This window comes from Bos indicus, chromosome 16, assembly GCF_029378745.1.
Source record: "Bos indicus isolate NIAB-ARS_2022 breed Sahiwal x Tharparkar chromosome 16, NIAB-ARS_B.indTharparkar_mat_pri_1.0, whole genome shotgun sequence".
Taxonomy (NCBI): Eukaryota; Metazoa; Chordata; class Mammalia; order Artiodactyla; family Bovidae; genus Bos; species Bos indicus.
In genome coordinates this window covers 34,077,147-35,230,579 of record NC_091775.1, presented here as the reverse complement: position 1 = coordinate 35,230,579, position 1,153,433 = coordinate 34,077,147, and the positions used below count along the sequence as shown (strand labels likewise).

The window sequence follows — 1,153,433 nt, the reverse complement described above, 5'->3', positions numbered from 1 at the left end:
TATAGGGGACTGGAATGCAAAAGTAGGAAGTCAAGAAACACCTGGAGTAACAGGCAAATCTGGCCTTGGAATACGGAATGAAGCAAGGCAAAGACTAATAGAGTTTTGCCAAGAGAATGCACTGGTCATAACAAATATCCTGTTCCAACAACACAAGAGAAGACTCTATACATGGACATCACCAGATGGCCAACACTGAAATCAAATTGATTATATTCTTTGCAGCCAAAGATGGAGAAGCTCTATACAGTCAGCAAAAACAAGACCGGGAGCTGACTGTGGCGTAGACCATGAACTCCTTATTGCCAAATTCAGACTTAAATTAAAGAAAGTAGGGAAAACCACTAGACCATTCAGGTACGACCTAAATCAAATCCCTTATGATTATACAGTGGAAGTGAGAAATAGATTTAAGGGCCTAGATCTGATAGATAGAGTGCCTGATGAACTATGGACAGAGGTTTGTGACATTGTACAGGAGACAGGGATCAAGACCATCCCCAGGGAAAAGAAATGCAAAACAGCAAAATGGCTGTCTGAGGAGGCCTTACAAATAGCTGTGAAAAGAAGGGAAGTGAAAAGCAAAGGAGAAAAGGAAAGATATAAACATCTGAATGCAGAGTTCCAAAGAATAGCAAGAAGAAATAAGAAAGCCTTCCTCAGCAATCAATGCAAAGAAATAGAAGAAAACAACAGAATGGGAAAGACTAGAGATCTCTTCAAGAAAATCAGAGATACCAAGGGAACATTTCATGCAATGATGGGCTCGATAAAGGACAGAAATTGTATGGACCTAACAGAAGCAGAAGATATTAAGAAGAGATGGCAACAATACACAGAAGAACTGTACAAAAAAGGTCTTCACGACCCAGATAATCACGATGGTGTGATCACTGACCTAGAGCCAGATATCCTGGAATGTGAAGTCAAGTGGGCCTTAGAAAGCATCACTATGAACAAAGCTAGTGGAGGTGATGGAATTCCAGTTGAGCTATTCCAAATCCTGAAAGGATGATGCTGTGAAAGTGCTGCACTCAATATGCTGGCAAATTTGGAAACCTCAGCAGTGGCCACAGGACTGGAAAAGGTCAGTTTTCATTCCAATCCCAAAGAAAGGCAATATCAAAAAATGCTCAAACTACTGCACGATTGCACTCATCTCACATGCTAGTAAAGTAATGCTCAAAATTCTCCAAGCCAGGCTTCAGCAATACGTGAACTGTGAACTTCCAGATGTTCAAGTTGGTTTTAGAAAAGGCAGAGGAACCAGAGATCAAATTGCCAACATCTGCTGGATCATGGAAAAAGCAAGAGAGTTCCAGAAAAACATCTATTTCTGCTTTATTGACTATGCCAAAGCCTTTGACTGTGTGGATCACAATAAACTGTGGAAAATTCTGAAAGAGATAGGAATAACAGACCACCTGACCTGCCTCTTGAGAAATTTGTATGCAGGTCAGGAAGCAACAGTTAGAAATGGACATGGAACAACAGACTGGTTCCAAATAGGAAAAGGAGTTTGTCAAGGCTGTATATTGTCACCCTGTTTATTTAACTTCTATGCAGAGTATATCATGAGAAACGCTGCACTGGAAGAAACACAAGCTGGAATCAAGATTGCCAGGAGAAATATCAATAACCTCAGATATGCAGATGACACCACCCTTATGGCAGAAAGTGAAGAAGAACTCAAAAGCCTCTTGATCAAAGTGAAAGTGGAGAGTGAAAAAGTTAGCTTAAAGCTCAATATTCAGAAAACAAAGATCATGGCATCTGGTCCCATCACTTCATGGGATATAGATGGGGAAACAGTGGAAGCAGTGTCAGACTATTTTTCTGGGCTCCAAAATCACTGCAGATGGTGACTGCAGCCATAAAATTAAAAGACGCTTGCTCCTTGGAAGGAAAGTTATGACCAACCTAGATAGCATATTCAAAAGCAGAGACATTACTTTGCCAACAAACGTCCGTCTAGTCAAGGCTATGGTTTTTCCTGTGGTCATGTATGGATGTGAGAGTTGGACTGTGAAGAAAGCTGAGCGCCAAAGAATTGATGCTTTTGAACTGTGGTGTTGGAGAAGCCTCTTGAGAGTCCCTTGGACTGCAAGGAGATCCAACCAGTCCATTCTGAAGGAGATCAGCCCTGGAATTTCTTTGGAAGGAATGATGCTAAAGCTGAAACTCAAGTACTTTGGCCACCTCATGTGAAGAGTTGACTCATTGGACAAGACTCTGATGCTGGGAGGGATTGGGGGTAGGAGGAAAAGGGGATGACAGAGGATGAGATGGCTGGATGGCATCACTGACTCGATGGATGTGAGTTTGGGTGAACTCCAGGAGTTGGTGATGGACAAGGAGGCCTGGCATGCTGCGATTCATGGGGTCGCAAAGAGTCAGACAGGACTGAGCGACTGAACTGAACTGAACTGAACTGAGCAACTGAGCACACACCCACACATGTGGATACCACATTTTCTTTGTCCAATTCATCTGTGGATGGACCCTTAGGTTGCTTCCACATCTTGATAATTGTAAATAATGCTTCTGTGAACATTGGAGTGCATGTATCTTTTCAGATTAGTGGGGTGTTTTTCAGGTACATATCCAGGACAGGAATTTCCAGGGCATATAGTAGTTCTATTTTTAGTTTTTTGAGAAACCTCCATACTGTTCTCTACAGTGATTATAACATTTTACTTGATACAGCATTCTTTTTCATTGCTGACATCTTTCAACTTCTTGGAAAACCTCCAAAATTTATAGGCTTTGTCCTAAGTCTTCAAACTTTCATTTATTCAAATGATGTTGACTCATATAAATTAAGTGCCTATAATGTGCCTAGGGCTCTTCTGGGTGCTTGGGATACACCAGTCAAAAAAACTGGCCACATTCCTATCCAAAGTAATCCTAGTGTAAGGAGGACAAAATGCAAAATAAATAGATTATATAATAGGTAAGAGTGATCATTGTTTTGAGGAGAAAGTTGAGCAGAGTCAGGAGGACTGGGAGTGCAAGGGGAAGAAGCAGTTTGCATAGTAAATAGATGGTCAGCACAGGCCTCATCTAGGGAAGGATATATGAGAAAAGATGCTGTTTTTCTCCATATCACTGCCACCCCTCTGGGACAAGCCTTCTTACGTTCTTGTGGATGCTACCTCTAAACGAGTTGGCCTACTTCCAAACTGACCTCCTCAACCCATTCTCCACACTGAAGTGTAAGTAGTGTTTCGAAGCCCCTGTCAGGTCAGGTCACACTGCACCTCTGCTTACCCCTTCAGTAACTCCCCATTCACAACTCCTGGGCAGTCTAGCATGCAGGTGCTTTATCCATATTTTCAGCTCTACTGCTATTGTCTTTGCCACATCTTCACTCAAAACACACAGACTACTGTCTCCGGGTGGTACATGAAACCGTATCTGCCTAAAATGCGTGCCCTACAGCTTGTTCCTGCTCCTCTCTCAATACTCCACTTAGTAGCCATCTCCCCAGAGGAAAGTCTCCCAGGTCCCTTCTGTCTGACTCAGGAGCCTTTCCATACACTCTCCTGACAGCCGTGCTTCCCTCTGCCGTCTCCTGTTCAGTGTCCTGAATCATCAGCCTCATTGCAGACCACTCTCCTGGACTTCTATGAGCAGAGACTGTTTTCATTCATCTTTGTGTTCTCAGGACCTAGCATAGTGTCTGATCAATGAATTACTGGAGGAAATGTCCCTCACTGGGGACAATACAGTGCAAGGAGACACATCTGAAGGGGCAGTCTGTGAAAGACAGGTTTGACTGTGTGTACCTCCAGAGGGCAGGCACATACAAGTTGTTGCAAGTTACAGAGATTTTGGCTTATCATCCTTGTGTTGGATAAAATGGTAATGGTAACTAACATTGTTGCATGTGTGCTCAAAAGTGGCAGACTCCTTGCGACCTTATGGACTGTAGCCCGCCAGGCTCCTCTATCTGTGGGATTTTTCAGGCAAGAATACTGGACTGGGATGCCATTTCTTCCTTCAGATGATCTTCCCAACTCAGCGATTGAATCCTGTCTCCTGCACTGCAGGGGGATTCTTTACTGCTGATCCACCAAGGAAGGCCTGGCTGTTGATAGAAAGCCTCAAATATTTACCACGTGGCCCTCCCCAAGGAGTTGCTGGAGTATTGCCACATGTTGGCTGGCTTTCTTAGGTGAATAATCCCAAAGAGAGCATGGTGAAAGGTGCAGTGCCCCAGAGGTCACACTTCATCATTACTGCAGTATCCTTTGGTTACATAGCTCAATCCTATTTTTATAGGAGGAAGTTATACAGGGGAGTAAATATCAGAAGAGGAGCATCACTGGGGCCATATTGGAGTCTGGTTACCACAGAAAGAGAGATGAGTGAGTAAATGAAAGTCACACAGTTGTGTCCAACTCTTTGCAACCCCATGGACTGTAGCTGTCAGTCTCATTTATCTCTAGAATTCTCCAGGCAAGAATACTAGAGTATTCATTCTCCAGATGATCTTCCCAACCCAAGGATCTAATCCCTGTCTCCCGCGTTACAGGCAGATTCTTCCCTGGTGGCTCAGACGGTAGTCTGCCTACAATGCAGAAGACCTGGGTTCGATCCCTGGGTTGGGAAGATCCCCTGGAGAAGGAAATAGCAACCTACTCCAGTGTTCTTGCCTGGAAAACCCCATGGACGGAGGAGCCTGGTAGGCTATGGTCCATGGGGCCACAAAGAGTCAGACACGAATGAGCGACTTCACTTCACTTCACTTCTAACTATCTGAGCCAGCAGGACAAAAAAAAAAAAAAAAAAAAAAACCCGAGATACAAAAAAGGATTACAGCTCAGCAATTCATTTAAGGGTTTTCTGGATGGAATACAGTATATGAATTTTTGGTAAGCTGTAATCACTCTCTGGCATAAAGACCTGAACTCTCGCTCCACACTTAAAACCCCCAAGAATCCTCTATGCTATGGCTTCCCAACTGTGCTGTATACACAGGCAACCCCTGAATTAGTTCATTGTGCTTTGAGTTACTGATCTCATCAGCCCATGAGGAAATTGAACAGGGCTTGAGGTAGATGGAAAAAGAGAAATTTGTTCCATTTTATTTGATGTATTTCTATTATATATTTTCAAAATACTGTTTTCTATTTGTTCTGTAACTATATGCAAATTATATATGCCTGCTATATAAAAATATCTACTTTTGACTATTAGGAAAATCAAAATCAGAGTGCCAAAAAAGAGCATTAGTTTCTTACCTTGTGCATGTTGCCGTGTTTTATACATGTGTATTAGACCAGTGTGTTAAAGCTGTTTTTCACATACTCTCTAAATTAGTGATGTTTCCTGTCTATGCCATTAAGTACTAGAAGATGTATACTTTAATCTACTACTGTGGTTGTAGATTTCTTTCTTTATTTATTTTTTACTGCTTGATTTTATTATTATTATTATTTTTTTTTACAATATTGTATTGGTTTTGCCATACATCAACATGCATCCGCCACGGGTGTACACGTGTTCCCCATCCTGAACCCTCCTCCCACCTCCCTCCCCATACCATCCCTCTGGGTCATCCCAGTGCACCAGCTCCAAGCTTCCTGTATCCTGCATCAAACCTGGACTGGCGATTCATTTCTTAAATGATATTACACATGTTTTAATGCCATTCTCCCAAATCATCCCCCCACCACCTCTCCCACAGAGTCCAAAAGACTGTTATATACATCTGTGTCTCTTTTGCTGTCTCGCATGCAGGATTGTCATTACCATCTTTCTAAATTCAATGTATATGCATTAGTATACTGTATTGGTGGTTTTCTTTCTGGCTTACTTCACTCTGTGTAATAGGCTCCAGTTTCATCCACCTCATTAGAATTGATTCACAACCTACCTGACTTCAGGCTCTATTACAAAGCCACAGTTATCAAGATAGTATGGTACTGGCACAAAGACTGAAATATTGATCAATGGAACAAAATAGAAAGCCCAGAGATAAATCCACACACATATGGACACCTTATCTTTGACAAAGGAGGCAAGAATATACAACGGATTAAAGACAATCTCTTTAACAAGTGGTGCTGGGAAAACTGGTCAACCACTTGTAAAAGAATGAAACTAGAACACTTTCTAACACCATACACAAAAATAAACTCAAAATGGATTAAAGATCTCAACATAAGACCAGAAACTATAAAACTCTTAGAGGAGAACATAGGCAAAACACTCTCTGACATACATCACAGCAGGATCCTCTATGGCCCACCTCCCAGAATATTGGAAATAAAAGCAAAAATAAACAAATGGGACGTAATTAAACTTAAAAGCTTCTGCACAACCAAGGAAACTATTAGCAAGGTGAAAAGGCAGCCTTCAGAATGGGAGAAAATAATAGCAAATGAAGCAACAGACAAACAACTAATCTTAAAAATATACAAGCAACTCCTACAGCTCAACTCCAGAAAAATAAATGACCCAATCAAAAAATGGGCCAAAGAACTAAATAGACATTTCTCCAAAGAAGACATACAGATGGCTAACAAACACATGAAAAGATGCTCAACATCACTCATTATCAGAGAAATGCAAATCAAAACCACTATGAGGTACCACTTCACGCCAGTCAGAATGGCTGCAATCCATAAGTCTACAAGCAATAAATGCTGGAGAGGATGTGGAGAAAAGGGAACTCTCTTACTCTGTTGGTGGGAATGCAAACTAGTACAGCCACTATGGAGAACCGTGTGGAGATTCCTTAAAAAACTGGAAATAGAACTGCCTTATGATCCAGCAATCCCACTGCTGGGCATACACACTGAGGAAACCAGAAGGGAAAGAGACACGTGTACCCCAATGTTCATTGCAGCACTGTTTATAATAGCCAGGACATGGAAGCAACCTAGATGCCCATCAGCAGATGAATGGATAAGCAAGCTGTGGTACATATACACAATGGAGTATTACTCAGCCATTAAAAAGAATACATTTGAATCAGTTCTAAGGAGGTGGATGAAACTGGAATCTATTATACAGAGTGAGTAAGCCAGAAAGAAAAACACCAATACAGTATACTAACGCATATATATGGAATTTAGAAAGATGGTAACAATAACCCTGTGTACAAGACAGCAAAGAGACACCGATGTATAGATCAGTCTTATGGACTCTGTGGGAGAGGGAGAGGGTGGGGAGATTTGGGAGAATAGCATTGAAACATGTATAATATCATGTATGAAATGAGTCTCCAGTCCAGGTTCGATGCACGGTACTGGATGCTTGGGGCTGGTGCACTGGGACGACCCAGAGGGAGGGTAGGGGAGGGAGGAGGGAGGAGGGAGGAGGCTTCAGGATGGGGAATGCGGGTATACCTGTGGTGGATTCATTTCGATATTTGGCAAAACTAATACAATATTGTAAAGTTTAAAAATAAAATAAAATTTAAAAAAAAATAAAGAAGCTAGAGAAGGAAAAAAAAAAAAAAAGAACTGATTCAAATGTATTCTTTTTAATGGCTGAGTAATACTCCATTGTGTATATGTACCACAGCTTTCTGACCCATTCATCTGCTGATGGATATCTAGGTTGCTTCCATGTCCTGGCTATTATAAACAGTGCTGCGATGAACATTGGGGTACACGTGTCTCTTTCAATTCTGGTTTCCTCAGTGTATATGCCCAGCAGTGGGACTGCTGGGTCGTATGGCAGTTCTATTTCCAGTTTTTTAAGGAATCTCCACACTGTTCTCCATAGTGGCTGTACTACTTTGCATTCCCGCCAACAGTGTAAGAGGGTTCCCTTTTCTCCACATCCTCTCCAGCATTTATTGCTTGTAGACTTATGGATTGCAGCCATTCTGACTGGCGTGAAATGGTACCTCATATGGTTTTGATTTGCATTTCTCTGATAATGAGTGATGTTGAGCATCTTTTCATGTGTTTGTTAGCCATGTGTATGTCTTCTTTGGAGAAATGTCTGTTTAGTTCTTTGGCCCATTTTTTGATTGGGTCGTTTATTTTTCTGGAATTGACCTGCAGGAGTTGCTTGTATATTTTTGAGATTAGTTGTTTGTCCGTTGCTTCATTTGCTATTATTTTCTCCCATTCTGAAGGCTGTCTTTTCACCTTGCTTATAATTTCTTTTGTTGTGCAGAAGCTTTTAATTTTAATTAGATTCCATTTGTTTATTTTTGCTTTTATTTCCAATATTCTGGGAGGTGGGCCATAGAGGATCCTGCTGTGATGTATGTCAGAGAGTGTTTTGCCTATGTTCTCCTCTAAGAGTTTTATAGTTTCTGGTCTTATGTTGAGATCTTTAATCCATTTTGAATTTATTTTTGTGTATGGTGTTAGAAAGTGTTCTAGTTTCATTCTTTTACAAGTGGTTGACCAGTTTTCCCAGCACCACTTGTTAAAGAGATTGTCTTTTCTCCATTGTATATCCTTGCCTCCTTTGTCAAAGGTAAGGTGTCCATAGGTGCGTGGGTTTATCTCTGAGCTTTCTATTTTGTTCCATTGATCTATATTTCTGTCTTTGTGCCAGTACCATGCTGTCTTGATGACTGTGGCTTTGTAGTAGAGCCTGAAGTCAGGCAGGTTGATTCCTCCAGTTCCATTCTTCTTTCTCAAGATTGTTTTGGCTATTCGAGGTTTTTTGTATTTCCATACAAATTGTGAAATTATTTGTTCTAGCTCTGTGAAAAATACCGTTGGTAGCTTGATAGGGATTGCATTGAATCTATAGAGTGCTTTGGGTAGTATACTCATTTTCACTATATTGATTCTTCTGATCCATGAACATGGTATATTTCTCCATCTATTAGTGTCCTCTTTGATTTCTTTCATCAGTGTTTTATAGTTGTCTATATATAGGTCTTTAGTTTTTTTAGGTAGATATATTCCTAAGTATTTTATTCTTTTCCTTGCAATGGTGAATGGAATTGTTTTGCTTGCTTTTAGTCCTGCTTATTTTTCTTTTTCTATTTTGAAGGTATATTTTTAATACTTGGTGTTTATGAATTCAAACCAATCATATCTTCAAAGTAAAAGTAAACTTTACCTTTTTGAAGTGAATCTCTTTATCAGTAGGAATGCTTTTTGACTTCAAGTTTAGTTTCACTGATTCTTCATTAATGCAATTTCTATGTTTTTACATTTAACCTTTCTGAATGTATTTGTTTTAGAATTGTCCTTTTTTTTAAATAAATAGTTTCCTGTCAAATTTTATTATCTTGTGCTTTGTTTCAAAATACTGACAAGAATAGTGTTTTAATTCAACATTCTATTTACATATAACTATTGACCTGTGTATTTGAATTTATTTTGCTATTTTATTTCATAATTTCTATTTGTTCCATATGTTTGGTGTTTCCTTAACTATCCTGTCTTGCCATTTTTTTTTTTTAACTAACTAAGCATGATTCATCTTTTGATTTTTGCTTCCATCAGCTTGGAAGTCTTATCCTGTTTTTATTTATTTTAGTAGCTACTCTAGGAATAACAATATTCTTACTTATTTATCTCAGTCTGAAATTAATCCAGATCTCTACTCTCCTTTGAGGTAATGCAAATCCTTAGACTATCTTAATTCCTGGGTTCAATCCAGGGGTTGGGAAGATCCCCTTTAGAAGGAAATGGCAACCCATTCCAGTTTTCTTGCCTTGGGGTCACAAAGAGTCAGAGACAACTTAGAGACTAAAAAACAGCAACAACAAATCAGATATTATTGAAATAAAAGCGTGAGAAAAAAGAAATTTAAAAAATAATATTTTAATTATTTTACCTCCCTCAATTTATTTATGGCTGATATTCATAATCTATCTTATTTTTTTGTTGTTGTCTTTTAATTATACATTATTATTACTGTTTTATACAACTCTGAGAGGACAGAGACTTGAAGACATGCAACTCAAAAATCATCTTTTTTCTTTTCCCTCATCTTCTACTTTGCTCAGCCCCAACATGGCCTTATCTGCTGTTCTTTGGGCTTGGGGGTGATATAGGTATGGTTTTCCCTTACTCTGAGGGGTTCTAATCCCTTTTCCTTTGGTAATCTCTGGGCCTTGGCCTCTGCACTTGCCTGCATACTCTAGGAACCAGATCCTATATTTGTTGCATCAGCAAATGAACTCAGGATATGTGCAGTTTTGGAGCTTTGATATCTGCTTATTTCCCAATTATAGGCTTTTAGTCAAAAATTAATTAGCCTGGGAATTCTCCTCTGTCTTTTAAATTCTTCAAAGCTCATAAGCACTTTAAGATGTTGATGATTATTTGCTATAAGAAATTATACATAATTATTTTTAGAAGGATTAATTTAAATAATTCATTGTTATTGAGATGAAACCTCAATAAGTACTATATTGGACTTCAAAATGCACATGGCAATGAGAACGTCCAAGATTTTTTCTAATAATGTCACTAATAATTTAATATTAATAATATATTGAATGTTTATACAAGCCAGTCAAGGGCCTAAGTGTTTTATATGTATTAATTTATCTAGTCTTCATAATTTAGTACAATGTCTAACATATACTTATATTCAATAAGTATTAGTAAATATAGTAATTTTTAATACTCACTTTTTAGTTGAGAAAGTTTTCACTTCCACCCTCCAGGGCCATAAAGCCACTGTCCAAGGTCCCAATCTCCCAGTTGCTAGAGTTCTTTACTATATTACTTAGATCAATAAAATATATTAAATTGTTGTAGCATAGCTGCTTAGCACATTGCCTCCCAAGTACTCTTTCACGTTTAGGGAGTCTTAAACGTCTTAAAGTCTAAAGTGTGATTTTGGAGTTTGTGTGCCCTCGGATCACACGATGTGCTGCTGGCTCACAAGAAAAGTCTCACCCTTTCTGATGCTTCCCCAAAAAGAAAGACTCCTTTCTGACTCTCAGTTTACTCCTTTCTTTCTGTACAGACCCCATTAAATGTATTATTAGATTAGAAGTTGGAATTTCTCATTTCCATTTCTACCATAAGTCTTTGTAAGCATTTTGAAATTTAATTACAGCAGGTACAACCAAGAGCATTAAGAAAAACATGCCCATGACTTCGATTCTGTTTGTTTAAGCTAAATCTCAGTGTCAATTTAACAGACTTGGACTGTAAATAGTTTAAGTTCTGGTGCCAAGAGCCAATTATCTACAGCAAGCAAAAATCAAATGATTTTATACAGAATGAATCACGCAAGGAGCTTCCAAATTTTCAGCAGGCAAATTGGCTCAGATAAGATGTAATATTGTTCCTTGATTAGAGATAAAGCAGCCAACTTAAGGTGAATGTTTTTAGGGGCTTAAGGGGATACAAATTAAATAATATTTATGTGGAATTCTCCAAGTTTCATCATGATGCAGGAATCCTACGTACTTTTCTTATTTGACCCTGATTATTATTCTCAAATATACTTATTTTTACTTGCCACACATTTTTTCTTTCACAGTTCTTCTAATTAGTCATCACTGCTTATGGTGCAGTATAGTAACAGCATTGTCTGTAACTAAAGAGTAAAAATTACATTCCCCCAAAAATAGTAGTTTTTTTCTTCTGAATTTATGACTACATCTGTCTAGTAAGTTGGGAGTCTTCTCTGGCCCTTTGTTTTCATTGACTTTCCATATTTATATACAAAAAAATCTGTATAATGTGGTTTTTAAACTTATTGGAATAATGAATTTTTTTTTTGAAGCTGATAAAAGCCATCTCCTATTTTAGTTTTTTGTACTGTATCTACGCATTTTGACTTTCCAGATGAAACTTGGCTGACAAAACCAGACAACTCTGATGTGACACTTGAAGGGCGTATTTACATGATATAATGTCAATAAATTGTGATGGAAAACATTGGTCTCAGTATATCCCCTGAGGGTGCAAGAATCTTATTCACAATTAAGATAACATCTCGCTTCCCAGGTGGCCCTAGTGGTAAAGAACCTGCTTGCCAGTGCAGGAGACAAAGGAGACACAGGCGCAATCTCTAGGTCTGGAAGATCCCCTGGAGAAGGGCATGGCAATCCACTCCAGTTTTCTTGCCTGGAGAATCCCATGGACAAAAGAGCCTGGCAGGCTACAGTCCATAGGGTTGCAGAGTCAGATATGACTGAAGCAACTTAACATGCATGCAGAGTGGCTGACAGAACTCAGGAAAACATTTTGGGCTTTCCTGGTGGCTCAGATAGTAAAGAATCTGCCTGCAATACAAGAGAGGTGGGTTCAATCCCTAGGTTAGGAAGATCCCCTAGAGAAGGGAATGGCAACCTACTCCAGCATTCTTGCCTGGAGAATTCCATGGTAGAGGGGCCTGTCCGGCTACAGTCCATGGGCTCGCAAAGAGTCAGACATGACTGAGTGACTAACACTTTCACTTTCAAGATAGTAGATTTAGTTAAACAATACGTATTATTAAAAGACATTTTATTTTGATCAACTTGTTAGCTCTATATTTATTTGTCTCAGTTTCAGTTTTATCAATAAACACTATAAAGCACACATTTTTATGAGGAGTATTTCTGATTTTTGAAATCTCTGTCATGATATGTAGCTTTTCCACTGAAAAAAGAACTTTAACATATGAAATATTAGTTTCTGCATTTTGGCCCTTTTGAATGTCCATTCAGCTTTTATGCAGAGCCCTTCTGCTCTGTTGCATTGTTTGTATTTGGTTGTGAACTTACCATAGGGTCATGAATGTTTTCTACTAAACTTTTGCTAAGGAACAGAAGGTTGGCACTGGGGGTCCTCTTGTCCACATAACTGCTCTAGCAGTGAGCCCATCTACGACTCCATGAGAGGAGCTTGATGGAATTGGCTGGGTCTGATTTCAGATTATTTAACTGGACATAGACCTTATTCTAACAAACATTTACACTGAGAAAGAAAGCACCTTCCTTTTTCATTTCCTTTTTAAGCTCACGTAATGGAAAATTCAGTTCAGTTCAGTTCATTCGCTCAGTCGTGTCCAACTCTTTGTGACCCCATGAATCAGAGCACTCCAGGCCTCCCTGTCCATCACCAACTCCCACAGTCTACCCAAACCCATGTCCATTGAGTTGGTGATGCCATCCAACCATCTCATCCTCTGTCGTCCCCTTCTCTTCCTGCCCTCAATCTTTCCCAGCATTAGGGTCTTTTCAAATGAGTCAGCTCTTTGCATTAGGTGGCCAAAGTATTGGAGTTTCAGCTTCAACATCAGTCCTTCCAGTGAACACCCAGGACTGATCTCCTTTAGGATGGACTGGTTGGATCTCCTTGCAGTCCAAGGGACTCTCAAGAGTCTTCTCCAACACCACAGTTTAAAAGCATCAATTCTTCAGCACTCAGCTTTCTTCACAGTCCAACTCTCACATCCATACATGACCACAGGAAAAACCATAGCCTTGAATACACGGACCTTTGTTGACAAAGTAATGTCTCTGCTTTTTAATATGCTGTCTAGGCTGGTCATAACTTTCCTTCTAAGGAATAAGTGTCTTAATTTCATGGCTGCAATCACCATCTGCAGCAATCTTGGAGCCCAAAAAAATAAAGTCAGCCACTGTTTCGAGTGTTTCCCCATCTATTTCCCATGAAGTGATGGGACCAGATGCCATGATCTTCGTTTTCTGATGTTGAGCTTTAAGCCAACTTTTTCACTCTCCTCTTTCACTTTCATCAAGAGGCTTTTGAGTTCCTCTTCACTACCTGCATATCTGAGGTTATTGATATTTCTCCCGGCAATCTTGATTCCAGCTTGTGCTTCCTCCAGCCCAGTGTTTCTCATGATGTACTCTGCATATAAGTTAAATAAGTAGGGTGACAATATACAGCCTTGATGAACTCCTTTTCCTATTTGGAACCAGTCTGTTGTTCCATGTCCAGTTCTAACTGTTGCTTCCTGACCTGCATACAAATTTCTCAAGAGGCAGGTCAGGTGGTCTGGTATTCCCTTCTCTTTCAGAATTTTCCACAGTTTATTGTGATCTACACAGTCAGAGATTTTGGCATAGTCAATAAAGCAGAACTAGATGTTTTTCTGGAACTCTCTTGCTTTTTCCATGATCCAGCAGATGTTGGCAATTTGATCTCTGGTTCCTCTGCCTTTTCTAAAACCAGCTTGAACAACTGGAAGTTCACGGTTCACGTATCGCTGAAGCCTGGCTTGGAGAATTTTGAGCATTACTTTACTGGCATGTGAGATGAGTGCAATTGTGCAGTAGTTTGAGCATTCGTTGGCATTACCTTTCTTTTCAATTGGTATTAAAACTAACCTTTTCCAGTCTTGTGGCCACTGCTGAGTTTTCCAAATTTGCTGGCATATTGAGTGCAGCACTTTCACAGCATCATCTTTCAGGATTTGAAATAGCTCAGCTGGAATTCCATCACCTCCACTAGCTTTGTTCGTAGTGATGCTTTCTAAGGCCCACTTGACTTCACATGTCTGTGGGTCTAGATGAGTGTGGTTCTAGATGAGTGATCACACCATCGTGATTATCTGGGTCATGAAGATTTTTTTTTGTACAGTTTTTCTGTGTATTGTTGCCACCTCTTCTTAATATCTTCTGCTTCTGTTGGGTCCATACCATTTCTGTCCTTTATCGAGCCCATCTTTGCATGAAATGTTCCCTTGGTATCTCTAATTTTCTTGAAGAGATCTCTAGTCTTTCCCATTCTGTTGTTTTCCTCTATTTCTTTGCATTGATCGCCGAGGAAGCCTTTCTTATCTCTCCTTGCTATTCTTCGGAACTCTGCATTCAGATGTTTATATCTTTCCTTTTCCCCTTTGCTTTTCACTTCTCTTCTTTTCACAGCTATTTGTAAAGCCTCCCCAGACAGCCATGTTGCTTTTTGGCATTTCTTTTCCATGAGGATGGTCTTGATCCCTGTCTCCTGTACAATGTCATGGACCTCCGTCCATAGTTCATCAGGCACTCTATCAGATCTAGTCCCTTAAATCTATTTGTCGCTTCCACTGTGTAATCATAATGGATTTGACTTAGGTCATACCTGAATGGTCTAGTGGTTTTCTCCACTTTCTTCAGTTTCAGTCTGAATTTGTCAATAAGGAGTTCATGATCTGAGCCACAGTCAGCTCCCGGTCTTATTTTTACTGAAAATTGGACAATAACAAGTCATTATTCTCACTTAAAAAAAAAAAAAAACTACCACATGCTATTACTCAAAAGACATTTTTTCATAAAAGTAAAATGCCCTCCCTCTCCATACTTTAATATTTACAAAGTACGTTGTGATCTGTGAGTCAGAGTAGTTGTGATTAGAAGAGGCTTCCCACCTGATAAACTGCTCACCAATACTGCCTTAAGGAGGAAACCTGTAAACTCACAAATGATAACCTGGAGTCCTGGCAGACAACTAATCATCTTTAATTATCTGCAGCTCTCATTTGGTCCTAATGGAGCTAATCTTTTGCTTTTTTTTATTAATATTTAATGATTTCCTTAAGGTGGTCCTAGCTTAAGAACCTAAACTAGTATTTAGTTAAGCTTATATTAATTGATCATTGCTTTTTATGAAAGAGAAGTACCTTATCAAGCATGTGCTTTGAAGTTGGATGCATCTGGGTTTAACTTCCATTCTCTGTTTATAAGCTTGACTTAGGGCAAATTACTCAACACCTGATCCTCACTTTTCTAAACTGTGAAAATCTACTTATAAGATTTTTGTGAGGGCTTCCATGGTGGCTCAGGCAGTAAAAAATCTGCCTGCCTAATGCAGAAGACACAGGAGACATGAGTTCAAACCCTGGGTCAGGAAGAGCCCTTGGAGGAGGAAAGGGCCACCCACTCCAGTATTCTTGCTTGAAAAATCCCATGGAGAGAGGAGCCAGGTGCGCTACAGTCCCTGGGGTCACAAAGAATTGGACACAATGGGTGACTGAGCATGCATGCACAAGGGCTTCCGTGGTGGCTCAGTGGTAAAGAAAATGCCTGCCAATGCAGGAGACACAGGTTCAATCCCTGGTTTGGGAAGATCCCACATGCCACAGAGCATCTAAGCCTGTGTGCTACAACTATTGAGCCTGTGTTCTAGAGCCCAGGAGCCACAGCTATTGAAGCCTGAGTGCCTAGAGCCTGCGCTCCCCAACAAGAGAAGCCACTGCAGTGAGAAACCCTCATACCACGACTAGAGAGTAGCTCCATTCTCTGTAACTAGAGAAAGCCCACACACAGCAACAAAGGCCCAGCATGGCCAAAAATAAATATGTAAAAAATAAAAAAATTTAAAGATGTATGTGAGGATAACATATGATAATTTCTATATACTCCAGGCACAATGCCTAGCACATATGGCATTCAGTGATAGGCATCCCAATGGGAAGTTAGACTCTTTTGACCAAGTTATAGATGAGATCAGTTGATGGATCTAGGTTGATAAAATCCTGAGAACTCAGAAATTCTTGGAGTTCTTCTGATGCTTGAGAATCTGCCATTTATATCCAAGAAACACACAAATTTAATGCAAGCTAATCCATTTTTACACCTGAGAAACAGACAATGGTAAAGAGAAAAATTCTTTACTATAGGGCAGTAAGATCTTTATTTCATCATTGTTTTCAATTTGTGGCACTTAGGATGGATCTCTCAGGGCTCCATCTCAGATACTTGGTGATAAGGGAAGAAATAGAATCTCTTTCTCTTCAGTATCTTGGGGAAGGAGAGGGGTTCCGTTCAGTTCAGTTCAGTCGCTCAGTTGTGTCCGACTCTTTGTGACCCCATGAATTGCAGCACGCCAGGCCTCCCTGTCCATCACCAACCCCCGGAGTTCACTCAGACTCACATCCATCGAGTCAGTGATGCCATCCAGCCATCTCATCCTCTGTCGTCTCCTTCTCTTCCTGCCCCCAATCCCTCCCAGCATCAGAGTCTTTTCCAATGAGTCAACTCTTCGCATGAGGTGACCAAAGTACTGGAGTTTCAGCTTTAGCATCATTCCTTCCAAAGAACACCCAGGGCTGATCTCCTTCAGAATGGACCGGTTGGATCTCCTTGCAGTCCAAGGGACTCTCAAGAGTCTTCTCCAACACCACCGTTCAAAAGCATCAATTCTTTGGCGCTCAGCTTTCTTCACAGTCCAACTCTCACATCCATACATGGCCACAGGAAAACCCATAGCCTTGACTAGATGGACCTTTTTTGGCAAAGTAATGTCTCTGCTTTTTAATATGCCATCTAGGTTGGTCATAACTTTCCTTCCAAGGAGTAAGCGTCTTTTAATTTCATGGCTGCAATCACCATCTGCTGTGATTTTGGAGCCCCCCAAAATAAAGTCTGACACTGTTTCCACTGTTTCCCCATCTATTTCCCATCAAGTAGCAAGTAAATTGAACCCATAGGAATGATTAATCTCATAACCAATTAATATTTTCCGTGCACCCTGTAGTTTGATTACACAAGAAAAGTGAACTGGAATCATCATTAAGATAATTCTAATCAAAGTCTTTTTTAGCTCAATTAAAATAGCATTTTTGTTCTGTGATTAATCTAATGTTAAAAGATAAAAAGAGACTGACTTTCACATACCTCCTGTAATTTAATCTGTTTCTTTCCAACACTATTTTAGTTGCTTTGAACATCCTGGCTTTATCCTGGGAGAGCATTAACGATCCATTAATAAATGTTTACATAATTACACACACAGAGGCAGATGCTCATCAAGGCAAATTTTATTTTTAATAAGAATAAACGATAAGGACTTCCCTGGTGGTCTAGTGGTTAGGAATCTGCCTGCCAATGCAGGGGATGTGGGTTTGCTCCCTGGTCTAGAATGATCCCACATGCCTTGGGGCAACTGCTCTGCAACACGAGAAGCCACCACAATGAGAAGCCCACCTACAGCAACTAGAGAGTAACCCCCTGTTCACCACAACTAGAGAAAGCCCTCATGCAGCAATGAAGATCCATTGTAGCAAAAGTAAATGATTAAAATATTTTTTAAAAATAAATGATAGTGTATTTAGGCTTTTCCCAATCTTATTTTATGGTAAAAATCCTACACTAAGTAACATTTAGAGATACTGACACTAGTAATTGAGGCAACAGATATGCTGACCTTCTAGGATAAAATACAGTCTAAATGGTAGAGATATCTTAATTTTGTAAGGATACACATACATTAAAAATAGGAGGCTTAATTCTTCCTGTTGAAAATAAGGAAAGGGATTCCCCCTCACCTTTTTCTTCAAAAATTTGTCACTGTATAAATATTTTCTCCTCTCTTTGAAAGTTATATAAACTCTTTTGAAATATGCCCCAGTCTGTCAGTTTTATGCCCCAGGAATGTCTTCCTCAAGGACCTAGGAGCCATCTCAGATCTTTGACTCTGGTTCCTGACACAGAGCAACTAAAACCCCTGGATTTTCCTAGGTGATGGAAATGCCTTTTATCCTAATGAGGCAATACTTGAAAAGCTCCTGTATAGCTTCAGGATGAGGTTTGGTCACTGGAAAGATCAAGCCATGATTAGAAGCTTGGAACTTTTAGCCTCAACCCATTCCCCCATCCTCTAGGGAGAGGATAGAATTGAAGATTAATTGTCAATCATGCCAACATAATGAAGCCTCTATAAAAATCCCTAAAGTATAGGGTTTGGAGAATTCTGGGTTGGTGAACACATCTATATGGCAGGAAGGCTGTGCACCCCATACTCCATGGGGACCGTAGTTTCTACTCCATGGGCCTTTCTTCAACTATGATTCTATGTATTCATATTTGTGTTCCTCATAATATCTTTGTAGTAAGTTGGTAATAATAAGGAAAGTGCTTTCCTGAGTTTGTAAGCCATTCTAGCAATTTCTGAATCTAAGAAGAGTGTCATGGGCACCTCCAATTTATAAACAGTTGGTTGAACTATAGATGACAACTTGGAACTTGCAATCTGTGTCTGAAGTAAGGTGAGGGTACAACCTTGTGGGACTGAGCCCTTTAACTTGTGAGATCTGATTCTAACTCTAGATAGATAGTGTCAGAACTGAATTTAATTGTAGGAAACCCAGCAGCTGTCAGAGAATTGGTTAGTATGTGAGGGGAAATCATACAATTGGTATCAGACATATTCAGTATATAGAGGGGAAAAAAAATGGTAGTTTTTCCTTTTAATATTTATTTTAGTAATCCTCTTTAAAACAAAAAAGAAAGCATTCATATAGTTGAAGAAAAACATTTATCATTAGCCATGAAAGCATAATGAATAAGTGAACTGCTATGGGCAACAGGAGTATTTCTGCATCACAGACATAAATTCCACAATCATTTATGGAAATACCATGCCAGGTAAACTGGGGGTCCAAGGTAATTTAGAAGAATGCTTTGGGCTATTTGATATGTTTGGTTTGGGTTGCAGTGCAGAGAAAAGAGTGTTTCAGGAGATGTCAGGAGATTAGAATTTAATTCTGGCTCTGAAAATGTTTGGCTTTCTGCTCTCAGAATACATGTGTGGATGTACTTCTCAATCACCTTGGGGTTGGGTGGGTTCATGTGACTGATCTGGCAAATAAGCTAGGGGTGGAAGTGATGATTCTTGCTTTTACAACAGAGCGTTTAACTACCAGTGCGAGGTCCTCTGAAACTCTCTCCCTTTGTCATAGCAACAGTAATATTTGAGATGATGGCTGCTCTGAAAACATCAGGCCTAGATTAAGGAGACAAGGAGCAGAGCTCCCTGCAAATCTGCAGTGCACTTGAAACATGAAAGAAAAATAATCCATCAAAGTTTGGAGGTTGTTTGTTACCACAGCACACAAGCTGGTTTACACTAACTGATACAATAAGAATCCACCATTCTAGCATACAGTTATGGGCCTGGAAGTGAAATTCTGGCATGTGTACAAGCAAATAAACACAGGCTCTGTTCTGTCTGTATTATAAGCAAAGTTATGAATCAAAATAAATAAAAAATAGACCCTTGGGTTTTACACCTTGAGGTTCTAAACTAGAACTTTGAGGTCACCTTCAAGGGTATCTCCTGAGTTTAATCTATCATTGGTTTCTTACAAAAAAAAAAAAAAAAAAAACACTGGAGGTGATTTGGTGGGTTAATGAATCTTGTCAAGGTTTCTATAATATCTTAAACTTTAATTACATTTCAGTTACTTAGTGGCATTTTACAGGGCAGATTTGAAGCTATGTTTTACTCTATGCATTACCAAATCAGAGGATATTTACACCAAAATGCCTCATATAACTAGTATTATAACTAAGAAATATTTACTAACAGCAACTGTCCAAATTTTCAGAAGGAAATACTATCATTTTTAATGCTTTCCAATCTACTTGTCTATTAAGTAAAGTGAGATTGTATTTATTCAGTCTGGAATTCCAGTTATGGAAATTTCATTTCACTTTATAAGCTCTGCTAACAAAGTCAGAATATAAAAAGCAATCTTATTTCCCCTTGCTTTCCACACATAAATCTTGAATAAAATGTACTTGTGTATTATAGTTGTGCTTTGTAAAGTCCATATTCCATAAGCATGAAAATTTTAAGGAATATATTACCTGTGCATGCATGCTGAATTGCTTCAGTCATGTCCAACTCTTTGCGACCCTATGGACTGTAGCCCACCAGGCTCCTCTGTCTGTGGGATTCTCCAGGCGAGAATACTGGAGTGGATTGCCATGCCCTTCTCCAGGGGATCGTCTCAACTCAGGGATCGAATCTGCGTCTCTTAAGTCCCAGCATTAGCAGGCAGATTCTTTACCATCAGCACCACCTGGAAAGCCCAATATATTACCCAGTCGCATTTAAATATGTTTTTTTTTTCTATAAATTAAAACATTCATTTAAATAGCTAATAACAGGACTTCCTTGGTGGTCCAGGGGTAAATAGTCTGCCTGCTGGTGCAGAGGACATGGGTTCCATCCCTGGTCTGGGAAGATAAATACATTCCAAACATGGGGATCAAACCATTCCATAATTCTCTATCTTACGGGTGGAATCTTTGTTAAGCCTGTCCATAACTCATGTTTTTCTGCCTAAAAGCTCTTATGAGAAGTATCTTGTATCATTTGCTCTCCTTCTAGAAGAGGTGACTACTGACTATCTCCTGATTCCAGGAAAGCATTGCCTTTAAAGCACTTTGAATCATTTCTTTATATAGTCTCTCTGACCACTGTATACATTCTATACCTCTAGCAAGAGCGAGGACAGAAGTTGTGCTCCTCATGTGCTTTGGATCTTTAGACAATTTGGAGCCTGCTGGCTGGAGTAATGGAGACAGGCTTTGCTCCACAGATAGAGATGCAGAGGGTGTTGTGGTTGAAATTGACAATGCTTTCAGTCTCAGCCTGATGTCTAATGGTGTTCCATGTGCTCTATGGCAAAGGAGGGGCACAAGATTTCCTTCTCAGCCATTGCTTTCTGCACAGGGCCTCAGAAGACCTTCATGGGTGTGATGGCCAAGATACTAAGTTTCAGCCTTCACATTCTGTATCTAGCCTCTTGCTTAAGCCATGTGAATAAAACTGACATTGGTTGTCAAACAACAACCTTTTGTTGGACACAGAGGTACAGATTAGAATAATGATACAGTGTATGTGATGGAGATAGGTAGGGGCTCTCTTAATGGAATGGCTGGAGGGTCACTGGATAGTCCATCTGCTGCAGAGCTTTCATGGTGTCCAATCTGCTTGGTCTGGGTGCATGCCCAAACTGATCAGAGCTGTTTCTAGTAGGAACTTCACTAGCCAATGGTCATCAGTAGAAGGCTTGCTTTAAATAGCTGAAAGACTGAGATTTTATAACTTCCTGAATAGAAATGACCTTAAATGCCCAAAAGTTTGAAAGAGGTTGTGCTTGAGTGGCACAGGTGAATGGATTCACACACCTACATGTCAAACACTGAATATGCCTCCACAATTCCTCCATGTTTAGAATGTTTAGACATTTTTCTGCAAAGAGGATGTGGGAAAATAAAGGGATGGGTTTGCTCATCAGAACAGTTCTGTTACTACATTTTCCAGTCAGTGATTTCCCTGAGAGTGTTTAAATTGCTTCAGGCAGGTTCTCATCTCCATTTATTTCTAGACCTTAGATGCTTACTGATTAAGTAGTATTTCCTATAATTTGTCATAAGTGTTCTAAACCTAAAAGAAAAACAGACCCTGGGGTTTCTCAAACACTGGTTTAGTAACGTGGGACAAGTCATCAGCATACCCTAAGCGTTAGGATGCTCACCGAAAAATGAGAATAATGGGGTAATCAGGGCTGTTGGGCCAGTGACACACAATTACTTTATATAAAATATCTTTAAACAGAATGTAATAGTCCTTAGCAAGAATATAGAAAATGCTTTTTCTGCAAAACAATAACAACTAATTTTAAGAAAGATATTATAGCATAATCAGTCAATTCTTCAACCTTTCATAAATTGGTATTTGTCATTTATGTATATATTAACAAATATTTAATGAGTGTCCACCATGTGCCAGATCACATGTTATATACTAAGAGAGACTGAAGATGTAGAAGACGAGAATTTTAGAATTTACAAAGCAAAATAAAGGGGCACTGTGTGAGAATCTTTTCATTCAGAAAGTTGGAAAGAGAGAATACGGATGCCAGAATACTAAGGAATCATTAACTTTGCCAAAATACACACACTGACAATCAATTCTTATTAAACCAAAGCATAGGTGGGCAATACCATGGCCACAGCTGCTGTGCCTAATTGAGCTGGGTTTGCATTTCAAAACCAGCACCTGGGGCCACATTCAAATTATTCTGCCAGAGGTTACTCTAAGGAATATGAACTTTGGTAGGCAATTTACAATGTTTTAACATTTTATCCACAGGGAAGATTCAGCTTACAGCAAATTAAGTAATATTATTTAAAATTATATGTAAATGGGTTGTACAGTCATTCCAAATCTAAGCAGACTTTTGCTTCATGAGATATCCTAGAAATAAATTTGGAATATTTGGATTTGGGAAGGATCACAGAATATAAATATCCTATCAAACTTCAAATGAATGTTGTCTTAAAATTAATCTTCAATAAGTGATTTCAGTTCCAAATAAATTCAGCTACATACACGAAGATGACAAGTGATCTGTATAAGTGTAAGGACTGATTTAGGTCTAAGTTGTGTCCATGACATAACCATTAACTGGTAGGCAGCTAACCAGTTGCTTTGTACTAGGGACTTCTAAAATATCCAGAAAAGAAAACTTTAAGGAACACTTTCAAGAGGTATGTTAACTGCATCACGTGCCAGCTCTATTCTAAGCACATTCTATATATTAACTCAGCTCACAATGACTCCATGAATGAGTACCATCATCAACCTCATTTCACAGACAAGGAACTGAGTTTCAGAAAGGTTGAGCTGCTTTAAGTCACCCAGCCAATAAGGAGCAGGATGAGTCTGGCATCAGTCTTGCTCTTCAACCACCACGCTGTAATGTGCTGAGTTAGACTCAGTAATAAAGCCTGAGTCATCAGAAGAAGGATTTCCCAAGATGAAAAGAAACTCTGTAAAGGGCAATAATTTTATCTGTGGGGTCACATAAAGGATTAACATTTAGGATTAGATTGTCAATTCAGGCTCACGAGTCCCAAGAATTTACCCAGTATCAAGAGTTGCAAATTATTTCAAAGACAGAGTCAGTCAAGGAGCACAGACAAAGCAAAGATCAGGATCACTCCCGTGACTTCCTAGGTCCTTGTTTTACACACTGGACTTGTGCTCTCTGGCCCAGAATAACAGACTCAGTCTTGACCTGGGGTTTTGCAGGTTCCTACAGACAGTGTATGCTCAGTCACTCAGTCATGTCCAACTCTTTCTGAGTTTATGAACTGTAGCCCACCGGGCTCCTCTGTCCGTGAGATTCTCCAGGCAAGAATACTGGAGTGGGTTGCCATTTCCTTCTCCAGGGGATCTTTCCAACCTAGGGATCAAATCCTTGTCTCCTACATTGGCAGGCAGATTCTTTACCACTGAGCCACCAGGGAAACCCACAAACAGTAGTCAGCGTTGTAAAGTTATAACCCAGAGAGGTATACAGCATGTGGGGCATTCTCTGGGGAGCCCTTTGTAAATTCTGGGTCTATATACTGTTAACTAATCCTTTAGCCGAGAATATCCTACTAAAGTCATCCAATAGTTAAGGGTCTCTTTTTCCTTGTAAATGTCATTTGTCTATTAATTCAGATGTTCAGCTGACAAACAGATTAGAAAGAAAACCTGCCTTCTTTTTTTCTTTGGGGATATTCCCATAATACAGAAGGTAGTAGATCCCAAACCAGATGTTATAACTTCCTCCCTGGTCATAGGTATAGCCCAGCTCCTAGTGCATTGCCTGGCATGTGTCAGGCACTCAGCATAGATTTGTTGAATGAATTAACACAGCACAAATCTGTCATTTAGATTTTCTGTACTATGATGCTCATCCTCACCTTGAGGACAACCTAAGGACAGTATAAAAGCTGTGGGTAAAAGTTTAAAAAGCAGTTTTCCCTCAAGATTCACTTAAACCTTTGTAAGACCCTGGGGTGCAAGGTGGCACTGCTTTGGTATAATTCTGATATATTAGAAGAATAGGAGGAAAAAAGTCACTTCCACCAACTTCACCAAACACTCAGGTTTGGGATTTCCTGGAGTTCACTATGTGAGGGACAGCACTGCCCCTGAAGGTGGCAGAGCTACTGGTGGACGTGTAGCAGTGGAGACCATCTCATCCCGGCTACTTGGAGCATCAGGCAGAGAACTGATAGTACAGTTGCTAATTTCTGAGCATTAGGGATATGCCAGACACTGCAATAACTGCTTTTACATGCAATAACCCCTTTGCTCTTCACATCAGCCAGTTCAGTTCAGTAGCTCAGTCGTGTCTGACTCTTTGCGGCCGCATAGACTGCAGCACGCCACGCTCCCTTGTCCATCACCAACTCCTGAAGCTTGTTCTAACTCATGTCCATTGAGTCCGTGATGCCATCCAACCATCTCATCCTCTGTTATCCGCTTCTCCTCTTGCCTTCAATCTTTCCCAGCATCCGGGTCTCTTCAAATGAGTCAGTTCTTCACATCAGGTGGCCAAAGTATTGGAGTTTCAGCTTCAGCATCAGTTCAGTTCAGTTCAGTCACTCAGTCCTGTCCGACTCTTTGCAACCCCATGAATTGCAGCATGCCAGGCCTTCCTGTCCATCACCAACTCTCGGAGTTTACCCAGACTCATGTCCATTGAGTCAGTGATGCCCCTGGCCCCACTGGACTCAGCCCCCAATTGATGATCCACAGAATTGTGAGCTTAATCAATGACTGTGGTTTTAAATCTCTACATTTGGGGGTAATTTGTCATGCAGCAAAAATTAACTAATACCATGAATAAGAATGAGAAGTAAAAGCCCAAGAAATAAGCCATTTTTATTTGAAAGAAATAACTGGAAAGTTTCATTTCTCGGGGTTAACAAAAAATTCAGTCTTTTTGTTGCTTGCCCTGCCTGTTCTCCCCCACATTCTCAAACAACCTGAGAAATTACTTCATGAGACTACCACTATTGGGGAGATATTTTCAGATCAACCCTGGGAAGATTTAAAATTAATCACATGAATGTTTGCAATGATAAAGAAGCAAGTCTTGGCCAAGGACAATAAGAAAAACACAACTGAATATAAGCACATTAGAAATTACCTGAGACTTTCTTTGAAGTTAGTTTCAGATACCCATTACAGATCATGTCATGAAAAAATGGAAAAGATGATGAAGATGTGAAGCTAACTTAAGCTGCTTTAGACTCAGAATGTAGTAACAAGGTGAAAAGATTCTCCTGGACTAAAATGATCTATTTTGTTGTTCTCCACTGACATTTGTAAACAGTTGGTTGAAAAGCAAATGTAACCCAGTTGCTTATATAACTTTTCACTTAGGACATAAATGTAATGAGCTGGCTCATTTACTAGTTTCTTTGTTCCCTATGTTTATAAAGATGATGTTTCTGAAGTGTTTCTGTATGTTCAATGAAGTGGTCAAAATGATCGATTTTATAATAGGAAAAAAGTACACTGAATAATCATTTTGTAACCAAACAGCAGTATAATGGGAAGTGACTTGAAGATTATTCCACATTCTATAGTAGTGACTACTTGAATTAGGCAGCAGGAGCCCTCTGTCCTGGGGACAGGCAATAAAAAAATGCATTGTCTGTAGAAAATTAGGTCTACTTTTTATTATCACCACATGTTCCAGCAATTCTAGGTAATTTCAGTGCTAATATATATATATGCCTCCCACAGGTGTGGACAGCCACCCTGTACTCCTTCCATGCCCGTCCTGCTACAGAGCACCACTGTTTTATGGATGAATGCTGCCTTAGCTGGAAGAAAATGCTGCTCAGAATTTATGTACTCAAGCTTTCACCGTTATGTTTCTTCCTGAGAAAAAATGAAAACAAAGGAGAAGAATTTGGAAAAGATAAACAGTCAATTATTAATCATAACAATAAAGATTAGCTCAGTGATAATGCTCAAAAAAATCCTTTAAAGGTTGCCATTAACAGGCATTTATCTTGGTAGGCCTAGATTTTAGAAATATTCTGACATGAAGCAGAAAAAGGATTTCCTGACCCAGCGTCCGTCCCCTTAAATTGACTCCTATTTCTGATAATAACAGATTCATGGTAACAATATTTTGAGAGTCAAAATATAAATAACATTAATTTCAAGATGGCAAGTTATTTAAAATACATATTAACATATAATTGCATACACACACGTGTATATATATCGGAGAAAGCAATGGCACCCCACTCCAGTACTCTTGCCTGGAAAATCCCGTGGATGGAGGAGTCTAGTAGGCTGCAGTCCATGCTAAGGGTCGGACACGACTGAGCGACTTCATTTTCACTTTTCACTTTCATTGCATTGGAGAAGGAAATGGCAACCCACTCCAATGTTCTTGCCTGGAGAATCCCAGGGATGGGGGAGCCTGGTGGGCTGCCATCTATGGGGTCACACAGAGTCGGACACGACTGAAGTGACTTAGCAGCATGTATATATATATACATATATATGTATATAGAATTACAAATATGAAAAACATAAAATTCACAGAATTTTAAAGATAAAATGTGAGATATAGCAAATAATTTCATTCTTTACAGAGGGCCATGGTAAGCAACATCCCTATTCTTTCCTTCTCTGCAGTTCAAGAGATATTTTTGATGATATTTTCATGAAAAAATTGAGGTTGTATTTTTCCAGCATAATATTTATCTTGTTACAGTTGTTTGTTCATGAATATCTTCCTCTTATATCAATTCCTTCAAGGATGCAGATGAAATTTCTTGTCTTTGTACAGTCAGTACCTTGTACATACCCTGATAAATACCTGTTCATCTCTGCTGCTGCTCTAGCCAGTCGTATTTGGTACCATGTGATTCTCTCTGTATGCATATGTCACTAGACCACTTTGATTTTACAGTTTACCTCTCACATTGTCTATGTGATATATATATATATGCTGCTGCTGCTAAGTCGCTTCAGTCGTGTCCGACTCTGTGCAACCCCAGAGATGGCAGCCCACCCGGCTCTCCAGTCCCTGGGATTCTCCAGGCAAGAACACACACACACACACACACACACACATATACACATATATATAAACACATACACACACATAAAGATATTAGAGGATAAATATTTTTAATTAATTTTTTTATTGAAGGATAATTGCTTTACAGAATTTTGTTGTTTTCTGTTAAACCTCAACATGAATCAGCCATAGGTATACATATATCCCTTCCCTTTTTAACCTCCCTCCTATCTCCCTCCACATCCCACCCTCTAAGTTGATACAGAGCCCCTGTTTGAGTTTCCTGAGCCATACAGCAAATTCCCATTGGGTATGTATTTTACATATGGTAATGAAACTTTCCATGTTACTCTTTCCATACATCTCACGCTCTCCTCCCCTCTCCCCATGTCCATAAGTTTATTCTCCATGTCTGTTTCTCCACTGCTGCCCTGTAAATAAATTCTTCAGTACCATTTTTCTAGATTCCATATATGTGCATTAGAATATGATATTTATCTTTCTCTTTCTGACTCACTTCACTCTGTATAATAGGTTCTAGGTTCATCCACCTCATCAGAACTGAGTCAAATGCACTCCTTTTTATGGCTTAGTAGTATTCCATTGTGTATATGTACCACAACTTCTTGATCCATTCATCTGTCAATGGACATCTAGGTTGTTTCCATGTTCTAGCTACTGTAAATACTACTGAAAAGAACAACGGGATACATGTCTTTTTCAATTTTGGCTTCCTCAGGGTATATGTCTAGAAGTGGGATTGCTGGGTCATATGGTGGTTTTAGTCCCAGTTTTTTAAGAAATCCACATACCATCTTCCATAGTGACTGTATCAATTTGCATTCCCACCAACAGTGCAAAAGTGTTCTCCTTTCTCCATACCCTCTCCAGCATTTATTGCTTGTAGACTTTTTGATGATGGCCATTCTGACCAAAGTGAGGTGATATCTCATTGTGGTTTTGATTTGCATTTCTCTAATAATGTGCAATGTTGAGCATCTTTTCATGTGTTTGTTAGCCATCTGTAGGTCTTCTTTGGAGAAATGTCTGTTTAGGTCTTTCTCCCACTCTTTGATTGGGTTGTTTGTTTTTCTGGCATTGAGTTGTATAAGCTGCTTATATATTTTGGAAATTAATCCTTTGTCAGTTGTTTCATTTGCTATTATTTTCCCCCACTCTGAGGGTTTTCTTTTCACCTTGCTTATAGTTTCCTTTGCTGTGCAAAAGCTTCTAAGTTTAATCAGATCCCACTTGTTTACTTTTGTTTTTATTTCCATTACTCTAGGAGGTGGGTCACAGAGGATCTTGCTTTGATTTATGTCAAGTGTTCTGCCTATGTTTTCCTCTAAGAGTTTTATAGTTTCTGATCTTACAGTTAGGTCTTTAATTCATTTTAAATTTATCTTTGTTTATGGCAGCAGCAGCATGGTATTAGGAAGTGTTCTAATTTCATTCTTTTACATGTAGCTGTCCAGTTTTCCCAGCACTATTTATTGAAGAGGCTGTCTTTGCCCCATTGTACATTCTTGCCTCCTTTGTCAAAAATAAGGTACCCATAGGTGCATGGGTTTATTTCTGAGCTTTCTACCTCGTTCCATTGGTCTATATTTCTGTTTTTGTGCCAGTACCATACTGTATGGTGATACACCATACAGTCTTGATGACTGTAGCTTGGTAGTATAATCTGAAGTCAGGAAGATTGATTCCTCCAGCTCCATTCTTCTTTCTCAAGACTGCTTTGGCTGTTCAGAGTCTTTTGTGTTTCCATATGAATTGTGAAATTTTTTGTTCTAGTTCTGTTAAAAATGTCATTGGTAATTTGATAGGGATCGCATTGAATCTGGAGATTGTGTTTGGTAGTATAGTCATTTTCACAATGTTGATTCGTCCTACCCAGGAACATGGAATATCTCTCCATCTGTTTATGCCATCTTTTATTTCTTTCATCAGTGTCATATAATTTTCTGTGTAGTTCTTTTGTCTCCTTAGGTAAGTTTATTACTAAATATTTAATTCTTTTTGCTGCAGTGGTGAATGTGATTGATTCTTTAATTTCTCTTTCTGAGTTTTCATTGTTAGTATATAGAAATGCAAGTGTATTGATTTTGCATCCTGCAACTTTGTTAAATTCACTGTTTAGCTCTAATAATTTTCTGATATTATCTTAGGGTTTTCTATGTACAGTAGGTTAACAGTGAGACCTTTACTTCTTTTCTGATCTGGATTTCTTTTATTTCTTTTTCTTCTCTGATTGCTGTAGCTAGGATTTCCAAAACTATGTTGAATAATAGTGGTGAAAGTGGACACCCTTGTCTTGTTCCTGATCTTAGGGGGAATGCCTTCAGTTTTTCACCATTGAGAATAATCTTTGCTGTATGTTTATTATATATGGCCTTTACTGTGTTGATGTAGGTTCCTTCTATGCCCATTTTTTGACGAGTTTAAATCATAAATGGAAGCTGAATTTTGTCAAAGGCTTTTTCTGCATCTATTGAGATGATCATACGGTTTTTATCTTTCAATTTGTTAATATGGTATATCACATTGATCGATTTGCATATATTGAAAAATCCTTGCATTCCTGGAACAAACCCAATTTGATCATGGTGTGTGAGCTTTTTGATGTGCTTCTGAATTCTGTTTGCTAAAATTTTGTTGAGGATTTTTGCATCTATGTTTATCAGTGATATTGGCCTATAGTTTTCTTTTTTTGTGTTGTCTTTGTCTGGTTTTGGTATCAGGGTGATGGTGGCCTCGTGGAATGAGTTTGGAAGTGTTCTTTCCTCTGTAATTTTTGAAAGAGCTTTAGAAGAATAGGCATTAGCTCTTCTCTAAATGTTTGATAGAATTCTTCTGTGAAGCCATCTGGTCCTGGGCTTTTGTTTTTTGGGAGATTTTTGATGACAGCTTCAATTTCAGTGCTTGCAATTGTGTTATTCATACTTTCTATTTCTTCCTGGTTCAGTCTTGGAAGATTGAACTTTTCTAAGAATCTTTCCATGTCTTCCAGGTTATCCATTTTATTGCCATATAGTTGTTCCTAATAGTCAAGGCTATGGTTTTTCCTGTGGTCATGTATGGATGTGAGAGTTGGACTGTGAAGAAGGCTGAGCGCTGAAGAATTGATGCTTTTGAACTGTGGTGTTGGGAGGACTGTTGAGAGTCCCTTGGACTGCAAGGAGATCCAACCAGTCCATTCTGAAGGTGGTCAGCCCTGGGATTTCTTTGGAAGGAATGATGCTAAAGCTGAAACTCCAGTACTTTGGCCACCTCATGGGAAGAGTTGACTCATTGGAAAAGACTCTGATGCTGGGAGGGACTGGGGGCAGGAGGAGAAGGGGACGACAGAGGATGAGATGGCTGGATGGCATCACTGACTTGATGGACGTGAGTCTGAGTGAACTCCAGGAGTTGGTCATGGACAGGGAGGCCTGGCGTGCTGCGATTCATGGGGTCGCAAAGAGTCGGACACGACTGAGTGACTGAACTGAACTGAATAGTCTCTTATAATCTTTTGTATTTCTGCTTTGTCTGTTGTAACCTCTCCTTTTTCATTTCTAGTTTTGTTGATTTGATTCTTCTCTCTTTTCTTCTTAATGAGTCTGGCTAAAGGTTTGTCAATTTTGTTTATCTTCTCAAAGAACCAGCTTTTAGTTTTCTGCCTGGATCTTTGTGATTTCTTTCCTTCTACTAATTGGGGGGGTGGGGGAGTGTTTTGTTCTTCTTTTTCCAGTGGTTTTAGGTGTAAAGTTAGGCTGTTTATTTGATGTTTTTCTTGTTTCTTGAGGTAGGATTGTATTGCTATAAACTTCCCTCTTAGAACTGCTTCTGCTGCATCCCATAGGTTTTGAGTTGTCGTGTTTTCATTGTCATTTGTTTCTAGAAATTTTTTTATTTCCCTTTTGATTTCTTCAGTAACCTGTTGGTTATTTAGAAATGTGTTGTTTAGTCTCCATGTGTTTGTGTTTCTTACAGTTTTTTTCTTGTAATTGATATCTCGTCTCATAGCGTTGTGGTCAGAGAAGATGCTTGATACGATTTCAATTTTCTTAAATTTACTGAGATTTGATTGTTACCCAAGATGTAGTCTATCCTGGAGAATGTTCCATATGCACTTAAGAGGAAGATGTATTCGTCTGCATTTGGATGGAATGTCCCGAAGATATCAATGAGTTCCATCTCATCTAATGTATCATTTAAGACTTGTGTTTCCTTATTAATTTTCTGTTTTGATGATCTGTCCATTGGTGTGAGTGGGGTGTTAAAGTCTCCTACTATTATTGTGTTACTGTCAATTTCTCCTTTTATGTCTGTTAGTGTTGCCTGGTGGGCTGCCATCTATGGGGTCGCACAGAGTCAGATACGACTGAAGCGACTTAGCAGCAGCAGCAGCAGCAGTGTTGTCTTATGTATTGAGGTGCTCCTATGTTGGGTGCATAGATATTTACAATGGTTATGTCTTCCTCTTGGATTGATCCCTTGATCATTATGTAGCGTCCTTCCTTATCTCTTGTAATCTTTATTTTAAGGACTATTTTGTCTAATATGAGGACTGCTACTCCAGCTTTGTTTTCCTTCCCATTTGCATGGAATATATTTTTCCATCCTCTCACTTTCAGTCTATATGTGTCTTGAGGCCTGAAGTGGGTTTCATGTAGACAGCATATATATGGGTCCTCTTTTTGTATCCATTAAGCCAGTCTGTGCCTTTTGGTTGGAGCATTTAATCCATTTACATTTAAAATAATTATTGATATATATGTTCCTATTGCCATTTTCCTTAATTGTTTGGGGTTAAGTTTGTAGATCTATTTTCTTCTTTTGTATTTCTTGACTATATAAGTCCCTTTAACATTTGTTGTAAAGCTGGTTTTGTGGTACTGAATTCTCTTAATTTTTTCTTGTCTGAAAAGCTTTTTGTTTCTCCATCAATTTTGAATGAGATTCTTGCTGGGTACAGTAATCTTGGTTGTAGATTTTTCCCTTTCAATACTTTAAATATATCCTGCCATTCCCTTCTGGAATGCAATTTCTGCTGAAAGATCAGCTGTTAAGCATATGCGGTTTCCCTTGTGTGTAACTTGTTGCTTCTCCCTTGTGCTTTTAGTATTCTTTCTTTGTGTTTAGTCTTTGTTAGTTTGATTAGTATGTGGCTTGGCATGTTTCTCCTTGGGTTTATCCTGTATGGGACTCTTTGTGCCTCTTGGACTTGATTGACTATATCCTTTTCCGTGTTGGGGAGATTTTCAACTATAATCTCTTCAAAAATTTTCTCATACTATTTTTTTTCCCTCTTCTTCTTCTGGGACCCCTATAATTTGAATGTTGGTGTGTTTGATCTTGTCCCAGAGGTCTCAGAACTATCCTCAGTTCTTTTCATTCTTTTTACTTTACTCTGCTCTTTAGATGTTATTACCACCATTTTATCTTCCAGCTTACTGATTCGTTCTGCTTCAGATATTCTGTTATTAATTCCTTCTAGAGTATTTTTAATTTCAGTAATTCTGTTGTTTGTCTCTGCATGTTTATCCTTTAATTCTTCTAGTCCTTGTTAATTGATTCTTGCATTTTCTCCATTTTGTTTTCAAGGTTTTTTATTGTCTTTAATATCATTATTCTGTGATGGACAGCGCAAAAGAGGGGCGGCTGTGACAGACCGTGCAGAAGCACAGCAGGGTGGTGCAGAGGAGCTACCCCACACCCAAGGTCAGGGGCCATACCAGGCTGCAGTGGCACAGGAGCAGCTGAGAGGAGCTATCCCACACCTGAGGTCAGTGGCGGTGGCCAAGAGGAACTACCCCACTCCTGAGGTCAGGAGCGGTGGTTGAGAGGAGCAACCCCAAGTCCAAGGAGCAGCGGCTGCACAGGCACAGGAGGGCTGAGAAGAGCTACTCCACGTTCAAGGTCAGGCAGGGTGACCTCGTCCAAGGTAAGGAGCAATGGCTGTGCTTTGCTGGAGAAGCCATGAAGAAATACCCCACATCCAAGGTAAGAGAAACCCAAATAAGGCAGTAGGTGTTGCAAGAGGGCATCAGAGGGCAGACACACTGAAACCATAATCAAAGAAAACCAGCCAATCTGATCACATGAACCACAGCCTTGTCTAACTCAATGAAACTAAGTCATGCCATGTGGGGCCACCCAAGACAGATGGGTCATGGTGGAGAGGTCAGATAGAATGTGGTCCACTGGAGAAAGGAATGGCAAACCACTTCAGTATTCTGGCCTTGAGAACCCCACAAACAGTATGAAAAGGCAAAATGATAGGATACTGAAAGAGGAACTCCCCAGGTCGGTAGGGGCCCAATATACTACAGGAGATCGTGGAGAAATAACTCCAGAAAGAATGAAGGGATGGAGTCAAAGCAAAAACAATACCCAGTTGTGGATGTGACTGGTGATAGAACAAGGTCCAATGCTGTGAAGAGCAGTATTGCATAGGAACCTGGAATGTTCGGTCCATGAATCAAGGCAAATTGGAAATGGTCAAACAGGAGATGGCAAAAGTGAATGTCAACATTCTAGGAATCAGAGAACTAAAATGGACTGCATTGTGTGATTTTAACTTAGATGACCATTATATCTACTACTGTGGGCAAGAATCCCTCAGAAGAAATGGAGTAGCCATCATGGTCAACGAAAGAGTCCTAAATACAGTACTTGGATGCAATTTCAAAAACGACAAAATGATCTCTGTTCGTTTCCAAGGCAAACCATTCAATATCACGGTGATCCAAGCCTATGCCCCAACCAGTAATGCTGAAGAAGCTGAAGTTGAATGGTTCTATGAAGACCTACAAGACCTTTTAGAACTAACACCCAAAAAAGATGTCCTTTTCATTATACGGGACTGGAATGCAAAAGTAGGAAGTCAAGAAACACCTGGAATAACAGGCAAATTTGGCCTTGGAATACGGAATGAAGCAGGGCAAAAGCTAATAGTTCCGCCAAGAGAACGCACTGGTCATAGCAAACACTCTCTTCCAACAACACAAGAGAAGACTCTACACATGGACGTCACCAGATGGTCAACACCGAAATCAGATTGATTCTATTCTTTGCAGCCAAAGATGGAGAAGCTCTATACAGTCAGCAAAAACAGGACCAAGAGCTGACTGTGGCTCAGATCATGAACTCCTTATTGCCAAATTCAGACTGAAATTGAAGAAAGTAGGGAAAACCACTAGACCATTCAGGTATGACCTAAATTAAATCCCTTATGATTAATTATACAGTGGAAGTGAGAAATAGATTTAAGGGACTAGATCTGATAGAGTGCCTGATGAACTATGGACAGAGGTTCATGACATTGTATAGGAGACAGGGATCAAGACCATCCCCATGGAAAAGAAATGCAAAAAAGCAAAATGGCTGTCTGGGGAGGCCTAGAAGGGAAGTGAAAAGCAAAGGAGAAAAGGAAAGATATAAGTATCTGAATGCAGAGTTCCAAAGAATAGCAAGAAGAGATAAGAAAGCCTTCTTCAGCGATCAATGCAAAGAAATAGAGGAAAACAACAGAATGGGAAAGACTAGAGATCTCTTCAAGAAAATTAGAGATACCAAGGGAACATTTCATGCAAAGATGGGCTCGATAAAGGACAGAAATGGTATGGACCTAACAGAAGCAGAAGATATTAAGAAGAGGTGGCAAGAATACATAGAAGAACTGTATAAAAAAGATTTCTTCACGACCCAGATAATCACGATGTGATCATCATATCATCATATCACCCAGTGATCACTGACCTAGAGCCAGACATCTTGGAATGTGAAGTCAAGTGGGCCTTAGAAAGCATCACTATGAACAAAGGCTAGTGGAGGTGATGGAATTCCAGTTGAGCTATTTCAAATCCTAAAAGATGATGCTGTGAAAGTGCTGCACTCAATATGCCAGCAAATTTGGAAAACTCCACAGTGGCCACGGGACTGGAAAAGGTCCGTTTTCATTCCAATCCCAAAGAAAGGCAATGCCAAAGAATGCTCAAACTACCGCACAATTGCACTCACCTCACATGCTAGTAATGTTCAAAATTCTCTAAGCCAGGCTTCAGCAATACATGATCCGTGAACTTCCTGATGTTCAGCTTGTTTTAGAAAAGGCAGAGGAACCAGAGATCAAGTTGCCAACATCTGCTGGATCATCTAAAAAGCAAAAGAGTTCCAGAAAAACATCTATTTCTGCTTTATTGACTATGCCAAAGCCTTTGACTGTGTGGATCACAGTAAAGTGTGGAATATTCTGAAAGAGATGGGAATACCAGACCACCTGACCTGCCTCTTAAGAAACCTGCATGCAGGTCAGGAAGCAACAGTTAGAACTGGACATGGACCAACGGACTTGTTCCAAATAAGAAAAGGAGTACATCAAGGCTGTATATTGTCACCCTGCTTATTTAACTTATATGAAGAGTACATCATGAGAAACACTGGGCTGGAGGAAGCACAAGCTGGAATCAAGATTGCCAGGAGAAATATCAATAACCTCAGATATGCAGATGACACCACCCTTATGGCAGAGAGTGAAGAGGAACTAAAAAGCCTCTTGAGGAAAGTGAAAGAGGAGAGTGAAAAGGTTGGCTTAAAGCTCAACATTCAGAAAACGAAGATCATGGCATCTGGTCCCATCACTTCATGGGAAATAGGTGGGGAAACCGTGGTAACAGTGTCAGACTTTATTTTTCTGGGCTCCATGGTGATTGCAGCCATGAAATTAAAAGACACTTACTCCTTGGAAGGAAAGTTATGACCAACCTAGATGGCATATTAAAAAGCAGAGACATTACTTTGCCAACAAATGTCCATCTAGTCAAGGCTATGATTTTTCCCGTAGTCATGTATGGACTGTGAAGAAAGCTGAGGGCTGAAGAATTGATGCTTTTGAACTGTGGTGTGGAGAAGACTCTTGAGAGTCCCTTGGACTGCAAGGAGATCCCACCAGTCCATTCTAAAGGAGACCAGTCCTGGGTGTTCTTTGGAAGTAATGATGATGAAGCTGAAACTCCAGTACTTTTGGCCACCTCATGTGAAGAGTTGACTCATTGGAAAAGACTTTGATGCTGGGAGGGACTGGGGGCAGGAGGAGAAGGGGACGACAGAGAATGAGATAGCTGGATGGCATCACTGACTCAATGAACGTGAGTTTGGGTAAACTCTGGGAGTTAGTGATGGACAGGGAGGCCTGGCATTCTGCAATTCATGGGGTAGCAAAAAGTCAGACAGGACTGAGTGACTGAACTGAACTGCTGCTGCTGCTGCTGCTAAGTCGCTTCAGTCGTGTCCGACTCTGTGGGACCCCATAGTCGGCAGCCCACCAGGGTCCCCCGTCCCTGGGATTCTCCAGGCAAGAACACTGGAGTGGGTTGCCATTTCCTTCTCCAATGCATAAAAGTGAAAAGTGAAAGTGACGTCGCTCAGTCGTGTTTAACCCTCAGCGACCCCATGGACTGCAGCCTACCAGGCTCCTGCGTCCATGGGATTTTCCAGGCAAGAGTACTGGGGTGGGGTGCCATTGGTGTATTATTTTCTGTTTAGACCAGCTAGAGGGCATTCTGTTCTTTGCAACTGAACTATGAACAAAAGAGCATAATAGGTTGTGTTTGAGAGTAACTCTGCTATAAAGTCAAGTTTATAAAATTCTAATAATACAAACCCAATATAATATCTGGAGATCAGGCCTCAAATAACCTTTCCTTAAATGTAGCTTAGCATGAAGATAAATGTTAAAAGCTTATGAGCATATACAATGACAGTCCAATTTTACATGCTAAAGTCTATTAGCTAAAAATGTACACTTCCCAAGTTTCTTTTATATTCATGTCTAAAAACTGGTTTTATTTGGCTTATTTGCCCAAAACAAATTAGAAGCGAATGTGACTATAAAGAGGAGTAGACTAATAGCAAGATGTGTTATCTAACTTCCTGACAGTGAATAATGAGCCAGGAAATTAAGAGAAAAATGTAAGAACAGAGAAAGCTTAGTAATCTGGTCCATTAATGTAGGTCAAGGGGAACTACATTTGCAACAGCCTCAAGGACAACTTTTAACAATACAACAAATGCTGATACCCATAAAATAACACCAAATCAAAGGGGAGTTTTAAATTATGTTGCCTTTTCTCTCTTTAATAACAGGGAAGTCTGACAACCAGCAACCATGTGCTCTATCCTCCCCCAGCTTCTTGCTCACCACCCTCCCCAGGTTCAAGGTGAGGACAGTGGCCGAGACCCAGAGAGAATTTCCTTTGTGAAGGAATTTCACTTTCCCTAACCGTGACTTGCTGTGTCCCACACAGCACACAAGGGCAGGAAGAGTTGCCTTAGAGACTTATGCAAGGACACTCTGCTCTTACAGGCAATGTCACATCACTGGACCACTTTGGTTTTACATTTTGTCTATTGTATCAGCCTTTTTATCTGGGACAGTGGCATAATGGAGCTGAAAAAAAAAAAAGATTAAAAGGAGCAACACGAACAATCTGAACAACTCCATTTGGTGTTCTTACCTTGTGGCCCAGTTGATCCTTGCACAAGGATAGAAATTATAACATGAAAATCAAGCTCATGAGGGAGATGGGAGAGGGGTTCAGGATGGGGAACACGTGTACACCCGTGGTGGATTCATGTTGATGTATGGCAAAACCAATACAATATTGTAAAGTAATTAGCCTCTGATTAAAATAAATAAATTTAAATTAAAAAAAAAAAAGAAAATCAAGCTTCTCTGGAAAGCTTTGATTCCAGCATTTTGCTATTGAGGAAAAATAACTAAAAAATTTTTTTTGTTTCTTTTCCAATAAGAAGAGTTTGTTTGATTTCATCCTCCTTCCCTAATGGCAGACCCTCAAGAAAAAGGCAGAATTTACCAATTCTGGAAAGACTTAAGGAGTTTGCAAAACTCTCTGGCAAGCTAAATACATAAACACATGCACACACACACCTATGAATTATATGCCACAAGAGGATATAAGGCTAAAGAAGAATTCCTAGAATTTCTCCAAGCAGTGTCTCCTGAAGTCTACCATGAGAAGCATGTGCTCTCCTTGCTCTAAACAATATCTTCCAGATCACCTGTACCTCACCCAGGAAGTACTACAAGAGATTTTTCCAGAGGTTCCCTCTAAATATCATGGTGACACATTGATAATTGAAAATTATAATGTAACCATCATCATGGCAGTACCTAAAGCTAAACCTAAAGCTAAATGCAATGAAGTTGTTTCACTGAACAAGCACAAAGACATTGCTCTCACTAATATCATAGCTTTTATCAAGAAACTATCCTTTATCTCCTTCCATAATCTATGGAAACTTTACTCCAAAACTCCAAAAGATAACACCCATTCTATGTCCTTAGAAGTGGGAGAGACTGCAAACAAACAGAAAAAACTGGAGGTGAAATTGTGTTCAGAATATTTTTAATATGTAGAATTGAGTTGTGAATAAAGAACCACGAACTCCTGCTAACGTTCCAGAAGCCTAACGTTCCCCACCAACACCCCCTCACCTGTCCTTGGTATGCTGTGGCCTATGCAGTGGGTCAGTCTTTGCCACCCAATCATCTTGTCTGGCTCTTTCCTCTCAGATCTTACAGTGCATCCGGACAGCTGTGTAAGAAGTCACAAAAGGAACTACTAGCGACATTTGTTCCTGAGGATGAATTCAAAGTCCTTGGGGTTTTTTTTAGCAGCTTTCTACTTAAAAAAAAAAAGAGAGAGAGAGAGAGAATGATTTGCTATGGCATAGTTTCCATACCCCATTATAAAGAAGCATATTTTAAATGTGACACAACTGTTCCTGAATTAATTGCTACTACTTGCCCATTTTTTTTCCATGTCAAGCCAATGAGCTTTTAAGATACCAGAAAGCCTGGGGAACAGGATTCTTTTGGGGAACCATGTTCAAAATTTTCACAACAAGTATAAGGAGGTCACCCATAAGAAAAAAGCATACTAGGTTGGGGTGTTAAAAAGACAAAGGGGGTGAAAGAGGGCAGAAAAAAACCTGGAACAAATTGTTAGAACTTAATCAGAGTGAGGAAAGCATCAGCATGAGCAAAGGGGTGATGGTGATGAGAGTTTGATGACACATGAGAGACTGATCAAATAAGTAAAGACATTAAGGGTAAAGGAGACCAGATTTCTCTTCATTAGAGAAGGGAGTTTTAAATATGGACAGGGAGAAAACAAGAATAAACTCTTAGGTGTTAGATTGAAATTAGAGGTATTGATATGAAGGTATGATCTTTCTTGACTTATAATGGGGTTATGTCCAATAAATCCATTATAAGTTAAAAATACTACCTGTCCTTCAACAGATGAATGAATAAAGAAGATGTGGACTATATATCCAAAGGAATATTATTCAGCCATGAGAAAGAAGGAAATTCTTCCACTGTAATCACATGGATGGACTTTGAGGGCATTAAACTAGATAATGTTTCATTCATAGTTTCATTGAGTTAGACAAGGCTGTGGTTCATGTGATCAGTTTGATTAGTTTTCTGTGATTCTGGTTTTCATTCTGTCTGCCCTCTGATGGATAAGGATAAGAAGCTATGGAAGCTTCCTAATGGGAGAGACTGACTGTGGGAGAAACTGGGTCTTGTTCTGATGGGCAGGGCCATTCTCAGTAAATCTTTAATCCAGTTTTTTGTTGATGGGTAGGGCTGTGTTCCCTCCCTGTTGTTTGACCTGAGACCAAACTATGGTGGAGTTAATGAAGATAATGGCAACCTCCTTCAAAAGGTCCCCTGTACACACTGCTGCACTCAGTGCCCCTGACCCTGCAGCAGACACCCTCAGACCCACATCTCTGCCAGAGACTCCTGGACACTCACAGCCAAGTCTAGGTCAGTCTCTTGAGGGGTCACTGATCCTTTCTCCTGTGTCCTGGTGCACACAATGTTTTGTCTGTGCCCTCCAAGAGTCTGTTTCTCCAGTCCTGTGTAAGATCTGGCAGCTCTATGGTGGGGTTAATGGCAACCTCCTCCAAGAGTGCTTATGCCACACCCAGGTCTGCTGCACCCAGAGCCCCTGCCCCTGCGGCAGGCCACTGTGACCCGTACCTCCACCGGAGACATAAAAACACTCAAAGGCACGTCTGGCTCAGTCTCTGTGGGGTCTCCTGGTGTGTGCACAAGGTTTTGTTTGAGCCCTCCTGGCATCTCTGGTGGGTCTGGGGTTTGATTCTAAAGGCAATTTCGCCCCTCCTACCATCTTGCTCGGGCTTCTCCTTTGTATTAGTCAACAAAAGAGTCCATAATGCAGTACTTGGGTGCAATCTTAAAAACGACACAATGATTTCTGCTCATTTCCAAGGCAAACCATTCAGTATCACAGTAATCGAAGTCTATGCCCCAAGCAGTAATGCTGAAAAACCTGAAGTTAATGGTTCTATGAAGACCTACAAGACCTTCTAGAACTAACGACCAAAAAAAAAAAAAAAAAAATGTCCCTTTCATTATAGGGGACAGGAATGCAAAAGTAGGAAGTCAAGAGATACCTAGAGTGACAGGCAAATTTAGCCTTGGAGTACAAAATGAAGCAGGGCAAAGATTAACATATTTTTTCCAAGAGAACACACTGGTCATAGTAAACACCCTCTTCCAACACAAGAGAAGACTCTACAGATGGACATCACCAGATTGTCAATACTGAAATTAGATTGATTATATTCTTTGCAGCCAAAGATGAAGAAGCTCTAGACAGTCAGCAAAAACAAGACCAGGAGCTGACTGCGGCTCAGATCATGAACTCCTTATTCCCAAATTCAGACTTAAGTTGAAGAAAGTAGGGAAAACCACTAGACCACTCAGGTATGTCCTAAATCAAATCCCTGACAATTATACAGTAGAAATGACAAATAGATTCAAGGGGTTAGATCTGATAGACAGAGTGCCTGAAGAACTATGGACAGAGGTTTGTGACATTGTACAGGAGGCAGGGATCAAGACCATCCCCAAGAAAAAGAAATGAAAAAGGCAAAATGGTTGTCTGAGGAGGTTGGAAGGTTGTTGGAAGAGGGTGTTTACTATGACCAGATGTTCCAAGGAACAACACAAACAGATGCCATTGCTGTTTACTGAGAGGATTTACTTTGCAGGGAAACATCAAAAACATATTTTTTTATCTGTTAGTTTTGAGGTTCTTATTAGACATTCAATTGGAATTCTTCTTTGAATTAGGTGCAGATCAAGGCTGACAGAAACATATATGGGAACATTTGCCTATGGGAGGTATTCAAAGCCATAGGTCAAGGTTCAATCGGATAGAAGAGAGTATACGTAAAGAAGAGGGTCCAACACTGAACTCTGGAGCATTGCAATGTTTAGAAATCACCCCTAAAGGAAAGCCAGCAAAGAAAACTGCAAAGGGGCAGCACCACATAGGAAGAAATACAAAAGATTGTGCTGTTTATAAAATCTAACAGGAAATATTTCAAGAAGAGAGGAGATACAACTGTGTCAACTCTTATTAAGAGGTTAAATAAAATCAGGGGTGAAATTGACTATTGGATTTGGCAGCAAGCAAATCACTAATAATCTTAGTAAGAGCTGTTTCAAGAGACCTGGGGGGAATGATACCAAAAGGTTGAGATGAGAGATGGGAAAATAAAAGTTTGTAGTGTTAGTTGTTTATCAGTCTTTGACTGCTGAAAAGGAGAAAATGATGAAATAACAGAGAAATAAATTGTGAGAGGAAACTTCTTGACTTGGAAAGAAAGCATTGAACTAGAGAAAAAGTGTAATGATTGAACCTAAGAACAAAGATGCATTTCACATTATTACAAGAAAGGATTTGGATTGGCAGCAAGCAAATCACTAATAATCTTAGTAAGAGCTGTTTCAAGAGACCTGGGGGGAATGATACCAAAAGGTTGAGATGAGAGATGGGAAAATAAAAGTTTGTAGTGTTAGTTGTTTATCAGTCTTTGACTGCTGAAAAGGAGAAAATGATGAAATAACAGAGAAATAAATTGTGAGAGGAAACTTCTTGACTTGGAAAGAAAGCATTGAACTAGAGAAAAAGTGTAATGATTGAACCTAAGAACAAAGATGCATTTCACATTATTACAAGAAAGGAGGCAGAGTTCCATACAGAGCCAGGCAGACTATTAGATTGGACAGGCAGAAGATGAAATTATTGATACGTATTTGCATCTGTTTTTCTTCAATGAATTATTAGTCAATCAACAATTTACAGTCCAATGAGAAAGAAGTTAGCATTGACTGGGGTGGAGGGATGATAAGGAGGAAGATATGCTCAGGCTTCTAAAAGAGTGAGAAAGGAAAAAATTATAAAGATTAAGTGGAAATATAAGTATCCATTTGAGATTTACAGTAAGAAGAGTGAGGACATTTATGTGATTGTCTCCAGCAATCTTCGGGTACTCAGGTACAAGTGTGTGATATGGGGACTCAACCAAGATTGGGGTTTTCCCAGGTGAACAGGATGGTACACACGAGGGGAAATGAAAGTATTGCAAGACATTTATAATTATTATTGTGGACCTGGTGAAATCTAAGCCAATTTATCAAAAGCTGCTAGCTGTTTAACAAAATTCACTGTCTTTCAAAAAATTCATTAGGAGTTCACATGCTGCAGCTAGAGATCCTGCATGCAGTAGCAGAGATCAAAGATTCTGCAAGCTGACTCTAAGACCTGGAGCAGCCAAAGAGAGAAAGAAAGAAATATTTTAAAAAGAAAAGAAACCTCTACTAGTTCTGGAGATAGTTTCCCTAGACTCAGGGACATCAGTACTAAAAGAAAGTAAAGTCTGATCATATCCATTCATGTACTTTCAAGGACCTAAGTCATCTTCTGATTTCTGTAATTTCAATGAAAGCAGCAGAGATTCTCTCATCTAATCCTGAATTATTATGGTCTTGGAAGACCATTTAGAAGCTTAAATTCAAAACTTCACCTAGAGAGGTTCAAGTCCATCTACAGAGGCCCAAGTCCTCAGGTCAGTACTGAAACTTATACCATGGATAAATGATATCTCCTACTAGCCTTAATGCTCCAATTCCTTAACTTACTGTTTAAGAAAACATTTACATGTACCTGGTATGATGCCTTGCAGCAGAAACCCAATAAATATTTGTTTATTTTTTATGCTTCCTAGAAGCATACTTTTTCCGTCAATACAACCAATGGTATCTAATGAAGGCACCCACTTCCATCCCCAAGAATATGATTCTAAACCAAAACAATTTGCTATTGTTGCCATTGTTATTATCACACTTTGTTATTGTTATTAAACTCTCCTGCCAAAATCTAAGGAAGAGTTCATGTTAACAGCTGTTATAATTCTATACACTTATATAATTGCAAGGCTAGTTTGTAAATACTAAGTGTCATATAAATGGTGAGCAAGATCAATAATAATGGGTTTGATTTTACTTAAATGCCTTGCAACACAAGAAGCTGATTAATCCGGTTTCAAATCTGAGAAAGTAGTTGAGAATATTCAGTGAAAGAAGATCATACATGTCCTATAGTCTTCCAAATATTTCCAGCAAATTAACTTACAATGCAGTAAAAAAATATTTATGTTGAGAGTATAGGAGAGCTAGTACAAGCATTCAAGTTAACTATGAGTCATACATCTTTGTTCAGGGAGAGTCAGAAAATAAAGATTCTTAAAGATAAGAATGGACATGAATTTGAGCAAAGTCTGGGTGATAGTGAAGGACAGAGGAGCCTGGCATGCTGCAATCCATGGGGTCGCAGAATCGAACATGACTCAGCAACTGAACTACAACAACTTGAAGATAAAAGAGCCTTTTGGAATAGAGTTGAATCCTCTTTACAAATGTAGAAACTCAGACTCACACATTGTATGCCTTCTACTCCTAATTAGCATTGAATTTTAAGAGTAGTCTCATGAAACTGATAGCTTTTTGAAAAGCATTGAGATCTCGAGAAACTTCGTGGAGCATTAGGGAATACACAGGGGGAGCATAAAAGTAAGAATGGTAGACAAGGTAAGAAGGAAGTGACCTCATTGGAGACTAGACTTTGGGTGACTCAGTAACTGGTGAGATAAACACAGGTTGGAGAGAGGAGGCGGAGTACCCATCATCTCCTATGACAAATTTTACTCAACAAAGGAAGAGGACAAGCCCCAAACTTTCCACTGCATATCATCTTATCAGTAGCAATTTCCTTAAGAGGTAGGGAAAGTTGCATTTTGTCAACTGTTAGAGCAGTGGTTCTAAAGCAGAATGTGCACAACTCTTATGATTCATTAAAAATAGATGAAGTTGCTCAGTCGTGTCCGACTCTTTGCGACCCCATGGACTGTAGCCTACCAGGCTCCTCTGTCCATGGGATTTTCCAGGCAATAGTACTGGAGTGGATTGCCATTTCCTTCTCCAGCGGATCTTCCCAACCCAGGGATCGAACCCAGGTGTCCCGCATTGGGTTCTGAGCCAGAAACTTACTCTCTATATAATATATATGTAATATATATGCAATATCCCCAAATTATATGAAGTTAAGCCTGCTTAGCTTAATTTCATATAATTCACTTTATATATGAATTGACCCTGACAATGAGTTGCACATTCTTTTTTCTACCAAACACAAGTATTTAAAATGTTTAACTGTTTCGTGATCAAACGTTAACAGCGTGCTAACAAAAACTTTCAACGAAATAGATGCAGTTTATTTGTCCCTTCATTATAAAGCTGAGTTTAGAGAAATGAAAGAGGAAAGCTAAGTTTCAAGAGAAAAAACTTGTACAATGGTATGAACATCTGAAAAACTGACGTTTAGAAATATTTGACTTGTTTCAAAACGTTGTTACCTAAAACAATGCACGTCATTTACTAGGCCTCTCATTACTGCTCACTTAAACTTAGAATCCATATTTTTCAACTTGTTAAGGATGGTCTTCCAAGTAATTTTAAAAATATTTGTTGGAAATATCATAATGCAATACCTTCCAGTTAGTTTGCTTAAATGGTGATTGACTCCCAAGAAAATGGAAATTTATTAAGGGAATTTCAAGGAAAACATGGACATAATTAGAGAATTGTGTTGAAAATAAATATCATAGTAATAAAAATAAAATAAATATTAAATTTAATCCAACAATGCCCAACTTTCATTTGAATCTAGAAATCTGTGGGATATCTTTTCCAGCATTTAATACTGACCAATGGAATAAAGTGCATTAATGGTACCATCTTCAGATTACCATATAACAAGTTTTAAAATAAGATTTTGTAGTAAATCCACATTGTTCTCCTTAAGAGTGTACTTAATAATAAATAAAATTAGTCAATAAACAAATTAAATTTTAAAATATTTTATTTTCTTTGTCTCATCTCAAACACTTTGAGACAGATCATTTCATTTTTATTTATGAGAAAGAGATACTGGATATTATTAAGTCCATTTTACAGATGATAATAAGTACACTGAAAAAAATTAAATACTGGCAATTGTCAGAGCCAGGATTTAAACTCTAATCTCTTGACATATCCTGAAATACTCTTTTATCTATACTTCTAGTCAAACCAAACATATCAAATAGCCCAAATCTTTCTTCTAAATTACCTTGGACCCCCAGTTTACCTTGCATGGAGTACAAATGGCTGTGGCATTTATGTCCAGGATGCAGAAATACTCAAGGTGGTAAAAGACAGTAGTATCACAAGATTAAAGAGACCTCACTTTACTAGAAAAGTGTGTTCTAAAGCCAGCCCAGTATGCACCCTCCTTGCTGTCAACCTCCCAAGCCATCAGCCTCCAGAGGCAATGGGATCAGGAAGGCATCTTAGTAGACTCTTTGCATCTGGTGAGCTTGGTTTGTTGTGCAAGTCTAAGCCTTCTCAGTCCTGTGTGTGCACAGCCTCATTCCTTTGCCTACCTGCTTTTCTTTCAGGTGGCTCTCTTTTTCCAGCCCCAGCTCACAGCTCACATTTTTTGGGAAGCTTTTTTTTTTCAAAGCCAGCTTGGACTACAATCTCTTTCTAAACTCCTTGAGGCAGACCCTTTGCTGACCAGTCACAGCATTGGTCACCTCGCTTCATAATCTACCACATCTTTGTTCTCAGCACAGCATGAGAGATTCCCAGAGCACAGAGTCAGGCATGGGGCAGGGCTCAGTGTCCTTGTTGAATGAACGATTAGATTTATTTATTTGTATTGCCAATGCATACATGCTCAGTCACTTCAGTTGTATCGGAATCTTTGCGAACCTACAGACTGTAGCCTGCCAGGCTCCTCTGTTCATGGGATTCTCCAGGCAAGAAAACTGGAGTGGATTGCCATGCCCTCCTCAAAGGGATCTTCCCAATCCAGGTATAGAACCCGCATCTCCTGCGTCTCCTGCATTGCAGGTGGATTATTTGCCTACTGAGTCACTTGGAAAGTGCTTGTATCACTCCTGTGGTACCTAAAGCATTTCAATCTTTTCAAGTCAAATCTAGGAGGTCCTCAGAGACCAGTATGAGGGGAGGTAATTAATGGGAGAAAGCTTGTTTGGGAATAATAGCTAAGGGCTCAGTTGTATGATTTGCACTCTGTAGGCTCAGTTAAACTCTTTAAAATAGCCTTCAAACTTCTTCCAAGTCTGAGGCAAGCAGAATTTGTTTCCCTTGAGGTACACAAAGCCAGATTCTCTCCTTGTCCTCCTCTATGTCCCAGACAAAGCCCAGCAGGTCAGTTCTTGAGAGGTCCAGGCCAACAGCTGCTGAGTACTCTCAGCACAGTGTCTGACAGACAGGTCCTGGCATCAAGCATTTGGAGCATAAAACAGGGCTGAATTGAGAGCTGAACTTGGTTCTTTAGAAGCTGCCATCTGGATATGCTCCATCTCAGAGAAAATTGCTGGGCTCAGAAGTTCCTCAGGAAGAAGGGGCTCCAGGTGCACCTTTGAGCATCACTGAGCCATTACTTTATATTCATTTTGTGTGTATTCGGTCGTTCACTTGTGTCCGACCCTTTGCAACCCCATGGACTGTAGGCTGCCAGGCTCTTCTGTCCATGGAATTTTCCAGGCAAGAATACTGAAGTGGGTTGCCATTTCCTTCTCCGGGGGATCTTCCTGAACAAAGGATAGAACCTGAGTCTCTGTAGTCTCCTGCATTGGCAGGCAGATTCTTTACCGCTAGCACCACCTGGGAAGCCAAATTTTAAAATGAGATTTATACTCATTGGACCACAGGAATAGTACCTGATGAGAAATGGTGCCTCTGTTATAAAGCCTTACCCAGGCATATAATGACAATGTCTGGCATAAATCAAGCTTCCTTTTTGGCTCAGCTGGTAAAGAATCTGCCTGCAATGCAGGAGACCTGGGTTTGATCCCTGGGTTGGGAAGATCAAGGCTACCCACTCCAGTATTCTGGCCTAGAGGATTCCATGGACTATAGTCCATGGAATTGCAAAAAGTCGGACACAACTGAGTGACTTTCACTTTCACTTTCATTGGCATAAATCTGGTGTTTACCTGCAAGAGGCCAAGTGAAAGCAGATGATGTCCTAGGTTGGAGTTGTAGCTCAAGATCAAGTAGAGTCAAAGCAAGTACCATAGACATCATCTCCCAAACATGCCAACTGAATGCTGGGGGCCTTCTCTTCTCCCTGGTGGGAGGTACTCTCTGCTCTGCTTACTTGAAAAAATAAATAAATAAAACATACTTGCAGACAAAGGATAAACCCCAAATGAGAGATACAAGGAAGACATTATTGAACTGATAAAAATTTTAAAATAGAAAAGTTTCCTTTGCCTCAAGAGACACACACTTAGAATTGTTTGCATTTTGACTTAAATCAATGCATTAATAAATGAGCTATCACTTTTGGAAAAAAAAAGTATTTGCTTCTTCTGAATCTAATTGCCATGATGTGTTGGCTTTCATACAAAAGCTGGATTTTGCCTCAACTGACCTTTTTTCAGAACTTAAGTGGTTAGCTCCTGAGTGGGTGCAGTATTTGTAATAACTCCACATGATTCTCATATAGCTTAGTTTCCAAAGTTTTGCTAAATATTATGTTTACTGCACCTCTTTGAAGCCAGGAGATAATTATAGACAAAAAGCTGTAGAGAAGTTAAATCCAGCTTACTACTCAGGATCACAGTTTCAAGTAACAACAGGACCTGAGCATGAGTTCTCCCAATCCTTGTCTTTCATGGTGTTCAGGGAGAGCTGATTTCAGTCCATTACCAAATGCTCCCCATTCTTAGCTCCTTCTGTGCCCCTGATTGTGACCCAGGAGCATGAAAGGAACGTGTTCAGATCTTCATCTTTGCATTTCCCCCTCCACTTGCTGATACTTAAAAATAAGCCAGAATATGGTCATTAATTTTTTTTACAAAATGATATGTGTTACTATATTAAGCTGAGTCAATAGAAAGGGGAAAGAAATAGAAGCATGTACTAATAAATAAACTCTGGGGGTATAGCCCTAACAACTAATTGCCTAGGATTCTGCCCCAATTTTTTTATTATACTCATTCACTCACTCAAATAGGTAAAAGTTTCTCTTAATGTGGGAGGCAGTCTGTATTACCACTCTGCAATCTCCCTGTACCCACATCTCCTGCCTTATCTCAGGGCTGTGTACAATAATGCCTTTTGTTCAAAACAAAATCTCTCGTGTTTATTTTCTACCTCCTGCTGATGAGCCAGGTACACATCTGGTGAGTGCAGAGAGAATGGGCAGAGGCAGTTTGCTTCTTTCACAGCCTCCAGAGAGACATTTAAGCTACTGGAACAGCTATTTATTAACAAGTATCATCTTCATCATTTACTTTGAGATGTCTTCTCTCTCTACTCAGTAACATGGAGAGGCAGAAAGAATGCAATGATAATTAAGTTTTATTTATAGCATCTTTCTATGCTATCAGATTATCCTATCCATGAACAATACAACTACTAAATGAGGATAATTGAACAAAGAAAATCTAAGTAGTGTAGATGGAGAAAACATTTTAAACATGGAAACATTTAATTTAAAAACATTTGAAACATTGTCTCAAAAGATATAAAGTCACTGAAGTGGTGAGATGAATGAAAGCCTCTTTGGGACAAAAGCTGCAGTTAGAAAAACACACACAGCAGAAGAATGTGGCTGTGATCTCCTAGTAAATGCTTCTGAGAAGATTCAGAAGAGCCTTTGCTGTCTGTGTGGGTGACACATAACAGGAGAAATGAGAAAGAAGCTTAGAGTAAAAGTTAACACTCCTAGAAATGGAACCAATAGGTACAGCCAAGGACAGTGGTTCTAGATTGATTTATCCCTAGTTCTCTGACCTGAGGCTTTTCTCCTCTTATTTAATCATTATCAAGCCTTTTATTGCTAACCTTTCAAGACCCAGCAATGACTGATTCTTTTCACCAGGCTTCTCAAAACGTCCAACCTTCAACATTACCAACTTGACCTCCATGGTATCCATTGTTTTCAACTTCACATTTGACTACCTTCTCAGTGTTATGTGTTCTTGATATGTGTGTGTATAATAATATATTTCTTATTCATGCATTTATTGCATCCAAAAATAGTTTTGAATATATGTTATGTGCAATGCTAAAGACACAGTAGAAAATTAGAATCAATATCTGACATCTAGAGGAGAGTCAGAAAGGAAATACGTGATATCGATAGAGTGTGGTAAATAATCTGAAGACATAAAGACAAATTTGTGTGGGATGGGAAACACAAGTTTCTAAAAGGATCTATTCTGAAAGGATCAGAAACTTTTTTTTCCAGGAAAGGTGAAAATGATGCTGAAATGTGCATTACCCAGAGGAAGAGAGTTTCTCCACAATGACTTGATATGTGGTCTGGACTCACTGCAGACTTTCTGATTCCCATGAAACAAGCACCTTTTTTTATATTTATCTCTTCCCTTCCTGAGACCAGCCATCTGTATGGAGTCAAAAATTTTCTATATAAATGACAGATCACTGCTAGGAAACCCTACTAAACTAGCATCTTTAACTATCTGGTGTCAGTTTTTTATATTAAATAGGTTAGTCTTTCTCCTCACTCAGCATGTTTTAAAATTATGTATTTTTGCCTCTGTCTATGTTTATTAAGATGAAAGCTCTGGCTATACCTCCGTTTATTTGCTTCCTATGGTTTTAAAGTAAAAATCTGATATACATGAAGAGTGAAACCAAATCAATAGGCTCTTGGGTTGTTTCCAACAAAAAGTTTTCAACAAGTCCTCTTATTCCAGGAGCTCAGATTGAAAAGACAAGAGAAATCACCAGGATCTTTAGATTTTGTTTCCAGATTCATAAATCTGGTCTTGAACCCCAACAAAGAATCTCTCATTTTTCAAATGTATTTGTATTTTCCAAAATTCAATTTTTGAATAAAATTTGGCTATAAGTACACAGTGAATTCAAATGGATTAGTCAAGATCATACTGATGCTTCATTCCCCTTGTTGTTCAATTGCGTCATCATGTCCAACTCTTTAGGACCCCATGGACTGCTTCACACCAAGCTTCCCTGTCCTCCACTGTCTCCCGGAGTTTGCTCAAGTTCGTGTCCATTGAGTCAGTGATGCTATCTAACCATCTCATCCTCTGCCGCCCCCTTCTCCTGTTGCCTTCAATCTCTCCCAGCATCAGGGTCTTTTACAATGTCAGTCCCCTTAGAAAAACATACATGAGCTGTACAAACCCAGGAGGGAAATATCTAACAGCAAATGTCTATATCTCCACACACTCCCATGCCTCAATCACTTGCTTATCAATCCCTGGCAAGTCCCTGAAGCATGTAGCTAACCTGGAAACTTTCTCTAATGAAACTTTGCCTACCACGAGGCCAAGTTCATTAGTACATATGTGCAAACTCATGAATAGACTGACTTCCTCTAGGAATGTATTTTTAGAATCATTAGTCATTTAGAAAGAACAATCAGCAGAGTAACACATAGTGTACAAATCCACCTGATTATACATATCTGAAAAAAGACATGCACTTGATTTTGCAGTTTAGTCCACCTGAATGAGTCTACATGTCAGCGCTGTGGTCTAAAAAAGCCAGAAAACCTCAGTGTAGCCTGGGTAGCACAACGAAGCAATCTATGATCTAAGCAAATTGCTTAACCACTGTGAGCCTCAAATAAGTTATCTAGAGTAGAGGCATTGGAATGAGGACTCATGCCTCAAAACTTAAAACTAAAAGTCTGGACTAAAACTAAGCTATTGTGTTATGGAAGTTTTCTCTTAGTTACCAACCTTGTTAGCACTTTACTCCATGTCTTTCATAATAAGAGAAACAGATGAAAAAATTTTGTGAAGAGATCAATAATTTTGAAATTTGTCAGAAATATTATTCATTATCTAGCCCTTTGCCTTGAGGGTATAAACACGGTCAATTATTATAGTCCTTCACCCTATAGCATACTCAAAAAGAGGTGACGGGACTTGAGATTGTCACTCAACGAGTATTTATTGCTTGCCTACTATGTAGTGACTCAGACGGTAAAGAATCTGCCTGCGATGGGGAAACCTGGGTTTGATCCCTGGGTTGGGAAGATCTCCTGAAGGAGAGCATGGCAACTCATTCCAGTATTCTCGCCTGGAGAATCCCCATGGATAGATGAGCCTGGTAGGCTACATACAGTCCATGGAGTTACAAAGAGTCAGACACAACTGAGTGACTAAGCACAGCACCATGTATCAGAAGTGAATGGAACAAATCAAAAATTCTTTCATGAAGCTTATGTTCTGATAGAGCAGAAAGTGCAGGAGTCCTGGGTCTGATCCCTGGGTTGGGAAGATCGCCTGGAGAAGGGAATGACAACCCACTCTAGTATTCTTGCCTGGTGGGTTATAGTCTGTGGGGTCAAGGAGAGTCAGATATGACTGAGCGACAAACACACACACACACACACACACACACAACACACACACACACAGAGTTTTACCCTAAATCCAAATCAGGTTAAAAGGAATTTGATTATTCAAATTTTTGACTTGATTATTCAAAATCAAAAGGAATGGGATTATTTTTGCTTTAGCATCTCTCTATTTATAATGCTGAAAAGGAGAGAAAGAGCATTAGAGAATATCTTAAGCAGTTAAGATCTGGATCTACTCCCATCATTACTGTCAATGTTATGAGAGAAAGTAGATTCAGTTTTATATTCTGTTAAATCTGTAGGGAGAACTAGATATCATTAAAACTTCTGTAATTGATCTATATCTGCTTTTTGTTCTCCAACAAGAATTGAGAAAATAAGATCTGTCTTAACAACAGAGTCAAAAGAGATAATGTATGTGAAATTGCAAATGACACACTATGTGTCAAATGTAAATTATTCTTACTCTTCTAACTGAGCCACATAAGGGTTAAGGGAATTTCCAACATAACACCGTGACGGCATGATATTGCTTCAATTCCCCAAACAGACTCAACTCAAATTAGAAAGCTAAAGAAAAAAATTGGTGAATAATTCATGAGCTGTGGTTTGAACCCAAGATATCTGGCCCACACCTCGGAGCTTAACCACTATGCTATGCTGTGCTACATTTGTCACTGAAAAAAGGTAAAAAGTTAGCTGTGGAGAAGAGAGGGAGTAAATCTGCGGGATTAGCACCAACCTGAGTCAGGATAATAGAAGCAGAGAGCGCCACACTAAGTAAGGCATGGGAAACTATTCAACTGGAGAACTAGTTTGGAATGAGAATGATTTTCATGAGTTAAATACTTTTGAGCGGTTAGACAATTTCAAAATGTTCCCCTGTTTCAGATATTGTGGTACAGTAACGTTCCTCCTTTCTCCTATAAAAGGGAAAATATATCCAGATTAAACTATAGTTGTTCCCTCAGTACACTGACCCATCCCTGAGGGGTAATACATTTACAGGATGTAAAACAATGCCAGGGTCTGCTCCCAGACTTGAGAGGTCAAGGTAATGGCATAGTTCAATAAAGAACAATTAAAGGAAGTTCTATTTCATCTGACTCCCGAAACTCGTACCAAAGCTGCTGAAAAGACCGATATGATCTTTGTCTTCCTTCTACACTGCTTACACATACAGTCTGCTTCCATGCCTGTGCCATAAGATACTGAAAGCTGAGTCAGCCAATTGTCTTTAACCTTGTCCAAGTAAAACCTTCCCTGGCCCCAGACCGTCTTCTGAGAATAAAATCATCTAGTAGCTTAACTTTCTGTTATGCTCTTAAATATACTTTGCTAAAGTATTTATTTTTAAAATAAAAAGTCTTTTTCCTACTGATAAAGTAAAGCATTGCAGACAATTTAGAAAACATTTGAAAGCATGTATAATGAACCTGGAATCAACACTATAATATATTTCTTTCATATGCATGTATATATGTGTAATCTAATTTTATATCTAATGTGTATGTATCACGTATATATCATTCACTTCTTAAAAAACAAAATTGTGACACATTTAATATAATGTCTTTTAAATTTAATACTATACTGCGAACACATTCCTATAGGATGAAATATTATTTTAAAGCTCAGATTTTTAGGAATTTCTTCAGGCTATAATGGAGTAGATTATTCCAATCAATTTTTTGAAGACAGCAAATATGAAAGCTGGATAAAATATAAGAAATACATCAGTGTGAAAGTATTGGAGAACTACCAAGACAATCAGGCCTTGAGGGGCCAGTATTCCTAGGAGAGGGGAAGTGAAATGTTGAAAGATCAGCATTTCCCCTGTATTGTTCCTTGTGGAACTGCTATTTGTAAGCACTTCAGGGCATAGGCCAAATAGAAAACTGGGAAGCAAAAATTTACTAGGCTCCAGAGTTTCAAGGATCAGGAAAAAAGAAAGATGAAAAACACTCTGCACTGCTTTCCCTCTCAAAGCATATGTCATTTATTAAGTCATCAGTATTGAGTGAAAGTGAAAGTGAAGTCACTCAGTCATGTCCGACTCTTTGGAACCCCATGGCCTGTAGCCCACCAGGCTTCTCAGTCCATGGGATTTTTTCCAGGCAAGAATACTGGAGTGGGTTACCATTTCCTTCTCCAAAGTATTGAGAGTAAGTATTAAATTGTAAGCCTGAGGAAACTTCAGGAGATAGTGAGGGAAGGGGAAGCCTGGCGTGCTGCAGTCCATGGGGTCTGAAAGAGTCAGACACAACTGACTGACTGAACAATAAATTGAGAGTAAGGCTTTTCCAAGAAAACAATTAGGAAGTGGCTAATAAAAACATGAAGGGCTAAGTACATTTTTGAGTTTTCAGTGTTCTCATGGTGTTGGTGAAACAAAAATTGGAGTTTGGAATTCCCAGGAGGAGGTCCCTGTAAACAACTTAGGCCTTGATTTGAGACCCAAGAAGAGCCAGATCTTGGGAGAAAAAGCAAACTAGGAAGAGACCAACCATCACAAACATTATGAGCCAGTCTCAAACTACCCACATAGTCAAGACAATGTGGCCTGACTCTAACTGCCTGCTAGAAGAAAATTAATTTCTATTTTTAAAAAAAAGTAGCCAGAATCTCTATAATTGTTCATATGCAGTGTTACAACATTTAAAAATTACCAGGTATAGAAGATTGGACCAAATAAACAGAAACTATGAAGAAAACACATGAAGTCATTAAGATAGATTTTAAAAGGATTTTGATTAATATGTTCAGCAAACTAGATGACAAGATATGGAGCTTCAGAAAATAACTGGAAACTATAAAAAGTTCAGTGAAAATTGTATAATATAAAAAATAACAACTGAAATTAAGAATTCAATAGCTTCCGTTTATCAGTGATTAGACATAATAGGAGGGGGGATTAGTCATCTGAAAGATAACAGTAGAAAGTATGAAATCTGAAGCACACAGAGAAAAGACAGATGGAAATACAGAAAATAATATATGAGAAATAAGACACAATGTGAGAAGAAACTGAATGTGATTAGAATTGAGTAGAAAGAGAATGGGTGAAGCAATAGTCCAAAAAGTGATAATAGCCAAGAAGTCTTAAAAAAGGATAAAATACACCAAACTACAGATTTAGGTAGCATTACAAACACCAAGTACCATAAATAAGAGTAGACAAAACTAAAGCATTTTATAATGATACTAAACTAAAGCAAATAAGAAAATTTTAAATCAGTCATGAAAAAAGCCTAAGTTTTATACAGGACAGTAATAATATTGAAACTGAAATCTCAGAAAAAAATTATGAAATCAAGAAGAGAATGGAAGAGTATCTTTAAGCTACTGAAGGAAACACACTGTCTTTCTAAAATTTAATATCCAGAGAAATATTCTGGAAAACTTAAGGTGAAATAAAGATATTTTTAGACAAACAAAAACTAAGAAACTGTATTGTGAATGAACTTACATTTAAATAAATACTAAAGGAGAGCTTTCAGGCAGACATAAAACCTGATCTTATATTGAGATACAGAAATTCAGAAAGAAAGAAAGATCACAGATGTGGTAAAAATGTAAATAAGTATAATTTAATACTGACTGTAAAACAGAATATTACTAATATTTTGTAGAATTCTAAATACATGTAGAATTAAAATGATGACAAAATAGTAAAAAAAAAAAAAAAAAGAAAGAGGAAGATAAAATTAAAATATTCTAAGTTTTTGCATTGTTTGAGAAGTGGAAAATGTGCAAATTTATAGTAGATTAAATTAACAAAGGATGCATGTTTAAATCTTTAAGGCACCGCTAAAAGAAAATGGAATAATTCAGAATATTATTAACACAAAGTAACTTGAAAAGAAAAAAAAATAGAAAACAAATAGTGATTTGGTAGATATAAATATGATTCTGTAAGTAATTACATAAAATGTAAATGAACTATCTACGTTAAGTGGAAGACTATCAGACTGAATAATAAAAGAAAAGTCTATGCTACTTATAAGAAAGGCAACTTAAATACAAGAGAGAGAGAACTTAAAAGTCAAAGCCTGTAGAAAGAGTTACCATACAAGCACTAACCACAAGAAAACCTGGGTAGCTACAAGTATGTCATTGTTTAGTCTCTTAAGTCAAGAGTATACAAGAGTATTACTAGAATAGCAGGGGCATCTCATAATGATAAAAAGTTAATATAATAGTAATAGATAATGATTCTATATGTACCACCTAATTATATTGCTTCAAAATACATAACCCCACTTATGTAAAAGGAGAAACAAACAAATTCACGATAGAGATTTTAATGAACTGACTCTCAGTTACTGATAAGGCAAACAGACAAAACATCAATAACTATACAGAGGATCTGAACAAAATGATCTTTTTTGTTGGCATAATTTACTTACATGCACACACACAAAAAGGCCTATACTCAACAACTAAAGAAAATGTTTTTGCAAGTGTACAGGAAGCATTTACCAAAATAGATCCTGCTGTTCTAAAAACAAACTTCATATGACCATAGTATACTTAAATCAGAAATCAGTAAGCAAGAGAATTCCAGAAAAACATCAACTTATGCTTTATTGATTACACCAAAGCCTTTGACTGTGTGGATCACAACAAAGTGTGGAAAATTCTTCAAGAGATGGGAATACCAGACCACCTGACCTGCCTTATGAGAAATCTGTATGCAAGTCAAGAAGCAGCAGTTAGAACTGGGCATGGAACAACAGACTGGTTCCAAATAAGGAAAGGAGTACATTAAGGCTGTATATTGTCACCCTGCTTATTTAACTTATATGCAGAGTACATCATACAAAATGCCAGGCTGGATGAAGCACAAGTTGGAATCAAGATTGCTGGGAGAGATATCAATAATCTCAGATGTGCAGATGATACCACACGTATGGCAGAAAGTGAAGAGGAACTAAAGTGCCTCTTGATGAAAGTGAAAGAGGAGAATTAAAAAGCTGGGTTAGAACTAAACATTCAAAAAACTAAAATCATAGCATCCAGTCCCATCACTTCATGGCAAATGGATGGGGAAACAATGGAAACAGAGACAGACTTTATTTTCTTGGGCTCCAAAAAATCACTGCAAATGGTGACTGCAGCCATGAATTTAAAAGATGCTTGCTCCTTGAAAGAAAAGCTATGACCAACCTAGACAGCATATTAAAAAGCAGAGACATTACTTTGCCAACAAAGGTCCATCTAGTCAAAGCTATGGTTTTTCCAGTAGTTATGTAGGATGTGAGAGTTAGACTGTAAAGAAAGCTGAGCTCTGAAGAATTGATGCTTTTGAACTGTGGTGTTGGAGAAGACTCTTGAGAGTCCCTTGGACTGCAAGGAGATCCAACCAGTCCATCCTAAAGGAAATCAATTCTGAATATTCATTGGAAGGACTGATGCTGAAGCTGAAACTCCAATACTTCACCCACCTGATGCAAAAAAAAAAAAACCAAAAACTGACTCATTGGAAAAGACCCTAATGCCTTGAAAGATTGAAGGCAGGAGGAGAAGGGGACAACAGAGGATGAGATGGTTAGATGGCATCACTGACTCAATGGACATGAGTTAGAGCAAGCTCCAGGAGTTGGTGATGGACAGGGAAGCCTGGTGTGCTGCAGTCCATGGGGTCACAAAGAGTCAGACACGACTAAGCAACCAACTGAATAATCAGATAACTAGAAAATCTTCAAATGCTTGGCAGATTAATAGCCTATTAATAGCCTATTAGATTAATAATGTGAGCAATAATCAGATGAATGCAGAATTCCTAATTAAAACTAGAGAATATTTGAACTAAATGATAAAGTACAACACACCAATGCTAGGATGGGAGAATTCTGCATCTGTTTGATATCTAGAAAGTGACAATGAGACATATCTCCCATACTAAGAATAAGGAAATTCCAGATAATCTACAAAATTAAAACTTTTAATAAAATCTTTCAGAGAGTTAAGATCTTAAGGCAGCAGAGTATGCTGGCTTCCAGAGAATGGTGAGCACTTTCAGAAAGAGACAGGATACATAACTTACTTCATCTTTCGAAGAGCTCAGAAAGTAGTAGAGGAGGGAAGAAGTTCCCTCCTTTTTATGCAACCAGCATTGTCCTAACACTAAAACCATACAAAGATATTGCAAGAAAAGGATAATACACATCAATATTCTTTATCACTATGTATGTAAAAGTCATTAACAAAATATTACCAAGTCCAAGCTAGCAAAATAAAAAGAGAGAAAAACCTCCTCTGGTTTATTCCAGGAATCCAGGACTGGTTCAACATTCAAAAACCAGTATAATTCATTTTACCTAAAAAATAAAATATATAAATAAAATAAGACCACATAATCACTCGGTGTAGAAAACGCATTTGCCATGATTCAACATCTATTCATTAGGAAAACTAAGAGAAAGTTGAAATTAGAAGGGGATGTTGTCAAGATGACATGTACGAAACCCTAAAGCTAACTTCATACTTAATGATGAAAACTGAATACATACCTTTCCCATAATATCAAAAATAAGACAAATTTGTCTGATCTCAAGAACTTCAATATTTCACTGGAGGCCCTAACATATGCAGCAATGTAAGGCATAAAAGGAATATGGTTTGAAAAGAAGCAAACTGTTTTAGATGATATGATTTGTAGATAATTCCACAAGACTCTACAAAAAATCTATTATAACCAGTAGGCAAGCTTAGCAAAGTTGCATGATACAAGACTGCTACACTTCAATCAATTATACTTCTATTTACTAGCAATGAACAATTGGAGATGCCAAGGCAGGCAGTATCCTTTTAGTGAACAAAAGCAATGGGAAGCAAAGTGGAAGAGACAGATCTGACTTGGAGTCAGTTCTTATCTGTAACAATACATGCTGACAAGGATATAATACAATTGAAATTCTCAGACACTACTTGAGAAAGTCTAACAGGATAATATAGAGAAGGGAATGGCAATCCACTCCAGTATTCTTGCCTGGAGAATCCCATGGACAGAGGAGCTTGGTGGTCTACAGTCCATGGGGTCACAAAAGAGTAGGACACTACTGAAGAGATTTAGAATATTTAGTACATCAACTAAAGCTTAGCAAGTACATGCCACACCCCAGCAATTTTAGCTACAGCCACACAGCAACAGAAGTAAATATATATGGGCACCACAAACATATTTGAGAATGAATGTTCATAGTAGCTTTATTTGTAATAATTTTAAAACTGGAAACAACCCAAATGTCCATCAGCAATAAAATATATAAATACACTGTGATATATTTACATAGTAGAACAAAATGCAGCAATTAACTGTTATGACACAACACAACTTGAGGAAAAGCTCATAAACAGTTTATTTGAGCAAAAGAATACACAGTATATCCTGAATAATTCTACATATATAAAGTTTAAAAATATGCAAAACTAATCTATGATGTGTAGGAGTCAGGATGGTGACTGCCTTTGGAGGTGCAATGATTAAGCAGGATCTTGGAGAGACTTCTGAGGTGCTGATAATGTTCTATTTCTTGAACTGTAGGGTGATTTCATGATTGTGCTCGTTTTGTAAAAATTCACGAATCAGTACACTTATGGTGTGTGCACCTTTCTGCATGAATGTTTTGTCTCTATTTTTATAATTTTACTTAAAAATAGCTTTCCCGGACTATATAGTGTTTGACCATATGGATATCCATTGCTTGTTTAACCCACTCTCATTACTCAATTTAGATGTTTGTTATTTTTGCTGCTCTGAAAAATAAACTTTTTATTTTACAACTGTTTTGTTTTACTGTTCTAATTCAAGCCTTTGACTATTTTCTGAACATATATTCCTGAAAGTAGACGTGCTGAGTTAAAGAATCCAAACATTTAAATAGTACCAAACACCTGTTGCCAAATTGCCTTCTAGAAAGATCGTTTCACTATTAAAATATCGAAGGTTAATCTTATCAAGACAGATTAAGTGTTCATAGCCCTTATCCTGCTTGACCTTTATAACACTTGACAAAGTCAGCCACCTCTTCTTTTGGGAGATTCTAGTTTGCTTTGGCTTTCTTGGCGCCATCCTGCCTAACTCAGCCTTCCCCTCTACCTTGTGCTCAGTTGTTCACCTGTCCTAAAGCTCAATTCTTGGCTCTTTTTTTCCCCTCCTCTCCTTTAGAGGAATTCCTCTCTTGCCTTTTCATTTTCCTGTCTATGCTTTTTATTTCCTATTCTCTTTCCAGTTTCACCTCCTATCTTGTTCTGAATTTCCAACAGCTAAGCATTGTCTGTGTTCATTATCTCAAATGTAATTACAATTACAATGGGTGAACGATAATGACTTAATGTTTGAAAAAGCAGAAAGAACAAGTGATAATATTGCAAAGCTCAGGCCTCAGGAATTATAGGATGTATCCTCTAGGAAACTTTCCCTTTAACTCCTATTTCATCTCTCTTTTCCCATTTTCTCTCTCTCCTTCCTCTCTACCTCTCACTATCTCCCTAAATTCTCTCCCTCTACTGGTACCATCATCATTTTTCCTCTTTATTCTCTTATATTTCCTCTCCATGCTAAATCATACAACATGTATCTGAATTTTTTCCATTTAATTTACTTTTTGAATGTTTTATGATGTTATTTTTCCAACTGGAATCACTAAAATTAAAAACAGGAAAGCTAAATGTTTTGTTTTCTAAGAGAAAATAATTCATTTGCTGTTTTGAACGTGGTCTGTTCTTAATTGGAAAAAAGCATTCATAGATCATTCTATATTACTAAAAGTGTCACACCTAATACTATTGGTTATTGTGTGTTTACTAGCTTTTGGGCTTACCATACATCAATTTTCTTATTGTTTTAGAACACTGCTTTGAGGTAGCCTTGCAGTTTCTCAGATGAAACACAGAGGCTTAGGAATCTTGTCCAGGGCGCATATCAGGTAAGCTTCAGTACTGGGACTCAAACCCAGGTCTGTAAGATTTCTGAGTCTGTGTTCTCAGCTGCTTTATTAGAAGCTCAGTGGATACAGGTTACCTTGAATGACAGTAATCTCACTGATTACCTTTCTCTGGAGGCAAGGAACAGATAGCACACCAATCAACAACAGAAGGATTTTTGTGATGTCCCTCTGCTGGCTCCTTCCTCCTTCTTGATCTCCTTTGATCACTATGAGAGATATTAATAAAGGTAGTAGTCCTGTGGCATTTGGGGCATGAACAGAATAGAGGCCAAGGAATCTGCTCGGAGGCAGATGGACAAATAATACAGCACTCCACAAAAGCCTTCTCTATTTCAGTTCTCCTTATGTTCACCATCAAGTCCATTGGGAAAAAGGAAAAAAAAGAGAGAGAAGAAAAAAAAAAAAAGTCCCAATCCTTTCTTGTTTACTAACTGTATGAATTTGAATGCATATTAGGAAGTAACTGGCTGAAATCATGTTTTAATATTTCAACCAGAAACATCTGATTTATTATTGGCACTTCAACCAGTGTGGGTTCCTATTTTAAGTCCACCCAGCCTAATGAGATTTTAAGGGCTGTTTAGGAGCCCCACAAGGCTCTTCTTAGAAATTTCCCTCTCCTTTCTTTTGTTTTATTTGTTGTAAAGGTAACAGATCATCAATTTTATTTGCCTACATTCTCCACTAGAGAGAACAGAACACCCACATTAATTCAGTTATACCTGTTCCCATATAGTACAGAACTCTGTCTCTTTAACACACATACAATCTCTCTTTCATCACATTTCTTCATTGCCGTAATAACACTCAAGAGATGCCTGCTATGAAATTAAACAGTAATGAAGTGTTCAGAGAAGAGAAAGCTTTGTTTGTGGCTGAGAAACCAGAAGCATTAAGAATCTATCCTAACACCAGGTTCCGAGGAACGGATGGTGATGCCACTTCTGTAGAGAATGGGATCTGCTTTTCTCAGGCACAGCACTTGACCTTGCCATCTGCAAAGCTCTTACTGATTCTGCAATATCCAGATCAATCATTGTTCTTTCATGACCTGCAAGATGAGTGAATCACATTCTTCCTTTGACTCACAGGTACTTTTGAATCCAGAAATTTTGAAGGCCCAGTGTCAGCTGGCTTCCAGACCACAGAGAATGTGGTAGGAGTCCTTAGCATAAAACCAGGAGGAGAATTTGTTTGAGATTCTAAAGAAGGAGGAAGTCTTTTGGGGTCCACATGCATAAAACTAGGGCTTCCCAGGTGGCGTTAATGGTAAAGAACTCACCTGCCAAGGCAGAAGACACAGGTTCAATCCCTGGGTTCAGAAGATCCCCTGGAGAAGGGAATGGCTACCCACTCGCGTATTCTTGCCTGGAGAATCCCATGGACAGAGGAGCCTAGTGAACTACAGTCCATAGGGTTGCAAAGAGTCAGAAACTACTAAAGTGACTGAGCATGCACACACATCCATAAAACTAGAGCAAAAGGAGGAGTGGTAAAGCCAATATTCCCTGAGATCACGAGCAGTCAGGACTAGCTAACACCAGACCATAGCTCTATTATTGCACTTAAATGGTCCAACAGATTTTTCTGCTAATAAGTGATACCCGTAAAAAAGCAGAGACTTTGTCATATTGTCACTTTTACACTGTCGACCCAATAAAGAGCTGGAATAGAGAAGGAACACAGAAAATTTTTGATGAATGAACACGTAGGTAGAAAATGATACTCAAGCCAGTAAAAACACTCACCCACAATGAGAGAGAGTCAAGATCATTATCATCACTTTCCCTACAGAGAACACGAAATGGAGATCCCTAGCTATTCAGGAAGGTCATATCTTTTCCAGTCAGGGCTTGTTTTTAACCCTGTACAAAGAGTTTGCAAATTTGTACAAAGTTCCCTGCCAAGGACTGTTCACTGCATACCCTAGCCAGGTGCCTGGGAAATTCATTGTGTGGTTGGCACTGTGAAGTCCCTCAGCAATATCATCTCCAGGGTAAGGTGACAACTCTGTATTAAGTCCAGATTACATTTTCGTAACTGGCTTGTGGACCTAAACATTTTGAAGGTAGTGGAAATATTCCTTTAAATGTTATAACACCAAGGCAGAGCTGAAAGTAAAGCAGCCGTCCATCTCTCTGGGACATGGAGCTGAACTGGAGCCAAGCCTCCTAGCTGGCTGGGCCTCTGTATTTCTGCTATTGATCAAAACCCTTCTTGTAGAAAAGGCAAAAGGAGACAGGGCTGGAATATTTAAACATAATTCCCTTAAGAGTGTTCTTTCATAATCAAAGACTGTAATTGCTTCTCTCTGAGGCCCCTTTTCCTGCAGGGAAGCTTTCCTGCTGGTTTTTAAAATTTCTAGCTAAAAAGGCACAGTTTGGGGACTTCAGGGGAAGCTATAAGGAAACGAGTAGGGAAAGCTGAGAACTCCGAACAACATGAAGACCGTAAGCCCAAGAGGGCTTAACTTGGACAGCATCACACAGCAAGAGGTGGAGCCCTTAGTCTATGGCCTGGCTTGTTCATCCAGGTGAAGATCACTGCAAACAACACTGGTCCTTTCATCCCATCAGAGGACAGGAAGCTGTTTCTTCCTGAGCAGATAAGCTTCTCTTGGAACAAAAATGAAGCTTAATATTAGGAGGGTACTAAAAACTGTGAGAGGGCAAAGGGTGTCAGGACACTACCATAGCCATCTCCTTATTCCTATAATGTTCCTTTCTCTCCACACACCCCTACTTCATCCCCCACCCCCCCTCAATCTTTAACCTGCTGTCAGAAGAGACTGTTTCTAGCCAGTTTCTCCTCAGGGCAAACTTAAGCCAAAAGCTCTCCTCTCCAGGGATCAGTTACGTTGCAAATCTTTAATTTGATTACAACGTATGACTGACCCCTTCATAAAGGGAATGTCAGGGAGAAGGCACCACCTTCTCCATTACATCCAGATACCAGGGTAGGTAACAACTCATTCTCTTTCCACCAGTTCTGATGAAAGACCATCTTCACAGGCCAACTTCTTCCTTTCTCACGTCTATCCTGATATGTCCTACAGAACAAGCTCTTTCACTGAATCTTATTAAACTGCTCCATCGAAGAATCTTACTATTAAAGTGATAGAAACAAAGTCTTGAATAATTATATGTGAATATTTTGACCATAAGTTAATCACCAAATGCTATAAGAAAAATGTTTCATTCATTGTTTAATAAGAATTTATTATTCTTGAAATAATAAAGCTTTTTCTTCCATCTTCCATATGAAAATGGCTACCCTAAAATTGACCAATTTTGATAAGTTTTTAAAAATTGCATGCTAGTATGACGGTTGTCCTGATACAATCTAACCAAATTGCTTCAAATCAAGTTAAAGATGACTAAGCCCTACTAAAGCCATCTTACATGAAAAAATTGAATGAATGTATTAGCCAACCCAATACTATCTTGAACCAACGCCATCACCTCCACCACCATCACTTTCACCATCACCACTACTATTATATTAACACTTATACTTCCACTAACTTCCAAATGCTAACATCATCACCAACACCTGCACCACTCCTGACATTACAATTACTGCTAATATACATCCCAGTGTTTCTCTAAGAATGGCTCATCACCGCCTGATTCAGGATCCCCTGGGCCTCTTATTAGACTCAAGCATGTCGTTTTTACTGTTGTTTAGTCGCTAAGTCATGTATGACTCTTTGTGACCCCAAGGACTGTAGCCTGCCAGGCTCCTCTATCCATGGGGTTTCCCAGGCAAGAGCACTGGAGTGGGTTGCCATTTCCTTTTCCAGGGGGTCTTCCTGACACAGGGATCGAACCCATGTCTCCTGCATTGGCAGGCAGATTCTTTAGCACTGAGCCAGCAGGGAAGCCCAATAGCACATGTGCCTCACCTCAAACTTATCTGATCTAAATCCTGCACATTTTCTCTGGAAAATTGCATTTAAACAAGCTCCCAGGTGGTTTGTAGGGAGCTAAAATAGGAAAAAATCACTAAATCTGGAGACATGGTTCTTCAGTGAACCCAGGCACCTCACCTATAAACTGGGATTCCTTAAGTTTCTGTTGAAACCTCCACTGGGTGTTCGCTAATCATTAGGACCTGTGGAGTGTTAAAAGGAGAGTTCATAGGCATCAATGCATGATGGAAATTAGGGCTAAACAAAATGTATGAATAAAGGCAGAACTGTATCCCAGACCAAGTGCTTTTGCATTCTAAAAAGGTGTACCTGAACTTCATCTCTCTGGCCCTGACATCCTTCAGCCATAAGATAAGGAAACGCTGAAGTTACACCATTGCTAATGTCAGAGCCAGGACTAGAAACCACATCTTTTGAGTCTCGGACTGGTTTGGCTGGTTTTTCAAGGAGCCAGTCCAGGTAAAGGGAGCCAGAGGAAGACCGCATCAAAAGCAGACTGATTTGGGGCCAGCTGTGACTCAGCTCATGACAAGATTAAATGTGCAACGTTTGGGGAGACAGTGATGTGTCGCCAGGGACCAGACCTGGATAGAAAAATGTAAGAGGAGAAATTTTCTTTGGACACTTTGATTTCTGTCTTCCATTTCCTGCTTTTCCTTTTAATTTAGCTTCCCATTCAGCCTCTCCCCTCTTCTGTCTACTGGTCTCAGACTACTTGCCTCAGGGTCTACTCTCTCATCCGAATCTGCTGGTACATTTCCATCATGGTGGTCTCTCTCCCACCTGTCAGGCCTCTGCTATGCCTCTCCCTGGGCCTCTCCACTCCAGCCCTACTGAACTCCTCTGCCGTACTCCTGGATCACATTCAAAGCCCCTCCCATCTCAGGGCCTTGACTCTTCCTCATCCTTCTGCCCAGATTGCTGCCAGTTTCTCTCCCTCACTGCCTTTGTTCAAATGCCAGCTTATTAAAAAGCTCTTTCCCGATAGCCCTGTGGTCATGCTTGACTGTCCCTCTCCATCCCTCTACTCTGTCTTATTTTTCACTATCTGACACCCCTTATAAATATTTGATGGTCTGTTTCTCTTTCTTCTCCCCAGAAGGTAAATTTTTGTCTGTTTTGTTCAATTAGTGTCTGACACATAGTAGGTATTCAATAGATATCCAAACAAAGGAATCACTCATGAATAAATAAATGCTCTCCCACTCTGTTGGAAGGCTAAGCTTTGTCAATATAGGTTCATACCTGTTAATATCTTACTCTTTTCCAGGTTATACATTTACATGTGATAAGGACTTTTAGGAGGAAATGTTCTAGTTCAAAGAATTGTACCAATGCCAGATAGTGTAGCATTTGTTTCCATGCCCTGAAGGTGACATTTTTAAGTACATGTTCAAGCCACCCAGTAATTACCCTTCAATCCCTATTTATCACTGGTAAATTCAGCACCCTGTGTAGGGTCTGGCACATGGGAGTCGTTCCATAACTGCTTGCTGAACTTGGATGCATGGAAGGCTCTGTTTTGCCCTCATGAGAGGCCTGTTCTATGTCTAATAATTCAACCGTCACTTCCGTGAAGCTTTTAGTTGATTACTGCTACCCCTTTAGCTTACGAAACTGTAACCTCATGGTCAGTGTGACCAGCCAGGCACAAAGAGGTCTTGCTTCTCTTTTTGCTGAAGACTTTGTGATGCGTTATTGCAGTCTTGCTACATGTCATATATAAGGCATGAAGGATCCATATAGAAGCCAGGCAATATAACATGGTTCCATAAAAAAGCCAGACTTTCTTTAGAGAGAAAATAATTGCCTAAGTTTATGCAGGTCAGGAAGCAACAGTTAGAACTGGACATGGAACAACAGACTGGTTCCAAATAGGAAAAGGAGTTCGTCAAGGCTGTATATTGTCACCCTGTTTATTTAACTTCTATGCAGAGTACATCATGAGAAACTCTGGACTGGAAGAAACACAAGCTGGAATCAAGATTGCCGGGAGAAATATCAATAACCTCAGATGTGCAGATGACACCACCCTTAAGGCAGAAAGTGAAGAGGAACTAAAAAGCCTCTTGATGAAAGTGAAAGTGGAGAGTGAAAACGTTGGCTTAAAGCTCAACATTCAGAAAATGAAGATCATGGCATCTGGTCCCATCACTTCATGGGAAATAGATGGGGAAACAGTGGAAACAGTGTCAGAATTTTATTTTTCTGGGCTCCAAAATCACTACAGATGGTGACTGCAGCCATGAAATTAAAAGATGCTTACTCCTTGGAAGGAAAGTTATGACCAACCTAGATAGCATATTCAAAAGCAGAGACACTACTTTGCCAACAAAGTTTCGTCTAGTCAAGGCTATGGTTTTTCCTGTGGTCATGTATGGATGTGAGAGTTGGACTGTGAAGAAGACTGAGTGCCGAAGAATTGATGCTTTTGAACGGTGGTGTTGGAGAAGACTCTTGAGAGTCCCTTGGACTGCAAGGAGATCCAACCAGTCCATTCTGAAGGAGATCAGCCCTGGGATTTCTTTGGAAGGAATGATGCTGAAGCTGAAACTCCAGTACTTTGGCCACCTCATGCAAAGAGTTGACTCATTGGAAAAGACTCTGATGCTGGGAGGGATTGGGGGCAGGAGGAGAAGGGGACGACAGAGGATGAGATGGCTGGATGGCCTCACTGACTCAATGGACACGAGTCTGAGTGAACTGGGGGAGTTGGTGATGGACAGGGAGGCCTGGCGTGCTGCAATTCATGGGGTCGCAAAAAGTCAGACACGACTGAGCTACTGATCTGATCTGATGAGTATAATTAAGAAATTTGAGATCCAGTTGTACATTTTGCTTCAGGCTTTCCTAAGTGGGAAGGCAACGGTTGTGCTAAGTAGTTGTACCTTAACCCATCTTAAAGCTCAAGGATTTAGTTTTTAACCAGTGCTAAATTTATCATATCTTGCCTGGATTTTCAATAGAACAGCTGCCAAGCAAACTGTGAAGGAACAGAATGCGTCAATGTTCAGCTAAAACGAGCAAGGAAATCCTTTCTAATCAAAGCCAGCAGTCATTGTCAAAATAAGCACACCCTGACTGGTTGCTGATGACAAATGGAATTCTGCATGCCCAAAGCTCCCACAGAACACCCTGGACATATGTCCATGAGCAATCTTTCATCTGTAGTAAAAAATTTCCATTCTCTAGACAAAGATGTTAACACAGGGAGTCCATTTTTAAATGTATCTTAAGGTATATGAATGGATAACTCCTACTGCTTTTAAATTTTACCCACTAGAAAGACTTGTTTTCAAACTCTTGTTCATTTTACCATTAACATTATTTAATTAATATCATTTAGTAGCTTCTGACTTGACATTATCTATCTTTAGTCTACTCAGACTTGGGTTTTTCAAGTTTAGTTCAAATATCATAGTTATCACTTACTTGGTGAAGAATTCTGACTCTATTTAAAGTTTTAAGCACCCCCTCCACCCAGTATTTTCTACTATGCTTTCCCATTTATTTATCCCATTCAGAGCACTTATCATATATTTTGTCCAACATACTATTTCTCACTTATTTTATTTAATTTCTACGTTCATCTTACCTGCTTGTCTCAGCTAAACTGTCAACTCCACAAGGCAGAGAATTTTGTTTGTTATCTTTACTTAGAGCATGCTTGACTTGGAGAAGATGCTCAATATTTGTTGAATGAATGAGTCAATGAATAAAGTTTAAGAATGTTGGCTTCAGAGTCAGGCTATCCAAACTAAATGCAGGCTCTATCATCTGAGGAAGATGTTTAAAAACATTTCAAGCCTCGGAAGTGGAAACTTCTGCAGAAAGGGGATGATAATAGTAATATTAATACTGCAACTACTCAGTTCAGTTTAGTTCAGTTCAGTCACTCATTCATGTCCGACTCTTTGTGACCTCATGAATCGCAGCACACCAGGCCTCCTTGTCCATCACCAACTCCCAGAGTTCACTCAGACTCATGTCCATCGAGTCAGTGAGGCCATCCAGCCATCTCATCCTCTGTCATCCCCTTCTCCTCCTGCCCCCAATCCCTCCCAGCATCAGAGTCTTTTCCAATGAGTCAACTCTTTGCATGAGGTGGCCAAAGTACTGGAGTTTCAGCTTCAGCATCATTCCTTCCAAAGAAATCCCAGGGCTGATCTCCTTCAGAATGGACTGGTTGGATCTCCTTGCAGTCCAAGGGACTCTCAAGAGTCTTCTCCAACACCACAGTTCAAAAGCATCAATTCTTTGGCACTCAGCCTTCTTCACAGTCCAACTCTCACATCCATACATGACCACAAGAAAAACCATAGCCTTGACTAGACGGACCTTTGTTGGCAAAGTAGTGTCTCTGCTGTTGAATATGCTATCTAGGTTGGTCATAACTTTACTACTACTAAATTTCATGGTGTCATGAACAGCAAAGGAATGATTCATGTAAAAAGTGAACAGCATTCTCCATGGAGAGAATTCCCTAAGTAGAGCTGGACACTATTGCTTGCTTGGTGCTCTGCTGAATATCCCCAAAACCCTAAAGAGACAAGGAGATGTGCCTCGAGGCCTTGAGGGGTGGGGATTCAGACTCCACTCACAAATCCCTTCAACCAAAACAATACATACGCTTTGTTAAAATTTTTATTTCTTTTTAATTTTTTTTACAATTACAGGTTAGATTTCATTTGGGGTAAAAAAGTATTCTACACTTTTAAGTAGTTTGAAATTTATCACCATTAGTATTCCATAAGTAGTAAGAAGAGAAATATTTCACTTTCATCCTTCTGGAATTGAGCATTTGTGCTTTCCTGGTGGCCCAGATGGTAAAGAATCCACCTGCAATGCAGGAGACCTGGGTTTGATCCCTGGGTTGGGAAGATCCCCTGGAGGAGAACATGGCAACCTGCTGCAGTATTCTTGCCTGGAGAATCCCATGGACAGAGGAGCCTGGTGGGCTACAGTCCATGGAGTTGCAAAGAATCGAACACGACTGAGTGACTAAGCACACAGCACAGCTCTATATTATAGCTTTGCATCTATTTAGTGGATGCTGTTGCTCATTCCAATCTAGGAGGGAGAAAGGGACTGGAAAGGTGGATAGAAAGGAGAAAGAAGGAGAGAAAAAAGGAAACCAAGTTATATTGCTTGCCAAGTATAATACCTGGCACGTGGCAAAGGCTCAGGAAACAGCAGTTCGCATTGCTCTCCCTGTGTATGCAAAAGGCAGCCACAAACCCACGTCCAAAAGAGCAGCAGACCAGCTTATTGTAGGTTGCAACACTCGTGATGTGAGGGTTTCCCGTCATTTTGAATCATAAATCCTATGCGTAGGAGGAGCTAGAAGGGCACGTGTGATGCCTTGAAAAGATTTAGCCCTGATCTTCATTTCCACGTTTTGTTATTTTGTTTTTTTCTGTGTTAACAACCAGAGTACTTGGAATTTGTCGGCAGGCCCCACAGCCAAATCCAGCTTAGCCAATGTTCCAGGAAGAGCCCACCTACCAGCGTACTCGATCAGTAGTGGGCTGGACCTAAGGAAACTTCCCAGAGTTCTTTCCTAAATGAATGCTTCCAGCACAAAGAGAAGACCAAGACTGTATGTTTGCTGCAGAAAGCCCCTCTCTTGGAATCAGCATCATGGCCATTAGTGTGAGTCTGTGGCTGCACTCAGCCACCTTAGGAAATCATATTGCCAGATGCCCAGACTGAATCCTCTCCTTCCTTGACTCCTCACTGGCATATTTTGAGATTCCAGTGAAATTTCTCCAATAAAAGACAAGGAGGCAGTGAGGGATTGGTGTGGGGCCAGCATATGAAGACAGGGCTTGAAGAGACAAATCTGGGGAAAAACAACAGTGGGCTTTGGAAAATGGGTGCTATGTCTGATTGACAAAGAATGCAGGGAAGTAACTACTTCAAGCTCCTGGGCCTAACTCAGGACTGGCTTGGCCATAGACTAACACTGAGAAGGAGCCTTCAAATGAGAATGAAGAAAAGAGCAGAGGGATGGGAGAGAAAGCAGGAGGGAGGGCCAGCCATGTGATCTCTTGGACAAGGTACGGTTAGGAGTGACAAGGCAGATTTTGAGTCTCAAAACTCAAATCATAGGTTTTTACTTTCTTCAAGGTCTCTTGAATCTCTTGATTCTCTAGCCTTGAATCTCTAGCCCCTGACCTGGCTAGAATAACCCTGACTTCACCCTCGGGCTCACTTTGAACATAGTTCAGTCCCTCTGCATCCACTGACTCCCATCATGAGCTCCACCAACACGATCTCTACACCTGGTCTTGAAGCAGCGCTTCCCTGGGCTGGACTAGCACGCAAAGCTCCTGGTTCTGATCCTTGCAGGCAGACAGTCTCTTGCTCTGGCCTCCATCCTATCCATACCACCCCCAGTGCCCCCAACTACTTCAATAACAATGTATTGTGATCAGTAGTTGAACTTTGTATTAGATACTAAAGATGCAACCATGAATCAGCCTCTGACCATATGTCCTAGAAGTTTTAGTCTAGTCCAATATTTTTTAAAACTTTTATTAACCCCAATTAACAAAAAGATACAATTTTATATTATTACTGAATACACATACATATGTATTTAGGTATGTGTATAAAAATAAAATAATCACAATTTCATAAGACAATATCATTAATGAGTCATAAAGCAAATGCTGCTATTTTCTATTCTACTCATTTTTCAATAACAATAACAACCACTGGGCTTTCCCAGTGGCTCAGCAGTAAAGAATCCCCCTGCAGTGCAGAAACTGCAGGAGACATGAGGGTCAGGAAGATCCCCTGGAGGAGGAAAGGATAATCCACTCCAGTATTCTTGCCTGGGAAATCCCATGGGCAGAGGAGCCTGGAGGGCTATAGTCCATGGGGTGGCAGAGTTGGACATAACTGAGCACACATGTCCTCAACAACCCACTAAGTTGATTTTATGACCAGCAGTTTAATACCCCCTATATTGGTAGGGGATACAGATAAGAAAGCAGATTATTATAATGCAGCTTTAGAGGTGATATTATAAGGCCACAGCCAGAGTATACCACTGGAGCACAAAGGAAAAGCACTAGCCTGAAGGCAGATGTTAGAACCATGGTTACAGCAGTCTGGAATGCATAATCTGTGCTCTGAACCATTGTGCTCTACTGCCTCCCAGGGCCTCCAGGAAGGGAACAGCCAGTATGGCTTTTTAATCACACTAGGACCACAGCCTTGTCTAACTCAATGAAACTAAGCCATGCCCGTGGGGCCACCCAAGACTGGCGGGTCATGGTGGAGAGGTCTAACAGAATGTGGCGCCTTGGAGAAGGGAATGGCAAACCACTTCAGTATTCTTGCCTTCAGAACCCCATGAACAGTATGAAAAGGCAAAATAATAGGATACTGAAAGAGGAACTCCCCAGGTCAGTAGGTGCCCAAAATGCTACTGGTGATCACTGGAGAAATAACTCGAGAGAGAATGAAGGGATGGAGCCAAAGCAAAAAGAATACCCAGCTGTGGATGTGACTGGTGATAGAAGCAAGGTCTGATGCTGTAAAGAGCAATATTGCATAGAAACCTGGAATGTCAAGTCCATGAATCAAGGCAAATTGGAAGTGGTCAAACAAGAGATGGCAAGAGTGAATGTCGACATTCTAGGAATCAGTGAACTAAATGGACTGGAATGGGTGAATTTAACTCAGATGACCATTATATCTACTACTATGGGCAGGAATCCCTCAGAAGAAATGGAGTGGCCATCATGGTCAACAAAAGAGTTCGAAATGCATTATGCTATGCTATGCTAAGTCACTTCAGTCGTGTCCAACTCTGTGCAACCCTATAGACGGCAGCCCAACAGGCTCCCCCGTCCCTGGGATTCTCCAGGCAAGAACAATGGAGTGGGTTGCCATTTCCTTCTCCAATGCATGAAAGTGAAAAGTGAAAGTGAAGTCGCTCAGTCATGTCCAACTCCTAGCAACCCCATGGACTGCAGCCTACCAGGCTCCTCCATCCATGGGATTTTCCAGGCAAGAGTACTGGAGTGGGGTGCCATTGCCTTCTCCAAAATGCAGTACTTGGATGCAATCTCAAAAATGACAGAATGATCTCTGTTCATTTTCAAGGCAAACCATTCAATATCACAGTAATCCAAGTCTATGTCCCAACCAGTAATGCTGAAGAAGCTGAAGTTGAACGGTTCTATGAAGACCTACAAGACCTTTTAGAACCAATGCCCAAAAAAGATGTCCTTTTCATTATAGGGGACTGGAATGCAAAAGTAGGAAGTCAAGAAACACCTGGAGTAACAGGCAAATTTGGCCTTGGAATACGGAATGAAGCAGGGCAAAGACTAATAGAGTTTTGCCAAGAAAAACAAGAGGGTCATAGCAAACACCCTCTTCTAACAACACAAGAGAAGACTCTACACATGGACATCACCAGATGGTCAACATCAAAATCAGATTGATTATATTCTTTGCAGCCAAAGATGGAGAAGCTCTATACAGTCAGCAAAACAAGACCAGGAGCTGACTGTGGCTCAGACCATGAACTCCTTATTGCCAAATTCAGACTGAAATTGAAGAAAGTGGGGAAAACCACTAGACCATTCAGGTATGACCTAAATCAAATCCCTTATGATTATACAGTGGAAATGAGAAATAGATTTAAGGGGCTAGATCTGATGGATAGAGTGCCTGATGAACTATGGACTGAGGTTCATGACATTGTACAGGACACAGGGATCAAGACCATTCCCAGGGAAAAGAAATGCAAAAAAGCAAAATGGCTGTCTGGGGAGGCCTTACAAATAGCTGTGAAAAGAAGAGAAGTGAAAAGCAAAGGAGAAAAGGAAAGATATAAGCATCTGAATGCAGAGTTCCGAAGAATAGCAAGAAGAAATAAGAAAGCCTTCCTCAGCGATCAATGCAAAGAAATAAAGGAAAACAACAGAATGGGAAAGACTAGGGATCTCTTCAAGAAAATTAGAGATACCAAGGGAACATTTCATGCAATGATGGGCTCGATAAAGGACAGAAATGGTATGGACCTAACAGAAGCAGAAGATATTAAGAAGAGGTGGCAAGAATACACAGAATTGTACAAAAAAGATCTTCACGACCCAGATAATCATGATGGTGTGATCACTGACCCAGAACCAGACATCCTGGAATGTGAAGTCAAGTGGGCCTTAGAAAGCATCACTACAAACAAAGCTAGTGGAGGTGGTGGCATTCCAATTGAGCTATTTCAAATCCTGAAAGATGATACCATGAAAGTGCTGCAGTCAATATGCCAGCAAATTTGGAAACCTCAGCAGTGGCCACAGGACTGGAAAAGGTCCGTTTTAATTCCAATCCCAAAGAAAGGCAATGTCAAAGAATGCTCAAACTACCACACAATTGCACTCATCTCACACACTAGTAAAGTAATGCTCAAAATTCTCCAAGCCAGGCTTCAGCAATATATGAACCATGAACTTCCTGATGTTCAAGCTGGTTTTAGAAAAGGCAGAGGAACCAGAGACCAAATTGCCAACATCTGCTGGACCATGGAAAAAGCAAGAGAGTTCCAGAAAAACATCTATTTCTACTTTACTGACTATGCCAAAGCCCTTGACTGTGTGGATCACAATATACTGTGGAAAATTCTGAAAGAGATGGGAATACCAGACCACCTGACCTGCCTCTTGAGAAATCTGTATGCAGGTCAGGAAGCAACAGTTAGTCCTGGACATGGAACAACAGACAGGTTCCAAATAGGAAAAGGAGTACGTCAAGGCTGTATATTGTCACCCTGCTTATTTAACTTATATGCAGAGTACATCATGAGAAATGCTGGGCTGGAAGAAGCACAAACTGGAATCAAGATTGCCGGGAGAAATATCAATAACCTCAGATATGCAGATGGCACCACCCTTATGGCAGAAAGCGAAGAGGAACTAAAAAGCCTCTTGATGAAGGTGAAAGAGGAGAGTGAAAAAGTTGGCTTAAAGCTCAACATTCAGAAAACGAAGATCATGGCATGTGGTCCCATCACTTCATGGGAAATAGATGGGGAAACAGTGGAAACAGAGTCAGACTTTATTTTGGGGGGCTCCAAAATCACTGCAAACGGTGATTGCAGCCATGAAATTAAAAGACGCTTACTCCTTGGAAGAAAAGTTATGGCCAACCTAGATAGCATATTCAAAAGCAAAGACTATTTTGCCAACAAAAGTTTGTCTAGTCAAGGCTATGGTTTTTCCAGTGGTCATGTATGGATGTGAGAGTTGGACTGTGAAGAAAGCTGAGCGCCGAAGAATTGATGCTTTTGAACTGTGGTATTGGAGAAGACTCTTGAGAGTCCCTTGGACTGCAAGGAGATCCAACCAGTCCATTCTAAAGGAAATCAGCCCTGGGATTTCTTTGGAATGAATGATGCTAAAGCTGAAACTCCAGTACTTTGGCCACTTCATGCGAAGAGTTGACTCATTGGAAAAGTCTCTGATGCTGGGAGGGATTGGGGGCAGGAGGAGAAGGGGATGACAGAGGATGAGATGACTGGATGGCATCATTGACTCGATGGACGTGAGTCTGAGTGAACTGGGGGAGTTGGTGATGGACAGGGAGGCCTGGCGAGCTGTGATTCATGGGGTTGCAAAGAGTCGGCCACGACTGAGCGACTGAACTGAACTGATAGATGAAAGTAGTTGGATCATCAAAGAGGAGAAGGATGGGAGGACAGGGGGAAGACTTGCTGGCTGAGGTGGCAATATATGGAGTGGTCAAAGGCCTGAAGTCTAGCCTCATGTGAGAAGACAACCGCTGCTGCTACGTCACTTCAGTCGTGTCCGACTCTGTGTGACCCCTAGACGGCAGCCCACTAGGCTTCCCCATCCTTGGGATTCTCCAGGCAAGAACATTGGAGTGTGTTGCCATTTCCTTCTGCAATGCATAAAAGTGAAAAGTGAAAGTCAAGTCGCTCAGTCGTGTTCGACTCTTAGTGACCACATGGTCTGCTGTCTACCAGGCTCCTCCATCCATGGGATTTTCCAGGCAAGAGTACTGGGGTGGGGTGCCATTGCCTTTTCCAGAGAAGGCAGATAGTTGATTGTAAATAGAACACTGAATGCTGAAGGGGAGGAGCTTTTCCCTGAGAGCTCTGGGAAAATCTGAAAAAGGGTTTTAAGTAGATCAGGGGTTATGTTTTAGGAAAATCTCTTTAGGTGCTCAGTATAAAAGAATGCTTCACTGGTGGCTCAGTGGTAAAGAACCCACCTGCCAATGCAGGAGATGTGTGTTTGATCCCTGGGTTGAGAAGATCCCCCTGGAGAAGGTAGTTGCAACCCACTCTAGTATTCTTGCCTGGGAAATCCCATGGACAGAAGAGCCTGGTGGGCTACAGTCCATGGGGTTGCAAAGAGTCAGATACGTCCAAGCGACTAAACAACAAAACACGAAAGAAAATATGTTCTAAGGCCACAAACTATTTGGAGCAATTACTTTCAGAACAAAATGCTCACAATTTACTCTATGGCAGGCTTTTAATGTGGTTTTTAATAGTTGGGGAGAAAAAAAGGAATTAAAAGTCTCAGATACAACAGTCATTTGTCAAGTTTGTCTTCCCAGCTTTCTACTCTTACTTAAGTTCTTAAAATAGAATGAATTTTAGACTAGAAGTCCTCTCAGTGTCCACTGGAGAAAGCTGAGGGAAGGTAGAAACTGCATAGGTCACCTGGCTAAGTAGCAGATTTGGGGGGTGTCTGACTCTTTGTTACCTGTGGACTGTAGCCCCCCAGGCTCTTCTGTCCATGGGATTTCTCAGGCAAGAATATGGGGTAGGTTGCCATTTCCTTCTCCAGGGGATTTTCCCAACACAGAGATGGAACTTGTGTCTGCTGCATTGCAGGTGGATTCTTTACCTCTGCACCACCAGGGACTCAATAGGGAGGGAATCAGATGGGAAGGCATTTGTAACTACATCCATCTGTTTGAATTTGTGCTGTTAAATATCGTAGTCACAAGATCTTTGTGGCCCTTTAGACTTAAATTTAAGTTATATGAGTTAAATTTGAAAAGTTAAGTTCCTCCATCATAGGACCTCAATGATTTCTCATAGGTTCCTCAATTCAGTAACCATACGTGGCCGAGGGTTACTTCAGAGAACATTCCCATCATCACAGAGAGTTCTACTGGACAATGCTGCTTCAGAGTCTAATTCAGTCATATGTTAAATCATTCTTTGTCTCACTATTTGTGTATTCTGAGACAAATCTGAAGTATATAGAGCCATCCTTGGAGAACTAGAATGTTTTGCCTCACTCCAAATTGTTTCCAGTTATTTCTAGTGATCTTTTGTTGGAACCCAAGCCAGAGAATGGATCCTTAAATTTCATTCATTCTCAATCTTTTCCTCTCACCCTTGTTCTCAATCTCTCAAACACACACACACACACACACACACACACACACACAGATGTATACACAAACACACAAAATAATCTTTTCTTTTAACTTGAGAACTTTACCCGTGGAGGAAAAACATATTTAGTTATAGCCCAGGTTTTATCTAGTAAAATTTGGGCATCTCTTCCCTTCCCCAACAATTAGTACATAAAAAAATCAAGTTACCTCAAAAAAATCAGGGAAACTTTGATCAACTGGACTCTCAGAGAATAAATATTAGGAAGAATAATTATTAGAAAGATATATTACAGTGGGGTAACATCCCACAAAGAACCAGAAGGTAGGGAATGCTGCTTCTAATTATGTTTTCCATAAGTGTAATTGGCAGTGGTCCCTCAAAGCTTGCTCAGAGGATAGTCTCACTTAGGTCAGCAGGGAAGGCCCGTGAGCTTTCAAAGGGTCTCCTCCAAATAGGCCATATCCAGAAAATTCATGGGACTCCCACTCACCATGTACACAGCCCCTGCACCTCACCTCACCTCCTCATCTACAACTGGGCTGACCTGGGCTGACCTGGGCTTACTCTGGATTCCACTTACTGTCCTCATTTTACAGACAAAGAAATTATAGAAGAGGAACTGTTTCTTAAAGCTCAATGTTGAGTAATGACAGGTCAGTGCTCAGAACTTGGGTCTTCAAATACCTATCATGGAGCTTTATCCAGTGGATTTCAGAATATTTCATATTTTGTAAAATTCTATAAAATTATTAATTTTGGAAAAACTATTTCTTTTCTTTGGAAACAGAGCATGAGTAAAATATAACTTGAAAAATATACATGTGAAAAAAATACACACAAGGTCACAATGAATATACAATTCTGCCATGCACTGGCAGATTTTAAAAAGAAATTATATGTAGGTAAGGCTTCTTGACTTCCCTCGTGGCTCAGATGGTAAAGCATCTGCCTTCAATGTGGAAGACTCAGGTTCAATCCCTGGGTTGGGAAGATCTCCTGGATAAGGAAATGGCAACCCACTCCAGTGTTCCTGCCCGGAAAATCCCATGGATGGAGGAACCTGGTAGGCTACAGTTCATGGGGTCACAAAGAGTCAGACACGACTGAGTGACTTCACTTCACTAAGACCTCTTACCATGTCTTATGGAGTCTGAAAAACTGGCCAGATAAGTGTAGATCAAGGCCATTCTTCATGACCATGCAGTGGACTTTATACTCAAACAACCTGTGTTGAAGTTCAAGTCTGTCCATTTTATAGCTGGAGACCTTTGAGAAGAACATATTCTAGAAAAATATGTAGTGGTATAAAAGAACTTATGGGCAAATTTATATTGAATAATGTATGCCTAGAAAATGAGCCATATAGATTAATTATTTTCCTCAACAATCTACTCATCATTAGCATCTTCAATGATTGATCAAATATGAAAGTATATCTATTCTGCATTTAAAACCTTCACAATCCTTGACATGGGTCTTGACAATGATTTTTTTTTTTTTTTTTTTGGATCTGATATCTAAAGCACAAGAAAATTGAACAAATGGGGCTACATCAAACTGAAAAGCTTCTGCACAACAAAATAATCAATGAATGAAGACAAGCTACTTAATGGGAGTAAACTAAATATCTGATAAAGATTAATATCAAAATACATAAAAAACTCCTACAACTCAATAGCAAAACCCCAAATAATCCAGTTAAAAATAGGCAAAAGAACTGAATAGACATTTTTCCAAAGAAGATACACAAAAGACCAACAAGTACATGAAAAGATGCTTTAGTTCAAGATCTTTAGTTGTTGTAGCATTAGTTGTTAGGGAAATGAAAATCAAAACCACGAAGAGATATCACTTCATACCTATCAGGATCATTAAAAAGATAAGAGATAGCAAAAATGCTAATTAGGATGTGGAGAAAAAGGAACCCTTGTGCACTGTTAATGGGATTATAAACTGGTACAGACACTATGAAAAACAATATGGAGGATCCTTTAAAAATTAGGGGCTTCCCTTGTGGCTCAGACAGTAAAGAATCTGTGTGCAATGCCAGAGACTTGGGTTCAATCCCTGGGTCTGGAAGCTCCCTTGGAGAAGGGAATGGCAATCCACTCCAGTATTCTTACCTGGAGAATTCTATGGAGTTTCAGCTTCAACATCAGTCCTTCCAATGAACACCCAGGACTGATCTCCTTTAGGATGGACTGGTTGGATCTCCTTGCAGTCCAAGGGACTCTCAAAGGTCTTCTCCAACACCACAGTTCAAAAGCATCAATTCTTTGACACTCAGTTTTTTTTATAGTCTAACTCTCACATCCATACATGACCACTGGAAAAACCACAGCCTTAACTAGACAGACCTTTGTTGACAAAAGAACAACCATATGATCCAATAATTCTACCTCTGGGAATATATCCAAAGGAAATAAAAACATTTATTCAAAACATATCTGTGGCCCTGTGTTCATGGAAACATTAGTTTCAGTAACAAGGACATGGAAAGAGCTTAAGTATCCATCAATGAATGAATGGATAAAAAAGCTGTATATACACACACAATGGAATGTTATTCAGCCATTGAAAACTAGGAAATCCTGCTATTTGTGACAACACAAATGGACCTTAAAGGCACTGTACGAAGTAAAATATATTAGAGAAAGACAAATATTGTATGCGCTCACTTGTCCATGAAATCTTAAAAACAAAAGACCAAAGAGCGAAAAACATTAAAAAAAAAAAAGAGAGAGAGAGAGAGATTAGATTTATAGTTACTAAAGGCAGGGGATAGATAGGAGAAAGACTGTCAAGCAGTACCAATTTCTAGTTAGAAGATAAATTAATACCAGGAATGTAATGTCCAATATGATGACCTTAGTCAACAGTATTATATGATATATATGAAAGCTAATGGAGTATGTCCTAAAGTTCTTATCACAAGGACAATTTTTTTTATTGTTTTCTTGATGTTACCTATGTGAGATGGTAGATGTTAACTAAACTCATTGTGGTAATCATTTATAAGACATGTAAGTCAAACCATTATGCTGTATGCTTTAAATTTATGCAGTGATGAATGTCACTTATACCTCAGTAGACCTAGACAAAGTAAATGTAATTTGTTAGATAAAAAGAAGATTCAGGGCAGCATCCTTAATATGCTAGGAGCAGTGCTATTATAAACAATAAATAAAAAGTTCACTGGTCTCTCTTTCTCATTCCTTCCACATGACTTTTATATATTAATATATTTATGAGATTTTTTTACCTTGATGATAGCACTGATTTATCTTACTATCTTGCTGTTCTTATAATTAGAAGCATCAAATATATCATGCATTTTGCAAGAGGAGATGTTTACAACCTTTATGTTGTGACTATGATTCTGAAATACATATGCAATAGGAGCTCCTGAATGCATTTCAGGTAAGTCATGAAATGAAATTGTATTCTGTTTCTGGACACTCTTTGGACTGTATATGACAGAGCCTTGTGCTTTCTGTTTATACGGAAAGGAAGAACTGCTGGAGAAAATGCAATAAGTGGGCTTTGCCTCTATAGTTTCATATGCACAAAGCCCTTTGCAGGCATGGTCATAACTTTTTTTCTCCTAAAAAAATGGTATCAGGGTCCGTCTAACAGGGTTACAAAAACTGGATGCTGACGGCTTTCAGTACTTTATAATCCTCTGCAAAACAGAAGGAGAACCCACTTCTGCCAGCCTTAATAACAGCACCAGATTGCTGCTGCTTCTAAAATAAAGAAATAAAACAAAATAAAATCTTCTGGTCTTTAAGGGCATGACTCTGAAGAAAGCAAACATCTTGGGTTTTTTTTTTCAATGCACAATTTAAAGTGACAGTGACCACTTTACGATCACTGTGGATTATATCTTATTTGTTTAATTTTCCGCTTTCTCACTACCATCTCCTTACTCTGCTCAAATGTTTCCATTTATTGGACAAGTTTTTAATGTCCAAAGCATATAGCATTTCCTGTCACTTCAGAGACATGAAAATAATTTTTGCTTTTTTCTTGTGCACTTACCGTTTGAAGTAAATGAATAAAACAAATGCATTACTTATCTTCTGGATGAATAGACAGGGGCCAGAGAGCATGTTGGTGCATATGGCTTCAGCTTGCCCCTGCAGAGAGTGGAAATGAGGGAGGAAACCCAAAGCCCACCACATCCCTTCTTGTTCCCCACCCCCGCCACTCCATCCCCTGACACACACCAGAACTAACTGCAGGAGGACTTCTTCCAGGTTTTCTGGAGATTTCCAGCCTTGAGACTTCCTTTTGTTGGGGGAGTCTGTAATTTCCCCAGTTCTGTCTCACCACAGCAAAAATTTGAAGTGACTGATGAATCAGTATTACAGCTCAGTTTTATTGGCAAGCAAAGGAAAATACATCCTCAAGGTATGAGCACAGGCCGATCCAAAAGACAGGAAGAGAAGAGAAGCCTCAATCTTTCTAGGCTTCCTCCTTTTATACTTTTGTCTCCTCCCCAACTCCCACCCCCACCCCAAGCCTGTCCTATGTAAACTGGGCTATCCAGGAAGGCTGTTTGTTTTACCTGAGGCCCTCACTCCAGTCCTTGGACCTTCCTTTGTTCTATTTTTGCAGGCTTTTCCCTTCTTTATCTTTTAGCCACTGCCGTTTTGGACTCTGTTTTCCAATTCTAACTACTTAACATTCCTCCTCAAGAGATGGGAGGCCCAATTCTTTGGGAATAGGGGCGTTGAGGTCTCTCTGGCTACTTCCTGCTGAACTGGGATGGTGAGAGGCATTGGGCCTTCCCTTTTTGCTAATCTCAAGCCTCAGAGTCCTTACAGTGGTGTCCATTTAAGGGTAAGGGATATTTCCTATGGTCAGCTGTAGCTTTATATATCCTTATTGAACTGGCACTGCGTGTTGTAGCCTGTTGACCTGGACAGAGACAAAACAAGTTAGATAATTGATAATACATGGAGCAATCATAAGCAGCATCAATATGGTGAATATAGGAATTAGTAGGGGCATTCAGATCAGATCAGATCAGTTGCTCAGTCGTGTCCGACTCTTTGCCACCCCATGAATCGCAGCACGCCAGGCCTCCCTGTCCATCACCAACTCCCGGAGTTCACTGAGACTCATGTCCATCGAGTCAGTGATGCCATCCAGCCATCTCATCCTCTGTTTTCCCCTTCTCCTCTTGCCCCCAATCCCTCCCAGCATCAGAGTCTTTTCCAATGAGTCAAGTCTTCGCATGAGGTGGCCAAAGTACTGGAGTTTCAGCTTTAGCATCATTCCTTCCAAAGAAATCCCAGGGCTGATCTCCTCAACTGCAAACTTCCCCTTGCCAGGAGAAGGATCCCACAAAGAGAGATTGTAGCTACCCTGAGTACTCTGTAGCTCATTCTTTGAGATCCTGTAAGATCTGGAACGGAGAAGGCAATGGCACCCCACTCCAGTACTCTTGCCTGGAAAATCCCATGGATGGAGGAGCCTGGTGGGCTGCAGTCCATGGGGTCACTAAGAGTCGGATACGACTGAGTGACTTCACTTTCACTTTTCACTTTCATGCATTGGAGAAGGAAATGGCAACCCACTCCAGTGTTCTTGCCTGGAGAATCCCTGGCATGGGGGAGCCTGGTGGGCTGCCATCTATGGGGTCGCACAGAGTCGGACACGACTGAAACGACTTAGCAGCAGCAGCAGCAGGATCTGGAATGCTATTCTTGAGGACTGTGAGACTTTCTTTAACTTAGCTGGAGGTATTTACCCAGAACAAACACATCTCATTCAAGATGGCTCAAGTCTCTCCTTGATCAGAATCAGGAAATCTATCTCTTGTCTGTTTTGGAGTACAACCCCTTCCAAGCTGTGTTGGCTCTTTAGAGCTATCCTGAGAAATTTTATCCTTAGAAACTTAATTTGGGGGATGTTCATTAGAATGATGTTCATTAGAATGGCACTCATTTATAGTTCTGAATAAGCATCTGAGATCTCCCAGGGGCTCACAGGTTGATTGAGTGTCCTCTTCTGTTTTCTTCCACAGCTTGATTGTGAGTAGTGAATCCAGGACTCCTGTCCTGGAACCTTGACTGCTGTGGGTAGAGAGTATTACGGGGTAGAGGTCCTTCCATGTGGGCTGGAGTTGAGCCTTTGGGGACCCATCTTTCCAGACTTTAATTAGGACTTGAGTCTTGGTGGTGGCTCTTCAGAATTTTTTGGCTCATGGTTGACACCCCACAAGAATATATCCTGTTGGAATTGCCCAATGACCATGTTATAAAAACAGAGGGTCTGAGCCTCTAGATCTAGGAAGAGGTCATTGACATAAACAAAAGGTCTTCCATATAAGATCTCATAAGGACTAAGACCAACCTGTTCCTTAGGGGCAATACAGGTGCTGCTGCTGCTGCTAAGTCACTTCAGTCATGTCCGACTCTGTGTGACCCCACAGACGGCAGCCCACCAGGCTCCCCCGTCCCTGGGATTCTCGAGGCAAGAACACTGGAGTGCGTTGCCATTTCCTTCTCCAATGCATGAAAGTGAAAAGTGAAAGTGAAGTCACTCGGTCGTATCCGACTCTTTGCGACCCCATGGACTGCAGCCCACCAGGCTCCTCCATCCATGGGATTTTCCAGGCAAGAGTACTGGAGTGGGGTGCCATTGCCTTCTCCCAGTATGGGTGCAGAGGAGAGCTATTGGTAAAGCCTCCTTCTGTCCCAGGGTGGTCTCCTGGGTTATCTCTTTTGTCACTGATTTTAAGAATTGGTTGACTCTACTGTTCCTGAAGACTGAGGCCTCCAGGCACAATGGAGATAATAAGTAATGCCCAGTGCTTTAGAGACCCCTCGGGTGACCTTAGAAGTAAATGATGTACCACTGTCACTTTGTAATGACCTGGGTAGACCAAATCTTGGAATGACTTCACGGAGCAGTTTTTTTTTTTTTTTTTTTTTTTACCACCTCCTCAGCCTTCTTAGTCCGGGTGGGAAAGACTACAATCTATCCTGTGAATGTATCTATCATGACTAATAGATATTTATACCCTTGAGAAACTGGCATCTGGGTGAAGTTCATCTGCTAGTCCTCTCCTGAGTAGGTCCCATGTCATTGGACTGGTTGGGCCAGCTGGGGTCTTCGAGCTCCTTGGGGGTTGTTTAATTGACAAGTGGGACAAGAGGAGACCACTTGCCTTATAGTCGTTTGGAGCCCTGTTCCTCTGAAGGACCGTTTTAGTAATCTTTGGAAGGCCTTCTTCCCTAAATGAGTGGCAGCATGTAAGGAGTTAATTAACTTCCACTGGAGTTCCCAGGCAGAAAAAGGAGTCCCTCCTTTTGGAACCACCCCCTAAAATCTTGAAAGCCCTTACTCTTAGCTTTAAAAGTCTCACCTTCAGTATATAAAGGAGTTTCTGGCAATTAGTCTGTGGAACTAAGGTGGCAACTCCTATTAGGTCATTGTTCTGTAATACTGCTCTCTTAGCTGCCTGATCGACTGCCACTTCCACGCTCCCTTTTTGGTGTCCTTTACAATGAGAGACTGAAACCTCAGTGGGCAGATAAACTGTTTCCAAGAGCCTAAGGATTTGATCACCATATTTGACTGGGGACCCTCGGGTGGTCAAGTAGCCCCTTTCTTTCCAAATAGCAACATGTGCATGTAGCACCAGAAAGGCATACTTAGAGTCAGTGTAAATGGCCACTCTTTTTCCTTTTCCCAGCTCAAGTCAGGGCTATGAGCTCAGCTAATTGGGCGGAAGTACCTGGTGGCAAAGGTTTAGCCTCTATTGTCTCAAAATTGGAGACTACTGTATACCTAGCTCTTCTTTTTCCATCCAAGACAAAGCTGCTTCCATCAGTGTACCAGATTTACTCAGGATTGGTCAGAGGATCTTCTGGCAATCCCTCTCAGGGTTTTTTTCAGTAATCCAAGGTTTCTAGGCAAGACTGAAAGGGGAAAGAGCCCTCGGGGGTAAGCAGGAGGATAGCTGGGTTAAGAACCTCACAAAGGGATATAGTTAGGCCTCGATTTTCCATCAGCACTACTTGATATCTAAGGATCCTTTGATCAGACATCCATAAATGGCCTCTTCCATTTAGGAGTTGTTTCACCTGGTGGCTGGTAAAATAGTTTGCCCCCAAGAGAGAGTTTTAAAGCACCTTCTATTATGACTGCAACAGCTGCAAGATTTCATAGGCAGGGAAAGATTTTTTCCCAATAAGGAAGTAGGACACTCAGGGACCACCAGAAACTGGTGGGGAAATATTTGTCCATCCCAGCAACAAAGAAGTGCTCAGGTGAATATTTTTGTAGTTCTTCCTGTAGCACTCAAAATAGTATAGGTTTGGGAGGAGAAGGCACCAGAGTAGAAGGCCACAACAGAGTATGTAACCCCTGTGTCAACAAAGAAATTCTTGGACCTACCTGCCACATCCAGTTGCACCCTTGGCTCCAGCCCCATGATGTTCATCTGTGACAGGCGGGCTGGCATGAGTGGGCCACTTCAGTCCTGTTGAACCATCATGAGGGAAGGCTTGGTGCTTGACCTTGAGGCTCTTGGGTCCCGAGGGCAGGGTGCCACCCAGTGTCCCAATTGATGGCATTTGTAGCAAGCCATTTTAGGAGACTTGTCACAGTTTGGACACTCTTTGGCCCAATGTCCCACCTGTCTACAGATTAGGCATTTGGTTTGTGCCTTGTCCTTTAAAGACTCGGGGTTTGCCATAGGGCTTCCCTGGAGGGCGGCCAGCATCTGGGCATGACTTGTCTCTTTCCTTTTCTCCCTTATCTAGGCCTTGGCCTCCCTCTCCTGTTCTCTGCTATAAAACGTATTGGTGGCTGTCTGGACCATCTCATCTGAAGAGACAGCAGGGTCCTGCTGCTTAGCTGTTGTAACTTTATCCTGATGTCTGATGCACACTGGGACAGGAATTTGTCCTTTAAAATCACCTGTCCCTTGTAAAAGTCTAAGTCTGGATTGGTAAACTTTTGGAGGGCCTCTCAGCCTTTCCAGAAAGGCAATGGGGTTCTCATTAGAACTCCTGAGTTATTGCTGAGACCCGGCATAGTCACACAGCTAATAGGCTTCCCTATTTCCATGGGTGGACTTCCTTAGGGGTGAGTCTTTCTGAAGCTTATCCTACCCAGTACTGTTGCAACCTGAGAGCTGGGGGTCCCCAGGTCAGGGTGAAGATCCCCAGGCAGGCTGAGGCATGACGGCCTTCTGGAGATGGAATCCCCGGGCAGGTCGAGGCATGTCAACCTCCTGGGACTCCTGGACTGGCGGATCCCTGTGCAGACTGAGGTGTGACAACCTCCCAGGGACTGGATCCCTAGGCAGGTCAAGGCAGGTTGACCTCCTGGCACCCCCAGGCTGGAGTTAGGTGTCCGCCTGATCTTTAGCATGACCAGTGCTGGGTAGGATTAAGGTATTGTAATCTTAACTCATTGCTGGTTTGTCCACGGTGGATGGAAATAGATACCATGGTGTAAAGCAATCCAAGTCTGTGCCCTGAGACTGGGAATCTGATGAAATAGTCATAAGCCTCATCCTCTTATTGAGGGAATGTAAGTCACTGATTTCCTCCCCTAGTCCTCCATAAGAGCAGTTTAGGGTGTTTCCAATGGTAAACATTTCATTGTCATAGACCCGCTTTAGATAATAATGGAAGTAATGACAAAGAAGTGGGTTATATGGTCCTATTAGAGGCATTAACAGTATTTTAATAATAAGCAGGGTGGAGCGATGTTGCCTACAAGGGATCAGGGTCCTGGTTATAGTTAGTAAGTGGCTTAAGAACAAATTGATAAGAGGCAACAAACCAGATGTTCCATAAAAGTGGAGTGGAGATTTGATCCAGGGGTATCTTCATAACTTTAGGAGAAGGGTGGTAGGGGTTTGGGCCGAAACAGCCTGCAGGGCTAACTCCCAAGGTGGCAAACTATTCCTGCAAGCCCAATGCCCTTGAAGGGGTGCCAACGGATGGACTCCTAGCAGGCACTGTGTGCCTGTCAACCGTCCTAGCAGGTTCACTGAGAGATGCTGTTGTTGCACATGTTGTAGGAAACACGGAAGATGAAGAGCTGAATATCTAGAGAGATTGGATATTATCCAGCATTTCTCTTTCAAAGGCCAGCTATTTTCTGGTTGTCCCTCCAGAAGATTGTAGAGGCAATGTTGTGGGCCTGGACAGGGCTCAGGAGAAAAGCATGAGCACAACTTTTGGAAGAATGACCTAGCCCAAGGGCATAATATGAGCCTATTCAAATCAAATGGGTCCAAGATGACAAGTCAAATTCAATTAAACCTTGATTCTCAATCTGCAAGCTAAACGACACACCCAGAGGTGCCAGGACAGTTCCAAGGCACCAAGGAGTGGGTGGTTCCCCAATTGTTGGGACGATCCTCCCACTCATTAGCATATGAAGTCACCCAGCTCACAAAAACTAACCACATCACATTCCATGGCCACCGAACTCACCCTCTGCAATGGCTTACACCCTGTGGAATGTGCTTCTCTCTGAATCCAAACAAATCCACCTCTTACCTGTTGCTGTGTCTCTCACTGAATGTTTTTCAATAAGACATAAAGAACCTGAGCTTCATTAGGTCCTAAAGCCAGGCACCAGGGGTTCTGGCCAGGCCCAAGTCGCAGGAGGGAGGAGCTGCTGAATGGGAGGAAAAAGCAGTGGGAAAAGCATGCTGAGGAATCCCCTTCATAACCTGCCAGAAAATCTGCTAAATACCTGACCTGTGCTCACAGTTCTCATTGACCTGATCCTTAGCACAAAGAAGATTAAGGACAGAAGAACCCCAACCGCTTGGGCAACAGCTACTAGGGCACCGCAGACACTGGAGCCTTTGGGACACACTAGGGCACCCACTGCTGCTCGCCTGTTCACAGAGGGTTTGAGGAAACAAGAAACAAGAGTTTGTAAAGAAATTAAGATTTTGTTAGCCATATGTCCTTCCAGCCATAGGAGTGAGGACTTCCCACCCTAACTGAAGGTCTCCTAGAATCTGAGCTGCGTGAGCTTTCTGCTGAGTTTCTTTTTGCTGTCCCAGTTTCCAGCACAGTAGGCTTCTTGTCACTTCCACTGCACTGAATTTTCTTTGCGTGTGCTTCCACGATGGGAACTTTCAGTGAGTTGGGCTTCTGCTGCACTTGGCCTCTGCCTTGCAGGGCCCAAGCCGAGGTTGTTTCAGCTGGGTTAAATTTGAGAAATGGCACCATATGAGCCATCTTGAATGAGACATGTTGTTTCTGGGTAAATACCTCCAGCTAAGTTAAAGAAAGTCTAGAAACATTCAGATCCTACAGGATCTCAAAGAACGAGCTGGAGAGTTCTCAGGGTGGCTACAATCTCTCTTTGGGGGATCCTTCTCCTGGCGAGGGGGAGTTTGGAGTTGGTTAATGCCCTGACTAATCCTTGTTATCACCATATTGATGCTGATTATGATTGCTCTGTGTATTATCAATTATCTAACCCATTTTGTCTTTGTCCAGGTCAACAGGCTACAACATGCAGTGCCAGTTCAACAAGGATATATAAAACTACAGTTGACCATGGAAAATATCACTCACCCTTAGATGGACACCACTGTAAGGACTCTGAGGCTTGAGACTAGCAAAAAGGGAAGGCCATCCCAGTTCAGCAGGAAGTAACTGGAGAGATCTCGATGCCCCTATTCCCAAAGAATTGGGCCTCCCATCTCTTGAGAGAGGAATGTTAGGTAATTAGAATTGGAAAACGGAGTCCAAAATGGCAGTGGCTAAAAGACAAAGAAGGGGAAAGCCTGAGAAAGTAGAACAAAGGAAAGTCCAAGGACTGGAGTGAGGACCTCAGGTAAAACAAACAGCCTTCCTGGATAGCCCAGTTTACATAGGGCAGGCTCGGGGTTGGCGGAGGAGGAGACAAAAGTATAAAAGGAGGAAGCCTAGAGGACTGGGGCCTCTCTTCTCTTTGTCTTTTGGGTCAGACAGCCCTCACACCTCTAGGATGTATTTTCCTTTGCTTGCCAATAAAACTGAGTTATAACACCGGTCTGTCCATTGCTTAAAATTTTTGCTGTGGTGAGACAGAACCAAGGAAATTACAAACTCCCCCGACACTTTGAATATGGAAAGTTAAACCAACAAAAGTAACTGTTGTTGGACTGCTCCTAGGTAGCATTTTTCAGAATGTTTGAGTTCACGCTTGATGTCAGCAAGTAGATAAAACATTTCCTACTCATTACAATCTTCGGGAAGACTGGCATGCTGTTGAAGGAGGAATATTTAATACAACAGTCTTCAGGCTCTTCTGTGCCCATCTGTTTATGATCTTCAGAGACACAGATCTAAGGCAACTTCCATTTTACGGTGGCCTGAAGTTTCCCCCCACCCCCAACCGCCTGCAATTTAAATTCCTGCCCTAATGAAGAGAATCAATCATATCAGTTTTAACAGTGCTGATTTTCTTTAAGTGCTCATTGTTCTGCAAAAATATTGTGGTCAGAGGGTCAAAGAAACCAAACTTCTAAAAAGCAAGAAGAGTTACCTCAATGCTTGCCTTGTCCACCAGGAACCTGTGTTCCTCAGAACCTTAACACAGATGGTCCTGGTCTTATGAGGGTTTGACTTACAATTTTTTGAATTTACATGGGTGCAAAAGAGATACACATTCAGTAGAAATCCTACTTCGGATTTTGAATTTTGATCTTTTCCTGGGTGACTGCTGTCTTTGATCCTTGATCTCAGTTAGCCTTATGACTACAAGTGTAAACAGCTGATACACTTACAACCATTCCATACCCACACAGCCATTCTGTGTTTCACTTTCAGTCCAGTATTTTGTAAATTACATGAGATAGTCAGCACTTTACTACAAAATAGACTCTGTTTTAGATGATTTTGCCCAACTGCAGGCTAATGTAAGTGCTCTGAACACAGTTAAGGAATGGTTCGGCTGAGCTATGATGTTCAATAGGTTAGGTGTATTAAATGCAATTTTAACATTTTTTTTTTTTTAACTTCAGAGGGTATTATTAGGTTGTAACTGCATCATAAATTGAGGGAGATCAGTATATGAGATGTGTTGTGTGGAGTTGCTTTGTGGGGGAGGACTGGGCCGTGGTTGGGGGGTGGGGGGAAGACAGTCATATCTCTGCCTTGAGTGAAAATGAATCTTTCAGGTGCTCAGTGAGGAATAAGTCACTACACTGGTCAGAAACTCTAATGGCACAGGATTGTTAACCATTCCCTCCTTTAATTTTTTTAAGCACTGGAACTTTTTCCAAGCACTATATGTTGCTTATTTTTTCAGCACTTAATCCATAATCTAGCATTGGTGACTACTGAAAGACTTCTAATATGTCTCTGCTTTGCTTTTCTATGCTCATTCTTCAGTCCAGCTTTAGTTTTACTCCTCGATAACTTTTTATTTAAGAACACAGGAAACGACTAGGAGGCACTGTGGGACAGAGGCACTCTTGAACTGTTTCCCATTGAGGAACCCTGTGAATACAGATTTGAGCCTAGAAACCTGCTGAGGTTGTTGTTTAGTCGCTAAGTCGAGTCATGTCCAACTCTTTGCCAGGCTCCTCTGCCCATGGGATTTCCCAGGCAAGAATATTGGAGTGGGTTACCATTTCCTTCTCCAGGGGCTCTTCCTGGCTTGATCAAACTCCTGTCTACTATGCTGCAGGCATATTCTTTACCCCTGAGCCACTGGGAAAGCCAGGAGAGAAGCAAGCCCTTGTTCAAACAGGCCTGGGGCAACAAGGAACATTTTAGTAGAGCAGGTAATAAAGGAGGAGGTAGAGAGGGCACATCTGTGTGTTGTTCTCAACCAGCTTTGTCAGATTTAGCAAAAAGAAAGCAAAAAGTTAGGAAGGAGGGAAGAAAGATGGTGGGAGAGGAAGGAAAAAGAAAATAATAAAAGAGAAACACAAAGAAAAGGACACCATTAGACACACTTATATTAAAAAAAATTATTTGTTTATCTGAAATTCAAATTTAGCTGGACATCCGTATTTGACCTGGCACCCTAACTTCCCCTTTTCTCTGCCCTCCCACTGGAGCAGCACCCATTATCCATTTCATAAATTGAAATTCTACATAAAATTGCTTTAAAGGGGGTTTTGAGCCTTTAAAAATATTTAAGTGAGGGAATAGATGAAAATCACCACTACACTCTGACAAATGAGTTTATCTCTGAGTATTTTTTTAATTTACTTTTTTATTTTTGGCTGCACTGGGTCTTTGTTGCTGCATGCGGGCTGTCTCTAGTTGCAGCGAGTCGGGGCTACTCTTCATGTTGATGCCCGAGCTTCTCTTGTTGCAAAGCACAGGATCTAGAGCTTGGGGGCTTCAAAAGTTCTGGCACATGGACTTAGTTGCTCTGGGCAAGTGGGATCTTCCCAGACCAGGAATCAAACCTGTGTCCCCTGCATTGACAGGCGGATTCTCAAAGACTGGACTGGACCACCAGGGAAGTCCCTATCTCTAGGTATTTAGGAAAAGAAAAGTGTGTGCATATGCTATAACTTCATGGTAAGAAGTTTTAAATTTTATTTTATTATAATTTGACACACTGTAAGAAAACCTGCATCTGGTAGATTGTACAAACAGCTTCACTACTTCAGACTTTTCTGTATCCATATCTGTTGCCCTGTGTTTTAACAGTTCCTCCCACTAGAGGCAGAATGTTCTTCCCTGCCCATGACTTGGGTTTGGTAGCATGTCCACTTTGGGCAATGGGGTATGATCTGATGTTAGCATGATTAGGCTCATCTGGCCTAGCATGATCTGGCCCTTGACATCACCACAAGAAGAACATGGAGTTAGTCTAACTGTCCTAGAAAAATGAGATATTTGTAACAGATCTAAATTGAACCCATGGCCTTGAGTCAAACCCAGCTGAGCCCAGACAAGTTGAGTCATGTATTCATGAGCTAGAAATAGATACTTTTTGTCCTATTTTGTGGTTTGTTATGAAGCATTACCATGTCCAAAACTGACCTATACATTCCACCTCATCACTTTCAGGATATCTATCAAGGCTGCCAATTCCTCTAGGAGCTGAGATTTACAATAACATGCATGACACAGACTTTCCTATTTAGGTAAGAAATTTTTGAGCATAAAGTTCAGGAGCAATGAATAATAAAATTGCCAAAGACTCACAGAGAAGTCACCTACTAAAGGGAAATTACCATCCAGATTGCTAATAAGATTATCACTAATCTGCTCAGTTTAAAAACTAAATGTTCTTTCCATGATTTTAAAAAAGTAGTTCAAAGATGGAAATGAGGACTAGTCACCGAGAGAAACTAAAACTGAACAGCTGTGCAGGCAATTCATTTATTAGAGTAAACATTTAAGCAGGCAGGAGTTGGTGATTGTTATTCCCCCTTTAATGTATTTTAGATTCAGGATGTATAGTTCATTAAACTTGGTATTTGCAAGAGAACTCCAATGTGTAGCAGATGGGAAAGCTGGAGAATCATTTTTCATTTTAGTTAGTGGATTCCCTGGAGATGCTAGCCACCAAATCTGCTACCAAACCCTTTAGCTCCCTCCTTGAAAAATATGTCAAAACCCCATTTCAATTTCTATGCTATTTGCCTCCTACAATAATACTTTCAGTGTGATAAAGCCAAACACCAGCACTAATATTTCTAAATACTGTTAAAGGGATTGGAGCTCTTCAAAAATCACACTGTAAACTCTATTATGAAAAAATTTCCACATTTGGAAGCCAAAATGAATTCTTCAATGAGGTCCTTGTGTCAAAGATTGCATTGGGAAAGACACCAAGTAGCCACTGTAAATGAGGAAACAATTACTTTTAAACATGAACTGTAAGAGTGTGAAAGATCAAGTTACGTTAAGCAAAGTACAGCGTGTTTCCAAAACTACAGTGTGGTTTTCAGAAGTCAGGACACAGGAGCTTAGACTCTTGTTTAAACATGATACCACACACCTTTAAGTAAAGGATGGTAGATTATTAAATTAGAATAATGCTTCTCAAACATTTTTACTAAAAATATTCTTTTAGACAGAGTGAAAAGGACTTCAGTTAATCTGATGTCAGTTTATACTGACATGGTTGACTGCAAGTTAGGTGCTTTATTGTCAAAATTCGTAATTTTTGTATTTTATTTCATAATATATCCAAGTGGTTTAACATAAAAATAGCATTTTCAATTACCATCAGGGAAAAGAAACAAATTTCTTTAAGGCTCACTGGTTAAATAATGAAAGATAGGTAATAGTGGATCTATCAAACTTCAAAAATTGAATTGCATCCAAGAGCCCTAAATCTGCATTATGGTTAAAATAACTCTGATGTGGTGTCACAGATTTTGAGAATTTACAACCATCTAAATACCAAGATCAAATAGTACCTTTCTCCTTTAAAAATCCCTCTGAGTGAAGAGGTAATGACAACCATTTAGATCCAATTGGCCTCCGGTCACTCTTTCACTTATTCTACCTGAAAGTCCCACAGTTCATTAATTCAAACTAAGGAGATCATTCCTTCCAGTGCATATCTCCCTGGGACTTTGAAGGTAAAGCCCTGACTTTAGGAGTTGCATGGTGTGATGAGAGTGAAAGTGGTGATAATTGTGGGTTCTTCTGGTGTCTATAGTTCTCACTCCTAAGGAGTTTTCTCCTTGAACTAAACAGAGATGAGACACACTCACTAATTACGCTTTGTCTTGAGTCCTTCCCCGGTATGCATTACCCCTAAGGAAACATGCATATGGGGGATTGGGCTAAGACTTTAGAAAATAAAAAGATATGTCCATAGGAAATTCCACATTAAATGTCTAGACAATCTATCAAAACCTGCAGAAGGATGAAAATCAAAGGACATGAAAATATGCCAATATTTAACAATTGGAAGATATAGATGCCAATTTTTTTTCCTCACCCAATTTTTTTGAAACTATAACTCACATATATGCCGAGTACATCATGAGAAATGCTGGGCTGGATGAAATACAAGCTGGAATCAAAATTGCTGGGAGAAATATCAATAACCTCAGATATGCAGATGACACCATACTTGTGGCAGAAAGCGACGAACTAAAGACACTCTTGAGGAAAGTGAAACAGGAGAGTGAAAAAGTTGGCTTAAAACTCAATGTACAGAAAACTAAGATCATGGCATCTGGTCCCATCACTTCATGGCAAATGGATGGGGAAGCAATGGAAACAATGAGACTTTATTTTTCTGGGCTCCAAAATCACTGCAGATGGTAATTGCAGCCATGAAATTAAGACACTTGCTCCTTGGAAGAAAAGCTATGACCAACCTAGACAGCATATTAAAAAACAGAGACATTGCTTTGCCAACAAAAGTCCATCTAGTCAAAACTATGGTTTTTCCAGTAGTCATATATGAATGTGAGAGTTGGACCATAAAGAAAGCTGAGCACCAAAGGATTGATGTTTTTGAACTGTGGTGTTGGAGAAGACTCTTGAGAGTCCCTTGGACTGCAAGGAGATCCAACCAGTCCATCCTAAAGGAGATCAGTCCTGAGTGTTCATTGGAAGGACTGATGTTGAAGCTGAAACTCCAATATTTTGGCCACCTGATGCGAAGAACTGACTCATTTGAAAAAACCCTAATGCTGGGAAAGATTGAAGGTAGGAGGAGAAGGGGATGACAGAGGATGAGACAGTTGGATGGCATCACCAACTCAATGGACATGAGTTTGAGTAAACTCTGGGAGTTGGTGATAGACAGGGAGGCCTGGGGTGCTGCAGCCCACGGGGTTGTAAAGAGTCAGACACAGTCTGACGTTTAAATCACCCTTTTAAAGTGTACAATTCCCTGACTTTTAGCATGTTCACATAGTTGTGCCGCAATTATCTCTATCTTTTTCCAGAATGTTTTCATTATCCCCCCCACCCCGCCCCACAGAGAAGCTCATCCATTAGCAGTCACTCCTCATCTCCTCCTCCCACAATCCCTGGCACCCAATTCTATCTCTATGAATTTCTTATTCTGGACATTTCATATAAATGGAATCAAGTAATATGCAGCGTCTTCTGCCTGGCTTCTTTCACTTAACCTTACGTTTTCAAAGTTCATCCATGTTACAGCATGTGTCTGCACTCATCCCTTTTATATGGATGAATGATATTCCATTGTATGGATATACCACATTTATTTACTCATTCAACATTTGAGTTGTCTCCATTTCTTACAATTGTAAAAAATGATATTGTTAATATTTGTAAGTTTTTATGTGGATATGTTTTCAGTTTTCTTAGGTATATACTTAAGGAATAGAATTGCTGGGTCCCATGACAACTTTATCTTCAATTCTTTGAGAAACTGCCAGGCTTTTTCTGCAGTGGATAAACCATTTCAAATTCCTACCAACAATGTATTAGGGCTCCGATCTCTTCATATCTTTGTCAACACTTTTTACTGTCCCTTCGATTACCCATTCTTGTGGATGTGAGGTGTATTTCGGTGTGGTTTTAATAATGTTGAGGGTTTTTTTATGTGTTTACTGGTTATTTATATATCTTTCTTGGAAAACGGTCTATTCAGATCTTTTGTCCTTGTTTAAATTGGGTTGTTTGTCTTTTTATCATTGAATTGTAAATGTTCTTTACAACTCTGTATGCTCAGTCCTTATCAGATTTGATTTTCAAATGTTTTCTCCCATCCTGTGCACTGTCTTTTCACATTACCAGTGGTGTCCTTTGTACAAAAGTTTTAAATTTTGATGAAGTCCAGTTTACCCACTTTTTTCCCTTGGTAGCTTATGCCTTTGGTGTCATAACTAAGAAACAATTGCCCAATCCAAGGGATCAAAGATATACACATATCTTTTCTAAGATTTATACAATCTTAGTTTTTACATTTAGGTTTTTGATTCATTTTGAGTTAGTTTTTGTACAGAGTGAACGTGACTGTGAAGTCACTCAGTCGTGTCCGACTCTTTGTGACCCATGGTCTGTAGCCTACCAGGCTCCTCCGCCCATGGGATTTTCAAGGCAAAAATACTGGAGTGGGTTGCTATTTCCTTCTCCAGGAGATCTTCCCTACCCAGGGACTGAACCCAGGTCTCCTGCATTGTAGGCAGACGCTTTACCGGCTGAGCCACCAGGGAACTCACTGTATATAGTATAAAGTCCAAATTCATTCTTTTATATTTGGAGACACAATTGTTCCAGTACTATTTGTTGAAAAAACTATTGTCTCCCCAGGTTGTCTCAGTACCCTTGCTGAATACCAATTAACCATGGATATATGGATTTATTTCTTTACTTTTTTCTACTTTTTATAAATAAAGTTTTATTGGTAAACAATTGTCCTAGTTTGTTTACATATTGTCTATTGCTGCTTTCATGGTGCAAAGACAAGCTTGAGTAGTTGCAACTAACTCTAGACTGTAAAATCTATAACGTTTACTATTTGGTATTTTAAAGAAAATATTTGCTGACCCTGATTTCCATAATTATTTGTGGCTCACACTTTCACTTAACTCTTCTTGATGTTTTTGCCTCTCGTTTTAAAAACATTTTTGTTTTTTAAATTTTTACAATTTTGTCTTGGTTTCTGCCATACAGTAATGTGAATCAGGGATATATGGGTTTATTTCTGAATTCTCAATTCTATTCCATTCAGTAACATGTCTGTTGTTATATCAGTAGCACACAGCCTTTACTACTATAGTTTTGTAATGAATTATGGTATTAAGAAGTGTGAGTCCTTCAGCTCTGTTCTTATTTTGTGAGATTACTTGGCTATTTTTGATGCCTTGAATTTCATTTTACTTTTAGGATCAGCTTGTCAAGTTCTTTAAAAAAAAAGGAAAAACAGGATATTGATAGTCAAAATTTGGGGAATATTGCCATCCTGACAATCTTAAATCTTCCAATTCAGAAAAACAAGAAATAAATATCTTCCTGTTTATTAGGAATTTTCCTTCAGTGATGTTCAAGTTTTTCACCTCTTTTCTTAAATTTATTCCTATGTATTTTTTAATATAAATTTATTTATTTTAATTAAAGGTTAATTACTTAACAGCATTGTATTGGTTTTGCCATACATCAACATGAATCTGCCATGTATACACGTGTTCCCCATCCTGAACCCCCCTCCCTCCTCCCTCCCTGTACCATCCCTCTGGGTCATCCCAGTGCACCAGCCCCAAGCAACCAGTATCATGCATTGAACTTGGACTGGTGATTCGTTTCATATATGATATTATACATGTTTCAATGCCATTCTCCCAAATCAACCCACCCTCTCCCTCTCCCACAGAGTCCAAAAGACTGTTCTATACATCTGTGTCTCTTTTGCTGTCTCGCATACAGGGTTATCATTACCATCTTTCTAAATTCCATATATATGTGTTAGTATACTGAATTGGTGGTTTTCTTTCTGGCTTACTTTACTCTGTATAATAGGCTCCAGTTTCATCCACCTCATTAGAACTGATTCAAATGTATTCTTTTTAATGGCTGAGTACTACTCCATTGTGTATATGTACCACAGCTTTCTTATCCATTCATCTGCTGATGGACATCTAGGTTGCTTCCATGTCCTGGCTATTATAAACAGTGCTGCGATGAACATTGGGGTACATGTGTCTTTTTCAATTCTTGTTTCCTCGGTGTGTATGCCCAGCAGTGGGATTGCTGGGTCATAAGGCAGTTCTATTTCCAGTTTTCTAAGGACTCTCCACACTGTTCTCCATAGTGGCTCTTATTTTGATACTTTTGTATGGGATTTTCTTCTTATTTAATTTTTGGATTGTTCGTTTCTAGTGTATAGAAACACAATCAGCTTATGTATATTGATTTTTATACCCACAATCTTGCTGAACCTGTTTATTTGCTATAAGAGCTTTTAGTGGATTCATTAGGATTTTCTATGTTCATGATCATGTTATCTGCAAATAAAAAGTTTTAATTTCTCCTTTCCAATCTGGAACTCCTTTATTTCATTTTATTGTCAAAATGTGCTGGTTAGAACCTCCAGTAAAATGTTGAATAAAAATAGTAATAATTGATGTAAGTGTCAATAATTGTCTTGTTCCTGATGTCAGAAGGAAAACTTTTAATCTTTTACCATTAAGTAAGATGTTACCTCTGAGTTTTTCATTGAGATCCTTTATCAGGTGAGAAAAGTCCTCTTCTATTTCTTATATTTTGAAGAATTTTCTCATAAGAATGTGTTCAGTTCAGTTGAGTTCAGTCACTCAGTCGTGTCCAACTCTTTGAGACCCCATGAATCGCAGCACACCAGGCCTCCCTGTCCATCACCAACTCCTGGAGTTCACTCAAACTCATGTGCATCGAGTTGGTGATGCCATCCAGCCATCTCATCCTCTGTCGTCCCCTTCTCCTCCTGCCCCCAATCCCTCCCAGCATCAGAGTCTTTTCCAATGAGTCAACTCTTCGCATGAGGTGGCCAAAGTACTGGAGCTTCAGCTTTAGCATCAGTCCTTCCAATGAACACCCAGGACTGATCTCCTTTAGGATGGACTGGTTGGACCTCCTTGCAGTCCAGGGACTCTCAAGAGTCTTCTCCAACACCACAGTTCAAAAGCATCAATTCTTCAGCGTTCAGCTTTCTTCACAGTCCAACTCTCACATCCATACATGACCACTGGAAAAACCATAGCCTTGACTAGACGGACCTTTGTTGGCAAAGTAATGTCTCTGCTTTTGAATATGCTATCTAGGTTGGTCATAACTTTCCTTCCAAGGAGTAAGCGTTTTTTAATTTCATGTCTGCAATCACCATCTGCAGTAATTTTGGAGCCTAAAGAAACAAAGTGATGGAATTCCAGTTGAGCTATTTCAAATCCAGCAAAGAATGCTCAAACTCAAGAAGGTGTTAACATTTGTCAAATGTTTTCTTTGGGTCTATTAAGACTATTATAGAGGTTTGTCTTTTTTTTCTGTTTATATGGTCTATTATAGTGGTTGATTTTCAGATGTTGAAACAACCTTGTATTGCCAAGATAAATTCACTCGGTCATTGTGTGTAATCATTTTTATATATTGCTGGTCTGGATTTGATAGTACTTTATTGAGGACTTCTGCATTTATATTCATAAGAGATACTCATCTCTAATTTTCTTTGGTTGTGATGTCTTTGCACAGTTTTAGTATTAGGAGAATACTACAATGAATAATAGTTATTCTAAGTAATGAATGTATAATAAAGAATAAATGATACTTATAGATTAAAATGTGTTCCCCACCATTTTTTTTGAAGAATAGAAATAAATGTTTTAGAAAAGATGGATTTGATGTACTTTTTTTTATTCCTTGCACTAAGTGCAACTAGAAGCCCTGGATAGTATACTTAAAACAAACATAAGAAGATTCTGAGACAGACTTGCTAGGACCTCAGTGTCCAAGGAATAACACAGTGGTGAGTTTCCTGGGGTTATTTTGTTTATTTTTTATTTGTTTGCTTCAAATGTCTCATATTTGGGGCTCATAGATATGCAGAAATATTTTCAAAATCTAACATTTATGTCAGTAATGTCTAAGGAAAGAGAGAAGTGGGGCAGGACTGCAAAAGTACTCAAATAAATAAAGACAGTATACTTCCCAAACATAACATAAATAGATAAATAAATACCCATCAAAATCCCAGCAAGATGTTCTGTAGTTATAGAATTCCTTGGTACATTTAACACAAGACTATGTATTAACAAACTAAATCCAGTAGTGTACAAAGAGGATGGTACATCCTGAATATGTTGGATTTAACTTATCTGGTATGTTCACTCAATGAAATATTATGTTGCAGTGAAAATGAACTACAGCTACCTGAAACAATGCACTTGTATGTATTTTTAAAGCAAGGACTGAATAAACCCCAAATTCAAGAAGGAACAGATAAAAGCTCATTGGTATAAGTAGGACATTAATAAGGGTCTGGTTCTTTAAATGGTGATGAGTTTATAGGTGTTCACATTATTTAAAATATTTTATAATAAATCATATAAAAGTGGTTTATGGGTAAATTAAAGATAACAGTATGACATAAAACAGGCTGATGATTCACCAGTATTGCACCCGTGAGGTCCATTTAGGAAAAATAAACTCTGACACATACTTTCTCTTGGCTAAGCCAGCTTATGTCTGTGCAGTACAGCCAGCTGTACTGAAAAATTCATTTTTAAAAGATGAGAGTTTTAATCAATTTATGACTTTTTAGAAAAGTCATAGTTTTATAGCCTCCACCCCCACTGAACACTCTGAGAAAGTGGCAGTTTCTGAGGTCTTGGTAAAAGATCCAGTGGACACTGATCTTTTCCCGGGTGTACTAACAGTCTTAGTGTGAGGCATTCCTCTTCTCGGCTTTGCCTTTCCAGATTTACTCCATCTGTGCACATGGCCAAGCTTTTATTTTTATTTTTTCATAAATGGTACAGTGCCTGCTAAATACCTCATACATCTTGTTGAGAATGTCTTCACCAGTTATTTTGCCAAAAGTCCTTTTTAAATGAACACCATAAGGACAACATAACTGTAAATATGGTAACCTGTGGCAAATAGTGTTCAGTCACTGAGTTGTGTCCAACTCTGTGTAGACCCATAGACTGTAGCCCGTCAGGCTTCTCAGTCCATGGGGTTCTCCAGGCAAGAGTACTGGAGTAGGTTGCCATTGCCTTCTCCAGGGGATCTTCCCGACCCAGGGATCGAACCGGGTATCCCGCAGACGCTTTACCCTCTGAGCCACCAGGGAAGCCCCTGGAAGCCTATAGAACAAGCATATTATTCATGCCCAGGTCTTCAGGTATCTGTAATGGAAGGACCAAGGTCAAGTGCAATCACCAAATACCTGTTTCAATGTCTGTTGAACACATTAAAGTGTATCATATGAAAGTGCCACTTAATAATTGCCTCCATTAACCTAGGTAGCCATTTCAGACCCAAAACAGATTCAAGGTTTCATCCAATGGTCTCCTTTTAGGTGAGTGGAACCTAGAGATAAGCGCTGCAACTGACTTTACTGGAAGCTTCAAAACACTTTTTAAAATGTTTATTTAATGCTACTTCTCATTGGATTGTCTAACCTACATATACCATTTTCACTTGCAGGTATTTTATTCTAAATTAACATTATTAAATTTTTTTACTATGGGTTTGATGCTGTCAGTGCAATAGAGTCTTACATGGCATCCCCACAAAAGTGAAAAGCTTCTACCATGACTATAGATTCTCTGGAGTGGTTCAGGGGTGCTCTCATTTGCACTGTCAGATAAGCCATGGGGAGCTCCCCTGATGATACCTGACCAAGTATGATCTTGCACATTCCTCCTTTAGTCAAACTAACGCGTCTAACTTCCTGCTTTTAGCCATAATTGTATACCCCCATCTGAAAACATAATTTTCAGTTATTTCTCTTTTAGAAGATAAATAATGCCACCAGTTTGTGAAAAAATAAAATTCAGGGGGAGGAGAAGGAGATCTTACAATATTGGCAAAATCTGTGAATTTTGTCAACTAAATGGCTTATTGCAATCAAGGCAAAACATACTGATTTATGGTAGCTGATGGCTTTTGGTCTAATTGTATGCTTAAAAATAATTTCTTGGTATGGTGAAAAGTGCATTAAGACAAACAAATAAGCAAAAAGCAAGCCTTACCTTGCCAGCCTCCATTATCTCTGGCAATGCTTGCACTGTAGCACCTGCTCTCTGGCAATACGCAGCATGCTGCATGAGCATCATTTGTTCTCATAGCTCTTTCGTTACCAGGAGGGCTAAGAGCACCAGGGTTCCTGAAATTTCAAAACAACCGCATTTTCCACTCACTTGCTCCCCTTGAACTGTCCAGCACATGTAAGTTGCAGTCTGATGGATTTACCTGCATTTTGTATTTATTTTACAAAATATTTCAATGTCATAAGAATTCAAATCTTAATTTCCCCAAATGGTCAGATGAAATGGCTTCTCCAGGACTGTAGACCATTTCCATCCTTTGTTTTTAGCCGCCTTTGACGAAACCAGTATGAGATATGCCAGATTAAAGAACCTGTGCTTATATTCACAAAAGGCTCTTGGGAAATGTAAATAAAATAGAAATTTCCAAAGAAAAATATTTTTTAAAGCTCTGAAAATCCTAACGTTTATATCTTAAGTAACCTCACCTTATATTTATCTATATATATGTGTGTTATTGAATAAATTTTAAATTTAATTTTGATAAAATCTTATTTTGAACATACAAGAGATATCACCCTTTAAAATAATGAATAGGGCTTCCCTGTTGGCTCAGATGGTAAAGAATCTGCCTTCAATGTAGGGACCAGGGTTCAGTTCCTGGGTCGGAACAATGCCCTGGAGAAAGAAATGGCAACCCACTCCAGGATTCTTGCCTGGTGAATTCCATGGACAGAGGAACCTGGAGGGCTTAGTCAAAACAATGAATACTTTGGAAACCAAACCAATCACAGCATACTATCATGGGATTGATTATCTATGACTGTTAACAATATTACAAAATTTAGTGATTTCAAACAATACCATTTATTATTTTACAGTTTCTGTGAGCCATGAATCTGGGCACAGATTAGCTAGGTCTCCTGCTACAGAGACCCACAAAGGCTGCAACCAAGGTGTCACTGAGATCACAATTTAATCAAAGAGTTGGACAGTTATGTATTCCTGAAATAATACAATTGAAATTTAACTGCTGCTCTCCCCTAATCAGCTGCTCTTTCTGCATCTTCCCCATTACAGTTGATTATAATTACTCAGACCAAACATGTTGGAGCTATCTTTGACTCCTCCCTTTCTTTTATACCCTTCATTCAATCTGTAACCAAATCCCAATGACTCCACCTTCAAAATGTACCCAGCATCTGACCACCATTCACCACCTCCACTACTACTACTCTAATCCAAGCCACCTGCATCTCTCAGGGGGATTATTGTAACAATCTTCTAATTGATCTCCTAGAATATGTCCTCGCCCCTTGAAGTTTATTCTTTATATAGAGGCCCCACCATGATCCTGTTAAAATATTAGTCATTTCTGCTCAAAATCTTCTAATACTTTTCTATCTGACTCAGATTAAAAGCCAGTGTTCTCAACATAACTGACAATGTCCTACATTTTCTATTTCTCACTTGTGGGTTACAACTCTGACTTATGTTCTACAACTGCCCCCTTGCCCACTCTCCTTTCTAGAGAACACTGGCCTCCTGGACATTTATTAACCCCACCACAGACCTATGCCCACATCAGGATTCCTGAGTCCTCTTCCCCTCAGACAGTCCATGGGTCTCCCCTCTCCTTTTCTGGATATTTTGCAGAGGCTATTAGTCAGATTGGAGAAGGACATGGCAACCCACTCCAGTGTTCTTGCCTGGAGAATCCCAGGACGGGGGAGCCTGGTGGGCTGCCGTCTATGGGGTCACACAGAGTCGGACACGACTGAAACGACTTAGCAGCAGCAGCAGCAGCATTAGCCAAATTAGATACCAAATAAAGGGAAGAACAAAGATTTGACAGTGGAGTCTGTTTAGATGGAACATAGTTATTAGACACCTTGTTAGATGAAATTTCAATGAAATGGTGATTGGGAGCAACAGCTCTTTTGGGATGAAATGAGACAGGGCTATGAAAAAGATAAGACAGCTGACAGTCAAATTTCACAAAAAGTTTTACTGTGAAAAGAGCAGAAAAAAATGGGTGGTAGGTGGAGAAACATATGGATTCAAAGTCTTTTTTTTTTTAAAAAAGGAAGATATGAAGGTGTGTTTATCTAATAATAGAAATGATCAAGAAGAAAGGAAAAACATAATATTGCAGAAGGGGAACTGTGGGGTAAATTGGAGAATAAAATTCTTGAGAATGGAAGGTAAGTAGGATCCAAAGTACAAATGAAGAGGCTGGCTTTTGGTAGAAATAGGATGCATTTTCCAGTGCAACGGGTTTAAAAGCAAAGCAAAGGGCACAGATGCTGGTAAGCTGCTGGACTATTTGGTGGCAAGATGCAGGATTAACATTTGAGTACTTCTATTTTGAGAACGAGAGAGAGGCTTAGAGACTCAGATAAAAAAAATTACGAAAAGTTGGACAGGGAAGGTATGCTAGGATTTTCTTGACAGCATTGAATATCTTTATGAAATGTATGACAATAAATTAAAACTTTTTAATTTTCTTCTGAAATCTTTAGCTGTTCAAGTTTCCCTGGTGGCTCAGTGGTAAAGAATCCACCAGTCAATGCAGGAGATGTGGATTCAATCCTTGGGCTGGGAAGATCCCCTGGAAGAGGAAATGGCAACTCACTCCAGTGTTCTTGACAGGGAAATCCCATGGAAATCCCATGGATTTCCAGGCTCCCAGAGGAAACTGGCAGGCTACAGTGCATGATATTACAAAGAGTTGGACATGACTTAATGACTAAACAACAACAACAACAGGTACACCCACAGGGTGGGTGGATAGTTATACAAAATCAGAATTGGCAATTTCCAAATTCTCATTATTTGAGAAAGGGAGGGAGAAAGAGACAAAGGAATAGAGAACAGATGTCAGGAATTGATGTGGCTAAGCTGTGGTGTCTCACAGGGCAAGATGTGGAGTAAAGATGTGAGGAGAGAGAGATGGGGAAAAAGCAGTGATGTCAATGGACTGGAGGTCCCCATGTTTGAGAGATGTCTGGGGCAGGGATTCTAGAGAATGTGGGCAGAGTGGTTAAGTGATAGCAGTCAGAGGGCAGGATGCTTTATATCAAAATGGCTCACCTGGAGAGTCTACTAAAAATATAAATTATTGAGTCAAATTTAGAGAATCTGATTCCATAGATCTGGGATATGACCTGACAATCTATAGTTTTCATAAGAGACCAAATTGATTCTGAGAGAGTGTGTCCTAGAAAGGACATCTGGGAACCGTTGAGAGGAAACAAATATCCAAGTGCTCATAAAAGGATATGGTCACTTGGGGGTCAGGTGATCAAGAAAGCATTCCAAGAAGAGGGGAACAAGAGAGTATGATATACTGACCAGCTTACTTATTCTAGGAAATAAGATCCTTGGTTATTTGAGCACACAAATTTCTTCAGGGATGGAGAGAAAAAAATTCAGTACAATACCTATAAAGGCTAAGAAAGTTGGCCAAATTCCCACAAATGGGAAAATATGAAATCATTTGCCGATGGTGGAAAGGACACTCACCACTGAAAAACAACTTAAAAGATACTGAACGAGAGTCAAAATATCTAAGGAGAGCACAGAAAATTTGTCCCATTTGAGATTAAAGACAAATGCTTTCCTCTCTACGAAGCAATTTCCTTCCTCGGTATTCAGAAGTCATGAAACACTTACCATACCTATGGTTCTTCCGTTACTGGGCCTATTGTTAATGGTGAACACCATTGAGAAAACAGAAGATAAGCAGCTTTTCACTCTCTGCCAGTTGAAGTTGGGAAATATTTTTTCTGACTCCAAGTATATACTTCAAACTGCCAGGTTATCAGAAGGACCAGGTCAATTTGAGGAAATGGTGTGGTACAGAATGCTGACTTAATAGTGTCTAAAAGAGGAAAGCTGCATGCCAGCAGCATTTGAAAAAAATAAACAGGTGTTGTCACTGCAGGAAAGTATTAACCCTGGAGTTATCAGTATTGGTCACTTCAGGCTATTATGAGTGGGTGTACACAATTTTAGAGGGATTAAATAATATGAGAAACACACCAAAAAATGAATAAGTCATTTACAGATGGGTCTACTCCCAAATTTTCCATAACTGTCTAGTACACTAATTTTTCCAGTGACAATAGGGACAGGTTATAACGAGGGAGGTAGTAGAATCTGCTGAAGAGCTCAGACTTTGTGAGTTTAATTCAGGCTGTGACTTATTGGCTCTATAGTATTGGTTAAAAGATCTATTCACTGCATCTCTCAGGTTACTCATCTAAAGAAGGCTGATGGTCATCGTACTTAGTTCATAGGATTGTTTTAAAAAAGAAATGAGTTAATACATAACAGATCTTAGCACAGTTACTGGCTCAGAGTAAATGTTCAATATATGCTAAGTATTTGTTGTTGTCGTTCAGTTGCTTAGTTGTATCCCTGTAATGCGATGTCTAATGAGATCATTATCCAGTTTAGTAACAATCTCACAGAGCAATTCCAAACACATCCCAGCAAATTGTGACATCAACATGTCCATTTACAGGAGAAGCGTAGACAAATGCTTTATCTACGATTCTTTAAGGAAAATGTTTGTTTGTGCTAGAAGACATCAAGGCCAAGACAGAAAGGTAAATAACATTCAGTACAGGCAAGAGAAAGATTTTTTAAGAAATGAGAACACAATGTACTGCAGAGTTTTTGATCCAGCAAATGTCCATATTATTAACCGTATTTCAATGACATAGAGTTCCCACAAGTCAGGTGCCCATCTTACCATCTAATTTATGTTTTAATAGCAATCATGTTCCAACTCTCCCTAAGTTATTGTCTCAAAAATTGTAGAGAACACAATAAAGAGGGAGATGGGGGGTATAAACAGACTGGACTTCCCGAGTAGCTCAATGGTAAAGAATCTACCTGCGACGCAGAAGACTCAGGAGATACCACAGATTCTACCCCTGGGTTGGGAAGATCCCCTGGAGGAGGGCATGGCAACCCACTCCAGTATTCTTGCCTTGGAGAATCCCATGAACAGAGGAGGCTATCAGGCTACAGTCCATATGGCCGAACGTAGTCAGATATGACTGAAGTGACTGAGCACGCAGGTGGATATAAATAAAAGAAAGCAAGAGAATATAGTAGCCAAAACCATATATATAGTGGATTCTGGGTCATATTGAAATTGGACAACTCAGCTTTTTTAGGTCTCTATTTCCTACACCTATATAATGGGGATAATAATAGTACTTACCTCTATAAAATTTTTATAATGAATGGATGAGATGATAAATACTATGCATTTGTTACACTGGTGGTTATTATTGTTAACTGGAGAAGGAAATGGCAACCCACTCCAATATTCTTGCCTGGAACATCTCATGGACAGAGGAGCCTGGTGGGCTACAGTCTGTAGGGTCTCAAAGAGTTGGACACGACTGAGCAACTAAACAACAATTATTGTTAATATTGATAAAAGAACATTCCTTGCCCCAGAGTTAGGGCAAGTATAACTGGAGGATTGACGGCGAGGAGAACTAGCACACAGATGACTACAGCATTAATTCATCCAACAAACATTACGTTAGGAGCTGATGAAATGATGGTATTAATAAATAAATTCTTGAGGTAGTTTGTCTATCAAGAAAGATAAATTAATAAGACAATGTGGTAGGTGCTAAGATAGGGCTGGAATGGGGAATAGTTAAGAGAAGCTCCTAACTAGATGTTGTTATTTAGTCACTAAACCATGTCCAACTCTTGCAGTCCTCTGCACTGTAGCCTGCCAGAATCCTCTGTCCATGGGATTTCCCAGGCAAGAATACTGGAGTGAGATGCTATTTTCTTCTCCAGGGGATCTTCCTGACCTAGGGATCAAACCCAAATCTCTTGCACTGCAGATATATTCTTTAGTGCTGAGCTACCAGGGAAGCCCAAACAGATATTAGGTAAGTCTAAATCAAAGTCAAATTTAAGCTGGAAAGCATGAGGGAGGTAAAGAGAAGTCACCCACTGGGGTCTGAAACACTAACATTAAATCTTTAAAACAAGAAAAGAAAAATCTTTTATGTAATGGTCAGAAATTAATGGACATTCAACAATCAATCATTTCTACTGAAACATTTTAATACATTGGCTATAGAATGATATTATTATTTCTTAATAAATAAAATATATTTCTAAACAAGAGATGATATCATAATTAGCAACATAAGATGAAAAGATAATATCTATTAAATGAGAAGGAAAGCAAAGATGTCCACCATCACCTTCCTCTAGACGTTCTCTCCAAGCTCACAAGTCATGAAACAGAAAAGAGAAAATGGTAAATTATTATTATTTGAAGAGATGACATATTATTTATCTGGAATAACCAGAAGTATAGCTGAATTTGATGAGCTCTATAAAGTAGATGGATAAAACACAGCCTGTTATCCTGCCCAGAGAAACCCACTTCCTCACTATCGAAAATGAGCAGTTCACATGTTTTCCTTTCTCTTTAAATCTCCCAGGCCCTTCCCCCATTTCCAACTGATGACTCACCTCAGACATCTTCGAGAGCACAGAGACAATCACACCTGAAGAGCCTCACATTCTTAATAACTTGGCAAGCCACCTCATCTGCATCCACATATTCTGACTTTTCTCCCATCCCAGAGAAGTAAACATCTTGTCCTTTCCAGGTCAACTCACTGATGTGTGCTCAGCACACACACCTTTGTCTGCCCCAGGAGGCTGCTCAGACAAACCTCTGCCTCTCTCCTGCACCATCAGTATCTTCTTGTTACCAGATCGTTCCTCAGTTCAGTTCAGTTCAGTTCAGCTGCTCAGTCGTGTCCGACTCTTTGCGACCCCATGAATCGCAGCATGCCAGGCCTCCCTGTCCATCACCAACTCCCAGAGTTCCTCAGACTCACGTCCATCGAGTCAGTGATGCCATCCAGCCATCTTATCCTCTGCCGTCCCCTTCTCCTCCTGCCCCCAGTCTCTCCCAGCATCAGAGTCTTTTCCAATGAGTCAACTCTTCCCATGAGATCTCTCCTACTGGCATGTAAATATGCCTTCTCATCACCTATCTTTAAAGAAAAAGCCCTCTCTGGATTATGTTTCCCCTTCAAGCTACCACTCTTATTTCTCTGCTCCCTTTGAGAAAAATGTTCCTTGAAATTGTTGATGACGCTTGTGTTCTTCACCTTCTAATTTCTCCTCAGCCCACCCCAACTCTCTGAATGAATTCTCCTACGTCACCCCAGAACCCCACCCAAACAAAGCCCCTGGTCCGCCATTCCTCTGAGGCCAGTCACTGGCTCTCTCCTGGGCATTAGACCTGGTTGACGACTATCTCCTCGGTAAACATTGAACACCTTGAACCTCCTGTGACATCTTCTCCCTGTTTTCTTTCCAACTCACTGGCCCTGACCCTACCGGCTCCTTTGCTGAGTATTCTCTTTCTGACTTCTCTACCCACCTTCCCTCTGTCATTTAATTTTAAATACTGTCAACATGGCATTGAGTCCCAAAGAGTCAGGACTAGGGTGAGGCAAGTGAGGCACTGGCCTGAAGCTTAAAATATAAGGGATAATGATAAATAATATTTATTAGTAATATTTTATATTAAATATTTTGATGAATAATATAAAACAAAATTAATGTCCCTTCAAATGCATCTTGAATAAAATTTCAACACTTTAAATGAAGACTGATCAGCATTACTGATTTTTCCTTCTGTCTCAGGCCCCAACATGGCTCAGCACTACACGACATCTCAAGTTAGATGCCAGTCACAAGTGGTAGGTCCCCAGGTTATCCGTAACTTCTGTGCTCAGTTCAGTTCGGTCGCTCAGTCATGTTCGACTCTTTGCGACCCCATGGACTGCAGCACTCCAGGCTTCCCCATCCATCACCAACTCCTGGAGCTTCTGTCCTACGTGGCTATAAACTGGGGGTCTCCATGATGCCCTTTTCTGGTTCTTGAATTTGTTAAAGGAGCTCATAGAACTCAGGGAAACATTTCCTTACATTTACCAGTTTACTGTGAAAGGATGTGCTAAAGGATACAGATGAACATCCAGATGGAAGAGATGTGTAGGACCTGAATGTGAGAAGATGTGCGGGGCTTCCAAGCCCTCTCTGGGCATGTCGCTCCCAGCATTTACATTTCTTCGCCAACCTGGAAGTTCTGCAAACTTTTGGAATTTTGTGGAGGCTTCATGGCCAAGGCCTGACGCATCGCTGACTCTATTTTCAGCCCTTTTCCCCTCTCAAAAGAAAGCGAGTAGGAAGCCTGAAAATTCCAAGCTTCTAATCATGGCCTGGTCTTTCTGGTGACCAACTCTCATCCACGAGCCATGCAGCAGCCCACCCAGAGTTGCCTCATTAGAAAAAAGGACACCCTATCACCCAAGAAATTCCAAGGATTTCTAAAGGGTGTCAGGAATCAGTGTCAAAGACAAGATATTAGAACAAAATGCTATTATTAGAACAAGATGCTAACAGTACTTTTGTCACTTAGGAAATTACAAGAGTCACAGTAGTTCTGTGCCAGGAACTGGTGGCAGAAGCCAATACATATTTTCTATTATTTCATAATTTGCATCTCACATGTTTTTATATGTGGTTTAGTTGTAAGTAATTTTTAAATATAAAAGAGTCAGCTGATAGTTTGTAACAGCCTTTGAGAGCATTCCTGATCAATTATTTAGTTAATTCAGACACAATGGCTATTTTCTCCTGCCATCTTTCCCAAATTAATCATGTAATATTAGAAGTTGAAGGCAAAAGAAATCAAGTTCCTCCTGCCCTCCCCAAAAGAAATTGTTACATAATTACTGACAAGTATAAGACCAAAGGAGAAGTAATCTCTGGTTTCTTTATCCAATGCGGCATTGAAATACTCCATTTTCTCTGAGTCCTGGGATAATATCTCTATAAATCAACATGGATAAATTTCAAAGCACAATGTTAAGAGAGAAAAAAAAAAGTTGCCGAAGAGCTTGACAGCGTCATTTACATGAAGTTCAAAACCAGACAAAAGTAAACCATGCCGTTTGGTATAATTATATGGTATTAAAATAAGAAAAAATTAAAAGTAAACAATAAAGATAGAATCCAGTAGAGAGACCTGGGAAGGCAGAGAAAAGGATGCATTTATGTAGAACAAGGAAAAGACCCTTCACAGTACTGATAATGTCGTAGCTCAAGTTGGGTATTGAAAATAGAATTTTTGTTCAATTATAATACTTAATAGTTTGGATATTTATTATATTCCATGATGCTTACTTTCTAGGTATAATTTACATATAGTAATTGCAGATCTCAAATCTCAAGTTTACAGACTGGCAAATTTTCACATGTGTATATATTCATATCATTTTCTTTTTGCATCAAATATTTCATGATACAATGAAAAGAAAATTGATTCTGAAGTTAATCTATAATTTGGACTTTTTTTACTATGTTCATTAATGGTAGATCCATTGCCACTTAATTCTTTGCTCTAAGGATGTGACTGCTGTAAAAAGAAATCCAAAATTTATGTTAAAATTCCAGTATCATTTGAGAATTATGAGCTCAAAAGTGACTTTCTCTGAAAGGAAAACTTTTGCATCTTAAAATAAAACTCATCTACAGTACACATCCTTTTATAAATGATCTTGCTCCGAGAGTGATGCAGAGGGAGTTATAACAAGGCCACACTACAGACCACATAAGGAAAAGCACTCAAGTGGCCGAACCCAGTGGACTCTGCAAGGACTATTGAGTTTCAGTTTCCTCCCATATGCTTCGCATATCCTCTGTGGATGGGCAGGCAGGCTTTCTAAATCTCACACACATTCTTAATCCAGCACATAACCATTTAAAAAGATTACCTACCATTTAAAATACACCAACTTTAGCAAAAATCTAATTTAAAATATTTTAATCTGTGTATTTCTTGAGGGAAAATTGAGTAAACTTTACCCCAAATCTCCCATTCACATTAAACCTGGATTCCATAATTATTACCATGTTCCCCTTGGCCAGAAAAACAGGCCATAACCCAAGCAATCTTAGAGCCCACAAGACTTGGAGAAAAACGCAGACCATCCACATAGTTTCTTGGCAGCTATGGAAACCATGCAATGTACAGAATTAGTGGGAGCTAAGAGTAAGTTATTCATTTTTCCAGTGAAATGGTTGTCTCATATGTCAATTGATTCTGCATATACATAAGCCTATCCAATCTTGGACATTTTTGTGTTGGAGAAAAATAAGTTTGTGTCCAAATGTTAAAGAACAAAATATGTCTACCTAATTTTACCATGTTGAAATGAGGGCAAACTTCCTGGGAGCTTTAAGACCACACACTATTCATATCTTTAATTCAGATAATTTTTATAAATACTGTCTTCCTATGAAATTAAGCTATTTAATAAGTTTGCATAGTAATGTGCAAATGCATTGAGTTCAAGCCCATGTTTCCTTGCCGTTCCACATCACATAAAAGATTGCTTTTTACATAATGTGTGCTTAACCAATATCTTGTTAATCCATCGGAAGATGAAAGTTGTAAAAGATGTCTGCTGAGGGATAAAACGCAAATCCCATTTTTGTCTTAAGAAAACAAGGGCAGGACAAAAGTATCAGGAGGAAGAAAAGGAAGCTGATCTGTTTTGTCAGTAACAGGCATCATATGAGGCTTTTTATTTTCTTTGCAATTAATTCACACAAATGCAATATGAAGTTAGTATGACCCCATTTATGAGCATTGTTATGACTCTCGTTCTTGCTCTACCTGATGAGTAAATAGATATTCAGGGAAGTTAAGTTAATTATTTGAGGTCACATTACCACTAAATTCAAACCATGATTTTCAGCCTCCAAATCTCATGCTTTTGTTTTATTTTTCCCACTAGAATATTGCCTATTTTTTTCCATGTATTTCAAATAGTGTGCATCAGACAACTAATCAAACTCTATTTTTCTCTAGTTTTACCTAGATTGGTTAAGAGCAGGAGACGGTATGGAATTGTGTTGTTGTTGTTGTTCAGTAGCTAAGTCATGTCTGACTTTGCAACCCCATGGACTGTAGCCTGCCCAGTTCCTCTGTCCATGGGATTTCCCAGGTAAGACTACTGGAGTGGGTTGCTATTTCCTTCTGCAGATCTTCCTGACTCAGGGATCGAATCTGTGTCTCCTGCAATGCAGGCGGATTCTTTACTATTGAGCCACCAAGGAAGCCAGTATGGAATTTGATATTTGACAAATAAATAATCAAATTCTAAAAGCTTATAATTATCCTAAAAAATAGAAATGAGACTGAATTTCTTAAAAAGATGAGTGTGATTGATGGATGCCTAGTGATCCCCACAATCCTTCAGGAGGTCTGTGAGGTCAAAATTATTTTTATGGAAGTTCTATAATATATTCACCTTTTTCACTGTGCCAACATTTGCAGTGATGGTAGGCAAAACTGCCGGTACCTTAGGATAAATCACAGTGGTGTCTCCACACCATCCTAGCGGTCACTCTCCTTCCCTCCCAAGCATACACAGAAAAAGAAAGGTCGGGGTCCCTTAGGAATATCTATAAAAAAGCAGTAAAACCATGCTAATTTTGTTGACTCATGAAAACATGTTTCTGTAATATTTCTTGTGAAGAAATGGGAACTACACATACTGTACTTCCGATGGAATTTCACAGTTATTCTGCAGAAAAGCACAGGTGTCATTGTTTCACTGTGAGCCAATCTACCCACTTTTCTCACTGAATACTATTTTTACCTGAAAGAACAACTGACAGAAAATAGGCAAACCATATTGTTCAGACTTGGATATTTAAGGACTACTTATTTAAAAGCAACAAAGTACACCAGGGCCTTCAAGGAAAACAACTGACAGTATTTGTTGCCAGTGATAGAATTCAAGTTCTGAAATTAAACCTGTAATTGTTCATTCTTTAGTTTGCCACTGAAACAGATCTGTGTGTTAAAGAGCTAAAAGATAGTATTAAGGTAATAGCTTAAAGTTAGGGACTTTCCAGGTGGCACTAGTCATAAAAGAACCTGCCTGCCAATGTAGGAGATTTAAGAGACTCGGATTCCATCCCTGCGTCAGGTAGATCCTCTGGAGGAGGGCATGGCAATCCACTTCAGTATTCTTGTCTGGAGAATCCCATGGACAGAGGAGCTGGCAGGTTATAATTCACAGGGTCGCAAAGAGTCAACATGACTGAAGCGACATAGCACAGCTTAACCTCTGAGAAGGTAAAATCAGATATATGAAGTTTTTTACTAGATATTGAAGACTGGGGAAAAGTCACTTGAAAGGATTTGATACCAAGTGTCTTAAAGATATTGATGGACAGTTCTAGGGCCTGTACCATGCCCTTGAGAAGTTTTTAATCCTCAAAGAAAGTTCAAGGTCAGTTATTTTCTCTCGAGTCTGGCAATAAAAGCATCAGCAAATGAAGAATGTTGGTATTTTGGTTGGCTTCCCACATAGCTTCTATTCTTTTTTACCATCCTTTTTTTTGGCTGAGGCAGTAATTTTGGGCAAGCCAACCATGGAAGTTTGCTGATAATGAAAATTACCAAATGGCAGCTCTAGTATATTTTCTGACAAAGGCGTTTCCTAGGACTTGGCTTCATGAGTAAGAGAGAATTGCAGAGACTGCTGTTCCTGGATATCTTCCAATTTTACAAAGCACCAGCAAGCATCATAGACTTCCAACTGTGTGGGGGATATGTACAAGGTGTTTATTTCTCAGATCATTTATTAGTTCAACTTCAGTGGGAATTTGGCAGGACAGAATTGACTGGGATTGAAGAATTTCAGTTTGTCAATAAAAGTAATTACAGTTAAATTAAATGTTATGCAACTTTTAGCCCAATTTTCTCCCATATGTGGAGAAGAATGTATACGTGTACACACTTGGGGAAAAAAGAGAAATAAGCAATTTAAAACATTTCTGCCTCACCTTCCAAATACAGATCTTTACAGTCTTTGCTCTGTCTTAGAACGAGAAAATTTTCATTTTTATTTCTAACATTTGTAGTTTTTCATATGTGGAAACTTCATTTTCGGAAACCTTCCACCAATTTGCCTAATTTCTAATCCTTATACAGCATAAATTCTGTGTCTCCTTCCAAGGGGTTTACCAAGTGGCTCAGTTGTGAAGAACCTGCCCACCAGTGCAGGAGACATGGGTTCAATCCCTGGGTCAGGAAGATCCCCTGGGGAAGGGAATGGCAACCCACTCCAGTATTCTTGCCTGGGAAATCCCATAGACTGTAGCCTGGGCTACAGTCCACGGGGTCGCAAAAGTTGGACACGATTAAACGGCTAAACAACAACAACAATTCCTTCTAAGAAAGCCTTTCTTGACTTTTCACTTTAAGTCATGTTTGGCCTCTGCACTTTACCTTCGTGGCACTGAGGATATTTGTCATGGAGCAATAAATTCTGTAAGTGTGTTGCTTAATGTCTGGCTCTCTGACAGAATGTAATCCCTGAACGGCAGAGACATCTCTCTCTTATTTACCACTGAGTCCAAATACTTTACACATAATAGACACCATCAATATTTAGGGCAATCTTGAGTATGAGTCCAAACTTTCCATGAAATTAACTACTGTACATAGAGCATTCAGCCCACAAACTGGAGAACAGTGAATCCTCAAAAAATGTTAACTTACTGCCTTACATAATCCCTGGGAAATACATAGGGAAGGTATCATATAAATTCTCAATTTTCAAGTAAGGAAATGCAGTCAGAGGGCATGTTACTTGCCCAAGACACATCACTTGTAACAAGTGGAGGCCAGAAGGGAACGAAAACCTTCTCAGTCCCTATTCCACATTCTTTCTAATGAACCAGACTTTAGAGAGAGTGCGCCTGGGATGCTGAAGGAGCCTGTGCTTCGACAACATCTACTAAACTGAGAGGATCCATCCCAAGTGCTTTCTGCTCTGGTCCGGAAGTAGGTATTGATGCAACTTTCTTTCTTCAGCATTGCATCAGGGGCTGCTTATTTCCCATTCAACATCTATTCTCCATCTTCTACAATTTTTATTCACATAGCAATGCACTCCTGTAGGAAAATATATTAATCACAGCTTTCCTTGTATCAAGGGGAAGATATTTCATTAAGTTCTGATCATGAAATAAGTGTGATGAATGTGTCCCAGGGAAGCTACTTAAAGAGCACCCTGTTGTATCATACCAAGATGCAGGCATGGTGACTGGTGCCCCAGCAGCCATTCTGAATGATGCAGTCACCTTGAGGTTGGAAATGATGTGCTGAGGATGATAAAACAGCATGGTGCCTATTGACTGGTCATCCCTGACTGTGGAGCCACCATGGCAGACTAAACGACCTACATCAGGATTTGTTTTGTGTGTAAGAGAAATGCACTTTTAATACATTTAAGCTTCTGTTAATATTTTTATGCAGCTAAATATAATCTTACTGATATAATCATTTACAGAGCTGTAGGGGGAAAGTAGTAGTTCGGCTCGTTGTTATTTTTGATCCTCCAAGTGAGAACCTGAGACAATGTATGGTTCATTATGAAATGTATTTTTTCAGCTTATTGAGTTATAACTGACAAAATAAAGTTGTAAGACATTTAAGGTACACACTGTGATAATATGATATACATGTGCATTGTGAGAGGACTCCTCCCGCCCTCCATCTACTTAATTGTCATCACGTCTATCTCATATATTCGTCTTTTTTGGTGGTAACATCTACGTTCTAGTATTTTAGCAAATTTTTTTTTCTATTTTGCATAACAAGTTTATTTTTAAAAGGTATATAGACAATAAACAAAGTAAACACACCACCAGATCTTAACTTCTGCCAAGTATTATCTCCTAGATAATACTGGAACTTCGTTAAGTTCCAGTCTCTAGACAAATTCGATAATCGTCATCTTCATCAGAGTCCATTACTTTTCTTCTGTTGAATTTAACTGTTGTTTTCTTTTCTGTTTGTTGGCTTACTTTTTCGAGGATTTCTATTAAACCTTGTTCTGATACCTTCCCACTTAGTTGTCCATACCGTGCCATCTGTATAAGGTAATTCTCTAGTTTTCTCAGGCTTTACAAGTGCTAAGTTACTTAACCGGGCCCGGGCTGACTGATTCAGAACTTGGGCTAAGATACTGTTTCTCATTTCTGCTTCCCTGTGCTTTGCTTCCTGTTGTGCTGCATCGCCAGGATCCCCGTGCTTCGCCTGCAGCTCAGCCAGCCTCTACTTCCTCAGCGCCTCGAGCTCCTGCTCCGCCATGCTGCGGCCGGCCCGGGCAAGCAGCAGCGAACAGGCCCCGACTCACTCCGAGGGAACGCCGGCAGTCCCTCTCTTTAGCAAATTTTAGTTATCAACTCTACAATGTTATCAACTATAATCACCATGTTTTACATTAGACTCGCAGGTTTTATCTGATAGCTGAAAGTTTGTGCCCTTGATCAATGCAACCACTTTTCTATTCTCTGTTTCTATGAGTTGATTTAAAAGAATTTTTTTCAGATTCCACATACAAGTGATACCTTGAAGCATTTGTCTTTCTCTGTCTAGCTTATTTCACTTTGCATAATGTCCTCAAGCTGCAGATATTGTTGCACGCGCGCGCACACACACACACACACATACACACACACATATTTGTGCACCTATATAGTGCTTCCCAGATGGCTCTAGTGGTAAAGAACCTGCCTGCCAATGCAGCAGGCATAAGAGACATGGGTTTGATCTCTGGGTCGGGAAGATCCCCTGGAGGAGGGCATGGCAACCCACTCCAGTATTCTTGTCTGGAGAATCTCATGAACAGAGGAGCCTGGTGGGCCACAGTCCATAGGGGCACAAACAGTTGGACACAAATGAAGCAACTTAGCATGCACACATACATATATATACATATATGCCAGTGTGTATACATGTATGCAACACACATACACACGTATGTATATATAACAACTTCTTTAACCATTGATTTGTTGATTGATACTTACGTTGCTTCCATATCTTAGTTATTGTGAATAGTCTTGTAATAAATATGCAAGTTCAGATTATCTCTCAAATATCTGTTTTCATTTCCTTTTTTAATGCACTTAGAAGGGAGGTTGCTAAGTTGTATGGTAGCTCTGTTTTTAATTTTTTAATACTGTTTTACAACTGCTGCAGCCACAGTGGAAAACAGTGGTTTTCCTTTCCTCTGTGGTTGTCTAGGGTACCTTGCTTATTCTAAGTGGCTCCCAGTAATTGAAGGTATGCCACGATCTGTCAGTGTCAGGGGCTTCCCTTGTGGCTCAGATGGTGAAGAATTGCCTGCAATAGGGGAGACCTGGGTTTTATCCCTGGGTTGGGAAGATCCCCTGGAGGAGTGTCCGGGGAGGACTGCAGTTAGCACCTAGATGCAGGATGACTGGAAGCAGACCCTCAGGTGACAGCTGAGAGAGTCTGTGGCTAGGGCCCTTCGCGGGGGTGGGGAACTAGGAGGTGGGTGTTTTGGCCCGTTCCCTCCGCATTGGACTAGGATGTAAAGCCACAGGGCATGGGGATGCTCCTGTGCCCATTAAGAACTGATTTGTTTTTTTATGTGCTAAAGTCTTGAGGGACTTCTGAACCCAAGCCCCATTTGCTCTCGAGTCAGGTGATCCAGGGACCCATCCTTTGGGTGGCAGCTGCAAAAGTTAAAGTACTTGATATGTATAAAAGCTCCTTCTAGAGAGAGATTGGCAATTTGCAGTGGGCTAGTGGGAGATGCCTGAGGGGTTGTCTGCTGTCTTCCCAGCCTCTGAAGATCACTGTCAAACCTCTAGTTGTATGCTAAATTAGAAGCTTGACTCAGGCACCAGCTTTTAAAATATGCAAACAGACATCTCTCCAGGAAAGACTGGGAGACTGGCATTTTGTAACTGCTCCCTCTCTGCTAAGTTCTGGGTCATAGCCACGGTGAGTCCTTGTGAGCCAACTAAGAACTATTTCTTAGATTGAAATAGCTTTATGCATCTTATAGAGGCAAGTCCTACTGGCTTTCAGAGCTCACCATTTGAAAGCTCCTCAGGCGAGAGTCTTAAAGGTTGGAGTGCTAGATGTGAGGTTTAAACCCTCTGTTCCTTGGGGAAAAACTGGGAGTGGGAGTTCCCTACTGATTATATGGCATCTGACCTGGGGTGTGGTTTATACATAGAGTGCATCTCAGTCCTTCTTGCCCATTTCTATGGGGGTATTTTCTCATTTGCCCCATACATAGGAAGCCATGTCTGGTTTCTGGATTACTTTCAGAGGAAATGCTCTGTGTGCGGTGTAGATTGTGTGTCCATGGGAGGAGGGGAGTTAAGGAGACTCCAATATTCCCTTCTTGGACTGGAACCATGAAGTGTATTTTAAATCAATAGCTTGAAATTTTGAATTGCAAATATTTCAACATGTAGGCATCACTAAGTCTGTGTGAAGTATGCTATTTCTGAACTCATTAGAGTAAGATTTATGAGATAATTTGGGGTCACATTTGTCTGTTTCAAGCTTTTGATCAGCAGCATTTCTGGAAAAGATTATCAGAACAGTAAGAGATAGAATTTGAGACAGTTTCTTCACTTGTAGAAGTTATGAATATAGAATTTTAAAGTGAGAAGATGCCTTAGAAATCACTTAGTCCATCTTTATTTTACACACCAAAAAAAAGGGGGGGGGGGGAATAATCATTATAAAGAACATTCTACAGCTTTCTCACAGCTTTACTTTGCCATTCTCCAAGTCACTGATGTGGCCTCTTCATTAGTGTATAATGTTATTAACAGGTCATTAATAGCCACTGTGAACTCTGAACCAATAAATTAGGTCAAGAGACTATCTCTTCTGTCTCTTCTTTGAACTTCTTTTTCTGATGAAGCTATGTGTTCATGAACTTGAAACATGCTCTTGATTTATGAGCTGGTATGGCCTGTGTGCCTACCTGACTGCAGGCAGTGTAAAGGCTTCCTTTACTATGGGAACCTGAGGATGGTAAGATCTCAGTTTCTGTTCAGCCTTAAGGCAAAGAAGGTCACAATTTAGACTTCATTCTGTAACCCAGCTCTTACCAGTCATTACCAGAAGCATTGGGTGCTGACTGGGCACCCTGTACCTTAGCACCTTGCTTCTTACTTGGTTGCTGTTTCTAAAGTATAACTCCTAAGTCCAGGGAGCTGCAGCGAGTATGGATGAGAAGGGGCAGGGAGGGGCAGGGGGGTAGAGTAGCAATTACTAGCTAGCCAAGGTTTGAGCTATTTACAGTCCTTAATCACAGTATCATGAAACCTTTTTGGTACTCTATTATTATCCCCCAAATTGTGGTCAGCATATCTGACTACATGATATTTCATCATTTGAACAGGTCAGGCTAAACAGAAATTGACTGAAATGAATGTATATAAACTGAAATTGACTGAAACAGAAGAATATTTTTAAACACTGCATATTTTCTTCTTGCTGCTTCTAACCTCCCCTTTCATTAATAATGCAAAGATGAGTAAGGAAACTTAGCCAGATTCAGTGATTCCCTTCAGTGTTCACTTCTTTTCTTCCTCATCCCATACTTCCTTTTTACAGTCCTCCTTTCTTTCTTTTGTTCTTTGTTCTCCCGAAGAGAGAGCTTTGGATTGCTAATTGAGCTAATTGCATTGCTAAACCTCAATACACACTCTGAAGCTTCAGCACAGACTCTTTGTGACCCCGTGGACTGCAGCACACCAGGCTTTCCTGTCCTCCACCATTTCCCAGAGTTTGCTCAAACTCATGTCCATTGCATACTGTACATAAACAGGGCCAGATCTGGCCTATGAGACATTGTTTGCTGACCTTGGATATGCATGATCTCCTTTGGTAGTCTTTTTGAATACAGTTTCCTTTTTCTTATAAAACAGACTTTTAGAAAGTCACACACATTATTCCTACCTTTTTACTCATATGATATCATCAATTCAATAGTCTTAAAAGGCAACTCAAATTAGTTCTTGAGCAAAGCAGAATATAAATTAAATAAATCTACTCATTTTGTGAAGAAGAGTCACTAAATGTAAAGTTCCCATCATATAAATTTTGTGCACAGATATTCATCTCGGGGATTTCCACCAACAGAATTGAGGCACACAGTGGTCATAGCATGCCTCTGTCTTGCTCCCTGCTAGTGTCAACTCAGGTGCTATTCTTTTAGTTTCTTTTTAAAATGATGCTTAATTTCGACATGTCAAAATCTTTATGGGCTTCAGTATTTATCTCCCTTCCCACCTCCTTCCTGGTAATAAAGAAATGCTAAAGTAGTGCTCAGATCTCCTTGGAGAAATGCCCTGTGGAAACAGATTATATGGTAGCCATTGACATTCACTAGGAATACTTGCCAAGGCCTTCAAAAATCCTAAATACATAAATACCACTAAATCATATATTTTCCTATAAAATTTAATAATAAATTGTTGAAAAATTTAAATGATCTTTTCAATCCTTTATACTTAATAAAAATAGGGCAAAAGTCATGTGTAAGGCTATTTACTCTTTTTATAAGACTTACTCTGAACATAAACAGGAGAAAAAAAATCAAGTGAATGCTGACTTTCTGGATATGTCCACTTACTATCTAAGAGAATCAATTCTACAGACCAGCCTAGCAGAAAATATCACTCAAGTTGATGGTCTAATAAAATTATGAGTTAAGTCATTTCATGAACATTTGAGGACTGTGGCAATAGAAATGGAAATTGCTGATGTTAAATTTATGAATGCTAAGGTTCTGCTTTATTTGAGCAGTCAAAAACAAAGTAATGCTTGTAATTGGTTAAGTTATAGAGTGTGTATAAAAAGTCATACAAAAATGGAATCCACTGCCTAGAGAGGATATGAGCTGCCTTCCAAAACACTGACCATTTGATTGAACAATGAAGAGAAGATCCAGGAACCTTCTCAAATATTCTTAGGATGGAAAAAACCGTTCACATAAAATCTTCTCCATGAAATCCTAAGGATAGACTAGGATTTAGAAAATGATAGACTAGGTGGCTGATAAGAGTCCTTCCAACTTTAAGATTTTGTGATTGGTAATATTTTATGATATGCGATAAACTAGAGGAATTGTATCAAAAGAATTCAACCCATTCTGGAGTGGCTTGAAATGCTCCTAATTTGCTTACTCATTTCCAGACCTTGATCTGGGATATAGGTGCTAAAAATGGACAAAGAATGGCTGGTCTTCAGCAAAACTGTGGAGGAGGCAAAGTCTGTGAAGCTCAGAAGTCAGCTCTTGGGAAGGTTGTCCTTTATTTCTAAGGAAAACATGGCTTAAAGTCAGCATCCGTTCCAATATCCACAAGATTTGGGAAAGATGGAAGACTGAGTGAGAGATGTTGCTCCCAGATATTTACTTTTATGCACCATAGGATATCAAAAAGAAGAGAAACATCACAAAGGACTTGGAATTCTCTTCTGGGAAAATGGTTAGTGCATTTTCCATTGAATGTAAAATAGTTGTATCAAGTTAGGAGAAAGCATGGTCTTCTTATTGTCTTTATTTGGAGATTAAGTGTAGTTTAAGGAGATATGTATGGCTGCCAAAGTGACAAGGGGTGGACTCGTGATGGCTGATTTTATTTGGCTAGGCCATGGGGCCCACAAGTTGGTCAATACTAGTCTATATGTCTCTGTGGAGGTATTTTTAGATGAGATTAACATTTAAATCAGTAGACTTTGAATAAAGCAGTTTATCCACTACCGTATGAAAGGGTATCATTAAGCCAACTGAAGGCCTTAAAACTGCCAGGTCCCTTGAAGAAGGGGAAATTCTGCCTCTAGATGGCCCTCAAATTCAAAGTGCAACATGAACATAATAGTCTTCACCCTGCTGGCTGACTGCAGACTTCAGATTCACCAGTCCCAGTCATGTGAGTCTATTACTTAAAATAAATCTCTCTACATGTGTCAATATCATATTGGTTCTTTTCTAGAGAACACTGACTAATAATATACCACCCCACCCAGCTCTCTAAAAACTTCACCTCAGCCCCACTCTATGCCTCCAGCATGTGCAGTTTCTTTTCTGTGCCACGTTGATTGCATTCCTGCTCAGTCACTAAGTCATATCTGATTCTGTGTGACCCCATGGACTGTAGGCTGCCAGCCTGCTCTGTCCATGGGATTTTCCAAGTAAGAATACTGGAGTGGGTCACCATTTCCTTTTCCAGAGGATCTTCGTAACCCAGGGATCAAACCTGTGTCTCCTGCTTGGCAAGTAGATTCTTTACCACTGAGCCACCAAGGAAGCCCACATTGATACACCAGCCACAACCACAGGCTATTGCCCCAGTCACTTCATGGCCCAAACTGCCATCAGCTCAGATCTGTGTGTGCACAGCGTACATTTCAAAAGACTTGAGTTAATGGGCTTGAGTAAAAGTGAGCAAAATGATACACCCTGGCAAAACAAACACATAATGAAAACAAATAACAAACAGTATTAGATATGCATTTTCTTTGTAAGTCTTTCAGCCATAATCATAACTGAGGGATTATGTTTTGGCTACCTCTTCCTGTATTATTTGGTTCCTCTTTTACCCCAATATACACCAATAAATTTTAAAAAGTAGACAAAGATAGGCCAGATTCACTGACTGCTGAGCAATGACATTAAAATTCAGTAATAGAAAAGCTTAAGGGTAGAAAGCCATAGACTTTGAAATTTTTAAACACTACCAAAACAAGAAATAAAAGTATAAATTATACAGCATTTTTTCTTAATATATATATTTATTGAAATATAGTTGACTTACAATGTTTCAGGTGCACAGCAAGGTGATTCAGTTACTCATATACACACACATTATTTTTCAGATTTTCCATTATAGGTCGTTACAAGATACTGACTGTACAGTAAATCTTTGTTGCTTGTTTCATATCTATTTTTTTGAATTAGAAATCTAGCATTGTATTCATACTAAGGCAAGCAAGTGGAATCAAAATATCATAAAATATTTAGGTTATTTAGAAAACCCTATGAAAAACAGCCAAAGAAGTATTCATAGGACTAAATATAATCATAAAATGTTTTTTAAGGAAATGCAATAAAATGAATGAATTGATATTCAACTCAAGAAGCTGGAAAGTGAACAACAAAATAACCCTTTAAGAAAGTAGAAGGAAAGGATCAATGAAGATAACAGGGGAGATAAATGAACTCATTTAATTAAAAGCACATCATTAAAAGCAAAAGCAGTTTCTCTATAAAGGCCAATAAATAAAAAACCTTAAGACAGATCTGTCTAGGAAGAAAGAAACAAAAACAAAAAAGGAGGGTTTAAAATGGAGAAAATGCATGAACTACAAGTAGGAAGAAATTTTCAAGTATGGGAAAATACTAAATAAAAATGTATAAAACTATATTTTGACAATCTTCAGGAAATGTATAATTTTTCATAAAAGTATAATTAGTCAAAACTTGCTGAATATGTGAAGAAACCTAAAAAATCATTATTCATGGAGTAAATTATAAATTAACCAAAAATAGAATTTTTGGAATTAGAAAATTCCAAAAGGAATTTTTCTCATTTTAATTGCATCTGCCAGAAAACATCATAACATGAGGCAAACATAAAAGAAACTTCATAAAAGTCAGAATAAGGCAAAGCTTCTATCAATCTTATTATTCAAAATTGTTCTAGGAACCCTGGCTAGTGCAAAATTACTTGTAATTATTATAAGGACATTTTCAATAGAAGAATGTTTAGAAAATCATTTGGTACATGATCTTTATCCTAATTGAAAAGGGGCAGGAAGGGATATAAATTATATTTTTATCTTGAAAAAAGAATGTAGTGATATTTAACTTCTAACATGCAAATAGGATTAGTGTTCTTTTGGACAGAAAAAATACAATGTTTTCCTATGATTATAAAGCTATGACAATCCAAAAAAAAAAAAAAAACAGACAAACAGTAATGGAAAGCAAATGTCAAAGAAATCTTTATCTGAGGAAAGGGATTCAAGAGATCAAAGTCAGCAAACATTGTCCCAGCATTCCCCTCTGGACAAGGAAAGGGAGAGATGTATAAAGCTGTTGAGGATAAAACTGGTTCTCTTGTCTCTAGCTCCCCATTTGGTACTCTGAGAGGAGTTCCTTTCTTAGGTTGTCCCCATATCATGATAGGATTCAAACACATCAAAGCAAATTGAAGATATGTGCAGAGTGAGGAACTGACATTTACCTTTCACAGGCCACCATCAATCCCCATTCCACTGAGAGCCTAGAGCCCTGTGAACTGAGAGCAGAGGCTACGAGAGACCATCAAGCCAGATTCGGGACCAACCAGGGGGACAGTGTACATTCTCTCGGTGTGTCACTGTGGTGTGTCAGTCAGTCAAGTCCCTCAGGTCCAACTCTTTGCAACCCGTGGACTGCAGCACAGGGCAGCACACGGCTGCGGCACACCAGGCTTCCCTGCCCACCACCAACTCCTGGAGCTTGCTGAAATGCCTGTCCATTGAGTCGGTGGTGCCATCCAACCATCTCATCCTCTGTCCCCTTCTCCTCCTGCCTTCAATCTTTCCCAGCATCAGGGTCTTTTCTAATGAGTCAGCTCTTCGCATCAGGTTTGGTCCCTTAGAATCTGGGAATTCAATGATACTGATATTCAGTGCATCCTAACATATTTAGTGGTCCTAATGGTAACTTTTTGAGGGTAAGAAATAGAAAGCCAGCTCCCAATTTCTGTTTTTCCTGACTTTTGGTCCTGGAGTATCCAAATCACTTAAGCAGCCATGATTGTTTGTCATGTAGAACATCAGAGAGCTCACCTCCAAACACTCAGAGTGAAAATGTTACTTTCTATCCAACTGCCAGCAGATGAGGGGCATTCAAGACTTTAACAGAATAGGAAGAGAAACTTGTCACAGCCAATTTATATTTACCAATTGTGTTAACTGCTTTTCCCCCCACAGTTGAGAGAAATGTATCTAGCCTCTTCTGACTGTAGCTTGTTGAATAATCTATTATCCACCAAGGTAGAAAATCTATTTCATTCAAAGGTTATCTGAGGATGCCTATATTTCTATATGTATGGTAGATAGAGGAGAATAGTGTTACTTGGAGAATCCCATGGACAGAGGAGCCTGGTGAGCTACAGTCCATAGGGTCACAAAGAGTTGGACACAACTGAAGTGACTTACTACACACACACACACACACACACACAATAAAATTTGCTGTTTATCTGAAATTCAAATTCAACTCAATATCCTGTATTTTTACTTACAAAACATGACAATCCTAAATATGATATCACAGCTAGGAAACACACTGGTACAATGCTGAAAACTACAGATTCTATTCCGTTTTCACCATTTATAATATATATTCATTTGTGTGTGAACACATAGCTTGCTTTTTTTTTTTTTTCAAATTTCAAAAACAAAAACCAAAAGAATCTGAGGACTTTGCAAAGCAGAACCCAGCACAGCTGTAACGAGTCACTGCCTGGTTTGCCATGGAACTGGTGGCTCACCCAACAGCCTGGCTGAATTAACAGGCTATGAGCAGCAGAAGAGGAAGAAATCAATGGGTTTGGTTTTGCTCTGTTATAGAGGTCTCAATTAGCTCCCCATCTACCTGGGAAAGGTCTTCCGCTTGAATTTCCTTTGTTTTTTATTGTCCCTAGACCATGATTTCCTGTGTGAATAGCCAGTTTCATGCTTTATAACAAGAGAGCCAAATTCCTTCTTTTGGGCTATAATTTGTATTCTGCAACTAGCGATTTGATATTCAATCTTTCGGGTGATTATCTTTATTTTCTTTGTGAACAGCAGTGCTAAAAATAAGAAAGAAAAGTGATGTGGGGAAAACAAATCAAACCCCATACTGCCTGAGCCATGCTAATCAGGTGGCTTTCAGGACTCCTGGCTGGATCCACACTGGGCATCAACAGCCAAAACTACCAAATGAAGCCAGGAAATAACTTGTTCCATTTAGAGACTCACATGCCCACTTGTAGGACCTCTATCAGGCTATTTCAGCCTCTTGAAACACTTTCAATGGAAGTAGTATTGCTTGCCTTTCAAAGAGTTAAAGAAAGGAGATTTTTATGAAAGATGTATGTGTGTGTGTGTGTGTGTGTGTTAGTAGCTCAGTTGGTCCAACTCTTCATGACCTCATGGCCTATAGCCGTCCAGGCTCTTGTCTCCATGGAATTCTCCAGGCAAGAATACTGGAGTTGGTAGCCATTCCCTTCTCCAAGGGATCTTCCCAACCCCGGGTCACCTGCATTGCAAGCAGATTCTTTACCATCTGAGCCACCAGGTAAACCATACATAGCTGAGGAGATGAGCTAAGTCTTCTCAGGAACCCATGCCTAGACCCTTCTCTTAAGTGAAGACTCTTTCTAGTTATTCCTCAGACTGTCAAAGTCAATGATGACATTTTCACAGGTACCATTAACAAATGAGGAAAATAAGAAGTCTGTAATTTGTTTTTCATAGATTTAAATATTTCAGCTTAAAGGAATGTCCTTTATTATAAAATGTATTTTTTCTGTTTTTAGTAATAAAATGTTCTATCTAGTATAAGATGATGATAATAATAACAAGAACTTTGCTGTTCTTGTTTGATAAATAAAGGAAAATGTCGACTAGATCTTTTAGTTGTAAGCACAATAATTCTATGTAACAGGCTATCCCAAAACTCAGTGACAGGTAGAAATAAGCATTTGTTTCTTGGGCATCTGTCTAAAGGGCTTCCCTTATGGCTCAGATGTTAAAGAATCTTCCTGCAGCGTGGGAGACTGGGATTTGATCTGGGTCAGGAAGATCCCCTCAAGAAGGAAATGGCAACCCACTCCAATATTCTTGCCTAGAGAATTCCATGGAGAGGAGCCGGGCAGGCTACAGTCCATGAGGTCACACAGAGTTGTACACGACTGAGCCACTAACATTTTCACTTTCACCTTAGATTGGCTGGGGCGGCTCTGCTGTAGGTGTCCTTCATTCTCCTGGGGCTACTGTGTTGCAGCTGCCAGAGCAGAGACCAGAACCTTCCCCATGACTCGAGGGTGCGGCAACTGCGCCTTTGTGATTGTCCTAGTAAGCATGCCAAGCAGACATACCTGTGGCCGGGCGTGCTCTCTGCACCGCTTCACTGCCCACCTCTGCATCCGTCCCTGCGGAAACAAAACAAGATGTTCCTGATCAACAACACAGCCTTAACTTTACTCCCTCTTTGTGGTATGCTGATCAAACTCCCCAGGATAGCTATTTCCTATGATCTCATGTGACTTCTGGCGATAAAAGTGCGGGCTGAAGGGAGCCATTTTGTCTTCCTGCCATGGAGAGCAGGAGGGCCCCCTGACTCCCCGCTTGCCAAATTATATATGCATCTGTCTTTTCATTACGTGTTCACACCCACTCCCCCGCCACCCGGTTTCAGGCCTTTGTTACCCGCTGTGCTGGACGTGGCACTACTGGGCTATTGAGATGTGATCTTCCCATGACAATGGCATAGAAGCAAGAAAGCAAACCCAGCCATACCTTTCACTAAAGGCAATCATGTGGTTGAGGCCAAAAACAAGGAAACACTCTGCCCTCCATGGGGCCAGTGTTGTGAAAATAGAACCACACTACAGGGGAGGGGAAAGTTGTGAATTATGGTTTAGTCTGCCAGGTGGTGGTTGTTATATCAGCCTTCATTTTTTCCTGATATTTGCTGACCTGGACATGGAACAAGGGACTGGTTCAAAATTGGGAAAGGAGTAAGAAAAGGCTATATATTCTCACACTGCTTATTTAACTTAATGCAAGAGTATATGATGCAAAATGCTGGGCAGGATGAAACACAAGCTGAAGTCAAGATTGCCAGGAGAAATATCAATAACCTAAGATATGCAGATTACACCACTCTTATAGCAGAAAGCAAAGAGGAATTTAAAAGCCTCTTGATAAAAGTGAAAGAGGAGAGTGGAAAAGCTGGCTTCAAACTAAACATTCAAAAAACTAAGATCATGGGATTCAGTCCCATCACTTCATGGCAGATAGATGGGGAAGCAATGGAAATAGTGACAGACTTTATTTTCTTGGGCTTCAAAATCACTGCAAATCGTGATTGCAGCCATGAAATTAAAAGATGCTTGCTCCTTGGAAGAAAAGTTATGACCAAACTAGAGAGCATATTAAAAAGCAGAGATATTACTTTGCCAACAAAGGTCCATCTAGTCAAAGCTATGGTTTTTCCAGTGGTCATGTATGGATGCAAGAGTTGGTCTATAAGGAAAGCTGAGCATGGAAGAATTGATGCTTTTAAACTGTGGTGTTGGAGAAGACTTTTGAGAGTCCCTTGGACTGCAAGGAGATCAAACCATTCAATCCTAAAGGAAATCAACCCTGAATATTCATTGGAAGGACTGAGGCTGAAGCTGAAACTCCAATACTTTGGCCACCTGATGCGAAGAACTGACTCACTGGGAAAGACCCTGAGGCTGGGAAAGATTGAAGCCAGGAGGAGAAGAGGACAACAGAGGATGAAATGGTTGGATGTATCACCTACTCAAGGGACATGCATTTGAGCAAGCTCCAGGAGTTGGTGATGGACAGGGAAGCCTGGTATGCTGCAGTCCAAGGGGGTTGCAGAGAGTCAGACACAACTGAGCGACTGGACTGACTGACTGGTTGAGAAATAGAACAGTGAGAACTCAGCTTCAAAGAGCATCTTTAATTGGGGGGAAAAATCATTAAACAGCAGTTTAGAAAAACCAGAGGTTGGAAGTACATGATTAGAACTTAGCATGATCAAAGCTATCGGTCCTCTTTAGGCCCTGATTATCCCAGCTCTCATTTTGTAAAACATACTAATCCAAGACAATTTGCAATGATTTTACTGTGCCTGCCACATTTTTAAGGCATCTTTGATTGAGTAGTTAGGTGTTTTGTTATGACTATTGGAAAGAAATGTACTAATCAGAATTCTGTGTGAGATCACAGATAATTGATTAATTCACCTTCTACAGCTTTCCCTGTGCACATGCAATGGATCCAATTTCCATCCTAGAGAGTTAATATCCTTTGTTCATTATTAATTCATCATCCAAACTGTCCCTTCATGACAGATTATACTCTAACAATAAAGCCTATGCAGAGTCAGCTTTGCCAATGAAATATTCAGTGCTTTTTTAACTTTAAAAAAACTCATGAACTTTTTAAATAATGTTATTTTTCTCTTTAAAAATTTATAATTTTTTTAATAAAAAAGAAATCCTAGAAGTCTATCACCATGGCCTCCAGTCAGAAAGTTTAATAAAAAAAAAAAAATCGAAAATGCCAAGAAATGGTTAGGTCATTTTGAAAATTATCTACTCAGTTGCACAATTTTCCTAGCAAAGTCAGGGTCTCTAGGAGAGTCAGCTGAGACAAAGGGCCTGAACATTGTTCCAGAACCCGACCCTGACTTGTGACTTTAGAGCTGCTTAAGTCTCTGCTCCTCTGGTTCTGTATTTACAAAGTAGGTTATGAGGTGGGATTTATATAGGTGGAAATTAGTCCTGAATATTCATTGGAAGGACTGATGCTGAAGCTGAAACTCCAATACTTTGGCCACCTGATGCAAAGAATTGACTCATTGGAAAAGACCCTAATGCTGGGAAAGATTGAAGGCAGGAGAAGGGGACAACAGAGGATAAGATGGTTGGATGGCATCACCGACTTGATGGACATGAGTTTGAGCAGGCTCCAGGAGTTGGTGATGAACAGGGAAGACTAGCGTGCTGCAGTCCATGGGGTTGTAAAGAGTCGGGCATGACTGAGCCACTGAACTGAACTGAACTGTGGGTGTGTTTCAGAGCTCTTTGGCAGGAAAATGTTACAAACCTAGAAATCATCTCATAGTCCAAAGGCAGGACGCTGCTAGAGCCTGAGCACAAAGTCAGGGAGAATAGTCTTCCTCTTAGCAGGGATGCAAATATCCCAGTTTTGCCTTCTCAAAAAAAAGCATGAAACACATGACCAGGCATCTATTTCCCATCTAGCACACTTCCCAGGTGGCTTATTGGTAAAGAATCTGCCTGCCAATGCAGGAGGCTCAGGTTATATCCCTGGGTTGGAAAGATCCTCTGGTGGAGGAAATGGCAACCCATTCCAGTATTCTGGTCTGGAAAATCCATGAACAGAGGAGCCTGGTAGGCTATAGTCCGTGGGGTGGAGGAAGAGACAGACACGACTGAGAGACTGAACAGCAACGCTCTTGTGCAGTCACATAGCAGGAAACACCGGCCTTTTGTTTTCCAAGCAGCTGCCTTGGCCCACGGGTCTGCACACCAGTGTGTGCACACACACTGGGCTAAGGTGTGTGTGTGCTGCACAGCCATGCTTCCTGGGTTCGTTATTTTATAGGATCTAGGGATCGTGTCCCTTAAGAACAGGTCATTTGGACACGATAACATTCTCCACTTTCACCATGGCTCAATTCTGAAAGAGTTTGCTCAGTTTGCATCAGGCAAAAGCACGTTTGCAGGCCGAGAGGGATACTAAGAGCGGAAGGGGCAGAGTGAGAGGGAATGGGGTCTCCTGCCGCTCTGGGGCTATGAGTTCTGTTCTGTTGATCACCACAGCCAGGTGAATTGAGTTCCTCTGTCAGTAGACCTGGCATTTCACATAGGGCTTCCCTGGTAGCTCAGCTGGTGAAGAATCTGCCTCCAGTGCAGGAGACCTGGGTTCCATTCCTGGGTTAGAAAGATTCCCTGGAGGAGGGCACGGCAACCCACTCCAGTATTCTTGCCTGGAGAATCCCATGGAGCCTGGCGGACTACAGTCCATGGGGTAGCAAAGAGTCGGACATGACTGAGCAACTAAGCACATTACACGTTGTGTAGCTCAGGCACTCAGCTGAGCAGCCTAGTGAAGCCTTAGCCCAGACGCCTCATCTCTGAGCAAAGCAAAAATGGCTCTTTCCCAAGAAAGACTGACAGCAGGAAACTGAACTTCTCTGGCCCCATGAAAGGACGTAGAAAAGGAGAAGAAACCGTACCAAAATCTGAAAGCTGGGAAACAGATGGATGAATGGTGATGATGTAGAAGCCTTGAGAAAGCTGAAGAGGAGAAAGCAAAGAAGCCACAGGATTTACTGCATGAGCTCTGCAGAGCTCAGGAATTGGCAGCTCTGAGTATATCTAGAGTGTGGTGATTATGAGGCTGAAGCAAGAGGGCCAAGGTCTCTGCACAAATCCAGAACCTCATGTATTATTCCCCCAACTCTGGTTAGCCAGGCTAACCTGGGCCCCTCCTAAATTCAGAAAAACCACCAGACATTTCTTCTCTGATAGTGTAAAACTAAGAGTCTCTGGACTTAAGGACACACAGGCAGTGGTGTAGGTTGGGGTCCCCTAATGAAAACTTACGGGGGCTTATGTGAAAAATTTGCATATTCTATTTGGAAAACTTCCCCTCAGCATTTCCCCTGCACTTTTCCTCCCCTTTTCTGAAAGCAAGCAGCTGACTGATATCCTCCAGGCAAGATACTTGAAATGACTTCTTGGGAGAATCTGATTTCCTAAGTGAAGAAATTTTCAGATGCTAACATGGAGCACTGCTCAGTGACACAGATCACCAGTCATCATACAAAAGTGAGGTCACTTGGACACGTCTGACTCTTTGCAACCCCATAGACTATAGCCTACCATGCTCTCCATCCATGGGATTTTCCATGCAAGAGTACTGGAATGGGTTGCCATTTCCTTCTCCAGAGGATCTTCCTGACCCAGGGATCGAACCTGGGTTTCCCACATTGTAGGCAGACACTTTACCATCTGAGCCACCAGGGAAGAGTTATCTGTGACCCACAGGCTCCTCCTGTCCATGGGATTTCCTAGGCAAGATTACTGGAGTGGGTTGCCATTTCCTTCTTCAGGGGATCTTCCTGACTCTGGGATCCAACCCATATCTCTTACATTGGCAGGCGGGTTCTTTACCACTGAGCCACTTGGGAAGCCCACAAAGTACATACAAGTAGGCAATGCTCCTCCACACACAGAGCTTCCAGTCTTTAAATGTATGAGTATACAGCAGAAACTCACCTTATGTTAGAGTAAAAACTTCTAATAGGAAAGGCAGAAGCCAAACACAGTAAAAGTGTAAAGGCAATTTGAGAAAATGACATGCAGGGGGAACACTTGCAAACAGTTGTTTTTCCACCAACTGAAGGGGGAAAGGGTGGCTTGTTTAGTAGATTATGTTGGAAAAAATCTACTCATGGTTTTGAGAATTTGAACTTGGATCACTACTTAATGCTACAAATAAAGGAGAATGCTAGAAGGATTAAAACCCTAAAATTGAAAGGGGAAGTTATAATTTTAATATAATAGGAGACTATCTCCATGACCTAGAGGCATGAAAGGACCTTTGTAAACAAAATTCAGAAACAATGCCATATGCAGAACTTTCAAAAAATAGGAATTTTTGTCCAGTGAAGAATGTTAAGGACTGGTAATAGAACGAGAGAAGGTGTCTCCAACATGTAAAACCAATGCATTTATGTTTAGAATACAAACAGTGGTGGTGGCATGCCCGTGCTCAGTCACGTCCGACTCTTGGACACCATGAACTGTGGACTGTAGCCCGCGGGGCCCCTCTGTCGATGGGATTTCCCAGGCACAGATACTGGAGAGGGTTGCCATTTTCTTCTCCAAGAGCTCTTCTCAGCCCAGGGATCAAACCCACATTTCTTGTGTCTCCTGCACTGGCAGGTGGATTCTTTACCATTGCACTACCTGCAAATAAGAAAGCAACTCCATCAAATCAGCAAGCAGCCGGCAGCAACCGCACACACTCTCTCACCTAGTCAAGAGCATCTCTGCGGCATGGATACCTTTTCCCTCCGGTATTATCAATGTTTCCCTCTCAATGGTATCATTCCCATCAGCGTACGCACATCCTTTTGTTCACTATTCAGTTTTAAAAACACCCTTTCTTAACCCCACTTCAACTCCCCAAATTGTTGCCTGGACTACTTGTTTCCAATTCATCTTATTCTCATTTTTTTATCATGTAATATTTCATTAATGAAAATACATGTAAGTTACAAAACATTAAAACGTGAACACCAATGAAACCTCTACTCCACTTGAAAACTGGAACATCTCCAGCTTCACTGCATCAGCCTACATGTTCTTCCTCTGTGCTGTCACTCTGCCCTTTCTCCCCCAAATGGAGAAGCCACGTCCTTAAATTTTGTGTGCATTATTTTATTTTACTTTATAAATTTTATCATATGTATCTGTATTCTTAAGCAAAACATACTAAAATCTGGGGGAGATCATGTTTCCCTTAGTTTTCCCTCCATATTTCGACACATTCCAAATTTAACAGGTGCAGATGGAAACTCCTGACCTCGCACCTCCCACAGTCTTCGCAGTCTCACAGTATCATCCTTCTAGTGGCTCGGACAAAATTATTTTAGTCACTTCTGACTCCTCTCTTTCTCTTGTAGCACCTATCCAATCTATCCGTAAAGTCTGTTGGTTCTACCTTCAAAATGCATACAGACTCCGACTGCTTCCCGTCGCTACTCCTTTCACCCAGGTGCAAGCCACTGTCGTCTTTCATCCTGACGACTGAAAGGTCCACGTATCTGTGTCCCTGCTTTTGCCCTGGCCCCCGTCTCCACCCACAGTCTATTCACAGCATAGCAACCAGAGCGATTATTTGGAAATCCACGTCAGATCACATTACTCTTCAGCTGAACAGTCTGCAGCAGCTTCTGTGTCAGGTGGAGTGAGCATCTACAAGGCACACCACGCTCCGGGCAGCCCCCCAGACTTCACACTGGGCTGTCCATTTCCTTTCCCACAGTCTTCCTCGGGTCCACTCCCACCTACTTCCATCAACAAGTCAGAATCCTCCTGTCCCAGGGCCTTGGTCCTCTATCTGGGATGAAACTCTTTTCTGAGAATATCCCCTTTCCAAATTCCCTCCTTTACTTCTTAAATATCATCTAGTCAGTGAGACTTTCCCTAACACTCTACTTAAAATAGCGTTTGAACACCATTAGCACTTTTTATCCTGCTTTCCTGCTTTTTTTCCACTACAACTCATCACATTCTGATAGGTATGTTCTGTTTGTTTGTTTACTCTCTATTTTCACTAAAATACAAGCTCCATGAAGGCAAGAGTTTCTGTCTGTATTGTTCAGTGCTCTGTCCCCAGCAATGCCTAGAACATACTACATCTCAATAAATATTTACTGAATGACTAAATGGAAGGATAAATAAGTGAATGAATAAATGAATGCAAATGATTTTTCATTTACCTCACTTTCACCAGCTACAATGATCCTACTCCCAACTCCACATCTTACCACCCCCCACCTAACCCTAATCAAACTCCAGGCCAAAGCAAACTGGTGGTTAGCCCCTACCCAGTGACTTCTAGATGGTAATTACAGATTCTCTCTTTTCCTCCTTTCAGACCCACCAGAGGCATCCCACACAGCTTTGCCTATTTCTCCTTTAGCAATCCCAAAGTCTGTCAGAGCACTGAAAGCTTTAAAATGCATTCTTCCACAACTGAAGGCAGAATGCTATTTCTCTGGAAGTCATTACCTATTTGTCTTCCACCACTGACATAAGCCCATTGTCCATTTTAAGGATATTAAAGCCTAAAGCCTAACAGCCTGTGAGCAAAACATACAATTTTTCAGTTTTAAGAGGTGGCATATTTGGGTTTAAATTACACTTAGAAAAATAAAACGCAATAGACCAGATTCCACTTACTCTATATCCTTCCTCTTTCTTGGAAAATCTTAGATCAGATCAGAAAAACCTAAATTACATGAAATTTACAAAATTAGCTGCCTCATGAATAAATGGATTTATTATTCAAGATGTTGGGGAGTACATTTTATTACTCAGTATCCTTGGAACAAAATATTTGAAATGTGAGATGAAATATTTTCAAGCTGCTTCACTAAATTAAGGCAGACCAAAAAGAACATCTGCACATTAACATAAAACATTCATCAGGAGGTCTGTCACAAGGTAGAAGAAAACGGCCCCCAATTTTTTTTTCTAATAATTTCCATTAAATGTGTGGCTCGTGACCATTTCTACTCTACTGCATTCTGGAACTTACTTCAGGTAATGGAAGCTATATCCAAAGAGCTCATAAACTATTCACTACAAAGAAATAGAAACTTCCAGAAGTTTTCTTAATGATCAAGAAGATATGAATGACCAAATAACCTAAAAATCAATTCGGTTCCTTTCATGCATAGCTCAAGAACTGAAGTTCAATATTTGTAGAACTCACGAACTTTTAACAAATGTAGCAAATGAGGAACAATGTTTTCAATTTTCAATTAAACTGTTCAATTCAAATTTTCAGGCTTATCTCTGAGTTCCCCTCATCTTCTCCCTCTGAGTCTGTTTCTGATGTACTGTTTCATCAAGGTCAAATCCCAAATGCTAGTCACCTGCCTCTTAATATTTTTAATAAATGTTGGACCCTTAGGTTCTTAAAGGAAATGCAACATACATTTTTCTAAGTTTACTTTAGAGAAAACTTGCAGGAGTTTCATGTATCACTAGTTTTAGAACTAAGTAGTATGAAGGGGAATAGCTTAGAATAATAGAATACTCAAGCTGGAAGAAACTTGAAAATTTCTAGTTAATCTTCTCCTTTCATAAGGAAACTCAGAATAAATTATTTTCCTGGAGTCCAGAAGCCAGTTCATTGCAGCACTGGAATTGGAATGGAAGTCCCTGCGAGTCAGCCAGCCCTGGTTTTCATCACTATTTTTTGAAGTCACTGTCTGCATAGTTTACCTATATCTTCTTTATCGCTGCATCCAGTCATACACCAAATCCCAGGCTTTGACCAGAAATTTATTTTCTGGTCTCTCCTCTGCATTCACTTGTCCCTGTCTTGATCCAGCCTCTCGCTGTCTCTTGCTTGAACTGCTACATGGTCCTTCTGTCCAGCTGTTCTGCTATCTTCTCACCAGCTTGCATTGGCTTCCTGATGTTTCTGAACTCAAACCCAAGCTCTTCACCCTCGGATACAAAGTTTTTTTTGTAAGTTGTTTGAAGCCCTATCTCCCCACATCCTAATCCCATCAACTCTACTTTAGTCCCAGGGACTATTAGACATCACTTTCTTCTGCGCAAAATGACTTTTAATGGCAAGGGACTTTGCAGGTGGCACTAGGGGTAAAGAACCCACCTGCTAATGCAGGAGACACAGGAGATGGAATTTCAATCCTGATTCAGGAAGATTCCCCTGGAAGAGGGCATGGCAACCCACTCAAGTATTCTTACTTGGGAAATCCCATGGACAAAAGAGCCTGGTGGGCTACAGTCCATGGGGTCGCAAAAGAGTGAAACACAACGGAGCGACTAAGCACATGCACACACACATTCAGTTCAGTTCAGTTGCTCAGTTGTGTCTGACTCTTTGCGGCCCCATGGATCGCAGCACGCCATGCCTCCCTGTCCATCACCAACTCCCGGAGTTCACCGGAGTTGAACGTGTATGAAGTTCTCACACCCATACATGACTACTGGAAAAACCATAGCCTTGACTAGACAGACCTTTGTTGGCAAAGTAATGTCTCTGCTTTTGAATATGCTATCTAGGTTGGTCATAACTTTCCTTCCAAGGAGTAAGCATCTTTTAATTTCATGGCTGCAATCACCATCTGCAGTGATTTTGGAGCTCCCAAAAATAAAGTCTGACACTGTTTCCACTGTTTCCCCATCTATTTCCCATGAAGTGATGGGACCAGATGCCATGATCTTCGTTTCCTGAATGTTGAGCCTTAAGCCAACTTTTTCACTCTCCTCTTTCACTTTCATCAAGAGGCTTTTTAGTTCCTCTTCACTTTCTGCCAGAAGGGTGGTGTCATCTGCATATCTGAGGTTATTGATATTTCTCCCTGCAATCTTGATTCCAGCTTGTGCTTCTTCCAGCCCAGCGTTTCTCATGATGTACTCTGCATATAATTTAAATAAGCAGGGTGACAATATACAGCCTTGACGTACTCCTTTTCCTATTTGGAACCAGTCTGTTGTTCCATGTCCAGTTCTAACTGTTGCTTCCTGACCTGCATACAGATTTCTCAAGAGGCAGGTCAGGTGGTCTGGTATTCTCATCTCTTTCAGAATTTTCCACAGTTTATTGTGATCCACACAGTACTTCCAATAAGTTCTGTCTGTTTGATTATTGGGAAACTCCTAGTCATCCTGCAAAAGCAATTCAAACATCACTTCCTCGCAGCTTTTGTAACACTTTGTGAAAGTGTGGGCCCACCCTGGTCCTTTAATCACCTCGGTCAGTCTGCAGTCCGCCTCCCCACATATAACCTCATCAGCCTCTTTCACAGTTTAGGCCTTGTCCTTGATTCCAAATTTGGCCTTCCACTTCTCTCATCCTGATCTTGCCCCTCTCCAACACTCACACTTTTGATTTCCAGATTTTCACACCTGTCTTTTCTTTCTTTACATGTGTGTGTGCTCAGTCGTGTCCAACTTTTTGCGGCCCCAGGAATTGCAGACCTCCAGGGTCCTCTGTCCATGGAATTTTCCAGGCAAGAATACTGTAGTGGGTTGCCATTTCCTTCTGCAGAGGATCCTTTTGACCCAGGGGTCGAACCCTCATCTCTTGCATCTCCTGCATTATCAAGCAGGTTCTTTATCAACTGAGCCACCAGGCTCTGCAAAGATAAGTCTCTCCACAGACTAATGAATTAGATCTTATGACCCCTCCTCATTTTCCACCTCAGTCCAGGGTCTTAGGTGACCTACACCAGGATTCTGCCCCTAAAGGCAGCTCACAGCAGGCATGACCCAGTCCCCCAGGAGGACCAAACACTAGAAAGATTTAGGTAGAACTTCTCACAGTGAAATGGTATAAATAGATTACATGTTTGTCTACCTCTGTAAATTGTGTATTACTTCAGGTGAGGAACTGTCTTTTTTTCTTTAATTGCTGATGCCTAAGTAGGGCTGATATAGAATTGGCATTTAATAAATATATACTGCTGCTGCTGCTAAGTCGCTTCAGTCATGTCCAACTCTGTGCAACCCCATAGATGGCAGCCCACCAGGCTCCGCCGTCCCTGGGATTCTCCAGGCAAGAACACTGGAGTGGGTTGCCATTTCCTTCTCCAATGCATGAAAGTGGAAAGTGAAAAGTGAAAGTGAAGTCGCTCAGTCGTGTCCAGCTCTGTGCAACCCCGTGGACTGCAGCCCACCAGGCTCCTCCGTCCATGGGGTTTTCCAGGCAAGAGTACTGGAGTGGGGTGCCATTGCCTTCTAAGAATAAATATATGAATGAGCAATAAATATGTGAATGATTCTTTTTAAATTAATTTTTGTTGATGTGTCAGGATCAGCTAGATTATGCTGTAATGACAAATCCCAGACCTCAGTGGCTTAAAGTAGCAAGGATTTACTTGCATTTCCAACGTGGAGATAAGGGAGCTCTGATCATCAGAGTCAGTCTAGAATGCAGATTAGTGAAGGTTTATCTCAAAAAGTATTTCCATGACACATGGGAAGTCTTGAAGTAATAATTAAAAGCACATCATTTCTACCCAAATCCATTTGCTAGACCTAGTCACATGACTATCTGACGTCAAAGAGCCCAGGAAGGGCAATCCTAACAAGCACCCAGAAGGACAAGTGCACTAGGCATCGATGGAGGTGGCACTCACTATTCACCACTCCTCTGGCCATGTGTACAGTTCCTCTTCACCCCATACGCAGGGCACAGCCGCCCGCCATGGTCCTGTCCTTGCATTGTACAGTGGGTATATATGTGTTGGGGGAAAGGGTAAGCAATAACATATCTTTTTAGTTCACAGGTTTTGAATTCCAGAGGCAATACACCTGCCCTAATGTAGAAACAAGCGTTTATGACCCATGTGTATCAGCTTCCTGTGCTGCACTGCTGTGTTCTGTCATTTGGTTGTGTCTGACTCTGTGATCCCCCGGACTGCAGCCCGCCAGGCTCCGCCATCCCTGGGATTCTCCAGGCAAGAACACTGGAGTGGGTTGCCAGTTCCTTCTCCAATGCATGAAAGTGAAAAGTGAAAAGTGAAAGTGAAGTTGCTCAGTCGTGTCCCGACTCTTAGTGACCCCATGGACTGCAGCCTGCCAGGCTCCTCTGTCCATGGAATCCTCCAGGCAAGAATACTGGAGTGGGTTGCATTTCCTACTCCAGGGGGCCTTCCCAACCCAGGGATGAAACCTGCAAGTCTTGTGTCTCCTGCATTGGCAGGCAGATCCTCTACCACTGCGCCACCTGGGAAGCCCGTGTTAGTTTCCAGGGCTGACATAACAAATTGTCACAAACCGCGTGGCTCAAAGCAACAGTTTATTGTCTCATAGTTTTGGACAATAGACTGCTAAGTGAGTGTCAACAGAGTCCTGTTCTCTCTGAAACCTATAGGGGAGAAACTTTTTATGCCTCTTCATAGCTTCTGGTGGTTTGCCAGTGATCTAGAATGTTCCTTGGCTTGCAGCAGAGAGCACTTCTGTTGCTGCCTCTGTTTCATGTCATCACATGACACTCTCCTTTCACATCTGTTTATTCTCCTTTTCTTAAAGAGACACCAGTCATATTGGTTTCAGGTCCACCTTAATCCAGTGTGGTCTTATCTTAGTTTGATTCTATCTGTAAAGATCCTATTTCCAAGTAAGGTTATGTTCACAGGCACCAGAGGTTAGGGCTCCAACATATATTTTGGGGGGAACACAATTCAACCAATAACACCATTTACCTCTCCAAAACCCTCCTATAGACAGAGTTACCCATTTCCCAGAAGTCATGAGTTTTTACCTCACTGCTATGACTGGTTGGTAATTTTATGCTGACTTCCTTGGGAAGGGTATTTATGTATTGTGCAAGGGGAAAGACAGTGAACCAAATATTTTGATGTCTAGAATGGTGGAATATGGTAGACATTAGAGCTCCTAGTATTTAAGAGAAGATACTTCCAGTTATCTTCCAACCAAACAGTTGGATTATACTTCTCTGCTTCCATGAAACTAGCTGTGAAATTATATAACTTGCTTTAAGCCAGTGAAATGTGAGCAGACTTGATGTGTTATTTCCAGATACTAAAATTTAATGAGCCAAAGCACAATTTTTCACCTTTCTTTTTATCTTCTAGGTTGAAAGTAACTTTCCAGGTAGTGAAAATTTTGGAATGAAGGCCCTGCTATAAAGGACAGCATGAAGTAAAAACCCGTCACACAGACCTGTAGTTAGTATGTATCATATCCTATGATTGGAGAAGGAAATGGCAACCCACTCCAGTGTTCTTGCCTGGAGAATCCCAGGGACAGGGGAGCCTGGTGGCTGCCATCTATGGGGTCACACAGAGTCAGACACGACTGAAGTGACTTAGCATAGCATAGCATAGCATATCCTATGATACAGCAATTTACATTATATATACATATGTATTTGTGTATACATATATGAAAAATTCCTGTACCTATTCATCAGAGAAATAAATACAAGTATTTTTAATAGAATTGCAGCAAAAAATGGGACTCAATCTAAATACTCATCAATTGTAGATTGAAATAAATAAATAGCTACATCCATAATCTGAATAATATATAAAAATGAAAATGAGTGAATTACAGCTATAAAAATCAATATAACTTTTCAAAATATAATTTTAAGCAGTCATAATAGAAGACATAGGTATGACTGCAATTCTATAATACAGTGAGAATTAATCAGTACTTATATAGGGGTATAAAAATGTCTAAGAACAGTGAAGAAAAACCAGGGAACAAAATTCAGCTAAAGAACTACTTCTAACAGATACTGAGTACAATGTGATTGGAGAAGGCACACAGAGCTCCTAGGGTATGAAAATTCTTTTTCTGGCATGACCATTGGGCACATGCTGTTGTTTTATTATTGGTCTTTAAGCTTTACTTTGTACTCTTTTTACAATCTGTATTTCACAACTATTGAAAAAGTAAATCTTGGACATATATATGAAGGACACAAGTTATAGAAATAATACCATTTTCCCCCTGTGATTCTTTTTTCTTTTTAAATTAATTTTTATTGGAGTATAGTTGCTTTACAATATTCTATTAATTTCTACTGTACAGCAAAATGAATCAGCTATGTGTGTGAGCTAAGTTGCTTCAGCTGGTCCAACTCTTTACGGCCCTATAAACTGCGGCTGGCCAGGCTCCTCTGTCCCTGGGATTCTCCAGGCAAGAACACTGGAGTGGTTGCCATGCCCTCCTCCAGGGGATCGTCCCATCCCAGGGATCGAACACAGGTCTCTTATGTCTCCTGCACTGTCAGCGGGTTCTTTGCCACTAGTGCCAGCTGGTAATCAACTATCCGTGTACTATGTGCCCGTATATCCCCCATTTTTTGGTTTTGCTTCCCATTTAGGTCACCGCACAGCACTGAGTACCATTTCCTGAGCTATACAGAAGGTTCTCATTAGTTGGCTTCTCAGGAGGCCCTAGTGGTAAAAACCCACCTGCCAAAGCAGGTAGCCATTTAAGAGATGTGGGTTCGATCCCTGGGTCAGGAAGATCCTCTGGGGAAGGGCATGGCAACCGACTCCAGTATTCTTGCCTAGAGAATCCCATGGACAGAGAAGTTATCTGTCCATTAGCTATCTATTTTATGCATAGTGCCAATAGTGTATATATGTCAATCCCAATTTCCGAATGTATTCCATCCCTTTTTCCCCCTTTGGTATCCATATCTTTGTTCTCTCTGTCTGTGTCTTTATTTCTATTTTGCAATATACCATTTTTCTAAATCTCTTATATACGCATTAATATATGATAACTGTTTTTCTCTTTCTGACTTACTTCATTCTGTATGACAGCCTCTAGGTGCATCCATGGCTCTGCAGATAATCCAATTTCATTCCTTTTTATGTCTGACTAATATTCTATTGTGTATATGAACCATATCTTCTTTATCCATTCCTCTGTTGATGAACATTTAGATTACTTCCATGTCCTAGCTATTGTAAATATTGTTGCAGTGAAAATTTGGGCACAAATGTCTTTTTGAATCATTGCTTTCTCTGGGTATATGCCCAGTAATGGAATTGTTGGGTCATATGGTAGTTCTGGGAGAAGGCAATGGCACCCTACTCCAGTACTCTTGCCTGGAAAATCCCATGGATGGAGGAGCCTGGTAGGCTGCAGTCCATGGGGTCACTAGGAGTCAGACACGACTGAGCGACTTCACTTTCACTTTTCACTTTCATGCATTGGAGAAGGAAATGGCAACCCACTCCAGTGTTCTTGCCTGGAGAATCCCAGGGACGGGGGAGCCTGGTGGACTGCCGTCTATGGGGTTGCACAGAGTCGTACACGACTGAAGTGACTTAGCAGTATGGTAGTTCTATTTTTAGTTTTTTAAGGAACTTTCAAACTGTTCTCCATAGTGGCTGTATCAATTTACATTCCTGCCAATAGAGCAAGAGGGTTCCCTTTTCTCCACACTTTCTTCAGCATTTATTGTTTGTAGATTTTTTGATGATGGCTGTTCTGACCTGTGTGAGATAATACCTCATAGTAGTTTTGATTTGCATAAGGGTCTAGCCTTACATTCCTTAATCCATTCTGAGTTTATTTTTGTGTATGATATCAGGGAGCATTCTAATTTCATTCTTTTACTGTAGCTGTCCAGTTTTCCCAGCACCCTTATTGAGGAGACTGTCTCTTTTCCACTATATATTCGTGACTCCTTTGTCATAGATTAGGTGACCCTAGGTGCATGCGTTTGTCTCTGGGCTTTCTATTCTGTCCCATTGATCTATACTTCTGGTTTTCTGCCAGTACCATACTGCCTTGATTCCTGTAGTTTTCCAATGTAGTCTGAACTCAGGGAGCCTGATTCCTCCAGCTACTTTTTCCTGTCTTAAGATTGCTTTCACTATTCATGGTTTTTTGTGTTTCCATAAAAATTGTAAGATGTTCTATTCTAGTTCTGTGAAAAATGCCATTGGTAATTTGATAGGAATTCCATTGAATCTGTAGATTGCTTTGGATAGTATAGTCTTTTTCATAATATTGATTCTTTCAATCCAAAAACATGGTATGTCTCTCCATCTGTTTGTGTCATCTTTGATTTCTTTCATCGGTATCTTATAGTCTTCTGTATACAAATATTTTGTCTTCTTAGGTAGGTTTACTCCTAGGTATTTTATTATTTTTTTCACAATAGTAAATGAAATTGTTCCTTATTTCTTGTTCTGATCTTTCATTGTGAGGGTATAGGAATGCAAGAGATTTCTGTGTATTAATTTTGTAATATGCAACTTTACCATATTTGTCAATTAGCTCTAGTACTTTTCTAGTGGCATTTCTATGGTTTTCTATGTATAGTATGTCATCTGCAAACAGTGATAGTTTTAACTCTTCTTTTCCAAAGTGGATTCCTTTTATTTCTTTTTCTTCTCTGATTGCTGTGGCTAGGACTTCCAAGACTATGTTGACTAATAGTGGTGAAAGCAGACACCCTTGTCTTGTTCCTGATATTAGAGGAAATGCTTTTAGTTTTTCACCATTGAGAATAATGTCTGCTGTGCATTTGTCATCTATGGCCTTTATTATGTTCAGGTGATTTCCCTCTAAGCCCATTTTCTGGAGAGTTTTTATCATGAATTGTGTTCAATTTCATCAAAAGTTTCTCTGCATCTATCGAGATGATTATGTGGTTTTTATTATTCAATTTGTTAGTACAGCATATCACATTGATCAATTTGTATACTTGCTGTCAGACATTCACAAAGCAGGATTTGACCTCATAGACTTGGTACCAGTTCTTAGAGCTGGTCTTAAAGACCATCCTTTAGCCAGTCTGCTGTAAGCATTGTGAGATAGAATCTTTTTAATTCTCAGGGTGGAAAGCATAAACAAGGCAGATGTCTGGGAATCAAAAAGGTGTCATGAAATTTATCATCTGTGGCCCTCTTACATATCAGTAAGAAGGATGAGTGATTAAAGGAAAAATTTACTCAGGCAACCAAGGCATTTGAAAACATCATGATTTGTAATCTACATGCATATACTTCTGATTTTTCTATCTTAGAATGTCTCTAGGAGCAGAAAGAGCCCCAATGAATAGTTCTTTGCTTAAAAGGAATTAGTTTCTTTACTTCCATGTCCAAGTTTAATAATAAGCATTATAGGTTTCATTCTTTCATAAAACAACTGTTTAATTGAAATGAAAGAAAACCTGTAAAACTCAAGTTTTGTTATTTTTAATGAAAACCTTAAAAGAAAAATGGTGTTGACCCAAAGATTTTTGATAATTCAGTAATGAGACAGTCATGACTTTTTACATATAGTTTAAGGGAAAAGTTTAGTTCTTCCCAAAGTAAATTTAATGTGCAGAAATTCATCATCAAGTCAAACAAAGACAAATATATCGTATGGTATGCTTATATGTGGAAGCTAAAAAAAATGGTCTGAATGAACCTATTTATGAAACAGAAACAGAATCACAGGTGTAGAAAACAAACTTATGGTTACTGGGGGAAACAGGGCAACAAAGGATGAATTGGGAGATTGGGATTGACATATACACAGTACTACACATAAAAGAACTAATAAGGACCTACTCTATAGCATAGGGAACTTTAATCAAAACTCTGTAATGGCTTGTATGAGAAAAGAATCTAAAAATACGTATAACTGACTCACTTTCCTGTACATCTGAAAGTAACACAACATACATGCCAATACAAACTAATTAAAAAAAGAAAGCAACTCAGCATCAATAGAACGAAGCCTAGACTTGGTCACAGCTTTAGGATATGGAGTGCCAGACATTTTGGGGGCATAGAGCTCTGTTATATCTACCTAGCATCAGCACATCAATTAATTCAAACAAAAAGATTGAAAATAAAAGTCAAGTTGACTATTTCATTCCATGCAGATAATAACTAACTCAGTATTCTTCATATTAACTAGTGGCAGGTATGATGCTCTGTTCTTAGATCCTCAATGGATTTGCTGATGATCATGATGTACCAATGTACCTTCTTTTAGCCCCATTAGTATCTTTCCCAGTGATAAAGGCTTTTCTGACATTCAGCACCTGACAGATTGTTTTCTAGTTACCAATTCAGGACACAACACATCCTGCTTTAAATCCCACTGTGTATCCAAATGGCCCGTTCAGTTTATGTGCGTCTCTCTTCTACTAAAAATTTAATTAATCCAGATGCTCAGGGTCTTTTAGCTAATTTAGTGTTCTGATTAACTCAGGATTAAACAAAGAATTCCTTTTTTTCCAAGCTATGTTGTTAAAAACATCACTAAACTGTGTTATCTTGCATTCTTGCTTAAATACTAAGACTTATAAAAACCCTGCCCTGAAAATAATCTTTCTTTTTGGCATTCCAAAAAGAGAAAGTTCCAATTCAGGCTTCAGCAGGGTGACTCCTTTTCTGAAGACCTATTTTTGAGTAAGGGTGCTGTTCAGTGCTGAAAATTTGAATGCTGTTGATCAGTCCTGAGTGTTCATTGGAAGGACTGATGCTGAAGCTGAAACGCCAATACTTTGGCCACCTGATGCAACGAGCTGACTCATTTGAAAAGACCCTGATGCTGGGAAAGATTGAGGGTGGGAAAAGAAGGGGACAATAGAAGATGAGATTGGATGGCATCACCAACTAAATGGACATGGGTTTGGGTGAACTCCGGGAGTCGGTAATGGACAGGGAGGCCTGGGGTGCTGCAGTTCATGGAGTTGCAAAGAGTCAGACATGACTGAGCAACTGAACTGAACTGAACTGTCCAAGACTTTATTCAGTTTTAAACATATAACTCTAAAGTTTATTAATTCATTCTCCCCACTCTTTTCCCAGTATTACAGCCTTGCCACCTTTTAGTTCTTATCTCTTCTGGATCTATTTATGCAACAACCTTGCCTAAAATACTGTTGATAAGGAAATGTCAAGTCAAACAAATTTGGCCTTTTGAGTTTTTTCCCCTTTGCATCCTGTCCATAAACATAGGCTTAGATATGTCAAACAATGTATAAATGGGAGAGTAGAGTTTACTGAAGTTCATATAGAGACAGATCAGCCTAATTATTTTAAGTGAATACAAAACTATGGGAAGACAATTAGTCTGAAGGTAGGAGACTTAATTTCTTGTCCCAGCTACTTATTAGGTTTAGGATTTGCACAAGTTATTTAACATCAACCTTTAAGTTTCCTGATATAAAAAGGAAGGGGTTTATGATTGCCTTGATGTTCCTTTTTGTCCCCATCTTCCTTTTTGTGAACCCATGAACTTCTTCAGTGTTCAATCAAATGGGAAAATAGATTTCTTTTTTTTTTAATTTTTTTTTTGTCTATTTCTGTTTTTTGTTTTTTTTTTTTTTAATTTTGGAAAATAGATTTCTGATTAAGATAAATTTCCAGGAATGATTTTAGTCTTTTCCAAACTAGTGTCTTATCTTAAACACATAACACATTAAAACTTTTATTCCTCTCTTACATCAACCAGTGGCATCTTGTCAACTAACCACTAGAGTCAGCAACTTCAAAAATCCTAGTGATCAGAGAGACAATTTTTCTAAAAAGTAGAAGTTAGATCATTTCATCCTTCATGTATAAAACATTCAATAAATTTGACAGAAATGTAATTGGATTTGAACAGAGCCTAATTGGCAGATTTCACTGAATGCTGATCTGAGTGGTGAGAATCTGAAATCATGTATACTCCATCTGTCTGGGAAAATCAATAGACAAATGGAAGATCCATTTTTAAGTTACTGAAAAGCAAAGATCATTAAAAATTATTTTGGAGCATAAACATGAAGTTATTATTTTTCATTCCAACCCACAGATTTAGAAAATTCATAAATCAGAAGATAAGAATAGCATTACTATTCACTGGGTGGATAATAATGATTCAATGCCATAACCATTACATTCCTTAGAAAAATAATTTTCACCATCATTTTCATCTTCTATATTCTTGGATCAGAATGTGGTGATTTGTTATTAGTTAACTGGAATGATAAATGCTCCAAAAGAATATCTAGACTATACAGACTATAATGAGTAAATGATAGGAAGCCCAAATGTTTGTTTTCTAGTTAATATTTTGGATCCTTTTGGCTTAAATCCTCACATTTAATGACATTTTATGGGATAGTTATATTCACAGTGTCACACAATGATTTGGTGGCCAGAATTCAACATTATACTCCTCCAAAGGGTATTAACATGTTTAAAAAGAAGATTCCTGGTAATAAAATTTAACTCCAATCCTCAGTCACACACATGAACACACACAGACACACACAATGGGTGGTGGTGGGTTAGCCTCTAAGTCATGTCCAACTCTTGTGACCCCACGGACTGTAGCCCACCAGTGTCCTCTGTCCATGGGATTTCCCAGCCAAGAATACTGGAGTGGATGGCTATTTCCTACTCCAGGAGATCTTCCTGTTCCATAGATCAAACCTGGGTCTTCTGCATTGTAGGTGGATTCTTTACCAACGGAACCACCAAGGGAGTCGCCCCACCTCCTCCCCACAATTAATCACTTTTATATCCACCTTTCACATCTGCATAAAGATATCACTTAGTTCAACAAAAATGTTACTGGATCATGATTTCAAGTCACTCCACCAAACTGGAGCAAGGACAGAAAATGCATAAAATATCTCTCAGGTTAACTTTCATTTATATTCAGCTTTCTTCTTCAGAATACTTCACATTGTTTCATTTTGTTTTGCAATTTTCTTAAGGTATTTTAAAATGAAGAAGTTCAAATCTCCTTTTTCCATTAATAGATATTTCTTCCATTATATGTCTGCTTCTTTCTTCATTTTCAAACATGATCTTTTATATAAAAGTGGGTCACAGAAAATTGTTAATGTCAAGTCATTCCAGATCCATTAATCCACCTTTCAGGGCTGAAGAAGCAATATGTGACGTTACCAGGAAACAATTTCAGGTAGACGACACTGCTATTTTTTGTGTTCTTCCCTAAGGAAATATCTTTGTTAGAAGAAAATGGGTAATTTTAAATATTGGATTTGTTTTCAATGACTTAAAACTTTTCAAACTTTAAGCTCAAAGGATTAAGTAAAAATAAAACCTCATTATATTACATGTTATCTGATGAACAATTTTACAAACTACTTTTTAAAAGCTTTTCACACCCAGAGCAGTGTGAGGAAGCACAAAGAGTACTGAGCTCAGAGTCAGAATATCTAGGTTTGATACTTGATATACCATCAACAAGCTATGATGGGTACATAGTTATTGGCTGTACTCTCCTATTTGCAAGAAAGATCTTTTAGCTTCCATATGCTTCCCTGGTAGCTCAGCTGGTAAAGAATCCACCTGCAAGGCAGGAGACCCTGATTTGATTCCTGGGTCGGGAAGATGCACTAGACAAGGGATAGGCTACCCACTCCAGTATTCTTGGGCTTTTCTGGTGGCTCAGTTGGTAAAGAATCCACCTGCAATGCGGGAGACCTAAGTTCAATCCCTGGGTTGGGAAGATCCCTTGAAGAAGGGAACGGCTACCCACTTCCATATGAGTCTATGACATTTCTATAATTCTCACCACTTCATTCAATCCATACACAGGTACTAAATTCTGAGTTTGTTCCAGGGCCTGTCCCAGGGGCTGGAGAGATTGAAAGGTTGTTGTTGAATCACGCGAATACACTGGGATTCTTGGCCCCCGGAGGAGAAGAATTCAATCTGGGGCCAGAGACGAGGCTTGATCGCTCAGAGCTTTTGTGTAATAAAGTTTTATTAAAGTATAAAGGAGATAGAGAAAGCTTCTGACATAGGCATCAGAAGGGGGCAGAAAGAGTACCCACTTGCTAGTGTTAATAATGAGGTTATATAATCCAAAGAATGTCTGGAGGTTGTAAAGATCTCATCAGACCTACTCCCATAATTTACATTTTAAGATAATACTGTCCTCAGGTAAGATACATCCTTGTAAAGACCAGGTTTACTCCCATAATTAACATTTTAAGATAACAGAAGGTTGAATCCAAAGACTGTCCTTAGGCAGGATACATTATTGTTATATAATCCTAAGGAATGTGGAGAAAGAAAAAAACTTTGTCCTTTCTTCCTCCTTGAGAATTCCAGACCCCTCTCTCCTTGGGGACCCCTAGACTCCTTATCAACCTGCCTAGGAAATGACTCTCTCAAGATCATAGATGACAAGGTACAGCCTTGACCACTCAAGAGCCTGATGGAGTATAACAGGAGGTGCGTCAATATGAGTATACTCTGAGGTACGGCTACATCGGTTAGTATTTTCACCACATCCAGCTCCTATCATTCTCCTCACCTTGCTACATACATATGTACCTTCACACACACATATACCCACTCAAGCAATTTCCCCATCACAAAAATTTAGCTTTTAATCCAATTCAATGAGTCAACATCTATAGTACTCTAATTTGCATGGTTAAAATGTATCTTTTTGAATGACTGAATTCTTCAGTATGTCCTGGTTGTTAGAAATGTGAACCGGTGACTGAAAATTCTCTAGCATGCCTATAGAAAAGAAAGTAATTTCAAAATTATGTCCAAGTCTATGTTAAAAAGGAGAGATATTCCAGTTGAGACCACTTCTGGAAGAACATAACCATCTTGCACTAAATATTCCTTCTGTTAATTTCTCATATTATCCGAAATTCAAGTGTCAAGTATTTACTGCTTTGATTTAAGGTACATCTTGCTGTTGTTCAGTTGCTATGTTGTGTCCAGCTCTTTGCGACCCCATGGACTGCAGCACGTCATGCTTTCCTGTCCTTCACCATCTCCTGGAGTTTGCTCAAACTCTTGTCCATTGAGTCAGTGATGCCATCCAACCATCTCATCCTCTGTCATTTCCTTCTCCTCCTGCCTTCAAGCCTTCCCAGTATCAGGGTCTTTCCCAATGAGTCAGCTCTTCGCATCAGGTGGTCAAAGTATTGGAGCTTCAGCTTCAGCATCAGTCCTTCCTTAGCTTCTGTTAAAAGGTGATCTCCCTGATATAGACTATATGCTGTGTCTTTTCCAATCATGTTGCTTAGTGAGAGTTAGCTTATCTGTTTCTATTTTATAGTGAATTGAGAGTAAAATACAGGTTAAAATTTCTAAACAGTTCTGGTATCAGTGGGAACTGTGAGTACTGACCTTGGCAGAGGTTTTGGCGCGGGGCTGGACTTAGGACTCCACTAGGCAGAGGGCTGTGGAGAATGCACCCAAGAGAGAATCAGAGTTGGTATCTAGAAGCAAAGTTATAGCAAGACTCAAGAATAAGAATAAGAAGCATTAATTCAAAACGACTGGAAAGGAAAACAGAAACCATGAAACTAGACAAAGGGATAGTAAAAAGAAACCGTAACACAAATTAAGCTTAGAAAAGAGGTTGAGTGTGGCATTTAAGAAATTTTCTAAGATACCAGAACATAAAGCCACAGGAAACTTTTGTATTTCCCAACCCAGGGATTGAACCCAGGTCTCCTGAATTTCAGGTAGATTCTTTACCAGCTGAACTACCAGGGAAGCCCAAGAATACTGGAGTGAATAACCTATCCTTTCTCCAATGGATCTTCCTGGCCCAGGAATCAAACTGGGGTCTCCTGCATTGCAGGCGGATTCATTCCCAGCTGAGCTACCAGAGAATCCTGTAGAAAGCCATAAAGAGGTCCAAATCCAGAAAGGAATGTGGCATGGGAGAAACAAATTAAAATCAAAGAAGGGAAGAGAAATTGACCAAAGTTTAAGGTAGTGTCTTGAAAATGAGTTAGAAATGTTTGAATGACTTTGAACTCCCTGAAGATGGAAAGGAAGAAATATATCAGCAAAGTCTTGCTTTTCAGCTGGTTTAGTCCAAAATTATATTACTTCATGTTATGTATGGCTACAACTCCAATTTCTGCCAGAGGAGATAGTTAACCCAAAATATCCCCTTTTCAGGGATTTAACTGTCAAATTCAATGAAGTGAATGCAGAGTATGTACTGACAAATCTTTTGCTCAACTGATTAAAAAACAGAGAGGAGACATGGGCACCCCTTTATGTCAGGAAAAAATGGTGGTGCCTCTGTTCCACAGGCAACTCTGGCAAAGCCTGTGTGTTTTGAAACTTGGTGCCAAGAGCCAGTGTGTTATCTGTAAACACTGATCTTGTTCTCTGGAAGGCCTAGCAGTTATCTTCAATTTGGTCACTTCTCTTTCATTAAAACATTTCAGTTTCCTTATCTCCAAAATGATCCATTATGGCTATTTTCTATTTTGGAGGAAGGAAGAGGAAGGATGACTTATCTTTATAAATGCACTTCCAAAAGGACCTGGGCCAGCTCACACATCTGACATGTAGCACAAAGGCACAATAGGACAATTAGAGCAAAAAGGAATCCATGAAAGGGCAAGAGTTGGTGTTAGTCAGTGAACAGCTGAATAAATTTCTACACTTGGGAAATTATTATGGATCTAAGATGCTTTAGAACTGTGGTGTTGGAGAAGGCTCTTGAGAGTCCCTTGGACTGCAAGGAGATTCAACCAGTCCATTCTCAAGGAGATCAGCCCTGGGATTTCTTTAGAAGGACTGATGCTAAAACTGAAACCCCAGTACTTTGGCCACCTCATGCGAAGAGTTGACTCATTGGAAAAGACTCTGATGCTGGGAGGGATTGGGGGCAGGAGGAGAAGGGGACAACAGAGGATGAGATGGCTGGATGGCATCACCGACTTGACGGACGTGAGTTTGAGTGAACTCTGGGAGATGGTGATGGACAGGGAGGCCTGGTGTGCTGATATTCATGTGGTCGCAAAGAGTCAGACACAACTGAGTGACTGAACTGAACTGAACTGAACATTTCTAGCTACTAAGGCAAGAGAAAGGAAGAGAACAAGATGGTGGAGGAGTAGGTGGACACGGAATACATCTCTCTCCATGGATACATCAGTTATACACCTTCAGACACAGAAGTGCCTGCAGAACACCAGCTGAGAGCGGACAGGAGTACTGACCAGTGGAAAAGAACATATAGAACCACACAAAACTCAGTAGGACAAAGGAACTAGGGGGAAAAACAGGAGTGTTAGTAGGACTGGACCTGCCCTCGGCTGGCGGGGGAACTGAAGAAAGGCAAGAGGGAAATATATTGTGTTTATCTGCTTTGGTTTTATAACATCACACAGTTCATAAATTTCAGAAATGCAATTGTTCAGAGCTTCCCTGGTGGCTCAGTGATAAAGAATTGGCCTGCCAATGCAGGAGATACAGGTTCAATCCCTGGATCAGGAAGATCCAACTAAGCTTGTGTGCCACAACTACTGAAACCTGTGCACCCAGAGCCTGTGCTCCATGAGAAACCACCACAATGAGGAGCCTGAGTACACAGCTGGAGAGTAGCCATGTAGCAACAAAGACCCAACACAGCCAAAAATAAATAAAAAAATAAAATTAATTTTTTAAATGCAAGTATTCTTGAGGCAACAGAGATCTCTTCAGAAAACAGTGCTTCCCTCCATCTAAGTTACTTGATACAGAAGATCGCAGATTCTTCGAATCATTTCTGCAGTGAGAACTAAGGCAGGGATGCCCGCAGCTGTAGCTCTCTTTCACTCACTGGCTCAGCAGAGCCAGATCTCCCAGGGAAAGGGGAAGAAAAGCCAGTTCTCCACAATGAATGGCCACCAAGTCACTGAGGAAGTCACCGTCTCTAGGCTTCCAAAGAGCCAGAGGACTTGTGGCCCAGGTCACCAAAACCAAAAAGAGAAGAGAAAGATGAGCAGAGCCTCAATAGAGGAGAAACATCAAAAAACACAAGCTAGGCTTCCTAGATTTTTTTCCAACTCTGCTAACAAAGCACTGACAACCAAGTGAGTCACTGAAATGCACCTTCTCTACCTGTTGACTTACTGTTGTTGTTCAGTCTCTGAGTCGTGTCCGACTCTTTACAACTGCATCAACTGCAGCACACTAGCCCTCCCTGTTCCTCAGTATCTCCCAGAACTTGTTCAAACTCGTGTCCATTGAGTCGATGATGCTATCCAACCATCTCATCCTTTGTCTCTCCTTTCTTCTTCTGCCTTCAATCTTTCCCAGCATCAGGATCTTTTACATTGAGTGGGCTTTTCCCATCAGGTGGCTAAAATGTAGGAGCTTCAGCATTAGTCCTTCCAATGAATATTCAGGGTTGATTTCCTTTAGGATTGACTAGTTTGATCTCCTTGTTGTCCAAAGGACTCTCAAGAGTCTTCTCCAACACAACAGTTTGAAAGCATCAATTCTTTGGTGCTCAGCCTTCTTTATCGTCCAACTCTCACACATGTACATGACTACTGGAGAAAACCATAGCTTTGACTATATGGGCCTTTTTCTTAATACTAAAAGCAATAAATGCCTCTTGGGATGGCCACCCCAGATTTCCTCTTCTATGGGGCAGCCCCGTATCTATCGACCTCCAATACCTTCTTCTGTCTCCCCTAGTCTGAAGGAGACACAGCTGATTACTCATATTCCCTTTCTTGTGAATCTGAAACTTAGAATGAAGAATCATCACGCTGGAAATTGTGCTTTGGGGGACAAAGAGGTCTGTGAACTTTTACTCCTGAACACGCTGAAGCTCTCATAGGATCACCTCTTCCCTGGATCCAGCTTGCTTATCTTTTTCTTGGATTCTGTGGGCTGCACAAGTCTTCTAAATTTTCCTTTTCTTTTTCCCTCCTTTTCCTTTACTTGGCCAGAATTGATTTCTATTTCTTAACTTATAATACACATATGAGTCCCTGTATAGGATTCTTACAAATAACACTAAGAGATACAAGAGGGGAAAAAACTAGCCTTGATTATGAGTAAGAAATATAATCATATAGAATGAAATTAGAAAGGGAGAACAAGAATGGACAGTGGGTGGTATATGGAATTATTAATATGTATTTGGAGCATTCAGAGAAGGCAATGGCACCCACCATTGCACCAATGGCACCCCACTCCAGTACTCTTGCCTGGAAAATCCCATGGATGGAGGAGCCTGGTAGGCTGCAGCCCATGGGGTCTCGAAGAGTCAGACACGACTGAGTGACTTCACTTTCACTTTTCACTTTCATTCACTGGAGAAGGAAATGGCAACCCACTCCAGTGTTCTTGCCTGGAGAGTACCAGGGATGGGGGAGCCTGGTGGGCTGCCATCTATGGGGTCACACAGAGTTGGACACGACTGAAGCAACTTAACAGCAGCAGCAGCATTTGGAGCATTATCATGGCTCCAAATGAAAACAGGAGTTGTCACAGGTCTAGTTATCTAGAAGCAAATGCTGAGAAAGAGTTTGGGTGCAAGATCTTCACAAGGAATCAACACCTGCAAATGGAACAGAGAAGAAATTTGAACTGTGGTGCCCATCCAGTCAGGAGCCCTGGAACCAGATGCTGAGGCAGCCCCTGGGATGAGCAGACACCTGGAGGCCACCTTCTGGTCACCCCCCCCACAGCAAGTCGTACCATAAAGGGAGGCGTGAGCAGCATGTCTCTGTGTCTACCAGAGTCCACCCTTGGTGCCATTTGGATCCACTTCTCCATATACAATCAGGGAGCATCTCCTCCCAGTTTCCAGTGGGAAACTTAGAAGAGGAAGGTTAGTTGGTGGGAAGAATACCTCTCCTCCCCTGCAGTCAGTCTCAGGCTGCAACTGATACTCATCGTCTCCCGCCTTCACCCGCTATTTGAGGTTACCATCACCATTACCTCCATCTCTGCTGGCCTTCCATAGCAGTTGTTGAAGGCAGAAGCCCATCATGCAGAGCTCTGAGTCCAGGGCTGGGAGCCACTGTCACCACACACACAGCTGCTGCTGCTGCTGTTGCTGGGCTTCCTGCCACAGCTTCCCTGGGTGGCGACCATGCCCCACCGAGATAAAGATGCAAGGCAGAAACAGTGGCTGTGTTTGGAAGCTTCAGCCCCTCCACTTGAATTGGTTGTTCTCCAAGACTTGGCTTAGTTCTTTCTGAGTACAGGACTTGCCAGGAAAGGAGCAGATGCTTTATATTTATATTTACCGATAAAACAGAAACTGTGGGAGATAGTCCTCTTAGCAGGGAAATTTTACTCCCAGAAGCTTGACAACATGGATTGTTAACCTCTGTGACTTTCATCCTACTTTCTCTCTCTAAAATAATAATTAAAAAAAAAAAAAAAAAAGAATCTTATTATTGAAAAAAGAAAAAAAGAATTCTCAGGCTGAGATTGTGGGCATTGTTGTGTCTGCCCATTTATAGTCATAATTATAGAAGACAGTACCAAGAAGCACCCAAGTGGATCATCTGGGTTCCATACATAGTCCTCCTTCTCCCCACTATACAACAGCAGGTTTAACTTCTCTGGACTCAGGGTCAAGGCAATGACACCTCTTCTTTCCTGCCCATGACACAAGTTGCCTAGACCACTCAGGTGGTGGCCATACTTTATAATTCAATAGGAATCTCACTGTGACCCTCAACAAAGGTATGCCCAAAGGGGACCTCTCACCCTGTAGACTGCAGAGTTACAGGGATAGAAAGGACAAGTCATTCAGCGAATTTCTGGGAGTGATATAACTCTCATTCCAAACAGCTACTGAAACTGTTGTAACCAGCCCAAAAGCAGTGGGGGCCATTCACTGGGCACGTGTTAGGAACTAGGCTCTGTGCATGAGTGATTTCACTGGATTCTCACACAGTCCAGTGAAGTGATTACCCTCATAATCTCTATGCTGCACTTGAGGAGAAGGAGGCTTACAAAAGGAAATTGCTGGCTCAGGGTCATGCAGCTAATAAAGGCAGAGCTAGAACACCTTCGCTTTAATTATTTTGTAGCATCACCTGAAATAATTAAAATCTAGCTACAAAGCCAAAGATAAATGAGCAAACTCATGTTAATGTAAGAAATAACTTTATCGTGCTTTGTATTTGCTTGCCGATTGATAAGTGAAGAACTAGTGTAGCTCTATCATTTTTCTTATCAGTTAATTATTCTTCATATGTTCATGTTTCAGAATGGCCCTGAATCTTTTCTTATTATCAATATTCAATTAGAAACTATGCCCCAGTTTCTATCCTTCAATAAATCCTGGAGTGGTGTCTGTTAAATATATGTATGTGTAAGAGAATGATAAGACAACCCCTTATTCTAAAAATATATTGAAGCAGGAGAAAGAGGCTGCACATTAATTTTTTTTTTCTAAAGAAGCTCAAAATGACATCTCTCTCAGCTCATTAACTCTAGAAACATTCCTATGAGGATGGCTACCAAGGAGCTTTCTTGTTTCAGAATGAAGGAGCCCTAAGTAGATGGAAAAAACAGAACTCAAAACTTTAGGAAGAGCCGTTTTATTAGAAACTAAGTGTGTCTGCTATGAAGGAGCTAAAATCAGATCTTAATTCAGATCTGTAGTCAGGAGATGATGTCTCCCTTTGGGGAGCATGAACGAAAGGGCACCAGGAAGTATTTTTAGAGATGACTTGTTTTGAATCCAGAAAGAATAATTTTTAGATACATGGGTATTTATTATATTATTATTCCTACTTTCCTGTATTTTTTTTCAAACTTTTAAAACAAAAGAATTTTTTAAAGAAATCCAGAAAGAAAGAAAAAGGATGGAAAAAAAAAAAGAAAAAGAAAAAGGGATGGAGGGAAGGAGAAAGAAAAGTAAAGAAAAAAAATTCATTTTCCTACACACAGATTCTCTTGTTCAGAAGCAATTTATAAAAATAGTCATCCCCAGCTTTTCTTTCTGTTCTACCTACCAAATTTTAAAACAACTATGAAGAGCAACATCCCCACCAACCACAGAGTAATAAACTTTAAGAACAGTGAAATGACTGACAACAATTAGTGGGAAATACTGCATACTGGGGCAGTATGTGAACCTCCACTGGCACCAAAATTATCCCTATTGAATCTGCCACTCTATCGTTTACTAGTGGTGTGGGTTGGGCAGGTCACTGAACCTCTCAGCACCCTACCTTTCTTATCTGCATTAGCAGATAAGAACATTTAGCTCCTAGTGTTTTCTTAGGACTAAATGAGATGATTTAGATGCCTGTTATAAGGCAGCAGCCATTAGTAAACCTTTCTGCCCACCCATCTTTCACAACCAAACCAGTTTAAGAAGGAAGCTTTTTCTGTCGGAGCTGAGCAGGTGCAGCACTTTCCACATGAGCCCTTCTCTGCAAATGAGCCAAGATGAGTTTATTCCACCAGTGTGATGACCAGTTTTATGGTCATAACCAAGGAGTCTCTCTTCCTTAAGGGTGGGATGTATACACTGTCTCCTGACTCCCTCACAAGCCTCTAACTTGCTTGGCTCTGGGCCTGTTTGTTTTCTCTGATCTGATGGTCCCTGAAGCAACTCTGAAGACAGGGACACAAAGGGTGGGCTAAGGAGGGGTGAGCAGGCACAGGGACTGGGAGATGAGAGGTTGGATTCAGAGAAAACAAAAAAGGCAAGCAAGCAATCTGCCAAGGTGATTAGAGGCCGCCTTCCCTAGGGTGTAACTCAACACAAAGTCGATTTTCCTTCTGACAGCAGTTTTCATATCCTGCAAGGTTTGCCATGAGCAGAATTGGAGAGAGCAAGCCCCGCTATCTGAAAGGAGGGAAGAAAGACAAATTTTATATATGCTCAAAAGTCTCAGATATACTCCTGGAGAAAAGGATAAAAGCTTTTAAACATGACTGTTTGACCCACTCGGTTTTGCATGGCTCTACTCTCCATGAAAAGGAGAAAAGCTACTCTGTCTAAAGCAGACTCCTTTCTTGGGGCTTCCTTGGTGGTCCAGTAGTTAAGACTCCATGCTGCTTCCACTGCAGGGGGTGAGGGGGGTAGGCACTGGTTTGATCCTGATGGGGAACTCAGATTCTGCATGCCTGGAGGCAAGGCTAAAAAAAAAAAAAAAAAAAATCAGATTCCTCTCAAAGAACTCTAGGGCTCCAGTCTCTCCTACCTGCCCAGCAAGTTGAGCACAAGTGGGTCCAAGTGGCAGCCAAACCCTTGTCCAATCTGACTCCAATTCCATATTTTCAATTTGGCCTCCCATCAAGATCCTCTTCCCGAGACCAAACTGGGACATTTTATTTACCTCTAAAATACCTGTAAATAAAATTTACCTCTAAAGTCCCTTGGACTGCGAGGAGATCCAACCAGTCCATCCTATAGGAAATCGGTCCTGAATATTCATGGTAAGGACTGATGCTGAAGCTGAAACTCCAGTACTTTGGCCACCTGATTCGAAGAACTGACCTATTGGAAAAGACCCTACTGGGAAAGATTGAAGGTGGGAAGAGAAGGGGACGACAGAGGATGAGATGGTTGAATGGCATCACTGACTCTATGGACATGAGTTTGAGTGAGCTCCAGGAGTTGGTGATGGACAGGGAAGCACTGCGTGCTGCAGTCCATGGGGTCGCAAAGAGTGAGACATGACTGAGTGACTGAACTGAACTGAAAATACCTGTGATTTTCTTTCATAGACATTACACATTCCTTGTGCAATGATTTGTTTGTTTAAAAAGTATTTAACCAAACGCTGATCAGGCAAATTTATTTTCTTTTCTACCCACTTACATTTATTCAGGGCTTCCCAGTTACAGTGGTAAAGAATCCACCTGCCAATGAAGAAGATGTGGGTCAGAAAGATCCCCTGGAGTAAGGTATGGCTGCTGCTGCTAAGTCGCTTCAGTCGTGTCCAACTCTGTGTGACCCCATAGGCGGCAGCCCACCAGGCTCCCCCATCCCTGGGATTCTCCAGGCAAGACCACTGGAGTGGGTTGCCATTTCCTTCTCCAGTGAATGAAAGTGAAAAGTGAGAGTGAAGTCACTCAGTCGTGTCCGACTCTTAGCAACCCCATGGACTGCAGCCTTCCAGGCTCCTCCGTCCATGGGATTTTCCAGGCAAGAATACTGGAGTGGGTTGCCATTGCCTTCTCCGAAGGCAATGGCAACCCACTCCAGTATTCTTGCCTAGAGAATCACATAAACAGAGGAGCCTGTAGGCTACAGTCCATGGGGTCACAAAGAGTCGAACACGACTGAGAGATTAACTCTTTCACTTTTCACTGCATTTATTCTATGGAGGTCCTTTTCTTCACCCCAAATGAAAATTCAGGCAGTCACATTTTCTTATCTAATCATTGGGGCAGCAAAAGATCCTCTGAAAAATGCTAGATTAAAAGGATCAGTCTTAAACCCAGGCTGTCCTTCCCCACCTCAGGACTACTGCAAGCAGGAAGGCTGCCATGGGGGAGAGGAGATCTGGTTGGTTGATTCTCTTTCTCCTTTTCCTATCCTTCCTCCACATCGATTACCTGTATTTGCCATGCTTCCAGTGTTCGAGATGGAGGACAGAGAAGAGATAAGGGGAACAGAAAAGTTGCTACCTAAATGGTATTTTCTGGACTTCATCCTTGTATCTTCAGAGACCACCAGTATCACCCGGAGCCTCTCCATGGAGACAAGAACAGTGCTTCTCTGGCTGGTTGCTTGCTCCTTTCTTGAGCACAGCACTTCTCAAGGCCGGTCCAGGGATCCTGGAGAATTCTTGAGACCCTTTCAGGGAGGCTGCAAGGTCAAAACCACATTCATCATGATACTAAGATGTGCTGTACCTTGTTCACTTTCTTTCTCCCATGAGTGTACAGTATGTTTTAAAGAGACTGTAGTATGTATACATAATTATGTGAGGAGGCTATTCGGATATTCTTCCCTTTTCCAACTAGTGCACATCTGCATGAGGTTGAACTTTCTTCTCTTACTTCAACCAAAACACTAAATGCAGAACAACAGACCGAATGCCAAAGCAGAATCCTGTGGTCTTCCATTAAACCAGACATTAAAGGGATTTGCAAAATTGTAAAACAGCACCACTCTTCTCTCTAAATTGTTTTTCTATCTTAGAAAATATCTTATATCCATATAAAAATATTATTCATTGTTGTTGTTCAGTCGCTAGGTCGTGTCCAACTCTTTTGCAACCCCATGGACTATAACCCAGCAGGCCCCTCTGTCCATGGGATTTGCCAGGCAAAAATACTGGAGTGAGTTGCCATTTCCTTCTCCAGGGGATCATCCAGAACAAGGCATCGAATCTGTGTTTCCTATATTGGCAGGCAGGTTCTTTACCACTGAGCCACCAGGGGGAGGGATTTAAGAACACCATAATTCTCAACCTTAAAATCTGTCTCTTCTGAGCCCCTATATTATATATTGATGTTGATTATGATATACTGATGTCCTATATTATATATATATATATAATATATTGATGTTGATTATATTCCTATTATGATTTTGTGATATTATTTGCTTACAGTTGTTCATAGCCATATGGTCATACACAAACCCTGACCAACAAGAATGTGAGCTACTTCAAGGTCTGATTTATTCATCTTTTAATCCCCAGTACTTAGAAGAGTAGGAGGAAGTAAATGGCAACCCACTCCAGTATTTTTGCTGGAGAATTCTGTGGATAGAGGAGCCTGGCAGGTTATAGTCCATGGGGTCACAAAGAGTCAGACATGACTGAGTGACTAGTACCCACTCACTCACTTAGAAGAGAAGTGCTGATTACATATCAGTCGAATTTATAGAGGCTAATTCTAACCTCCTGAAAGGAGATCATCAGAAGGGAGGATCACTCTAAGACTGAAAATTCTTGCTTTTTTTTTTTTTTTTGGCATCCGTTCCTTTAGATCTCTTCTATATTGTTGGTAAGGAAATTGAAGCGATATTACAGGAAAGATAAATCAGAGCCTGCCTGGGATGAAAGCCCAATTCTTAAAGCGTACATGAGGCTCTCAAATGAGGCTCTGGTGATTTAGGAACATCACGAGCCTTTCCAGGGGAGGCAGCTGTTCAAGATAAATTATTGACTCTGGCCATTCCTGTCACCCTTCAAAGCACCCCAGAAACAGTGACACCATTATCTCCAATTTTGCACACAGAAGTGGGCAGTTCATAGAATTGTTGAACGTTTGTGCAAGTACGCACCTTCAGACATTTTCTCATTTGCAAATGAATTATGTAAATTGCTCAAGTCCACCGGGGCCAACTAATGGTGGAGTCCTTTATGACATCTTTATGACCCTTTCAACTCCACTGATTATAAATGCACGTGGCTATAATACAGGAACACATTATGACAGAAGGAGAGATCAAGTCTTACTAGGGAGAGAAACTTCAAAGGAAGATTTATAGAGGGAGGAAGAGGTGGTAGAAGAAAGGGAGAGAAAGGAAGGGAGAGAATAGGGGAAAGAGGAACAGAATACAGACAAGGATGCAAAAAACTAACACTATGTTTACTGTTTTAAAAGGAACAAAACAAAGCAAACAAAGCCCCTGCCATTTCCCATGATTCTTCCACCAGAAGGCTGTGGATTTCGTTTTCTACTATTGCATAGCAAATTAACACAAACAGGAGCTTAAAACAGCTCTCACTGATTATCTCACTGTTCCATAGTTCAGAAATCCTGGTGCTATCCCCACCAACTTCTCAGCTCAGACGTCACAAGGCTGCAATCTTGTGTCTCAATGTCAGCCAGGCTGTGTTCTTATCTGGACCTCGGGGTGCTTTCCAAAGTTCATTCAGATTATTGATAGAATTCAATTCATTGTGGTTGTGGGACTCATAGCAACTTGTCTCTTCAAATCCAGCAAGAGAATGTGTCTACTACTATGACTCTCTCTGACTTCAGGAGATGCCTAGCACCATGCCTTTTAAGGATTTCCCTGGTTAGGTCAGGCCCAGCAAAGATAATCTCCTTATTTTAGTAACTCAGTCAACTGAATAGTAACCTAATCATGGGAGTAATGTCCCATCATATTCTCTAGCTCCAGCTTCACTCAAGACAAGAAGACTAGATACTGTGGCACAAAAAGAGGTGGGAGTTTGAGGGACCAGAGTAAAATCCTGCCTCTTATGGCCTATCCTCTGGTCCAGTGATTTATCTTTTACAAAATACAGTCACTTCCTGCCAACTTTCTGGAGTCTTATCCCATTAGCATCAGTTCAAAGCCCCAAATCTAGGTTTACTTTTCATTCAATGATTTTCTGAAGATGAAAGCAACAATTCTAGCCACCGGTAAGTTAAACAAAAGTAGATCTAACACTTTAAGATAAGAAAACATGTATTACCCAGGAATACGCTATCCACCCTCAAATGATTATTTCTGGTTTGCAGATCAGATATGATTTACTAATTTTGCACAGTTATTGGAGGTTTGGAATTGTCACGCGAGTGTATGTTCCTCGGTTCTTTGTCTCGTCACAACAAAGATTTGGAGCAACGGACATTAAAGGCCTCGGTGCATCATAGCTCTTGGGTCTTGGACAAACTGTGTTACAGCTCTTAGGCAAATCAATGTTGCAGCTCCATTTTATTTAGAAGATAGCAGGAGAGTGGGAGAGAGAGAGAGAGAGAAGAGCGCATGCACGCAGGAGACAGTCCTAGAGAAAGCACTTTGGCTCCTCCTTTTGTATGTTTTTTCCTCCACCTGGGCCTGCCCTATGCAAATTGGGCTTAGCCAGGAGTGCTGTTTGTTCTGTTTGTTCTGCCTGAAGTCTTCACTCTGGTCCTCAGACCTTTCTTGTCTTTTAGCCACCGCCATTTTGGACTCCTTTTCCCTATTCTACCTACCTAACAGAATTACCCAAAGTACAAAAAAAAAAAAAGAACATAAGAGGCTGTTCTCTGGGCTACATACACATTAAGTCGATAGCACTGTAATTCTACCAGGCTACTTTGGTTTGGCTTCATAATCTGTGGAACTAAAAAGATTTCACTGGCTAATCTAAGTTTGAGACATAGTAGTTTCTCCAGTTCCTCCTATCAGGAGAAGGTGGCAGGGAAGTGAGCTGGTCAAGAGACCACACCAAAGGCAGCACATTTGTTTGTTTTTTAAACTCTAACTACCTTTAACTTTTATGGTTGCTCCATTTTGCTCTTAGGATTACTTCTAAAATCTTTGGACTTGTCTGTTTTTTAATTCATTAATTTCTGCATTTTTCTATTTTACTTACATTTGTTAGTCTTAAAACAGCAAGACTCCTGACTCCAGTTTCCATGACTGTCCCTGAATGCCAAAGGACAGATTTGAACAGTTGCTAATCAGGGAAGGGAGGGGACATGAGGAAAAGAAGGAAGGAGCAGTCAGGAAACAAGAGTGCAGCCTTGGGCAGGATCCTGGTTCTGCCTCAAGGGATATCTTTGAACACTTTACAAAATTAAAAAAAAAAAAAAAACAACCAACAAATGAAAAGTGTTAGTATTCTTCATTCCAGATTAGAGGAACCGGTGGTGGTGGTGGTTTAGTCGCTAAGTCAATGTCTGACTCTTGTGACCCCGTGGGTTGTAGCCTGCCAGCGTCCTCTGTCCATGGGGATTCTCTAGGCAAGAATATTGGAGTGGGTTGCCAGTTCTTCCTCCAGGGGATCTTCCCAACCCAGGAATTGGACCCAGGTCTCATGAATTGCAGGCAGATTCTTTACCAACTGAGCTATGAGAGGAACCAGAGGAGCTCATAAAGATTAGACCACCTGAAGCCCAATTCAAGGAGTGCAGGTCCTGCACACACTCTATCTTGTCAGCAACCCCATCCTTCAATCATTGCTCTAAAAACTCCTCAGCAAATCTTCCCATGTTGGGACACACAATTTTCAAGGGAAGGAGCCCACTGTGTCCCCCTTCACCTGGTAAAGCAATAAAGCTATTCTTTCTTCACCCAAAACTCTGTCTCCAAGACTCAATTTGGCATCCTCTGAAAAGGGCTTCCCTGGTGGCTCAGATGGTAAAGAATCCATCTGCAATGCAGGAAACCTGGGTTTAATCCCTGGTTTGGGAAGATCCCCTGGAGGAGGGCATGGCAACCCGCTTCAATATGCTTGCCTGGAGAACCCCACGGACAGAGGAGCCTGGCCGGCTACAATCCACAGGGTCGCAAGGCATCAGACACAACTGAGTGACTAAGCACAGCACAGAGCTATTTAAAATCCTAAAAGATGATGCTGATAAAGTACTGCACTCAATTTGTCAGTAAATTTGGAAAACTCAGTAATGGCCACAGGACTGGAGATGGTCAGTTTTCATTCCAATTCCAAATAAAGGCAATGCCAAAGAATGTTAAAAACTACCGCACAATTGCACTCATTTTGTATGCTAGCATTGACTAAAAAAAGATGTACAATTTGAGAGTTGTGAGTTAAGTTTTATTTGGGAAAAATGAGGACTGCAGCCCGGGAGGCAGCATCTCAGATAGCTCTGAGAGACTGCTCCAAAGAGGCAGTGGAGGAAAGTCAATATATAATGTTTTGGTGAAGGGGGAGTTCAATACCATGAAGCACTCATTTTACAAAAGGTTTTTTTGTTAGTCATGAGGATCTGATGTTACCATGAAGGGATTTAGTGCTTCTTTAGATATGAGGAGATGCAAGGACTGAGATCATAAAATCTGTTCCTGAAGCATCCAACTAAAGACCTGTCCCACCAGATTCCCTAGAGCACAGTCATGTCTGACTCTCTGTGACCCCATGGACTGTAGCCTACCAGGCTTCTCCATCCATGGGATTCTCCAGGCAAGAACACTGGAGTGGGTTGCCGTTTCCTTCTCCAGGGGATCTTCCCGATCCAGGGTTGGAACCCAGGTCTCCCGCATTGGAGGCAGACGCTTTAACCTCTGAGCCACCAGGGAAGCCATAAAGGCAGATGGCAAATGTCTTTGTTGTTCAGTCATTGGCAATGCTCTGGGTAAGTGCCAATTTGTAGTTGACAATAGTAAGATTATGCTCAAAATCCTTCAAACTAGGCTTCAGCAGTACATGAACCAAGAACTTCCAGAGGTACAAGCTGAATTTAGGAAGCACGGAGAAACCAAAGATCAATTTGCCAACATTCTTGGGATCATAGAGAAAGAGAGGGAGTTCCAGAAAAACAACTACTTCTGCTTCAATGAGTACACTAAAGCCTAAAGCCTTTGACTGTGTGGATCACAACAAACTGTGGAAAATTCTTAAAGAGATGGGAGTACCAGATCACTTTACCTGTCTCCTGAGAAATCTGTATGCAGGTCAAGAAGCAACAGTTAGAACCTTACATGGAACAATTGACTAGTTCAAAATTGGGAAAGGATTATGACAAAGCTATATATTGTCACCCTGCTTATTTAACTTGGGTTTTACTGGTGGCTCAGATGGTAAAAAACCTGCCTGCAATGCAGGAGATCCAGGTTTGATCCCTGGGTCAGGAAGATTCCCTAGAGAAGGGAATTAGCTGTGTCTCTTTTAGACAACATATTGCTAAATGTGTGTTTTTAAATCCATTCTAAGAGCTTTTTTCTTTCAACAGTTAAGTTCACTCCCTTCTGCTGTTCAAACAAATATGCTTAGTTTTGGTTTTATTTTATAGTTTACATTTATTTTTTCTAATGCCTTTTTGTTAGTATTTTATTTTTGTTTATAGTATTTTATATAGTCTTTGATTTTTTATTTAGATTTTGAAGTTATATTCTGCCTTGGATTCTACATGGGTTTAGCTTTACAATTTTAAGTTATATGCCTGAAGCTGTGTGACTCAGTACCTCCACTTCTGATAGAGGGAAAGAAACAAGAAATATTTAACACAAAATTCAGGAGAGCAATTGTCTTTGTGAGGTAGGCAGTAGGATGGAATCAGAATGGAGAATATAGATTCAAAATATGAATATGTAATCAAGATCTAACTTCGGTGGTATTACCATTGTATTTTTAGGCTTTATGGCTTACATATATATTTTTATATTATCATGTATACACCAAATATTATTTTAAAACTAAAAACTCCTAAGTATCAACTTTCTCTATCTTTCTTGTTTTTTCTTCTACCAGTACCCTCACCAGTTCTCAGCATTCCGTGTTTTGTTGCTATCTTCTTGACTTCCTACTCTTTTTGTTTTAGGTAGACCATTATTCTGACAATATGTGGTTTTTAGTTAAAAATTATGAGAAGCAAAACGGCATATGTACAATGCTTTCAACAGTACCAAGAAAAATACTTACAGATCATATGAACAAGGACTAAAGGAAAATATTCACAAAAATGAAAATATTTTACCTTAGTGTTGTGGGATTATGTACAACAATTCCTCCCTAGAATTGTTCTTTGCCACCTCATCATTTGAATCGAAACACTAAAAGAAACAACAAACACAGCAATATAGTCTTATATATGCAGTTATAAAAATATATTACAAAAGTTTTTACATTTTGTATATTGTATTGTTTCCTGAAGTGTTTTAAAATTTCAGAACAAAATAGGAAACAATCTCTTTAGATGAGCGGCCTTAGTAGATTATAAAAAGCCTAATATGGAGAAGGAAATAACAACAGTCTCCAGTATTCTTGCCTGGGAAATCCTGTGGACAGAGGAGCCTGGTGGGTTACAGTCCATGGGCCCTCAAAGAGTAGGACATGATTAAGGGAAGGATACAGTCCCAGAAAGTCACGGTGTTCACCAAAGACCCCAGAGATTTTGATATCAGACCCAGAACTGTGGCTGAGGACTCCCAGCTCCCAGGCCTCTTGATCCTGGCCTCTCCCACCAGACACATGTGTGGAAAACTAGAATCTAAAATAGGCCTGAGAGCTTCCCTGGTGGCTCAGTGGTAAAGCATCCGCTTACAATGCAGGAAATGTGAGTTTCATTTCTGGTCAGGGATGATCCCACATGCCTCGGAGCAGCTAAGCCCAAGAGCCGAAACTACTGAGCCTGTGCTCTAGAGCTGCAACCACTGAAGCCCACGTGCTGCAACCACTGAAGCCCGCTGCCCCCAGAGCCCGTGCCCAGCAACAAGCGAAGCCACTGAAACCAGAAGCCTGGGCACCACAACTAGAGAGTAGCCCCTGCTCACCTTAGCTAGAGAAAAGCCCACGCAGCAATGAAGGCCCTACACAGCCGAAAATAAATAAAATCATTTAAAAAATAAAAAGCCTAACATTGCTGGTAAATTTGCACCTCAAAAAGGAATTTGATGCTTATGTGAAAGTTGCTCAGTCGTGTCCGACTCTGCAACCCTATGGACTGTAGCCCACCAGGCACCTCTGTCCACCGGATTCTCCAGGCAAGAATACTGGAGTGGGTTGCCATTCCCTTCAGGAGATCTTCCCAACCCAGGAATCGAACCTGGGTCTCCTGCATTGCAAGCAGATTCTTTCATCTGAGCCACCAAGAATAACTCCCAATTTGATGCTAATTAGCTATTTAAACATGCAGAAGGTGGGTGAAATGGGGGAATAGCAGGGAAATTGGACCTGCCTCAACAGCAGCAACACACAAGAATACAAAATACCTCAGAGAGTTGGGCAACTAAAGTATTCCTCCGTCTCCTCACAGAGCAAAAGGGTGAAAATATTCAGACGTCTAAGTACCAATAGTGTGGAAAACCTATGTTTGAAAGAGCTTATCTACGAAGAAACTGTATTTTTAAAATTAGCTCACATTTTACCAGTCAAGTTCAAATTAGCATAAGTGTTCCTACCTTACGTGGATCTGATTTCAATTTAAAGGAAAAAAACACCTGACATTTTAGTTAGCCTGCACAGTCTGACAAGGGTAAACATGTAAGTTCCTTCAGGACTATTGAGATATGAAAAACAGCCTGGACCCCAGAGTCCAGGGTTGGAACCAGAGCTTTGCAAATCAAACTTCCATCAGCAATAGCAAATGTTACATAGACCCCAAGCCCCTTGAGAGAGCTGAGTGCATATGGCTGACATTATTTTTACCTGAACCCCTTCTCCAAATACCAGTGGCCCGCTGGGGAGGTGCCAAAATAACTCCTTATAAAAAAGCTTAGGTCATTTTTGTCACTGTGTTCGGTGTCAGAAATGTAAAAGTCCTCTTCCTTCTGAGCGTCTTCATCCTCCTTGAGACTCAGGGTCACCTTCTCTTTCTTCCCAGAATAACTCTGCTCAAGAGTTAACAGGGCAGAACGGAGAAGGACATAGGGTTCTGGCTTTGGCTTTCTTTCTCACATCTTTCCCTCCCTCCCAAAGGGCAGGAATATGTCAAAGTTGTGACATTTCTAATGCACCTTTGACTCAGCACCTTTTCTTCCATGTGTTCGTTGTGGAAACACGGCCTCAGTTTTGAGATCACCCATGCTTATGTCCACACCCTTGGTCCCTGCTGTCCGTCTCCCGCAACCAAGGAGTGCCTCCCTTGATGCTGCCACAGCTCTGGAACCACGCACATTTGTAGCATTCTTGCCATATTCTCTTATTGAACACCTACTAGACACAAGGCACTGTGCTAGGAATTTTCAGATGCAAAATAAGCAAAAAAGAAATAATCTCCACATAAAGTGGATAATGAAGAGATGGTTAAAGAAACTACTTTGGGCTCATAGAAAAAGAAAGAGATCGGTGCATGGGAAAACAGTGAACTTCCATGTAGGAAGCTCTATTTTCGAATAGGAAGGACTCAGAGAAATAGAACACTGATGGATGTTTTCCAAGGAAGTATAAAAGTGAGAATTCTCAGGATGTGACTGAGAGAGAATGAGCAGCCTGACTTAGCTAAAGTATAGGGAGATCATCGGGAAAAAGCAAAAAAAATGAAAGGAGTATAGCAAAAATTTTGCAGCGGTCTGTTTTCTACATCTTCCAAGGAATACAGTTAAGCAGTTAGTCCCATGGGAATTCTAAGCTACTTTTGCCCTTTATCTAAACAGTGCCACTTTTCCAGGGTCTAATTTCTATACTCTTCAAAAGAAATGACAACTGTGGAAATGGTCGGTCAGTTTGTAAGGATGCTGTGTGACTCACTCCCACTCAATGGACTTGACTTAATTTAATTTAGCACTCTTCTTTGGTCACTCTCCAACTCTGATGGATTAAATTGACCCCTTTAGAGGAGATAATGCAATATGCAGAGCTGAACTCCAGAATGATTATATTATTAACTGCCCTCACAACAAAAATTAAAAAACAGACCAGTCATAAGGAAGAGTGATGGTGCAGGCTGACCTGTGGAAATATTCATAAAATGTTATTCAGTGTGATAGCAACGTATGTGCTAAGTCGCTTCAGTCATGGGGTCGACTCTGTGCTACCCCATAGACGGCAGCCCACCAGGCCCCTCTGTCCCTGGGATTCTCCAGGCAAGAACACTGGAGTGGGTTGCCATTTCCTTCTCTGTGAAGAACAGTAGTCCCGCACAAACAGTAAGGCTTCCCTTAATAGAGGGGGAAATTACTGCTTTAGTAATAGAACTAGGGAGGTAATATGAAAATGGAAAACAATAAAAAAAAAAAAAAAGCTGCTTAAGAAATGATACCGACTGGGACATGTGAATGGGCTGCATCATGAAAAAAAATCTAAAAAGATTCTACTTGTAGTACATTAATTCTCTTTCTCTTGAAAGACATAAAAATTGGCTGAATTATTTCCATTCATTATTGGGTATTTGTAAAGTATTAATAATAATGAAATTTTAAAATTTTTATCTAGAGAAAGAGGAATACCGACAGCTTTTTAAAAATACTTTCCTATGATAAGGATGGTGGTGACCAATTCATTTATTCATACCACATGGATTTATAGAACCTACATTTGCTAGGCATTAAAACATAAATCTAAGTAAAAAAATGCCCCTTCCCTTCTGTACAGCAGGAAAATACCCAATCAAAAGATTGTACAATACAAGTGGCATGATAAAAATATATAATATATAAGATATTCTAAGAGCATGAAAAATATTTAATCTGTAGTGGTGGGAAAACAATGAGATAAGACTTGCAGATAAAGTGTGTTCTAGGCCAAGTGTTAAGGGGTAGGTAGAAGTTATTTGAGCAAAGATGAAAAAAGAGTACTTTTCAGGCATTTAGTTACAAAAGATACCCACAGTGCTCATGAAATCACCAGTAGTTGAGTAAGCCTGAGAAAACTGGGCAAAGAAGGATTGCAGCAGGAGGTCTTAAATGTCATGGCCAGAAGTTTGGACTTAGCCAATGGCCATGAGGAACCAACCAACAACTATAAAAAGAAACATCATGGTCATAAGTGTTTCAGGTCAAATTTGTAGAACACAGAGAATGTACCAGAGAAATTCAAAAACATACTTAGAAAAACACAGTAGGAGGCAAATTGTAATTCTAACAAGAGATGAACTATGTTCGTGGCAGTGACGATAGAGAGAAAAAGAATACATTTGAGAAATATAAAAGTGGAAAATCTAGAGGACTTGGTTTGAATATGGAGATTAGCAGAAAGGAACTCGTGATTGGGGAATAATTGATGGAGGTGTGACTCAACACCTATGAGTGATCCTCAATACAACCATCACTGGATTTCTCAGCAGAAACCTTTCAGCAAAATTGATATATTTAAAACATTGAAAGAAGAAAACTGTCAAACAAGAACGTCGTATCTGCAAAACTGCCCTTCAAAAATGAGGGAGAGATTAAGACATTCTCTATTGCTGCTGCTGCTGCGTCGCTTTAGTCGTGTCCGACTCTGTGCGACCCCATAGACGGCAGCCCACCAGGCTCCCCTGTCCCTGGGATTCTCCAGGCAAGAACACTGGAGTGGCTTGCCATTTCCTTCTCCAATGCATGAAAGTGAACAGTGAAAGTGAAGTCGCTCAGTCATGTCCGACTCTAGCAACCCCATGGATTGCAGCTTACCAGGCTCCCCCGTCCCTGGGATTCTCTAGGCAAGAGTACTAGAGTGGGGTACTTCTCCCCACTTGCCTTCCCAAAGACATTCTCAGTCAAACAAAAACTGAGAGAGCTTGTTAGTGTTTTATTAGACCTCCCCTACAAGAAAAGTTATGAGAGTCCTTGAGGTTGAATGAATGGGGAGTTGTTGTTTATTGTGTACAGTGTTTCTGTTTCAAATGAAAAGGATAGTGGTGATGGTTGCAGAACATTTTAAATATACTTAATGTCACTGAAATTGTACAGTTGGCAGTTAAAATGGTGAATTTTATGTATTTTACTAATTTTACTACAAGAAAAAAGAACCCGTGGAGTGTTTATTACTTGTACCTAAACCTTGAGTGCTATACATATGTCAACTAATTGATTATCTTAATTCAGTCAAATAAACCACCATTCATTTCATCTTTTTAACTCTATTAATGGCCTGAATAAACCCATTATTGCTCTTCTATTTCTGTGTACAAAAAGTCTGCATGTACCAGTAAGATGCCATCAATATTCAGAAAATTCTTTAAGATTACTCTAAATGACCTTATACCACTGTAAGACTTAAATCTCCAAATAGGCCACATTCTATTTTTTTTTTTTTTTTTTAGCAGTTTTCACAGTACCATTGACAAATTACAGCCCAACTCACCCAACTGTAAGAGTTACAAATGCCAGTTCTTTATGGGACATGATTTTAAGGAGTCTCTCTTAAAACTATTGCCTCCTGTCTGCCTCATGGTCAATACTTTGTACCTTTAGAAGTATTCTGGGGTCACGGGCATTCTTAGTTATGTTAGGACCTCGTGTTCTCTCACTGTATTTAAATTGTTTTATTTAGGCATTAATATCAACTATTGCATGGCACCAAGTAGGTACCTAAGGATTCAGGCAAGTAAAATATGTTTCCTAGAGGTAAGAACATGGAAGAACCAATAAGTCCCCGGGGAGGGCCCTTATGGGAAAGGCATAAGCTAGAAGGGAAATGAGAAAGTATTAAGACAAAATTTTGCCTGAGATACCAAATAAACAACCAGGACTTAGTGCTGTGAACATGACCAACATCTTCAACTTTGGGAACAAAAAACTTTAGAGGTCTCATGCTTCAACCCAGGTTCACTGTGGATATCTCCTCTCCTGCCTTCCCGAAAGGAATATATACATTCTCAAAAAACACTGGGAGCCTGCTGGATCCACACACTCTTCCAGGGGCTGAGGATGCCACAATGAACAAAAGAAAATCCCTGCTCTCGTGGAGCTTACACTCTAGTTGTTACTGATAGTTGCTCAGTCGAATCTTTTGGGACCCCAGGCTAACCCTCCAGGCTCCTCTGTCCATGGGATTTCCCAGGCAAGAGTACTGAGTGGGCTGCCATTTCCTTCTCCAAGAGATCTTGCCCTCCCAGGGATCGAATCTGCCTCTCCTGTATTGGCAGGAGGAGTCTTTATCACTGAGCCCTTTACAGTCTAATAGGGGAGATAATGGGAGTAAGAAAATACATGCATGTCAGAAGATGATGAGTGCAGGGAGGAAAAATATGTTGAGTTGACAGAATGATAGGAATCAGTAAGCTGAGCAAGACAGGAAAAGGAATTGAGTCACAAAGACTTACTGAAACAGTTATCAAGAGGGTCTAGCTGAATCAGGTACCGTCCTAAATCCTCATGAATATCACATGCTGTAGGAGCTGTGATGATCTTCATTTTGCAGATAAGGAAACAAGTGCTAAACTACAACTACCCTTTAACTAAAAGCTAAATAACTTGTCACTATCTAGCCAGTGGTAGCAGTGCGGCTAGAAGCCAGGCAAGCTCCTCAAGGCCATGTGCTAACACTCCAGACCACACCACTCTGAGGTCAGAGGATTTCAAGAAGAGGGACCTGAGTGGAGGTAAAGACTGTGGTGAGGAGAAGGCTGGCCATATTCTAGGAAGAGCCGCAGAGTAAGAGAGGGAAGCTTTCCAGAGCTAAAATCAGGGCAGTGGCAGGGCCAGAATCTGTAGGGTCCTGAGGACACTGTCAGTCTCTGGAGTACTCAAAGTGAGACTGAGGCCATTGAGGGTTTTGAGCAGAAATGCATCATGGCCTATCCAAGGTTTTCAAAAGTTCCCTCTGGCTGTCGGGTGGAAAATACACACGGTGAGTGTGCGTGCGTGCTCAGGTGTGTCCAACTCTTTGCGAGTCCATGGACTGTAGCCAGCCAGGCTCCTCCATCCAAGGGATTGCTCAGGCAAGAATACTGGAGAGGGTTGTCATTTCCTTCTCCAGGAAATCTTCCCGACCCAGGAATTCAACCTGTATTGGCAGGTGGATTCTGTACCATTGTACCACTGGGGGGGCCCTAAGGTGAGTGTTTTAGTTTATTCTGCTCTAACAAATCACCCAAAACTTAGTGGCTTAAGACAACAAGAATTCTTCATCTTACAGTTCTGTCAGTAAAAATTTCAACACAGTTCTCACTGGTTTAAAATCAAGGTGCAGGCAGTGCTGCATTCCTTTATGAAGAGCTCTAGGGAGCAATCCATTTTCTTCCTTTTCTGGCTTCTAGAGGCTACCGAATTTCTTAGCTCCCTGTGCTCCTCTTCCACCTTCAGAGACAGCAATACTAGGTCGAATCCTGACATCTCATTGTTCCAACACTTCCTCTGTTCTCCCTCTTCCAATTTTAAGGACCCATGTGATTACATGAGACCCACCCAAATAATCCAGAAAAATCTCCCCATCTCAAGATCCTCAACTTGTCACACCTGCTGGATCCCTTTTGCCATAGGTAAAAGGTAACATATTCATAAACTCTAAGGATTATAAGCTATTACATATAATAATGTAGGTGACAGTGCCCGAATAATTATCTTGGGCATTTATTCTTCAATAATGCACATTCTGTACTTCCTTATATCATTCAAATCTTATAACAATTCCAAGTCAGAATAACCATCATCTCTACTTTACAGTGGGAAAAACCAAGAGCTTGCCCTAAATCATGTGGCTTCTATGCCACATAGCTGGTCTTTGCGTGCAGGCCAGCTTGCCTCCTTATCCCTGTGCCTTTTCAACTGCACTCTATGACTGCAATAATAGAAGCAAGGGCAAAAAGTAATAATTATTTAAATTTTTTAACTTTTTATTTTGTATTGGGGTAGAGTTGATTGACAATATTGTGATAGTGTCGGGTGGAGAGCGAAGGGACACAGCCATACACATACATGTATGCATTGTCTCCCAAACCCCCTCCCATCCGGGCTGCCACATAACATTAAGCAGAGTTCCCTGTGCTGTACAGTAGGTCCTTGTTGGTTATCCATTTTTTAAGTGTGTGTGTGTGTGTTTTTTAACCTGTTAGGATACAGGTGGTATGTATGTTGGAAGGTGGGACAGCCTGGAAGTCTTCACGAGGAGCTGACTTTTCAGCAAGATTTGAAGTCAGATGTAAGAATTCCCACATAGATATTAGCTTAATTCCCAGCACACAACACTTCCAAACATTTCTGTCAAGTTGAAAGCCATTATCTACAAACATCAGTGTTATCTGTGTTAATGCTCTAATGGTAATAAATCACAGAGTTAAAGTTTTCTGGATGACAAGCTGGACATGAAGAAAGGATGGAGAGTGAATATATAAATATATTTTTTCCTTGACCTATTTCTCACAAGCCATTTATAGATAATTTCAATAGAAAACACGTTAAGGATTTTCTTTCCCAATAGACCTTTTCCATTTCCTTCTTTCTGCCTAGGCTCCCCTGTTACTCTAATTCACCACTGCTGAACATATTCAGGCTTCAGACTGAAGCAATACACAAATCAGATCAAGCAATGCCTCAATCATTCATTTTCGAAACTTTCCCAATTAGGACACTTATCTCCTCTGCACAGAAATGCACCATTAGCAGACTTGTTTCTTTTCCCATTGAGTAAGCAACACAGGTGAGTCTGTGTGCTAGGGCTCCTGCAGGGCTGGCTCCCTACGCGCTTGGTGCAGCAGTGATGTGTGTGTGTGTGTGAGTGTGTGTAAGTGTGTGTGTGTGTGTGTGTTGTTGTTGTTGTTTTGGGGGGACTCGGGAGCAAGGGCATTTTATCTTCTTCTGTTTTGCTTTGTTGTGTGTTACTGCTTATGCTGTGGGCAGAGAGCACACAGTCCATTTGCAGCCCAGCCTGATGCTGCTCTTCATTTACATCTTTCCACCCCAAAAGAAGGGCTTCCTAAATGGCTCAGGGGTAAAGAATCCATCTGCCAATGCAGGAGACATGGGTTCAATCCCTGGGTCACGAAGATCCCCTGGAGGAGGAAATGGCAACCCCCTCCAGTATTCTTGCCTTAAGAATCCCATGGACAGAGGAGCCTGGAGGGTTCATGGGTTCGTGGGGTCACAAAGACTGGGATACGACTGAGCATGCAGACACCCCAAAAGGAGTTTGGGTGAGAGGGGATGAGGTGCTATCTGCATATCAGGGGTAGGGCTTCTATGATTTGAGAACCCCCTGTGAATATGCTAAGCAACCTCCATTTCTACTATAGAGTCCTTATCATTCCTGAAAATTAGCTGCCAGCCTGAGGGCATTCATGAGGTTGGGCTCTTTTGTGTGTGTGTGTGTAATAAAGTTTTATTAAAGCACAAAAGAGATAGAGAAAGCTTCTGACATAGACATCAGAAGAGGGCAGAAGAGTGCTCCCCTGCTAGTCTTTAGCCAAGGTTGGACTATTTAAGGATTTCTTTGACAGGTGTTGGGTCAATATTGGCCTTTCTTTTCTGTTCTCTCTTTTTTTTTTTTTTCTCTAATTTTATTTTATTTTTAAACTTTACATAATTGTATTAGTTTTGCCAAATATCAAAATGAATCCGCCACAGGTATACATGTGCTCCCCATCCCGAACCCTCCTCCCTCCTCCCTCCCCATACCATCCCTCTGGGCCGTCCCAGTGCACCAGCCCCAAGCATCCAGCATCATGCATCGAACCTGGACTGGCAACTCGTTTCCTACATGATATTTTACATGTTTCATTGCCATTCTCCCAAATCTTCCAACCCTCTCCCTCTCCCACAGAGTCCATAAGACTGTTCTATACATCAGTGTCTCTTTTGCTGTCTCGTACACCGGGTTATTGTTACCATCTTTCTAAATTCCATATATATGCGTCATTCAAGTATGAAGGAGAAATCAAAAGCTTTTCAGACAAGCAAAAGCTGAGAGAATTCTGCACCACCAAACCAGCTCTCCAACAAATACTAAAGGATATTCTCTAGACAGGAAACACAAAAACGGTGTATAAACTCGAACCCAAAACAATAAAGTAAATGGCAACGGGAACATACTTTTCTGTTCTCTTTTGAGGGCCATTTGCAAAGTCTCCCAGTCACAGCCAGAGAGGAGAACAAAGCTTCCAGAACTAGTGCCCACAAAGTGGCCACACAGATTCCGCCACTCCTTACCCTGTGCTGCCTCCTTCTTCCGCCACAGAAGATGCCTCTGAAGCTCAAGGTGGGGAGATGTTGAAATTCACTATCTTTCCCCCACAGTAAACCCAATGCTGGGAGAGAGTTTCCAAGTTTAACTCAGACCAAACTATAAACAAAAGATGTCTGCTTTCAGGTCTAAGAAAATCGAGAACTGCAACCTAACAGAAAGCTAGGAGACAGAGGAGCTCTATTCTGTGTGTCTGAGGAGAAACCCTAAGCTCACACTCATTGGAATACAATGGATTGCTTTGGATTCTCCCTTCTCTTGTTCACTGGACTGAAAGAGTGAAAAGAAAGGTAATTGCTTCACGGAGGCCTGTGCTGAAAGGACAGAACTCTGTCACCTGAGGTCTGGCAGAGGCCAGCAGGAGCCTGCATCTATTAACATATTGTAGTCACAGGAGATTCCTTCCTAGAGGGAGAGCTCGTGGAAAGGTGTTTTAACTTTTCATTTTTTAATATATTACCGGTTTCCATGGAGACCAAGGTAAAGCTGTTGCACAGGCTTTTCTTGTTGAAGCCAGAGTGACATTGTTATGCCTGAGGAGGAACTCATGCCTCTGTCTTCCCGCCCCCTTTGCAGCCCACTGCCCTTTGTTACCCCTCCCAGGGAGCAAGTGCTATGTTAGAAGCTCAAGATTCAGACACCAGGCTAGCCTCACTGTGGATCGCAAAGAAAATACAAAACAATGCTGCTGCTCACATTAGTCTCTGGCATCAGCAGCCTTAGAGCCTGAAAAGTGTGTTGGTGGTGGTGGTTTCACCACTAAGTCGTATCTGAATCTTATGACCCCATGGACTAGCCTGCCAGGTTTCTCTGTCCCCAGGATTTCCCAGGCAAGAATACTGGGGTGGGTTGCCATTTCCTTTTCCAGGAGATCGTCTCCATCCCAGGATCGAACCCGTGCCTCCTGCATTGCAGGCAGATTCTTTACCACTGAGTCACCAGGGAAGCCCAAAAAGTGTATACTTTCAATCAAAACAATATTCAAGTGAAGATTCTTCCAAGTAAACATGCTACACAACCTAATCACTAAATGTCTTTTCTCCTTTGATTTGCAATGTGAGCAAAAGTTGCTCTGTCTTAAACCATTAGTTAATTCATGCAAAACTTAAGTTCTTCAGTGGAGCTAAGTCAGTAAGGTGGGTTGTTTGGGTCCCTCCTTTAATGATAAAGGCTGATCAACTGCATGTTTCACATTTATAGTAATTGTAGAGACCTCATGTAGACACAGCTGAAGATTGTCCTTTGCTAATGTCCCTCTTGGCTGGCAATGCCTCCAGAATACTAAAACCTGTTTCTAAGAAATCAATATTGAAAGATGAAAAGAACAGAATGCATTCCCCTCACACAGCTCCTGATCAAGGGGAAGGTAGACTTGAAATTTGATCATCCTCTTAAACAGTATCTGTGGCCGCTCAGCTTCCCTAGATAATGATTCTTTCTGAAGTCATGTGGGAGAAACCACTGTAAGAATACTTCCTACCAATTTGGCAATAAAGATTTGGCAATTTATTCTTTAAATGCAAGAGAGCTATGCTGTCTCCCAAGTGTGTGCTATGTGAGTTAAAGGTGGGGTGAGCGGGGCATAGGAAAATTTGTGTTTGGTGTGTTTAGAGACTAAGTGGTGTTTGACTCTTCATGACCCTATGGGCTGTAGACCTCCAGGCTCCTCTGTCCATGGAATTTCCCAGACAAGAATATTGGAGTGAGTTGCCATTTCCTTTTCCAAGGGATCTTCCCCACCTAGGTCAGACCCCCCCCCCCCCCCCCTTGCACTGGCAGGCAGATTCTTTTCCTCTGAGCCACCAGGGAAGCCCAAGGAAGTTTGGAGCTCGGGGGGTGGGGAATCTCAGGTAAGCTTTTTTTCTTTGCTTTGATGATAAAATCGTGTAGTGGGCCAGAGAAATGGTTTTTATGTTACTATCAGCACAGGTTTACTTTTTTAGGTGGAATAGTGACTTCTTTTGCACCTCTGTGCTTGTTCTTGGAGAAGAGGAAATCAGTAGTTGGCTGTCAAAATTCTAGCCATAATTTTGCTCATTATGCTATAAGATTTGACCTTCTTTCACCTATCTACTGACTTAGAACTGAAATTAATGGGAAGCAGAAACTCACAATAAAAAGAGAAGCTTATTTTTTACAGCATGATTTTCCTACACTCCCCCAAAGAATGATAGTTATTATCTCAGTAAATTTCTGCAGTTTGGTTTTAGTATTAAATATTAAATAAATATTGTGAATTTGCAAATACTGATTTTGGCAGAATCTTCCACAGCCTCATTCTTAGCTTGTATTAATCAAATCAGCTGGTTTTGCTATGAATTTGTTCTTTTGGAGCATAATGTTACATAACTACATTAATTCTATTTCTGGGCTTGTAGTAGCAGCTCAAATTAATTAAGGATTTATTTTATTATCCTGCCAACAGCTGTTAGATTATTTCACCTACTCAGTGCTTGAATGTTACCCCAAATCCTATTCCAGTTTCCTAAACTTGCTATTGCTTTCTGGGCAATAAAGAGGGCTCATTCTTTTAACAAATATGTATTGAACACCTACCATGTGGCAGGTACTATTTTAGACATTGTAGGATATACAAGGATGAACAGAATATGTTAAAGTCTGCTATATTCTAGTGAAGGGAGATGAGATAAACCAGTAAACAAATGTGTTAAGTTCAAATAGTCATAAATGCTTTGGAAAAAATAATACACGGTGATACCAGCAGTGATTCTCAAGTGTGTTCACACGATGATATGTATAAAACTTGATGGCATCTGCAGAATACTGGAAGAGTGAGACGCGCATGGCAGTCCAGGGGTCGGGACTTGGCCTCCAGTGTAGGGAGTGCGGGTTAAAATCATGCTCTCTTCAGCTTGTTCCCATGGCATCTCCTTCTTTTGTGTGATGGTGCGCCAATTTGGTAGTTTCAGTCCGTTCCCTGTTGACCATGAGCTTCTGGTGGGCAGAGATGATTCATCTTCATGGTCATGGGAACATGCTGAAGGAGAAATCAGTGTGGGTAAGTCAAGAAAATCCCCTCAGAGAAGGTGGTAAGAGAGGGTGGTTTTAAGTGTGGGGCTGAGGAAAGCATAGATGTTTACCAGATGGAAATACAGAGACGGGAAAGGGGACAAGCCCTGACTGCTAACTGTCAATACCAGGCACTTGCATTCTCACCCTGTCAATCCCAGCGTTAGACCAAGCTCCAGTGCTCCCCATCAATAAGCCAACAATAAGCCAAGTCTACACTTGGCTTATTCTCTGTTCATTAAGAATCACAGATCTGGCTTTTCAGGAAATCCCTTAGTTAAGCAAAAAAGTCTTGCCTCACCCACAAGGCCACCAGCCTATTTGGTTTTAGTTCTTCCCTCTTCTAGCTTAAAATAAAACAAAGTCTTTCTGAAAGTATCATGTTCTTCACTATACAGTTTCCCTTGCTGAAAGAAAATCACCCAAACACCAAAGATTTGTAGGAAACAATAGAAACATCATTTCAGTCAGTGATACATGTGAGCCATTACTCTCACAGCAGTAATCACACTAGCTCAGGCGACAGTAAGTAACATTTAAATGTAATTAATATGATCCTCTCTTTTTGTTCAGAGTCACTAGTTCAGGTTCAGTAGCCAACTAATATCATATAGGAGACCACCCATGACCAGAGAGTCAAGTTCTAAGACAACAGTTCTCAACACTGACTCCACAATAAACCACCTAGGGAGCCCTTTATTGAAAGAACTGACATTTGCAGAGCAATGGAAACCAGGGTCTTGAGGTGAGAGAGCTGGTCCTCAGGCAAGTGGGGAACTATTGGCCCCAAAGAATGCTGGCTCTGTGGTGAAAAGACCAGCAACCCATTGCTCATGGACTGAGAATGACTAAATTCTTCCTCTCTGCTACTGCACACTGGTTTCCTGATCTGTAAAATGGGAAAAACCTGATGGTTCACAATATTTCTGTCTGACTCGTGGGAGATAGTTTGGGTATAAATCCTTTAACACTGTCAAGAATCCTTTAGAGAAAAGGGAAGGCTGTTCATCAGTACCAACTGTTTTAATTTGTGTATTGGGTTTGGGGGACATTAATTATCATGTTCCTATTCTAGTAGCTGTTTACTTCAAACATCTTGGAAGGAAATGGTCCACTAATAAAAATGATCAATACAGAGGAACGTGTTTGCGGAGGCAGTTAGGCTTCAATTTTCTTTTATATATATATATATATATATATATATATATATATATATAAAATGTTATTTATGTGTTTATTTATCTATGGCCATGCTGGGTCTTTGTTGCTGTACAGGCTTTTCTCTAGTTGTGATGCGCAGGCTTCTCATTGTGGTGGCTTCTTTTGTTGCAGGGCGTCGCTCTAGGGTGGGCAGGCTTCATTAGTTGTGGTGTGTGGCCTCAGTAGTTTTGCCTCCTGGGTTCTAAAGAATGGGCTCAGTAGTTGTGGTACACAGGCTTAGTTGCTCAGTGGCATGTGGGACCTTTCAGGATCAGGAATCAAACCCTCATCTCCTGCATTGGCAGGCAGATTCTTTACCACTGAACCACCAGGGAAGCCCAGACTTCAAGTTTCAACTGTTAATTTTGAAGTACAGGAAGAGAGGCTACCCAGGCATTCAGACAGGCAGACTGCAGCTTGAGAGAGATTAAGGATAAAAATATAGGTTTAGGGGTCAGTATCTGTGTAGAATTTGGATTAAGACTGTTATTGTACCCACAAGTCTGCTGCCTAGATGTCTTCTAAATCTGCCTGTGATAGTTAAGGAAAATAACTCAAGTTTCCATCTCATATACTGTGGACTCAGGAAGCTCACTCAGATTTCTGTAGGTTCCGAGAAATGAGGGTTGGTAGGGTGCAGACTACATTCTTATTTCAGCTTTACTTTCCTTTGAATTTTCTATGACCCACATAATTAGCTCCTTCTGATTTCCCAAAGCACCAGGAACACAATGTTCCATACTTTTACTACACGTGGCAGTAATGGAGGAAAATAAAGTCAAGACCAGAAGCAACTTCACCTTGTAAATTGTACATTCCACCCCACCTCCATCACAGGGAATTTTCCCGTGGGTGGGTTGTTCTTCAACCTTGTCTGGTTCCCTGTTGCTAGCTTGCTCTTCCACCTCCACCTACAGACTCCAGTCAGAGCTCTGCAATTCTTTGCATATCCTGCTGTTTTTTCACTCCTCTTTTCTGGATTACCCACCAAATCTCAAATGTTTTATTCCTTCACTGTGCAAATAAATTCAGTCTTAACTTGTATTTAATGTTGCCCAAACAGTCTATGTTAAAGATGGCTTCACTTTTCCACCCGTAAAAGTTTCCTCAAGCTCCATCACGGTATATTCTTACACATGGAAAAATCTAACCATAAGACAAAGTATGCTCTTCTTGTACATGGCAAAAGCAACAACAGCTGTCTTTGAAAAGATATTTTCTCTTCCTACTACATAAGAAGAGAAGGCTGGCATTATTAATAATTACATTAGCCATATTTTTTAAATGTATTACATGTGATGAGCTAAGAATTATGATAAGTGGTTTATATGCATACCACTATTTGATTCTTACAGCAAGCCTATTCTTGGAGAAGGCAATGGCACCCCACTCCAGTACTCTTGCCTGGAAAATCCCATGGATGGAGGAGCCTGGTAGGCTGCAGTCCATGGGGTCGCTAAGAGTCGGACACGACTAAGCGACTTCACTTTCACTTTTCAGTTTCATGCATTGGAGGAGGACATGGCAACCCACTCCAGTATTCTTGCCTGGAGAATCCCAGGGATGGGGGATCCTGGTGGGCTGCCATCTATGGGGTCCCACAGAGTCGGACACGACTGAAGCGACTTAGCAGCAGCAGCAGCAGCAGCAAGCCTATTCTAAAGACAAGGAAACTAAAGCGCAGGGAGATTGGGCATCTCACCCAAGGTGAGATAGTTATTAATCTGAGGCTCAGAGCCTGCCATGTCATTTTCCTGTGGCTAAACCTATGCTGCTGCTGCTAAGTCACTTCAGTCGTGTCCGACTCTGTGCGATCCCATAGACGGCAGCCAACCGGACTCTGCCCTCCCTGGGATTCTCCAGGCAAGAACACTGGAGTGGGTTGCCATTTCCTTCTCCAATGCACGAATGTGAAAAGTGAAAGTGAAGTCGTTCAGTCGTGTCCAACCCTCAGCGAGCCCATGGACTGCAGCCTTCCAGGCTCCTCCATCCATGGGATTTTCCAGGCAAGAGTACTGGAGTGTGGTGCCACTGCCTTCTCCTAAACCTACGATAGTAAATACTTAAAGAGTGGATCTACAGAAAAAAAAAAAAATCTCTGCTTTGTACAGCTTACCAATTTCCACGGTGAAAATACTCCCACCAAGGCTGACTTCAAGCTTATATAACATCACTGGATACAGAGTTGGGACGAGGACACCACTCTATAGTAATTCCACCAATGGACCAATAATTTCAAGAGCATAGATAAGAGTAGTAAAATGTAATAATTATGAAGTGATGTTTTACATATTTATTACCTGTTTTTAATATACTATTTAATTGTAATTTAAATAATTTAAGTTTTGAAATTAATTTATTTATTTTAATTGAAGAATAATTACGATATTGTAGTGGTTTTTGCCATACATCAACATGAATCAACCATAGATATACATGTGTCCCCTCCATCCAGACACTCTCTAACATAAATCACAGCAAGATCCTCTATGACCCACCTTCCAGAGTAATGGAAATAAAAACAAAAATAAACAAATGGGACCTAATTAAACTTAACAGCTTTTGCACAACAAAAGAAACTATAAGCAAGGTGAAAAGACAGCCCTCAGAATGGGAGAAAATAATAGCAAATAAAACAATTGACAAGAATTAATCTCCAAAATATACAAGCAGCTCATGCAGCTCAATAGCAGAAAAACCAACAACCCAATCAAAACACAGGCAAAAGACCTAAACAGATATTTCTCCAAAGAAGACATGCAGATGGCTAATAAACACATGAAAAAATGCTCAGCATCGCTTATCATTAGAGAAATGCAAATCAAAACTATAATGAAGTATCATCTCACACCAATAATTAAAGTTTTAATAATGGTTGACTTAATAACCAGCTTGCAAAATTCTTCAAAATTTAACAGGTAACTCCAGTGAGCCAGTATGAACTACCTCTGAGACACACACAATTGCTTCTTGAGTATACCTTAAATATAACCCAGACTTAAAGAAATTAGGGAAAGAAATAGATCAAGATGAAAAGAAAATCAGAAATGTGTTCCATGGTGAAAGTTAAAAAATTCAAGAAGCTGAGGCTTCTTATAGTTTTGGAGATTGGGGAAGGCATTTGCTGTTAAATAATATGATAACCTAGACAGCATATTAAAAAGCAGAGACATTACTTTGCCAACAAAGGTCCGTCTAGTCAAGGCTATGGTTTTTCTAGTGGTCACGTATGGATGTGAGAGTTGGACCATAAAGAAAGCTGAGCACCAAAGAATTGATGCTTCTGAAGTGTGATGTTGGAGAAGACACTTGAGAATCCCTTGGACTGCAAGGAGATCCAACCAGTCCACCCTAAAGGAAAGCAGTCCTGAATATTCACTGGAAGGACTGATGTTGAAGCTGAAACTCCAATACTTTGGCCACCTGATGCGAAAGACTGATTCACTGGAAAAGACCCTGATGCTGGGAAAGATTGAAGGCAGGAGGAGAAGGGGACAACAGGGTGAGATAGTTAGATGGCATCACCAACTCTATGCACATGAGTTTGAGTAAACTCTGGGAGCTGGTGATGGACAGGGAGGCCTGGTGTGCTGCAGCCCATGGGGTCTCAAAGAGTCAAACACGACTGAGCAACTGAACTGAACTGAATTAATATGATAATGTTTGGAGTTTGGGCACATTTGTCATGAGTCTCAGACTTTGGTTCAATAGATAAAATGATATGGGGGAACCATGTGGCAGCTTGCTTATTGATCACTGTGAAGTTTTTAGCAAAGTGTGAGCCTGATGACTTCTTAAAAAAGAAAGAAGACAATAATGAATGTTATTACTCTGGATTTAGGAAATGTTTGGCTTGGTTTTGGGGAATAGAAAGATATCAAGTCAACTCCAGGTGTCTTTTAATTCATTATCAATTTAAAAATATTTTCATATTGGAACATTCATACAATGATTTAGCAGCAGCTAAAGACAATAATTTTCTGAAACTATTCACATCAGTCCCCATCAGTGTGGGAGTAGGAACAAGATGTCACAACCGCAGCTCCTGTCCTGTCTTGTAGAATAATTCAGGTTCAGAGACATGAGCTCTGGGTTCCAGCCTCTGCTTTTCACTTACTGGCTTTTTAACTTTAAGACAGGTTAGTTGACTTTTTCCTGCCTCAGTTTGTTGTTGTTGCTCAGTTGCTAAGTTGTATTGACTCTTTGAACCCCATGGACTGCAGCACACCAGGTTTCCCTGTCCTTCACTGTCTTGCAGAGTTTGCTCAAACTCATGTCCATTGAGTCGGTGATGCCATCCAGCCATCTCATCCTTTGTCACCCCTTCTCCTCCTACCCTCAATCCCATTGATAATTGTACCTGCCCTATCTGGCTATTTATTTGTAAATAGTGATTACAGTGGGAACACAAGCCAAAGTTCTTGGAATCCAATTCACCTTGAGAAATACCGGTTGAGCAGAAAACCTTTTTGCAAGGCACTGGGGCTACAATAATGAGCAAACAGCCAAGGTCTTTGCCCATAAGGAACATTCAGCCTACTGGTAGAAACAAAGAGTGCTTAGAGAATTAAAATCTATAAAATGTATGCATTTCTGTTGTCCTTTTTTATTCAAGAACATTCATTGGCAAAGCTGAGAATTTTTTTTTAATCTATGAACACGCAGAACTTGCAGAGTTTTCTACACAGCCTCTTCACATCTATTCAATGCTACACCCTCAGACTGGATGAGCTGTGTTTATTTAATTAAAAGAAAGAGACAAAGTTACACTGAGCTAATGATCTTCATAATAAGAAAACTTACAATCAGTAACAGTTCCAAATGCAAGGCAACTTCTACTTCCTGACAATTTTTTTAAGATACTAAATAGATAGTTTCATTACAGATAGAAAGCATCTAGAAGGTAATTATATGGTGAAAAGAGTCAAGATAAATGCCTAATAGACTTTCCATCCCCTCTTGCAAGGCTGATGTTGGTGGTAAGGTTAGTTTTAAGTGCGATGCTTGGTGTTTAACCTTGAATGTCTGGTTTTCATTTGCATAGCAATAAGTTCTGGCTATTGTACACTCCGTCCAAAAATCTAAAAATATATTATGTCTTGACTTAATAGCCTGTGTAACCTAATTTAAAACGAGAAAGTGAACTTCAGGTTTTCTCTCTTCGGTTTACTGTGAAGTAAGCATTAGCATATTACTGCCCTTTGCTATCATTTATCACTTATGTTTTCTTCCCATAAGAAGAACCTGCCACATCATGGTGATTGGTTTAAAGGTAGCTGTTTATACATGCTCAGGGGAACACAAGGGAACACAGCAGACTGTAGATGGAGAGGCTGTAGGCTTGAAAAGGAACAGAAATTTCTGTTTTAATCTAAGTTCTGCATCTCACTGATGACTCAATGTGACCTTGAACACATAATCTAATGTATCTGATGTTTACTTAGTTGCCTCATCTGTAAAACGGGAATACTGACTACAGTAGGCAGCGCCTATGGGGTCTGTCTTCTCTGTCAAGACAGTGATATGTGTTCCATTGTCTGTACCAAATAATCTTCTCACCTCTGCCCCAACCAACTTATCCCAAAGTGACACCCAGCTCAATATAGGCAGCTCAATTCTCTCCCTTGGAAAATGATCTTTGCACAAAGACATAGAAACCTGGAAGTCTCTGCTAATAATGATGATAGAGCAAACACAGATGGGGTTTACTGTGTACATGACACTGTTCTAAGCTCTCTCTACATATGTTCACATCCTCAGAACGAATCTGTGCACATGTACTATACTATTATCACCTCCATTTAACGGAGGAGGAAACTAAGACTCAGAGAGGTAATCCTATGAGAGAAGATGGATAAAATTCTGCTTCTCAGGACTTTATAGTTGTATCTCAACTATCCAGTCATCTAGCCCCTAGAATATAGATACAATGCTATCACTGCTAATAGTTATTGAAAGATTGACCTGTGCCTGCCACTGTGTCATGGGCTTTGCTTACATTATTTCCGTCTGATCTTGGGGAATTACCTGTGAGACAAATACTTTCATTGTCTTTATGGTACCTGTGGAAGGATGCAGTTCTAGCTCATTTCATATCCCTCCCCTATCTTCCTCTTCCTCACCCTTGAGAAGAAGGAAGATCTGACAGTACAAATAGCCAGAGCTTCTGAACATGTTACTGTCTGAGGAGCTGACCAATATCAGTAAGAGAAAAGTTGTCTTGTCTTGCAGATGCTACGATTTACAGAAAATGTGACAACCCTAGAGCCACTCACACCTAAGGTATCTAAAGCTAGAAACACTGCTCATGGAGACTGGAGGCAACCACCTGAGGAAGATGAGGCACTGAAATGGATGGAATGGATGGAGGATAAGAGAAGGGGGTGGGGAGGTTTCAGGGAAAGAAGGGGCTCCCCAACACCGCCCAGGCCCAACCTGGGGACTCGATGAGGAAAACAGGGGCATTGTCTAGATGCTGGAGTACCTACCATCAGCTAAAGCCAAGATGGTCATGAATGGGCAAAACCTAGGAGATGATATGAGCAGTGCTGAGGGTTTCCATACAAATGGGGACACTTTAGCTGAGAGAAGCGAAGTAATCTGCTCAAAATCACCAAGCAGAGGGGGCAGAGGCAGAAGTGGAACCCTGGCTGTCAGATTCTGGGGATACATGCTCTCAGCCCCTTACTTCATATTGCGTCTTCTCTGCCTATATAGAATTACTGATTCTTCTAGGTTTTATAGGGTTTGGAGCTTTTATTGGACTGCACTTGTTCGTATCCATTCCCAAAGCCTCTTTCAGAAACCAGGCTCAGCCTTCAAAGCCAGGTATATATGCCATCTCTTTCCACGCTAAGCTTCTCCTAGCCTCAACAGCCTCGGTATTCTCTCTTCCTGATCACCCAGAGCACTTTACCTATATACACATACAAAATGGATTCTGTCTGGCATGAAAGCTGGGAAGGCATGTCCAATCTCTTCTACTTATTGAGGACCTCAAGGCCAGAGGTATTTTATATGTCATCTGCTTTCCCCTATTCCATCCAACACACTCACCACCACCACCACCAGGATATTACAGGAGCACTCAGGTAATATGCATTATGAATAAGGTCTGAGGATCCAATGTACAGCGTGATGACTATAGGTTCTACTTTGTTGCTGTTTATTTGCTAAGTCGTGTCTGACTCTTTGCCACCCCATGGACTATAGCCCCTTAGTCTCCTCTGTCCATGGGATTTCCCAGGCAAGATTATTGGAGTGGGTTGCTATTTCCTTCTTCAAAGGAACTTCTCAACTCAGGAATCGAGCCCATGTCTCCTGCATTGGCAGGCAGAGCCTTTACCATTGAGCCACCAGGGAAGCCCACAGATACTAATAGCATATTATATACTTGAAATTTGCTAAAGAGAGTAAGCAGATGTTAAGTGTGCTCACCACAAACAAATAAAAGCTTATTGGCTGTGGTAATCATTTCACAATGTAGGCATACATCAAATCATCATGTATATCTGAAATGCAATTTTGATTTACTTTATTTGTTGAAGTCAATTATACCTCAATAAAGCTGGGGGAAAGAAAGAAATATGTATTGCAGGAGGCAGACATTCAGAGGATTCAAACAACCACAAACACAACACAGCCTCAGAGAAAATGTCAGCAGTGAGTGTCTGCTCTAAGCCCATCCTTCAGGCTGAAAGGCCAGCTTGAGTCTTTGAGTCAATCAGTTTGGGAAAGCTTCTTCCAAAAATGGGGATATGGTGTCATATAAATAAGTCATCTGCTAAATCCATACAGGAAGAGACAATTTGTTATCTAATTTAAATGCAAAAAAGAAAGAAAGTAATTCAAAGGAAAACAGGATCTGTGATCCCCAAGTAGAATCAATAGAATTTACCACATTTACTCTAATGCCAATTTGGTGCAGGAAATACATTCAGAACGGGCTTCCCAGGTGGCTTAATGGTAAAGAATCCTGCCAAAGCAGGAGACGCTGCTTTGATCCCTGGGTCAGGAAAATCCCCTGGAGAAGGAAATGGCAACCCACTCCAGTATTCTTGCCTGAAGAATCCTACGGACAGAGGAGCCTGGCAGGCCACAGTCCATGGAACTGCAAAGAGTCCAACACAGCTTAGCAACTAAACGACAAAAACTAAGCAATAACAATAGTTTCAGAATTTCACATGCCTCCCAGCTCAGGGCCTGCGGTCATCAGTGCCCAGCCCCCCTTCCTGGCCAGCCCGAGGGGCCGCCCCATAGCTGCGGCAGGATGTTACTGCAGCTTCTCAATGTGCCACACTCTTAAGCATCAGACGTGAGCAATCTTCCTAGTTTGGAAGTAAAATATCTCACAAAAGCTGTGTGGAGGAAGACTACACCGTAAGCCTTAACTCAAACCACCAGAAATTCTCGTTAATGAACTGCCAATGCAGTGTCTCAGAGAAATCTGTCCCACTAGCCTGAATGACCAGTTTGGGGGCGACCTCAGCCTCAGTTCGCACCTTTACCTGTGCTGCTGTTCAGTTCACATACGCCTTTGTGGGGGGTGATTGCAAAACCGCAAAGCAAGAGATAAAAAGGAAGTGGTGTGAGCCTTCTCCCTGGTGGCCAGGTCTGGGTTTTTTACAAGGGTAACAGTATCCAGGGGAAAGTCAAAATGGTTGGGTGAGCTTATCCTTCCTGCTCTGCAAATCTCCCTAGCCCACAGACTAAATTGAAATATCTGTTGTTGTTGGGGTTGTTATTTTCTGAGAGCTTTAATGAAACATTTCTGGGCTCAAGGGTCTTCAGACGGATTGTATTATTTCACTTTCCTCCCACTTATTTTATATCTGGTGGGTTAAACTCTTGTGCTTGTACGTGCTTAGAGATTTCAGAAGGTAAGCTGCCCTCTTCGACCCATGTGACTGCTTGTTGTTGTTTATTCACTAAGTTGTGTCTGACTCTGTGCGACCCCATGGACTGTGGCCCCCCAGGCTCCTCTGTCTATGGGAATATCCAGGCAAGAATACTGGAGTGGGTTGCCATTTCCTTCTTCAGGGGATCTACCTGGACCAGGGATCAAACCCACGTCTTTTGCATTACAGGCACATTCTTTACCTCTGAGCTACCAGGGAAACCCGCATGGTTGTTAATCTATGGCTAATCCACAGATTCCAAATAAAATAACTCTGTATTTCATATCTCTTTTGAGCTGTACCAAAAAAAAAAAAAAATCACCCAAAGGCCCAGTATCTGATCCTTCACTTCTTTGAAAGAGCATTTTTCATAGCCCACTCTCAGCATTACCAAGAAACCATCTCTCAAAATTAGGTTTAGCTACAGGCAGACCTCATTTTATTATGCTTCACTTTATTGTACTTTGCAGATACTGTGTTTTATGCAAATTGAAGCTTTGTGGCAACACTGCCTCCAACAAGTCTATTGCCACCATTTTTAGAACTGTATTTTCTCACTTCAGATTTTTGTGTCACATTTGGTAATTCTAGCAATATTTTTAGCTTTTTCATTATAATATATTTGTTATAGTGATCTGTGATCCATGATCTTCGATGTTACTACTGTAATTGTTCTCAAGACTATGAACCTCATCCATTAAAATGATTGACTTGAGATACTGTATGTGTTCCACAATGACTGGCTGTTCCTGTGTCTCTCTCCCGCTCCTCTGGCCTTCTTATCCCTTGAGATACAATGATGTAAGAATTAAGCCACTTCACAAACATGATGGCCTCCAAGTAAAAGGAAGAGTCACACGTCTCTCACTTTAAATCAAACACTAGAAATGATTACGCTTAGTGAAGAAGGCATACAGAAAGCCAAGATAGTCTGAAAGCTACAGCTTGTGTGCCAAACAGTTAAGTTGTGAATGTAAAGGAAAAGTTCTTGAAGGAAATTAAAAGTGCTACTTCAGTGAACACGCAAGCGATACAAAAGCAAAACAGCCTTATTTCTGATACAGGGTAAGTTTTAGTGGTCTGCATAGAAGATTAGCCAACAACAGCATTACCTTAAGACAAAGCCTAATCCAGATCAAGGCTCTAACACTTTTTAATTCTACAAAGGCTGAGAGAGGTGAAGAAGAAAAGTTTGTAGCTAAGAGTTGATTCATGATGTTTAAGGAAATAAGCTGTTTCCATAACAGCAGTTGCTGATGTAGAAGCTGCAGCAAGTTAACCAGAAGATCTAGCTAAGACAATTATAATGAATGTGACCACGCTAAACAACAGATTTCAACGTAAAATGAAAGAGCCTTCTATTGGAAGAAGATGCCCTCCAGGACTTTCATAGCTCAAGAGGAGAAGTCAATGCCTTGGCTTCAAAGCTTCAAAGGGCAGGCTGACTCTCCTGTTAGGGCCTAATGCAGCAGATAACTTTAAGTAGAAGCCAGTGCTTACTTAGTTAAAACCATAAGAATTATACAAATTCTACTCTGCCTGTGCTCTGTCGGTGGAACAATAAAGCCTGGGTGATAGCACATCTGTTTACAGTATGGTTTACTAAATATTTTAAGCTCACTTTTTGAGACCTACTGCTCAGAAAAAAAAAAAAAAAACCTTTTCAAAGTATTTCTCCTCACTGACAGCACATCTGGCCACCAAGAGCTCTAATAGAGATGTACAAGATTAAAGATTTTTTCATGCTTACTAGCAACAACATCCATTCTGTAGCCCATAGATCAAGGAATCATTTCAACTTTCAAGTCTTATTACTGAATAAATACATTTCATAAGGCTACAACTGCCTCAGTGATTCCTCTGCTGGATCTGGGCAAAGTTATTTGAACCTCTTCTGAAAAAGACCCTCCATTCTAGATGCTATTAAAATGTTTGTGATTCATGGGAAGAAGTGAAAATATTAACACTAACAAGAGTTTGAAAGAAACTGATTCCAAACTTCATGGATGACTTTGAGAGGTTCAAGACTTCAGCAAGGGAAGTAATTGTAGATGTGGTGGAAGTTGCAAGAGAACTAGAATTAAAAGTGGAAGCTGAGGCTGTGGTTAAATTGCTGCAATCTCATGGTAAAACTTGAATGAATTAAGAAGTTGCTTTTTATGAATAGGCAAAGAAAGTGGCTTCTTGAGATAGCATCTACTCTTGGTAAAGATGCTATAAAGACTGTTGACACAAAAATCTAGAATATCACATAAACTTAGTTGATAAAGCAGCAGCAGGGTTTGAGAGAATTGACTCCAATTTTGAAAGAAGTTCTGCTTTGGTAAAATGCAATCAAAGAGCACTGTCTGCTACAGAGAAATCACTCATTTAAGGAAGAGTCAATCAATGTGGCAAACTTCACTGTTGTCTTATTCTAAGAAATTGCCACAGCCACCCCAGCTTCCAGCAACCTCCTCTGTGATCAGTCAGCAGCCATCAACATTGAGACAAGACCCTGCACTCTTAATAAGATTATGACTCATAGAATGCTCAGATGATAGTTAGCAGTTTTTAGTGATAAAGCATTTTTAAATTAGGGTATATACATTTTTTAGACAATGCTATACTTAAGAGGGAGAAGGCAATGGCATCCCACTCCAGTACTCTTGCCTGGAAAATCCCATGGGTGGAGGAGCCTGGTGGGCTGCAGTCCATGGGGTTGCTAAGAGTCGGACACGACTGAGCGTCTTCACTTTCACTTTTCACTTTCATGCATTGGAGAAGGAAATGGCAACCCACTCCAGTGTTCTTGCCTGGAGAATCCCAGGGATGGGGGAGCCTGGTGGGCTGCCGTCTCTGGGGTCGCACAGAGTCGGACACGACTGAAGCAACTTAGCAGCAGCAGCAGCATACTTAAGAGACTATAGTATAGTGTAAACATAGCTTCCATATGCACCAGGAAACCAAAAAAAAAAAAAAAAAGATGGGACTTGCTTTATTGTGATATCAGCTTTATTGCAGTGGTCTGGAACCAAACCCACAATATCTCCAAGGCATGCCTGTACTGAGGGGATTTTCCTGCATTTGCAGCACTCTCGAGTAATCAGTCTAAGATACCGGTATCTGCCTTGTGTCTAGTCTTCTACTAAGGAGAAAGAAAGCAAAGCCAGGTGTAATTATGGTATATGGTTCCAATCAGCCACAAGAAGCACTAAGCTGCAGGCTCTAGGGGCTGCAGACTTTAGTTAAGAAAGGGAAATAAATGAAGTCAAGTAGTCAGGCACACGGGTGGAAGAGTGGACTCAAGCTGGAACTGGAAGGATGGATAAGCAATAAACAACAGAACAGCATGTGTGCATGCGAGCTAAGTGGCTTCAGTCATGTCTGACTCTTTGCAACCCCATGGACTGTAGCCCACCAGGTTCTTCTGTCCATGGGATTCTCCAGGTAAGACTACTGGAGTGGGTTGCCATTCCCTCCTCCCAGGGATCTTCCCGACCCAGGGAGGGAATCCATGTCTCTTATGTCTCTTGAATTGGCCAGCAGGGCTCTTTACTGATAGCACCACCTGGGAAACAGAACAGCAAGAGAAAAGACCCTGCTAGGAGACAGGGAGACATGAAGATGGAAATGAACCCAAGGAGTTCATGAGGCTATGAGAACTACTCAGTGAAAGTCGAAGAGAATATTGCTCCATTGTAGAGGACAAATTTTAGAAAAGGAGAAAGATAGCAGAAAGGATTTTTGAAAAATTTGAAAGTGTTCTTGGTGATTTAAAGCTGATGTGTAGAGTTTTCAAAGATTCCTCACCTCTCTGCCCAAGTGAACTAGCTAGCTACTTCTTGCATTTTTAGATACATCTTTGACTTAAATACCAGATGTCTAACTAAAGCTTTACCAAGCATTTACTGAGTGTCAGCTGTGCCAGGTGCCCTGATGAGGGCTGGAGATTCATAGATGAAATTTTTCATCACATGCTTAAGGTCTCACGTGTATGCAGGAGATGGCACCACTCAGGTACAATCAGTGGCTCTCTTTTTGTGGTGGAATTATGGAGGCTTTCATTTTCTTACTTGTAATTTTCTAATTTTTTTCCAACTGTCTCCAAGGGGAAAAGATTATACTGAGATTAAAATAGCATTAATGTCTATATAAAACATGATATATAAGGTATATGATAGAGGTAAGAAACAGTGTTTGGGGAAAGAAATTAGATTTCCTTGCGCCAAGAAAAAAATAAAAGCTGAAAAATCTAAACCAAACTACTTTGGGGATGACATTACTTTCAAATATATTCACAGAGAATGACTACACAGGTGGGTTCTAAAGTCACCCAAGAGAAAATGACTAGGGTGGAAGTTCTAAATAAACAGGCCATTCCTGTTTGACACAGTGCCCTGGGATCAGCCATATGAAACATAAAATTCTTCAGGCCTCTTTTTTCACTCTGAGAACAGCATCTGAAGCCAGAGACTCAGTCTTAGTTCCCTGTCTTCTCTTAGCAGCTCTGTAGTGGCCCCCTGCATTCATCTGCCCTTTTACAGCAATCTGAGAGCAGAGTTGTATGAATCACATCAGCCACAATAACCCCCTAGGCCACACCTAGAGGGTCAGAAGGTAGGAGCAACCTTCAGAGAGCATCTCATGGGCTCCCTCTTGTCTGTGGCCCACTCCCTTCACTCTTTCCTCTCACTTGCTCTTTTAGAGGCAGCAAAGAGGAGTGATCAGGGGCTCTGGGGTTAGAGTCAGACTGCTTTCTGGCTCCTCTCTCTGCTGGCTCTGTGACCTCGATGGCTTATTAACCTCTCTAAGTCTTCTAAGCCTCATTGTCACCTTCTGTAAAATGGACATACGAGTAGATGGATAGACTGACAGATAGATAAAAATATATTCACAACTTACTCCTAGTTAGTCTCCATGCCTCCACTGCCACCTTTAAACTCATTTTAAATTTTATCGAAACTATATTTGCACATTTTCTTGGGCTCCAAAATTACTGTGGGCATTGAGTGCAGCCATGAAATTAAAAAACACTTGTTCCTTAGAAGGAAAGCTATGACAAACCTAGACAATGTATTCAAAAGCAGAAACATAACTTTGCTGGCAAAGATCCATATGGTCAAAGATATGGTTTTTCGAGTAGTCATATATAGATGTGAGTTTTGGACCATAAGGAAGGCTGAGTGCCATAGAATTGATGCTTTGATTTGTGGTGCTGGAGAAAACTCTTGAGAGTCCCTTGGACAGCAAGGAGATCAAACCAGTCAATCCTAAAGGAAATCAACCCTGAATATTGAAGGACTGATGCTGAAGCTGAAGCTCCAATACTTTGGCCACCTGATGCAAAGAGCTGACTCATTGGAAAAGATCCTGATGCTAGGAAAGATTGAGAGCAGGAGAAGGGGGCGAAAGAAGATAAGATGATTGGATGGCATCACCGACTCAATGGACATGAGTTTGAGCAAACTCAGAGAGATAGTGAAGGACAGAGAAGCCTGGCTTGCTGTAGTCCTTGGGGTCGCAAAGAGCTGGACAGGCCTTAGAGACTGAACAACAACAACAACTATTTTGATCTGTTGTATTTACCTTCAAATCTCTAAATAGATCATGATTGGTCAGTTTTAGGCATTAACTACTGACTTTCCAAGGTGGAGAATGAAGATGTGGTTCTCATATGCTCCCCTCCTTTGTCTACACATTCTGTAGTCACGCAGTCTTTGCAATTAAATTTTCAATTGAATATGGTTTCAATTTTGGTCTAATTTATAATTAACATTTACATTATTATACATTTACATAATTACAACTCTGTAAACTAGTGATTTTCAACCCTGCTCAGTAATACCCCTTAAAAGGAAATTTGAAATGTGGGACAGCATTTGGTTTGTCAGTGTTAGGGGGTGGGTGGGAGGGCATGGGCCAGTGGCATTTAGTGGATGAGGGTCAGGGATGCTAGAAGTCCTGCAACGGGCAGGACATTTCTTCACGACAATGCCTAAGGTGCTAAGAAGCCCTCCTGAGAAGCAGTAAACACTGCTAACTATTAAGCCATGCAGTGTACCATACTTACTTTCTTTCTTGGGCAAATTTTTATTTTCCATTGTTGTTGTTCAGTAGCTAAGTCTAATTCTTTGCAACCCCTTTGCAATGGATTAGAGCCTGCCAAGCTCCTCTGTCCATGGAACTTCCCATAAATTGGAGTGGTCTCCCTTTTGTTTCTCCAGGGGATCTTCCTCACTCAGGGATTGAAGTCACACCTCCTGCATTGGCAGGTAAGTTCCTTACCACTGAGCCACCAGGGAAGCCCACATTCTAGCATTATATTCCCTGATATGGAAATATTCTTTCCTGATGACCCAGGAATGACCATGTCCGTTTTCTACAGGAGGTTCAAGTTCAAGTCTACCAGGGGAAAAAGGCACAGGGAAGTGCCTCCTGTGCCTTCTCCCTTGACCAGCACTCTATCCACAGGATTTACCCCAGCACTTTGTGCTTAGTTGTCTATTCCTTTGTCTCCCGCACTAGACGATGAGCCCCTGAGGACACAGGCTGTGCCTTATTCATTGTCATGTCCCAAGTGAATGTTTCAGAATTCATTAATAATCAATTGCCAAAATGAACCCAGGCACTAATCATCATAAAACTATGTAAAATAAAATTCTGGGCTATCTAGAAATAAAAACGCAGTAAATAGAGTCAACTATTTTATTCATTCTTAGCAATAATAGGTAGCTTTTAAGCAATGTTAGCAGTCTTGCGCTAGGCACAGAATGGGAAATTGAAATAACATAGGGTGCATTTTATTAAAAATTGCTTTAGAACTATCAGAACTACTGGTGAACATGAGACTGGAGAAAGTACTGGGACCGCCATGAATTCACTGAGGTTCTGCTCTGCTGTATCAGCCTCGCCGGTGGCAGTCCCACACACATTTGAATCACAGTAACAGCCACACGGGCTTCCCTGGTGGTTCAGAGGTAAAGAATCCACCTGCCAATGCAAGAGACATGGGTTCCACCCCTGGATTGTGAAGATTCCCTGGAGAATGAAATGACAACCCACTCCAGTATTCTTACCTGGGAAATCCCGTGGACAGAGGAGCCTGGCGGACTACAGTCCATGGGTCGCGAAAGAGTCTGGCACGACTTAGCGACCAAAAAACAACAACAGTCACACATTTGGAAGGCCTGCAATTATTTTGTGATCTCTTCCTACCTCCCCCTTCCCCAGACAACACACAAACTGATTAGAAGAGATAATCCTCACTTTGGCTGCATCAAGTATTGGGTAATAGTTGTGCTGTTCTTCATGGTTCCGGCGCTGCTCGTGTCCCCCTTAATCGCAAATGAGTTAATGTGCACCCTTCTCCCTGGTAACTCCTAATTCAGGGCATCCTTTCTTCAGTTGTCAGAAGTAAAAATGTTTTTCATTTAAAAAATTTAAGAAGTTTCTCATTTTAGAATCTGCACATTTCACAAAGAAATTGCTGATAGTTATTCAAAAAGAATGCCCTATTTTCCCAAATACTTACTTTCTAAGGCACTTCATCAGACTTGAAGGCTCAATGCCATCCATCATTAGGTGACATGCAATCAAACTGGAAATCCATGGGAATGTTAGAAAAGTACAATTTGGGCCATATCAGCTCTTACCTTGAGCCTGGAGTTTACAAATCTTATCTGGTTCAGGCAGCTGAGAAGTTTCAAAGGAATGATTTAACTTGATATCCAGTCTCCGGGTACAGACTCTGTGTGTAAAGACAGTCTCTTCTGTGTTGCCCATAAGGCTCTGCCTTCTATTTTGACAGGAAAACAAGATCACTAGACTTGAACTGGAAGAGTGATGGTGTAGACTTCAGAGCACACCTTCCATCTTATGTGTTTCCTGAAGTCTGTCCAGGTCAAGCCTGGCACATTTCAGATTACACAGAGTAGAAGTAGAGCCTCTCCGTGTGTAAGTTTCCCTAGGAGAAGTAAATAAGGCAGCGTGCATACAGCAGCTCACACCCATGTGAGGAGCCAGACTTCTCTAGTCCTGCTGCTCGTTACTGTTCTTCATCATCCACACACATGAAGCATGGAAGTCAGCAATACTTCTTTCAGAACTCTGGCATGTGTTTCAAGTTCTATTCCTGAGAACATTTCACCTAGCATGACTAAGCAAGATTTGCCATTCTTTTCCTCTCCCTCAACTTTTACTCACTGGTGCTAACAAACTCAAAAAGAGTCCAAATGTGGGCTGGTAGAAGGAAATAGAGGGGGGAAAAGTTCAAATGAAAGTAGCTGGTTTTGGTTCCTCTAAAAATTTACTCTCAATGAATGCAAATACTAAATGACTAGTATTTAGTAAACTAGTATTTAGTTGACTAGTATTTAGTAAATTAGTATTTAGGAGAAGCAAACGAGGCAGAATTCACACAGCAACCTCCCTGGTGGCTCAATCGGTAAAGAATCTGCCTGCAATGCAGGAGATCCGGGTTTGAACCCAGGGGTGGGAAGATCCCCTGGCCACTGCATATTCTGGCCTGGAGAATCCCATGGACAGAGGAGCATGGCAGGCTACAGTCCATGTGGTCGCAAAGAGTCAGACATGACTGATCAACTAACACTTTCACTTTCACTACATGACTTTACACTCATGAACTGACTGCTCCTTACTTGCCATCTTCACTAGGAAGCCTCAACTGACATTTCAATTTGTGATCTGCACAGATCTATGCAGGATTTCTACTGCTGCTCTTTCTCAGGGAAAGATCCCAAGTCAGAGAAATTTGACCATAAGAGAGAGATGGCAGGTCAGAAAATCATCTTCAATCAAGTGAGCTTTCTAAAATTGGCCTGCTACTGCTGCTAAGTCGCTTCAGTTGTGTCCAACTCTGTGCAACCCCATAGACGGCAGCCCACCAGGCTCCGCTGTCCCTGGGATTCTCCAGGCAAAAACGCTGGAGTGGGTTGCCATTTCCTTCTCCAATGCATGAAAATAAAAAGTGAAAGTGAAGTCGCTCAGTCGTGTCCGACTCTTAGCGACCCAATGGGTTGCATCCTACCAGGCTCCTCGGTCCATGGGATTTGCCAGGCGAGAGTACTGGAGTGGGCTGCCATTGCCTTCTCCTAAAATTGGCCTAGGCTCTCCTAATGTGGATTTCAACTTTGATTGACGTTTTCTTACTAACTTTGAGGAGAATAAGCAGGGGAACTAGGGAGAGCAGACTGCCTCCTCTGTTTATGTGAAATTAAAGCCCCAATCTCTAACTGCTGTGCAGAGGCATCCAGAATGCCACGGAATGCCCAGAAGGAGTTTCTTTGTAGAGAAAGATATACTTACTTTGGCCAAGGGGGAAAAAGAGTTCTCTTTACAGAACTTGCAATTTGAAGGCTAATTTGGTGCTTGAGACACAGAAGACAATCACTCAATAAATACCATTGACTGGCTGATGAGAAGATAACTTGAAAAACAGTCTGAGTACTCATGAATTGACAATTTCTTAACCCTTTTTATCCTATCTTCAGCTTAGCACTTGAAGCATCATTGTCAGTGTTTCTGTTTTAAAGAATTGAGTCATTATGGATTCTTTTAGACCCTTAATATGCTTTATAATTTTATTGACCTCAAATGCTTGGGGTTAGTCCACTTAAGATGACTAATGTAAATGAAGGAGTCATGCCTTCTAAGACTTATCAATTCTTCTTCAAATTGGAGTGAAAGTCATCACAAAGTATACAGATAACTAAACTCCCCTTCCCCTACTTCCAACTGATATTCTGGCTGCACTGGTAAGTAAAAAATTCCAGAAAGCACAGAGTGGTGTTCACTTTCTCTTCCCACAAGCCTTAACCTGTCACCTCTAATTTTTAAATATATTCTGAAGGCCTTCCCTGGTGACTCAGGGGTAAAGAATCCACCTGCCAATGCAGGAGACACGGGTTCAATCACTGAGTCAGGAAGATCCCACATGCCATGGAGTAGCTAAGCCCATACAACTACCATGCCTGCGCTCTAGAGCCCAGGAGCTGCAGCAACTGAAGCCTGCATTCCCTAGAGCTGTGCTCCACAACAAGAAAAGCCTCTGCCATGAAAAGCCTGCCTACCGCAACTAGAGAGGAGCCCCCACTTGCCTCAACTAGAGGAAAGCCCACACAGTGATGAAGATCCCAGCACAGCCAAAAATAAATAAACATATACATAAAATTATCTTTTAAATGTTTAAATATGTTGAGCAATATAACCAGAAAAAGATTATAACCTCACACCCTCTTTTGTCTGTTAAAGTGAATTATGTTTTTGTGATCTTTCTTGCATAGAAGCAGGGTGATGTGTGAAAGGCAGGATTAAAAGTAATTAAAATGAGCTGAGCTGAATTAAAAGTTATTAAAATGAGTACAGACCACGCACAGAAGATGAGATGAGAGGGAAAAGACAAGAGCCACCAGAGGGGATTGGAAAGAGAATTTTAGGAGGTAAGGAGGGATGAGTTCAGATAAGAGAAGAGGGAGTTATTTGGGTAGTTGTCATGTTCATGAGTTACGGAGAAAGAGAGGCAAGAGGGAAAGAGATTTTAGTAAGCTTGGTTGGTATTAAGAATGCTTTGAGAAATTATTCATAATATTTAAATTGCTTTTCAACTATTGTTGTTGGGCGTCAGCCTAATGTTCCCTTGAACACCACACTGCACTGAGCCTGGGCCACCAGGGAGCTCGGCTTTATATGAATTAAATGGGTTGTTACAGTTTTATCCAAATCTATGCTACCAGTTGGAAATGTATTTAAATGCACCATGAAGTTTTACTTGTCTCAACACTGGCTAAAAAGAGGCTCCTCCTTAAATAGTGGTTCCATAGAATCCAAGTGTTTGGCAACATTTTTGAGTAAATCTAGTCCTATAGATTTGACTTATTTCTTTTATTTAAGGAGAAAACGTCTGTGATTTCTAAAGGTTTCATTGGTTAATTTAAAATTTGTATATATACTTTATCTATTTATTTATTTATGTAATAGGCTTTATTCTAATCCTCAAGCTCTCAAGTTATTAATTCATTCTCCCTTTTTGGGTAACAGCTTTATTGAGATAAAATCCACATACCATTAATTTAGAGTGTACAACTGAATCATTTTTAGTTTATTTTCGGAGTTGGGCAACTCTCACCCCAGTTTTAGGACATTTTTGTTACTCCAGAAAGAAAACCAGACCCTTAAGTTATCACTCCAAAACTCCTCCATTGCTCTTACCCACAGGCAACCACAAATCTACTTTTTGTCTCTACAAATTTATTAATAGCTATTCTGGACATTTCATACAAGAGCAATCATAATGTGTAGTCCTTCATGACTTATATGTTACACTTAGCATGATGTTTCCATTGCTCATTCATGCTATAACATGTACTAGTAATTTGTATGTAACTTTTTTTTGCCAAATAACTAATAGAACTGGAATTACAGAGTTATGCGGTTGCTCTTTGCTTAACTTTTTGAGGAATTTTCAAAATGCTTCTAAAGTGACCGTACCACTTCACTTTCCCACCAGCAGTGTATGAGGGTTTCAATTTCTCCACATCCTCACCAACACTTGTCTGTATCTGAGTTTTTTTCTCATCTCCATCTTTGTTCATATGAAGTGGTACCTCACAGTCTCATGGTGATTTTGATTTGTTTTTCCATGTTGAACAATGGTGCCAAACATCTTTTTTGTTTGTTATTGGCGATTTGCAATCCTCTTTGGAGATATGTTTACATAGATTATTTGCCTATTATTTATTTGGAAAATTTGTTTTCTTAGTCTTATAGTATTTATATATTCTGACATAACTCCCTTATCAGATGTATGATTTTCAAAAAAAGACTTTTCCCATTCTGTGGGCTCTCTTTCAGTTTCTTGATAGTGTTCTTCGGAACACAAAAGCTTTTAATTTTGATGAAGTTTATTTATCTATTCTTTTTTCTTTGGTTGCTTGTGTTTTTGGTCTACTATGAAACTTGCTAATTACAAAGTCAGGAAGATTTACCTCTCTTTTTTTTTTTTCTAAGAGTATTATAAAATTAGCTCTTACATTTGGTCCTTTCATCCATTTTGAACTAATGTTACGTATTGATCTTAAATTATGAACCATTGATGAACTCATTTACTAATTATAATTATTTTTTAGTGGATACCTTAGAGTTTTCCATATAAAAGATCAGATTGTCTGTATGTAGAGGTAACTTTGTTTTATCCTTTTCTAACCTATTCGGAGAAGGCAATGGCACCCCACTCAAGTACTCTTGCCTGGAAAATCCCATAGACGGAGGAGCCTGGTAGGCTGCAGTCCATGGGGTCGTGAAGAGTCTGACATGACTGCACGACTTCACTTTCACTTTTCACTTTCATGCACTGGAGGAGGAAATGGCAACCCACTCCAGTGCTCTTGCCTGGAGAATCCCAGGGACGGCGGAGCCTGGTGGGCTGCCGTTTATGGGGTCACACAGAGTCAGATATGACTGAAGCGACTTAGCAGCAGCAGCAGAGATAACTTTACTACTTCCTTTCCAATTTGGACGCCTTTTACTTTCTTTTCTTGCCAAATTGCCCTGGCTAGAATTTCTAGGTAATGTTGTATAGAAATGATGAGAGCAAACGTCCTTAATTTTTTTCTTTCATCTTAGGGGAAAGCATTCAGTCTTTCACAATTAAGTAAACCCCATTTCATTATGGTATTTGTATCATCATTTGTATAAGTTGCTGGATTCAGTTTACTAGTATTTTGTTGAAATTATTCATCTATAGTCATAACAGATATTGATTGGTCTGTAGTTTTTTGTGTGATGATTTTAGTATCAAGATAACAATGGCTTCATAAAATAAGACAGGAAATATTCTCTTACTTTATTTTTTGGAGAAGTTTGTAAAGACTTGGTATTAATTTTTTTGTAAATGTTTGGTAGAGGTTAATTAATTTTTTTAATTCATATATATTTATCCAGGTGCTAAGTACCTTGCTAGGCACTGGGAATACAGCAGTAAGTAAACTTCTGCCCTCAAAAGCCTAATATGTTGCCGATTTTTGTTTAGCTAGTTGAAATGGAAATATTTGGTTAATTTGTGCCCTTTCTCACCATTCAGTTCAGTTCAGTCACTCAGTCGTGTCCGACTCTTTGCGCCCCCATGAATCACAGCATGCCAGGCCTCCCTATCCATCACCAACTCCCAGAGTTCACTCAAACTCATGTCCCTCAAGTCAGTGATGCCATCCAGCCATCTCATCCTCTGTTGTCCCCTTCTCCTCCTGCCCCCAATCCCTCTCAGCATCAGGGTCTTTTCCAATGAGTCAACTCTTCACATGAGGTGGCCAAAGTATTGGAGTTTCAGCTTTAGCATCAGTCCTTCCAATGAACACCCAGGACTGATCTCCTTTAGGATGGACTGCCTGGATCTCCTTGCAGTCCAAGGGACTCTCAAGAGTTTTCTCCAACACCACAGTTTAAAAGCTTCAATTGTCACCATTAACTTAAGATTTAAGAAAAACCAATACAAGAGACCTGGGTTCAGTCCCTGGGTACCCACTCCAGTATTCTTGCCTGGAGAATCCCATGGACAGAGGAGCCTGGTGGACTATGGTTGATGGGGTCATAAAGAGTCAGAGCCAGCTGAGCGACTAACACTTTTCACTTACAGGAACATATGCAAATTTTGTACTCTGATTCCTGTGGGCTTGATTTACAATGTAGTAAAAAATGACCTCTCTGTCTCTCACACACACTCATACTTTCTTCTTTCCTCCCTTTCTCTCCCTCTTCTCTTTAAATTCTGCCCATGATCCCTACCCTACCATCCTATTGATACCTACTCTGAATCTAATGCAGAATTCTAAAAAATATGGGTACATTTTCTAAAAAAATCCCTACTACTGTGTAAACTAGCAAATATGTATTCTTCTTTAAACATCTCAGCTTTGAGAAGTGTTGAGAATTGCAGTCTCTGTGGCACAGGGGAAGTATTCTTGGGTCTGTGGAGAGTGTCAAGGGCTTTCCCTATCACTTTAATTACTGCATTTTGACCATCAAATTACCTAAATTAAATCCTTTATGATTATACAGTGGATGTGACAAATAGAGTCAAGGGATTATATCTGATAAAGTGCCTGAAGAACTATGGACGGAGGTTTATGACATTGCACAGGAGGCAGTGATCAAGACCATCCCCAAGAAAAAGAAAGGCAAAATGTTTGTCTGAGGAGGCCTTACAAATAGCTAAGAAAAGAAGAGAAGTGAAAGGCAAAGGAGAAAAGGAAAGATATATCCATTTGAATGAAGAGTTCCAAAGAATAGCAAGGAGAGAAAAGAAAGCCTTCCTCAGTGATCAATGCAAAGAAATAGAGGAAAACAATAGAATGGGAAAGACTAGATATCTCTTCAAGAAAATTAGAGATACCAAGGAAACATTTCATGCAAAGAAGGGCACAATAAAGGACAGAAATGGTATGGGCTTAACAGAAGCAGAAGATATTAAGAAGAGGTGGCAAGAATACACAAAAGAACTATACAAAAAAAGATCTTCATGACCCAGATAATCATGATGGTGTGATCACTCACCTAGAGCCAGACATCCTGGAACGCAAAGTCAAGTGGGTGGGCCTTAGGAAGCATTGCTACAAACAAAGCTAGTGGAGGTGATGGAATTCCAGTTGAGCTCTTTCAAATCCTGAAAGATGATGCTGTGAAAGTGCTACACTCAATATGCCAGCAAATTTGGAAAACTCAGCAGTGGCTACAGGACTGGAAAAGGTCCATTTTCTTTCCAATCCCAAAGAAAGGCAATGCCAAAGAATGCTCAAATTACCACCCAGTTGCACTCATCTCACACACTAGCAAAGTAATGCTCAAAATTCTCCAAGCCAGGCTTCAATAGTATGTGAACCGAGAACTTCCTGATGTTCAAGCTGGTTTTAGAAAAGGCAGAGGAACCAGAGATCAAATTGCCAACATCCATTGGATCATGGAAAAAGCAAGAGAGTTCCAGAAAAACATCTATTTCTGCTTTATTGACTATGCCAAAACCTTTGACTGTGTGGATCACAAAAAACTGTGCAAAACTCTGAAAGAGATCATAATACCAGACCACCTGACCTGTCTCTTGAGGAATCTGTATGCAGGTCAGGAAGCAACAGTTAGAACTGGCCATGGAACAACAAACTGGTTCCAAATAGGGAAAGGAATACATCAAGGCCGTATATTGTCACCCAGCTTATTTAACTTACATGCAGGGTACATCATGAGAAACTCTGGGCTGGATGAAGCACAAGCTGGAATCAAGATTGCCGGGAGAAATATCAATAACCTCAGATATGCAGATGACACCACCCTTATGGAAGAAAGTGAAGAAAAACTAAAGAGCCTCTTGATGAAAGTGAAAGAGAAGAGTGAAAAAGTTGGCATAGAACTTAACATTCAGAAAACGAAGATCATGGCATCTGGTTGCATCACTTCATGGGAAATAGATGGGGAAACAATGAAAACAGTGACAGAGTTTATTTTGGGGGGCTCTAAAATCACTGCAGATGGTGACTGCAGCCATGAAATTAAAAGACGCTTATTCCTTGGAAGGAAAGTTATGACCAACCTAGATAGCATATTGAAAAGCAGAGACATTACTTTGCCAACAAAGGTCCATCTTGTCAAAGCTATTGTTTGTCCAGTAGTCAGGTATGGATGTGAGAGTTGGACTATAAAGAAAGACGAGTGCTGAAGAATTGATGCTTTTGAACTGTGGTGTTGGAGAAGACTCTTGAGAGTCCCTTGGACAGCAAGGAGATCCAACCAGTCCATCCTAAAGGAAATCAGTCCTGAATATTCATTGAAAGGACTGATGCTGAAGTTGAAACTCCAATACTTTGGCCACCTGATGCAAAGAACTGACTCATTTGAAAACACCCTGATGCTAGGAAAGATTGATGGTGGGAGGAGGAGGCGATGATAGAGAATGAGATGGTTGGATGGCATCACTGACTAATGGATATGATTTTGAGTAATTCTGGGAGTTGGTGATGGACAGGGAAGCCTGGCCTGCTACAGTCCATGGGGTCACAAAGAGTTGGCCACAACTGAGTGACTGAACTGAACTGAACTGAAAACAGAATAGCTTCCCTGGTGGCTCAGTGGTAAAGAACTTGCCTGTCACTGGAGCAGATGCAGAAACAATCTGGGTCAGGAAGATCCCCTGGATAAGGACGTGGCAACCCACTCCAGTGTTCTTGCCTGGGAAATCCCCTGGAGAAAGAAGCCTGGTGGGCTACAGACCATGGGGTCACAAAGAGTTGGACATGACTAAGCAGTTGAAAACAACAGCAAGAAATAGAAGTGAGTTCAGTCCCAGGATGCCACATGGTCCTCTTCGACAGATAGTTAATGCTGTAAGTCAAGTCTATACGTTCAGTTCAGTTGCTCAGTCGTGTCGACTCTTTGCAACCCCATGAACTGCAGCACACCAGGCCTCCCTGTCCATCACCAACTCCCGGAGTTCACTCAGATTCACGTCCATTGAGTCGGTGATGCCATCCAGCCATCTCATCCTCTTTCGTCCCCTTCTCCTCCTGCCCCCAATCCCAGTCCCAGCATCAGAGTCTTTGCCAATGAATCAACTCTTCGCATGAGGTGGCCAAAGTACTGGAGTTTTAGCTTTAGCATCATTCCTTCCAAAGAAATTCCAGGGCTGATCTCCTTCAGAATGGACTGGTCGGATCTCCTTGCAGTCCAAGGGACTCTCAAGAGTCTTCTCCAACACCACAGTTCAAAAGCATCAATTCTTCGGCACTCAGCCTTCTTCACAGTCCAACTCTCACATCCATACATGACCACTGGAAAAACCATAGCCTTGACTACACGGACCTTTGCTGGCAAAGTAATGTCTCTGCTTTTCAATATGCTATCTAGGTTGGTCATAACTTTCCTTCCAAGGAATAAGCGTCTTTTAATTTCATGGCTGCAGTCACCATCTGTTGTGATTTTGGAGCCCCAAAAAATAAACTCTGACACTGTTTCCACTGTTTTCCCATCTATTTCCCATGAAGTGATGCAACCAGATGCCATGATCTTCGTTTTCTGAATGTTGAGTTTTAAGCCAACTTTTTCACTCTCCTCTTTCACCCTCATCAAGAGGCTTTTTAGTTCCTCTTCGCTATCTGCCATAAGGGTGGTGCCATCTGCATATCTGAGGTTATTGATATTTCTCCCGGCAATCTTGATTCCAGCTTGTGCTTCTTCCAGCCCAGAATTTCTCATGATGTACTCTGCATATAAGTTAAATAAGCAGGGTGACAATATACAGCCTTGACATACTCCTTTTCCTATTTGGAACCAGTCAGTTCCATGTCCGGTTCTAACTGTTGCTTCCTGACCTGCATACAAATTCCTCAAGAGGCAGGTCAGGTGGTCTGGTATTCCCATCTCTTTCAGAATTTTCCACAGCTGATTGTGATCCACACAGTCAAAGGCTTTGGCATAGTCAATAAAGCAGAAATAGATGTTTTTCTGGAACTCTCTTGCTTTTTCCATGATCCAGCGGATGTTGGCAGTTTGATCTCTGGTTCTTCTGCCTTTTCTAAAACCAGCTTGAACATCAGGAAGTTCACGGTTCACATATTGCTGAAGCCTGGCTTGGAGAATTTTGAGCATTACTTTACTAGCGTGTGAGATGAGTGCAATTGTGTGGTAGTTTGAGCATTCTTTGGCATTGCCTTTCTTTGGGATTGGAATGAAAACTGACCTTTTCCAGTCCTGTGGCCACTTGCTGAGTTTTCCAAATTTGCTGGCATATTGAGTGTAGCACTTTCATAGCATCATCTTCCAGGATTTGAAATAGCTCAACTGGAATTCCATCACCTCCACTAGTTTTGTTCATAGTGATGCTTTCTAAGGCCCACTTGACTTCACATTCCAGGATGTCTGGCTCTAGGTGAGTGATCACACCATCATGATTATCTGGGTCGTGAAGATCTTTTGTATAGTTCTGCGTATCCTTGCCACCTCTTCTTAATATCTTCTGCTTCTGTTAGGTCCATACCATTTCTGTCCTTTATCGAGCCCAACTTTGCATGAAATGTTCCCTTGGTATCTCTAATTTTCTTGAAGAGATCTCTAGTCTTTCCCATTCTGTTGTTTTCCTCTATTTCTTTGCATTGATTGCTGAAGAAGGCTTTCTTATCTCTTCTTGCTATTCTTTGGAACTCTGCATTCAGATGCTTATATCTTTCCTTTGCTCCTTTGCTTTTCACTTCTCTTCTTTTCACAGCTATTTGTAAGGCCTCCCCAGACAGCCATTTTGCTTTTTTGCATTTCTTTTCCATGGGGATGGTCTTGAGCCCTGTCTCCTGTACAGTGTCATGAACCTCATTCCATAGTTCATCAGGCACTCTTATCTGTCATATCTAGGCCCTTAAATCTATTTCTCACTTCCACTGTATAATCATAGGGATTTGATTTAGGTCATACCTGAATGGTCTAGTGGTTTTCCCTACTTTCTTCAATTTAAGTCTGAATTTGGCAATAAGGAGTTCATGATCTTAGCCACAGTCAGCTCCTGGTCTTGTTTTTGTTGACTGTATAGAGCTTCTCCATCTTTGGCTGCAAAGAATATAATCAATCTGATTTCGGTGTTGACCATCTGGTGATGTCCATGTGTAGAGTCTTCTCTTGTGTTGTTGGAATGGGGTGTTTGCTATGACCAGTGCATTTTCTTGGCAAAACTCTATTAGTCTTTCCCCTGCTTCATTCCGTATTCCAAGGCCAAATTTGCCTCTTACTCCAGGTGCTTCTTGACTTCCTACTTTTGCATTCCAGTCCCCTATAATGAAAAGGACATCTTTTTTGGGTGTTAGTTCTAAAAGGTCTTGTAGGTCTTCATAGAACCATTCAACTTCAGCTTCTTCAGCATTACTGGTTGGGGCATAGACTTGGATTACTGTGATATTGAATGGTTTGCCTTGGAAACGAACAGAGATCATTCTGTCATTTTTGAGATTGCATCCAAGTACTGCATTTTGAACTCTTTTGTTGACCATGATGGCCAGTTCATTTCTTCTGAGGGATTCCCACCCGCAGTAGTAGATATAATGGTCATCTGAGTTAAATTCACCGATTCCAGTCCATTTCAGTTTGCTGATTCCTAGAATGTTGACGTTCACTCTTGCCATCTTCTGTTTGACCACTTCCAATTTGCCTTGATTCATGGACCTGACATTCCAGGTTCCTATGCAATATTGCTCTTTACAGCATTGGACCTTGCTTCTATCACCAGTCACATCCACAACTGGGTATTGTTTTTGCTTTGGCTCCATCCCTTCTTTCTTTCTGAAGTTATTTCTCCACTGATCTCCAGTAGCATATTGGGCACCTACTGACCTGGGAGTTCCTCTTTCAGTATCCTATCATTTTGCCTTTTCATACTGTTCATGGGGTTCTCAAGGCAAGAATACTGAAGTGGTTTGCCATTCCCTTCTCCAGTGGACCACATTCTGCCAGTCAAGTCTATACCAGCTGGTATTATCATCAGTATCTAACAATAGTACTAATAGCTGAATCTTTAGAAGTTGACTCTGAACAAGGAGCAAATGTTTAAAGCTTTGACTACTCAGGGCTCTAGTGTTCACAGTCATAGAACTGGCATAATTCCTTTTCTCATAATACATTTACTCCTTGCCACCCACAAACATATTTTGACCACTTAATTGTATATACTGTGCCAAATAATTATTTAAAAAATATTCTTAGAAGAGATTCCTGTTCTCTGAGAGTCAAGACTTGGTCAGGAACTCCTAGTCCCATGGAATGTGTAAGACAGGGTGCTTGCTCCCAGATTAAACCCCTTGTGCAACTTGAGAATCTTAGAGAAGCCCTTAAAATGACCCAAAGTTATGAGACACTTTTCAAGCCTCAATACAATGTGACCAACGTAAGACTATAAGCAGAAACATTTCCAGGAAATATCTATATACTCTGGAATTCCATAATGAACTGAATAAATATCCATGAGCACCTCTATGTCCCAGGCACTGTGCCAAGTGTTGGAATACAGCATTAAACAAGACATGATCCCTTTCCTTGTGTGTGTTTGTTAGTCAGTCAGTCATGTCTGACCCTTTGTAAGCCCTTGGACTCTAGCCCGCCAGGTGCCTGTATCCATAGGACTTTCCAGGCAAGAGTTCTAGAGTAGGTAGCCATTCCCTTCTCCAGGGAATCTTCCCAACCCAGGGATCGAACCTGGATCTCCTGCACTGCAGGCAGATTCTTTACCATCTGAACCACCAGGGAAGCCCAGTCCCTTTCTTTAGAATGGAATGAATGCAATTCAGTAGCCAAATAAGTAGCCTGTCCAAAGCGATCAACTTCTAAAAGAGCTAAAGAAAACTGCAAACAAAAACCACGACTGTTATAAAACAACCAAAACCTCATGCAAGGTACAACTTACTAATTAACAATGTTCTATAAAGACTCTAGGTCTCTGGCATTCCCCAATCCAAGTGTCAGATGACTCTCTTGATCGATCTGTTTCTTTTTTAACCTAAAGCATGATTAGAAAGACATCTTCTCCAGATCCCTGTAGCACAAGCCATTCAATATTTTATAATAAGGCAGAAAATAATGAAAATAAATCCCCCTTTGGGCCAAAACATACACTTATTTTTATTGTTGTTTTTTTCCCCTGACTTAGACCATTAGTCCTAACATTTACCATGTACTAGGGAGAAGGCAATGGCAACCCACTCCAGTATTCTTGCCTGAAGAATCCCATGGACAGAGGAGCCTGGTGGGCTGCAGGCCATGGGGTCGCTGAGTGACTTCACTTTCACTTTTCACTTTCATGCATTGGAGAAGGAAATGGCAACCCACTCCAGTGTTTTTGTCTGGAGAATCCCAGGGATGGGGGAGCCTCGTAGGCTGCCATCTCTGGGGTCGCACAGAGTCGGACACGACTGAAGCAACTTAGCAGCAGCACCCTGTGGTGATATGCGGCAATGCTGAGGGTTTGGAAAGACCAAGAAAAACAGCTAAATGAAGAGGTCTCAGTCTTGGATGATGTGTAGGATGATTCAATCCTGAATAGTGACCCTAGGAGCTTACAATCTAGGATGGGAGTGAGGATATAGCCATAATCAAATAGCATTTTAGGTTGAAAGTCAAGTTATGAGTAAGCTTTATTAGGGCTGGGAACTAACAAAGGAAGATATAAGGTATGTTGTCATTGTTCAGTTGCTAAGTCATGTCCGACTCTCTGTGACCCCGTGAACTGCAGCAAGTCAGGCATCTCTGTCTTTCACTATCTCCCTGGGTTTGCTCAAACTCATGTCCTTTGGATCAGCCAACTATCTCATCCTTGTCACCCTCTTCTCCTGTTGATGGATTTTCCTTCTCCTAAAAGATGGATTCTCATATAGTTGTAAATGTGCTCTTATTATTTGAGAATCCCATCTCATATGTGAAAAGGCTATAAGAAAAAAAAAAATGTTAGGATATACAATATTAGCCACTCAGGAATATACACACATATTCTGAGGGATGTTGGAAGAATTGCACCATCTGAAATTCAAGCCAGGCACAGTCTTGGCAGAAAAGAGGCTCATGGACACCTGGACCAGAAAACATATCCTCTCAAGAGGAATAGATAGAATTATAGTTTATCAAACAGGAAAAGCATCCTACAATGTTAATGATAATTTCTTTTTTTTTTTTTTAAGATTTTCCTTTTCTGTATTTTATTTATTTTCTGACCATGCTGAATCTTCACTGATGCACCCAGACTTTCTCTAGCTGTGGTCTCTTCAGCCCTCTGTACCAGTACCTATAATATGCAGTAGGGTGTCAAAAGATATCTGATGATTAAATAATAGGTTTGAAGTCTAAAAGAAAGTAAATTATTTTCTTATATCAGAGATAAACCCAATTGAAATAATATTATTCCAAAGCTATAAATAAGAAATGATTATTTCCTTTTTATAATTTTAATGTAAATTATATTCATAATATGCTAATTATAATGTGCATTTCCTAAATATGTACGCTAAGAAATTGTCATATCTATAAGTAATGAGCTCTCAGTCATCTGAAGTGTCTAAAAGGAAGCAAAACAATCACTTTGATTCTAGAAACAAGATTTGTTGAGCATCTTCGACATGCCTTGTACTTCACTAAATGTTGAATAAATGAGATAATGTTCCTCATCTCAAGAGTACCTTGTTGAAGTACATTCCTAGAGGAAGCATTTAGACTAGAAGATCCATGATAATCCAGATAGGAATTTGTTGATAAGTTTATTGTGTTTACCTTGGTTTTTTCTGTGGTCATGTATGGATATGAGAGTTGGACTGTGAAGAAGACTAAGCGCCAAAGAATTGATGCTTTTGAACTGCATCGATTAGATGCAGTTAGAGAAGACTGTTGAGAGTCCCTTGGACTGCAAAGAGATCCAACCAGTCCATTATGAAGGAGATCAGCCCTGGGATTTCTTTGGAGGGAATGATGCTAAAGCTGAAACTCCAGTACTTTGGCCACCTCATGCAAAGAGTTGACTCATTGGAAAAGACTCTGATGCTGGTAGGGATTGGGGGCAGGAGGAGAAGGGGACGACAGAGCATGAGATGGCTGGATGGCATCACCGACTCGATGGACGTGAGTCTGAGTGAACTCCGGGAGTTGGTGATGGACAGGGAGGCCTGGTGTGCTGCGATTCATGGGGTCACAAAGAGTCGGACACGACTGAGCAACTGAACTGAACTGAGCAAACTCCAACGAGACTGACCTAGAGAGAGGTCAACTGAGATGGTGCTGTGAGAACCATGAAAAAGCATCTTCTCTGCTCCTTGGTGCTGTGAGAGCACCTCTTACATGAACGGGAGTGGCAGTTGATCTCTGAATTGAATCAAAGGACTCTAGAACTTGGAGTCCTGTGTAGAAGAGACAGCCTCAGATGAAGCAGTTCTGCTGAGAAGACCTGGGAGGTCAGAGAGAGTAAGCTACTCCAGTTGGGGCAGGGGAGGAGTAAATAGAGGTTGCAGAAAGGAGAGTCTGTTAGTTTGCTAGTGCTGCCCAGAGCAAAGTATCCCAGACTGGGTGGCTTAAATAATTTGTTGTTCAGTCACTCAGTTGTATCTAACTCTTCACAACCCTGTGGACTGTAGCCCACCATAGTCCTCCACCCATAAGATTTTCCAGGCAAGAATACTGAAGTGGGGTGCTGTTTCCTTCTCCAGGGGATCTTTCCGACCCAGGGATTGAACCCTCATCCCCTGCATTGGTAGGCAGATTCTTTACCACTGAGCCACCAGGAAGCATTTCCCACATTACTCCTCTTATTTTTTTATTTTTTCTTTACCCTTGAAGAAATTCTGCAGATAAATACAAGTAAAATGATTATTTGGATTAAACTTTACCATTAAGTTTACAAATGAGCTTGAATCTAATGCTTAAAGAATTAATAGTCATTCATCCGATCATTTCTTATACTCATTTATTTATCAGTTGTTATGGAGTATTCACTACATGCCAGGCTTGGGCATGGAGCAGAGGACACGTGGTCCTGGCCCTTGGGCCTGTCCATGTATGTTTCTGTGCACAAAGTCTCATAGTTTGAGAGGAGGCACTGGGAATTTTTTCCCCGCTTCTAGCTGCTATCTTAGGTTGAAACTGGTTTTAGAATCCTCAAGGCAAAGAATGTATAAGAATGTATTCATTGCCAGGGTGAAGTACAGGCTTCTCCTGAAAGTTACAGCTCATTTGGAAAGCTAGCCACAAATCATGTTGATAGTACTCTTAAGAAATAAATTGTATCATTGTCGTTTGTGGATGGATACTGTTGTCATTGATGGTTGAATGGCATCACCAACTCAATGGACATGAGTTTGAGTAAACTCTGGGAGTTGGTGAGGGACAGGGAGGCCTGGTGTGCTGCAGTCCATGGGGTCACTAAAAGTCGGATACCACTGAGCGGCTGAACTAAACTGAACTGAACTGTTGTCAAAAGGACATTAATCCACCCTCCCTTAATCACACACCAGAACTGCATACAAGCCAGCTGGGGCAATGAAAGGTAGCTATGCCCCCTGGATATACTAAATTGCTTAAGTGACAGCTTTGGCTCAAAAGCTTTTCCAGGAAATTTTGTGATGCTCACCAGGATCTATGGATCCATTCCCAACTCAGATCTAAGGATAACCAAAAGCCCTGATCTGCTGGCCTGAGAGAAATAACAGGGACACAAAACTGAGCCAAGCTCCATTTCCCTGGTGACTTTTGCTTCCAGAATCCAGACTGCTCCCCTCTTTGCTCCTTTCCTAATGATTGACAGGTTAAGTACGCTAAGATGCTTTTGGTTCTTAGAGACACCCAGCAGATACTGAAGGGACAATGACACCCAAATCAGCCTTATCTGGGATTTTGCTCATTAGACTAGACTTCCTGTTAATGAGTTAGGTGGATGCAAGTTGCCTCCTGGTTGGAGACATTTTATTCTGGTCCAACTGATTCTCACAAAGAGGAGATTCTTTAAAGGCTAATCAAATAGGACATTCATTCTTATCTTGGCCTCATGTTTATTGTTCAGCTCTCCCCTAGTCTTGTGAAGTAAGTCCTATTTTTCTAGGACTCTATCCCAAATTGCCTCTGCTTTGCAACTTGCCCAGTCTCTTGTCTTCCCCTCCACTCCTTACAATATTGTTTTTCTTGCCTCTTTAACGCTGTCGTTGTTCAGTCACTAAGTTGTGTCCACCTGTTTTCAATCCCATGGACTGCAGGCTTCCCTGTACTTCTCTGTCTCCTGGGGCTTGCTCAAACTCATGTTCATTGGTTCAATTCATGTCCATTGAATCAACGATGCCATCCAACAATCTCATATTCGGTCACCCCCTTCTCCTGCTCTCAATCTTTCCCAGCATGAGTGTCCTTTCCAATGAATTGGGTCTTCACATCAAGTGGCCAAAGTATTGGAGCTTCAGCTTCAGCACAAACCCTTGCAATGAATATTCAGGGTTGATTTCCTTTAGGATTGACTGGTTTGATCTCCTTTCTGTCCAAGGGACTCTCAAGAGTCTTCTCCAGCACCACAATTTGAAAACATCAATTCTTTGGCACTCAGCTTTCTTAATGGTCCAAATCTCACATCCATATATTACTACAGGAAAAACCATAGCTTTGACTATATGGACCCCTCTTACTCATATGACTGAATCCCTTCCCCTCTCAAATCTATGTAACCTTAAACCAGTGACTCAGATGATCAGAAGTAAACAATAGAAATGCTAAGATCTGTCTGTGCCTTATCAAGAGTTCTTTGTTTTTGGACCCTCAGTGGGCAAGAGAACAGTGGGTTATTAGAGCTTGGAGGAATATGCATGTGATTGTCATTTACTGAAGATCATATCCCACTGTGTTGTCAACGAGAGAGAGGTTCAGTCTCTTTCCAACCCTAATTTAATTCAAATACTTTCATGCTCTAGTTCAGTTGAATGCATGCTACTTTCTCACATCTGGGGAGAGAATTGGGTCCTTCAGATAAGCCAGGACATTTGCTTCCAATTTACTCCAGCAATCTCTGACAAAAACCTATCATCAGGTACCAACCACTTTAAACTCCTACTTACTCTCTGCAGACCATGACTCTCAACAATGAATTGCAAGAATAAAGAGCTGTCCTCATAAGGTATGAAATAGAGGATTAATAATGTGCAGAACACAATTACTAGTTATAATTATTTACTTTGAATCTAAGTGTTCCTTTCATTATCTGAGTGTTCAGTTCATTCTCTCAGTCATGTCCGACTCTTTGCAACTTCATGAGTGCAGCACACCAGGCTTCCCTTTCCATCACCAATTCCCAGAGCTTGCTCAAACTGATGTCCATCGAGTTGGTGATGCTATCCAACCATCTCATCCTCTGTCATCCCCTTCTCCTCCTGCCTTCAACCTTTCTCAGCATCAGGGTCTTTTCCAGTGAATCAGTCCTTCGAATCAGGTGGCCAAAGTATTGGAGCTTCCAGCTTCAGCATCAGTCCTTCCAATGAATAGTCAGGACTGATTTTCTTTAGGACTGAGAGTCCAAGTGACTCAAGAGTCTTCTCCAACACCACAGTTCAAAAACATCAATTCTTCAGCACTCAGCTTTCTTTACGGCCCAACTCTCATATCCATACATGACTCCTGGAAAAACCATAGTTTTGACTATATGGACTTTCGTTGGCAAAGTAATGTCTCCGTTTTTTAATATGCTGTCTAGGTTTGTCATAGCCTTTCTTCCAAGGAGCATGTGTCTTTTAATTTCATGGCTGCAGTCCCCATCTGCCATGATTTTGGAGCCCAATAAAATAAACTGTAGGCTTTATTTATCTGAGTGTGGACTCAGGAAAACAATGGAATTCAAGAGATAGAATATATGTGGCTAAGATTATACCATACTATCCTAATAAGGAAATGAAACAGTGAAACTCCCTGGTATTTAAAATCTAGAAGGACTACTAGCAACCTCAACTAGCTTGAGAAATTCCCTTTGGAGTCAGTAAACATGTCTATGAACTTGGGCACTCATGTACATTGTATTATGACTAGAATGGTTTACTTATACATTGAGAAAATAGACTATCCGTACATGCTGGATGCAGGGTAAAACTGGGAAAATAAATCTACTTGTATTTGCCCTTTTGAGTGAAATGGAAGCTCTCAGTAGAGTCGCTGATTAGTTTTCAGGATTTTGTTTTGATTTTGCATCTTTGTTTTAATCACAAAGAAAAGAGAAAGGAAGTAAAGCAAAGTCCAAGACCCTTTGAGAGATCATAGGACCCTAGGAACCACTTTTTCCCTTGGATAATATATTTTTATACAATGAAGTACTCCTGGGTTTGGACTTTATTAGGAAATGTGTCCAACAACTTGTTCACTAACCAGAAAGCATAGAATAAATGGTTAAAAACCTGACCCATATATTTTCAAGGTGCATGCATGTTCAGTTGCTCTGTCGTGTCTGACTCTTTGTAACCCACGGACTGTAGCCCACCAGGCTCCTCTGTCCATGGGATTTCCCAGGCAAGAATACTAGAGTGGTTTGCCATTTCCTCTTCTAGGGGATCTTTCTGACCCAGGGACTGAACTTGCATCTTCTGCCTTGGTAGGCAGATTCTTAACCACTGAGCCACCTAGGAAGCCCCTATTTTCAAGGTACCTTTAAAAAAAAATCTCTCGAAAGATACTCAGTTCTCATGGTGATTCATTAAGTAGGTAATGGTCCAATTTAGCTGTTTAATATCTTTTTCCATGAACCATCTTTCAGCGGTGGTCAGAGCAGTAGCATTCAGTGACGTTAAGGGAGCCCTTCAGGGACTTCCCCTCTGACTTAGTAAGTGCAAAGTCATAAGAGAATGTCACTCCCACTCCAACAACCACAACAAGTCATAGAGTCTACACAAGAATAACATTTTTCAGCCTCTCAGAGAGTAGAGATTGTAAATGAAAATCTTGCTTCTCTAAAGAGAGAAGGGCATACAATGCTTTCACTTCGGGTTGGAAGGCCAGAAGTAGAGACAATCAACAGAGAAGAAGTGAAGAGGATAATCTGGTAGACGTTGTCAAGATTTTTAAAATTCTGATCAAGATTTTTAAAAATGTCTATAGTCATTTGACAAGTGTTCACTGAAAATAGTTAACGTTTAGCAGCTTATGTGCCACAGTTTGCATGCTTTTTACCTTTCAATTCTTGAATTAATCAGTAAGCAAAGCTGTTTTATAGATAGGAAACCAAAGCTTAGCAAAAGTGAAATCACTCTTGGGACTTCCCTGGTGGCTCAGTGGTAAAGAATCCACCTGCCAATGCAGAGGACACAGGTTCGATCCCTGGTCCAGGAAGATTCCACATGCTGTGGGATAACTATACCTATGCACCTTATCTACGGAGCCTGGGTGTGAGAGCCCAGGAGCTGCAAGAAGAGAAATGACTGCAAAGAGAAGCCAATGCACTGAAACTAGAGAGTAGCCCCTGAAGCAATGAAGACCCAGAACAGCTAAGTTAATAAACACAGTAAAAACATTTTTAAGTGAAATAATTCTCACAGTGGAATCCAGGTCTGCTGTTCTACAATGCCTGAGTCTTTGGATCATAACACTGTCCCCTTGGTGCTTATGTACAGAATGAAAATCAGAGGTGCTTTATATTGCTAAAATTTTCTGAATATCTGTAGCATATATTCTTTTAAGTTCTAAGAAATCATCATGACAATCTGAGAAGAATGAAAAAAATATGAAGGTTTTTAAAATATGTATTTGTTAACTGTCTAAAATCATCTGAACCAATTATTTGAGCTCTTAAAGGAATCATGCAGGGAAATTAAAGATACATGAAGACTAAACGTTCCTTGAAATGAACATTTGAATGCCTAAGCCCCTTATTGCATCATCACCTTCATCTTTTTTTCCTGAGGTGATATATTTCTAATTATTATTAAAGTGTGTGGGTGTGTGTTCACTCAGTCATGTCTGATTCTTTGCAGCCACATGGACTGTAGCCCACCAGGCTCCTCTGTCCATGGGATTTTCCAGGCAAGAATACTGGAGTGGTTTGACATTTCCTATTCCAGGGAATCTTCCCAACCCAGGGATCAAACCCAAGTCTCTTTTGTCTCCTGCATTGGCAGGCAGATTCTTTACCACTAGCACCACCTAGGAAGCCCATTATTAAAGTAGGTAGAAGTCAAAATGTAAGTATTCACTCCACGCATGCCTTTTTCAGGAATATTACAAATATTTATCACAAGAATAACCTATAATAGCAATGGTACCAGCAACACATCACTGATAAAATTTGAATATTTAGGATTTAACCAAATTTCTGTTTTAATAAAGATCAGAGTGGTATTTCCTGCCTTTCTCACTTAAACTATTGTAAAACTATTCAATAAGAGAAAAAATATTTCCTAATGTAGATACATAATGCTCATTTTGTGCCTCTTTAGAATTACTGTGATTGCTTAGCAGCTACCTATTTCCATTAGTTTAATAACTATTTCCCATTGTTTGCTGGAAATCAAGGACTCATACAACTTGGACTGGGAGTTACTCATAATACAAGCATTACTCACCACTGACAAGAAAGATTATGTTGATGGTAATGAACATGATCATTGATAATTATTAAATAGAACTGATTTAATAGTCACAATGGCTTTATGAGAGGTATTATTATTATGGCTTCCCTGGTGGTTCAGGGGAGCTTCCCTGATAGCTCAGTTGGTAAAGAATCTGGCTGCAATGCAGGAAACCCTGATTCAATGCCTGGGTCAGGAAGATTCACTGGAGAAGGGGTAGGCTACCCATTCCAGTGTTCTTGGACTTCCCTGGTGATGGTAAAAAAAGAAAAAAAATCCACCTGCCAATGCAGGAGACGAGGGTTTGATCTTTGGGTTGGGAAGATCCTCTGGAGAAGGAAATGGCATCCCACTCCAGTGTTCTTGCCTGGGAAATCCCATGGACATATGAGCCTGGCTACAGTCCACGAGGTCTTGAAAGAGTAGGACATGACTTAGTGACTAAACAACCACGACATTATTATTGTTACTATTCAAATTTTACAGGTGAAGAAACAGAGCCAAAAGAACCTAAATGATTTGCTTAAGATCCCACAGTTAGAAAGTGATAATCCATAGAGGCAAACCCAATTCAGGTTCTAAAGCCATGTCTTTCTTCTACTATGCTCTGAGCCACGAGAGCTCACCATGATGGATACAATCTCTGGAACTCCTTGTCTTAAGCTGTCAAATGAGATCTTTGGACTGGCTAAAGGTTCTGGAATCCTAGCAAAGTCCCATCATAAAAATAAGGTATATGAATAGGTAAGATGCATTAGAATTGGAATACTCCTGGGTCCTCCACCCAGTCAATCCATTGATTAACAAGTGCTTATTGCATGGTGACAGCCTTGAGCTGGGTCTTGGGGAATGCTCCTAATCCAAGTATTTAGCATCTGCTTAGAAATAACCACCTTACTTTTGTTGTTGTTCTTGTTTAGTCACTAAGTTGTGTCTGACTCTTTTGCAACTTCATGGACTGTAGCCCTGCCAGGCTCCTCTGTCCATGGGATTTCCCAGGCAAGAACACTGGAGTGGGTTGCCATTTCCTTCTCCAGAGGATCTTCCTGGCCCAGGGATCAAACCTGTGTCTCCTGCATTGACAGGTAGATTCTTTACCACTGAGCCACTTGGGAAGCCAAACCATCTTACTGCTGCTGCTGCTGTTGCTAAGTTGCTTCAGTCATGTCCGACTCTGTGCGACCCCATAGACAGCAGCCCACCAGGCTCCCCCGTCCCGGGACTCTCCAGGCAAGAACACTGGAGTGGGTTGCCATTTCCTTCTCCAATGCATGAAAGTGAAAAGTGAAAGGGAAGTTGCTCAGTCTTGTCGGACTTTTCGCGACCAGATGGACTGCAGCCCACCAGGCTCCTCCGTCCATGGGGTTTTCCAGGCAAGAACACTGGAGTGGGTTGCCATTTCCTTCTCCAATGCATGAAAATGAAAAATGAAAGTGAAGTCGTTCAGTTGTGTCTGACTCTTAGCGACCCCATGGACTGCAGCCCACCAGGCTCTTCCGTCCACGGGATTTTCCAGGCAAGAGTACTGGAGTAGGTAACCATCTTACTATTATCCTGCAAATTGGAAGTTACTTGGAGATACTTGCTGAAGAATCTTCATGCCATTAAACAGTAATCAAGTACTCAGATCAACAATGTCAGAAAAGAATTTAAGAAAACATGAAAATGTTCTTTAAAATAAAAAACTTAAATAGTTACCAACGGATGTCTGATGTCAGTTCATATCATCACTTACTTTAAGCTGCCCTGGCCTTGATCATTTTGAAGCAAATTTAAGATACTAAATCATTTTACTTGTAAGTCTTTCAGCATGTGATAATGAGTCAAGAAAAAAACCCGCAGACTGAATCTCATTATCACACTTAATAATAGCTTATTAATGTCATCAAATATTCAATCAATATTCAATTTTCTCTGATTGACTCCTAATTTTTAATAGTTGGTTTGAATAACATTTTTCTTTATAGTAATTATAAATCCTAATTTTCCAAATTACCTTCCCTGAAACACTGATGTTATATAGCTTTTAAAAGACATTTTGTGGGCCAATAAATTCAGCTAACACTGAATTAAACAAAGTTAAACAGATTTCTTTACTGCAGGGCCTTTCTAAGTGTTCAGTATGCTACTGTGCATTGAGGCCTTCAAAAAGAAGGATCTGAGGTGCAGTTTTCTCAAATCTGTTGGAATACTGATCTCTTTTCTTGATACACATCTCAGGAAACACTACCAGAAGTAAGTTACTTAATTTTTCGTGTCAATTTTCTTTCCCCTGTGTCAAATTTAATGGACTTGGTATTGGACTCCCAGAAATCTTAATGAGGATCAACATGGTCCCTTCAAAGCCTAAATTCTGTTAACAAAATGAATTTCAGGACTATGGTTATTAACTATGGTTATAAAGAGAGGTCTCATGTGGGTGCAGCAATGGCCACCACATGTTTGGAAACAAAAATTTAATATATGCTGGACTGATAAAGGGTCAAAATACAAGGGCTAGCAAAGGTGTATAAAATGTAAACCAACACTGTTCTGGGAACTCAGAGCATGAAGTCAGACTCTGAAAAATCAAAGCTGTTTTATATCAGGAAAGCCATCTATTCCTGCTTTGCAACAGTGTTCATAGTGACAAGACTTTTCAGAAACTAATAGAACCTAGTGTATAAGGAGTTTTGTATCACAAGGAGTTATAGTCATCCGAGAGTTGGACCATAAGGTCTGAACAAGGCTGAACACCAAAGAACTAATGCCTTTGAATTGTGATGCTGGAGAAAACTCTTGAGAGTCCCTTGGACAGGGAGGAAATCAAATCAGTCAATCCTAAAGGATTTCAACCCTGAATATTCATTGGAAGGACTTAGGCTGAAGCTGAAGCTCCAACACTTTGGCCACCTGATGCAAAGAGCCCACTCATTACAAAAGACCCTGAAGCTGGAAAAATTGAGGGTAAGGGAAAGGGGCAACAGAGGATGAAATGGTTGGATGGCATCAATGACTCAATGGACATGAGTTTGAGCAAACTCTGGAAGACAGTGAAGGACAGGCGTGTTGCAGCCCATGGCGTTGCAGAGTCAGACACGACTTAGTGACTGAACAATGACAACATCTGAGAAAAACAGATTCAAATTGGAGACAAAAGAAAAACCAGGACATTTAATCAGTTTACAGAAATAATAACACAGTACCTTTGAAATTTGGAGTTTCTAAGAGATTTGAGACATGCCGTCTATGAATGAAGGAAGACTACATAGATTTGTCTAATCCAAGCACTCACTTTTCTGTTTCTCTTAAGGTACACATTATGTTTCTAGCATTCACTCCATAATCCTAAAAACAATATTGTAGAGAAAAAAAATGACTCTTGTTTCCAGGTGAAGAAAGCTACACTGACAGAGGGACAATTCTTTTCCTTCTCCTGGCAACAGTATCAGGAAAAGAATGGAAAATTTAGAAGAATATTAGATTAGGATTGCTCTTAGTTGGCCCAGGTGACCCTGATGTTTTTGTAGAATCCCCAGGAACTCACCCTCTACCTAGGCTAGTGTAAGACATGCCCCTTACGTATTGAATGGTGCATATATGCCAAGAAACTTTCCCCCCAAATCTCTGTCTTTTAGAACGACAAAAATTGAGTACCCTAGGGGTTATGTTTTGTTTCAGGATGTTACTTAGCTGACTTGCTTCAGCTTAGGCAGAAGCAGTAATCAACATACTGAGTAATGCTAACTGGGATGCTGGTTGATTCCTGTTTTCTTTTGCACTGAGGACTCTGGGAGCAAAGTTAAAAAAGTTTGTTTTTGCTGTTAGTCATCAGGAACATGGCTGCAATTACCACCCACTCATTTTCCAAGCTAGAGCTATAAAGAGTGAAGGATGTCATATTTCCTTCCACTTTAGCAACATTTCAGAACTGTTAGTCTGTGTGAATTCCTTTATTGCCTCCTGGTTAATGATTAGACATCTGTATTGAGGCATCATGGCCAGAAACCTTCAAGGTTCTGGGCACTGGGTTTGGTACAGGAGCCTGACAGGCACAAATTGGGCCCTAGACCTTCAGCGTTTGCAATCTAATTGCAGAGACAAAGCTAGAATTATAAATCACAGAGCTTTTAATCCCTTTTCTTTCTAAGTTTTTTATAATGAAAAATGTCAACAGTCACAGAAACTGAAGTAGTAATATAGACTGAGCATCCGTACACATATTTATCACCTGTATTTAAAAACTAGCATCTTCCATTACTTGTGTTGTCTTTGTGTCTATATATGTGCAAGAAAGAGATAGTTGAACAACTTGAAAGAATTTGCAAATACTGCAAATTCTTAATAAATAATTTAGCTGCATCTCTTAAAAATGAGAGCATTCTCCTCCTATTTAACTACAATATGAATATTATATCTAAGAAATTTTGTAATAATTTCCTAATACTAACATCCAGTGTATATTCAAATATCCCAACTTATTCCGAAAGTGTCTTTTAGAGCTGTTTTCTTTCATTCTAAGTCCAATCTAATTAAGATTTACCAATTAGATTTGATTGTTGTTGTTTTTTTAAGTGTTTTTTAATCTAAAATATCCTCCATTAACCTTTTCTCAGGACATTGACTCATTGAAGTTTTGACAAGATCAATTAGAGAATGTCTCACTTTCTGAATTTTTCTGATTGTTTCCTCATGGTATCCATTAACTTTTTTATCTGTCAATGTTTGCTATAAATTGAAAGTTAAGCCTAAGGTTTGACCGAACATGTTAGACAAAACTTCCTATTTTCATACATTGCTTGTGGGAATGTAAGATAGTGCAACCACTTAGGAAAACAGTCTGCTACTGCTACTGCTAAGTCACTTCAGTCGTGTCCGACTCTGTGTGACCCCATAGACAGCAGCCAACAAGGCTCCCCCGTCCCCGGGATTCTCCAGGCAAGAACACCGGAGTGGGTTGCCATTTCCTTCTCCAATGCATGAAAGTGAAAAGGGAAAGTGAAGTTGCTCAGTCGTGTCCGACACTGTGCGACCCCACAGGACTGCCGCCTACCAGGCTCCTCCGTCCATGGGATTTTCCAGGCAAGAGTACTGGAGCGGGGTGCCATTGCCTTCTCCGAGGAAAACAGTCTAGCAGTTCCTTAAAATATTAAATGTTTTGGGAACAAGACAAGAATGTTCCCTCTCAACATTCTCTTTTTACTGTTGTACTAGAAACCATAGGTAATGAAATAAGGAAAGGGAATAAAAAGTATACAGACTGGGAAGGAAGAAATAAAACTGTTTTTGTCTTCTAACGATGTAGTAATCTATATAGAAAATCCAAGAGAATTAGCAACAATGACAACAGCAAAAAACCCTCCTGGAACTAATAAGCAATTATAGCAAAGTTGCAGGACATAGAGTTTTAACACACAAAAGTCTGTTATTTTCCTATATACCAGCAATGGGACAAGTGGAATTTGAAATTAAAAAAACATTACATTATTACTCCCCCAAAAAGAAATACTTAAGTATAAATCTAACAAAACATATATGATCTATATGAGGAAAACTATTAAACTCTGATGAATGAAATCAAAGACCTAAATAAATGGAGACATATTTCATGTTCACAGATAGAAAAACTCAATATTACCAGTTCTTTCTAACTTGATTTATAGATTCAATGAAATCCCAGTTAAAATCATAGCAAGTTATTTTGTGGATATTAGCAAACCAACTCTAAAGTTTATGTGCATGCTAAGCCGCTTCAGTCATGTCTGACTCTCTGTGACCCCATGAACAGTAGCCCACCAGGCTCCTCTGTACATGGGATTCTCCAGGCAAGAATACTGGAGTGGGTTGCCATGCCCTGCTCCAGAGGATCTTCCTGACCAGGGATTGAACACACAAAGCAAAAGACCAAGAATAATGAACACACTATTGAAGAAGAAGAACAAAATTGGAGGGTTAATTCTACTCAACTTAAATACTTACTATAAAGCTATAGTAATCAAGACAGTGTGGTATTTGTGATAAACCAGACATGTATCAGTGGAATAGAATAGAGAGCCCCAAAGTAGACCCATATAAATATATAGTCAACTGACCTTTGACAAAGGAGCAAAAGCAATACAATGGAGCAAAGACAGTCATCTTAACAAATGGTGCTGGAACAACTGGAGCTACGCACTGTGCCCTTAATCACTCAGTCGTGTCCGACTCTTGTGACCCCATAGACTCTAGCCTGCCAGGCTCCTCTGTCCATGGGAGTCTCCAGGCAAGAATACTGGAGTGGGTTGCCATTTCCTTCTCCAGGGGATCTTCCCAACCCAGGAATTGAACCCAGGTCTCCTGCATTGCAGTCAGACTCTTTGCTGACTGAGCTATAAGGCTAGATATTTGCATGCAAAAAAATGAATCTAGACACAGACTTTACACTCTTCAAAAAAATTAACTCAAAATCAATTTTAAGCCTAAATGTAAAACACAAAACTATAAAACTCCTGGAAGCTAACAGGAGCAAACCAGATGAACTTTGGCATAGTGGTACCTTTTTAGATACAATACCTAAGGTATGATTTGTGAAAAAAATAACTGATAAACTGTACTTCATCAAAATTTAAAATTTCTGCTTCACAAAAAACAATGTCAAGAGAATGAGAAGACAAATCAGAGACTGGGAGAAAATATTTGTAAAAGATACCTCTATCAGAAGACTGTTATCCAAAACCTGCAAAGAATTCTTAAAACTTAACAAGCAAAAAACTAAAAACACTCAATTAAAAAGTGGGCCAAAGACCTTTACAGTCACTGCACCAAAGAAGATATACAAATGACAAATAAGCATATGAAAAGATGTCCCACTTCATATATCAGGGAAATGCCAATTAAAACAATAAGGTCTCACTATATACCTATTAGAATGGCCACCTATTAGAATGACACCACCATATATTACTGAGGTTGTGGAGCAAATGAAACTTTCACTTATTATGGGTGAGAATGCAAAATTGTATAGCCACTTCTAATGAAAAGAATCAATCAAACATAATAGTGTTTGATTTCAGATCATAAAAGAGCCATGCTTCCTCCTCACTCATTTCCCCTTGAATCACTCACTCTGGGTGAAATGAGCTGACATGTCATGAGCAGCCCTATGGCAAGAGCCACATAATGAGGAACTGAGGCCTCCAGACAGCAGTCATGTGACTGTGTGATCTTGAAATCAGATCCTCCAGCCACAGTCAAACCTTCACATGACTGTAGGCCCCAGCCAATATCTTGTCTGCAACCTCACGAGAGACCCTGAGCCAGAATCATTCCGCTAAGCCACTCCCAGATTCCTGACCTTCAGAGACAGTGAGATAATGAGTGACTGGTATTGTAAGCCACCAAGTTTTAGAATAATGTGTTACTTAGTGTTAGGTAACTAATACAGATGCTTAAATTGAATGAACAGCAAGTGTGTTGTATATATATGAACCAGAGACATGTCAATATTCAGACATCTTTCTTTTTCTCTTTTGAATTCTCCAATTTATTCCTTATTTGATTTTGTTTTTCTTTGATTTGACTGAAATCTGTGGGTTATTTTGTGTCAGAAATGTCAAAAGTGACAATAAAATTATAATGAAACATGATGTGATCTGATGAAGATCAAGTTAGGGATGTGGAAAGCTGAGCTAACTGGAGAAAAAGCCCTGAAAAATCACACTGAACACAGACAAAACACTTTTCCTTCTTTGTCTTTTCCATACTCACACAGAAGCTTCTAGTCCTCTTTCCCTTCTCTGTGTTAGGAGTAAAGTTGCTTCCTGATCCTCTTTTTGCTTACAAAAAAAAAAAGAAAAAGCAAGCTGTAGATTTTTAACAGCAGCAACCAGCTGTAGAGTAAGCCATGTTATCTAAGAGAAACAGGAACATTTCAATCAAGGCTAAAATGATTTCTTCAAGGATAAGGAGCCAAATATATTTCAAATGGAATTTTCCAAGAGAGGAACATATTGTGAGTCTAGCTCCCAAGTGATTGTCTAGCAGACTAAGAAGCCAGGATTACTGGTTGTACTTTTATCAGTCTGGTTTGGCTAGTTTGGTTGGCATCAATGTACTGTAAATAAATCCCAGCTTCTGAGTTCATTGCGGCAGTAGTAACTCCAACTGATTCAACAACAAAAAATTAACCTCAAAATGTGTAATGGCTTAAACATAATAGAAACTTATCTCTCACATTCATGAAGTCTGAAATACATGTTCCTGAACAGCCAGAGGCTTTCTTCTGACCAGGGACCCAGCCCTTTCCATCCTGTGGCTACATCTGCCAACACATGGCTTCCAGTTCACTGCCTGTGTCTGTATCTAGCCCACAGATGGAGGAAGCACACAAAGAGTTACATGTCAGAGAATTAGTGGTCTGGGCCTGAAAGTAACACTCATGACACCAGTTCACATTTTATTGGCTAAAATTCAGTCATATGGCCTCCTGACCACAAGTAGGGCTGGTGTGCCCAGGAAGAAGGAGAGACAAGTTCTTAAACAACCAGCCACTGTCTGTCACAGTGACTAATGGTACCACTTACCTTTGCATAGCTGCAGATCACCTCCTAGCTGACTCTCCTCCTAGGTCTACGCACAACTTTACCTGGACCTCCAATGCAAGGTAGCCTGAACCTCCCTCTGTGCTTGTAGAGAACTGAGCACCTGTCTCTACTGTATTAATCATCGCCCAGTTTCCACTGTTCATGGATCCCTCCTTTCACTTCTTCATTAGCATCTGGGGAGCAGAGAACATGTCTTTTTGTTTTTGTGTTCACAGTATCTGGCAAAGAATAGGGATTCGTTTTGAGCAATAAGTGGGTAGATTGAAGAATGAGTAGAATGTTATTCATAATTAGACGGGGTAAAAGCATAAGGATGGCTATATGTGGTGATCACTCTTTAACCAAATGTGAAAAGGGAGTAGAAATACCCCCATGTCGTGTTTACAAAGGGCAGAATTTCTGGTTCGTTAACCTATCTGTGGAGTACTTAGAAGTGCCAAGAAAAAGACAGGAATTCTATTATTTATTAAAGTCTGATAATGGACAATGTGAACTCTCATTTCAACACTCATGTTTTTAAAGGATCCAGTATTTGTTGCTGGGGCCATGACAGGGAGAAAGCTAGACTCACAGGGAAAAATTACAAGGAGGTGGTCTTTGACATGATTAAGAAAGGAAAAAGACCCTGGAATTAATGCCATGTGCTCAGAAGTTCTACTGTGGGTTCTACCCTTGACTACTGGTATATCCTTGGGTAGATCATTTAATCTTTCTGTGCCTTAGATTCCTTGCTTGTGTGCTAATGAGACTGAACTAACTGTTCTCTTATATTTCAAATTTTTGGATTCCTTGAACTAGAGCTTTCCCTCAAGATGATTTATGAGGTAGTTAGCACCTCATGACTGCAAGTATTTGAACAAAGATGACAAATAATAACAACAACGTGTGTGTTAGTCGCTCAGTTGTGTCTGACTCTTTGTGACCCCATGGACTGTGGCCCGCCAGGCTTCTCTGTCCATGGGATTCTCCAGGCAAGAATGCTGGAGTGGGTTGCCATTCCCTTCTCCAGAGGAACTTCCCAACCCAGGGATCGAACCCTGGTCTCCTGCATCACAGGCAGTCTCTTTACCATTTGAGCTACAGGGAAGTCCAATAACAATAATAGGTGCCTTTATTGAATGCTTATTATGTTCCTGGCAGTGTGCTAAGTACCTCTTTACATATTTCCTCTTAAGAATATGAAAAGCTGGTTATCAGAATTATCCCCAATTTTACAGATAAGGAAATCAGTGCTTACAGTAGTTAAACAACTTCCTGAAAGTCATCCTGCTGCTGAGTGGTAGTGCCAGGATGTGGGCCCAGGCAAGCACTCTAGCTCTGCAGGCAGGATTTCCATGCTTGGATTAGAAGTATGACTGAATGATCTTGTGGGGATTCCTCCTTCTTAAAGATGTTATACAGTTAGAACTTGAGTAACCAGCCTGGAGATGAGAAAGGGGAAACCCCTTACCAAACTCTGCCCTCACATTTCTCATATTTTGTTTAGGATCTCAGAGCTTACAACTGTGTTTCAGATATCAGGTAGGGAGGGCCCTCAGGGGTCCAGGAAAGCTGTCTGAGCTTGGAGAAGTTGTTCTGTCTCTTCACCAAAATAAACCCCTAGCGCTTTCTAAAGTCCTCTGCTCAGCAACAGTGTGTGAAGCAGCCAAGGTTTAATTTAACTGATGTAAAACAAGTAGAGAACTCGAGAGGCTCTCTCGATGGGCTACTTTTCGGTTCTTTTGCTTGTTTGTTCTTGTAATGAATGAAATTGCTGTTTGAAGGAGTTCCAGAAAGGTGATGGAACAGCATAACCCATGAAGTATCCTTGACCCAATGCTTCCCCAAGCTTCCAAATCCCCAGCACATATAAGCAACTGTACAAAGGAAGGCAGGGTCTTGTGAGGAGCATAGTTCTGGTAGACACCCGAACTGTTGTCTTGACCATGTGCTTTGGGGCATGTGACCTATCCTCTTGGTATCTTACCTCCCCCACATGCAATATAGGAACAGTGACAGGACCTGCCTCATTGGGGTTGCTATGGGGATGACAAGAGTTAAAACATGTAAGGTGCTGGCAACAGTGGTTACCACATAATAAATATTAAATATTTATTAATAAGCCATTTATTAATATATCATTTATTTAAGGTTCAAGGTCGTCTTGGTTAGTTTATTCTTTTTTCGCAATCAGGGATCAAGGATTCAGGAAATAAATTTATCTCCAAGTCATAAAGAAAAAGAATGACAGAAGTGGGCAGGCAAGAACTAAATCAGCACCAGAGATGTGACCCTGAAATCCAGGATTATTCCATAGTCATCCAAACTTGGTTTCATAGGAATCACCAGACTGGACAGCCCTGTACTTGGCTGAGCCTGGATTCTAGGATGGCCCTCCCAAATAACCTCTACCTTATGAAGCAGCTTACAATTCAGCAGAGAGTGTTTTCTTTTTTAAAGCTACCTCCAACTGGATATATAGCATCACTGTTTTCCTTACCTTATGGAAGTACAAGAAAGCCTTGGGACATACTAATAAATACAGAGTTGACAGGCACATAGCTATAAACAAATGTCAGATATTATCGATATAAAATAATGGAAGCAGAATTCTAGGGACAGACAGAGAATGTTCCCAAAGGGAGCTGACCCACTATAATATTTTTGTATAGGTTCAAAAGTTATTTATTTCTCAGATATGGTGTAAAATAATATTTTATTCTTTCAACTATAACCAGACATAGAGTCATCCTATTTCCAAAGCAACACAAACAAATAACCCTGTAAACAACAAATGGGAATACATTCTCTTCTCTCCTGGCCTTCCTTTGTGGATCAGAATTAGAGGATTCTTCCAAGAATAGGCTTTGCTGTCTTGGACCACATCCCAAATCCCTAAGGGAAACATGATGAGACCAACTCTCCCAGATATTTCAAAATTGGGGGTCTTCTAATTCACAAGATTTAATAAAAGGACTCAGTAAAGACTGTGCTAACATGACGTTCAACTGCTCAGATCTTTGAAGACTCAATAGAAATGATTATTTTACATGATGCAAACCAAACATTTTGATGACTGACTTAGTTACTCAAATGTTGATCTATATGCTTTTGATGTCATAAAAAGCTTAAGACAGTTACATTTAAGCCAAGTGCTGCTTCATGTCTAAGCTATACTTTTCGTACAGGCAAGAGTTTCTGAGGGTATCTGAACTTTTTGTACCCACAATTGAGGAGAAAGTGCAGCAATGACCTGACATTTGTGGAAATATCCCTGTGGCCTGGCCTTACTGGAATTTTTTCAGTTCATTTTATAAAATCCATTCTATTGATTGAACACAAAAGAAGGCAGATGATGTGTTCAAGAAAACAAATTATTTCCCAAATGGGCAAGGTAGGTCAGTGGAGGCAAACATGGAGCTTTAATCCCTTGTTCATCTCATCACCAACCAAAGAAACACACACAAGCAATAATATTGATGTCACATGTCACACACTATGTTACATAGAGATGCAAAGAACTGTAACACATGCTCCCTATGGGTGCTCTTTTCACTGGATTAGACACTGAGATGTCTGAGTCTGATAGGCATCCTCTGTAATGCACTTTAAGTACTGAATCCATAATTCGATACATTGCTTTTGATAAGATTCCACTATTCCTTGAAATATTGAGAAATTCATACTTTTGGACCCCTGATGTAACCCTACTGTTCACAACCAATACTGGTTCTCTGATAAGAAGACCAATGGCAGCTCTATAAGCCATTCCTCACTGATATTCTTACATTTTTCAGCAGCCAGAAAGATTTGAATAAAAAGCAGGTCTGTGACCCTTCACCCAGAACTAGGTGCTATCACAGGCACTGCCAGCAGGTTCCTGAGACCCAGGAAAGACTAGCAAAATCCCCAGATCTCAGTGTTGAAGGCTTCTTTCTTCCAGTGTTCCTATTGCTCCCATTCCATGTGTCCCTGGGTAAAATTTCCTGGATCTTGAGAGATTCCAGTCCAGGCTCAATCACCTCCCCAGTGCCTCCATCCTAGAGAGTAAAAACACTGTCAGCTGGTGATGACAAGTTCCTTTAGGTCCTACTGACAAGGGCTTAATTTCCAAAATATACAAACTGCCCATACAACTCAGTATCAAAAACAAACAATTCAGTCCAAAAATGGGCAGGAGACCTAAATAAACATTTCTCCAAAGAAGACATACAGGTGGCCAACAAGCACATGAAAAGATGTTCAACATTGCTAATTATTAGAGAGATGCAAATCAAAACCACAATGAGATATCCTCTCACACTGGTCAGGTGGCCATCATCAAAAAGTCTACAAATAATAAATGCCAGAGAGGATGTGGAGAAAAGGGAAATGTTCTACACTCTTGGTGGGAATGCAAATTGATCCAGCCAGTATAGAAAACAGTATGGAGGTTTCTTAAATAACTAAAAATAGAGTTACCACATGATCCAGCAATCTCGCTCCTCGGCATATATCTGGAAAGGGGATGAAAAATTTTAATTTGAAGGGACACAAGCATCTGTACGCTCATAGCAGCCAAGACATGGGAGCAACCTAAATGTCCATCAATAGATGAATAGATAAAGAAGGTGTGATTTTATATGGAGAGAAAGAAGGGAAGATTACTCAGTCACAAAAAAAGAATGAAATAATGCCATTTGCAGCAACATGCATGGACGTAGAGATTGTCATACTAAGTGCAGTAAGTCAAAGACAAATATCGTATGATATCACTTATATGTGCAATCTAAAAATATTATATAAATGAATTTATTTACAAAAGAGAAATATACTTACAGACATAGGAAACAAATGTATAGTTACCAAAGGGAAAAAGTGGGATTAAAATTAAAATTAAAAGTTTGGGATTAACAGATATACACTGCTATACATAAAACAGAATAACAACAAGGACCTACTGTAGAGCACAGGTAACCATATTCAATGTCTTGTAATATCATATAATGGAAAGAATCTGAAAAGAAGATATAGATAGATCTGAATCACTTTGCTTTACACTTGAAACTAGCACAATATTGTAAATCAACTATACTTACATAAAAAATGAAAAAAGCAAAATAAAGGACATTACGTAAACTTACTCTCCCCTCCCCAAAATTCCCTTTAGGTCCTAAAGTTTAGGGGGAAGCATCCATATTTTGCCTTCTTCACTGTCATTCCACACAATGGTTATTTGAAACAATCCAGTTTCAAGCACTGACAGACCTTCCTCAGTGGATACACCAAACACAATTTCCAAAGTGCAGGCTTCACAGCTGCTAAATGGAAGGACCTTTAAAGCCACGCACAGAATCAGTGGTGTAGCTTTCACTCCCAGCATTAGCTCTGTCCCGGGCTGTCAAGGACTGCCTTAACCCCCCATTTCCTGGCTGTTTAGATGTATATAAAGTCTGATCACCACTTAGGGGGTTGCCCCTAATTAGGGTTTCAGAGCTTTGTTTTTGTCTCATCTAATTACATTTACCCAGTAGGAATAGCCTCTGTCCTGTAGGTTTACTCTCTCTGGAAATTTGTTTTAGCTCAAATAAAGGTGAGAGAAGGCGAGAGACTAATCTCTCTCCAGGCAATGAGATGCAGACGGTTAGACCTCCCTGTTGGAATCCCCTCCTGAACCAAAAGAGCGCACAGCACTGTGGGCTTCAGGCTACAGTGGTCTATTCCGGCTCCAGCATGTGGCCCAGAGAACAAAGCCTCTTCCTGGTCAAGGTTACTTCTTTGCTTAATCCTTTTCATAAAGTCTAACCTCGGTGTCAGCCCCCGGGCAGCCAGCTGCATCATCACCCCTGCAGGACTGGAATGGACTCAACATGCATCTCTCTCTCCTGGGAAACAAAGCACAGCCTCTCATTTACCATCAACCCCTGTGCTTCAGGCTCACTGGCTATTCCTTTGTGCAGACTGGTGGGTGGTGGATTATCTTGAGCTTTTAAGAGTTTGAGTGAAATGACCTCTGACAGAGGGAAAGGGCTTTAATAAAAGAAGTTCCCTTACCCTCAGTTGGGCCTGAATGCAACTGCTCACTTCTACTTTGGATTTCAAAAGAAATTTCTATTTTGCTCTGGGTTTGGATATAGGTGGTAATTGGGGGTGGTTAGAGGAAACTGGGCCTGTTGCAACAGCTGGGCACTCAGAGTTGCGTGGCTGACACGGCTACAGTGAGACAGGACATGGTGTGAGGAAGCCACAGGGACTGTGCAAACAAGGCACCTTATCACAGCTGCAGGTGCTGACCCACAAGGTCAGAACATCAGACAGAGTACTGCTGGCCTGAGTCACAACAGTTTCAGGGAGAGTCCAAATTTCACAAGAAAAATAAATGGACATTTGCTGCCTGGGGTTTCTGAGCATCCATTTACCTTACTTCTGAGAAAAGCCTACAATTTTCATTTGGAAACGCACGCCCCCCCCACCACCATTCCCACTTTAGTCTATGTTTTTGAAAGCTAACCACCACTACACCATTGTCAATCAGAAGGACCCATTCCCCTGAAACTTGTGACTGCCTCAAGGATGTGTCAGGCGAGTGTATGCTCCTTGGTTCTGTCTCATCACAACAAAGATTTGGAATGATGGACATTAAAGCCCTCTGCACGTCACAGCTCTCCAGTCTTGGACAGACTGTGTTATAGCTCTTAGACAAATCAGTGTTACAGCTCCGTGTTACAGCTCTATCTTATTTAGCAAATAGCAAGAGAATCCATCCTCGAGGCTTGAGGGCATGCCGACCCAAAGACACGAAGAGAAGAGAGTGGGGGAGTGCGCCAGCACACGGGAGAGAAAGAGAGACAGCGCGCATTTTGACTCCTCTTTTTATGTTTTTTTTCCTCCCCCTGGGCCTGCCCTATGTAAATTGGGCTAGCCAGCAGTGCTGTTTGTTCTACCTGAGGTACCTGAGGTCCTCACTCAGGTCCTCGGACCTTCCTTTAACCTTCCTTTGTTCTATTTTCACAGGCTTTCCCCTTCCTTTTCATTTAGCCACTGCCATTTTGGACTCCTGCTTCCTATTGTAACTGCCTAACAGATGCACAGGTGACCCCATCAGAGCCAGAGACAGTCTGTAAGACTTTGATGATAATTTCAGCCTTGAAGTTTCTACTGGGTTTATATCTGATAGGGGATAAGACCCAGAGCTCTGCAGCCATTCTGTGAACACAGGATCAATTCTTCCTGAGAATGAAACCAACATAGAGTAGACAAGTGAGGAGATAGAGAAAAACAGAACATGTGCCCTGGATCAAGCCATACCTGAAAGCAATAGATTCTTGAACTTTCTACAAGTTTGTTTTTCTTTAAATTATTTTGGATTGAGTTTTTGTTCCTTTGTAAGTAAAAGTGTACTCATTAATTATACAAGAAAGTACAAGATAAGTTTCAGAGCCTTAGAAATTGGGAGTTCCCAATACCAGAGTCCAGGCCAGCCAGGGAAGGAAAGAGGCAGCACCGGAGAGGTCTACGTTCAGTATACAAGCCCTGGATCAGTGGTGTTCAAACATGAATGTGCAGAAGAATTACATGGAGAACTTAAAACAGCATAGACTCCCAAGCATTCCAACAACCAATTCTCATCCATAAGTTTGTAGTTTGACCCAGAGATCTGATTTCTAACCAGGATCCAGGCACACTGGAAACCAATGATGCAGGGAACATGCTTTGAAAAACATTACTTTACACTTTGGGCTGAGACTGTTGGTAAGAATGTAAATTGATACAACCACCATGGAGAACAGTATGGAGATTCCTTTAAAAACTAGGAATAAAACTACCATATGACCCAGAAATCCCACTCCTGGGCATAAACCCTGAGAAAACCATAATTCAAAAAGACACATGTACCCCAATATTCATTGTAGCACTATTTACAATAACCAGGACATAGAAGCAATCTAAATGTTCATCAACAGATGAATGGATAAAGAAGGTACGGTACATATATACAAAAGAATATTTCTCAGCCATTAAAAGGAATGCATTTGAGTCAATTCTAGTGAGGTGGATAGAGCTAGAGCCTGTTATACAGAGTGAAGTAAGTCAGAAAAAGAAAAATGAATATCATATATTAATACACATATATGGGCACATGCTCTGTCTTTTCTCTATCTTCTCACTAGGCTATTCTCCTCACTTGCAATCTAGAAAAAATGGTACCGATGAACCTATTTTCAGGGCAAGAACAGAGATGCAGACGTAGAGAACAGACTTGTGGGCACAGTGGAGGAAGAAGAGGGTGGGATGAATGAAGAGAGTAGCAATGAAACATATACATTACCATACATAAAATAGATAGCTAATGGAAAGCTACTGATAACACAGGGAGTTCAACCCAGTACTCTGTGACAACGTAGAGGGGTGGGATGGAGTGGTGGGTGTGAGAGAGGTTCAAAAGAGAATGGACATTTATATACTTATAGCTGATTCACAGATGGTATGGCAGAAACCAACACAATATTGTAAAGTAATTATCTTCCATTTAAAAATAAATTTTTTAAAAAAGGGTTCTGATCCTGGTGTGAGGCAGTGACTGGAGCCACATGGAGGAGAAGAATAGTAGCCGCAGCTCAGAACAGGCCTGTGGACACAAGTACAGCAGCAGCATCTCAGTGGGTGACTTGTGGCACGCAGTGAGCCACAATTTTGGAGCTGGAACATCAGCACTAGTTAGAGAAGCAGGAACAATGGTTTGATCAGAAGTATCACATGAACACGTCCAAGTTTGCAAATGCTCCTGTGGGTTCATCTAAGCTCTCTGTCAACCAGAGATTAGGAAACCAGAGCTCAGAGCGTGTAAACTGCATGCGCAAAGCGGCACAGCTAATTAGCCTGGTAGCCTAGACCCGGGTTCCACGCCAACCCCCCACTACTTCAGCTGTTCTCAAGAAAGGTCAGCCTCCCAGCTGTGAGAATGAAGGGGTGCAAAGGGTGGCGATCAGTGAGAAGATCAGATTGAGAGAACCCAGCTTAAGGAGGGACAGTTTTCATGTTGGAGGTTTCATCGACTCATTGTGCTCAAAAATATCCTGGCCCAGCTTGGGGATGAAAAGTGGGGGAAGGCAGGATGACCAGCCTTTTAGAGAAAAGCAGGTAATTATTTTATCATTCTGAGTCAGCCCCTCGCATTGGGTTGAGCCCCCTTGTTCTCCTGACTATTCCCTTGAGATAAGAAAAATGGATTCTGCCCTTGGTAGGGCTGGAGGCCATCCCAGTCCTTAACAACACTGAGTACTTATAATAGCTTTCTTTTTTTTAATGGAAAATACAAAAAAAAAAAAATGCAGATTCAACATAAGAAAAAAATAATAATATTATCAAAAATTTCATCCCCTGAACTATTGTCAATATTTTGGTATAAATCCTTCCAGAATCCTTAAAAATGAAAATATATCATATGAACCATATCTATAAATTGCCTTTCAGATTATTTACTATAAGGATGCTGGGCTTCCCAGGTGTCACTAGTGGTGAAGAACCTGCCTGCCCATGCAGGACACATAAGAGATGTAGGTTCATATCCCTGGGTTGAGAAGATCCCCCGGAGGAGGACATAGCAACCCACTCCAGTGTTCCTACCTGGAGAATCCCATGACAGAGGAGCCTGGCAGGCTGCAAGTCCATAGGGTTGCAAAGAGTTGGACATGACTGAAGCAACTTAGTATCCAGTATAAGCATATTTCCATGTTAAATATTAAATGCAAAAGAACATCAATGCTTAAATAATATCTCATTTATCATTGAACAATCCCTTATTGTTAAATATTTAGATTATTTCCAATTTTAGACTATCTATTATCTTTGTACATTAATTAAATCCTTAAAAGAAAAAGAAATTAATCCTTAAAAGAAATCCCTAGAAATGTTATCCTGGGGTCAACTGGCTTGGACATTTTTTACACTCCTGATATATATTGGGAAATTGCTTTCAGAAAGATTGGGAAATTGCTTTCAGAAAGATTGGGAAATTGTTTTTCAGAAAGGTTATGGCAATTTACCTGTTCTCAACAGCAGAAAACTCTGGAAACTAGAGAGTATTTAATATTGAACTTTAATAGATGTGAACTTTTATTTTCTTTTTCCCTCGAAATATTGTCTCCTCCTCACTGTCTCTTCACACAGATAAGACAGTTGGTAAATGCTAACACTTCACACTTTGCAAAACAACTTTTTAATTTTTTTGTAAAACACTTTTACATATTTTTAATTCTCCTAACACCTGTGAGAAACAGGACTTAGTATCATAATCCTCTTTGCAAATGAGGCCCAGAGAAGTTGAGTGATTTCTCTAAGGTCTCATGGTCAAGAGACACTGGTAATGAGATAAAAACCAAGTTCACTTATCTTTCAAGCCCAGTGTTCTTTGTGAATGGTGGTTCTCCACTTAGGCTACCATTTGGGTTTAACATCTGCAGTGACTCCGATTTAATTCACTTGGGGGTGTCCGTGATAAGTGAACACTTCCAGAATGTTTGAGAATCTAATGAAAATGATAGATCGTCTTCCCAGCAAAAAGGACACATACATGCACATGCGCAAAAAGAGAGAGTGTTAGCCCCTCAGTCATGTCCGACTCTTCAACACCATGGACTGTACGCAGAGGAACCCGAGATCAAATTTCCAACATCTGCTGGACCATCAAAAAAGCAAAAGTGTTATAGAAAAACATCTACTTTTGCTTCATTGACTATGCCAAAGCCTTTGACTGTGTAGATCTCAACAAACTGTGGAAAATTCTTCAAGAGATGGGAACACCAGACCACCTGACCTGCCTCCTGAGAAATCTGTATGCAGGTCAAGAAAAAACAATTAGAACTGGACATGGAACAACAGACTGGTTCCAAATTGGGAAAGGCTGTATATTGTTACCCTGCTTCTTTAACTTATATGCAAAGTACATCGTGCGAAATGCCAGACTACATGAAGTACAAGATGAAGTACTAGCTAGTACAGGCTAGATGAAGATCAAGATTGCTGGGAGAAATATTAATAACCTCAGACATGCAGATGACACCAGCCTTTGGCAGAAAGAGAAGAAGAACTAAAGAGCCTCTTGGTGAAAGTGAAAGAAGAGAGTGAAAAAGTTGGCTTAAAACTCAACATTCAGAAAACAAAGATCATGGCATCTGGTTCCATCACTTCATGGCAAATAGATGGGAAAACAATGGACTGTAGCCATGGTTGGATGGCATCACCAACTCGATGGACATGAGTTTGAGTAAGCTCTGGGAGTTGGTGATGAACAGGGAAGCCCGGCGTGCTGCAGTCCATGGGGTCACAAAGAGGCAGACACAACTGAGTGACTGAACTGAAATAGCCTATTAACAATTGTGATAGTTTCAGGTGAACAGCAAAATGACTTAGCGATACATATACATGTACTCATTCTCCCCCAAACCCCCCTCCCATCCAGGCTGGCACATAACGTTGAGCGGAATTCCATCTGCTATACAATATAACCTCCTCTTTTTTGAGTGTGGCAAGAGCCTATGTAGGCTTCCCGGGTGGCTCAGTGGGAATCCGCCTGTCAATGCAGGAGACGTGGGTTTGATCCCTGGGTTGGGAAGATCCCCTGGAGAAGGAAATATTAACCCACTCCAGTGTTCTTGCCTCGACAATTCCATGGACAGAGGAGCCTGGAGGGCTAGAGTCCATGGGGTCACAAAATATTCAGACACAACTTAGTAACTAAACACCACCAAGAACCTATGGAACAATCACAGGCCTTACTATGGCAAAAGAGAGATTTTCCTAGATGGGTCTGACCTAATCACATGAGTCCTTTAAATCTAAGCCTAGATGTGAGAGACCAGAGACATTTGTGCAAACCTGAGAGCAATTCAATTCAAGAGACATTCTCCTGCTGCCTTTGAAGATGGATGGGCCCTTGTGGTAAGAATCTGAGAGCGGCCCTTAGGAGCCACTTAAGTACATTGCCAGTTATTTCTCCAGCTGAAAAGGGTTTATTTGGGGAAAGCAGAGAGTTGCAATTAGGAGTCTGTAACCACAGTGAGACACACGTAAGTGCCTGCATAACAAGGAGAGAACTCTTTTACAGAGGAAAAAGGAAGTTGGGAGAGACACAGTAAACAAAGAGTTTATGGTTTTTCATTGGTTGGGTTCTTAGCAGGAAAAAAGAGGCGTCTACTAATGTTAAAAGGAATGGAAACTCCCGTTTATCGTCTCCCAACTCTATGCAATTGAGGTTTCTGTTTATTAAAATTTTTACATTTCCCCCCTTTTGATCAAGATCTCTCTCTGAAACTGTACCTGATCAGAGTCAGGTTTTCTGCTTTCAGGGGCATTTTGTCTCTAAATGTCAGATGGATCTGGATGTAGTGCTTCTTGTCAAAAGAAAAGTGAACAGATTGGAAACCTACTGAGGTCATATTCAAGTAACAAGGAGGGATAAGAGGAACTCTCGGGTGCTTTTAACCTAAAGAAGCCACTAGAAAACTACTGCTGCTGCTGCTGCTAAGTTGCTTCAGTCGTGTCTGACTCTTAGCGACCCCATGGACGGCAGCCCACCAGGCCCCTCCGTCCATGGGATTTTCCAGGCAAGAGTACTGGAGTGGGTTGCCATTGCCTTCTCCATATATATGCTACTATATATAAAATAGATAACTAATGAGAACTTACCATATAGCAAGGTAACTCTGCTCAGTGGTCTATGGTGACCTAAAGGAGCAAACTCCAGGTGAAGGACAGGAAGCCTGGCATGCTGCAATCCATGGGGTCACAAAGACTCGGACACGACTGAGCAACTGAGCAACAAAATGGGAAGGAACTCTAAAAAGGAGGGGATATATGTATATTTATTACATTTAATTTGCTATTTAGCAGAAACTAGTGCAATATTGTAAAGCAACTATATTCCAATAAAAATTTTAAAAATAAAAGTTGAAAAAAATTTTTTAAAATTTCATATATTATCAAGATCATAGACATTAGAGATCATCTGAAGTGTTATGTCATCATCAAAGGTTTGGAAACAAACTTCCAGTAGGTCTGGTCCAGATATCCTGGGAAAGCTATCTCATCAGATGCTGTCTCTTTAATTCAAAAATCGTTCTTTCAGGTTCTCAGATGATTTGTAGAGCCAGTCAGGTTTCTATGCTTTCTTTAGGTGTGTCATGTGAGTCTAAGAGTCTATTCCTTACAGTCTAGTGGTGCAAGGGTTGGTTAGCAGTATTTGATAGGGGCCTTTCCACCGAGGTTGAAGAGATTCCTTCTGGATGTGTCCTTCCCCACAGGCAAAATCTTCAGGCTGCAAGGTGTGATGCTTGAGGTCTTCATCTCCTGAGCATGCAATGCAAAAAGATGGCTCTCCCAAAACATAGTTATTTCAATAGAAGCAATTAAGCCTTTTAAATATTGGAATATCTCTCCTTTTATTAATAATGGGTCAAAAGAATCAGGAGTCAAGTGTATTGGGCATCCTGTGACTGTCTCAATGGGTGAGAGTTCCTGAGTTCCAAAAGGGCTACCCATGTGGTTTAGAAGCCCCAATGACAATGATTTTAGGCAAAAGAGTTTGGAGACCCTCTACAAATTTTGCCAACTGAGTATTAATAATGCCAGTACTGTGTCTGACTAAATCAGAGGATTGGATAGTGAGTACAGTGAAAGTGCCATAAAACTGGCAAACACAGACTTGTGAAAAGTGCTGGGTTCAGTCCCTGGGTTGGGAAGATCCCTGGAGGAGGGCATGGCACCCCACTCCAGTATTCTCGCCTGGAGAATCCCCATAGACAGAGGAGCCTGGCGGGCTACAGTCCTTGGGGCTGCAAAGAGCCAGCCACAACAGAGCAACTAAGCACAGAACAGTTCAGTAATGCTTTCCCACCAATATTGATTCATGGAAGCTATCATTTTGTCAATAGATTGATGGTTTAATACATGTATAGTGGTAAGGAATGGGAATTTTAGGGTCTCTGTTAAGATTGGGTTGTTACTTAGTCCATACCAGATGATTGAGGGTGGTAAGCTTGTTGTTTTTATCAAACCAAAACTTATTGGAATTCCCATCTTGTTTTGCCTTTCCTGAGGCCAATTACTGGGCCTATCTAGCCAGTTTTTCTAAATTATCATTTGGAGAAATATCCCTTTGGGCTATGACAGAAGTTTGGCTGCTGTTCATCCTTTAAGGGCAGCATTCCTTGTAGAACTGTCAGCAAGGTGATTTCCCTTAATTTTTAGAGAGTCAAGATTATAATGTCCTAGAATCTTAATAATACTTAATTGGCAGGTTAAAGTATTACATTCAATAATTCCTAAACATTGGAGTCATTTTTATTTCCAATGGAAGTAAGAAAGCCACATTACTTCAACAACATTCCAAAATCATGAGCTACTCTAAAGCATATATGCTTATCTAAATACTGGCAGTTTTGTCCTTGGCTAAAGTACAAGCCTGTGTATTATTTAGCATTACTGGGCTAAAGTAACCATAGGTAAAGATGTTGCCTCAATAACATCAAAAGAAGTTGTAATAGCACACCCAGGATAATATCTGCCACTGTCGTCTTTTAGATAAGGACCATGAAAAGTCAATATTACCTAGTGGAATTTCCTGTAGATTGTTATGGGGAATTGGGAGGTGGTCCATCAGCATTCAGCAGTTGTGAGGTACTTCATCAGTGATGGAGAGGAGAAGAGTAGTTAGGCTAAGAAAGTGAAAGTTGCTCAGTCATGTCTGACTCTTTGTGACCCCATGGACTATACAGTCCATGGAATTTTCCAGGCCAGTATACTGGAGTGTGTAGCCTTTCCCTTCTCCAGAGGATCTTCCCAATTACTACATGGTAAGAGTTATGTGCAGGGCAGTTAACAAAAGGACTTCACAGGAGGTGAGGCCACTGGGTGAGAAATGTTGAGTGTGATGAGAATATAGGAAAGCTCCTACTGCATGAGGTGCAAAAATGGCTAAAGAGAATCCCACAATTTTCTCAGAGGCCTTAACCAAAAGGGCAGTGGCTGTAATGACTCTTAGGCAAGGAGGGTGACCCTGTGCCACAGGGTCCAGTTGCTGGCTGTAATACCCTAGGGGTCAGGGGCAATCCCCATATTTGGGAGTGAGCACCCTAAGACCATTCCATCTATAAATATCCATCTTCCCATATATAAAAAAGAAAAAGGGGATCTGATCATTGGGATCCCAAGAACAAATGGATTCATCAGACTCTCCTTTAAGGCCATGAACCCTATGTTGTCTGGTTCTTCCTATAAAACTGGGTCAAGGTCAGAGGGATGGATAAAAAAGATGTGGCATACATACACAATGGAATATTACTCAGTCATTAAACAGAACAAAATAATGCCATTTGCAGCAACATGGATGAACCTAGAGAGTGTCATACTGAGTAAAGTAAGTCAGACAGAGAAGGAGAAATATTGTTTGACATCCTTACATGTGGAATCTAAAAAGAAAGAATATAAATCAATTTATGTAAAAAACAGAAAGAGACTCACAGACTTATAAAACAAACTTATGGTTGCCAGGGGGAAGGGATGGTTAGGGAGTTTGGGATGGTCATGCACACACTGCTATATTTTAAATGGATAACCAACAAAGACCTACTGTATAGCACATGGAACTCTACTCAATATTATGTGGCAACCTGGATGAGGGGGGGTTAGGAAGAGAATGGATACATGTATATGTGTGACTGAGTCCCTTCACTATTCACCTGAAACTATCACATTGTTAACCGGCTATACTCCAATACAAAATAAAAAAAAATTTAAAACTGGGTCAAGGTGGTTAATATTGAGTAAAGAATACAGAGGTTTGGCCATAAAAGAAAAATTTGGAATCCAGTTTCAGCAGTAACCAACTGGCCTTAGTAAAGCTCATAGTCAGCACTTAGCTTTAAGTTTTGAAAAACTCAGGACTCTGTGAAGTCTGTCTAGGCCTAGGTATAGCCCTTTTTCTGTATCAGATACCCTAAATATGAAACCTGGGTTTGAGCAAACTGCAATTTTTCTTTGGCAACACTGTGTCCCTTTAATACAAAAAGCTTTAGTAAGTGGCTTCTGTCTTCTGTGAGGAAGCTTGAGAAGAGGAGCAAGAAGCAAATGGAATCATCCTCATATTGCAACAAAGTGGAACTCCCAGGGAATCTTACATCATCCAGATCAGCCTTCAGGATTTGTGAGAAATAGGACGACATCTCAGTAAAACCCTGGGGCATTAATTGCTCAGTTGTCCTGGATGAAACTCAATGTTCTCTCCCTGGTAAAATAGGAGTAATTCAGGAGCTAGTACAAAGGATAATGAGGTATTGAGTCTTGTAACATTCTATTGTGGAGACTTCCCTGGTGGTACATCGTAAGAACAGATAAGAATCTGCTTGCCAAGGCAGGGACACGGGTTCGATCCCTGGGGCAGGTAGAATCCACATGCTGCCAAGTAACTAAGCCCCGGTGCCATACACTGAGCCCGCACTCTAAAGCCTGGGAGCCGCGACTACTGAGCCCACATGCTGCAAGTACTGAAGCCTGTGTGCCTAGAGCCCATGCTCAGCAACAAGAGAAGACACTACACTGAGAAGCCCGAGCACCACAATGAAGAGTAGCCCCCACTCACCCAACCAGAAAAAGCCCTCACGGCAACAAGACCCAGTCCAACCAAAGATTAGTTAATTAATAAGAAAAATTCTGTTATGGACTTTATGCCTTGAAGAGTTTCTTTACCTACAGGATATTGATCGACTCTGGGAAGAGGTTTGGGGATTTCTATTTGAGTCTTAATGGGAAGCATGCTTGACCTTTGCTGACATCAGTGGGAGATTTATTTAGCCCATAAGGAAAGTAGTAGCCGTTTCAATAGGGACAAATGATTGATGCCAATAACTAACAAAAGATGTTAGAGAGTCATTTAATTCACCTGATGGGTTACTTGATGACTACTGTCAAATTCTAGAATTATTTCCCACCTTTGGGAGAAAGAAAGTCTGACATGACACTTTTCTAAGAAGTCTCAGCCTAGCAAATGGGTAGAGACAAAGGAACTAAAGAGAAAAGAGTATCTCTCAAAGAGCCTAAAGAAAAGGGAAGAGGTTCAGAGGCAGAGATCTCTTTATGTTCATCAGAGATCTCCACTACTTGAACTATTTTAGTACTCCAAGGCAGAGGATGTTTTATAGTAGTGGGATTGAACACTGAGAGTGTGGCTCTGGTGACAGTTAGGACTGGAAGAAAGTCATTTCCAATCTGGAGAAATGTTTTTCCAAGCCAACTAAGAGGGAGGATTGGAAAGAGCCCATCACTGAGAATTGTGGGGGTGTTGGAAAGGCTGGTTAGAGGGCTAGAGGCACCTAAAGTGCTTCAATTTGTAACAGTCTCTTTCCCAATATCCTGGCCATTTGCAATAGTAGCAGAAACCAGGAAGGCTTTGGTTTTGTTTAGGCGCTTTCAATTTAGGAGCTTTGCTGTAGTTGAAAATTAAGAATTTGGGAGGTCTTCCTTTGAGTCACTCATCTAGAGTACAAGAGAGCTGGTTTGCCAGATTAAGTAAATCTAGAGTAGATACAGTTTCTCCTTCACCTTCCTCTTTGAAAGTGAAAGTCTCTCAGTTGTGTCCGACTCTTTGCAACCCCATAGACTATATAGTCCATGAAATTCTCCTGGCCAGAATACTGGAGTGGGCAGCCATTCCCTTCTCCAGGGCATATTCCCAACCTAGGGATTGAACCCAGGTCTCCCACATTGCAGGCAGATTCTTTACCGGGTAAGCCATGAGGAAAGCCCAAAAATACTGGAGTGGGTAGCCTATCCCTTCTCCAGGGGATCTTCCTGACCCAGAAATTGAACTGGGGTCTCCCGCATTGCAGGCAGATTCTTTACTAACTGAGCTACCAGGGAAGCCCCAAGGAAAGTGAAAGTGAAAGTCACCCAGTCATGTCCAATTCTTTGCAACCCCATGGACAATACAGTCCTTGGAATTCTCCAGGCCAGAATACTGGAATGGGTAGCTGTTCCCTTCTCCAGGCGATCTGCAAAACCCAGGGATCAAACCCAGGTCTCCCGCATTGCAGGTGAATTCTTTACCAGCTGAGCCAATTACTAGAATGTAAAGGTCCCAGTTCAGTCCATTAATAAGCATAGAGTTAAAAGCTACCCGGACAGAATCAACTTCTGAAGGAAGACCAGAATTTTCTTTAAAAAAAAATCAGGTTGATTGTAATAGCCTTGAGTAGGTTCATCAGATTTTTGTGTGCAAGTCTGAATTTTGTTCCCATCAACAAGCTTTAAAGAATGCCCTAGGAATTGCTTGATGAATTCTCCAAGCAATTGCCTGAGACTGACCACCTAATAAATTAGCGGACTGGTCTTCCAGTTTTAAGTCTAGAGACATTTCAAGATTCCAGTTAGTGGTTTTCATCCAACAACATCCCGGCCTTCACCAACAAGAATATGAACTAACTGATACAAGTCAGAGAAACTAGGCTGATAAGTTTGAATAACTATACTTAATGCCTCAGCAAATCTGTGAGGATCTTTGATTACTGTGGGAACATCTTTGACAATGGCTTACAGTTCAGTTATGTCTAGAGACTATAAGAAATTGTTTCACCTCTTGGGTTCTCAGAAGGCTTAATTTTACAGGGACAGGTTCTGATAAGTTTGGAGGAAATGAACTAGAGAGAGGTTCAGAGAAAAAGGAAAGTTTGATGAAAGCTTTAGTGTGGGGGAACTGAGGGTCGGTATATGGGAGCTATAGGCCGCATAGAAAGCAAGGAGGTGGAGTCTGAGACAAAGAAGCCAAGGAAGGAGAGCCATTTCATCTTTCCTTAATCATGTATTTGCTTCGGTCAATCTTAAAATCTTGTTCTGCAAGAAAAAAGTCACTTTAGGCTCTGGATAATGTTTGGAAGCCCCAAATATAAACCAAAATAAGCAGTCCATTTTTTTCTGGAAAACTTGAAGCTATTGTAGTCCAATTCAGCTTTCAGAAAATTGAGTGTGGGTGTTTCAAAATTTCCCCATAATGGCAACTGATTATCTAAAATGCCTTTGGTCGGGTCAGCTCATTTAATTAGAAATATATATGAGGAAGGACAACAGTTTTTAAACATAAAAATCTGCTGGAGCCTCTTTTTCAGGAGACAGCAGTCCTCAAGCTATTTAGATAACTGAGATCTTGTTTCCCAGAAGATTTTCTCTATAGTAAAAGAACAGTTTTCAAACAGCTCAAGCAGCTAGCAATTCAAACAGCCTAAACAGTTCAAATATCTCATACAGCTTGCAACTCAATAGCCAGCAGGCCTAATACCAGCCAGTTCTAAGGGAACAGCTTGGTCCTAGAGGAGACAGGCCACAGGATCCCAGCCAGTTCCCACAGAACAGTTGCTATGACAAATGAATGGGCTGAACTGGCACAGTTTTAGTGAAGCAGCTTCTGTTCCCAAAGGAAAGGGCTAGAGGCTTCTCAGCCAATTTCAGTGAAACACTCTAATCCCCAACATCAAACCAAGTACCAAATGGATACCTGTATACAGAACAAGACCCTAACGAGAAAGACAAAACCTTTAACTAGATCCTGAATAAAGCCTGGAAAGGGTTCAGATGCAAAGAGGACATGACCTAGGGGTACCTTCAAACTCCACGGTCAGTCAAAAAATCAGTGAGCACACAGGTTCAGCTTGTGGATATAAGCGCCTGTTTGCTCACCAGAGTTGTTGAGTCTTCTCTGGTCCCCATACAGGCCACCAAAACATTGACCTAAGTCAAATAGACTTCCAGTTATTTCTCCAGCCAAAAAAAAAAAAAGAGAGAGACAGGTTTATTCAGAATCAGCAGAGAATTGCAATTCAATTTTCTGCAACCATGGTGAACTAACATGCAAGTCCCCACATGGTAGGTGAAGGAGAATGCTTTTATTGGGAGGAAAAAGCACTTGGGAGGGCAAATTAAGTGAAGAGTCCATGACTTTTCATTGGCTGAGTCCTTGCCAGGAAAGAAGAGGAATCTTTCTTCTTCTTGTTCAGCTCCACTGCTGTCATAGATGTGAAAGCTCCTCCCCTGGCCCACTGACTCTATTTAATCGAAGTTTCTGTTTATTAGTTTTTTTGATAGAGCTGAGAGCAATCCTTGGTTGACAGCCAGAAATAAATTTTCTCAGTCCTATAACTACAGGAAATGAACTCTACCAACAAACATAGGAAATGAGCTTGGACAAGGACCACTGGGTCACCAGGGAAGCCCTCCTTGTCATTTCTGACACTGCTTTGCAACCAGAAGCCCTGACAGCAGGTGAAACAGCAACTGCAGGAGTTCAGAATGAGCTTTCCCAAAATGTGCCACTTTGGCATGAGAATTATTTTGAACTGAATCTAATCAAGACTCTGCAGTTTCAAGAGAAACTACTGCCCCTGCCTTAACTACCTAGAATAATTTAAATTGGAGGGTTTTTCCAGAAAAGAGTTATTAATGGAAATAAATTTTATCTAAGTGGCCCCATCTATATGGCAAGGCAAGCACCTAATTACCAAATATCTGCTTTTCTCCATATTGTCCAGTGAATGACCCTCCTGTCCTTGGAAACCCCAGGCCCCTGCCCCATTCCTTAGCTCAGAAAGGCATCTACACCTCATTTTACATTTCTGTCTCTGAACTTCTCATGTATACGGGATTCCCATTGTATGAAGCTAAATTTTATTTTCTACTGTTAACTTCTCTTATGTCAATTTAAATCTTAGACCAGCCAGAAGAACCTAGAAGGGTAGAGGCAAGCTTTTACTTCTCCAACACAACCTTAGCGTGGTCTAATCACTCAGGTGTGACACTTATTTTAATTACCGTCATGCCCTCTCCACTGAGATCCTCACTTATAAATGCTGATTTCTTAGCATGGATTTTATCTGAACAACAATTATTACTGATTCCTGTCAGAGTGAGTGAACCCTTTCGAGTCTCTGCAGTCGCACCTCTGAAGCCGAGTGGGTGCCTCTGTGAGAGGCGAGGGGCCGCGATGACTTCCCGGGAGTTGCCTTCAGATTCCCTCGCAGGACCAGAGATGTGATGTCATATTCACTGCCTCTGGGATGCATGATTAAGCTATTGGCTGCCTCCAGCACCACTTCTTCCAGCAGCTTTGTCTGTCACTGTGTCCGCTCCTCTTTGCCGAAGACCCTGAGACAAAGAGCGTGCAGGTGTTTCTGTGAAGTCGTCCTGATTCTCCAGGACAAAGTTAAGCACTGCATGTGGATGAGCCATGTAGTGTGAAAGATTGCACAGCTGATAGACATCAAACAAAATATGAAAGCTGGTCTTCACAGCCCCTACTGCCACAGGAGATGTATTTTTTAAATTATTACTTTCTATGTCCCTCCCACTGGAATGTAAACTCCCTGAAAACAAGGACTTTGTTTCTTTCTGTGTTCAAAGAGTCTGGCACAGTGTAGGTACTCAATAAATGTTTGAGATAGACAGGGAGAGAGGAGATAGGGAGGAAGGAAAGGGTGAGCATGTAGACTGTGGGATTAGATAAACCTAGGTTTAAGTCCTTTCTGTAGCAATTCTAACTGCAAAAAACATGGGTGGGTTACTTACTTTCTTCATGTCCCTCTCTTCATCACATTACCAATTAGCAGGATGGGGTTAAAGATCAACAATACCATGTATGAGCCTGCTGGCACTATTAGGAAACCAAAACATTGGAATTAATTACATATTTAGATTGTTTGTAATATTATTACTAATTTTAAGTAAATTTCTGAACATGAATAAAGATATGACTATAGGCCCCTAGTCAGAGCTTATTGGATAAGGGATATTCCCATTTTTGCCTCTGCTTGTTGTGTTAAGGTCCCCTCTTATCCAGCTATAATCTCTTCTGTTTTCCAAATCTAGTGAAAATTTTCATTTTTTTAGTCACTCTCATCATTCCTACTTTGTCTCCTCTACTCTGGATCCCAGCCTTCCTTACAATATGGGTATCTCAGCAATGAAACCCTCCCCACCCCCACATCAGGCCCTGGTCAAGGACACTTACATCTGGGAATGAACCTTAAGTCAGCCATGATAAAGAAAAGCCTGATTCTAGCCTGTGTGCTTCTGACCAGGTGACTGATCTGACAATCCTCATAGAACTGCAGCCTGTTTGGTTGAGTTGTCAAAGTATAATTTTCTTAAAATTAAAGCACAATTATCATATAAACACAGAGTGAATATGTGTCAAAGATTTATGCTCTTCACAAAAGACAGAATCAAAGAACAGTAAGCTCTTTCAAAGGAGAATTTGAAGAACAAAGATTTATACAGACCATCAGGAATGGCATGCTGAAATAAATTTGCTAATTTAGAGACCAAATTGGTTTAAGTCTTAGAGGGCAATAAAATCATTTTTTAAAAAAGAAATCACTTGCATGTCTACCAGAATAAAATTACATGTAAGACTTCCCTGGTGGTCCAGTGGTAGAGAATCCACCTGCCAATGCAGGGGACAGGGGTTTGGTCCCTGGTCCAGGAAGATTCCACACGCTGGAGGGCATCTAAGCCCATGCACCAAAACTACTGAGCCCATGCACCTAGATCCTGTGCTCTGCAACAAGAGAAGCCACTGCAGTGAGAAGCCCACACTCCACAACAAAGAGTAGCCACTCACCGCATCTAGAGAAAGCCTGCCTGGGCCAGGGAGACACATCTGAACTGGAGAGGCAGATACCCTCTTCTGGCTGTTGGGAGTTGGGAGACTGTGGGGAGTTGAGCTGGAAGATTCTGCTGACTCAAGTGATTGGACTGCCATTTTAGAAGAACTTTGAGGGCCCTAAAAAGAAATCAGTCTGCAGAAAGAAAAAAAAAAAAACGAAAAAAGGAAGCACAGAGAGAAAAGAGATTAAAGACAGATAGTGAGATGGAGGGAGAAGCTACATGGTAAGATCTTGGGTTCCTGCTCTGCTGGTGATAAAGCAGCTTCTCCAAGAAGATGAACAGACTGGAATAGAGATAGTGCTAAGACAGAGGGAAGAAAACAAGCTATACAAGAAAGAGAACTGCCTAGTCTTGAGAGAGCCCCATTTTAATGACTCCTCTTTCTCAAATTTGCTCAGGAGAGGATATGTTTGAGCTGAGTGGACAGAGAGCCTTGGACAGCCTTTATGCTTCTTGGCGCTCACAGGGGCAGGTTGGCCTCCCTCTGCCCAGTGTGGCAGAATAAGCGAGCTCACTTAAGTGAGAATCCTTATGTGCCTAATCCTGTAGGTTCATCACCACGATGTCTTATAGACCTGATGTGGAAACCACCGTTGAGAGGATTAGAAGAAAAAGGATATTTGGGGAAAGAACAGTGAACAGGGTTACATCCATTTGGCTCTGTCCCCTGTGAGCCTCAGTGTCCAGCACTTTACCAGTAGCTTTTTTATTTCAGTATAGCTAATGGATCTATTTTGAGTAAGGACAGGTATGAAGCCTTTTGAGAGTCCAAGGAGATGAGAGGTACAAAGCATAATTAAAGAATTATCATTGTCACCATTATCTTCAATCAGCACATCATTCACAGAGACAGTTTATAAGAGCTTTCTGGGGGGAAAGTGTCACCTCTAGTGCAAATGAAGAGCCACCAGTACTGTTCCTAGGCCTCCTTCTGGATTACTGATACAAGCCATCATCTAGACCCTGGAGTCCCCTGATGAGGAGGGTGCTAAATATAAGAAACGAAGCACTATGAGATGAGACGAGGACAACGACAACCAGTCTCAAGTTCAGTATCAAAGAAAAGCTGAGTGAACTTGAATGCCTTGGGGCCAACACACAAAAGTGAACCACAAAAAGAACTCAGAGCAAAAGGAGAAGATGGTTTAATTCCCATGAGAGTTCTTTCCTATTTAGTGAAATACCACTTAATCCATGCAACTCATTTTCAAAGTATCTGCCATTTCTGATAACAATGCATATAAAACAGATGACCACCTAACCCATTCCTCACCTCTATGCTTCTTCTGAGATACAAGCTCTTTGCAGGTCAGAAATGGCATAGGAGAGGCAGTGGTCAAGTGGAGAAGACCTGTTTAGTCAGAGTCCGCCAAAGAAATGGAACCAATTATAGAGAGATATGTATAAGAGGGGATTTATTACAGAAATTGGCTCATGAGTTTATAAGGGTTGAGAAGTCTCATGGTCTTCCATATGTAAACTAGAGAATCTGAAAATCTGGTGATATAATTCAGTCTGAATCTGAAGGCCTGGGAACCAAGGGAGCCATTGGTATAAACCCTAGTCTGAGGTCAAAGACCTGAGAACTTCAAGGCCACTGGCATAAGTCCTGGAACCCTAAGGCCCAAGAACAGGAGCTCCCATGTCTGAGGGCATGAAAAGATGGATGTCCCAGCTCAAGAAGAGAGAGAGAAAGAATTTTCCTCCTTTGCCTTTTTGTTTTATTAGGGCAGTCAGTGGATTGGACAGCGCCCACCCACACTGAGGAGAAAGGATGGCTTTACTCAGCCTACTGAATCAAACGTTAATCTCCTTCAGAAACACACTCAAAGACCCATATGGAAATGTCTTAGGTAGACATCCCTTAATCCAGTCAATCCATCCCAAGACCTAAGGATTTAGGGCCAGTCAAACCTGAGCTCACATACAGATTCTACCATTTACTAGCTGTGGGAAAAAATTGCTCAATTACCTTAAGTCTCCCTATTCCTTATATTAAAAACATCTGTTTTGAGATGTTATCATAAAGATTCAGTGAAATTAAATGACAATACACATAAAGGACTTATCAAGAACCAAGTGGATAATAAACAGTTAATAAATGGTGGCTATCTCTAGAGTCAGCCTCTAAGGGGACAGCAAGTGTTCATCCCCAAGAAGAATTTTGCAGAAAGGGCTACTCTTAGTCTACATCTTTCCAAATTGCTTAATTGTGACTTGGGGGAAGGATGATACAGGAGACAAGGAAAAAAATGAGAGGGAGCATGAAATAATGCAGGTCTTCTAATACTCTCTGTGTCTGTTTTTTTCCATCTCAATAATTTAAACTTGGACTGGCTGTCCACCTTATACTCCAATCATTCTGTACATACCACTTGAAGTATTTATGAGATACACTATGTTTATAAGGTGTTTACTAAGATATATGTGGGGGCTTCCCTGGTGGCTCAGTGATAAAGAATCCACCTGCCAACATAGGAGACAAGGTTTGATCCCTGGGTTGAGAAGATCCCCTGGAGAAGGAAATGGAAACCCACTCCAGTATTCTTGCCTGGGACAGAAGAGCCTGGAGGGCTACAGCCCATGAGTAGGACATGACTGAGTGACTAAACAACAGCAACAGGGATAGAGATGTGTCCTCCTATTAGATTAAGGGCTCTTGGATGACAGGATAGTGTTTTACTCATCTTCTCTCCTCAGTTTCCAGCTTAGTATCTGGATAATGTTTATTACTAGATAGTAAATATTTGTTGAATGAATGAACAAAGAAAGATAGGGAATGTATGAAGAAGGAGATGCCGGTCCCAACCAGTAGAACACTCTGCCCACCTGAATGTAAAGTCAAACTCCTAGAGAATGCTACCTCTCCCCTTGGCTCTGCAGACTGGACACAACAAAAGGGTGGACAACTTCAGGCCCTCCTTGAGCTGGCCTGGCTGCAGGCAGAGTAGGGCTGAGCTTGAAGAGAGCAGACCCAGGGGCTGCTGACTCAGCTGGCAATAAACACATCCTTCTTCCAAGACTGATCAGCTCCTGCCCTAAGTCGCCATTTGATTTTCAAACGAGTTGCTACAGCTGTTTTCAAATACTGTTCCAAAGAGGCCTAAGTACCTCTGAGGAGCAGCACAGCTTGTGACAAAGCCCCTCTCCACAGCCCAGTCCACTTTTTCAGGCACGGCAACTCTTAACTTGCATGCGAGCCCGCTAAGTCGATTCAGTCATGTCTGACTCTTTGTAACCCTGTGGACTATAGTCCATCAGGCTCCACTGTCCATGGCATTTTCCACAAGAATACAGGAGTGGGTTTACATGCCCTCCTCCAGGGGGATCTTCCCATCCCAGGAATCAAACCAAGTCTCTTACATCTCTTGCATTGGCAGGCAGGCTCTTTTACCATAGCACCACTTGGGAAGCCCCAACTCCTATCTTATAAGCTCCAATGCTTTGGCCACCTGATGCGAAGACGTGACTCCATGGAAAGACCCTGATGCTGGGAAAGTTTGAAGGCAGAAGGAGAAGATGGCGACTGAGGATGGCATGGTTGGATGGCTTCACTGATTCAATGGACATGAACTTGGGCAAGCTCCAGGAGATGGTGAGAGACAGGGAAACCTGGTATGCTGCAATCCATGGGGTCATGAAGAATCAGACATGGCTTAGTGACTGAACAACAACACCTATGACTTCATTAGGGAAAGGAGTGCTGATATTTTCATTGTCTTTTTTAACCACTGCACTAAGAAAGTGGCTCAGACGGGAAAGAATCTGCCCTGCAATGTGGGAGACCTGGGTTCAATTCCTGGGTTGGAAAGATCCTCTGGAAGAGGGCAACCCAATCCAGTATACTTGCCTGGAGAATCCCCTTGAACAGAGGAACCTGGCAGGCTACAGTCCATGGGGTTGCAAAGAGTCGGACACCACTGAGCAACTAAGCACAGCACAGCAAGAAAGGGTCATCTCACGCTCTTCGGTAAGCTGAAACCCAAAGCTGCAAGGACGCTCAAAATAACAGATGCTATTCGTTGGCCACCAACTGCACTTATTGTTCCTCCATCCTCATAACAGTTTCTTGAGACAGGCATAAATATCCCTGTGTTCAGGTGAGAAAACCAAGGCATAGAGGTTAAGGTTACTTCAAGCTCAAATGTGCTTCAGTCAGTATAAGGTCCATAGAGCTGGTAATTGCAGGCAGGCCTGAAACAAATAGGAATGAGGGTATGCGAGAGAAGAGGAACAGACATTCTTGTCTACAAAATACGCAGCAGGACTTTTAAGAAATCCAGTTCGTGCCTATGGACAAAATCTTTGAATTCGCTTTACTTCTTAATGAATGACTTGGAAGTCATTCTAATAAAAGAAGAACTTAAATAAAAACCAAGGCATAATTTTTGACTAATAGGGAAAGACTGAAGGCAAAAGAATAGGGCTGCAGAGGATAAAATGGTTAGATAGTATTACCGACTCAACGGACATGAATTTGAGCAAACTCTGGGAGATAGTGAAAGACAGGGAAGCCTGGCATGCTGCAGTTCATCCAGTTGCAGAGAGTCAGACATGACTTAGCGACTGAACAACAACTGTCCAAGCAAAAAACAAATTTTGCAAATAAGAACATTACAGAGACTCAGTTCAAGTGATAGGCATTCAAATCTCACCTGCTGTCTAGTAACCTCTACATGATTTTAAGATGGTTTGCAATATTATATTTAAAATCAGTGTGGCCTAGGTATGAAATTGCTTCTACCTAAAGCTTCTCTGCAGCCTAAAGAGTAGTCGTTACCATAGCTGTGACATGGGACGCTTGAATTTAAAGCATACTGCCCATTCACAAGATACTTTACAAATCCTCCTCAGGATGTCTTAGCGATAGAAGTGCACTTAATCGTATTGAAGCCAAATATGGCCTCTGTACTCTGACACCAAATTAAATTTCAGAGACAGAGTTTTGGGTAAAGTAAAAAAGAAGAGGTTTATTGCTTGGCCAGGCAAAGGGGGCCACAGCAGGCTAATGCCCTCAAAACTGTGTCCTGACCTGGAGGGGGTGGTGAGGAGCTTGATAGTAATGGTTCAAAAAGGGCATGATCAGCTCATGGCATCCTTCTGATGGTCTGGTGATGAGGAAACTGGGAGTCAGCATCATCAGCCTTCTGGTTCCAACCTTCCAGCCTGGGGTCTACATGCTTGTGGGCAGTGTACCATCATTAGCCAGTTAACTGTTGACTTCTCCCACATGTTGAGGGTTTCAGTATCTGCAAAACAGCTCAGAGATGTTGCTGTCTGTATCCCTAGACAGGGAACCAGGACCTTGCCCCAAGGTAACATTATTGTTTCTCTTAACAATTTGCTCCTCCCTTGGCCCTCATCCCCTCACTTTCCTAATTAACAACTGCTTGAACCGACCCATTGGACCTCAGGGAAGGTGGTGGAAGCTGAGTGAGGACTATTTCCTGTAACCAAAGAAATGCAGGACACAGAAAGGCTTTTGTGCCCAGGAAGCCCTCAGGGCCCTGCTGGATATCTATTCTCTTCACTCTTGATCGCCAAGCAGGACCTAGGGTGCCTGCTGCCCTAAGTATGGAACATTCAAAATGGTGTTTTTCCCTTTAACTGTCTTACCTAAACCAAAATGTACAGAAGTTAAGATTTTTTTCTAGAATGAGACTTGATTTTTTAATACAATAAGGTGACAGATATTTCTGAAATAAAACTGAGTCCTTTTTCTTTGAAAGTATTTTCTCTCAAACTGCTTTGCATGGAATGTAAGTTCTACTAAGCACTCCATAAAAAGAAAATTCTGTGATCTAATGCCTTTGTAAAATTAGAAAATGCTTCTCTTAGGTATTTGCAATAGCCACTTAGCTTATTACAGACTGTATAAACACTGCAATATTGGCCTGTTTTTGTGATATGTACTAACATGCTGGTAATGGGTAGTTTATAGAATGCACTTTGGGAAAACCTGTTGTTTAAGAAAATTTTGAAACATGAAAGCTATTTGCAATAAACCCATTCACAAAATCCCACTAAATACCTGAAATCACACCAAAAGCTCATAAGAATATGTTGAAGTGCCCACTTCAGAAATAAGGTGATTCTTTTCTAATAGACTACTGTTTAGTCAGCACTTCTGAGTCCTGAGAACTATCTCACAAAATAGGCATAGTTCTTTTCATTAAACAGGTGAGAAGAGACTCAGGTTAAGGAACTCATTCAAGGTCACACTACTCATTCAAGGAAAGGAACAGAATCAAAATTTTTAATGTAAGCTCAAAGCTTAAGCTCTTAAAGACTATACTGTTGTCCAACTCTCCCTGTTGGAGCAGACCCTCCCTTGTCCTAGAGAATAGCTCTTCCTTGGAGAGCCTGGCAGTGCCTTCATCCCAGGACAGCTGATGGAATACAGACGAGCCCTCATGGGTGTCCAGGCAAAGCGGAGCCTAGGAGCCACCAAGTCTTCCCACAATTCCCCCTTTCCTGGTCAGTCCACAGTCAGGAACCATGGTCAGCTCCTTCCCACTGAGAAACAAACAAAAGACTTAAACTGGCCTCTGTGCCGTGATGGGGATCAAATCAACACACTCAAGCTACAAGTGAGGCCCGGAGATTTCAGTGCACAGCCTGGCTCAGGGCCTTGCTTAGAACTGCTGAATTCTTGAATGCTCATTGTATTTATCCCAAAGTCTCTGTTTCCCTGTCCTTCTGACCAGGGGAAGTTGAACTCGCCAGTCTTCATCATGCACTGCTGAGAAGACCTTTCCCCCTACCCGTCCTGAGTTCTTGTGCTGCTCTTATAATCAAACTAATGAAAGACAGATTAACAGGAGAAAAAAGCTAATTTAATTGGTGCATACAAAGGTCTCATAGAAATAGCCAAGGCTCATAGCTTTTATACTTTTTAGACAATACATTTGTGAGGAACTGACAGGCAAAGGAACTTAGGCTTGGGTGCTTGATTAGTGAAGACTCTAAAGAAAGGTTGGGCTTAGTGTAGTAAATTCCTAAAGAAGTAACAAGGTTGGTTGTCAGACTTATTGGCCCTGAATTCCCTACCTGGGGTGTTAGGAATGCTTTTCTCTCTGTCTCGGCGCAGGGAAGTACCTTTCAGATGGGAATCTTAGTTCCTACTTTCGGGGTGGGCGGTAGGGCAGTGCACAGAGAGAAGGGTCAGACTGCTCTTCCTGCACTGGCTATTTGTCAAGTAAGTTTAATTGAAAATAATCAATATGCCATTTTGGCATATTTGGGGGCAGTCTGCCCTGAGCTCCAGAAGCACTCAATATTTAATGAGCCCCTACTATGTGCCAGGCATTATGGTAGTTGTGGGAACTATAACAGATGTGACAGGAAAAGTCCCTGTCCTCACAGGATTCTTTTCAAGGAGGGGGACACAATTAAAATGAGAATGTAATGTCAGGTAGTAAACCCGGGTCTCCCGCATTCTAGGCAGACGCTTTAACCTCTGAGCCACCAGGGAAGCCCAGTACTAAAGACTTAAAAAATGAAGCTGGGGTTGCTATAGGGTGCTCAGGGCAAGGTTTTACAGGCAGGCTACTTGTTTGTACTGAGCAACCTGAATGGAGTGAAGGAGAAGCAAACAGGAGAGTCTGAAGGAAGAAAGCGTGCGCTGCCTGCCTGGTAGATAGCGCGGCACTGCCCTCTGGGGGCGGGCTCGAGCAGGCACCACGTCTGGGGAAGGAGGCTGGTCTGGGGGCACAGTTTTCAAGTGGGGGGATACGATTAAAATGAGAATATAACGCATAATTGCTTCTGGATCTGGCTTTCTGCTTTGGGAGTGAGGCTAAGGTTAGAGGGAAACTCAGTGTGAACTCAGTTTATCCTTTTTAACTTCCTGCTGTGCTGTCAGCACCTATATTCTTGGATTGGGTTGATCCCGGAGCCAGACACTCTCCTTTGAGGTTCAGCCACATCACTTACTAGGTTAGTAATGCTGAGCAAGTTACTTAACCTCTCTTTACCTTGCTCCCTTATCTGGTGAAGAAAAAGAAATAGTAATAGTATCTACTTAACTGGGGTTTAAGGATTAAACAAGCTAATATATGTGAACTGTTCAGAGCAGTGCCTGATATATAAAAACTTCTCAAAAAATGCTTGTATTAATATTCTTTGTGCCTGAATCTGAGTGTGTGGGGTGGTGTGTGCGTGTGTGAGAGTGAGAGAGTGAAATTGAGAGGGGGGATAGGCGAACAACCTCTAAAGTCTCTTCTGGAACTAAAAAAATGTATTACTTATACTGTCTGACTCCTCACACTGGCAGCTGTGTCAGAGGCTATCAGTAAGGCCTATTAGTAGGTCCTATGCCCATTTTCCTAACCAATCTTGTAGGAAAGAAACTGAGACAAAGTAAGGACTTAGGACTCAATGACAGTCACTCAGTCATATCCGATTCTTTGTGACCCCAGGGATTATATAGTCCATGGAACTCTCCAAGCAAGAATACTGGAGTGGGTAGCCTTTCCCTTCTCCAAGGGATCTTCCCAACCCAGGGATCGAACCCAGGTCTCCCTCATTGCAGGCGGATTCTTTACCAGCTGAGCTATGAAGGAAGCCCCTTAATAATTATCTGAGTAACCACCAGGATTATCTGGATAGCAGCATCAGGACAAGTTTGAAGTCACTGGAAATACAGAAGAGTGATTTCCCACAGTTAAAACGAAGCTCTCTTTATTTGCTTCTTCTAATTAAAAACATCAGAGCTAAAGATCCTTAAACATTACAGTTAAAATGGCATGGCTCTATACTGGCTTAGTGAATTCCCTCATGAAATCAACTCTAAAATATCATCCTTCATGAATCATGAAACAGAATCTTTCTTGTTCTCTTATGAGCTTTCCAGTTAATCCTCAAAATTCATGTTTACCTTCTGTTGTATAAGTTGTGTTCTGTTCTATAGGTTGGCCAGAAAAAAATAAACTTATGGCTCTCTGACTTATATGTGTGCTACCTTCAACCAGAATGGAAAATACTGTTTATTTAAAACTCATAATTATTGGTGGTTTCAATTTTCAGTCCACTCCTGACATCTTTAGATGCAATCCTCTATGCAAAACTGCCCATCAGAATTCTCCATATGAATGCTTCCTGCATGAACATTCAAAAAACCAAACTCATCATCTTTCATTCCAAATTTAATTTCCTCTGCCCCCAGAATTCTTCATCTCTAGGACTGGCACCACTCTCTACCCAGTTTCCTCATGCAATCAGGTCCTTCCAATTTTGCCTTTTCAATATCTCTAAAATCTTTGAAACTATTTTCTTCTGCCACTTGCCACATTTCTAAGCTTACTTTCAACTTTATAAACAATCACTATAATAGCCTTCCAAATGGTTTTCCTGCCTCCAGAATTGACATTTTTAAATCCATTCTCCACATGGATGCAAATTGTTGTTGTTGAGGAGCTAAGTTGTGTCTCATTCTTTGCAACCCCATGGACTGTATCCTGCCAGGCTGCTCAGTCCATGGGATTTCCAGGCATGAACACTGGAGTGTGTTGCCATTTCCTCCTCCAGGGGATCTTCCTGGCCCATGTTCTTTACCACTGAGCCACCAGGGAGACCCATATGGATGCTATTATCACTTTATGAAATGAAAATTTGACCAGGTTATGTTCTTGCCTAAATCCTTCTATAGCTGTTCTTAGGATTAAGTATAAACTCTTGACCATGGACCATAAAGGCTTGGTTCTGGTCACTGCCTATTTAGGCTTTACTTGTAACCAACACCAGTTCAAAATCTATACTGTACTAACCAAGTGCTAACATGAATAGGATTTAGGTGTTTCTGTCTCTAAAAGGCATTAAGCTTTTCAACTATCTATTGCTGTACAGTTGATACCCCCAAACTCACATTATTTTTCGTCTGGTTTCCCTCATTGTTTTGACTGTGTACAGTGGAAGCATTTACTGGGCCATCAGGTCCAAGATGGTCTCATTCACATGACTGGCAGATGGCTGAGAATCTTGATTCTCTTCCAATGACCTCTCGTCTTCCAGTAGGTTGGTGGTATCAGAGAAGCATTCGAAGACAGTAAAAGCAGAAGTTCCAAGGCCTCTTATAGTCCAACCTTGAAAGTCCCACAATATTGCTTTCTCCATATTTTACTGGCAAAACAAGTTGCAGGGTCTGTCCAGGTTCCATTAAATAGTCTCCTCTATTAAGTCTCCTCTATTAGGATGGAGTGGTGAAGTCACAATATGTGCCCCTGCAATGGGACATGCAGACCAGATAAGAGGATTAAGTGACTGTATTTTGCAGTCAGTGACATGTACATAAGTGTACATAAATTCTTTCTTCTGGAGGTATGAGGAGAAACAAAAGGAAACTTGACCTCTTCACTGGCCCTGATGAAATCCCAGGAGGCCTAGGAGTGAAGCTAGCCTGATGAGAGAGAGGATCAGTTGCTGGAGAAGAGGGAGCTGAATGTTCCACTTATGAGAGGTACACAGTTTCCTTTATACCCACCATTCTCAAAACTCTATGAGCCAAGGCAGCTGCTAAGAGGGGTAGAAGGCAGTAACCAGGACACCCATCCATTCTCTGAACTTGTTTATTTGATCACATGGAATACTTTTGTGTTTAAAATTCCCAAGGGTTAAGAAGTGAGAACACATGTCAAAATTAACTCCATTTTATTTGCCTGAGGTGGTAGGCTTCCCTGGTAGCTCAGACAGTAAAGAATCTGCAATATAGGAGACCTGGGCTCAATCCCTGGGTCAGGAAGATACCCTGGAGAAGGGAGTGGCTATCCACTCCAGTATTCTTGCCTAGAGAATTCCATGGAGAGAGAAGCCTGGCTGGCTATAGTCCATGGAGTCCCAAGGAGTTGGACACAACTGAGTGGCTAACACTTCACTACTTTTCACTTTTCCTGGTTGGCTCAGTGGTAAAGAATCACCTGCCAACCCAGGAGACTGTCCAAGGGTCCGATATGACTTAGTGACTGAGCAAACACTTTTTGCTTGGAGTGTCCAGCCTAGATTTTTACTCATCAGATACAAAAGCACCCCTAATAACACCAGCAACATGACAAGGGGGGGCAACTTCTGAATAGCATCACATATTTTATTGATACATGCCCATTGCAGAAAGTGCAGCTGAATCTAAAAAAGAAAATAAATGTCCCTCTTAATCCCATAGTCCAGGGCTAACCACTCTAAAGAGTCTGGCATGATTTTAACTTGTAGTCCAGGTTCATTAGAGGTTCTCAGTCTTCCTGTGTCCCAGTAGGAAACATCCAGCATCTCCAGTTTTGCCAAGGCTGTGTGTGGGTTTCTTGGCCTATGGTATCTGCCCTAAGTCAACACCAGAGTCAACTTGGAGCCAGTCCCAAGGATGGAGTGTCCAAAACCCAGGGGACAAGGGGAGGGCAACTCTTCCAAGGTCATTCAAGGACAAATCAAGCAAGCAAATTCAGAGGAGGCATGAACACCAGTCACGGTTCTGTTAGTTGCTCGGTTAATTAATGGGGAGGCATGGTGGGAGAGCATCCCAAATGCCAGAGGGGGCTTGTCTGCAGAGCCTCAGAGCTTCCTACTGCTCAAAAGCTAGCAGGGAGGACAGTGGGAATTAGTCACTTCTCCTGGCTAGACTGTGGCTCCCCTCAGTTTTGAGCACAATGACAGACAGCTTCACAAATAAGCTGACATCTAACCAGAAAGTGTAATAAATGCCAGGAGATTTATAAGCCCCAGGAAAATGCAAACTGCCAGTGAGGAGAAATAAACAACTCACAGTGATCTTTTATGTGCATCCTTTGCTGACTGGAAATTGAGATTTCCATGGGGACGATATGGTCATCAGATTGATGAAGGTAAAAGGGAGATAGCCCCTGAAGACAGCGCTCCACTCGCTGGAGACAAGAGGAGGATGAGGTATGTGAACCAGGAGATGCGTGCTGGGCTTCAGAACGTGTCCGCTTTGCCCCCATTAGGTAGTAATGAAGAGGTGACATGACATCCTTAGTCACTGCTAGTATGAGAAATCAATACTTTATATAGGACAGTTGGAGAAACAAGCAAGGTATAACCACAGTGAGTTATAAAAAATGGCTTTTCAGACTGAGTAATAAATTAGTTCAGGTGGCCACTCTGAAGGGCAAAAAGGGACTTCACACTTCAGGGTGCAGGTCAGCACTCCTGTTCACAATGGGTTGAGCATGACCCACCAAAGTCACCACACTGGGCTCAGAGCATATATTTCAAAAGACTGACATGAACCTACAGACTTAGGGAATAAATGAGTTTGTTTGAGTTATCACTTCTTTAATTTTTTAAACATCACAGCAGTTAAAGATTCCAAAGGCTAAGAGGGTAGAAATGAGTTTGCTTTTATTTCATCTCTCTAAAGAGAAAGTAGGTTGGCAGACCAAGCCCTGAAGAAAGCAAAGTTGCTAACGTGAATGACACTTCATGAGCTGGGAGTAGGGCTGGGGAGCGGAGGGTGGTGTGCGTGTGTGTGTCAGGACAAGCTGATAAGGGAAATAAAAAAATAAGAACACTCAGTCCAAGGCCATCTGCTGAACAGATGGTAAGCTATAAGGAAGACTAGTGGAAGCCACGAATTCCTGGTGATCCAGTGGTTAGGACTCAGTGCCTTCGTTGCCCTGGCCTGGAGTTCAATCCCTGATTGGGGAACTAAGATCCTACAGGACACAGAGCATGGCCAAAATGTGGGGGAAAAGTTGTATTTTTCTAATGACCCCTTTGCTTTGTGTCACCTTTTAGGTTCTTCCTTTACAGGCTAAAAACCCACAAGTGCTAACTACATGCCGCAATTTTCAGGAATAATGCTACCTGCAAGCTGTTTTCTGAAGGAACATGGCTATATTTAGATGATACTTAAACAGCTGCCTTATCTTGTCAATTTAGCAAAAAATTAGACCATATGCTTGTTTAGTGACATATTGATTTCACTATCAACTTGTTTCCAATTTTCCTACAAATTATTTAACAAATAATTAAATAGAATTGTGTTGACGCCGCAAATGTCTTTGTCTCAGTTATCTAAAAGGTAATTGAAATTTTTCCTTTAATCTGTCTGTTATTCAAAATTTAAGCTTACTTCTCAGTGTTTCATTTTATTTATTGAGGAAATTGAGTTCATCAGTAAGAACTTTACATTCCCATCATGTTAGGATTACAAAATAAACCTTTTAAAGAAAATTTCCTAAGTGCACTTAAAGCACTGGGCATATCAGAAAATCGCACAAAGAGAACGCAGTATCTTTATAAGATAAGTGATGAATATAAATGTGTGGTACATGTGATTGTGGAACTCACAGGACTAGTTCTTCTTCCGGAAACATGGTGGGATTACACTTCTATACCATCCTTGAAGTTAGTCAGGATCATGTGAGTATTCTAGATAGGTTTAATAGAAAGGGATTTGTTTTAATGTATGAGTGGGGAGACCCAAAGAAGTGACAAAAAATTGGAGAACAAGTCAAAAGGATTTCCCCTCAGGGCTGAGAAGCAGAAAATATAGGCTGCCTCAGGAACATTCTAATCTACTTGCACCTGTGGAGCAAGACTGTCCATCTCCCATTCACTGTTCAAAGTCCCATAAAAACTCTCAAAGAAGACAAAACTAAGTCACAGGCTCTCACCCATACCAGCAAAACTGTCTACAGTGAAGAATTCCTAATGAAGGGACATTGCGGTGCTAGTAGGAAATGTGTGGATGCTTCACAGCCAAAAGGCAACAAATATACTCTACAGTGGCAGAACAGAAGCCCTTGGAGTGCTTTGCATCATTTGCACTAGCATTGAGGCAAGAAATCAGGCAACTAAATCCCCAAGACTCCCGATCTCCTACTATCCCACCCTTCTATGACAGAAGAAACTCCTGAGTTGTTCCTTGAACCAGGGGTTTCCCTCAGAACCCTTATCCTACCACATGGCTTCTTGAATTGGCCACACTCATTTTTTTTCCTTCTGCTATTGCTGCTAACTCATTCCAGCTTTCAAAAATTACTCACTATCCAAGAATCTCCTCTCCAGAAAGGTCATATGAGTGCTTTTGGAGGGCTACATGACCATCTGTATTCCTCCAGCCACAATCAGGCTGACTGCAGCAAAAGAGAGGAGTTTCAGTTATTAAGAAGTGGCAGGTTAGGATGCTGAGGTGATTGTCTTTGTAAAATGTGATTTTCTGTGGGTATTTACTTCTGCTCTAGTGGCATTTAGTGAATATCATTGACTGAAATTGACTAAATGTAGCTGTGCTCATGGACTGTAGCCTACCAGGCTCCTCTATCCATGGAATTCTCCAGGCAAGAGTACTGGAGTAGGTTGTCATGCCCTCCTCCAGAGGTTCTTGCCAACCCCGGGATTGAACTTGGGTCTCCTGCATTGCAGACAGATTCTTTATGATCTGAGCCACCAGGGAAGCCCTCATAAACAAAGGATCTCCAAAACTGAGAGATGTTCTATTTCTGGCATCTCTGGCATAAGAAAATACCTTAAGGCAGAGCTGCCTTAATCATTCTTGATAAAGTGAAAAAGGAGAATGAAAAAGCTGTCTTAAAACTCAACATTCAAAAAACTAAGATCATGGCATCCAGTCCCATCACTTCATGGCAAATAGATGGGGAAACAATGGAGACATTGACAGACTTTATTTTCTTGGGCTCCAAAATCACTGCAGATGGTGACTGCAGCCATGAAATTCAAAGATGCTTGCTCCTTGGAAGAAAAGCTATGACCGACCTAGACATATTAAAAAGCAGAGACATTACTTTGCCAACAAAGCTCCATCTAGTCAAAGCTATGGTTCTTCCAGTAGTCATGTATGGATGTGAGAGTTGGACCATAAAGAGAGTTGAGCACCAAAGAATTGATGCTTTTGAACTGTGGTACTGGAGAAGACTCTTGAAAGTCCCTTGGACTGCAAGGAGATCAAACCAGTCAATCCTCAAGGAAATCAGTCCTGAATATTCATTGGAAGGACTGATGCTGAAGCTGAAGCTCCAATACTTTGGCCACCTGATGCGAAAGACTGATTCACTGGAAAAGCCCCTGATGCTGGGAAAGATTGAAGGCAGGAGGAGAAGTGGATGACAGAGGATGAGATGGTTGGGTAGCATCACCAACTCAATGGACATGAGTTTGAGCAAGCTCTGGGAGTTGGTGATGGATAGGGAAACCTGGTGTGCTGCAGTCCATGGGGTTGCAAAGAGTCAGACACGACTGAGTGATTGAACTGAATCACTATCAGCATAAGAAAAACACCCTGATGTGCCTTCTTATTAGTAGTAATTGATAGTAATAGACTTTCCAAAATTCAAATATAAATGAACTTCTGTGTATCTATGTCTTAAGACATATTTATTTTATTTTATTTTACTTATGAGAAAAATGGCCCCAAGGTCCAAACAGAAAAGCTAAGTGCCACTGTGACAGCCTCAGTAGCCCCAGGATTGCTTTCATAGCCATTCCTCAGGCTCTGTGTAGGCATTATGTCATTTAGTCTTTGAAATTATTTTCTGTGCAAAATCTGAAAACAATGGCATATATTCAACACCAGTGTTCTCAGCTGAGATGAGCAATTAGCAAATTCATAAATTAAGTGCTTGCTTGCTTTTCTTTAGTCAAATATAAACAGTTGTTTAAATATACTTTTCTTTAAAATTTTTCTCCCAGGAAATAAACAGATGTTTGAATATCTGCATTGCTGCTTGAATATCACACCATTTCATCATGTCAGCACCCAGATTCAGTTACAGATTTTCATGTGACAGTGAGCATTGGTTAATAAGCCAATATGAACTTGGAGTGGGAAATTTGCTGGAGTGCCACAGGGCTCTCCCCTTGCTCACACATGGTCCATGCTTTTACTGGAATGTGCACAGTAATGAAAAGGTGCAAGTTGGCAGATTACCATCATAAGAGTTGTCTTAGTGAATTCATAGTTTCACATTCTCTCAACCATATATATGTATATATACAAAAGCCAGTTTACTCACAATTGAGATAGGATGAGTGTTTCTGAAAGTGAATTCATTATGCTAACTAAGCACATGGAAAATAATGTATAGAACCAAGGTGCCAAGTTACCAAATTATGTTGAAATGTTTGTAGTGACATGGGTTGAAGTGTTTAGCATTGTCATGCCTAATATATTTTCTCCCTGCAGATGGAATTTTATGGGATGTTGAATCATAATCAGAATAATGTTTGGTGAGCAAGAAACCACAACAAAGGAAGTTAATTGGATGCATTTTTAGAAACATGCCTCAGCCAAAATAGCTTGAGGCAGTCTCCCTCACGATGGAAATAATCTAGCCCAATGAGGTGGTAAGATTGAATACACTAGGAATGACATCCCTACTTCGAATGGTTTCTGAATTTGCACAGTCCATTAGCCTTCTCTTAGGTTTCATGGAAGACTAGAAATCAACTTATCATTTTAGGGTGACTTTCCGTATCTCTTCTCTAACTCTGTGACTCACAAAGGTTTAAGACCCTGAAGTGAGGAAGACGGTTCCTAGAGGGATAGCTGTCCGTGGTTCTGAACCACTATAGCAACCCTGAGATCCTTGTGATTCCTAATCAATTTTATCTCTAAAATATTAAACCTGTGGGCTTCCCAGGTGGATCAGTGATTAAGAATCCACCTGCCAATTTAGGAGACGCGGTTTCAATCCCTGGGTCGGGAAGATCCCCTAGAGAAGGAAATGGCAACCCAGTCCAGTATACTTGCCTGGGAAATCCCATGGACAGAGGAGCTTGGACAGAGGAGTCTGGTGGGCTACAGTTCATGGGGTCACAAAAGAGTCATACATGACCTTGCGACTAAACAACAACAAAAATGTTAAACCTGTGCCATAACACCAGGCCAAGCAAAATCAAGGGGGAGAAAAGATTTTTATAAAAGGTAAAATCCAAATGTTATACACAAAAACTGTATGTGCACTGTTTTGTGCATAAAAACTTCATGAAGATAAAACTTCATGAAGATAAAACTTCAGGAAATGCAAAGAGATATGAAAAGAAAAATGGTGGTGAGACTTTAGCTTACCCTCTCATCTCATGATAAAGAAAGAAGGCAACAAAGAAAATATATAAAGGCCCTAATACAAGCACATTAAATTGTATTAGCAAATTGTATAGCCTGGAGAAGGCAATGGCACCCCACTCCAGTACTTTTGCCTGGAAAATCCCATGGATGGAGGAGCCTGGTAGGCTGCAGTCCATGGGGTTGCTAGAGTCAGACACGACTGAGCGACTTCACTTTCACTTTTCACTTTCATGCATTGGAGAAGGAAATGGCAACCCACTCCAGTGTTCTCACCTGGAGAATCCCAGGGATGGGGAAGCCTGGTGGGCTGCCGTCTATGGGGTCGCACAGAGTCATTCACGACTGAAGCGACTTAGCAGCAGCGGATAACCAAAAAACGTACACTGAACTGTTGAATTGTTATGTGTCAATGATATATTTACAAAAGAGAACATGTTAGGCCATCTGAAAAAAATCTGAGTGAAGTAAAAAGGTATAAATGTGGTACAAATGCTATTACAAATACAGATAATATTCTCTGATTATAATGCAATAAAACTAGAAATCACAACATGGGAACATAAGACTTTTCTCAAATAATTCTTTTATCAAAAAACATCTAAATAAAATTTGTAGACTATCTAGAAAATAGTGATAAATAAAAATAGTAAATATGAAAAATAGAGCAGAATGAAAATAAAAACACTAAGTATTAGCAAAAAATAGTAAAAGAGGAATAATTAGTCCTAGGAAAGCAGAAATAATTCATTAGTAAACAAGAAAGCAGAAAACAGCATATTAGAAAACAGAAACATAGAACTAATTGATAAAGTACATTTCTTGGTAAGAAGGAGGAAAGTTTTTGAATTAGGGGATGGAGGAGATGGTTGGGGCAGAGACTAGAGAAGGCACAGGGAGCCCAATAAATAAAGACAACCAGAGAAGCAGAGCAGAAACCCAAAAAGAGATGTTCAAATAACCATCTTTTCAGATGACTGATGTTCCCAATGAAATTATTTTCCTCTCTACAGGAAGTTTGAGGGTCAGTTCATTTGTCTACTGCCCTCCTCTCCCCTTCCCCCACACACATAGACATACACACACAATCCATATTCCTCTCATTCTATACTTACATCTTGAATGGTATTCTTAGTTGGCTTATTTCTTTGGGGGATAGCTTACCTTTCTCTCCTGCATACAAAGTTATCATTTATTGAAGGCTTATCATGGACCAAGTGAGACATAAGGGCTTTAAAGACTTTTTTTTGTTAAGAAATGAAGTTCACATGGTTAGTAATTCAAACCTAACTCAACCCCAAAGTTGATTTTTCCTCATGATGCTCTACTGCCTCTCCATGGATGGCAAGAGAGATCACATAGTAATAAAATTTGTACACAATTAGCAAACTGTTGAGGGGAAAGGCTAAGATCACTAACAAAATCAAGATCCAAATGATCTCAGCCATCTGAAATGACTGGCCAATGCCAACATAAAGAACTCCCTGAGAGCTAAGTTCAAAATACTGTATTTGGGAGCTAAAAAAAGTTCTACACAAAACAGAATCAGGAAGATCTCTTCTGGTGCAGTTCATTTGAAAAATTTCCCAGTATTCTAGTTCCTATATGCTCCTTGTGGGAGAAGGAAATGGCAAGCCACTCCAGTATTCTTGCCTGGAGAATCCCAGGGACAGAGGAGCCTGGTGGGCTGCTGTCCACGGGGTCTCACAGAGTTGGACACAACTGAAACGACTTAGCAGCAGCAGCATGCTCCTTATACCCTCTGTACCATGCCAGCATGCTTAGTCATGGCCAACTCTTTGCGACCTTTGGACTATAGCCCGTCAGGCTCCTCTGTCCATGTGGTTTTCCAGGCAAGAATACTGGAGTGGGTTGCCATTTCCTCCAGGGGATCTTTCCAACCCAGGGAACGAACCCACATCTCCTGTGTCTTCTGCATTCCAGGCAGATTCTTTACCCACTGAGCCGTCAGGGAATGTCTGACTCTTTGTGACCCCCATGGACTATACAGCCCATGGAATTCTCCAGGCCAGAATACTGAAGTGGATAGTCATTCTCTTCTCCAGGGGATCTTCCCAACCCAAGGATCAAACCCAGGTCTCCTGCATTGCAGGTGTATTCTTTACCAGCTAAGCCACCAGGGAAACCCAAGAATACTGGAGTGGGTAGCCTATCCCTTCTCCAGGGGATCTTCCTGACCCAGGCATTGAATTGGGGTCTCCTGCATTGCAGGCAGATTCTTTACCAGCTGCCAGGGTCCAGCCCCGTTGGAGTCAGGGGTTTAAAAGGGGAGACAGCTTCGGTGATCAGGATACGATAGAATTAAAGATATAAAGAGTGGTTAAATAAGGATAGCTCAGTGAGAAAATTCAGTGGAGAAAAGAGGCTGAATAACTTGGTTTACGTGGAAAGCTAATAAAATTCCAAAATAAGGAATTTACGTCACTTACGTAGGCCACAGGTGTCCTCCCGTTCTCCCGCAGGAGAGGAGACACTAAGGCCTCCCTGGTCAGATCTTAGAAGCCCAGGCAAAATTAGTAGGCTTAATGAGCCTCCATGCCCCAGTTCAGCCAGAAGGTGAGAGAAAGAATGACGTGGGGAGATCAAGTTTCGGTGAACAAGGCCTGCACTTTATTTTCCAAAGTAGTTTTTATACCTTAAGTTATGCATAGAGGATAATGGGGGAAGGGGTAGAGTCATGCAGCAAGCCAGGCTTTCTTCCTGCAAACTTATCATATGCAAAAGTTTAGGTGATTTGCATCATCTTCTGGCCTGGAGGCCTGTTAACATTTTAAGACCCTTTCTTCAGAAAACTTATTTTTCTCTAAAGGTGATTAGTCAGGCGCCACCCTCCAAAAGCATTAGATAAAGTTGCATTCCTATAGGGCAAAGGTATGGTGGGCTATAACAAGAAAAAGAATTAACTCAAGGGTCCAAGGTTACAAACATTAAAGCTACTACTTACATTCCTATACACCAATTATATTAATCAATACACTGCCAGGGACACAGTATGTAAGGGATATGAAAACTTAGCAGCAAACATTGGCCCAACAAGTGAAAAACCCTTCACCAATATGATTTCTAATCAATCTTTTAACTGCTCAAAAGAATCTGTATTCAGACAGTTTAGAACATCTCATGCCTCTCACAGTTGGGAGGCTCTGAACAATCACATGTGGCCGGAAAAACCTATTCAGGCAGGCTAGAGGACTTCCAAAGGAGTTTGTAGGTTGAAACACTATCACATCCAGGAACTTTATTAACTGGAGCTGTAAGTTAACTCTTTTTTTCAGAGAGAGATAGTGGGGCACAGCCCCCCATAAAGTCAGAGGTGTAGGTGAGAGCACAAAGCAGAAAGTAGGCAGACTCTGGTTTTGGGGGTAGATGCTCGAGAATTTCCAGGGGGACTCCTGAGGCTTGATCCCGCCTTTGCCTATGCCGAGCCTCCTTCCTCATGACCTTTGCCATGGGCGGAGTTCCTCATGCTGGCTCCTGGCAACCAGCTGAGCTACTAGGGAAGCCCATACCATGTGTATCCCAGCAGAAAATGGTGGCACTGTCAAAGAGTTTAACTGAGAAGAGTTTAATAAAGGAACTGTTTACAGGATTAAGGCAACTAACTCATAACAGTGGGTCACCCAAGGACTGGCACCATAATGCCCAGCAGGAGGTGAGGCCACAGGTAAGACACATTCATTGTTCTTTTAAAAAATGATTTAATACCTTCTTACTCTTACCCTCCAAGTTCCTGCTGAGGCCAAGTCCAGTCAGAATCTAGAGAGCCGGGCCAGCTGAGAGGTACATTCAGTACAGGTCAGACTCTTAGGGGATCTTTCAGGGAGGACCAAGTGGAGAAACTATCTGTTGGGGAAGCAAACAGAGAATAAGCAGCATATTCACATTCATTCTCGTCCAACAGAGTGACACTGATGCCAAAACAACAGAAAAGGGGACTTTAGTCTCAGTCTATATATTCTAGATCTTGATCATAAGAGATCCTGGTGCTACTGAGACCTCTGCTACACAGACCAGAACTTGGAGATCACTTTCAATCTGAATGACTCAGAGAGTAGAAATGTACCAGGAGAGCATCCTAAGAAGGCCAGCTGGTATGTCAACCGTTACATCAAGTAGGATGTTCACGCTAGGGTGAAAAAGACTCAAGGGAGACAAGTGTGAAGACTAATGCAGAATAGACTAATTTGTGGTCAAGAGAGTAGATGTTAGATACAGGCAGAAGAGTTATTAAGAAGCAGAAATTTGTTTAACATAAGCAATAAATTCCTCTTCTCTAGAACTATTCATTAATGACTTGGATTGCAACTGGCAGAGTAATCCTTTATGAAATTCAATCATAGGCTAGGCTGCCATCTGCTGTTGGGGCTGCTGTAGAAGGGATTCTGCACTTGGTAAAATTCTGACTTAAACTTGATGCCAGCACTAAACACTCTAGTCAGTCCTACTGAAATAAATGATTGTCCTTCACACTAAGGATAATGTAGATAAATCTGAATTTGTTCTGATGTCCTTCCTGCTACTGAAATGTAGGCATTAAACTATCAGTCCTTCCATAAACAATCTTTTGAGTTTTGTCACTTCTTGGAGAGGCTAAGGGATGATAACCAAATAGTGTATATCTTGAAATATCATGCTTCTAAATCATCTCAAAAGAATAAAATGCCAAAACAGAGCAGTTCTGCACTTAACATAAGTGAAAGTGAAGTCACTCAGTCATGTTCGACTCTTTGCAACCCCATGGACTGTAGCCTACCAGGCTCCTCTGTCCATGGGATTTTCCAAGCAATAGTACTGGAGTGGATTGCCATTTCCTTTTCCAGGGGATCTTTCCAACCCAGGGCTCGAACCCAGGTCTCCCACATTGTAGACAGACGCTTACCATCTGAGCCACCAGGGAAGTCTAATGCACTTAACATTAGGCATCATCTTATATCCTCTTTCTTCATCATAACTACAAACAGATCTTTCCAACAGAATAAAGGCCTGTTGAAAGTATAGGGCCTCCAGATAGAGGAAAAAAAGCCTGATTCTAAGTCTTCAGGAAAAATCTGCAGTAATAACATAGGTAACTATTCAGTGAGAAAAGGTTCATAATCTATGAACCTTTCATAATCTATTCAGTGAGAAAAGGTTATATAACAGTTTATGTAAGTATTAATATATATCTAAATATGTGTATATATAAATGTACTCTGCATGTATATGGTCTTCCCTGGTAGCTCAATGGTTAAGAATTTGTCTGCCAATGCAGGAAACTCTGGTTCAATCCCTGGGTTGGAAAGATCCCCTGAGAAAGGAAATGGCAACCCACTCCAGTATCCTTGCCTAGGAAATCCCATGGACAGAGGAGCCTGGCGGGCTACAGGCCTTGAGGTTGCAAAGAGTCAGATACGACTTAGTGACTAAGCAGCAGTAACAATTGTGTGTCTATGAGTGTATAGGTATATGCAGTCTATATAGAGCTGAAAGTATACATATACCCGAAGAAATAATAGCTATCTCTAAGTGGTGGAATTAAGAGTTGCCTTCTGTTTTCTTCTTTGGGGCTTACTGTATTTTTCCATAATAAACGGATACATCTAGGGAAAAAATACTTTCTGTTGTGTTTTTTTATTTTCTTTGTTTAATAGAGGGGAGAACTATGTAATTACTTAGCTAGGTAGACTTTTAGAAGACTTGACTAACTTGTAAAGTTGATATATCCCTATTTGTCCCATAGTTTGGATTCTGACCTAGAAGGGACATGAAAATTTGCTTTGAACACTGGATTGGGTGTGTTGTTTCACTGCTAACGTATTTTCATGGATCATGGACTGCAGAAGTGACTTCAGCAATAAAAAGCCTGAAAAGTAGACTGTACAAGTGATCCAAGACAGATGACACAGATCAAAGAGCAAGTATGGAAAAGCAGTGGGCTTTAAAAAACACAGTTAATTGCCTTTGGAAATTAAGCTGCAATCCGCTCTGCTCCCCAAAATCCCTTATGTAAGAATAAGTTTAAATGAGTTATTTTTATAAAACTCCAAGGTCTTCAGTGACATACTGAGGACAGACTGGAGGGAATGGTCAGTCTCCTGGAAGCAAGAAGGCATTGTCTGTAGAGAATGTAAAAAATAAAACTAAGTGAAAAAGTGTCTGCCTTTTAAAATCACTGTGCATCAGCATAAAGAATGCACCTGCAATGCAGGAGACCCTGATTCAATTCCTGGGGCAGGAAGATCCCCTGGAGAAGGGATAAATTACCCACTCTAGTATTCTTGGGCTTCCCTGATAGCTCAGTTGGTAAAGAATCTGCCTGCAATATGGAAGACCTGGGTTCAATCCCTGGGTTGGGAAGATCCCCTGGAGAAGGGAAAGGCTACCCACTCCAGTACTCTGGCCTGGAGAATTCCATGGAATGTATAGTTCATGGGGTCGCAAAGAGTCGGACACAACTGAGCAACTTTCACTTTCATTGAGATTTATGGTTTTTTTCATGTATCAGCAATGCCACCCCACCTTTTGCACATTGTGGCTCAGTGATTAAGAATCTGTCTATCAATGCAGGAGACACAAGAGACATGGATTCTATCCTTGGATCAGGAAGATCCCCTGGAGTAGGAAATGGCAAATCGCTGCAGTATTCTTGCCTTGAAAATTTCATGGACAGCCTAGTGGGCTATAGTCCATGGGGCTGCAAATTGTCAGACACGACTGAGCATGCCTGCATACATGATGTATATTGTCTTCCAGGTGTCTTATATTTTTATGGCATAAAAATTGTCACCTTGATAATGCAATGCTAAACACTTGCTCTATAACACCCCCAATTGTGTGAGGTTAATGTGCCTGCAAATTTCACGAGAATTGAAATACCTTCAAAAGTGTGTGCTTTCAGTTTCTATTCATATAATAGTTTTAGTTCTGAAACTCTTTGCAGGTAAGGTTGAATCCCAGGTATAGAGGAAGTGCCCCAAAGAGAAATTATATTACTATAATCTTTTGTTTTAATTCAACCAGATTTATTTTATTTTAGTCACAATGAAATTGAGACAGAGAGAGTATTTTTGAGTTACAGACTTGTATCAACCCCAGAATTCCAACATTACACAAATAACAGTGGGAAAGACCAAGGCATTAAAAATGCTAGAACCTGAGTTTCACTGGACCTGGTTTTAACTCATTTTAAAAATAAATTTTGGACTTCCCTGGTAGTCCAGTGGTTAAGAATCCACCTCCCAAATCAGGAGACATGGATTCCATTCCTGGTCCAGGAAGATCCCACATGTCGCAAAGCAACTAAGCCCGTGCTCCACAACTTCTGAGCCCATGCACCCTAGAGCCTGTGCTCTGCAACAAGCGAAGCTCCACAGTAAGAAGCCCACAGCTAGAGAGTGGCCCTTGCTCACTGCAACTGGAGAAAACCCGAGCACAGGAACAAAGACACAGCACAGTCAAAAATAGATAAATTTTTAAAAAATCTTTTTAAAAGTAAACTTTCATAGTATCTTTTCTTCTAGTATTTTCTGTAGACGATGAGCTGAAATGCCTCAGGATCCAATGTATCATTAGGAAGTGGGGAAAGTGCTGCCAGGAGGTGTGCTAGCAGAGATCTCTAGGGCTCTGTCATGCCTTTCTCAGCTCAGCTTATTTATGAAAACTACGAGTGGAGTGGGAACTCTAAAATTTTCATCAAACTATTATATTTAGTACAGTTTCATTTTTGTGAATTTTTATCCAAGTAGTAAATCACTTAACATTAGTGACCAAAGCCTCATCTCTGTTTTGACACTGCTAAGTTGCTTCAGTCGTGTCCGACTCTGTGTGACCCCATAGACGGCAGCCCACCAGGCTGCCCCGTCCCTGGGATTCTCCAGGCAAGAACACTGGAGTGGGTTGCCATTTCCTTCTCCCCCTCAAAAATGATGATGTGTTTATTTGGTTTTTCTATCTTTTTGTTTATTTGTTTATCTTTAGTCCTAGAGAGAAATTGTCTTATTCACTTTCTAGACTTAAAAACCCCTCTTAACTTTTCAATTACCAATAAAGATACAGTCATTTCAAATGACTTTCCCAAATGTTACAAAGCAGATCAATAGCCAAAATTGGAACACAATGCACATTTCTTTACATTTTACCCTGTTTTGCAAGCATTCAAAGGAGTACTACTTATTTGAAAAGTATGCAACTATTAAAAAAGACTTTTGGATATAGTGCCTTAAAATTGTGATTAATATACATATCTTGTCTAATTTCATAAATGTTGATAAGAAATAATATTCCAGAATACATCAAGAAATCCTCATGTGAATTTTTGCTTTTTAAACCACAGTGGCAAAAGCTGCTAGTTGCCTCCCAATATCCATTCTGTCCATTTTTCCTGCTAACAGAACACTCACCTTAGCTGCGCACACTGACACCTGGAATAAAAGACTTTCCCTAGGATCCTTTAGTGGTAGGTGAGGTCATTTGAATAAGTTCTGACTAATGACATGTAAGTAGAAGTGTTGTGAGGGACATCCAGGTAGTCTCCTTTAAGGATCGCTCTCATCCGGAGGGTCAGTGTTTATTCTTTATTGAAGTATAGTTGATTTGCAATATTGTGTTAATTACTATTATACAGCAAAGTGATTCAGTTATACTTATATATGTATTCTTTTTTAATATTCTTTTCCATTATGGTTTATCATAGGATACTGAATATAGCTCTCTGTGCTACACAGTAGGATCTTGTTTAGGGGGGTCATTGTTAATGACAATAACAGATTATGACACCTTGAACAAAGCAGGGATTCATGACACCATGATAATATAAATAATAAATGAATACACTGAAATTTTGAGGGGGAATGAAATATTTACACAGTCTTTAGGTGGTCGTTGTTGTTGTGTCTAAATCTTTTATGACCCTGTGGACTGTAGCCCATCAGACTCTTCCGTCCATGAGATTTTCCAAGCAAGAATATTAGAGTGGGTTGCCATTTCCTTTTCCACGGGATTTTCCTGAGTGAGGGACTGAACCCGTGCCTCTGACACTGGCAGGCGGTTTCTTTACCTCTGTGCTACCCGGGAAGTCTTTTGGTGCCCACTCACAAATTATATGCTAACTACTAAGGAGAAAGTGCAGCTTTATAGGTGGGAGGACTGGGAGGATTACCTTAACCAAGAGGTCAAGTTGAGCAACATCCCTAAGAGAATAAGCCAAAATCATGAGTCCTCTGACAGAATACAATGAGAAAATGAAGGACTGCTTCTGTGACACCCCTACCAAAGATGCATACGCTGAATCTAATGATGAGAAAACATTAGACAAATGCAAACTGAGGGACAGTCCACAAAGCAATGCTTGTAATCTTCTGGAGTCAAACTTACGAAAACCAAGGAAAAATTCAATGGACAGAAAGTTGTCCTAGACTAAAGGAGACTCCTGAAAGTCCCCTGGACAGCAAGAAGATCAAACCAGTCAACCTTAAGGGAGATTAACCCTGAATATTCACTGAAAGGACTGATGCTGAAGCTGAATTTCCAGTATTTTGGTCATTTGATGTGAACAGACAACTCACTGGGAAAGTCCCTGGTGCTGGGAAAGATTGAGAACAGAAGGATAAGAGGGCGTCAGAGGATGAGACGGCTGGATGGCATCACCGATGCAATGAACATGAACTTGGGCAAGCTCTGGGAGATGGTGAGGGATGGGGGTCCTGGCATGCTGCAGTCCATGGGGTCTCAAAGAATTGGACACGACTGGGCAACTGAACAACAACAACAGCAAAGGACACTAAAGACACATGAAATTTAAGTGCAAGGCTCTGGACTTGATCTTTTTGATATAGAAGACATGATTGGGACTACCGATGAACTTTGAATGGAATCTGAGGTTTAAATGGTAGTAGTAAGCTATAGTTAATTTCCTGATTGTGATGATTGCACTGTGGTTTCGTAGAATATTCTTGTTTGCACGTAATACATATTAAACTATCCAAGAGTTATGGAGCATCATGTTGGCAGCTCAATCCTAACAATTCAGAGAAAAAAAATCTTTTTATGATTATTGAAAATTTCTGTAAGTTTGTTTCCCAAAAAGTGAGAATTTTTCAAAACAAATGAAAGATATAATCAAGCCACAGACTTTTTAAAAAGCTATGAAAAACATGATGAGTACATAGAAAGCACACTTGGATATATCATAAGGAAATCTGACCTCACAGTTCCTTCTGAGTTCCCAGAAGCAATTTCCCCCAACCCACCACTAATAGGAATCACCAAATGTTTCTGCACCTTACAGTGCAGATCCAATGAAACATTTCACTCTGTCAATAGAAAAATATATTTCCCTACCCCTTACCAAAGCCTTCTTCCTTAGTTGCTTCAGAATTTTAATGGACAGCACATCCATTTTATTCAGGGTACCTCCTAGCCTACAGTCCTGAGATCCAGACAACTCAGTCACAGAAGTATGCCGTAGAGGTCCGAAGGCTGGGGTGGGGGGGGGCAGGTAAGGTCTCCAACATTTCTTCCTTATGACTCCCAGTATACAGAGCTGCACCAAATTCAATTCCATTCTTTATCACAGGGCTTTCCCCGCCTCTCTTGAGTTAAAGAGAAGATCAGACCTTCTTGCTATATTTAAACCTGTTGTGCACCATGAGCAAATTTGTGGATTAGACAAAGACATGACCCTTAAAGACAAGTAATACCTACTCAGATACAGGTAAGACAATCGTTTATCTCAGTTTGCCCAGGACAGTTCTAATTTACACCTGTGTTATCCCAGCACCACCTTTCACTCTCAAAGTGACCCTGATTAGGACTGTAAATTAGGGACAGTGTAGAATAAAAGAAAACTTTGAGGGAAAGTTCTGTATGTAGTAGATACTTGATATTTTAAGTCTCAAAGTGACCCTGATTTGGACTGTAAATTAGGGACAGTGTAGATTAAAACAAAACTTTGAGGGAAAATTCTGTATGTAGTAGATACTTGATATTTTAAGTTCATTGGTTGCTTGGTAAGTTGTCATATCTGGGAAAGCCACCATCCTGTGGGTCTTAGAGGAAAACAGGACATAGGCAGTCAACTGTGCTCTTGACTTAAACTTGGACATTCTAGAGTCCTGGCCAGAGCTTCGAATCAGAAGCTAATGACAAGGAAGCTTTATTAGACCTAATTCTGGGGGTGAGTGGTGACTTCCAGTGACTACCATCCAGAGTAGTGGGGGCAGAAGTGCTTGGGTTCACTGGGAGCAATGGTTTCCCAGGCAGGGTGCTCTGTGTCATGACCTGCATCTGTTGTCAACTGCAAAACTTTCCTTAGTTCTTGGGTATTTATAGCCTGAGCCTAGCTCTCCAATATTTTCATCAATTCCATGAGCCATTTGATGTTCTAATTTCTTTTCTTCTGATGCTCACAAGACTTGGTTTCTAGTATTTGTACCAAGAAAATAAACAGAACCCATTCTTTTAAAAAAAAAAGGGGGGGGTGCTTTCCCAAAGATGAAGCAAATTCTCTTGTTTTGGTTCTGAACATTGATATAAACTCCTAAATGGCAGTCACTTGAATTTTTTAAAAATCTCATTCTCAACTAAGTACCTTATTTCACAAATATAACATCCTGAGAATTGCTAGTGGTTGCAATCTACTAAGCACATATGAAATTGCATCAGGATAGAATTGATTTGCTTTGCCTTGTCATTTGATGTCATACATTTGATGTTGCTTGCTGAGTCTTTACTAAAACATCCATTAGAAAAAGGGAATGACTCTTTCACATTAAGGAAATAAATACACAGAATGACCTTCCTTCCCCATCTGTTATATATACCCAGACACATATATGTACACATATGCACATGCACAACATTTTTAAAAGATATTTTGACTTAGGTATAGTTAGTCAATTTGGCTTCAGCAGGTTCTTATATTTCTTTGAGCTAAAACCATTGTCCTAGGCAACAGTTACACCCTCTCTATGAAACACTGAAATGTCAGAAGTGCAGAGAACTTTGAATTCAAAGCCTGACACCACTCCACCAGGAAATTCTCTCCAAAGCCAATAAAAACAGGGTGGGTGGGCATTCTTTATGGGCTAGCATTACTTCCATGTCAAAGACTTAACCTGATAATTCTTTCTAAATTAATGTTCTGAGATGCATTAGCCATTAGAGCTGGAATGCAGTGCTCAGTCTATGTCCAGTGGAGTCAGGCAGTACAGTGAAGTCACATTCTTTCCTCCTTATCATACTGACAGCAGGTATGAGATGTAGATTCTTCTGGGATCCTGATTCCAGAGCACAAACAGGAGGTCTTCTTCCTTTCTTCCACTCTTCTATTGCCTCATAGTAGAAAACAAATAGGGCTTCCCTGGTGGCTCAGTGGTAAAGAATCATCCTGCCGATGGAGACATGAGTTTGATCCCTGATCCAGGAAGATTCCATATGCCGCGGAGCAACTAAGCCTGTGCACCACAACTATTGAGCCTGCGCTCTGGAGCCCAGGAACTGCAAATACTGAAGCCCACATGCCCTAGAGCCACTGCTCAGCCACAAGAGAAGCCACCGCAATGAGAAGCCTCCATACTGCAACTAGAAAGTAGCCCCTGCTCGCTGCTTCTAAAGAAAAACCTGCACAGCTACAGAGACCTAGCACAGCCATGAATAAATAAATACAATTATTTTTTTAAATAATGCCATTTTTTAAAAAGGAAGCATAACATTGAGAAGGAAGGAAGGCAAAAAAAATGCAATTCATATACCTTCAGCATTCACTAGGTGTCATATATCTTATGGCTATATGATCACACAATAGCATTACATTTATTTAGCAACTATTCTGTGCCAAGCACCCTACAAAGTTCTTTATATGTGTTATGTCAGTCAGTTCAGTTTAGTCACTCAGTCACGTCCGACTCTTTGCGACCCAATGAACTGCAGCACGCCAGGCTTCCCTGTCCATCACCAACTCCTGGAGCTTACTCAAACTCATGTCTATCGAGTCGGTGATAACATCCAACCATCTCACCCTCTGTCATCCCCTTTTCCTCCTGCCTTCAATCTTTCCCAGCATCAGGGGCTTTTCCAATGAGTCAGTTCTTTGCATCAGGTGGCCAAAGTATTGGAGTTTCAGCTTCAGCATCAGTCCTCCCAATGAATATTCAGGACTGATTTCTTTAGGATTGACTGATTGTATCTCCTTGTAGTCCAAGGGACTCTCAAGAGTCTTCTCCAACAATACAATTCAAAAGCATCAATTCTTCTGTCCTCAGTTTTCTTTGGAGTCCAACTCTCACATCCATACATGACTACTGGAAAAACAATGGCTTTGACTAGACGGACCTTTGTTGACAAAGTAACGTCTCTGCTTTTTAATATGCTGTCTAGGTTAGTCATAACTTTTCTTCCAAGGAGCAAGCGTCTTTTAATTTCATGGTTGCAGTCACCTTCTGCAGTGATTTTGGAGCCCAAGAAAATAAAGTATCTCACTGCTTCCATTGTTTCCCCATCTATTTGCCATGAAGTGATAGAACCAGATGCCATGATCTTCGTTTTCTGAATGCTGAGTTTTAAGTCAAGTTTTTAACTCTCCTCTTTCATTTTCATCAAGAGGTTCTTTAGTTCTTCTTTGATTTCTGCCATAAGGGTGGTGTCATCTGCATATCTGAGGTTATTGATATTTCTCCCAGCAATCTTGATTCCAGCTTGTGCTTTATCCAACTTGGCATTTCTCATGATGTACTCTGCATATAAGTTAAAGAAGCAGGGGGACAATATACAGCCTTGATGTACTCCTTTCCCGATTTGGAACCAGTCTGCTGTTCCATATCCAGTTCAACTGTTTCTTCTTGACCTGCATACAGATTTCTCAGTAGGCAGGTCAGGTGGTCTGGTATTCCCATCTCTTGAAGAATTTTCAGCAGTTTGTTGTGATCCATGCAGTCAAAGGCTTTGGCATGGTCAATGAAGCAGAAGTAGATGTTTTTCTGGAACTCTCTTGCTTTTTCTATGATCCAACGGATGTTGGAAATTTGATCTCTGGTTCCTCTGCCTTTTCTAAGTCCAGCTTGGACATCTGGAAGTTCACAATTCAAGTACTGTTGAAGGCTGGCTTGGAGAATTTTGAGCATTACTTTGCTAGTGCGTGAGATGAGTACAATTGTGCAGTAGTATGAACATTCTTTGACATTGCCTTTCTTTGGGATTGGAATGAAAATGGAACTTTTCCAGTCCTGTAGCCACTGCTGAATTTTCCAAATTTGCTGGCATATTGAGTGCAGCACTTTCACAACATCATCTTTTAGGATTTGAAATAGCTCAACTGGAATTCCATCGCCTCCACTAGCTTTGTTTGTAGTGATGCTTCCTAAGGCCCACTTGACTTCGCATTTCAGGATGTTTGGCTCTAGGTGAGTGATCACATCATTGTAGTTATCTGGGTCATGAGATGTTTTTTGTATAGTTCTTCTGTGTATTCTTGCCACCTCTACTTATTATCTTCTGCTTCTGTTAGGTCTATACCATTTCTGTCCTTTATTGTGCCCATCTTGGCATAAAATGTTCCCTAATTTTGGTATTAGGGAACATTTGGCATCTCTGATTTTCTCAAAGAGATCTCTAGTCTTTCCCATTCTGTTTTTTTCCTCTATTTCTTTGCACTGATCACTGAGGAAGGCTTTTTTATCTCTCCTTGCTATTCTTTGGAACTCTGCATTCAAATGGGTATATCTTTTCTCATTTGCCTTTCACTTCTCTTCTTTTCTCAGCTATTTGTAAGGCCTCTTCAGACAACCATTTTGCCTTTTTGCATTTCTTTTTCTTGGAGCTGTCTTTGATTACTGCCTCCTGTATAACGTCACAAACCTCCGTCCATAATTCTTCAGGCACTTGTGTCTATCAGATCTAATCCCTTGAATGTTTGTCAGTTCCACTGTATAATCATAAGCGATTTGATTTAGGTGATACCTGATTGGTCTAGTGGTTTCCCCTACTTTCTTCAATTTAAGTCTGAATTTGACAATAAGGGGTTCATGATCTGAGCCACAGTTAGCTCCTAGTCTTGTTTTTGCTGACTGTATAGAGCTTCTCCATCTTTGGCTGCAAAGAATATAATCAATCTGATTTCTATATTGACCATCTGTTGATGTCCAGAAATTAACTGTAGAAACCTAATAGTAAGCAAATAATTTCTGTCCCAAGGAAGTTCAATTGGCTTCCCTTCTCTTATTTTGGAAGAAGCCAGTTCATTTTTTTTTTAATTTACCTAATGTAAATACATTTCAACACTTTTAATGGTTTATAATTGTGTCTGCTCTTTTGATTCTCTTTTGAACCATTTATAACAACTTTCTGGTTCCTTCATGCATTAATAACTTAAAGAAAATCTTTGATGTGTGCTCATTTTATATTTGGGAGAAGGAAATGGCAACCCACTCCAGTATTCTTGCCTGGAAAATCCCATGGATGGAGGAGCCTGGTAGGCTGCAGTCCATGGGGTTGCTAAGAGTCAGACACGACTGAGCGACTTCACTTTCACTTTTCACTTTCATGCATTGGAGAAGGAAATGGCAACCCACTCCAGTGTTCTTGTCTGGAGAATTCCAGGGGCGGGGGAGCCTGGTGGGCTGCCGTCTATGGGGTTGCACAGAGTTGGACACGACTGAAATGACTTAGCAGCATTTTATATTTGAATGAGAAGAATTATGACATTATCCTTGCTTGAAACCAAGTATTTGCATCCTTAATTGTCTCTAGTTTCAAATTGCCCCATAATAAGATTTGTACCTGATCCACCCACATCATCATTTCTTCCTAGTATCATGGAGAGTAGGCACTCTGCTGTAAAACTTCTGTCTCTGGGAGGAAGGAGAAGATGAAGTAGAGAAAGCGCTGTGCTTAGTCATTCAGTCTTGTCTGACTCCTTGTGACCTCATGGACTGCAGCCAGGCTCCTCTGTCCATGGGGATTCCCCAGGCAAGTATACTGGAGTGGGTTGCCATGCCCTCCTCCAGGGGATCTTCCCAACCCAGGTATTGAACCCAGATCTCCTGCCTTGCAGGCGGATTCTTTAACAACTGAGCCACTAGGGAAGCCCAAGAATACTGGAGTGGGTAGCCTATCCCTTCTCCAGGGGACCTTCCTGACCCAGGAATCAAACTGGGGTCTCTCGCATTGCAGGCAGAGTCTTTACCAGCTGCGCTACCAAGAAAAGAGAAAATGAGCCTTGACCTTTTTCCTTGGTGAAAAAGGGAAAGGAAAAAGGAGACGGATTAAGCCTAATGAGGGGATGGAGCTGAGAAATAAGTAAGGCAGGTATGAAAGCACTCAAGCAAACCTGCTCATTGGGTGGAGAGACCCAAGACTCTCTTGGAAATCCCAAGTTCAGTTTCAAAAAGATGTTAGGGAGTGCTACTGGGAGGAGGAGAATGGTGTTCCATCTGTGCATGGTGAGCAAGAGAGCCAGAATTCCCTGTACCCCTACCAGGGCATGCGCAGTGCTGTGGGATTGCCAGTTGAAATACAGGAGGCCTGGTTAAGCTTGAATTTCACATAGATAACAAATAATTTTTACAAAAAATTTTAGTCCCATACTTAGAATAAGTCTGGAAGTGAGAGTGAAAGTGTTAGTTGCTCAGCCGTGTCTGACTCTTTGCAACCCCATGGACTATAGCACACCAGGCTCCTCTGTCCATGGGATTCTCCAGGCAAGAATACTGGAGTGGGTAGCCATTCCCTTCTCCAGGGGATCTTCCTGACCCAGGGATGGAACCCGGCCTCCCGAGTTGCAGGCAGATTCTTACCATCTGAGCCACTAGGGAAGCCCTAGAATAAGTCTAATTTGTTGTTTATGTGAAATTCAGATCTAACTGGGTGTCCTGTATTTTTGTTTGCTGATTCTGACCACCTCAACTGAGAGGATACCTTCAGTCTTTGGAAGGCCACAGGGTAAAACAGAGAAGCCCCTCAAGGCAGAGATCAACAAGGACCCAAGGCTTCCTTATGCATGGATCCTGATCCTCATGCTCTTCATCGTGGACGTCCCAGAAACACACACCATACTCCCTCCTGGAGGCAGATGGAGCAGAAACCAAAACGCCAGCATGACCCAAACAGGATCACCCAAACTGAGAGAGATTTTGTTATCTTCACTTGCCAGATTTAAGGTTGTTGTTCCCATCCCTCCTACAGGGAGAGACCTTTGTAAAAGATTAATTAGTTATTAATATTTTAAAATAAGCTATGATTTTCTTTGCACTTCTAAACAGTGTGAGTGTTAAAGTTTTGACCCTGCTACTCTGTCTGGAGCAGATGTTTGGAATATAGCCATATGGACAATTACTAGCACCAAGGGCCAAATTTAGCACCCTGAGAGAAGAGCTTGAAGTGTTGCAGGAAGGGGGACCCCTCCCAGAGCCCAAGAGTGGGCTCTTGTCTAACACTGAGAAATGTCCGAGGAGACATATGTGCTGATCAAGCAAGGAACTATCGGGAAGGGGTGCCTGGATGGAGAGCAGCAGGGTAAGGGAACCGGGGAGAACTGCTCTGCCAACCCAGGAGAACTCACAGTCGCAGCTTTTATGGTAATGGGATTAGTTTCCCAGTAGTTTTGGCCAATTGTTGTCCAAGGGACCCTAACTCAGGGTTCTTCCTTGGGGCACACACATTGCTCAGCCAAGATGGATTCCAGCAAGAAGGATTCTGGGAGGTTGGTAGGACAACCTCCTCTCTCCTTTTGAATTTTCCTAAATTCCTCCAGTAGATGGTAACTTGTTAGTTCCACATTCCTTACCAGGACCTCCTATTGTAACATGACTCATGAAGTGATTACTATGGGGCCTGGCCAAGGTGGGCAGTTTTGGTCAGTGTTTCCTCTAACAAAAATTCAAGATACACCTCAAGATTGGGGAAAGTGCCACACACTCATTCCTACTTGTACCTATTAGGGTACTCAGTAACATGCGACTTCCCCACTTTCTATCATAAAATGGTGAGGATTTGGCCTCTGGTTTTGTACACACAGTGCTTTTGCTGATGGCACATTTAGAGGACCCCAGGGAATTTCACAAATGACTAATTGAGCAATTAAGTTAAATGCAGCAAATAAAATTTCCCTTACATGAAAACACCGGAGGTCTTCTCCCCAGGAAAGAATCATGCTTAATACTTCACAAAGCTTTTCTGAAAACTAATAAATTGTTGTTTTCAAAGGTGTTAGAGAACTCTGGATAATAGTGTCTACACTGCATGTTTTAGAATTTTATGAAGATTTGCATTAATATTTACTTTTAACAAACAGAGCACCCAGTCCCCCCAAAAAAGCCAGAACAAAAGAACATAAAGGTAATTTCCTGCCACCTGTGGATACTGAGCACTTAAAATGTAACTAGCACGACTTAGGAATTGAATTTTGAACTGTGCTTAATTTTAACTAATTTAAATTTAAATAGCCACATATAGCTGGTGGCCACATATTTCACAGAGCAGCATTACAACAATGATAATTTAGAAACAGTCAACATTTAAAGTAAGACCCTAATTATAGTAACAATCATGGTGCTTATTATATAAACATTTTTACATCAGAGTTTCCAGAATTGATTTTGCAAATAACACTTTTCTCTCAGGAAATATTGTTTAGTAAAATGCTTAATTAAACAAAATTAAATAATATTTGTCCGATCCTTTCATGTTAATACACACTGTACATGGCCAGGAATAGGACCTTGTACACAGGCTTTGCCCTTCCCTGGTGGCTCAGATAGTAAAGAATATGCCTGCAACGCAGGAGACCTGGGTTTGATCCCTGGGTCAGGAGGATCCCCTAGAAGAGGGAATGGCAGCCCACTCTAGTATTCTTGCCTGGAGAATTCCACAGACAGAGGAGCTTGGAGGACTACAGTCCATGGGGTCACAGAGAGCCAGACATGTCTGAGCAACTAACACTGACTGACTGACTGACTGAGGCAGGCTTTATCAAAGTTTCTTCCAAACTTATTTGTTCCCCAAATCAATTTTGCCCTATTAACATCTGAAACACTGTTTAGAAATCCCACTGTGGAGAAAAGGGACCCGGTAGAATTAAGATCTTGGACCTACAGAGTGCTGCTTTTGAAATGTGCCTGTCCAGACACAGTGTTACGACTTGGTACAACTATTCATTATTTTGAGTCGATGTCCTTGAGCCATCACTGTGCTTACCTCACTCCTTGTTCCTCAGCTGCCCCACTCTGTATTCTTTAATGACTGTTGCTATGAAACAGTTTCCATGACAGAAACTAAGACAGTTGTTTTTTAACCTCTTTTAAGCATAGGAGCATGGAGCATGCTTTAAAAATGAATTCTTATAGAAAAACACTATAATCTCTCTATATAACAGATAAAAGTAGTATCTCATTAGTGTAAAGTGTGTTTTAGACATATACACCTACATTGATTTGTCACAATAATTAGTATAAATAATAATAAAATCAAATTTCAAATTGGGGGCTAAATGGATATTAATGTCCATCTCACATTATTATAATGCCATTGTTCCCGGCATTTAGCTGACTGTTGTGTTTTTTCTGGTTGTAAAAGTATGAATAAGTCATGACGTATCCACATAACTAATTATATTGGTAATAGGGTTTTTTGTGTATTTTATTATTTTTTTTAGTAGCTGACTTGCTTGTCAAGATACTCTTAGGCTAAAAAGACTTAACAGGAAAAAAAATTTCAAAATTGGCCTACAAATTTGAGGTTTCCACTTCCAGCCAAGATGCACTAACAGAGACTAAATTTATCCTTCCTAAACAACTTGAAACTAGGCGAAAATTTAGAAATCAGACATGAGGCAGTATAGGAAAAGGATGAGTCCTACAGTTGCCTCAACCTACTACCTGCAGCCATGAAATTAAAAGACACTTCCTTCTTGAAAGGAAAGCTATGACAAACCTAGTTGTTGTTGTTGCTTATTCACTAAGTCTCCTCCAACTCTTTGTGACCCCATGGACTGTAGCCTGCACTAGCCCGTCAGAGTCCTCTGTTCATGGGATTTCCCAGGCAAGAATACTGGAGTGGGTTACTATTTCCTTCTCCAGGGGATCTTCTCAACCCAGGGATCAAAGCTGCGTTGCCTGCATTTGCAGGCAGATTCTTTACCACTGAGCCACAAACCTAGACAGTGAACATATTAGAAAGCAGATATATCACTTTGCCAACAAAGATTCAAATAGTCAAAGCTGTGTTTTTTTCCCAGTAGTCATGTATGGATGTGAAAGTTGATCCATAAAGAAAGCTGAGTGCTGAAGAACTGATGCTGTCTAATTGTAGTGCTGGAGAAGACTCTTGAGAATTCTTTGGACTGCAAGGAGATCAAATGAGTTAGTCCTAAAGGAAATCAACCCTGACTATTCATTGGATGGACTGTTGCTGAAGCTGAAGCTCCAATACTTTGGCCACTTGATGTGAAGAACTCATTGGAAAAGACCCTGATGTTGAGAAAGATTGAAGGCAAAAGGAGAAAGGGGGCGACAGAGGATGAGATGGTTAGATAGCATTACCAACTCAATGGACATGAATCTGAGCAAACTCTGGCAAATAGTGAAGGACAGGGAAGACTGGCACGCTGCAGTCCATGGGGTCATAAAGAGTCAGACACGACTTACTAACTGAACACATAGTCTCAAATTTCATTCGTGTTGTTGCAAATGGCAAAATGTCATTCTTTTTTGGCTGAGTATTATTCCATTGTGTATATATACACATATCTTACACCTTCTTTATCCATTCATTTGTTGATGTACACTGAGCTTGCTTTCATATCTCCATGATTGTAAATAATGCTGCTATGAACATCGGGATACATATATCTTTAAAATTTTTCTTCAGATACATATGCAGGAGTGAAATTGCTGGATCATAAGGTAGTTCTGAGCTTCCCGGTGATGAAGTGATAAAGAATCCACCTGTCAATGTAGGAAACCCAAGAGATGCAGCTTCAATCCCTGGGTTAGGAAGATCCCTGGAATATGAAATGGCAACCCACTCCAGTATTCTTACCTGGGAAATCCCATGAAGAGAGGAGTCTGGTGGGCTACAGTTCATGGGGTCACAAAGAGTCAGACACACAACAACTTGGTAGTCCTAATTTACCAATTTACCACCAACAGTGTAGGAAAGTTCTCTTTTCTCCATATCCTCACCAACATTTGTTATCTGTGGTCTTTTTCGATGATAACTTTCAGCAGGTGGAGGTGATATCTCACGGTGGTTTTGATTTGCATTTCTCTGATAATCAGTGAAGCTGAACATCTTTTCATATGCCTGTTGCCCATCTGTACACCTTTGGAAAAAGGTTTGTTCAAGTGTTTGACTCATTTTTTAACCAAGTTATTTGTTTTTTTTGATGTTAAGTTGTATAAGCTATTCCTATAGTTTGGACATTAACCCTTTACTGAGCATAGCATTTGCAAGTGTTCCTCACATTCAGTAGACAGTCTTTGCAATTTGTTGACGGCATAAGTCCTTGCCCTCAAGAAAGGTCCAGTCTCACCTGAGGGCCCTGTTACTTCACAATGAGATACTTCTGACTGGGAGGAGATTGCCGAGTCCCCAGCTCTCAGACTCCAGCATTAGTTCCTGACTCATTTCAAGCATCCAGTAGTAATAAATGTAAACAGTGACTGCCACAGTGAAAATAGAGAAATCTAGTGAAAGATTTATAGTAATTCTTACAAAAGTATGAGCTTTAGTTCTAAGTTTAGCAATAATGTTTATATATATATATATACTTTTAATTTTTAAAACTTACAACAAAAGTTCACCCAAAATATCCCTTTAAATTGGCAGTTCTCAAAAGGTTGCATAAGATTCACAATTAGAAATGAGTGATTTTATTTTCTTCTAAAATTCATAATCCTCAAAGATTCTGATTCACTGTATCTGTGACAGGGCACCTGAATCTATATTTTTCATATCCCCCATTCCTTTGCCCCATGAAACTGTGTGTGTGTTTAGAGGCTCAGTCATGTCTGACTCCTTGTGACCCCATGGACTGTAGCCCACCAGGCTTCTCTGTCCATGAGATTTCCGGGGTAAGAATACTGGAGTAGGTTGCCATTTCCTTCTCCAGGGGATTTTTCTGATCCAGTGACTGAACCCACGTCTTCTACTTGGCAGGTGGATTCTTTACCACTGAGCCACCAGGGAAGCCCAATTTAGGATGCTGTGAATCTACAAGCCACTAGTTGAAAAACCCTGCTCAAACTGCATGCTTCTTGCAGACATTGAAAGGGTAATTTGAGGTTGTGTTGGACTAATGTATTGACACTGAGATCCTGCCCTATACCGCTGTGAATATATTTTCACATCCGAAACCAATCTTCCTCAAGGGGAGGACTGGCCAGAGGTGATTAGGTTTGAGGGAAACAGTGGAGTGGGATAGAGCCTTGGGTAGCAGAGAAGGTAAGACCATAAATCATGGTCACAAGCTAAGGCACAAACACTTTGAAGCCTGTGGGCCTTAAATTAGTTGTAATCTCCCTAGAGTTCCCCATTTACCTCATGCTCTCCTTGGAAGAAACCAAGACAGCCAGTTAACTTTTATTAATTTTATTCAGTAAATACATAGAACTTTTATATACTGGAGATGGAGGAAACCACAGGGAGACATGTTTCTCTTCTTGCCCTCACTGCCCTGGAATCAGGGCATCTGAGGGGAAGCATGACATAGGTGTGGGATGTGGCTTGTCACGTGTCCATCCCAGGACCCACGCTGCTGGCCAGTGAGCCCACCCTGCTCTCATGTAGGTAGGGAACTCCAGCACAGTGTCACCGTGACAGCCCAGTATGGATGTGAAGGCCCTGGAAGCCAGCTTGGAGCAGGTCTTCCGGAAGTAGATGCTCATATCTTGGTGGTCTGGAAGCCCGGTGCTGTAGGCAGGCTCAGTCCTGTCCATTTTGCTGAGGGCCATGATCATCTGCTTCATGCCCAGGATGGAGGCCAGCAGGACCGCTCACAGGTCTGCCAGTTCTTGGAGATGCCCGGCTTGAACTTGCCCACACCAGTGGCCACGATGAGCACTGTGTAGTCAGCCTGCCCTGCAGGGCAGGGGCATTGGGGACATAGGCGCTACTTAGGGGAGGGGACGCCAGATGGGCTGGGAAGCCATCTAGAGCTCTGGGCAGTCCCAGACCCCTTTATAAAGCTCCAGGATGCACCCTAGAAGTTTACAAATTCATGGACTCCCTGGCTGCTATGCACAGAGGTCTTATCTCCCCAGTTAAACTTTCACTTAGTCCCATAAATGAGTTTATAGTTCCTTCCTTGTGGACCCCAAGTGATCTACTTGTCTGAGTGCCAGAAATCTAGGTTGCTGTGCCAGTCTGAAAGGGTGACAGCATCTGAGCCTCAATAGAGTTTGTCCTCCAATTCTTTCAGAATTGATGATTGGTCTTGGTCTGGGCTTGCCCCATGGTTCAGTGGGCAAAGAATCCACCTGCAATGCAGGAGACACAGGAGTCTCAGGTTTGATCCCTGGGTGGGAGAGATCTCCTGGAGAAAGAATTGGCTACCCACTCCAGTATTCTTCCCTGGACAATCCCATGGATAGAGGAGCTTTGTGGGCTACAGCTCAAAGGGTCACAAAAAGTCAGACACCACTGAGCAATTAAACAAACAAGCTGGGTAAGGAAAACTTTCTAAGGCTGATAATACCATCCTTCACCAAGTCCCAAAAATAAAGCCTGTTTTTCCTTCCTTCTCCACCTCCCCCAATAAGTCAGCCACTAGCAACATGGGCTGCTTTATCTGGGAGGTGCCCATAATCATGTTTTTAAAAAAAGAAAAAATGAATAAGGGGTAATTGGACATGAATCTACATGGACCTCATCTTAGGTGTCTTATGGGTAGATCTTCAGCCAGTTCCTAAACTTCTAGGAGCTAACTTGCTCCATGCTTTCCGTCATCCCATTGTGTTTCCTGATCCCTTCCTCATGATCTAAGCAACCTGGTCTCTGGACACTGTTTTGCACTTAGATCCTCCATCAATATTTTTTTTAATGAACCATGGGCTTGCCGTCTGCCTGGATCCGGACCCCTGACTGCAGCTCCTTGCTCGGCTGACTCCTGTGGATGGATCTGAGCCCTGGCCTGATGATGTGAGCAACCTACCCTTATCTATCCATATCTAGGCTCTGAATCCTCTTTACTCCCTCATGCTCCTCCTCTTCCATCATGTGCTCTTCTTTGGTCCACGAACACTCAGGGATGGCACTCTGAACTTTTTGTTAAATAGGATCTAAAGCCAGAGAATGATCAGACCCCAGACCAGACCCTTTCTGTTATGAGACTGGTTTGAACTCTCACAGATTCAACACATCCTCAGTAGGAAGAGCTGTGAAGGAAGTTGAAAACTGATTTATGTCTGTAAATGACTGGCCACCTGTGAATAGGCCAAGAAAAAGCAGAATCAAATGTCATTTGAGAAATGTCACCAGTTTCGGTGCTGCAGACATGTTTACAATGCAGATCTAAGTCATTTAGAATTATTGAAGAGCAATCCAGGATATGGAGCTGCTGGCTGTTTAATAGAGATCAATAAATAATTCCAGCATCTAGCCAAATTAAAACTGCATTGCCATCTGGAACTTGGTATTCACAGGCTGATTAGAAACCAGCTACCTGAGGTAATTATATTTCTCCCTTGCCTGTTTTAAAATCATTTCACAATATCCCAGAGCATGAAAAAATTAAAAAAAAAAAAAAACTTAAGGGAGAAAGAGATTCAAGTTTGGCTTGCCTATTTCTCTCAGACATAGGAGAGGAATTTGTTTTGTTTTTATAACTGAAATTCTTTAGTGACCCCCCAGCCCTGGGATTCTGACTTTTTAATGCTACTTAACATTAATTATTAAACTCAGTGCAATTTGAGGACAAATTAAAAAAAGTTATAAGGTGATATATTTTACCCAATAAATACATGGCCAAAGAGTTGCTTGTAAATTCAGTTGTAAGAGATCAAATGGAAGTTTTAATTCAATGAAGCACACTACCACGCAGAGGAATCCTATGGCAAATTCTTTCGTAAAACAAAAAATCCTTTAATGATATATAAATGATAGTTATTCTTTATATTTTTTGGCGGAATTTCATATTGCTTTACAGGATTTTGTTGTTTTCTGTCAAACCTCAGCATGAATCAGCATTAGGTATACACATACCCCCTCCCTTTTGAACCTCTCTCCCATTCCCTTCCCCATCCCACCCCTCTAGATTGATACAGAGACCCTGTTTGAGTTTCCTGAGCCATACAGCAAATTGCCGTTGGCTATTTATTTTACATATGATAATATAAGTTTCCCTGTTACTCTTTCCATACATTTCACCCTCTCCTTCCCTCTTCCCATGTCCATAAGTCTATTCTCTATGTCTTTTTCATCATTGTTTCTCCATAAATAAATTCTTCAGTACCGTTTTTCTAGATTCCATATATGTGCATTAGAATATGATATTTATCTTTCTCTTTCTGACTCACTTCACTCTGTATAATAGGTTCTAGGTTCATCCATCTCATCAGAACTGACTCAAATGTGCTCCTTTTTATGGCTGAGTAATATTCCATTGTGTATATGTACCACAACTTCTTTATCCATTCATCTGTCAATGGACATCTAGGTTGCGTCCATGTTCTAGCTATTGTAAACAGTGCTGCAACGAACAATGAAATACATGTGTCTTTTTCAATTTTGGTTTCCTCAGGGTATATGCCTAGGAGTGGGATTCCTGGGTTATAGGGTGGTTTTATTCCTAGTTTTTTAAGAAATCTCCATACTGTCTTCCAAGGTGGCTGTATCAATTTACATTCCCACCAACAGTGCAAGAGCGTTCCCTTTTCTCCACACCCTCTCCAGCATTTATTGTTTGTAGACCTTTTATGATGGCCATTCTGACCAGTGTGAGGTGATATCTCATTGTAGTTTTGATTTGTATTTCTCCAATAATTAGTGATGTTGAGCATCTTTTCATGTTTCTGTTAGCCATCTGTATGTCTTCTTTGGAGAAATGTCTGTTTACATCTTTTTCCCACTTTTTGATTGGGTTGTTTGTTTTTCTGGCATTGAGTTATATGAACTGCTTGTATATTTTGGAAATCAATCCTTTGTCAGTTGCTTCATTTTCTACTATTTTCTCCCATTCTGAGGATTGTCTTTTCACTTTGCTTATAGTTTCCTTTGCTGTGCAAATCTTTTAAGTTTAATAAGGTCCCACTTGTTTACTTTGGTTTTTATTTTCTTCATTCTAGGAAGTGGGTCATAGAGGATCTTGCTTTGATTTATGTCATCGAGTGTTCTGCCTATGTTTTCTTCAAAGAGTTCTATAGTTTCTGGTCTTACGATTAGGTCTTTAATCCATTTTGAGTTTATCTTTGTGTATGGTGTTAAGAAGAGTTCTAATTCCATTCTTTTACATGTATCTGTCCAGTTTTCTCAGCACTATTTATTGAAGAGACTCTTTGCCCCATTGTATATTCTTGCCTCCTTTGTAAAAAATAAAGTACGCATAGGGGCATGGGTTTATTTTTTGGCTTCCTATCTTGTTCCATTCGTCTATATTTCTGTTTTTGTGCCAGTAGCATATTGTCTTGATGACTGTAGCTTTGTAGTATAATCTGATCTGGATTCCTTTTATTTCTTTTTCTTCTCTGATTGCTATAACTAGGACTTCCAGAACTATGTTGAATAATAGTGGTGAAAGTGGACACCATTGTCTTGTTCCTGATCTTAGGGGGAATGTTTTCAGTTTTTCACCATTGAGAATAATCTTTGCTGTAGGCTTATCATATATGGCCTTTACGATGTTAAGGTCAGTCAGTTCAGTCGCTCAGTTGTGTCTGACTCTTTGTGACCCCATGAATTGCAGCACGCCAGGCCTCCTTGTCCATCACCAACTCCTGGAGTTCACTCAAACTCACGTCCATTGAGTCGGTGATGCCATCTAGCCAACTCATCCTCTGTTGTCCCCTTCTCCTCCTGCCCCCAATCCCTCCCAGCATCAGAGTCTTTTCCAATGAGTCAGCTCTTCACATGAGGTGGCCAAAGTACTGGAGTTGCAGCTTTAGCATCATTCCTTCCAAAGAACACCTAGGACCGATCCTTTAAAATGGACTGGTTGGATCTCCTTGCAGTCCAAGTGACTCTGAAGAGTCTTCTCCAACACCACAGTTCAAAAGCATCAATTCTTCAGCATTCAGGTTTTTTCACGGTCCAACTCTCACATCCATATATGACCACTGGAAAAACCATAGCCTTGACTAGACAGACCTTAGGTAGGTTCTTTCTATTCCCATTTTTTGAAGAGTTTCAATCATAAGTGGGTGCTGAATTTTGTCAAAGGATTTTTCTGCATCTATTGAGATGATCATATGGTTTTTATCTTTCAACTTGCTAATATGGTGTATCACATCGATTGATTTGTGTATATTGAAGAATCCTTTGCATTTCTGGAATACACCCAACTTGATCATGGTGTATGAGCCTTTTGATGTTTTGCTGAATTCTGTTTGCTAAAATTTTGTTGAGGATTTTGCATCTATGTTCATCAGTGATACTGGCCTATAGTTTTCTTTTTTTGTGTTGTCTTTCAGGGTGACGTTGGCCTTGTAGAATGAGTTTGGAAGTGTTCCTTCCTCTGCAATTTTTTTGAAAGAGTTTTTAGAAGGATAGGCATTAGCTAGTCTCTAAATGTTTGATAGAATTCTCCTGTGAAGCCATCTGGTCCTGGGCTTTTGTTTTTGGGGAGATGTTTGATCACAGCTTCAATTTCAGGGCTTGTAATTGGGTTGTTCATACTTCCTATTTCTTCCTGGTTCAGTCTTGGAAGATTGAACTTTTCTAAGAATCTGTCCATTTCTTCCAGGTTATTCATTTTATTGCCATATTGTTGTTCATAAGTCTCTTATAATTCTTTGTATTTCTGCATTGTCTGTTGTAACCTCTCTTTTATTTCTAATTTTGTTGATTTGATTCTTCTCTTTTTCTTGATGAGTTTGGCTAAAGGTTTGTCAATTTTATCTTCTCAAAGAACCAGTTTTTAGTCTTATTAATCTTTACTATTGTTTCTTTAATTTTTCATTTATTTCTGATTGGATCTTTATGATTTATTTCCTTCTATTAATTTTGGGAGTTTTTTGTTCTTCTTTTTCCAATTGTTTTAGGTGTAAAGTTAGGTTGTCTATTTGATGTTTTTCTTGTTTCTTGAGAAAGGATTGAATTGCTATATACTTCCCTCTTAGAACTGCTTTTGCTGCATCCCACAGGTTTTGAGTTGTCGTGTTTTCATTGTCATTTGTTTCCAGAAATTTTTTTATTTCCCTTTTGATTTCTTCAGTAACCTGTTGGTTATTTAGAAATGTGTTGTTTAATCTCCATGTGTTTGTGTTTCTTACAGTATTTTTCTTGTAACTGATATCCCGTCTCATAGTGCTGTGGTCAGGGAAGATGCTTGATATGATTTCAATTTTCTCAAATTTACTGAGTTTTGATTTGTGATCCAAGATGTGGTCTATCCTGGAGAATGTTCCATGTGCACTTGAGAAGAAAGTGTATTCTTCTGCATTTGGATGGAATGTCCTGAAGATATCAATGAGATCCATCTCATCTAATGTATCATTTAAGACTTGTTCTTTCTTATTAATTTTGTTTTGATGATCTGTCCATTGGTGTGAGTGGGGTGTTAATGTCTCCTGCTTTTATTGTGTTACTGTCAATTTCTTCTTTTATATCTGTCAGTGTTTGTCTTATGAATTGAGGTGCTCCTATGTTGGGTGCATAGATATTTACAATTGTTATGTCTTCCTCTTGGATTGATCCCTTGATCATTATGTAGTGTCCTTCCTTATCTCTTGTCATCTTTATTTTAAGGTCTATTTTGGTTTAAAGTTTGTGCTCAAACCATGGCTCTACCACTTCAAATTGAGTGACATTGGTGAAGTCACTCCTGTCTCTGAGTCTCATTTTCTCGTTTATAACAAGGGCTAGTAATCACCATAACTATCCTATGTGGGAGTTGTTTAATAAGCAGTAACACTTTTTACCTTTCTATGCCAGCCTAGAAGTGCAGACAAATACAGTGCAATTTTTAGGGCAATAAAATATTTATATTATTTGGCATTTTCACAAACATTAAAAACTATGACAGGGATCCATCAGGCATATTTCTGGGGGTCTCAAGTGTGCCCTCTGTGGTTTTTACTTTTCCATAGTAGAAAATGCAGAAGAGGAGGAGAGACAGTGGTCTGACACAGCTAATGGTCTGATCAGGTGGGAGTTGATCATCAGTTTAGTAACCATCTCTGAAGCCAGACTGGAAGTCTCATGGCACCTAATGTTGTTAAACTCCTGGGACCAAGGTGAGAATTAACAGACATGAGTAAAAGTGATTCTGATTGGACCTGTGTTTCTTACATGAACTTATTACTTCTTGAAAATAAAAACATTTCAAACCTTTTCAAGAATACAGAAACAAAAGAATTAGGATGGATGTGTCTTGAATTTTGTAATTTAAATAAAGTCATTAACTTATAAGGGCTTTCCCATGTATTTGAGGACCAATTATAGGCCAGCCCTTATGTTAAGCTGGTGTATAAATTATTCACAATCTCTGCCCTTGCAAAACTCACATCCCAGTCAGGAAGAGAATCAAAAAAACATATAAGTACAATACAAGGAATAAATCTGTAACATACACATGACCGTGCAAGGGTCTGTTGGGAAAATTTAGTACATTTATTAGGAAAAAAATCACAGGTTTCCTCCTTCTGTTTTGAGCATTGTAGCAGTGAATCCACACTCATGTAAATAACCTGTGAGTCAAAGTTGTCATTATCCTATGTTGCTGTTTTAGGATACTTAACATATTTACTACATTCATACATGTGACTAAAAACACACTTTTTTTTTTCTTGTCCTGTCAGGTAAAATTTTACAAAAAGTCAAAAATTTTCCCACAGGTTAAAGAAAAACTACCTTAATTTTAAACCTCATGCTATTCCTTGAGAAATGTATCCCCTTTACAGGAAAAGTGAGGAGAAGCATTGATTAAATGGGATTTAAAAGGAAGAAGGCTATGAGTAGACTTTCTCATAAATATCAAGCAAAACTTTCTAATACAGAAAGAATCCACTATTATATAAAATATGTATTTTCCGTGCTGACATAAATTTTCACAAGCGTTCTTTATAGAATGCTCATCAATATGTGAAATAAGGCTGCACACAACAGACGAAAATAGGCCATCCGTGGCAGGAGCCCAAACTTCCACTAAAACCGAGTCAATTGTAGAGAGGCAAGAGAGGGATAGTTTGATGGAGAGTAGAAGTTCTGTCAACACTTTCAAAAATGGATCAGCACAGAAACTGTCAAGGTCATGAAAAAGAAGCAAAGACCAAGGCACTGCTGAAGACCTGAGCCAGCTAAGAGGCTGTGACTAAATGCAATGTCAGTCAGGATTGCTTTCTGGAACAATCCAGAAAGAAGTCATGAATGGAAAAGCTGGTGAAATCCAAGTAAAGTCTGAAACTTCGTTATGTTAACAACAGAGAAAACTAAGTGAGGAGGGTAAGAATTCTCTGTACTATCTTTGTACCTTTTAAAATAATTCTAAAACTCTTCCAAAATAATACAAAGTTTGTTTTTTTTAATGGATCAGTAACGAGAAGGCAATGGCACCCCACTCCAGTACTCTTGCGTGGAAAATCCCATGGATGGAGGAGCCTGGTAGACTGCAGTCCATGGGGTTGCTAAGAGTCGGACATGACTGAGCGACTTCACTTTGACTTTTCACTTTCATGCATTGGAGGAGGAAATGGTAACCCACTCCAGTGTTCTTGCCTGGAGAATCCCATGGACAGAGGAGCCTGGTGGGCTGCCGTCTATGGGGTCGCACAGAGTCGGACACGACTGAAGTGACTTAGCAGCAGCAGCAGCAGCAACGATCATGAGAGGAAAATAACACTTTCTCCTTCAGCTACTCAGAAAGACAAACACTCAGTTCATTCATTCATCTCTCTGTGTGCTCACTTATTAACTGCCAATGCACTAATTACTGTTACAGGCACTAGACGCACAACAGTGAATTAAACAAAAATTGTGTTCTCTTGGAGAGTGCATTTTAGTTGAGGGAGCGGTTATAGACAATATACTGTGTTATGCTTAGTCTCTCAGTCGTATCTGACTCTTTGTGACCCCATGGACTGTAGCCCCCCAGGCTCCTCTGTCCATGGGATTCTCCAGGCAAGAATACTGGAGTGGGTTGCCTTGTCCTCCTCCAGGGCATCTTTCCAACCCAGGGATCAAATCCTGGTCTCCCACATTGCAGGTGGATTATTTACCAAGACACCAGGGAAGCCCAGACAATATATTAGTAAGTAAATAAATAAGTGCATGTCAGGGGATGATAAATACTATGAAGAATGTTAATGTCAATCCCTAAAAAGTAATAGGGCATGAGTGGCTATCTCAGAGGGTGTTCAGAGAAGGTCTATCTGACGAACTGAAATCTGAGCTGAATGCAATGAAGTAATGCACCAAAGCATGATAACTGGGGAAGAATGGTCTCAGATGAAGAAACAGTGATGCAAAGGCCTGATACCCAGGGTGTGTCTGAAGTCTTAAAAATTTGTTAAAAAATGTTATAATCCACATGATCATAACATGTGTTTTTGTTTTAGTTAAGACAAACATTATCTGAGCCTTTGAGGTATTCTTACTACTGTGTTAGTTGTTTGGAATTTTAAAAAGTGAAGAGCCATATTTCCTCTCCAAGTAAAATATTCCAACTCTTTCCATTTTTTAAACTTTCTGCCTCCATTTCTTCACCACCACGCAATACAGTTGAACCTGAAGCAATGTGGCCTGACTTACACAATGTATCTGAAATAGTTCCAGTTTAAAAAAGGAACTATTATAACTTTACTATTTTCACTTTATTGTTCTATCAAAGATTACTAATGATCACCTAGGCATTGTTGACTGTAAGTTGTCATAAAATTCTTAGTCCTACTCACTACTCAGTCCTTCTCTTGCTTGTATCTGCTTTGGAGATGTTTCTACCTGCATAATACAGAGAGCATAACATGTACTAGTAAGTGTGTTAAGGTTTTATGTACATTACAATTTACTTTATTCATTAGCCCTATGAACTGGGTGTTACTAGCTGCACCTTACAGGAATGAAAAACTGAATCTCAGAGACTACCCAACTTGCTTAAGATTCCATATGTAGTAACTGGCGGCTGCCACCGGCCCACTAAGCGCGGCTGAGAGGAGCTACCCCGCACCCAAGGTTGGGGCGGCAGCCGGGAGGAGCTACCCCATGCCCCCATGCCCGAGGCCAGGGGCGGTGGCAGAGAGGACCAACCCCACGTCCAAGGAGCCGTGGCTGCATGGGGGCAGGAGGGCCTAGAGGAGCTATCCCATGTTGAAGGCCAGGAAGGGTGGTGGTGAGGAGATACCCCTCGTCCAAGGTAAGGAGCAGCGGCTGCGATTTGCTGGAGCAGCCATGAAGAAATACCCCAAGTCCAAGGTAAGAGAAACCCAAGTAAGACGGTAGGTGTTGCAAGAGGGCATCAGAGGGCAGACACACTGAAATCATAATCACAGAAAACTAGTCAATCTAATCACACTAGGACCACAGCCTTGTCTAACTCAATGAAACTAAGCCATGCCCGTGGGGTAACCCAAGATGGGCGGGTCATGGTGGAGAGATCTGACAGAATGTGGTCCACTGGAGAAGGGAATGGCAAATCATTTCAGTATTCTTGCCTTGAGAACCCCATGAACAGTATGAAAAGGCAAAATGATAGGATACTGAAAGAGGAACTCCCCAAGTCAGTAGGTGCCCAATATGCTACTGGAGATCAGTGGAGAAATAACTCCAGAAAGAATGAAGGGATGGAGCCAAAGCAAAAACAATACCCAGCTGTGGATGTGACTGGTGATAGAAGCAAGGTCCGATGCTGTAAAGAGCAATATTGCATAGGAACCTGGAATGTCAGGTCCATGCATCAAGGCAAATTGGAAGTGGTCAAACAAGAGATGGCAAGAGTGAATGTTAACATTCTAGGAATCAGCAAACTAAAATGGACTGGAATGGGTGAATTTAACTCAGATGACCATTTTATCTACTACTGTGGGCAGGAGTCCCTCAGAAGAAATGGAGTAGCCATCATGGTCAACAAAAGAGTCCGAAATGTAGTACTTGGATGCAATCTCAAAAACGACAGAATGATCTGTTCGTTTCCAAGGCAAACCATTCAATATCACAGTAATCCAAGTCTATGCCCCAACCAGTAACGCTGAAGAAGCTGAAGTTGAACGATTCTATGAAGACTTATAAGACCTTTTAGAACTAACACACAAAAAGATGTCCTTTTCCTTATAGGGGACTGGAATGCAAAAGTAGGAAGTCAAGAAGCACCTGGAGTAACAGGCAAATTTGGCCTTGGAATACGGAATGAAGCAGGGCAAAGACTAATAGAGTTTTGCCAAGAAAATGCACTGGTCATAACAAACACCCTCTTCCAACAACACAAGAGAAGACTCTACACATGGACATCACCAGATGGTCAACACCGAAATCAGATTGATTATGTTCTTTGCAGCCAAAGATGGAGAAGCTCTATACAGTCAGCAAAAACAAGACCAGGAGCTGACTGTGGCTCAGATCATGAACTCGTTATTGCCAAATTCAGACTTAAATTGAAGAAAGTAGGGTAAACCACTAGACCATTCAGGTATGAACTAAATCAAATCCCTTATGATTATACAGTGGAAGTGAGAGATAGATTTAAGGGACTAGATCTGATAGATGGAGTGCCTAATGAACTATGGAATGAGGTTCGTGACATTGTACAGGAGACAGGGATCAAGACCATCCCCGTGGAAAAGAAATGCAAAAAAGCAAAATGGCTGTCTGGGGAGGCCTTACAAATAGCTGTGAAAAGAAGAGAAGCGAAAAGCAAAGGAGACTTGTTTTTGTATCCATTCAGCCAGTCTTTGTCTTTTGGTTGGGGCATTCAACCCATTTACGTTTAAGGTAATTACTGATAAGTATGATCCCGTTGCCATTTACTTTATTGTTTTGGGTTTGAACTTATACACCATTTTTGTGTTTCCTGTCTAGAGAATATCCTTTAGTATTTGTTGGAGAGCTGGTTTGGTGGTGCAGAATTCTCTCAGCTTTTGCTTGTCTGAAAAGCTTTTGATTTCTCCTTCATACTTGAATGAAATCCTTGCTGGGTACAATAATCTGGGCTGTAGGTTATTTTCTTTCATCATTTTAAGTATGTCTGGCCATTCCCTCCTGACTTGAAGAGCTTCTATTGAAAGATCAGCTGTTATCCTTATGGGAATTCCCTTGTGTGTTATTTGTTGTTTTTCCCTTGCTGCTTTTAATATTTGTTCTTTGTGTTTGATCTTTGTTAATTTGATTAATATGTGTCTTGGGGTGTTTCACCTTGGGTTTATCCTGTTTGGGACTCTCTTGGTTTCTTGGACTTGGGTGATTATTTCCTTCCCCATTTTAGTGAAGTTTTCAACTATTATCTCCTCAAGTATTTTCTCATGGTCTTTCTTTTTGTCTTCTTCTTCTGGAACCCCTATGATTCGAATGTTGTACTGTTTAATATTGTCCTGGAGGTCTCTGAGATTGTCCTCATTTCTTTTAATTCGTTTTTCTTTTATCCTCTCTGATTCATTTATTTCTACCATTCTCTCTTCTAATTCACTAATCCTATCTTCTGCCTCTGTTATTCTACTATTTGTTGCCTCCAGAGTGTTTTTAATTTCATTTATTGCATTATTCATTATATATTGACTTTTTTTATTTCTTCTAGATCCTTGTTAAACCTTTCTTGCATCTTCTCAATCCTTGTCTCCAGGCTATTTATCTGTGATTCCATTTTAATTTCAAGATTTTGGATCAATTTCACTATCATTATTCAGAATTCTTTATCAGGTAGATTCCCTATCTCTTCCTCTTTTGTTTGGTTTGGTGGGCATTTATCCTGTTCCTTTATCTGCTGGGTATTCCTCTGTCTCTTCATCTTGTTTAAATTGCTGATTTTGGGGTGTCCTTTCTATATTCTGGCAGTTTGTGGAGTTCTCTTTATTGTGGCTTTTCCTCGCTGTGTGTGGGTTTGTACAGGTGGCTTGTCAAGGTTTCCTGGTTAGGGAAGCTTGTGTCGGTGTTCTGGTGGGTGGAGCTGTATTTCTTCTCTCTGGAGTGCAATGAAATGTCCAGTAATGAGTTATGAGATGTCTATGGTTTTGGGGTGACTTTGGGCAGCTTGTATCTTGAAGCTCAGGGCTGTGCTCCTTTGTTGCTGGAGAATTTGCTTGGTATGTCTTGCCCTGGAACTTGTTGGCCCTTGTGTGGTGCTTGGTTTCAGTGTTGGTATGGAGGCGTTTGATGAGCTCCTGTCAATTAATGTTTCTTGGAGTCAGGAGTTCCCTGGAGTCAGGGTTTGGACTTAAGCCTCCTGCTTCCAGTTATCAGTCTTATTTTTACAGTAGTTTCAAAACTTCTCCTTCTATACAGCAATTGATAATACATCTACGTTAAAGATGAAAAGTTTCTGTACTGTGAGGGTCACTCAGAGAGGTTCACAGCGTTACATGGAGAAGAGAAGAGGGAGGAGGGAGTTAGAGGTGACCCAAATGAGATGAGGTGGAATCAATAGTGGAGAGAGTGGGGTAGCCAGTAGTCACTTCCTTATGTGCACTCCACAACTGGACCACTCAGAGATGTTCACGGAGTTATACAGAGAAGAGAAGGAGGAGGAAGGAGACAGAGGTGGCCAGAGGGATAAAAGGGGGGAATGACAAGGAGGGAGACAGATCCAGCCAGTAATCAGTTCCCTAAGTGTTCTCCACCATCTGGAACACACATAAACTCACAGAGTTGGGTAGAGTAGAGAGGGGTTAGGGAGGAGACACGGGCGACCTGGTGGAGAAAAAGGAGAGTCCAAAGGGAGAGAGAGCAGTCAAGCCAGTAATCTCGCTCCCTAGTGAAAAATGGGTCCTGAAGATTGGGTTCTTAAAGGTACAAAATTGGTAACAAATACATAAAAGCAAAAATTAAAAATCTAGAGTAGAGGAGAAAAGGAAAGATATAAACATCTGAATGCAGAGTTCCAAAGAATAGCAAGAAGAGATAAGAAAGCCTTCTTCAGCGATCTATGCAAAGAAATAGAGGAAAACAACAGAATGGGAAAGACTAGAGATCTCTTCAAGAAAATTAGAGATACCAAGGGAACATTTCATGCAAAGATGGGCTCCATAAAGGACAGAAATGGTATAGACCTAACAGAAGCAGAAGATATTAAGAAGAGATGGCAAGAATACACAGAAGAACTGTACAAAAAAGATCTTCACGACCAATATAATCACGATGGTGTGATCACTCACCTAGAGCCAGACATCCTGGAATGTGAAGTCAAGTGGGCCTTAGAAAGCATCACGATGAACAAAGCTAGTGGAGGTGATGGAATTCCAGTTGAACTATTTCAAATCCTGAAAGATGATGCTGTGAAAGTGCTGCACTCAATATGCCAGCAAATTTGGAAAATTCAGCAGTGGCCACAAGACTGGAGAAGGTCAGTTTTCATTCCAATCCCAAAGAAAGGCAATGCCAAAGAATGCTCAAACTACCCCACAATTGCACTCATCTCACACGCTAGTAATGCTCAAAATTCTCCAAGCCAGGCTTCAGCAATATGTGAACTGTGAACTTCTTGATGTTCAAGCTGGTTTTAGAAAAGGCAGAGGAACCAGAGATCAAATTGCCAACATCCGCTGGATCATGGAAAAAGCAAGAGAGTTCCAGAAAAACATCTATTTCTGCTTTACTGACTATGCCAAAGCCTTTGACTGTGTGGATCACAATAAACTGTGGAAAATTCTGAAAGAGATGGGAATACCAGACCACCTGACCTGCCTCTTGAGAAACCTGTATGCAGGTCAGGAAGCAACAGTTAAAACTGGACATGGAACAACAGACTGGTTCCAAATAGGAAAAGGAGTATGTCAAGGCTGTATATTGTCACCCTGCTTAATAACTTCTATGCAGAGTACATCATGAGAAACGCTGGACTAGAAGAAGCACAAGCTGGAATCAAGATTGCCGGGAGAAATATCAATAACCTCAGATATGCAGATCACACCACCCTTATGGCAGGAAGTAAAGAAGAAGTAAAAAGCCTCTTGATGAAAGTGAAAAGTGGAGAGTGAAAAGTTGGCTTAAAGCTCAACATTCAGAAAACGAAGATCATGGCATCCGGTCCCATCACTTCATGGGAAAAACAGTGGAAACAGTGTCAGACTTTATTTTTGGGGGCTCCAAAATCACTGCAGATGGTGACTGCAGCCATGAAATTAAAAGATGCTTACTCCTTGGAAGGTAAGTTATGACCAACCTAGATAGCATATGCAAAAGCAGAGACATTACTTTGCCAACAAAGGTTCGTCTAGTCAAGGCTATGGTTTTTCCTGTAGTCACGTACGGATATGAGAGTTGGACTGTGAAGAAGGCTGAGCGCCGAAGAATTGATGCTTTTGAACTGTGGTGTTGGAGAAGACTCTTGAGAGTCCCTTGGACTGCAAGGAGATCCAACCAGTCCATTCTGAAGATCAGCCCTGGGATTTCTTTGGAAGGAATGATGCTAAAGCTGAAACTCCAGTACTTTGGCCACCTCATGCAAAGAGTTGACTCATTGGAAAAGACTCTGGTGCTGGGAGGGATTGGGGGCAGGAGAAGAGGATGACAGAGGATGAGATGGCTGGATGGCATCACTGACTCGATGGACGTGAGTCTGGGTGAACTCCGGGAGTTGGTGATGGACAGGGAGGCCTGGTGTGCTGCGATTCATGGGGTCGCAAAGAGTCGGACACGACTTGAGCGACTGAACTGAACTGGTGTTTTTTTTTTTTTTGGCTTCTCTGAATCTTAGTTGTTGCATACGGGTTCTTTAGTTATGGCATACAAACTCCTAGTTGCAGCATGTGGGATATAGTTCCCTAACCAGGGATCAAACTTGGGCCTCCTGCATTGGGGGCGTGGAGTCTTCAACACTGAAACACCAGGGAAGTCCCGAGAACAGAAACTGAAACACATGCCCACCAAGTTCTAAAAACCCTTTTTACCATTTCTTCCTACTAGCTCTGACCTGTGCTCACACCTTCCTCCCAGAAATCTTTGTGAATAGACTCCTATCTACGCCTGAACTCTTTCAAGAATTTCCATCTCTTTAGCCAGCACTCACTCACTGTTTAACATTCAAAACTCTAAAAAATATTATATCATCTTCCCACATTTACATCTCTTCAACTAGTTTTAATTCTGTCAACTTTATTATTGGGTTGGCCAAAAAGTCCTTTCAGTTTTAAGTAAAAATGAGACACTTTTCATTTTCTCTGAGAACTTTATTGAACAATGTAATGACTGTTTTTTCCCACTGTCTTGACATTTCCCAGGCAACTTCATAATTCCATCTTCCCAAAACTTTTTATCTTTTGAGCAAAGAACTGTTCCAGGTGCCTTTTACAGTCTTCCAGGAAATTGAAATTTTTTCCATTAAGAATTTTTGAAGATTGAAATAAATGGATAACCAAAGGTGCAATGTCTGGTGACCCACCCCACCCCCCCCACACACAGTGCAATGTCTGGTACACCACACACACACAGATATGTATAGATAATATATAAGATCTAAAATTTTTATATATGTATTGTGTATATATATTTGTGCATATATATACAATTAAAACATTTACTCATTTCTTCATTTCAAATTTGGCAGAAATTCTTTTATTCAGAGAAAATCCAACAGCCCCTACCCTCATAGTTGGCATAGGAGGCCCTCTTATAATTGATTATAAGGTTAAGACTGTGTTATCTTTTTCTGGGAGGAAAGAGCAGTTCTTGCCGCACTCCATCCATGTTTTGTCTCTAATAAAGCTCCAGGGTAATTCCCTGTTGGTTCTAAGGGTATTTCTTTCTCTCCAGTTTGCCTTGCTTAGAAGTATTGTAATGAATAGCTTGAGGCAACTCTTTAGTCACAGGTCTGATATGGACTCACTAGAGACAGCAATTCCATATTCACAGCCCTGGGTTTTGTATCTTTATAACCAAGAGTAGAGCAAGAGTCGTCTCGTAACTTGACATGGTTCCTGATAGCATTCTCCCTGAAGAAATCAATATCCCGATTTCTAGGAGACAGTTCATGATTCTTTCAAGGGATTTGTGTTCCAGGTAAGGAAGACATTCATAACATTTGGTCATTGCTTGTTACCATTGGAGAAGTTTATTAGGTTCCCCAGCTCAATGAATTCTACCCCAAAGTACAGGAGGGACCCAATGACCTCCTCAAACTTGTGGTCACTGTCCTGAGACAAAGCATTGAAGAAAAGGAACAGGGCACTAGCTTATCCAGGCTGTCCAAGCTGTCTGCTGGGTAAAGAGCCAGCGGAGGGTGGTCACAAAGAATTTGGATTTTCAAGTTAAAGTTGTTGCTGTTGTTCAGTCACTCAGTTGTGTCTGACTCTTTGTGACCACATGGACTGCAGCACACCAGGCTTCCCTGTCCATCACCATCTCCTTGAGCTTGCTCAGATTCATGTTCATTGAGTTGGTGATGCCATCCAACCATCTCGTCCTCTGTTGTCAAGTTAAAGAAATCTTGATTAAATCCCAAGTGGGCTGCTGAATACACTTCTTAACCTCAGGAAGCCTCAGTTCCTTTAACATATGAATAATAAGTTTTCTTATTACAGTTTTTTTTTTTTGAGGATTAAAAGAGATAATACATGTAAGTATTTAATATACCGGCTGGAAAGATAATAATCCCTCACTAAGCACAAGTTATTTGTTTCAGCCTCAAACTTCAAATATGGATGAGGTAGTTGAGCTACATAATGTCTAACATTTTGAGATCTAATTATACCATGCCTCAAAATTCAAAGAATTTTCATACTTCAGTTAAAGGTTAGACTTCATAGTAGTAGTAAGAGGAATAAAGTTGTATAGTAATAACTCTAAAAAGACCACAATCAATTAACAAACACTTGTTGAACATTTTAGTGTGTATACGGATACCAAAAAAAAATGCCAAATGTTCAACAGAAATCAGTTCCAGGTAGTGAAATGTGCTAGACAGATTGAGTGGGGCCAGCGTGGAGCTTTTCCTTATGGTGAAGATGCAAGAAAAGGGAGGTATGAAGTTAACGCACCACACCTGGAAGAAGGGAGGGAGTAGGGAACAGAAAGGCCAGAACCAAGTCTGAACTGAGGGCAAGAAAGTTCCAATATTCCTTCACTGGACTGCCAATGTTCTGGTCAGCCCACATCCAAATAAAGCAAACGTGGATTTCTCTAAAGTGAGGAAGTGCCTTGAAATAATTTCTTCAAGAACCTGCATGCAACTTCAGCTAGAATTCATCAGCCTAATGGGGTCCCTCTGGGATCCAGCAGCAAAAGCACAGCACTGAAGAAGCTGCCTCACACCTGTCCAAAATCCAGTGTTAAATTGTGTGATATAATGAAAGTGACTTCCACGTAAATCAAGACATTCTGGGCCTCTGGGAGCGAGCATTTTTAGGATTTTCTATGTATGACGATGCCACCAGAAAACTACTAGAGCTCGTCAACGAATCTGGTAAAGCTGCAGAATACAAAATTACTGGACAGAAATCTCCTGCATTCCTATATACCAACAATGAAAGGTCAGAAAGAGAAATTATGGAAACAACTTCATTTACCATTGCAACAAACAGAATGAAATACTAAGGAGTAAACCTACCTAAGGAGACAAAAGACCTGTACTCAGAAAACTGTAAGATACTGATGAAAGAAATAAAAGATGACACAAACAGATGGAGAAATATACCATGTTACTGGATTGGAAGAACATTGTGAAAATGACTAAACTACCCAAAGCAAACTACAGTTTCAATGCAAACCCTATCAAATTACCAGTGGCATTTTTTCATAGAATTAGAACAAAATTTTACAATTTTATGGAAACACAAAAGACCATGAACAGCCCAAGCAATCTTCAGAAATAAAAAAAGAGCTGGGGGAAATATGCTCCTTGACTTCAGACTATACTACAGAGCTACAGTCATTAAAACAGTATGATACTGGCACAAAATCAGAAATATATATAGATCAGTGGAACTGTATAGAAAGCCCAGAGATAAACCCATTCACCTATGGTCAATTAATCTGTGACAAAGGGGGTATAAATATACAATGGAGAAAAGATAGTTTCTTCTATGAAAAACTGGACAGCTACATGTAAAAGAATGAAATTAGAACACTCCTCAACACCATGAGGAAAAATAAACTCAAAATGGACTAAAGACCTAAATGTAAGATCAGATACATTTTCATAGATCCTCTATAAAACTCTGAGAGGAAAACATGGTTAGAACACTCTAACATAAACTGCAGCAAGATCTTTTTTTTTGGATCCACTCCTAGAATAAAAATAAAAAACAAAATAAACAAATGGGTTTCTAATTAAACATAAAAGATTTTGCACAGCAAAGGAAACCATAACAAAAAAAACCACCCTCAAAATGGGAGAAAATATTTGCAAATGAAGCAACTGACAAAGGATTAATCTCCAAAATATGCAAACAGCTCATGCAGCTCAATATAAACAAAAAACAACCCAATCAAACAATGGGTGGAACATCTAGACAGATATTTCTCCAAAGATGACATACTGATGCCTAAAATCACATGAAAAGATACTCCACATTACTATTAGAAAATTATAAATCAAATGAGCTATCACCTCACATTGGTCAGAATGCCATCATCAAAAAGTATCCAAACATTTCACGGCTGTTCCTCTCACTGTGTGGAGTCTTAGGTGGTGGAATTACAGTCCATCATGTATCTAAGCTGACATGCCTTCCCGCAGGGTACCATGAGGATGGCTTGGCTGTTTTCTAGTGCCTTCTGGTTTTTGTGGAGTCACACAGTTCAAGAAAAAAATCTACAAACAATAAATGCTGGAGGGGATATGGAGAAAAGAGAACCCCCCTTTCACTGTTGGTGAGAACGTAAATTGGTACAGCCTCTATGAAGAACAGTACAGAGGTTCCTTAAAAAACTAAAAACAGAACTACCATATGATATGACTCAGCAATCCCACTAGTAGGCATATGCCTGGAAAAAAACATAATTCAGAAAGATACACGCATCCCAATGTTCACTGCCGCATTATTTACAACAGTCAGAACACGGAAGCAAACTAAACGTCCATCGACAGAGGAATGGATAAAGATATACATACAGACAACGAAATACTACTCAGCCATAAAAAAAGAACAAAATAATGCCATTTGCAGCAACACTGATGGACCCAGAGATGGTCATATTGAGCGAAATCAGACACAGAAAGAAAATATCATACGATATCACTTGTATGTAGAATCCAAAAAAAGGGTACAAAAGAACTTAATTCACAAAACAGAAGCAGAGTCACAGATGTAGAGAACAAAGTTACGGTTACTAGCGGATAAGGAGGGGGACATAAATTGGGAGGTTGGGGATGACAGACACATTTCTGTATATAAAATAGGTACCTGAGAAGAACCTACTATATACCACAGGGAACTCTATTCCATACTCTGTCATGGCCTATATGGGAAAAGAATCTTAAAAAAAGAGTGGGCATATGTATGTGTATAACTGATTCACTTTGCTGTACACCTGAAAAGTAACACAACATTGAAAATCAAATATACTTCAGTAAAAGAGAGAGAGAATATGGGTCTTACTACAGCAAAGAGGGAAACTGAGGAAAAACATGGAGGTTGAAAGTCAGATCACAAAATGTTCCTTCCCCAAAACCCAAATTAACAGTATTTATCTGAATCATTTGTTGAGCAGTATGCACATTTAAGAAACTAGGGAGAGAGCAATACAAATAATCCACTGGGAGGATAAAGGAAAATGTGATTACTCCATCTGATATCATCAACTTAACTAATTTTTAGTTTCTATTATCTGTTTCCCTAATCCAGAATAGGTCTGTGAAGGCAATCATTTATTTCTGTTTACCTACAATAACCTCAGTGCCTACTACACACTTGTTGAATAAATATGACCTGGGGTATTTCTCTGAAGAAAAACAGGATGGATAACTATTTTGAAGTCACAGACCACTTGGATTGGAAGAGATTTCTTGGATATTAAAATGCTTTCCTCCTGCAGATCAGAAGACAGAGAAACACATTTTTAGCTAGTGAGGAAAGGGTCTGGATCCTAAGCTTCTCTTTTCCTTTCCAAAGTTAGGATCCTGTCAGGCAGAGACATAGATGACAAGCAAAATCAGAGACAGACAAAGGAAGCAAAACACACAGACATTTTAAAGTGCAGTTTATCCAGGAAATAAAGATTATTAATTTAGAAGGAAGAAAATTATGTGTATATAGTGGGAGAAGGGAAGGGGAAAATGTAACTACGACACAACCCTTTACTATGGCCCAGTCAAGTGAGGGAAGCTTTATGAAGAGTTCAGTGGAACTCTGAAGAATGGAAGGAATGTGAGTAAGCAGGAAGGAAGGGGAGGGAGCAGCAAGTACACAGAGTGATGAGAAGCCCCAGACTGTCTCAGGGTGGAGAGTCTGTATCAGCTGTACACAGACACATAAGGAAAGAGCCAGATTATGGAAAGCCTAAAAAAGTTGAGAAAACAGAGTAACAGGAACAGGGAGATATTTAAGACTCTTGTGTACAAATGAGTCCAAATGGATAGTTCTTAAATTTAAGATGTATTTTAAATTTCTTCTTTGTTCCCCAAATATATCAGTTATAAAGCTTCCTGATGATTCCATGCCAGCAACAAAGAAAGGCTGTGTGTGTATAAATATCTATGTGTGCATGTGTGCTAAGTTGCTTCAGTCATGTCAGACTCTTTGTGACCCTATGGACTGTAGCCCATCAGACTCCTCTGTCCATGGGACTGTCATGCCCTCCTCCAGGGGATCTTTCTGACCCAGATATCAAACTCCTGCCTCATGTCTCCTGTGTTGGCAGACACATTCTTTACCGCTAGTGTCACTCATGGGGCACCCTGGGCTACAGTCCATGGGGTCTCAAAGAGTCGACCGGGCTTCTCTGTCGATGGAATTCTCCAGGCAAGAATACTGGAGTTGCCATTCCCTTTCCCAGGGGATCTTCCTGACCCAGGAATCGAATACATATATAAATATCTATCTCTATATACGAGATTATTAAGCTAAAGAGAACTGTATTTACTATAATTTGCTAAGAAAATATTTTCTTCTTTTGCTCAAAAGAGTATGAATTTTACAGTTATCACATATTCAGTAAACTGAAGAACTTTTTTTTGCTTAACCTTGGAAAATGATACAGAGTTATTTGATAAACTGATGAAGTATTACCAATTCAGATGATAGAATAAAATGTACAATCAATTGCATAAAGTTCCAGAAACACTTTATTTAAAAATGGAGTTGTAAATGCATAACAAAATAACATAAGTAATAAAGGTAACAAAAATAAATAAGGAGAATAATGTATTCATACAAAATAAAAATAACATAGTAAAAGGCCAAATGTTTGTAATTGAACAAAACTGTGTAAACACTTAAATGATAATGTAAGTAGAATAGATGCTAGTATTTTCCTGAACAACTCCTTACCTTCGACTTCCATATTGATATCATCAGTACCCAAACATTAAACAAAGATGAAACAGTGGTGATTAATTTTTTCTACTCTTTCTTCAAATGGATCAACCCTGTTTTAACATTTCATTTATTCCTTCAAAGCAACTGTATCTTTTCATTCATGCTCTTTAAAACCATTTTTTTCAGTCTTCCTTTATTAGACAGAATGGGGAATTTAGCTTTACAAGGAGAACAGTTCATTTGCTCTTTTTTTTTTAATTTAAAGAAAAATAATGAGATCCATTATACAACAGACTTTTGTTTCTATGTCTCTAAAAACAGGTGGTTTGTTTTTTTTGCATCTTTATTAACTGGCCCAACAGTACAGGATTTTTAAAAATCCTGTAAACATTTGAATTGAACAGAGTTACTTTCTTAAAACAAATGTAGCACAGGATTATTGCTGAAATATTAAAGACTATTTCATGAAAGTTGCAAAAGTTGTAGCTTTAACCTTTATAAACTGATGGGATCACGGGTTTCAAAAATCCAGGTCTACTAATAATATTTAACTGAATTAAGAATTACCCAAAATTATAGTGTTCTGGAAACATAAAGATAATTACTTTCTTTTGAAACTTATCCAAATGTGAACTTACTGAAAAGAGAAAAAAACAAGTTAATAGAAGATACTTTTCATAAGCTTCCTGTTTAGCATAGGCACAAAGCCTTGGTCGTCATCTTGTAGGGTCCTTATAAATGTATACGACTGAGACAGGATTTACTATTGGGTCCTACAGGGAAACACACAGAAGCAATTCATTGCTTGGGAGTGAAACTATCTACTAATCTTATGACTACTAGTTCTCCAAGTTTCCTAATGCCCCAAATTTTAATCTCATGATCATTTCAAGGGAAAAATTTTTTCAACTGTCACATATAAACTTGGTAACACAGGACCTGTATACATGTTCTTAGTTTTAAAAATAGACTCCACCTATAACCTATCTGTCTAGTTTAATCCTTCTACTTATCATTTGCCCTAAAATGAGACAAAATCTTACTTTCACTAAAAAAAAAAAAAAGGGAAAAAAGTGCCAAATTGATCTTTTTGAAAGTGGAGTAAAACACTGTGGGGTTAAAACAAATACAATTATCAATCTCCTATATACAAAAAACGATGGTTAGTCCTTATTGATATATAGATATGTCCACCTACCACTCCCAGCAAATCTTAGTGCAAACATAATAGTTCATTTCCATAAACCCTAAGACAATTTACGCAGCAACAAAGTTATATAAATCACATATATGTTGGAAAATTTTAGAACACAAGAAGGACTGTTCTGAAAGGTCAGTTTGACTGTGGAGAGCAATATGTCATTGTATCCAATGGTAATGAATACTAATATAAATCCTATTATTAAGAAGCAAATATAAGTGTTTAACAAATCTGTACAGACGAAGAGCAAGTCCATTTCAGGGAGCAGCTTGGCACAGGAGACATGGGGGGTCAGAAAGGTTGGGTATTTAGTTTGCTTGTAGGTCACAGCATGGCTTAAAGAAAAAAAAAAAAAAAAAACAAAGATCTATGAAGGGAAAGGATGCAATTATCTAATTCAATTTGAAAATCATAAAAACCACAAAATGTGAAAGTTTCACAATCTAATTTTTCCTCTTTGTGCATCAAATGGTCATCTCAATAGTTCAAAAGGATTACTATGGCTCCACGTTATAGATAAAAAATAAATAAATAAAATTAAGAAGACAGAGATAACAAGATTGCAGTTGACCAAGCTGTCTTATTTTCTCTAAAAGTCAACACTACGCTGTTTCCAATAATTCTAGTCATTCCACAGGTAATTATTTTAACAAGCAAGAGAAAGTCATTCCTGTACTGTAACGTCCTCCTCTTCCCCATCGGGGTTGAACCTATTGAAATGTATACTGAAATCAGCCTCAGACTCGGCATTCTCAAATTCAGCTGAGACCACACCAGCAGCAGGATGAAGAACCCTAGCTTCTGGTTGGCAAAGTGTCGGTGTCTGACCCGGGCTGCTGTGGTCATTCACAGGACTGGACTTCTGTTTTGGTGGAGACGGCAAGATAGCACTGGGAAATCCCATGTTGTTCAGAGCCTCCAAAGTTCCATCCGGGTCAATCATAGCATTGATAGCTGAAAGAAAGGAAAGGAATAGAGGGAAAAAGACATGACTATAGATGCAGCTAAATTTGGATATGAATATTGCTTATGATTTGGATATTTCAATTACTAATGCTTATATGAGTTTTAATTTGGTTAATCCTTCCAATTCTGGATTTAAAACCCCACCTTCAGTAATTCTGGGGCTCATCTATATCATAGATTATACAAACCTGAAAGCTTTCTATGGTCCCTTGAGTAGGCTACTTATAGGCATCTGAACCTGCTGGAAGACTATGATTTGGAGATGTGGAATTCAGGAAAGGTCTCTTTGAAATATGCTTTAATCATTATAAGAGGATGATGAAAATACTGGTTAGGACTGAAAGAAACTACTCCTGGCTTTATCTATTACTCAGGTAATTGGGATTAGTTGCTAAGATGGGGTTCAGAGTAAAATGAAAGTTGAGGCAAATAGCACACTCTGAAGCTACCATAGCATGTTCTCATTCATCCTGGTGAGGATGCTAGGGTATCTGCCATGCACAAATATGTATTTATGGACCACTGAGCCATAAATATCCTTCACAGCCTAGATATTCATATTCCATGGCAACCCCAGCAGGCCAAACAGACCTTGCATTCTCCATGGCAAGGACCAGATAAAGACCAGCTTTCAATCCTAAAGATCCTTGAGTGGACAAGGGAAAGTCTTCAGCAGTGATTTTCAACATGGTATAGGGTAGAGTGGGAGTTGAGGAAAAGAAGCATCACAGATAGAAGAATTATTTAAGAAGTCCTTTTAAAAGCATACTCCCTCCTGCCAGCTAACAATCATGTAAACAAGCCACTTTGCCTTGTAAGGGTATACGCTTAGGTGTGCTGAGGCTGAGAAAAGACTCAGAACCACTTAGCCAGGACCAACACACCATGCCTACGATAATTCAAACAAATACTGAGTAAAATTAGCAACTGACCTTGGAATCTGCCTGTTTTACCACTGGGAACTTCTAGGTCAAAATACACATAGGCATAAGTGCATAATTAAAGATCTGAGACACACCAAAAACAAGGTCCCTGTTCAAGTCTAGGAGGCCAACAGTCTCTTTTTCTTCTCTACTCCCTCTTCTGGTCCCTGTGTCCAATGTGCACTCATTTCTTGTGGTACATCCAAATGATTATTATGACTTATAAAACCATTATTAGTTCATATGTGTTGTACCACAAATATAATTTAAGAATTATCAAATCAAGTAAACAGTGCTAATTGTCAACAAGCATTTTCAGCTGCATATACGCAGCTGAAAATATATTTTAATATATTATTTTACATATTTTTCATATACTATAATTTATAAATATATATATAAATAATAGATACTATATAGTATAGATATACAATCTATATTGTATCTACTATATAGATACAAATAATAGATACTATATAATACTATGAATTATATTTTTAATTATTTATGCTTTCTTTTTATGAGTAATTTGAATACACAGAACTTTATATCTTTATTCACACATCCTTACACTTAATCAAATAGTGTTCAAATAATTAACAGTATTTTAGAAATACCACTTAGGATGTACTTGTTCTAAAATTGTTAGCTCTTTATACTTAATCAGTAGTAAGTTTACCTTGTAGCTGCTTTTCAACTCTTTTTAGCTCCTGTAAGATAGAAGAAATCTCCTGTAGGGAAAGCAATGACAAGAATTAGCTTACTTTAATTAAAACATTTTTATTTGATATGCAACAAACCTTATACTAATTTTATTTGATATCCTTAATATTACTGACATGGCCCCAATCTGTAGCAACATGATATAAAATAATTATGATATTCAGTAAAAAGACTTGAATTTTAAAATCTTTAATACTGAATTCTTTTCAGTGAGATAGTAATAGAAGATGAAAAGTTAGATAATAATACTGTATATGCAAAGATATATTAATCAATCTTACAACAACTGTAAAAAGCGCTTAAGGATTTTCTATGGAAAATGTACAAACTGAAACCTCAATTTTAGGATGATTTCCTGAATAATAAAAATCTGTACAAATTCTGGAGGAGACAAGCAATCTGTTAAGTAAACAGAAATAACTCATGTCAACTTATATTTGAGTTTGCTCTTATTTCAAAATTGCTTATTTATAACATGTAATTATTATAAGAACAAGAGTATATTAATAGTGAGAAACATAAAAGGTTCCCCCACACTCTCTAAAACTTTGAAGCAGTCAACACTTTAAAACCCTGTGACAGACAAGTGAAAGCATAAAGTTTCCCAAATTTGTGCTCTTATATCTTCTTTTATAAATGAAATCAATGAACAGTTTAAAAATCAGAGTATCATTCCTTGAACATAAAGCCTTTTAAAAAATGGTTTAATATTCAAGAAAAATTACCATACCATGCTTGAGGTTTTCACAATAGGGACTTCACTTTCAGCTCTTAACTTGCTTTCTATTTCATCCCAATTCCGATCTTTGTCTTTAAATAATATTCTATAAATAAAAAATAAGCTCTTTACTTTTCATATTTTAAAAACATCACATTTTTAATGATAATACAAAAACAATATATCTTTTCAAAGCTAAACAAGAATTAAAAATACCACTAAGTGTTACATGAACTGTGAATTAAACACTGAGCCAATATTAATAAACTCATTTATGTGAGAGATCTGTACTAAAACAGTAACTGACTAGCTACAAATAGACACATAAAAACCCTTTAGTATTTACCTCATTCTTTATTGAGAACCAAATATAAAACACATGTAGATGACAATATAACCCCCAAATTTTATCTAATATTTTTATATAACCACCTTTTATAACAAAAATACAACTTGTTTCATATAGAACATATGCAGTATAAATATAAGATGAATTTAAGATGAAAACAGGTTGAATTAAGTATAAGCAATTGAGTCTGTTAGGACCTCTTTAAACAGGAAAAGACTTCTTATAATTGATCAAAGTGTATATGTAATTTCAAAGGTTGAAAATTATAATAGAGTACTTATGCTGCCCTTCTTTAAAAATACTAATTCATGTTAGTATATTTTACATAATAACCTGTTAAGAATTAAGAAACTATCCTTTGACAAAAACAATTGTCAATAAAGATTCTATGCTTGAAATTAATTTCAGGCATTTTATAAAATAAAAGTGTCACAAAATTCTGACTTGTCTTTTAAATGTGGTATCTCTCTCTTCAATCTAGAAGACGTGATCCAGCAGCTTTAGAGAGCTGTAAATACTAGGTACCTTTTTAGTTTCTATTTGAATTTCTTCATTGGGCTGGAAATCTAGTTTAACTGACTTATACAATAACCAATACTGTACAAGAAAGTAAAGTATTGCCAAATATCAAAATGAATCCTCCACAGGTATACATGCGCTCCCCATCCCGAACCAATTATGTAAAGTTTAAAAATAAAATAAAATTGGAAGAAAAAAAAAAAAAAAACAAAAAAAAAAGAAAAAAAAAAAAAAAAAAAAAAAAAAAAAGAAAGTAAAGTATTACTATTAGAAGTTGATCAGTATTTAAGTAGTAAACTAAATTACATTTTTATTTGTATTTCTTCAAAATTCAATATGCCAAGTTCAACTAATTTAAAAACATGAAATTCATCAACATCAAGTCAACATCAAATTCATCAATGTCAAATCCCAAGTCTGGAACATCTATAATTACAAATAATCATGCTTAAAAAGGCTACAATGGATCCAGAATCCTAGAAGAGAATATTCTTCTGATTTACTGTTAAAATTTCTACACCCCAAAGACTAAATATCCTTGCTAGCTATCTAGGAGCTGTTATCCTAATGACTGTGAAATTAAGGCCTGAGAAATTATTGTGTGCTCTCTAAAAGAGTCCTTAGAGCATTAGGATTGGTGAAAGTAAGAAAACAATGACTATTTCATGAGTCTGCGCTTAGCCATCCTGAAAACTCAGTGAATTTTGGCAGAAGATGGTTACTGAGTACAATGTTAGTGCTTTTTCAAATTGTTAAACCATACATGTTTCATCTTTGGTAAAAATGGCTTAGAAATGCTACCTGAGATTCCTAAATCACACACACACACACACACACACACACACACACACACACACACACACACACACGTCTCTAAAATTCTAAGCCACTAAAGGGATAAATAACTTGAAGACAATTTGTAAATACTGTGCTGCAGGTTTATAAAGCCAATTGTAATTTTGGCTTCATGGAGTGAAGTGTAATACTTAAACACTAAGGAAGCAGAAAACTACATCAAGAAATCAGGCCAGATCATAATGGTTAGAATTTAAATGGTTTTGTACAAAGGTCATTACAAATCCTTCAGAAACAATCAGGGCTTTCAACTGATCTTCATATTACATAATTAATTCAAAAGTGTAGTCAGACTAAGCATGAAAATATAATGAATTCCAAAGCTAATTTCATTCAATAATTTAACTATGAAGCTAAAACTCCTTTTTGATACAGTAGTTGGTTTAGGTAAAAAAGAGTCTTAGGCACATATTCTAAGACCCCCACAATCTATTCTCTAGGACTGGCCCTCAATCCATACAAATCAGTGGTTGGAAACTGGGAGTTGACCAATGCAGGGCCAAACAGCACACCCTGAGGGGCACTTTCACATGTAACCCAATGAGAATACTGTAAAACAGTTGTATAAATATTTTTAATTGAGTCTATAGCAAGTATTAGAATAACTTACAGGATACTTTTAGACAGGTTTGGGCAGGCATTTCAGTTTATAACTTCTGGTACAGACCTAAAGACCAGTCATTTCTCAAACTATTCTAGTACTATCTGTGTAAAAGGCTCAGGTCTCTATCCCTTAGATTTTGCTTACCAAAAATTCTGTCTAGCTTTGAGTATTACTTCCTCCACAAAGCCTTCCCTGACAGTCCGGGGTGAAGGTGATCCTTTCTCTGTTCTTACCTCTAACTGGGCACTAATCTATCACGTACTGTCTTGTACCACAGTTACCTGTATATATACTGTCCTTCGCCAACCAGATTATAAGACCTTAACAGTAGACAGCATGTTTTATCTTTCTTATTGTCTTCCACAGAGCCTGCCACAGTGCTTTACACACAGCAAAACTCAACACTCAAACTGAAAGCAACAAATTAACATTAAGAAAATATTTATTCTTTTATACTTTCTAAATTCTGTCGAATTTCTGAGACAACAAAATCAACCAATCAACTAACCATCAATGTGTTCAATGGTCACAGTTTTAATTAAATGTCTAAGCTACAAAATTTTTTTTTCTAGAGGAAACTAGGGATGAGTTAATTCAGTGCAGACTGAGAAAGATACTCTGTGGTAAGAAATTATCAATAGAAGAGAATGGTATAAGGCAGGAACTCTATGAAGATCTACTGAATGAATAAATGAGACTGGATGAGGGCTTAGTTACTGGGGAAAAAAGGCATGTATTTCAGCAGGTAGGATGAAATAATATGGACTTCCCATTTATAGGTAAGGAGGCCTCAAGCTTTTCCTGTTGCTAGGTCACATGACCAATGAGGAGACTTACATGGTGTCTTTATGGATAATACTGTGTACTAAACAAACCAATCCCCCAAACCAATGAAATTGATATAATTTGATAATTAAATCCCAGGCCAAGTGCTATTATCAGCCACATTGGGTTTTTCCCTCCTTAATTTTATGTTTTCCTAAGTGGTATGTGTATATCCTGAGAGAGAGGCAAGATAATCAGGGAAATGGTAATAAAATATTAAAACTCTTTATATATATACACACATATGTATATTTTTTAAAGATACGCATTTAATGTATTAACTTCCTATGGCTTTTTTATGATAAAGTCCAAACTCCTTAAACAAGTTCTGCCCAAACTGGTCCTTCCTTCTCTCTCCAATGTCATTTCTCATTATCCTTTAGCCTGCTCACTTCACCAACTTTTTGACTAATGCTATGTAAAATTTAGGTATATAGGTCATCCTTCAAAATTCACTAGAAAGGAAAGTAACCTGCTTTTATAGAAGCAAGGATGTCTGAGTAATAACACAGTACCTGATCTTTCCAGCTGTTTTATCTATAGACTGTCTTATCTTCTTAGAGAACTGAAAGACGGATGAGAGCAACAGATTATCTCCCATGACCTGAAACATGGAAAGGGAAGAACAGACATTAAAATACTACCACTGTATCCGATAACCACCAAGAATGGTCACAACTCATTACGTTTCAGGGCATTTCATATTTATGCTGATTTTAATAAAACTCGATAAAGGATATAATTAAGAGTACTGTGTAACTACACTGAGAACGAGAAATAAAAATTAAGAAAGGAATTCTTTTTTGTTAAATAACTTATCACATTTCCATATTATTTTCATCATATAACTTTCAAAAGACAACCCATGTTATCTAATTTTTAATTAGTATCATGATCCTGTCTCTCATGCTTCCAATTCAAATTATCATCTGGGAGAATGTAAGTAACTTAGAACAATAAATTTGTTATCTATTCTTTCAACAAATAAGATGAACAAAGAGATCAAGAAGATTACAATCCTTGTTCTCCACAGTGGGACAGATAAAGTTTTTAAAATGTATTCAAAATAGTAATTTTTTTTTTTAATGTGGACCATTTTTTAAAATAGTCTTTATTGAATTTGTTAAGACTACTGCTTCTGTTTTACGCTTTGGTTTTCTGGCCATGAGGCATGTGGGATCCTAGCTCCCCAACCACACTGCCCCTTGCATTGGAAGGCGAAGTCTTAACCGCTAGAGCACTAGAGAAGTTCCCCAGCATAAGTTTTTATGTTTGGGGTTGTTATCATTCCAGCTGAACTTTATGGGCAAAAGCAAGGGATGGCAAACTTCTGTAAAGGGCAAGAGAGTGAAGACTGGGGCCAATGTGGTCTGTTACAACTACTCACCTCTCACTATAGCAAGAGAGGCTATATTATAGCAAAAGGAGCTGCAGCTAATAAAACTCTATTTACAAAATCAGGTGGGAGGCTGAATTTAGCCTGCATCCTAAGACTAGATATGGGTTCCAAAATCAGTTCCATGCATTGTCAGTATCGGTGGTGAAAGTAAAGTCCAATGAGATAAAGAACAAAACCCCATAGGAATTTGGAATGTTAGGTCCATGAATCAAGGTAAATTGGACATGGTTAAGCAGGAGATGGGAAGAGTGAATATCTAAATCTTAGCAATCAGTGAACTAAAATGGATGAGAATGGGCATATTTAGTTCAGATGATCATTAAATCTACTACTGTGGGCAAGAATCCCTTAGAAGAAATGGAGTAGCCCTCAAAGTCACCAAGAGTCTGAAATGCAGTATTTGGGTGCAATCTCAAGAATGACAGAATAATCTCAGTTCATTTCCAAGGCAAACCATTCAGCATCACAGTAATACAAGTCTACGCCCCAACCACTAATGCTGAAGAAGCTGAAGTTGAACAGTTCTAAGAAGACCTATAAGATCTTCTAGAACTAATGTCCTTTTCATCATAGCTGACTGGTATGCAAAAGTAGGAAGTTAAGAGATCTGGAATATAGGCGAGTTTGGCCTTGGAGTACAAAATGAAGCAGGGCAAAAGTCAACAGAGTTTTGTCAAAAGAACACATTGGTCACAGCAAACACCCTCTTCCAACAACACAAGAGATGTCTCTACACAAGGACATCATCAAATGGTCAGTACTGAAAATGGACACATTATATTCTTTGCAGCAAATGATGGAGAAGCTCTATACAGTCAGCAAAAACAAGACTTGGAACTGACTGTGGCTCAGATCATAAACTCCTTACTGCAAAATTCAGGCTTAAATTAAAGAAACTAGGGAAAACCATTAGGCCATTCAGGTATTACCTAAACCAAATCTCTTATGATTACACAGTGGAGATGACAAATAGATTCAAGGGATTAGATTTGGTAAATAGAGTACCTGAAGAACTATCTACCAGATGGAGGTTAGTAACACTGTACAGGAGGTGGTAACCAAAACCATCACAAAGAAAAAGAAATACAAGGCAAAGTGGTTGTCTGAGGAGGTTTTACAAATAGCAGAGCAAAGAGAAGGCTGCACACCAATGAATTGATGCTTTCAAACTGTGGTGCTCAAGAAGACTCTTGAGAATCTCTTGGATTGCAATGAGATCAACCCAGCCAATCCTAAAGAAGATCAACCCTGAATACCCATTGGAAGGACTGATGCTGAAGCTGAAGCTCCAATACTTTGGCCACCTGATGCAAAGAGCTGACTCACTGGAAAAGACCCTAATGATAGAAAAGACTGAGGGCAGGAGAAGAAGGGGGCAACAGAGGATGAGATGGTTAGATGGCTTTATCAACTCAATAGACGTGAGGTGAGCAAACTCCAGGAGAGAGTGAAGGACAGGGAGGCCAGGCGTGCTGCAGTCCATGGGGTTGCAAAGAGTCTGACACAACTGAGCAACAACAGAAAGAAACAGATGACTAATATAATCTGCCTCTAGTCACGTGTTTTTTCCCATCTCCCTGTCTCCCTCTACTCAAGGTAAACAATATTCTGAATCCCATTCATCATTCCCTTGGTTTTCTTTTTATATAATTTGCTAGATCTATTTCTGTCCTAAGTATATAACGTTATTTGTGACAAAACACATTTTATCCGATCTTCTGAGAATAATTTTCATTTAATGTTCTATTGCTAAAATTCATCCACATTGTGGCATACTGTAGTTCATTTGTTTTGATCCCTCCACTGATTTTTCAATTTGTGCACATACCTGTTTATACATTCATTTTCCCTCAGATACAAACACTTAAAGACTGTTCCCAAGTTTTGTTACTGCCCACAGTGCTACTATGCATATCCTCTTCCATGACTTGCTGTCAATGAGAAAGGGTATACACGAGCAGCAAAACTGCTACATAATGGGCTACATTTATGTTCAATTTTAGGAAATAATATCAAACTGTTTGCCAAAGTGACTCCACCAATTTAACCTTACTAGCAACAATAAGAAAGCCTATGTATTCACATCTTCTCCTATATTTAATGTTTTAAAACTTTTTAATTTGTTGCCAACTGAATGAATATAAAATAATCTCACTGTAGCCTTGAAAACTGTTTCTCTGAATACTCATGAAGCTGAACATCTCCTCATAGGCCTTGGATATTTTCAGTGAAATGCTGCACATGTTTTTTGCAGATTTTTCTTTTGGGCTGTTTTGCTTTTTTAAACTGATTGTAGGAGCTCTGATATATTCTGTATTCTAATCTCTTGTTGCCTGTATGTTTCACATAGTCCTTTAATACACTCAAACTTATCAATCTTTTATTTATAAGTCAAGACTTTTTGTGTCTTTTAAGAAATCATTCCCTGCTGCAGTGCTGAAAGACATGTACCTGTATTATACTACAAACTTTGAAGTTTTGCTTTTGCCCTTTAGGAACTAAATTCATTTAGAGTTAATGGTTTGTAATTGATGTGATGCCAGGATGAAATTCTATTCTACTTGTAAGGACAAGCACTTTTTTCCCAGCCCTATATACTGAACAAAACCATATAAAATTGTCCTTGTTTTACAAATGTAGTCTTTACAGGACCTGACGTGAGGCTCCAAAAATAATACAAAGCCCACCAATCCTCTACCATTCCCAAACCTTCCCTGTTTATCTTAAGAGGCTTGTAAGTATTAAACAAGGGAATTCTCAGGTGGTGTGAACGGTAAAGACTCTCCAATGCAGGAGACACAGGTTCAATCCTTGGGTTGGGAAGATCCCCCAGAGAAGGAAATGCAAAGTCACTCCAGTATTCTCGACAGGAAAACCCTATGGACAGAGGAGCCCGGCAGGCTACATACAGTCCATCACACTGCAATGAGACACGACTGGGCACACACACATATATGGAACAGTTCTCCTCCTCTTTTTCTGACCAATGGAGCATGCATCCTCTGCCATATGTTGAAGTTTATAGTTTACTCACTTCATCCCTGCTCCAGGTTCTCCGCCTTGTAATTGTTAAGTGATCAGGAGGCTCTGCTGGTTGAGGTCTTGGGTCACTAGACCGACAGTTGTTTCCTTCTGGTGTTTTAGAATGAACTAATGGAGGGATCTTTCGGAAGTTGAGGCTTTCATCAAAAACACGATCAACTAACTAACAGGACAAAAGCAAATCCTCATGAGCATAGAGTAATTTGGAAAAACACAGATACTGGCATTACAGTTTTTATAGTTAGAAGTTATTCCATTCTCAGGTAGTAACAGAAGCATGAGATCTTCAATAAACCAATTACTCTTTCTTTTTATAAGCACTTCAAAGGTGTCCGTTTTATAAAACAGATGTTCATCTACATAGATTTTATTTTCAAAATCCAAAATATATATAATAACTATGTTAAATTTGATTCTTCCGTGGATAAAGTTTCCCCCAACGGAAAACATAGATGGTAACTAGAAAAAGCTGAGCCATGTAGATGGACAAGGAGTTCATTTTACTCACATTGCCTTACCAGTGTAAAATAATGTTTCTTTTTCTTTTAGTTTCCTATCTTGTTTTTTCCTTTTTTTCTCCCCAAATCCAGGTGCCAAATTTCTTCACAGATACATAAATTACAAATTATAATTAAGTTTACAAAAGAAAAAAAAAATTTTAATTCACCAAGTATTTTTACCTTAGATAAACTTTTAGCAGTAATGCTACAGAAATGACATATTCCGGTACAAGTGACATACTGCCATCTGCAGTGCAAATTACGTACGTATAGTACAAAGTAACTCAGGTTTACTGAAGAAGGAATAAACTCTAATACAGTAATAAGAAATGAAGCCAAAAAGAAAAAATGGAATTCTACTTAATGAAATGTTTGAAAAATTTTACTGAGTCTGAGTGAATGTACAATCACGTTAGGTGTAATTTAGTTAGACAGCTGAGAAAATAATATCTTCATCATTCAAAATGTACCAGGAAGAATTGTGTATGTCTTGCCACCAAGAAGATCCTTTTGTTTTTCACCAATAAGGATGAATTTTATACACATTTACAATTGATCAGTGTGGTAACAAAACTACACAGACTGATGAAACATTATTTACCAAATTAGAGAACACATAAAGGGGAAAAAAAACAATGAAATTATGACCATTAAAGAATAAAATTATAAATGTGACAAAAAGCAACTGAAGAAAATTTTCGTAGAAGAGTTTACCAGAATTAAATGTGTCAAAAAGGCTAGCCATTTTTGGCTACTATTGAGAACATTATTTTATAAAATTAAGGAAATGAAATAAATCATCATTAGGGGTTGGCACATTTTTGCTGTAACGGGCCAAATGATAAATATTTTAGGCTGTGCAGTCTTACAATGTCTGTTCAACTACTCAATTCTGACATTATAGCATAAAACAGAGGATAATTAAACAAATCAGTGTGGCTTTGTCCTAATAAAACTGTAACTCATTCTTTCAAAATGTCTGTCTTTTTTTGGTATCTCTGCACCAAATCAAGAAACCAAACATGGCCAGAATACCATTATTTTTATATTCTATTTTAAAGTGAACTTCTGGAGCCATCTGTGTTTGTGGTGTCCCCTGGAGGGGGAGAGCAGGAGACGCTGGTTTGGGGCAATAGTCTGTATATGCTAACTTACATTGCACAGTTCACAAGAATGTTTTAAAACTGAATACATATATTTGAGTGAGTGTGTATATGTAGGTATATTTCAATTTTTGAAGAATCTTTGTGCATATATATATATATGTATGTATATATTCATCAACAGAATTATTTTAAGTAGTAAAAACTATAGACTTTGTCTTGCTACTAGAGATAATTTCTAGTGAAGAACCTATGTAAGATTTACAGAAACTTTATATAATGATTTATTATTTATACAATTATTTACCAAATTTGGATGTGCTTTCTAGGTACCATTTATTTTTGTATTTTACAAAGTGTTTATTTTAAATAATTTTACAGCTTCATGCTAATAGTAGACCAAATGTTAGCCTTTACTAGTTTTGTTATAAGAAAAGAAATTTGTTAAAGCAAAGTTGGCAAATGCAGAGCTTCATGCAAATAGGGAGGATGGATGTAACCAAAAAAAAAACTAAGCAAAAAGCTAAAAGCAAAAGAAATAAAGAAAAGAAAGAACCTTATGCATCTCTCCATGAAGATCTCCTACCTCTTCTCTAGTGTCTATGGCAGAGCCGGGGGTGGTGGCAGCAGTGCTTACTGTGGTACTAGGGGCAGTGCCCGAGGAGGTCACTGAATCTATCTCTCCTGCTACATCGTTGATTTCCCGAGCAATGAGAGCGAGATCTTGGCTGATCCTGGCGATAATTTTAGAAAAGAAGTTTAATTCTTTCACACAACAGGTCTACAAACAATCATTTCAATAGAATCAGTTTTATGAGTTGTATATTTAAAGATTTGTCCTCAAAACTCCAGAGTTTCTACACGTGCCATTAACTATTTTGATATTAGAAGAATTAAAATGTTAATTCCGATATGAATCAAACTAAACCACACATAATTTATAAGTTGTCACTTTCAAATAGATGTGTTAAATGCCTGAAGTAGTGATATGTATCTTTTAAAAACACAATGTTAATGGTAATTACTAGCATTAATATATTATAGTAGTTCTTAAATTTGGGCTCGGTAAACAATTCAAAGGCCTGTGAACTTGAATGAGAAAAGCAATTACAGCTTTATTTTCACTAACCTAAATGAAACTAGCATTTCTTTCAATTACAAAGATAAGCAACAAACAACAGTGGCATTAGCAGTACCGGTGATTTTTGTCAGCAGAACTAATCACGTTATAGTTCCTATGAGTATATCAAAACATTTAGTCACCGCTACTTCAAAACCAGTCCATCCTAAAGGAGATCAGTGCTGGGTGTTCATTGGAAGGACTGATGCTAACGCTCAAACTCCAGTACTTTGGCCACCTCATGCGAAGAGCTGACTCACTGGAAAAGACTCTGATGTTGGGAGGGACTGGGGGCAGGAGAAGGGGACGACAGAGGATGAGATGGCTGGATGGCATCACTGACTTGATGGACGTGAGTCTGAGTGAACTCCAGGAGTTGGTGATGGACAGGGAGGCCTGGCGTGCTGCGATACATGGGGTCGCAAAGAGTTGGACATGACTGAGCAACTGAACTGACTTCAAAACTACTTCATTATACCCACAGCAATAACATTATACTTACTATGTTAATGAAGAATCATATACTAACTACTATATCATTTTAAAAATATTTTAAAAACTGTATTTCAATATAATTGTTTCTAATATTTATACATTTCTGAGAGGAGCTCCCTAAGCTTCTCCAGATGGCCCAAGTGGTGTATGGTACCAAAGAAGTGAGGAGCTCTGACACAGCATAGCATTTTACGCTATCTACCATACTTTATAGTACATCACATGTCATTTGAGGGTCACAAGGTAGAAGTAGAACTTATCTAACTGATTACGAAGAAAGATGCATTTTAAGACAAAATTATTGGCTTGCTCATGACCACCAACTTAAAAGTAGCTGAGACAGGGCCAGATTCCATGTTTTGAGTTCATGTCCCTAAAGTCATTTATTTGTATTTTCAGCCACATGGACTGAAGAACTAAGTAACTGCTATCAGAGATAACTGAACATTTGCTAAGTTATGCAGCCACTACACAGGATCTCAATTAGGTTACTTCCACAGTAACCAAAAGCTTTGGAATGACAGAATATTTGTAAAGTACCTGTATAGGCTTTCCAACTCTAAAATCCAAAGCGCAAAGTAACCTTTTAACTTATGCAAAATGTGAGCTTGAAAGGCTTTCAAGGAATGGAGTAACTGCATAGAAACTTAACCACAGATTTAAAAAGAGAAGCTAACTTGAAGCTTGTGGACCAACAGAAGCAATCTACAGTCAATTTCTTTTTATTTACCAGTAAATACTTAATGATCTGGTCACTGTGCTAGGTCCTAAGGGCTGCAATGGTGAAGAAGCAGAAACTATGACAACACTGTTAATAGGCTATTTCAGTTCAGTCACTCAGTCACGTCCGACTCTCTGTAACCCAGTGCACTGCAACACGCCAGGGTTCCCCGTCCATCATCAACTCCCACAGTTTACTCAAACTCACGTCCATCAGGTTGGTGATGCCATCCAACCATCTCATCCTCTGTCATCCCCTTCTCTTCCCACCTTCAATCTTTCCCAGCATCAGTGTCTTTTCCAATGAGTCAGTTCTTTGTATCAGGTGGCCGAAGTATTTGAGTTTCAGTTTCAGCATCAGTCCTTGCAATGAATATTCAGAACTAATTTCCTTTAGGATTGACTGCTTGGAACTCCTTTCAGTCCAAGGGACTCTCAAGAGTCTTCTCCAACACCACAGCTCAAAAGCATCAATTCTTTGGTGCTCAGCTTTCTTTATAGTTCAACTCTCACATTCATACATGACTACTGGAAAAACCACAACTTTGACTAGACAGACCTTTGTTGGCAAAGTAATGTCTCTGCTTTTTAACATGCTGTCTAGGTTGGTAATAGCTTTCCTTCCAAGGAGCAAACCTTTTAATTTCATGGCTGGGGGTCACTATCTGCAGTGATTTTGGAGCCTAAGAAAATGAAGTCTCTCACTGCTTCCATTTTTTCCCCATCTATTTGCCATGAAGTGATGGGACTGGATGACCCCGATCATCATTTTCTGAATGCTGAGTTTTAAGCCAACTTTTTTACTCTCCTCTTTCACTTTCATCAAGAGTCTCTTTAGTTCCTCTTCACTTTCTGCCATAAGGGTTGGGTCATCTACATATCTGAGGTTATTGATATTTCTCCTGGCAATCCTGATTCCAACTTGGGCTTCATCCAGCCTGGCATTTTGCATGATGTACTCTGCATATAAGTTAAAGAAGCAGGGTGACAATATACAGCCTTGATGTACTCCTTTCACGATTTGGAACCAGTCTGTTGTTCCATGCCCAGTCCTAACTGTTGCTTCTTGACCTGCATACAGATTTCTCAGCAGGCAGGTCAGTGGTTTGCATTCCCATCTCTTAAAGAATTTTCCACAGTTTGTTGTGATCCATACAGTCAAAGACTTTGGCATAATCAAACAAGCAGAAGTAGAGGTTTTTCTGGAACTCTCTTGCTTTTTCTATGATTCAATGATGTTGGAAATTTGATCTCTGGTTCCTCTGCCTTTTCTAAATCCAGTTTAAACATCTGGAAGTTCATGATTCACATACTGTTGAAGCCTGGCTTGGAGAATTTTGAGCATTACTTTGCTAGTGTGTGAGATGAGTGCAACTGGGCAGTAGTTTGAACATTCTTTGGCATGGCCTTTCTTTGGGATTGGAATGAAAACGGACCTTTTCCAGTCCTGTGGCCACTGTTGAGTCTTCCAAATTTGCTGGCATATTGAGTGCAGCACTTTCACAGCATCATCTTTCAGGATTTGAAGTAGCTCAGCTGGAATCCCATCGCCTCCACTAGCTTTGTTTCCTAAGGTCCACTTGACTTTGCATTCAGGTCTCCTCTGACAACCATTTTGCTTTTTTGCATTTCTTTTCCATGGGGATGGTCTTGATCACTGCCTCCTGCACAATGTCACAAACCTCTGTCCATAGTTCTTCAGCCATTCTGTCTGTCAGATCTAATCCCTTGAATTTATTTGTCAGTTCCACTGTATAATCATAAGGGATTTGATTTAGGTCATACCTGAATGGTCTAATGGTTTCCCCTACTTTCTTCAATTTAAGTCTGAACTTGGCAATAAGTTCATGATCTGAGCCACAGTCAGCTCCTGGTCTTGTTTTTGCTGACTGTATAGAGCTTCTCCATCTTTGGCTGCAAATAATATAATCAATCTGATTTTGGTGTTGACCATCCGGTGATGTCCATGTGTAGAGTCTTCTCTTGTTTTGCTGGAAGAAGGTGTTTGCTATGACCAGTGTGTTCTCTTGGCAAAACTCTGGTAGCCTTTGACCTGCTTTGTTTTGTACTCCAAGGCCAAATTTGCCTGTTACTCCAGGTATCTCTTGACTTCCTACTTTTGTAATGTTTCATTACATTGCTTTACATACTATAAGGACTTACTTGGTTGCTCAGGGGTAAAGAATCCACCTTCAATGATGGAGACATGCATTAAATCCCTGGGTAGGGAAGATTAGGGCATGGCAACCCACTCCAGTATTCTTGCTTGGAAAATCCCATGGACAGAGAAGGCTGGCAGGCTACAGACCATAGTGTGTATGGACAGCCTTCAGTTGTGTCTGCAAAGAGTCAGACATGACTGAAAAAACTAAGCGTGCATATATTACAAGGAAATCCTTATCACTTAATTCTGGCCACTAAATTAAATTGGCTCTTACCAAAAATATAAAAAAACTTGTAATAAAATGTATTAAACTTACAATTTGTTTTTTTGCCATTAAGATTACCATGTATTTGTAATTTTAATCACAAATATTGAGCCTTGAAAAATATAAACCATCACTGTATTTTAAAATATTAAAAAATATACTTATGTGAAGAAGGCTGAGCACCGAAGAATTGATGCTTTTGAACTGTAGTGTTGGAGAAGACTCTTGAGAGTCCCTTGGACTGCAAGGAGATCCAACCAGTCCATTCTGAAGGAGATCAGCCCTGGGATTTCTTTGGAAGGAATGATGCTAAAGCTGAAACTCCAGTACTTTGGCCACCTCATGCAAAGAGTTGACTCATTGGAAAAGACTCTGATGCTGGGAGGGACTGGGGGCTTGAGGAGAAGGGGACGACAGAGGATGAGATGGCTGGATGGCATCACTGACTCGATGGACGTGAGTCTGAGTGAACTCTGGGAGTTGGTGATGGACAGGGAGGCCTGGCGTGCTATGATTCACGGGGTCGCAAAGAGTTGGATGCGACTGATCTGATCTCTGAATAAAAATAATATATGTAAAAGATTCAGTAATAAAACCTCTTTCCTCTTGACCCGGAAGTGTCAGATGACAACTTTGGGGTCAATCAAATCAGGGAATAAGACTCATTAGGTAGGTGTTTTATGACACATTTATTTAATAATCATTTCAATATTAAAAATAGACTACTTATATATCAGAATTATTATTCTTAGGAAAAAAGAACATTGTAAAACAATGTTTGAAATGAAAATCTGAATGAAACTTTGGTTGAGATTCTTAGGTTTCCCATATTTTAGCATTACTTGGCCAACAAAGGTCCGTCTAGCCAAGGCTATACTTTTTCCAGTGGTCATGTATGGATGTGAGAGTTGGACTATAAAGAAAGCTGACTGTCGAAGAATTGATGCTTTTGAACTGTGGTGTTGGAGAAGACTCTTCAGAGTCCCTTGGACTGCAAGGAGATCCAATCAGTCCATCCTAAAGGAGATCAGTCCTGGGTGTTCATTGGAAGGACTGATGTTGAAGCTGAAACTCCAATACTTTGGCCACCTGATGCGAAGAGCTGACTCATTGGAAAAGACCCTGATGCTAGGAAAGATTGAGGGCAGGAGGAGAAGGGGACGACAGAGGATGAGATGGTTGGATGGCATCACCGACTCAATGGACACGAGTCTGGGTAAAATCTGGGAGTTGGTGATGGACAGGGAGGCCTGGTGTGCTGCGCTTCATTGGGTTGCAAAGAGTCGGACACGACTGAGCGACTGAACTGAACTGAAGAATACAACATTGATTCTGAAACTCCAATTATATCTGGAGTCTCATAAATTTAATATTATCAAATATACAGAAAACTGAATGCTCACAATTATGTTATAAATACAATCATGTTTGAGTATATACACACACCACTGTTTTCTCTGCACTCCATTTAAATATAACTAACATTTGATAGCTTACTATATGTCAAGCCCTAGGTTATGCACATGCCTTGGTTTGCCAACTCTTTCAAGCTGACACTATGGTCATGTCCATTTTACACATGAAACTAGTGCACAGTTACTTACTTGTCTAGGGTCTTACAGACCACATGGCAGAGCTGGGTCTGAATTGAGAAGGTCTGATCCCAGAGTCCATGATTTTGATCATATTAGGTTATCCCTCAGAGTTCAATAATATTCTCAGTTCACTCACCACTTCCTGGCAATGTCTATGATCACAGCTTCAACTATTTTCTTTTTGTCTGACTTCCAAAACGATGATTCTAGCTCTCATGAGCTTCCTATGCTGCAGAGCTATACTCTTTCACACGTCTGTTCCAAAAGTACCTGCCGATACCTGAGTCAGCATGCCTACAACAGAGCTTATCTTTCTTTTTGTCTTTTGTTTCTGAAGACATCCATTTCTGAGTCACCTTTACGGGTCACTCGTGCTAAAAACTACATTCTGCTCATAGGAGTTCTTAACAATATTCATTTGAACAAGCATGGAGTTATTCTGGCAATCATCAAACACTGTCAAATATTACACGTCCATATCTCCACTTATACCGTCACTAACACTATCTTAACTTAGGCCTTCAATGCCTTGCACATTAACTTCTAGAACAGATTACTAGTTAATCTCTAGGTTCTCTGCTCTCTCAAACAATTCTACAAATTGCTCTTAAGAGTAACCTTCTTTTAATATAGATCTTATCATCCTTTTCAAAAATCTTAAACATAAGTCGTATATATAAAATAATATGTACTCTTCTTGGCTGGCATTCAACGTCTCCTATTATTTAGCTGGCTTAGGATTATCTTCAATTTGGTCATCCATTAACTATACACCTTTACATCTTAGACTTGGACAAACTTCACCCATCCCTTTTTTTCCACGCTATTTCTTTTCTCTTTTCAACCTCCAGTAAATTCCTGTTGTAGACACCCTTTTACAAATAATTAATTAATTAATTAGGCTGTGTCAGGCCTTAGTTACAGCAAGCAGGTTCTTCCAGTTGCAGTGTTGGGATCTAGTTCCCTGACGAAGGATCAAACCCAGGCCCCCTGCATTGGAAGCATGGAGTCCTAGCCACTGGACTACTAGGGAAGTTCAAACTTCACCCTTTCTATAACCTCTTCACCACTCTGCCCGATATCAGCTCATATCAGAACACCTTTACTTCTTTCTTCTGACTCCGAACTCTCTGAGGACACTCATGTCTAAGTCATCTTTACACTTCTCTCATGCTAAATACTACGTTCTACTCATACAAGTTGCTTAAGAATTCTTTGTCGAGTGGATGGGAATTACATGTGGATGGGGATTATACAATACATGAAAAAAACTTATGCAAACATTAATTTGATCCAAAACAAAACTGCAGAGGCGTAAAGGTGCTGGCTTAGTAATATAGCTCTAAAATCTAAGCAAAAAGAGTACGACAAAGCATAAAACATTTTGTAATCAATTAAAATCACTATTATGCTTTTCAAATTTCTTAAGTGAAAGTGGTAGCCAACTTACAGAAATAAAACATGTACTTCTCACATTCTATTTAGTTTAGTTATTTGAAAATAAATTTATGCACATTAAGAAAACGTCAGTATTCTATAGAACATTAAACATCAACATTAACTTTCTTTCCTCCTATACTTCCTATCCTCCCCTCTTACTTTTTTTAATATCTTAATAAACAAAAATAAAAATACTCTCTCTTCCTGTGAGATGTATGAGTGGAAAATATACCTTGAAAAATTAAATCCCAACAGCAAATTTTATTAACAAAATGCTACTAACAAACTGGAGGAAAAAGGCATAGAATCATTAGGTATTAAATAGGCTAGCCTTAGAGTACTACTACAGATAATAAAATATATACAGACAAGGGTAATAAAATACACATACTAACAAAATAAAACCAAGTGAAAATATAACAGACAGTTCTTAGTCACTTTCCCCTCTGTATCATAATTTTTTTCTGTTTAGGGACAGGGAAGTGGGTTTGGCCCAGAAGAAGGTGTTCAGTCTTCTAGTTTAGGATAGAGAGCTTAAGAGGCAAAGCCTCCTAAGAAAAAGCAGAACACTCTAGTTCCCTCGTGTACCCCTTGTGTTCATGTGGTGAGACTTCTCCATGGGGAGGAAAAAAAAATGAGACAAGAGCAAGGCCTGTTGTTGCCAGCTGTGCCCACAAGAAAAAAAATGTAGTATCAAGACTGTCTCATTGCAGGAGTTTTGTGGGCCCATAATAATGCATGGAGTGGCTTCCCAGGCGACGCTAGTGGTAAAGAATCTGTCCGCCAATGCAGGACACATAAGAGATGCAGGTTTGATCCCTAGGTCGGGAAGGTCCCCTGGAGGAGGGGATGTCAATGCCCTCCAGTAATTTTGCCTGGAGAATCCCATGGACAGAGGAGCCTGGTGGGCTACAGTCCATGGGGTTGCACAGAGTCAGACATGACTGAAGCGACTTAGCACAATGCACAGTAATGCATGGATCCCAAAGCACATACATGCCCATACTCTAATCAGAACTGGCTTACAATGCTTGAACAATTATTGTCATTTACATGGCCAAAAAGTAATGTTTAAGCAACACAATGAGATTAGAAGGGCATGTTCTGCAAGAACTAAAAGCAACCACAAGTGAATAGTCACTGAACAACAACAACAAAAAAAACAATAAACTAATGATCTAAGAAAAAAAAGAAACAATTCACAGAAGTCCACAGAGTAAAGAAAAAAAGATAAACATCATAAAATCACCATAAAAACTTTTAAAGGAATTTATGAATTATTATATATAATTTCTTTAATAAATGTTGTCAAGTATAAGAAAATTAGGACCTCAAGCTAAAAGCAGAAATAATTTTAGCATGTACACAGTGAAAATGTTTAGGAAACATGTGGCATACTGCAGTAAAATTTAATAACTTACAAATTTACCAAAAAACCCTAACTACTATAACATATATTTGAATAGAGCCTCTATTTAATGGTCAAGTGCAATGTTAGGGGTTAAAAATCACATCTGCAGCAAGAATTTTACTTTTAATTATGTAATCTTAAGTTTATTATAAACATATTTAATATTCAAAATAATATTCTCATTTAATTATTAAAGGATTGTACTAACTCAATCTAATGAACTCATAAAAGTGCAAGTAATAATCTGCCTACTCTAACTCTCCCCAGAGAACGTTAGCAACATCTCTAACAAGTACACCTCTTTGGAAGGTAAAAAAATAAAAATTCTCAATTATGTAGAGCTGATACTGACCACCTTTCAAAATTATATTAATTCATCAGCGTTTCTACTGGAAATAAGAAAGGGGAGTTTACCAAAATAAATTCTTTATTATGTAAGTAGCACTTGCATTAAAAAAAAAAAAAAAGGGTAATGAGTAATACTATCAACAAAACTAAAGTTCTTACTTCTCTGTGGATTTCATTTCTTGGTACAAACAAAGTAAAAGCTAATCTTATTATCAAGTTGAAACAGTAACACATAATTTCAACTCTTAGAGATCATGGATTAAAACCAACCTGGCTATTTCTTCTCGATGGGCAGTCCAATCTCGGATGTAGTCTTCCTGCTCTTTTATCCGGTGTTTGAATGAAGAACTAGTAGGCATTGCTGACCCAGAGCTCTGCAATCGAGTCGTTTTCAGGGCTGGAGAAGTACGTAGACGGGTATGTTTAGGGGAATTACGGTTTGATCCAAATTCATCTTCTGAGGTGGAAGCATAATCAGTAGGAAAGCGCCTCCATCTTGAATTTACTAAATTAGTTTAATTATTAAAAAAAGAATTATTATGTTATCTTTTAAAAGAGAGAAAATAAAAATCATGATTTCAAAAACACCATGAGACCACACACAGCACAATTTTCAAAAACTGACATACACATAGTTTACAAAACCATTAAGTCTACTGCTCCTTAAAGATAGAAACATCATACTTTGGTGAATTAAAAACAATGAAGAATTAAGAACAATAGAGAGATCACATTTTCTGTAGCATGGTGAGTAAACAAACATTCAGATGAAAAACTGACTAATGACAAACAACTAAGCAAGCTCTATTCATAAATGTTTAACTCAGGTACTATTTAATTGCAAATATTTCTCATTTATGGATTTTTTTTTTTTTTAATGACAGCAACAACAACAACAAAAATAAAATAAGGGAAAAGATTTCCTCATGCCACATGGACTTTTCAACATGGAGATGGTAAAAACCCTCTTTTCCCAACAAACAAATATGCATAATTCCTGCTGTGGAAATTATGCCTTTATGGCAGAAAAAAAAAACATTACCTCTGTCATTCAACATCCTGTTATGCTATGATTGGAAAAAATCTTTTTACACGGTAAAAACACAACAAAGCATCTTCAATACAACTCTGCTGCTTTGACATTGAAAGCATACAGGTGAAAATAGACAATGGCAATAAAACCTACAAGGAGTGAAAACCTACAAAGGTATTCTCACAACCATTAACATTTACGGCACAGGAGATACTGACAATAGTCACATTAAAGAAAGTGGTAATCACTTTCTTATTTAAGGTTAGTAAATATTTAAAAAATGGTTTTGCAGACACATTTGAAAATCAGAAGACAAATTAATGCAGACAGATCACTACTACTGCTAATATAATAATTAAACATGCAAATAAAGTATGAAGCATAAAGAAGTTAAAAAATAGGGGAAAAATGGCTAATCTATGGAAAATTTCACAAGGGCAGGAATTATGCCTGCTTAACCACTAACAGGTTCCTAGCATTTAGCAGGGTCTGGCTAACAAATATTTAATAAATATGTTTGAATAAATGAATTAATTCCTAGATACTGACCATTTCCTTTCCTCAAAATAGGAAAATCTAGTAAAAAAGCATGAGACGTTTTTGGTGGCTAAACCTTAGCTTCTGTTATAAGTTCCAACTGCTGTTAATATTAAGAGCTTTCTTTATCTTTCTCTTTTATAAAACAGAAGCTGATTCTAGGCTGTGTACATTGGTGAAGTCTAGAATTCCCTTATCCTACATCACTTGAATTTTATGCCTTTCTTGTCTTTCTTTTCTTTCATAAACTTCACTTCTGCGTAAGGTTCTGTAACGCTGAGTTGGCATTCAAAAAAGATTGATAAACATTGTTCCCAGAACTGCTTTAAGAACAGAGAAATCTGTCATCAGGACTATATCATAAATCAGTGCCTACCCATTTGTCTGGATTTAAACTCTTCTTTGAGAGAATGAAAATAGGCCAAAATTTCATGGCTTTCTGTAAAAGTGTACATAAACACATATCTGGAACTCCAGGTAATTAATCAGTTTTTTTTGAAGGGATTATTAAAAATAATTTCTGATTTTAACATTAGAAGATAATTTATTAACACAAATAATACTTTTACCATGGTGGAAATTTACTAATTTCTAGACATTTGAACTGACCATAAGACTTGAAAACAGCTTTAGGAAAAATTAAGGAACAAGAGTAAATAAGTTTTTTTTTTTTTTTTAAAGAAACACAGCAAGGCAATTAGATATATAGCAAACAAATCTGTACCTTTTAATAAAGATATTTCATTAAATGCTAAATGTTTTTTTTTTATTTTGTTACCCTAGAATATTATTCATAAAAGGAAATCTGTAAATAAAAAAGATCTTTTGTTAGATTAAATTTCCTGATTTTTGACTTGAAAACTATGTAACCATACCTATAACTGAAAATTGGAGAGGAGACAAAATCAGTAACAAAGAGTTTTAATAAACTGCAGAAGGTATGAAAACAGGTATTACAGAACTCAGGTTGTTAATATGGAGGTAATTTAGAGAGAATGGCATCAATAACTGGTAGACTCCTTGAGTGGCAGAGCACATGAAAGCAGAATGAGAAAGTGAGAAACAAGGGCTAAATGTCAGGTGACATAAGTTACCAGGTGACTGTATATTAGCTGAGCCCCGTTAGAATTTAAATTGTGCAATCTAACTCTCCAGGTCAGAAAATCATTACCTTTTGGAGCAAAGAATAAAAGAAAAACTTCTTTTTCAAATGAAATTCATAAACTTTCCACCTGTTTTTTTATAAGTCTATCCATAATCCAGCAAAAATACTGAAGTTTCTACGAATAACTTTTAAAAGAGGAGAAGCAATATGGGAGCCAGGTGGGAGGTACAAATTATCGGGTGTAAGATGAGCTCAAGGATGAGGGAGACAGCCAGTATTTTGGAATAACTATAAATAAAAAGTAAGCTTTAAAACTGCATAAAAAATGAAAAAAATAATATAAGGAAGGAGAGAAGGAAAATATAAAATAGATAGGTCATAGCATAAAATAAAAATATGATTAGTAAGTCTTCAAATAACTAAAGGTTATCTCTACCAATGGAAAGTATATCATACATGGTGTGCTATGAAGCAAAGCTTAAGTTAATCTCTGAATGAAAAATGAGACATGATGACTACTGGTGAAAGGGACTGTGAATGGGAGTTAAAGCCAGGACCTCTAACCTATTATTTGTCGAAGAAGTTCTCTCAATACCTTTGCTTTCTTAATCTTTGCTTCCAAACTATAGCAGCAATATATTTTATCTGAAGAAAAATCCCTATAATCTAACTAGCTTTTGTAGAGGAAACTTCAAGTAAAAATGTTTTTAACTTTCCCCAGTGCCTACTTATTTCATAGAATTTTAGAATAAAATGACTTTGGACATGAGCTAGTTTAAATTCTTCAATCTATACATAAAAATTGGGCCCAGAAAGGTCCTGTGACTTGCTTAAATCAGAGTTTAAGCCAGATCTACTGACACTCAGAGTGCAAAACTCATTCCAAGTGCTTTAAAATTAGATAAATATTTTATTTTAAAAAATTTCAAGTTAGACTAATTTAAAAAAAAAGACATCCTAGAATTCTCATAGAATGATTGTTTTATGATTTTTACAGGGCTGAAAAAATTTTTACTTTCTTCTTGAATTTTACCCTGCTTAGATAAAATTATTTAGAGAATCAAATGTAACTATTAACTAGTAGTAACAAATGTAACTATCTCAAATATTTAGAGAATATAAATGTAACTTTATATTATTAGGCTCATTTGATATACTGGTACTAATAAGGCATTTCAGATAAATGCTTAAATTGAAAATCTGTGTTGAAGGTATCTAAAATGCCAATCTCTAAGAAGCTTCTTGGGTTGATGAAGTGCTGGACAGCACATATAGTAATATGAGAAAAAGTAAGATGGGCTTATTTTGTAGCTAACCTGAAAATTATTCTAGTTATGTTAGTTAGAAGTCTGCTCATTTTAGCTATAAAATTATACAACACTCCCTCTTGTGGAAGTAATAAACTACTACATTCATCAAGAAAATATATTATTCATGATGTCTAAATACTTTAAAAGGGGAAAAAGAGTTATTAGGATCATTTATCTGTGAGTGCTTTGATTTCTTTTACTCTTAATCAAAACTTTGCTGACATCAAAACACATCATTATCTACAGATGTAACAAATAAATTTCAGAAGACAAACACTACATTTTTACACCTAGATAAAAAATGGCAACCCACTCCAGTATTCTTGCCTGGAGAATCCCAGGGACAGGGAAGCCTGGTGGGCTGCCATCTATGGGGTCACACAGAGTCGGACACGACTGAAGTGACTTAGCAAAAATACTTTTGTGGGAAATTAAGCCACAAACACGTTTAATATGTCTGAGCATGTAACAATAAGATCATGGTGTTCTGTATTGGTCTTTGACTTGGGAAGAAATAACTCAACCCATGCATGTCCAAGAGTTAACATCATCATCTATAAATTTTGAGGATTAGAATAAAAATGGGAAAGCAAAAAGTCTAAAAAAATTTTAAGGACATTAACATGATTTTTGAAAATTTTAGAATGTATACTTAAAACATAATGAAAACCAACTGCCTTACTTTGATAATTCAGGGTGAAAGTGAAAATCAGTCACACAGTTGTGTTCGACTATTTGCAATCCCATGGACTGTAGCCTGCCCAACTCCTCTGTCCATGAAATTCTCCAGTCAAGAATACTGGAGTGGGTTGCCATTTCCTTCTCCAGTGGATCTTCCTGATTGAGGGATCAATACAGGTCTCCTGTACTGCAGGCAGATTCTTTACCTACTGAGCCATTGGGGAAGCCTTACTTTGGTAATTCAGGGTACTTAGTTTTAAATATATCTTATTAAATATATTAAATAAATCTGGATATTCAATATAACTTCATATTGAAGGATCATTGAAAAAAATTTTGAAGGGTTGATGAGGGCGGGGGGTGGACTAAACTCCTAAAAGCATATTACATCAGAATTAAAGAAGCATAGAAGAAATCTTACTCTTAATTTTGCCAAATACAAGATTTCCATTCTATTTTTATCATAGTCATTTCTTGGAAAAGCTTTTTCGTAACATAGGCTAAAATATATAATTTGAAGCTTTACAGAATTATTTTTATGTATTATAGTTTGGATAATTTCACAGGTTCTAGGGTCAGGCATTTTTAAGATTTTTTAAAGTTTATAGTGTGCTTAGCAACGCTGACAAGGATGGTTTCACATTCTTTTAAATATTTCAAAAGCTAAGAATTTTTATTTCCTTTCTCCATTTAAGATTTATAATTATATTAAGTAGAAATGTTGTAATTACTATTTACCACATGTAACTATTTTAGTATGTTACCACTGACTGAAAGATCCAGGTCATTGTCCTAGATAGGATATAAAACTGGAAAATAGGCATCTTAAAAGAATCTGAATATATAATCCTGGACCACAATGTGGCTTTAGGCTCAAAAGGTGGGCGAGAGAACATGAACTTGGTAAAACATCATAATTAAAAGATTATAGTGAATAATACCAAAATATTTATATTGTATATTGGTTGTATATATACTCCTGATAATAATGCAATAGCCTAGCTGTCCTCTGGAAGTCTGCACGTAAGTGGAGTCTGTTTCTCAGAGCTGGACTGATTGTGGGAGGAAAAGCAATAGGCTGGGAATTAAATGCCTTGGATTCACAACCTGTTCTTGATATATCTATGTGACCAGGCAGGTTATTCCAAATCTTGGCTTTAGTTCTCTAAACTGAATAACCCTTCGAACTATTAAATTCAATGATGTTAATTATTTAATATACTGCTAGTAAGTTTGAAGAAGGCCAAAGTCACATACCTCAATCTGCCCTAGGAAATTTCATTAAGTAATTCAAGGTAGTTTTTGGACACAGAAAGATGCATGTTTATCAAGTTCTGTACTCAAAGAAGAAGAAAACAAAATACAGGCTAAAATATAGAATTTGAAGACATATTTAAAGACATTATACACATATATATAAGGACATATATATATTTTATATATATATATATATATATAGCATCTTATAGCTGTTTCTTAGACTTGCTAGAAATAGTCATATTTGGTTTGCATCTCAAATAAGTCCCTCTGTTAAACATTGAGAATAAAATCAGATTACTCATGTGTTAAGAGCTAGACAACTAATACAGAAGGAAGAGTTATCACGAGTTTCATGCTACATGGCAATGTACAACGTATGTTAAGACAGAAGAGCACTTAAACGTTTTCATGTACTTAAATAGACTTGCGGTGAGGAAACAAGCACTGTGGCAGAAGAAACCGAATCAGAGTGCACACGGCAGAATGCAGCACAAAGGCAATGTGAACCGAAGCAGCAGAGCCACAAGAACAACACCAGGTAACAACAGGGGGTAAGCTAAGTCAAGTGACAGTAGTTTTAAATACTTGGCAACACACCTATTAGCCACCAACCAAAGTCTGAAGTGTAGAAACAAGGAGAACAGGGGTAATAATCGAAATGTCACCTATTCTTTCGGAATCTAGACTCTATGTTATCTATCCTCAGCTACACCCATGATGATTACCATCGCCTCACCCACAGCCCAGGAGACGGGAATGTGAATGGAGTGGAGGAGAGCAGCAGTGAAGAGAAGAGAGGGGGAACACAAAATGAAAAAAATAACACATGCAAAGTACCACTGGTTTGGGGTTTTGTAGGCTGAATTGTGACAGGAGAAAAATTTAAAAGAAAAGACTGCATACCAACTTTCCCTTTACTCTTCACTCAAGATTTAGGGTTCACTTAGGTAACCGACAAAAATAAATCTTTAAGTCCTTTAACAGCTGGTTTCCCCTCAACTGTCCTTTTTCAGCCACACCCACATGAGGCTGATTATGAAGTAATAAGACCATGTTTATAGGATACACACAAATATCTGTCTTGCTACTCTTTGGTCACACATGTATTCTCACTGGCTACAGCTCTGAAAATGAAGTATATACACAGACGAATATGCCAGAGGCAGTTAATTCTGGTGGGAACAAAGTAGCTCTTGTCATTATCACAATCAGTGACAGCTAATTACTACAGTTAAATGATATGATGGCACATTATGAGGTAATGCCCATAACCAGTTAAATTTCTATAGCCCAATTTTGCCCATGTGCTTAGTGACTGTCTCACGAATCCATCTTCTTCCACTGAAATAAATTAAAGGATTAGTTTCCGCCCACCCCAATCATAAATCGATTTAACTTAATAAAAATTAGACATTTCAAAATAAACAGGAAAAGAGTAAAACTCATTTTTCATTTAGTTCTGAAAGGAGTAACAAAGAGTATACTACTGTTCTTCAGATTCACAAGAACTTAGAATTATGTTAGGATATTTAAAAGTTGAACATGTTTTCAGAAACACAATATTCATTTTTATTATATAGACCAGATAATAATTCCTAATCTAATTCTGACAAACCCAGATATCGCACCAACTAGACAATTAAAATTCCCAAATTGGTTCAATATACTTCAAATTTTGAATTCACTGTTTTGTACAGGGACTTTAACTGGAAGTGTATATAACTTCTGACTTTTCCTCCTAGTGGCTCAGATGGTAAAGAATCTGCCTGTAATGCAGGAGACCTGGGTTTGATCCCTGGGTCGGAAAATCCCCTGGAGAAGGGAATGGCAACCCACTCCAGTATTCTTGCCTGGAGAATTCTATGGACAGAGGAGCCTGGCAGGCTACAGTCCGTGGGATCACAGAGAGTTAGACACAACTGAGCAACTGACACTTTCACTTCACTTTCAAGCTAACTAAAGTCACTTTTTAAGGAACAAAACTCTCTATAGTATAATCTTTCTGCTGAAAAATTTGGGAATCAACACTAACAGTTTTTCAAAGAAGAAGTCCCAAAACATAAAAGAAATACACTAATACTATAAAAAGTCTGGATCCAATTTACCTGAAGGAGAGCCATGTGCTGAGGTCATACTTTTGACCTTGGAGTCGGATAGTCGAGAGATACTGTTAGCTCTAATTCTAGGAGAAAATTTATCTGAAGGTACTAATCTGGCTCCACTTCTAATGATGGCTTCCGCGGTCCGTGAAGAGGCACTACTTCTAGAGATCGTCGCTTCAGAGTCACTGCGAGCCGATAATGAGCCAAGCCTTGTTCTACGAGGCTGAGCCAACAAGTCAATCCTAGAAATGTTACGCCTTCCTGTGGGAGGTTTGGATGTCGAACTTGTTGTGGACACTTCAGAAGCAACAGATGCTTTGTCAGCATCAGCAAGTTCACTGTCCGAAGCTTCACCAAGTCGGGCTCTACGCAAGAGGGAAGTCCTGGTAGGTCGTGGCCTTGGCAGAGTGGTGGATTTACTGGATGAACCAGGTGCTCCGGGAGAAGTCTTGGATTTAGTTACTTTACTTCCTTCCAGTTTGGAATGTGCATGCTCATCAGTTGAGGTAAATGGAGTCCTTCCATGAGATTTACAAGAGTAAGTTTCCTGGTCAGATGACATAACATCAGAGATGGCCGAGTGCGGTACACTAGAGGTCTGGTCATCATCTGTTAAATCTACTGAAGGCTGCCTTATTCTTCCACTGGACTGCACAAATTTACGACCCTCTGCCCGAGAACCTATATCTGCGGAACGACTTTTTGTTTTTTTTTCAATTTTCTCCCTAGCACCCGAAGATGATGATTTTGCAACATCTTTGGAAGGAGAACCTGTGGAACACCTATCTTTATAGAGACTAGTGAAACTCTTTCGCTTTTGGGTTGACTTTCTTTCAGTCTCTCCAGTAACCAGACTGATGGTACTAGCTGTGTCCACATCAGATTCGGGTGAAATGGAGTTGTCTCTGTTATAACTGGGAGTATCTGGGCCTTCGTCAGTTTTAGTATCTTCACGCAGTTTAGCTTCTAGAAAAGCCATTACTGCTTCTGTGTCTTTTAGAATAAGGGTTGTGTCCATACTAGAATCAGTATCCATGGAATCACTTCTTTCTCTTATTCTGCTGGCTGTTGTTAATGCTAAGGAAGGGGGTGTTGATGAAGGCTGTTTATTTATATGGGGGATAAGTTCTATGGGTATGTTGGGGCTAGGTTTTTCTATAGTGAAGCTTCCTTGTCGCACTAATGACTTGGAAGATTCCTTCTTGTCTCCTCCCTTTGAAGTCTGACTTTTCAGAATTTCCTCAGCTTTTCTTCTCTTACCCTCGTTTTGTACTGCTCTTTCTCCTTTGCCTGCAGAAAGTCCTGGAATTTTTTCTTGAGGCTGTGACTCCTGCTTAAAAGACTCCTCCCTACATCTATCTATCTGACCTGCAATGTTTTTTGAAGAAGATAATTTAGTAGGTGTCCACTGTGCCTGTTCCTTTTGTTCTTGTTGCTGGATTTTAGCTAATGTTTGCTTTACCAAAGAAGTTTCCTTATCAGTTTCACTTTTCTCCTTTCCCGAGTAAGAGCTGCCTAAGTGAAGCAGGGTTTTGCTATCTCCACCATTTTTAAGAGTCTCACCATTTACCGCCCTGTTTATTTTACTCAAGGCTCTGTCAGTGTCTTGCTTATCTTTCTGGTATACCTGGGCAGGTGCTTCTTTCTCCTGAAGCTCCGTGTCTTGCTTTTCTCCTATCTCTGACCTCTGTGCTAAAACCTTTGCTCTGGAGCTCTCAAGAGACTTTTCTTCACTTGGAAGCTGGGGAAGGGTTCGTCTCCTTCTCTCTCCCTGACTAGCCAAGGAAGCTGCTGAGCCAGTACTTCTCAGTGAAATGCCAGATTCACTGATATCTGTATCTATAAAAGAAAACAACAAATAAGGAACTTACTAGGGCAAGAAAGTGAAAATAAAACAAATGTCATATTACCTTAGATTTTGAAGTTAAGAAATGGCTTAAGTATAAAGTAAAATTTTGAAGAAATAAGCCAACATTGTGACAGTATAATTTAAAAAGAAAATGCAACACTGAGATGCACAAATAGGTACATTACTAACAGGAGTCAAGAGAGCAAATTTTATGAGATGAAAATTAGGGTCATCTTATCTTAAACCTATGGGGTCGCAAAGAGTCGGACACAACTGAGCGACTGATCTTATCTGATCTGATCTGATGGGAGAGAAGTTCACATTCTTGCTTTTGTGACTTGTCCCATCTGTGAAATTTCACTCACAAAAAATGGACTCTGCATAATATATATAGAATTGTAAAAATAATCTCTAATAAACAGTTTATTTGCTATACTTTGAATTACATAGTAAAGAATAATAATGTACCTAATTTTTAATAGCATCATTATCTACTGAAAGAATGACAAGTCTGGATTTTCTAAGTAAAACAGAAAAAGTAGAACTTTAACAATGTTTTCTAAAAGAAAAATTCAAAGCTAATTAAAAGATTTTTAACAATTATAAGAACGGAAAAAGGTGACAGGACTTGTCATAATTTCACAAACTGAATTATTTTTAAATTATGATCTTCTGGTATATTAAAGCCTCAAACTGAGAAGTTGATGGGAAAATATATAACTTCAACATTTCCATGTGAGAGACTTTGAGAATATTACTTAAGGAGGACTTTCCTGACTGCTAATAAATGAAATGTATTTCTGAGAAAAGGGATCTTTTTAGGGAAATATAAATTAACATATAAAGCATTTAAATCTTTTGGGTATAAGTGGAAAAAAGATACTAGATATAGCTTCTGTGGTCATCCCTTTATAATTTTAAAATTTTAGCATCTAAATTTCATAGCAATACTATGGCTATAATGTAGGAAAATACTGAATAACTTACTAATGTAACTTTAATTTAGCAAATGATCATGTTATTTGGTTATGTCTTATCTCTGCAGTATTACTTGAAGCACTAAACTTATTTAGTTACAGCTATTTTATCTTTTTGTACTTTCCTAGCATTCTCACACTGTCCTGGCTCCTAACAAACACTCAATGAATATATGACAAGAACATTTTAGGATATAAGTAGATTTACCAGTTTATCTAAGTAAGCTCATTTAGAATATGATGAAACAGGAACAAAATAATGAAGGCCAAGTATTATTAATTTTTATAACAAGGGTAGAATTTTGCATTCCACAGCTAATAATACTTTGATAATGATTCTTTATAAATTTCTCTAGCCTGACTTGCTTTTTTGTTCCTCAAACAGTAATCAGTTTATGTGAACCAATCTGAAAATTATGCTGTCTTTCCAAAGATTTTTGGTAATATTAAAAATTACTTCTAATTTTTATGATAAATTATATAGCTTTTCTAGTACACTGCTGTGTACCTTGCTCAAATATTTGCTGACTAATTAATGTTTACAAAATTCCTAAAAAGATTTTTGGTTGCCACAATAAACACAAAATAAATTTCTATTTCAACTTCTAGCGATAACACAGCTAAGAAAATAGATAAAAAGCTACATACAAATTCTCCTGAGGGTTTTATTTTTAATGAAGAATGTAATGAACTGAATCTAATAATAAAATCATAAGAGGCATAATTTTTGTTTTTTTAAAGAAACTTTATATTTCAGTTCACAGAAATATAGTAAAAAGGTAGTAATAAAAATCATATTACACATTTGCAAAAGATGTATGTAATAAATTAAGTTGTACTAAGTAAATTTTCTTCATAGAACATATGGAAAAAAGTGGTATTTAAATATTTGATGTGTTAGTAAATGCAACAGTTTGGAACTGTATTAGTCTTATTTTTAAATTTTCACATGTATATATGTTATATACATATAGTCATATATAAGTTTTTGTGAGTACACACACACACACACACACACATATGCTTCATCTACAAATTACCTCTATTTTCAGTTAGGGTTATTAATGATATCTGCAGTTTTAGTGAAAATAAAATCTATATATAGTAGCTTGAGAGTATGTGAATATATTTATTTAGGTTTAATTCACTTCTCACTACACAGACTTAGCTTATAGTATTTTAAAAACTGATGTATGGCTCACAAAAAAAAAAAAAAAGGAAAGAAAATACCATGCTCTAAAGGAACAGGTACAGACAACTCCATTATTCTTTCTTCTTGATCATGCCTTGTATGATTGGCAGCCAAACTAGCCCATTGTGAAACCCAACGCTTGTTTCCAGACGAAGATGTACCTTCCTAAAGGAGAGAAATAAAAGAACGAAATGATCTAGTCTGTCAAGCCTGTTCTCATGTTCAGAGAATTTCATTTATTCATTAAATTCCCTTTGACATATCATATAAAGCAATATTTAAACCTCACATTGATATATTACCATTTGTTATATTTCCTTATATATAAAGATTTTCTAGGGCATGCATCTCTTTTAACTACAAGATTATTACTGTGAATGTAGTAAAATTTTCTGTACTTATTAAGCACTAACAATGGTACTAAAATAAACTCTTAGAGCTTAAAATTTACTGCTGCTAAATAAAAGGTGTACTACAATAGCTTCATGGCTACCACAGCAAAGTTAGTTCTACTCCAGTCTATAGAACAGAGAGTCTAAGACCTATTTCTAAGTTGTTCTTCAGTCCTTTAAATGTTTCCATGAATCAGACTGGTTCCACACTCTCAGGGCATATTCAAATCTGCCAGGTCATGTCTTCAGGGATTTCAAATACAAGCCCAAAGCTTTAGGTTTCTTTCTACAATACGTATTTCCAGAAGAAGCTAAAAATCACTCAAATCTTTAAGAATTTTTGTATAACCAGTCTGAACATAGACCTCTCCCATCTAGATGTGTCTTTAAGGCAAATGATTAGTGTGAAACAGAATTTAATTCATGATATGGTTCCATATATATGGATTATATATTGATAATTCTTAGGCCCAGGTCAGTCTATGTATTTAAGATGGAAGATCTAGGTGTATAGAAAAAGATGTTTCCTCACTAGAAATTTAAGTCAATGCTCAGTACTGAATCTGTAATGATAACTAAGAATTGAAAGGTCTGATCAAATTTTATTCTGAATTATCTCAGAAAGCATTTTATTAAAAGTGTCAAATGACAGTCAAAAAACTGATAAATTCATAAGACTATATACTATATGATTTCAAAAATAATGGATTGAAATAGTAAGTTGCATACAAGTGACATACATACAATAAAGCCTAAAGTTACCAAAGCCTGCTGAACCTTTGAATTCCCGCCAAGATTTTGTGGGAGTTGTTCACAGTTCTTAGACTGAATGAGGTACCAGAGCCATTCACATCATTCTAGGAATACCCACAACAGAATGGGTTTCAAAGACACACATTTATGTAGATCCATTCTGTGAAGACTGTTCTAATGGCTAGTTTAGGTGGTTCCTTCAAAGGCAGGTACATACTTGGGCTATATATAAATTTACTTGGCATGGGCTGAGGGGATAACGAGGAGAAGAAGGAGTCCAACAAGTTCACAGTCACCAGCACCCTTTCGAAATTAATCAGAATACCAAAACACTGCTTTGAATAAGTATCACTTGCTTTCAATAAGTAAATTAAGCATCTTGAAAAACATCAAAATAAAATTGTTTTGACAGTTTTCAGGAAATAGCAGACCATAAAGGGCAAAATTCTATATTAATAAGCAAATATATATCTGAATTTAGTTGACTACAAAGAATACATTTCACACAAATACTTCATTTATATTTTATTTATACCTTAGGATTTAATTTATATTTAATATATATTTACTATTTGTATATTTTAAATTAACTCATTTTTAGAAAGGTAACATGATGAATAAGAGAAAGGGTTAACACATCAAAGCTCTTTAAGGTTCAAATTCTGGCCTCACAAGGTATGAGTTTTAAGACCCTGACCAAGTTAATTTCTACAAACTTCAGTTTCATTATTTGTAAAATGGTATGCAGAAAGCTTCCAATGAATGTTAGATCTTGTCAGTTGAATAAATTATAATACTTCTCAGTCATATTTTTTTACATTTCTTCCAATATATTAGTGTACAGTGAAATTCTAATAACATTTGTAGTAAAGGGATAAACATTTGTTGACTGCAGAAATCTAAGACAATTACTCTGCTGGGTACTTTCTATCCTTCATATCCTTCCCTGTAAATGGGTTTTAGAAAAATACCACTTGCATAGATAAGAAAACTGAAGATGAGAAGAGAGGAAATGACTGATTTAAAGGTTCCCTGTTAGACATGGCAGTTCTAGGATCTGTACTCAGGTGTTAGAGGCTCTACTATGCTGCACTGACTCCGTGACTATCAACCAAGCCACCCTTTCTAGTTGCATCCTGGGATGCACTACAAGGGCACTTATTTAGGTTTGTAAGTTGTATGTATCAGGCACAACCTTGCATGATAGATCTTTCCATTCCAAATACATGACCTTCTAGTAAGTATATGTAGTGTGTGTATATATATATACACACACACTTTATCTCAATGTCAGAGATAGTGAGCATATAGCTCATTAACTGCTAACTGAAATTTAACATTCTCACTGACTGACAAAAAAAATATTATGGTGTTTTACAAGAGGATATATTAACTGCTTAAAATAATATACAGCTGACCCTTGGAAAAAAGTGAGGGCCGAGGGGGAATAAGAGCTCCAACTCACTGTGAAGTCAAAACTCCATATATAATTTTTCAGGTGGCCCTCTGTATCCATGGTTCCCAATCCTTGGAGTCAACCATGGATCATGTACTACTGTAGTATGTATTTAGTGAAAAAAACAAATCTGTGTGACAGTGGAACTGTGCAGTTCAAACCCGTGTGGTTCAGGGGTCAACTGTAATTAACAAATGATAAAAATTTATATTTTGTGCATGTAAAAAATGTGAGGAAGATGTGTATACCTCTGAGTTGTGAAATCCAGGTGTACTCAGTGGTTTTCTTTCTTCCATTACTACTGCAGCAGAACTGAGAGCCCAATCTTTTACCAGATCTTTATGTTTTTCATTGATAATAGGCCTATTATAATCTTGATTGTCATCTACTCCAAATACCTAGGAGGAGAAAATTATTTTATAAATGAGATTCTGAGTAGCAGATTAATATGTGAGCATTATCAGTAACTTCAGAGGCAAAAAATAGTATTTTAAGTTAATTTTATAGGTAAGTTCAATAATGACAGAAACTTGTTTAATGATAGGGTAACATCCAATAGGAGTAACAGCTGGAGATGAAAACAGGGCAGTGGTAGCTCATGTAAATGTAACTAACCTTTTTAAACATTTAGCAAATGTACCATTTAATAATAAATAAGAGATATTCAGGATATTACATTTGCTTTGTTAAAAGATGTTAATAATGTTAAGCATTTTAAGATGCCAAGTGTTAGGACTGAGTACCACACCACTTTAGCTTGTCTCTGCTTTTGAGAAGCATGCTGGAAGCTTAAAGCTTATGGTGGATTTTATCTGTTCCTTCCCTAATAAGTGCTTAATATTTACATACATGAATTAAATTTATACATATAATTTTCTCAGGTACTAAATAACAGATTTTACTGTATGATCTTTGTATAAAATATACTATAATTCTTAAACTTTGTGTACAGTAGAACATAATTTTTAAACTTAAAGGCCTTTGTTTGAAATGCAGATTCCTGAGTCTGTTCACACAGGTTAGCATTTTCAATAAGAAGGCTGTCTGTAGTCAACACTTCTGAAATATTCTAAACACAGAGACCAACAATCAATCATGTACCTTTAAGGGCAGTTACCTGAGTCTTATTCATTTATTGGCATAACTAAGGCTTTGAATTGACTGGGAAAAGTTTATAACTATATGAACTTTAACACCGTTTTACTCTTAAGTCTACTTGGTTGCCAATGGTTATTATTTATAGGTATTAGTTGTGGTTCTAATTATTAAAATGAAGAATGGTAACATGTGCTTGAATTAGCACTTTGTAGAAGAGAGCTTTAGAATAAAATCAAAGAGCCTTCATTTTCTACAAAAATGGAAAAAAATCTTTAAGTTAAACTATTTTCTAGAAAACTTTTTAATGATATGCTACTTTTTAATTGTAGCTGATAAATTCTGAAGTCTACATTTAGTAAAGCAAATACCAAATTTGCAAAATTCACTGAACTTGGAAATGTTACCACTAGATGTCATTACTTAATATTTAATTCAAATGTAACTGTACAGTTCTCAAGAATTATGATTTAATATTCTGTTGAACCACTCAATATTCAAATATTCTTTGCTTTAAGAGAAAACTGGGTATTATTCTTTGACTATTAAATCAAATATGAATTTTTTTTAGTATACAGAAGGGAAAAAACAAACCCATTTCATTTTGCCAAACAGCAGAATTAGCAAGTTTAACAAGAATAGCAGTAAGACATACTAAATATATCTTTCCATGTGCTCTGCCTTCAACTCCACTTGTAAAGAAGAAACCAGACCTACTAAGTTATGCATGACTACCTTAAAATTTTAAAATTATCTCTAACTCAAGTCACTGAATTCCACATTTACTGAAGCTTATTTCCTTATTTGCATAATCACACAAAAAAATTACAACCCAAGTTTTTGAGAAAAAGATAAAAATAATCACATGTGATTACTTGTATGTTGTATCTCTCTGGCACATTAATATAAAATTTACCTTCAGTTAATTTCTGATTTGATGATATTTAATTCTAATCCATACTTGAAATGGACTTCCAAAACTTTGATTTCCTTAAATATCTAAGCATCAGCAGTTCCGAATCTATTAAATCTCTTCAAATTGCTTCTGACGCTATTTTGAAATAATAATGAAAGACACAGACAGAGAAAACTAATGTTTTTAGGGAGGGGGACTGAAGCTGTATAGAAAGTGTAGTCACATGACTTCCTACAGATTCCTCTTAAAACATCAGAGATATTAACAGCTAAACATATATCTGTCAGACAAATAGCAATTGATTGATATTTTCCAAACAAGTAATACGGCCTGAAGTAGTGCTTGCTGTATGAGCAAGGAAGCCTTCAAAGTTCATACCTTTGATTTTTGATAGTGTTTTGAAAAATTAATGATACTAGTAACTAGTTCAGCTTGAAATCTAAATTGTCATTTTCATGTCTCAGTATAAAAAATCTACAACTTTCATGTGAAAACACAAAAGACAGAAAGGGCTATACTGTGTACTTTAAAGCTATAGTACTTTTCACATCTAAAAAAGTACATACAATCTGACACGCATACAATAACTTAAACACAACTTGAAGGCTCCTCAAAGCAGAGACCAAGCTTGCTAGATTTTCTCATCTTTTCATTCTAGATTTTGTCCCCAGGTGATCGTCACTGAAATCACTAACTGCAAACAGTTACTCAACCTATCTGTACTTTCTCCTCCTAGATGGTTCAGTGATATGACAAACACACTATGCTAACCTAGGCACATGAATCTTTTCTCTTCCCCACTACGCAGGGCTCAATTAAACCCCCAAACCTGATAAAGTACAAAATCAGGGTGCCTCTCATTCAGCTAGAAACTTTTTTAGATTAGAAGTCTAAAGGGAGAAAAAAAGAAAGAGCAGATATCTGTCCAACTTTTGTATTTCCTAAGTAGAATCCTCCTCCTAAGTTGGTCAGTTTTTAATTTTTCCAAAGGGCATGGGGAAGGAGCAGGAGTGGTATGGGAACAGAAAACTTCTTTTTCAACTTGTACTCTCTGTGCTCTGTGGTACTGGCAGTTTAAAAATTATTTATTTACCTTAGGGGCTGGGAGTGTTTTCATGTATTCTTCCCTATAATTCCCTTGATCCAGACAGATGCATCTCTATATGAGGGAGTGACTTGTGACTCCTCTAGGAGCCTCTAGGTTTAGGGTAAGAAGACAGAATTAGGGAACATGTTCTCAATCTTTTCCTTTGAATATGTACACGTGATATGTAGCATCTCACTTTGGTATTTCACAGCTATTTTGCATTGGCTACTTTAAATAGTCTTAACAACCTGCTACTGAGGTATGGTAACATTATTTGTAGGTTGTTGGGTTCACCACCATAGGGCATTTAAAAAATAAACAAACAAAACTATATATAAGCTCAGTTGCTCAGTTGTGTGCAACTCTTTGCGACCCCTTGGACTGTAGCCCACCAGGTTCCTCTTCCATGGGATTAACCTGGAAAGAATATTGGAGTGGGTTGTCACCTCCTACTCATGGAGGTGATGGAATTCCAGTTGAGCTATTTCAAATCCTGGAAGACGATGCTGTGAAAGTGCTGCACTCAATATGCCAGCAAATTTGGAAAACTCAGCAGTGGCCACAGGACTGGAAAAGGTCAGTTTTCATTCCAATCCCAAAGAAAGGCAATGCCAAAGAATGCTCAAACTACCGCACAATTGCACTCATCTCACACGCTAGTAAAGTAATGCTCAAAATTCTCCAAGCCAGGCTTCAGCAATATGTGAACCGTGAACTTCCAGATGTTCAAGCTGGTTTTAGAAAAGGCAGAGGAACCAGAGATCAAATTGCCAACATCCGCTGGATCATGGCAAAAGCAAGAGAGTTCCAGAAAAACATTTGTTTATTGACTATGCCAAAACCTTTGACTGTGTGGATCACAATAAACTGTGGAAAATTCTGAAAGAAATGGGAATACCAGACCACCTGACCTGCCTCTTGAGAAACCTATATGCAGGTCAAGAAACAACAGTTAGAACTGGACATGGAACAGACTGGTTCCAAATAGGAAAAGGAGTACGTCAAGGCTGTATATTGTCATCCTGCTTATTTAACTTATATGCAGAGTACATCATGAGAAACGCTGGACTGGAAGAAACACAAGCTGGAATCAAGACTGCCGGGAAAAATATCAATAACCTCAGATATGCAGATGACACCACCTTTAGGGCAGAAAGTGAAGAGGAACTTAAAAGCCTCTTGATGAAAGTGAAAGTGGAGAGTGAAAAGGTTGGCTTAAAGCTCAACATTCAGAAAACGAAGATCATGGCATCTGGTCCCATCACTTCATGGGAAATAGATGGGGAAACAGTGTCAGACTTTATTTTTTGGGGCTCCAAAATCACTGCAGATGGTGACTGCAGCCATGAAATTAAAAGACGCTTACTCCTTGGAAGAAAAGTTATGACCAACCTAGACAGCATATTGAAAAGCAGAGACACTACTTGCCAGCAAAGGTCCGTCTAGTCAAGGCTATGGTTTTTCCCGTGGTCATGTATGGATGTGAGAGTTGGACTGTGAAACAGTGGCTTACTTTATTTTTCTGGGCTCCTAAATCACTGCAGATGGTGATTGCAGCCATGAAATTAAAAGACGCTTACTCCTTGGAAGGAAAGTTATGACCAACCTAGACAGCATATTAAAAAGCACAGACATTACTTTGTCAACAAAGGTCCGTCTAGTCAAGGCTATGGTTTTTCCAGTGGTCATGTATGGATGTGAGAGTTGGGACTATAAAGAAAGCCGAGCACCGAAGAATTGATGCTTTTGAACTGTGGTGTTAGAGAAGACTCTTGAGAGTCCCTTGGACTGCAAGGAGATCTAACCAGTCCATCCTAAAGGAGATCAGTCCTGGGTGTTCATTGGAAGGACTGATGTTGAAGCTGAAACTCCAATACTTTGGCCACCTGATGCAAAGAACTGACTCCTTTGAAAGGACCCTGATGCTGGGAAAGATTGAGGGCAGGAGGAGAAGAGGACGACAGAGGATGAGATGGTTGGATGGCATCACTGACTCAATGGACATGGGTTTGGGTGGACTCTGGCAGTTGGTGATGGACAGGGAAGCCTGGCATGCTGTGGTTCATGGAGTCGCAAAGAGTCAAACACGACTGAGTGACTGAACTGAACTCAAAGGCACAATCTGACCTTACAACTTCTTCCTTTTCATCTGTCTGGGTAAATCTCTGTCCTTTCCCAGAACCTATCCTACATCCTTGATTCTTCCTATTCTTTTGGACTCTTACAGCCACCTTCTTTTCCTTTTTCATCACTGTTTAGCATTCTCTATTAGTTCCTCCTTTTGTATACTGAAATCACACTCAGTTCTTATCTAATGCTTCTACAGTTAAAATGTCCAGTTTCTCTCCTTTTTATGGCTTAATTTATTGTCCTGCATTCTTTTCTTTCATGCCTAAATCTTGCTGCTCATCAATTACCATCTTATGCTTTCTTTGCCAAACAGATTTTTAAGCATTAAGTGCTTAAGTGGGTATTAATAGAAACTGAAAAGTATTTCTAGATTTCTATTAATCAAAGCAATCCCCCTGAAACTTACACATTTCTTCTGATGCAACCAAGTCTTTTGCAGCTTTCATATTTATTACAAAGAAAAACTTACAAAACACAGGTTTTAAATTACACATTTTAACAAGTTATTTTGGAATCAAGATATAAACAAATTTCAGTACATAAAATATAGGAAAATCTGTTTGTAGAGACCTCATTGCATTTAATCAATCTATAAATTCACTGAAATAAATTAGCTAATACATAGCTAACCACATATAAATAGATAAACATAAAAATCAAGTCAATATTTTTTCTTTCTCATTTATCCATTCAAAAGATAATTACTGAGTGTCTACTACATACCAGGAACTGTTCTAGGCACAAGAAATACAAACGTGATGAATACAAATGAGATCATTCTAGAAAGGATAGAGAGAATAAACTAGCTAGAGGTAAGTTCTATAAAGAAATCACAGTAGTATTATAAGAGGGTAATGCTGGGGCTATTTTATAGATAGAGTGGTTAAAGAAAGCCTCTGAAAGTAAATTATAAGGAGGTAGGCATGCAAAACTAAACCAAAAAACCACACAGGGAAGAGCTTATTAGACTAGGGCACAGTAAGTGAAAAGCCCCTAAAAACCAGGAAAATAAGTAAGATCTCTTACAATAGTAGAAAAAGGAAAATCGGGGCAAACCTAATAAATTTTAAGCTTTTAACTGAAAAAAATGTGAGGGTTTCCTTATGAAGCTTTGGGGATTAATACAGCAGTAAAGAGTTTCCTGTACCTAAGAAGGACATGGAGTGTTAAAAAGGGGAGAGGAGCATCAACAGAGTGACCAAAACCTGAATTCTCCTGATACAAAAATTTTTTTTAAATTGTTCAGTGAAGAGACAGCAGGAAAGAAGATTAACATAAAAGAAAAAAAATCAAGCTGTCAGAATTTACCTGTTAAGAACCACTTAACCACTTTGCTTCAGCCCTTATATTAACTCAGATTATTTCTGGATTGATAGGAATTAGAAAAAAAAATATTAAGTCAAATTCCAAATGCAGCCTCTATTATCAAGGTCCTCTTCTACTACTCAAGGCTCTTATCTGATCTCTTTTCCTTTAGTTCCCAGATACCTGACTGGGTATATGAGTGGACTCTGCACATACCTCCTTCCTCTGTGTTTTAACAGGCTCTCTTTACCTAGATTTTGACTATGCTTTATCAAGTTCCCTGACTCTGACTCGAACCTAGTCTAGAATCCTGCTGTGAATGTCAGAGAGTTTGGAATATCTTCATTCCAAATTGCTTATACCTGGATCCAAGTTCTCAGCACTGACTTCCTTTGGGATGTCTCACTGCTGTCGATGTTCCTCATTTTGTGTTTCCAGTCCTGTATAGTTCTCCTGGTTCTGGATTCTTCCCTACCACTTGTTGCCTACAGAATAAGCACTGATAGATACGAGACCCCAGGAAGGGAGAGAATATGCTAGTAAGAGGCACTGGGGGAATCAAAACTCAGGAACGAAGTATCTGGTAGAACTGGTCTATGGTATGAAATTTGTGGAGAAGAAAAATACTTTTTTCAAAAGAATCTCAAGACCTCTACAAAGACCAGTATTTTTTTTTCATTTAATATTTGGCTTTCTGTTTTCACTACGTCTTTCTCATTTAGCTTAAAGTCTATGAAGTAGCCCTGACAGTATCCTTCTCTTCCCTTAGCAGTGTTTTGGACGAAGGAGTGGGGAAAAGAAACTGGTACTATGATGGGTTCTCTAGGTTATTATAGGGAAGTCAAAGGAGGGAGGTCTAGGGGAGGCTATCATTGCAGCGGAAGATAATTACCTTTAATCCAGGCAGTTAACAGCACTTTCTTATTATAGCACATCTCCATGTAAGCTTAGATGTAAAACTTAAGAGTTCTTTATGAATAACAGACATGCATTAATATTATAAAAAGTAAATTTGGGGACAGAGCATACAATAAGTTTTATGTACTGACAAACACACAACACAGAAGTATAAACCAAAACGCTGTAATCCCGTAACTTGGAGGTTGGGGCAGAGATATCTCAGTGCCCTTGAATTACATAACAGTACAACGACACAGAAAAAGATAATGGCATAATAGCTTGATCATCTCTTTAAAGAGATCCTACTTTAACAGTATGCAACTTCTCCTGAGTTGCAAGGCAAGTATATGTTCTGCTTATCGTCTCTAGACGCAGAAATACAATGTACTTTGGGGAAAAACTGAAAAGGCATTCTAGTGCTTAGCATATTTAATGTCAGTGTATCATGTGCAACTGCTGCTTACTCACTTTTATTACTCTGTCTTTGATTCCAAGGTGCTACTGTTCTTTTTATTTTCTCTTAGTCCTATGTTTGATCCTCCTTTATTCACTCTTATTCCTTTGTCCACCTATACTGGTGTTGCTAAGAATTTCATACTTTGCCTCTTTTCACTTTTATACACTCTTTCCAGGTGATCTCATCTTTATTTTGCATTCACAGCTACCCTCTTGTAATTCCAGAAATGTTATTTTAGCCCAGATCTCTTACCCAAGATCCAGACCTTTATATTTAACTGACTACTGGACATGTCAGTAGCTTTTTAATCACCTTCTCTGCTTCCAGCCTTTCCAAGTTTCAATCCATTCTTTACACTTATGACAATGATTTGCATGTCATTGCCAGATTTAAAAGTGTTCAATGATTCACAACTGCATTCGGCATTAAAACAAAAACAAAAACATTAAAGTCCTTAATACAATATGGAGAGGCCATCAATGTCTAGTCCAATCTCATCTCTCTGAAAGTAACTGCGGTCCTCTGAACAAGGCCTCTACCCTCCTGGGCTTTTGAAAAGATTGCTCCATATTTTTGAAAAACTCTCCTTGACCATGCCTGCTGCTAAGTCGTGTCCGACTCTGTGCAACCCCATAGACGGTAGCCCACCAGGCTCCCCCGTCCCTGGGATTCTCCAGGCAAGAACACTGGAGTGGGTTGCCATTTCCTTCTCCAATGCGTGAAAGTGAAAAGTGAAAGTGAAGTCGCTCAGTTGTGTCCGACTCTTAGAAACCCCATGGACTGCAGCCTACCAGGCTCCTCCGTCCATGGGATTTTCCAGGCAAGAGTACTGGAGTGGGTTGCCATTTCCTTCTCCTATGCATGAAAGTGAAAAGTGAAAGTGAAGTCACTCAGTCGTGTTCGACTCTTAGCGACCCCATGCCTATTATGGGATTAATCCTGTACGTTTCAAAACGAGCTTGGTTGGCAATTAAATTCGGTATTTACTGAGGACATTTTATATGCCAGGCACTAGGTTCCTATAGTCATGGGGTTTATATTCTTGCACATGTGTGTGTTTGTGTGTGTATTATAGGGGAGCAGAGAGGCAAATAAATAAACAGGAAACTATCAAATGCTGATAGAGCTTATGATTAAAACAAAACAAGCTGATTTGATAGTACAGGGGAGGAGAGGGGTGTTTCCTTAGATTGGACAGTTAAAGACTTCTCTGAGGAAAAGATATTTAACCTGAGATCTCCTCATGGAAGCTATTGGTACCCTTACTTGAACAGTTTGCTCATCAAAGCATCCACCATACTATTTTTAATGCATATGTTTTCACTTGTATATTTCCATGCCTCCATATAACTTAGTTCTTGAGGGGAAGAACTCTGTCTTTTCCATTTCAATCTCTCTCTCTCCTAACACAAAGCTGGGCACATGGCAGATGCTGAATAAAGGTTGAGAAAAAATTAATGAAAGAAACCAGCTCTCAAATGAGGGAGTAAAAAAGGAAAGAAACCACACTGAAGTTTTCAGGCCCAAATAACAATTAAATTCCGAGGGACAACAGCTGATAGTCCCCACTTCCATCCCACACACCCCAACTTTAAAAGGGAGAAAACGGATGACAAAGCTTTCCCGAGCAACTTGATATGATGTCTGAATCTCCTCCCATCCTCCCAAAGTCCTTCTTACGCCCTGATTCTGACTATTTTGGGTCTTTGTTTTCTTCATGCTCACAGGTTACTTCATTTTCTTCAGACATTTGTTTCCCCAGAGCCTGACTTTAGTTAGCCTGAATCTGACCTCTAGCTTTAACCACAGCCAGTAGAATCTCAGCACTTTTTCTTTGGCATTCACAACATAATGTAGTGACTCCTGTTTTCCCCTACAATTATGGCCTTAGCTTTGTTTTCTGGTTTATACAAACTAAGAATGACTGAATTATCTACTCAGTCACATTCTGACATTATTCCCTTAAATGAATCCTGCTTTAGATTCTTGGCTTTCTTTATCCACAGTGTAACCATATACTTTGTCACTGAAATTGGGACTCTTTTTGAAAATGAAAAAAAGGATGCTTATTATGGACAGCAGGTATACACCAGGTTTTGTGGTCCTCTTCATCCAGCAGTTTACTTTTCAAGAGTCTCAACTGCCAACAGGGACTTCCTTCTTGACTTTCTGTTGTTGTGGCCAGGCTATTTCCTTGCACTTTAACTTCCATTTGAGTTTCAGATTTGACCTTTTCAATGCTGAGGAACTTTTCAGGATTTATCAAAACCTAGTGTAGAGATTCATACATGGAAACTCCTCATAGACCTTTTATCATAAGATAGCATTATAATAATAAGCCTCATATATTTTATTGAATTCTTTCTGCAATCTAGTGTTCACTCAGTGTACTTATATCTGGTACAGCTAGTATAGATCTGTCTGCCTACAAGTGTTCATGTTTTTAAACTACTACAATATAATCTCTCACTGAAAGATATTTTAATAGAGAAACATCAATAAACTATAAGTGAAATATACATAAATCAAACAAAACTATACTAGAATAAAATTAATCTGAATTTTAAAACTTATTAGCTTTTTTTCAAAACCTATCCTTTTATTTTCTACTTGACAGTATCTTAAATAGAAATATACTAACTTTAATCTGAAAGTAATGTCATTATTGATTCCCAGTGATGAAAATAATTAGAAATGACTGAGTCATTTTCTATTGCTACAACTGTGTTCTTAGCTTTCCTTTACTATTATTAGAAATATTACTTTATGTTTGTTAATTTTTTAAAACTTTCTCTTTTTTTAAAAATTTATTTCTCTTATTAACAACTATCATAATATCTATTTCCTAAACTAATGGGTTTCCGGAAGTCTGGAGTTCTATACCCCAACACTGAACAATTCTGAGCATTTGCCCCTCAATAAATGGATGTTAGAAATTATATATATATATATATACACATACCAATGTAGTAATAGACTGTATACACCATAGAACACACTCTTAAACAGAAATAAAAACTATGAAATTAAAAGTAAATATAAGTCCCAATAATTTCCTGCTTCCCAAAGGGTTACCTTGTCTATTCTCTAAAAGACCACTGTTTAAGCTCATCATCTGAACTAGTGTATCTCAAATGTTAATCTGCATATGAGCCCTACTTTTAAAGCAGATTCCTTTTCACTATGTTTAAGATGGGCTGGAGATTTTGTATTTCTAACAGGCTCTCTAGTGATGCTAATGCTGCTCACATGCTAAGTAACAAGAACTGAAACAAGAGATTAATGCTTAGCCAAATTTATGGTTCTGTCTTCCAGGGGATCAAATATACAGCAGATTCTAAAGTCAATCTTTCATTACTGGGGGCAAAACTACTTTTTAAACCATACAACAATCATTATACACCTTAATCAAATACATCAAAAATAAAATCTGTAATGTAAATTATTATCATAACTAGGTATACCCTTGGTTAAACTCAGAGTATCATAAACATGCTGATTTTGTTTTTATACATTTCTTTTCTATCACCACAGACAGCAGTGAATAGAAATTAAGAGGAGAAACTAAGGAGAAAGAATAAAATGGATTAAACATGTATTTTCATCTGCTTCCAAAATAAAATTAGTAGGCAGGAAAACTTTAACTATTTTCAATTGAAGCTCATGTTTATATTAATGGAGTCAACAGTAATCTGGTTTTCTTTGATTTTTAGTTTTTAAATGCAAAGTGAGCATGGTCAAGATGTAGCATTTAAAAAGTCAATCTTAAATTATTAAAACTTTAACAGGTCCAAACAGCTTATATGTACAGAACTTTACATATGAAACTCAAGCAAATTCAGAATACAGCAGAACAAAACCAGAAAGTATTTTGGTCTTATTGTTAGGTTTTCAGTTCCCTAATAAAATCCTAAAGTTTTAATATACTAACTACATGAAAACATTTTATATCCTCTAATAATTTCCAACAGTTAAATATAGCACGAGAAAACTAATACCAATTATTTACCTTGTCAATCATTTTTCTTGCTTCCACTTCCTCACTGTTGGGATTCTCTAACTCAATGGTATAAGTACCCTTGTCACTTTGGTCATCATCATTATCCTTTTCAGAAGCAGCGGAAGTAGCTTGATTTTTTAACATTTTATCCATCTCCTGGCTTGGTCTGTGCCCAAGACTCCCTGAACTTCTTAATAATGCAGTTTGTAGGAAGGGAATTGACACCGATGGCTCCTCTGATTTCTGTTTTAACAATTTCCCATGTGGAACACCATGCCCCCCTCTGTGGTGCGCAGAGCTAGTCTGTAAAGACAAAGAAACCACTTTGGCATCTGCTGCTGGAGATTTTGTTTTTTCAAGTTTTGTATGTGGTGCTGAATGAGTAGTTTCCTGACACAAGATTCCCGTACTCTGAGAGAAAGAATATGACCTTCTTTTTCTGGGATTGTCTTCATCAAAGAATGCAATCATAAAAGCAGTTTGACTTACAACAGCTTGGTCTTGATGCTTTTCAGTAGCCTGGGCCTTCTGTAGTTTTTTCTGTTCTGAATGGTGGCGCCTTAAGTGTTCCTCAAGAGTTGCACGCTTGCTACAGCGCCTGTGAGCCCCAGCATTTTCTGAGTCGCTTTGTGTACCATCATCATGTTTGTTTCCTGGACACAGAAAAGAAACCGCATAATAGAGAAGGGAAAAAATCCTATGTAGAAAATCAAAGCATATACAAAAGTGCTGCTTGTTCTACCCCTCCCCCCTTTCAATCCAAAGTCATATGTTCTTTTCAGTAACAGGCTCTGCAAACTTCCCTCAATTGCAATGCTTACATTCAAATTTCATCAACCAACAATGAGTCCTTTATAAACACTTGAATAGGATTACTTTTCTTTCTCCAAATTTTAACTTTATAATGGTTCATCAATGCCTTAAAAGATAAGCAGTGCTACAACATCTGTGATAGTCTATATTTGTAACATTAAATATTAATCCTGCCTTTAAATCTTATACCTTATTTAAACAATCAAAAATTTATCTTTAGCATTAAGAAAGGAAAAGACAAAAAAGTGTGATCCCACCGAAATGCTTATCGTTACACCAGGAAAAGAGAATGCAAATGCAATAAAAAAGTGTGATGAATCGTTAATTTCAGTGATGTTCAAAACTTTCAAAAGTACAGCATTCCTTTCCTTTTTTAATATTTAAAAATGCAAATTTGCAGTTTCCACCAATTACTGTACAATTCTTTACAAACATCTTTCTAGCTATGGTAATTTTTGCGATTTTGTATGTGTGCTCATTTCAACTCTGGTGGCTTCAACGAGTTAAATAAAGCATGCTAAAAGGTCTAGCATGGAAAAAGCATAGACTATGAAATCCTATATAAACCTACCAGACAAATGGCATGTTGCTAAATATAACGAGACAAAAATATGTTTTCTCCATTAAGCATATAGAGTCAAGATAGAATAATGCAGTTGAATTTTGAAAATATCAGCTTCCTAACAGAGGCTTTTTGTTACTCTTCATAGCTCTGTTAAGGATTAAGTGTGAAACTTTATGAAAACTACTTGATTTTTCACTGATTTAGAATTCTTATCATGTAAACAATAAGCACACTAGAGGAAATAATCAAATGACAATTATTATATTCTTATAGCATGAATTTAATGGAAAGTTGAGTTATTCTATGGGTGTTTTAGACTGAGTCACAAATGAGGGCTTAAAAGATAGTTCTTTAGAAGAAAGCTTAAATGAATCTAGTCAACCAGGTGTATTTCAATACTTCCAGAACTAAATCTGAAAATCTTCCTTCAAATTAGCAACTAGTGAAAATGCAATACGAAAAGAAAAAAACCAAAAATTAGTGTTTAGTTTAATTAATGGAATTCCTGCCTTGATAATTAATCTAGGGATAAAGGATAGGCAGATGGAATGCAGAAGCAAACAAACCACTAGTTCAAATACAAAACTCAGGAAAACTGCACATTGTACAACCTATTTCATATTGCACTGGATATACTGAAAAGGAATCCAGTTTGTAAGAGCTGTAAATAACTAAACTCCCATATTTCATGTGTAATGGGACCAGATAACCCATATTACACACATACACAATATGAAAACACTATCTTTACAGACTTTAGTTCTTGTTCAGTTCAGTCGCTCAGTCGTGCCTGACTCTGTGTGACCCCATGGATGGCAACATGCCAGGCTTCCCTGTCCATCACCAACTCCTGGAACTTACTCAAACTCATGTCCATAGAGTCCATGTTAGTTATGTATTATTTCTTGTAACAAGTTATATGTTATAACATAATTATATATGTTATAACACATATATAACATACAGTCATATGTTATGACATACTTATATGATAATTCTTGTAACAACATATAAAAATTTGGTGCTTATCTGGTGTCAGGTCTTTTCAGTATCTTTTAAGTTACAGGTTAAAAGGTTATAGATTAGCCATTTTCTTTGTAGAAAATTATTCTTTTTCATTTCCCAGTGTTATACAAGATAACACATCTGATCAGATGAAAAAACTGCAATTTTTGTTTTTATTTAACAGAAACATCATTAGGAACTGTTCAGATTTTTTCTGTTCTATCATTAATCATGCATTAATATGTTGAAGTTCTTCTAGTATTTTTTAGGATAGATTGACTGTAACTAATCAGTAGCTGTGGCCAAAAGAAGCTTCAACTCTCCTAATGGGTAAAAGTGTATGGACTTTGTGTACATTATTGTCTTCACTGTCCCAAAGCACGTGCATTTCACTCTTGCAGGAGCAAAGTTGTTTTGTTTTGCCTACTTTCAAGTTTTTGACTGATCTAAGCAGTTGCTGAATATCTAATTATTGTAAAATAGTTTTTATTTGCTATACTTATATTTATCTAGAGACTAGGTATATACTTTTGATCTCTTAAATTGTGGAAAATCTTTATCTGATGATGGCAGCTCTAACTTTGGGGGAAAGTAAAATGTCATTTGTAAATACATCTGAAAAAATAAAATGGATAAATCTTGGATCAAAAATGAGGCATATTCACAAAGACATTTTCTTAGATGGTTTGTAAAATGTCCTGAAGGCAAATTTAAAAGCAGGGTTCTATGCAATGACAACATACTAGAATGTATATCTACCTATAAATCAACTCTGAGGGATAATAATAATTTGTATAATTTCTGGTAAGGATTTTAAAAATCTAACATAATATATGAATACAGTCTGAATGTGAATATCAATGCCTCTAACAGGAATCAAAATAACAGCTAAAACAGAAAATAGTCATTATAAGTAAAATTACAGTTACAATAATAGGGTGTAGTAAAGGTTTTTTTTTTTTTGGCCATACCACATGGCATGGAGGATCTTAGTTCTCTAACTAGGGGTGAAACCTGTGCCTCCTGCAGTGGAAGCAGAGTCTTAACCACTGGAATGTCAGGAAAGTTCCATAAAGGTATTTTTTAGTGGTGGTTTCTCTCTTAGCTCATTTGTGTACATTTATTAAGGATGGTCTAAAGAACATGTTATTTCTAAATTTTCAAAGTTTATACTACTTTTTACATTATACTAGGATATCAGTCTTATTTTATCCAATCCATAAAAAATGATCAATTTACAAATGGGTAGCTTTTATATGTAAGCTTTAACATATATACCTATCAATACACATATAGGTCTCAATTATGTATGTTATTATCTAGTAGGAGTAAAGACAACAATTATATGTCAAAAGTTTGTATGCCAGGTTAACTGCTTATGATTATAATTAAATATGGTAATAGGCCCTGACAAAGAATTAGGTAATCACACCATCTCACAATCTTGAAATGGCTTAGAAGCAAATAGGAAATAGGTATTTCTTCCATTAGGTGAAGAGAATCCCAAACCATAAAGTACAGGTTAAACCAGGGTCAGTTTTGTCAATGATAATGAAGTCATTCATTGATTATTCAAATTACTGAGTAACTATCACATACTCAAATCCCAGGAAAGGGCTAGAGATATAAGGTAAGTAATATACAATCTCAGCTCAACAAGTATTCTTTTAAAGCTCTTTTACTTTTTGTATGGTAACAGAATGATCAGATTAACATGTAATCATTTCCCTTATAGTAAGCTTGTTAAATAAAATCAAGATATAGTAACATAAATCTGTATTTAGCAAATTCTAAATTAAAATTTAACTAGCAAAACTAATGGGGGAAAAATGATTAGTTGATACTCTGATGTATTTTAATAAAATATTTTTTGTCAAGTATTTTTAATAAAACATTTAATAATTATTTCAAAAATAAACCTTTAACTGCAATTTTCACTAGTGAATTCTTAATTCAATTAAGTCCTAGTATATCTATTTGTTTCATGATTAGAGTATCTTGAGAACAGTCTGAAACACTCCACCAACAATGTGACTATATTGCCAGAGTAGAACTCTAAGCCCATAATTCAGTAACTTAAAACGTTTAAAATCTACATGTTGACATTTTACAGGAAGCACACAGTAGAGAATAGAATTAAACATATATTTTCCTTAAATCAGGAAAATTATGAGAACTGTCTTCTAAGGAATTCCACTGGTGAAATGAATGAATATTTCCACAGGAAAAGGATATTTAATGGCATATATTTTCCAGGCAAGAGTACTGGAGTGGGTTGTCATTTCCTTCTCCAGGGGTTCTTCCTGACCCAGGGATCGAACCTGGCTCTCCTGCATTATAGGCAGACGCTTTACCGTCTGAGCCACGAGGGAAGTCTCTATGGCATACATATAAATTTACAAAACCAATTTGGTTTTGGCAAGAAAATGAAGGCAGACTGCTTTGAATGAGTAAGTTGGATATGGGCAGAATGGCTGGCTTTTGAACTTTAAGATCAAATATAAACCTTCAAAAAAGCAGAAGCAGGAGCTTTATATCTGCTTCTTATATGCTTATATGATATGCTTCTTATATGCTTCTTATCTGCTTATATGATATAAAAATAATTATATATCATATAATTATTTTTCTAATCATAGTTTGGTAACTGTGAAGACTGAAGTTAACCATAAGAAAGGAAGTTCTGAAAAGTTACCTTTCAACCTTTTCAAGTAAACTGGAACATCACTTTTAATACTTTTGGAATCCTCTTCTGTTCTTTCCCATACCATCTGAGGAGGGTTGTTCTGTGCTAGCCAGTCAGCTACTTTGTTTTCGGGTGCCATCATTCCAGTTTGAATCCCCGGCAGGTCTTGAGTTCCAGGAGAAGACTTCTTTGACTTGTGGCGCTGATCAGAAGTAAATTTTGTCACATGATCTCTAATAGTTACTTTCCCTGGGGTACTGTCATCAAATTCAATGGTAAATGAAGCATGCCCTGCACCTGTTGTATGAGAACTTGGTGTGTCTTTTGTTGGGATTTCATGAATAGTGCTCTCTGTTATTTGTGATGGTTGCTGAAATTCTTTTGTAGGGATTTCAAAATAACTTGGTTCCCTACAGAAAGGAAAAAGTACTTCTTCACTTGCAGCTGCAGATTGTTCTTCAACTTGCTTGGCATCTATGCTGCACCCTAATAAGAAAAATAAGAGAAAATTCAAAATATTTGGGAGCTTCTAGAACTTGAAGGAGTATAGTAATGGCCACTTCCATTACTCCATGGGAATCAGAAGGCAGATCGCTGCTTAGATGAAAAAGAATGACAAAAGTCATAAGAGAGAAATAATTTTTATTATAAACATGGCATTCCTGTTACCAATAGGAGATGCAAGATAAGCAGCAGTGCAAAGGATAGCAAAGCAGTTAAGAGATGGGATTTTGCATGGCTAGGTCTATATTGTTTCCAATGTGGATCCAGAAATCATCAAAAGTACAAAAGAAATGAAATCAAATGGAGATGGAGATGCATGTTCAATGTACATATCTAGAGAGAGAAAAAAATATGAGTTTCCTTATCAAGTAAGGAGGATGAAATATTGCAAAAACAAGTAAATTTCTAAAGGAGAACGAGTGTTCAAATGAAGAAGGAGACATGAGGTTAATACATAAGCAACATTCTGGACAGGATGATTTTACTTACCATTCTTCACCATCACAATTCAGAGATATTACTTTCAGAATCACAAAAATAATATTATAATGTGTGATCCTTACAAGAAGACAGATAACATTTTATAAAGAAAAGAATGAGTAAAGACATGTGGTTTGCTTGTAAAATGCAATCCAAGCAGCATTGTGAAACAAGAAAGTTAAAAATAGAAAATTCAGTTGCCAGCCAACTAATTCCAAAAGAAAATTCATGTACATTTCTATACAGCAGAATGTGCTCAACTGTCAAAAATCCTTAGAGGAAAGCTGAATTATAAATCTCAGATCACCAACAAGAGTTGGCATAAGCAAGTAATTCTGGAACACTATTCTTCTGTTGCCTCAGAGACAAATAAGAAGGTATGAAAATAAATGCATCTCTATATAAAATATGTGAAGGCATAAAAATGAAAATGATAACCGAAATGTCTTAAATCTGTTATCAGATATTATAAATGCAAAAAAAATTAAGATTAAACTGCTTTGATTTTCAGGAAGCAAAAGAACTATTATAAAGATGGTAAAGAGTGAATTCAAATAAAAACTTTCCCTAAAGCTCAAAAGAGCATTCCTTTTAAAAACACATTGATAGAAAAATCATTTACAGATAATTTATTAGGAAAGAACATATGAGGGACAAGGTTGTTTATAATACTTTTCTAATTAAGTGAAGTATTTGGTCTCTTGAAACATTTTTCCAAGTATTAAATACCGATGGAATTCTTCAGGTGCTATAATCAGTTTCTTAGCAACACTCTGAATATGAAAGTCATAAAACTGTTTGCTTTTAGGTTACACAAGAATGGGACAGCAACATCTCTACAGTCCAGTGTGCGGCACAAGGTACTGCGCGTGTGCCAAGTCGCTTCAGTCATGTCCGACTTTTTGCGATCCAAGAACTGCAGCCCACCAGGCTCCTCCCCACGGGACTCTCCAGGCAAGAATACTGGAGAGGGTTGCCATTCCCTTCTCTAGGGGATCTTCCCGACACAGGAATCACTCACGTCTCTTATGTCTCCTGCACTGGCAGGCGGGTTCTTTACCACGAGCACCACCTGGGAAGTTCCAAATTAAGAATTATCTCCAGTGTAAAATACAACCAACGAGGACGGCAAAGAATTCGCCTGCATTGCAGGCGAACCTGGTTTGATTCCTGGGTCGGGAAGATCCCCTGGAGAAGGGATAGGCTACCCACTCCAGTATTTGGGGCTTTCCTGGTGGCTCAGATGGTAAAGAGTCCACCTGCAATGTGGGAGACCTGGGTTCGATCCCTGGGTTGTGAAGATCCCCTGGAGGAGGGCACAGATCATTAAAGACTTCAAGTTCCACTTTCGAAAAAAAAAAAAAAGAGAAGAGAAAAATATTACACAGACAGTAAACAGAATATATAACAAAACAATTTTTAACAGAAAAATTATCCTTGTCAAATCTACTTAGTGTTTCCTCACCACTGAAAATAAAAAAGTGTATCAGAAAAACTCTATACTATCAAAGCAGTAATTCTACACACTACTTAGAAGAAAAGGATATACAAGATTCTTAATAACCTAAGTAATGTTCCAAAAACGTCTTTATTAAAGAGCTCATTTATTTTTTCCTTAATATTAAAATGTCCCCTTGAATGTTTACGTTGGAGGCCTGTCACTTAAAATTACCATGAGAGTAAAATGCATTGACTGCTCTCTATATATTGATAAAATCACTGATGTTTTTATTTTTTCATACACTGGTTTATTTACTAATTTAATAATGTACTGTTCCTGACCAATTTCATGTAGAACTATCCTTCCTATCTACCTGACCGCATTCGCTCATTTTGTTTTCCGCATCCTTACAGGAAAAGAGTAACACTGAGGACAGAATGCAGCAGTCTCCTACCCCCACTACCTGAATGCTCAAATAAACGATGTGACTAAACTATAAAGCAGTGACTGCAACAAGCTGGCCCAGGGGGATAGCATTTACCATCTACTTGTCACTAATGATTCAAATGAGTATGTTCTCAATTTTCCTCCCTTGAGAAGAAAAACTCCACAGTTATTTCTGACATACTTTTAACATGCTTTCACTTTGTAACACATTAAAAAGCAGAGGTCACCAACTGCATGTAACTATTTTTAAGGTTATTATTTTCTAAGTTATTCCTACTTCAAAACTGACTTTCCTCTAAAGGTTAGAATCTGAGACCTCTATAGGCTAACACCCAATTTATCCAGTAATCAGTTATCTAACAATGTCAACAGCACAACAGAGTAGAAAGACAGCATTTATGATCTGATGATTATAGTCAAACAGCCTGGTTTAGCAGAAAGCAGGAAGAAGATTTGAAATCAGGTAAGTCCCACCTCTATCAGTTCTTAATTCTCATTTTTCTCATTGTAAAATGAGAAAATAATACCCACCCATAAGATTGTTGTGACGAGTCAGTGAGGTATGTATTAACTGAGATAGCATAAGTCACCCAGAAAAAGTCTGGCACAAAGTAGGCACACAAATAAATGTTTCTCTCACTTGTTCTCCCCCAACTCTCCAACACAGCTAACTAGGGAAACAAGAAACTAAAACCAAACATCTAACTAAAAACCCAAGACAGATACGGCAATACCCATGTCCTCATCCCTCACTGAGAACCTTTTTTTTTTGACTATTTACTCAGCTTACATGTGACAAATCTGGAGGGTATGTAAAAGCAAGGATTAAGGTCAGATATACTGCACTAAGAAAACGAGATAAGTCAAAAAACAATAAAGAGCAGACATGTGGCTCAAAAACACAGCAGTTCAGAACCATTCAGTATATGGGCAAACAATCTTACATCAAGTCTCCCAAGGACATTACTGTAACATATAGTTCAATTATTGATATTCATAATGAGGCTTCTGAGTCATAAAGTAAACATTTTAATAATATTTAGCCTTCTTTGCTTAAGAAAATGACATGGCTAAATAGAAATTAAGGGAACGGTTAAACTTAAAAAACAAAATTGCAGTTGTAAAAGTGAAGTTTGGTCATTTGGAAAACTCATTAGTAGAGGAAATCATTTTGCTAAAGATGATAAAACCAGATTAAGTGTTGGCCTACTATACTTGGGATTGTAGGACCACTAGAGAAATTATTAAGGGTCTTCTAAATTAATATAGAAAAATAAAAGAGCTTTCCTTTCTTAGTACTGGTAAAAATCATTCTGAAATTTACGAATTTAACATGAATTTCTCTTCAAAAACTGTTTTATTTATACTAAAGTAAACTCAGCCATGTGCGACTCTTTGTGACCCCCAAGGACTGTAGCCCTCCAGGCTCCTCTGACCATGGAATTCTCCAGACAAGAAGTGTCTGGAGTGGGTAGCCATTCCCTTCTCCAAGGGACCCTCCCGACCCAGGGATTGAACCTGGGGCTCCTGCATTGCTGGCAGGTTCTTTACCATTTTAGCTACAAGTTCAGTTCAGTCGCTCAGTCGTGTCCAACTCTTTGTGACCCCATGAATCGCAGCACGCCAGGCCTCCCTGTCCAGGGAAGCCCTCAATACTCTTAATGAGATTAATAATAAAACATTGGTATGAATAAAATATTATTAGAATAATTTTCATTCATACTAATACTTAATTATTAATCTCAACCAAGAGTATTTAATAAATCATCATGCTAGAATCAATTATGGTTATCTAAACCAGAAGAGCAATATCCTTAAGTTCTTAAGGCATTTTATGATTGTGTCACTTTCCAGGGAATCTCATGATATACATAATCTAGAAAAAAATGTTCCCTTCCTTCTTCTGTACTGCTGCTAAGCTGCTAAGTCACTTCAGTCGTGTCCAACTCTGTGCGACCCCATGATGGCAGACCATCAGGCTCCGCAGTCCCTGGGGTTCTCCAGGCAAGAACACTGGAGTGGCTTGCCATTTCCTTCTCCAATGCATGAAAGTGAAAAGTGAAAGTGAAGTCGCTCAGTCGTGTCCGACTCTTAGTGACCCATGGCTGCAGCCCATCAGGCTCCTCCGTCCATGGGATTTTCCAGGCAAGAGCACTGGAGTGGGGTGCCATTGCCTTCTAAATTACATGAAATATTAAGCTATTTCAAGATGCTTACAAAGACTGTAATTATGAAGGCAAATTCTACTTAAGATATCCATCCAACCTAGTACGTTCAAGTACTTCAAATTACAAAGATTGGGAAACTCCTTTTATCAAAAAGGAATTACAACTCAAAAGTCTTAAAATTTAGTTCAATTAGATTAAAAAATCAGTGTAAAAGAGCCAAAAATCTACTCTTCACAGTTATATGCAACCTTTTCAAAATGCAACACTTTAAGGCCATTAATTATAACTTAAAAAATGTTTAAACCATGTTAGCAGGTCAGAGAACACATCTGAACTAAATCGAGGACAAGTTCTCCTTTAATAGGACTCAAAATATTCACACTACTTCAGGAGAACTTGACTGCTCTAATATTTGCTTCCAGGATTTTGGGGAATTTAAGGTAAATAGGTAGGAGATTCTGGATACACATGGACCCACAGAAAGGGACATAAGTTACTAGGGAGTAATTACTCTAGTATCCTTTCTGGAATGCTCACCTTTTAAAATAAGTACTAAGATTTTTGGGTGCTAGAGAAGACTCTTGAGAGTCCCCTGGACAGTAAGGAGATCAAACCATGCAATTTTAAAGAAAATCAACCTTGATATTCAATGGAAGGACTGATGTTGAAGCTGAAACTCCAATACTTTGGCCACCTGATGCAAAGAGTGAACTCACTGGAAAAGAAAGACCCTAATGCTGGGAAAGATTGAGGGCAGGAGGAGAAGGGGGTGACAGAGGATGAGATGGTTGGATGGCATCATTGACTCAGTGGACATGAGTTTGAGCAAACTCTGGGAGACAATGAAGGACAGGGGAGTCTGCAGTCCATGGGGTCACAAAGAGTTGGAAGCGACTTAGCAACTAAAGGACAACTAAGATTCTACATTCTAAAAACTGGTAATGAAGAAGCAAATCACTTTCTGTTTTTACCAGAAAAGCATGCTTAGAGCACAAATAAACTAATCATTTATATTTCACAATTTTAAACACTAAAAAAAAAAAATTTTAATTTCACAATGACCGAATAAAATAGCATTTAATTTTCAAACTTTACAACACGTGCTGGCATCATAAATTTTATCAGACTTGTAAACTGTTTCCCTCCTCCTGTAGTAGTGAAAGTGAAGTCTCTCAGTCGTGTCTGACTCTTTGCGACCCCATGGGCTGTAGCCTACCAGGCTCCTCTGTCCATGGGATTTTCCAGGCAATAGTCGGAGAAGGTGATGGCACCCCACTCCAGTGCTCTTGCCTGGAAAATCCCATGGGCGGAGGAGCCTGGTAGGCTGCAGTCCATGGGGTCGCGAAGAATTGGACATGACTGAGGGACTTCACTTTCACTTTTCACTTTCATGCATTGGAGAAGGAAATGGCAACCCACTCCAGTATTCTTGCCTGGAGAATCCCAGGGATGGGGGAGCCTAGTGGGCTGCCGTCTATGGGGTCGCACAGAGTTGGACACGACTGACGTGACTTAGCAGCAGCAATCCTGGAGTGGATTGCCATTTCCTTCTCCAGGGGATCTTCCCAACCCAGGGATCGAACCTGGGTCTCCCGCATTGTAGACAGACGCTTTACCATAACAATCACATCCTGATGCTAATATATGAAAGTAAATGAGACTCTCATTAAAGCTTTTAATCAGCTGAATCTGACAGAGTGCTTTAAGCTTCTTAACAAAAGATGTAAATCACTAAATTCCTTCTAACTCAAAAAATAATCCCATGATTATGAAGCAGCTTTTGTCATCTGGCAGAAAAGATACTCAATGAGATAGGCCACACAAGCTGATAATCATTTAAGAATTTAGTTTCATTCACATAGATGAAATTACTACTGGACACTTCACAGCTTGAAATTCATTTTATTATGCTGAGGCATGAGGGATTGATTTTTATGTCAGTTTGTTTTTGGGGTGTTTGTTTTAGTCTTTATACTCTACAAAGTATATTCTTTTGGAATGATTTTGAATGTGTGTGGGTGGGTGTGTAATGACTGCTGAAAAGTTAACTGTTGGTAATAGCATGGACTCTATAAGTCAGGTCACCTGGCTTAGAATCCCAGCTACACTTTTTGCTAGCTGAGTGACCTTGTGAATAAACTCACATCACTGTGCTGCCACTTACTTATCTATAAAATGGGCATGATAATAGTAACTACTTTCAGGTACAGCTATGAGGATTAAATGATTAAATATACACAGGGCACTCAGAGTGTCTGGATAAAGTAAGCACCACTGAAGTATTATCTATTGTTAATAAATCATAGTTCTGTCTCCAGTACAAAAATTACAATTATACTTCACTGTGTTCCACAAGATATTTATTTCAGATTTCAGAAGTTGTTTTGGGTAGAAGGATCTTTAACGGCTAGATAAACTCACTATCACAATTATTTTCAGAATCTGGGAACATTAAATTATGCTGTGTTTCATTTAACTCCCTAATAATTAGTACATTCTTTTCCCTCACTCTTCTCTCTCTCCCTTCCTCCTTTTCTCCCTCCCTCTCTGTCTCCTAGGTTGCTCTAGTACACATGATAATATAACATGTGATCCCTGGAGTAAGAAATGTGCAGTTAAGATAAGGAATACACACAAAATACTAAATAAAAGTGTTACGAAACACATACACAGACATATCCTTTAGAATTTTATACTACTGGATTTATGTGTATATACTCCTGTGGGAGAAGAGAAGGCAGAAATTAGTCTAATTTTGTGGGAATGCACTGGGAGAGCACTAAATAACTGTAGTGGGATACAAGGCTAAGGAAAGTGGGATACAGTTGGAAATTTTGACATAAAATCTATGTGAAAATATAAAATCTTCACATAAAGTCTTTGTTAAGCCAAGAAAATAAAGGACAGCTTAGATTTACTGCACAAACTGAACTGCAGAAAGGTTGAAACTGGAAATAGTTCAGTTATGATTCAAAGGGGAAAAAAGCACAAGAGAAGTAGGCAATATAACAGATGAAGTGAAAGGAAGGGAAGACACAAAAATTTCAAATAAAGTAGACATTCTTGACTGTCTTCCAAAATCCGTTTCCTATTTCTTCCTCCAAAAAGAACTCCAACATTCCCAGGTATCTGCTCGTCCCTGATACAACACATGTGCCTTGAGGGAAAATTAACCCCACATTCAGCTTCAAGATGGGTAAGACTGGCTTAAGGATAATCTCATAACCCTTGCCAGGGATTGGTTCAGAAATAAGCACGTGATCTACTCCTGAACCCATGAAAGATCAATGAAATGACAGATGTGTTAAAAACTTTGGGGAAAGTTCCCAGGGGGTCTTTTAGAAGCAACCTTTGCTATTTTCGACTGGATGTGATCAAAGTAGCATGCACCCCAACTGCTACTGGCAAACAGCCTAAGAGTATTAGGGAAACTTCCTTAGTATGCAGCCACTGAACAGAAGGGCTGAGAGTCCGAGAGAAAACACTAGCAGATGATGCCACTGAGATGCTGCATTAACCAATTCTAAAGAGGTTCATTATTTAAGCCGGTACATTTCCGTCCTGTTTCGTTATCAGGTGGCATTTCTGTCATTTGCATCTGAGGGTATGCTAAATAATATTAAGCTTCTGAGCTTGAACATGAAGAAAGAGTTGTGTAGGCCACAGAAATAAGAAAACTGAGATGGGACTTTATTTGCAAAGTTGACAACTTTAGTTTGGGGCACTTTAAGAGCAAGTTGATAAGGCCAGCTTTCTTAGACCTGTATCCTGGTAAAATTAGAGTATATTTATGAATAAGAACCAGTGTTCTTATTCTCCAGCTAAGAAAAATGTCTTATTTATCTTGTAGAATTATGGTGAAAGGCAGAAAGTTGACAAGAGTGCTGATGAAATCTATCCTTGACTCAGAGTCACAGTTGGCTTTACATACTGCTCCCTGGTGCCTGTATTTAATTCCTCCAGTTCTGATCCTTATCTGCCATTATCAAGGAAACCAGCTGCTCCATCCACCAGTGTTGATGTCCATGCCAAGTCCTTATGTATAACAGGCAACTGATACCTCCATTTATTTCCTGGAAATCTTGATTTTCTGGCTTTTGACTTAGTTCATTCCTAAATTTCTCCAGCAACAAAAGAATATGTTCCTTGACTATTAACCTGAGAATGTGATTCAGAATTATTTCTTCATTCTGGCTGCTTAACAGCTAATCTTGTTGCTATCATACCCCTCGAAATCAGGCACACCGAGATTTTAAAGAAGCTTTAACCTCATACATTTTGAACATAATAAAAATTTTTCATTTAAAAATACGATTATATGCTTGTCAATCTAGTGAAAACACACAAAGTTAGTCTGCATTTACTATTTTGGTCTAGTTAGAACATTTTAATAATTATTTCAAAATGCCCAACCATATTATTAAACTATATCATTTAAATAATAGGAGATACACTTTTAAGAATAGATTTTTGCTTTGATAGTAAGTTTGTCCTTAAAACCATTTAATGTCATAGTCTGAGATTTTTTTACCTGATGTTCCAGTTTCGTGATTTTTCTCTTCAGGTTTGCCATTTGACTTGAAAGGTCTTTGTTCATCTGCCTCATCATCCCCCCACCATGAAGGCTGCCCATATAATGGAGTACCACGGGGCATGGCAGAAGTATCTGTAAAGAAGTGGGGGAAAAGCATATGAAAACAGGAAAACAAACAAACAAACATGCTTTTGGAGAATGCTAGAATCGCCCAGTTGATTTAATGAAAAACAAAGTACAGGTGACCCCTGAACAATGCAGAGTTTAGGAGCCTCCACATTCTCCGCAGTTGAAAATTCAAGCATAGTATAACTTATAGTTAGCCTGCTCCCTTGGTGGCTCAAATGGTAGAGAATCTGCCTGCAATGCAGAAGACCTGGGTTCGATCCCCTGGAAAAGGAACTGGCAACCGACTCCAGTATTCCTGCCTGAAGAATCCCATGGACAGAGGAACCTGGTGGGCTAGAGTCCATGGGTTGCAAAGAGCAGAACACTTATTCAACAACTTTCACTTCCAAATCCACAGTTCCTGTGTTAGTCACTCAGTCATGTCCAACTCTTTGTGACTCCATGGACTCTAGCCCACAAGGCTCATCTGTTCATGGGGTTCTTCAGGCAAGAATACTGGAGTGGGTTGCCAGTTCCTTCTCCAAGGGATCTTCCTGACCCAGGGATCAAACCTGGGTCTCCCACATTGCAGGCAGACTCTTTACCATCTGAATCACGAGGGAAGCAGTTCTATATTCATGGATTCAACTAATGTGGACTGTGTAGTATTGTAGTATTAACTATTGAAAAAAATCTGCATTTTTTAAAAAAATAGTGCTGCTCAACACGGAGAAGGCAATGGCAACCCACTCCAGTACTCTTGCCTGGAAAATACCATGGACAGAGGACCCTGGTAGGCTATAGTCCATGGGGTTGCTAAGAGTCAGACACGACTGAGCAACTTCACTTTTACTTGTCACTTTCATGCATGGGAGAAGGAAATGGCAACCCACTCTAGTGTTCTTGCCTGGAGAATCCTGGGGATACGAGAGCCTGGTGGGCTGCCATCTATGGGGTCGCACAGAGTCGAACACGACTGAAGCGACTTAGCAGCAGCTGCTCAACAGTTCAAACCAGTGCTGTTCAAGGGTTAACTGTATAGTCTAGATAGCAGAAAATACTCTAAGTTGAATAGTATTTGTGGATCTCATTCAATATTGAACATGAGAAACAAATTTTGCACTGGCTAATATCTATGTAATATAAACTGCTAGAGTCCAACAGCTTTTAGTCAAAGTGCAACTTGTTCGCTGGCACACAGAAATGGCTCATAAGTCTAAACATAAAAGACAAAACTAAATTTTGGTATAAGTGACTTTTAAAAAAATTTTAAAGCCTAAGGACACTGCACAGTAACTAAATTTAAACCAGTTGTTAACTGGACTAATAAGCTTATATTTGAGCAATTTGATAATTTCTAACAGTTTTAAAAATTGTTTTTATATGACTGGGATTATGTATATAAACTATTCTTAAAGCTCCTACTGTAATATGATACATATCATAATAATTATGATAATGTAGCCATTATTGGACATTTCCTTTTCATTCATTTCAGTTATAGTCTAGGGGGAAAAAAGCAGACAAACATGAAATAATAAAAATACTATTAAGGTAAATTATATTTACTTTCTTCAAATAAATATACTAAATACACTTACATACAACTGCCATATAATTATGTTCTACACTGCTTTCTAAGAAGCACTGGCTGCATTAAAACCCACTCTGAAATTGTCATTATCATTAATTATTTTTATAAGGACATGGAAGCATGCAACTTCTTCATAATCAAGAATAAACATGATATTTTCAAAGAGGTTAACTTACCAACAACTTTCTCCTCCGATTTTAGTGCTTCTGTAGGTTTGTGCTGCACTTCTGCTGCAGAATCTGCTACCTTTGAATCTATGCTTTTGGCACATGCAGATTTTGATAATTCTGATTCTGAAGATTTTTGGGACAACTGAAGCTGAATGGTAAATTTCTCATGCTACAAAACATTTTAAAATGGAAGTGAAATATCCATGAGTGAAATCAACCCTAGTAAATGGCAGGTTTACAAAAGAAATAAGTAAAAATGTTTACCTTAAGAGCTTCTTCAGGGACCCTCATTTCTCCTCGTACTACAGTGAAAAGATTTGTATGTAAACAGGGCTAAGGAAGAATATAATTTCAAAACTCTGATAAGCTTAAAACAATCAAAGATAATAAAGAAATCGTCCTATTTTCAAGAAGCAATTATAATAAGAGAATGACCATATTTCCCTAAGAGTCAAGTGTTAAAAAAAAGTTAAATGTTAAATTATGTTCACAAATATAAAAAATTTTTAATACTAAATAAAATCTTAAAAAGTCTAGCAAGTAATTCCAAACTTAGGTAATAATCACGGCCTTCAAGAAGCAAACAACTGGGTGATTAACCTAAGCACAAAAGACGTTTTCAGGTCTCACTAACAGTAATATGACCACAAAGAAGAAAAGCACCTGGGTCAAATGATATTGATAGCTAACCACAAAAATCTAAAAAGAAGTGTCATCAGGGATTACCCAACAGTAAATCCTGAAGAATTCAATTATTCCTACTTCACAAGCACTGATAAAAATGAAATTCATCTTGAAAGTGCAAAAGAAATGCTATAATTAGGGTCTTTACAGCAACTACAACCACTCCTTCCCCCCATGAATTGCAATCAGGGTCAAATTACATTATCAAACAACTGATTCTATACAGATTAGAACCAAGTGCTAGATATAATGAATGCTTTCATTATTATGCCAAAAAGAACAATGCCTCTGTATGTTAAAAAGATCTTTCACTAAACAACAGAGGTCACATTTCTCACCATCACTTAACCCCTTAATGAAAGGACTTTTGTAACCACATAGTAAATGTTAAGTCTTCTTTATCAGTTCAGAGCACCCATGACTTCAAGGGTAGAAAGCTATAATTATCATGACCACTTGGGAGAAAAATAGACTTCCCATGCATAACAAGCGGTAAACTTGTTTACAAGTATTTGATCCATAGTTCTACTCATTAAAATAATAAAAACTCAGAATTTTCTAGAATTGTAAAGCACTTTGGGAATATCCTATTCAATTCCATTAACCCACCTTCCCATTCTCAAGTCCCCGTGGAACTTGAGGACTAGAGAGGCAGAACCCAAGATAATAATCTAGTCAACTGAATACTAGTCCAGGGCTTTCTTATCACTTTACACTGCTTCCAGTAACTGTGAAATAATAAAAAATTTCCTTTTTTATTATGTATATATGCTGATACACATTTGCTGGTATATATGACTATATACAGTCCATAGTTAAGTACTTAATAAAAGTAAAAATTCTAGTAAGCTTTTGTTTTACTCCCAAAAAACTCATTAACAGCCGCAGAAGATTCACTGCATTCCTACATTTACAGTGGAAAACACCATCTTAAAACTACTGGAAGTCATTTCTATTTTTCAATGGGAAACAAATGATTTTAGCCTGCTGTGAGTGCTTTCTGCTGCTTCAAGTTTCTCCTGGGAGTGCTTTAATTAAGGCTATTCCTCAAAGTTAGTCTAGGGCATCCTCTTAAATTTACACTTCTTTAGGATCAAGGAAAACTTATAAAGAGGGTATAACTCAGATTCACATACTTTGCCTTACCAAAAAACTCCTGTGTGGGAGACCAAAGAATTCAAGATTCCTCTTGTTTAGGTTATGAATTTAACTGAGAATCCTAGTATGACAATGAGGTTTTTGAGACTACTCTTGACTCCAGCTTTCACCTTCAAAGCTACTATCTTGCTAGTGGTACAGACCCAGGTAACTGTTTTCAGTTTGCTTAATTTAGAAAAATGACAATCTAATGTATAATTACTTATGATGTCAAGTTACAAAATACACAATACAGTCATATTAACTACAGCTGTATGTCAATTATATCTCAAGAAATTTCATAAAAAGTGTCATGCTTACTTAAATCTTATTTATTAAAAATCATTAATATTTATAAATTATTTCCACACTTCTTTGAATAACAACTGAAAAAGAGAAAAAATACATGAAACAATGGTTTGCAAAGACAATCAATACCAGGTAACAAAAGACAGTGATTTCTGAGTGAGGAGGAACAAATCAAGGGGACTGCAATCACTGCCCTAACTCAGTATCTTTAGAGAACTTCCAAGTCACACTGGAGGGAGGGGTAAGCAAGGCCAAACCTGGCAGACTCTCAGCTGGGAAGAAAAGAGGGCTGAGAGTCTGGGCAGACCAAGATGACTACAGCTCAGAAAGCTGCACAGAAGTAGTATTCCAGAGACTGTTAAGGGGCTGGCTCAAGTATTCAGTTGGGAACTGATCAGCACATTAATTTGAGAAAACACATCTATGGCTGGGACAAGAACCACCTGAAAGTATTCGAAGTAATAGTGCCCCTTACTCAGAGAGGGCCAGGAATAGTGTCTAATCACAACAGCCAAGCTGAAAAACCTCATGTTTCCCAGGTCACTCGATAAAGCAGGGGTTCGCAAATTGTTTATCTATTGAGGGCCAGACAGTAAACTTTTTAGGTTTTGGAAGCCATATGATTTCTGTTTAAACTACTCAACTCTACTTATGACAGTGCAAAAGCAGCTAAAGAAAGATGTAAATGAGTGGATATGCCTATGTACGAATAAAACTTTATTTACAAACACAGGCTGAGAGCCAGGTTTACCAATGGTCTTGCTGACCCCTAAAGCAGAGTATACAGAAAGGTCTTGCTTCTGCAATGGGGAATTAATTAGCCCCAGAATAATCTCAGAAGTTCAAAAATTTTTAGGAAAGCAAGACTCAACATGATAAAACTATTTCAAAGTAACCTGTGTCCCAGAACAAAGCTCAAAAATATTTATAGGAATCCAAAAGTATGCATACAATACTCAACAAGGTAAAAAAATCCACAATGTCTGTCTTTCAGTCAAAACAATGAATGTAAAAATCAATCAAAACTGACCCAGAACTGACACAAATGTCAACAAACATTCTAACACAGTTAACATCACTGTATTCCATATGTTTAAAAAATATGTAAAGACTTGAAAGATATAAAAGACAAAATCCAAATTTTAGAGCTGAAAACTATACTGGATAGGGAAATTGCATGTTAGACACAGCCCAAGAAAAGTTTAGTAAACCTGAAGACAATGCAACAATAACAACCTAAAGTGAAACACACAGAGAACAGATACTCATTAAAAAAATAATAAATAGAGCCTCAGTAAGCTAGGAGATGACTTCTAGTAGCCTAATATACATTTAAATGAAGTCCTTGGGAAAAAAAGTGGGGAGAACAGAAAAAAGAATTAAAAAAAATAATGGCTGAATTTTTTTCTAAATCTAATTAAAAGTATAAACCCACAGATCCAACATGCTCAAAAATCCCCAAGCATAAGAGACATGAAGAAAACTGCACAAAGGCACATTAAAATCAAACTGCTCAAAACCAGGGGAAAGGGAACCAATGCAAGAGAGAACAACAAATTTAAAGTACTTAAAAGAAATGTCCAGCAACAATAACTTCTAATAACTAAGGTGAAATGCTTTTCCAGACACATGAAAGCTGAAAGAATTCATCATCAGCAGAGTTGTACTATAAAAAAATATTAAAAGAAGTTCTTTACACAATAAGAAAATGAAACTAGATGAAAATGTGGATCAATATAAAAAAGCATGAAAAGCACAAGAAATGGTAATTACAGTGATTTAAGATATGACTACAATGGCCATAAAAATCTATTTTTCTTATTATTTAAACCTCTTTAAAAGATAACTGATGCTTTACTGATATCAATGTAGAATGCAATTTGTAACATATATAGAAATAAAATGTATGACAATCACAACACAAAGATAAGGACAGAAAAAAACGAAAGTATACCACTGTAACGTTCTTATACTGTATGTGAAGGAGTATAATGTCATTTGAAGATACAGCTTAAAATTAAAGATAAAATTATAAAATCTTAACCACAATTTTTTTTAAAAGGGTTACAGTAGTAAAGTAACAAGACAAAATGAAATCATAAAAAAACTCAATAATCCAAAATAAACTGGGAGAAAAAGAGAAAAAACTGATGGGGCAAATAGAGCACAAATATCAATACGATAGATTTAATAACCACATCATTAAATAAATGCTCTAAATCCCCGGATGAAGGCAGAAATGATCAAACTGAATAAAAACTAAGACCAACTATGTGCTGCCTAGTTCAAATGTAAAGACAATAATAAGTTAAAAGTAAAAGAATGCAAGCGATATACCATGCTAACACCAATCCAAAACTAATGTCCAGACAAACCAGATTTCAGCACAAAAAAATGTTATCACAGATAAAGCAAAGCATTTTATAATTACAAAGGGGATCAATTCATCAAGAAGACACAACAATCCTAAATGTTTACACTTCTAATAACAGTGTTTTAAATTATATGAAGCCAATACTTCTGCAAGGAGAAACAAACCCAATGAGAGTCTGAAATTTTGATACTGCTTTCTCTATAATTGACACAACAACTGGACAACAAATCAGTAAAATACAGAAAATGTGAACAACAGTACAACTAATTTGACCGAATAGAATACTCCACCCAACAACAGCAGAATGCACATTCTTCTCAAGTACACAGAGCATATTTACCAAGATAGAGTAGATATACCATGCGTGACAGGACAGGACTTGAAATACATGAAGTATGTTTCTGACCACTACGGGTAAATTGGAAATTAATAACAGAAAGTCCCTCGGAAAAATTCCAAATATTTAGAAACTAAGTAACAAAGATTAATGCAAACAAAGATCAAAAGAGAAACTAGAAAGTATCTTGCGTGTTAAAGCAGTACAGGCATACTTTATTGTACTTCCCTTTACTGTGCTCTGCAGACACTGCGTTTCATACAAATTGAAGGTCCGTGGCAACCCTGCACCCAGCAAGTCTATTGGAGCCAGTTTTTCAATGGCATTTGCTCACTTCATGTCTCTATGGTAATTCGCACATTTCAAACGTTTTCCTTATTTTTATATTTGTTATGGGGATCTGTGATCAGTTATTTTTGGCTGTGTCAGGTCTTAGCTGCAGCACGCAGGGTCTTTGCCGCAATATGTGGGATTTTTTGCCTGTGGTCCATGGGTTTGTGGCACATGGGCTCTCTATCGAGGTGCCCAGACTCAGTAGCTGTGGTGCACGGTCCCCAGCCAGGGATCAAATCTGAGTCCCCTGCATTGGAAGGTGAACTCTTAACCACTGGGCCACCAGAAGTCCCCTGATCGGTGATCTTTGATGTTACTATTGTAATTGTTCCGGGTCACCATGAACGTCACCCATATATGTCGGTGAACTTAATTGATAGATGTTGTGCACGTTCTGACTGGCCTACCAACTGGCCGTTCTTTCTCTCTCTCCCCTCTGGCCACCTATTCCCTAAGACATGACGACGTTAATGTTAGGCCAATTAATAACCCCACAACAGCCTCTAAACATTTAAGTGAAATGAGGAGTCACACATCTTGTACTTTAAGTTAAAAGCTAGAAATGACTAAACTTAGTGAGGAAGGCATGTCAAAAGCCAAGACAGAAAAATATTTTTGGTGTTAAAAAAAAGAGAGAGAGAGAAAGATGGAAGGACATTTGAGGGGGAAAAAAAAAAAAAGCCAAGATGGGATCAAAGATAGGCCTCATGTGACAGCCAAATTGTGAATGGAAAGAAAAAGTTCTTGAGGGAAATTAAAAGTGCTATTTTAGTGACACATGCATGGTAAGAAAGCTAAACAGATTTAATGTAAATATGGAATAAGTTTAGTGATCTGAATAGAAGACCAAACCAGCCACAACATTCCCTTAAGCCAAAGCCTAATGCAGAGCAAGGCCCTCTCTTCAATGAAGGCTGAGAGAGGTGAGGAGGCTACAGAAGAAAAGCTTGAAGCTTACAGAGAATGATTTATGAAGCTCAGGAAAAGAAGCCATTTCCATAACATAAAAGTGCAAAGTGAAGCAGCAATTGCTGATGTAGAAGCTATAGCAAATTATCCAGAAGATCTAGCTAAGATAATTATAATGAAGGTGACTACACTTAACAACAGATTTTCAGTGTAGACAAAACAGTCTTCTTTGGAAGAAGACACCCTTTCGTAGCTAGAGAGGAGAAGTCAATGACTTCGCTTCAAAGGGCAAGCTGATTCTCTTGTTAGGGGGGATAATACAGGTAGTGACTTTTAAGTTGAAGCCAATGCTTACTTACCATTCTGAATATCTTAGGGCCCTTAGGAATTACGCTAAACCTACTCTGCCTGTACTCTCCCAACGAAATAATAAAGCCTGGGTGACTGGACATCTGTTTACAACATTGTTTACTAAATATTTTAAGCCCACTGTTTGAGACCTACTTCCTGGCACGTTACAGTCCATGGGATCGCAAAGAGTGGGGCACGACTGAAGAGACTTAGCATGCACGTATGCTCAGATTTCAAAGTATTTCTGCTCACTGACCATGCACCTTGTCACCCAAGAGCTCTGATGGAGATGGACAAAATTAATGCCTGCTAACAACAATAACATTCATTCTGCAACCCATGAATCGAGGAGACATTCTGACTTTAAAGCCTTATTATTAAAAAAAAAAAACTATTTATTTTTATTTATTTGGCTGTGCCAGGTCTTAGTTGCAGCATGTGGGATCTATTTCCCTGACCAAGGATTGAACCTGCACCCCGATATTGGGAGTATGAAGGCCTAGCCACTGGACCACCAGGGAAATACCTCAAGTCTTATTATTGAACAAATACATTTCATAAGGTTACAGCTGCCACAGTGATTCTTCAGCTGGATCTGGGAAGTTATTTGAAAACCTTCTGGAAAAGATTCACCACTCTAGTTGCCATTAGAACATTTGTAATTTATGGAAGGGTCAATTATCAATACTAACAGGAGTTTGGAAGAAGTTGATTCCAAACCTCATGAATGACTTTGAGGGGTTCAAGACTTCAGTGGGGGAAGTAACTGCTGAGATAGTGGAAATAGCAAAAGAACTAGAATTAAAAGTGGAGCCTGAAGATGTGGTTAAACTGCTGCAATCTCATGATAAAACTAGAATGAATAAGAAGTTTCTTATGTGCAAAGAAAGCAGTTTCTTGAAATGGAATCTACTCCTGGTAAAGATGCTGTGAAGACTGTTAGCATAACAACAAACGACTAGAGTATTACATAAACTTAGTTGATAAAGCAGCAGTAAGGTTTGAGAGACTGACTCCAATTATGAAAGAAGTTCTGCTTTGGGTAAGATGCAATCAAAGAGCACTGTGTGCTACAGAGAAATCACTCATGAAAAGAAGAGTCAATTGATGTGGCAAACTTCACTGTGGTGTTATTCTAAGAAATAGCCACAGCCACCCCAACTTCCAGCAACCACCTCCCTAGTCAGTCAGCAGCCATCAACACCGAGGCAAGACCCTGCATCCTTAATAAGATTATGACTCACAGAATGCTCAGATGATAGTCAGCAGTTTTTAGTAATAAAGCATTTTTTGATCAAGGTATATACAAATTTTTTAGACATAATGCTATCACATACTTAATAGACTACAATGTCATTTAAACATTAACTTTCATATGCACTGGGAAACAAAAAATTTTTGTGGCTAGCTTCTTACAATGCTACAGTGGTCTGGAACTGAAACCACAGTATCTCTAAGGTATGTTTGTACTGGGCGGGGGGCGGGGGTGGATTTTATAGCACTAAATGCCTATATTAGAAAAGAAAGGTCTCGAATGATCTCAGCTTTCACTTGGAAGAAGTTAATAATGACAGTAGAAGTCAAATAGAAAACATTAACAACTGAAAAATTCAATTAAACCAAATTCAGTTATATCAAATTTAAATGGACTGCGGGGGGGAAGATTCTTCCCATTTTCTCCACAATATCTGCTCTACCTACAGAATATGCTGTTGGTTAATGGTGACTCCATTTTTCTAATTGTTTACATCAACTGTACAATTTTGGATTCATCCTTGACTCTCTTCTCTTAGTCCATATCCAGTCTAACCAGGAATATTACTGGCTCCATCTACAAGACATGTACAGATCCTATCATTTCTCACTACCTCTGCTTCTATCACCTCCATTATTTCTCACCCGGAGCTACTGCAACTACCATAACAACCTTCTAACTGGTCTCCCTCTTACCACTCCTGCCCACTCCCACCCTTAAGTCTTTGAACAAGAGTAACCAGAGGATTCTCTTAAACATGTAAGTCATTATCACCTCACTCCTCTGACCAAACCCTCTAAATTGCTCCGTTTCACTTAAAAGCCAAAATTCTTACAGTGACCTATTAAAGGTGATACATTATACGGTCAGCATCTTCACCCTATCTTTGCTCCGATGTTGGCTTCTCAGTGAAGTCTTCATGAACAGCCTTTTTAAAGTATAATTTCTCACGAACCACCACTAGCTCTCTGTATTCCGAATTTATCACCCTCTATCATTCTTTTTGTGTGTGCTGTCAGCTACCTCCAACCCCATTAAAGTGTAAGCTCCAGGAGGACAGAGACTGTGATCTGTTTTAATTAGTACTGTATCCCCAGACTGGGGCTCTCTGGTGGCTCAGTGATAAAGAACTCACCTTTAATGCAGGAGACATGGGTTCCATCCTTGGGTCAGGAAAAACCCTTGGGGAGGGAATGGCTACTCATTCCAGTATTCTTACCCAGGAAATCCTATGGACAGAAGGAGCCTGGCAGGCTACAGTCCGTGGGGTTACAAAAGAGTTGAATACAACTTCATGACTAAACAACAACAAAACATCCCCAGACTGTAGGGACTATGTCTGGCACACGGGAGACATTCAATAAATAATTGTAAAATAAACAAACTTAGGCTTGCTTATCCGCTACACATCTAGCCACCTGGAGATACAGTACCTATTTCTGAAGTGTAGCATTTCACTATACTTCCTGAGTTTACATTCATTTCTTAAACTTGGATATTTCACTACTTGCTTTTCCAAGTCACTTAATTACTCTAATTAGAAAAAAATACTTTTGGCAGATAAACTGTACTCCAGTTTCAACTCACAGTAAATGTTCTTTCCAGTCTTAATTCATAGTAAATGTTCTTTCTGTTGCTGTGGCATTTTAATTAAACAATTTTCAACTACAACGTGTAACAATAAATCCCTAGACTTGGCTACTATTACACACTCTGTCTTCTACCCAGTTCTTTGATACCCAAAGTGCATATGTAATGGCATCACAGGAATATTTCTGCTGAAACTATAATACAGAGTGAGGAGGAATAAAAGAGTCCCTCAATTTTTCCAGCATTGTTTTTAGGAACAGGCATAATAAGCAGAAAGAAAATATATTATTTTTAAACATGAATTTTAATTTGGAAGGGCAAAGAGACTTTCAGCATGCTTATATTATGAATTCTTATGTCTGAAGAAATGTTTAATTTATACCAGAATAAAGATTTTTAAATAAATTTAATAAATGCACAAAATCATATAAGGATATCATATCCAAATCTCAACTTATCTTCAAGTTTCAAGGTGATATAAGTCTGTTCTGGAATTCTAACATCATTCACAAAAGTCTACAAGAGATAAAAAAGATAGATGTTAAGTTAATATTTGAAGAATTATTATATTTTAGACAAGCAAATATTCAAACCTTATACTGTAAAGTATAGATCGAATGGTGGCTAACACAGCTTGAGTATCATCATAAAATGCATTCTGTAATAAGTGATTTCATAATCAAAGATTTCATACTAAGCCCTTTATTACTATTACAAATAACACACAAAGAACCAACTTGCAGTTCCTCTAAGTCTACTATGCTGCCAAGACAAATTTAGGCACCTAAAAATGGTTCCAAGAAAAGATCCTACTTGAAGTTAGAAATTGTAAAAGGTGAAATATTTAGCTCTAGATATAATATCAGGGTCCACTAGACTCAATTTTAATTTTTCTGGACAGTTTTAATTATTGGTGAGGATTGAGCTTTCACTATTTTTATTCCTAGAAGTGTTTTAAAGAAGAAAATGAAAATTTACTTAAAAAAACTGAATAAAACTCATTCTGTTTTACAATTGCCATATGAGTCCTTTGGATGCTTTTAAGAACTTAAGATACATTACAAGACCCTTACATGAATCTACGATACATTATAGAAACATTATTTTTCCTGTATCTCAAAATATTCTGTTTCATCAACATCATCATCCCATCATTATTTCATTTTACCAATTATTTCTTACTGTGGAAATGACCAAAATAATAACAGAAGAATAGAATTATCTAGAACACACTAGTATACTGTACTAGGTATACTATACTAGTAGGTATACTATTGAATTTTCTAGCAGGTGAAAAAAGGTGAAATTAATTTTCATAAAATATTTTGATTAACATACACATCCAAAAGAGTACCATTTTAACAAATAATGAATATAAAAATTAAGAAAGCACTTTACATTCTTTCTTTTGTACCTTCTTTTTTAGACTAGACACATTTCAAGTGCTCAGTAGCCACACATGGATAGTGTGGTGAATATCAAACAGAGCTAGATGGATGATGCAATCATGAAATACTGTACAACCTTTCGGTTTCTTACTACATTATCCAAATTATTGCATCATTTTCCCAAGAAGCTGAAGACAGCATCTTTGCCCTTTTTCAAAAAGCTATTAAAGAGCAAAATTGAGAATTCAGCATTTTTTATTTAACATCCATAAAGGCAAAGAAGAAAAGGGAAACTTTTCAGTTATAAGGGTAAATACAAAAGGTAGAGCAGCATTCTAGACTAACAACAATGATAAAACATTAACAAAATAAGCAAACTATCAAACCATGGGTCTTCGGATGAAGATAATCCTAGATGAATTTTGCCTAACACAAGAATTGATGAGAGAAGAATGTTTCCAAAGTTAAAAAAAAAAAAAACCCTAAAAAATATTTTTCATCCAGTTAGCCTAAGTCAGTAAGAGGAATTACACAGTATTTTTAAACACAAAACTGATGATTCTGCACTTTAAAATAAATTGTGACAGTTTTCTCTCATTTTTTAATGTTTGTGCTTTAATGTTTATTTGATTTAGCATGTAAGAGAACAAATGTATCTATATAAAAGTAACTGGTAGTAAAGAGATGATGTATTAAGAGAAATAAAATCATTGAACTGATCTGGCAACTGTTGTAATGTTTTACAATTATGGAAGAAAAAGAAGATGACCTTCTTCTTGATAAAATTTTAAACTGTCAAAAATCTTAAAAATAATGCATTTTGATAATGCAAGAGCAAGAAAAACTAGAAATAATAGTAAACTAGAACCAGCGAGAGATGTACTTGAAATCTGAATCAGCATCTATAAAATGGATATATATCCCATAGAATGCATGACAACTGACACATTCGTGGCTCTCAAAGAACAATACTCATTCTCTTTGTTACGTATCTTTCAAAACCAGGAAAATATGGAACAAAAATTGGAGTTTGTCAGGTGGCATTAGGGGTAAAGAATCCACCTGCCAATGCAGGAGACAAAAGACATGTGGGTTTGATCCCTGGGTCAGGAAGATCCCCTGGAGAAGGAAATGGCAATCCACTCCAGTATTCTTGCCTGGAGAATCCCATGGACAGAGGAGCCTGACGGGTTACAGTCCATGGGGCCACAAGAGTTGGACATGACTGAAGCGACTTACAATGCACACACACATCTCATTTTTTAATAAAAGTTCTAGTTGTTCTCTCATCTTTTAATTCTTACTTGTGTAAACTATTTGTAAAAAGACTCAAAGGGTCCACTGGACACAAGACGGTAAATGGTGATGATAATTTTTCCTGACATACTAGAAGGTAAAGACCTAGAATCCACTTGATTTATAAAACACAGAACAACGTTATACTTAACTGCCTGGAATGCAGACATCATATAAGTGTCCAATGCTTTCCTTTGATAAGTTGAAATTAAAAATTACTCTTTCTGTTTGAATCTCATTTTCCTTGTTCTTTATTTTACTGGATTCGAGATGGCCATCAAAGCTTGCTTGAGAAGGTTCCCTCCACAATGAATAAGTTTAGAATGTTAGAAAGTAAAATACATAAAGGCGTTGTGTTATTATGATCATATTCTCAAATTCCTTTGCATAGCTGGCACTTTGTAATATGTCACACAATACCAGTTTCTAAGTCTACCAAAAACAAACAAACAAAAATAGAAGCTGCAATCTTATTCCTGATATAAGGAGAGAGCAGAATACTGCTAAACTCAAGATCACATATTAGTATGATTTATGAATAATCCTAAATAATAACCTTCTGACATGCTTCACAGAAAGAAGGAAAAGTTAATTCAAAGAAAATTCGAAAGCTCAGGCATTTATAAACTCTAATTTCAGGCTCATTTTCAATATGCATATTTTAGAGTGTTTTAAGAATTATATTTTGAGTTTACCAACATATTCTATATTAATTACAAAAGAGAAAAGTTTTTTGAGAAAAGGAGCATGATGAAAGAGAAAAGAATAAAATAAAATATTAATTAACAGATGTCTGATATGCAGAAGATAGATATACAGTATAAGAGAAATGCCACAGTTCTAAACCAATTTTATTTAAAACCATCTCATCCTAAAATACCATATTTACTTAAAAGACCTAAGATGACCTATAAGATCTGCTCAAAGCTCAATGCTTGACTCTCTTAAATATTAAACACTTATTATTTTTAACAAATGTACTAGGAACTTTCAGAGATTAAAAAACATAATTTTAACATGCTAGCATTTATGACAAAAATATACCCTACAGTCTAAAAAAGGCTGAGGAAATATGAGCCAGACACAAAATTTCATCTCTCAAAATATAATTGAGAACACCTGGGAGCAAAAAGTCTTCTGATGGTTTAAAATTATAAAAGGGGAGAAAATTTAAAAGAGCAAAAGGAAAAAAAATCATTTATATAAATCAGCTATGAAGCATTTTAACAAATTAGATATAGAAAGAAAAACAGGTTTTACTTCTTATGCTCATAACATCATTTGCTCATACCTCTAGCTGGTAGGCAGGACAGGTGAGGACAACGAGGCACATAGCATGAAGTAACAATCAAGATTCGAGCTCAGAAGTAGAACTACTGGGATTCAAAATCAGGTCTCTGAACTACAAATCCCACATTCACTGCACATCAAGAACACTTGGGTGATCAAGCCAAGCCAGCTCCCCAAACTCCCCCATCCACACCACTACCCTTAGAGAAGCCAAATGAACCAGATAAACCAGATAAAATTTAAATTTAATTTAAATGCAAATGTATTACATAATTGACAGTACAGAATCATATAAGGACCAGGTACTGCAGTAATGCTCTGGGAATTCTGAAGGAAGTGGCCAGCAGCACAACACCTCAATCATGTTGCCAGCGAGTAAGGTGTCCTCTTCCTCCCTTAACTACTTTCCTACTTGTTCATTCTATGCTACACTGTTCTGATGCTGCGGGATATGCAGTGTGAAAGAGGACACAGCAGGGGCTGGAACACAGGGAGCTGAGGTAGAATGGGATGGGAGTGGTATGGCAAAAGCCAGTGGTGGCTATCAGAGGTGCAGGTGCTCCAGAGCACGGAGGAAGAAGCAGGAAGAACTGGAGGCAAACAAGGGCTCTCATAGAAAAGAGAAGCCTCAAGGAGCTCGCAGGGAAACAGCCCACTAACATAAGCTACAGAAGCAGTTCCAGCTTCCTCAAGCAGAACAGCCTCATTTCTGGTCGTAATAACGTTAAGTGTGGACCTAGGTAACTTGAAAGTGTATTTTAGGGTAGGGTGAAAGGAAGTAGAAGTGAAAGTAGTCACAGGTAGCTATTTATGAATTAAGTTGATATAGTGCTTTAAAAAAAAAAATTAACTGCATATGTATTCACTAAAAAGTAGGTAGCCTACAGGATGCCAAAGTTGTTTTAACTGCTTTTCTTATCATAACAGCAGTAACTAACACTTGTCTATGTGTGTGTGTGCGCGTGCGTGCTCAGTCGTGTCCAACTCCTTGTGACCCCACGGACTGGAGCAAGAATACTGGAGTGGGTTGATATTTTCTCCTCCAGGGGATCTTCCTAACTCAGGGATAGAATTAGCCATCTCCTGCATTGGCAGGCAGATTCTTTACCACTGAATCACCAGGGAACTCCAGTAACCAACACTTACTAAATGCTTATTACATACTATTCTAGATGTTTAAAACTATTAACTTATTCACAACAACCTGAGAGGAGTACTACCTTACTACTTCTATTTTTTAAAAATTGAGGAACAGAAAAATTTAGTGACGTGTCCAGCATCACACCACTAGTAAGAATTCAAGCTGGGCTCATACCACTACACTGCGCCTTCTCTGAAGTTACTACTTTTAACCTGATGCTCAAATTTCTAAGATTCTATGAATGTTAAGTTACGTAGGTCCATACTTAACGTCATTACGACCAGAAATGAGGCTGTTCTGCTTGAGGAAGCTGGAACTGCTTCTGTAGCTTATGTTAGTGGGCTGTTTCCCTGCGAGCTCCTTGAGGCTTCTCTTTTCTATGAGAGCCCTTGTTTGCCTCCAGTTCTTCCTGCTTCCTCCGTGCTCTGGAGCACCTGCACCTCTGACAGCCAAGTTTTCTATGAATAAAATGCATGACAGCTGGTAGTTCACAGACTTTGGCTACCAGAGTCCATTCTGGCATATTTCCTAGGCTATTCATTTGGGTAACAGTGCATTTATTATTTGTATAACGTTTTAAAGTTCTGTAACAGACAGATACTCACATATATTTAATCCTTACAACACTACTATAAAGCAAGAATTATGGTTTCACTATTCTAAAAACGAAGTCAGGTAACTAAATTTTGTGTTGAGTCTTCACATTCATAAACTTCAACTCATTCAGTTCAGTTGCTCAGTTGTGTCCAACTCTTTGTGACCCCATGAACCACAACTCATTGCATTTGCACAACTATGAATATATATGAGGAAATGGAATTTCAGAGGGTTTAAGTAATTTGTTCAGTGTTATCATGCTCATAAGTTACAGACTGAGATTCAAATCTAGGTCCTGATTTCAAGTTCAAAATGAAGATGTTACTCTCCATGAGTTACTGTATTCCAGAAAATTGAGTACAATCAAATTACAAGAACGGTCAGCTTTGATAAACTTAGAAGTTAATATTTCACCTGATTTTTTATAACCTACATCCATAATTTTTATATTTGGTCACAATGTTTTAAAAGACTAAAACACGAATGTTAATTCTCACTTATTATTTTCCAAGATATAATGTAAAGACACCTAAGATGAGTGCTGTGGTCAAGATTAAATTTTCTAGTTTTAAAAGCAGAATATAACATTTTTAAAACATTCCACATATGGAAGTGGATTAAAAATTTCTCTATAAAGTCTTTCATACAGAAAATTCATTCAATTCCATTCAAAAAGATTCACTGGGTTCAGGCACTGTGGTGTGTTTACCGAAGCAAAAGGCCCAGGAACTGTTTGTTCAGAAGAACACAAAGTCTAACACGGTGGCAGATATTCACAAGCAGATTCACAAGCAGATTATTAAACCTTGCATTAGCAAGGCTGATAAAGCATCTGAGACAGAGATTAAAACAGAAGTCTGTAGGTGTGGACAAGGAAACAGCACCTCAGAATCCAAATTGCGTACTTACATGCCCCACGTTAGAACAATTTCTATTTCATCTGCCTATTTCCTCTATCTTAATCATTCAACATGTTAACTACATCAACGAGTTAATATTCTTCAATACCTTTTTTTGCTGCCTTCAGGAGGATGTGGAATGTACAGCAAAAACCACAATAATGTAATTAGCCTCCAATTAAAAGAAAAAAAAATTACCATATTTGCCAAATTTCTACATGTTTTTTCACATAATGTTTAATGGTATATTTTGAAAAGCAGTACCAGTTAGAAGTATGCTGCTGCTGCTGCTGCTAAGTTGCTTCAGTCGTGTCCAACTCTGTGCAACCTCAGAGACGGCAGCCCACCAGGCTCCCCCGTCCCTGGGATTCTCCAGGCAGGAACACTGGAGTGGGTTGCCATTTCCTTCTCCAATGCATGAAAGTGAAAAGTGAAAGTGAAGTCGCTCAGTCGTGTCCAACTCTTAGTGACCCCATGGACTGCAGCCTACCAGGCTCCTCCGCCCATGGGATTTTCCAGGCAAGAGTACTGGAGTGGGGTCCCATTGCCTTCTCCAAAGAGAAGACTAGTACCAGATAATTTCAACAGTGAATTCTACCAAATTAACACCAATCCTTCTCAAACTCCTCCAAAATTACGGAAAAAAAAGGGAACGCTTGCCAATTCATCCTGAGGCCAGTCTATCCTGATACCAAAAAAAGACAAAGATGCCATCAAAACAGAACATATTTTTAATATAATTTATGAATATCCTTTATGAATATGTATGCAAAAATTCTTACCCTTTTGCAGCTTATAGACCAATGAGAAAGACAAACAATAACAACAAAGTAGTTGCTGCTGCTGCTAAGTCACTTCAGTCACGTCCGACTCTGTGCGACCCCATAGACGGCAGCCCACCAGGCTCCCCTGTCCCTGGGATTCTCCAGGCAAGAACACTGGAGTGGGTTGCCATTTCCTTCTCCAATGCATGAAAGTGAAAAGTGAAAGTAAAGTCCCTCAGTCGTGTCTGACTCCTAGAGACCCCATGGACTGCAGCCTACCAGGCTCCTCCGTCCATGGGATTTTCCAGGTAAGAGTACTGGAGTGGGTTGCCATTGCCTAGACACATTTAATTCTGTGAAATTCTTTTAAAGAATTTCAAAGCACAGATCGCAAGAAAATTTTATTTGTTTTTGTTAGCAAAGCCATGAGAAAACTGAGAAGAAATAAGATAAATTATTCAACATGTCAGCATTCTCTTATTCTGCAGCTACTTACATTCTGCCAATGTAGAAAAATCAATTGAAGAATTAGGGAAAAAAATTCACTGTAATAACACAAAAATTTTCAATGTAGGACTCCAAAGAAGCAACAACAGACACTAGAGTTTAGACAACTCACCACATTTGTTAAGGTAAATGAATGTGTTTCACTCCTTTGTACTCTAATCTAGAAGATTCTTCAATGATCTAACACCAAACCATATTTGCATCTTTTTTTTTTTTGCCCAAAGTTAACCCACACGCATGACAATTATGTCTCTCAAAGACTGCTTTTCTGAATTCTTACTGTCATGACTTACCACTCTTTTCTCACATATAAATTCAAGTCATCCAGTAAAGACAAGCCCTCCTCTTACTTCCTTAAAGAAGCCTTTTTTTTTCTTTAACCATTAGATAATAACAACCAACAACCATCTGAATTCCTTTAAGTATTAACCACCAAGAGGGTTTCTTGGGAACGTAAGCCACATTCATATTCTAGCATAAGGTCCTCAAAGTGCTATGTACCCAGTAAGCACTTAAAAGTAGGTGCACACTAAAGAAAAGGAAATAAAACACAAACGGGATTTTGTGTTTTTATCTGTTTTCTTACAATATTAAACAAAAAGTCAAATAAGATAAAAAGAAAACTCTTAACTTACCCCATTTAGACTGCCTAAATCTTTCACCAAATGTTCATCAGTAGAGGCATCATAATTGATTACAGCATGTTGCTTATCCACACTACGAGACTGAAAGAAAAAATTTTAAGTTAAAAAAAACAAACATGCAAGAAAATGCCAGAATAAATACCAAAACACTGATTTTTGGCTAAATACTTTAATAAGATTGTAAATATAGGAAAATACCAAAGTAAAACTAGATTAAATGAGATTTAAACTGTTACTATCCAATAGAAATTTGGCATCACTTTTTAAAGAGGAAAGCTGCCACAATTTTAAAACATTCTTTTCTACCAAAGTCACACGTTCTACTTTTGAGAATTTAAATCAGCTGACTTTGTTGAATGTATCAAATGACAATACTTTTTTAAAAATAATATGAAACTCTTATATGGAAATCATGTGAATGATAACTTCATGTGTTATGTACCTCATTGCAAGAAAAATTACCATACAGGCTTTTCATCTTTCATGTGATATGTTCCTGAATATAAAATTATCCTCGCTTAGAATATGGGCTCTAAAACTCATGGGAGAGCTCTAAGAGAGAAAGAGAAAGTAAAAAAAAAAAAAAAAAAAGGAATTAGAATGGCAAACAGATTTCTGAAAATTGCTCTTGAGTCTCTTTTAAAGTACACACACACACTCTTTCTCTTAGAGCTTAGTGAGTTATCTATAGATGAAAGTGGCTCAGAGATGAACTATAAGCCTTTGGAAATTTGCACCCAAAGGAAATAACAGTATAGCCACATGAAGAAATAATCTGAGAACCACTGAATATGAACTCAACAACCATTTACTATTGGGTTATTATGTTATCCTTGGTATACTAAAAGCAAAGGAACCATCCAAAATGGGGAGGAGGTATCATTTTCAGTTTTCAGTCCAGCATGTACATGTCACCGACGCAATGGACGTAAGTTTGAGTGGGGTCCGCGAGTTGGTGATGGAGAGGGAAGCCTGGCATGCTGCAGTCCACGGGGTTGCAAACAGTCAGACAAAACTGAGCAACTGAACTGAACTGATGTACAGAGTTTGGAAGTCATTAAGTCTAACTGCTTATATCAATTCTGATCTCCAATCCTAGTGGTTTAAAGCAGCAGTCCCCAACTTTTCTGGAACCAGGAACTGGTTTTATGAAAGATAGTTTTTCCATGACCAGAGGCAGAGTGTGGTTTCAGGACAATCCAAGGGCACTCATTTCTTGTGTTAATGTTAATCTGTATTTGCAGCCACTCCCCACTGGAGCTAGAGCTAGCATCACTGCCTGGGTTCCACCAGATCATCAGGCATTAGATTCTCAAAAGGAGAACACAATCTATTATAGATCCCTCACATGCACAGTTCACAGGAGGGTTCCAGCTCCTATAAGAATCTAATGCTGCCACTGATCTGACAGTAGGCGGAGCTCAGTTGGTAACACAAGCGATAGGAAGCACCTCTAAATACGGATAAAGGTGCACTGGCCTGCCACTCACCTCCTGCTGTGTGGCCAGGTTCCTAGAAGGCCATGGACTGGTAGTGGTCTGTGGTCTGGGAGTTGAGGACCCCTGGTTTAAAGTACAGATTCTGGAGTCAAAAAGAACTGGTCTAGCCAGTTGCCAATTACGGAACCTTGGTAAAACTACTCATCTTCATATTAATCACTCTATCAAAAGGTTCACCTAGCTTATAGTTTTTTTTCGTGATGACTAAACACATGGGAGACATTTGTAAAGGCAAAACTGCCCTGCTTGAAAACTCCTCAAGCCTCTTACTGGCTAAGTTAAAATACACCAAATCTTTAATACAGTACACAGGGCTTGCCAAGATCTGGTGGCTTCTAATGCCTAAGTCGTACTCTCTCTAAATGCTTGTGTTCACATCCTACATACAAACTACAAGGAACTATTAAAAACAGATAATGAATGCCATTCTATCTTCAATACCACACACTCAACCACATTCTAACTTTCCAGAAACCACTTATTCATCTTTTAAGATAATTCAGCTCAAGCCACCTCCTCTAGAAGTCTTTCCAGATTCCTCATTCCCACATTTTCTCACAGGCAAAAGTGACCAATCTCTTTTTTGTGTACCCCACACCAACTCCCATCATTGTCTTGTGTTATACTTACTTATTATATAAACATCTCCTTCTACTAGAGCTACACCCTAAGGACAGAGATCCCATCTGTATACACAGTGGTACCTCAGCACTCAACATGTGTGCTAAGTCGGCTTCAGTCATATCCGACTATGTGCGACCACAAGGATTGTAGCCTTCCAGGCTCCTGTCTACGGGATTCTTCAGGCAAGAATACTAGAGTAGGTTGCCATTCTCTTCTCCAGGGGATCTTTCCGACTCAGGGATTGAACCCAGGTCGCCTGATTCTTTACTGTCTGAACCACCAGGGAAGCAGCGGCATGCAGCACAGAGCTTACCTAGCATATGTTTAAAAAGGTTTGATAGAAAATTCACGCTATTTGGCCAATCTCATTTCATAAATGATGGAGGTAGAAAAGTTTTCTCATATATAAAATTAAAAAAGTACAGAAGTTACAAAGTTCAGGCCAAATTTTAAGAAGCTGACAAACAAGATGGCTTGAAACAACAGAACCAAACCAAACCAAACCAATTCTGTCTCTCAGATAATTATAAAACTAGAAAAATTTGGAAAATAAGAGTATCAAAATGAAGCAATAATACTTTTCTTAAAAAGAAATACTTCCTTTCCTGCAATAAACAAACAAGAAAAAGCCTGCCACTGAATAAAGTCAAAACATAAAAAACAATTTCAGGCCAGGCACAACAAAAAAGCATCAAAGACTCACACTGACTAATCTGTAACTAAAAACTAGCATATGAAATGGTACAAATGACTACTTGATATATGTCATACATGCTTTGGGTACGAAACAGCTATTGACCAACATTATTATTTTTCTCTAAAATCTAAGACAGCAAAAAAGACAGAAATACATGGAAAACAAGCTAAGAAAAAACTAAAAAGAGAAAAGACTGCCACTGTATGTCACCATCACTTAAAAAATTTAAAAGATATTGTAGTTGACAGATTCTTTAAACATCCAGTTGCATTTTTACAATCACAGTAATAGTGATTTATCCTTTGCTCCAAAGAATAGGTGAAAATTAGTAACCTATGAGCTTCAAAATATATTCCATCATTAATACATCATACAAAATTATTAAATAATGAATCAAATATAATTTTATTATATTTACTATTATGTATGGAAAAAATGTCTAATTAATATGATGATGATTCTCCAAAAGAGAAAAATTCATTCATTTGGGGCAATTAAAAAATTTTATGAATATAAAAATCAGAATTTTGAAAACTCTTTTCAAAAGGCAATCATTTGCAGACAGAAGAATCCAATATATTATAATAAAAACCAGTCACTAAATCTTTCTAAATCTTAATTTTATCATTTGCAAAGTGGAGGTAGTTATATTTTTCAAAAATTGCTGAGGAACAATTGAGACAACATAAATGAATAATGATAACAAGAGACAGTGCTATTCAACAGCACGGTGCTTTTAACAGTAGTGCTGTCTGTCACTCAAAGCAAAGCAAACATAACCTTTATCCTTAATTATACTTTATACCTTGCATTCATGGCTCTTTAAGATTTGTTTTACATAACATGTCTTAGGGAACATAGTATAATCATCCTTCAAGACAAACAAGCACAGCAAATTAATTTGTGAAAGTCTTCCAAGATTAAGTGGTAGAAACAGAATTCTTAATTTCAAAATCACCTACTCATTAATATCCAAGCACATTTTCTTCTCAAGGACCACATTCTTTATACTACCTTTTTCGGAGTGAGATGAAACCTACCCTCACCCACCCCCCCAAAAAAAAAACCAACCAAACATTTTTTTTGGTCATAATTAACAACAACAACAACAAAAATTAACTGTAATCAAACAGATCATATGACCTCACGGGATCATTTGTTCCCTTTCTGCAGTAGGTTTTAAGCTACATTGTCATCAAAGTATTGTTGCCAGTAAATCTAATTACAGGTAAGAAACTGCTGAAAACTATCTAGCAGAGATTCTAAAAGCTAGCAACTAACCAGTTATTTCCTGTAGGTTAAAAATGAAGGGTTTTTAAACCATAAATGCTAATTAGGCTAACAAAATCTTAAAAGATATTTTATTTAATCATTAAAAAGCAATAAAATAGTACTACTTTTATTTCTAACAATTTCAATTATCAAACCAACTGATCTAACCAATGCAGAACCATTTAATCTATGTAACATCTTAAGATGAAAACATAACTTCATCAACTCAAGAGCTCTCATTTTTCAAAACAAATATAGTTCATATTTATATACTCGCAAGTATTCACTTTTCAAAAGTATAAGCCATACATGAGCTTAGTTCACTTTTCAGAAATAATATAAAAAGAATAATGTTTCAAATAATCCATTTATTTTACTAATATACTATGAAAGATTAAACCACTTAAAAACTAAACACAATTTGTAAAAATACTTGTTCTTACTTTCATACACAAGATGTGTCTCTCTGTACTAAGAAGTTCCATTAATTTATAGAACTGATTCTGATTACCAGATAACCATTATGCTGATCAAATCATGGGCTTTTTTCAGAGAATACACTGTCTAGTGCAGTGCTATAAGAAGTATGCTCCAATCAGATAAAGAGCATAAGTATTTTTAGAGGTCGAGTCTGAAGAATAGGTAAAAACTGGGTTTTTTCTCACTTGATCACTGAGTTTCCTCATCAGCTTTATATTTTAGTTTTAAAACAAAGCATAAATTTACAAAATAGCCATGAGTAGAAGAGGTGTCCACATTAGACACATTGATGAACTTTAAATAAAAATGTTGATTTTTGACTTCTTATACTGGTAAAAATTGCTTTCAGTTCTTTAAAAAATATTGATTTTGTTTTAAATTTGTTATAAAGGCATTTTTTCAATTATAATACCTGAATCAAATCAAAGATATTTTAAAATTTTGTTGCCACTGATTTCATTTATTTACTGTGGTAAAACATATATAACATATCATTTATCATTTTAAACTTTTTAAAAGTATGATTCAGTGGCATTAATTAAATTTACAATGTTGTACAAACATCACTGTTACATGATACTGGATTCTAAAACCTTTCATCACCCAAACAGAACTCTGTTACTGTAAAGCAGTAACTCCCAAGTCTCCTTCCCCCAGCCACTGGTAATCACTAATCTACTCTGCATCTCTATGATGATGGTTCTAGATATTTGCTTGTATTAGATATTTCTAGATATTGCTTGTTCTAGATATTTCTTGTCTAGAATATATACATATAGATTTTTTTTTCTTTTTTTTTGGCTACACTGGGTCTTTGGTGCTGTACTCGGGCCATCTCTCGTTGTGGAAAGCAGGGCTACTCTCTAGCTCTGGTGCGTGGATTCTCTTTGCGGTGGGTCCTCCTGTGGAACACAGGCTCTAGGGAACATGGGCTTCAGTGGTTCTGGAGTATGTGCTCAACAGGTGTGGGTGGGGACTCCAGGGCACAGGCTCAGTCATTGCAGCACATGGGCTCGGCTGCCCCATGGCTTGTGGAGTCACCCTGGACTAGGGATCAAATTCCTGTCCCATGCATTACAAGGTGGGCTCTTAACCACTGACCACCAGAGAAGTCCCTTGATTTGCTTTTTTAAATGACAAATGATGTTGAGCATCTTTCACATGCTTATCAGCCATATTTATATCTTCTTTGGAGAAATGTATCAAGTCTTTTGTCCATTTTTTTAAAGGGGGATATTTGTGATCTGTTATTGAGTTGTAGGAGTTCTTCACATACTTTGGATATTAAACTCTTATAAGATATATGTTTTTATAAATATTTTCTCCCATTCTATGAGTTGTCCTTTCACTCTTGATAGTATCCTAAGATGCACAAGGTTTTCATTTTGATAAAGTCAAATTTATCTACTTTCTGCTTTCTCTGTTTGTGCAACTGGTATCATGAATCACGAATCTACTGCCAAATCCAAGGTCATAAAGATTTATCCCTATGATTTATTCTAAGGGTTTTATGGCTTTAGCTTTTATATTCAGGTCATTGATCCATTTTGAGTTAATTTTTATATATGTTGTGAAGCAGGGGACCAAACTCACTTTATTTTTATGTGGAAGTACAGTTGTCCAAATTTTATCTGTTGGAAAGACCATTCTTTACTGAACAGACTTGGCTCCCTTCTCAAAAACCTAATGCAGCAGTGTCCTCGGGCTGCCACAACAAAGTACCATAAATTGGGCGGTAAAATCAGTTAAAAACAATACGTTTCTTCTCTCAAAGTTCTGGACTCCGGAAGTCCAAATTCAAGGAGTTGGTAGGACTGTGTTTCCTCTAAAACTTTTAGGGAAGAATCTTCCCTTGTCTCTTCCAGTTTCTCATAACCCATGTTTCCTGAGCTTCTGGCAGCATAACTCCAATCTCTGCTTCTATTTTTACATGGCTGTCTTCTCTCTGGGTCTGTCTTTTCCTCATCTGATGACACAAGTTATACTGGCTTAGAACCCACCCTAATAACTCCATCTTAACTTGACTATATCCTCAAAGACCCTATTTCCAAATAAGGTCACATTCATAAGTATGGGGTATTAAGACTTTCATACATCTTTTGGGGGAACACAATTCAGAACATAACAGCCATAGGTATATGGGCTTATTTCTGAACTCTCCATTCTGTTCCATTTGTCTGTATGTCTACCCTTATTCCAGTATTGCTAGCTTTATAATAAATTTAGAATTTGAGAAGTGTGAGCCATTCAACTTTATTCTTCTTTTTGAAGGTTGCTTTGCCATTTTTAAATTTTGCCAACTTTGCCAAACTATTCAGAAACAAAAAATCTTTGAAAGTGAAAGTGAAGTCGCTCAGTCGTGTCCAACTCTTTGTGACCCCATGGACTGTCCTCCGTCCATGGGATTTTTCAGTCAAGATTACTGGAGTGGGTTGCCATTCCCTTCTCCAGATTCCCGACCCAAGGATTGAACCCAGGTCTCCTGCATTATAAGCAAGACACTCTACTGTCTGAGCCACCAGGGAAGTCTAAATAATCTTTAACCAATCTTTATTATGGGTTCCATTTTCCTGATTCTTTAGAGGCCTGATAATTTTTTACTGGTTACCAGACACTGGGAATTTTACCTTTTTGGATGATGGATATTTCTATATTCCTATAAATATTCTTGAACTTTGCTCTGAGATACAGCTAAATTACTTTTTAAAAAATGTGACCCTTTTGTTTTTAATATTTTTAGGTAAGAGTAGAACTCAGACTAGCATTAATTATTTCCCCAATACAGAGGGGTAGAGACCAATGACCTGTGAATTATGAAGATCTCCAATCTGGCTGTTAGAAATAGGAATCATTTCTAACCCTGTTAGTGCCAATTACTGTTAACTCTATAATCTTTTTGAGTTTTGTTCCCCCTGCCCTTGGGGAGTTTCTTCACACATGTGTGCTGATCCGTACTCAATCACATATGTGTGTGCGTTTAGTTGCTCAGTCCTGTCTGATTCTTTGTGACCCTTTGGACTGCAGTCTACCAGGCTCCTCTGTCCATGGAATTTCTGAGGCAAGAATACTGGAGTGGGTTGCCATTTCTTCCTCCAGGGGATCTTTCTGATCCAAGGAATGAACCTCCGTCTCCTGTGTCTCCTGTACTGCAGGCGGATTCTTTACCCACTGAGCCATCAGGGAAGTTCCACTCAATCACATACTCAAGGGTAATTCTCTGCAGAGTTCTTTCTCTGTGTAGCTCTTTCCTCTCTGATACTGGATCGCGTCTTGGTCTCCTTGGACTCTCAGTTTCCTCCCTCCAACCTAATTGTCAGATAACCTACATTTGTTACACATAAACCAAGACACAGACACCTCACCAGTCATGTCTTTTAATCCTATCTCCCTGTAAGTGTAAAAAGAGATTTATCCTGTAAGTTCCTAAACAGCCATTCCCATATTTCTTAAGATATTGCTATGCTGGTTCAAGACAAATGCCATGCAGAAACAGCCTCTTCCACTCTCTAAAGAATGAGTTCTACCCAGTTTGAACCTAAAATATGTTTCAGTTACAAGTGGCCTATATCCAAACAGAATCATTACTGCCTTCTTCTTAGTTGCTAGTCTCACCACTCCATCACATTGAGGAGCCCAGAAAATCTTTGTACTATTCTATTTCTCACTGAATTTGTTTAATTAAGGTATCATTAAACATGTAACTCATATAGCTCTACAGTGGCTTTACTTTTACTGTCTCAAAACTGTAAGTTCTTAAAGTAAAAATGTATATAAATATATGCAAATCTGACTTTTCTGGGGATAATGAAGGTTTTCTCAGTCTCAGCACTACTGATATTTTTGAGCAAATAATTCTTTGTTGTATGTGTTCTGGGGGTAACAGAGGAGGTATGAAGAAGTATTTTACATACCGTAGGGTGTTTAGCAAACCTGCTTGACCTTTGCCTGCTGAATGTCAGTAGCAATCACTTCCAGTCCTCCACCATGCATGACAATCAAAATGTCTCTAAATATTGCAGATATCTTTTGGAAAAGTTAGAGAAGGCAGGATCATACCAATTGAGAACCACTGGGCTAACACAATAAACATCTCTATTCTAAGCACTTGTTCAGTTTTTAATCAATAAAAGCGGGGACAGCAATTGGATAAAACTTTATTTTAGACTGTCAGGACCTATTAAATTAACAAAGTTCTCAAAAACTTGGGGATCATTTTTGCTAATTACTTTGCTCAAAAATATCTTAAAAGTGTGTTTTAAAAGTAATTGCTTTAAAATGAAGCTTCCCAGTGGCACAGTGGTAAAGAATCTACCTGCCAATGCAGGAGACCTAAGAGACATGGGTTTGATTCCTGCATCGGGAAGATCCCTTGGGAAAAGAAATGGCAACCCACTCCAGTATTCTTGCCTGGAAAATTTCCATGGACAGAGAAGTCTGGTGGGCTACAGTCTATGGGGTTGCAAAGAGTTGGGACACGACTGAGCATGCACACACCTTTAAAAATAATTCCGTTTTAAATACCAACAATCTGCATGCTCAAACTATTAGAAGATATAATGAATAAATATGAATATCTCTGAAAGAAACAGATTAATTCCAGTATCAATCAACTACCCATGAATAAAATTCAGTTTTACTTCATGCTATGCTAATTTTATGAATTAGTACACTTACATGGAGATAAAATTATTACTTGTGTGTTAAAAGTGCATAATGTGAAACTTCTTAAAAATAAACTTCTCTACTCAAAGTTCTCATTTTTTAATATATAATCTCCAAGACTTAGAACTTATTTTTAAATGGTACAAAAGGGAAAAAATTAAACTAGTAGCTAGAATTTAAAGAGGGAGAGTTGGAAAGCTCAAAGTTCACAGTAAAGTAGTGTTGCTGTTCAAAGAAAAATACTTCATAACAATTTCAGGTTTTGAGTAGACATAGAAGGTGGATGCAATTACCTGCAACATGAGCTCACAGTCATCTCTTCCAACAAAAATCATTTCTCGTGGCAGCCTGTGGCGAGTGCCTCCACTGCTCACCAAAAACCAGGATGTTAAGCTCATTTTCTGTTTAGCTTCTAAGTCTTTGGGAAAGCTACGTCATCCTGAAGAGAGAGATTTAGAAAAGCATACATTCAGATATTTTCAATTTCGGTATCTATTCACCAAACCCTGTAAGTAGGCCTTGGAATAGAACTGCATTCAACATTTACACCTGACTAAATAAATAGACAGTCCACAGATCCCAGGAAAAAAACATATCTAACATATTCTCAGAAGTAAGTCTACAAACTCCAATAAGAGGTCAATTAAAAAAAAAAATTAGTCAATTAGGCAGTCAACTAATAACATTTATCATATGTCTGAAAGGCTTTCAGCATAGCTTATAAGGTCTACAATTCTTAGGTAAATGATCACGTTTGTATAATGTTAACCTCAGTAAATGCTAGCAATATTACAATATTATACAAATAAGTATCTAAATTACAAATGATTTGAGAAAGACAGACTCAATTTAAATGAATATATTTGATAACTGATTAAGAGCTAACAAGGGACAACAAAGAAACTGCTTCACTATCAGTGTAGACCATTCAATGCTCTTTCAAAAGTATGCAATTTATGTACTGTACTTTTACCACTCTAATGGCAAAAAGTGAAGAGGAACCAAAAAGCCTCTTGATGAGGGTGAAAGAGGAGAGTGAAAAAGCTGGCTTGAAGCTTAACATTAAAAAACTAAGATTATGGCACCTGGTCCAATCATTTCATAGCAAACAGAAGGGGAAAAAGTAGAAACAGTGACAGATTTTATTTTCTTGGGCTCCAAAATCACTGTGGACAGTGACTACGTCCATGAAATTCAAAGACGCTTGCTCCTTGGAAGGAAAGCTATGACAAACCTGTGCTGTGCTTAGTCACTCAGTCATATCCAACTCTTTGCAACCCCATGGACTGAAGGCCGCCAGGCTCCTCTGTCCATGGGATTCTCCAGACAAGAATACTGGAGGGGGTTGCCCTCCTCCAGAGGATCTTCCCAAAAAGGGATAAAACCTATGTCTCTTGTACTGCAGGCAGATTTTTTACCATCTGAGCCACCAGGGAAGCCCTAGATAACATATTAAAAAGCAGAGACATCACTTTGCCAACAAAGGTCCGTATAGTCAAAACTATGGTTTATTCCAGTAGTCACGTACAGATATGACTACTGTACCGTATCTGTATGGTATACACCATACAGATGGTGGACCACAGAGAGAAGGTTGAGCATCAAAGAATTGATGGTTTTGAATTGTAGTCCTGGAAAAGACTCTTTAGAGTCCCTTGGACTGCAAGGAGATCAAACCAGTCAATCCTAAAGGAAATCAATTCTGAATATTCATTGGAAGGACTGATGCTGAAGCTGAACTCCAATACTTTGGCCACCTGATGCAAAGAGCTGACTCTTTGGAAAAGAACCTGATGCTGGGAAAGACTAAAGGCAACAGGAGAAGGGGATTGCAGAGGACGAGATGATTAGACAGCATCACCTATTCAATGGACATGAGTTTGAGCAAACTCTAAGAGACAGTGGAGGACAGAGGAGCCTGGTGTGTTGCAGTTCATGGCGACTGAAAAACAACTTTCTAAATACATTTTTCCTAGAGCCGCAGTTCCTAAACTTTTTGTCCTTGAGATTCTTCTACACTCAGAAAAAAAAAAAAAGACCCTAAAGAACATTTTGTTTACATGGATTAGATATATTAATATTTATCATATTAGAAATAAAAACCGAGAAACTGGTATGAATTAATTCATTTTAAAATTATTGATAAATCAATTTTACAGAATAGCTAACATTTTAATGAAGACTAATTATACTTCCCCCAAAATCAGTGAGACTAATACCATTATACATTTTTTAAAATCAAATCTTTAAGGTCTGATTTAATAGAAGATTTTCATATCTGCTCTGAATTCAATCTGTTTAACTTAAAATACTTAAAAACTTAGCTTCATACTTATTTCCAGATAACTAATGGGAAATGGTAAATTTATTTTAATAATCTTTCCAAATAAATGAAGATGGTTTTCTTTGATACTACACCAAAACTTCCCAGGTGGTAATTTCTTGAATGTTATTTACAATACGGAATCTGAAACTGCATACATTTTAACATGAGAATCTATTTTCTGCTTTGAAGGGATTTTGTAACTTCATACATTGATCACTTGAAAAACACTGGCTCCCTAAGTTACACAGATCTTCCAAGTGATGATACATTTTACTATACTATTTAAAAATATCACATTCATTTAATATCATCATTCATCTCATCAGAAAAGTCTTTTAAGTTCTGGGCAGTTGTGAAGCAGCAGAATCAAGTTCCTGAAATTCAAATTTTCTCTTGCAAGCCTAATTTTCCTGTCAAAAAACACTGTTAATTCTTTTCCTTGAAGTGACAGGTTTATATTGTCTACCAAATACTCAAGTTTGCAAAACCATAATTTGTCTGCCAGTCATTATTTCAAGTAAAAATAGTGTTCCATGAAACAACTGGCTAGTTCAGCTCACAACTCAAACAATAACACAAATGCTTTTCTTGAGACAACCGTGGTACTTTGGTACACAGAAAAAAGTGCTTTATGTGCAGTTCCATTTAGTCACACAGAACATTAAAAAGATGGTGATTCGAAGGTCAAGATTTATTAGACTTAATACTTTTTAACACTTTATCAAGGACATTCTTTAGTGAAACCGGCTTTTTTTTCTTACTTTCCAGTGCACGGCAGTGAAGAATATGACTGCTATTAGCACAGTAGGATGCCAGTGCCTTCACTAAGGAAGCAGCAGCCTTAGCCAGCATTGTTTTTCATATCAGTTCAAAGGTCCATACAATAAAAAAAGCAAATAATGCTTTGATAATATTAAGAAAACAGTTTTGACTTCACGACCCGTGATATGGTTTCAGGGACTCCCAGAGGCCTGTTGACTGAGCTTCAAGAACTACTGTCTTAGAGGATGTGACTATGTCATTATGAGCATAAACTTAAGAGTCAGACACTCCTGTTCTACAGTTATTTCTGCATGACCTTGGCCAAGTTACTTACTCCGGGTCCCTTAGTTTCCTCTTGTGTAAAATGGAAACAAGGATAGTGTCTACATGACAGCTTTTTTCTTATGGATCAAAGACTACTACTTACAGTATATTTTTCCTGTGAAATGATCCATTTTCTTACGATTTAATAAGCAGCAAACCTTGTGGCTCAGCTGGTAAAGAATCTGCCTACAATGAGGGAGACCTGGGTTCGATCCCTGGGTTGGGAAGATTCCCTGGAGAAGGGAAAGGCTACCCACTCCGGTATTCTGACCTGGAGAATTCCATGGACTGTAGAGTCCATGGGGTCGCAAAGAGCTGGACACAACTGGATGACTTTTACTTTCACTTTATACCACAAAACAATGAAACATTCTGCAATAAGAAACACATCTATACATTAAAAGAAAATCCTTTAAAATGTGGACTTTTATGTTAAAGTAAAAACCTTGTATGTTATGAATTTGTCTACACATACATGAAACCATGCGCTTCATCAAAATAAGCAAATAATTTTCTGTAAAGTGAAAACTATTAAGTTCTATTCTCTTTTGAGTTTATTACATTAATATGGTCAATTTATGTGGATTCTTAAATCTTCCATTCACCTAACTCCTTGATGCAGATGCTGCTGTTAGTCTTCTACTCATCAGTCTGCAATGTGCAAGCTCAGCTGTCAAGTTGTGTCCAACTCTTTGTGACTCATGAACTGTAGCCCTCAGGACCCTCTGTCCACGGAATTTTCCAGGCAAGAATACCGGAGTTGGTTGCCATTTCCTTCTCCAAGGGATCTTGCTGACCCAGGGATCACACCTGCATCTCCTACATTGGCAGGCAGGCTCTTTACCACTGAGCCAGGAAAGGAAGCATTCATCTGTGTACTTTCCGTCAAAATGGTTTTCAGCATTTCATACGTCAAGTGTCGCTACTGCTACTGCTAAGTCACTTCAGTCGTGTCCGACTCTGTGCGACCCCACAGATGGCAGCCCACCAGGCTCTGCCGTCCCTGGGATTCTCCAGGCAAGAATAGTGGAGTGGGTTGCCATTTCCTTCTCCAATGCATGAAAGTGAAAAGAGAAAGTGAAGTCGCTCAGTCGTGTTCGACTCTTAGCAACCCCATGGACTGCAGCCTACTAGGCTCCTCCATCCATGGGATTTTCCAGGCAAGGGTACTGGAGTGGGGTGCCATTGCCTTCTCCGTAAGTCGTGTCCAACTCTTGCGAACCCATAGACTGTAGCCCACCAGGCTCCTTGGTCCATGGGATTTCCCAGGCAAGAATACTGGAGTGGGTTGCCATTCCCTTCTCCAGGGGATGTTCCCAACCCAGGGATCGAACCTGGGTCTCCTGAATTGCAGGCGGATTCTCTACTGCCTGAGCCACCGGGGAAGCCCAAATAAGTACATAACTATATAAAATAAAATTTTATATAAATCTGGAAAACTCAGCAGTGGCCACAGGACTTTTCAATTCATTCCACTGAAATGAAAAGGTCAGTTTTCATTTCAATCCCAAAGAAGGGTAATGCCAAAGAATGTCCAAACTACCTCAAAATCACGTTCATTTCACATGCTAGCAAGGTAACACTCAAAATCCTTCAAGCCAGGCTTCAACAGAATGTGAAAAAAAACTTCCAGATGTACAAGAGGGACTTAGAAAAGGCAGAGGAACTAGAGACCAAATTGCCAGCATCCACTGGGTCATAGAAAAATCAAGGGAATTCCAGAAAAACATCTTCTTCTGCGTCATTGACTATGCGAAAGACTTTGGCTGTGTGGATCACAACAAACTATGGAAAATTCTTAAAGAGATGGGAATACCAGGCCATCTAACCTGCCTCCTGAGAAATATATATGCAGGTCAAGAAGCAACAGTTAGAAATGGACATGGAACAATGGACTGGTTCAAAATTGGGAACGAGTATGTTTATTGTTACCCTGCTTATTTAACTTATATGCAGAGTACATCATGCATAATGCCAGGCTGAATAGAGCACAAGCTGGAAATAAGATTGCCAGGAGAATTATCAATAACCTCAGATATGCAGATGACACCACCCTTATGGCAGAAAGCGAAGAGGAACTAAAGAGACTCTTGGTAAAGGTGAAAGGAGAGGGTGAAAAGGCTGGCTTAAAACTCGACGTTCAAAAAAAGAAGATTATGGCATCTGGTCCCATCAATTCATGGCAAATGGAAACAGTGACAGACTTCTTTCTTGGACTCCAAAATCACTACGCACAGTGACTGAAGCCATGAAATTAAAAGATGCTTACTCCTTGGAAGAAAAGCTACGACAAACCTAGATAGTGTATTAAAAAGCAGAGACATTACTTTGCTGACAAAAGTCCGTATAATCAAATCTATGGTTTTTCCAGTAGTCGTGTATGGATGTGATCAGTTCAGTTCAGTTCAGTTGCTCAGCTGTGTCCGACTCTTTGTGACCTCATGGACTGCAGCACGCCAGGCTTTCCTGTCCATCACCAACTCCCAGAGCTTACTCAAACTCATGTCCATCAAGTCGGTGATGCCATAAACCATCTCATCCTCTGTCATCCCCTTCTCCTGCCTTCAACCCTTCCCAGGAGCAGGGTCTTTTCCAACGAGTCAGTTGTTCAGATCAGCTGGCCAAAGTATTGGAGCTTCAGCTTTAGCATCAGTCCTTTCAATGAATATTCAGGATTGATTTCCTTTAGGATCGACTGGTTGGATCTCCTTGCAGTCCAAGGGACTCTCAAGAGTCTTCTCCAACACCACAGTTCAAAAGCATCAATTCTTCAGTGCTCACTTTCTTTATGATTCAACTCTCACATCCATGCATGACCACTGGAAACACCACAGCTTTGACTAGACAGACCTTTGTCAGCAAAGTAACGTCTCTGCTTTTAAATACACTGTCTAGGTTGGTCATAGTTTTTCTTCCAAGGAGCAAGCATCTTTTCATTTCATAGCTGCAGTCACCATCTGCAGTGATTTTGGAACCCAATAAAATAAAGTCTCTCCTGTTCCCACTGTTTCTCCGTCTATTTGCCATGAAGTGATGGGACCAGGTGCCATGATCTTCATTTTTTGAATGTTGAGTTTTAAGCCAGCTTTGTCACTCTCCTCTTTCACTTTCATCAAGAGGCTCTTTAGTTCCTCTTCACTTTCTACCAGAAGCGTGGTGTCATCTGCTTATCTGAGGTTATTGATATTTCTCCCAGCAATCTTGGTTCCATCCTGTGCCTCTCGTAAACCCTGGCATTTCTCATTATATACTTTGCATATAAGTTAAATAAGCAGAGTGACAATATACAGCCTTGACGTACTCCTTTACCAATTTTGAACTAGTCCATTGTTCCATGTCTGGTTTTAACTGTTGATGCTTGACCTGCATACATATTTCTCAGGAGGCAGGTATGGTGGTCTGGTATCAGCCAGACCCATCATCAGCCCCACTCATTATCAAAATACATCAACTAAACAATAATCATACATTGCATATCGTTTATGTCAATGCTCTAAAATTACTCACTTAAACATTTTAGGGAAAAATTATGATAATATAAAATGCCTTGTAACTTATTCATAAAATGAAAAATACTACAACCTTTAATTCATACATATTTCAATTCTGAAGAGTCCATTTAATGGATCACTGATTGAACTTCCTGAAACACCTTCTCAAAGCACAGTCTTTAGGTCATACTGGAAATCTAAAGACTCAATAGTATGGAGGACCACTGACCTTCACAAAGATTACAGTCCCAGACCTTCTTACATACTCAAGTGCAACCATAAACTATAACGTTTGCTCTATGACTTTGCAATTCCTCAAATTAAAGGTGGTGATAATGATAGAATAGGATAGATACACAGGTACTTATTGAAGTCCCAGCAAAGGACTGTAGACAGAGAGGGAAACCTAGGAAACTTTGGGAGACCACTGTAAGTTAATGATCGCTCAAGAAAGCTATTGGAACATCATGGGAGGAAGCAGCCTTACTTAACTATAAAGCCATAAATAAAAGCACAAGATACGCCCCAGGCCATGAGGTGAAAGAAAAATGTCACCACCCTTCTACTGATTAGAATAAATGCTATGATAATCCTAGTTGACCTCACAGGAGGTGCTGGTGATATAAGCCTGATATCTTCTTGAAGAAGGTGGTCTTTGCCCTCTCTTTAACTTTTCTTTGATTATAAAATTTTAGTCTTCTTGATCCTCGGGGCAGAGATTCCTCATGTGCTCACTTACTTGTATCTCTCACAAGTGCTTTATGTTAATAAAACTACTTCTTGCCTATCACTTGTGTGCTGAGACACAAGGAACCTGAGCCTCAGTAAGTCCAGATGCAAGGTGACTGATTCTGATTAAATGACCATGGGTTCAAGTTTTTATTAGGGTTTTGCCTGGGAATTTGAGTCCCAGCATGTGGGTTCAAGGCCCAGTCTGAGGTGCACTGTTTCAGTGGGGCTATAATTTCCCTCTATATAACTCTGGGCTATGCTTCATGACTTGTTTTGGCCAATGGGGTGATGTTAATAGTTGTGATGCAAATGGAGACTAAAATATGCTTGGGCAACTGGGTTTGATCTCTTGTACCTCTGCCTTCACCATAAAAAGAACATGCCCTGGCTAGCCCATTGGTTCAAGAAGAAAGACATATGGAAGAGATATAGATCTAACACAGAACTTGAAGCATGCCCTCAAGTATGTCATTCAACCACTAAGAACAGATATATGAACAATAATAAAATTACTGTTGTTTTGAGTCATTGAGAGATTTGCAGGTTGACTATAATGCACAAAAGATGAGTATAATTTACTGAAATAGAAGGTCTTTCAACAGTAGAATGAGAATCCAATACACATTTCTAAAAATATACATATGAAATTTTTGTTGAAATTGTCCCCTTTTCCCCACTTTCTTCATCTCAGAATGGTAACATTTATTTGTGTAATTAAACCTAAGGCTGTGATGTATTACAGAACTACAAACTGTAGGTAAAGGGAGCTTATTTTAACAAAAAATACAAAAATGAGAGAATCCAGAAATAGAAGAAGATGCAAGCTCACTTTTTCAGGTGAACAGGGTCAACATCTACAGTTTACTTTTCCACCATTTGCAACAGTTCAGTTTACCCACAGGAGAATCATCCAAGCTCCTCTCATAGTGGGCAAAAACACACTGATGATGTTGCAGAAGTCAAGTTGAGAGAAATGAGTGGGAAAGAATCTCACCATTCTGTGTGAAGAGTGTGTATGTTATCTGCCTGGTTAAGCATAGCACTTTACCCTACCCTTGAGTAAGCTTGATGGTCACATGTTTGGAGTCTCTCTGATATAGTATCTTCAGATAATAAACCTCTCAACTTCTGTGGGAATGGGGGTTTGGGCAACGAGCCCTGATAGTTTTTTATATGAACTTTCAACTAATTTCCTTGTTTTCAGTCCATCCTGCCTACTAAGATACAGGGTATGTCACATTTCCCAGCCTTTCCAAGATTCTAAGAGAATTCAATTGTTTATTTAGTTCTTCCTACCACAGTTCCCCCTCTTCCAAAACTTTCTCAACGTCTCTTCCTCTCCTTCTCTTTGTATTAGTGAGACTGGGAAGAAGTGAGAAAATTTCAGGGGTCCTATTCAAAATACTTCTTGAAAACTGTTTCTTTTAGCATACAATTTTGAAATAACACTGAACTACAGATTGACTCGAGAAATTTAGCTACTCTTAAAAGAAGTGAATTTCCAATGATAATATCTCTTCTCCATATTTGTAGTTTGGTTATTTCATTCTAATTCCATTGAGTTCAGATTTCAAGTTAGGTACTATTAATATTACAAGTACTAGCTGTGATTCAATAGAAGCTAAAAAGTAAGGGGGGAAAAGTCTCCATGATTATGTTAATCTAACTCTGGATATGCCTCCAGACAATTCCTAGACAAGTGAGGATAATAGTTCATCAAACAACATATGATATGGTAATATATTTCCATATTCTTAAATGAAATGGCTAAAAAAATATTCTTGGTAACTTTATGAATTTGGAAAGAAGCTACTATAAGGAAAACTTCAAAGTGAAAGTGAAGTCGCTTAGTCGTGTCTGACTCTTTGCGACCCCATGGACTGTAGCCTACCAGGCTCCTCCCTCCATGGGATTCTCCAGGCAAGGAAAACTTCAAACACGTATATATTTCAAAGTGCTTCCTAATAAAACCTTTGTATTAAATTCTCCTATGAAAATGAAGAAAATAGTAGACTGGATAAAATAAAAGTGTCCATCTTCATGCCATCTATGAGAGAATCTGTAAGGAAAACACAATAAAAGAAATTCCATGCAAACAGTAATCAAAACAAAGTTGAGATGGCTATGTCAATGTCAGATAAAGTAGACTTTAGTTCAAAAAAGCTTATGAAAGGCAAAGAACATTATATATTGATAAAAGGTTCAATACATCAAGAGAATATAAAAACTGCAAACATACACAACAACAGAACACCGAAATATATGAAGCAAAAACAGATAAAATTAAAAGAAAAAACAGACAGTAGAACAATAATAGTTGAAGACTTCAGTACTCCACTTTCAACTATGAAAAACAACTAGACAGATCAATAAAGGATTTTACAACACTAGAAACCAATCTGATGTAACACTTCACTCAGACTCACATTTTTCTCAAGTGCATGAAGTACATTTTCATGACATAATGTTAGGAGTAAAACAAGTCTTAATGAATTTAAAAAGATGGAAAACGTACAAAACAACTTTTCTAATCACAGTCGAATCATTCATCAGTAACAGAAGGAAAACTGGAAAATTCTCAATATATAAAAATTAAACAACACACTTTGACAATGAGTAGTAAAGACGCAATCATAAAAGAATTTAAAAGAAAAAGCAAATGAAAGCAACACAGAATAAAAAACTAATAATATTTGTTCAAAACTAGTCCTAATAGCGGAGAAGGCAATGGCACCCCACTCCAGTACTTTTGTCTGGAAAATCCCATGGATGGAGGAGCCTGGTAGGCTGCAGTCCATGGGGTTGCTAAGAGTCGGACACGGCTGAGCGACTTCGCTTTCACTTTTCACTTCCATGCACTGGAGAAGGAAATGGCAACCCACTCCAGTGTTCTTGCCTGGAGAACCCAGGGATGGGGGAGCCTGGTGGCTGCTGTCTATGGGGTCGCACAGAGTTGGACATGACTGAAGTGACTTAGCATAGCATTAGCATAGTCCTAATAGGGAAAGTTACAATTACAATTATAGCTGTAACCACTGTAAAAAGGAAAAAAAAAAAAAAAGCAAAAAAAAAAAAAATCTCAAATCAATAATCTAAGTGCACACTTTAAAGAAACCAAAACCAAAGCTAATTGAAGTAAGAAGACAATAAAGATTACTATTTAAAGCTGTGGTCTTTTCTTTTTTGCTTAAAGGAATCACTTAATGTTCTTGTAAAGCTTGTTTGGTGGTGCTGAGTTCTTTTAGCTTTTGCTCGTTTGTAAAATTTTGATCTGTCAAATCTCAATGAGAATCTTGTCTGGTAGATTTTTCTGAGTTGTAGATCTCCTCTCTTCATCCCTTTCAATACATTGTTTCACTTTCTTCTCACATGCAGAAGCTCAGTTCCTTGTATGTAACTGTTGTTGATCCCTTGCTGCTTTTAATACTCTCTTTATTTTTAAATTTTTGCTATTTTAATTACAATATATATTGATGTAGTCCACTTTGGGTGATCCTCTTTGGGACACTCTGTATGTCCTGGACCTAGATATCTGCTTCCTTTTCCAGGTTAGGGAAGTTTTCCGCTACAGTATCTTCAAATATGTTTTCTGTCCCTTTCTCTCTCCTACTTCTAAGAAGCCTATAATGTGAATGTTTTTACACCTGACTTTGTGCCAGTGGTCTCTTAATCTAGCCTCATTTTAAATTTAAATTATTTTCTGTTAATCTTGAGTGACTGCCACTACTCTGTCTCCCAGTATGCTGACTATTCCTCTGTATCATATAACCTACTGCCGATTCCTTCTAATGGATCTTAAATTTTCAGTTATATATTCTTCAGTTGTGTTTCTTTTTTTACATTTTCTAATTTTTTACTAATCACTCCATTTACATAAATGAACAGTCATTCACTCAACAAATCAATAAGAAGACATTAACCTTAAATGATATATTAGACTGGATGAACTTAATAGCAACATATAAAACACTCCATCCAAAAGCAGCAGAATACACATTCTTTTCAAGTATATATGGAATATACTTCAGGATAGATCACATGCTAGGCCACAAAACAAGATTCAGTAAATCTGAGGAAACTGAAATCATATGAAGCAACTTTTCAACCAAAACAATACTGTATTAGGAATCAACTACAAGGGGAAAAAATATACAAATCTCAAATTGATGGAGGTTTAACAAAATGCTACTAAACAACCAATGGACCATTGAAAAAATTAAAGAAGAAATCCCAAAATACCTGTAGACAGTGAAAATGAAAACACAATGATCCAAAATGTTTGGGCTGCAGCAAAAGCATTTCAGAGATAGAAATTTATAGTGATACAAGTTTACCTCAGGAAACACAAAAGATCTCAAACAACCTAATGTTATGCCTAAAGGAACTACCAAAAAAAAAAAAAAAAACCAGCAAAACAAAACCCAAAGTTAGAAGAAGAAAAGAAATCATAAAGATCAGAGCAGAAATAAACAGAGACCAAAAAAAAAAAAAGAAAAGAAAGAAAAGATCAATGAAACTAAAAGCTAGTTCTTTGAAAAGATAAACAAAATTGATAAACCTATATAGCCAGACTCATCAAGAAAAAAGAGGGCACAAATCATAAAATCAGAAATGAAAAAGAAGTTACAATCAATACGGCAGAAACTCAAAGAATTGTAAGAGATTACTATGAACAATATTATGCCAATAAAATGGGCAACCCAGAAGAAATGGACAAATTCCCAGAAATACACAATCATTTCAATACTGAACTGGGAAGAAACAGAAAACATTAACAGACCAATTACTAGATGAAAGTGAATCATTAATTTAAACAAACAAACAAACTCCAAACAAACAAAAGTTTAGGCCCAGATGGCTTCACAGGTGAATTCTAACAAATATTTAGAGGAGAGTTAACTTAAACTATTCCAAAAAAGTGCAGAGGAAGGAGCTCTTCCAAACCCATTTTATGAAGCCACATCACCCCAATAGCAAAACTAGACAAAGACAATACAAAAAAAGAAAACTGCAGGCCAGTGTCACTGATGAAGCAGGATGCAAAACTTTTAAACAAGTTAGTAGCAAACCAAACTCAACAATATATCAAAAAGATTACACACCATGATTAAATGGGATTTACCCCAGGGATGCAAGGACTTTTCAATATCTGACAATCAATTATTTATGATAAAGACCCTCCAGGAGGTGGGCACAGAAGAAAAATACCTCATCATAATGAAGGCCATATATGATAAACCTACAGCTAATATCATACTCAATGGAGAAAAGCAGAATGCATTTCCTTTAAGATCGGGAATAATACAAGGATTCCCACTCTCACCACTTTTACCTAACATAGTATTGGAAGTCTTGGCCACAGCCATTAGAGAAGAAAAAGAAATACAAGGAATACAAACCAGAAAGGAAGAAGTAAAACTGTCACTGTTTGCAGACAAAATGATACTACACACAGAAAATCCTAAAGACGTCAGCAGAAAACTGCTAAAGTTCATTACTGAATTTGGTGAAACTGCAGTATACAAAATTAGTATACAGAAATCTGCAACATTTCTATATGCTAATGATGAACGATCAGAAAGATAATTTAAGAAAACAATCTTATTTCTCATTCTATCAAAAAGAATTAAGTACTTCAGAATAAATTTAAGGAGGTGAAAGACTGATAATCAGAAAACTGTAAAATATGGAAGAAAGAAATTGAAAATGGTACAAATGGAAAGACATGCTGTGTTCATGCATTGTAAGAATTAATACTGTTATACTGTTAAAATGTCCATACCGCCAAAAGCAAATAATAACTAGAACAAATCTAAAAATTGTGTGGAAACACAAAAGACACTCAATAGGCCCAAAAAATACTGATCAAGAACAAAGCTGGCAGTCCTCATTTTCAAATCATACTATAAGGCTGCAGTAATCAAAACAGTATGGCACTGGCCTAAAAAGAGATTCTGTTCCATCAATGGAACAGAATAAAGAGCCCAGAAATAAACCCATGTGTATATGGTGAATTAATCTATGACAAAGTAGGCAAGAATGTACACTGGAGAAAAATACCCTCTTCAATAAATGATGTTGATAACCTGGATGGCCACATGCAAAGCACTCAAACTGGACTACTCTCTCACATCTTATACAAAAATAAACTGCAAATGGATTAAAGACTTAAAGATTGAAGCCATAAAATCCCTAGAAAACATATGTAGTACACTGTATCTCTCCTCAAGTAAGTGAAGCAAAACAAAAAAATGAACAAGTGTGACTACATCAAACTAAAACATTGTTGCACTATGAAGAAAGCTATTAACAAACAGAAAAGGCAGCCTACTGAATGGGACAAGATATTTGCAAATTATGTACATGATAAAGGTTTAATATCCAAATTGTATATGTGATAATAGGCAAAAACACTAAGATTTCATGCAATTCAACATCAACAGGAACATGAAAGATGCTGAACACTGCTAACCACCAAAAAAAAGGAAAGTGAAAACTGCAATAAGATACCTCACACCTGTCAGCCTCACACCATCAGGGCACCTCACACCTCCCCTGTCAGCTATCATCAGGGGACTTCCCTGGTGGGCCACTGGTTAAGACTCCATGCTTCCAATGCAGTGGCCACAGGTTTGATCCCTGGTTGGGGAACTAAGATCCCAAGCCACACACGCACAAAAAGAACAGCTCTTATCAAAAAGACCACAAATAGCAAATGATGGCAAAGATGTTAAGAAAAGGGAACTCAACAAAGACACTGAGAAAAGGGAACTGTTTTACTTGGTAAAACAGTATGAAGTTCCTCAAAAAACTCAAAATAGAACTAACAGAGGATCCAGCAATCCCATTCCTGGGTATATATCAGAAGGAAACAAAAACACTAATTCAAAAAGATATATTAAATATATACCTCAATGTTCAGAGCAGCATTACTTATAATGCTTGAGATATGGAAGTAATCTAAGAGTCCATCCATCAATAGATGGAACAAATAAAAGATGTGGGATATATACTTATATAGAATGAAATACTACTTGAGCCATAGAATAAAATTTTGCCATTTTCAACAACATGGATGGACCTGGAAGATATTATGCTAAGTGAAATAAGTCAGTGAAAGACATCTGCATACTGTATGATATCACATATATGTATAATCTAAATACAAAACAAACTAGTGAATATAACAGAAAGGAGACTCACAGATATAGTGGTTACCAGTGAGAGCGAAGAAAGAGGGAAGGGCAGGAAATGGGGAGGGGATTAAGAGGCATGAACTACTACGTATAATATAAATACATCTCAAGGATATATTGTACACATCAGGAATATTATACAAAATAAAGTATAATCTATAAAAATTTTGAATCATTATGTTGTACACCTGAAACTAACTGTAAATCGACTACTCCAGGAAGATCCCCTGGAGGAGGGCATGGCGACCCACGCTAGCATTCTTGCCTGGAGAATGTCATGGACAGAGGAATCTGGCGGGCTACAGTCCATGGGGTCACATAGAGTCGGACACAACAGAAGCAACTTAGCACAAATCAACTATACCTCAATTTACAAAAAAAATTAACACTAATTCTTTACAAACTCTTCCAAAAATTGAAGAGGGAAGACATCCTAATCCATTCCATGAGGGCAGCATTATGATGCCAAAGGTAGACACAGTGACTACAAGAAAAGAAAACCACACTAATATATTATTTGATGTAACAATCTTCAACAAAATACTGGCAAACCGAACTCACTAGCATATCAAAAGGATTATATACCAAGGCTACATGGGATTTATTTCTGGAATTAAAAGATGGGTCAACATATAAAGATGAATCAAGGTAATAGAGCTTAATACTAAATGAAAGAAAAAATGATCAGAAATGCATTAGTTAACTAATTATGCAGATCGCTGCAAAAAAACTATTTGACAACAAGCAAAATCCTTTCATGATAAGTTCTTTGAGTTAAAAAGAAAGGAATCTGATACATCCAGGGCATTAATACATATTATCTGATAAACTGGAAGAATTTTATTTTATCTAAAGAGGAATTTATCCAGAAAAATAAACGACCCAATCAAAAAATGGGCCAAAGAACTATAAACAGACATATCTCCAAAGAAGACATACAGATGGCTAATAAACACATCAAAAGATGCTCAACATCACTCATTATCAGAGAAATGCAAATCAAAACCACAATGAGGTACCATTTCCTGCCAGTCAGAATGGCTGCTATCCAAAACTCTACAAGCAATAAATGCTGGAGAGGGTGTGGAGAAAAGGGAACCCTCTTACACTGTTGGTGGGAATGCAAACTAGTACAGCCACTATGGAGAACAGTGTGGAGATTACTTAAAAAACTGGAAATAGAACTGCCATATGACCCAGCAATCCCACTGCTGGGCATACACACCAAGGAAACCAGAATCGAAAGAGACATATGTACCCCAATGTTCATTGCAGCACTGTTTATAACAGCCAGGACGTGGAAGCAACCTAGATGTCCATCAGCAGACAAATGGATAAGAAAGCTGTGGTACATATACACAATGGAGTATTCAGTTCAGTTCAGTCGCTCAGTTGTGTCCTACTCTTTGCGACCCCATGAATCGCAGCACGCCAGGCCTCCCTGTCCATCACCAACTCCCCAGAGTTCACTCAGACTCACGTCCATCGAGTCAGTGATGCCATCCAGCCATCTCATTCTCTGTCGTCCCCTTCTCCTCCTGCCCCCAATCCCTCCCAGCATCAGAGTCTTTTCCAATGAGTCAACTCTTCACATGAGGTGGCCAAAGTACTGGAGTTTCAGCTTTAGCATCATTCCTTCCAAAGAAATCCCAGGGCTGACCTCCTTCAGAATGGACTGGTTGGATCTCCTTGCAGTCCAAGGGACTCTCAAGAGTCTTCTCCAACACCACAGTTCAAAAGCATCAATTCTTTGGTGCTCAGCCTTCTTCACAGTCCAACTCTCACATCTATACATGACCACAGGAAAAACTATAGCCTTGACCAGACGGTCCTTTGTTGGCAAAGTAATGTCTCTGCTTTTCAATATGCTATCTAGGTTGGACATAACTTTCCTTCCAAGGAGTAAGCGTCTTTTAATTTCATGGCTGCAGTCACCATCTGCAGTGATTTTGGAGCCCGAAAAAGTAAAGTCTGACACTGTTTCCACTGTTTGCCCATCTCAGCCATTAAAAAGAATGTATTTCAATCAGTTCTAATGAGGTGGATGAAACTAGAGCCTATTATACAGAGTGAAGTAAGCCAGAAAGAAAAACACCAATACAGTATAATAATGCATATATATGGAATTTAGAAAGATGGTAATGATAACCCTGTATGGGAGACAGCAAAAGAGACACAGATGTATAAAACAGTCTTTTGGACTCTGTGGGAGAGGGCGAGGGTGGGATGATTTGGGAGAATGGCATTGAAACATGTATATTATCATATGTGAAACGAATTGCCAGTCCAGGTTCGATGCATGAGACAGGATGCTCGGGGCTGGCACAGGGATGACCCAGAGGGATGGTATGGGGAGGGAGATGGGGGGGGCGGGTCAGGATGGGGAATACATGTACACCCGTGGCGGATTCATGTCAATGTATGGCAAAACCAATACAATACTGTAAAGTAATTAGCCTCCAATTAAAATAAATACATTTAAATTATAAATAAATAAATAAAGAGGAATTTAAGAGATTAAAATATTAGCTCAGAAACTTACTAATATAGTTTCAGAGATTAGACCATATGGAGTATGCTCACCCATTAGTCATAAACATATAATTAACATGTGTATTGGCTCAGGTTTAGATTTAACAAGCTAAACAGATTCAGGATCCTGAGAGCTTTATACATAATTCTAAAATTAAAAAAAAAATCAACAAAACTCTTAAATATATATTTATGTGTGTGTGTGTGTGTGTGTGTGTGTGTGTTGGGTATGAGAAGAGGTAAGGGCTTTAACCACAAAATGTAAAAAAAAAAGTAACTTAAGATTTACAAATAGTAAAGCCTATTATTGAGAAATGAACACATTTTTTTGCTTTATTTAAAGTGATTATCAATATAACTAAAATACAACCCCAAACTTCCATTTCCCATAGCATCAATTTCTAACACTGGAATAACTTAATTAAGAAGCCTATAATCTTAGATATGTTGCAGACTATACATAATACAAAACTGTATTAGTCTCTACTTTCTGTGCTTCTTAATTTCAGCATTTAAGATATTCCACAGTATGATAAAGAGTAGTATTAAGAGATGCTGCCTGTCTATAAGTCTTTCCCCATGGCAGAATAATACACTTTATAGCCCTATAAAACTTAGTTCAAACATCTATCATGCTATCATTGAAACTACAACTTATACGTTACTGATATCTGCAATATTATTATATGATTATGTTCTCTAGATTGCAATGTTACTGCATATTTCTAGTCGGTGACCTCTTTAGAGTTGGACTGTGAAGAAGGCTGAGCGCCAAAGAATTGATGCTTTTGAACTGTGGTGTTGGAGAAGACTCTTGAGAGTCCCTTGGACTGCAAGGAGATCCAACCAGTCCATTCTGAAGGAGGTCAGCCCTGGGATTTCTTTGGAAGAAATGATGCTAAAGCTGAAACTCCAGTACTTTGGCCACCTCATGTGAAGAGTTGACTCATTGGAAAAGACTCTGATGCTGGGAGGTATTGGGGGCAGGAGAAAAAGGGGATGACAAGAGGATGAGATGGCTGGATGGCATCACTGACTCGATGGACGTGACTCTGAGTGAACTCCGGGAGTTGGTGATGGACAGGGAGGCCTGGCGTGCTGTGATTCATGGGGTAGCAAAGAGTAGGACACAACTGAGCGACTGAACTGAACTGAAAGTCTGTATTCCTCCACCCCTCTTCTTTCAGGAAATGCTTCTGAGAAACCTACCAAATTCAGGCACTCTGAGAATTCAAGGTGCACAAAGGAAAAAACAAAAAGAAAAGCCTGCCCCAGGAACTCAATCCATAGGGAATGCTGGTCAGTAGATGCCAATACAGAGATAAGCCTAAGGTGATACTAGAACAAGCCATTACTCCAGGCTGGGATGGGAACACTGAGGGGAGTAGTACTGCAAGTCAGTACAGAGCTGAGAGGCCTTTCTTCATCTCTGTATTCCCAGAGCCGAGTACAATATTTTGCCTCTAGTGTGAGTGACACGATATTTAATGAATGAATGAGTAGCTCTATAGAGCTGCTACAACTCTTGAGTTAAGAATAATCTGGAAATCTGCAAGCATAAGGGGTGAGAAATTAATCATTTAACCTTTGCTGCAATTAAATCTAGCCTTTAAATCCTGGTTAACTCCCCCCATCTCCACCACCTCCCTGCCTTCAATTGTCTCTCTTATTCTTTCTCTCTTCGTCAGATAAGGTCTTTTGGCAGCAGCTGCCACAGTTTAAAGCTCTGACATTTGGAGGTCACAGGGAGGAGGTAAACACTGACCTAGCATCACAGTCCCATTTCCAAGTTCCTGGTAGCTACAGTCAGCTTTAAAAACTGACTCTCCCATTAGATCAGAGTTCATTTCTGGAACTAATGGGTTACAAATGTGGTACTACAGCTTTAAATTAAAAAAAACAAAACAAAACAAAACAGAAACTGCAAACGTTCACCACAGACACATTCTCATTACACTTTTAAGTTTCAACGTTACATACATTTTACTGCTTTTGCTTATCTATTTTTTTTTAAAAGTTGCTTGTCACAGTTCAAATTGAGGACTGACAGCAAGAAGAGTATGTGATTTTAATTACTGTAATGATAGAGCCTTGTGATAGGTAAACAGTGTACCTGATATATAATAACATTACGAAAGAAATTTGAAACAATGCATCACATAACCCACAGCAAAGAACTAGTTTAGTTGGATTATTAGGTTTTAGCAGAAAAATAAAACTATTACACAAGTAATCATCAGTGTATTCAACTACTTGAGCTAAAAAAACATGTTAAGGAAAGTCTATCCTTATGCTCTGGCAATCACTTGGCTGATTATCACCAGATGGCTTTATAGAGAATGAACTTCCTCTCATAAACCTCAATTCCTGTAGTAAGAAATAACTGCTGTAGGGAACATCAGCACTATCAATCTACACAGCTGAAAAGGCTTTCCTCAACTGATATAATCCTTATTTTAATAAAACCCTATCACCCACGTGACAACTTTTCTTTTGGTATTAGCAGGCATGAAAGGGTGACAATGGGCTTGGTCCAGTACCCAGCTCTGTTTCCTGAATGAATAAACAGTAGGAGAAAGGAAAAAGAAAACTTACAACAAAAAAACGTGATCAAGTTCACCTCTTGAAACTGTCACCTGAATGAGCAGTAAAGCTTGTAAATTAAATGAACTAAATCAAAGCATCAACTGCCCATCTAGGCCTTTATAACTTGTACTATGTTTTTAAAAATTACTTTTAAGTAAGACACTATTTTAGAACACTTTAAGGTTCACAGTAAAACTGAGTGGGGAAGGTACAGAGATTTCCCAATACTCCCAACCACCAAACATGTAGAGCTTCCCCCATTATCAGCATCCCCCACCAAGAGTGATACTTTTTTTTTTTTTTTTTTAACAATTCTTGAACCTACACTCACACATCAATATCAAAGTACCTAGCTCATATTAGGGTTCACCTTTGGTATTGTACATTCTGTGGGTTTTGACATATATATGATTGTATGTATCCATCATTACGGTATATTGAGTATTTTCATTGCCCTAAAAAAAAATCCTCTGTGCTTCTCCTATTCAACCCTCTCTCACCAAACCTGGCAACCACTGATCTTTTTACTGTGTCCACACTTTCCAACAATGTCATAGAACTAGAAGCCTTTCAGACTGGCTTCTTTCATTTAGTGGTAGGCATTTAACTTTCCTCCACATCTTTTCACAGCTTGATAGCTCATTTCTTTTTAACGCTGAATAATATTCCATTCTCTGGATGAGTGACAGTTTATTCATTCACTTGTGAAAGGACATCTTAATTGTTTTCAAGTTTTGGCAGTTATGAATAAAGCTGCTATAAATATCGTGTCTTTTTATTCAATCATATCAAATACCTAAAAGATAAGTGGCTAAATTTTAAATAAATGTATAAATTCAGGACTACCACTTCACATTTCCCCCCTCCTGCGGCTGCTGCCGCTAAGTCGCTTCAGTCGTATCCGACTCTGTGCGACCCCACAGATGGCAGCCCACCAGGCTCTCCCGTCCCTGGGATTCTCCTGGCAAGAACACTGGAGTGGCTTGCCATTTCCTTCTCCAATGCATGAAAGTGAAAAGTGAAAGTGAAGTCACTCAGTCGTGTCCGACTCTTAGCGACCTTATGGACTGCAGCCCACCAGGCTCCTCTATCCATGAGATTTTCCTGGCAAGAGTACTGGAGTGGGGTGCCATTGCCTTCTCCGATTTCCCTCCTACTAAAGCCCTAATTGAAATTATCCTCAACACTGAAAGCTCTGACTCTGCCTCTGACACCTCATATTTCTGAAAATGAGGAAAACATTAGGGCTGCATTTCAGCTTAGGACTCAGGATCAAATAAGGGGCAGACGTGATTGACCATTTGTTACAAAAGCAAACACATACTTTTCTATAATCTTTTACTTACAATAATAGATGTGCTATGCTGTGCTGTGCTTAGTTGCTCAGTCGTGTCTGACTTTTTGCGACCCCATGGACTGTAGCCTGCCAGAGCACCTCTGTCCATGGAGATTCTCCAGGTAAGGATACTGGAGTGGGTTGCCATGCCCTCCTCCTCCTTCTCAACATGGGATTGAACCCAGGTCTCCTGCATTGAGGGTGGATTCTTTATCGTCTGAGTCACCAGGAAAGCACATGCCAGACAGTTCTAAGAGCTTCATACACACACATTCACATAGTTGTTTTTAACAACAAAAATGATGGAAGGTTTAGGAAGTGTACAAACATTATACAACAGTTACACTGGAAAACTCCATTTTACAGAGTACTATAAAATGAATTAATCTGTTTTTCTTCATTCATAAGGTTACTTAAGTATGACCCACTAATAAGAGGGAGAGAGTGTTAAGACAGAAAAAGTTCACAACCTCATAAAAGCAAAAAAGATAAACAAAAGCTAAGTAAATGAATAAGACAATTTTAGTGACAGTGGGAAGATAGGAACGTGAAAAACAAGAATAGCATAATGTGTTAGGGTGGCGCTGTTCAGGCTGGGTGGTCTGGGAAACATATCTGAGAAACTGATATATTCAAGAAAATATATTCAAAAATTCAGCTCTGTTGTATAATTAACTTGAGATGAGGGAGATAATGAAATACACTCCTGGGAAAAATGTATTCCTTTTAAAATCCCCAACCTCATTTGAAATAGTACAGTTAATCCAAAAAATTAAATCCACAGCTGTGCTTATTTTGGATACCTACCAAGATACTTGTTCCATGATCATGTGAACAAAATCTGTACTGGAAAAACTTTTGCTTTCATATACTCTTGTTTATTTTGGAACAACTGCTCCATATTTTACTTTATAATATGCCATATACACTATTAATTAAATCTTGAAAAAAAAAAACAAGCAAATACATGTTGGGGAAAAAAAAACAATTTATAGTACAACTTTTGCCTAAAACAGCATTAAAGAGTAAAAATTTTTTTCATTAAGAAAAATGAAGATGACATTTCAAATATCAATAGTCATATATTCTACATCTGAGTTTACTATATATCTTCAAAAGACTTGATTTGATGACAGACTTTTCTATAAATTGTCTAGGCAGTAAAGGTTACTGCTAAGTTTTATCTGCCAGTTTATGAAAAATGTAAAGGCTGATTTGCTTGCTTTTGTAGAACTGTATGACTTTGTTAAAACATAATTTTGTTTTACACCAACAAATCAATTAATACTCATTCAAAGATTTATCAAGTATGTCCTTTGTTCCCGTAACTGTGCTAGGTGCTTATCCTTTCATACAAGCATAAGTGAAACAAAAGGAGCACGCGAGAAACATGTGTCCCTGGAAGAAAGCTGAAGTTAAATGACTTAAGCAAGGTCACAAATCTAACAGCAGTAGACAGAAGCTATCTGAACTCAAACCCGGGCTTTCAGATACTAAGTTCTGGGCTTCTTCCACAACTACTCTCTTTGTATTTTTCTCAAGCATGCCTTAAAATGATGCTAGCGATGTCAATTCCTACAGCTGAAGACTTGGCTGAGGAGTTTGAATGTGACTGAAAGAATGCATTTTTACCTACTAACATGTTTTGTGACACTGTTTTTGCACAATAAACACTGACAGGTCATGCAAAATTCAGTCTATTTTTAATCTACCTCTTACCTTTCTGCTGGCTACCAGTAGGTTCCAACCTTTTCTCCCTAAGAAGTCCACAGACAAGCAAGAATCAGTCAATTTACATTAAAATCAGAGACCGGAAATCAACTGACCCATCTAGAGGAATGGTATAAATTCAATAAAGTAACATAGATCAGAAATCCAGAATTAGAAAGGACAGTAAACTATTCTAGTGCTCAATGCATACCTATGAATCTGAAAACCTTTGTCAAATATCACTAGAAGCAGAAAAAGGTGCACCAAGTTGTCTCAGAGAACTGAAAACAGAACCTACAGGAGGGAGTGATGAAGAAAGCAGCTTGAATTAAGGCTTTCTAAGAGCCTGGAGCCCAAATGTTTTTGATTCATCTCTTTTAGTTCACTCTATGACAACAATTTCTCTTGTTTCTGTCATTCTTCTGTAATGAACTTCAGCATGTAACTGCCTAACTCTAATAGGCCCTTTAAAAACAACTTCTACTCTAATTCAAAAAAACACATGAACCCCAATGTTCATTCACGGCAGCACTATTTACAACAGCCAAGACATGGTACCAACCTAAATGCCCATCAACAGAGGAATGGATAAAGATGTGGTGTATATAGATATTACACACACACACACACACACACACACACAGGAATACTACTGAGTCATAAAAAAGAACAAAAGAATGCTATCTGCAGTAACATGGATGGACTTAAGGATTAGCATAGTGAGTGAAGTCAGTCAGAATGACAAATACCATATGATATCTATTATATGTATAATCTAAAATATAATACAAATAAACATTTAGGAAACAGCAACAGACTCACAAACAGAAGAGAAATGTATGGTTACCAAGGGGAAAGGTGGTGGAGGAGGGATAAATTAGGAAGCTGGAGTTAGCAGATACACACTATTATGTATACGATAAACAACAAGGTCTACTATATAACACAGAGAACTCGATTCAGTATTCTGTGATAAATCATAGTGAAAAAGAATATGAAAAACAGTATTTATATATGTATAACTGAATTACTTTTCTATACACCAGAAACTAACACAACATTGTAAATCAACTATACTTCAATTGAAAAAAAAGCAAACAACTTTTTCTTCTTATCATCACTACCTTTTCTCCTCTAATTCACTATAAATAAACTGTTTGGGAGGTGGTATAATAGTATCAGTACAACAGATGAAAACTGAAATCAAAAAAATAATTTAGAAGTCTCAAAATATGTTTTAGACAAGGATACATTTTGTGAATACATCAGAGAGGCACTTACTATTTAATAAGTTGCTAATTACTAGCCTGAATTATGCACTATTTCTTTTTACCTTCATGTTAAATCATAATGCTAATAAATATACCAGTACTGTGCAAAAGAACTATGATGACAGAAGGGTTCTGTATTAACATCTACACTGTCCAATACCTGAGCCACAGGCCACATGCGAACTACTAAGCACTTGAAATACGGCAAATGCATTTGAGAAGATTTTTTGCTTAATTTTTATTAAATGCAAATATTCACCTACGCTAGTGGGTACCCTAGCTAGATCAACTTTATATAAACAGGAATCACAGATTATTTACATTAAGGATGACTTCACTTAAATACTTCATACCGTTAGAATAGAAGCACACAGAACAGGAGGATGAAAATAATTTATATTGGAAAGAGAAATTCTGGTCTGATCAAATGAGCATGATATTTTCAATGATAAAGATATATAGAATTCATTCATACAAATTAGTAAATTACATAAGCAATCAAGCCTATCTTTGACCAAAAATTTTCAATAGCTGCTTCAACTGTTACTGTGTCCATAAGTTTGTTCTTTCACATATTATATATAATTCATTAAACAACAGATGCTTACAAAATTAGGTTCTTCATTATCAGAATATCATTTCAAAGAATACATTTAATACATTTTAAAGAAGTGATTTTGATCATTATATTTGAATACTGTCAAATGGTAAACTTACTTTTTAGGAGTATATGGTATATATACGTATCAAAAAAAAAAGATAGAAAGCAGTTTTATAGCAGAACTCAGTACGTATATTAGTAAATTTGGATTTCCAAGGCCAAAGTAACTTTTGGATTTTGAGCATGATACCCTTAGACAGCAGCTTATTTTAAAAATCTAGTTCTGACAACTAGCTCCTTATACACTAGCAAAGCTGGAATATAAGTGAATCTAAGAACATCTTACCTTTCAGAATCTATGTCCTAAAATTAACTTTCAAATAAAGGGATAAATATATTATCATATGTCCTAAGAGCTTATTCTTTTTTAAATGTAAATTTTTACATCTTGAAAATGTGTTTACAAAAAAATTGTTTAAAACTGTTTTAAAATGATTAGAAAGTATGAAAAAAATTTTAAAAACCTTGAAAAAGAAAATAAAGTACAGACAGTATATAGTTTACCTAAGAGTGCTTTCCTTCCTTGTTTTTGGTGCTAGGCTTTAAAAAACAGTCTGTTTTTGCTAACAAACTTCCTTACCTTTCAAACATTCTTGAATATCTTCTGACAGTTTACTGAATTTCTGTCCTCTCTCTTCCTCTCAACTGCCTTACTGAATCATGGTCAAAAATATCCTTATAATTGTAAACCCAATGATCTTTAACATTCCTATTACTTTGCCAACAAAGGTTCGTCTAGTCAAGGCTATGGTTTTTCCTGTGGTCATGTATGGATTTGAGAGTTGCACTGTGAAGAAGGCTGAGTGCCGAAGAATTGGTGCTTTTGAACTGTGGTGTTGGAGAAGACTCTTGAGAGTCCCTTGGACTGCAAGGAGATCCAACCAGTCCATTCTGAAGGAGGTCAGCCCTGGGATTTCTTTGGAAGGAATGATGCTAAAGCTGAAACTCCAGTATTCTGGCCACCTCATGTGAAGAGTTGACTCATTGGAAAAGACTCTGATGCTGGGAGGGATTGGGGGCAAGAAGAGAAGGGGACGACAGAGGATGAGATGGCTGGATGGCATCACTGACTCGATGGACGTGAGTCTGAATGAACTCTGGAAGTTGGTGATGGACAGGGAGGCCTGGCGTGCTGTGATTCATGGGGTCGCAAAGAGTAGGACACAACTGAGCGACTGATCTGATCTGATTACATCACCTCGTAATATCTCTGACCATTCTTACCTTCTGGAAACATTACTTTGGTTTCTCTGACTTTTGTGGTCAGTCTCTACTTTCTCTTTAAATCTTTATTTTTTAGGAGGTTAGTTCCCAATATATCTTCTCTTTGAGACTTCACTGAAGCCACCGGAACCCCGGGATCCCAAACCCCTGGCCCATGGACAGGTACTATCTGTAGCATGTTAGGAACCGAGCAGCGCAGGAAGTGAGCAGCGCAAGAATGATGAAGCTTCATCTGTATTTACAGCTGCTCCCCCTGCTCACATTACTGCCTCCTGTAAGGTCAGCAGAAGAATTAGATTCTCACAAGATTGCAAACCCCACTGTGAGGGATCTAGGTTGCCACACAAAAATTGTCTAAAATTGCCTTCCATGAAAACAGTCCTTGGTGCCAAAAAGATTGGGGACAGATGCACTGGACTTCAAATACAGTTTATTAAGTGACACCTCTAAATTTCAAGCCAAAACCTCTTTTATAAGCAATAGGCCTGATCTCTAATTACTTGTAAATCATTTTCATTTCCAAGGCCCATTCACCTGTCAGAATTAATCTGAAAAAAAAATTGCATCTTTCCATCCTCTGAACAAAACCTGCCTTTCCTTCTGTTCTATCTTGATAAACGGCACTATCAACCACCCAGGTACTCTCTCTCCCAATCTCCCTTTATTTAGATAAATCATTGAAGAAATGTGTACATGAAAACATGTATTTTCTAGTACTTCAAAAAGATCCCTTCAACTTGGATTCACTGGACTGACAACATGGCAGAGAAGGGAACGGGGGGAATGGGCTGTAATTTAATAAAGAGAAAGTAATTTACAAAGTACTAGTGCACAGGAATTTTTGAATAATTGATGCCTTTTGAACTGTGGTATTGGAGAAGACTCTGGAGAGTCCCTTGGACTGCAAGGAGTTCAAACCAGTCAATCATAAAGGAAATCAGTCCTGAATATTCACTGGACAGACTGATACTGAAGCTGAAACTCCAATACTCTGGCCACCTGATGTGAAGAACTGACTCACTGGAAAAGACCCTGATGATGGGAAAGACTGAAGGCAGGAGAAGGGGACAACAGAGGATGAGACGGTTGGATGGCATCACCAACTCGATGGACATGAGTTTGAGCAAGCTCCAGGAGCTGGTGATGCAAAGGGAAGCCTGGCGTGCTGCATTCCATGGGGTTGCAAAGAGTCAGACACGACTGAGTGACTGCACTGAAACTGAGCACACATGAAATACACCATGTTTTGATTTAGAATGCTGAGAGTGGAGGAAAAAACTACAGATTGCACCCAGGAAAAAGAGAGGACAGGAAGAGCAAGTCAGAGATTAGAAATCCTAGTGACAAAACTAGACACCTGAAAATTCAGAAAAAGAAATAAATGATTGTCGGATAGTATCCTTTGCTGAAACAACCATCTGATACAAACTTCATCATATCTTTGGTGAACAAGACTTATGAACTTGTAATTAACCTAAAATCCATTAGCAAAACAGTGCCAGGTTCTATTAATGAATTATGTTCTGAATGTTATTAACAATAATCAGTAGACTTGCTTCTCCTAGACACTTAAAAGCCCATTCTCTTGTCCTCAGGCCACCCTCCCCAAATAAATGTCTAAATTTTACTTTATTTAAGGTTCATTTAATTGCATTCTATTTGTTCACACCTCTTCAATTTACAAATTTTAAATTCTTTATTCATATAGTAGATCCTTAACATTCTGGAATCTGTTACAGGAACCACTTAAAATCTTAATGTGGAACCGTGCTCTTTCACCACAAGCAATGGCTCTTATATTTAGTGAATGGCCTAACACAGAATTTTTCACACAAAAGAAGGGTAGGGGAATAGTGGAAGTGCAAGGTAGTGAGGTATTGAACTGAGAAGAAATATTTCATTTCTGGATTTGTGACTGAAGGAAATAGCAGAATCACTTGATTAGAGAAACAGTGTATTCTACGGCCATACCACCCTGAACATGCCCAATCTCATCTGATCTCAGAAACTAAGCAGGGTCGGACATTGTTAGTACTTGGATGGGAGAAACAGGATATGTTTCCTTCAATAGCTCTTCAGCTTAATCAAAAACAAAAACCAAACTATCTACCATTCCTCTTCAAGACCATACACACACAAATGAACATACAAACAATGAATATCTTGTCTTCGTGTATCACTGGTGTCAACTTTGTCAGCTAGCTATTTACAGAAAAACTGAATTCAGTAATACTCTGCTTAGTCGCTCAGTTGTATAGGACTCTTTGAGACCCCATGAACTGTAGCCTGCCAGGCTGCTCTGTCCATGGGGATTCTCCAGGCTAGAATACTGGAATGGGTTGCCAGGCCCTCCTCCAGGGGATCTTCCCAACCCAGGGATTGAACCCAGGTCTCCCGTACTGCAGGTAGATTCTTTACAGTCTGAGCCACCAGGGAAGCACAAGAATACTAGAGTGGGTAGCCTATCCCTTCGCCTGGGGAACCTCTCGACCCAGGAATCAAACTGGGGTCTCCTGCATTGCAGGTAGATTCTTTACCAGCTGAGCTACCCAGGAAGCCCTAATACTGGAGTGGGTTGCCATGTCCTCCTCCAGGGGATCTTTCCAGCCCAGGGATCGAACCCAGGTCTCCCATATTGCAGGCAGATTCCTTACCATTTGAGCCACCGGGGAAGCCCATGGATACTGGAATGTGTAGCCTATCCCTTCTCCATGGATCTTCCTGACCCAGGAATCAAACGGGGGTCTCCTGCATTACAGGTGGATTTTTACCAGCTGAGCCACCAGGGTAGCCCTCAGTAACACTACTGGAATAGAAAACAGTGTACTGTTTTCTGAAAAACTGAAAAAATAGTACTGAAAAAACAGTACTTCATTTTTAAACTACTGTTTAATGTAACAGTGGTTACTACACTGTTACTACAGTGTAATAACAGTGTAATATTACACTGTTAATACAGTGTAATACAGTGGTTACTACAAAATATTTCAAAAGTACATTCAGAAAACTTAAACCTAAAACAGTTTCAAATGATTTAAGAACCCTTTTGTGAAAAACATACCTCTACAGTTTACTTTGAAATGGATCAATGTAAGAGGGATTGGTGAATAGACAAAGGTTTATGGCCAGATATGTGATAAAACTAACATAATGTTAATGGCAGAATCAAGATGGTAGGTATGTGAGCAGTCACTATGAAACTGTTTCAATTTCCTTGTATATGTTTAATAATTTTCATTAAGAATAGTAGGAAAAAAATCCAGAAGAACAATAATAAATCACATATACACAGGCTCTGTATTTTACAACAAAAACTTACCTCATGAATTTACTCTGGTGAAAAGGAATAAAATGAATAATTTAAAAAGTAGAAACTCTGAGACCAGTATATGTAAAATTTACAGGCTTGTGTTTTCTCTGAACTAAAAAATGAACTGATCATTCAATAATTAGTAGAGATAAATATTAAAGATTTTTTAAAATAATAAATTTAAAACATTAAAATAAAAATAGCAAATGAAAAAAGTTCATTCTTTAAAAATAAAAAGTACTAAAACCCTTGGCAGATTTTATTTTTTCATTCATTACAGATATTTTGGGCTTGATGGAACTTGCACCAGAACATTTCTTCAAATCTAACACTATCAAATGGTACCACGCTTGTGGTGCTGGAAAGAGGATCACTAAATGTAATTACAACTTTCTTGTCTTTTATATCTATCTAATGAGTTTTTCAAAATAAACCTCTGAGGTAGTTAGACTATTGCCAGCTTTATTTTATAAACAAAGAAATTGAACTTCTGAAATTAAGTGACATATCTTGTTCCTGTTGCTGTTTACTCACTAAGTTGTGACAAACTCAAGATCACACAAGTAATGCCTCTGAGGCAATTCCTGATAACAAATTCTTCTCACTACAACTGTCTCTCCTGTTCAAACCTCAGTAGCAGCAGTGGTCACATCCATCCACCTAGGAAAGATCTTGTTGTTGTTGCTGTTCAGTCGCTAAGTCGTGTCTGGCTCTTTGCAACCTCATGGACTGCAGCAAGCCAAGCCTGCACTATCTCCTGGAGTTTGCTCAAATTCATGTCTATTGAGTTGGTGATGCTATCTAACCATCTCATCCTCTGCCACTTCCTTCTCTTTTTGCCTTCAATCTTTTCCAGCATCAGGGTCTTTTGCAATGAGTCGGCTCTTTGCATCAGGAGGCCAAAGTATTGGAGTTTTAGCGTCAGCAACAGTCCTTTTAATGAATATTCAGGGTTGATTTGCTTTAAGATTGACTGGTTTGAACTCCTCGCAGTCCAAAGGACTCTCAAGAGTCTCGTCCAGTACCACAATTCAAAAGCATCAATTCTTCGGCTTAGCATTCTTTATGGTCCAACTCTCACATCTATACATGACTACTAGAAAAACCATAGCTTTGCTATATGGACCTTTGCTGGCAAAGTGATGTCTCTGCTTTTTAATACACTGTCTAGTTTTGTCAGGGGCTTGCCAGGAGGCACTAATGGTAAATATCCACGAATGCAAGAGACATAAGAGAGCCTGGTTCTGTCCCTAAATAGGGAAGATCCTCTGCAGGAGGGTATGGCAACCCACTCCAGTATTCTTGCCTGGGGATTCCCATGGACAGAGGAGCCTGGTGGGCTACAAGAGTCCATAGGGTCACAATGAGACATGACTGAAATGACTTAGCACAAGTTTGTCATTGCTTTCCTTCCAAGGAGCAAGCATCTTTTAATTTCATGGCTGCAGTTACTTTCTCAAAGAGTGATATTACCTAACCAGTCTCTAAAATAGTAGCTCTCAAGATGCAGTTCAGTTCAGTTCAGTTGCTCAGTCGTGTCCGACTCTTTGCGACCGCATGAATCGCAGCATGCCAGGCCTCCCTGTGCATCACCAACTCCCGGAGTCCACTCAGACTTACATCCATCGAGTCAGTGATGCCATCCAGCCATCTCATCCTCTGTTGTCCCCTTCTCCTCCTGCCCCCAATCCCTCCCAGCATCAGAGTCTTTTCCAATGAGTCAGCTCTTCACATGAGGTGGCCAAAGTACTGGAGTTTCAGCTTTAGCATCATTCCTTCCAAAGAAATCCCAGGGCTGACCTCCTTCACGATGGACTGGTTGGATCTCCTTGCAGTCCAAAGGACTCTCAAGAGTCTTCTCCAACACCACACTTCAAAAGCATCAATTCTTCAGCGCTCAGCTTTCTTCACAGTCCAACTCTCACATCCATACATGACCACAGGAAAAACCATAGCCTTGACTAGACGGACCTTTGTTGGCAAAGTAACGTCTCTGCTTTTGAATATGCCATCTAGGTTGGTCATAACTTTTCTTCCAAGGAGTAAGCGTCTTTTAATTTCATGGCTGCGGTCACCGTCTGCAGTGATTCTGGGGCCCCAAAAAATAAAGTCTGACACTATTTCCACTGTTTCCCCATCTATTTCCCATGAAGTGATAGGACCAGATGCCCTGATCTTAGTTTTCTGAATGTTGAGCTTTAAGCCAACTTTTTCACTCTCCACTTTCACTTTCATTCAAGAGGCTTTTGAGTTCCTCTTCACTTTCTGCCATAAGGGTGGTGTCATCTGCACATCTGAGGTGACTGATACTTCTCCCGGCTATCTTGATTCCAGCTTGTGCTTCTTCCAGCCCAGCGTTTCTCATGATGTACTCTTCATGTAAGTTAAAATAAGCAGGGTGACAATATACAGCCTTGAGGTACTCCTTTTCCTATCTGGAACCAGTCTGCTGTTCCATGTCCAGTTCTAACTGTTGCTTCCTCACCTGCATATAGGTTTCTCAAGAGCCAGGTCAGGTGGTCTGGTATTCCCAGCTCTTTCAGAATTTTGTGATCCACACAGTCAAAGGCTTTGGCATAGTCAATAAAGCAGAAATAGATGTTTTTCTGGAACTCTCTTGCTTTTTCGATGATCCAGCAGATGTTGGCAATTTGATCTCTGGTTCCTCTGCCTTTTCTAAAACCAGCTTGAACATCTACAAGTTCAAGGTTCACGTATTGCTGAAGCCTATTGTATAAAGAGGCTATCTTTGTGTAAAAGAGGGTAAATAGTATAAAAATATATACAGTATTTACTTAAATTCAAAAAAAATTCACTGGAAGGATACACTAAAAAGTTACCTATTAGACTGGGAGAAGTGGTTAAGTCAGCAGATAAGGTAGATGGGTAAGAGGACTTTTCACATTATTTTTCAAATAGTTTGATTTTTGGGGACCATTTTAATGTGCGATGTGAATGACTACTTAAGAATAAATAAAAAATAGCAGTCCATCACTCTCTATCCCTTTACTCTGATTTACTTTTATTCACAGCATCTATGCTAGACTTTATATAATTATCCACGTCCACACCAGACAGTAAGCTTCAACCAACTCCCTTAGTACTAGAGGATATAATGATTTTCCCTTTAATTAAAAACAAACAAAACATTCAAATGGTTTTCATTATCCTTGTTGACACACACACAAAGGTGACCTTTCTCCTCCAGCATATTTTATGTAACTTTTTTTCTATTTATAAATTTGCATGGTATGTCCTTGGCTATATCCAATACATGCGCAGGATAAAGACATAAGAGGGCTTGCTTGTTAAATTTATAAATGTCAAAAAGCCAGGAAGAGAGAAGCTAATCCCTTGGATGATGGAATCATTATTCAAGAAGATCTCAAGTTTTAACTACCTTCAATTAGATGATATTTAAAAGGGCTAAAGGTAAACATTGCTTAAAAACATTATCTACATGTATATTCAGAATGGGAAAGAGCCTAACATAAAAAAGGTGCATGTTTATATTGACCACATCAGTGATTTCCAGACAAATTTTTCTAAGAAACAAAATGCTAAATAACAGAAGGCCAACTTTTTATTGTTTATTTAAGAACACGAAAACAAAACCCAAAGATTAATATCAAAAGAAACTTACTACCTACCAACACTATTTTTCATAAAAAAAGGTCATTTTAACGTTAGAAAAGTAGAAATACAGAATGTAAAAAAGAAAATAATCCCTTGAATTGGATAAATGTAACTTGAAAAGCCACAGAGCATTTTTCTGCTTAGAACTGGTAAGATATTACCGTTGTTGGAGTTAACACAATTTTAGACTGTAAACACAACTGAATGGCTTGAATTAAGGAAAGGGATAATTTCACTACACTGTGTTCAGACCACAATTGCAGAACTAAATGTGAACAAAAAAGAACAGCACTGACGAAACCGACTGATAGTTATCTAGTGATAGAGATGAGGAAGGTAAAGGAAACTGTATCATATGAAGCTGTAGAGGTTGCAGATTTGATTTAGAAAAGGGAAAACTTGGCAGAGAACCACTATATTGAGAAAGACCTTACTGTATCTAACAAAAGAACTATAACCAATAGAGTAAGTTACATAGTAAAGCAGATACTAGCTCAGTTTAAATAAGAGCTTTCTATTATAATTTTCAAAAGCTAAATTAGCCATCCTATGGCCATTTGTTCATGGAAGTGTTCCTCGTGGAGAAGGTGGGCTCAGTAAGATCTCAGAGATTAGTAATAAATGGCACATCGTTTGAGATGACTTCTAAAGTCTCCTCTGATTCTAAAATAATGTGAATTAGAAGGAAATAAATGTTATTTTTTTAAACTTACTGAAAAAGATGAGTGAAAACAATTTTGGCTTCAGTCAAAAAGACAAAGGTTCAGTTAATAGGCTTTACCACTGAGTAATGAATGACACAGAGGCAAAATTATTCACTAACTCAGGACCTCAAGTATTTTCAACTTTAAGTGTAAAATAATACCTTACTTATACAACAGCTGCATGAATTACACAGAGACACACAAAATGCCTGGCACTTTGTAGGTACTCAATACACAGTAAGTCTTACTCATTGCCTGGAGAATCCCATGAAAAGAGGAGCCTGGTGGGCTATAGTCCATGGGGTTGCAGAGTCAGGACACGACTGAACAACTAAGCACACACATACGTTACTCATGTATTCAGTAAATATTTATGTTCCAAAGGGTAGTATTTTCTATATTATTTGTTAGCCACCAATACACTTAAATAATAACTTGTTCTCTGCTGTGTTTTTTGTTTTTCAAACCTATGTAATGCATGCATGGAATTCATTTCTACATCTATGCTTCGCATAATCTCTATTGGATGAAAGAAATTTCTATAACCTTGCTTTTGTTGGTTTCCTTTCTACCTCTGAACAGGAGTGGGGTTTACTTTAGTACATATCAGCTATGTCATTCATTTTGCCCAAAAAACATACTGTTGTATAATCATTTCAACTAAACTGGACTATATATCCAATTTAATCAAACATACTACCAGAGGGCAAGGAGATCAAACCAGTCAATGCTAAAGGAAATCAACCCTGAATATTCACTAGAAGGACTGATGCTGAAATTGAAGTTCCAATACTCTGGACACCTGATGCGAAGAGCTAAATCACTGGAAAAGACCCTGATGCTGGGAAAGACTGAGGGCAGGAGGAGAAGGGGCCGACAGAGGATACGATGGTTGGATGGCATCACCAACTCAATGGACATGAGTCTGAACAAACTCCGGGAGATAGTGAAGGACAGGGAAGCCTGGCATGCTGCAGTCCATACAGTCACAAAGAGTCAGACACGACTTAGCAACCAAACAACTACCACCGACAGATGTTTTCTTACTCTTTTATCTTTTAGACAGCCTACACTGGCTAACTCATTGCTGAGCACTTCCCTCGAGAAATATGAGTAAATAAAGACCCATTTCACCAAGGGTAGTTATTAGAAATCTTAGTTATTAACAAAAGTTTATGAAATAAAAATAATCTGAGGTTTCTCCCCATTAGAGGAAACTCATTTCTTACTGAAACACATCAACACGTAATGCTTCCGTCAATAATATTTATCCACCAAATTTTTTTCAGACAGTATGCAATTCTTTTTTTATATACTTGCAGAATAATTCACAACTATACAGATATTTCAGTTGGCAGTTTAATACCATGCTGTCTGTTAAGATATTTATAAGCACAGTATACTGCTTATCCCCCCAATGTTCATGATAAAGAAAAGAAAATCACTACACATTAATTAAAATACCAAGTTATTTTTCAGGGACAGAATTTTGTTGAGTAAAAATCATACTGACAACAAGTTTAAACATATACAGTATTTACTACTAGATAAGTGATAGCTGATCACTACCAGATGCAACAATAAAACTAGTTTCGGGAGGCTTTTGGGTTTTTTTAAACAGATAGAAGGAAACAAGAAACTGATACTTGGAACAAATAAAACAAATCCTTAAGCACAAGGTTTTTAAAATCACCTAGATATTCATACTAATAGACACAATGTATGATAGTTTTATAGTGTAAAGTCGAAAAACATGCAGATGGTTATTTACTTCCATAATTAAAGTAATTTTAGCACACCATTAAATTTAAAAGTAAAATACATTTCAAGTTTGATTTAATTCCACATGGTGAATTTAATTACAGATTATTTTTAAGTAAGATGAAATTTAAGAGACATACTAATTCTCTTTTAAAAGTCTATCAAATACAATGTAGAATTAAAGGATAAAAAGTATAAGACAATAAAACCACTTTATGGCAAAATCAACTGAATAAAAGAGCATAATTTTAATAAACAAGTTCAATGTGAATTTCCTTCTTTCAAACAGTAAGCTCTTGTTTAACTTGAATATAACACAATTCACTGAATTTAAGACCGATGAACTTCATGAGTTCCTATGGAGCAATTTCATTTTTAACAGTTTATATAGAGTTGATCATACTATAAAATAGTATTGAATAGCAGAAGATAACATTAAAATATGGTTACTAATATGAAGTAGGGGGGAAATTCCAACAGTTTCTATTTTTATGAAAAGTCCACTTTAAGGCCTCTTTTCCTGTATCAGAAAGTTAATTTATGAAACTAAAGTTCCTCTTCATTAGTATTACTTCTACATCAAAAGAAAAGACTAGGCTAATACAACTATGAGGTATTAATAAACTTGACTGTCACAGACAACTCAAAAGAGCACGCAGAAAAGCACTGCACAATTTTGACAGGGTAGGGGGACCAAGGGACACGGATGAAAGAGCACATTGCAAAAAAGACCTTGGTTTTATCTGACTCTGCCTTTCTTTAGCAGTTGGGCTTGGACAGACAAATCAGTTGACTTTCCAAGTTTTAGTATCTTCCTTCGTCTCTGTCAAGTGCATTTAGATTTTTCAGTTTTTAAACAAAAAAAAATTCAACAAAATTAACAAAGTTAGGAAAAAGTAAAAGCAGCACTGGTTTTACTATTTAAAGAAATGGCAGAAAAATAAAAATGGTTTGTAACGTGCAATGTAGTATTTTCAGAGTAGAATTCCTAAATCATTGCACATGCCCTGCTAAGGTTATATTAGTGAAGATCTGGATACTGTATTCATAATGTAACTCCCTCCTTTCACATCATTCCTCCACCGGGTCCTCCCCTTCCTGCTTCAATCTCTTTCGCTGGTTTTAATGCCAGTAAACGACTGTATGCACTGTAAGCTTAACAATAAAATCATTTTAAACGATGCATTTTCAATCAAGTACATCATCTACTTCACTACATTTCTCCCAAGCGGGTAAATTTTCATTAAGAGAATAAAAACATGCATTTAAAAATTCAGAAACAGAAATGTACCAGGCCTATTTTTAATTTTGAATGCTTAAAAAACAAAACGGAAAGATGTAGCCTACCCTATTCCCTTAGGAACGTAAATGCGTTACCCACCCAATGAAAAAACATTCTGCTGGTTCATCTTCCTGCTACACAAACAGCTTTGTCGTCAGGCCCTTCCTAGTCCTTTCTTCATCGTGATCTAGTAATTTTACATGGATCACCTTGGCAGTGCTTGGATAGGCACTGTCCCTGCCTTCCTGGAGCTTACATTCTCAAAAAACAAAAGAAAACAAAACTCCTCTAAACACTAAAAAAAAACCCCGCAAAAACAGATTTTATGACTTAGGATCCAAATCCCACATCTTCCCGCCCCTGGTTAGGCAGCTGCTAATTCTTCTTTCCCTGGAAGAAATGAAGGGACCCATACCAAAGCCCACATTTGAATCTCAGGACAATGAAGTCGACAGGAAGCCACTCTCTCCTCCCCCGGGTTACTACGGAGCCACAGCCTGCGCGGGTGCTGTGGCCCGGCGGGCTGACTGACACCACATCTTCCACGCCCTCCCACCACGTCCAAAATGTTCTTTGCCAAACCTCTCCAAACCGCCCCACACCCCAAAACCAACCACCCAAAAAGGGTCGACACCGGGAGCTGCTCAGACCGGGAAAAAACCCCTTTTCCAGCTGCAGCGCAGCCATTCCCTCCACTGCTCCGCCCGCACCCCTGCAAACAGCTCGGGCGGAGGGGGCTGCACAAAGCCAAGACAGCCAAAGACGACTCAATACGTGGACACTAGCAAGGGAAGCCGGGCCGCTGGACGCGGGGTTGGGGGTCGGGGGGGGGAACTATGGGGGGATGGGCGTCCCCGCCGAGTCCCAGGTCCGGGGGAGGGGGCGGCGCGCGGAGCCCCGGGGAAGCGCCCCTCGCCGCTGGGCCGCGCCCGAGCCCCCGCTGCAAACCCGAAGAGCAGGGTGTGGAAAGGCGGCGGCGACGGCATTAGAGCGCATCACTTACCCCTCACTGCTGAGAGGGACCGGACGGGGGGGCGGGGCGCGCCGCGTCCCGTGAGTCTTTCGCAAGCGTCCTCCCCCACCCTGTCGTCGTCGCCGCCGCCGCCGCGGTCGAGCTCTGGGCCCCTCGGCGCTGCTGGGCAATAACGTTATTCCACACACGCTCCGCACATAGCGGTAACGGCAAGGAGCGGCCGCTCAGTGCGCAGGCGCCTGGGGAGAGGGCGAGGAGCCCGGCCCTACCCCTGCTCCGGCCCAGTCCCGGCGAACTCCTACTGCGCAGGCGCCGAGCACAGACAATGAAAAGGAGTTGTGCGGGGGGTCTCAACCGCAGGCCTCTCCAGCTGCTGACTGCGCAGGCGTACGCCGAAGACCTGCTTCAACAATGAACAGGACCCGGGCTTTAGCTGGGACCGCAACGGGCTGGGACTACAGTTCCCAGCGGGCAGTGCGCCAACTCCAAGCTGCTGTCGGGTCGCTGGGCTTGATAAGATTGCTAGTGTCAGCCGCTTTCACGATCTACACCGTTTGGGAAATTCAGAGCTTTTTCTTGAAAATTTATTTAGCAGAGTTGAGAGATGTTGAGGCTGAAGGGTGTAGGAGCTCGTTATTTGCGCTGTTGAGAATCCTCAAGGATCAACTGCATCTTAGTGAATTTAGAAGAATGAATAAAGCCTTTCAACGAGCCCTTTCTGTAAGTTAGGTGGTCCAGACAGCAGGATGGGATGAAGGCAGGACTAAGCCTGACTGGGCTACAGAAATGGGCGGAGCCTCCAAGCAGTCTCTTGGCAACCGGATCTGGTCGCCAAACCGCCAAAGCGTGAGCTTCGAGCGCGTTGCCCTCTGGGAATTGTAGTCTTTGGGCGGGTTCGTAGGAACTTCGAGACTGTAGACTTAGACACTGAGGACTACAGCTTCCGACGTCCACCACGAGGGCCCGAGGGTGGAAAAAGGCCCGAAATCTCCGGGATTCCTTGCTCCCTTGTGACAGCAGCTGCAGGAAGCAGGCAGGCGCATCGTGGGGGCTGAGGCCTCTTATTCTTGGAGGGGAGGACACTGGACACTTCCCCACGCAACTTCCATCTGTGGCCCCCGAGTGTGTGCATGGCGAAGTCCCCGGAGAACTCTACCCTGGAGGAGATTCTGGGGCAGTATCAACGTAGTCTCCGGGGTGAGTTTCTCCGAACCTCTGTGCCCTAGCCCCTTGATACCAGGACCTCGTGGCTGGGAGCTGACCTGGTGCGATTCTTGACACCTTGGTTCAGCCTTTGCCAGACTGCAGAGAAAGAAGATGGATGTTGCTGTGGAAGGATTAAATAGTTGTGTTTGTTTTTACGTTTAAGCAGCGTCGTTTCCCTCGATTCCCATAGTGACCTGAACCAACTCCCTGATTGTCTTGGGCATCTTTTTTACCTGAGGCCCGCAGAAACTCTTGGACGGCTCTATGCCTGTTCTGTCCAGTTCTCATACCTCTCTTTATAGTCCAGTAAATTCCTGATGCGCTCTTTACACATTCAAAATATGTGTAAAATTGAATGTGGTTTATTGGACCCGGGGGGGCGGGGAACCCAGTAATAATTATTTTCATTACAACAGCTTCTATTTAGTGGTCTAGGCTATTTACATACATTAAATCACTTAAAAACTTACAACCTTATGACTGTCCCTCTTCTACACATGGGGAAATAGAGGTCAAAGAGGTTAAGTTAGGCCAAAGCCAACATAGCTGGTTAGTGGCAGAACCAGGTATTAAATTCAGTCAGACTTGTCTGCCTTGAAAGCCTATGTTTGTCTTTATTAATCATGTCTCAGTTACTATTACTGAAACTTTATTTAGTTAATTCAGATTTTCTTACTATAGTACCCTATGAGTATCATAAGAAAATCTGAATTAACTAAAGTTTCACCAATAGTAATCATGACATCATTAATAAAAGTGACGTAGATAGTCTATTGTCTTGAACATCACATATAACATCTAGAAAACCTCATTTCTCTTATTTTAAGGTAGAAGTTATGATATTATCTACATGGTTCTTGTGAGGAGCAAATGAAATAATTCAAATAAAGCAGTGATTCTTCAGACTTTTTTTAACTCTTAGCCATAAGTAAAAATATATTTTATATGGGTCGTATTCATATAGGCTTGGGCTTCCCAGGTGACTTAGTGGTAAAGAACTTGCCTGCCAATGCATAAAACACAGGAGACGGGAGTTTGATACCTGGGTCGGAATGGTTCCCTGAAGAAGGAAATGGCAACCCACTTCAGTTTTCTTGCCTGGGAAATCTCATGGACAGAGGAGTTTGGCAGGCTACTATCCATACAGTCGCAAAGAGTTGGACACAACTTAGCCACTGAACATGCGCGCATGCATACAGACTAAAAGTTTCATTAAAGGATATTTATTCTACTAGAAGTAATTCACTCTACTTTCTGTTCCTTTGCATTTTCTTAACCCTTTAGGTCATGACCAACAGCTTTAAAAATATTTAAAGCATTTAAAATGTTGACTCATTAATTTAGTGCCTACTATACGTTAGCCATACCACATGCTGGGGATATCATAAGGAACTAGACAAAGTGACTGTCCTCAGGGAGACTTTGGATTAATGGGGTGAAGGACAGTAAAATAGCTATAGATTATCACAATAAAAAAAAAGAGGGGTCAAGATCAGTACTTGACACATAAGCCCTCATTAAATGTTAGCTGCAATTTATAATTGGTACTTGTGGCAAAATGAAGATTTTTTTAGGAGATAAGAGACCTGAATCTAGTGAGTCTAGACTTTGAAAGGTTATTACGTATTGTTTCCATCTGTCAGCAGTGTTATAAACTGTCAACATTCTCAGTATTCAAACTGCAAGAGTAAAATCATTGGTCTGGATGAATATCTTCATCAGCCTACTGATATTTCAAGAGGTGTTAGATACAGAAATAACCACTTATAACTTTTCATTTGAAAACAATAAAATACTGTGCAGAATGATAGTACCAGTGGCATTTAATTTTTGAGGTTGGTTAAAAAAAAATTCTGTTTTCCATTATGTTCCTCCTAGTTCTTCTCCTTTAACCTTAGTATGAACCTTTATTTAAACATTAGAGACTATTTAATATTAGGCATTTTGATGCAGTTAATTTCAAACTGTTATAGTTGTCTCCGACTATTTGTGACCCCGTGGACTGTAGCCTACCAGGCTCCTCTGTCCATGGGATTTTCCAGACAATAGTACTGGAGTGGATTGCCATTTCCTTCTCCAGGGGATCGAACCCGGGGAAGTTCAATCTACAATCTACATTGTAGTAGAAGTCTACAACCTCCTGCATTGTATGTAGACAGATGCTTTACCGTCTCAGCCACCAGGGAATTCATATATTTAATACCCACAATACTGCTTTCAGTAATTATAGAGTGAAGAGTTCTTATTCAAAGATAAGATATTTTAAAATGAAATAAAAATTTAGTGTTATAACAATGCTGCTGCTGCTGCTGCTAAGTCGCTTAAGTCTTAGCCCACCAGGCTACCCAGTCCCTGGGATTCTCCAGGCAAGAAAACTGGAGTGGGTTGCCATTTCCTTCTCCAATGCATGAAAGTGAAAAAATAAAGTGAAGTTGCTCAGTTGTGTCCGACTCCTAGCAACCCCATGGACCGCAGCCCACCAGGCCCCTCCGTCCATGGGATTTTCCAGGCAAGTTATAACAATATAAGATAGTAAAAACATAATCAAGAGCAAACAAAGCAGAGAAAAGTTTGTTATTAATTTTTAATGATAGTTTTAACAATAAATTGAGAATGCAACTAGGAAATTTTCATTGGTTTTCAGCACTTATCATTTATTTAGCAGCATTTTAATTTTTATGTTTATTTATTAAATAGTTTATATAACAGCTTATGGAAGGAAACAAAACAGAACTAATACTGAAGAGAAGCACGATCAGAAGTTCTTCACTTCACACATTATAAATGACCACTTTTAGATAGGATAATTCCCGTTTAAAGTCAAAATGTGTGTTTCTGAATAAACACGGTATGATGGCATTATTTTGTATATGAAACGTCATTATTTTAAGCATTTGTGTCTGACAACTCTAGAATTGTGTTACTATACAAATCAGATAAAATGCAAAAAGTTCTTTTGTTTTTTCCTACTCACCATTACTTCCCCAAAATGTCTTGTCTAGTTCATTCTTAAAGAAAAGGTCATATTCTTGATCTTTCCTCACAAGTTATTTCTCTGGTTAACTCAATAACTATACATGTAATCATTACTAATTCTTTCATTTGTATTTAGCCAGGAAGTAGACATGTAAAAATGCAAAATGGTTTTACAGTTTCCCCATGATAGTTTCTTGTTTTTATAGCTTTTCCTCTTTTCTTTACTTTAAATATAATATTTGGAACTATTCTGTTAATAGTATATGAATATATACTATTAACATATATGAAGTATATGAATAGTATATGAAGAATTTGAAGTTCTGGTGTAAAAAGCAGAGTCAGTGTTGCTTTCTTGCTTTTGAAACTTAAGTGAATTCTTGCCTCTGCTTGAGTCTGATGATCCCATGGCAGCCATGGAAATGGAGCCATCTACAGACTCCATATTCACCACTCATTCTTTCCCTGATGCCTTTAACATGTAGTCACCCTCTGGGGATAATTCTTGCTTTGGATTGTCTGTGCCCTCACTGAGAATTGGAATGGTATAAAGACTCTTCTTCAAAGTAACAGTTCTGGCAGACAAACCAGAAAGCTTCATTGTCCTACAGATCTGTAATGTACACCTACATAGTAGATGATCTGAAAGTTTATTTTCAGTGGTGAACATATCCTAGGTATCCTGGGAGTCACAGTTTAATCTAGAATGAAAAGTGACTTGCCCAAGTATGGTTAAGTGTTCATACACTCTTTAGGCATCTAAAATTCAAGACCCACAGAATTATATTGGTAATTGTGAAGTATAGCAAATACCCCTCCTCTAAATTTAACACATCATAGTACAAGGTCATGAGGTATAAAATAAACTAGTTCTGTTATAGTATAACAGAAGATTCAGGCTGTTTAAATTCTATACAGTTGAATGTAGTAATATGATGTTGGAAAGAAGGCAAGAACTTGTTAGAAATTCAGTGTCCCAGCCTTAACAACTGAATTATGTTTCGACTGTTGCTGCAGTGTTAGCTGTGGATTCAGTTTTATGCCTGTATTCATTACTCACCTATTCTCCAACTTCCTGGCCACTTTGATTGGGCATAAAGAAATGGAACAAACTTATACTGAAACAGGAATGCATCATTTACTTTCTGTATGCATTTTATATGGTAATTCCTCCTTTTTCTTTCAACGTTTTGTTATTTTAGGCTCTAGATTGAATTTATGGAAGAGTATGATGGAGTCAGAGAAAAGAATACAAAACTAGGATCCAAGTTCCAATTCTTACTGTTGCTTTTCTAATAACCATCTGTGTTCCCTTAGACAAGTTGATAAACTGTTCTTGGATTCTTGTTTCCTCATCTGGAATATGAAAGTTTGGACTAGGAGGTAGGATTATTGCCAGTAGGAACCAAGGAGATGACAAAATGTGTGATGAAGTCAGTGGAAGACACTAGGGAACAGTGAGGCTATGGCCAAACTGGGCAGTTTATGCTTTTCCTGCAAACATTGCAGGTACTTTCTTGCTCTTTCCCTCTTTTCTTCCTTCCCTTTCTTTTATTCTTTTCCCTTCATCCTATACTATGTGGGTCAAGCAAAATATGTGAGAGCTTGGTTCCCCTTCAGCCACTATCTCAGATCTCTAGATCTGTAATGTCCCTTTTATCAACACTGGATTGGATCACATGAATGATAAAAAGTTGTGTTTCCTTATGAGATTAAGGAACTAGGTTCATGGAAAGTGAGAAGTTGAATATGGGAAGAAAATATAAAATTTGGGGGGGGTGATCTTAGTTGATTTAGTTTGATAAAACTGAAAATAACACTGATGTGCCAATTGTACATAAGTAAAATATAAACAAGTGTTTGTTGGTTTTTTTTTTTTCATTCCAGAGAAGGATACATATGTAGAAAGCTGATGTTAATCTTACTAGTCCATAATTTGGTCACTGAATTAACCAGCAGTGATGTCATCTGGACCTTTGGCAGACTTAAGGAAACATGTATATAACTTAAGTAAAAGTTCCTCTTTTCCTCAGTTTTACTCATCAAACTTGTATTTCTTCTTTTTTGTTTTTGCTGTTCTTAAATGTGTTCTAAAATTTTAAAATATTTAGGCACACACTCACACACATTGTCTATGGCTAATGTTTGCTTATTTAACTATCAGCCTCACAGAGACCAAGACAGGCAACAGTGTAAGAAAGGCCCCGGAAGCATTCATTATGAAAATAAAGAAATACAATGATTTGGCTATTAATAAATAAGGATTGGTAATGCAAATGAAATTTTTCAAGCATTTAATGACTTTTTTGCTAATAAAATTTAAATTACATATATTCTTTTTTTGTTTTATATACTTACATGGCTGTTCTTAGTAGTTTTAACTTTTAAGACTATTTCTTTTACCAGAATACCAAAAAGTAGTAGCATTTCCATTTTCTCCTCCCTATAACTAATGAGGTAAAATAAACAAAAGACAGGATTTAGCAGCCCCCAAAGCATGTTTTATAAGTAAATAATCATCCATGAAATAATGTAGAACCAAAACAATGGTTTGGTGCTACAAGATTATAAGGGCATTTTCACTTCTTAGACATGTTTGTGCAGAAAAGAAGAGACCAGTTTGTTTCTCAAGCTGTTGAGATTTTTTTAAAAGACTTAACCTCTGATCATTTCACCAGTTTATGCTAAGATTTTCCCAGTTTTCACTTAGTGATACTCCTCTGAGAGACAAAAGGGAGGAAAGGTAACTTGAAACATGCTTGTGTGCTTGCTAAAGAGCTTTGATTATTGGAGAGCTTCATCAAGGCCCACTGGAACATTTAAAGGAATTATTACTAAAGAAGCCCTAAAAAATAGCCTTAGAGTATAACAATTGCTTCATGTATTAGTCCTGGAAACAAAATGAAACTAAAGATGAATTTCAAGTTCTTGATCACAGTAGGTGTAACAACTCCTGACACCTGGGTCAGAAGTGCCTCATCTTGGTGGTGATGGCGATGGGTTTTGTGTGCTGCCTCCCACAGTGGTAGAATAGCTCAGTGTCCTGACCGCTTTTCATCAAGTTGTAGTTCCGGTGTAGCAGTGTGGGTAGTCTCTCCTCAAAACTGAGCACTGGCTATCTTGTTTTATTACTATAAACCAGCAGTTATCAATCAGAGTGACTTTTTTTTTCCATCCAGAAGACATTTGGTAATGTCTGGAGGCACTTTTGATTGTCATACCTGGCAGGGAAGTTTTACCAGCATCTAGTGGGTAGAGGCCAGGGATGCTGCTGTACAACCACAACATATCCCCTTACAGTCAAGAATTACCAAGTCCAAATATCAGTAGTGCTGAGACTGAGAACCATGATCTAGAAGTAGAAAGGTTATTACTCATAGCATTTGCTTTGTGAGAACTGTGCTTGAGAATAATTGCAATTAAGGATACAGATTGTTTTGGCTGATAATTGTACCTAAGTTCTGCCAGTCTGGCTAGGATAACTTCTTTAATAGGAAAGGGACAGGTGCATAAGTATTCTCAGTTGGTACAAAAAAAAAGAACCAGGTGCGTCCCTCGTAATGCGTACAGTGAATCTTGATTTCCCAACATCCATCCATCATTAATGATCTTCCAGACACTGCTCTTAAAGATGTTTACATTCTTATTTGGATTATCTTTCACTTCTGGTACCATCCAGTTTTAACACATTTTTCAACTATTAGAGTCTTGGACGATAGTAATTTTTTTTGAGTTTTGTAGTTTCTACATACAACTTTTAGTCTCCTTAATCATTGTAATTGCCAATTACAAAACTGTTTTTTCTAATTTTGGATTAATGCTGTTTTCATCTTGGTCACACTAATTGTCAGTCCCCCAATAAACAGTGATAACAATCCCCCGAACTAGCTGAGGCCCAGTCAAGTGTGGATGGACACATGCGTCTCTTATCTGGCCGTGGTTTCATTTTTCTGCTTGTCTTCCCAGATCTAAGCTTGTTTTGAGAATTGCAGGTCGCCTCATGCTTAGCCTGAGGAGGTATGGTTCATTGCATGTTTTCTCAGAGACAGCTGGGCACTTCACTGGGTGCGGTTCTGCCTCCTTGTCACCAGGATAATTCTCATTCACATCTCCCAGTACAGATGGAGAATGTAGACATTAATAATTCACAGTACGTATGTAAGTGATGATCCTTGGTATACAGGGACATATTTTCCTTTTTGTTCAAAAACATCTTGATGAAGAGAGGCTGAGTGTTGAGCTAGGAGTTGGAAAGTAGAGCAACTAGATTACAAAAATGAATGAAACAGACAAATTTGTTGGCAGTCAGCAGGTTAAAAACCTTTTCAGTGCTCATTGTATTGATTGATATTTGGATAGTGGACTAGCAGAGATATTATTTACTTACATTTATATTCATGCAATTCTGTAGGACATAGAGGTTGTAGGACATAGAGGTTGTATTTCTGTTTGTATTTGTAATTAAGTTTGTATTCAGCCTGTGGTTGATTCTGAGAAGAAGAAATCAGGATGTATTGTGAAATCTGTCAGTATCCTCTCAGGAGAGAAGAGGAACTGAGTATTCTTCCCCACTCGTGGTTATAGATAGATAAAGCTATGCCCATTAACAGTGGGATAGGAAACCCTAACTGGAACCTCCTATCTAATCTGGCTTCCTCACATGTAAGCAGAATGGGGTTAGGGCTTCCCTGGTGGCTCAGTGGTAAAGAATGCGCCTGCCAGTGCAGGAGATGCAGGTTCTGTTTTGGGTCAGGAAGATCACCTGGTGAAGGACATGGCAACCCATTCCTCTATTCTTCCCTGGGAAATCCCATCCTTGGCAGGCTACTGTCCATGGGGTCACAAAAGAGTCGGAAATGAGTTAGCAACTAAACAACAACAAGAAGCAGCAGTTAATGGCATCTGGGGAATAGTGTTCTTAATAAGGATTATGAGACCAGTTGCAATGGCTCCAGTTGAAAAGCAATGGGGTTTTGTCTGTCTTGAAAGATCTGAGTGTTGTTATTCCAAGGGATTAATTCTATTTGTCTGTTGCAGTGTATATAATTATGTTAGTATGTATGTATTTGAAAAGTGTTTAGCATGTTTTAAAATGTACTCTTGAAATGACTTTAAAATATCACTTACCTCCTTAGTTTTAGTTTCAGGATACAGTCCTTGCAAATTCCTTCTCTTCGTCTCTGATTCTAGCAACTGAAATCATTCATTGCAAAAATACCCAGACCTTGTGTAATCACTAAGAAAACTGGGATAGTTGTTGAGTTCAATATATTAGTATTTCACATAGTACTATTTTCATAGTACAGTTTAACACATAGTCTTTAAATGATAAAAATTCTAAAAGATTAAACAGGAATATCAGCAAAGGGATTAAATGGCCTCATAAAACTCTCCCATTATTGTAAGCTAATGAAAGAACTCTACCTGTAGGAATTTTCAAGTACACATTTTTTTTCCAGATTTCCTTTCCTTTTCCTAATATAGCTTGTTAGCTTTTAGTTAGATTAAGTATAAATAAGTAATTATCCTTTGTCTTATAGATGAAGTCATTTGATGGCTCCACAGAGCCTACTTTTAGTGTAATTCAAACCCTCTGTTTCCTTTTAATGGATGCAGTAAAGATAAGTGCTTTATTCCTAGGTATCAGTGCATAAGTCTAAAATTGTAACACTTCGATATTTCCTTTTCCTTTAACCTGTCTCTTTATTTTTTTTATGTAAATGAAGAGAGCTTTATTAAAATAATCAAGACAAAGAGATTCACTGATTCTCTTTAGAAAATACTGAGTTATTAAAAAAATATTGCTGCTTCTCATTTTATTGAAACCAGGAATGCATCTTATCTAGACTTTTTAAAACTCATGAGGAATAAAAGGAGGCCAGGCTTGGTTAGTTATCAATACCAAATTCCTGTCAGAGAAAGGTCTGTGTGGAAATAGGATTGGTGTGGAGAAAATTGTGGTGATAAATTTATTGGGTCTCGTGTAGATTATCGAACCCTGACCTAAAAGACCTATTTTTGTTAGTTTACTCAAGGGGAAAATGAGTTGCTGTAAGTGAAGGACCTATATTAGAGATTTTTTAAGATAGAGAATATTTTTTTCTATTAAGTTTTGGTTATTTTTGTCTTTCACACATTCAAATTAATGAGCTTAAAGGAAATAGAATCTATTTTTCAAGGTCCTGTAGAATATATATTTATAAATATATTTTCATCCATGATGGGTAATGAAAAGATTTTTCATTTTTTAGCTTTCTTAGGATTCTCTTGTAGGTATTAAAGAAGAGGAGTTTTTCTCCTGAATACAAAAGAAGTAGGTCTAACTTGTCAAGAAAGGGCCTAGATCAGAAGAAAGAACTTCATTGGTGTTATTGTTATGCATTGCTCTGAATTAGGGAAAGATTTTACTTAGAAAAAGGTATCCTCTGAAGATGTTAAGAATTATTTTGATAGAATCCATTTGAGATAGATAATAGCAGTACATGAACTTGCATGGGAATTCACTTTTTTCTAATGTAAATTTCTATGTTAGCTGTATATAAATATTTAATAAATACATGAATTAATGATAACTTTCAAATACAGATGTCAACATTTAAAAATGATGACCGAAACCTGGGTCTCAGCTCTAATGTAAAAGGAACATTTTTTGTTACAGTTAATGTTTCTAGATTGGAACTGGAGAATTAATTATAAGAGATTAGCAGAAGTAACAAGTTTAAACCTGAAAAAGTGTCTGGTCTTTAACTAATGAAATTACCCATCAATTGCCTGATTCTCCAGTTGTCATACATGTAAAAAAATCCATAAAACAGGATAGAGTTATTAGTAATGTCATGTCTAGTGTCATTAGTATATCATAGTATTAACATATAATACAGTATCATTACTGGGGCTTCCCCAGTGGCTCACCTGTAAGAATCTGCCTGCAATGCAGTAGATGCAAGTTTGATCTTGGGTGGGGAAGATCCCCTGGAGGAGGGCGTGGCAACCCACTCCAGTATTCTTGCCTGGAGAATCCCATGAACAGAGGAGCCTGGAGGGCTATGGTCCATAGGGTCACGAAAGAGACATGACTGTAGCGACTGAGCATACATGCACAGTATCGTTACTACATTAGTATATAGTTCTGTTATTAATGTAAGACTTGGATCCTTTGCTAAAGATGTTTTTGGGTGAGTATTTCAGTGAATAATTATTTCAGTTACCTTTTGCTGCTTATCAAGCACAACCCACTCCAGTATTCTTGCCTAGAGGATTTCCATGGACAGAGGAGCCTGGAAGGCTACAATCAATGGGATCGCAAAGAGTTGGGCATGACTGAGCGATTAAGCACACACACACACACACACACACACACACACACACCACACACACAAGTCATTCTAAAGCTTGATGGTAGAAACCAACCACCAAAAACATTTTTAGTGTCTCTCACAGATCTATGGTTTTACCAGACTCCAGCTGGGCAGTTTTCGAGTCTCTTTCATGCACTGTGGGTAGATGACCTCTGGCATTGGAGTCATCAGGAGACTCTGCCAGAATGTTAATGGGGTTGGGCTTCTTTCCTTCTCCTTGTGGTGATCTCAGGGGCTCTCCTTTCCATATGGCCTCTTCAGAGTCTCTCTAGCAGGGTAGCCAGACTTCCTACTTAGTGGCTTGGGGCTCACAAAAACCAACATTCCAAGAGGGTAGAAGCAGCAGCTACCAAACATTTTAAAGATGTGACGGGCCAGGCGTCATGTTCCTTCCAGTGCATTTTCTTGGTGAGTGCAGGTTACAGATCCACTAAGTTTCAACCTGGGAGAGCACAAGGATGTAAGGGTGGGTTCTTTGGGGGCTGTTTTTAGAGATGAACTACTAGAGTAATAGACCTTAAAATGCTTAATTTTAGACTATTTATGTTAAGTCTGTGGTAGTGAGTTTAAACTTCAATTCTAAGGGTAATCAGGCATAGTAACCGAGAATTTCTACATAAGATGTAGTCAGCCAGCAGTATATAAGTACAACTATACTAAGTACAGTATATAAGTACAACTATACTGCTCTAAGCACATCAGCTATTCAAATCTTGTTCAGATCTAGGCCAGGTGGTCAGCTGTCTCTTGATGCTAGAGGGCCATGTGGCCCACAGGGACAAGGAGGCTTCTTTGGGTAGGAACTGGATGTGGTGGAATCCCTCTTGCCAGTCTTGCCTATCCACACCGTGCCAAAAGGTGTAGGGGAGTCTTAGGCATTGAGGAGTCAGGATAGCGCCTCCTCTGTGAGATTACTGTTTGGGAGTGTGAAGAGGGGGAAAGCTCTCCCGTTCAGTCCTCCTTGGCAGTAGAGCTATATACAGTGAATGTCAGTCACAGTGGTGTCAGGGAGCTTAGAGATCACTAAGTCTAACCTCTGCCCCATGAACTTAATCTCACATTTCCTCTGGCATGTTCCTCAGCAAGCTAGAAGCAAAGCTATGCTTTTTTTTTGTCCCACAAAGTATCAGAAATGATTGCTTTTCCTTTAGAAAATGTCTTCTCAAGTCCATGTTCATTTGGTCACCCGGATTTCACTGGCTCTGATTTTCATCATGCTATTGCAGAACGTGCAAATAGAAGCATTCACCAGTTGAAATGTGCCCTGAGAGAAGGTGATGTCACCGTTGGAGAAGATATGCTAGATCCTTCTTTTAACACCAGTGTAGGAAATGAGGATGCTGGAAATGCCTGGCGAGAACTACAACACAGCCACGCCGGTAAGTGTGAATGTCAGTCCTAACCTGAATGACACACAGTGAATTCTTTAAACTCCATATAGTAACGACGCCAGTCTGTCCTCTACTGCTAGGATTTTAGTCAAGAAACACAAAGCAACTAATCTAGTTCCGTTGCTTTTTCTTTTCCCCTTTGACTTCCCTATGCCTATAGGATATCAAAGCAGTGATTTCTTAAGGTAATTCCAAGCTGCCTCTCCAGCCTCATTTTTCCATCTTCCTTTCAACTATTCATCTTACAAGCCATGTTCTATTCATGCCACCCTGTGGTCACGCTTCTCTGCTTTGCATGAGCCATGTGTTCAAACTGTTTTTTTCTCACCCTTTTCTGCATGGTGATCTCCTATACATCCTTCACACTCTCTTCTCTGTGAAAACAGGCACAATTAACATGCTTCCTCTTCTTACAGCATTATAGGTAGACCTAGAGCTTCTTATAGGTAGATTTAGAGCTTATAATCCAGACCACCTGACCTGCCTCTTGAGAAACCTATATGCAGGTCAGGAAGCAACAGTTAGAACTGGACATGGAACAACAGACTGGTTCCAAATAGGAAAAGGAATATGTCAAGGCTGTATATTGTCACCCTGCTTATTTAACTTATATGCAGTGTACATCATGAGAAATGCTGGGCTGGAAGAGGCACAAGCTGGAATCAAGAGTGCTGGGAGAAATATCAATAACCTCAGATATGCAGATGACACCACCCTTATGGCAGAAAGTGAAGAGGAACTCAAAAGCCTCTTGATGAAAGTGAAAGTGGAGAGTGGAAAAAGTTGGCTTAAAGCTCAACATTCAGAAAACGAAGATCATGGCATCTGATCCCATCACTTCATGGGAAATAGATGGAGAAACAGTAGAAACAGTGTCAGACTTTCTTTTTTTGGGCTCCAAAATCACTGCAGATGGTGACTGCAGCCATGAAATTAAAAGACGCTTGCTCCCTGGAAGGAAAGTTATGACCAACCTAGATAGCATATTGAAAAGCAAAGACATTACTTTGCCAACAAAGGTCCGTCTAGTCAAGGCTATGATTTTTCCTGTGGTCATGTATGGATGTGAGAGTTGGACTGTGAAGAAAGCTGAGCGCCGAAGAATTGATGCTTTTGAACTGTGGTGTTGGAGAAGACTCTTGAGAGTCCCTTGGACTGCAAGGAGATCCAACCAGTCCATTCTGAAGGAGATCAGCCCTGGGATTTCTTTGGAAGGACTGATGCTAAAACTGAAACTCTAATACTTTGGCCACCTCATGCGAAGAGTTGACTCATTGGAAAAGACTCTGATGCTGGGAGGGATTGGGGCAGGAGGAGAAGGGGATGACAGAGGATGAGATGCATGGATGGCATCACTGACTCGATGGACATGAGTTTGAGTGAACTCTGGGAGTTGGTGATGGACAGGGAGGCCTGGTGTGCTGCAATTCATGGGATCGCAAAGAGTCAGACATGACTGAGCGACTGAACTGACTGAACTGAACTGAATCTTGTTTTATATCTGTTAGTTATATATCTCTTGCTCAGTGGATTCTTACCTCTTAAATGATAGAGATTTTCTCATGTTTGTTTTTGTGTCTGTCAATAGCACATTTTGTGATGCATAATACACAAACATTTGTTAGACTGATGGAAGGATAGATGGGTGATGATAAACTATGGATTTAAAATAAGGTGAATAAACCTATTGCTTTTCCTCCATAGTTAATCAACTCAAAGCTTTGTTGCGCCAACAAGCAGCTAAGGAAAGTGAGGTATCTCTAAGAAGACAAGAAACATCCCCTTCGGTAGGTATCACCATTTACAACCTGACAAAAGCATTATTTTTCTAACTATGTTTTAATTTTGTGTATCATTTTAGTAATACATGTGTTAAAAAGATTCTGAGCTGGACATGCTAATAGCAGAAAGTGTTAAAAGAAATGGTCTTCCCTCTGATAATTATTTTGGCGAAAGAAGAGACTTCCATGGCAGAGTGGATTCTGATTTTTTTTATTTATTATTCACTTGAAAAATGTGAGTGAGGAAATAGTTTGGAGAATTTACTTTGCAACTGTTAACAAATATTTTTTTAAAAGGAACAATATATGGAAAAGTTTAATCATTGCTTTTTTTTAGAATTTATTATTATTATTTATTTTTGGCTACTTCAGGTCTTTTTTTGGAGGGGGGGATACTGCATTTTTTTTTTCTTTTTTTTAAATTTTATTTTATTTTTAAACTTTACATAATTGTATTAGTTTTGCCAAATATCAAAATGAATCCACCACAGGTATACATGTGTTCCCCATCCTGAACCCTCCTCCCTCCTCCCTCCCCATACCATCCCTCTGGGTCGTCTCAGTGCACTAGCCCCAAGCATCCAGTATCGTGCATCGAACCTGGACTGGCATCTCATTTCATACATGATATTTTACATGTTTCAATGCCATTCTCCCAAATCTTCCCACCCTCTCCCTCTCCCACAGAGTCCATAAGACTGTTCTATACATCAGTGTCTCTTTTGCTGTCTCGTACACAGGGTTATTGTTACCCTCTTTCTAAATTCCATATATATGCGTTAGTATACTGTATTGGTGTTTTTCCTTCTGGCTTACTTCACTCTGTATAATAGGCTCCAGTTTCATCCACCTCATTAGAACTGATTCAAATGTATTCTTTTTAATGGCTGAGTAATACTCCATTGTGTATATGTACCACAGCTTTCTTATCCATTCATCTGCTGATGGACATCTAGGTTGCTTCCATGTCCTGGCTGTTATAAACAGTGCTGCGATGAACATTGGGGTACATGTGTCTCTTTCCCTTCGGTTTCCTCAGTGTGTATGCCCAGCAGTGGGATTGCTGGATCATAGGGCAGTTCTATTTCCAGTTTTTTAAGGAATCTCCACCCTGTTCTCCATAGTGGCTGTACTAGTTTGCATTCCCACTAACAGTGTAAGAGGGTTCCCTTTTCTCCACACCCTCTCCAGCATTTATTATTTGTAGACTTTTGGATCGCAGCCATTCTGACTGGTGTGAAATGGTACCGCATAGTGGTTTTGATTTGCATTTCTCTGATAATGAGTGATGTTGAGCATCTTTTGATGTGTTTATTAGCCATCTGTATGTCTTCTTTGGAGAAATGTCTATTTAGTTCTTTGGCCCATTTTTTGATTGGGTCGTTTATTTTTCTGGAATTGACCTGCAGGAGTTGCTTGTATATTTTTGAGATTAGTTGTTTGTCCGTTGCTTCATTTACTATTATTTTCTCCCATTCTGAAGGCTGTCTTTTCACCTTGCTTATAGTTTCTTTTGTTGTGCAGAAGCTTTTAATTTTAATTAGATTCCATTTGTTTATTTTTGCTTTTATTTCCAATATTCTGGGAGGTGGGCCATAGAGGATCCTGCTGTGATGTATGTCAGAGAGTGTTTTGCCTATGTTCTCCTCTAGGAGTTTTATAGTTTCTGGTCTTACGTTTAGATCTTTAATCCATTTTGAGTTTATTTTTGTGTATGGTGTTAGAAAGTGTTCTAGTTTCATTATTTTACAAGTGGTTGGCCAGATTTCCCTTCAGGTCTTAGCTGTGGCGCATAGGGTCTGTGTTGTAGTAAGCAGGATCTTTCATTTGGTGTGCAGGCTTCTTTCCAGTTGTGGCATATAAGGGCTTAGTACTTGTGGCACATGGGCTAGCTGCCCAGGGCCATGTGGGATCTTAGTTCCCCTTCCAGGGATCGAACCAGTATCCCTTGTGTTGAAAGGCAGATTCTTCTAGAAAGATTGTACCAACGATCCTACACACAGGGCAGCAAAGGAGACACAGACATGAAAAACAGATTTCTGGACTCAGTGAGAGAAGAAGAGGGTGGGATGATTTGAGAGAATAGCACTGAAACATGTACATTACCGTATGCCATATGTGGAATGGATGACCAGTGCGAGGTCAGTGCATGAAGCAGAGCACCCAGGGCCGGCCGGTGTTCTGTGACAACCTGGAGGAGTGGGGTGCTGAGGTAGGTGGGAGGGGGTTTTAGGATGGGGGGAACATATGTATAGCTATGGCTGATTCATGTTGATGTATGGCAAAAGCCATCACAGTATTGTCAAGTAATTATCCTTCAATTAAAATAAATAAATACATTTTAAAAATAAATAATTAAAAAAAGAAAGAAAGGCGATTGTTAACCACTGGACCACCAAGTCCCTAACCATTGCTTTTATAGAGGGGCATATCTGTATTTTTATTATTTTCAGAATTTACTTTCTAATTCTAGCTGTCCTTTGTTTATGTTAAATGTTATGTGTGAAGTATGTAATATTTTTCTACATTTAAAAATATATAGTTACAAAATTGTGTGATATGAGAAACTGTACTCTGTTTCTTCTGCAGCTGTTTTCTACTGCTGTTGCTTTCATGGAGCATATTATTTCTGAGTGAAGCAGTGTGAAATAAAGCCTGAGATAGGTGTGAAGGAAGGGTGGAAGTGAGGGAGGGTACTGTGAGGGAAGCGTATATGTGAGGAGAAGCTGGGCGGGAGGGAAGAGTTCTGTAGAGAAAGGGTACTATGAAGCAAGGATTTGGCCAGGTTTAAATGGTCAAAATAGTCTATGCTTTAGGGTGATCTAGGGGCTATCATGTACTCTCTGTGAGAGAGTTCTCACAGGGTTTTTATAGTAATAAGGTAAGATCACATATTTAAAATTCTTTGGAAACCTATGAAGTATGACACAAATAGAAAATGTCATGGCAACAATAACCACCTTGCATTTTCAATATCTGTGACTGTTGGATACCCAGGCTACATGCTGAAAACTTGAAGACATGTCACTTTCCTTTACTCACAGCTGAAATGTCCTAAGAGGACCCCCATATTAACACTTCATTCCAACCTGACACAGACTTTCATGGTTAATTCCCACTGTAGAGAAATGGACTACATGTTCCTATTCAATATTTATAGATATAAACTATAAAAAAGATAAAATATTTCATCATTCAGTGAATTTATTACTGTTTACTCCTAGTTTCTAGAATGCTCTTAAGCATATATGGGTGGAGTACTTTTAAGTCTAGTAGATTAAGTTGCTGTATCTGTTGAATGCTCAGACATGCTTCTTAGCATTTTTAAGATAATACTGAGCAGTGATATTGCAAAACTGATTGACTTTAGATAAGCAAGAAGACTCATAAAGATGATCCGTTCAATATATACCGTATATACCAATACATAGGTCTATTTATATTGGCTCTCTGTGAAGGAATGGAACTTAGACCCTAAATGTATACAACCTACATATGATGATTACAAGCCACAATAATAAGTAGCTTTTGAAGACTGTACCCCTTAGAATGCAGTTTCATAGCCAGTATGATATATGAAAAATATGTGGCTGTATTAAGAGTGAAATGAGGCAGTGTTGAGGTAGAAAATATGTCTAAACATTATTACTTGTTATTTTAAAATATGGACATTCACACTATGATAAACATACAAGTGATTGTATGTGAACATTTTCCACATGATACTAGCCTGTTTTTAATTTTCACATTGATTTTGCCCTATGTATACACATAGTACGGAGAAAGCAATGGCTCCCCACTCCAGTACTCCTGCCTGGAAAATCCCATGGATGGAGGAGCCTGGTGGGCTGCAGTCCATGGGGTCGCTAAGAGTCGGACATGACTGAGCGACTTCACTTTCACTTTTCACTTTCATGCATCGGAGAAGGAAATGGCAACCCACTCCAGTGTTCTTGCCTGGAGAATCCCAGGGATGGGGGAGCCTGGTGGGCTGCCGTCTATGGGGTCGCACAGAGTCGGACACGACTGAAGCGACTTAGCAGCAGCAGCAGCAGCATGCACCAAACCCCTTTCTATTAATGTCAATTATTATAATTAGTTGCTTTCTACTTACCACAGATAATTCATTTAATTAACATGTATTTTGGTTTTAAATTTATTAAATGTGGCCAGAAGCAAAGCTCTGCTTAATTATTCTACCACGAGAGCTGGTACTTCATCATTTATAGGAATTTGTGCTGTGTTGAAAAACAAAGTGATTGTGTGTCTCACCTCAAACTTTCCTCTGGATTCATCTGACTGGTAGCCCTTCATTTTCCCTTTTCCTAACTTCCTCTTTTCTTTAAATAATATCATGGTAGTAGTAATAGTAGTAGTAGTGGTAGTAGTGGTAGTCACTCAGTCGTGTCTGACTCTTTGCGACCCCATGGACTGTGGCCCACCAGGCTCTTCTGTTCATGGGATTCTCCAAGCAAGAATACTGGAGTAGATATATGATTTATAAATCATGTTACAATAATTCTAGGATAAAGTAAGATGGATATTAAAAATCAATTACAGGACTGCTGCAAAAGTAAAAAGAATTAACATCTTTTTTCTAAAGTCCTCAGCACAATGTCTCACTTGCATGTATATCTGCTTCAGCACTCTAGTTCTGGAGGCTCTAGAGCAGCATAGTCTCCAATTGCCTTAAGTATTAGGGTCAAAAATAAAAGAACCAGGTTTTGCTAGTGTACTTCTTTGTAGATAAAATTTTACCTCAGTGACACACATTTGGCATCAGACACTTGTCTAAAGAATCCCTTCTTCAGGCAGCTGTTCTGCAGTTTCAGCTAGCAGCCCTCTTCTATGGTGATTTCTTAAAAAGCTGTCCCTTCATCTCAAAATTACTGAATAGCACGTCACATTTCCAGATGGCTCAAATGGGTGGTTCATCCCAAGCCAAATTATACTACTCAAGCATTTTTCCATTTGCTGTGTGCTTTTTACAACCATTTTCCTTTTCCGTCTTTAAAAAATAGTTTTCATATTCCTGAATCTTATCTATTTATAGAATTTATAAGATGAAATAATACTGTTAGCTGCACCGTAATTTCGTCTATGTTTATTTTATGTTTATATGACATAAGTGCTAAATCGAGTATTGAGATGGTATTAACTGATTCTTTGCTAAATCCAAACATGCTTCATTTGTTTTCCTTTTTGCCTTAGAGGTCATCAGAATGTGAGGAAACCAGTATGCCTACTGTGCACAATCTTGTTCCTATCATCAATGACCAGTCTCAGTACATTTATCATTTAGAGGCAGAAGTCAAGTTCTGCAAGGTAAGTATCCCATTAAAAATTTAAGCCAGACTATATGAAATTTGTTATTAATCATAATATCTTGTGTGAAAAATTGCTATTGATTAGTCTTCATGTTTATAGCAACACCTTGATGGTTGCCATCTTTCTGTGATTGAAAAGTCTGATGTGTAATGAGAGCTTCTTAAGCTTGGGATGGTACTCCTGACCATGCCATTCTTGAGTACTTAATTTCCCAGTAGTTTATAATTATATAGTAGTCTGTAATATTTTGATACTATTCTCTTATGTTTTGGAATTTTTCCTTTCTGTTCTGTTTGCTTTAGTCCAGCTTATGGGAAATGCTTTGAAATAGTAATACCACTCATTCTCCCACTCTTATCAACCGTTGAAATTGTAGTGCAGCAAATAGGGATTCTAAGCTGGTAGACTGTATCTACCCCTTGTCAGTATAAAGGTTCTTACTGTAACTTTGAATGAAGATAGCTCATGGGGGTACTGATACTTAAAATCAAGAAACCAAATGTTGTCACTTATGGCTTATAACACTAGATGTTATCTATTGCATGACTGTATGAGGTTTAGTAATGTTTTTAATGCCTTCCGAAAGTATGTTAGTGTCTTCGTTTTTTTTTAATATTAATACATCAGATTATGTGATATTTTTATAGAACTTAGTGATATCTTTTGTATCATGTATTATATTTTCAACATATGGTTCCTCTTCCAAAGTGTAAGTCTGATATGTAGCTTAAGAGGCCTTTAAATATTTCATTGTCAGCTTTTCAAGGGAGTTTCCTGATCTTGGCATGTCATTTCTCCTTGTTCTTGGAGGATACACTCATTACTATACAGGTATTCTTGGATTACTAGAAAAGCTGAAATAGTATCCTAGGACTCATTCCATTAATAAGCTTCTATTAATCGCTAAAATGCTGTGAGTAAAACCTGAAAGATATTGTAGGGGAGATAAAACATTAGCTCTGCCCTTTTAGTGTCTTTGGTTGGGCCTTTGAATTAAACCGACATAAGATAGATTAACAGGATAAAAGGATACACATTTATTTAATGTAAGATTTATGTGACATGGGAGCCTTCATAAGGAAGTGAAGACCTGAAGAAGTGGTGAAACCTAAGTGCTTTTGTACTTGATTGAACAAAGAGAGGCAGCTGTGGAAATGTACCGAAAATATGTGGGGAGGCTAAAGAAGATGAGTTCTTTTAACAGGGACTGTTTGTACAAATTTCTCTCAGTCTCTACTCCCTGTCTCTGGTGATAAGACTGTTCTTTCTTCCTGGCATAGGGAGGGCATCGTTCACATGGGAGTTTTAGTCCTGCTTGCTGGAAAAAAAGGGGAAGTCAGAGCAGACTTGTGCCTGCTGTTTTTCGCAGGCCCTTAGCTCAAGATAATTCTTCCAGAGTGGCAAATGTTGAGATGGCAGATTCTTCCACTGTGTAATAAAAATCGTAATAAACTTACCATCTAGTTGAGAGCACTATTACCTATTAGAATCACACCAATATGATAGTAAAGATACAATGTGGTCCGTTATTTTGTGGTATAAACTATAGTCATAATAAGAGAAGAAGGTTACTAAAAGCTCACTGTCTTTGAGGATGTTTTTATGGGAGAGAAAAATCTTACGGTGTAGGATCGTTAGATCAGCAGAAGGGAGATGAGAGAATTTTAAAGGAAAAACAGCAACAGTGGAAGAAAATATTCAGGATGAATATGATTTATTTACGGGGGTCATGAGGCATCTAGTCTACATTCCTTCAATGGAAGATATCTCTTAGAAATTATTAAAATAATGCTGAATTGGTTAAGTAGAAGATTGCAAAATCCTTGAAAGTCAGACAGAGTATACATTTGATACATATTAACAAGGAAGCAGGATATTGAGAGTAATGTTTGAGGGTTTAGAAACCTGATTAGTTTTTTTAATTAATAGATTTTGTTTTTTAGATCAGCTTTAGGTTTACAGAAAAAGTGGATGGAAAATACGTAGAATTATCCTGTATTCCCATGTACTTTATAGCTCCCAGCAGTTTCCTCTGCTGTTTACATCATGCATCAGTGCAGTATCTGTGTTACAGTTGATGAGCTAAACTGTTACATTATTATTTAGTAAATTCCTCAGTTTACATTAGTGTTCACTGTGTTTTACATTCTATAAGTTTTCTAAAACATGTAATGGTATATATCTACCATTACAGTATTATAGAGAATAGTTTCACTGCTTTAAAAATCATCTGTGCTCTGCTTATTTATCCCTCCTTTCCTATCCTCTAAACCCCTGGCAACCACTGATCTTTTTACTGTCTCCGTAGTTTTGCCTTTTCTAGAATGTCTTGTAGTCAGAGTTATACAGTTTGTAGTCTTTTCAAATTGGCTTCATTGCCTTAACAATATACATTCAAGCTTAATGTTTTTTCATGGCTCCATAGCTTATTTCTATCATTAAGTAATATTCCATTGTCTGGATATAGGAATTTTTTTTTAACTACTCACCAATTGAAGGAAATCCCACTTGCCTCTAAGTTGTGACAACTACAAATAAATCTGTCTTTTTTTAAACTCATTTTGATAAATGCCAAGAAACAAAATTGCTGGATCACCTGTAAGAGTATGTTTATTTTCATAAGAAATTGCCGTACTGTCTTCCAGAATGGCTGTGCCATTTTACTTTCCCTCTAGCAGTGAATGAAAGCTCATGACGTGGAACAGTCCTTGCGAGAATTTGGTGTTGTCAGTGTTTTGAATTCTAGTGTATTAGAAATATGTGATGCTATCTTGTTTTAATTTCAATTCCCCGATGACATACAATGTTGAATATTTTTTAATATACTTATTTTCCATTTATATACTCTCTTTGATGAGGTGTCTGTTCGGGTCTCTTGCCCATTTTTTAATTAGGTTGTACATTTTCTTGTTGTTGAACTTCAAAATTTCTTTATATATTTTGGATACCAGTCATTTATCACATATATCTTTTGCAATTCTTTTTTCTCAATTTTGGCTTGTCTTAACAGCATCATAGAGCTGAAGCTTCTAATTTTAATCAAGTCCAGCTTATCAATTTTTTTCTTCCATGGACTGTGCCTTTGGCATTAAATCTAAAAATACTACCCAACCCAAGCTCACCAATATTTTCTCTAATTCTTTTTCTAGCTTTTCGATAGTTTTGTGTTTTGCATTTAGATCTGTGCTCCATTTTTAGTTAATATTTGTGAAGGTGTAGGATCTGTATCTAGACATTAAAAATTTTTTTTTGCATATTGATATCCATTTGTTTAACACCATTTGTTGAAAAGACTATCAACATTGAGTTACCCTTATTCCATTTTTTAATTAATTTTATTGGAGTATAGCTCCTTTAAAATGTTGTGTTCGTTTCTACTGTACAGCGAAGTGAGTCAGCTATATGTATATATATATCCCCTCTTTTTTATTTCCTTTCCATTTAGGTTACCACAAAGCATTGAATAGAGTTCGCTGAGCTCTACAGTAGATTCCCATTAGTTGTCTATTTTATACATAGTATCAGTACTGCATATTTGTCAATCCCAATATCTCAATTAATCCCCCTCCCACTTCCGTCCTTGGTATCCATATGTTTGTTCTCTATCCATTGTTAAAGACCGTTGACTGCATTTGTGTGCGTCTGTTTCTGGGCTCACTATTCTGTTTCATTGATATGTTGGTCAGTTCTGTCATAAATATCACACTGTCTTGATTACTGGAGCTTTATAATAGGTCTTGAAGTCTGCCATTGTCAATCTTCCAATTTTGGTCTTTTCCTTCAATATCATATTGATGATTTTGGGTCTTTTGCCTCTTTATATAAGCCCCAAAGTAGTTTGTAAATATCTACAAAGCAACATGCTGGAATTTTGACTGAGATTGTGTTGAATCTCTCAAGTTAGGAGGAACTGATATTTTGACAATATTGAATCTTCCTATCCATGTACATGGAATATCTCTCCATTTATTTAGATATTACTTGATGTCTTCATCAGAGTTTTGCAATTTTGTTCTTACAGATCTGATGCATATTTTATGCAATTTATACCTGAGTATTTAATTTTGTTGGTGTTAATGTAAATGGTACTGTGTTCTTAATTTCAAATACCAATTACTTATTACTAATATATAGGAAAACAATTGATTTTATATATTAACCTTGTAATGTGCAACCTTGCTTAATGATTTATTTTAGTAGATTTTTTTGATTTTTTGAGGTTTTCTTCATAGACAATCATGTCATCTATAACAAATATAGCTATCTTTTAAAGAATTTCTTCTTTTATAGCTTTTATTTTGTTTCTTGCCTTATTATTTTAGTTAGGACTTTTAATATGATGTTGAATAGAAGCGATAAGAGGTGACCTCCTTGTCTTAAGCTTAGTGGGAAACTACCCATTTTCTCACAGTGAAGTACAGTGTTAGCTATAGGTTATTTGTAGATGTTTTTTTACTAAACTGAAGATGTTTTTTCTTTATTCCTAGTTCATTGAAATTTTTACCTTGAATGGCTCTTGGATTTTGTCACTTGCTTTTTTTACATCTATTGATATGATCATTTGATTTTTTTTCTAGCATGTTGAATTATTTTGATTTTGAAATATTGAGCCAGACTTGCATAGGTAGATTAAATTCTATTTGGTCCTGTTGTATAATTCTTTTTATACATTGTGGGATTTGATTCACTAATGTTTTGATGAGGATTTTTGCATCTATATTCATGGGATATATTGATCTGCCATTTTTCAGCCCTGTAGTCGATTCACCTGGTTTGGTTAGGATAATGCGGACTTCGTAGAATGAGCTAGGAAGTATTCTCTCAGGTATTTTATAAAATATATTTTGGAGAATTGATCTAATTTCTTCTTAAAATGTTTATCAAAATTCACCAGTGAACCAGTATTAGGACTGGTACTTCCAGTTTTGAAAGAGGATCAATTATTTATTCAATTTCTTTAATACAAGTAGGCCTATTCAGGGCTTCCCTAATGGCTCAGACAGTAAAGAAGCCGCCTGCAATGCTGGAGACCTGGGTCAGTCTCTGAGTTGGGAAGATCCTCTGGAGAAGGAAATGGCAACCCACTCTAGTACTCTTACCTGGAAAATCCCATGGACAGAGGAGCCTGGCAGGCTACAGTCCATGGGGTCGCAGAGTCGGACACGACTAAGTGACTTAACTAGGCCTATTCAGATTAACTGCCTTTCCCTTTAGGGGTTTTGGTAGATTGTGTCTTTCAAGGGGCTGGTTCATTTCCTCTAGGGTGATCAAATTATGGACTTAGAGTTGCTCATAGTGTTCCTTTATTATCCTTTTAATGTCCATAGAATCTGTGCATGTGTGCTAAGCTGCTTCAGTCGTGTCTGACTCTGCGCAACCCTATGAACTCCTCTGTCCATGATTCTCCAGGTAAGAATACTGGAGTGGGTTGCCATGCCCTTCTCCAGGGGATCTTCCTGACCTAGGGATCAAGCCCGCATCTCTTATTTCTCCTACAGTGGCAGGTGGGTTCTTTACCACTAGCGCCACCTGGAAAGCCCCATAGATTCTGTAGTGGTATCATTTCTGAGATTAGTAATCTGTGTCTACTCTCTTTTTTGTCTTGATTAGACTGGCTAGACTCTAATCAATTTCACTGATCATTTCAAAGACCAATCTTTTGGTTTTGCTGCATTTCTCTCTTGATTTTCTGTTTTTAATTTCATTTGTTTCTACCCTAATTTTTATTATCTTTTCTTCTACTTAAAAAGATTTAATTTCTTTTGTTGTTTGTTTGTTATAGTTTCCTGAAATTATCGTTTTGAAATCTTTATTCTTTTTAATGTTTCCCCTGATTTAGTAGCATCTCACAAATTTTGATGTGGTATTTTCATTTTTGTTTAATTCAAAATAATTTAAATTTTTTTTCTTGAAACTTATCCTTGACCTGTATATATTTAGAAGAGTATTATTTAATCACCACATATTTTGGGAGTGTCCCAGCTGTTTTTCTGTTATTGATTTCTAGTTTAATTGCACTGTGGTCTGATAACATACTTTTTGTGATTTCCATTCTTTTTAATTTGTTAATATATGGTTTTAGACCATAGAATATGGTATGTTTTGGTGAATGTTATGTGTTAGCTTGAGAAGAGTGTATATTTTGTTGTTGTAGGATGAAGTAGTATATAAATGTCAATTAGACCCAAGTGATTAATTGTGGTGTTCAGTTCAACTATGTGCATACTGATATTTTGCCAGTCTGCCAGATCAGTCAATGACTGATCGAGGGATGTTGAAATCTCTAACTGAAATAGTAGATACATCTATTTCTCCTTATAGTTCAATCAGTTTTTACTTCATGTATTTTAATGCTGTTGTTAGGCACATATACGTTAGGATTATTATGTCTTCTTAGAAAATTGAACTTTTTATCAATATGTCATGCCTCTTTATTATCCCTGATATTTTTTCCTTACTATGAAGTCTGAAATTAATATAGCTACTCCAGCTTTCTTTTTTTTAATTGTTCTTATGTCTTTCTTTTTAAAAATATCTATATTTTATTGAAGTATGGTTGACTTACAGTGCTTCAGGTGCATAGCAGGCTAATTCAGTTATACAAATACACATATATTATTTTTGAAATTATTTTCCATCGTAGATTATTACAAGATATGGACTATAGTTCCCTATGCTATACAGTAAACCTTTGTTGCTTATTGCATATCTATTTGTTTAATTAGAAATCTAGCATTCTGCTCATATTAAATCAAACAAGTGGAATAATACTGTCATAATTTTTAGTTATGCATAAATTCCTAAGCTTTCTAAAATGTATACATTGCACATATTTATGTATACAAAAGCTTTTCTGCTACACTTGATAAAGGCTAAGAAAGAACATCAAAAAAAAAAAAGAGATGAAGAAATTGAAGAACATAAACTAAATGAAATGAGCACTGAATATGAAATGGAAAAAGTGAAACAAACTAGATAAAAGTAAAAGATCATCATATAGTCCAGTTGTTTTTAAACATGATTGATCCTTAGAAATGTATCTGGAATTCTGGAGAAAAAAATAGACAAATGCTCAGTAGCTTTCTTTTGATTTATGTTAGCATGGTATATCTTTCTCCATTACTTTAAAGTATCTGTGTCTTTAGATTTAAAGAAGGCTTCTTGTAGACAGTGTGTACTTGGGTCTTATCTTTTATTTACTCTGGAAGTCTGTCTTTTAATTGATATAGTCAGAGCATGGATGTTTAAAATGATTATTGATACAGTTGGCTATCTATAATACCTGCCATATTTTTTACTGTTTTCTATTCATTGCCCTTGTTCTTTCTGGTTTTTTTTTTTTTTTGGTACCATCTCTGGTTCTGAGTTACCCTGTTATATGATTGTGATTTTGTCCTCTCTTAGCATATCATTTGAACTTCTTTTTTTAATAAAAATTTATAAGTGGTTTTCCTTGAGTTTACAGTTACCTTTACCACTAATCTAAGTGTATTTTCAATAAACGCTTCAGGGGTTGGAAAAATTCCTTTTAACAGAGTGTTCCCAGTTCCTCCCTCCTGACCCTGATGCATTTCTGTCATTCATTTCAGTTATCCACAAGCTATGATCACTATATCAGTTCAGTTCAGTTCAGTCACTCAGTCGTGTCTGACTCTTTGTGACCCCATGGACTGCAGCACACCAGGCCTCCCTGTCCATCACCAACTTCTGGAGTTTACTCAAACTCATGTCCATTGAGTTGGTGATGCCATCCAACCATCTCTTCCTCTGTTGTCCCCTTCTCCTCCTGTCCTCAATCTTTCCCAGCATCAGGGTCTTTTCAAATGAGTCAGCTCTTTGCATTAGGTGGCCAAAGTGTTGGAGTTTCAGCTTTAGCATCTGTCCTTCCAATGAATATTCAGGACTGATTTCCTTTAGGATGTACTTGTTGGATCTATATACACTATCGCTAATATGATACTAAACAAACTTATCTGTTATATCAGCTAACATTAAGAAAAATAAAAGATTATACTCATCTCTATATGCCTTCTTGGACTGCTTTTTCTTTCTTTATGTAGATCTGAGTTTATAACCTAAATAAATTTCCTACTTCTTGAAGAACTTGTAACATTTCTCGCAAGGCAGGTCTACCAGAAACAGATTTTCTAATTTTGGTTATCTGAAAAAGTCTTTGTTTTTCCCTCACTTTTGAAGGTTGGTATCACAATTCTAGCTTGTCAGGGCTCTTTTCATTCAAAACTTTAAATATTCCATTATACTTTGTCCATGCCTGCATAATTTCTAAAGAGTACCTCATGTAATTCTTATCATTGCTTCTCTATAGGTAAGGTTTTTCCCTTTGACATCTTTAAAATTTTTCTTTTTTCTCTTTGTCTTTGATTTTCTTCAGTTTGAATATGATATACCTGGGTGTAGATTTTTTCAGTTTTATCTTGCCCAGTATTCTCTGAGCTTCTTGAATCTGTGGTTTGGCACTTATAATTAATTTGGGGCAATTCTCAATCATTATTCATTTAAATATTTCTTCTCCTCCTTTATCTCTCTCTTAACCTTTATTATTGCTCCACAATTCTTGGATATTCTGTTTTGTCTGTATCATTCTTTTTGTTCTTTGCATTTTAGTTAGAGAAGTTTCTGTTAACACTTATTCAAGCTTACTAATTCTTTGGATGTGTCCAGTCTATTAATGACCCCTTCAAAGGCAATCTTCATTTCCTCTGCAGTGTTTTTGATTTCCAGCATTTTGCTTTTTTTCTTAGTTTCCATCTCTGCTTGTATTATCAATCTGTTCTTGCATGTGGACCACTTTTTCCCATTTGACCCTTTAGCATTCTAATCATAATTATTTTAAACTCTCCATCTGATAATTCCTGCTGCGATTCATGGGGTCGCAAAGAGTCGGACACGACTGAGCAACTGATCTGATCTGATCTGATAATTCCAACATCTTTGCTATATCTAAGTCTGGTTCTGTGTTTGCTTAGTTTCTTGCAACTGTGTGTTAAGTCTTTTAGGATGCCTTCTAATTTTTTGTTGAATTCTGGACATAGTGGGTTGAATAAAAGGAACTGAGGGAAATATGCATTTAGTGTAAGGTTTTTTATTTGTTGTAGAAGTTAGACTGTGTTTATTATTTGCTGTTACTATATGTGTCAGAGGCTAAAATTTCCTCCAGAGTTCTGGTTTTGTCTCCACTGTTGTCTTTGGGTTTCCCTCAAGAATTCTTAAATATATACTGAGATGTGCAGTTATTTTAGTGTATTCCCTTGTTATGATACAAGAGTACTTTTGATGTGGTGGTAGGGTAGGGGAGTAGGGGGAGCATTTTGTAATCCTATGATCATGTCTCAGTCTTCTAGTGACCCTGTGCCCTTGGCTATATCCTTCACAAGTGTTTCTCAGTCTCCCTCTCCCCTTAAGTGAGATGAGAAGGCTAAGAAGAAGCTCGAGTTGGGTTTCCACTCTCTTCCCCCAGGTCCCTTAGGTTCTGGGGAAAAAAGCAAAAACCAGTTTCTTAGGCTCTGGTAAAATAGTTTCTCTTGAGGCAGTCCTGGTTAAAAAGAACAGAATGCTTTTGGATTACTTTTCCTCTCCTACTGGAGGAAACAGGAGTGGGGTTTCCTCTAGTCTTTGCTATTAGAATCTGCTCATGTCCTGGAGATAAAGCTCATGAAAGTATAGGAGACACCTTCCCCTCCAGAGACTGGGTTCTGGAGTTTTTAACTCAAAGTGGTCTATACTAAGCTTCCAGCATTTCATCAATTATTTTTATATTTTTCTACCACACCACTGGCTCCTCTAGGAGTTTCTGCTCTGCTAAGCTGTGGTTCTCAGGAGTACTTATCTGTCTTTCCATTCTGAGGGATGATAGTTTTCCCTGTGACCTTAATTCTCTGATGGATCTAAGAAGAGTAGTTTATTTTTAAGCTTGTTCAGCTCCTTTTCTAGTTATGAAGATGGGAGTGATGTCTTCCAAGCTTCTTATATGTCAGACCAAAAATTGGAAGTCTGCAGTATTTGTTTAATTATGGTTTTCAATTACAGCTTTGATTTTTTTTTCTGAATAAGATAAATGGAATGTAAATTTTATATGCTGTGCAACAGCTGTTTATTATAATGGTAATGAAGGTTAAGTATTATACCCTCAATATTTCAGTATTTTTTACTGAGATGCTACTTAATAGCTATACAAATTGTTATATACCTATAATTCTTTATATTACTCCCTACATAGCCAAGGAAACACTCTTTAAGAACTATCCACCAAACTATTTTCACTCATAATTTCCTTCCATCTGGCTACCAGTTCATAGATAATCATTGTAACTTTCCTCACCTTTCTGTCTCAGTGTCCTTTATTATCTATGTAGCCGTCTGTCAGTTTTCAATGTTATTGGCATTTGAACATGAATAATAATATATCTTACCTTATGTGTTTAGGAGTGTATGTACCTCATGTTTAAAAGTCTTTTAGATAAACCTTTTAATTAAATAATTTATATAAGTCTGTTGAATAAAATTGTCAGAAACCACACAGTCCTGTGGTATGGCCATTAGCAGGCCGTCTAGTGTCTTCCCCCAGCCTTCTCTTTGTTAGCTAATGCTTGAGTTTCTTCTTTGTCAAAATATAATTATAATATTTCAGAAAATGGATAGACAGCATCAGTCTTCCATGCTTCGTATCATATTGGATCATCTAGTAATCAACAAATAAAAGCACTACTTAAGATTGCTTAATGTATGCAGTCTGCAAGTGGCATTTCTTAAAAAGAAGAAAAAAAGGAAAGAAAAAATGCTTAATGTATTTGGTATTTGTTTCTGCTTTTTATAGGAGGAACTCTCTGGAATGAAAAATAGGGTACAAGTAGTTGTGCTTGAAAATGAAAGGCTCCAACAAGAGCTGAAATCTCGAGGACAAGAAGAAATGAGGGAACAAACACTTCTGGATGCATCTGTGAGCATTTATTTAAACCATTAAACTAAAATATATATAGTCTGAATGTTGCCTCCTAACCTCTCCCTCAGCCTTCTTAGCTGCTTCAATTTTTTTCTTAAAGTTTGGCAGAAGTGCTGTGCTGGTATTTACTTGGGGCTGCAGAAATTAAAATTCGCTGTGGTGGTATGAATCCTCAAATTAAATGATGTAATTGTGCCTAGCAGCCACTCCAGTTTCCTCTCTGAGCCTTACCATTTGTGTTTTTTCCATACGAAAGAGCAAGTCTGAAAGCAGGAAGTATGTCATATAGGAAGTATGTTAACAGAGCTGGACTTTGTTAAATCTAGCAACTGTTCAGAATTGTAGCTTAGATTTCTGTTGTATTTCTCTAAATCGTCTTTGAACTTTGAGTTCCAATCAGTCTAACTAGCATGGTGTAGCAGTAAGAACACTGACATGTATGTCCAAGATTCAAAATGTTAATATTCCCATTGTCCCTAACAAGCTGAACGTTTGGCAAGTAATTTTATAGGTCTTTCAGGGTTGGCTTCACCTTGTAAGTCCTCTATTTATTGGCAATTTGAGAAATTCTCCAATATTAGCAGTCCTTAGTCTTTAATGTGAATGGGGTTTGGGATACTTACTGACAGTGCAGATCCTGGGCTTTATCCCTGAGAGTTGGTCTGGGTTAGTCTTTGAGCAAGTTGCCAAAGTGAATCTAATATCAGTGGAATACATTTTGAGGAACAGAGAATTGTATGATCTCTATTATTCTGTGACATAAAATTTTTATGATGATATTTAAATAGTGTTTAATTTCTCTTTATGAGTTGTCAGAGATATTTTTACCTTCAAAATAGTTTTTACTCTTTTGCTATGGGATGTAGTTGATAACAGTTGTTCTGCTCTTTGAGACAAAATTCAATTTTCCATGGGAAAGTTTTGGTACTTGCCTGTTTCGGCTTTACTTTGCAGTGTATTTTGGTGCTTTTGACTTAGTCATTATTAGTAAGTAAGTTCTGCTTAGGAAAAAACACAACTGTTTTAATGTTTCACCTGCTAAGTCATGTCAGTTGTGTCCGACTCTGTGCGACCCCATAGATGGCAGCCCACCAGGCTCCACTGTCCCTGGGATTCTCTAGGCAAGAACACTGGCGTGGGTTGCCATTTCTTTCTCCAGTGCATGAAAGTGAAAAGTGAAAGTGAAGTTGCTCAGTCGTGTCCTACTCTTTGCGACCCCATGGACTGTAGCCTACCAGACTCCTCCGTCCATGGGATTTCCTAGGCAAGAATACTGGAGTGGGGTGCCATTGCCTTCTCTGAATGTTTCACCTAGGTGTCCTCTAATTTTTGAAGTTTTTTTCTTAACCTGACCTGATGTTTCATTTGTAATCCTGGAGTTCTATGTGTTAGAATTTGCTATTGTATCTGGATGTGTTAACTCTGAATAATAAAGTGAGCTGATTAGCATTTTAGTTTATTTTTCTGCAATTACACATTACTTTGTGATCAGCTATTTTCTTCATTATATAACTTTTTCTGAGTATTTATAGTATTGTATTATTAATATTAGTGTTTAAAAATTTTGTCTTGGTTCCTATTATTTTGGGTCAATTTGAAAATGATTCATAAAAAGTACTTACAGGTAAGCTCATTTTTTAAAATAAGTATATTCTTTTGATTTTCCTCCAAATATGCAGTGAACAGTGACTCATTTATTCATAGTCTTTGATATTTATACAGTGCAAAGAAGTGGAAGATGGGGAAGTGAAATGAGAAAGGAAATAAGGCAGACAAGTGAATCAGAGGGCAAGAGAAGTGAGTAATGCAAAAGGGGAAGGAAATGATGGTAAAAGCATATATGCTTTGCCTTATGAGCAAAGGAAACTTGCTTAAGAAAACTACAGATAGATTATAGAAAGGATAGACTTGTAGAGAGCTTTTTTAAAAAAAACATTCACATGAGCTAAAACATAATGCAGATATTGAAATGGTTGTTGCGTATGTCAGATGACCTTGATACCTATTTTAATGTTAGTCTTCTGTGTTATTTTGTTGTTACAAAGTTATTTCTCCCACTTGCTACTTGTGGAGGCGAATTGAGACATTTTGGCAGCCTATGAATAGTGTTGTATTGAGAGTTTTGATGTAAATAAAGCTATTATCTTAAATATAAACAGATCGAGAGATACTATCTTCCTTTTTTCCATGTTGATGGTAAATCTTGCCGAAGCTATTGGCAGATTTGACTATATATTTTCAGTGTTTCTTAATGCTTTCTTTGGAAAAACAATTGAAATATGTATATAGTAATAATTAATATTTATTGATGACTGCATGGTTATGATGTGCCAGGTACTGTATCAAATACTTTGCTTGCATTATATCATTTCAGTCTTATGATAGCTGCATAAGGCAGGTGTTGTTACATCTACTTTCAGATGATTAAATTAAGGTATACAGCAGTTAAGTTACCTACAAAGCTAGAACTCAAACACAGCACTGTCTGACTCCCCTGATCCATCTTCCTGGCCTTGAATTATACTACCTTTCTGACTAGATTAGGAATAGCTTGTCAATATTGAACCAAACCATCTTTGCCATGGACTGGAACTTTGATGGTAGCCTACATGACTTTTAGCTTTTAGCTTAGTTTTTGACTTAACAGTTGAAGAAGCAAGCAGATTATTTTTAAATAACTAAAACCATTCAAAGAATATTTCATTTGCATCTTCACTTTTTAATCATATTCCTTCTCAAGGGGCTTTTCTTGAGAGTTCAAAAATTATATTAAAAAACTCTTTTTGTTAGAATTTTTTTTTAAGTAGAAAATTTCTGAGCTATTTGTTTCCATGTCTCTTCATCCCTTCAATTCCAACCCCTCCCCTCAATTAAGAAATCAGAGGTCTTCAATGATCTTCAGGGATGTAAATGTAATTTGACTTTTTATATCTTGATCAAATATCATCCAAGTTTTTTGAAAGCTATCTGTGAAAGAACATGTCAATTAGGCTAGCACTTGTTTCCAAACAATATCATTTGATATCATAAATCAGTGATCCATAGTCTACATACGTCCTCCAATTTCTCCATAGGAAATTTGTACCACTTTGCTTCGTTACTCTGCAAGACTATTTTTAATACAATCAAATCTTGGAAGATTTTTCCCTACTTACAGAGTCAAGTTCAAGCTTATCAGCATGGCATACTTTACTTTCCAGATCCTTATTTAATTCTCTGGCTTCTTCTTTTTTATTTTTTTTTCCACTTTCCCTGGTGGCTCAGACAGTAAAGAATCTGCCTCTAGTGTGGAAGATCTGGGTTCCATTCCTGGGTCAGGAAGATCCCCTGAAGAAGCAAATGGCTACCCACTCCAGTATTCTTGCCTGGAGAATTCCATAGACAGAGGAGGCTGGCAGGCTACAGTCCATGGGGTCACATAGAATTGGACACGACTGAGCAACTAACACATACACTTTCATAATTGATTTACAGTGCTGTGCCAATCTCTTCTGTACAGCAAAATAGCTTAGTTATACACATATTTGTGTTCTTCTTTATATTCTTTTCCCTTATGGTTTATCACAAGATACTGAATATATCAAATAGTTCCCTGTGTTATACATTAAGACCTTCTTGTTTGTCAATTCTAAATGTAATAGTTTGCATCTACCAACAGTAAGCTCCCAGTCTATCCTTCTCTCTTCTCCCCTACCCCTTGCCAACTGCAAATCTGTTCTCTGTGTCTATGAGCCTGTTTCTGTTTTGTATGTAAATTAATTTGTGCCATATTTTAGGTACAAATATGGCACATGATAAGTGATATCATATGGTATTTGTCTTTCTCTTTCTGACCTACTTCACTTAGTATGATCTTATTTAGTTGCATCCATGTTGCTGCAAATGGCATTATTTCATTTTTCACGACTGAGTAGTATTCCATTGTGTATGTGTACCACATCTTCTTTCTTTATTCATCTGTAAATGGACGTTTAGTTTGTTTCCATGCTTTGGCTATCATAAACAGTTGTACTTTAATCTTCTGGCTTTATTGCCTTGTATGTCAACCTTTAATAATACTGAATTTCCTAAAAGCCTCTGGGAAACACCATGTTATTTCTCATCTCTGAGTTTCTCATGGTGTTCTCTCTTCTTGGCATCTAACTTATTTTTTTTCATCCTTCAAGATATCACACCAGTGTCAAAACTTCTCCAGAAACTTTCCTTGAATCTCCAGTTGCTCTTAGTATACCTCTTCTGTCTGGCCTTGTCCTAACATGCACACTTATGGCTTTACTAAATTGAAATTACCTGCTTAGGTTTTTCTCTTCTTCATTAGCCTATAAATTCCTCAAGGTTAAGATTGGTCTTGGTCATTTTTACCACCCACCACTGGCCACCAAGCTTTTAGCACAATGCCTGAACATAGTCAGTATTATACAAGTTCTGTGAACTTCCCAAAGAATGTGGAATAGAATCTCAGAATACTACTTTGAATGAATACAATTTACCGCATTCTAACATGATATGACACCACAGTATAGTTCTGTGTTTGGGGACATATCCTTGCTTTTGAATACTACTGTGTCCCTTGGCCCTTAATACGAATTCATTAATTACTTGTTGGACAAATTAAATAAGTATTTTAGTTCTTGATTCACACATAAATCACCCAGATTTTGAACTGCTTATTACACTGAATGCTGAGAGAATGCCAAAGTTTGCCAGCTGACAGTGGGTACCCCACATTCAGTCTATAGACATGTTTTGTCTATTTGAAAAACACTCAGTATTTAACAGTGTTTCAGTTGAAGAACCAGATATCTGCCTGATCTTTTTAAAAATCTAAAGATTTTTGGGGGTAATATGAGATGGCATTCACATATGGCAGCAATTGACTGGAACTGAGTAGTGACTTCTTTCTTGGGTTGCTCTGTCACGATCCCTGTGACTACTTTTTGGATCCTTGACAGGCAAGCTGCATGTCAGTTCTGTTTATCACCATGCACTGTTTTTCTCATTGAAGATAAATAATTTTCTGAAAAGGCAGAAGAGCATAGTGGTTTAGGACTCTGGAGGTAGATTGCCAGGGTTCGGATCCTAGCTCTGCCCTTTATTAGTCACTTTCTACTACCGCAGTGACTTTTTAGCAGTTACTCTCCGTAACTCAGTTTCCTCATCTATAAAATGGAGGTAAGAGTGAAACTTGTCCCATAGGATTATTGTAATGATTAGCTAAGTTAATATATGTGGAGGATGTAAAACAGTGTCTGGCACATAGTAAACATTATATGTAGTAATTATTATTATTAGTCATATCTTTATGAAATGTGGAAAATGGAAAACAAACCAAGAGAGGTTTATGTGCTTCAAGAGTATATGTCTCCAAAGAGGTAAAGAGACTATTTGTTCAATACACTGATATACAGCCCTCTTTGCTCATTTACATTATTGCCTGTACCTGTAGGAATTCAACTTTGTAACACGTGTTTGGAATATGCCCCTAACAGCTTGAAAATGCAAAATAATTGTTGATTTGTATCTAGAAGCATCTGCTGTTTTTCTTATTCCTTTCATCACAGATAATCAGTATTCCATTTGTAAAGTATGTATATTGATTTAGAAGTTAAAAGTCGATTGCAAGTACTTTCACATTTTATTTTAGGGAAACATGCAGAATTCTTGGATTACAACAGGTGAAGATTCTAGGGTGGATGAAGCTGCAAAGAGATCATTTTCATGTGGCAATGCCAGTACTATCAAAGTTGCTTCTGCTGGTGAGGCTGAAAAATGGAAACTAGAACTCGTGAGTATTTGGGTACTTTTTTCATATGTGTCTACATTTTTGGTACTTTTTTATTGTGGTAAATATATATAACACAAAACTTGCTATTTTAACCATTTAAAATTTTAAGTGTATGATTATTTACACTAAGTACATTCACAGTGTTGTTCAACCATAAACAGTACTCATTTCCAGAACATTTTCATCATCCCAAACAAAAACTCTACCAATTAAATAATAACTTCCATTCCCCTCTTCCCACAACCCTTGGTAACATTTTCTGCTCTATGTCTTTATATGAGTTTGTCTATTCTAGATACTTCACTTAAGTGTTTCTCATTTTGTCTGGCTTATTTCATTGAGCATAGAGTTTTCAAGTTTCATCCATGTTGTAATGTGTATCATAATTTCATATCTTTATAAGGGTGAATAATATTCCCCTGTACATATATGCCACACTTTGTTTTTCCTTTTATCTGTTAATAGGTTTTGGGGGAGTTTCAACCTATTGGCTGTTGTGAGTAAGGCTGATATGAACATTGATGCACAAGTATCTATTTGAGGTCCTACTTTCAAATATAATCAGAAAATTGTTGATTATATTTGATTATCAAATATAATCCAATTGTTGGATCATTTGGTAATTCTACATTTTTTTTCCTGCTTCTCAGACTGAATTATTTTAACTGTTCTATCTTCAGATTTTCAGATTCTTTCTTCTGCTGCCCAAATCTCTAAAATCTCTTTAGTGAATTTTTTATTTCAGTTTTTATTGTTTTCAGCTCCAGAATTTATTTGTTTTTTTTCTATAATTTGTTTTCCTGACTTCCTTTAGTTCTTTGTTCGTATTTTCTCTTAGCATTCTGAGTGTTCTTAGGCAGTCATTTTAAAGTTTTCATCTAGTAAGTCTGATGTCTGCAGTTTCATAGGCATGGTTCCTGTCAATTTATTCTGTTTGAGTGAGCCATGATTTCCTCTTTCTTTATATGCCTACTGATTTTTTGTTGTTGAAAATTGGGCATTAAACTGTTATATGTGATAACTCTGGAAATCAGATACCCTATTTTTTTAAGGTTTGATGTCTTTTTTATTGTTGAAGGCTGTCATAGTCCTTTAATGAATTTTCCAAACTATTTCTGTAAAAACTATTCCCTGTTGTGTGTGATCACTGAGATCTCTGTTCCATTAGCTCATATTCAGCTGATGTTTGAGAGATTTCCTTGACTGCCAGCAGCTGAAACAAACAACAACAAGAACACCAAAAAGCCCCCCAAAAATAGAACAACCAACTCTCCAAGTCTTTGCACTTTGACTGTGCTGGACTTTACCTTACAGTTAGGCCTGCTCTGAGCCTAGAGATCAGCCTCAAGTGAAAGCTTCAGCTTCTCAGGACTTTTCTGAGAATGCATTTTCCCTGGGCATATTTGTGGCTTTCTAAACTCCCCATATACATAGATGCTTCTGAATGTCCCAATTTCCCGAGGAGTCTAAATCCTTTGATCTGGGTGAAAATAATGGAATGATGGAACCAAAAATGGAATGTTCCAGGAAAAGATATAATGAATCATAGTTCCACTCTCATTGTTATCCACAGGTTTTGTTGTTAAATTTTTCTAAAGGCTCTTTCTGGCCCAAATTTCCTTGCTCCTTCTCATTCTTTAATCCAAGCTTTTTTCTAGTATTTAGGAAAGAGTTCCTTTCTTTTCAAAAAAAAAAATCAGAAAGACTAAGTAAATTATATGGTTTTTTCCCAACTGAATAAGCTATGAAAGCTACTTAATACCCATAGGATTAAGACCAATCTCCCAAGCCATCTGCTATTTTCTTCAAACTACATTTCCAGACTCGCTTCTCATTCTTCTGTCATTCGCACAAGTATTGGCTATAAGCACACACACCACTCACTTCTTGCTACTTCATATGGTTATTTCCCAGTTCCATTTTTCTTTGAAGAATTGACTTTGGCTTATGCCATAATCCCTGCCTAAAATGCTTCCTTCTTATCCTCTACCTATTGAAATGTTTACCTACCAAACTTAGTTCAAATGTCCCGTCCCGTCCTACCTTCCCTAATTACATGCTTCCATTCCTCCTTTCCCACACTAGAATTAGTTTCCCTCTTATGTCTTCTCTTAGTGTTCCATTTATAACTATTATAGATTCACTTGTTTATCCTGTTTATGTCAAAGGTCAGTCTCTGCTTCCGTGAGCTTTATGTTCCAAGTCTTTCTCACTTCTTTCAAGGATTTCACTCTTGCACGTATCTCCTCTTGCTCGTGTACCTTTTATCCCTCTTAACTGGGTTTTTAGCAAAATATGTGCTATACTAGCTACTGTCTTAAAGCAAATAAACACAAAATATATTTTATTCATCTTACATTCCCTTTGAGCCATCACCCAGCTACTCCCTTTCATACCAAAGGCTTTCGAAGCAGTTGTTTATACTCATGCCTCTGTTCCTCACCACCCATTCTCTCTTCAGCATACTTTATTTGAGCTTCCCCCCACCATATTTCCCTAAACCATTTCTTTTCAAGGTCATTAATAACCTCCACATATCAGTCTTCATCTTCCTCCCTCATCTCAGAGCAGCATTCTGTAATATGTACATTAGTTCGTCCTGCCATCCTTTGATATTTCTAATGACACAATTTGGCATAAATTCAGAAAAGTATGCAAAACAAAAATGTACAGCTTCAGGATTTATCTCCACATGAACAACCATGTAATTGTCCCTGTAAGATGTCTAACATTACCATGTCCCACAAGCCCTCTTCATGCCCACTCCCAATCACCACCTCTCATTCTCTTAAAGCTAAACACTAGCTTGACTTTTATGAAAATTGATCCCTAAGCATGATCCCCAAACATTCAAATTGATTTCTGCCTGGTTTTTAAAATATTACATAAATTGAATCACATAGTACTTATTCTTCTTTGTGTAGCTGTTTTTCAGTATTGTATTTGATAGATTCATATATATTTTTAGTTGTATGTGTTAGAAATTTATTCGTTTTCATTGATAGATCTACTATATGAATATAACAGAATTATGTATTTATGTATTGTTGACAGATATTTGTATTTTTCCAGTTTGGGGATATTGTGATTATTGCTGCTATGACCATTCTTTTATATGTCTGTTGGTGTGCATTGTACACGTTTATGTTGGGTGTGTACCTTGGAGTGTCATTGTTGGTCATAGTGTATGTATATGCTCAATTTGAGTAAATAAGGGCAAACTTTTCCAAGGTGATTTTTTTATTAGTTTACTCTTCTGTCAGCAGCATGAGTGATACCATTGCTCCATATCCTTGCCAACACTTGATATTCTGTTTTTCTGGTGGTCCTGGGGTATTCTCACTGTGATTTTTATTTTCATTTCTCATGTGATTGAGTATCTTCTCATATATCTATTGGCCATTTGATGTCCTTTTTTGTGTCATGCCTGTTCAAATGTCCTACTTATTTTTTTTTGAATTATCTGACAATGTTTTTTTAAAACTCTTAATATGAGTATAAGCCCATTATTGGTTACCTCTGTTGGGACATATTTTCCTATATTTTGTGGTTTGTCTTGGAACTCTCTTGATAGGTTTCTTTTTTCTCTTTCTTTCTGGATTAGAATTTCTTAATTTTAATGTGGTCCAATTTACCAGTGTTTTCTCTTTATTTTTTAGTATCTTTTGCGTCCTATATAAAAAAGTATTTCCCTACCCCCAAGGCCATTAGATATTCTGAAGATATTCTCCTATATTATCTTTCAGAAACCTTATAATCTTACTTTTTACATTTAGAACTACAGTGTATATGGAATTTATTTTTGTATCATATGGGAAGTGTAGGGGGTTACTTTTCCTATCGGGTCATTTATACATCCCAGCATCATCTGTTGAGAAGACAGTCATTTGCCTGACACCTTTGTTATAAACCAAGTGTGCACATATGTGTGAGTCTGTTTCTGGGCTTTGTGTTGTATTTCCTTGGTGTCTGTGTTACTACTTGTTTGTGCTATTACCATCCTGTCTTGATTCTTATAACCTTGTATCTGGTAGACCAAGTCTTCCAACATTTTTCTTAGAGCTAAAGAATGTCCTATTTCTTGCCTTTTGCATTCCAAATACATTTATAATTAGTTAGCTTTCGAAAAGCCATTAAGTAGTTTTGATTGAGATTACATTAAACATATAGGTCATTTGTGGGAGGAAGAATTGATATCTTATGATAATATATTGTCTAATAGTAAAATTACATATCACTCTATTTTGTTGCTAAGTCACTTCAGTTGTGTCCCACTCTGTGTGACCCCATAGACAGCAGCCCACCAGGCTCCCCCGTCCCTGGGATTCTCCAGGCAAGAACACTGGAGTGGGTTGCCATTTCCTTCTCCAATGCATGAAAGTGAAAAGTGAAAGGGAAGTCACTCAGTCATGTCCAATTTAGCGACCCCACGGACTGCAGCCTGCCAGACTCTTCCATCCATGGGACTTTCTAGGCAAGAGTACTGGAGTGGGTTGCCATTGCCTTCTCCAATCACTCTATTTAGGTCATCTTTAATTTTTTCAGTTTTTTTTTTATAGTTTCTGAATAAAGGCCTTACACATCTTTCTTTAGAATTAACCTCTAGATTTTTTTACAGTATTATCATAAGCAATATACATATTTAAAGTTTTCATTTTCTTATTCTTCAGTGCTAGTATAGAGAAAACTCCATGGTATTTTTGTTTTGACTGACTCCTACTTGCTTTTGATTAGTGTTATCATTGTATTTTTTTCCTATTGTTTTACTTTTAACATACTTATGTCTTCATATTTAATATAGGTTTCTTGTGGACAGCATATAGTTGAGTTTTGCTTTTTTTTATCCAATCTGACAATATGTGTCCTTTAAACATGATTATGTGTATACTTGGCTTTAAATCTACTATCTTGTTATGTCTTTTTTTCTCCTTCAGCTATTTCTTCACCTTTTATTTTTTTTCCTTTCCTGCCTTCTTTTGAATTAGTTGAATATTTTAATGGTTCCATTTTATTTCCTTTTCTCACTCTGGAAAAATCTTTAGCACCAGCATTCACCTGGTTTTGTTCAAGTCAACAACCCAGGGTTATTTTTAATGTCTTTTTCTCCCCCACATCTATTCAGTCATAAAATTCTGTCAGTTTTACATGAGTAGGTAGAACTCCTAGAGGGGAACATAAGCAAATCATTCTCTGACATAAATCTTAGCAATATTTTCTTAGATTGGTATCCCTAGGCAAAAGAAATAAAAGCAAAAATAAATAAGTGGGACCTAAAAACTTTTACTATGCAAAGGAAACCAACAACAAAACCCATAGCATAGTAGAAAATATCAGCAACTATGTGACCAACAAGGGGTTAATATCCAAAGATAGAAATATCCCATAACTCAATACCAAAAAAACAGATAACCCAATCAAAAATGGACAGAGGACCCAGACAGACATTTTTCCAAAGAAGATATATAGATGACCAACAGGTACATAAAAAGAGATTATTAGAGAAATGCAAATCAAAGCCTTAGTGAGGTATCACTTCACACTAGTCAGAATGGCTATCATCAAAAAGTATACAAATGATAAATGCTGGAGAGATGTGGAGAGATGGGAACCCTTGTGCCCTGTTAGTGGGAGTGTAAATAGGTGCAGCCACTATGGGAAATAGTATGGAGGTTCCCTGAAAAACTCAAAATAGAGCTACCATATGATACTCACTCCTGAGTATTTATCCTCCCAAGAAATGAAACCTCCTATTTGAGAAGACTCATGCCCCCCAGTGTCCATAGCATCATTATTTACAATAGCCAAGACATGGAAGCAACTCGTGTCCATCAGCAGACAATTGGCTTAAAATATATTGTTTATATATATATGATGAAATGTTACTCTGCTATAAAAAGAATGAAATATTGTCATTTGTAGCAACATGGATGAGCCTAGAAAATATCATACTTAGTGAAGAAAGAGAAATACAAATTCTATATGATATCACTTTTACGTGAAATCTAAAACAATAATACAAATAAATCTATATACAAAACAGAAACAGACTCACAGACATAGAAAGCAAATTATGGTTGACAAAGGAGAGAGGGAGTGAAGGAGGGACAAATTAGGAGTATGGGATTAATAGGTACAAGCTACTATGCATAAAATAGATAGGCAACAAGGATTTACTATGTTACACAGGGAATTATATTCAGTATCTAATAATAACCTATAATGGAACATATTTGGAAAACTCAGCAGTGGTCACAGGAATGGAAAAAGTCAGTTTTCATTCCAAACTCAAAAGAGGGCAGTGCCAAAAAATGTTCAAACTACCGCACAATTGCACTTGTTTCACATGCTAGCAAAGTAATTCTCAAAATTCTCCAAGTACGGCTTCAACAGTACGTGAACCATGAACTTCCAGATGTTCAAGCTGGACTTAGAAAAGGCAGAGGAACCAGAGATCAAATTGCCAACACATGCTGGATCATTGAAAAAGCAAGAGAATTCCAGTAAAACATCTATTTCTGCTTTATTGATTACACCAAAGCTTTTGACTGTGTAGATCACAACAATCTGGAAAATTCTTCAAGAAATGGGAATACCAGACCACCTTACCTGCCTCCTGAGAAATCTGTATGCAGGTCAAGAAGCAACAGTTAGAACTGGACATGGAACAACAGACTGGTTCCAAATCGGGAAAGGAGTACATCAGGCTGTATATTGTCACCCTGCTTATTTAACATATGCGGAGTACATCATGCGGAATGCTGGGCTGGAATAAGCATAAGCTGGAATCAAGACTGCCGGGAGAAATAACAATAACCTCAGATATGCAGATAACACCACTTATGGCAGAAAGTGAAGAGGAACTAAAAAAAGCCTCTTGATGAAAGTGAAAGAGGAGAGTGAAAAAGCTGGCTTAAAACTCAACATTCAGAAAACGAAGATCATGGTGTTTGGTCCCACCACTTCATGACAAATAGATGGGGAAACAATGGAAACAGTGGCAGACTTTATTTTCTTGGGTTCCAAAATTACTGCAGATGGTGAATGCAGCCATGAAATTCAAAGACATTTGCTCCTTGGAAGAAAAGCTATGACCAACCTAGACAGTATATTAAAAGAGACATTACTTTGCTGACAAAGTTCCATCTTGTCAAAGCTAGGGTTTTTCCAGTAGTCATAAGTGGATGTGAGAGTTGTACTATAAAGAAATCTGAGCAGCAAAGAATTGATGCTTTTGAACTGTGGTGTTGGAGAAGACTCTTGAGAGTCCCTTGGACTGCAAGGAGATCCAACCGATCAATCCTAAGGGAAATCAGTCCTGAATATTCATTGGAAGGACTGATGCTGAAGCTGAAGCTCCAATTCTTTGGCCACCTAATGTGAAGAACTGACTCATTGGAGAAGACCCTGATCCTGGGAAAGATTGAAGACAGGAGGAGTAGGGGATAACAGAGAATGAGATGGTTGGATGGCATCACCAACTTGATGGGCATGAGTTTGAGCAAGCTCCGGAGTTGGTGATGGACAAGGAACCCTGGCGTGCTGCAGTTGATGGGGACGCAAAGAGTTGAACACAATTGAGCAACTGAACTGAACTGAAATCACTTGACTGTACACCTGAAACACTTAATATTGTAAATCAACTATACTTAATAAAAATAAATAAAATTTAACACTAAAGAAAAAAATTCTATGAATTATGCTTGTTTACAGCTTTGTACTAAATATTTTCTATCTTTGCTGCTTGATTACTCTTTTTTTTTAAATTTTTTATTTTATATCAGAGTATCGCCAATTAACAATGTTATAGTTTCAGGTGTACAGCAAAGGGACTCAGGCACGCATAAACATGTATCCATTCTCCCTTAAACTCCACTCCCATCCGGGTGGCCACATAATGTTGAGCAGAGTTCCCTGTGCTACAGTCAGTCCTTATAGGTTATCCATTTTAATATAATAGTGTGTACATGTCGATCCAAGCTCTATAACTATCTCTTTCCCCCCATTCTTCCCCCTCATGGCAAACATTAGTTCATTCTTTAAGTCTGTGAGTTGTTTCTGTTTTATAAGTAGCTACTTCATTACTTTTGTTCATCAGCTTATCTGTTATTTATTTGCAGTGTCTTCATTTGTAATGATCTCTTTTACATATCCTTCAGTGTAATATAAGATTCAGTGCTGATAAAAAGATTTCAATATTCATCCAGTGCTTCAGCTATGTAGAGGCTTTTATTTAGTTGTATGTACTAAATAAAAGTCTTCATATATTCATTCTTCTCACTGTCCACCTTACCTTATCAGCTCATCTCATCTACTGTCCCATCTAGCATTCTACATTCTAGTGATACTGAACTACTTTTTGACCAGATATACAGCACACTTTCTCCAGCCACTGTGCCTTTTGCTCTATTGGAAATTATCCAAGTCTTAGCATCTCTTCACATGAAGCCTTCTCTACTTCTCTTCAGCTAAATTACAAGTTCCTGCCTTTTCTAATTCATTTTACCTTCTGTATTTTCACAAGTGTAAATTGTATATAATTATATTTGTTCATCTGTCTTGCTGTTTCTGCTTAGAATATAAGCTCTTGGAGGTAGCAGTGTTTTTATCTTAGAATTAAAGAAAAACTGGATATCAGCTGAGGCTTGTGGATTATATATCACTTTGGTCTATCATACTGTGATTTATAACTTTTATCATTCATCCAACACATATTAATATTTTTTGGTGCATCAGCTATGCAGCAATCACAATGGGAGATTCCAGGAAGATTTGATCCTTGCCCTCATGGACTTTACGGGCTATAATTGGTTTTGCCCAGAGTCATACTTTTAGAAATAAGAATGCAGTTTTGAAAAAAAAAACTTTTTTATTAGTAATCACCATTTTATGACTCAGTAGTTCTTTATAGGCTTTCACTCAATAAAAATAGAGTGTTTGGAGTGGAAGAGGGAAAGTGATTCCAGAGAGGGCACATTGATTTTCCTCCTGGGTAAAAAGAAATAACTGATTTTAATATTAATAATTAAAACACAGGACATGGACAAAATGCACCTTTTTTTTCTTTTCTAAAGGAGAGACTAAAACTTACTTATGAGGAAAAGAGTGAAATCCTGGAATCTCAATTGACGTTTTTGAGGTAAAGTATTATCATCTACTTAAAGTCATTGGCAAAATCATGATGATCTTAAAAATATGTTTGAATGTTTACTGAAATTTCAGTTTTAGTCAATATAGGAATTGCTTGATGTAATTTTGTGTACACTACATGAAAATTCCTGAGATTAGTAAAGGCTAAAGGGATTTGTGAGGTCCTTTTTCGAATCCTGTTTCAAAGAAATGTGAGCTAAATTATAAATTTTATCCCTTCATCAGCTGTAAAATATTATGTTCTCATATAGAAAAAGGAATTAGTAGCTCTTCTTATAGAAATTATGCTTTTAAAATAAAATAATATAAAATAAAGCACTGTAATTTTCAAATTAGAAGCATTTTTTTTCTTCAATAGGAGGTCTTCATCTAATTTTAAAATTGCAATAGTAGTATAATAGTTTGAGTTTTTATATCCTTGGCAGATTTGAGTATATACAAATTTTCATGTACTTTTTGATATGTTTTCAAAAATCCCAATAGAGCCTATATATTATAGGTTAACCATTAGTGAATTGTTCTATATTATGAGTAGGAAAAGATACAGGAATTAATTTTTTAAGTTAAGGGTTAATTGAAATAGTGGTAATGAAATCTTTTCTAATGAAATAACCTTTAAAATATTTTTATAATTTTATTTTAGTAAATTTTATTTTTGAAATAAAATTTAACAGGCCATATATTGTCTAGGGCCATAACTAAAGTACTACCAAGAACCAGAACTCATGGCTTCTTGCTATAAATGTAGTTATTCATTTATTTTAATATATTCTTACGCCTTTCATGCCTTATAAGGTTGAGGATTTCTATAGAGACTCTTGATTTTTCATGAAGAAACCTAAACTTTTATAAAATGGTCTATTTTTTGTTTTCTTGCTTTGCTATAGTTTGATTTCTATTGTGTTTTGGTTCTTCAGTATTTAGTGATATATTTCCAGCTCACTATTTTATGGAAATATGACTTATTTGGTTCTGTTCACAATTCAACTATGCAGTCTTGCGTGGCATTAAAATATCACCTTGCAATGGACCAGACTTTGTTCCCTGCATTCTTCTGTTTCTTCATTTTCTTTTAGCATAATTTAAGATTATTTAAAGAAACATTTTCTTAGAGAAAGAAATAAAATCACTGGTCTTGGAAACTCTAGTTTTATGTTACCTATTTTTTTAATTTTCTGTTTGCCTTTTCATGTAACTGAATCTACTTGAGTGTTTTGAATTTGAAGCTGACGGAAATAGTAATGGAGACTCTTTGACTTTGGAATGTACTTCTGAAGTTCTTTTTACAAAGCTTTCGAAAGTCAGACTGTGTTGTTGTTCAGTCACTAAGTTGTGTTCAATTCTTTGTGACCACTGGACTGCAGTGTGCCAGGCTTCTCTGTCCTTCACCATGTCCCAGAGTTTGCTCCAACTCATGTCCATTGAGTTGGTGATGCCATCCAACCATCAGACCTTTTCTACATGATACTTAAAAGGAAACATTATGTTGTAGATATTATCTTGGGAAAAAGATATAAACAACTCCTTTTTTTCTGCTTCAGAGTGTCATTAGATTTGCCTTTTTTTTTTTTTAACCTTTAGATGGCCCGTAGATCTTTTCCACCTCTTCCAGGCTGTCTGAAAGCCCCCCAAATCCCAAGAGTCGACAAAGTGTGTAACAACCAGATGTCTTGACTGTTGGCTTCTCCTTTGTGACAGGGAACACATTAGGATGGCTATAGATCCCTGAATTTATCTATAGAGAGTAGTCTGAGCCAGAGATAAAGTGCCTGCCTTCTGCAGTCTTAAGAATTTAAGAACAATTTCTTTAAGTTAGGACTTTTTTAAAAAAAATGCAATATGAAAGGGATACGTGTGCAAGGAAGCTCAGTTACCTAAGTTGCCTTTACCAAAACTTTTTAGGGAAGGGGAAGGAAAATACAATCCATATACTGGTCATTTAATCCTTAAAAGATCAACATAAAGAAAAACCTTGTCCAGGAACTATCCCATTAAAACAAACAAACAAATGAAGAACACACACACACAATTCCTCTGCCCTTTCATTATCAAGCTGTATATTTCCAGCCAATAGCTGCTACTTGTGAAATCTTATGTCTGCCGAATTCTGACTTCTTTCTGTAGCCCACTGTCAGTCCTTTGTAGAACTTTGTGGTTAGTTGATTTTTTTTACTGAAGAAAAACGGGCAGTAATAACTTACTCATGCATAAAATCCATATCCTTTATACAATCTTTTAAGGTTCTCTTTATAAATTTTAAAGAGTTAACACTTGAAATAGGATATTTCCCTCAATTTAAGGATATTGTGTTATCCCTTTATTGAGAGAAACTATTTAGGATTTATATTTGGAGTTTTATTTATTTATTTATTTATTTATTTATTTATTTATTTATTTTTGGAGTTTTATTTTTGGGAAGAGATGGGAACCCTTGAAAAGAGAGCCAGTATCGGAGGCACACTAGTCTGTGTTAAAATCTTAAAACAACTTTAAATTTAATATTTTCAAGTCTCACTTTATTCAAAGGGTCAATTCAGATAATCACATCTATATCTCCAGGTTGTGGTAAGAATAAGGTATTGTATAAAAAGCACCTAATAAGGTAAACACCAGTAAATGATAGTAGTTATCACTGTGATGATACATTTAAAAGTAGTATACTTTTACCTGGACATTTAAAAAAATTTTTAATCAGATGATAATTGCTTTACTATGTTTTATTGGTTTCTGCCTCCCAACTATGTGAATCATTCACATTGAGTCTCCCCTTCCTTCGAGTCTCCCCGTCCCCAGTCCCACCCCTCTAGGTTGTCACAGAGCTCTAGGTTGGGCTCCCTGTGTTATATAGCAGCTTTCCACTATCTATCTATTTTCTATTTTACACACGATAGTATATATGTTAGTGCTACTTTTTCAGTTTATCCTAACTTCTTCCCCTGCTATGTCCACTTGCTAAAGCTTTTTTCCCTTCTTTTTAGGAAAGACTTAGCTGAATATCAGAAAAACTGTGAAGATCTTAAAGAGCGACTAAAGCATAAAGAGTCTCTACTTGCTGCTAATATTTCTAACCGTGTTGGTGGTCTTTGTTTGAAATGTGCTCAGCATGAAGCTGTTCTTTCCCAAACCCATAATAATGTTCACATACAAACCATTGAAAGACTGACTAAGTAAGTATGCTTCTGTATGTGGGGTTGTTGGTGACATGGAAACCCATATCTTTACATGGGCATTATAGTTTTTTTTATCCCCATGCTAAATCACATGTGATTAATGTTAAGCTTCAAATAAAATAAATTTTCTAAGGTCCCTTCATTGTAGCTATATTAAAGAAAGAATATGTAGGTTCTGCCAACTGTGTATAATCTAGTCATTTCAGACAAATAATTTTATCTTTGTTGGTTTCAGTCTCATCTTTAAATGAGAGGATTGAAGTAGATAGCCTTTATAATTCTGTTCATTTCTATGACTCTGTAATTGAAGATCCAGCACTATTCATTACAGCACTGAGTTTGAGAGGAATTCTCTTGATTTTGCCCAATTTCAGATTTCCCTGCTGTAGTATAAAGTGAGTATTTTTTTTTTTTATCAAGTCTTTAATATGTGCTTGTCATGAAGAATATTATGAGTATGCTGGAAGAAAGATCCACTGTATCCCATTTGTTAATATTTGAGGATTGATCAGGGACAAATTACAAGTGAGTTTTTATGGAGTCAAAGTTTTCATCTAGGCTGAAATATTACAGTTCTCTGGGTGCATCTTTCTTTTGTTTTCACTATTCCAGAGGAAGCCTTTTCCTATGAAAATTTTATTCTGTAGAAGTTGAGGATTATTATTTAATACAGTATCCAGGGATGATTTATAGTGGGTGTTCTCTCTCACATGCCCTCTGCTTTTTTCTGTGCTCAGGGTCACATTTTTCTGTCTTTTTTGGGTTTATTTAAATAGCCCAAACATCACTTCCTCATAGAAATATTCTCTCACCAGCCTTACCCCATTTTGTCCTCAATGGACTTAGCCACCTTCCTTCTCTAACTTTATAATATATTGTGTATACTTGCAGGCAGCAACTGTGTTTTATTTCTATATCCCTGGCTTCTAGAAGAGTACTTGGTCTGTAGCAGACACTCAGTAAATTGCTGTTTATATGACAAGACATTTTGGCGTTTATTGTTAACATCAGTTCAGTTCAGTCGCTCAGTCAGGTCCAACTCTTTGCGATCCCATGGACTGTAGCATGCCAGGCCTCCCTGTCTATCACCAACTCCCGGAGTTTGCTCAAACTCATGTCCATTGAGTCGGTGATACCAACCATCTCGTCCTCTGTCATCCCCTTCTCCTCTTACCTTCAATCTTTCCCAGCGTTAGGGTCTTTTCAAATGAGTCAGTTCTTTGCATCAGATGGCCAAAATATTGGAGTTTCAGCTTCAGCATCAGTCCTTCCAATGAATATTCTGGACTGATTTCCCTTAGGATTGACTGGTTGGATCTCCTTGCAGTCCGAGGGACTCTCAAGAGTCTTCTCCGACACCACAGTTCAAAAGCATCAATTCTTCAGAGGTCAGCTTTCTTAATAGTCCAACTCTCACATCCATACATGACTGCTGGAAAAACCATAGCCTTGACTAGACAGACCTTTGTTGGCAAAGTAATGTCTCTGCTTTTTAATACGCTGTCTAGGTTGGTCATAACTTTGTTAACATCAGAGATCCTCTAATTGGAACTGGTGTCAAGAATGAAAAGACTTGGTCATTAAAGTCAGTTTTGACCTTTGGATGAATGAATTTACTTCCCTGAGTTTGAAGTCTTCCTTTGTTTTGGTGAATAATATTCAATACCACCTCTTGGAATATTATGGATGCAGCTTAGCCTTGTGACTCGAGTGTTAGCTTTTGAGTCAAACTGCCTGGATCCATACTTTGGTTCTACTGCCAGCTTACTTTGTTTAGGGCTTTCCTGGTGGCTCAGTTGGTAAAGAATCTGCCTGCAGTGTAGGAGACCACCTGCAATGCAGGAGACCTGGGTTCAATCCTCTCATGCCTCAATTCCCCCACTTGAAAATGGAGGTAAAAGTACCTAATAGTATTATTTTTGAGGGAACGTTGAATGCATACCTATATATTGCTTCAAACATTTCCTTCCATATTATAAACGCTCTATAAATATTAAAACCCATCTTTACCTCCTATACTTGGAAATAGTAAAAATGTCCCACAACCATGGTTTCTACATGTGACTAATTTATTGGTTGTTATATAAAAACTAAATTTCTCCACTGTTACTTTTCATGATCTGCACTGATGGCCTTGCTATTTGTTAAATATTATATTAATTATTAAATATAGTATTAACTTATTCATATTTATTACATATCAGCTTCCCAGGTGATAAAGAATCCTTAGGTGATAAAGAATGCTTAGTGATAAAGAATCCACCTGCCAATGCAGGAGATGCAGGCTGGGTCGGAAAGATCCCTTAGAGAAGGAAATGGCAACCCACTCCACATTCTTGCCTGGAAAATTCCATGGACAAAGGAGCCTGGCAGGCTACAGTCCACGGGGTTGAAAAGAATCGGACGCAACTGAGCACGCACGCTAGTATTTCACATAGTGACAATCTATTAAATGTATGTTAAATATATTTTCAGATAAAACTGATGTGTAATAAACATTTCTAATATACCAAGGATTGTACCAGGAAATTTAAAACATAATGTCTTTTAATAGTTAAACATTGATGAGGTAAGTAGATTGCTGTCATTCTACAACTAAGGAAACTGAGACTCAGAGAAGTTAAAAATTTGCTTGTTTATATTTGAAAAAAGAATGGAATCATACTTCACAAAAGTAAATTCAAGATGGTTTAAAGACCTAGATATGATTTCTAGACTACAAAAGTATTAGGAGAAAATATAGAAAAACATCTTTATGGACTTGGGCTAATTAAAGTTCTGAGCATGATGAGGAAAGTAAGTCAAAAGGGAAAATAAAATGTTACATTTGACTCCACTAACACAAAAACTTACTTATGATACAATATTGCAAACTAAACTAAAAGATAGGAAAATATTTATATTTTATAGAAAAAAGTTTTTGGTACAATGTATAAATAATTTCTTTTAAAAGAAACAGAAAAGAAAAACTTCCTAGTTGCAAAGTAGGTATAGGATAGGAATTGGTAAGCAATAAAAGAGGATGATAATGCACGAGTTAAGTATTCATTCTTTTTTTTTAATTGAAGTGTAACTGACCCACAATACCATGTTAGTTCCACGTGCACAATATAGTGATTTGATAATTCTATACATTACAAAATGATCACCACCATAAGTCTAGTTAAACCTGTCACCATGTAAAATTATTACAATATTATTAACTGTATTTCCCACGCTGCACATGTGATCCTTTGACTTAAGTTTCAAAATAAATAATCTTAATCTCATTTACCTATTTTACTCATCTTCCTAAAACCCTCCCCTCTGGCAACCCCCTGTTTGTATCTGATTTTGTTTCTGTTCTGTTACATTAGTTCATGTTTTGTTATTCAGATTTTCCAAACATAAATGAAATCATGTTTTATTGTCTGACTTATTTTGCTTAGCATAATACCCTCTAAGTCCATCTGTATTGTTGCAGATGGCAAGATTTCATTTCACTTCATTCAGCCATTGTATAGCTGAGTAATATTTCATTGTTTATGCATGTGTATTTATACCCGTCTACCTCATCCTCTTTATTGTGTTCTTTGATGGACATGTCTGTTGCTTCTGTATAATGGCTATTGGAAATAAGGCTGCAGTGAACATAGGGGCATCTACATCCTTTTGGATTTCTGTTTCTGTTTTCTTCTGAAAACTACCCAGAGGTGGAATTTCTGGACCATACGGTAGTTCTTTTGGTACTTTAAATTTTTCGAGGAACTTTCATACTGTTTTACCTAACAGCTTACTAATTTACGTTTCCACCAACAGTGCTCTAGAGTTGCCTTTTCTTCCATCCTTGCCAACGTTTATTTGTTGTCATTTTGCCATTTAAGCTATTCATTCTGTTATTATTCAAGAAAATGGTGGTGGTGTTATTATTTAAGAAAATGGTGATCACTAAGTTGTGTCCAACTTTTGCAACCCCATGGACTATAATCCACCAGGCTCCTCTGTCCATGGGATTTTTCAGGCAATAGTAGAATGGGTTGCCATTTCCTTCTCCAGATGATTTTCCTGACACAGGGATCAAACCTGCAGCTCCTGTATTACATGTGAATTCTTTACTGCTGAGCCACCAAAAAAGCCTCATTCAAGGAAATACCAGTTTAAAAATGCCAACTATCAAATTGGTGAAAATTTTAAAAAGATTAGTGGTCTCAAGAATTGATGAGGCTATGAATAAGTCTGTATTTTCATATACTGCTAATGGAAGTATAGATTGACACTACTTTTGAGGGTAATTTAGCACTGTTCATTAATATTTAAATTGTGTATTACATGTTTCAAAATCTACACTAGAGAATGTATGTATACCATAATAGGGCATTTGTAGGGAACTCTATTTGCAGCATTATTTGTAATGCTGTTATGATATTGTCATTTGATAAGAAATACATATTTTTGTCTTCATTTCCCATTCTTTGCATAGAACTCCAAAAACTTCTGTATTTTTCAAAGTGGTAAAAGCAATAAGTATGTATTTTGTACTAACATTTGTGTTTTTCCTCTGCTTCTGCAATAGGTTGTTATTGTTAAGCCCATGAGTTTATATTAAGTAGATGACTTTTGACTAAGGATGAGAATGCTGGTTGCCACAGAAACCATCCATGTAATTCGAAGATTGGAATTTTCAATCTCTACTTCACAACCTTTAGGAAGGGAAAGAGCTGGAGATGAAGTCCAGGCATTAATGGCCAATGATTTAATCAATCATGCCTGTGGAACTTCTAGACAAACTCTAAACAATGGAGTTTAGGGAGCTTCTGGATTGGTCAACACATTGAGTACTAGAATGTGACACCAGACGGGATGTGGAAGCTCCACACACCTTCCCACATACCTTTGTCTAGTGATCTCTTCTATTTATCTGTTCATGATTATAAGTGAGCAATATTAAGGAAAACACTTTCCTGAGTTCTGTGAGCTGTTCTAGCAAATAATTTTGCACTGGAAAGGATCATGGAAATCCATGGTTTTTGATCAAAAGAGATACAAGGTACCTGGGACTTACAATTGGAACCTAAAGTTGAGATTGTTATGTGGGACTGAACCTTAACCTGCAGGGTTTGTGTCAATTCCAGGCAGTTGGTATCAGAATTGAGTTAGTAGCCACTCAGAATTAGAGAATTGCTATGTGTGGAAAATCTACAGATGTGGTAGCAGAAGTATTGTGAGCATAGAAAGTATAGAAGAAACCAATAGGTTTTCCTTTTAGATGTAAACAACCTAAATAAATATCCTTAAACAAGAATAACTGGGCTTCAGTTTAGATAAAGTATGAAATTTTATGTACAAAAAAAAAAGAGAATGGAGTAGATCTATATGTACTAATGTTCAACTAAGCTCCAAAATATGTTATTGAAGGAAAAAAAATGAAAAAAAGATAAGAAAGACATACCTGGCAGGAAACTATTTGTATTTTCTTAGAGGCTCACTCACAACCAGATGAATACATGTGCATAGAAAAAGATGCAAAAGAATAATCCCAATATTTAACAGTGATTACCACTGGAGAAGTAGAAGAAGGCATTGAAACTGACCGTGTGTGTTAAGCAGTCTCTAACCACTGTTGTTGTTCAGTTGCTAAATTGTGTCTGACTCTTTGTGACCCCATGGACTGCAGCACACCAGGCTCTCCCGTCCTTCACTGTCTCCCACAGAGTGCTCACATTCATGTACATTGAGTCAGTAATGCTTTCTAACTATCTCTTCCTCTGCTGCCCTCTTCTCCTCCTGCACTCAGTCTTTCCCAGCATCAGGGTCTTTTCCAATGAATCAGCATTTCACATCAGCTGGCCAAAGTATTGGAGCTTCAGCATCAGTCCTTCCAATGAATACTCAGGATTGATTTCCTTTAGGATTGACTGATTTGATCTCTTTGCAATCCAAGAGACTCTTAAGAGTATTTCCTAGCACCACAATTCGAAGCATCAATTCTTTTCACTCAGCCGTCTTTATGGTTCAACTCTCACATCTGTACATGACTACTGGAAAAGCCATAGCTTTACTATATGGATTTTGTTGGCAAAGTGATGTCTCTGCTTTTTAACACATGGAAATTTTAATTACCAATTTTAACCATATTGGTAATTAATTTATTATAAGAAGAATTTAATGAAAGATTAATTTTAAAATGAAAAAAGCATATTCAAAGTCATGCAGATGAAGAGGATATTCTAAGATAAACTAGTCAGGGAAAACCAGTCAGCAAATAAAAAGCAGTGTTTCTTTTTCCTATTATATTGATTTCATATTATCCTTCTAACCCTAACCCTACAATGTGGGAGGCCTGGGTTCAATCCCTGGGTCGGGAAGATCTCCTGGAGAAGGAAACGGTGACCCACTCCAGTATTATTGCCTGGAAAATCCCGTGGATGGAGGAGCCTGGTAGGCTACAGTCCATGGGGTTGCAAAGAGTCGGACATGACTGAGTGACTTCACTTTCACTTCTGTGTTATAAGTAAAATGTCTTAAAAGGAAGCTACGATGTTTACATTGATTCCAAGCCTGGCAGTCATTTAGAAATTAGATTCTTGCCCAGTTACATATTCCTTTGTCTCTATCCTATATTTCAGCTCTTAGCCTCTTAGAATAAATGTCAACCTTTTCAGTTCAGTTTTCTGCTTTGTCAGCATGTCATTGACTCATATTCTACTTTAATAACAGTATACTGTGGAAGGCTTCTACTTTTACTGTCAGTGAAAATCATTGTCTGTATTATTCCCATGGCCTAAGCTGGTGTTCAGTTTCTTTCAATTTACTAATGCAGAAAGCTAAATATTGAATCTTATGCTGACTTTGAAGAGTGGCCAAAACTTTTTAGGTTCGATTTCTAGTTTTAAGCATAATTAAGAAGCCTGAACCCTCAATGAACTGTACTGTAGTATTTCCTGCATGACTCTAATGTGAAATTTTTGAAGTTGTATCCCAAATATGGTAAATTAAAAGTGTGTCTTGGTCTCTATTGAAAAATGTAGTATTGTGGTACCAATTTTAAGCTACTTTGTTGATTTTTTAGCCAATCACCCATATGATAGCCAAGCAATCTTCTGTATAGCTTGCTTTGCAACTATATTTCAGTTTTTAAAAAAGAAAATTAAAAAAACTAAGGATAACTGCTTAAGAATAAAAGAGAATTCATTATCTCTCTTACACACATACACAGAAAACCAAAAGAAAAAGAAAGACTGTAGTGGGAACTTCCCAGAAATGAGGAACAAGGAAATGTTGTAGTCAGCCTTCTAGACTTTCTTTTAAAAACAGTGATGTTTAATAAATCTTAAAACTGCTAATAACTGTGGAATAGCTTAGGAATTGAAGGAATTAAATATGGAGTACTCCATATTTCAAGATGAAGCTCATGTGTGTATCAGACCAACTCCTCTCTTTTCCGTATATAAACATTGGCCAAGATTATTCAGAGACTTTCTCAGTCCTTTTTGCTCTGATTGTTGCTCTAGGTTCCTTAAATACTAGTTTCCTTAAATACTACATGATTGTTCGTTCATCCTAGAAGCGACACCCCTGCTTCTTACTTCATTTTCTGCCTCAGCTGCTCTATCATCTGCATCATGGCATGTTGCAGGATTAATGCTGTATTGCTTGCTTTGTTTGAAAAACTCCATGATCACACTCATCAAAACATTCCCATGGTGTTTTTAAGCAGTTAAAGAACTTTTGCCATTGGAGACGGCCCTCTCACTCTCACATTGATGTATCATGTAAGTTTGTATGACTTGCCATCGTAAGAGGCTTGCCCAGGCCTGGCTTTGGGCTGGCACTATGGACTAGGAGCAGCACTGCAGCTGACTAGTTAGTCTGGGTGGCCAGAATTGACCGTTTCTGAAGGACAGATAATGAGTAGTAGCATGGGGCTGAAGTACAGGAGAAAAAAACTCAAGAAGGTGTCGGCCAGATGAACATAGAAATGGGACAGGAAGCAGGGCCTTATGTTGCACGCATTTTCGTTCACTTCAGTTGGGTCTAACTCTTTGCGACCCCACGGACTGTAGCCTGCTAGTCTTCTCTGTCCGTGGAATTCTCCAGGCAAGAATACTGGATTTAGTTGCCATGCTCTTCTCCAGGGGATCTTCCCACCGCAGGGATCAAATCTTCTTCTCCTGCATCTCGTACATTACAGGCAGATTCTTTACTTAGTGGGCCCCATAGGAAGCCTTATATTGAGGACAGGGCTCACATACCTAGGGTTGTTTTTTCAAGTGCTTGCTATTTGGTATGTGGGCTGGCTAAGTTGAAACAAAACAAATAAAAAATGCAGTGACTGAGTGGATAGTCCTGTGTGTTAGTCTCTCAGTCATGCCCCACTCTTTTGCAACCCCATGGACTATAGCCTGCCAGGCTCCTCAGTCCATGGAATTATCCAGGCAAGAATACTGGGAGCAAGTAGGCATTCCCTTCTCCAGGGGATCTTCCAGATCCAGGGATTGAACCCAGGTCTCCCACATTGCAGGTAGATTCTTTACCATCTCAGCCACCAGGGAAGCCCTAAATTGCCAAATTTAGATAGTCCTAAATTGCCAGAATTGCTAGTGGCACCTGTAAGCCTATGTGTAATTTAAGTATCTCTCCTGAACTTTTCAGATGGTCTGAGGGCCACCTTGAAGCATATATTACATTTCTTTTACATAAAATCATAGTGTGTCAGTCCAGTGGTTGCACAAATTTTTAGTACAGTTCTTTTACAGATTCACTGTTGAATGGTGACCTTAACAAAACATCTGTGTGTGTGTGTGTGTGTGTGTGTGTGTGTATGGGTTAGTTGCTCAGTCGTGTCTGACTCTTTGTGACCCCATGGAGTGCAGCCCTTCAGGTGCCTCTGTCTATGGGATTTCCCAGGCAAGAATACTGGAGTGGGTTGCCATTTCCTTCTCCAGGAGATCTTCCTGACCCAGGGATTGAACCTGGTTCTCCTGCATTGCAAGCAGATTATTTACTGTCTGAGCCACCACAGTATTTGAGGGTTTATCTTTGATGATTTTTTTGTCATTCAATAGTCTGAAATTGGTGAGCTCATGTTCTGAAAATTTTTTGATCCAGAGCAATTAAACTCTTTTGTTTCCAGTTCTAAGTAGTCTAGTGACTTTTTAAATTTAGATATAGGAGACTTCCCTGGTAGTCCTGTGGTTAAGATTCCAGACTTCCCCAAAGGGGACATGGGTTCGATCCCTGGTGGGGGAACTAAAAAAAAATTTAACTGTAAAATATTAGAACTGGGACAGAATTTTGCTTACCCTCTTTGATACCCTCCTGTAGCAAAGTCATTATTCATTCATTTATTCTTTCGCCATTTATTTCACTGAGTATGTACTGTGTGACAGACTACTCTTAGCAAGAGGATATACTAGAAATAGTTTAAATATATTAAGTGTAAGTCTCCTGTAAGAAGCAAATTTGTTAGAAACTTGATCCTATTGTGGCCTGTTTGTTAATATATATTCTGAGGTTTTTTGTTAATCTTTTTATTTGTAACTTCAGGTTTGATGGTGGTATAGTATTAGGAATAGGTAAGAGTATCATTGAATAGTGACTTTGGTTTCTTAGTAGGTCTAAAACTTTAGCAAAGGTAACTATATGATATTGACCTGTTATCCTTAAGAGTGAATTTTTATTTTCTACTTGGAAACACAGGTTCTAGTTGGGTTGCATATTCTCAATGAAGCTAGTCCCTTTTATGTTAGAGCATTTTCTGAAATGCAAATAAATATGAAATTGATTTTGTTTGCATTTTACTTAATGTTTTTTACTCAACCAGAATAATCTTGCTTTGATTCTTCCACTTTTTCACATAATTACTGTGTTTGATTATATTTGATCAAAATAATTCACTCCTTTTTCATTTCCTTTAGACAAAAAAATTATTTTTCTCAGTTGAAAATAAGTGAATCAGGAAATTCTAAAATGAAGATCACTGCTGCTGCTGCTGCTGCTAAGTCGCTTCAGTCGTGTCCGACTCTGTGCGACCCCATAGACGGCAGCCCACCAGGCTTCCCTGTCCCTGGGATTCTCCAAGCAAGAGCACTGGAGTGGGTTGCCATTTCCTTCTCCAATGTATGAAAGTGAAAAGTGAAAGTGAAGTCAGCTCCCACAAATTTTATGATACTTGGAGCAATTTATTCTTCTTTTAACAAAAAGAGCTTTTATGAAACTGTTAATAATGTAACTTTGTTCAGTATTACATATTTTTTAAAATACGACTGTTTTCCAAATGCCACAAATAGTTTAAATTATTTTATTTTTAAGAAAATTTTTTAATCAAGACATTGGTCAATTTTGAAAGTAATTCAAACTCAGAGATTTAATCTTTTAAGTTAGGACTCCTTAAAATGAACTCTTTATTAATAGTTTACAGTTGACTGTTTAGCAATAGTTCAGAACTTGGCAATGAAAAAGAAGCTACAGCAGTTACTTCAAGTGAATTTGAAATCACAGTTTAAAACTTGAGCTCTTTAACAAAGTATGGAATAGCATAAGTAACAGTCCAACTTACTTTTTTTGTTTGTTTTGTGTTAATAGAAAGTTTCCCACCTCACTTTTGGGGGGGGTCTATTGATCATTTTTATCCAGTGGATGAGCTCCAGATATCCTGAAATCTTTTATGTGGAGTTTGCTTAAATTAATCCATGAGATTGGAGCCTTGCTGCTATTTTACATGCCAAAGCATTTTGGCATTCAGTTCAGTTCTGTCCCCAAGAAATAGCTTAGCTTTATGAGAATTGCTGAGAAGGGGGCAGAGTTAGGCAATGATCAAACCTAGGGGGGTAAGATTTTGTAAAATAACAAGTATTATGTGTAATCAAGGCATTTGAGTAATCCAACAGTACTACCCATTGAAAGAAAAAATACTTTCATAAGTAGGTGAAAGTTTTTCATTCATAAGTGAAGCCGCTTAGTCATGTCCGACTCTTTGAGACTCTGTGGGCTAAACCTACCAGGCTCCTCCAACCATGGGATTTTTCAGGCAAGAATACTGGGATGGGTTGCTATTTCCTTTTCCAGGGAATCTTCCCGACCCAGGGATTGGACCCGAGTCTCCTGAATTGCAGGCAAACGCTTTACCATCTGAGCCACCAGGGAAGCCAAGAAGTGTCAAAAAGAGGGTTGTGAAAGGAAGACGAAAAGAAAAAAAAAACATGTTGGTTCTAGTAGAGCAGAGAGCCAGTAGTGTAAACAAAACCTCAGTAGTCCCTTCTTACCATGGTTACTTCTACTTTGAGGTACAATTCCCACCTTCCCTGATAGTTCAGTTGGTAAAGAATCCACCTGTAATGCAGGAGACCCCAGTTCAATTCCTGGGTGGGGAAGATCCAGTACAGAAGGGATAGGCTACCCACTCCAGTATTCTGGCCTGGAGAATTCCATGGATGGTATCATCCATAGGGTCACAGTCTGACACAACTGAGTGACCTTCACACGTTCACAACTTTGTTAGTTTTTTCTCCTTTTCTGCCGCCTACACTTAGCTTTTTAACTAATTTCTTCTTTTCTGGGCTTTCCTCTGCAGCCCTCAGTGTGCCAGTCCTCTCCACAGTAGGTTATTACCCCACCCGGATGCAGTCCTGCTATGAGTGCTCCCTGCTCTTCTGGCTGTCCTGCCTGCCCCTCACCAAGTGACAACAGAGGGTCTTTCTCTGGGGTGTGCTTGAACATGTGCTGGGCTGGCCTGCCCTGGCTCTTCTTCTAATGCATATCAATGCTTTTTCCTCCCTGACTTATGAATACTTGACCATTTGATCATTTCTTGTTTTCACTGTTCTTTTTGTGCTGACAGAGAAAGAGATGACTTAATGTCTGTGCTAGTTTCCGTGAGGAACAGCTTGACAGAAGTGCAGCAAAGAGAAGCAAGTGCTTATAAGCAGGTGAAGCAAGCTGTGAAAATGACTGAGGACGCCAGTTTTGAAAAAACCAAGGCAAGTCTAATAAGATTAAAATGAAAGCATGCCCTAATTCCTTTTTCTTTTCTTTTCTGAATACTTATTTGCTTATTCTCCATAACTAAACTTTTTTTCCAAACACACAAAGTGGAAACCAGTTTGTTAGTGCTGAATTTCTAAGTTAAACACATTTGCTCTTTGGAGAATTCTTATTCCTCTGCAAATTCTCTTGCTATGTCACTATTGAAAGAACAGTACAATGTAGTATGGTACTTTGAGAGAGTTGTATGCTTAACCTTTTCATTTGCCGATAATTTTTAATGCTAAGTGAAACTGTTAACATCCATAGTGACCCATTTTTGTATGTTCATGTATGACTGAAGACAGATCTTTTTTTCTCTGTCCCTGGGAAATTTTGAGAACATTCAAATATACCACAATAATAATATATGTGTATTGAATAGCATCTTTAGCTGTGAATTGGTATCCATTGTATGCTTAAGTCAAACACATTTAATGGTAATGATAATGTCAGTAATAGTTAACACAGTGATCAGGCAGTGTTCTAAGCACTTTGAATAGTAGGAGGTTACTGTTGATTCACTGCTGTTGAGGGCCACACCTTAAACCATTAAAGTTGCTGTGTGTTTTCTGTAGACACACTAGCCACACTTGAAGTACCTGGTAGCCACATGTAGCTGGTGATTACTGTATTAGTCAGTGCAATATAGGACATTTCCATTATCACAAAAAATGCTCTTAGATGGCATTGGTCTAAGCCATATAGTAGCATCACTATTTTATTGGGCTAATCAACTTCATATTAAACTTCTCCTCAGTCATTGCTTTATCCATTTTTCTCTGTCCAGTTCATCTTTAACTCTTCCTAGACCATTTGACCTTCATAGTGCCCCTATACCTTTTGAAAGTAATGTTCATTCTGACCAAATGCCCTAATATACTTTATTGTTTCTTCAAACACTCTTACTTCTTCATTTGTAATGAACTTTAGCTGCCCCTTGCTGGTATTATGACCCTCAAAACCCCCAGTGGAGCCCTTTGCTGTTCATCTCATCTCATTTGGTTATGATGGAGGAGGTTAGCATTCATATCACTCCATATTGCCATTTCCAGGCCTTTGTTATGGTTCAGTTCAGTTCAGTCGCTCAGTCCTGTCCAACTCTTTGCGACCCCATGAATCGCAGCACGCCAGGCCTCCCTGTCCATCATCAACTCCCGGAGTTCACTCAGACTCACATCCATCGAGTCGGTGATGCCATCCAGCCATTTCATCCTCTGTTGTCCCCTTCTCCTTCTGCCAAATCCCTCCCAGCTCAGAGTCTTTTCCAATGAGTCAACTCTTCACTTGAGGTGGACAAAGTACTGGAGTTTCAGCTTCAGCATCAGTCCTTCCAAAGAAATCCCAGGGCTGATCTCCTTCAGAGTGGACTGGTTGGATCTCCTTGCAGTCCAAGGGACTCTCAAGAGTCTTCTCCAACACCACAGTTCAAAAGCATCAATTCTTCGGTGCTCGGCTTTCTTCATAGTCCAACTCTCACATCCATACATGACAACTGGAAAAACCATAGCCTTGATTAGATGGACCTTTGTTGGCAAAGTAATGTCTCTGCTTTTCAATATGCTATCTAGGTTGGTCATAACTTTCCTTCCAAGCAATAAGCATCTTTTAATTTCATGGCTGTAGTCACCATCTGTAGTGATTTTGGAGCCCCCAAAAATAAAGTCTGACACTGTTTCCACTGTTTTCCCATCTATTTCCCATGAAGTGATGGGACCAGATGCCATGATCTTAGTTTTCTGAATGTTGAGCTTTAAGTCAACCTTTTCACTCTCCACTTTCACTTTCATCAAGAGGCTTTTGAGTTCCTCTTCACTTTCTGCCATAAGGGTGGTATCATCTGCATATCTGAGGTTATTGATATTTCTCCCGGCAATCTTGATTCCAGCTTGTGCTTCTTCCAGCCCAGTGTTTCTCATGATGTACTCTGCATATAAGTTAAATAAGCTGGGTGACAATATACAGCCTTGATGTACTCCTTTTCCTATTTGGAACCAGTCTGTTGTTCCATATCCAGTTCTAACTGTTGCTTCCTCACCTGCATATAGGTTTCTCAAGAGGCAGGTCAGGTGGTCTGGTATTCCCATCTCTTTCAGAATTTTCCACAGTTTTTTGTGATCCACACAGTCAAAGGCTTTGGCATAGTCAATAAAGCAGAAATAGATGTTTTTCTGGAACTCTTGCTTTTTCGATGATCCAGCAGATGTTGGCAATTTGATCTCTGGTTCCTCTGCCTTTTCTAAAACCAGCTTGAACTTCAGAAAGTTCATGGTTCACATATTGCTGAAGCCTGTCTTGGATAATTTTGAGCATTATTTTACTAGCGTGTGAGATGAGTGCAATTGTGCAGTAGTTTGAGCATTCTTTGGCATTGCCTTTCTTTGGGACTGGAATGAAAACTGACCTTTTCCAGTCCTGTGGCCACTGCTGAGTTTTCCAAATTTGCTGGCATATTGAGTGCAGCACTTTCACAGCATCATCTTTCAGGATTTGAAATAGCTCAACTGGAATTCTATCACCTCCACTAGCTTTGTTCGTAGTGATGCTTTCTAAGGTCCATTTGACTTCACATTCTAGGATGTCTGGCTCTAGGTGAGTGATCACACCATCGTGATTATCTTGATCATGAAGATCTTTTTTGTACAGTTCTTCTGTGTATTCTTGCCACCCCTTCCTAACATCTTCTGCTTCTGTTAGGTCCATACCATTTCTGTCCTTTATATATATATTTATTTATTACTTCTTTTGCCTGTGCTTGCTGTGGTGCACAGACTCTTTATTGTGGCTCATGGTCTTCTCTAGTGGTGGTGTGTGGGCTCTAGACTGGGTGGGCTTGGTAGTTGCAGCAGGCAGGCTTAATTGCAGTATGTGGGAATCTTAGTTCCCTGGCCAGGGATCAAACCAGGCCCCCTGTATTGGGAGCGTGGAGTATTATCTCCTAAACTACCAGGAAGTCCTGCTTAATTTTTCTTTGAAATTAGGTTACCATTTCTCTTTGAATCATCATTGATTCTCCTCTCTCTAATTTTAATCGACTTAAACACTCAATCTAGAAGACATTATTTGACACATTTTTAAAAAAATCATCCATTTTATACTTGGATTTATAAAATAGTTGTAAGATCTTTGACACTTTTTAACAACTTTAGCCTCTGAGCCTTTTTTTCTCTTGTCCAAATCTTTTCAGGCTGCCATAACGAAAATACCTTAGACATGGTGGCTTAAACAACAAACATTTATTTCTCACAATTCTGGAAGTTCAAGATTGTGGCACCAACAGGTTCAGTGTTTGGTCAGAGCTCACTTTCTGTCTTCTCACTATGTCTTCACATGGTGGAAGGGGCAAGAGAACTCTTTGGCATCTATTTTCTAAGGGCACTAATCCCATTCATGAGGACTCTGCTTTCATGACCTGATCACCTCCCATGGGGCCCACTATCTAAGTCCATCATATTAGGGTTAGGTTTCAACATATGAATTTTGGAAAAGCACAAACATTCAGTTCATAGCATCCTCCACTCTATCTCTTTTCATCATTCTGAAAGGTTTCAACATTCATGCTGTTAACATATGCAACATCTTAGACCAACACACTTTGTCTTCCTTAACTCTAAGACTTTTTTCTGTTCTGCTGTAACTCCCACATGAACTGAAGTGTCCATGAAATCTCAAACTCTAAAACTGATCTCTCTGACCAGAGCCTTTTCTCTTTCTCCTATCTCAGTTAAATCTATTCAGTGTCCTCTTCTACCTCCTCGCATACCTCATTTTCTCTATTATCTCCAGGCTGTCCCTCTTCCCTTTCCACTTAGATGTGAATTTTACAATTTCAAGCTAAACCCATTATATTCACTCCATCAAGATAGCTGTGTTCTTTACCTACTGAATGGCACTTTTGTCCACTGTCATGTCCTAATTGGAAACCTAGATGTCATTCTCTCTTTTATACCTGGCTGCCAATCAATTACTGATTGCAAGTTTTTTTTTTTTTTTAAGATTTATTTGTTGACTTAACAAACAATTTCTCCTTTCTTCATTTTCCCAGCTTAGCACCTCACTCTCATAGCTGACCTCCTATACTGAGATCACAACCAACTGACAAGAGGCTCTTCAAACCTTATTATCTCTCAAATGTGCCTTCTCATTTTTTTTTTCTTGCTTGTTTGGTCCTCTTACTTTCCAAGATGAATCTCTCCAAGTTCTTGATATGTCCTACTCCCAAGGTTTCAGGGACCCTAAACCATTTGTTATCATATCTTTCTTATATCTTTCATCCTTCTTTCTCCATTGTTTTTACCTTTGTAGCTTTCCATTCATTTTTGAACACATTGCAGTCAAGCTTTTAACAAACTGTAGTCTGATTTCATACTAATGAATTGGTCACTTTTTGGTCACCAGCCACTTCCTGATTACTAAACCCAGTGACTTCATCTTAGTCCTCATTTGACTCAACTCCAGGAAGCCATTAACTGTGCTAGTATAATATTATCTTTTCTCCTTGATTAGTTTGGTATTTCACTCTGTGAGTCATCTTTGCATTGCTCTTCTCTACTCTTCCACATTCCTTTTAACTTGTTTTCCACAAGCCTAGAATGCAGACATTCCTCATTTTTGTTCCTAGACTTCCACCCATGTTGCCCTAATTTCCAGGACTTTGTGTCTTCCTCTCACTGAACACTTCTACACTGTGTGTTTAGCTCTAACAGCTCCTCTGTGCCCCAGACCTACATTTCTAGCTGCTACTAGATCTCTTTATATGGATGATATGCCATTAGCATCTGAAACTCCACACTACCAAAATGTTAATTTTCTCCTCCTTTCTGTCTGTCACTCCTTTTCCTTCTACAATTTTCCATATTATCTTCTTTCAGATAATGGTATTATCATCTTACCAACAGTTCTGGCCTAGATCCTTTAAGATCCTTTGGCTCCTCCCCATTCGTCACTCTCAACATCCAATCAATTACCAAACTCGCACCTTCTCCTCAGAGGCCCTTACTAAGTTATCCCTGCAACTTCCATTCCTGTACCTCGGTTCAAGTCCTCACATACTCTTATGCAACCTATGTGGCCTTTTGGAATAGCCTTCTGTTGGTCTCCCTCAAGTCTCTTTCAACCCCAGTATTCTTTCACTTTGCTGCCAAAGTCTTCCTAAATTGTAAATCTCCCTGTTCGGGCAGCTCTCCCCTTGCAGTAGAATAAAAGACAAATCCTTAGCATAACCTTCCAGATCTTTCAGAGTGTGGTCCCACTCTAACTTTTCTAGCCTTATCTTTTACTACACATTTTTTTTTTTTTTTTTTTTTTTAAACTTTACATAATTGTATTAGTTTTGCCAAATATCAAAATGAATCCGCCACAGGCATACATGTGTTCCCCATCCTGAACCCTCCTCCCTCCTCCCTCCCCACACCATCCCTCTGGGTCGTCCCAGTGCACCAGCCCCAAGCATCCAGTATCGCGCATCGAACGTGGACTGGCAACTCGTTTCTTACATGATATTCTACATGTTTCAATGTCACTCTCCCAAATCTTCCCACCCTCTCCCTCTCCCACAGAGTCCATAAGACTGTTCTATACATCAGTGTCTCTTTTGCTGTCTCGTACACCAGGTTATTGTTACCATCTTTCTAAATTCCATATATATGCGTTAGTATACTGTAATTCTGTTTTTCCTTCTGGCTTACTTCACTCTGTATAATAGGCTCCAGTTTCATCCACCTCATTAGAACTGATTCAAATGTATTCTTTTTAATGGCTGAGTAATACTCCATTGTGTATATGTACCACAGCTTTCTTATCCATTCATCTGCTGATGGACATCTAGGTTGCTTCCATGTCCTGGCTATTATAAACAGTGCTGCGATGTTTTCATATAACTTGTGCTGTTTCTGTAATGTGATCTATATCAGCTCTTTCCATGAATTTGCTCATGTACTTTTCTGCACTGTGTTCATCTGTGAAATACTTATTCAGTCTCTGAGAGTCAGCTCAGGTGGCAGTCTTCCCCAGAGTTTTTTCCAACCCCTTCTTGTTTGAATTAATCTCTTCCTTCACTGTATTCCTAATGAGTGGTGTATAATTTTTGTGGCTGTGTACATAGTTCTCTCCATGGAAAGACCTTAAAAACCAGGCCTGTGACATCTATCACTGTATTCTTCACAATGGCTATTTACATATTAATTGTACCATAAATGTTTATTGAATTGAAATAACATTAGATATTAACTTTAAATATTAATATGGATTTTTATAAATAATTTTTATGATGTAATATTTCAGTGGTTAAGAACTAGAAAGGCTATTGTGTATCATGAATCTGTTTTTCATTGAGTTAGTATTTATGCCAGGATTGATTTCTAAGCAGTTTACAAAATGCAGTGCAAGTATAATAGTTATTATCATCAAGATATAGTAAAACATATTAGGAATTTTGCTTTTTGAGAGTAAAAATCAAAACAGCATATATACTTTAATTTTAAAATCAACTACTTTATTACTGCATTATGTAATTGTTACTTTGTTCTTATAGTTTCTTAACATTTGTTGCCATCTAGTGTTATATTTTGCATATTGCATGCTAAATACGTGGAAGCAATTACATTTCATAAATATTATATCAAACAGAGTTCGATGGAACTCTGCTCAATGTTATGTGGTAGCCTAGATGGGAAGGGAGTTGGAGGGAGAATGGGTATGTGTATTTATATGGCTGAGTCCCTTCACTGTTCACCAGAAACGATTACAACATTGTTAATCGGCTATACCTCAGTACAAAATAAAAAGTTTAGAAAAAGGCAAATACCGTATGATGTCACTTGTATGTGGAATCTAAAACATGACGCAAATGAACTTACCTATGAAACAGAAATAGACTCGCAGACATAGAGAACAGATTTCGTGGTTGCCCGAAAAGAATGTGAATAAAGGATGTATGTGTGTCTATATATTTGTTGTTGTTCAGTCGCTAAGTTGTGTCAGACTCTTTGAAACCCCATGGACTGCAGCATAGCAGACTTCCCTGTCCTTCACTATCTCCCAGAGTTTTTGTGTGTGTGTGTATATATATATATATATATATATATATATATATATATGTATATAAAGGGCTTCCCCCGGTAGGAAGTGACTCAGTGGTAAAGAATCCACCTGCAATGCAGGAGCCTCAGGAGGTGGAGGTTCAATCCCTGGGTTGGAAGATCCTCTGGAGGAGGGCATGGCACCCACTCCAGTATTCTCCCCGTTGACAGAGGAGCCTGGCAAGCTACAGTCTACGGGGTCGCAGAGTCGGACACAACTGAAGTGACTTAGCATGCACACAGGTTTCCCCTCTAGGTCACTGCATTTTAGGTCATTTTTAACAAAAACTGAAATAAGGTGCATTAGCCTTTATTTGAATTTTGAATACCTGAAACCAAGGGTGCAAAAGGAAGAGGGTTGTCTAAGTCCCCAACTCCCCAAGACCTATAGCCGTTTCCACCAAGAAAGGGGTTGTGCTCAGGGAAAAGAAGGAGCCACAACCTTGGGAACTACTAGGAGAAATGGAAGCTGCAGATCCCAAATTAACATGGTCACCTGCGAAGATCTATCAGTTAGTTGTAGTTGGCCATTCCTTGACCTAGTCACTGAGGATTCAGTTATATGCCTTTACTAAATGGTTATATAGAGTATAATCAAGGAGTACTGAATCATCTGGGATTCTGAAAACTAAGAGAGGAGTCTTAGAATTTAAAGACAAAGCTTTAATGGAAAGACGAAAGTGAAAGTGAAAGTCACTCAGTCGTGTCCGACTCTTTGCATCCCCATGGATTGTATGGTCCATGGAATTCTCCAGGCCAGAATACTGGAGTGGGTAGCCTTTCCCTTCTCCAGGGGATCTTCCCCACCCAGGGATCATACCCAGGTCTCCCGCATTGCAGGCAGATTCTTTAGCAGCTGAGCCACAAGGGAAGCCCAGGAATACTGGAGTGGGTAGGGTAGCCTATCCCTTCTCCAAGGGATCTTCCCCACCCAGGAATCAATCCAGGGTCTCCTGCATTGCAGGCAGATTCTTTACCAACTGAGCTATGAGGGAAGCCCTAATGGAAAGAATGTATATGTATTTATTTAGTAGAACCAAATCTTGTATATGAGGTCTGTTGCAAGATTAAATGACTTTTCTAGTTCCAAGTGGTAGTTAATATTTCCTTCACTGTGACCAGGAATATATATTAAAATGAAAACAATAAAACTAAAAGCCATTTTTATATGGGATCACTGGTTACAAACCAAGAGTGATCAATATCCAGTTTTTGACCTACTGTTTTTATTCAGTGTTTCATTGCTGCTTTCATACTCACCATCACCTTTCAGTGGTAGCTACTTCTCATAGAAGGCCCTCCACAAAACCAAGTCTTCAGCAACATATTTTGTTTATGTGATTTACAGCTTCTCACTTGTGCTTATATCATTTTGGCACTAGGCCTTTTACCTGTCAGGATCATTTACTGTTCCTTGTTGCTGAACTGATTAAATTCTCTGAATTGACTCTTTGTTCTTCACGTTAGCCTGATCTTCAGCAGTTCCTTCCACTATTCCTATACCAACTAAGATTGCTTCCTGAGTTCTTATTCAATGAAAAACCTTCTGATTAGATATACTAGTTTATATTCCATAATCATTTTATTCTTTCATGATAGTTGTGTGCTAGTGAACATTATGAATGTTTTTATTAGGTTCTTATAAAATACTTTACACTAGAGCAATTGTGTTCCAAAGCACAAAAATCTCTAATTAGTAATATTTCAAGCTCCAGTGGTTTAAATTATAGAAAAAATATGCTTTTCCATTTCCTTGAAAATCTAATGTAAAGTTTTATCTCCCAAACATTTTCAACTAGAATTGGATTTGGGACTAACTCCCTAGGAGAATCTTTTTTTAGGCATCAAGTATTTGCTTATCAATTAATCTTAGACAATTGCATTTTATCCTCATATTTTATGCCTAGGAGTATAGAACACTTCCAGAAGAGTTTGAAAGAAGTTAGAGTTTAATGAGTTCATGATACAGGGAAGAAAATTCACATATCCTAGGTATTATTGTCTGTATTTACTATAGCTTTCACCAGAGGGAAGCATAACAATGCATAAAACTTTGCAGTGCTTACTGAGACTACTTCCATCTCCATTAACAATAACTGTGACTATCAAATTATAAGCATACAGTATATAAGTCATATAAGGCTTCAGTTTCTTTCTCTCAATTCAAGGAACAACATAGAGGTTGAGAGAGGAGGATATTGTGAGGAAACATGGGATAAGACTAAGAAACCATAGTATGACTTAGATTTTTCTGTTAATAAGTCAAGCACCTTAATTGTATTGTTTTTTTTTCTTGAGAGTTTGAATTCAATTTATTATTGAATGTTATACATAAAGATATTCTGAATATAGCCAAAAGGAAATTAGAGAGTTTTTATTTCTGAAAACACAGAATTTAGTATAAATTCTGGAAATTTAGTCTAAAGGACAATTACCAACTTTTAAATTGGCAAAATCAAATATGAGACTTCTCATTTTATAAAACTAGGTAGTAACTGCTGTTTTGAGTCTTCCCTTACCAAAATTTGATTATTACCTAATTTTTACGTTAGCTATGTGTGTAAGGAGAGTGAACCAAATCTTATCTTACTTATATGTAAGGAAACTTGATTACTATATGTTAAATAATAGATGCCTTTACGTAATGACAAACACAACTCATCTTAAAATTTTGATGTTTATCATTTAAAAGTACAAATAATTTTTAACCATGTCCAAATGAAAAATCAGTTAAATTAGATACTTATGTATTTCTTATGGTATAAACATGATTTATAATTGATAATACTAGAACATTTTCTGATCCCCTTTTATAAAATTCAAACTCCTCTGTGGCCTTTATCATGGTTTGTTGCTTGGATTTTCTTAGTTGATTAGTTAATATAGCCTTAATTGTGAAAATAAATATGTGAATAACTGTAACTTTTGAATATATGTAATATTTGAATCACCAAGTGGTATTGACAAACAAATATAAAAATATTCTTTTCTTTGACTTTACATTAAGTTATAACTATTTTAAATATTATTAAAGTTTAATTGTCTCATTTCCCCCGTATTTCTTGTAAATTCTATGGTTCCATTTCACTGTCTTATTCTGGCAGGCTTTGATCCAATGTGAACAATTGAAGAATGAGCTGGAGAGGCAGACAGACCGACTTGAGAAAGAACTTGCATCTCAGCAAGAAAAAAGAGCCTTTGAGAAAGAGATGTTGAAAAAAGAAATTACAAAAGAAAGAGAAGACATGGGCTCAAAGGTACTTAAAAGTTCAATTTGTTATCCACATTGCAGAGGAAATGTTTTTGTGATGTAATTGATGAGTCTGCAGTCTGCAATTCTTGAATGATCTTTAAATATTTAAATCTTTTAAGTATTCAAATTGCTTATTAATTAGAGTTCATAAAATTTTTCTATTCTCAACGTATTTCTCAATAAAAGTTATATTCTCTGACCTTTCCAAAGAAAATAATTAGATTTCATGATAGGAAATTGTGAAATATACTCTAATGCTGTCATTCTGTTTGAGTCCCTCTCTGTTTGTCAGAGGAGAGCAGGTGCTCTGCAGATATCCATATTTTAGTTCAACCTTGGTTAAATTAAGGAGCAATTACCCTTTCATTTCATCCCCCCACTCCCAAATTAGACATTAAGAAGATAAAACACTTGTAAGAAACCAAGTAGCCAAAAAAAGTTATGATATGCTTTGTATAAAATAGGTTCTAACAAATTACAAATTACAAAAAAATGAGATGGTTGGATAGCATCACCAACTCGATGGACATGAATTTGAGCAAGCTCTGGGAGTTCGCAATGGACAGGAAAGCCTGGCGTGCTGCAGTCCACAGGGTCGCAAAGAGTCAGACACGACTAAGTGACTGAACTGAACAAATTACATGATGAATAAGTGGAAGAGGGAAGTTAGAGGCAAAAGGAACAGATAATATGTGATGGGCAGTGTTTGAAAAACAGTAACAAACTGGAATATAGAGTTTAGTGGAATCTAGTTTTAATATTGCTATTAATTGCTATAGTAGAACAAAACTGAGCAAGATGTGGTCCTTGAAGTAACCCAAACTTCAATGTTCTGTTTGTTCAAAGCAGCCTCACAGCTTATACTGTAAGTTCTGTCTTATAATATTCCAAGACTTGAAAATTAACTCATTCAGCAAATATCTACTGATTATCTGCTGTGTGCATGGCAGTGTATAAGCCTGAGGCTATATAAAGAGAAAAATCACAAATTCTGCCCAGTGAGTTTTAAGTCATACAGGTATGTGAGGCAAGGTAAACTCCCTTGTTTTCTTATCCTTTTTTAAAAGAACTGTGCCTGTCAAAACGTAACTTAAAGGTCAGTCTAACTGTCTACCTTCTATGACTTGCACTGATGATCTCAGCTGGTGAAGAACAATGCTACAATCTTGCAGATGACACCACCATACCCTTATGGTCTTTGGTGTCCGTTGTTCTTTCGGTGCTTTCTAGCAGTCCTCCTACACATTCCCCTCTCTCCTGTTCATTTAGGGATTCAACAGATACTAACTGGAGGTCATGGGAATGTCATCATCACAGGACCAATGCATTCCCCTCATGGAGTTTATAAACTAGTGGGAGAGGTAGACATTAAGCACATACTTCCACAAATGAGTTTTTACCACTGCGATATAAGCATGAAGATACAGTATAGAGTTACCATGAAAATGCATAACAGGCAAATATGACTTAGTCTACACAGTCATGAAAGATTTTCCTAAGCATGAGATTTTACAAGTGAGACTCAAAGCAGTTGAGTAGGAGTGGTCAGGGGAAGAGTTGAGGGGAAGTTTCAGACCCAGAAAAACAATACTCCCAAGGCTCGGAAGCTACAAAGCATAATCCTTTTTGGGAATTTAGAGAGAGTTTAGGTGACTGGAGCATAGGCAGTAAGAGACAGATAATGGAAGATGAGTTTGGAGAAATATGCAGGGACCAAATCATGAATGGTCATAAAACCCATGTGAAAGATTTTAAGTGTTATCCAAAAAGTGATGGTAAACCATTGAAGAACTGATGCTTCCAAATTGTGGTGCTGATGAAGATTCTCGAGAGTCCCATGGACAGAAAGGAGATCAAACCAGTCACTACTAAAGGAAATCAACCCTGAATATTCATTGGAAGCGCTGATGCTAAAGTTGAAGCTCCAATACTCTGGCCACCTGATGCAAAGAGCTGACTCATTGGAAAAGACTCTGATCCTGGGAAAGATTGAGGGCAGGGGGAGAAGTGGGGGACAGAGGATGAGATGGTTAGATGGCATCACCGACTCAATGGACATGAGCTTGAGCAAACTTTGGGAGGTGGTGAAGGACAAGGAAACCTGGCATGCTGCAGCCATGGAGTCGCAAAGTGTCAGACATGACTTAGCAACTGCATAACAGCAACAATAAACCATTGAATGGCTTTAAATTGGGTAGTGTCATGATGCCATTTATATTTGAGAAAAATCATCTGTCCATAGATTTGAAGGGGGACCAGAATAAACCTCTTAGACCAAGTGGGAAATAATTACAGTAGTCCAGGTGGGAAATGATGGTATCTAAGACCCATTTTTCAAGGACTATTTCAAATCACTTTAATTCTTCTCAGGTTCTCTACCATACTACCTTTCCCCTCATTCTCAGCAGAGAGCCTCTACTTACCTAACAAAGAAAGTTGATGCCATTAGATGGTAACCACTTCAACTTTTTGTTTTTCCCCTCACTTCTGCCTAAAGTAAAATTTCACCTGCACTGCAACCCTGTCAGATGGGAGTGACTTCATCCTTTCCTCTTGCTCTGGATCCCATGCCCCTCAACCACCTCAGGAACCTATTTCCATTTGTTCCCCACTCTCTTCTGAATCTTCAGCCTTTACTTCACTATAGCCTTTTCCTTATCATCAGGAAAATAGTCTCTTCCTTCTAATCCAGTCATTCTCAATCTTGGCTACGTAGAAGTTCCAAAACTCTGATTCACCCAGGCTGAATCCCAAATGAATTATGGGAGAACAGCTGAGGGTAGGATCCAGGTGTCAGTATTTTAAAAAATTGTCCAGGTGATTCCAGTGTGCAGCCAAGGCTGGAAAGCACCTAACTAATTCCATATCCCTCCTTACTCTTTCCTTTAATAGTCAAATTTCTTGAAAGATTTGTCCATACATATTGTCTTTTGGGGGCTTCCTCTATGGCTTAGTCGTAAAGAACCCACCTGCCAGTGCAGGAGACACAGGAGATGCAGGTTTGATCCCTGGGTCAGGAAGATCTCCTGGAGTAGGAAATGGCAACCCACTCCAGTATTCTTGCCTGGAAAATCCCATGAACAGAGGATCCTGGTGGACTGCAGTTCAGGGGGATGCAAAGAGTAGGACATGACTGAGCATGCATTGCCTTTTTCTCACCACTCAACAGCCCACTGCATTTCAGCTTCTGTGCCCATAGTCAATGAAATTACCATTGCTATGTTCACTGGAAACCTCCTAATGCTATTTTTCAGGAATATTTTTTCATTCTTATTCTCTGTAAAAGTTTCTCTTTCTTTGATTTCTCTGAATCAGTATTCTTGATTTGGGAAAATGATGTGTGCCTTTTAGGTTAGTCTGAGTTTAAGGTGCCTTTGAGGTAATGAAAGAGACACATCCAGAAAGCACCTTGATAAGAGGTTCTAGAGTTTAGCAGACAGCTTTAGACTTAGGTGTCTCTAGCACTACTGTGGCTTAAAAAATTTTTTTTTAATGTATTTACTTACTATTTTGGTTGTGCTGGATCTTCATTATTGTACTGTAGCACTACTGTGGCTTTAATTTCATATACATTGTGCATGAGTGCATGCTCAGTCATGTCCAACTCTTTGCAACCCCATGGACTGTAGTCCACCAGGCTCCTCTGTCCATAAGATTTTCCAAGCATGAATACTGGAGTGGGTTGCCATTTCCTTCTCCAGGGGATCTTCCTGACCCGAGGCTTGAACCTGTCTCTCCTGTGTCGGCAGATGGATTCTTTTACCACTGAGCCACCTGGGAAGCCCCATATATTTGGTATTGATTCCTAAATCTTTAGCTCTCTAGTGAGCTCCCAAACCAGCTTCACTTCCTACCTTCCCTTTCATAGTAGAACTACTGCTCATTCATCCAGTTGCCCAACTCAGAAATCTTGCTGTCATCCTTGTCTCCTCCTTCTCCCTCACCCTGTACATCATTAAGTTACCCAGTTCTAGAGATTCAGACCCCTACCAATGTTGCCCTGTCTCTCCATCCCACTGCTCTCCATATCTTACCCTTGGATGATTCCTACAGCCCCATGTGGTCTCCTTGCTTCCAGTCTCACCTCCTTCTCATCTGTTCTCTTACTCAAAGATCCAAGGATGCTCTTTCTAAAATGAATCCATCAGTAAGTCAGTCTCTTTCTTTAAAATCCTTTCATGTCTCTCTTTAATCCCATGGATAAAATTTAAGCTGTCTCTCTTTTTTTTTAATTAATTTATGTATTTTAATTGGAGGCTAATTACTTTAAAATACTGTGGTGGTTTTTGCCATACATTGACATGAATCAGCCATGGGTGTACATGTGTTCCCCATCCTGAACCCCACTTCCCCTTCCCTCCCCATGCCATCCCTCTGGGTCATCCCAGTACACCAGTCCTGAGCACCCTGTTGCATGCATTGAACCTGGACTGGAAATCTGTTTCACATATGATAATGTACATGTTTCAATGCTATTCTCTCACAGAGAGAGAATGGCTAACCTCGCCTTCTCCCACAGAGTCCAAAAGACTGTTCTTTACGTCTGTGTCTCTTTTGTTGTCTCGCATATAGGGTCATCATTACCATCTTCCTAAATTCCATATATATGCATTAGTATACTGTATTGGTGTTTTTCTTTCTGACTTACTTCACTCTGTATAATAGGCTCTAGTTTCATCCACTCATTAGAACTGATTCAAATACATTCTATTTAATGGCTGAGTAATATTCCATTGTGTATACGTACCACAGCTTTCTTATCTATTCGTCTGCCAATGGACATCTAGATTGCTTTCAGGTCCTGGCTATTGTAAACAGTGCTTCAATGAACAGTGGGGTACACATGTCTCTTTCAATTCTGGTTTCCTCGGTGTGTATGCCCAACAGTGGGATTGCTGGGTCGTATGGCAAGAGTGAATGTTGACATTCTAGGAATCAGCGAAATAAAATAGACTAGAATGGGTGAATTTAACTCAGATAACCATTATATCTACTACTGCGGGCAGGAATCCCTCAGAAGAAATGGAGTGGCCAAAATGGTCAACAAAAGAGTCCGAAATGCAGTACTTGGATGCAATCTCAAAAACAACAGAATAATCTCTGTTCATTTCCAAGGCAAACCATTCAATATCACAGTAATCCAAGTCTATGCCCCAACCAGTAATGCTGAAGAAGCTGAAGTTGAACGGTTCTATGAAGACCTACAAGACCTTTTAGAACGAACACCCAAAAAAGATGTCCTTTTCATTATAGGGGACTGGAATGCAAAAGTAGGAAGTCAAGAAACACCTGGAGTAACAGGCAAATTTGGCCTTGGAATACGGAATGAAGCAGGGCAAAGACTAATAGAGTTTTGCCAAGAAAATGCACTGGTCATAACAAACACCCTCTTCCAACAACACAAGAGAAGACTCTATACATGGACATCACCAGATGGTCAACACCGAAATCAGATTGATTATATTCTTTGCAGCCAAAGATGGAGAAGCTCTATACAGTCAACAAAAACAAGACCAGGAGCTGACTGTGGCTCAGACCATGAACTCCTTATTGCCAAATTCAGACTTAAATTGAAGAAAGTAGGGAAAACCACTAGACCATTCAGGTATGACCTAAACCAAATCCCTTGTGATTATACAGTGGAAGTGAGAAATAGATTTAAGGGCCTAGATCTGACAGATAGAGTGCCTGATGAAATATGGAATGAGGTTTGTGACATTGTACAGGAGACAGGGATCAAGACCATTCCCATAGGAAAGAAATGCAAAAAAGCAAAATGGCTGTCTGGGAGGCCTTACAAATAGCTGTGAAAAGAAGAGAAGCAAAAAGCAAAGGAGAAGAGGAAAGATATAAACATCTGAATGCAGAGTTCCAAAGAATAGCAAGAAGAGATAAGAAAGGCTTCTTCAGCGATCAATGCAAAGAAAGAGGAAAACAACAGAATGGGAAAGACTCGGGATCTCTTCAAGAAAATCAGAGATACCAAAGGAACATTTCATGCAAAGATGAGCTCGATAAAGGACAGAAATGGTATGGACCTAACAGAAGCAGAAGATATTAAGAAGGGATGGCAAGAATACACAGAAGAACTGTACAAAAAAGATTTTCATGACCCAGATAATCACAATGGTGTGATCATTGACCTAGAGCCAGACATCCTGGAATGTAAAGTCAAGTGGGCCTTAGAAAGCATCACTATGAGCAAAGCTAGTGGAGGTGATGGAATTCCAGTTGAACTATTCCAAATCCTGAAAGATGATGCTGTGAAAGTGCTGCACTCAATATGCCAGCAAATTTGGAAAACTCAGCAGTGGCCACAGGACTGGAAAAGGTCAGTTTTCATTCCAATCCCAAAGAAAGGCAATGCCAAAGAATGCTCAAACTACCGTACAATTGCACTCATCTCACACGCTAGTAATGTAATGCTCAAAATTCTCCAAGCCAGGCTTCAGCAATATGTGAACCGTGAACTTCCTGATGTTCAAGCTGGTTTTAGAAAAGGCAGAGGAACCAGAGATCAAATTGCCAACATCCTCTGGATCATGGAAAAAGCAAGAGAGTTCCAGAAAAACATGTATTTCTGCTTTATTGACTATGCCAAAGCCTTTGACTGTGTGGATCACAATAAACTGTGGAAAATTCTGAAAGAGATGGGAATACCAGACCACCTGATCTGCCTCTTGAGAAATCTGTATGCAGGTCAGGAAGCAACAGTTAGAACTGGACATGGAACAACAGACTGGTTCCAAATAGGAAAAGGAGTTCGTCAAGGCTGTATATTGTCTCCCTGTTTATTTAACTTCTATGCAGAGTACATCATGAGAAACGCTGGACTGGAAGAAACACAAGCTGGAATCAAGATTGCCGGGAGAAATATCAATCACCTCAGATATGCAGATGACACCACCCTTATGGCAGAAAGTGAAGAGGAACTCAAAAGCCCGTTGATGAAAGTGAAAGTGGAGAGTGAAAAAGTTGGCTTAAAGCTCAACATTCAGAAAACGAAGATCATGGCATCCGGTCCCACCACTTCATGGCAAATAGATGGGGAAACAGTGGAAACAGTGTCAGACTTTATTTTTCTGGGCTCCAAAATCACTACAGATAGTGACTGCAGCCATGAAATTAAAAGACGCTTAGTCCTTGGAAGGAAAGTTATGACCAACCTAGATAGCATATTGAAAAGCAGAGACATTACTTTGCCAACAAAGGTCTGTCTAGTCAAGACCATGGTTTTTCCTGTGGTCATGTATGGATGTGAGAGTTGGAGTGTGAAGAAGGCTGAGTACTGAAGAATTGATGCTTTTGAACTGTGGTGTTGGAGAAGACTCTTGAGAGTCCCCTGGACTCCAAGGAGATCCAACCAGTCCATTCTGAAGGAGATTAGCCCTGGGATTTCTTTGGAAGGTTGATGCTAAAGCTGAAACTCCAGTCCTTTGGCCACCTCATGCGAAGAGTTGACTCATTGGAAAAGACTCTGATGCTGGGAGGGATTGGGGCAGGAGGAGAAGGGGACGACAGAGGATGAGTTGGCTGGATGGCATCCCTGACTCAATGGACGTGAGTCTGAGTGAACTCCGGGAGTTGGTGATGGACAGGGAGGCCTGGCGTGCTGCGATTCATGGGGTCGCAAGGAATTAGACATGACTGAGCGACTGGTCTGACCTGATCTGATGGCAGTTCTATTTACATTTTTTAAAGGACTATCCACACTGTTCTCCATAGTGGCTGTACTAGTTTGCATTCCCACCAATAGTGTAAGAGGGTTCCCTTTTCTCCACACCCTCTCCAGTATTTATTGTTTGTAGACTTTTTGATACCAGCCATTCTGACCGGCGTGAGATGGTACCTCATTGTGGTTTTGATTTGCATTTCTCTGATAATGAGTGATGTTGAGCATCTTTTCATGTGTTTGTTAGCCATGTGTGTGTCTTCTTTGGAGAAATTTCTGTTTAGTTCTTTGGCCCATATTTTGATTGGGTCATTTATTTTTCTGGAATTGAGCTGCAAGAGCTGCTCGTATATTTTTTAGATTAATTCTTTGTCAGTTGCTTCATTTGCTATTATTTTCTCCCATTCTGAAGGCTGTCTTTTCATCTTGCTTATAGTTTCCTTCATTGTGCAAAAGCTTTTAAGTTTAATTAGGTCCCATTTGTTTATTTTTGCTTTTATTTCCACTACTCTGGGAGATGGGTCATAGAGGATTCTGCTGTGATTTATGTCAGAGAGTGTTTTGCCTATGTTTTCCTCTAGGAGTTTTATAGTTTCTGGTCTTACATTTAGATCTTTAATCCATTTTGAGTTTATTTTTATGTATGGTGTTAAAAAGTATTCTAGTTTCATTCTTTACAGGTGGCTGACCAGTTTTCCCAGCACCACTTGTTAAAGAGATTGTCTTTTCTCCATTGTATATTCTTGCCTCCTTTGTCAAAGATAAGGTGTCCATAGGTGTGTGGATTTATCTCTGGGCTTTCTATTTTGTTCCATTGATCTATATTTCTGTCTTTGTGCCAGAACCATACTGCCTTGATGACTGTAGCTTTGTAGAATAGCCTGAAGTCAGCGGGTTGATTCCTCCAGTTCCATTCTTCTTTCTCGAGATTTTTTTGGCTATTCGAGGTTTTTTTTTATATTTCCATACAAATTATGAAATTATTTGTTCTAGTTCTCTGAAAAATACCGTTAGTAGCTTGATAGGGATTGCATTGAATCTATAGATTGCTTTGGGTAATATATTCATTCTCACTATATTGATTCTTCCAATCCATGAACATGGTATATTTCTCCATCTATTTGTGTCATCATTGATTCCTTTTATCAGTGTTTTATAGTTTTCTATATATAGGTCTTTTGTTTCTTTAGGTGTATTTGTTCCTAAGTATTTTATTCTTTTTGTTGCAATGATGAATGGAATTGTTTCCTTAATTTCTCTTTCTGTTTTCTCATTGTTAGTGTGTAGGAATGCAAGGGATTTCTATGTGTTAATTTTATATCCTGCAACTTTACTATATTCATTGATTAGCTCTAGTAATTTTCTGGTGGAGTCTTTAGGGTTTTCTATGTAGAGGATCATGTCATCTGCAAACAGTGAGAGTTTTACTTCTTCTTTTCCAATCTGGATTCCTTTTATTTCTTTTTTTTCTCTGATTACTGTGGCTAAAACTTCCAAAACTATGTTGAATAGTAGTGGTGAGAGTGGGCACCCTTGTCCTGTTCCTGATTTTAGGAGAAATGCTTTCAATTTTTCACCATTGAGGATACTGTTTGCTGTGGTTTATCATATATGGCTTTCATTATGTTGAGGTATGTTCCTTCTGTGGCTGCTTTCTGGAGGGTTTTTATCATAAATGGATGTTGAATTTTGTCAAAGGCTTTCTCTGCTTCTATTGAGATAATCATATGGTTTTAATCTTTCAATTTGTTAATGTGGTGTATCACATTGATTGATTTGTGGATATTAAAGAATCCTTGTATCCATGGGATAAAGCATGGTCATGATGTATGATCTTTTTAATATGTTGTTGGATTCTGTTTGTTAGAATTTTGTTAAAGATTTTTGTATCTGTGTTCATCAGTGATATTGGCCTGTAGTTTTCTTTTTTTGTGGCATCTTTTTAAGCTCTTTCACTGTAACATAAAGATTGTACATTTTTCCCCCTCTCTTTGGTTCTTCAGTCTCATCTCCCTTCTCTTTTCTTTCTTACATTACCACCATTATGACCTACTTGCACTTTCTCAAATGTGCAAACTTGCCAGTCTGCCATACCAATTTTTCATTTCAGGATTTTGCAGGGCCTTGCCCCTCCTATCCCATCCCTGCACCCCTCACCCACCATTGCCTAGAGGACTCTTCATCCAGCCTCTCTGACTGATGGTTTAGAGTTCTTGACACCATATCTTCTCATAGTTTCCCAATGATGAATTTTTGGGAGACCCTCCTATAGGCTTCTATAACTCAATTTATTGCAAAATCTTATTGAATTATTTCCCCTAATTTACTATGATCCCCCTGCATGTATGGTTTGTTAACATCCTAATTGCTTGGCATATTCCTCCCACATAAAATGTGCTCAATATGTATTTATTGAATGAATACAAGGGGAATACAAGTGGAAGAAAGAAGGCCCCAGGCCATTGGAAAGGCATGCGTGCATGCCTGCTCAGTTGTGTCCAACTCTTTGTGACCCTATGGACAGAGTAGCCCTCCAGGCTACTCTGTCCATAGGATTTCCCAGGCAAGAACACTGGAATGGGTTGCCATTTTCCTCTCCTGGAAAGGTATAACTAAAATGCTAAGAGTTCAGAGGATCAGAACAGATTTCTGTCTGCAAGAGATCATGGAAAACTTTGTGGAGAAGATGGCATTTTAACTGAGCATCAAAAAAAAAAAAATAGGCAGGACTTAGAAATGCAGTAGGAGGGGGAGATAAACCAATGTGAGTAAGGTGTGGAGGAAGGTAAATTTGTGAGCTGAGCTTGTGTGAGAGAGAGAATGGCATCAAGAACAAAGATCAGCCACTAATTATGCCTAGGAGACTTTTTCCTGGGTTGTTTAGTGGCAACTTTTGCCTTGCTGAGTACTTTTACTATGTAAAAATACGTTGATGAGAATTCCTGATAAGAAGAAATGAAGTCTGAAATGTGCCAGGCAATATTCCAGGTGCTTTTATGTATAATTTTCTTAAACTGATAATGAACAAAAGTGGCAACAAAAGTACAGTACATTTCTGAATTTTTTTGTCCCCATTAAGCCTTATTTGACATTTAATCTCAAGATCCTGCCCCAAATAAAGGTGTATGAATAAAGAGTTGAAAGTGATCCTAGCAGTGAAGGCAGTAGTCTCACAGGAAATGGCAGAATCTTTGAAGTAAAAGGCTTTAGTGTTGAATCCAGTTTGACCTTTTTGTGACCTTGAACAAGTCATTTAACCTCTCCAAATTTCAGAGTAGTAAATGACAGATTTGATCTACTTAAAGAATTGGTAGGATTAAATAAAATAATGTTTTGACATTTAGTAGTTTAACAAACTACCTGGCTTAGGGTGGACATTAAAAAAATTTTAGTTTGTGGCTATTATCCTTCTCTAGTGAAAGAGTTAGCTCTATTGGGTAGCTTTCTTGGACTTTTGTGTTAGTAAAATCTAACACATTTTATTATAAAGTCCAGCTTTATTTTTTTATTTATTAGCTTAAATGAATTTTAGAAAATTCTTAGTTTTCATTTTTTTCAACAGAAAGTTAATCCAATACATTCCTTTTCCAAGGGGATTAAAAAAGAATATTATCACACTGCCTAGCACCAAAAGTTTACTAAAGTAAACTCAACAGTCACAACATTTTAAGTTCTCATGGTTAGTGTTGGAACAAGTGTCCCTGCTTTCCTTGTGGTGGGCTTGCTTCTGAGACTTGTATATTCTTTCTCTCTTTTTATTATTTTTCTTCTTCCCTTTCTTCCTACTGCTTTAAAAATTTCATTTATGTGGGAAGCTCTAGAAGAGCAGATGCCTTCCACCTAGACAGATTTTGAATCATTCCTCCATGAACAGTTCTTGCTGTGAGTTTGCCTCTTGGCACCAGTAATGGTCTTTGGTTGCACTAAGACACTAAGTTTGTTAGTTCAATCAGTTCTTCAATCTTCTATTTATTGAATGCCCCCTGTGGTTTGTGAATTTTCTCAGTTGGTTTCTTGATAATAGCCCATTGCTAGAATCCCTAATTCTTGTACCTTTTTTTATGAGGAATGCCATTTTATACTATGTTCAATACACCAGGGACTGCTTCATTGTAGAAATTTCTATCAAGCTCGCCCATCCTGGGTGTCCTTGTCTCTTGCTTGCCCCTGTCAAAGTTTAAAGGACTTAGTGATGTCAACACCCTGGCCCTCCAACAGTGTTGCAGCTGTCTGTGTTACTTCTGCCTCTGCAACAGATGTGGATGGAGAAGTTCCTGCAGTGTAATGTTGACTTCCAGATGGTGGGCATGGGGAAAAAGAAGGTGTGTCAATAGGAGGGGAGGCTCCGAGAAGTGGGTGACAGAAGGGAGCAGACAGGTAGTGGGTAGGGGAAACAAGTGATGGGTGGCAGAGGGAGGGAATCATATGGAAAGTGCACGATTTGTCACATGCTATAGCAACTGACTCGGAATTTACCATTAGCAAAATAAATATCTGCACATTTACTTCAAAAAAGCCACACAATGTTAATACATTTGCCATAAGATTCACATAAATAATACATGAATTTTTTAGTAGCTGGTAATTAAAGTTTGTTGTTATTGTAAGGTTCCAGAAAAGCTATAATTACATATTCATAATATGCTTACTCATGCACTTGAATTTTTAAATTAAGGAAATTTAGTTAGTATTTTTGATTTGTTACAGTTAACTTCTTTTGACCTTTAATTTTTGTTTCAGATTGTAATCTGCATAACGATAGTCCATAGCTTGGTATTAGTAAAAGAAATTTTACATGCAATTTAGGTACATGGCGAATTTCTTGATGGTAAATGTACAATTCTCACAATCCCTAGCCAAGTTAAATAATACCTCTACTGTCTAAATTAGAAAATAGCTACCCGGGCTCATTATTTTGATATTTTCAATTTGAGTTAGTTGCCAAAGGCAATCTTGATTTTTATTACAAACTTTAGTTACTGATTTCTGTTGTAAAACTGAATTCACACCCATGTTAGTGTACAGTGGTAGATTTTAAATATTATGTCAAATTTGTTATCAGTTTTTGTTTTGGCTGATTAAAAATGAATAGCTATGTTTTGATCTAGGGGCAAGGTAGCATTTCTTCATCACTTTAAAAGTGCTATACAAATGAGAAACTAATTGCCTAGAAAAATTTGACTCACCAGAGCAGAAGTTAAAATGTAATTGCAAACTGAAAACTATGAAGGTTAAATCTAAGGTCTGGAAAGCATTTCTAACCCTTAGAAGAAAAACTAAGCACCTGCTATCATAGAGTCCCTCAGAAAAGCCATTTTTAATGATTCAAATTCATCAAACATTAATCATATGCCTCTTAAGGAATACGCTCTTGAGGAACTTCTAGTCTAATGAGGAAACAGACAGCAAAAAATGTGATGTCTTAAGCACTATGCATGTAAATAATTTTAGTTGATAAAGAATATATCAGTAAAATTTTAAATATAGTTTAACATGGAGGATAAATTCAGCACCTTTATTCTTGTGTCTGCCTTAATACAAAATTACTAAAATACTTAGTGTTTTTAAAAAATACTATTTTATATTCTTATTGAATTTTTCAGATATTAGACATGTTTTTCTAAAGTACTTAGAAATTCATAAACTCTGGTATTAGAGACTTAGTATAACATATGGAAGTTTCTCAAAAACTGTCTGCTCATCAATTCTATTTTTTATATTTAAAAAGCATGGTGGGGCTTCCCTGGTGATCCAGTGGCTAAGACTCTGGTGTTCCCCATACAGGAGGCCAGGGTTCCATCCCTGATCCGGTAAATAGATGCCACATGCTGCAACCAAAGATCCAGCATGCGGCAGCTAAGACCTGGTGCAGCCAAATAAATAAATACGTACATACGTATCTTTTAAAAATAAAAAACATGGGGACTCTAATTAACAATACTGCATTGTATATTTGAAAGTTGCTAAGAGAATAAATCTTAAAAGTTTAGGGGAAAAAAGTAATTATTATGAGGTGATAGTGATAGTCAAGTGAGATTGATGAATTGAGAATGCAGAGTCATGGAGATACCCCATCCACAGAGAAATGACTTAGAGAGTCCAGTGGCCATGCTGAGACTCTGTTAACTCAAGATGTTTTAAATATTTATTTTGTCAAATGACATTATCATTTAGGACTTTTATTTCCTGTTGTAGATGTTGACCCTATCTCAGAATATTGCCCAACTGGAGGCTGAGGTGGAAAAGGTTACAAGAGAGAAGATTTCAGCTGTTCATCAACTCGAGGAAATTCAAAACCAGCTTGCTTCCCGGGAAATGGATGTCACAAAGGTACAAAGAGAGATTTTAGTTTACTAATTATGTAAATCTTTTCTTTGAAAATTTTTTCCTAGTCTGTAAATCTCAGAAAGAAGTCTGGAGTAGAAAAATTTTTTTTGTTTCGAGATAGTAAAGATCCACATAATGGTCATCAGCAAGCATTTATTTATTATCATCAGGCCCTTTGCTAGGTGCTACAAATACGAAGATGGGTTAGACATAATGTCCTCAAAGAACTTAAGGGTTAAGTTGTTTAGACAGACTTGTAAATAGGCCAGTTTTATTACTTTAATTATTAAATATTTGATAAAACTTGTATTTCTAAATTAGTCAATTAGGGGTAATTTTTTCCCCAGAGATGGTAGAAGTTTGGTCTTCTCAATAATACTAAAAGACATACATTTATTTACAACATAAAGGTGTGCTTAACATAAAAAAATTCTCCACCTCTCATTCCTTTCAGACCTGTTCTTTAAAATCAAGATTCTAATACTACAACTTCTTATTCTATTGGTCCTTAAATTTATACTTTACACTATGCTATCACAATGTCTGCGCTATGGGCATCCACAAACTTGCGAACCAGGAACTGAAATGTTTAATGGTCATAAGTGGCTAAGGTACATGTTTAAGAAACACTAGAGGTCTATGTAGACTTCAGTAATCATTGGTTTAAGACGAAGTAACTCAATAGGGATATGCATGATGTAATAAATTAAATCAATTTGTGTTTCATCAGTACATACCAGATAATTTTGTTAAAACGCATACTCATTTCATATTGTATTTTATTTCTCAACATATTTTCCCAAATTTTGACACATTTTTAATGCCATTATTGCTTTATAACTCAGTAATTTGAATTATCTTTAATATATATTAGAAAAGGAAGCCTAATTTTTATTTTTTTTTCCCTTGAGTTTATATAGTTCTTCATTTGCTTTCTAAAATTCCAGCTAGTTCATGCAGAAGCTTAAAATATCATATTTGCCAGTATGATTGATGTGTTTGTGTGGAAGTAGGGGGTAGAAGTAAGGGAATTGGTGCAGAGGGATAGAAATGGTTGACCTGGATAATAGGTGAGAGCTACATGAGGATTTTTAGTTCATTATAAGGAGAAAACTTTCTGTTGAAATATGGACAGTAAAGAATGATTAGTCTGTCTTTAGAACTGTTCAAAAGGACTCAAACATCAGGGGAGTGCCTTGTGATTGCTTCCAACACTGGGATAATATAATCCTAGTTAAATTTAACTTGTTGATTTATTTTAGATGAAACTTAAGTGTCACAAATAAATTTAACAAACGCATTTTAAACTGAAATTAGTGAGGCAGGGAAACTTTAAAAATAAACTTAAGGGATACAATTATTTTAAATAGGACTTAATGCTTAGATAGTTATTGTATATGATAATTTTGTACTGATATTGAGTTATAAGCACCGTGGCTCTGTAGTTGTTATGTGTTGGTATTGTAATTTGGATTTTTAAATTGTATTCTTATATGTAAATCAAATAGATTGAAATTTGGGGGCTCCTCTCATGTTTTTCTGTAGTTCTTAGTTTTTAAATTTTACTTAGCTTTGACTAATAATTTTTTGTGCATTACTAATATTTTTTAAATTGAAAGGATCAGCTGTCACATATTGAAGATATCTGAATTTCAAATACAGTTTTTAGTAATTTTATTCATTTTTAAAAAACTTTTTGAGGGTCACAGGGGAGAAACTTAGTTTTTCTTCTATCCTGTCACTGTAGTTTTCAAACACAGACTAGTTTAGTCTTAAGGTATTTTTTATTTGAACATAGGAAATGCATATAGATTTTACAAGATTCTAAAACTTCAATAATGATGAAACTAATTTCTAAAATTCTAATAATCACTTTGGAGACCTACCAAAATTAAAAAGTTTCAGGTGGAAATAGTCATTGGATGATACCTAATTTTTAAAATCTCATATTTTTAACTTACAAACTGACTTAGCAGACATGTATTATTTGATCTCCCTACAAGTTCTCAGTTGTCTCAGAAGTTTGTAACTTCTTTATTTAGATTTGTCTGCTAGTTGCATTTTCCAAATGTATTTATCTGTATGGAGATGCCCTGGATTGAAAGAATATGTAAAGGATGATACATAATTTTTATATACTACTTGTGTTTATTATTTAATACTGTATTAAAATAATTTCACTTACATGTATATTTTCCTTTTATGTTAAACACCATAGTTATTTTAAAAGCAGAGTGGACTTAGTTGCAGTCTATGATTTTTAATTTTCTTAACTTAAATACATAGTATTCTGCATGGTAAGACTGACATTATCTACAAAGCCTACAGTAAATACTAGCTGGGTTCTACTCTATACCTAAATATTAATAATATAGTCTATTAACAGAGAGAAGAATTCCTTTATTAATTTCCTTAAATAAAAGCCTAACTGATAAAGAGTTTCAAGTAAGTTTTTAATATAGAGTGTATCTTTAACCATGACAATTTGAATGAATAATAACATAGCTTAATATTTTAATTAATAATTTTACCTATTTAAAAGTGAGATGATAGTGCATTTTAGATGATAATATGCAATTGAAGCTCTTATTTTACATGAAAAATTCTTGTGTATATTACCAGAGTTCCCTGGTTATGCTTTGCTTTATCTGTAATTTGAAATTGCAAGACTCAATAATATCTGATATTGCCTCCACATCTTGGCAATATATTGAATATGCAAATAGAAAATGCCATTCTTAGAAAACTTCTGTTGTATTTATTCATATGACCTCTAGGGGGCACCAAAAGATCTGATTGCAGGCATTGCCTAGTAGATTCCAGTAGCTATTGATCTAGTTTTTGTAATCTAACAGGTGTGTGAAGAAATGCGCTATCAATTGAATAAAACCAAAATGGAGAAGGATGAGGCTGAAAAGGAGCACAGAGAGTACAGAACAAAAACTAAAAGGGATCTTGAAATTAAAGATCAGGTAAGATTTGATACAAATTAGTACCTGCAGCAATTAAAGACATAATTAATGTTTTTTTTCTGAAATTTGTGTGATTTTATTCCTGTCATTTATTTCTATTATATTCTTTCTAATTAATGGAATGATCCAATTTATACTATTAAAAGAATTTCATATACAGTTGCCTAAAATTATCACCTTTCACATGAAGTTGTGAGAATACAACTGCATGCATATGAAATTCCAATCTGACAGGTCATAAATATACATTTGGATATATGTATCTATTACTTAAAAAAGTAAAAAAAAAAGTTCTAATGCACATTTTGAACCTAAAATATATGTAAATAAAGTTCTTGAAAAATGCCAACTTGAATCCAATTTTAAGTGAAAAAGTTTAAAATTTGTGAGATGAGATGAGTTGATATGTAAACATGTCAATCAAATTGATTGTTGGCAGAGTGGAACCAGTTTTAACTAAGACTATCATGAATACGTTTGTTCAGGAAACCTAAATACAGTAAAACTGGAAATGTTGGGGAAAAAATGTTACTTACTTCAATTTAAGTTTGAACAGATGTTTTACATTATATCTTTGTTGAGATCATGTAGATACTTCAATTTTAATTGACAACATGGATAAAGTTTTTAGCGAGGCAGTTCCAAATATACTGACTTCTGATTTTCTTAGTTTTGTGTGACAGAACATTGAAAGCTTTCATTCTTTATATTCAGTGAAAGCAGGTTGATAACTCTATTCAATTAAAATAAGACTGAATTCTCATTGTCATTATTTTAAAGAAATCACTATGGTTTAAAAGGGGGTAGCCCGAAGTAAATTTTTTGAAATATATTTTAGTTCAACATTTTTTACCAAATTTTCCAACATATTTGCTTTTCAACCCAATCGGCTCTCTATGCAAATAATGCAAAGACAATTGGGAAAAGTATTGAAAATGAAAGTGATAATTAAATTTAGTACAAAAAGTTTTTCAAGTGGTGGCTTAAATTCCTGGTACTGAAATAAAATCCAAACAGCCAAAATCAAATTCTGCTTTTGCACCATGACATTCATAGTGTTATAATGAGTTTTAAATTTTCAGAAGAATTTTCATTATTAACAAATAATGTACATTTCATTATGTTCAAATAATGACACTATTTTATTCTATCCAGTTGGGGGCGTGCCTGATAGTGGAATTAAAAATCCTTTCTATCAGAAACTGAAGGTCTAGTATTACCAACCAACATGGAACTTTCCTTTTCCGATGTATCATAGCTTTTAAAAAAAGGTATCATATTGTCATGCTCCCTAGCATTATTATATACCTATCCTGTTATTCTGTAGCATCTGCTAGCATAACATTTTAGACTAACTGAAATAAGGTAGAGTCTCCAAGCTATTTAAAAATTGCATTTTAATGTTCTAGAGAGAAAAAATACTATAGGAGCAATAAGATTATAATATCTCTTATAAATAAATAACACATGCAGAAGTATTTGTAATATTTGTCTTTTCTCACTATATCTCATTTTAATTAACTACTAATGATGTGGAGGCTAAATTCTGGAGGATTTTTAAAAGGAGCAGTTTTCATTTGTAAATATTACTTGCTAAATAGTGAACCATGAACAGCTTTTATAATGATTTCAATGTTATTTTTAGATAGAGGTATGCCTTTTTAGTATGTCAGAATTAGGAATAAAATCTCCTAATAGTTTTCCAAGGTGTTTGTAATGTGATGTGCATACTATTTTTTTCTTGGACAGAATTTGAGGAAATCTTATAGGTACTCTGTGTAACTATTCTGAATTGAACAGACAGTTGCAAAACAAGAAAGTAGTGGTGTCTCATTCCATGGATGACCTGGAGTAGCAAAGCAGCGATTGTTCTTTGGTCTTTCAGCCATGACCTGACCTTCTGTCTTTAGGAGTGAAGAGCTACTTTGCTTGGCCACCATCTGCACTCAGGAGAGAAATTTACATTTAACTTTTAAAAGCTGGGCTGTTGAACATATATCTGAAATACCTATAATATAAAGCGATTTAAGTTTTAAAGTGTTACATATCATGCAATTCAGAATAACAGGAAGGCTATCTCTATGTTTACAAATAAGATGTTCCTTGTAATATGGTCCTTTTATTTATATTTTTGTTAATCTGGCCTCTTGATACATTTTTAAAGTAGGTGGGAAACTGTCAGATTGGAATGTGGTGAGAACAAGAGCTTTTTTGATGTACACAAAATAGGGCAAATGGTCGAGCACCAAATCATTTTCCTTGTGACCCAAGCCTTGACTCTGGCATAATTAGAAGGGAAGGTTAGGAGAGTAACAATGACAATCTCTTCCTCCCATTTTCTCCTTTTCTCTTTTTTTATTGTGTCAGGAACTGATGGGCAGATTATCCTTCCCATCAACTAACTCCTTTGTATCTCTTCAGTTAGAGCTCCTGCCAGCCTCAGAGGATGCTTCTAGCACAAAAAAAAAAAAAAAAAAAGAAAAAGGACATTTGGTATGTAGAAGAATGAAAAATCTGTGCCCTGATTTTTTATTAGAAATTTTTTATAGGCAACAGTTAGACACATACACGCACTCCACTATGGGGATTTTAAAATATTTGTGAAGATAAAGAGACTATCACAATGAAATCCCACATCTCCATCACGCAGGTTCCTCATTTTGCAATTCTGTTCCCTCTACTTCACATTTTGTCTCTCCATCTTCTTTGTCATCTTCATCTTCCTTGTCATCTTTATCATCCTTTTCTTCTTCATCTTCTCTTCCTCTCCTGTCTTTTTCCCTCTCTTCTGCTTTTGAAAAATGTAAAATTATGTCATTTCACCCATAATACATACTTCTGTGTACATCTATGAAGAATTTTTTCACAGTCACCATGTCATCACACCTAACAATATTAACAGTAATTCTTTAATATCCTATAATGCACAACCCATATTCAATTTTTTCTGACCATCTCTACAATGACTGTAGTCAGCCTATTCGAATCAGGAAGATAGTTACGTTTTTATATGTTAGAATGTTATGGTGTTATCTTATTTAATAGAAAATAAAGGGAAATCTTAGAAAAATTTTGCCTTTCCCTGTCTGTTGTTATCAATAAGTTTTAAGCATAATGTCTTGATAGTGCTTTATATTTGTAAGGTACTTCAAAGGAAATATGAATTAATTCTATAGCAAACTATCTGGAGGAAATGGCTACCTTGCAGCAACCCCAATCATCATATTCTGAAAGGAGCCTGTTAGTCTGACATTCAAAATATATAATTAATTTCAAAGCCTTACATTTAAGATTTAGAAAGGCGGCAGGAAGCCCTGGCAGTACGAAGGGTAGCTGACTCTGGAATGAGTGATGCATAAGTGAAGTTTTCTTTATTAGCTTCCACTTTGGGGAATCAGTCTCAGAGATGATTCTTTACAGCCCCTGATCTTTGATTAGGGCCTAATACAAAATGAAAATACAAAGTTCTTTGTTCCTAAAAACAGGAAAAAAGTGATGTTAAAGGGAATAAATTATGAAACATCTTCCTTTCTCCTGCAGTCGGCTTCTCTCCTCTTTCTCTCTCCCCTTCTGTCCTTTCCCTCTCCTCCCTCCTCCTGCATGTCATTTATTTGCTGTTTAGTGCTGGACCCCCTCCAGCATGGGATACTCATGGTGGGGGCTGCAGACCCCCATAGGTGCCCATGACTGGGTATACAGATGGGTCCATAGTTTCCAGGTTTCCCATGCCACCAGCCAAAAAACCTGTATACCATGCCCCAGTGGGGAAGAGAGACAGTCAGTCTTCATCCCAGGGTGGGTCAGCCGGGCAGCCTCCACGTGCTGGGATCAGGGTGGGCAGAGGCTCCACGCTGAGTCCACTGAGTGTGCTGTAGTGCCGTCAAGCAGGAGCAGGGATCGTCACCTCCATGTCCTACCCTCAGATGTCAGGGATGTACATACTCAACCCAGCCTTTCTCAGGCTCAGATCCAGTCTCCCACCAGATGTAAAGGATAATAGCAGAACTCAGGTGCATGCCTGCATGCTCAGTTGCTTCAGTTGTGTCCAACTCTTTGCGACACTGTGGACTGTAGCCCACCAGGCTCCTCAGTCCATGGGATTCTCCAGGCAAGAATGCTGGAGTGGATTGCCATGCCCTCCTGCAGGGGATCTTCCTGACCCAGGGATCGAAACCGGGTTTCCTGCATTACAGGTGGATTCTCAGCCACCAGCGAAGCCCAGCAGAACATGTTCCTCCCCCTAACACTGCTGTGACTTGGTCCCATCCAGGGTGGAGGGCAGCACGGTCCCAAGGCAGGGGCCAGGAAGAGGAAACTGAAAGGGAACAAGTGTCCAAGCCATGAGGCAGTGGAGAGACAAGACCACAGATGTGAGTGGGGCTTCCATTGGTGCCATCAGACTTCACTAATAAAACCCAGATTCCAACATAAAATCATTAAGAAGAATTTTAAGACGTTGACCACAGAGCATTAAACTGCAAGTTCAGAGCCCTTCTAAACACAGGTCCCTATATGAGCACACTGATCACATGCCCATGAAGCCACCTTAGCTATGGGGCTAAGCAGACAGCAATTTGGTGTGCTAATGCAGGGGTCCCCAATCCCTGGGACCGGCAGTGGTCCAAGGCCTGTTGGGAACTGGCCACACAGCAAGAGGTGAGCAGAGGGCGAGTGTGGGAAGCTTCATCTGCCGCTCCCTATTGGTTGCATTATCTCCGGAACCATCGCCCCACCACTTCCTTCCTTGGAAAAATTGTCTGCCACCAGCACAACACTGTAAAGCAATTTTCCTCCAATTAAAAAATAAATTTAAAATTTGTCTTCCACAAAACTGTCCATGGTGCCAAAAAGTTTGGGGACCACCGTGCTAATGCACATATATACATGCTTACTTACAGAGATACAAGCGTATGTTTACACACAGGTGTCCTGTAGCTGTAGAAGAGGGCTAGCAAACTGCAGCCCACCGGCAGCTCTGACCTGCAGGCAGTTGTTACAGATCAAGTTGTCACAGAGCACGGTGACCCTCGCTTGTTAATGTACTGTCTGGGGCTGCTTTCCTGCCCCAAGGCAGAGTTGAGAAGCTGTGGCATAGCCCACCACAACTGAAATACTTGCTCTCTGAGCCTTTACTGAAAATGCTTGCCAACCCTTACCCTGAGGATAAAGATAAAACTTTTGTTTCCCCGCCCTCTAGAATGTGGAGCTTTGAGATTGAAGACTCACCAATCTTGAAGTATAACGTAACAGCTTTAGAGTATTTCGCAGTATAGGAAATGCAGGAAATGTGCCTGATGCCTGATCTCTTAGTCATCTAGTGGCATCAGCAGATGGGTATATGACTGGTCATTGTGTTATTGTCTGATTAGAGGCATTTGACTTAATGGCTTGGATGGGAGTACAAATATAAATACATACATTGTTTTACAATAATAGTACAAAATGTTTAGGTTAATTTAATTCCTGTCAAAGATAAGACTTTCTTATCAGTATGGTGTAAGTTAGAACTCTGGAGTTGTGGCTAATATTGCATAGGAAGTGTTGAAGTTCAAAATTACCTGAATGGGGTAATCAAAGAAAATATTTAAGGGTAAAGCACATATACAAAAGAAAGAAATCTGCAAAATCTTACTAGAAAATTAGGGCAAAAAAAGGATTTGAGGGTTGCTCCTATCTACAGCAGCGTGACTCCACACTTTAATGCTGACATTAAAAAATGTAGACTGTGTCAACACAAGAGTTATAAGTTCAATTGAATTAATTAGATTGTTGGGAGTAGTACATCTGTTTTGTATGGCTTTGTGTAGAGAGGAAGCCCTACGTGTCCTAAAGTACGACCTACTTAAGACCTGAGAAATAACAGCAATAGAGGAAAGTTGAAGAATTGTACCTTTCTACTTAGAGAAGACTGAAACATTGCTTCACTTGTCTTTAAGGACTTGACATAATTTCAAGGAGAAAGTTAAACACTTGATCTTTAGTAAGGAAAGAATAAGAACAAAGAGATTTAATCACAGCAACTGGAAATTACAGTAGCCCAAAATAAGAATTTTCTGACAGCAAGAAGATTGAAATAGATTGCTGTAACAGATCATGAAACTTTTAGCTTTAAACAGCTGCTAATGGATCTCTGAGGTCCATTGTCTTTTATTTGATTCTGGAAACATCCTAGGAACATTTCATTGTCTGTATTAACGTGGCTACTAGGGGTATTAATATTTGTCTTTTCTATAATTTAGGGCTTCCTTAGTGGCTCAGATGGTAAATAATCTGCCTGCAATGCAGGAGACCCAGGTTTGATCCCTGGGTGATGAAGATCCCCTGGAGAAGGAAATGGCAACCCACTCCAGTATTCTTGCCTGGAGAATTCCATGGACAGAGGAACCTGAGGGGCTACAGTTCCTGGGGTCATAAAGGGTCAGACATGACTGAGTGACTAACACTTTCACTATCATTCATAATTTGGCACTTACAGATTAAAATAAAATCCTGTTCGGCTCTGTTCTCTCTTATGTGTCTGTAATGCTATATACTCTCTTCAGGGGGCTTTTGGGGAATATACTGAGATAATGGATGGCTTCTGAGAGCTAGGCTTCAGAGACTATCCACCTAGCACCTGCAGCCTCACTTCTAGCTCTGAAAAATGACTGGGAGGGGCCGCTTGGGCACGCCGTTCGTGCATGTAATCACTTGGTCCTGGTGATGACAGAGTTGCTCTCCAGTGTTCTTCACACCCTCTTTCAGTGATGGAGGTTTAGCACATTCCTCTCCCTGCTCCTCACTTAGACTGTAGCCCAGAGGGCTTGGCCTGGCCACACCAGCTACGCTAGACACTGTGGGGTGATAACTGGAAGACCCAGGTCCTGCCCTTAGGGGGTTTATATTCTAGTTTAAGAGCCAGAGTACACATTTGAACATGCCTAAAAAATACTTGTAAAGTAGCATATCGACAAGTGCAAATTAATGTAGTGTGAACTTCATGCTGGCTACAGCCCATGAGAGGAGAATCTGGTTCCATGTGTGTGATGCAATAAAGCTTTTTTTTTTTTTTTTAAATAGCATCTTCCCTAAGTATGCCCTAAAGCATTGTTCAATATACTTAGATAAATTTGTGTTCTTATCACAGCCCAACCAAGAATTCTGAGAAAAATTTTCACCCTGGCGTATGTCTAATAAATCAGCTTCTTTTGTTCTTGTGCTATGGGATGCTTGAATGGGACAAATAGGGTTATGTAAATAATTTAAAATATCTCCATTTAATAAAATATTACCAATTTGTTATTTTTCTGAAATACCATATAAAGTTAATTTCTTCATTTAAAATCATAATTACATTCATAGGATCAGAAAATTAGCAGTAAAAAAAAGTAAGTTTGATTTTTTTGAACAAAGAAACAGTTCGACATCAATCCAGGGAAGAATATCAAGTTGCAAGTCCTTGGGGCATTTAGCATGAATAACTTTAATAGTGATTTGGGCAGTGGTTTTAGGTGACAATGTATGTATATCTCATTCATAAAAACACTATAGAAATTCATATGGTCGAAAAAGTCATTTGATTTTCTAGGAAAGATGATAATGCTATTCACCGTAATAATACATCTTTAAAAAAATCAAATGTGTAAGCAGAAACAATGTATATGAAAGTCACAATTCAGGGCTATTTAGCACTAATGGTACAAATAAGAAACAAAACAAGCCCTTTTAGAAATAATCTGTGGTATGGGATAAACATTTAGACAAATGCTTACCTCCGGAAAGGAATATAAAACTGTAAAGAGAAGTCAAAAAACATTTTTGTGTTTAAAGAAGTCATAAGATTCATCAAACTATTGATTCTGAAGAAATGTAATTTTTGCTGTAATTCAGTTTCAGTGAATGATACATATTTTGGTCCTTAAAAATTTGGGGATTACTTATTTTGACTTTAAAAGTTGACCCAACCTTCCAACCTTACAGATTATCTTCTCTAGCTACAAAGTCAGAAATTCTGGTGACTACCAGGTGGGGCAACTCTTTGAGTACATTTGCATGCGGGTCGGTAAACTGGATGATATTAGACATAGGACAGCTACAGCTGCTTTATTTATAGTCCAGAAATATTAGTACCAATATCCAGTATAAATATTACTAATTACTACATATGTATACATTTAAAAACAATATTTATTGTATAAACAGAAGCACATTCACAGAAGCCAATGATTCCATCACCCAATAGAGCAAATTGTTTTCATTTTTCTGTTTTACTTTCTACTTTTTGTCCATATGCATATATATTATTTTCAAGTGGTAAATACAGCCTAGATATAATTTTGATTTTTACTTTTTTCACTTAACAGTATCTTAAGCTATTTATGTGTTGCTGCCTTCTCTTCATAGATCACTTTACTGTGGTCATTTACATGGATTGGATTCACCAGAAAGTTCATTTGGGTTCAAAACCTGAATGAACTTTCTGGTCAACCAGTGCTTTCAAAAGAAAGTGATACATCATATTTTGAAGAGAACAGATGCTGTTATAAATTTAGAATCCTTTTACCCTAGACTTCACTTGTTTCTTTAATTCAACAACCATATATTGCATGTACTATCCTGACCTAGAATAACCTTCTGTTCTTTTTTGTTGTTTTTTGGTGTGTAGTAGCATTACAATGGCACCCCACTCCAGTACTCTCACCTGGAAAATCCCATGGACGGAGGAGCCTGGTAGGCTGCAGTCCATGAGGTCGCACAGAGTGGGACATGACTGAGCGACTTCACTTTCATTTTTCCTTTCACGCATTGGAGAAGGAAATGGCAACCCACTCCAGTATTCTTGCCTGGAGAATCCCAGGGACGGGGGAGCCTGGTGGGCTGCAGTCTATGGGGCTGCACAGAGTCGGACACGGCTGAAGTGACTTAGCAGCAGCAGCAGCAGCAGCCTTACAATGTTATGTTAGTTTCTGCTGCACAAGGAAGTGAACCACCCTATGCACATATCCCCTTCCTCCTACTCTCTCACCCCACCCCTCTAGGTCACCACCAAGAGCACCAAGCTGAGCTCCCTATATAGCAGTGAACTTCTGTTCTTAAAAAGGGGAGTATGTATCAATAAGATAGGTTTCCAAATAAGTATATTTCAAAGACCATAATGACTGTCATTAGCAAGCCGCAAAAGCGTATGCGGATTTAGGAGAAGGAGAGAGGACAGAGTTGAAGGATGGTAAAGATGTTGCCCACCATGGGTGGGAGATGAAGGCATGTAGGTTGGAAGAAGGCAGATTGAACAAAGAAATGGAGATGGGCCTGTAGGGGAAGGAGGAAGTATTCAAGGAATGTATGTATCTTTTGCAAAGAAGGCAATGGCAACCCACTGCAGTACTCTTGCCTGGAAAATCCCATGGATGGAGGAGCCTGGTAGGCTGCAGACGATTCGCTAAGAGTCGGACACGACTGAGCGACTTCACTTTCACTTTTCACTTTCATGCATTGGAGAAGGCAGTGGCAACCCACCTCAGTGTTCTTGCCTGGAGAATCCCAGGGATGGGGGAGCCTGGTGGGCTGCAGTCTATGGGGTTGCACAGAGTCGGACACGACTGACGAGACTTAGCAGCAGCAGCAGCATGTATCTTTTGATTCCATAGCATGCTTGTATCACTGACCTCAGTATTTCAAGTGCCATGTCCCTGTTATAAAAGATTGCCCATAGAAAAAAGGTTTATATCAGTCTCAGAATCCCAGTGTAATTGCCTACTTACAACATTCTGCATGTCCTACCACCAGGCACAGAAGTCATATTTTATTTTGGGAATATTTAAGTTTTTCATTTCTTTTTCAGGGTTTTCTATATAATGAGACAATTTTAAGATTTTCAAACTTCAGATGACATACAACAAAATGACATTTTATTTAAGTGTTAGGGGACTTCCCTGGTGGTTCAATGGCTAAGACTCCATGCTCCCAGTGCCGGTGGCCCGGGTTCCATCCCTGGTCAGGGAACTAGAGCCCACATGCTGATTAAACACTAGACCACCCTTATGGCAGAAAGTGAAGAGGAACTAAAAAGCCTCTTGATGAAAGTGAAAGAGGAGAGTGAAAAAATTGGCTTAAAGCTCAACATTCAGAAAACAAAGATCATGCATCTGGTCCCATCACTTCATGGGAAATAGATGGGGAAACAGTGGAAACAATGTCAGATTTAATTTTTCTGGGCTCCAAAATCACTGCAGATGGTGACTGCAGCCATGAAATTAAAAGACGCTTACTCCTTGGAAGGAAAGTTATGACCAACCTAGATAACATATTGAAAAGCAGAGACATTACTTTGCCAACAAAGGTCCATCTAGTCAAGACTATGGTTTTTCCAGTGATCATGTATGGATGTGAGAGTTGGACTGTGAAGAAAGCTGAGCGCTGAAGAATTGATGCTTTTGAACTGTGGTGTTGGAGAAGACTCTTGAGAGTCCCTTGGATTACAAGGAGATCCAACCAGTCCGTTATAAAGGAGATCAGCCCCTGGGTGTTCTTTGGAAGAAATGATGGTAAAGCTGAAACTCCAGTACTTTGGCCACCTCATGCAAAGAGTTGACTCATTGGAAAAGACTCTGATGCTGGGAGGGATTGGGGGCAGGAGGAAAAGGGGACGACAGAGGATGAGATGGCTGTATGGCATCACCGACTCGATGGGCGTGAGTTTGAGTGAACTCCGGGAGTTGGTGATGGACAGGGAGGCCTGGCGTGCTGCGATTCTTGGGGTCGCAAAGAATCGGACACGACTGAGCAACTGAACTGAACTGAACTGAACTGAATGATCCGAAGAATTGATGCTTTTTAACTGTGATGTTGGAGAAGGCTCTTAATAGTCCCTTGGACAGCAAGGAGATCCAACCAGTCAATCCTAAAGGAAATCAGTCCTGAATATTCATTGGAAGGAGTGATTCTAAAGCTGAAACTCCAATACCTTGGCCACCTGTTGCAAAGAACTGACTCATTTGAAAAGACTCTGATGCTGGGAAAGATTGAAGGTGGAAGGAGAGGGGGACAACTATAGAGGATGAGATGGCTGGATGGTATCATTGACTCAATGGACATGGGTTTGTGCAGGCTCTGGGAGTTGGTGATGGACAGGGAAGCCTGGTGTGCTGCAGTCCGTGGGGTCATGGAGAGTCAGACATGACTGAGCAACTGAACTGAACTGAATCTGCAATGACGACTAAAGTCCTACTCTGAATTAAGAATGAAGTTCTATTGAAAGATTGTAGGCCACAGCAAACTTCTCAAGGTACTATTTTGGATAATAGAATTTGTATGCCATAACTAAATATCCTGCATGCTGCAGTTAATACCTGGCACAGCCAAATATTGGAGAAGGAAACAGCAACCCACTCCAGTATTCTGACCTGGAGAATTCCATGGACTCTGTAGTCCATGGGGTCACAAAGAGTCAGACATGACTGAGCGACTTTCACTTCACTTCACTACAGCCAAATATAAATAAAAAGTATTTTTTAAACCAAAGTATATTCCTACTTTAAAAATAAAGTGTTAGACTTGAGTAGGATGAGTTGTCTAGAAATAAGAGAACTGACAGTTACCTTAATGATTTGTGGAACATTTCCACATGACTGATAATGGAAGGCGAAACACAGAGTGTACAGTGTATTATTTTAGCTGTGGAGTGTGAGTCCAAAGACTTGATTGACTTCTTGATTTGACTTTTCAGCTAACTTCCTGAGCACACCTCTGAGAGCCTCGTTTTCTTTCCCAGTAAAGTAAGAAGCTTGGCTAAGTGAAAGTTAAATTTTCTTTATGTCTCGAATGCCCATGTTTCCAGAAACATAAATATATTTCTTCTATTCTTAACTATGAATTAAGTATTAATAAAATCAATAAAATTACATGCAGTGTTATTCCAAACTTGCCATTCTCTCTGATTTATAAAAATGACATTTCTGTTACAGTAAGAAAGAACTTTTGCTATTACCTTAGATTATATTCCTTTCATTATGATGAATGCTAGAGCAATAAAGTGTCTAGCCTTTAAACAGTTGAATTAAGTTACGAGATAGACATCAGTTAACCTGCAATAAGAATTAAAGATCTACTCTGAATTAAGAAAGAAGTTCTATAGGAAAGATTTTAGTCAATAGCAAACTTCTCAACAGTATTTTGGCGGAAAGGTCACTCTTCAGGAAGCCCGCAGAATTAAATACTCTCAGCCAGGGTTTTGTATCTATGTGAACCCCTGATCCTCAGGAATAAATTGGTAACTCCTTGAGATGTGGCATTAATAGTTGATGCTTTAAGTTTCAGTTTTTCCTTGGTGCTGTCTCATAAACAGAGCCCTGGAATGAAATGCTATGGTAATACTGGATCTAGATGACCTAGAATATGATATTTTTTGTACTTTGATTTTTTAATCATCAGAATGAGAACAGATTTTTAATTCTGTTGGAGAATTCACATATCCTTGACCCTTATTGGAGTCCAGCCTGAGAGAGTGCCCTAGACAGAGATCCTAAATGTAACTAACTGCAGGGTGCTCATGACTATTAATACATTGCAAGGTGTTTAGATTTTCATGTTGCTATTCTTAAGAGAGGGTCAAGGTAATTTAACCTTTTTTGTTGTTGTTAAGATCTGTATTTAAGTGGATCACTTACACTGACATTCAGATTTTAGGGAAAAGACAAAAAAACAGAAGTGTCCTAATTTCTAGCCTGCTTTATACTTCCCTGGGAATTTTTGGCATTCCCTGTGGGAAATAGAAAATTCTTTTCTGTAAGACTCTCTCCACTCACAACTGAAGTTCTGATATTCATTCATACTCATCCTCTCTGTCTTGCTCTCTTCTTCCCCCTGACTCTCCACCCATGTCCCCCATCCTGTGGTAAGAAAACACACAAATAATAGCATTAACCTGGCTTCAGAAATCACGAGTCAAGTTGTGGTTGACAGGTCCCCATAAAATGCAAGGGAATGCTTCTATCTTAGAGTGGCAACCAAGGAAGACAGGGATGTAAAAACTTTTAGGGAAATCTTACGAAGATGGAGGAGAAAGACTTACTGAATTGCTTGACATGAAATGTTGTCCCATCATTGCAAGTACTGCCTTTTCTTTTGGGCCCTTCTTTCACTTGCTCAGAGTTTTCTGCATAGAAATCTGAATATACCCATTTAAAAAAAATGATTGAAATTAGTTGATTTACAATGTTGTGTTAGTTTCAGGTGCCTAGCAAAGTGATTCAGTTATATCTATATATAGATATGTATAGAGTCTTTCCATTATAGGTTATTATACAAGATATTGTGTATAGTTTCCTACGCATCACAGAAGATTTTTGTTGGTTATCTGTTTTCTATGTAGTAGTATGTACATTTTTATTCAAAATGCCAAATTTATCCCTATCCCATTTCCTGTTGGGGCTTCCCTGATGGCTTAGCAGGTAAAGAATCTACTTGCAATGCAGGAGATGTAAGAGACGTGGGTTCGATCCCTGGGTTGGGAAGATCCCCTGGAGGAAGAAATGCAACCCACTGAAGTATTCTTACCTGAAAAATCCCATGGACAGAGGAGCTTCCGGGGCTACAGTCCAAAGGGTCGCAAAGAGTCAGATACAACTAAACCACTGAGCACGCACTCACTTTTCCCCTTTGGTAATCATAAATTTGGTTTCTATATCCGTGAATCTGTTTTGTAAATAAGTTCATTTGTATCATGTTTTTAAATTCCGTGTTTAAATGGTATAATATTTATCTTTCTCTGTCTGACTTACTTAATGTGGTAATCTCATACTGAGAGGTAACTGTCATATCCTAATTTGAATTAGAAACTTTAGGCTGTCATTTTCAACTTATCTCTACACTTAAGTTTATCACAGAAAAATAGGGCTGGGTCAGTATTTCTTCCCTAAAGAAGTGAAAGTCCACTGCTGCTGCTGCTGCTGCTAAGTCACTTCAGTCGTGTCCGACTCTGTGCGACCCCATAGACAGCAGCCATCAGGCTCCCCCGTCCCTGGGATTCTCCAGGCAAGAACACTGGAGTGGGTTGCCATTTCCTTCTCCAATGCATGAAAGTGAAAAGTCAAAGTGAAGTCGCCCAGTCGTATCCGACTCTTCGCGACCTCGTGGACTGCAGCCCACCAGGCTCCTCCGTCCATGGGATTTTCCAGAGTACTGGAAAGTCCACTACGTGCATAGTAATTGAAGCTGTTTAAGGGTTTATATATCAAGAGCCAGATATGTTTTGATTTAAAAGGGGAGTTAAGGTAAATGGATGGATCAAATATCTATTTATGTATTAAAAATCTATAAATATATATCTTTGTGTGTGTGTATATATAGATACATACATGTATATGTACGAGTGTATGTGTCTTTTATATATATATATATATTTATCACTAATATGTAATACAAGACGTATGACTTACTGATAAACAGGGTTTTCTTGAGCAGAGCCTGAAGTCTCTAAATGCTGAATTTAGGATATCTTTGACTTACCTCATCAGCCAGGAGAGAACAAAGAAACCTTGAGTTGTTCCAGTTATAAAAACAAGAAGAAAAGAGGAAAAGAAAAACAAAGTAGGAAGAGAAAATGAGGAAGATTTTACAAGGCATTCTAAAGTCATACTAAGAATAACTGGGCTTTCACCTCTACTTACTTACCTCTACTTAGTTTCACATTCAATTATAACTCAGAAGGAGCCAAAATGACCACAGATCCACCATTATATTCCATCAGTATTTTCAGGAGGGATCCATAATCATGGATTTTTTAAAACTGTAACTGCTGTAGTTCTTCTTCTCCACCCCCATTTCCCTCAACCATTGCTGATTGTTGAGAGTAAGTTCATGTAGCTTGGCATTTTTCAGACCATGCTTTCTAACCACATAGCAATAAAATTCATGAAGCTAATTTTTATCTTTTGTCTTCCTAGTTTCAGTGGCTACATATGAAGGATCAAAGGGAGGACATCAGATAATAAAGGGCAATAGTTTGATGGGCACTGAGGATTAATGACTTAGTCTGGCCCCTTCATTTCATAAATGATTAGGCTGTGAGTGAGCCAAGAGTGAATGCCTCATTTTAAAGAATCTATTTATTTAACTATTAGTTACTGGTAACCTATTAGGTGTCACTAACAAATAGGCACTGGGGTTGAATTGAGAAACAAAATGTATTTATTATTTACACAACTCTTATAGTCTGGTGAGACCATTAAATGTGATGAGATGAGGGCTGAGTGGAAGGGTAGCTTACTGTGGTGGGAGAGGGTTCAAAAATATTTTACACAATAGTCAGTCAGTTTTCAACATGGATAATAAGAAAATTCAATGGATGAAATACAGGTTTTCAACAAATGATGCTGGGAAAACTGAATATCCAGTTGTAAAAGAATACAGTTGGGCCCCTACCTTTTGTTCTATGTAAAAGTAAATTCAAAGTAGATGAAAAACCTAAATGTAAATGTAAGAGCTAAACTTATACAATTCTTGCAAGAAGACATTGACATAAATCTTTGTGAACTTGGACTAGGCAATGACTTTTTGGATAGGACACTAAAAGCATAAGCAACAGCAGAAAAAAATAGATAAATTGGATATCATCAAAATTAAAAATGTCTGTGGTTCAGAGGACATCATCAAGATAGTGGCAAGAAAACCCACAGAATGGGAGAAAATTTTTACAAATCACCTAATCTGATAAGAGACTTGTTTCTAGAATGTATAAAGCAGGCTTACAATTTAATAATAAAAACCCAATTCAAAATCAGGCAAAGCATCTTAATAGATATTTTTCCAAAGAAGATGTACAAATGACAAATAAACACATGAAAATATGCTCATCATTAGCTGTCAGAGAAATGCAAATCAAATCAAAAGTGAGATACTACTTCACACCTGCTAGGATGGCCATAATCAAAAAGATAGATAAAAACAAGTGTCGACAAGGATGTGGAGAAATTGGAGCATCATATATTACTGGCAGAATTATAAGCTATGCAGCTGCTTTGGTAAATAGTGTGATAGTTTCTCAAAAGTTTCAACTTAAAGTTTCCATATGACCAGTAATTCTGCTACTATGTATATACCCCATAGAAATGAAACATGTCCACAGAAAAACATATGAGTGTTCATAGTAGCATTACTCATAATAGCCACAAACTAATAACCCAAATGTTTTTCAACTAATAAAAGGATAAATAAAATGTGATTATCTCTATCTATAAAGCTATCTGTTGGCAATAAAAAGGAATGAGGTGCTGATACATTCTACAACATGGTTGAACCCTGAAAATATTCCACTTAGTGGAAGAAGTTAGTCACAAAAGACAGCATACTGTATGATTCCATTTACATGAAATGTTCAGAATAGGCACATCTATAGAGAAAGATTAGTAGATGCTTGGATTGAGTGGATTGAGGGCAAATGGGGAGTACTGCTGATGGGTATGGACTTTCTTTTGGCGTGAAAAAATGTTCTAAAATTCGTCAAAGTGATGGTTGCCCACCTCTTGAATATACTAAAACACATTCAATGATATACTTTAATGGAGGAATTGTATGTGAATTATGTCAATAAAGTTGTTATAAAAAAGATTTTACCATAAAATTCATATTTCAACATAGTCTGGAGGAGAAAAAAAGAGAGTGGGAAAGGAAGGCCACTCAGCAAAATGGGTAGAATATGCAAAGACACTGTTTGTTCTATATATACCTGAGGGCAAAAGGAGGCATAGGAGATGAGGAGAGAACACTGAGCCCTAGAAAACTATCATTTGCCAGAAATGTCTGTAAACTACAAAGTCAGAGTCCATATCTTATTCATCATTGTATCTCTAGTATCCAGCACAAAGAAGGCCTACTACAAGTTTTATCTGTTAGTTGAATGATTAAATAAATTAATGCCTAAATGAGCTAAAGAATTTTAAATAATTAATGCGTGCGTGCTAAATCACTTCAGTCGTGTCTGAGTCTTTGCGACCCTATGGTCTGTAGCCCACCAGGCTCCTCTGTCCATGGGATCCTCCATGCAAGAATACTCAAGTGGGTTGCCATGCCCGCCTCCAGGGGATCTTCCTGACCCAGGTATCAAACCCACGTCTCATGCCTCCTGCATTGGCAGGCAGTTTCTTTACCACCAGCGCCACCTGGGAAGCCCAAATAATTAATAACCGTGCCTAAACTAGTTGACAGATCCTCTAACTCCTAGTCCATCTTTGTTGTGCTATATCAGGCAGAAAGTTTTTTAATACAATTTCAAAAGGTTACTTCCCATTTACAGTTATTACAAAATACTGGCTGTATTTCCCATGGTGTACAACACTTCCTCGAGCCTATCTTACATTCAATAGTTTGTACTTCCCACTCCCCTATTCCTGTGTTGCTCCCCACTACTGGTAACCACTTGTTTATTCTCTAGTGGTGTATTATCTGTGAGTCTGATTCTTTTATGTTATATTCGTTAGTTTGTTATATTTTTTAGATTCCACATATAAGTGATATCATACAGTACTTGTCTTCTCTATGTTATTTTACTTAGCATAGTGCTCTCTATGTCCATCAAATTTCATTCTTTTTTTATAACTGAGTAGTATTCCATTGTATATGTACACCACATCTTCTCTATCTTTTCATGTATTAATGGACACTTAAGTTGTTCTCATGTCTTAGTGATTGTAAATAATGCTTCTGTGGATGTTGGGGTACATGTATCTTTTCGAATTAGTGTTTCTGTTTTTGTTTTTTGGATATATACCTAGGAGTGGAATTGCTGAATCATATGGTAGTTCCAGTTTAAACTTTTTGAGAAACCTCCATACTGGCTCTGCCAACTTACACTCCCACCATCCGGTATACAAGGGTTCCCTTGCTCCACATCATTGCTAGTATTTGTTATTTGTAGACTTTTTGATTATAGCCATTCTGACAGGTGTGAGGTGATATCTCTTACTGGTTTTTATTTGCATTTCCATGATGATTAGCAATGTTGAGGATCTTTTCATGTGCTTCTTGGCCATCTGCATTTCCTTTTTGGAAAATGTCTATTAGGTTCTGCCCATTTTTTAATTCTGTTGTTTTTTTGATGTTGAGTTGTGTGAACTATTTGTATATGTTGGATATTAATTTCATATTTGTCATATCATTTCCAAATATTTTCTCCCATTCAGTAGCTTGTCTTTTCATTTTGTCAATGATTTGCTGTGCAAAAGCTTTTAAGTTTAATTGTGTTCAGTTGCTCAGTCGCGTTCAACTCTTTGCAACCCCATGACTGCAGCACACCAGGCTTCCCTGTCCTTCACCATCTTCCAGAGCTTGCTCAAACTCATGTCCATTGAGTCGGTGATGCCATCCAACCATCTCATCCTCTGTCATCCCCTTCTCCTCCCACCTTCAATCTTTCCCAGCATCAGGGTCTTTTCCAATGAGTCAGTTCTTCACATCAGGTGACCAAATTATTGGAGTTTCAGCTTCAGCATCAGTCCTTCCAATGAATATTCAGCACTGATTTCCCTTAGGATGGACTGGTTTGATCTCCTTGCAATCCAAGAAACTCTCAAGGGTCTTCAACACCACAGTTCAAAAGCATCAATTCTTTGGTGCTCAGCTTTCTTTATAGTCCAACTCTTACATCCATACATGACTACTGGAAAAACCATAGCTTTGCCTAGACAGACCTTTGTTGGCAAAGTAATGTCTCTGCTTTCTAATAGGCTGTCTAGGTTGGTCATAAATTTTCTTCCAAGGAGCAAGTGTCTTTTAATTTCATGGCTGCAGTCACCATCTGCAGTGATTTGGAGCCCCCAAAAATAAAGTCTCTCACTGTTTCCATTGTTTCCCCATATATTTACCATGAAGCGATGGGACCAGATGCCATGATCTTAGTTTTCTGAATGTTGAGTTTTAGGCCAACTTTTTCACTCTACTCTATCCCTTTCATCAAGAGGTTCTTTAGTTCTTCTTTGCTTTCTGCCATAAGTGTGGTATCATCTGCATATCTGAGGTTATTGATATTTCTCCCTGAAGTCTTGATTCCAGCTTGTGCTTCATCCAGCCTGGCATTTCACATGATATACTCTGCATATAAGTTAAATAAGCAGGGTGACAATATACAGCCTTGACATACTCCTTTCCTGATTTGGAACTAGTCTGTTGTTCCATGTCCATCTTTACAGGTGTTATTGAAGTAATGTCCTAATTGGCTTCCTTTTTTTCCTGCTTCAATGCATTTTAGTCCCTTTATGGACAGAGAGATCTGTTAAATTCTGTGTCAAATATTGTCCCGCTTCTGATTGCAACTACCAGTGATTCCCTACCTCAGATATGGAAAGGCAAAATTTCCACAATTGATCTATAAGATGCTGCAAAGTCCATCCCTCCAGTTAACCTCTCTGCCCCTCATCTCCTATTTTTCTCCTCCGTTGCTCTGCTCTAGTCATACTGGCTTCCTTGCTGTTCCTCAAACACATCAGATACACAATCCCATTCAGGGCCTGTGTCTTTCTCTTCCCTTTGTCTGGACCGCTTTTCTGCATGATGACCTAATGGATCACTAGTTTAATCACTGCCCAGCAAATAATTGCTTTGATATCATGTCCTCTGTGAGCCCATCCCTGACCACCTTATTTTAAATTGTATATCATTCCCCCAGTACTCTCTTTCCCCTTTCTGCTTTATTGTACTCTATATCTTACTCATTTATTGTGTGTGTGATCTGTTTTTTCCTTGCCACAATATTAGTTTTATGAAGTAATTCCCCTTCAATATGTATATAACACATTAGCAAAGACAAACTGTGAATTGAATCAGTGTTCTTCCATTTAACAGATTGACATATTTTCCCATTTGCATTTAGAAACATAATTCCAAACTCTTTTTTTTTTTTAATAGTTTACCAGACCCTGTGTAATCTGATCACCAACTGTCTTAATACCTACCCTTATCTATTCTTCCTGTCTCCATTCACTTGAGCCTCATAGTTTTCCTTTAGTTTCTCAAAGATGTCAAGGCCTTTGGACAAATGTCGACCTTTTCTGTTCTTTTTTTTTTTTTTTTAATTTTATTTTATTTTTAAACTTTACATAATTGTATTAGTTTTGCCAAACATCAAAATGAATCCACCACAGGTATACATGTGTTCCCCATCCTGAACCCTCCTCCCTCCTCCCTCCCCATACCATCCCTCTGGGTCGTCCCAGTGCACTAGCTTCTTCACTCTTCCTGTGGTTAACCAACTCTTTCTCTGTCTTTGGTTTCCACTTAAATGTCTTCACTTCTCTATTAACATATATCCTGCTGCACACCACCCCATTATTCTCTCGTAGTACCTTGTTTGTTTCCTTCATGAAACCTACAACTTTATATGATTTTTTTTTTTTACTTAAAAAAATCTGTCTCTTTCATTGGAATATAAGTTTGAGGTCAGATTCTCTTACTTGTCACATCCTCTTTTGTATTCCAGTGCTTCAGTGCCTAGCACGCAGTTAGGGTCACCATAACTGGATAGGTGGGTGGTTAGGTAGCCAGGAGTTCAGACCCTGAAAGTAGATAGCCTGAAGTCAAATTCTTACTTTAGTATCTATAATACTATCTGGTGAACTTGGTCAAATAATTAATACTTACTATGTCCAAGCCTTTTTGTCATATCTGTAAAATGAGGATAGATAAAATTACCACTTTGGGGGGTTTTGTAAAACCCTTGAGGTAATCTCATAGCCCAGGACATGACATTAATAAATGATCTATGGTTATTGTTTAGTTTCTAAGTTGTGTCCGACTCTGCAACCCCATAGACTGTAGGCCGCCAGCCTCCTCTGTCCATGGGATTTTCCTGTCAAGAATACTGGAGAGGGTTGCCATTTCCTTTTCCAGGGGATCTTCCTGACCTAGGGATCGAACCCAAGTCTCCTATGTCTCCTGCTTTGGCAGGCAGATTTTTACCATTGAGCCACCAGGGAAGCTCTTAAAGTGATCTCTAGATATTAATAATTATTATTTTTATACTGATGTTACTATTATTATTCACATTCTCTATTGTCAGTTCTGCCTCCTGTCTGTATTCTATTTTATTTATATTTTTAAAAATCATGTCTTTTTTTTTTTTAACTTTTTATTTTATACTGGAGTATAGCCAATTAAGTAGGAGGACATGGCAACCCACTCCAGTATTCTTGCCTGGAGAATCCCCACGGACAAAGATGCCCGGAGGGCTGCAGCCCATAGGGTCACACAGAGCCGGAAACGACTGAAGCAACTTAGCACGTCCATAGCCAACTAATAATGCTGTGATAGTTTCAGGTGGACAGCAAATGCATACATGCATCCGTTCCCCCCACGCTCCCCTCCCATCCAGGCTGCCACGTAACACTGAGCAGAGTTTTCTGTGCTATACAGTGGGCCCTTGTTGTTCTTTTTTATCTAGTTGCTTTACAGAGCTATGATGATAACTAAATATGATATTTTGGGTATGACCTCAGCAGTACATAGAATTGGAGCTATCATCTAAGCTTATATTAATCTAGCTTCAGAGCCAGTTATCATTTAGGTTATGTGTTTATCAAATGTGTCTCATTGTGAACTTTTGTGAGTTTAAATTCAGTTAAAACCCCTAATGGCATAAGTGTCCTGCCCTACAATTGGGCAGTAAGTACAGATTATTTGCATTTGTCTGTTTGAAATTTGATCATTTTAGTTTGGATGAATGGTGTCAGCTTGTCTGAACCCTTTTGGATTCTGGTTTTAACATTTCACTGTAATAAATTAGTCCTCTCAGGTTTATGTCACAGGCAGATTTGATCATCATGTCATTGGTGCCTTCATTAAAATCAGTGGTTTAAACAGTATAACATGAATGGCAGGGCACAGCCCTGCAGCCTGTAGCTGACGACCTCCTTGTAGATTGATATTTTCCATTCTGTCTTCTGTATGATGTGTTTGTTTTCCTGTTTAAGAACCAAACCATTTACCTTCTTCAAAGTAACTCTAGTCAATCAAAGATACTTACTTTCATACCTACTGTTTACTTTCATACCTACTATTTATGGTCTGCTTACTTGCCTGAGAATCCCAGGGATGGCAGAGCCTGGTGGGCTGCCGTCTCTGGGGTCGCACAGAGTCGGACACGACTGAAGTGACTTAGTAGTAGTAGTAGTAGTAGTAGTAGTAGTAGGTACTACTGAACTATTGGGTACCCTTGGGTGCCATTGACAGAAGAATATAATGATGGCAAATAGTGAAAAATTAGGCATGGGTAGCTAAGAAATCAAAGTTCCTTTATAAATATGGAGCAGATTTCTAGTTGGCAGGATTCAAACCTGTATTGGGAATCTCCCAATGGAAGAGGAATGGACCTCCCTGGAATTCTAATTTCTTCATTTAAATAATCTGGATAAATGGGTTAAATTGGAAATTTGAGGAATTAGAGTCTACAAAAACACTTTTTTTGAGATCTTATTGATTCTATTGACCTACTCTCATTTTAAAAGTCTTATTATGTCCATACACATAAATCAAATCATTATGTTGTATACCTGAAAGTAATACAATGTTATATGTCAATTATATCTCAATTAAAAAAAAGTGTTCTGTCCTAATCATTACCCTTTATCTGTTTTATACCTATTTCATCTTTCTCTATGAAAAGGAATAAAAGCAAGAATTATGCATTTTCTAATTGTCATAGCATATAAATTGGTGGTGGTTTAATTGCTAAGTCTATTCTAACTCTTGAGATCCCAAAGGACTGTGGCCTGCCAGGCTCCTCTGTCCATGGGATTTCCCAGGAAAGAATACTGGAGTGGGTTGCCATTTCCTTCTCCAGGGGATCTTCCTAACCCAAGGATTGAACCCTTGTCTTCGGTGTTACAGGCTGATTCTTTACCACTGAGCCATCAGGGAAGCCCATATAAATTCAGTACTGCATATAAATGTGTTTCATAAACTACGAAAAGCTGTGTAGAATGGAGCTTTTATGATGGAATAGATGGTCAATAAATTGAATAGATGAATTTACTCCTTTGTATGCGGATGGTGTTAATTTGAAAGAAGCATACTGAAAACATTTATTCACAAAAGCATCTACTTTACATCAAAAGCTTCTTGCCAAAATTAGTTAGAAAATATAGGTGATTTTATAGTTAAATCTAAGAACAACACATCCTTAAGTTCCCCAAATAGTATTTTACAGAAACATTTATATAATTCACAGCTAAAGTGAATTTTCTAAAAACTCCCCATAAGGTGAGATCACGTACGCCATGTCTCAGTACAGAAGGATTTTTTTTTTTTTCAATCAGTTGTGTCTCTAAAAATAAACCTAGTTTTGTTGTTAAAATTTGCTGTTTCCTCTTCACATAAGAACATCTCATTAATTTTGGTGAAACTCCTCCAACAAGATAAGGTTAAATTGTCCAGTTTTCCAGTGGAAGAGGATCCATTTAGTGTCACGAGCAGAGTAGCAGCAAAGAGGTGAGTTGAAGATAGACATGGAATATTTTGTATCCAAGCAGAAGTGTTCAGGGAAGAGCCTGTAGGTCTGAATTTCTAGGTATGCTTTCAATAATATGCCACTTCTCTTTCTTTCTTCAGAATTTTAGAGCCAGAGTATTGATACTGAAGTTCTCTGTAATCGGATACACTAAGGACTGGTAGAAACTGGGTAGGTAGATACGAGGGGTGACCTCACAGAGGTCCAGCGTACGTATATGAGAAGGAGAGGAGTGTATTGTAGCGTCCGTACTGCTAAGTGGCAGACTCCTTACACTCATGTTTCCTTTTCTCAGTCATTTGAAACTGATTTAGCACAGAATTAAAATATGATTTCCTGTAACATAAAATCATTCCATTTGAAGTGAAAGGTGGGAAGATCTGGAATAGGTTTGAGCTTTTCTTGGTTTGAGAGAAGAGAAATATTCTGTACTAAACAATAATGTTGATGGTCTTATAAAACTTAGCTTTTTACCAAAGGGAGCTGAGTCTTAAATTTGTTCTGATTGCCAGAGATAGACAGAATTTAACTAATCAGAGAAACACAGAGCAAAAAGAAAAGCTTCGTGTTGAATAATAGTTGTCAGAAAGGAACCAGATGATGTGTTTTCTTTATTACATTTAAAAATTAATTGTTGCAGTAGAAGCTTGTTTGTACTCGTAACTGACTTAGCTTTGTGGTTTGGCATTATTCCACATTTGAAGGGAACTAGGTATTGGTAAAGAGCATGAAGCCCGGATTCTAGTCCAGTTTAGTGAGCCTCAGTGGGTCATTTAACCTCACTGGACACCAGTGTTCTCATCTGTGAAGAGAGGGAATAGATGAAGATGACAAGTAAGACTTATATCTTTAACTGTGTCCATTTTTAAAGGCCTGTGTTTTTATGAAAGAAAATCTTGCTGTAAACAGAGGAGTTAAACTTCCCAAATGTTTTAGGTCCTTTTGGTGGGAACACATTTTTGTAGAAGAAATATAGCCAGTATAATATTTAAGGAAGAGGAGTTCTATTTGATAAATTAAAAATGTACACTGAAGTCTTGAAAGTTAGGAGAAAATAACCCAAAACTTTTCTTGTATTTTCCCTTTAGGAAACAGAATATTTAACCAATATTCTTCTGACAGCTCCTGTAAAAGCTACAATGAGTATAAGAATTTTAATTTGTTCTTGTTGTAAAATAATAAACATGTGTACATTATCTAAAAGACAAAACAGTTATGCCAGCATTCCCTGTTTTTCTAGATAAGACTAAATGGGATAATTTATTCTTATATAGTTTTTAATAGCTGAAAAAAATAACTGGATAATCATGCTACTATTAGAATAGGAGCTGCTTTATTAAGTAGTTGTTTTTGGAAATTGTGGTTTTATAGTTTGCAGTACTTTTATATCTATTCTAAAATGTATGGGGCTTTGAAACCATACTTGAATATTATATTGATATTCCTATAACCATACTATCCGAAAAAAACATTATATTTGACGCATTAATGGAAAATGTAGGATATTATTGAAATTTCACATTGCACTGAACTTTATGCTACAGTTCATTTAAAGTAACAGTCTCAATTTTGAAGGAAAAAAACTCAAAAACTATTTAATTTGGGGTTATAAATGACATCTTTGATGTCATTTAAATATTTTTAATCTCCTAATGAGAAGCTGACATCACTGTAAATACATTTAGTAATAAAAAATATTTTTTATGAATAATGAATACATAATTAACTTCACATACTTAAATTTATGTATGTTTCCTATGGCAAAATCAAATATAACTTTAGGATTAGTAGTATTTTCAGTTCACTCTAATTTATTTATCTTTATAGATAGATAAGCATAATAAAGATATAAGAATGTCTTACTGATACCCTGAATTGCATATGCTACACTGCTGGCAGATTCTTTACCATCTGAGCCATGAGGGACGCCCTTAGGACACTAGAGTGGGTAGCCATTCCCTTCTCCAGGGGATCTGCCCGACCAAGAGATCAAACCTGGGTTTCCTGCGTAGAAGGCAGATTTTTTACCGTGTAAACCACCAGGGAAGCCCAGTAGATAGATAAATATAATAAAGATATAAAGAATCTGACTTGAAAATGCCTTTCATTCTCTTGTTTATTATAATTGTTTTAGTCTTATTTTTTATTTGTGTTTAGCTGTATTTCTACAAATAAGGAATGCTGCAGTAACAAGAACTTTATAATTAGTATTGGGCAATATAACCAGTTATTGTAATCGTATATTCTAATGTATTTTAAATCAAATTATTCTATTGGAAAATGTTCATAACTTTAATATACAGAGCTTTAAGGAACAAATTATAGCCAAAATGTAGTAATATAATCTGAAAATTATGGTTGGACTTCATTTAATGTGAATCCTGGAGCCTTAATATTAATGCTTATAAAACATTTTCTGCTATAAATTTTTATAAGAACTAAGCAAGAGTATGGCAGTAATTTCTATTATTTACCATAGCTGAGATTATTATAAATTTGAGGAGAAAATGATATAATAGTTTAGATGTATCATTGGGTTTGCCTTTTTATCAAAATGATAGGAGATTTTTATTTTAATAGTAATGAAGTACAAGAAAGACAGAGTGAGATGAAGACTAGACTGATTAGATATATATTTGTAATTGTCTGGTCATCTGGATTATATATATATGCATATGTAAAATCTGTGTTATATATGTAATATAAAATATACATACTATATAATATCTAGCACATGGTAGGCACATAGGTATTCAGAAATATTTATTGTATTGAACTGAGGAGTTAGGAAGAAATTGTTTAAGGTGGAATCAAATAACAGTTTTCCTAAACTGGAATTATTTTATTTTATTTTTACTGTGGGTGATTTTCCAAATTGGTAATCAAACAATTTTCAAATGGTGATTAAAGTCAACTATGTGAACATTTGAGTTTGGAGTAACTATTTGTAGCTATTTCTCCTTTAGTCATTTTTTTTTTTTATCTTCCAGATTTTGTACTTATTAGATCGTTCCTGTTTTGTCAGGGAGAAAAGCATACCAAATAATCCGTTGGTCTTTGAAAGCACCAATCTTTTTATATAAAGATGGCCCATCAGAAAAGAAACTTTTCTGTTTTTATTACAGTTTATTTTGAGAGAAAACTCCAGGCTTATTTTCTTTTGAATGTACTGACTGTAGCAAGCAAAATACTTCTGAAGTACCTTCAAAAGGATTGGGTTAGAGTTAGGTCTAACTTTTTTCACATAAATTATGACTATTAAAAAGAACTATGTTAATTTGTTAGGAAGTTCAAGTAAAATTTGCTTTGGTGCATTGGTGATTCTTACCTCCGATTATCTTCACTGACCACCCTCTTACCCCTCAGCCAAAGAATCATGGCCCCAATTCTCAGGGAAGAATGGAAGGAATCATGGTTCATAGTTTATTATTGGCCTTTAAAAAATTAATATCTTATAATCTTATAAATGGAAGTTTTTACCTTTTGACCACCCTCACCCATTTTGCCCGCCTCCCCGTTCCCCAAGTCTAGCCAACAACGTATCTTTTATGTGTCTGAGTTCACTTTTTTTAGGTGCTACATAAAAATGAGATCATCCAGTATTTGTCTTTCTCTGACTTATTTTACTTAGGATAATGGTTCTGATCCATCCATATTATCACAAAAGGCAGAATTTTCTTTCTTATGGCTGTGTAATATTTCATTGTGTGTGTGTGTATGTGTGTGTCACATTCTCTTTATCCATTCACCTGTCAATGGATTCTTAGGTTGTTTTTGTATTTTGGCTGTTGTAAATAATACTGTGACAAACATAAGAATGCAGATATCTTTTTAAGATAGTAGTGCGTTCAGTTCAGTTCAGTTGCTCAGTTGTGTCCGACTCTGTGACTCCATGAGCTGCAGCACACCAGGCCTCCCTGTCCATCACCAACTCCCGGAGTTCACCCAAACTCATGTCCATCGAGTCGGTGATGCCATCCAGCCATCTCATCCTCTGTTGTCCCCTTCTCCTCCTGCCCCCAATCCCTCCCAGAATCAGAGTCTTTTCCAATGAGTCAACTCTTCCCATGAGGTGGCCAAAGTACCGGAGTTTCAGCTTTAGCATCAGTCCTTCCAAAGAACACCCAGGACTGATCTCCTTCAGAATGGACTGGTTGGATCTCCTTGCAGTCCAAGGGACTCTCAAGAGTCTTCTCCAACACCACAGTTCAAAAGCATCAATTCTTCAGCGCTCAGCTTTCTTCACAGTCCAACTCTCGCATCCATACATGATCACTGGAAAAACCATAGCCTTGACTAGACGGACCTTAGTTGGCAAAGTAATGTCTCTGCTTTTGAATATGCTATCTAGGTTGGTCATAACTTTCCTTCCAAGGAGTAAGCGTCTTTTAATTTCATGGCTGCAGTCACCATCTGCAGTGATTTTGGAGCCCAAAAAAATAAAGTCTGACACTGTTTCCACTGTTTCCCCATCTATTTCCCATGAAGTGATGGGACCAGATGCCATGATCTTTGTTTTCTGAATGTTGAGCTTTAAGCCAACTTTTTCACTCTCCACTTTCACTTTCATCAAGAGGCTTTTGAGTTCCTCTTCACTTTCTGCCATAAGGGTGGTGTCATCTGCATATCTGAGGTGATTGATATTTCTCCCGGCAATCTTGATTCCAGCTTGTGCTTCTTCCAGCCCAGCGTTTCTCATGATGTACTCTGCATATAAGTTAAATAAGCAGGGTGACAGTATACAGCCTTGACGTACTCCTTTTCCTATTTGGAACCAGTCTGTTGTTCCATGTCCAGTTCTAACTGTTGCTTCCTGACCTGCATATAGGTTTCTCCAGAGGCAAATCAGGTGGTCTGGTATTCCCATCTCTTTCAGAATTTTCCACAGTTTATTGTGAGCCACACAGTCAAAGGCTTTAGCATAGTCAATAAAGCAGAAGTAGATGTTTTTCTGGAACTCTCTTGCTTTTTCGATGATCCAGCGGATGTTGGCAATTTGATCTCTCGTTCCTCTGTCTTTTCTAAAACCAGCTTGAAAGTCTGGAAGTTCATGGTTCACATATTGCTGAAGCCTGGCTTGGAGAATTTTGAGCATTACTTTACTAGGGTGTGAGATGAGTGCAATTGTGCGGTGGTTTGAGCATTCTTTGGTATTGCCTTTCTTAGTGTATTACCTTCACATAAATACTCAGATGTGAAATTGCTCAATTGTATGATAGTTATATTTTTAATTTTTTGAGGACACTCCATACTGTTTTCCGTAGTGGTTGCACCATTTCATTATTAATGTTCCCCTAAAGTCAATTTTATATATTAACTTTTTAAATGTAAAATGGTTTCTCTTTTTATCAAATTAGAATGTTAAGTACATTGCTGACATAATTTCCTTCTAGAAAATAAGAAGCCAAGCCATTATTTTTTGAGCTTTACTTTGTTTTAAAAGTTAAAGCAAAAAATGTTCTAACAAGGATGATTGTTGCTAAGTTGATAAGCCACTTCAGTCGTGTCCGACTCTGTGTGACCCAATAGATGGCAGCCCACCAGGCTCCCCCGTCCCTGGGATTCTCCAGGCAAGAACACTGTAGTGGGTTGCCATTTCTTTCTCCAATGCATGAAAGTGAAACGTGAAAGTGAAGTCGCTCAGTCGTGTCCGACTCTTCGAAACCCCATGGACTGCAGCCCACCAGGTTCCTCCGTCCGTGGAATTCTCCAGGCAAGAGTACTGCAGTGGGGTGCCATTGCCTTCTCCAAACAAGGATGGTTACAGTATATTAAAGGATTTCCTTCTTGTGTACACAGAATTTAGACCTGCATTGGTCTTTTTAGTTAAATTCTCTCAACAAAAACATTATAATACTGTTTAAATGCTCCAATGTAACATTTTAATTGTTCAAAGAAGACATAAAAATGGCCAGTAAACACATAAAAATGTGCTCAACATTGCTCATTATTAGAAAAATGCAAATCAAAACTACAATGAGGTATCACCTCACACCAGTCAGAATGGCCATCATCAAAAAGTCTATAAACAGTAAATGCTGGAGAGGATGTGAGGAAAAGGAACCCTCTTGCACTATTGATGGAAATGTAAATTGATACAGCCTGTGGAGAACAGTATGAAAAAACTATTAAATCTTAAAAAACTAGGAATAAATCTATCACATAACCCACTAATCCCACTACTGGGCATATGCCTTGAGAAAACCATAATTCAAAAAGGCACATGTACCCCAGTGTTCATTACAGCACTATTTACAGTAGCCAGGACATGGAAGCAGCATAGATGTCCATCAATAGATGTATAAAGAAGTTGTGGTACATATACACAATGGAGTATTACTCAGCCATATAAAGGAATACATTTGACTCAGTTCTAATAAGGTGGATGAACCTAGAGCCTATTTTACAGAGTGAAGTAAGTCAGAAAGAGGAAAGCAAATATCATATATTAATGCATATATATGGAATATAGAAATATGGTACTGATGAATCTATCTGCAGGGCAGCAATGGAGATGCATACATAGAGAACAGACTTGTAGACACAGTGGGGGAAGGGGAGAGTGGGATTAATTGAGAGAGTAGCATTGAGACATGAAGTGAAGTGAAGTCACTCAGTCGTGTCCGACTCTTTGCCTCCCCATGAACTGTAGCCTACCAGGTTCCTCCATCCATGGGATTTTCCAGGCAAGAATACTGGAGTGGGTTGTCATTTCCTTCTCCAGGAGATCTTCCCGACCCAGGGGTTGAATGAACCTGGGTCTCCTGCATTGTAGGGCAGACGCTTTACCATCTGAGCCCCCATATGTAAAATTAGATAGCCAGTGGGAATTTGCAATATGATGCAGGAAGCTCAAATCCAGTGCTCTGTGACAACCTCTAGGGGTGGGATGGTGTGGGAGGTGGGAGGGAAGTTCAAGAGGAAGGGGACATACATATGCCTATGACTGATTCCATAAGCAGAAACCAGTACAGGACTGTAAAGCAAGTACCCTCCAATTAAAAATAAATATGTTTAAATTTTTTAAAAAGACACCTGTGCCCCAGTGTTCATTGCAGCACTATTTTCGATAGCCAGGACATGGAAGCAACCTAGATGTCCATCGACAGATAAAATAAAGAAGTTGTGGTGTATATATACAATGGAATGTTACTCAGACACAAAAAGGAACGAATATGAATCAGTTAAACTAAGGTGGATGAACCTAGACCCTGTTGCACAGAGTGAAGTAAGTCAGAAAGAGAAAAACAAATGTCAACGCATATATCTGGTTCCATAATCTAGACTCCATAATCTAGGAAAATGGTACAGATGAACCTATTTACAGAGCAATAGAGACACAGTTGTAGAGAATGGGCTTGTGGGCAGAGCAGGGGAAGGAGAGGGCAGGCCGAATTGAGAAAGTACCACTGACATATGTACACTGCCACGTGTCAAATACATAGCTGTCAGAAGCTGCTGCCCTACATCAGGAAGAGCCCCTGGAGGAGGGCATGGCAACCCACTCCAGTGTTCTTGCCTGGAGAATCCCATGGACAGAGGAGCCTGGTGGGCTACAGTCCATAGGCTCACAGAGCATTCGACATGGCTGAAGCGACTTAGTACACACACACAGAAGCTGCTATATAAAATAGAGAGCCCAGCCTGGCACTCTGTGACGACCTAGAGGGGTGAGATGACGGGGAGAAGAGGAGGGAGGCTCAAGATGGAGGGCATATATATTTCCTTATAGCTGATGCACATTGTTGTACAGCAGAAACCAACACCAACATTGTAAGCAATTATCCTCCAATTAAAAAAAAATAAACATTTTAAGACATGTGCAGTAGAATAGATAGATACCATAGGATTACTAGCTTTGTAAAGCAAGAAACTGCCAAAGATTTAACATGTTTTGAGTTTATCAACTCCATTAATATAGCTCTTAAGGTACTGCTATGAGTAAAACAGAAATATTCTCTTGAATGATAATTCAACTAGGTGAATTTGTAAATAATTAAGCATTCATTCCAAGGATGTTTTTATTAGATTGGAGAAAATGTTCATTGGGATTTTTCCATAACATCTTGTGGAAAAACCCAAGCAGACTTTTTGACCAACCCAGTACTTATAGACACATTAAACTTTGTAGTTGTCCAGTAGTCAGGCATTATTGATTCAGTCAACTTGCAACTGGGAGTAGGGGGGAGATTAGGAGACAGTGTTAGGAAGCTGTTTGCAAGTCTTTGAAGTTACAGTCCCTTGATATTTATAGGGACAAATCCCAGGGTCTTCACTAATGATAGCAAAAGCAATTAATTCCTGCTATTAAATATAGTAACGTATTTAACTGACCCATTCGCTCTCTAGGATGTTTGTAAATATAGAACTAAAATTATTTGTGAGCCCATTGAAATAAATTCTACTACTAAAATAAACTGTATTTCACTATAGCATAATGACATTTCAGGAGAGGGTTATGTTCTGAATTTAATTTGTAAGGTAAATATTCCATATGGTCAAACTTAATTTTGAAAACCCTTTGAATCATTCAAATTTACATAGTCTACATTTGTATGTATTGATTTATATGTGTTTAGAACCATGTATTCCTACTACAGTTTCTCAAAAACCTTTTTTTTTTGGCCATGTTGCAGGTCTTGTGGGCACTTAGTTCTCCAACTAGGGATCAATCCTGGGCCCTTGGCAGTGAGACTGCAGAGATCTAACCATTGGACCACCAGGACACTCCCTTAAAAACCTTTAATTCATATCATTTTACTTTTAATGTTGTTGGGATAGATTACTATTTACTCAGATGGAGACCAGATATGAATGAAGACAAGGAGGAAACCAGCCCCCAAAAGTAATCCTATACCACTTCTTTTATCATATGGAAAGAGAAAAAAAAAGCTTTTATTAAAACTATTTAAAGAATTTTTGCTTAGAGTAAGAATTGATTTAGGAGTCAGAAATGATTAGAAAACTGAAAAGTTTTTCCAACTGCTACATATTGTATTGGGAAGGCTAAAAGGTCAAGTGCCACTTTGACTCTCCTGCTATGTGGAGTCTTTGTGTTGTAAAAGATATAAACTTTGGGACCTAAGGCTAAGCACATTCAAACTCCACACTCTCAAGGCTACCCCTAAAATCTCTTGAGGAAATGCTTCTTCAAAGTGAATCTCAGCCACAGCTTTGCAAATTGAGAGCCTTGTGTTAGCTAGTGTGACATTTGATCCCAGACATCTCGAGTTAATCTTTTCTCAGTGTCTGTCCATGTTTTTTACCCATGACAAGTTGTAGTCCAAGAGGTTTTAGAAAGCACATTTTGTCATTTTTCTTTTTATCTTCTGAAGTTTGTTTAGGAAGATAATATACAGTATAGTATAAAGAGTATAGGACTTGAAATCAGATTAATCCCATTTTGAATCCCATCTCTGCCACTATATCATTTTGTATAAGTCATTAAATATCTGTGTCTGTTTTCTCATTGTAAAACAAGTATAGGATATTTATGTTTACAAGATTGCCGTGAACACAAAATGAGATTAAAACTAGAAAATCTAATAGTATGAAATAGTAACACAGTGCCTGACACATGAGAAATGATAGCTGGTGTCAGTGTTACTATTAGGCCTGATGATGCTAAAGCTGAAACTCCAGTACTTTGGCCACCTCATGTGAAGAGTTGACTCATTGGAAAAGACGCTGATGCTGGGAGGGACTGGGGGCAGGAGGAGAAGGGGATGACAGAGGATGAGATGGCTGGATGGCATCACTGACTCGATGGACGTGGGTCTGGGTGAACTCCAGGAGTTGGTGATGGACAGGGAGGCCTGGCGTGCTGCGATTCATGGGGTCGCAAAGAGTCGGATACGACTGAGCAACTGAACTGAACTGAACTGAAACGCATATTAAATCAATATTGTGTGCCCTCAGTGATGATAAGCATGAACAGAACTTCTAGGATGGTATCAGCAACCTTTGGTTATCGAACTCAGGTTTGTTCAATTAGCTTGCCACTCAAAGCCAATAAATTGAGGGGCAAGTGTCAGTAGAAAGGAAAGCTGCTTTATTCAGAAAAGCCAGCAACCTGGGAGAAGGTGCACTTCTGTCCAGGGACCAACTCTGAAGATTCTGCTTAGCCATGAGTTTTTAAAGGGAAAAAAATCATAGTTAATCATTAAAATAGGAGGTAAGAGTCTTCATCATTTTTCCATTTCATGCAAACCTTCTGACTTCTGATCTTCCTTAGAATGCTGTCTTGCTCGTGTGATCTGCCTGTGCAGTTGGATGCTCTCTTACCCACACGGTGCAACTGCACCTGTGGGGTCTGCCTGCAGATTTACTAAGGGGAAGCTAGGGGCAGAGAACCAATCGTTCTTTAGCTACTTAATTCTTCATTCTCACACCTTCTAATGTGGGAAAGCCTTCAATAGATTAGGCAAGGCATTGTGCACATTCATTAAAGCAGAAATCAGAAGTTAGGTTAAATGCTGTGTCGTGATCTCGTCTTTATGGTTAAGACCAGAAGAAAACAGGAATGAACAGAAAAGGGGTAAAGGAGCTGCTTACACTTCTACATCTACTACAGTAAAGACAACCATTTTTGTCCATTTCTAAAATGACTTTCCTATTACATTATAATGACTTTTTATTTACATAGGCTGGTTTTCCAAGAGTCTAGTTTGGAGAGTGAGTCTTAGTAATAAGTTTGGCTGTTTTCTAGACCAGTGCTGTCAAGTAGAATTTTCTGTGATGATGAGATGTTTTATACCTGCACTGTTCACTATGGCAGACATGATCTGTATGTGGCTACTGAGCACTATGTGATTAATGCAGTTGAGGAGCTATGTTCTCTATTTTAATTAAATTAATTTTATATACTCATAGGTAGCTAGTGCAGCTTACAGTCAACCTTATTAATGGTTTAGTAAAGTCATTTTTAGCACCAACAAGTTAATAAAAGTGTCAATGGATGAATACTCAATTTCAGATGAGTACATTCTTTTTATCCACACAGAATTTGATAGAAACAATTGTTTATCTTTCAAGTGATATATTGTTATGTTTTATTTTTGAATATCATGTACCACTTTATTTTTCTAAATATATTCTATGAATTCATCCATTGGGCTATGAGTGATAAATTCACATTGTCAAATTTTGACCACTTCAAAACCACAGGTTCTTCTTTCTCACTGTGCTAGAGTTCCAGTCTTCCTAGTGTTCTGTAGTATTTTTTCTTTTCTCATTTTCTTATGTGTATAAATAAATTACCCTAGATTAATGATTATTAAATAATTTTTAATTCACATATTTATTAGCAAGAATAAATCACTACCATTGGATTAAAATAGTTCCTATATGCTACTTTTTCATTCCAAGTAAAGTTATTCTTTGGAACTAAGATGGCCCAATTTTTAAAATGGGTTTTACATTCATTTCTTTTTTTTTTTAATTTTATTTTTAAACTTTACAATATTATTTTGGTTTTGCCAAATATCGAAATGAATCCGCCACAGGTATACATGTGTTTCCCATCCTGAACCCTCCCCCCTCTTCCCTCCCCATACCATCCCTCTGGGTCGTCCCAGTGCACCAGCCACAAGCATCCAGTATCGTGCATCGAACCTGGACTGGCGACTCTTTCCATATATGATATTATACGTATTTCAATGCCATTCTCCCAAATCATCCTACCCTCTCCCTCTCCCACAGAGTCCAAAAGACTGTTCTATACATCAGTGTCTCTTTTGCTGTCTCGTATACAGGGGTATTGTTACCATCTTTCTAAATTCCATATATATGCGTTAGTATACTGTATTGGTGTTTCTCTTTCTGGCTTACTTCACTCTGTATAATAGGCTCCAGTTTCATCCACTTCATTAGAACTGATTCAAATGTATTCTTTTTAATGGCTGAGTAATACTCCATTGTGTATATGTACCACAGCTTTCTTATCTATTCATCTGCTGATGAACATCTAGGTTGCTTCCATGTCCTGGCTATTATAAACAGTGCTGTGATGAACAGTGGGATACACGTGTCTCTTTCAATTCTGGTTTCCTCAGTGTGTATGCCCAGCAGTGAGATTGCTTGATCATAAGGCAGTTCTATTTCCAGTTTTTTAAGGAATCTCCACCCTGTTCTCCATAGTGGCTGTACTAGTTTGCATTCCCACCAACAGTGTAAGAGGGTTCCCTTTTCTCCACACCCTCTCCAGCATTTATTGCTTGTAGACCTTTGGATTGCAGCCATTCTGACTGGTGTGAAATGGTACCTCATAGTGGTTTTGATTTGCATTTCTCTGATAATGAGTGATGTTGAGCATCTTTTCGTGTGTTTGTTAGCCATCTGTATGTCTTCTTTGGAGAAATGTCTATTTAGTTCTTTGGCCCATTTTTTGATTGGGTCATTTATTTTTCTGGAATTGAGCTGTAGGAGTTGCTTGTATATTTTTGAGATTAGTTGTTTGTCAGTTGCTTCATTTGCTATTATTTTCTCCCATTCTGAAGGCTGTCTTTTCACCTTGTTTATAGTTTCCTTTGTTGTGTAGAAGCTTTTAAGTTTAATTAGGTCCCATTTGTTTATTTTTGCTTTTATTTCCAGTATCTGGGAGGTGGGTCATAGAGGATCCTGCTGTGATGTTTGTCAGAGAGTGTTTTGCCTATGTTCTCCTCTAGGAGTTTTATAGTTTCTGGTCTTACATTTAGATCTTTAATCCATTTTGAGTTTATTTTTGTGTATGGTGTTAGAAAGTACTCTAGTTCCATTCTTTTACAAGTGGTTGACCAGATGTCCCAGCACCACTTGTTAAAGAGATTGTCTTTAATCCATTGTATATTCTTGCCTCCTTTGTCAAAGATAAGGTGTCCATATGTGCGTAGATTTATCTCTGGGCTTTCTATTTTGTTCCATTGATCAATATTTCTGTCTTTGTGCCAGTACCATACTGTCTTCATAACTGTGGCCTTGTAATAGAGCCTGAAGTCAGGCAGGTTGATTACTCCAGTTCCATTCTTCTTTCTCAAGATAGCTTTGGCTATTCGAGGTTTTTTGTATTTCCATACAAATTGTGAAATTATTTGTTCTAGCTCTGTGAAGAATACCGTTGGTAGCTTGATAGGGATTGCATTGAATCTATAAATTGCTTTGGGTAGTATACTCATTTTCACTATATTGATTCTTCCAATCCATGAACATGGTATATTTCTCCATCTATTAGTGTCCTCTTTGATTTCTTTCACCAGTGTTTTATAGTTTTCTATATATAGGTCTTTAGTTTCTTTAGGTAGATATATTCCTAAGTATTTTATTCTTTCCGTTGCAATGGTGAATGGAATTGTTTCCTTAATTTCTCTTTCTGTTTTCTCATTATTAGTGTATAGGAATGCAAGGGATTTCTGTGTGTTGATTTTATATCCTGCAACTTTACTATATTCATTGATTAGTTCTAGTAATTTTCTGGTGGAGTCTTTAGGGTTTTCTATGTAGAGGATCATGTCATCTGCAAACAGTGAGAGTTTTACTTCTTCTTTTCCAATTTGGATTCCTTTTATTTCTTTTTCTGCTCTGATTGCTGTGGCCAAAACTTCCAAAACTATGTTGAATAGTAATGGTGAAAGTGGGCACCCTTGTCTTGTTCCTGACTTTAGAGGAAATGCTTTCAATTTTTCACCATTGAGGATAATATTTGCTGTAGGTTTGTCATATATAGCTTTTATTATGTTGAGGTATGTTCCTTCTATTCCTGCTTTCTGGAGAGTTTTTATCATAAATGAATGTTGAATTTTGTCAAAGGCTTTCTCTGCATCTTACATTCATTTCTTAAGTCTTTTTTTACTCAGGAAATCAGGAGAAGTTGAACTTATTGAACTTATCTTAATGAAATTAATATGTTATTTAATATAAGATATTGAACTTATATTAATGAAGTTCTTTATTTCATTCTACTTAATTTATATCAAAAATATAGTTTTTAATAATCATAAATATACCCTAATTTTTAAAATTAATTTTTATTGGAGTATAGCTGATTTACAATGTTGTATTAGTTTCTGTTCAGCAGCACAGTGAATCAGTTATACATATACATACGTCCACTCTTTTCTAGATTCTTTTCCCATATAGGACATTACAGAATATTGACTAGAGCAACCTGGGCTATATAGTAGATTCTTATTAGTTATCTATTTTATATATAGTAGTGTATTTATGTCAATCCGAAGCTCCCAATTTATCCCTCCTCCTCTTACCCTCTGGTAACCATAAGTGTTTCTACATCTGTGATTCTATTTCTTTTTTATGTTTAACTCTTATTAGAGTATAATTGACTTACAATATTGTATTAGTCTCAGATAGGTCCATTGAAGTCAGGTCCCAGGACTGCAGTAATCCTGGATCTGGACCCCCTGTAGGCACTATGGAGGCAGCTCAGACTCTGGCCTGGCCCAACTCTGACATGTCTGTGCTCACAAAGTTTACAGCTGTTAAAACTAGATATGTCTTACCTGGGGAGCTTGTCCATTCAGATGTTTTGTAGGCACTGAGTTTACAAAGCCAATCATGGCAATATCAAATTCATGGTTTGTGTAGCTGCAAGGAGAGATTTTAGCTTTTCTTCCTTAGTTGCATGACCTCTGGAGTTTAGCTGTGGTTTCAGCCCCACAGGGATCTGCTCTCAAGGTTGCCCCAGATCACACGAGTCTGCCCCAGCAAGAAAGGGGTACAGAAGTGGTGGTGGCTGTGGTCGCAAGAGTACCTACTATTGAGGAGATAGAGTGAGGAGGATGAGATGGCAGCCACTGGGGCTGCAGGGGTGGGGACAGGTGCTTGGGGAAGTCTGCAGCTGTGTTCACAAGAGAGCCAGCCCAGACTGGAATGAGGTACTTTGGCCAGTGGCCATGGACATGTAAAAGTCAGCCCTGGTGGGAGTCTCCCTAATGTGCAATGAGGCAGAGGCCAGTGCATGGAGACAGAGGCTGCAAATGTGGCCCTGCCCCTTGCACTTCACTCAACAATGGCGTTTTGCTTCTGTGGAGTCCAGGTTTCCTCCACAAGCATTCAGGGTTATGGATTTCCTCACTCCTGTGCCCTCAGGCTGTCTCTTCGCAGCCGACAGCAGTCCCCTTTCTGGATTTGCTTTCCAAACCCATGTTTCAGAACATAACCCCCAATCTGTACCAGTGGACACACATCTTAGGCTGGGGCACAGACCAGCTGTAAAGGTCTCACTCTGTTCTGCCCCATTGACCAGTTGTTGTGCTCTCCTCTTATAGTCCCCAGTGCTTGCATTCTGTCCCAGCTGATCTCCCCACTGCTGAGGAGGCTGCCTCCCTTGTAAAAACCTCTTCTGTCCTTCAGCTCCCCCGCCAGTGGTGCCGTTCTCATCCCTCTTCCTCTCCTTTTCTTTCTCCCTTCTTCTTTCTTTCATCCTACCTGGTTATGCCTGGGTCTTTCTTGTCCTTTTAGGGGTCTGACATCTCTGCTAATGTTCAGCCAGTGCTCTTTGAGAATTGTTCCATTTGCAGATGCATTCTTGATGCACTTGTGGGGAGAGGTGAACTTCACTTCCTCCTTCTCCACCATCTTGACTCCTTCACTAATTTTTAAATTGTATTATAAAATCTATTTTATGGGGTCAAACCAAAAGTTTTTCTTTTTTTAAGGGGAATAGAATTAGAAGGAATAGGAAATATCTGAGTGCTTCAAATATAATTAGGGTTAGTATTGTTTTATGATATAAAAGTTACATTTATACATATGTGTGGGAGAGTGTATATGTTTCTAAACTGTGGTATAAAATGTATTTCTTACTATGGATCTTGGTTAAAACGAAAAGAAATTGAAAGTTGTTGGCTAATTTATGATATGGTTCAGTTCAGTTCAGTCGCTCAGTCGTGTCTGACTCATTGTGACCCCATGAATCGCAGCACGCCAGGCCTCCCTGTCCATCAACAACTCCCAGAGTTCACTCAGACTCGTGTCCATAGAGTCAGTGATGCCATCCAGTCATCTCATCCTCTGTCGTCCCCTTCTCCTCCTGCCCCCAATCCCTCCCAGAATCAGAGTCTTTTGCAATGAGTCAACTCTTCGCATGAGGTGGCCAAAGGACTGGAGTTTCAGCTTTAGCATCATTCCTTCCAAAGAAATCCCAGGGCTGATCTTCTTCAGAATGGAAAATCCTGAATGAAAGTTAATTTCAGCATAGATATTATACCTAGCCAAACTATCAAGTGGGCTTCCCTGATAACTCGGTAAAGAATCTGCCTGCAATGCATGAGACCTGGGTTTGATCCCTGGGTTGGGAAGATCCCCTGGAGAAGGGAAAGGCTACCCACTCCAGTATTCTGGCCTGGAGCAATCCATGGACTGTACAGTCCATGGGGTTGCAAAGAGTCGGACACGACTGAGTGACTTTCACTTTAAACTCTCAAGGATATGCATGGAATAACAACATATTCAGGCATACAGATACTTTTTGAAAATGCATTGTTTGTGTACCCTTTCTTGTGAAAGTTACCCGGAGAATGTATTTCAACTACAGAAGCGGATAAACTGAGAAACAGGTTGACTTAAAACACATAAAACAAGAAACTCTAATAGGAGCATGTGTAAGAAAATCAACCAAATCAGAAATCAACCAGGCTAGACATGTCACCAAGCAGGATATATCTAGGAAAATAATTTAAAGGAACTAATGATTTACTGATATGTTTCACTATTGAAAAAACATTATGAATGGGTATTTGACAGAACTGTTTGAACATTTGGGGGAAAAAATGTTACTTACCTAGAAAAATAAACTATTAAAAAAGCAAGCAATTAATTATATAAATAATAAAAGATTTTTACAAGAAAGTTAATTTAAGCAGAATAATGCTTGTCTCAGTAATGAACAGTATTTCTATAATCATTATAATGTAAATGAACTACTGACTAATGATTTAACCAAAATTGTTATAGAGGTGGATGAGGTGGGTATATTGGGTGGCATAAGAGAGATAAATCACTGCCTTTTTTAATACAGGAAATCTACATGGATGAGTTCTCAATCACTCAGTCGTATCCAACTCTTTGCAACCCCATGGACTGTAGCCCGTCAGGCTCTTCTATTCATGAGATTTCCCAGGCAAGAATACTGGAGCGGGTTGCCATTTCCTTCTCTAGGGGGTCTTCCCCACCCATGGATCAAATCCTCGTCTCTTCCATCTCCTGCATTGGCAGGTGGATTCTTTACCACTAGTGCCACATAGGAAATCAATTTCGATGTTGGGCAAAACTAATACAATTTTGTAAAGTTTAAAAATAAAATAAAATTAAAAAAAAAGAAATTTATGTAGCAAAATCAAAGGACAGCATGATAAAAGTGAAAGTTGCCTGGTTGTGTCTGACTCTGTGACCCCGTGGACTGTAGCCCACCAGGCTCCTCTGTCCATGGAATTCTCCAGGCCAGAACACTGCCGTGGGTAGCCGTTCCCTTCTCCGGGGGATCTTCCCAACCCAGGGACTGAATCCATGTCTCCCGCGTTGCAGGTAGATTCTTTACCATGTGAGCCACCAGGGAAGCAAGTATGTTATTTTAAAGTAGGAATATGAATATCAGGGATGGATACTATGTGCCACTGAGGGTTTGGCTTAGAGATGGGGAGGGGAAGAACACAGGCACTACCTTTCTTTGTTAGGAGCAACTGAGTACTATTTGACTTGAATTAGGCACATTGCTTTGATAATAAAATCTAATAAATAATGAAAAGAAATGATTAATAAGAAAATTGTGTGCATTATAGATTATAAATGAACAGTAGTCTTTCTCCACATCCCCTCCTTGGTAGTGTTCTCCTGAGGTAGCCACTTTTAACCATTTCTACTTTTACTTATTGAGATTTTTCGATGACATCACTGATTCAATGAACATGCACTTCGTCAAACTCCTGGAGACAGTGAGGGACAGGGAGGGCTGGTGTACTGCAGTCCATGGGGTCACAAAGAGTCAGACATGACTTGACAATTGAACAACTTTTAGTTATTCTGGTGGTTACATTCATGACTTGAAGTATATCTTTTGATAAAGTGTAAAGCTATCCAGACTCATCTTTGCCCAGCTAGCCAGGAGATGGCCATGTCAAACTGCAGTGTGCATTGCAGGCTAATAGAGTACTTTGAGAGTAGTGTACAATTGGCCTATGACTGTTGTGGTCTTTCATCCCTGAGCCACTGTACACAGCCAAGGAAGCAGCCCTGACCTAGTTGGGCAAAGCAAAGGGTTATCCTGCCAGTGGGAGTATGGCATTTCTGGCAAGAGATTCCTCTTCTAACTGTTGGAGTTGGTGCCATGGCAGATTTTCCTGACTCGGGGAGTAAGTGTTGAGCCCTGGTCCAGCTGGTTCGATTATTTGTTGATTTTGATTATCTGCACCAATAAGCTGTTTCTCTGGCACAGATAATCAGAATCAGGCAGTAACTTTCCATCTTCCTAACAAAAATGCTTTTTGCATTTTGAAATTATAATAAAGTTTTATTTAGTGTCCTCCAAAAGAGTGCTTATCTGGAAATTTTATTGAATTAAATTAAGAACTCTTTAGTGCTCAGGGATAACCATAAATCCTTAGACGGATCTTTTTCCTTTACTTATATTTTTGCTCTTGAAGGGTAGAGAAAGATCAGAAGTAATGGTACCAGCTGTTTTTTATTCAGTTCTTGCTATATCCTAGGCACTCTGGTAAGTATTTGCCATCTCATTTTTGTCTTCCCAATAGTTTTAGGAGCTTTCTAGAGTTGGCACTCCCATTTTAGACTGAAGAAACTGGTGAGAGTTGAGTGACTTGTCCAAGGTCCCAGAGCTAGAGAGTGCCTGAGCTGTGTCTAAGCCCTGATTTCTGTTGATTCTTGGGCCCATGTTCTTTATCTCTGTGTTTGACTGGAATTCAGCATAGCATCTGACTTTTTATTACATGAGACTAAGAAAGCAGCTACTTTATACATAAAACCTGATTACCAGTATAAGGTCACATACATTATTGTTGTTGGATGGTGCTGATAAAAATTGTTACACCTTTTCTTTTGAAGGAAGTTTAGAATTTTATACATCTTCTATTTCTGTCACTGTGTAGTGTCCTCTCAACTCAAAATTCTGGAGTCATCTTTGTTATCTTCTGATATCTATCCTTTTATTTACATGTACTCATCATGTTCTCTTTATATTTCTGTTTTAACTGTCACTGCTTCTTATATTCGGAGTATTGCAACCATCTTTTTGTGGTCTACTATTACTGCCAGTCTCTACTGTCTTAATGATCATACACATTAATCTAGTATTTTGAGGCTCAGCTTCTCTCATGTTGCATACCTGTTTAAATCATTATTTCCTCATTATCTATAAGGAAAAATACAGCTTTATAAATCTAGAATTTAAAATGTTTGATAATTGGTCTAATCTATCATTCTGTGAGTTTATGTGGCCTTACCTTCTTTCCCACTTTTCTTGCCCATTAAGTATATCCTTAATCTGGCCTATTGAAGCACAGATTTTCTCTAAGACTCATTTGTTGTTTTTTACATGCTTGATATTTTGGTTGTCTTTTTGTGTGTGTTTGTCTCATTTACTCAACTGAATTGCTAAGTCCTGAGTGTGGATGTGAAAACTCTGAGTCCATCATAATATTTAGCATAGTTTCTTGCACATAGCACTGTGTAAAAATATTAATGGATAAATTTTTGCAATTTCCTGGTGGTTCAGCGGTAAAGAATTCGCCTGCAACACAGGAGATGTAGGAGACGTAGGTTTGATCCTTGGGTCAAGAAGATCCTCTAGAGGAGGGCATGGCAATTCACTCCAGTGTTCTTGCCTGGAGAATCCCATGGACAGAGGATCCTGGTGGGCTATAGTCCATGGGGTTGCAAAGAGTCAGACTCAACTGAAGTGACTGAGCATGAGCAGGAGCAAAAAAAATTAATGGGTACATTTTTGTAATTTTAAAATTAACATATAATTCCAGTTCTACTTTGCTTTTTTGTTAATTTCATAAATGTTAGACCAAACTTAGTAGGCTAGGCTTTTCTCTTATGTTTTTCTATCTTTTTAATTATAATGCGTAATAAGATAGAAATGTATTGATAAAACTTTAACAATTTAAAATATTTTAAACAAATCAGTTTCACTTAGTAATCTAATCTGAAAGATATAGAAAATCTACTCTGAATGAAAGCAATATGCTCATTATTACATAATTTTTTAAAAATAGCTTGTATGTTGTTTTATTATATGGTAATGTACAGTTTTGATGGAGATAAAGTGAATATTTGTAGTGCAATAAATGTAGAAAAATAAACAATTTATCCTGCCTGATATATTCAGTGTAGTTGTAGATTGTTCAGAATACTGAGTAATAATATGAGGAAATTTGAAATGTACTTAAATACTAAGTTTAAAACTCGACTTAGACATAGTTTTGTTTTCCAAGAGTGGACTGTATTTTTGTTTATAAAAATTGCTTCTTGCTTTCTGCTGACTTGAAAATATTTCACTCTTTACTTTCCCCTATTTTGTTTTTCTTGTTTTAATGGTCTGAATATTTATCTCTGTTTTCTTTTTTTTTTAATTATGGATGTTCTATAATAGATAAATATTTGTACTTTAATGTGTAAATTATTTAAACCATATTCTATGTAAAGTATTTTTGCTTTGAAATATTTGAGTTTCAATAAGAAAGTATAATTTCATACTGAAACCAAAGAATAAGCTATTATAGATTTTTATATATTTTGATGTTTATATTTGTTAATATCAGAGTGGTTTTATTGCCTTTTAAATGCAATTTTAATGCAATATTATTTTAGATCAGCAATGTCATACATTCAAAATGCTCAGCAATGTCATACATTGAAATTTCTCATTTTATTTTTTCCTAAAGTATTTTTTTCCAAATAATACTGTGTATCATAATGATGTCTTCTTTTACACCTCATGTTTTTCTAAAAGATATCTTAAATTATTTTACCATTTAATTTGATTTTCAAAACATCCAAATGAAACCATAAATGTGTCTTTTAAAATCAAGTCTCACATTTGATGTAAATCACTGCACATGTCTGATCTTATCTCACAAACAAAACTGTTATATTTAAAAAGTAGTGACTTTTTAAGTTTGTATTATTTTTTAAAGAGACTGAGCCTTAGATTCAAAACACAGATTATCCATTTTGACTATCCTCATTTAATCATTTCATTTTTAAAATTAGACTGCATCTTACGATCCAAAAAATCCTCACTAATGTGCATTTCTGGCTGGGTTAATTCCCTTTGTCATAAAGTGGAAGCTAGCCTAAATTTTCTAATAATTTTTCATCATATTGAAATTCATGGCAAAAATAAAAATGAGATAATTTTGAATTCAAGTGCATATATTTTATAGTGATACTCTTCACCCTTTTCTCTCTGCCTAAGGAAATAGAGAAATTGAGTTTAGAACTGAGTGAAAGCAAGCAGCGCTTGGAACAGCAGCAGGAGAAGGCAACCCGGGCCAGACAGGAGTGCCTGAAACTGACAGAACTGCTGGGCGAATCTGAGCACCAACTGCACCTCACCAGGTACTGCCTAATCCCATTATGCACCATAGCACCAATTTCATTCCTCGGATTTTTGCCACAGGCTTCCAAACAGTTGTTAGAGTTAAGTCTTAGTCATTCAATTCACACACAGTTTCTAGGCATATTAAGAAAAGTGGAGATGTGGTAAGCAAAACAACCAGACATGTGAATGATAAGTGTGGCAGGGAATTACTGATAGATTACAAAACCTTTCATCTACAATGCTCAAATATTTAGGTGATTCTCTATCAATATAAGCAAAATGACATATTTCTTCTACCACAGCCACTACCTCTCCTGTTAATTTTATGTCTAATAAAAATGTTGAACTGAAGTATCTGAGGAATATATTTAGGAAAATAGTGAGATACTGTCAGTGGTGAAAGAGACAAAACGAAAGATATCCTAAGATGCAAACTGAGGTGGAAGTGCTACAAAATAAGCAACCGGAGTCCTAAGGAGGTGTAAAAGTTAGAGATGGAACTGACTGACTCTGTTCATGTTTAAACCATTACTATAACCCTGCTTATGCCATCGTGGTTTCAAATTTCATCACTTCCATCATGAGATATTTTGGTGTGAGAACATCATTGTCATAAAACTTTAGTGAACACATAGCTCAGCCCTAAATTACAATAATACATTTTAGGTAGTAAACATTGAGAAATTTGTTATATTGAAAACACATACAATATGCATAAATATACAGACACAGAGAAAAAATCAAACTGAGATTGTAGGTGTTTCACAGTACCATATAGATGGTTTCTTTTCCTTTCAAGTTTTAGTACAATTTTTCAGTTTTCAGATCAAGCCTTTGGGTTTGTTCAATTCTTAGAGTTTTTCAGTTTTTAGAGAGAACTTTATCTAAATATCTACATAAGTTTATAAAATTTGGTTTATTCATAAATTAGAAAAACACTGGTCTTCTAATCTTAGTAAAATGTTGAATTTAAACTATGAAAGGGGACTGATCCCTTTTACATTAAATATGACAATGTAATTCTGAGCACGGTATGATAACAGATGGAGAAAAGCACCACTTGAACAGCCTGCATTTGGAGAAAAAAAATATTCTAGAGGTTGTTGAACCTCCCGAAGTTTTCAGTTAGTGTTAAGATGCCTCTAGTTCTGTTAAAATCAAACTTTGTTAAAAAACATTTTGTTATGATAATATTCCAAATGGTTTGCCAACTTCCCTTTTAAACAATGAACGAAAAGAGAAGAAAGGAGGAGAAAGAGAGAAAGGAAAAAAATGAAAGAGAGAAAGAAAATAAATTATTTATACACATGTGATATCTGGAAAAATCCCAATAGTTGAAACACTTTATTGAGAAAAAAATTGCTTAATACTGCAGAATAATAGCCATTCTTTTAATGCCCATTTAAAGTGTTTCACTATAGAAGTGAGAACATAATGTTAACATAGTTCCTATGGTTATTTAATCTTAGAAGTTTCAGAATTTAGCTTGATCATGATATGTAATAGTTTTTCTTCTCTGTCAGACTTCTATTGAGAACCAACCATTTGTGTGCTAAGTACTACTAACCCACAGAAATAGGACAGCTTTTAATGTCTCAGTGTGGCTGAACTTCAATAAATAAATATTAATGCTGGTTTTGCCTGCTTTGCCATTCTGTCTTATTCAGAGAGTTAATTTCTGAAGTCAAAGTCCATAGAGAGTTTTCCTGTGCTGTATCAATTTGTACTGTCTGACAAGATCCATTTCTTGCAAGTAGAGCATATTAAGATGCAGCAACTGCTGAAAATGGACTGGTGGTAACTAATTCCTTTGTTCTTAAGAAAAACGGTTTTGCTTGGATCCATAGAAAGCTTTTTCTATTGAGCTTTATTTACTACAAGTCTACAGAAATTTAACTTAGTTTTATAGAAAATAAAGCTTAATTATCTATTTTCTAAATGCAGTACTCTTTTGTAAGCATTTTACACTTAGTTTATGTTCATGTTTTATAAAATCCACATTCATAAATTTAAAGATGACAATAAAAATGAAAGGAACTGTATATATCTCTGTTTTGCATAGAAAATGACTTGCTTGTTGGACTAAATATTTCTGATACACAATTTGGGTTTTATTAGCGTTTGCTTCCCTTCACCATTCTTTATTGATTTATATACTCAAGTGTGTGGCTGAGAAATTTCATATATTTTGTTTTTAGCTGAAATAAATAAATCTAACACAGGTAACACTTCATTTAGCCTTAATTTAAATATTTTGAATGTCATATTCTAAACAAAGTTTAAAATTAAATATGAAAAAGATGCTATAAAACAGTGATAAAATAAGGATTTCAAATCTTCTAGGGCAAATAAAATTTTAAAATGAGTAGAAATTTATAGGTCAATCTGTCACTTCTTTTGGAATTTCCCTTTTTTATCTAATTGGACTTAAAAATAGAAAACAGAAATTCAACATTTTTTGAAGGACTCAATTAGTAAATATACCATCCACTTATTTAATGAGTATTTATTGAGCACCTACTATCTTTTACATGCATTGGTTGGCCCTGGACATAGAGAAAGAAAAAAAACTAAGTTCCTATCCTTAGGTTGTTCACATTCTACAAAGGAGCCAGATCTATATATGTAATTACAGTAGAGTGTGACAACAGTGTAATGAGAGAAATTAGGATTGCCACAGAAGCACACAGGAAAGAGAACCATCTCATTCTATTAATTGGAGGTGAAGGAGACAGGGAAAGCTTTCTGAGTTCATGAATAGGAGTCCTCAAAGTAGAGAAGGGAGGGGCAGACACCCCAAGTAGAGGGAACAACATACGCAAAGACGTGAAGTTGGGAGAGAATGTAGACTCTACAGTTACGTTAGGTGTTTGGCAAGAGAGGGAGAGGGACCAGAGGAAGGGTGTTGTGGGCCATATTATGGAATGTTGGCCATTCTGAGAATAAGGGATTACTCTTAATGTAATATTTTAATCAGGGCTTCTAACATGATCAATTTTTGGGGTTAGGATCCCGACTCAGACAGCTGTGTAGAGTGAACTTGGAGAGCTGATGTAGGAGACAAGAAAACCAGTTAGGACAGAGTTGGTAACTACAGCCCATAGGCCAAATCTGGTGCATTATCTGTTTCTAAAGTGATCCATGAGCTAAGAATTTTTTTTTAATATATTTTTAAATGACTGGGAAGAAAAAAGAAAAATAATATTTTATAGCACACAAAAATCCTAAATAAAAATTTATTGGACACAGCCATGATTATCCTCTGTGTATTATGTGTAGCATTTCCATGGCAGAATTGAGTATGATCGTCAAAGCCTAAAATATTTATTATGATGATTCCTGACCTAGAAGATTGGGATGGGGGGAGGGAAGGGAGGGAAGGGCTATGTGTAGAATTATGACTGATTCATGGTGTTATACTGCAGAAACCAACATAAAACTGCGAAGCAATTTTCCAGTTAAAAAATTTAAAAAAGTTCAAGAAGATGATTCCAAAGCTTCTAGCCTGTGTTAAGTGGATGATCCTTTAATTCAACTAGGGAATGTTAAAGGAGTAGCAGAGGAAAGAATATGCTTTATTTCGGAGCTCTGATGAAGATGTCCAGTGTAGATCCAGTGTGAGGAGAAAGATCATGACAAAGGTTTAGATCTGGATGCTTTTACATAAAGATATTATAGCCAAAGGAGTGGGTAGAAGCACATAGAGGGGACAGTTTTTAAGAACTGTGGAAGAATAGCCAAGGAAATGAAATGGGGCCTTCAGTGTATAAGAAAAGAATAAAGTGTGGTTCAGGTATACTTTTGGTGAAGTAACAATTAAAACCATACACATGTTAACAAGGGTGGTGGGGAGGGGGCAGGCAGGTATCCTAGGATTGAGGAAACTGAGTTTTGGTATCTTCACCCAGGCACTCAACTGTCTTTGCAACTTTTAACAAATTACTTAATTCTTTGGATGTGCATACTCACCTGTAAAGTTAGGCTAGACAAGATGATTTCTAAGTTTTCTTCCAACTCTGATAGTCAAAGAACATGAGTTAAGACAATGTATTATTAAATTCCTGTTTCTGTGCATTAGGTGCTTAAATTGCTTGGAGTATCCTTTGCTCAAAATGTTTCCTTAGTTTGTGAAGTTCAGAGAGATTTCATAGAAATGTCCTTCATACCACCATTTACATTCATCATAATTTAGGCTTTGGTGACTTCTCTTAAGGGTTATGAAAATACTCTGCTAACATCCTTCCAATCTCTTTTGCCAGCCACTGCTGTGTATATTCATAAGCACTGTCTTGACTCAGTCATGGAATCCCATAAACAGAGGAGCCTGGAGGGCTACAGTCCAGGGGGTCGCAAAAAGTCAGACATGACTGAGCAACTGAGCACGCATGCTCACATGACAGGCTCCCAACCTTCTAACTTTATTTCACTGCTACCAGTTCCATCCTCTCGCATACTGATTTGCAGCATGTGGTGTAAGCAGATGCAGACCTCCTTTGACTTTTGGTCTCTCCTCTGCTTTTACTACTCTGTAAACCCAGAATTACCCCTTGAGCTTCTTTAGCCCTATTATAATCTTATTTTCCAGGTTTCCCTGAAATCTTAATTTTTCCACTGTAGTCCACCCTGAGGACCCATGCTAGAGGGAGCACATCTCCCTCTGAATCCTCCTTCCCACTTAGAGCTGAAGGCACTTGCTGCTACTAAACAAATTCCTCAAAACAGGGAAAATGAACATCTGAAAAAATAAATTCATACTCTGAAGATTTTTATGTATCTGCTTGTCTTCTCTTCTGTGATGTACTGTTCTTCAAATGGGAGGAGAGATCTTATTACAGTTCTCAGAGCACCTAGCTTAGCTCTTTGCAAAGAGCTGGAGTTCAATCAGTCATTATTATAAGAATGGTTAATACAAGTTTATGACTGTTTATTCAACCCCAGTATTGATGTGTGTGTATATATATATATCTACGTATTCTCAGATATATCAGGTAAAAAATATGAGATGGAACAAAAATGAAAAATTTTGTTGGGAATTTTTCTTGTACATATTATACTATGTTATGATTTTATAACTTTTGTTCATTTTTAACTTAGTATGCACATATATGTTTAAGTATAGTCAAATCAAATGATAACCCTTCTAACAACTCAGTAGGTTTGGTAAAGTGCCTCTTACCTTACTTGAAAACCTTACACACACACAGAATTTTAAACTAGAGATCTCCAAAATTAAAAGATAGTCCCTCTGAGAGTGTTTGAAACCTGTGCCTGATAAACATGATCATTAAACATACATAGTCTGCTGCTGCTGCTAAGTCACTTCAGTCGTGTCCGACTCTGTGCGACCCCATAGATGGCAGCCCACCAGCCTCCCCCGTCCCTGGGATTCTCCAGGCAAGAATACTGGAGTGGGTTGCCATTTCCTTCTCCAATATACATAGCTTAGTATACATGAAAACAAAAGCAAGGCTACTCCCTTCCCACTTATATCTTTGCTAATAGTAATCAAATAACTTCTTTCTTTTCCATAACAAACTTCCATCTATGTTTAAAAATATATGTTCATGTATTTTCTCACTCTCCATGGAATATTTCCTGTTACAAGACACTATCCTAGGGATGGTGGGAGACATAAATATAAAATAGCTTCAGATGCTGCCCTTCAGAAGCTTATAGGCTAGTGGGAGCAAAAAGAAAATACACAAAGAGTTGGTAAGATAAATGATAAGATCCAGAAGGGATTTTTCAGATAAAATATTATGCAAACAGAGGGACAGATAGTTTCTTATTATGCTTGGTAGCATTTGGATATAGGAAAATGGAAATGAAGGACATTTCATGGGAAATTCCAGGGGCCACTGGCATTTGGGAGGTACACATGTATATGTGATAAAGTTAAATACATACAAGTAACAGTCAGCTTCCCTGATAGCTCAGTTGGTAAAGAATCCGCCTGCAATGCAGGAGACCCCGGTTTGATTCCTGGGTTGAGAAGATCCCCTGGAGAAGGGAAAGGCTACCCACTCCAGTATTCTGGCTAGAGAATTCTATGGATTGTATAGTCCATGGGGTTGCAAAGAGTTGGATACGACTGAGTGACTTTCACTTCACTTTCACTTTCATTTTCATCCGTCTCTGAGGTTAGGAATACCTTCATTTTGGGTCTGCCTGGTACCATGCCACATGTAGTGGCTTTAAAAAAATAATAACAGAGGTATTAGCTAAAGGCAAGTGGCCATCACTTACTGAACCTCTACTGTGTTCTGGGAACTGAGCTGAGTGCTTTTCATTGAGCTCTCACAATAACCCTGTAAGATGAATACTATTATTTCCTTGTTTTACAGTGGATGCAACTAAGGCACAAAGAAGTAAAATGATTCATCTAAGGTCACACAACTGGTATATCTTTGAAACCCAGAAATTTGCCGGCAAAGCCTATATAGTTTCCATCAGGCTGTAGTTCTATGTGAGTTAGTAGGGAAATGGATTAATGTGATCATTTCCAAAAGACAACCAAGAAAACCAATAACATAAATTTATAATAGAGATAAGTGTTAGCTGCTCCCTTATCAGTTCAGTTCAGTCACTCAGTCATGTCCGACTCTGCGACCCCATGGACTGCAGCACGCCAGGCCTCCCTGTCCATCACCAACTCCCAGAGCTTACTCAAACTCATGTCCATTGAGTCGGTGATGCCATTTAACCATCACATCCTCTGTCGTCCCCTTCTGCTGCCTTCAGTCTTTCCCAGCATCAGGGTCTTTTCAAATGAGTCAGTTCTTCACATCAGATGGCCAAAATATTGGAGTTTCAGCTTCATCATCAGTCCTTCCAATGAATATTCAGGGCTGATTTCATTTAGAATTGACTGGTTGTATCTCCTTGCAGTCCAAGAGACTCTCAAGAGTCTTCTCCAACACCACAGTTCAAAAGCATCAATTCTTTGGCACTCAGCTTTCTTTATAGTCCAACTCTCACATCCATACATGACTACTGGAAAAACTATAGCTTTGACTAGACGGACCTTTGTTGGCAAAGTAATGTCTCTGCTTTTTAACATGCTCCCTTATACACTGATAAAAATACCAATTGATGAATTGTCGTCTTAGCTTGTGATTTTCCTAGGAAACAGTGTCCTTTGGCGCATCATTCACCTTAGTCATTTAATGTATTTTAATAAAGCTATCACTCTACTTCTTCATTTCTTTTGTACCCAAGAGAAAAGAGAGGCTTTTCTTAAAAAGTGGAAATTCCTTCACATGTTTGTTTTTGACATGTCAAAACATCTTTAAAAAGCTATAGAATTTTAAGTCCCTCTCACAAGACTACCACTTACATACATAGTGGACAGATTATATAAAGTGATATTACATATTTAAACAACCATTTCTGAATGCTTGTGTCATTGTTATTAAATACTGATTGAGGCAATCACTCTTCTCCATAACTATCATGTGTGTATTGAAACACATTCTTTTGAATCCTGTATCTTTTTCTCAGATCTAATCTGGAGGGAAATTACTACAGGAAGTCTTCCCTGTTTATTTTCCAGAGAATTTAGAAATTGAATTGCACAAAATGCAAAAGAGGAGTCAAACTGCCAGTAATCCTGCAGGTTCCAGCTTATATCAGCAGAGCTGCCTTTAAAATGTATATTTCCCCTTTAACATAAATAATGTTTTCAATGACATGTACTTCGAAGAACTTCTCAGAGCAGGAATCTAAGGGCAGTTCATGATATGAGTAATTATGCTATGACATACTTTTGTGATCTAGATCGGAAGATTTAACCTTATGACCGTGAGATGTAGAAACTTGAACTTTAGTATTTGTGTCTTTTTGAGAGTGAAAAAGTGTAAGAGAGGAGTCACCAGGTTATCCAATTATGATGGGTGCTTTAACTTTGGGAGGATGATTGTCTTCCATTCCAGAGCCTTTAGCTTCCAGGTAGTAACCGTTGGTTGGGCTTTCCCAGTGGCTCAGTGGTAAGGAACCCACCTGCAATCCAAGAGACACAGGAGATGTGAGTTCGATCCTTGGATCAAGAAGATTCCCCTGGAGGAGGGCATAGCAACTCACTCCAATGTTCTTGCCTGGAAAATTCCATGGACAGAGGAGCCTGGCGGGCAACAGTCCATAGGGTCTCAAAGAGTCGGACACAACTGAGCACAAGTACATTCCTGAATGTAGTGGTTTGACTTCTCAGATTGCCAGTATGAGTGAGGACTCTTTGGTTAAGGTCAACAGAAACCCCAAAAGGGAGAATTGATTAGTTTGATGACCAGACCATGTAAAACCCAGGTGTGGCTGGGGCCTCAGGGTTTCTTGGACCAGGGACTCAAGGCAGCACTGGAGGGCAGTCATTTGCTGTCAGTCGCAGGGCTTGACTTCTGTCTGAATATTGGCTCATTCTTTCAGGTTCTTCCATACCATGGAGCCACATCCCTCAATCTGAACTAAAGATAGAGGAGATGCCTTGTTTTCAAACTGTAAGAATGTGATTTCCTGGCTCCTCCACTTCCCATTTGAAACCTTCAGTTCAAATTTCAAAACTGAGTCCTGTGCACACACACCATTTTGGGTCCTGGGGCTGGCAGCCTCAGCAAAACCCCAGGAGTGAAGGAAGAGAGTTGCACTAAGCAAGTGGGGAGGTTGTCAGAGATCTCGACTAAATATAAGAACAGAGGTCCCTTCTATGTCCTCTGTTGTCTTTTTAGCAATCTCAGCTTTTTCCTTTGGCTAAGGGATGATTGGGAGTGGAAAGAAGAGAAAGAAGAGTACCTCTCTGTCATGTTGGCTTGAGAATGATGTTCTCCACTTTCAACATAAGTCCAAGGAGGCATGATCAGTTCTCCACAGGGATGCTCTGTGGTTCTGTTTAGAGAACTCTTAGAATATAAAAAGAGAGATGTAAAGCATGCATGGATGAATGTCTAGCACGTGCCAAGCACTGTGCCTGGCTTCAGATAACAGTGGTTTAGTAAATGTGGTCCGTGGTGGGTTGTGTGTTACTACTCTGTGGCAAGATAAATCCAAGATGAGAGTGTTTGGAAATGTTTTTATAATTTTAAATTGCCACAGCATCCACGTGCAAGATCAGTATGCTTTGGGTTTTTTTTTTTTTTTGTATCTTTATTTTTTTTCTAGTATTTCTTTTTTTCCATCTTACAAAGTTAATGCTTTGCAAAAGATTAGATATTATTTATAAAAATGATATTTTACATAAGAAGTTTGAAACACCCTGCTTTCTCAGTGAGAACGACAAGTCTGAAGAAGCTGAGTCTTGGAAAAGGGAACCAAAAAAGTCACACAGAGGGAAGGGGGAGTGAGAATAAAGGAGGCAGAGTTTGCATTGGATCCATCAAACTCTAGAACCTGTGATCTGGAATTTGTATTCACAAATAAGTGTAAAAACATATTTAAGAGCTAAATAGGAATACTTTGGGGATTGTAAAGTGTCAGTTCATGGGCCAGGAAACACTCTTTTTCAGGTGACAACTAGCTTGGGTCAAAAGACCAGGCTTTCAATATCTCTTCTTTTGAAGGGAATGATATAACATTGACTTGTATGCTTGCTATTCCATAGTGAACTGTATCTTTTTTTTTTCCAAATTATTGAGGAATTTTTAGCCTAAAGTTTCCATTTAAAAGTTAAGCTCATTTTTTTTTCTTATACTCCTTTCATGAATAAATTAAGCAGAGAACGTGTCAAAAATAATTTTAAATGGATATATGTGCAACCAACATCTTTAAGTCTTGAAATAGACGGCCTTGGTACTGTTTTAAATTGCGTCCTCCTTTTCTTCCCTCCTCCCCACCCCCCACCACCCCCCTCCCCAGTATCAGAGGGAGCAGGCTGTCAGGGAGCCTGGAAAGACACGGCATTTCATTGTGCTCTGATGGATGCCACGTTGCCTGAGTCCACTCTGCTCCACCTGTTTGACTGGCTAAGAATCCTCGTATAGGTGTGGCCCAGGGCAAGAGAGGTTAGAGTCAGAGGCTACCAGAGAATGGTCTCTGCAGGTTCTGCTTAACGTTTGTGAAGCCCAAATGTGCGTGCAATGAACATCCACACTGGGGATGTACTCTTCTCCCTGCCACACAGGCCCACAGCCTGGAGCGTGGTGGCGGTGGCTGCCAATTCATTTTCTGAGGAAGCCCAGAGCAAACCGAGAAAGTATTACCCACACCACTCGCCTGACTCAAAACACTGAACATCAACCTCAGTGAAAATAGGAGGAAAAAAGCAAGAGCAGAATTGTTATCCTAGTAGTCCTCAGTCTAAATATGTCTCTGCAGGAAAGATCTGCTGTCCAACGCTAATTTAAGGTAAAAGAAGTATTTAAAAAATCACCAACTTAATATTAGGCATAAGCCACTTGTTATTTAATGTCTCCCTGATACCCACAGAGTGGGTGAATGTATACCCACTATACCCAAGGTAAGGGTGAATATTGGTTGGTAAATCCTGGAAGCAAAGCTCATTTTAAGGATCCTGAGGAAAGAAGAGGCTTGGAGTACAACCAGTCTCCCCAGTGCCTGTCTCGGGCCTTGTCTCATGGAGGACGAGGGCCCAGTTCAAGTAAGAAAAGAAAGTGGAGTCCCTCAGTTGTGTCTGACTCTTTGCATCCCCATGGACTGTACAGCCTGCCAGGCTCCTCCGTCCATAGGGTTTTCCAGGGAAGAATACTGAAGTGGGTTGTCATTTCCTTCTCCAGGGGATCTTCCTGACCCAGGTATTGAACCCAGGTCTCCTGCACTGCACACAGACTTTTTACCATTTGAGCCACCAGGAAGCCCAGTTTCAGTAAACAAACTTTTATTAAACTACCACTCCATTAGACAGGCCAAGCAGAGGAGACAGTGCCCTGAACTCAGGAACTCAGCATGGGAACCAGAGAGGTCAGAAAATGTGTAGAAGCAGCATGTGGAGCAGATGTCCAGCTGAGCAAAGACTGCTTCACCTTGGCTCTGTGTGACCCCTCTCCGCCCAGCAAGCTCAGGTCACCTGTGGGAGGGCTGAGCATGCCTCTCTCTGACCAGGTGGTGGAGAGGTGGAGCACAGGGAAGGTACCAGTATCTTTTAAACTCATTCCTTTGAAACCAATGAGTGACTACCTCCAAGGAGTGTATTGTAGACCAGGGGACTTACCAAAACAAGGCACCCTGTGTTAGAGAGTAGTTATAAATATAACTGTACCCATAAAAGAATTATATAAAATAACCTAACAATTCACTTTTGGAATATATGCAAGAGAGAGAGGTAGGGGGCTGTTCAAGACAGAACCTTAAAAGTGGGTTTTAGCAGTGTTCAAGATTTTCTGGTTTTTCAATAGCAGATCTGAAGTGTGATTCACCTGCCTGGACATAGTTCTGTTTCTGATTATGTTCCATCACCCTGGGAAGTCTTACCACAGTTTATTTCCCAGAGATCTTAACTGTGATTTTATGAGGATATATATGAGTATGAAAATCATCTAAACTAATACAGGTTTCTGTAAATCTGAGGTGTTGCTCAGCCATTCAGGGACTCCAATGCTGTAAATATGAATTCATGTAAAATAAATGAATTATCGGTCACAGTGTGTTGCTCAATCTAGAAAATGTTAGGGCAATGATCTCATTACTCAAGTCCTTTGTTGCAAGGTGGTGGTGTTGACAAATTAGGGATACAAAGAGCGTACATTGTTAAATAATACGACTCCCTATTTTCTGAATCTTAGGTAGCCCTGTTGGTCTTTAGAGGAAAAACCATCTTGCCATTCCTGATATTAACTGTTTGTTAAACAAGATCTAATGGAAACAGTTCCTCAACCTAGGGGCTCTTCAAGCTCTGCTTTTTTGCACTGGTGGCAGTTCTCTATTCTTAGCCTGTTTCTGAAATAAGGCATTTATTTATTCACAATCATTCACAATTGACATAATCATCAATGTTTGGTTTGAGGAGAGATGATAATTATATTAAGGAATAATAAAATTCATCTACAGTGAAAATAGAGCTCATGGTGGAACGGTAGATGAACCCAGACTCAGATCCTGCACTCCGATTAACTCACACAAAGAATTATCTGAAGAATTATCTGTTAAAAGTGGAAGAAAGAATGACAGCATGAGACAACTCATGTAACTAATAAACTTTTTAAATGCTGTTTCATATGTTTGCTTTTCATTAAATTCAGGAATGATTGCAACTATGTGGTTGTGATTCAGTCAACATTTATTCCTATCTGTTTTTCATATACAAAGGCTTAGGGATGCCAGAAAATAAACTGTTAACGGAGAATTAACTTCTTTGGCATGCTTTCATACTTATCTTCCAAATTAAAGAAAATGAAATGGGCAGAAACAGAGTGTAGATTACCTCCTTTTTGTCAAAAATGGTGGGAATTTGAAAATTAATAATAAAAAAGGGAACAGATGCAGTAACATGCCAGAGGGAGATTAATGTGGAGAGTAAAATCTGTGAGCAACAAAACTGAAGCAAACTGAATCAGTGGGAGGTTGTTGTACAATCAAAATCAGGATAAAAGAGAAATTACAAACAACCCTGCACTTGTCAAAGTAGTAGTAATGAAATCCTGACTCTGCCAGCAGTGAGAACCTGTGTTAGCACTTTGGGGTAAGGATGGTAGCCGGGTGCCAGGTAGGAGGGCAGTGTTAGGTTGCTGGGCAGCAGCCATCTTGTGTAGAACAGATGGCACCGAAAGCTGGCAGGGGAGGGGCTCCTTAGCAGAACTAATCAGACAGTAACAGATAGGGCAGCTGGGAAGACTGACCACAGAGAGAGAATCTGCGGGGTAGCCGAGTGCCATGATGTTTGCAGTGGTGTGCCCATTGGTCTGAGATAAGACCTTGCAACGTCTTTCCCATCTAAGGAAGAACTGAAACTTTTGTTCAAAAAGAAAAATTGAATTGAATTGCATCACATTGGGGGTGGGGTGAGTATTGGGCAGAGATTGAGAAAGGAAGAATTGTCCATCTCAGAATGGTTGTGTGAGTTTTCAATTCCAGTTTTCACAGAACTTTAATTTTTGCAGTTTGTATGGTTCTGCCATCCTCATGTGTATAGTGTGGCACGTGGAACAATCACTTTATATATTTTACATACCAAAGATTTTACAGTATCAAGGCTATAGTTAAAATTAGAAAAGACTTTTTGATGATTTCTATTACATGTCTTTCACTAATGCAAACCAAAAACAACCATAAGATCCACGCCCTTGTGCTTAATAATTTCTTATAACCTGATTTAAGCCATGTTTGATTCAGAGCCACTTGCCCTTCTTTTTTCCCCTGTGTAATTGTGGATTGAACATAAAAATGTAAGCATCATTCAAAACCTTAAACCTTAAAACAAAAATCGAAGTAAGTCATTCTGAAAGAAATGAAAGAGAAAACTGACCTGGTAAATTTCATAACTTAGTAAGGAGCCCATTATTTTTTAAATATAGAAGTGGGACATTCATGTTAAAACTATTACTTTAACAAAGAAATCCAGATCGCCTACATCTGTTTTTGAGCTAGTATATTTCTTTCTTTGCAGAAGGTTTGTAGCTTGGCTCAATTTATTCATTTTGAAGGGGGAGGGGGAAACATTACCAGGATTTGAAATAGGTGGTATAACATAGCCATATGCTATTTATGCAGCAGTTTCTGCAATAAATCTAATTTGGTGCTGTCAAAAAATTAGACTTATTTGATATAGCAGCACATTAGTAAATGATTGTGGCAGATTTAAAGTTGTCATTTAGTCTCCTCTTACTTAACAGAATCTTGCAAATCCGTTTCCCCCCCTTAATCAACTCTATGAAAATGTCTCAGTTCTTTGTCCTGCAGTCCTGCAAATATTTCCACATCTGAAAGAAGGTCTTGCCTTAAGGTAATTGAGGAAGGGGGTGGCAGAATGGATATCCTCCGGTGTTAAAGGACTTCATGAAATATAAAGGCAGAAAAATCAATAAACCAGAGAAAAATAATAGTATTTTAATCATTTTCAATTCTTAGAAAAACAGAACTATGTCTCCTTCAGAATGTAGATAAATTAAGGTCAGTTCTTCGTTAAGGAGTTTAAATATTTTACCTTCCATCCTATGTCTATATGCTGCTTTAGGAAAACTGACGTTAAGGAACGTGAACGACATCATCTCTTGGTCTTTACCTGGCAGTGCCCTTAGAAACGGCTTTCCTGTTCTCTAGTGCAACCCGGCAGCATTGCTTCAAAGTCTCTTTATTTTTTCTGTGAAATTTGTGTTTCAGGTGTTGGTAGCAAACTATCTGAAACTTTTTCCTAAGTGTTTTCTGTGTAGAAGATAAAATAAGCATGCTATGTATTAGGCATATTAACATTGACAGTAGTCTTTGAATTTCTTAAAGTAGCCCATTTGTAGAAGTAATCATAGTATTATTTCCCTGTTCTTTTTCTTACATGTTTATGGAGGGGAATAGTGAGTGTGTTTGTGTGTATGCACATTCATACATCTGTGTGTGACTATAAGTGATGTTAAACTGAGTGGTTTTATTTGTTTATGTTCTTATACAAATTTTCCAAAACAGCCCTGCTAGTGTGTTTTTCAAATGCAATTTGCTAAAAATGAGGAGTTTCTCCACGGTAATTTAAGCAACCTCTATTAAACTAACATTTTGCTAATACTTATTTCTATCATATAGCAAATCAGACCACAGAAGTGATTAAATTACCAGTATTCTTTCCATGTGATTCAGAAGCAGAAACGCAGGGAACCAAACTACCATAAAGCACAGATTACACTAAAGGGAAAAAGTAGCCAAAATAATGTTAACAAATTTGCTGGGTAAATTAGATACTATTTTTGAAATTTTTTCCACATGAAAAAGAATTATTTAGAAATTATGTTTTAGGAAGATGAAAGAGAAAGCACCTCTAAGAATTCATATTTTGTGTTCAAAATCCATATGTTAAATTATATTATATATATATTACAGAAGAGTGATTTTTAGGATATAGACTATTTTGGATATTAGTAATAAAATTGAAATTAGAGCTAAAAAAGAATGGCTCTGCACTTGGATTTTAAGCTATCGTTTTTGGTTTTCATTTTTACTTTTATATTTGGTATTAAAATTATTTTCTTAAAAGACATAAAAATTGCTCTGATAAAGTCTTTTTAAGTAAATTACATTTAATCAGTCAGAACCTTAAGATTCAAATTTTTAATTACGTTTTTTAGAATGTTTTTATTAATAAAACCTGCTTTCAATTATATAGCAGTGAAAAGAATTTAATTTTTATCTTTTCTAAAAATAATTTAGTGAATTTTATAGGTTTGATTAATTTTACTTCATAAAAGCACATGTAATAACATTAAATCTTGGAATAATTCTCCCAAATTATAAAAGCAACATTATGAACAAGGTGTCATTTAGCATTATATTTGTAAAAATGCTTTGGTTAAAATACATTTTCTCCTAAAAAGTGATCTCTCTTTTTCTTACAAGAAATTTGAGTCAAGTCATTGATTTGTCTTTTGCTAAAGAATATGGTTGTCTAAAATACTGGTGAATAATTCAACATAAAGTGATTCATATTCAATTTATGAAGGTAGGATAAGTCTTTGATAGCTGTAGATGACACAGAATAAATTTAATTGAGAGTATCATTTTCATCTAATCACCTAATTTCCATGAGTTTATTTCTTTCACAAAACTAGCCTATTGATACAACTTACATTCTTTAGATAGATGATATGTTTGGCAGCATGTATTTGAGTATTATTTAAGCAGAGTTGTTTATTTTTTACATGATGGAATTTAAAATATCCGTGAATTGATTTGTATATCATAGGTTAAAGTTTTCAAAGCAGTAATGGAGCTGTGTGTTAATATATAGCTTATAATTGAAATGGTACATATTTGTACATTTTAAGCATTTCAGTGTAAAATTTCTTAATTGGAATACTCTTTCCCTTGGCTAATTCATTAGTGAAAATATTTATTCCTCAAGTTAATGCTATATAGTATGAAGCAATTTTTACATAGTGTAAACTTGTTTATGATATTTTGATTTCACTTTAAAACTTTTATTTTGCTTCTTATACATATAGTTCATACTCGATATAATAAGAAGTGCAGACACACATGAAGGAGATACATATCAGCTGTCTGGTTTTACAAATGATCATTAAAACACTATGTCTTACTACTTTGACTCCAAATTATTGTCTTTCCGAACCCAAAAGTAATTTTCACAAGTACATTACACAACAGAACTTCATCTTCTGCTGGTTAGCAGTAGAGGTTTTAAATCCATGCCGACAGTTCATTTGACAATGACCTTGAGGGGCTTTGCTTCTTGAAGAAGAAAGCAGAAGCTTGCGGTAAACAAAGTTCACTTCTGACAGATGGATTGAATGACAGAAAGGTTGCGAGTGCCAGAATAGCCCTGGCAGAGGAGGAAATGTTCAGTGGAATCCAACAGGAGAGGAGGTGTGAACAGGTGCAGGGTTGCTGACGGAAGGGGAACCAGATGGAAGGAGCCAGAGCCAGTTTATTTAAAGGAAAAGGCAGAAAACATTGCAAGGCTGTGCGATCAGTGGCTAAAAGTGTTCATAGAGGAAGGTAAAAATTCACAAAGCAAAACTGCACAGTGGGGTAGCTAACACTTAGCATAATGGTAGTAATTTGTGAGTTTAGTTTGGAAGTTGCAATTGAAATACATTCATCTTGGCTCTTGACACCATCAAGTATAGATATCTGAAAGTTGTTTATTTTTTTTAAGTTTCTAAGCTTTTTTTATCCATCCATTAATTTAATTTTTTCCAGCCAGAAGCTCCGTTATGATAATACTAAAATTGTGTCGTCAGCTAGGAAAAGAAAAAAAAAATTTTAAGTGAAGATTAACATTCCATTCAAATTTATCTCGTGATGCCTCAGTTTTGTTCACATATGGGAAGCGAATGCACGCACTGTTGGGTGGCATCTGTAATATCTAAGAAATTTGCAATGTTAAAATAGATGCCGTTGGTTGCTTTTGTTGTTGTAAGTCTCTGTTCATTTTGTGAAGTCCGGTTTGATTGTTTCAGTCAGAATAATGCTCTCTGAAATACATGCTCGCCTGCCACAATCTGCAGGTTAATTTCTGTTGCTGAGATTGTCCTGATTTTCATTGACTTTCAGTGACCTGCCTTCAGGCAGACACCTGCAAACTAAGTATCATTTACAATCCGAACAGTTTACAATGGAGCTAAGAGACTTTTAAACAGTTTTTCTTAGACCTATGAAAACGAAACCTTCTCTCTGCAAACTGATGACATCTTGCTGATCATCTGTCTGGTCACATCATGCCTTCCATTTATGTGGGCCCATGTCTTCCACTCTTGTCCTTGAAAAGTTCCTATGTTACGTTTTTGATAAAAAGATGCCAATAGAAGAGCAGCCTTGAGAAAGCAATCACCAGGAAAAACAGTGAAAATGCACAATTATTTGGGGATCTTAAAGATCTAGTAATTTACCCACAAAACTTTCTGCATTCTTCTCACAAAGATTAAATACTCAGAGTAAATTCAGTGAGCACTGTGTTCACATTCCCTATCTCAGAGCCACCTGGATCAAATAGATTACATCTGATTAGGTCAGGGTATTTTGGGACACTGATTTTAGAGAAAATGTCTATGATCTATGACATGCTTTTGTCAGTGAAGAGAACGGAAATTTGATTAGCAGTTACAGAAGATGTATACTTATGTTTATATTGTTGGTAGAGATCAACACTTTTGGTCACTTTTGAGACTGGATGAGGCTATATACAACTATCCATTTGAAGGGAAAATAGTGATTTCTTCTAATAAAAGGGAATTGATAACCTCTGTGATTTTTTAAAACCAACTCTAAAATGTACTTCTTTCTTCCAACTCATCAAGAAGTTTTCATCCAATAGATATTCCAATTAATCTAAAATTTTACATAAAATTGATTAGAAGCTATTTGCTTTCATTGTAATATACTGATTTTGCCAACTCTTCTATCATAGTGACTAAATACCTTTTGATAGTAATGTTACTAGCATGGTGCTGCTGTGTAAAATAATACCATAAAACTCACTTGAATTATGGAATTCAAATTGAAAAATAGTGAACAAAAACCACAACAATTAGTGTCATCATTTGATATTCATACTGCAAATCAATTTGCAAGCTCTTTATAGGTAGAACTAATAACTTTCCAGAAATATGTGAACTTAGTTGTACCAGCAGAGTGTTTTACATCATAGGGGTCTTGAAATTTTTTTTTGAATGAAGGGTAAGGGTTGATTGCTGTTAAAGAGTTGTTCATTCAACATTTATTCATTTTAAAATATTTGCTTATTTATTTGGCTGTGCTGGGTCTTAGTTGCAGCACATGGGATCTTCAGCTGTGGCACGTGAGCTCTTAATGGAGGCATGTGAGCTCTAGTTCCTTGCCCAGGGATCGAACTCAGGCCCCCTGCACTGGGAGAGCGGGGTCTTAGATCCTGGACCACCAGGGAAGGCCCTCATTGAAAACTTATTGAGTGCATATTCTATTACAGCTATAGAGGGAACATTTAAGCACTGTAAAATTTTTAAATGAAAAGAGCATGATTCTTCTTTACAGATATCCTACAACCTAGTGGACAAGGTTTATGTAACTACATACTCTGTGTGTGTGTGTGTGTGTGTGTGTGTGTGTGTAAAAGCTAGAAAATAGCATATTTAGATTTATGAACTGTCCTGAACCCAAGATCATCTTAAATGAATGAATCAATGAAACTACCCATGTAGGCCAATACTCATTATGTGAAACCTGAGATGCACAGAAGTTCAGTGACATGTCCAAGGTCAACAGTCATTTAGTGGAAGCTAGAAGTAGAATCTCCATTTCTTTGCTTCTAATCTAGTGTTTTTCCCTGCCTTCCACATACTGCTCTTTTGTATTAATTGATTATATAGCTTGTCTGAATAAACACATTAAAATCTTTCTGTAGAAATCTCAGATGACCTGTGGCCGAAAGGAAAACTAATTTCTTTTGGGGGCTCAGGCATATGATTACTGATTCTTGAAACAAAAAAGCAAGGAGTTTTAGCTTACAAACAAAAATTACAGCTTCTTGGAACACTCCTCCTAGGAGCTGTGGTAAAGATAGCTTCCTGGACACACTGCTTAGATGAACACATTACTCACATTAACTCAATCTCCATGCAACCCTTCCAGGGTGATTCTGCCATGAGTCCCATTTTACAGATAAGAAAGCTGAGGGGGTCTGCAGGTTAATACCTTGACCAAGGTCACAGCACCACCACGTGGTGGAGGTGGGATTCACGCTTAGGCAGTTAGGCTCCAGAATAAGGTTTTATCCATTATGCTATTTGCCTCTGATGGTAGTGGGTGGTATGAAAATATTCCTTTTGGAAAGTTGAATTAAACAGGATTCCTGACAGTAGAGCTTCTCAGAGCCTTTAATATGCTAACACATAGTATGACTCTCTTTAGAAAAGAATTTTGTTTTCCCTATTTCCCAAATTTATATGACTTAGGGAAACTTTTCTTTTAAATCTCCACATATCTCCCAGAAAACACAAAATAATCTAAATCACCTAGTAGCAGGACATCTGAGAATTATCACGTGGGAATTGTTTTCTTATCTCATCCGTGCCTGTGGAACTTCCCTCTCTGTCCCCACCTCCCACTCTCGTTCATGAAGAGAGCAGGGTGGTGGTAACTTTCACGTCGGGTGTAATCAGTGCTCTGAAATGGAAGTGAGAGAGGGGAGACGTCTCTGACCGTCACTTGAACAGTTAGCTGTGCCAGAGTCACATCATAGCAAGTCCTTCCATATTTGCTCTTCCAGCTTTGCCTTTATATATGTCAACAGTTCTAGAAAATAAAATAAATTTGACGATTAAATAATTTGATGCCAATCAGCTAATTGAGTTGATGTGCCTTCCAAAGCTTGACTCTTAGAATAAGATTTCATAGAGTAAAACATGATGGGTACTTTTGGGTATAAATTATTTTAAGCAATTTTCTGCTAGGAATTATTGGCATGTATTTAAAGTCTGGGACCCTAAGTCAAACTCTGCGATAGATTTCATTCTCCCTCAGTTCTTGGCATACTGATATTCCTCCTTTCTGTGTGTATCCTTGCCCGTGTTCAGAAGAAAGGCAGCAAGCTCATGGGCAGTGCGCTCTAAAAGTTGAGAAGTTTAGCACTCATAATGTGTTAACGTTTCTATAAATACACTTGAAAGTGCCTAGAATTCATAAATATTTCAAGTGAGATTTTCTATAAATAATGATCTTATAATGATATTGATGATTGGAATTATGATTCTCATGAGGGCTTACATGTGGTCCTGGCGTTCCCACTCACTCTCCTTTCCGGGTTCTCAAATGGTATTTCTTCCAACAAATAAACCCCACCAGTGTCTGTAGAGATTTGAAACCATTCAGTGGCTTATTTGTATTTCACGAAATGGAGATAATGTTTTGCAAGAAGTAAAAACTACAAGGCAACGGATAAACTCACCAGGCAGAAGGACAGTTTATTACACGGGTTGATAGCTTGACTGACTAATACTCTTGATAGACTTTGAAACTGTTAGTTTCTTACTATGAACAAGTAAAGAATGAATGATATGAGGATGATTGCTGAAGATTGAGTAAAAAAATCTGTGAGAGAGCCGATCTTAGAGAATCTGCTATTTCCCATTTAACAATTATACAAAGGCTATTAAATGATAAAGATTTTCCAATTATACACGCATTAACTTATTAGGAGCCTGTAATCCATGTATATAACTGGACATTTTTCTATCATTTGCCAGCTTGGCTGTATGGAATAATTTTTAATATGCTTCATAATTTAATTTTAAATATGAATATGTATTTTGGGAGTTGCTTCAAACCAAATCTGATTTACAAAAAAAAAATTTAGAAAGCTTATATTGCTTACATTTGTATAATACGGTGAGTACTTCAGCTTTAGCTCTTAGTTTTCTATCAGAGTTCTTCTTTGTTTCTCCTTTCAAGCAATGATGACTGGATGACACAAACCAACTTATCAAGATAAGAAAATGTTATTTTAATAATTTTTGCTTTTTATAAACATTATGAGATTTTATATCTTCATGATGTACTTAAAGTTAGTATGTGGTAACATGGTTGGTTTGATTTATGGAACATCAGAATTAAAAATGATGCTTTGCTTTAGGGAAGGAGGAAAGGAGTTTTGCTCAAATCCGCACACTTCAGTAGAAATAAGGGAGCCACAAAATGCAAACCACATATTTAAACTTTTCAAATAGTCATATTTTAAAAGAAACAGGGAAAGCTAATTTTAATAACATAGTTTACTTAACCCAATGTACAAAATAGTATCAACATGTAACCAATATAAACTAATTAGATATATCTTACTCTTTTTTATCCTTAATTCTGCACAGAGGTCCAGACTTCCAGCAGGTCTCTCTTCAAACTAGCCACAGTTCGGGCGCTCAGCAGCCACGTGTGGCCAGTGGCTGCCGTCTGAGCCACTGTAGCCCTTGACCTTTTGTTCCTCGGTTTTCCTGGCTTTCCCACAATGCCCACTGTAGATGGCAGCCGTGAACCCTAGAGTCTGTTGCTACAATAATTGGAATCATTCTGTAAAGTGAGAAAATCATGTCAGCTTTTCAAAAAAACAATTGAAACCAGTAGCCAGGACTAACTCTTTCTGAAGAACTGTCACTTTGAGGGGAGGAAGAAGATAGGGAAAGCAGCTGAAGGACAGCTGCACGAGCAGCACGTTACAATGATTTCTTCCATATCTTACTGTCCCCTCTTTACCTTTGCATGTGAAGAGCTGTGGAAATTAAACTTGACAAATGATTCGATGCCAGCCCATTATGTGAATTTAGGCACCTTTCAAATGGTGATCTGGGCTGGACATTGCTGGTCATTTTATGTAGACTGCCTCACATGTTCTGATACTGTCATCTTAGTAAATGATGGAATGAGCCTTAGGCTGAAACTCCACTCTGGTGTCACACAACTAGTGCATGGTAGAGCCAGGGTTCAAATCTAGACACTATATGTCCAAAGTCCAAGCTCATATCCACTGTACCACCTCCCTCTCTGTGGGTTTTATCAGTAAATTGAGGAAATTTTTTATTCTTTCCCCAGTGTTTTTTGTCTTTGAGGTAATCGTATTGATTGTTACACTGAGGAGTCATCTTTTAGGAAATAATAATGATAATAGAGCTTCCCTGGTGGCTTAGATAGTAAAGAATCTGCCTGCCAATGCAGGAGAGCTGGTTCAGTCCCTGGGTTGAGAAGATCCTGTGGAGAAGGGAATGGCAATCCACTCCAGTATTCTTGCCTGGAGAATCCCATGGACAGAGGAGCCTGGTGGGCTACAGTCCCTGGGGTCACAAGGAGTCAGATAATAATAATGGCACTAATTGATATTTTTGAACATTTAACAATGTGTCAGGTCTGTGCTAAGTATATTTTACATACAGTATCTTTCCTAGTCTTATAAGGAGAGGTGCTATTGCTAACCCCATTTCACATTCAAGAAAACTGAATGATAGCGTAATCCCTCACTTAGGGCACATGGCTAGTAAGTGAAGGTACTGAGACACCGATGCCAAGTTTGGCTGACACCAAAGTCTGCTCCCTCATCCCTACTTAAAAAGAAAAACAGCCAACCCAGCCCTGTTGGCAGTGAAGTTTATGTACTAAGGGGTATAAAGGTCAAAAGTGAAACATTGTTTTAAGATATATTTTAGGGTTTTAGTTGCTTATGTCCCTTTTCTCAGGGTACAAATTCTGCTGGTTTGGGTAGGCTCAAGACAGGCTGCCTCCTAGAAATGAATTTGAATATAAATTTAGAATAAAGATAAAAGCAGGTTTTCAGAAATAGAAAAAGCAGTTCTGTTACTATAGGAATGATGAAGATGATGGCTTAGAAATGACTTGAGGAAGAAGAAAACCCAACAAACACTTTATGTTACTGAAGCAGAGGAAACCATTAAGGATGTAGATAAGAACAGTTGTAAGCAAGTGTTATGAACCAAATAGAAATAACATTAAATCACAAAATTACTGAAAACAAAAATGTTTTGATGAGGAAAATGACCTAATTACTATGACAAGAACAATGATTTTCTTATTGAGAAGAGTGAGAATTATACTGGAGTAAGAATCTGAAAACTTCGGTCAGTTTCTTTCTTCTATAAGTGCAGTATTTTTCAGCTCCAGAGCTTTGTGCAACAATGAAGAGGTTTTAGAGCTCTCAGTCAAACTTTAAAAATGAACTGCGTTTTTGTTACCAAGCCAAGGTCAGTCAGTAGATCACAATCCTTATTTCTGTGTACAAACATACTGGGTATTTGACCAAAGGCCACCGTGTTAGAAAAATGAAAATCCTGCTGTTTTTATTACAGAACTCCCCCACTTCCTCAAGCGTAGACTTCTGGTAAATTCAGCCATTTGACACATAGCCATAAACTGAGATATAAATTTAAAAGCACTTCTAAGAAGCAAGTAACTATCACAAAGCCCTCGTAGTCTTCTGTGTAGGATCAGTGGAACTATCTTAAGCATCAGTTTTATATGTTAAAATTTTGAAACATAACAAAATAAAAAGCATGGCAGCATTCATAGCAAACCAACCAATAAAAAAAAAAATTATAAGAAGCAGATCAGTGCTTCTGTGTACTTTCTGCTTCCTTAGAATAGCATCTGAGACCTTCCATGTAACAAATAGTATTGAGTGCCTGCTATTTCCAGTCACTATGTTAGGCACCTGAAGATTCAGCACCAAACAGTGGTTCCTAGGAGCTTCCGAGCAGAGGGAATGCTGCAGCAAGCAGGCATGAACCTTGATTATGGAGAGTTTGTTATATTTGGTATAGTTTGCTTAAGGAAGCAGAGATGTAATATATTTTAGACATATTTCTACTGCAATGGTCAGAATTCTGTGGGTCTAATACCTGGAAAATTCTCTCTTGTGTAACACTGCCAATATTCCAGATAAATGAAGTATTACTCTATTAGGCTTGAGAAATGACATTATGAAATATATTTAATATTTGTGACTCTTGCTATTATATTTCTGAATAAATTTAATAGACACAGAGTAACCAACATGTTCCCCATTTAAAAATGGTTCCTGAAAATTAATTCAAAAACATTTTCACAATAGAATAGAAACTGTCTTCCATCAGTTGTTCTACAATTTGACAGGGATGCATATCCATTGACAGGTTACATAAATGCAATTATAATGTAGATTGATCCTTCTGATATCTAATTTGAAGTTACTCATCAGAAGGATTAGTTATTGGGAATATGTAGATAAACTGATATTTTTCAGGGAGGAAAGGCAAGAGTGGGCCAATGCAATCAGTTTACACAGAAAAGCCAGAGATGGGAATGTGAACATTTAACAATATGAAAGTGCAAAGGGACAATCGTGGTCTAAATTCTTCCGTGCAATAATGTGTTTGTTCTTATTCTTTAGTCTTTAGAACTGGGCCCCTGGTATTGTAAAACAGAGCATAGGAGGGCCTGACATTTTCCCAGGAACTTTGATCAGTGCAAGCACTTAATGCATTTGAGACCTCTGTGCTACTCACAAAATGTCAAGGCTGAAAATCCCACAGTGTGCATTTGAGGGCTGTTCAGTCTCTTTATCCACCTGTGATATCTACTATATCTAAGAAACCATTACAGGAATTGCTCTTGCTATTGCTGTAGTAATAAGTGCTCTCCCTGCTTCTAATGTTGTCCCTTCCCCATCTGTTCCCCACACTGCCGCCAGAGTGATCTTTCTAAAGCTTGAGTGTGATCACAACACTCCCCTGCTTAAAACCCTACATTGGCTCCCTATTTCCCTGAGGATGGAGTCCTTAAAAATAGCTTCATGTTCTGGCTCCTGCCTACATCTCCAGTCTCATCTTCCTTCAGTCTCCCCTCCACCAACTGCTCGCTTCTACCCCACAGCCCATATATTCCACCCTCCACTTGTGCCAGAACTGTTTGCAGTTTTCCAAAGGCACCTGATCCTCTCTCTTGTCCCTGGGCCTTTGCACCAGTTGTCCACTTCACTTGTAACAAGATCCCTGTCTTTCTTTATATGGCTAATTGTTACTCATTTTAAGCCTCTAACATTTTAAGCTTCCTGAAATCTTTCCTCACTATGCCTAGCCACTCCCCAACTCCAGTCCTGTCCACTGTAGGATAGCAGGAATTTAGCCCCCTTTTATTATTTACCTTACTATTTTAGTTGGTAAAGAATCTGCCTGAAAGGCAGGAGACCCAGGTTCGATTCCTGAGTTGGGAAGATCTCTTGGAGAAGAAAATGGCAACCCACTCCAGTATTCTTGCCTGAAGAATCCCATGGACAGAGGAGCCTGGCAGGCTACAGTCCATGGGGTCGTACACGACTTGGCAACTACACCACCACCACCATCACTATTTTAGTTGCTGTTTCTTGTTTGTGTTCTTCACTAGACCGTGAACTCTTTGAAGGGATGGTCGTGGTCTGTGTCTTGTATACTGATGCACCCCCACACTTTTGTGCCTGGCACAAAGTAGTTATTTAAGTATTTGTTGAATGCTCCTCATGTAGGGCAATGCCATGGAATGGAAAGGACACCAAAGTTACTGCTAGCTGTGTGGTGTTGAGCAAATCTCTTAATTATCTGAGCTTGAGATACTTCATCTGTCAAACAACGATATCTGCTCCATCACCTTGCCTTAGAGAATTATTATGAAGAATAAAGAAGTCAGTGCGTCAGACTCTGCTTTGTAAAACAGAAAGCACAGACGCTGGAAGATAATGAGATGGTCAGAGTCTGTGGTTTTGTCTGTGAATGATACGGAAGGTGTAATAGAAGCAGGCAATACTGAGTCTACCATACCCTCCTTGGCCTTGAAGGTTAGTTTTCAAATTATTTTGGAGAATCTAAAAGAGAATATTTTTGGAGGCAAAAATATTTTTAGGAAAGTTTCTGTTAATTATTTCCTTCCTCTTGTGTTTCTTCCTTTGAAAGAAATTGACCTCTTTTGTTTCTGCTTCCTTTCCCAGAAGTAACTCATGCTCCGATCTGATAATTCATCTTTCAATATTGTACTTAAAATTGTGATACACTTTGCAGTGAAGAAAATATAAATAATTTTCTCTCAGAAACATGCATGATGCATATTTGAGGAAGTAGGGACTGGGGCTTCCCAGGTGGTGCAAGTGGTAAAGAAAACGCCTGCCAATGCAGGAGATAAAAGAGATACAGGTTCAGTCCCTGGGTTGGGAGGATTCCCTGAAGGAGGGCTTGGCAACCCACTCCAGTATTCTTGCCTAGAGAATCCATGGGCAGAGGAACCTGGCGGGCTACAGTCCATAGAGTCACAAAGAATCAGACACAACTGAAATGACAGCACAGCATAGGAAACAGGGATTACTGAATCCTAGTCCTTTTGCAGCAGAGAAGGCGATGGCACCCCACTCCAGTACTCTTGCCTGGAAAATCCCATGGGCGGAGGAGCCTGGTAGGCTGCAGTCCATGGGGTCGCGAAGAGTCGGACACGACTGAGCGACTTCACTTTCACGGTTCACTTTCATGCATTGGAGAAGGAAATGGCAACCCACTCCAGTGTTCTTGCCTGGAGAATCCCGGGGACGGGGGAGCCTGGTGGGCTGCCGTCTATGGGGTCCCACAGAGTCGGACACGACTGAAGCAACTTAGCAGCAGCAACAGTCCTTTTGCATTTTCCTTTCCCGATTTGTTCTATACCAGGATTTCTCCATTTGCGCCAGTGTGAGAACATAGTCCTTGTTAGTGGTAAACAGGTAAAGGATTTTGGTTCTTCACAAAAATGGAAGATATCAGGCTGTCTACTAATTTTACTATTATTTTTATTGTTATTGTCAATAACAATAACAAAACCAAATTAAATGATTGGTTAAAATAGGGATTATTTTACCCCATTTTCTTCTTCTAATCAGTAGACAGGAGGATCCTTAAACCCTTAAGGATACTTAGTATTTTATACTCCTTAATAGTTGTTCATTCATTCATTCACTCATTAATCATTCATCAAATGTTTGTTCTGTACAACTGTATTCCACGCAGTATTCTAGGCTCTTGGTATAAATTAGTGAGCAAAACAAAGATCTCTATTCTTCAGGTACTTACATTCCAATTAAGATGTACATGTCTTATCTATCCTAGAAGTCTGTGACCAATTTGAGGCAAGAGATGTATTTATGTGCCTTTTAATATTTTTGCACAGGTCAGTTTATTTCTTTAAGGAGGATACAACTAATTGATGGTGTCATTGTAGGAAGAAGTGATCCAGTCGCATATGGGGCAAATGGGAAAGGAGAAGGAGAACTAGCTTGGAACTGGGCTATCAAGATGGATGTACTGTGGGTATTAAAAGACACACACAAATATATGGATAATTGAAGTAAGACTCTTGTCACCCTTTATCTCATTTCTCTGCATTGCTGACAGAGTCAGATACTAAAACTTAGAGATTCATATGTGCACTCTAGATGTAGGTAGGCCTGAATTTCCTGGCTGTGTCCCTTAATAACTGGGTGACTCTGAAAAAATTGTATACCCTCTCCAGGCCTCAATTTCCTCATTTATAAAGTAAGGATAATAAGAGAACCTACCTCTTAGAGTTGTGTGAGATTAATAAAAGAATGCAAAAAGAACTTAGCTTATGCTAAATATTAATAAATAACATGTTACATGACTTCCCTGGTGGCTCAGAGGTTAAAGCGTCTGCCTGCAATGCAGGAGACCTGGGTTCGGTCCCTGGGTCGGGAAGATGCCCTGGAGAAGGAAATGGCAACCCACTCCAGTATTCCTGCCTGGAGAATCCCATGGACGGAGGAGCCTGGTGGGCTACAGTCCACGGGGTCGCAAAGAGTCGGACACGACTGAGCGACTTCACTCACTCACTCGTGTTACTAAAAGTATTATTAACCTTTAAAGCTAGAATTTTTCCTGTCCTATTTCCATAAAGAATCTTCAGATTTAAAGAATTAGGTTACTTGTTCATGGTCACATAGGTAATAGGAGGTAAGGATACTCTACTATACTTGGACGCTCTAGCTCTGTGAGTTTTCTGCTGTACTCCATTGCCTCTTAAGATGGGATTTTCCCAGAATACAGAGAATCAATTGAAAAATGGTGTGTATGCTTTTTTTTTTTTTTTTAAAAGAAGCATTAATAGGTAGATACCACTGTATATAAAATAAATAAAAAACAAAGATTTACTGTATCACACAGGAAACTATATTCAGTATGTTGTAGTGGCTTATAATGGAAAAGAATCTGAATCACTTAGCTGTACCCCTGAAACTAACACAATATCATAAATCAACTATTGTTCAATTGTTTAGATAAAGCAAAACTATAAGGAAATATTTAATTTTAGTTACTCATAGATTTGCTTCCCATAGTAGATTCACAGCTTTGAAAGCACTTTCTGTGTATACAAAGTTCAAGGAAATGAGTATGTTTAAGATAATGGATTCCAAGTTTCTCGCTATTGAGAAGAATGTTACACTTTGAGAAAGAGGGAAAACTAGGTTCTGTCTATGTTACTGGATTGGAATTTGAGACATCAATTTGAATGTGCTATGTTTATATTCATATAAAGGCCCATAGATAAATATTCATATCTATACATTTATATGTACTTTCATACTCATATACTGGCTCTGTCTACTAAGGTGACCTAGAAGCCAAGACTTCTCAGGGGCAATGATCACCACCTGGTGACACATCTTGGATTCTCCACTAAAAGGCACAAGAGCTCCTTGAGCGAATGCTGACTCCAAGACTGGTAAAGGACAGTACAAGATGAACCTGGAACAGCTTACGGAATAGAAAGCCAACAAGTGCACAAGAATAAGATAGTATCATATTAGTAAAACAGGCCCCGCTAGAAGTATTTACACTAAAAATTGGTAAGCACTGCAAATGCTTACCAAATAATTGATTAATTGTTTAATAATAATTGATTGTTTAATTGTTACCAAATAATTGATAAATTGTTTAATAATTGATTCCCCACCCCGAATCAATTATTAAACATTTTCCAGGACACCAATAACATCAACCAAGTGATCAAAGATGATATCACCATTATTGGGACAAAAGGACATCCTGTATCTTAGCTCCCTGCTACTTCTATAAGTCCATCAAGAATGGCTCTCATCTAATAGGCATGTTGTAAATGGTCTTATACATTTTATTATACCAATATGCTAATGTTACAAAGCTCTCTGTGTTTTACTCTAAAAGGGAAAAACACCTTTTAAGCAAAAAGGGTTATGTGTCTGATACTAGAATTTCAGTCACTCGTAGAAAGATGAGTATAAACATGGCAGACGGGATTGGGGCCTCAAATCACTGCCACCACCATGTCCTTCTCCTCAGGTTATTCTTAAGGCTTTCATGATTTCTGACCCACACTCACTGGTGAACTGTAGGATCATTGGAAGCATTTAATCCTTTAATGTGACTAGTGAAATTTTTAAAAAAATCTATCTAATAAATCATCTTTGTTCTGTAACATGGATTTTTTTTTAAGTAGCAACATTTAAAATAAACAATACGGAAAAGCTGTGGATTAGAAACATAAAGTTAGTTCCTCAATTCCATTCTATTCAATCCATTTTTTAAAAATGGGATAGCAAATGACGTTTTGAGAAGATATAATCAACCAGAATTATAATTGTAAAAAGGGAGTACCTAAACCTCTGTGTATACTTAGTCATATTTGAGACTCCAGAATACTGCTCCCTCCTTTTATTAATAACTTTCAATTCTTATCAAGTAAGCATCGACATGACCCGCACACGCGTGTGCTGCCACAGGCAATGTGGATAACTTGGAGAAAAATGTGGATGTTCCAATTCTAGTACATTTGCTCCTTTTTAAAGTCAGCTCTATTGAGGTACATTTAAATATAATAAAAATCACCAATTTTAAGTTTGCAATTAAATGTGTTTTGACAAATGTGCACAGTTACAGAACCATCATAGCCATGATAGAGAACGTTTCTATCAACCCCCAAAATTCCCTTATGCCTATCCCCTACCTCTAGGTCCTTGAAACACTCATCAGTCACACTATAGATTAATTTTCTGGAATTTCATGTAAATGAAATCATAAAGTATGCCTTTTGTGCCTCTTTAAGCATACTGTCTTTGAGATTCACCCAGATGTTATATGTAACCTTTTATTACTATTTTATTACTACCACTCCTAGTATTCCATTGTAAAGCTATATCACAGTTTATCTATTAAGCAGTTCATGGACATTTAGATTATTTCTAGGTTTTAGTTATTATGAATGAATCTTTCAGCATTATTTTAATAACAACTAAGAAATTCTGCTCTACTGCCATTGCTTTTATTCCAATTTGTAAAATATGTCTAACTATACTGCTACTGCTGCTGCTAAGTCACTTCAGTCATGTCCGACTCTGTGCAACCCCATAGAAGGCAGCCCATCACGCTCCACCGTCCCTGGGATTCTCCAGGCAAGAACACTGGAGTGGGTTGCCATTTCCTTCTCCAATGCATGAAAGTGAAAAGTGAAAGTGAAGTCGCTCAGTCGTGTCCGACTCTTAGCGACCCCATGGACTGCAGCCTACCAGGCTCCTCCATCCATGGGATTTTCCAGGCAAGAGTACTGGAGTAGGGTGCCATATAAGTTTGGTTAAATGAGATTATCAGTATTTTGAGTGAGGACTGAATGAAAACAGTAGGGGAGGACTGGCCTAGCTATCTTTCATGAGGCTCTCACACCCAGCTGGAATTGACCTCTTTCTATGCTTTGATAGTTTTATTCCCTAGTACCTTTTTTATGGTGTATTTCACCTTTTATTTTGGCCATTTTGAATTTCCTATTAGTGTAAGGACTATGCCATATTTACCTATCTTCATTTGACCTATGCCTAGCAGAATGTCTTTCACGTAATAGAGTTATGTTAAATATTAAATGAATTGTTTTGGATTCTTCTCTGATCATGTCTTTGAACGCCCAGATAACTTCTAATAATTCTTTCAACCCACTATTGCATTACCTAAATCAAAATACATCAAATCCCACCTCTGCCTTTATAGCATTTACAGTAACCTTTGAGCAGATTTCTAACGCTTTATGGCCCCTCTTCTTTTCCCCAACTATAATGTGAAAGAGTTTGATTAAACAGCTTTGAGATTCCTTCGCATTTCTAACATTTTAAAGTTGTATTTAAAAAAAAAAAAGAAAGAACCTGCAGGGAAAAGGGGCAACATAGAAGGAAAGGAGTATATAAAGAAGGTAAGAAAGCAGGAATATGCCATTTTTTTATGTAATTGAAAGTAAAATGTGTCGTTTCTTAAAAAGAGTAAAAGTTGGAGAAGGAGCCAAGAAACAAAAGTTGATGTGTAACAAACTGTTGGTAGAGTATCCTTTTAAATTGTTCTATGAGGAGAACTACGATAAGAATGATTCTTTTCTCTAGGAGATCAATAATCAGGTAACTCCTCATTCTGAAAATGACTGGTGAGATTGACAACTCCTTTGTGTAAGTGAACCATAAGCCCCAGTCTACAAACGGCAGTCCCAGTTATGACTGCCTTAGTATAATTTATTATTAATTACTAATTAATATAATAATTAATAATTTTTTTTACTGCCCATTTTGCTCTCCAGTGGGTATTGGTTTTGAACACTGCATTTTTTGGTCACCAAGTATTGGGAGTCTCAGAATCCTAAGTCTCTGTCTTGGGGATGGTTACTCAATGAAAGAATCCAAGGTGCCCTTTTTAAGCTGACTCTTTGAGCAGCAGCATCTCCAGCTGGCAACACCATTAAACATCCTCTTCTGTACTCTTCTCTCTCTCTCTCTTTTAACATGTTTGGAAAGTTTTTGCCTCAACATGTAAGACCTGAGCAGATTCTGCAGCTTCACTTAAAGACTGCAGCCTTCTTTCCCCTATGGCAAGTATGTAAGAACATCCATTCATTAATTGTTCACTGCCCACTTCCTATATGCCACATACTGAACTGGGCTCACAGTGTGTATAGACAAATAGGACAAAAAGAGACAGACAAGTAAACCAACAACCGAACTGTGACAAATGTTATCTTAGTAGGATGCATATGTACACAGGGCTTCCCAGGTGGCTCAGTAGTCAAGAATTCACCTGCCACGGCAGGAGACATGGGTTCTATCCCTGGGTCAGGAAGCTCCCCTAGAGGAGGAAATGCCAATCCACTCCTATATTCCTGCCTGGGAAATCCCATGGACAGAGGAGCCTGGTAGGCTACAGTCCATGGGATCGCGAAGAGTTGGATGTGACACTGAGTGACTAACACCTTCGCTTTCTTTCATACTGATGTCACCTTGGGGAAAGAATAGTTAATTTAGGAGAAGGGGGAGAAGAGGAGGGAAATATTGAGCAGGTCCTAAAGGAGTAGCTAGCATACATTGGACAAGGATGACACAGGAGTTGGTGGAGGGCAGAGAAGGGTGAGAGGGGTGTGGAGATATCCCAGCAAAACATAGAGACATGCAGTTTTCCATGGCCAAAAAATATGTGGTATGACTGGAGAGGCAAAAAGTGGCCTAGCCCGACTCCACTTGCTGCAATATGCCAGTTTGGAACTGAGTATGAGGCAAGACCTTGGAGCCAGTCCAAGGGGTGTTGTTATTAAAAGTACCAGAAGGGACCTTATTTCACATTTAGCGTGGCCCCCCAATGATCCATTTGAGTGAGGTGTGGGTGTATTTTCATTCTGGAATTTTATACTACAACATTACCACATGCATTGACCGATTTCAATACAGACTTTCCTTATGTTGCTTTATAATTAGAAGCCAGTGATTTGAAGTTCCACAGCGGTACATAGACTAGTAGTGATAGGTTTATGGGATTGTTTATTTTTAGTTTGGCAAAGACGAGACAGTAAATCTCTCAATTAGTAAACTAAAGCAGCATGGATGAGAAATGCCCACAAGGAGATTAGGAGTTAGAAATAACTCAGCCAGTTAATGGAAGGAAACTTTCATATCACCTACCCATATTTAGAGTATGAAGAACCCACCTAATGTGTGTGTTTGCATGAGCGTGTGTATTGTGTGTGTGTGTGTGTATGTACGCTTGCACACAGTGTCAGTATCCACAGTGGTGCCAGAGATGAGGTCCTTTGCATTCTTCCGGTTCTGTTTAGGAAGTTTATCTCTTTAGGAGTCACTGTGATTGGTATAGACCTATCCACTGGTCAATATCCAGTCACAGTGGGATGAGCTCTCGTCTTTGACTACAGAAGCTTCTCATCCTGCAATTCTTTCAGTGTGACCCCGAAGAGATTTTATTATGAAGTTCTGGGAGACATTTTTCATTTTCATATTTATATTCACATTACATGGCCTAATGTGTGAAAATATTTAATGAAAGCATGCATTTCTGCCTCTAGATAGAACCTCCTACATTATATTTGAGATTCCATATTAAGTTTGGGAGGAAAAGCAGAGGTGATCCACAAAGCTTAGTTTCAAGAATTTAAGTTTTGGGGTGTATTGAGTCACACTGTATTGATCCTATAACTTCAGGATCTTTAGGAAATATTGACCATTCAGGAGAAAAAAGATTAACTGGCGACCAGCAACAATGAGAATGTTATAGAAAATAATGTTTGTGTTTTAAAGTTACAAAACACCATTAATTCAGTTGTCATGATATTTTGATTTTTAAAGTTGCTTATAAGGTAAGTCCATTTGGATTTATGGCAGGTATTAAACATTGCTCAAAAGGTCCTTTGAACTCCCCCCTGAAAATTGGGAGTCTGTGGAAAGATTGTTGTCTGCTTATGCTGAACAGTTTACTCCATATCAGCTCTCTGAGGTCTGTAGGGGAAATGATGGGAGTTAGTGCATCTGTAGATTAAATTTCTGTCTGTCTCCTCTCTGCCTTGTAGACTGGAAAAAGATAGCATTCAGCAGAGCTTTAGCAATGAAGCAAAGGCCCAAGCCCTTCAGGCCCAGCAAAGAGAGCAGGAGCTGACACAGAAGATACAGCAAATGGAAGCCCAGCATGACAAAACTGGTAGGTGGTAGGGAAAGATTAGAGCCTGGGCACTTGCTCACAAGCCAGGCCCACGCCTTACTGTGAAATGACATCAGGAACACCTGTAACCTTTGGCTGGCCGAAGGGAGCAGATGCTAACTACACCGGAGATTCCGAATTACATATTAGTTAGCGTTTAAAAGAGAAAATGGAAAGTATTGCCCACTGTCTGTTGATTTCAGAGTGCTGCTCTCACATCTGTTGCACCATCTGGATTATGAGTTTATTTACCTGTGTTCAAGAAACGTAAAGCTGAGAGAGACCACAACAAAGTAGAAAAACAAAGGGCTTGTTTTTGGCTGGGTTTTCAGGCACACATGTTATATAAAGAAAATAGCATCAGAAGCTCTGCGGGAAATGCTCTGAGCTTACAGTTAGAGTCTCCTGAATAGCACTGAACAGTTCCCACAGTACACACATTATAGCTACTCTAAAAGCCTAATGAGTTTGCTTCAGCATCCAAACTGGAGAAAAGCTTTAGCCATTAATCGGTTCTTAATTCACTGTCGCAGCTGGATGTAATTCAGTGGCTCCAAATTGATATGTTCCTTTATTTAATCTTTGCAGCTTCGAACATTTTTAGCATTTGTATGATTATCCCACCTCCCCCAACCCAGTCTAAAGTGATGTTTAATCCTTTGCATTCTTCAAGTTCTCACAACTGCTGTTAAAATTCACTAATACAAGGCATTGACCACAGCTGGCAGCTTGGCTAAAAATTGCCATCTTTCATCACATTGGCGCTATTCTGCAGGCTGAGTTGGCCAGTAACTCTTTACCTTTAATTTGAAAGTAAAATGCACTTTGAAAATAGGCAGTTTGATTTGTTCAGTCGGAGCATTCTGTAGTTCCTTTCACTTTTGAGTTGTGTGTTCACAGACAGTGTTAGTCAAAACAAGACAGTGTCAGTCATTATAATTCCACACCACATACTCCAAGCTGATTGTACTATTAAAACGAAAGTTTAATTGATCCTGTCTCTTCCAGAAAAATGTTGCTTAATTTTAGTGTCTTGATTTATTTTGCTTTGTATGGTATATGCTTTTTTGCCAGTCACTATCGAAAACTGAAGAAGAAAGGGCCTATTAAACATTTCACCTAAAGATAATTTTCATGTGATTTAATATATATTATATTTGATAACATGGTAAAAAAAAAGGTGTTGCTTATAAGTGAAAAATTGCTAACATAAAATTCATTAAATTATTTATTTGCTAATAGACAGGCAAATGTCATATTGATCTTCATAATTCACCCATCACTTTCAGTAGAGATTTTCTTCTCACAGCGTTTGGCCAGAAGAAATGAAAATTTACCAGGCTTACTAGTTGTTTTTCCACTAAAAACAAAAGGAGGAAATTATAGGATAAATTATTGTTTGCCCCCACTACTAGAAGGATTCTGGTGATCAAGGAGTCTTCGGCAGTATCTCTGAATACTAGACAAGAGTATTAACTGAGCCACCATAAGAATACTTCCTTGTATTTTGTACAAAAATGCATACTCTCTTCAGTTTCTTTGGTCAGATCTCTACTGAAGCTCACATTGTTGATGGAAATATAAGGAAAATTATGTATTTTTCTTTTATAAACAGAGAAGTATATGCAAGGTGGGGGTAGTGAAATCTATCAGCAAATATGAAACATAAAGCATGAATTACAGTCTAGAAAGACTTCCTCAATTATTTTAGTTTTGAATTATCTGATTGTGATAAATTTGACATTCTGTTTAGAATAAAATTTTCAAAAGAAGAGTATATTGAAAATTACAAAGATAAAAAAATCTATGGCTCCACTTGAGGTATTTGACAGTTATGCGCATGTTAAAATTTACACAAAGCTGGTATGATCAGAAAAGTTTCTGGTGTGTAATTACTAGGAAAATAAATGTCTCACAAGATTCAGTGTCTTGCCAGATGAGCATCCCTTTGACCTAGGACCCTAAAAGTGATCTAGCGGCTTACAGGAAACGTGCGGTGGTCAGTCTTGCTGCTTTCACCACTGTGCAGTGCACTGCAGAGCTACAGCCATAAACACCTGATGTTTACAGGAGGGTTTATTGTTATTTCTAGAAAATGAACAGTATTCATTGCTGACCTCCCAGAATTCGTTTTTGACAAAGTTGAAGGAAGAGTGCTGCTTGTTAGCCAAGAAACTGGAACAAATCTCTCAGAAAAGCAGGTGGGTAATGTTATTTATGCAGTACTTTCAGAGCACTGTTTATGTGAATGCTGTGATTTTTTTCCCTAAAAGACAGCATTTCCACTGTTTTAGAGTCTAATGTCAAAATTAGATAGGTATTGACATATTCTGTGTAAAAAACATTTTCTCTCTATGAAAATTTTCTTTATTGTCCATATAGACACCTCAGTGTTTTTTCAAAATTAGGTATACATACTATTATTTGACCTTTTTAAGGTTCAGAATTGAAAACTATAAAATGTTAGAACACACGGGTCAAAATGGCAATTATTCTAATAAAACATACAGGTGGGTCAAGCAGTTCTAAAGTCTTATTTTAATATAGTCAACATGTTTTAGTCCATTATAGTTCTCCATGAACACATAACAGCTATCTTTAAGTCAAATGATAATAAATAAAATATGTATGTATAAAAATTAAAGTAGATGACACTTTGAAATAAACCAAAACCATCTTTTCTCCTAAAATTGTTTTATTTTAATAGAACAGCCATCGTTCATTTTATAGGTATATGCTCTTTTATAAATCCATTGATTGAGATCTTAGTGAATTTTTTCTGTACATTGTTCAATCATATTATCACAATAAATGAATTATTTCTATTCTAAATTCTAAGAAACCTGAGTTCTCATCTTAGTTCTGACAGTAACTGTATAATCTTGGAAAAATTTATTTGGCCTGTTTGAACTGCGGTTTCCTCTTGCAAATGAATGATGTTGAGCAGAATCGCTTTGACTTGAACTCAAAAGAAATCATTCACTTAACTAGCTAAAGTATCGGTTACAATATAACCTAATGGGAAAATAGTATATCTTCTCTTTTATATTGTTTTGAAACTCATTTATATTATCAAACAGCGAGCAGTAGGGCTCGGCAAACCAACTACTGGCTTAGGTATGTCATTCAGAACGAATTTCTAAGAGGATCAGAGTGTATCTAATCACTCTGAGCCCCATCTTGGGTTCCTGCATCAATAATCTGGCCTAGTTTGTGGAATCCCCATCCCTGAATCTTTTGGAAAATCAGAGCACTTATGAATCCAATTCATTCTGCTCACAGGAAGGCAGAAACTCCTATAACCACCCAGAATGTGCTCTGAGCATGCACCTTCTTAGCGAATACTAATTAGATATCTTATTTGGGAAGAGAAAAGGCTCAGAGTGCCAAAATACCCAATATTTCCAGGAAATTTGACAAGGAAACCCAAATAATTTTGCCCTGGAGGAGACCCTCATATCAACAGGAAGTATTCTAACTAGAAATATTTGATTTGCTTCACATAGATACAAACACATTAATAATTTAAGAAAAAATTGGGCCTTAAAAGATTGTGTTATCTTAATATTGCTTTGGGATTGATTACTGATTAATTATCTTGTTGTCTAATTCAGGTATATAAAAGAGAAAGAGAAGCTATATGCTTGCTTTATATTATTTAATTCTCACAACAGCTTGAGACATGAATTATCTTCTTTTATGGATGAGGAAACCAATACTCAGAGCATTTAAATAGCTAATAAGTAGGCACACTAAAATTCTAACTTAGATATTTCTGGTTCCAAAGCCTACATATGACCTTTCATAAGAATAATATCTTACATCCACCACAAAAGAAAATCCAGACCAAAGTAATTATGATGGGAAAGTTTAGGAGGGAAAAATTAACCTTTAAATTTCCGTGGAGCATACTTGCGTACGTAAGGGTTAACTGTGAGCCTGGGTTAACCTGTGCCGTGTGCGCTAAGGCCTTCTTTTTCCTGCTCTAGGTCTGTCAGTTTACCCTGGTCTATGAACTTGAACCTCAGCCTCTCTTCTCTTCAGCTCCTCTCACTTCTGAGTCTAGCTCCTGACCACTACTTTGTAAATTGAACGTATTCCTTTATGTCTGATACAGAGCTGGTGCTGTGCTGTGCTTAGTCGCTCAGTCGTGTCTGACTCTTTGAGACCCCATGGACTGTAGCCTGCCAGGCTCCTCTGTCCATGGGGATTCTCCAGGCAAGAGTACTGGATTGAGTTGCTGTGTCCTCCTCTAGGGGATAATCGCAGCCCAGGGACCAAACCCAGGTCTCCTGCATTGCACGTGGATTCTTTACCATCTGACCTGGTACCCAGTACATACTGAATGATTGAACGAATGAAACAAACAAGCATGGTGTTACCCTTTGTATCATGATATGACTCTGGTTCCAACACTATTTCTTTGTTGATGATGGGCAGTGTGCAATAAAAAAACACTTCAGAATTCAGAAAGAATAAGGTTTGAATCTTGCTTTGCCACTTAGCTTCATAACCTTGGGTCCCTGGCTTAATTTCTCCAAACCTCAGCTTCTCCATTTGTAAAACCCTTTTAAAAACTATGATACAGGATTTCGGTGGGAATTAGAAATGTAGAGAGGAAGATATAGGTATACACATAGCACTAACATCATGCATGGCGCATAAAAGTATACAGTAGGTGCTATTGCTGTCACTGATGGCATCATTTTAAGGGCCTTGACTGGCCATGAGGATATCCCTTCACTAGCAATTATTGCCTTTGCCAGGGTCTGAGTGCCATAATTTGCTGACAGACATAAAGTCTATACCACAGTGGAAAACCTTTCTGAAGGCAATGCAGGATCAGGAAATTGTAGATTTGGTTGTGTTTCAGGTCCTGCTCTGGACTTTGTCTTGTAAATCTGAAGAGTTAAAATATGCATCTACTGTAACTTTATAAGTTGATTCCAAACTAAAACCTAGCAAATAATAAAAACTAAATAAGTTGTAACTTATTATCATTACAACATTTTAGGGCCCCTAAAATTTACAAAATATATGTTTTGTGTGTCTCACAAGAAATTAGTAGATAGGATCAGTTGTGTTTGGGGGTTTCTTATTTGTTTGTTTACTCTTAATTTCTCATCTCACTCTGGCTTCCTACATGAAAGACACTCCATTTTTTTGATACTATCTTTGTTTTGAAAACATCTATAAAACTTGTAGGGCTCCGAGTATTTCTTTTAAAATAGAACTGAATTTATGAAGCACTGTAAAGCTCTCCAGTAGTGAGCCTCTATTTCAGTTCAGTTCAGATCAGTCGCTCAGTTGTGTCTGACTCTTCGTGACCCCATGAATTGCCACATGCCAGGCCTCTATTTACCTTCTGCTAAACTTTTGGGATAAATAGTCCCCACCCTGTGCTTTGAGATGAGGAAATCTTGAAGTTTTTCGACTTTTCTAAGCTGTTGTCACTGTGAAAGTGCCATCTCCAAAATCATTTAAACCATAGGGTAATTTTAATCCAGGTTTTCCTTAGAGTAAAACTTTTCCTGAAAGTAAGTGTATTTATTTCATGTTGACGAACAATTTAAACATTTTTTTTTGGTCTGAGAATTTTATGTTATTCAAAATCCCATACTAAATATATGGATTCATGCCATTTATAAGCCTTTTTTTTTTTAAATCATAGAACTAGTCCTTTGACTAGAGCCCCTGAAGAATCACTGGGTTAGCTGACAATGCAGGGGAACCACTCCCAGACACTCCTACTCTTTACCCCGTCCGCATACTAAGCTGCTTTGTGAAAGTGTTTAGAAATGGTTCCTCTGCCTGTGTGTATGTTATATGTGTTTTTTCCGAAGTAGACGTAAGTCGCATTACGGCAGTGCTTATTGCTTCTGCTGTCTGCGAGCCCTCCACAGTGACAAGCCAGGACTTCCTACACAGTATGCCTTCCACACTGCTCGAGTGGTGTCTGTAACCCCAGGTTTTGTGAATAGCACATCTCATTTTAAATCTAAAAGTGAACCGCCAATTTCATGCATTTTATGTAGTTGTTTTTGACCATCTGACAAGAGCAGTAATTCCTTTTTGCTTTTAATTGGCACCAGGCAGACATTCTGGCTGATTTTAGATGAAACTCACATAAACTTTAGCTCCCTTTGTCTTTATTCCCCAGGACTCTGAGAGCTTATTACAGTGATAAGCTTGTTTTCAAAGTTGGTACATGGAGATATTTAAATATCTTTGGTGCAACTGTGATTTTTTTTTTTCTATTAAAGTGAAGGATGTGTTCCCTCTCCCAAAGCGCTTGGATGAATCAGCACTAAAATGTTTGCAGTGCAGTTTGCAGTGAAATCTACAACATGCCTTGGGAAGAGCTCAGAAAGGTTGGGCACCGGCTAGAAGGGACCCTCTGCCAGCTGCAGACTGGGGATCCAGCATGTGCTAGGTTTTCACCTCTCAACACTTTGGCCCCACTGAAAAGAATAGAACATAGAGCATAGAGCATGGGGTCTACGTGGTTTTGCTTCTCTTTCTTTTCTATCATTGTCACTTTCTGGGTTGCTAGGCTTGTGGATTGATGTCTAACAGTACCCATTGTGTATTTGTGATTTGCGTTTTGTAATTAAGAGGAACAATGGGAGTCCATTGGGTCTCGTTATATATAATGGTTGGTTTAATTTGTTTCACTTCTATCTTGTTAATTGTAAATTGATCATTAAGATTTGAATTCTAATCTGTCACCAGGGTTGTGGGTTTTGAGGCTAAAGCAATGATCCTGGTTTTAATCACTGATGATGAGAAACAAATTTTACAATTTTGGTACATATTGCAGTTCATATATTTTAACACTGTATTTTATGGTGTTATAAATATTGTTAAATGACTTTTAGTGTAGTTTTACTGTGTGGACTATAATGTATAAATTATATTACTGTTTTGGCAACAGTAGGTATCCAACTGTGTGAGTTTAATTGAAGTAAAGAACACACACCCGGTTGAACTATTTTTTTTTTTCCCGTGCATGTTTAGATGATGTTAGTTTGGGATGCCACAAAAATTATATTATACAGGAAGAAACTGCTATGGCCTCCGTTAATTATTACCAAAAGTTGAATGAGTCTCTAAAAGAATAAAAAATTAAGGGGTCATGTTTTTCCTTAAAAAGCAATCACTGTAATACTAATTATAGTAGTAAAATATTATACTTCATGCAAATGTAATTACACAATATAACTGCTATATAAAAATGCAGAGAGAAGTTCATGCTTCCGTAAAGCCAGAAATTACCTAAATTTTCTATGAAAATGGATTAGAGTCAATTTTCTTTTTATATGATGCTAGGATAGTCATGCCACAAATGTAATCTCAAGCTAACAAAGAAGCTCATAAGTTTACTCTAAACTTTGCAAATGGCTAGTTCTTTCAATGTGTCATGGACTAAAGACAGATAAAAGATAATGAACATATACATGTACCAAATTTTTATTGAACATTAGAAGTTGGTAGGCAAATTACTACTATAAACAAACAAAAAAACATACACATAAAATATGCAAAGCAGAAAAATACTGTAGAAATAAAATACGTGGTAGTAATATGTACTTTACAATTAACATCTATATTTTTGAAATTATATACATAAGATAAACTCAATATCAGGCATTTATTTTCCTGTGACATTACCACCCAGCTAACTGTTGTTGACTTTGGACGTATTTCTTTTCAGTCCTTTTCCATGTGTAGTATATGTGTATGTTACCATACGTTTATATTATGACATCATAGTGTGTGTGTGTGTGTGTGTGTGTAGTTGCATCTTGCTTTTTTATTTAATATTATCTAATGTACACTTTTCTACACCAGTAAATGCTGTGGAAACATAGTTTTAACTGAATCATTTGTGTGCATAGTAATTCATCAAAATTTTAAAATATTTTAAAATGTAATAAATAATCTAATAATAATTTTATACCTAAATCTGAATTTTTTCATGATCTTTTTAGTTGAGATGTCTGAAAGGAGGATTGCTGGTCCAAGACTATGCACCCTTTTAAGGATGTTAATGTGTATGACTTTGCTTAAGTACTGCACTAAATCCTGCTCAGTATATCTATGTGCATACCAGTATGTGACAAAAAGAAGTGAGAGATTTTTATAAAAAGAAGTGAGAAGCAGTGTGGCACAGTGGGTGGGGCAACCCCTTTAGAGTTGCCAAACAGTGTTTGTATCTGGGCTTGGCTAATAACCATTTGGGTGACCTTAGGCAAATCATTAAATTTCATATTTATCCCACAGAGAAAAGGGAATAAACAGTTACCTTGTAGGATTAATTGAGATCATAATGGAAGGATGAATTCCACAACCTGGTATATTATAGGCATATAACAAATGTTTGACTTTTATTAAAGCCAAATTTATCTGCTTTTATTAGGCATTTCTTTGAATAATAGGGAAATTGAATATTTTCTCAATGTTTATAGACCATTTATGTTTATTCTGTGAATATTTTTCATATCCCTTGTACTTTTTTAATTGGAATTTTGATGAAGAGGGGGGAATAGTGATTTATTATATAATGCTTCTAATATTCATTCATCTCATTTTTTACATCCCCCTTTTTTTTTAACTTTGAAAAATTTGTCCCCACTTCTTTTTGTTTCTTATGAACCTTTTCAGAATCAAAGTGACTTTATTTTTTGTCTTAAATACATGTTCATTGTAAAAATTCAGAAAATAAAGAACAGGGAAAAAAAATTTCTAATCCGGACACCAAGAGATATTATTTTTTACTTTATAAGATAGAATTACTTTATGCTGATTTTTAATATTTCCCTTTTTTACCAATATGTCATGTTTTAGGTCAATATATATGATTCCCTGGTGGCTCAGACGGTAAAACGTCTGCCCGCAATGCAGGAGACCCAGATTCGATCCCTGGGTTGGGAATATCCCCTGGAGAAGGAAATGGCAACCCACTCCAGTACTCTTAGATAGCCATATTATCAGAATAGCATCTTGATAGTTCTTTTTTCATGTAATGTAACTAATCATCTGTTGATACATTTCTGGGTTAAGTTTTATTATATTAGGTTGCAGAACAAGGTTGGATCTAGAAACAGTGTTACAAGGAGCATTCTCATGAAAACATGTTATTTGTGCATAAAAGCTTTGTATTTTTATACTGTAAAATCTATGCTTCCTTCCTGATTTTTCTTTTAGTGACTGTTTTTTTTTTCTGGGAAAGTACCTGAGAATAGATAAACATTCTTCTGTATTTTTTTCTAATCTGGTTTAAGGGTATTTTTGGTCCTTTAGGAATTTTAGTGCATAGTGCATATTGTGATAGAAAATGCTAACCTTGGAAGAATACTAAATTAACAGCTTTATATAACTGCTCCTAAACTCTTTTATATTGTATGTGATTTTGAAAAGAGAGACAAGTGATTATTTACTTATTTAGACGTTTCAAATATAAGTAAATTGTTATTAGAAAAAGTAAATGTAGATTGAGTTCCTGATCTGAGCTTGAAAATGAGATAATCCTTGCCCTCATGCGTAATCTAGCAAGAAGAATGAGGCGGAGAGCACAGTTCATGGGAATAAATTATAAGTTAATGTATGCATAAAAGCTAGAGGTTTCAAAAAATATGCTAACATATTGAGAACTGCACGCATTAATCAGAACAAGCTTCCTTTGCGATGAAACTTGAACCAAAGTAAAAACAAAATGAGGAATGAGTTGAACTAAAGTGAGAAATTGCTTTTTGCCATGTGAAGCAGTTTGGTCCTTGAAGTAAACTCCTTTAGGAAATCCCAGTCTTTTCCAGGAAAAAAAAAATTAAAAAGGCTATTGCTCCTAATGGAGGAATTCTTTCTTTGGAGAGAAATAATTTTATATCAAGTGTCATATGGCCAAAAAGTTTGTTTGGGTTTTTCCAAATGAGCCTTTTGGCCAACTCCATATTTAAACTTCAAGAAACAAACTAGTTGTCAACTACTCGTATTTTAATATGCAAGAGTTTTAAGCTTTCAGTTCTAACCTGAGGCAGTGCAGTATGAGGAAATGGTGGAGCGAGAAGTAATATTTAATTAAAGCAAGGGCAAGGATATAATTTTTCTTGGATAGATGTCTTTCTTATCTTCAAATTTTGAGACTTGCAATAGCCACCCAAGACACAGAAGAGGTAGCATATTTCCTGACAGACATCAACCATCATCAAAGTAGATATCTGTAATCCCAGATGAAATTGGTGAAGAATGAAAGAAAATTGCGGGAATGGTACCTGACTTAGCAAATGGAGGAAGAGGAACCTTAAATGTCTGCAGACAAGGTTGCTTGTATGTGAGGCAAGCTGATCTGCTCTGAGGCTCCCAGAAAACCTTAGAAGGCAGGACTGGAACATAGGACTGAAACCAAAGTTGACAGTTCTGCCCCCTACCCCATGCAGCCAGGGGACCATCACTCCTCCACCCAGAAGACTATGGGCTTCCTCTCTGAAGAGATTAAACCAGCAAGCACTGGTTTAAATAGCTGTACTGAAGTTAGAATAGAGGAATTAATTGAAAGTCTACATTCTGAAGGAGACTTGGGTTTGATCTCTGAGTGGGGACGATCCCCTGGAGTAGGAAATGGCAGCCCACTCCAGTATTCTTACCTGGAGAATCCCATGGACAGAGGAGCCCGGGGGGCCCACAGTCCATGCGGTCTCAAAACGTCTGACAAGACTGAGTGACTGAGTACATACAAGCATGTGTGCACTGCCTTCTGAAAGGTGAGAACACCACCCCTCTACTTCCAATCAGCTCCTAGACCACTGACGGTTAGTGTTGTACACAACAAGCAGAAAACTGGAGAATCTTTCCTTTGAGAAACAGAATGGCCACAGGGGAAGGGATTACAGATACTGATACTATTGGGAATCTCCCATCAGAAAAGATGGCTCACCACTCAATCACTCCACACTAAAGCCCATTCATTTAGGGAAAATATGTATATATATACATGTATGCTCAATCGTGTTCAACTCTTTGAGACCCCATAGACTATAGCCCATTTAGGCACATTTGTCCATGGAATTTTCCAGGTAAGAATACTGGAGTGGGTTGCCATTTCCTTCTCCAGGAAGTCTTCCCCACCCAGAGATCGCACTCATGTCTTGTGTCTCCTGCATTGGCAGGCAGATTCTTTACCACTCATGCCCCTTAGGAAGCCCCATATAAATGTACACATGTGTAATCGTAGTATACTCCTTAGATAACAAGGACCGATATTTATGTAGTTGTAACATAAAACTGATTAACTACAACTGAAATAGTAATTACATTGACAATCTAGACATAGGATCAGGGAGCAGAGAACCACCATTTTTAAAAACTATATTGTTTTAATCTTGTGTCATTAAATTAGTTACGTCAATTAAACAACTCTTTTTCTTAGAAATTAGGCCTGGGGTTGTTCCTGTAACAGCATGGTAGCTTGCCTGTAATAGATACTCAGTAAACATTTGGTAACTTAACAGTAGTCTTTTTAAAAATGGGATTTGATTATCATTTTTCCTTGTTCCTTGAAAAATCTCTCTATTAGAGGAAGTTGTTATTCTTTAATGTGCTACCACTTGAGTTTCTGCAGTGTGTATACCCATCTACTAGGCATTTCGTAATTTTGCAATATTTTATTTTATGTAAAATAATTTTACTGACACATGTTTAAGTGTAGAATTCAAGGAAATGATGAGGTTATACAATAAAAACATGCTCTGGTAACAAAAACCTTTCACATCTGTTATTTCTGTTTACATCTCTTTAGGTCTGAAATAGCTCAGCTCAGTCAAGAAAAGAGGTATACGTATGACAAACTGGAAAAGTTACAGAGAAGAAATGATGAATTAGAGGAACAGTGTGTCCAGCATGGGAGACTACATGAGATAATGAAGCAAAGGTAATAAATACTTTATCATCAACTGCTGTGCCACGTAGCAAATGTGTTTGGTTCAAAAACAGAATGGGAATCGCTCTGGGATAAATAGAGTTCATGCTTACTGTGGTACTCAAGGAGCATGCGCAAAATCTAATACTTTATATATTTATGTTTTCTCAATTTAGGTGGTTCTTATTATACGCAGAGAGGAGAGCACGTTCCCTCTTCACTATTCTCTAAAGACACAGAAGTATGTTTAATATAGAATACTGTAGGAAAACTATCTACCTTTAAGGTGGAAGTTGGTAAAGTAATATGCAGAAATCTCAAAACTTCTCTTCTAGAAATTAGGTTTTGTATGTTTGTAAGGTTAGGCATGTAATAGCCTAAGAAAATTAGATGTCTTAATCAGAGGTAGTTGTTACTGTTGTTTAGTCACTAAGTTGTGTCCAACTCTTTTGCGACCCCATGGGCTTAGCCCGCCAGGCTCCTCTGTACATGGAATTTCCCAGGTAAGAACACGGGAGCAGACTGCCTTTTCATTCTCCAGGGGATCTTCCTGACCTCAGGATCAAACCCACATCTTCTGCATTGGCAGGCAGATTCTTTACTACTGAGCTACCAGGAAAGCAAATATATATTTATTTCAAATAAAATGTTTTTACTTAAAATTCCCGTCTTAATTGTATTATGTAAAATAATTAAATAATTTTATAATTTCTATGGGTTTCATAAAACTATATACTTCTGTGAAGGGGATTTTTAGAATCAAAATAAATCTGGAGATACTAAAGCAGACACAGAGGCAATGTAGATGTCCTGAGTGTAGAGGAAGGTTGGGACATCAAGCATTGATCAGGAATTAATTTTGGACAGGAAAGAGTTACTTCCTACACTGCTATATGTGTGGTTGAAAAGAGCATGTGAACTGTTGAGGGCAGGTTTATGGATATGGTGCTGGTAAAGTAAGCTGAGGCCAGAATTTGTTTGCTGTGTATTTATTAGTCAGCTATTTTGTACCAAGTCACTGTAGTTGGCCAGGGAATAGAAAAATAAAAAGGATCTTCACCTCTGCCTCCTTCCCATAGTTGCAAGCTCCCCCTCTATTTGAGCTGGTCGAGGCTGTATGAGCCCAGAGTCCAGGGCAGCCGTGATGCCACCTGCCATCTGGGGTGGGTGACTTGTGGCTGCTCTGTGCCTCCTGAAACCCCAGAAGCAGAAAGGAGGGATGTTCTGGGGGACAGCCACCCTTGGCAGCCTGAGCAGGAGTTGGTTGCCTGGAGGGTTGTTTTCATTTATTTGTTTTGATCTCCTGTTTTCTTGGTTTTGCATAAACCAAAAGTTTTTTGATATGAAATCTGGGGAGTATAGTGATCAAACTTTCCCCATTCCAGAGGTAAGTTCTTGACTTGATCTTTCCTCATTAAGAAGAGTAATCAAAATATATACTAAAGTTCCCTGGGTAGTGATGGTCAGAAAAACTGACCGAAAATTACAGGTCATTTCTGCAGTTCTTTTGGACAGTGTCAAAATCTATTAAGTGAATGTTTTAGAAGTACTGCAGGGTGGGTTTTAGAAGTCAAAACAGCTTACTGAGAATGCCAATGCATATTTCACGGGCCTCCACGCCTCGCGGAGCTCCTGTGATGCTGCACAAGCACCAGTAGTTTGACTTCCCATGATCTGGGGGAAGGACATTTAGTTCATACTGCATTACCAGTGTTGCACTGACGTCATCTTGCTCTTCAAATACTGCTCTTCTTAATTTTAGCTATAAGATAATCTCAATTTAGTTTCACGATCATTGATTTCACTTGTTGTGAGTTGTTTGCTAACCTCTTATAATGCAATACTTCGTATTTGCAACAGCAGTGTATTATTTTCTCAAGAAATATGCTTCACGTCCTGTATGAGTTGTAATTCAGAAGTGAATCATCCGTCATCTCTTTTGCTAAAGCAAATGTATGTATAATCCCCACCTCCTATCTGTCCATCACCACCACCAGTTTTCTTTAGAGAAGTACTCCTTTGGTGATGAACTGCTTGGGAATCTGTGTGTTTAAATAACTGACAACATAGTTTTTAGAGTAAATTAGCATAATTGATGTGTTATTTTAGATTTATATGCCATTATTTTATAGTATCAAATTGTCATCACTGGTATGTAGTCCATATGTTGCTAGGAAAGAAGCTCATTTCAACTCTGTTTGAAATGTTTCTTTGTTATCACTAGCTTTCATTTTGCTAGACTATGGATTAGGTAGCCTGCCTCCCCTAAGGGGTCTAAAGACAAACAATCTGAGAGTGTTGTGTAGAGGGAAAAAGGAAGCTACACAAACCAGAAACAGCTTAGAAAACGTGACCCTTCCCCACCCCCAGATTGTACAAAATTTATGTCAATTGGGGTCAGCAAGCAATTTCTTTAAAATCCAATTATTCTATGCGTTATTGGCAAATCCCTAAGAGGACTGGAAGGCATTTTCAGTTACATTTTATTGGGAAGACCTGAAATCAGATGCTTTCCTTCCAGTAACAGAGGAAGTTCTAGCTATAGGAGTTAGATTTTGATCTGAGGGTGAATAAATTATATAAAGCAGGCTGTGCAGTTGCTATAGCTAGAACAAAGCAGACAGCATCATAACTGATCACCTGGGAGGAAATTAAATGAGAAATATACCCAACAAAAGAGAAGGAGGGGAATGTCAGGCTTTTTGGTATAATTCATGCTTCTTAGAATAGGCCCTATATCCAAGGAAGGGGAAAATACTCTTTGACTTATTTGTGTGTGCATGCATGCTCGGTCATGTCTCACTCTTTGCAACCCTTTGGACTGTAACCCGCCAGGCTCCTCTGCCCATGGGATTTTTCAGGCAAAAATAGAGTGGGGCTCAGTCATTTCCAGCTTTTGGGGATCCATGGACTGTAGCCTGCCAGGCTCCTCTGTCCATGGAATTCTCCCGGCAGGAACACTGGAGTGGGTTGTCAAATATTTATTGAGTGCTTATTATATAGCACTGATGTGCTTGGATAAATCTGCTTGTCCTGAAGACATCCTGCCCTTATGGAGCTTCCATTCGTTTAACTACATTCTGGTTCTAGTCCTGTGCTTTTTAATACCTAAAACTGAAAGTAGAGAGACAGTATTGTTGACCTAAAACAATAAAACAGCCAGTTATTTTACTAACAAAATAGGTTAATTTGAGAACAGCAAGGGTATACAATTCAGGACATGTAATCTGTAGCATACCACAGGCAAGTCCAAATAACAAAGGAGAAGAATGTTATTTTCTAGAAAAGGAGTTGGTGGAGCTCTTATTAAACAAAGAGTTCATTGGAGGAAACTGGGAATTTGAAGTAGTGGCTTTTCATTGGCTGAATTGTGACAGTCTCTAAAGGGCCAGGTTGTTGCCTGGCAAAGAGTCTTTTTTTCTTTCTTTCTTTCTTTCTTTCTCTTGCTGGGTTAAAGGAGTAACCTTCTACCTGTTGGAGATACAAAGTATGTCTTTTCCTCTTGGGTTTGGGCTGACTGCAGCCATGAAATTAAAAGACGCTTACTCCTTGGAAGGAAAGTTATGACCAACCTAGATAGCATATTCAAAAGCAGAGACGTTACTTTGCCAACAAAGGTCCATCTAGTCAAGGCTATGGTTTTTCCTGTGGTCATGTATGGATGTGAGAGTTGGACTGTGAAGAAGGCTGAGCGCCAAAGAATTGATGCTTTTGAACTGTGGTGTTGGAGAAGACTCTTGAGACTCCCTTGGACTGCAAGGAGATCCAACCAGTCCGTTCTGAAGGAGATCAGCCCTGGGATTTCTTTGGAAGGAAGGATGCTAAAGCTGAAACTCCAGTATTTTGGCCACCTCATGTGAAGAGTTGACTCATTGGAAAAGACTCTGATGCTGGGAGGGATTGGGGACAGGAGGAGAAGGGGACGACAGAGGATGAGATGGCTGGATGGCATCACTGACTCCATGGACATGAGTATGAGTGAACTCCAGGAGTTGGTGATGGACAGGGAGGCCTGGCGTGCTGTGATTCATGGGGTCGCAAAGAGTCAGACACGACTGAGCGACTGATCTGATCTGATCTGATCTGGAGTGCTAGGGCTTGAGAGTTCCCCCTACTGGCCTCCCAACTCCATTTTAAATAAGATTTCTATTTACTAATTTTCACAGTATGTACAGTGGTTAAGAGCATGCACCCTAGAAGAAGGCTTTCTTCCTAGATGTGAGGTCAAAAGCAAATTCCTTAAATCATAAATTTAATCTTTCTTATTTCCTAACTTTATCACTTTCATTATCTGAAAAACACTACCTTATTAGGCTGTGATAATGGCCTAAAACAACCCCTGAAAACTCTTTAGAACAGTGTCTGTGTCCACAACGAATTTCCCACTATTAATCATTCAGCATCCTTCATTCAGCATACTTACCAACTCCTTAACACATACACCAGGTTCTGTTCGAGATTTTGGACATCCAACAGAAACTTGAGAGGCAAAAGTTCTAGAAAGTAGTTTATTTATATTATGGGTTAAATAGGCTATTGTGAAAGCAGTCTGTAAAACAAAATACCGTGTTTACATGATGTTATTTCTAAGGATAAATGCCTTCTGAGTTTTCAACAGCTGATTTATAGAACAACATTTCAGACCATACTTGTGATATGCCTATGATATTCCAAGTGTTTGTGAGCATATGAATGTATGTGTGTGTTTGTTTAGAAAAAAAGAATGTATCTCCATGCTTAAGATCCCTAAAAATGTCTTCCATATATCCAATGTAAGCCTCTCTGAGTCAGTTCCTTCTTTAAAGCCAAATTTATCATTTTGGTTTTATCTTTTAGGTAGATTGAGAACTTTTGATTAGCATTTTTGTTATCCTAACTCTTGTGATTTAAATTGTGATTTATGCTTTCAAATTAAATACAATTCATTTTTCATTTCTGTGATCCCATTTGTTATATTGCTTTTTAAACTTCCAGTAATTTTGAACTTTGTATGTTCAATGTGAAAACTTAAACTAGATTGCTTGGTTTGTGCTATATTTTGTATTTTCTAGCTTATTAATATACCCTGATTTTATTAACATTTATTAAGCATTGAGCATACAAAGGCTTTGGCATAGTCAATAAAGCAGAAATAGATGTTTTTCTGGAACTCTCTTGCTTTTTCCATGATCCAGTGGATGTTGGCAATTTGATCTCTGGTTCCTCTGCCTTTTCTAAAACCAGCTTGAACATCTGGAAGTTCACAGTTCATGTATTGCTGAAGCCTGGCTTGGAAAATTTTAAGCATTATTTTACTAGTGTGTGAGATGAGTGAAATTGTGTGGTAGTTTAAGCATTCTTTGGCAATGCCTTTCTTTGGGATTGGAATGAAAACTGACCTTTTCCAGTCTTGTGGCCACTGCTGAGTTTTCCAAATTTGCTGGCATATTGAGTGCAGCACTTTCACAGCATCATCTTTCAGGATTTGAAATAGCTCAAGTGGAATTCCATCACCTCCACTAGCTTTGTTCGTAGTGATGCTTTCTAAGGCCCACTTGACTTCACATTCCAGGATGTCTGGCTCTAGGTGAGTGATCACACCATCATGATTATCTTGGTCATGAAGATCTTTTTTGTACAGTTCTTCTGTGTATTCTTGCCACCTCTTCTTAATATCTTCTGCTTCTGTTAGGTCCATACCATTTCTGTCCTTTATCAAGCACATCTTTGCATGAAATGTTCCCTTGGTATCTCTAATTTTCTTGAAGAGATCTCTAGTCTTTCCCATTCTATTGTTTCTATTTCCTTGCATTGATTGCTGAGGAAGGCTTTCTTATCTCTCCTTGCTATTCTTTGGAACTCTGCGTTCAAATGGGTATATCTTTCCTTTTCTCCTTTGCTTTTCGCTTCCCTTCTCTTCACAGCTATTTGTAAGGCCTCCTCTGACAGCCATTTTGCTTTTTGGCATTTCTTTTTCTTGGGGATGGTCTTGATTCCTGTCTCTTGTACAATGTCACGAGCCTCCATCCATAGTTCATCAGGCACTCTATCATATCTAGTCCCTTAAATCTATTTCTCACTTCCACTGTATAGGCATAAGGGATTTGATTTAGGTCATACCTGAATGGTCTAGTGGTTTTCCCCACTTTCTTCAATTTAAGTCTGAATTTGGCAATAAGGAGTTCATGATCCGAGCCACAGTCAGCTCCCAGTCTTGTTTTTGCTGACTGTATAGAGCTTTTCCATCTTTGGCTGCAAAGAATATAATCAATCTGATTTTGCTGTGAACCATCTGGTGATGTCCATGTGTAGAGTCTTCTCTTGTGGAAAATTCTGAAAGAGATGGGCATACCAGACCACTTGACCTGCCTTTTGAGAAACCTGTATGCAGGTCAGGAAGCAACAGTTAGAACTAGACATGGAACAACAGACTGGTTCCAAATAGGAAAAGGAGTACATCAAGGCTGTATTGAAGGCAATGGCACCCCACTCCAGTACACTTGCCTGGAAAATCCCATGGATGGAGGAGCCTGGAAGGCTGCAATCCATGGGGTCGCTGAGGGTCAGACACGACTGAGCGACTTCACTTTCACTTTTCCCTTTCATGTATTGGAGAAGGAAATGTCAACCCACTCCAGTGTTCCTGCCTGGAGAATCCCAGGGACGGGGAGCCTGGTGGGCTGCCGTCTCTGGGGTTGCACAGAGTTGGACACGACTGAAGTGACTTAGCTGCAGCAGCCCGGTAGGGGTACATGTCTCCTCTCCTGTTCCCAGTCTTTCTTGTGAGCATCCAGTGGAAGGAAGCCTTTGGAAAAGTGCTAAAGAATGAGTGTGAACTCTTCTTGTCCTCTTGTGTCTGGGGCTCCCAGGAGTTCTAGACAATCACACTAGATGACCACCCTCTTAAAAACTGGTTAAAATGTTGCCTGCTTTCACCTTCCCTCCTTTTATAGTGGCTGTTTCTCTTCCCCATGCTCTGTCAAAGGTAAAACAACTCAAGTGTTTCTGCCTCTCCTCTGAGAGGCACACTGCTTTTTGGAATTTAATTCACCTACTTATTGTCCAACCTCAGCTCTTTGACTGGCTCAAGAACAAATATGGTTTTGTTGACTATCTGACTTTTTTCTCTCATTGTTAGGGTGGGAGTAACATTTTTGTGTGTGTCGCTTTCTGCGTATTAAGAGGGCTTCCCTGGTACCTCAGTGGTAGAGAATCCACCTGCCAATGCAGGAGACACAGGCTCAGTCCCTGGGTCAGGAAGATCTCCTGGAAGAGGAAATGGCAACCCACTCCAGTATACTTGCCCAGAAAATCCCAAGAACAGAGGAGTTTGGTGGGCTACAGTCCATGAGGTCACAAAGAGTCAGACATGACTTAGCGACTAAACAACAACATATTTAGAGAAAGTAAGACTCTCAGAAATTAGACCTGGAAGGGTCTTTCTCTTGAGTCATGTTAAAATGTTTGAAACTTATCCTGAGCACCGTGAGAAGGAGCTGTTAAAGGATTTGAAGCAGGTAGGAGAGTGGGGGTTGGCATTTCTGTGACGTTAACCTTTTAAACATCATGGTATTTATCTCCTACTTGGTGAGCTAGAAGGGCCCCTTCATAGCTTTCTGCTTATCATTTCCCATCTGTAGTTTGTTTCTGATTTCTGAGTTTATTGACTTTTTCACCAGTCATTTTTCTTACACTATCAGACTACTTACATTTCCATGACTTATTATATCTTTTCATACCTGTTTTTGGATGTTTTAATTAACTGGGTAATTTCAACTATGACTTCACCAATCCCTTCACTTCTGCTGTCCCAGAACTTGAGCAAGGATTAAATGCTAATGTATATTTTAGTTGAAACCTAGGACAGTGAGAGTGAGGAAGAGGAAGGAAGGTGAGGCATGGAAGAATGCAAAATCGTGTAAGGCGATGTTACTGTACCGGCAACTGCCTTAAAATAAGCCACAGAGTCACAGCCACACAGGCTGTTTCTGGGCAGGCTGTACAGAGAAACTGCTCCTCCAAATAGCTCACTGGAGGAAGGAAAGGAGAGGGAATTTATCTGCCCCACTTCCATCTCATGTCTCCCATGGGTCCAGAATTTTCATCATGGGAGATAATTCCCCTGTACTTCATATTGCATTTATCAGTCCTTTTAGCTGTTGCTTCAGAAGTCAAATCCTAAATTCTAGAAGTTGGCATGTCACTGGACTCTCAAGTGGCAGGAGGAACCTGAGACTGGAGTTGTATGCAGTGAGCCTCGGGTGGCAGAACCAAGAGGGTTCCATGAACTCAAATAACTCAATAGCAGTAGCAAGGGATTGAGCCCAGGAAAAGATGGCCCTGAGCGAATCTGATATATCTGTCATGGAGAATATTAATAACATTAAATAATGTCAAACTCAAGGCCAGCCCTTGAGAAAACCTTCATTATGTGCATCTCCAATCATTCCAACTGCTTCGCTTCTATTCCCTTCCAGAGCCATCAGTTACCATTCACTGCTTATGAGCATTCTTGCAACCATGTCTTCGTTAAATGTCTCTCATTTCCTTTGCTTCATTCTCCTCATGGAAACTCTACCTTGGCTTCTGCTCTCCAAGCAAGCCTGGGCATCACATTGCCACTGGATGTATAAGAGGCCCCTCAGTACATGCTAACGGACACACAAACCAGAGACAGCTGCTCCATCCTCTCCAAGATCTTGGAGCAATTAGTTTTCATTTCTGTTTCTTTATGTTCTTTTACTTTCCCCATTTGTGCTATAAGATTATTGCAAGCAGGCCTCATGTCTTCTGTGGAAACCCAGCAAATTATAAGGAAAAGAACCCTGGATAAGGAGCAAAAGCTCAGAGTTTGTGGGCCAGCCATGTCACCTGACAATGTATGATCATGGCCAAGCCAAATAAATTCTTTCAGCTTCAATTTCTTCACCCATAAAATGAGGATTGAATACTATGCAGATTAGTAATGGGGATCTAACCAGAACATAGATGTGAAAATATTTGGAAATCATAAGCACTATATAAATATAGTACAGTAATAGTATAGTCAACCGTCGTGCCTGGGGATGTGTGCTCTTTGTGCCCAGCTTTTTGCGAGCCCATGGACTGTAGCCCGCCAGGCTCCTCTGTCCATGGAATTTTCCAGGCAAGAATATTGGAGTAGGTCGCCATTTCCTCCTCTAGGGGATCTTCCTGCCCCAGGGATTGAACTCACATCTCTTGTGTCTCCTGCCTTGGCAGGCAGATTCTTTACCACTGTGCTACCTGGGAAGCCCAGTCAACTGTCTTGTAATCATAGTATTATGGAATCACAGTATTTGTTAGGTAGATGGGACTGTGATCTCTAACACAGCACTACATTTTTGTAATAAAAGAATCTGCAGCAGAGAGGCATTGAGTAATTGAAGTATTGGATCAATTCTATTAAGATAATGTTGTTGTTCAGTCACTAACTCATATCCGACTCTTTGCAACCCCATGGACTGGAGTATACCAGGGTTCCCTGTTCTTCACTATCTCCCAGAGTTTGCTCAAACTCACGTCTACTGAGTCAGTGATGCCATCCAACCATTTCATCCATCTCATTGAGATAATCCTCATCTCCTATTTTTTTAGAGGGGGAAACTGAGTCTCCAAGAGATTATGTGACTTATCCACAGACACTTCACTAATATGTTGCATCTCTAGTCTAAAAATGCAAGGTTATCTAATGCTGGAGCCCATGATTCCATCAGTGTGCTTCAGTACCTCTCCAAGTTTCCCCGAGAAGCCAGCACCTGAGCCAGCCCTGGGCTCCAGGTCTCCGGAGTCCCAGGTCACAAAAGCCCTCCAGCAGATTTTTCCATTCTAAGTCATGAGTGACAGTGTGGCATCTAAGAGTCAACGTCTCCACTAGTGGCTTTCATGTGCTTTAGAAATCTCCCCAGCTTATGGCAAGACTAAATGAGCTTTTAAGAAGATTCATAAATTACTAATAGAGCATGTGGTACATAGTGGTTAAAAACATGCTGTTTCTGGAGCTTCTTGCCTGGATTCTAAGCCCAGCCCCACCAAGGAACAGGCTGTGGATGTTAGGCAAGTCTCTTCACTTCTTGGTGATTCTGTCTCCTCAGGTGTAAAAGGAGGGAAGATGGTTCCCATTGCCTAGTGTTATTCTGAGATCGAAGTGAGCTTAGTGTCTGCTAGTCACATAGGAAACAGTGTATACCTGTGTTAAATAATAAGCTCTTGGATTTTATTTTGCAATTCAGACTTAATAGTGTATCATCATTAAATAAAACAAAATAGAAACACAAAATATTGATAGCAGGTCTTCGTTTAAAACAAAATAAGCTGCACTGATGGCTAGAACTGCAAACATAGCTCACTTTTCTCCCAGAAAACTCTGTCTTAGGCTGCTCTAGTGGAATTTTGTTCCGAGGCAGACCTTTTCCACGTGACCTGGGAGGGGCCGTCCCGACAGAGCCCATGACGTCTCAACTCAAAGAAGAGCTGCCGGGTTTTCAGCTCTGAACAGCTGGGCGCTTGGAGTTGAGGCTGCGTTTGCAGCCCTGTGGGTGGTATTCCTTTCGTGCTCTTTTAGTTCTGTCATGTTGCTCAAAAGATCAGCATCCAGAATCAATAGAACCCGAACTGTGGGATCCCGTGTTGTTTTTGACATTTCTTTGATCATTTTGAACAAAATAACTTCTAAGGTGATTACATAAGGAGTATAATGCCTTCAGTCCTTTTTAAAGTGTTTTCCTTTGTTTAGTTAAACATTTCATGAGTTGGGTTGAGGAGGGCAATTTCATGCGGGTTTTTTTTTTTTTTTTTTTTGCCATGTATAACATGAAGACTGCTGGGGATGGAAATTTAGGAAGACTAGAGAGAAAATTCGGTTTTATAGTATCTTGATGATAGTGAGATTTTCTGGGTTTTTGTTTTCTGTCGATTAATTGGTTTTAAAAATTACTAGTATATGAAATTGTGTGTGTGGATGTGTGTGTGGATGTCCGTGTGTGTCTGTTTGTGTCAATAGGGGCAGAACCATTTTCTCATTATTGCCTATGGAAAATATGCAGCAGTTTAAAGAGCATATAGTTTAAAAGTATTTTGCAGAAATACAGGAAAGCGGCATTAAAGTGTCTTTTGAATCACTCATTTCCTTTTAATGCGAATTTTAATGTATGTATGCTAGGCAAATGTCATTAAAAGAAAGGTGACATCCGTGTAGCTGACGCATTGCTGACTCTGACTGCTAAGTGAAGCTTAACCAATCCCCTGAAAATGTGGGACCAGGGGGGTGGATGGGTATTGAGGTGCCAAACATGCAGGTCATGCTGAGTTGTTCTCTAACCTGCAAATGCTGCTTACCTGCTACTTCTTCATCATCTTCTTCTTTGCCTGATACTGAGCTACAACTTTGGCTGTGTAGTAAGAAGTTCATCATATTATACCCAGGGGTGATTTTTATACCTAGCAACAGTGCTTCATAAGGCTGAGGGTGTAAGAAAAAGATCTTATAAAGCTGACAGTTTGGGGCAGATATGTATCTATACCTCCAGCACAACTGGTTATAATTTAACTGTGAAAATGTTGCAGCTATCTAGGTAGCAAACTGGGTGAGGTCTGCCTATGATTTTAAGTGTGGACTGTATGTGTTTGGCCTCATAGACACTAAATGTATAAGTGGAGAAATGTCAAGAAGTGACTACGTGGCATACTGCTGAGATGTGTCTACCTACAGCCAATTTCCTGGGGCGGCCTTCTCTCAGAAGTCCAAGGTTCACGTTCAAGTGTCATAGTGACCCAGTACTGCTAGGTTCTCTGTTGGACAAAGCCTTGATTTTTCATGGATAGCCTAATCTGTAGAAGGAAAAGCATTAAAAAAAAAAAAAGTATATCCATAAAAGTCCTTTCTACTAATAGGGAAATGAGTCCTTTCTACTCATTTTTTTTCAGAGAGAGAAACCAAATTATAGCCTCGCTATCCAGAATCTTCTAACACTGAAAATCAACAGCTGATTTCCTCTTCATGGCGAATAGCTTACTAACTGTTCTGGACCACTTTAGGATTAATTCTTGCAACCAAGCAGTCCCTCCTGATTTATATAAATGTTTGGCTGTGTTACCTCCACAGTTAGAGCTATTAGAGTTTTTTGATGATTTGCTTGGCACATGTCCAGCAAAGTAGTCCATTAAAATTCAAATGCTTTCCCAATAATTGAGACAATCAATTTACATTAAACAAGACACAATTATAATTTCATGTACAATTTAAATTCTATAGAAAATAATCTGTGTGCAATAAAGAAGGACACTTATTTTGATGCAAAGGGATGTTTTTATAGTCGACATAAACAGATCATTCAAATTTTCAAAATAGTTCCCTCATTATCTGTGGAGTAGAGGAACTCTATTGTGTTTTATTTTGATGTAGAGACAAGCTAGCTGCATGTTTAGTGGGCACTGTGACTTTCTCCCAGTGGCATTGAAATTTAAAGGGTTGAGGTAGATAGGTGCTTGCTTGAGACGTTAGTATGACTTGAAATTGCGCTCATAAAGAGAGCGTACAAAGAGGAGGCACGTTGAGTGAGTCCACTGCCCTTGTGCCAGCGGTAGTGAAATGCGCATCATGCGTCTATCTTTACTTTTCTGCAACAGACCAGGTATCTATTGCTCTGCCAGGGATTGTATGTTAGATCCTAAGAAAAGCATTCAGTGGAATTCAGGAAGGATCCATATGATGGGCGATGAATGTTGACATGATCGTGTGCCTTTGTGCTGAAGAGTTCCTGGAAAACCTGTAAACCCTTAGCAAGTAGGCTCACAGACATCCAGACTCCACAAACATGCCCACATCCTCAGAGACTCTCATTTTTAAGCTCTCAGTAAGACTGGAAATCTAGAACACTGGAGAAATCTTATTAGGAAGAATACAGTAAAAATAATGACAAGATAGGAAACAAATCCTGTCAGAGCCCGAGAATATATTTGGCTTCTGCTCGCTGTGTCTGTCTGTTTCTATAAACGGTCCAGAATAGAAACCGGATGTTTAAAATCTCTCTCCCTTTCACATGCTCTCCTCCCCCTCCTGTCTTCCTTCCTCTTCAGCATTAGTAGACTTACTATTTTTATTATTTTCTTATTTATATTCCTATTTTCAATATTTGCCATTTGTGTGGATAACACATTAATTCTTAATAAAATATTTTATATTCTTAGAATAGCTGAATCATGAAAGAAAACTTGAAATTGATATAGACTCCAAAGGAACGTATAAACTGAATATTGCAGTTTCTTTTCCCACTCACAAATGGCAAATGGTTATTTTAAAAGATGATATGTACATAGATTTAAATCTCTTATCTTTGTGTATGAGTCTAGTTTGTATTATTTTTGTTGGACAAAAATTGACTCAGGCATCATTCTAATTAAAATGAAAGAAATACCAAAACAATATGTTAGGCAGAACTCTCTAGCAATTTTCCTTTTATCTAGAAACACGTTTTTGACAAGACTCACTGCTGTTAAAGAAATTCAGTTTTGATCTAAACTGAGTCTTGAGCTTAATTTTTCATTTTAGTTCTGTTGCAGAACTAATGAGTTTAAAGAAGGCAGCATTTGTTTCTTTCAGTATTTTATTTTTTCCAATCAGTGACTGTGGTTTTGCATTTGTCAAATTAAAATTAACACTGGGAATTATTTAAACAAGTTTACAGTACATGCTATTCCCAGAACTATAGCTTTGTAGTCCACTTTGGAAATATCAATTAATAAGGATAGTTTCTGCTAAAGTTTTTTATTATAGAGAGCATAGATACTTGAAGTATAACATCTTAAAGGCATTTCCCCCATTCTCAAATTATAAGGATGTTAATTATTAATTTCATATTGGCAACTTAGATCTTATTTGAATAAATTTGTATTTTCTTTTTTGTAATTAAAACTTCTAAAAATTCTAAATAATATTTGTTTTCTCAAGTAAATTTATTTACTTACTCTTGACATTAACAAAGAATTTATGTATTTTTCCTGAATATTTATGTTATATTCCAAATAAAGATTAACAGATATTTTGAAGAACTCTGCTTGTTCTTCAAAATTCAGGCTGAATTGCATAGAATGGCATTTTGAATAAGCAGAAGAGACCCTAAAGATTATCTAGTCCACCTCCTTCTCTCATAACCTACCTCTCATCCTCCATCCCTACAAGGACGGAGGACATTTTATAGATGAGGAAGGTGGCCCAGAGAGATAAGGTGATTTCTCAGACTCCAGTTCAGGTAACGACTAGAATCTATGCTTTCTGCTTCTGTGTGTCCTGCTGTACCCTCTCAATAATTGATGTGTTCCCAGAAGTAGGGCAATGGGTTAGTACTAAAAATCAAAAGGAAAATATTAAGTGCAGATAAACAGATGTTGGCAGAAAGTGGCTCATCCAGTAAGCTGGAGACCAGAAGTTGGATGATTAATTGAAGTGACACTTCAGCAAGTGTCACAGCAAGTGACACTATGCTTAGGCCAAGACATCTTCTTCGTGCATGAACAGCCCTATTTGGAGTTCCGTATCATTTTACCTGGATAAATTATACCAAAATTGCCTCATTTGATTCACCCCATTTTGACTTCACTGAAACAACTGAAGACATAAAGATACTTGAGAAGTGACTTCCATGCAGAATTTGCTGTTTTTACGACCCTCTTGCTCTCCTACTTTGTCTTTAACATTTATTTCGCGCACACTTAATTTGACAGGCTTCTTTTAAACTCAGCTTTGTTGATTCTTTCTAAATCATTCTACTTTGTTTTCATAGAATCAGCAAACTCATTTTTCAATAATCATATTTCTGAGTTCACTAGACATCAAGTTATACCTATGTTAGCAGCATGTACAGACTTGGGAAGAAACACAACAGACTTTGGGAAATATAACACAGCTGGTGAGAGCACAAACATCCAGTCGTACAGTAGGGTAGGAGCCAATGGCCGTGAGTATTGAGAGTGCCCTGGACATCGTTCAGTACATTTAATAGAGAGGAAGGGAGAGTATTGGTTCATCAGGTGATCAGGGTAAGTGGCCTTCCATTCAGAGAGTTTCTGCTATACTTTGGAAGGAACAACTAGAGTCAGACAAGTGAAGATATACACCAGACTAGTTTTACAGGAGAAGCTGCATTGCATTCTCCACGCACAGTTTTCCCCCTTGTGTTAATACCAGAGAGGAGGCAACCAACCTGGAGGCAGAAGAAAGTTAACTTTCTTTGTTCCCTTTTTGCTTTCTCTTCCCCCTGGGTCTTAGGCCAGCTTCACATTGCCCAAAAGATGGGCAAATGGAGCATTCTTATACTCAGTGAATGTTCCACAACTTCTTGGCAGTAAAAGCAGTGGCCACTGTTTAGCTTAGAGAATTACCCCTCATGTACAGATTTTCAAGTGATTTGCTACTCAGTTGGGGATCCTTGGGGATGTAGCCCTGCTTTCTTTAGGGAACTGATCTACTCTCTGTATAAAATCCTGGAAGAATTGCTCTCCTAGGAAGTTGCACAGCTGAAAATACAAGTGATTTCAAAATTGGTTTCAATAAATTTTTGTATTAAGAACCTATGTCTGGTTTTTAAAGGGTACTATGAATGCAGTAAGTCTCATTTCTAAATAATGATTGAAAAAATCAACAAGTAATTAACAACTGTCCTTTTTCTAAATTGGGTTATGAATATAATCCTTCAGCTTCTCCTTTTGTCATTTTGTTTTTTGTTTGTGCATCCATTCCATTTTCCTTTCTTAATTAAATCAGTGTTTATCAAGATGATGATTATATTACACATCCACTTCACAAAACACACGAGTGTGCTATGGAACTGCCTCTTCACTCCCTTGCCCATTTGTTGCAGCACAGAGGGACAGGGAAGCATTTTTCAACATTTTCTATGGACAGTCGGTCGTACAAAATGGTTTTTGAAAAAAGGAATGCTGTATGTTTTAGTCTGGGATATATTGCAAAGACTCCTTTTTCTCTGAAAAGTCAAAATACACATTCGTGTATTAAAAAGTCTTCATAAATCTGAGAAATTATTAATCATTTTTAAAGTTTAAGTTGGCTTAAAATAATATTATAAATTAAAATACTTTGTTAAAATTTAAAACTTTGCAGATGGGGCTTTGAGGGTGTGGCATAAACTGCTCTGTAGGGCTGTGTTTGGAAACATGTTAGTCTGCAGTTGAAAATGACCCGCTGTAGCACTTCGTGGAGGACCTGCTTTATTTTATCATGGCTTTTTAATCACCTTTTGTCCCTTACTTTTCCTATTCCAAACACAGTTTTTATTTTCACTTTTTCCTTCTAGACTCTAGTGTGTGGCATGAATACCACATCCATGCTTTCCAACCCCTAGGTAGGAAGAGCTGTTTGTCGTCGTTGCAGACAGCCACACTGCCGCATAGTGGGAGTCTGTTATCCACAGGTGAAAGTTGAGGTGTGATTATTCCAGGTTACGGAGGCCATATCAAGGAATGGATTTGGAAAAGAATAGTTCCTGGAAGTCTCGATTATCTCTATTACCACGTATCTTTGAATGTCTCACTCACGAGAAGGAGTTCCTTAAGAACAAGACCAACGTCCTAGTTATCGTTTCTCTAGTACATAGCCAAGGGCCAGGCCCCCAGAAGTCACTCACTAAATGAATCCACAGTCATTTTTGTCTTCTAACTCACCTTTTTCAGTGTCCCAAAACTGTAGAAGGGAAAAAAAAAAAAAAAAAAGAGAGCGAGAGACAAAAGCAGAGTTTGATGTGTACAAACAACTTAAAAATAATTTATAACCTCTTATCTACATCCCCACACGTGGAAAAACTGCTCAAGATGTGTGCATCTAATTACTATCATTAAGTAATATAAATCTAAATTTTTACTGCATAGTGACACACAACCAGTGAGTACTCAGTAAATATTAATCACAACTATTAAGTATGCTTTGATCTCATTAAAACAAATGGAGCTCTCACTCTATTTAGGCCATTTAACGACATTGTGTTATTAGTTGGTCCTTATTTTGCAAGGTTTATAGGTCATGCTTAATGGAGCTACTTGTTAAGGTTGTTAGCAGTTAAACAAATGACTTTGACTTTATAAATTTTATGACAGTTATTTGGAATGGGTTATACATTTTCCAAGCTTTTGTTTTCCACAAATGGCCCGATATATTACAGAATGATTATTAAGATGCAACTTTGGTGACAATTTTTTTAATCAGCTAAAAAAAAAAATTAACATTTCACATAATGCTAGTGATTTCTGTATCATAGATGAAGGTGATAATGTAGAGTTGAGGCTGGGAAACACTTTTCTTCTTTTTACATGGCCAGGCAGAAGGGCCCTTAGAAGCTGATCCTTGGAAAGAAATGATCATTTCCGGCTCAAACCAAATATACTTAACTTCTCTATCTGGCTTACATTTAAATAATCATTTTTGTGACCTATATCTTGCAGTGCTCCAGTTTTCCCACATGGCTCTTAGAACATAGTAAGTTTTGCATTTCACAATGTCACAATACTTATTCGCTCAGTTGTGTCCAACTCTTTGTGACCCCATCAAATGTAGCCCACTAGGCTTCTCTGTCCATGGATTTTCCAGGCAAGAATACTGGAGTGGGTTGCCATTCCCTTCTCCAGGGGATCTTCCCAACCCAGGGATTGAACTCTGGTCTCCCGCATTGCAGGCAGAATCTTTACCGTCTGAACTGCCTGGGAAGCCCACAGTTCTCATTTAGAATTATGCCACTGTGTTTGCCCGCAGGGTTAACTCCTGCTAGGCCTGGCTGGGTCATAGCGGCCTGAACTCCTTTTGGCTTTTTGCTAGAACAGAGAGGCTTGAATGACTGCAAATGAGGTGGCCCAGACAGCCTCCCTTCACTCATGTCTACATTCCCATCACGGGGTCCTAGATCTCCCACTCTTCAATGTGGAGACTAAATGACCACAAGGATAGGCTGAAAAATGTGTCTGGGCCTGATCTGCGGATATCTCATATAAGAACAGCTTTCAGGGAAGGATTTGGGGGTGGCTAGGGGCAGGAGAAGGCAATGGCAACCCACTCCAGTACTCTTGCCTGGAAAATCCCATGGATGGAGGAGCCTGGTGGGCTGCAGTCCACGGGGTCGCTAGGAGTCGGACACAACTGAGCGACTTGACTTGCACTTTTCACTTTCATGCATTGGAAAAGGAAATGGCAACCCACTCCAGTGTTCTTGCCTGGAGAATCCCAGGGATGGGGAGCCTGGTGGGCTGCCGTCTATGGGGTCACACAGAGTCGGATACGAGTGAAGCGACTTAGCAGCAGCAGGGGCAGGACTAGTAGAAAGTTGAGCTCTCCCTAGAAGCCAGCATTTCTCAATTCTAGGCAGTAATTCCCTCTTATGTCTACAGTAACTGTTTCTATTTCCTAGCTCTATAGAGCACTGTTTTCATGGTGTTTTATGTTCTTCTCTTTTATTAGATTGTGAAGTCTTCGGTGTGAATCATGAGTTAGTCTCTGAAGTCTTGGTGTATAAAACTATGTTGAATTAATGAATAATTATCTAGAAATTGATTTTTTTTTTTTTTTTTTTTTAGTTTAAAAGCTGTTATCCTAATGGTTAGGGTTAATATATGCTGATTCCATATGTGTCCTCCTTTTTTCCCCACCAGTCCATTAGGATTTGAACACACCTGGCTTTATTAGGGGCCTTCCCCTGGGGGTTCAGAGAGTAAAGAATCTGCCTGCAGTGCCAGAGACCCAGGTTCGATCCCTGGATTGGGAGATCCCCTGGAGAAGGAAATGGCTTTATTAGCTATTTTAAACCTAGGGCTTCCCAGGTGACTTAGTGGTAAAGAATCTGCCTGCGATGCAGGAAACCTGGGTTTGATCCCTGAGTCAGGAAGATCCCCTGGAGAAGAGAATGGCAACCTACTCCAGTATTCTTGCCTGGAGAATTCCATGGACAGAGGAGCCTGGTGGGCTCCGGGTGTGTCCACTGGGTCACACAGAGTCAGACACGACTGAGCAACAAACATACGCACATAACCTTTTAAAACTACAGAATGGTTTGGTCCATTCAAAACAAAAATAAACCAACACAAACAAACATGATTATATGATAGGAACTACAGGCCTTGGAAATATGTAAGATATATTGAGTAATCACTGACCTCTCTCTTGTTCTCTGGAGAAGGAGGTGCAAAGTCCTCACAAGCCCCATATGCTAAAGACTGTAGTAGAGATAGTCATGGAACAGTACAGGATCACTGAAGAAAGGCACAAGTCCAGTCTGGAAAATGTTGGGGAACTTTTTATAGAGATGGGATGCCAAGACTTCACTTCAGAGGGTGTACAGAGCTACAGGGGCTTCCCAGGTGGCTTAGTGGTAAAGAATCTGCTTGCAGTTCAGAAGACCCAGATTCAGTCCCTGGGTCGAGAAAATCCCCTGGAGGCGGAAATGGCAACCCACTCCAGTATTCTTGTCTGGGAAATCCCATGGACAGAGGAGCCTGGCGGGCTACAGTCCACGGGGTCTCAAAGAGTTGGACACGACTCAGCGACTAAGCAGCAAAGCAGAACAGTGTTTAGAATACAGCAGACACTCCAAAAGTATAACATTTTGAATGATTATACATTATGAGGTAGAAAAGACATTTATTTTATTATCCCCACTTTTCAGAGTTGATTAAATATGATGTGACTTGAGAAAGTGGGAAATAATCGAAAGCATTCTGAGACTGGTTTATGCTGTCTTGTCACAAGATTGGTCTTGAAGCGGGGGTGGTCTTGGCACCTGACTGGACATCTATCTCCTTGTCTCTCCAGCTGGACTAGTAGTCACTTAAGCTGTTTCTGACTCAAAATTTCACTCTTGGCTGGCTCAAGGCCCCAGCCCAAGTCAGCAGGGCTCCCAAGGTCTCCCAAGAATGTACAGCATTCCTGAGTTTGACCTTCTCTGGGCTTCAACTTAATCTAGTTCATTTTGTTTTTGAAGATAATTCGTTCCATGGAAACCAGACAAGGTGCTGTTTAAGTAGTAGGCTGATGTCTCAATGTAACATATTGGCCCACTGAGATCTACAAGAGTGTGAATCACAAACCCGCCTCTGTACTTTTCTGATATAGTGTGAATGTTTTGGATGTAAGAAAATCCTGTTACGAATGATCAGGTTATCTCATTTTGCCATCAGTTGTATCTTGTCATGTTAAGTTGGTAGGATAACGAGTGTTCTTGGCTAAGTAGATTCTCTCTACTATTGCAGAATATTTTTTAAAATCAGGTAATTCAGCCTCTAATCCAAATTGTATTGAGTTTATTTTCCTCAGACTATATATATGCCTGGGACTGTGTATTTAAAGTTCAGCTCTGTGTGTGGTATTCCTGTGACAATTTCAGTACCTAAAATAAGATGCTTACAAAAACCAACCTGAGACCAATACTATACAGCAGTTTAGCAGCAAATTTCTGCTCTGGGTATTTAACAATAATTGGGATCTTTCTATTGGCTTTATATAAACTCAGATTAGTAGTAAAATCTAAGTACCAGCCCATTTGGCAAACTCTTACACTTCAAGCAGTCACAAATTTGCTTCTGATTGTGCTTTTCATTCGCACCTAGCTCAGATTTGTGCCTGATGCTTTTTTAAATCCTCTAATTTACATACTGTGGTAAATTTAAAATGAGAACAGATGAATGCTGCTAAACTTTTCTATTTCACTGATGAATATGGTATTTTGCTTTAACTATCTAGCTGTTATATATTCAGTGACCTTTAAAACATGAAATAGATATTTTTTTTCATATATACCGTGCAAGATGGATCATTAGTATTGTCTTCCCTTTGAGACAATGAGTCTGAGACATAGAGGCCAAGTTGAGCATCTGGGAACTAATTGTAACTCGGCTAAAATGCATAGTTTCCTCTTCTTGGGCTCACACATAGTCATAGTCATCTGGGCAGAGAGGCCTCTTTCATGTTTGGTTTTCTTGGAGCTGTAGGAGACAACGCATCCACCCTGAATGTATTTCTTCTTGCCCTGCAGTCCCAGTACACCACAGACTATGTTATTTTATGCGTTTGGGGGTGTTAGAACATATATTTTAAATGTAAGTAAGACACAAAGTCAACTTCCCTGGTGACTTAGTAAAGAATCCACCTGCAATGCAGGATACCCAGGTTCAATCCCTGGGTCAGGAAGATCCCCTGGAGAAGGGAATGGCGACCCACTCCAGTATTCTTGCCTTGAGAATCCCATAGACAGAGGAGTCTGGCAGGCTAGAGTCCACGGGATCACAAGGAGTCGGACACGACTGAGCGACTAATACACACACACACACACAAGAAAAGAAATAGTATTTTCTGAATGACTAATAGAGATTTGGCCTCAACTAAAGTAACATTTTATTTCATTTTTAATATTGATAATAGTAATCTTATTCTCCAAAGGAGCAAAATAAGTCTTAGAGAGGTATCCAAGAAACCAGAGCCTTGCAGGAGCTAAAGGGATAAGAATAGATTTTATTGAGGCACCATTGTAATAGGGTGGGGAGAGAACTTAGTATAGAACTTGGCTCAGTTTCATATACAAGGAAGAACGGGAGCTCATAGTCAAGGAGCAGAATGGTGGTGGGGGTGGGATTGTCGGTTGACAGAAAATTACTCAGAAGAAACACCAGAGACCAGGGAGGAGTCTGGCTAAATGGATCTAACAAGATTCTTCCTGAAGGCAGGCCAAGGTGACCAGGCATCACGTTGTGGGTGGTGAAGGGTAAGGAAATTTGATCAGATATTTAGGTTGATCAGTTATCAAGGGTAGGAGATTCTCTCTAAACTGATAATATTCTTGCTAAAACTGGCAATGCAGGCCTGGCAAGGGCAGACAGTGAAGCCCAAGGTCAAAGCCTAATTGGCAAGAGGACTTAGAGGAACCTGACTAAAGTTTGGTCAAGGAGAGGCTCTTCACTTGGTGTTTAATTATTCAGTAACTGCGATTTCTAAAACCCATGCTCTTTCTGTAACCTGCACTGGCTTCCTGGTTACATAGACTTATGTTCCCCACCGGATGGTGAATTCCTTGAGAGAAAAGTTCTTTTTTTTTTTAATTGAAGCATAGTTGATTTTAAATGTTGGGTTAGCTTTAGATATATAGTAAATTTTTATAAAATATTGGCTATGGATCCCTATGCTGTATAGTAAGTCCTGGTTAGTTACCTATTTTATATATAGTAGTGTGTTTATGTTAATCCCCAAACTCCTAATTTATTCCTCCCCCTCATTTCTCCTTTGATCACCATTAAGTTTGTTTTCTGTGCCTCTGGGTCCATTTCTATTTTGTATATAAGTTCATTTGTATCACTTATTTTTTTTTTATTCCACATGTAAGTGATATCACAGAAGTGGGATTGCTGGGTCATATGGTAGTTCTATTTTTAGTTTTTAAAGGAACCTTCATACTGTTCTCCACAGTGATTGTACCAATTTCTCTTTCTACCAGCTGTGTAGGAGGGTTCCTTTTTCTCCAGATTTTCTCCAGCATTTTTTATTTGTAGACTTTTTGGTGATGGTCATTCTGACCAGTATGAGGTGATACCTCATTATAGTTTTGATTTGCATTTGAGAAAGTGTTGTATGTTTTTCCGTCTTGCATAGTGAGCAACATAGCACTTCCTACTGGATGGGCCACTGATCTGGTCAAGATTTCAGTAAACCTGACAAGTATACCATCCACCCTGCTGGGCATCTAGGTTGGTCAGAGAAAACTCGCCAAAGGGTGTGGAGATAGTGAATAGAATCCACCACATATTTGTAACACTGTTTATTTTAGTTTCAATAACCAAAATAAATATTAGTTTTAAAGTTATGTACACTACTTAGAATAAAAATTTCGTAATTTCTCAGACAAGAAAAATCTGGGACACATTTCTAAAAAAAAAAAGTACCACAATTTTTTTAAAAAAGGGAATCTATTTCAGAATGAAGAAATGAAAAGTTTTTAAAATTATAACAAAAAAATTCCTAGGGAATTTTGAGGTTCTGTTTTATCTTGACATAAAAAAGTAGGCCAATTGCTAAACACTTAATTGCTTTACTTCTATCTATCTTGAAAATGAAGTAAGCAAAAGTGTTAGTCACTCAGTCATGTCTGACTCTTTCTGACCCCATAGACTGTAACCCACCAGGCTCCTCTGTCCATGGAATTCTCCAGGCAAGAATACTGGAGTGGGTTGCTATCCCCTTCTCCAGGGGATCTTCCCTAACAGGGATCAAACCTGGCTCTCCTGCATTGCAGGCTGATTCTTTACTGTCTGAGCCACCAGAGAAGCCCTCTATCTATCTTGGTCACACTTAATTATGAAAAGAGGCTGGAGGCTCTGAAACTTAATAAATGACCCTAATTCAAAATGTCTTCCTCCAAATTCAGCTTGATAGAAAACCAAGCTATTGTCATTATGTCTCTCTTTAGGCACACCCAATATATTACATTTAATTTTGCAAAAGTGATTACTTAAGTGGACATTCTTCACTTAACATAATTCGTTGTAGTAAGTTCTGCTTGTAATGTTTGTAAATGTGATTCAGTTTTTTAGACCCCTCCATTTCTGCCACATATCAAGGGCAGAGTATATTTGATAATGTTACCCCAAACATTAGCAGTTTCAAATTTGTCAGAGTATTTGGTTGGGCATTGTCCTGGGTCCTGAGGAAACAAACAAACAAAAACAAGTCAGAATGGTCTCTGCATTCCCGGCATGCGTGTTCCGGGAGCAAGGACCAGTAGAGTGGGGTGATGGCCATGCTAGGCTGTTGGGGGCCTCAGAGCACCGCTCCTATTTTTGGTCTTCATCATCTTAGATTTCTATCTCCTCCAACCACTTATCCATTGAGTGAACCAGGAGCAGGCAGTTTATCTTGATTGAAAGCCCTGCTCCTCTGCTTTCCCTCCTTGGTTTGGTTCACTGAAAGGGAAAGCCTGATGTAATTGGGTCAGAAGAGTGGTCAGGTTCTGTTTTTATCCTTGATGCTTCCCTGGCCGGTGGGGAAATTCTCTTATTAACTCTGTGGCCGGCCTGGGTGACCCAAGGCCACTGAGCCATTCATGTTATTCAAAGTTAAAAGATATGAGGCATTTCAGGGGATTAGTTGAATGAACCTGCGGAAGTAGTCACATGACAAATTTGGGACTATAGTGGCAAAATGAAATTCATCTTAAAAAATGGATGCCTCCATGTACAATGAAACTAGCATGGAGAATCTACTTCAAAAAAGCAATAAAGGAAATTCATATGAGCTGTCAGCTGTGTCTATAATTCTTTTATTGAAAATACATAAGGAAAACCAGTCTTTTAGCTTTTATTTTTACACTAATACGCGTAGGTCAAAGTGGATCATTCCCAGCATTTAAAAGAATGTAGGGGAAGCAGTTTACTGTTTGTTTCTGGTGAGGGGAGAAGGTTTGTTTATTTTTTTCTTTCTTTTTATTTTGGGGGGCAGTCGTCTGTCTTTATCCCTTCTTTTTTAGCGCTTTTCCTAAACCTATTGTTCTGATCTTACTTAACTCTCTCTTGCAAAATTGGACTAGAAGAGCTAGAGTTCAGTTTCAAAGTCTTTTGGTAGATGCTATATTTTAATAAATATTAAATGTACTCATCATGCCTTATTTTAAACAACACTTGTTTTTAAAGGGTCTTTGTGTATTCATCTAAGGGAAAAAAATCAACCAAATCTGCTTTATTCAAACTCCATACTCTAAGGGAGCAGATTGTCTCAGAATATATAGTGATGAACCTCCAAAAAGGAAAATAGGTGGAAGAATCATAGGTATTTACCACACATGTTAGAAAACATTAATGCTTTGTGAGTAACAAATGGATCTTCTATTCTTTTTTGGCCGGATGCAACCTGCTTTGTAAAACTTAGTTTATTGATTATTTCATAATGTTCCTTTCTGGAAGGAATCTTATAAATATTTAAATTCAGCATGTGTTTATTCTGTTTGTCCTGAACACCAAAGACATGAAAGAAATTTTATTCTCAGTGTCACATCAATGGTGAAAGTTATCACAAAGCTAAAAATAATTTATTTACATGCCCACATTATTTTATAGTTGGCTTTGGGCCCATGACATAGTTCTTTCCTTTAAAATTGATCATTTATAGCTGATAATTTTAAATGTAATATAGGAGACCTATAGAAAATATAAAGAAGGAATCCACCCTTTTAGATGAAACTGTATTTGCTGTAGTTGGCCTGTCAGTATCCTTATTTGTGACAGCTTCCCACTGCTGAGTGGCTTCACTACATGAAGAAATGGTTTTTCAAATACAGTGTATTTATATAACTGTCTGCTGGTAGCAGTCCTTGTGCAAACCTGAAATTTGAAATGTTGATGCTTGATGTCGAAGTACAGTATGTAAGTCCAATTTTTCATTAGTTTTATAAAGCTTTTGTCCTTAACACATGGATCTGAAGTCATTATGTAAAGTTTAAAAATAAAATAAAATTTTAAAAAAAAACAACTGATTCTTAAAAGAGAGATTATCCCTGTGTTTACATAATTGCAACAGCAAAGTGTCCCTTATGGATTTCAGCTGGCACTCTCCAACCCTGTTTAAGTGGTTACCATGGGTGGTTATTGTCATTTACAATACAAGGAAACCAAGAGACAGCGATTTTTATGACTTACACTGTAGTCAGCATTGGTGCTAGATTGTTGCAAAGTGTGCTCTTCTCTTGTCCTCTGCAGTATCCAAGGTATCTCTCTGTGTCAGAAATAAAATTGGCAAGTACAGTATCCTGGTATGGATAGACAGCTCCCTGAAGGAACCTTCAGGATCCATCCCAGAATGAGCACTCGGGGTACATGAAACACAGTTCTATTTGATCTTGACTTTTGTGTGGGTCTGAGCAGGTTTCTGATTTAGAACCTTACTCCTTATAAGAGGTTTGATTATTTACCAAGGACAATATTAAGATCATTGCTTATACAAGATAAATTCATCCACACCTTTCATTGCCCTGCTCCAGGGCCCTGTATCTACTCTCATTTTGTGCTTCATGGCCCTCTCCTTGATTCCCCTGTTTCCACAGTTTGATAGCCGTCGAACACGGTATTAAGCCACTTGCTATGATGTACAAATTTCCTGACACCCCTTACAATAATGATAATTATTATACAGTGTATAACTCACAATAGATAATAAATTACACAAATACATAGTATTTGTCGTATTTGTCATAATCATTATCATTGCAGCAACTAATGTAGATAGTCCTTACTATGTACCAGCCATTGTTCTTACTCTAAACACTTCCCTTCATTAACATGCTTAATTTTTATAACAATCCTGTGAGGCAAATACTAGCATTGTCCCCATTTTACCAGTGAAGAAACTGAGGCATAATGAGGTTAAGTAACTGACTCAAGGTCACCCAGCTACTACATGACAGTCTAAAGTTGATCCCAGGCAGTATTGCTCCCAAGCCTATGAAGAAGGGATGCTGACGAGTCTTAGAAATACTTTAGCTCCCTTAATAACAATTTTTTAAGAAATTCCTCCTGTTATTCAAAAAAATTCAGTATTGTTTTATGTTCCCTCTCTCTGCTTTATGAGCTGCTTTCCCCATTTAACTGCTGCAATTGTCCCACAAGGAGCATCTGACCAGTTTCTGTATTGAGTCCCAACATACCTGCCTTAAGCTGTTGCATATATATCTTAAGCATGAGTATCCTCTTCTATATGTGAAAACTTATGTTCTGATACATGGAAGAAAGTGTGGTAGGGAGAGTAAAACGTTAACAGTTGCAAATACGTTTATGTTACCTTTAAGGCAAATTGATGAATAGTGAGCAGAAAGAGAAGAGAAGCAATAGTTTGAAATAAGACGATGGCAGAAGGGCAATGCAGTAAAATATTTTCTCTCCATAATGTCATTCCTACTTGTTGACAGTTTACTCTGCCATTACACTAGGCGCTCTGCAACAGCCCTGCAAGGCTGACTGTCAGTTCACAGATCAAGAGACTGAGGCTCAGAGGAAGGATATGTGACCATAGTTGCATAGCCCATAAAAGGAGAGCTGGAATTTAAGCAGGTGTGTGTGTGTGTGTTAGTCACTCAGTCGTGCCCGACTCTCTGTGACCCCATGGACTGCAGCTCGTTAGGTCCCTCTGCCCATGGAATTCTCCAGGCAAGAATACTGGAGTGGGTTGCCATTTCCTTCTCCAATGTGAATTTCATCGGTAATAGTTCAGTCGCCAAGTCGTGTCTGACTCTTGCGACCCCACAGACTGTAGCCTGCCAGGTTTGCCGGACTCCAAAGCCTATGCTTGTCGCACAGTAACCCACTGTCTTTTTGCTGCTAAACAGACCCAGAAAATCAGTGGCTGTCGGGGGGTTCTCAAGATCAGGTGGATAGAGGCCTGAGAAGTGTTGCCGGAAGCAAAAGTTGCTGAAAAGGCAGAGGAGCTTTACAGTAAGCTTACAGTGGGATGGGGGACAGGAGAGAGAGTTTCACATAAAAGGAAATAAAACATACCACCTTTTGAAAGAATGGGAGTGGAAAGGGGTGGTAAAATACTTAAGAAGTTATTAAGTGTCTAAAACAGCAAACATGCTTTTTTGAGTATGTGAATGCTTTTAATTTATTGCCATTCAGTGGTGATGTGATAATTCCAGCTTTTTCGGAAAAGTTTGTGCCACCAAATATTAGTCACACAGTGCAGCATGTGGGATCTTAGTTCCCTGACCAGGGTTTGAACCCGTACCCCTTGCATTGGAAACATGGAGTCTTAACCAATGAACCACCAGAGAAGTGCTGTATTTTGTAGGTTTCTTTTTAAGGCTTTCTCTGATTTTCTCTGGTCTGTCACCATGACAATGATAATGTTATTAATCTGGGTGGAATATGATGTTATTTACCACTGTGACATAAATTAGATTTACTAAAAGAAAACTATTCAATAAAACAGTTTATCAGAAGTTAATGCTGCTGCTGCTGCTCCTGCTAAGTTACATCAGTCGTGTCTGGCTCTGTGCGACCCCATAGACGGCAGCCCACCAGGCTCCCCCGTCCCTGGGATTCTCCAGGCAAGAACACTGGAGTGGGTTGCCATTTCCTTCTCCAATGCATGAAAGTAAAAAGTGAAAGTGAAGTCGCTCAGTCGTTTCTGACCCATAGCGACCCCATGGACTGCAGCCTTCCAGGCTCCTCCGTCCATGGGATTTTCCAGGCAAGAGTACTGGAGTGGGGTGCCATTGCCTTCTCCGATCAGAGGTTAATAAAGTACAGTTTATCAGAGGTTAATAAAGTGTACATTATATATAATTTGGAGGGGCTCCCAATATAGAGTCTTCTACTTAAGGTAATTAACATTGACTTCCCTAGTGGCTCAGATGGTAAAGCATCAGCCTACAATGGGGGAGACCCAGGTTCAATCTCTGGGTTGGGAAGATCTCGTGGAGAAGGAAATGGTAACCCACTCCAGTATTCTTGCCTGGAAAATCCTATGGCTGGAGGAACCTGGTAGGCTATAGTCCATGGGGTCGCAAAGAGTCAGACACCACTGAGCGACTTCACTTTCACTTTCTTTCACTTAAGGTAATTAACATAGGGGTAAAATTTTTTCACAGAAGGTGTGGTTTATTATTACAAACACAAAGTTTGTGCAGCGTGCAGTACATTATATAGAAGGACTTATAGGATTTTCAGTAGCACATGTGTTAGTTTTGCCTGACGCTGCTGGAGAGGATGGGATTGGTGTCCACAGGAATGGTCACTGCACAAGCTTAACTCACAAAGTAATTGATCACCCCCTAAACAGTGTAAAAACTGGAGATTTCCTGTTTTCAGAAAGTTGAAGCATCTTAGTCTTGAAGAACATCTAATTGGACATTTAAAAATAGGCAAAGATGATTTGGAAAATAAATAGCCCAAGCTCTCCCATTTCAAGGTCCAGTTGATTGCCACAAAGTTTGAATGATGCGCATTCATCACTAAGAGACGGGTGGAAAGGTTAGAGGCGGGAGCTTACCTAACTTTCTTTAGCTGTGTCCTTGTCACACAATTAAGCTCCCAACTGCCAGTCTCCATGGATGGCTTTTCCCCCTTTTTCCTGTTTGTTGCACTCCCACCAGCAAATCCTTGGGCTCGATGCATTGCTCAGGAGGTTGGAGTCGATGGCTCTCTTGCTTCTACCTCCCAACGCACTTAAGGGGAACCATGATTCCCAGCAAGGCACTGCCTGTTGTATCTTACTGCTTAATTACTCTACCTATTTAATGCCACTTAGAACATTGTCCGCTGTTGAGAAAAGGTAATTATCACTAGTCAGATGAAAAACACTTTTTTGGCTGCTTTATGGATACACATTTTACTGGTACCTTGATACATAATGAAGCCTGATAGCAAAACTTTTGCTTGTCTCTTCTTCAAGCCACAGCTGTTTCCCTGCTAAATTCATCCCATCTGTCTTCCCTTCCGTAAAGCTGTAGGCAGTATAGCATAAGTACAGAAGCAGTTCAGTGCTATTTTGGATAAACATAGCTGAAATTTGAATCTTTGCCATTTGCGATGCACACATTTTGTTTTACTGCTGTAAAGAGAGCTGTCAAAATACAACTACATGGATAATTTACTAAAATACAGTCAAATATAAGGTTGATCAAAGAGAAAGTGTGTTGGGTCAGCCTGACTCTTCCAGTGTGTGCTCTGTAAGGCATCCCTGACCTCGGGAGGCCATGAATTCTGGCTGGAGTGAGTGGTATCCTAAATCTTAGCAATCTGCAGAATGGCTTTCAGGAGCCACCCGTTCCTTCTAACCGTCTGTGGCATGACTTGCAGTCTTTGAGAAGCTTTACAAGTCCACTTTCTTAGCCTCCAAAAAAGTTTGCATTTGTGGGAAACATTTTTTTCTTTCTGGCACATCCAGTTGGATTCGAGCTATATTACCATTCTACTTTGTTTGGAAATTTATTGCCCTGAAGCCTTTGTTACCAGCAAGACTGTCTATTTCATTTCCATCCCCATGCTTATTTCTGGGTTATTGATATATGTAAATGCACTGTTTTAAAATCAGTAATACACAGTTCTTAGAACCAACGGAGAAGCTTTCTTGAATGAATTCCTCTTCTGAGTTCCAAGACCACTCACTCACACTTGAACCATTCCCTCCTCACACGTTTACTGCTTTCTTTTTCCCACATGTAAAGGTCTCTTCTAGGTCCAAATAGATTGTGACCTCTTCGAGAGGAGGGGCCAGTATCACATATTTTGGTCGGCACTAAGGCCAGAGCTCAGAAAATGTACTTGGACTTCTGTTTAGACAAAGGTAACTGAAACCCCTCATCTTTGGGATGAGACCATTAAGGAATTCCTTAACCTTAAGTTTAGATTCAGCCTGCCTGCTTTCCACCAGTGAAGTTTCTCCCCTAGCACTTTCCTTGAAGCACTTTGCAAAATTCCCACAAATGTGCCATCCTGTTAACAACTACACAACCTCCTTGGAATGAAATCTTGTCTGTCTTGTTTTCCACTATTTCCAAATATCCAGGAGAGAAGATATTATAGGGGATCAGTAAATAGTTGTTGAACAAATGAATGAGTGAATAATAGAACAAATGAATATTGTGGTATTTTCTTCACATTGCCTTAAAGCCCCTTCCTTTTTAGTCGGCTAGAAAACACCAGCATCTATCGTTTGCAGTCCATGAGGTCGCAAAGAGTCAGACACGTCTCAGCGACTGAACAGCAACAATAATAATAGTGTGTATGGCATTTAAACAGCTTTAGAAAAAGCACAGGACTGCTGCCAATGAAGTTGTCTTCCTAGAAAGTCCCCGAGGCTTTCTCTACACCAAGGCATTGCCCTCTTTCATCTAGTTTTCTTTTAGAAAAAAAAAGTCTAGGCTCTTTGGAAGGCAGAAGTAACACGACTGCCACAAATGCCACCAGTTCTCTACTTCAGCCAAAGGTAGAAACGGCAGTTTTGCCAGCGGTTCTTTGAAAACCATCTGTATAAAAAGGATAAACAAAGCTTTACATTTACAGCATGATGTCATCTGATCCTGGGCCAACTGGTGCTTTGGAAGCACACTCAGGTCCTCTATGGTGCTGTCATTACAATTCATCCTTTTACTCAACACTCACGTGTGTCAGGTACTGGGCTGGACGCAGTCGGGACCAGTAAGATTCAATCCCTACTCGCAAGGAGCTAACGTTTCAGTGCTGGAGACAGGCAGTCATGATGCACTGTGATAAGAGCCATCGTGGGGAACACAGAAGAAGGGAAAGATATGAGGAAACCAGAAAATGCTCCACAGTAGAGTGATACTTGACTCCTAAGGGGATGCAGGGTATATTCAGAGAAGAGAATAAGGTACCTGCTCTAATAACGTTCTTGGGTTCCTCACTATGGAAGATCATTTTAGACTCAAGGCCCAAGGTGAGAAGCAGCACGTCACTTCTGGCTGACTGCCCTACTATTCCCAGTATCGTGGCATGGTTCTTCACCTTCTTGGACCACCTGATGACTCAGCCAGCTAGCCAGGAATGTTCCTGTGGCTTTTCAACCCCAAGACCGTCCTGACTCAAACCAATTCCTGTAATGGCTGTAATCCAATTACAGTATGAATATATAGGCAAATTTTTATTTTGGGAGGAAAAATAATCTACATTACAGAAAAGTTATCTACAGTCATGTCACTCATTAAACTCACCATTTTATGAGTTTTGCACATTTTTCAGCAATCTGTTGACACTTTTTCCCCATCTTTATGATTATTCTAGAGCTTATACTTTTGACTCCCTTTGTGTGGGAGGCACTGTTTGTCATCTGTGGTAGGGCCTATAACGAGACTACTGTGCCAAATGGGCACATGCCTACACAGGCGATGTGAATAGTGATCACTCCTGGAAAGACTTGTAACTGACGTGAATTCTCAGTGTCCCCATGACAGCCAGCAGTCTGTAGGGGGGCTGTTCTCTAGAGAGAAGTCTGGAAATAGTCCTCTCTTCAGAACCTCATGAAGAAAGTTAGGTTGCCATGGTCCGGTCTCCTTGACCCTAGATTGCTGACATGGTTGAATGAAATGATGTTCACAAGGGCAACAAAAGAGGGCATCAATAGCTAACGTGGCCCTGACTGACACTTGATCCTCAGAGTGATATTTATTTTTGAAAATTCCAACTTAAAACATGTGGTGGTATTGGTACTTTGAAATACTTTTCTGAATGTTGTACCCTTAGGCTCTTCAGTTATGCTAATTGTTTACAATTAAGAGAGCGCACATGCTTGTTCCCATCTTCTGGAGTGGGCTACTCGCTGTGTTGTGAACTTTAACCTTTGCATCTGCCTCTATTTATTTTCATAAGAGGTCGAACTTAGTGATTCTGTCTAGTATTCAAGCAAATGATTCATCATGCTTGGTGGATTCATCTAGCTAGAATTCAATTTGAAAGGCACAAAGAATTATGAATAGTTGTCTGAGACTATACTTAATATTTCATTGTGAAAGTAAGCTTGCTTCCACCTAGTATCTGGGACGCCAGGGAATTGCTAAAAAAAAAAAAAAAAATCCAATTAATACACATTATTCAACATATTTACACACACTGAACTATTTCGAACCAGGCAGTGCTGGAATAAAGACAAAATAATACTGTGTATTTACATAACACCATAACACCTTTCACTAGGAAAATTGCAAGCCTTTGCTAACTTACTAAGCTGCACAACACCCGGTGAGGTGTGTAGGAAGTAAGGTAGAACAGTAAACAAGAAATGGATGAAGGGAGGAAGGCAAGTGCAGTTGCATAGAGCGATAAAGATTCCTATTGGCCACCCCTGGCATTCACGGTCAGGTCACCCCCATGGGCAAGGAAACATAGATTGAAAGTACCTGTAAATATCAAGCGATAATGGATTTCAGTTTACTTCTTTAAGCTGTTGTTTTGGTTGTCTTTCCAATCTAGATTGAAGTCTGTATTTTACTTGAATGAGCTGGAATGATGAACTGAAAAGATTTAGAGTGAACATCTGCAGTGGATGGTGACAGAACTCCCAGTGTGGTCACTCGATCCACTGTTTAACTTTTCCTGCTGCTGCTGCTGCTGCTGCGTCGCTTCAGTCGTGTCCGACTCTGTGCGACCCCATAGACGGCAGCCCACCAGGCTCCCCCGTCCCTGGGATTCTCCAGGCAAGAACACTGGAGTAGGTTGCCATTTCCTTCTCCAATGCAGGAAAGTGAAAAGTGAAAGTGAAGTCGCTCAGTCGTGTCCGACTCCTAGAGACCCCATGGACTGCAGCCTACCAGGCTCCTCCATTGATTTTCCAGGCAATAGTACTGGAGTGGGATGCCATTAACTTTTCCTAGATGCAACTAAATAAGATTTCCTTTGTTTTCCCTTAGCCAATGTGTGACAGTCCATTCTCTGGAAATGTCTAGAGGCAGTCAGACACATGCTAGTCAGTGGGAGAGGCATTGGTAAGCCGTGGTTTCTTCTGGGAGGGTCAGGGTTGATGGTGAGAACTCTGAGCCCAAGCCCCCTCAGTGGCCGCCGTGCCCAGCATCTCCTCTGCAGGCCTGGCCCAGGACAGTCAGCACAGAGAACATCTGGGACTCCTGTGGAGCACCTGCGTCAGGCCTGGAGCTTCGGGCAATGAAGTGCCCAGAGAACCACTGTGAACAAGAAGATCACAGACCATGGGAACAGTGCATTTTGCATTTAGATTTTAAAACAGCACATATTAACATCTCCGAATGAATTTTGAATTGCATAATCTATTGGATTTCCAAAAGGTTTAGTCCTGGAGCTTAGTACTCATCAGGTTATGCTTTACAGCAGATTTACTCACCTGATCCTTTGAGACAAAAAGAACTTTTTCTAAGTCTTTCTCACTTAAAATCTTTATTGTGGCTTAACCTTTCAGATTTTTGGATAATTTAGGTGTCACAGATACCCATGACAAGATAGCTTTCAGACACTATAATTTAAGTGTCTCTGAAATGTAATAAATAGAGCTTTGTCTGGGTTTTGGAAATAATGTTTTCTTCCCAAACAGCTGTTCATTTGTATCACCAATTTTCTCTGTCTCCAGAAAGGCAGTGTTTCTTTTTAGGTATATAATCTCATCATCCTTCTCATCATGTTAGCTGCATTCCATCAGTTGTTGTGGTATTGTTTTTAATATCCACGTGGACCATGGCAGGTGACCAACTGACCCCAGGGGCTTCCGGAAAGGAAGCTCTCCCTTAGTCCAGGTCAGACCACCACTTCATGTCTTAGCAGGGCTGGCTAATTTCACTGCTTGTCAGTTCATCTGAGACTGTTTTGGAAAAGGCATTTAAACACCAAATGCAGTATGAACAAGTCTTTGCCCCTATCTTTAACTAGCAAAGCAAGGGATCCTTGGTTTTTCATTTTGGGGGGCCCAGTTATTAATAGCACCCAAAGTGGCAACTTATGAGGCTAAGATGAAGATGGTGCTGACTAAATTTGGGTTCTGGTCATGGTCGTTATCAAAATATATTAGACACTGGCCTCTCCCCTCAAGGTGGTCACAACTGATTTGGGCCTAGAAAAGACCTCTACACATAGGGTTAAAAAAAAGCAGTAAACATGGGAGAGAATATAATACATATCCTTGTGACATAGATAGGTAGGACAAGTGTTTAAATTATGTTTTACTTGGAAGAAACTCAGGGTCAAAAGAGGCTAAATGTCACCAAATTCCCATGACTGGTAGGCTAGGTAGGCATCATACAGTTTCCTACATAATGTCTTTGAGAGTCACTTTGAGCAAAGGGTAGTTAAGATTGTGTATCCTGAACCCAGATGGCTTAGCATCAAATACAGGCTCTACTACTTCTGTGCTGTGTGATCTGGGGCATGGTACTTAATGTGATGGCTTCCCTGGTGGCTCAGTGGTTAAGAATCTGCCTGCCAAGCAGGAGATGTGGGTTCGATCCCTGGGTTGGGAAGATCCCCTAGAGAAGGAAATGGAAACCCATTCCAGCATTCTTGCCTGGGAAATCCCGTGGACAGAGGAGCCTGGCAGGCAGCAGTCCGTGGGTTGCAAAGAGTCGGATATGACTGAGTGACTGAACGGCAGTAGCACTTAATGTGAGGCTATTAAATTATGAGAATTGGTTAAGAGAATTGAATGAGTTATTATGCAGAAATGTTCAGAACAGTGCCTGGAGTATAGGATGTTTTCAGCAAACACGAGGTATGTGAGTTGCTAAAGTGTTCAGCACAAGGAACAAGGTATAATGGGAAATCGAGCTTATGTTGTGCTTCAGGAGATGCAAGTTCTGTTGTTCCTGTTCAGAGTGGGTGAGTGGCTCAGGAAATCACACTCAGGTATGATAGGGGAAGTCCATCCTACCGATATCTTTAGCAAAGTTAGAATAAAATGATCCTTTTGTTCTCATGCTACAATCCAGGGCTACTGCAGCCTATGGAATTATATGAAATTAATGAAGGACATATTATTTAAAATATCTGCTTCTGGAGCCCCTGGTCTCACTCTTGTGGGAAAGTTAATACGCAGATCTCCATTCTTGGTAGACCCGAGTGCTGCCTCATAATAATGCATTCCAGAACACTCTTGAGAAGCCTTTGAGATTTATAACCTGTGGGGCACCTTGTACTTAGAGGGCTCTAAATTCCAAGTAACACATCTCCATTTACAACCCATGTGCTGGGACCCTCCCGGAAACTGTTTTCGACCATCAACTAAAAATGTGATCAAAGAATTTTTTTTTTTTTTTTTAATCCTGTTCCACTTTGATCTGAGTTGAAGTCAGTCTTGAAATTAGGAGCCTGAAAGCTCTGGTAATAGAGGAGAGAACCAGTGGGGAAACTTGACTTACAGAAATCAGTTCATATCCAGTGAGATAAAGGGGACACAAGAAGGAAGAGGGCAGAGGGATCAAGATGAGCCTACCTGAGGTGACAGCCCCTTTCTCACTCCATCAGAAACGAGGAGGGACTTCACAAGAGCAGCTCCATCGCTTTATTTGAAGAGGGCTGTCTGGTAAAGCACATATGTGAACCGTAAATCCAGATTTTAGTTGCATCAGCTCCCATTTCTTCATGTCAGTATCTGGTCAGAAACCTCAGAATATTCCAGTACCCCTAGCATGTAATTTTGATTTGGAAGGCTTCTGTTGATAGTTCATTTTTACTGAAAGACTATTATCTTGATAAAAAGTTTTCTGACAATTTCAGTGATATTAAATTAGTTTCCAAATATATAATGACAGCTTTGTTGGCGTGTGTTTGTGTGTGTGATGCATTCAAATGCGTATGTCATGTCCTGCCATCTTATAAAAGAACACTGCTTTAATGTTTCACGGTGCTGTAGGGAGCACCCAGCCTTCAGGCTCTGTGTGAGTGTGCACTGCTTATGACACTTGAACCATGGACCGTATAGAATTTGTTCGCATCCAGGGAAATTTGGTAAGGACAAGGAGTTTTGTACTAGCAAATTTCCTTGTCACATGTGCAGTAGCTTTAGGTAAGTCCCACCCAAGGACAACATGATTACAGACAAAAGGGCCACTGGGTTTTAAACAGAGAAATCTGGTTTTTAGTCCTGCCTTCAGTGTTTTACAGCTATTGTTAGTATCATGGGTTTAGAAGACAGACCTGGGATTGTGTTCCAGCTCTGCCATTTACCAGGCAAGATATTGGCAGCATCTCTTAGCCTCACTTTCTTGTCTATAAAATGAGAATTATAAGCATACCAGTAATATCTTCCTCAAAGGGTTGCTGTTATGATCGAAAATGGCTAGAAAAGCACTTATCACAGTAACTGCATACAGAAAGGGCTCAACACATAATTACTAGTAGCTCACGCTATTGCTTGAGTTATTTTATTTTCAAGTTTCAGCTATCTCATTCACTGACAGAAGAAAAACTTCTTACATGCCAGGGCTGTTTTCAGAGTTGGATGAACTAATGTACGTGAAAGCAGTTTCTATATGCTCTGAAACAATAACAATAATGATTGTATTTTCATTTCTTGAGAATCTACAAAGTACCAGACACTAAACAGGCTATCTCTAATTCTCACCACAATCCTGAGGTAGGTAGTATCACTTTGTATTAGACATGAAACAGGCTTTAGAAGAATTCACCTTGGATCGTGTTCAGATTTCAACAGGTATTTTTTAAAAAATTTAAACCCGTCTTTCTACATAGCCATATCTCAGTGATAATAACTGAATTGTAATAACTGAATTGTCCCTGTTGATAGTAGAATTAGGCTCAGTATCTTCTCTGAGCTGTTGTGTCATCGTTAATTAGTACAGCATGTCGTTTAGTCGCGAAGTCATGTCCGATTCTTTGTGACCCCGTGGACTGCAGCATGCCGAGCTTCATAGACTGCATGTATTTTATTAAAACAAATGATTTTGATGAAATGTACTTAATATGCACTCACAAACCTACATGTGTATCCACTAAGCCCTAGGCCTTAGTGACATGTACCTATGAAGGAACATAGCAGCAGTTATATTTCTATATATATTTCTATAACATGGCAGTTATAGAAATGCACATGCTGTCCTCAAGGTGAATAATTTAAAGAGCATACTTTTTGAATCGATAAATTCTGATATTTTTATTACAATGTTCCATTTTTTTTAGTAATGTTGCATGTCTTTGCATTTCAGTTACATGAATCTATATTCAGGTTGTAAATTACAAGTAAATGGAATTTACTGTTTGGTCCCCTTGCCTGAATACTAATTGCCTGAATAACTAACTGGCGTTTTGCTCACCAGCTAAGAGTGATCTGCTTCGACTGGCATATGTGACCCTGGGCATATCCATGAGGTAATGCTTGGGTGTATAACTGTAGTTGCACACGTGGGCCCTATTGGTCTGTAAGTGAGACAGACATGGTCTTTTGAGTTTGGCAATTCCTAGCTGAATAGCTTTGCTGAAGTTTTGGGATCTTTTGCTTCTTTTTGTGTAATTCTAAGTGTTAGTCTCCTTATCTAGCCAAACTGCAATAATACCTACCCCTGAGAGCTTCTTGGCAGGCAAAGGGCTATTCCATGCTCAGCAATCAAAAGATGTAGTTCCCCCCACTCTTCCTTGACTTAAAAAAAAAAAGTTGTACTTTTGCAACAATGGAATCTCTGCTTTGCTTTTTCCCGCCTTATCTTTCCACAGACTTGGAAAACAACGTATGGTCAACTGACAAATGGGTCAGAGAGATTTACAAGAAAACCAAACACTTAGCTTTTCTCCTGTAACTGAGATGGCGCCGTTAGCAGTGTGGTCCCAAATGCAGAGTGCCCTCTGCCCAGTGTGGTGGGAATGTCCCAGCCACCCCATGCGGCCAAGGCTACAGTAAGGGCCCCTCACCCTCACTTTTCAGGGGTTTGCTCCTGAAGTCAGCATTCTGGCCTTGATCACTCAACATGTGTCTACAAGGTTTCACTTTTAGTTGAAAAGAAACCCATAAATTTCACCTGTGTCTTTGTGATTCCCAGCTTGATAGAATCTTTTAGAATGTTTTTCTAACGTCCCCTCCCCCCCGCCCAACTGCTCTAAGTTGTAAATGGCCAGATTTCAGTCATCAGGAGAGTAGAAAATGTATTATTTTTTTGCAGCCTGTCTTACTGGGGGCCAGATTCCAAGGAGGCAGCCCGTGTGCTCACAGGCCAGGAGAGCCAGGATTTCAACAGTGTCAACAATCTTTGCTCATCATACCAAAAAAGCAGCGTGTGTCGGTGCCGACTCATTAGCATACAGCCGCGCGTGCTTGCTAACAAAGCAGGCTCTGGGTATCTGCTAGTTTCTCAGCTTGTCTGTCTTCCTTGACTGAAAAGAAAAGGAGAAATTGCTTCAGGCAAGGGTGCTGTCCCTCTCTTTCGACAAGAAAGCTTCACAAGGACTCCAGGAGGGAGAGCTTTGAAGTGGTTTTTTCCAATAATCACTCTTTTGGAAAAAGTGGATCATCCATCCTTTGTTTTTCTAATCTTGATTTAAATCATTGACAAGCAAAGAGATCGCCATGTTGTCTAGTAAAAACGGATTCAGCCCTGAATAACTGCAGTCATCCCCATGATAGTTTTATTTAGTTAGAGTCCGTAAAAGGAAATAAGGACATAGGCAGAGGTACACACACATGCCCTCCTCTTGGTCTGTCTCTCTATCCTTCTTTTGTTGGGGGGATGGAGGGAAGAAGAAACGCACAAGCAGATGTGCTGTTAGATCTACAGGCTTCTGCCAACCATATGGCATCTTAAAGAAAGATGGTTGGAGCGTCTGGATTAGCAAAGAGTCGGGATGGGAAGCCATGTGTCGTGTTGGTACAGGCAGTTGTTTGAGCTCTCTCTAAATGGCTTCAGGAGATTGTGTAATGGAACAAATGGTCCTGCGAGCCCAGGAACAGCCTTGCCGCTGCTGGAGAGGCAATTGGCCCTCGGGCGCGTACTGCTTCCCTATCTCCAATCCTCCCCCACCCCCACCCCAGTATTGTGTATTCTTCTTTTAATGTTCTCTAAACTCTGAGAATTGACTCAGAACTTTTCAACGTCTAATTACACTCGTGAGTTCTCCCCGCCTCTGTGTCCTGCCTGAACTTTCCTCTCGCTGTCTGATCTGGTGATTAACGATGCTCGATACTCGGGGGCTGCTCAGCTCAGTGTCCTCCGCCGGCGCCGCCGCCCTCCGCAGGAGTCCGGGCGCCGCACACCAGCCTCCAGTGCTGCCCGACAAAGGCCTCTCTGGGAAGGTTGCCCAGCTACTGGGGGGAATGTTTTCGACCACCAGAATTTCCAGAAACCCCCAAAGATGGAAAATGTTTCATTTCCCGGTCAGGCAGCTGTAGGTGTTGAGCACACCAGAGATGCGTCCTTCATTATTTTGGCTCTCCTGTGAGATAGGGGAAAAAAAATTATATTAATTCCATAGCATTGAAGACTCTGGAATTTGAGGTCACACATGCCATTTACCCCGCAATTTGAGACCTTGGAATTCTATTCTCCAGTACAAAGAGTAAGAGAGTGTAAGAACTGAGACACTGAGAATGGCAGCAGGTTGGCAGTATTTCAGCCGTGGACAAGTCCTCTGACCATTCTTGTTCTGAGAGGCTGAGGCAGAAGGAGCCATGAGACCTCCCAGTGAGAGCAGAGCTTTCGAGTTGGTTCTCTTCCCCAAGCTCTTTGGACATTTCAGCTACGTTTTAGGGCAAACAGATCTTATTTTATTCTCATTCCAGGGCCATTGCACATACGGTGCAGTATCTTTAGCTGCTAGAAAAGTTAGGCTCGCCTCCTCCAAGGGGGCTCTGAACCCTGAGGCTCTAGGTGTATCAGAAATCGTAGTTAATGGAAGATGAAATGAACAGTCGATCCAGTCAAAGAACTGGTCAGTTTGTCTGACCAAATCATCAGACCGGTTTGAATGAAGTAGCTGGGTCAGTGGAGGTTGCTGGTCTGGCCAGTGCTGCACCCTAGGGATGGGAGGGCACTGAACAGCAGCGCCTTCCTTAGGCTTTGAGCCCCCGCTTCCCTTCTCAGAGGCAGTGAGCCCAACTGCACAGGTCCCAGAAAATGGGGTCAAGTGAGAAGTGTTAACATCCAGGTTAAGTGGTATACTGTCGGAAATGGGAGGTTACCTTGCTTCTACAACTTCTATCACAGGAACACTGAGCAAGGAAAACACATTCTAATTTAACACATTCAAAATTTTGCTTTGTGATGATCAGTCTTCCCCCCACTCCAAAGGAAATGAAGCCTAGGGCTTGTGTGACTGGGCTGCAGGAGAAGAAAAGGATGCAGCGATCTGACATCTGAATGTTTTCAAACTGTCATTGTGTTGACGTACTTGTGGCTGAGGCATTTGATTTTTAATGTCTCGAGGTCATCAGAGAATAATTTGAAGATTGTCACCAACTTTTTCCTAAGTAGTTATTTTCTACAGGGATAATAATGTTACCCAGAAATTTCAGATGAAGTGGTATTTCATTTTTTGTGTGAATTTTTTTCATTTATACTAAAAAATTATTCCTATCTCATATACATAGATTAAAAACATTATTTTTTTTCATAACTCATTTCATACTGAACACAGTATTAGGCTATTCTTCCTCTGTCTTCTGAATTTAGGATCAAGGGCATGGGGGTTGTCTGTGGAAAGCATAATTTTGATTATCTACCAATTGGAAGAAGCTGCCACTTCAGTTCCTTTTACCATCCAAGTGTACCCTGGTCCCAAATTTGTCAGCATTAGAATTTCTTGAAACAATGCAATTAAACTGCAACATATTTCCTAACATTCTTAATTAAGACAGTAACTGGAAAATGTAGATTAGCAGAAGTTACTGTTTTTATCAACATATTTTCTTTCTTTCCCTGCACCATCACATCCCCCTCCCCCCACTCTTTTTTGCCTTTAAATGTCTGATGTCAGTTTCGTCCACATGTACATTATGCACATGGCACCAAAGAAACAAAGTGAAAAACTCTCTTTTAATTCTGAGCTGCACGCCCAGCGCCACATGCACTGTCTGTTACATGTCGCTTCTTATGAGGTTCATGCTGGGAGTTTCTTTTTAAAGGCAAAGTGTTTCTGAAGGAAAGAGTTCAGGTTGGGCAGATTGTGTTAGAAAAATCTCACTGTCTCTGAGTGGAATTAATATACTGATTATTCTGTGCAGGCTCAAACTGGCAGCATGTGCAAAGTTCAAGAGTGTCTGGGAATTGAAATATGGAGGAGAATTCGGGAGAGTGAGCAGAGACAAAGAATTGGAAGTAGGGTTTTAGAAGTGAAACTAATGGTAACTTTGTAAGAAGGGAGAGGGAGTTCAGGCATGAACAACTGTGTCATCAAGCAGGACTGGAGATATTTTTATGGAATCATAAAATCATTTAAAAAGTCCTGTTTTCTATGGCACATTTTAGGGTTGATCATAAAAGTCAGTTTAGTTATTGGATGAGAACAGGGGAAAATTAAAGACATATCATACCCAGCACCTTTTAAATTTCCATTTCTTTAAGATATTTGCCAGTTTCAATTAAGTCACGTGAGAAGCTTAATCAGTAACATAGATATTAAAATGGGTTGTAATATTTCTTCAGCATGTCTATTAGCAAGATTTTTTTTTCTGTTCAATTAAAATTTTTTTCTGTTTAAAATCATGAGTCCCTCATGATCAGCAAACTGATTAATTTTTGTTATTGTTTACAAATAAGGAATTGAATGTAAGAAAAGCAAACAATCACTCAGCACTTTCCCATCACAAGGAAACTTTTTCCACATTGCTTCTCAAGGGAAATAAATTGGGACGTGAGCTTGGAGTTAATGAAGCTTTCATCCGTTTCCCTCCTTCAACTGCCATCTCAGCTTAATCCTCTCCTTCTGCCAAAGTCCAGAGGCCTTGCGAGCCCCCGCGGAGCCTCCGGAGCCAGATGCCGGCCAGCGGGCCTCCCCCGCCCCGCCCCGCCCCGCCCGCGGCCGGCCCGCCCGAGCATGCGGCCACCCATCCCCGGACCGGGCCGAGCCGAGGGGAGGGCGGGCCGCTGGGCTGCGTGGGGCCCACCGCGGCGGCGGCGGCGGGAGCCGGTGCTGGAGGCCGCCCTGCCCTCCGCGGGCGCCCGAGCGCAGGTGTGGGGCGCCAGAGGCGCTCTTGGAGCCCGGCCGACCCTTCAAACCGCAGAGACATCATTGCCCGGCGCTGGGTGGGACCCGGGCTGGCGGCTCCCAGAAGCGTCGTGGCCCCGGAAGGCTTTGCCTGGTGGGCTCTTGGAACGGGCGAGGCACCGGAAAAGACTCGTCCTGGGCGTGCACAGCTGCTCTTAAAGCCATCTACGGAATCTCACTAAAACTCTCTAAGATGAAGCCTTTTATTGGTGGCATCTAGGATGGGAGGGGGGCGAGGGGGACCTACCTTCTCTTTGGCGGTTGCTCTTTTCCTAAAGGAGGAAATTATCTCTGGGGTTCACGACTTAGGATACATAGTCCTCCCATCACTCTGGGGGTTAGGGGTTGGAAAGATGTCAGTATCCTGACCACTGAGGGGTGGGATACAGCCTGAGCAGAGCAGCAGGGTAAGGCTGCGGGACCACCCTACCTCCATCCCCCAGCATGTCTGTCTCTGTGTCCTGAAGCCCTTCATCCCCTCTGGTCATTGGCTGTCAGGGCAGTGATGTCTACTGCCCTTAACCTTGCTTCTCCCACCACAACCACTAAGGAACTGCCATCTACAGATTAAATGCTGGATGGATGATTTAGCATGTCTGGGTTTTTTTCTTAAAATCTGTGCACTGTGGGCTGTAGAGATTCCTAGTGGGACTCAAGTACAACTCTGTGCCCACTGAGAGGGGCCTGCGGTGTGCTGCCTCTTATCACCCAGAGTACCCCCCGCCCCCAACAAGGCCTCTCCTTTTCTTTTTCTTCTGCCCATCTTATTCAGAGCCTCCACCCTCTCTAAGACCATCCTGTGGTGATACCCTCAACCCTCTGAGTTGAATCCTATCTCCCTTGCCATTTCAAAGACTGCATGTTTTGTTCACACAGATGACTTTTGCTTGGAGCACCTAAAAGTTGATTGATGACAAAGAGATGGTGCTAGACATTTTTATTCCAAAGCAATCTCAGTGTCTGTTCTCTCTGCCATCTTCCTCAAGGCCACATGAGCTACATGGGGCATTTTGTTTACTTGTGCTACTTTTAAAAAAAAGAGTATGGAGTGTTAGAAACCTGGACTGGTTCTCTTTCCACTTCTTAAAATTCAGAATTTTGCAACCCAAACACGAAACAATTGATGTAGTTGGTTCCTTCTCCCCCACGATGGCGCATAAATGGGCAGGATCTGACTTCTCTGCTGTTTGAGCCCACTAGCAACCACATGAACCCTCCGGCAAGCCTAATCACTCTGATCTGCCATGGACCTTCTAGCTGGAAGAGTTATGCCATCATATTATCCCAACACTCTTCACTGTGTGAAGGATCTCCTTTTACTAAATGATTTATTACTCTTAGCAGAATTCCTTTGGCCGCAGATTTTATTTCTGAGTCACTCTGTTCAGCTCAATTGGTCGCCTTCAGTTACCGTGGCAACCAGCAGATGGGGTTCTTTGACAAGGGTCAGCGGGGAGGCTGCCTCAATGTAGATGGAAGAGACGCTAAATAAAAAAGCTCTCAGCGTTGACAGTTCTGTAGTGGATGGCCAGGAGTAGTTATCGAATTACTTGCATTAAAACCTAATTAAACGTGTGCCACTAAGTGCGCCGTGGTGACTGAATCCGGTTACTTAGCCGCCGTGGGCTCACTGTCATTTCATCATACCTCTGTGACCAGTCTGACTACCTCAAGGGTGGGGCTGTCCAGCAGGAAGGGACCAGAAGGATCCTCACTGCAGTGTGGAAGCTAACATTCCAGGACCACTTGGCACCAGGAGGATCCCCTTAGAACAGAATCTTCCTGAAAATGCCACACTGTGCAACTTTTCATAAGTATGGAATGATTTCTAAATAACTAGTTTTTGAAAAGAGAGTGCTCAGGCTTGAGTTTAGGCCAGGTGTGGCAGGACAGGTGGTGTGGGCTTTTCTGCTGTTACTTTTAAGTGGCCTGCCTGGATTCTACTCTGCAAAGGTTGTGATTTTCAACAGTTTTCAATCCTCTGTCCTGTTTTTCTTTGCACAGTGGGGTGGTGCTTACCATGACCCTGCTCTTGCTTTATAAAGAACTGATTAAGGGTATCTGAGACTTAAGGCAAACGGTGTTCTGGGTTCGTCAGAGTCTGAGATTCTTGCCATGTCAGCTCCTATGCCCGCTGTTTCTCTGATGTGGATTCCTTATGAGGCTCAGTCCCCCAAGGGAATTACAAGCTTAGCCTGGTCAGATAGCACATGCACTTTAAGACTGCAGGGTAGCCACCCAGCAGATGTTCCTAACTGACCTGAGGGGAAACTGTGCCTCCTTTGCAGAGGCAACTGTGTTCTAAGCAGTTGGTTCAGCAGAGAGCCGGCAACGCTGTCAGGGGCTCCAGGGCAATGCCAGGGCCCTTTGAGTGCTCTTCTCAGGCTTGCCCAGGGTCCTATGGCACCGGAGCAGCCTCAAAGGAGGTTTCCAGGCTGGTTTTGGAGCCTTCGGCCTCTGGTTCCTGCCCCCTTCATGCCAGTGCCAGGCTGTGGACAAGGTCAGTGTGGGTCCCAGACCAAGGAGTTAGGAACAGAGATTGAGAGGGTTTAGAAACTGTTATCTCAATTAGGTAGTGCACCAGCGTTTTATTTGTCTTTCACAAAACTATCAGTCTGCAATCAAGGGGAAGTGAAAAAACAACTGCAAACCCAAAGTTCTCAGCTCTCTTCACTGAGCTAGTTAGAAAAGCACTAAGCTGGAGAACGCCTTCTTTTTCGCAGCCCTGGTGTTAAAAAATGGCCGTGTCAGCCGTTTCTCAGTATATTGTCCAGTGTATCACCTTCCTAAGGTCCTCGCCTAAAATCCTTATTTTTCGGTATGGAACAGAAGCCAGGCCTTTCAAAAAAAAAGGGTTTTGAAATGCTGCCGAGCACTAGATCTGGAGTCAAGAGATATGGGTTTCAGTCCCAGATTGACTCTAGACAGTCTGTGTGACCTTGGATAAGTCACTTGCACTCTCTGGGCCTCAGATTCACCATAATGGGCAGGACTGAATGGCCTCTAAGGTGCCTCTCATGTCTAACATGACCTGACCCTTCTGAAGAGACGAGCAGGGGTCTTTTCCTCACTGCTCTCCTAAGCCACCACCTGCTTTACTCCACAGGCACCCAAGGCTCATTGGAAATTAGAGAGAATGAAAAATTAAAGGGAATCCCGTTGTTGTTCAGTTGCTAAGTCATGCCTGACTCTTTCGAGGCTCCGTGGACAGTATTCTGCTAGGTTCCTCTGTCCATGGGGTTCTCCAACCCATGGAGTGCATTGCCATTTCCTATTCTAGGGGACTTCTCAACCTAGGGATCCAACTCGTGTCTCCTGCACTGGCAGGCAGGTTCTTTACCACAGAGCCACCAACGAAACCAGTAAGTGGGGGGGCCTTATAGGAATGTAAACTGTCTTTATCAGAAATGTAAACTCTCTGCAGAATTGCATGACCATTAGAATGAATTTCTCCACTGAAATCATTATTGAAAAGGGTAGATTTGAGCAAAGGATATTTAAACAGCAAACCAGCCATAGAAACTGCCTTAATTTTCTAAGTGAGGATAACTGGCTAGAATGCGTTCCAGCTTCCTGAGCACACGGCTTATTCTCACTGATTCTGTATGGCCACAGTAATGAAAGAGAATTTCATAAAATGTGGCAGCAATTTTTAAGCACTGGAACAAAGTGCACCACTTTAAATTAATATGGTTTATTCACCAAATTAATTACCTAGAGCAGTAATTAGGGTAATTGGGTTTTCAAAACTTTGACTTGGGCAACCTAGGTGTACTGTTCCAACTACATAGCCGGCAGTATTTGAAGACAGGAACACTATAAAATTCTGTAAAGTCATAGGATCGTAGAATTTTGGAGTTCAAAGAGAACTTAGTCATCTCCTAGCCCAGGGGCTGGCAAACTTTTTTTCTAGAGGGTCAAGTAATAAATATTTTAGGCTCTGTGGCCATATGGTCTCTGTCGCAACTCCCCAGCTCTGCTGTTACTGTGCAAAAGCAGCTGTAGACAATACACGAGTGGATGAGCGTGGCTGTGCTTCCATGAAAGTTTATTTAGGGGAACTGAAAGTTGAATTTCACTGGATGTTCATGTCACAAAATATTGTTTTTCTTTTAATTTTTTTCAGTCATTTAAAAATGTATATTAAAAATATTCTTAACGTACAGGTTGTACAAAAACAGACAGTGGACCAGGCTGGATTTGGCCTGTGGTGTGAAGTTTGCTGATCTATTTCTAGCTTATTCTGTCATTGCATATGTGAAGAAATTGAGATCCAAAGTGATCACACGATTTCCCTAAGTCTGTATGACTGACAGCAAAACTTAAGAGTAGACTAGGATAGTTTTCATTTATACATGGGCTGCTTTGATGATTAAAATTGGAGCCTCACAAAAAAAAATCATTCTCCAGAAGAAGTCATTTTGTATGTGATTGATACTGTGAATTATAGCATACCCGTGGTTCTTAAACTTGAGAATTGATCAGAATCACCCAGAAGGCTTATTGAAACATATATTGCTTGGCTGCATCCCCAGTGTTTGTGATTCAGGAGATCAGGAGGTATTTGCTCAGTTTTAAAAGTGGAGAACATGAGGTTGAGAGAGGACAAGCCTCGTGCCCAAGTAAAATCAGTATTTGTGATGGGATTTTGAACCCATGCCTCCTGTTTCCAAGTCCAGTACTCATTCATCTCTTCTAGGATTCCTTTAAGCGACAGATTTCAGTAGCATACCTAAAATTATTTGATTTACATGTTATGTTCTTACGGCAACAAAGTTATTAAATATTAAAGTGTGCTCACACTGTAGATGAAATTACAGTTATTACATTTGGCATAAACATTTTCTACTGGTAAGTGGTTTGCTTCTGACACATGTATCCAGCACCTTGCTAAGTGCTGGAGTTGGAGAGCTGAATAAGATCCCGTTCCTGTCCCTGAAGATATTCATTGTTCAGTGGGAGAGGCAGACCAGCAGTGACTGTAGTAAGCGGGGATAAGCTGCATGGGATAGAACAAGCTGTGGAGGGATTTAGAAGGAAGGAGGCAAGGAAGACTCAGAGACAGGTGACGAGGGGTGGTCCCATCCATGTGAGGGGGGCACAGAGGGAAGAGCATGTCATCTGTGGCTCGTTAATCCTGACTCTGCCCCCTCCTGGTTGTCTGGTGGTGGTGGTTTAGTCACTAAGTCATGTGACCCCCATGGACTGTAGCCTTCTTCTGTTCTCCAGGCAAGAATAAGAATTCTCCAGGCAAGAATACTGGAGTGGGTTGCCATTTCCTTCTGCAGGGGATCTTCCCAACCCAGGAATCGAACTCAGGTCTCCTGCACTGCAGGCAGATTCTCTACCAACTGAGCTATGAGGGAAGCCCTCTGGTTGTCTGAATTTGGGCAAATGACTAACTTCACTGTGCCTTGCTTTTCTCATGCACAAAATACAGACAATAATAATGTGTACTGTGTAGGATTGTTATGAGAATTAATTTAGCTAATGAGTACAGTACTCCTTGAGTACAGTAAATATTAGAGCACTCTACTGGGGCTTCCCAGGTGGCTCAGTTGTAAAGAATCCTTCTGCCAATGCAGGAGACATGAGTTCAGTTCCTGGGTTGGGAATATCTCCTGGAGAAGGAAATGGCAACCCATTCCAGTGTTCCTGCCTGAAAAATCCCACTTACAGAGAAGCCTGGCGGGCTACAGTCCATGGGGTCACAAAGAGCCAGACAAGACAATGACTAGTCACATTTTACAGTCACAGGACGTGCACCTTTGAAATTCATATGTTAGTTGAAAAATTGCTCTTCATTTCCATGAGGAACCCCCTCTCCCAGGGAAACTGTGGGTCTGAGCATTTTGAAAACACTTATCTCTGGTCTGAAAACATTTCAGGACAAAAGACATTTTACCATGACCACCACTGAAAACAAACAAAAAACCACCCACTGTAGTTTGGAGGGAGCTCCCAGGTTAAATGTTGAGTGAAACTCAAACCTCTGATCAAAAAACATGCATGCATGAAGTTCCTGGCCACCTCTGGGTAAGTAGGGAGCTGGGCTGGAGAAAACACGTAGGGAGTGGCCCCACAGCACTGGCACCACGCTCACAAGTGTTCATTTGATTATTATGCCTCATAACTCATTTAGACACTGCATATATTTTGTATGTATCACATACAACATACAAAAATTTAAATATATGTATTCACTTGCTTTCACAGTATTCATAGCAAATGAGTGTCTGAAGCATAGGACCAGAGCTGGCAGCTTGCACTGCTTCTGTTTTGCATACGATATTTTTCCCAGCCCACTCAGCTCCATAAAGTTGTTTTGTATTTCACCACTTGCTCCATCTTATCTTAAAGTCGTGCATATTCTTTTCTTTAATGTTGGTTCTGATCATGCCTGCGGGGTGTGGCAGAGAGCATCACTGTTGGATCAATAGAAGCGAGTTTAGGCCTAGCTCACGTCCCAGTCTCCTTTCATTGTATCTGCACCCTGGGCCTTCTTGTTCCCATCGAAACTATTGCCCCTGCAATATGCAGGCTAAGTCTCTTAGTCGTGTCTGACTTTTTGTGACCCTATAGACGATAGCCTACTAGGCTCCTCTGTCCATGGGATTCTCCAGGCAAGAATACTGGAGTGGGTTGCCATGCCCTCCTCCAGGGATCTTCCCTACCCAGGGATCAAATCTTCGTCTCTTTTGTCCCCTGCATTGGCAGGCAGGTTCTTTACCACTAGCGCCACCTGGGAAGCCCAACTGTGGCCCCTCCCCCACCGCCCCTCCCCCACCTCCTGCCAGTAATTCCCGGGGAGCCTTTGCACAGGCAGGCGCACGCTGAGCACTCTACTCCAGCATGGGCACAACTGCTCTTCTCCTGCAAGAGGCCCCAGTCTGCCCAGTGGTGACAGGTCCTTAAGGAAATGGACCCTGTACCTGAGATCAGGATGGTGACCCTGGCCTGGGTGCAGAGTAGCCTGGAAGTGTCCTTCCTTGTGGTCACCCTGCCCTGTGAGGCAAGGGAGGCTCCAGGACTTCGAGAGAAGGGAGAGCTTGACCTGGCTGGAGCTCCGCTGGGCACTGGGACAGTACTGTGCAGACAGTGGGCACATCCTGGGGGTCTCTGGGAGAGGAGGGGATTCCTGCCTGTTCTGGAGATGAGGTATAGGCAATGGGAATTGTTGTTTAGCTGATCAGTTGTGTGCTACTCTGTGTGGCCCTATGGACTGTAGCCTGCCAGGTTTCTCTGTCCATGGAATTTCCCAGGCAAGCATATTGGAGTGGGTTGCCATTTCCTTCTTCGGGGGATCTTCCCTACCCGGGGGTCAAACCCATGTCTCCTGAATTGCAGGTGGATTCCTTACCACTGAGGCACCTGGAAAGGCCAAGAGAAAGGAGCATCCAACCTAGGCATCGAGCTTGGAAAGCTGAAGGTTCCGCTCTCTTTCCTCCTGTGTGAAACCTCTGCGTGGTTGGCAAGCTGTTGGCTTCTCCTTGCAGGAGGGGCTTCTGGCTGAAAGGCTCCTCCTCAGGTCCCTGAGGGCAGCCCCCCTCTCTCCTTTAATTACTCCATGCCTGGTAGAGGGAATAGCTCAAAACAAGGGGCCTAAACAGAACATGAAATTGCAAACTCTCAGAAGGACAATTATGCTGAGACCTGAGCACTGAAAACAAGTCATTTCCAGCCCTTTGAGATCAAAGTCCTCTGAGGACTTTGAGGAGTCATAGTCCAGGCAGAGGGGGGCCCCCAGCTCTTGGGTGGAAGGAGCAGAAGGGTGCCTGGGGGCTGCTGACCTCAGAGGCTGGAGAGAGGGTGAGACTACCCAGAGGGTAGGCCAGGAGGCCTGTGTCCACCTGAGGGGGGCCCTGCACCCCTTCAGGTGACCCCGCCACAACCAGCTCCCCCACCCTTCAGAGCATCTCCCATTGAGCTGCCTCTTCTCTCGGCTCTTTACCTGGGGTGGAATAAGGAGGCCACCAAGCCGGTCTCTCAGGCTCAGGCTCACCTTGCCTGCTTCCTCTGCCTCCAGGAGGAGGGCTGCTTGCTTCCCCGGGTGCCTTCCTGCCTCCAAAAGCGCAGCTCCCTTTGTGTTGAAGACGTCTTTTCTCTCCTACAGCACATCCTGCCCACTGGCTCAGGTCTCTCCGTCCCCAGCTCGCACTCTTGCTACCTTATGCTCAGCCTAGCCCCTGTCTAGGATAATCACCACTCTCCCGTGCTTGTAACCGGCTTCTGCCACAGCCTCCTTCTCAAGGGAGGGGACACTTACCAGCTGCCCTGTCCCCGCTGTGAGCCTCACCCATCTCCCAGCCTTCATCCTCACTCCCGGCACCCGTCAGTGTCCTCTGGCTCCCTGCCCTCAGCCTTGACAGGCGGCTGTTCCCCAAGACCTGGGCCTGGCCGTGTTTCCTCTCTCTGCAGCAGAGGTTCTTGGCCAGTAAGTGGTAGGGGCCCAACCTGCTGTAACTGTTGACATCATGAGAACTGTATCCCGAGGGCTGGTTGGTTTGCTGAGTCAACTCACTGAATTAACCAACCACTAATGGTGGTTAAGAACACCTGTACTTGGCCAGACTTTGCCTCCACCCCCTACCGCTTATTCCCTGCATGACTTTGTGCAGGTTAAGTGAACCTGTCATTTTCAGTTTCCTCGTCTGTAAAATGGGATGATGATCCTTTAACAAACTTGAACACCAGGCTTTCCCAGCACGTTCATGGCCTCACCTCTGAGTGGGTTTGATTGGCACAGCTAAAGATCCATCCAGGCCCTTCCTCAGACCCCAAGCTGAATCGCTGCTGGGTGGGTGAGTGGGTGTCTGACGGGACCTCACCCTGGCCCTGCACCTCCTCCCATTCTCTTTTGGTAAATGGCAATGCCATTGTCTGAAGCACAGCATCAGTATTTGTTAGTTTAGGTCAGAGCGTTACTGGGTCCAGCATTCCCTCCCTCGAGCAGCCTGTGGTCAAGCCACACTGCCCACCCTTGTCTTTGCAGCACCACCTGCCATGTGGAAGGCCCTGCCCTGGCACCTGCCAGACCAACACTGTTCATCTTTGCACATCCCAACTTGCCAGCTGAGTGACCTTGGACTGGTCCTATTTCCTGTCCTATATCCAGGACTATATCCTGATATAGTCCTCTATCCTATTTCCTATCCAAGTGACCTTGGACTGCTGCTACTGCTGCTAAGTCGCTTCAGTCGTGTCCAACTCTGTGTGACCCCATGGACTGCAGCCCATCAGGTTTCTCCGTCCATGGGATTCTCCAGGCAAGAACACTGGAGTGGGTTGCCATTTCCTTCTCCAATGCATGAAAGTGGAAAGTGAAAGTGAAGTTGCTCAGTCGTGTCTGACTCTTAGCGACCCCATGGACTGCAGCCTACCAGGCTCCTCCATCCATGGGATTTTCCGGGCAACAGTACTGGAGTGGGGTGCCATTGCCTTCTCCCGACCTTGGACTAGTCCTATATAACTCAGTTTCCTCATCGTTCATGAAGTTGTCACGAGCACTAAGAAGTTAATAAATAATAAGCACTTAGCAGGCAGTAAGCACTCAGTGGACGACGGTGATGACGGTGATCTTTCTCCTCAGTAGGCACAAGCCTTCCTGGCTCTCCCCTCGCCTCTGTTGACCCTGTGCTTTCATGCCTTGGTGATCCTCTCAGTGCAGCACCTGTTTTGTCTCCAAAATTAGTAGGGGAACTCCTAAGGCAAGGAATATTTTGTAACTCTCGATGTGTCATGAGAACTGTTTACCAAGGGTTGCTTGGTTTGCTGAATTTAACTCACTGAATCAACCAACCTTTAATGGTGGTTACGAACACCTGCACTAGGCCTAGCCTTGCCTCCGTGGCCTGCCGTTTATTCACTGTGTGACTTCGTGCAAGTCATTGAACCTGTCCATTTCAGTTTTCTCATCTGTAAAGCAGGATAATAATCCTGGCCATAGCTCTTAGGACTGTAGTGAGTTTTAATGGAGGGGTGAGCTCAGAGGCTCAGCAAACGTTAGCTATTGTTTGTGGTGGTGGCTGCAGCTGGGATTGGATGAAGACGTGAACTTAGAAGGACAACAAAAATGAGAGCAGCAACCACGGAAAATAAAAGACAGTGTATGTGCCAGCAGGACACCCCCAAAGCTAACGGACAGTAATAAAGCATTCGTGAATAGTGTGGGCTGGGTTGTACAGCGTTTGGGGAAAGCGGTTACAAAAAAGAACTATTTAACTTTTTTAAAAAAATCTGTTTTCCCAATATCCAAAATAGGCCTTGAGAGGGCTACCACTGAAATACTAATATATTTCCTTAACAAAGTCCTTTTTATGTAAAATCTGGATTGTGGCTTTATTTTTTTTTTTTAACAAATGTGAGTTTGGGTTTTGTTGTTGTTTTTACTTTTTCTGAGCTTGTTTTATTGACTTTATTGCTGCAGTAAAGTGGCATGATGTTGGCTGACTCTAAAAAAAGAGGAAGCGTATTTTTTAAAGGGCCTCCTTAGAGGAGTTCGGGTTGAGTCACAGTGAGTCCATCCTTGGCTCTTCGGCTGTGAAGCTAGGGAGGCTTCAGCTTCTGAAGGGAAGGCAGGACTTTCCTTCGGGTCTCACTCCTTTTATCAGTTGTGCTTCCACAGGAAGGAAGGGCTTCCCTGGTGGCTCAGTCAGTCAAGAGTCTGCCTGCAATGCAGGAGACCCACGTTCAATCCCTGGGCTGGGAAGATCCCCTGGAGAAGGAAATAGCAACCCACTCCTGTATTCTTGACTGGAGAATTCCACAGACAGAGGAGCCTGGTGGGCTACAGTCGTTGGGGTCACAAAGAGTCAGACATGACTGAACGACTAACACTGTCACTTTCCTGCGGGAAAACCCTGGGCAGCTGGTTTCCTGCTGATGAAAGGCTCGCACCTGGGACTTGATTGATCTGGTCTGGGTGGGCCTGGGCTCCTGCGTGACTGCTGCAGGGATCCAAGGCCCACAGTTTGCAGAACACGGCCAGCTGAGCCTCATCTACGTTCTTCTGGGGCTCCTTTGGAGGAGGGTCTAGGCAGGAACCAATCCCATTTCTGGTGGTGAGTGGTGTGGCCAGCCCATGGCTGGCTGTTTATGCTGTGCAAACAGGCTTTGGCTCAGCCCAGAGCCCTGGATCAGGTAGCCACTCTTTTCAGGACCCCATAACTACACACCAAACCCATCTATTAGCCTGAATATTATCTCATTGATCAATTCACAGAGCAAGAACCTCATGGAGGGTGACCACTCCTGGAACCTTCTTGACTTTAAGCCTTGATGGTATCACCTATTTATCACATGTTTCTGTTTCATTTGTTCTAAGCAAACATGAAGCCAGTGGGCTGCTATCTCAGTAACTCTTAGTCTGTGGCTCTCTCTACACCCAAGACTTGATTGGAGGGGAAAGCCATCTCCACATGGTGGTTTACAGTGCTTCCCTGCAAGTGAGGAGGTTTTTTGCTTGTCTGATTGTTAGATAGTTTGCTTCTCAAGGGCAAGGCTGTTCTCAGCATCTCTGTATCTTCACTGGTGCCCACTCCAGTGCTGGAGAGCAGAGTCACTACTCAGATCAGCTGCTGGATGAGCCTGGGCATAGTGCCCCCCTTTCCCAGGCTCCCCACCCACTGAAGCCAGCTGGCCTGGCTTCTCTGCTTCCTGAATGTTCTTGCTTCTTCCAGCCTCTCCATGCTGAGGATGCTATAGAGGAAAACTTCGGTTTGGTCTGATGCCAATGGGGTAGTTTTGAGATTTTGTTCTCAGGAAAAATTGCTCCACGTAAGAGCATGGTTGGTGGCAGTAGGGGCAGACTGGGCTTCCCAAAGCTGCAATGCCATGGGAACTTATTTTTCTCTCCTCCCATATTAGAGGGACCGTAATGGGGGCAAGGGAGGTGGGCATTGTACTTCATGTAGTACAGATGCAAGAAAGTGCTCATACATGGATGGACAGGACCAGACTGTAGCCCAGGCTCTGGGCGAGGGAGACCCTGAATCTTGTCCTAAAGTTAAAGTGAAAGTGTTCGTCGCTCAGTCGTGTCTGACTCTTTGTGACCCCACAGACTGTAGCCTGCCAGGCTCCTCTGTCCATGGGATTCTCCAGGCAAGAATACTGGAGTGGGTTGTCATTCCCTTCTCCAAAGGATCTTCATGACCCAGGGATCAAACCTGGGTCTCCTCCATTGCAGGCAGATTCTTTACCATCTGAGCCATCAGGGGAACCTGGTCTTCAGTTCAGTTCAGTTCGGTTCAGTCGCTCAGTCGTGTCCAACTCTTTGCGACCCCATGAATCGCAGCACGCCAGGCCTCCCTGTCCATCACCAACTCCCAGAGTTCACCCAAACCCACGTCCATCGAGTCGGTGATGCCATCCAGCCATCTCATCCTCTGTTGTCCCCTTCTCCTCCTGCCCCCAACCCCTCCCAGCATCAGAGTCTTTTCCAATGAGTCAACTCTTTGCATGAGGTGGCCAAAGTACTGGAGTTTCAACTTTAGCATCATTCCTTGGCAGCTACAAACACAGGAAGGAGGATCTAAGCCTTGTCCTTGGTCCTTGCTCTCTCCAGAAGCAGCCGTGGGCAGGGGGTGGGGCATAGGCTTGTGGGCACAGCCAGAGCTGGCTCCTACCAGGAGAGCATGTGCAGTGCCTGCTAGATGCCTGCCCCAGTATCTTCAGTTCAGACCTCTCATCCTTGCAATGTGGAATTCGGAGGAGGGGTGGTAGAAAGCCAGGTGTGACTGAAAACCCGGAGCACGGAGTGGTTCTTAGGAGGGTGCAGGGGTGTGGACTGGGTTGCAGTAAGTGTGCCTGGTGGGGCAGCTTGAACAACCACTCAGAGCTTGAGAAGGGGGCGGGTCAGGCAGTAGGTGCCACCTGGGCAGTGGGGAGGGGTGCAGGAGGCAGAGGACTCTGAGGCCAGTGTGAATCAAGTACTAGACCGCTGTTAGGTTTCCCAGGGTACAGTTTTAGGTTCACCTGTCTCCAGATGCTGCATCACTTTTAGCAAACAAGTCTACCCATTGCTCCCCAAGTCCTAAATGTCTGTCCTCGCAGACATTCAGTTGTGCTCAAAGCCCCTCCCCCCCAAACGCAGCCGTCAGAGAGCTTGAACGGAGGGTGGGTTGAGCCCAGTGTCTCCAGAACAGTCTTCGAATTTCTTGACTCACTGTGGGATATGTAGCCTGGAGTTTTCTTGTGAAAACAGAACTGAATTTCACTGCTGGTGCTTTTGGTCGACGAGGACCATGAGGAAGGGCATATGATCTACCCAACTTCTTCACAGACCAGTTCTCGGTAGTTGTTCAAGGCTAAATTTAATCCAAGGCCTACATTTCCATGGGTGAGTGTGCTACTGGTTGTAGGAAGCTGTCTTTGGACAAATGTGGATAATAGTTTGAGTGAATTAGCAAGTCTGGAGGGGAGAGTCCATCAGCAGAATGACAAATATAGGATCTTTAAAGACATCTGGTCAGCGATGCCGGAGCTCGTGATTGACTGAGTGATTAATAATGGAAAACCCTTAGTTCAGTGTTTCCGCCTTCCCTCACCCACGTCCCCAGCCGCGGCCGGCCGTCTGCTCCAGCCTGCCAGAGACGTTTCCCGCCGAACAGTGGAGGCACTCAGGCCCCCTCATCTTTGAGCTCTGTGAGTTTAAGGTTTGAGTTTTTCTTGAGTTTTATCTGTGTGCTCCCTAAATAACAACTCACCGAAAAGACTCTCAGTTCCCTTTCACATTTGATAAAATTCCATTGCCCTGAAGGAGTGTGTCCAGGTGCCTCCAACCTCCAGCTTCTAGCTCACTTCAGGAGCTTCCCTCCCACACCCAGAGCAGGGGAATACAGGGAGCGAGAGGACGTCTTTGTCCCCCGGTTCTCAGAAACCGTCTCTAATTCTGCGGTGGCTTTTTCTCCAGGCTGAAGCAGCTGGACAAGCACAGCCACGCCACGGCCCAGCAGCTGGTGCAGCTCCTCAACAAGCAGAACCAGCTTCTGCTGGAGAGACAGAGCCTATCAGAAGAGGTGGGACATCTGAGATCCCAGGTACCGTGCGTGGCACCTCACCCACTGGAGAACACACTGCGGTGCACATGGTCTTTTCCTTATCCTTTTTAAAAATTTTATTTATTTTTAATGGGAGGATAATTGTTTTACAATATTGCTTTGGTTTCTGCCATAAATCGGCATGAATTAACCATAAGTATACATATGTATACTGGGGTTCCCTGGTGGCTCAGATGGTTAAAAAAAAATCTGTCTGCAATGCAAGAGACCTGGGTTCAATCCCTGGGTTGGGAAGCTCCCCTGGAGAAGAGAATGGCTACCCACTCCAGTATTCTTGCCTGGAGAACTCCATGGACAGAGGAGCCTGGCAGGCTACAGTCCGTGGGGTCGCAAAAGAGCTGGACACGATTGACCGACTAACACTAACTACACGTATGTCCCTTCCCTCTTGAACCTCCTCCCACCTCCCACCCTTTCCCACACCTCTAGTTGTTACAGAACCTTGGTTTGAGTTCCCCAAGTCAGCCAGCTAATTTCCACTGGCTGTCTCTTTTACATATGGTAGTGTATATGCTTCCATGCTACTCTCTCCATTCGTCCCTCCTGTGACAGAGCTGTGTCTTACTAGGCTGAAATTCCCAGGGGTCACATGGGTTAGCGAATAAGCTGGGAGGGAGACCCTGAAGACTGTTCTGGGCACAGTGAAGGGATGTGTGGGCCCTGGACCTGTCCTTTTTCGAGAGCTAAAGTTTGCACAGGAGAGCAGACCCACAGTGAAGCACCAAGCCACACAGGGCAGCACTGTGAGGGCACCCCCGCTGAGGGGTGCAGGAGGTGGGAGAGTGGGCCGGGCTGCAGTGGTCAGGAGCCTTTCTGGAGGAGGTTGGCTTTGAACTGCCACTGGAGGATGTGTGTAGTTTGAATTGGTGGAGGAAAGGCATGCTCCCAATTAGGGGAGTCCTTGTGAACAGAATTTAGGAGTCTTGTTTTAAAACAGCTGATTGGTAATTGAGCTAATGTCTGGAGTGTTTGCAGAGGGTGTGGGAGTGGTACATAGATAACACACATTAACTCCCTGTATCCTTGAACACGCTTGCAAGATTGATTATTGTCTCTGTCTTAAAGATAGGGAAACCGAGACTCAAACAAGAGCATACAGCTAGCAAGTAGGGACACTGAAAACGGAGCTGAAGTCTGACTCCGTGATCCAGACTTTCCCTGTTCAGGTTAGGTCTGTGGCCAGCGGCAGGGACAGTGGAGTTGGAGGATGGAATGAAACTGTCTTCTCCCACATTGCTTCTCTTCCTGTCTAAGAGGCTGGGCTTTTTACCACATTGAGTAGTCAGTTAGGATGAGGAGGTGGTCCACGGGCTGGCTGAGGCCTCAGCCTCTAATCAGGAGTGCGCCGGGGTGCCCCACGAGTGCCTGGGGGACACCATGAAGCAAGTGCTCGGAATGATTAATGGGAAAAATGCATCTGGAAGTGAACATGATGAGAAGTCGTCTCATTCTATTTCCAAAATGACCATGAGCCCAAATACACTTTCTGGGTATTACGTTACCCTTACCATACCCCCCTGGGCAGGGTATTGAGGAGCCTCTGTCCTCTGAATGATTTTTCCCACTCAGCCCACCAGAGCCCTCTGCAAAGTCCTCAGTGGTTCCACTGAGTGAGTGAGCACCTCTAGGAACCAGTGGCTGAGCTCAGGCCCTGGGCTGGAGACACACCTGCACTGCCTGCTCCCAAGAGGCTGTTCTACACGCCTTACAATCACACGGTCATCCAGGGACATGGTCCCAGGGCCTCTCCCCACACACACCAGACAGCATCTCTGGGAGCAGGGCCCAGGAATCTGCATCTTAACAAGCTGTTTGGATAATTCTGGAAGACACTAGGGATTGAGAGCCTCTGAAAGTGTTGGGAGGCAGAAAGAACAGAGAATGAGTCCAGAGTGCATCCATGTCACTAGGGCCTGAACAAGTTGAAGTCTCTTCTAAGCCTCAATGTCCACATCTGCATAGCGGGCAGCATACCAGCCTAACTCAAAGGGACACTGGAAAGCAAACGAGGGCAGCTGTGAGGTGCATGGCAGGCTCTCTGGCGTATTGCAGGTGAAGAAATGTCAGGGTTTTTCTTTTCCTCTCTCTTTCTCAAACTGGAGAAGGTCCCGGGAGAAGCACAGGTCGGGCAGAGATCCTGTGGGGCAGCAGCCATGGAACGATGTGCACTCCTGTTACCCAGCTCCTCCGACGTGCCCAGGTACCTCATCCTGCACTTGTGTGGCCCAACCACGACCAGAACTCAGCTTTCTGGGCAGGTCCTCAAGGTGGGGTCGGGGGAGTGCTGGGTGGCCCTGAAAGGTGGGAGGGGGCCCTGGGTGGTGCCAGCCAAAGGTTGGGGCCATCGGGCCTCCAGGCAGCTGGAGGAACTCAGGGCATGAGTGGAGCTACTGGCCTCTGAGAGCCGAGAAGGACTTCAGAATGTGGGCTGTGGAGAGTCTTGCACACAAGCTCCAAGCACGTGGCAGCCTCCCCTCCACTCTGGGCCAGAGCGTTCTCTGCTGGGCTTTGCCTTTTAACTCCCCATCTGCCTACCTTACAGTCCACTTAGAACTTAACATGGGTCATCGATGCTTAGAAACCTCATCCAGGGCTTTAAAAAACCCAATAATTGCCAAATGGATTGTGAAATTTTTGTAAAATGCATTTTAAAAAAAGAAAAAAAGATTAAATTCTTCAAAATTCTTCAGAAAAATCAGCAAAGCTTTTTTTCCCCCTTTGCCTGAAGCAACAGAAATGATTTGACATCCTATGCTATCTGATACTGGCCCCTCTGGCTCGTCTGTAAAGGGATCTTTCAGATTCAGATATTACATTTGGAGTTATTTTAATGTGGACATGGCAAAGGAAATTTGGTCAAGAAAATGCTGGCTTTCGGTAGCAAGTCCTAGTGTTCAAAGACGAGGCAGGAGCCCAGGCAGATTTCTACTCTCTAAATCAAAGGCCTACCCTTTGTACCCGAGTGTGGTATTTAGACCTATTTTTGCCCCAAAATGAACTTGAACTGTTGCGTTTAGCTTCTGATGAGGCCTCGAGGATGCTGTTTGTCCACAGCAGGTATTCAGAGGGTGCCTGCTGCCTCCTGAGGGTTCTGGAGTGACCAGACACACCAAGTCCACACCCACCTTTCTCCCAGAGAGAGTCCTCTGGTTTATCTCTGGTTTCAGGGTTGTTTAGCTAAAGGCTTCCATTTTCCCAGCCTGGATGAATTAAGCACGATAACTTAATTTTGCATGTCAGCCTCTAAAAATCTGTATCCATTGAATTCTCACAAGAGAATGGATATTTTCTGGCCTGGGCAGCTGCTCTAAAGCTGAGTCACATCCCTCCAATTTGCTCCTATGCCTCAGTCCTGTGCCGAAGCAGATGACAAGTTCGGGTTGGCCTGTGGCCTCCGACAGGAAACATCTAGCCTGTTCAGAAGGCTTTATTATTCTGAATTGTTTCTGCTGAACTTCTGAAACATGCACGACAACATGCCTGGCCGGTGGTCACAGTCCTAACTGCCGCTGTGACGTTTTTTGGCCGTGAGAGTTCCTGTATCCCCTGAAACACTGCCGGCCTGTGGTGGCCAGTCCAGCGAGAGCTAGGCCAGCCCTGTGGCTTACCCAGTGGACATGGTTCAGTCTGATGATCGCCGAGTTCAAGGCTGCTTTTCTGACTTGTTCTCAGTTTAGGACTGATGGAAAACAATGGCTTTATGAATCTCCTGCTTCTCTCTTGGAGAAAAACCTTCTGGAAAAATAGCTTTTAAAACATCATGAAATGCTATGTTAGTTCTTCGGGAGAAACGAGACGTGAAAACACTAACCCAGCTTTACACTGCAAACACGATTCTCCTCTGTGCTTTTCAGGGACCAGTAGAGGACCAGCTCTGTGGTAGTGCCTGTGGCTGGAGGGGGTTGCAGGGGTGTCTAGTATGTGGAACTTGGGTCCCAGAGGAGTTTTGGTAAGGGCTGACAGCTGGGAGCCGGGTCAGAGGTCTGTGACCCAGGGCCTGGGGCTCTAACATCTGGCCAGGAAGGGTGGCTCCAGCTGGTAAGGAAATTAGAGTCTTTTCTTGGGGAGAATGGCATCTGAGAGAGGGGAGAGTTTGGAAATTATCTGTCCACTTAGAGGATGTCATTTATACCAAGATTATTTTATTTGTATGTTTCTCTGGTGGTGGATATGGTTTCAGCCAAGATAGCTCTGTCCCAACAGACTGCTTGACTCCATCCTCAGTGTTCAGTCGGGGAGAGATGTCTTTGTAGTCCCAGTTTAGAAAACAGCATCTGAAGCTGACTGATGGGTGATTAATCAGTTGGCCCTATGACTTTTGAGCATTTTTGGCAGTGAATTCACTTTCTAATTTGATTTAAACTTGTGTATGGATCCAGCAGACATATGTGATTATATTCAAAATCATGGACATTATCTCGCTACACCAAAGGATTCATAAAGAGAGCTGAAAACAAGCACAAGAAACAAAGGCAACAGATGATGACAAAGGGAGGAAAGGCCCATTTGTGACCTGAAGGAAAGGGAGGGGAGAGCCTTCAGAAATGTGAGCTCCAGGGAGCGCGGCTTAGCTCCCTTGAGTGCCTGCAAACCAAGCTGTAGGGTCACCCAGCAGAGACTTGGAGGTGTCCACAGAGTCTGTGGTGGGCCTTCTTTGAGCCCGGGGGGGCTTCACCCAGTTAAGTCAGCACTTTCATGAAGCTAGCTACCTGCAGGACAGATGGTGCTTGATAGAACAGCAAATACACTGAATAAAATAAATTAAAAAGCCTCCTCCTGAACCAAGATTTTTTTGGAAAGAATTCTAAATAGATGAAAACAAACAATTTGATTTCAACCAAATTGTTGTTTTTTTGTTTTTATCCTGATTTTCACCCGAATTGTCAGTCTCAAAAATAAACACTGATACATTCCCAGAAAATATTTTTCAAATAAAAACTGACTCTGTTAAAGTTTGCCCTGATTCTTTCAAAACTGTGTACAAGACACTGTCAACCGAAGTGACTTGCATATTTTTTTAAATAAACTTGAACATATGCAGCTAAAATGTCATTAACTCCCTGCTGCCTGAGTGTTGTAAAAGAATGACGTAAGACCCCCTGGTGCCACATTTCTAACACAGGGGTCTTGTGACCCTCAGGGAAGCTTCCTCAAGCAATTCAAATAGCATAGTTTAACTTTTTCTTTTTTTCAACTGAAGGCCCTGTGTGTTAATTAATATTGAAAAGTGCATACAGCTTTATTGAAGCCAAACTTGCTCTTCTGCTAACAGTTCACTTTGTCCAAGAGTGAATAATTTCAGAATAAGACTTATGGAAGAAAAATACATTGAATTTAACATTGCTTCAGATACATTTGCTCCACTTATTGCTTCCCGAGTCAGACATTACATTTTGCAATATAAATTCACAATCAAGATTTTAAAGGGAGCTAAATATTTTAATCCAATTAGACAAGTGAACAAAACACTGAATATTACATGTAGTGTAGATAAGTGGTTCTTGCCTTTAAAAGACTGTAATTCCGTCACATTACAACCCCAAATGTCAATGTTGTCTTTATTTTTAACGCTTTCAAACATGAGGCAGCCAGAGGCTCCACTCTCTGCTGTTGGTGACACTGTCTGTCCTTTGGGAAATTCTTAAAAATCTATTTACCATGGAAACACGGTTCGTACAAAACACAGACCCCTGCCCATGTGCAGGGGAAGTTTCTCGTGACTCATGGGATTCAAGAAAGCTGGAAGATGACAAAGTCGGGATCCCGCGGACGGTGGCAGGATCCATCGCATGTGTTGGAGTGTGCTCTGGGGAAGAGATGGTGAGCAGATGCCAGCCATTGGCTAGTGGATCCTCCCACCTGACCACTCCTGTCCGTGCATGGGGTCCCCTGCCTTCCCCCCATGTCTCAAGTCCCAAGTCCACATCGAGGTGCTGTTTTCCAGGAAGCTAAGGAATCACTGTCTTTACTTTCTTTCTGTAAGAAAGTCTGTCCTGCCTCTACCGGTGCCATCTTCTGGCTTCTCTAGTTCTTTTCCTGTGTTGGAGCCCAGAGGCAGCAAACCCAGGCCCCAGAGTTCAGGGAAAATGGAGCTTGAACTCTGACTGCCACAGAGCTTTCATTGTCTGGGGCCCAGCCGGGCAGCCATGGGGAAGAATAAAATGAGGGTCTGCGGCGACCTTGCTGTGAACTCCTGCCCATTTGGCAGCTGCGCCAGCCGGAGGGGAAGGCGGTTCAGCCAGAGCTTTGGTGACTTGTGCAGGGCAGAGGCAGGCCCCTCTTGACCTGGAGTCTGCAACCGTGAGCCCTGTGTTGGCGGAGAACTGCCTTCCAACAGGTCAGTGGTCACGTCTGAGTCGCGTTTCCACAGAGTTCCACAGGACTGGGGAGGACAAGTTAATGACCATCCACAGGTCATGTGCCTTATATAGTTCAGGTTGCTTGATATATCTGACTGCTGCTTAAACCCACAAACACCAAACTTGGTGGCTCTTTCACTAAGTTGGTTGGAATAGCATTCAAGAGAGCCTGGAGTTTGAGGTCAAACTTCCTGGGTTCAAATCTCAGTTCTAGACCACTTCAGTTACGTTTTTAGCTTCCACATCAGTCCATCAGTCAATTTCTGGTTTAAAAAAAAAAAAAAAAAATCAGTAATAGGACCAGTTTCCTTTTAAAAGGGAGCTCTCTGCATTACCAGAGCCCAGAAGACAGCATCCACCAGGGTGGCACTGAGGTCACTGTAGGCTTGAAACGGCCAGAGAAATCATTTAACATCTTTCTGCACAGGTTGAAAAGTCAGGCCCAGAGAGGTGGAGTGAATACAGCTGGGAAATGAATGGGCAGGAAAACGAACTTCCAGAGACTGGTGTTCAATCCCCGGGCCTTGGGCTGCATGGAAGGGGGAGATGGGGGTCTTCTCTCCCAGGCAGCGGCCTAGAGCTCGGCCCTAGATGAGCAGCTACAGAGCTGTGGCCTGGCTCCCAAAGGGGGCAGCAGGAGGCAAGTACTGGAGGCTTCCCTGGAGCTCCGTCAACTGAGGCCGAGCTCTGAAATACCCCACATGGAGGCTGGGGGAGGGATTCTGTCCTCTTGAGTTAAAAATAGATGCTTTTCTGCCCAGAGTCCTGAGGAACAGGTTCTTTTTTTTTTTTTTAAATCCTGGTCAGAGACAGAAGATGTACACATGAGCAAAGGAGGGAGCCAGAAGGGGAGATATTCCACTTGGAGGGGCTGCTAAGAGGCCACGTGGAGACGCGTGGAGAAGAGACAGATGGAAACACGGGGCAGGCCGGGCTCTGAGCCTCCCCATGAGGCCTCGCTGGTGCCTCAGCGTCCCAGGGCCACAGGCTTGGGAGGAAAACAGAGAAGGCTGGGCTGGACCCCAGGTGTGGTTGCTTGGGGAACCGTTCAGATCACCCAGAGAGACTCATTTTTTAAACTCTGAATTAAGTTAAACTTCAGTAAAAAATTAGACGCACAAGTCAGGGTTTGTGGAGCGAAGGCTCTGTTAGTGTTTAAAAAGAAAACGAGTCAGTGATATGGGCTTGCAATTGTGGAGCATTTATGTCATCCGTGGACAACCCTTCAGAGCAGCAGCTGCCAGGGGGCTGTCAGCCCTCCGCCCTCTAGGGGGCAGCCACCAACGACTGCAGGTGTGGCCAGAGCGCCCACGGGCCACGGCGAGGGGCCCTGGCGACAAGCCTGAAGGCACAGTGATGGGAAGAGGGTGGCCGAGGGCCCCAGCCACAGCTCACACTGGCTGCATCCCACTGGAGCATACAGCCAGACCACGACCACTGTGGTGTGGACGATGAGCCCCCTTTCTGGAAATAGGCATGGCTGACATCCTAAGTGATGGCAGATGAGTAGATGTTAGTAGTGTAGTGTTAGTTGCTCAGTCATATCCAACTCTTTGTGACCCCAAGGACTGTAGGGCTCTTCTGTCCACACGAATTCTCCAGGCAAGAATACTGGAGTGGGTTGCCATTTCCTTCTCCAGGGGATCTTCCCAACTCAGGGATCGAATCCCGTTCTCCTGCATTGCAGGCAGATTCTTTACCACCTGAGCCAAGTAGGGAGGGGCCAGATATTGGCAGTAACTAAAGCTTCTCTCCTCTCTCTGGACATGCTCACGGTTAGGGGGAAAAACCAAGAAACATTCTTTACTAAAGATCCAGCCATCTGAGGGTGACACCAAGAGCTGGTTAGCAGGAACACAATGACATTATAGGGTAATTATTCATTCAGTCACATTTGCTGAGTGCTCCTGACGCATCAGGCAGTGAACAGGAAGTTCTGTGATATGAAAGTGGGGAGGAATACAGGGCTTTGCAAAACCAAACAAAAGAGAAAACCTTTGATTGCTCCCAGGAATCTCAGGTTGACCCCTGCAGGAGCACTAGGAGGAATGGGCCGGGTGACGGGTCAGTTCCTGGTGGGAACTGAAGAGACTCGTGTGAGAAATACCTGTTTCCTGGAACATGGGTTTAAAAAAGTTCTGCAACATGGTTCCGTTCTACTTAAGGTCTTTACTGTCCTGTGTTGTTCACATTATAGGTGTTTTCTACCTCAAGTTTGAAATTTTTTTTTGAAATTTGTCTGTTGTGGTTTATACTTATCCTTGTAGTCAAAGATGTCCTTGAATCTCTAAAGTTACAAAGCCAGCCTCCCTCTCCAGAGCACATGGTGGGCAGGCCGTCTGCCTAGCTAGGGGACAGGCAGGCCATTCAAGCCCACTGATCATTTCCGTCAGGACCAGAAGGTCAATCGGCTCATGGAGATCACATGTTTGATGCAAACAGGGGCACTCTTTCTGCAGTGGCAGGGCTCTGGGGCTCCCTGGCCTCCCTGTGGCAATCCAGGAGCCCTGTGGGCACCACAGAAGAGGGCCCATCCACCTCCCCAGCCCCCAGAGAGCCACATACAGACCCCACTACTTCCTCACCACGCCTGGGGCCTCCCGCTCTGTGTGGTTGGGGGTGCACACCTGACGCTCAGATCACCTTGTTGAAACTCAGACTTGCTCGTTAAAAAATCACGAGTGTCTCACACTGGGAAATCTACTTGACAAGTGAACATTTTCTCATTTTTTTAAAAAAGGCAACCGACTAATTTTCGTATTTTTCTTGTGCAAACTGATCTTGGTTTCACTCACTGTCCTATCTTGGAAACCCTCCACAAGTAACAGTGGCTCAAGCTGGGTAGACAGGAGCCCTGACCAGCGCAGGCAGTCTTTGTTGGGGAGTGTAAAGCCCACTTACTTCTCTTGGAGACGACTCTCACCCAGTCACAGAGACCAGATGGGCCCAGATCCCTGCATTACCTTCCCATTTGTCTCTTGAAGTGAAAACTGGGATTCGGTAGTTATCATTTTAGCCCTCTATCTAGTCCCCATCATCCTGGTGACTTCACGCTCCTAGAAGGCAAGTCATCTTCCCACACAATGCAGAGCAGTTTCCTGGGACATGTCTTGTGCAACGTTAACTATCTCCAGTGGTTTCTGACATGGTTTAAACTAAGCTGAACAGCCACGTCAGCCAGGACAGGCAGCAGTATTCAGTGCTTTACTAACCTGCGACTCCCTCAACCCAACTCTCATGAGCTAGTTTTGAAACATTTATTCCTGTTTAAAACCAAGAGACCACATCTACCAAATTCCTTCTTCCAGCATGTGGGAGGTGGTTTCCATATGAAAATGCCTTTATATGTGATAAAACACACTGCATTTAAACATTTGGAGGTGTTAGCTTGTATCATTTCACCAGGAATTTCTTAGGGACACTTAGTCTACATCCAGGTTTTCTTTTTTTGGTCTAGTTTTACTCTAATTCTGAGTAGTTTTCAGTAAACAGTTCCTGGCACAAATCCATGTCTCCTTTCTCCTGTTCACAGGGGAAGAGATGGATCTTTGGCTATTTTCTGTCTTCAGACACACAAATATCTAGAATATAGCTTGTTTTCAAATTTAAAACATTAAAATAAGAGTTCACCTTACACACCTATAGACTTTTCATATGATTGCTTACATACAACTGTATTTTTTTGCAAAATAATTTTCTCCAAAAACTTGGAAAGAGGTCACTAAACCAGCAAGAAGACAAATCACATTGAAGAACGTGATCTATTTAAACTTACTTTTTATTATCATTTTTTTTCCAGTTACCCAGCATGCCACAATCTGATTGCTGACCTGGATGAAACAGAGTGAAATAAATGATTTACAAAGAGATATTTACATTCATCTGATTTGTACGTAATATGCCACAATGCACCGCGACCTTCCCAGTGGACCCCACCTCAGACTGCGGTGGGCTGCGTCGTCATCGCCACATTCGTTGCCAAGCGGTCCCTGCAGGATGGACAGGCTGGAGCTGAAGTCTGACACTAGATGAGGAGACCTCCTGGTGTATGTTTTCAGAAAAGGCTTGAAGTTATTATGTTTTTATATCTGCTCATTTGTATGCTCTGTTACACATACGAATTTCAATAAATGAATTTTTTGAAGACTCAAATTGAAATGTTTCCTTTATATCTTGTAGTGATGGAAAAAACACACCAAAAAAAGGCACATATTTTTAACTAGGCTAAAGGGTATTAAGGATCAAACCTTTTTCCTACCATTCATGTTTCTTTCCCTCTTGGTGATCTATACATATTATCCTTCAACTTTATTTCCTTTTAATCAACATCTCATAAGACTCCACTACTTATCATCGTGCTCACTTGTGCACTATCAGAAGACACCAGGAAGCACTGAGCATTGTCCTCTCCACTCCGTTAACAACAAAAACAGACAAAAAGCATCTTTGGCTTGGTGGTGTCATGTTTTTCCTTCAATATGAGTAACTGAGAGGAGCCTAAAAACATACTCAGTGAAATTACAAAATTTACTTAAGTTCTATCAAACATCTGTACACAGATCATTATTTTAGTTTAAAATAGTATTTCTACTATACACAATTAAGCCCTCGAATGCTTCAAAGTAATAAAAATGGGCACTGAAAGTGTTATGTTGTCCTTGAGGATGACAAGGCTGCAGTCGGGACAAGTCCCTAACCTCGGGCCGTTCTCCCTGGCACAGATCTATGGTCATCGTCATCACATCACCATCATGGCCTCTCAGATGGCTGTGGACTAGGCTCCGGAGGCGGTGGCATGATACACCCGCAAAGACCATCCGAGTCTCTTGAGCATGGACAGGGTTCAAGCCTGAAAGAACAGAACTTCTATTCAGAGTCAGAAGTTTTCTTGATTTCATCGACTGTGCTAGACATAAAGGTTGTCACGTAAGATATATTAATTGTCCCTAATTCTGTTTCAGGGACAGTAAATAAATTATACAATATTCTAAAAATATAGCACCTTTAAAGAATTACAGAGGTCACTTTATGGAAGCCTCCTGATCTGTCAGCCCCAGTGGTTCTGAGAGAAGAGCACGTGTTAGGACGCCCTCCACTTTGGCTGTGCGACACGCGCATACAGGCCTGACCAACTTTGGTCCCAAAGCCGTTCCTCTGTCTGGCTTAGTCACAGGAGCAAAAGCCAAGTTTCATCAATAGTAGGTTTATGAGGTAAAATCAGAAAAAGGCCCCATCCAAAATGACCCTAGGTAAATCAGACTGTAGTCCAACCATCCTACCCATCTATTATCCATTTCTATGTTGGTTAATCTGCCATGAAGTTTTTTAAAAATATACTCTTAAGAAAGGAAGTATGCAGAGCAACACATTATTAGGAAGACAGTGCTGATGAGCTACACTCCTTAAGAATTCTGGGGTCAAACCACCTGATGTGAGGACTATTAGGGACTTAACAAATCTCCACAAAGATCAACCTCCAGCTTCACAGATCCCTCCTAGACCCACCGCTGAGAAGTCGGCACCCCCTGGAAGCAGCCCTTTTGTAGCTGCACCACTGCCATCTTATTGAAGTAGTAAAATAGTCCTGTGTGTTTTTCGAGCTACAAGAAATTTACGTACTTTCCTGTTTCCTAGAATGCGGTAATACCAGGTGGACCTATTACATCTTTTCAGAAAAGAAGGATATTCAGTTTTCTGAGATTACAGAACCACATCCAACGACAATAAACAGAGAAGTAGCAGATTGACATAGTGCTTTATTTAAGCTGTCTGTACGAAGGAAAATAATGTGCGTCCCTATCATATACGTGTAAAAATACTAAGGATGCACAGTGTACAAAACAGTTTCTTGTAGTTATTTCACATCCTTGTGGGTCATAGACTGAAGGGAAGAAACAGTTTTAGTATGACCAACAGTAAGAGTAAATACAGTTTCTTGGGTTCGTAGTTGCGTCTGCTTAAAATCCTTAACCAGATGACTAGATCTTGTGCGGATCTAATGAAAGAACTAGCAAGGTCAAGAAATGTCACAAACTATAAAGCTACAGGGAGGTAATTCAATTACCAATTTAGAGGTTTTTCTTTTTATTTAAATAAATACTTTACATTTCATGCTTGCCTGTAATGCACTACCAGGAGCAAGATAAGGAAATTCTACTGTAGACAGTACAAACAGTAGCAGCAAAGTGTGTACACTGACGTGTAATAGAAAGACCCTGCAGTTAGTAAGGAAGGCCCTTACTATGGACTCTAAGAGAAGCAAGTGGCCCCTGCAAGAACAGTCAGCTTTGAGAAGCTGGAGATCAGGTATGGGAAATGGGAAACACTGGAATAATGCTATGGAGTTAGTGTGGAAAGCAAAGCTCTGAGCAGCCCTGCCAGAAATCCACGCAGAAACGGCCAATTTTCCTCCAAGATGGCTGCATTATGGCCAAGAGGCAGACTTCGTGAAAGTCGGTACAGGAATGAGTCTGCAAAGCCTGAACTCCCGCTATCCCAACAGAGTGACTCCAGGTTCAGGCCTTTCCATCTGCCAGAATCCAAAACTTCAGCTGTGGGCAGGCACCAGGGAAGTTTTAGAATCTCCTATACGCAGTTTCTGTTTGTCTCTTGTATTTCCATGTCAGCTGACTGAGATCAGGGAATGAAAGTAAGGGATTCTCAAAATCGAAGCCAAGAAAACCCTTGTGTGACACTAACGGAATCTCAGAGGGGATACGAGACTAAGCCCCAGGCACCAGCTGGGGACGGGGAGCCGGCTGTACAGAGTGGCCACCCTGGGGCACAGTCAATGCTGTCATTAATCCGTAGGAAGTGTCCTTGGCCAAGGTCATGGAAATCACCTTAAGATTTGGGGGGAAAAAAACAACCAAAAACCAAAACCATCTGTGTGCTTAGTGTATGGTATTATACTTTCCCTCTGAAGAAATGTATGCTCTGAATGCCAGCCAGTCTCAGCTTCCCTCTCTTCCTCTCGCCTGTTTCTTTTTTACATAATGGATGCAAGACAACTTACAGGACATACCTTCTAGTCTACTTCCTTGTCAAAGTGAAACATTCAACATAATTCCAAGTGGAAAAAAAAAAAAAAAAAGTTGAGCTATGTGTGTAAGTAAGAATGAACTATCATTGACTGTAACTTCCTACTCAGTACTAAGGATGAACTTCACTCAGATAGAGATATGAAAAATTAGGATAAAATCTATGTCTGAATATGTCTTAGCTGCCTTAGTAAAATGCCCTTTAACCCCCTGTCAGTCCCAGTGGTCCACCCACTGCCAGCAGTGGTTTCCTGTCTATAAACCCACACTTCCAGCATCAAGAGGCTAAGACATTTGCATATGAATATGATTCATCCCACTTAGAAAGTCACTTGCTCTTTCATACAATGCAATCATAACACTACGGCACGCTGTAGTCTTCCATTTGGGAGCTGTTAGATAGTTTAACTAAAATACATCTCCACGATGGCTCCATGGAGTCAGGAGGCCTCCAGCTTGCCATAACAAGGGCCCCCTGCCCCCTGGACTTCATAGGCTGCTTTGGAAAATGTCAGCTCCTAGCACCAAAGGGTTTAATCTGAAGATCATCATTAATGAAAGAGAAAGATGAGGTTTGCATACATGTCCCCTTTCAGTGAGAAATGTTGGAATTTGAGGACATGAGTATATACAGAAAAAGAAAAGTCAGAGGTGTTCTTTTTTGTTTTGTTTTTCTCCCTGATGGCTTAATTCAGTGATAAATGTACCATGATCAGAATAAACACACCAGGTCCTTATCCTTTACTGCCCACTTTGTAAATACTTGAGGTGTGTTCATTTTGCAAAATAAAGTCCATTTCTTATCATCCAGGTCTCAATTTTCTTCATTATATCATGTTGCCAGGCCATCATAACCTTTCAATTCTCAAAATAGCAAATATAACATCCATTTGTTTCCACCCCTTGGCATAGATAGTTGAAGATTTCTCATTTTTAGCACCAAGGGGTTGAATGACAGCATCTCTTCTCCCAAAGCCAAATTCTAATCTATATGTACAATTTCAGAGCCTCATCAAAACTTTTTTTACACAGGAGAAAAAGTGCATGAGCCTCACGGGCGTGCACATTCCTTGCACATGGGTCAGAAGAAGCTGCAGGAAGTCTATTTTACGTACGTCGGAGCTGCGTTCGCTAACATGACGTACAGTTCTCATCACTAAAAAATAAATACTACTGCAATACAAACAAAATCATCAAAGGACATTCGAAGTTTTAACATCTGAGAAAAAGCTATTTCACGTAGAACTGAAAGTAAAACAAATTGAAACAAATGAGGTGAACGCCTGTTCACCTCGGTGTACAGATTTTGGTGAAAAACAGGATCGTTACACCTGTCTACATTCTTCAGCCATCAGAGGTGATAATATCAGGAAGGGGAAGAGGTTTCCAAGCACAGGGGAAATAAAATGCTCTCTGGTGCAAATCATGTCGGAGACCCTTAAGTCATCTACTCTGCTGTGCACACGCTTCCTTCCTTGGCAGAACAACGTTCCTTTGCCAGTAAGAGCCTGTGAAATCTGGACGTCCACGTGGAACACCAGGCCTCCTCTGCAGTACTGAACAGGCATTTCAATTTATAAACGCATCTGTCTATCTTAACAGTTGTTCAGTCCTTCTCTCAAATGCTTCCTAATGAATTCCAGCCGGATCTTACTGGTACATACCTATTTTATGCACTCAGCTGATATGCTTTACTAAGATTCTGCATATGCACATCACCACGCTTCCACAGTTGCTTGTTCTGAATTAAAAACTAAATCTTCTTAGTCTAATTAGTTTTTGATTTATCATCTAGAAAGTTAAAAAATGTACCTAGAATCATTTAGCCTTCACTGTTAGGGAAAAACAAAAATTAAAAGATCAAAAGATGACAGTTGGTGCACAAATGAACGATGGTGGGCTCATGACTTTCAAAGATTGTAAAATTACCTCTTAAAGTTGCTATAATAGTAAGACAGTAGCAGCAACAGCATGAGACCTTAGACTGAGATACAATTTCATGCAAAAACAAAAATGTCGAGTGTGTCTGCGTATATGTGTATTCTCATGTGGGTGAAAGGCGGCGAAGGGTGAAGACCTTGGACTGGTCTCGGATGTCTGAAGGTGCTCCTGCATTTGTAAGAGTTAGGACTGCTGTGATGTCCAGGAATCATTTTCAGTAATAAACCTAAGATGACAGTGAAGTAGCAGAAGTAAAGAGACTTATTCTCGTCCACTTGCAGAGTAGGAAAACTGAGGGAAGTGCGGCCGCCTCTCATTGTCCATGCAGTCCATACCGTCCTCATCATCTGTGGGCAGGAAACAGCTATTTTAATTTTATGTTAATTTTTTGCAACATAATATCTGGTCTATATAGGTCTAACTCCTAACATAATAAAGATTAACAGAGGCTAATGCTCCCAGAAACTTGTGTCTCTCAATAGAATATACAATGGATACACTTACCTCAAAAACCATCTCATTTTCAAACATAATCTATGAAGAAATAATACTATCAAATCATTTCCTTCATGACACTAACATTTCAAGACTCAAAACTGTGAAAAACTATTGAAAAGATTCATGTCGGTGTATGGCAAAACTACCACAATAGTGTAATTAGCCTCCAATTAAAATAAATAAATGAAAAAAATTTTTTAATAGAAAAGAACAAATGATCTTCAGTTACCTTTAATTTCAAAATTATAAAGTCAAAGAATCCTACGGCACTCAAAGTTATATGCTAATTATTTTCAATATCAATCTGTCTTGAAATGCTTGTATTTCTTCTTCATGGCACTTTCAGTGTGATGGCAAAATTAAGTTTATTTGTGATTCCATTTCATCTGAGCCCTTGATTACATGGTTAAGATTTTACATTCTTTACATCTAATACCTGCTCTAACTCAGCGATCCTAATTTTCCTATGATAAAACCTTAAACTAGAATAAAGAAAGTAAGGAAAGAAAGGAAAAGATGTCAGCATCTGAGGTACTAGTTCATCAGGAAACAAATCGGGAGATTTGAAAGGCATGGAAAGAGACTGTTTTCATTTAAGCCGTTCCTCCCTTTGCTCCTCTTTTTCCTTGCATGTGAAAGATTACAAAGGCTCACCCAACCTTTTCCCATAACTATTCTGATGATTAAAATCTTGCAGTTCAGAATGCTCTTCCTTCTTTGGGTCACTCAGCCCACAGCGTTCCCTGTGACCTGCTCTGGGCTCTGAACAAAGTCCCTCCTGCCCTGGGGGCTCACTGTCTGTAGGGGAGGTGCCCCACTAAACCCCTCTGCTCCACCCGAAGTGCCTTTGGTCATATGCTGTCCTATATGAAACAAGTGAGAGTCTTTCAAATACCCAACCTTCTTTTCTTCGAGCCAAATAACTCCCTTTCCTCAAATATATATAGGAAATACGTGTTACCAATTCTTTTACTTTTCCGGTCTCTCCACAGAATGGGAGAAGGAACACAGGCCAGACCCTGCTTACCGTGGGCACTGACCCTGTCACACAAGAAGGATGTTGCTCTGCATTCCTCTGAAGAATAACAGACACTGCTGCCCTCGCCTTTCCTCACTGTTCTTTTCAGTATCCTATTTTTTTTTAACTAAAAAATTCTTTAAAAAATATATTTACTTATTTTGGGCTGTACTGGGTCTTAGTTGCTGAGCAAGCTTTTCTCCAGTTGTGGCGAGTGGGGGCTACCCTTCAGTTATGGGGCAGCGGCTTTTCTTGTTGCAGAGCACGGGCTCCAGGGGTTGTGCGCTCAGCAGTGGCGGCCCCCAGGCTCAGTAGTTGTGGCGCATGGGCTTAGTTGCTCCGAGCCATGGGGATCTTCCTGGACCAGGGATTGAACCCATCTCCTCCACTGGCAGGCAGATTCTTCACTTCTGAGCCACCAGGGAAAACTCAGCACTCTATTTTTAACAGAAGATTCTGGACCTGGGTTCAATCCCGGACCTGGGTTTGATCCCTGGGTCGGGACAATCCCCTGGAGAAGGGAACAGCTACCCACTCTAGTATTCTGACCTCGGGGTCGCAAAGAGTCGGACACAACTGAGTGACTTTCACATCATCAGAAATGGGATCAAGTTGCTAACCAAAATTTGTAGCCTTGAATATCCCAGAAAATATCATTTTCTTAGGTAGGACATAATCCATCAAGAAGCAGTTGTGGTTCCCTGCTCCTTGTAAACCCTCCTCTTGCAAATAGACCTTTTAAACTCTGCATTTCCAGATAGCACTGTGATTTAGGAAAATCTCTGCCTCCTTATAAAATAACTGGTTAGGTACCAAGCAAACCACAGGCATCTTTTAGGTCAAATACCTTCCACAGTATTTTCAGATATACTAAAGACAGAAGACACAGAGGATGGCATATCTGTTTTGAGTCACAAACTATAAAAACTCTCTAGAGCAGCAGTCCCCAACCTTTTTGGCACCAGGGCCAGTTTCGTGGAAGATAATTTTTCCATGGACCAGGCAGTGGGGAATGGTTTCGAGATGATTCAAACGCATTTACTATGCACCTTATTTCTAATCTCATGATGCCACTGATCCAACAGGAGGTCCTGGTCTGTAGCCTGGAGGTTGGGGACCCCCTGCTCTAGCAGAAAGACAGCTGAAATCTTAACATTCAGACTCTGCCAATCACATTGCAAAGAACAGTTCTCCCCACTAGCAGCTTTGTTTCGCTGGGTGTGTTTTGGCACAGTGAACAGACAGCATGTGTGGGAAGTCTGACGTTGTCTGGCCTCGGACACAGAAGGACTTGCCCAGCTCCCTGGGCTGCACCCAGGACTTGCACCAAGGTAAGAAGGCCTGGAGACCAGGGCAGTCAGGCTCGTGACAGGAGGAGGGGTTGGATTTCCTTTTCGAGGATTATTATTGCTATGAGGTAGCATAGTTAAGAGAAACTTTTCATTCTGACACTTTAGGAACAAGTTAATCCCATTTCTGAACCTAAGTATAAATCTCATCGATAACCTTGCGAGGGCCCCACATCTGGATCTTCTTTAAAGTCAGTTACATCACCTTCTCCATTTCCCTCCTATTCTTTTGAACGTGGTATTAGTGAGGGGCAAGTCTCTGTTCATGGCCCCAAGAGGAACTGTGAGTCGGGGAGGTGCTGGGACAGGAATGAGGGGTTCCCCTGAGCCCTTGGTACTGTGCATGCCAGTGGAGGGCTGAGGAAGAAGGAGCACTCCACGGAAGTGCCAGCTGACAGGGCAGCTGGCTGCCTAAGCCAGGCCTTCACACCCAGTCAACGCATATAAATGCATTCCCACTCAGAAAGCAGGTTCAGAGGGAACAGTGATGATAATGGACGTGAACTGTGCAAAAACCCAAATAGCAGGGTGATCAACCCTGTATTATACAACCGAATCCCTGGACCCAGGCAGCATTAGTTGCCTGATTTCCTGAGAACGTTAACCAAAGTAATTATATGGCAGCAAAAGCTCAAAGAAATCCCCTTTTTCTCTAAGAGGAAGGCAGAGGACTGTTAATGGATGTAAAGCAAGAAGACACATTCCAAAATCTGCTCAATTAATTAACACCAGTGAGGACAATCTGGCATATTACTGCAGCTGTTTGTAAAAAAGGAACATTTGCCTCTCTAACTGCTGATTTGTTCTAAAAAATAACTCCATTCTGTTCTACAAAAGCAAGGTGGCAAGTGGGGAGACAATCGCTAACTTAATGGTCCTACTGCGGCCTTTTGTGAACAAAACCTCTGTGCTTTTCGCAGCTTCAGAGCTGCACTGGTCTCTCACCAGCAACACTATTCAAAGCTGCAAGAAGAAAAGATTATGTTAAATGTAATCACAGTTCACAGCTTCACAGATTTTCCTTTGATCTGCCTCTTAAGGGGATTTAGGATATACCCAGGGATCACCCAAGTGAAAACACTGCCCTTGTGCCCAGAAGAAGCCAGCTGCTGCAGACCCCAAGCACTGAGGCCACACCCTGAGGCAGGGATCCAGCCCCACGGCCTGCCCTGGGAGCCACGCTGGGCTGAGCCGCAGAGGACAGCCTGGCTGGTGCCCGCCCCTTGGCCACAGCCCACCCCACTGAGCTTTCTCATCTGACTTCTCTCTCTAGAAACCTGAATCAGAAACTACGACAGCAGATCCACAGGGCCGTCCTGCCCCTAGACTGGGGTACACTCCTGTCAGTCCAGATGCTGCTGGAGGCATGTTCTGGGGCCACCCAGGGCTCAGCGCCAGGGAAGGTCCCGCCCACTGCCAGCATCACAGTTCAGCAGTCCCTTCCCCATGCCCCTCCACTCACGCCCGCTCTTTTTTGCTAGGTTTTTACCTATCATCACTCTCCACACATATCAAAGGACACTATGGTTGTGGTTAACCTGATGCTTCAATAAAATAAAAAGGGTTATTTAAACCTATAGAACTCTGGGTGCCTTTCCTAAAGAGACGGCTTCTCAGGCACACAGAGTGAGTGACCTGCCACATTCCAGAGCTAGTGTAGGGTGCTGGGAGACAAACAGGGCCCAAGTCCAGGGCTTTTTCAATCCACCTTTCTCTTCCACACTGGTATTTTCCTTTTAACATTCTGGAATAAAATTTGCACTCATGGTTTTGCATTTACATGGCCTACCTATCTCTATGACTCTCAAAATAGCACATTTAGCTTGTCCTAAGACACGACTGAGCGACTGAACTGAACTGAAGAGTTAGAGTCCACGAATACCAAAAGCTCTATTTAACCTCACCACGCTCCGTGTGAAATCGCATAAGGACGTCAGCCAAACACAAATTCTGGGCTGGGATGGGCAGCAGCACTGTTTGGAGCGAGCCGGGCCTCCTCCTAGCCCAGGCCTCACTAGAGACTGTTTCTTTACTCACTTAACACATATTCATTGAATACCTATGCTGAGCCAGGTACCTAACTCAGAGCTGGGGCTAGCAGCAAATAAGACAAACCAAATCCTTCTTCTCAGAGCTACCATGTTCAAGCTGGAGAAACAGACAGTAAAACAAACTAACAAATTAACCAGAAGGATTCCAGCAAGTAAAGGTGTCAATGTACAGAATTAGGGGGTGGGGTGATGGGGTCTGAGGGGCTGCATTGTTTTTAAGGTAAGGAGGCTAAAGAAAGTGCTCTGATACAGTGACACTTAGAGATCTGAAGGACAAGTAAGAATTATTCATGTGTATGTCTGGGAAAAGAGAATTCCAGGCAGAGAATGGAAAACACAGTCCTGAGGCACACTGTGTGTTTACAGCGGGGCTGGAACCCAGGGACTGCAAAGAAGACAGACAGGATGAGGTCAGAGAGGGGGACAGGACCAGATCTGACAGCTGTGCAGCCAGGGTCAGCGGCTAGGTTCACAGTGCAGCTGGGAGGCCCCTGGAGGGTTCGAAGCAGGAGAATGACGTGGTCTGATTACAATTAAGGTTATATACAAATGAGGAGGCCCCCAAAACGGTCTCTGGTGGAAGTACTTCTAGGCTAGTCCAACAACTCAATGGTGTTGCCCAGAATTTCAGACAATTAAAAACTGTATCACCAACAGCCTACTCTGGGCCAGGGAAAACCACGCCATGGCTGTGCCCACTGCTCCTATTCAGATGGTCCTTAGCTGACTGCCCACAACTCCACAGGCCTTCTAACATCTTCAGCTCTCAGAGATTCTGATTCTAGCAATGAAGCCCTGCACCCACCACTGGTGACACACGACGAGCAGGGCCTCAGTATGCTGCCAGTTCACAAGGTCACCAACGTTACCACTGGCCAAGCTGTGACTCCTGCTCCTGACTACAGCTAATACTACCTGCGGGACTTGGGAAAGCTCCTCTTCTCTCTGGGTTTTAATTTTTTCCCTTATAAAATGAAAGTTAAGAGGATCTTAAATTCTTGGAAATCTAAAGAAAGAAAAGTATATATGCACACATATTTTTCATTTCACAGTATTTATGATCCCTCTTTTTTGTCAGCCACAGGTCTCAGATTAAAAACGCAGCCTAGACGACTCCTATCTTGCCTTTCAAAGCTGTAAGCATTGACCACATCCACCGATGCAACAGTACTTCAATCTTCCCTCTCGTGGATGCTCAGTGTAAATCAGCACTATCAACTGGTCTGCTTTTTAAAAAGGAAAAGAGAGGAGAGGAAATGTAGAGAAGGATATAAAGGGAAAAAAAGGAGGAAAAACTAATACGACGTTACTGTGTGAGCCGCAAGATGTGTGATTTGAAGAAATCTTCTAGCTATCCAAATTTGTCCCTGAAACTCAATTTTGGCCTCAGTCCTAAACTAATGATGACAGATGCAGGCCTTTGTCAACATGTAAGAAAGCTTATAAATTATATTTTATAAACTTTTCTTCCCATTAAGGGAAAGGTATTCATTAAAATGTGGGGTACACGCTAGTACATGTGGTACGATTTTAAGTGGTACATGAACATATAATTTTAATAAATTTGTAATTTAACTATCAAAAACTATTAGCAAACTAAATTATTTCTTCACAGATATTAATGCTTAAGACAAAGCTAAGCAAAAAAGGGTGGTTCAGTTTAAAGTGAATTTTAAAAAACTGCTAAGTAAGCACGAGACCAGAATTACCAAAATTCTGAAGGTAGTGTCTGAATGAACAGTGGGTAACAAGGGAGGTCTTCATTTCAGAATCCTTTTAGTTGAGGTCAAAATAATTTATTGGAGAATGGTAGGGAAGAATTAGCTTCCCTGGTTGCTCAGTGGTAAAGAATCCACCTGCCAACGCAGCAGATGCAAGTTCGATCCCTGGGTCTGGAAGATCTCCTAGAGAAGGAAACGGCAGCCTACTCCAGTATTCTTGCCTAGGAAATCCCATGGAGAGAGGAGCCTGGTGGGCCAGTCCTTAGGGTTGCAAAGAGTGGGACACAGCTTAGCAACTCAGCACCCATGCACGCAGAAAAGAGCCAGTTAGTCTAAAATTTAGTCTACAATTCTCAAGTCTACAATTTTTCCACATATAATTTTTTTACTCAAAAAAACTTTTCTCTTAGCTACCTGTCTTTAAGTATTTCCACTTAGAACCCCATGTTCTTAAAAGGAATAGAATTATATCACTATGGAATTTGAACTAGAAAATAATCAGTTTTAAAAAATGGCTGTTTTCTTCAATTATATTGGAACATTACCAACTGCCTTCTAGATTTACTTACATTTTTCAGGTGGTGTTATTGTAATAGTCTGAGCTGTAAATTCTTCATCAAAATATCTGGTGTCTGTCTCAGATGTTACTTGAGGCTTAAAAGGAGGTACAAGCTGTAAGAAGCAAAAGGGTACTATTAACAGACTTTAATTTAGGAAAATACATTTCTAGGATAAAATTAGAGAGTGAGTATTGAATGAATCGTGTATGAGGTTAGACTTCTCGGTGACTGTACAAGGCAGGTGTGTCTTTGGCTTCATGGTCGGAGGTATTTGGCTTCAAAGTTAAGTCTAAACAGAGAACAGTAGGACTTGGTTGTTCTATGTAACATTTGAGGGGTTATGTGAAATAGAACAAATGAAAATCAAAGAAAAGAATGGGAAGAGGATATTGAAAAGTCTGTCCCAATATTTTTTCCTAGGAAAGTACATACAAAACCAATGGATCTGGACTGCTGTCACAGAACATAGGGTCTTCTGCTACAGGAAAAGCACTTGCTGGCTTTCCCTAGCTCTTCCAGGTGCCTGGCTGAACAGGTCATTATTAAAAATGCAACTTAATAACACAGTTATTACCTAGGTCACAAATAGAGCGCTGCCTCTGTACCTGGCAAAGGGGCTTGTGGCAGCCCCTGAAGTGATGTGCAGACGTTCTGTTCATAGATTTGATCAGCTCCTCAAAGGGAACCATGACCCAAAAGATTAGGAGGAACTACTCTAAGGATTGAGAGAACTGACTCATTTGTCTCCAACCTGCAGCAGGCACGCAGTGGGGGAAAAGTCCTGGGCTGCTGAAGGTTACAGAATCCTGAGCCATGTGGATCTCTGCATCGGTAGCCTCCACTGGCCAGTGGGACTGGAGCCAGGAGGGGGCTTCTGCTCCTCAGGGCTCCCATCCTCACAGGTGAGAGTCTACAGGTTTCTTTTAACATAGGGAGCCCAGCCCCAGAGCTACTCTGATGAATGGTGGTATTCATTCTGATGCTCTGATGAATACCATGAAGACAGAAAAATGAAAAACAGAATGACAGAAATTAGTATGTTTTTATAAAAATTTTATAGAAACAAATACCCAACTGGCATCACTCAATGCACTTTCCACACTTCCTGTCACCAAATTTATGTTAAATAGTAAGACAAAGATCTTTAAATTATTCTCTAGATGGACTATGCTTTAAAAAACCAAGGGGTAAGCAAAGTTATAAGCATGTTTTCAAAATAAAGGACTGCATTTCAGTTTATAGCACATGTTATAAAGCATTTGAAATTTCTTTTCTTTTGAACATTCTTTCTCAAGTCTCTATCACTAGCAAGCACTCTTCCTTGGGGGGACTGAATCAAATTCAGGTTGCACTGATCAGCTGTTGCTAAGATAACAACATATTTCCAGCTGCTCTGTTAGGATGACTGGACACAAGCAAGCAGATCACACCAGTGATGGAAATCTTCCCTCTTCTGTTCATTCAAAAGTGCAATCTCACACTGCTTTATCCTCCTTCAAGACTTTTCAACATCTGACACATACACATGTACATCACCATTACACCTCCTCCTCAATAAAATAAAAGTTCCACAAGAGCATGAGTTTGCAAATCCCTCAATGGCATCACAGACATACAAGAACACCAGTGGTGACAGTGACTGCAGAACTTGGGTTTTTCCTTCAAGAAAACAGAGGGATAACTGCCTCTCTTGCAGGCAACTAGAAGACAGGGATTTTGGTTGTAACTTTCCTTCTGATTCACCATTCTACAAATGTTCCAAAAAGAGGTATCACCCTTCTAATAAGAAATTAAGCACAAGAAATTCTTAGAGCAGAAATGGCTTCTACTGAGAATGCAGACTAGGTTTTGCTTATCTCTGCCCACCCTTCCCATCTGTTTCCTTCTGAAGGCAGAAACTTAAATCTGCCTTCAAGTTAAGGGAAAGATGTTATCTTTTTAGATGAGAGAGAGAATGGCCACCTGAAACTTAAAAAAAAAAAAACCTGAAACGAATTTTATGCAGTTCTCACACTACAACAGGGAGCTCAAACTGGGCTCTGTTCAGATATCATGATTCCGCATTACCTGACCACCTCTCTCAGACGCCCGCCCGCCCCGCCCACCACCTTCTACCCTCACACTGCTCTCTCTTCAGAAACTTTTCAACATCCAATGCACATCTACCTATATATACACGCAGAAAAAATACAGGTTTACTGTCATAATTGTGTCTCCTCCCCAATAAAATGTAAGTTCCATGAGAGCAAGTCCTTATAAAAAAGATTTATTGAGGCATGGTTGACACAAATTGTAAATATATCTTAATATAAAACTATACAAAAAAGTATACAATTTCATGTTTTGACGTATGTATACCCCCATGCAATGAAGATGATGAACTCACCCGTCACTTGTAGATGTTTTCTCATAACCCTGTGTAATCCCCTCCTCTCTTCTATTCACCTGCAGGCAACAGCTGATTTGCTTTCTGTCATGAATGATTTGCTTATGTTTTCTCGACTTCTATGTATTTGGAATCGAATAGTATGTATTCTTCATCTGGTTGTCTTCACTTAGCATGATTATTTTGACACTCATCCACGTCACTGCATGTACTGACAGCTCATCCACTTTACTGCTGGGTAATTTTCGTTGTTGTTCAGTCTCTCAGTCCTGTCCTACTCTTTGCGACCCCATGGACTGCAGCACGCCAGGTTTCCCTGTCCTTCACTGTATTCCGGAGTCTGCTCAGACTAATGTCCATTGAGTTGGTGATGCCATCCAACCATCTCCTTCTCTGTCACCCCCTTCTTCTCCTGCCCTCAATCTTTCCTAGAATCAGGGTCTTTTAATGAGTCAGTTCTTCACATTAAGTAGCTTAATGTAAAGTACTGGAGCTTCAGCTTTAGCATCAGTGCTTCCAATGAATATTCAGGATTGATTTTCTTTAGGAGTGACTGGTTTGATCTCCTTGCAGTCCAAGCGACTCTCAAGAGTCGTCTCCAGCACCACAGTTCAAAAGCATCAATTCTCTGACCCTCAGCATTCTTTATACTCCCAACTCTCACATCCATACATGACTACTGGAAAAACCATAGCTTTGACTAGACAGATCTTTGTTCGCAAAGTAATGGCTCTGCTTTTTAATATGCTGTTTAGGTTGGTCACTGTTTTTCTTTCAAGGAGCAAGCATCTTTTAATTTCATGGCTGCAGTCACCATCTGCAGTGATTTTGGGAGCCTAAGAAAATAAAATATGTCACTGTTTCCATTTTCCCCCCATCTATTTGCCATGAAGTGATGGGACTGGATGCCATGATCTTCGTTTTATGAATGTTGAGTTTCAAGCCAGCTTTTTCACTCTCCTTTTTCACCTTCATGAGAGACTCTTTAGCTCCTCTTCGCTTTCTGCCATTAGAGTGATATCAACTGTGTATCTGAAGTTACTGATATTTTTCCCAGAAATCTTGATTCCAGCTTGTGATTCATCCAGCCCGGCATTTCACATGATATACTCTGCATATAAGTTAAATAAGCAGGGTGACAATATACAGCCTTGATATACTCCTTTCCCAATTTGGAACCAGTCTGTTGTTCCATGTCCGGTTCTAACTGTTGCTTCTTGATCCGCATACAGGTTTCTCAGGAGGCAGATAAGATGGTCTTGTGTTTCCAGCTCTTGAAGACTTTTCCACAGTTTGTTGTGACCCACACAGTCAAAGGCTTTAAGGCAGTCAATGAAGCAGAAATAGATGTTTTTCTGGAATTCACTTATTTCTTCTATGATCCAACAGATGTTGGCAATTTCATCTCTGGTTCCCCTGCCTTTTCTAAATCCAGCGTATAAAGCCTCCTCAGACAATCATTTTGCCTTGTTGCATTTCTTTTTCTTGGGGATGGGTTCGGTCACCACTTCCTGTATAATGTTACAAACCTCCGTCCATAGTTCTTCAGGCACACTGTCTATCAGATCCAATCCCTTGAACTATAATGGCCTAGTAGTTTTCCCTACTTTCTTCAATTTAAATCTAAATTTTCCAATAAGGAATTCATGATCTTGAGCCACAATCAGCTCCTAGTCTTATTTTTGCTGACTTAATGGTGACATAGATTATGGAACTTTAATTGCCATTTTAATTAAATAAATGTGGTTATCTCACACACCATTCTGTAACGACATACATGGATCAAAAGTACTGGGAACACAGGCCCTGATAGTAAAAACTGTCAACTATTAAATGCTTAGATTTGTCATAGGCACTAATCTGGTGCTATAGCTTCACCTCTTTAAAATAACTCAAGAGAGTAACTAAAATTAGGCAAAGATCCTGATTTATTTAATCTCCAATTCTTCTGAGAAACTGATTTTATGGTTTGTGAGTGTGTGTGTGTGCACGTCTGTGTATTCCAATATACACAGGTATTGGAAAAATGGGAATATGGAAAGAGGATTTATTTCAGACAAAACTAACAGATCTATGACAAACAAGATTTATATTATCTGCCAAGCTTCTCCATGCCAATTATCCTTACAGATGAACAGAAACTCAAGAACTATTTTTTATTTTTGCAAAATTACTATATAATAGTAATTCATGTCCATAATGTTCACTTTGATTTCATAAAAAAATGCACCAAGGGATCCAAGATATCAGTCAGTTCAGTTCAGTCGCTCAGTCGTGTCCAACTCTTTGTGACCCCATGAATCGCAGCACGCCAGGCCTCCCTGTCCATCACCAACTCCTGGAGTTCACTCAGACTCACGTCCATCGAGTCAGTGACGTCATCCAGCCATCTCATCCTCTGTCGTCCCCTTCTCCTCCTACCCCCAATCCCTCCCAGCATCAGAGTCTTTTCCAATGAGTCAACTCTTTGCATGAGGTGGCCAAAGTACTGGAGTTTCAGCTTCAGCATCATTCCTTCCAAAGAAATCCCAGGGCTGATCTCCTTCAGAATGGACTGGTTGGATCTCCTTGCAGTCCAAGGGACTCTCAAGAGTCCGTACATATCACACTAATATACAATTGTTATATCATAAATTGACCCCAAGAAAATGACTATTTTAGCTATGACTCTTTGTGAGTCATATTATATTTTAGCTATAACGCACATTCAATATTTAATTAATACATCTGGAACTTAGAAGGGCTTTTGACTGTAGGTCTGTGGATAGGTGACACTATTCACAAGCATCCATAGGTACAAGGCATATTTGAAGATTTCAGGAACACTTGGAGAAGGGCTGCTTATAAAGGTAAAAGTGTTCTCATTAGTGAAATGCAAAGGGCCTTACTGAATGCTTCTGTGATAGTGATGATGGGCAAACTGCATGCATTATAAATTCAGGGTTCACTAAGAACCTGCTGAAACAATTTATTCTTTATCCCTCCTCCAGGAGATTTCATAGTATTGTCTGGCGGCGGCAGCAGTGTGGCAGCCACTCATTACTATTTCTGATTAGAAATGTTCAAGAACATGGGCAGAAGTTAAATGAGTATGTAAATTGGGGAGAAATTTTATATATATAGGTAATTTTCAACTTATAAACCAGCTTATACATACATTGAAGAAAACCTAAGACTTATTTCAACAGACAGAAAAGAAAATTTAAAAATCCTATACAATGTGGCTCCCAGGCAGTAATATTAGAGTCTATTCAACCTAAAATACAGGAAAGCAATGTTAATAAGGCTACCAACCATTAACCATAATATGTTCATAGAAAAATTCATTTATATTTCTATGAGGATGACCAAGAACCTAGCTCCTTTGCTCAAGTTCCTGTAATGACAACAATCCTCTCTCATTATCACACCAGATCAACTCCCTAGAAAAGTGGTAAGAGAACTCCTAGGTTGAGGGGGACAAGGTTTTGGTGAGAAATGAAGAAAGATAAGTAGCGCATTTAAAAGCTGAGCATGAAAGATGAAGTCTTTAATTTGCGGAAGAGAGGCAGAGAGGGCAGCATCGATAAGATAGGTCACAGGTGAACACATGCTTGTCTTTCCTAAGTTATATATTCAAGCTTCCCCTTGTGGATGTACACTAGCAGTTGAACAGCAGAATGGTAAAATTAAAAGAAATAAGAAGAAGCAGTACCACCTAACCTGGGAAGCTTTTAGTTAAACAGGACTTTAAATGATCTGAGTGACTCCACAGGCATACTTTGGAGATATTACTGACTCTGGAACAGACCACCGCAATAAAGCTAGAAGAGCAGTAAGGAGAGCCACGAGAACTTTTTGGTTTTTCAGGGCGTATAAAAGTTATGTTTTCACTGTACTGTAGCCTATAATGTGTGCAATAACATTATGTCTAAATAACATTGCTAAAAAAATATTAAGTATCATCTGAACCTTCAGCGAGTTCTAATCTTTTTGCTGGTAGAGGCTTTTGTGTCCATGCGGGCTTACGTCTGCTGCTGACTGATCAGTGTGGTGGCTGCTGAAGGGTGGGGTGGCTGTGGCAATTTCTTAAAACAACTACGAAGTTTGTTGCATCAACTGACTCTTCTTTTCACACCTGATTTCTCTGTAGCACGCAATGCTGTTCGACAGCATCTTACCCACAGGAGACCATCTTTCAAAATTGGAAACAATCCTCTCCAATCTTACTGCTGCTTTATCAATCACGTTTATGTAATATTCTAAACACTATGTTTTCATTTCAACAATCTTCATAGCATCTTCCTGAGATGGAGTAAACTCCATCTCAAAAAATGACTTTCTTTGTTCATCCACAAGTAACTCCTCACATGTTCAAGTTTTAAAATGAGGTTACAGCAATTCAGGACTATCTTCAGGTTCCAGTTCTAATTCTAGGTCTCTCTCTATTTTTACCACATCTGCAGTTACTTCTTCCATGGAAGTCCTGAACTTCTCCAAGTCATCCATGAAGGCTGAAATTAACTTCTTCCAAACTCCTATTAATGATGAACTTTTAACTTCTTCACGGTATGTTGTTAATAGCATCTAGAATGGTGATTCTTTTCCAGAAGGCTTTCAACTTACTTTGCCCAGGTCCAACAGAGAAATCTGTACAGCAGCTGCAGCCTTAAAAAAAATGAATCAACTAATAAAACTTGAAAATTGAAATGATTCCATAATTCAAGGGCTTCAATGGATATGTCTTCAGTTCAATCGCTCAGTCGTATCCAACTCTTCACAACCACATGGACTGCCAACATGCCAGGCCTCCTTGTCCGTCACCAACTCCTGGAGTTTATTCAAACTCATGTCCATTGAGCCGGTGATACCATCCAACCATCTCATCCTCTGTTGTCCCCTTCTCTCGTCTTCAATCTTTCCCAGCATCAGGGTCTTTGCAAATGAGTCAGTTCTTTGCATCAGGTGGCCAAAGTATTGGGAGTTTCAGCCTCAGCATCAGTCCTTCCAATGAATATTCAGGACTGATTTCCTTTAGGATAGACTGGTTATATCTCCTCGCAGTCCAAGGGACTCTCAAGAATCTTTTCCAACACCACAGTTCAAAAGCATCAATTCTTTGGCACTCAGCTTTCTTTATAGTCCAACTCTCAGATCTATACATGACTACCAGAAAAACCACAGCTTTGACTAGATGGACCTTTGTTGGTAAAATTATGTCTCTGCTTTTTAATATGCTGTCTAGTTTGGTCATAACTTTTCTTCCAAGGAGCAAGCATCTTTTAATTTCATGGCTGCAGTCACCATCTGCAGTGATTTTGGAGCCCCAAAATAAAGTCTGTCACTGTTTCCATTGTTTCCCCATCTATTTGCCATGAAGTGATGGGACCAGATGCCATGATTTTAGTTTTCTAAATGTTGAGTTTTAAGCCAACTTTTTCACTCTCCTCTTTCACTTTCATCGAGAGGTTCTTTAGCTCTTCTTCACTTTCTGCCATAAGTGTTGTGTCATCTGTGTATATGAGGTTATTGATATTTCTCCCAGCAATCTTGATTCCAGCTTATGCTTCATCCAGTCCAGCATTTAAAGGCAAAAAGATAGATAGGACACTGAAAGATTAATTCCCCAGGTCAGTACGTGCCCAATATGCTACTGGAGATCAGTGGAGAAATAACTCCAGAAAGAATGACGAGATGGAGCCAAAGCAAAAACAATACCCAGTTGTGTATGTAACTGGTGATGGAAGTGAAGTCCAATGCTGTAAAGAGCAATAATGCATAGGAACCTGGAATGTTAGGTCCATGAATCAAGGCAAACTGGAAGTGGTCAAACAGGAGATGGCAAGAGTGAACATCGACATTTTAGGAATCTGTGAACTAAAACAGACTGGAATGGATGTGTCTTAGCAGGCAGGAAAAGATTAACCTTACTGTACATTCCCACTAGATGGCTAGGTGCATGGTAATGAGCAGTAGTAATATTTTGAAAGGAATCGTTTTATATGAGCAGTAGGTCTCAACAGTGGGCTTAGAATATTCAGTAAACTGTGTTGTAAACAGATGTGCTGTCACCCAGGCTTTGTTGCTCCATTTTTAAAGCACAGGCAGAGTAGACTTAGTATAATTCTTAAGAGCCTTAGGATGTTGGAATGATAAAATGAATACTGGCTTTGATTTAAAGTCACCAGTTGCACTGTGCGTGCACGCTCAGTCGCTCAACTGTCTGCCTCTTTGTGATCCCATGGACTACAGCCCATAGAGCCTCTGTCCATGGCATTCTCCAGGCAAGCATACTGGAGTGGGTTACCAATTTCCTCTTCCAGGGGATCTTCCTGGCCCAAGGATCAAACCCACGACTCCTGTGTCTCCTGCACTGGCAGGCAGATTGTTTTTACCACCAAGCCACCTGGGAAGCCCCACCAGCTGCATTAGCCCCTAACTCAAGAGTCAGTCTGTCCTTTGAAGCCTTGAAGCCAGGCACTGACTTCTCCTCTCTAGCTATGGAAGTCCTTGATGGCATCTTCCTTCCAAAAGAAGGCTGTTTTAACTTCATTGAAAATCTGTTGTTTACTATAGCCACCTTTATTAATGATCTTAGCTGGATAATTTGCTGCAGCTTCTTACATAGCACTTACTCTTTCACTTTGAACTTTTATGTTATGTATGGGGACAGTTTCTTTCCTTAAACCTTGTGAAGCAACATCCAGTTTCAAGATTTTCTTCAGAACCTTCCTTACCTCTCTTGGCCTTCAAAGAATGCAAGTGTCAGGGCATGGCGCCAGATTAGGCTGTGGCCTATGGGAACGCTGTGGCTGCTTTGATCTTCTATCCAGACAAGCATTAGCAATACTGCTATTTTGCATTCTTATCATTTCTATGTTCACTGGAGTAGCAGTTCTAATTTCCTTCAAGAACTTTTCCTTTGCATTCACAACTTGGCTAACTGGAGAAGAAGCCTCGTTTTGGGCTTATCTTGGCTTGCAACATGCCTTCTTCACTAAGCTTAATCATTTCTAGCTTTTGATTTAAACTGGGAGGCATGCAATTCTTCCTTTCCCTTGAACACTGGTAGGCCACTGTAGGGTTATCAATCAGCCTTCTTTCAATAATGTTGTGTCTCAGGGAACAAGGAGACCTGAGAAGAGGGAGAAAAACGGTGGAGCGCCCAGTCTGTGAAGCAGTCAGGACACACAACATCTACTGCGCACCATTAAGTGTGGCTCACGGAGCCTCCAAACAATTAAAGTAGTAATGTTAAAGATCACTGAGCACAGATCACCATAATAAATACAATAATGAAAGAGTTTGAAATGTTTTAAGAATTATCAAAATGTGACAGATACATGAGGTGAGTAAATGTTTTTGGAAAAGTTGCACTGATAGACTTGATAGGCACAGGGTTGCCACAAACCTTCTATTTGCAAAAACGCGCATTATCTGTGAAGAACAATAAAGTGAAGTGCAATAAAACAAGACCTGCATGTATTCCTTAAGAAGGACAAACAAGTATGTTTGGAGGATCACTTATTAATGCATTTTAATTGAACTATAAAACATCTGCATTGAAAAACCAAAAATGAACTTTTTGGCCAACCCAACAGAGTAAAGAAAGGATAATGTCCATGTACAAAGCTAGTGGAAAGATTAAAAGACAAAAGTGGTAAAGCCATCTATATCCACCATAAGCAGTTAATAGATATATACAACATTTAGATTTTAAAATATGGTATCAAAAACAGTAATCACGAGGGGGGAGAATACAAATGCAGGATTATTAAAGTACATTTGAAAGTCAGAGATCAGCAACTTAAAACAATTATATATGTGTATGTATGGTAGTAATCTCCTGATAACCACCAATAATCTGTAAGAGATACACATACAAAAAATAAATCCAGACATAACACTATAGTCATCAAACCAGGAGAACAAAACAAGAAGGGGGAAAAAAAAAGACTTACACAAACACCCCCAAAACAATTTTAAAAAATAGCAAAAAGAATATACTTATTGATAATTATCTTAAATGTAAATAGACTAAATGCTCAATTCAGAAGACAGAGAGTGGCTGAACAGATACAAAAACAAGACCCATAAAGATATGCAGCCTACAGACTCACCTCAGATGTAACGACATAGACAGAAAATGAGGGGGCTGGAAAAGGTACTGCATGAACATGAAAATCAACAGAAAGCCGGAGTACAAATAGCTAGACAAAAAGGTACTGCATGAACATGAAAATCAACAGAAAGCCGGAGTACAAATAGCTAGACAAAACAGACTTGAAAGACCAATGCCAGAGACAAAGGACATTACACAATGATCAAGGAATCAACCCAAGAAGATACATAGTAATTGTAAATATATATGTGTGCACCCAACATAAGAGGCCTTCAGTATATAGTGAACACATACATAGTGAAAGTTGCTCAGTCGTGTCCGACTCTTTGTGACCCCATGGACTATACAGTCCATGGAATTCTCCAGGCCAGAATACTGGAGTGGGCAGCCTTTCCCTTCTCTAGGGGTCTTCCAATCCAGGGATTGAACCTAAGTCTTCAGCATTGCAGGCAGATTCTTTACCAGCTGAGCCACAAGGGAAGCCCAAGAATACTGGAGTGGGTAGCCTATCTCTTCTCCAGCGGATCTTCCTGACCCAGGAATCAAACTGGGATCTCCTGCACTGCAGGCAGATTCTTTACCAACTGAGCTACGAGGGAAGCCCAATATACAAGGCAAATAGAGTAGAAATTGCCAGGAACACAGTAATAGAGGTAGACTTTAACACACCACTTACATCAATGGACAGATCATCCAGACAGAAAATCAGTAAGGCTTAAAATGATGCATTAAACCAGATGGACTTATTCATTTATATATGCATGTATGTTTATGTACATAACTTTATAAAATTATATATTATGTATATAAATCAATCCACTCCATCTGGTCTAATAAATTATTACACATAATAATTCATATGTAGTTATATAGAATAATATACATTATATAATAATTAAATTTATCCCTAAATATTTTCTTCTTTATGACGTTATTTAACATGGAATTTTCTTAAATTGCTTTTCATGTTGTTTTTATCTAATGTATAGAAATATATTTTGTGTGTAATTTTATTAGCTTTAAGAGGTTTTTTGGTGTATTCCTTAGTGTTTCCTACATATAAGATCATGTCATCTGTTAACAGAAGTAGTTTTACTACTTCCTTTTCCATCTGATTGCATTTTATTGCCTGTTCTTTCTAAATACTCTGACAAAAATTTCTAGTATTATGTTGAAAAGAAGAGCATCTTTTTGTTGATATGTTGATATGCTGAAAGTAGGCATTCTTGTCTTCTTCCTTATCTTTGGGGAAAAGCTTTCCGAGTTTCATCATTTGAGTGTGTGACCTGTGGGTTCACAAATGGTTTATATTATAAGGAAGTTTCTTTCTATTTCTAGTTTTCTAAGTATAATTTTGTTTGTTTGTTTTGGTTCTTTTACCATGAAAAGAGTGTTGAACTTTGTCAAAAGTTTTTTCTGCACCAACTGAGATCACAGTTTTTTTCCTTTATTCTATTAAAGTAGGGTATTACATTGATTGATTTTAGTATGTTGAATTTTTGCATTCCTGGAATAAAACTCACTTCATCAGGATGTATAATCCCTTTAATCTGCCACTGACTGTTTTGCTAGTCCTTTCGTGGGGATTAACTGGGGATCCTGCTGTGTAGTTTTGTTGCTGTGTGTCTGCATAACTTTGGAATCAGGGTAATGCTGTCCTAACAGAGTCAGCAAGCATACTCTTCCATTTCTTTGAAGAATCTGAGAAGGGGTGGCATCATTTCTCCTTTCAACGTCTGAATAATTCCCGAGTGACGCCATCTGACCCTGCGTGGGCTTTTCTTTATTGGAGTTTTCGGTTTACTTTGTCCCTATCGGTCCTTATTAGTGTTTAGGTCTATTCAAATTTTCTACTGCTACTTGGGGGGCTTCCCATGTAGCTCAGCTGGTAAAGAATATGCCTGCAATGCAGGAGACCCAGGGTCGATCCCTGGGTTGGGAAGATCCCCTGGAGAACGTCATGGCAACCCACTCCAGTACTCTGGCCTGGAGAATTCGATGGACAGAGCAGAGGAGCCTAGTGGTCCATGGAGTCGCAGAGTTGAACGTGACTGAGTGACTAACACACACTTCTACTTGAGTCATTTTGGCAGTTTGTGTGTTTCTAGGAATTTTTCCACCGCATAAAGGTTTATCCATTTTTTATTAGTATATAGCTGTTCATATTATCCTCTTAACAATCCTTTTTATTTTTGTAAAATCAATATTAATGTTTTCCCACCTGTGATTTTAATATTTTTTTCTCATTTTCTTAGCCAATCTAGTTAAAAATTTGTCAATTATGATCTTTTCAAACAATCAACTATTTTTTGTTTTATTGATTTTCTCTATATTCTATTTTCTATTTCATGTAGAGCCACTCTAATCTTTATGCAAAAAGCTGGCTAACTTAGATGAGGTGATGAAATTCACTTAAAGAAGTTGTAACAGCCTTAAAACTGGGTGCACCTAAGAACAGAGATGCAAGTTTTAAGCACAAGTGACAGAACTAAAGAGGACGAGTCAGCACCAATTACAGTTCAGGATTTACTCATCCTCCCTCGTCAACTGATAACCGCAAGCAGTCAATCAGTAAGGATGTAGAATACTTACAACTGTTAACCCACTTGATCTAACTGACATTTATAGAACACTGTATATAACAAAGAAACATTATTTTCAATGTATATGAAACACTCAACATAAATCATATTTTTTCATAAAATAAACCTCAAAATTTAAAGTATTTAAAATAATAAAAGTATGCTCCTTAACAACAGAATTAGACTCGAAACCTAAACATAAAAATAGTTAACAAATCTCCAAATATTGTAAATCAAACAACATACTTCAATAATCTATAGAATAAAAGAAGATATCATAAGGAAAATTAAAAAGCATCTTGAAATAAAAATTAAATCATAATATGACCAAAAAAAACTTACATGATGCAGCTACAGCAACGCTTAGAGGTAGTAAAATACAACACTACAAGATCATATTATAAAAGAAGAAAGGATTCAAATGTATTAAGTCTTCAATGTAACTGGCTAAAAGGAAGAGCTAATTTATAAAGCAAGGTAAAAGGAATAAAGCAAATAATCCATCAACTCAAGTGTCAATGAATTCAATAATTAGATAAAGTATTAAAATTCCTTGAAACACATATGAACACTATAAAATCTTTTTGAAAAGAAACAGATAATTAGAAATGCTGAACATACACTGAATAAACTGAATTTCTTTAGTCTAGGCCCAGATGACTTCACAGGACATTCTATCAACACTGAAAGAGGAAATATAGTAACTCCGGAGAAGGCAATGGCACCCCACTCCAGTACTCTTGCCTGGAAAATCCCATGGACGGAGGGCCTGGTAGGCTGTAGTCCACGGGGTTGCAAAGAGTCGGACACGACTGAGCGACTTCACTTTCACTTTTCACTTTCATGCATTGGAGAAGGAAATGGCAACCCACTCCAGTGTTCTTGCCTGGAGAATCCCAGGGACGGGGGAGCCTCGTGGGCTGCCGTCTATGGGGTCGCACAGGGTCGGACATGACTGAAGCGACTTAGCAGACTTAGCAGCAGCATGCAAACTTTTCCATAAAATAAAAAAGGGATCACCATTTATTTTTGGTGTCTAGCATTATTATCCTGATTCTAAAACCAGATGGTACATGAAAAGAAAAGTATAGCCCAATGCTCCCTATGAATATCAATGCAAGATTCTAAAATAAAAATACTAACAAAAATCTAGCAATATATAAAAAAGACAATATACCATGATTGTTTAGAAGTTTATTCTAGGCATGTAATATAGATGTAATATCTGAAAATCTATGTGATTCACCATATTAATAAACTAAAGTAGAAACATTACACAATTATCTCTATGAATGCAGAAAAACATATATGACAAAATCCAACATCTGTTCATAACAAAAGTGCTCAGGAAATAAACAGCAGATAATTTTAACCCGAGAGATGGCAAGCATAAAAAACCTATACCTAATATCATAATCAGAAGGGGAAATGTAAATACTATCTCCTCCAAATTAGTAATAATTAAATGTCTATTCTCACCATCTCTATACAACATTGTTCTGGCAATCTTAGTCAATTCAAGAAGGTAAGAAAAAAAGAGATAAAAGGCATACAAGTTGAAAACAGATGACGAGATCATCTATATTATATAGACCTTAAAAAAAAAAGGCACTAAAACTAGTAAGTATGTTCAAACCGGGTGAACTAATGAGATACACGTAACACCTCCACTAAAGACCTATTTACCTCAATTTCCTTTACTCAGTGCATAATGTCTGACTTTCAACAAAAAAATTATAGGACATACTAAAGGGATAAAAATGTATATTTTCAAGATACAAAGCAAGCCTCAGATATGACAGAGAGAGAGATAGATGTTGGAATTATGAGACCAGGAATTTGAAGCAGCTATGACTATTATACTAAAGGCTTTAGTAGAAAAAGTGAACTAATAGAGCAAGAATAGGTGAGTAATACAAGTAGATAAATGGAATCTCTAAGAAAGCTTCAAAGGAAATGCTAGCAGTCAAAAACACCACCACAGAATGCCTTTGTCTTTGACAGATTAACCAATAGTCAGAACACAGTCAAGGAAATAATTGGTGAGCTTGAAGAAATGTTAATATGCTAAGTCACTTCAGTCGTGTCCGACTCTGTGTAACCCCATAGATGGCAGCCCACCAGGCTCCCCCGTCCCTGGGATTCTCCAGGCAAGAACACTGGAGTGGGTTGCCATTTCCTTCTCCAATGCATGAAAGTAAAAAGTGAAAGTGAAGTTGCTCAGTCGTGTCTGACTCTTATCGACCCCACAGACTGCAGCCTACCAGGCTCCTCGGTCCATGGGATTTTCCAGGCAAGAGTACTGGAGTGGGGTGCCATTGCCTTCTCCAAGAAATGTTAATAGAAACTTTCAAAACTGAAATACAAAGAGAAACAAGAATAAAAAAGAACAGAATATCTAAGCATTCTGAGACAACTATAAAAGATGGAATGTACATGTAACGGGACTAAGAGAAGAGGAGGGACAGGAAGGCGCCAAAGAAACACTTGAATCAAGAACAGTATTCCAAAATTAGTGCTAGGCACCATACTACAGATCATTTGGTCTTACATTTAGGTCGCTAATACATTTTGAGTTTATTTTTGTGTATGGAGTGAGACAATGTTCTAATTTCATTCCTTTACATGTAACTGTCCAAGGAAGACATACAAATGGCCAAAAGGCACATGAAAAGATGTTCAACATCGCTAATTATTAGAGAACTCTGACTCAAAACCACAATGAGGTATGACCTCACATTGATCAGAATGGCCATCGTCAAAAGTCTACAAATAATAAATGCTAGAGAGGATGTGGGGGTGGGGGGAAGGAACCCTCCCTCACTGTTGGCAGGGATGTAAAATTGTACAACCACTGTGCAGAACAGTATGGAGGTTTCTTGAAAAACTAAAAATAGAACTGCATATGATTCTCCAATCCCACTCCTGAGCATGTATCTGGGGAAAATCACAATTTAAAAAGGTACATGCACTCCACTTTTCATAGCATCACTATTTACAATATCCAAAATATGGAGCAACCTGAATGTCCACTGACAGATGAATGGATGTATAAAAACGATGTAGCATACATATATACAACAGAATATTGCTCAGACATAAAATAATGCCATTTGTAGCAACATAGACGGACCTAGAGATTATCACACTAAGTGAAATAAGCTAGACAGTGAAAGATAAATATCAAATGATATTGCTAATACGAAAAACCTAAAAAAAAGATACAAATGAACTTATTTCCAAACAGAAAGAAGACTCACAGGCATAGAAAACAAACTTACAGTTACCAAAGGGGAGAAGCAGTAGGAGAGAGATAAATCATAAGGTTGGTATTAACATACATACTACTGTATATAAAATAGATAACCAAGAAGGATCTACTGTGGAGCACAGGGAACTATACACCTTATCTTGTAATAACCTATAAGGGAAGAGAATCTGAATACAAAGAAAAATATACATACACGTACAACTGAAGCGCTGTGCTATACACCCAATACTAACAGGATATTGTAATCAACTATACTTTGATTAAAAAAACTAATATGATCTAAGACTGTATTAATTGTAGGTTAAAAAAAAAAGTAAGGTGAAACCATGGTAACACTTATCAAAAGAAACCTGGAATAGCCATATTAATTTCAGACAGAGCCGACTTTAGAGGATTGAAAGTTATCATACAAAAAGAAACATTACATAATGATAAACGGGTTAATTCTCCAGAAAGATATAATAATGCTTAATGTGTCTGCATCTAACGAGAGAGTTTTGAAATACAATAGCCAAAAACTGACAGGACTGGAAGGAGAAATAGATTTAATTCACTATGATAGTTGGAGACTTTTAACATCCCTTTATCAGTAACTGACAGATTTAGAAGGGGGAAAATTAGCAAGGACTGAAAACTACCATCAGCCAACTGGATCGAGTTGATAGACTACCTCCTCCAACAATAGCAGAATACATATTCTACTTAAGCTCACAGAACATTTACCAAGAGAAACCATAATCTAGGTCATAAAACACATCTTAAACTTAAAAGAAGAGAAATCATACAAAGGTATGCTCTCAGACCACAAAAAAATTAAACTGGCAATCAGTAAGATAAATATATCTGGAAAAATTCCAAATAGAGATCAAATCGGAGAAGGCAATGGCACCCCACTCCAGTACTCTTGCCTGGAAAATCCCATGGACGGAGGAGCCTGGTAGGCTGCAGTTCATGGGGTCAAGAAGAGTTGGACACGACTGAGCGACTTCACTTTCACTTTTCACTTTCATGCATTGGAGAAGGAAATGGCAGCCCACTCCAGTGTTCTTGCCTGAAGAACCCCAGGGATGGATGAGCCTGGTGGGCTGCTGTCTACCGGGTCACACAGAGTCGGACGCGACTGAAGCGACTTAGCAGCAGCAACAGCAGAGATCAAATAATATAGTTCCAAATAACACATGGGTCAAATAAGATTTCAAGAAAATTTTAAACATATTTTTAAGTAAATAAAAATAAATACAACTCATCAAAGTTTGTGGGATGCAGTAAAAATAGTCTACACAGGAAAACTTACAGCGCTGAATCACACATTCAAAAGGAAAGCTCTAAAAGCAATCATCTATGCTTCCAGTTTAGGAAGCCACAAATAGAAGAGCAAATAAAATCTGAAATAATAAGAAAATAAATAAAAATGAGGGTAGAAATCCATAAATTTTAAAATTTAAAACTGATAGAGAAAATCACCAAAATCACAAACTGCCTTTTTGAAAACATCAAGAAAATTGATGAACCTCCACCACATTAAAAAGAAATTGTGTTCTATCAGGCCTTCTGGCATTTACAATAGTGTTTTGTGTACACAAATCCTATTTGGTGCAAAAATTTTAATTTTTACATTGAAGATTATACTATTGCTCATCGTGCCAAAAATGACTTCTCAGACTTAACGTTTATATGTTGAACTCTACTGAGCTCAAAGTTACTACTGTCTGTTCACTTTTCATGACATTTGACTGTTACACCTCTGTTTATCCTCTTATTTCATCCATTTATTCTGTGTAATTTTGTTTTAGGTGCGATTCTTATCCAGAACATCTAGTTACATTTTGTTTTTAACCTACTTCAGGGTTTTAAAGCTTGCACCATTTGCATTTCATATCATAACTAACATGGTTTTGACAGCTGTCTGTGTTCTTTTATATCCTCAGTGCAATGCCTCACAATCAACAGAAGAGAGTAATTTTAAAGTTAAACTGTCAGAACATTTGGTAGATATTTGTGGCTCATTTTTCTCCAATCTGAAGTCTTAGACTGGACTACCATTTGAGTAGGATAAGGAGAGCGTCAATATGAAGCTACCTAGATGCATCTGTTTGGCCTCTTTCTTTTCTCTGCTGAGTGTTCATGTTGTACTCGTCTAACCTTGCTTTACTTAAGAAAACACCAACAATCACGAACAGTGGCATAACTGCCATCAGTCACCAAGCTCTTCATGCTGAATTTTTCAATCAGAAAATAGGAAGTCATGATTCAGTCATGAAAAGTGCCAGTGTAACTTTAATACTATTTCACCACACAAAGAAAAAGATACCAGATGGGAGCATGGATCTCCATAAGGCAATGGAGAATGCTACTAGTAGTAAATATAAAGCATTGTTAGCACATTAAAATACAATTGTCTAAAGCTAAACAGAATCATGATATATTGTGATGGTTTATAATATGTGAAAGTAGAATATATGAAAGTGAAGAATGGAAGAGTAAACAGAAATATGCTATTCAAAGTGATATATAATATTAACTGAAGGCACAGTGTGGTAAGTTATATATACAGAAAACTCTAAAACAACTTCACGACAAAAAAGCAAAGGAGAATAGCTAATGAGACAACAGCTAAGATAAAATCAAGACAAAAATATTCAAAAGAAGGTAGATAAAAAAGGAATAAAATTGCAAGATGGCAGAATTTAAACCCAACTATGTTAATAATTGAATTAAATAAAAGTGGGCTGCACATTCCATTAGCAGTCATATATTAGCTAATGAATAAGGAAAAAGTCAAAGTATGGTGCAGTGATTAAGCCTGTGTGTTCCTCTTTCTCCTCCTACCATGGATACAAACCCCATGATGTGCTAAAAAGTTTGGCTGGGGCCAGCTGTCTCCATAATCCACCTTCCGCCTCCCCCAAACCTGCTACAACTCGAGAAGCCAAAGGGTGGAGTAGAAAAAGATTACTGGATGACAAGCAGTAAGAATTACAAGAGCTAAACGAGCTCTTCAAACCTGTAGTTGCTGCTCAAACACTAAGTAAAGGTACAGATCGTGAATCTGTGGGACATGCACGGGCGGAGCGCTAGGGAGCTAAGTGCAGGTTCTCTCTCGACTGCAGTGAGAAAATGCGATGCAAGCAGTGAAGAACTTGAAAAATATACTATAGATAATTAGCATGAGAATAAAAGAAACACAATAAGGCAGAAAAGAAAAACTCCAAAATTGAGAGTGTGCAAATACTTTCTCGAACTACTAGAAACAACAAACATGGCTGGCTTTGGGTATGCCATGGAGGGGCAGATATCTGCATGCATCATGACACACTTCCTTCTGGATTTATACTGTGTTGTTTATCCTTCTTAAAGAAAGAAGAGAATGAACAGAAAATGTCATTACAAGATGTAATAGAGTGTTCTGCCCTAGGTCCAAATACTGCCAAAAGAAGTCCAGAATCTTTCCTTATATGGAAGGAAAAGACAAGAAAAGATGGATAAACTTGAGCAAGAAATGGAAAGAAGGACTTCAAAACAGGGTAGGCACCAGTTTTCAGTGGTTGTGAAATGTATGAATTTCATCCTGAGCTGACTGATGATAACAAGGAGGAAGCAGACGATACCTGTTACACCCAGGGAACAGGTGGAGATGAGGGAGATGATTCAGTGAGGGATGTAAATGAGACAGGTATTACTGTAGCCACTCTTCAAAGAATGTAGCAAACACACTTCAGAAAGAGATAAAAACAAATTAAGCAAAACTTCCCTGGTGACTCAGACAGTGAAGCATTCGACCTTGGCTGGGGAAGATGCCCTGGAGAAGGGAATGGTTACTCACTCCAGTATTCTTGCTTGGAGAATTCCATGGACAGAGTAGCCTGGAAGGCTAGAGTCCATAGGGTCACATAGGGTTGGACATGACTTTCACTTTTTCATCAGCTACCAACTTTATTTAGATTTCACCAGTTTTTCCACTTAGGGCCCTTTCCTATTCCAAGATCCAATCTAGAATTCCATACTACATTTAGTCATGCCACCTTAGTCCCTTCAGTTTGTGAAAGTTCCACAATCATTCTTTGCATTTCATGAAGCTGACACCTTTAAACCTATTTGACCAATTATTTTGAGGTATATATCTCTCCATGCAGGTTTCTTCAGGTTTTCTCATAATCATACTGAGGTTATTCATTTTGAAGAATACTACAAAAGTGATACAGCCTTCTCATGCTATCATATCATGGGTTACCAGGATTTTGCAATGTCTGCCAAGGTTTGTTTGTTTTTAATTCTAAAATTACTCTTTTAGTCTTTGTAAATATATATTTTGAGAGAGATATGTGGACATGCAAATATTCTGTTTCTTATAGTTTTACCCACTAATTTTAGCATTCATTGGTGAATCGCGTACAGCAATTTTTATTCGGGGGTTTTTAATGATAATTTTCTATTTCCCTGATTCCTTCTACATTTATTAATTGGAACTCACCCACAATGAAGATGGGGCTTCCTGGTGTCTCAGGTGACAAAGAATCTGCCTGCAATGTGGGGGACCCAAGTTCAATCCCTGGGTCAGAAAGATCCCCTGGAGAAGGGAATGGCAACCCACTCCAGTATTCTTGCCTGGAGAATCCCATGGATAGAGGAGTTTGGCAGGATATAGTCCATGAGGTCTCAAAGAGTCAGACATGACTGAGCAACAATACTGCTACTACTTTAATGAAGACATGTCTCTTCTCAATATTTTATCTATTTGTTCAATCACTAATCTCGCAGTATAGACTAATGGACATGTATCTTATTCTTTACATCACATACAATATTTGTTTTGCTACTGAAATTGTTCCAGCTTTCACCACTTGGAATTACTTAAGGTTGGTTCCTGTGTTCTATTAACATGAACCTTTCCATCTACCTTCCTTGTTTTTTTTTTTTTTTTTACTTTCTGGCACCACAAAATTCCTTGGGCTCTTTTACCTTCCCCATCCCAGCTGTGAGTTCAACTACTTCTCCAAATAACTTTGATTCTTTTTACTGGAGAATGATATTTAGTAATGAATATTTCAGTGTTAGATATGATTAATGTCATATTTAATGGTAAACAGTGTTTTCTCCCTAGAAACAATGTTTTCTCTCCTTAGAAACAAAACCAGGCTGTTAACTCTCATCATTTCTATTCCACATTGTAGAAAGGTCCTAGCCCATATAATAAAGGAAAAGAAATAAAATACAGATTGAAAATGAAGTAAAGCTTTTTATTTATATAAAATATGGTCATTTATTTAGATAACCCTATGTCATGTACAAAAAAACTACTAAAACTAATAGCTTGTAGGATACAAGACCCACATACAAAAATCAATCCTATTTCTACCGGTAGCAAACAATATGAAAATAACATTTTAAAGTATCATTCACATCAGAAGACATGAAATACTTATGGATAAATTTAACAAAATATGAATAAGAACTAAACACTGAAAATTATGAAACATTACTGAGAGTAATTAAAGAAGGCCTAAATAAATGAAGAGGTCCAGCATTTTCAAATGCCAATCCTCCCCAAATTCTACTATAAATTGAACACAGTCTCACAGAAAACTCCCAGCAGACTTTTTTGTATAAAGTTGCCAAACTGAGTATAAAACATATAGAAATTTACCTAGATAAATTCATATAAAACATCCTACCAGAGAATCTGAAAGACTGAAGACACTTCAAAGATCGTAATTCCCTGTGGGTGTAAAACAACTTGTCCACTTCCACACAAGAGAGAAGCAGCAGATCTAGGATGAGTGCCTCCAGCTTCCAGTGCTGAGTTACTCAGAGTGCTAAATGATGATAATCACAGCTAAGATTAATTCATCTCTAACTTTCCCTAGGAAGAGGTTTCACTTTCCCCTAAAGGTGCTCATGCTCAGGCGCTAGTCCTGTCTGACTCTGTGACCCCCTGGACTGTAGCCTGCCAGGCTCCCCTGGTCATGGGATTTTCCAGGCAAGAATACTGGCATGGACTGCCGTTTCTTCCCCCAGAGGATCTTCCCAACCCAGAGCTCAAACCCGCGTCTCCTGCATCTTCTGCATTGGCAGGCAGATTCTTTACCACTGAGCCATTGCGGAAGCCCTTCCGCTAAACATACCAGTATCTTCACACACATCTTCATCTGCAGAGTTTACCATGATACATATCAATAAGAAAATAGCCAATAATCAAGTCATAAATCTATAAAAACAGCAATTCTCCCAAAGCACATTAGTAAAACTGAAAAATACCTGACCTTAGAGATAAAGAATAAGGTATGCATTTTAAAGATATAAGACCCCTCAAAAATGTTTGAAAACACAGGTAAATTCATGAAAATAGCTACTATATTAACATTCCTATAATTAATTCCTTATTTGTTGTAATACAATACAAACCCAAATAAACCCAATCATATTTCCACCACCTTTTAGAAAGAGTGTCAAAATTTAAGCATGCTACTCTGACATTGTTCTTCAGGTGTATGAAGATGGCTGAGAACATCGGGGGCATCTGACATCCAGGATACCACCCACACCCCCGAGCGAACCTGTAGCAAGTGTCAACGAGTAAAAACTGTGATTTTGGCTGTTGTGCTTCTTTATGAAGGATACTTAACATTTTTGCTCAAATTAAGCTGCAACTATTTTTATCTAAACTCTAACAATTTAAATTCATTTATTCACATACATCATCTAAAGCTATGTTTTGGTAGCTCCTCGTCCTGCCCTTCTTGCTGGTTTCTCCAGTTTCATTCACCACAAGGGAGCTGCCTGGGTATCTTAACAGTACCTTCACTCTGGGCATGCTGAGCCCATGGGGCAGAGACAGAATAAGCCTTGTTTCTTCACTGTGTGCTGGCTGGGTTCTCAGTGCATTCCTTAGGTGATGCCAAACTACAGTATTAACATATCCGACTCTCTGAATAGGACTGAAGAAAATCCATATTTTACCCCTTCTTTAAAGTTAGCAGTGCCATACCAATGCCCCACATTTTGTCTCCTAAGGATATTTTTCTTTCTGTTTGGTTGTTGTTAGTGGTGGTGGAGTCCTCTTTGGATTTAGTTGTGGCTTATAACTTTGTGTGCCAAAGGAAACCTTTGATCATATATTATTTCTAGGTTCTTTTGCAGTGCAGTGACATGATAAACAGCAAGTGGTGCTTTAGGGGCTATATATGGATGCCACTCATAAAGAATTTCATCAGTATTACACAGTAGATACATAACTGTCTGCCTGAAGGTAATAAACACTGAGGATACTTAAGAATGATCACAAACTTCTCACAAGGGTTGAGAAGGATCCAACACTTACCTCAGTGCTTATACATGGTGGGAACTCAAGAACTGTACATTTACTTGAAGTCTGCGTAGAGGCACCATAGCATGGCGCCTGTATTTTAAACACCTAGTTACAAGAAATGCTTAAAGTCGCCACATTCCCTATTACTGTGACATAGTACAAAAATGGCGTACTTGTCTTACTACCTCATAACTCTATGATATCCCTCTGTCTTTGCTTTAGGGATTAACAGAGAAGAGTATTTGGCACAAATTAAGACACTGCATAAATGTTGCTGATAAATACATTTAAGAGAAAAACATGAAAACCTAGAATAAACTGAAATGGAAGGACTGAGTACATAAACTGACTAGGTAAGAATTATAAGCAAATGCTGAATAACATAAAAATTTCATAGTAAAATTTTCATATGACCATTTGAAAATCAAAATATCAAAATCATTGACTGTACTAACAATATCTGAAGTAGTAAAAATAAATTTTTAAAAATTTAAAAGATAAAACAGACACAATAATTTCCTATTCCTAAACTTAAGTAAACACTGCAGTATTAGAAACAAGTACAGATTAGAGTAAAAATAAAATCATATGATTTGTAGCATCCATCTTGTAAGTCTTGAAGTTCTATTTCAAGTAAAAGAGAAGGCCCAAAGAAGACAAATAAATGTATTATTTTGTTAAATATTAAAACTAAACTGCTTTAAATTCCTTTTAAAAATAAGGAACTGTATAAATAAATATGAAGCATTCACTTTAAAATGAAAGGTACAGAGACAAAGTTTCAAAATTGTGATTGTTTTGCTAGTTTTCCTGAAGAATAATGTAACATTGGTGCCTTTATTTTTTCTGAATCAATGAAATGATGAGAAGTAGACTAACAAATTATTGTGATAATAAAGAGAAAACTGATCACATTGAATAAAATTTCAAAATGCATTTCAGATGTAAAAACTATCAATAATGTTTTGTGCTAAGAAGTTCAATATTCAATTAAATAATAGAGTAAAAATACAATATCATGAAGATAACCGACCTTTTTATCATACACATCTTGCCAGTTTACTCCAGAAAAGAAACTGTGTCTCATAATTTCTTTTGCATCATCTGGTCCTCCACCAAGGCTGTGAGAACAGAAATAAAATTAAATGATTATAGAACATTTGCATAAGCTGAATGCATAACTACAAAGCTTTTGTGAAATGTAACTTTCTGTGTGTAAATAGTTCTTGTGATAAATAGCCATAAAAATAAAAAGCTTTTGTTGTAAGATCTAGTTTTCCTAATACACTATTAATAAGAATTTGCCTTGGGACAGTATGGTATTAGAAAAAAGCACAAGTTTTGGAGACAAACCAGAACTAGGCAAGCAGCTCTAGAACTTAGCAAGTGTATGACAATGAAAAATTACTTAATCTCAGTTTTCTCATCTGTATAGTGAGAATAATAATACCAGCATGGAAGATTACTGTTAGGGTACTTGTTATTTCTAAATGTTAAGTATTTAGAAATAACAAGTACCTAGCACAATAAATAATAGCTATTGTCAATTCTCAAGCCAAAATTATTTTAGAATGACTTTAGTCAAAATGCACCCTTGTCAACATAAATTCTGTAAAGACTACATAAAGGTTAGAAAAAACAATTTAGAGAGCACTGCTGACAGAAGCCAATAAATTGCTTTCATATTTCAAATGAATTTTCAGAGAAGTGAGAAAGTTAATATATGAAATATCACTGCAATGGAATCTGCTATACAAGTTTAAATTAAAATTTTAAAAATACCCTCACCCCATCTTTGAAGGTACTCTTATTCAACTGATACCTGACACAATCTGAAATTCAGGTGTTTTCTAGATTTCTCCATTTCATATAGTACATACTAGTCACTATGAAGAAAGGATGAGAGAAACAGAAAATAACACAGGAGGAAGTAAAATGGGAGGAAAAGAGGAAAAAGAGAGAAATAAAGAAAGGACAGGGAAACAAGGAGGAAAATAAAACAAAGGAAATCTATTTTTAAATCTGAATTTGACAGAGCAAGTTTTATTTGATTTTACTCATTGTTAGAAATGATACATGCTGGTAAATGCTTAATCATCAGCTATCTTGGGAAATTATAAATATATAATACATATATGTATTATTAGATTTATCGATAGAAGATGTGCAGAAGCAAAACATTATACAGTATTTCCAACCTCAAAATACATAAGTATCCTCAAAAGTACAGAGAAGAGCAAAATTTAACAACATTATCAAAGAGTGATGAGTTTTGAGTATTTTCTATCCTTGATTTTAATGTTCCTGGTTTAATTGTAAGTTTATATAATTTAATTTTTAATAATGGCTGTTTTCAACAACCAGCTCACAAAATTCTTGATATTTAACAACTGGCTATTCTAAGCTGGTACCTGTCAACTCTCAACACACCATTGGCTAGGAAGAAAAGCAAATATGTCATAGAAAATAAGCAATTCTACAATTTTAATGAATTCTGGTTATTATTAGGTATAAGGAATACATCACTAGGAAGAATCCAGGATCCTCTGACACACTGTCAGAATGGAAAAACAAAACAATTAGCGGATTTCTGAATATTTGTAGTGATGATCCTATAGTTCCCAGTATCCAGGTCTTTTATCCTAAGATCCATACAGAATAAATCACACCTCTGACTGGAGCTTTCAGATTGGATCAGATCATACTAGTTATGTTCATATGTGGAACTCTCAGACTGGCAACTCTATATTTGGTTAACACTCAGCACTGGACTTCTGGCCTCATTCTTTTTCATTCTATTTCAAGTTATGTATGCCTCTCCCCTGGTAGAATGCAAATTCGTTTGAGGGGCGAGTTCAGTACTGGATTATCCAAAAAATGTTTTAAGCCTGTGATTAGGAAGCCAGAAAAGCAGAAACACCAAAATACTTGCTTCTGAAAAAATTATTTAACATTTCAGAGTATGCATCAAAGTAGTATGTATGAGAAAAATCAGAAGTTTATTATATTTTCTTATATCTATGTTATTATTTAGTTCAGCATGGTTTTCAATCTAAAATATAGACAAGATGGTGAGTGAAGTAGCAGTTAAAATGGAAAACTATAATCATTTTTAGAAATAAAGGGTTTTAATTCGGCTTCAGTCATTCATTTTTATGTCACTCCTTAGTTCTCAAGCAATATTTGGCTTTGGACATAGCCAGCATTTAATCTACATTTATCAAATACATATATAACTAAAGTATCAGCCATGAATACTATACAAAGACTAAGAATATAATCTTAGACTGCCATTTTAGAAGTTGGTAGAGATTCTTTAACATAAGCTTCTTCAAAGTGTGAAACTGTCAAAAATTTCAATGTCAATGACTCCCTAATATACAATTTAAGACTTCAAAATAATATCAAAATATGATTTACATTAAGATATTTTTGTCTAAGAATACCAAATTCCCATATCAGAAAGCCAATCCAAAATTCTCAGCCATTATGGATTCTTCATAACTAGAAGCAACATGGGATTTACAGTTTCCTTGTGTTACTGAATGCAACATGAGGTTATGATGTTCCTACAAAATTTGCATAGGACGTTAAGAGAGATACTAACAGAATAATCATAAAGTAATGAAGAATAAGAAATAAAAGCAAACTGAGAGCTGACTCTTTGATAGAACTGAGAGCAATTCAGTAAAGAGTATCAGAAAAACTGAAGCAGTATTTAAATAACTGAATAGGAATAATAAAGAGGTATACTATCTTTGATTATGTTTCTTAAGACTTTCAGGGTCCTTTATTGGTTCTTTCTCTTCTCTCTACCTCCTAAATTTTTGACATTTCCCAAGTCTCTGTCCTAGGGTGTCTTCTTTTTATATTCTCCTCATTTCACTATTGTCATGGCTCCAGCCATGAGATATTTACAGACCCCAAATCCAGATATTCAGTTCTTGTGTTTCTGTTTAATAATTTTTAGTGGAGTATAGTTGCTTTGCAATGTTGTGTTACTTTCTACTGTTCAGAAGAATCAATCAGTTATATATATATATACACATATCAGTTCAGTTCACTTGCTCAGTCGTGTCTGACTCTTTTGCAACCCCATGAACCGCAGTACGCCAGGCCTCCCTGTCCATCACTAACTCCCGGAGTCCACCCAAACCCATGTCCATTGTGTCGGTGATGCCATCCAACCACCTCATCCTCTGTCGTCCCCTTCTCTTCCTGCCCTCAATTTTTCCCAGCATCAGGGTCTTTTCAAATGAGTCAGCTCTCCACATGACGTGGCCAAAGTACTGAAGTTTCAGCTTCAACATCAATCCCTCCAATGAATACCCAGGACTGATCTTCGTTAGGATGGACTGGTTGGATCTCCTTGCAGTCCAAGGGACTCTCAAGAGAATTCTCCAACACCACAGTTCAAAAGCATCGATTCTTCCATGCTCAGCTTTCTTTCTAGTCCAACTCTCACATCCATACACAACTACTGGAAAAACCATAGCCTTGACTAGACGGACCTTTGTTGGCAAAGTAATGTCTCTGCTTTTCAACATGCTATCTAGGTTGGTCATAACTTTCCTTCCAAGGAGCAAGCGTCTTTTAATTTCATGATTGCAATCACCATCTGCAGTGATTTTGGAGCCCAGAAAAATAAAGTCAGCCACTGTTTCCACTGTTTCCCCATCTATTTGCCAAGAAGTGATGGGACCGGATGCCATGATCTTAGTTTTCTCTTTTTTGATTTCTTTCTCATTTAGGTTATACAGAGCACTGAGTAGGGGTCCCTGTACTATACAGCAGGTTCTCATTAGTTATCCATTTTATACATACCATTGTATATATGTCATTCCCAATCTCCCAATTCATCTCACCTCCCTACCCTGCCTTAGTATCCATAAGTTTGTTCCCTACATCTGTGTCTTTATTTCCGTTTTGCAAATAAGTTCATCTTGGATTGGACAACTGGACAGCTACATGTAAAAAAAGGAAATGAGAACACTCTCTCACACCATACACAAAAATAAACTCAAAATGGATTAAAGACTTAAATGTAAGCATAGACACTATAAAACTCTTAGAGAAAAACATAGGCAGAACATTCTCTGACATAAATTGCAGCAAGATCTTTTCTGACCCACCTCCTAGAATAATAAAAATAAAAACAAAAATGGGATTTAATTAAACTTCAAAGCTTTTGCACAGCAAAGGAAACCAAAAACAAAACAAAAGACACCTTCATAATGTAGAAAATATTTGCAAATGAAGCAACTGACAAGGGATTAATCTCCAAAATATACAAACAACTCATGCAGCTCAATAAAACAAACAATGAACCAACCAACCCAGTGAAAAAATTAGCAGAAGACCTAAACAGACATCTCTCCAAAGACATACGGATGGCCAACAAACAGATGAAAGGATGCTCAACATACTTATTATTAGAGAAATGCAAATCAAAAACTACAATGATGTATCACCTCACACTGATCAGAATGTCCATCATTAAAAAATCTACAAACAATAAATACTGGAGAGGATGTAGAGAAAAGGGAACCCCCCAACACTGTTGGAAGGACTGTAAATTGGGAGGTTCCCTATGAAGAGTATGGAGGTTCCTTAAAAAACTAAAAACAGAACTATCATATGACCCAGCAATCCTATTCCTGGCTATATACCTGGAGGAAATCAGCTATTGTGTTTCCAGTAAGCACTGGTACTATTTTCAGCTGCCTGCTTGACATTTAGGTTTCCTACAGAAACCTCAGACTCAGTACAGCAAAACTAATATCAACATCCACCCCATCAAGCCTCCTCCTTTGCCTGTATTCCCACTCTGTCAATAATAACTCCATTCTCCAGACTATTCATCCAAGTTGGAAACCTCAGAGGCATGCCAAAGTCCTTCCACGTCCTCATCATTTCTATTTAATCATTCACAAAGTCTACTTAGCACTATTTACCTCTGTTTGGGGATGGATTCCACCTCTTTATGTGGACAATTCCATATGTATTCTTCATTACTCTGCCCACTTGCCCCTGGCCCTTCACTGTTCTAATCTATCCATGACAAAGCTGCCTGAGTTATCTTTTCATAACACAAAGCTGATTATATCACCCATTACTATTAATAATTCAGTGGCTTCTCATCTCCTTCTGAATAAAGACAAAATATTTTCTAAGAAGCATAACGTCCTTAGAATCTAACACATGAGCATCATCTCCCAATGTCACCCAACTCATACTCTATGCTCCAGATGATGAACTTCTCAAATGCCATGTTCACCTGTAATTCAAGCTGTTTTTCACATGTAAAATTCTCTGCATAAACATCACTGCAAATTCCAACCCCTTCATAAGCCAGCTCGAGGTTTCCAATCCGCTAGATAGCTAATAATTTCAATAGCATTTGTCTGTAGTTTAGCCTGAGCATCTGTGAATATGTTTTGTACCCCACGTTATTCTATGAATCCCTAAAGCAGAGGTTGTTCATCTTATTCATCCTTGCATTCCTAATATTTTAATGTAGCAGTGGAGGGGCTTGACTTATGTACCTTAAAAAGGAAATAACAGTTTAAAATAGCACATCTTCTCTTTAGACAGTATCAAACTCTGGGTAGACAAAACTTTAAGAGTTGTCCTACATACCAGGCAACTAACATTCTAGAAATTCTCCTCACATTTATTCAACAATTACCATGGGCTGTTCTCAGAGGGTGGACGGTGGGGAAATGACAATAAAAAAATAAAGGAGACATGAAAACCAGAAGGAGAAGTCAGAAAAAGATGGGTTAAAAATTCACTGCCCTAAGGCAAATATTAGGCCCCAAACTCAGGCAGATAAAATAGAAATCCTAGCTCCATTTATAAGATTATCTATAGCCAAGTACCTCTTGTTACAATAGCTGTGAAACAATCACATCAAATGGAATACATTTTAAAACCTAAACCAAGAACATGGTGCACTGTAAAGAAGATACAAGATGAATATCAAATAGGTACATAAAAACTTGATCTCTATTCTTGTTCTACACAAATTTTCTGTGAGAACTAGGATAAATCACTTAAACCTCCCTGGGCCTCATTTTCTCCTAGTCAAATGGAAATGAGAATTATATCTATCCTTTCTACTCCACAGGCTACTAAAAAGCAAGGGAAATAAGAGATGTGCGAATGTCCTGGCAAAGAACACAAAATCACTTTATAAATATAAGGTAAGGTCTCAGTGACAGGATTCAGCAACATTTCGGAATGGCTCTTCACTAAGCAAAAAGATGGCACCTCTTTTATTACGTTTGCGTATTTCTGCCGAAGGGAAAATCATGTTCCTCACAAATTTAAAAGCTGTAAATGTGTGATGGAAACCTTCTCCAAGGTAAACAAAGCCCACATTTTAGAGTTCACTTATTCCTTCACTCATTAATTCAGTCTGTCACAAATACACCCTGAGCATCAACCACTAACAGAACATTATGAAAATTATGTGAGGTGTTACAAAAAGTTAAATATATGAAATGGTCTACCCTTAAGACACTTGAGGTCTGCGAGATTTTCAGAGAAACAGGGATATGTATGTGTGTGTATATATCTAATGGAACAATGAGTTTACATGTACACACAAACACATACATTCAGAGACATTTTATAATTAATAGTCATTTCATGTGTGACTTATAAAATGTATGTATAAATAAATATATAAACATGAACAAAGAATACTATAGCTCATTAAGCAAAGAACTGTAGGGTTTTTCAGGTCATAGCTGTAGCTATAAAAATAGAAATACAAAGTGTATAAAGACATTTTTTCCACTAGTCCTTTCAGCCATGCATGAAAAAGAATTATCTTCAAACGACAAACAAAAAAAGTAGCTAGATATGTTAACATAGGTTAGTGTGGGAGGAGAGTATAGAGACAGTTCTATCCGTTTTATAATGTAAATCAGCAGAAATATAAAGCCCAGAGATTGAAAGGGGAAAAAAAGGGATCCTCCTATTCCCACAATAGCAAGCACCATGCAAATTAGGAAATTGTTTGCTCGTAACACTCTCAAAATCCTTATTTGGTAAAATCTGTATAAAATTTCCAAGTTAGGGAAGAGTTGAGAAAAAATTTTAAATGTTCTATATTATGCAGTTAAAAATAAGTCAGAGTCTCAGTGGGAAGATGTCTGCATCAAATACATTGCTTCTTGGAGTTAGTTATACGTGAATTAATTTCCATATCACAATTTCTAACCACATTCATCAGTAACTCACTGCGTGTTATTTGTGGCTTACCGTTTATTTGGATCCTTTATCAAGAGGCCTGAAAGCAATGATTTTGCATCTGAAGAGAGTGTTCGAGGAAATTTAATATCTTCCATTAGAATTAGTTCAAAAAGTTTCTCATGATCCTGGTTATAGAAAGGTAATCTCCCGCACATCATTTCATACATGACAACCCCAAGGCCCCACCAATCCACAGCTCGGCCATAGTCATTATCTTCTAACACCTATAAGTGAAACCAGTAAAAGATTAATTTTTACATGCTAACCTTTAAAGCATTATTTATAAAACATAAAATGGGGAACACATGTATACCTGTGGCGGATTCATTTTGATATTTGGCAAAACTAATACAATTACGTAAAGTTTAAAAATAAAATAAAATTAAAAAATAAAAAAATAAAATAAATAAAATAAAAACATTCCCTTAAAAACAAACAAAAACAAAAACAAAAATAAAAAAATAAAACATAAGATTTTTACACAAAAGTGAATCATAACTTTCAAAACCTAAGTAGGTGATTCTAAGATCTTGACATTTAAACTATGAAGAATCTTACAAAAGATATAAATCTTACAAAAGATATAAATCACATCAAATATGTGAAATGTTCAATATATAGCCAGATATAAGGGGTGAAAAAAAAAGAGGTATTGCAACCTTTTTTGCAGCCTACTGCAAAATTCTAAGTAAATGAATTAAGTGGAGAACAGAGGAGCCTAGCATGCTGCAGTCCACAAGGTCAGGTCGCAAAGTGTGGGACATAACTTAGCCACTGAACAGCAAAGCAAAGTAAATGAATATATGAGTGCCCTAAGGATCAAAAGAAAACTATCTGCATACTTACACATTTTCATTTAGGCCTACTTAATTTTTCATTCTGGTTCCACTAAGGTGGTCAGTAAGTAACAACTTGGAGCTAAACTGTGTTGATTATAGAGAACATAATGTGTCTAACACCTTCTTGCACTGAGAAGAACTAATACAAATCAGTGACAGATAGGAGTAAACAGATGCATTGTATTAAAGAAGCATCCAGGGCATGACAATCATGAAAATATATATGAAACCTTTCGGAGGACCCTACACATTGAAACTCTTGCAGGAAATATGTAGGCAACAGAGTGAATATAAAGAGTGATTGACTGAGTTGTAATAAACTTTAGCATCCAAAGTTTTAGAACCTCACAACAATTTCTATTAAACACAAACAATAAAAATCATGGACTCGATATCTGTCTGGTATATGCCCTTAAATTTATTTCCCAAAACACATTACATGTAAAATATATTTAGTAAGAAACAATATGCAAGTATCAGTTATGCTGTGCTAGAGCAACCTGTTCAAACTGAAACATCACTTGCCGTTTGTACCAGGAAAAATATGATTACCTTTCTACAAGGTATGTTCCTCAATCAGTGGAAATTAATCATTTGGATCTTTCAATATTTTATTTCAAGACATTGTATTTGTATAGTAATGTAATTTTTAAACACCAGTGACTTTTTCAATCTATTCCATGGCCAATTACCAGAATGTGCTGTCCGTAGGCCTTTATCTAATAGATGCTGGATTTCACCTAATAACAAAAATTTTAAAGTCTAAGTAACCTCTTACTGCACTCCTACAACACCAAAAAAACAGTGGTACACACAAAAAAGAGCCAAATGTGGTTTTTAACCTCTTTTTTCATAAAACCATAAAAAGCATAAAAGCTGGATTAACTGCCTCCCGAACCCACATTTCACCAGCCGGGTTCTCATCCCCAGCTGGCAAAACTGGCAATCCTTTATTTTTGTTTAAATACCTGGTTTGCAGCCAGAAGGGAAAGTGAGTACATAAAAAAAGGTTTTATTTTTGAAGAGAAATAAGCAACTGAAAAATAAAACTGTATTGTAAAAAAAATCTGTTTGATAAAGTATATTTTATTTAGCTTCGTAAAATGAACACTGATTCTCAAGATAAGTGGTTTTGCTTCTGAACATACAAGCTTTAACTGAAATATACATCCATAATGCTACAATTAGAACTGTTTGCTGGATTACTCTGTACTGAACAAGTGTGATGTAACTAACATTAACTCAGTGACATGTAAAACTTAGGCAATGTTGAGGAGAAAATACCCTAACAACTCAGCCAGTCCTCTTTATCTGGAAGGCTTTGTCATCAATTAAAAAGAGAGATTTCTGTTCAACTCCTATTTCAAGACAGCTGGAAGATGAAATACACAGAAAATAAAACTAAAATGATTGTAATATTCTACATGTGGATATACTATAAAATATATTACCACTGTTCATACAATATCCTTTCTCCTTACATCTAAATCAAAATATAATACTTTGAAATAATGTAGAAATTCCTGACTGAAATTAATACCCACAGCCTAGTAATATATAAAATTTACATTCTTTAGCCTAAGAGTTGCAGTTCCTTCTGATTCCCTCTGATCATTTTTTCCCCTCCTAGCAAAAAGGCTAATTTTACTTCATGGTTAGCACCAGGGCTGATCCAAAGAGTAAGATACATGGTAATGTAGAAGTACAACAATATTAATACATTTCAAACTCCATTACAAGGCGATTTATCATATAACCTGGATATATATGCAGATCAAAATCTGCTTCTAAAGAAATAATTCACTGAAAGACTTATCTTGAAGAACCAAACTAAAGACAGTGTTGTTTTCCATGAAATCAATGTCATCAATGTTTAAACTAAAATCAAGTTAAAATATGAAGGAAGATATTTGGTATTTCCTTCTACACTTATTGTCCTCTGTAACCCTAGATGTAGCTTCATGTCATGAGAACATTTGACACAAATGCCCAGAGATGAAGAACAAGTGGGGATTTGAAACACGAAAAGAATGTAAATGTTAAAAAATGGTGAGAAGTCACATCAATAAACCCCAAGCAGAGCCCAAGCTCTAGGAAACAAGGTGTAGTTTCAATTTTTCTACTAGGAGCCAGAGATTGCTTCACTTTCTAATATAATAAAATCCAAGATTCAAGGAAGTCACCACAGGTTACCAATTACTTTTAAATGATCTGGTAATACCTGATTAATATTTGGTAACATTTGAAGTACACACTTTCACTTATCAAAAACCAGCTAAGTTTTAAAAAATCACTATGAACAGCTCTTGAATTGTTAATTTCAAAGAATGACATTGAATAATAAATTTTATATTTTAAAATGATACCATCAATTAAAGTTCCCAAAGTAAATACTTATTTCATGAATGGGTACTTTCAGAAGGCATATTCATTTCAATATTCTTTCACCAATTAAGATTTACTGAGAGGCTGAAGGAATACCTTTCTCAGCTTGCTTGCCAGGCCACACAAAGCACTCAAGGCAAGTAGTGATGAGGACGCTATGTATGCCCTGGAGTGGCTTACTGCTCAATCAATAATCCTGACAGAACAGATGGGGGAAAAAATTAAACATCTAAACAAACTGTCTGTACACCTATGTTGTGAAAGTAAACTGCGAACTTGGATGAACCAATTTACCGCTAATTCAAAAATTGTTTTTCTCTGGTAACCTGATATTTCAGGTAACTGATATTGTGTGTTTTACACATAAACACACAGTTATATGCTATATAATCTACAGAAATCCTTTAATATTCCTAACATCACAGAAATGTTGCTAAAAGATGACCTATAAATCTTCTAACTCAGATTCTAAAATGTATTGCAGCTACAGAACTATTACATACATTTCACAAGAAAAATGAATTGCATGGTTTACTGCTATTTTCTTCATAAATATATACTTTGTATCCAGTTTTCAACTGCTCTAATGATTCTAAAGGGACTGAAACTGTGCCATTTGCTCTGAATTAAGATGCTGTAAGCTTCATGGCTGCCTCCTAGCATGCACACACAAGTATTCGCATGCAGTTCATCTCCTACTTCCAGAAGCATTCTCTGGCTAGAACAGGCCAAGCTAAATGGATACAACAGTGGTGATTCAATCATACTCACAGGTATCTTCCCACAGATTCCTATACTTCCTTTTTATCCTGAAGCAACAACATTACAGGGTTCTAAGAAACTGGGTCTTTGTAACCAAAGTAAAAATGGCCATTATAAAACACTACAGACAATCACTAGTGTTCCCAGTTAGGGCTGGTTTTGTGTATGTTATATCTCAGAGAATTTAAAATTACACCCCACGCTTAAATCAGAATCATTCCAAAGTACTGAATGCAAATATTCTGATTGTTAAAATCAAAAGACTATATAGCACTCAAAAGAACTTTAGGTGAAAAATAGCTTCAAAAAAACCTGACAGAACTCTAGGGAAGTAAAAGCTGCTACTTATAAAGGTTGAGAGACATTAACATTGAACTAAAAATATCATTTTTGTTTATATTTAAACAATATCTAATTTGGGGACCCAGTGGGAGTTTTTTTAACTACGCAGTTTTTTATTGAACTATAGTTGATTTACAATACTGTGTTAGTTTCAGATGTACAGCAAAATGGGATGGTTTTTAATATTATCCAGAAACAGTATAAATAGCCAACTCATGACAGACGTTCTTAAATAAAAATTCTAACAATAAAGCAGACAACTTCTGTCTGAACTAATCACTGTGCTCATCCACTTAACTTCCCCCTTAGTATTGGTGATGAGACCAGTTTAGAACCATCAAGATGTGAAGGCTTTCAAAAATACTTCAAGGGGACAAGTGCTACATGCATCATTAAGAATGAAATAAAATATTAGGGATGTATACAGCTTGGGAAAAGCTACTAAAATAACTTCATTTTTACAAAAAGCTTAGAAGTTTTAAGATTTAGTTTCATCATCTGTTAGAACTAGTAGAATTTTGTCCAAGGGTAAGCAAAATGTAACTATGTGTGCTACTATTTTTATCTACAGATGAAATGTATAAATATACATATATATATAAAACTTTGATTTCATTCATTTTTAAGATCTCCTCAAGATAATACTGATAAGGCCTATAAAATGATGTCTTTTTCATTTATTCTTTGTTGTATTTAAAATAAACAGAATTCCATCTAGTACACTTAAAATCAAGTTTGGTTCCACTCACTTCACCTATGCACACTATACTCCAGGCTACCAGCTATCTTCACCCTTAATTAAAACGATTCTCCCCACCCTCCTGAAAGTTCATGTATACTTTTGGCCTTTCATTTGTGCTATTATCTATAAAGAATCGCAATGACTTTAAGCAAATCTTTGTATTAAAATAGTTATCAAAATATTTTCATCTATTTCAGACACTGTCAAAATACATATTATAAAAGATATTGAAGATAGTAGGCTTCAAAAGTGAATAAAATGATACGCAGTGACTATTTTCTAAAAATGAGTTTCCAGAAACTAGAAATACATTAAAAATGCATCTTCAGCCACTGAAAAACATAGCATTTTACACATATGAAATAAAATTATATACATCTTTTTCTGAATAGCAACCACAACTAGATACTGTGTATTTTCCAACAATCAAGTCATTTTTTGCAATCTTTTTGTTAGTTCTAACTTGATTATCAAATAATTTTTATTTTTACACTATTACAGAAGTGCATTTCTCTAGGTTTCCAAAACCACCTTATTCAACCTTCCCCATCTGTCACCATCTGCTTCTTTTTAGCATGTACTTTTTGTGTGATCACATAAGCATGTGAAAAATAACTAACATTCAGATGATTATCTGCTGGTACATTTGAGGACTGGGCATAATAAAAGTGAACTGCCAAAACGTACTTAACACTTTTAATTTTGTTGGGTCTTGCATGTAAGCTACATTTGATTTTCAAACTGTTTTACAGTTGGAAAGTTGATCAGGTACTGCTAACTCAAGAGCAAAGCTGAGACTCTAAATAATTAGCACTGCATAAAAGGATGGTTTGGATTCAATGAGAGCCAAATCAAATAATAAAATTTAACAGTAAGATTTTATATATGATTTCTAATTTCTTTATATTTCTAGGCATGAGAATATAGTAGATATGATGAAAACAAAACCTCCTCAAAACACCATAGTCCATAATATTTGGCAGGTCAAATTTATTTCCTTCTAATACAAGAAAGAGCAAAACCACTTTAAAACCATCTATACTAATGCAGCTTTAGAGATGCAGCACACTAAACATATAGTCAATGCCCATTAGGACTGTATCTCTGCAACATCTTTTTAAAAAGATACTTTTTCCCCCTTTAATAAAAAAGGTACACAGTTCTTCATCAAAAGAAGAGAAAAAATACTTTAAAAAATATCCTTTTTTTTTTAACAAATGGCATTTTTATGTAATTTTTTTTTTCCTGGTGGTCTTTAAGAAGAAATCTCAGTCCATTTAAAAATCAGGTGTAAGTCTGAGATATAGTACAGTTAATACATCAGTTTTGAACTGATTTCTAACAGTATTTTTGAAGTATTTTTTTAAAATATCCTGCAACCATCTTTAAGTAGCAAAGCATTCTGACCAAATTAAAACAGTTTAGGGAATTCCCTGGAGGCCCAGGGATTAGGCCTCCCCGCCTCTACTGTAAGGGGCACAAGTTCAATCCCTCGTCAGGGAACCACGATCCTGCATCTCTTGTGGCATGGCCAAAAAAACAGAACAAACAAGCAAACAAAACCCCTCCAAAACTAGTTGAAAAGGTAGGGATGGCCACTGCTAGACGAATGAGAGGCTGCAGAAAGATGTCTCCATAATGTGTAAACAGGTCTCCCACGTGAAGGTAATAGACTAACAAGGAGCCCTTCAAAAGAGAAGCAGTCCTCAGGCACATACTCCAGGTCTGATACACAGCTACTACTGACAACCAAGAAAAGTCTGGCATCAAAAATGCTATGTACCAGAAATGTCAAGGTTCAAAGACAGTGAGAGATACCATCTGCAGTGAAGGGAAGAGGCTAGTTTAAGCTCTTGCCAATCCCTCTCTAATTCTGACCATGCATGTCTGGATCATATATTGCCTTGCTCTCAGTTCACATGCTTTTCCCTTGTCTGTGAGATCAAATCTAAACTCTTTCCCATTCTGATCCTGATCTACACATCCAGCCTCCTCTTAGTCTGCTCCCTCTTTACTGCCACCAGACCCTCCCACCACCTTTCCTTTCACTGTACATAACTCTAGTAAAGCAATTATTTTCTTGGACAGTAATGATTATTCTCCATATTCTATCACTTTAGTAAATACAGCAGGCTACCAGACGACTAAAAACATTTCTATGATCTTTACATTCCCAGCACCTAACAGAATGCACGACACCTAATAAATACTCAACAAATATTTCTTTAATGAATGAATGAATGTTCTTCAGTGAAATGGTCTACACCAGAGACCAGAAGAAAGAACTTAAATTCTTGTTTTTAAAAGTAAGCATATAAAACAGTTACCCTGATTTAACAAAATGCAGTTTGACACAAATGCTTAAAATGTGAGAAGTTTAGTTGTCTCAAGTTTTGTCATCCTCAAATAGTAACCACAATGATCACTCTCCCCTGTGAAAACAATGTCAAGATGTTAATTATGAACCGACATCTCTCAGTCATCGGGTATATAAACTGCTTTTAAACCCTTCTGCAATATTTTTTTAAAAGGTATACAGAAAGGGTTTACCTGTCTTTAAGAAGAAATTGATAATTCCCTGTGAACTGTAAACTTTCAATTTAGAAACAACTGGACTCTTCTTGGATTAAATTCCTGGTTTTGTTCTTCAGTTGATGACATTTGCATATAAAAACAGTATCTTTGTTTCTTAGGAGATCATCTGCTTCTGAAATGAGATGTATTTATCTTCTATAGAAATAATTTCCCCTAATTGTGATACAACTAATTTTGTTATTCTAAATATGGGATATCATCATCCATGGCAAATGTATAGCAGGGGCAATTGGAACTCCAGAGAAACAAAGATTTTGTTTTTCATGACATTCACAAAAATAATCCTATTCTAGAAAATGTGATCTTGTATTTGAACAAACAAGAAACATTATTCTAAACTTTTACCAAATTCAGCTACAAAAATAGAAAATTTTAAACTCCAGATTTTATAACAGAAAAAAATGTTACTTTTGGCAGACCTTGATAAAATAATATTTGGAAATTTACTATGAAAAATACTGCTAATATTTCAAATTACTAGCATTTATTTACAAAAATTTAAAATTATTGAAATGTAATTTTAATCTTATTGAAAAGAGCTATTTAGTAATAAACTGGCATTACTTACTATACATATAAGGAATGCTAGTACCATTCTGAATGTATTCCCATTTCCTAATTCTTTTGATTACTTTTCCTGTTGAGCATTTACGAAGAATCTATTTTTAAAAATGGCAATTACTTACATCTATAGTGGCCTTGAAATAGTGATTTTTTTTTTTGGCTACCATGTTATGCGATTAAAAAAGTAAAAACAGGCTTTATAAGATGAACCTCGTTAGAATCCTGTTTCTATCTCTACCACCTCCTATCTGTGTACAGATTACATTAAAAATTCTGATCCTCAGTTCCCTTACCTTTAAAAAAAACAGGTTTGCTATCTCAAAAGGTTATTCCAAATTTGCAATGTACATATATAGCATGCAGCAGATAATACATGTTCAATAAATAGTTATCATCATCCATCAAACATAAATGCCTCCCTCCTTTGCTCTAATGACACTAACCTTGTTGGAGTTTGAGGGAAGAACTGAACTTGGGCCTCACAGGTTTCATACTAGCTGCTCCCTGTGTTTGGAAAACTCGTCCCCTGTATTGTTACAACAGTTGCCTCTCAGCATTCAGGTCCCTGGTTAAACATCACTTTCCCTGAACATCCTATCTGTAGAAGATTATATTTTCCAAAGAGGGCTGCAACAGTATCTCCCATGTCACATGTTTTTGCCATGGAGAGGTGGGATCTATGTCACTACCCTCTTAAACACGTGCAGGCTCAGGAATGTTTCAGCACATGCAGAAATGATGTGCAATTCCTGACACGAAGTCATAAAAGGGGATTCACAGAGAAATGTTTAGAGCAGCATTATTGGCCAAAACCTGAAAGCAATCCAAATGTCCATCAGCTGCTGAATGGATAGACCAAATGTATTATATTCATACAACAGAATATTATTTTGGCCATAAAAAGGAATGAAGTACCAAAAACAGACTAAAGCATGGATGAATCTTGAGAATAAACTGAGAGGCCAGACACAAGAGGCCATGTATTGTATGATTCCATTTGTATGAAACATTTAGAAAAGACACACCTATAGTGACAAAGTAGGTTAGTAGCTGTCTAGCAGGAGGGGAGGTTAGGCAGGAGCTAACATGTATGGAGCTTCTTTGTTGGAGTGATGAAAATATCTGGAATTAGGTAGTGGTGATGGTTGCACTGCACAACTTTGAACATGCTACAAGCCACTACTAGGCACTTGAGAAGGCTGAATTTTATGGTACATGATAATAAAGGTTAAGAAATATACTATGAAGAAAAATTTTTTAAAAATTAATAAAACATTTCTTCATTGTTTGCTACGTTAAAAAAAAAAACAAAAACTGAAGCAGTTTCTTAACTGTTCCCTAGGACATTTTAGAACCCAAAGCCAAAACAGTCTGGCTACTCTGAAGCCACAAGGTTATGAGGAAGCCAGGCCATATGGGGAAGCTGAGGCTTTTGAGAGCCCTGTAAGGCACCAGTTGACAGTCAGCATCAACTGTCAGACACCTAAAGTGGGGAGTTTCCAGATTCCGGCCTCCAGCCACAGTCACCCACCGCCGTGCCCCGTGTATCACAGAGCGGCCATTCCTGCTATCCTGACTCAGAACCTTCGATCACATGACATGGTTAGGTTTTGCAGTGGTCTGTTTTGCAGTAATAATAATGAGAACACTACCTAACACAGCCACCACAACCTCCTTTTATTTAGCTTCTTTCCCTTCACAACACATATTCACTGCATGACATTATGCTATATATTTATTTTCATTCTGTCTCCCTCTACCAGAAGTGAGTTCCCTGAGAGCAGGGTCCTTTGTGTCTTGTTTCTATAACCACACACCCAGAGAAATATTCAGTATATAGTAGATGAATACCGTATATTTGTTGAACAAACAAATCAGTGAATCACTATGGAATCCTCAGCATGGGAGGGCACTGGCTGAAGCTTGTTTTTGTTTAGCATGATTTCCAAAATGCAACCACTGTCATTTTATTAACTTTTCCAGTGAAATCCTTTCTAATAATTAAGAATGAAAACCCACAAAATTACAAACACGAATTATCATTGTTTCTTTGTTTCTAAGAAAAATCCAAAATGATTTATAAAACTGTTAACATTCTTGCTGAAGTCACTGAAATATTTAATTTTAATAAGTGAGTAAAAATAGACACAAAGAAAAAAAACACATATGGCCAATAAGTAAAAACTGACTTAATTTGATTGCAGTTACCAGTATCTTTGTGCTGATTTATATATATTTTTGCCCTAGAATACCATGTTAAACAAGTGGGAGTAAAATAGATTTGATTCATGTTGAAATCCAGGTCAAAGCAGTAGACATTGCAGTTTTTTAAAATGCTTAAATGGTTTACTTTGCAAAACATCAGTGTTATTTTTATTTTTCTGTAAATGGAAACATAGCCTTACCTCTGGTGCCAGATACTCTGGTGTACCACAGAAAGTCTTCATGGTGGCTGCATCAGTGATCCCTTCTTTGCAAAGTCCAAAATCTGTGATTTTTATGTGGCCATCTTTATCCAGCATCAAATTCTCCAACTGCATAGTAAGCAAACAGTGTTCAAAAATAGGAAAATACTGTTTTGAAAAATAACTGAATGCTGAGTAAGATATTCTGGAAAGAGGACATAATTAGTAAAAGAACTTTTGATACTTACAAACCCTATAGCTGCCTAATTCATGTGTAAAAAGAAACATTTTATCAAATACTTTACAATAATAAACTGATTTTTAAACCCATGGGAGTAAAAGCCATTGTTGTCTTAGTCCTAAGAACTAAAGCCTAAATTAACTTTCGAAAGCAAACATCAATCTTCTTTTTCCCTTTTTAAAATAAAGTTTGATCTAAACCATTTCAAACAGACAAGTATCTTCTTCTAGATATGTACAGATGGTTTTCAACAATTTCTCTTGGGAGTCTATTGCTATTATAAAATATTTATTTACAGAAATGTTTCTTGGGTGGTGGCTGTAAATCAAACCTAAATCTTATTTTGTAAGGTAAGGCAATATCTTCTCTTGCAGTTATTTGTAACAAAGAAATACCAACCCTTTTAAAGTTGGAACCTCTTTCAACCCATTAATACAAAAACAACAATCTTAAAAGAGATAACCAAATAGCCTCAAGTGAAAAATTAAGCAATGCAAGGGGGAAAAGAGCTTGTGCAAAGCTAATGCAATTAAAAATAGTAACAATAACTGATCTTATTCTTCCAATTTGAACCTAAAGTTATGATTATCACCATACAGAGATACACATGAGTTCTGAGTTGTCACTTTATAGTCATGTGTATCGATGGGGCCCCAACCCTGCTCAGTCATGTACATATACCTAAGGGAATACATAGGAAATGTGTTCACAAAAAAACACATGTGAAAAAATTATATTAGCAGGATGAATGATAATTAACTTATTTGAGGAGTAGGTAATTATTCTACTCCTTAACATGATAATGTATGAAAGTGCCTACTCAAACTCTGAAGTCAATACCAAATTCAAAACAGAACTCTATATAAGAACATAGATAACAATTTTATAAAACGTGATGATGTTATACTGTTAAATATTATCCAGTATCTTATAAACCAGAAACTAAATACAGTTAAGCAAGCTATGCTCAGTATAGCATACTTAGTATACTATACTTATAGTATAGCTTAAATACGCTGCCCAACTGAACTCAATGCTCATTACATGTTTCACGCACTGCATAGACTTTAGAGAAGTGAGTCTGTTTGACTTGTCTACAGAGAGCTGAATGAACCCTAAATACACTGTTAAACCTTTTAAAAATGAATATTCTCTTATTTTATCTAAATTTAGCTAGACTGATTCTCTACTAACTGAAACCTGAAAATCAAACCCAATGTGCACAAATGGCAATACGTCCTAAATAGTAAAACTGATCAGAAATGTCAAAAAAGAATCTGTCTACTTCTCTTTCCTCTTTTCTTCTTCATGCTTCTGATTTTCTCCCTTTTCCCTTTGAAAACAACACTCTCTTCTTCCTCCTACTTCTATCTTGCCAAAATGAGAAAGAGAAGTATATAATGGACTGTCTGCTGCGTTAAATATATGCTCTGTTCTTAATTTTTAAAAATATGCTTATTGTTCTAACATAGAAATACATTACAATATAAAAACAAAACCTTAAAATGCTATGAAGATCTTTTATAATACCTAAGAATCTTATAGAGACTTCAAATAATACATAACAATATTGAATAAAATATGTAGTTTAGTGTGTATCACGCCAATTCACTTAATATGCTTTCTATGCACTGCAAAACAAAACTCTGCATGCACTAATGAGCTAACGGTCCACATTTTGACAAGACTATCTTGAAAAGCACAGATATAGAATATCAGAATATATACTGTTTTTAACAACAAGAAATACATATATTTTAAAAATCTTGATCCATACCTAATTAGCTAATCTCATCTCCAAGATACCAAGGGTTGAGGGATGAGGAATGAAATGAGATTCAGGGGTAGGATTTGAGTGAAAAACAGGAATAGGATGAAAGTGACCAAGAATTCTCAGTTTGCCTACAACTGAGGAGGTTTCCCAGGATGAAGGACTTTTAATAAAAGTTCTATAACTGGGGAAGTTCCAGGCAAACCATGACAGCTAATCATTCCTTTGTTTTATTAATCGGCTTTATTACAATGATACAGTCAGAAATAAGCTCAGCCTACAGGAGGACTGCGAGATGGGGTAAAGGTCACGAGAATGGGGACAGGGTGGCATACCGTACCGGAGGCAGTTGAGAGCAGTGTGGGTAAGACTATGGAATCAAGTCAGAGAACTTAAATGTAAACTCAGGTTCTAGCCCTCACTGTGTAAGTGACCTCGTGTGTGCTATTGACATACGCATCTCAGCCTGATCTGTGACACACAGGTGCAATCCACACAGTAACAATCCAACGCGACGTTTTGAGAATTAAATGATACTGAATGGAGAACTTAATCAACACATGTACTGATCATTTACTAAACACGGAGAGTTTAATGGCTGGTTTATACTTTATCAACATGGTATGTGTTCTTCTAGACAACACTGTATGTTAAAGGAAAGAGCAAAGTTCAGAAATGGAACCCTATAAAACACTTTTATCAGATCTAATGACCTCATTAAATAGTTTTTAATATGCATCAATTTCTTTTCAATAAACAACAACAAATATTTTACAATTTTTGAGCCAGTTATTTTATAATGGTGTCCACTTTCTTCCATCAATTACTGTTCTTCTCGCACTATCCTGAAATGTCATTTTGGCATGTCATTTCCTATCAGTATGAAAAAAAGTCAGAAACGCATCACCTTAAAAAAATTATATCCCCAAATCTAATCTTATATAGAGATAAATCGGGGGTAATTAAATATCCTGTCTGGTTAAAAACATAAATAATTTTATGAAGATGCATAACAAAGATTTCATTAAATATAAGAACCATTAGCTCTTATTGTGAACCTGCGATTCACAAAGGTGAGGATACACAGAATTACCTTGAAACCTTTCAAAAGCAGATCGATGGCTTAGAGATATCAAAAAACACCTGGAAATCACTGCCTTAGCGCACGTGACATTAACGGAAGAAGATTTAAGTCAAATTATTTTTAGGAATCTTTCCACTGTGTAAAGGAGGAATAAAAATGTTTACAAATGGTCTTTGGTTCTCTCTCCTAAATCGAATGCTTTCCTTCTTCCTTTTTTTTTAAACCATAAAAAGGAAAATGTATACCACAACTGCCTGTTCAGGTACTCTCTATCATAAACACTAAATGCATCTGTTTTCTCTCTACTGTCAGTCTTAGCATCTAGGATTGAGGTCAGGGCATTATGATGATAGTTAATGGATACACCCACTGGCAAAAGCAATGTATGAAGTTAAACAGAAGTGTGAAAGAAAAGATTATACATTCAAAATCTAGGTATTGCTTACTATTTGTATCAGACGGTTGTTTGTTCCCTAATAGTTCATACTTTGAGGAAACAAATATATTAGACATACATCCCAGAGTTTCCATTTTAAAAAGGCAACTTTTTTATGGAGTTGAACTGGACAAGAATTATTTGACAGAGGATCTTGATTCGGTAGGTTTTGAAATCTTTTTTCCTCTGTGCTTCGTGAACAAGAAATGACAGCAAGAAAATACTATGCTCTTTCTGCTCTTGCTGGTGCCTAGAATAAAATTAAACTCTTGCTATTAGAAAGTTTACAAGTTTTTAACTTCTAAGTTTTTAAAAGCTGTCTAATATACAATTCATATATCATATATTCTAATATCTAGCTATGTAAAATACACACACACACATATATATATTTTAGGTATCATTTTAATTAAATGGCTGACATTTTGTGATTAAGCAAAGGAATTATAATAGCAATTCCTAAGGGCTCTGACAACTATTGTAGCAACACAAACAAGTCCCTTCACCCACTCTTACAATCCCACTTTAGCACAGCTTCATCAGTACCAAGACTGCCTCAGGCCCAAGAACACAGTGAGAAATTCCGCCCCTGCACCCTGCATATTCAGGTTTATTGGCATCAAAGTGCCAAATGTTGTGACCCGTATGAACTTAATGATCATGGGATTAGGACAGTGCATTAAAATGCCAAAAGGAAATCTTTGAACCTTCCTAAACTGGAAAAAGAATTCACAATATACAACAGCAGAGATCACACCTAGACTGGGGTTCCAGAGTTACTACATTTAAGAATTTCCTACACTTGAGGAATATAGCCCATTAGTCCATGTGAATGTTAGAGGTGGAAGGGATTCATAGCAGCAGTGGTTGAATATTTTTATAAAAGAGGGAATCCAGCGTAGTTAGAAGTGGGAGTTAGGGGATGTGTCTTCAATATACTTAAAACATTCCTTATTTTTGGCAGCTTTATTCAAATTTTAGATTTACAAAGATCGCCTAGAGTTAATCCAATGCATCCCCCCACCTAAAGTTCATTTCATTTCTAGAAAGGCTGACTGGTGTAATAAAAAGAACATTATACCTGGAGCTAGGACTCATGGAATCCAACAATCTTGACTATGTCACCAATTTAGTCCATTACTTACTAGGTTTCCAGTCTTCAGTGACCTTAGCTGTAAATTATGGGTCAGCTCTAAATTTCTACAACTGTACCTAAAGATCTCATTCTATCATGAAACAATATAGATATAAATAATACTTGTATAAATTCTGAATGTCTGACTTTTTATGTGATCCATTTTTCTTGGTGTAAATTCCATGGATCCTGTCCAATGCTACACATTTACTTAGACCTTTACATTAAGGTTATATTAAAACAGAAATAAATTTAGAGAGGAGAGGTCACTGAATTGTCTAGTAGTTTATGGCCTATTTATATGCTAACTACATGACTGGTATTCATATTGCAGGTTAATAAATTTAGTCTAATTTCATTATCAGAAAGGACAGAGCAATAAAACTCATTAAATGAGTGTCAATGTACTGATAAGTTGATCAATGAGAAATGATCAATGGAGATACTGACCAAAAATCATCCCAATAATATCATTCCTTTTCAATGCTATCAATCAAGTGAGCATTCTTTTCTTTGTTTCTTTAGACTAATTCTCTGAGCTGTAAGCATTTTGGATATATTACTAAGTACTTCAAAATTATTCTTCTTTTCTTAAATCCAGGAATTCCTCCCCCTTATCCCCATAATAGGATTCATAAAATATAAAGTGGCGGTGGGGGGACAGGGACGATCAGGCAGAAAAGAGCTAACTACTTCTAAGTAAAAATGGAAATAACATATAACATAAGTTTTGTCATATCATATAATTAAATTCTTTTTTAAAAATTCAGATTCAAGACATTTAAACATTATAGGATTATTTGGCCATGCAGACATCAGATACAGGGATGCTGAATTCTGCTACTCCTGGCTACAAAAGCTATAGGCTAAAGACAATCCTACTGTTGATTTATATCCATCTCTGATCTATTTTGGCACTTAGTTGATCATCTCTGATATAGATACAGTATAATAATTTTTTCTAAAAATAGAATTTCATAGCTTATTTCATAAATAACATGTTAAGAAATGAGAAAATAATATAAAAACTGTAATGATGTTGTACAGACATACACACTATATTTCACTGTCATCATGTAAAGTAATATTTCTTGAGATAGTTACTTCTTAGGGATCATTCATAATACAGAGGTACATGATAGCAACATCTTGAAATAACTTAGACAATTGGTTAAGTAATTAGATAATTTAAGAATCACAGGTGTTTGAAAACAAGTGAGTGGGAGTGAGGGGTAACTGTGACTTTTCTCATGTGCTGTAATATGTAGATATATACCTCATTCCCTGGTGGTTCAGATGGTAAAAGAATCTGCGTGCAATGTGGGAAACCCGGGTTCGATCCCTGAGTTGGGAAGATGCCCTGGAGAAGGGAATGGCCACCCACTCCAGTATTCTTGCCTGGAGAATTCCATGGACAGAGGAGCCTGGACTACAGTCCATAGGGTCACAAAGAGTTGGGCGCGACTGAGCAACTAACACACATACTTCATTTCACACAAACAGCATTTCATAAAAGACTAATATAACTTCTATTTCTACATGTAGAATTATACTTTAAATGAACTCATGCTTGATAAATAAAGCAATTCTATGTCAGACTTTAATAGGTCAAGATTATCATATCATTTACTTTTTAAGAAAGTTAAGATGGTCACATTTAGAACCTGTTCAGTGTGTCAGGGTACAAATTTCCTTAATGTGGCCAATCTAAATGAAAACAGTGTCGTGAGAATTACTACTACCTTTTATGAGCTACTCCAAGGGTCAGCAAAATATGGCCTGGGGGCGAAATCTTGTCTACTGCTTGTTTTTATAATTAAAGTTTTACTGGAACACAGCCAGACATGCTCATGTTCCTACTGCCCTTGGCTGCCTTCATCCTGCAAAAGCAGCACTGAGGAGTCACAAAAGATACTGTAAGAGCAGCAATGCCTAAAATATGTACTATCTGGCCTTCACAGCAAGTCTGCTAGTTCCTGAGCTATTCTGAGGGTCTTGTCAGAAAGAAACTTAAGAGAAATAAAGTCATTATCACTGATAAAACAAACACAGTGCTTTTTAAAATGGAAACTAAATAAATTAATAAAAGGTTATATTAAAGTATTTCAGCTCTTTAAGCCCACTAAAAATTTAAAGTCAAAATCAAGTATTTTACTTCCCCTAAAATAAAATTAGAAAAAAAAAAGTTTATCATAATACATCACAGGATGCTAGAATATAATAATGAAATTGATTTTAAAATGTCATTTGCAAAGTGACTACACATTGAATCAAATGTTTAACATTACTCATTACACTAACAGAAGAGTGGAACTATTACTGGTAGATCGTTTTGATCAGAGCAGTCCAACAGAACTTATTTTGCATGTCAAAAACTTGGACAGAAAAAGAACTACACATTTACCAGTGAATGAAATTTCCTGTCAGATAGAGTGAACCACATTCTTAAACAGTGGTGGTGGTGTTTTTTTTTTCCCCAACTAGATCTTCTTTTCTTCAAACTGTGTAACTTCGTAATTACTTTGTGTTTGTCCCTATAGCCTTTGGAGAAACAAACTCTGATTACTTTTCTTTTTTACCTTGAGATCACGGTACACAATCTTTCCGGAATGTAGATAGTCCAAGGCAGAGACAATTTCTGCACCATAGAAACGTGTGCGGTCCTCGGAGAACACCCGCTCTCTCGACAAATGGAAAAACAGCTGCAGGGTAAACAGCAGGGACAGGACTGTAATAATTACTGATTTAGTGGGGGAAATTAACACAAACATAAAACACCTCTCATCACCATATTGTGATGATAGATAGTGTACTCTCAGTGGACACTGAGCACTCTTAGACAGCAGCTGGCTTATCTTTTCCAGGTTTCCAAGGGGAGACTGAGAGCTGTTAAATCAGCACTTTAATCAATATACCAATCTTGTTTAAGGCATTCTGTTTGCTACCCATTTAACCTTCAGTTACCAGAGGAAAAAGTATGCATCATCAGATTACATCTCCTCCTCCATATACTGTTGCTTCAACTCTTTCAAGGATTAGGTACTGAGACTTTATTAAAATAAATGAACCTAAGTAGAGATGCAACATTTCTACTTAATTATCTGATTCACACTTGATTTCAAAGAAAGGACTGCAGGTTTGTGGAACCTTATTTATATGAACTTGTTAAATTCTACAACTCTTGATTCATCATGCTATCTCTAGGAATGATTTCAATGTTTAAATCAATGCTTTCTACAATGAGAAATTGTGAGGCTTTACATTTTCAATTTATTTTAGTAATGCCCAAAATGTACTGAGAAGCTTCCATTATTCCCTTAATAATTCTCAATGTATATTCTTCCAATTTCAACAATAATTACCTATGACACCAATCTTTTCACATGTAATCACTTAAAACGATAAGCCCATCCTTTTCCCATCAATCACCTAAAAAGATACTTCCACTCATCAGTCAACAAGTATTAAGTGCTCATTGTGGTCAAGCATCCAGCTCACGGTTTAGAACAAGCTGTTTGTTTAAGGAACTGCCTGTCTCATCTCTCAGTTCAACCATGTATATGAGAAAGGAGCCAGTTCCATGCACTATGAATTGATTACTGACCTTTTTGTTGTACCGTTTCACTGTATTAGGAAATCCGTCATGAACAAGCAAAGAGTGTTTGCAGTGCTGAGTACATTGCCAGTATCACAATAGGTACTTAATACATGTCTTTGATTAAAAGTGATGAACCAGTCAGTGTATCCTTCATTGCAAGATCAGAAATGAACTATAACTTCACAGGGATTACTTCTACAAACTGCTTTTAACCAAGATTTTTTTCTCACACACCAAACCATAATTTAGGTAACAGAAAGCAGGTTCCTTATAGATTCCTTCTTCCCTTTTCCCGGAGAAGAAAATGGCAACCCACTCCAGTACTCTTGCCTGGAAAATCCCATGGACAGAGGATCCTGGTAGGCTACAGTCCATGGGGTCGCAAAGAATCAAACATTACTGAGCGACTTCACTTTCTTTTCACTTTCCCCTTTCCCACTTCCAACTCCACTTAAGAGTCTATCACTAAGATCAAAATTAATGCATAACCCATTCTCCCAATAAAGAGAAGAAGTTAATATCATGTAACTATTGCCAAAAAAGACTCATTCAATGTTATAGTAAAATTAAAATATTTGGCAGACAGTCTCTAAACTTTAATGTTCTCTACTATACTGTCATATTTCATCAAATCTAAGATGCCGCTGATTGTAACTTCACTAACATTTTATGTTAAGCCCAAGAAAGAAAAAAAATGATGTGAATTAAAACTATAACACATCACCATATATAAAAGGCCTTCTGATTGAAGAAATTATTCAATGTGTCTTATAAATGATCAAATATACTATGCCCAAAATCATACCAATGTATAACTGGTATGTTTATAAGGGTATGCATATAAGGGATATGCTTCAAAACTGATTCATCTTATATAGACAAATACATGCTATTAACGGGGTTTCCCTGGTGGCTCAGATGATAATGAATCTGCCTGCAATGCGGAAGACCCGGATTTGATCCCTGGGTCAGGAAGATCCCCTGGAGAAGGGAATGGATACCCACTCCAGTACTCTGGCCTAGAGAATTCCAGGGAAAGAGAAGCCTAGAAAGCTACAGTCCAGGGGGTCACAAAGAGTCAGACATGACTGAGCCACTAACACTTGCACTTTTCACTTCCTGCTATTAATACACTACTATTCAAACAAAGACAGGAAGTAGAAAGAAGCATGGATCGATCATCAGTAAAACCATTCTGAAATCCTTCTAGGGCCAAGTAATTTCTGTCATCCTTTAATACAAAATATGACTAATTTTGATGAAGAAACCCCTGTGATCTCTACGGTGATTTATGGCAGTCTTCTAATGAGATTAAAATAGTGGTTAGATTTCTAAACTTTCTTCATATAATGTCAAGCCTAGTACCCACTCATCTTCTATACAAAATATATAGATCCTCCCTAAATCAACATAATATATGCAGGCTTCTAGATCTTTATTTAGATCATAAATCTTCAATTTGTCTCCTAGCCAATTTCTGTAAAAATATCAGCTAAAAAAAAGCTACTTAAGGAGAAGAATCCTATTTATTTCTCAATCTGCTGTCCTCGGATGTCCATTCTTGCTACTTTATGGACTTTACTCTTTTCCAGCAGTCATGTATGGATGTGAGAGTTGGACCATAGAGAAAGCTGAGTGCCGAAGAATTGATGCTTTTGAACTGTGGTGTTGGAGAATTCTCTTGAAAGTCCCTTGGGCTGCAAAGAGATCCAACCAGTCTATCCTAAAGGATATCTATCCTGAATATTCATTGGAAGGACTGATGCTAAAGCTGAAACTCCAATACTTTGGCCACCTGATGTGAAGAACTGACTCATTGGAAAAGACCTTGATGATAGGAAAGATTGAAGGTGGGAGGAGAAGGGAACAACAGAGGATGAAATGGTTGGATGGCATCACCAATTCGATGGACATGAGTTTGAGTAAGCTCCAGGAGTTGGTGATAGACAGGGCAGCCTGGCATGCTGCAGTCCATGGGGTCGCAAAGAGTAGGACACTGCTGAGTGACTGAACTGAACTTGTTAACATAACCAATGACCTTCGGTTCTGGAGCTTAGAATATCAATTATTATCCCCTTCTTCTTACAAACATTCCTTAGGTTTGGTACTGCAACTCCCCTGATTTTCCCTAAATATTCCCTCTAAGTTTCTACCTTGGCTTTGAACCAACTTTCCATTTAATAAGCATCAATCACTTTAAGGTCACTGGGAAGAGAAGAAGAGGGCATACAATGGTGATTAAGACATAATCTATAGATGTATAGATAACAAATGGGAGAGCTATGAGAAATTTTGTAATTCTGATATTAAAAATGCTTTGGAGGCAAAGGATGATTAATCTTTACTGGAATGATCTGAGAAGACTTCGTGGACAAGGAATTATCTCACTTACATTTCAAAGGATGGGATTTTTCACAAATGGAGAATATAAGGGAAGCATACAAAAGGGTGCCATGCAAGTTATACCCATCTTAATGTTCTGACCACAACCTAGTATAGTAAGTGCACATAGTAGGTAATTAATAAATGCATATGGAAGGAATTAACTCTAAAGAAAAAAAAACAGTAATGGTAAAGAAACAGCAAGCAGGGAGTGCACAGAGCTGAAGAACAAAGATACCCATTCATGACAATGACAGAACTTAAGCAAAAAAAAAAAAAAAGATGAGGTCAGACTGTTTAGGACCTGGACTTCCACGATACGGTTTAGAGATTAATTCTGTAGATAAAGAGTGTCGAAGACATTTGGGTCAAAAATTAGCATAATTTTAACAGACAACTCTGGCAGCAAGGAGAGAATTAATTTAAAATCTGAGGGACTTCCCTGGTGGTTCAGTGGCTAAGGCTGTGCACTCCCAATGCAGGGAGCCCGAGTTCATTCTCTGGTCAGGGAACTAGATCCCACACGTCACAACTAAAGACCCAAACACTGCAACTAAGACCCAGCACAGTCAAACAAATAAATATTTTAAAAAGAAAAGAAAAAAAAAAAAAAAACCTGAGACTAGTCAGATAAACAATTGTTCACAAAGTGCAACAAAAGTTACTAAACACCAATTCAGTGCTGTAAAAAGCTGCAGACACAATGGAGGAAATTGTATCAATCTGAAAGAATGTAACTATTTGGTTAGAAAAACCAGACATATACAATTACATTAAAAATACATAGTTGTGTTTTTTATTTTATTTTATTTTATTTTTAAACTTTACATAATTGTATTAGTTTTGCCAAATAAAAATACATAGTTTTAAAATTGCACACTTTAAGAAGTGAGTAAGTGTCTTTGGTAGTATAACAAGTTACCTTTGAGCTGCTAAGAGCTTCTGAGAAACCTTAATTAGAGCAGCAGTAACAGACATTTCAATAGAGTCAATATCCCAGGGGGGATTAGCATGCACCATTTGGGCAAAGGCAGGAAGTGCTTCGAGGTTTCCAGCAGTGTGTTTGTTGCCTTGTTGCCAGGAGTGTAAAGGAAAAGAATGGGGCTGGGAACAGAGGGGCAACGGATTTCATCTTGACCTGTTGACATTTAAATAAGAACTATAGCACAGTTCAGGACTATGGGATCAAATGGTATAGAGATAAATAAGAGTCAGGATACTGTTAACATCAAGGAAGCAAAATTGTTGTTTTTCAGTCGCCGAGTCACGTCAGACTCTTTGCAACTCCATGGCCTGCAGCATGCCAGGCCTCCCTGTTTCTCAGGATCCCCTAGAGTTTGCCCAAGTTCATGTCCATTGAATTGGTGATGACAGTCTGATGCTGGGAAGCAAGATACAGCCCAGAAATTCAGTAGAAACTGAAACAGAGTTAAGGTCAGAATTTTAGGGTATCACTACAGGGGTAAGGGCAGGGAAAAGAGGCAGAATAGGTATTAAGATAGAGTCCTAAAAGAAATACAAAAGAAAAAATATATGATACTTGGAGAATAAAGGATACAAAAATTTCACCAAGAAAATTAACATTCACCAGACAAAGGAATTGGGTCATCTGTTATCTTTCAGGGAAGGGATGTCACACTTAGGTGGGCCAAGAAGAGAATATGAACTAGAAATGGTACATGACTCCTTTAGAAAAAAAGAATGAGATGAGCCAAGGTGTTACTACAACAGATTTTTTCTCAATACATAAATGCTTTCAAGAAAACTTTTGCCTGAAGAAATGACAGATGCTATGAAGCTACAATTCATATGGAACAGGCACATATCTAGAGAAAAACATGATCCGAAAGGATACACGCACCCCTATGCTCACCACAGCACTGCTGACAACAGCCAAGACACAGAAGCAACCTGAACATCCACTGACAGAGGAGAGGATAAAGAAGACGTGGAACACAGCTCAGCCACTAAAGAGTGCACCCCTATGCTCACCACAGCACTGCTGACAACAGCCAAGACACAGAAGCAACCTGAACATCCACTGACAGAGGAGAGGATAAAGAAGACGTGGAACACAGCTCAGCCACTAAAGAGTGAAATAATGCCATTTGCGGCAACACAGATAGACCTACAGAGCGTCATACTAAGTGAACTCAGTCAGTCAGTGAAGAACAGAGGCTGTATGACACCCCATATATGCAGAATCGAAAAGGAAATGATACAAATGAATTTACCTACAACACAGGAAGACTCACAGACTTAGTAAATGAACTTTAGATTGCCAGGGGGAAGGGATAGTTAGGGACTTTGGGAAGGTCATGTACACACTGCTATATTTAAAATGCATAACCAACAAGGACCTATTGTATAGCACATGTCTGCTCAATGTTACGTGTAGACTGGATGGGAGGAGGGTTGGGGGAGAACGGGTACATGTGTACGCACGGCTGAGTCCCTCCACTGTTCACCTGAAACTATCACAACAGTGTTAATGGGCTCTACCCCAACATAAATAAAGGGTTACAGTGTGGGGGAAAAAGACATACCAGTGATATCAGGCAGCCAGAACAGGCTACTTTATAAAAAGTGAAAATATGGTGAAGTTGATAATTATATATGATAAAGTATATGGGGAAAATGACCATTTAATAAATGGTGTCCCAATATTTACTTAACTTTGGAGAAAAGTAAAATCTGATTTTCACTTCACATAACAAAATTAATTTCATGTAATTTATAAACTAGAGAATATGAACCAATAGTTTCCGGATCTCAGGACACAAGAGGAAACAGAATCATAAAAGGAGGAACTGGTAGAATTAACTACATGAAATAACAAAACTATAAATTGAATATTTACAACAAATATTATAGTGTATATGCATAATATATAGAGAAATCATATTAAACAACACTAAAACATAAGGGGAAAAAAGAGAAGGGGCAAAGACAACATAAGAGGAATACAAATTATTATAGTATGTGAAAATATACTACTTTATAATAATCAATGAAGTAGAGATAAAACATATGAAACAATTTAACACTTCGAGAAGTATCATTACCAGTGAAAGTGTGAAGAGATACACACTGGTAGCTAGAATGCAAACATAAACCCATTGTAGGACAACTGGCAATAGATATCAAACTAATTTTTTAAATACAGTTGTTCCTCTTAAAATTTCCTTAAAAAAAAAAGGCAATGAAGAAATCTTCTACACAAGGATATTCTTGCACAGTATATATGACAAAAATGTGAAAACAGACTTTCAATCATGTTGAACATTTTTTAAATTAGATTTTTTTTTAATCTAACACAACAAGATAAATTTTAGATGTAACTGACAGCTAAATATAAAATATGAAACTAATTTTAAAAAGCAAAAAATAAAAAGTTCATGGGACTAGACTTACCCTTTTGCCTGAAGCAACTAAACACAAATATTAGAAGGAATAAATGAAAATTGAGAAAAATACACAACAGAACTCTTTAGGTAGTGGACAACAGGCAGTACAAGATGATGATCCCCGTGCAAACAAAAGAGGTGAGTCCTAAAATCGCCTGCTTTCTGTCTGGAGGCATTTTCTAGAATGTCATACAGTAAAGAACATACCAAGCATAACACAGATGTCTCACTGCTGGAGAAATACGTATCATATTTGGAGGTGGGTGAGATGGGTGAGGTGGGTAGCATTAGCAGGACAGAATACCAGTAGGAAGAAGCTGTACAATGCACACAGTTGTCTGCATCTGATACCAAGTTACCCACGTACAAGAATAAGCAGAGGAGTAGGGATCTGTATGCCAAATGATTCCCAGACCTGAGAGACATTCCATTTCTAATCAGTCATTAGAATGTCATTATTGAACACAGAGGCATTCAATAGATACTTCAAAGGAGTCAGAGTAAAAGCTAAACCTACATTAACAAAGCTAACAAACAAGACTGTAGAATATCATATTTGTAAAAAACTACTCTCCAGGATAAGATATAATACTCTTTGAAGGAAGGCAATACAATCTAAACATTTAATGTAAAATTCAAAGTATCTAGTATCCAATCAACAGTTACTAGACAAGAAAAGATGCAGGAAAATATGATGTATCACCAACAAAAAAATTTGTCATTAGATATAGACTTTAAAAAATAACAGGAAATGATGGAATTAACATACAGAACTTTAAAGAAGCATATGAACATAAACAAGAGATAATGGAAATAGAAGATAAAGAGATATAGAGATAAAGAGATATAGAGAGAGATACAGAGATATATATAAAGAGATATAGAGATAAAGATAAAGAGAAATAGAAATAAACAGGACTTTTAAAGATGAAACATGTAATACCTGAATAAAAATTTTATTAGATGGGATAAACAACAGATTAGACACTGCAAGAGAAAAGACCAATGAACATGAAATTATAGCAGAAGAAAACTATATGAACTGTACCTAAAAAAACAAACAAAAAAAAGAATCTTAGTGACTTGTTGGATAATATCCAGCAGTCTAACATGTAAATAATACCAGATCCTGAAAGAGAGAGGGAGACATCTACAAAAAAAGCCTGAATTTTTCTAAACTAGGGAAAAAAAGATAAATGCACAAAGTATTCCAATGAAACCCAATGAGATGAAAACTCATAATCATGCATGAATACTAAGAACAAAACCAACATAACCAGTCAGATCACAGTAAAATTGCTGAAAAACTAGTGATAAGCAGAAAATCTTTAAAAAATTCTGAAGGGGAAAGAACAATACACAGCAAATAGGAGACTTGTCAGAAACTGTGAAGACAGAACAATGGAAAAACATGTTCAAATTGTTAAAAGAAAAAAAAAATCCCATATCCTAAAATCCCACATCCAGTGGAAATATCTATAGAGTATAAAGGTTAGAGACTTTGTTTTGACCATGACTGAGTAACAGATAACAGTTTATACTCCCTTCTTAAACAATTAGGAAAACATATAAAAAAAATAAAACAAGGATATCCATACATTAAGTATTATATTTCAAGGTACACTGACCCCAAAGAAAAAGGAAACAAGAAAAAGGAAACAATTAACGGTTGTTCGAGGAACCATATAGAATGCGACACAGGGAGGAGAAATCAAAAAGAACTTGTGGGATCCTTGAACTATGAATAGAGATTTCAGAGACTGGGGAGACCCAAGTGGCTATAATTCATGAGACAGAGAACCACAGAAAGGAGAGCTCCACGGACCTGCAATGAATTGCCTTGAGTCTTACTAATCAGCACATGTATATAAGGAAAATTCTGAGGTCAGGGAAAGAGCCATTGGAAAGAATCAGGTGAAAAAAAAAACCACAGCTCATAGAGCTAAAAATACTTTTTGTTTTCACCAGGCAAAATGGAAAAACTTCTTAAGAAATGCGGCACCCAGTGGAGCCCTTGAACACACTGCCTCTGTAGTGCAGCAGCGTTAGTGTTAGAGGAAAGGCCACACACATGTGTCAAACTGCTTTTTGATAAAGGTGTCAAGATCATTCAATGGGACTTTTCAACAAAAGATGCTGGAATAAGCAGATATCCACAGAAGACTTAAAAAAAAAAAGAATCTCAATTCTTAGCTTACAGCATTCATGAAAATAAAACAGATCATAAAACTAAAAGTGGTAGGTACAACTATAAAAGTTATAAAAGGAAATACAGGAGAAAATATTTGTGATCCAGGATAGACAAAGATTTCTTTTTCTTTTTTTTTTTGACAAAGATTTCTTAAACAATATTTTTTTTAAAAAGACAAACTGATAAACTGGATTTCAAAATTTAAAACTCCTGTTGCTCAAAAATATCACTGAAACAATGAAAAGGCAAGGTACAGTCTATGACTTCCTTAAATGTGACACCATATGTCTTCTTCATGCCATTTACTAATTACATAGCACAGTAGCTTGTAGCATGCAGTCAGTAAATAGCAATAAATAAATAAAATATTTTATCAATTGAACTGAAATAACTTTCTGACTTTTCTACAATGAATATGCATTATTGTTACTTTCATAATGGGGAAAATCATATAAAGATTTCCATTAAAATACTATTGATTCTTTTAGCAATTTAGGCTTTTGACAATTTTTTGTTGGCAGAAGCTCAGGACAAAGAGGAAGACTATACAAGTACTATATAGTTTTGCATCCTCAGCAACAAGCCTAGTATGTGGGCACATTATATGCTTAATAAATGTACTGCAGAGAATAAAGTTAAATTCAAAAATCCTTTCCAAAGAATTATTTCTAAGAAAAATAAGGCTTAAAGTTTTAAAGGCAAAGTGGTTTTTATTAGAAACATTAAAAATGCCACAACTAAATAATCTTGTTTTTGTTTAAAAAAAAAAATGAACTGTTTGCTCTTCAAGCAAGGAGCACATCTTCAGAAGTTGGCTTTCTTTAGCAATGACTACATGTTTTTTTGTTGTGTTTTGTGCTTAATAATGCTGTGAAAATACAGTAATGCAGATAGACTGTTTTAATGATTTAAATAAACAAGTCAAGATTTCATCACAAACCCAGAATGCTTATCTTGAAAACAAATTACTATATTTTGAAAACTATGCAAAAAACTTTCAAAAAAACAAACAAACATCTAAATTTAAACAATATCCTGAGAATTATCAATGCAATCTAAGACTTTAAACCAAACTATTTTTCTTGCAACTATTTTTAGTCATTCTTTTGTAATGGCAAAATGTTGGTTAATAGAGAAAATAACAAAATATGTTCAATACAAGTCAATAATTTCAATGATTACATTCATTATCATAATATTGATGAGCTCAGGACCTGAATACTCTAAAGACAACTAATTAAATAAGCAACAAGACATAGTAGTCTGTGCAATAATGCTGATTAACACATCCCGTGAATTTACCAAAAACCTAAGATGAAAAGAATGTCTGAAGCTCACATACAGGACAACTCATCAACAATACTGTCCTAGTCCATTTGGGCTGCCATAACAGGTTACCGTCGGAGAAGGCAATGGCACCCCACTCCAGTACTTTGCCTGGAAAATCCCACGGATGGAGGAGCCTGGTAGGTTACAGTCCATGGGGTCGCTAAGAGTTGGACACGACTTCACTTTCACTTTCACTTTTCACTTTCACGCATTGGAGAAGGAAATGGCAACCCACTCCAGTGTTCTTGCCTGGAGAACCCCAGGGACGGGGGAGCCTGGTGGCTGCCGACTATGGGGTCACACAGAGTCGGACACTACTGAAGTGACTTAGCAGCAGCAACAGGTTACCATAGACTGGGTGGATTATAAAAGTGAAAGTGAAAGTCGCTCACTATGTCCAACTCTTTGAGACCCCGTGGACTATACAGTCCATGGAATTCTCCAAGCCAGAATACTGGGCCACACAAATTTATTTCTCCTAATTCTGGAGGCTGCGAAATATAAGATCAATGCAATGGCAGATTGAGTGTCTATTTCCTGGTTCATAGATAGCTGTCTTTTCACTGTGTCCTCAGACTTGGGAAGGAGCAACTGAACTCTCTGAGCTGTCCTTTTTTTTTTTTTTTTTTTAAATTTTATTTTTAAACTTTACAATATTGTATTGGTTTTGCCAAATATCGAAATCCTCCACAATATGAAAGAGAAAATGAAAGTTGCTCAGTCGTGTCCGACTCTTTGCAACCCCATGGACTTATAGTCCATGGAATTCTTCAGGCCAGAATCCTGGAGTGGGTAGTCTTTCCCTTCTCCAGGGGATCTTCCCAACCCAGGGATCAAACCCAGGGTTCCTGCATTGCAGGCGGATTCTTTACTAGCTGAGCCACAAGGAAAGCCCAAGAATACTGAAGTGGGTAGCCTATCCCTTCTCCAGCAGATCTTCCCTACCCAGGCATCAAACCGGGGTCTCCTGCATTGCAAGCAGATTCTTTACCAGCTGAGCTATCAGGGTATCCCTGAGCTGTCCGTTACAAGAGCACTAATTCCATTCATGAGGGTTCCACCTTCATGACCTAATCAGTCCAAAGACTTTGTTTCAAGTGCCATCACAATGAGGATTAGATTTTCACTTATGAGTTTGGGAGGGAAAGATTCAGTCAGTAGTAAATACTACACTCACAACTGGAATGGTATTAGCTATACAATAAAACAGTTAAACATGTACTTTTATAGGATCAAATAAAAGTACACCTACATTTAATAGGTAATACATTTGTTTTCTAGATCATGTCTATTCTTTTCACAAGCTAAACTCCATAGTTTCTATGCATTTTGCATAGAAAATTTAATGTAATGTAAATTTATATTTAGTACTTGAAGAGTTTCTTTCAGAAAAGATAGTGATATAGACAAAAATATAAAAATGTCATTTTAATAAATAGTTCAATATTACATTTCTTAAAATATAAATTAAGCCCTTAGGATGCTACAAGAGAACTAAAAGTGATCTAAGGTCAGATGGCTGGACTCTTAAATAGTTATTTGGTTAAAAATTTCCAGCTAAATTACCTCAAGCCCTAAGAAATGCAATGCTAACATTAAAAAACAAACAAACAAACAAAAATGAAATTCAAGATATTACCAGAATACAGAAGAAAAACCGCATGATCATCCCAACAGATACAGAAAAATAATCTGACAAAACTTTACATTCTATCATTAAAAAAAAAAAAAAAAAAACCTCAGGAAAATAGGAATAAAAAGGAACTTACTCAACTTGTTAAAGTATTCATAATACTTTAATAAAGTCTTAACAGTGAGGGTATAAACGCATTTGCTTTAAGACCTGGTATAAGGTAAAGATGATTGCTTTTACCTTCCTACTTAACACTGTTCTGAAGGTCTTAGCTTAATAAGACAAGAAAAAGAGAGAAAACCTATGAGGTTGAAAAAAGAGGAAGTAAAACTGTCTTTGTTTCCATATGATGTGATTATCCACAAAGAGAATCTCAACATATTTATGAACAAGCAAATAAACTTTGAGAAAGGATTTAGGATTCAAGGTTATAAGTAAATATCAACTGTATTTCCAAATGCAACAAACAACTCATTTTTGAGACTTCAAACAAATCATTTATAGTGTAAGAGAACACATAAGATAAATAAGGATAAATATAACAAGAAATGTTCAGGTCCTGTTCACGAAAAACTACATAATATTGTTGAAAAATTAAAGAAGATCTAAATAATTGGAATGATATACCACGTTCATGGATCAGAAGACAAGACTGTTAACATGTCAATTCTCCCTAAATTGATCAACAGATTACAATATTAATTAAAGTCCAGGGACAGGGGAGCCTGGTGGGCTGCTGTCTATGGGGTCACACAGAGTTGGACACAACTGAAGTGACTTAGCAGCAGCAGCAGCAGCAGACCTTCATGTAGAAATCAACACTCTACAATTAATATAAAATGTTAAGCAAATACAGTTGCCAAGATAATTTTTTAAAAGGAAGAGTAAAATTGGAAGACTCAAAATTGCCTCAATACTCTAAAGCAAAAGTACTAAAGACAGTGAGATAAAGCATATGGATTGATGGACACAGATCAGAGGTGTCAGGGTAATTCAATGAGAGAAAAACAGTTTTTTCAACAAATACTTTTCAAAAAAATTTTGTTGTTTTAGTTGCTAAGTCTTGTCAGACTCTTTGCGACCCCATGAACTGTAGTCCACCAGGCTCCTCAGGCCATGAGATTTCCCAGGCAAGAATACTGGAGTGGGTTGCCATTTCCTTCTCCAGGGGATCTTCCCCATCCAGGGATCAAACCCATGACTCCTGCATTGGCAGGCAGGTTCTTTACCACTGGGCCACCAGGGAAGCCCACTTTTTTCGTTTACTCTATCTGTAGACTTACTCTATTTGTAGACTTATAGAAGTCTTTCAAGACCTAAAGTTCTTGCCAATATGTAACAACAACATACCAAGAAAGTCCAGAACACCTGAGTTGATGCACTAAGTCACCCATCTGCACCAGCAGAAAAGATCAGCCCCTGGAGTCTTTTCTCTTTTGCCACTTTATTGAGAATTATGAAAAAGTTAATCAGGAAAAATATGAGGCAGGCAAGATACCGCTACAAGTAAAAAGAATTTCTAGACTCACTAAACTGTTTTAAATGAATTTTAACCATGAGAGAAAAACTACAAGTCAACAGCCCCAATTTTTTTTAAAGGGCAGATAGTGAGTACCTTAAATTTTGAGTTTAGGAATACAACTGTAACAAATATCTGGGGGTCAAGCATGAGAAATCACTTCATGCTTAAGTATTTCAAATCATGATGCTACTGAATGAAACTGTGTCTGATTTGTTTATATGTAATTTTATTGGACTTTGCAAAACTGTCCAGAATGTTTATATACTCTTAACTTTAAAAGGAAAAAAAAAAAAAAAAAAAAATCTGTGCTTATCTGTTTATCATATGTCTGAAATCACCCATGCTAATCAGATACAAGCTTATTTATTGGAGAAACTACAAGGTTATATTTTGCTCCACAAGATCTGTTCCTGTTTAACATAGACTTAAAATCACATACTGCCTTAACACAATCCTATTTTCAACAAATATTTTTTCAATTAAATATCCAGTTGCAAAAAAATTGAACCTTGATTCTTTAATACCGTAAGCAAAAATTAACTTGAAGTGGATTACAAACTAAATATAATTCTAAAAACTATTAACATTTCTAGAAGAAACATAGGAGTAAATCTTAACAAAGCTGGGTTAGGAAAAAATGTTTTAAATTAAATCCCATATCTGTAAACTACAAAAGAAAAACACTGATAAATTGTATTTCATCTAATTTAAAAGTTTTGTGCTTCAAAACAAGAGGATGAGATGGCTGGATGGCATCACCAACTTGATGGACATGAGTCTGAGTGAACTCCGGGAGTTGGTGACGGACAAGGAGGCCTGGCGTGCTGCGACTCATGGGGTCGCAAAGAGTCGGACACGATTGAGCAACTGAACTGAACTGAACTGAACTGAGCTGAAGTAAGAAAGCACATCAGTGGTTAGAAGGATAGGAGGTGATGGTGGAAACTGATTGTAAAGGAGTATGAAAGACGTTACAATGATAGAACTGTTCCATATCATGATTGTGGTATTGGTAAACAACACATCTGTCAAAACTCACTAATACAAGTGGTAAATTTTACTGAATATAAATTACATATGAACAATATGACTTCTAAACAATGGATTTAAGCAAAAATAAACACAGGGAAAAAAATTTCCCACTAAAAAATGAAACGGCAGAACACAGACTAGGAGAAACTATTTGCAAAACATATAAAAGATAAAGTACTTGCAAACAATATACAGAAGTCTGACTACTCAATATTAAGAAAACAAACAACCCAATCAAAACATGACCAAAGATTTTAACAGATACTTCAATAAAGAAGACACAACATGGCAAATCAGCACAGGAAAGCATGTTCAATACCATTAATAATTCAGGAAATTCAAACTAAAACTGTAAGATGCCATTACACATCCAAAAGAAGAGGTAAATAAGAAAGACCAACCACGCCAAGTGTGGCAATGATGTTAAATAATATCCTAGAAATGCAAAATGGTACAATTTGGCAGTTTCTTATTAAGTTGAACATACCAAATGACACAGAAATTGTATTCCTAGATATTCACCCAAGGCAACTGAAACTATACTTCCACACAAAGATTTGTACTGGAATATTCACAAGAAATTTTTGTACAAAAAGTGTGATTACACTGAAATTGCCACCCTGTGCCATAACCACAAGGAAAAAAATTGTGAAAACAGATAAATGCCCAGTCAGCTCCTGAAGCTTCACCCACTTCATCTGATATTCTAGATATAAAAATAAGCAACTTAGATGTTGAGCCTAGATGAGTCTTTGGATTATTACTTCACAAGCAGAGATATACTGGTTTATTGAACTTTGGGAATTTAGCATTGAAATATGGGCTTCCCTGGTGGCTCAGATGGTAAAGAATCCGCCTACAATGTGGGAGACCTAGGTTCGATTCCTGGGTTGGGAAGATCCCCTGGAGGAGGCCACGGCAACCTACTCCAGTATTCTTGCCTGGAGAGTTTCACGGATAGAGGAGCCTGGTGGGCTACAGTTCATGGGGTCACAAAGAGTCAGACACGACTGAGCAACCAAGCACAGCACAGCAGCCTTGAAATACAAAATTACATAGTAAAGACATTCCCAAATGTACTTTGCCTTGAACTTTATGTACTAATGTGAATATTATAATGCATCCTTCTTGGCTTGACACTTTGTAGAAAAGCTCTGGGTGAAAACAATACAACTCTGATAAAACCTATGTAATACACTAATAACGAAAATGGTTAGCAAAGAAGTTACTTGTCAGACTTCTGACAATAAAGATATTCATACATCTGTAAACTTAGTAAAATTTTAAAAATCACTATGAATATGAAATGATACTTTTAATTTAAAAGTCACCCAAATCACACCTCCATAAATTAGTAAGTAGATCTAGAATGCTGACTGCCGGCACTTCTGTCTCATGTGAATTTAAAATGAGATCATTGAAGACAAAACGCCAGCAAGATAATGAGAATCTAAAATAAGTATGAGAGACTCTCAAGATTGGCATGAAACTAGAAGTCATATGCAAAAAATAAAATGAATTTTATCAAAGGACTTACTATAGAGTGTACAATGAGCTAAAATATGGACAAAAATAGTAAACAACTGAAAATGTTAGCTTTATTTGTGCCCAGATATATAGAATATAGAAGAATGTGAAAAATTTATCAGATGACTAAAATTTCTATGTAATCATTTTCCTTTCCCCACTAATCAATCTCTTATCAATCTCTAGGAGATTGTATCCTGGAGAAGGATTCATAGAGGTTTGATATATTATAGAGGTTTGTTTTATAGATCTGAAAGAAATAAGGCCATGAGTAAGGATTTTGGTAAAGAGTCCTAAGTAAAGACATTCTAAATCAAACTGAACAGTTTTCAGTTTACTCCCCTCCTTGCCTCCCTCCCCCGCCCCACCATAGTTTTCTGCTTCTCATATAAATTTGAGACTTCAGGAGTGGGTGATGGACAGGGAGGCCTGGCGTGCTGTGATTCAAGGGGTTGCAAACAGTCAGACATGACTGAACTGAACTGAACTGAAGTTACAGCTGGTAAAGAACCCATCTGGCAGTGCAGGAGATGCAAGAGATGTGGGTTCGATCCCTGGTCAGGAAGATCCCCTGTAGAAGGAAATGGCAACCCACTCCAGTATTCTTGCCTGGAAAAGCCCATGGACAGAGAGGCCTGGTGGGCTATGGCCCATGGGGTTGCAGAGAGTCAGACACGATTGAGTGTGCGTACACACACACCCCCACACAAGCTACAAAAAGAGAGTGGCTTGGATATGTTAGCAGCAGTGTGATGGGTCACATTATTAGAGTGTTTTTATAATCAGTTCTCCATGTGCTGATTTACTGTCTACCAAACGCTGCACCGAACCATCACAACCTTGTTCTACTGAGCTCCAAACCAACCCTTGTATAGTCAAGGTATATATCACTCATCAAGCCATAAAAAAAAGAATTCATGGTACTCTGCTTAGGAACTAGTGAAAGTGAAAGCCACTCAGTCGTGTCCAACTCTTTGAGTTGGACATAACTATATAGTCCATGCAATTCTCTAGGCCAGAATACTTGAGTGGGTAGCCTTTCCCTTCTCTAGGGGATCTTCCCAACCCAGAGATCGAATCCAGGTCTCCTGCTTTGCAGGTAGATTCTTTACCAGCTAAGCCACAAGGGAAGCCCAAGAATACTGGAGTGGGTAGCCTATCCCTTCTCCAGTGGAACTAGTAGTAGATGTCAAATCCAATGAATTCAATTGCTATCTTTAAGTTGTGTATCTTCACTCTTACACTCAATGTACTTCCCTTAACCTCTAAGGCTTTATATAAAGACAGCTGAACATCAGAGAATTGATGCTTTTGAACTGTGGTGTTCAAAACTGTAATGCTTTTGAACTGTGGAGACTGTGGTGTTGGAGAAGACTCTTGAGAGTCTCTTGGACTGCAGGGAGATCCAACCAGTCTATCCTCAAGGAAATCAGTCCTGAATATTCACGGGAAAGACTGATGCTGAAGCTGAAACTCCAATACTTCGGCCACCTGTTGCAAAGAACCGACTCACTGGAAAGACCCTGATAGTGGGAAAGATTTTAGGTGGGAGGAGAAAGGGACGACAGAGGATAAGATGGTTGGATGGCATCATCAACTCCATGGACATAAGTTTGAGTAAGCTTCAGGAGTTGGTGATGGACAGGGAAGCCTGGCGTGCTGCAGTCCCAGTCCATGGAGTTGCAAAGAGTCAGACATGACTGAGCAACTCAACTCAACTGAACTGAACTTCTAAGACTTCTCTTGTCTGGCTGCTTCTACCCAGTATCCTCCTTAGGCTTCTCTTATTGCCAATCTGTCCAATGTTGGTATATTCAGGCATCATTCTTAGCCATTGATCTTTTGAACTACACATTATTCTCATACTGGACATCTTCCCTTCCTTGGTTTCAGCATTGCTGCTGAACTCTATTTGTATCTCTAACCTAACTCTCCCACCTCCTTCAGATTCCCTTGAGGTACCTCACATACAGGATGATCAACTCAGGAATAATTCCTTTTACTGTTCCCTGATTTTACAAATAGCCCAGTACCCATACAAATTCTCCAAACAGCAAATAGGAAACTGTGTGATGTTTTCCCTTCTCTCCTTTCAGTCATTAAATCCCATTAATCCTATACCTGAACAGCATTTAGAATTTGATTCCTTCTCACTAATATTGCCTCAGTTAACTACTTATCATTTTTTGAACAGGTTACCTAAACCTTCCACCTGCAGTAGCTTCTAAGCCATTTCTCTGCATCCAATTTTATCTTTCCCAATACAAGCCTCGTACCATTACCAAAGTCTTCCTTCTAAAACATTTCATACAGAAATTCTTCCATGTTGCTTCACTGCATTCAGGATAAAATCTAAACTACCTGGGAGAGATCTGGCCTAACATGACCCTAACTACCTGGTCGCATTCTTCTGGGTTTTCTCTGCAGGATTCTGTGCGTCATTCATACCATGCTACATCTGGGGAGGTAGAGCAGAGCTTGCATGAGCTCCCACATTCTAAACATTCTATTTTCTCCATGTAGGAATGCTCTCCCTCTCATCCTTACTTATGTAACTTACAGTCACCATAAGACTTGGCTCAGCCAACTACTTGAAGAAGTGTTTCTGACCATGCCATTCTCCCCCTTCCTTTCTCTTCCTTTTGGACTGATTCAAATCCACATCCTCTGTATCCCACAACAACCAGTGTTTTCATAGCAATAATGACACTGAATATGCATATTTTCTTGTCTGCAAGTAGACACTCATCTTCTCAAGGAAAGTACCATATTTCCCTTATTTCTACATCCTCTGTGTCCAACTCATTATAATTGCTCATTAAATATTTAATAGGCAAATGGATTATACTGGAGTGGGTTCTGAACTTAACATATAAACCATCAAGTAAACCAAAACCACCCTTGGAAATTCCTTAGGAAGGCATTACACTGAAGGCCAATTTGCTGTCTCATCATAGTTAAGCTAGCACAGTTTTTCCTCTAGCACCGAAACGCTAGTTTCTTTGGAGGCCCATCCATACTTACCATCCACTTAATGACAATGTTTTATAAAAACTATGCATTTTTAAGCACTAGAATTTATATCCCATGAAACTCTGAGGATGGCAAGTAGAAACTGATGTGGAGTAGAAGAACAGCAGTTTCTCTCTCATACTGAGGTTACTCTGAATATGCTTAGCAAGAGCAATGGCAGAATCACCAGTTTCTTCCTTGCTTCCTTTCCACTCTCTTTTCTTCCCCTCCCTCCTCCCTCCTTCATTCCTATCTATGTTATCTGTTGCTAAGCCTATTTCTCTGAATTCATATAAATGATGATGTGAATCCACCGTACTGACACGCCTATAAGGATTGTTCACAACCAGTATTTCTCTCATAATCTATTCCCACCAAGATTATGTAGCACTTTAAACAATATTGGCAAATATATGAACATACAAGCATAGCCACAAGCATGCTAAACTCTTGTGCCATCTATTAGGCTGAAAGAAGTTCAAATATTCACAAAAATGTGAAGAAAGTATAAAGAAATGTCTCAGCTGCTGTACTTACATTTCAAAATAAACATTCCAAAATATATGCTAGAAGAATGCTATGGCTAATTGAAAATCATCAGACAATAAGTATGAATTGAGTAAAACTCAGCTAGTTACTAATTAACTTCAGTGGGTCCACTAAAGAAGCCTATCTCAGAGCAAACACTGGACAGAAGAGATTTGAGGATGCTGCCATTTGGGTGAGTACCAACAATTCACCAAAATAACATAAGTCACCATAAGCATACACTGAGTACAGATTTGCTTCTCAGAAAAACTTAAGAACTGAAATAACCCCATCAAGTTCCAAGAATTAAATAAATATTTGTATGTGTTTATAAAGCACATATTAAAATGTATAAAATGCATTTAAAAGCATATTTGATAACCTAAAAGAATAAAAAAACTGGCAGATTACACATACAAAACTTTCATTTTTATAAAAATCATGTAAACATAATTATATTTCCATTTTTTATATTTATGGCAATTCTATAGTTACTATACATGGATGTAAAATTACATTACCATATAAAAGTATACCTGCTTCAATACATAAAATAATTTAGTTTTTATCTATAAATGAAGTCGCTCAGTTGTGTCCGACTCTTTGCGACCCCATGGAGTGCAGCCTACCGGGCTCCTCTGTCCATGGGATCTTCCAGGCAAAAGTACTGGAGTGGATTGCCATTTCCTTCTCCAGCAGATCTTCCCAACCCAGGGATCGAACCCGGGTCTCCCGCATTGTAGACAGACGCTTTATTGTCTGAGCCACCAGGGAAGTCCTTAGTTTTTATCTATAGCACATACCTAAAACAGAAGTTCTGAAATAGGAGAAGAAATGCCAAACAAGAGAAATAGTGTAGGCATTTCAATGAGTAAGAAAACCATCTGGCCAGCTTGGAAATCTGCTTCTGTCTAAGAAAATATTTTTTAACAATCATCAATTGATTAATTGTCTACGTACTCAAGGTTTAGAGCAGAAGTATGAGTGACACTAGCTCCCTCTACTAAGCTCCAGGCAGCTTCCCTTCATCTCACCATCTAAAACTCTCCCTTCTTTCCTATGAAGTCCCATGGTCCTTAATCTATATACTTCTCATACCAGAGATAATTATCACTTTTACACTTAGTATAAATTTTATACCTTATCTTCCCCACTAGACCATAAACTCTTTTAGAGCAAGAGTTATGCTTAATTCAGATCTGTACGCCCACTTATCTACCAGAGTACTCTGCTCATTCTCAATAAATAAATATTTTATAAATACACAAAAAGATAGGTTCTCCTGAAAATACATTTTCAGCATTTCTTCTAAAGAACCTATGTACCATATTACTTTCTATTTTTCTTCCTACTTCTCAGTAGTTCCTGTTTTACCAGTTTTCAAAAAAAATCATTTATTTGGCTGCTTCAAGTCTCAGTTGGTGCATGCGGGTTTAGTTGCCCTGTGGTATGTGGGGTCTTAGTTCCCCAAGAAGGAATTGAACCTGTGTCCCTTAATTGGAAGACAGAGTCTTAACCACTGGGCCACCAGGGATGTCCTTAGTTAACCACTTTTCTAACTTATTTTATCCCTGTTCCTGGAGGGAAACGTTTCATCCATTCACTTACTTGCTCATTCAAAACCTCCAGTAAGCGCCAAGTCCCTACTATGTGTCAGGTGGTGTGCTAGGTGCAGGGTTGCACCAGTGGGTAAGTCTTTAGGGAGCTTTGAGCCCAGTAGGAAGGACAGATAAGTAAATAATTATAAAGCAATGCGCTAATTGTATGATAGATACAAACACATGATACTGTTTAAGAGTATTTCTATAATTTAAGAGTGCTTCTCCAACTTTCTGCCTGCACTTTATCATTTCCCCGTATAATATTCCCTCCACTGGTCATCCATCCATCTGCCTACCTGTTTCTTCCTTCAACTTTAATATACACCTTTGATACAAAATACAGAAGATGCCCAAGAATAAAGTGAAAAATCGGACTTCCTCCCATCTTTTCCCCAGTGATTCAGTTTGCCTTCCTGAAGGTAAGCACTAATGTCCAGTACATAATTCAGGGACAGTCAATGTAGACACAGCCATATATGCACACATATGTGGTCTTACTTTAAAAGAGAGTAGCATACTTTATATTCTGTCTGCATCTTGCTTTTCTTATTTCATAACATATCTTAGAAATTGCATTGTCTCAGCCCATATTGGGTGACATCATTCTTTTTAATGAATATAAAGTATTTCACTGCACGAATATGTTAAGTATATCTCTTGGAAGTGAAATTGCTGGGTCCCAGAATATATGCATTTTTAATTTTGATAGATACTAACATAGAGACTTCACCAATTTTCATTTCCTATAAAATAGGAAATATTCACCTCCATAACTTAAATTACAATCTTTATGGTAATGGCTCCCAAATCTGTATCCATATTCTGACCCATATTTATTCTCTGTGGTATTTCCATATACGTATTTCTTGGAACCTTAGGAAAAAGCTTTTTAAAACCAAATTTATAATTTTACTCTTAACACACTCTTCATAAGTTCACTGCTGCTTCTGCTGCTGCTAAGTCGCTTCAGTCATGTAAGACTCTGTGCTACCCCATAGACGGCAGCCCACCAGGCTCCCCCATCCCTGGGATTCTCCAGGCAAGAACACTGGAGTGGGTTGCCATTTCCTTCTCCAATGCATGAGAGTGAAAAGTGAAAGTGAAGCCGCTCAGTTGTGTCCGACTCTTCACGACCTCATGGAATGCAGCCTAGCAGGCTCCTCCATCCATGGGATTTTCTAAGCAAGAGTACTGGAGTGGGGTGCCATCGCCTTCTCCGTCATAAGTTCACTACATATATTAATTCTCCGTGATCCTAACCAAATGCTTTTCTACCCACATTCAATTAATGAACTGTTAAGACAGATCAATCCTATATATTCTATGACACCCGTCTTCTTTTTATTTTCTCAGACAAAATCTGACTGACAAGGGTCCAGTTCAGAATGCCTGGATTACTAAATTCTAACTACTCAACTTGTTCCTCTCTGCTTGCTTACCAGTGATTTTGCTCACATCATCCTCTCTGCCTGAAATATCCTTTCAAATCAGTCCCCCTGTTGGAACTGCATTAAGCCTAACCTAAACACTATATCCATTCATAACATATTTTCTTTTATGAATTTATTAACAACACTTAGGTCTTTCACTATATTCTAATTTATAACACAGTTATAAGATAAATTATAAACTCTTAACACAGTTTGATAAACTCACACTGCCAAGGCACTCAAAATGTGTTTACCAAATGAAAGAATGAATTTTTTGCAATGAACTAATTCCTGTAAGTCAGATAATTCAATAGCAGAAAACATGCTATAGAGGATAATTGCTTCTTCTTTCCTTACCTCTTTCCCTTTTTCCTTCCTCCCTCTCTTTCCCTCCTTCCCTTATTTCTTCCTTTTCCTCTTTCCCTCTCCCTCCCTCCCTCTTTTCCTCCCTTCTTCCTTCCCTCTCCTTCCTTCTTGTCTTTCAGGTAATAAGACTATTTTAAAGTCTGTGAGATAAAGGCCCCTATTTAAGAATTAAATTCCAGAATACTAACAATGTGAAATATTTCCAATAAACTACATTTTCCCCTTGCATTGATTTTGATGAAAAATAGGAAAAAGGATAAAGAATAAAGGAAAAAGGTGAAATATACTACTAAAATGATTGAATTTCTCTTCAAAACTAAAAAATCATCTAAATACAGTCAAGGTTACTCTTTTTTTTTTTTTAAATGGCATTTTGTTTTTCTGTTTTTTCTAATTTTATTTTATTTTTAAACTTTACATAATTGTATTAGTTTTGCCAAATATCAAAATGAATCCGCCACAGGTATACATGTGTTCCCCATCCCGAACCCTCCTCCCTCCTCCCTCCCCATACCATCCCTCTGGGCCGTCCCAGTGCACCAGCCCCAAGCATCCAGCATCGTGCATCGAACCTGGACTGGCAACTCGTTTCCTACATGATATTTTACATGTTTCATTGCCATTCTCCCAAATCGTCCCACCCTCTCCCTCTCCCACAGAGTCCATAAGACTGTTCTATACATCAGTGTCTCTTTTGCTGTCTCGTACACCGGGTTATTGTTACCATCTTTCTAAATTCCATATATATGCGTTAGTATACTGTATTTATGTTTTTCCTTCTGGCTTACTTCACTCTGTATAATAGGCTCCAGTTTCATCCACCTCATTAGAACTGATTCAAATGTATTCTTTTTAATGGCTGAGTAATACTCCATTGTGTATATGTACCACAGCTTTCTTATCCATTCATCTGCTGATGGACATCTAGGTTGCTTCCATGTCTTGGCTATTATAAACAGTGCTGCGATGAACACTGGGGTACACGTGTCTCTTTCCCTTCTGGTTTCCTCAGTGTGTATGCCCAGCAGTGGGGTTGTTGGATCATAAGGCAGTTCTATTTCCAGTTTTTTAAGGAATCTCCACACTGTTCTCCATGGTGGCTGTACTAGTTTGCATTCCCACCAACAGTGTAAGAGGGTTCCCTTTTCTCCACACCCTCTCCAGCATTTATTATTTGTAGACTTTTGGATCGCAGCCATTCTGACTGGTGTGAAATGGAACTACTATGTAGAAGAGAAAACTCAACTGCAATGTACCTATGGCCTATTGTTAAACCAAGTTTAAAATGGGTGAAATAATTTACAAGTTTCACAAAAACTTGCAGAAGAACTATGTAAAGCATTATAAACCCTATATGTCTGGTTTTCAAAATTAAAAACCATGATTTTAAAAATCACTATCTGTAGTAAAATTTACATTTAAAAAATTTAGAAGAATTGATTATGCTTCCCTATACATAAAGTATTGCTAGTTAAAAAAATAAATGATCATTATATTTCATTAAAAATTATTCGGCTCTCATTTACTAAAATAGTAGAGAGCTATCAAATCTCTATCAAGAAGTAGAGAACTATTACATTACAACTTGTAAATAATTGAGAAAAACAATACTACCATGCACATGCAAGTGTTGGTTATACTTGACTCACCTCTCCCCCATTAACATATTCCATCACAAAACATAAACGGTCTTTTGTCTGGAAGGAATATTTCAGGGACTTGAAATGAAAAAGAAAACATGTTATATTATAATCCTACATTTTTACAACAGTATCAAAAATAGAACACTTAGAAACAGTAAGTGTGATTGATAAATTGTTTATGTTCCTTAAGAGTCTATTTATTCCTTTAAGAACACTTAAATAAAAATTTATGAGAAATATAAAACAAATTTTGTGAAGATCAGCAATGGGCATTATTTTGGGAAAAACTAAAATTATAATTATTAGTAAAACAATCCTAACTCTCAAAAGTTTCTTCCTTTTGAAAGTCTATCTGTTATTTTTAATCTTAAAACACTTCATTGGGACCAGGAACACACAAGAACTTTGCAAATCAAAGAAAATGGCATACCTAAATAAATGTGACTGAAAATGTTATTTTTCATACTTAATTGCTATAATAAAACTCCCTTAAATATAAGATGTTATGATTGTAACATCTTTCCTCTATTCACTTACTGTTAAAAAGGGATGTCTAGTGTTCTTTAATACTCTGCTTTCAGTTAAAGTGTGCGCCACTTCATCCTACAAAAGAAAAAGGCAAGTAAACTTTTAATATATGTTCCAAGCACAAATAATATAAAAATTTCACTATTTCTCTAAGACCAGAAGAGATTAAACCCAGACACAGAAAAAGATTTTAAACACATGCTCCTTTATTGCTTAGCTTCTTTTCTACCAAAAAAAAAAAATTCAAATTAGTGATTTAAATCAGATGGCTATCATGTATAAACTCAGTCATACTTTATCAAAGTATATCAATAATGATATAATAATAAGCAAAAATTACCAGGGACACAGAAAATGAAATAGTAAGCGTTTCCCCTTCAAGAGAATGTCCTGTAAGTTAACAGCTAGGCATGGAGTAGTTATTATTTCCATGTTTGTATTACATTGTATTCAGGGGGATACAAAGGATATATTTCAGTAAAGATCATAGAATTGGTAAGTCTTCTACCTAAAAGAAAAATAAGTTATTGAAAAGAGGAACACAGTACACATTAAAAGGTTTAATTCTAAATTATACATTTCAGAAACAAAAATAGTATAAAACTGTATATTTTTGTTTTGTGGCTTTTTAGCATGCTTTTCTTAAAAAAAAAAAAAAAAAAGGTCATAGCCTATTCTAGGACACTTTCAAGATCTGGATATATCTAAAGCCAAAAATACACTAAGACTGTATTTCCCCAATTTTGTACATAAATTTCATCTTGACATCAAAAGTGAACTAGGGAAGATTTTCTTCAACATGGAGAACTGGAAAAATGTTGCCTATCTCAAAAATAATACTATTTTAAAGAAGAAAGGAAAGGAAGATAAATGCTGAAACTAACACAACATCTCTGGTCTCTGCTTCTGCCAAGATCCTAAACAAAGCCCTTGCTGGATCAATTTATTAACACTGCCAGCAAATCAAGATTATAAGTAAGAAGTGGAAACTTTAGGACACTGTATTAATCTTTACAAAAGCATCTGACCTTATTTAGAAGATAAACGTGCAACAGAATGATCAAAGATGCTAAAATCCAAAAGCCATTCCAAGAGAGTGAGACCAATTCTTTTTTTTTTAAATTAGTTTTACTTGGAGGATAATTACTTTACAATACTGTCATGGTCTCTGTCACACATCAGTATGAATTGGCCATAGGTATACACGCGTCCCCTCCATCCTGAACTCCCCCCACCTCTCCCCCCACCCTGTCTCCTCCAGGTTGTCACAGAGCACCAGCTTTAGGTGCCCTGCCTCATATGTCAAACTTGCATTGACATATGGTAATGTGTATGTTTCAATGCTATTCTCTCAAACCATCCCATCCTCTCCTTCTCGCACTGAGTCCAAAAGTCTGTTCTGTACGTCTGTGTCTCTTTTGCTGCTCTGTACCTAGGATCATAAGTACCATCTTTCTAGGTTCCATATGTATGCATTAATATACGGTGTTTGTCTTTCTCTTTCTGACTTACCTCACTCTGTATAATAGGCTCTAGGTACATGTGTCTTTTTCAATTAAGTAAAGTGTAATGACATAGTATTTAAAACCAGTGGAATGAAGTATGGGTAAGAAAGCATTCAAGTCTTATTTGGTTAATAAGAACCAGGTTTAAATGCTCAAACAACATGAAAACCACAATCATCTCATACCATAAATTTTAAATTAATTAGAACACCAAACATCTTAACAAAAAATAATAAATATAAATGATATCAGAACTAATTTCTATACCCACAACGCTTACCATAATGATTAGTACACAGTAGGTAGTTGTTAAATGTTTGTTGAACTTAACAGTTTATCATAGGAATGAATTCCAAGATGTCACATATGTGGGACTTTCATTCAATCATCTATTCTTTCAATAAATATGAAACAAATATACTCTGGGTATTGTTCTATCCACTGAAGACAGGATACTGAACACCACAGACAAAAGTCCTGCCCTCCTGGAGCTACCATTCCAGTTGGCCAGATGGTAGTCAGCATTAATGAAAAAAACAAAGAAGACAAGAGAATGCTAAAGTTTATGAGAATCAAATAATGGATACAAAATACTGTGATTCATGGGGTCGCAAAGAGTCGGACACGACTGAGCGACTGAACTGAACTAAAGGATTATACAAGTGGCTATTTTATGGGCTATAAAACTGAATTCATTGATTAAAAAATGAAATCCTTGACATGCACTTACTAAATAATAACAGTGCAAGTATAAAATCTTTTAAAAATATATATGATTCTTTTGCTCATGGAGTTGACATGCTTGTGGAGAAGACACTGATGCATATCAAATTGATACAAATCCAATTTAAGAAATAATTACGAATTCTGGTAAGTGATCTTATGAGAAAGTGGGGTAAAGAAGGAAAATTAATGCTACTGGAAGATCACAGGTTGAGTAATATGATAGTGTAGGACTGAGGGATTGGGGCACACAACTGATTTCTGGTTTTAAATTTGCTCAGGCTCCTCTCAGAAGGACAGCAAAACAGGAGTGATCAATTAGGAGACAACTGCAGTGTAAGAGTGAAAGTAGGATGGCTAGGATGACTGCAGTGGCACTGGGAGCAAGAAAAGTGTTTGAAATATTTTTAAGATATAAAATTAACAGTGAAAAACTAACAGCTATATGCTTCCAACAGAGGATAAAGCAAAAGTATTACTTTATATGCAGTCAGAGAAGGCAACATTTACCAGTTACGCTTTAGGATTTTAAGTGATCTGAGGCAGTAAACTAGGAAAAGACTAAAAACAGAGAAGCATGAAACCCATTTGGAAAAGATATCCTAGCACTTCAGTTAATATTTCTGGCAGCTATTTCATTCTATTTTGTTGAAACAAGCTCATTACATGTAATAGTTATTTTTCTAAATCACTTAGTAAGTTCCATGAAAGATTATTTTTTCCCTATATTCTGTAATCTGACTAACCACATTAAAGGAGTCAAGTAAAGATGTAGGTAGGCAAAAGCTAAAACAGTATTTCTTTGTTATAAGAATGAAACCAGAATTAATACCATGTACATATATTTTATGTAATAAAATGTATTTTCTACCATACTTTACATCTGATCAAATGAAAATTTTCTCCTTAATGCAAATTTAATGGTACAGTATTTCACATACTAATTAGTTTCTGCTATGAAGATAAGGTATGCACAAGCTAAAAAATAAACACAGATGTCAATAATTTTTAATTACAGTTAAAAGCAACATGTCAAAACAAAAAGTTATAAATAACAGTGATAAAACATAGGGGCTAAAACAATATGATGCTTTTCTAAAAATCCATTTGTTGATCATGATTACAAATAAAGAGTGCTTGGGTATATAAGTAAAATGTTTTCATGAAAAAGCTTTCGAAATTTAGTTTCATATATATTCATCCATGGCAAAAGACTAATGAATTTTAAAATCTAATTTCTTTCATAGAAAGCAGCTTAGGGAGAATGGAATTTTTCACGGATTTTTTGCAAACATGACACAGAAGAATAGTCTTCCCCATACTCATTTTTCCAATCCTCTCTAATTTATCAGTACCCCTTACCAAACATGGTCTAAAATTCTCCTTTTCATTCTCCCCACTTATTGCTTTTTGGTAGTTCAGTTTTTGGCGGGAGGTGAACAAGGAGCAAATGATGACAGAAACAGAAGAGAACATCTCGATCACTGCGGGCACCAAGGGTGTCGTCTGCTTTAATCCTTGTAGTAACTGAGCAGGTGTCTTTGATTATTCCCATTTTATATGAGGTAACTGAGGTTCACAGAAGTTAAGCTGCTCAAATTGCAGGTGAAAAGGTCAAGACTGATCTCATCTAAGTCCAACACCAATGGTCATTTCCAACAACTCAGTAGCACCTTAACCAGGTACACTTTAACTCTGTTCACATTATTTTCTCCATTTTGACCACAAGAGTTTAAAGACTGACTTCATGAAGCTGGTTGAAATCAAAATACATGACATCTAAAGCATTTAAAAAAAAATAATCCAGAGCTATGAATGAGGCCTAGAGGAGAAGATGAAGGAGGTGGGGAAGCAGGGAGAAAAGGGGAGAAAAGATTTTACCTTGGTATCTTTATTCTTAATCAACCACAATGACTACAAGTGATCATTATGTACCTGCTCTGTTTTGACAAGCCGTATGTCAGAAATCTATATATTTTTCCCCATAGAAAGGGTGTCGTATTTGGTGTTGTTTGGTCATTAAGTTGTATCTGACTCTTGCAACCCCATGGACTGTAGCCCACCAGGCTCCTCTGTCCATGGGATTTCCCAGGCAAGAATAATGGAGTGGGTTACCATTTCCTTCTCCAGGAGATCTTCCCAACCCAGGGACTGAATCCATGTCTCCTATTGCAGGTGAATTCTTTACCAACTGAGCCACCATATTATTATTCAATCTGTCATGCAATCCTGATGGTTCTTCATCAAAATATGCTGAATATGACTGAATATGTCTTACCACCTCCACTGCTAATACCCTGATGCAAGCCACTATAATCAATTATCTGGATTATTGTAGTTAACTCCTAACAAGCTCCCTGCTTCCACAGTCTATTCTCAGCACTACAGCCAAGGTGATATTAAAATGAAAACTATATCATGTGACTATACATGATATAGTAAAAAAAAAAAAGTATAAAAACTTCCAATGGCTGACCAGTACAATGAGTAAAAACCAATATCCTTACAGCATCTACCATTATCATAAACAACTCTCCACTGTTTTTACTCTATGCAGGCCATGCTAGACTAGATTCCTAGCTATTTTTAAAATATGCTGCTTCCTCAGTGCTTTTTTTGGTTGTGATTTCCTCTATCAGGAATATTCTTCCTCCCAAATACCTGAATGGTTTGCTTCCTCATTTCCTTCGAATGTTCACTGAAATTTCACTTTCTCAATGAGTTCTTCTGTGATCATTTAAGACAGCAAAACCCACAAAAATCACTGCTGCTGCTAAGTCACTTCAGAGTATCCGACTCTGTGCGACCCCAGAGACGGCAGCCCACCAGGCTCCCCCGTCCCTGGGATTCTCCAGGCAAGAACACTGGAGTGGGTTGCCATTTCCTTCTCCAACACTAACACTACACAAAAACTAGTGGAACTACTAAATGAATTCAGCAAGACAGCAGGATAAAACATCAATATACACAAATCTCTTTCATTACACTAACAATGATATATCAACAAGGGGAAGTAAAATAAAAATCCTGTTTGAAATCACATCAAGAAAATAAAATACCAAGGACGTGAAAAATCTATACATTGAAAACTATAAAACACTGATAAAGGAAACTGAAGACAATTCAAAAATGAAAGGGAAAGATCCCATGCCCTTGGGCTGGAACAATTAATATCATTAAAATGGCCATACCCAAAGCAATTTACAGATTTAATGCAATTTTTATCCAAATACCTATGACTTTATTCATAGAACTGGAACAAATATTCTTAAAATTCATATGGAACCACAAAAGACCCTGAATTGCCAAAGCAATCTTGAGATGGAAGATCAGAGCTGGAAATATCATGCTCCCTGACATCAGACTATATCACAGAGCTACAGTAATCAAAACAGCATGGTACAGGCACAAAAACTGATTTATAGCCCAACAGTACAGAATAGAGAGCCCATAAATAAACCCATGCACCTATAGTCAATCCATGACAAAGGAGGCAAGTATATAAAAGGGAGAAAAGACAGCTTCTTCAACAAATGGTGATGGGAGAGTTAAACAGCTGCATATAGATCGATAAAATTAGAACACTCCCTAACACCGTATACAAAAATAAACTCAAAATGATTTAAAGACCTAAATATAAGACATGACACAACAAAACTCCTTGACCAGAACACAGGCAAAATATTCTTGGACATAAATTAATGCAGTATGTTCTTAGGTCAGTCTCTGAAAACAAAAGAAGTATAAGCAAAAATAAAACAAAAAATGGGACTTAAATAAACTTAAAATTTTTCTGCACAGCAAAGGAAACCATCAACAAAACAAAACAAAAAAACTTAAGGAATGGGAGGAAAATATTTTCAAAGATACTACTGATAAGAAATTAATATCTAAAATATACAAGAAGCTCATAGAACTCAATTAAAAAAAAAAAAAAACCTAATTAAAAAGTGGGCAGAAGCACTAAACAGACATTCCTCCAAAGAAGATACTCAACATCACTAATTATTTTTGCTGTTGTTTAGCTGCTAAGTCATATCCAACTCTTTTGCAACCCCATGGACTATAGCCCACCAGACGCCTCTGTCCACAGGATTTTCCAGGCAAGAATACTGGAGTGGGTTGCCATGCCCTCCTCCAGGGGACTTTGTGACCCAGGGATTGAACCTGGGTCTCCTGCATTGGTATGCAGATTCTTTACCACTGAAGAAGCCCTCACTAATTATTAGAGAAAAGGAAATAAAAATCACAGTGGAGTACACTGTCACTTCAGTACCATTTCACACTTGTCAAAATGACTATCATCAAAAAGGCTACAAATAATAAATGCTAGAGAAGATATGGAGAAGAAGGAACTCTCACTGTTGGTAAGAATGTAAACTGGTGTAGCCACTATGGCAAACAGTATGGAAGTTCCTTAAAAAACTAAAAACAGAACTACCATATGATCCACCAATCCCACTCCTGGGCATATATTCAGAAAAAACAAAAACTACATTTAACTATGGCTGGTTCATATTGATAACTAACATAATACAATAAAGCAATTGTTCTCCAGTTAAAAATAAATCAATTTAAAAAAAATACATGCACCTGAATGTTCACAGCAGTAGTATTCATAACAGGCAAGACATGGAAACAAGTCAAGTACCCATCAGTAGATGATCAATTTAACAAGAGGTGGCATATGTACATAAACACACACACATACATATACACAATGAAATACTACTCAGCCATAAAAAGAATGAATGATGCCATCTGCAGTAACATGAAAGGACCTAGAGATCATTATACTTAGTGATGTAAGTCAGACACAGAAACACAAATACTGTATCACTTTTATGAGGAATCTAAAAAAAATTAAATGAATTCTATAAATAAAACAGAAAGACTCACAAACACAGAAAATAAACTTATTACCAGAAATGATGGACTAATTAGGCATATGGGATTAACAGATTCAAACTACTATACATAAAATAGATAAGTAACAAGGATTTATTGTGTATCTCAGAGAATTATACTTAACATGGAATATAATCTTAATATGGAATATAATCACAAAAAATAAGTGAATCACTAAGCTATACACCTGAAACTAAGATAATATTATAAACCAAGTATAATTCAATTTAATAAACACTTTAAAAGAAACTACAAAATTCTAGTTGGGAAATAAAGAATTCCTGGGGATTTAATGTACAGGATGATAAATAGTTAATAATACTGTAATGTGTATTGGAAAGATGCTAGGAAAATAAATCTTAAGAGTTCTCATGACAAGAAATAAAGTTTGTACCCATGGGTAGTGATAAATTTTAAGTAGACATATAGTAGTGATCATTTTAGTTTTATTATTCTAGTAGTTTCAAATCTACTAAGGATGCTTTTCCATTCAACAATTATATAAAATTTATCAGTACAAATAATCTATGCTAATAATCTATACTATTCACTACTTTAATAAAAAACTCAAACTGTTAGGGGAATATCAAAAAATCACTAGTATAATTAGTGACACAGGTTCCAAATACAGAGTGAAAACATTCTCCCAAACGAACATAGACTAAAATTTCCTCTGAAAAGAATAAAAGACTGTACATAATAGATAATATTATAAACTTTTGAAAATTTTAATACTATAAATAAATATCAATATACAGATATTATGCAGCTGTAGCCTAAATCAACATTTTGCTTATTTAATGGAATTTCTACAGTCTAGTCATGTGCGTGCATGAGCACACACACACGTGGACAACATAAACAAAAATTTAATAATCAACTCTTGTATTATTACCTTGGCAATAATAACTTCTTTCTTCAGAATCTTCATAGCATAATATTTTCCACTTGCCTTCTCTCGAACCAAAATAACTTTCCCAAAAGTGCCTTTACCTAGTAGTTTCAAATAGTCAAAATCATTCATTGTCTGAAAAATACAAATTAAAATATATAATATGAAACATCTGATGAAATTTATTTGTAAACGTTTATGTATATATTTGGCATTATCTACTCAAAATCAAATTTTACCAATTTCTAAGAACGCTTAAGTTAATCAGGATCAGCCTGGCATCGGCTTTCCCATCCATAACCATGGATGCTGGAAATAATTTAAACAATTTTCAGATAGTGGAGACAGTAATTTTGAGCACAGAATCTCTCAACTATTCATTATTGGTAAAATATAAGGGCAAAGGGAAAAATAAAACTTCCAAGTATTCAAGTTTCTAAGGATTTAGTAGTGCCACTCCCCTACATGATGAGTCAATCAAAAATGTCCTCCTCCACAAACATTTCCAAATATATCCAAGAGAAAAGTACTTTTGAATGGAGTGTTTGAGAATGTACTCTATCAAAATAAGGATGGACTCCAAGAAAAAGAAAGATACGTGTATAAGAAACACTGAAAAGAATTCTGCAGCTCAGTTCAAAGAAAGAGAACAGCAGCACATCTGCTGAGAAAACAAGTGGTCCAATTCAGAAGAGGAAGTCATGAAACTCTTTAAGAATGTCTCTAACCTGCCTGTTTTCAATTTCATTTCTCATTCCCATCTCTAAGTAAGGTGATTACCAGGATTTTACTGAGGCGAATTACTACTTGCTCTCTATAGCTTCCTCTATGAATGCTTATCCTGCTCTGCTTTATTTATCCATAAACTTCCAAAAATTTGATGATGTTTGTTTACTATGGCCTTTCCGCCATCCAGCTTTTCATTTTTGTGAACTTTTCCCTTTTAAAAATTTCTTTACTATCATTTTAATAGGCTTTAGATGAAAGAGGAGGTATGCTTAGTTTACAATCTTAAATTTAAATTCCATTTAGAAGGATATTAAAATAAGAAACTGGACTTCCCTGGCAGTCCAGTGGTTAAGACTCCACATGGCAGGAGGTGCCGCTTTGCTCTCCGGTCAGGGAACTAAGATCCTGCATGTCACACAGCATGACCAAAACAATAACAGAAACAATTTAAGAGGGCGGGATTTTTTCCTACCAACAATCAGAAGTTATTGAAAAGTTTTGTGCCTTTTTAGAAGTATTTCTTTCCTCTTTACCACCCATTTGAAGTAAATGTCAGAAATGCCTCAAAGCAATGACTTCAGCTTCTACCTTAAGAAACTACAAAAAGAGCAAATTAAACTCAAAAGAACTAGAAAAAAATAAATAAAATAAAGATCAGGGCAGAAATCATTTAAGGATATCCCTGGCAGTCTCTCCAGTGGTTAAGAATCTGCACTTCCGCTGCAGGGAGCACAGGTTCAATCCCTGATCAAGGAACTGGAATTCCACTTGCTACATAGCATGGCACGGTGTGGCCAAAAAAAAAAGAAAGAAAGAAAAAAGAAATCAATTAAATTTTAAAAAGAAAGAAAAGGCGGTGAGGTCAAGATGGTGGAGGAGTTAGGAGGATGTGGGGTTCATCACTCCCTACAAAAGCATCAAGAATACATTCACAAAAGAACAATTCTCAGAGAAAAGGCTGAATGCTAGAAGAGGACCTTGGACACACAAAAGGACAAGAAAGATCCCTGCAAAACAAGCTAGGACGAAAGAAAGAAGAGAGAAAAGACGAGGAGAGGTTCCCACATCGCAGGAAGCCCTCTCACCAGTGGAGAGATCAGTTGGCAGAGCAGGGGAGTTATCAGAAAAGGACAACAGGTCTGTGGTAGGCAGGACGAAGTGAGACCTACACAGACAGTCCATGCCCCAGCCCTGGGGCTCCAGCTTGAGAGCTGTGTTCCCGGTGCAGACGGGGGCTGGGGGCAACATGGGGTTTGGGGAGCAAACCGGGGAGAGGTCTGCCGTTGGCTGCTGCGAGGAGAGAGCCTGAGGGGTCGGAAGTGAGGAAACCCACAAGTAGGAATGTTTGTGGAGGAAACTCAAAGGGTCATTGTTATGTGTCAGAAGTGGAGCTGCCACTGCATCCTCTCTCTCCACCGCTGCCCTCACCTCCCCAGCAACTAGGAAGAGACCCCACTGGGGCTGGCTCTCCCACACCCAGGCACTAGGAAGGGTCCCTGCTGGGTGGCTCTCTCACACCAGTAGTAAGGTGCTGGAAAGGGCCCCGGGTGGGGCTGGCTCTTTCACACCTGTGGCCAGGACAGACTCTCTCACACTCACAGCTGCCGGCTACCCTGAGAACCCGCCACTGGGCACTAGGTAGAGCCAGCTTCCCCACACACCTCGCCAATGCCTGAGCATGCACTCTCCTGCATGCAGCAAAGTGCTGGGAAGGGCCCCCAGCACTCTGACTCTTTCATGCCTATGGCTGCCAGAGTCTCCATACTTCCTTGCCACCAGAGCTCTGTGATCCCAGTTGCCTCGCAGCCTCTGTACCCCCTTCTCATCCAGGCAAACTCATGTGTTCCAGAGCCACCTCGGGAGTAGACCCCTTTGGATGGCCCACAAGAAGAGGTTGAGGCTAAAGCCATAGCTAAGCTAAGCCCTAGGGGATATGCAACTAAGGAAGAAAAGCTAGAATCTCTCCTCTCAGTTGCCCAAAAGGCGAACTGACTGTCTTGAGGCCAGCCTTATAAACTCAGCACTTATGGAACATCTGACCAGTGAGTGCTCCCACAGCCAGGCTTTTGCAGCTGTAGACTTTCTCAGCACATACATGTGGGGACTGGGCCAGGCTAGAGTTGGAGCTGCCTCCATAGTGCCCACAACGGGTCCACACCCATGATTACTGCATCCTGGGACCTATGCTGGTGGCCTGGTGAAAACAATCTTAGAGACACCAGGGCCAACAGATGGCATACCCACAGTTGAGGTGTGGTCGAGAGCAGTGCCACCGACAGTGTAATCTGAGAGCTGGCACAAGGGTGACAGGTGACACAACAGAGCACACTCACAGGTGAACAGCTACAGTGTCTTCCCTTCCAGCATGAGTGCTCCAATCCCCCCTACCTTGCACTGCAGATCATAAACACAAAAGCTAAGGAACAGATCTGGGGGCCTCTACACCAACAACTAGGAAGCAGATCCCATCTCTGACAGGGCAGTGACAATCACAGAGCAATGAGGAGGCCCTGCTCATACCCAGTGCAGGCTCTGGTCACCAAAACATCAGTCAGACTCCTATCAATGTGATAATGGCCAACAGAGAAAAGAAGTGGCAGCTGTCTACTCAAAACAACCCTCACACAAAAAAGCATTAAACCCACAGAGGCTACTCAGAGATGTTACCACGCTAAACAGCCCTCCAAGACAATCTGAGGGTATGGTGTTGGACAGAAGAACACCCAGAGCATTTAGCCTTCAAGGCCAGCAGCGTTTGAGTGCAGGAGCTCCACTGGGCTGGAGGAAACATCTTGGAGGATGTACACAAGGTCTCATGCATGCTGGCACCCAGCACAAAGTGATAGCTCCATGGAAACCTGGATTAAACCCACCTATGGGTCTTAGAGAGACTCCTGAGTAGGTGAAGGTCAACTGTTGCTCACTGTGTTGCTCACTGCTAACAGAAGTCTCAGGGAGTGTCAATCAATATGAGATCTCCTGGAGGTCCGTGTTTTGGCACCAAGACTCGGCCCCATCCAACAACCTGCAAGCTCCAGAGCTGCAAAGCCTCAAGCCACACAACCACCAGGACAGACGGCCTAATGCATACTGAGCTCACGGCCACATCAAAACACACCCCTTGACACAGCCCTGTCCATCAGAGGGACAAGGCCCAGCTCCACCTACGAGAAGGAAGGCACCAATCCCACTCGCTAGGAAGCCTACACAAGCCCGTGGACCTACATTCTCACCAGGAAGAAGACGTCAGAAAGAGGAGAAACTATGGCCTTGTGGCCTATGGAACGGAGACCACAAACACAGAAAGACAAAATGAGACAATAGAGAAATGTGCTGCAAACAAAGAACCAAGATAAAAACCCACAAGAGCAACTAACTGAACAGGAGACAGAAAATCGACATGAAAAAGAATTGAGATTAATGATAAGAAAGATGATCCAAAATCTCAAAAAAGAGTTGGGGGCACAAATTGAGAAGATACATAAAATGTTTAATGAGGAGCTAGACGATTTAAAGAGCAAACAAATGGAGGTGAACAATACAATAACTAAAATGAAAAAGACACTAGAAGGAAGCAGCAGCAGAATAACTGAGGCTGAAGAACAAAAGTGAGGTGGAAGACACAGTGGTGGAAATCACTACCACAGAACAAAGGAAAACGAATGAAAAGAAATGGCAGCATCAGAGACCTCTGGGACAGTATTAAATGCACTAACATTCAGTTATAGGAGTCCCAGTAGGACAAGAAACAGAGAAAGGGCCGGAGAAAATATTTGAAGAATTCAAAGAGATTATAGCTAAAAACTTCCCTAACATGAAAAAAGAAACAGTCACTTGGCTAGGAATCACAGACAATCCTGTACAAGGTGAACCCAAGGAGGAACACACTCAGACACATTAACCAAACTGACAAAAATTAAAGACAAATAAACATTAAAAGCCATAAAGGAAACCCAACAAATAGCATACACGAGAATCCTCATAAAGTTATCAGCTGATTTTCTAGCAGAAACTCTGCAGGCCAGAAAGAAGTGTTATGATACTTCTTTACATATGATATTTCTTTAAGTGTTATGATACTTCTTTACATATGATACTTCTTTAAGTTATGATACACTTAAAGTGATGAAAGAAAAAAGAATATTCAGCAAGGCTCTCATTTACATTTGACAGAGAAATCAAAAGCTTTACAGAAAAGCAAAAGTAAGAGAATTCAGTATCACCAAATCAGAAAAAAACAACAAATCCAAAACAACAAATAAAATGGCTATAGGAACTCACATATCCATAATTACCTTAAATGTAAATGGATTAAATACTCCAACCAAAAGTCACAGACAGGCTAAATGGATACAAAACCAAGACCCAAATATACGCTGTCTACAAGAGATCCACTTCAGACCTAGAGACACATACAAACTGAAAGTGAGGGGATATTTATTATTATTATTTTAATTTGTATGGAAACACAAAAGACCCTAAATGGCCAAAAACAATCCAGAGAAAGACAATGACACTAGAGGAATCGGAAGCTGAGACATCAGACTATATTGCAATGCTATTGTCATTAAAACAGTAGGGTGCTGTCACAAAAACAGAAACACAGATCAATGGAACTGGATAAAAAGTCCAGCGATAAAGCCATGTACCTATGGTCACTTAATCTATTATAAAGGAGGCAAGACTATACAATGGAGAAAAGACAGTCTCTTCAGTAAGTGGTGCCGGGAAAACCGGACAGCTACAGGTAAAACAACAAAATTAGAATATTCACTAAAACTATACACAACAATATAGTCAAAATAGATTAAAGACCTAAATGTAAGACTGCATACTATAAAACTCTAGGGAGGAAAACAGGCAGAACATTCTCTGACATAAATCGCAGCAATCAAATGGTGGTTTTTGATCCACATCTTGTAACTAAGCCATATGTTACGTTATTGCTCAAAGCTTCATCTGAATAGTACCTTCTCTCACTTTATATCTAAAAATACTGGAAAATGATACTGTGTTCCATTATTAAATACTAAATATCATATAAACTGAAACTGAATTCTGGGGATAAAGATTAGAAAAGAATTTATAAACTGCTTTATGACATTTTCACCTGAAAAGCAATATACATTAATGAAACAGTACTACCTTCTTTAAGGACTGTAATTCTTAGGGACAAGGAGGTTAAAAGAGGGATGACAGCTTTAGCACTAAATTTCACAGCTTCTGTCAGTTTGTCAATCTTTTTTAAAAGAAGAATTCACATGGAAATTTATGTGTCTAACAAAGCATTCTATATGATTAAATCAGAAACATTTATCATATCTATTTTTAGGGGTTTTTTTTTTTTTAATTCTTAGCTTTTTTTAAAATTTCTTTGTAATTGGAGGATAATTGCTTTACAATAATGTGTTGGTCTCTGCCAGACATCAACATGAATCAGTCGTGGGTATGCATATGTCCCCTCCCTCCTGCAACTCCCTCCCCGCTCCTACCCCTACAGGTTGTCATAGAACACCGGATTTGAGCTCCCTGCATCGTACAGCACATTTCCACTGATTATCTAATTTTGCATATGGTAATGTATATGTTTCCATGCTACCCTCTCAATTCATCCCACCCTCTCCTTCCCCCGCTATGTCCACAAGTCTGTTCTCTATGCCTGCGTCTCTACTACTGCCCTGCCAATAGCTCATCATACCGTGTTTCTAGATTCCATGTATATGTGTTAATATACAAAATCTGTTTTTCTCTTTCTGACTTACTTCACTCTGTATAATAGACTCTAGGTTCATCCACCTCATTAGGACTGATTCAAATGTGTTCCTTTTTACGGCTGAAAAATATTCCATTGTATATATGTACCACAACTTCTGTATCTACTCATCTCTCAAAGATATCTAGGTTGTATCAGATCCAGTTTGATAAAACTTTAGAAAAATTAAGAAGTATCCATGATAGCAAATGCTCATCTTCAGTGCAGCATACACAGTGATTATCTATTCTTTGCAAATAAAATGCAACTTATTTTCCTTTTTTGGATAGTGTTAAGGGCAAAGATACAATAAGATTTTATTTAAAATTAAGAGCATGACATACTATTTACAACAGCAAAAATATGGAAGAAATCTAAGTGTCCATCAATACATGAATGGATATATATGTGGTATGTATTAATATCTGGTCTTCCCAGGTAGCTCAATGGTAAAGAATCTGCCTCCCAACAGAGGACACACCAGAGACATGGGTTTGATCTCTGGGTCAGGAGGATCCCCTGGAGTAGGAAATGGCAACCCATTCCAGTATTCCTGCTTGGAAAATCCAATGGACAGAGGAGCCTAGCAGGCTATACAATTCATGAGGTCGCAAAAGAGTTGGACACAATTTAGCAAGTAAAACAACAAATGTGTGTTTATGTATATATGTGTATATGTACATATGTGTGTACATATGTACATACATATATATGTACACGTATATATGTGTATATGTATACACACACACACACATACATACAACTAAATATTACTCAGCCATAGAAAAGAATGAAATAAAGCTATTTGCAGCAACATGAATGGACCTAGAGAAGTGAAGTGAAGTAATTCAGATAGAGAAAGACAATAAATATCATTTATATGTGGAAATTTAAAAACCAGTACAAACGAATTCTTTACAGACAGAAAACAAACTATGGTTACCAAAGGGGAAACCAACACAATATTGTAAATCAACTAACATAATTTTGTATATCAACTATACTCCAATTAAAAAAAAATTTTAATAGCTGAAACTTTTATAAAAATACTTCAATAAAAAAATTTTTAATAAGAGCATTAGATAATCCATAGAAAAGTAATCTTCCAAAACCCAAACCTAAGAATTTATTAGGAAATATTTTTACAGAATTATACTCTTTCCTGTACATAATCTCTGTAACATATCAGTGTGGCTGTTTTAGGCTAAAAGACTCATGTTTTAGCAAGTTTGGCCCAAAAGATCAATTCCATATACATTTACAATGTAAGAGATACACCAAATAAGGTCCCAGGAGTGAAAAGAAGTCTTTCAAGAAGTAAACCTCTCTGCCCACATCTCTCCTCCATTCCTCTAGTGCGTTTTCCCCAAGGTAAGGGGAAGCACTAATCTTATCAAGTCAATTTCTACAACACAGCTCCTCCCTCTAGGTAGGAAGTGAGAAATGACTTGATTTCAGGTCTATTCTTTTCTTTCTCTCCTTCTCTGTATGCTAGTGATTGCTATGAGTTATGGTAGTCGGACATTAAATAATAAAATTCCAAGAACTGGAATCAGACATAATGGGAATATAGGAGGTACTAATTATACTTTAGTACTGCAGTCCATAGGGTCGCAAAGAGTCACAGACTACTCAGTGACTGAACTGAACTGAATTATACTTTACTGATTATACTTCCTAGGTCATGAGATGATAACCAACTATGTCCAGAGAAGTCTATACTGATCACTTAAAAACTAACCAAAAATTGTATTTCCATTTGGCTATTAATTGTTTTACTGTGGCCCTTTACATATATAACAGGGTCCAGATAGTGGCAGCTTGGCAGACCAAGGTTAGACATTTCTGAGTTTTCTAATTAAATTCCTTTGAAACATCATCTTTTAATTTAAACAAAGATCAGCACTTGAATCTGGTTGCAAGGCTATTGCCTCTTCTCTCTACCACCATTATCTTTCTCTCTGCAAGAGTTTCAATCAGAAGAGCAGATACTATGGCAATACTCTACCACTAAGGAAAATAACCATCTGTCTGACCCAAACAAGAGGGAACAGTCAGGACAATTCTCAGCATAGCTATCATTATCAGTAGCTATTCTCTTCCTCCTAGTATCCATCTGTCAAAAAGTGAACAAAGAAAATGTATTCCGTAAATTATGAGAAGGATAATCTTATCACAGAATATTTGGGTTTACAATCTAAAATTAAAAATAATCTGAATGTACACAAGTCTTCTTATAAGTAACACTCTCAAAAAGGATACACAGTTGCCTCCTGACCAGTATGGGTTTGGGCTGCATGGGCCCACTGATTTGTGGATTTTTTTCAATCGATTTTTTTTTTGATCCACTATTGATTGAATCCTCAGATGCACCACCACAGACAGATACAAAGCAACTGTGGATATGGAGGTACTGCTGCTTCAGAGGAACCACAGACTGATAAGAACCCAGACACAGAGGGTCAACTATAAATTAAAGGCAGATTCTTAACTGTACAGAGGGTGGGCTCACCAAGCCTCTGTGTTGTCCAAGTGTCAACTGTAGTTTTAGAGTCATTTATCCTAAGGAAGTGATAGTAATATTTCACCCTTTTGAACCAAGTTATTAGGATTGTTCTAGCACAGGTAGTTAGTGGTACAAATGTTCTTTTCTGTACTCTGTTATTTCAAACTATTCTATATCATTTCATTTTAAATGAAGTATTAAAATTACAAGGAAATAAGATACAGGCCAAACAAGAAAATGGACCCCATTCCAAAATTCAAAATAATACTTCTATCAGTTTTTCATTTTGGAGACTTAGTTTCAACAAGAAAATTCTAAGAGACTCTGTTTCAAAAATATGTGAATGTTTAATTATCCTTATGTGGATAAAGTAAAATACTATCTAATACTAGCTAATATCCACTGAGCATTTAGTATATAAACAATTTACATATACTCCCAACTATATTTTCAATCCTCACAACTCTATGAGGTAAATACCACTGTTATATCCCTTTTATAGATGAAGAAACTAAAGGACAGAAGAATTAAGAAACTTCCCCCACAATAATACACATGGCAGATCCAGGACTTGAACACAAGCAGTAGGACAACAAAAGTTTCCCTTTCCACCAGTATTCTATAATATTGAAACTTGACTGATTTTTCCAAAAGTGCTCTAATACAAAATGAAATTAATTAATATCCAACCACTGTGTAAAAGCAACAATACAACATACTATTTCAAGAAACAAAGTACAAAATGAGAGGCTGTCTGTATAATCTTCTTTCTAATATAGCTTGATTATGTTATAACAATATAGAGGTTGCAGAAGCTCAAGATATGTGAATCAATAAAAAGCAGACTGCACACTGAAGTTGCATAGTGTGTAAAGTCACTACATACTTGAACCAGATATTTAACTTCTCTAAATATCAGATGACTCAAGTGTGAAATGGAATAGTAACAGTGCCTATCCTTGTATGATTCCTAAAAGGATCAAATGAGATAATACATACGGAAGTACAGCTCAGAGCCTAGCATGAAATAAGCATATAATAAATGCTTACAAGTGATAACTAGTAAAGGTGAGAAACCCTAAGACAATCGACACTGGTAACTGAAAACAGAAAAATGTATTATGCTTAAAAAATCATTTACAACCAGCCTTAACAGAAAAAGTAGTATTTTCCATTCTTTTCCATTCTTGTATCATTCAAAATGTTTGTCTCTCTTCATTCAAAGTTCTATAAATTTCCACTTTCATTTCCAAAATTTTTACACCACTAACAGTATTTCTAGTTAAGAGTGTTATAAAAGTCCCAATTTCAACCTCTAGCTTTATACAACATCTTATTATTAATCTTTGTTACTAAGAAATTCTACAGCTGATATAGTTTGCTATTGAATGAAGTAGTTTATTACTCAAAAGATGAGAATAATCAGGATATGACTTTAAATTTATGAGCACAGTCAAATTTCAAATTAATTGTGTACATGTGAACATACATGAGCAAAAGAACTTTTTCTCTGAGAAGGAGGTAAAGCTAGACTGTGTTTTTCTCTTGGCAATAACTAAGGAACAAGGGCACAGGGTAGATAAGGAGACTCAAAAGAAAAGAGGGATACAGGTCAGCTAACAAGTAGAGGATAAGTCTTCAAGGAAGTTACACAGGGTTCTCAGACATTTGGTTAAGATCAAGCATAGAATGTAATTCTAATAGAAGAGAAATTTCAGATAAGGAAAGGATAATTAACTAAATCTAAATTGTAATTGCAAAGCCTACCTTCACATCTTTAGCACATAGGAAAAAGAGATTTGAACTCAGGCAGACTAACACCAAAGAGTTCTTAACCACTGTGCCAATACAAAATTACATGGATAATTATCCTAAGAATTAGCATTTTTCAACCTGAAGATTAATTTAAAATCTAATATAATAAATATATTCTAACATAAAAAAATGGCATGTTCATCTATTTTGAACACTTATACCCTTAATCTTAAAATACCCCTTTTTGCATAGGAAGATGCTTTTCAATATTCTATAGTAATGAAAGACACAATTTACAATTCCCTTAGATACATACATTGGTGTTTATTATTCTAGAGCACTGAGGGTAGGAAAAGTCTATTTCCCTCACTGGCTTAGAAGCAGCCATTAAAATAAAAAGCTATAATTTCCAAGATTGCTCACTTTTCTGCTGATATTAGTAAGGCTGGGGCACCAAGCAGGAAGTTCACAGAGCCATTCAAGCTTCTGCTTTCAGGAGAACACAGAATGCCAAATGGAAAAAGACCAAATCATTAGGGAAAACATTTTATTTCCAAGTTTCTAAAATAGTATTAAAAACAGTAAGGGAAAAATGCAAATTATAAAGTCGTATGATGGCACATCAGTTACTGCATCCTAACAAGCCCTTTCAGCATTCAGTGCTAATTGCTGAACACTGAAATAAAGTGATGTTTCAATTATGTGGTTTTAAACAATGACAGGTTTAAGATCCACCTGATTAAAATCCATTCACACCAACGAAATGGCATATCATAAGATAACTGGCTAACGATTTCTGCAAATGGCAATTGTTGACATCTTTCTTCCACACACATAAATGTTGTGCTGAAGAGGGGAATAAATGTTCTTTTCTACCTTTCTTTTATGATGGGTTGTAGAAGCATCCATCTCTTCCTCTCCTATATTATCAATTTGTGAAGTTGGACTACAATTCATTCTCTCTTCTTCTTGCCTCTGGAGTCTGTCTGCTACAGCCTGGATAGCTTCTGTCCATTCTTCCCTATAGAAACAAGAAAAAAATTCCCATTAATAAAGAATTGTAAATGATGCAAATATTTCTCTTCTATAAAGTATAAAGTCAACACAAAGTCTATTTCAAAATAGTGCATATCCCCCACCATAACTCGAAGATGAATTTGATCCTAGAAGTATTTTACATTACAGGCCTAAAGTTTTTATCAATACTAGCATTTATTTGGAGCTAAAAAGAAGAAGAAGAAGAGGAGGAGGAGAAGATGATGATTGTAAGAAAACAGTAAAAATTATTTAAAAGTATGATTAAAGCTTAATTATCTGTACACATCTGTAAGTCCATCACTGACATAGTTTCTCTATTAAGGTCCAATAGAGGGAGGTGATATAATTATGGCTGATGTGTGTTGTTGGACAGCAGAAACCAACACAACATTGTAAAGCAATTTTCCCCCAATTAAAATAAATTTTTAAAAAAGTTCGAAAAACTTTTCAAAGGCAAAATCTATTCCCAGATCATAGGTAAGCTTCTTTTTAAAAAACTGATAAGCAGTTTGTAGCTTAAATAATAGGATATCAGAGCAGTAATATGAGGCTTTTACTTTTGACAGTTGTGCTATCAGATAAAGGATCATGCACTTCCATATACAATTTGTATAAAATCAGTCTGTAGATTTCATAAGACAAACTTTGCTAGAATTCTAAGTGGAACTACATTAAATCTATAGATCAATCTGGAGGAAACTGGTACCTTAATAAATTAAGCCTTCTAATCCATGAACATGGTATAGCTCTCCATTTATTTAGATCTTTAATTATCCAATGCAGTGTTTGTAAATTTCTTTGAAAATGTCTTGCAAACCACAAACTAAATTTATTTCTAAGTATTTTTTTATGCTACTGTGGAGGTTTAAATTTTTTTTTTTTCAAATTTTTTGGTTAGTATTTAGAAATATAATTGCTTTTGGTATGATGACCATATGTTCTATAGCCTTAATAAATTCATTTACTAGTTCTAATAGCTTTTATTTTTTTGGATATTCCACATATGCAACCACATGGTCCATAAAGGAGAGTAATTTACTTCCTCCTTTTCAGTGTGTTTCCCTTTTATTTCTTTGCCCTGTAATGGTCTAGAGCAGACCATCAGTACAATATTAGATAAAAGTGGTGAGAGCAGACATTCTTATTTTGTTCCAGATCTTAAGGCAGAAAGTATCAAGTCTTTTACCTCTGAATATTATATAAGTTGTAGTTTGTTTGTAGATACACTTAATCAAATTGATTAAGTTCCCTTCCGTTCCTAACCAGTTGAGTGTTTTTGTTATGAAAGGGTGTTGGGAGGTTTTTCAAACACTTTTTCTGCACCTGTTGAAATGACCATGTCATTTCTCTTTTCTGATATAGTGAATTTAGTTGGATGATTTTCAGATTTAATACAACTGAATTATATGATAAATTCCATTTAGTCATAACGTATGACCTTTTACATATTTTCTTGAATCCGGTTTGTCAAAATTTTGTTAAGAAATTTTGCATTCACTATAGTAACAAGTATACTGGGCTATAGTTCTTTCTTCTTTTTTTGATCAATATTTTTATTGAAGTACTGCTGATTTACAATACTAATTATTACCATACAGCAAAGTTGATTCAGTTTTTTATATACATATACACATACATATATATATTTATATATACACATTCTTTTTTAATATATTCTTTTCCATCATGGTTTATCATAGGATATTGAACCCACTTCTCTACGTTGTACAGCAAGGCCATCATATATATAAAAGCTGGCATCTGCTACCCCCAACCTCCCACTCTATCCCTTCCCCAACTTCGTCCCCCTTGGCAGCCAACAGGCTGTTCTCCAGGTTCACGATTCTGTTTTTGTTTCACAGACAGGTTCATTTGCATCATATTTTAAGTTTCACACGTAAGTGATATCATACAATATTTGTCTCTTTCTGACTTACTTCACTTAGTATGACAATCTCCAGTTATACCCATGTTGCTGCAAATGGCATTATTTTGTTCTTTTTCATGGGTAAGTTATATTCCATTGCAAAACCGCACCACATCTTCTTTATGCATTTGTATGTCAATGGACATTTAGTTGTTTCTCTGTTTTAGCTACTTTGAATAGAGCTCTTATGAACATAGAGGTGTATGTATCTTTTTGAATTATAGTTTTGTATGTACATATGCCCAGGAGTGAGATTGCTATATCATATGCTAATTCTATTTTTAGACTTCTGAGGAATCCCCATACTGTTTTTCACAGTGGCTGCAACAACTTACCTTCCCACTAATAGTAGAGGAGGGCTCCCTTTTCTCCACACCCTCTCCAGCATTTGTTATTTGTACACTTTTAATGACATCCGTTCTGACTTGGGGGAGGCACCTCACTGTAGTTTTGATTTGTTATTTCTCTAGTGATACTGAGCATCTTCTCAAGTGCCTATTGGTCATCTGTATTTCTTCTTTGGAGAAATGTCTCTTTATGTCTTCTGCTCATTTTTCAATTGCACAGTTGTTTCTTTGTTGTTGAGTTATATGAGTTGTTTCTATATTTTGGAAATTAAGCTCTTATTGATTACATTGTTTGCAAATATTTTCTACCTGGCCTGGACTTTGGTTTCTTAGAAAGGTTTTGTTTTTGTTACTTTGTTTTTAACTGATTCAATTTCAATTACTGGTAACTGGTCTATTCATATACTCCTTTCTAGTTGGTTTAGTCTTAGAAGATTGCACATTTCTATTAATTTCTGGGTTATTCATTTTACTGGTGTAAAATTGTTCATAGTATCTCTTATGATCCTTTCTTTTACTGTGGATTTGGTTGTAATGTCTCCCCTTTCATTTCAAATTTTATTTTGACCTTTTCTCTTTTTTTCTTGATGAGTCTGTCTAAAGGATTTTCAATTTTGTTTACCTTTTCAAGGAACCAGCTTTTAGTTTGATTGATATTTTCTAGTTTTTTTTTTTTGCCTCTATTTTATTCATTTATACTCCAGTCTTTATTGTCTCTTTCTACTAACTTCAGGTTCTGTTTATTCCTTATTCTTCTATTCCTAGTTTTCTAAAAAGTAGTGTGATATTATTGGAAGAATGGCAAACTAGATATTTTAAAGCATTAAGATATGGCTTAAGTCCAGCTTTGCCGACATAAATGGCAAAATCAATCACTGTTTCAATGGGATGTTACAATCCACTAAGAATAATATTTCCAAAGACTATGTACTGACATGGGAAAAGTTCCATTCATTCAGCCAGTCAACAAACATTGTGTCAGATCTTCAACTACATGCTAAAGATAAAATAATGAGCAAGGAAGATATGATACTTGCTAGTCAAGAATGTTATAATCAAAAAGAAAAAGGCAATCAAAGATTACAGTGGAGACAAGCTTATGGATACAAGGAGATACGTAAGCATGCAGCCGGGAGTCCTACCCCATCTATAAGAATAAGAGAAGGTTTTGCAGGAAATGTAACATTTTAAGCTCAGATCTGAAAGGTACAAGGTAATGGGCTCAACCATGGTTATGAGTAGAGATATAAGAAAACTGAGGATCCAACATATAGCAATGCATAGGGAAGACAGGGGTATGTGGGAAGGGAGGGCATATCAAATTTTATGTATACCAAAGACCTTTACACATCTGCACTGGGTCAGAGGGAAAGTACATTAAAGAAAATATTATCAGACCCTAAGTCTGGTTATCGAATTAGAATTCTGAGTAATTTTTCATTCTTTTCTTATATTTCCTAAAGTAATCAATCATACTTTATTACTTACCATTTATTGACAAAAAAGTGTTACTAAAATAATACTTCACCACATTTGAGGAAGAGTTTTTTGTTTTAAATTTTAAACAAGTCTCTTAGGACCTAATTTGTTCACTGGAAAAATAAGGCTAATAACATTTAACTTCACCAACTTCTTGATTTGGGTCAAATATGGTAACATGTGGAGAAAAATTATTTTGTGGTTGTTGGACTTAACTCAGTATCAGAGTCACCAGATAAAAGAATATTAAGATAGAATTCAAGTATAGTAGATCAGGAGGATGACATGCAGCCCTGATGTTGGTGTGCTAGTTACTAATACCCCTCTCTTTAGCAATGATGACATTTAATACCAATCACACCTGATGTTTTTCCCTTACTGAGTGTAGCCCCAATCTCTGAATCCTTCTCAGCATAACATTCTGGGAAGCCACTTGCATAATGGCACGCTATTTGAAACGTTTTGCCATCACCAGCCCTAGAATTCCAAATATAACCATAATCAATTACATAATTTTTAAAACGTAGTTTGGTGACCTCCTTAACTTATATTTTAAGTGTTCGGTCTTCTGTTTAAAAGTATATCTTACAGCACTTCTATAGGTTTTGATTTAATATCTTTGTAAGCCTGTCATTTATTCATTATACCAGAAACAGAATAATTAAAGGAATACAGACTGTGTGGATCACAATAAACTGTGGAAAATTCTGCAAGAGATGGGAATACCAGACCACCTGACCTGCCTCTTGAGAAACCTGTATGCAGGTCAGGAAGCAACAGTTAGAACTGGACATGGAACAACAGACTGATTCCAAATAGGAAAAGGAGTACGTCAAGGCTGTATATTGTCACCCTGCTTATTTAACTTCTATGCAGAGTACATCATGAGAAACACTGGACTGGAGGAAGCACCAGCTGGAATCAAGACTGCCAGGAGAAATATCAATAACCTCAGATATGCAGATGACACCACCCTCATGGCAGAAAGTGAAGAAGAACTAAAGAGCCTCTTGATGAAAGTGAAAGAGGAGAGTGAAAAAGTTGGCTTAAAGCTCAACATTCAGAAAACTAAGATCATGGCATCTGGTCCCATCACTTCATGGCAAATAGATGGGAAACAGTGGCTGACTTTATTTTTTTGGGCTCCAAAATCACTGCAGATGGTGACTGCAGCCATGAAATTAAAAGACGCTTACTCCTTGGAAGGAAAGTTATGAACAACCTAGACAGCATATTAAAAAGCAGAGACATTACTTTATCAACAAAGGTCCATCTAGTCAAGGCTATGGTTTTTCCAATACTCATGTATGGATGTGAGAGTTGGACTATAAAGAAAGCTGAGCACTGAGGAATTGATGCTTTTGAACTGTGGTGTTGGAGAAGACTCTTGAGAGTCACCTGGACTGCAAGGAGATCCAACCAGTCCATCCTAAAGGAGATCAGTCCTGGGTGTTCACTGGAAGGACTGATGTTGAAGCTGAAACTCCAATACTTTGGTCACCTGATGTGAAGAGCTGACTCATTTGAGAAGACCCTGATCCTGAGAAAGATTGAGGGCAGGAGGAGAAGGGGACGACAGAGGATGAGATGGTTGGATGGCATCACCGACTCAATGGACATGAATTTGGGTAAACTCCGGGAGTTGGTGATGGACAGGGAGGCCTGGCGTGCTGCGGTTTATGAGGTCGCAAAGAGTTGGACACGACTGAGCAACTGAACTGAACAGCATTTTACCAATATTTTTACAAGTGGTCAAGTCAGATACGCATACATCTTTAGACTGACTGCTGCTGTTTCACAAAATAGAAAAAATGAGTTTCTTACCTTTCCTCTGGAGTATCTACGTGAAATGTTCTCTCTATAACAGTGGTCCACTGGAGACATCTGATAATAAATGTGTTTGGCTTTGGTCGTTCTGTTTTCATTAACTGGCATTCTAGAAATAAAATAAAATGTCTCTTTGAATAATCTTATATTTAAACAAGTAAATAGTTGAGAACTACAGAGTTCCATTCTAAACAAACCACTGCAACTTCACAGATTTCTATGGTCTCACTCAAGGTTGTTCAAAACCTGACCTCAATATTCCTTTCTGATCCTTTGCCCATTCTGGTCACATGCCCAGCTAAACTGGACTATTAAACTCTCCCACTGCTTATTTAACTTATATGCATCATGAGAAACGCTGGGCTGGAAGAAGCACAAGCTGGAAGCAAGATTGCCGGGAGAAATATCAATAACCTCAGATATGCAGATGACACCACCCTTATGGCAGAAAGTGAAGAGGAACTAAAAAACCTCTTGATGAAAGTGAAAGAGGAGAGTGAAAAAGTTGGCTTCAAGCTCAACATTCAGAAAACTAAGATCATGGCATCTGGTCCCATCACTTCATGGGAAATAGATGCAAAAACAATGGAAACAGTGTCAGACTTTATTTTTGGGGGCTCCAAAATCACTGCAGATGGTGATTGCAGCCATGAAATTAAAAGACACTTACTCCTTGGAAGGAAAGTTATGACCAACCTAGATAGCATATTCAAAAGCAGAGACATTACTTTGCCAACAAAGGTTCGTCTAGTCAAGGCTATGGTTTTTCCAGTAGTCATGTATGGATGTGAGAGTTGGACTATAAAGAAAGCTGAGCACCGAAGAATTGATGCTTTTGAACTGTGGTGTTGGAGAAGACTCTTGAGAGTCCCTTGGACTGCAAGGAGATCCAACCAGTCCATTCTGAAGGAGATCAGTCCTGGGTGTTCTTTGGAAGGAATGAACAAAGAACATTTGTTCATTCCTTCCAGTACTTTGGCCACTTCATGCGAAGAGTTGACTCCTTGGAAAAGACTCTGATGCTGGGAGGGATTGGGGGCAGGAGGAAAAGGGGATGACAGAGGATGATATGGCTGGATGGCATCACCGACTCGATGGACATGGGTTTGGGTGAACTCTGGGAGTTGGTGAGTTCTGTCAAGGATTATCTATGAAGACTTCAAAGAAAAGGAGCATAGTGTAGTGGCTAAAAGCATGGATTTTTAAAACTACAGAGCCTGGATATGATCTTTTTTTCCTACCATTAACTCTGAAACTTTAGACAAGTTCATTAATTTGTCTGGTCTTTAAGCATTAAATGGGGAAACAATAAGAGTACCTACATCATAAAAGTGATGTGGGGATTAATAATGAAAATGTTGGTTGCTCAGTCATGTCCGATTCTTTGCAACCCCATGGATTATAACCCACCAGGCTCCTCTATCTATGGAATTCTTCAGGTAACAATACTGGAGTGGGTAGCCATTCCATTCTCCAGGGGATCTTCTCCAGGGGATCTTCCCAAGACCCGGGTTTGACCCAGGGATCAAACCCAGGTCTTCTGCATTGGCAGATTGGTTCTTTACCGTCTGGGCCATCAGGGGATTAATAATGAGTACATATAACAGTGTAGTGTATGACACATACTAAGTTTTCAATAAATGTTAGCTGATATTATTACATATACACCTGAACTTCTCTGGTGACTCATACAGTAAAGAGTCTGTCTGCAATGAAGGACACCCAGGTTCGATCCCTGGAAGACACCCAGGAAGATCCCCTAATGGCTACCCACTCAAGTATTCTGCCTTAGAGAATCCCATGGACAGAGAAGTCCGGTGGGCTACCATCTGGTATTGGACAACACGAGTGAATAGGACAGGGCTGTCCACTGACATTTTTCTCTTAAAAGAAACTAATTTACCCCTAGTTGACAAACTCAACAGTGTTTTCTCAGTGTGTATCTGTTTTGTGCTAGTTTCATCATTAGCAACTATCAACTACATGGGTCTTTATAGGATACAGTCCTCAATCACACTGGACCAACTCTTCACCTTTCACACTAAAAGAGATAATTCATCAAGGGTCTCTGCTTTTTTTTTTCCTCTTTTCTAACAAGTTTTTATGGTCTCAGCCAAATTTCTTTCCATCTTGGATCTCTGTTTTATGATACACATGCCTAACTATACAATGGTTATTTCTAGCTGGTTGAATTATTGGAACCACACCTAAAACCCAACCTACTATCTTTCCCTCTAAATCTGTTCTTAGACCTGGCTTTCCTAACTTTTTCCATCATTCAAACTGAAAACACGGGTGACCTTCCTTTTTGATACTGGGAGCATATACCATTACTTTTCCATTGATGCTACTGTTCTTCAGGTTCTCACCACCCAATGCTAAACCTCCCCAGGTGCCATAAAACTGGATCTTCCTACTTAGAGATGTGGAAAGGTCACATAATTTGCTTAAATATAGAAACTGTATTCTGAGAGACATCTGAACTCAATCAAAATTAAACTCCTGATTTCTCCCACTCTTGCTCCCCTTGCCAACCTCCTAACTGTAGCTTTCTCTATCTCAGATGATGGCACCTCCAGCCTTTCAGCTGCTCAAGTCAAAAACCTTGGGATCATCTTTAAGTCCCTTCTTCTCTCACATCTCACTCTGGAAATCCTGTTGACTCCGCTTTCAAGATACATTAGTATCACTTCACACTTCCTCCACTATCTTGGAACAAGCCATCATTGTCTCTGACATGAATATTCCCAAAACCCTAGAACAGTTCTCCTCTGCCCCTCTCTGCAGAGACCTACAGTCAGAAACCTTAAAATGAACAACTGTAAAAAAAAAAAAAAAAGGCAATGTTTTCAATTCACTGACAACAGAAGACAAAGGCCTTTAGATGATCAGCAAGGGTCCTACACGATCTGGACCTCCAACCTGTCCCACCGAAGTTTCTCACCTCTTCCCCTAGTACTCTCTTTCAGGTCACTCTGCCAACTACCCTGCCACCCTGCACTTCCTCCACAATGCACTGCAGTCTCTGCCTTTAGGGTTTTTCATCTAGTCGTGCCTCTGCTGGGTAGTCTTCCCCTCACAACAACCCCCTAGCTAACTCCCTCATTTCCTTCAAGTCTTAAATCTGAAAACCTTCACAGTGAAGCCTGCCTCAACCATGATGTTCAATGCTGAAATCTGTATCCTTTTCCCAGGACTCTCCAACCCCTCTCACCTGCTCTACTTTTTATTTCTCATAGCATGTTTCCATCTTTGTTCCTATGAGATGACTAACTTATTTTTTATTTACTGTTTGTTTCTTCAACTAGAATGTAAGCTCTAATAACATATTCCTAGTACCTAGAACTCTGCCTAACATATAGCAGACACTCAGTAAATATTTTCCAAGTGAGTGAATTCTGACAGTAATAATCCAACAAGAAGGTAATTTTGATGACACAGGAAAGAGGAGAGAATTTCTGGTGCAACTTCCTTCTATAGTCAAGAAGGGAAAGGATTCACTGAACAAGTACGGGACTGGCTGTAGTCAGGAGTACACAGAATTTAGTGATGGAACTGGAGAGAAGATTGGGTAAAGGAGTCCAAATGCAGTTAGGGGTATAGATGAAAGTAGGAGCTAGTAGAGATTATCTGCTCATTGCTTCCATTTTTTCCAATGAATCAGGATGTAAAGCCATCCTTAAGAATTAGGTTGGATGAGGATGCACTGGGGCTTTGAGAAAAGAGAAGATATGTAACAGCCTTCTAGAAGCAGACAGACAGGTAAATAAATACCCATGACTGCTAAGTGGCATTAAGGGTCCAATGGAACTTAATGGGGCTTCCCAGGTGGCGCTAGTGGTAAAGAACCCACCTGGCAATGCAGGAGATGTGGCTTCCATTTCTTGGTCAGGAAGATCTCTTGGAATTTAAAGTATCACCGGGGATCATATTTTTCCCCAGATATATTCAGCTGCATGGGTACAGATGGGGAACACAGAGGATCGGATTTAAGCAAAGCCATAATTTAACTAAGTAAGTTTGAGAACGCAGGAAAGTGAAACAGAATACAGGATGCAAGACAAGGGAATGGTTGCAATTATCAACTAAGGAACTAAAAGGAGGGAAGTGAGAACTTGGTGGTGTGGAAAATAATAAAAAGGTAGCAGAATCGACAGATCATAAAATCTATTATCTCACAGTTAAATAATTAATAACAATGTTAAATACTTTCTGAAATATGAATGTTAAAATATCAGTGTGCTAATTTATTTGTCTGAAATACAAAAGTTTTAAAACACCAAAGATATCATACAATTTATAACAATAAAGAACCACACAATTTCGCCCAACTTACTCTGCCTATAAGGTACAGACTCAATTTGATTCTCTTTGCTCCTTCCTCTTTCTTTATAAAATTTCTTTCATTCTTCCAGCCAATGATTTACTGTACTATCTTAGAGATGTTTAAGTAATGTTAACTTGATGTTCCAGTTAGACGGATTAAATAAAAGTTAGGAATTGTGTGCACAACTCTTTCTCAAGCATCTACAACAGCGTCAGCACATAAGGGTACACGGTAAACACCTGATGATTGAGTAACTGGCTAACTGGCTTTTAATGTAAAGAATGCAGAACAGACTCTTAAAAAGAGGGACAGTCCCGATGGAAAACTCAAGCGTGAACCAAGGAGTAAAGGGAGAGAGGAAGAACAGAAACGAAAAGAAAGAATGTCCAATCTAAAGGCTACCTATTTCCGTTTCTGTTATGTCTTCCATTGTAGTGATGTCAAGGTAACTAAGATAATGGACCTGAAAACTAGAATGCCAGACTCAAATCCAGGCTCATCACCCACGATCAGCAGGGTTATCCTAGGCAAAGTATATTATTTCTCTCAGTCCCAAGGTTTTCTATCTTTAAAAGCACTATGAGGAATTAAACTTAAGAGGAAGCATATTTTCAACACTACACCTAAATGAAGTTTAAATGCTACAATCTAAAGAACTTTTTAAGGCTATATATGTAAACGCTATTTAAAATACTACATATGACATTCTAAGTGGTTATCAATTACTGCAATTTATGAAAAGGATAATAGAAGTGATTAAACACCATTCCCAAGTAGACTAGTAAAAAATAATTGTTTAGGAAAGACTGAAACATTTGTATTTACGTATAAGATGGTTTTAGAAAAATATTAAAATAATAATATAATGACATAAGTAGTTATACACAAGTTGTTTTGACTAAATATGCTAAGTATTTATGAACTCAACAATATATATGAAATGCCAATTATGGGCCAATCACTATGCAAGATTCTGGGCACAGTAAGTAAAATAACGAGTAAGAAACTCTACAAGCTTACAGCACATACCAAGCTCTATTTTTAATCATTCTGTGTAATTGTAAAGTAATATTTCACTAATAGTAAAAAGGTTTTATTCAGGTCTTCTTGAGACCTCTAGTTCAACAAAAATGTTACATGTAGTTATGGACTTGAATAGAAATAAACCTATATGTTATAGGTCTCAGTATTAAATACTCTATAAATGAATCCAACTTCTAAATATTATCCATTAGACTGAAACTATAAAAGAAAGAAGTGGCTACCAAGAACCAGTCCACAATATTCAAGTGACGGGTCAACATCTGGAGAGGAGAATATTTTACCACACTTCAGGGTTTACTGCTGTGCATAAACAAATGTAATTAAACAGCTGACTCCAAACTTAAAACACTTGAAACTTTAAATTACCATACCAAAACAAGTGAGCCGGTAAGTAGAAACACTTTGGGTTCTCTTATGTTAGCCATAATATGGAAACATGAACACATCACACAATTCTCTCTACAATGAAGAAAAGCAAGCCATGAAAGTTTTCAGAACACAGTGCATGTCTGAAAACACTTACTCTTTTAAAGAGGATTCTTAAAAGGGAGAGGGCTAATAAGTAAACTGGTTAATCAATGGAAGAATATTTTCCTTTTAGTAAAGATTCTTAACTCAAGGTAGAACAATTCAGTTTTTTTTTTTTTTTAAGGAAGAAATTTTGGATACAGAGTATAAAAAGGTATTAACCAAATGATTATCTATGATTGCTGAGCAATTTAATATGGAGAAATAGACAAGCATTCTTAGATAAAATGTCAGGTAGCTAACTTTTATTATATCATAACCCATGACATTTTTTTTTTCCAAAAAATTTTTATATTAGAGTTGATTAACAATGATGTGTTAGTTACAGGCGTACAGCAAAGTGATTCAGTTAGACCCATAAGTATCCATTCTTTTTCAAATTCTTTTCCCATTTAGATTATTATAGAACACTGAGCCAAGTTCCCTGTCCTATACAGTAGGTCCTCATTGGTTTGTTGTTCCTCAGTCCCTTAGCTGTGTCCAACTCTTCGTGAACCCATGAACTGCAGCACACAAGGCTTCCCTGTCCTTCATTATCTCTTGGAGTTTGCTCAAACTCAGGTCCATTGAGTTGGTGATGTTATCCAACCATTTCATCTATTGTGGCCCCCATCTCCTCTCAATCAGGATCTAGTCCTTATTGGTTCAGTTCAGTTCAGTTCGGTCGCTCAGTCGTGTCTGATTCTTTGCGATCCCATGAATCGCAGCACGCCAGGCCTCCCTGTCCATCACCAACTCCCGGAGTTCACTCAAACTCATGTCAATCAAGTCGGTGATGCCATCCAGCCATCTCATCCTCTATCGTCCCCTTCTCCTCCTGCCCCCAATCCCTTCCAGCATCAGAGTCTTTTCCAATGAGTCAACTCTTCACATCAGGTGGCCAAAGTACTGGAGTTTCAGCTTCAGCATTAGTTCTTCCAATGAACACCCAGGACTAATCTCCTTCAGAATGGACTGGCTGGATCTCCTTGGAGTCCAAGGGACTCTCAAGAGTCTTCTCCAACACCACAGTTCAACAGCATCAATTCTTCAGCGCTCAGCTTTCTTCACAGTCCAACTCTCACATCCATACATGACCACTGGAAAAACCATAGCCTTGACTAGACGGACCTTTGTTGGCAAAGTAATATCTCTGCTTTTGAATATGCTACCTAGGTTCGTCCTAACTTTCCTTCCAAGGAATACACATCTTTTAATTTCATGGCTGCGATCACCATCTGCAGTGATTTTGGAGCCCAAAAAAATGGTTATCTATTTTAAATTCACTGTATAGAAATGCAATAGATTTCTGAGTATTGATTTTGTATCCTGAAACCTTATTGAATTAATTGATGACCTCTAGTAAAATATATTCCTGGTAGCATCTTTAGGATATTCTATGTATAGTATCATGTTACATGTAAACAGTGACAGTTTTACTTCTTCTTCTCCAAGTTGGATTCTCTTAATATCTTTTTCTTCTCTTACTGCTGTGGCTAAAACTTCCAAAAATATGTTAATAAAAGCAGCGAGAATGAACATGCTTTTCTTGTTCTTGATCACAGACAAAATGCTTTTAGCTTTTCACTGCTTAGTATGATGTGAGGTATGTTCCCTCTATGCCCCCTTTCCAGAGTTTTTATCATAAGTGGATCATTTTGTCAAAAGCTTTTCTACATCTATTGAGATAATCATATGAATTTATTCTTCAGTTTACTGATGTACTGTATCAGACTAATTGATTTGTGGATACTGAAATACCTTTGCACCCATGGGATAAATGGGATAAATTACATTTGCTCACCCTTTTAATGCACTGTTGGACTCAGACTGCTAGTATTTTGTTGAAGACTTCTGTGTCTATGTTTATCAATGATACTGGCCTCCAATATTCTTTTTTTGTTGTCTCTTTGTCTGGTTTTCTTATCAACATGATGGTGGCCTCATAGAATGAGTTTGAAAGTGTTCCTTCCTCTGCAATTTTTTGGTCTGCAATTTTTTGGAAGTTTCAGAAAGATAAGTATTAACTCTTCTGACAGATTTCGTCTGTAAGGCCATCTAGTTCTGGACTTTTGTAGGGAGTTTTCTAATCACACTTTCAATTTCCCTATTTACAATTGGTTTGTTTACATTTTTTATTTTTTCCTGGTTTAGTCTTAGGATATTGTACATTCTAAGAATTTGTCCATTTCTTCTAGGTTTTCAATTCTACTGGCATATAGTTGCTTACAGTAGTCTCTTATGATCCTTTGTCTTATATTTTTGTGGTGTCTGCTATAACTTCTTCATTTCTAATTTTATTGATTTTAGCCCTCCCCCTTCTTTTCCCAAAGAGTCTGGTTAAGGCTTTATTAATTTTGCTTACCTTTTCAAAGAACCAGCTTGACCAAGTTAAACTATAAGCTGAACCTCAAATGTTCTATCTACTTTTAGAACCACTCTGAACCACAGGTGACCAAGTTTACTCAAAGCTGTAATTATTCTGTAAACTTGAAAGCCAAATAAATAGAGGAACTGCAAGATTCCATATAAAAAATATACATACCAAAAAAAAGTTTTTGGATATCACCTGTTCAGATGTTATTTCAAAGATTAGGTCTTATTTCAAGGGTTTTAACCATTTAAATGCTAACTATATTCTTTTAAAAATAATGCTACTAGCATGTGTGGAAAACAAAGGAGTAATAATATATTCTATTTAATTATTGAATCACAAAATTAAATAATGCTAACTATGAGTTATAATGACCATAAGGAGAGTTTATTTTTAAAGCCCCATATTATAATACTATTACAGATATTCTTTATAAGAAGGAAAAGAATATTTCTTTCTTTTATGTAAAGCTTTTACTGTCCAGGGAGCAGAAAATCATAGCACCCGATTAAGACTCATCAACCTTAAAGAGATTCATTCATTCCACTAAGAGGAAAATAGCTTAGGTGTGGCAGCTTCCATGGTAGACAGCAAGATCAGTAGAGGATATATATACTGAGATCACTATGTGCCAGGCACTGTACTCATTAGAGGTTTCTAAATATTAATTTCCTCTGAAGGCCAAACCTAAGAGCTGTTATTATCCTCCACATTATAAATGAGCAGATTGAGATTGAAACTAGCTAAATAACTTGCTCACAAACACACAGGTGGTTTAGCTTGTTTTAAGTACCCATATAAGGCTTTAACCCCAGGTCTGTCTGAAACCACATTCCATTCTTATCTGGAAAGAATATACTCTTAGGAAAACTGCCTGTAACAAGGTTGGTAATCATCTGCAGAAGGAAGGCCTGGCTGTTCCCTCCTCAGCGCCTTCCCCATACCTTGCTATGCTTGACTGTTCTCCCTTGTGTGACATCTTTTCTCCTAAAAAGAAAACCAGGATAATTTTCACTGGTAACAATGTCTGGAGAGGGAGGTAGGCCCCAATGTGTCTGCTCCTGGCTGAGCACACCATGGGGATGAGATGGGCAGGGATGAGAACTACTCTTAGTAGGATATTGGTCCCGGCATTTTGCGTTTCTCCTAGCAGGCATGTAGGGGAAAGGTGGATTCAGATGAGAAGCAGAAGGGAAAGAACATAGCCAGGAAGGCAGCAGAGCCTCCAGATCTTTGCACTGCTGGATGTTACATACTGCAATACCAATAAAGCTAGCTCTAATAAAATTTTTCAACTACTTATGATAAAAAAGTGATTCCCAAACTTGTACTGGTCCAACTGCATGGTTCTAGCTGTTTGGGTCTGAATCATTTACCTATCACCCAGAATCAATCAACCGTTCTCCACATAAGGAAACAGAAGAGGAAAAAAAAAAAAAAAAAGTTGTTCTTACATTTTATTTTATAACATACAAAATTCTATAAAAGACAGGAATAAGACTAGGTTACTAACATTATATTCCACTCTGTAAGAGGTTTTCACTTTATGATACGTATATCAAATCCTGACGTTTTCATTATCATAAACCTCACTGCTCAGTAACATGGAACACTGGCTGTAACATGGAATGCTACTTGTGGATTTAAATTGTACTTGAAATCACAACATGTTACGGGGAACCTCTCCTAATTCGTTGTTCTTTAATGAATATGGTCACCACAGACATCACCATTTACCAATAATACATTTTAGAGCCAACATTTTCCCCATCAACATATTCCAATTTTGTTGGTCCACCACATCCTGCTTCTAATTAAACAAATAAACAAACAAACACTTCAGGAGTCTTCTAGAACAACTGTTCTCTGCACACCCTGTGCACACTTGAAATTTCAGGTAAAAACACATTGTGGTCATTGTGAGACAATGATTTGATAACAAAAATAACAAGAGGCTTTTCCTAAAAGAGTTGTAATAGTCATGCAAACATCTAATATACCATTAGGCAAGCTAGGTTTTTTTTTCGGTTCTGTTGTTTGTTAGGCATACAATAGTCATGAGAGTTCAATAAGCTATTTTCTCTACTTATCTGTATCTCTGAAAATGTTTACAATAAAAAGTCAAAAATAGAAACTCCTTCAAAAATAATATTAGATTCTTTTCACAAAGTATGTACCAAAATGTCCAAGGAAATTATGTTTTTTAATAAAATGTGCATTTTAATATCTAAAACAAAGACCATTCCAGTAAATGAAACTCACTGAACATAAATTAAACTTCAAAATATTTCATTTGAGCACTGAAGTTTAAGTGAAGTGAAAATCGCTTAGTCATGTTCAACTCTCTGCGAGCCCATGGACTGTAGCCCACCAGGTTACTCTTTTCACAGAATTCTCCAGGCCAGAATACTAGAGTGAGTAGCCATTTCCTTCTCCAGGGGATCTTCCCAACCCAGGAAGTGAACCCAGGTCTCCCACACTGCAGGCAGATTCTTTACCATCTGAGCCACCAGGGAAAGGTATCACTATTAGAAAAATCAATTTACATTGTATTAACTCTAATTTACAACTTAAATACCTCAAGCTTCCATGTATCAATGTGACCATTTCTACTCATTTTCATAGTTGCTTATCAATGCATACCAGGGTGAACAAATAATAAATATACATACATAGCAAGATGCACAAGTACTAAATGCTCCTTTCCCTCCCTTTAAAAACCATTATTTACAAAAATGGCCTTTGTTACATATTCCTTAACCATTTACCTAAGCTGTGGTTCCTACCGGTCTCCTGAAATCTCATCAGATATATTTTTGTTTTTCTCATTTTCATTTCTTTGCTGCATCTGATGCACTTGCCTCCCTACCCATGAGGCACTCCCCCAGGGTCCTGTGACACAGACTAGCCTGATTTTACCTGCAACTCTGACCATTCATTAATCTTTCATAGGGCCTCTTCCTTAAAACTGAGCTGCTCCCTTATGTTGAGACCTTTGTGCTACACTTTTTTTTTATGATAATTTTATCCTTAATAAATTTAGACATTCATTAAACAAATATTTATTGTGTCCTTACAGTATGCCTGACAAAACCCAGGCACTGAAGATAGAGCAGTGAACAAAACTATTTTGCTCTATCTTGTTCACTTGTTCAGTGAGCAAGTCCCTATTTTTCAAAAAGCTTATGTTTTACTGAGAAGATACATGATCAAACAATAAACATGAAAAACAATTAGTTCACAGCATAACAGGTGCTAATTAGTACTGTGAAGAAAAATTACATAGGGCAACAAGTTAGAAAATGAAGGAAAGTAGTACTATTTTAGAAAGACTAGTTAGAAAGGGTATCTCTTAGTGAAATGGACAACCAATGCAGATATCTGTGGGAAGAGTGATCTGGGCTGAACGAACAGTAAGAACAAAGACCCACAGCTGGAGAGAGTTCAGACACGTCAGAAACTGCAAGTGCAGTGTGACTAAATAAGTATGTTAGGAGAGGAGATCTAAGACGTTCAGTGACCTGGCGAGGACTTTGGATGTCACTCTGGGGAGTCTCTCGCATGATTCTGCCAAAATTAAGACGTGACATTCGACGACAAACCTGCACCTCTAGTGTCAGCCTCTCCCTCAAGCTCCATTTCTTTACAGCAAAACCGGCAGCTCCTTTGAGGACCTATTATTTCTTCATTCTCAACGTATCTAAATGGGTATTTTTTCCTAATCTACCAAACAAAATCAGCTCATCAACACACTGTTTCTATTCATTTTAAAACTATATAATCTTCCTAATCATCCAAGAAACACATCCTGAGTCATCTCTGATTGTCTTTCAACCCATGGCTAAGCCTACAACACTCATTGTAACAGTTCTTTTGTAATGTCTTTTGAACCGTCCCTTCTTTTCACTGCTATATCCAACCAGAGAATTTACCAAAATCTGGACCCCTAATATGGTTTCCCAGATGGTCTCCCTTTCTCTAGTCTTCTCTCCTGTCTGAGTTGTGCTACACACTATCAACCTGATTAGTCTTACTCAAATTTTTATTTAAAAAGCTTCAACTACAACCACAAACAAGTATCTGGGTATTTGCAGCAGTATAGTAGAGTCACTCAGTCATGTCCAACTCTTCGTGACCCCATGGACTGTAGCCTGCCAGGCTCCTCCATCCATGGAATTCTCCAGGCAAGAATACTGGAGTGAGTTGCCATTTCCTTCTCCAGGGGATCTTCCCGACTCAGGGATCAAACCTGGGTCTCCCGCATTGTAGGCAGATGCTTTACCGTCAGCCACCAGGGAAGTCTTGCAGCAGTATAAAAATACTTAATTTATAATCTAGTTTAACTGGTAAGCCAAAGGAACAGCATATGTTGGAAGAATCAGCTCATTCATCTCTGGCAGAATTGAAAAAAATTTCATCTTTGCCAATTTAAGTCAATAGGAAAACTGTTTTCCATTATATATTTCTCTAAAATTCATTCTTTTTCTATAATTGACTACTAAGTCTTTATTTTAGCATGTTATTAGAGCTTAACCACAAGATTAAGATATTACATGTATGATTTCTCACTTAATTCTCCTGATAAAGTATTTTTATCATTTCCATTTCACAAATACGAAAATGAAGATTGTCTGATTTTTAAGTTACTTGTTCAAAATCATCAAGTCATTAAGGTTGTAAAGCCGAGTCTCTAAATCCAGATTTTCTAGCTCTAAATTCTTGGACCTTCTTGTATGTCACGTACTGCTTTAGGAATGTAAGCCTCTTACAAGAGAGGAAGAAATGTTTTGTTTTTTATTTATAACCAGATTTATTTATATTTTATTTTCAAGTTTTCTGCAATACTAAAGTGACAGAAACAGGTGACATACAGAATACTGACATAGTTTTCCCCCAGAGAAAACTGACCAAACTGTCATTGGAAAAAATGTCTTTCTGTCAATACTAGATTGCTGATACAAAGCTGAGAGCACATTTGAAATACTTACTGGCCCAAATGTTAAAACAAACACGAATTAACATGTAACTAGAGTTGCTGGAGTGGGAACTTGTTCAGGTCTGTCAATCTAAGTCAATCTTGTTGATTCCTTAATGATAAGATAATCTATCTATTAGAGTACAGAGCCATTAGAAGGAAAACAACAGAAATATAAGTTCCTAAAGGCACAGAAATCCCAAAGAATCTAGGAGGTAACAGCAGAACTATAAATAATATAGTTTAACAAAAATATTTTTAAAAAATATCCTATTTCCATAGCACAACTGTAAAGCTCAAAGGAAACAATTCATATGAAATAATGCTATGAAGAAAGTATTATATATTTTAATTACTTTCTAAGAATATCATCTAGAGAAAGAAACTTTATCAGTGTGCTTTTGGAAGCAATAACTGTTGCTGGATGGATGATTCAATTAGCATGAACTATTCTGGCATGTTTCAAAAGCATTGCCATTTTAAAACATAAAAAATGTCTAAAAATGCAACCATAGTAATAGTGCACGGGTTGGGGTGAGAGAGAAAGACAATGACAAATTGGTCCAAAAGGACACTGAGACTTCATAGCTGGAAGACCATTGTGCTGACAATTAGTAACAGGAAGCAGAGCACAAAACAAATGAATGAAAAAAGCTGAACTTGCAATGAAAGACCTTATTATAGTGCAGAAACATTATTGTAATAAAGGGGCAATGTACTCTCCTCCATAAAACTTTCAAACAGGCACCCTTGCCTCTTTTTTCATTCTCTGCATTTCATTTTTTCATTAGCATCTGCTTGATTATGTATTATTTCCCAACCCGAAAGAATGCTTCTCTATCCTTCCTAAATTCCAAGGCTTAAAGGTCCTTCCCCTCACTGTGGCCTTGAGCCTCATTTAACTTTACTCAAAATATAACAAAGGTTTAAAATAACAAAGATATAGGGGAAAAACAGAAAGGCAGTGATTCAGTATACAGCTCCAGCAAGATAAAAAAAAAGTGTCCCTCAAGCCTAACTTGTTAAAAATGCAATGATCATATAATTCATACTAATATCCAGATGATTCTGTCTCTCAAACTCTTATGCCTTCTTTGATAGAAGAGGAAGGCTGAAATCTTCACTTATTAGTGTAAATTTTCTGCATTTAGCTTTAGTTTCCCTAAATGGGAACATCCAAAAGCTCTGAAACATATTTCCACATACTAGTTGAGAATGACAAGACTTGATCCATGACACTGACATATAATCTAGAGGTAAGGAAAGCCCACACCTTCTGACTATGCTTCCTATGCTAGAAAACGTTTTACCTCAAGACCTACAGCAGCCAGAGACATTTTAGTTAAGCAGTGATGTGTAAAAAGCATTGGCCTTGACACCTGAAAGCTGTGGGTTTTGCTTTAAGTCCCAAAGTTCATCAAATGCATGACCATGGGCCATTCTATGGACCCATTTTCCCCAGCTATAAAACGGAGACATTATGTATCCTACAAAAATATCAGTATGACTAATAATACACATACAAAATGCACAGCACACAGATGCTCAGTGAGTGGTAAATTATTATTTGCATTAATTCTCAAAAGACTGAATGTTCCAAGAAATTATTATATGTGGCTCATAGGCAAATCATTGACTTCTAGAAGACTTTGGAGATTCTTCATGCCAACTCCTTCATATCACAGATAATAAAACACCAGGGATGGTGAAGTGACTGGCTCAATATTACATAATAAATTTCTATCAAATAGTCAGCCACCTGGCTACCACCTCCATGCTTGTCCCTCTGCTAAAGCATAAATAAGTATCAAGGTTACATACACTACACCTCTCAAAAACAAGAGTCTGCTACTAACCTACTGTTAATAATACTTGACATACCACAAAGTTTCTGTGGTGCTGAATAAGCATTACTCAAAGAAGAGTTATCTCTGAACTCCACTTATGATTAAATACACTCAAGCCAGGTGTGAGAAATGCATGCTTGTTCAGTTGCTTCAGATGTCTCCGAATCTTGGCAAGCCTATGGACTGTGACCCGCCAGGCTCCTCTGTCCATGGGAATTTCCAGGCAACAATACTGGAGTGGTTAGCCATTTCCTTCTCTGGGGGACCTTTCTGACCCAGGGATTGAACCCACGTTGCAGGCGGATTCTTTACCGCTGAGCCACTGTGGAAGCCCCAGATGTTAGACAGTCCGGACCAAATCATTGTTAGTTTTCCCAAGTACTTGCTTTGAGAGTCTAGGAAAATTTCTTAATCTCTCAAGGCCCCAGCTTTACTAGTTTGTTTTTTTAAAGGTAATATTTATCTCATGTTTTTCTTGTCATGTTGCTGTAAATAAGGCACCTTATACATAGGAGATTAAACAATGTTAGTTCTCTTCCTTTTACTTCCTTAAGTCTCTATTAATTTCACATGCATTAATTATAAGTAGGGAAGTAGATTCTTTACCAGTGAGCCACCTGGGAAGCCCAATTATAAGTAAGATGGGATTAAAGGAGTAAGCAATGGGCATATAATCATTTTTTAATTTACAATTTTGGGGTATTTTTTTTTTTTTTTTTTTGGCTGCAGTGTATGGCCGGTGGAATCTTAGTTCCCTGACTAGGGATTTGACTTGAGCCCTCAGCAGTGAAAGAGCAGTCCTAACCACTGGACTGCCAGGGTATTTCCTAATTTAAAATTTTAGAAAGTAATTACAAATAAGCCTCTACTTTATAGAAAAGAAACTAAGTTAAAAAATATATATTAAACATGTAAATCAGGTAGGTTTTACCTATATTTAACTTAATCAAAAACAATCTATAGATTTAATTAGGCCATAAATGAGTATACACAGAAAAGTGTATAAAAAGGATTACTGTCACTCTTCAGATATGGAACGATATCACAGAGGAAAATTCTAGGATCAGTAATAAGAGAAAATAACAGTACAAGGATCCTTAGCACAAAAGCTACCTGAGTGTTACACACTTAGCAAAACTGTAGTTGAAAAACTGAAGTATACTGACCAGTAGTAATTAATATTAAAAATTATGCAAAACCCCATCACAGCTGCTTATCATACACAGGCTGCAGGTGGTGGTCCTCCTACTCCACACCCACTATTCACTCCCCAGTCACACCACCTCGGCTCTCTTACATAAATTAAGTCAGGTTAAAAAACAGTAAACAGATGATGTGCCCCTTTCTGAGCTAAAACCTGCAGTTCAAAATATTTTTGGCTAAAGAAAAAATATTGACTTTAAGATAGTATTTTAAAATAGAATTATTTATTTGCATCAGTAAAATTATTTTATATTCTACAAGGAGAGAAGATGAATAGCAATATGACAAAAGAAACTTCATGTAAAAACCAAGTCAGCAAATAGGGGACATAATGCCTAACTTTGACACTGAGAAATCATACAAAGTATCTGGTATGATTATGGCCGTCTACTAAATATTTAAGGTGCCATATTTATTCCTAGCACTTACGTTTCTTTCTCCTTTGATATCTTTCAGTCTATACAGGGACAAAGAAATAACATACCATCTGGAGGTTTCATCCATATTCTGAGGATTTCATACCCATTTAAATTAACAATAAGAGATTCAACCAAAGTTTCTCAGAAATAATTTTTTCAAATTATTGTGATCTGTTACCTGGAATATATGTCATCTTTTGAAATCTTACTCTTTTTCCAAACAATCTCAATTTCCAATGAAGCTTTTCTTGATGATCTACTCCTCAATGATACCTCCTTTTCCTAAAACTCTTACTGAATATATTAATTATAAACCTACTTCAGAACTGAGCCATCAAAACACCAATTTCAAAAAATACTAATTCCAAGGGTTTGTGGCATATTTTCCTAGCAGGTTATAAATTCTTCAAATCCAAGGGCTGTATCTGTGGATTAATGAAAGGAACGCAGACTTCAAGGTTAGCATTCTGTTAGACATGGGCTGAAATTCTGGCTCTGCCATTTGCCAGTTAAGTCACATAATCTCTCAGTCTCTTTAAAATGGAGAACATAATACTTACCTCAGAATGTTGTTGTGAAGATTAAATGAGATAACATATGTGAAAGGGCCTGGCACATAGTAAGGCTCAAAAAAAGGTTGGTTTCCTTCCTTATTTCCTTCCCTTTTCCCTCAGTACCTGGTACAATGTTGAGAACACAATAAACCCTCAATAAAAACTTTCTAAATATTCATTTGAACTTAGATTTCCTAAAATATGTTTAAATATTAAGTGATAACTTCTATGTATCCGAATTGTGTTACTTTAAATCTTATGCAAACAAAGTAGGAAATCTCAAAACAGAACAAGTGTGTGAGGCTGCTACTTAAGATGATGAGAAAAGGAAGTAAAGAGAGGAGTCGGAGGAAATAGTATTTAAGAACAATTCAGGGAAAATTATTGCACACATAGTATTTTTCACACAAGTATCTCTGGATAAGCAAGAATCGACTGCTGACCTAAGAGGAAGTTGAATGAGAGAAGCAAGGAGAGAAGGAGGAAGAGAGAAAGGCAGAGAAGAAGAGGAAGAAGAGAAAGGAGGAAGGGGAAAAGAAAAGGATGAAGGAAGGGAGGAAGGAAGCTTCATTCTGCCGGGACCTCTTTTATGTCCTCACATTAATATAGGCTATTGAAGCTGACCACTCCTTGCCTATCTTCCATTAAAAACAATTCCCACTGCATCTTACAAAAAAAGTAATTATCTAATGGAAGAACCAAATTAATGTGAAATTTTCCCCCAGTACATAGTAACCAAAGGATCCTCTCAGAACAGTCAGAAAGACACTTGGGGGTATTATTACATTAAAAAAAAAAAAAAAAAAAAAACACTTCTGACTAAACCTTCTAATTAAAGAATTTGGTCTGCTTCCAGGTCCTCTGAGGTCAGTCCAGTGGTGCCGCCTTTTCCGCTGCAGTGATGTTCTTCTTCATTTTCCAGGAGGCAGCCATGTGCGTGGTTGAGGGGTCTAGCACATGTTATTTAGTTATAAGAAGGACCAGTCTCTACAAAGTCTTGAGCATTAAATACAATTGAGATTTTTTTTCCCCCACACCAAACAAGAGGAGCCATTCTCAATTTCAATCCTGTTGTAGATATGTATGTTCAGTTGCTAAGTCATGTTCAACTCTTTCAGACCCCATGGACTGCAGCGTGCCAGGCTTCCCTGTCCTTCATTATCTCCTGGAGCTTGCTCAGATTCATGTTCATTGAGTCAGTGATGCTAGCTGTACATAGGTTCTACTTAAAACTTGCAATGTCTTTAAAGAAAACCCAATAGAGTGGTTCCCACCTTACTCCAATACAATTTAACCAGAAAGGGGGGAATGGCTGCATTTAACTCAAGCAAATCACTGCAGATGGTGACTGCAGCCATGAAATTAAAAGACGCTTACTCCTTGGAAGGAAAGTTATGACCAACCTAGACAGCATATTAAAAAGCAGAGACATCACTTTGTCAACAAAGGTCCATCTAGTCAAGGCTATGGTTTTTCCAGTGGTCATGTATGGATGTGAGAGTTGGGACTATAAAGAAAGCTGAGCACTGAAGAATTGATGCTTTTGAACTGTGGTGTTGGAGAAGACTCTTGAGAGTCCCTTGGACTGCAAGGAGATCCAACCAGTCCATCCTAAAGGAGATCAGTCCTGGGTATTCACTGGAAGGACTGATGTTGAAGCTGAAACTCCAATACTTTGGCCACCTGATGCGAAGAGCTGACTCATTTGAAAAGACCCTGATGCTGGGAGGGATTAAGGGCAGGAGGAGAAGGGGACGATAGAGGATGAGATGGTTGGATGGCATCACCGACTCAATGGACATGAGTTTGGGTAAACTCCGGGAGTTGGTGATGGACAGGGAGGCCTGGCATGCTGCGGTTCATGTAGTCGCAAAAAGTCAGACACAACTGAGCGACTGAACTGAACTGAACTGAAGCAAATATTACTGAGCATATTCTATCTTATGCTATTACTTTTATTTGTATTTTAGCATTTGTAATTTACAAAGTGTTTTCATATATATAATTTCATTTAACCCCCACCCTAATCCTGAACAGGAGATAACCTCATGTTTAAAGCTGAGAAAAATGAAGATCAGGAGAGTTTTGTGATTTGCCCAAGGTCAAAGAACTAGTAAAACAGCAGAATCAAGACTCAAACTTAGGTCTTCTGATTCCAAGTCCTGTGATCTTCTAATATATCAGATCTTAATAAACACTGGAGGAAATTTTTTAAATGAGTATACACAGTGATTATGCTCTGGAAGTTTATCATTTCCCTCGATTCTGCATAAGACCCCATGCTAAGTTATATTCTGATGAATGAAACTGAGAGGTAAAGACTACAACTAAATAGATTAGCTCTCAAAGTGAAGTTTCTCAGTCGTGTCCGACTCTTTGTGACCCCTACCAGGTTCCTCCATCCATGGGACCCTCCCCAGGCAAGAATACTGGAGTGGGTTGCCATTTCCTTCTCCAGGGGATCTTCCTGACCCAGAGATCGAACCTGGGTCTTCCGCATTGCAGGCAGACACTTTACTCTCTGAGCCACCAGAGAAGCCCCAGATTAGCTCTAGAGTAAATCAGAAAACAGGAGTGAGAAATCATGAGAGCTGCTACCAGGAAAATACATGCTCTAAGCAAAATCTGAGCAGTTCACCTGCAGTATTATAATGAAGGAAGTAGTAAAATCATGAGATTATTTAACAGGAAGCTCAAATGATACACATGTAAATTTACATTTATAAAGGACATATAACTGATGAAATATTTCAGTGATACAGACAGTTCTCATATGTAGGAGATGGATTTGACATTCTAAACTGCCATAGTCATATCAATTAAAATGGAATTATACATTTTCTTTTGTGCACATTTGTTGTACAATGTAGAAAAAAGAACGAAAAAGTAGAAATTCTATGGAAAAATTTTTTAAATCAGATTGAAGTGTGATTTCAATGAGGAGGAAATATGTGACTAAATATGGCACTATTCTTCAAAATTTTCAAAAAACTATCTCCTTTTAAAGTGATTTTTTCCTTTTATTTTTTTAAATTTTATTTTAACTTTACAATATTGTATTGGTTTTGCCTTATATCAAAATGAATCTGCCACAGGTATACATGTGTTCCCCAACCTGAACCCTCCTCCTTTCTCCCTCCCCATACCATCCCTCTGGGTCGTCCCAGTGCACCAGCCCCAAGCAGTGATTTTTTAAAAAGGTTCTCGACATTCCCAATTCTAAACTTGGTTTATGGGTTAAAGTTTGTAAATATATGAATACAGTATCATTCATAAAAATGAAGGATAGGAAGAAATTTCGATTAAATTTACAGTAATTCATTTAATTTTTAAATAACGCATACCAGGTTTCCCTAGTCGCTCAGCTGGTAAAGAATCCGCCTGCAATGCAGGAGACCCTGGTTCAATTCCTGGGTCAGGAAGATTTGCTGGAGAAGGGATAGGCTACACACTCCAGCATTCTTGGGCTTCCCTGGTGGCTCAGACAGTAAAGAATCCATCCACCTGCAATCCGCCTAGGTTCAATCCCTGGGTTGGGAAGATCCCCTGGAGAAGGAAACGGATACCAACTCCAGTATTCTTGTCTGGAGAATTCCATGGGCTATATATTATACAGTCCATGGGGTCCCAAAGAGCTGGACATGACTGAGTGATTTTCACTTTCTTTCAAGGCATTCCTCATAGAGAGATGGATAATCCAAGTACCAGATATAACTTTCTATTTTCCTAAAAATTTGAACACAATTAGAGAAAACAAGTCTTCCAATGATCAAGTACATAAAACAGTCTAAAAATCACCCAAAACAAAAACAGGATTAGGAATTTTACATCCAGTTGAACTTTATAAAATCTACTAATTTGTGTCCAAAAAACATATGGAACATTGAGGAGTAATAGAAGAAAAAAAGGAATATTTACATATACACGTATAAACATAAGTAAGAAAAGAATTCATCTTCCTCTTGTGAAAATGGAGAAAACTTAAGATTCTCCTGAGCAAAATGGCACTTGCTAAGGAAGATTCTTTTTGAAGATCCTCTGTATTGCTTCCAAATACTCCAGAGAATACACGAAGGCAAGAGATAATCATTAAGAGATGATCATAATAATCCAACTGAACCAGGAAGACAGCAGTAAGACTGATAAGTAGGGAAAACACGACAGTGCCTGGCTGACTGGCTGACTTACGGTGGGAAGAAGAAGATGACTATAACTATATAGGTTCTTTTTAACTCAAATACTGATTTGGATACCTAATGCTCAAAAGCCTCCAATGGTTTCCAATGGGTTTCCATTAAAAAAATCAAACTGGTATTCAAGATCTTTCATAGTCTGATTATAGTTTATCCAACCTTAGGAGTTTTTTCCTTCAACAAAAACTTTCTATCCATCTAGCATATCATTTACACTATTTACAAACAAGCTACTCTTTAATTCCAGACTTCATTTTTGCTTATGTTGTTAACCTCACTGAGAAAGTCTTCTTCCTTCAAAAAACCTAAATATCACCTGTCCTTCTAGGCTCATGTTAATCTTGCCTTATGCATAAATTCTTTTCTAGTATTCCTACCTTACTTTTACCTATTCTCTCAACTTCTACGGCATTAATTTTCTGATCTCCCATAATCCTTGTGTATTTATATATTATAGAGTTAGAGTTGCTTTCTACAGACTATTTTTTATCACATGTAAGACTAAGAATCAAGTCATAAGCTATTTCTTTATCCCCATGAACAAACACAATGAAAGCATTAGTAGGAATCAATTGATTTTTCTACACATTTATTTAAAATCTCAGAGTCTAATATTATTCAGAGGTAAAAATGGTTTTTGGTAGGTTTAAGTCCCATAACATCCTTACTTTCTTTCAAACAGAAGAAGAAAAATAGGTTAGTGAGTAAACAGGTCATTGCACTTCTAAAATTGGCCTAAGAAATGCTGACCAATTTCTTTTTCTAAAAGAGACAGAAGAAAGGTTTCAGAGAGGAAAGGGATATTGTCAGAGTGGGCCAGTATCTGCATCACAGAATAAGGCAGAATTCTAATAGGTGCTCCTGGGGACATAGGCTGGCACTTTTCCCTTCCCACCACAGTGAGAAGGAAGGACTAGGTCAAAAGTATGATCAGTCTCAAGACATGGGCAATGTTCAAGTTCTCCACTGAGCAATTGCATCCACTTTTGAGTTGAGCTAATAACTGTCAACATGTCAGGAATCATGACTACTACCCTGGGTAGACAAGCCATTGTGCTCAATGTATCTTTGAAAAGAGCTTTGCAACAAGTCTTGTATGTATCCTATATTATTTTTCAGTCAAAATGCAATGTTTTCTACGCAGAGATAAATTTCAATCTATAATTAGTAACTTGCTGCTGTTGTTCAGTTGCTAAGTCATGTCTGACTCTTTGCGACTCCATGGACTGCAGCAGGCCAGGCTTCCCTGTCCTCCACTATCTCCCAGAGTTTGTTCAGATTCAGGTCCATTGAGTCAGTGATGCTATGTAACCATCTCATCCTCTGCTACCCCTTCTTTTGCTTTCAATTGTTCCCAACATCAGGGTTTTTTCCAATGAGTCGGCTCATCGCATCAGACGGCAAAAGTATTGGAGCTTCAGCTTCAGCAACCATCCTTCCAGTGAATACTGACGGCTGATTTCTTTTAGGATTGACTAGTTTGATCTCCTTTCTGTCCAAGGACTCTCAGAGTCTTCTCCAACACCACAATTTGAAAGTATCAATTCTTTGGCACTCAGCCTTCTTTATGGCCCAGCTCTCACATCTGTACATGACTACTGGAAAGACAGCTTTGACTATATGGACCTTTGTTGGCAGAGTGATGTCTCTGCTTTTGAATATGCTGTCTAGGTTTGTCATAGCTTTCCTTCCAAGGAGAAAGTGTTTTTTAATTTCATGGCTTCAGTCACTGTATGCAATGATTTGATTTTGGAGCTCCCAAAATAAAATCTGTTACTGTTTCCACTTTTTCCCCTTCTGTTTGCCATGAAGTGATGGGACCAGGTGCCATGATCTTGGTGTTTTGAATGCTCAGAGTTAATAATTTACCTAACCATATTTCTGATCAGAGATACAATTTTCTTGGAAAAAATATTATTTTACTTACATTTATATAGTATTATATTTAGAAGGCAATTTCCAATATAGTTCGTATTTGATCCATCCAAAAAAGAATAAAGGTCAAATACTGTTATCCACATTTTATAGGCATTGGAGAACTTACATTATGCATGCCAAAGAATATCTAGCAATTTAAGAGTTGGAATTCTGACCCAAAATCAGATCTGAAAGCTCTAGATAGGGAAAATGTCACAGAATGGAGGTGGGGAATGGAGGAGGGGTTGGGGGAACAACCCATGGCCAGGGAAGCCTGGTGTGCTGCAGTCCATGGCGTTGCAGAGTCGGACACAACTGAGCGACTGGACTGAACTGGGGGAGCACAGAGCGGGAGATAACACTTAGGTGACAGTAGAGAAATATGAATTTTAATCTTGATACTTAACTACCTGGAAAAGGAAATGGCAACCCACTTCAGTATTCTTGCCCAGAGAATCCCATGGACAGAACCTGGCCGGCTACAGTCCATGGAGTCACAAAGAGTCAGACACAACTGAGCAACTGACACACACTTAACTACCACTACCTAGTAAAGCAACCTTAAAAAGATCACTGAATTTTCTAGAAAGCCCAGAGATAAATCCACGCACCTATGGACACCTTATCTTTGACAAAGGAGGCAAGAATATACAATGGAGAAAAGACAATTTCTTTAATAAATGGTACTGGGGAAACTGGTCAACCACTTATAAAAGAATGAAACTAGAACACTTTCTAACACCATACACAAAAATAAACTCAAAATGGATTAAAGATCTAAACGTAAGACCAGAAACCATAAAACTCCTAGAGGAAAACATAGGCAACACTCTCTGATATAAATCACAACAGGATCTTCTATGACCCACCTCCCAGAGTAATGGAAATAAAAGCAAAAATAAACAAATGGGACCTAATTAAACTTAAAAGCTTTTGCACAATGAAGGAAACTATAAGCAAAGTGAAAAAACAGCCTTCAGAATGGGAGAAAATAATAGCAAATGAAGCAACTGACATAGAATTAATCTTAAAAATATACAAGCAGCTCCTGCAGCTCAATTCCAGAAAAATAAACGACCCAATCAAAAAATGGGCCAAAGAACTAAACAGACATTTCTCCAAAGAAGGCATACAGATGGCTAACAAACACATGAAAAGATGCTCAACAACACTCATTATCAGAGAAATGCAAATCAAAACCACAATGAGGTACCATCTCATGCCAGTCAGAATGGCTGCTATCAAAAAGTCTACAAACAATAAATGCTGGAGAGGGTGTGGAGAAAAGGGAACCCTCTTACATTGTTGGTGGGAATGCAAACTAGTACAGCCACTATGGAGAACAGTGTGGAGATTCCTTAAAAAACTGGAAATAGAACTGCCATATGCCCCAGCAATCCCACTGTTGGGGATACACACTGAGGAAACCAGAATTGAAAGAGACACATGTATCCTAATGTTCATCGCAGCGCTATTTACAATAGCCAAGATATGGAAGCAACCTAGATGTCCACTGGCAGATGAATGGATAAGAAAGCTGTGGTACATATACACAATGGACTATTACTCAGCCATTAAAAAGAATGCATTTGAATCCATTCTAATGAGGTGGATGAAACTGGAGCCTATTATACAGAGTGAAGTAAGCCAGAAGGAAAAACACCAATACAGTATACTGCGCATATATATGGAATTTAGAAAGATGGTAACAATGAGCCTATATGCAAGACAGCAAAAGAGACACCGACGTAAAGAACAGTCTTTTGGACTCTGTGGGAGAAGGCGAGGGTGGGATGATTTGAGAGTGTAGCATTGAAACATGTACATTATCATATGTGAAGCGGATCATCAGTCCAGGTTCGATGCATGAGACAGGATGCTCAGGGCTGGTGCACTGGGATGACCCTGGGGATGGGATGAGGAGGGAGGTGGAAGGGGGATTCTGGATGGGGAACACATGTGCACCTGTTGCTGATTCATGTCAATGTTTGGCAAAAACCACTACAATATTGTAAAGTAATCAGCCTCCAATTAAAATAAATAAATTTTTTTTTAAATCACTGAATTTTCAAAGGTTTCATTTTTTCTCATCTCAAAAGGAAAAACCTGAACTAGATGTTTTCAGAAATGCATTCAAAACCTATTATTAGTGCCTAAGATATAGGCACTATGATATATGATATAAAGATCTTATAATACTAGGCTCTTTCCCCTAAAATAACTCACAGTTCACTGGATGAGACATACACATGAACAAGACAACCAAGAAACGTGATTAACAACAAAAGATAACAGCTTTGTGAAGGACAGAAAGGAAGAATTTACCAAGGAATGAGGCTGGGGATTTAAATCTGAACTGTCTTAAAGGATGAAAGAAAAATATTATTCCAGCAAATAGAAGACAGAGGGAATAGCATAAAGGCTCAGAGTAAAAATGCTACATAGTTTATACAGAAAATTACAAACAGTTCAGTACTGCCAAAGTGTAAATGGACAGCGGAAGAGACATGAGCAAAGAGCTGAAAGCAGAGGCCAGGATGAGATCTTTGTGTGATATATTAAGGAATCTGGACTTTATCCAGCAGGATAAAATGAAGATCTAGGGCCGGGCTTTCACAGGTTAGCAGCATAGTTAGGATTTAATTTTAGAAAGATCACTTTGACATTCATGGGAAGGAAGAATATGAATGGTAGAAACTACAGGCAGAGATCTATAGTTAAAAATCGATAGCAGAGATGATGAGGGCCTATGCTAGAGATTAGAGAGAAGGTCAAGAAATAAGAAGCAAGACCAGAAAGCCTAGAAATAAACTGGGAGTCAGATGAAGATATGAGGGGGGAAAAAGCATGAAACAGATCCAGGTTTCTGCTCAAGACAGAACTGAGGTAGTGAATACGGGGGGAAAAGTTAATCAAATTATCTTCAGTTCAGCTTAAGATTTGTTGCCTCCAAAAATATCTAGGCAGAGATGTCCAGTAGTCAGTTGAATATAGTAAAGATAGCAATCTAATGCTCAGAAAAGAGGCCTGCCCTGAAGATACATAAGTGTGGGAGCAAGCTGTATACTAGGAGGAATTGAAACCTAATTGTGAATGTGACCATCCAGGAAGAGAGTACAAAGTGAGAATAGTCCTTGGCCAGAACCCAGTTAGATATCCAAATGCATGCAATAAGTCAACCAAGAAAACCAGCAAAGAAAAGCATCTTAGAAAACAATGAGAGAGATCATCCCAAGAAAGAAGTAGTAATCAAAACTATAAAATGTCCCTCAAATGTAAATCCAGGAAAAGAAGAACTAAAAAAAATGTCTCCTAGTCTGAGCAGTTAAGGGGTCACTGGAGAACTTACTGAAAGTAGCTTCATCAAGCAAATAAAAAAGTTAGACTGAAGTGGACTGAAAAGTAGAAACAACTAGTATAAAGACATCTTTGGGGAAATTTTGAACTAGAAGAAAAGGAATCTGAAACTTAATGAAGAATGGAAAGATCAATACCAAGTCCCATCTAGTTCTCTTACTTTATTATTTTCATACAAATAAAAAGCCTATTTTTGTAAAGTTTCATTAAAACTCACAAAGATTAATCTTGAAGTACCATATTTTAATTATAGGGGGAAAACAGGGGACACACTGTAGCTATATATAACATCTCCCAACATACCTGAGTATGCTGCACCCTGTATTCCTGGCTCCTTTCTGTCATATGCTGAAGACAGCTAGAACCAGTGGGAGACTACTGAGTAACTCTCTCTGGCTCTTACTGTTCCTTCTCTTAATACCTCACGAAAACATTCCTTGTTACCCTCTGCCTGAAATATTCTTGTCCTCTATTTTATAATAATTTCATTCCCATTCACTCTTCAATGGCCTGCTCAAACTTCCCTCACAGAATCACAGAAAGCTAGAGACAAAGGGGACCTTACAAATTCATTCAGGTGTCCTCACCATGCTGATGAAGGGACTAAAGACCAGAGACTGTGAGAACGACCTGCCCAAGGTCGTACTCATGGTTTTTGGTAGAGCTTAAATTTGAACTATTTCTTCAACTAGGGCCCTTTTCACTACACATTACTATCTCAGGTAATTATTGCAAGGAGGCTTCCCTGATAGCTCAGTTGGTAAAGAATCTGCCTGCAATGTAGGGGACCCTGGTTAGATTCCTGGGTCGGGAAGATCTGCTGGAGAAGGGATAGGCTACCCACTCCAGTATTTTGGGGCTTCCCTTGTGGCTCAGCTACTAAAGAATCTGCCTGCAATGCAGGAGACCTGGGTTCAATCCCTGGATTGCGAAGATCCCCTGGAGAAGGGAAAGGCTACCCACTCCAGTATTCTGGCCTGGAGAATTCCATGGACTGTATAGTCCATGGGGTTGCAGTCAGACACGACTTTGACAAAAACAAATTATTGCAAACTTATGACTGCGATAAGTCAGGCGTTAAAAACAATCAGTTTAAAACAGTTTGTTGTAAGATGCATGTTATTAACATGTTTCCTGAAATTAACGAGCTGGTCTATAACTTCGCTTATTAACTATCCACAACTACTTGACTATTCAAGTAAAGATTACAGATGCCAACTAATATTGATTTCATGGATAAGCTGACTGTCAGTCACTAAATAGGTTCTCTCCTCAAGAGTGCAGCATTTATTTCAGCCTCTGCCAGTGGAAGTGTTGGAGCAGATGTTGGCAGACTGTGACATACAGTATGTCTTTAAAACTTGTTGGGGTGTGAAATTTCATAAGGTCAAAAAATGCTGCATTTTGATCAGCAGATACAGGAGTTCTGTACTTTATAAATTATTTCAGACAAACCAGTAATAGCATTTGCTAGTAAAATAGACAAACTAAGAAACCACACTGGCTTTAGGTCAGATATGATAATGTACACTGCTAATGTTTTAAAAGCCAATTTCTATCACTTTAAACCAAACACTTGCCCAAAATGTCTTTAGAAAGAAAATGTATTCATAAGTCAATACAAAATATAAGGTATTATTTCAATTGACAACAGGATTTTTAAAATAATTTTCTACTGAGAGAAAGCCATAAGTATCTAATGAGCCATTTTGGTGGAGAAAAAATTCTTTTCTTAATACACAAATATAACGGTATCTTCACTTTTTAAAAAATGAAACTCCCTATGGAAAAATCCACTTACATAAACAGGAGGTTTTTTTTTTAGTTAAAATGATTTCACAAACTTTTTGGTTTATTGTCCTACCTTATTGTTTAAAAAAACTGAAAGTATCCCCCCCCAAAAAAAGACTGTGGCACTATATAATGATAAAATCACGTGTATAACATTCGAGGATTTTTATCATTTTGGATTTTCTGATGCTGCTATATTTTTTAACTGATTTTTGCTTCAATTTTCCCTCATATCTTTCCAAATCATGACTAATAGATAACTGCATACAATCAATGGAGAAGGCAACGGCACCCCACTCCAGTACTCTTGCCTGGAAAATCCCATGGACGGAGGAGCCTGGTAGGCTGCAGTCCATGGGGTCGCCAAGAGTCGGACACGATTGAACGACTTCATTTTCACTTTTCACTTTCATGCATTGGAGAAGGAAATGGCAACCCACTCCAGTGTTCTTGCCTGGAGAATCCCAGGGACGGGGGAGCCTGGTGGGCTGCCGTCTACAGGGGTGCAAAAAGTCTGACACGACTGAGGCGACTTAGCAGCAGCAGCAGCAGCAGCATACAATCAAAATTAAAATTAAGAATGGTGTGTCTAGTTAAAGATTTTATCACAAACTTTACCTCTTATGCAAGTTTATTTTAACTTAATATTATGCTTTAAAATGTTTTACTCCTGAATTAACACAGAAAACCCCTTTCATTGATTAATCAGCAATTTAAACAATCTGAAAGTCTGGTTATAACAATTATAATCACCATCATCATCATCATCTTTCAGTTTATTTTTGGCTATTTTCAAGAAAATATATAATTCCTAAATAAGTTTAAATTACCAACTTATTTAGAAATTTGTAAGGAAGAAATAGTGTTAGATATTTGTAAGGAAGAAAAATATACCACAAACAAAATCTTCTCAGAAAATAATGTTTAAGATAAATAAATCATTTGTTTCTTATCATACAATCAATCAAATCACTTGTTTCTTATCATACAATCAATCAAAAGGGTTAAGATTATGACAGGAAACTTCGATTAGAGGTGCACCAAGAACTACAACATCTTACAACCAAGTTTAATCCAGCAGTCAAGTTCAATCCAGCAGTCAAGTTCAAAGGTCTCTGTTTACATTTTAAAGAAAAACTTGAGGTATGTACCTGGGGAATGGTTTTTATCACAAAGTTCTAACTAGGAAAAAATTATACTATTTTGGATTATATAAGACCACACATTATAATAATCTATGGAATCTTTCAGTTCCAATGCTAAGGAACTGAAATTCTATATAAACTGAAAATTTATCTGCAGTTAAGAACAAACCTAAACTTTTTCATAGGCTTTTCACATATCTCAAAGTATCTGACACATACAGCCATACAAATAAATAAATACAAGGTGAATCAACAATTGTAATTAACTTACTTGCTACTGAAAAGTTGTTGAGGGGATAAGGTAAATCCACATCTTGGGGTTTCTCTTTATATCCTATGAATGAGCCATCTGTCTTCAAAAGGAAATATCTTGGCCTCCAGTTTTTTATATATTCTCCTACATGAGGAAAGCATGCATGTTAATGCTGGGGGAAAAATGAACAGCAGCTTTTATGTGAAAAAATAAATTATGGTACAATATATGTCCTACAACACTGGCCTCCAAAAATTTAGATAGGCAATTTTCTTTTAACTTAGCTTACAAAAGGAAATACATAAGCCTGCAATTAAGATTCAATAAAAACCCAAACATGTTTTGTTTCTAATGATTTCACACTTTGATAATTCATTTGCACCATTATTTCTTCAGAGAATCATTCAACTGAGTACACATTTTGTTCAGTTTTTCATATCAGATGGTTGTTAGAGCATATTTTCAGTCGTCTTAAAAAGCCTTGGTAAATAAATCATACGCACAGTATCAAGGAATTTCGATGAAAAACACTTATCATAAGAGGGACATGAAATAGACGTTTCTCTTCCATGTACCACAACTAATCGTGTCATTTTTTAAAAAGAAAGGGGAAAGGTCTATTTTCATTGTTAAATCTTGAGCATAACTTGTTTAAACAACATTCTATTATTAAAAGGAAAATAACTGCACAAATGCTGTAAACAAGTCAAGGAAATGAAAGAACATGGGTTAATAGAGCTTAAAAACCACACACGCATTCATACACATAAATGTAAGACCTAAGAACACGTGGTTAGTGCCAAGCACATAATAGTCAATAAATGTATATTCTATCAGATTTTGATACAAGCTATCAACTAGCTACCAAAATATAAATTTTTAGCATCAAGATCACCATTTGCTTACTTCACCCTTCTTTTTAATTTTAAGCAACAGAGGCACTCCATGATACTGTAAGAGCTGGAAGGCTCCCTGGTCTCAACTTTCACTTCTCTACCAAATATTTCTATCTGGCTTTTCAATCTCAAGTGCTTAATCACAGAACTACAAAACTTTGAAAGCGGTTCAGCTTTCCCTTCAAATCAGTTTCTCCTGACATCAGTTATCTGAGCTCAAACCTAACATTTGACTGTTCCCTCTCATCAGTAGCTAAGTCAGTACTGACTTCACTGCTGCTGCTACTGCTAAGTCACTTCAGTAGTGTCTGACTCTGTGCGACCCCATCAACGGCAGCCCACCAGGCTCCCCCGTCCCTGGGATTCTCCAGGCATGAATACTGGAGTGGGTTGCCATTTCCTTCTCCAACTGCCTTCACAAGTCTCTCTTATTTAGCCAACCTAAGATGCTCTAACACTTTACATCTGCCTTTCTGCTAATGCACTGTGACTTTTCTCCCATTCTACTCACCCCCCTTCCATCATAATGCATCTATTACCTCCAGATAATTCTAATGTCCTTATATACTGCTTTGATGATATCACTTTTATGCTCAAAAATATTCTCCTTACTGTTTAGTATCAGTCTCTTAGTATAAAATATGAGTTCTCCCATAATCTCACCCCTGACATGTATTTCAGATGTGGAATCATTCCTCTGGGTCGGCAATTCTCCAAATTTTCACCTCAGACCTCTTTACACCCTTAAATATTTTTCATACTTAAATATAGCCAATGAATTTTTCTGTATGTAGATAACAACTATAATATTTACTGTATTGGAAACTGAAAAGGAGAAAATTTAAATTTTTATTACTTCCTTTAACAGTAAAAAAATAAACTCATTGCATGCAACATTAATATTTTTATGACAATAGTTTTACTTTCTAAAACAAAAAAATTAAGGTAAAGAGCTGAATTGCTTTACATCTTTGCAAATCTCTTTAATGTTTGGCTTTAAAGAAGACAGTCAGAGTTTCATATCTGTTCCTACATCTTAACTGTTAAAGTAATATATTTTTGATTGAAATATTTTTAAAAAATCTAGCCAAGATAGGTAGTTGGAAAAGGGATGAGTGTTCAGATAGTTATGGATGTCTTTCTTTGATACTACACCAGCATTTGACAAGCAGTCATTTCTAAAAGGTTACCTGCAGTGTGGAATTTGAAACCACTATCGATGAACTTCCTGTACTTTGCTATATAAAATCCCTGGGTCTGTATTTCACACCGAATGAATCTTTTACACGCTGCATGATTTTCTAACAGCACACACTGTTCATTCAGGAAACACTGGTCCACCAAGTTATACTGATCTTCCAAATACTGACTCAATTCACTACACAATCACATTCAGTACCACTACAAATCTTATCAGGAAAGTAAGCAGTGGGAAGCTCTGCAGCTCATGACAGCAGATATGTTCTCCAAAATCGTACTCTTTGCTTTAAAACTCAGTTTTAACCAATGGAAATAAATACTGTCAGTTCATTTTTCTTAAAGTTATACACTCCAAGGGCCCAATCTAGTGCCTGCCACTTAGTGATGCTCAAAATAACTTACTAAATGAGTAAGTGTATATATGAACATCTTCCCCCACAAGTGTATAAGCATACGAGAAAAACTTAAGGGAAAGAAAAGGGAAACCTGACACCACTCGTAACTTTAACTTACTTAAAAATACGGCCCTAATGTGAATAAACACAAGCAAGATTTATAAAACCAGAATGATAAACCCACAGTTCTCATTAAAAAAAGCAAACAGATCCCTTCTTAATTGTACTTATTGTTTTATTTTTCTATTCATATTTAAGTATTCCTATATAAAAATTAAAATCATTAGATGTTCTCTAATCAGTGATGTTATATTTATATTTCAAATGCTATTTTAAAACAATAACTTGTACTGGTACAAAATGCTGTAACTTTGATAAGCTAAATAATAACAGTTTAATAACTATACCAAAGATAAAATGAAACAAATCCATTTTGTAAATTTTAAAGAAGAAAAAAATCATGAAAACATCATTTTTTCTTACACAACATTTCTCCTTATCTTTTAAGAGTACTAAATACATTCTTTTAAAAATGTATAATTAAAAGAAATGTCAAGTTTTCAATTCTAAGAATAATTTCCTATCAACCACTAAGAATTTACATGTGTAGATGAAAGACACAAAACATCACCACAAAAATTTTATCTTCTTGTTAAACGAATCTTAAGAAATTAAAAACATTTTGTGGCTTATAGCAGGTTTTCTGATTAACAAAAATTTCTTTAAAATAAGTCTATTATGCATCCCTGACACATATTACTCAAAGAGTGATAGTCATTTACCCAGAAGAAAAACTGAAGTCGAAATTTCCCTTCTTTATTAAATAAACATTAAGTATTTCTGACAAAATTTTATTACTAATTTTGAATTCAATTAACCAACAACTGTACTGTCATGCTAAGCTAACAGTGTATCCCAAACTTTCAATGAAGACTCCTGAATGTAGTTTTCATTTTATCATTTTCCATCCATAATATGAATGGACTTTCTGAGAAATTATCCTAGGTGCTAGGAACACAGTAGCAGACCAGAAATAATGGCCTCTAACTCATAAAGCTTATATTCCAGTATTATACCAGATTTCTGTTGCCCACTAAAATCTGGAGAAGGGTTATGAGTTATTTCCTGAAAGCGAATCCTTTATTATAGGTTCCTATAAACATTCTTAACTAAAGCTCATGTAATAGCATGATGTGTTGGTCTAATTAAATATTCATTTTTGAGTTCCAAGAGGTCTAAAGAAATGGGCCTTACAGAGGACACAAACTCATAAGGTATCAATAAAACAAAAAAGTAAGCTTATTGCTATGTACTAGACCCAGTACAAAAGAAGGATAATATTCCTAGCTTAAAAGAATTTTTAAAAGTTACAGCTTTTCCCAACAGTTTGGAAAGACACCGTGCACACTGGCAGCGCAGCAGAACTGTTCCTGCAGCCTTGGGACTCCCAAGAAAACCAGCTGCTCACGGAACACCTTCTTAACTGACTCAGCTTGGGCAGTGGGAGTTCAAATAAGGCACATCTAAGCCTGCTCTAAAAATATGGCCAAAAGTCCACGCTTTCATAGAGGGTAAGCTCCTAGAATAAAGTTACCCTCTCTGCCACCATTCTTTTTTAGACAGACTAAGATAAAAGGCTTCTCTGGTGGCTCAGTGGTAAAGCATCCACCTGCCAACGCAGGAGACGTGGGCTCCATCCTTGGGTCAGGAAGATCCCCTGGAGAAGGAAATGGCAGCCCATTTCAGTATTCCTGCCTGGGAAATCGCATGGACAGAGGAACCTGGTGGGGTACAATCCATGGGGTCACAAAAGAGTTGGACACGTCTTGGTGACTAAACAACAACAAAAGTTAATCACATCTTATCTTTTACACATAGCATTTACACCTAAGTTTGTACCTCCTGCATTAAAACAAAGTTGCATCATACTTTTTTTATTCATAGCCCATAGATATCAACCAATTTAAAAGACAGCCTGGTTATAATGAGGAAAAAGTCTTGTTAAATAAAGCAGCAGCATTTATGGAGTACCAAGTCTTCTGAAGAAACTGTTCAACAGATACCCATCAGTATAGATTCAAAATGTGTATGCACTGTCATGATTAACCTTCAGCAAGCACCACAGTCACACCTGGACAAGATGTCTATCACAACTTTCTATCTGCCTTAATGGGTGTTTCCAATTCATTCATACTCGTTGGCTGGAGGCTTTGTGTATTTTGAAGTATGCTGTTACCAATACCAAAACATATTTTCTAACAAAGTTTCTGATATTTTGACTTCTGTAGTAGACTGAATGGTGAACCCAAAATATATGTATACACCCTAATCCCTGGAAAAACATCTATCTGTTTCATTAACTACGCTAAAGCCTTTGACAGTACTGATCATGACACATAATGCAAAGCTCTTACCTGGGAATACCAGACCATCTTACCTGTCTCCTGAGAAACCTGTATGCGGGTCAAGAAGCAACAGTTAGAACCTTGTATGGAACAACTGATTGGTTCAAGACTGAGAAAGGAGTAAGACAGGGCTGACTACTGTCACCGTGTTTGCTTAACTTATACTCTGGGCACATCATGAGAAATGCCGGGCTGGATGAGTTAAAAGCCAGAATCACGATAGGCGAGAAAAACATCAAAAACCTCAGATATCTTGATGATATGACTCTAATGGCAGAATGAGAAGAGGAACTAAAGAGTCTCTTGAAGGTGAAGGAGAGTGAAAGAGCCGGCTTAAAACTCAATATTTAATAAAAAGGCGGAAGCAGCCATAAAATCAGAAGATGACTGCTTCTTGGAAGGAAAGCGGTGACAAACCTAGACCTTGTGTTGAAAAGCAGAGACGTTATTCTGCTGACAAAGGTCCATATAGTCAAGGCTATGGTCTTCCCAGTGGTCACATACACGGTTGTGAGAGCTGGAGAGTAAAGAAGGCAGAATGCCAAAGACTGATGCCTTCAAACTGTGGTGCTGAGAAGACTTCTGAAAGTCCCTGGGACAGCAAGGAGATCAAACCAGTCAATCTTAAGGGAGATCAACCCTGAATATTCACTGGAAGGACTGATGCTGAAGCTGAAGCTCCAGCTCTACTATTTTGGTCATTTGATGAGAATGGACAACTCGCTGGAAAAGTCCCTGGTGCTGGGAAAGATCGAGGGCAGAAGGAGAAGAGGGCATCAGAGGGTGAGACGGCTGGATGGCATCACTGATGCAATGAACATGAACTTGGGCAAACTCCAGAGACAGTGAAGGACAGAGAGGCCTGGCGTGCTGCAGTCCATGGCGTCACAGAGTCAGACACAACTGTGACTGAACAAGAATCCCTGGAAACTGGGAATATTACTTTCTTTGGCAAAAGAGGTTATTAAGGTAAGGATTTGAGAAGTGGGGCTTTTCAAAAGAGAAACTCATCCTGGACAATCCGCGCATGTGTGCTCAATCACGTCCAACTTTGTGGCCAGCCAGGCTCCTCTGTCCATGGAATTTCCCAGGCAAGAATACTGGAGTGGATTGCCATTTCCTCCTCAAGGAGATCTTCCCAGCCAAGGGATCAAAACTGCATCTCCCATGTCTCCTGCATTGGCAGGCAGATTCTTTACCACTGAGCCACCTGGGAAGGCCCATCCTAGACTATCCGGGTAAGCCCTAAATCCAATTACAAGTATCTCTAACAGTGAAGCAGAAGAAGGTTTGACACATAGAGAAGGGGAAGAGGCAGTGAGAAAAAAAGAGACAGAGATTGGAATGATGCACCACAAGTAAAGGACTAACTGAAGACACAGAAGCTGGAAGAGGCAAGAAATGGATTCTCCTCTAAAGCCTTTACAGGAAGGTTTACACCTAGATTCTAACTTATAACCACTGCTTACACCTGCCGATATATTAATTCTAACTTCTGGCCTCCAGAACAATCAGAAAATAAAAGTCTGTTGTTTAAACCCACCCAACTTTCTGTAATTTGTTACGCATACCTAAAAAACAAATGAAGCTTCTCAACACTACAACCAAAGGCTTGTAAAGGCTTGTTTACAGAAACAAACAAAAAACCGAAAACTGAAACAAAAAACAATAAAACCCTATTGATTAAGTTATTGGCATAAGTGTTACAGAGACTCAAAGTTAATACTTTACACATACAGAGGGGAAAATCCACACCACTCTGATAAAAACAGAATCCTACTTATGAAATGCAGGGTTGGAAGACGCTGTTTACTGGAGTTCAGTTTTACTTAGTTATGATTTTAGATTCTGGGCTTTTGCCAACATTCTTACCCTACTTAATAATTTACTTTTTGTAATCTCTTAAAAATAAATTGAAATTCTGGTTTCTGTAACAGATACAGGTGATACAGGTTTTAAAAATACCAATGGTCACTCATGCTTGTTATAACAGAAGCTTCAAAAGCTAGTCATTTGCTACTAATAACAAAGAGGCTGAAGGCATTCTCACATGAATGTCAGAAAAGAGACATTACTGTTTTGACTCATCATAAAGCTTAGTTTCCTCACCTGAAAAATGAGAATCAGTGCCTACCTAAAGGGTTTGAAAGGACATAAAAAGGACTTATAACATTCTCTGACATATGGCAAGTGTTAGATTATTATTGCTATTATTAAATGAAGCCACAATCATTTATTGTAGTATCATTTACAATTCAGCTACAACCTCACATTAAATAGTCTACTAATCAATACAGCACTTATTCAGGCGTATTTACATAACTGAGGCAACAGGCAGCAATCAGCAATAAATTTACTTCACCAACAGAAAAAAGTCTCCTTAGTTTCAGGTATATAAAGCAAATCCTATCTAAAGAAATAAAAAAAGTTATCCAGGGTCAAAACACAATACTAATTTAATACGTTCACTTCTTTTTTAAGATAGGGACAGGATATCACAGAAGTAACTACTCTTCCAAAGAAAAAAGCCAAAGTCTTAGGTCTCTCTGAATTGTTTTTATTAAATGACAAACATAGGGCACAGTATCATGAAAATACAAATATTTTAAGAATTTCAAAGAAGTGCTTTAAGCCAAAAAATGACAGCTTTCAATAAAAATAGATGTACATAAATTTAAGAAACTATTAGTCTTAAATAAAAGTCTTCATGAGTCAGTTTTTACCTAAGACCAAAAGAAGTTTAATGTTAATTTCAGTGTAAAATTTATTTAATTTTAGGGTTCACAATATTATAAATATTCTGCTGCTTGTTGACAGATGCCAACCAAATTTACGCATATGAGCTACCTAAAAGAAAACACAGCAGAATCTTTTTTCCACTAGTGGATTTTCATAAATAAATATTAGCACTATAAACAAACAAATACTGAATATATAATTCATAATAGTGTGCTATATTGTAAATACAACTAAATATAGTTACTGAAGAAATGCATGATGATAAACATAATATTTGCAGTTCTTAAAATTGCCTGTTACGTTTTTACATAGCAGATCCAAGTATCACATTCCAATTAGTTCTAAGAAAAAAAGCCCTATTTCTGTCCCTGAGGGAGTAGAAGAAATATTTCTCTCACTGAAATTATCATCATCCCATTTCATAGATGTCTTGAAAATAATCTTAGAGAATTTTTTAATATTACCTACACTGCAATGAGCTAGCATAACAATTTTTCAACGAGGGACAATCTGAAATGTTAATAAATGAAAATGCTCTTGCACTTACATATGGTGACTATTTCCTTCTCCTGCAAACCTAAATTTTTACGTTATCTTTCCCCTTTTCATTAAGCCCTTTTCAAGGATATTCTTTCTTTTTGCCCTTGAGCAAATTAAAACTGTTAGATTCTATGGTGTCTCTATGTACTCTCTTCAACACACAGCTATTAACCAGCTCTGGATGTTGTCAGACTCCGGAAATTAGGTGATATCTGCAAAATGTGCCTCTGTCTGCATCTCTCTGTGCTCAGTCACATCAGACTCTTTGTGAACCCACGGCCGGTAGCCTGTCAGGCTCCTCTGTCCATGAGATTATCCTGGCAAAAATAATGGAGTGGGTTTGCCACTTCCTCCTCCAGGGGAATCTTCCTGACCCAGGGATCAAACCCCTGTCTCCTATGGCTCCTGCTTGGTAGGAGGATTCTTTACCATTGGGCCATTTGGGAAGAAATTAATGACTCCTGCCCAGCTCAGTTGTTCTGAGTTTAAAGCTACTGGCCAATGAGCATTCCAAATCAAAGAACAAGGTTCTTTAAACATTTTTATTTAACACTGGGGGAAATGGGCTTCTAATAGATCAACTCATTCAGAAATACTTAGTGTCAAAACGCTTACTAAAAACAAAAGCACTGAGAATGCAGCAATGAATGATACAGGCTTAGTGCCTGCCCTCAGGTGGCTTTTAGTAGGCAGCTGTGGGAAGAGCTAGAGAAAAGCAGGTGATTGAGCAATTAAAATTCAAAATGAAAACTTCTTCCGTATCTATAATCATTTTTAAGGCTCCAGCAGGTCAAAGCAAGGGACGGTAACACCTGCTATGTCTTGGTAATTTCCAATTAGCAACCTAAGTGCCCGTTCAAAAAGGTGCTCAGTATTTGCTGTCTGAAGCATCACTGTGAGGAAGAGACTAGGAGCAGCATATGGTCCCTGAACATTTCGCAAAAGAACTGTGCTAATCCAGGTTTGCAGCTGTGTTAATTCAAAATGAGGCCCCTTCCTCTTTGAAGCCTCATGACAATACAAGCAGAGAAGCACACAGTTATATAGTTATTGATACAACCTCCATCCAGCATAACATATAACAACACCTTAGTCTTTCACATTTCAAGGCTTGTCTTTTTCTCTCATTATGTTCTGTATAGTATTGATCGATGAAGTATCTTTTTCTCTCATAATTTTCTATATGGTATTGATTAATGAGGTCGTATTGCAAAGCATTCATTATCTTTATGATCATCTCACCCAGGTTGCCTGGCTATCTCACGAGGTCACATGAGAGATTTGTCTGTTCTGGTACTGGTCAACGTTACCACTCTAACTGGCCAGATGGAAGATGTTTACAATTTTGGTGATTCTGCATCCTGCCTCCAAGATGCCTTAAATGTTTTCCAGATGTACCCACATTCCTGTTTTACCACATATGCTCCTTCATGATTATTTTCAAAGTATACTATAGTCAAGAAATTTTTCTTCCACTGCATAATGCATGAACTTGTCATTTTTATATTAAGTGTAGTTTTCATATCTACTTCCTAAAGAAGGCTGAGGTCCATGTTTTGCTTTGAAGCTGAAGCAATCATGAGGAAAAGTACCTAAGCACTGAATACCACAAGATGTTGGAATGCCAGCTTCTCTAAGATCTCAGAATGCCAAGTCTGCCACTACTTAGTCTACTTTATAATTTTCTTTTGTTACCCAGAAAATTGCACAATTACCATCTACCTTTAACAGTCTGGTACTTGTTTCATAGTATTCTGTAAATTAGTTAATCAAATCCTGGCTCCCTTTGTTTTTAGGAAACATTACACTGTAAGCCAAAAATGTGATGCTTATTATTCTTATAAACCCAAGAATATCTTAATAGAGTTATAGTATAAAGTTTTAATGTGAGAGAAAAGCAAGGAAAATGGGGGGGAGAGAGAGAAAACAAAGCACATATACAAACTAGCCAACAGAAAAATAGCATCTTGGCAGTTTAATGAAGAATAAACCGTGAGATTAGTTTACATAGCAGTAGATATGTTGTGGAGAATTACTCAATCTGTACTCAGCTTCCTGCTGGGTTAAATGTAAGCTAAATTATTATTTTGCTTACATTTACGCCCTTGTAGATTGCAAAAGCAAAAAAAGCCTTCTTTTTAATCTGCTTTCTGCATTATAGGAAAAAGACTCCAACTCCACACACTACATTAAACATACAGTCATTCTTGCAGTATTTTAACAAGAGTAGTGAGGGCCAAAAGAATTTTTAACTATTTCAAAGAAATGGACCAATTTAAAAAAGGCTTCATTGGAACTTTTTACAATTTCCTTACTGTATGTATTTTCCATTTCACCACATCATATTCTCTACATATTAAAACCAATGTAATATCTTGCACTGCAGTAAACAACCGTAATGAATTTCAAACATGGAAGTACTGAGCCCATTTGCAAACCTACTTACATGTACCACCGGCACATCCCACGGAGAAGGCTGGCATTTTCCACTAACTGAATGGATGAATAAACCTACCACTATGCAGAACAGGGACTACATTCATGTCAGAAGAGCTCTTTCAAATGGAAACCCCACTATAACACAACCCTGCATAGCTCAATCCATTTTTCTGTGGTAACACACCTGATGGACAGAGTAGACAATAACAGTGCCTCTCTGTGGCAGGGATGGGGAGCTGGCAGAGAAGGCCATCATGCTTGCTCATCAGGAGGAGGGCTGTGTCATCTGAAAAAACCCTCATGTGATTCAACCTTCCCACCCCTGTATTAAAATCACTGCCTTATAGAACAAAACTCAACAAAATAGAATCAGGTTTTATCTTAGATTCTTGCCAACGGAGAGACTCCTATAGGAACCTTTCAATAGCATAGCATGTAACCTAAAACCTACACACATGTGAGCTCACTCAGTTGGGTCTGACTCTTTGCAACCCCATGGACTGTAGCCTGGCAGGCTCCTCTGTCCATGGAATTTTCCAGGCAAGAAAACTGGAGTGGGTTGTCATTTCCTTCTCCAGAAAATCTTCCTGACCCAGGAATTGAACCTGCATCTCTTGCATCTCCTGCACTGGCAGGCAGATTCTTTACCACTGAATCACCTTAGAAGCCTACTTCCAATAGCAGGGGACCCAAAAATTGCACTGCATCAAATCACAAACTATTATTCTGAGGGTGAATCCATGGGCTTTTGTAAGTTCTCTCTTCTCTCCTTTGCTTTCTCTAGGTGATACACTTACTGAGACTCGCATCACAGTTCTAAGTGGTGAGTGTAAGGCAGGCAAGGACGCTTGAATATCCTGAGCCAAGCACTGTGCTCAGGTATTAGGCACAAGAGATCTGTTCCTATAGGCATGCAGAGACTGTTGTGATGGCATCCTAACTTGACACAGATAGCCATGCTGAGGCTCTGAGACACTAGTAACAAGTATAGGACAAAGTTGAGATTTGAATAAATATCTAATGCAATTGACAAAATTCTACTCTGCCCTGCTACTCAAGCTTTCAAAACAGGCCAGCATTTTACAGAGTACACACAGGAGTTCAAACGCCAACTCTGTCACTCTAGTTGTGTGCCTTTGGGCATGCTGTTTAATCTCTCTGTGTCTCAGCTTCCTCTTTAGGAAAGTGGGGACAACAGTAGTGAAGAAGAAATAAATTGGTATTTGTAATGCACACAGAACATCTGGCTCATTGTAGGGCTTCCCTCGGGGCTTCCTCAGTGGCTCAGTAGTAAAGAATCCACCTACAATCAGGAGACATATGAGTCGCTGGTTCGATCCCTGGGTTGGGAAGATCCTCCGGAGGAGGGCATAGCAACGCACTCCAGTATTCTTGACTGGAGAATCCCACAGACAGAGGAGCCTCGTGGGCTATGGTCCATGGGGTCACAAAGAATCAGACATGACTGAAGCAACAGAGCATGCATGCATGCACAGGGCATCCTTGATGGCTCAGTGGTAAAGAATCTGCCTGCCAATGCAGGAGACACAGGTTTGATCCCCGGGTTGGGAAGAGCCCCTGGAGAAGCGAATGGCCACCCACTTCAGTATTCTTGACTTGGAGAATCCCATGGACAGAGGAGCCTGACAGGCTGTGGTCCATGGGGTCACAAAGAGTCGGACACAACTGAAGCAACTTAGCAAGCAGGCATGTGTGTGTGTATCACAATATATACAATGGAATAATTCTGTATATATCACAATATATACAATGGAATAATGCTCAGTCAGTCGCTCAATCTTTCTGACCCAGGGATCAAATCTGCGTCTTTTACGTCTCCTGCATTGGCAGGTGGATTCGTTACCACTGTGCCACCAAGGAAGCCCACAGTGGAACGATTTGCTGTTGTTCAGTTGTCAAGTTGTATCTGACTCTTTGCAACCTCATGGGCTGCAAAATGCCAGGCCTCCCTGTCCCTAAATCTCCCAGAATTTACCCAAGTTCATGTCCATTGAGTCATGATGCTATCCAATCATCTCATCCTCTGCCACCCTCTTCTCCTTTTGCCTTCAATCTAATACTCAGCCATAAATAAAATATGAAATCCTGCTATTAGCAACAACATGGATAGACCTTGAAGGTATTACACTGAACTGCAATAAGTCAGAGAAAGGCAAATACCATATGATTTCATTCATATGTGGAATGTAAAAAACAAACTAAAAAAAAAAAAAAAATGAACAAACAAAATAAAACAAAAATAAACTTATAGATAAACAGAACAGATCAGTCATTACCCGAGGGGAAGTGGGCACTTGGGGAGTGGACAAAATGGTATACTGTATACAGATACTGAATTAAAATGCTATACAGCTGGAAATGATTTTAAACAGTCAAATGTAGGGTTTTTCCCCCTGTATGGGCTACCAACATCCCCTCCCTCAAAAAACAAAACAAATAGATAAAAAACAAAAAAATTTTCAAATGAAATTTGTTAATTTCATTTATATATTATCACTGTTCCACATTAGTTGAGAAAAGTAGGTGCTGTTTTTTAGTGGATATAAAGTTTCAATTTTTGTTTTTCACCTTGCTTATATCTTATTTTCATCCCCTATTATTATTGATAATCGTGAATTACATGTCATTTACTCTTTACCAACTGAAATCTTCCATTAAAAACCAATAATTCTGTTACAGAAATAGTCTTTCTTAATTTAGTATCAAGTTAATTCTAGGGGGAAAAAAATCAAGCACTTCATTGGATTTACTACTAAACATCTCAATGTTTCTTTCAAATTATCTCCTGAGAAAGTTACAACATACAAAAAAGCCAAAGGCAAAAGCATGCAACTCAGTATTTTGACATCAGGCCTTTCCCACTTTACCTTTTTATTGCATGAGTTAATTATCACTTAACCTTAAACATTCTGAATTCAGAGACATGTTAAAACATACAGTGTTAGGCTTTTATAAATGGAATAATAGTATATTTCAACTTTTGGTATATTTATATTTATATATAACAATTGCATTTCTAGTAAAGTACATTATTTTTGATTTACTATATTTTAAAGATGTGACTATGCTTCAATTTATAAAACTGAGGGGAATATAATGCTTCCATTTCAATGAATGCTACCATACATTCAAAAGTGTAGTTCACATAATTTTGAATACCTGAATATTCACTATTAAAGAAACAAAAAGTAAAACACACCCACACACTCAGGAAAATCATCTTAACTTTCTTTTCTAGGTAATTTTCTAATCCCCATTGTAAACCAATCTAATTCGGCAATACATGGCCAGTCGTCTGTTACAATTTTCTTAGAAAAGAACTGAACATGCTTAGAGGCTGTCATCAAAGTGAAGTACATAGATACAGCTAACACACTTAAAGAACAGAACAAATCCAAGAGATGCAGCCATAAATCAAACACTATTCAATGATTCAAAGAAGTCCATTTCTCCTCCCCGAACAAGTTTAAAGATGAGATAAACAGCAGTAAAGCTGTTTCTCAATGTTAAAAATGAATTTACTTACCTTGGCCCTCTGAGGGCAGTATTACCTAACACATAGGCAGAAAATTCAAAAACAATCTTTACCTACCATTCAAAAATAAATAAAATTTAATGAAACAACCTGTGTATCTGCTCACTGTACATAAGGATTTCTCTATTGTCATTATGCATACTTCTATAAGCACAATAATATTTTCAAATGTTTCCAGAAAGTTTGAGAGGAAAGATTTTCTTAAAACTAAGGCATCGTGAAGGAAAATGACTTGAAGACTCAATATCATGGAAGTTATTCAAAATATAGTAAAATGAAAAATTATATAAATGTGTGCTGTTTATTAAATCTATTTTATAATGATCTCTGTAGAATAATTTGTTTAAACAAATTTCAGGACATGAGAACATATAAATCTTTGAGTGAAGCACTTCAAATCAATTAACATTCAGCCCCAAATTATATAGGGATTCTGTTTTCTTCCTATAAGCAGTTAATAGCCAATAGGTTCAATTGTTACGAACCATTCATTTATTAATAAAATACAATTCAAATGACAAACTGGCACTAAAAGGTCAAAAAGCACCCACTTAATTTTCATACTGATTTTTAAGGTAAAAAAAAAAAAAAACTGAATTCCAAGTCTTATTTTACTAAAACAGAAAGTACAAACAGCTATCTTAAAAGAGTGAATTGAAAACAATGCAAATGAAGAGATGGAAAAGAAGGTCATTTTATAATTTTTTTCTATAATAAATATATATGTACTTAAGTTTAAATATCTCCTCAGAAAGATGCCAGGAAACAACAGCTGCTGTTCTATGTGCTTTCACTTAAAAGTATAAAATTATGAACTTTGATGCTGTGCTCCAGTCTAAAAGCAAATAAGTGACTCGTCTAGCCAAAAAGCACATGAACTTCACGGTTTATGCCTTTCTGCCTTTGTATCTTAATCATCTTCTGTTCTAAAAAGTGCTACCAAGTTTACCAACATCTTTAATCAGATTTTCTTAAAACTAAACACAATAAAAATTTTAAGCCAAAACATTCAGCAAGATGCCTTAAAGAATGTCAGACTAAAATATTCTTCTGTTTTCAACAGACTGGCCAATATTTTTAAAAATTACTATTCATGCAGGATTTTTCCGAGGCACAATTCAAATACATCTATATACCATTAAAGTTAGAAGTTCCTAAAGTTTTCTTAAAATTATCCTGAAGATTACCAAGTACAGTTTGACTCATATGTGAAATAAATTCATCCTAATCTGTGATACATTTCATAGAATAGGAGATATTTCCACTTCTTTAGCATTATAAGTTGCTCTTGGTAAACATCATTTTAAAAAAAAATTAGAGTATAATACTTAATAACCTGTATCTGAATACTGGAATTCACACCCAGGTGCTATTAAATATTAAAATAGCATAGTACGAAGCTAGTATCGCTCAAATTGCAGTTCATTTAAAAATTATAACCAATTTATTCTTCAAAACTAAAATAGAAGACCTTACTGACCATGTGCTTAGTCACTCAGTCGTGTCTGACTCTCTGTGACCCCATGAACAGTAGCCCACCAGGCTCCTCTGTCCATGGGATTCTCCAGGCAAGGAGTGGGTTGCCATTTCCTTCTCCATTAGTGACTATGAATGTGAATTCGCTCAGTCGTGTCCAACTCTTTGCGACCCCATGGACTGTAGCCTACCAGGCTCCTCTGTCCATGGGATTTTCCAGGCAATAGTACTGGAGTGGATTGCCATTTCCTTCTCCAAGGGATCTTCCCAACCCAGGGATCAAACCCGGGTCTCCCGCATCGTAGACAGACGCTTTTCCGTCTGAGCCACCAGGGAAGTCCATTAGTGACTATACCCAGTCCTATTAACCACTCTTAGAAACAGGATCAGGCAGCTGTCCCAACATCCCTTGCCTTTCATCCAAAATTACTTAGTAATATTTAGTGAAGAGAGAATATGTGACAGAAACAACAATTTTAAAAGAAAAACCTTAAAGAACCATCAACAACTCATTATCAACATGAGTGATAACCATCCTATACTGAATTTATTGATTCCTGAAGGTCAATCAAAGCCATTTCCTCTTTACTCCTCTTAAAAAAACACTTCCGCTTATCCCAGAACTTTCATCACTATATTCACTATATGAGCCTATTCGGTTTCTTTGTCTGCAAAATAGAGTTAGTAGAACAATCAAATAATGCTTTATAATGCCCTGAGGAGATAAAATAGTCTTTTTAGTGTTGTTTGTTCACTACAGTTATTACATTTATTAACTGTAAGGTATTCAATTATTTTAAAAGTATTTTCAATTATTTTAAAAACTATCAATTATTTTAAAAATAATTATAACCCAAATACAGCTTAAGTACTGACTATAGCAAAGAAAAGGCTTCCCAAGTGGCACTTGGTAAAGAACCCGCCTGCCAATGCAGGAGACGTAAGAGATGCAGGTCTGATCCCAGGTTGGGAAGATCCCCTGGAGGAGGAAATGGCAACCCAGCCCAGTACTCTTACCTGGAGAATCCCATGGGCAAAGGAGCCTGGCAGGCTACAGTCTATGGGCTAGCAGAGAATCAGATACGACTGAGGCAACTGAGCATGCACCCATAGCAGAGAAAAATATGGTTCCAAAATAATGGGATTAATATTGAATTAAGGGAATAAATACAATTTTCTGCAACTCTATGCTAAATTTTTGAAGTAGAAAAATAATTTTATAGGATACAACATAAAATCATCATTACTAAATGACCACTGACCTCACACCCCCAAAATAGTTACATTCAACAACTTTCTTGATATTCTCTTGAAATAACTGATCTCCCTTCAGATTTATAAAGCAATCATATAAATCACCAAATAAATGTTAGGTTATAAAAAAAACAACTTTATATATCTTAGATGGTTCTCTAGAACTTGGTGTGCTCATTTTGCAGCAAGTAGGCATTATAAAAAGCACTTCAATTACAACAGTTACAGGTCTTTAGACTTAGACATTAACAAAAATAAAATATTAGTGACAGCTATATTGCACATGCTCCAGACATTCCAAAGATACTACTATCTCATTTAGTTCTTACAAGATCCTTAAATATCAGTGGTTGTTTCCTTCTTTCAACACATGAAGAAATTCAGACATGTTAAAGAAACTTTCATAAAGTCACTAATTTAGTTAGCTGATATTTAAATCTGGTGTGAGTAACTTCAAAGACACTCTGCCTTGAATATTTCAAACACCTTCGTAAGTATATTTGCCCGCATAAAGATTTTACATACGGTTCTGAGGTAACATGATATGATGAATAAAGCACGGAACTGCAAGTCTGCTTTTATACAAGCTTGCTTTTGCTCAGCCTCTCACTAACATAAAGCACACTCTCAGTTTAACAGCTCTACCTGGAAAATGATTTGCTGCTTCCTCCCAAGCTTAGCAGGGATATCAAGACTGACTATATAAAACTATAAACATATGTACATAATTCTACATACAAAAATATGGACATATGTGCGGCTTTCCAAATAAAAGAAAAAACTAAATATACGAGACAAAGAAAAGGTCCTCTAGCCTTTTCAGCAAATACGGATTAGTCACTTGGGGAAAAACTGACATTTAAGATAGAAAGTTTTTCTAAATAGACCTGACCTCTATTTCTTTCTGAAGAGTAGAAAATAACAGATAATCTCCCTTTAGTCCTTTCAGAAAGACATTACTGTGGAAATAAAGCTCTGTCAGTCTGTTTGCCTTTCAACCACACTTATGGCTTTTTTCCTTAATAATTAGGCAACAAAACCCTAAATGTTTTAGGAAAGCATGAGTTTACCAAAAGTCAAAATAAAAACCCTCTAATTCCCCACACATTTTTTTGGTAATAGAAATAGAGAAAAAAGGAAATAGAGAAAGTCGGAGCTTCTCTTTCCATTTTCTAATAAACTCATATATGATTGGTCTTAAAGTTGTGCAAAACTGTGAGGTGTTCTACAACATCAACACCTTTCAGAAATTTTACCTAGCACCACTATTCCTTTTCAATTATTTAAAGTCAAAGTAATGGGGAAAAAAAAAAACTTAGTGCACCCTAAAGTGTTACCATAGCATTTAAAAAGATTTCAGTCAGACATATCAAATCTCTAATATCTAATGACAAGAATGAATCAGAAGGAAATAGACAATCAATGCATTACTCCATAAAGAAAATGCATAACTGTCATTTCCAGAATCAAAGACAACCAAAAGAAAGAAGGGTAACCAAGAAGACCAGGCTGTTCTACAACTTTGTTTCACAACTTGTATCCTAAGTCCAAAGTATGATGGAATTACTTAGTAAAGTGAATTTGGTAGTATCTCACCCCTAGTGGTAGGCTATAAAATCAATTCAATGAATAGTGTCAAACTGTTAATATATGTGTGCATTAAGAGCAAGGTGATTCACCTGACTTATTTCCTAATCAAAATCTCCTGTTATTAGTTAGCAGCTCACACCTAATCCTAACCAAACAGATTAGCTATCATCTGTATGGAGAAATAAGGAAGGTTTTATTGCCATTTTAAGAGAAGCTGTTTTCTAAAACTAGACATGAATAACAGAAGGAAGAGGAAGTACTAAGCCCCTAAACTAATTAACGAACTAAGGGGAAGGGGCATGCAGGAAAACAATGATAATTAGTATGTAGCCTTGGTTAACCAAATCCACACATACATTCATTCTGTATATGCACAAACATCAGCAGCATCATAAACCGTCTCAAGTTCTAGCCATTATTCAGTTCGACATCTGCACATGTTTATGCGTCTCTCCAAACAACCTCTTGAACACCCTGCTGGAGCTGTCATTTTTTTCTTCTCCCTATCTGGCAGATGGCAAGTCAACAATCGGCATCAACAGCAGCCGAATATCCCCCCCTCCATTCCACCCCCCTAAACAGACACAATAATAACTTCTTTGTGCTTCCCCACAATGCAGCTGCTTAAACCATTTCGCTACAAGGCTGCTTTGCCTTAATAAAAAAAAAAAAAAATCCCTTCTGTCAAGTCTAAAAAGCAGCATAATGTTAAGCAAGCTAAAGCCACAGCACAGCTGCAAACGGGCAGACACATTGACAGCTCCTCCCTTAACAAAGCCCTGTGAATTGAAGGGGGTTCATCTGAGGCTCACACAGTAATTAGTATAAAAAAGTCCGACAGCCTCTATTATGCTAAAGGAAAAAAAAAAACTGGACAGAACTGGGCTGCTGTTTTGCGTCAAGAGTTCTGCTGCAGAGTAGATAAATCATGTTGGGTTTTTTCCTCTCTTTTTAAAGACAGTAATAAGGAGGATGAGAGAAGCTAATTTGAAAACTTGGACACAGTAATTGTACCATATGGTGAGCATTTATCCTTTCTGAAATGCACGCTAACAGTCACTTACATGCACACTGCTTTGTTTTACAGTTGTTATTCTCTCCACCATATTCATAAAATGGATTTGAATATCTGATACTCAAGAGAAGTTGTGTGTAATTAGCAACAGAACTGCCTGGGTTTAATTTATTGGCCTTGCACTCCAATCTAGAAAATGCAAAACAAAATTAAACAATGTGTCCACTTTGTAAAATGTTTTTTAACTGAAAAAAAAAAGAAAAAGAATGAATACAGGTTCATAGGAGTGTTGCTATTAAGGTACAGTATATTTTTGAAAATTCCAAAACAATAAGCTATGGCCGTTAGAAAGATTTGAACAGACACATTTCAATATAGCAAATTACTAATGACCTTCCATTAAGATCATGTCACTCAAGTCTGTATTTCACTGGTGCAGATATAACTCTTCTCCTTATGTATCAGTAAACCTAGACAACAGAATTTCCTTGTATGTGTCCTAAAATTTTCTTCCAGAAAATCTGTCAATTAAATAGCTTAAGTACCATGTGCCAAACACTATGAAAGACACAAGAAGGATATATCCACAAGTTTTCAAAATTAAAGTTTTCTAAATTAAAATTTGAACATAAATTTTTGTTTGTCCACTTTGAAATCTATAAAAACCTACCTACCATTTTTTTTAAAAAGTGTTTAATCACATTAGGGCATTGCTTATAAATCCAATATATGACAGCGACATTTTTCTGACAAAGAAATATGAGTAGAAAAAAAACGTAAGATTAGTTTTTCCTTAATTGGAAGTAAATTCATTTTAATAACAGCTGTGTATCTCACTAGATAAAAAATGTAAAGTGTTTATTTTCCATGAACTATATTTTAAACACTGAACTATTCAACTAGAACTCATATGAATCACTGAAATTTCCAGTAAAGTGAAATGAAATCACAGGTCTGAATTTCTACCATTTACATGTACCCACAAGTACTGTTCCGACCAGTATTCTGGGGATACGAAAAAGTAATATATTTTAAGAAACTTTCAGTTCAACGTAGAACTCAGGAGTCCCTACTAAAGCTTTAAACTGGTGTCTTACATGATAGTAAAGAATGTTGACTGATATCAGTGGTAATGATATCCCAACACTATCCTAGAAGACCGTGCTCCCACCAAGGGAGGCAGGCATAATTACATTCAGAAGGACCAGTCCATCCAAAAGTTGCACCAGTAAATTCCTACAATAAATCTCTACCTTGGAAGAAATAAACTTAGAAAATACAATCTTTATCACTAACTACTGATACTGTGGCTTCCCTTTATGCTACTAGCATTGGGCCACAAAACCCATTTACCCTAAAATTAAAATGTTTCATTTTTATACTTTGCTTTATAGTTTTCTAAACATTCCCACATATTAAAGATTGGCCTGACTTCAAAAAACTGTGCTGCAGTATTTCATCATCAATTTTCCTTAGCTAACTCTACCAACAACTTCTAATCTATCTGAAACCATTTTTGCACTATGCAATGCTAATGCAATTGCTAATCTAATTGTCCAAGGGGTAAATTAAGACTATTTTAAAAGTCTCTTTTAATAAGAAGTATTTGTTGAGTAAAAACAATAGTTTAAGAAGAATGCTTTGTGTAGTCACAATTTTGAAGACTTTAAGGAGGGAATGGATGGCAATGGGAAGAATAAAATTCAGTCTGAACTAAACTGTCAAGAAAATGTTTAAAAATTAGAATTAACAGAACCAAATGATACTACTATGTCCAATAAGCATTTTCATTTTGGTTTACCTAACATATATCTTTTTAAGAGCTCATGTATGCCACAGAAGTAAAAAGTTGATGTTTCCTTATTAAATGTGAATAACCAAAATCCACATGCTGCTGCTAAGTCACTTCCGTCGTGTCCAACTCTGTGCGGACCCCATAGACAGCAGCCCACCAGGCTCCCCTGTCCCTGGGATTCTCCAGGCAAGAACACTGGATTGGGTAAAATCCATATAACAGGTACCAAATACAATTTGTATTATATAGGATACCCTTAAATACCTGCATATATTTGGCCAAAGTCAGTGACACACCACTAAGAAAAGAATGACTGGTCTGCTGACGCCCTAACAATGATGGCAAACCCACTCCAAGACTTAAAAAGATTCAAGACTAACGTTCATACAGACTTCTTCAGCAGAAACAAAAGCAATGCATCAGATTACAACAAACTTCTCATATCTGTAATAAAAAGCAAATCAAGCACGAAGAATGCCTATGACAGAATTTCAAATCAAGAGGGCCTAGAAGTTAAAAAGCAATGATTACTTAATATTTTATTACCATTACGTAGATAAAGAATGGGGGAAAAAAAAAAAAGAGAGAGGGCATTTCTACAGTAGTAGTTAGAAGCAGACAGGCCTCGGCCAAATACCCTTGATATTTTGTCTCTACACTGAGTGCTCTTTTAAGGTTCTTTCAGTGGCAAGGAACAAAAACACACTTAAGCGAATGCAAGCAAAGGGTTATTTATTTCAAGAATACAAAAATATCATCCGAGGAAAAGAGCTGTAAAGGCAGAATTTAGGCAAATTAGATCCGGAAAATGACAAACATCACTTTCCTTTGTCTTGTTCAGGGATTGTGGGTGGTCTGGTTCTGTTTCCATTTCTGGTCTTTCTTCTTGCTTGCTCCCATTTCCCCCAGCACTCCACTGCCTCTCTCTCCAAATGTCTGCTACCTTCTCTCTACCCACTAGCTCTTCACCTTGCTTAGAGGGTCAGATCCCTCCTAAGTTACTAGCATTCTAACCCCAACACAATGTTACGGCTTCATCTCTCCATCTCTTAACTATTTCAGTCTTTCAGCTCTCCAACTCCTTGAAGGAGTTCTTGGGTCAGATGTCCACTAATCAGCTTGACTGGGACAGGAGTATCTATCACAAATAACAGAAAGCGAAGGTAGAGCAGTTTTCCTTACAAAGGACTACAGAGAGAGCAGTAAATCATTGGCCTCTCTAGTACACTTAGCCATACTAGCTGTGTGTATGTGTGTGTACCTCAGGAAACATATTCTAATTTACTGATTAGTTTCAGTAACTGGAAAAATTACTAATTATAAGCTTTCAGGAATTAGTCAATGAACACAGTAAAAAACAGTAACCTACCCCAACTGCTCTATGTTTTGAATGATTACTAGTTGGAACTATTAACACATCCAGGCAGAAGTCACTTGAGTCTGTCATCTTGCATGTTCTTATGCAAGTAGTTTTTACACAACTGTGTATTCAAGAAAAATACTAATCATGTGGCAAAAGTGTATGTGACTCTGCATGACTACAGCTTCAGTTTGTATTATAATCTTTATGTTACTAATATTGTGCACTGGGAATCTAAACTCCTCCCAAAGATTCTCATCCTATAGTTTTTAAATTGTGGGTCAAGATTTTTAATTTTCAGAGGTTAGGTAGCATCAAAAATATGAGGGCACTAACAGACTCCATCTGACAGACAGGGTTCCAAAGGTTACTTAATTTTTCAGAGACTGAAAACTTAGCTTATCATAGAAATAATTTTACCACTATAAATGACAGTTAATTCCTACACGTCATTAGCTGAAAAAGTACCATACAGTATGAATTAAAAGACGTGAGATTTTTGCAATGCTTCACTTTGCCTTCACTCCCATTATTTCATGGGATCCTCCCCTTACCTTGTGAGATAGACAGGTCGTCTATTAATATTCCAATCAGTATTTTCTGCTCCTATGAATGGCCCACAAAGAATGAGGAGATATTTTGCTCAAGAGTTTGAAAACTGTTTGACAGGAGAAGAGAATGATGTTGCGGCTTCCTATCATTGAATGGCCATGTACCAAAAATATAATAAAAGAAATCTGAGTAAAAGGTTGCTCCTTCGGTCATTTATAACATTAAAATCTGAGGATATTATGATTTTACAGATTAGGAAACCAAGATTTAGAGCTGTGAAGAGACTTGTCCATTGACCAGTTCTTCTGAATTCAAGTCCAGTGTGGTTCCAGCTAACTGACAGGTTATACAGCATACGTTCACATTATACTTATAAGAAATCTTGGAAACTCAAATCACGTTTAATAGCATTTCTATGTTACAAAGCATTATAATGAATTCAGGACACTGAATATACAACACGTCTATGATCTTCAACATGCATGGGACTACATGTAGGGCGGAAGAACAGAGCTACATTCTTTTCTTGCTGGATGCTACGCCCAGGAAGAGAGAGGATTCCTTCAATCAAAGGTTGCCACTGCTTCCTCAACACCACCCGAAGTACAGGTCAGACAGTGTCTTACCACATGGATAAAAGGTAATTTCATCTGCAGCTGAGCTGCTGTGAACAGTGGGCAAGAAAATTCTCACATCTTACAGCCACAAACACAAGACTTGGGATGTTGGTATTCATAAGCCAATGATGGCACATATTCTCCTTGTTACGTACACAGGAGATAAAAACTAGAAACATCAGGTCAGTCATGAAGTATATTTTTAATTTATATGTGTTATTAACTCTACAGTTTTAAAGCTTTTTTTAAAAAAGCTATCTAAGTCACAATATTCAACCAATCTGCTTTTTTTAATTGAGTGATAAAAATCTAGTTTTGTGGCACAAAAAGGTTAAATGGTATCAAATTAAAATACAAAAAAAGTAAATGTTAATTGAATTGATAAATGTTCCACTTTTCAAACGTTCTATGCAGTATCTTACCTGCCTAAAGCACAGAGTACATTTCACCTATATTTAGGCACTGTAAAAATATGACATACTGTATTTTATATATGCATAAAACATAGCCATAATTCAATTCTTTTCTTTTCATGTACCCAAGAGAATGACTCATTTCAGACATGACGACTCATTTCAAAAATAATCTAACTAATGAATCTAAATTGTAGCAAACATGTAGGTTTGCAACTCTGTTCATTTAATCATTACACTTTTTTGTGAATATTGTATTTTGTCAAGATATTCATGAACTAAATTTGCAATAAGCAAAGAAACACATTTGCAAACTGTGTACAGAATGAGACAAAATTCCCATTTTTAAAACCAATAAGTGTTTAAAATCCTATCCGACTCTTAGATTTGGTTTTCTTTTTTCACAATGTCTCCTACTCCTCCAGCTCCCAGGACTGCTCTCCTAATGTGCTTACACTATAACTTCCTGCTCTCTCTGTTTTTATCAGGTCCCTAACACATCATTCTAAATTTTTCTCACTATCCTTTATTCATCTCTCATCTATGAGTTAGTTCCACATTGACTCCTCCTCCAACTGGAGACAAACTCAATTTCTCACTCACAGTTCCACTTTATTTTCTGGACTCCCACTTCCAACTCCTAACAAAGTGAATTAAATTGAGTAAACGAAATTACTCACTTTAACAAGTGTGTTAGTAAGCTACTTAAAGAGATAAACCATGGGATCTTATGGGCTTAACACAACCAAAATTTTATTTGGGGCTACGTAAAATCAAACAAATATTCCTGATCCGTCTGTGGCTCTCCTCCAGGCAGTAATTCAAGGACCCAGACTTCTTCCTTCTGGAGTCTCACTCATCTCCTTGGCTTCTTGATTGCCAACAGAAGAGAGAAGAGAAAGAGGACTGAACACAGGGGATGTTTACAAGCTATGCCTGGAAGTCACAAAACTTAACACTGCTCGTATTTTAGGAACCAGTACTTAAGACTATGGCCACACCTAGACAGACAGAAAAAGAGAGTCTGGCTGTACAGGGTCGGGGTGAGAATGATATTCAAATGAATTTAGTGAACAGGCAGCCCATCTCTGCTATACTGAACATCTAGTATATATTCTCAATAAATTCTTAACTACTTTGTATTACAAAGGATACATTTAAAAAAGGAAGCAAATGTACAACTAAAAACGATTAAAGTGGTATTAAAAGAAATAAGAAGGATGAAAGCAGTCTCTGCCACTAAGGAGCTTAAAATTTTTTTCAGTTCACACACATACACACACACGAAACAGTTAAAAACATGTTTCAATACAAAAAGTATTAAATCAAATATGAGCAAGTGTCAAATACAGTCTTCAATTGCTTTACCACACATACTACATAGAGCTCTATGATTTTTATCCAAATAGGGTCTCAACCTGACTGACCCTAGTTAATCATCTGGTCTAAAAGATGTGCGGAGAAAAAAGCAGACTTGGTAATACCACAATATTGCCTTAATTCAAGAGTTTAACCAGTTAAAAGGTGCTCTCCTGAAATAGGATTATCTTTCAAAATTTTAAACGCAATAAACATTATGGATTAAAGCAATTTGCATCAAATCAAAATGTAAAACACTATTTTCTTTTAAACATCTTCCAAGCTCACAATATATCTCTCAGAAAAAAATTAGGTAAACCATTCTTTTAAAAGAGCTACTGCAACACATTCCATTGGCAAACAGAGTTATAAAAATAAGTTGTTGTTGCTTAGTCACTAAGTCATATCAGACTCTCTTGTGACCCCCATGGACTGTAGCCTGCCAGGTTTCGCTGTCTGTGGGATTTCCCAGGCAAGAATACTGGAGTGGGTTGCCATTTCCTTCTCCAGGGGATCTTCCCAACCCAGGAATCGAACCCATATCTCAAGTACTCTTACAATTTTTATGTTTTCTTACTATTTTTTATATCATGGAGAGAAAGGGGAAGTAATAACTCTGGAAAATTTGTTATTCCAGTATAATCCTATCTATTTGGTATTTTAACAAGGTATTGGTATAGCCATAGATCCCAACACGGTTAGTGCTAAAAGGAAACAGCTATTAGTGTAGTATTAGATAACACTTTTCTGTTGCTCCTGGATAACATACATCAGATTATCCTATTGATAACTTTTTTTAAAAGACTTTTAAGACTAGGAATTACGATATGTTTCAGTTTTCATATCAAATTTAAATGTCTTCATATTACATAATAAAATCTCTAAAAGAGCCATGCTTAAAACATTCTAAATAATTTCCTAACACATTTTGGAAAGGAATTTCTAATTTTACAGTCACTAAAATTTACATAGCTTAAAAGGTCACAGCAGGTGTTATGTTATTCTCACAAACAAAATGCTCACATTAAAAACAATTCATACATTTTGACACATCTGCTAAATTCATATTGCAAGTACTAGATTACTGACTTAAATTTTTATTGTTTTATTAGGCTTAACATTTGAACTTGTTACCATAAAAGAGAAATACACTATAATGTAAAACTTTACAGAAAGAGATCTGAAATATAAATTACCTAAATTTATAATACACAATCATAATTCTCTCACAAAACAAAAACTAAAAACAACAGAAAATATCAATGAAACAAAAAGCTGTTTTTTTGTAAAGATAAACAAAACTGATAATCAACCCTTTATCCAGGCTCAGTAAGAAAAAAAAGAGACCCAAATAAACAAAAGTAAAACTAAGAGAAATTCTAACAAATATTACAGAAAAATAATCATAAAAGGATACTAAAAAAAGATATGCAACAAACTGTACAAAACAGAAAAATGGATGAATTTCTAGAAACATACAATCCCCCAAGACTGAATTAGGAAGAAAAAGATAATCTGAACTAATACATTAGTAGTACTAAAATTAAATCAGTAATCAAAAAACTCCCAGCAAACAAAACTCCATGACTGGTCAGCTTCACTGGGAAATTCAAACAAATATATATTAAAAAACAGTTAATACCTATCCTTCTCAAACAATTCCAAAGAATGAAGAGGAAGGAATACTCCCATATTCATTCTATGAGGCCACCATTATCCTAATACCAAAACCAGGTAAGTGTCCTACAAAAAAAGAAAATTACAGGCCATTACCTCTGAAAAATATAGATGCAAAAATCCTCAACAGAACATTAGCAAATGTAATTCAACAATATATAAAAAGGATCATATATCATGATCAAATGGGATTTACTTCAGGGATGCAAGGATAGTTAAATATCCACAAATCTATCAACGTTAACACGACATATTAACAAAACAAAATCCCCACATGATCAACAGATGCAGAAAAATCATTTGATAAAAATTTATACCCATTCATGATTAAAAATTTAACAAAACTGGTATATAGGAAACATGTCTCAACAAGAAAAAGTTATTTGTGACAAACCCACAGCTAACATCATGCTCAACTCTGAAAAAAAAATGAAAGCTTTTCCTCCAAAATCAGAAACAAGACAAAAATGCCCACACTTGCCATTTCTATTTAACACTGCATTGGAAGTCCTAGCCACAGAAATAAGACAAGAAAAAGAAATAAAAGACATCTAAATCAGATGTGACAATTAAGCTGTCCCTACTTGCAGGATACATGATACTGTTAATAGAAAACTCTAAAGTCTTCACCAAAAAACTATTATAACAAATGAATTCAGTAAAGTTGCAGGATACAAGATGTACAGAAATCTGTTGCCTTTCTATACACTAATAATAAACTATCAAAATGAGAAAACATGAAAGCAACCCCAGTACAATCACATCAAGAAGAATGAAAAACCTAGGAATAAACTTAATCAAGGAGGTGAAAGACCTATACTCCAAAAACTATAAGACACCAATGAAGGCAGCTATAGATGACACAAAGTTATGAAAAGATAACTTCTTAAAATATTCTCTTTAGGCAAGAGAAAAAAAAAACAAAAATAAATGGGAAATAACGAAACTTAAAAAGTTTTTTCACAGTGGGAGAAAATATTTGCAAATAGTATATTTGATAAAACGTTAATATCCAAAATATATAAATAGCTAATATAATTCAATATCCCAAAACCAAATAACCCAATTAAAATATGGGCAGAAGACTGAAATAGATATTTTTCCAAATAAGACATACAGATGGCCAAATGGCACATGAAAAGATGTTCAACATCACTAATCATTAGGAAAATGCAAGTCAAAACAAAATGAGATAACCAGTTTAAATGTCTCTAGTAAAAAAGACAAGAAATAATGAGCACTGGTGGAAGATGTGGACCCCCAGTACACTGTTAGTAGGAATGTAAACAGGTACAGCCAGTATGGAAAACAGTATGGAGGATCCTCAAAAAAATTAAAAATAGAACTACCGCATGATCCCAAAGGAACCAAAGGATACCAAAGGAACACTTCATGCAAAGATGGGCTCGATAAAGGACAGAAATGGTATGGACCTAACAGAAGCAGAAGATATTAAGAAGAGATGGCAAGAATACACAGAAGAACTGTACAAAAAAGATCTTCACGACACAGATAATCATGATGGTGTGATCACTGACCTAGAGCCAGACATCCTGGAATGTGAAATCAAGTGGGCCTTAGAAAGCATCACTACGAACAAAGCTAGTGGAGGTGATGGAATTCCAGTTGAACTATTCTAAATCCTGAAAGATGCCGCTGTGAAAGTGCTGCACTCAATATGCCAGCAAATTTGGAAAACTCAGCAGTGGCCACAGGACTGGAAAAGGTCAGTTTTCATTCCAATCCCAAAGAAAGGCAATGCCAAAGAATGCTCAAACTACCGCACAATTGCACTCATCTCACACGCTAGCAAAGTATTGCTCAAAATTCTCCAAGCCAGGCTTCAGCAATATATGAACCGTGAACTTCCTGATGTTCAAGCTGGTTTTAGAAAAGGCAGAGGAACCAGAGATCAAATTGCCAACATCCGCTGGATCATACAAAAAGCAAGAGAGTTCCAGAAAAGCATCTATTTCTGCTTTCTTGACTACGCCAAAGCCTTTGACTGTGTGGATCACAATAAACTGTAGAAAATTCTTCAAATGGGAATACCAGACCACCTGACCTGCCTCTTGAGAAATTTGTATGCAGGTCAAGAAGCAACAGTTAGAACTGGACATGGAACAACGGACTGGTTCCAAATAGGAAAAGGAGTACATCAAGGCTATATATTGTCACCCTGCTTATTTAACTTATATGCAGAGTACATCATGAGAAATGCTGGACTGGAAGAAACACAAGCTGGACTCAAGATTGCCGGGAGAAATATCAATAACCTCAGATATGCAGATGACACCACCCTTATGGCAGAAACTGAAGAGGAACTAAAAAGCCTCTTGATGAAAGTGAAAGTGGAGACTGAAAAAGTTGGCTTAAAGCTCAACATTCAGAAAACTAAGATCATGGCATCTGGTCCCATCACTTCATGGGAAATAGATGGGGAAACAGTGGAAACACTGTCAGACTTTATTTTTCTGGGCTCCAAAATCACTGCAGATGGTGACTGCAGCCATGAAATTAAAAGACGCTCACTCCTTGGAAGAAAAGTTATGACCAACCTAGACAGCATATTCAAAAGCAAAGACATTACTTTGCCAACAAAGGTTCGTCTAGTTAAGGCTATGGTGGTCATGTAGATGTGAGAGTTGGACTGTGAAGGAGGCTGAGCGCCGAAGAATTGATGCTTTTGAACTGCAGTGTTGGAGAAGACTCTTGAGAGTCCCTTGGACTGCAAGGAGATCCAACCAGTCCATTCTGAAGGAGATCAGCCCCTGGGTGTTCTTTGGAAGGACTGATGCTAAAGCTGAAACTCCAGTACTTTGGCCACCTCATGTGAAGAGTTGACTCATTGGAAAAGACTCTGATGCTGGGAGGGATTAGGGGGCAAGAGGAGAAGGGGACGACAGAGGATGAGATGGCTGGACGGCATCACTGACTCGATGGACGTGGGTCTCAGTGAACTCCGGGAGTTGGTGATGGACAGTGAGGCCTGGAGTCCTGCGATTCATGGTGTCGCAAAGAGTCCGACACGACTGAGCTACTGATCTGATCTGATCTGATGATTCCCAAAACCCCCACTCTTGGGCATTCATTAGAAGAAAACAACAACACTAATTCAACAAGATATACGTACCCCAATGTTCACAGTAGCATTACTTACATCTGCCAAGATACAAAAGCAACCTAAGTGTCCATAAACAGATAAAGAAGATGTGGTGTTATTATACATTCAGTGGAATACCACTCAGCTACACAAAGAGAATGAAATGTTGCTATTTGCAATAACACAGATGAGTCTGGAGAGTATTATCCTTAGTGAAATAAGTCAGACAGAAAAAGACAGATATTACACATTTTCACTTATATATGTCAAATCTAAAAAATAAAACAAAGGGATGAACGTAACAGAAACAAGCTCACAGATACAGAGGACAAATCAGTGGCTACTAGCTGGGAGAATGGGGGGAGGGGCAACATAGGGGAAGAGGAAGAGGAGGTACAAACTACTAGGTATAAAATAAATAAGACACAAGGATGATTACATACAACACAGTGAATATAGTCAATATTTTATAATAACTTTAAATGGAGTGGAACCTACAAAAATATCAAATCACTATGCTGTACACCTGAAACTAATATAACACTGTAAATCAACTGTACTTCAATTTTTAAAAAATTGTTTTTCTGTGCCATTGTACAAATGCTGTGTGAGACTGCTGGAGAAGACAGTACCCTTGTCCCTGAGGTCTTCCAAAGAAAAAGTCTACACTCAGGAAACAACTGAGAAAGGACAAGAATCAAGACATAAGGGGAAAAAACACCAAGAATTCAGAGAAAGGTAAGACTAGTATTTTCTACTTTCAGTTCAGTTCAGTTCAGTCGCTCAGTCGTGTCCGACTCTTCACGACCCCATGAATCACAGCACGCCAGGCCTCCCTGTCCATCAACAACTTCCGGAGTTCACTCAAACTCATTTCCATCGAGTTGGTGATGCCATCCAGCCATCTCATCCTCTGTCGTCCCCTTCTCCTCCTGCCCCCAATCCCTCCCAGCATCAGTCTTTTCCAATAAGTCAACTCTTCGCATGAGGTGGCCAAAGTATTGGAGTTTCAGCTTTAGCATCAGTCCTTCCAATGAACACCCAGGACTGATCTCCTTTAGGATGAACTGGTTGGATCTCCTTGCAGTCCAAGGGAGTCTCAAGAGTCTTCTCCAACACCACAGTTCAAAAGCATCAATTCTTCGGTGCTCAGCTTTCTTCACAGTCCAACTCTCACATCCATACATGATTACTGGAAAAACCCATAGCCCTGACTAGACGGACCTTTGTTGGCAAAGTAATGTCTCTGCTTTTTAATATTTACATAGCAACGAAATAGGTTGATTATACATCTAGTTTTAAGGTTTTTAAGCCTAAATACTTTTAAGCCTAATTAGAGAACTATTAAGTGAACAAATCAGTAGGCAATATGAAAAACTGAGAATCAATAAGGAAGTTCGTTTCCAAAGACAATTTTTTCCAATACAAAAATGTGGAAAAATGTTCTACATTATTAAACTCACTATATCTTAAAAATTAGTTATATTTTTGACAAAATTATGTATTAAATAAACATCTCCAATCTGAAATATATTTTTCTTATTGATTTTCATCATAATTTAAGACAAAGAACCCTAAATTATAGTGTAAATATGAATTAGCAGGGGCACTTAGTATAAATATACCTATCAGGCAGGGTCCCCAAACCAGACATTCTAATTACAGTTTCTGGAAAACTGCACTTTTAATAAGCATCCCAAGGGATTCTAATACACAGGGACTATACCCCATACTTTTAAGGAATACTAACTTACTGCCAAATTTCTCCTGGGAGAAGCTATTTGGCCTTTCCTAGTCTGTTCTGATTACTCTGTTGCTGGGCATTATAACAGATATTAAGTTTGCTGAATCTGGAGTTCAAACTGGGGGATAACCTACTTGTTTGCTAAATCTACTTCATATATTCATGAAAAGTATACGAAAAAGGAGTAAGATTTTATATGTATTAGAGTATGCTTAAATACATTCTAGTGGTAACATCTGGAAAAAACTCCCTGGATGAAAAAGTTTAGTTTTTCTAATCTATCAAAAACAGTTGTGTTAATATCATTTGACCTACCAACTAGATATAAAAATATTTTACACATAAAATGAATTCAATTAAAGCAGATAATGACCTAAAACTATAGCAAATATTTAATACAGTCTTTTAGTAATACCTAAATTCAATCTCTATAACTTACAAAAGTAACTTCTCAAAACACCAGAAAACAATTTTCCTGGAAAAGTTTGTATTTGCTCAACTTATCAACCAATAGTCTCTTTCTCAACCCAATAGAAGTTCCTTATCTGTGGAAAAGTCCCCAGTCCTACAGCCCTAACAGAGTTGTCAAAACAACATGAAAAAAGCATGGACCAAAGACAAAAGGTTCCAGACGGGTCAAAACGCTCAAACTGAGAATCAAGTCTGTCCTCTTTTATGGTTCTCATAGCCCTTAAAAGCCAATGTGTCCTCATGAAAAAGCAGGTAATTTGGCAATGACACGGGCAGAGAGCACAGAGGAATTCATTTTACCCAAACACCTAGCATCCTTCTACAAATACAACCACATTAAATCAAAGCAATGCAGGTAAGGTTCTGCCAACCCTACCCCATTTACGTGACTGCACAGGTGGCCTGCCCAAGGCTCCCTGCCTGAGCTGAGGAGAGAATGTCAATGCTATGCTAAAACCTGCCCCCAGCGGTGGGCCCACTCAGTCTTCCACAGATGACTTCCACACCCCCAGGTCATGATAGAAAATGAGCAATTCACACAGTATAAATTTTTTTGGTTAATGTGAATGAATTACCATTCAAAAGGAGCCCAATCTAGATAAAATACACAGGCTGAATATACACACTATTGGTCAAAATTGGGACAAGGCAGGCCAACCTGACATTTGTTAAAGGAATAAAAATAAAGGGCAGGCAACAGACAGCATTTAATCATAGGGTCGGTCTTCATAAATCAACCTACAATACCAAAGGTTTATTATTATAAGGCTTCTTGCCATTAACTGCAATTTATAGGTTGAAACATGCAAAATTGAAGCCCTATTCTTGAAACAATGCCTTTAGGGGAATTTAGAACTCAAGAAATGAAGTTTCACATCCTCAGTCTACAGAAAAGGAACCTCCTCCCTCATATTTCAAAGTATTTCTAGTAAAGAAAAAAAAGTAAAACCAAAAAAATGAAGCATCATAAATATTTTAGAAACCCTCAAAAATTTAATAGATCTGATGCTGACATTAATTTTATAATAGAATTATAATACTGATTTGATGATAGTTATCCATAGTAGAATGTGGATATTTTGTAAGAAGTGATGTAACCATAAGGACCTCAGCTACATCTCTTTAAGGTAAGTGAAAAATCACCATTTCAACAGCTTAAAGTACAATGTTGCAGTCCTATGACATTAAGTTGTTCAACAGAAAGTACCAACAGAGAGTTTAAGGTTCTTTGAATCCCTTATTGTATCACGGCTCTTACACAATTCTAATCAAACCACATGCACCCGCATTCACACATACAGACACCCCCTATACTGGCCCACCTTAAACCAAACTTTGGTCCTCAACACATAACAACCTGGCCTTTTCCCCTCTAAGACCCTGCCAAAGCTCTGACCAGGTGGTATTCTCACTGCAGCAAGAAATAAACTTGGCTCTCCTATTAACACTTCAGGAGGGAGATATCTGTGAAGTAAGCATTTGACACGATTATAAATTTTAATAATTATCAGGAAAAGTTTAGAGAGAGTTCTTGGGAACTTTCAGCTTCTTAATGCATCATACTAGCAATTGTGAATTTTGATTATAAAGTTTACTTTACCTAAAAGCTTATGAAACAAAGCTACAGAGGCAATCACAACATTCTTAAAAACTTCTGGTCATATACTTTCAGTCCTTCAAGGTTTCAAAGGATAACCAGTTGAAAGAAAACTTCAAAACACTAAAATCTTAAAGCTTTCTAACATTAATGTGTTTAAGGTACATATCCTTAAAATTACAAGGATATATTTTTCCTTAATACATTTGGTCTCACCAATACTACCTACTAAGAGGCTGAACTGAAAACAATGACCAGACAATATATGACAAGAGAACTCTGACCTCTGCAACCAGCCCAGAAAGCCAAACCACAAGCTCTAGAGCCCGGAACAGTCAGAACCTGGACAGTGACTAGCCTTGTTAGTTTTGCCCCTGCTTCTAACTTGTGACTAACCAGAGAAAGCTAAATATGCTCCCCAAACCAATCACATAAGATCCCCACCTCTAGATTCCCCATGCCAATAGTCTCCACTCAGGGCACACCTGGAGCCTCCCTGCTTTTACTGTAAAGCTTTCCCACTCCCCTGCCTGCCTTGGAATATCAGGCAAAGTGAAAGTGGCTGACTCTCTCACTGATCAAATTTTGAGTAAATAGCCTCTACTCAGTTTCAGGAGAAGTCTGTGTTGATTTCCACACAAAAGTTTGCACAGCTGATAAGCCAATCGTAGTCTTCAATATATAAAATAAATACTTCACTGCTGCTGCTGCTAAGTCGCTTCAGTCGTGTCCAACTCTGTGCGACCCCATAGACAGCAGCCCACCAGGCTCCCCCGTCCCTGGGATTCTCCAGGCAAGAACACTGGAGTGGGTTGCCATTTCCTTCTCCAATGCATGAAAGTAAAAAGTGAAAGAGACGTCGCTCAGTACTTCACTAACCAAATGTAAAATGCTCCCCCATGTACCACCTAAACAGCTACACTGTACCTGGGTTAGGGGCAGGAGACACTGTGGGACTCTCCGGAATAGGCCAACACTGTAACCTCCTAAGGAAGACAGTTAACGAGCTTCTTTTCTGCGCTCCTATATGAACAAGCTCCTCTATGCTACTTCTCTTTATTAACACTTCTATATCAGGACTGGTGGAGTCTGAGGGTACTATCAGAATTTTTATGCAGGGAGGAAAACCACACTTAGACCTCTAGAACGCTAAGTTAGTAAGTGACCATCTGTCTACAACTTTATAGGACTCAGAAATGGAAGCCTGAATGGATGTCAGTGTAAAAGGGAATGGGAAAGGAAAACAATTACCACAGCGTTAATAGGTTTCATGGAAGGTTACCTGAAATGCCTATGACCCTTTGAATTTCAAGATATAAAATTTGAGGTCTAAATATTCCCACAACAAAGCTATTCAACAAAATGATACAAAGCTAGAACATTAGGAAATAAGAGAATATATTTTGTTTCTCTGCATATAGATCTAGTCATCCTAAACTTTGTTTTGTTTTTTTAATTGGTCTAAAAATCCTCCACTGTGGATTGAGTTTAGCTGCCCAATAAGCTTAAATGTTTTGCAATCTCTGGAATTATCAAGTATGTCTAGTGTGTTAAATAATAAACTCAGACTCTCGCTGGTCTCTTTAGAAGTAGAAATTTGCTATTTAGGGTTGACTTTAAAGAGCTGCTATATAACTGACACTAGTTCATTAAAAAGAACAAGAATTTGTATACTTTTAAGTAAAACTTAAGTTCTAAAAAATGAGAACTAAATACCAATGAATAAACAAGTACCCTCAAAAACTATGTGGTAACACATCTATTGTATGAGCTTTTTCCAATCAGTATTGTTATCGTTCTACAAAGAATCCAGTGCACCAGACTGTAGCTAATTATGTATATTCAAGTGATTAGCAGGCACTTGTTGCCTCTTTCACACCACCCTCCAAACAGCAGCCTTTGAGAGGAGAATAGACTGCAAATTTATTGAGAGAACACTGTTAATCCTTTGGGGAGAATGTAAATGTAAACAGGACTACTCTACATCAAGGTGCTTTGACAACAACAATCATCTGCATAAACACAGGCTCAACAACAAACAGGTGTTCTATTTCACAACTAGCACCCATTTGATGCTTTCAAGTAAGCATGATGCACAAACTGTCAGAAGTACTTTGAAACCAGCTGCAATTACTATAATTAGCTGTTTTCCTACACTTTGTTTCCTTTTACCTGTTCAGTACCATGCAATGCCAACTCATATGCTCTAAGAAAAATGACCAATTTGAGGCTTTCACTCTTAAGGTATAGAGACAGGACACACTAGAGGCAATTTAAGCTAATTTAACTGGAACCTTCCGCAAAACGACCCAGTCAAAAAATACCAAAGGCAAAATTCAAAACTTCTGTTTTCGAGCAGATGTTAATGACACAAAGGATGGTTCTTTTTCAAAAGCTATTTAAAGTTTTGACTGGAAAGAGATCCAAATTATTGTAGCATTGATTAAATAGAAGTGGAAAGGTGGAAATATTCTAAAAGTTTGTCAGTTAAAGAACAAGTAAAATATAGTGCTAATTATTCAATTGGAGTACTATACAGCAGTTAAAAGGCATGACCTACCAATAGCCATACTACATAGGGAGGGATACAGCACAAAAACACAAACACTGAGTGAAGAACAGAAAATTTCAGAATGCAAAGCAGTAAAAGCTAACCATCATAAAAATATCCAGTAACCAAATCAATATCTATCTGTCTATCTATATATACATATAAAACCAAATCAATAACTATAAGTTAAAGTCTAAAGTCAAGATTTTCAAACATATTAACACAAAGCCTAAAATCTACACAAGTCAAATATAGCAGGACCTCTGAACAAGAAAAATATATAACTAGTCTGCTCCTCCTAAAATCCAATTCAGGGATAGATACACTTGAAGTCTATGAGGGCAGAAACTGTGTCAGCCCCGGGGTCACTCTATCTCCCGTACCTAGCTAGCACTTCCAGTAAAAGCTAAGTACCTGACCACAAACAGAATTCATAAATGAAAGAATCTATGAGTGAGTGAATGCATGTATAATGTTCACATATAAACTAAACTGTAGAATATTGTTTTTAAAAACTGTGAGCTTTGAAAAGCAAAAGTAGATCATACTATTACATTCAAGTATTTTTTAAATGCCATTTTTGTAAGATATTCAAAACTTTAACTACATACTGAAAATAACTAGTAATATGATTTTACAGCAAGAAAATATGATTCTATATCCCCTCATAACATGTTCCTTCATTACTAGACACTATTATAGCATGCCCAGAAACAAACTTTAGCATCTGAGTGGCTAAGTCTTTCTATCATCATCTTATTTGTGGTCATCACTGTCATTATTACTAGTCTTTCCAGCTATTTCTATCCTTTTTAATTAGACTGAGCTGAAGTAAACACGTGTGACACAATCATATGTAGAAAACAAAATTTCAGTCCAATAAAAGGGTCACATTTCAGAAGCACCAGAAAGGAAGGGAAGAAAATGATGGGTATGTGAGATAATGCCATGGGAAATTAAGTAGAATGGCAGAATGAATTTGAAGTTGAAAATTAATAATTCAAATTGAAATTACTTCCCTTTGCTAGTGGTAAATGCAAAATATGTCCTACGTAAATATTAAGTATAATGGTAATTTAGGGGGAAATACATTTAGCTGTGGTTATATTTAGTCTAAACCACCTGCCAAATATTTATTTTTTAAAATACAAATCTGTAAACAAAAGAAAATGTAAATACCAGACAGAAAGCTTCAGATGAGGTAAAAAGTATCCAGATATTTGGGTTCAAATCCTAGCTTTCCAAGCTACTATCAGTGTATCATAAAAAAAAAAAAAAAACTAATCTCTCTGAAGATCTATTTCTTTCACTATTGTGCTGGACAGTAACAATGCCTACCAAATAAAGTTGTTCCAAGGCTTAAATTACATACTATATACAAAGCATTCCAGGACTTGGGACTGCAAGGAGATCCAACCAGTCAATCCTAAAGGAAATCCTAAAGGAAATCAGTCCTGAGTATTCACTGGAAGGACTGATGCTGAAGCTGAAACTCCAATACTTTGGCCACCTTATGCAAAGAACTGACTCACTGGAAAAGACCCTGATGCTGGGAAAGATCAAAGGCAGGAGGGAAAGAGGACAACAGAGGATGAGATGGTTGGATGGCATCACCGACGTGATGGACATGAGTTTGAGTAGGCTCTAGGAGTTGGTAATGGACAGAGAAGCCTGGCATGCTGCAGTCCATGGGGTCACAAAGAGTCGGACGTGACTGAGCAACTTAACTGATATATAAAGCAATCAGCATAGTGCTGGTATATACTATATTGTGACTGATCAATGTCAGAAATTACTATCATTAACCATAGATACAATAATCAGCATTCAAATTTAAAAAACAAAAAACTGAGGTCAAGGAAAAAAGGTCTCAAATGGCTAAGCTTGATGCCCAATGTTAATGAAATTTACTAGGAAAGAAAGGTACTAAAGGAGGCTGAATGAAGCACAGTCATGAAATAAAACAAAAAAACAGCATTAGGAAGGAAATGACTCTATAGATAAAGAGGTTTAAAAGTCAGGAAAACACCAGGTGTAGAGCAATTTTGTTCTTATATTTCAAAACAAAACAGAACAAGAATGAAGAAGACAATAATAGAATCTTAAAGAAATTAGGAAACTTGCAAAGTGCTAAGATAAAAAAAATGGAAGCCAACTAAAAATGAGAAAGTCAAAGCATATACCAGTTTAAAACAAAACAGAGAGGTACAAAGACTTTGCTCAAGATTCGTCTCCTTTAAAAACCTCAAAGTCCATCTGATTTCATTCAGATGGATGCTACCCATATTTTTAAACTTTCTTTCCAATTTCCCAAGGATAGTACCCATGTAACTGGCAACTTTGTGAATTCTTATATTTGTTGAATAAATGAACCGTGGCATACTTAAACAGCATATGAAAAATGTTATCCAAATACAGAGTGATTCATTCTCACCAGTCCCTCCCTTATAGACTACCCTGCCCTACAGATCTACTTTCACTTCCAGAGAAGTGCCAGGTTCCATTCTGCCATACTTTTTCTTGGTCCCCTTCCAGTAACCTGATTCCCTCACACTGTATAGCCAACTTACTCTTCCTTTCCATCTCAATTTTACCTTCACCATCTCTAGAAAACCCTTCTTGACCTATCATGTACAAGATGTATAAGCTTGCACAAGTCACTTTCACAGCACTTACCAAGGTGTGGATTCAGATAACTAAAGATGATGATAAGTAGAAAGAGAAAAATAAAAAGAAAGAAAGTAGAAGAAAGCAAAAGGAAAAGTGGGCACTCAAGGCAGGGATGAACAGAGTAAAGGACAACAGAAACAGTCGATTTCCTTAAGAGGACATTAGTAAAACAAAACTGAACTCCTGTTTTAAGACTTTTAATACTTTGCTCTTGTACCTATGAAGGCTTTACGTTAAATAAAACAACAGTTTAGAGTCAAGTATGGGAAGTAATTTGGTGTCAATTATGAAAATAATATTTTGCTATAATGAAATGAAATCAAAGGTCGAAAAGATTCCTCATCAAAAATCTGGGAATTAAAATCACACATAAAAACTGATCAATGCTGAAGCAGAACATAGTTGAAAATTATGAAAAGATCTCAAAATACTGTAGTACCTTAGTCTTTTAATACAAATTAGCTGTTTACTTAAAAACAATATCGAGTAGCATTCTGACCAGAGATTAAGATAAACTAATATACTCAAATTGCACCAACTACATCTATAGCCCAGCAAAGTTAAACAGAAGAAAGCAACAGTGAATAGACTCTTCACCAAAAAAGAAATGTTTGTTTTTGCAGGTTAGCTCCACCATTTTTTTCACATTTGCATCCTAATAGTTCTACTTGGTCTCCCCATTATGCAACAGTTCTTTACAATACAGCCAGCTTCCCTGACAACTGGGTTCCTCTGCCAGATTGGCTTTGTCTAAATCCTAAAGCTGTGCTTGGCTTTGCACTGAGCCCAGTGGCTGCCTGTGACCTGAATGCCAATGAAGAGTACAGACCTGGTTGTCTAACAAGTCAGAGACTGAAAGGTCTCTTTGGGGTCAACAAACTGTCTCGACGACTTTCATAAGCTTAAGAGACTGGAAAATGAAGCTAAAAATGCATCTTTTTTCTTAGAAGGTCAATAGGAAAAAGTATTAAATGTTTAACATTCATCAGATACTTTAGGGCTTCAACTTTAAAGATGGATCTCAGTAACCTTCACATGTAATTAAAGTGTTTATTCTTTTAAACAGAAATAAGTTTAATCTTAAAGAAAACATGCAAATAAATTTCAAAGACATCAAACTGGAGGGTGTTAAGAAACATTACACACTCAAAATTATATAACAACCTGTGCCTCACTTGCCACCTAGTATTACAATACCATTTCCTATATTTTAAGTACTTGGAGGCTCCCTTTTTCTCTTTACAACCAGTTTGCCACCTCTCTTACCCAAATGCCAAATCCTATCAGTTTTATCTCCTAGACAGTTCTCAGATTTACCCACCATACCCTGTTGCCACAACCCTGATTCAAGATCCTCCTGATGTCTCACCTGAATTTTCCTAAGTCTCCTAACTGATCTCAGGACAAAATAATTCAACAGATACATAATGTAAACCACATATCCAATTTTAATATTTCTAAAACCACATTTTAAAAAGTAAACAGGTAAAATCATTTAAAATAATATATTTTAATCAACTAAATAGTATCCAAATACTATCATTTCAATAAGTAATCAGCACAACATCGAGATATTTTAATTCTTTTTTTTCCAAAGCATGAATTAAAAAGCCAGTATGTGTTTTACACCTACAACACAATTCAATTCAGATGCTCTATTTTCAACAGTTTAAGTAAAATGTAAATCCCACCAAAACAATCACACAATCCGGTAACAAAGTTAAATACTTTTACTGCTCCCATTTTTAATTAAATAAAATTTAAAATTCAGTTCCACAGCCATAGGAGCCACATTTCAAGTGCTCAACAAGTACCTCCTGGCTACGGTGTTGGGCACCGCAGCAACAGGGCTTCAACCTTCATCTCTTCTAATCCAAACCCAATGTACGCAAAAGTGCACACTTTTAAGACCTTCTGTCTTAAAGCCCTTTGACGACTTCTCAGTGATCTTCGGATAAACCCAACTCTTACAGAGGCCCTGCAACAGTGGCTTCCTCTTCCTTTTCCAGCCTCATCCATCTCTACTCAATGCTTCTTTCCTTTGGGCTGAAGCTGTTAGTAGTTCTACTGAACACTCTTTTCCTTCGCATGCCTATCAACTGGCCACCTCCAGCTCAAACTTTAGGTTTCAATTTAGAGGTCATTTTCTCTCCTCAGATCCCTCCCAGCTACCTGACACAAACTCTTTTCGGGGCAGGAACCGTGTCACTCCTGTTCACTGTTACATCCCTAGCATCTATCAAGATGCCTGGCACTTTGTAGGCACTCAGTAAATACGAATCAGTCAACAGAGTAATCTGAGCTATCTTAAAGCATGCCCTCGTGTCAACACATGTGGCAGGAAGATAAGAGTCCTCCTGTGAGTTCATTAACATGGTTTTACTATCACTAGCCAGAAATTGACTGACTGTGAGAAACTATGCCAAAATTAACACTGACTAAGCACCAAGACTCTCAGAGCTGAAATATTCAGTATGAAGTAATGTTTTGTGCCTAACAGATTCTTGTGCGTTCACTGGAAGGGTAGTAAGCCTGAAGATCCAAGGAAAACTTGCCCTTCATTTCCTATCAGAGATGCTCCTTAACATAATTCCAGGCTTCTTTCTCTCCCTTTACTCACTAATTCTGGAGTAATTTATCTGGTGGATAAACTGGTATGCAAAATTTAAGCTCAGTCCTTTTTCTTCCTTTTGAAGCTAGTCTGCTGTCTCTGTTCCTATGTATAAGAAGAGATCAGCGCACTAACTACACAAGGCCTGCAGTCTGTTTCTCTAAATAAATAAAGTTTTACTGAACACAGCCACGCCCAGTAGTTTGGTACTGTGTCTGGCTGCTTTCCTGCACTACAATCAGAGTTGAGTAGCTACAGGTGTGACAGAAACCATGTGACTTGCAAAGGTATTTACTCTCTGATCCTTTATAAAAAAAAGAAAAAGATCCAAGTTCTATGGTGCTGTCTCATTTGTACTGCCTAAAATATGCTTGGAAACTCTGCTTAATTCTGTACTTCAGTCACCAAGCCATTTGGCCCTCACGATAAATCTCCAATTTAATCTTCATCAGTAGTATATTTTGACCTCCATCTTTACACTTCATTTTATGTCTAATAGTGTATAGAGGGCCAAATAGGAAAGAGTAATTATTTATATTGTGCCCTCTAAAAACAGTGAAACTTCACCGATGTAAATTTCCTAAGCATATTTATTATATTCAGATCTGAAAGTGGAGGAGAAAGACTCAGACAAGTACTTGTTCAAGCTATGAAGTACCTGCTTCTTGAAGGAAATGATGGTTTTACATCTGGGAAATTTATGCTAGGTCTTTCATTTTATAGAAATTTATACCCGCATTTTCTGTAAAAAGTTTGTTAGTCTTTGGACATTATTGATTCTTGTTTCCTTGAATGTTTCTGTCTCTGTCTCTCAAAACAAATCAATTTTACACAGAAAGTAGCACTAGATCACCTATTTCCAGTAACACTAGTAAAAAAACTACTCCAATAATTTACTGAGGAGCATTTATCTTTTTTTCTCATACTGATGCTATTTAAAACCTTATGGCTAGTGACAATTCTATTATACTTCCTTGCGAAACTTGACCTGTAAGAATATTAAACTTGACAATATTGCTAAGAGGTTAAACAGAGGGAATTAATATTTTCCTAACTTTGGGCTTCCCTTGTGGCTCAGCGGGTAGAGAATCTGCCTGCAATGCAGGAGACCTGGATTCAATTCCTGTGTTAGGAAGATCCCCTGGAGAAGGGAAAGGCGACCCACTCCAGTGTTCTGGTGTGGAGACTTCCATGGACTGTATAGTCCATAGGGTCACAAAGGGCTGGACACACTGAGAACTTTCACTTCCACTTTCTTGTACGTTTACAGAACATTGTGTTGTTGTTGCTGTTTACTCAGTCATGTCCGACTCTTTGTGACCCCGTGGACTGTAGCCTGCCAGCTCCTCTGTCTGTGTGATTTTCCGGGCAGGAATACTGGAGTGGGTTGTCATTTTCTTCTCCAGGGGATCTTCCCAACCCAGTGATCGAACTCACGTCTCCTGTTTGGCAGGTGGATTCTTTACCACTGGGCCACCAATATCAGTTCAATCAGTTCAGTTGCTCAGTCGTGTCCGACTCTTTGTGCTGCCATGGATGGCAGCACACCAGGCTTCCCTGTCCATCACCAACTTCTGGAGCTTGCTCAAACTCATGTCCATCGAGTTGGTGATGTCATTCAACCCTCTCATCCTCTGTCGTTCCCTTCTCCCGCCTTCAATCTTTCCCAGCATCAGGGGCTTTTCCAATGAGTAAGTTCTTCGTATCAGGTGGCCAAAGTATTGGGAGTTTCAGCCTCAGCATCAGTCCTTCCAATGAATATTCAGGACTGATTTCCTTTAGGATGCACTGGTTGGATTTCCTTGCAGTCCAAGGTACTCTCAACAATCTTCTCCAACACCAATAGTTCAAAAGCATCTATTCTTCAGCACTCAGCTTTCTTTATAGTTCAACTCTCACATCCACATATGACTAGTGGAAAAACCATAGCTTTGACTAGATGGACTTTTGATGGCAAAGTACCATCTCTGCTTTTTAATGTGCTGTCTTGATCATAGCTTTTATTCCAAGGAGCAAGCATCTTTTAATTTCATGGCTGCAGTCACCATCTGCAGTGATCTTGGAGCCCAAAAATATAAAGTCTGTCACTGTTTCCATTGTTTCCCCATCTATTTGCCATGAAGTGATGGGATCGGATGCCATCATCTTAGTTTTCTGAATGTTGAGTTTTAAGCGAACTTTTTCACTTTTCTCTTTCACTTTCATCAAGAAGCTCTTTAGTTCTTCTTCACTTTCTGCCATAAGGATGAGCCACCAACATAGTCCAATAATAATCACAAAAAAGATATTTAAATAGTCCAATATTAGTGCTACATATTTTTATCACATGCTCCTTATTCATTTCAATTTCTTAACCAATTTTGTCCAATTTAAGATCATTTTCCTGGTACTACACATCTTAGATTTCCAAAGTTTTCTACTAAAGTTGCTTAAGTAATTTAATACAAGAATATTAGCAAACACATTATGGTATATAAAATACTCCTTTACCTATTACTAAGGCTTATTTTGGGTTGTTGGAAATTCTTGTTAAAACAAAAGAGTAGGAAATAAATCAGAGCTCTTCAAGGAAATCACTTTTGTGTAAAAAAGTTTTAAATAACAGAAGAAGCTAAAAAGGACTTATTTTCCTAAATAATGTATTTTTTATCTCAATTAGGATGCTTCTTCGTATTCCCAATGTTCAGCAAAAGACTACAAATTTTTTTCATAATCCTTCAATATACTCTGACATAAACCTTTTGTGAGAGCTGTCACCTTCCTAAAGTGGGGAAAAAAAACCCAAAAACTAGACAAAATCACACAGAAAGAATGCGATTCCATGTAAATGATAAATATGACTCTGACAATCAGAAATGAACATCTGTCTTTATGCTTTCTTCTCATTTGGTGGGACAGAAAAATAAAAACAAACTCTTTGGTCTTTTTTATTTTCCCATCAGAAATCTATTCCACTGCATAAACATATTCTCTGTACTATTTAAGGAAGAGAGCATTCTGTCTAAGCATATTTATTCACTGCATCGCTTACTGAATTGAAACTGTATTAGGTTACTTAACACTGACTGCTACAACAAACAAGAGCTGGCTGGCTTATGACAGAGACTCTGGAGTAGGCAGCCTTCAAAGTCACCAGAGCGTGAGAGAAAGGATCAAGGGAGGAGGTACACCGCCTCAGCCCAGAAGTGACACAGAATATTTTCCACACAGTCCATTGACCAGAAACGAATCATATGTGTCCAATACAACCACACAGAAAGGTAGGAAATGCAGAAGCACATGGAAAAGTTGGTCTCTCCCTCAGACATATAACTCTAAAGTACTGCTCAGAGAAATTCCAGACTTTCTGTGTTAGAATATCAGGTTGTGACTGGCCACTAAAACTAAAATTAGTTAGATCAACTTTAAATTACACTCTCTACAAAGTCTTGTATTTTTCTTCTGGTGTTTAAAAAAAAAAAAAAACGGTCTATACTGCTTGTTTAAACTACTTCATTTTGACAGTTTTTTCCAAAAAATACTATCAATAATTAGTCTTAAGAACACTTAAAAGATAAGCATTTGAAATTAGTTTTATGGTTTGAAATACAGACAATGTTTTATTAAGTTAGAATAAGATTTTCAAAGCACTTCACAATTTATCAACTAGAGATAGAAGAAGGGATTATGCCAAGTGTTTTATATAATATATAATTTACAATGCCTCTTCTTAACGTAAGGAAGTGTATTTTATGATACAGTGTCAAAAAATTATTTTAGTACTCCACATGAATAGCAAACACATAAGAAAAGGGTTTGACTTCAGTAGTCATCAGGGGAAAACAAATTAAAAACACAATGCCATGTCACTATACATCCAGCAGAATGACTAAAATTAAAAAGACAATTTCAAGTGCTGGTGAAGATATAGGACAAATGAACTCATAAACTGCCGGTGCAAATGCAAAAAACAAACAAAAAAACTTCAGGAAAGTAACTAACAAAATCTACAGTGCAGAAGCCATCCTATTAGCTTCCTGGAGGGATAGGAGGTGAAAACATAGAAGGAACTGGTAATGATCTGTGTTTTTACACAGATGATAGTTACATGATATGCTCACTTTGTGAAAATTCATAGGAGGTGCTCTTTTACTTTTCTGTATGTATCTCATACCCTAATAAAAAATTTACCTTTAAATTAGTAAAGAATTTAGAATTTAGAAAATTATTACTGGTAAAGAAACAGAATCTCTTAACTTACTATATTTTACACCACTATGTATTAGTTCCAATATTCCTTACTACGTTTAATGGTAATTTTTGAAATGGCTATTCTTGTTACCATGTGGGCATCTCATTTGTGATAACTATATATATTAGTCCTTATGCATTAAAATACATGTTTGTTATTTTCTAAAAAAATTGTTTCCTGTGCAAGTAATGGGAGAGGTTTTTCAATTTCTTGTGATAATCCTATTAAAGATTTCAGTTCTAAAACAGAAGTTTGGCACATGAAAAGATGCTCAACATCACCACTCATCATCAGAGAAATGCACAAGTCAAAACCACAATGAGGTACCATTTCACACCAGTCAGAATGGCTGCGATCCAAAAGTCTACAAGCAATAAATGCTGGAGAGGGTGTGGAGAAAAGGGAATCCTCTTACACTATTGGGGGGAATGCAAACTAGTACAGCCACTACGGAGAACAGTGTGGAAATTCCTTAAAAAACTGGAAACAGAACTGCCATATGAGAGTTGGACTGTGAAGAAAGCTGAGAGCCGAAGAATTGATGCTTTTGAACTGTGGTGTTGGAGAAGCCTCTTGAGAGTCCCTTGGACTGCAAGGAGATCCAACCAGTCCGTTCTGAAGGAGATCAGCTCTGGGATTTCTTTGGAAGGACTGATGCTAAAGCTGAAACTCGGCCACCTCATGCGAAAAGCTGACTCATTGGAAAAGACTCTGATGCTGGGAGGGATTGGGGGCAGGAAGAGAAGGGGACGACAGAGGATGAGATGGCTGGACGGCATCACTGACTCGATGGACGTGAGTCTGGGTGAACTCCAGGAGTTGGTGATAGACAGGGAGGCCTGGCATGCTTCGATTCATGGGGTCGCAAAGAGTCGGACACAACTGAGCGACTGAACTGAACTGAACTGAACTGATGACCCAGCAATCCCACTGCTGGGCATACACACTGAGGAAACCAGAATTGAAAGAGACATGTGTGCCCCGATGTTCATCGCAGCACTGTTTATAATAGCCAGGACGTGGAAGCAATCTAGATGTCTATCAGCAGACAAATGGATAAGAAAGCTGTGGTACATATACACAATGGAATATTACTCAGCAATTAAAAAGAATACATTTGAATCAGTTCTAATAAGGTGGATGAAACTGGAGCCTATTATACAGAGTGATGTAAGCCAGAAAGAAAAACACCAGTACAGTATACTAACGCATATATATGGAATTTAGAAAGATAGTGACGATAACCCTGTGAAACAGCAAAAGAGACACATGTATAGAACAGTCTTTTGGACTCTGTGGGAGAGGGAGAGGGTGGGATGATTTGGGAGAATGGCATTGAAACATGTAAATTATCACATGTGAAACGAATCACCAGTCCAAGTTCAATGCATGATATAGGATGCTCGGGGCTGGTGCACTGGGATGACCCAGAGGGATGGGATGAGGAGGGAGGTGGGAGGGGGGTTCAGGATGGGGAACACATGTACACCTGTGGCAGATTCATGTCAATGTATGGCAAAACCAATACAATATTGTAAAGTAAAAATTAATAAATAAATAAATTTTTTAAAAAATTTGATTCAGAAAAAAAGTAAATAAATAAAATAGAACTTTGGGGCATATCTACACAATAAAATAAGACACCAAAAACATTGGTTTTAAAATATCACACTATGGTAACACATGTAGGAATTTTTGAGATGACCTAGGTCAATTCCTCTTATATTGTTAAAAAAAAAAAAAAAAGACCAGGCAATTTGCTCAAGGTTGAAAAATAGGTGGCAACATATACTAGTATTCAGCTCTCCAGAATGAGAGATTGTTCATTTTACTGCTGTACTATTTTCCTGCCCATCTGATCACTGGTACTAGGAATGGAGATTTTACTATTTAACACTTCTAGGGATTTCCTAAATGATGCCTTTCAAGTTGGATTTAGTGAGTTCAAGGCATATAATAATTATATAAAATGAGCATCAACAGTATTTATCATGAAAACAACTTTCAAAAATCAATGCATTAAACTTACTGTGTGATCATTTCACAATATATACAAATATTAAATCATTATGTTGTACACCTGACATTAATACAATGTTATGTCAATTATATCTCAATTTTAAAATGCATTATGTAGGGCTGCAAAAAATTAATTTAGCAAAATCTGGACTGACTCTGGAACATAACTTTAATACATGTTATCAACAAACTGCAAAAGCACAAATTCCCAATGCGGAACCAAACTGAAAAGATCTTTCACTGAACAATTTTTCACTTTGCTATACTTCTATTTTCCTAGTTCAACATTTATTTTATTAAATTCAAACACAGGTAGTACTTTATATTCAAACATATTTCTCTCTGTATCTTTTTTCCCATATTTTAACATTCATCAGTTGAATGTTAAACTACCACCACTGGCCTATGAGTTCCATGTATTTTTAGAGCTTCCCAATTACAGCTGGACAGAGAAGGCTGGCAGGCTACAGTCTGTGGGGTCGCAAAGAGTTGGACATGACTGAGAGACTAACACACACAATTATAGCTATGTTATGTATTTTCAAAATATTTTCATAATGTGAATTATATCCTATTTAATCATGGAAAAGACTCTGATGCTGGGAGGGATTGGGGGCAGGAGGAGAAGGGGACGACAGAGGATGACATGGTGGGATGGCATCACGGACTCGGTGGACATGAGTTTGGGTGGACTCCGGAAGATGGTGATGGACGGGGAGGCCTGGCGTGCTGTGATTCATGGGGTCGCAAAGAGTCAGACACGACTGAGCGACTGAACTGAACTGATCTTTATATTTCAATGAGATAAACATGATTTATCTTAAGTGATATTTTTTTTTTTTGGTCTAAAAGTGACCAATACAAGCCTATAGATGATAAAGCTAGTTAAAGCAAAGCAAAAAAAAAAAATTTAGAGACAATTTCTTGTCAACCAGTTTATCAGGGAGTTAAGTCATTAACTGCCACTTGCTTGGGTTACCTGTACTTACTTTTTTAAATAGAGAACATAATAAGAGTTGAAGAAATTTCAAGGTTTGATAACCAGGCCATGGTTAGACCTGCAGATTCAATCTCCGATTCTGAACACTTTACTGAGAAGCAAAGGAATCCCATAAGTAACCTCTGGATACTTACTGCCTGTTGATATAGACATTTTTTAATTTAATAAATGAGTTAAAGCGAGTAAGGCATCACAGAAGACATAGAGAGTAAGACAGAGAGAGTGAGAGAGTCACAGTATCTTTCCCTTGATAATCTCCATTAAACTTTATGGTATGTTTAGAATGAAAAAGAATTAGGAGGAACAGAGGATGAAAAAGGCATGAGAACTTTTCAGCCCTGTATTTTACCACTGGAGAATTCTTACAGTCTAGAAGACCATGAGCACAGGGCTGGGGATGAGGCGGGGTACCAGCACAGGAAAGGCACAACTGCAAGCCGCCATGCTGAGCTTAAAACCATCATCAAAGGGGGCTTTGGGAGCTCACCGGCTGCAAAGGTTTTGTATTAGGCTGTGAGTCCACTGGGAGCATGGGAGCCCCTAAATAATGATGTCAAAAGAGTTTTTACATGCCCAAGAAGCTATTTCAAGCTAACAAAAATCTACATTTGTTTCTAATGGAGGTTAAGGCCTTTAGGGATTACAGCTAGAGAGTGTAGATGGCCATTATCTAAATAAACTTATTATTCCCAGTACAAGACAGTAATATATTCCTAAAAAGGAATATATAATATTTTCACTGTAAAGCTTCAAAGAAATGTCAGAAAAAAAGCTTCATTTTGAAAATTATTATGAAAGTGAATTTAAGAATTAAAAAGTGACTACTGGAAAATTCCCAGAAGAATTTCATTAATGGAACACTGCTGCATCATAGTTGAAAGCTTTTTTTATTACAGAGGTTATAACCATGATTAGTTCCATATAATTTTGATAAAGTGAAATTAAGATGCAACTGCTGGGAAGTTTTTACAGACCTCCTTTCCTGTTTACCATCCTACCCAGTACACCTCAGAAAGTGCAATGTTCATGTTTACCTGGCTAAAAAGCAAAATAATTTTTTTCAAGAAATTTATTTAAACATTAAAGGAAGATATCTTCAATTAATAGACCAAAATATTACCTAACAACATCTGGTCTTAAGAACCCATGAAAAAATAAGTATTTTTCCAATCAAGGAAAAGTCTTTTGTAAAATTTTCAAAGCAAACTGCATTTGCATCTTCAGCCTATTTCCAGTTATTCCAAATAATGTGTTTGTTTCCTTCTTTGCAGCTTACCAACTCTATGCCAGAGGTTCTGTTCCTGGCGTCTTGATGCAAAGGGCTCTCCTGATTACTACTTGTTTATAGATTATGATGATGCTAGCAAACAGGTGCCTTTCCAAAGGAAAGTATTAATATTACAATGGTAAGTACCACAGAAAATCACCTTAAAATGTAAACTGACTTTGTCCATAAACACAATGAAATTCAAGAGATAAATTTAAAATAGTGTACTTAAGGCACAGTATAGATTTTTGCAAACATGGCTGAAAATCATTTAAGATCATAAGGGATCACAAGCTAACTTTAGGGTCAGCAATAAAAAGAGTTATATAAAAAGCATTGGGTTATATTGTTAGGCATACCACATGCAGAAAGTATGACTCTACACTTTTTCTACTATAATGGTTTTCAAATTGTTTATATTGAGCAATCTCTCCTCAGGTTCTTCAGTCTAATGAAGAAAAATTAACATAAATGAAAACATAAGATTATAAACAGATCCTGAAACATATATAGTGTGCCTGGGTATTGTTTACATGTTTCTGAGAAAGTCAACATGGTTTGTCAGTTTGTCTGTTTTTCTGCATGCTTGTTAAATAATTATATTGCAAAGTCGCTCAAAATTGTTCAGAGGTTTTGAAAGAACCAAGTTGAAAAGCCTTGTGGGAAGGCAGAAGTCTGATAAGCTTCCTAAACATGACTCTTTTCTTTGAACAAGAAGATAAAGAAGCAGAACTACTTGGTGATCCTATTTGGGATTGGGAACAAGAATGAGATTTTTTTTAAAAGCTGAACAGATACTAACCATTCCTTAGAGTTGAGAACAGAAAGGCCACACAAGCAAAACTTCAAGTCACAGTATGGTATAGACATGCACAATCTTGAGCACTTAGTAACAAGCAGCTTCGTTAGTCCTCTTGAAAACTCATTAGTCCCTATAAAACCACAACCAATCTGGCAAACAACTAAAATAGTATTAAGAAAAGAAAATACCTGCAAAAATCCGATACAGGATTTCAGAAAAATTTAAAGCTGACTAGAGAAATACTTCCTGGTGGCTCAGACAGTAAAGAACCTGCCTGCAATGCCAGAAATCCTGGTTTGATTCCTGGGTCGGGAAAATCCCCTGGAGAAGGGATAAGCTACCCACTCCAGTGTTCTTGGGCTTCCGGTAAAGAATCAGCCTGCAGTGAGGGAGACCTGGGTTTGATCCCTGGGTTGGGGAGATTCCCTGGCAGAGGGTATAGCAACCCACTCCAGTATTCTTGCCTGGAGAATCCCCACGGACAGAGGAGCCTGCCCAGCGACAGTCCATGGGGTTGCAAAGGGTCAGACACAACTGAGCAGCACACAAAGAGAAATACTATTTAAGTGTGATTAACATAGTAAAAATGAATCAATAATGCAAAAACAGTATTAATCACATGGAATTTTCAGGGTTTGCATTTGTCCTAAAAGAGGTTTTCTCTGGATGTAGCTGTATGGATAAGATACCTGGATTAGAACTAATTAATCTGTGTAAACTCTGTGAAGATCGCCTATTTATGCACATCTGACTTTCAAAGCTCTGTATCTTGAGGAGAGTAGTTTAAATTTGCCATGTGAGACACAGTGACATCTAGTGGCAACTCTGTTGAACAGTACCCATTTGGTACTTCATTTTCTAAGAATCTGCAAAGAATAGTGCCCAGCAAAATGGGGGCGGGGGGAGGGGGGCACTCAAATACTGCTGAAGGAATAAACTACTCTGTTGTTAGTATTTTAAGCTAATATTCCAATTTTCCTACTCCCACTGAACTTCCTCCTTCCTTTTACTTACCATTTCCAGTCCTTCATTCTCCAGTTTTCTGTCTGCAAGTTCCCTTCTACCCTTATTCATGCGTCTCCTTCTCTGCAGAATCCTTGGTCAGTCTCTATTTTTCTCATCTAGTTTTTCTTTCACTGCACACATTTTATCACCCTCAGTGTGCTACTCAATCTATTTTCCATGTAACTGTTCTGAGCAATAATATATTAAATCATGAAACTAAGCCAAAAAAACCCTACACTATAATTCATGTACCCCTGGGAAATTAACTCATCTCTTTCTGACTTGACCATCTATCAAGTCAAACAGATAATGATTATTTACAAAAAAGCAGACATCTTCTTTACCCTATTCAAAACTGCCTCTTCTAAATGCCATCTCTCTCATTCTGTAATGACCTTACTTCCTAGAAAATATGCAAACTACTGAATGCAAATAATCTCAGGGCTTCCCTGGTGGCTCAGTTGGTAAAGAATCTGCCTGCAGTGCGGAAGACGTGGGTTTGATCCCTGGTTTGGGAAGATCCCTTGGAGGAGGGCATGGCAACCCAATCAAGTAGGCTTGTTGAAGAATCCCCATGGACAGAGGAGCCCGGTGGGCTACAGTCCATAGGGTCTCAACTCTCCATTTGAAAGAGTCTCTTTATTTGGAATGCTCTTATTTCAAAGGAGGCTGTATATATATCCTCTTTTCAAGGGCTATCCTCTGTTCCTCTGTTACCTATAAAAATCTTATTATGTCAATGATTATATCTCCCTTGAATCTTCAGAATCTCCCTCTGTATTCTGACTCCCTAACCTATGAACATGCTCACCCCATTCAAGCATCATCTTTCTTTGACCTGCTAAAATGTTTTCTTTACTTGTATCAGAAAATAACTAAAAAGTAATAATGTATAATGACTTTCTCCATTTCTTCAATATCCACCTTCAAATCTCTGCAATTTATCATCACTATTCTACTGAAACTGGTCTCTACAAGGTCATTAATGAAACCGTAGTTAATGACCTCTTTTCAGGCCTCATTCTTAAATCCATACATGTGGGTAACTGCTATCACTTAGCTTCTATGGCACAGCAATCTTTTTATCTTTTCCAATCTCCTTCATAACTCTCCCTGCCTACACTTCTCAGATTGTCTAAATGCAATATGGACTCCCATATACTTCAAAAGAAAGAGGCAAAGTATTATTTCTATGAAGAAAGTGGTTCAGTTACTAAATGGGAATTAATCTGCCTATGAACTCAGCCCAAATTTATATTCTGCTGATCTGCCCTGCTTCTTCAAAATACTACTTTAAACCTCTTTCATTTAAATTTACCCCAATAATTTCCAATCATAATTTCATTATCTCTAGTGATCCAAACTTTACACGGTATTGATACTAACATATATTTTGTCATCTTTGGATGTGTCCTAAGTCTTCTTGATTTCACACCACAAGTTACTTGCAGCTACCACATGCAGCCCTGTCCTACCAGTCCCCTTCCTTCCATCCCTTCCTTTCTCACCCTCTCTCCTGATTACACAGATACACACAGTATTTTACAAGAATAGCGAGCTTAGTGCCCTCATCCTCCAACTGGGGTTATTTCTAAACATACTGTACCCTTCATGCACACACTAGGTTCTTAATAAATATTATTAATTAAGGCTAGACAGCCTTAACAGTCAATTTACTACTAGGAAATAATAAAATCATATTTTTAGATAATTTTTTTAAAAAGAAAACTTCCTTTTGTCTTAGTTGATGGTTATAAATTAGGTACTCACAATATTATATTATAAACACACATAGGAAATGAGTTAATGTTTTGGGGGGAAAATTATTAATTCGGAATTCTCTGACCCAATTTACTTGTGAAAATTACATGTCACAACTCTAAATTTTTTTTTTTACAACTCTAAATTATATCAAGCCAGACATATTTTTTAATATGCTTCTCAAAGATAGCCTACTAAAGGGAAAAAAGAAATTCCATAAATTATTACTACAGAATCACAAAGAACAACACATTTTAAGTATCTATGCAACTTCTATAATGTGAAGATACTTGCCACAAGGCAAGTACAAAGACCATTCATGTTACAGAATTTTTAAAGTGTATCTAAGGCAGTGATAAGTTTGACTTTTCTACCAAATGGTTGGATTTAAGTATAAAGAAAGCTTAAATGAGTAATAGTCTAGGAAATAGATTTATACCTAAATTTTACATATATAATACACTCTTAATTTCCTTTTTTTGGAGAGGACAGTGCTGTATTCATCTTTTAAAATAATACAGTCCTTGTTTTTGTTTTGCTGTTTTCTGCCTTAGCCTAATGAAGACAAAGACAGGATATTCTGCTATGCGCTTCACTGTCAAAGGGTGAGTGGTGCTCTGATCTAAGAGGTGTATCAGGGCTTCAACTCAGAAATGCAAAATGAAAGAGAAAGCAGGAACATTCACTGCAGAATGAACTTTTGTCTACAGGAACAGGCTTGAGATACACATGGAACAACTGAAACTGGATCCAGCCCACAGGGAACGGGGCTGGGAAGAAAAGGATATGGGAGACACAGCAAAGCAGGACTGAGACGGGTAGGAACGACTAGGTGTCAAAGAGGTTGCCTGGCCTCTAGAAACTTCAGCTCAGGGGCCTTCAACTGCCAAGCCAATCTGCCATCCACAATGATATTCCACCCAACCAAAACTCCACTGAGTCCAGGAAAAAGGCAAAGAACTTATAATAGCCTGGTTCGCTAATCACAATGAGTTGCTGAGCAAGGGCTAACGCTATGTATTGGAGTCTTGTAACTGCTTGCTGGGTCACCTCTGTTTTATCTAATAACTATGAGCTTCTTTACTTTTGGCACAAAGCCAGAAGTCAGCAGATGAGTGAACATTTTCAACTAAGAAAAAAATCTACTCAATATTGGAAGGTACAAAAAAGTGATATTTACCCAAAATGAAGCACATAAGCACCTAAAAGATGTATCTAGTAAAGTGACATGGCATGGCACTTTAAACATTCTAATGTTGAATTAATTATAGTGACCATGAGCAGTGCTTTACGAATAGCTTTGATTCTCAAATGAATGTTCTTTGCAATTGATAATACTAATTCAGCCTTTTCTTATAGTTGACGCTATATTACAGAAATTATGTACTGCCCATGTTCATTACACGAATTTCACATAATAATAGGTTTGTTAAATTAATTTTTCCCTAAAATAGATAAAATAATTAATCCTTATTAAGGATTATTTTCCAAATGTAATTTTCTAAAAAACCTCATTCCAGTTATACACATAGATTTGGTGTTTTCAACTTTTAATTTTATTTTTTCAAACTCAATAGATTTTAAACTTTAAAATAATAAAAACACCTTGCAGGTTTCTAAGTGGTCTTTTACACTTTAACTTCAGGGGTAGCTTTTGGGTACCCTGACTGCTTTGTTCCAGAGAATAACACTGTTATTAAATTTAAGGGTGTCATCACAAAGGTATATTTAACTTTGTTAAATAATCCTAATCAGACCCAGGGATCAAAACTGAGTCTTTCACATTGCAGGCAGATTCTTTACCACCTGAATCACCAGGGAAGTCCCAACAGTTTTGTTCTTGTGTTTCAGCCCCTCTTGAGATACTGTGCTGTGCTGTGCTTAGTAGCTCAGCCTTGTCCGACTCTTTGCGACCCCATGGACTGTAGCCCACCAGGCTTCTCTGTCCATGGGGGTTCTCCAGGCAAAAACACTGGAGTGGGTAGCCTATCCTTCTCCAGGGGATCTTCCCAACCCATGAGTAGAACTGGAGTCTCCCGCATTGCAGATTCTTTACCAGCTATATTACCAGGGAAGCCCTGTATAGCCTTAAATAAAGATCCTTGAAACGAACGATGGGGAAAAGGAAGTTAAAGTTTCTATCCCTCTTCCCAGGCACAAAATGGCAGAAAGCAAATATCTGAAATGGGTAAGTGTACCTTTGGCATATTTTCCTGCACCCTTTTTCCAATACATATTTTTCTCCTACATCCAGATATTTGCTTCCCTGGTGGCTCAGAGGTTAAAGCGTCTGCCTGCAAGGCAGGAGACCCGGGTTCAATCCCTGGGTTGGGAAGATCCCCTAGAGAAGGAAATGGCAATTCACTCCAGTATTCTTGCCTGGAGAATCCCATGGACGGAGAAGCCTGGTAGGTTACAGTCCACGGGGTCACAAAGAGTTGGACATGACTGAGTGACTTCACTCACTCACTCCATCATGTTGTACCATCTCGATCTGCTGTAATTTCCCCAAATGCTCCATATTTTAAAGTTTATGATGTTCCCTTTACCAGCACCTGATGTCAGCAAGGCAAGAAGAATGCAAACAGTCAAAGGAATAAGTGAAAAGCTATGCCTACACCTTTTAAATTTTTATTGAGTTGTCCAGAAAGTTTGGTTTTTTCCCACAAAATGGTTCTAGTAGCATTCAGTTCAGTTCAGTTCAGTCACCCAGTCGTGTCCGACTCTTTGCGACCCCATGAATCGCAGCACGCCAAGCCTCCCTATCCATCACCAACTCCCAGAGTTCACCCAAACTCATGTGCATCGAGTCGGTGATGCCATGCGGCCATCTCATCCTCTGTCATCCCCTTCTCCTCCTGCCCCCAATCCCTCCCAGCATCAGAGTCTTTTCCAACGAGTCAACTCTTCGCAAGAGGTGGCCAAAGTACTGGAGAAAAGCTTTAGCATCAGTCCTTGCAACGAACACCCAGGACTGATCTCCTTTAGAATGGACTGGGTGGATCTCCTTGTAGTCCAAGGGACTCTCAAGAGTCTTCTCCAACACCACAGTTCAAAAGCATCAATTCTTCGGTGCTCAGCTTTCTTCACAGTCCAACGCTCACATCCATACATGACCACTGGAAAAACCATAGCCTTGACTAGACAGACCTTTGTTGGCAAAGTAATGTCTCTGCTTTTGAATATGCTATCTAGGTTGGTCATAACTTTCCTTCCAAGGAGTAAGCATCTTTTAATTTCATGGCTGTAGTCACCATCTGCAATGATTTTGGAGCTCCCAAAAAATGAAGTCTGACACTCTTTCCACTGTTCCCCAACTATTTCCCATAAAGTGCTGGGACCAGATGCCATGATCTTAGTTTTCTGAATGTTGAGCTTTAAGCCAACTTTTTCACTCTCCTCTTTCACTTTCATCAAGAGGCTTTTGAGTTCCTCTTCACTTTCTCCATAAGGGTGGTATCATCTGCATATCTGAGGTTATTGATATTTCTCCCAGCAATCTTGATTCCATCTTGTGCTTCCTCCAGCCCAGCGTTTCTCATGATGTACTCTGCATATAAGTTAAATAAGCAGGGTGAAAATACACAGCCTTGACTTACTCCTTTCCCTATTTGGAACCAGTCTGTTGTTCCATGTCCAGTTCTAACTGTTGCTTCCTGCCCTGCATATAGGTTTCTCAAGAGGCAGGTCAGGTGGTCTGGTATTCCCATCTCTTTCAGAATTTTCCACAGTTTATTGAGATCCACACAGTCAAAGTTCAGGTGTCTTTAATTTCATTCAACATAATTTTGTTAGACTGTATTGTGATAGCTGTCATCTTACTGTACATCTGTTTAAAAAAAAATCAAAATTAGTGAATTTTTGTGTAGCCATTTTAATATTAAAGATAGAAGAAAAAAAGCAACATTTTGGTATATTATGCTTTATTATTTCAAGAAAGGTAAAAATGCAACTGAAAAGCAAAAAAAAAAAAAAAAAAAGATTTGTGCAGTGTACAGAGAAGGTGCTGTCACTGATCATAAGTGTCAAAACCGGTTTGTAAAGTTTTGTGTGGGAGATTCCTAGTTGGACAATGCTCCATAGTCAGGCTGCAGACCAGCTGAAGTTGATAGTGATCAAATTGATAACATTAATTGAAAATGATCCACATTAAACCACATAGGAGATAATCAATATACTCAAAATATCCAAATCAAGCACTGAAAATCATCTTCCTCAAGCTTTGTTGTGTTAATTGCTTGGATGTTTGGGTTCCACATAAGTTAAAAAAAAAAAAAAAAACCTTCTTGACTGTATTTCTACATGAGATTCTCTATTTACAGCAACAAAAACATTCCATTTTTAAAACAAATTGTGACAGGCAATGAAAAGTGGATACTGTATAGTAACACAAAATGGAAGAGATCATGGACAAGGGAAATGAACCACCACCAACCACACCAAAGGTCAGTCTTCAACCAAAGATGATGATGATGTGTTTCTGGTAGGATTGGAAGGGAGTCCTTTATTATGAGCTCCTTCTGGAAAACCAAACAATCAATTCCAACAAGTACTGCTCCCACTTAGACCAGCTGAAAGCAGCACACGACAAAAAGTGTCCAGAATTAGTCGACAGAAAGTGCGTAATCTTCCAACAGGATAATGCAAGATCACATGTTTCTTTGGTGACCAAGCAAAAACTCTTCCAGCTTGGCTGGGAAGTTGTGATTCATCTGCCATATTCATCCGACATTGAACCTTCATATTTGCACTTATCTTGGTCTTTACAAAATTCCCTTAATTGAAAAACTTTCAACTCCTTCGAAAACTATAAAAGGCACCTGGAACAATTCTTTGCTCAAAAAGATAAACTGTTTTGGGAGGATGCAATTATGAAGTTGCCTGAAAAATACCAGAAGGCAGTGAAACAAAATGGTCAATACATTATTCAATGGTGGTCCTGGTGAAAATGAAAAAAATGTATCTTTCTACTTAAAAACCAAAGAAACTTTTTGGCCACCACAATAAATATCTTGGCTACTAGCTTAAAGTTATAGTAATAACTTATAGGGCCTTAAATAGTATATGAAATTAAAATATATGCAATGTTTAATTTAAAAAAATAGGGAATATGAAGATAAGCTGATATAAGAATAATCCTTGGAGATCCATTTTTTATAAGAGACTTACATATTGGCTTAAGAAAAATTTTTTCTTTCAGTATATATACTTGGTAGTTCACATAATATTGTTCTCTTAAAACCCAATTTTGGTACTATGAAGGCTGGTATACAAAGGAATGGTTTCTACCAGAACAGATAACCATTTCATCATGTTACATTCCTCATCAAGATGCCCCAGCAGGTCTCTTTTTGCTACATCAAACTCTTCAACAGATTAGAAAATTACGTAGCAGAGTATAAGAACTGAACAGGAACAGTTGAGTCATATTAGAGAGGACATCAAGAACTAAGTTTTAGACCTAGAATCCCATCTTTCTTCACGAAGCCTTCTATAAAGTCAAAATGGAGAAATAACAATGAACCATTTCTTATACTAATATAAAACAAGGTGGTGTTAGTCGCTCAGTCGTGTCCGACTCTTTGCGACCCTGTGGACTATAGCCCGCCAGGTTCCTCTGTCCATGGACTTCTCCAGGCAAGAATACTGGAGTGAGTAGCCATTCCCTTCTCCAGATGTTCCCAACCCAGGGACTGAACCCAGGTCTCCTGCATTACAAGCAGATTCTTAACCATCTGAGCCACCAGGAAAGTCCAATGTCTGAAGAAGTTTAGTGCTTATTTCCTATTTCCTTGAATTATTCTCTACATGTTTCATATATTGCTCTTTTTCCTGAGTAGATTATAGAAGCTTGGAAGTAGATTATGAAGTTCTTATGTGAGATTTGCCTCATTTCTACTTATTGTTTCATCCTGGTTACTAACAGTATACTCTGACACTCCTAAAATCTTCCTATTTTGTATAATAGATTGTAAAGTCATCCTACACCTAAAGACCATGTCTAAAATTTATTTACTTATATCAAGTACCTACTATATAATGTATAAAAGCTTTCACTGGTTTTCAATATGGAGTTTTCATTTTTCTTGGCTCTTTGTATTTATCTTAATTAGCATTTATTAGAATGGATAACTGTATATATAATTGAATATATTTATGTTTATAATAAATAAATAAATATATTTACATGACTAGCTGTTTAATACCTGTGTCTCTACTTGATTTTAAGATCTGTGATCAGCAGCACTCAACCAGGAGTGGTGATTTTGCTCCCCATCCCTGGTGGACATTTGGTAACATCTAGAGAACTTCCCTGGTGGCTCAGACCATAAAGGATCTGCCTGTAGTGGAGGAGATCTGGGTTTGATCCCTGGGTCAGGAAGATCCCCTGGAAAAGGGAATGGCAACCCACTCCAATATTCTTGCCTGGGAAATTCCAGAGGCGCTATAGTCCATGGTGTCACAAAAAGTCAGACATGACTGAAATGACAGTACACCATGCACACACACACACAAATACACATATAAATGTATATATACACATACATATACATATAATGTGTACACACATAGACACAGATACTTCCTAACTATGTACTGAAAGGGCTTGAGAACAGTGGCAGCCAATACAATGAACGAAAACAACCAGTACCAACCATTTCAGGTAAAAATACACACAAATGTGATTCCCTGGAGCATACTGATTCCAGAGCTACGGTGGGGATACAGCAAGATGATCCTAGAGTATCTTGCGCAGACAGTAAGCATGTGCTCGAAGAACAATGGAGACAATGTGAGGATTAGATGGTAGTGACTGATGTATCAATATTAATTTCTTAATAGTTAAACTCTTTTATGTATGAGAATGTCCTTGATTGTAAGAAAAATTCATCAAAGTATGCAGAGATAATGAGGTATCCTATACTCAGATGGATCAGCAAAGAAATATTCTTCTGAATTATTCTAATTCTAATTCTCTGAAATATTCTTACAACTTTTGTTAGTTTAAAATTACTTCAAAATATAAATTAAAAAATAAATTAAATGTGAAGGTTTTTATATTTGTATTCCCTATTTGAATTTTGATACAGATTTATTGAACAACTAAAGCTCTTAATAGGTTCTAGTGATAAATTTTATTCATTTGTTAAAACTCAATAAATACTGAGTGCTCCATTCTATGACAGGCACTGGGAAAATAATAGGAAAAAAAATGAACAAAAATCACTGCTCATGAGCTCTATATTTTAATGGAGGAGAAAACAATACATAAAATGTTAGATACTGATTAAGTGTTAAGGAGAAAAACACAAAACAGTCAAGGAAGGAATATAAAGAGTTTGGAGAGGATAGGGGAGCTAAAGTTTTAGATAAGGTAAATCAGGATGGCTGCCATTGCGAAGGTGATTTTTAAGGAAAATTGAAAAGATATGAGGAAGCTAGATGCAGATATATGGGGGAACAGTTTTCTTGACATAGAGAACAATGAGCCTTTGAGATGGGAACACACTTAAATTAAGGTGCTCCTTGGAATGCTAAGGCCTCTGAAGCAACTGACAGATACAAAATCAACTTATAATCTTCCATCTTACTGTAAATTCATGTTTGAGGCACTGTTCTGACTGAAATGTTACATTTTTAAACATAATATGGGCTACCCTGATAGCTCAGTTGGTAAAGAATCTGCCTGCAATGCAGGAGACCCTGGTTCGATTCCTGAGTCCAGAAGATACTCTGGAGAAGACATAGACTATCCACTCTAGTATTCTTGGGCTTCCCTTGTGGCTCAGCTGGTAAAGAATCTGCCTGCAATGTGGGAGACCGGGATTCGATCCCTGGGTTGGGAAGATCCCCTGGAGAATGGAAAGGCTACCCACTCCAGTATTCTGGCCTGGAGAATGCCATGGACTGTATAGTCCATGGGGTCGCAGAGTTGGACATGACTCAGTTGACTTTCACTGCACTTCACTTCAAACACAATATATTTTTAAATGAGGCAAAGAATGTTAAGAGATGAGGGAAAAATGAAGTAAATGTAAACCAATAACCATAAGTCTCTATATAAAGATGCTAAATTTTACATTTTAAGAGAATCATTTGCTATTTTATAATCACACCTATGAGCAAGGTACCTAGACTTCTAAGATATTAAAGAACATACCTCTGTGGATTAAATATTATTTCTTTAGACAATAAACAGTGTGGTTAGAATGCATCTCCTACATTAATGAAGGCACCTAACGTTTATATCATGATACTTCTAAACAATTTACCCTAATACTCCCAAACTGCACTGTAGGTACATAATGTGGTTTTACACTTAAGGTGGCCCATCTTGTTAGTTGAGAAAACACCTGATTAATAGAGGCAATGGCTTCTAACCTAGGAATATGCATCCTCAGATATGAAGGCCCACGGTTAGACTTGATTTTTCTCTATTGTCTAACATATCACATGCTTTATGTATTTATCTTTCTTATTGTTTATTTCCCTCACTTGTATATGAGCTCCACAAACATACAGGTACTCAATAAATATCTGACTGAATAAAAAAAATGAATAGTTGGAGAACAGTGGACTGAGGCAAGACTCAGCACCCACTTTGGTAAGCACTTCCCTTTTACTTACTCTAAGTACTTCCGTTTAGTTTAGTTCATTTCAGTCACTCAGTCGTGTCTGACTCTTTGCGACCCCATGAATCACAGCACGCCAAGCCTCCCTGTCCATCACCAACTCCCAGAGTTCACCCAAACTCATGTCCATCAAGTCGGTGATGCCATCCAGCCATCTCATCCTCTGGCGTCCCCTTCTCCTCCTGCCCCCAATCCCTCCCAGCATCAGAGTTTTCCAATGAGTCAACTCTTCGTATGAGGTGGCCAAAGTACTGGAGTTTCAGCTTTAGCATCATTCCTTCCAATGAACACCCAGGGCTGATCTCCTTCAGAATGGACCGGTTGGATCTCCTTGCAGTCCAAGGGACTCTCAAGAGTCTTCTCCAACACCACAGTTCAAAAGCATCAATTCTTTGGCGCTCAGCTTTCTTCACAGTCCAACTCTCACATCCATATATGACCACTGGAAAAACCATAGCCTTGACTAGACAGACCTTTGTTTGCAAAGTAACGTCTCTGCTTTTGAATATGCTATCTAGGTTGGTCATAACTTTCCTTCCAAGGAGTAAACGTCTTTTAATTTCATGGCTGCAGTCACCATCTGCAGTGATTTTGGAGCCCAAAAAAATAAAGTCTGACACTGTTTCCACTGTTTCCCCATCTATCTGCCATGAAGTGATGGGACCAGATGCCATGATCTTAGTTTTCTGAATGTTGAGCTTTAAGCCAACTTTTTCACTCTCCTCTTTCATTTTCAACAGGCTTTTTAGTTCCTCTTCACTTTCTGCCATAAGGGTGGTGTCATCTGCGTATCTGAGGTTATTGAATCCCAAACATCAAAACTCAGAATTGACAGAAAATCTTCCCCGGCTACTGAAAATTCAGTCAAGCAAGGAACAAAAGTTTGGAAAGATTTCCTAAAACCTGGGGATCATCTGTCAGTCAGCTGCACTATCAATTTGTACCTATGAAGGAGCACTCCCAGTTAGCTACATAGGCCTAAATAACACAGATCACCCCAGTGACTGCAGTCAGAGGTCTAATGATCTTGTTCCACTTTATCCTTAACGTTTAAACACATAAAATGGCTTACTGCATGCAAGGCACACCTCACCATGCCTGATACATAGGAAGGATTTAACGAGAGAGATACCATCTAACCTAGAGACAGTTTTTTCAAGGCAAATAATATGAATGTATTTTAAGGAATAGAGTAATATATCTTCATTTAAGAAACATGGTAACTATTTTATTATTGAAGACAAAGCGCACAAAATTTTAGTTCCTTTATCTCAGAATCTTTCCTGCTGGGTAAATTGGTCCAATTCAATGTCTCATAAGAAATTATGATGCTAAGATAATTTCTAATAAGTCAAAATAATAGATGTTTGTCAGATACCTGGTAACTGTAAATGAATAAAGCATTACAGTTTCTCCCAACTTTCAAAAGAGTAAGTATAGTAGCTTCATAGTAATTCTGAGTTTCTAAAATGTTCTGGCACATATTTAGTGAATACAGTATGTGAAATGGATAGATTTTAAATACGTTTATTAAAATTAGTCTTTCATTCTAGAGGCAAAAAAATCATTTATTCTCAGGCTAGATTGATGATCATCTGTTCTTAAAATTTTTCATGTCAACAGAAAATACTAAAAACCATAAACAATGAATTTACTATGCATACTTTTAATTGCAGACTATGAAACTCCTTTGTAATGATGTGATCAAGCTAACACACTATTTCGCAGAAGCAAGGTATATCAGGAAGGAAAGACAATGTCAAAATTATCTTTTTTATCTGACTTACGTATAATCAAAGATTCACCTCTACAGATGGCTATGAAAGCATCCAAAAAAATATTTCCATGTGACAGAGCATATTATGCTCCACAAAAGGGACTATTTTCCACACTATTAATAAGGCTCTTAATGTATTTTCCTCCAAAAATTTCTTTTTGATCCTAAGTCCCCTCAACAGTTACTTAGTAATTTCAGAAAATAATAAGACAGGAATGGCTAAAACACTGACCTTGGCACATCTGGCAACAAAAATTATGCATGGCAAGGTAAAGACTGTTAACACTGTACTTAAAATGTAAATCTCATCTTCCAAAATCATTCACTCACTGTTCCAGAAATATTTCTAGAATGAACCATAGCTTTCAGGGTTGGGGCCAAGTTTTACAGTGAAATTCAATGTTGGCTTACAGATATCTGTCATTTACTTTCTTTATGACATAGAGACAGATTTATCTGAATAAAAAATATTTTAACAACTTATGAAAGCAAAACAATTATTCAACTATGAAACAAAATCAAATATAAAATTTTCCTACTGAATGAAAAACTATCATCTTTCCATTTGTCATTTAATACTGCCTATTGTTTACTAGAATTATACGGATTATAATTTTTAAAATTATCCAACTTAATGTTTATTTTATTATTGTTGATAATTAACAAAACAAACAGTTAATTTCTATATCATCATTTTACTGCTAGTTCTCAAAAGTGAAGAGTCTATTCACTAGGATTTTGTTTCTGGAGATTGTAATCACCATTAACAATCCTGCCAATTATTTAAAGTTCACAGACCCAGAATAAACCTCTAAACTCATTTTCAAACTGGTAAGCTATACACAGAAAATCCTGCTATCTTTAAGACTCAGTATTCACAGATAACTAAGTAATAATCCAAATTTTACAAAAATTTAATTAAATTAATGAGAAAGTGATTTATTGTAAGTCACTTGAAAGTTCACCTTTATTATTAACTTAAGGCTTAAGTTCAGAGCCCAACTGGAGCAAAATTCTCCAGAAGTCCCCTCATGAATATCTGTCTTTGTCACCATGGGCTAAAAAGCAAGTCAACTGACAAGGAAATCTTTGCAACAGATTCAGAATAAGGAAGAATTCAGAGAACAGATGTCCATACCAAAATTCTTTGTAGAATATTCAAATTTAAATAAAAACAACTGTGGTAATATAAAAAATGTTTAGTAAATCAAGTTGGGAGGTTTCTAGAAATGCTAGATCCTCTAACTCTATGCAAATTTTTAAGTAAGATTATTAAAAGAAGAATTAAAGGGAAACAGTTTCCTATATACATGAAATGACAAACTGCCAACTGCGTATCATACAATTTTCAACATACTTCAAAGACTTTACTTTTTCACCTTTACTGAGCTATTAAGTTGTATGATATTAAACTGATTTGGCATGCACAAATATATATATATATATATATATATATATATATATATATATATATATATAGCAATATTCTGAATAATTTCTAGATGAGAATCCAAAGGAACATTATATTGACCTCCTTCATAATTCTAGAATCTACACATCACCATAGCTCAGTTGGTAGAGAATCCGCCTGCAATGAGGACACCCCAGATTGATTCCTGGGTAAGGAAGATCCGCTAGAGAAGGGATAGGCTACCCACTCCAGTATTCTTGGGCTTCCCTTGTGGCTCAGCTGGTAAAGAACCTCTGGCAATGCAGGAGACCTGGGTTTGATCCCTGGGTTGGAAAGATCCCCTGGAGAAGGGAAAGGATACTCACTCCAGTGTTCTGGCCTGGAGAATTGACAGTCCATGGGTGTCACAAGAGTCAGACAAGACTGAGTGACTTGCAATTCACTTTCCTTTAAGGTTTAAAATCATTTTCCCTCTCAGTTTGTTTCATTTTAGATGCAAGTATCACTTTTCCTTTAGTATCAGATGACATAAAAAAGCAGAGCCCTGGAGCAATGTCTCAGAGCTAACTGAGGTGCTGTCTCCCAGGCTGCAGCCTCATTTTGCCCTGAATAAAACTTTTGCAACTCTCACATTGTACATCTTTTCTTATTGACAACTGCCAAGGAATTCCCATGGGAAGTAGATTCTAATGCATACCGTTTGTCTCCAAAGTACCACAGTGTTTTAGGAACCCAGTAATCAGTTAATTGTCTCTTTAAATTATGTGTGACTGCTATATTTAAGATGGATAACCACAAGGACTTATTGTACAGCACATGGAACTTTGCTCAATGTTATATCACCACCTGATGGGAGGGGAGTTTGGGGGAATATGTCTGAGTACCTTCTCTGTTCACCTGAAACTATCACAATATTATTAATCGACTATATCCCAGTAAAAAATAAAAAGTTTAAAAAGAGTGCACAGCCTTCACATTTATATTTCATTCCATCAACCTAACAGATCAGCAGAATACTGAGACCAAGAGAAATTAATGTGAACACCCTCCAGTGGCTGGCTCTGCAGCACAACAGAAGCATTTCCATCCTGAATTTGTTTTACTCTGCAGATTTTTGAATGATAGAAAATTTTAGATTTAGACATTACATTATAATCATACAAATTTTGGTAAAAATCCAACTTTTAAAAGAGGGAAAACAAGAATCTCTAAGTCATTACTTGTCTCTGTTTGCAAAATTCTTAACTCAAAATTTCCTCTACCAAGGTGTAAGACACTATTTTAGTAACAGAATGGTTAGTTCTTTTTTTAATCTGCTATCATAATCAAGCAGTATTCAGAAAGTAAGACTGGAAGGAAGGAAATTAGTCAAAATGCAAACACTGAATCCTTATGAGAGAAAAGCACAGCTAAAGTAAAAAAATACATATCTATATGTGCTGTGCTGTGCTTAGTCACTCAGTCACGTCCAACTCTTTGCGACCCCATGGACTATAGTCCATTAGGCTCCTCTGTCCATGGAGACTCCCCAGGCAAGAACATTGGAGTGGGTTGCCATGCCAGCCTCCAGATATGTGCTGTTTATATTAATATATCAAAAGTAACCATAAAATATTTGGGGGAAATCTTCATTCAAGGGTAATCTGAGTTAAACAATGTGTACTGAGAGTACAATCCCTTAAACTCTGGATTAGTTTACTTATGTTAAATACAGTACATACATATGCTGAGGGGGAAAAAAATGGCTGTACTTTTAAGAAAAATTTTTACTAAATTTATGTCAATTTAGAAAAAAGTATTCATGATAATATTTTAAATACAAATCATTAAATCCTGAGTACTGACTTCTGGAAAGCAAAATTACTTTAAAAATGCATTAACAAAGAATGATAATAAAAGAAAAACAACCAAAAAAGTCTATATTTAACTGGCTGCTCAATCATTAGAAAGGTGCCCCATAACTACCATATGTTACTCAAATATGTTATCACACCTACAATTTCATCATATGTCTCCCAAGAAATTAATTAGCTCTAACTTTTTCAACTTTGACAAAAACGTCTGCATCAGTCAGATTACTAGCTGTTGCAAACATTTCAGAATTCAAAGCTTTCTTCAGCTTATATTTAACCTTTTAATTACTATTAATTATTTAGCAACATGCAGAACAACATTCACTAGACAGATGTCTAATTTTAGAATTATGAATAATGTAAAGTCATTTATATACATATTTACTTTTGGTACACATTTGCTTAGTAACTTTAAAAAATAAAATTAATCTAAGGTCTAAAACTATTTACTGATACATCACTTCACATCTATGTTTAGGTTAAAGAAGAAAATACCTAAAACTTTCATTTTTTTCAAAAATTTAAAAAGTCTTAAAAAGTTGAGGGCATATAACTTATGATAAATGAATTTAGTGATTAGAAAGGTTATATATAAATTACAAAAAAAAGAAATCTAGTAGAACATGTTAATTTTAAAAAGATTTTATAATCCATCAGCAGTAAAAAAAAAAAAAGTGGCTAAGGGAATTTTTATAATTTTTCTTTATCAACTGTTTTCAATCTAGTAAATAAAATAGAGAAAAAAAATAGATTGAGAAAAAAAATCTATTCCTGTTTGATTTTTAGATCACTATCAGTTCAGGATATCCTCAACCATATAAACCAGTTTCCATCCCCACTATTTTCTTTAAACTACTCTGTTAAGGCTATCAATGGACTTCATAAGTATCCATTCCACAAATATTTATACAGCAATGAACACCTGACCTGCCTCTTGAGAAACCTATATGCAGGTCAGGAAGCAACAGTTAGAACTGGATATAGAACAACAGACTGATTCCAAATAGGAAAAGGAGTACGTCAAGGCTGTATATTGTCACCCTGCTTATTTAACTTATATGCAGAGTACATCATGAGAAACCCTGGGCTGGAGGAAGCACAAGCTGGAAGCAAGACAGCCGGAGAAATATCAATAACCTCAGATATGCAGATGATACCACCCTTATGGCAGAAAGTGAAGAGGAACTCAAAAGCCTCTTGATGAAAGTGAAAGTGGAGACTAAAAAAGTTGGCTTAAAGCTCAACATTCAGAAAACTAAGATCATGGCATCTGGTCCCATCACTTCATGGCAGATAGATGGGGAAACAGTGGAAACAGTGTCAGACTTTATTTTTGGGGGCTCCAAAATCTCTGCAGATGGTGATTGCTGCCATGAAATTAAAAGACACTTACTCCTTGGAAGGAAAGTTATAACCAACCTAGATATCATATTCAAAAGCAGAGACGTTACTTTGCCAACATAAGTCCATCTAGTCAAGGCTATGGTTTTTCCAGTGGTCATATATGGATGTGAGAGTTGGACTGTGAAGAAAGCTGAGTGCTGAAGAATTGATGCTTTTGAACTGTGGTGTTGGAGAAGACTCTTGAGAGTCCCTTGGACTGCAAGGAGATCCAACCAGTCCATTCTGAAGGAGATCAGCCCTGGGTGTTCATTGGAAGGAATGATGCTAAAGCTGAAACTCCAGTACTTTGGCCACCTCATGCGAAGAATTGAGTCATTGGAAAAGACTCTGATGCTGGGAGGGATTGGGGGCAGGAGGAGAAGGGGATGACAGAGGATGAGATGGCTGGATGGCATCACCGACTCGATGGACGTGAGTTTGGGTGAACTCCGGGAGTTGCTGATAGACAGGGAGGCCTGGCATGCTGCGATTCATGGGGTCACAAAGAGTCGGACATGACTGAGCTACTGAACTGAACTGAACACCACAGACAAAAATTCTGTTCTCACCTTCTAACAAGAATGAAAGAGAAAACAAAAATAAGTAAATTAGTTGTATAAATAAGTAAAAAAAATAGTGTATTAATAGTGCTAAGGGCAAGTATTTCCTAATTCCCTTGTTAACCAAACAAAAATCAAACCAACCACAAATAAGGAAAGCTTGAACTGGGTTCAGTAAAGCCACATACAACAGTGCTGAATTCTCCTTTCAGTTATCTCAGCTAACAAAATAATGGACAACCTAAAAATCATCTCTATCTAGTAAGGTAAGTCACTTCAGTCGTGTCCGACTCTGTGAGACCCCATAAACGGCAGCCCACCAGGCTCCCCCGTCCCTGGGATTCTCCAGGCAAGAACACTGGAGTAGGTTGCCATTTCCTTCTCCAATGCATGAAAGTAAAAAGTGAAAGTGAAGTCGCTCAGTCGTTTCTGACTCTTAGCGACCCCATGGGCCACAGCCTATCAGGCTCCTCTGTCCATGGGATTTTCCAGGCAAGAGTACTGGAGTGGGGTGCCATTGCCTTCTCCAATCTAGTAAGGAATTACATTTAAATCCCAAAGTTACTACTTCTAGGTTGAAATAAACACTCAAGTCAGTCAGAATGAGGGCAGCCATAGAAACAGCCAACAATTTCCTGCTGGTAGCAATCAGTCTTTTCTTTGTGATTACTGAAATTTTTTGCTACTGACAGGGAAAATGGCTCCTATGAATTACACAATTTTTGAAATTTTTAAATTTTTTAAAAAACCTTAGAGATATCAGAAGTCCTCTAGGAAGCTTTCCTTGACCTCCTCAAGGGGATTTAAGCATTTCTTTGTCTTTATTTCAAAATCCCATAAAAGTAAGGAACAAAGTTCTTATATTCTCTTTGTATTCCCAGAACCTATCTCAGATCTGGCAGAAGAGTTTGACTAGACATTTCACCAGTGAAAGTACTGTTTTAGAAAAATCAGTCTGGGAATGCCCTGGCAGCCTAGTGGTTAGGATCCGGTGCTCTCACTGCTGGGTTCAATCTCTAGTCAAGGAGCTAAGATCCTACAAGCAACACAGTTGTCGTTCAGTCCCAAGACTTGTCCAACTGTTTCTGACCCCATGGACTGCAGCATGCCAGGCTTCCCAATCCTTCACAGCACAGAGGGGCAAAAAAAAAAAAAAATCAGTCCGCTAACAATAAAACAAAGATTCAAGTCTAAGGTTTATAATCATTGTGAAATTATTTGTATAATGGATAAGTACACTACTCTCAACCAAGGAGGAAGCACACTCATCTGTATTTAGTACGTATTTATTAAGGTCCTACCATGTGCAATGTTATGTCAAAATGTATACATAAAATGTATAAAACTGTCATGGTCCCTACGATCACATTCAAAGGGGGGAAAGTAATAAAAAAGAAAATAAACAATAATTTTAGATTTCAATTACTTCTATGACAGAAATTTACAGGGCACATTGATAGAGACTGTACCACTTTTACTGGATTCTCAAGGAGTACTTTACATAGGATGTACTAAGACAAGACCTTTGGTAGATATTGCTGGAATATAGTAGGTAAACAGATTAGAATTCATTTAACAATTTAATGAATATTTCTATGTCTCATGTACTATAATCCTAGCATGAATAAAATCCAATCTCAGCCCCAAAGAGCCTGAACTCTAATAAGGGAGAGACATACACTGCTCTGACTATGGAGAACACACAGGTTTATGGAATCACAGACAGGAGCACTCAGATGACCTACAAGTAGTTCAGCACAGAATAGGTACTAATAATGAAAATACAAATAACATACATTTTGAAGAGCCAACAGAACAACATAACAGCAGGTACACAGGAGACTGAAAGAGGAAGCAGATATATATCCACGGGAACATTTTAAATAATTAACTAGAATATTAAACATAGGTGTTTTCGTTCACTAGTACCAAATATTTGGGATTCACTAATACATACATAATGTAAGTAATAATGTCATGTTAACCCGACAGCCACGGGCTTCCCTGATGGCTCAGCGGGTATAGAATTCGCCTGCAACGCAGGAGACACAGAAGATGGGGGTTCAATCCCTAGGTCAGGAAGATCCCCTGGAGAAGGAAATGGCAACCTGCTCCAGTATTCCTGCCTGGAAAACCCCACTGACAGAGGAGCCTGGCGGGCTACAGCCCAAAGGGTCACAAAGAGTCGGACACAACTAAGCACGTAGGCACGGCACAGCATGACAGCAGAACTAAGAGTCTGCAGAGAGAATAAAAGAGGGTTAAGAAAAGAGTAGGAATGAGAAACAGTCGCATGCGGTGGAAATCAAAAGACAATGTGCCAGTAAAAGAACACTCCAATACAGGAATGAACCAAGAAGGTCAAATGCCAAGGAAGCCTAAAGATGTGCATTCCGCAAGGGCTGGTAGCTCATCATGTTAAATGATAGACACTCCTATAAGGCCAAGTAGTAAAGCCCACTGAATATGGAAAAAGGACATGATCAGCTGTGGAGAAAAGTTTTGTCATTTCTAAGGCGTGTCTGACTCTTTGAGACCCCATGGACTGCAGCCTACCTGGATCCTCTGTCCATGGGATTCTCCAGGCAAGAATACTGGAGTAGGTTGCCATTTCCTTCTCCAGGGGATCTTCCCAACCCAGGGATCGAACCCAGGTCTCCCACATTGCAGGCAGACGCTTTAACCTCTGAGCCACCAGGGAAGCCTTCTAAGGCCTAGTTAATCATAAATAATCACCACGAGGAACATAAAGACTATGAACCACATTCTCATACCATCAATTTTATGATTTTGGAACCATACCAAGTATTTATTAGAAGAAATAAACACTGTATATAAGTGAATAAAACACTGTATAAAAGAGTAAAAATTAACTATTCATTTTCAGCAACAGGTAACTTCTAAATAATTTATTTTCATATGAAAACATTCCAAGTTAAAAATGTCTCAATAATACATATTAAAAAGAAAAGAGTTCTTTTCATTAAGAGATACATGAACATGCATAAAGAATGATGTGACTTCTGAGATCTGCTCCCAAATAATTTAGAAAGTAAAGGAACAGGTGAGTGTATAATAAAATAAAATTGGCTATGAGTTGGAAATTTTTAAAGCTGATGTTGATTGCATGGGCGTGACTATTATTACTTTTGTACATGCTTAAAATTTCTTAAGAAAATATTTTACTACCTAAGAGCAAACAGAGACAAACATTTGTAATATCCCAACCCCAGAGCAAATAATTCTTACAAGGTTCTGAAATTAACCTCAAAATGTCAAAAGGAATGAAAATACAATTTTTATATGAAGGAAGGTTGGAAACTTGGCTTATAAAATATATAAAAGGGAAAGGGGAGACAAAACCCAGCTTAAACAACTTATAGAATCTAGCTCTGATTTCATGAAAATTTAAATTTTAAAATGCTGTAAGACTGAAATTTTTAAATATTTAGAATTAAATCATGAAAAATAAATGCTCCGTTTCCTCCAGAAGGTTAAGATATATTTTTTTCATAATACACATTACAGGATAATCAAATTACTTAAGGTAAAAGTTCTGTGACAATCTTACATAATGACAGGAGTAGGAGACTATACCTGTTGAAACTAAACTTGCTTTAAGTTATTAATTCTGATATATTCTTTCCTGTTTCCTAATTTCCACTGTACCAGTTTTTCCACCTAAGTAGTGTCAATTCATTTCAATGTTACTTATTCCAGGAGTCTGACCCCAACTCCACACAGCAGGACAGAATGTCATACTGTAGCCTCCCACAGAACCCTTTGTTATCTCTATCATATTAAGCAGTTCATTTTAACACCATGAAGGAAAGGATCAGGTCTTAAAAAAAAAAAAAAATTTATTGAGATACAATTCATACACCATAAAAATTACCATTTTAAAGAATACAGTTTTTGTTTTTAGTATATTCACAAGATTGTGTAACCATCAGCACTAACTTCAGAACTTTTCACCTTCCAAAAAGGAAAGCCTGAACCCATTAGCAGCCTTGAGCTCTCCATTCCCTCTTCCTCCTCGCCCTGACGACCTGCTTTCTGTCTTCTGTGGATTTCCCCATTCTGGACATTTCATATAAATGGAATCATATAATACATGGCCTTTTGTATCTGACTTTTTTCACTTAGCAGAAGGTTTTCAAGGTATATTCATGGTAATAGCATGTATATTACATTACTTTTCCAGCTAAATAATATTCCATTTTATGGATTATTCCATATTTTATTCACTCATGTAACAGTTACTGGACTTTGGGTTATTTCCACTTTTGGGGCATCTATGAATAAAGCTACTATGAACATTCATAGACAAGTTTTGTATAAACATATGACTTCAATTTTCTTGGGTATATACCTAGATATGAAACTGCTGGGTCACACAGTAACTTGGTTTAAGTTTTCAAGTAACTGCCAAACTGTTTTCCGAAACAGCTGCACCACTTTACAAACCCACAAGCAGTATATGAGGGTTAAAATGTCTTCACATTCTCACCAACACATTTTATTGTCCATCTTTTTGATGAGTGCCATCCTAACTACCGCACAATTGCACTCATCTCACACGCTAGTAAAGTCATGCTCAAAATTCTCCAAGCCAGGCTTCAGCAATATGTGAACCATGAACTTCCAGATGTTCAAGCTGGTTTTAGAAAAGGCAGAGGAACCAGAGATCAAATTGCCAACATCTGCCGGATCATGGAAAAAGCAAGAGAGTTCCAGAAAAACATCTATTTCTGCTTTATTGACTGTGCCAAAGCCTTTGACTGTGTGGATCACAATAAACTGTGGAAAATTCTGAAAAACATGGGAATACCAGACCACCTGACCTGCCTCTTGAGAAACCTGTATGCAGGTCAGGAAGCAACAGTTAGAACTGGACATGGAACAGACTGGTTCCAAACAGGAAAAGGAGTATGTCAAGGCTGTATATTGTCACCCTGCTTATTTAACTTATATGCAGAGTACATCATGAGAAACCCTGGGCAGGAGGAAGCACAAGATGGAATCAAGATTGCCGAAGAAATATCAATAACCTCAGATATGCAGATGACACCACCCTTATGGAGAAAGTGAAGAGGAACTAAAAGCCTCTTGATGAGAGTGAAAAAGTTGGCTTAAAGCTCAACATTCAAAAAAACAAAGATCATGGCATCTGGTCCCATCACTTCATGGGAAATAGATGGGGAAACAGTGGAAACAGTGTCAGACTTTATTTTTCTGGGCTCCAAAATCACTGCAGATGGTGACTGTAGCCATGAAATTAAAAGACACTTACTCCTTGGAAGGAAAGTTATGACCAACCTAGATAGCATTTCAAAAGCAGAGACATTACTTTGCTAACAAAGGTCCATTTAGTCAAGGCTATGGTTTTTCCAGTGGTCATGTATGGATGTGAGCGTTGGACTGTGAAGAAAGCTGAGCACCAAAGAATTGATGCTTTTGAACTGTGGTGTTGGAGAAGACTCTTGAGAGTCCCTTGGACTGCAAGGAGATCCAACCAGTCCATTCTAAAGGAGATCAGTCCTGGGTGTTCTTTGGAAGGAATGATGCTATAGCTGAAACTCCAATACTTTGGCCATCTCATGCAAAGAGTTGACTCATTGGAAAAGACTCTGATGCTGGGAGGGATTGGGGGCAAGAGGAGAAGGGGATGACAGAGGATGAGATGGCTGGATGGCATCACTGACTTGATGGACATGAGTCTGGGTGAACTCCGGGAGTTGGTGATGGACAGGGAGACCTGGCGTGCTGTGATTCATGGGGTTCCAAGGAGTCGGACATGACGGAGCGACTGGACTGAACTGAACTGAATGGGTGTGAAGTGGTATCTCCCACGATTTTGCATTTCTCTGCTGGCTACTGATGTTGAGCATTTTGTCATGTATTACCGGCCATTTGTGTATATTCTTTGAAAAAAAAAAAAAAAAGTCAATTTAGATCTTTTGGCCACTTTTAATTTGGGCTATAGATGATTTATAAAAATTCTTGATATACTCTGGGTACTTTATCAGGTATATGATTTTCAAATATTTTCCCTCATCCTGTAGATCATCTTTTCACTTTCTTAAGACTGTCATTTGACACGTTTTTAATTTTGATGAGTTCTAATTTTTCGGTTTTTCATTGGTTGCTCATGCATTTGATACCAAATCTAAAAAACTATTGCCCAGCTCAAGATCACAAAGATGTACTCATTTCCTTCTAAGAGATGTATGGTTTAGTCACTAAGTTGTGTCTAACTCTTTTGACTTCCTGGACTGTAGCCTGCCAGGCTCCTCTGTCCATGGAATTCTCCAGGGAGAAATACTGGAATGGGCTGCCATTTCCTTCTTCAGGGGATTTTCTCAACCCAGGAATTGAACCCAGGTCTCATGCATTGCAGGCAGATTCTTTACCAACAGAGCTATGAGGGAAGCCCAAGAGATGTATAGTTGTAGCTTTCATGTTTATGTCTTTAATCAATTTTGAGTTATTTTTTGTATACAGTATGAAGTGGGGATCTAAATTGATTCTTCTGCATGTGGAAGTCCAGTTCTCCCAGCATCATTTGCTGAAGACTATCCTCCCACAGAGAATGGTCTTGCTACCTTTGTCAAAAATTTACCAGAGTTGTATAAGTTTACTTCTCAACTCTCGATTCCCTCTCATTGACCATACATCTATCCTCCATGTGTCTCTGACTGCACCTAACACAGAACCTGAAATATGGAAGCATGCAATAAAGATTTAGTCGGTGAATAAATAGCCTTTTGTCAACAATAAAATAATTAAAGTGGGAGCTGAGCAATACTTTAAGGAGCATTATCCTATCCCAGTATTTAAAAAGCAAGAAACTGAGACCTAAGAGAGGTTACCTGATGAGATCAAAGGAGAAAAAAAATTACTTAAGAGGCAGGGGCGGAATCAGAATTCAGTTTTCCTAACTTTAGGTGTAGGGCTCTTTCCATAATACCATGGAAAGTGGCTTCTCAACTAAACTGAACTGCCTAAATATATGCCAGTGTGTTAGCCTATAAAAACCAGCATACGTTAGAGACAGAGATAGGCATGTATCCTAATCCTTAATCATAAGGGAATGCTTCATAAGCATAATTCATCAAAAAGCCTTACAATCAAAATGGGGCAGGAAGTAATTAATATACCACTGAATGCAGTGTTTTCCTCTAGGCGACTGTCCTCTATTTCACTCTCAGCTCAAGAACATAGCTAGTCAGACTTTTAGTCTTTATTTTAGGCAGAAGAAAACCGTTTGTGTGACAGTAAAAATTATAAAGCAATCACGTGCCTAGTTCCAATACCCTGATCTCTTTACCATTTCCCACCATCACTGTGATGCTTCACTCACTAAGTGCTGTAGAGAATGCAGAAATAGAGTGATCATCATGAATTTAACTTTCCTTTACTATCCAGAAATTAGTCTGCCTCCTTCCAAAAACCAGAGAAATTTTAGAGCTGTAGAACAGAAAAATAAAGGGAAACAAAGAACCAATTACAGGAGAAGCCTTCTGAAAGACACATGCGGGGATGTGTGATTTGAGGTAAAGGGAAAACACCAAGTGTCCACGCCTAACACTACGTGTACATGCACAAGGAAGGAAAACGCTGTCTGTGCAAATGCTGTGTGTGCAGGATGTACAAGTACACCATGAACTGACTTGTAGTCAAGAATACATTCAGCCTTCGGTCTAAACTGCAGCCCCTTCTTAGGTCACCCAAGCACAGTTAACCTGACCTTTCATGGTATGCCCACTCCTTGTCCTACACGTCTCCATCACTATAATGACTACAGAGTATCTTAATAGTTACCTCACACGTTTGTCTCCCTTTTAAACTTTCATTGCATTGAGGGTTGAAACCATGTGTTTTTCGTGTTGTGTTCAGTATAGAATCTGGCACTTTATAATGCTTTGTTGAATGAACATTTTCAAAATGTTTTGTAATCCTGAATATACCTGTTCAAAAGCATCAATAACAAGAAATTTATTCATTCTTGCTGTGATAATTCCCAAACATTACAGTTTACACATATACATCACACATATATACGTTCTCATATATACACACCTATACAAACTTCAGGGCTAGTCAATCTGCTAGAAAACAAACAAACCTAACTGGGTATGTTTACCGCTCAACGTTGTAGTTGCTAGCCATCTCTACTAATAAGGCAATTTTATATTCCTAGCAAGAAACACACAAAAAGTTCAAGACTCACCCACTACAAGCAGCATGGTCTAGTGTGGTGACATACAGAGGAGATGGGGAGCCATCTCTGTAGAAGCATGTAAAGGAATTCTTGAGGGCAAGATATCTTATATTCACCAAAAGAACTACAGATTAAGCAAGAAGATAAAATGATCGTCAAATACTGGTGTACTGGTAAATGTAAAAGGTTTGGAGTCTGAGAGTTTTAAGATGTGCCTCCACTGGGACCTCTTTAGGAAGGTGACTTCACGTCTCCGTTCCTCTTGCAGTACCTCTACTATAAAATGTGAGTAAGAATGCCTATCTCACAAGCTCCCTGTGAGGATCAAATGAATACATAAAAGACCTAGCACAGATACTCAGACTCTAGCATGTTTGAGATCTGTAACAGTGTCCATTCCTACCTGGCAACAGGTTGTGACTCAAGAAGCAGAGTCAAAAAACTCTATTTACTAAAAAAAAAAAAAAAACTCTATTTACTAAAAATCTTTCTCCCAATAGATGTCAATGTTTCTAGTTTCATCATAAGGAAATTCTGTTTGGATTTTCAAAAGCCCTCATTTAAACATAAAATAATCTGCTATTCAATCTTTCAAAGATAACCTGTCAAAAAATAAAAGGAAAGAAAACAAAAACAAAAGAAACAAAGACAAGCTGTCAAGGCCCTGTGCGGGATAACCCCTTCAACCAAACGAGGAGGCTGAAGGAATAAGGAAATAGCAGTGAAAGGGTCCCGGAAACAAACTTTTTCTCCTTTGTAACTGTACTGTCAGCCTCATCTAACTACACACCACTACATACACTCACAGAAAATTCATAAATTCATCAGTAAACCAGTATGCCAACTCAAGGTTATATTATTAAGAGGTGAAATTTCTGTTTTTAAAACAAAAAAGATAAGCCCCAAACCACAATTTAATGATGTATTTTTAAACACTACTACCACAAAAGATGATGTACTCGCAGATAAATATTTCTATGTTCCCTCAAACTGTTGATTATATGTTGAGTCACAGAGTGAATTTTGATAAAATCATACAATATAGCATGATAGCTATGCTATATAAAGTATTAATAAACTTTGTATTGAAAAAATAAACCTTAAAACCATTCCATTCTTTACAGACCTGACCAAGACAATGTAATGTCCCAACTTAGACTTCAAATTTATTCCTCTTATTAAGGTGTAACCACTGCCACTTTTTTTTTTTTTCCAATTTCAGCCCAAATTCTCAGTCACTCACCCGCCCGCCATCTTATGAATCCTGTGCTTCCTCTCCGCCTGTGGGCTCCACCAAAGGGGACTCTATAAAGTAAATGTGGAGACAATTACTGCCAAAAGTGAAAGATTGAGAGATTCTTAATAGTTCTAGAAAGGCTAATAAGCCCTTGATTCATTAACTTAGAGAGCAGAAAGTAAATCCCACAAGCTAGAGGATAGGAATACATTATAGCCCAATTCTAAACTGTCAAAATATGTCAAAGATTCAAAATGTCTGAAACAGAACTTTTGAAAATCCAGCAAAACAAATTTAGTGTTATTTAGTTATTTAGTGGATAAAGATAAAAATGATACTTCTGCTTCCTGGGCTCACACAAAAATTCATCCTTATCAATGAAATCAGAGAAAAGAAACATAAAAGATTTGAGTAAAAACAATTAAGAACTGTATTTAAAGGTCATACACATATAAAGAATATTAAAGGTTCTCTTTTCTTCTACTCTTGGCATTTTATGCTACATCTATAAACCTGACATTTGCCTCCATCTTCTCCTTGCCTCCTGACAGAGTGAATAAAGCACCTCTCATCAGCAAGCCTGCAATCCTACCCTTCTTCCTACATTTCTCTTCGTGATTAATACTATCACATATTCTCTATCAATGAAGAGCAAAATCGCCAATTCATTTCTAGTTTTCCACCATTACATAATATGTAAAATTAGGCCAAGTCAAAATGATACTGTTAACAATAGAATAAACAAACACATCACTTTTTATGCTAGAAACACAGTGCTAAATGCTTTCCATTAATTATTTAATTTTCAAAACCACTGTATAAGATAGTACTAGGGACTACATGCAGGTCAGGAAGCAACAGTTAAAACTGGACATGGAACAACAGACTGGTTCCAAATAGGAAAAGGAGTACGCCAAGGGTGTACATTGTCACCCTGCTTATTTAACTTATATGCAGAGTACATCATGAGAAACGCTGGGCTGGAAGAAACACAAGCTGGAATCAAGATGCCAGGAGAAATATCAATAACCTCAGATATGCAGATGACACCATCCTTATGGCAGAAAGTGAAGAAGAACTAAAGAGCCTCTTGATGAAAGTGAAAGTGGAGACTGAAAAAGTTGGCTTAAAGCTCAACATTCAGAAAACAAAGATCATGGCATCTGGTCCCATCACTTCATGGGAAATAGATGGGGAAACAGTGGAAACACTGTCAGACTTTATTTTGGGGGGCTCCAAAATCACTGCAGACGGTGACTGTAGCCATGAAATTAAAAGACACTTACTCCTTGGAAGGAAAGTTATGACCAACCTAGATAGCATTTCAAAAGCAGAGACATTACTTTGCCAACAAAGGTCCTTCTAGTCAAGGCTATGGTTTTTCCAGTGGTCATGTATGGATGTGAGCGTTGGACTGTGAAGAAAGCTGAGCACCAAAGAATTGATGCTTTTGAACTGTGGTGTTAGAGAAGACTCTTGAGAGTCTTCTTGGACTGCAGTCTCTTGGACTGCAAGGAGATCCAACCAGTCCATTCTAAAGGAGATCAGCCCTGGGATTTCTTTGGAAGGAGTGATGCTAAAGCTGAAACTCCAGTACTTTGGCCACCTCATGCGAAGAGCTGACTCACTGGAAAAGACTCTGATGCTGGGAGGGATTGGGGGCAGGAGGAGAAGGGGACGACAGAGGATGAGATGGCTGGATGGCACCACTGACTTGATGGACATGAGTTTGAGTGAATTCCGGGAGCTGGTGATGGACAGGGAGGCCTGGCATGCTGCAGTCCATGTGGTCACAGAGAGTCGGACATGACTGAGTGATTGAACTGAACTGAAATGAGGGACTATTTGTACTCCCCCTACCAAATTCATGTTGAAAACCTAACCCCAGATGTGATGGGGTCTTTGGGAATAAATTGGGTTTAGACAGGGTCACAAAGCTGGAGACCTCATGATGGAATTATTTCCCTTATAAGAGACATCAGAGAGTTTGTCCTGTCTCTTTCCACCGTGTGAGACACAAGGAGAAAGTAGGTATTGCCTGCAAGCCAGGAAGAGTTCTCACCATAAACCAAAAATGCTGCCACTATGCTCTTATACTTCATAGCCTCCAGAACTGTAAGAAATAGATTTCTGTCCAGTCTGCCCAGTCTATGATATTTTTTCATGGCAGCCCAAGACAATTTCCCATTTTACTTTGCGACCCCATGGACTATACAGTCCACAGAATTATCCAGGCCAGAATACTGAAGTGGGTAGCCGTTCCCTTCTCCAGGGGATCTTCCCAACCCAGGGATTGACCCAGGTCTTCCACATTGCAGGCAGATTCTTTGCCAGCGGAGCCACAAGTGAAGTCCAAGAATACTGGAGTGCATAGCCTATCCCTTCTCTAGCAGATCTTCCCAACCTAGGCATTGAACTGGGGTCTCCTGCATTGCAGGTGGATTCTTTACCAAGTGAGCTATCAGGGAAGCCTGAGTTGAGAAAACTATGGCTTAAATAGGCTAAATACACAGGCTACAGTGGTAGAACCAGGATTTAAATTGGGCTTTTAACTAACACTGTTCCTCTGATATCTCCATAATACTGAGTTCATAATATGTATCATCAAATATGTTACGTGCAAGAAATCAAAATAAAGTTGCCCTAAAAAACTCAGACATCTAATCATATATTATAACATATGGACTGCCAAAAGTATGAATTCCTCCAGGTTTGGTACCCAAGAAATGTTTACTGAAACAAACAACAATAATACAATATGATAAGTGTTAGATGAATAAAGTCAAATAAAGTAACACAAAGGTTTCCAGAAGGAAACAATTTCAGGGGTAAGTAAGACAACTACTAGGAGACAGAGTATGAAAAAGTCATAAATAAGTGAAATGCAGTCAGAACAGGGAACGATTAATACATGTGGATTACTAGTAGACATTACATATAAACTGTCTCTCCAAAGATGAATAGAATCTCACTTTTGAAATAAAAGACCATTCTAAGTTGAATGGACTAGATGGACAGAACAATCGAATTTGAAAATACAGCTAGGACTGTTCCTTTTCAATTCCATATTCAACATTGTAGTTTACAGTATAAAATATCCTAACAGATGCCCCTGTCTCTCATTGCTTCCTTTTTCAAACCACTCTACAGAAAGTATAAAAGTAATCATCCTAAAACACATATCAGATTGGCTCTTTGTTCAGAAACATTCGATAGTCCTACTCTGCCTACAAGATACTATTTAAATTTCTCAGACTAGAATGTTAGGCCTCTCACAATCTGTCCCTGTTTTTTTGTTTTGTTTTTTTTTTTTACTTTCCTTCCCAATTCACTTTGAGTCATGATTCCTCTACATTGAAGCTATACTTGATTATCTGCTGCTCCTGAACAGGCCCTATTAAAAGGTCTCCATCTGGACTGTGGTGCATCTTAAGACCCATGTAAAAGAACTTCTCTGCAAGTATAATCTTGCCTATTGTCTCATTTATTACCCTCTGTCATATGTCAGTTACATTCCTGCATGAAGGTCTCCACTGAAGACTACAAGCCATTTGAGAGATGGCCTCTACCCTACACTCAGAGTTATTAGGAGAAAAAAAAATCAAAGCAAGTCTTTGCATCTCTATGTGTGGGTACTATATAAGGAGCTAATCGTTAAAAGGAAATATGGTTAGGGTAATACTAGACAAACACAAAGAGTATTACACAATTACCTAACTCAGCCTGCAGAGGTGCACAACAGCTTTCCAGAGAAGAAAACAAACTGATTCTCCAACGATAAATATGAGAAGACATAGGTGAAACATACACAGTTATGAAACAGTGCTACTTGTGAGAACTACAGGACATTCAGTGTTGCCAGGGTGTAAAATATGGAGCCAGAAGTGGCAAAGTATAAAGCTACAGAGAAAAAAGGCTTCACAGTGTGTTGAAATACATTTTATGCTCTGGGCCAGTGGTTCAGAACTAGTGAAAACTCCGAATTTGTAAAACCAGATGTAAGTTTTACTAGAAGACAAGTTGAATTCAACAGGCAGTATTTTCACATGTCAAAAATCAAACAGATTAAAAAGATACACAGTGAAGAGTCTCTTCATACCTCTGGGACCTGCCTGGGTCATATCCTTCTTCTTGGGGAAAACTGTTAGTTTCTTATTTTTCCTTTCAGAGTTCCTTTATACCAATGCTATGCTATGCTATGCTAAGTCACTTCAGTCATGTCCGACTCTGTGCGACCCCACAGACGGCAGCCCACCAGGCTCCCCCGTCCCTGAGATTCTCTAGCCAAGAACACTGGAGTGGGTTGCCATTTCCTTCTCCAATGCATGAAAGTGAAAAGTGAAAGTGAAGTCACTCAGTCATGTCCGACTCCTAGCGACCCCATGGACTGCAGCCTACCAGGCTCCTCCGTCCACGGGATTTTCCAGGCAAGAGTACTGGAGTGGGGTGCCATATACCAATAGAGCAAATAAAACTACACAATTTACTTCCCTCCTTTACACAGAAAGGCCTCTATATAAGTTCTGCACCTTACTCTTTTTCTTTTTAACTGCAATGATTTTTCCATGATTTTCCATGTAAATACATTCTTCCTACTCCTTTTCAACTGCATAATATTCCACTGTACTACTGCATCATTATTAACCTATCCACTATTTATGGACATTTGAGCTTTTGTTCCACTCTATTACAATATATTGTTTTTGCTGACATATACGAAAAAAATCAAACCTTACAAATATATGAGCAGAAAAGGGAAGAAAAATAATAACAAGGTTTTCTTTCAGATTATTGTGGATAATCTCCAAATCTTTTGCTATTACATACAACATTTGTATGAACAACCCTGTACATACATCATCACAAAATGTGAAAATATACCTGAAGGATACACTCCCTGAAATGGGAATGTAAATTTGTAATTCCGATACATATTATCACATTGTCCCTAAGGAGAAGGAACTAGTATAGATTTCCTACCAACAGAGATGACCAGTGACACTGACTGGTTTCTCAGAGGAAGGGAATGATCCTGGGGAAATCTACCCTTTAAAATTATAATCAAGGAAGAAGAATCCAGAAGAAGCATGAGATAAATAATCAAACAGGTCAAAAGAAAAAACAAGAATTATGAGGTTCTGGAGGACAAGTAAAAACAGATGATTCTTCTCTAGGGTGAAATATACACCAGGGAGAGCTAATAATTAAATAAAGAACTAAACTATAAAACTTAATTAAAGCAGTATGATAAGTCACGGAAAAACAGAACAAATCAAGATAGTATAAAAACAAACAGTAATGAAGAATAAAGATAATTAAGAATAAAAGAAAGATAACACTATTTCCCATGAAAAGGAATCAGAACTCCTTGGGAAAATGGTTGATTCCAGACCTGGGAAACTATATGATAAGCCTGGAATATTTTATTGTGTCAGAAAGTCTTCACAAATTGATGGAAACATGTCAAAATAATATAGACCTAGCTTTTCAGGGGCTTACATGGGCCAAATCCAGGATAGTTTGAGAATTCAGAATTAATAATGATAGAAAAAGACTATAATCCATTGAGTAAAACAGCACCCATAAGAGAAAAATTTTCTGTAATAAAATCAATTAAAATGAAAAAGGAACAGTAAATTAGAAAATTACCATGTATCACAAATAGCTGACCCAAACAAGAGCCATAATTGAATGCTGAAATGGGTGGGCCAAAGTTTGAGGAATACCTAGATATTTATATTGTCACAAAGTGTCACACCACAAGATTCTTTTTAATTACAGAGGGAAAAATAATAACCTTACAATGGAGAACAGTTTTGGTAGACACCATTGTAAGCAGTGATCAAAGTTAACATCACCAGGACCGGGACAAATCAGTACCATGTGCTTCCACTGCATGACTAGACATCATGAAGTCACATGACTCTTACATAATGATCCAAGAATTTTTTGGAGACGGAGGGCTATGAATATTATTACTGGCAATATTTGGATGATAATAGCATTGTGTCAATCTCAGTTTCTTGATTTTTATAACTGCACTTTAATTATGTAAGATCGTGTTCTAGTTTTAGAAAATAAAAGGGTCATCATGTCTCAAATGGTTCAGAAAATAAACATGTATTTGAACCTAAGTATCTTTAAAATATTTTAAGTATTTCTAATAAATATATCGATGTGGAATGAGTGACAAAGCACTGGGACAGAGAAGAAATGAGACGGAGGAGGAGAGAAAAAAGAAAAACAACGCAAATGTGGAAAAATGTTAACATTTGAGGAAAGAGTGTATGGATTTCTCTGTACATCCACCTCTGTCAAACGCCTGTTCATATTCTTTGTCCATTTTTCTATTTATATTTTTCTTAATGTTGTATGGACACACACTACAATAACAGTGTTAATCCTTATTTTTCCCAATATGTGATGTCTTTTGTTACAGATTTAATTTTTTAGTTAATTTATTCATTTTAATTGGAGGCTAATTACCTTTCATTATTGTGGTGCTTTTTGCCATACATCGACATGAATACTTAAGAAATTCTTAATGCTACAATAATGGCCATGTTTGGAGGATGGGGTTATGGACACTTTATTTTTTTAAAGCTTTTCAGCTTACCTGTATTTTACAAATATTCACTAAGCAACTATTATTTTTATAATGAAAAAAAGGGTTATATGTTTATATTCATTAAAATAAGTAAAATCCCAAAAGATATGTTCATAGAATCTGATTCTAAAAGTCAAAAGGATTTACTCAACAGTTTCTCTCTTAACAGTCTTTGGAGATAAGAACTAAGCCAATCATGAAGAAGAGTAAAGAGTTTGAGACTTGCCTTAGATCAAGTGGTATTGATCTATGGTACTGTAAAGTGGTATTGGCATAGGAATTTTTAAAAACAGGCTAAAAGAGAATACAGAGCCCAGAAGCAAACCCACATAGAAAAAGAACAATATGATGGATTATTCAGCAAATGAGACAATTACTATACTTTTAGAAGAATAATAAGATTAGGTCCCCTTCTAAACACACACACATACACCATAACATACTTAAGGTAGATTAAAAAAAAAAGCCTAAATGTGAAATAACTATTAGGTATTTTATTTTAAAGCGTAAAACACTCTTGAGCTTCCCTGCTAGCTCAGATGGTAAAGAATCCACCTGCAATGAGAAAGACCTGGGTTGGGAAGATCCCCTGGAGGAGGGCATGGAAACCCACCCCAGTATTCATCCCTGGAGAATCCCCATGCAGAAACAAGCCTGGTGGGTTACAGTCCATGGGGTTGTGAAGAGTTGGACACAACTAAGCGACTAAGCACACACACAAGACACTCTGCTAGCGAGGCTCCAAGATAGCCTTTGGTGATCGTCTTACCTTGGTATTCCAATCTCAGTACAGTCTCCTCCCACAAAGGACAAGCTGAGTGATAGTGACTACAAAGGATAGATCATAAAAGACTTAAGTTTCCACTGTTATCTCCTGGCTCACTGATGCAGGGAAAGTCAGCCTCCAAATTATAACTCACAAGTGGCCCTGGTAAAGGATCACATCAAGAGGAACTGAGGCCTCCCACCAAAAGCCTACACCAACTCACTGGCCATCTGAGTAGGCTATCTTTAAAAGCAAGCCCTCCAGCTGTAATTAAGCCTTCAAATGACTGAAACCCTGACCGACACCTTGACTACAATCTCATAAGAGACCAAGATCAGAATCACCCAGACACACTGCTTCCAGAAGTGAAAAGGAATAATAAATATTTATTCTTTTAGGCAAATAGGTTTTGCTGGTAATTTGTTATAGTATGTGTATGTATATGTGTGCTCAGTGATTCAATGACGCCCAACTCTTTGCAGCCTGATGGACTGTAACCTGCCAGGCTCCTCTGCCCATGGAATTTTCCAGGTAAGAATACTGGAGTGGGGTGTCATTTCCTATTCCAGGGGATAGTCCCAACCCAGGAATCGAACCTGCATCTTTTGTGTCTCCTGCATTGGCAGGCAGATTCTTTACCAGTAGCACCACCTAGGAAACCCCAATTTGTTACAGAGCAACAGTTAATTAATAAAAAGACTATTATTATAACCTCTGTGTAGGAAAAGTTCCTAAATATGACACTAGGAGCAAATTATAAAAGTAAAAAGATTGTCAAATGTATCTGTATTGAAAATGAAAATTTTTGGTACAAAAAAATTTTACTACACAACAACTAGAAGGACAAGCCAGAAACTAAAAGGAACACAGGTGATGGAGCAAAGAGTAGAAAAGGCAATTTAAAAAAATTGGAATTAACACATAAAAAACTAGGACTGCCACTGATAACCAGAGAAAATCAAATTTAAAATACTAAATACCATTTCTCAAACATCAGAATGACAAAAATTATGTTTGACAAGATGACTAGTCTTGGTGGAAACTGCTGGTGGAAATAAAATGCTAACAACCACTTTAGAAAATATAGAAAATCTAGTAAAGGTGAAGGCTGAGCATACCCTGGGCTGTGCTGCGCTTAGTCACTCAGTCGTGTGTGACTCTATCCAACCTCATGGACTATAGCCCACCAGGGACAGAGAATCCCTCTGTCCATAGGGATTCTCCAGTAAAGAATATTGGAGTGAATTGCCATGCCCTCCTCCAGAGGATCTTCCCAAACCAAAGATCAAACCCAGGTCTCCCACATTGCAGGTGGATTCTTTGCCATCTGAGTCACCAGGGAAGCCCATTAATACTGGAGTGAGTAGCCTATTCCTTCTCCAGGGGATCTACCCTAAGATCTAGCAATTTTCTACTTGCAATAAAAATTTCACATATACACAGGGCATGTACAAAAACATTTGTTACAGCGTTGCTTGTAATAGGGAAAAAACTGGCAACCACTTAAAGCTCTTCAACAGAACAGTTTTTTAAAGTGTGGTTTATTCATGCAAAACCACACAGCAGTGAAAATGAAAAAAATCACAACTCCATGTATCAATATAAATACACCTTAAAAATATAACACTAAAAAAATAAACCAGTATGTAAAGGTTATCAACTGATTTTTCAGCAGAAACTGCAGGCCAGAAAAAAGTGGCACAATATATTTAGAATGATTCAAGGAGAATACCTACAACCAAGTGCTCTACTCAGCAAGGCTCTCATTCAGATTCAATGAAGAAATCAAAACCTTTAAAGCCAAGTAAGCTGTAGGAATTTAGCACCACCAAACCAGCTTTACAGCAAATGTTAAAGGAACTTCTCTAGGTGAAAAAGAAAAGGCCACAACTAGAAATGAGAAAATTATGACATGAAATACGTCACTACTAAAGGGAAACATGAGGCTTCCCTGGTGGCTCAGACAGTAAAGCATCTGCCTACAGTGCGGGAGACCTGGGTTCAATCCCTGGGTTGGGAAGATCCTCTGGAGAAGGAAATGGCAACCCTCTCCAGTACTCTTGCCGGGAAAATCCCATGGATGGAGGAGCCTGGTAGGCTGCAGTCAATGGGGTCGCTGAGAGTCGGACACGACTGAGTGACTTCACTTCCACTTTTAAAGGGAAACATGCAGTAAAGGTAGGAAATCAAGGATACACACAAAGCTAGTAGGGAAGTTAAAAGAGAAAAGGTATTAAAATCATCTCTGTCCACAATAAGGGATACACAGAACAATTAGATGTAAATATAATGTCAAAAACAAGAACTGTTAGGGGAGGAAAGTACAAATGCAGGGTTGTTAAAATACATTTGGAAGTGAGAGATGAGTAACTTAAGATAACCATGTATATATACAGACTGCTATACAAAAACCTCATGCTAACTGCAAACCAAAAATCTATCACAGATATATATACAAAAAAGAAAAGGGAATCCAAATATAACACTACAGATAGTCATCAAATCACAAGAGAAGAGAACAAAAAAGAAAGGGGAGGCGCCTATAAAAACAAATTCAAAACAATTAACAAGTCAGTTGAACTGAGGTAGGTGAACCTAGAGCCTGTTATACAGACTGAAGCAAGTAAGAAAGAGAAGAACAAATACCATATATTAACTCATATATATGAAATCTAGAAAAACGGTTCTGATGAACCTATCTGCAGGGCAGGAACAGAGATGCAGACATAGAGAACAGACCTGTGGATGCAGCAGGGGAAGGAGAGAATGGGACGAACCCAGAGTAGCACTGAAATATAGTTACTGTATGTAAAATAGCTAGCTAGTAGGAAGTTACTATATAATACATGGAGGTCAACCTTGCGCGCTGTGACAACAAAGAGAGGTGGGAAGGGGGTAGAGTGGGAGAACGCTTCAAGAGGAAGGGTATACATGTATACTTAGGTATGATTCACGTTGTTGTATGGCAGAAACCAACACAACATTGATAACTACCTTAAATGTAAATGAACTAAATGCTCTAGCCAAAAGATTGAGATTGGCTGAATGGATACAAAAACAAGACCCATATATATGCTGCCTACAAAAGACTCACTTCAGATCTAGAAACACAGAGACTAAAAGGGAGAGGATGGAGAAAGGTATTCCAGGCAAAAAGAAATCAAAAGAAAGCTGGAGCAGCAGACTCATATGAGACAAAATAGACTTTAAAACAAACACTATTATTTTAAAGAGACAAAGACTATTAAAGATTATATTATAAACAGACAAATGGACACTCTGATGACCAAGGGATAATCCAAGAACATATAACAATTATAAATATACATGCACCCAACATAGGAGTATCTCAATATATAAGGGAAATATTAGCAGACATTAAAAGGAGAAATCAACAATAATACAATAATAGTAAAGGACTTTAACACCCCCACTTATATCAATAGACAGATCATCCAGACAGAAAAACAGTAAGGAATCACCTACCTTAGATAACACATTAAACCAAACGGACTTAATTGATATACAGAGACACCATTCCACCCAAAAGCGGCAGAATACACATTGTTTTAAATTGCACATCAACTTTCTCTAGGATGGATCCCATGCTAGGCCACAGAACAAGCTGTAGTGGCTTTAAGGAAATAGTAATCAAATCAAGCACCTTTCCTGACCACAACACTATACGATTAGAAATCAACAACAAGAAAAAAACTGCAAAACAACCCACAAACGCATGGAGGCTAAATAGTATCTTACTAAACAACCAATGAGTCATTGGAGAAATCAAAGAGGAAATCAAAACACCTAGATACAAACACAACAACCCAAAACCAATGGGACACAGAAAAAGCAGTTCTAAGAACATTCATAGTAATACAAGTTTACCTCAGGAAACAAGAGAAGTCACAAATACACAACCTAACCTGAAGCAACTAAAGAAAGGAAAACAAAACCCAAAGGAAGGAAAAAAATCATAAAGAGCAGAAATGAATGAAATGGAGACTACGAAAACAACAGAAAAAAAATCAACAAAACCAAAAGCCAGTTCTCTGAAAGGATAAACAATATCAATAAACCTTTAGCCAGAGTCATTAAGAAAAAATTTGAGTGAGCCCAAACCAAACAAGACAGAAATGAAAAAGAAGAAGCTACAAACGACAGCACGGAAACACAAAGGATCACTAAGAGACTACTGCAAGCAACTATACACCAATAAAATGGACAATCTAGAAGAAATGGACTAATTATTAGAAAGGTATACTCTCCCAAGAATGAATCAGGAAGGAACAGAAAATATGAACAGATCAATTACCAGTAATGCAATTCAATCAGTAATCTAAAAACACCTAACAAACCAAAGTCCAGAACCAGATGGCTTCACAAGTAAATTCTACCAAACGTTTAGAGAAGCATTAACACTTATCCTTCTGAAACAATTCCAAAAATTCACAGAAAAAGGAAAACTTTTATCCTCATTCCATGAAGCTATCATAACCCTGATACTAAAACCAGACTAAGATGTCACAAAAAAAGAAAATTACAGGTCAGCATCACTAATGAACACAGATGAAAAATTCTCAACAAAATACTAGCACACATAATCCAACAAGTCCGCTGCACACAAATGAGTTCAGTTCTGAGAGCACATAGGTAAGGAAGTCCAATTTGCTCCTACGTCCAACAAAGTTGGCCTAGGTACCCAACGAACACAATGTGTTATACTATACTCTACTATAATAGATTTACAATGTTTTTCAAACAAATAGTATATAAAAAACAAAACCAAAAAATATAGAAAGCATTTTTAATCTTACAGTACGATACCTCGAGAAGTACAGTAGTACAGTACGACAGCTGGCATACAGGGGCTGGCATCGAGTGAACAGGCAAGAAGAGTTACTGACTGGATTGTACAGGAGGTGGGAGATGGTAGAGGTGAAGGGTCATCAGCATTAGGAAATGGAGAGCTAGCTGCAATTCCACTCACACTTGATGTTGATGGAACACAGGTTCACAATTTTGAAAGTTCTCAACTTGAAGTTTCATATGCATAGAATTTATTGTACCTTTAAAACATCACACACCATGATCAAGTTGCATTTGTCCCAGAGATGCAAGAACTTTTCAATATCAGCAAATCAGTCAATGTAATATACCACATTAACAAAAATGAAGAAGGAAGCAACCTAAATATCCATTAACGGACGAATGGAAAAAGATGTGGTACATATATGTAATGGAATATTACTCAGCTATTAAAAAGAACGAAATAATGCCATTTGTAGCAATATGGATGAACCTGGAGATTATCATCTTAAGTAAAGTAAGTCAAACAGAGAAAAACAAGTATCATATGCTATTGCTTACATGCAGTATCTTAAAAAAATGATAAAGATTATTTTATCTATAATACAGAAACAAACTCACAGATTTAGAGAATGAACTTATGCTTACCAGGGAGGGGAAGGATAGGGAAGAGGAACTGGGGATTGCCATGTACACACTGTTCTTGCCATTTTTATTCAACACAGTTCTGGAATTCCTAGCCACAGCAATCAGATGAATATAAAAATATAATCAATCAAACTGGAAAAGAAGTAAGACTGTCACTGTTTACAGATGACATAATACTATGCATATCAATAGAAAATCCTCAAGAAGCAACCCATTACAACTTATTAATAAATTAGGTAAAGTTGCAAGATATAAAATTAATATACAGAAATCTGTTGCATTTCTATACACTAACAATGAAATATCAGAATGAGAAATGAAAGAAACAATCCCATTTACCATCACATCCAAAAGAAAAAAATAGCTAGGAATAAATCTTCCTAAGGAGCCAAAAGACCCATGCCCCCATTATAGACACTAGTGAAAGAAACTGAAGATGACACAAACATATGGAAAGATAACATGTTTCCAGATTGGAACAAGCAATAATTGTTAAAAAAATATCACATTATCCAAGGAAATCTACAGATTAAATGTAATTCCTATCAAATTACCAATGGCAATTTTCACAGAATTAGAACAAATGATCTTAAATTTTGTATGGAAACACAAAAGACCCTAAGTAGCCAAAACAATCTTGAGAAAGAACTGAGCTGGAGGAATCAGGCTCCCTGACTTCAGACTACACTATAAAGCTACACTCATCAAATCAGTACAGTACTGACACAAAAACAAACATACAGATCAAATGAAAAGGACAGGAAAAAAAAAAAGAAAAGCTCAGCAACAAATCCATGCACTAAGTGAAGAGGAACTAAAAAGCCTCTTGATGAAAGTGAAAGAGGAGAGTGAAAAAGTTGGCTTAAAGCTCAACATTCAGAAAACTAAGATCATGGCATCTGGTCCCATCACTTCATGGGAAATAGATGGGAAAACAGTGGAAACACTGTCAGACTTTATTTTGGGGGGCTCCAAAACCACTGCAGATGATGACTACAGCCATGAAATTAAAAGACGCTTACTTCTTGGAAGCAAAGTTATGACCAACCTAGATAGCATATTCAAAAGCAGAGACATTACTTTGCCAACAAAGGTCCTTCTAGTCAAGGCTATGGTTTTTCCAGTGGTCATGTATGGATGTGAGCGTTGGACTGTGAAGAAAGCTGAGCACCAAAGAATTGATGCTTTGAACTGTGGTGTTGGAGAAGACTCTTGAGAGTCCCTTGGACTGCAAGGAGATCCAACCAGTCCATTCTAAAGGAGATCAGTCCTGGGAGTTCTTTGGAAGGACTGATTCTAAAGCTGAAATTCCAGTACTTTGGCCACCTCATGCAAAGAGTTGACTCATCGGAAAAGACTCTGATGCTGGGAGGGATTGGGGGTAGGAGGAGAGGGGGACAACAGAGGATGAGATGGCTAGACGGCATCACTGACTCGATGGACGTGAGTTTAGGTGAACTCCGGGAGGCCTGGCATGCTGCAATTCATGGGGTCACAAAGAGTCGGACACGACTGAGCGACTGAACTGAACTGAAAGTGATATGAAACACACAGAAAACAATGTATACTGAAATACACAACTACTTAGAGGATTTATATAAAAGTCACATACATTGGTCCTTTTCTAAAATATATTCCAAAATACAAAGGATCATCCTATGTTTCTTATAAAAGTTCTTCATACAGCTCATAAAATCTCTACCATAAATTAATCATGAGTATATTATCCCAATACCACTGGATAAAAGCGTATTTTGCTTCCAAAATTAACACACCTGAAAACACCTTTGACTCATAACAATAAAGTATTCAAAACACAGCATCAAGCAAAAGGGCTTTATAAAAACTGAAGTAATATATAACAGCAAACTATTACTCCACATACTCAGTAAAGTATGTGCACTGGATGAAAAGCATATGCTTTATGCAAATAGAAGGGGGAAAAGTGGAAACAATGACAGATTTTATTTTCTTGGGCTCCAAATCCACTGTGGACCATGACTGTAGCCATGAAATTAAAAGATGCCTGCTCCTTGGAAGGAAAGCCATGACAAACCTACACAGCATATTAAAAAGCAGAGATCATTTTGCCAACAAAAGTCACACAGTCAAAGCTACGGTTTTTCCAGTAGTTAAGTATGGATGTGAGAGTTGGACCATAAAGAAGGCTGAGCGGAGAACTGATGCTTTTGAACTGTGGTGTTGGAGAAGACTCTTGAGAGTCCCTTGGACAGCAAGGAGATCAAACCAGTCAATCCTAAAGGAAATCAACCATAAATATTCATTCATGTAAGGACTGATGCTAAAGTTGAAGCTCCAATACTTCGGCCATTTGATGCCAAGAGCCAACTCACTAGAAAAGACCCAGATGCTGGTAAAGATTGAAGCCAAAAGGAGAAGCGGGCAACAGAGGATGAGATGGTTAGATAGCATCACGGACTCAATGGACATGAATCTGAGCAAATTCCAGGAGATGGTGAAGGACAGGGAAGCCAGGCATGCTGCAGTCCATGGGGTCACAAAGAGTCAGATATGACTTAAGAGACTGAAGAGTACAGCACAGTATGTTAATGATGAAGAAAAAGAAGTAAATAGTGAAATCTTTCCCCCTTACCTCTTAATCAAATCAGGTAAAGCTAAATAGTCACTTATTCCAGTCCCCTTCCCACAATAAGGAGAAGAGGAAGAAAAACATTATGCTGCTGGGTGAGGGAAAGAACAAAAGGAGCCCCTCCAGGCTTCACTAGGTAGCTCAGGGCCAAATGAATCACCATGTTTATCTACTAATACAGCTGCACTCCCTTCACAGTATTATGCACTTGAAAAGAAATGAACTTTTTAAAAATGAAACTAATACAAATTAGAAAGTTTTTGCTTTTTGTTTCTGCAAATTTAGTTAAGTTCTTTGTTTATAAGGATCAGAATTACAGAATAAATCTTTCATTGTGTCAAAATGTTTATTCCAAACTGACAAAGATTTACGAAACTTGGGCTCTAAAACATTTGATCTAAGGGTCAAGGACAGTCTGACTTCTTAGTTCTGCCAACAGTTTTTAAAAGTTGCTTCCTGTACTAGGGAATGTTCACTGTTCTTGCACAAACAATAACAAAAGTCATTTATACAATCACCTTGATTTTTTCCTTTCCTTTTAGATTCACTGCTTTGTAAAAGCAAAGGCTGCAGTTAATTCTAGTTAAGTATTTTGAGTTTTTATTAACAATAGCAAAGGCTATTGTTAATTCTAGTTATTTTGAGTTATTTACCACTATATTTCTACTCACTTAATATTTGTTGAGAAACATGAATTTATTCATTTTCTCAAAAAATACATCCTGAATGTCAATTATGTGCCAGACATTAGAGACGAAAGTCAGCAAAAAAATGTGGTCACTACCCTTCAAGAGCTTTCGATCCAATTGGGGAAAAAAGATATAAAATCAGAAATATATTTTATATATGTATATATAAATTCAGACTATGAAAAAAACACCATGGAAACAAGATCTAGCCTGGGGTGGGAGCTGAACTAAAATTAGCATAACAAACATTAAATACAATTTAAAACACACACATACACACACATCTCCCAAATCATGCTAGGAATAAGAATGTCCACAACTGTCAGGAGGAAAGGGTTTACAAGAGCGATGGTAAAATCCATATGACTTTGAAAAACATAAGGGCGATAGCTTCATGTAAACAGCACTAAGAGAGATCACTTATCTCTGTAGGAAGAAAAACAGTGGCTACCCCTGGTACATTTCCAATCAAAAATAGGTTTCATAGCCAGAACTGTTTTCCAAAGAAAAAGCCAAACATCAGCTAGAAGTCTGGTTACTTTCAAATAATCTCAAGTCTTCCAAACACATTATATTGAGTTTACAACAACACATTTTTCCAAGCCTTAACACCCCATAAAACACAGGTGGCAAAAAAAGATAACTTCAGCCCCAGAGATCACAAGATCATATAATGTTAGAGCAGCAACAGATTTCTGGATGTCTTATAATAAAACACTTTCACTTTTCAAATCAGACATGAGACCCAAAGCGGCGAAGTAACATTCACAGCCATCATTCATCTAGTCAGTAAGGAAGCGGACTAGACCTTGGATTTCCTGAGTCTCACTCCTAAACTCTTTCTGCAGTATTAAAATAGCAAGTATATCAAGTGACAAGGAAAACATGTGTAGCAAATAAGGCAAAATTTTAAAAATACAGGAATTCTTTTTAAAAAATGTTAACATACCTTCACTCGACACACACTTCCCTTAAGTCCCTCCTTAATGTTTCATCTTACTACATAGCACAGAAGGGGAAAAGTGAAGGAAACCACTAATATTCACTGACCCTATAGGGTCCAGGAGCTAGGTTGAGTGAGTTATCTATTCTAATTTCATTGAATCATTACAACTACCCTCTGAGCAGTATATTATTAATCTCATTTTACTGATTTAGATTCTACTTAGATTAGGAAACAATAACTTATTCGAGGTTACAAAGCATAAAAATGGCAGAGGCAGTATTTGAATTCAAGTCTTCATGATTCCAAATCCATATAGCCACTTTAGCCACAAGAAAATAATTTTTCATAGGAAAATATTACACAAAGCAGTTCAGTCTCCTGGAGCACTCACCAATGCCCATTTAATTGTTGATAAGTTTTTTAAAGTTTAGTCTGAGAACCTAATGACCATGTATTACATCATTTTAAAAGAAAGTACCAAGATTTAAATAACTACTTTATGAGCAAACTTTAGAACACATTCTTAGCTGAATATTGTTTGTATTTTCTTTTGAGCATCCTTTTCAATCCCATGTCACTGGCACCCAAAAAAGCATCAGTTATCCATTCCTATAAAATTATGATTCACAAACAACAGGGAGAAGGGTGCAATGCATAACCACTTAAGAGAACCATATGAAAACAAAAACTATATTTTGAAAATTCTGATTTTTCCCCTGGTGGTTAACCCATGAACAGCTTCAATCAAGAGTATCCCACTCAAAAAATAAGAACCAGTAGTGCAAATAAAGCAAAGGACGTAACTGAAGAAGACCGATTTCTAATCGCACAACTATCCTACCACAGGACTAAGTTTCTGCTTTCCCAATTCTGCTAAATCTACATCAGGTTCTCAACTTCTTGATATCTTCTGTCTGCTGTCATGTTTCATCCAGTTCTCTTCACTCTCATTACCCTCTCTTTATTCTCATGGGTTTTTCTTTACTTTCTCTATCATTTTAGTGGTTAGAGAGATGGGTATCTTCTCTGATAATACTATTAGAGGATTTTTTTAAGGTCTTCTTTTGATCCCTATGGTGTCTGTTTTCTCCCAATACTTCAAGTATCATTTCCCTCCTCCGCTTCTTTATTTCTGTTTGCTTATTTTGACCTTTTTTTTTTTTTAATGGAGGTTTTCCCCAAATGTCTGATGGTCTTGGATTATTAGTTCATAGTTAAGAATAAGGTTCTGAAAAAACAAAATTGAAAGATCTATGTGAGGGAACAGGGCTGGTCAACAGATGGAATTTATTGTGGGTGAGCCTACCAGTACCTGAAGACAGCTGCAGAATATGAGCTAGATAGACGAAGGGAAGCCAAGTTAAGAGTTTCAGAGTTTGGATACCGATTTCCCTTAACTTTCCTGTTTTAAATAATCAGCCATCCACTGCTCCTGGTTTTAAAACGCAGGTACTTCTTCAATATTATAAACAATATATCTTGGTCTACTGAGACCAGGTTGGTGGTGAAGGGAGTCACTTACCAACAGGATACAAAGGGAGAGAACCTAAGGATTCCACCTATAAGCGCACATATTTTCTAACCAGTCTCCCTGTTTTCTGCTCCACTTCTGATCTCGATTTTCTTAATGTCTGGAGCTTCCCAAGGCTGAGCCTTTTGGGAGCAGAGAGATACAGTACAGACGACCCTTGAATCACATGAGCTGAACTGCATAGATCCACTTATACACAGATTTTTTCACAAAATATGTACTACATGATCCATAGTTGGTTGACTGTGTGGATATAGAACACCACATATGGAAGTCAAGATTGTAAACTTACATGTGAAGCTGGGACTGCCTGGGGGTCCCCTGTGCTGTTAAAGGGGCAACTGCATCACACCTCTTACAGGCATTGTGCACCTGCAGGTACTGTAAGCTTTCCTTTCTGCTAACCACTTACTGCCTGTCCATCTGCTTTCTGATTTCAAAAAGTCAGCTATTTCTGATTCCTGCTCTAATTCTCATTCAGGGGGAGACAGAGAGTTACTGTTTTAAAGAGTATAGTCCTCCCTTGGTATCCACAGGGTTCTAGGACCCTTGTGGATACCAAAGTTTGTGGATGTTCAACCCCTTACATAAAATGACAAAGTACTTGCATACAACCTATACACACCTTCCTGTTTACTTAAAATCATCTGCAGATTACTTCAGTTCAATTCAGTCACTCAGTCGTGACAGACTCTTTGCGACCCCATGACTGCAGCATGCCAGGCCTCCCTGTCCATCACCAACTCCCGGAGTTCACTCAAACTCACGTCCATCGAGTCGGTGATGCCATCCAGCCATCTCATCCTCTGGCGTCCCCTTCTCCTCCTGCCCCCAATCCCTCCCAGCATCAGAGTCTTTTCCAATGAGTCAACTCTTCGCATGAAGTGGCCAAAGTACTGGAGTTTTCAGCTTTAGCATCATTCCTTCCAAAGAAATCCCAGGGCTGATCTCCTTCAGAATGGACTGGTTGGATCTCCATGCAGTCCAAGGGACTCTCAAGAGTCTCCTCCAACACCACAGTTCAAAAGCATCAATTCTTCAGCACTCAGCTTTCTTCAAAGTCCAACTCTCACATCCATACATGACCACTGGAAAAACCATAGCCTTGACTAAACGGACCTTTGTTGGCAAAGTAACGTCTCTGCTTTTGAATATGCCATCTAGGTTGGTCATAACTTTCCTTCCAAGGAGTAAGCGTCTTTTAATTTCAGGGCTGCAGTCACCAACTGCAGTGATTTTGGAGCCCCCAAAAAATAAAGTCTGACAGTGTTTCCACTGTTTCCCCATCTATTTCCCATGAAGTGATGGGACCAGATGCCATGATCTTAGTTTTCTGAATGTTGAGCTTTAAGCCAACATTTTCAGTCTCCACTTTCACTTTCATCAAGACACTTTTTAGTTCCTCTTCACTTTCTGCCATAAGGGTGGTGTCATCTGCATACCTGAGGTTATTGATCTTTCTCCCTGCAATCTTGATTCCAGCTTGTGCTTCTTCCAGCCCAGCGTTTCTCATGAGGTACTCTGTGTATAAGTAAATAAGCAGGGTGACAATATATAGCCTTGACATACTCCTTTTCCTATTTGGAACCAGTCTGTTGTTCCATGGCCAGTTCTAACTGTTGCTTCCTGACCTGCATATAGGTTTCTCAAGAGGCAGGTCAGGTGCTCTGGTATTCCCATCTCTTTCAGAATTTTCCACAGTTTATTGTGATCCACATAGTCAAAGGCTTCGGCATAGTCAATAAAGCAGAAATAGATGTTTTTCTGGAACTCTTGCTTTTTCAATGAGCCAGTGGATGTTGGCAATTTGATCTCTGGTTCCTCTACCTTTTCTAAAACCAGCTTGAACATCAGGAAGTTCACGGTTCACATATTGCTGAAGTCTGGCTTGGAGAATTTTGAGCAATACTTTACTAGCGTGTGAGATGAGTGCAATTGTGCAGTAGTTTGAGCATTCTTTGGCATTGCCTTTCTTTGGGATTGGAATGAAAACTGACCTTTTCCAGTCCTGTGGTCACTGCTGAGTTTTCCAAATGTGCTGGCATATTGAGTGCAGCACTTTCACAGCATCATCTTTCAGGCTTTGAAATAGCTCAACTGGAATTCCATCGCCTCCACTAGCTTTGTTCGTAGTGATGCTTTCTAAGGCCCACTTGACTTCACATTCCAGGATGTCTGGCTCTAGGTCAGTGATCACACCATCATGATTATCTGGGTAGTGAAGATCTTTTTTGCACAGTTCTTCTGTGTATTCTTGCCACTTTTTCTTAATATCTTCTGCTTCTGTTAGGTCCATACCATTTCTGTCCTTTATCAAGCCCATCTTTGCATGAAATGTTCCCTTGGTATCTCTAATTTTCTTGAAGAGATCTCTAGTCTTTCCCATTCTGTTTTTGCCTCTATTTCTTTGCAATGATCTCTGAGGAAGGCTTTCTTATCTCTTCTTGCTATTCTTTGGAACTCTGCATTCAGATGCTTATATCTTTCCTTTTCTCCTTTGCTTTTCACTTCTCTTCTTTTCACAGATATTTGTAAGGCCTCCACAAACAGCCATTTTGCTTTTTGCATTTCTTTTCCATGGGGATGGTCTTGATCCCTGTCTCCTGTAGAATATCACGAACCTCCGTCCATAGTTCATCAGGCACTCTGTCTATAGGCACTCTGTCTATCAGATCTAGTCCCTTAAATCTATTTCTCACTTCCACTGTATAATCATAAGGGATTTGATTTAGGTCATACCTGAATGGTGTAGTGGTTTTCCCTACTTTTTTCAATTTAAGTCTGAATTTGGCAATAAGGAGTTCATGATCTGAGCCACAGTCAGCTCCCGGTCTTGTTTTTCTGACTATATGGAGCTTCTCCATCTTTGGCTGCAAAGAATATAATCAATTTGATTTCAGTGTTGACCATCTGGTGATGTCCATGTGTAGAGTCCTCTCTTGTGTTGTTGGAAGAGGGTGTGTACTATGACCAGTGCATTCTCTTGGCAAAACTCTTGGCAGATTACTTACAATATTTAAAACAACATACATGCTATGCCAACAGCTGCCAGCACAAGGCCAATTCAAGCTTTACTTTTAGGAACCTTCTGAAATCTTTTTCTTTTTTTTTTCCTAAAAAATATTCAGCCTGCAATTGGGCAAATACATGGAACTCTGGATATGGAAGGGACGAACTGTACAAAGTTTCAGTTTTATAAAAGTTCTGGAGATAGTGGTTATAGTTGTACAGCAATGTGAATGCACTTAATGCCACTCAACTGTATGCTTATAATGGTCAATTTTATCTTATGTAGATTTTACCACTGTTTTAAAATATAATTTTTTAAAAGCAAGGTTTAAAAAAAAAGTTACTTCCTGAAAGATCCCTTCCAAGATCATGATCTGCAGTCATCTCTCTCCCCTATCAGGTTAACTCTAGTACACACCATACTTTCTTTGTAGCACTTACTGCTGATTAAATTATCCTATTTACTTATTTTATTATCTCTATCCTTCAATTAGAGAGTAGGCAGAAGAGTCACCTTCTGACATCACTGACACACTGTGGTCATAAGAAAATGTTAGGAAAGCAGTCAATAAGCATTTGATGGATAAATAAACTAATTTTTCTGGGTCCCAACTTAAGACCTCTTGAATGAGGATCTTGGGATTCTCAGACTAGTACTTTGGGGCATTTACTAAACAATGAAAAGGAACATATCTCTTTCTGGTTAAAAAGAGGATGAAGATAATTAGAGGAAATAAATCAAATTCACCAAACTGTATTTTGTATGACTTAAAGTTGCTTCCTTTTAGTCCCTTATCTGCCATACCTCCAAGTTTCTGTTCCCTTTACTTGCTTTTAACTGGCAGTATTCTCCAGAGCTCTGCCCTCCCCTCTCTTCCCTTAAGCATCTTCACAGAGCATCGTTGTGTCACAACAAAGCATAATGGCTGGTCCTTAGGACCAGTGTGCCTGCATCTGAATCCTGAGTCCATGACTTACTAGGTGTGTAATCTTAAAATTCTCTGTACCTCATGTCATTCATCTTTAAAAAAGAAAAGATAATACAGTACCAACCTCACAGGGTTGTCATGAGGACTGAGTTAATATATATCAAATGATTAGAATGCTATCTAGCATTTAAGTGGTTCAAAAGTGTCAGCTAGAGGAGCACCATATAATTTATCATCCAAACCAGGGCACTTCTGAGAAAGACTATAAATAACACCACTGGAGCAACAGGGCATAAACCAGAAACGGTCCTAGCCGAACCAGGACACAGCAGTCCAATTAATATCAGATGAACTATAAAATGCTAATATGCAATCGTTTCTGCCCTACAAACATCACACGGTTAACCTAATATTGTTCACTTCCAATTAAACAAACCTACTAATATACTGCTGCTGCTGCTGCTGCTGCGTCACTTCAGTCGTGTCCGACTCTGTGCGACCCCATAGACGGCAGCCCACCAGGCTCCCCCATCCCTGGGATTCTCCAGTCAAGAACACTGGAGTGGGTGGCCATTTCCTTCTCCAATGCATGAAAGGGAAAAGTGAAAGTGAAGTCGCTCAGTCGTGTCCAACTCTTAGCAACCCCGTGGACTGCAGCCTACCAGGCTTCTCTGTCCATGGGATTTTCCAGGCAAGAGTACTGGAGTGGGTTGCCATTGCCTTCTCTGACTAATATACTATTATCTCCAAAATGGGTTCAGTGAGGGAGGAAAAGGGGTAAAATAGGTAACAAGTTTCAGAAACACCAAATTAAACAAAGTTGAAGAAGTTTCTTTACTATCTAGACTACTCAAAAGTCACTGGTATACTAACACCTTAATTGATCTTATAGTTGCAATTAATTTTATTTTGCAACTACAAAGCTATTATAAAATTTAAATAAGCCACTTTTTTCCTTAATAAAGTATGTTATCTATGTTCACTGTTCTTTTCTTCAGTATCTAGCCCATGTGAGTGCATGCTGTCGCTTCAGTCATATCCAACTCTTTGTGACCCCATGAACTGTGACCCCACGAGGCTCCTCTGTCCACAGGATTTCCCAGGCAAGAATACTGGAGTGGATAGCCATTCCCTTCTCCAGGGGATCTTCCCAACCCAGGGATGGAACCTGTGTCTCTTACAAGTCTTGTATCAGCAGGCAGGTTCTTTACCACTAGTGCCACCTGGGAAGCTCCGACCTAGCTCATAATGAGTACTAAATAAGTATCTGTTGAATGAAAGAATACTGAAAATTTTCTCATGAAAAATTATTTCAGGAATCTAAAACAAAATCAGAAAAAAATAAAAATCATAGTTTGGGATTTTGGATGCACTTCTTCAGTTTTGTGGGTTTGTTTTTTTTTTTTTTTCTATTGAAGGTTCCAGCAGAATTCTTAGATTAAAATGGCACTGGATTTTTGCATTGCCTTTGCTCTCAACTAAATGTGGCTTGCTGATCATGAGGAAACAGTACTCCTAGAAGATAAAAACAACAATAGTAGTAACTAACATACATGAAAAATACTATGCATAAAGGGCTTACAAACTTTAGTTCCTTTGATCTTTACAACAATCTTCAGTTCAGTTCAGTTCAGTCTTAAGTGATATCTATTTAGCTTGATTTCGGGAATCTTAGATCTCAAGTCCACAGCTGATTTCCAACTGCCTAATCAGAATTTTCTTTTTTTAAAATGTTTATGTCCCATTTTTGCTATCATAATTTGCCCTTTACCAGGTATATTCCAATACAATCTACTACTAAGCCTAACTCTTGGTAAGATAGCTAAATTAAGTGTTCAAATTCTGTTATGAAAGGGTCCACCTGAGTTCTCTACACTACATAGCTCAAAGGAAAGCATGTCACAGGCATAACGTAACTGTTATAAACATACATTTATAACTATACATTTGCAATTTACATTATTTTCCTAGAGTTATTAAAGTTATAACGGGAGAAATGAATATTCATGTAGCAAAAATAATTCCAAATACCAAATTTTGGAGCTGTAAGGAACTTTACAGAAACTAATCAAAATTTTATTGGGCATAAATCAAATGCATTTCTATCCTTAAACTTCCAATCAGGTATTATTATTATTATTGCCGTTCTTTACATGAGGAGACAAGGTTTAGCAATTTGTCCAAGTTTACATAGCTGGTGAGTCAGAGTTTGAATTCAAACCCAAATCTGTCTAAAGTGAAAACTACAATCATTAATTTTCTTTACAGTATACTAAGATTCCTATTTTACATTTTTCTATAACCTGAATTACTCTATTAAAAGTAGAAGAAATTTAGAGCTTCATAAGATCTCCAATTCACCTATTTTTACAGCCCAGTGGTGTCAAGTAGTTTTGTGTGTTATTTACACACAGTTGATTACTGAAAGAGTTAAGACTAGAACTCGGGACTTCTGTGAGACTCACATCCAGTTCTTTTCAGCATCACAAGATGTTCATTTTCACTACTACTGAAGTCAACTCATGGACAGCTGCCCCATTTTTGTGAAGGCCTGAAAATACTGTGATATATACCATAGAAAACACTTTTACTTGTAAAAAAAGAAAAGGCTTCTACAGTTATCTCTTATGAAATCATAAACTAAAAAAGCTGTTAAGACTTATGTATATAATCAAAGGCTGATTCTTTCCTAAGAAATTTGACACAAGGCATTCACTAAACTATTTGGTTTGTTACAGAGCCAACAGGTAGATACACACATACATACAAATAGAAGGAAATGTGCCAAATTTTTGAGCCCCCATCCCTTTAACTCATAGCTATTTGACCTCCTTCAAGAGGAGATTACACAACCCAAGCTCTACATAATCAGAGTACATATATCCCTGGCTTCACAATCCAGGGATACACAAAAATGACACAATCTACTCTGGTATCTACTATACGGCTGATGGGAAAAGGCCTACCTTACTTTTGAACGGTGAGCCATGATATTGCCCTGAGGCTTCCAGTAACCACACGCTCACTACAGAGCAGAATCCTGCTTGGAAATGAGAACCCCACAGATGAAAACAGCAGAATGGAGCAGAAGAATGTTTGACATCATCACTAGGGTTCCTGGATTCAGGTATCGCTGAAATAGGTCCATTCTGGATTCCTCATTTACATAATCTAATAAATCCATCCCTTCTTCTAAATTTATCCTTCACTGCTTAAGCTTGTGTTGAGTTGCTGTTGCTTAAAATCTGCAAAGTCCTAATTATTCTCATAGAGAAAAGTCCTCCGTTTTTAAAAAATGCAGCAAAATTTTAAACAATTAAAAATTAGATTAATAGTTTTATCAATATAAAACATACTTTGAAATTTATATACCAAAGCTTTTTTTAACACAATAATATTTAGCGTTCCTAAACAAGGTTTAAACAATGATTGCATTTTTAAACAATATTAGAGCATTCTGATGTTCAGTATTTTCTTTGTACTACAATTTTTCAAATGATAGAAAATATCAGGTGTCTACTCCCTGCCCCTTAGTTTTCTGCCATGCCACTCTCCAACTTTAGATTATGTTGGATGGGTACTTTATCCATCAATGCTCCTAGAATACATAAATCACAGAGAAAGTTCAAAAACCAAAATGTTTGCTCTGTCCAAACTCACAGAGAATGTAATAGCATCACCTAAGTTCCTTTTTACAATCCTCTTGCTTAATAATCCTTCCCTTTGTGTTCTTCTTGCATGATCACTTCATTCCCTCTGGATCAGCTGGAAGGCTGCCTCTCCTCCTTTCCAAAGCTAATCCTCTCTCCTGTGTTGTCATCTCTTCCCAACCCTTTGCTCCATCAATTATGCTCTGACAACTTGTAGCATTTCCTGTCCCACTAGCATGTTCCACTCGGCCATCATATATATACAAGGCTTTCTCTAACTTTTAAAAACAATTTCTCTTGACCAAACTGTACGCATGCTGTTACTACTCTACTTTTCACTGTCAGATTTCCCAAATAGTTTAAACTCAGTATTTAAGCATTAATCACTCTCCTTTGTCCCCAAGAAAAGTGGCTTCCAATCCCCTTCCCCAAATCACTGATACTGAATTCACAAAATTATTGTCAAATCCAACAGCCTTTTTAAAAATTTTCATTTCCTTTGTACACTCTCTTGTATGTGATATTAACCATCCTCTTGTAAAATCTCATCAATTTGTTCTAATGACTTTACTGTTGTAGCTTTCTTCCTTTCTAATAAATGCTTTTGGTACATTCCTAAGGAAGACTTCTTTTCCTCTCATTCCTCAACTGTTGGTAAAGTGTTTCCTGGATTCATTCTTCAATCCACTGCTTGCCATATACTTTTCTGAAAAAGTGTACATAACATTAAAATTCAACTGTGTTGTTCTCCTGTATGTGAAAAAATTAAACTCACAAAAGGCTGAATAATCATTTCTATCAACCCCTTCCAAATCAGAACCATTTCTGAATTTCCTGAAATGGTATCACCAGGCTCTGAAACATGCCACACACAATCACGCCTCTGGGTATTTGGGCCCATCTTCTATTGCTTAGAATACGCCATCTTCTATTGCTTAGAATATGCTTCCATTCTCAGTCGAAAAACTTCCTCCCAGACTCAAAGGCCATTTACTCTGGGAAAGACTTTCCTGTCACACACCCATCTCTGGAGCAATCTGAATTCCTAGTTCTCTCTCCTATACAACCTTGGCACTACGTAGACACCTTTATTATAGCATTTTCATGATCTTATGTAGCACTGATCCCTGTGTTTTTCATCTCACGCAATAGAATTTCAAGCGCAATGGATATGTTTTATTCTTTGTTTCTTTGGTTGCTATAACATGGTAGGCACTAGATTATTATTGCGAAGTATGTTTCAAAAGTCCAGGTTCAGAACGTCAACGACATCTTAAGACATTTCATATACCTGCACGCCTTGTACACATGTCAAAGTTCAAAGTGACAGTTTCCTGAACACAAAAATCATCTACTGACTATTCCAGTGATTCAGCATATATGCTTTCTTGCTGTAAATAGTCTTCTGTTTCTACATGCATATGTGTCTTATCTTTTCAATTTATCTGGTGAGTATTTGAGGGCTACATTTTTAATGCTAAATACATTATACTATCTGGTGTGATTCCTAATACTGTAGCTGGTATTCAAAAAGTATCACACAACTGTTCAATAAGCCTCACTGTTAGGAATTCTGAAACTATCCTAAGAGATCTGTCATTAACTTATTGTTTTAAGTTAAAGCTTTTCAAAATTATTCATTATGGAATATAAACATACATGGAACTCAGACAATAAATGCATTCAAATCCACAGTCCAAATAATATATTTATTTTTAATAAGAAAAAACAGTGGATTCTTTCAGTGGTGACAAGGCATTTCTTTTTTTTTTTTTGCAGGAAACTGCAAACATGGATCAATTATATATGGCCATTACAAAGGAATTTTCCTACAATTCACAAGGTTAAAATTGATTCAGGCAGTGGCATCGATCAATGGAAGTTTAAAACCAAAGCGAAAGGTTGTTAGGAATTATGACCACACAGGTTTGTAAACGGAAAAAATATATTTATGGTGAAGAGTTCCAGAAGTCACTTTTTTGATCAAGTATATGTCATCTATATAGTATTTTCACCAAAAAAGGATCAACCTGGATCTAATAATAAACAAAAATTTAGCAAATCCAGAATGCGGAACATTCTACAGAGGCAACTGGAAGCATAAAATCCTCAAAGAAAATCAGATTCAATGTCATAGAAAGCAATACAATGTCACATTTTTATTATTCCAGAATAAAATGGGCTAGTTCAATCAGTTCAGTTCAGTCACTCAGTTGTGTCCGACTCTTTGCGATCCCATGAATCGCAGCACACCAGGCCTCCCTGTCCATCACCAACTCCCGGAGTTCATTCAGACTCACGTCCATCGAGTCAGTGATGCCAGAGATCCAACCAGTCCATTCTGAAGGAGATCAGCCCTGGGATTTCTTTGGAAGGAATGATGCTAAAGCTGAAACTCCAGTACTTTGGCCACCTCATGTGAAGAGTTGACTCATTGGAAAATGGGCTAGAGACATAAACAAATATACTGTATAGATTCTACATTTTTTAAAAATCATAAAAGTTTTTTTGGACTGCCATATTAGATGTGATTATTCAATGTATTAATTTTCCTGGTTGGATTAATGGTAACCATAAAAACCTTATTCTTGGAGATGTGGACTAAAAGAATTTAGGGATGGACCAAAATCTGCATCTTGCTTTCAAATGATTCAACAACAACAAAAAAACCCCAAAGTAACATTGTAACTATGAGTATTCATGAAAATATTAAATCAGCTTAATTGTGGCAATCATTTCACAATGTATGCCCGCATGCTAAGTCACGTCAGTTGTGTCTGACTCTTTCAGACCCACTGGACTGCAGCCCACCAGGCTCCTCTGTCCATGGGATTCTCCAGGCAAGAATACTGGAGTGGGATGCCATGCCCTCCTCCAGGGGATCTTCCCCGCCCAGGGACTGGACCTCATCTCTTATGTCTCCTGCACTGGCAAGGCAGGTTCTTCACCACGAGAGCCACACGGAAAGCCCACAATGCATACATACACCAAAACACTGTACTGTACCTGTCAAATATATACAAGTTTTAGCAAGTGTGCCTCAAAGCTGGGGGCGGGGGGGGGAATACATAAAGAAAATATGGTGAAACACTGAAGATTTATGTGCTTATTAGCTCTACATTAAAACTTTTAGCTTTTGTACATAATTAAAATTTTCAAAATCTTCAAGTGAAGAGTGAAAGTAATTTCCTCTTCTTTTCAGTCATTTTAAAGTAAATTGATAAGAGCTGAGTTTAGAGCCCAACTCTATCTTACATTTATTTATCTTAAATACTTTTACACCAAATAATATTGATCTCTGAGACCTCTAAGAATATACACTATATAATCAACCTTGCTTACTAAGAAACAAGGTCAAACTGTAAAACTACACATAAAATAAGTAGAGTTCTTCCCCATTTTACACATAAAATTCAAGTTCTTAGCAATAATTAGAATTCCTTTCTCCAGTATTTAACAGAACACACATTAATGAATATTCTTGACTTTACATCTTTTTCCAATGACAAGCAGTCAGTCCATGGTTCTAATAGATCAAAACCTTTGAAATCAAAGGTCTTATTCTCCCTCTGTGTTCCTGTTTTCCCCCACTCCCATTTCCTGAAATGTTGGTGGGGTTCTCTTCTCAGCCTTCCGATTTCAACCTGTCACTGCATTAGTTATCTATCACTGCATAATCGATTACCACAAAACTTAAAGCTTTAAAATAACAATAAACCCTTCACATCTTTCAGTTTCTGTGGGTCAAGAATTCAAGGCCAAAGGCACAAAAGGCACCGGGAAACTACTGAAGCACTGGTGCTCAAACAGATAAAGTAGGAGGTGAAGGGGAGTCACTGGCCCACAGCAGTTCTGAAATCCAAGGCAATACAGTCAATTTCTGATCAGAACCCAAGGCCTGTTTCTGTCCTCCAGGCTCTTGGTCCTGCTTTCCAAATGGCAGCCGTGTAGTTTTCTCAACATGCTTCCTACATGCAGAGGTTCAGAGACTCACACCCTGCTTTTCATGTGTACTGTCTCTGTCCCAAGTCCAGTCCAAGCTGACAGTGCTGATTTACTCTCATTAGAAGAAAAAGAGGTGAAAGGGAAGAAGAGAGGAGAGAAGAAACTTTGTGGGCCTCCTGACAATCTTTTTATGGTTTACTCCATTGTGAGACCAAGGCCATACCCATAAATCTCTCCAAGAAAAGCCCTTCCTTCTGTTCCTCTCTAAATGTTCTTAGAAACCCTGTTGTTTGACTCAAGAGGTCTTTGAGGCAACACCTTGGATCTTTCTGAGGTTTTAAAGGATTTTAAAGTCACATCCTCAGCTTCATTTGTAGAACACATTTTCCTGAGAGTGTTTTGGATTTGCTGTTTTCCAGAATGCAATGGCACCCCACTCCAGTACTCTTGCCTGGAGAATCCCATGGGCGGAGGAGCCTGGTAGGCTGCAGTCCATGTGGTCGCTAAGAGTCAGACACGACTGAGCGACTTCACTTTCACTTTTCACTTTCATGCATTGGAGAAGGAAATGGCAACCCACTCCAGTGTTCTTGCCTAGAGAATCCCAGGGATGGGGGAGCCTGGTGGGCTGCCGTCTATGGGGTTGCACAGAGTCAGACACGACTGAAGTGACTTAGCAGTAGCAGAATGTTCCTCATTTTAGCAACACTGGTCAAATGAAGAGGCTAGGAATTTTCAGACTCACACATGCTTTTAGTTTAACAGTACTTTCTTTGATTGGTCTCTCTCCTTTTACATTTTATATACAAGCAGCAAGAAGAAACCAAGAGTATCCCTAATGTTCTGCTTACAAAGTCTCCTTAGCTAGATCACCTAGTTTACTGTATATATTCTTCTACTTCCTATTTTACTGCAGGTGACAGAGTTCCTAAACTTCTGCCACTAGAGAACAAGAATCTCCTTCCTCAATTTGCTGATGACAATTTTCTCATTTTTCTCTAAGCTCTCACCCACAGTCTTCTCCAAGGCCATCAAGGCCATCAAACTTCTACTAACAGTCTAATCAGGCTTTTCAGGCTTTCACTAATGCCTCAAAATCTTTCTAGTTTGTGTCCACCACTGAGTTCAATGACAGACCTCCATTTAAAGTTGTTGTTATGGCAAAATAAAACCACTCTGATACCAAAATCTGTACAATTTTTATGTAACAAATTACCCCAAATGCCAGCTTTTCCAGTACAGTAAACTTCAGTACCGTGTCAATGGGGCAGGATGGGCTTAGCTCAGTTCTGGACCAGGATCACTCCTGAGATTGCAGGCAACACGTTGACCACAGCTGTAGTTATCAAAAGGCTCTACTTGACTCTTGAAGACTTCACTGTCCAATATGGTGGCCAGTGGTCACACGTGGCTAGTGAGCACTTGAACTGTGGCCAGAATTAACTAAGACGGTCTCAAAGTGCAAAATACACAGCACATGCTGAAGACTTCAGATTGAAAAAAAATATATAAAATACACTGTTAATAACTTTTCATATTGACACACATTGAAATGTCACATTGTACATGTAGGCTAAATAAAATGTATTACTAAAATTTTTTTTAAAAGGTTTTACTTGAGTTTACTTAAGTTAAGCACAGGTTGAACTGCTTTCTGAACTAGCATATCAACAGCTTATCTTACTCGTTTGAAATCACAAAATTTAAGAAATTTATAATTTCACTACAATTTTATGGGTAATCAGTTGAAACCATATTTACAACATGTAAAAACTCAGCAGTAATTATCAAAAGCTGAAAGTTGTCTCAATCAAAAGGGGCTATCCCATCATCTTCCACCAGGCCCCTAAACCAAAGATTCAGTGTCTGACCATCAATAACATAACCCGGTGGACACCACCCCTGTGTTTTTCTAACACTTCCTCTAACCCAAATACCACACCTATGCCTTACGGTGGAAATATTTAGGTTCCATAAAATTAAAGATAAAAGACAAAGAAAAGTGAGAAGGTTAAAACAAAGGATATATTAAAAGAAAACTAGAAAAGAAATACATATAGGCAAAGTAAAAACAAAGGCAGAACTGAAACCCACACTATCAAAAGAACAGAAATCTAAATCAGTAAAACAGGAAAAGGTAAAACATAAAGAACGAAACTAAGGGATAAATAGGGAGGGCAGAAAGCAAACACGCAATGAAAATTAAGGCACCACGCTATCTATTGTAGATTAAGAGGCCACAAATTCTTTACCACTCTTTCCATCAAGAGATGGACTCTGTTTCTCTCCCTCTTGAATCCAAGCTGGCCTTCTGCCTGGTTTGACCAAAAAAATGGATTATAAGAAATGCTGTGCCAGCTCTGGTTCTAGCCTTTAGGAGAGCTGGCAGTATTCATTCTCAGAAGCCAGTCACATGCTCTGAGGTGCAAGCTGTCCTGCTGAAAAAAGGCAACAGGAAGGAAAACTGAGGCACTCCCACTCAACCTTCAGCACCAAGGAACCAAACACCGGAGCAAGACCTTCTGGGATTTTCCAGCTCTGCCTGGTTACACTCTAAATCCAGCCAGATGAGTGACCCCAATTGAGATCACCAGAAGAACCACTGAGTCAAACCACAGAATCATGACAAATAATATAAATCATTATTTTAAGCCACCAAGTGTTGGGTAATCTATTACAGCAGCAGATAAAAATCAATGTCGTTATACTGATCTAAAACAACACAGCACTGTCAAAATCCACAGCTATGAGTCTAGTCTGAAGTGTATGATTCTTGTATCTCAAGTCCTTGCTAGAAAGCATTATCTTAAACTATTTGAAAACCCAGACTGTTTCAAAAGCCTGGTTGAAAATAATAGCTTTTCTATTTCTAAAATTATCCTCTACTACTTACTTACTTACTTGCAAAAATATTCTAAATTCTATCATAGGACTAAGTCAGGCATAGAAGATTGGGTGACAAATTTTAACACTACATCTTCCAATTTTACTGTCATCTACTTTTATAATGTTTTAAGAAAAGTTCACCTTTGCAACTTCTCTGAGTTCTTCCTTCGAGGACTGACTATGCACTAGGCACTCAAATGGCAATGATAAACAAGGAAACTATGAAGCAGAACTGACAGCAGGTACAAATTTTATCACGCCCTCCCTTTTCCAGGAAGTCAGTCTTGCCTAGTCTGTGCTCCCAAAGCACTTTGTGCAAATCTCTATTTGTTAATAACAATGGTAACGGCAGCTAACATTTCGGAAGCACTTACTATGTCTCTGGCGTAGTTCAAAGCCTTTGACATGACTTAACTCACTTAATCCTCACAACTCTCATGAGGCAGGTAAGAACTACATGATTCCATGTTACAGATGAGGAAACTGACTCATCTTAAAGAGCCTCTTTCCCCCACTAAATTCTAAACTCCATGAAGGCAGGTGACCTGTATCTTCATATTCTTCCCAATCTCCAAAAAATATTTCTCTAATTTGATTAAAGATATTAGTTATCCAAATACTAGAAATAAATATGCTTATTTATTTTACAAGAAGAATTTGTCACGCCTCAAAAGCATAGAGTGGTAACAGCTTTTTAGACTAACAAAAAATTGCTTGAGGATAAATAAGTATCTCTGGGTAACTGCTAAGAAAAATTAACCAAAAAAAAAAAAAAATAAGTTTATCAATTCATTGATAAACAAAACTATAAAGATCTAAACTTTTACAAATGAGTCTAATTTGATAGGAATGTATTTTTATTCAGCACCATTTTAATGCTGAAAGCCATAAATACAACATTGAAAGCTATATAAACTTGCATTTAAAAAAATTTTTAAAGAAGTCAGTCACAAGAGGAGTAAGAAAATAAGGAGTAATATTCATTAAAATATATGGATGAAAAAATCCAAGTAAATATAAGCCCTAACATTTTGAAGGATGTAATCTGGTCTTTTCGGCTGATCCAGAAGATAGAGTTGGAATTGGGCTTCCCAGGTGGCTCAGTGGTAAAGAATTCACCTGCAATGCAGGAGACTCGGGCTCAATCCCTGGGTCAGGAAAATCCCTTGGAGAAGGAAATGGCAACTCACTCGTCATTTTTGCCTGGAAAATCCCACAGACAGAGGAACCTGGCGGGCTACGGTCCATGGGGTCTCAGAAGTGTTGGACACAACTGAGCAACTAAACAACAACAGAGCTGGAATCTTCAGCTATAAAACCTGTGACTACCAATTTCATTGCATACTCTGACTTAAAAACAAAAATGAAACCCTTTATATAATTCATTTGATACACTAAAAACTCACAATCCTCAGAAAACTGGCTGGAAACTAAAATTTGGATTCTACAAGGAAAGTCAAATCAAACTGAGGATCATTAAAAAAAAAATTGAGGATCATTTTAGAAACATACTTCCTAATTCACTATCACCTCAGAATAACAAACTATCTTTTTTAAGAAGGGAGCACAAGCCTAGAAGTTCTACAAACAGACAAAATAGCTATCTTTTAGAATAATCCCCAGAGGGATAAATTTTAGAGAATGTTATGTGCCAAACTTTAAATCTGACCTATACGAAGGCTGGAAATTGTCTCTGCTGGAAATCTAAGAACTGCAGTACCGACATTATAACTACACGCACACACATACACACACACACACACATACACACACACGTAAAACATTTTGTGGCACACACTGTTGGTTCTTTAAAGCAGTATCTTTTCCCAATCGCCTTAACCCTGGCCGCCTCCCACTAGAGACTGAAAGATATTTTGAAACCTTGAAGCAACAAGTGTAGGAATGAAAAGCCAGTAAGCTAAAGGTGCACAAGCAGAGAGAGCTGGAATCTTTGGTGATTTTATCCTTATCTGATAAACAACCAGTCCCTGCTGACCTTTATCCCGTCTTACAGGAAAAAATAAACACGTCTTTGTTTTTTACTCTTGGCTACCTATTCTGTTATTTTTAGCAGAACACTTGTCTTACTAATACATTTAAAACAGAGAGAGAATGAAAGTGAAAACTGAAAGTGAAAGTCACATGTCCGACTCTTTGCGACTCCATGGACTATACTGTCCATGGAATTCTCCAGGCCAGAATACTGCAGGCCAGAAGGGAAAGGGGAGCCTTTCCCTTCTCCAGGGCATCTTCCCAAATGGTTCTCTTAACTTCTTTTAATTAAAAAAGTTATGAAGTGAAGTGAAGTGAAGTCACTCAGTCGTGTCCGACTCTTGGCAACCCCATGGACTGTGGCCTACCAGGCTCCTCCGTCCATGGGATTTTCCAGGCAAGAATACTAGAGTGGGTTGCCATTTCCTTCTCCAGGGGATTTTCCCTACCCAGGGATTGAACCCGGGTCTCCTGCATTGCAGGCAGACGCTTTACTGTCTGAGCCATCATATGTCATACTGATGCCAGATATGACAAATTAAATGCAGACAGTCCTATATATTTTCCCTTAATATTTTTCTGATTATAAAAGTAATAAACTCACTTTAGAAATTTTATAAAATATAGAAAAATATGACAGGAAAAAAAAAAAAACACTACCCAGGGATAACCACTTTTAATACTGTGGTATGTATTTCCTTCCAATCAATTTTTACACCTATATCAATATATAAAACTATGCTTTTTATCTTCATAAACTAGGATCATGTGGGATACAGTTTACTATTATTATTAGTACCTGGAGAATGTAATAATAATTCAGTAACATATGAAAGAACTTAAGACTTAAAAAACAGTAGTGTCTCTTCTACCACTCATACAGACACCTCACACCCTCACCATTCTACTTGACAAATACAGCCACTTTTAATACTTCTGGCATTATGGCTCTCTTTCTTGATTTCAACTGACTTCCCACTATGAAGGTGAAAAACTGTTCCCCTTCACGTTCTTTCCCAACTTTTACTTTCTTTTTTCATTTTCATTTATCAATTGTTACTATCACAACATTAAAAAATAATTATGCCTCTCTTGACACATAAACTTTAGATAGAATGTTTTAGTTTGCAAATGTGGACAAAAAGGAAATTAGTGTTCTTAAATGACAAACATTTTTTGTCAACCACAAGATTAAAATGCACCTATCATTTGGCCTTACCCAGTCCTGAGTGCAGAAGAAAAAAAATGTTTATACTTGTTGCTGTAGCACTAATTCATTTAGAAAAAGTGAAAAGATAGCAGTATCATAACAGAGAATTAATACAGAAAAACAAATTTTTAAAAATTGTTACAAATAAACAGAAACTTTAAAATGATAAAAGATAAAGACTGAGGAAGAGAGCAGCACAACATTCAGCTGAGACAACAGAAAAGGAATACCGAGTAACTCCTCTTTCACATTTCTATAATGTCCAAAGGTTAAGCCTGGTTACACTCTAAATCCAGCCAGATGAGTGACCCCAATTGAGATCACCAGAAGAACCACTGAGTCAAACCACAGAATCATGGTTTGTTATCACTCAGTTCCAGTAGCATCAGTAATCTTTGAGAAATACAGAGCATCAGAAAGGTATTAAAAACAAAACAAAACCTTGTACAGGCAAAGATCCTTATTTTATAGAAGAAAACAATGGGTGAGGCTAAATATTAAACATCAGTAAAACCGATGTCAAATTTAGCCATGTCATATAACGGAGTACTAAGTAATAATAGCAGCTATTCTATAATAGTAATAATATATAATAATAATAGCAGCTATATATAACACCAATAATAGCAGCTATTGCTTATTAACTACTTAGAATATCCCATGTACTGTGATAAAAACTCATCAAACATTATGATGTTTTACATGGTCTTCCCTGGTGGCTCAGATGGTAAAGAATCTGTCTGCAATGCAGGAAACCTGGGTTCAATCCCTGGGTTGGGAAGATCCCCTGGAGGAGGATATAGCAACGCACTCCAGTACTCTTGTCTGGAGAATCCAATGGACAGAGGAGCCTGGCAGGCTACAATCCATGGGGTTGCAAAGAGTCAGACACAAGGACATGACAGAGAGACTAAGCACAGCACACAACCACATAAAGGGTTCCTCTGGTAGCTCAGCAGTAAGGAATCTACCTGCAATGCAGCAGACGCAGGTTCAGTTCCTGGGTCGGGAAGATTCCCTGGAGAAGGAAACAGCAACCCACTCCAGTATTCTTCCCCACAAAATCCTATAGACAGAGGAGCCTGGTGGACTATACAGTCCATTGGGTCACAAAAGATTTGGACGTGATTTAGTGACAAAACAACCATCACCATAGGAGAGAAATTATTGTCATCTCCATCTTACAGATGGTAAGTTTAAGGCATACTGAGCATTTTGCCCACAGCCACTAGCAAAAGGCAAGGCGAAGACCTGAAGTTCCGCTCTCTTAACCTCTGGACTAAATGACAGTATATGAGTACTTAACAATGAGACAAACAGACGAGTGAGAAGAACAGGTTCACTAAAAGCAAGTTCTGTCAGAGCAGTCATTCTCTTCTGACTACATGCTGCAACAGCATAAACGAATCTCTAAGACATGTAGTTAAGTGACTACGACACCATTTATGTAAAATGAGACGAAACAATAAGGTTCAAATGTTTATACAGAATAAAGCACAGAAGTCTCATTTTTTCATTATCCCTATTCCTGTGCCCTGCTCAATTCCTTGAATCCAAATCTTCTGACAAGAGACAAGTATTACTTATAGTTTGGCATGTATCTTTCTGGTTCATTAAATATTTGAGGAAAAATCTGACTTTATATTGGCACAACACACTTGATAGCAATATTTCTGAGAAGGAAAATAATAGTGCAACTCTATCTGTTGCTTTAGCCTTCTTACAAAAAGAACTCATATATTACTTCCATAACACAAATTTTTAAAATCATAATGATGCTCAAAGAAAACAGGCAAAAGTTTCCAAGTATGACCTGAATGGCATCCTTAAAGAAAAGCTTGATACAGTATTAATAGAATACATAGCAGTTAAAAACCTTTACATGACAAAACTAAAGTTAAAAGGCATAAACGAATCAGGAAAAGATCTGCAGCAGCAACAAAAAGATCAACAAAATAATAGTATTCAGAATATATAAAATGTTCTTACAAACAAAAAATATACACCATTTATGAACTGGACTAAACATGTAAGTTTCATATATAAAAACTGACTAAGGATAAGAACAAGCAATTTATTGGGGGGGCAGGGCGGCTAAAAGAAATAACAACAAAGTTAAACCTCAATAACAAAGAGATGTAAAATAAGACAGCAAGAAAATGACAACTAAAAAAGAGGAATGTTGGTGGAAGAGGGATAAACAGGGAACTGGGATTGACATATACACACTAGTATATAGAAAATAAATAACCAATAAAAATTTTAAAAATCAAAATAATACCCAGTGATGGCCATGGCATGAGACAACACAAACATTTACAAACTAGCAATGGGAAAATAAATATATTATCTCTTCTGGACACCACATTTTTGTTGTCTTGTTTTTAACTGGAGTATAGTTGTTTACACTGCTGTGTCAGTTTCTGCTGTACATAAAGTGAATCAGCCATATGTATACATAGCTCCCCTCTTTGGTGGATCGTCTTTCCATTTAGGTTACCACAGAGCACTGAGTAAGAGTGCCCTGCGCTACATAGCAGGGTCCCATTACTTATCTACTTTATATATAGTAGTGTGTGTGTGTGTGTGTGTGTGTATATATATACGTGTAAAGATTTATATATATTGTGTATATATATATATATATATATACACATGTCAATCTCCCAATTCATCTCACCCTCTGCTTCCTCCTTGGTATCCGTACATTTGTTCTCTACATCTGTGTCTCTATTTCTGTTTTGCAAATAAGATCATCTATAACACCACATTTTAAGACAAACAGATATCTCCATCAGAGGACACCAAAGATCACGCATGAGAGAGCTAGAAACCATGTCATACAATAAACAAACTAAAGAAAAGACAACTTTTTGCTTAGAAAGAAGATTTTAGGCAAGACAGTACAGTGATCTTGAAATATCTGAAGGCCTTATTTGTTGCCTTAAGTTCTTTTGCCAACACCATGGACAGTAGCCCGCCAAGCTCCTTTGTCCGGGATTTCCCAGGCAAGAATACCGGAGTAGGCTGCCATTTCCTTCTCCAATCTGAAGGCCTATCATAGGAAAAACAGAACTTTTTTTTTTTTTTTTTACTGCTCAGGAAGGCAAAATAAAGACTACTAGTGCTCAGAGCTATTAAATAATGAAACAGCTATGCCTTATACAATGAGATTTTAGTTTCAATAAATGATCCATCAGAAACATATGAGAAAAGATTCTCCTCATAGGCTTGAAAAGTTTCATGAAGGTGGAAGCATTTCTCAGTTCTATGAGTAAAGCAAAAATTTTCCCTAAATAAGAACAAATCTTTCAGAACTATGATCACTACTACATTTTTCACTATAGTGTCCCACTCACCTGATTAAGATAACTTATATACTCACCTATTCTGGGACTATGAGGGATCTTCCCAGCCACCTCTCCCAGGAATAACCATTCAGTCAGTTCTAATCTCTACTCCATTAGTCCCTATACTGGAGAAGGCATTGGCGACCCACTCCAGTACTCATGCCTGGAAAATCCCATGGACGGAGGAGCCTGGTAGGCTGCAGTCCACGAGGTAGCAAAGAGTCGGACATGACTGAGCGACTTCACTTTCACTTTTCACCTTCATGCATTGGAGAAGGAAATGGCAACCCACTCCAGTGTTCTTGCCTGGAGAATCCCAGGGATGGGGGAGCCTGGTGGGCTGCCGTCTATGGGGTCACACAGAGTCGGACACGACTGAAGCGACTCAGCAGCAGCAGCAGCAGCAGACTCCATACACAAAAGCACGATAGAATGATAAATGTACTACCTGATCTGGAATCCCAAAATCCTATTCTAGGAGTGTGTCTGTGTGTCGAGGGGACGTGTTTGTGTAGGGTGCGTGTGGCGGGGGGCAGAGCTCCTCTGTCCATGGAATTTTCCAGGCAAAACACTGGAGTAGGTTCCATTTCCTACTCCAGGGGACCTACCTGACCCAGGGATCGAATCCTCACCTCTTGTGTCTCCTGCACTGGCAGGCAGACTCTTTACCACTGCGCCACCTGGGAAGCCCATCCTCGGTACAGGCCACTTCCATAAGTCTGACTATCCATTCTGTATGCCCTGCCCTGCTTCAGCTATCCCAAACTGAGTTCTAAGCCCTGATACCTGTGACATACTGATATTTGAACATCTCCAATTGTTTTTTCCTCTTCCTTATTCATTTGTCAAGGAAAGATTAAGAGCTATGTTCAAGGTACTGGTAGACCCTATAGGGGGAAGAAATACAGTTGTACTGGACAAGGTTCCTGCCCTCAGTTTATAATGGAGAAGGTAAAATAATGTATCTATGTCATAACTAGTCAATAAAAAGCCTAAAGCAAGACAAGGCACAAATGTGTTAGAGACAAGAGAAATGATTCGATTCGCGCTCTGTAAGACTGTGATCTGGGAAAACATCAAGATGATATTAAAATTAAAATGAAGGATTTCACTGACAAAGACAGAAGGGAAGAAAAGGCCAAGCAGAAAAACTGGCATAAGTAAAAACATATCTTTAAGAAAATACAGTAGCCCGTGCTTGGCCATCACATCAGTGCCAGGTTCCCCAAGGCAGCTAACACAGCAAGTTCAACGGGGACAGCGTCCCTGTGCTCCCCACGGGGACATGAGGTTTCCAACAGATGGAAGCTACTCCCTTTTCCATTCTTAGAGATTTTTAAAGCCTCCTGTTCAACAGTTCTTACCTACTCCTTCACCGAGTACTAATAATAGCTTTTTAAAAAGAACTCCAGTATATTCTTAAGTGACAGGAAAGGAACAAAATATGAAGTATCATAAAATTGGCAATACAGTAATCCCACTACTGGTCCTGCTCTGCCTCAACTCCAAAACTGACCTGTTTTCTAAACTATAAGATAAACAGGTATAAGACTAGACAACTTCCAAAGACTCCTCTAGTTTAAAACTCCATAAATTTACTGGAGAAAAGGTTTACCTATGTTTCCAGGTGACTGGAGGTCAGATGGTTTAAACCATTAGTTTCCTCGGTTATACAGACAGATGAAGTTTCTACTCCTCTTAATTTGTTACGAGTAATTAACAAATAACAAAACTTAGTGACTTAGAAAGCTTAAACTTTACATCTATACATTAAAACATATGTCTAGCAGAGTTCCACTTTCATTGACTGTAGGGTGACTTGTATTAAGCTAACTTTCCCATACTTAAAGTTATAAATCCTGTATAAAATACTAAAATAAAAACTATCTGAAGGCAGTGGAAAGCACCAAAAGTAAGCAGAAACTGGCGAAAGTCACCCCTGAAAGAAGAGAACTGACTGCACCGGATGAGATTTACATTTTTATATGACTTGTTGCTTGAGGGGCTCCTCCATCTCTTGAGATTAGCGTGGATGAAACTTCGACAAAAAATCATAGTCATGTTGCTTAAAGGAGTCAGACTGGAGCTCAGAGCTGCCAAAAACTTTTCATGACTAGAAAAGGAGAATACCCCACAAGACAGGAAGACACAGAGGAGGAGCCCCAAAACCTACATGTAAACTCTGCCCAAATTCTAGCTAACCCCTGAATAATCCATGGATTTAAAAAAAAAAAAAAAAAAAAGAGCCAAAAAACAGAAAGCAAAAAAGTCGAGGAAAAAAGCAGAGATTTTAACTGCTTTTCACAACAAAGAAAATGAAGTAAAGAAACAATAAAATTGAGGTTAAGTATCAATTAAAACAAAAAGCAGTAGTCTTCAGTAGGAAATAAGAGATCAAGAGTCTGTACAACACATCAGCACAATGAACTATATACCAGACATATGAAGTAACAAGAAAATACAATCACAGGCGAAGAAAAAGAGCTGTCAACAGAAATCAACTTCAGGAAAATCCTAAAGTCAGGTTAGCAGACAATAAATCAATTTACAGGAAATGGACAAACTCCTTAAAATATACAATTTACTCAAACTACACAAGATGAAACAAAATCTGAATACTCCTATATCTATTAAATAAATTGAATGAATATATTATTTTAAAAAGCTCCAACCCACATGGCTTCACTGACTGCAGTTCAGCACACATATAAGGAAGAAATAGAACTCATCTTTTGCAAATTCCTTCAAAAATCAAGGAGGGGATTCTCAACCTATTTTATAAGTCTAGCATAACTATTATGCAAAACTTCAAATAAAAATTATAGATCAATATTTTGATAAATGTATAAAAGGATCCTTAACAAAATATTAGTGAATCAAAACTGTTAATATATTAAAGATAGTACATCATGACCAAACGGGTTTATTCCAGCAATCAAAGTATTATGCCGTATTAACATATTAAAACAGTAATTAGAAAAGTTAAATGGTCATTTCAACAGGTGCCGGAAAATCTCTTGAAAAAACTGAATACCCACTCATGTTCAAAGTTCTCAGCAAACTAGGAATAGAAGGGAACTTTCTCAACTCAATAAAGGGCAGCAGTGAAATCCTACAGCTAAAATGAAAACTTTAAGAAGTAAGGCAAAAATGTCCACTCTCACCAATTACACTCAACACTGTACTAAAGGTCCTAACCAGTGAAATAAGACCAGAAAAATTAATTAAAGGCATAAAGACTGGAAAGGCAGAAACAGAACTGTGGCTCTTTGCAGATGACTTGACCAACAAAACAAAACCTTTAAAGTCAACTAACATTAAAAAGTGAATTTAATGAGACTAGAATACAAAGTCAATGTACAAACTCAACTGTTGCTTGGGAAGGTGGGTAACAGCAATTTTGCACTCTAGAATGTGTATGAAAGCTATTTGATGGTTCTCTCCATTTGGATTCTCTCCACTTGGTTGACTTGGTTAACACTTTCAAAACAAATACATTGAAACAATAGGAAGAACAAATTTCACATCACTGTAGATACATTAAATCTCCAAGTTTAATGCAATTAGAAAATAAATATAACTTTTCCATGTTTCTGCTCCTTTTATAATGTCAATAGTCAAAGTGAGCTTCTCTAATCTATCATGTGGTTTATGCAGTCACTACCACAGCTCTTTACTCTCTATGGAAAATGCTTGCTACTGACTAGTAAACAGGAAATCATGCTGTCATTTTCTCTTCTCTTAATCACTTCATAATTTATTTCAAAAGTCACTTTGTGAATAAGATATGAACAAAATGTACATAAGTATATACAAATTAAAAGAGAAGGAAAGGCCCTTGGACTTAGAAAAGCACCCCCAAAAAGGCACACTTTGTTTTCTCTATAGTAACTTACAATTGCCTAGATCACAGCACACATTAAACCATAACCTATCTTACAATCTTTGCTACAGAGGTGTACTTTGCACAGTGGAGATTAAGTTGTTTTGTAAAAAAAACTCATAAACATATAAAGTTTTAGCTAAGAATCACCAAATACTAACATTCTAGTTCATCTAAGCAAACCATTTCATACAATGTAAGACAAATATCATTCAAAGGACCCAGTTTATGGACAATGGATGTCCCTGAATGGAAACTATAACCACAAGGCAACTTAGGGAAAAAGTTCTTTGAAAACACAAGCTGGTTACACACACAGAACATAACATGAAGTTCAATTTGTTAGATACTAATACAACACAAAGTGTAAGGAATTAACACATCATGCAGCATTTTCATCAATCAAAATGCTTTAATGATAAAACGACCTCTTAGATTTGTACCAATTTCAAAACAGTAAGATGATGAGTTGACTAGAAACACAAATTTTAACTTGCTATCAAAGGAAATGGCTCTCCACATTAATAGACTACTTAGGTTTTTAAGAACAGTACTATTAACCAAACAAAATTTTATGAACTACAATAAACCCTTATGCAACATTATTAAAATATACATATTTCTAGAATTTAAACCTTTTAAGCAGGTTAAAATTTCCCATTTTACTAATATAGTAAGTTTCTTCAGAGCAAATATTAATACTAGCTGTAATGGAAACTAAGAAAGCAAAACTTTTGACACCTAGTTTAAAGATTTTAAGTTACCCAGAGTATACCCACAAGCTGATCTTTGAATAAAGTAATTTAAGAAGTGTCTGATATATATGCAAATGCTTCTTATTCTGATGTGCAGCCAAACTGCTAGGTACTCTCACAGGACCACTAAGAAGGAAAATGCAGGCAATACTCCAGTTTGCAACTGATGCTTCTTTCATTGTAATTTCTAACACCAACAATACTGAATTAATGTGTTATCTCAATACTCATGATTTTGGATAAGTAGAGGAAAAAAGTTTTCACTACTGATATATCACTAATAGCCACAGTCAGAAAAGCATTTATCCTACATAACATCAATAATTATCTTTAAGCCTTTCTTTCCCTATTCTAAGACATTAGCTAAAGAGCAATATTAGCTTATTAGCTTATTCACATTCAGAAGTACAAATACAATGAGATTATACCTGGACAGGAGCTAATAACTGATTCATAAATACAAATTTGAGAAAAAGGACTGACAAAGTAAGAACTATATTACAACTTTTTCTATATTTATTTATTTATAGTTTGAGTCTGAAACCACTCCCCTAAATAATCTTGTAATGCTTACAATCACACTGTAAGGTAAAGAAGGCAGATATTATATTTATTTTCAAATGAGTACACCAAAGTTCAGGTGATAATAATCTACCCAGGGTAATAAGCAAGCAGCAAATCATAACAATCCTTTAGAATAAATTCTTTGAACCAAAATATAGCCAAACAACAACAGACTATATGACATCTGCCTGACTAAAAACATTAAGATAACACTGAAAATGTCTAAATGAATAAATTAAGGGTAGAAGAAAAGTACGCCTAATTTGGTTTTTTTCTAATGTTTCAACTAAACCTTTTAAGAGCACAGTTAAACACCAACATTACTAATCTCCACTGTGTAAAAAGAGAGGGCACTATCTGTAATTCTGGTCTTTCATTCAGAAGTATACACAGACAAATAAGGATGACCAGACACCTGAAGAAACAACTACCACCATCAAAAAGAACCAGAATAAACAAATTGGAAGAGTTATTTGATGAGGAGAAAAAATTTAAAACCTTAGTGTCCTAAGATTAAAAATTGCATTTTATATATATATATATATATATATATATATATAAAAATAAGAGCAAGTGACCATGAATGAGATGAAATCCCCAGAAATATAAAGTAGTAGCTGACTTGGACTATAAAGCAAGCTGAGCACTGAAGAATTGATGCTTTTGAACTGTGGTGTTGGAGAAGACTCTTGAGAGTCCCCTGGACTGCAAGGAGATCCAACCAGTCCATCCTAAAGGAAATCAATCCTGAATATTCATCAGAAGGACTGATGCTGAAGCTGAAACTCCAATAACTTTGACCACCTGATGCGAAGAACTGACTCATTTGAAAAGACCCTGATGCTGGGAAAGATTGAAGGTGGGAGAAGGGGATGACAGAGGATGAGATGTCTGGATGGCATCACCAACTCAATGGACATGTTTGAGCAAACTCCGCGAGTTGGTGATGGACAGGAAGGCCTGATGTGCTGCAGTCCATGGGGTCGCAAAGAGTTGGAGGACTGAACTTGAACTTGAGCTGAGATAAGTAATTCAATAAAGGTTATGAAACAGTCAAGGAAATCTCTCAGAACAAATAGACAAAAAAGCCAAAGAGATGTAAAACAAAAGAAAAACTTTAAAACGGACTTTGGTATATAGAAGCTCTAGGGAAAACAATGTGGAAAGAACACAGAGAACATAGAAGGGAAAAATAATGAAAGAAATACAAAAGATTTCTCAGAACTAAAGACACAGCTCACATTTTCAAAGGGTCTAACAAATGCTTTACAGAAAAAATTTAAAAGGACTATAACTCATCCTCTTCAAATTTTATAATGCCAAGGATAAAAAGGCATCAACACAAAAAGCTTCCAAAATACAAATCAGGTTACCTACAAAAATACTATTCTATAGTAGCATCAAATCTCTTATCAGTAAAACATTACTAAAAGGTAATGAACCGCAACCTTCAAAATGCTGAAGAAAAATTATTTTAAACCTGGTTTTACACCCAGCCAAGGCATGTACAGGTGCAAAAGTGAAAAGGATTTTTCAAACATGGTGTTGACAAGCACCCACACACATTCTTTCTGAAAAAGTGACTTCAGAAAATACTCCAGAAAACTGAAAATAAATCCAAAACAAAAAGAGGAAAGACATGAGAGCTAAGCAAGCAAAGAACTTATCCAAGAATGCAATTAAATAATGTGACACTAGCTAAGCATCATTCTCATAAAAATCAGTTTATCTCAGAACTTCCACATATAGTATGATTAAAAAGCTAGATAACCAAGTGATATGATGAAGAAGGCTCTTCTACCAACAGGGGGAAAATCCAGAAAAAAGTGATATGCCATACTAGAAGCCAAACTAAAGTATGGGATGATATTGAATATCAATAGAGTACAAAAACCCACCTCTTCTCTAAGAATCCCATCATACTACTTTGCAGTGAGTAATAAATACATAATCATAGTACAGATTACTGCTTTTTAGAAGCAGCAACTATTATAAGCCTTAAAATTATAAAGTCAATGTTACAGTTGACATAAAATGGGAAGGGAATGTGGAATTCAAAGGAAAAGATTGGGAGGGGTATCACTTTTTCTCAGCTTATAAAGTGGCAAGCTTAAGAGTCCAATGTCTAAAAACTTTCTAGAATTAGTAGTACAAAAGCTAGAAGTTTAACCACAAACACCAAAAAATAAATAAGCGGAGGAAGGGAGAAAATAGGTATTAAAAGTTAAAATTTTTTATTTTTCTCAATGAAGGTACACTAGATTACTTAAGATTCATCAAAAGTAAGGTTTAGCATATTATATATAAAACTGGGGTAATAATCAGCAGAATTAAAAATAAAAAAGTTCTCTCTAAAGCAAGAAACTAGTTGGAAGAGGCAGAGTTACTTTTCATTCTATACCTTGTGTACCTCAAATTCTTGTTTATATGACCATTATTTCCCAAAATAAACACACACACACACACACACACTCATTACAATCGTATTCACTAAACAATACAGGAAAAACACTGAGAATTCACTTTCATTTTTTCTTTATTCTGTACGCCATGCACAACATACCAAACCTAATTTTAGTATTTCAGACAAGACACAATTAAATAAGACTCAAGAACCACTCCTAATACCTTGATAAAATACAGTGATAGTAATACCTTAAGAACTGTCAGAACACATCCACATCCACTATCTCACTTAACTCACAACTATCTTGTGAGAGCAGATATTTGAGATTAATAAAATAAAACTCCAAAAGGTTTAACTAATTTGCCATCCCCCCCCCCAAAAAAAAAGTAGGAAAAAATATATAAATGTAACAGACAAGTTAAAAAAATTTTTTTAAATTTTCATATAGCACTGAAATATGAAAATGCTTTCCAAATTTATACTATGAGAATAACATGGGAAAAATTAAACTTTAACAATACAAATAACCACTTTGGGAAACAGTTTGTAAAAAGTTAAACATATACTTACCATATGACTCTGCAATCTCATTCTTAATACTCAAGAAAAATGAAAACACATCACACATAGACATGTACTCAAATGATCACAGCAGCTTTATTCATAACAGCCAAAGACTAGAAACAACCCACCAACCGGGAAACAGAAAAACTGTGGTATGTCTAGATGGTGATATACTACTCAACAACAAAAAGGAATAAACTAATGATATACACAGCAACACAGATGGATCTTTAAAGTATTAGACTATGTAAAAGTAACCAGACCCAAAGGACTACACATTGTATGATTCTACTTATATGAAATTCTAGAAAAGCAGAATTACAGTAACAGCAAATCAGTGGTTGCCAGGGTTCAAGGACGAGGACTGACTGCATAGGGGAATGAGGGAACTTTCTGGGATAATACAAATGTTCTGCATCATGGTTGTAACATTTGTTACACTCGTGTATAAATTTAGCAAAATTTATCACTTAAAACAGGTGAAGTTTAATTGTACATAAATTACAACTCAGTAAGGCTTATTTTTTAAAAACTCATTAATATGTAATCATATTTAACTACTGACAACATCTTTTGAGCCTTAAATAGTAACTACAAAGCTTCAAAGAATATTTAAAATTACAAAATTATTAAGAGGAAACTTTTAACTAGAAAACAGATATACAAGAAGTTAAAGCTCTGAAAATGGAGCCATCTTCATCCTACTGAATTTGGCCATGTGGATAAACAGTAGTTGCCTGGCAACTAGTCTAAACTCTAGTCTAGATTTCAAAATAAGCACATTAACCTCATTAGTAGGTGATCTCATGGAGGATAAACTAAGCTTTACATTCAAGAGGCTTTTTTTAGTATTAAAAAGCAATAATAATGCATTTGAATTATTTACCTAAAATAGGAGTGAATAAAAAATAATACAAGTGGATCATGAAAAATTAAAATACAAAATTAAACATACATGCGTGGGCACACATACACATTCCCTTTCCTCACCAGGTCTTTTACTTTAGGACTTTACTTATCTAACTATAGGATTACTGAATCCAGAGTTTGTGAGAGAATCCTGCCTCTTTACTACTTTAATCCTATTCCCTGCCACCACCCAAAAATGGCTTAATATAACTGGGTATTTTTATTTACATGTCTTTAATACAAGTTAGACATTTTTCTAGACATCTAAAGACATCTCTCTGGATTGTAGAATCTGTGGACAACAGAGAAAAACACAACACAAACTTTCTGTAACATACATGCACACAACATACCAGATAAGCCAAACCTTCATAACTTGATTATAAATGATCAAAATCAAGTATTACAAAGAATTCCGAAATAACAAGCAAACTCCTAACACAAGTTAAATATCGTTTCTATGTTAGTGGACATAGTATGCCACCGTTTACTTTGTTTCCAACATTAGAAAAAAAAGATAGTGACTTCCAGGACACAACTAAGTGTTAGCACACTTACCAACCATATTGTTTTCAGTTCCGTTGAACACTTACCCCTCTTCTGAACCCAACCTTCTTTCACAATGGTAACATCGCTCATGATGGCTCCCCGCTGAGCCCCCAACTTGGAGAAATGGTACTTTATGATACCAGCTTTGGGGTTTGGATTCTCTGCTGCTGCTGCTGCCCTTCCCACTCTCTAGTGATGACTCAGCCTGGAAGGAAGTATTGAAGAAAGAATTTCTTTTTTTTCCATTCTTGCAACTCACATAGCAATAACAAACAACTAATTCTTTGTAAATGTCTTCAACTGACCTGACCTCACATAAAAGTCTAGCTCTTCAAACTGCGGAACCTATTTATTAAGTAGTTTTACAATGAATGCACTTCTCTGGTCTTGTGACAGATTTCAAATGATAGTGAAACTTTTAACCTAAGAGGTTTCAACAAAAAAAAATGTCTTAACCACTGTCATATCTACTCAGAGTACAGAAAATTGACTTGATGATGGGTGTTTGAGGTGAAAGGGGAAGAAAATGAAAGTGAGACAGGCTAAAAGTAAATCTTCACGTACGTTTAGTTTCAAAATCTCAGTAAATTTTGAAACAGTTATGGCAAAGCAATTGTGAAAGTTTTTAATTGCTAGATTTTATGTAAAAAACAATGTGCTAAGAAACCAACATTTATGTATGCTTATTCTGCCTTGTTCCAAGAAATATCTTAGGTAGATTACAAGAAATAAAATATTATAAATATTATAAAATCAATTATTTTTTAAAGTAGGTGAATTGAAACATAGGGAAGATGAAAGTGGGAAAAGGTATGGAGTATTAAAGACATGTCGAGAACTGTAATATCAATTATTCTCTGGTAATCTTCACGACAACCCTATGAGGGCACGATTACATTTCGCAGATGGGGAAATTGAGGCTTACAGAGATTAAGCTGATTCCCAGATTTAAATACAATTCGTGAATGGTGGCACCAAGAGCTGAACGCAATCTGATTCTGAAGCCCACATTCTTTGACTTTAGCAAAGATAAAAAGCCACCAGAGTAAAAATCTACATATTTGTGAAAGATGGACCACAAATTTAACATGAAGCTTTCAGGAAGCAATGCAAATAAGGAAATAAAATCAGTTTCATTATTTACAGTATCCATAAATATTTTTTAAAAGAAAAAATGTTGTTCAGAAGAAAATTTTTCCTGGGACAAAAATCTGAAATTTAACCCGTGGATCTTTATAAGAGACCTTGTAGTGTAATAAACAAAAAGTCCTCAAAAATATCCTCACATACATACAGCAATGAGTTTTACAGGCTAGTTCTTGTCTCTCTCAATCTAAAAGGAAAAATGTCAAGATATAATTGAGTTAAAGCAGCTCCACAAAAAGGGACCAAGAAACATGATACAGGAACCAAGGTATACATTTTAGATAACCAGAAAAAACGGATGGAGTATATAGAATTATACTATTGGATTGGCCAAAAAGTTTGAGTTTTTCTGTAACATCTTAGGGAAAAACCCAAACAAACTTTCTGGTCAACCCAATATTTTCTCAAATATGACTTTGATAAATAGTGCATAGGAATAAGTTCAAGGTTAGACTTCCTAGCTAGTACTGAAATGAATTATAGTTCTTTTTCCAATGCGCATTAAGTACAGAGCCTAATCATCTAGCAATCAGGAATTAAGACTACCATTCTCTCAAGAGAGCGTGACAAAGTTTGTGTGGCTGAAAAGAAGACCACCCCTGTCATGTCAGGCTGGACCGAGACTGTCCTCAAAATCATTCCAGTCTAACTACTGCACAGAGTCAAAAGGAATACTAGAATCTTGGTGTATTTTTCCAAAACATGTCTGACAGAATAAAAGGGAAATTCCAGAAAAATAAGAAGAAAAAGAGGGTTAAAAGAAGAAAAAAAATTTTTATTTGGTCAAACAAGTTTGGGAAATTCTATAAACCATGTCATTCTCTTGAAACATCACTATTACCATATTAAAGGTATAAAATACATCATGTATAATCTTATTTATCTCAGCAAATCCTAAACTTATTTGAACACACAAGGCTTTTTTTTTTTTTCCTTAGTAACATTCATTGAAATCCAAGGGAACACACTGTGACAAACAGCCATAGGAAATGACCACATAATTCAAGACAAGACTGATTTCACCATTAAAAACAGGTAAAAAAACAAAAAAGCTTTCGGTAAAGAATCAAAACATCATTTTAATTTGATTTCCGTAACTTCCTTAAGAACGCAACATGATCAGCTGGCTACTTAATATGGAGCTAGATAACTGAAAGGGTTAACTCCTTATACAACATAATTACGATTAACCCTTGAACAACATGGGTTTGAACTGTGCAGGTCCACTTATATGTAGATTTTTTTTTTCCCCAAAAGAAATATACTACTTGCATCTTCATTTTACAGATCTTCAAGTTACCCAAGTGTGAGGAAAAGTTTGTGTTCAATTAGAGATCACAAACATGTGGAATCAAAAGAACTAAGAATCTTTATTTTATCCAAACTGTCAGCTTCCTGCCCCTGGATGAGTCATTTATCAATTCCTTTGTTTTTGAGGCAGAGATAGCAGTAGGCAGATTTTTGACACTGAGGTTGGGGTGGGGCGCTTCCCCCACCCCAGCTCTGGTCAAGGGTCAACTGTATAAGGAAGTTAAATATTAGGGACACTAATGATGTCTTTAGAAGAACTGCACTTAGACCTTCTTTGGTCATACTTATAACAAGGGGCATCACATCTATTAATCATCCTTGGTTTCTAACTATTAAACTATATACTCTGGGTAAACAAAAATTCATTATCTTAACATCCTTGGGATTGGAAAAGAAAGAGATCCTCGACCAACACTTAGTAAATAAACAAACAAACAAAACACATCAATAAACATAAATATTTTCCTATTAGAATAATCTGCATTGTCATACCCTTACATAAAACACTAGAAAAACAAAAGTATTTTCAAAATTGATTCTGTTTTCTTAGGTGTACATTTCATTGTTAGACTCTAAGCTAGAAGGCACCTTCATCTCACAGCTGAGAAAAAAGAAGTCAAGACAAATAAAGCATCTTGCCCAACATAACACAGCTACTTTATGAGAATCAAGACGACAGAAACAGGCACACACTTTCCACTAGCACAGCCTCATCAGGACAAAAAAATAGACTGAAATACTCAGATTAACCCCAAATTAATGAATTTAGTTTTATAAAGAAATTGCTTCCAAAAACGAGTTTTCTAAATAAAGATGTTTACCAGTGCCTATATATTTAAACTTTTTAAATGTATATTAAATTAATAGGACAAAATTTATCATCTTCAACAGGGCCAGTCAACCCAGGCAGTACACACATGGCTTTATCCATACTACATCTTAAAATATTACCACCAAGTTCTACCCAAAATCATAATTTTCAGCTTTAAAACTGCTCCTGGGTCTCTACTGGCTAAAATGATACATACTTCAAAAACAATTTAAAAGTCGCTTAAAGGTAATTTTACTCTAGAATTATGATCAATAAGCTAGAAATAAACACTGTCTTTAATGCAGAACCAATGGCATTGACTCTCATGCAGTTAACCATAGTCTTTGATTTACTTTTCCTGCAGTGGCAACACTCTTGCACCAAGTCGAACACGCTCTCCCACTCAAGTCTTACATGTTATTAAAAACACTAATCTGCTAAATGCTGGGCTGTACTTTAGGTTTGGAATCTGTTTGCTAAGGTAGAGTGAACTTTACCTCCTCCTACAGTAACTACTTCTCTAGAAATCTGTTCTGTCCAATGAGCTATTGCAACAAAATTTGGCTTATTTTTCTTTTAAACATATTGCATATCTAATTTTTCCCATTCTTATGAAAAATTTCATTCAAAATTCTTGGTAGATTCAATTCAGAATTTACACATTTAGTTACACTAGAAGCATTTTCATACAAAATTATCTGAGATTTTGATAATAATATTTTAAATTCATTTTACAATTTACAAAACATTTTCACATCTTTTATCTCATTCAATAGCATTATTATTTAGTAAAGCAATTTGATGCTTCCTAGCACATAAGAGATGCTTAACAAATATGGAGTAAATGAATGAATAGATGGATGACTGAAAGAAAAGAGATGCAGCTTTAGATAACGAATTAAGATGAAGCGAACTAAAATTCTAAGTTGACAAACAGAATGGTATGAAGCCACAACAAAAAAAAACCTGAACTTAAACATTATAGAAGAACCTACATAAAAAAAATTAAAGTTATAATAAATATTCTTCCCTATTCATTAATAATCATTGGAAGGATTGATGCTGAAGGTGAAACTCCAATACTTTGGCCACCTGATGCAAAGAGCTGACTCATTGGAAAAGACCTTAATGCTGAGAAAGACTCAAGAAATTGTGTGTGTGTGTGTGTGTGTGTGTATAACACATAATAAACACACATCCCTATGTTTATTCAGTCAATAAATATGTACTGATTATCTACTCTGTGACAAGAACTAAACTGAGTATACAAGGGCCAAGCTAAACAAAATATTTTAAAAATGTTTTCCAAACCTAAAATAATTTATCAAAGTGCTTTCACATCCATTTTCTCAATTAACTCTAAAAACAAATCTGTGCAGTAGTTACCACATCTACAATTTTGAACTTAAGAAGACCATAACCAACCAATAATGATAACATTATTTCTTTACAGTTACCATAACAAAGTAATGACAAGTGACAAGAAGCAATTCAAGTCTTCTATCAGTTTGGTATACTTTCTATAAAGTAACAAAATATGAACTCTCAAAAATATGTGCAACATTTGTGAACAGTTCTGAACATTTTTTCTATAACATATTTCAGAAGTCCAATAAAACATGTTTTCAAATAAATTAAAATTTAAATATAACTACTGCATCACAGATTATAACAGAAGACTAAAAGTAGGTTAACATAAAGTTAAAAAGCACCCCTAGCAATTCTTCTTTATAAAGAATAAAATTCATAGGTTAATAGGTTGTAATACAACCTTCTATAAACTACTATATTATTGAGCTTGGGCATGCTCAGTCAAGTGGACTCTCTGTGACCCCATGGACCGTAGCCCGCATGGGATTCTCCAGGCAAGAATACTGGAGTGGGTTCCCGTTTCCTCCTGCAGAGGATCTTCCTGATCCAAGGATCGAACCCACATCTCCTGTGTCTTCTGCATCACAGGTGGATTCTTCACTCACTGAGCCATCAGAAAAGCCCTAAAACTACTATACATTTGGGTATACTTAATACTATCCAGAATATACTTGCTCTGTACCCACATTTTTAATATACTTTTAGATATGCTAGCCAAATTAAACTAATGAAGAATTGATGTCCAAACACAATAGAAAGTTTCTACTTTGAAAAACAAATGATGGTCAAGGGTAACCACAATATACTTCTATGGTATATACTGATTCTAAGAAATAGGTGAAACTAATATATGCCGTAATAAATACATAAGACTACATGAAACATTCAAAAGGATTTGAGGGAAAGGAAAAATACTGGAGTGGAAAGGAAATTCAAGGTAACTTGATCTCCTTTTCAAAGTCTGTCCTTTTATGAGTTGCTATCCTGCTAAAAAGATATCATATAGGGAAATGAACAGTACAAACTATATACTTTGGATACCTTTCTTCTCTTCAGATTGTAATATACTCTGTGGATTTTCTTTAAACTCTTTCTATATAGATATCTTCACTGTTTCACACTATGGGGAAATACCTGAATAAGCATAGGCAAGATTTCTAACTTTCACACAAAATATCAGTTATTTTAAATTGCCAATTCTTAATAATCAACTTTATAAACTTTGAAATATGTATACAAAACCATAAACCATTTCTGCCCTCTTTCTTATCCCTGTTCAGGGCATTTGAGTATCATTTCAACCAACATATCCATTATTAATCAAATTAAAAACAGCAACTTGTACTGGGTAATATAGTCAATATTTTAATTTGAAACAACTAAGAAAATGCTTACTGGATTCCTTTGGTTCTCCTAAACCACTGAACAAGCTACTGACAAATTCACCCCTACATTTTTAATATAAAATGTGGCTTGTCTCTAGATGAAAGCACTTACATAATGACCAATGGACAGGATGAAGGTTGTTACTAAAAGAATCTCAGTTGCATGGTTGGCCATATTTTTTTAATATACACGTAAAATCCTTCCTAACTCTGACTTGGGAACCTTCCTGATTATAAAACAAAAAGCACCCACCCACACACACACACACACACACAAATGCCATTAATCAGCCTGACAGATTTTACTCCTGATTAAACTGAGAATTAAGCAGTAGGTATAGAATTCTGTAACAAAGTTCATCTCAGTGGTGCATTAGAAAGAGCACAGGGCAGGGTAGGAAACTTGGGTCCCTGTTCCCAACTCTGCCCCACCCAGAGTGATGCTGTATAAGGTCCTTTAATTCTCTGTGCCTCAGTTTCCTTAGCCATAAAAACAAAAGTGTAGCACTAGATGAACTGTAAATAGCTCTTATTTATAGTTCTTCAAGTTCAAAACTACTAAGTACCTATTTCACTTATAGATGCCATCTTAGGTGACAGTATCCTGATTATACACACTTCCAGTCCTCAAAACGTTAATAAAACATTCAAACATCAAGTTCACTCAGACAAAAATTTGGACTAAATGCCAATACTGGAAAAAATATCTTTCTCCCCCTCTCCTCCCCTAGACTCCCAAATATAGTCAGAGACTTTTTCAATTAATATAAAGAAAAATTCTCATTTGAAAATCTCTAAGTGATTTCTTCCAGTATTTTTTTACTTTTCCTTCTGAATATTAGCAACATATACCCATATATAAATGTGAAATATCTGTAACTGGTGATAAATAAATATAACCAGAGAATTGAAAAGAAAAAAAACTATGAAATCTACAGGTCAAGAAGCATAAATTAATTTACATACTGACTATTATTTGAAGATTTTCTGGTAAAGGAAATGTTTACATCTAACATGTTCAAAGACTATAGTGCTTAGAATAAAACATGTAAACACCTGAAACATTTAATTTGGCATTTGAAAAAAATGAAAAAAAAATGTTGTGGATCAGTCAATATAGCTTTTTTACATATGACTTGATATAAAATGATAATCAAATCATATTGTCTTGATTTCTGTGTAAATTTTATTGTACTACATTAGTGAAATTTAGCATTGTCACTGTGAACTCTAATAATAGATATAAACAGGTTAGGAAAACACTAAAAGATGTGTTTTAAAACTAAGAAGGTTCAAATGAAACAAAAATTTCACAATGCGAGAAAGGTGTTTTTTCCTATGAAAATCTCTTTCAGAAGTGTAACAGGCTATTATGATGATTAAATGCATTTATACATGTTAAGCACATAAAACAGTGCCTGGAACATGCAAGCGTTCATCAGGCACTGGCTCCTGTTAACTCTAAACTGAATCCAGCTCTTATCACACGTAAAAGACCATGATGAAATATTTAAGTTATCATAAAACGATTAAGGAAACTACAGGAAAGTACAAGCTGTATGAAACCAAGATTTAGAACACTGATGCACACTCTAAAACCCAGAGGGGAAAACAGAAATTTTAAGTAATTTAAATAAATACAAATCTACAAAAATTAATCATGTGCATTAATTATATTTTATATTAAAAATAAAAACCAAGTCAAACTACAGGATAGATTTGGTCAATATGAAATGCCCTGCATTTTACGATATTCAAAGCTAATGGTTCTAAATTAAGTATTTTTTAGTGCTTGAAACTTAATCACAGTATAAAGACTAGATCCTATCAAATCATGCTAAAAAATCCAATTAACACATCATTAACAATAACTGCCTTATCTTCACAAGGGTGAAGTCTAGTACTGAAAGCTGTAACAACAAAGTCTAACCATCTTTTCATAAACTATGCAAAGTTTAAGTAAATTCTAAACTTCCACAAAATCAATTTGTAAAACCAGTTCCTCTTTCTAAAGAAACCTAAATAGTTTAAAGTTTCCATTGAGTTTTTTGTAAGAAGGTCTCATGTTTAGAGAGCTAGAATTTAAAAAACCTTAAATCCTTACTTTGCACAAGACTCTATACTAAGTACATTTGTTCCATACGTTTAGCCAAAACATGTTTAGATTTGCAGTGATTCTGAAAACAAATTCACTAATAGTAGTGATCTTCTGGATGAAATGTAAATAGTAAAAGTTTTCGATCAAATCAGTCCCTACCACACAGCCAACACTCCAGTACTTGTTCAATGAATGAATGAAAGAAATCTTATTTAAAATACTTTACAGCCATTAAAGTTACATAAACAAAAACATCCAAAGTAATAATTTTAAACACACAACTTCAAGAGTCAAAGTAAAAATTAATTTTAAGTTGGAAAACAATTCACTAAAGTAATCATTACAGAAAGGCTAGGAGTATGGGACAAGATGAATACAAATAATAGTTTCATAAATTTTTTTGCAGAATGACTTTAGACACGATATTAGTTTTTAAACACTCTATGAAAACATACTATATACTGCAAATACACAATACAAACACAAAACTAAACTCTTTATTGGTCTCTAACTTCCAATGTTGTCTCAGTCATGTGATACATGCACTTTCTTCACTATAAAATTAAAAGCTCAAACTAACCAAAGATAGTGGGGTAAACTTTAGTGAGAAAAACAAAAAGCAGACCGTCAAATACAGTCTCACTAGTAAACTTTCAAAGTCTAGATTATGTATGTGCAAAAGAAAAAAAATCTACAGTCCCGACATATATCTTACAAATAATTGTGCATTCTGTCGTATACCTTGGAAAACTAGTAATACTAGTAAGTAGATACGCCAATAAAAGTTGTCTTCACGTTTTAGACAACTACCTCCTGGAATATCTACCTCCTGGAATATTCTTATTCATTTATACATATTTCACAATAACAAGTTCTGAAGACAGAGTTTCCTAAACCATCTTCATAGGATTCTTTCTCCTTTGGCTTTTTCAACTGTTTTCCAACAATCTATAACCTAATTTAATGACTTTTCACCAAAACCAAAGCCCAACAGTTGTTTAATGATTTATAGTGCACTGAAAGATATTATAAGACCATACTTTACCAAAGATGAAACATACATCTAAATTGATGTCAGGCAGCTGACAACGTATTAACTACAAAAAAAAGTCATTATTTCACATTCTTCAGCGTCACGATGAACTAAAAAAGTGAACGTTTTATCAACACGAGTAATTACTATAGATACATAGGTTTCACTGTTGAATTTCTATTTGGAAACGTTTATCAATTACAAACTACTGGGCTTTCGATCAATTACCACACTGGTGGAACGTGTTGGTGTCACTTTCATAACATTATTTTGATGGAAGTAACGTGAGTATCCCAGCCTTGACTTATGGGTAAGCATTTCCTCTGCTTTCAGAAGATAAACAGTAAATACCGGTATCGAAAACCTGGCCCCAAAGAAATTCAATCGAGCCTAACTGCAGAATCCCGGGAAATCCCAAACAAGGGGTGACCCCGCCTAGGAGTCTGGGTGCACACAGCAACCGGCTCCGCTTCAACTCTGGGCTCAGAACGGCCCCACCAGCATCATGGCTGATGCAGACCGATGCGCAGGAGGAGGAGGTGGACGAGGAAGAGGCTGGTTTGTTTACTTGCAGCCAGAGCCGCCGCCGCCGCCGCCAGCAGCGACAGCATCACTGGATCCGCCAAAGCCAGCATCTTCCGCACATTTCTATTCTTAGCACACAACTCCCGAGCGGATCAAAACCCACTACTATTAAAAACACAGACAAGCACGTTCCCCACTCCCACACACCCCCCACCCCACCAGTGCCGTCTCTTCCTGTGCGCTGGCGGCAGCGGCGGCGGGGGGGTGGGGTGGAGAACAAGACCCCGGGGAGCCGTCGCATCCCTGCCTTCCCCCACCCACGCGCAGACAGCCCCCTCCCCCACCCAAACGCCCTGACACCGGCGCTCCCCGCGTTACATAACCCCGCCGCCACCCCCAGGCCGAGCCGGGCCCCCTCCCCACGCCGCCGGCCGGCGGGGAGGGTGAGGGGCGGGAGCGAGAGTGGCGCAGAGCGAGCGAGACCGGAGGCGCCGGGCCAGGGCGGCCCAGACCCGGACCGCACCGCTAGGCCGGGAACACCCTCCCCGGCCCCCGCGCACCGCCGCCCCGGCTTCCCCCGCAAAGTGAGGGGTGCGGTCCGCCCGCGCCGGGCATCCCCGGCCTCCGCACCCGCATCCCTCACCCCAGCCCCCGGCGATCCAGCCCCACGCCCACGCCCCCGGCGCGGTGACAAGCCGGACGCCCCCACCTCATTCACCCACCACCACCCGCGCCCGAGGGGGACCCCGGGGGGAGTGCAGGCGCGGCGGGGAGAGGGCGAGAGTTGGGGGGGGGGGGGGGCGGTGGCTGTTACCTGCAAAGGCGGCGGCGGCGGCCCCGCAGCTGCTCGGGCGGCGGCGGAGGATGCAGCCGGGGGGCGGGGGGAGGAGAGGGGGCGACTCGGGGGTCCCCCTCCCTCCTCCTCCCCTCCTGTCCTCCCCCCACCCCGCAGAGCCTCTGGCCCCCCTGGAGCCCGGTGTGGCCGGCGGGAGGGCAGGCGGCGGGCTGCAGGGGAGGGAGGGAGGGAGCCGGCCGGGCCGCGGAGCTGGAGCGGGAGGCGGCGGCGGCGGCGGCGGCGGCGGCGGCGGGAGGAGGGAGGCGGCGGGGGGGAGGGGGCGGAGACTCTACGTGGGAATCGGATCTCGGCTACAAATTCAATTCATCACCAGAAAACTCCGCTCGGGCGGGGGCCGGGTCGCGCGGGCGAGGCGAGGCGGCGGCGGGCGGAGGCTCTGAGAGGGCCTGGCGGCCCGGCGCGGGTCGGGGGTCTGCGGCCTCCTCTAGGGCCGCGCCCCGCTGCGGGGGGGGGGGGGGGGGCCGCCGCCGCCTCCCCGCCCCCTCCTCCCGCTGGGGCGGCCGCGATCAGCTCTCGCCGCCGCCGCGGGGCTTGTTGTTGACTTTGAGGAAAACTCCTGACGTCAGGGGCTGGCGCTCGGCGACTGGCGGGAGCGGCTTCCCCGCGTCCCCAGCCGGCCCGCCGCCTCTGCCCCCTCCCCGCGGGCCCCCGTCCGCGGGCTTCCCCGAGCCCCCGAGCCCGCGGCGGCCAGCGCCCCCTCTCCTCTCGCGAGAACACCCCCCAGCCGGAGCCAGGAGCGGGGCGTCGTTCCTAGGCGGGAAGTTGTGGGTTTCCCCCGCGCCCTCGTGGCGTGCGGCAGGCACCCGAGGCCCGGGAGGGGAGGCTCTTCTGCTCTCCGCTAGCAGCCGAGCCCGGGGCTTCTCCTCCCGCCCGCCGCAGCTTGGGGGAGGTCAGGCCGGGAGCTAGAGGGCCGGGACCTGAGGCCCCAGAGATGGGCGGTTCCCTGTAGGGGCGCGCCCCCGAAAACTAGCAGCTAGGCGAGTAGCGACCCCACCCCTCTGCACCTCTGGGGTCAGTACAGAGCGGGAGACCTTACCGTCCAGTCCTAGAACACCTCTCTCGAAAGAGCCATCCCAGCGCTTCCTGTAAGCAGTAACCACCACACATGGTGTACACCTTGCAGTAGCTAGGATTCAACCTTAAAATTTCACATTTTTTAGAGATAGTATATAGTTTTCATTGACTTTGAGGAGGCCATGATGTATTGCATTCACTACGAAGAAAGCATTGCTTTCTTTTGAAGTTCATGGCTTCTGAGAATGTTTACAAAGGAGATAGTTTTGTTTGGGTTTTTTTTTTTTTTTCCCTTCACAAAATGGCCTTTTTTTTTTTAACCATACATCATACTCCAGAAAGTTATGAAAGTTTACTCTTTCTGACGCCACATATTGTTGCTTCTAGAACACTTGGAAAAAATCATATTATTTCACCATGTGACGCTATCCTTGTTGATGTACCTGCTATTTCTTCCAATGCAAGATTCTTGGTAGTGCTTTTGGGCTCTTTCTGTAGAAGACTTACTGCTTCTGAAGGGCACTTACTACTGTGCTTTTTCCATTTCCTGACAGCACTGGGATGGTAATCATTCTTTTACACTATACCCCTGGTATTTACATAGGGAGTTGTATTTATACATCTGTGTCGACATCTGTTGTGAAAGGCACATCTATTGGGATCGTGGACAGGAGTATGGAACCTAACCTAATAAGGAAAGAAAGGGCTTTTAAGATCAATTTTCCCCATTTGCAAAGGAAACACTACACTTGACAGTTTCAGAATAAAACATGCTTTTTTAAGATGTACAGTCTACTCAAGAGTAAAAGTCCTCAATTGCTGCCTTTCTCCTTTTCCCATATTTCCCAGCACATCATGAACTGATTAATAAATATACACTCTATCCTTTAGGCTCCTCTGTCCATGAAATTTTCCAGGCAAGAATACTGGGTTGCCATTTTCTTCTCCAGGGGAACTTCCTGACTCAGGGATGGAACCTGAGTCTCAAAATTGCATCTCCGGCCTTGGCAGGCAGATTCTTTACCACTGAGCCACCTGGGAAGCCTCTCTATTCAGCTTATCTGTGTATAAAAAGTATATAATTTATTGCCATAATTATCAGACCTCTAACAGTCCCTACTGGTAAAGTGATTTCATTAAAAATTTCTTGCTTGAGATTAACAAAAATGAGTCAGATTTTTATTCTATAATAACCCAAGTCACTTTTTATTTTTAAGAAAATAGTCCCTATGACACCAGAGTTATAAAGAGTGTTTTGAAAGCTCTCTTAAATACTTAACTCTGAGACTTGTGATATTCTGAATTGCCAGATGTCTCTGATCAACTGCAATTTTATTTCCAATTTTAACATCAACGTATTTCTGAGAATCAAATTTGTCTTATGAGCCATGGTGGTGGTTTAATCGCTAAGTCGTGTCGGACTCTTGCGACCCCATGGACTGTAGCCTACCAGCCTCCTCTGTCCATGGGGATTCTCTAGGCAAGAATACTGGAGTGGGTTGCCAGTTCCTTCGCCAGGGGAATCTTCCCAACCCAGGGAATCGAACCCAGGTCTCCTGCATTGCAGGCAGATTCTTTACCAACTGAGCTATGAGGGAAGCTAGCCATACTGGCTCAAATTTTTTCTCAGTCTCTTCAGATTGGGTTAAATCTTAACCGGATTACAACCTAAAAGTAAATATTGTATAGACTGCCATGGATTATGTACTCTAGGCTTCAAGTATTTAAAAAGTTGTAGTTTTATTTCTTCTGTGTTTTGTTCTACTATGGTAGTTTCATCCACTTCTGTAATAAAAGCATGTCAGCTTTTATTACATAAGAATTTATTATAGCACTGTTATTTACTTTAAGTAGCATTGTTCTTTCTCTTAGATTGTGCCGTCATGAGTTTTGGAGAATCTGCTGATTGTGAGATGATGGTACTCCATATAGAGTGTATTCTAAATTTCTCCTCTTCACTGTCATCACTTTCCAATAATATGGGCAACAGGAGTATTTTTATCCATGGGAAAATCCCTCCTAAATTTTAGAGACATACCCTCATTCTTTACTAAGCCAGAAATTCTTAAGACTAATATCTCTCAGTACTAGTTATTTATATATCTTAAGAAAAATATTTACTCTTCTTGACTATCAATGAGTACATTAGATACTGAGAGCTATTTGTTAGTACTTATACCATTGCTTGTGCTTAGTCTCTCAGTCTTGTCCGACTCTTTGCGATCTCATGGATGGCAGCCCGCCAGGCTCCTCTGTCCATGGGGATTCTCCAAGCAAGAATAGTGGAGTGGATTGCCATGCCTTCCTCCAACCGTTGCTTGGGAGTAATTTACACTAGAAGGCACATTTAGAATTACAGGACATCAAGTTTAAAAAGTTAAGCTACTGTTTCTGTGTTTTAATGACAAAGATATCTTGTCTCCAGTATCTAGAATAGAACATGACACACAGAATGCACAAAATATGTTTGACGGACAAATGAGTGAATGGACAAATAAATCTGTGTCCTGTGTGTAGTTTATACTGTACTCTTCTCTTGGGATGGCTTATTGGAAAGATCATGAACACATATTGCAGCCTTGGAAATTTGAGTTCACATCCTCTCTCTGCAGAGTTTAGATCTCAGGCAAGTTTCTGAACTCTTCTAAGCCTTAATTTCCTCATTTGTGCAACGATGGTTACAACTACTTCAACAGCTTATTATGAGAATTCAGTGTGATGAAATATTAGATGTCATCTAAAACATAATGAGTGATCAGCAAGCTAAAATTCCTTTACCATAAACATAAATATATGTGTTAACACTAACTGGTAAAACAAACAAACGTGAAAATCTGTCCTGCACACAGCAGTAGAAATGTATTTCTCATTCATGTAAAGTTTCAGAATGGCGGGCAAGCATTTATAAGAATAAAGTTTCTTCCATGTTTGAATTATGACATGTTCAACATGTAATCATGACATCAAGCTGGCTGAAAGGGGCAAAACATGGAGGATCACTCAAGAGAAGTTTTGTGCATTTCACTTCCATTCACATTCCGCTGGCTAGAATACTCCAAAACCACCAAACTACAAGGCAGCCCATGAAATGGAGTCTAGCCCATAAAGAAAAAGAAATTGGTTTGATGAACAGCCAGGCAGTCTCTGCCACAGTTGGTTTCTGAAATAACCATGCTAAGTCTATAACTGTAATTAATGAATATCCTAGATGATTAATAGAGCAATTTTCAGAAGAACATAGTTTAAGTCCAGGTATAAGTAGCAGAAGAGTAAGTTACAATAGTTATCAATACTAATTGTCTTTTCTCTTTTTTCACAGATACTGTTTTTATAAGGTATGGGGCTAGATTAGTAACACACGAGAATACCCAAGGGTTAAGTATGTCACTAATCTGATGCCACGTGCAAAGGGGATACTTAAAGTTCTCTGGGAACGTCCCCCTTGTTTTATTGGCAGACTTTTTTCCCCTACTATGTTACTAGAGGGTGAATGAAAATTTTTTCATTGATATTATCATGCTCTCTCTTAGACAGCTAAGTCTGTTAGCAACTTAATACTTATATTTAGTATTTCAGAACCCCTGGGTCTGAACAGAAAGTTTTTAATTTTGTTTTTTTTAATACATGTCATGGTGTGTGTGTGAACTTAGTGCCTCAGTTGTGTCTGACTCTTTGTGACCCCATGGACTGTAACCCACCATGCTCCTCTGTCCATGGTATTTTTCAGGCGAGAATACTGGAGTGGCTTACCATTTCCCCCTTCAGGGATCTTCCTGACCCAGGGATGGAACCCAAATCTCCTGTGTCTCCTGCGTTACAGGAAGACTCTTTACCCACTGAGCCATCAAGAGAGCCCACAGAAAGTTATTGACCACAATCAAATAACTGCTTATGGGGCTGCTGCTGCTGCTAAGTCACTTAAGTCATGTCCGATTCTGTGCGACCCCATAGTTGGCAGCCCACCAGGTTCTGCCGTCCTTGGTGGGGCACTGACTTAGAATTCAGGTTCTGATTCCAAAGCAAGAGCATACATATTATTATTCGGACTGCAGCTAAATAAAGGTATGCAGTAATACTAATAATGCCATATTTTAATCCCAGAACCTCATTTTAGGATATAATTTTGACTTCCTGAGATGATGTGCCTTTTTAGCTGTTTCAGAACCTGTTCTGAGAGGACTGAACTTCATAACACAACAGCTAGCAGTGAAATAATGACAGTAAATTTCCAGCCTTCACCTAGGTAATCACCTTAACCCCTTCCTCAGTTATCTCAAGGAAATACAGTTCTGTTCCAGAAAGTTTCCCCATCTATTTTTAAACGCAACTTCTACTAATGAAAATACTTTCTGGGTCAATTGGAAGGATTCAAATCTATACCCACTACAAAGCCCTTCAACTGTTGTATTTGTACTATTTCATTAAATAATCCTAGTTTGCTTTTTTTATGGTAGGAGGTAATTCAGTATCAGAATTTTTCTGTTCACCTTTAGTTCCTAAATAAAACTATGGCCACTTTCAGTTGCAAATACTATCTTAATCAAAAATTAGATTTTAATCAAAACCCTGAATTTGATTTAGAATTCAAGCCTTTTTTAAGCTGAAAGCCTGTGTGAGGAAAACAGCTCAGCTTCTCTATTTCTCCATCTTGTTTTCCTCTTGCACCCCACAAGGCAGTCTCAGGGTGAAGAACAAAACAGTTCTTATCTAGCTTGACTGTTGTAATCCAGTTTTGCACTCTCTTGTCATGATATACATAACCCCCCTACCCACTAGGACTTGCAGGACCCAGTGCAAAACGGAAATGCTGGCACCGCTGTGGAACAAGAGTGAAGAATTTTAAAAGAGCAAAGGAGATCATTAAACCAAGCACAGTCTGTATGCACGGGACTACGCAGATCACTGGCCCATGACCTGTTTGTGTTTCAGGTTGGCTCTCCAGGGGCTCTTTGGAGAGTTGCTTCCGGACTTCTCTAACTGCAACCCCTACAATGTGGGCAATGCACCTTTTCTTTTAGCTGCCTACTCCTACTCACTTTTCACCTTCAGTTTCCTCAGCCCTATTGAAGTCTCCCTGTTGGGGTCCTCCCAGCCTCTGCAGAGGTCTCCTAGGCAGGACTCAAGATGGCTCCAGCCCACTCCTTCTCTCCTGTGGTGCTTCATCTGGTCCTTGGGAAATACTCACCTGTTGACCACTCTCTCCCTTGTGGTTCTGCCATAGAAACAGTTGGGCAACCTGATTCCCAGTTTCAACAGGATCCCCTCAGTGCAGGGAATGAACATATCCCAAGCTCTGCACTTGATCCCACGGAAGCCCATGGGTGCCCCTCTAGCATGAGCTGAAGAAGCATTCTCCATCCTTTCCCCACTGGAGATGGTGAGTTCAACCTTCCCAGTACAATCCATACACAGATCTCCTCTGTCTCAACTATTCGATATTCTTAAAGTGAACAAAAGCATCTGAGTTATAGAATAGGTTTTGAATTATTTCCTTCTTAATAGTTACCTAACTTGAAATTTCACTTTTTTTTTTATTTGGGGCTCTCAGTTAAAATTTCAGTTTTAAATGCCTATTAAAAAGCATATTCTCTCTGTAGGATAAATATCTGCTGTTTCCTACTTACATGTGTGTTTGTCATTCAGTTGTGTCCGACTCTTTGCGACCCCACAGACTGTAGCCCGCCAGGCTTCTCTGTCCATGGAATTCTCCAGGCAAGAATACCAGAGTGGATTGCCATTCCCTTCTCCAGAGGAACTTCCCAACCCAGGGATTGAACCCTGATCTCCTGCCTAGCAGGCAGATTCTTTACCATTTGAGCTACAGGGGTGCATAAAAAAATTATCAGCTGTTACCAAAAAAAAAAAAAATGTATTGAGGTTAACAGGTGTTCAAGGCACAAAATTAATTAAAAGAGTATTTTCTCTACATTTGCTTGTATCTATGTTTGACAAATATGTGACAATGAATTGCCTTTTTCATACATTGTTATCTGTATTAATGATGTTAAATATTTAGATTGATTAATTTTGATTAATTTCTTTGATTAAATTCTCAGAATTTTGTCTTAAAAAATTTAAAGTTGAACACTAAGAAATTTCATCCCTGAAGAATTTATAAAATGTAAATATGCCACAAAATCCGAAATAAAAATATGGAAGTACAATTGGTATTAAGATTTGGTCACTTTGACTAAGTTACATTGAGCCATGAAAACCACTGGATACCAGCACGAATCTCAAATTAGATGTATTTTTTTTTTTAACAATGTAAGTCTGCCTTGATTTTCCTTTAATGTCTACAATTACCAAAGATGACTTGCCTTTCTTTGTTCTGTATCCAAATGTAAAAGATTCAGAAAATGGTTGGGCTTTGGTGTCCAGGTTAAACCCTTTAACTTTATCTTGCTCCATTCAAAGTGTTATTACAAGCCTTGAGTGTACAAGGCAGAAAATAACAGTTTACTAAACACATGTCACATGTGCCTACAGAAGGTTCTCGTTCTATCCCTCTTCCCTTCTGAAAAGTTACTTCCTTATAGATATCTTCTGCTAAATATCTGACTTTACACGACATTAGTTACATGATATCTAGAACTCTTACTGATGAACACAAACTTCTTTAGATGGTTCACAAGGAAAAGCTTATAAAGAATGAAAGAAAATGTTTATAAAGAATGAAGCAAAGTCTCCAACTTTTGTTACTCTTCATGTACTTTCTCCTTAACGGTGGGTTATCATAACCTCTTTTTCTGAAATTTCCAGTCAGGGTTTCAAAAAACGTTTGCGTATTTGCCTAGTCCATGGGCTTCCCTGGTGGCTCAGGTGATAAAGAGTCTGCCTGCAGTGCAGGAGACCCAGGTTCGATCCCTAGGTTGGGAAGATCCCTTGGAGAAGCAAATGGCAATCCACTACAGTATTCTTGCCTGAAAAATTCCATGGACGGAGGACCCTGGCAGGCTACAGTCCATGGGGTCAATGGCAGGCTAAAGTCCACTAGGCAGTTCTAGTCTTAGTGTCTTCTCTGCTGAAATGTTTTACACCTCAAATCATACAGTTCACATTTTAATATTCATTTCAACTTAATTCCATGAACACTTATTCACTCTATGTAAAGATATAGAGAGAGATATGAATACAACCCAGTGCCTACCTTTAAGATGTTCTATTCTATTAGGATACCAAAGTAAATAAGCAACCACAATACAAATAAGTGTGGTAATAGAAACATATATAAAGGGATAAGAAAACACACCATAAAAAAATGAATGATAGGATGGGACAGAATAAGCCAGGTCCATCTAAAGAGAGGTTGCTGCTGCTCCTGCTGCTAAGTCACTTTGGTCGTGTCCGACTCTGTGCGACCCCATAGACGGCAGCCCACCAAGCTCCTCCGTCCATGGGATTCTCCAGGCAAGAGTACTGGAGTGGGGTGCCATTGTCTTCTCCTAAAAAGAGGTTAGTGACATTTTAATTGAGCTTTAAAATGAGGTTAGGGATTCCCTGGCAGCCCAGTGGTTAGCACTGGACTGCATTTCTTTGCCAAGGGCCCAAGTTTGATCCCTAGTCAGAAAATTAAGTTCCCACAAGTCACACAGCCTGACCAAAACAATAAAAAATAAGTAAAATAAAATGAGGTCCAGAAATTGACAAGGCAGAAGGAGACATTCCAGGCAGTGAAAGGAACACAAAAGCAAGAAAGGGTACCATCAGGAACTCCAGGGGGGAAAAAATGGTGCAGGGAAGATTTCAGTGACATGAAAACATTTGAGCTGGGTTAAAGAATAATCATGAGAAAACGTGAGTCTATATTTATGTAAGAGCATTGGAGAGGTAGAAGAAGGAAGGATCTCCTGATTAATTTCTGATGTAGAATCATCAGGGCAGAGTGATTAGATGGTGGGCAAAGGGATCGTGTGAAAAAGAGGAATGAAGGATGATGTCCAGAATTCTGCCCTCCTGGCCCTGGGATGATGAGTGCATGTGTGCGTGTGTGGGGTGTGTGTGTGTGTGTGTGTGTGTGTGTGTGTGTGAGCATGTACACACTATGGTTGTTAGTGCTTATTTTGGGGAGGAGGGTTGTTAAGAGGCAAGGTTATGAGAGAGAAAAGAGAAAATGGACCATTTTGGGTATTGAATTTGATGTACACTTTTCAGACTTTCAGTTAGATGTGGTAATAAATACAGTGGCTAACATGATTGTGTTAAGCACTCTGTAGGAATTAGCTAATTTAATATTAGAGGCATTTGAGAATATGAAAATATGGTGGTCAGACTAGAAGACTTGGTCTGAAGCTGTGGGTCTGCATGAGAGAATGGGGTAAACGACAGCAGGCAGCAGCGTGATCCTAAAAACTGCACCTTGGCAAACACTGATACTTGAGGGCAGGAAAAAAAAAAAAAACGGAGGAAAAAAAAAAATAGCCAAACGAGTAAGGGGAGAAACAGAAGTTGTAAAAGCCAGAGTTGAGAGAGTTTAAAAAGGGGGGAACGAGATGTATTTGCCAGTGGAAATGCTGTCCAGGAGGGGCAAATAAAAGAGAAAATTTGATAAGTCCCTATTGAATTTTACAACTGGGGCATCATTGGTTATTTTTATGGAAGTAATTTCATCGTATAATGGGAATGATAGCTTCAAAGAGTTAATAAGGAAATGGCCAATTGAGGAAGAGGGGATAGTGGAGTAATGGAAATAGAAACTAATATTTATTGAAACCTACTATGAGCTGGGCTTCTCTGGTGGCTCAGTGGTAAAGAATCTGCCTGCCAGTGTAGGAGATGAGAGTTCAATTCCTGGGTTGGGAAGATCCCCTGGAGAAGGAACTGACAATCCACTCCAGTGCTCTGTGCCTGGAAAATTCCGTGGACAGAGAGGAGCCCAGCGGGCTACAATCCCTGGGGTTGCAAAAGAATCGGACACAATTTAGCAACTAAACAACAGCAACAACTGGGAACTAAGTAAGTTTCCCTCTGGCATTTTGCTTAAGTGTAGCAGGACGCTGTTTTGAAATATTCACCTTTGTTTTCTGGACTATGACTCCCCTAGCTCTTTCTTGACCTTTACAGAGCTAGAAGATCATTGCCTCAGGAAAGAGATGGTTGAACAGATTGACAAGGAAAGGCATCCTTTTCTGGCTTTGTAGTTTCTGTGGAGAAGGAAATGGCAACCCACTCCAGTACTCTTGCCTGGAGAATCCCATGGACGGAGGAGCCTGGTAGGCTGTAATCAGTGGGGTCGATAAGAGTCGGACACGACTGAGCGACTTCACTTTCACTTTTCACTTTCATGCCAGTGTTCTTGCCTGGAGAATCCTAGGGACAGAGGAGCCTGGTTGGCTGCCATCTATGGGGTTGCACAGAGTCGGACACGACTGAAGCCACTTAGCAGCAGCAGCAGTAGCAGCAGCAGCAGCAGCCCTTCAGTGGAAATGGAAACTCCAGGGCTTTAAACAGCAGGCTTGGGAGACTACGCGATGCCTAGAACAAGGCCTCACTCACTCTGTGCCACCTCTAAAATACTCCTAAGGCCAGCAGGAGGAGATGGGTGGGTTTCTGGGGAAGGGCTGGCCCAAGTGGGAAAATGAGTAAATAACCTGACAGTCTTCAGGACTCCAAAGACAGGAGTTGTGTTTCTTTCCTTGTGAGATTCTAGATGGATGGAAAGGCCAGGGGTTGTCTCATCCCTATGGTTAATGTACGCGATCAGTCCCCACAGAGCTTCCAGGTGCGCAGCTTGACTTGGGCAGCAACACAATTCCTGTGTGACCAGGGTTTCTGAGGTTTAAGCAGACATACGAGATCCCCACGCTCAACTATGGGGTAGGGTTAGCACTGCAGTTCCAGCACATCAGCAGATGACTATGAGGGGACTGAGGGATAGATCAGCAGCAAAGGGCAATTGAGATAACTGATGTCTCAGAGGATGCCAGTGTGTATAGCCAAGACCAGTAGCCCTTTCTCTTCTCATGAACTGATACCATGGAAGCCAGTCTCCCCAGTGCCTTTCCTCCAGGACTTCTTGACAACCCAGGCAGAAAGGAAGTTTCTAATTACTCACCCTAATGGAGACCCAAAATTGAAATATAGTTCGTTCTAGAAACCCTTGAATTTGGGAGATTAAATTCATGCCCACCATTTCTATTCTACCATACTCTAATCTTAACCTTCATTACAACTTCGTTAAGTAGGAATTGCCATTCCCACATTACAAGTGATGAAATAAATTCAGAGACAAATGACAAATTTCAAAACAAAATTAAGAAAATTTTCTAGGCTAGCAAGGGACAGAACCGGGGCTCACACTGAGGTCTGTTTTACACCAAAGCCAGTGATCTGCCAGACCATTTCATATTTTTCAAAAAGTTGGGCAGACAAGTGAAATAGTAGCCAGAAGGGGACCCAGGATGATGAGACTTCCTTTTTTTTAAGAATGAGAGAAATCAGACAATATAAATGGGAGAAGGAAAAAAGAGCTAATTGAGAGAAAGAGATTGAAAATGAAGGAAAGGGGGGATTATTGAAGAGTGTTTCAAAAGGATATGGGAGGTGAATAAAGATAATAGTACCTACCTTGAATGGAAGGTAGATACTTCTCCAAGATTAAGAGTGAACATGGAAAGGATTTGCATGGATAGAAAGAGTTTTGTAAACAGGTGGGGAAATTTTGCTGGCATCAGTGCTCCATGACATGGAGGAGGAAAGGCCAAGTGCAATACTTGTAGGATGCATGTAGGACGAAAACTGACTCATAACTTGCATTTTAGTGCCTTGAACAGAAGGCGGTATATGTCATGCATTTGATTGAGTTCCTTCAACACTGTAGTGGCATCATGCCCAGATCTGCAACCCCTCCTTTGAGGACTGAAGCAGACATTTCTCCAGCTGCTCAGAATGTTGGTCATTGACACTTCTTAATTAAGTCCCCGTCCCAGGAATTGTCCTCTACTGAGAGAGCAGCTTTACCCCAGATCACACTCCCTTCCCAATGACTGTTCCGTCTGGGACGTAAGGGCTAGCCCCTTGCCTCAGTTCAGAACAAGCCTATAGGCCCATCCATATCCCCAGACCCAGCACACCACTACCCCCCTGCCCCCGCCGCAACACACACACACACACACACACACACACACACACACACGCATGCGCGTGCACACACACACACACAGGATTAGCTGAAGCCTGCATTGTGATCGTGCTGCACTTCACTATGCCAAATCCTGCTTCCTTCACTCCCCCATAGGAATTCCCCCCACTTCCTACAGGCACTTAACCCATTCTCAGGTCTCTGTGTTTGGGGTGCATGTCTGCTCCCCTTGTGCCAACAGAGAACTGCTCTGCAGAGGCGGCCTGTGGTTTTCTGGTTCTGGCGTGAATTATGAGCAAGCTCACTTGTCTGCAGGCTTAAATGCACATTTCTGACTTGTACTAATGTGAAGTTGCTGTTTTCTTCTCCAGTACCTATCTTTTGTATGCATTCTTCAATTGGGATCCAAATTTAGGAGAAAAAGGAGTTATTTTACTCTCTGAAACCAGTGATGAAGAAACATTTTTTTTTTAGTGTTCAGGTGGCTTTGCAGGGTAAGAAAACAGCAAGAATGACAAGGAATGGGAAAAATAAACATCATGTGGAACATAGGATAGAAATGTCCATGAACTCCAATCCTGTTTGCAAAGTAGTTCCTACCAAAGAGAAGGAATGACTCACAAAGCATATCTACCCAGGCTCCCAGTCATTAGATTTATATCATTGTTTTTTATTCTCCAAATTTTGGGCTTAATTCAAAAGGTTCATGAAGAACCAAGAATGTTGGCACTGTGACAAAGTAGAACTGCATCAGCTTTTTGCTAAAATCAGTTTTATCTTTAACTTAATTGCATTCTATTACCAAAAGATAAGTATGCTAAATGGATACACATATCAAAACATCTATTATAGGTTTGCCAAAGTGATGGTAAGGATGACATTATTTTTATTAATGCCTATTCTAAAATTACTTTAATTTGACCCCTTTTTACCCCAAATTACCTTTTGAGATAATTTTTCAGGCTTAGTCCCAAGTTAAGGATGGCTCTGAAACTTTTTCCATAGCAAGAAATTTAATTAGGTAAGATTTTATTTGTTTTGAGAATGAATAAGATTAACAAGGGACTTCCTGGGTGGCTCAGCAGTGAAGAATCTGCCTGCAATGCAGGAGACATGGGTTTTATCCCTAGATGGGGAGGATCCCCTCGAGGAGGGCATCCCACCCACTTCAGTATTCTTGCCAGAAAAATCCAAGATTAACAAACCTTTACATTTTAGACTGTTTCAGGAGTCATATGTGATAGATTTCATATTTGATATAATTGTACTTTTGATATTAATTTTTGTTATTCTACAAATTAACCAGGAGTAACAAGGTTTCAGAAAAGTATGTATTTGGCTTTTCTTCTCTGTTTGGGTCAATGTTAGGATTTATAAGCTACCTTTAATGATGGAGTTAGTCATTGACGAAGTGAATCCACAAGCTGTTTGTTGCTTACCAGTTGTATTGCTTATCAATAATGCTATTACCAGTTTCCTCTAAAGCATGATGATTTTTTACCAAAATGGAAGCTATGCAGTTGTAATTTTTCACCTTTTATAATAGGATTGTGGAGTGCAGGAAATGGAGCAGAGAGGTCTTCAGCTTTTCCGTCTTACTGTAGTATTCCTTCACCTATGAGGTGAAGAACGTGTAAGATAACAGAACGGCTCTGCTCTCAGAGGTGATGATGGGTTTGCTCTGAGCTATTGACACTCATACCTGGGCCTCTCGTGATCAATGACACACAATTTGGAGACGGCTGACTGGGGTTAATGGTGCAATCTGTGGCTTTGGAACAGAGTTCTTCTCTATGTGAAACTAATTGGCCCATATGGGGATTAAACTGGTAACAGTGTCCTCATTTGTCAACCCATCTATTCAGCATTTGAATCTGGTTACGTCTGAGTACTTTCCCCAATTCAACCAATGTGTTTTCAAATGATGATATAAGCTCAGAAACAGGAAGAGGTAATTGCTTAAAATATACAAGCTACTTATCAACCTAAATCACCATAAGAAAGTCATTAAAAATTAAATAATTATCTTATCGCCAATTATTCTTAATTGAATATCCCAAGCTGTGGGAAACAGAACAGGAGGTAAGTCTGCTTCTCATTAAGTACCGTGTGTGTGTGTGTTCAGTCGCTCAGTCATGTCCAACTCTTTGCAACCCCACGAGCCATAGCTAGCCAGTGTCCTCTTTCCATGGGACTTTCCAGACAAGAATTCTGGAGTGGGTAGCCATTCCTTTCTCCAAGCGATCTTTCCAATCCAGGGATTGAACCTGAATCTCCTGCATTTCAGGTGGATTCTTTACCATCTGAGCCACCAAGGAAGCCACACTTTTCACATAAAAACAGGTCTCAAGTTGTCGAATTATGCTATGGTAGAGCCTGCTGCTGCTGCTGCTGCTAAGTCGCTTCAGTAACGTCCAACTCTGTACGATCCCATAGACGGCAGCCCACCAGGCTCCAGCGTCCTTGAGATTCTGCAGGCAAGAGCACTGGAGTGGGCCTGCAGCACAGTGGAAATAAAAAAGTTAAACTTGTAAAAAAAAAAAAATTAGAGTAAATGTTTATTACTAGGGGTTAGAGGATGGTGGGATAAGATAGATATTATTTAAGGGTACAAACTTGCAGAAAAGTCCTAAAAGATCTAGTGTACAGTTTAATGAATATAGACAATAATATTGTACTATCTTTATGTAATGTGGTAAATATTACTACAAGAGCGAGCATCTTACAGCATATAAATGTATCAAAGTAACACATTATATTAAATTCACACAGTGTAATAAGTCAATTTAAAAAACATAAAAGGGAAAAAAAATAAGAAATTGAAAAAAAAAAAAAAAGGTTACATAGGAGTCCCAGAGAGAGTGGATAACAATAAGCCAGGGTGTCAAAGTGACCACATTTACATGCAATAGAAAAGCATTTCTAACCCTCAGTTAGTAGTTATCTTTTCCTGCCAAAAAGATTTTTAAAATAAGTGAACTTTAAACAGTTACAAAAATAGCAAGCCTTTCCCACAGAGAGTCATAAAGACCCAAACCTAAGCAAGTAACAGAGCAGTGCTGTCCAACAAGAGTGTGAGAAATAGAAGAGCATTCTCAGAACTTTGACAAAGAGAGAAGAGTTATGTGGATTGTACTTAAAAACTAACTTAGTTTAGCACTATTGACTAAGAGTTTTCACTGGCTCCTTAGTGAGGAGAAATCCAAATTTAACCTCAAAACTCTAACGTCTATATTGGATAGGCCAAAAGGTTCCTTCAATTTTTAAGTAAAAATAAGAGACATATTTTTCACCAAGAACTTTACTGAACAATGTCTTCACTGTTTTGTTCCACTACCTTCTGCCATTTTTTCAGGCAACTTCATAATTCTGTCTTCTCAAAACTTTTTATCTTTTTGAGCAAAGAACTGTTCCAGGTGCCTTTTACAGTCTTTTTGGGAATTGAAATTTTTTCCATTAAAATAATATTGTAAAGACTGAAATAAGTGGAAATCCAAAGGTGCAATGTCTGGTGAGTATAGCAGATGAATCAGAACTTTCCAGCCAAGCTGTAACAGTTTTTGCCTGGTCATCAAAGAAATATGTATCTGGTGGTATCCTGATGGAAGATTATACATTTTCTTTTGAGTAATTCCGGGTGATTTTCACCGAGTTGCTGCCTTCAGTTGGGCTCATTGGGAGCAGTACTGGTTAGAATTAATTATCTGGTTTTCCAAAAGAAAGTCATAATAGAGGACTCCCTTCCAATCCCACCATAAAAACAACACCATCACCTTCTTTGGATGAAGATTGGCCTTTGGTGTGGTTGGTAGGGGTTCTTTTAGCTTGTCCCACAATCTCTTGCAATCCACATTATTGTACAGTATCCACTTTTCATCTCCCATCACAATTTTTTTTTAAAAAAGGGAATATTTTTGTTATGTTTAAGTTGAGAGTTACATGCAGAAGTATGATCAAGAAGATTTTTCCCACTTAATTTATGTGCAACACAAACATCCAAGCAATTAACATAACCAAGCTGGTGCAAATGATTTTCAAAGCTTGATTTGGATATTTAGAGTATGTTGGCTATCTCCCACATTGATTGTTCACAATTAATATCTCGATTTGATAGCTATCAACTTCAACTGGGTCTACCAGACCGTCGACCATGGATTCAGAGACAAATCTCCAGCACAAAACTTCGCAAACCACTTTGGACACCTTTGGTCCATCACAGCAACTACGCTGCACAAAACTTTTTTTGCATTTCAGTTGTATTTTTTACCTTTCTTGAAATAATAAAGCATACCATGCCAAAAATATTGCTTTTTTCTTCCGTCTTCTATATTAAAATGACTACACAAAAATTCACCAATTTGGACAAGTTTTTTTTTTTTTTTAAAAAACACTTTTATATGACAGTTGTCACAACACAATTGTTTTGAATGAAGTTAAAGGCAACTGAATACTACTAGAGCCAGCTTATGGAAAACACCAAACAAACTTTTTTGCCAACCCAATATTTATAGGACTATTTAAATCTGCTTAAGTCAACATTTGAATCCATTACTGTTTTCAAAAATTCTTAACTAAAAAGACTGCTGAGATAAATATACACATAGGATATATGCAGCCTTGTTACAGGGCTTCCCCGGCAGTAAAGAATTCACCTGCAATGCAGGAGACACAGGAGTCATGGGTTCAATCTCTGGGTCAGGAAGATTCCCTGGAGGAGGACACGGCAACCCACTCCAGTATCCAGGGGGTCGCAAAGAGTCAGAGGCAAATGAGCAGCAGCAGCAACCTTGTTATAGCAATCAAAATTTTAATTCCAAGAGGACACAAAATCAACTCAGTGCTTCGCTCAGAAAAGAATGTATTTTTTTAATAGTCAGTGTACAGCATACTATATTTTCATGAGAAGTAGAGAAAGAGAGAGATTGAACTAATATGTGCAAAATGAAGAGTATTCATGGGACTTTCTTTTCCATCATGTATTAATTTAATTTTAAAAATTGCGAAACACTGTTTTTGCAGAAAGTACTTAAGGCATATGTATAGATTGCCCAGTGATTCTAAAGCAAACACTTATGTAACTACCATCCAGGCCCAGTAAGAGAACATGCACAGCAGCCTCGAATCCAGTGTGCGCTGCCCCAACTGGAGCCTCCTCCCTCAAGAGTAAACACTCTCCTGTCTTTCTGAGTAATCATTTCCTTGGTTTTCATTATTTCCTCCAATTTGTCAGTCCACAACTAAGATTGTTTTGTTTGAGTTTCTCCTCGTTCTCAGTATTATGTATTTAAAATCTATACATATTGTTGTGAGTAGCTGTATTTTTCATTCTTATAGATTCCACTGTGTGAATATATCATGATTTTTTAAGGAGTTTTTTTCATCTAAACTTTCCAAATTTAATGACATGAGGTTTTTAAAGACAATACCTTCTTACTTTTTTTTTTATGTCTGAAGACTCTCTAATGTCACCTTTTTCATTTCTGTTTTTTTTTTTTTTTTCCTTTCTGTGTCTCTCTCTCTCGATTGATTCTCACCAGAAGTTTGTCAATTTTACCAACATTTTAAATTCATTAGTTGCTGCTCTCTTTCTAATTTTCTATCTCCTAGTGTTTTGCAAGTTTTATTTCATGGTTCTTGTTCTAACTTCTTGAGATAGATGATGAACTAATTCATTTCCAGCCTTTCTTTTTTTCCAATTATGTGTATAAGGCTATACACTTTTCTCTAAAGACTTCTTTAGTGGTATATCATGTTTGAGATGTGATCTTTTCATAATCTTTTAGTACAAAATAATTCTTATTTGTGTTCTGATTTTTCTTAGAATTTTGTTTCTTAATTCTCCAAAATATGGGAGCATACTTTGTATGATTTCAATTCTTTAAAAGTTATTGAGACTTGTTTTGTGTCTTGACTTTTTTTATATCAAGATTTTTTTTTTTTACTTCTTCTAGGTTGATTAATACTTCTAGCTTAGAAATATATTCAGAACTTTAATATAATCTTTTGCTGAGTTCCAAGTTTGTTTTCAGTTCAGTAAATCTGCAGCACATATGTGTATGCATATTTATGAGCATAACAATTTACAGATAAATTGTTATATTTGTCTTATTAATGAATATAATTTTGCATTATTTTGCCATTTTATAAGTAACTCCTTTTCCAGTGACCCACCTTACAATGGATAGTATGGAAATGGAGAGTTTTTTCTGAAGATAAAATATTAATTAACTGTATAACATTTAATTCTTCTTTATCCTTTAGTTACATATGGAGGTTAGAACCTTGGCTGCCGTGTTACACTTGTTAATAGTATGTGATATAAAGGGTAAAAGACTAATCCTGGGAGTGCAAAGTGAGGGAAATCATTAAGAAATACCTAGACAGAAACTTGGATTGAGGAGAGGCTTAAATGCAAGGAACCATTACAAATACAGTAAATATAAAGAACTCAAGGGGAGAATGCTGACCATGTATAATTTTAAGGCTGTTCTTGTCCAACAAAGGAAAAAAATATATGTAGTTTGAGATCACTTGCTTATTAATTTCTTCAGAGCATTAAGGAAGGAGAGGCTTAGGATTATTAGTAAGTCTTCTAGAAAAGCCTGCAAATAAATGTATATGTGTGTGTATATATATATATTAGTATATATGGACAAAGGACCGAAGACTTAGCATTTTGGTTTGAGTTCCAGTTTTACCATGTACCAGCTATGTAAAATTGGGCAAATATGTAATGAGACTTCCGTTTTGCAATCTGTAAAATAGAGATAATAGTAACATGTGTGAACTGGGCAAGTCCACTTAAACACAGATTTTTTTTTTTCACTAAATACATACTGCAGTACTACATGATCTGTGGTTGATTGAATTCTGGAATGCATGACCATGGATAAGGAGGACCAACTATAAAGTTATATGTGGATTTTTGACTGTGAGGAAGGTGGATGCCCCTAAGCCCTGAGCTGTTCAAAAGTCAACTATACTTAACGTAAATGGTTGACAAGAGGGACTTATCAGTCTGTACTTGGTAAATTACAGGGCAGAATTCTGGCTTACAGATGTATTGCCTTAGTTTCATATACGTACTTTTCTAAAAGTTTTAACTAGCTGTCATATTTTAAGATTTTAATTTCTAGTTTTTTTATCAAGTTTATTCAAGTATTATTTACATAAAATACAATTCTCTGTTTTAAGTTTGCAGTTTCCAGAGACTTACACCCTGGTCGGAGAAGGCAATGGCACCCCACTCCAGTACTCTTGCCTGGAAAATCCCATGGACGGAGGAGCCTGGTGGGCTACAGTCCATGGGGTCGCTGAGAGTCGGACACGACTGAGCGACTTCACTTTCACTTTTCACTTTCCTGCATTGGAGAAGGAAATGGCAACCCACTCCAGTGTTCTTGCCTGGAGAATCCCAGGGATGGGGGAGCCTGGTGGGCTGCCGTTTATGGAGCTGCAGAGTCGGACACGACTGAAGAGATTTAGTACACCCTGGGGGCTCAGATGGTAAAGCGTCTCCTTACAGTGCGGGAGACCCGGGTTGGACCCCTGGGTCGGGAAGATCCTCTGGAGAAGGAAATGGCAACCCACTCCAGTACTCTTGCCTGGAAAATCCCATGGATGGAGGAGCATGGTAGGCTACAGCCCATGGGGTCACAAAGAGTTGGACCCCACTGAGTTGAGCAACTTGAGCAACTTGAGCAAGTTGAGCAACTTGACTTCAACCACTACCACAGTCAAAATAAAGATTATTTCCATCACTGTGCAAGTTTCCTTTGTGCCTCTTGGTGGTCAGTCTCCCCACCACATTTCTGTGGTCTCAGGTAACTCTCTACTTTCAGTAATTATTGCTTTGTTATGTTCTTTTCTCGAATTTCACATAAATGGAATGATACAATATGCACTCTTTTGTATCCAGCTTCTTACGCTCACCATATTGCTTTTGAATCACCTATGTTGAGTATATTGATTGTTTGTCCTGTAATACGGCTAGATGATTACCCATTGTACAGCTATAGCATGATTTGTTTATTCATCTGTTGATTGATATTGTAGTTGTTTCCAGCTTTTGACTGTTATGAATGTGTACATTCCTATATAAATCTTTGGATGGACATATGTTTTCATTTCTTTCTGGTAAATATCTAGGAATGGAAGAGCCGGGTTGTGTGCATCATATGTTTAATTTTATTTAAAAAAAAAATCCAAACTTTTCCAAAGCAATTGTACCATTTTTATACTTCCACTAGCAATGTATGAGAATTCCAGTTCCTCCACATGCTCACCAATAATGAATATATTATCAGTCATATTAATTTTCACCATTCTAGGGAGTGTATTGTGTTATCTCATGGAGGTTTTAGTTTAAATTTAATGATGTTGATCATCTTTTCATGTATTTGTTGGCTATGAATGTATCTGCCTTTGTGAAATATCTTCTTGTATCATTTCCCTGTTTTGATTAGAATGTCTTCTTGTTATTAAGTTCTAAAGTTCATTACATATTCTGGGTATAAATCCTCTGTTAGACATATGAAATTCTACTACTGTTTCCCGGCTGGTGACCTTCCTTTTATTTTCTTAATGTGTTCTTTATTTTTATTTTTTATTGAATTATAGTTGGTTTACAATATTATATTAGTTTTAAGTGTACAGCAAAATGATTCAGTTATATATATGTAATATGTATATTTTTCAGATTCTTTTCAACTATACATTATTATAAAATGTTGAATATTGTTCCCTGTGCTATACAGTAAATGCTTGTTGTTTATCTATTTTATGTAATCTTCTGGACCCAGGGACAGAACCTGCGTCTCCTACATTTCTTGCATTACAGGCAGATCCTCTGCCTGATGAGCCTCAGGGAAGCCCCATTTTTATATATCAGTTCAGTCCAGTCGCTCAGTCGTGTCCGACTCTTTGCGACCCCATGAATCGCAGCACGCCAGGCCTCCCTGTCCATCACCAACTCCCGGACTTCACTCAGACTCACGTCCATTGAGTCAGTGATGCCATCCAGCCATCTCATCCTCTGTCATCCCCTTCTCCTCCTGCCCCCAATCCCTCCCAGCATCAGAGTCTTTTCCAATGAGTCAACTCTTCACATGAGGTGGCCAAAGTACTGGAGTTTCAGCTTTAGCATCATTCCTTCCAAAGAAATCCCAGGGCTGATCTCCTTCAGAATGGACTGGTTGGATCTCCTTGCAGTCCAAGGGACTCTCAAGAGTCTTCTCCAACACCACAGTTCAAAAACATCAATTCTTTGGCACTCAGCCTTCTTCACAGTCCAACTCTCACATCCATACATGACCACTGGAAAAACCATAGCCTTGACTAGACGAACCTTTGTTGGCAAAGTAATGCCTCTGCTTTTGAATATGCTAGCAGTATTTTTTGAAGAGGAGAATTTCTTAATTTTGATGAAATCCAATTTATCAATATTTTTATGCATTTCTTGTAGGATATCTAACAAATCTTTGCAAAAATTTATTCCTATGTTTTCCTCTAAACATTTTATAATTTTGTCAATTGCAACTAGGTCTATGAGCTATTTGGGGAAAATTTTTGTGTATAATGTGAGGCAAGGATTGAGGCTCATTTTTTTCCTAGTATTGATATCTAGTTATTCCAGTATCTTTTGTTGAAAAGGCTATTATCTTTTCAACATCAAAATCATGTCCATATACATGTGCATTTAGTTCTGAATTCTCTATTCTATACCATTGACTTATATTCTTTAATTATGTCAACATCATACTCTATTGATCATAATAGTTTACCGCTGCTGCTGCTGCTGCTGCACCTGCTAAGTTGCTTCAGTCGTGTCCGACTCTGTGTGACCCCAGAGACGGCAGCCCACCAGGCTCCCCCGTCCCTGGGATTCTCCAGGCAAGAACACTGGAGTGGGTTGCCATTTCCTACTCCAATGCATGAAAGTGAAACGTGAAAGTGAAGTCGCTCAGTCGTGCCTGACTCTTAGCGACCCCATGGACTGCAGCCTACCAGGCTCCTCTGTCCATGGGAGCAAGATTACTCTGTCCAGGCAAGAGTACTGGAGTGGGTTGCCATTGCCTTCTCTAAAGTTTACTAGTAAGTTTCAAAAGCAGGTAGTTTGAAGGAACATTGTTCCTCTTTTTAAAAATTGGCTTGTCTATTCTAGGTTATTTTTGCATAAAAATTTTGAGTCAGCTTGTCAATTCCTGCCAAAAAAGTAATACTTTGGATTCTTGATTGGAATTTTGTTGAACCTCTAGATGAAGTTGTGGAGAATTAGCATCTTAAAAACACTGAAATTTCCATTCACAAACCCAGCATATCTCACCACTGATTTAGATACTTAAATTTTTTTCTCAACAATTTTTAAAAATTTCAGTGTACAAATCTTACATATATTTGTTAATTTTATCCTTACTTGTTTCATGGTCTTCAAAGCTATTATAAATGGTTCTTTTTCATAAATTTGATTATTTGTTGCTAGCATGTAGAGATATGACTGATATTTACATATTGACCTTGTATCTTAGGACTTTGCTAAATTAGCCTATCGATTTCTAACAACTTTTGTGTAAGCTCCATATGTATATGATTATGTCATCTACACATAAAGATTATTTTTTAATTCAAATCTATACTTTTTATTTCTTTTCATTGCTTTATTATACTGGTTAGGACTTTCATTGTAATATCAAATAAAAGTAGTAAAAGGATATGGGTTGTGGGGAAACTTCAGTATTTCTCTATTAAGGAAAATGTTAGGTACAAGTTTTTAATTGCTGCCCTTTATAAGACTGAGAAAATTCCTTTCTATTTTTAGTTTGTTAAGAATTTTTATCATGAACTTATGTGATCTTTGTTAAAAGCTTGTTTTGCATCTATTGATACACTTATTTGCCTTTTCATCTTTGTTCTATTAGTACGGTGAATTACATTAGTTGATTTTTTTTTTAATGTTAAACTCACCTTGTATTTCTTGGACAAATCCCACTTGGTCATACTGTGTCAACCTTTTTATATATAGCTGAATTTAATTTCTAAATTTTTAGAAAAGACTTTGAATCTCTGTTCATAAGGATATTGGTCTATAGTATTTTTGTAATATCTTTTTTAAATTGAAGTAGAGTTGACGTATAATATTATATATTGCAGGTACAATATAAAGATTCACAATTCTTAAAGGTTTTACTCCATTTATAGTTATTATAAAATATGGGCTATATTCCCTGTGTTGTTCAACATATCCTAGTAGCTTATTTTATTCATAGTATTTTGTACTTTTTAATCCGCTCCCCCTATACTGCCCCTCCCCCTTATCTCTGCCCACTGGTAACCACTAATTTGTTCTCTTTTATCTGTGAGCCCACTTCTTTTTTGTTATAGTCACTAGATTGTTGCAATTTTCAGATTCTACATACAAGTGATATGCAGGATCTGTCTTTCTTCGTCTGACTTATTTCACTTAGTTTAATACCCTCCAGGTCCATTCATGGTGTTGTAAATGGCAAAATTGTTTTCTTTTTATGGCTGGGTAGTATTCCACTGTGTGTGTGTCTGTGTCTGTGTCCCACATCTCCTTTATCTGTTGAGGGACACTTGGGTGGCTTTTATGTCTTGACAATTATAAATAATGCTTCTGTGAAAATTAGGATGCATGTATCTTTTCAAATTAGTTTTTGTTTGTTTTTTAGATATACACCCAGGTGTGGAATTGTTGGGTCATACGATAGTTCTGCTTAAAGGCTTTTTGAGAAATCCATACTATTTCCGCAGTGACCGCACCAATTTACATTTCCACAGATAGTGTATGAACATTCGCTTTTCTCCACATCCTTGCCACAGTTGTTGTGTTCTTTTTGATGACAACCATTCTGACAAATGTGAGGTGATATCTCATTGTGGTTTTGATTTGCATTTCCCTCATGATTAGTACTCTTGCCTGGAAAATCCCATGGACGGAGGAGCCTGGTAGGCTGCAGTCCATGGGGTCGCTGAGGGTCGGACACGACTGAGCGACTTCACTTTCACGTTTCACTTTCATGCATTGGAGAAGGAAATGGCAACCCACTCCAGTGTTCTTGCCTGGAGAATCCCAGGGATGGCGGAGCCTGGTGGGCTGCCATCTATGGGGTCGCACAGAGTCAGACACGACTGAAGCGACTTAGCAGCAGCAGCAGCATCATGATTAGAATGTTGAGCATCTTTTCATGTGCTTGTTGGTCATCTGCATTTCCTCTTGGGAAAATTGTCTATTCAATTCTGCCTGTCATTTAATTGGGAGGCTTGTTTTCTTAATATTGAGTTGGATGAGCTGTTTATATGTGTTGACTATTGGTCATATCATTTGTAAACATTTTCTCCCATTCAGCAAGTTGTCTTTTCATTTTGTAAATGATTTCCTTTCCAGTGCAAAAGCTTTGAAGTTTGACTAGGTCCCATTTGTTTCCTTTTGCCTTTGTTTCTTTTCTTTTAGAAGACAGACCCCCCCAAAAATATTCCTATGATTTATGTCAAAGAGTGTTCTGCCTATGTTTTCCTCCTAGAAGTTTTATGCTTTTCAGTCTTAGATTTAGGTCTTTAATACATCTTGAGTTTATCTTTATATGGTGTTATAGAAAGTTCTAAATGCACTTTTATACGTAACTGTCCAGTTTTCCCAGCACCGCTTATTGAAGAGAGTATCTTTTCTCCATTGTATATTCTTGTCTCCTTAGTAGTAGATTAATTGACCATAAGTGCATAGGCTTATTTCTGGCCTCTCTACTCTGTCCTGTTGATCTATGTGCCACTACCATTCTATTTTGATTATTGTAGCTTTGCAGGACGGTCTGAAGTCAGGGCACATGGCACCTTCAGCTCTTCTATCTCAAGATTCTTTTAGCTTTTCAGGGTCTTATATGGTTCTGTACAAATTTTAGAATTATTTGTTCTAGTTCTTTGAGAAGTGGCATTACTTATTTTTTGGTTGTCAGGGTTATATTATACTACTCATAAAATGAATTAGAAAATATTTTCTTTTCCTCTGTTTTCTTGAAAAAATTATTCTGTAGAGTTGGTATTATTTCTGTCTTAAATGTTTGATTAAAATTCAGCAGTGAAGCTATTTGGGCCTGGAGTTTTCTCTGTGAGAAGGTGTTTTAAAAATTCAGTGTGTTTAATGGATATGGGAATATTCATATTTTCTATTTCATCTTGTGTAAGTTTTGGCTTATATAATTTTAATGAATTTTTCTATTTCATATAAATTATTGGCATAAAGTTAATCATAATATTCTTTTATATCTGTAGGTTTAAGACATAGCTTTTCTTTTGTTCTTGATATTGATAAGCTGAGTCTTCTTTTTTCATCAATAAAGCTAGAAATTTATTAACTTTATTGATCTTTTCATTAAAGTAATTTTTTATCTTAATAGTTTTTCTCTATTGCTTACACGTTTCCTATTTTGTTGATTTCTGGTGTTATAATTTCCTTCTAATTACTATAGTTCTTAAAATGGAAGTGTAAATCATTGATTTAGACTTTTGTTTTTCTAAAACAAGTGTTTACATTTCTCTGCAAGCACTGCTTTAGAAGCATCACAAACATTTTAGTATGCTATAATTTAATTATCATCAAGATATTTTATAATTTCTGTATAGTTTTTTTTTTACCATGGTTTCTTTAGATATATATTTTTTATTTCCACATATTTGGGGATTTTCTAGACATCTTGTTATTGATTTGAGATTTAAATCCATTATGAGTAGAGATCATACTTTGTATGATTATAATCCTTGTAAAAGTATTGACAATTGGTTGCTCAAAAAGGAAAGAGTCTACCTGCAATGCAGGAGACCTGTGTTCAATCTTGGGTTGGGAAGATTCCCTGCATGAGGAAATGGCAACTCACTTCAGTGTTCTTGCCTGGGAAGTCTCATGGATAGAAGAGCTTGGCAGGCTGCAGTCCATGGGATTTCAATGAGTCAGACACAACTGAGTGACTAATACTGACTTTTGATTCAGTATATTAATCTATCTTGTTGAGTGTTCCATAATAATTTGAGAAGAATGCATATTTTGCTGTTGCTGGATATAGTGCTTTATAAATGTCAATTAAATCAGTGTTATTGCTAATGTTCAAGTCTTTTATATACTTACAGATTTTCCATCTACTTGTTTTATTGATATTCTCAAACTCAGATTCTTTCCTCAGTTATGTCTAATCTACTAATAAGCCCATCAAAAGCATTGTTTATTTCTATTACAGCATTTATCTCCAGCATTTCTTTTTGGTTTTTTCTTAGAATTTCTATGTTTCTGCTTACATTGCCCATCTGTTCTTGCATCCTGTCTACTCTATCCGTTAGAGCCCTTAACATATTAACATATTAATCACAGTTGTTTTAAATTTCTGATTGAATAATTTTAAGATCCCTGTCATGTATGGTTTTGATGCTTGCTCTGTTTCTTCAAATTGTATTTTTGGCCTTTTAGTATGCTTTGTAATTTTTTCATCGGCATTTGGAACATGATGTACTGGGTGAAAGGAATTGTAAAGTGGCAGCTTGGTAATGTGCTGATGAGTTATGAGGAGAGGGGAAGTGTTCTGTAGTCCTACAAGTAGATATCGGTCTTTTAGTGAGTCTGCAACTCTGGACTGTGAACTTCCCAAGTGTTTCTCAGCTTTTCTTTCTCCCATTGGGCTGGATAGAATGTCTAAACGTGGGCTGGAGTTGGGTATTTCCCTTCCCAACTCAGGTTGGCTCCGATAATGTGTTTGTGTTAGTTGCTCAGTCGTGTCCGACTCTTTGCAACCCTATGGAGTATAGCCCACCAGGCTCCTCTGTCCATGGGATTTTCCAGGCAAGCATACCAGAGTGGGTTGTCATTTCCTTCTCCAGGGGATCTTCCTGACCCAGAGATCAAACCAGGGTCTCCTGCATTGCAGGCAGACTCTTGAGCCCTGATAAAACCCTAGCAGATTAGGCTCTGGTTAACTAGTTTCCCCTGAGGGCAAGCCGTGTTAAGAACAGAGTGTTTTGATGTATTTCAAAATGGTTCCTTTTCTTCCTGCTAGAAGCCCAAGAGGATTTTCCCTGGTATTGACTGTGGGAACTAGGTCAAGCTCCTGGAGGTTGATTTCATGATGTTTTGCAATGTGACTGGGTCCTCCTAAAGTTTTTAACCCCCAAATTTGCCCACACTGAGAATCTGGCAACTTGTCAATTACAGTCAGCTTTCCCTATCCATAAACCAGTTTCTATTCCTTCGTCTCTGCTCCAGAAAACTGTGACTCTGTCTGCCTGTCTCTCCAATTTTGGGAACAGTGGCTTGCTCTAAATCCTTACCACTCTTATAGATCTAATAAAAGTTGTTGATTTTTCAGTCTACTCAGTTTTTTTCTTGTTAAAATGGAGTGGTGACGTCAAGTTCCTTGCACACAGAACTGGAAACTAGAAGTCTATTTGTTTTATCAATTGATGAGGGGAGTGCTGAAATTTCTAAATATAATTGTGGATTTGTTCATTTCTTCTTTTAGTTCTGCCACTTTTTCTGGACATTTTGAGTATCTTTGTGTATACATTTAGGATTATAATGTCTTCTTAACAAATTGATACTTTACCATGATAAAATGTCCCTTTTATTCATGCTTTTTCATGATGTCTGATGGTGGTTTAGTCGCTAAGTCGTGTCCAACTCTTGCTATCCTGTGGACTGTAGCCTGCCAAGCTCCTCTGTCCATGGGATTCTCCAGGCAAGAATACCCACTCCAGCTGTCTTAGGATCAGTGTTTGAGTGTTATTTTTTTTTAGATAGCATATTGTTTGGTCTTGCTTTTTTACCCATTCTGATAACTGTCTGACTTTTAATTGGAGAGTTTAGACCAATGTATAGTCTATGGACCCCTGGAGGTACTTAAGGCCTTTTCAGGATGTGTCTGTAAGATCAAAATGGTTTTCATAATAATCCTAGGATGATGTTTTGTTCACTATGGGACATTTGTATTGATTATGCAAAAACCATAGTGGATAAAATTGCCTTAGCATAAATCAAGGCAGTGGCATCAAATGCAGTACAGTCATTGATATTCAGCATGTACTCGGGAAAAAAAAAAAAAGTTTCACCTAGAGAAACTCCTTTATCAAGGACTGCTGCTGCTACTGCTAAGTCGCTTCAGTTGTGTTCAACTCTGTGCGACCCCATAGACGGCAGCCCACCAGGCTCCTCTGTCCCTGGGATTCTCCAGGCAAGAACACTGGAGTGGGTTGCCATTTCCTTCTCCAATGCAGGAAAGTGAAAAGTGAAAGTGAAGTCGCTCAGTCCTATTCAACTCTTAGCGACCCCATGGACTGCAGCCCACCAGGCTCTTCTATCCACAGGATTCTCTAGGCAAGAGTACTGGAGTGGGTTGCCATTTCCTTCTCCATATCAAGGACTACAAAGTATCAATTTTATTAAGTATATATTGTTTAAAAGTACATATAAGGTACTTCAGCTACATATTGAAATATGATGCCCTGAGTAAAAGCACTTGTGGGATTGTTTGAGTTGCAAGGTGAACAAACAGCACTTTTTAAATGAAGCACTGTTTTTACTTGAAAGAACAACTCACAAAATATGGTAATTCAAACTTGAATATATGGCAGCAATTCTGCCCAAAATAAATCTAGCTATCCAATCACCTTAAGAAAGACTACTGAAATATTTTTTTTTAACCTATAATAACAGTTATGCTTTCAAGTGAAAGTTAGAATTTTGGAAAACTTGTACTTGCCGTTGTGAACTTAATAGTTTACCAGTAGATGAGATCCGTAATGATATGCTGCTGCTGCTGCTGCTAAGTCGCTTCAGTCGTGTCCGACTCTGTGTAACCCCATAGACGGCAGCCCACCAGGCTCCCCCGTCCCTGGGATTCTCCAGGCAAGAACACTGGAGTGGGTTGCCATTTCCTTCCCCAATGCATGAAAGTGAAAAGTGAAAGTGAAGTCACTCAGTCGTGTCCGACTCTTAGCGACCCCATGGACTGCAGCCTACCAGGCTCCTCCGCCGTAATGATATGAACAACTGTAATTTTTGCAATGTTGTGTATTGAAATGTGCCAACATTTGCAAAGCTCAGTGAACCAATATGTTCCAAATGATTAACACATGATTGTATGTGGGTAAAGAACTATTCAAGATGCTAGATAGACAAAGGGATTTTAATGTACTTGACTGTGGTAAGTTTATTGAAATGATTTCATTTTCCATAACTTTTAAACAACTACCACTTTTCAAGTTTTGATGTAGGATCAAAGATGAATGTCTACAATTATATGCAAAAGATATTAACATAACTTTTCCATCTACATATCCATGTGAGGCCAGATTTTCTTCATATACTTCAACCAAAAGAACCTATTACAGAAGACTGAATGTAAACACAAGAGTATCCAAGTGTCTTCTGTCAAGCCAAGCATTAAAGAAGTTTCCAAAAATGAAAAACAATGTTACTCTTCTCATTGTCTTTGTTTTAGAAAATACACTTATCTATCATAAAAGCACATTATGCTATTTTAGATGAATTAATATGTCAATATATTAAACATTTCTCATTTTTAACAACTAATATGGCATTTTTTCATGGTATATGTATTTATATATAAATATATTATTTTTTGATTTTTTAAATATATATAATGTGTGTGTGTGTGTATTGCACATGGATAAAAGCTCCCTGGAGTCCTCAATAATCTTTTATTAGGGCAAAGTTTCTTAAGGCTACAAGTTTGGTGATTGCTAGTTTTGAGTTTACTTTTGTATGATTATCCATATGATTGGGTTTAAGATTACCACTGTACTGTTTCTTATTGTCACTCTAATTTTTTTTGTTCCTCTGTTCGTTCTGTCTTTTTTTAAATTATTACCTATGAATTTTTAGTATCTTCTTTCTTCTCCACTGTTGCTTTATTGTTTATGCTTCATTGTTTTCAAATGATGTTTACCCCTTGGACTGGGGCAAATGGCTGTCAGCATCAGAAGGGGCATAGATCCTCCCTCATGATACAGTCCTTCTCTCATGTATGTTACTTGATATCTCCTGTAGGTAACGGAGTTTGGATCCCCTGCTGTAGAGTCTTATACCAATGTTGGTTTAGAAATGAGAATAATAATAGTGGTATTAAATCACCAATATATTTGTCCTATTTCTCTACTAAATTGCAGCCATGATAGGTGGAATCTCTATTGCTTGAATTCTTCTTTAGGGTTTAGAAACTACTTTTACAGTTTTAATATAAGGTAGATTTAGTATATGGGCTTCCCTGGTGGTTCAGTGGTTAAAGAAGCCGCCTGAAATGCAGGAGACACAGGCGATGCAAGTTTGATCCCTGGGGCAGGAAGACCCCTTAGAGGAGGGCATGGCAACCCACTCCAGTATTCTTGCCTGGAGAATTCCACAGACTGAGGCTGAAGTCCATAGCACCTCACAGAGTCAGACAAGACTGGAGCAACTGAGCACACATGCAAGCATGCAGATTTAGTTCAGTCTCTCAGTCATGTCTGAGATCCCCTGAACGGCAGCATGCCAGGCTTTCCTGTCCTTCATCATCTCCTGGAGTTTGCTCAAACTCATGTCCATTGAGTTGATGATGCCATCCAACCATCTTATTCTCTGTTGTCCCCTTCTCCTCCTGCCCTCAATCTTTCCCAGCACTGGGGTCTTTTCCAGTGAGTCAGCTCTTCGCATAAGGTGGCCAAAGTATTGGAGCTTAATTCAACATCAATCCTTCCAATGAACATTAAGATTTCCTTTAGGACTGACTGGTTTGATCTCCTTGCAGTCTGAGGGACTCTCAAGAGTCTTCTCCAACACCACAGTTCAAAAGCATCAATTCTTTGGCGCTCAGCTTTCTTACTGGTCCAACTCTCACATCCATAAATGACTACTAGAAAAAACATAGTTTTGACTAGACAGATCTTTGTCAGCCAAGTGATATCTCTGCTTTTTAATATGCTGCTGTTTAATATGACCAATATAGGTTGGTCATAGCTTTTCTTCCTAGGAGCAATTGTCTTTTAATTTCATGCCTTCAGTCACCATCCACAGTGATTTTGGAGTCCAAGATAATAAAGTCTGTCACTGTTTCCATTGTTTCCCCATCTATTTGCCATGAAGTGATGGGACTGGATGCCATAATCTTAGTTTTAAGCCAGTTTTTTCACTCTCCTCTTTCTCCTTCATCTAGAGGCTCTTTAGTTCCTCTTTGCTTTCTGTCATTAGGGTGGTGTCACCTGCATATCTGAGGTTATTGATATTTCCTCCAGCAATCTTGATTCCAGCCTATGCTTTATCCAGCCCAGCATTTTGCATAATGTACTCTGCATAGAAGTTAAATAAGCAGGGTGACAATACACAGTGTTGATGTACTCCTTTCCCAGTTTGGAACCAGTCTGTTGTTCCATGTCCAGTTCTAACAGTTGCTTCTTGACTTGCATTCAGGTTTCTCAGGAGGCAGGTCAGGTGGTCTGATATTCCCATCTTTTTAAGAATTTTCCATAGTTTGTTGTGATCCACACAGTCAAAGGCTTTAGCATAGTCAATGAAGCAGATGTTTTTCTGGAATTCCCTTGCTTTTTCTATGATCTGATGTATGTTGGCAATTTGATCTCTGGTCCCTCTGCCTTTTCTAAATCCAACTTGTACATCTGGAAGTTCTTGGTTCACATACTGTTGAAGCCTAGCTTGAAGGATTTTGAGCATTACCTTGCTAGCATGTGAAACGAGCTCAATTGTGCGTTAGTTTGAATATTCTTTAGCATTGTCATTCTTTGAGATTGAATGAAAACTGACCTTTTCCAGTCCTGTGGCCACTGCTGAGTTTTCCAATTTTGCTGGCATATTGAGTGCAGCACTTTCACAGCATCGTCTTTTAGGATTGTTATAGTATATTATAATGTTACAATTTTTAACATTTGTTCTGTTTCACTGCTTTGGTTTTCTCCTTTGGTTTCCTGTCATTTGTATGTTGGCATTTTGGGTCTATCTTCTGTATCTATTTCTTTCAAGTCTTTATGATTCTTTTCTTAATTTGTTTTTTATTTTTCAAAGCTTTCTATTTTTCATACTCTACTTCTCTTAAAGCATTATCTATTGTGTGTTATTCTAGCTTTGTTTTGGAAAATATATATTTTTTTTCTAATTCTTTCTTGAGTTCCCTCACCTGTCTTTTTAAATATTTGTTTTCAACAATCACTTGATTCCTGAATTTTTCTAATTCTGATACATGTTTTTTCACATAATTTCTATCATTTTAATTTTTTAGTTTTTTAAGTATAAAATTATAGTTTTCAGTTTTATACTCTTCATGCCATGACTTTTTTTGTCTACAAGGATCTTATTCTACTCATTCTGTTTTTTCTGATAATTATTTTGTATGACAGTCAGCTATAATCTTTTTTCTGATGCTCACTTTTAAATGAAATGACCTTTCCTGTCCATTCAGGAGAGGGGCAGAAGATTTTTGTCTTGCTTTATAGTTCTAGATTTCTTGCTTCTGTATTTTTTTTTTCCCTAAAGTGACTAAAAGTGATTTCTGCTGTTTGTCTCCTAACTTGCTTTCTCCCCCTCCTAACTTTTAACTGGTTTTTTTCTTTATTTGCCCTTCTAGTTTGCTCCATTTGAATTCTCCTTTCAGCAGCTTGTCCTCAGGTGGGGCTATGCCTCGTACAGGAGATCTGTTTTATTAATTTTGAGAGCTTATTGGACTCAGACTGCTCCATTAGACTTTATTGCAGCACAATCCTCTTGAATTTACCAATGAATTTCTCTCCTAGTTTCAGCTGTTGTTCTAGATTGGCCAATGCTTTGCAGTGATCACCACATGGTGATTGGGGGTTCTTGGTCCCAGAGCCATTAGAAGCTCATTTGCCAGTGCTCTTTTTCTCCAGCGCAAATGCTGATATTGCTCAAGCCTTGTAGCTGAAGGTGTTGAGTACTTGAGGGATCATAGGAATACCTGGTCATTTAGACTTATTGTACATACTATCCATTGGTCTTTTGTTTTCCTATCATAGTTGCCCTTTATGTTTTTAGAGGAATTTAGGGAGATTAAAACTAGGTTGCCTCTGCTGCTATCTTCTTAGTCTATTTTTTTTCCTTCACAATCGGTGCCATTTTAAGCCAGTGGAAGTGCATTCAATTAGGCTTCTGTGTTTTTGTTTTTGTTTTTTTTGAGATGATCCTATTAGTCCTTGGGAGTTTTCTTACTTTATGGTACAAAAAGATATTCCAGTCATTTCCTGTCTTGGACTTGGAATCTTTGTTTCTACAAAGGCCTTTAATTTCTTTTATCCATATTTTTTATATTAAATATATCCACCTATTGGAGTAAGAATAGTACTTGAAACCCACTTGGAAATAATTAAAAAGTAGTGGAATACAAAGTGAAAGGAAAGCAAGAAGGAAGGAAAGAAGTTGCTTCTTGAGTGTCTATCGTTTATCAGATAGAGGGTTCAGTGGTTTTGCATATGTAACCTTATTTGACCCTTAGAAAAATCCTGTAGGCATGTGAAGTAAGTATGATTATCCTAATTTTACAACTAAAAAAACCAAAGTTCAGGGAGTTTACTCAAGATCATCCCATCAGTACATAGATTGGGTACTGTGACAGCAATATGTAAATATTCTTGTCCTAAGTTAATGCTTTAAAATTTGCTAAAAAAGGAAACAAACTAAACAGAGTACCTGATAGATGCAGCTATTTTACCAGGAAGTAGACACACACAGGGGCTTCCCAGGTGGCTCAGCTGTAAAGAATCCATCTGCCAATGCAGGAGACACGGGTTTGATCCCTGGGTTGGGAAGATGCCCTGGAGAAGGAGACGGCAACCCACTCCAATATTCTTGCCTACATCTTGAAAATCCCATGGACAGAGGAGCCTGGTGGGCTGCTCTCCATGGGGTCGCAAAGAGTCAGACACAACTGAGCATGCACACATGCAGACACCCACAAATACACAAACACACACACATCTATATTCAGTTTTAAAAATTTTTATTTGGGGCCTTCCCTGGTGGTCCAGTGGTTGAGAATCTGCCTGCCAATGCAGGTTACTCGAGTTCAGTCCCTGATCAGAGAACTAAAATCCCATATACCATGGAGTAACTATCTTGCAAGCCACCACTTCTAAGCCATGTGCAACTGAAGCCTGCACCCCCCAGAGCCTGGGCTCTGCAACCAGAGAAGCCACCACAATGAGAAAGCTGGGCACCGCACTGGAGAGTAGTCCCTGCTCTCCACAACTAGAGAAAAGCCTGCGTGCAGCAACAAAGATCCAGCACAGCCAGAGATAAATAATCTTAAAAAAACAAAAATCTTTTTATTTTGAAAAATTGTAGGGTCACAGGAAATTGCAAGCAAAGAGTTTATACATATACAATATAGTAAGTTTATATGTATATGTACAGTATAATAACAATATAGATTTGTATAGCCACCATCACAATCAAGATACAGAGATATTCCATCACCACCAAGATCTTCTTTGTGCTGTTTATAGTCACACTCATCCCATCCCCCCATTCATAACCCTGTCAGTCATTAACCTGTTCTACATCTTGATAATTTTTTTTTTCATTTTGAGAATGCTATATAAATGGAATTATGCAGTATGTGACCATTTGAGATTAACTTCATCTGACTTATTTCACTTAGGATAAGGACCTCAAGGTCTATCCAAGTTATTGAAAATGAATTCCATTTTGATTTATCTGTAGTATTTTTTAGTGAAGCTTTGCCTGCTAGGTCGCTTTAGTCATGTCCAACTGGAGTGATTTGCCATGCCCGCCTCCAGGGGATCTTCCCCACCCAGGGATCGAACTTGTGACTTACATCTCCTGCATTGGCAGGCAGGTTCTTTACCACTAGCACCACCTGGGGAAAAAAATGTATCTTTATGTGTAGCTTTTTCAGTGATTGCTCTATGGGCTTCCCTGGTGGCTCAGACCATAAAGAATCTGCCAATGAAGGAGACCTGGGTTCAATCCCTGGGTTGGGAAGATCCCCTGGAGGAGGTCATGGTAACCCACTCCAGTGTTCTTACCCGGAGAATCCCCATGGACAAAGGAGCCTGGCAGGCTCCTTGGGGTTGCAAAGAGTCAAACACAACCGAGTGACTAAGCACTTCACAGGACTATGTATTACATTATACATTCACCCTCAGTATCCATAAGATATCAGTCCCAGAACCTCACAGGCATCAAAATTTGTGGATGCTCAAGTCCCTGATATAAATGGTGGGACATAGATGTATAACCTGTGAAATAGGAAGGCGGACTGTATATACATAATTTATCATGGCCTATTGGTCTTGACATTGTACTAGTTTGAATGAAGTGTAGAAATCTTACTTTCCCTTTACATCCCCTTTACCTTCCTTATTCCTTATACAGTAACTGTTTTAAATATTTCCTCTACATACACTGAGAAACAAGTCAGGCAGTGTTATAAGTTTTGCTTCTACCACCAGCCATAATTTAGAAGACCCAAAAGGAGAAGGAAAATCTATGATATTTACCACATCTTTACTCTTTCCGTGATTCCTCCTTTCTGAAGTTCTAATATTCTTTCTTTTACCATTGCTTTTGTTTAAAGAGCTTCCTTCAGCCATTTATTAGAGCAAATCTTCCTGTGACAAGTTCCTTTATTTTCCTTATTCTGAAAATGTTTTGATTTTCCCTTCACTTCTTGTATTTTTTTCTTTTCTTGGCTGTGATGGGCCTTTATTGTGGCATGCAGACTTCTCTAGTTGTGGCACACGGGTTTTGTTGCCCTGTGGCTTGTGGGATCTTAGTTCCTGAGCCAGGGATCGAACCATGTCCCCTACATTGGAAGGCAGATTCTTAACCCCTGGGCCACAAAGGAAGTCCCTTTCCTTTCTCTCCTGAAGAAAATTTTTGCTGAGCATAGAATTTTGGTTTCACAGCTTGAAAAAAATATTAGGCCACTTTTCATGCCTCCGTGGTTTCTCATGAGAAGTCTCTGTCTTTTAAAATGTTTTTTCCTATATATAACGTTGCCTCATTGCTTTCAAGAGTTTTTATTTCCTTTTAGTTTTCAAAAGCTTGACTATCAAGTGTCTTTACACTGACTTTTGGGGGATTTCTGTTTGTTTGGGGCTTGCTCAGCTTCCTGTAGGTTTATGTATTTTGCCAAAATTTGGAAGTGTTTCAGCATGATTGCTGGAAATCCTCATTTTCTTTCCTTCTTCAGAACTTGAATAATATGAAAACTAAATATTTTTTTAGAGTCTCACAGATCTTTGAGGCTCTGTTCATTTAAAAATTTTCAGTATATTCTTCTAGCAGTTCAGATTGATTATTTATATGATTCATTCATTCTACATTCAAGTTCACTGATTCTTTCCTCTGTCCTCTCTGTTTCACTGTTGACTCCATCACTGGAGTCTTTTTTCCCACTTACTGTAATTTTTTTTGGCTTGATAATCTCCATTTGTTTCTTACTTATCTATTTTTTGCCAAGATTTTCAATTCCTTTGCTGAAACTTTCTATTTTTTTTTTTTTTTTTCACTTTATGGTGGAAGGATTTCTCATTACCATTGAGTGGGATTGGGAGTCTGGTTTCCTATGAGCCCTCTTCTGATGCCCCAGGACTAGATGGAACAGCTGTGCCTCAATACTGCTCCTCACATGGCCTCTGCTGCCACTGAGGTGGCGGGAGGTTGGCCCTGTTACTGACACATTTTAGTTTGCTCAGGCGACCATAATAAGAATACCATAGATTAGTTGGCCTAAACAACAAACATTTATTTTCTCCCAGTTCTGGAACCCTCAAGTTCAAGTTTCCTGCAGGACTTGCTCCTGGTGAGAGCTCTTTTCCCAGCTTGCAGATGACTACTTTCTTGCTGTGTCCTCACATGGGAAAGAGAGAAGGGAGAGGTAGTGAGAGAGAGCATGCTCTCTGGGTCCTTTCTTATGAGACTAGTTATGTTATATCAGGGCCCCACACTTACGACCTCATCCCTATCCCCAAGTATGGTCACATTTAGGGATGAGGGCTTTGACATAGGATTTTAGGGGGATACAGTTCAGTCCAAAGAATGACGATGGTTGTGGAAGTCTTGTATCTCTTGTAGGCCTCCTGTGATCCAACCCAGAGGGGAGAGGGAGAAGCCGCACACTACTACTGAAAGGAATAGTTCTTACTGATACAGCAAAAGTGATGTGTCACAAAGGGGATGGGGATAGTTACTCTTGTGATTACCTTAGGATATGTAAGACTCTGCCTTATCAGAATGGAGCGAGGTTCTCCTGCTGTCCTGGAACAGGTGAAGGTTGTCATGCGAGAGGGACACGTGGCAAGGAACTATACATGAAGCAGCCCTGCTAACAGCCAGTGAAGGAATGGACGTTAGTCTTATAGCTCCAAGAAATGGAATTCTGCCAGGAACCACATGAGCTTGGAGAAGGACCTTGAGCTCCAGAAAGGAGGAAGCCTGGGTGACACCTTGACTGCAGCTTAGTGAGACCCCAAGGAGAAGACCCAGCTAAACTGGGTCCAGACTCCTAACCCACAGAAACTATGAGATAATGAATATATGCCATTTAAAGCTGCTAAATTTGGGGTAATTGGTTATAGTTCAGTAGATAACTCCCCCACCCTACCCACGGCATCAGTGACATAAACAAATGGTAAATCTAAACATTTGGGGGCATGCTTAATGATTCGTCTACATTGAAAGCTGATAAAAAACTTGATACATTTCTTGTCGTATGCAATAAGTGGGCTTATTGGAAAACAGTCTCTTCTGCCAAAAGTTGGAGGAAACAACAAAGGGTAATACAATTTAATATCAGAGGAGATGGTAACAGATGGACTGTAGGCTTAAAAAAAAAAAAAAAGCATGTTGGAATCTCTAAGGTGAACGAATCCTTTATGACTAAAAACGGAAGACAGGTTTTCTGTAAGTATACAGCAAAAAGAATAACCAAGCAAAGTTGAACTATCACAGAAAAGATTGAAAATAAAAAGTTAAAAGGAACAAATCTATGATTAGCATCAAAAAGTACATCTGTGCCAAGAAGTTTATCAAAGCATAAAATAAATAATTTTAATGAGGAAGACAGTAGTAACAAAACGTCTCACATTAAGAAACACGAACGTCAAGACAAAATCACTATGGAGCAAATAACAATGATGCTGGCATGGGTGCTAAAATATCACCCAAGAAAGACGTTTTCAGTCCAGAAGCACAAACATGTCAGTCATTTCTTGCCCATTTCAAAATTCCAAAAGAACTTGGGTCCAAGATACAGCATGAGTCTCACGCTAGCCAAACATCATATTATTTTCTCCTCAATTAAGTCTTCTTGGTGAGCTACAAATGTCTTTTTTGTCGCTAACCGCTCCAGGTGGGCCTTGTTAGCTCCCTGTTTACTGCCAGATTGTTAAGCCCACTGTTCAGCTAAGTGCTGTCATTTCCTCCTCTTCCCACATTTGCTACCTCCACTCTCAAATCACACTGCTCACCACTCCCACTCTCCCTGAATACCACCACCTCCTCATGGGCCTCCACATGGCCCTGTATGGTAGAAGCGAAATCCTCTTCTGCATTTGATATCACCTTTCTCCTACATACTCTTCCAGCAAAACTTACCTCTTCAAAGAAGGCAACTCTAAAGTGACTTTCATGACAAATTTAAGTAGCAGAGAATCTACTAATCAAAATAATCCATCTTTGATCTCAAGGAGATCCACGCTGCTACTGCTAAGTCACTTCAGTCGTGTCCGACTCTGTGTGACCCCAACGACGGCAGCCCACCAGGCTCCCCCGTCCCTGGGATTCTCCAGGCAAGAACACTGGAGTGGGTTGCCATTGCCTTCTCCAATGCATGAAAGTGAAAAGCGAAAGTGAAGTCGCTCAGTCGTGTCCAACTCTTAGTGACCCCATGGACTGCAGCCTACCAGGCTCCTCCGTCCATGGGATTTTCCAGGCAGGAGTACTGGAGTGGGGTGCCATTGCCTTCTCCGAAGAAGATCCATACGTCTCCCCTTTAACATGATCCCCTCCTCCCCTCCTTTCCACGTGTCCTTGAGTCTTCACCGCTAAGCAAATAAAAATCAACAGCCCAAGGGGCAGAAACTAAGATTATGCTCCAAGTAATGTCTCTCTTGTTAGAGAAGAGCAGACATAATTCTTACCTGATAGGGGAAAACCTTACTGGTAGCTCAGCCTCCAATTCTGAAAATTATATTACTTAATGGATTGATTTAATGAATTCAATAAATGATTCTTGCTCACTGATTATGTGCTGGGCAGTGCTTTGTGCTGTATGTACATTACGGGAAAACAGACTTTCTAGTGTGGGAGTTAATCACGATTAAAAGTGAAGGCAAACTACAGATTGCAGTAAGCGTTTTGAAGCAAGTTTGGTTGTTGGATAAGGTAGTTGTGAAGGAAAAAAAGTGAAAGTTTAGCAGCTCAGTCACGTCCAAGTCTTTGCGACCCCATGGACTGTAGCCTGTCAGGCTTTTCTGTCCATGGGATTCTCCAGGCAAAAATGGGTAGCCATTTCCTTCTTGAGGGGATCTTCCCGACCCAGGGATCAAACCTGGGTCTCTTGCATTGCAGGCAGATTCTTTACTGTTTGAGTCACCAGGGAAGCCCTACAATTACTTTAGTGACATTTTTTGCTTTGTTCTTTTTTTTGGCCTCTGCTCTTTGTCTCTCTGTTCTTTATGACTTTCCTTCCTGTTCCATTTTCATGCTCCTACCTGCTATCAATTTTCTCCCTTTTTTACTCAGAGGCAGGTACCTACCTGCTGCTTATACCTTAAAAAAGGAGATGCATTTGCCCTTTGGGTTTTGGAGTCCAATCTACTCTGGCCTGGAATTCTTGTTTCTCCACTTACCAACTGTGTGAACATGCAAATTTCTTCTCAGTTTCCTCAGGTGTAAGATGGTAGTGATTTCGGTTCCTATGTCCTAAAGTAGTTGAGAGGGTTAACTGAAATACCACATTCAAAATAATAAATAGAGTACTTGGCATATAGCAAGAATCAGCAACATTCACTGTTTGTGTTATTTCATCTTACCTGCAGGTAAGATAAGCTGCCTTTATAGGTATGTGTATATGGAGAAAGTGAAGTGAAGTGAAGTGATGTTGCTCAGTTGTTCCCGACTCTTTGTGACCCCATGGACTGTAGCCTGCCAGGCTTCTCTGTCCATGGAATTTTCCAGGCAAGAGTACTGGAGTGGGTTGCCATTTCCTTCTCCAGGGGATCTTCCCAACCCAGGGATCGAACCCGGGTCTCCCACATTGTAAGCAGACGCTTTACCATCTGAGCCATCAGGGAAGCCCGTATATGGAGGGGGTGCTGACTTATGGAAGTATGGCCCCCAAAGGTCCAAGCATCCCATAAGCATAACTACCTGAGTTGAAAAGATTTTAGTTTCAATCACATGTGTTTTTATACAAATATATTTTTGTTGCAATGACTTTGCACACATGTTAAATAACAGTGTCGTTAGTTGACTACATTAGAGTGAAATTTAAAGAAATATAAATACCAAGGCAACGGTAGCACCTTTATAATGAATCTATTTGTAATCACTATTTATGTCAGGTCCAATTTTCCTTTAGAATTTGACAACCAGAAGAAGGAAGGAAATCAAACTCAACGTGAATCTCTTTTGGAGTGAGACCACTTCTACAAGGTTCTGAGACTTTAAACCAGGTTGTCATTACAGGGGTTCCAGGCTACAGTCCTCAGCTGCGCTATTTAAAAGGTGACTTTATTATTCTGATTTCACTATTCATCTGCTTAGATTTGTGTTAAACCTACTTGGGCTTCTTACACAGCTCCTGAACTTTGGGGTTAAGTCCCTGAAGACCCCTTCAGAGAACACATTATAATACTCTCAGTCTCTGTTTTGCTACTAAATGAATCCCTATGGATTCTTAGCATCTTTCCCTTCAGACCTCAACTTTTCAAGAAAGATTGAGGCCACATTATTGTTATTAATCTCCATATGTTGGTTATAATAATCTTGTTGCTACCTTTTTTTTTTTTTTTTTTTACTATAAAGGACATTTATCATCAGCCCAATTGCTTCTCTTGATCTTAGCTCTTTGAAACTAATGTTTTATAATTTCTAATTTGTGCACAGTTCACTCAGCAGCCATTTTTTTATGCTTTTACAAACCGTGTCGTGATGCTGCTGATTATATCTGTCTTCATGGTCACTTCGTACTAGATGTGCCTCCGTGAACACAGAGACTGTGCCTTTTTCTTTGGTCATCATAGCACCTAGAATAGTGCCAGGACATAGTAGGTGCTTAAGGGTGTTTGCTGAATAAACAAAGAATACTTAAATATGTCAAACACTTGCTGCAGTCTGCAATAAGATTATTTATTTTACACAGAGCAAGACCTGGTACACAAATCTAATTATGTGTAAACTTTGACAAGGTCTAAGAAAATAGACATATAAGTGATTTCATCATTGTTTTAGTAGTTTGCTGCTGCTGCTAAGTCACGTCAGTCGTGTCCGACTCTGTGCGACCCCATAGACGGCAGCCCACCAGACTCCCCATCCCTGGGATTCTCCAGGCAAGAACACTGGAGTGGGTTGCCATTTCCTTCTCCAATGCATGAAAGTGAAAAGTGAAAGTGAAAGTGAAGTCACTTAGTCGTGTCCGACTTTTAGCGACCCCATGGACTGCAGCCCACCAGGCTTCTCCGTCCATGGGACTTTCCAGCCAAGAGTACTGGAGTAAGGTGCCATTGCCTTCTCCTAGGTGGTAATTAGGCTTCCCTGGTGGCTCACTGGTAAAGAATTCACCTGCCAAAGCAGGAGGCATGGGTTGGATCCATGGACCAGGAAGATACCCTGGAAAAGGAAATGGCAACCTACTCCAGTATTCTTGCTTGGAGAATCCCATGGACAGAGGAGCCTTGTGGGCGACAGTCCATAGTGTCACAAAGAGCTGCACACGACTTGGCGACTGAACAACAGCATTGGTAATTAGATTAGGAGTGCAGAACTATTTTTCTGCCTTGAAGGTTGTGTTAAATATTGAAATGGTTCTCAAGGCTGGTGAACTACCTATACTACTGAGTGGATCAGAATATACTGTACTGTTTGCAAATCTTTATGATCTGTTAAGGTCCATTTTTTCTCTGACTCAATATTAGATTGTGCGTGTAGAAACACTATAACATACTGAATAGTTGAAACACATATGGGGAATAACTATTAACAAAATTTAGCACAAAACTAATAAATCTTAATAAATATTTTAAAAATAAAATACAGCCCATCTGGAAGAAGCATAAATTTTATTTTCATTCATTAGGGTGATCCACTCACTGACTCACAGTTCTAACTTCCTTTATTAATTTGAAAAATTAGTCACTGTATGTGGTGATATGAACATTGCAACTAAAGGTCTATTATATTTTTGATTTGCATAATTCATGAACGCTATCTATAAATACTATTATTTTCCTCAAAGTTGGAAATTATATAATGACAAAAGAAAACTCAAACCAACTATTAGTGGGATATGTATAGTTGATTTTCAAAGCTTTTAAACCGAGAGCTTTATTTGAAATGAATTCAAGAAGCAGCAGCAGCTTTTTGACTAAGCAGTGCTTTCTTTAAGAACATTTTGTATCAACATCTTTTAGTAAAACTTTTACCTTTCCCCATCTCTTACTTACCCTCCCCAAAATATACTTAGTAGAGAAAAGGCTTTTCTGGAAAAGCCCTGACCTTTTCAAACTTTCTAGGGGGTTCTGTCTCCTTCTGGTAGCTCTGGGTGTGTGTGTTCCTGCTAAGTTGCTTCAGTTGCGTTCAACTCTTTGCGACCCTATGGACTATATCCCACCAGGCTCCTCTGTCCATAATCTTGTTCAAATAGCCTGTGACTACTCTGAAGCAGAAGTAGTTTCTCATACACTTATTTTACCTCTGAATAGATATTTCTCTTTAAGTAGCCTTACTTGGAGCAGGCAGAGTGGGATGTAGTTAGCTCTTCATATAAGAAGTTCCAATTGTTGAAATAGTTGTTCCTAAACTTCTTATCACAAATATTCCAGAATACACTTCTTAGAAATTTTAGTAAAGCTGCCAATGCTCTTGCCTCTCAGAAGCATGTCCTCTCCAGAATGCGACTGTGAAATGGAACAGTGGGAGAAATGACAGGGGGCAAGTTTCACTGAGCCACTGGGCACCAGGAGACAGCTTCCTGCAGAAAAAGGAACAGATGGAAATCATAGGCTCATCATTGCATTGCATCTTGAGGATTTGGTTCAACACAAAAGACACTGCCTGACACATGCTCATTTCTCTGCATCAAGCCTGACAGAATAATGCTTTTTCGACTCTTCTCTCAGTGGTAAAGAATCTGCCTGCCAATGCAGGAGACGCAGAAGACGAGGGTTCCATTCCTGGGTTGGGAAGATCCCCTTGGGGGCAGAAATGGCGACCCACTCCAGTATATCTTGCCTGGAGAATCCCATGGGCAGAGGAGCCTGACCGTCTACAATCCATGGGGTTGCAAAAGAGTCGGACACTACTTAGCATCTAAACAGTAACAACAACAACGTGTGAAGTGGTGGTACTTCAGAATCTGGAGCAAAGGACTTGTTTGCAAATCTTTTGAAAAAGTTCCGGGTTTGTAATGAGTGGCACTGGAGGGACATTAAGGATGTGGAGCTGAACTCCAGAGCTAATTCTTTAATGCTAGCTACTTTTCTCTGCGAAGAGAGAAAATATATTGCAGAGCCATGATATGAGTTACAGTAGCTGAAAAGTCAGTTTCCAAAAAGCAACCTGCTTCAAAATTTCCTGGTCTCACTTGAGGACAGAAAGGGATGCTTGAGATTGTATGAGTCATGAAGTGCGCTCGGTAATTTTGCCAGAACATCAGGGGTGCGGTGCTGGTGCTGCATACTGCTTGCATCTGGATGGAATTAGAGCTTTTAGTGTTTCCTCAAGAAGTCTTATTAATAGCAAAGGACGAAAGCAATAAGTGTGTGCCATGTATAGCCTTTGAGGAAATGAGCAATGCCAGAGAAGCTTTATCAGGACTTGCTGTTTGTTCTTTCTCTACCCCTGGGGAAACAGATGTATTGATCAGATTTTTAGAGAAAAACAGCCTGCAATGGGTTTACTGTGCTGAGATATGATAGACTAGGAGTGTTTTTTCATGATAGCCCAGGAAATATCCTGCCAGAAAGACTCAAAGAGCTGTTAACTTGATTGGCAAAGGGAAGGCCATAACACATAGGGAAGATAAAAGATGTCAGGCTGATTTCTGGTTTAAATTCTCTTAGCCTCTGACGGTAACATTGCTGACTTGGATATGTCTTCATGATTACCTACCTTTTCCTCCCTACCGCTACCACTGAATCTCCAGCTTTGTAAAGTAGACCTGAAATTAGAAATACTTTGTGTAGCTATGAAATCGAAAAATGAAATATACATGATTAAAGATGTCAAACTAAAACTAATGACATGTGGGCAGAACATAAGTCACATGTTTATGTATGTATAAGCTGTTACATTTCCTATTTCTTTTTTTTTTTCTTGACTGAATCCATTACATAGGGAGACACACTTAGGTGGGTTTAAAAAAAGAAAGAAGAATTAATGGCTCATATAACTGAAAACTTCAGGAGCCTGGCTTTGGGTGGAGCTCGATCTAGCTGCTCAAAGGTCATCAGGATTCTTTCTCCATCTTTCAGCTCTGCCTTACTCTGCACTGACTTCATCCTCAGGAAGATCTCCCCATATAATGGTTCCTAGCAGTTACAGATCTATAATTTTAACTTAATAACCCTTAAAAAAAAAAAAAAAGGCAGTTTTAGCTGAAGTCCTGGAATTGAGTCTCAGACTTGAGTCTGGGGCCCATCCCTGAACCAATTTTTTTTAACTCCAATTTTGAGCCTCTTGAATCAATTTACAAACTATAAAACTATAAAATAGACTTTGGTTTATAATTATATAACTTTTACTGGAAATGTCTAACAATATTAAAGAGATTAGCATTCTTTCCCACTGTTTGGGGATATGCAAAACAAAATTCCAAAAAATGGAATTTTAAAAGTGATCTGAGTGGAAGAATCATTGGATTAAGACTAGAACTTCCTACAGTACCTGTTTTGAAAGGAACATTACTAATCAGGTATTGAAGTCATTTTTAACCAGTTTCTTACCCTTAAAGAAACGTTGGCCTTACTGATGCTCTGAAGAAGTGAAAGTGTTAGCCACTCAGTCATGTCCAACTCTCTGCAACCCCATGGGCTGTGGCCCACCAGGCTCCTCTGTCCATGGAATTCTCCATGCAAAATACTGGAGTGGGTAGCCATTCCGTTCTTCAGGAAATCTTCCCGACCCAGGAATTGAATCCAGATCTCCTGCATTGCAGGCAGATTCTTTACTGTCTGAGCCACCAGAGAAGCCCCTGACATTCTGACCATAAGTGCAAAAGGAGGCAGAACTTTTAAGAGCTTATTCCTGAGATGGGTTTCTTCATTATTATTTGGAAGATGGATGGTTAAGTACTGAGGAGCAACTTGTCTACCACCATAAGCATTGAGAGTACTGTGCTCCCCCATTCTCTGTAATGCCAAGATTTGAGAAGGGTGCTCCTGAGCAGATGGTTGGACAGACTAAAGCATTAGTTTGCTGAGCCTCAGTGCTTGCTAATTAATTCTTCAGTTTACTAGGATTTAAAATGATTGTTCAAAACAAGACGCTCCTTAAAATAAATGCTAGGTGAAAGTCTCAACATGGTATTGATTATTAAGATGGTTATTTTAAACAGCTGAGGGTTGTTATTAAATAACAGAATTGCCTTACCTGCCCTGTTGGTTTGATTAAGCTGTTTGCAGTTTGTAAAAAGATTATCTACAGTTTTGATATTCATGTCCTCCCAGACTGTGGTTTCCAATTTTCTAGTTAAAATGGTAAATGGAATTCTATAGCAGATTTCATTTTACACTTCACTTATATAGTAAAGTTGACATTTATTATTGGGAAAGAATAATTTTCAGGACTATGACTTGAATACCCTGGGTATTAGAGTTAAAAATTAAAAATTCTAGTTTTGACACAGCCATTTTCTGTGTTACCTCATGTCACTTAACTTCTGGGTATTTCTTTCTCCCTGGAAAATATGACAACTGAATACTGAGCTACTGAGGCAGAACAGGGAGTGTGAACTAAGTGTCTATTATAAAGGATATTGAGACCGTGTAGCATTTTAACTAACAAAAGATTATGGGGGAAAAATCTAAGGCTTAAGATTTTTATTGTACAGAATTCTTCAAATTAATTAAAAGAGCTTTGGGGTGGGTTCTTTTTATTTTGGAATTCTGATATTGAAAGTGGGTATGTACAAATGTAAACCATGCAACTATTTATTCAGTAAAGGAAATCTCAAGAGCATTTTTGTGATAAGACAGGAAGTATATACTGCCGCTGCTGCTGCTAAGTCGCTTCAGTCGTGTCCAACTCTGTGAGACCCCATAGACGGCAGCCCACCAGACTCCCCGTCCCTGGGATTCTCCAGGCAAGAACACTGGAGTGGGTTGCCATTTCCTTCTCCAATGCAGGAAAGTGAAAAGTGAAAGTGAAGTCACTCAGTTGTGTCTGACTCTTAGCAACCTTATGGACTGCAGCCTACCAGGCTCCTCCGTCCATGGGATTTTCCAGGCAAGAGTACTGGAGTAGGGTGCCATTGCCTTCTCTGAAGTATATACTACCCCCTCAGAATACCAAACACATTTTGAAAGATATAATAATTTGGACAGGTTGCTAGGCTTATTGCTCTTATTTGAAAAATGGAGAACTATAATCCAAAAACCTGAGATTTAAAATAATTCAGGACACAATTTTAAAAAATTTAATATCAGACACATGATGAAAATAGGTTAATGGGTGTAATGAGATTAAGACACATATTTTCCTTCTCTTCATACTCCATTTGCTTATTTTCATGAGCACATCTCTTTAGGAGGGATCTTCAGTGGACATTTGTAAAAGCAGATCCTTGTGTTCTTTTAATCTGGTGACGTGGAGAAAGAATGTGACAAGAATATCAAATGCCTAATTGGGACTAGATAGAAGAATATTATCTTTATGAAACATAAAAGTCCTTATAATTTTTGTAGGCTCAATAAAACTTGTATGTTCTAGTAAATTATGAAAATTGTTAGAAAGCTGGGTTATCAATAAACTGGCAAAGTAAGTGCTATTGTTGTGATCTAAAACACTAAATTAGCTTCTCAAATATTCAATGTTTTAAAATATCACTATATACTAAGAATAAAAATTAATACTTAAAATTTGATTGTATAGAATTTTTTATTGAAGTATAGTTGATTTACAATGTTGCCTTAGATTCTAGTGTATAGTAAAGGGAGTTATATATATATATATATACATATATATATATGTATATATATAGTTGTTCTGGAGAAGGCAATGGCACCCCACTCCAGTACTCTTGCCTGGAAAATCCTATGGACGGAGGAGCCTGGTAGGCTGCAGTCCATGGAGTCGCTAAGAGTCGGACATGACTGAGCGACTTCACTTTCTCTTTTCACTTTCATGCATTGGAGAAGGAAATGGCAACCCACTCCAGTGTTCTTGCCTGGAGAATCCCAGGGACGGGGAAGACTGGTGGGCTGCTGTCTATGGGGTCACACAGAGTCGGACACGACTGAAGCGACTTAGCATAGCATAGCATAGTTGTTCAGATTCTTTTCCACTGTAGGTTATTATAAGATACTGAATATAGTTCCCTGTGCTGCATTGTCAGACCTTGTTGTTTAACCATCTTATATATACTTGTTTGTATCCACTAATCCCAAACGCCCAATCCATCTTTCCCCCACTCCCTCCCTACTTTGGCAACTACAAGCATGTTCTCTGTGACTGTGAGTCTGTTTCTGTTTTATAAAGAAGTTCAGTTGTATAATTTTTTAGATCCCACATATAAGTGCTATCATATATTTGTCTCTGTCTGACTTAGTATGATAATCACGAGGTCCATCCATATTGCTGCAAATGGCATTATTTCATTCTTTTTTTGTGGCTGAGTAATATATCATTATGCATATATTCTATGGGCTTCCCTGGTGGCTCAGATGATAAAAAATATGCCTGCAATGTGGAAGACCTGGGTTCAGTCTCTGGGTTTGGGAAGATCCCCTGGAGGAGGGCATGGCAACTCACTCCAGTATTCTTGCCTGGAGAATCCCCATGGACAGAGCAGCCTGGCGGGCTACAGTCCACTGGGTTGCAAAGAGACAGACATGACTGAGCATCTTAGCACAGCACATAGCTTCAGTCTCTCTTTGAAAGTCTATATTCTTTTTGCTTCTGATGTTGGAGCTTAGTGTTCATGAAATGGGCAGCCAGGAAGGAGATATGAATGCAAAGGAAGAATAAGAACAACCTGGAGCTCAGAAGCATGAGATGGAGCCCCTCAGGACATACTGAAACCCATACCAGATTCCATCGCCTCTGACCTTGTTGGTATGGGTATCTGCACAAGCCAGCATGCTGCCACCCATAGCTGGACCAGGAGTGGGAGGAGCTGAAGGGTGTCCAGGGGAGCGTGGAGCAGTCACTGCCTCACACAATAGGTGATGAGCCTGCAGGTAAATGACAAGGTGTGTGAGCTACAAAATGGTTGTTGCTTCACTTTGCTAAAAGATAGAGTGAAGCATATTGAATATGTTAAGAGTGTATTTGAGCATGTATCAGTTCTAATCAGGCAGTGATTAGGAACACTGCCAACAGGAGCCAGGGAAAGATATTAGAGAGAAAATACCGAAAGCAAAGAAAGGACAATTTTTTGGTTGGCGATGGTTCAAGGCCTATTTGGCTGTTTGTGATTGGCTGTCCTTAGTGTCTTGATTTCCTAACCTTGAGGCATTTACAGGCTTAGATTTGGGTTTGCTTACATCGACCATGAGAGCATTAGAGCCACCTCAGTCTAACGGCCTCCTTGTTTAATCAGGTTCACACCTTCCCTCTTCCAGCTCTCCCACAAGGATGTCTCTTCCGGCTCACAGGACAGGACACATACAGGAAAAGGAATTCTAGGAAAGGTAGTTCAGGCCGACACATTACAAAGCCACCACCCCTACACTGAATCAGTTACCAAGTCCTTATCATTCACCACCCCCCCTTTTTTTTTAAATATTTTTTAATGTGGACCATTTTTGAAGCCTTTATTGGATTTGGTACAATATTGCTTCTGTTTTATGTTTTGTTTTTTTTTTGGCCCCAAAGCATATGTGATCTTAGCTCCCTGACCAGGAATCAAACCTGCTTCCCCTGCATTGGAAGGCAGAGTCTTAACCACTGGACCACCAGTAAAGTCCCATTCACCCTCTTAATCTCCCAGTTATATTCGCTTCTCTCACTTCCACCGCCACCATAGCTCACCTAAGCTATTCTAATGGCCCTCCAACTTACCTCGTTGCTTCTCTTCTGTAATTGATACTCAGGCTAATTGGTTATTAAAAATAGAATCTGATGTCCTGCTTAAAAGCCTTCACTGTCCTTAGGATAAAATGCTGCATTAATATCATGACTGAGACAGGCTGCAGTGAGTTGACCACTGTGGCCACTCCCACCTGGTTGCAGCCCCTGGCTGTGGGCCCTCTGACCTCCAGTGAACTTCCTTTTTCTATGAACGCACCAAGATTCCTCTTACCTTACTGGTTTATATACACTGCCTCCTTTTCCTCTAACATTTTCCTTTATCTTTCCCTCTTTTCTCCTTCCTGCAAAACTCTTTCCACTGAGCTCTGCTCCCTTGGGGTCTCATGTGAATATCACCAGGTGGAGAAGTCTTCCTCACCTGCCGCCTCCCATGGTGCCTCGTTGTACTCTCGACATAACAGCACCGCCTTGTGCTACTTAATGCTGACCTTCCTGCTGAACTCTGAGATGATAAAGTCTGCCCCTGTTTGGTTTATTGTATATTTTCAGAGTCTGCATAGGGTGCTCAATAAGTATTTGTTTAGTAAGGGACATAATTAAAGACTGTTAGGAATTATAAATGGGCTTCCCTGGTGGCTCAAACAGTAAAGAATATGCCTGCAATGCAAGAGGTCTGGGTTCGACTCCTGGGTTGGGAAAATTCCCTGGAGAAGGGAATGGCAACCCACTCCAGTATTCTTTCCTGGAGAATCCCATGGGCAGAGGAGCCTGGTGGGCTACAGACCATGGGGTCGCAAAGAGTAGGACATGACTGAGCAACTAACACTTTCAGGAATTACAAAATAAAACCCTACCTGCCCACCCCCCACCCCCCAATCCTAGCTAGACACAGAGTATATACAGATTTGTTAATGGTAACCATGCACATCATGATTGCTTTCATGAAATTTTTATAGAAGGCACTGTCTGGGAGACAGGAAAAGAGTTCCTGAGGGAAGGTATGGAAGCTGAGACTTGACAAATGAGTAAATCTACCTGCTAGGATCAAGACAGAGGGAAGAGGGCCTGTGACATCACGCATATGAGAGATCACAGCGTAGGTGAGAATTCCCCCGAGCTTGGAGGCAGAGCTGAGGTCCAGGCAGAAAAGGCAGGAGTGGATATCATGATGTGCTCAGGATTTGAAATATTTTTCCCGCATGGAAGGAGAAGCTATAAAGAGGTGTGAGGCAGGACTGTGCCCTCACATTTTATTTTGGAGAATCATTGGCAGCCATGTAGAAGATACATTGGAAAAAATGAGCAGTTTAAGGCTCTTCAAAGTTTTAAGTGATAGAAATTCACTGAGTTCGTGGGGGACTATTGAGGGATTTGTAGAGAAAGTAGGGGAGATGTAACCGTGTCAACCATTGCACAGCGAGACCTTGTGAAAATCAGAACAACACTGGGTTGTTGAGCACAGGTGCCTGTGCTCTCCTGTTGCCCATTTGGCTTTAGGCTCTTTCTGGTGCTTCCCTGTGCATCTGTGTGTCTGCAGCCTCTCTGTGAGTCTCCGGTCTCCAAGAGGGAGGATGTGAATAGCAGCCAATGGTAATCCAGTGTGGACCACTCCCACCTCTCACCCCCTTTCCCAGTTTGGGCAAGACTCTGATGCTGGGCCTCCTCCTAGACTTGGAATTGGCTGCCTTTGGGTCAGCTTCTTTCATCAGCTGTGGAGATGTGGTATAACACATAAACAGTTTGATTTAAGAAACTTCCTAGAAGGGTGCTGTAGGCATGGCAGACACTCTAAGACTACTTAGAGGAGAGAGTGATGCTAAGAAGTCCCTCTCTTGGGCCTGTGCTACAGGGCCTGGGCCAGAGATAGGAGATCAGCTTACAAACTTTTGTACCAGTGAGAGATGGTGAGCACCAGCACAAAGATAGAGGCAATGTGTATGAAGAAAGGGTGAATTAAAATATACATTGAGGAGGTAGAACTGGCAGAACTTGGTGACTTGATTGGTTGGGTTTGGGGCATGAGAAAACAAGACTCCTAGTAGAAATGGGTTGGTTCCAACTAGCACTATTTAGTGTATTGGGAAGCATAAGAGAAGAAACGGACTTGCCATGAGGGAAGAAGGGAATTGGGCTTTAGATATGTCTGCTTTTTAAGCATCTATTGAACTCCTAGATTGATTGACCCAATAAGCAGCTGACTAATGTGTCTGGGGAATGTCTGGGGTGACTATCCAGTCAGTGCATTCAGGAAAGTTCAAAGCAAGAAAACGGATGGATCACTTGAGGAGAGCACTCAGAATGAAAGAAAAGCAATCTGAGGAGCACCCTCAGCCAGGGAAGCTGATGCAGACTGAGATGAAGTAAGCAGACAGTTCCATGCCAAGAAGCACATGATGCAAGCAAAGCACTAGTATTTTAGACATTTGTCAGCTAATTTATCAATGAGTCTCCGAGGGTACGTAATAAAAATTATATTTACATCTCATTTTTCTTTCTTCTGCTTCTACCAAGATTGGGCTGAATGTCTGAAAGCTACCACTGTATCAGATATTTACATCACCTTCATCTTCTTTTTAGACTGCTAAAGATATAGCTTGTGGTGTGCAAGTGTAAACAGATGTAGAACAGGAGGTTAAATTCAAGTAGTTTTTCATTTTTTTTTCTATATTTACTAGCACTTGCAGTATAATCAAGGTGTTAGGTTTACTACCCTTGAGTTAATGCCCTTTGTGAAATGATGCTTCATTAGATATAAGCTTATCACTTCCAGGGCAAAGACTGTTTCATGTGCTCCTGTGGTTAATATCTTTGTTAAGGTGCATCAGCCTAAACACTCTAATATTATTTTAGTACTGCCTTTTGTTTTTATTTCCAGTATACTTCTTGACAACTTTTTTTTTTTGTATTTTTAGCTACATACTGACTTATCCCAGACCACTATTTTTCGAAATGCAGGTTGTAGCAAGTGAGCTGTGAAATCAGTTTAGTCAGTCATATCAGTCTTTAAAAAAATTAAAGGAAATAGAACAGAAAATATTACAATGTGTCACATGTAGAAAGGATAAGTTTGACTTAACCGAAAATTTCGTTTCAGTTGAGTGTTGAGTGTGTGCACGAAGGTGTGTCTATGTGTGTTTATGAGTACAGGATCGGGATAAAAAGTTTACTTCTTACAGTGGATTGTAGTTTAAAAAAAAAAAAAAAGCTTTTCTTTTGAGAAACATTGTCCTGACCCCTTTTGGGTTGATACGTGCTAACTTAGTCCCCATCATACTAACTTAGACCCCTGTGAACTCTTTTTTCATTTTCGTAATCCTAGAATTTAGCACAGTGCTTTGCGTGGGGTACCCATCAAGCAAATAGTAAATGCGTGTGTGAGCATTAATGTAGTATGGGTTAATTTTCCATGAACTCATTATCCTACATTTGCTGATGTTCAGGATAGGCTGATATGGGGAGAAAATAAGGACAGGAAATCAACTTGGTCCCTTCAGGAGCTTTAAAAAAGGAAACTTGATTTGGACAGAAACAATTATTCTCTGAGGCAGAGAATACCTGAAACACTAAATGAAAAATGCTATATATCATGTGATTGCAAATATTCTTGCACAGTCACAATCTTGTTCATTCAATTTATGGGAAATACATCAGCTGTTTAAAAAAATTCTTTGTTCTGTTAAAAAACAATTTATCCTGATTCTTGAGCTTCCATGTAAAATAGTCCAGTCTAGTGAATATCTATTATGGCTAAGAAAAATAAAGACAGATATCTTAACATATTTTTCTCTTTTATGATGAATAAAATGCAGAGCTTTGTATTTCTCAGGTACCTGGGTCATGAGACTTTAGCCAGTGACACCTTCCCAGTGGGAGTTGTTCTCCTTGAAATGAGCTAAGTTTAGTAGTCTTCTCAGATGGAACTTGAATGCAGAGAAACTCACAGCTAATAGAAATAGAAAACGGCAGATGAATCCCACACTCCTGGCAAAGAGCAACTGAAATCAGTGGTGCAACGTCCTGAGAAATTGAACCTTCCACCTGAGGGAAAATGTCAAGTGTCCTCCTTTACAATATCTGAACAGCTTGTGCAATTTTATAATAGAAAAATCTGCAATAGATTTTTGTCTAGTTTATTTTTCTCTTCCTCTTTTCCTGTTAGCTATTTAAGTGAATTCATTGTATAAGAAGGAGTAACCAGAATTAAATGATCAAAGTATCAAGCCATTTTTCATCAAAACTAAATGATAGCAGAGGCTCTCAAAATTTGAAATTATCCATAGCATAACAAATAGCTGCTCACACACTCTGACCAAAAAGTATCATTTGTGCTTGAGGAATAATAAATAATTTTGTTTTAGTATGTTTGTGTGATCGTAGTATTTCAAGATTGAACAGATTCCTAAAGCACTACCAAAAATTGGCCCAACAACTGGTGCTAGCTGCAGGGGAAGTTTTTCCCATTTGCAATAAAAGGAAAATCTAAGGACAGTAGAATAATGTTTTTCAATAAAAGAAATGCAGGATTTTTTTAAATTCTGTAATTATAACTATCTTACTTTTTTATGTAAAGATAATCCCTTTTTTAAAGAAAGTAAAATTATGGTAATAATTGACTTTTTCCCCCTAAATATTGGGAAAAGGGTAGCAACCCTAAACTAGGAACCTCCAGCTGGCATTCAAATCTCTTCCTCAGTTTTTCCCTGGTAATTTTTCTAAGCCTTTGCTAGATCACTGCCAGGAAGAGGGAATGTACTGTCTCCTGAAGAACATGCATCTGAAGAGAATGTTCTTAGAATGCTCTCTAATGCCTCTTAGATCTCTCTTCATTGAGGATGCGTCTGTCTAAAAGTTGCCCTAATGGTCTCATTTGACATCCGTTGCCTGGGAGGAGGCAACTAATCAGAAACTGTCTAGAACTGCTTCATTTCTTGGTGAGACACTTTCAGATATATTCAAAATGATTTTAATGGTTCTCTTCACTATACATTATAAAGAATATTGTTAAAATGAAAAGAGCTTTGTTGAACCAAATTACTTCCATTCCTTACTAGTGAAGTTTCCAGTTTTAATACACCCAGTGGAATGAAACCCTAGAAGGAGAAAATTGAAGCATATTTTGAAGTTATTATAATAATAGTATTAACTTGTACTTGGGCAAGATAGGTTGACAATATAGAGTGGCTATCCTCTGAAATGTGATCCTTAATCCTGACAACTTGTACATTTCACAGTCACTGTGTTAGATTATCATAGTTTCTAATCCCTTATGTGGTAAGGTTTTTTTTTACAGTTTACAAAGCTTGTTCATATCACAGTCTCACTTATTCCTTATGATAATCCTGTGAGATGGGAAACTAGGGAACAAAAATAGTAAGTCACTTGCCCAAGTTCAAGCACCTTGTAAATAACAGGGCCAGGTTTTAATCCTAGGTCCTCTGATTCCAAATCCATAACTTTCCCACCAAACCAGGAAAACCTGTATCTGAGTCCAAGGATTAATACTCTTCCTCAAGTTTTCAACACAGCATCTGATGCTAAATCCACAAAAAGAAGGCACATCAAAGAATACATGATCAGTGGTGAATCTCAGGTAAACAGACTTTTAGATCAATTTGTTCTATCTAAATAGACTCAAACAAACAGTAAGACCAGTCTTCTACTACTCTGTGTACACATGAGCCCTCAGTAAATATTGTTGACAGACTGCTGTGACAAAGTTAACACAAAAAATTAAATGAGAGCTAAAAAGTCATGATACTTCTGACTTGGTACATGCCCAATGGCATTTCAGTAAAAAATCCTGGAGATACACTTTTTTCTATGTACTATATAAATATATAGTACAATGTATGTGTGTATATATATTTTCTATGCACAGTATATCTATTGTACAATGTATATATATAAAACATAGAATATATATCTATATATATTTGGTACATAGAATTTGTCACAACTCAGATTATGATTTTGAGTGACCAACCCAAACTAAGCTTTTCTCTCATATTTTTTTCTTCCACAAGAGATCGGTTCAGAATAGTAATAGCAATTAGTATTCTGTAAGCAGCAACCCATTTTCAGCTGCAATGGCAGGGTTCAAACTGTCCAAGCCAGAACCATATGACAGGAGCTCAGTTCTTTTTATTTATTTATTCTAAACACACGTGGTCTCTGCATCTCAGTGGCTTGGGATCATGATTATAAGGGCAGGATGACAATATCGGCAAAGGAGAATGGTTATTTGCTTAGCTAAAGTTTTAAGCTGCTAAACAGACAACTATGAAAAGTTGAATTAGCTTAGGCTTTTACCTGCTGGTTGTAGCAAGTCAGTTATGTTGAACCAATTCTCAAGGACAAGCGAGAATTCGCACTGGCTTTATATCAAAAAGCTAAACTCCAAATAGACAAGAGAAACAAAAGCAAGAGCAGGACCAATAGATAAATGAGCCCTTGTTAGTGGACTAAAGCGGCTGCTACAAATAGGACAGCGGAAGGAGGGGTGGGAGGGGCAGAGTGAAGCAAGGTCAAAGAAGGATGATATCAATAGAGTATCTCCAAATAGCACAGAATGCAGCAAGAAGTAGCAGCAGATGTCAGTCCAGCCCAATGTCAACCCCCGTGGAGCTGTGTAGAAAGACTTGGAAAGAAACAGCATCACTGCAGTTGGTATTAGGAGTAAAGAGAGAGCAGATGATACCTTTCTCCCCATGAATTGAAAGCCACGACTTGCCACTGGCCACAGCCTCAGCTCCTTTCTGTTTGGCCCCATTCAAGCTTTCAGGTTTTTTTTTTTTCTCTTTATTTCAGATCTTTACTTCCCTCCTTTCCTTTCGATTTCCTTTCTTCTTCCAGACTCTCTTGCTGCCAATTCTGACTCTGATCCTCGCCCCACTGGCTGTTTCTTGCCTATGCCACCAGGTACTCCAGTTCCAGATGCTTACCCTGGCCTCAGCAACGTTCCAGGACTGATGATGCATAACCAAGAGAATATATTTACTGCAGCACTCAGAAAATTCCCATCGTGATTTTCGACATTGCTGGCATGGACTGACTTTCATAACTGTGGAGGAAAGCCAAAAATGTATAAAGGAAGTCTGTTTTCAGAGTTCATATCCCTTAATTTTAGTGAATGGATGTGGGTGTGTTGAAAACTTTAGTTTCTTAAGAACTGCCTAAATTTCATAATTATTTCATTTTCCTCCGCTCACAGATGGCTTTGCCCTGGGTGTAAAAATTGAAGAGCCAATATAAAATGATGCTACCTTTACTCTGGCAGTTAAATTTTAAATTTCAAACACTGGCTTTCAGAACCTTGGAGAGCACCGAGCTCAGCCCTCTATTTCCCTCTCTGGAGCCAGCTCAAGTGTAGGCTGATTTTTTCTGTACAAATGTGAAATAAGAAATAATGGTATAAGTTGACAGTGAAATGAGTAAATTTTGTAGCAGAAATGCCTTCCACCATAACCTGTTTTTACAGTTTAAGTTTCTGTTGTATACTGTTGCATAGTTATTAAGGGGGTGGGTTTGGAATCAATAAGACGGGTTCTGCCAGTTCCTGATTATGCACCCTCAGGCAATTCCCCTAAGCCTTACCTCTTGTCTTCTGTAAAATGGAACTACAAGCAGTAGCTATTTCACAGGGCGTTCTCATGACGACACAAGATAACGCATGTAAACCTGTGGCACACACCAAGCACTGACTGCTTTCTCCATACTTTTAAGTGAATTGTTTCTGACCTAGTTGACAACAGTTATAGTGACAAGTGGGGTCTCCTGGTAGCTCAGCTGGTAAAGAATCTGCCTGCCATGCAGGAGACCCCAGTTCGATTCCTGGGTTGGGAAGATCCCCTGGAGACGAGCATGACAACACACTCCAGTATTCTTGCCTGGAAAATCCCCATGGATGGAGGAGCCTGGCAGGCTACAGTCCATGGGGCTGCAAAGGGTCAGACATGACTGACCAACTAAGCACAGCACAGAGTGACCAGTACTGAGGATTTGGGGGCTCTTTCAGGCATTCTTTTCCAGGAGAATTTCTTACCTAGGAAGTACAGAAGCAACCCAGTCCCAGCTTCATCAGTTTCAGTTTTTTGTTCTGAAGTACAGCCTCCAGTTTTCCTCATTCACTGCCCAGAGCTTCAGTTGAGTGAGGATTACCTGTTTGGCCATTTCAATACTGTTATCAGCTACTGATGGTGCTTCCTTGAGCCTCTCTCAGAGACAACTGGATTATACTTTCATTTCTTCATTTCACTCATGCTTATTGAACATCTATCTGCTTAGTGTCAATGTTGTGTTAAATGCTTGACTAATGAGCAAAAGGAAATGACTCTTTTACTCTTTGGAGGAAATTTCTCACCGGAGGAATCTGGGTGCAGGTTGTAGCCTTCCTCGAATTATTGGTGCTAAAAGGGCCAGACTACTCACATTTCAATCTTTCTTGCAGTTGAGGCAAGGCACATGACCTAGACTCAGTCAATTAGATTAACCTGCCCCAGACTTTTGATTGCATCTGGTGATCCAAAAAAAGTATATATCTTCCTGGTGATAGTAGTGGTGGCTGAAGCATACAATTTCCAGAGTTCTAAGAATGGTGGTGGTGACATCAATGTATAGTGCCCAGTGCTGGCACTGTTGGGGCTGCGAGTTACTATGACTCATATCTAATGAGACAGCACAGCAGAATTGGCCAGATGCATAACTTCCCTTGCTCTTGTCCATTTTTCTGTGGTTGTTTCTGTAGCCCTCCTGGAAGTTCTATAAGGAATCTATTATTCATTTAACAAATCTTTCTTTTTGCTAAAACCAGCTATGTGTGCTCAGTTTCTTAGTCATTTCTGACTCTTTGGACCCCATGGACTGTAGCCCACCAGGCTCCTCTGCCTATGGGGTTTCTCCAGGCAAGAATACTGGAGGGGGTTGCCATGCCCTCCTCCAGGGTTCCTTCCCAACCCAGGGATCAAACCCAGGTCTCCTGCATTGCAGGCGGATTCTTTACTGTCTGAACCACCAGGGAAGCCCATGAATACTGGAGTGGGTAGCTAGTCAGTTCCTGTTTCTGTACTTACATACCTTGATGGCCTCACCAGAGACTCAAATCCAAATCCATACTTGAAAGCTGGGTGATTTTGGGCAAGTGAGGCTTCTCCATAAGCCTGAAGCTTCTTAAGTTTAACACGGAAATTATAGCAGGTGAAAGAATATACATAAAGGGCTTATCATCCAATATTTAGAACACAGTAGATACACAATATATGTTACCTCCTATTAACACATATAAAAAATTAAATGATGGCATGAGGCAAAACTTGTGAGTGAAGCTCTGGACTACACCATATGCTATTCAAACATGAAAGAAAGTGGCCTGATTTAAATTATTCTCAGCTATTGAGAATATGATTGAGCTATAAGCAGGTAGGTAAGCTTTAAATTTAAAGAAATTTTAATTTCTTTTTGTGTTCAGAGCATTAAATGAGGTTTTTAGATTATCTATGTTTAAAAAACAATCTCAAAAAGAGAATACATCAGAATAATTGAATTTTAAATTTCAGCTTAATATTTAAACAACACATATATACAGATTCTTATCTCTATTTATTTGAAGTTATAAGTTTCATTAAGTTTACTAAAGGAAAACCACCTACAAAGACTTGTTTCTGTGTATTCATTCTAGCAAGTGGTACTCAGTATCCTGAATTCTAAAAGAAAAAAAAAAAGACAGTTTTTCAAAAGGTGAAGTCACTGGTTTGAAATATCTCTTTTCCTTTTCACCTACATTGTCATGGCATTTAAAACTCACAACTGGATAAGAATACAGTTTCATTTTCTACTTTCACTTTCTACTTCTAACAATGTTTAGATTCCTAGTTTCCTTTTTTGTATTATCTCTTGATCTTTTCTATTCTTTTTATTTCGAGATTTCTTTTATTCAGCTGCTATCTCTTTTACTCCAAGGCTCATTTCCCCTCCCTTTATTCCTGTTATTTGACATTTTTAGAAGTGTGGTTTGAAAATATTCTCTTCCTTTAGACAAATTATTTTTTCTTAGACCCAAAAACTTCTTCAGGGTGGTGATCTGTCAAAATAGTATGCAGGTGCTAAAAGTATGGAGACTATTATTTATCCATGGGAAATATATGTCAACTTGTGTAGAAATATTTGAAAATTACCCTTAAAGAACAGTGGGAGTCTAAGCTGAATAGAGACGTGAATCCATGTCAGCATGATTACTGGGGAAAAGATTCATTCAAATGCAATGCTGGCAAGAAAGAAAAAAATTATGGCTTTAAAAAATACTTGGTAAGTTCTCCTTGCTTGCAATAGCCTGTTGAAATGTGGGTTAGGGGAAAAAACAAGTAACTTCATTATGCGTGTGTGTGTGTGTACATGTATACTAAGTCGGTTTATTCATGTCCAACTCTTTGGGACCCCGTGAACTATAGCCCCCCAGGCTCCTCTGTCCATGGGATTCTGCAGGTAAGAACACTGGAGTGGGTTTCCATGCCCTCCTCCAGGGGATTTTCTGGATTCAGGGATTGAATCTGAGTCTCCTACAGCTCCTGCATTGAAGGAGGATTCTTTATCACTATGCTTGACATTAAATCTCAAAAATGAGGCAAAAGAGGAGCTCTGTTAGGTTACTTGCTACTCTAAGTGCTTGCTTTTTAAATGGGACTTGCTGCTTTGGCAAATGAAAATGATACCGTAGAGGGCTCTGCTGTGAGTGCCAGTCTGTTAGGTCACTCGGCTCTCACAACCTGTAATGCAGATATTGTTATCCTTGGGTACAGCTAAGAACACTGAGGCTTGAAGACCTTGGAGAAACTGCCATCCTGTGAATCTGGGAAGGAAAAGAATAAGGACTTGAATGCAGGACAACCTCCCTCCAAAATCCATACTCTTTCTGGCCTACATTTATTCTAATAAATTGACCCTGCATTTATTTCACTTTGGCCCAAAGGGATTTTCATCTGTGCCCACAGTGTCCTTTCCCATGATTGAAACTGAATTCCAACTTTAAGTTTGTTTCATCAGGAGAACGCATTTGTCAAACCAATCTTAGGTGAGAAAGTGAAGAAGTCTCACTGGGGAAAAGTGATGAAGCACTCTCCATATGATGGGACAGTGCTGAGGGAAGAATTTGCACTATTTCAATTAATCTTCAGAATAGCCACATATTAATTCATTGATGGAATATTCATTCTTTCAATACACTGCTATTGATCTATTTTGTGGCCCATATCCAGGCTCTGGGGATTCAACAGTAAATGGAACAGATGAGATCCTTGCCCTCAAGGAGCTCATGATCTAAAGAGGAGACAGAGAAGAAACAAGCAAGATACATGGAAACAGAAGTTGTGAAGTCACTGAGTCGTGTCCGACTCTTTGTGACTCCATGGACTGTAGCCCACCAGGCTCCTCCATCCATGGAATTTTCTAGGCAAGAGTACTGGAGTGGGTTGCCATTTCCTTCTCCAGGGGATCTTCCCAATCCAGGGATTGAACCCAGTTCTCCTGCAGGAATCACAAGTTACAAGTTGTCAAATACACTGTTGAAAATATTTGAGCTTTGACCTGAAGGATGTGAAAATGAAAGCCGTGTGAGCATCTGGAGGTGCAAACGAAGGCAACAACCACTGATTCCTAAAGATTAATAGTTTGGGGCACCAAGGACTGTTTACCAAAAATCCCTCATTTAGCTGTCCCTTCTTTTCATAATCTCCTATTATTTCTCTCTTATTGTCCCAATTGAATTACTTTCTCCACTTCTACACAGAATTAATGGCAATTTTCTTTTTTTTAAATTGAGATAGAACGGACTATATAAACATTATATTAGTTTTAGGTGTACATCATAATGATTCAATATCTGCATATATTGCAAAATTATCACCACATTGTTTTGTTAACATGCATCACCATACATAGTTATAGAATTTCTATATGGAATTCTATATAGTTATAAAATCTTTTTCTTACATAAAAACTTTCAAAGTTTCTCTCATAGCAACTTTCAAGTATGCAATATAGTATTATTAAGTATAGTCACCATGATGTATATTACATCCTTATGACTTACTTTATACCTGGGAGTTCCTAACTTTTGACTGCCCTCACCCATTTGGCCTATACTGTCCACCCCTGGCAACCACAAATATGTTCTCTGTTTAATATCAGTGTGTATTAGGGTTCTCCAGAAAACAGAACCAATAGGTTGTAGTTCAGATGGTAAAGAATACACCTGCAATGCAGGAGACCTAGGTTTGATAACCTGGGTCAGGAAGATCACCAGGAGAGAAGTGAGCGGCCACCCAATCCAGTACTCTTGCCTGGAGAATCCCATGGACAGAGGAGCCTGGTGGGCTACAGATCATGGGGTTGCAAAGAGTAGGACATGACTGAGTGACTAACATTTTCATTGACTTTCACTAGAACTTCATCTCCGGACACAAATATAATTTACATAACACTAGATAGTTTTTCTTTTTTAATTTGCTCTGTAGGTATATATTGTGGGTTAAATTGAGTCTCCCCAAAAGACAGGTTGATGTTCTAACCACTAGTGCCTCATAATGTGACTTTATTCAGTAAAGGGTCCTTGTTGATGTCATTAGTTAAGATGAGGTCACATTGGAATAAAACATGCCCTTGATCTGATATCCAAGGAGAACAGGGGAGAAACACAAAAGGAAAAAATAGCCATGTGGCTATGGAGGCAGAGGTCAGAGTGCTGCATCTATAAGCCAAGGAAAACCAAAAACTGCCAATAAATACCAGAAACTAGAAGAGGCAAGGAAGGGTGCCCCTACAGATTTCAGGTGAAGCGTGGCCCACCAACACCCTAATTCCAGATTTCTAGCCTCCAGAAGAGTGAGCAATTTCTGTTTAAGTCACCAGTTTGTGAAACTTTGTTACAACAGTCCAAGGAAACAAATGTAGTATGTATTTGTGATCTTACAACACAAACACATTTTTTTTTCTTTTTACAAAATGATCTTTAAAAGGCTTATTTCACTGACATCCATAAACTTTTAAGTGTGAGGTCATACCTCCAGAAATAGCTACTTAAATCTGTTTTACATTTTTTTTGTCTTTCCTAAATAATACTTTATAGCTAAAAATAATTGGTTTAAACCTGGTAATAGGAGAGTTTTAAGGGCACATATATAAGAGGAATTCCTCTTTTCTGAGGGTTAATTTTGGAAGGGGGTGAAACTGCCTTATATTTGGCATCTGTGGCAGAGTAAGGAAAAGCAGAGTCCCCAAGTGGTAGAGATGTGCGGTCCCTCAGCCGCTCAGTATCTCCTGGGAGCCAGTTTAAGCACTACTACTCTGAAGGAATTTGATCAGGAGAGTCAATACACAGAGCTATTCGGAGACATGAAAAACATCTGCACTGTAGGATTTTAAAAAAAGGAATCCATCAAATGACCATTTCATTTTAAACCCAGATAGAAGCCTAGGGTGTAATATGATAACTAAAGCTAAGAGTGTAACATGATAGTGTAACTCAGCAAAGGCTTTTCTGCGGAGTACTAATTTAATGAGGTCTGTGTGCAGAGCTAATGGTCTTATTGGTGTGGAGTAGTACTGTGCTAATACCTACAGGAGCAGTGGACAGTAGGCTCCTTAGATGATCCTTTCTGAATTTCGCTGCTCCTGGATGGGCATTTGTCAAGCATCAGACAACAATCACTATCCACTTAAATTCCCTGATGAGAGTCTAGGATCCATGTCTGAACTTTGTGTTGCTGATTGAAGGACATCCTTATGCCTGGGTACCAGACACCCATGTGGCAAGATATATGTTCCATTATGAAAGTCATAGAGCCTGAAGAGTATACTCACCCAAATTGAAGACTATCCCACTTTGAACTCAAAGGTGGCTCTCATCTAAGCATTATGGGGGAAACAGAGAGATTTGGTTTTTCTTTCTTAAAAATAAACATTTCATTTTTCTTTATTATGCAAAATGCATAGTAGCTAAAGATATATTAATAACAGGGACTTCTCTGGTGGTCCAACAGTTAAGTTGGACCACCAACTTAATGTTAATAGTTAACATTTGCTTTCCAATGCAGGGGGTGCAGTTTCCATCCCTGGTCGAGGAGTAAGATCCCAAATGCCTCGTGGCCAAAAAATAGAAAACAGAAACAATAATGTAACAAATTCAATAAAGACTTTAAAAATGGTCCACGTAAAAAAATCTTTAAAAAAAAGATATATTAGAAACAGAAAGCAGAAAATAAAAATCACAATCATTGGGCACTAATGTTTTGCATGCCCTCCCAGATATATTTCTAAAGACATTTTTTCCCAAAAAAAGGCTTTGTGATATGCAGACTCTTAACATTTGCTTTTTTGCTTTTAGCAATACATCATAAGCAGTTTTCCTTTGTATGGATTATGCAACATATTTAAACAGTACTGTACTAATGGACATCTAAATCTGTTTCCATTCTTTCAGTATTTTGAAGAGTGCTGTATTGAGTCTTCCTCTATTAAAATTATTTGGCATATTTAAATTTATTACCTTAGGATAAAACTCTGTTACTAGAACTGCTAGATCAAAAATACATACATTTAAAGGCTTCTGCTAAGTGTTTCCACATTATCTCTTAAAGCTTACTCCAATTTTCTCTCCCACAGTACATAAGATGGCACATTCTATCTCATTAGTTATTTTTTGGAAGGAGGGGCAGGTTAAAATTCAGTATCTCTTTGCTGTTTAATTTCATTTCTCTTATCACTAGTGAAGTTGAAACTTTCTCCCCACCCATGCGGCACAATTTTCTGATTAATATGTCCCCAAACCTTAACAAATCTGCTTGGACTTTGTAAACTTGGTTCACCGCCTTTTTGTTTTCTGAATTATTCAGTGATTCCCAGGAACATAGCTAACTATCTCGGGCATTTTCCAGAATGACAGATCACTTGTCAGCAAACAAGAAAGCTCTGTAGACTACCCTCCTTTCATCCATCTCACTGAACATGGCTGGGACAGAGGGTTCATGTTTTTATAGCTTGGTTTTTAAGCCCCTTTCCTAGAGGGACAGACTTTTCCCATCCCCTTTAGTGGGGAAACTGGAGCAGCTGGAAGTGGACGCTTTCATTGAACCTGAGCCCTTACAGAAACCAGGGAGCTCCCATCACGGCTGCGCTGTGCTCGTGAAAATCTGCGAGCCGTTTTTCCTGCTTCTCCCACCTCATCTTCTCCACTTGACTGGCGTGTGAACTCCTCGCTCTCTCCAAATGAGACAGTTGATATGAAAACATAGATGTGTTTATGTCAAGGTGACTCTCAGTTGCAGGTTACAGAAAGTTCTGCGCTAGTGACAGCCGCCGCAGCGTGTAACTTAAGTGATGAAGAACATGTACACTGGAAATTTGACTTCGCGTGCAGCGCCCCCAAGGGTTACCCTGTGCCTCAGTTTCCTCATCGGTAAAACAGACCGGCCTCGAAATGGTGTTTGACGATTATGATTGTTAGATCAGTCACTTCCTGTAGGGCTCTAAGAGCCTGGAGCTTTGAAAGTGCTCAGTGAACCAAGAGGATGGAAAAGCAGAGGGGAACAGAGGGTGGGGGGTTTAAAAAGTGGGGGTAAATCCCAGATGGAACGAGGAAAAAGACCAGCGTGATCAAGTCTTCTCTTTCCGCCGAAGCCTCACTGCGGAGGACGTGGAGAGGCAGCCCTTTCCTGCAGTGCTTTCCCGGGCCTCCCCCTTCCGCGTGGGGGCGCGGGGGCGCGGGGGCGGCGGCGCGGAGCGGGCTCGGGCGCTTTGTGAGCGGCTCTGAATGGGCGCTGTGCGAGCGCGCGGGGCCGCTCGGATTAGCCGTGCTTTCCCATGAACCACAAAAGAACGCCCGCATCCGGGACGTTTGTCATCCAGGGGCAGGCTGCTCGGGACGCGAGGTAACCAGAGCCTTTTCCCGGACTGCTGCAGTCCTTCGGGACGCGGGGTCACTCTAATCCTTCCTGTTTATATTGTGAGCGCGTACGCAGCCCAGCTTAAACCCTGCAGTGTTAAATAAAGAATCACGATGCGGGCATTCTTGAACAGCTACGTCCTCGGGGTGCTTTTACATTTATTATTTTTTTCGAAAGAGACACTGTCCCCTCACAGACAATCTCGCAGCAGACGCTGCCCTTCTGCCCACCGAAACGCCGTTTCGTTCTGGGATAGAGTAATGCTCTTGTTTACGCCGTCATCTCTCTCTCTGATTTCTTCTTTCTTCAGGCAGCCCCTTTGCTTTCCTGTTATTGGATTTCAGAAGATTGTTAGTACCTAACTGTCCATACAAGTCTCATTTAACAGTGAATTCTCAGAAAATGACAACTGTATTATGGTGTTTGTGGAAAACAGGAGATAAATTTATTGGTAGAACACTATCAAAATTTACTAAGAATCTCCACCCAAATTACACGTGTTTCTCTTTCATTCAAATGTGATACGTTTCAGGACCTGGAATCTCAAGTCTGCCATTTCGGGCATTTTTGGCAAAGTTTTAGTATTGCAACCCCACTCCTAGTCAAAAGGAGATAAGATCAACCTGGGAATTGAGCCCAAAGCCAGGGCTTCTAGAATAAGGGCCATTCCTGTGAGGCTGCGGGGCAGGAATGCAAGGCCATCTGTGATGAGGAACATGTAGACTCCCAGCAGATACCTGCGTGCCCCAAGGACCCAACCCGTTTCAGCCTTTCATCTTCACAGATAGTGAACCAGTTTTCCTGATTGGTAGGTTTGATTTATTTCACAAACATATATGAGGGATTACAATATTCTGAGTCTTATGTTATGACTGGGAAGAGTAATGTGATGGAGATCCTGCTTTAGGGTGTTGGGGTGGTTCCCCAATTTGTCTACTTTGGAATGCCTTGGGAAGGGGTGACTAAAAATTCATATTCCCTTCCCTACTGATTTAGAATTTCTGAAGGTGGGGTGGGCAGGGAAGCTGTATTTAGCAAGTGCAGTAGCTGACTCTGTGCCAGTCAGCTGAGCCTTCCATCTCATTTAAAGCAGTGACTTCGGGGTGGGGGTGGGGGTGGGCAGATTATGGTTTGAAGCTGATGTAATAGCATGTGTAAGTAGAGCAGAGGTGAGAAAGACCTTATTTGGTAGTGATGTGTAGCTAAACCATTTGTTTCTGTAACAACTCTGTGGAAAGCTTTAATTTCTATTTGTTCCTTTAGTCTGATATTTTTATTACCCTAGTAGAAATCAGTGGGGGAAAAACACATAGTACTTGATTCAGGGCCCCACTCCAACAGCAACAGCAGTAACACAGCAACAACAACAGGCACACAGGGCTGGAATGTATCTAGTTAGCATAATGAGAGATACCTGTTTTTATGGGCTTGTGAAGCACCTATACGAAGTATATACAAAGTATCTTTTTTTAATTTATTTTTTTATTGAAATATTTTATTTATTTATTTATTTTTGCTTTTTTATTTATTTTTTATTGCTTTACAGAATTTTGTATTCTGTCAAACCTCAACCTGAATCAGCCATAGGTATACATATATCCCCTCCCTTTTGAACTTCCCTCCCATCTCCCTTTATAAACTTAGATAATAGGTAAATTCTTATTTTAAAAAATAGACTAATATGTGCATGTTTGTTGTTTAAGTAAATAAATTTATTGTGTATCTACAACACTTAAAATGTATTCATAAAGGCTTTTCCTACACTAGCAGTCATAGAAAAACCTTTCAAGATGCTTCTGGGGAAAAGTTATTGTATAGAACTAAATTATAAGCAACTGACCCTCTAAGCCTTGTAGGTAGCCAATGATATAGAGTGTTGAAATAAAAGAATGAAAGGATTTAATAGTGTTCTCAACTAAGGAGATATTCGAGGTTGATTTTCTGCTTCATAATTAAAACTTCAAGCTTTCTGACAGATACTAAAACAACACATGTCACCTCTGGTTATTTTCATTTCCTTATCCTTAATTCATTGCTTAAGGTTTAAAGAAGTCAGTCCTTCTGTCTGTATTAACATTTAATGCCACACCTGCATGCAAAGATGTCCTTAAATCTAAACTTCCAGGTGGAGCTTTTTCTAATTAAATTAAGGGCACTTGCACTCCCTCTAGGCACCGCACTCCAATATTCTTGCCTGGCAAATCCCATGGACGGAGGAGCCTGGTAGGCTACAATCCATGGGGTGGCTAAGAGTCGGACACGACTGAGCGACGTCACTTTCACTTTTCACTTTCCTGCATTGGAGAAGGAAATGGCAACTCACTCCAGTATTCTTGCCTGGAGAATCCCAGGGACAGGAGAGCCAGTTGGGCTGTTGTCTATGGGGTCGCACAGAGTTGGCCACGACTGAAGCGACTTAGCAGCAGCAGCAGCAGCACTCCCTCTTGAGTTCTTGGTTTTGAAGCCTCTCTTCTGGGAAGCCTTTTGGATCCCTTAGGTCCCACCCTCAGTCAGCATTTGCAATTCTTTTGAATTATCCACCATGTTGTTTTTGTTTGTTAAATGTCTGTCTTTTTCACTCCTTTATTCTCCTTGCAGACAGAGACCATGTGTGTACATACATACATATACATATATATATATATATATATATATATATATATCGGGTTCAACAACTCCAACTCTAGCACATATATATCAAATTCAACAATGTCAGAATCTAGCACCTAGTAATTGTTCAATAATACTTGTCAAGTTAGTGAATAAATATGGATTTTCCTAGATTGAAAATACCATCCTTCCATTGACCAAGAACTTTCAGCATTATAATTTCTGAATTTCTTCACAATAATTCAATCAACTTATAATTTCCTGTGACAGATCATTGTCGTTCAAGAGGCCAGGAAATAACACTTCTGTGTGTTCTACCAAAGGGTGTTGGGAGCTTGGCAGCCATTGCTTTTCTGTAATCAGCAAGCAGGAGTATATCTGTACTTTTTGAGTCTTTTTATACCAGAGTCTGTTGCTTTTGTGTTACTCTGTATGTGGCTCTTTCAACTGAATAGTTATCTATATAGTATATATTGAGAGCTCAGCACCCTGCTGGTCAAAAAATTCGACATTAGATTTGGTCCCTGCCCGCAAGGAGCTTATTATTTACCCGAGGAAATGATACATAGATATCAAAATAAGCAGAAGAATGCACAATAAAATGAATGGTACGGACAAGAAATTTACAAGGGCTTCAGAGAAAAGGTAAAAATTAAATCGTGAAATATTAGGGATGTGGAAGTTAAAACAGTCTTTGAAGAATAGATAGGACTTGGCTAGTCAGGGAGAAAGGGGTAGTATAGAAAATCTCAGAGGAAAGAATGACAGTTTGTAGCTGGACATAAGTGAGGTGGCTGTGTGCTCAACTGGTGGGTAGGAGGCACTGCCTGAAGGCACTTTGCTTCACAAAGTCCTGAAGGAAGAAGGGGAGACCTGTTCAAACATCTGGCCCCAGAATCATGGTTACTGAGCAGAGTGAAGACATCACAAAACTTGACAAAATGAAAATAATATCACCACCAACAGAAATTCAATAATAGAGATGCGAGGAGGTTAATTATTCCATCTATCAATCTTTATTAGCAAAAACCTGTATTTTAAAAATTAAAATAGTCTAGCTTCTTAAACATTTTATTCTCTTTTTTTTAAAAATCGTAGATATTTTAGGAAATAATCTCTCTTATGGTCAAGAAATACTTGTCTAAAATTCAGAAGGTTCACTTCAAGTTATTTTTCTTGCTGATTAAAATCAAGTAAAATTAAATTTAATACTTTTAATTATTAAGAGAATAAGTAAAATGTAGCCTCATTCAATTATTTCTATCTAGCTCTCCATTTCCAAATCCATCTCACATTCATAGTGATGTGTTCAATTACAATCAACAAATGTTAACAGTGGTTAGTTCTGGGCAGTGGGTTTTGGGATGATTTATTGCTTTTTTTTCTTTGTACTTTTCTGTATTGCTCATTTGAAAAGGTAATGAGCATATATCATTTTGATGAAAACAATTAAGTCATTACTTAAAAAAACAGTGACAACACATATCTGGCCAAATGAGACAGAAACCTAAAAGAGACGAATGAAATGAATTTTTCTAATGGCAATTTGCTGGTAAAAACTCCAAGCTCACACCTTCCCACCCCACTGCTATATGTAGACAGTATGCTAGACATTTATTACCTAGCACGGGCAATATAATTGATGGGGCTCTCACAGAGTCTTAGCCTGGAAGTATTTTGAGTGATGTAACAACCACAGTTGTGTGTCTACTTTATTCTCCATTGTCCTTGTATTCAGGGAAGAGGTACCGACCCATTCCTGGTGGTCTTATTTCTGTTTGCCAGTGACTGGTTAAACATGAGCATGTGATACAACTGCATCCAATTCAAAGTGAGAAGATTTCCGAGTAGTGATCTTCTATGAAACAGGGTTTTTTGCTTTTCAAAAGAAAACAAGAAGAAATGTCCTCATTTTCCTACCTCTTTAAGTTATTGAATAAAATGTGTAAGGGTAAAATGCTCTGAATTGATACTTTTGACCTGTGGTGTTGGAGAAGACTCTTGAGAGTCCCTTGGACTGCAAGAACATCAAACCAGTCAATCCTAAAGGAAATCAGTCCTGAATATTCATTGGAAGGACTGATGCTGAAGCTGAAACTCCATTACTTTGGCCACCTGATACGAAGAACTGACTCATTGGAAAAGACCCTGATGCTGGGAAAGATTGAAGGTGGGAGGAGAAGGGGATGACAGAGGATGAGATGGTTGGCTGGCATCACTGACTCGATGGACGTGAGTTTGAGCAAGCTCTGGGTGTTGCTGATGGACAGGGAAGCCTGGTGTGCTGCAGTCCATGGGGTCACAAAGAGTCGGAACTGAGCAACTTTACTGAATTGAAAATGCTCTGAGCTACTGCAGCTATCTTAAGACCCCAGAACCATAAACCTGAGAACAAAAGCCACTGGGCTGGGAATGGGAGAGCAGAAAGATTCTTGGTTACATAGATCAGGCTGCAGATTAACCCTAGAACTCTCCCACCTATAGTCTTGTTATGTGAGATACTAAATGCTGTTTGGTTTAAGGTACATATAGTTTGGTTTCTGTACTTACAACTGAAAGCATCCTAGTAGATCCATGTAGCCCTGGGAAGCACAGTGGCATGTACATTAGTTTGGCAACAGGAACAGAGAGAGTCTCATAATTTTTTCCTACAATAAAAGCCCAGGCAGAGTTAATGCAAAGTTCTGTTTTGCAATTCCCTGGGCTCCATTTTAGGCCACACCGACATGTACAGAAGTCTGCCATTTATTGAACACTTATTCTATGCAAAGTGTTTATCTTATTAATCCATATAACGACTGTAGAACTCTTTTACAGATAAATAATCTGAAATAACAAGGGCAAGGCCCTGTTAGTAAGTGGCAGAGCCAGGATTTGAATGCATGTCAAAGCTCTCTTCAAGAGATGATACTGGTTCTCAATTATCAGATTATTAATATTTGTTATAAAGTATATATATACATTTATTACCAATAGCCAAGCACCCAATTAAAAAGGAATGCACAAGAGCAGATTCAAGGCTGTCTCCACTCTCATGAACCTGTGTTCCAATGTGTTCACTTTCTGCTGGGGGAGAGAAAGTGGTGGCTCTCTCTTCAGCCCCAGGGAATTGTGCCCATCCTACCATCCACCTTTTGTGTGCCATATCCCCTGGGATTCTAGCAGTTCCCCCCTGTGCTAGAGGAAGAAGCCAGGAGGCTGTTGTCAGCAGGATCTTTTTGTTTTTTTCAGACAACCCCAGGCTGGCTTTCTTTGCTGTTGGTACAAGTGTAGCTTGCTCTCAGTGCCGCCGGTCCTCTCTGCTCTGCTGCCAGCCTGAGTCAGTCTCTTCTGTTTAGATTTTTTTTACTCCAGAAAAGCCAGATGCCAGGTCCCGTTACCCCTACATTTCAGAGGACCCACATCAAGCTGGTGGGATAGGTTTCTTGGAATCTCCCCTTCCTCAGGCTTCATCTGAGGGGAAGGCACTCCCTTCCTCGCCCATGAGCTGCAGTAATCACCAATGACTTTCTAATACAGTCTTTGCACCTCCTCTGCCTCCCTGATAAGCCTGCAGGGAGATGATGAGCTGATGTGGCAGAACCAGGGCCACAGTCTCCAGGTTTTCCTGCAAAGGTGGGCTAGTGTCTGTCTCTAGGGTAGGTTTTCTCAGCCTCAGCACTGTTGCCATTTGGGCCCAGATGATTCTCTGCTGTGAGGCCTGTCCTGTGCATGGCAGGGTGTTGAGTAGCATCCCTGGCCTCTGCTTATGAGATGTCGGTAGCACCACTCCAGCTATAATGACCAAAAATGGCTCTAGCATTGCCAAATGTCTCTGAGGGGCTTGCAAAACCACCCTCAGCTGAGAAACACTTCTTTAGAGTCTTGTGTTGCTCTCGGCCTATGGCCCTCCAGAGAGCCCTCATCTTGCATTCGGTAGCAGATGGCTTCTAATATCAAAAAGTGATCCTAGAGCCAGGCTGAAAGTGGACCCCAGAAAAGCAACAAATAACCACATGTGTAGTAAGCTAAGTCATCAGTTGTAATCCTTTCTGTTTATTTCCCCTTTTTCTGCCTCTTTAGAAAAGCCTTATTGATATCTTGCAACCTCGCTGTGGCAATGGACACCAAGAGGAAACTGAAAGAGGTGTCATTTGGGCCTTGGGGAGGGAGTACAGCTGCCTCCCCTGACCTTCCCCAGCAAAGCCAGGGTGGGCGGTGGTGAGGCTGGTCCTCAGAGCATTCACAGAGAACAGAACTCTAGTCTTCAAGATCCTGCTGTTCTTCCTACAAGGAAAGTCTCCCTTTGACAGACCCGACTTCCTTCCTGTCTTTTTTTTTCTCCCCCCAAACTGACAGTTTTCTGATAATGTTCTATGAGGATTGGAGAAGCAACAAGAGCCGCAGAGTGTGAAGCAGAGCTGACTGCCTTTGTCCTGCCTTAGGTCAGATTTGTCCTGGAGACCTGGTGGACAGCTGGGTCCTGCCATGGAGTGGCAGAAAGCAGCTGTTGGTGGCTACACAGTCAGACAGGAACCATTCTTGCAAAGAAGACTTGTTTTCTTCCCCAACTACACACATCTAATAGTTGGTCATGGAAGATAAACAAGCAAGGGACACTCGTGACCAGGTCTGTACAGCCCAGCAGCAAAACCCCTCAGTGAATCCTGACCTCTGCCTTTGGCCTTCATCTCTGTTGCCATTGAGGGAACCTGCCTTACTGTTGTCAGCCCTGATCCTGGAGACTGAAGTCACAGCTTCAACAGTATAAACCCGAACAAAGGAACTACAAGTGGCCACACCTGTGTCTTTTTTTTTTTCATGAAATAGATGTGGATCAGTAGATGTACAAGGGAAAGGCTACTCAGACATGGGAAGTGATAGGAGAGAAGGCTCAGAGACAAACAGAAGAGGGACAGATAAACGCTGGCAGAGAAAAAAGTTATATAGCTATACCAATAGAAGAATAGAAAACAGTAGGAACATGCTTGGAAATACAAAAAAGGAACAGATTTTCTGCAGCTATTTTACATGGGCCATTCTTTTTTTTTTTTAAGATTTTTTTGATGTGGACCATTTTTTAAAAAGTCTTTATTGAATTTGTTACAATACTGCTTCTATTTTATGGTTTGGTTTTTTGACCCTGAGACATGTGGGATCTTAGCTTCCTGACCAGGGATCGAACCCACATCCCCTACACTAGAAGATGAAGGCTTAACCACTGGACCACCTGGGAAGTCCCAAAGGCGATTCTTGATGAGATCTAAGGAAATTCCACGTCATGATGGAGGTTTTGGAGAATGGGGAGGAAGCTGGATCTGGCCCATTGGAACAGACTGTGTTCTTTGCTTTCCCAGTAGCCATTTGCCCAGCTCTCCCCTCTACCTCATCCCCCATCCGTCCAACGCAGGTATTGATCATAGATTTCATTCAAGGCATGAATCATGATTGGCCTGTTTTCATTTTTACTAGTGATTGATCTATAAATAGATAAGAGACCTAGTTCTACCAGTAAGATCCAATGGGAAGTCTACAGAGGGCTTCCCTTCCTGAATAAAGACAAAGGACAAAACTTGTGCCTCTACCTTTTCTTCCTTGCTGGGATGCCAGTGAGAGAACATGATACCTGAAGTTTTGCTAGCCAACTTTGGACTTCAGCTGACAAATATCAGAATGAAAAGCCAGTACATAGAGGATAACTGGAACAGAAGAATGGAAAGAGTTTGGGTCCTTGAGGGCACCTTTGAGCTGCTGAACTTCCTTGAAACCACCCACCCATTGGGCTCTTGTGAGACCAACAGTTAAGCCATGGCTGACTGCTTTTTATCTCATCCTCTAACCCATGCTAAGGAAGACACCAACAATTCTCATGTGTTTCCTATTCCTTTAAGTGATCTATTAAGCCAAATTCTTAGGAAATGACTTACATTAAAACAAAACAAAACAACTTTTTTTTTTTAATCCTGAGAGTTAAGCAAAAGGTTATGGAAAGATGGAATTCTTTACAAAAATAACAAACTGCATACATATTTGCTTGATATTGTGAGAACCACTCAGGCTTAAAGAAACATTTTATAATGTCTGGTTTTGTTGATCTTGGACATGGTTATCTTACTCTCTGTCAACTGATGGATTCCCACTGAGAAGCAGCCGCTTACTTTTTTCCCTCTCTCTTTTTGTTCTGATGATGCTAACGAACCCTTGGATGACAGACACAGAAAAGAATGCCGGAGACAAATGGGGGAATGCATTCAATTCACATAAGGATTTAATGAGTCAATCTAGATTACAAACCCCTCACTGGCAAGGTTATATCTTTGTAGTGATTTGTTCTCACCTATCTCGATTATTGTTTACTTTCTCCAGCAACAATAGTCACAGTTTAGAGTGACTTATTGTTTGTCATAGAGATTTAGTGGCCTGAAGTTTTGAGCTGTGATTTTTGTTCCAGCTAGATATTTTCGTGTAGTTTAGATTAATAAAACATGAGGGAATTTCTGATAGAATGCATGTGCTCTTCTTTGCTCTTTGGTTGCATATTAATTATATGTATACGCCTTCCTTCTAAGAAAATAGAACCACATATCTCTAAGCTTTAACTTGCTGTCCAGGATCCTGTTGATTCTTATTTTTTTAGTAGAAAATATGTAATAAAAATAGGAATGCACTTTGGTTGTCATTGTTGCTACTAACAGAAGATTAGTAAAGCAGCTCTTTTTCTCATCCTTCATCATGGGAAAGAGCTCCGCTAGCAACGCCTGCAACTGAAGGTCATGCAGCCTGGCTTTGTGGGGACAGATGGTCATTGCTCATCATGTTAGCAAGAAGCTTGATGCTGACTTCTGGACATCAGCTGCTCACTATGTATATTAAGTGATAATTTAGCTTCAGGTGGCACTAGCCTCGTGCTGTCTGATCTCCTGCCATCTTAATGGAAAATGTTTGGACAGCCATACCTTACTTTCTTGTATTCCATTGTGAGACAAAAGCAGACTCTTCAGTGCATCTAATAATGATCATTGCTTCTGATCATTTGGATTTTGCTCTGCCAACTAGGTATTCTAGATTTAAAGTCCCGGGGGTGAATTTGTCAGGTATGGGGTGGGGTGGGGGAACAAACAACAAAAACCTTGTGCAAATAAAGCCACAGGAGCACTCGGGCTGAGGTGGGAGGAAGGAGTGGAGTAGGGCAGGAGTTGAGGGAAGACATCGAGAGCTAGTTTCTTGATGTCAGAAGAATATTATCTATTTTGGTTGCTGTGGTTTTACTGATAAATTCTCTGCTTCGGAAGTAGCTTAAACTTCTCTGTTGTTGTTCAGTCTTGTCTGACTCTTTGTGACTTCATGGACTGCAGCATGCCAGGCTTCCCTGTTCTTCACTATCTCCCGGAGTTAGCTCAAACTCATGTCCATTGAGTCGATGATGCCATCCCACCATCTCATCCTCTGTCATCCCCTTCTCCTCCTGCCCTTAATCTTTGCCAGCATCAGAGTCTTTTCTAAAGACTCTTCAATGAGGTGGTCTCTAGATTAGCTATATTATTAATTCTTATTGCATACTTAGAAGTCAGTGTTTCACAGGTAAATAAAGGAGCTGGGCACATAGCACAGGCAGCTCTTCTTGGGTGATGTTTATTATTGATTCCAGTTAGACAGTTATGGAATCATTAATTCATTCATTATTCCTTTATATTCCTTACCCCATTCCACAACGGGTTGGATGGAGCATCTATACTACATATTGTATAATAAGAGAGAAAAAATAAATAGAGAAATCGGAGCTAGAGAAAACATGGATAGGATTGGAAGACCATAATCCAAGATAGCATGGAGATACACAGGTCATAAAATCTGACACTGCTAGTAAGACTGACAAATTTGGATGCGAGTTTCCTCATTCAGATCCAAAAGGAGATAGGTAAAATTGTCTCCTTTTCAGAATTCACATGTTTGTGGTAAACAGCATGCTACTCTTAAAAAAGATACAATTTCCCCCTAACTTTCGGGTCTTAATAAAAGTTCTGAAGTAAATGAATAAAAACAAATTTCTGTTTTTGAAATCACTCAGTCTAGGGTCCGCTGCCACCCTAGCAACCTATGGCCAGGATGGAACTCTGGAAATTACAGTTCCAGCCATGTACAGAATCGTGCTAGCTCCGTTTTTCCTTTTCTGAAGGATCTCCGCTGAGCTCTCCTGACTTTTTCTCAGACACTGCCTCATAGAGCCTTTTTAAAAGCAAGGGTGACTGAGGAAACCATAATTGAAAAAGACACATGTACCCCAATGTTCATCGAAGCACTATTTACAATAGCTAAGATGTGGAAGCAACCTGGATGTCCATCGACAGGTGAATGGATAAAGATGTTGTGGTACATGTATGTAATGGAATATTACTCAGCCATAAAAGGGAACACATTTGAGTCAGTTCTAATGAGGTGGATAAACCTAGAGCCTATTATACAGAGTGAAGTAAGTCTGAAAGAGAAGAACAAATATCATATATTAAGGCATATATATGGAATTTAGAAAGATGGTTCTGATGCACCTATCTGCAGGGCAGTAATGGAGATGCAGACATAGAGAACTGACTTGTGGACTCAGTGGGGGAAGGAGAGGGAGGGACAAATTGAGAGAGTAGCACTGAAACATTAATATGTTGAATTGAGAGAGTAGCACTGAAACATATATATGAAACATACATATGATAATATGTAAAACAGATAGCCAGTGGGAATTTGCTGTATGATGCAAGGAGCTCAAACCCAATGCTCTGTGACAACCTAAAGGGGTGGGACAGGTGGGAGGAAGATTCAGGAGGGAGGGGATATGTGTATACTTATGGCTGATTCATGTTAATGTATGGCAGACACCAACACAATTGTAAACAATTATCCTCCAATTAAAAATAAATTAAAATTTTTTTAAAAAGCAGGGGTGAGCCTGAGAATCCCACCCCCCTCACAATAGCTGTGGAGGTGAGACCAAGGCAGTGAATAAAGAGGTAGTTGGTGGCTTCCTAAACTCAGGCCCCACCCTTAAAAAAAACAGATTCCTCCCCACCCCAACCAGGATATTACCCATGGAGTCCGTATGTGCTATGCTTAGTCACTCAGTCGTGTCTGACTCTTTGTGACCCCATGGTCTGTAGTCGACAACGCTCCTCTGTCCATGAGGATTCTTTAGGCAAGAATACTGGAGTGGGTTGCCAAGCTCTCCTCCAGAGGCTCTTTCCCACCCAGGGATTGAACCTAGGTCTCCCACATTGCAGGCGGATTCTTTACCGGCTGAGCCACCAGAGAAGCCCTGCAGTCTGTATGATGTTTAGTAATTCGTTTCTAAGTTACAAGGGAATACCTGGGGGTGAGGGGAACAACCTAAATTATAGTCAACATACTAAACAAAGAAGTGGATTAGAGGGCAAGGAGGGCTTCCCAGGTGGCGCTAGTGGTAAAGAACCCACCTGCCAATGCAGGAGACTTAAGAGACTTGGGTTTGATTTCTGGGTCAGGAAGATACCTTGGAGAAAGAAATGGCAACCCACTCCAGTATTCTTACCTGGAGAATCCCCATGGACAGAGGAGCTCTAGCGAGCTACAGTCCATGGGGTCGCAAAGAGTCGGACACGACTGAACCGACTTAGCACAGCACAGAGGGGAAGGAGGCCTACTTGAAAGAGGGGCATTTTTAGTGTGTAACAAATTGTGGATGTGGATGTGGAAGTTCCTCTGAGAGCTAATGAATGCACTCGGGTACCCTTCTCAGGAGATACTTTTAAGGCCTCCACTCCAGGGATGGACTAGGAGTATATGAAATTGTTTTACATTTGGTAAGCACCTTCTGCACCTCCCTGGTGGCTCAGACAGTAAAGAACTTGCCTGGCAATGCAGGAGACATAAGAGACTTGGGTCCCATCCCTAGGTGGGGAAGATCTGCTGAGGAAGGCACAGCTACCCGCTTCAGTATTCTTGCCTAGAGAATTCCATGGACAGAGGAGCCTAGTGGCTATAGCCCAGGGAGTCATCCAGTCCATGGGATGGCAAAGAGTGGGACACGACTGAGTGACCAACACTTTCACTTTCAAGTGCCTTCTGTTTTGCAAGGGCTTCCCTTGTGGCTCAGCTGGTAAAGAATCTGCCTGCAATGTGGGAGACCTGGGTTTGATCCCTGTGTTGGGAAGATCCCCTGGAGAAGGGAAAAGCTACCCACTCCAGTATTCTGGCCTGGAGAAGCCCATGGACTATACAGTCCATGGGGTGGCAAAAAGTCGGACATGACTGAGAGACTTTCACTTCACTTTCACTATTTTGCATATGTATGCAAATACATGATCTTATTTGAGTTTCACAAGATTCCTGAAAAGTCATCATTCCTGAGAAAAATACTAGGACTCAGAGATTCAGTGATTTGTCTATCTGGAGTCACAGTTTGCCTAAAACCAGGTAAATTCTCCAGGCCCTGCCCACTAGCCTGTTTTTGCAAAATAGAAAAGAAGCAATGCTAAGGGAAGGTCATTTCAGCTTTGGAGCCAGACTCAGGCTCAAATCTCCTTTCAGTCAAAAGTTTGTTTAACACCCCTTTGCTTTGGTGTCTTCATGTGCAAAATGAGAATAAGGACATTATCTATGTCAGGCAGGTGGAGTCCCGGTGAGAATAAATGATGGACCGAGCTTGAGCACTTTATATGGGGAGTGTTCCCTGACGGTTTATCATTTTTACTGCCTGGTTGTTTTTCTCTACCTTCTTGTGGATTTCTTACTTTTCCTTTCTCTCCTACAGGCCTTTTTTTTTTTTTTTTAATCCAAATTTTACCCTGCAGCACCCCATAGAACGTCACAGACCGACAGTCATCTCGGGGCAGAAAGTTCAATCATACCTCCCTTATTCTACTCCTGTCCCCGGATTTGGGACCAATTCTTTTCATCTTGAGCAATCAGTAAAAATGAAAAGAAGAGCTCATGGTAACCTTCCTGCCCCTCCCACCTCCCTCCCCCCGCGCCGGGGGCCTCTCAGCACGGATTTAGGTGTGGTTTTTTGGTTGTTTGTTTTGGAAAGCAGAGCCACTTTCACTTTCAAGGGGCCCGCAATGTGTTTTTCTGTCCGGGTTCGGGCCCCAGCCCCCTTCTCCATCAGGCCCGGGATCCGGCCGGCCCACTTCCTCCCTCTCCTGGGAGCCCGTCGCCACCCCGGGCGGGGAGGGTGGACCAGGGGCGCGCCGGCCTCTCCACCGCCCGCCCAGCCACTGGCGCCCGAAGGGGCTTCAGGAGCGGGGCTGGGGCCCGCAAAGGGACAGAATCACAGACGGCTCAGTGCCCGGCGGCGAGGGCACAAAAAGGGGATCACACGGCCCCGTTGGTGCAAGGCGGCGGGCGATTGATAACGCGGGGCTGTCACCCGGAGCTCTTTCCTCTCGTTTCTGCCGCGTTCGCCATGGCGCGAGCGGGGGAAGCCGTGGGGCAGCCGGGACCCCGGGCGCCCTCAGTGCGCCCGCAGCGCGGGCGGAGCAGGAGCGCGGCGCTCACTTTGAACTTGCCTTGCGCCCTCTGGTTACACAGCATCCGGGCTGAGCTGCTGGAGGTTTAAAGGAGACTATGTGAAAAAGGTGGATGAAGGCGTGCAAAAGAGAAAATTCCAAGTGCATGCTTCAGTTTTCTGAACATGCAGATTCTGATCTGAGGGGACTGGTTTCTTCTGCAGTCGTTTCAATGGCTCATCTTAGCAGGAAAGCAGGCTTATCTATAATTTTACAGATGGGAGGCCCAGGATGAGAAGTTATAAACAGGACTGGGATTAAAACCGGCTCTCTGACTTTCCATTTGTTGTTGTTCAGTCGCTCAGTCCTGTCCGACTCTTTGCAATCCCGTGGACTGCAGCATGCCAGGCCTCCCTGTCCTTCACTATCTCTGGGAGTTTGCGCAAACTCATGTCCATTGAGTCGATGATGCCACCTACTAAAACACTGAAGGTGAAAGTTGGTTGCTGGGAGCTGTGTGAGTTCAGGTCACATTTTGCCTCTGTCAGGGCAGCCTTTGGTTATTCAAAATGCTGGAATGGACTATTGTGTTTGGGTGGGTGGGACAGAGAGAAGGGATGTGTGTGTAAGGAATGAAGTTCTTAGCTTAACAATTTCAAGGCCTGTGAGTGGTGTGATTCTTCACATCACAATTAGATAAGTTGGTAACTTCCAACCTTTGCTGTGTTTCAGTGGGTCCTTTTAGTTTAAAATTCCCTTGAGCTGGACACAAAGGGTAGGGCAGGAGATTGTAGGCTGTGGGCAGTAGGGAGTAGCTCCAAGGGTATGGCTGAGCCAGGCTGAGATAGAACGATGTGTGGCTGGGCAGGTGCCCTCCCCTGCCTCATGCTGTGGGTGTTCACAACCCTCTCCCACCTGGCTCACCTCACCCAAACATTTCTGCTCCAAGCCTACAGGTAATGTGTAGAGCACTCCTACTAAAAGTAGTTGGGGTTCTAACCTCGATTGGACATCTGACAAATCAGCTGAGTAAGAATCTTTGCACTGTCTTACTGTGGTTGCACTTTACCTACCAAATGTGTCTTTACTAATGACTGCTTGCGTGCTAGGTCGCTTCAATCCTGTCCAACTCTTTATGGCCCCATGGACTGTAGCCTGCAAGGCTCCTCGGTCTATGGGATTCTCCAGGCAAGAATACTGGAGTGGGTAGCCATGGCCTCCTCCAGGGGATCTTCCTGATCCTGGGATCAAACCTGTGTCTCTTAGGTCTCCCTGCACTGGCAGGCGGTTCTTTACCACTGCTGCTGCTGCTGCTGCTAAGTTGCTTCAGTCATGTCCGACTCTGCACGACCCCATAGACGGCAGCCCACCAGGCTCACCCATCCCTGGGATTCTCCAGGCAAGAACACTGGAGTGGGTTGCCATTTCCTTCTCCAATGCATGAAAGTGAAAAATGAAAGTGAAGTCGCTCAGTCGTGTCCGACTCTTAGCCACCCCATGGACTGCAGCCTCCTCTGTCCCTTGGATTTTCCAGGCAAGAGCTAGCCCCACCTGGGAAGCACACTGATGACTGCAGTGGAAGGGTAAATCAGCTAAGCTGGTTGTGTATATTTATGTGTGTATATGTGTTCAGTTCGGTTCAATTCAGTCACTCAGTCGTGTCCGACTCTTTGCGACCCCATGAACTGCAGCACACCAGGCCTCCCTGTCCATCACCAACTCCTGGAGTTCACTCAAACTCACGTCCATCAAGTTGGTGATGCCATGCAGCCATCTCATCCTCTATAGTCCCCTTCTCCTCCTGCCCCCAATCCCTCCCAGAATCAGTCTTTTCCAGTGAGTCAACTTTTCACATGAGGTGGCCAAAGTACTGGAGTTTCAGATAGTGGCTCAGAAATGTTGACTCTTCCAACCCCATCGACTGTAGCTCTCCAGGCTTCTCTGTCCATTCAAAGAAAGCATGTATGGATTACCTAGTCTCTGTCAGACAATTCGTCTTGTAGGCTTTCTGTGGAAGACATTTTGGAGCACTTGAGCTTTGTTTTGTGCTTTGAGATTAGAAGAGGCAAAACTCTAAGATGCTTGTCACTTTCATATTTATATCCTTACTATACCCTCTTGCTTTATTTATTAAATGTCTTTTTAAGGCTGTTCCTAAGGAATGCCATGTTTGGAAATGAGTTGAAGCATCTCAGTCTTTGGTGCTGCTGGAGGAAGGAAGCATTTTGCTGTCAACTAACATCAGTATGCAAAAAAAAAAAAAAAAATTAGACCACCAGGCAGAAGACTCATGGACCACTTACCTGTATCAGTTCAGTTCAGTTGCTCAGTCATGTCTGACTCTTTGCGACCCCATGGACTATAGTCCACCAGGCTCCTTTGTCCATGGAATTCTCCAGGCAAGAGTGGGTTACCATTCCCTTCTCCAAGGGATCTTCCCTGTTGAATTACTGAACCTCTGTCTCCTGCATCGTGGGCACATTCTTTACTGTCTGAACCACAAGGTAAGCCCAACAGTTGTGGAGTGTGGGCTTAGATGCCTCGAGGCAGGTGGGATCCTCCTGACCCAGGGATTGAACCAGGGTCTCCTGCACTGGCAGGTAGATTCTTTACCACTGATCCACCAGGGATGGTGCCAGGGTGATTTTTTTTTTGCTTTAAAAGAGGAATATGCTCGGAGAATTGTAAGATTTTCACTGGAAATGAGAAATTGTCCCAAACCTAGTCCGGATTGAACTTCTCGCTTGATGTGTTTCTCAAGTTCCTTCTGGGAGGAAATTAATATACCTGATAAAATACTTAAGTAATTTAAAAATAAACTTTAATGAGCTTAAAGAGAGCCTGCCTCTGGGAGATTAGTTTCCTACCAGCTCAGCTGACTGTCAGTCAAGAATCTAATGATCTTTAACCAGGGCTTCTATTCTAGTCCCTCATTTTCTCCCTATTAATGTGTCTTTGCATGGGTGCTCAGTCATTTAGTTGTGTCCAACTCTTTGCGACCCTATGGGCTATAGCCTTCCAGGCTCCTCTGTCCATGGGATTTCCCAGACAAGAATACTAGAGTGAGTAGCCATTTCCTCCTCCAGGGGATCTTCCTGACCCAAGGGTTGAACCTGGGTTTCCTGCCTTACAGGCAGAAAATCCATTTTTCTTTCCAGGTACAACTCCAACTGCTCCTCCCTTTGTTCAATTTCTCCTATACTTTGTTGCCATAAAGTATCTTCATTGACTTGGTTGTAATATTACTCCTTTTAATTATCAATGCAATAAGTATTCGTGGAACTTTTTATGCCAGGACTATGCTAAATGAGGGCTTCTCTAGTGGCTCATATGGTAAAGAATCTGCCTACAATGTGGGAGACCTGGGTTTGATCCCTGGGTCAGGAAGATCCCCTGGAAAAGGGAATGGCAACCCACTCCAGTATTCTGGAGAGTTAGTCTGGACACCCTGGAGAATTCCATGGACAGACAAGCCTATTGGGCTACACAGTCCATGGGATCACAAAGAGTTGGACACAACTGAGCAATTAATACACATATACATGCTAGATTGACATGTCTGCACTGTTGGGGTTCAATAACAGTGTAAATAGTGTCCTCTTCCTTTCCTGACTTGGGTTCCAAAGGCATTGCTCCCAGGATGTCACCACCATCACTCCCTGGAACATAGAATGCCTCGCTTGTCCCTGGAACCTTAAGCATAGTATTGTCCTGCTCTCACTCACAAATAGTCTGCTACCCAATCACGTGTGCTCCTTGAACCTTCACTGCATCTCTGTCTTGCTGGAGGTGATAGGTTAATAGGGGCAGCAAGCCCTCCCAAACAGCCCTTTACTGGGGCAAATCTCCTCTGAACTGAAACAGTCTTTGGTCCATGCAGTAACTGGAGACTCAAAATGAACGAAATGCCCACGTGAATATAGAAGGAAAAAAATGCTGTAGAGATTGACTCTAGAGCCTCTTGGCCTATATAAAGTTCCTTCTTTCTCCAGTCATTCCAGTGCTTTCTGCTGTCCTTCTCATGAATGAGGCACTGAGTCCCTTTCTCCTTCTCTTCTTGGGGTTGTCAGAGCCGGGAGGCACAAGAGAGTGACTGGGAATATAGAGTATATTTGGCTGAGTATAAAAGGGAACATACAATTTTGTGGTCAATTTATTTTCACCTCATTCATTCTCAGGGGTACATGGTGTTCGCCTCATTGATTTTCTGTGTTCATTGACTTGAAGCCTGCTGTGTACGGGAGGTTGCTTCGTGTCTTCTCAAGCCATCTTTTTTTTTATTGTCTTGGCAACTCTCCGCCTTAAGCTTGAACTGGTTTGAACTGAACTCAGTGGTTTACCTACTTGATATGACATGCCTTTTTAGTGGAGGCATTATACTGTTTAATGTTTGTACTATAATATTAAAGTTTGAAGGGATCTTACAGATCTTCTAGCCAACTCCTTCATTAAATATGAGGACCCTGAAGACCAGGGAGATTGAAGAATTTGCCTAAGTAAGGCCACACAGCCAGAAGAGCAGGAGAGCTAGACTGCCTCCTTAGAATGGAAGGAAGGAATGAAAAAAAGGAAAAATGAGAGGCAGGATGGGAGCAAAAGAAATGAAACAATTGTATTTCAGATATATCAGTTAGGATGTTTTTGGCTGCAAGAAACAGACTATTTGAGTCAAGTTAACTTAAATAACAAGGGCATTTATCATGTCACACATCAAGAAGTCCTGAGGTGGGAAGGCTCCAGGACTTCTATGATTAGAGTTCTGGCTCCATTTCTCAGTAATTCCTGACCTAACCTGTCTCCCTGTGTTGGCTTTGTTCTCAGAATGGTTTCCTAGCAGCAACAGGGGCAATGTGCTTCCATATTCCCACCCAGAGGGAAAGACAGAGAGAGAGAGAGCGGGAGAAGGAGGGATGGAGAGGGAAAGAGACAGAGCATAAATCGGAAGTCCTTGCCTTCATTCTGGTTGGGCCAACTTAGGTCACATGTACACCCCAAGACTACTAATAGTTGCTAGAAGAAGGCTGTGAGTTTCTGTCTGTGTTCCTGAGCCATTCTTGCTATGATTCATTTAGACCCTACCTATATCAGCATCTACCTCTGGAGATGGGGTTGGTGTCAATGTCTCATGTATTGCTTAAGCATCTTGCTGCTGCTACTGCTAAGTCGCTTCATTCGTGTCCGACTCTGTGCGACCCCATAGACGGCAGCCCACCAGGCTCCCCCATCCCTGGGATTCTCCAGGCAAGAACACTGGAGTGGGTTGCCATTTCCTTCTCCAATGCATGAAAGTGAAAAGTGAAAGTGAAGTCGCTCAGTCGTGTCTGACTCTTAGCCACCCCATGGACTGCAGCCTACCAGGCTCCTCCGTCCATGGGATTTTCTAGGCAAGAGTACTGGAGTGGGGTGCCACTGCCTTCTCTATAAGCATCTTGGGGGAGAACTTAATGAGGTTTCCCTTAGAAGGAAAGGAGAGAGGAGTTGTGTAGACAACTGGAAGTGTCTCTTATGCTGGAAACCTTTAGGCAGTAACTGCCACATGGGTGGCACAGGGCATGGAGCTCACAATCGGTAGACCATCGATTGTGTAAATGACCATTTACAAGAGTAAATGACCATCTCTTGATGCGATTCTTCTTACTGTTTATTAAAGCCTTGTGACATGGGGGATGAACTATATCTTTGTTGGGGAGGGAGATGATTAAGTTGGAAGAGAAGAAGCCATGCCTGTTCCTGCCCATGGAAACTCTGTCCTGTGATGTGAATGGCTAGAGGAAAGAAAACAGGCTTTCCTTCATGCTTTGAGGAGGCTACCCCTGGTTTGTAGAAGGGGTGCCTGGGTCAGGGTCCTACCTTAAGATGCCTCCCTTAGTGCATGAGCCAAGTGGAAACTTCAGTCCAAGTAGGACTCCTTGCTGCCTCCAAAGGATTTGAACTAGCATAAAACAGAACTTGCTAAAAAATGATCCTCTTGAGGTGGAGTTGGTACTGGGTGTCACCTAACAGCCTTAATAGAGCTCCCTACCAGCCCTGTGCTTGCCCTGTTCCTATGTGGGGCTCTTTCCTACTTTCTGAAGTTTCTATTTATGACCATCCATGAATGTTAGTCTCAGGGTAGAATTCCCTCCCCACCACGATGCATTGTTTTGACTTTAGGCCATTCCTGGAACTTTTTACTATTCTGAGCACTACTCATCTCAATTTATTGTCCTGGCCTTTCGTGGCTGCTCCATTGGCTGTGTTTGATGGAGAGTGCTTTGTGGCTTGTGAAAAGCATTTTTGAGACACTTGCAGTTAGATAACATCCCTGGGTCTCAGGGATCCTTTTTTAAGCATCACCACCATCTACATTAATCATCCTGTTTTTGATGCCTAGACAAAGGATGTGAAACAGTTTCTGTAGGGCTTGGGGAGGGGGGTACTGTTTCTAGGAGCTGTTTCTTCCAGTCTGGAGAGGCAGCTTCAGTCTGAGTTGTGGGGGTGGTGTGGAAAAGCTTTTGGCTCCTGAATCACAATAAGGATTTGAATCGAGGGAGCCCACAAAGATTCTGCCCATAAAGCTGTTTCACTCTTGTTTTTCTTTTTTTGGAAGTGAGGCCCCAAGTATTAATGTTTTCCCCCACCGAATGCGATTATGCATGTGGAGTGCAAAAAAGAGGGGAGACTCAGACATTATTCCACCTCTCTCTCTTTTTCCTAAATAACTTACTTGAGTTCTCAGAATCTTGGGGAGAGTGTGCTGATGTGTTCTGAGTCTGGCGATACTGGTTTACGAGGCTGGGAGTTTCTGTCGTGCTCTCAGGCTTGGCAGCAGAGAATTGTGGCTCCTGAAGCCATTGTCTTTGGTCTGTCCAGCTGAATGTTCTGTTGTCTTTACTGGCGGGCTCAGTCTAGCCCCAATTCCTAAGCCAATGCTGACAGTAGAAAGATACCTGCAATTTCAGCCCTATCTACTATGCAGTACCTCTGAGAACTGAAGTAAGCTCCCTGCAGACAGAGGACACCATTGCTATGCCACATGTGCGAACTTTCACACTTGCCAATGTCCTTCACTGGCAACCAGCCCCAAGGGTAGGTCCTGACCTCTTGTATGCCCCCAGAGTTGTTGCATGCCCCAATATCCTGTGATGCTCCACCTGTCAGATGCCTGCCTTGTTCTAGCAGCCCCTATCTGCAATAGTCTCTACCAAGCAGAGTCCTTCCCTGAGCCTTAGTTTGCAGGATGGACTTCTTCATGTCATATGAGGTTCCTTCCTCCCTGGTGCTGATCCATGCCTCCCCACACTTGGTCAGCAGTCTAAAGAATATACCTAGTTTCTGATTCTGAAGGGTATGACTACTGCCTGGGTTTGTCATCTGTTGAACAAACCCTGTTGATACCTGTCTGGGTCATTTGACATTATGTCTTGACTGATGGTCAAAAGATGAGCGTTGTAAAGCCTAGATGGTGGGAGATATTCCGAGGGGTCCAGGTATCCATCATAGACTGAATGTAGATTGAATGTAAACTGAATGTGGAATGTCTTAAGTAAATACATACATTATGTTTTTAAAGTGTGTGCAGGTCCTTCTATGTCTAATTTTGTTAGACATAAATCCATTTAAAAATGCCACTGAATTCATACCATCTTTTGTCATTATGTACCTTCTAAAATCATTGGATACCAGAAATACAACACAGTAAGACACTGAAGTCAAAGAAAGCCCTCTTTTGCAGTTACAAAAGCCCTCTCTTCTGCACTCACCTGCTCTCACTGATCTGCTAATTCCTCTGGGTTGCAGTACTCTGACTGCAGGACAGAACTCCCCAAAGTGCTTCATTCTGCCTCAAATGTGAACTCTAGCTGGTGGCTTTTCCTGCCAGATACTTTGGGTAGGGGGCATCAGGGTTGAGGCCTGCTGAGCTAGCTCCATCGTTATCTTCAGGCATGTTGACTACAGAGTTGTGCTGACTCCTGAACCACTAAATATGATACAGTTGCCGCGTAGTTTCTGAGATATTCACGGTCAGCATCCATATAAATATCCCATTCTGTAGGAATAAACAGAAGGAAAAGGCCGAACAGACAACTTCCAAGTTAATATTTGCCAAAACTAACTCTGATTTACTGGGAGAAATATCAATAACCTCAGATATGCAGATGACACCACCCTTATGGCAGAAAGTGAAGAGGAACTAAAAAGCCTCTTGATGAAAGTGAAAGAGGACAGTGAAAAAGTTGACTTAAAGCTCAACATTCAGAAAACAAAGATCATGGCATCCGGTCCCATCACTTCATGGGAAATAGATGGGGAAACAGTGGAAACAGTGTCAGACTTTATTTTTTTGGGCTCCAAAATCACTGCAGATGGTGACTGCAGCCATGAAATTAAAAGACGCTTACTCCTTGGAAGAAAAGTTATGACCAACCTAGACAGCATATTGAAAAGCAGAGACATTACTTTGCCAACAAAGGTCCATCTAGTCAAGGCTATGGTTTTTCCAGTGGTCATGTATGGATGTGAGAGTTGGACTGTGAAGAAGGCTGAGCGCCAAAGAATTGATGCTTTTGAACTGTGGTGTTGGAGAAGACTCTTGAGAGTCCCTTGGACTGCAAGGAGATCCAACCAGTCCATTCTGAAGGAGATCAGCCCTGGGATTTCTTTGGAAGGAATGATGCTAAAGCTGAAACTCCAGTACTTTGGCCACCTCATGTGAAGAGTTGACTCATTGGAAAAGACTCTGATGCTGGGAGAGATTGGGGGCAGGAGGAGAAGGGGATGACAGAGGATGAGATGGCTGGATGGCATCACTGACTCGATGGACGTGAGTCTGGGTGAACTCCGGGAGTTGGTGATGGACAGGGAGGCCTGGCGTGCTGCAATTCATGGGGTTGCAAAGAGGTGGACACGACTGAGCGACTGAACTGAACTGAACTGAACTGAACTCAACTCTGATTTGACCAGACTATAAATTCTTGATGGAAGAAGCTGATATTCTGAACCTGTTCCTACCCACCCCCATCCCACTACATTCCCAATATACCCAGGTGTAAATCTGAGATACTGGATTCCAAGGGAAAATCCCTGAGCTCTGGGTCTGAGTGAAGCCTGGTCTTGAATTCAATATAACTTTTTGATGGCTCTCTGAACCTCTGAAGTTATTACAGAGGAAGAGTGGCTCCAAGCTGTAACAAAGGGCAGGAAGGGCAGGGGGCTGAATCCCAGAAAGCTTGTTGAGCACCAGAGCCCACCCTGAGGCCCAGGGGAGCTATCCTTGTTTTTGAAATGGACCATCGGCAACCATCTCTACTGTGGGGGAGCCTTATATAAATAATGCCTGTGTCTCCTGAAACTCCATGCTCTCAAGTGGAGGGAAGTCCTAGCTGGAATTTAGTGAGGCCATTCAGTTCTGATATGGAGTTCATTGCTCCTGAAAGGGAAAGTGTTAGTAACAGTTAATCGTGTCCGACTTTTTGTGACCCCATGGACTGTAGCCCACCAGGCTCCTCTGTCCATGGAATTCTCCAGGCAGGAATACTGGAGTGGGTTGCCGTTTCCTTCTCCAGGGGATCTTCCTGACCTAGGGACTGAACCCTGGTCTCCCTCATTGCAGGCAGACTGAGGCACCAGGGAAGTCCTTTCATTGCTCCTGGGCTACCCTTTCTGAGTCAGTGAGCGAGCACAGGAGAGCCAGCTGATTGGGGGAGTCATGGACAGGAGAGAAGAGAGACCCAGGGTATACCATCCCATCACAGTAACACCTCAGAGGACAACGCCTGAGCTCCAAGAGAGACAATAACAGTAACAGATTTCCCTTGTTCCTGCCATTTTGGAAGAATTCTCCCAGGAGCCTGGGACAATGTTCTATAGCTCTCTTCTGGACCGTGAGAAAGGCCAGGACAAGCTAGTAATCTAACCTGCTGTAACAATGGCATCTGCCTTCAGGCAGGGTTTTGTGCTACAAATGCAGCAGAGACAAAGCTGACATGGTCTTTACCTTCATGGAGCTTATAGTTTGAAGGAAAGTACAGGAAAAAAAAAGAGAGAGAGAGAGGTAAACAAACACATAATTACATTTTCTGATAAGGAAGCAAAATGTGCAAGGAGAGAGTGACAGCGGACTTGCAGAAGATACAGTCATCTTTATCACTGAGTTATGAAGGATGAGAAGCAATTAGCCAGTCATGAGTGTGGGGTAAGAGCGCTTTGAGCTGAGGGGAAAAGTGGGTTCAGATGCTTTGTGGCAGGAAAGAGTTTGCTCCTTTGATGAATTTAAAGAAGGCTTTTTAGGAGATGAGGTTGTGAGAGCTGCTTCTCTAACATCACCCAAGGGCAGGGAGAAATGCCCAGGTGAAGCTGAACTAACTGAATAACTGAAGCTAACTAGTAATCTGGAATTTAATTCCAGTTATTATTTCAAAGGGAAGTAAACATCCTCAGGAAATCTGTCTGACCTTGAACTCTGCTCCTAGTTTCTTATGAAGACTTTCAGTAGGGTGATTTTTACTGCCAAATTGAATTCTATTCTATACCATGACATGTGCCTTTACAAGCAGGAGAGAACTGTATTCTCAGTAGTGCAAAAATGACCAGAAAGGGAAAGTCTTAGGAAAAACAAAAACAAAGAATTAAGCTAAGGCAGAGACAAAGCTCTTATCTGCACAACCCCAGATTCTGGTCAAGAAAAGCTCAGAGAGATCAGAGACGAGTCGTAATCTGTGATGAACAGATGGGGAGACAAAGGGGACTGTGGTTGGTGAAGCAACCTAGGAAGAGCCTAAGGGATTACATTTGGGGCATGGAATTTTCTAGGCCAAGTCAGGCTGCCTGAGAGTATAGTCGTCTGAGAAGGGCTGTGATTGTTCAGGGCTTTCATGTGACACCAGGGAAGGATCCTGGTATGGCGCCCGAAGTTTAAGGAACATAAGTCTCTGTATGTATGTGTGTGTACGTGTGTCCACATACAGACATTTGACAAAGATGAATGCAAAATTTCTGACAACGCTCCAAGAACCTCAGAAGAATCATGGGTAAGAGAAGCGCCCTGAATTTTAAGCCTTATTCACTTCATGGCACCTCTGCCTATGTGCACATCCCCTCATGCAAGTTAGGATTTGACTTAACAAAGGAAAGGGGCACCAGACTTGTCTCCTACATTGAGTCCCTGCTGTGGGAAAGGGAGAGGGAGGAGACAGAAGCAGGCGGGTCAGGGTCAGCTGTCAGAAAAGCTACCAGGATGAAACCACAATAGGCTTCTGCACAGGGACAGGTTGAAGTTGTTGTTTTGTCGCTTACTCGTGTCTGAACCTTTGTGAGTCCATGGACTGCAGCACACCAGGCTTCCCTGTCCTTCACCATCTCCCGGAATTTGCTCAAACTCAAGTCCGTTGAGTTGATGATGCCATCCAACTATCTCATCCTCTGTTGCTCCTCTTCTTCTCCTGCCTTCAATCTTTCCCAGCATTAGGGTCTTTTCCAATGAGTGAGCTCTTTGCATCAGGTGACCCAAGTATTGGAGCTTCAGCTTCAGCATCAGTCCTTCCAATGAATATTCAGTGTTGAATTCCTTTATTATTGACTAGTTTAATCTCCTTGCTGTCCAAGGGACTCTCAGGAGTCTTCACCAGCATCACAGTTCCAAAACATTAATTCTTTGGCACTCAGCCTTCTTTATGGTCTGACTCTCACATCTGTACATGACTGCTAGAAAAATCATGGCTGATGTTCATGAAGAGAGAACACCAACCAGACAAGCAGTGGATCTTCTGTCTCCTCTACTGTAGACAGCAGGATGCTCTCTTAACTCAGGGCCTTGGCTTAAAATTAATTTCAACCATAGAAGGGGCTTGCTATCACTGTTGGGAATTAGTATGTGACAGGTATACCTGAGACCCCACAAAGTACAATGCATGTTGAATCCCTTCATGCTTGAACTAGACTGACCTGCTTGAAAGAACAATAGTAGGAACAGCCTTAAGTCAGTTTGGACAGTGAAGAAATGCTTGTGTCCAAGCCGTCGCGTCCTGAACCTTGAATTCTCTGCCTACCTTCCAAAGTCCCCAGTGCTCTCAGGCAGTGCTAGCTCTTAGTCACCCCCATCCCAGCCCTTCATCCTACCCTGTTGACAATTGGAATTTGCTGTTAAAACTTTACTTTTCCTAAATGTGTCCCTGAAGTCTAACTCCAGTCATCCTGCTGTCCCTATGCAAACATAAGCACCCAAATCACATCTCCTGCCTTTAGTGACTTGTGAAATAACTATTTTGAAAAACTTCAATTCAATGAATTTATACTCAGATAGTAAGGGCAGGCCTCATTTTCTGTTCTTTCTAGAAATATTTTCTCATTGAGGAAAAACTCTTTGAGTATTTACTATGTGCCAGACACCGAGTTAGACCCTGGGGGGCAAGGATGGCTAAGAGAGGACCCCTGCCTGGAGGAGTCCCCTCCCCCAGTGGGAAAAGCAGACACTTAGTACAATTAGTACTGGGCAGTGCACAAAGTATTTGGAAGAAAGAGCTTGGAGAAAGCAAAGAGTGGCTTAAAAGTTGAGAATCTTACATGCTGGCTCCAGCTGGCACAGGAAATTCAATAGGATAAAGAAATCTTAGCATATCCATTAGAAGACAACCTGTAAAAAATCTACCTGACCAATCAAGGTGATGACCAATGTCTTGGGAGGCTTGGCTCCCAAGTCTTGAGTATTTTCTGCCCTGGACCAGGTGATCTCTGGTCTCTTCCTGCTCCCAGTTGGGTAGAAGCTAGGTTGGAAATATTTCACAGGATCCTAGATAAATGGCAGAAAAAGTGACCACCAATTTAAACCTGAGTCTTACCTTGCTGGAAAACTGCATGGTGAGGCTGGATTTGAGAAAGCCAAAGACAGAGTGACTTCATAATGACCAAGATTCACTTTCTGACAATCCTGTTTCCCTTTAGACCTGCAGTAATATGTGTGTTAGCTGGAGGCTAGCATGCATGTGTGTTCAGTCGTGTCCTACTCTTTGCGACCCTATGAACTGTAGCCCACCAGGTTCCTCTGTCCATGGGATTCTCCAGGCAAGAATACTGGAGTGGGTTGCTATGCCCTTCTGCAGGGGATGTTCCTGACCCAGGGATTGAACTCACATCTCCAGTGTCTCCTGCATTGCAGGTGGGTTCTTTACCGCTGAGTCACTGGGGAAGCCTGAAGGCTAGCGATACCTGCAAGTTTAGAGGGGCTATAAGGATTCGATCCCTGGGTTGGGAAGATCCCTTAGAAGAGGGCATGGCAACCCACTCCAGTATTCTTGCCTGGAAAATCCCATGGACAGAGGAGCCTTGTGGGCTACAGTCTGTGGGGTCGCAAAGAGTAGGACAGGACTGAAGTGACTACACACACACACACACAAATCCATCTGTTCAAGATCCCAGTATCCTGGGGCTAATCCTCACCCTTTCAGCTCTGTGAGAAAACGATGGTTGTAAAAGTGACTATCCAGGCAGGGTGTGGTCTCAAGATGCAAATCACTGCAAATTGCTTTGAAAGCATTTTACCATGATGATCCAGATTGAAAGGTGATAGAGCAATTTGGTTTTGCTGAAAGAGGTGATTGTGTGAAAGCTAACACCTATGGTAATTCTTTTCAAAGCAGCTTGGAGTGCTGTCTTTGCTTTTGTAGATCACAGATCTTGTCTGGGCATCCAGACCCAATGTCTGGTTACATGAGGCACTTCTCAGGCTTGACCTGAGGACAGTTCACAAGATTGCAAATATCTGTATAACCTTGGGTTTCTGACTCTAGGTGCTGTGTTTCTGCAATGGGAGTCTTAAATGTTTGAAATGACTGATAATCTCTGGAGGTGCTAAAAGCATTACTGCCAATATCTAATCTTTGGGGGCCCAAAGAATTGTTTTCACTCCCACTTTCATGTCTGCACAGTTATCTACCCAAGTGTCACCATATGGTGTTTCTGTCTCTGCAAGTCTTCATCAATCCGATTAACACGTTTGACTTGTGTTAAAAGTTCAAAATAAAATCAAATACTGCTAATAACATGTTTAGATTTTTATATATTTTAATTTTAGGGTGTATCTTAAAATTATAATAAAATCTCTATTACATATAACTTAAAATTTTTTCTTAAGAAAATTTGTAGCCTTCTGGGTTTATTAAAAACCATTTCTGTCTTCTTTTACTATAAAGAAGTAAAAAAGCTTCAGTTTCCTTCTGTCATGAATTATGTCTTCCAAAAAAATGTGTTTGAGTCCTTGTTACCTGTGAATGTGACCTTATTTAGAAAGTGGGTCTTGGCAAATGTAATCAAGTTAAGATGAGGTCATACTAGATTAGGGGCAGACTCGAGTCCAATGACTGGTATTCTTTTCTTTGTTTTTTGCTGCACTGGGTCTTTGGGCTTCTATTTTTGTGAAGCATGGGCTTAGTTGCCCCATAGCCTGTGGGATTTAGTTCCCCCACCAGGGATTGAACCCACATCCCCTGCATTGGAAGGGAGATTCCTAACCACTAGACCACCAGGGAAGTCTCATGGTGTTCTTATAAGAAGAAGGACATTTGGATCAACACACAGACTCACAAGGAGAACCACCTGAGACAATAAAGACAGGATTGGTGGTGTGCTGCCACAAATCAAGGGACGTCAAAGTTGCTGGCAACCACTGGAAGCTACAAAGGCAAGGAAAGAGCCTCCTCTAGAAACTTCTAAGGGAGCATAACTGTACAGACACCTCGAATGGGGACTGCAAGCCTCCAGAACTGTAAGAGAACACATTTCTGTTGTTTCAAGCCATCCAGCTTGTGGTATTTTGTTGTGGCAGCCCTATCACCTGATACATCTTCCTTGTCTGACACTTGTGTATTAGGTGTTGGGTCTCTAATACAGTGTTTGCCTTCGAAGGGTTTATGAACACCTATGCTTATTTTTGAGACAGGTAAGTTGAATTGTGCAAGTAATATCTTATCACATGGGATGCACAGAATTCCAGAGATCAGCAGCCAGAAGTCTCAGTTTGGGGGCTTTAGTGAAACAGCCTAAAGGGTGGGCTAGAGAGGAGTGCAATGTTGTTTATTATAAAAGATTCAGAACTCAGTCTCACAGACTTGTGCTGCTGTGTTGTTAATAACTTGGGGATTTCCACTGCAAGGAATCTGATCAGTTTGAGAAATCTGTGAAGGATGCAAGTTCAAGTAAGTGACACCAACAAATGTGTCTCCTTGATTTGACCATGGTTTCATGTGTTCTGTAAAGAAGATGGTGACATTTGATATGGTTTTATTGTTTATAATTTGCGGTTTGTAAGTTTCATCAGGTGGGAAGTTAGGGCAGGCTATCACTAGATTGCAGGTGGGTCCTTGTCTCACAGTTTGAAATAATAAACCATGTGTTTTGTTCAAGGTTTATATTATAACCATATTTTATTTTAATTTTTCTCCAAATTAGTCATTATTAAAACAGACACAATGCTGATCATAAAATAGCAGAGTAGACAATCTTACAGTAGGATCTGAGAAAATAAGCTCCCCTAAATTTGATCTTTTTGTATAATGAATTCCCAAGAGTTATCCACTTATTTAAGTCTCAATCTTGACTCTATTTTTTTAACCTGTAAAAGGTAAAGTGAAAGATAAGTGAATTAATTACTGGCTCATCTGCCCCATCCCAAACCTAATCTCTCAGAACTCTTTATTATTTAATAGCACCAACCTTTAGTTTGGGTTGTCAAGCTAGAAACCTTTAGGGCAACTGATTCTCCCCTCTGACACTGCTCCCGTCTAACTGATCACCATATCAAGCCTACCTACCACATCTACCAACCATTCCCTGGAAAAGGCATACACCATCTGATCTGCCTCAAGACTGATGGCTCCATGGTTCCTAAGTCAAGGTGATGTGGAAGAAGCGAATTCTAGAATGGCCCGAAACAGATGCTGGAGCAGTCAGCCTGAAGTGGAGTAACTGAGGAAAGAAGAGTTTGTTATTTTAAGTCACGGGCAAATCCTTTTGAGAAGCAGATGAGTGTCCATTCAAAGTAAGATGGTCGTGGAGAATGAAATGGTAACCCACGCCAGGATTCTTGCCTGGGAAATCCCATGGATGGAGGAGCCTGGCAGATTATAGTCCATGGGGTCGTGAAGAGTCAGGTAAGACTTAGCAACTAAACAAAACAACAACATTCAAAATGTGAGATATTTTTCAAAATGTAAAATGTTCATGGACTTTAAGTCAGCAATTTAGCTTCCAGAAATATCCTATGACTGTTACAACTAGTACTTGTAAGAAACGACACACATGAAAAGTTTTTCATGGCAGAATTGTCTGTGATAGCAAAAGGTTAAAGCAACCTGAACATACATTGGTTTGACATTGATAGAAAAAGGATGATTGCTGGAGTCCAGCTCCAGCAGCCAGGGGATCTGCCTGAAGGGATGAGCGGTATCAGTGGGAAATGATGCAGCCTCTGACTCGAGGTACTGGACTACATGTTTATTTCAAGCATCAGGTTCTCGTTTATACTTTTTCAAAAGCATTAGGTCAGAGGTTTTACATTTTCAGCTCCCTCTCACCCAGATTTATTATCTCCTTGTTGCCCTTCAAACAGAGTTCCTGCTTCAGTGATTCTCTCAGAATTGTGTTTACTTGTGATTACATTGTAACTCATGCTTATGTCTCAGAGCCTACCACATTCCTCAGTTCATTTATCTTTCTAAATCCTGCTTGTCCCTAGTATCCTAAGCTCACTATCTCCTAAAAAAGCTTCTAACTATTCTTAATTATTCTTAAACCCTAAACTCAGCAAACTTCCTTTGCCATAAACATTTCCCTCCCAAACAGATCTCAGATAACAATCCTTCCCATGGCCTCAAACTGTGGCCTATGTGCTCATCCTGGGACATTCTTTGTAAAAATCCATGAATAAATGTCAGTGGTTACTTTATAGATTATTTTCTAGGCACAACTGCAGAAGGCTTTGTGCTTTCTTATGTTTCTCTCAAGAACAATAAGCACCTTAACATTCTTTCCAGCCAACTCAACTGAAGAAAGGAAAGAACAAGTCAGAATCACAAAACGTAACTCCTTCATCCCAGTACCGTGCCTGCGGAATGAGGAGAGGGGGCTGGGGCCGTGCCTCCATTTTGTCAGTAATGTGGCTCCTGACAGATGATGCAAGCATACAAAAGAATATTATACAGCTATGGAAAATAATTGGCAGATCCAAATGCACAGATGTGGCAGAATCTCCAAAATCTAGTGTGAAGTGAAAAGATGTAAGGCAGTGTCTATAATGTTCTACCAAAACATCAGATCAGATCAGATCAGATCAGTCGCTCAGTCGCGTCCGACTCTTTGCGACCCCATGAATCGCAGCAGGATTCCAGGCCTCCCTGTCCATCACCAACTCCCGGAGTTCACTCAGACTCACGTCCATCGAGTCAGTGATGCCATCCAGCCATCTCATCCTCTGTCGTCCCCTTCTCCTCCTGCCCCCAATCCCTCCCAGCATCAGAGTCTTTTCCAATGAGTCAACTCTTCGCATGAGGTGGCCAAAGTACTGGAGTTTCAGCTTCAGCATCATTCCTTCCAAAGAAATCCCAGGGCTGATCTCCTTCAGAATGGACTGGTTGGATCTCCTTGCAGTCCAAGGGACTCTCAAGAGTCTTCTCCAACACCACAGTTCAAAAGCATCAATTCTTCGGCGCTCAGTCTTCTTCAGAGTCCAACTCTCACATCCATACATGACCACAGGAAAAACCATAGCCAAAGCATGTATACACACAAACACACACATGTTTACAAGTGGTATAGGCACACATACAAATGTTCTAACCTGTGTATTTTATAAGATATTTGAAATAATCATCATCTTCTGAAAAAGAATTGGGTATCAAAGGGGCAGAACCATAGAAAACTTGCTTTTTACTATATACACATGGCTCAGTGGTAAAGAACCCGCATGCCAATGCAGGAGACATGGGTTCAATCCCTGGGTTGGAAAGATCCCCTGGAGAAGGAAATGGCAACCCACTCCAGTATTCTTGTCTGGGAAATCCCATGGACAGAGGAGCCTGATGGACTACAGTTCATGGGGTCACAGAAGAGTCAGATATGACTTAGTGACTAAACAACAACAACAACTATTTTTTAACCTTTTAAATTTGGATGTTGTACATGTGACTACTTGAAAATAAGTTAATTAAAGTAACTACAGAAAGCAGAAAAAAAAATAAAGCAAGTTGGCATCTCCATTGTGACACTTGTGTGCACAGTGCTCTTGTGTCTGTTCTATACCCCTGGCCCCAGGTGGAGGGGAGGGCTAGACTTGGAGGACTCAGGAGGGGAGTGGACCATCCAGCCACAAAGAGAGAAGCAACTGCAGTTCCCCCTTCCCGTGCTCAATGCACCTTGTATGGTAGAGGGGGAATACCCAATGGAGTGAAAGACGGCTCCCCTGCGAGGAGAGCCCCACAAAGCCTGGTAAGTGGAGGCATTCTCTGCCCCCAGGAGGAAACAGTGGCCCTGCCTGGGGTCTGGCCTGGACTCTGTGGTCACACAGTATAATCCTAGTCAGCATAACCAGGGAAAGCCTTGATAAAAGTCGAGGTACCCACTGTAGCACTTTTTGCTCAAGCTTGTTTGTTGTTGTTCCATCACTAAGCTGTGTCCAACTCTTTGTGACCCCATGGACTGCAGTACCCAGGCTTCCCTGTCCTTCACCATCTCCAGGAGTTTGCTCAAACTCATGTCCATTGAGTTGGTGATGCTCAAGCTTGAGTGAGTTTCTATTGTATCATCCATGACTGAAAAGCTCTGCAACAAATGGGGCACAGCAGACTTGGGATATTCCTGGCACCAAGTGAGTTCACCAAGCTAGTTCAGGGAGCAGGCAGATGGGTGATGCCAGCCTGGCTCCAACCCTACCTTAGGTGGTCTGGAACATCAGTACTGCGTGGGGTGCCTCCGCAGGTCAGTAGGTGCTGAATTCATCTCTTTTTTATCAACTGTTCAGTAGACCTTGGGCTGTAGCACATTTCGCAGAGAATATTAGGCTGAGATAAGACCATTTCAGCCTAACACCCTTATTGGAATGAGCAACTGCTCTAAAGCCTATAAGTGAACCTCAGTGGAACCTTAAGCCACTCTTTTGAAGACCTGGCATCTTTTCCCAATGGTACCATATGTTGGCAGATGGCCTATAGTGGAATCATTTTTATTCTGTAGGATAATGGTTACCTAATTCTGGCCTGTGGAAAGTCCCATCCTGCAACTAAGTTACTGATACTCCATGGGGACTAAAATAGAGACTGTGAAGAGGGTTTCTCCTTTAAGGTCAATGTATTCACTTAGTCTTTCGTATATGTTCAGGAGTTTGAAAATGCCCTTTCTAACTGAATCTAAGTGTGAGTAAACAGACAAATCCAGAATGTGGAATGTTCTATAAGACAACCTCCTGGATTTTTCAAGAGTCAACATAGTGAAAAACAAATAACTTTTTGAAAACACATGGTGGGGATTGTTCTAGATTTAAAAAATACCAGAGAGATGTAACCACTAAATGCAATATATGGGATAGGATTGAATCTTGGATAGGGGGGAAAAAGTCTTTTAATATAAAGGAGATTTTGGAAACAACTGGGGAAATCTGAATATGAATTGCTTATCAGATGACATTGAACTCAGGCTAATTTTCTTAGGTGGAACAATGGTACCAAGCCTACCTACCATATCTACCAAAAAGGCATGCACCATCCGGTCTGCTTCAAGTGTGAAGGTTCCATAGTTCTTAAGCTGAGGTGGTGGAGAAAGTGTGGTTGTTTTGGAAAATTTTTGCTTAGAGGAGCATGACAGAGTATTTAGGGATAAAGAGTCATGGCGTCTGCAACTTTCAAATGGCTCCACAGAAAGAAAAGTTAGCATGCATGCCAAGTCACTTCAGTCATGTCCAACTCTTTGCAAACCTGTGGACCATAACCCGCCAGGTTTCTCTGTCCATGGGATACTCCAGGCAAGAATACTGGAGAAGGTTGTCATGCCCTCCTCCAGGGGTCTTTCCGACCCAGGGATTGGACCTGTGTCTCTTTTGTCTCCTGCATTGGGAGATGGGTTCTTTATCACCAGCACCAACTGGGAAGCCCAGAAATCAAGCAAATGTGGCCAAATGTAAACAATGTGTGAAAATGGGTAAAGGGAATATGGATATTCACTGTGATATTATTTCAGTTTTTCAATAGGACTGAAATATTTCAAACTAAAAATCGGAAAGTAAGGTTTAATTTTTCTTAATAAAATATGTTATTGGTATCATAAGTTTGGACTGTACTCCTTTGCATGATGTAAATACTTTAATATGAAAGTATGTTAGAAACACGCAGCTCAACAATCCCCTTCCTTTACAAAATGATAGTCACAGGTGATAGCTGCTTTGTATTAATTTCCAAAATAAAGAATTGGGATATTAAACAAAGTAAAAAAAAAAAATTGTCTAGAGAGTGCCCCAGTGTATGGTTTGTGCCATTCAGAGGTCTCCAGCATTCTTCATGTATGACACATGCAGAAAATGGTAATATTCACATGCCCAATGGGATGAGGCTGCCAATGTCTGAAGACAAGTGTAGAAACTCTGGCTACCCCCAGGATGAAGGGGCCACTGTCTTGGCACACCCATGAGCCATCTGGGCACACAAGTGTACCATTGCTCACAGATTGGGAAACTCTGCTTTGATGCACAAAAGTTCTATGGACTGTTTGAGACATGACTTGAAAGGTTTGCTTGATAAACTCTGGCTAGTGTATGTCCCACACACTGTGGATTCATACTTATGATACTATGAATGAGGTTGAGGTATCGCTGCATGTTTGTGATAGCACTAAATACCAGCGCTGTGACCTATCTCTCTAACACGCTTCCATCTGTATCATCACTCATTGCAACACTTGTTATGATGGATCTTGAGTTGTAACAAGGTTAACAATGAGGCAAACTCCTACAGGAGCATATGGAGCAAACTCAGGAGCTAATGTTCTGTCTCTGGCTTCGTGATTCAGTCCAGCTTACATGGATTGAGATAGGCAAGAAATGAATCTGAAAACAGAAGCCTAGAAAGGAAAAGTTAACCCAGCTTAATTCAAACCTTGCTAATGAAGTAATATTTTGTGTTTAAAGCTCAAAATTCCGAAGTTCTAAATAACTAATTTAAAATTAAATTTCTATATTAAGTGGCTGCTTTAATAAAGGGGGATGTGTAGTTACTAACTTTATAAGACTAGTCTCTTCACCATCCTGGTGCCTGATGACTCAGAAAAAGATGCGTGGTCTTCATCCTCAAGAGATTCTATTTCGATTGGTCTCGCAGCCTATTTTTCAAACCCTTTTCACCCAGGTGATTTTAATGTGCCACCAAATACTGATGCCTAGAATCAAGATGATGGTAAAAAAAACTGAGAGGGCTTCCCTGGTGGCTCAGTGGTAAAGAATCTGCCTGCGAATTCAGGAGACACGGGTTTGATCCCTGGGTTGGGAAGATCCCCTGGAGAAGGAAATGGCAACCCACTCCAGTATTCTTGTCTGGGAAATCCCATGGACAGAGGAGCCTGGTGGGCTATAGTCCACAGAGTTGCAAAGAGTTGGACATGACTTAGCCACTGAACAACAACAACAAAATACTGAGAAAGGTGAAGTGTTTTACAAATATGAGACATTAGCTTTATTATGTAACTACAATACTTTCCTTTCTGTCTTCTCCCAATTTCCCAACACAGTTAACTCAGTGTATTCGGAATAGAGTTGTTCTGGTTTTTTTCTGGAATCCCTGTGGCCTTATTCTTTCTAGTGCCTGGCAAAGACCCACATGCCCTTGGTTGGCACCAAAGAGGTAACGCGAGAGTAACACCATGAGTATATGTGAGCATGCTACTGATTAAAAGTGTGCTTTCTCTCAAAAGCCAAATAATGTTGTTTTGTGTCATTTATTGGTCTCGCTTAATCATAGATTTTGTTCCTTCCATTAACATGGGCATCTCAGACTTCTTTGCATTGACTGAATGTCTGCACTGAGCGCAAGGTAGATACAGAAAATCAAGTAGTTGGGCCATTGTTTAATTCCAGACTCATTTACAACTGTTTATTTCTTAAGACAAACTTGTTAGCCAATAAAAACATGGAAATAAGATGATTTATAGCCAAGGATAAAAGTGTGACTTGCTGAGATTTGCAAGATTGGCTAGTATCCTAGAGAAGTGAAAATCACACAGGCTCAAACATTCTAGTGAAGATAATGATGTTTACCATCTCTCAGACCCTGTTCTAAGTGCTTTTTACCCATTAACTCATTTAACCTTCACAGCACCTCTACGGGTTAGACACTATCATTTACATCTCCATTTTACAGATGAGGAACCTGAGAATAGGTTCGTTCTAGACTTGATTTCACCACTAATTAGCTGTGTGAGTTTGTTACTCCATCGATTGAGGTTCTGTTTTCTGATTGGATTAGTGAGTCTCTAAGGCTCCTTTCTGCTTGATGGTTCAGTAACTTCGTGAGTTATAAATTCCTAATTTGGTGCAGTGATTTATTCTTTCTATCCTTGCATAGTGTAGAAATGAGTGAGAAAATGATGAAAATGACGGTAGTAGTATCAGTTGAGCCATGGCACCTCAGGGTAAGTAGTTGCTATCTTTTGTAATATTTCATAAATACTGATCAAACAACTGCTAGGATACTTATGATTCAAAGAATGATACTTATACATCTGACAATGACGCAGCTACAGTTAAGACTTTCCATTCTCCTTTCAAACTCGAAAGTGTGGACAGTGAGATTGAGATGTAGGTGGTTAAAATACCCAAGAAACTTAAGAGGACTGAAGTATACTCTTTTACTCCAAATGACTAGAGGATTAATGGGCAGTGTTCTTCTCTGGGGTGACTTACTCATTCCAGAGAAACAAAGTCCTAAAGGGGAGGCTATATGCAACGAAAGCCAATTTTAAAATCATTCAGGTCTTTTTTTCTACTTTACCACTGGAACCTTGAAATGTATGATTTTCTATTCTCTATCTGCAAATCTGGGTGTTCTCATGGCTATGTATTGAAAATTTATGAAAAAGAGGACAGATAGGTGGTGGAAAATATTCTCAGCTGTGTATGTCTACCTGACACTTCTAACATTCTCTTCTCCATGAAACTATGAAGTTTATGGATTCCTCCAAGTATTCCCATGACTCACATCAACGAAGGTGGTAAAAATGTTGGACCAAAACATCGGAAACATCTTTGTCAGCAGGGAGCAGAAGTTATACTAATTAAGATGTTCTGAGAAGGTACAGGGTACACTCCCAACAAGTCATGAAACTATTTTAATCCTAATTAAGGATGTTCCCTCCTGGCATCTAGTATCATGGGAAATTAGAATTAAAAAGTATGCAGCATATCTAGAAGTAGAGTCAGCGGATTCAAGCTGAATCCCCCCAAGCTAGGAACAGGGCATATTTTGATAGAAAGCCACTATCTTATTAATTGATGTTTATTCAACCTTCTTTCCATGTTCAGAGATGATTAGGGAAAGGTAGAGAGTGAAAAGGTCAGAAACAGGTAAAATCTGGGTAGAAGAGTGAAGGGCTTGAGATACTAAGAAGTAGTCAGTGACCTTAGGAGGGAGAAATGTTATGGAATGGAGGGTGTCTCCCACTATGGGCCCACTGGCCTACTCTGACACCATTGTCCATGTATGTCCAAGAGCCTTAGCATCCAGACCTTTGGGAAGAAATGATGTCACCAGGATGTTCAGCCTATGACCTAGATAAATTCTTCTATTTTAGGATGATTTGGTGATTCACCGTGAAAGCTTAGTATTTTCTGCAAGGATTCTGAAAACCAAATAAGGCTATTGGGACATTTCCTCACTGTACCTCATCATGTGTATAGACTGAGTACACATATTTGGATGTAATCATGAGCTGACATCTCCGTTGTCAAGAACATCATCATTAATACTTTCAAGCATTAGTGCATAGATGGAACTTTCATCATTGCAAAGTGTGAGTTAAATAATCCAGGCTGAAAAAAGAGGAGGTAGCATTGTGTTATTTGGACCTCACATTTCTGGTAAAGCATCAGTTTTCAAATGACAACATCTAGGCTCATCCTTCTCACTTGAAAATGATTTGAGAGGCACGCACGTGGGTTAACATTCAGAGATGGAGTGTTTGTGCTCCTTAAAAAAGGCTTTCCTGAATGGGAAAAGAGAAACACATTACTTTTTGATTTGTGGTGGTACAGAATAATGATTTTGTGAGTTTGAAGATACTTCTGTTTTCAAATTTAAAGCTGAAAGAGCATTCTTATTCATTGAATGGTTTCTGTTGGTACTGGTAGAATTGGCCTTTGAGAGAGGAAGGAGAAACTAGCTTCTGGTCAGGGGACAAGCTCCTGAGCTTGCTTAGTTCTACCAGGAAGGAGTAAATGCAGTGGTTCTGGCCCTATGGCCCATGTGTACCCTTGGTTAGTACTCTGTAGAGCAGAACCCACAAACTGGGAGTGTATGACATACACATTGATTCGCACGTGTAACTCGGTCAATTACAACACCACTAAAGGCAGCCTGATAGAACATTATGCCATAGATTACTCTAATCGGCACAACATATTGGTTTTTGAGCATTCTCAGTTTGTTTATCAGAACAAAGTTGATTCTTTTTTAATGACTTTGCCAATTTATCGTTGTGTTCCATGGCTTTTGCAATATTTTCTTCTACATGGTTTTACCTTGTGTGGGAAAGGCCCTACCACAATTAATGTTGAAATGGTTATCACAAACTGGTTTAATAGGATCAAGACGGCATGGACCGACTTGAATGTTGTTAGATAAAAGAGTCGTGGCAGCAAAAGATGGATAGATAGATGTAAAAATTGTTGTAAGGGGGATTTTTGCCTGGATTAAATCTAAATACATATCAAAAAATTGTAAAATAGAATCTACCAGCTAAAACTAATGAGCACAAAACTGCATTGATTTGGCCCAGGGTGGACAAATAGAACATCTGGCATATTTGGCACCAATGACACAGCTGGCATTGTTGGAAACGTTTCTGCAGAAGGTACAGATGCAGAAATGGGAGAATTGGTACAAATAGTGCAGATGGAACAGTTGGAACAGATGACAGTGGGCAGAGCTGGCGATGCTGGCACAGGTGTCATAACCTCAACAGCTGGCACAAGTTGTGACAATCCTGGGATTTCTTAGTACAAGGCACATGTTCATTTTGGCTTTGGCTGCAGAGAGATAAGAGCATTTTATAATTAGTAAATGTGCCATTTAAAAAAGAACTTTTCCCCCCCATCCTTAAGGACATCCGCCTCCAACTGTTAAAGCGTGGAATGTGCAGCTTTTTTTTCAAATTAAAATTTCCCTGAGAAAGCCATAATTGATAAATACAGATTTGAAAGAAGAGCCAATTAGAAAATGTTGTTCTGATATAGGTAAAATTTATGAATGGAATTTCTTCATAGGAGCTTTGTGAGAAATAAAGGTCAAATTCTTGGAGATAAAAATGCACTTTGTATTTAAACCAAAATTTTTTATCAAATTGGAGGGTTATTTGTTTCTGAAATATAATGACTATTTCCCAATGATATGAAATTTCCTGCAGAATCACACTTGAAGACATGGTACAGAATTGGAAACCTGTCTACAGAACAGGTTGGGAAAGGAGAAAAAAAAATGCTGGAATACATAATATGGAGAAATCATGATATTGCCACTTTCAAATACCAATGGGACTTGGCTCTAATCTCATCTAAAATGCTATAATTTGGGCTCAAATTAAAAATACAATATAGTCGAATCTTTTGGGTAATGACATTTAATATCAGCTAAAAAGTTGAGAGAACAAAGCAACTTGTTTGTTGGTAGCTAGAAATCACTGTTCTCTTTTAATATTTTTATTGTAACAAAGGTCTGTTCATATTATGGGAAAGCCACAAACTGTTACCTATTTATAAAATAATAACATAACAAACGGTTAAGAAATGGGTTCTTAAGTCTATATGAACAGTTTATTGAACATAATATAAGTTCTTATAGAATGTTCTCAACAAGGACATTCTATAAATCCTTGTTGAATAAATGAAATAACAATGTTCAGAATTTTTAAAAAAATCAATGATTGCCTTCCATATTAACCACTAATTTTCTACTAGGAAGAAACAAAGAGCATGAGGTCTCAGTTCTCCCTAAAGCCTCAAACTTGACACATAGGTTTTAGTCAACTTCCTCCCCGCAAAGTGAACCATAGATGAAAAAGTTCAGTTGGATGGCATCCACTCTGTGTCCTCAAGTACATCCAGAATCCTTTAGGTTTCCCAGTTTACCTTGAACTAAAAATCAGTATCATCAGCTTCTATTGATAATCAATATAATGCAGTGAATGCTTTATATGTGCTTTGAGACTTAAAAACTACAAGGGTTATTTACTTCTCATTGGATGTCAAGTTCTTGACCATTAAAACATACTGTCATTGTTTCCAGATGGTTCTGCACATTGCACATATATTTAATAAAGAAACTGTTTAAACTTATTTAAATGTTTGATTTCCATTTCTCCTTTACTTCTACTTCGTTATAACCTCATTTTGAACCCAACTCAACTATTCTTATTATTCAGAACTTTAATTCTATCACTTACCTTTAGTTCATTTTTTTAACTGAGATGACAAAAAATGTTTCTGATTAAAACTGATGAAGTACCTTAATTTGTTAACTGCGCTTTTGTGACAGCACAACGAAGAGATAGAAGAGGAGGTAAGAGGGCTTACTCTTCTTTCAAAACACAAAAATGATGGTTTTTGTGGCTGAAACTCAGATGAACATTGTTTTTAGTCAGTAAAGGCTTTATGAAAAGTGATCAACTTATTTTTGAATTCAAAAGCCTGGGTATTTCCAGGCTTTGGCATTTGAGGGGTCGGCAAAAGTTTTTCTGAAAGATGAAGATGACGATGAGTCATTCCTTTGAGCCTCTGCCTTTCCCAGGAATTAAATGAAAATGAAACATGAAAAATGCAATCTGCTGCAGCAATGTGATTCCTCTATCATTGTCCCAGCCACTATCTATTTCTAAGCACATTGAACTTTCCGATTCACTGGCGTCTCCTCTTATGTAAATATCCCTTTCCTTCTCTAACTCCAAGACATCAGCACGTGCTTTCATTCCAGCCTTCAAACAGTTGCTCTACATTATGCCTCTCCTCTGTCCCTGGGGCAGCTTCTTGTCTCTGCACATGGCAACCTGGGATATATATTTTTTCCTAGGCTTAAAAAAATATCCATTATGTTGGAGAGGTGGTGAATAAAAATAAAGCAAATCATCTAAAATAAGACCATTTAGAATGTTAAACAGAAATTCAAGAGAAAATTATATATTAATGTCAAGAATTGAGAAATTTTTATATTCAACCACCATCTTCTTCCACTTTCCCTGCATTCATTTTGCTCGTGCATCAACTACATGTCCCTAACCAGACCTCAGCCCCAGCTCCTCTTTGGGGTCATGAGCATCAGTTGCTGCACTAAGTACAGTACCAAGGTTTTTTTGTGAGAAGAGAGTGTTTTCTCTCCCTAGCCCCATCACAGAAGGTTGTGTTCTACTGATCAAGATGCAATGACACGACTGTATAATGACCCACTCTGCTCAGTCTGTTGGAAGTGGGAAAGGAGAGAAGGACAGACAGCTAAAAATTAAGTGGAATTTTTTTTTTGGGGGGGGGAACAGAAGAGTAGATCTGTATAGAGATTGTTGGGCTATTTTTTCATTGCAGTTTAGAAATGAGCTTATTTTTGGTGATTTGTGATCTAGAACTTTCAGATCAGCCAAGAAGCTACAGTCTAGTCCCCAAAACTATTGTGCTGGTATCTATCATTGTGTTACATGGATTGATAATTCACTGAAGTACAGATCACCTCCTTTAAAAAAATGTTTTAATATGAGAAACATAAACCACCATACAAAAGAAGTAAATAGTCCAGAATACTGAGATCTCAGGTACCCATTACTCAGACTTAACAATTACTAATATTTTGTCAATTTTAACCCAATGACCCTCATGTAATAACTATTTCTTCAGTATCGTCTAATTTCTACTCTCTTTAAGGTCCCCTGCTTATGTCAAGGGTATGTTTATGCAGTTAGTTCATTCCAATAAGGATCCAAACAAGGTTCTGCTTATGTCTCTCAAGTTTGTTTTATTCTCTCCTTTTCATTTCATCGATTAGTGAGATAAATGAGATCAATTGTCTTTAGAATGTTCTGAACCTGAATTTGTATCCTCTATCTTTGTATTTCCTGTAAACCAGTGTTTAGAGCTCTAAGCTTGATTGGGCTCAGGTTCGAGTTTTTGGAACATTTCATAATTTGTGTTTCCCCCACAGTCTCTCCCATCAAGAAGCTTCCATAAGCCTCTTATCCTTATCTGTCAGAGGGCAGACAGATGGAAAACCACAATCACAGGAAACTAACCAATCTGATCACATGGTCCATAGCCTTGCCTAACTCAATGAAACTATGAGCCATGCCGTGTAGGGCCACCCAAAACGGACGGGTCATGGTGGAGAGGTCTGACAGAATGTGGTCCACTGGAGAAGGGAATGGCAAACCACTTCAGTATTCTTGCCTTGAGAACCCCATGAACAGTATGAAAAGGCAAAAAGATAGGACACTGAAAGATGAACTCCCCAGGTCTGTAGGTGCCCAATATGTTACTGGAGAAGAGTGGAGAAATAACTCCAGAAAGAATGAAGGGATGGAGCCAAAGCAAGAACAACACCCAGTTGTGTATGTGACTGGTGATGGAAGTAAAGTTCAATGCTGTAAAGAACAATATTGCATAGGAACCTGGAATGCTAGGTCCATGAATCAAGGTAAATTGAAAGTGGTCAAACAACAGATGGCAAGAGTGAACATCGACATTTTAGGAATCAGTGAACTAAAATGGACTGGAATGAGTGAGTTTAATTCAGATGACCATTGTATCTACTACAGTGGGAAAGAATCCCTTAGAAGAAATGGAGTAGGCCTTATAGTCAACAAAAGAGTCTGAAATGCCGTGCACCCAATTGCACTTGAGTGCAATCTCAAAAATCACAGAATGATCTGTGTTTGTTTCCAAGGCAAACCATTTAACCACAGTAATCTAAGTCTGTGAAGGAAATGGCAACCCATGCCAGTATTCTTGCCTGGAGAATCCCATGGACAGAGGAGCCTGGCAGACTACAGTCCATGGGGTCACAAGAGTCAGACACCACTTAGCAACTAAAGAGAGAGAGCTGCCCCAACCAGTAGTGCTGAAGAAGATGAAGTTGAACAGTTCTATGAAAACCTGCAAGACTTTCCAGAGCTAACACCCAAAAAAAGATGTCCTTTTCATTATAGGGGACTGGAATGCAAAAGTAGGAAGTCAAGAGATACCTGGAGTAACAGGCAAGTTTAGCCCTGGAGTACAAAAGGAAGCAGGGCAAAGGCTAATGGAGTTTTGCCAAGAGAACACACTGGTCATAGCAAACACCCTCTTCCAACAACACAAGAGATGACTCTACACATGGATATCACCAGATGGTCAATACCGAAATCAGATTGATTATATTCTTTGCAGCCAAAGATGGAGAAGCTCTATACAGTCAACAGAAACAAGACCAGGAGTGACTGTGGCTGAGATCATGAACTCCTTATTGCCAAATTCAGACTTAAATTGAAGAAAGTAGGGAAAACCACTGCGCCATTCAAGTATGACCTAAATCAAATCCCTTACGATTGTACAGTGGAAGTGACAAACAGATTCAAGGGATTAGATCTGATAGACAGAGTGCCTGAAGAACTAAGGATGAAGTTTCATGACATTGTACAGGAGGCAGTGATCAAGACCATCCCCAAGAAAAAAGAAGTGCAAAATGGCAAAATGGTTGTCTGAGGAGGCCTTACAAATAGTGGAGAAAAGAAGAGAAGCTAAAGGCAAAGGAGAAAAGGAAAGATATACCCATTTGAATGTAGAATTCCAAAGAATAGCAAGGAGAGATAAGAAAGCCTTCCTCAGCAATCAATGCAAAGAAATAGAGGGAAACAATAGAATGGGAAAGTTTAGAGATCTCTTCAAGAAAATCAGAGATACCAAGGGAAAATTTCATGCAAAGATGGGCTCAATAAAGGACAGAAATGGTATGGACCTAACAAAAGTAGAAGATATTAAGAAGAGGTGGCAAGAATACACAGAAGAACTGTACAAAAAAGATCTTTATGACCCAGATAATCATGATGGTGTGATCACTGACCTAGAGCCAGACATCTTGGAATGTGAAGTCAAGTGGGCCTTAGAAAGCATCAGTATGAACAAAGCTAGTGGAGGTGATGGAATTCCAGTTGAGCTCTTCCAAACCCTGAAAGATGATGCTGTGAAAGTGCTGCACTCAATATGCCAGCAAATCTGGAAAACTCAACAGTGGCCACAGGACTGGAAAAGGTCACTTTTCATTCCAATCCCAAAGAAAGGCCATGCCAAAGAATGTTAAAACTACTGCACAATTGGACTCATCTCACATACTAGCAAAGTGATGCTCAAAATTCTCCAAGCCAGGCTTTAACCATACATGAACTGTAAACTTCCAGATGTTCAAGGTGGATTTAGAAAAGGCAGAGGAACCAGAGATCAAATTGCCAAAATCTTTGGGATCATCAAAAAAGCAAGAGAGTGCCAGCAAAACATCTACTTCTGCTTTATTGACCATGCCAAAGCCTTTGACTGTGTAGATCACAACAAACTGTGGAAAATTCTTCAGGAGATGGAAATACCAAACCATCTTACCTGCCTCTTGAGAAATCTGTATGCAGGTCAAGAAGCAACAGTTAGAACTGGGTATGGAACAACAGACTGGTTCCAAATCGGGAAAGGAGTACATCAAGGCTATATATTGTCACCCTGCTTATTTAACTTATATGCAGAGTACATCATGAGATACACTGGGTTGGATGAACCACAAGCTGGGATCAAGATTGCCAGGAGAAATATCAATAACCTCAGATATGCAGATAACACCACCCTTATGGCAGAAAGCAAAGAAGAACTAATAAGCCTCTTGATGAAAGTGAAAGAGGAGAGTAGAAAAGTTGGCTTAAAGCTCAACATTCAGAAAACTAAGATCATGGCATCCGGTCCCATCACTTCATGACAAATAGATGGGGAAACAATGGAAACAGTGACAGACTCTATTATTTTGGGCTTCAAAATCACTGCAGATGGTGACTGCAGCCATGAAATTAAAAGATGTTTGCTCCTTGGAAAAAAAGCTATGACCAGCCTAAATAACATACTAAAAAGCAGAGACATTACTTTGCCGACAAAGATCCACCTAGTCAAAGCTATGGTTTTTCCAGTAGTCATGTATGGATGTGAGAGTTGGACTATAAAGAAAAGCTGAGTGCTGAAGACTTGATGCTTTCGAACTGTGGTGTTGGAGAAGACTCTTGAGAGTCCCTTGGACTGCAAGGAGATCCAACCAGTCCATCCTAAAGGAAATCAGTCCTGAATATTCATTGGAAGGACTCCTGTGAATCTGAAACTCCAGTACTTTGGCCACCTGATGTGAAGAACCGACTCATTGGAAAAGACCCTGATGCAGGGAAAGATTGAAAGTGGGAAGAGAAGGGGTTGACATACAATGAGATGGTTGGATGGCATCACTGACTCAATGGACATGAGTTTGAGTAAGCTCCAGCAGTTGGTGATGGACTGGGAACCCTGGAGTGCTGCAGTCCATGGGTTCACAAAGAGTCGGACACCACTGAGTGACTGAACTGAACTGATATGGAATATATGTTATATATATATTAATATAAGGTATTTATTTTTCTCTGACTCCACTTTGTATAACAGGCTCTAGGTTCATCCACCTCACTAGAACTGACTCAAATGCATTCCTTTTTATGGCTGAGTAATATTCCATTGTGTATGTATACCACAACTTCTTTATCCATTCATTTGTCAATGGACATCTAGGTTGCTTTCAAGTCATAGCTATTGTAAATAGTGCTGCAATGAAGATAGTGTATATACTCTTGATCCTAAGGCTGTATTCATCTATTCTCAAGCTTCTTTTCATGTATCAATATATCTTTATCTTTGTACAATCTCCAGAGAGTCCTTTAATTGTTAGCGAAAATTCTTTGATATTCATTTATTGTGCATGCTCAGTTCCTTCAGTTGCATCCAACTCTTTGTGACCCCGAGGACTGTAGCCCATCAAGCTCCTCTGTTCATGAGATTCTCCAAGCAAAAATACTGGAGTGGATTGCCGTGCCCTCCTCCAGTGTATCTTCCCAACCCAGGGATTAAACCCACATCTCCTGGATTTCCAGCATTGGCAGGCAGATTCTTTACCACTGAGCCACCCGTGAAGCCCATAAAATTTGAAATTCTTTCTATTTTTTTTTTGGTCTGCTTGAAAACAAAAAGTGTTGATACCACCAGTGTAAGACTAGTGAATGTAAAATGGAAAATTTTCCAGTGGCAGTTAACAGTAACTCTAAACACTCTTAGTAACAATAAAACATTCCAATTTTTGTGAAACCTTAAGAAAAACATCTAATTTCTGTGTAAAGTTTGATGTTTCACTTCCATGATTTCATTTGATCATTACTACAACCCTGTGGGGGAGGATATTTGAACAGAGGACAAAGCTGATACAGATCAGATCAGATCAGTCGCTCAGTTGTGTCTGACTCTTTGCGACCCCATGAATCGCAGCACGCCAGGCCTCCCTGTCCATCACCAGCTCCCGGAGTTCACTGAGACTCACGTCCATCGAGTCAGTGATGCCATCCAGCCATCTCATCCTCTGTTGTCCCCTTCCCCTCCTGCCCCCAATCCCTCCCAGCATCAGGGTCTTTTCCAATGAATCAACTCTTCGCATGAGGTGGCCAAAGTACTGGAGTTTCAGCTTTAGCATCATTCCTTCCAAAGAAATCCCAGGGCTGATCTCCTTCAGGGAGAGATCAAATGTCTTAAGCAGGGCTGCACAACCAGAAAAGGACAAAGCCAGCAACCAGGATCCCTCTGCCTCCAATTTAGAGTTATTGCATTCTGTTTTAGACAGAAAATATTTAACTTCCTTCTGCCTGTGGAATTGCAGCCCTGTGCAAGGTGTTATGGAAGCTTCCAGCTTGAGCATGCTCCTTCAGGGGTCCAGTAAGATTTGGTTTCAAGAGCTTCACAATCTATTTTCTGTTCACCTGACAGAGGACGTTTGACTGCCTTCCTAATTCTCATCTCTCTTGGACATCTCCCATCTGAAAACCTTTTCCTCCTTTTTGTATTTGCTCAGAGACAGCTGGACTTTTATGTGGTTCCCCCTTCCTTTTCCTTCTTTTACAAGGACAGAAAAAAAGTTGAAGAGGAATAAGGTATAAGACTTTTGTCAAATATTCATCAGATCCTCTAATGAGATTTTTCTCTCTTCTGCCCCCAAATATGAAAAAGTTTTCCCTGGCAGCCATTCTTTTAGGTCATTTTTTTTCCTCCTTTCTGATGAATGTCCAACCTGCACTGGGAAGAATTTCTTTATTAAGCTCCTCTAGTTTTTGACATGATTTCTTCCATCGACCCATGTTTTAAAAAATTGCCTTTCTTGTTCTCTGGCTCCTGTAGTAAAAAATACATTAAATTGTATATCAATCTAATTAAATTTAAATTTAAATAGAAATACATATTATTTTTCTTATGATGTTTTTATGATAGCACTGTAACCATTCAAGTTGAGACACAGTACTCACTCATTGATTAGTGTCTCATTTTTAGGTCTTTTCACTGGAAATGGAGAAGGTATGTGGTGCTTTTGAGATAATTGCTAAAGTTATATTAGGGAAATTTCAAGAACTTAGAATTACTGAGCCCAAAGAAGACACCATGATGGACCATGGTGTTCTACATGTTTGTGATCATTGCAAAAAAGATCCAGTCAGTCATTGTATTCACTTTAAAAATCCAAGTGAAATATATTTAAATGATAAAAAAGTTCTACAGTTTGTGATCATTGCAAAAAAGATCCAGTCAGTCATTGTATTCACCTTAAAAATCCAAGTGAAATATATTTAAATGATAAAAAAAAATAGTTAAAGACATAAGGAAGTAACTTAAGAGTAATTGTTTAAATATCAGAGCATCATTGTAAGGAACTCTTGTAATCTGTTACGAACAAAAACAGAAAGCAATCATGATATTCAGCAATCATGAATCTGGTTACTAGACCACAAAATGAACTGGATGCTTGCTGAAAAAGTAGGTCTGCATTTTTGCCTCCTCAAACCTAGGAGTCTCTTTGCTTTTCAGAGTCCCCCTGAATATGCCCACTTCCACAGTAGGGCAGAGGTCTTTTTTTTTTTTTTTTTTTATCATCTGACTCTAGATTTGGGCCATTTCTTCTTTTTCCTTCTCTCAACCTCCATCTTCACAATGACAGGCTGCATTCGGTAATTGCTATCTTTTGTAATTGTTCTAGCTCCAAATTGGCTGATGAGTGGAGGGACCCAGCAGTCCATCAAAATGGTGCAGAGTGACTGAAGCAGCCATGCCCTGAGCTGGAGAAAGTTAGCTGCTCTTTCTGGGGCTGTGCCAGTAGGAGAGGTGCTGGGAAGGGCCCTGGGAATCTACTATCACTTTTTCTTTTTTTTTTCCTAAGCAGGTCCATTCATAAGCCAGAAAAAATGTAAACAGCATGCTAATTATATTTACAGTTGAAATTAAATCAAGAAGCCCTGGAAACACTCAAGGGAATAAAGTGAAATGCTCCTCAAGGTTTCAGAGGTTAAAGTATGAAAAAGGATCACATAAAATGAGAATTAAGGCAGACAGGTATAACCCCAGTGCTTTGGAGGGAAAAAAAAACAAGCTATAGAAGTAAGCAGCAAGAGGGGAAAAATCCAGAAGACAGTAATTCCAGAGAGATCAAGAGAGAGTGGACAACAAATGAGATATGTTTGCAATATGCCATGAAAGGTAATGTGATTTGGGGCTGTGTGTGTGGAGACGTCACATCACGAGGGAGAGGTGGTGTAATTTAGTGCGTTTGGCAGAAACACACCTGGAATATTGTGTTCAGGTCTGTGTATCCTGGGAGCAGACAGCTATAGAGGAACTAGAGGGAAATCAGCATAGAGCAACAACAGTGATTCCCAAGTGAAATGCTGATTTATGAGAAAAACGGGCTGATTTATGAGAAAAACGGGCTGTGTGATTTGGCTTAAAAGAGTAGCAACAGGGGAGCATTTAAATTACTGTAAGGGTATTTTCCTGGACCTTTTACCTATGAGTCAAGAATTATTACAGTGTAATTAGCATAAAAGTATACACTATAGTTCAAAATGGAGGACTGCCATTTACAAGAAGGAACATTTCTTGGGAAGAACAGCTATGAGATTATTTAAGTAACTTTTTAGGAGAGTAAAAGGAGGGCATGGCTGGAAAAATATGAGTTACATTGTGATCATACTTTTCATTCCAAAGCGGTTAGATTTACCCTGGCCATGACCCTTCAATACTGAAGACTTGAGTGGACCTGCTCATCTGTCAGAACCTAGAAAGTTCCCTGGATGTCTGTTCTTCTGCCAAGTTCCACTCAGAGGTGATCGTTTTTAAATCTGCTTTTAGTGTACTCCCTATGTAAGTGCTTATGGCAGATGGCTTATCTTTCCCATCCTTTTGGGTGCTCCTAGTATCTGCAAGACACGACTGAACGACTTCACTTTCACTTTTCACTTTCCTGCATTGAAGGAAATGGCAACCCACTCCAGTGTTCTTGCCTGGAGAATCCCAGGGACGGTGAAGCCTGGTGGGCTGCCGTCTATGGGGTTGCACAGAGTTGGACACAACTGAAGTGACTTAACAGCAGCAGCAGCAGTATCTGCAAAGCCAGTGACTGAAATCGATAATTGATCTGCCATATTCTGTATGTAAGGCTGGAGGTTGTCCCTTCATCTGAAGATTGGATTCTGAAGGCAAAGGAGAGATTAATCTGATTTTTTAAAAAAAATCTCAAAATGATTGCTGGAGGAGCAGCATTTTGTACTAGCTAATGAGGCTAATTTCTTCTTTAAATACAAGTTACTGTGCTTCCTAAATTAAAATTCACTTCTGATGTAAATACAGAAGATATAAATATGGAGAAGAGATGTATGCTGTATTTTTTATTTTGCACTTTGGAGCCCATTCTCAGAAGAACTGTTAGAAAAGAGATTTTATTCTCTAAATCTGGGGAGATCTTTGCTTCCTGGCTTCAAATACATGGTAGGACAATGAATAGCATTCGTTTTACAAAAAAGAGAAGAAGGTGTGATGACTTCCTCTTGGCTAGAGATTGTAAAGTGCATGGTTCTGGATATTATTTCCTAAACTGTTGTAAGTCTTAACATTCTCATCCAGAAAATGAATGTGGGGAGTATATTACTTTCAAAGTAATCACATAGTCCACTGACAAATGCTTTATTACCATTTAGCTATTTAATTAAATCTGCCATTTAAGAGGAAGTTCTTATTCCTAAATCAAGGGGTTTCCCTTCTGTTCACTGCAGTGAGGAGAGTGCTAGTTCTCATGTGGCCTTGCTATAAAAGGTTTTCTTATTCTTTGTATGTTGACTGTTACAGAGAGCAGAGCAGAGCTTTAGATAAATTAAAGCAAACAATGCAAGTAAAGGCCTTAAAAGTAAATGATATTAATTTTATAAATATTGTTTGGTTAGCTCTTTAAAATAAGAGTTTGAACAACATTCTATAAGAAATAGATATTGTCTTAATGGTGCAATAACTTTTAATGCTTAAACTAACAAATTATACAGAGCAATTATCTGAAGCATCATTTAATATGTAGTTTACCTGAGGGATTTACATTACACTTTCATGCTAGGTTTTCTTCCTGAACACTGAATTCTGAGTTTTTGGCTCATAACTAAGAATTTAGCTGCCCTTGCCTTGCTGCTGCTGCTGCTAAGTCGCTTCAGTTGTGTCCGACTCTGTGTGACCCCATAGACGGCAGCCCACCAGGCTCCCCCCTGTCCCTGGGATTCTCCAGGCAAGAACACTGGAGTGGGTTGCCATTTCCTCCTCCAGTGCATGAAAATGAAAAGTGAAAGTGAAGTTGCTCAGTCGTGTCTGACTCTTAGCGACCCCATGGACTGCAGCCTACCAGGCTCCTCCATCCATGGAATTTTCCAGGCAAGAGTACTGGAGTGGGTTGCTATTGCCTTCTCCAAGCCTTATCTCATTTTAAATTCAGATTCAGGAACCAGGAGAAAGCTATGTTATTTATCTGATTTAATTGATGACTTATGTCTGGGATTTTGAATGGGTCTATAACATAAACGTTGCCTTTCTGATACCAGTGATTTACTTTAAAACAATTGAAACTGTTACCTAATGGAACTTAAATTGCTGTTCACCGGCCAGTCTTTGCAACAGACCAAATGAGAGCCACTGCAGCTTTAAACACAGGCACACCCAGACTAAAGATTTATTTTCTTCCCTTTCCATGCCAGATTTGGCAAAGTTTCTCTAAAACTTGCTTCCTTCCTATGCTTTTTCTTTATTTTAGCACTGCTGAAAAATTTGGTGTAACAAATGGTTGTTAAAGTTGGAGGAAGAGTATGCCAGATCAAAGGAAAGAAAGATCTCTGTGTGGGGCCTAGTGTGTGGTAGAGCCCCTAACATGGCAGATGTATTTTCACCATCAAATGCAAACTCTTTATCACGGTCCCCAAGGCCCTGCTGGATCTGGTTCCTGTCTACACCTGCAGTCTTACGCTGACCTGCTCTCTTACTGCTTTATGGCATGCTTTCTGTGGCTTGAATAGCATGTTCTTTTCTGCCATGGGGACTTTGTACTTGCCGTTCCTTCTTCTTAGAAGACCCTTCCTCTGAGTCTAAGTGGCTAGCTCTCTCCTCTTTTAGGTCTCAACTTAAGTGTCACCACTTTAGAAAGGACTTTCTCTCATCCTCAACCTCAGATAGCCCTGGTGTGGTCACCTTTTCTACAACTTGCTGTTGCTGTTCAGCCCTAAGTCGTGTCTGACTCTGTGATCCCAGGGTCTGTAGCCCACCAGGCTCCTCTGTCCATGGGATTTCCCAGGCAAGAATACTGGAGTGGATTGCCATTTCCTTTTCCAGGGGATCTTCCTGACCCAGGGATTGACCCACATCTCCTGCATTGGCAGGTGGATTCTTAACAGAGTAACTTACTCTCTGTTGTATTACCTGGTCCTCTTTGCCCCTCTCCCTCCTCCTCCTCTGCCCCTTCTTCCTTTTTCTTCATAGTACTTCACCGACATTGCCCCGATTGTTTAGTGCCTGTTTACTGGCTGTTTACTCCCCTAGAAAGCATGTTCCATGAGAACAGAGGACTTGTATTTTCTCTGGTGCTGAGAACAACACTTGGCCCATCAGGGTGTGTCAATATTTCTTAAATATTGGGCAAGATATTACAGAAATATTTCATTACATATTTTCAAATCTTTTCACTGGTGTAAATGGAGAAAAAAAGAAACATTAAAAATGATTGTCTTAACATATGCTCAGGCATGCTTCTTAACTACAGCTATCAGGATATAATAAATGTTGCCAACATCAGCAAACTCTTCTAATATATACACAGATGCTAGGGTACCACCATCAGAAAGGCATTCTTGTAGATGTAAAGGAAACTGGAAGACTGATGAAAGGATCAGGCTGAAAGGTTCTTGAGGTCAAGCTCCTTCATTTCAGTGATTCTTTTGGATCCTCTGAAACTATTGTGGGACATAGGACACAACCACAGCCTGAAATGGGCTGAAATAAAATGGAATGTTATGATAGATGCCAGGAAAAGGCCAGTGCAAAGGAAGTGAGAGAGTCCATCCCTAGGCAGGTTGATAAGAAGTCCGGGGCCCCGGAGGAGCAGAAAGGGGTCTGGGGTTCTCAAGGAGGAGATAGGGGTCTGGAATTCTCAAGGAGGAGGAAAGGACAAACTTTTTTTTTTTTTTCTCTACATTCCTTAGTCTTAGTCACATAAAACGTTTTTTTCTTTAAGCCTAGAACTGATGATTACACAATAAACAACTCAGTTTAAACTCTGTACTAAGGATTATATGGAGAACTCCTTAGAGAAGGAAATGGCAACCCACTCTAATACTCTTGCCTGGAAAATCCCATGAATGGAGAAGCCTGGTAGGCTACAGTCCATGTGGTCGTAGAGTTGGACACGACTGAGCGACTGAGGACTCTGCGACTGAGCGAGCCAGTGAGGATTATATAACAATTTATCTTGCTTGAGGACAGTTTCTCCTTCCTGAAAACCTTCTGGCTAATCCTGTTATCTTAAAATGTAAATTATGGGAGTAGGTCTAGTAAGATCTTTACAACCTTGAGACATTCTTTTGATTTATTGTAATAACCGATTAAAAAAGTATTTAACTCCCTTGCTCAGACTAGCAACGGGGGCACTTTCTGTCCCCCTTCTGATGTCTGTGTCAGAAGCTTTCTCTGCCCCTTTTTCACTTTAATAAAACTCTGCTATGCATGAGACAAGGTGCTCAGGGCTGGAGCACTGGGATGACCCTGAGGGATGGGATGGGAGGGAGGTGGGAGGGGGGTTCAGGATGGGGAACACGTGTATACCCATGGCTGATTCATGCAGATGTATGGCAAAAACCACCACAATATTGTAAAGTAATTAGCCTCCAATTAAATAAATTAATTAAAAAAACAAACAAACAAACTCTGCTATACAAAAGCTCTTGAGTGATCAAGCCTGGTCCCTGGTCCCAAAGCTAAATCTTCGGAGATAACGAATCCGACACCGTTAATCATAAACGGTCAGAAGTGAAGTAGGTTACATTCTCAAACTAAAGATCATTACCGGCATAAGGCATCTAGCATTGCCCCTTGCCTTTCCCAACAAGCAGAAGTCTGAAATGAGGAATAAATCTATGGGTACAAAAGAAGGAACCCAGGCCTCCTTCCAAGGTGTATCAAAGAGAAAATAAGAACTGCATCTCCTAGGTTCTTATCAGGGCTCCTGGTCAGCCACGCTGTGGTCCTAGGGGAAGCAAGGGAATCTCTCCCAGGATCATTGTCACAGGCAAAGCAAAACTCTGCCTACATGGCAGCAGCAGCTAGAAGCCCTTTCTAAGGGTCAGGTATCATCTGAAGGCTGTGTGTCTATTACCTCATTAAATCTGCACCACGACCCTGTGAAATATGTGCTGTTATTATTTTCAGTTTTACATATGAGGAGACCAAGACACAGAAAAGGGAAACAGTTTGCCCCCAGTTAATCAGCTAGTAAGTGGCAGAGGCATAGTTGAACTTGGACAGGCTGGCTCCACTGCCTGTGGAGACTGAGAGCTCTGAAGCTCTTCAATCTGTGATCTTGGTTTTGGGTAGGGAGGATTTTTACAGCCCTCTTGTCTCTGGAAACAGGAAAGCCCGAGTCAGATATTAAGGAGTAACTGAAGGCTGACGGTACATTATGATGACTGAGAAACATGATGGAAAGAGTGTGCTGTGATCCTGCTGTTCTCAGCAAGCCCCTAAGGGGTGTGATGGAAGGGAGGCTTGCTTCTCCCTGCAAGTGCCCCTGCATTATGTGCAGGGGAGAGAGGAGAGCATTTATGACTGTCTGAACAGGGTCCCCTTGGCTTTCTCCTTTGCTGCATCCAAATGATGCCTGATGGCCTCGCTCGTCCCACTGGACCTGCGCTAACTCAGAGAGGCAGCACGGCAGAGCGGAAAGGACTTGGACCCCAGGAAGAGGCCACCCTGGATTTAAATCCTGGCTCTGTCACTTGTTGGCTGCACGACTGCTGGCAAGTTACTGAACCTCTCTTTGTTCAGTTTTCTCATCCACAAGATGAGGTTAATAATAGTCATTTTCAGAGCTATTGTGAGCATAATCAATGAAATAAGACCTGTGAAAATGTCTAGCACATAGAAGGCACTCAATAAACATTACCTCCCTCTTCCCCTCCCGTATTCTTACCTAGAGAATTTCATGGACATGGGAGCCTAGCAGGCTATAGTCCATGGGATCACAAAGAGTCAGATATGACTGAGCAACTGACACTTTTCTCTCTTCCAAAGCCAGAACAAATCCTTACCTGTGGACTCTTGAAATTATGTTTCAGATCATGTGTGGTGCCAGAGTGAGTATCTCAGCATGGGATATGGGACACACCAAATTCGTTTACATTTTCTGTTTATGTTCTGGGAACGGAGAGCATTGAGCACAACTTGAATTGTAAGTCACTGGTTTTCTCGTTGAAGGTCTAGACCTAGGCTGGGTGGTAGAGGCAGGTGATGAGGGGTGATGGAGAGCAATGTTTACCCTGACCGTGACAGGAGAGTTAAGGCAATTCAACTGGATTTTACTCTGCCAGAGTCCAACACTTGTTTCTCCAAGTACAGTGAGTTACAGAGATAGCACGTCTTGTACCAATAATGAAAATAACTCTGTGAACAGCACGGAAGTGAGTTGGGGCTACTTCCACCCACACAGAGATGAATTTTATGTGCAGAAGCCCAGTGGAATATAAATGAACTGCTGTATAAGAGAAAGAAGAAAGAAAAGGCTGGGACTTTAGGATGTATCTCAAGAAGAAACTTGCATAGTCTTTCCTCTGTCTCTGCAAAGTAGGATCATGGACACAGAATCCCCTTTTTGCAGGGGTATAGCTGGTTGTAATAAAATGTCATGCACAGTATGAGGGAAAGCTTGTGTTTGGAGGCACTCAGTCTCAAGAGCCCCTGGTTCTTATCACAAACTCTCTAGATGCTCTTTTCTCTGTGTGTCCTTATTCAGGGCATGATTGACTGGCAGCAGGTGTTTGTTCATTCTGATAAATGTCAGCTTCTTAACTTTCACTTTGGAGAGGGAAGGGTGACAGGCACCATCCTGCCCGTGTTGAACTGAAGGCCTTCCCACAGTGCCTGCTGGAGGGCAGACAGTGTATACACGTTAGAGCCTCATGGCTGGAGCTGGCCCAGTCTCCTCTCCCCTTGTCAGTGTAGGGTGACTCAGCATCAGCAGACATGCTCCAGATGTCCTGCCAGCATCTGACTGATGTACAATCTGGGGAGCCCCCAGTCTCCCATGATATACAAGGAGATAGGAAGCCCATGGCTTCCAAGTGGTGCCCTAGGGGTTTCTAAAGTGCACTAATGCACTAATTGAGCATCACTGTTCTGCTGTCTGCCTTGCTACTTCCATCCCTGTCCATTTCTCTTTTCTTAGTTGTTTGCTTTCTAAAGGCTCACTTAATCAAATAGCCCACTCAGTTCATCAAATGACTGTTGAAGCATACAACATGCCAAGGCGCTGTCCAAGGTACCACACCCTACAGTTAAAGGAAATGGCAGCCCACTCCAGTATTCTTACCTGGGAAATCCCACGGACAGAGGAGACTGGTGGGCTGCAGTTCTTGGGGCTGCAAAGAGTAGGACACAACTGAGGGGCTGAGCTCACGAGCTTCGCATATTTACTTAAACTTTGAGAGAACATCAAATTGAGGTGTATCCAACAAAATCCTTCTTAATAAATCATTAGTTATTGACTTACTATCTTCTCTGTCATGATATGCTTGTTAGTCTTGAGAAGAACTTAGAAATGTTTGGACATGACTCAAGCTTTCAGGAAGCTTACCATAAGTCTAGTTAGGAAGACATAATAAATAACATATACATGGTAAATAATCTAAGAAATATACAATTAAGAGGTAAATTTTTAAGGAAACAATAACTAAACATGCTTTATTTTTTAAGCCCTTTAGACTTAAACATGATCTTGGTTAAAATAAAATTGTATTTTTCCCTGAACTTTTTCTTGAGATAAATTAACACATAACATTTATCATAAAAATTTACCATTTTTAAGGGTACAATTCTGTGACATCATGGTAAAATTTGTAGCACAAACTATAATGACAGAGAAATTGAAAAAGATGAAAGATTACAAAAATCTGATGCTTTTAAAGTAAGTGTGACTTGAGCTCTTATTCGAAGGAGATAGATAGGACTGGAATAGATAGGGGGAACAATGAAAATATGTCTGTGGCACACCAACAAGATTTACCTGAATGTCTCCGTATAAATTAGAGTTTATGTAAAATGTTTATTCTTGTCTTTTGTGGCCATTTGAAAGTGAAACTACAAGTTTATAAATTCATAGTTCTGATAAGTGTGGAAGTTTAGAATTAAGAAATCTTATTTTAAACAAAATAAGAACTTGAGGGTCATTTTGCAATCCGATTACAGCTTTTGTTTGAATACCTTCAATAAAAATATTTCCCCAGAGGCTAAGTCTCAAGAAAAAGCTGTCAGTGAAAAATGGTTTCAATCTTTTAATTTTTCTAAGTAATAAATGTCCTACTTCTGTAAAGGTGACAGTTGCTGTATCATCTATGTGCAATCGGCATGGCCCTGGAAACTTCTGATTTTTTTCAAAACTAAAATTTTCTAATAAATTTGTCTTCATAACAGCAGAGATGACCCACCGACAAATATGCCATGACATTTCAAAGGATACCAGAAATCACCATATCTGGGAAAATGCAGCACAAACAAAATAGAACAGAAATAAAAACAAATTCCATGACCACATCCAGAACTTATAATCAGAGTTTATTTTAAAACACATCAGAGTAAAGCACAAACAAAGAGTCAAAACACCTAGATTCTATTTCAGGTTCTGGCACTTAATCACCTTGGCAAAGAAACGCTAGCGAGCTTCAATCCGCTTATCTAGGCTATCATCTGAGCAACACACCCACCTCTCTTTTAAATGTGCAATGAACTTACACAAACAAGAGATACCTGTTCCTCCTAGTTTGTATGATTTTGTTAAGTATCAAAATGGATCATGATATGATAATAAGATGGAAGATGTAATTAATATAGAAGCCATTCTGAGTAATGGCACAGATGGATCCAATCAGGAGTGTGTTAAGAGTCATTCTTGAGGCACATTTGGATCACAGAGGTGAAGACCAGACTCTCAATGTTAATTCTGGGCACTATTTAAAACCTTCCATCCATATGACTTTGGACTTGTTTTGTATCTGCTAGAAAGCTTGTTTATACGTGTGTTTTAACTGTGGCGCTCCCGTTATCTTTCTCCATGCAAGGCCCCTTAGGTGGCATTTGCATTTAGTGGAGCGATTTTTGTTTTCAAAGAGAGAAATTTTATAAATTGTGCTTCACTTTTATTTCAGCTTGAGCTGTTTTCTCCTGGGAAAACAGCTTTTTGCTTGGCAAAAATGGATGTGAAGCATTGGCGAAAACGAAAGGCCGTTTTTATTGCAAAGAAAACTGCCTTTTGCTTTTGCCAAAAAAAGCAAAACATATGAGACAAAACTACAAATATTTCCCTGTTTGCAAACCCTGTGAAAACGTGATTTTTCACCAGTGGTGAGAATATTTTCCCACACCACTCTTTCCATTTCTAAAAATTATGATTTCAATGGTAAAAGTCATAGTTTACACCTGCAACACCTCATGACTGTAACAGAATATCATGAATATTATTATTAAACATGTTGAATATATTTTATGTTCAAGGTAATATTGGAGGACATACAGCCCTCATCCAGCAAGATTAAGATCTCAACAAAGTATAACAGAAGAGTCACCGAGGAATGTTTCACTGATGCAGACCAAGAACACTTGAAAAGGAAGTGTGTTTGGGTTGAACTTGGATGTAATGTGGAGTATGTCACTAAATAAATAAAGACTTGGGGAACAGCGGTGAAAGAGAAGGAAAGTGTAGTAATAATATCATATGGTTGTGCCACCTTTGAAAAATCAGCTCCACTTCCTGGGGTCTCAGATTCCATTTATGAAAATGATAAGTTTTGATGAAATGACCAGAGTCCTTTTGTATCTACAAATTTGCAATAACCAGATAGGAAGTAACTCTGTAAAATATAGAAATTGTCAATATCAAGGGATCTCCACTAACTGACTTGATTCCAAAATAGACCACTGAAGTCAGAAGTCTGTGTGGTGTCTTTAATGATTTATGTGAAGGTATTCACATAACAAAGTCAACTGGGAATTTCTTTGTGCTCCTGGTTGCCCTCAATATGCTTTTCCTAGTGCCTACACTAAGCCCCTGGGCTCCCCAGGTGGTGCTAGTGGTAGTAAGCACTCACCTGCCAATGCAGGAGATGTAAGAGACATGGGTTCAATCCTCTAGTGGAGAAGATCCCCTGGAGAAGAGCATAGAAACCTATTCCAGTATTCTTGAGAATCCCTATGGACAGAGGAGCCTGGCGCGCTACATTCCAGAGTCGCAAAGAGTTGGACACGACTAAAGTGACTAAGCACACATGCGCACAAGCCCCTTATGGTGATTAAACTAATTTCTCCTCACTTTTAGCCATTCACCTTTTCAATACTATTAAAATATTCAAAATATTAACACAGATGTGACTCAGTCAAAGCAATTGATTTGCTCAGGAAAGTGGGGTGTAAATAAATTTGTGGTATGGGAATGCTATTTTGAAAGCTATTTAATTTTGAAAAGCAAATCTATGGATTCATTTATCTGCAAGGAAATGATAATGACTTAGTCAGTCAGTTGTGTCTGACTCTTTGCAACCCCATGGACTGTAGCCCATCAGGCTCCTCTGTCCATGGGTTTCTTCAGGTAAGAATACTGGAGTGGGTTGCCATGCCCTCCTCCAGGAATCTTCCCAACCCAGGGTTCACACCCAGGTCTCCTACATCACAAGCAGATTTTTTACTGTCTGAGCCACCAGGGAAGCCCTATTTATCAGCAAGGAATCATTTTATTAAATAAAGATGTTTATCTCAAAGGATTTATTTTAACAAGTGTATTTTCATGGATATTGTAGAAAACCTTCCAAAGTTCCTTGCACTTCTTGCTACTCCTCCTTCAAACCTGGGTCTTCTGTTTCTCTCTCCCTCTAAGGCTGCCTTTATTGAATGGTGGCCATGAGTCAGACACGGGGCTAGACACAGTCATTCTCCACCCGTTTCAGTTGTTTATTGATTGTGACAGTGCACAGACGCCGATAGGCATGTGAGTATGCTTTCTCACTCATCCCATATGGCAAGCCCTAGGGGCGAGTTATTATCATCCTGTGTAACCAAAGTGGCCTTCTACGGGCCTTGGGTTGCTAAGTTCTGTTACTCAGCCCCCCAGAGACTGGGCTTGATCTGAGAACCTTCCCCTCCACGTGTCCGTCTATTTTTCTTCTCAGTAGGATTTTGGTGGAACTTTTGCATGGATGGTGTCGGGGTGAGGGATCTTGATGTGCCTTTTGCTGCAGAAGGACCAGGTTTACTGGGAAGAGGCTTCTCTGGGAATCTTATCCAAAGTGAAAAGCTGGCAAGGTGCACAGCTCCTGAAGCAGCCACTTGTTCCAAAACTGTTCCCTCTATACTGGTAAATTTGTAGAGGGGGCTGTGCTTTCCCTGTTATAGTTGGTAGAAGGACTCTAGCCAACATGCCAGGGCTCTTTGAATTAGAGCACTTTCTTATTCTTATTCGAGCACCCTTATTCTTACTTTGTGTGGGCTCTGGATTGAACCTCCTGGCTTTGGGAAGAAGCTCTTTTAGCCCCTGTATCCATAGGGGGAGAATGTGGTGGGACAAATGTTATTCACAAAATCTCCCATGTGCCCAGGCATGGTGATGCCTACTTTGTAGAGGTGGGAAACAAACAAATGAAAAGTAAACAGATAAGTAAGAAAAACATCAGTTAATAAAGTGATACCCAAGGATATTTAGAGCAATTGACCTTCAACTCCATCGAACACAATGCTCTTAAAAAAAGTTTGTAATGCTCCAATAACCTTGCTAAGAAATTCATAGAAAATATATCTATTGATATAATTTTAAAGTGCACAGTATAATGTACTTTAAATATAAGTATGAACTGCATTTATAAATATATTTTATGTAGAAATATAAATGGACTTCTCAGGTAGCTCAAACAATAAAGAAACTGCCCACAATGCGGGGGACCTGGGTTCGATCCCTGGGTCAGGAAGACACCCTGGAGAAAGAAATGGCAACCCACTCCAGTAGTCTTGCCTGGAAAATCTCATGGACAGAGGAGCCTGATGGGCTACAGTCCATGGGGTCACAAAGAGTTAGACATGACTGAGCAACAAACACTTTCAAAACAGAGGAAATAAATATAAAATAACTTAGTCTATAGAAGATAAAAAATAAAATAAAGTTTTAATTATGTAAAATATATTTATTAAATATAAAAAGGAAACATAAGAGGAAAATAATTTATCAAAAAAGAATATGTATTGCAAATGCAAATGCATGAACTCAACTACACTAGATACTGTTATTTCTCTGGCGGTTGCTCCACGCTTCAGTCATATTTCCACTTATGTGTATTTTTCCCTATCAGTGCTTCATGCTTATGCATATTTATGTCTTTCCTCCAAATAAGGAAAAAACTTCCTCCACCCTCTTCTCTTGGCACATTACTATTGTCTGAAGTTTTAAGTCTGAAATGGTGCAGTCCTAGTATCATTTTTTTATTTAAAAATTATCTTTAAAGTGTACAATTCAGTGTTTTTTTTGTTGTTGTTTATTCACAAGATCGTGCAACTATCAGCACTGCTGCTGCTAAGTCGCTTGAGTCGTGTCCGACTCTGTGTGATCCCATAGACGGCAGCCCACCAGGCTCCCCCGTCCCTGGGATTCTCCAGGCAAGAACACTGGAGTGGGTTGCCATTTCCTTCTCCAGTGCATGAAAGTGAAAAGTGAAAGTGAAGTCGCTCAGTCGTGTCCGACTCTCAGCGACCCCATGGACTGCAGCCTACCAGGCTCTTCCATCCATGGGATTTTCCAGGCAAGAGTACTGGAGTGGGGTGCCATTGCCTACGTATCCAAAATATTTTCATTGCCCCCAAAAGAAACCCTGTATCCCTTAGTAGCCTCTCCTCACCTCCTGCCTCAGCCCCCGGCAATCACTAATTTGCCTTCTGTTTCTGTGAATTTCCCTTTTCTGAACATTCTGTATAAATGGATATAAAATGTGGCCTTCTAAACTAACTTCTTTCACTTAGCATGTTTTCGAGGCTCATTCCTGTCATATCATATATCAATACTTCATTTCTTTTTATTTCTTAGTGTGTTGTTGCTTCTTTTTGGAGCAGTTCTTCTTTTTTTTTTTCTTATTTTTTTGTGTCTTTTTTTTTTAAGCTGGAGGATAATTGCTTTACAATGTGTGCTGGTTTCTGCTGTACAACAACATGAATCAGTCATAATTATATATATATATCCCCTCCCTCTTGAGCCCTCCTCCCATCCCACCTCTCTAGGTCATCATGGAGTACCAGGCTGGGCTCCCTGTGTTACATAGCAGCTTCCCTGTTTTACACATGGTTGTTACATACGTCAATGCTACTTTCTCAATTCATCCTCTCCTTCTCCCACTGTGTCTACAAGTCTGTTCTCTGTGTCTGTGTCTCTATTCCTGCACTGCAAATAGGTTCATCAGTACCATTCTTTTAGATTCCATATATATGCATTCAGTCAGTCAGTCAGTTCAGTCGCTCAGTCGTGTCCAACTCTTTGCAACCCCATGAATCGCAGCACGCCAGGCCTCCCTGTCCATCACCAACTCCCGGAGTTCACTCAAACTCAAGTCCATAGAGTCAGTGATGCCATCCAGCCATCTCATCCTCTGTCATCCCCTTCCCCTCCTGCCCCCAATCCCTCCCAGCATCAGAGTCTTTTCCAATGAGTCAACTCTTCGCATGAGGTGGCCAAAGTATTGGAGTTTCAGCATCAGCATCAGTCCTTCCAATGAACACCCAGGACTGATTTCCTTTATGATGGACTGGTTGGATCTCCTTGCAGTCCAAGGGACTCTTGAGAGTCCAACACCACAGTTTAAAAGCATCAATTCTTCGACGCTCAGCCTTCTTCACAGTCCAACTCTCACATCGATACATGACCACTGGAAAAACCATTGCCTTAACTAGACGGACCTTTGTTGGCAAAGTAATGTCTCTGCTTTTCAATATGCTGTCTAGGTTGGTCATAACTTTCCTTCCAAGGAGTAAGCGTCTTTTAATTTCATGGCTGCAATCACCATCTGCAGTGATTTTGGAGCCCCCAAAATAAAGTCTGACACTGTTTCCACTGTTTCCCCATCTATTTCCCATGAAGTGATGGGACCAGATGCCATGATCTTCGTTTTCTGAATGTTGAGCTTTAAGCCAACTTTTTCACTCTCCTCTTTCACTTTCATCAAGAGGCTTTTTAGTTCCTCTTCACTTTCTGCCATAAGGGTGGTGTCATCTGCATATCTGAGGTTATTGATATTTCTCCCGGCAGTCTTGATTCTAGCTTGTGCTTCCTCCAGCCCAGCGTTTCTGATGAGGTCCTCTGCATATAAGTTAAATGAGCAGGGTGACAAAATACTGCCTTGATGTACTCCTTTTCGTATTTGGAACCAGTCTGTTGTTCCATGTCAAGTTCTAACTGTTGCTTCCTGACCTGCATATAGGTTTCTCAAGAGGTAGGTCAGGTGGTCTGGTATTCCCATCTCTTTCAGAATTTTCCACAGTTTGTTGTGAATATACAATATTTGTTTTTCTGTTTCTGATTTACTTCACTCTGTATAACAGAGTGTATAACTCTGTATAACATCTACCTCAGTTCAACTGACTCAATTAATTTCCCTTCTTGAAGTTTATCTCCTAGAAAGTCTTGTGCTGCTACTGCTAAGTCACTTCAACTGTGTCCGACTCTGTGTGACCCCATAGACGGCAGCCCACCAGGCTCCCCCACCCCTCGGATTCTCCAGAACACTGGAATGGGTTGCCATTTCCTTCTGCAATGCATGAAAGTGAAAAGTGAAAGTGAAGTCACTCAGTCGTGTCCGACCCTCAGAGACCCCACGGACTACAGCCCACCAGGCTCCTCCATCCATGGGATTTTCCAGGCAAGAGTCCTGGAGAGGGGTGCCATTGCCTTCTCGGAAAAAGTCTTGTAGAGAGGTACATATCTCGGGTATAAATTTTCCTCAGACCAGGATAGTTTCATTTTATGCTCAAGTTTAAATAAAAATTGACTGAATAGAAATGTTTAGGTTCAAAGTATTTTTCCAAATATTTTTCTCTTGTTTATTTCTTTCCCTTAGAGGTCATACACAGTCTTACTTTTGTCTTCCACACCTTTTAACTTTTCTCTTATTCTTTCCTTTCTTGATGCTTTCTTTGAAAGTTCTTTGACCTGAATTTTCCAGTTCATTAAATCTTTCTTCATCTGCATCCATTCTGATATTTAATCTATCCATTGAATCTTTTACTTGGAGAATTATATTTTTCTGTACACAACATTTCTAGTACACAATAGTCACTTGTTCCTCTTGCAGGTGTACAATACCCTCCTTCATTTTGAGGGTTCTCAATTTTGCTCATTTTAAATTCTTGTTCTGTCTCTCCCACTAATTTTGTTTTCTCTGGGAAGCAGTTGTTTTGTTTTTCTCTGTGAGTTTATCTTCTCTTCTATGGAGATTTTCAACTGCATTGATTACCAGGGTTTGCCTTGGAGGAGGGGAGAAAACCTTGCTCTGCTTTCCAGGATAGCTTAGGTTTGAGGGTTGGGGCTGCTCCCGGAGGTGAACAAACCCTTGTATTGCATTCCTGCTTACCCACTCCCCATTTGCCCTACTTTAGATATCATCTGTTCCCCAGGGATCTCCAAGTACTTCTGTTCCAGGAAAAGTGGATGTGAGTGGGTGACATGGGGGAGAAGCTTGGGCTCCTGCCCATCAGCCTGCCTGCCTTTATTCTGTCTCCTCTTCGGACAGGCACTGGCACTGCCCTCATGTTAGCTCTCCAGGTCTACCTTTCCTAGGTGCTGTGTTAATATTGCTGCACAAAATGATCTTTGCAGGCAAATGCAAACAAGGGAAGGGGAACAAGAGAAAGGAAGGTATCTGGTGGCTCTGGCCTTTACCTCCGGACCACACTCCTCCCTTGTTACTTGTTGAGCTCAGCTTTGTAGCCCTCCGATCTCAGCCTCTCCATGTGGTGTCTTCATCCAGGATTAGATTCAGGGGAGAGAGTCAGCATCTCATGCTACTTTGCCATTTTTCAGCCTTAAAGTATTATATCTTGTCTTTAAAATATGAAAGAAACATTAATTTGACTTCAAATCAAGGCTATTCTGACATTTGATTGGTAGGGCATTCAGAATAAAATGTGCAAGCCCTTGGATTTAAGTGTGTTTTAATAGCCTTTATATACAAAAATGAGATCATTTAAAAACTCAATGGTCTGATTAATATTTTATCTTAATAGAAGCCCAGATACTGAGCTCAACCAATAACTCCACTCTCAGAGAGGGTTCAGTTGGTTGGTGTTTGGCTCTCAATTTCTAAATATAGAAAGTGGGAAGATGCTTGTAAGGACATCTGTCTGGGCAATTGCCAGCCCTGCTTTCAAAGGCAATCCATTAATACAACTATTGGAGAGGGTGGGTTTTGGAGGGGGAGTATACATTTGAATCATTTCTTCATTCAAAAAATATTTATTGAAATGGCAACCCACTCCAGTATTCTTGCCTGGGAAATCCCATGGACAGGGGAGCCTGGGGGGCTCTTGTGTCCATGGGGTTGAAAGAGTCGGACAGACTGAGCAACTAAACAACAGCAATACTGTGTGCCAGACTTGATGCTAATATCTTCACAAGATAGTCTTTTATGTGAGTGATAACCAGAGTTTTAAAGTATAAACTGATCATATATTTCATAACATTGAACATATATTCTGAAGAGAGAGTTCTATTCTTGTTCTGTTAAAATTCTGGCCTGTGCTAAAGTTAGACTATGTTATCCAAGAAACTTTATTCCAATGATACTTTGATGGTTCAAGAAATACTATATCAGAGAGATGGCTATTTCTGTAGACTACCCCTTTAGACTCTTGGTGTGGAAAAGTTGGCATCCTGGCCTGCAGACATGGAGCCAAGAGCAGAGAATCAGCAGAGGGACTCCTAGGCAGATACTGGGGTTATTTTGGCCCATATGTAGCACAATAAATTATCTGGAAACTAGTTAAAATGTGGGTTCTAGGATCTTTCCAAGAGATATTGAACTAGTGTCTCTAGGGTTGCTGGCCCTGACATATGAAAAATTTGGGGTCTTGTCTAAGTGTGGATCCTTTCTGTGATCCTAGGGCAGACCAGATGGGAACTGCTCACATGGAAAGAAGAAAAGGGTGGCCCCAGTCAGTTCAGTCGCTCAGTCGTGTCCAACTCTTTGCGACCCCATGAATCGAAGCACACCAGTCCACCACCAACTCCTGGAGTTCACTCAGACTCACGTCCATCGAGTCGGTGATGACATCCAGCCATCTCATCCTCTGTCGTCCCCTTTTCCTCCTGCCCCCAATCCCTCCTAGCATCAGAGTCTTTTCCAATGAGTCAACTCTTCGCATGAGGTGGCCAAAGTACTGGAGTTTCCAGGGGACAGGCAACTATAGAGAGACACTGGAGTCATAGTTAAAATCAATTAATACTAGTTAGTTAAAATATGGAGAAGGCAATGGCACCCCACTCCAGTACTCTTGCCTGGAAAATCCCATGGATGGAGGAGTCTGGTGGGGTGCAGTCCATGGGGTCTCGAAGAGTCAGACATGACTGAGCGACTTCACTTTCACTCTTCACTTTCATGCAGTAGAGAAGGAAATGGCAACCCACTCCAGTGTTCTTGCCTGGAGAATCCCAGGGACGGGGGAGCCTGGTGGGCTGCTGTCTATGGGGTCACACAGAGTTGGACATGACTGAAGCGACTTAGCAGCAGCAGCAGTTAAAATATATTCATAAGAGCTGAGTTGATAAGTTCTGAGAAATAAGATTATGTTGAAGATAAACATATGTGATAATAGAATTGTTCACATTTCGTTGTGTTATGAAAGGGGAGCCAAGAGTTAGGTATAGGATGAGTAAAGCAAATTAAGATCCAGAGCACCAAAACATCTTAGAACTTAACTTTAATTAGAGCCTTGTGTCTGTTGTCATGCATGAAGACCCTGTCAAAATTCCACTGGTGGATAGAGAGATTATTTTTCAAAGTCCTTAAGGGCTTCCCTGGTGGCTCAGATGGTAAAAAAAAAAACAAAAAAAAAATCTGCCTGCAATGTAAGAGACCTGGATCCGATCCCTGGGTCAAGAAGATCCCCTAGAGGAGAAAATAGCAACCCACTTCAATATTCTTGCCTGGAGAATCCCCAGAGGAGCCTGAGGGGCTGCAGTCCACAGTGGCACAAAGAATTGGATACAACTGAGCAACTAAGCACATGTGTGTGCACGCGCGCGCACACACACACACACACACACGCACACACACACAGGTGTCGCTAGACATAAGAGATGTAGTTTGATTACTGGGTTGGGAAGATCCCCTGGAGAAGGAAATGGCAACCCACTCCAGTATTCTTGCCTGGAGAATCCCATGGACAGAGGAACCTGGAGGGTTAAGGTCCACAGGGTCGAAAAAAGTCGAGAACAACTGAAGCGACTAAGCATGCAGGCAAGGGGGAAGATGCTGTACTCATATGTCCATTCACTCACTGATTTATTCACTTGATCAAGCAGCTAGATGTGACATATTCATCACACAACAAATGCTGAGGCCCTCTTGCATGGCAGGCATTGTATAAATGTAAGACTGCAAAGGTAGGCAGGGGCTAAACCACCCAAGACCAGGTATAGTTTTGTTCTTATCGTAAAAGCAAATGGAAGTCACTGAGTGAGTCTAAGAAGAGAAGTAACACACTCAGATAGCATGTTGAAAAACCATTCCCCTGCAGCGCGGAGGAGAGATTGGAGGGGACAGCCATGGCTGCAGGCAGGCCAGATGGGAGACTATCAGTTTCCAGATGAGAAGCAATGGTTTGGACCGGGTGGTACAGAAGTAACAAGAAACGGACAGATAGATAGTTCCGAGATAAAATTACATTGGTAGGACATGATACTAGATTGAGTATGGAGAGTTGGGTCTTCGTTGCTGTACTTGGGCTTTCTCTAGTTGCGGTGAGTGGGAGCTGCTCTCCAGTTGTCGTGCACAGGCTTCTCACTGCAGTGGCTTCTCCTGCTGTGAAGCACGGGCTCTAGAGCTCAGGCTCAGTACTTGTGGCACTTGGGCTTAGTTGCCCCGCGGCATGTGGAATCTTCCTGGATCAGAGATTGAACCTGAGTCCCCTGAGTTGGTGGGGAGATTCTTAACCACTGGACCACCAGGGAAGTCCTGTGGGGAGCTTTCTAGGGAGAGGGAGATGCCAGAAATCACTCCCAGACTTCTAGCTTGATCAGCTAAATGGATGATGGTGCCATTATTCACTGAGAGAGAAAACAATGGAAGAAGTTAGGCCTGAATTATGATGCTTAGAGTCAAGCCATGTCCTCTGGCTACTTCTGCTCCCCTCGTGCCCCTAACAGACCCTTTGATTCCCACCATAGTCCCTTCACTGACCACTTTGGCTACCTCCAAAGAGCACTGACTCGTCATTATCAGGGTCATGCTCTGGAGGAAACTGTTTGCTAAACTAGTTGATGACCATTAAGGGAAGGCCATTAGGTAAAATAATTGGGAAGGGACATGAAATTACCAAGTCCCACCCCAGCAATGGTGGGAAGAACCTGGATGGTTTAGTTTGGGAAATTCTTTGATATGGTTACCGAGCCACTGGCATTCACCTTTCTGGCTTTTGTAGGTAAGCCCTTCCCCCACACGTTTATCTGAGTTGGTTAACAAGCATGGCCTGTTTTGAGTCTCCTTTGTTGCTAGCCCCCCCCCCTTTTTTTTCCTGACTGCTCTGGAGCTTATGAATAGGAAAATGTTGAAAAGGCAGGCAGAAAACCTTATTCAGCCAGACAATGATGTTTTATTGATCCCACCATGTACAAAACACTATTAGTTTTTTGAAGAGGTAAGAAAGAAATGGCTCCCAATAAAAGAAAAAGGAGAAGCAAAAATAACCAGGTAATCCATAAATTGTACAATCAACTCTTAAAAAATTTAAGGGAAGTGTGGTCAATTACCAGGAGGCCCTTGGGACAAGAGCTGGGAGCTCAGCAGAGGCAGGAGACCAAGTTTTAGTGGTTTATTTGAGGGTGGGGTGGATGCTGGCAAGCTGCTTGGAACTATGCAGGAGTACTGAAGCTAGAATTTTATAGACTTTGGCTGTTTCTTATCCTCTCAGTTTATTGCTGGAAAGGATCACTAAACTCCCAACCAGGAGTAAATCAAAAGTTATAAACACATCTTCCTGGAAAACATACCCTCTGTATGTAATTTTTGAGAAAATGGAATTAATTCTCCATATTTAGTGTGTGAGGTGACCACCTAAAACTATCAAAATGGAAAATAATGTTTAGAGAATGTTACAGGGTAAAAGAAGAAAGGGTAAGCATTTCCCTTCATTTTGAGACTCAGAAATAAGAAGGGAGTCCATCCACACATGGAGGGTGTAGGGCCTCAGGAGTTTCTGAATAATGTCATGAAATTGTGTAGGAACAGTGTGGAAAACTGAGAGAGTGGCTTAAATATCATTTTCTGGCTGCCTGCTGAGTACCTGAATCAGGCCCTGCAGACAGTCCTCTTAACAATCCTGTCAAATGGATTTTGTATCTCCACTTTTACAGAAAAGAATATGAAGGTTTGGTGATACTGGTCACACAGCTAATACAGGATGGAAAAATATGCATGTATGCTCAGTCGTGTCCGACTCTTTGCAACCCCATGGATTGTAGCCCACCAGGCTCCTCTGTTCATGGAATTTTCCAGGCAAGAATACTAGAGTGGGGTGCCATTTCCTTCTCCAGGGGATCGTCCTGACCCAGGGATTGAACCCATGTCTCCCGCATTGCAGGCAGATTCTTCACCACTGCACCACTCAGTCAGACCCAGAAGAGTTCTGCTGGATTGCATAGTCTATGACATGGTGTTGTCTCCTGTTGTCAGTGCCCTTCCCACTCCTTTGGTTTTTTCCCCAACACTGTAGAGAATTACTCAGGCTATGAGCTGCATAAAAGGTTCCCACAGCTGCCTTGTCCCCAAGGCACCGGGCACTTAGAGCAGCGGTTGTTTCTGAGTGTGGTCCCTGGGCCAGCAGCCTTGGCATCACCTGGAACTTGTCAGATGTAAACATTCTCAAGCTCCACCCCTGAACTAATGAACAGGAACCTCTAGGGTGGGACCTAGCCATCTGTGTTGTAACTAGCCCTCCAGGGGATTCTGAGGAAACCAGTGACTTGGAGGGATTCCTGGGGAACTTTGCCAGGGCCTCTCCAAGTACTCTAGAGTAACTCAAGGAAGTAACTAAGAGCTCTCCAGGGCTCAGCTTTCCATGGGTGGCAGCTCCTTTCCTGAGGGTCTACACGGGGGCCTCTGCCATCTATAGCATGTGCCTGGCACTGTAGGAAAAGCTCCCGGAGGCTTCCTTCTCCAGCCATCTGGCCTTGACTCTCTGGGACTTATAAACAGGCTGGCTGGTTCTCCCTTACCATTGCAGAAAAGAAAGTCGCCCAGCCAGGTGGAGGCTCTCGTCACGTTCCCCTCTGTGTTCACATCCTCTCCCTGGTGGAGAAGCTGGCAGCTCGGAGGAGAACGAGATGCTCTGGCCAGAGCTCCTGCAGGCTGAGGCTCGTGGGAGGAGGGCCTCATATTTGAAGGGGTTGTGATCCCACACCTGGGAAAAGTGTGTACTTCCGCAGAGAAGCAGGTAGGGGGCCAAAGACAATGTGCCAGAAAAAAAGACTTCCAGTTGGTGCTAACTCAGAGGATGTGGGTGTTAAATGGCGGCCTGTGGCAAAAGGAGTTGAACACAGAAAGCCACACATACCTGAGACCAGGAGTCACACGTGGAGACCGTCCAGATTAAATAATAGGTGTTAGACGTTAGAGCCTTTCCAAGTTTCTAAAATATCATTAGCTGGCTGATACTGATGTAGCCAGTCCATAGACCATTATCTGGAGACCACTGCTGCCTTTCACAATATGATGAGTGCCTGCCTGCTCCAGATAAAGGCCAGATAAGGATTTGTGTGAATTTTCATTAAAGTCACTTGAAACTTTGTTTTTAATTAGTTGGTACATTGGCTTGACTGTTTTCACAGAGATGAAAAACAGAGGGCTAAATCAGACAGAAAATTTATTTCTCTTTTACATTAAAAAGTCTGAGCTGGCTGGGCATCCAGAGTGGTGTGCTGACCAGATGGATCCACAGTTTTACCCCACTGACCCAGGACACTTCTCTCTTGTTGCCTGCCCCCATCCACGTGACCAGAACTGGCTCATCAGTGCCACAACAGTGCTCCAACCCTTGGGAAGAGGCAAAAAGCTGAGGCAGAGTGCAGAGTCAGCTTGGTCTGCTGTGGCAGCGTACTACAGACTGGGCAGCTTAAACAATAGATATTCATCTCTCTTAGTCTGGAGGTGGCAATTTTGAGATCAGAATGCCAGTGGGATCAGGTCCTGAGGAAGGCTCTCTTCCTGGCTTGTGGAGGACCATCTTCTTGCTCAATCCTCACATGGCAGAGAGAGCAAGCTCTGGTCTCTCTCTCTCTTTTTGTCCTATAAGGGCTATAATGCACTTCCCTGGTGGCTCAGATAGCAAAGAGTTCACCTGCAATGCAGGAGACCTGGATTCAATCCCTGGGTCAGGAAGATCCGCTGGAGGAGGGAATGGCTACCGACTCCAGTATTCTTGCCTGGAAAATTCCATGGACAGAGGAGCCTGGTGGGCTACAGTCCATGGGGTCCCAAAGAGTTGGACACGACTGAGCAACTAACACACACACACACACACACACACACACACACACACACAAGGACTGTAATCTTGTCATGGGTCCCTACCTTCATGACCTTCTCTAAATGTAATTACCTCCCAAAGGTCCTACCTCTTAATTTTGTTACATGAAGGTTAGGACTTTCACAGAGAAACTTTGGGGGGAAACAAACATTGAATCCACAACACAGGGCAAACAGCTTCTTGTTAATTATGTAACCCCAAAGTTACAGGCTTTGCTTTTCACTCACATCTTATTGGTTAAAATCTGTTCACATGACCACATCTGTTGTCAGGGAAGTGGGGGAACTAAAATCTTTATCTGAGTAGCCATCGCTCAGCTAAAATTCGTAGAGTTTGGGTATTAAAAGGAGAAGGAGAAAACGGTTACTGAGAGTTAATTCATTTCTTCCCAAAGGGCTTTATCACTATAGCTCTCTTTCCCAAGCCCACACTTTTCACCCTTATGCTCTGTCTCTTGTCCTGTCTGCGTATGTGTGCTGCCCTCCTTTGTTCGTACGTGAGGCCCTAGACGTTGTGAAGATCTCTCAGAGGCTGTGACCAGGTCTGGACCTGCCGCACTGGCTGTCATATCTGAAGCTGCCTAGAGCTATGTTTCCTACGGTGAGGGTGGGTGACTGAAGGTGAAGGTAAGGACTCAATAAATGACGGGGTCCAGCGGTCCTGGACTCACCCCCTATTGCCTCACTTAATGGAGACAAATGTGCCCTCCACGGAGAAAGATTATAGTAACGACATCAGACATCGCCTCTGCAAGATGCCTGGCAGATGCTGACCAAGAACCTGTGCAGTGCTTGGGGATGAATCCGTGCTTTTCACTCGGGCACACTGGTTCTTCCCAAGGTTTCCAGCTTGTGCAGGAGGTTGGACTTCTCCCTTGGTGAAAATATACATCTTATTCCTAAACTTTCTCAAGAGAAAGACGACTCTGCCTCCCTCATGTCTGGTTTCAAAGCATATAGTTCTCACTCTAACCAAAAGTCCCAAATCTTTGCCCTAAGGCTATAGTCAGAAATCTATTCAAGTATTAATGAAAACCAGGGCTGCCAGGACTCACTGTAGGCTTCAGATCTTTGAGAGGCAGATTAATAACCATGTTTATGTCCTTGGGGGCATTGTTGTGCGCAAACTTTACTGCATATTAGAGTCATCTGGGGAATCTGTTTAAATGCATGTTTTGGCCCTATTTCCGGAGATTCTGACTTAGTAGTTTTGGGGTACAACTTGGGAAGCTACATTTCCTAAAAACCCCTTCCAGGGAATCCACAGGCTACACTTTGAGAAATGGTATTTATTTCTCCGAGCACCATTTCTGTGTGAAATTAGACAATCAGAAAGAAAAGCTCTAGTATTGTGCTATCTCCATCCCCTTAAAGAATGCCTTTAATATGTCAACACTTCATGTTCAGACATTATGAATAAACTTGGTCTAAAGAAGTGCTTTTCTGTATTCGGAATCCTGGGCTTTATTGAAGGTATCACTTGATGCTCATGCATAAGGACACATATGATGAATTTCTTCTGGGATTTAGTAAAGATGGTATTTTCTCCACAAAAGATGTGTCTATATGTTTATATTTATACATTTAGTGGGAGATAAGGAAGGAAATGCAGCTCAAATTTTGTCATCTAATGCAGGTCCCTTTTTGCTTCAGTGTCTATCAGGCCCCTCCTGTCCTCCTGTCCTCCACTGCCGCTTACTCCCAGATTCTCTGCTGCATCCGAATCCAGAGCTACGGAACCCCAGCTTGGTGGCATGTTAGAAACTGCTCTCTGTACTGAGGAAATCTGATGTTGCCATAACTGTGCTCCCTTATGAACTTTGAATTAGAGCCCAAGCCTTTGTCATAGTTGGCGTTGCCATCTCCTGCCCAAGTCCTGGCTTTCCCTCCAGGGCTTGCCAGGATCAGGCCTGTCCCTGTCGCCAGGTCCTAACACTTGCTTCCTGCCGGCTCCTTACCCTACCCCTTGGGAGCTGGATCCTGCTTTTGTTATCATTCCAATTGACTGCATTCTTGGCTCCAAAGTGAAATATAATGATTACCATTCCTGATAGCTACCAACACCAAAATTCACGATGGCCTGAAAGTCCCAACAAACCAGAAAGCAAGAGCAGCACCATTTCCCTCAAGAATGGAAAATTTATGGGAAAAATTCACAATCACTGCAATTAATTTATGAGGTAACAGGCTTCCTTTGTGTCTTCTGGACACAAGTTCTCTGGAGATTATCTATCTATCTATTTATTATCTGTCTATCTGGGTTTCCCAGGTGGTGCTAGTGGTAAGGAACCTGCCTGCCTACGCAGGAGATGTGCATTCAATTCCTAGGTTGGGAAGATCCCTGGAGTAGGAAATGGCAACCCACTCCAGTATTCTGGCCTGGAGAATCCCATAAAGAGAGGAGCTACAGTCCATGGGGTCGAAAAGAGTTGGAAATGACTGAGCACACACATACATGCATCTATCTATCTATCATTGACCCAGCTGCTATTAGGAATTGACTCATGCTGTTATGAATGCTGAGAGGTTCCACCATCTGCAGTTAGTGAGCTGATCACCCAGGAATGCTGATGGTGTAATTCAGGCCTTCAGCAGATTGGATGAGGCCCATCCATATAAGGGAGAGCAATCTGCTTTCCTCAGTCTACAAACAACATAAGTACAGTCCTGCCCTTGGGTATTTTTACAGACTGTAGAGAAAGGTGACATTGAAAAAGCAATTTAAAGTTCCTTAAGTGTGGCCAAGGTATGGAGAGAAAAGGGATTCAAAGGGATCATTAATCTTGCCTGAGAATGAGATAGGGAGAACTAAGTTAAGATTTGTGATATCTAGGAAAACAGGAAGAACACAAGACATGCAAGATATGAAGGTGAATCAGTTCCAGCCTGGTAGCAGATAAGGATGAGCCTAGAGAGGCAGGCAGGAGCCAGGGGTGGGGAGCACTGCAGACTTTGGCAATTAGAGACAATCAGAAATACTGAAGGGATTTAAGAAGAGGAGTGACATGGTCAAGTCACTCTGGAGTCAGTGTGTAATAGTCTTAAATAAAAAATGAAGAGATACTAAACATGTTCTTTTTTTCTTTTTAGTTTTTTATTTTATATTGAAGCATAGTTGATTAACAATGTTGTGTTAGCTTCAGGACTACAGCAAAGTGATTCAGATACATATATACATGCATCTATTTTTCAAATTCTTTTCCCATTTAGGTTGTTACTAACACTGAGCAGAATTCCCTGTGCTGTACAGTAGGTCCTTATTGGTTATTCATTTTAAATAGAGCAATATGTGTGTGTCAATCCCATATTCCCTCAGTTCACTTCAGTTCAGTCGCTCAGTCGTGTCCGACTCTTTGCAACCCTATGAATTGCAGCATGCCAGGCCTCCCTGTCCATCAACAACTCCTGGAGTTCACTCAAACTCACGTCCATCGAGTCAGTGATGCCATCCAGCCATCTCATCCTCTGTCATTCCCTTCTTCTCCCGCCCCCAATCCCTCCCAGCATCAGAGTCTTTTCCAATGAGTCAACTCTTTGCATGAGGTGGCCAAAGTACTGGAGTTTCAGCTTTAGCATCATTCCTTCCAAAGAACACCCAGGGCTGATCTCCTTTAGAATGGACTGGTTGGATCTCCATGCAGTCCAAGGGACTGTCAAGAGTCTTCTCCAACACCACAGTTCAAAAGCATCAATTCTTCGGTGCTCAGCTTTCTTCACAGTCCAACTCTCACATCCATACATGACCACTGGAAAAACCATAGTCTTGACTAGATGGACTTTGTTGGCAAAGTAATGTCTCTGCTTTTGAATATGCTATCTAGGTTGGTCATAACTTTCCTTCCAAGGAGTAAGTGTCTTTTAATTTCATGGCTGCAGTCACCATCTGCAATGATTTTGGAGCCCCCCAAAATAAAGTCTGACACTGTTTCCACTGTTTCCCCATCTATTTCCCATGAAGTGATGGGACCAGATGCCATGATCTTCGTTTTCTGAATGTTGACTTTTAAACCAACTTTTTCACTCTCCTCTTTCACTTTCATCAAGAGGCTTTTTAGTTCCTCTTCACTTTCTGCCAAGACGGGTGGGTCATGGTGGGGAGGTCTGACAGAATGTGGTCCACTGGAGAAGGGAATGGCAAACCACTTCAGTATTTTTGCCTTGAGAACTCCATGAACAGTATGAAAAGGCAAAATGATAGGATACTGAAAGAGGAACTCCCCAGGCCAGTAGTTGCCCAATATGTTACTGGAGATCAGTGGAGAAATAACTCCAGAAAGAATGAAGGGATGGAGCCAAAGCAAAAACAATACCCATATTCCCTAAGTATTCCTTATTCAGGTCAGTTCAGTCGCTCAGTCGTGTCCAACTCTTTGTGTCCTTATTACTCAGCCTTTAAAAAGAATTAAATAGTGCCATTTGCAGCAATGTGGATGGAACTAGAGATTGTCATACTGAGTGAAGTAAGTCAGATGGAGAAAGTGAAATATCATATGATATCATTTATATGCAAAATCTAAAAAAAATGATACAAAGAGATACTATTTTTGAAGTCCAGTTTAAGTGTTTTTTATCATATGATAACTTCTTAGTTTCTTTTACTTATGTGATTATTTGGCTGCACTGAGTCTTAGTTGCAGCATTCAAGATCTTTAGTTGTGGCATGTGGGTGGACTCAGTTGCAGCACGTGGGATCTAGTTCCCTGACCAGGGATGAAACCCTGCCTGCCCCGCTGCATTGGGAGCATGGAGTCTTGGCCACTGGACCAGCAGGGAAGTCCCTGACAACTTTTAAATTTCTATTGATCATTGTATTTTATTAGTTACAACATCAAACTGGCTACTTACATAGTTTCTAACGATGAGAAATAATCCATGGCTAAGTGATGAATATGTTATGTTCTATTATGGTCATTTCTAATTAACCTTCATAACATGCAAGTCTGTTATTAAAACTCATGGGTTTCAGGTTTGAAGGAGAATGGATACATGTATAAGGATGGTTGACTCCCTTTGCTGTTCACCTGAAACTACCACAGCATTGTTAATTGGGTATACCCCAATACAAAATAAAAGGTTTATAGTTTGGGGAAAAACCCTGATGGGTTCAAAGTGATTTTATCAACCTAATAAAATCCAGAGCAAGGGTTTTATAAAGGACTAGATCATGGAGAAGGCAATGGTCACCCACTCCAGTACTCTTGCCTGGAAAATCCCATGGGCGGAGGAGCCTGGTAGGCTGCAGTCCCTGGGGTCGCTAAGAGTTGGGCACGACTGAGCGACTTCACTTTCGCTTTTCACATTCATACATTGGAGAAGGAAATGGCAACCCGCTCCAGTGTTCTTGCCTGGAGAATCCCAGGGACGGGGGAGCCTGGTGGGCTGCCGTCTATGGGGTAGCACAGAGTCGGACATGATTGAAGCGACTTAGCAGCAGTAGCACCAGATCATGAAGATTACCTCTGACAGAGAGCGATGCAGACTCACTGAGATGTCAGTGTTGCACCTGTGACGTGTGTTTTCATCTTTCTCCCAAGCTCACTATTAATTTCCCTCTTTATCCAGCCCTGCTCCCTGAATCACTGTTAAGTCTCCACAGCTTCAAGATAAAACATGTTGGGCTTCCCTGGTGGCTCAGATGGTAAAGAATCTGCCTGTAATGCAGGGGACTCGGGTTCAATCCCTGGATCAGGAAGATCCCCCCAGAGAAGGGAATGGCAACCCACTCCATGCCTGGAGAATCTCATGGACAGAGGAGACTGGCAGGCTAAGGTCCATGGGGTCGCAAAGAGTTTGACAAGATTAAGTGACCAACACTTTCAGGACTCTTAGTTGCAAATGAGTGAAATTTCAACTCAAAATGACTGGAGCAGAGATGGGAATTCGGGCTTGTTGTTGGGTATGATAGGCTGGTCTCTTAGGAGCTCCCTCTGACCTTTCCTGTGGGTCAGTTTGCTTGTAGGGAAGTACCCTGCTTATGGTGGCAAATGACTGTCAGTAGATTTGGCCTTACCCTGTCTCACCTTCGGAGGACATCCAGCAGAATTTCCCTTCTCCAGCAGTTTCAGTTAAAGTCTTAGAATTGAGCCCCATGTGTTCCTATTGGCCTGAGTCACAAACCACTTCAGGAGTTAGGGCTGGCACCAGTCCCACAAAACCCAGATGGGCTGAGAGTGGGCAGAGGAATTGCTACAGGAAAAGAAAGACCGCTAATGTCCACATGAGCACTAAGTAGGGGCCAGATCTGAAGCCTTCCCAAGGGAAAGTCTGAGAAGATGCTCACAGTGGGTCTGCTCAGTGCTGTGCCCACACTGAGCTCTGGCTCACCTGAGCTCTCGGGAACTCCTGGCTGGGCAGCTTGGCTGAAGGTTGCCCTCCCAGCTCCAAACCTTTGGTGGTTCTTTGGTTCTATTTGATGGCCCTGTTGGGGCTCTCAGGTGCCCTCCTGTTCTCCAAACTCTGGCTCCAGCAGTCACCCTTCTTCTCCCTTGACATCTCCCGAGTTTTTCACCCACTGTCCCTGACCTGTGCACCTGGAGTTTCAAATGTGGCCACCGATCACTGTGCTACATCCGTAGAATGTGTGAACGCTGCTGGTATCCAAATGTCATCCAGTGGACTCATTAAATGCCGCCATTCATCTCCATGGAGAGAAAACAAGAGCAAGGCAGGGTCTTGGAGATCTGAGGAGAGCCTCACCCCGCGTGCCCCTTCTCCTGGGCTCAGTGTAAGCACATCCTGCCGCTGGAGGGCTGCAATGTCAAGTGTTGTCTCAGCCGCCATGACCTTCCGTTATTTTTAAGTAGCTGTAGCTGAACAAAAGACAAATGAAAACTTTCTCTGCTTGATATTGAAAAAAATCACTGGCATGTCATATGGTAATTCATTAAAGACTCCTCATTCATTAGAACAATTCATTTTTGTTTGAAGAGGCTGAATAAGCAGTTTCTTGCTGATTTCACTGTCAGTCTCTCTGGCCACATGTGGCTCCAGTTCATTTGCAGTGATTTTATTCCTAAATATTAAGAGTTTGGGGGGAATATGTGGAATTTTTTAAATCAAATTGGGCTATTTTACTTAGATACCTCTTTTACATTCTTTCTTTTACAATTCTAATATCCAGGACTGGAATTTAATTTTTACCCCCCTCCCCCCCCCCCCCCCCCCCCCGCCCCACCTTCGGATGAAGAGATACACAAGTAAATTCTTTCTTTTTTCAGAAATTAAAATCTACCCAGTTGGCTTGAATCTAGTGCTGAACTGAGCACAGGAAACTGATTTCTGGCTAGTTTTAAAAGTTTTTATATATATATATAATATCTCAAACTAGGGGGAATTGTTGTTTTGATCAGTTGCTGTTGTTGATCAGTTGCTCCTGTTGCTGATCAGTTGCTCAGTCATGCCTGACCACAGGGACTGTAACCCACCAGGCTCCTCTGTCCATGGGAGCCTGTTGTTGATCAGTTGCTCAGTCATGCCTGACCACAGGGACTGTAACCCACCAGGCTCCTCTGTCCATGGGATTCTCCAGGCAAGAATACTGGAGTGGGTTACACTCTTGAACCCGAATTAAACTTTGCAAATGTGTGCTTTACAAAATCCTCCTTTATCAAGCACGTCTAATTCATTTTCTATGTAGCTATGTTTTAGCATCACAGAAATACAGTTTTTGGATTTTTCCCCAAAATTCTTTCTCAAAAATCTTTGGTCAATATCTAATTTATATTATTCATCTAAAAGATTTTAACTTTTAAGAAACTCCATTTTTGTTTTTTCAGCCTTCTGGCGGATTCTTCTGTAAACCTGGTTCCCTTAGTCACGTCTCTCAGTATCTCTTTCTCTTACCTCTCATCACTGTTTCTTTTCCCCTCTGTCATAGAACAGGGTTTGTCAGCTCAAAATGCTACCTGAGGTCATGCAGGTATTTTAAGTGGGTGAATAGGTTGGGAACAATAGCAGTTGTATGGGGACTCTGGGAAACCAGAGACACCTGACTGCAGGAAGGCTGACAACATTCAGCTCCAAGAGTCCCCATGAGAGAATTCAGCATGAGATTTGCCAGATCTCATACTTTCATGGAAAGCCAGAAATCTAGATTATAGTGTGAAATATTCCAATTTTTGAAATGGTCAATTATTAAAAATTTTTAAGATCATTTCTCCCCCAAACCTATAAATGTCCCATAAGCCGTTAGAAATGTGTTATATCCACCCTTTAACCAATTTGTTTTCATTAACATCTGCTTATACTACACTGGCTTTGCTTCTCCCCCCTCTCCCTCTGTACTCAGATTAAACTTGTGCAGTAACCTGGTGAATTATCTAGGGGCAGAGCACTTCCCGCAGCTTGTGGCCACTTCAGGACCTGGGACCAGAGCTGTTCCCAGGAGATGCACCTGGACTCTGAACTTTGCCACAAGTCTCTGGACAATCACTGGTTAGGAGAGTGGTGCTCTGCATGCTGAGGCTGGAAAGGAAAAGAGCAGCTGAACTCTAGTGTCCATCTGTCTACTTGTCCCTTCTTTTCACTTGTTCTGTCCCTTCAGCCTCTATTAGTCCAGCACTTTTGCTGCCACTACCAATACCAGGGGGCTTCCCTGATAGCTCCGCAGGCGGTAAAGGATCCGCCTGCAATGTGGGAGGCCTGAGTCCGGTCCCTGGGTTGGGAAGATCCGCTGAAGGTGGGAAAGGCTACCCACTCCAGTATTCTGGCCCAGAGAATTCCATGGACTGTATAGTCCATGGGGTCGAAAAGAGTTGGGACACAACTGAGCGACTTTCACTTTCACCAACACCAGGTAAGGCTGGATATAGGTTCATCTCTGTTTCCACCCATGGACACAGACACGCACACACACACACACACCGCTACTGTTTCCTGACTTGTTTCTTCTTCTCATCTGTTCTTGATATTCATTTATTTGACCTCAACTATAAAAAATACACAGTGTGTATGAGGTTTCCAGTGCTTCAAATGGACTAAAGAGGTGGTATATTCTTAACTATACCAGTCCCCTAATCAGTCCACAAACTTGAATAACTGGATGTTAACTTTATCCGAATAACTGCAGGTTGGATTTATTTAGTACTTAAGGTTTTAAAAGCATCTTTGGAATTGTCATTTTTATTTTTATCTTTATAAATAAACCCTGTGGCTTCAGTAGTGAGATATTGTCCTCCACTTTTAATATACTGGAAAACTCTTGTCAGGCTCAGGGATCAGAAATATGAAGGTCTGCAAAGAAATTCTGATGTCAGATATTAAAATATTAGCTGACCTGTATTTTCACTGAATTATATCTCTTTTCCTGTGATTTTGCTCTTCTTAACAAAATTAACTCATCACCACTGGTATCTACCCACCTGGCTGAGTCCAACAGCATTGTCAACGATGCTCTACCAATTTTGGGTGTGACTCATCTGACCTCTGTTTGTATGATGTCTCTCAGCTAGTTAATAGAAGGTCAAGGATCAGTATTTTTTTCCTGAGTAGTATGATTTTTTATTTATTTATTTAATTTTATTTTTTAATTTTATTTTTAAACTTTACAATATTGTATTGGTTTTGCCAAATATCGAAATGAATCCGCCACAGGTATACATGTGTTCCCCATCCTGAACCCTCCTCCCTCCTCCCTCCCCATACCATCCCTCTGGATCATCCCAGTGCACCAGCCCCAAGCATCCAGCATCGTGCATCAAACCTGGACTGGCGACTCGTTCCATATATGATATTATACGTATTTCAATGCCATTCTCCCAAATCATCCCACCCTCTCCCTCTCCCACAGAGTCCAAAAGACTGTTCTATACATCAGTGTCTCTTTTGCTGTCTCGTACACAGGGTTATTGTTACCATCTTTCTAAATTCCATATATATGCGTTAGTATACTGTATTGGTGTTTTTCTTTCTGGCTTACTTCACTCTGTATAATAGGCTCCAGTTTCATCCACCTCATTAGAACTGATTCAAATGTATTTTTTTTAATGGCTGAGTAATACTCCTTTGTGTATATGTACCACAGCTTTCTTATCCATTCATCTGTTGATAGACATCTAGGTTGCTTCCATGTCCTGGCTATTATAAACAGTGCTGCGATGAACATTGGGGTACACATGTCTCTTTCAATTCTGGTTTCCTCAGTATGTATGCCCAGCAGTGGGATTGCTGGATCATAAGGCAGTTCTATTTCCAGTTTTTTAAGGAATCTCCACCCTGTTCTCCATAATGGCTGTACTAGTAAGAGGGTTCCCTTTTCTCCACACCCTCTCCAGCATTTATTGCTTGTAGACTTTTGGATCACAGCCACTCTGACTGGCGTGAAATGGTACCTCATAGTGGTTTTGATTTGCATTTCTCTGATAATGAGTGATGTTGAGCATCTTTTCATGTGTTTGTTAGCCATCTGTATGTCTTCTTTGGAGAAATGTCTATTTAGTTCTTTGGCCCATTTTTTGATTGGGTCGTTTATTTTTCTGGAATTGAGCTGCAGGAGTTGCTTGTATATTTTTGAGATTAATTCTTTGTCAGTTGCTTCATTTGCTATTATTTTCTCCCATTCTGAAGGCTGTCTTTTCACCTTGCTTATAGTTTCCTTTGTTGTGCAGAAGCTTTTAAGTTTAATTAAAAGGTCCCATTGTTTATTTTTGCTTATATTTCCAATATTCTGGGAGGTGGGTCATAGAGGATCCTGCTGTGATTTATGTCGGAGAGTGTTTTGCCTATGTTCTCCTCTAGGAGTTTTATAGTTCCTGGTCTTACATTTAGATCTTTAATCCATTTTGAGTTTATTTTTGTGTATGGTGTTAGAAAGTGCTCTAGTTTCATTCTTTTACAAGTGGTTGACCAGTTTTCCCAGCACCACTTGTTAAAGAGATTGTCTTTAATCCATTGTATATTCTTGCCTCCTTTGCCAAAGATAAGGTGTCCATATGTGCGTGGATTTATCTCTGGGCTTTCTATTTTGTTCCGTTGATCTATATTTCTGTCTTTGTGCCAGTACCATACTGTCTTGATGACTGTGGCTTTGTAGTAGAGCCTGAAGTCAGGTAGGTTGATTCCTCCAATTCCATTCTTCTTTCTCAAGATTGCTTTGGCTATTTGAGTTTTTTTGTATTTCCATACAAATTGTGAAATTATTTGTTCTAGCTCTGTGAAGAATACCGTTGGTAGCTTGATAGGGATTGCATTGAATTTATAAATTGCTTTGGGTAGTATACTCATTTTCACTATATTGATTCTTCCAATCCATGAACATAGTATATTTCTCCATCTATTAGTGTCCTCTTTGATTTCTTTCACCAGTGTTTTATAGTTTTCTATATATAGGTCTTTAGTTTCTTTAGGTAGATATATTCCTAAGTATTTTATTCTTTCCATTGCAATGGTGAATGGAATTGTTTCCTTAATTTCTCTTTCTTTTTTCTCATTATTAGTGTATAGGAATGCAAGGGATTTCTGTGTATTGATTTTATATCCTGCAACTTTACTATAATCATTGATTAGTTCTAGTAATTTTCTGGTGGAGTCTTTAGGGTTTTCTATGTAGAGGATCATGTCATCTGCAAAAAGTGAGAGTTTTACTTCTTCTTTTCCAATTTGGATTCCTTTTACTTCTTTTTCTGCTCTGATTGCTGTGGCTAAAACTTCCAAAACTATGTTGAATAGTAATGGTGAAAGTGGGCACCCATGTCTTGTTCCTGACTTTAGAGGAAATGCTTTCAATTTTTCACGATTGAGGATAATGTTTGCTGTGGGTTTGTCATATATAGCTTTTCTTATGTTGAGGTATGTTCCTTCTATTCCTGCTTTCTGGAGAGTTTTTATCATAAATGGATGTTGAATTTTGTCAAAGGCTTTCTCTGCATCTATTGAGATAATCATATGGTTTTTATTTTTCAATTTGTTAATGTGGTATATTACATTGATTGATTTGCGGATACTGAAGAATCCTTGCATCCCTGGGATAAAGCCCACTGGGTCATGGTGTATGATCTTTTTAATGTGTTGTTGGATTCTGATTGCTAAAATTTTATTAAGGATTTTTGCATCTATGTTCATCAGTGATATTGGCCTGTAGTTTTCTTTTTTTGTGGGATCTTTGTCAGGTTTTGGTATTAGGGCGATGGTGGCCTCATAGAATGAGTTTGGAAGTTTACCTTCCTCTGCAATTTTCTGGAAGAGTTTGAGTAGGATAGGTGTTAGCTCTTCTCTAAATTTTTGGTAGAATTCAGCTGTGAAGCCGTCAGGCCAAGAAATACAGAAAGATAAGTAAATTTGAAGTTTTCAGGCAATGTTCCTATTTGCATACTTTGTTAACGTTTTAAAAAACACTACACAGCTAACTTTTGATCTAGTAAGACCTTCTTTTGAGAAGCTATATCAATTATGATTTTTTTGGATACAACCCCCTTCCTCTGGAAACTCAACTGAATATAACTTCAGTGAAGTGAAGTTGCTCGGTCATGTCCGACTCTTTGTGACCCCATGGACTGTAGCCTATCAGGCTCCTCTGTCCATGGGATTTTCCAGGCAAGAGTGCTGGAGTGGATTGCCATTTTCTTCTCCAGGGGATCTTCCCAACCCAGGAATCGAACCCAGGTCTCCCGCATTGCAGGCAGACACTTTACCAGCTGAGCCGCCAGGGAAGCCGAATATGGCTTTAAAAACTCCCCTAATGGCCAAAGTTGGAACAATTTGAGCAACAAAATAGTGTTGGATTATAGCACAAAGTATAAGATAAGTATCATGAGTCCATACTGATAAAAATAATTGAGTAAATAAATAGATGATGAGGGAGAAGAGACAAATCTCTTGTGCATAAGAATTCCAAATAATTTATGTAATTGCTCCACCCTTGATGGGAACATTAACTCCTCACTTCTTAAGTGTGGGTTCCTCATAGTATGTCTTTCCAAAGAGGACAGTGTGGAAAGGGATAGGGGAATACATTTATAGTAGAGAAACTTGATACCCCAGACAGGAGTCAAGGTTAGTATCAACAGTGTTAAGTCTTATTGATACTGTGTACCCTTGATGTGATGAAAATAGCACTTTATGAATTCGGTCTTCCTCCCCTCAAAATTTAAAAACTCAGTATAATCATGAGAAGAACAGAAAAATCCCTATAGAGGGGCATCCTGCAAAATACTTGACCAGCATTCCTCAAAACTGTCAAGATAATCAAAACCCAGGAAAATCGGAGAAACTGTCATAGCCAAGAGGAACTTAAGGAGACATGACAACAAGATGTAATATGGTAACTCCGCTCAATATTATATGGCAGCCTGGATGGGAGCAGGGCTTGGAGGAGAATGGATACATGTATATGTATGGCTAAATCCCTTTGCTGTCCACCTGAAACTACCACAACATCATTAATAGGTTATACTCCAATACAAAATAAAAAGCTTTTTAGAAAAATGTAATGTGGTGACTTGGATGGGATCCTGGGACAGAAAACAGACATTAGGTAAAAACTAAAGAAATCTGAATAAACTACGGACTTCAGTTAGTAAGACTTCAGTTAGTAACCTTATATCAGTGTCGGTTCTTAATTGTAACATAGGTATTACACTGATACAAGCTATTAAAACCAGAGGAATCTGGGTGAGGGGATATATAGGAATTCTTTGCCATCTTCTCAACTGTTCCACAAATCTAAAACTGTTCTAAAAAATAGAGTGTATTTTTTTTTTTAAATGTCATTTCACCTACGAAAGAGGACAGGTAGGATGGTGCAGAGTTGGCTACTTCAGCAGGTCAGACACGTCAGCAACTCAGGTTTGTTCCATCTTTCTGCTCTGCTTCCCTGACATGAGCTGACCTCCATGAGGCTGTCTCACAGCTGTGAGATAGCTGTGATGCAGGCAGACACGACAATAGCTAACAGAAGGAAGGAACTGGCTTTCAGTATGCTTCTTTGTAAGTGTGGAGAGTGGAGGCTTCTGGCCAGAACTGGGTGACATATCTGCTCCTGAGCCACTCACTGAGAAAGCAGCAAGATGACCAGAGAGGCCACAGGAACCCATACTCCCCCCAGACCTCCTGGTGGGAGCATTTAACTAGCTGGGCTCTTCCCGCCCCTAAGAAGAGGTTGAGAAATAGACTACGCTCCCTCACAAGAGAAAGCAAAGCTAATGACCATATCTGTTTCCCCAGGCTGGCTACACCACTCTGGTCCCTCTTAATCCCTTTCTCATTGTATGTCCATTTCTCCAACTTACACAAGTCATTTTGAAGGGTAGTCTGTAAGGATTCTATATTAAACAGCAAGTATATTGTTTTCCTCTTTTCTTTTCAGTGGCTATTGAATGGCTTTACCACTCAGCTACAACTCTATTCATCCATTAGACAGAAGAGGGAAAACTGCTTGGCTCTGTTTCCTGCACTGGGCTAGTTTGGAGGTGCTAATATGCACTGCTTTCCTGATAAGCTCTGATAAGGCAAAAATATTCCCCACCCTGGTTTTCATCAGAAATGTAAATGGCATGTGCTTGTAACAGGTCCTCCATCAAAATCCCTAGATATCTTTCCAGTGTCTCGGTCCTGTTACTAACACATCCCGTCAAGATCAGTGTCTCCAAATGGTGTAAATGTGACTAAGATGCTATGTTTTCTAAATGGTGTCTAATAGGTTATAGAATAATTTTCTGTAAATAATTATAATTACATCTGGATCCTACAGTCTTTTTTCAAATGTGAGTTGGGGGGAAATCCTTAAAAATAAAATATGTAAACATCTCATATATTCAAGGGAGGACAAATATCGACAGAAACCACAGTTGCCATCTCTCCTAAAACCAGGAAAAGGTAGGAAATCAGAGTGAGAATAGGAGTGACTTGAAGATACAGGTCCTACAAGAACACTTGTTGGAGAGTCATGAGTTCCAGGGTGACATGAACTCACCAGGGCTTGAAGCCAGGTTATACTCCTGAGAAAGAGCATTTTATTCATAGGAGACTTTACTCAATAGGAGGAAAAAACCCAAAAAACAAAACAGAGAAAGACTTTGAAAACCATACTATTGTCTGGCAAACAGTGTAAGCTGAATTTGGTGAATGAATATGGACTTAAGGAAGCCACTGGGGTAAAACTGCTTCTTCCATTCAGCACCCCCAACTCTTATTACTCCCGTTTATCTGACAATGTAGACAATAAGAAAACAATAAAACAAACACATAACAAAGATTGTCTAATGATCATTTCTGAGTCTTCTGTGCTTCTCTCACTTACCCAAATCCCTAGAGAGGCAACGGTGTGGACATGAGTCTTATGATACCTGAAGGGATTCGTTCTGGGAGAGGTGTGTGTGTGTGTGTGTGTGTCTGTGTCTGTGTCTGTGGGGCTGTATGTATTTGAAGATGGGGATGAGGGTGACAGAGAAACTGTGGGGACACCTGTACCTATCTGATTTGAAAGGAGAATGTTTTGAACAAAACACTGATGGTGGGAGTGACCTGATCCCAACCTCAGCTAGAATCCACTTCAAGACCACAGGAGCCTGGGTCACCTCCACCAAGGATATGAGATGAAGACCCTTTTTAAGGATTACTTAGAATAGTGAGAAATGCTGAGAATCAGTAGGTGCTTGATTGCCAAGGAACAGGTGAGACTAAGAATTCTGCTTCCCTCTCACCCTTCCCAGGCATCATTCCTTGGTTCTCTAATAAACCATGCCCATCAATCCCTGTCTCAGAATGCATTACCTGACCTGAGACAGTTAAGGCCGGGATGCAGGTGTAAGTGTGAGTGCATGCTCAGTCACTTAGTACTGTCCAACTCTTTGTGACCCTATGGATGGTAGCCAGCCATTCTCTGTCCATGGAATTTTCCAGGCAAGAATACTAGAGCAGGTTGCCATTTCCTCCTCCAGGGTATTTTCCCAACCCAGGGACTGAACTGTATCTCTGGCGCCTTCTGCACTGGCAGGCGAATTCTTTACTGCTGAGTCATTGGAGAAGCCCAGGTCTAAGTGTACCTACTCCGAAATGGGATTTGTGAATTAGATCACCCAGAAGCCCCTGGTATGCCTAGTGGAGTTACCAGTGGTGAGCTAGGATGTTCTCAGGTGTCTGAGATAGTTACGGTGTGGGGGAGAGTAGTAATTAAAAGCTCGATGACATCAAACAGCTCTTTCTGAGTGCTACCAGTATACTGGAGAAACACAATGAAAGGTTATGAGTGAATAATCCCCAATTTAAGACAAAGACTGGTGGGCTGCCGTCTATGGGGTTGCACAGTCAGACATGACTGAAGTGACTTAGCGGCAGCAGTGGGCTGTTAGAGGATCTTCTTGGCAACATGTATAGAGTTCTTATCTCTCTCAGTCAGAACAGAAGCAAAAAAAAAACAAAAACAAAAACAAAAAAACTGAGGATCTTATCCAGGAATTAATTATAAGGTTAATGAAGCTTCAGAGAAGATGGGATTTTCAATCCTATCCAGTTTGCTAGGCTCAAATCATGGCCCTGATTGGGAGGAAGTGGGAACTTGAGACTTAGGATTTGGACATCTGGGTTGCTCACTCAAGCACCCTGAAAGCACCTGGATTGTCCTGAGTGCCAGGTCCTGCAGAAGTGACCCCTGCTTTGCTTTTAAAAGACAGGACTCACATTTCCATGAGGATGGTGCAGAGGTCCTCACCTTGCAGGGCAAGTTATGCCCCCCGCCCTACCTCAGGATCTACCCCCACATCAGCTTCCTAGCAGATCAACAACTGTGATCAAGTCAGAACTTAGCTTGACCAGGGAAGTGTTCGGCCTGGTGAGTGAGAAAGGGGTCTCTATGCTGAAGAGGCTGCAGGATCCAACATGTGCTCAGAGGGTGGGGCGTATGAGGATTCAAAAGCCCATTATATCGTGACTATTAAGTAAGGACAAGTGATTGCGTTGTGTACCTCCCTCCACCAAAAGGAAGTCCGTCACTTGGTAAGCCTCTTTGATTTCTGAAGGCAGTATTTCCCCCACTGAAAATGCTATTCTGACACATTTACCAACTCATGTGGAAGGCTCATAAGCTTAGAGTGGGACTCATGTCAGGAAAGAGCTCTGTGTTAGGTCTGTGATGCTGCTTGGACCATATAACCAGCAGACCCTCTGCTACTAGAGATATCTGTGGTGGAAAAAGATGCCATGTGGAGTTTATGACAAGCCCAGTAGGAGATTCACAATGTAGAACCCTAGGGTTCTGGAGCCAGGCCACGCCATCTGCAGCAGAGAATCATATACCATTTGAAAAAAGAGCTCCTGGAATGATAATGGGCCCCAGTTGAGATGGAGTGCCCAACCATGGGACATTGAGTGACCATGTGGCCAAAACTACCCATGAGAATCTGGGTTCTGTCTGACCCACCAAGTCATAAGACCCAGCAGACCTCAGAGCAATTCATCACAAGATAGAAGTAGAGCATCCAAGATGAGATATGAGCAAGGCAAGTGGGCAGGAGGAAGAATCATAGGCAGGTGGCCCAGACATTCATGTCACCCACCACTGTCGCACCAGCTCCTCTCCCGAAGCTCACATCTGGGATGATCACTGATATGTCCATGAGAGTTTCTTGGGCCCTGGGCCCTTAGTAGTGAACTGAGAAAGGAAGAGGCAGGCTAGGCTTAGTGTATGGAAGAGTCAGGTTAGCTTGTGGATGCAAGCCAGAAACAGACAGTGACTGCATAATTGCTTCTCTTGGGAATGGCCTTGAAAGGCAGAGAGAAGGGGAAATTCTCCTTCATAAAAAGAGCTTTGGATACAGTCATCTTGATTATCTACTTTTGAAGAAAAAGAAGTAGCCCCTGCAGAGACTCATAGCAATGATAAAGGCTAGGTCAGGGGCGTGGCAGAAGCAAGACAGGAAAGATCAGGGACAAGGACTCTGGGAAAGATGTGTGCATGGGATTAGGACAAACGACGAAGTTCTTTGTATCACCTTCTAATGCCCATCCAAACACACCCATCAGCGCACTGCAGAGGAGGGCCTAAATGACTAAAAGAAGATGAGTTACTGGTCAGTGCTAGCTGCCTCCATCAGTGGCTGGCACAATTGGTGCATAAACACAGTAGCTACCACCTCAGGGATGGAGGCAGTGTATGGGCTCAGCAGCATGGGCATTTCACTCATCAAGGTTGGCTCAGTCACTGCCACTGCCAAGTGTCCAACCTGTGAGCCACAGAGACAAATGCTGAGCCCCAGATGGAGCACCATCCCTCAAAGAGACAAAACAGGCACTTAATGGGAGCTTAGTACATGGTACTTTTTCCACCCAGAAGGGGAAATGATTTATCTTCATTAGAATTGACACATAATCCAAGTATGAGTTAGTTTTTCTGCCTACAGGGCCTAAGCCACTACCTGAAACTCTACAGAGTGTTTGATCCACTGACACGGGTTATTGCATAGGTTATTGCATAGGTTATTGCATTTGACCAAACAATCCACTTTACAGCAAAGGAGAGGCAGCAGGAAGCATCTGACTGTGTGTCCACACGGGCTTCCCAACAGGTGACTCAGTGGTAAAGAATCCACCTGCTAATGTAGGAGACATAAGAGATGCAGGTTTGATCCCTGGGTTGGGAAGATCCCCTCGAGGAGGAAATGGCAACCCACTCCAGTATTCTTGCCTGGGAAATCCCATGGACAGAGGAGTCTGGCAGGTAACAGTCTATGGGGTTGCAAAGAGTCAGACATGGTTAAGTCATCATCACCACAGTGCCCACCTAGAGAGGGAGAGATGTCACTGGCTGGTAAAAAGAGCAGTCACTGGCTTGAAGATAATTCCTTTTAAATACAGACACCATCCTCTAGAGCCTTAAGTCGAAGACCATTATATGGTATTGTGTCCCCTGCAGGTAGGATACACAGGTCTAGGAGCCATAAAGAGAAAGGAAATAGCTTCCAGTGGCCCAGCTGGGAAATGAATACCTTGAATCCCTTCTGTGCTGGATTCTTCAGGGTTAGAGGTTTTGGTTCGAAGGAAGGGAATGCTTCCACCAGGGGGCACAGCAAGAGTCTCACTAAACATTAAGGTACAGCTGCCACGGGTTTTTCCAGGATCTTCGTGCCTGGAGACTATCAGGCAAGGAAAAGGGTCGAAAATAACCGCGTCATCAAGGGGAGGAAATGTTGCTGTCACACAGGGCAGCGGGAGAGAATTTGCTCACCATCCAGGTGACCTATGGTGGCGTGAGTGCTCCCCTGGCAAATACCTATGGGAGACACACACAGCCTGAGAAGTGCAGGGTGAGCAGGGGGTAAAACATGGGGCTCGGGTGCAGATGGTTGTCACCAGTTAGCCGTCTGTACTGGCAGAGGTGCTGGCTGAGAGCGAGGGGAACACAGGGTGGGTAGTGGAGGCAGGCGGAGGCCAGCTACAGCTACTGTCCCTCACACTCACCTTCCTCTTGAAGTTTCTGTGGAGAAAGAGACCAGTAAGACTGCTGGAGGCCTGGATCCCAGAGGGAGTGAAGATATTAAACAATGCAGACCCAAGGGTGTTAGTGCACATGCTGATTCAGCACCAAGGTCCCTGCTCAGGACCTAGGTACTCATCTCCCCAGCCGCCAGGAGCAGTGAAAGCAATCAGTGCCTGGAAACCACCACCCTCTTCCCCTCACCCCCGCAACCCCTCAGCTCCCTCCTCCCACCCCCCACGCTCCCATCTCCCTCCTCCCACTCCCCAAACCCCAGGCCGCCAAAGGAAGTTGCCTCACTCAGGCCTGTGCCTCCCGCCAGGGGCAGCCCACACCTGATGCCTGCCTGAGGTGGGGATGGAAACTGAGGTCTCCTGCCTCAGTTCAGTCAACCAAAGGGACACCCCAGCTTCAAAGCACCCCAGGCAGTCGGCTGAGGCCTCTGTTGTGACTGCACCAAAAGTTAGCCCCTCTGCCCAGTCTCATTCCTCCCCCACTCCCTGAGGTATGGGCCCCCCACCTTCCACGCACCCCCACAAACTCCTTGCAGGCACATCTCTGCCACCTGGGAGTCTGTTTCCCAGGGAACCCTAAGCTAAGACAGCCTGAGACTGGCTACAAGTGATAACCAACAACAACATCATAAACATTGCTGGTTTAATCAGAACATTGTAAGATGTTCAGGGCTGTCCCACCTTAAGTTGGAACATTGAGGTGAATGACATTTGTAGTTTGTCACCGGACAAAATTCTTCCAACTCAGGCCCAGACATCTCTAGCCTGCCCTTTGCCCAGCCTTGCCGTCCCATCCCTACCCTCTGTGTATAAGAGTCATTTAATTTTTAATAGAATAAACAGCTTTGGTTCGGCAGTTCACTTATGCTGCACCAAAGCAACAAAAATAACACAAGCAAACAAAACCCCAGAAGCCAAACACATGAAACCCCAAAACACCCGAATACGGCAAAGTGTTACCTGTCTAGCCAGTCACATAAACATCCATAACTAACTCATCTCTTTTTGTAGATGTTATGGATTTTTATATCTAAACACTGATTGTGTAAAGGGACTAGCAAACTCTCTGAAAACTTAAAGGAAAGGCCCAAATTCCACTTTCATCAAACTTGTGTCCAATTTAATTTTCTGTGATTTTAGCAGAAATAAATGTCAGGGAGAGGAGAGAAAAGAAATATTATTCAGCTTATATGGTAGGCTCAACGTAAGCAGGTGTTTAAAATTCACTGTTAGGTAAACTAGACTCCGATGCAAAACTGTACTCTTGTTGGGTGATGCATATTTCAAACTTTTACCCTCTTTTTTTTTGCTGACAGAACCTTGTTTTTTTCCCTTCTTTTTTTTTCCCCCAGCAGGAAGGCACAATCATTTACAATACTGCCAAATATAACAAACATCTACAGATGGGTTGGTCTGCAGCTGGAGGCTTTAACTTCATAGTATTTATTTGAAATACCCAAGCCAGCAGAGCAGGGCTTAAGCACAGTGGGCACAATTCACAATGTTTTGGCTCTGGAGCAAATCGCAGTTCAACTTAGTTTTTTCAGCGAAAATGGAATTTATGCAGATGTGCTTTGCACTAAATTCATTAAACAATTACATCCTGGTGCAGTTTTCACATTTTTGTAAAGGATCCACATAAGCACTAATTAGATCTAAAACAATGTTACTGGGCAAATTACAGTGCCGATTGTCTGCCTCATCTTGCGATCCGCATCTGCTTGGCAATGATGATGATAATTTAGGTGCAAGCAATACAAATGTTGGTTTTTGTTACATTTAATAGAAATATTTATTTAAAACACACTATGGATTAATTGATAATGTAACCAGCGTTAAAGAGCCACCAAATGTTTTCTCACGGACTTTTAGTGGTAAAACTGAATATGTGAAAATACAGTAGCTGAAACTTCTCACCATCGCTAACTGGCGTTTCCTCAGTGAGGTTTGCTATTGAAAGGCAAGTTTGCATTTCATTTGGCTTCAAGTGCAAGCTGGGTAGCTGAATTACAGCAGTGCCTTTCAGAGTGCCGCATTTGAGCATTCGACGCAAAGGCAGAAACGCTTTCCTCCACAGCTCCCAGCCACGACTCCCCACCCTGCCTCTTCTTCGGTCCTTGGTTTAAAAGGACAGCTCAGTGTTAGAGAAGTATTCCATTCTTAAGTATTTCAGACATCAGGGTATGTTTCCTTTTGTCCATATTCATCTGTTTTCTATTTCGTACATCATTCAATGTAAGAAGGCTTATTAACATTTAACCATCAAATCAGTTCTGCAGAAGTGAGGACATTCAGACAGGGTTTCTATGGCAACTTTGAATGTACCAACTTAATTCAGGGCTTGCTCTAGGCTGGTCACCTCCATTATTGCTCTCATCCTAGACATTCTTTAACTCGCTTGACCAGCCATGCAGTCGAGAATCCTGAGAGTGTTACCATTCTGCTCTCACCCAGGACAACCGCCACCACAACCACCTAGCCTTGCTTTATCCCTGGGAAGGAGGCCAACGTGGTGAATCAGTTTGGCTGCTGGTTTCCCAAAAACCACTCCTGTTGTTTGACTTCTCAAATGGTTACTTTATTGTTCAGAGCTAGTCATAAAAGAGCAAGCTCAGTGCCACCGCCAACAAAGATGAAGAGGCAAAATTAAACTCCAAATTTAATCATTGCCAAAGTCCATGTTTGGAAATATCTCCTCTCCAGGCAGGAATACTAATTATTAATGCAAAGCACAGCAAATAATAATGACGCTCTCAACATTCAGCATCCAGTTTCCTTTTCTTTACTGGATTGCTTCCCTAACGTTTGTGTGGGTCTTGCTGTTTCGTTCTGCAGTTTTGCTAGGTAAGACATTGTAACTAGAAGGGTGATAATTCCTTCAACAGACCTAATTGATAGGCCTGAAAATGCTGTGCTGGTTAAATATCAAATTATATCCTCCTTGAAAGAAAACACTAGTTTTAGAGCTTGGAATAGTTCAGAGAGAAAATGTTGTTAGTCTGTGTCAAAAAGCAAAGTAAAATTTGTAACAAAATATTTTTGAAGATTCTGAAAAAGTGAATCATTAATATTTTATAACTTGAAACTCAAATTCTTGTTGTTTCACCTTGGGAAGATATTTGATTCTATAATTTACTCCTATTTAGAGTTTTAAAGGGGAAATAGGATTTAATTTTTATTAGATTAAAAATAACAGAAGAGTTATTTCTCAAATTTTCAAAAGTTGCCTTTGGATTGATAGCAAATGGAGAAAATGCTAAACAAAGGGCTGTAATTTTAGAAAGTTATGAACAACTGGAAAAGGGTTGTTATGACAACCTTTTCAATTATAAGGGTTAATTGCTCCTATAGCCAATAAAATGTACTATAGTCTATGCAACTTCTGAAGAGACAATTAAATGAAACAATGGAGCTTTTGGTAAAACCAATTTAATTCAACTCTTGTACCTTTTTACCCTGGAGGTGAGTGAGTTAGTGAAAGTCACTTCTCCAGGCTCTTTGAACCAGGGAATGAATCCAGGTCTCCTGCATTGTAGGCAGATTCTTTACCATCTGAGCCACCAAGAAGGAGGAGGAGGAGGAAATGGCAGCCCACTCCAGTATTCTTGCCTGGAGTAGTCCATGGACAGAGAAGCCTGGTGGGCTACAGTCCATGGGGTCGCAAGGAATTGGATGTGACTTAGCAACTGAGCATGCATGCACCTTTTACCAATCGGATTCCATTTGTATTTGGTTGGCATGGATGATACCACTTACTGTTTCTAACTTTATAAGTCCTTGGGTAGTGAATATCTTTGGCCCTGAGACAATTCTTGGTTCTATTGTATCATTCTTCCTTCCTGGGCTTCTTCCTTCTCCCATTCAACAAGTTCTGGGTTCTTCCTCTGGGCCAAGAAACATGTTAGGCATCATAGGTCCAGAGAAGGCTGAGCCCGAGGCCCTGCCTTCATGGCATTCACAGTGCGGTGGGGAAGAGCTGTGCATCTTTATCCAGCATGGCACACACTTGCTGTTCCTGATTATCTGAGGCTGTGTACTGGAAAACAAATAAATAAACAACCCAGAAGTTGGTATCAGGTGGCTATAGTCATTAGGAAGCAACCTAACTATCTCCATACAGCCTTGTCTCTCTATACAGCTGACCCTTTTTATTGCCAGCATTAAAATTTCCTCTTGAATCCTCTTCAAGAAGCTTTTGTCTTTAACCAGTTTCACTTTACAGTAACCAGCTTAAGTCATCAGGACTCTCAAATACTTCTGCTAGAAATTTGTTATCGTCTAGATTTTGCTTCTGTAATGAGCAAGGGGGTAATTCTCCAGTTGAGGTAGCATCATCGGTGTATCCCATACAGCAAGAGCCCTTTATTTGTATATGAGAGGAAATGCTACATTTGAACTTCTGTAGCAGAAAGGATGATGCTATGGTAAAAGGAACATGGGCTACATTTTAGGCTATAAAGGGTTAAATTAATTTTTGCTTGATCAGAAAGAAATTAACTTAGTAATAAAATCATTTCAACAGAAAGGAGAAGACATTGTGATGGAGAGGGAGCCAGGAGCCCTTGGGTAGCTAAAACAATGCTAAGTATCTGAAGACTGGAGGCCTCACAAAGTACTAGAGAAAACTGTAAGGGTGGAGCGTGCCTGAGGGACACTAGCTAACGTCTTCCTTTTGCTCCTTAGCTCCAATTCCTCCTTTAAAATGCGCACCAGAACATATGGTAAGAAGTTTGGTACTGGGCTAGGCTGTTGTTTCTCTATGTGTTAGACTCTGGCTGGTTTGACATTTTTAAGCACCTACAATGTGTTAAGAATGTGCTGTTTTGAAGTGAAAGAGACACTAGAGATATAATTCCTCCCTGTTTTCAAATTCTGCTTAATTGGGGGCAGGGACTACTATTTTGTCATTTCTTCCAGGGACTATTATTTTTTCATTTCTCCTTATGCCCTCAAAGCATAACATGGTATCACACACATCATGTTTTCTCCTTATCAGTGGAGACAGACCCCTAAACAGATCATTTCAATCAAAATAGCAGGTACAGAAGAAATGAAAGGCCATAGGAGAAGGCTCTAGCCCAACCCCTTTGAGTACTAAAAGATTAGTACATGTTGACCTGCCAAGAAAACTGGAGAGGGCTTCCAACAGAAGAAAAGGCATGCATGCATGCATGCTCACTCGCTTCAGTGGTGTCTAACTCTTTGCGACCCTATGGACTGTAGCCAGTGAGGCTCCTCCGTCCTTGGGATTCTTTAGGCAAGAATATTGGAGTGGGTTGCCATTTCCTTCTCCAGGGGATTTTCCTGACCCAGGGATAGAACTCATGCCTCTTATATCTCCTGCATTGGCTGGCAGGTTCTTTACCACTGGCACCATATGTGAAGCCCAGAAAGGCATGAGCAAGTTGTAGAAAAACAAAGTGACATGGTGTTTGGAAAAGTACACACATACTGAATGGGTTAATGAAGCTGATGCTTAGGGGGATCACTGAGAGAGAAAACTTGAGCATTAAATACAGACCAGACTTCTGCCCTGTGACCCACACTGAGGACACTGGGTTGAGCAAAGTCTGGGAGATGGTGAAGGACAGGAAAGCCTGGTGTGCTGCAGTCCTTGGGGTCATAAGAAGTTGGACACGACTGAGTGACTGAATAACAACAATGAGAAGCCGTTTCAAGGGTTTTAAGCATAAACCATGCTTGTCTACAGTATCTCACCCTATACACATTATTATTATTGTGTACTGGATGCTTACTATCTGTCAGATGCACATCTAAGTACTTTTCTCATTTTACAGAAGAGAGAACCTCAGAGAGATTAGGTAACTTACCAAAATCACACCTGTAAATGCAAAATTTGTACTTGAACCTAGGTCTTAGACACTGCAGTGAGAGTCTGCAGGATTTCACAAAGATGTATTATAACACTATGGATTTTGACTTTTCTCTTTTCCTTGAAGCTAACTCTAGATTTTCAACCTCATGTTTCTCTAGAATTTACAACTCTTTTTACTCTCTCATTCACATTTCTGTCTTTCTTGGAGAGTACAGAGGGACCATTAAACTGTGAATTCCTTTTTTCTTCTAACATCTCTCTGATGATTATGGAAATAGACATTAATTGGAGCATCTCCTATGCTGAATTTGCCCTTTTTATGACTCATTTAAAACTGGGAAAAAATAAAAGTGGAAAAAAAGTGGAAATATCTTTTTTTCCTCTCTTATTTCCCTCCAGTCCACAACTGTATATACCTAGTGGTTGCTTTACTGAGAAATCTAGAGCAGCTCTGTCCAATAGAACTTTCTGTATTGCTGGGAATGTTCTATACTTGTGGTATCTAGTATTAGACACAAATGGCTAATGAGCACTTGAAATGTGGCTAGTGTGACTGAAGAACTGAAATTCAAGTTTCATTTAATTATTTTAAATTTAAATATTCACATATGACCAGGGCCTACTATTTTGGAAAAGACAGATATAAAACATTTCCACCTATCATAGGAAGTTGTATTGAATAGTGTTGCTTTGAAGCATAATTTTACCTTTTCTAAATGGCAGTCAGCACCTTCAATCCTAATATTACTCAAAAGGAGAGCATCGTGACATATCAGGTTTATCTTAGAGTTTGCATTATTGGTTTTCAGATTTTCTTCATCTTTTCAATGGATTTTGGGTCTCATGTCTACAAAGGCAGTAAATTATTTTCTAAAGCAAATTTCATGAAGTAAATGATTCTTCTGTAAAATCAAGAAGCTTTAAAGTTCTTATCCAAAAATATCCACAAAAAGATCAACAAAAACAAAACACCTCCCCTAATCCAAAGAAAGGCAATGCCAAAGAATGTTCAAAATACTGCACAGTTGCACTCATCTCACACACTATCAAAGTAATGCTCAAAATTCTTCAAGCTAGGCATCAACAGTATGTGAACCGTGAACCTCCAGATGTTCAAGCTGGATTTAGAAAAGGCAGAAGAACCAGAAATCAAATTGCCAACATCCGTTGGATCGTAGAAAAAGCAAGAGAATTCCAGAAAAGCATCTACTTCTGCTTTATTGACTATGCCAAAGCCTTTGACTGTGTGGATCACAACAAACTGTGGAAAATTCTTAAAAAGATGGGAATATCAGACCACCTTACCTGCCTCCTGAGATATCTGTATGCAGGTCAAGAAGCAATGGTTAGAACCAGACATGGAACAACAGACTGGTTCCAAATTAGGAAAGGAGTACATCAAGGCTGTATATTGTCACTCTGCTTATTTAACTTATACGCAGAGTACATTATGCGAAGTACCAGACTGGATGAAGCACAAGCTGGAATCAAGATTGCTGGGAGAAATATCAGTAACCTCAGATATGCAGATGACACCACCCTTATGGCAGAAAGTGAAGAGGAACTAAAGAGCCTCTTGATGAAAGTGAAAGAGGAGAGTGAAAGAGTTGGCTTAAAACTCAACATTCAAAAAACTAAGATCATGACATCCAGTCCCATCAGTTCATGGACAATAGATGGAAAAATAGTGGAAACAGTGACACACTTTATTTTTTGGGGCTCCAAAATCACTGCAGATGATTACTGCAGCCATGAAATTAAAAGATGCTTGCTCCTTGGAAGAAAAACTATGACCAGCATACTAAAAAGCAGAGACATTACTTTGCCGGCAAAGGTCCATCTAGTCAAAGCTATGGTTTTTCCAGTAGTCACGTATGGATGTGAGAGTTGGACCATAATGAAAGCTTAGCACAGAAGAATTGATGCTTTTGAACTGTGGTGTTGGAGAAGACTCTTGAGAGTCCCTTGGACTGAAACGAGATCAAACCAGTCAATCCTAAAGGAAATCAGTCCTGAATATTCATTGGAAGGACTGATGCTGAAGCTGAAGCTCCAATACTTTGGTCACATGATGTGAAGAACTGACTTACTGGAAAAGATGCTGATGCTGGCAAAGATTGAAGGCAGGAGGAGAAGGGGATTACAGAGGATGAGATGGTTGGATGGCATCACCAACTCTATGGATATGAGTTTTAGCAAGCTCTGGGAGTTGGTGATGCTGGCATGCTTCAGTCCATGGGGTTGCAAAGAGTCAGACATGACTAAGTGACTGAACTGAGTAAATAGTAGTTCAGTTCAGTTCAGTTCAGTCACTCAGTCATGTCCAACTGAACCCCCATGAACAGTATGAAAATGCAAAAAGATAGGACACTGAACGATGAAATCCCCAGGTTGGTAGGTGCCCAATATGCTACTGGAGATCAGTGGAGAAATAACTCCAGAAAGAATGAAGAGACGGAGCCAAAGCAAAAACAACACCCAGTTGTGGATGTGACTGGTGATGGAAGAAAAGTCTGACGCTGTAAAAAGCAATGTTGCATAGGAACCTGGAATGTTAGGTCCATGAATCAAGGCAAATTGGAAGTGGTCAAACAGATGGCGAGAGTGAACATTGACATTTTAGGAATCAGCGAACTAAAATGGACTAGAGTGGGTGAATTTAACTCAGATGACCATTATATCTACTACTGTGGGCAGGAATCCCTTAGAAGAAATGGAGTAGGCATCATAGTCAACAAAAGAGTCCAAAATGCAGTATTTGGGTACAATCTCAAAAATGACAGAATCGTCTCTATTAGTTTCCAAGGCAAACCATTCAATATCACAATAATCCAAGTCTATGCCCTGACTAGTAATGCTGAAGAAGCTGAAGTTGAATGGTTCTAGTTGTAGGTTCTATGAAGACCTACAAGACCTTCTAGAGCTAACACCCAGAAAAGATGTCTTTTTCATTATAAGGGACTGGAATGAAAAAGTAGGAAGTCAAGAAAAACCTGGAGTAACAGGCAAATTTGGCCTTGGAGTACAGAATGAAGCAGGGCAAAGGCTAATAGAATTTTTCCAAGAGAACCCACTAGTCATAGCAAACATCTTCTTCCAACAACACAAGAGAAGACTACACATGGACAGCACCAGATGGTCAACACCGAAATCAGATTGGTTATATTCTTTGCATCCAAAGATGGAGAAGTTCTACACAGTCAGAAAAAACAAGACAAGGAGCTGACTATGGAACAGACCATGAATTCCTTATTGCCAAATTCAGACTTGAATTTAAGAAAGTAGGGAAAACCACTAGACCATTCAGGTATGATCTCAATCAAATCCCTTACAATTTTATAGTGAAAGTGACAGATTTAAGGGATTAGATCTGATAGACCGAGTCCCTGAAGAACTATGGACAGAGGTTTGTGACATTGTACAGGAGACAGGGATCAAGACCATCCCCAAGGAAAAGAAATGCAAAAAGGCAAAATGGTTGTCTGAGAAGGCCTTACAAATAGCTGTGAATAGAAGAGAAGCAAAAGGCAAAGGAGAAAAGGAAAGATATACCCATTTGGATGCAGAGTTCCAAAGAACAGCAAGGAGAGATAAGAAAGCCTTCCTCAGCAATCAATGCTTAGAAATAGAGGAAAACAATAGAATGGGAAAGTCTAGAGATCTCTTCAAGAAAATTAGAGATACCGAGGGAAAATTTCATGCAAAGATGGGCTCAATAAAGGAAAGAAATGGTATGGACCTAAGAAGCAGCAGATATTAAGAAGAGGTGGCAAGAATACACAGAAGAACTATACAGAAAGGATCTTCACATCCCAGATAATCACGATGGTGTGATCATCAACCTAGAGCCAGACGTCCTGTAATGTGAGGTCAAGTGGGCCTTAGGAAGCATCACTACGAACAAAGCTAGTGGAGGTGATGGAATTCCAGTTGAGCTATTTCAAATCTTAAAAGATGATGCTGTGAAAGTGCTACACTCAATATGCCAGCAAATCTGGAAAACTCAGCAGTGGCCACAGGACTGGAAAAGGTCAATTTTCATTCCAATCCCAAAGAAAGGCAATGCCAAAGAATGGTCAAACTACCGCACAATTGCACTCATCTCACATGCTAGTAAAGTAATGCTCAAAATTCTCCAAGCTAGGGTTCAACAGTACATGAATCGTGAACTTCCAATGTCCAAGCTGGATTTAAAAAAGGCAGAGGAACCAGAGATCAAATTGCCAACATCCGTTGGATCATTGAAAAAGCAGAGAGTTACAGAAAAGTATCTACTACTGCTTTATTGACTATGCCAAAGCCTTTGACTCTGTGGACCACAACAAGAGTAAACTGTAAGAACTAATAAATAAATTGAGCAAGGTTGTAGGATATAAGATCAATACACAAAAATCAATTGTATATCTATATACAATTGCAACAGACAAAAAAGTCCAAAAATGCAATTAAGAAAATTATTCAATTCACAATAGTGTTTAAAAGAATAAATATACTTAGGAATAGATTTGACAAAAAAATACAAAATTCATACTCTGAAAATTACAAAACATATCTGAAAGAAATTAAAGATCTAAATTAATGGGGAAAATCCCCCATATTCAAGAATCAGAAGACTTAATATTAAAATGACAATATTCTTCAAAATAATCTGTAGATTCAAAGAAATCTTTATCAAAATCTTGCTGAATTCTTTGTTAAAATTGACAAATTAATTCTGAATTTATGTGGAATTGCAAGACACTTAGAATACTTAAAACAATTACATAAAAAGTAGAAAGACTCACATTTTCTGATTTTAAAATTTATTTTACAAAGCAACAGTAATCAAGACAGTGTGGTACTGGCTCAAGGATAGACATATAGATCAATGGAAGAGAACTGAAAGTCCATAAATAATCCATACATCTCTGGTCAACTGATTTTAAACAAGGATGTCAAGGCTATTCAATGGGGAAAAAAGTCTTTTCAACAAATGGTGCTGGAACAACTGAATAGGCACATGAAAAAGAATGAAATTGGACATTTTCTTCACTTCAGGTAACAAAAATTAACTCGAACTGGATCCAAGACCTAAATGTAAGCACTAAACTATAAAACTCTTAGAAGAAATCTTCATGACTCTGGATTTGGCAAATGATTCTTAGATATAACACCAAAAGCACAAGTAACAACAATAAAAATAGAAAAGTTGGACTTTATAAAAATTTAAAACTTTATGCCTCAAAGGACCTCATCAAGAAAATGAAAAGAAAATCTACAGATGGAAAAAAATATTAAAATCACGTATTTGATTTGTATCAAGTGATCTGTATCTAGAGTATATAAATAACTCATACAGTTTAATAATAAAAAGGCTAATAACCCAATTTCAAAATGGGCAAAGGATTGAATAGACATTTCTCCAAGGAGGATATATAGTCAATATACACTTTAAAAGATGCTCTACAACATTAGCCATCAGGGAAATGCAAATCATGACCTTGAGATACCACTTCATACCCATAAAGATGGCTAGAATAAAAAGTCAGACAATAACAAGTGTTGGAAAGATGTGGAAAAATCAGAACCTTTATATACTGCTAGTGGGAATATAAAATGGTTCAGCTGCTTTGGAAAGCAGCCTGGCATTTCTTCAGGTGACTAAAATATAGAGTTACTATCAGTTCAGTTCAGTCGTTCAGTCATGTCCGACTCTGCAATCCCATGAATTGCAGGACGCCAGGCCTCCTTGTCCATCACCAAATCCTGGAGTTCACCCAAACTCATGTCCATTGAGTCGGTGATGCCATCCAGCCATCTCATCCTCTGTCATCCCCTTCTCCTCCTGCCCCCAATCCCTCCCAGCATCAGAGTCTTTTCCAGTGAGTCAACTCTTCCCATGAGGTGGCCAAAGTACTGGAGTTTCAGCTTTAGCATCAGTCCTTCCAATGAACACCCAGGACCAATCTCCTTTAGAATGCACTGGTTGGATCTCCTTGCAGTCCAAGGGACTCTCAAGAGTCTTCTCCAACACCACAGTTCAAAAGCAATTCTTCGGCACTCAGCTTTCTTCACAGTCCAACCCTCACATCCATACATGACCACTGGAAAAACCATAGCCTTGACTAGATGGACCTTTGTTGGCAAAGTAATGTCTCTGCTTTTGAAATGCTATCTAGGTTGGTCATAACTTTCCTTCCAAAGAGTAAGTGTCTTTTAATTTCATGGCTGCAATCACCATCTGCAGTGATTTTGGAGCCCCCAAAAATAAAGTCTGACACTGTTTCCACTGTTTCCCCATCTATTTCCCATGAAGTGGTGGGACCAGATGCTATGATCTTAGTTTTCTGAATGTTGAGCTTTAAGTCAACTTCTTCACTCTCCTCTTTCACCTTCATCAAGAGGCTTTTTAGTTCCTCTTCTTTTTTTGCCATAAGGGTGGTGTCATCTGCATATCTGAGGTTATTGATATTTCTCCTGGCAATCTTGATTCCAGCTTGTGCTTCTTCCAGCCCAACGTTTCTCATGAGGTACTCTGCATATAAGTTAAATAAGCAGGGTGACAATATACAGCCTTGACATACTCCTTTTCCTATTTAGAACCAGTCTGTTGTTCCATGTCCAGTTCTAACTGTTGCTTCCTGACCTGCATATAGGTTTCTCAAGAGGCAGGTCAGGTGGTGTGGTATTCCCATATCTTTCAGAATTTTCCACAGTTTACTGTGATCCACACAGTCAAAGGCTTTGGCATAGTCAATAAAGCAGAAATAGATGTTTTTCTGGAACTCTTGCTTTTTCGATGAGCCAGTGGATGTTGGCAATTTGATCTCTGACCCAGCAATTCTACTTGGTATATAGCCAAGAGAAACAAAAACATGTCCCCACAAAAATTTGTGCCTGAATGTTTATAACAGCATTATTCATAATAATCAAAAGGTGGGTGCCCATCAATGGACAAATGGATAAACAAAATGTGGTATACTTATACAATGAAATTTTAACATGGCCATAAAAAGGAATGAAGCATTAATACATGCTACAACATGAATAAACCTAAAAAACATTATGCTAAATGAAAGCAACTAGAACAAAAGACCACATACTGTATGATCCCATTTACTTGAAGGTTCAGAATAGGGAAATTAATCAAAACAGAGAGAGATTAGAGATTGCTTAGGGCTGGGAGGGCGGAGAAGGCAATGGCACCCCACTCCAGTACTCTTGCCTGGAAAACCCATGGACAGAGGAGCCTGGTAGGCTGCAGTCAATGGGGTTGCTAGGAGTCGGACACAACTGAGTGACTTCACTTTCACACATTGGAGAAGGAAATGGCAACCCACTCCAATGTTCTTGCCTGGAGAATCCCAGGGGCGGGGAAGTCTGGTGGGCTGCCATCTATGAGGTTGCACAGAGTCAGACATGACTGAAGCAACTTAGCAGCAGCAGGGCTGGGAGGGAATGGAGCATACAGAGTGATAGTTAAAAAGTATAAAATTTCTTTACAAGATTATAAAAATAGTCTAAGACTGAGTATGATGATGGTAACACAGATATGTGAATGTCCTAAAAATCAATGAGTTATACACTTTAAATGGGTGAATTTTATGGAAGGTAAATTATATCTCAATAAAGCTATTTTTTAAAAGAAGCTTTAAAGTTCTCTGAAAGGAGTCATATTAGAAAGATCCCATTAGTCAACAAATTTTTAATCCTCCTCAAATGTGTCAACTTGATTTGGAAGGTGTTTTTCTTATCAAGATCCACCAAAAGGTAGGGTCAAATAGGAGTCAGATTGTTGTTGTTATTTAGTTGTTTTTATGACCCCATGGACTCTAGCCTGCCAGGTTCCTCTGCTCATGGGATTTCCCAGGCAGGAATACTGCAGTGGGTTGCCATTTCCTACTCCAAAGGATCGTCTCCACCCAGGGGTTGAAATCCAGTCTCCTGTGCTGCAGGTGGATTCTCTACCATCTGAAGCCCAGGAGTCAGATTACTTGGATTTAAGTTTTAGCTTTACTGCTTTATAACACTGAGCAAGATATTTAACCTCTCTAAGTATCCTTTTCCTTAACTGTTGGATGGAAATGACAATATTGAGTATCCACCTGGCAGGGTTGCTGTTAGGCATGAATGGTTGTGTGGCATTCAACACAATGCCTGACCTCCAGTCGGGGCTCAGTACATGTTGGTTGTTATGTGAATGTAGTCAGCACAACTGAACTACATACTTAAAAAGTAGCTGATGGTACCATAGATTATAGTATCAAATACAACAAATAACTCAGTAAGATAGTCCCTGCAGATTCCAACAAAATAAGTAGTTAACTCAGCTTTTAGAAAATCAAACTATATGGTTTGCATTTGATTTTTTTCATGGACACAGAAAACAGTGGTTCCTCAAATCCATTATGATGGCTGCTGTAAAAAGCAAGCAAACAAAACCCCCAGAAAATGACAAGTGATGATGAGAATGTGGAGAAACTGGAACTCTTGTACACTTTTGATGAGAATACAAAATGGTGCAGCCATTGTGGAAAACACTGTAGCAGTTCCTTAAAAAATTAAAATAGAATTAACATGTGATTCAGCAGCTTCACTTCTGAATACAAAAGAATTGAAAGCAGGGATTCAAAGAGATATTTGTACACTCATGTTCATAGGAGTATTATTTGCAATAGATGAAAGGTAGAAGCAATCCAACTGTCCATTGACAGACGAACAGATACATGAAACGTGATACAAACACACAATGGGATATTATACTGCCTTAAAAAGGAAGAAAATTCTCACATATGCTACAACATGGATGAATTCTGGGGACATGATGTTAAGTAAGGCAAATACTGCCATGATTCCATTTACGGGAAGGACTTAGAATAAGAAAATTCACAGAGACAGAAAGGGGAACTGTGGTTGCCAGGGGAAGGGTGAGAGAGAGATGAGGTGTTCTTTACTGGGTACAGAGTTTTATTTTTGTAAGATGAAAAGAATTCTGAAGATTGATTGCACACCAGTGTGAATGTAGTCAGCACAACTGAACTACATACTTAAAAAGTAAAGTAACTTTTTTATTATATATATATTATCAGAATTTAAAAAAATGATTTCCTATATTATTAATTCAGCATCTGACAAGTACTGAAGAGTCATGGTGAAGTGCAGACTTTGGACTACTGCAGACCTGGGTCTGGATCTGAGGTCCACTGCATATTGACAGGGTAACCCTGGTTCTCCATACTCTGTTTCCCTAAGATGGGGACTCCATAAGGTTAAGAAGGATCTTTTCATCTGGCTGTGCAAATGAGAGACTGCCTGTGCTCTCTTTCTTTCTTTTTCTGTGAATGCTAATTCAAAAAAATATATATACGGCATATACAACCCAATGACTACACAATCAGGATTGCCAGATAAAATACAGGATACACAGTTAAAATTGAATTTAACATAAACAATAAAAATTGTTAAAGAATTTTTAGCATACTATGTCCTAATATTACATTACATTCCATGCAATATTTTGGATATACTTTAACTGAAAAAGTTATCCATTATCTGTAATTCAAATTTAACTGAATGTCCTATATTTTATTTGCTAACTCTAACAACCCTACATCTAACATTGTTTTTTATCATTCAGATAAGTAACAAAGTTTAGCTCTATGGGGTAGAAAAAACTTTTCCCCAGGATCCCAATTCATCTCTCTTGTCCTAGTTCTTGTGTTTGACTATTATCAAAGAGGCACAATGGACATGACTTAATGAATAAAATGACAACCGATAATGGGTCTAATTTATTAAATTTCTATTTTGTCTCCTAATTACAATTGATTTGAGACAAACAAAAATATGAATGGACTAAATGTTTTCCTGCTTTATTTTCTTTTCTGCCTCTTATTTCATTAAGCATCAGGAATATCCTTTACTCTGTGCTGTGCTCCCCCATTTCCCTCAAAAACAATTTTGTCTGAGAAACTGGTGGCCCTTAATCATGCTACAGAAGCCTGGCTTTGATAAAAATTAATAATGGCTAAGACAGCCATCTAACAAAACTTTAATTAGGGAATTCTCTTTCCGTCTTGTAGTGTCTATGATGTCTAATGTGATTTAAATACTGTTGGCCCTACTTGCACTCACCAGACAGTCTCCTGCTGGGGACAGTGCTGTGTCATTAAAATGGAATCCAGTGAGAGAGACAATAGTCACATTCACGGGACAGAAGCACTAAAGCTATGACAAGTACTTTTCAGGCCTTATTTCAGGATGCCGATGTAATATGTGCTCAGGAATTTATTCAGTTTGCTAGATGGGACCCTTCTGCTTTTCCATTAAAGTCTGTGTTTAACTTCTACAGACCATGGAATGTGCTAGTAATATTAGAACCAGGAACCAGGAGGCACAGAACTTAGCTCAGGTTCTGTTGCCCCGTCCTGGGATTTGGGTGTATGCTATAGGCTGAATGCTCCGTTCCCCCAAAATTCTTAGGTTAAAACCTAATCTCCAGTGTGATGGGGGGCCTTGAGATGAGGCCTTTCAGATATGTTTAGATCATGAGTGTGGAAGCATCATAAGTGGGATTAGTGAATGCCCTTTAAAACAGACTCCAAAGAGCTCCCTTGTCTCTTCCACCACATGAGGATGCAGTGAGTAGACCATTTATGAATCAGAAAATGGGCTCTTACCAGACACCAAAGCTGCCATTGCCATGACCTTAGACTTCCTAGCTTCCAAAACTATGAGAAATAAATGCTTGTTGGTTAAACCACCAGGCTATATTTTTGTTGCTGTTGTTTAGTCACCAAGTAGTGTCCAAATCTTTTGCAACCCCATGGACTGTAGCCTTCCAGACTCCTCTGTCTATGGGATTTCCAGGCAAGAGTACTGAAGTGGGTTGCCGTTTACTTCTCCAGGGGATCTTCCCAAGACAGGGATCGAACCTGTATCTCATGCATTGCATGCGGATTCTTTACTACTGAGCCACCAGGGAAGCCTGTGATATTTTTGTTAGAGCAGCTCAAGTGGACAAAAATGGCACGTTCTGAACCTCACATAGCTTCAGTGGCCCCAGCTGTGCAGTTGGAACTAATAAGTGCTTGAGAGCAGATGAGACAGTGCCCACAGAAGAGCTCTGAGGGCAATGCCATGCCTCCGTGTGTGTGGAAAGGGCACTTTTGATAAAAACCCATTTCAGTTTTCTGGACTCTAGCCCCCTTTAAGTTTGAGGAGAGTTGGGCTTGGGCAGCCAACCTTCCTCCACTCCCTGCTCCTCCCTGCCCCACTGGCCCCTTGCCTCTCCTCCCTGTGGCATCACCAAGCCATCATTCACGCTGGAAACTTCCTGACCAAGGCCTTCTTTGATTAACTCAGCCATGTGGAGGCCCAGTGGGGAACTGTCATGGATACTTACAGTGCTGAGAAGCTGCCTAGCCAGCCCTCTTCAAGGAACACAATAGACCTGGGCGGTTAAATTAGCATTCAGCTTACTAAAATTACACATTTAAAAGGCCAGTTTCCTAAAGCCTCTAAGTTTATGTTACAAATCTAGTTATTCTGTTTATAGATTTAGTAAATCTTGTATAAAATAAAAACAGATATCTTTAATTAGTTTTTGGCTGACTCAGGTTGAAAGGACTATTCCCCATAATCTATTAGTGCCATTTACACTAACTATTAGTCGCCCTTAAAATGCAGCAATCAATTTAGCACTTAATTTTTCTTTCTAAGCAACTTCAAACACCTGACCTAGCAAGTTACTGACTCTGACAAACAAAACCGTCCAATGATTTTAGAGTTTTTTAAACTTAGTAAGTTGGGAGTTTTAATATTATGACCTTTAAGTTCTATCAGACATTTGAATAGTGTTTACAAACATAAACACAAAATTTCCAGTATAAGTCTTGAAATTACTTTTAAACTTATAGTTGGCAGGGCATGGTGACTGGCAGGATGTGGGCCTGGGAGGCCCAAGACCAAAGAAGATCCGAGTTCTGGGTTAATAGAGACCATGGCCCCAGAGCAGCAGGTGTGGGCACCTGGCAAGGTGGGCAGGGCTGGGAGGGGAAGGTGAGCCCTAGCAGACAGCTGGGGAGGCAGGCTGAAGGTTGGAGAAAAGATTTGATTGCTAGAAGAGAGAGTAGGGAGAGAAAAGCACAAAAGCCCCACTGAGCCCATTGAAACATTGGAGACCCAACAGAAGTCAAGGACAGACCCAGAGGAGGAAAAAGGAGGACAAATCTGCCAGTCTGTGGTCTTCTGCTCTTAGCTTCTAAAGCTGAAAGGCAATCTTTCAGGAGTTGTGGACTCCCCTGCATTGCCATGGTCTTACAGTGTATCTGTGATGAATCTCTAGCTTTGTGACTTAAATTTCCCTATCTCTCAGATTGTGGTATAATAATAGTTCCTATAATGTAAGAGGAGAAAAGAAATTACTATTGAATGCCCAAATGACTTCTAAGGAAAGTGGCTTTTTGGAAATAGAAGTTGATGATTCACTTTTTGCTGTATAGCAGAAACTTAGCAGCAGCAGCAGCAGCAGAAACTAACACAACATTACAACTATCAGTCAGTTCAGTTCAGTCACTCAGTTGCGTCCAATGTTTGTGACCCCATGGACTGCAGCACGCCAGGCTTCCCTGTCCATCACCAACTCCTGGAGCTTGCTAAAACTCGTGTCCATCGAGTCGGTGACGCAATCAAACCATCTCATCCTCTGTCATCCCCTTCTCCTCCTGCTTTCAATCTTTCCCAGCATCAGAGTCTTCCAGTGAGTCAGTTCTTCCCATCAGGTCACCAAAGTATTGGAGTTTCAGCTTCAGCATCAGTCCTCCCAATGAATATTCATGACTGATGTCCTTTAGGATTGACTGGTTTGATCTCCTTGCAGTCCAAGGGACTATCAAGAATCTTCTCCAACACCACAGTTCAAAAGCATCAATTCTTTGGTGCTCAGCTTTCTTTATAGTCCAACTATTACATCCATACATGACTACTGGAAAAACCATAGCTTTGACTAGTTGGACCTTTGCCAGCAAAGTCATGTCTCTGCTTTTTAGTATGCTATCTAGGCCATAGCTTTTCTTCCAAGGAGCAAGCATCTTTTAATTTCATGGCTGCAGTCATCATCTGCAGTGATTTTGGAGCCCCAAAAAATAAAGTCTGAGCACTTGAAATGTAGTGATCTTGAATTGAGATGTGCCCTTGATACTGACCCTGGTTCTTGACCTTCCTCCACCAATAGAAATTGATAAGAGGTCAGTCAAGGAATTCAGGCAAAGCTTTATTGGGGCCCCTGCTGTAGCAGGAGGGAGCAAAAACAAGTAACAGATTCCCTTGCTTGGTCCCCAAGTGAGGGTGAGTTGGTTCCTTATATGGGATGAGGGTAGGGGTGTGTCCACGACTCAGGCTGGAGGTGTGGCTAGGGTGGTTTGCCCATCTCTTGGGTGCTGTTGAGTGCAGGGGGCATGCACTTCTGCTCCGGATACTGTTTTTGTTCCCAGCTCTTCAGAAGTGGCAGTTGGTCTTTTTGGTCTTTTTGTATCTTACTGCCATTAATTTTCCTCATTTGTGCATGACCACAGTTATTTTTTAGTCTCTTATAGTTTCTTTGTGTTTTGTTGCTTGAGGAGATGTTTATCCAGGTGCAAGCACTGCAGTAAAGGGTCCAGATCCCAGGTCCCAGCCTGTCTCAAGACCGGAGAACTGAGTGATCGCATGGAAACACAAAGGGGGCTTGGGTTGTAGCAGAGCCTTTCTGTTAGTCCTCCGTGTGGTCTTTGTCTCACTGATATTCCCCTCAAACACATCCCCGGAGTGGCCCTTTTACTCCTTTGGGCAGACTCACTGCTCATGGCCTCCTAACGAGTGTATAGTGCTGCTGCTGCTGAGTGTCTTGGGTCTGGTATCTGCGCTTTCTATGTCCTGATCCTTATCCCTCCACTCCTGGTAAACCTCTACAGCAGAACTCCCTGCAACAATTCCGGGAGAAAAGACTTCCAGAGTGAGTTTAATAATTTGTCAAAGACTCTCTCTCATTGTTTTTCCCACCTTCTGGCTTTGAGAGGCAAGAGAAAAGATATTCCATGGTACTCACATCTCAACACTGGAGAGAGCCTATAGTAGTATGGGAAAGGCCCATTTCCAAACTGAAAGCATTACCAGTGAGAAGGTCTGGGTCCATAATCCCTTACCTGAGATCCTTGGAACTCAGGACTTTTCAGATTTTAGGAAGATAACAGAGTGCATAAGTAGTATAACATCCCAGCAAGGTCTGGGGAAATAACCATAAAAAGATGTGTTACTGTTTCTGTGGTGAAACATGTGAAGATTCACACTAAGGGATATACAAAGACTCCAAAGGGCCTCATCTTCGTTCAGAATGAGTTCTGATGCTAAGTGACCCTGCATCTCACTTATTAAACACAAACAGGACTTCCCTGGGGTCCAGTGGTTGAGAATCCACCTGCCGATGCGATCCCCGATCTGGGGAGGAACCCACATGCCATGGAGCAACTGAGCCCGTGTGCCACAACTACTGAGCCTGTGCTCTCGAGTCTGAGAGCCACAACCACTGAAGCCCTTGTGCCTAGAGCCTGTGCTCCACAACAAGAGAAGCCTTCACGAGAAGCCCACGCACTGCAACTAGACAGCAGCTCCCGCTAACCGCAACTAGAGAAAGCCCACGCGTAGCACGAAGACCCAGTGCAGCCGAAAATTAATCAATTAATTAAAAAAGCAAATAGACAAGGTTTGGTCGTCAGAGCTTTCTGGACTCTCTAACTGCAGGTATGTGAGTGTGGACCTCCACTCCCAATACCAGGACTCATGAGCCTGTGTGCTGGGCTTGGAGTTCACCTTCACCAGCAGGGTCCCAGTAGACCCTGTTAGCCCTGGAAAGTCTTGAGTCCAACTTTGGCATATTTAAGGGAATAATTCACCCTTGTATAATTACCCAAAGTCTGAGAGTCCTTTGAATTTGAATTCTCCAAACAGCCAGTTGCTATCCGTTTTGCTTTTTGATGGCCATTACGGATGTTAGCATGAGAGACTTTTCTGCATTCAAATTTGGATTATTATAGACAACCAAAGATTGGCCATTTTCACCATTTTTTTACTTCACAGCTAGTTTATGAATTCATTTTTATTCAATAAACCCTGTACTTACATGTACTATATCAGGTACTATTTTAAAGTAGGGACAATTATAACCTGCATTTTACAAATAGGATGAGGTGCTGGAGGGTTAAAGAGCTTGGTCAGAGTCACACAGATAGTTAAGTGGCAAAGGAGGAATTAAAACCTACTTTAACTTCAGAGTCTATGGTCTTAACCACTAAACCACAGTCCCCTTTAAATATTGGGCTTACAGTGGGTTAAAACATATTATACACAGGAAGAAAGGCATTTAATTTTTTTAACAAGAAATACATGTGATTTGCTTCTTCCAGGGTGTTAAACCATGCCCTGAAAGTATTAATTTTCCATCTGTGGTCACTTTTCTCTCACCCAAAGTAAGATTCAATATTGTTTTATTCTGAAAGAATTATCAATTAAATATAGAGCTTGTTGCCCCAACAATTATATATCTCAATGGAAGAATTTGAAATTAAGTAATGTTTATAAGGGTAAACTGAATTTTGAGCGCTTAGGAATAATTTACATTATAAAGAACTTCCTTACTCTCTTCTGTGCATGAATAGGCTTAAAATATGGTGATGACTATTATTGTTCCCAATACTATAGTCATTACTTTGAACATACAAAATGCTTTAAAACCTCAAATTAATTATTAATGAGAATATTGCTCTTGAAATTATATTTTTCATAAGGAATATGATTGTTCTCTAGAAAGTAGCACGTCTTATGTTGTCACAATTTGGGGTGAATAAATAAAACTGGCATCTGGCCAAGTCATGAGGCCCTTCAGATCTCCCCTTTCTATTTCAGGTTGGTTTTATCTAAATGGATTCAGGATACAAGGATCAAAAACCGTCTAACCAATGTTTTGGAGGATCAAATACACTTAGATTAAAAATCTATACTCCAGGGCTTCCCTGGTGGCTCAATGGTAAAGAATCCATGGGCCACTACAGGAGACACAGATTCGATCCCTGTCTAGGGATCCCACATGCTGCCGAGAAACTAAGCCTGTGTGCCACAACTTCTGAGCTGAAGCCACAACTATCGAAGCCCCACATGCCTAGAGTCCATGCTCAGCAACAAGAGAAGCCTCCACGAGAACCCTGAGCACCAAACTAGAAAGTAGCCGCTGCTCGCTGCAACTAGAGAAAAGCCCTCACAGCAATGAAGACCCAGCACAGCCAGAAATAAATAAAATTATATAAAAAAAAATAATTACTCAGCAAATCCATCTAATTCTATACATTTTAACTTAATTTATCTTTATTCCTTAGCAACAAATTTTCACTTACCAAAACCCAGTACGGGCTTCCTTAGTGGCTCAGATGATAAAGAATCTGCCTGCAATGCTGGAGACCCAGGCTTGATCCCTTTGTTGGGAAGATACCCTGGAGAAGGGAATGGCTACCCACTCCAGTATTCTTGCCTGGAGAATTCCACGCATGAGGAGCCTGGTGAACTACAGTCCATGGGGTCGCAAAGAGTCAGACACACACATAAAGCCCACTATTGCCTCTACTAAATTTAGACAAAAAGAGATATGAATACACTGAGGCTAGAATACCTGGAGGTATCTGGGTGCCCAAGACACCAGGCATGATGGAGACAACAGTTGTCACGATCTAGCATCTTGGGAAGTGTCAGTGCGACTGAGATTGATTGAGGTAGGAAAAACACACAGGGAGAAATTGTTTTTTCCTTTGGGAGATCTATCTGCCATAGGTGAGTTTATTATTAATCCATAAAGTTCCTTTCATTTCTACTAAGTCAGTGATTTCTTGTCTCATCTAAATTTAAGTTCTAGGCAAAACATTTATTAGAGGGTTATATTGCAGGGAAAAACAGCCCCAAGTCACAGTGACTTAATATCACAAAGGTCTGTTTCTCACTCAGGAAGTCCACTGTGGGCTGGATGACCCTCTCAGGCGTTTGTCCACATGCTGTACCTTGACAATCAAGGCTGCTCTGGCATTTATGTCATCCCCTCATGGGTCCTCCTTGACTGTCCGAGTAAGAGAAAAGACAGCTGGAGGACTGAGCACTGCTTCTTCTGAGTTTCAACCTGTAAGAGTGACCTAAAGGAAATCAACTCTGAATACTCATTGGAAGGACTGATGCTGAAGCTTAAGCTCCAATACTCTGGCCACTTGATGCGAAGAGCTGACTGATTGGAAAAGACTGTGATGCTGAGAAAGACTGAGGGCAGGGGGAGAAGGGGACAACAGAGGATGAGATGGTTGGATGGCATCAGCGACTCAATGGACATGAGTTTGAGCAAACTCCGGGAGATAGTGAAGAACAGGAAAGCCTGGCATGCTGCAGTCCATGGGGTCGCAAAGAGTCAGACATGACTGAGTGACTGAACAACAGCAACAGAAATGTGACATATTCACAGCCGATCAGACAGAACTAGTCACACAGTTCCACCTAAGAAAGAGTGTGGCCATCAACCCTGTTTCTGCTACACCTGCTGAAATAAGAATCATTATCCAAAAATAACTAGCAATGACAAGTACAAGGAGATATTTCTCCCTTCCCCTTATGGGGGACTCAAGGAACTGCAGTCGTTGTGTGGACTATTTGTTTACATGACGATGATGATGATGATGATTTGTCAATGACAGTAAGAATAAATAGGCTAAAAGGCAGGGTGTGTACACATCTTGTGGAAAGAGGTCAACACAGCTTTATTGAACAATAAATGCATGAATGAGGCACTCCACATAACTTCACATGGCATTTCTTACTGCTACTCTTTCCCAGCAGACCCAAGTTACATCACATTGAAAAGGCATGCTATGGAATGTCCTATAAGCCTGAAATAGCTTCTGACTTGCCATAATTCATCTTGATGAGAACTGGATGCTATGGTCTTGCTGCTCTGGTAGCAGTTATGAAACAATAGGAACTCAGTAAATTGCATTTCAGTTTGAGATGTAACGGCTGCTGTTGTGTGCCCTTTACCTAAATCTCTTTCCTAAGAAACAAATTAGTCTTCAGATAAATTTTGCAGGTTAGCCCCCTTAGCCAAGTCTTAGCCACACCAATCTGTGAGCCACTCTTTGAATACAAAAATGCTCTGACCACCACCAGCCTCTACGCTTGTGGTTGTTTTTCTCCTCCTAGTAATGGGCCTGTGTTAACCACACATTGTCTCTCATCTAGTTTCCCATGCGGTCAACGGCACTCGCCTTGTGAGGTGGTTTGGCCCAGCAACCGCTACCCAGATAAAGGCCTGTCTTGCTATTTTGGCTCTGGCCTTCTTAGAACCCACTCATGAATGAGCAAATGGCCCTTGGCTAGACTCCTAAAATTCACTTGTTTTGTGCTGCCTGGACATCTGACTGCAAAGTTGGTGATATGTATTATTAAGTAAATGTGAATTTAACAAAAACGTACTGTGGTTTATGCACAGTTAATCTTATGCTGTGGTTTGAAACAATGTCTGAATTTCTACCGACTCTTTTGAGTTTACATGTGAGCTTAGATATTCCCAAGTACAGGGTTCTTTTACTTCTCCAAGTGAAATCTTTTCTGCAGGTTTTGGTTTTCTCCTCGAAGCCTAGTGCCATGCAACAAAAACCGTACACACGCCTGGTCATATTTTCATCTGTGTGCAGGCTGCCCCCTTGGGGTTTGAACATTAGTATTTACTGATTTTTCCTGCCATATATATTTAAACGAAAGAGTTTCCTTTAGATGCAAAAAAGCCTGGAGGTTTGAGGGGGTGTAATTTTTCAATAATGAGCTTAGTATGTATAAGAAGGTAATGGGCCCTTTTCTATGGACTATTTATAAACTATTGAAGGGGAAAAAAGCACACTCCATTCTTGTTGTTAGGATAAGGCAAACTACACAAGAAGACTCTGTTCATTCAAGTTTAACTGATCTATATCAAAAGACTCAAAATAGATGGAAATCAGTGTTTCAAAAAGACAGCAAGCTAAATAAAAACTGCCCTACAACATTAATCCCAGGTAGTCCTTTTCCCTTTCTTTCTGCAATTTATTATAGTGCTGGCAATAATAAAAGGATCCTGGAAAATGGCGATGGAGATCCCCCCCTCTTTTTTTTTGTTATTTGATGCTCTCATAATCGCAATCCACTATTTATTTAGACTTTGGCTTC

The 1,153,433-nt window shown here is 39.0% G+C and overlaps 3 protein-coding genes, 2 long non-coding RNA genes and 2 pseudogenes across 34 annotated transcripts; 2 read left to right on the top strand and 5 right to left on the bottom strand.

Moving 5' to 3' along the window:
- Window positions 1-117,000: 117,000 nt before the first annotated feature.
- Window positions 117,001-117,533, bottom strand: LOC109570221 (programmed cell death protein 5 pseudogene; annotated as a pseudogene).
- Window positions 117,534-312,322: 194,789 nt separating this feature from the next.
- Window positions 312,323-443,948, bottom strand: CEP170 (centrosomal protein 170). 14 transcript variants are annotated; one of them, XM_019976080.2, is made up of 20 exons: window positions 443,757-443,947; window positions 406,203-406,348; window positions 396,667-396,756; window positions 388,587-388,665; window positions 379,135-379,193; window positions 378,877-379,039; window positions 376,996-377,130; window positions 367,434-367,910; window positions 362,365-363,008; window positions 350,714-350,863; window positions 347,903-348,029; window positions 343,850-345,685; window positions 336,089-336,323; window positions 326,817-326,994; window positions 324,650-324,820; window positions 320,732-320,820; window positions 317,077-317,170; window positions 316,303-316,354; window positions 314,509-314,688; window positions 312,323-314,069 (listed from the first exon to the last, which is right to left on the bottom strand). In XM_019976080.2, the coding sequence occupies exons 2-20, from the start codon at window positions 406,305-406,307 to the stop codon at window positions 314,059-314,061; spliced, it is 4,875 nt and encodes a 1,624-aa protein (XP_019831639.2). In that variant the 5' UTR covers window positions 406,308-406,348; window positions 443,757-443,947; the 3' UTR covers window positions 312,323-314,058. The 14 variants fall into 14 exon arrangements, with proteins under 14 accessions (XP_019831639.2, XP_019831643.2, XP_019831645.2 ...); XM_019976084.2 differs by having other exon boundaries at window positions 314,563-314,688; XM_019976086.2 differs by having other exon boundaries at window positions 312,323-314,688; window positions 362,365-362,658; window positions 362,845-363,008; window positions 443,757-443,943.
- A 658-nt stretch (window positions 443,949-444,606) lies between these two features.
- On the top strand, window positions 444,607-690,372 carry SDCCAG8 (SHH signaling and ciliogenesis regulator SDCCAG8). 11 transcript variants are annotated; one of them, XM_019976096.2, is made up of 19 exons: window positions 444,607-444,923; window positions 456,493-456,645; window positions 458,362-458,444; window positions 463,650-463,763; window positions 474,601-474,723; window positions 480,371-480,511; window positions 489,583-489,647; window positions 492,637-492,825; window positions 504,647-504,785; window positions 515,012-515,164; window positions 529,028-529,162; window positions 532,015-532,131; window positions 577,029-577,171; window positions 611,124-611,251; window positions 613,344-613,452; window positions 623,046-623,177; window positions 679,714-679,819; window positions 681,967-682,061; window positions 690,020-690,372. In XM_019976096.2, the coding sequence occupies exons 1-19, from the start codon at window positions 444,857-444,859 to the stop codon at window positions 690,066-690,068; spliced, it is 2,241 nt and encodes a 746-aa protein (XP_019831655.2). In that variant the 5' UTR covers window positions 444,607-444,856; the 3' UTR covers window positions 690,069-690,372. The 11 variants fall into 11 exon arrangements, with proteins under 11 accessions (XP_019831655.2, XP_019831654.2, XP_019831653.2 ...); XM_019976095.2 differs by having other exon boundaries at window positions 681,964-682,061; XM_019976094.2 differs by having other exon boundaries at window positions 679,714-679,840.
- Window positions 689,981-971,755, bottom strand: AKT3 (AKT serine/threonine kinase 3). 7 transcript variants are annotated; one of them, XR_011560999.1, is made up of 15 exons: window positions 971,522-971,660; window positions 961,072-961,232; window positions 832,649-832,774; window positions 802,722-802,833; window positions 796,983-797,127; window positions 785,368-785,499; window positions 777,346-777,411; window positions 776,815-776,883; window positions 752,187-752,309; window positions 744,941-745,069; window positions 734,316-734,530; window positions 727,078-727,165; window positions 702,408-702,510; window positions 695,190-695,548; window positions 689,981-691,069 (listed from the first exon to the last, which is right to left on the bottom strand). XR_011560999.1 is itself a non-coding variant. In XM_070768863.1 (15 exons), the coding sequence occupies exons 5-15, from the start codon at window positions 802,820-802,822 to the stop codon at window positions 695,463-695,465; spliced, it is 1,257 nt and encodes a 418-aa protein (XP_070624964.1). In that variant the 5' UTR covers window positions 802,823-802,833; window positions 832,649-832,774; window positions 911,825-911,886; window positions 961,072-961,232; window positions 971,522-971,755; the 3' UTR covers window positions 691,957-695,462. The 7 variants fall into 7 exon arrangements, 6 of the variants coding, with proteins under 6 accessions (XP_070624964.1, XP_070624962.1, XP_070624965.1 ...); XM_070768863.1 differs by lacking the exon at window positions 689,981-691,069 and adding an exon at window positions 911,825-911,886 and having other exon boundaries at window positions 691,957-695,548; window positions 971,522-971,755; XM_070768861.1 differs by lacking the exon at window positions 689,981-691,069 and having other exon boundaries at window positions 691,957-695,548.
- On the top strand, window positions 715,346-725,240 carry LOC139176508 (zinc finger CCCH domain-containing protein 15 pseudogene; annotated as a pseudogene).
- On the bottom strand, window positions 890,647-911,818 carry LOC139176531 (uncharacterized). Its single transcript, XR_011561000.1, has 2 exons — window positions 910,182-911,818; window positions 890,647-891,621 (listed from the first exon to the last, which is right to left on the bottom strand). It is a non-coding gene; the product is annotated as an uncharacterized lncRNA (long non-coding RNA).
- On the bottom strand, window positions 935,725-961,030 carry LOC139176532 (uncharacterized). Its single transcript, XR_011561001.1, has 2 exons — window positions 943,214-961,030; window positions 935,725-940,459 (listed from the first exon to the last, which is right to left on the bottom strand). It is a non-coding gene; the product is annotated as an uncharacterized lncRNA (long non-coding RNA).
- Window positions 971,756-1,153,433: the final 181,678 nt, after the last annotated feature.

Coding starts and splice junctions, on each gene's coding strand:
- CEP170 (XM_019976077.2), bottom strand. CDS start 406,307: ATGAGCTTAACATCCTGGTTTTTGGTGAGCAGTGGAGGCACTCGCCAC. Junction 379,194..388,586: donor TAAGTTGAGATTTGGATATG/ATATCCTTATAT, acceptor AGCCCTGTTTAC/ATACAAATCTTTTCACTGTA. Junction 324,821..326,816: donor TTCATGGAGAGATGCATAAG/GTTCTTTCTTTT, acceptor TTGTCCTGTTAG/TTAGTTGATCGTGTTTTTGA.
- SDCCAG8 (XM_019976093.2), top strand. CDS start 444,857: ATGGCGAAGTCCCCGGAGAACTCTACCCTGGAGGAGATTCTGGGGCAG. Junction 492,826..504,646: donor ACCATTGAAAGACTGACTAA/GTAAGTATGCTT, acceptor TTGTGCTGACAG/AGAAAGAGATGACTTAATGT. Junction 613,453..623,045: donor CAAATCTCTCAGAAAAGCAG/GTGGGTAATGTT, acceptor ACATCTCTTTAG/GTCTGAAATAGCTCAGCTCA.
- AKT3 (XM_070768861.1), bottom strand. CDS start 961,117: ATGAGCGATGTTACCATTGTGAAAGAAGGTTGGGTTCAGAAGAGGG. Junction 802,834..832,648: donor CAACAACTTTTCAGTAGCAA/GTAAGTTAATTA, acceptor TTTTATTTCTAG/AATGCCAGTTAATGAAAACA. Junction 745,070..752,186: donor TTGTGTACCGTGATCTCAAG/GTAAAAAAGAAA, acceptor CTTACTATGCAG/TTGGAGAATTTGATGCTGGA.